General features: G+C 37.4%; 16 protein-coding genes and 5 long non-coding RNA genes across 57 annotated transcripts; 10 read left to right on the forward strand and 11 right to left on the reverse strand.

Moving 5' to 3' along the window:
• The first annotated feature begins 278 nt into the window (after positions 1 to 278).
• sod2 (superoxide dismutase 2, mitochondrial) lies at positions 279 to 2329 on the forward strand. Its single transcript, XM_055185621.2, has 5 exons — positions 279 to 438; positions 1032 to 1234; positions 1401 to 1517; positions 1602 to 1781; positions 1952 to 2329. Exons 1-5 carry the CDS (start codon positions 410 to 412, stop codon positions 2095 to 2097), a joined length of 675 nt encoding a protein of 224 aa, XP_055041596.2. The 5' UTR covers positions 279 to 409; the 3' UTR covers positions 2098 to 2329.
• Positions 2330 to 33079: 30750 nt separating this feature from the next.
• Positions 33080 to 88134, reverse strand: fndc1 (fibronectin type III domain containing 1). Its single transcript, XM_073856112.1, has 22 exons — positions 87709 to 88134; positions 81433 to 81627; positions 81248 to 81334; positions 80199 to 80258; positions 72392 to 72592; positions 68527 to 68625; positions 68304 to 68424; positions 67877 to 68064; positions 67327 to 67438; positions 66245 to 66429; positions 64095 to 66155; positions 63876 to 63991; positions 63201 to 63312; positions 62208 to 62591; positions 59974 to 60099; positions 52125 to 52361; positions 48623 to 48731; positions 37861 to 37940; positions 37751 to 37780; positions 35221 to 35382; positions 34846 to 34968; positions 33080 to 34409 (listed from the first exon to the last, which is right to left on the reverse strand). Exons 1-22 carry the CDS (start codon positions 87779 to 87781, stop codon positions 34294 to 34296), a joined length of 4977 nt encoding a protein of 1658 aa, XP_073712213.1. The 5' UTR covers positions 87782 to 88134; the 3' UTR covers positions 33080 to 34293.
• Positions 88135 to 89020: 886 nt separating this feature from the next.
• On the reverse strand, positions 89021 to 90748 carry cimip2c (ciliary microtubule inner protein 2C). Its single transcript, XM_055185978.2, has 4 exons — positions 90483 to 90748; positions 90138 to 90381; positions 89851 to 89960; positions 89021 to 89167 (listed from the first exon to the last, which is right to left on the reverse strand). Exons 1-4 carry the CDS (start codon positions 90554 to 90556, stop codon positions 89146 to 89148), a joined length of 450 nt encoding a protein of 149 aa, XP_055041953.1. The 5' UTR covers positions 90557 to 90748; the 3' UTR covers positions 89021 to 89145.
• A 303-nt stretch (positions 90749 to 91051) lies between these two features.
• On the forward strand, positions 91052 to 185501 carry otofa (otoferlin a). Of its 19 annotated transcripts, none has more exons than XR_012358659.1 (49): positions 91053 to 91397; positions 100111 to 100169; positions 119359 to 119447; positions 128099 to 128198; positions 131345 to 131541; positions 143410 to 143483; positions 143917 to 144043; positions 148469 to 148523; positions 149790 to 149921; positions 150230 to 150292; positions 152058 to 152142; positions 152975 to 153134; positions 153350 to 153536; positions 153671 to 153857; positions 153964 to 154187; positions 156682 to 156790; positions 156906 to 157095; positions 158696 to 158809; positions 158927 to 159034; positions 159184 to 159274; positions 159371 to 159487; positions 159575 to 159727; positions 159813 to 160002; positions 160222 to 160346; positions 162591 to 162725; positions 163488 to 163649; positions 165181 to 165252; positions 165417 to 165536; positions 165648 to 165809; positions 165896 to 166058; positions 168810 to 168964; positions 169151 to 169180; positions 169277 to 169411; positions 169518 to 169593; positions 170839 to 170978; positions 172276 to 172413; positions 172500 to 172637; positions 172714 to 172841; positions 172935 to 173105; positions 173206 to 173366; positions 173494 to 173636; positions 174228 to 174316; positions 176939 to 177037; positions 177189 to 177287; positions 178159 to 178400; positions 178569 to 178747; positions 178919 to 179019; positions 181603 to 182679; positions 183871 to 184277. XR_012358659.1 is itself a non-coding variant. In XM_073856116.1 (49 exons), the coding sequence occupies exons 1-48, from the start codon at positions 91319 to 91321 to the stop codon at positions 181063 to 181065; spliced, it is 6234 nt and encodes a 2077-aa protein (XP_073712217.1). In that variant the 5' UTR covers positions 91053 to 91318; the 3' UTR covers positions 181066 to 181086; positions 181603 to 181738. The 19 variants fall into 19 exon arrangements, 16 of the variants coding, with proteins under 16 accessions (XP_073712226.1, XP_073712227.1, XP_073712217.1 ...); XM_073856116.1 differs by lacking the exon at positions 183871 to 184277 and adding an exon at positions 180885 to 181086 and having other exon boundaries at positions 181603 to 181738; XM_073856113.1 differs by lacking the exons at positions 181603 to 182679; positions 183871 to 184277 and adding an exon at positions 184986 to 185501.
• Positions 185502 to 185847: 346 nt separating this feature from the next.
• Positions 185848 to 192032, forward strand: pdia6 (protein disulfide isomerase family A, member 6). Its single transcript, XM_073856129.1, has 13 exons — positions 185848 to 186006; positions 186403 to 186547; positions 186850 to 186907; positions 187029 to 187155; positions 187263 to 187369; positions 187457 to 187587; positions 187729 to 187843; positions 189640 to 189780; positions 189983 to 190067; positions 190548 to 190613; positions 190779 to 190944; positions 191099 to 191195; positions 191273 to 192032. Exons 1-13 carry the CDS (start codon positions 185991 to 185993, stop codon positions 191339 to 191341), a joined length of 1323 nt encoding a protein of 440 aa, XP_073712230.1. The 5' UTR covers positions 185848 to 185990; the 3' UTR covers positions 191342 to 192032.
• A 749-nt stretch (positions 192033 to 192781) lies between these two features.
• Positions 192782 to 206008, reverse strand: hpcal1 (hippocalcin-like 1). Of its 3 annotated transcripts, none has more exons than XM_055186580.2 (4): positions 205922 to 206008; positions 199038 to 199477; positions 194304 to 194409; positions 192782 to 194098 (listed from the first exon to the last, which is right to left on the reverse strand). In XM_055186580.2, the coding sequence occupies exons 2-4, from the start codon at positions 199413 to 199415 to the stop codon at positions 193998 to 194000; spliced, it is 585 nt and encodes a 194-aa protein (XP_055042555.1). In that variant the 5' UTR covers positions 199416 to 199477; positions 205922 to 206008; the 3' UTR covers positions 192782 to 193997. The 3 variants fall into 3 exon arrangements, with proteins under 3 accessions (XP_055042555.1, XP_055042553.1, XP_073712231.1); XM_055186578.2 differs by lacking the exon at positions 205922 to 206008 and adding an exon at positions 203923 to 204212; XM_073856130.1 differs by lacking the exon at positions 205922 to 206008 and having other exon boundaries at positions 199038 to 199811.
• Positions 206009 to 212540: 6532 nt separating this feature from the next.
• On the forward strand, positions 212541 to 237764 carry apobb.1 (apolipoprotein Bb, tandem duplicate 1). Its single transcript, XM_073856132.1, has 27 exons — positions 212541 to 212669; positions 212972 to 213001; positions 213175 to 213278; positions 213354 to 213499; positions 213670 to 213817; positions 213905 to 214057; positions 215296 to 215420; positions 215917 to 216002; positions 216095 to 216548; positions 216628 to 216742; positions 217528 to 217886; positions 217964 to 218159; positions 219184 to 219360; positions 219454 to 219657; positions 226687 to 226857; positions 226945 to 227150; positions 227437 to 227616; positions 227694 to 227803; positions 227958 to 228168; positions 228298 to 228470; positions 228574 to 228734; positions 228817 to 228926; positions 229113 to 229486; positions 229974 to 235622; positions 235734 to 235839; positions 236339 to 236525; positions 236646 to 237764. The coding sequence occupies exons 1-27, from the start codon at positions 212615 to 212617 to the stop codon at positions 237630 to 237632; spliced, it is 10977 nt and encodes a 3658-aa protein (XP_073712233.1). The 5' UTR covers positions 212541 to 212614; the 3' UTR covers positions 237633 to 237764.
• A 4045-nt stretch (positions 237765 to 241809) lies between these two features.
• On the forward strand, positions 241810 to 259181 carry slc22a16 (solute carrier family 22 member 16). 2 transcript variants are annotated; one of them, XM_055186576.2, is made up of 10 exons: positions 241810 to 242083; positions 242629 to 243102; positions 244379 to 244496; positions 247034 to 247348; positions 247480 to 247717; positions 247843 to 247970; positions 252199 to 252308; positions 254537 to 254636; positions 254819 to 254962; positions 258959 to 259181. In XM_055186576.2, the coding sequence occupies exons 1-10, from the start codon at positions 242034 to 242036 to the stop codon at positions 258962 to 258964; spliced, it is 1683 nt and encodes a 560-aa protein (XP_055042551.2). In that variant the 5' UTR covers positions 241810 to 242033; the 3' UTR covers positions 258965 to 259181. The 2 variants fall into 2 exon arrangements, with proteins under 2 accessions (XP_055042551.2, XP_055042550.2); XM_055186575.2 differs by lacking the exon at positions 258959 to 259181 and having other exon boundaries at positions 241811 to 242083; positions 254819 to 255236.
• LOC141350584 (uncharacterized) lies at positions 247603 to 263330 on the reverse strand. Its single transcript, XR_012358662.1, has 3 exons — positions 262785 to 263330; positions 247866 to 248028; positions 247603 to 247736 (listed from the first exon to the last, which is right to left on the reverse strand). It is a non-coding gene; the product is annotated as an uncharacterized lncRNA (long non-coding RNA).
• A 902-nt stretch (positions 263331 to 264232) lies between these two features.
• Positions 264233 to 265584, forward strand: LOC129430126 (uncharacterized). The gene is made up of 2 exons (XR_012358663.1): positions 264233 to 264749; positions 264876 to 265584. It is a non-coding gene; the product is annotated as an uncharacterized lncRNA (long non-coding RNA).
• A 363-nt stretch (positions 265585 to 265947) lies between these two features.
• LOC129430125 (uncharacterized) lies at positions 265948 to 266331 on the reverse strand. Its single transcript, XR_008639409.2, has 2 exons — positions 266275 to 266331; positions 265948 to 266180 (listed from the first exon to the last, which is right to left on the reverse strand). It is a non-coding gene; the product is annotated as an uncharacterized lncRNA (long non-coding RNA).
• Positions 266332 to 271859: 5528 nt separating this feature from the next.
• On the reverse strand, positions 271860 to 353694 carry usta (uronyl 2-sulfotransferase a). Of its 2 annotated transcripts, none has more exons than XM_055186495.2 (8): positions 353109 to 353694; positions 303423 to 303466; positions 291034 to 291201; positions 287069 to 287148; positions 286800 to 286953; positions 275916 to 276013; positions 274271 to 274428; positions 271860 to 274192 (listed from the first exon to the last, which is right to left on the reverse strand). In XM_055186495.2, the coding sequence occupies exons 1-8, from the start codon at positions 353317 to 353319 to the stop codon at positions 273882 to 273884; spliced, it is 1224 nt and encodes a 407-aa protein (XP_055042470.2). In that variant the 5' UTR covers positions 353320 to 353694; the 3' UTR covers positions 271860 to 273881. The 2 variants fall into 2 exon arrangements, with proteins under 2 accessions (XP_055042470.2, XP_055042471.2); XM_055186496.2 differs by having other exon boundaries at positions 291046 to 291201; positions 353109 to 353691.
• Positions 353695 to 357390: 3696 nt separating this feature from the next.
• sash1a (SAM and SH3 domain containing 1a) lies at positions 357391 to 679030 on the reverse strand. The gene is given in 21 exon segments (XM_055186831.2): positions 357391 to 358137; positions 359707 to 359838; positions 365423 to 366381; positions 369180 to 369308; positions 369396 to 369546; positions 371423 to 371632; positions 371729 to 371898; positions 372119 to 372251; positions 373511 to 373648; positions 373764 to 373838; positions 377562 to 378502; positions 380687 to 380816; positions 388405 to 388506; positions 389404 to 389516; positions 389627 to 389686; positions 389689 to 389703; positions 390791 to 390828; positions 398173 to 398222; positions 398437 to 398487; positions 411651 to 411779; positions 677467 to 679030. Coding segments are annotated over 21 exon segments (4491 nt in total). The 5' UTR covers positions 677971 to 679030; the 3' UTR covers positions 357391 to 357876.
• LOC141350339 (uncharacterized) lies at positions 491226 to 494480 on the forward strand. 2 transcript variants are annotated; one of them, XR_012358442.1, is made up of 4 exons: positions 491226 to 492210; positions 492305 to 492366; positions 492501 to 492649; positions 494014 to 494480. It is a non-coding gene; the product is annotated as an uncharacterized lncRNA (long non-coding RNA). The 2 variants fall into 2 exon arrangements; XR_012358441.1 differs by having other exon boundaries at positions 491226 to 491483.
• Positions 656404 to 658559, forward strand: LOC129416981 (uncharacterized). 2 transcript variants are annotated; one of them, XR_012358444.1, is made up of 4 exons: positions 656404 to 656471; positions 657058 to 657097; positions 657230 to 657377; positions 658100 to 658559. It is a non-coding gene; the product is annotated as an uncharacterized lncRNA (long non-coding RNA). The 2 variants fall into 2 exon arrangements; XR_012358443.1 differs by lacking the exon at positions 656404 to 656471 and having other exon boundaries at positions 656847 to 657097.
• A 1803-nt stretch (positions 679031 to 680833) lies between the features above and the next one.
• stxbp5a (syntaxin binding protein 5a (tomosyn)) lies at positions 680834 to 809825 on the reverse strand. Of its 5 annotated transcripts, none has more exons than XM_073856135.1 (27): positions 809805 to 809825; positions 805420 to 805517; positions 761626 to 761707; positions 757063 to 757163; positions 743795 to 743929; positions 732397 to 732460; positions 731142 to 731225; positions 719649 to 719772; positions 717772 to 717850; positions 716142 to 716296; positions 713326 to 713398; positions 713050 to 713197; positions 710689 to 710756; positions 707590 to 707630; positions 704517 to 704737; positions 702996 to 703180; positions 701704 to 701829; positions 700423 to 700574; positions 699177 to 699239; positions 697046 to 697093; positions 693906 to 693956; positions 690862 to 691143; positions 690410 to 690779; positions 689520 to 689685; positions 689324 to 689435; positions 687648 to 687868; positions 680834 to 685217 (listed from the first exon to the last, which is right to left on the reverse strand). In XM_073856135.1, the coding sequence occupies exons 1-27, from the start codon at positions 809808 to 809810 to the stop codon at positions 685176 to 685178; spliced, it is 3297 nt and encodes a 1098-aa protein (XP_073712236.1). In that variant the 5' UTR covers positions 809811 to 809825; the 3' UTR covers positions 680834 to 685175. The 5 variants fall into 5 exon arrangements, with proteins under 5 accessions (XP_073712236.1, XP_073712234.1, XP_073712237.1 ...); XM_073856133.1 differs by lacking the exon at positions 809805 to 809825 and adding an exon at positions 807838 to 808433; XM_073856136.1 differs by lacking the exon at positions 809805 to 809825 and adding an exon at positions 806677 to 806698.
• On the forward strand, positions 753427 to 756104 carry LOC129423647 (E3 SUMO-protein ligase ZBED1-like). Its single transcript, XM_055179997.2, has 2 exons — positions 753427 to 754839; positions 755113 to 756104. Exons 1-2 carry the CDS (start codon positions 753677 to 753679, stop codon positions 755711 to 755713), a joined length of 1764 nt encoding a protein of 587 aa, XP_055035972.2. The 5' UTR covers positions 753427 to 753676; the 3' UTR covers positions 755714 to 756104.
• Positions 809826 to 815853: 6028 nt separating the features above from the next.
• Positions 815854 to 868000, reverse strand: adgb (androglobin). 5 transcript variants are annotated; one of them, XM_055186557.2, is made up of 35 exons: positions 867647 to 867988; positions 864935 to 865073; positions 864631 to 864723; positions 862551 to 862622; positions 862225 to 862422; positions 857415 to 857554; positions 855531 to 855620; positions 854129 to 854289; positions 849477 to 849571; positions 848708 to 848882; positions 848537 to 848624; positions 848013 to 848154; positions 845610 to 845652; positions 842377 to 842551; positions 842189 to 842252; positions 839699 to 839812; positions 838493 to 838601; positions 838265 to 838397; positions 835506 to 835620; positions 835050 to 835193; positions 834836 to 834977; positions 834629 to 834751; positions 832163 to 832256; positions 831734 to 831865; positions 830175 to 830328; positions 829889 to 830076; positions 829553 to 829719; positions 826847 to 826956; positions 825891 to 826002; positions 819389 to 819552; positions 818959 to 819114; positions 818793 to 818871; positions 818328 to 818415; positions 818029 to 818212; positions 815854 to 816377 (listed from the first exon to the last, which is right to left on the reverse strand). In XM_055186557.2, exons 1-35 carry the CDS (start codon positions 867721 to 867723, stop codon positions 816192 to 816194), a joined length of 4446 nt encoding a protein of 1481 aa, XP_055042532.2. In that variant the 5' UTR covers positions 867724 to 867988; the 3' UTR covers positions 815854 to 816191. The 5 variants fall into 5 exon arrangements, with proteins under 5 accessions (XP_055042532.2, XP_055042533.2, XP_055042530.2 ...); XM_055186558.2 differs by having other exon boundaries at positions 854135 to 854289; positions 867647 to 867987; XM_055186555.2 differs by having other exon boundaries at positions 834836 to 835193; positions 867647 to 867992.
• Positions 868001 to 868760: 760 nt separating this feature from the next.
• On the reverse strand, positions 868761 to 902201 carry rab32a (RAB32a, member RAS oncogene family). The gene is made up of 3 exons (XM_055187085.2): positions 901761 to 902201; positions 881245 to 881522; positions 868761 to 870083 (listed from the first exon to the last, which is right to left on the reverse strand). The coding sequence occupies exons 1-3, from the start codon at positions 901972 to 901974 to the stop codon at positions 869934 to 869936; spliced, it is 642 nt and encodes a 213-aa protein (XP_055043060.2). The 5' UTR covers positions 901975 to 902201; the 3' UTR covers positions 868761 to 869933.
• A 442-nt stretch (positions 902202 to 902643) lies between these two features.
• On the reverse strand, positions 902644 to 937468 carry grm1a (glutamate receptor, metabotropic 1a). Of its 5 annotated transcripts, none has more exons than XM_055187077.2 (9): positions 937304 to 937468; positions 933091 to 933990; positions 927709 to 927958; positions 915481 to 915716; positions 911658 to 911904; positions 909792 to 909963; positions 908192 to 908318; positions 905714 to 906656; positions 902644 to 904827 (listed from the first exon to the last, which is right to left on the reverse strand). In XM_055187077.2, the coding sequence occupies exons 2-9, from the start codon at positions 933830 to 933832 to the stop codon at positions 904095 to 904097; spliced, it is 3450 nt and encodes a 1149-aa protein (XP_055043052.2). In that variant the 5' UTR covers positions 933833 to 933990; positions 937304 to 937468; the 3' UTR covers positions 902644 to 904094. The 5 variants fall into 5 exon arrangements, with proteins under 5 accessions (XP_055043052.2, XP_055043053.2, XP_055043054.2 ...); XM_055187078.2 differs by lacking the exon at positions 937304 to 937468 and adding an exon at positions 934763 to 934919; XM_055187079.2 differs by lacking the exon at positions 937304 to 937468 and adding an exon at positions 934763 to 934914 and having other exon boundaries at positions 933091 to 933987.
• Positions 937469 to 940039: 2571 nt separating this feature from the next.
• cd164 (CD164 molecule, sialomucin) lies at positions 940040 to 956723 on the forward strand. The gene is made up of 5 exons (XM_073855378.1): positions 940040 to 940144; positions 949898 to 950023; positions 950088 to 950192; positions 951668 to 951727; positions 953185 to 956723. Exons 1-5 carry the CDS (start codon positions 940132 to 940134, stop codon positions 953355 to 953357), a joined length of 477 nt encoding a protein of 158 aa, XP_073711479.1. The 5' UTR covers positions 940040 to 940131; the 3' UTR covers positions 953358 to 956723.
• The last annotated feature ends 2132 nt before the right edge of the window (positions 956724 to 958855 follow it).

A 958855-nucleotide genomic window follows, 5' to 3' on the forward strand; every position in this document is an offset into this window, starting at 1 on the left:
TCTACTTAATAAATCTCGTTACTTGATATATCTAAACAAAATATATATGTTTAATGAGATATATATTAAACAATCCTTAAGTCTCAGATCAAAACCAATAAGAAAATATGCATATGGGGCACTCCACTACTATTTAGAAATAATGGTACGCTCTGGTCCAAGTTCAAGTTGAAAGGCGTGTTCGAATTTATGCAGCGCTGCACAGAGCGATCGCTTATGACATCAAAATATCGCGGAAGCGACGCAACAGCCCAACCCCCAAATCTCTCTCGCGATACTTTGGTGTCACATGGGTCTGCGCAACAGCTCATGAAGTTGAACCCGCATGATAATTCAAGGGCAGGTTGAAATGGAGCGAGCGTAGATCTGTCGTTCAGTTCGTGTGTGGCGTTTTATGACGAGCTAGACCATGCTGTGCAGAGTCGGATATGTTCGCAGGTAAAGTTAGTTGAAGTCTAACAAACAAAACTCATACGTTATGCACAGCTAACTAAATGTTCAGACTGAATTCTTTATTAAAGAATGGCGAATGTTTTTTTATGTAACGTTATTTGGCAGAGCGATCAAGCTTCTAGTATTGTCAGTGCGTTTGTATTACATATTTCGCCAGATTCATTAATTATATTTGTTGATAGTGATATTTGTTGATTTAGATTTTGATAAATGCAATGTATTCATGTACTCTTACATAGTTAAGCTAACATTACAAGCCTGTTGTGTCATTTGTTATCAAACGTATTCGACAGCACTCAGAATCAACTTACACTAGTACAGTTTCATTTTTTTCTGGCAATTTCTAATGTTGACAACGGCTGTTCTGGTCACCTGACTGCTATCATATAACAACAATCCATTGTTTATTTAATACAGCAATCCAGTATTTCTTGCAATGTATGTGTTAACCCGCCAAGCTATTGCAGTGCAAGCTATTTGTGACACTTATTGTAAAAGTTAATGCAAAGTTGCTGTTTTTCACACCTTAGTTTTCAAACATATTAAGCATTTAAGAAACTTTTTTCTGTCTATTCTAGGTGCGCTGCCACCTTGAAACCCATCCTTGGTGTTGTGGCCTCCAGACAGAAGCACACACTGCCAGATCTTTCATATGACTATGGTGCACTTGAGCCTCACATCTGTGCTGAGATCATGCAGCTACACCACAACAAACATCATGCAACATACGTCAACAACCTCAACGTCGCTGAGGAGAAATATCAAGAAGCGCTTGCTAAGGGTGATGTAGTACTTTGCTATTTTCACTCAAAAATGTTAGCAAAATAAACATTTGTCTTAATTATAATCATTTTCTGGAATCATTACCTTATTATTTACACTTTCTATCTTGCCTCTACATTGCATATTATAAGTCTTTGAATAAGTTTTACCTTGCTGTCTTTCAGGTGATGTTATTACCCAAGTGTCCCTTCAGCCCGCCTTAAAATTTAATGGTGGTGGTCATATTAATCATACCATATTCTGGACAAATCTGTCACCAAATGGTGGAGGAGAACCACAGGGTAAGGCTGTACACATAAATACATTTGAGACATAAAATATGAATGTATCGTTGTATTAAGTTTTTTTTATTTGACATATTCCAGGTGACCTGCTGGAGGCCATAAAGCGTGACTTTGGCTCGTTTCAGAAGATGAAGGAGAAGATGTCTGCTGCCACAGTGGCTGTTCAGGGCTCAGGCTGGGGTTGGCTGGGGTTTGAAAAAGACAGTGGAAGGTTGAGGATCGCTGCTTGTCCTAACCAAGACCCTTTGCAGGGGACTACAGGTAAATGTTTCTCCATGAGAATCAAATAGGAATGCTATTGTACTAAAAGAATATAGAATATGCATATATCCTCTTGCTCTTTAAGAGCCATCCATCCATATAATGTAATTTTCAACTGTTTGTGTAACTTAAAGCATTTTTCTTTACTCTGTTTCCTTTTAAAATTTAAGGTCTCATCCCACTACTCGGGATAGATGTGTGGGAGCATGCATACTATCTGCAGTACAAGAACGTTAGACCGGACTATGTTAAGGCCATCTGGAATGTTGTGAACTGGGAGAATGTCAGTGAGCGTTTCCAAGCTGCCAAGAAATAATTTACACTACACCTGAAAAATAAAACAACACACTGTCCATTTATACAATTGAAACGCACAAACAATCTGACCACAATGCATCTAACAATCTAAATTGTAACTCTGTAAAAAGCGTTGTTTGTTGACGAGCTCCTTTACCATACAGAATAACTACTAGCATGTGTTATTAAAATATGAGAATATGTAAGTTCATGATTTCAGTACGTTTAAATAAAAAATTTACTTGAACTTGTATGTTGTTGCTTAATTTTTCATTTAGAAATGGCAGTTTTTTGTATGAATATGTTAGAGTTAAGGATATCTATAAACTAGTGTGCTCAACAAATATAGACACTATTCACATATATAAAATGTAACCATTTAAAGGGGACATATCATAAAAATCAGACTTTTTCCATGTTTAAGTGCTATAATTGTGTCCAAAGTGCTTCTATCAACCTAGTACGTGTGAAAAAGAACAACCCAGTAACTTAGTTTTGGTAAACCATTCTCTGCAAACATGTGAAAAATAAGGATCAACTCATTTGCATTTTAAAGGACACACCCAAAACGGCACATTTTTGGTTACACCTACAAAGTGGCAATTTTAACATGCTATAATAAATTATCTATATGGTATTTGAGCTAAAACTTCACATATGTACTCTGGGGACACCAAAGATTTATTTTACATCTTAAAGTTATGTGAAATGTCCCGTTAAAACGTTTCTTACTTCTGCTCATATGGATGAATTAATTTGACATCATTATGTACATCTTTATTGCAGAACTTATAAGTGCATACAAAATTAGGGAAAGAAATCATAGTTATATCACTGACAATTACAGTAATAATAAAAAATCACAGTATTATGTTTCCGTACATTAAAACTTAAAATGGCAAACTCAATAAATAAGAGAAATAAAAGCACATACATTTAAATAGCATTTTAAAATAAATCATCATAATGTCTCAAAAGTTTGCACATTGTTTGTTATTTATAAGTCTTAGACAGATTTAAGCACATTTTTTGCTTATGAATAAAAATTTGGTATATAAAATAATTATATATTCAAGAAAAAAGCATTTTTGGGGCATTCATAATCATTCAGTGGCCTACTTCATCTCTTCCAGTCAGATTTAAAAAAGGGGCGGAGTCACGCAAAATTCCTGCTTTATTTTAGTTTATGTGTAAATTACGTATAAATTAACTCCTCAAACATTTCTGTTCACCAATTGTAAGTTATAAAGTGGCTATTTTGAAAGTAATGTGTACATATAAAGCCAACGTATAAGTGTGTTTTATAGGCTAATATACTTTATAATCTGATGTACGCACACTAGCTTGTATTTCCTTATAACAGAAGCAGAGGGCGCCAAATACCAACATGTTTAAATTAGATCTAGAACTTCGCTGAAAATGCTTGATGATAACTTCAGTACGTAATGCATTGATAAACCAACCTCCCTTAACTATTTTTTCATCAGGGTAAAATGACATGACACTTTAATGTTTCTTGTTTTTCTTTGCTACATGATGAAAAGTGTTTCTGATATTTTTTTATTAATGAAAGGGTGAGAATGATGGAAAATGTTTCTTTGTCTTAGTAAATTACCTTATCTGGCTAAACAAAACATACAGATAAGAAACTTATCAATGCTGGCTCACAGTTTTTCCTTGTCCATGCACACCACTGATCTGTGCTTTGTGAGTTCATATCCCAATCAGTGATGAGGACAACACATTTATTGTACAGACAGAGAGAAGTGTTCACAAGGTGTCCAAAGCACATGCACAAGCAATTTAGAGATGTTTTCGCCAAGTGCAACTGGGTTTGCTTTTATGGGTTTGTATCTTCAAATAAAATTGTTCTGTCAGGTTATGACCACCCTTAATGCGTTTCTTTAAAATCGGTTTCAACGTTTCATAGGTTCGGAGAACATTTCCATAAATCATTTTCTCAAAAATGGGAAGGTTTGCGCTTTTACCTCTCTTCTGATATTGCATTAGCAGTAGATGGTTTTCTATTGGCTGATGGGCCAGTCATACCTTACTGAAGACTCTTTCAGAGTCTAGATTTGTGATGCTGTTTGAAACTTTGTGGATAGATGGCCCAAAACATGACCCATGAGGATAACGAAAACAAATTGCTACACCTGTTTCTCTTACTCTCATAAATGTCAATCAAATCTACTTCTTATGAAATGTGAAATTTGCTATTAGTAACATAAGATGATAAGTTTATGAGTAATAAAACGGAGAGTTAATCCAGATGTCTCCACACTCCGTTAAAGGCCTGCGATCTGTCAAAGCCTGATGTTCAGCATCAGCTTGTCATCAGACACTCCCAGACACAAATTTGTTCCTTTTGGATGATGCAGAAGCTGCGGCTTCCTTAAGCTCGAAAAACAGACGCGAGGGTTCAGGTGCAGCAGAAATGTCAAACATTTCGTTCTATATTCTGCATGCTCATTGGAAAAAGCCTCGATTGGTTTCGTTTATTCCAACTCAGACTGATGGCATGTTTTGGTGTGGCCTACTTTTCCTTCTTAAATTAAGAGCGCCAGAGTTTGCTTGCTTCCAGCATGGCTCGTAAAGTAGGCAGATTTGCAGTCGGGATAGCGTTTCTCCAGCTTCTGGAAGGAAAATACCAACATCTATTCATAAAGTTGAGCCCTCCCTCTCCTTACAAGCCTATCTGTCTGCTACTCATTTTCTGACACCACCCTTTATTTTTCCAGGATTATTCTTCATGATATGTGACCTCTTTTTCTGTTTCTCTATCTATTTTTGTTCTCATTTTCCTTCCATCCTTCTTGAGGTCTCAAAATGTACACTTCAGATTATGTTTTATTGCTTTAAATAATTGTTTGATAGATTTATTGAGTCTTGTGCAAAAAATAAACAGACTTGTCAGTCGGCAGTAAGACCACCTGCCTGCTCTTTTAATTCCCTCACATTTTTTGTTTTTAAAACTGTTAAACACACAAAGTTAAAGACATTTTTCTTTTTTTTCCGTAATGTTTTAACACCCAAACTAACAGAGATCAGTGATGTGTATATATATTGTAACAATTACATGTGCTGTTTTTCCATTGACGAATGAGACACATGTAGTTTTATTGCTACTGCACAGATGAATTCAGAATATGCAAAATACATTTATCCTGCTGCTCAAACATGTTTTTATATTCTTCAAGAAATAATGTGTGTCAATGGAAAAATGTCTGTTCTGAGTACACTTTATAGTCTGTAACCATAACATACCGAACTGAGCAGGCAGCAAATGAATCTTTTCGCCTTCAACTTTAAATTGAAATATTGCAGAGATGGTAAATGTTTAAACACATGATCCAGGGAACCCACAGAACCTCACAGTGTGGTGTGTTTCTTTTCTGTTTTATTAGTTTTAGAAAAAGGAACAAGACGTGTTTGCCCAACCACATACCACTATGGTGCCTTTAATGCATGACAAGAAATGTACGATTATTATTTATGAAAGATTAGATGTGGTAGTAGAAAGTGGTTGGTATTAAATAAATTGTTTTTTTTATACTTTTACATCCACACATTTTTTACATACACTGTCAAAAAATTGTCCTTTTAAAATGTCCTAATATTAGTTCCATTTAGGTAGAGATATTTATACATTTGTTACCGATTTGTACCTTTTAGGTATGAACTGTTTAGGTGCACATTTGTACTTTTTGCAAGGTACCGTCCAAGTGACAGCTAGTGAACATTTTTTTGGCCATTTTTCTGACAGTCTGCACACTCTATTAGAATGTTTAAAGCTGTGTGTGAAAGGTCTGAGATAATTCATTGGCATGTTTTCAGAGCTTTTTTCCCATCTAATGAACAATCATAGCAGCAGTTTAACTGCAATTATATAAACAGTTTAGGCCTGAATTAAAGCAATCTTCTATCACGCTTTCTGCCAGTATAATTTTCTCAAATGTGTTTTTCTGTCACATTTCTGCATGTGCCAAATGTAAAAGTTACGAAATTTAATTTATTTCTATAATGTCATAATAAAAGTATAAAAGCTGTCACTGAAACATTAAAACATCATAATATGTACAATTTAGGTACAGATATGTATACATTTAATGTCAGTATGCATCTTAGAGGTACTAATATGCACCCTTCAGGCAGAGGCGTCATGCCCATTTAAACTAAGGGGGCATCCTCAAAATCAAAGAAGCGTCCATTAATCTGTTATTTGACTTTTAATCTGTTTAATATGCACAATACTATAAATTCTGTGCTGCACACTTGTCACTTTTCAGAGATTTTTGTCGTTTTGATAGTGTTTTGATCATGTTACATTACTTTATTCTGGCGGCAGGCGCTGCAGTTAGCGCAGCCGCAGACGTTATTAGCTTTGCTGTTGCTGCTGCATTTGCCTATTTGAGCATTTAAAACGTGTAAGAAACGCTCACAACATTTCCAAACCCCAGTACGGTAATGTGCAGTTAATCTCCTCTGTGTAGAAAATGTATGGTTTAAAATGTGACCGTCTCGACGTTATATAGTAGAGATTTCTAAATTCATCTTCTTGGTACAAGAAGTAGAAATGTAAGTACCATGGAAAAGCGCGAAAGCTCTATATTAATTTGATGTCAAATTTCTGTGAACTGTGCACACTGTGCCCCCTTAAAAAAATTGGTGCATGACTCCCCTTCAGGTACAAAGGTGTACTTTTTGAAAGGGTACACTAAAAAATTAGTGCTAAATAGCACTAAAAGCTTGAAATCATAGGAGAACCATTTTAGGAGAAACATGTTTAATATTTACATCAAATCCTGATGTGTAGGGGAACCCCAAGGATAAAATTGCATGCTCTTGAGATTATCTCGTGAAACGAAATAGGCCCTTGCCCAAATGGCACACTCCGGACTTGTGGTCCTCCTCCGAGTCCACACTTTGATAACATCATGTAGTGCTTGATCCTTTAGGGACCCTTGATGCTAGTCCACGTGGGGGAACCAGAGTCATATTTTGGGACAGACTCGAGCGTCACGCCGGAAATAGGAGGAGAAGTTGCCCGTCAGTGTGAACTCCTCCCTTCCATCGTCTGATTGGTCTGATTGCTCTTTCACAAGGACTTCTGGGTTGGTAAAGTACGCGAAGCCTGCTGCAGTGCGGCCTTTGTTGAAGACTGCATCAAGTGGGCAAAGGGGGCGCTAATGAGCACAGATAGGACACCCTACGGATTCGTAGACTAAGCGAGTACGCGCAATTTAAGGCCACGAGACCGAAAGTCCACATAAAGTGCGCCATTTGGGACAGGGCCATAATATCCAATTAGAAAGCGAGATGATGGAAAACTGCAGCAGTCATGGCGCAGCACAAAGTGATGTTGATGTGGACAGCAAAGTGTCGTATACAACATTCCAAACACTCTTATTGAAATTTCTTCCTGCATATCGTCCGCCAAGCTTATTCTGAAGTCTCGCGAGATTTCCTGTGTTCACAGTCGAGACTCTGGTTGAAAATCTGTTTGTGTGTAGGAGCACACTATAGGAGCAAAATGGTTAAATGTAGGATTTTTTATCCTCATGTTTGTGGCCTATCATATTTAAAAAATCTTATAAGATGTAAAAGCTTTTGGTGTGTACCCAGCATAAGCAACAGCACTACATTGCAATATTAAATGACAGGGTTTTGCTAAAGCCAAGACTAGGACTTTAAGCATCTTTTATAAACAGATAAACTGATGTCTTGAGACAAATGAATGAAACCGGCATATTTTAAGATCTGCCAGTGCACGTTATTTTCAGTTGAGACAGCTCCAACATGTGTCTTAGTCTAGGACTAGCCTTAAGCATTGTCTGTGAAACCGGGGGAATATGTTTTGTTTAATTTATATGTTAAGTTTTGGAATGTTTTATGTCATAAATTTTCTTTGAGGGGGTCAGGAAGGGATGCACCGTACACAAGAGAGGGTCCACACCGAGAAAATGTGCGAATCACTGATCTAAAGTACCTGCTTTACTCCCAGTTTTCTCTTTTTATGCCTTATCATAAAGCCTCTTCTGCATGAACTAGGAGTAGCAATTTACTACACTTTATATTGACATTCTTTCAGTAACAGATATAAAGTGTTCATAAGAAGATAGTAAATGAAAAACATAATTCAGAGCAGAATGAAAGAGTAGTAGTTAAATAAATAAATGATCACAGAAGTACATAAATAAGAAAACGTACACTGTCAAATAGAGGCAGTTTTATGTCTCAGAGATTGATTTTTATTAAGACTAAAAGGTTTCACTTTTTAACATGTCTTTTATATTTTATGTAAACATTTTTTTTTATTTTACATTGAACTGTATTTGACATTTATTTAATAAGGAATGAAACATTTATATAGCTATTTAAATGCTTTTTATGTTTCATCCTTGCCAAAGACTTTCAGTCTTACAAAATTGAAATTATTATAAAAATGTGTTCATTAAATAATAAATACTTCTAAAACTTTTAAAACCATAAGGAGGAGGACAATGTTAGGAAAGACCATAGTGGCACTTAAAAATACATTATATTATATATTAATTATGCACAGTACAAACCCAATGAAAAATCACATCTGAAACTAAGGCAGGCATTAAAGACACTTTAAAACAGACCTGGCTTCGAAAGAAATGCACAATTACGATGGTACACATACACGAGAGCAGTTTATAAACATTAAATATTTACATTGTATCGAACAGTTCACAAACATAATATAAAGCAACTTAGCTTGCAGGCAGATAAGAGCTCTTCATAACGCACACATGCTCAACAGTTATACCCTGCCAAAGAAAAACACCTGCCTGAAGAATTACGCTTCGATTTACTCACGTTTAAACAATACTTCGAGGGAGACAGATCTGTGGGTAAACTTTCCAGCTATAATTAGATGGAAAATTGAACTCTTCACTTTGATCCTTAGTCCAGCATTGTTCAAACAAGACTCTCATGAGAGGTCAAACTAATTTTTATGTATAACATCTGGTTCTCACTGATCTGATGTTTAACACAAACGTACTTTGGCCCTAAAAACAGTTTACAAAAATGAAAGAAAATACCAATTTCTCCACAGTACCATAAACAGGAGAATGCGCCGATAGCGAAAGAAATTATAGAAAAATCACTGGCAACCATTAAACTGTAATTCTTTTTAAATTGACCAATGAGTTAAAAGAACGAGTTAGCATTATGAGCACACTGCAAAAAATGACTTTCTTACTTAGTATTTTTGTCTTGTTTTCAGTAAAATATATCTAAAAATTCTTAAATTAAGATGTATTTTCTTGATGAGCAAAATGACCTAGGAAAATAAGTAGTTTTTAGACAAAATCTGCCAATTGAATAAGAAAACTTTTCTTGAATTAAAGGGGTGGTTCAATGGTATTTCGTGCATTCTGACTTATTAACACAGTTATAGAGTTGTTTCCTCATGCTAAATATAGGCAAAGCGTCAAAAAAGCTGTTGGGCATGTTACAGAGTATTTCTGTCCCGAATGCACTTCGCCAGGGTTCGTACAAGTTTCGGAAAGTTTTTTTCGATTACGGGTCCAGCTGACGTTTCAGGGGTTTCATACTTATCACTTTTTATGGGCACTTCCCCTGGAAAACCCCGCCCACCCGTCAATCAGCAGGAGATGCTAGAACTGCCAAACACCACATCACGCGACAACTTTGTTTAAACTCACCAATGGCACGAAAGAAGAAGTGTGTTTTTGGATGTAAGTAAGGAGAAGAAAGACAGACTTATGGATACAATTGATATAGTTTATTATCCGGGGTAGCAGCGGAGTTTTGCGTGTGTGTTTGATGCGCTGGATTTCATTGAAAAGTCCAAACGGGTCATGAGTTGTATGCGGTAAGTAAGACTTCTGTCTTATATTGGAAATAGGCGCTTGCATATTATATAAATGACACGAACATGTAGTGAATCATAAGTTAAACAGTGTTGTATAGTGTTGCATGACTCGTACTCGCTCCTCCCGCGGTAGTAACTCCTCCTTCTTCATTTATTCATATGTTATCGGAAAGAATCGATAAAGCTAATCTTTCTTTTATAAATCTGATTAAACTAAAGACTTTTCGGAGATATAAAGGATGTAATACTACTCTATGTACTCCAGATTAACATCAGAAATGCAGAAATAGTGTGTGCTATGTGAGCTTTAAGTGTTTATAAAAAAGGAAACTTATTTAAAACGGGTTAGGATTTTTTAGGGTTAGGGTTTTTTTGCTTGTTTTAAGCACTAATTTACTTAATTTTTTGACTAAAAAATAGACTTATTTTCCTAGGTCATTTTGCTCATCATGAAAATAAATCTTAATTTAAAAACTTTTAGATATTTTTACTGAAAACAAGACAAAAATACTAAGAAGTCATTTTTTGCATAAGTCATTCACATATTTTTTTTAGCAAAAAACAGCAATCATATTTTACCAAATGCCAACTTTATCACACAGTTATTAAACAGCCCCCCAAAAACAATGATGAGGAATTCCCCCCTGTGCAATCCCCCTTCCAAGAGTTCAGTGCCAGGTGAAGTAAACACAAAGCTGAGGATCCAATTCATGAAGCAATGCATTTCACTCTGACAGATCAGTTGGATAACACATAAAGGAACAATTAGTTAAAAGGTGTGGAAACAAAGTCGTCAGTTTTTTTAATTACTATTGGAAAGGTGTTTAAGTTATAAAAAAGCATTGGGGGATGTGTTAGCTCTGTGCAACCTCAGATAAAAAGTAAAAAAGCTGTCACTGGTGGTATTCTTCAAAACATGTTTACAATTTAGGTACAGATATACATTTGATGTCAGCATGTACCTTTGAGCAGTAGCGGTGACTTATTTTTTCGAGGGCGCATGATGCAAAGTTCGTCACAACATGTATGTAGTCCGTCATGTGTGTGGTTCGTAATCTCAAAATATGTGTTCTGCGCATCGATATGTGCATCACGTGTCTTGTCAAAATAAGTGTCTGCTGCAGACGCGTCTAAAGGATTTATGATAAAAGAGACGCTCGCGTTTTCAGATACTTGCATAATCTCATGCGTAATCAGAGTTTACTGTTAAGGGAGTGTCTTGTGTGTATTTTGTGAACGTGAACGTCTCTTTTATCATAAACAGCTTTGATGCGTGTGGAGCAGGCACTTATTTTGACAAAACAAGTGATGCACATGGTTCACATTACGCAACAAACACATATTTTGAAAACACAAGCAACACACATGACACTCCGAACACATATTTTGAATTTGCGCCCCTTGGAAGAGCAGTCACGAGCTGCCACTGGCTTTGAGGTACTAATACGAGCTCTTTACACTCTAAAAATTCTAGATTATCCAGCCTGATCTCACAAGAAATTGTACATATTTTATGAGCTGGCTAATTCGTATGAATTTATACAAAGTTAATCGTGCAAAATTGTATAATTCTCATTAAAAAAATCAACAATGAAACCGAACCCCTAACCCCAACGTCAAAGGAGTCAAGGCAAATCATACCAAAACTTACGAATGTGGTTGTATGAATTAATACAAATTAGCCATCTCGTAAAATATGTACGAATTCTCATGAGATAAAGTTAGATTATCACAGAATATGCCGAATTAACCCAGAAAATGTTTAAATTTTACCTATTTTAATGAATGTATAAAAACTGTACTTTTTGAAAGGGAATCTCCCCAGTGAAAGCTTTTGTACCTTTTTTTCTGAGTGTAAGTGAACATTAACTTCATAATAATTAATTGTTTGCCCTGCTTATAGGAATATTTGATGTGATTTCATTTTTCCATGCACTCTAAAAAACAAACGGTGCTATATAGCACCAAAACAGTTGCTTTGAATCGTAACGATAGAGGAACCATTTTTGGTGCCGTGGAGCACCGGTGAAGAGCCGGTGGAGGGCCAGTGAGGCGCCGGTGAAGCACCTGTGTAGAACCATATAGTGCTATGTAGAACCATATGTGGTGCTATATGGCCCCTATGATGTTCTGCGCTGGTGCTTCACTGGTGCTTCAATGGTGCTTCACTGGTGCTTCACTGGTTCTTCACCGGTGCTATATGGCACTAAAATGGTTCTTCTATCGTTACGATCCAAAGCAATTGTTTTGGTGCTATATAGCACCGTTTGTTTTTTTAGAGTGTGGTGCATGGGAAATCAAGGCCAGTTTTTCTGCAGATGCACTTACTTTCCTTCTGATCTGGAAGAAATTACCACTTATTAATAAGAAAATCATTGAAGTTCATCACATTAAATACCAACATTTGCAAGGAAATGTAAAACAGCCAATAGAAATGCAAAAGCAACAACAAGTGGAAAGAATTCAGTTTTCAGGTCGACCTGACCAACCTGGCCTGTATTTTCTGTCTTTGCACTATGGAAAGGTGAATATCTTTGTATCCATCTATCAATGCACACATCTGTTGCCTGTTGGTTTGGATATTTGGATAAATCTATCCCGTAAAACATTTTTAACACCTCTCTTCACCCAGTTAAAGGTACACTCTGTAGATTTTTTAGTAGCATTTAGTGGTGAGATTGTGAATTGCAACCAACGGCCGCAGCACACCCTCCCTTTCGAAACGCATAGAGAAGCTACGGTAGCCGCCACAGGACAAACATATCATCACATTTCATAAACACTCTATCTTTATCCGTTTAGGGTTACTGTAAACCGTGAAACATGACGGCGACTTCCATGTAAGGGGACCTGCGGTGTATGTAGATTAAAAGGCTCATTCTAAGGTAATACAAACAATACAGTTCATTATGCAAGGTCTTTATACACCACTGGTAATATAGTTATGTATATTTTATTGCATTTCTGTCAATAGGTTCTTCTAAAAGTTACACAATGCACCTTAATTTGTCACTTTGTCTTTCCTTTTCTCTCTTTTTCTCAGTCAGTGCCTGATGTCTCATATATTATATATTTGCTGTTATAAAGACAAGTGCTATTATAATACAGACATGGCTTTTTGTATGGGAGACCTATTTATTCGAGTTCTGAAGTGGTAAAGTACTCAACTAAAAGATAAAGAGTTGTTTTATTGTTTCAAATATAAGACTGGACTTGCTGGACTTCTTTAACTCCTCAACACCAACACCTGCCTTCCCTTTAGGGCTTCAAAGATCGCAATAAGACCATATGTGTTGTGCAAAGAGCTGTATGTATTGTGTGGGTCCGTGTTTTACAAAGCCTGTTGGCACATACACTTTTGTGTTTTCTTGTTTGTTAAAGATTCGTCTTTCTTTCTGCCAGGGGATTTTCCATCAGCAGACCTTTATAGAGAAACAGATGCTCCAAATATCCAAAGCCAGGAGATTCCAGGAGAAAGTATCACAACGAACCTCGTTCAAAGAAAATAGGAAATATTTATGCTTATTCAATATTATTTGTTTTATTCGTGGCTCTAAATCTATTTTTTCATGCAGCTCACTTTACGCTGAGCTCCTTCCATTGTGAACTTTAAACGCAAAGCCGTCCCCTTTATACCTGCGAATGGAAACATTGGTGAATCATGTATTAGTGTGGAAAAAACATCATAAATTAAAAACATTAAAATACAAAAATATATCTTTTTTAAACTTTGATTTACTGCTAAAAAGCTAATAAAAAGTTTGAAGATACAACTGCAAGTTAGCATTATACAATATCAACGATTTATACAGAAAAGTTCAGAGAGTTGATAGGGTGCCAGACGCTTAAAATGGCAAAATCACATTGTTATTAAAAATGTTAAATGAATGCCCAATAAAAAGCACAAGTCTCAAAAGAACTGAAGAAACCCTTTAGCATCTCTGTCACAACAAACACTGTCCATCATGATTTTTTCTAAGCTGAAATTTATGACAGCTCTGTTTTTTTGGATCCGCTTGTTTCCAAAACCATAGAAGAGTGTAATGGATAATGTCTGTCTCAAACTCCCAAAGCTATGGAAAGAAGCCCCGAACACTAAAAAAACAGTAAAACAGCCATAAAGTGTAATTGTTTACCTTATTACCTGCATCCTGATGGCTTACGATTGGATAAAGCCAATGTCTTTTACAACAACCTGTTAAGGATGGTGTGGAAATATTCTGTTGGGTAATGACAAAGGAATATGATGCTGTTTTACAGGAGGCCATACTGATCCCTCAAGATGTCCATTATGTAGGGTGTTAACATTCCCATATACACTGTACAACATCCAAAGTTGTTTCAGGAACACAAGGATGAGGTAAAATGCCGTTCATGGTTACATCATTAAACCTTTATGGGTTCATGTTATCTTGACATTGAGACCAATTTAGTTTTCCATTTTCTTCATCATATCAAGCACTGAGGTTTCTCTTAAGTATTTTAAAAGGTTGTACAACATGCAATTTAAGGGCTGATATCATTCCAGGAATTACTGATGTAAATTTTGTCCGGTCATTCTAAATACATCATTTTGATCAGATAAAGATATCTTTCTTTCTTTCTTACTTACACACACACACACACACACACACACACACACACACACACACACACACACACACACACACACACACACACACACACACACACACACACACACACACACACACACACACACACACATATATACACTGTAAAAAATACTTTGCTTCCTTAAATTTTTTGTTTAATCAACTCAGATTTACACTGTAAAAAATGTCTGTAGAAATTACAGTATTAATGGGTATTACTGGCAACTAGCTGCCAGTAACTTACTGTAGATTTTACATTTATGTTATTTACTGGCAACATTTTGTTCAAAGTTAAATGAACATGAAATATTTTTTGACATTATCTTCTACAGTAAGTTACTGGCAACCAGCTGCAAAATTACAGCAAATTTTTTAGAGTGTACAAGTCATGTCAACAGAGATGATGAGAAAAGTCAACTTAATTTTATAAGTTATAACAACTCACATGTAGTTATAACAACTCATCGCTAGTCAAGATAAATAATAGTAAGTTGAAATGACTTGTAAATCCGAGTTGATTCAACAAAAAATTTTAAGGCAGCAAAGTATTTTTACAGTGTATAAAAAGTACCTCAGTTGTAACGAGTGGTTATTTCAGTCAAAGTTGCTCTTCTATCAGCTTGAATCAGTCGGCCCATTATCCTCTGACCTCTAGCATCAACAAGGCATTTTCGCCCACAGGACTGCCGCATACTGGATGTTTTTCCCTTTTCACGCCATTCTTTGTTTACCCTAGAAATGGTTGCGTGAAAATCCAAGTAACTGAGAAGATTGTGAAATATTCAGACCGGCCCGTCTGGCACCAACAACCATGCCACCCTCAAAATTGCTTAAATCACCTTTCTTTCCATTCTGACATTTAGTTTGGAGTTCAGGAGATTGTCTTGACCAGAGGAGAATGGGCCGACTGATTCAAGCTGATAGAAGAACAACTTTGACTGAAATAACCACTCGTTACAACCGACTCGAGGTATGCAGCAAAGCATTTGTGAAGCCACATGCACAACTTTGAGGCGGATGGGCTACAACAGCAGAAGACCCCACAGGGTACCACTCATCTCCACTACAAAGAGGCTACAATTTGAACAAGCTCACCAAAATAGGACAGTTGAAGACTGGAAAAGGTTGCCTGGACTGATGAGTCTCAATTTTTGTTGAGACATTGAAATGGTAGAGTCAGAATTTGGCGTAAACAGAATGAGAACATGGATCCATCATGCCTTGTTACCACTGTGCAGGCCAGTGGTGGCATCGTTTAAATGCCACGGCCTACCTGAGCATTGTTTCTGACCATGTCCATCCCTTTATGACCACCATGTACCCATCCTCTGATGGCTACTTCCAGCACTTATACTTATATATATATATATATTAGTTGTGTTTACACAATATTTTTAATAGCCAAGTTCTGAATATCTGATTTTCTTAAATTCTTATCTTAGGCTTTAATCTTCAGCATTTGAAGCTCCATGTTTTAATTTTCTTTTCATTAGTGTTACCGAAATGTCCTTTGTACATTTTCTGGAGGCTGAAGGCCCTACGCCTGTAGTCCTGCTTTGGGATAAGTCAAATGAAGAAAGGATTTTGTAAACTTCTTTGATGTTTCAGAAATGTGCATAAAATTATGAAGTTATGTACTAAAATCCAATCAGCAATGATGAAGTAACAAAGAGGAAAACAGACTGTAATCCCAAAGAATGCTGGGCTGTGATTGGTTTGTTGCTCACTGGGAATTAAATTGTCAAACTTAATTTTCGGGCATAGTCTAACTTTTGGCTGCTGACTGGGATGCTTACAATTACTTTCATGAAATGTAATTATTCTCACAGATTAATACAATATGAAAACAGAGCACGAAGTGGTTATTGTAAGTTGAGTTTAGCAGACCGGCTGTTGCTTTAACTTCACAATTAAAATGATAAACATAAGTGAAGATGTTAGTATCTTCTGGCATTCTTGGCTACTTTTTTGGCTCATATTTTTGTCAAACTCTGTCATGTTCAGATTGAGGACTGTAACGTGCGTTTTGATCAGAATCAGTCCTATATTTTTCCATGTGGCCTATGACTCGACTGACACTTAATGAGCTTTCAAGATGTTAAATCTGAATTTTGCAAATCTAATGACACGTAACCACAGCCAAGAAACATTCTGTATTCATCTGTATATCTGTTTGGTTATTGTACACTGCAGGGGCCCGTTTCTCCAACTAAGTTAAAACTTGATCCGAGTTGATTTACCCTGAGATTGGAAACTCTGAGTTTTAGGTTTCAGAACAGCTGAAATGAGTTAGTTTAAGCAACTTGTGAGTAAATTTACTCTAAGTTAAGTGCGTGTATGAAAAGCCTTTATCAATGTAGCTTTGATATTACAATTCACCATGGCAACAGCACATGAAAAAGAGGTCCGGATACTTTATACTAGTAAAACTGGAAGTGCTGCTGCTAGTGTGCAGCAACCACACATACATAACATTTAAAATATAATATACATATATATTATATTTTAAAGAAAAATGTTGTTGTGAATTGCTGCTTGAGTCAATACGTATGTTTTATTTTTATTACCGTTAAAATATTAAAGGCAAATCAATTGTTATATTTATTTTTATGCAGATGCAATCCCATTGGCTAAAAACGAATTTTAGGTCAATCAGTTCGATTTTATGGTGATTTGCAAATTAGGGTAATAGTAGGGTTAACTTAACAATTCCACCCGTAATGTCACACTGCCTGTGTCTTTCTTCTCCTCCATCATTTCTTACTGGCCACAATATTTGTCTCCTTGTGTATAAACACACATGATGATAATTTTGAACGCATCCCAACGGAAAGCATTAAAATATAATTCACGTCTGAAGGCCATGCAAGGATGCGGATAAGACAAATGTCTCTGCTGCACAACTGTCTGTCTGTCCAGATGTTTTCTGTGTCTTTTTTCCTTCTCCGTTACTGCATCTGTTTTTCTCTGCTGTACATATGAGCAGTATTAGAGGTCATTTAGATCATTTAACCGCGGTGTCTTGAGAGCAGAATGGTTTCATCATTAGATGATGCAAGAGTGAATGAGACACAATGTTATTTGGTGTGATTTTCTAATACTTTCCCAGAATGGCTTACTTCATTATGGTGTCATTCATATTTTTTGCAGATCTTACACACAAAAATCTAAAGCTGGGATAAAGATGTTTACAAATAAATACGGACACCGAACAGTAGTTCATTATAAGTAAAAAAAAAGTTGAACAGCTACTGTTATGTAAAAGTTAACAACATTATGTAATTGAATTGCCCTGTGTCATCAAAATGATTTTCAGGGTTCAAAAGAGGTTGAACAGCTGCAACTCCACAATTGTTTCAAACCAGATATCCTCATGGTCTCTTTATATTCCTTATCAACTAACGTTTTCCTCTGCCAGTCCAACATCTTGTAGATGAAATAACTTTGATCACGATCCACAGAACATCTGCAATCCTTTAACGTTGTTACCTTATATAATATAAGATAAAGCATCCGCTTTGAACAGGTCATTTGCTTTATGATGTCAGGGTTTGACTTGAATTCAAAGTTTAATCCAAACCACCACGAGGGAGGCAATCTCTTCCTTTCCTAATCACAAACAAACCCTCCCTCTCACTCAGCACCTTTAACCACTTTCATTGAGTTTATATCAACATGGAATATGAATAGCCTTGTAATTGTTACACAGTTGTTTGTACTCCAGTTTCACCACCGCAAAAGCAGCATTTAGCCAGGAATGAAAAGCAACTTTGGAGCCCGGCGTGAATTCTTCCACAATAACACAGATATTCCACCTGCGCTGCATTTGATCTGCGGCCAAGCCCACCGCCAGGCAAAGAGCAAGAGAAGACCTGTGGATTTTTCCATAGCCCCATCTGAAGATCCAGAGCTCCGTGTTCTGCAACTGCCTGTCATTCCATTACGCTGATACTTAACAAGGGAATCCAATCAATCCAAACAGGGAACAGTGCCCAGTAAAGTGAAGCCAGATAGGTGATCGTAAAAATCCAGTGCTTTGCTCTTATTACAACGTATCAGTATCAACTTTATTAGTAATTTCTGCTATATGTAACTTTTTCACAACTGTTTCATTTTATAAGCAGTTCAGTGGAGCTAATCTGTTTTCCTAGTTACAATTAATAAAAACTTACAAGATCAGGAACAACAAAATATTTAATCGATGTAATGTATCAGATCCATTGGGAGGTGTGAGCTGTAAAGGTTGTTGTTAAACAGCAAGTCACTATATGGGTCATTCTACAGAAAAGGTGGAATTCGGGTGATGGAAATTGGCTTAAATGAACTTCTTTCAACATACCCAAAATTTCTTTAATAGCATTATTTAACTTATTAATTAACGGGGAGCTTAATCTATTCTTAACTTTTAAATACATTTTAATAAAGAATCCATGAGTCATTTATTTGTCATTGGTGTTACCTGTGATTTAAACAACATTAATGTTGATACTAAATATTTTTTCTCATTACAGCTTGTGTATTTAGTTAAAGGTTGAGTAGAGGAATGATAACAGCAAGAAAAATAACTGATTATTAATATTTGTTTAATTAAATTCTTCATCTTTACCCATATTGTATGAAATTATTTGATTCTCAGTTTGACTTTTTTCTTTAAAACCAACAAAAACAAAAATATTCAACCAAAAAGACTTTGATGCAAAGACTGAACAATGTCTTACATCCCATATCAACAACAAAATATTACTAGAAAGTACAAGAAAATACATTCATAACACCAAAACTTGGTTTAACACCAATGACACAATGTAACACCAATGACACAATTAGAATATAATAATGAATATGATAAAACTTACAAACTTTCATAAAATTTTCCATCTTGTTTTGTTTTTATGCTTTTATGTTGGTCAGTTAAAGGAATAGTGCTTAAGTAGTCATTAGAGAAGTAACACTAATGACGGTAACACCAGTGATGGTAACACCAATTTACAGAAAAAATTAATATTTTAACAAAATGGCTGTCATTAGCCATGTGCTATTTCATCAGAGATGAAACAATCACATACTTATTCAGAATAATGTATTTTTATGTAAAGATCTTAACACTCCCAGCTATAAAAAAGAGTAACACTAATGACATCCAAAAAATCTTATCTCAACATTTTTAGATATATCATGATATTTTAGACAAATAAGGTAAGACATCTCACAAACCTTTTGCCTTCCTCCACTGCACTTCTTCCAATGACATCTTGCCCCAAGAAAAACTTCAAAGAGCTGATGCATTGTTTCAAAATAAAGGTGCTTTGGGTAGGGTAACACCAATGACATAAATTTGGGGGACAAATATTTATTTGATTTTATTCATATTAATAGTGTATTTTTTACCATTTCAGTGTTGTAGTTAATTCATACAGGGTTAAAGGTACATGTAAATTAGATTTGTTTTATAAAAAACATGGTTTTAAATAATAAGTATACAGTTCAACTTCCATGTATGATCAAAGGGACAGGGCAATTTTCAGGGCCAGACATTTAAAAAAAAATTAAAAAAGGGGGAAAAAAAGAAAATTACATAAATAAACTATCTCATTATGTTATGTACAGTCTATATTTATTAAATATATATCATTATGGGATTATTGGGTCAAATTAAATGATTAAGAGGTCTGCAAAAGCAAGGGACAAGCATTTCCCCCTTTTTGTAGAATGACCCTATGAGGTAATGAGGATTTTGCTCTATGAACAAATGAATGAACAATAGATGGATGAATTGACAGACAGGTTTTGAGACTGGCCTGCATCATAGACAGATAGAAAGATAGACAGACAGTATGTAGAGACAGACAGACAGACACCCCTTCAACTCTCTCAGTTGTAGTATTTATTAAGTTTCCTTTAAATCAAAATTGAATAAATGCCTTGTCTGAGTGGAAAGTCTTAAAACATTATTAAAACATTACTCACTTTCCCTATGAGAGCCACGAATCAATTATTTATCTTTACTGAATTAGGTTATCAATTCCTGCTGGACAAAGACACACTTGTTCAAGAAAAAAGGTGATTTAAAGTATTTATCTTATTAGGAAACACAGAGCATGAGCATGTTTGTTATGTAAGTGATAATGTACAGGCAGCCGGTTGCTATTGCAGAAATAAGCCCCGACATGTGATCAGGACTTTAGGATTTTGTATCTCACTAAAGGGGCTTATTTTTGCAATAACAACCTGCTGCCTGTACATTATCCTGCTTATAACATGGCTATTTACCTTATAAGTAAGGTAAGAAACATAAAAGTTTTAACATGATCTCATGGAAAGTTGTGTTATAGTCACAAAAAATTTGATTAAATTATTCATGTCCATTGCACCAAATTCAGCTTTTTTCGTGCCTTGAGCACAAATGTCTTTTTTGTGCCACTCAGCACAAATTTCTATAAATAGTTTTTCATGTCAGTGGCACGACTTTCTTTTTTGTGTCATTTTATGTATTGTTTTCTCGTTTTTTCCCCTATTTTTTTTAAATCATTGTTGCTTGGGGTTGGACTAGATTTGGGGTTCGGATGTACTTTTATGTATTGGTTTCTACTAGGGTGATCAGATGAGATTGGCTGAAATTCGGGACGGGGGGGGCAGATGTTACCGGGGGGTTGGGGGGGAATCATCCAGTAATAGTTTATTTATTTAATTTAATAATAAAAGATAATGAATTTCAAACTGAACCAATCATATTAATATAAGTACATATGCATATAAATAAATTGATAAGACGTAGAGAGGTTTTTATACTTCATACAATAAATTTCTGTATTTTATTTAATAAAAAAAAAATTATGAATTTCAAAATGAAGTTACTGAACCATATTTTTAAGAATATAAGTACATATGCATATAAATTTATATAATACGAATATAATATTTTTTTTCAAACAGTGCCTCGCCCTTGACCAATCTGACTCCTTCAAGCGACTGAATGTCACTGCCTGCCCTTTCAGCTGTCCTCGCGGCTGCTGCAACTTTCGCTCTCTTAAAACAAAAAGGGGACAAAAAGGTCCAATTGTATTTGTGCATATAGATGAATAAGATAAATTAATAGAAACAATTAAACTTTAAATTCACACTTGAGCTATAGCCTACCGAGGTTGTGTAGGCTCAACGTCAGCATATTTTTCTGAGGTTTTAACTGCTTCCAGGACTCCCGTGCCTTATCAGTGCATATCTCAATGCGTGCCTATACAGCGTATGTACTGTATATAAAAAACAAACAAGATGCTGCAGCCAATGAGCAGCTGGCGGGGGCTGGCTGCAGGATGACTCAACTTCCTCCTTCATGTTTTATCAGACAATAACTACTCAAGATTTTGCTTCAGTATAATTTTAGCAGCTTAGATTTCGGGACTGTCCCGATTTTTTTCCCTGGAGTTGTTGTTAGAGTTGAGGTTTGGGTTAGGATGTTTAAAAATGTAACAAAAAGTGATTCTAACCCCAACCCCAAGTGACAATGGTTATAAAAAACAATGAGAAAACAATACATAAAATGCCACAAAAAAGAAAGTCTGAAAGTGAAACAAAAAAGACATTTGTGCTCAAGGCACAAAAAAGCTGAATTGCGTGCCATGGCCACGGATAAATTAATCAAATTTTTTTTGACTATAACATGACTTTTTGTGGGATCAGTCTGAAATATTGATTTGAAATATTTTATTTGCTCATTTTTAATGAATGCAGACCTTCTGCGCGAAAAATCCTGTTTACTTTCAATATTTAGATAAGACAAGATGTTCAAATGTCACAAACACACTATTTGGTTTAATCATTTGTAAATAAATTTTTGTGTAATATTAAACTGTACCTGTCAAAATGATTTGCAGCATCTGTTACCATGTGTTATTAGTTTTAAACGGTTGTTATCTGGGAATAACAAACCTGCAAATGTCACGACAGGCCAATCAGAATCAAGCATTCCAACGAGCCGTGTTATAAATTGATTTAAATTTCTCTCAGTGTGCACTGCTAGTTCTGAATTGCTAACAGAAGGTTTTGCCACCGCACTGCTCTGACTTGACTTTAAAGTGTGACATCATCTTTAGGTGTTTACCTCTTGATGATGTTGCCATGGAAACTCAGCCATGTTGGGATTTGTATAGGAGGGAAACTAAGGAATGAAGGACAGACCAGGTTTAAACTCACACACTCTTGTACAGGGCTGTCAAGCAGACACGGATATAACAACTTTATTCGTTACGGCATGAGATCAATATTAATATCAGTCAGTTGATTTGCCTTTTGGGGAATATCTGACTATACTATATTTTTAGTTCCAAAAACAATAAACTTGACTTGATCAAAAAATGTCAGCAGGTTTACTTGACACGAAATCTCTAATGCAGAGAGGTAAAGACAGCTGATTGTTTTGGCGCACGGTTTGTTATGATGTCATAAGCAAGTGAATAATTCTGTACTGAAAGCAAATGAGATATTCAAAACTCTTGTAATGAGATGTAAGATCACATTATTTTATCTGTCAATCCATAGCCCAAATAATTAAAAAAACCTTCTAGGAGAAATTTAAGAAAATGTTGGAAAATGAATAAGAAATGAAATGCTAACAATGCCAGCAAAATATTCTTTAAATGCACATTGTCTAAGACATAATGTTGATTATGCCCTCATTCGTAAGTCGCTTTGGATAAACAAAATAAATGAATACATGTAAATACATTAGAAGTAAAGAGATGTAAAACTCTGATCTAAAGAGTTTTAAATCAAATGAGCAAGAGCAAGAGGTCATGGATTGAGATGTAAATAAGCTGCCAAGAGGATGATTATGTTCCAAACCTTTTTTTTTGCTTTTGAGTGGGTTCTTATTAGTTTTTATAGCCTATAGATGGAGACCCAAAACCTAAGAAATAATGCTTTTGTAAAACAATATACAGTAAGTGTCCTCTGAAAACCAAAGGTTTTGCTATATCTGTACTTGCATCGCGTTTCTGTACCGTATGGTAGAGCACCATGTTAGCAGCACATGTTAGTCTGGTGTTCGATTTTTAGTGAGCACACATACTGAAAAATACAGAAAATGCACTATAAGTGAAGAGTTTGGTTCCAAAACGTGATAAACACCTTTTTTACCGCCAAAATCAGTATTGTATCTAGTCAGTATTAAAAAGTAAATTCTTTATTTTACACAAAATGCGATATCCACTGTGTTATTCTGTCATCTTTTCTCCCTTTTTTCCAAACCGCGACAAACGCCAGTCCTCCTTCTCTGGAGAATGCAATAAATCTGTGTAACCAATCACAGCCCACCATTCTACGCATTGTAAACAATGATAGCGGCGTTATGAATACATGCAGAATCCTAGTTTTTCCTCATCTACTTTGTACGTTGTGATCAACAAACAAACAAAAACAAAATGATACTTTTGATGGTATTGATAAACCTGTGGTGATTTTCTGTGGCGGGGAAGAAACGTAAGCCATCAAAATCGAATAATTTACACGAGAGGCACATGGGAGACGGAAAAATGCCGGCTGTTGCTTGTTCTCACACGACAGCATCAAGTTTCTGAAATGCTATTAATGTTTATATTTTTAATCAGTGTATGCAACTAGTCAACTAAATGAATATAACATGGCAAAGATGAATGCACATTTATATATTGATTCAATAGATTTATAGCATAAAAAAAAACTTGTCGTGGATTTATTGCATTTTACGGAAAAATAATCTGTTTTTATAATAAATCTTTGAAAATCAAATTATGGATTTGAATTTTTAATGTAATTATAACCTAAAGATGCTATGTGAAAGTTTGTAACAGAAAATTGTGGTTTTCATCTTGTCACTTTCTTGGTATAGAAAACACATTTTTACCGAAATTGGTCAAAATGGATTTTTTGCATTTTGAAACCAAACTCTTCAAGTCACTTTGGATAAAAGCGTCAGCCAGATTCATAAAAACGTAAATATCAATAATATCAAATCTCATTAGACAAACACCCGTGCTCTAATAGTAGCTGCATGCATGCAATGTATAGACGGTTTCATCAGCGCACGTGCGCTGTCGCGGTTACGCGTCTGGTTGGAACTTTACATCCAGTCCTGTTTGTTTTATGGTCTGACTAGGGTCTAAACTGAACTCTGGAACAAATTCCTTGAACATAACAAATGTTTTGGTTTCCTAAAGACGAGGGGAGATGGTGATTGTGGATCACCGCTATGTAAAGGGACGTTTGGCAGCCAGTTTGTAGTTAACATTGTATACGTTATAGTACACATTTTACACGGTAACATTACCTCAGTGTAGTTTTTTATACGCTTTAGCTATAAAATATGAACTACGATAATCTACTTATTGTTTATTCTGTTTGTTGGGGGTAACGCATTACAAGTAACGCGCATTACTTAATAATATAACTTTTTTGAAGTAACAAGTAAAGTAACACATTACTTTATAGACGGGTTGCCAGTTTACAAACTGTAAAGGGTGCTCGCGCATCCAGGAGGCAGAAAGCCCGATTGGTGAGCTGGTCCGCTACTGCAAAAACCTTAATTATTGAAGCGTTCTTTATTATTTGTATATAAATAAAACTTGATTTTAGTTGGATCTGTTTTTCTGTCTTTATTTTTGCAGTGTTACTGTGATACATGTATGAATTATAATGTTAGGCTAGTAACATAATAGTCGCATCTACTGGTATGTTAACATCAGGCACCCAGCACTGACTCTGTTGGTACTATTTTCCACGCAACAACTCCTTGGCATTTAAACTTACAGACACCGCTACTAGCCTACAACACAAGGCACGTCTCTTGTTTCTGCCTCTCTGTTGCGCGCGAAACTAGTTAATGAAGTCGCTGTGCAACCCATCTATAAATGTACACATTAATATCTGAGTTACTTTTTTAAAAAAGTAATGCAAGTTACTTTTCAGTTTAATTAATTTAATTTAAAAATAAAATAATGTACTGAATTAAACTGAACATATTAACGTAGAATTACGCATTCTGTGCGCCTGAGCGGGAACAGTTTGAGTCTGAAATAGAAAATGGCAGGCCAAAGCTTGCGATCATAAAATTTTTGCGATCATAAAAAACACCTGCAAGGCCTAAAGAGATCAAGCCTCAGCCAAGTAAGAAAAAGTAACCCAAAAGTAACTTAAAAGTAACTTACATTCCATGAAAAGTAACTAAGTAACACAATTCGTTACTTTTTTGGGAGTAACTTAATATTGTAATGCATTACTTTTAAAAGTAACTTTCCCCAACACTGTTTGTTATCAGAAATAGACTGCTCTAAAAGGACTCTATTGTTATTGATTCTTTGCGGAGTTTACCGGACGTTACGTTTATTCCACGAAAGCCGTTTGTTTACGTTGTTACTGCTGAAACCGTCTATACATCCAATCCTTTAATTATCTCACTATTTATTCTTCCTAAAATGTTCCACAGGCCCCCTCTGCCTTATGTGGGTCCACTGCACACGCAGTCTGATGTAATGCTTATATAGTTCGTGTAGTGGTCTGTTTCTTTCTTCTGCTCGATGCAGGTGTTAATTTTCCCTTTGTGCTGCACACAGGAAAAGCCCCATTCAGACCACTCATCTTGAAAGCAGACGAAAGCTATTTGTAAAGATGTCGCTTGGGAAAAGTCCAGAATGGAATTGATTCAATTTGTGTTTACCCTCTTAAAAACAAAGGTGCTTCACGATGCCATAGAATAACCATTTTTAACATCCGAAGAATGTTTCGGCTTCAGAAAAGGTGTTTTGTTGTAAAAAAATGTTCTTTAGATTATAAGAGAATATAGGTACGAAATGGATCTTTGAGGAACCAAAAAAAAGTTTTTTCTATGGCATCATTGCAAAGAACCTTATGAGTGTACTTGTATATTGCTTTTTACAAAACAAATTAATCATGAAAGCGGCTTTGCAGAAAATCTGCAGAGAATTAAAGCGTCTGTAACCAGATCCTGAAATAAAATATCAAAGTTAAATGTTTTGCCCACACAGCAGTTCCTTTGTCACATGGAGTTGTCCGTGGTTACACCCAAACACAATAACAAATGGATCTCTGTTCAGACGGGTGAGGCTCTACGTTTTTGGCCCCAAATGTCCAGCAGCCACAATGTGCACAGCCGATTATGTAATACACTGTCATAGTGCTGCTGGAGTAATTATTGAAACCTTCAGACACAGTCTGGTAATTGTAAAAGACTCATGCCAGTGGACGTTATATAAATGTATATTGAATTATGATACAAATTATGTGATTTCCAGAACCCTTGTGCTTTTTCGTGAAAATCTCGGAGAAACAGGCTGAACCTGGGAACTATGGGTCCTTACTCTCTCCTGCATGTTTACATCTCATCTGGTGAGTTATGACAGGTTTTCCATGTGGCAGCGAGGAGAGTTTTGCAGGAAAAAACTGGGAAATGCAAGAGGGAGTAACTCCTACTGCATCATGTCTCAGGTATTCTAGGAGGTGAAAACCTGGGATTCATTTTCATTCGAGTGGGGAGTCGGTAAGGTAGCAAAGCAGCATGGGAAACGCTTAAACATATAGTGAAAACGAATAACAGCAATGTCGGATTATATCTGTCAGATGATGGAGATGAACAGATCCATCCATTTATGTTAACAGATCATCCAGTAACAAAGACCTGAACAAATCTGTTTAAATTACACATGGTTTCCATCCATAAGGTTCTTTGTCTCTGTGTGCATTTTTTATCCTACTGAGGATCATATTCAGAAACTTTTTTATTTTTAAAGAATGTTAAATGGTTTGTTAAATCAGTTAAATAACGTGAACAAGTTTAGCATCTGTTATTTTCTCCAGTTCATTTGTATACTGACAATTATTAGTATATGAATATTTTAACCAGTTAAAGCATTATGCACCATCTGCTTTTCGTTTACATTGTATGCTTTAATCTCACAGCTTTGTAATATATTTACGAAGTGTTTATTTTTTGTACATGTTGCAGCACATCTGACCTGTGCCGTATGAGTTCTGTAAGTTCATCTCTTGAGTGTATTTGCGTGAGCCAAGCTGTCTCGGCAACAATGCTTTGATTTACTACTCTTACACACTCTCTTGAGTGTCCTAACTGTGTAAAAACACTTTGTAAAAACATCTGACAAACATTTTTACAGTGGTAGCCCTGAAGATGTCAATACCTCTTATGAATTCAAACACACACATAGGATATTGGTTTTACATGCGACTACATTACGGAGTTTAGATCTGTCACACTAGTGTACAAAATGAGCTAATGTTAAAAGCACACCAAATTGGCTCCAAAAATCACCAGAGGTGACTTATTTTTCCATACGGAGAGCCAGAATCGTTCCCGTAGGTGTTCTCGAGGCAGCCGATAAGCTCACCATGGTCTCATGCTAGTAGCCTTATTGATGACCCGTGTCAAGGACTGCTAAAGTAATTCTGTCATGTTTTGTACCTAAAATTGAAAGTGAATAAATTAAGACCAAAAACTGCTGGCCTGCATCCAGTCTGCTGTAGTCTGGCATGGGAAGAGTCTGATAATCTTACCCAGATATATAGAAATAGAAAGCAAAGAGAAGTAGACGTTATTCCTTATCAGGACACATGTAGGTTATATCTGGATTTCATTCTATGCCAATTTTTTTGAGCCGAGGTTTTAAGCAAACCATTATGTTGATTTATCTTCATGAGAAAACTGAGCGATCTGTAATGTTGGAATGAGGATAATGTTTTTATTTTGTGTTCCATTGCTTTGCAGTTATTTATTTAGCACATTAATCTTATTTAACCGATTTCTAAGCATACGAGGAGAAAAACATGGAATAAACCGACATAAATTATTTCCAGCTCTGATTTGATCATTTTCTAAACTGAACTAAACTATTTTTAAAGAAAGGTTATTAAGTGTCATTAGGCAAATGTATTTTGAACCTAACCCTAACCATTCTGAACTGAACCTAACCCTAACCCTAATCGCATTCATTATGAAAAGCAATGAAGCATACTGTCAGTGCAACTCAATCACATGGCTCTTCGTAACTATTACAAATTTTCATTTGTATGTTTTAGTATGATTTGCTTTTGTGCCAGTGACGTTGGGATTAGGGGTGAGGCTTTATTAATGCTTTTTTCTAATAATCATTTAATTTGTACAATTCTTCCCCTTTTGTACATGACTGGCATGAAATTTCTTAGGAGATCAGACAATATTATAGCCTGGCTAACACCAGACCAGTCTCATAGAGATTCTGGGAACCACATGCTAATTTTCTCATATTTGAGGCCAGAGCCCAGAGCCATTTATTGGGCGCTACGAATGTCTATCAAATGCGTCTGTACGCAGCTCCATAGCCAATCGTTTCAATTATATCAGATGACATATGTAGAGCGACATAAATTCAAACATAAACAACTTTTATCAGGTACGCATGCACACAGCTGAAAGCTATGCAACTAAACCGGTCGCTGTATATTGATATTGAAAAGCAACACAACTTATTGGCACTGTGACAACCACAGAAGGTAGGCTACAGGCGAAATGACAATATGATATTAATAAATATCACTTACCATTTATAAGTTAAATGGACTTCGTCAATGATGATGCTTAGCAGGTTGGTCCTATAAAACTTTGTGGCTATCATGTCTTGCCATATCCAAACATCCTTCTTGGATATGAAATTGTTTAATGCCAAAAGTTGCTCTTTTTTTAAATAAACTTGCATTCAAAGAAGTTCAAAACTACTCAGAACACTATCTAAGGCTGCATCGAAAAGTAACTTTGTGTCTGCTGCCGTGTTGGATAAACAAAAATGCTTTGGTGTGTCGCATAGACATCATCATCGTCTTGCTGCCCCCTCCCCAATCTGTGATTGGTTCCTTATTTCAGGGGCATAATTGGTCCATAGTTTCCATGCTAGACTTGCAGCGTGAATACATTTGCGCGCAAGGTAGCATAAGGAAACCCAGGCTAAGAATATTATATATTATAACATATCTCAAATATCTGATATGGTTAATATTTTATTACATCAAATGTGATGAAAAATTGCTCTTTGTCTGTCTGTCTATCTATCTTATCTATCTCACTGAATATTATAATAGATTTATTTCAGTGAAATCAGAAATAATTAATGAATTAAAAATCAAAAACATGACTCAAAATGTCTCTACTGATCTGGGAGTACCAACATGCAGCGACAGTTGGAAACACATGGTATTGTAATGGTATTTGTTAAGCAGGTTAATCTTTTTCCACCTCGCCATCTTTCTTTGCTCATTCAGTCTTGACTTTCTTTCGATGATTCAATCCTTTCAGAATGAATGGTAACATTTTCCAGCCCAAGTAGCGCATGACCTAGTTTTAAAAGAGACGCACAAATAGCACGTGGAAAACAGATTAAATTCTGCTTTACTTCAATTTAAATGGGTCATTATCAATTCACACAAAATCTGAAGTAATTATGTCTCGTATTTAAATCTTAAATATCACCTCAGAATAATGAAAATCATTTATTCAGTACAATGTTCGATCAAAAAACATAAAAATATCCAACGGCCAGATGAAGGACAGAGAAAATCCAGACTAATAAATCTCAGTGACTCTTCAAAATCTTGAAATGAACCAAATTACAAGGCATCTGTAATTGGTTGCCTACAGGCAGTTTTGCAAAGCATTTGGCCAAGACAAAAGGGTGAACACTAGACACTACTGGGATTGTTTAACAGATTTATGAATAGAATGAAAGACTAATGATTTTTCAACTTCAAATTTGGTTTATGTAAAAACATAACAAGTTGAAAAACTTTTTTAGGTGTTACCAATTAAGTCCAACTTTTTACATAGATTTATAATATTTAAACCATGTTATATCAAAAGAAATTTGATTTAAATAAAAAAAGTGAAAAATGCAATGATTGACATTAATCTTGCCCAATAAGCTCCAACATGTATATCAGGGCCGTGTATCTAAAAAAACATTCCTATTTTTTATGTCAAAAAAACACTTTTTTAAGCACGGGGTGCCATTTGTGGTAATTCAAATGTCTGGTAGAAATTGCCATTACGGAAAATATGGAAAAGAAATCAACCAACTGTGGAGATATTTATGACTTCTTAAAGGCCAGCCAATGTTTAATTGGCTTCTCTTCCCTTTCTGAATCTCTGAACGCTTCCTCAGTAAATGTATAAAAACTGTGATGTGCAATGTTAACCTTGTGACCGATGTCATCTTCTCTTTTCTGCTTAGTTGAACGTTTTCAATGAAGTTTATTTTAAAGGAGTTAAGGAAACAATTGGAAACTTGGGATTTTTGCCGTATGACAGTTGAGATGACAACATCAGTCCTAATCTCCTCAAATGTTCCTCGTATTGTCCAAGGTCATGGCATCTTTTGTGTTTGTAAACATATTTACAAGATATTGTTCCATTGCACGCCACTCTCTTTCTACAAAAGGGCTCCTTTTATTTCATGCTGTCTCTCTCTCTCTCTCTCTCTTTAAACATTTTTAGCAGATGTGTTTGTCCTGGTTTATTTGCCTTAACAGCATTCTGTTCTCTGTCCTCTCTGTTCTCTCTTATGGATCTGGCATCAAACCCACATCAAACCGGTTATCTTTAAAGAAAGGAAATAAATGAATACATTCTGAGTTTATAAATGGGCAAGTTTTTGATTCCCACTGTTTGCTGTTTGACTCTTCAGACTTTGTTTTCATAGCTTAGTTAATGTCTGCTCTGAAAAATAACAATTACACAACTCAACTTGGGAAAACCAAAGAAAAGAGCTCTTAGGCAAGTAAACGGATGCCAAATAAAACATGAATGTGTTTGAATTCATGATAATAAAGTGCTGTATTTAGAGATAAGAAAACTTTGACCTTTCTCACCCAAATTTAAACCTAACTGATGCCAAATAAGACTCAATATGGTAGCATGCCAAATGATTACACATCTTCAGAATGTCAAAATATTGCCAGTCATTGACTTGGAATGTCAAATCATTGTTTGATTATTTCCAATAATAATAAAAGTTTTCTGTTTTCAGACAAATTATGGAAATCATTAAAAGGGAAAATGAAAAGGCTTAATACATACTCTCAATTGCATGAAAACCTGCTCTCAAAGAATTTGTAATTTTAGAAGTTAGAAGCCTTTAAATCTGTCATAATAAAGGATTACTGCTACAATACCTCCTCTGAAATGGATTAAGATAGGTAGGATCAGTTATTACCACCTATAATTATGTGAAAAACCAACCACAGCTGTATGTAACCCTTTGTGACTGCATTGTCCATTGAACTTTCTAAATATATTCATAAAAATCTTTTTTTAGTGTAATTCTTCACTGATTGTTATGCTTGTTTTATCGTTTTATGTATTCTGTTATTAATATGTGAATATTTATGTAATGTGTAAGAAGTATTACCCAGGTGAAAAGGTAGTACACTTCCATAGTGTACTTAAAGTGCTCTACTTTCGCACACTAATTTTGTACTTAATATACTAAAAATTCATCTTTAGTACTTATTAAGATGTTCTTAAGATTATCTAAGTGTACTTCACTGTGCTATTTTGAGACACCATGAATATGAACTAAAATGCACTTTTAACATACTATCTCTGTATTAAAAAATTTATTTAGTTAACGCTTGTATTATATCTGAACTCAACTTTCATACAAAGATCAGATGGGTTCAAGTTTACTACAAGTGGTACCGAAATACATTTTTTAATAGATTTTTAGCACATTTTACTTTATATTTATGGTGTCTCAAAATAGCACAGTGAAGTACACTAAGATGATCTTAAGATTATCTCAAGAAGTAATAAAGATGAATTTTTAGTATATTAAGTACAAAATGAGTGTGTGAAAATAAAGCACTTTAAGTACACTATATGGAAGTGTACTACTTTTCACCTGGGTAGTCTGTGGCACCTTAAATTGAATCAATGGAAAAACATAACATTTTCTCCATAGCACCTTTATTCAAATTTTAATAGTTCCTGAGCAAATAAAAATATTTTTACCATCTGCCCTAATATGGGCAATACTTCCATGCCAACCATTGGTCAAAAAGAGGGTAATACAAAAATGTAAGAGTATAAAAATTTGGCAAGTTATAAAAACAACAGCAAACATCACTCACAGAGCTTGCCAGACATTTGCGTTGTGCTTGATATTTAGGTAACTCACAACCAAAAATGAAAATTCTGTCTTATTTACAAACCGGTATAAAGTTTTTTGTTCTGATGAACACGAAGGAAGATATGAAGAGTTTGGTTCCAAAACGCAACAAATCCATTTTGAATAAGTTGGGTAAAAACGTGTTTTCTATACCAAGAAAGTGACAAGATGAAAACCACTATTTACTGTTACAAACTTTCACACAGCATCTTTAGGTTATAATAACATTATAAATTCAAATCCATAATTTGATTTTCAAAGATTTATTATAAATCTGATTATTTTGTACGCAAAATGCAATAAATCCACGACCGTTTTTTTCCCAAATGCTATAATCTATTGAGTCAATATATAGATGTGCATTCATATTTGCCATGTTATATTCATTTAGTTGACTAGTGGTGTACACTGATTAAAAAAATAAACATTAATGGCATTAATCAAAACACTTACTTTGTCATATTAAGAACACTGTCATTGCTGCTGTCATCCTTGGGATGTCGTCGCTTAACTTTTTTGACATCGATCAGCTGTAAAATGTTTTGGTCCTGCTCGATTTTTGTTGACTTTGAGTAAAATAATGGAACGTTTTTCATAAGATTCCTGGGGTCAACGCGTTGTTTTTGTATGTTTGTTGATCATGAAGTACAAACTAGATGAGGAAAACTAGGATACCGTGTATATTCAAAGTGCCACCATTATTGTTTACAATGCGTGGAATGGTGCGCTGTAATTGGTTAAGCAGATTTATTGCATTCTGCAGAGAAGGAAGACTGGTGTTTATCGCGATTTGGAAAAAGATGACAAAATAACACGCTGGATATCAGATTTTGCGTAAAAATTAAGAATATAGTTTTAAATACTGACTTAATACAATATTGAATTTGATGGTTACTTTTTTTTAAATGGTGTTTATCGCTTTTTGGAACCAAACTCTTCATATTTTCTGGAATGTTTGTTACCAACCCGTTCAGAGGCCCCCGTTGAATTCCGTAGTAGTAAAAAGAATACTATGGAAGTCAATAGGCCTTTTTTTTCAGTTTGGTACAAACATTCCCAAAAAAAACTTCCTTTGTGTTCATCAGAACAAAGGAATTCATACAGGTTTGTAACAACATGAGAGTGAGTAATGATAACAAAATTTTCATTTTTGGGTGAACTATCCCTTTAAGATTCTCTGAAGGCACTGTAAGATAAATATTTTGAGTGGAATCTAATGTGATTCATTACTGAACACAAACAAATTAATTTCGAAAAAAAAAAAACCCACAAAGTTAATAAACTCAATACACATGCTGAAATTTCCTCATATACAGACTGATTTAAAAAGTGCTTGATTTCGAATATGCAGAAATATTAGTGTTACTCAAAGTACTATATTCCTTTCATCAGAAGCAATTGCTATATCATTTAGATTTGGTTGCCATTGTGAGCGGTAATTCATCTTTGTGAATGGCTGGTACTGTAACTATAGGGGAAGAACACATTAGCATTGAATGTGTTTTCCGGTGGAAATGTCCTCTTGGAGTTTCTGTTTGTTACCACTTCCCTGGGATGGGAACTCCACACTCATACCAGCCTACGAAATGATGTGGTGTACGCCTGCCAATAGCCCCGAAACTTACTGGCTCTTGTCTATATGAACGATAATAACCTAAAAAAATAAAAAATGCATACTGTTACAAGGCTGAATGAACTTCAATTTAGTTTTGGCAACTACAGTAAGTTGCATTTTGTTACAGCATTTACAGGCATAATATTTTTTTATTTAGTTTTTTTGTTATGCATTACAAATTCCTGTACAGTATGCTTCTATAGCTCAATGGTTGGATGCAAAGCTTTTAAATTCCATTCCAGGGAATGCACATATTGATACAAATGTATAACTTGAATACACTGCAGGTCGCTTTGGATAAAAGCATCTGCCAAATGCATACATGTAAGCATACATTTTCTTAATTAAATTAGCCTATGAAAATGTAATTTGAACAAAATATTTTTTTAAATGTAATGCTTTAATCCTAAAATTGATTCATTCATGCAGCCTAAATATGCTGGAAGACTACAGAGCACGCTCAGATGTGTAGTACCTTGAGCTGTGGGTAGGTATAGGGAGAGGTTGTGTGGTCCCGTTCTTCCCTCTAGATAGGAGTCCACAAACTGGCAGTGGTCCTCTCCGTGGCCAAATGTATCAGCAATGCTGTAGAATGTTTCTGGAATGGTGGAAAACAGTCTTAGCTTGAATATTCCCCAAACCACAGACAGTGCATTGTATTTAGCTGAGGGAAACTGTGGTTTGGAACCAAACGTTCTTCGGCTCAAGTCCAGCGCACCAGAAATAGGTCGCTTTAGATTACAGTCACAGTGGCTTAAGCAAGCATCCGATAAATGATATGTTTTAGGATGCGATGTGATAATCAAGACATAAGTTGTGTCAATCAACAGAGAAAAGTAAAGGTCAATACCTTTCAGTCCATTTCCCATGAAGATCTTATAGCGCAAGGAGTTGCAGAGGACAACACCGACAAACTTCCTGTACCATGTGCGCTTGACAAACTGACTTCCCTTGCAAGTACTGTGGGCGGGGTTATACCTAAATGTAAACGGGATCCAGATAGGTTCGCCACCTAGGGAGGGAATCAAAGGCATTGAGGGTTACAAATGCAATTTGATTATAATAATTCAGTTTACAGTATGGAATCACATTTCAGATAAAGCTAGTAATAAAGGCTTTGCATAGTTTAACAATCTGGAAGAAACACCAGAACATAAGCTTTGGATGCTGGAAAAGATATGCTGTTTTTCAATAGGTTTAAAGGGATAGTTCACCCAAAAATGAAAATTATGTCATTAATGACTCACCCTCATGTTGTTCCAAACTCGTAAGACCTCCGTTCATCTTCAGAAAACAGTTTAAAATGTTTTACATTTAGTCCGAGAGGTTGTTGACCCTTCATTGAAAATCTACGTACGGTATACTGTCCATGTCCTGAAAGGTAATAAAACATCAACAAAGTAGTCCATGTGACATCAGTGGGTCAGTTAGAATGTGTTGAAGCATCAAAAATACATTTTGGTCCAAAAATAACAAAAATTACAACTATTCAACGTTATCTTCTCTTCTATGTCTGTTGTGAAGCGCATGCGCAAGACTAAAGTCACGTGACTGCAGTGACACGGATGACGTGTTATCCTCAGACATGTTTGCAAAGTTTTTTTTCAAACTTACAGCATGTGTCTCCCTCAGACTGTAAACGAAGCCCAGGGGCAAAAAAAACAGCTGGGGCGCACCAGATAACACGTCAGCCGCATCGTACCTCAGCCACGTCACTGCAGTCATGTGACTTTAGTCTCGCGCATGCGCTTCAAAACAAACGCGAAAGAGAAGACAATGCTGAATAAAGTCATAATTATTATTATTATTCTGCCGTAAAACTAATCATGCAGACCAAACCGTAAAGCCTAGCAACATGACATTTTGCCAAATGGTAGGTCTCAATCGTGCGCGAAGTTGAGAGAGTATCAACACGATTGGCCTATAGGTGGAGCTATAGCGATGACAAATGCATTGATGCTCATAACTCCCGCAATTTTTGTCCAAATATCAAGTGCCTTATATCACTGGAATCACTGGATCAAGAAACAAATTGTATATCTTAGATTTCATTTAAATTGTTAAAAGTTTTCCGCTATTTTTCAAATATTCCTTGGAGTTCCAATTATGAAAAGTTATCAAAAAAAGTTGAACTTTCGACTCACCGTCGACACACCATGCCCAAACGCCTGAAGTGTGCGGAGCCACTTGGACTTGACTAGCTATGACTGGTGACATGAATGAGCTATTGAAACCAAATTTGGTACATGTATACATGGGCCTATTCACATGCAAAAAATGTGCTGACTGATCACTAGTTGGCGCTACAGCGATGGCAAACATGTTGATGCCCCCTAACTCCCACAATTCTAGTCCAAATGTCAATTGCCTTATATCACTGTAATCCTTGGCTCAAGACGAACAAAATGTTTATTTCTAATTTCATTTCGATCATGAAATTTTTTTCGGTGAGCTATCCCTTTAAGGGTAAGTCGCTTTGGATAGAAGCGTCTGCCAAATGCATTAATTTATCCTTTAATGATGTTTAAAGAATGTATACAATTAAAATAATATTTCCAGTGATGATCATTTTCATAAAATGATAAGACATATTTACGACAAGTTATGATACAATCTCGAAGAGTTATATCTTCAAATTTGAATAAAATAAAGAAATTGGGGATTGTTTATGATTCAAACTTACAAGCCGCCAAACAACATCATAGAGACATGCTGGTTGGTTTATATCATTCATACTGGGTGTCAAGATCCTAAAACCATTGAACCCCGTGATACGCTGCTTACAGCTATATATTTTTTGTTTTTGGACCAAAATGTATTTTCGATGCTTCAACACATTCTAACTAACCCACTGATGTCACATGGACTACTTTGATGATGTTTCCACCACCCTGCTGGACATGGACAGTAAACCATACGCAGATTTTCAACGAAGGGTCAACAAGCTCTCGGACTAAATGTAAAACATCTTAAACTGTGTTCCAAAGATGAACGGACGTGTTACGAGTTTGAAACGACATGAGGGTGAGTCATTAATGACATTATTTTCATTTTTGGGTGAACTATCCCTTAAAATGTTACTTCGTAACGGTGCATTTACACAGGGTGCCAGCGTTAACGCTTGACAGAGGGTGTGTTTCAAGATAGTCCAACAGCCAATCACAGTGGATGCAACACATGCTCCTCTGTTCTCTGGTCTTGCATAAACGTAATTGGCTGGCTCTGCACTAGGTTATTTGCATAAGGCAATCTGATTGGCTGACGCACGTGCTGAGAAATATGCGCATGACGTCACACATTCAAAGTAAATGGAAAGCGTTAACGCTTGTGGCCCATGTGAATGTACCATTAGAGACTCCAAACATAGATGTATCTCATACCTGGGGGCCGTTCTATGAGAAGAGGGTCGTCTAAATAAAACAAAACAGACATTTAATGTGAGGTTTATGCATTAACAGCCTTCATAAGCATTCAGACATAATAATCTCACCTGACTCTGTTACATATGTTAAAGTTTCACTGAGCGGCCCCAGGCCGAAGATGTTTTTTGCTTGAACTTTGAAGTAATACCTAGAAGAAGGGATTAAAACACAGACGTATAAAATCATACTATCATAGAGAAATGTATTTTATGAGAAAACCTGTACGTAGATATAAAACGTCAGGTTACGACTGTAACCGTGGTTCCCTGAGATAGGGAACGAGACGCTGTGTCATGTAATGACATTATGGGGAACGCTATGCAGCGTGACGCGCGTGAATATTGTGTCAACTAGGTCTATATATAGACGCGGGCGGATGACGTCAAGAGTGACGTGGCAACGCGAGGCTATAAATAGGCGGAAATAATATAGGTCAAACAGCTTCTGTTAAAATTGAAGCGAATGCTACAGGCACAAGGAGTTATGGCAAAGGGACACAGCGTCTCGTTCCCTATCTCAGGGAACCACGGTTACAGTCGTAACCTGACGTTCCCTTTCAAGGGATACTTGACGCTGTGTCATGTAATGACATTATGGGGAACGAGATACCCACTACGCCATAATTAATTGTGACTGTCTGTAAGTGTGAAGGTGTCTACGCACAACTTAAGACATAAAGACCTGAGATCCCGGTAGAAAAGGGAGGTCTAAAAACATAATACCTCATAAAAATGTGTGGGGGAGATTATCCCGCCACACCACAAAGCACGGAGGTCCCTGACAAAGGGGCCAGATAAGACGCCATACTCCTAGTCGAGTGTGCCCTAATTTTCGCAGAGGTGAAAACATAATGTGCACCTCATACGCTATAAAAATAGCCTCCACAATCAATTATTGATTGTTTGTTTAGAGGAAGAATGTTCTCTCTTGGAGAACCAAACACAGACCAAAGGTTGGTCGGATCTTCTAAGGTGGAAGATCTATTAATGTAAACCTCTAAAAACCCCTCAGGGCATAGAAGATGTAGCCTCTGTTGATCCGCCGACTCTTGAGGAGGAGGATGAAAAGCCTGAAAGACCAATGTTCTAGCCACATTGCTAGGAACCTTGGGAACATAACCCGGTCTTGGGTGCAAATAGCCTTAATATGTCCTGAAGCAAACTCCAGGGTAGAGAAGAAGCTGATAAGCTTGGAAGTTGCCCACTCTCCTCGGAGAAGTGATGGCTAATAAAAAGGCTAACTCCAGTGACAGAAACTTAACTGTACACAAGTTAATGGGTTCGAAAGGTGCCATAAAGAACCCCTTTCAGAACTACTACTGTCCCATACTGGAACTCTGATTTGAGCAGGAGGCCTCATCCTAGATGTACCACGCAATAAGGCGTGAAGGCAGAGATAGCCGAAGCATATACTCCTATAGTAAATGGATATAAACCGGATGAAAACCCGGTATTGTAAAAATTCCAGAACTGAAGCCAGTGGGCAGTTTGGAAGTAAATGTTTGTCACTACACAGAGTAGTGAATAATCTCCATTTAAAACCGCCTTAAATGTCGCCTGGAGCGAAACTCCAGGCATGAAGAAGCAGCTGATAAGCTTGTTAGTCACTCACTCTCCTCAGAGAAGTGATGCTACTACCCATAGAGCCCTCAGGGATACGAGTGTGAAACCAGAGATAGCCTCAGCATATACTCTGGGTATAAACCGGATAAAAACCGGTATTGTAAAAATTCCAGAACTGAAGCCACTGGGCAGTTTGGAACTAAATATGGTCGTCACTACACCAGGTAGTTAAAATAGCCTTAATTCGTCTGAAGCGAACTCCAGGCATGAATAAGAAGTCACTCACTCTCCTCAGAGAAGTGATGGCTAATAAAAAGGCTAACTTCAGTGACAGAACTTTATCTGTACATGAATCAATGTGTTCGAAAGAGGCCATTAGAAGGGCTTTCGAAACAACTACAGATAGAGCCCTTAGTAATAAGAGCATAAAAAACAGAGATAGCCGCAGCCTATACTCTGGTAGTAAATGGATATAAACCGGATGAAAAAACGGTATTGTAAAAATTCCAGAACTGAAGCCAATGGGCAGTTTGAAAGTAAATGTTTGTCACTACCCCGAGTAGTGAATAGCCTCCATTTAAAATAGCCTTAATTTCATCTGGAGCTCATTTGTATTTTTCTGTATAAACATTAATTACATCTAGATCCTCAGAACTAGAGTAATTCACAGCCCTCACAGTTAAAACGGATGAAGCCGACTCGCGGGCACCCGTTGAACCATGATGGCTAATAAAAAAGGCTAACTTCAGTGACAGAAATGTATCTGTACATGAGTCAAATGTGTTCGAAAGAGGCCATGAGAAGGGCTTTCGAAGCACTACAGATAGAACCCTTAGAAATAGGAGAATAGACACAGAGATAGCCGCAGCCTATACTCTGATAGTAAATGGATATAAACCGGATGAAAACCGATTTTGTAAAAATTCCAGAACTGAAGCCACTGGGCAGTTTGGAAATAAATGTTTGTCACTAAACCGAGTAGTGAATAGTCTCCATTTAAAATAGTTTTAATTTCGTGTGGAGCTCCTTTGTGTTTTATTTATAAACATGAATTACATCTAGATCCTTAGAACTAGAGTAATTCACAGCCCTCACAGTTAAAACGGATGAAGCCGACTTGCGGGCACCTGTTGAACTATGATGGCTAATAAAAAGGCTAACTTCAGTGACAGAAATGCATCTGCACACAAGTCAAATGTGTTTGAAAGAGGCCATGAAAAGGGCTTTCGAAACACTAAAGAGAGCCCTTAGTAATAGGAGCATAAAAACAGAAATAGTGGATCTTAAATCTGGAGTAATCTCCATTTTAAACCATAATCTTTCGAATAGTATGGGCTTTACAACCTCAGCCCCTGCCTCGACAGGGTGTCTGCTCTCACATTCTGGACCCTGGGGATGTCTGAATGACAAAAAATGTTTTTCCCGTGAGACCAAAGGAGAACCTGATGCGCCAGTCTGTATAGAGGGCGCGACCCCAGGCCTCCCTAATCAGTGATGCCGGTAACGCGTTACTTAGTAACGCGTTACTCTAATTTTACCACTTTTTTTAGTAACGAGTAATCTAACGCGTTAATATTTCCAAACCAGTAATCAGATTAAAGTTACTTATCCAAGTCACTGTGCGTTACTATTTTTGAAATTTTCCTTAGTAAAATATATATTTTCTTGTATATTTCTTCTTGCGTCTCGGGAAGTGAAGTCAGGTGTGCGACAAGTCACGTTTTCAGCACGAGGACAATTCAGGTCACGTGTAAGCGACACAAACGTAAACAACGTACAATGAAGAGAGAAGAGAGTTGCAGCTACAAAAACACTACGTCAAATAAAAAAAAAAAAACATTTGGAGTCGCAGCACGGCGCAGACAGTCAAACTAAGAGCAAGTCCCACCCGGTGATGCGAAGCAGTGAGCAGGAGTTCATCCACTAACCCAAACAACAAAAGCTGGACTTCAGTGCAAAACCAGTAAGTGTGGGAGAGTTGAAGAACGAAAGTAACAAAGCGATTTTCTCCGAGCCCTGATAACATCTAAATCTCACTATGACAGCATATTAGCACATAACCTCTGAAAGAGTTGACAAATATCGCGTTATTTACTCACCGATTACCACGTGTAGATCCAGAACTGTGTTTTCAACCATGATAAGTACATTCCAAAAGCGGTCTTTTTTTCTTACAACGTGTTGTTTTCTCGTTTCATGTGCTACAATACTGATAAATCTACAAGGTATTTACTATATAACATCCTGAAGACTTCTCCGTTTTTCAAAATAAAAGTAAGTCGAGTTTATAGAGTAAGTAGATCCTGTCGGGTCAAAAGTAACACTTGTTAGTTTTGTCCAGCTGCTAATACTGTGTATAATATGGTAAAAAATTGATATTATTCTAATTTGATTTAATTTTATTTTCATAGTGTTTAAACTATTGAATTTTTTTAGTCTCAGCAATTTAAGTTTGTACTGTTGGTTGCTTTTGAAACATTTGATAAAACTGAAATTTAAAATAAAAATGTAATTTAATTATTTTTTACAAAGATAAATGACAAAATAAGTTTGCAGTTACATATTAAAGAGGTCATAGTAATATATATTTAATAAAAACAAGTGTAACACAAAAATCTATCATGTTTTGTTGTGTTACTTTTGACCCACCTGTGTGTTACTTTCGTCCCTGCTGTCAAGGTCAAAAGTAACAATTCACTACTCTTGTTTAAAGTGAAATTATACAGAAGTCGTTTTACATTTGTTCAAAATTCCAGCTGGTTTTGATAGACCACACTTGTGAGTTATTGACCACAACAAAAATATATCTGTCTAAAACATTAACTTTTAAAATTAAGTTTTTCTGAAAATGGCCCCTGCTCACCCCTATTTATGTTAAGTGAAGTCAAGAAAGACTCATATATATATATATTAGTTTTTTAAAACACATCAGTTCAACTTAAAATGTCAGGAGATACATTGTTGACGTTACTGTTAAAAATGCACTTCCAATAAAGTGAGTGTTGGCAAAACCGGTTGTCATTTTTAATGTTGAGGCAGTGGGGGTGTTGGCAGCTACTGGAATGTAACTAACAAAGTAACTTGTAATCTAACTTAGTTACTTTTAAAATCAAGTAATCTGTAAAGTAACTTAGTTACTTTTTAAAGGAGTAATCAGTAATCAGTAATCAGATTACTTTTTCAAAGTAACTGTGGCATCACTGTCCCTAATACTAGATGCTGCCGCCAACGGACCTAACACTCTAGAAAGTGCTTTACGGTGTAAAATTGGCCTTATCTGATCCTAGACACTGATGCCAGGATTGACTCTGTGTGTGTAGGAAACATACGTGCCTACATCCTCACTGAGTCCCAAGCTACCCAAAGAAATAATATTTTCTGCTAGTGGGTTAAAATGCCCTTTTTGGCGTTGTTCCGTAGCCCTAGGCGCTTCATAACTGCCATGTCTCGAGACTGGACTAACACAAGCCAATAGTCTATGTAATTAAGTATTTGGATCCCTTGAAGTCTCAGAGGAGCAAGGGTTAAATCCATGCATTATGCGCTGTGAAAGAACTACTCTGAATGGCAGAACCCGATATTGGTATGGTTTGCCCCCGAAAGCAAACCTGGAATTTCCAGATGCTGCAGGAGGATAGATATATGGACATAGGGGTCCTTAAAATGTATCATGACGAACCAGTCCTCAGACCTGATTAACGCCACAATAAAAGGAAATGTCAGTTTTAGAATTTTTATCTCTTCAGAGATCGATCTAAATAGGCCTCAGCCCTCCATCCTTTTTTGGTACAATAAAATAATGGCTATAAAGCGATGACCTACTCCTTTAATAAGGTGGTCTTTTTCCGGGGCCCACCTCGGTGGGTAAAACCCCTCCGAACCTGGGAGGATGGGAAACAAACTGAATTATGTAGCCTCTCTCTATAACCTCTAGCAGCCATTTTGTGATTTTTTTTTTTTTTTTTTTTTTTTTTCTCACTCATGGAAAAAATGCCCTAAAAAGGGGATGGACTCCAGAATGCTCACTGCCCTGAAGCGGAGGACCGGCAGGGCACAGCTGAGCTACTAAAAATGCCCTATTGTTCTGTTTTATATGTCTTTTTTAATGGAGACAAAAAATTAGGTCTTCTTTAATGAAGACAGAACATATGGGGTTAACAAACTATTTTGTATGTGAGGGCACATCGGGCACAGGTTTTATCTGTGCTCCATGAGAAGTGCCTTAAGAGGCCACTTGTGAACGACAGGACCCCTTTAACGCAGCCTTATGATTTGAGATAATGACTGCTCTCAGATCAGCCTTATGCCTCTCTGGTTGCTGGTTGTTGTTTCGTCCCCCAAGCTCTCTGAGGGAGAGGGGGGACACGAGAGACAACACTCTGTTTTTGTTATCTGTATGTTGTGTTAATACTGTTTAGATGCAGATTCTCGGGGGAAACTGCGACGAGGAAAAACCTGTTTCTTTAGTAGCACGGAGAGAAGCTCCGCTCTCCTGAGCTCATCTAATATTACAGGATTCAGGTTCACCCTTTATTTCATACAATATCTGCTTGATATGCATGAAGAATGCCAATATTGCGAAGGCATGCTCCATCGCGACCCGCGACCATATAAACTTGTTAATCCATTTACATTGTTGCTGTCTCTCGCAACAAATAAACCGCGAGATACTGTCAATACGGGCATTTGCCGTATCTGCATTATTTAAAAAACCCCCAAAAAGGGTTAAGAAACTCGCTGATGTGTTTAACAATAAATGAGAGGAGTCTGCATATCTGCATGGTCTTCCGTTTAAAAACTTATCAGTGTAAATCAGGGAAGAAAGTTAAACCTCTATCGTCAAGTTCACTGGCAGCCTTCACTTTGTGCTGGTCAGTAAAGTCAATATTAGATTGTTACAGCCGATCGGGTCACAACATAATAGTTCTTCGTAACATGGAGAAAGGGTATAAATCAGTAAGCTTTGTGTTTTCTGTATAAACATTAATTACATCTAGATCCTCAGAACTAGAGTAATTCACAACACTCGCGGATAAAACGGGTGAAGCCGCTCACGGGCACCCGTTGAACCACAAGGCTTGCGGGGTTTGTTTTCTGTATAAACATTAATTACATCTAGATCCTCAGAACTAGAGTAATTCACAACACTCGCGGATAAAACGGGTGAAGCCGCTCACGGGCACCCGTTGAACCACGCTTGCGAAAACCCATCGAGAGCGAAGCATTTGAATGGTATTTCCTCACAATGCCCGCACGCCTCCCCCTCGGGGAAAGCGTGCGTGTAGTCCGCACCAAACACACAAAACTCGTGCTATCCCCGTCAATAATAATCTAGGACAGGGGATAACACACTTCTAAATCCCTTTCTCTTATCCATGTTTCCCTAGTTTTTTAAACTAATCTAATCTAATCTCACTAGATATATATTTAGACACATTCACATTCACACAAGCGTTCGCTGAAATAGCAGAAGCTGTTTGACCTATATTATTTCCGCCTATTTATAGCCTCGCGTTGCCACGTCACTCTTGACGTCATCCGCCGGCGTCTATATATAGACCTAGTTGACACAATATTCACGCGCGTCACGCTGCATAGCGTTCCCCATAATGTCATTACATGACACAGCGTCAAGTATCCCTTGAAAGGGAACTAAACTGAACGTAGCTGAATGAAACTCCCGCCCCTTTAGTAATGGTACAGTGAGGAGCAAAAGGCTGGAATGGCACAGATGGAGAAAGGGAAGAATATTAAAAGCTTAAAACATTCTTCACATGATGATGATGATGAAGATTTGAGCCTCTGATAAAAAAGAATAATGACAAGAAGAGGTTGCGTGTTTAAGAGGAAAACGCATCAGAAAGGAATTTTAAATCTGACGAAACTTCTTTGTGACAAATAGCAGACCGCAGCCACTTAAGACTGGGGCTCTGGCACATACTTTGCCTATGAGAATAAATAAAACAAGAATAGAAATTAGAAAAGAGATCTCTGATTAAGTTCAAAGGGTGCGTAGGGCAGGGCTGCTTAGTGCTCAAAGCCTCGGGTCTTCCAATGACTTAGTGTTCAGCAAGCGCACGCTTCACTAGGTTTAACTCGGGACCCGTTTAATAATATAAAGCACTGCTGGATCAAATTATAACAGCCATGTGGAAACTCTGACCAAAATAAAGAGAAATTGACAATTACAGTCAGACAGCCAGAGGGAAAGGGGATTGTCATTTTTCAGCGAGGGTGAATTTGTCATTTTTCCTTGTCTTTAGGAGCATACATCATTGAGGATGTCTGTTTGTGTGTGTGTGTGTGTGTGTGTGTATCGTTTTGTGATGTTTATGTAAATGTGCGTCCTTTTATGCTTGTCCTTTTGACCAGAGTTCTTTGTGAAATTGATGAAAGCTTGAGTCTGGAAATCACATCCAAGTGGTTTGTCATTGTTTCTTTAACAAAGAAGTGTCTGTTTTACCCCACAAACATTGCATTTATTAAGACTTTCCCTTGCTTAGTATGAAAGATTCAAAACTAAGTTTCTAAGTAAGCGAATTATTTCTGAAACTTATCAGCACTGAATTGGCTGAATTATTAAGTGTCAGTCAAAGTGCTTGGCTGACAGGCTGTTATAACAAAGAGGTTTAAATGAATCCCAGAGGACAATAAAAAACCTTCATCCTCATATTTCACACCTAACAACCAAACAAACTGACACGTCTAATGAGTGCATATGAGTTGAAGTGTTTTCTCAAGGTAGCGCTGAAAAGAGGGCATCTGTCTGTCTGGGAAAGTGTGGAAATGTCAATCAAACCTGGAGGGTTGCACACAGCTGTATGTGTTTATGCATGCGTTTGTAACTCATCTGCAGGCCCAGACAGAATATAGTGATGTTTTATGCATTTTTGTGCTGATTTTCAATTGAAAATCTGTGGAATTCAGTGGATTTGTTTAAAAAAAATTGAGGGTGCTTGTTATCTTATTTTAAAGGTGCAGTGTGTAGATTTTAGCGGCATCTAGTGGTGAGGTTGGGAAATGCACCCCTCCCTTTTGAAGCACAAAGAGGAGCTACGGTAGCCTTCATAGGACGCAGATGTCATTGTCTGAGACTAGTGATAGGCCGATATATCGCGCCGATATTTGCGAGTTTTATGTGTATCGGCATCGACCGATACGTAGCTGCCGTGTTTGCCGATTTTTTCCGGCATTGTTACAGACAGAGTGCTGGAAGCCGCATGCGATTGCAGGTCATGTGACTAAAAACAACCAACCTTTCCATGACAACATCGAAAGCTCGGTCTTAACAGCTGATAATACTGTAGATGGACCAAGCAGGTTTTTATTTCTCATCTCTATGAGGCGGTTTCCCGGAAGGGATTAGACTAGTCCTAGACTAAAATAAATGTAAGAACTGTCCAAACTAATAACATCTCTTTTTAACATATGAGGAAATTATTTTTGACATTTGTGGCCTTGCCTGTAAAAACCCATCTAAAGTTATTTTTTTGTGATTAGCTGTTTTCTTTATAATTGCGTCCTACATAATGTAAAGAATTCATTAGGTGAAAATATAACCTTGATGTCTTTAATGTAGAGCCATGTCAAAGAATGAATCAGCGATTAAAATCAAACTTTAATGCTCTTAAACACATATTAAGATTATAAGACTGGATTTTACAGACAGGGTCACATTTTTGTATGCCGTGAGGTTTTAGGGCATATACGGTATCTGTATCCCAATTCGAAGGCTGCGACCTTCGAAGGACGTATTCTAAGACACAGCAGCGCGATTGAAGACTAGTAAGGCTGTCCCAATTCGAAGGATGCTTAAAACGAAGACCCAAATTGCGGCATATATCTCGGCGCTACTAAGGATCCTTCACAGCCGAGGCTATCCAGAGATTCATTGCACGCCTGTAACGTCTGAATATAACAGCTGGATATTTTAAGATAAACATTTAAAACTTCTATTAAATAAAAGTGTGTATTTAGCAGAAAAAAAGTTTCTTGTCACTGTTTTAGTATTAAAAGTTATTTTTTAAATTAAAATTATTCTGTGTAAATTGCGTATATTGCGCTTGATTAATTTGATATAGTGTTAGTTAGTTTAATGATATTTTCTAAAATAAAATTAATATTTTTATGGTTCCATATTTATTCTAATAAGTCAGAAACGTGTCCCTGTCGGCGTGTACAGGTACAGCAGGTGACGCAACTTATGGATCCTCCGAAGGCTAGACTATTTGCGGACTTTGGAGTCTGCAACCTTCAAAAAACAAGCACTCGCTTTCAAGGACGTGTCCTTCAAAGGACCCAGCCTTCAAATCGGGACACGGCTCATATGTCCGTGTAGACAGCTTAGGACTTCAGGTGTACTGTAAAGCACTTATGTATAAATGTTGTTTTGCAAAATAAAAAGTGGTTTACTTCAGGCATTTACGTGAGGTTTACAATATTGCAGTGAGGGCAGCATTCAAGAAACTGTCACAATACAGCCCAGTGAATGTGTTTAAAATTGGGTCTGGCCAAAGGCTGGCAGGTTCTGATGAGTCTGCTAAGACCCATCTCTCAAAACACATGTTCCTCATGAGCCAGTTTCCACAGCGTATCATAGCAGTTTCTTTAAACTCTTGTGAAACTGATCTTATGCCTAAGTGAGTGAAAAACAAACTCGCTTATGTCAATGTAGGTTTTGAATTTATTTACTTTTTACTTCATTTTTGGAGACAAAAAAGAAAATTTATAATAGTCCCTAGATCCTATGACGTAAGCAGTCATGTTTTAGAAATTATACCACAGCTTAGATCAGTTATCTTGTCAGAGATAGTTTAAGACGTTTTTCATTGGAATAAAATGTTTCAATAAATTGTGTACTATAGATCACAGATATAGTCAAGTCATGACACCTTATGTTGGTGCAGTGGTTTGTGTGTCTAGAACAGTGGTTTCCAACTTTTTAATCCTTGGAGTCCCCCCTTAGTTAATTTACAACAATCTGTGCCTTCCCCAGTCCTCTACATATATCTGTCCGTTTAATTTTGCTGTGACGTTGACAAGCAGATCTTTATTTAAGCTCAAAGTATATCAGATCCTGTGCCCCCCTCTGTACTCTGGCGGCCCCCTAAGAGCGGCCAAATTGGAATGTGACATCAAAGTATAGCGAGAGTGATACTACTTAATATAATCTAGCCATGTTTCCATACAAAGTGATAGCTGACTTACACTGTCATCATGAAAGGTGAGTAAATCACCATAGATTTGTCTTATTTTGACTAAATCGCACCTGGAGTTGGGCTTGAGGTTTTCAACAGGAAGGTGGGTTCCGTTTGAGGGCCTGGTTGACCACCTGTTATTCAGGACATCGTCATAGGATGCACTGTGTACCATGTAACCTGATAAAAGAGAGAGGTACAAAAAAAGAGGTATTTTGTTGATTTGAAAGCTGTGATTTCTATTTTGATATCAGTGCAGTGATGCATGAAGTCGAACACACCACACTATAAAAAATACGCTGGATTTACTTACTACTATTTTAAGCAATTGCTTTTAACAAAAAAAAGACGTACTTAAAAAAGTGGATGCAAAAATAATGCACTATATTTGCATCCACTTTTTTAAGTAAGTTTTTTTTTGTTAAAAGCAATTGCTTAAAATTCCATATAATACATACTATTTTATATATATTTTTCACTATATTTTTAAGAAAATCCAGCCTTTATTTTTTAAGTGCAAACTTAATGCTAAAATAGTGGGATATAGTATATACAGCATGTGTGTATTTCCACATTTAGATGTTGCCTTCAAGTGAAGTCAGAAATGTCGTAATTATAAGTTCTGAGTTATTAATGCCCAAACAAAGTTGTATTTACGAGTCTGAAATTATAGATGATACACGAGTTGTGATGTTTTACGGGTTGTGCCAATTTTCAACATGATGAAAGGCAAGCCTGTTGTCAAAGATAATGACAAAGCCAATGATTTTGCAAAAGTTATTTTAGTTTTACATGCTCTATGCCAATCACTTTAAATGGACAATGTAAATAAAAAATTACTAGAATTCCTATATATGCAATTTATAGCTGCATTTTGGATAGTTTTGTTTGCTTACTCACTGTAAAAAAAGATGGACGACGCAACGCCACTTCCTTCCATTGTAATGAACTAAAATGCCTGACGATGGGCGCTGACAGTGACACGTTACTCAAAAACGTCAGTTTGGAGCCAGGGCATGCACCGAAGAAATCGTCCGTGTAGCCCATAGGTGGAGCCATGCGGCGGTATCAAACTTACACCCAAACACTTGCGCACCCAATTTAACCACACTGCTTGAATGCACTGAAAAAATGATTCATCGAATTTAATCAATTTTTTTAAGGTAAGTGGTTGCAATCAATCCATTTATGCTACATTTAAACAAAAGTTTTATATTTTATTTTACTTTACTAATCTTTTTTGAATTTTTTAAAATTTTTAAATAAATTGATTGCAACCACTTACCTTTAAAACATTGAATAAATTCAATGAATAATTTTTTTCAGTGTGTCTCATTTGACTGGCTTGCTAAAATAAGTTAAATACAACTGATTTTGTCGATGTGAAATTACATAGAATTTGAAAATAAATAGTTAGTTATATCTTCAATCTTCCCTCAAAGCTCCAAGAGCCCCTCAGAGAAGCTGTCAATCACAAATGTCAATCATAATGACACGCCCCGTTTCTAGCATCAAATTACTAGCTTAAATTAAACTTATTAGAAAAATAAACAATTATCAGCGCGATAACAACTACCTTAAAGGACCAAAACCATATTTTGGAAAAATTTATTGGAAGTGTAATTTATTTATTTATTTTGACCCGAGTCCCATTCTTTGCATGTAAAGGGAGGGGTTTATGACTTGTACTGCAACCAGCTACAAGGGCAGCTTCACTTTTCAAGATGGGCACGCCCGGGTTAACTCTAATTTCGTTTACATTATTTTCACACTTGAATGTGTTACATCATAATAACGAATGCAGAACTACGAGAGGTACGAGTTTCCTAGATGCACCTGAAGGTAGCATAATTTGAAAGGAATTTACATATGAACATTTTTACATGCTTTTAATTGTGTTCAAATTTCCTCTTTGCCTATGATGGATAGAGAAACACTTGATATGGGTCTGTTGCATTCAGCAGAATTTACATAACATTGAACAGCGTACAATGCCATGCATTCTCCTCTGAACTCTGTTACAGCTTTAAAAAGGCAAAGCAGGAATATCTAGTAAAGTTCATTGAAGAACATCTGGACTTTATTTTTCATTTGTAAAGTTGCACCATTCATCAAATCAACTTTATCATTCATCTATTGGCTGGAGTTCCTTTGCATTTGAACCTCCTCCTCACACATCACATCATGACACTAACAGTGGCTGTGGGAATTCCCTCCTTGTACTGTATGTAAGATTTGTGATGAAACAGTGTTGAATATTCAAGACCAGCATTATTCATAGTTTCATTTTTACAAGTGCATGTGAACTAAAAATTGGTTTAATTTTAACAAGAAGCTAAAAGGCTGTAGGACATGTGAAGCATACTTAAATATACACCTAAATTGTTGTATAGTGTGCACTAATCAGTATAAAGAGTATGCAATTTCGAATGCAGTTGAATAGATTCTACACAGTTTCTATATAGCTACAAGCTAATAGTACATTTAATCAGAAAACAGAATACAGAAAACTTCGAAAATATCTGTTCTGTTTCTGGTGGATTTGACTTTAAAAGCTCATTCCTTATAATACACAGAAGAAATGTAGCAAGTCGTCTACAGTACTGTGAACATCATTGAATGAGTTGTCAGATCAGATCATGTAGTTGATATTGCACATATGTCTTTCAAATGACAATGTTGCTGTTGACGCGGTTGTGATTTCCTCAGCTAATCATATGGGCTGTAAATCTTTTTTCAGCGTTGGTATCGAACAAGCCTAAACATGACTGTCTTGCTAAGTGACATATTGCATGCATATTTCACACTGCAGATGGAAAAAGCATCACTGATTACTTCATACATTTTTTATAGGGATAGTTGACCCCAAAATGAAAATTCTGTCATCATTTACTCACCCTAATGTTGTTTTAAACCTGTGTGAGTTTCTTTCTTCTGATGAACACAAAAGAAGATATTTTGAGAAATGATGGTAACCTCGCAGTTGATGGTACCCACTGACTTCCATAGTAAGACAAACAAATGCTATGGAAGTCAATGGGTGCCGACAACTGTGTGCTTACCATCTTTTATTAAAATATCTTTTTTGTGTTCATCAGAAGAAAAAATCATACAGGTTTGTAACAACATGAGGGTAAGTAAATGACATGATTTTAATTTTTGGGTACAGTATCCCTTTAAACTGCTGTATATGTTAGTAGTAAAACGTCAGACTACAGATTCATTTTTTGTTTGCATAAATAAAATTTGATGTGCTCCTTATATATAAGTATAGCTCAGTGGTAGAGCATTGTGTTAGCAGCGCAAAAGGTCATGGGTTTGAACCCAGGGAACACAAATACTGACATAAGAAATATATACAGTATCTTGTAATGCACTTTAAGTTGCTTTGGATAAAAGTGTCTGCCAAACATGTAAATGTGTTTTTGTTGCTGATTTAATAAAAATCAAAATTAGGACCACTTTTTCCACTTTCTTGGAAAAGTTGTGAAATCAAAAATGTAGAGTAAGATATTACAAATGAGTTTTATGCTACTTCTTTTTCATTAGACATCTGTTAAACTTTTTACTTACCTGATACCATATCATCCTTCAGTGGGCGTGCCCAGTCCAAGATGACAAAGGAGTGACAGCCCTCCATAGCAACCACAGTAACATTATGCGGTTTGTTCTTGGGTGGCTGCTTTTGATTGGTTGTCTCTTGGTCTTTCTCCATCAAGTCCGCCAAGACATCCACTTGCAGGTACTCCAGAGCCTCGGTCAGGGAACAGGGAGCTCCAGGGTCCTTACGTATGTAGTTTACATATGGAGCTGTGAAGAGGAGATTGTAGGGGAAAAAGAAAGGATGTAAGTGCAAAGGATGCCAAGGTGCTATTGACTAATATGTAGAGTGAAGTTCAAAAGTCTAAAATCACTATTGACATACTTAAATTAGCAGTTCTTAAATGTAATAGCATTTTTATTACAAATTATAAGCCTTCATCAGCATAACAACTAGAGTGAAAATCTTTAGTTTTCGGTATGTCCCCCTTCAGTATAAATGCCACATACTTCAGCTGGTATGAACCTTGGCAAAACGTCATGATCCATGACATCACAAAAATATTGGCCTGTGACCCTGGACCACAAAACCAGTCTTGTATATTTGTAGCAAAAGCCAACTTTGTATGGGGGTCACCATACTAATAGGAACACCATACTAATACTGTGTTTGACCCCCTTTCGCCTTTAGAACTGCCTTAATTCTATGTGGCATTGATTCAACAAGGTGCTGAAAGCATTCTTTAGAAATGTTGGCCCATATTGATAGGATAGCATCTTGCAGTTAATGAAGATTTGTGGGATGCACATCCAGGGCACGAAGCTCCCGTTCCAACACATCCCAAAGATGCTCTATTGGGTTGAGATCTGGTGACTGTGGGGGCCATTTTAGAACATTGAACTCATTGTCATGCTGAAGAAACCAATTTGAAATTATTCGAGCTTTGTGACATGGTGCATTATCCTGCTGGAACTTGGAAGTAGCCATCAGAGGATGGGTACATGGTGGTCATAAAGAGATGGACATGGTCAGAAACAATGCTCAGATAGGCTGTGGCATTTAAAAGATGCCCAATTGGCACTAAGAGGCCTAAAGTGTGCCAAAAAAACATCCCCCACACCATTACACCACCACCACCAGCCTGCACAGTGGTAACAAGGCATGATGGATTCATGTTCTCATTATGTTTATGCCAAATTCTGACTCTACCATCTGAATGTCTCAACAGAAATCGAGACTTATCAGACTAGGCAACATTTTTCCAGCCTTTAACTGTCCAATTTTGGTAAGCTCATGCAAATTGTAGCCTCTTTTCCCTATTTGTAGTGGAGATGAGTGGTACCCAGTGGGGTCTTCTGCTGTTGTAGCCCATCCACCTCAAAGTTGTGCGTGTTGTGGCTTCACAAATGCTTTGCTGCATACCTCAGTTCTAACGAGTGGATATTTCAGTCAAAGTTGCTCTTCTATCAGCTCTAACAAATTATAATTTGACTTGAACGACCCTCGTATTTAATAATATCGCTTTACTTAAATTATTTAGAAAAAATGATTTTTAATCTGTTAGTTTAATACACTACATTTAAAACACAAAGCACTCCAAAATGCACTTTTGTGCAAACAAATAATCTTTGGTTTTCTAGTGCCATTCAATAAATGCATTTCTTTAATATTGTACTGTTTGAATTTTGCTTGCTGTCCTCTTTCAAGGGTCTACATTTGCTCATAGTTACAGATAATAAAAACACTTGTTGATATTTCACTGTAGACTGTAGCTCTTCCTGTTAGCTCAATTCAAATACTGTTATTTCTGTCAGCCCACATAATGCCAGCTGGATCCACAGCTGTGAACACTTCCAGAACCCCCTGTCTGATTGGGCCACAGGATTCACACCTGGAGCTAATCAAAACCTCCATGTGACGCTGACCCAAACACAGAACAAAAAACACACTTCTGTGCATGTGCCTCCGTTGAGACTTGCCGAGACTCACACACGCACGCGGAACTCGGTTACGGGTGATGAAGTGAACACTGCAAATACAGTGTGTGTGTGAGATAAAGCAGAAAAGTGCATCGAAGAAGAGACAGGATACAGCTTTCAACATGATTATGCTTAATTTCTCAGAGATTAAGTTGATATATGTGCAAAACACAGAGTAATTTTTTGTGATTTACTGTTTCAATCGTTCTACAAAATATAAAGAACATTCTGTAAAAATATAACTAAGCAAGGCCATGCCAAAGATTGAAATAAATCAAACTTTGATGCTCCTAATCTCATAATTAGATTATGAGACTTTAACCTGGATTATACAAACAGAGTACTGTACATACGCACACAGTCGTACATTAACGTGGGAGCAAATACAGCAGAGAATTTGTTGAAGATCTGGACAGCAGAGAGTACACCAGCATATTAAACCCATAAATAATAAAGAACATGTCTGAGGTTTGGGCCAGAAGGAAGCCTCTCTGCTCGTATCAGCACATTTAGCTCATCACATTTTATTTAGTGTCTATCTAGACATTTCTCTGAAGAAATGGCAAGCATATGTGTCTGTTGTGTGGTCGACAGTCTGAAGTGTCACGATTTATCTCTATCCATGGACCGAAGATGAGAGATTTTCCACAGAGCTGTGTTTGCTGTGTTCCTGGAGCTGATAGGCATTTACATTGTTTTGTCTAAAACAATGGCTACCTCTGGATCAAATGATATGGATTCTTTTATTCTTATAAATGCTTGAAATGCCCGAGCACTGGTATGCAGACTTCAGGTGTACTTTTTGATTCACTTTTTTGTATCTTTATTTCTAGTGTAGGGGTCCGCGGGGCAAAAACTAAGTTGTAGTTGTTAGTTGTAACACAGACTGTTTACATTAAGTACGTTTACATGCACAGAATAAGCGGATAACTATAAAAAATCTGCTTATTATAAAAAAACAGTTTTCATGCGTTTACATGCAAATCAATAAACCGGCTATGCAGACAACTGCGTTTACATGGGACTTGGAGATTTGTCAGGTTTCTTGCATGTAGTGACGTCATCGCCTAAAGTACATAATAGTCGTTCAAAAAGCCGACGGCATATCTGTCTTAAGTTATACTGTTTTATCTCTTTTCATGTCTCCAGAATCTGTAAATATGACATCAGTTTTTATTTTCACAGTTTCTCTGCCAACTGCTTTAGTAGAGCAGAGACTTTTATGTGTTACTTTGCGCTTACTTCCCGTTGCCGATCGGTTTTTACTTACACCGTTTATGGGCTTTCCCAGATTAAAGAAAACCGTTTTACGCGTTTACATGATCCCACGTGTTATCAGTTTATTAAGCATAATCGGCGTAAGACTGTGCATGTAAACACACTCACTGTTGCACAAGGTTTTCACGCTGCCAAAAGACGATCTCCCGCAAATGATTAGAAATGTATAATGTTTCATCATATGTTTTTTTCGGTTTCTAAGTTGGGTGTGTAAGATACCAAATCCAATTCTATGTCATATTAATCAGTGTCTTGTTGACTAAAACATAGCATCGTTTTGAAATATGTCTGCAGCTCTTTTGAGTGGGCTTGAAAATATTTTGACCCAGCAGGGTTAATTGTAGCGTTGTGTTACAACTAACCCCTCAGCACTATATGAAAACCGCTAACGTTAGCGTAATTCTTGCCGTTGTTTTAAATAGGCTACACACGAATGATTGCTGGCTGCCAACAAAATAAATGTGCCTCTCTTATCAAAGTCGTGTGTCAAATGTATTTTTGTTCATATGTTTAATATTAATTGAATAAGGTCACGTCAAAGATTGAAATCATAATGAAATGAATGGCTAAAATCAGACTTTGATGCTCATTATCTCAGAATTTGATTTTGAAACGGTAGTATGGTTATTACAGACTGGGTCACATAAAAAAAAATGTTTTGTCATAATTGTGCTGCTTTTCTTCACATATTTAGACATTTGTATCCATTTATAATTGAACTATTGTTAGAAAAGGGCTGGATGAACGGATACAGTGTGGATACCTGTCTAGTATAGACAGATATATAAACAATATCCACTTCAAGTATATAGACAAAATAGTATTGAAATATTTGCATGCCAACTTAAATTTTAGCAAGTGTTACAACTACCCCCCTGCCTGTTACAATTGTAACATTTGCACTTCTGTCACGTTTTATGTAATTGTCCAAGAATGGTAAGTAATAGAAACAAACTTCAAATGTTGATTTGTAGCAGAAATGTGTATGTTGCTTGTGTAAAAATATAATTAATCAAACTCAAATATTTTTTAAACGATTGAGCCAAAACCAAAAAGCGTTAGGTTGTGCCCCGCTCTCCCCTACTAACAACATTCTGGTGCTGAAGCTGTACCATCCTACATATTTCCATTGAGGCTCAATTGAGCTGGAAATTGGCTCTGCAATGGCCCAAACAACCTACTGGTCTCGAACCAAAAAACATCTGACTGTGGTGCGGTCTAATGTCCAAACAAAAACAAGTTATTCTGCTAAAACCAATGCACAATGTCCTGCTTGAATCTGTAACCACAATCTGTACCATGCAGTATGCTTATAAATGCAGAGATGAACTTGGTGGTCTCTTTATATAATCAAACTTATGTATTTGAATACTATAAGTGGTACTTCTGGCTCCAATGGTCTCAATGGTGCTGATATCTCCACATCCTGATATAGCACTGGTCATTTTTTTATACTGAGGTAGAAATGCATTAAAATCACCAAGCTAGAGACTGCTGAGGCTCTCCCTCATAAAACAATGAGCTTGGTTTGTACTATTTTTCTCATTCTTATGGTGTTTTCCTATGTTTTCGGCCAAAGCAGTTGATGTCACTTCACTGCCAAGGGAAGCATATTAGAGCAGCCGTGAAACAGTAAGAGCTCTTAGATTGCTTGCTAATGATTACAAACAGAACCTAGGTCAATACAACCCATTCTTGGTCAATATAACCCCCGATTCTGGTCAATGTATAATAATTGTGACAAATAACTGATATTTGTGTATGCAACAGTGTGTATCATAGTGAAAGTAATGCCCGAAATCACAAAAAAAAAAAACATGGCATGAGGAAATTAATTAAAGGATTTTCTTTTCTGTAATACAGTTGTGTGAAACAAGTCTGTGTGTGAACATTTATGTAACCAAACATAGAGACTTTAGAGAAAGAGATACGGGAAAGTCCATGTTGTGACACTTAACACCAGACAAGTGCTTGTGCTGAGTTGTGAAAAGGTGCTAGGCAAATACTAAGCTCTCAAGACAATAACAAACTGTACTTCTTTACTGCTAAAGTATAAAAAAATAAATGAGGACCAGAACAAATTTACAATCTCTGGAGCCAAACCTCCAGCTCAGCATAACCAATTCTCATATTTATCCAGATGTTGGCACAAGCTCTGCACATAAACTGGACAAGAAACAATGTTCCATAGCTAGGTGAACGTATGGCTTGTGGTGGTTTGGGTTTGAAACGATGGAATGTGCTGACAATGATGTTAAAATACCATTATGTTGAGTCTTAGTAAATTAATTCATGCTGAACTTAAAAAAAAGCTTGGCTAAATTTGGAGAGCACAAAATGGAAGAAAGATTTCTTCACACATAAGACAGTGTGCTTTGCTAAAGTGCTCGGCTGGATTACTGTGTATATCTGTTACATAATTATGATGAACGGTTAGAAGCAAATTCATACATTTACTGTAGCTGTAAAAGGTAGCTTATAGTCATTTCACGTGTGCTTGAATCTTAAAACAGTAGCACTGTTTGCGAATTGGCCAACATCTTAATAGTTGAACAGCTGTAAATAAACTGGCTTTCGCATTTTTCTTACTCGTGCACACACCTTCATCTTAACACACACGCAGACCTTTGAGCACTTGGGAAGGAAGCCCAAACCCACAGACACCGAGGAATAATTTATAGAGCTGACTTTAAATACTTTCACTCAGGCATTTTGAGAAATTTCCTACAGAAGCTGCCCACATGAAAGAACCTGACTCTTTAAAGCTTGTAAAATCAATGGACTCTTAAACAGTCAAACCAACAGTAAACCAACAAATGCATTAGTTGTAAACCTCAGAGTTAGTTGCACACTGGCCATACACTCTCAGAAAAAAAGATACATGAAGGTACAAAAGTTTTTAAAGGGGCGGTACCTTTTCAAAAAGTACTTTACATAATGGTACCTCAAAGGTACATTTCTGTACCTAAATGGTATTAGGACCTTTTTAAAAGGTAGGGGTGCGCGGGGCACAAACTAACGCAGGGTTAATTGTAACACGGACCGTTTACATTGTTGCACAGGATTTGTTTTTCTGGTATTTTTTTCACACTGCCAAAAGATGGTCTCCCGCAAATTTATGGAAAGGTATAATGTTTTTCCAGAGAGTTATTGATGAAAGAGTGTTTTGGTGGCATGTAAGTAAAATTTTTCATCATATGTTTTTTTTTCGGTTTCTGGGTTGGGTGTGTAAGATACCAAATCCAGTGCTATGTCATATTAATCACTGTCTTGTTGACTAAAACATAGCATCATTTTGAAATATGTCTACAGCTCTTTGCAACTTTTATGGTAGGCTTGAAAATATTTTCACACAGAGGGGTTAATTGTAACGCTGTGTTACAACTAACCCCTCAGCACTTACGATATGAAACTCGCTAACGTTAGCTGAATTCTTGTGGTTGTTTTAAATTGGCTACGCACTAATGATTGCTGGCTGCCAACAAAATAAATGTGCCTGTCTTATAAAAAATTGTGTGTCAAATGTATTTTTGTTTATATAATATTGATTGAATAAGGTCATGTCAAGGTTTAAAATCTAAACGGAATTAATGGCTAATCATTATCTCAGAATTTGATTTTGAGACTTTAGTATGGTTTTATAGACTGGATCACACATAATTTTTTTTTTTTGTCATAATTGTGCTGCTTTTTCTCACATTTGTATCCATTTATAATTGAAATATTGTTAGATTAGGGATGAATAGTGTAGATACCTTTCTATTATAGACAGATATATAAGCAATATCCACTTCAAGTATATAGACAAAATTGTATTAAAATATTTGCCAGCAAATGTGTTACAACTAACCCCCTGCCTGTAACAATTAACCCCATCTATGGGCTAAGTTGTAACGTTTGCACTTCTGTCATGTTTGGTGTAATTGTCCAAGAACGGTAAGTACTAGAAACAAACTTCAAATGTTTATTTGTAGCAGAGATGTGTGTGTTGCTTGTGTAAAAATATAATTAATCAAACTCAAATATTTTTTTAATGATTGAGCCAAAACCAAAAAGCGTTAGGTTGTGCCCCGCTCTCCCCTACTGTCCAAGTGACAACTTTTGTACCTTTTTTCTGAGAGTGTAAAAAGTAAATGTGTGCTCATGTATAGTTTCTATGAGATAACAGACACTATTATTCAAATTAAATACTGCACAGTAGACAAAAAGTAGAATATATAAATGTATGGAAAGGTAAATTGATAGTCAACTTGGCTATGGATAAGGTACTCAGAACTCACGGAAGATATATTTGTCCAAATATTTTGATGGACTCAACATGTACATATAAGGTCAACTGAACGCTCCATTTGCTAAACTGTCAAGCATCATCAGGGGAACAAGCAGAATTTACAGGCCAAATAAATTTCCTTTACATTCACCATTCTCAAGTCTCAAGTGCTTCCCATCTACAGGAAATGCCGAGGTGATTGAAAAGAAATTAAATGTGAGCAGCCAATCGTGCTGATCTCGATATGACAGCTCTCTGGAAGCACTGAACGCAGGTACGACATAGCGTATTTTAAATACTAACATCTGTTCTCTGTAACCGCATATGTAAACAAACATTCAGAGTATGCATTACCTGTGAAACGTTTCTTGCCAGCAAGATCAAACTCAGAGGAAGGGGTGTGGTTAAATGGCCTCGTATCAGGAGTGGGGGGCTGTGTGGTGGGGATGGAGATTGTGGTGGTCTCCTCAAAAAGCTCCTCTGTAAGTGAAAAACAAAGTTAAAACAAATCAAATCCTTATGTCCTGTGTGCTGTATCATTTCATATTTATACATACTTTCTGAGGCTAAAGCCTAATGTTAAATTAATGTGTGTGAATCGTGTGCACTTGAAAACAAAATATCAACTCAAATAGCATTGATTTTGTAAAATATAGAAACAAATGCACAATGCACCATCATATATTTCAAAGGAAACATATCATGACTTTTTCCATGTTTAAGTGTTATAATTGGGTCCCAAGTGCTTCTATCAACCTAGTAAAATGTAAAACAACAACAACAACCCAGTAACTTAGTTTTGGTAAACTATTCTCTGCAAGCATGTGAAAAAATAGGTCATTAAAATTTAGCTCCCTTTGTGATGTCAGAAGAGGATAATACCGCCTCTTAATCTGCACTATCCAACCAAGGCACTACCATTTAGTGCAGAGATCAGCTCATTTGCATTTAAAAGGATACACCCAAAACGGCACATTTTTGCTCACACCTCAAAGTGGAAATTTTAACATGCTATTAAATTATCTATATGGTATTTTGAGCTAGAACTTCACATACGTACTCAAGGAACACCAACGATTTTATTTACATTTTTAAAAAGTCTTCTGAAATGTCCCCTTTAAGGTTTTAAATGACTAATTTGAAAAGCAAACCTAGTTAATGTGATGACTTAGACATGTGATTTCACTGTCAGGTCAACAAGTGAACTGGATTTTCTGTGTAGTTAGCACAGAGTTTGTTATGGTATATCTAACCTGCTGTTACAGTACTGTTGTGTAATAATTTGAGGAAGTGACCGCATTATCCCATATGGTTAATAAAACTTGCCCAGGAATTCTGTTACACCACAGCAATGGCTTGGACATGCCAAGTAACCATTGAAACTGTATCTAAGCGAGCTTGTCCCTAAATGCACCTTGGCCACATTAGCTGACTTGAGTTCAAACCAACAGAATTACATAACAAATGATTATACAATAAGGCCTGTTTATTAGACAGAACAGCAAAAAGGTCATTCAAGTTTGTCTGTGTAAGCTGAATCATACTCATCTTTACTGTACTTCACAGTTTATGTCCTTAAATTAGAAATTAAAAGTAAAGCACAAATACCATACAAGAAACGTTACACAACAAGCTTACGCTAGGCTACAGACAACAATTTGATTTTCATTTTACTTATACTGTAGCAAATGATGCCACACTCTCAGAAAATATGGTCAAAAAATATCTCTGGGTGTCACAGGGGCAGTCCCCTTTAAAAAGTAAAAATTTGCACCTAAAGAGTTCATTTTAGTACCACAGAGGTAGATATTGGTACCAAAGACTGCATATCTGTACCTAAATGGTACATGTTAGGACATTTTTAAAGAATCCAGTGACAGCTAGGGACCATTTTTAAACCATTGCTTTTCTGACAGTGCATGTAATGCATGTTGGCTGCAAAGCAGTTAAACGTGACGTGTATTTTCTGCACCAAACAAAATTGCAAATACAACAAGTTTTAAAACAAGTTTCCCTCATTTGATGTATTGACGACAGAGTATGAATTACTAATTTGTTACCTTCAAATAAAAATGAAATAAATTTGACTATTATGTTGGGACTGGATAAAGTAACCATAACCATGAACCTGGCAGTAATTGCTTTTATTTGACCGTTGGCTGTGGTAAGTAGAAAGGAAATGGCTGTTTCTCAATAAAACCATGCATCACCGGCAGATTCAAAGCATACCAAAGTCTACTTAGCATAGCTGAGAGATATCTTTTGAGGTTTAGTGTTTACATGCTAACTGACATTATGCTTGGAATACTGCTTTTAAATTACAGAGATCAGGTTTTGTGGGCACTAACTACATGCCTATGACAAGACTTCTTAAACAGCTGCCAACTGCAGTCACAAACTGTGCCAAGAACCTTTCAGGCTCACCTTACCCAACTTTTACTCATCATTCATCATTTTTCCATCGGCATACATATCTAACCTATTGTATTCACTTGCATACCAAGACCTGTTTTGTGTGTGAAAGTGTACTTAAATGTCTTGTGAGAGACATATTAGAGTTGGGTGTAACTGCAAAGGGTTCATCTTACCTTCAGAATAGCAGTTAAGTATTCCATCACTATCTATTACTGGAAAACCATTCTTATCCAGTTGGGAGTACAGTCCAGGTGGACACGTAGGGTCAGCCACCAATGTTGTTGGCTCCAATGTTGTTGGCTCCAAAGTTGTTGGCTCCAAAGTTACCATTTCTGTTGTTGTGGGTTCTGGTGTGGTTGTCGTGGTTGTAGTTGTAGTGGTTGTTGTTGTAGTGGTTGTTGTGGTAGTAGTCCTGGGTTTAGGTGGGTCCAGGCCCACAATGGGCTTTCCTCCCACAGTAAGGTACTTTTCGCTGGGATTAATCAGAGGCCGACTGTCTCTTCCGCTACCAAATAATGCTAGTCCTTCTTGGTTTACCAGAGGGCTGCCCTGATCATCTGAAATATGATTACATATATACTTAAAATTCTTGTAATGCAATTATGAGATTAGGAGGATCAAAAGTTGATTTTAGTCATTGATTTCAAATTTACTTAGTATTAAGGGGACACTCCATACTTTTTTAAATATGCTCATTATCCAGCTCCCCAAGAGTTAGGCACTGCGTAATATCATTGCACCTCCTGCAACCATGTTACGGCACCAAAGTCCTTGATTATTATGTCAGAATGATAGTATAGTTTCTAGCCATATCTGCCTAAAAAATCACAACTTTCAATTTTTTGTCGGTCTTAGTAGACGATGTAACTACAGAACAGTCAAGTCTTAAATAGCAAAAATATCGAAACTCTTTGGTTATTTTTTTGTGCGATGCTAATGGTCTAATCAGATTCAATGGATTGTGCTAAGCTATGCTAAAAGTGGTAGCGCCAGACCCAGAGATCGGCTGAATGGATTCCAAAACAGAAATAATCTAATGTTTTACTCATGTTCTTTACATTATGTAGGATGATTTTATGTAACAAAATAAACCACAAAAATGCATTTGGCTGGGTTTTCCCAAGCAGTGTCACATATACATTAAGTTAAAACTGTACGTAACTAACCAAAGATAGTCTTGCCATCCTCCCCAAGGACTACTTTTCGGGGTCTTCCCTTTGAATCTTGAAGAACTTGTCCATTTTCATTCATTAAAACACCTTTATCAAGATCCACTACCTAAAAGAAAAAACACCCTTCATCACACCCCATGATTGGGTCAATTATGGACATACTGGGTTGTTGTCACCCACCAATGGGATGAAACAACGCGGCATTTTCATGAGTTAAAACAACTCAACATTTTTAGAGTGTCCAAACTCTGAACACTATAGTAACTGCTAACAGGTGGCTAATAGTTAAAAATGGTCTTTCACAAGACAATGGGAGAACTGTCAAACAATCCTGGTTGGAGTTTCCATGCCAAGACAACTGATATGTTCGAATGACTGACTTTGCTTACTTTAAAGATGATTTTGTTTGGGCTGTGGTGTCATCTGCTTTATTGAATTCTAAAAGTAACCAAAGAAGCCTTCCAGGAAATAGCAAGTAACATAAATTATGCATATTGCGAATATTATAAGAAGTTTGTTTTATTGGCTCAAAAGTACATTTTGTCTAACCAGGGTCAATATCATGACCCTACATGTATGTGTATATTTTATGGCTTGCTGTAATGTTTATGATCCCAATAGATACACAGAATATATCCAGGCAATATATAACTCTGGTAGTATACACACCCATTTCGCTCCTTCAGGACCTATGATATGTTTGACTCCATTTGGTTTAGAGTTTGCATCAGATGTTGAGGATACTTTGCCATTTGCGGCTGTCAGGTTCGGACGTCCATTTCTGCCTGAACATTAACATGTGTAAATCATATTTGTACACATTCACGCAATGATAATGGGTATTTTGTACCTAAAGCTTTCATCAAACCTAGCGGACAACATATTTACCATTATTTCCATAACTGGGTTTGTAGCCACTGCCTGGAGTGTTTTCCTTTGAAACTGGTCGCAGCCTTGACCCCATCACTGGATTTCGAGATTGAGGGGAAAGAGGGTTAGGTGATATATTGAAAGCTGATGAAGCTGATGAAGAAGATGATTTAATATCAGGTGTGGAACTTAAGCCCAGTCTTTTGTGTTGTACTGGGTACAACCTACTGGGGAGCCGTGAACCTTTTAGCCGACTTGCTAACACAGGTGAGCGGACCCTTCCATTTGAAGACAAAATAGGCACTCTTTGGGGAACTGATGGATGTGACCTTGAACTGGTACTAGTGGCACTTTGTTCCCTATCCACACTTTCATTCTCAAAGGTCTGGACGGGTCTTTGAGTTTCAGTCACAGCGGTTGTAGTAGTTTTAGGTGCTACAGTTGGGACAGCAACCTTGTTTTGCCTCTCAGAGGTGTCTTTGGTCCCTTTATTAACATATTCATCTTCATGATCATTGCTAATTTTGTGATTATTTGAACTTTTTGCAATATTTGATGAAACACTGGGTTTAATACTAGGTTTATCTGAGACAGAGACAACCTTTGGCTTTAAGGGGTATGCTGTGGGGGAAAGTTTATCACTAGTGTCCTGAGTGCTTGAAGCAGATGAATATGAAGGAATTCCTCTAATGAGTGGTCTTCCTGCACCTACAGATGAGGCGGTTCTACTCCACGGTATTCTGCCATCTTGTCTTCGACTGCCTGTGACTATCCTAGAATTTCTGCTTGGTAATTGTAAAGACGAACTACGCCCTGTTGAAGATGGGTTAGTCCTTGAGGAAGTAATGGGATAATTTTCACGTTTATCTTCTTTGTTATTATAATTTTCCTTTGGTTCCTGCGGCTCTTCTTTTGTTGTATCATCCTTTGTTGTGTCTATCTCCGAGATCTTTTGGTTGGTAGGAAGGCTCCTATGTTCCTCTGCTGTATCAAGGGGATTTGTGAATTGGTCATCACTACTGTCAGAAGTTTTTGTTTCTACTGGCAGTGTGGATTGTGAAGATGTCGATGGCGAGTCAGGTTTGTGCTGTCCTGTTTGAACTCTCTGAATTCTTGTTCCAACTCTTCTGCCATTAGGGTACATGGTACCAGATCCTGGATTTGTAACTCGACTTAATGTAGAGGAAGTATTTCTTGTACCTGAAGATGACGAGGAAGACGTCAAAGTGGAAGAAGAGGATGAAGATGATGCTGAGGAAGAGGCTGAAGTGGATGGTACTGATTCCTTCACTGGTTCAGGCTTGGTTTCTTGAGGTAAGACAACTGAAGCCTTCTTGTCAATCACGCCTATCTGGTTCTCCTTTCCCTCAGTAGAATCCTTTATTGTTGCTGCAGACTCTGGGTTGTGTGTTGAGCTTGAAGAACCTTCATTTCGAGTCCTTGATCGAGAACTATGAGTCCGAGAATTAGGCCTTCTCAATCGGCTGATGTCTACAATTGAGGATGTGCGAGGTGTCCAAGAAAAACGACGGTCCTCGTTTTTTTTATGGACAGAGTCATTTGAGGATGGTCTTGAAGGTAATGTTGGAGTTGCTGGTGATTGGCTGGATCTTTTAATTGATTCTGTGTTGTCAGGTGAGGATTTTGAATCTTCTGTTTGCGGTGTAACATTGTTGCTGGTCTCTGGCTTTGTATCCTCAGTAGCCTCATTTGATTTTATCTTCTCATCTGTTGGACTGTCTGTTGGTCTCTCATCCTCATCTATAGTTTCCTCTTTGTTATCAATAGAGGATGAATGCGAGTTTGACCTTGAATTAGTACCTCGATTCTTGACAGAACCCCTTACAGATGAGAAGATGTTGTGATAGGACCTTGTTTCGGATAGAGGACGTCTTCGCTTGTTTGTGGTTGGAGCCTGAGTTGGAGTGGTTGGAGTTGTCTGAGTTTTTGACTCTTCCACCTCTTCTGACTCCTGTTCGTCTGATTCATTGTATGATGATATCGTGGAGGTGCTTTTGTCTGACTTATGGTTGTCCATAGTCCTTGAATGAGTGGAGATTTTTGCTCCAGTAGCACTGGCTGAAGACAAAAATAAGAAATACATCTTAACCAAGTCTCTAGCGTAATAAAGTTTATTGGGGGAAACATTTATGTTGGGGAATACCTACATGTCGGCATTGCAACGATAATAGCTTTAGTCTGTGGTCCTTGTCCTCTTCTATTTACTCCACGGATTTTGAAGATATAGCGGTCACCTGGTGTGAGTCCATCTATGGTAGCAGAGGTGGTGGTGCCACGGTACGTAATTGTCTTTGCGCCAAACGGTTTCATAGCAGGAGCATAGGAAAGGATATACTCTAGAAGCAGATGTCAAATCAATCGTTATGGTCAATTTGATTTGGATACCAAAACTGAACATTTTCCAATAAACACTTGAAATCCCCAAGTTTGAACTAATATATCTAGCCAACAATAACACAGTAAAGAGGAAAACTCCCTATGCATAAGGAAACTGCATTTTTTTAAACTCTGTTCTGTTGTTGTGTTGCTTTAATTCATTCCTATGGAATGCATGAATTTGATCTAATATAAATCTTAAAGGCAAACACCACCGTTTTTCAATATTTTACTATGTCCTTACCTCAACTTAGACACATGAATACATACCTATCTTTTTTCAATGCGTACACTTAATCTTTGTACAGCGTGTTGTGAATGTGTTAGCATTTAGCCTAGCCCCATTCATTCCTTAGGATCCAAACAGGGATGAATTTAGAAGCCATCAAACACTTCCATGTTTTCCCTATTTTAAGACTTTTACATGAGTACTTACACGAGTATGTATGGTGGCACAAAATAAAACGTAGCATTTTTTTTAAGCGTATAAAAATTAGAACTATATTATATGGCGGAAAAGCACTTAGTTTGCAGCACTTCAACCTTGATGCGCAGTAACATGATCACTCCTGACTAATCCTCCTCTCATTCAAACCTCCGTCAATATTACTGCATCCGAAATTAATATTAACTGGACGCATTGAAAAAAGATAGGTATGTATTAATTTGTCTAATTTGAGGTAAGAACATAGTAAAATATTAAAAAATGGTGGTGTTTATTGACTTTTAATGCAATGTAGACCTTTAATCTAAAGCTGCTTTAGATAAACATCTGGATGGTGGCTGCCAAATACATAAATGCAATGCAAATGCTTGTAAAGCTTTGGTTACATTATTAAGCATGCTGTGGTCTTACTCTCTTAACCGTCCATTAGTTTCCTCAGGTGGATCCCAGGTTGCTGTGACAGCAGTACCTTTTCCTCTAAGTGGTTTCACCTCAAAATTTTCCGGAGGGCCCGTGGGCGCTGCATATAGACCGAGGTGTCAAAAAGTAAGGCAGGACTGACCAAAAAAACAAGATATACTCCTGAATTTAATGTTTCTTGTGTCTTGAAATTTACAAATGGAAACAAAAGATAGACTTAGATTTTCCACGTAAACGAGTAATGACGTCATTCTAATCCTTCAATAAAATTCAAGTAAACAGTAGATTGCAGTACTATTACACTTATACTTAAAATATGTGTACATTTGCATGGATATATGTATCTTTGTTTGCATTGTGTTTACACTGTATTTATTGCCTGAGTCTATTGTTAAAAAGTTACATCTGATATACAGTGGCTCAGAAGATACTGCATACTACACAAGAGCAACGACAACACTGAGTCCATGACTTGATGGTATGCATACAGTCATAGTAGTATAGTCATAATAATTATAATAAGACAGCATAAACAAACCTGATTCAGGGGTTCTCTGAAACACAGATGTACTCCACTTGCCCTCGTGGTTTCCTTGTGAGATGCGAATGGAGAACTCGTACATGCTGTCCGCGGAGAGCGTTTCAATCATGAGACGTCTCTGATGGGTGTCCTTGTATTCCCATCGAGCAGATTCTCCTTTCTCTCTGTATTTCACTGTGTAAAACCTTCAAAGAAAAATAAACTATTGTTAAATTAAAGGCACTGTTAAACAACATTATTATATACTACTATACCATTACTTGGAAACAATGAAATGTTATGAAATTATATGATTTTATCTGTAAGAATATTATGTAATAATATGACAGAATCAATCTGACTACATTAGGTGAGCCTACAAAAGTGTTTTAAGGATCAAATCAGGTAGGAAATCTCCATTTCACAATTAAACATTATTTATTACCTTGCACTTCCTGGAACTTCTTTCTTCTTCTCAACAAGTGGGTCAACCCATGTGATAAGGACAGACTGAGGAGATAATACTCTAACTGTGATGTCCTTTACATCATCCACAACCTCTGGTTCTGACAGGCATAGAAATGAATTAACGCTCAATAAATTTCAGGTTTGGGGAAAATACTCAATGTGGAATGCTGGTTAGCAGCACTATGATCTGTGTGATGTACCTGCGGTTACTTTTTTACTCAAGACCGCCGTGTTAATGGGTGCGCTCCTTCCCAGGGCTCTGGATGCCTGCAGTGATACCACATAGACGGACTCAGATGCTATGAACAGAGGGGGGATACCAGATACGGCCATGTTTCATTATACTTTACCTGCTATATAGGACATACTGAAGACAAGCAAGCTGTATTTGAGTATATTTTAGTCAAATGTTCTTATAGTAACCAATTCTTTCTTACCATTTTAGTCTAAAGAAGACTAAAAAGACTTACTTGAAGGGGTGTTCATAAGACTGACATGACACCTTCATAATCACGACATGACACCCTAACCCTAACCCTAACCCTAACCCTAACTTGATATTAACCAATACATTATACACTCACCTAAAAGATTATTAGGAACACCATACTAATACTGTGTTTGACCACCTTTCGCCTTCAGAACTGCCTTAATTCTTAAAATGTGCTGAAAGCATTCTTTAGAAATATTGGCCTATATTGATAGGATAGCATCTTGCAGATAATGGAGATTTGTGGGATGCACATCCTGGGCAAGAAGCTCCCATTCCACCACATCCCAAAGATGCTCTATTTGGTTGAGATCTGGTGACTGTGGGGCCCATTTTAGTACAGTGAACTCATTGTCATGTTCAAGAAACCAATTTTAAATGATTTGAGCTTTGTGACATGGTGCATTATCCTGATGAAAGTAGCCATCAGAGGATGGGTACATGGTGGTCATAAAGGGATGGACATGGTCAGAAACAATGCTCAGGTAGGCCGTGGCATTTAAAGATGCCCCATTGGCACTAAGGGGCCTAAAGTATGCCAAGAAAACATCCCCCACACTATTGCATTAACGAGAAATTGAACAGCTGTTCCTAATAATTCTTTAGGTGAGTGTAACTTGTCATGACAACTTGACATTACCAAGACAACATAACTGACCACTTTTTACCAGTGAAACCAATTGAATTTGTCATTAAAATGTTAATATTCTGTCCAGTGTTAATTTTGGCAGCAAATTCTGATGTAGTCTTAGTCTTAGTCTTTTGAATAACACACCATTTAGTTTTAGTCTTATTTTAGTCATCTGAAATATTTTAGTCTTAGTCTAGTTTTAGTCGACGAAATATCATAAGAGTCTTAGTCTAGTCTTAAGTTTTTTAGTATGTTATGGAATGGTATTAAGGTTTGAATATGCAATACAGAGACAAATTTAATGGTTGTTAAAGAAAACACATATTTTATTTTATTCTTAATGTCAAAAAAACTGACCGTGGCTTTTTCACAAAAGATAATATCACATTAAATAAGCATAAGGCCCGCTCTACCGAAAAAATATACATGGTCCCTGAAAAAGATATGCCTTCTCCCTAAATGACATGCACACACAGATACACACGCGCGCAGACACACAGACAGAGACACACACACGCACTTACACACGCACTTACACACGCACTTACACACGCACTTTGTCCAGTCATGTAAAACCACAACATCTACTATAATAGTAACGTTACACATTTCATTCAATTTGAGGACACTGAATATTTATACTCAGTATTAATTCAGACAATCCAATACAATCAATACAGTTCAGATGTGTATTCCTTTAGTTTCTATGTTATTCCAAGATTAGCGAAAACACAGTGGTTTATCTTATAAAATAACCTTAGCGTGCATGTTTACCTTTGCATGTATTTCTGGATGAGTCATTTTTACAGGCTGTCGTCTTGTCATATTTGAAGTGTGACCAGATTAGACGCTAGCTCTGACATTGTTGTTGTTAATGAGACATGTCTTCAGACCGGGTGCATCGCAACACGTTAGCGTGTTGCTAACGAGCGAAGTCAACTGAAATCAGCCAAAGCTGGGTAACGAAGACTGTACAACTAAATATAATGTAAACAACCTGTCGTGAAAACGAACTTTGCCGCGGGTTTTTAAAATGCCTCTACTGCCTGCTGCCTGTGTAGATCAACCTACCCTCAAAGATTCGCTTTGATTGGATCCCACAAAACTTGCCCCACAAAATGAGTAGCTCTGATTGGATCTCTTCTCCATTTGTCCCTCCCTAACATTTTCGTCTTATTTTAATTCGTTGACTAAAGTGTCAGTTATATTTCGTTACAGTCTTCGTCATCATATCTGACTTTTATTTAGTTTTTATTTAGTCTTCGTCCGTGAAAAAAGGTTCGTTGACGAATATTTTTCGTCATCGTCTTCGTCAACGAAATTAACACTGATTCTGTCATATAGTTTTATAACAGCGTCATGAATATTTTTCTTGACCTCAACTACAGTTGTACAATTTAAATTTGTCATTAAAATGTCATTAAGTGTTAATACGCTGTCAAATAGTTTTATAACAGCGTCATGAATATTCTTCATAATTTTTTTACGTTTCCTCCAGGTGTTAGAGAAATGATATTAATCATCAAATAATAATAATAATAATTATAATTATTATTAAAATTGATAAAATTGTTTTATTGCATTTGAAGACCGACTCACCTAAAATTAAATAAAAACAGTACATTAATGGGTTATGCCATGCCAGCCCAGCCTCACGCAATTTCATTATACAGTCACATACATTTTTTATTCTTTTTTCGTGATATTATCACAAATTTCTGTGTTTTTCATGACCGTATAACAAATTCCTGTTTTCATGTGATTATCACGTATTGGTTAATCAACTGTTTTGTCCTATTTTCTTACCCTTGTCGCTTCGGTTTAGGGTTAGATTTACATAAAATGACATCCCTACCCAAACCCAACTATAACCCTAACACCAGGCGACATCTAAAAAAATCTGAAAAAAATAGTATAAACCAATACATAAAGTGACATTCTAATGCAAGCACCAAATCCAACCTTAAACCGAAGCGACAACGGTTTGAAAACAGGAAAAAGCAGCTGAGTAACCAACACGTGACAATCACACGAAAACAGGAACTCGTCACACGATCACGAAAAACCGCGGAAATTCATGACAATATCACGAAAAAAGAATTTAAAAAATGACGTGACCATATCACAAAACCTTGTGAGACTGGGTTGGCCACACAGTGTTGGGTCCATATCGCTGACGAACAGTTTAAAACACTTAATCTTTTATGTCAGAAAATTTCATAATCCTCTGTTTGAGAAAGAACATATTCTGTTAGTTGTCATTTTTTCATGTATTTAGCATATAAATAAAGTTAAGTATAATCTTTTGATGTGTCTGTTGCATTTTGTTAAGGTATTTAAAATAATTTGACACAGTATTAACACTTGATGACATTTTAATGACAAGTTCAATTTGTAGAACTGTAGTTGAGGTCAAGAAAAATATTAATGATGCTGTTATAAAACTATTTGACAGAGTATTAACACTTAATGATATTTAAATGACAGTTTAATGTAATATTAACCCATAAAGCTAGGTAGTTTCTTAAGTTTGATAATTATTCTGCTATATCATGTTCATGAAAGGTTTATGACAAGTTATGTTGAATTGGTTTATGTCAAGTTGTCATAGCAAAGACATCTCAAACAATGTCATTTTGGCAATAAAAGTGACATCATTGAACAAATGACACTAAATGACAGTTGTCATAAACATGCATAAAAATCTCCTTCATGTCTCCTAGCCCTTCATGATTATGAAGATGTCATGTCAGTCTTATGAACACCCTTTTAAGTAAAGTGTTACCAAACTTTTTACCACAAGAATATTTTGTGAAACAGAAAGGTTCTGCGCATATAACAGTATATTTTCTTTATGGAACCATATATGGAAAAATTGTTATTTTATGGAATCGTTTAGCACCTTTATTTTTAAGAGTGTAGAGGAAGAGATTTGTGTTCTTACCCAGTTTAGGCTTGTTAGCATTGCGCTGGTCTGCTTGGTGCTGACTGAGGTCAACTCTGTGTTTATTTTGGAGTCTGAGAGGGAGGTGACCTCCTTGAAGAGGGGATTCTGGTCCTGATGATGACTGGGGGGCCCTCTGTGCTATCTTCCGAACTGGGGGCCGTGGGTTTATTTGTGATGAAGTTATAGACACCATGCTACCTGATGAAAGACAAAAATAGTGAGAGATAATAATAGTGTTGGCATTGGAGCTTAATTGGTAAGATTATGTGTGTCATTATAAAAAATATCTCGAGTCAAATAAAAACAATTGTGCTACGTTGTTAAAAAGAAATGACCTCATCGTGATTGTACCATGATTATTAAATTTAGTCTTGGGAGGGATACAGTTTGCACTCTCATAAAACAAACAACACTTGAAATAACAAAGATGCTTAAAGGGCACTGTCACACTACAGTTTCTGGTTCGCACCCAAGCGAACACAGTGATAACAATTTCAAAAGTACAATGTGCAAAGTTACCTGCAGGATTCCCTCACACCAAATTCTAGTTCATACCAAACTATTAAAGTAAGTGTCAAAACAACCTTGAACTATGACACCACTGCAATAATATTTCCTGCCGTGTGGACATTGCTAATGTGAGTTCAGCTACTCTGGGCCACAGTTTACAGTTATGTGCACGCACGCTCACATCCTCTCTCTTATTTCTGTACTGTAATCTGCCAGAACTTGGCAGGCAAATCAGACAGTCTTCCTTTTTCTTCATACATGGCTTTATGTGCATTTCTCTCCAGCTCTCTCTGCTCTCTGGTGTGAAGGACTGTATCCCTGAGAGGATAATAAAATCTGTCTCTCTTCTCTCTCTTTCTCTCTTAATTATTCTCAGATGACCACTTGTAGTTTCTTTCTGTATGTGTGTGACTGTGATGCTTAAACCAAAATACCATAAAATTGTCTTCATGATGAAACGACCTGTTACAGTATTACTGCAATTTTACTGTAATATTGTAATGCCTGCTATTGCTGTTGTTTTTGAGAAAACCTGACAGCTCATGCATGTCATGTACACACACAGCAGAACAATGATGGCTGCTGCAATGTTACTGTAAAATTGCTAAAATAACAGCTAAAGTGTCACAATCACTAATAAAAGGTATACTATGAAGCAACCCATAGAGACAGAGCGCAGCGCGTCACAACCTGAAAACCACGCCCACCGGGGGGGAAAGCAATCCAACAGTCTCCATTGACTTTGTATTGCAAAAGGCCGCCACCTTGTCATTTCTGGCTTATAACAAAAAACTGAATAATGCCTAAAAGCTGCTGTGTGACAATATGTACAGCTAACAAGCCAAAGAACACAGAAATAAGTTTTTATAAGCTGTCGAGCCGTAAAACCCAGTCTTTAAGGAGAATAAAGTGGATCGCCGATTACGTTTCCCCCTATTGGACGCAGTTTTACTAATAGGAGTACTATGAAAAGTTGCCTGTTTCCATTTCTGTGTCTAAACGCTCGTTTTTTGAAGTCGACAGCTTATAAAAAATTATTTATTTATTTTTTTGGCGTGTTAGATGTACACCTTGTCACACAGCAGCTTTTAGGTATTATTCTGTTTTTAAGTTTAATCTGCAAATAAGTTTTTATAAGCTGTCCACCCCAAAAAACGAGCTATTAAAGAAACAAAAATGGACACAGGCAACTTTTCATGGTGCTCCTGTTGGTGGGGCTGCGTCCAGTGGGGGGAGGCGTGGTCGGCGATCCACTTTGTTCTCCTTGAGGGCTGGGTTTTGCGGCTCGACAGCTTGTAGAGACTTGTTTCTGTGTTCTTTGGCTTGTTGGCTGTGCATGTTGTCACACAGCAGCTTTTGGGCATTGTTCAGTTTTTTGTTGTGGGCCGGAGGTGACAGGGAGGCGGCTTCTCGCAATACAAAGTCAATGGAGACGGTTGGATTGAGTTCCCCCCCGGTGGGTGTGGTTTTCAGGTTTGCATAACTGCGCTCTGTCTCTATTCTCACCCCATGTCGTCAATATTTGACGCTCTTGACCATGCGTCAATATGTGACGCGGAGGGTATACCTTTCGCGTCATTTTTTGACGAACTGGGGACTTCAATACTATTACGTCCGTTGCATTCTCTTTCCTGTTTTCTTGCCATTTTCGCGTCGGTTTAGGGTTGGATTTACATAATGACATCCCTACCCAAACCTAACTCTAACCCCAATGCCAGGTGACAACTGTCATACCTAACTCTAACCCCAACGCCAGGTGACAACTGTTTAATTTCGCGTAATCTAACCCTAAACCGACGCGAAAATGTTAAGAAAATAGGAAAGAGAATGCAACGGACGTAATAGTATTGAAGTCCCCAGTTCGTCAAAAAATGACGCGAAAGGTATACCCTCCGCGTCACATATTGACGCATGGTCAAGTGCGTCAAATATTGACGACATGGGGTGAGAATGTGTTGCAACCATGAATCAATGTAAGTCAGAATAAATAAATGCATAAATGTAATTTAAAGAGATAGTTCACACAAAAACGAAAATTCTGCCATCATTTATTTACCCCTCATGCTGTTCTAAACCGGTTTGAGTTTCTTTATTCTGTTAAAAACAAAATAAGATACGGTAGCCATTCAATTTCATAGCATTTGTTTTTCCTGCTATAGAAGTCAATGGGTACCGTCAACTGTGTGCTTACCATTATTTAATTTATTAAAATGTCTTATTTCAGAATTTAAAAAAATCATAGAATAAAGGTTTAGAACAGAACGATGGTAAGTATGACAGAATAACATTTTTTGGGTAAACGATCCCTTTAAGTCAGCGGCTCTCGATCCTGGTCCTGAAGCCTCACTGCTCTTGCATATTTTGGCTGGGTCTGAAACCCAAGGCAGCTGACTTGTTGCCTCGCTGCCTCATGAGGCAATAGGTTTGTTCGAGTTCATGCGGTGCTGTGCAGACCAATTGGCAAGGTTTGCCGCTTGCAGTCAAGGGAGGAGTTAAAGACTGAGCCGTCAAGTCGGACACCTGCTGTTTGCCCTAGTGATGTGTGCGCTGTTTCCTTTTTTTATCGAATCAGATGGTGAATTTGTCAAAAAACAAATAATTTAATTTGAGTTGCAACCAAAAACCCTTTATATTGAATAGTTAGTTGCATTTCATCTTCCTTTTCATTTAAATTTTATATTACATATTCAGGTATATAAGCACGTTTTAGCATTTTCATTGAATTTAATCAATTTTTTTAAGGTAAGTGGTTGCAATTAATTTATTTAAGCTACATTTAAACAAAAAACATTAGTAAAGTAAAATAAAAAATATAAAACTTTTGTTTAAATTTAGCTTAAATAAATTGATTGCAACCACTTACCTTAAAAAATTGATTAAATTCAATGAATCATTTTTTTCAGTGTATAAGAACATGATTTTATACTGTTTATTCGTGAAACTGAAGGTTGGATTAAACACTAAATGCATGTGATCGTTGTCATCAGTGATGCGACCAATCACGAAGAGCTTTGTAGTCATCAGTACTCTGTCCAGCCTCTCTGGAGCCTCGGCTACTTTCGAAACGCTTTTGCGGTAGGGGAGAACCGGGGCAAAAGTAGCGTGGGACGAAAGTACCAAAATGATTTTTTTGGAGCTCTGATAACATTTGCATCCCAAACTATGACAGCATATTTAGCACAAAAACCCTTTGACAGAGTTGACAAATACGCGTTATTTACTCACCGTTTTTTTGCGTGTAGATCCAGAAAGGTGTTTTCAACCATAAGTAAATTCCAAAAGCGGTATTTTTTCCTTATAACGCGTTGTGTTTCTGGTTTTATGTGTTACAATACTGATCAATCTAATTTGAACACACCTAATGACTTTGGCGGCATGAAGGCAGCGAGTCAACAAGTCAGCTGCCTAAGCGTTAAGACACAACCTTTGTATGTCTCCCTTATTTAACACAGCTGATTCAAAACATTAGCTCATTAGCAGAGATCTCGCTGAGTTGAACTCGTTGAGTCTGTTAGATAAGAGAGACATACAAAATGTGCAGAGCAGTGGGCCTGTTTCAATAACTAATAAGGGGCCCTACCCACATAAAACATAATAGAGCAAAAAAAGAAAAGATTCTTATTGAGTATAAGTTTGTAGCATGTGATAAAATACTGTCAGGATTTTAAATGTAATGGATAACCAGTTACAAAGTTATTTTATTTTTCTGTCAACACGCATCTGTTCCATAATGAGACATTTTCTGGCAGTTCTGACAGCATCTTGTGTACCTAATGTTTTATTACAAAATCTGTTTCTTCGCTTTGTGTTCTAGAAACATAGCACAAAATGTGCACAGTCCAAAACAGTCCATCAAAATTTTTACTTATTTTAAAGATTAAATGGTACATTAAAACAGTTGGTACTCATATAAAGGGTCCTAGAATGATGAATATAGATGTGTTTTGAAATGAATATCACTATGGGTCGTGGAGATTTAAAAATTAGAGGAAACGGGAGAAGGGCTGTATAAGATGTTCTTTATAGATGTTCAACCTTTTTGTCAGTGTTCTGGCTTAACATAAACTTTGCATACTTAAGAAAAAACTTTGCTCTGGCATCCCTCACTGCACTTTAACATTGGCAACAGAATGAAAATCTAAATTAATGAAAAGTGTCAGGTCTCAAAATTAATAGAAATGACAGTAACAGCAACTCCTTTTTTTCCCTTGTACACACAAACAGACACTTATTCCCACTTCCCATTCAAAGAGTCCAGCCAACACAGCTGAGCCAGTCTCACATACCCGTGGGCTTTGAATCATAGCAGATCATTTTCGAACTCTCTTCTTCTCAATGTTTACTTCACATCAATATGGTGATCTCGGTGTGATGGTGTCCTGGTTCCAGGATGCCACTTTGTTCTCTTTTCCTTTCCACTCATCCTTTTTTCTGATTGTATGAATTTTCCCCGATTAATTTTCTGTGGGAGGTTTTGAACGTGATAACAAGATCCAGGTTGCGGATCAGCAGATCAAATCAGCTCTAGAGTTACCACAGTCCATGTGTGCACTCAGCTGGCCTGCATGTGGTCTGGCTCTCAATGTTCAGTGCCATTTATTTCCACTGCCAACATGGTGACAAAAGGATAATAACACAACAATAGTGGCTGTGAAACAGAATTGAGCGTTTCCTGCCACATTCTTGCCACATCATGGTTAACATGATAGCAGGACATGGTGCATGTGTTTATTGTTAACCCGGTGGCAAAGCCAGAGCAATGCTATGGGAATATCATGACAAAAGCTAGCAATTTCCAGCCTGGACAGCATTATGGGAAAATCAAGAGATTTAAATATCAATGGCAAAGAAATCCCTACAATCAGAATCAGTGACTGCAGTATCCCAAAAAATGCATTTGCTCACATTTTATGTATTATTAATCTGAGCATGAATGTTTTTTGTGTAAATAGGTGAAACATTTGTATGTAAAATGAAAAATATATTTTTTTATAAATTCCGCACAGATTTTGTTCCTAAAACACAAATCGAACAAACAAATGAAGAGTTTGGTTCTGAAACACGATAAACGCCCTTTTTTTTATAAGTTACCGGCAAAATCAGTATTGTATCAGGTCAGTGTTAAATGTAAATTCTTAATTTTATGCAAAATTCAATATCCGCCTTGTTATTCTGTCATCTTCTCTCCCTTTATTCTCAAAACGCAATAAACGCCACTCCCCCTTCTCTGCAGAATGCAATAAATCCGCTCAACAAATCACAACGCACCATTCCATGCGTTGTAAACAATGATGGTGGCGCGTTGATTCAACACAGAATCCTAGTTTTCCTCATCTACTTTGTACTTCGTGATCAACAAACAAACAAAAACAAAATAATACTTCTGTTGGCATAAACCTTTTGTGGTTTCCTGTGACGTAAACCATCGAAATCGAATAATTTACGTGAGAGGCACTCAGGAGACTGAAAAATCCCGGCTGTTGCTTGTTCTCCCGACAGCATCAAGCTTCTGTCATGCTAACACATTGACCCCAGGAGATCTTATGAAAAACTTTACATTATTTTACTCGAAGCCAACGAAAATCGAGCAGGACCAAAACATTTGACAGCTGATCGCTGTCAAAAAAGTTTAGTGACGACGTCCCAAGGATGACAGCAGCAATGACAGTGTTCTTAATATGACAAAGTAAGAGTTTTGATTAACGCCATTAATGTTTAATCAGTGTATACCACTAGTCAACTAAAAGAATATAACATGGCAAAGATGAATGCACATTTATATATTGATTCAATAGATTTATAGCATTTTGAAAAAAACTTGGAAACTCATGGATTTATTGCATTTTGTGGGAAAAAATAATCTGTTTTTATAATAAATCTTTACAAATCAAATTATGGATTTGAATTTTTTTATGGTTTTATAACCTAAAGATGCTATGTGGAAGTTTGTAACAGAAAATAGTGGTTTTCATCTTGTCACTTAAAGGAATAGTCTACTCATTTTCAATATTAAAATATGTTATTACCTTAACTAAGAATTGTTGATACATCCCTCTATCATCTGTGTGCGTGCACGTAAGCGCTGGAGCGCGCTGCGACGCTTCGATAGCATTTAGCTTAGCCCCATTCATTCAATGGTACCAATCGGAGATAGGGTTGGAGGTGACCAAACACATCGGCGTTTTTCCTATTTAAGACGAGTAGTTATACGAGCAAGTTTGGTGGTACAAAATAAAACGTAGCGCTTTTCTAAGCGGATTTAAAAGAGGAACTATATTTTATGGCGTAATAGCACTTTTGGGAGTACTTCGACTCCCCTGAAAAGTCCGCTCCCCTTCTCACTCTCATAATGGGAGAGGGAGGGTGTTACTGCGCCGAGTCGAAGTACTCCAAAAAGTGCTACTACGCCACAAAACACAGTTCCTCCTCTAAATCCGCCCAGAAAAGCGCCACGCCTTATCTTGTACCACCAAACTTGCCCGTACAACTACTCGTCCCAAACAGGAAAAACGTTGATGTGTTTGGTCACTTCTAACTTTATCTCTAAATTGTACAATTGAATGAATGGGGCCAAGCCAAATGCCACCGAAGCGTCGCAGCGCGCTCCAGCGCTTATGTGCACGCACACAGATGATAGAGGGATGTATCAACAATTCTAAGTTAAGGTAATAACATATTTTAATATTGAAAATGAGTAGACTATTACTTTAAAGAAAACACGTTTTATACCGAAATTAGTCAAAATGGATTTATGGCGTTTTGGAACAAACTCTTCAAATATTTATCTTTTTTCAAAGTATTTGAAAAATTTGTATTGATTTAGATAAATGTAAATACAGTAGAGGCATGTTTATTACTAGCATTAATGGCATTCTCCATTTTTAGTGTTCTTGTGAGATTATGGGCAAGTAAAAATCCTTTAGTTCAAATCTGGGATTCCTTTTGTTTCATTTGGAGAGATCACATGCACAAATTTGGCTTCAAACAGGCTCAGTGGATTTGTAAAGAAGAGAAATAAAAGCTTAGATTTAACAGCCAAACTATCACCTTATTTCCTGGAAAATTATGTATCCGTAGTTTTTGGCATCCACACCTGACCCGAAACATACAATCTTCTCAAGGGAGTAAAATCTAGACTTTCCATAAGTGTGCCTATCCAAAATGTTAGTTGACTGGAACTTTTACAAATAAAAATGTGTTAACCCGCGATTTGCGTACAAAAATTCCCACTAAAATTGTTGCATGCCAGTTACAGATTATAACATGAATAGAGATGAGGGAATAGAGGGCTTACCTGGAGATGATTTGTTAAAAGGCTCGACAGCAAAGCCATCCAGTTTCACCCACTCCCCACCTGCAAAGAAAAACAACATGGTTACAGAAAACTAAAATTCTTGCGAGTATCATTTTCAATTTAACAACCAGCTATCTTTAAAACAGGGAGCTATAACACCAAATATGCTTACTGTTGCTAAAACCATCCTCAGCAAGCACATTCACAATCTGTTTGCAAGATTATTAATGTACTTTTCAATTATGAAAGATGTTTTGGAAAATTGCTTTAGGACATGCAGCAATATGCCCAGATCCTGTTTGTTGGAGACGAATAATGAAAAAAAATCATATGAAAAAATGTATGTGGCGTGTGTTGGACAAGTGACTGGATACCACAACAAAAAGCTTTAAAGCTCTTGAAATTGAGTTCTGGATTGGATACAGATACAAGGACTGGCCACATAAATGCTCCCTCTTTGGGGAGTTTGATCGCGCCAGATGCCAACAGTGAGTTATTTGAAAAACAGAAACAACTATATATCCTGTATAGTCTATGCATGAGTGTGTGTTAGCCAACCAGTCTGGTTTAATGTTGTGAAGTGAACAATAAGCAGAAAGAGCCATAAAGTTATAAATAGTTTCCTTGTAAAAGGCCCACAATTATTTGTGTCAGCTCCCTTAAGATTAGTATAACACAAAATGAATGAGGCTTATTGTAGTGAACTTTCAGACATTACATGACATTGGTGTATAATGCCAAACGTGTATATATGTATGCAAATAATGGATTTTGGTCTAGTTTGTGTGTTTATTTTATTCTTAACCCCATTCCAGTATATATGACTGTATTCATGGTAAGAACTGGTTAATTCATATACAAGTTGATCCATGCATGTTTGGGAAGGGGCAATTTGGCATCTCCAATTTACTAAACCTGTAAATGGGAGAAAACCGGAGTACCCGGAGTAAACCCACACTGACACAGTTAAAACAGGGAGGGACCTTCTTGCTGTGAGACAACAGGATTTTGGTATAGCAGTGTATGTGATGAAATTGGCTAGCACACACCTCCTGGAGTCTCTGCCCTGTAGACAGGTTTACTCATCCCATCCTTATTCTCTGCACTCATCTTGAGAAAATGCAGGACTCCAGGCTCTAAAACAACACAACATGCAAATATAAGAACTATGCTGAGACGCTATGCTGTGAGTCTTAAGCTATTTTTCAAAAGAAATAATGATATACACCCTTACCTAAGTCCTCTAGCATCTTGGACCGCCTTTCCCTGTCTACGTTTACGAAGCGTAGTGACTTCATGGACTTCCCGTAGCCGATGGTGTAGCTATCTACCGGCCGCCCGTCCAACTCACTGGGTGGATCCCATGTGACCTTCAACCCCCTATTGATTGGTGACAGCTTCACATTTTGTGGCGGTAGTGGCTTGGAACCTGTGAGACAAAAGTCATATGTTGGTCACATTGCAACGACACAAGGGTGGATTATTGTCTTTAAGAGTGCAGTTGCAAACAATTAACTAAACGTTTCGATATTGTACAAGTAAGTATTGGAATGTAGTTGTACCAGGCATCCAATTTCCCTACAAACATTAGATGTGCCAGCTCATGTCTGCTTCTTACTTTTCACATAATAAAACAATTTCAACTCAAATTATTATTTCATGTATTTTTTGGTACAGTAAAGGGCTGTATAATCCAGATAAATCCAGAGAGGGAGACCAGGACTGTGTATCAACCTGAACACTGGCTGACTTAACACATTGCGCTTATTGATTTGAGTTTATTATTTTTTATGATAGAAAAACAGTATGAAGAGGCAAGACAACCTGAAACAATAGTCAATATAGTTTTGCAGATAAATGTAGGGTGGCCATTCGTGCCAGTTCCGCCGGACACGTCCCGAACATGTTTTCGGGTGCGTTCTCCGGAAGTCACGTTGCTCGACCGCATACGTCATCGAGGTTTTCACATTTCAGTTAAAATACATTAGAAAATTAAGATTTATTTCTTTTAAGACATACAATCATTGTAATTTCATTATTACCTTGAGATGTAACGGTTGCTTTTCTGAAATTAAACCCAAAATATTAAACCTTGATGACGTTTGCGGTCGACCAACGCGACTTCGGAGAACGAACCCGAAAACATGTTCGGGACGTGTCCGGCGGAACTGGCACGAATGGCCACGCTAGGTAAATGATGCTGCAATTATTTGACCAATCCAACTCAAGTATTACAAAGAGGCATATAATAAATAACACATTGTAGGTGTGTATTAAAGGTCCCGTTCTTTCTATGTTTTTGAAGCTTTGATTGTGTTTACAGTGCGCAATATAAGATATGTTCATGTTTTATGTGTAAAAAACAATTTATTTTTCACACAATTTACTTATCTGTACCGATGTTTTCACTGTCCTAAAAACGGGCTGTTGTGTTCCTTGTTCTATGAAGTTCTTCCTTCAGAAATACGTATTGAGTTCTGATTGCGTAGCTTGTTTAGTGTGTTGTGATTCGATAGCAGCTTAGCAAGCCGTTAGCTTAGCTGGCAACTGACTTATTCCTGTGGGCGGAGTTTACTCAACAAACTGTTCTAGTGACGTCATTAAAGCAGGAAGTAGAGGGCTGAAGTCCAAAACGGCCGTTTGCTTTAGGCTTTGAAAGGCGAATTCTGTTAAAGAAAATATATCGCCTGGCAGTGAACTTTGAGCTTTATCATTTTACAGATATTATTTATGCTATTATAGCAACATTACACACTAACTAGCGTTTAAAAAAATGGGATCAGAAAGAACGTGACCTTTAACCAATACCGAGTAAGTTTTGATGTCTGTAAGGTGCCTGGACATCAAAGTACATTTTTCTCTTCAAACTAAACTTGACCCATTACTGTGACGACTACAGCTTCATCTGTATCAAACAAGAAACACTGTGGGAATTATCGTAAGTGTGCTTGGGCTGTTTTCGTAACCCTGCTTAGATTTGGAGTGAGCAAATCTCTCATCGCCGTGCCTGTTTACTGTACAGCAGCATGATTCTGGAAACAGGCCTGGTGAGAGAGATCAGTCTTTATCAGTCAAGTATACGCTCAGACGTATGGCTCTTGGTCACCACTTTATAATGTAATATTGGCAGTAGAACATTCCTTCACATAATCTGGAACCACATCACACAAGCCAGCGCAATTACTTACACGCACATCACAGAAACATCAAACCTCCGTCTGTGACTTGGCCCATATTAAAATTTATGATGTAGGGTGGGTTCACATTTTGATTAAATCAAGGCTTTTAAAAAGTATTTAGATTTAAATCTTAGCCTTAAAATAAGCATTTTATGCTGCAAACTAGCCCATGATCTAGAGAGTGGACATCACCTACAGTAGTGATGATTGTGGTTAAGTAGATTTTATTTAAATTGTTAAAAATTTGCCTTGAATCAAGATCAAGTGAGTATCTTTCATTGTCGTGTTTACTGGAAGAGTAAAAGTAAATGCCCCCAGGTCCTATCGTCAGTCATGGTTGTATCTTCATAGGGATATATGGAAAGACCCACAGGGCAAGCACCTGCTGTTCTGATACCATTTTGAAAAATGTCAACCGACTCTCAGAAGTGCATTCTGCTTAAAACTTTCACTTTAGGGGAATAAAGACGTAGGCTGTGTCTAAAATAGCCCCCTATACAGTACTAATAGATATACACTCACTTAAAGGATTATTAAGAACACCATACTAATACTGTGTTTGACCCCCTTTTGCTATCAGAACTGCCTTAATTCTATGTGGCATTGATTCAACAAGGTGCTGAAAGCATTCTTTAGAAATGTTAGCCCATATTGATAGGATAGAATCTTGCAGTTGATGGAGATTTGTGGGATGCACAACCAGGGCACGAAGCTCCCGTTCCACCACATCCCAAAGATGCTCTATTGGGTTGAGATCTGGTGACTGTGGGGGCCATTTTAGTACACTGAACTCATTGTCATGTTCAAGAAACTAATTTGAAATGATTCGAGCTTAGTGACATGGTGCATTATCCTGCTGGAAGTAGCCATCAGAGGATGGGTACATGGTTGTCATAAAGGGATGGACATGGTCAGAAACAATGCTCAGGTAGACCATGGCATTTAAACAATGCCTAAGGGGCCTAAAGTGTGCCAAGAAAACATCCCCCACACCATTACACCACCACCAACAGCCTGCACTGTGGTAACAATGCTTGATGGATCCAAATTCTGACTCTACCATCTGAATGTCTCAACAGAAATCGAGACTCATTAGACCAGGCAACATTTTTCCAGTCTTCAACTGTCCAATTTTGGTGAGCTTGTGCAAATTGTAGCCTCTTTTTCCTATTTGTAGTGGAGATGAGTGGTACCCGGTGGGGTCTTCTTCTGTTGTAGCCCATCCGCCTCAAGGTTGTGCGTGTTGTGGCTTCACAAATGCTTTGCTGCGTACTTTGGTTGTAACGAGTGGTTATTTCAGTCAAAGCTTGAATCAGTCTGACCTTTCTCCTCTGACCTCTAGCATCAACAAGGCATTTTCGCCCACAGAACTGCCGCACACTGGATGATTTTCCCTATTCACACCATTCTTTGTAAACCCTAGAAATGGTTGTGCGTGAAAATCCCAGTAACTGAGCAGATTGTGAAATACTCAGACCGGCCCGTCTGGCCGCCAACAACCATGCCATGCTCAAAATTGCTTAAATCACCTTTCTTACCCATTCTGACATTCAATTTGGAGTTCAGGAGATTGTCTTGACCAGGACCACACCCCTAAATGCATTGAAGCAACTGCCATGTGATTGGTTGATTAGATAATTGCATTAATTAGAAATTGAACAGGTGTTCCTAATAATAATCCTTTAGGTGAGTGTACATTCATTATTAGTGGTACCGAATTCACCTTTTTGAGTACACTCATTTAACCCCACAATGCACCGCAATGGTGAGTGTACAACTAATGTACACTGAAAGCTAGCTGCTACTAGTCCACCAATGCTCGAGCAGAATGAACTCCTGCGTGTCTGTAGAAGATGGTGCACGCGCTGCAGCGCTTCCAGTGAGCTCAAGTGTCCGAATTCACTCACTTGATTTCTTTCACTCATTCAAGTGAAGTATAAAAGTGGATGAATGTAGGGAATAGTGAATGAGGGTATAAGGGCATTTGCGATTATCTACATTAGTGGAGGTCAGAGGATATTGTAATGTGTCAACCAATTAAAATGTAGCTACAGGGGTGACTTCACTATCAAACATGCTGTTACCCACCAGAGGTGAAGTAAATTTGATTGCCGCAATAAATTTGTGCACCCAGGGCCATGTTTACTGTTTTACAAGCCACACCAGTATAGGGCTGGGTTGTTACAACAGCTCTCTTTGTACCTGACGGTAATTACACTGTTTAGGGATAAGTAGCTTTATACACACTGTTTAGGGATAAGTAGCTTTATACATGACTACTGAGTAAGTGCCAACAACAAACACAGCACAGTGCTTTACTCTATACATAAAATTCAGGATGAAGCATTTTGGAGGTTGCTAGACTATCTGATGCTAGACTATGCCCATACTTTTAAATAACAGGTTGTGCATTGTGCCAACTATATGCCAACTCTGCACTGGCACAATCAGGTAAGTCTCTAAACCCGTCAAACATCTTAAAACTCTGGACGTGTCAATCAAAGACTTTTTACGAATTCCTCTGTGAAATCTGGGCGAGATTAAATTCCAGTAGCTGGTTGGGGCATGACTTTTCTTTTCTTCACAACTCTCTCTCTCTCTGTCTCTCGCTCTCTCTGGCAGAGATCATGATACCAGCTCATTCTTACCGAAATAACAACGGATGATGTGATGTTAAAGTGCAAGATTGTGGAACAAAACCCTAAATCTCATTCTTTCCAATATATCTTTTATTTGTTAGACACATGTCTGGAATGATTTGGAAGCTGCAGTTCTTAAGGGTTTTTATTTCTTGGCACGGCTTTACTGTCTTATGATCTACACAGTTCCCCAAGGGGCAGGTGGATTTAGGTTGTATGTGTGTTCATTGTATCCTGTTTTGTTACAGAAAAGAAGAAAGGTGGAGAGGAGAAGAGTGGAGGAAGGTGAAGAAGAAAGAGAAGAGAATATGCAGCTGCTGATGGCAGTTTCAGACTGTACTGGGTGACCTCATATAAATAACATTTGCAAAACACAGAAAAAGTGAGAGCAAAGAGAAATGAAAAAGGCTCATTGTAACGTGGCAGCTAATGCAGCTCAGTATAGGATTTAGCTACTGCTTTCCTCATCCAAGATTCCTTTGCTCCACTCCTTTCCCCTCAAATTTAAGAGGGAAAGGGAGAGTGAGAGGGGAAACGAGAGAGAAAAACCTGGCTAAAATTGATTTCAAAAACTGAAAGCAATGGGATGCTTTAAACATCTGTGCGATGGCTACACTCCCTTATGACCTTTTTAAGAGGTTAACGCTAGTTCCTGTCCTGGCGCTAATTTGACAAAACACGTGTCTAGAAGTGCAATTACAGCCCATAACAAATCCACATGCACAATGTACTCAAGTGTACAGTTATTCTTCTCTGAGACATTTTATTGTACAGATAATTGTGAGAAATCTGCCTGTCTGTCTATCTGATAGTCTGTTTTGACATTTCTTGGTAATGGATGAAAGCAGTAACTCTTATAATGTCAAGACCTGGAAATGAACCATTATTATACCATTATAATCAGAAGCCAGCCTAACAGTTAGCTCTCATCAAGAGAGTTAACCCGGTCACCCCACTTTAGACCGAATATATTGATATGCAAATAAAACCTTTTTTTCCCAAACAAGTTCCAAACTAAACCACACACCAATTGAATTAATGACCTCGCTGAAACAAAGTATTACCAAGAACATCTGTTGCATAAGCACACCTACTAACAGCCCTTTGCCAACACGCAGATCAGGAATTGAGCCACTGAAAATATGTCTTATTCAGGTTAGATCAAACTGTTGGTATATTGTTGACTGGTCACTTTTTTATATTACCATTATAGGAAATGATTTAGTAACTGTTATAAAGTTTGTAAAAAGTTTTTGAATTATGCCCTTTTTGAATGATTTAAATGTAAGATAAAAACACATGAATGTTGTGCACCTGCCAATTTATCAGGGGCCCAGCTGATATGAAAAAATTTGTACTAAAACTTTTTGATAAATGTTAGGTACATTGTATCCAAAACATTATTCAACAAAGTAATGGCAAAATAATGTAAGTAATGGCACTTGCAGGTGGTATATCTATCTTATCTATAATAATTCTATAAACATTTTTAAGAAGTACAATTTTACTGTTTCCACCAGATGACTAAATTCCACAAGACTAGCAACCACATTAGAGAAAGCCCCGACATTTTTTTTTAGACAAAACAAATTTACTTAATGTTGAGTTGAAACTAATACTAAAAGAAAGTGACCACAAACCCACCAGAATCACATGCACAGATTTAATTTAATGATAAGCAGATTGACCTACCCAGCAGTAGTGGGCTCTGGGTGCAGATGGTTATCAGGAGCCCGAGAAGAGCTCGTGCCCGTGCAGGAGACATTGCAAACAGTGCTTCAGTATTACCGTGATCCGCTACACTGAGGGAATGAAAGTTTTGGGATGCTCGGATGCTTCGGTGGCCGTTCTCACCGTCAGTCTGTGCACTCTTACCCAGACGTTGTCTCCCTCTTCCGGGGATGAATGGGACTTGAAGCTCCTAAAATATTCAAACAAGACGGAAAGTATGCTGTTTGTTTTATTGCTGTTTACGCGAAACTTCATTATGCGCAACGTAAATTAGAAAATGGTCCATGTTAAAACGATCGTAAAACCGATATACATTCCATACATCATAAATAGTTAATTCAGAATATTAACAATTATAAAGTTGACTATTATTCTTAGTTAATCGTAGTTTTGTACTATGATTATGACTTGCGAGTGAAATGCTCAGTCAACTTCATTTAACCAGGCTTGATGACGTAGGCAGCCTGCAAATGCGACCTCCGGACCCTAAGCGCATGCGCGGAATTTGAAAACCACTGTTTGTATGCATTTAAGGAATTGAAGGCAGGAGAAAATTAATTGAGATTATGTTTTGATGTTTATGTTTTTGTAATCAGAGAAAATGTCCTCTTGTTTAAAAAAAATGTACAGTATCTATTTTATTAATAAACAAACAATTTTTTATTGAGGAATAAATGTCTTCTTTAAGCATCGTCAGTGTTTAGTGTAACCTTTCTTGGCACTAAACACATCTAAAAAGGACAATTTTTTTCAAAATTAGAAATTAGGATTTAATTTAATTTAGGTTTAAGATCCTGCAGTTTCCTGCTATTGCTCAAGTGTAAGGAGAGTTTGTCCTAAAACTTGACACATCAGTTTACATATTTATACAGTGCTTACTTGTATTTAGTAAATACATTTCCTGTATTTTCTGGTTGTATTCTATTAAAGAGACTGAGAAACAATTATTCAAAAACAACAAATCTAATTCTGGCATGGTGGCCTACTTTTTCACAGTATGTGAAAGAGCACTAACATTGTTTCTAAGAAAACAACAAAAATTGTGCAAATCTGTATATTTGCCTTACACACAATTTAAAATAAATTATTCATAGTGCGAATCTAGGTCATCGTCTTACCCTAAGTGTGGGTCACATTACCTGAAAATAACAAGCCTAAAGATCAATATAAGGTTAATAGAATTGCCCTTTTCTGAAACTTCTAAAAGCATGTCGATTAAATTGTTTCTTTTAATAAAAGCATATCGTTTTTTCCCTCAAGAAACACAAACGAGATTTTTTTAATCGTTTGTTTTATTTCATAAGTAAGTTTGTAATTAGCGGCCCCTGGAGGCCATCCTGATCGTAGTTGACTCCAAATTTCATCAGCTGTGAAGGCAGGATGCTACTTCAATGCCATTTATTCAGACCCGACATAGTCTCTAATTAGACCAAAAAGAAAGAGAAGGGGAATGACAAAACTGAACTTGTTTTACTTGAACATAAATAATGTATGACTCTAGAAACTACCCAGCAGCTCAATGTAAATATAACACCCTAGAGACAGCAGAACTCCAAGCACAGTTAACCCTGAGTACTGCATCAGCAAATGAGACTCTCTCACAAATAACCACTGGACAGTCATAGTCTCTTACTATCTCAAGGGACCAAGAGCATGAGAGAGAGAGAAGCAATTAAATCTGAATGGACAGAGAGAGAGAGAGAGAGAGAGAGAGAGAGAGAGAGAGAGAGAGAGAGAGATAGAGAGAGAGAGAGAGAGAGAGAGAGAGAGAGAGAGAGAGAGAGAGAGAGAGAGAGTGAGAGAGAGAAAATTTCCCAAACCTATTATTTTAAAGCTTAGTAATCTAAAGTAAACAAATAACTGCATTGTAGTCTACCGGTAACCGGTATACATTTCACATTCTTGGTTCTGCACTGCAAAAATATAATTTACATTAATGATTTGCCCAAGCAAAGTCAATAAACAGATTTCTCACTCAATATACCCAATAGCAAATTGGAAATAAGATCTTTAAACATTTCAATAAGTCAAACACAAGTAGTACATGAGTGGGCTCATTAAAGAAAATAACTGTTTGTTTTATTGACTTCCAGTATTTCTTACATTGATTTTGATGGGCTGCTATCCATCTCATTCACTGGTACGACAAAGTAGTTGACAGACTGCACAGTGCCAGTCTTATCCTTGTAATTTTCCCTGTGCTTCTGAGACAACTTTAAGAAAAAGAAGCAGTTTTAGTATGTACTTTATTTACTGTACTCTCTGAAGCACACTGGATCATGTAACTAGTATATTCCTTTGGAGGTCTTAACTAGTGCTCCAAGTATTAAAATAGAACAAGATTTTCATTCTACAACAGCACTTTTGTCAATCGTAGTACTCATACTTACCATGTTAAAGTCCTTGATTTCTTTCTGTCTTTTAAAGTCAATGTTGTACCGAACCCAGTAGGGCATGATGGATGACTGAGTGTGCGTATGGGAGCGCAGGGTCGTCACAGGTACATCACCTGTATTGTAATGAGTTTTGCTAGACGCCATGATGGCAGATCGACTGTTTTGGAAGTACTTTAGTGTTGAATTGCCAAATGTCTCTCCATAAATGTATTTTGTTGTCGGGACATGTCCACAGTACCTAAATTATTTTAAAATGACACAATTTACACATCATGTAAAAGTAAAGTCACGCTGTTTGCATGCAAAAACCGTATATTTGGTAAATGTGTGTTATTTTACCCAGGCATCAGAGACGGTGGGATGTATGCTGTGTTGTTATGCGTGATAAAAGCCCCAGTTCCTCTTAAATCCATGGCTGCCTCAAGGAAATTACAAATATCATCCGATCAAAAAACTGTTGAAGTTACGCGCAGCTTTTTAAGCTGACTCTAACACGCCTGATGAGAAAACAAATGGTTGCTTGGCAACCATTTTGCAATAGGCTATCATTTTCTGTTTTATATCTATTGTTTGGTGAATACTTAAAATTAACTATATCCTCGTGTACACTGTTGCCTATAGGTCTAATTAATAATAAATGACAGTAAGAAGCTTGAGAGACATTAAACGTGACGCATTGCGTAGCAACGCCACGGTCATGTGTTCGAGTCCCAAGGAACACATACTGATAAAATGTAAACCTTAAATGTAGCGCAAGTCGCTTTGGATAAAAGCATTAGCTAAATGCGTAAATGTAAGTTATGGTTGTTCACCCTCTGAGAAATAGTTTATTCTACTGTGTGCGCGTGCCCCCTGCTGGCGTGATTCATGGGCATATTACGCACCATGTGTTGAGTGGCGATGTTCACTGTGTGGAGTCTCTCCCATCTGACCAACGTGCGCATAGCAAAGCGGGAGAAAATGAAAGCTCTTGAATTATTAACAACTCTTCATGGTATTGCCTTCAGAGGGTGCTGCGTGTGAGACGAGAGGATTTCCCTCAGATTTATCCGGCGCATTGAATCAATTAAGACATGCTTTTAGTTGCGCATCGTTAGTTGGGATCCGTCAGTGATCTTCATAATGAAACATTTTAGATTCATCTGCTAATTTTTATTTTATTGCAAAAAGTTGATATGGCTTTAGTGGTGTATCTGAAGACCGTCACTGAGCTTCGTGGGAAAGGGGACCGAATCGCCAAAGTCACTTTCAGAGGTAACTTACAAGCGCAATACTTTTTTGCTTGTGTGTGTGTGTTGTGTGCTCATCTATACATATGCATCCTTTGTATGAGCGTTGGGGGAATAGCCTACTGTACACTGTATGTATCTTTTGGCGATTGTGTTTCTCTCTGCATTAACTTGGTTTTGCTGACAGGTTGCAGAAACCGTTTCCCTCTTGAAGCCCACATCTTTAGGTTTTCATTGTGTCTTTTCAGATTATAACGTCCTTTGTAGTATAGACACCAGCGTATTTAACCGACACAACAGCTTGAACATTTCATATATTATTTTATCAATTTCTTGCCATTAAGCAAACAGGCAATTACAAATGAGATACTTTGGCATTATTTTATGCTTGAAACCTTTTCTAACAAATTTCATGAATATCAGTAGTTGGGATGTTAGGATATTTGAAAAACTTTTGTCCAACAATGTGGATGTTCTCACATGTCAATCATGGGCTTTTTATTAAGAATATAAACAGTAAACATAATAGCATCCAGTGAACCCCGTGCGGTATTTATGGGTCAATGAAAAGTTTGTAGATTTCTCTCAAATACTGAAAAAGAGCTACTTTTATGTAATTGGTAGGCTGGTACACTTTCTGTGTCAGGTGGTACAACCATTGTAAAACTAGAATAAATGCTATTTTATCAAACACATTTATTTATGAATTTGATATCACAGGCAAAAGCTTATACCAGCATCCATGTAGAAGTCTGTTAAAAGTAAGTTCATTGCAGATGTCAGGTGGTGCAACCAAACAGTTAAAGAGTACAAGTGATATAAATGCCTCTTATAAATAAAATAATTTTAATAAGATGGGAGCACATTACAATGTATCTGGAAAATAGAGAATGGTTAGTACCACTTGGAATTTTTTGAATGGGGATATCAAAAATATTGTAAAAAATACAAATATACTGAAATGTTGTTGTGTTTTATACACATTGTGCCTCAAAAATATGTATTGTTTGGTTTTCTTAAAAATACGTTTTTAGGAGCTTGTTTTGCACTTGACCAACATATAGTACAGTATGGTAGACTGTTTTTAATTCATTGTGTAACATTGTTGTACTATAGCAAGGTATTTTAATCAAATGGATAAATTAAGTAATACGTAGGTTCATTAAACTCAACACTCTTTCTAAGGTCCTCAGAAGTACAGAAAAAAGACTAAACTTGTACAACCAAATTACCTTGTCATGTAAACTTAGAATATGCAAATATTTTTTATATATCCTGGGAACTAGTAAATGCACTGGACTGTAAATTTGTGTAAGGTGTAAATTTGTTCACCTTAAAATTTCATGTTGATTATGCTTATTTATTGTCAAGCTTATTTGTATTTCAGAACCTTGGACAGTTACACTCTTAAAAATAAAGGTACCACACAATACCATAGAATAAAAGAACCATTTCTGGCTGTATGGTTCATAAAGAACCCTTTACATCCAAAGAACCTTTCTGTTTTTTTTTTGGTTTTTGAAAGAAAAATGTTGTTTAGACTTTACACCATTAAGATATAGTTCTTATTTTGACTAAATGGTTCTATAGGAACCAAAAAGTGTTCTTTAATGGCATTGCTTTGAAGAACCCTTAGTACCTTATTTTTATAGTGTACACTAGTTCATCAGATATATACATTTTATATTATTAGATTAATTCAAGTTCTGTTTGTGTGAGTGTTTGTGAAATGGTAAGAAAGCATACAAACATTCAAAGTTGCGTAGAGTTTCTTGCACAGAATACTGAGAATTCACAGAATCTATAAAGTTTAAGAAATTGTATTAAAAAAAATTTCATTGGTTAGGAAGGCTGTTACTAGTTTTTTAACAGTATTAATGAGAATCCTTTTGACAAATTAGCATTTATTGACACTCACTCCAGTTATCAATTTATAATAAAAACATTTAAACTTAAAGGATTAGTCCATTTTCTTAAAAGAAAAATCCAGATAATTTACTCACCACCATGTCATCCAAAATGTTGGTGTCTTTCTTTGTTCATTCGGGAGGAGGTTGTGTTTTTTGAGGAGAGCATTCCAGGATTTTTCTCGTTTTAATAGACTTTAATAGAGCCCAACATTTAATACTTAACTCAACACTTAACAGTTTTTTTCAACGGAGTTTCAAAGGACTATAAACAATCCCAAACGAGGCATAAGGGTCTTATCTAGCGAAACGATTGTCATTTTGACAATAGAAATAACAAATATACACTTTTAAAGCACAACTTTTCGTATAGATCCGGTTGTGATGCGCCAGCTGACCCCACGCAATACGTCATGACGTCAAGAGGTCACAGAGGACGAACGCGAAACTCCACCTCAGTGTTTACAAGCGTCTTGAAAGAGGACCGTTCTTACGTTGTTGTATGTCAACTGATACTAATTAATGTCTTTGTGGCAGTTTATTGTTAAAATGGTCCGCAAATCTGCATTTTATATATGTAACACGTGACCTCCCTACGTCACTACGCATTTACGTTAGGTCGCGCTGGACCGGACCTAGACGAAAAGTTGTGGTTTAAAAGTATATATTTTTTATTTTTCTTGTCAAAAATGACAATCGTTTCGCTAGATAAGACCCTTATGCCTCGTTTGGGATCGTTTATAGTCCTTTGAAACTCCGTTGAAAAAAACTGTTAAGTGTTGAGTTAAGTATTAAATGTTGGGCTCTATTAAAGTCCATTAAAATGAAAAAAATCCTGGAATGTTTTCCTCAAAAAACATAATTTCTTCTTGACTGAACAAAGAAAGACATCTACATTTTGGATGACATGGTGGTGAGTAAATTATCTGGATTTTTCTTTTAAGAAAATGGACTAATCTTTTAAAATAAAAAAAACATTAAAAACTAAATGAATATGAAATTTTAATCAGGATAGCGAAGTGTTATCTGGTTTACCTGGGCTCATGTCCTTCCATCACATTTTTTCACTTTAAAGTCAATGACTATTACAGCTCCCCTGCCTCTTTTCCTTTCTTCTCATGTTGGTTTTGCTCTCATGACCAACACCCACAGTTATCTAGACTGTTTGGAGCGGTAGGGCTTTTCAGGAAACACCAGCTCTACTGAGATGTGTCCTGTTTCTCTGCAAGTTGCATAACTTAGCTCTGACAGGATCTCACTATAACGCACCACACAGTGCAGAGATGGAATAATGAGTAAGATTGAATGGTGAAAACTACATCCATCCAACATCTTTAGACACTTTGCCATGCAAACAAAAGAGATTAAACAAAGTGTAATTTGCAAAACAGAATTTGCCCTGATGTCTTTCTTCAAATGTTCAAGTTCAATCATGCTTTACTGTCATATCGCTATACAATATGTACTAGAGACATAAAAAATAACTAAATATTTTGCCTCACAGGTCCACAGTGCAGCACTTTTAAAGGGGACATTTCACAAGACTTTTACATTTAAGATGTAAAATAAATCTTTGGTGTCCCCAGAGTACGTATGTGAAGTTATTGCTCAAAATACAATATAGATCATTTATTATTTATATGCCAGATCATTTATTAATACGCTTTTATAGCAAAATTGGTACTTTGTAGGTGTAAGCAAAAATGTGCAGCACATATTTGTGCGTTAAGCTTTTAACACATTATGTGTCATCATTAGGTGTTGATTTTGTGTTAAAATAAAACACAAGTTGTGTTAAAAGTAACACAAAATGTGTTGTTTCAATAATAACACATAGATGGGTGGATTCTAGGATAGAATCAACACTAATGTGTTGTTTTTAACACTTTCATTCAAAGAGTGTAAATTACAGTGCCGTGGTTGTATTGTGCAGATTAAGGGGTGGTAATTTTCCCCTTCTGACATCACAAGGGGAGACAAATTTCAATGACCTATTTTTTCACATGCTTGCAGAGAATGGTTTAACAAAACTAAGTAACTGGGTTGTTCTTTTTCACATTTTCTAGTTTTATAGAAGCACTGGGGACCCAATTACAGCACTTAAAGGAATAGTCAGTTTTCTTAAAAGAAAAATCCAGACAATCTACTCACCACCATGTCATCCAAAATGTTGATGTCCCTCCCTGTTCAGTCGAGAAGAAACCATGTCTCTTGAGGAAAACATTCCAGGATTTTTCTCATTTTAATGGACTTTAATAGAGCCCAACATCCAATACTTAACTCAACACTTAACAGTTTTTTTCAACAGAGCTTCAAAGGACCGCAAACGATCCCAAACGAGGCACAAGGGTCCCATCCAGCAAAACGACTGTCATTTTTGACAAGAAAAATCAAAAACATGCACTCCCAAACCACAACTTTTCGTCCAGGTCCGGTCCAGCGCGACCTAACGTAAATGCGTAGTGACGTAGGGCGGTCACGTGTTACACATATAAAGCGCACATTTGCGGACCATTTAAAACAATAAACTGACACAAAGACATTAATTAGTATCATTCCACAAACAACAACGTCGGAACGGTCCTCTTTCAACAAACTAGTAAACACTGGGGCGGAGTTTCGCGGTCGTCTTATGTGACCTCTTGACGTCATGACGTATTGCGTGAGGTCACGCTGACGCTTTCAGGACCGGACCTAGACAAGAAATTGTGGTTTAAAAGTGTATATTTGTTATTTTTATTGTCAAAAATGACAATCGTTTCGCTAGATAAGACCCTTATGCCTCGTTTGGGATTGTTTATAGTCCTTTGAAACTCTGTTGAAAAAAACTGTTAAGTGTTGAGTTAAGTATTAAATGTTGGGCTCTATAAAAGTCCATTAAAATGAGAAAAATCCTGCAATGTTTTCCTCAAAAAACATTATTTTTTCCTCGACTGAACAAAGAAAGACATCAACATTTTGGATGACATGGTGGTGAGTAAATTATCTGGATTTTTCTTTTAAGAAAATTGACTATTCCTTTAAACATGGAAAAAGTCAGATTTTTATGATATGTCCCCTTTAACATAATTTTACATAAAGCTCACTTGTTGGAAAAAGTGATGTTGGAAAAGCTCACCTTCCTAAAAGAGAGAATTAGGGACACAGTAATACTGTGCATTACTGTACCTGTCTTTTGTTCTTCTACTCTGACTTAGACGTTTAAAAATATTTCGTATATATATTTTACGTAGGGTGGCCATTCGTGCCAGTTCCGCCGGACACGTCCTGAACATGTTTTCGGGTGCGTTCTCCGGAAGTCGCGTTGCTCGACCGAATACGTAATCACATTTCAGTTAAAATACATTAGAAAATTAAGATTTATTTCTTTTAAGACATACAATCATTGTAGTTTTATTCTTACCTTGAAATGTAACGGTTGCTTTTCTGAAATTAATCCTGAAATATTAAATGTGGTCGACCAACGCGACTTCCGGAGAACGATACCGAAAACATGTTCGGGACGTGTCCGGCAGAACTGGCACGAATGGCCACCCTACAGTTACGGCTAAATCTTGTGATGTATTTTAACCTCCATCTTTATTGTAATCCACTGTAAATAACAGAGAACAATGTGTTCCTTAAATCTTTTGACCTGTATCTATCATGAGATAGAATTTTATTTTCTAAGTTTAATGATAAAATCAAATTTGCATGCCTGATTTTGCTCTTCTACAGACTTTTTGGCTGCTGAACTATGTCATTTGTTAGCATGTATTAGATTTTATTAGGGTTGTGATTCTTAGATACCAAATAGAGCAGCAGGAAGTAGCATTATATTGTATTGTGAGTCTATTTTAGGCGGTTTAGGTGATTTAAGGGGCCATAGCTTAAAAGCATACTGTAAATAACTCAATTAATTGCTCAAATAAAAAGAACCAGGTGTGTACATGTTTTTATGTTTGCATATGTATATGTGCTTGAGTTGGCATGTAAACATTTTTATTGACAGCTAATGTTTACTTAGTTCATGCACACAAGCACACATTGACACGCACAACATTATGGGCTTAAACAAGCTGACATTATTGTTTGCTGTTATAGCTAAACAGGTCCCGGAGTAAATGCGAGGGATCTATTTTCCTAATGTGTAGGACCATTACACAACACCAGCCTTTCTAACAATTACACCCTTCAACATTTCACTTTCTGGACCATTTCCAGGTTAAAATTCCCAAAACAGTTCTGTGGTAGACTGGAGTTTGATAGTTTCTATTGTTTAATTCTTACCTAACTGTCCACATGATTTAATTACAACAGCTAAATTTACCATTTATTTCAGTGCAACCGTTATATTACAGCTTATAAGCCATTATAACTCAATCATTGTGCATTATACATTAAAATACACAATGTAAAATGTTCAAAAAGATGATCTTAACAGGTGTGAGTTGTAAAGAAAAAAAAATGCATGAAGATAAAGAATTCAAACAGGCTTTAATATCCACAGAAAACAATTAAACACAGCATATTATAGATGAAACCAGACAACAATGGAGAACATAAAGTAAGCTTATATGGAGTTAAGTAGATGAGGTCCAGTACATCGCTGACAGGTGTGGGTGATGACAAATAGGAGAAAGGTTAGGGGCAGTGGAGCATCATTGGAAATTGGTGACGAAGGGAGAAAACAGGAAAACAAACCGTGAAATAGACTGGGATTGTGACATTTGGTGTATGCAGACTGATATCCACCATTAGAGTGAATGTAAATGTTTTCAAAAACTAACTTTCTGTAACATTTACTACATGTGCTTTTTGAAGCTCAATAAATAAAACATTGCACTCGCAGTACAAAGGTGATCGGTTCGATTGGTTCGAAACTGTATAGCTTAAATGCACTGTCCTGTAAGCCAGTCGCTGCGTCCGAAAACTCAAGGCAGTGACTCGTTGCCTCGCTGCCTCATGAGGAAATGACTTCGGAGGCATGAAGGCAGCTCAGAGAAAGACTTTCGGACACACTTCAAAGGCAGCGTGTTTATATTTCAAACAGAGCGCGCCTTTGTGATAACTAATCACATATTTGAAAACTACAATACTAATTTCTCGCTAGAAATGCAATTAAAAGGCGTAAAAAGTGAAAATCTACCTTTATTTACACTAAATTTAGTTTTTCGAACTCGACCGGGCTCGACCAATCACATTCTTAATGTACGTCCACGCATAGGTATCTCAGGAGTAGGGATGCACCGATACCACTTTTTCCATCTCCGATCCGATTCCGATACCCGAATTCTGAGTATCGGCCGATTCCGATACCTGCCGATCCGATACTACTGTATTTTTCTTGAGCAATTTAAATTACACACAGACACACACACAGACACACACACACACACACACACATACACTATATACATGTCTAAATCTAGCATAGTATAATTATATTATATATAATTATACTTTTAAATTAAAAACCAATAATTTAAAATGATTTACAAGTTACAAGAACATTAGTAATTATTAACCATGGCAGTGTTTAGGAGAAAATAAAATAGGCACGTTTGATCAAATAAGTACGCTAAATATATTTTCCTTAATTGCGCAAAAAGTCACAGTAAAAAAGCTTTAGTGTGCAGATGGTTATTTTGGGAATTATGCACTTAACCGGACCTTTTATTCACATTTCGGGTGCAGAATTGATGCGCCTAAATCATATTGAGTGCGCATTCTGCGCAATACTGTGCAGCATTGATGCTCTAGAAGCGTCCTCACACTCGCATGGCAATCCTCGCTCCGCAATGGAAAGCTAAGTTCATAACTATTAAAACACAAAAAGATTTGATGCATCGTGTGCTCAGCACATACTGAATTGCATCCATCCAACAACTTACTGAGACTTTATAAAATCAGATCTTTAAAACAGCCTACAGTTATTGAGGGTTCGTGTGTTGAATGACGCGTTTCATTCGTCCGCTTCACCTGTGAATCCTCAGCACATAGTGAATTGCATCCATCCAACAGCTTACTGAGACTTTATGAAATCAGATCTTTAATAAAGCCTAACGTTACAGTTATTGTGTGTGTTATTGTGTGTGTGCGTGTGTTGAATGACGCGTTTTTATCCGTCCGCTTCTCATCAGTGGATTAACTCAGTTTGCAAGTAAGTTACAGTGTTTCTGTGAACATGAATATTTTTAAATGTGCGTTTGTTCCTTCACATGAAGCTATTGAGTGTAAGATGACTTTGATTATAGTGCATAAAAACGTTTATGGTGCTTTTATAATACTTTGACGTTTTAATCGCTTGTCAGTGACAACCATGGGTAATGCGCAGTATCGGAATTGGATCGGTCCTGTTAGTCCGATATCCGATCCAGCAAAAAATGCCGGATCGGCCCCGATACCGATCCAGAATATCGGATCGGTGCATCCCTACTCAGGAGACAGGAAGTAAACCAAACATTTAATTCGGACATGCCTTGATGCCTTCCTGCCTTGGAAAGCTGCCTCAGAAGGCAGCGATTTAGAGTTTTCGGACGCAGCCAGTGTTTCTCAACCCTGGTCCTCAAGGACCCCCTTCCAGAATGTTTTAGATGTCTCCTTAATTAACACACCTGATTTAAATTATTAACCTGATAGGGAGACATTCTGGAAGGAGGCTGATGAGTTGGTTCAGGTCTTTTAAATAAGGAGACATCTAAAACTTTCTGGAAGGGGGTCCTTGAGGACCAGGGTTGAGAAACACTGCTGTAAGCTGCTTGGGATAAAAGCATCTGTCAGATGTCCTTTTTACTGTCAGTGATTTAAATTGTGCTAAACCCCATCTTCAACCTTGTTTTTCTTCCGCAGGTCTCTCCTTTTTCTCACGGGTGCTGGAAAATTGCGAGGATGAAGCTCGGTTTGAGCAGGTCAGTTTTTCCCCCATTATATCTTCTGTTAATTCGAGCGTGAACAAGTGTGACATTAACACTTAACCTCGCTCATCAGACCGTAAAGCATCAGAACATATACATGATCCAAATCTGATTCCTCCAAGAGAATTTGGTGCGGAGGAATTATAAGAGGATCCGAACCGCTCGACCATGTTGAACACATCACATTTAGCTCGAGTGATTCCTATTAATGTCATTTACACAGACCCTAAGGCAAACCATGCAGCAGAATGAAGTGGCAATAAGCTCTGGATAAGCCAGCTAAATTATCAGCTAACTCTGAGGCAATTCTTTGGATGAATGAACTGTTTACATCTCAATGTCCCTGCAGGGCCAGGTCTTATCTTTGTGTTTGCGAGATTAAATAGCAGGGAAGGTCTCGCTGTGATCCCATTCTTAATAAGTGACTTTATCTCCACAACCAATCCTTATGTTCCCCTGTGATTTTACTTGTAGGCGTAAATTGGTTTCTTTTGTAAGGTAATGGTAGTTATGTCTTAAAGCAGGGGTCTCCAACCTTTTTGTGAGCAAGGGCTACCACAATCGATAAAACAACCTTGACAGCTACTTTTTTGATATAGTCTACTCAAAACCTTTTTGTTGTACTTGTTGATTTTATTTTATTTTACTTGTTGATATGTTTCATCATTGTTTCAAATGTTAACCAAGCTAATGTAAAAAATATGTATTTAATAAATATTAAAATTGAGGCTATTAGCAGGCAACTCACAGACTCGGACACCACGTTGGAGACCACTGTCTTAAAGAATTATTGTGTCACATATAATGCACATATAAGCAAGTTATGGCATTCCCTTTAACATCGTGCAACCCTACTCAGTGCTTTGACCAGGTTAGTCGGAAAGCTGTGTTTCTACTTGTGATAGTATCCTGACTTTTTCTTTCAAATTCCCCACTATGCTTCTGTTTGACTTGCAGGGCCCTATTTTAACGATCTAAGCGCATTGTCTAAAGCGCACGGTCTGAATGGGCGTGTCCGATGCCCCTTTTGATAATTTAATGAGGGAAAAAATGGTTTGTCAGAGCTCCAGACTAACTTTCTTCACTAGGAGCACAGTGGCCCCCAACTGAAAATTTTAGGGGCGCAACCAGAAAATTTAGGGGCACACTCTGTAAATCAACATGCTATCCAAATATTCACATTTCTACAAATTTCCAATGTATTACTAAGAAATAATTTAATGATATATGTAGAAAGTACAATGTGCTGTTTTCAAATTCAGTGTCACATCACAAAAAAGGTCAAATTTACTGGTTGCACATTTAAAAATCAGTAGCACACTCTCAAATTTGGTGGCAAAATGCCCCATTTGGTGGCAGTATGGAGCCCTGTTTGTGCGCCGAGCGCACAGTCGAAAAGGGTTGTTCATATTCTTCTAATGAGTAATGGGTGTGTTTTGGGTGTAACGTGCAATGAACCAATGAGAGTCTTATCTCTCATCCCCTTTAAAAGCCAGTTGCGCTGGAGCTATGTTCAATCTCTATTTAGATGACGGACTTTGTTAACTGAAAAACTAACAGGAGGAAGAAGACCCCCAGTTTAAGAATAATGTTAAAAAAAAATGGTTGTTTTCATTTTTATTAAAATTTAAATTTTTTGGATTAAAACCTTTAAGAGCCTTTTTCTTTCAGTCATAGAAGTACAAATAGCAGGATTTCAATTGTTGTAAATGTATTGATATCCTACATAATCATTGTAATCTCATAAAATAATTTAAAATATGCAAGAAAAAGTTTGTACTCTAAAAATACAAACAAGAGATAAAGAATTTATAAACGTGCGGAGAGCAGAAGCATTTCAGCACTCGGACTGCGCCATGGGTTTTTTAAAAGCATTACTTAAAATGTTTCTCATCTCACCATATTTACAGGTACAGAGTCATCATATACAATAAATCTGTACTTTAGCCTTTAAAAAATTTAAAAATATATGCATTTTTTTAAGCAAAGCATTTATTTACTTACCAGGCTACAGGTGAAGCAGCTCTTTACGCCTTCTAACGTCTCATAAGCGGTCCTCATTTATGTCCAAGAGACTTAATAATAATCTTTTACATTTCAATCCTTTAATCTTTCATATTTAAAAGCGTTTTTGTGCTGCTGCACAATTATGTGCGTGATAAGCAAACCCCCGTTGTCGTCCCGTTTATAGGCGCATATTACTAACGCGCTCTTTAAATAACAAAAACAATATTGCGCCATTGACTTTAGACTTTAGATCAGGTTTTTGTTGGTCAATGGCGTTGTCTATTTTAGTTGCCTCAAAATATCAATGCGCCTGAACACACCTCGTTTTCAGACCAGAACGCACATGGGCGCAAAATTGGGCGCAAATGCATTTGCTATTTAAACAACGTGGCGCTGAACGTGAAAATGATAATTGCGCCGGTTTGAAACTAGCAAAAGACACTTGCGTCTAGGACTGGGTATTGGCAAGGGCCTAACGATATGTATCACGATACATGGGTCATGATACGATACAATACATTGCAATGCTATATTTTTTTTATCAAAAACGTAAAAAATAGAGCTGATTTTTAAAAACTTTTTTAAGCCAAAGTGCGTCCACATGAAAGCTGCAGGTGTTTCAAAATTTTCTGCCATTTTTCACTCCCGCTAACTTCCGAGACATTGGCCGTATATGACAGACAACTGGACAGCGACAACTACAGCAGCGGCGCAGGAGGTCATTTGATGCACACAGATGAATTATTACATTTTTAAAATATCGATAGTAGAGATTGAAATATCGATACACTATAGTGGTGGGAAAGACTCACGATAGTTAGCTGTATCGACATTTTTGCACAACCCTACTTGTGTCGCGCATTGCGCCGGGTGTATGATAGAGCCCGCAGTCTTTATGAGTCTATGCTGTTGTACTAATAGTTAATTACTAGGCAGTTAGCCAGGCTTAATAGCTCAAGGATCAGTCACACTTTACATCCATTCGTCACTTACGATTACATCACATACCTCATATAAAACCCAAGGACAAGTGCTTCTTCATTTTGCATCCAACAGTGATGCTCTCTCTCTCTCTCTCTCTCTCTCTCTCCCTCTCTCTCTCTCTCTCTCACCTTCTTTTATTTAAGAGCTTATTTGTGTTTGACACCAGCAATGTTCTTTCAGATCAGGTTTCATATCTATGGGGATTATACCTACACTGTTCAATTCAAGTATTGTGTAAAGAATTATATCATTTAATTTGAAGCCTCGATTCTTCTGTCGCACACATGTAGATGATTAAAAAACTGCACTTTTGTTACCAGGAATACAACAAACAATTACAATCCTAGTTTTTGTAGCATAACCCTAACTGTCATAACATTTCACAATTTTATACCAACATACAAAAGTCTATATTGTAAAATATTAATGCAATACCACCCTAACGGCAAAAAATAAGGTAACTCTATACCAGCATATTCCTGCTAAATTCCTGTTTGTCTTATTTGACCCATGTATCCCACCACTTGTTTGTTCATAATGAGTGTATCAGCGGTACTATCTAAGACCGGCTTTATGTGCTGGTGTGCTGCCAGCTGTACTCATTGTACACACTCATTCATTTGAATCTGAATGGCCTCGACAATTGCTTATGCATGAGCAATTATTATTTAATCCTCAAAAAGCTGACGAGTACAAAGAGTGTACATAATTTAATCTCATCCTGCTCTTAACATACCTATTATAGTCGAATGATGCATTTGTAATCGAAAAATCACACTTTTAAGTGCTTTCCATACTGTTGTTAAGTAAGCAAGATTTACTGTAAGATCTCTCCATACTTCAGTGTTACTGTAGTGTATTATTGAGGCTTAAAATTACAGGGCTATTGCACGCTGCTTTACGCCTCACGTCAACTGCTATAGACTGACCGGGGGCAAAGCAGGCGCTTGCTGCAGCTATGTGTAAAATTGCCCTCCTTTAAGTCAGCTCTGCAGGAGAAGCTGTCTGTTTCACATTGATTGGATCTGCAGGAGTCCAGTGAAGCTCCGTTGTTGATGTCTGCTGATGTGGATGTTTCGGGATGAAGCTGCTCCAGGCGCTTCTTGTTCTAGGAAAGTTTTGCGCTGGATGAAACTAAAAAAGGAAAAATATCTACAACAGCACATCCGTCATGTCAACTGCTTGTCTTTCATTATTTCAGTGATATATGACGTTTAAAGAGAGGTTGAAGGAGAAAGACGGAGCGAGAATGATAGAAAAACACATTTATAATAAATGAGTAATTTCCTGTAGACCAAGTCCGAGGTCTGCACAGGAAATTGATGCACAAACCCAGCCCACAAACAAGATAATGTGGCCGCAAAACAAGCCGCTGAAACCCAAACCTGAAGCAAAGTGAGTCTTTCGGTGCAAAGTACTTTTGCTTAGGTGCATGATGCATCAGCAAAAAAACGTACCCTCATTTCCCAACCCATATGACTTACTTCAAGAAGAATACAAAAAGAGAGATTTTTCAATAACAAGAGTCTAAATGTAAGCCATTTCATGTCTTGTATATAATGATGAGTAGATTATAGATTTCCCTGGCAAGTTCATAACAAAAGCCTCTATTAGTTCTAAACACCCCAATGGTTTTTTTTTTCAAGAAAGCTTCTCATTATCCTGATGGGGGACCAGCAGAACTCTTTTGGGCTCGTTCTCTTCAATAGCTTGATGAATCACAAGGGCCTATTGCTGGTTTAATTGCATCAAATGTCTAATCTCTTTCCTGTCTGGAAACTTATTTCTTAAACTGTGTTCAGCTTTTCAACAACATCTAGAATCTACCACAACAGGCTTGTTTATACAGTTTAAATAGTTTTAAGCTGCATCTTAATGTGCTTGTATTTCTGTGATTTTATGCATTTGGCAGCTAATAAATAATTCACTGCACGAAACACATTGTGGTTAGCACTGACTATTTATCCTTGCAAGTAAAATCTGTGTTGTTGTCTGGGATTTATTGTTATTTTTACATTGTACTATAGACGGTTTCATCAGACGCACATGCGTTGTCGTGGTTGTGCTGAACTTTACTTTCGGTCTCTGTTTGTTTAACTCTTCCCCCTCCAGCGTTAAAAAAAAAAGTTGACTCGAGTTATCTCGTCAATGGCGGCGAAAGAGGACAAGTTCGGTATTTTACACCTAAAGCCCTGCTTTCAGATTGTTTATGATGAAATAGAATGGTTTTGACTGAAATTTCGACATATGCGGCTGCACCGAGAATTTTCGGGTGTTTGTTGTTTCACCTCCCACCTCTACAATGGGTGTATAGGTGCACTGGAACAATCCTTCCTAAACTTTCGTTTACAAAGACGTGAAACTCACCGAGCGGCCAGGGGTGTCCACCGACATGCTCACACAAAAATCGCTGCAAAAGATGCATTCCAACAGGTTTTATCGTAGTTTTTGCCAACTCCATTGACTTGTATAAGTTGTGCTGTGAGGTACGGTATTACTCTATTACTCTCAAACTTTGTTTGTATTCTTGCAATTGGCAAAGGTGGATTATCGCCACCACCTGGGCTGGAGTGTCTATTATTCAAGCTCTCAACGGAAGAATATACGGGTGTGAGGCGTTTGGAAAAATAGGTCCACAAGTTTACAACGAATGCTAAAACACCTGTTAGAAAGCATCTTTTGCAGTGATTTTTGTGTGAGCATATCAGGGAACACCCCTGACCACTCGGTGAGTTTCACGTCTTTGTAAACGAAAGTTTAATGCATTTTAGGAAGGATTGTTCCAGTGCACCTATACACACATTGTAGAGGTGGGAGGTAAACAACAAACACCCATAAATTCTCGGGGCAGCCGCATATGTCGAAATTTCACTCAAACCGTTCTATTTCATCATAAACAATCTGAAAACAGGGCTTTAAGTGTAAAATACCGAACTTTTCTTTTAATGGTCTGACTAGTTGCTAAACTGAACTCTGGAAAAAATACCTCGTCGAAAATAACAAATGTTTTGGTTTCCTAAAGACACGTTATTGAAGGGAGGTTTGGCAGCCAATCTGTAGTTAAGCTGGTATACTTGGTAGTACACATTTTCAGTAACGTAAGCTCAGTGTAGTTTTTGATATGCTTTAGCTATGATTTGAATGTATCTACTTGTTATTTATTTTGCTTGTTATCAGAAATAATACAAAAGACAGCTGAATATGGGCAATAATCAACACAATCTCATGACATTTCACACGTTTTTAGAAGGTGTATTCATTTGGATGACCACGTTTGAACATTTTCGTACGATTTGCCTCTGTGACGTTGGGGTTGAGGGCATGGTTGGGGAACTGTTTATACCTGGTATAAACACTGCCAAAAATGGCTTTCTTACCTAGCATTTTTGTCTTGTTTTAAATGGTAAATGGACTGCACTTATATAGCGCTTTCATAGACCAATGGCCATCCAAAGCGCTTTACATATTGCCTCACATTCACCCATTCACTCACATACCGACGGCGGTGTCAGCCATGCAAGGCGCCATCCAGCTCGTAGGGAGCAGCTGGGGTCAAGAATATATCACTGCAGCCCGGAGACTGCAGGTGGGAGGACCTTATGCCGCAAGTGGGAGGAGCTTATGCCACAAGTAGGAGGGATTTCAGAAATGTGCAAGTAGGAGGAGTTTTATGCTTCAAATGGGACGGTGGTGAATCCTCTGGAAGTTTGTACAGCCCACTTGCGGCTAAAGCTCCACCCACTTGCTGCTAACCCACCCATTTGCAGCTGGCTCCGACCTCCGTTTATACCCCTTTCGCTGGGGTTAGGTGTCTTGCTCAAGGACACCTCAACACCAGGTCAGGCGGAGCCGGGGATCGCCACCAACCTTCCGATTTGTAGACAGCCCACATGAACCACTCAACCACTGCCGGTTTAAGTGTTCAGCTTACTGATTAACATATTGGCAGCATTTCTCAGTAAAAGCTCATAACTACTTTCTTATGCAGGCCTGGATTGGTCATAGGGAGAACCCGTTTTTTTTGGCCACGATGGCAGGTGTTGTCATGCTACCGGGTTTAAGGGTGCTTTCACACATGCACTGTTTAGGTCGACCCAAATGATGTGTCGGTCCGAGTACGGTTCGTTTGGGTCAGTGTGAACACAACAGCCGCACTCTGGTGCGTACTAAACGGCCGCTCCAAGACCACTCTAAACAGGTGGTTTGGAGCGTCTGTCGCCGACCTCTGGTGCGACCCATCTGTGGTGTGAACGCTGCTTGACCTCTGGCCGAACCAAATACAGGAAGTTCTCCACATGTTTGAGCCACTGGGCTTCTGTCGTGACGTGAGCAGGGTGTTATTTTGTGGGTAAATAACAAACAAGGCAATCTTTTTATTATTATTATTATTATTATTATTAAAATCATAATTGTTTAGGCTACTGTATTTGCATTGAATTGGAAATGATATATTTGAAAAATAAAATGAATAGCAAGGCTGCAGAAAACAGTGCACTGACTTATGTAGGCTACTGAGGCTTTAATGATATTATTTTAATATAGTCAGTCGGTGGGCCGGTCTAAGACATGAAACTCCAGGGCTGAAAATGAGTCCCACTCTGACCCTGTTCTCATGCGTTATTTTTATTTTTATTTTTTTTATTTATATAAAGGGACAGTGTACATTAATTAACATTGGTATATGTAAATGTACCCAAATTAGTCCTAGGGCTAGTTTTCATTGTTATGTTATTAGGCTCCAAGCTAAAAAAATGGTTAAACATTACAACAATACATCAATACATTACAGCAATCAACAGTTAAAATTCATGAACATATTGTAAAACATTAGTGCATATTAAAGAATAAAAATCAACAAAAATCTATTTAGAAAATTCCCATAACAAGAAATATCTACACATTTTAAAATCAAGATGCATTTTCTTGATGAGCAAAATTACTTAAGAAAATAAATCTAGTTTTGAGACAAGTAATATAAAATTTAAGTGAGTTTGTGCTTAAAACAAGCAAAAAAAGGTGAGAAAAAAATCTTGAAATAAGTTCTTAAACACATAATTCAAGAAAGTTTTCTCACCCCATTGGCAGATATTTTTGCTTGTTTTAAGCACAGATTCACTTAAATTTTATATTTTTCATCTAAAAACTAGATTTATTTTCTTAGGTCATTTTGCTCATCAAGAAAATACATCTTGATTTAAAAATATTTAGATATTTCTACTGAAAACAAGACAAAAATACTAAGAAAGTCATTTTTTGCAATGAAGATGTGTTTTAGTGGACGAGAGAGACACATTCACGTTTACACCTGGTGTTTTAATTCGTCTCTTATGTCCACTTTCGACCGCTTCTGTCCCAATTACTGAGTGGGTGGTCTGTGTGAGTCCCTTTGCTTTCGTTTAAACGTGATTGGGAGAAATGACAGATTTAAACTAATATTATGTCAGAGTCCTTTGCTTGTGTTGTTAATAAACATATTTCGCAGAATTTTGTACATGCATATTTTTTAGAGCAATTAATGAAATAAGCTCATGCTACTTTCAAACACTTGCAAATGAAACAAAAATGAAAGGGACAGAGAGCAGCTGCTTTAGTTACACCAATCAAAGGCAAAAGATAGTGTCGTACAGTATGTGTTCGCACTAAAAGTCATGTCCGATGGAATCACTGTGTTCAGTACATCACATTAGATAAATAGCAGAGAGTAGGTGGTCTTATGTGACTGCTCGAACACATTCGACCACATGCACATCTACACCACAAAAGCAATCCAATCTAATGCGTTTTCCACTACCTCTGAATTTGGTCGAAAATGGACGAACTCAAAATGTTTCACACCCCATTTACACCTGTGTTTTGCGTTGTCCACTTTGGTCCAATCGACCAAAACGCATCTTAATGCCAGGTGTAAACAGACTCAACAACTAACCCAGCACCCTTACTGCTTATCACATTTGATTCTGGTAAAATCAACTTCAGTGACACTGTTTTAACATAATTTGTAAGTAAGCGTGCACCCGTGCAGACAAATACAAATTCCCTTTTTGGATTCTAGGAGTTAAATACCAAGTACATTTGTTTGTTTTAAGGTCACCTACAGAATGAATCTGCTGCGGGTGAGATTCTGCAGGAGAAATAGCACACTGTGAGGCCATATGGTCTAGAGAGGAATGAGAGCAGAAGAAATAGCCACATTAAGCCATACCAAATTACTGGGGTTATTCAAAACAATCTGTTGTTGTTAAACTAAATTAGCTGAAATGTTCCTGAGATTTGAGCAAACATGGAGAACCTATAATATACAATTTTGATGTTGTTTTTATGTCATTAAGCTATATCCTACGTTATATGGCACATGGCTATCAGAAAACTTGCTCAGATGTTGCTCTTTCATAGCTCAGGAGATTTGATGGAGTTCTCAGTTTGATTTAAGTGTTTGATTAAAGGGACACTCCATTTTTTTGAAAATATGCTCATTTTCCAGCTCACCTAGAGTTAAACACCTGATTTCCACCGCTTTGGAATCCATCCAGCTGATCTCCGGGTCTGGCGCTAGCACTTTTAGCACAGCCTAGCACAATCCATTGAATCTGATTAGACCATTAGCATAGCGCTAAAAAAACCCCAAAGAGTTTGGATATTTAGAAAACTTAACTCTTCTGTAGTTACATCGTGTATTTGTAACATTTCCTAAATCTTTTCTGAAACTTTAATGCAGATATTTGTGAGATTTATGGGCTTTTTTCTCAGAAAATCTTATCTGAGATGCGGGAGACTTAAGAAAGTGTTTTCATAGCTCTCCATTCAATTTCATTGATTGTGATCATTAAATCCTAACATTTAGTGTTCAATATCACCATGGACAATTGCAGCACTAAATTAAGCAGCTCATCTCCTTAATACCAGGACTGCTTTTTATGTTTCCCCAAGTCATTCTGCAATCTCTTGCGTTTCATACAAAAGTTTGAATAAATAATTGGCAATGCTAAGGTAAAGTAGAGGTACTCAAGAATGAAAAATGTAATGGCGAGAAAGAGAGAGAGAATGAGAGAGAGAGAGAGAAAAAAAGAGCGAAAGAAAGAATTGTCATTTCATCATTTATATCAAACGGTACAGTACCTCAAGAAAGAAAGAAAGAAAGAAAGCTCCAGGGGGTTCAATTTGATATCTGGAGCATTGCACATTTTGTACCTGATAGTAAGGGATTGATTTCTCTGAAAGTGTTGAGTGTTCATGCATCTTTCTATTATATGAATCACAGAAAGAAGTCTCCAGAGAGAGATGAAAAGGAGAAGAACAGAGACCGGACATGTCAGGTGGTGTTATTCTTCAACATTAAATAATTCAATCCCTATGCGTATGAATTGTGCAGAGGCTCTAAAATTAAAATCACAGCTCATGTCTTCATTGGCATTCAGCACTGAAGCGAAAAAGTCATCTATTGAGAGAATTGTGTACGAGGTGAGGGGGTAATGGTGTGATAAATTAAAACACAAGTAAGCAAAACATCAAGACTGGTGATAAATCCAGAGTGGATTTAAATATGTCATAAAAAGTATATTTCAGATTATTACAGTAGTTATTTAAAGGGCATCTATTATGCAAAATCCATTTTTACAAGGTATTTGGATGTAAATATGTGTTGCTAGTGTGTGAACACAACAACCTGACATTTTTTTATTAAACCAAACCCCATTAAACCAAAGCAGTGTTAGAAATGCAGTTTTGATTCTCTTGTTAATGTGACATCACATTGATAAAGCCACACCCACGACCACTGACCGACAGTGCTGCTTTATCATAGTGTCGACCCTCAACGAGTTGTACACCATATATCTCAATAGTCAGATACGATTGTCTCAGATGGTTTTTAACAGGAATCAAGCATCTCTTTTATCATAAACCCTTTGGACGCGTCTACAGCAGGCACTTTATTTTGACAAGACACGTGATGGATCTCTCGATGCGCAGAACAAATAAGTGAAATAAGGAACCACACACGACGGGCTACATACATGTTTTGACAAACTTTGCATCGAGCGCCCTCGAAAAAAGAAGTCACCGGCCGCCACTGGCATATAGTGTATATTGTCTGAGATAGAGAAATATACAGTAAGGGAAAAGACTGTAAATGAACTCGCCTTCGCACTGCAGTTTTCTCCATAAAAAAATAACATATAGTCCAACAAGACACTCACTCAGTGAGTGAATCAATAATGCCAACGCTTTCTGAGTTCAAACCCTTTGGTGTTAGACTGGGGAAAGAAGTCTTTTGATGGACAGACACATGTTTTATATTATTCCTTTTGAAGAGGTTATTCCACAATCTCTGCAGAACATCAATATTTTCCAGTCTTAGGAGGCCTAAGGTATCTTTCTGGTCTGAACTCTTAAAAATAAAGGTGCTTCACGATGCCATATAGAACAGTGGTTACCAATCCTGTTCCTGGAGATCTACTTTCCTTCAGAGTTTACCTCCAACCCCAATCAAACCTGCTAATCAAGCTTTTCACAGCTACCTAAAAATAAGAGACAAGTGTGCTGGAGCAGGGATGTATATACGGTAAAGTATGCAGGAGGGTAGATCTCCAGGAACAGGGTACAGTATATACAGGTGCTGGTCATATAATTAGAATATCATCAAAAAGTTGATCCATTTCACCAATTCCATTCAAAAAGTGAAACTTTTATATTATATGAATTTATTACACACAGACTGATATATTTCAAATGTTTATTTCTTTTAATTTTGATGATTATAACTGACAACAAAAGAAAATCCCAAATTCAGTATCTCAGAAAATTAGAATATTACTTAAGACCAATATAAAGAAAGCATTTTTAGAAATCTTGGCAAACTGAAAAGTATGAACATGAAAAGTATGAGCATGTACAGCACTCAATACTAAGTGGGGCTCCTTTTGCCTGAATTACTGCAGCAATGCGGCGTGGCTTGGAGTAGATCAGTCTGAGGCACTGCTCAGGTGTTATGAGAGCCCAGGTTGCTCTGATAGTGGCTTTCAGCTCTTCTACATTGTTGGGTCTGGCATATTGCATATTCCTCTTCACAATACCCCATAGATTTTTTTATGGGGTTAAGGTCAGGCGAGTTTGCTGGCCAATTAAGAACAGGGATATCATGGTCCTTAAACCAGGTACTTGTAGCTTTGGCACTGTGTGCAGGTGCCACGTCCTGTTGGAAAATGAAATCTGCATCTCCATGAAGTTGGTCAGCAGCAGGAAGCATGAAGTGCTCTAAAACTTCCTGGTGTAAGGCCGCATTGACCTTGGACCTCAGAAAACACAGTGGACCAACACCAACATATGACATGGCACACCAAATCATCACTGACTGTAGAAACTTTACACTGGACCTTAAGCAATGTGGATTATGTGCCTTTCCTCTCATCCTCCAAGCTCTGATTTCCAAAGGAAATGCAATATTTTCTTTCATCAGAGAACAAAACTTTGGACCACTCAGCAGCAGTCCAGTCCTTTTAAAGGTGAGATGCTTCTGACACTGTCTGTTGTTCAAGAGTGGGTTAACACAAGGAGTGCGACAGTTGAAACCCATGTAGTGGTTCTTGAAGGACTGACTCCAGCTGCAGTTGCACTCTTTTTGAATCTCCCCCACATTTTCGAATGGGTTTTGTTTGACAATCATCTCCAGGGTACGGTTATCCCTATTGCTTGTACACTTTTTTCTACCACATCTTTTCCTTCCCTTCGCCTCTTTATTAATGTACAGCCTGCCTCTCTCCTTTTGTGTCTTGCCCTCCTTGTGCAAGGTGTCAATGGTCATCTTTTGGACAGCTGTCAAGTCAGCAGTCTTCCCCACGATTGTATAGCCTACAGAACTAGACTGAAAGACCATTTAAAGACCTTTGCAGGTGTTTTGAGTTAATTCGCTGATTGGAGTGTGGCACCGGGTGTCTTCGAAATTGAACCTTTTCACAATATTCCAATTTTCTCAGATAATGAATTTGGGATTTCCCTTGGTTGTCAGTTATAATCATCCAAATTAAAAGAAATAAACATTTGAAATATATCAGTCTGTGTGTAATAAATTAATATAATATACAAGTTTTACTTTTTGAATGGAATTAGTGAAATAAATAAACTGTTTCTAATTATATGACCAGCACCTACTGTATAGTAAGAATAAAGCAGTATGCATAAAGCAGGTTAAAGAAATGGACCATTTCTCTGCTCTTCCGGTTGTTTATTAATTTTGCCCATGCTCCTTTTCCACAGAGCTTTGTAATAAATGAACTAAAGTCCAAATAAAGGAATAAATAAAGCCCAAATGATTGTGGAGATGAGTTTAAAATAAGCCCTTGCTGCCAGTTATTCTTTTCTTTCTAATGAGCCCCTCCATCTTCTCTAGTTTATCTCCACATTTTGCATGCACGGTCTGTGGGTGTGAATATAGATACTGTTCTGAAGCTCAGGGATTTAAAGGAGAAATCCTCATTCTGCTTCTCTGGACACCCCGTGGGTATTTGGTTCAGACCATGAAGCGGAGCGAGCTGCACAGTTTCTGCAGTAATCCATCAATTCAAAGCAAAGCAGCTTCTTTCAGGAAATGTAACACATAGAGATTTCTGCGGCCGTCACAGCTGTCTGAGTGAAACAGACACATTGGGGGTTTGAGATCCAGTAACTCTTGTGCAGTTATTCCCTTTATCGTTGACAGCATGGTCTGTTTCACACTTCTGAATGCTAAAGGCTGATATATTTTATTCATTTAAACATTATGAAAGTATTAACCTAAGTGTGATGTTTCTAATTTAGCAGGGTATCTTTGTTCTACATTGTCAGAAAAAGTGGTCTAAAATGGTGCCAAGCTGTCACTTGGGCAGTACACTTAAAATATCCTAATACCATTTAGGTAGGAATTTGTATAAATTTGGTACCAATAACTTTGAGGTACTAATACATTCTTTGGTACCAATTTGTACCTCTGAGGTTTTTCTGACAATGTACTGGATATAATACAAATTTTATATATATATATATATATATATATATATATATATATATATATATATATATATATATATATATATATATATATATATATATATATATATATATATATATATATAATAAACATAAATTGAAATTGAAATTATTACATAAAATTTAAATCTATTTTAAATAGTGCTTCACAAATTTCTGCAGACACCATACAGTAGCTCCCCCTTGTGGCACCCTTGGGACCCATCACAGCCCCTGGTCTGACTTCTGTTCTGCAGTATATGACTTCATAGTTTCCTTGTCATTTGTCTTCTATTGAAACCCTCCTGTGAACCATTTTCCATTAAGTTTAACAAAATTTTTAAATGTATTCCTGAGCATCTGCTCTCGCTCTCTCTCTAGTGCAAATCAAGTCTCTCATCACATTAGCAGACCATGCTGTGATGAAAACCCATCACATTCAAACAGACGAATGATTCTAATGCGTTTGGAATGAAAGACCACGGGTGTCCTGTTAACAGAAGTTTACCAAATTTGTTTGTGGGTGTGCAGTTAATAAACAGTTTGCCTTTACAACTCAACTAGAGTTTTTCCATTAAATGTAATTTAGATTCTCAAATGTGCTATTTTCTTTAATTCGCCTTATTGAAGGGGACATATCGTTAAGAACCGAAAAGTGCTATAATTGGGTCTCCAGTGCTTCTATCAACCTATAAAATGTAAAAAAAAAAAAGGTTTTGGTAAACCATTCTCTGCAAGAATGTGAAAAAATAGGTCATTGAAATTTGGCTCCCCTTGTGATGTCAGAAGGGGATAATACCGTCCATTAATCTGCACTATTCAACCACGGCACTGACATTTAGTGTGAAAAGATCAACCCAGTAACTTAGTTTTGGTTACCATTTTTGCAAAAATGTGAAAAAATAGGTCATTGAAATTTGGCTCCCCTTGTGATGTCAGAAATCTTAATCTGCACTATCCAACCAAAACACTGCCAGCTAGTGCAGAGATCAGCTCATTTGCATTTAAAAGGACACACCCAAAAACACAAGCAAAATTTTTTGCACACACCTACCAAGTCCCAATTTTAAGATGCTATAATAAATTATCTATATGGTATTTTGAGCTAAAACTTCGCATACGTACTCTGGGGAGATTTTTTTGAAAAAGTCTTGTGAAATGTCCCCTTTAATTGCACACTGACTACAAGCTGTGTTGTAATCTTTCTATATGCATTTTGTAAATATATGTGCATTTGTGTGTAGTTATATATGAATGTGTGTGTCTCTAAAATCCATGGTTGCATAATGTAAAGAACATTCTGTGTAAATATAATCTTGATATCTTTAATATTGACTGAGTAAGCCCATATCAAATATTGAAATCAATGTGAAATTTGTTATTTTTATAAAACTTTAAATAGTAATACCAAGCACTAAAACCAGCCATATACTGCACTACACTGTAGTTGAGTACACTTTCTGCAGTCTATATTGCAGTGTTGGAGTCATGCTGTACATAGTAAAGTATGTCAGTTCGCAAAAGCCTGCTGCATCTTACACAACCTTACAACCAGGGAGATGAGGAATTGGGTCATGCAACATCCCTTCAGCGCACATTTTATGGGCACATTAGCATAATGCGAGTCAAACGCTAAAACAACAAAGCACGTGCACAGCCCTATTAGTGGGATCAATTCATTCATGGTGAATTACCCTATAGTGTCATTTTATAACCTGTACTAAAAGCTCCTCAGAGGAAAGGATTTTAAAATAAATGTTATCCCTTTTGCACCGTTCACTAGATTATTTCAGCATACAGATCAGTTTTTACATGGTTATGTAGTTTCTTATCATGTTTTGGAGGTTTGATTGGTTCTTCATTACAGGGTTTCTACTTTTCGAATAGTGAATGACACATGGAATGGCATGCGGTCTCATTTCTCTTTAGCATCTCTGTAACCAAACAAAACTTTCTGTCTGGTTTCCCTGCCCAGTCTCAGCACTGCATTGATTGATTTGGCAAGAAACATTGTGGTCCCACAGCCTGGCAATGGAGTGCCGCTGTTCTCTATAATCAGAAAGAAACACAATGCTTTAGCAACCTGGAGGGCAGCTTGTTTGTGTGTATAGATCAGAGTGCCAGATGGGAGTCGGTGTTAATGAATCGTCCCGCCGAGAGGGGCATCAGAATAGACTGCCACATAGCCTTAGATTGCACCAATTAGTTTTACAGGAAATTGAGGCGGGGTGTCCCTCAATACACTGTAAAATTTGTACAGAGAAATCTCTAATAAAGTTATCTCATGAATTAGCATGACGTGAATGTGTTGGAGGGTGATGGCAAATAAGGAATTTCTCTGTATTTCATTTTCTCTGTATTGCTATCATTAATCATAATAGAGAACAAAGGACAGTGGTAATAAGAGCAAGACATCTGTACAAACTAGTTACACAAATGTGTGAATGTGAGGTATATATAACACAAGATTAAGGGCCAGATGTACTTACGCCTTGAGCCAGCGTAAACCATCATTTTGGCATTAAATAATGACTGTCGGGATTTACTAAAGATGTGCAGTGGATAATTAATGAAAAGGTGTGGTCTAGTTATTTTTGCGACTGACCTTATTTCATATTAATTTCTAGAAGTTTTTCTTTCAGATGCAATTTATGGGAGATTATTTCAATGATTCATGCAATGCGATTTACTAATATTTGCGCGTGTGATATTTTAGTATTTGCGTCATTATTTAATGCCGAAAAGCATGTCTTAAACCATTTTGCGCTTGAAATGGTTGCAATTGTACAGTAGCTGATAGGAGACCTGGCAGAGATCAGAAAGTGAGTGGTACAAGGCAGAAGATTTTTTCCACATAACAGGGTTTTTTTGGAAAGCCAGAGGAACATATATTTTTTAAATTGTTTGCCAAGCCATTTTAATTTTATTTGCTGGGGGAAATAGAAGAGGAGTCACTAGATGTCACACAATACCAGGTGTTTAAAAACTTGTTGTAAACCTTCATTTTTTGTCCTCCAGTTCTTTTCAGTGTACTATGGCTTTGTTAGCTGTGATTTCACACCCTGCATTTTCAGCTGCGATGTCCGTGGTGCTGAACTCAAGCACATCAGGCGTTAATAGATCACCCAAACCTGAGGAACATCAGCTTTGCTTATTTGTGACCCTGAAGTAATTTGCGCAGCTCTTAGTATATTGCATTGCTAAATATACATTTAAAATAGTAATAGTAATTTTTTAGTAAATCTGCACTTTTTTGGAATTGGGATATTGCGCTAATTTGCCCCGTTTAGTAAATCTCCCCAAAATGTGTCTTTTGTAAATCCACATTCATGAACAACATTTAAAGGGATAGTTCACTAAAAAATGAAAATTCTGTCATCATTTACTCACCCTAAAGTTGTTAAAGGGGACATATCATGAAAATCTGACTTTTTCCGTTTAAAGGCTATAATTGGGTCCCCAGTCCTTCTATCAACCTAGAAAATGTAAAAAAGAAAAACTCAGTAACTTAGTTTTGGCAAACCATTCTCTGCAAGCATGTGAAAAAATAGTTAATTGAAATTTGGCTCCCCTTGTGATGTCAGGAAGGGATAACACCGCCCCTTAATCTGCACTATCCAACCAGACCACTGCCATTTAGTGCAGAGATCAGCTCATTTGCATTTAAAAGGACACCCAAAAATGGCAAATTTTTGCTCACACCTACAAAGTGGCAATTTTGACATGTTATAATAAATTATCTATATGGTATTTTGAGCTAGAACTTCACATACGTACTCTGGGGACACCAAAGATTAATTTTACATCTTAAAAAAGTCTTAAAATGTCCCCTTTAAGTTTATTCTTTTGATCACAAAGGAAAATATTTGATAAATGATGCTAAGCCCATAGTTGATGGTATCTATTGACTTCCATATTGTTTTGTTTTTCAATACTATGGACAACATGATCTCACAAAGTTCCGTGGGATAGTCACTGAATTTTTTGCTTATTTTTCCGTGGCATTCTCACGGATCTCCGCATATTTCCGTGGCCCTGCCACAGACTTTCTTTTCCGTGGCATTCTCACGGATTGGTTACTCAACTACTTTTTCCTATTTTCAAACCATTGTCGCTTCGGTTTAGGGTTAGATTTGGTGTTTGTGTTAGTATGTCACTGTAGGTATTGGTTTATACTATTTTTTTCTGATGTATTCTTTTCTAAACTTTAATCAATCGCACCTGGCGTTGGGGTTAGAGTTGGGTTTGGGTAGTGATGTCATTTTATGTAAGCGACAATGGTAAGAAAATAGGACAAAACAGTTGAGTAACCAATCCGTGAGAATGCCATGGAAAAGAAGTCCGTGGAAATATGCGGAGATCCGTGAGAATACTATGCCACGGAAATTCGTGAGATCAGGTTGCTATGGAAGTCATTGGGTGCCATCAACTGTGCTAACACTCTAAAAACAAATGGTGCTTAAGTAGCAGTAAAATTTGTTCACTGGCTCGTAATCATATAGTGGATCTACTTTAATGCTATATATCGCACATGTAGAACCATATGGTGATATGTAGAAGCATAATTGGTGCTATAATTGTTCTTCATAGGTGATATATAGGACTTAAAGGAATATTACACATAAAATAAAATACTAATAATTTACTCACCCTCATGTCATACAAAATGTTGATGTCTTTATTTGTTCAGTCGAGAAGTCGTCAAGTTTTTTAATCAAAACATTCTAGGATTTTTCTCAATTTAATAGACTTTACTGGACCTCAATATATGCAGTTCAAAATTGAATACGATCCCAATCAAGGCATAAGGGTCTAATCTAGCAAAACGAGAAACAAGAAAAAAAAGCACTTTTATACCAAACTTCTCGTCTTGCATAGCCGTGTGCACCAGCTCAACCTTATGTAATGCATAAGCATGTCGAAGATGTTGGAATGTTTTCCTTAAAAAACATATTTCCTATTGACTGAACAAAGACATCAACATTTTAAGAACAGCATGAGGGTGAACTATGACAGAATTTCCATATTTGGGTGAACTATCCCTTTAACAACATCTTCAAAGAGTTAGTTAATGGCATGTTTTTTTCTTTTGCATCAAAATGCAGATTTTTTAAAAGTTTTGTTTTGTGGACAATTAAATTTTACAGCATGTGATATGTGATATTTTAGCTTTGCTTTGTTTTTGTTTTCTCAGGCGTTTCGGTGGCCAATTGGGAGTCAAGTTGACGGTGATGAGTTGCTGGAGATCCAAGTGTTTAATTACAGCAAAGTCTTCACTAACAGGTATAAGAAATCAATGCTTGACACTGAAATGCATTTTTGTGAGGACACTATATGCTCAAGCTTGCTGTGAAATTAATGTTAACATGTTTATAGCTGTCAGCAAACTTGAATTGATTTTCATTTAAATCAAGCAACCAGCCTAATGTTTAATCCATCCATTCCCCAACACATCTCAGCAAGCACTGGCTGCATGAATATTTTCTTTGCTAAAAGTATTAACTGTACGGTTTATTGTCTTTTACTGTACAGTAAGAGCTTAGAAAAACTAAAGCTGCTGACTGTGTTGTGCTACTTTTCAGTGTTTGGTCTTATTGTTTTGCAACTAAGGCTAATTGCCTTTGCCAGTGACAGTCTAGATAATTGAAGCTTTTTTATTTTGAGATTGCATACTGTAATTATGCATGACAGGTTATTACAGGGTGCAGAGAGCTAACAAATGACCTTACATAACATCTTTGCTGTTAGTGTTATCTTTTAACTTTTCGTGGGGTAAGCCAACTCTTTATCTTTCTTGGTTTTTAATTATTTATTTACGCCCTTCCAGCATTTACAGTATGGATACACTGTCAGAAAAAATCTCCCAAGCTGTCACTGGGACAGTCAGGTACAGATATGTATACATTTGGTGGTAGCATTATGGACTCTTTAGGTGCAAATAAATACTTTTCTAAAGGGTACTGCCCAAGTGACAGCTAGGGATAATTTTTTACCATTTTTTTCTGACAGTGTATATTTATTGTGTAAGCGGGTTCATCTAAACACATCTCTTACTTTTAAATCTGGTTTAATTCATCCATAGTAAAGTAGTTCTCAATAAACATTAACATGGCCATTTCACAAGACTTTTAAGATGTAAAATACATTTTTGGCGTCCCCTTATGTAAAGTTTTAGCTCAAAATACCATATAGATGATTTATTATAGCATGTTAAAATTGCCACAATGTAGGTGCAATTTTTGGGGGTTTGGGTGTGTCCTTTAAATCTTTCACCGCCAGCGTTTTTTAAAAAAGTTGCCAGCCAGCGCCAGCGTTTACCATGATTTTCACCAAAGTTTAATGCCTTCCAGAAAATGTTCTTCTTTAAATATATAAACATGCAATACATCAAACGAAAGAACAGACCCTCTGCTTTCAAACAAAAAAAAAGTTTCATCCTACCTTATCAGCTTTTAAAGGTAGGTTTCTGCAAAAACACCACACTTTGAGCAAAAAGCAGAGACAATTCCATTTTTGTGACGGACTTTTCATAGAGATCCCATTCAGAGTGATCTTTAAAACAGACACGGACATGCAGCCGCTTGCCATAGGGCAATACTTCCGGGTTTAAAAAGCTGTGGAAGGGCGCCACCTGGTGGATAATAGCGGTATTGCGGAAAGACTGAAAATCTCGTCATTGGCGGGGAAGCGTTTTCTCTTAAAGGAACAGTATGTAAGAAATTTATATCAATTAATCATAAAATAGCTCTGATATGTCCCTAGACATTAAGAAATAATTTTCATTTCAAATACTTACATCACTGAAAACAGTGGTCTGGCCAGGATATTGTCATTTAAAAAGTGGAGTTGCAGCCCTCAACTGATGTTTATGTTGTCATTTTGTGTATTGGCCACCAGTTGTGTGATTGCAGTACCAGTTTTAGCCACAAGTTTTGTTATTGCAATACCAGTTTTGGCCACAATCCTACATACTGTTCCTTTAATTGACGAGATATCTCGTCAATGGCGGTGAAAGAGTTAAAATGCAAATGAGCTAATGAAATGCAAACACTTATCTCAATGATGGTGGTTTGTTGAAATATAACTCAATTGTGTTGTCAATTTCTCTCATTCTCTCTGCACTAAATGGCTGTGCCGTGGTTAGGTAGTGCAGATTAAGGGGCGCTATTATTATAAAAAAATTTGGTCATTAAAATTTGGCTCCCCTCATGATGTCATCAAATTTCAATTACCTAATTTTTATGTGCTTGCAGACAATAGTTTGCCAAAACTAAGTTACTGGGTTGTTCTTTTTCACATTTTCTAGGTTGACAGAAGCACTGGGGACCCAATTGTAGCACTTAAATGGAAATAGTCTGATTTTCTTGCTATGGCCCCTTTAACTCATTCCCTGCCAACTATTTTTAACTTACCGGCAACTTACCGGCAACTACGGTAACTTACCGGCAACCCAGCTGCAATTTCTACAGAATTTTTTTACAGTGTACGTCAATGGCGGCGAAAGAGTTAACGCATGCTGTAAAAATGTTGTTCATTGTTAATTTATGATGCCTAATAAATTAACTAGTGATAATGAAATTGATCTTTATTTTAAAGCTTAACCATGATTTATTTTAATTATTTAAATGAGCTCTTTTTAAATTAAGTTAACATTTTCATTAAAATAATGTCACCATGCAAAAAGATGAAGGCTTTATTTGCTTCAATTAGATTTTCTATAGATTTTGAGGTGAAGTTGTCCGAAACATGACATTATTTGTGAAATTGACATTTTAATGGGTAACTACTGTTTTTTTTCTGAAAGAGTGCTGTGGCATGTTTCCACTGAGTGCTTTCCTACAGAGGTGGTAGATGGCTTCTAGTAGTAAACAGGCTCCTAGCTGTTCACCACTTAGTGTCAATTTTGCCCTGACAATGTGTGACATGTCTGCCAATGCAGTGTGTGTGTGTATAGTTAATTTTCTGGCGTTTTGTTAGGATGAGTCAGATGTTAGATTGCCATGGCTATTTATAAGTCCACTGTCGCGTCTCTTCAATAAGGGTCTGATGCCTCTTCTAATCTAAGTCAGTTCCATTTCAATTAGTCTAATTGCATAAATGAGACCGAGTAAATGTAGAACTGAAATAAGTGGCAGTACCTGCTGAAAAGACCCACTTTTATTTTTTATGCTAGTTTTTTAAACTAACTGAAATGTCTGCTATGGACACTAGCTTCGCAACAAATGCTGGACTTATAAACAGCATGAGATTTTTATTGAGATTGTTAGCTTTTGTTATTTAATTGTGGTGTTTCATCAATAACTGCTGCATTGTTTTGTGTTATCACAAATCAATTTCAGTGACATCGAGATTATACCCATCATTAATAATCTGTCTGAGTTACACCCGTGAATAGAGGCATCTACCCTGTACATTTATCCAAGGCACTTTACAGTGCATTCAAAGTATACATTTTATCAGTACGTGTGTTCCCAGGGACTCTAACCTTCAATTTTTGTGCTGCTAATGTAATCCTCTGCCAAATGAGCTATAGACACAATGTGAAAGATTGTTTGCATCTGCTGTAAATAATTAAAGTGTCACTGTAACATATGTCACCCATGCAGCTCATTTGTTTGTTAGTTACAGATGTAATTTATATCCACGCTATGCATTGCATGGCTGATCACAGCAACAAACATCATGCGATATCCCGATCTTTGCAATCCCTGATGACACCAGGTGTGAGGTACATTGTTTTAAGGAGCAGAACAATGCGAAGCTTAGAAACAAAGTCTGCTTTGTCTTTGTGTCAGACTCTGAGGTTATACATTAGAGATGAGCATGGACTGACATAGGGACTTGGTGACAGTAAGCAATGATGTAGGATTGACAATTATCAAATCAGCCCTGTTGGTTAACCACTCTACTAAATATTTGGTAATTTGCTGTTATCAACTTGCATTGGAATAGACAAGGTGAATCCCCAACAGAAGATATTATACTGTAGCATAAGTAAATGACAAACATAGTATGTCTCCAATGAGACATGTCAGATTTTGACAGATTTGTCTTTAGTGCATAGACACACACACATGCACGCACGCACGCACACTAAGATGGTTGAGAATTTTGTGCCACTGACCTCTTGAACAAAAGAGTGCAGACCTGACAAGGCAGGGCGCAGTAAATTATGGAGCAGATGAAAGTCAATTGTCTGTTTGTTCAGAGGATCAATAATGTATGTGGGGTCTTTAGAAAGGTTGATCGAGAGTCATAACCTGATCCAGGATCAGTGAATTATTCACCCATGGATGCATGCACACTGTATTCCTGTCCACAGTCAGTCACAATGCCATCATTTCACCACAGAGTCACAGACATGTATCAATCACATTGAGGCCTTATTTCCGTTTCTCACTGGATGAACAATGGTGCTGACGCTGTAACTTCACATGTTGATAAATCTGTAGCTTAGAGGCAAGTGCTATAAGCGTAAACCATTCAAATGGTTGGATGTGTTATTAGAAAGTGAATATAGGACACAAGATAAAGTAAATGTTACTGGTGGATTTCTTGGCCTTTTATTTATTTTTCAATTGTCAGCTTATAATATATGCATATTAATGTGATTATCAATCTTTTGTATCTTCTCAATAATTTTACATAAATGTGATACTGTCTGTGTAATGGTTGAAGTCTCAATAGGGCGGTTTTCTGGGCAGGGTTTAGGTTAAAGGATTAGTCCATTTTCTTAAAAGAAAAATCCAGATAATTTACTCACCACCATATGTCATCCAAAATGTTGATGTCTGTCTTTGTTCAGTCGAGAAGAAATTATGTTTTTTGAGGAAAACATTGCAGGATTTTTCTAATTTTTATGGACTTTAATAGAGCCCAACATTTAATATTTAACTCAACACTTAACAGTTTTTTTCAACGGAGTTTCAAAGGACTATAAACAATCCCAAACGAGGCATAAGGGTCTTATCTAGCAAAACGATTGTCATTTTTGACAATAGAAATAACAAATATACACTTTTAAACCACAACTTCTCGTCATGTAGATCCGGTCATGATACGCCAGCTGACCCCACGCAATACATCAAGAGGTCACAGAGGACGAACGCGAAACTCCACCCCAGTGTTTACAAGTGTCAAGAGGACCGTTCCTACATTGTTGTATGTCAACTTATACTAATTAATGTCTTTGTCGCAGTTTATTGTTTAAAATGGTCCGCAAATGTGCGTTTTATATATGTAACACGTGACCTCCCTACGTCACTACGCATTTACGTTAGGTCGCACTGGACCGGACCTAGACGAAAAGTTGTGGTTTAAAAGTACATATTTGTTATTTTTCTTGTCAAAAATAATAATCGTTTTGCTAGATAAGACCCTTATGCCTCGTTTGGGATTGTTTATAGTCCTTTGAAACTCCGTTGTAAAAAAATGTTAAGTGTTGAGTTGGGTATTGAATGTTGGGCTCTATTAAGGTGAGAGAAATCCTGCAGTGTTTTCCTCGGGGAACATAGTTTCTTCTCAACTGAACAAGGAGGGACATCGGCATTTTGGATGACATGGTGGTGAGTAAATTATATGGATTTTTCTTTTAAGAAAATTGAATATTCCTTTAAGTCTTTGTTAAGTTAGGACATTTAAGTTGTTTTTACAAACATTGCTTTCAAAAAACAATACTGGTGTACATCTTGAGACAAAACAATGGCACTGTTATATGCTAACTCAGTGGTTCTCAACTCCAGTCCTCGGGACCCACTGCTTTGCACATTTTGGATGTCTCCCTTATTTAACACACCTGATTCAGATCATCAGCATCGTTAGGATAGATTCCATGAACTGAACTGAGTGTGTCAGATATGAGAAACATCCAAAATGTGCAGAGCAGTCGGTCCCGAGGACTGGAGTTGAGAACCACTGTGCTAACTCATTCCCCACTAGGGCTGTCACAGATAAGAAATTTGGCTGACGGTCAATTGCCTGTTTTGGTGCTTTGATGATTATGACGATTAATTGTCTGTTTTATTGATTTGACATTTAATTCTCATACTTTTTTGTTTGTTTATGAAATCATTTTCACACCTTGTTGTGATTATTTAAATAAATATTTTGCAACGTTTACCTGGCAGTAAATATTAATACACATAACACATATTTTAAAGTAATCTGATAATGTCTCATTTATACAGGCGCTGCCGCTCCCCCTTGTGGTTTTTAGAGAGATGTGCAATCATTGCGGTGATCTAAAATCATCGCGATGAGGTAAAACAATCGCGATGAGGTGATTATTTAATCATTGTGACAGCCCTTTCCCCCACCAGCCTTTTAGGAAAAGTGCATGCCAGCATTTTTTGTGATTTTCACAAAAGTTTCACAAAATGCCTTCCAGGAAAATTTTCTTCTAAAAATATATAAACATACAAATATATGTTCAAGTTCAAGTTCGTTTATTTCTAGAGCACATAAAAATGAGTAATAAACATAGACACAAAACTACTAATATCAAAATCCAATAAAAACAACTCATCAGTTTGCGGTCCACCCTAGCCTAACTAGTTCATGTCAGTTGACAGAACACAAAGCAACACAAGTCAGTTGACTGTGTGCATCACTACCAAGCGTGCCGCACAAGCCCTGAAAAGTGAAGGCAAAAAGTCTCGATCGCCCCCCAGTGACAGGTAGGGATGGGTATTGTTTGGGTTTTTTCGATACCGGTGCCAAATCGATACTTTTAAAACGGTTCCGGTGCCTAAACGGTGCCTAAAGCGGTACTTTGAAAAAAAGAGTCACAGAAAGATGGTAGATGAAAGTACAGCATAAAACACTATGAAAATTCTTCTCTGTTTGTCATTTGTTTATTAATGATTTGCCTAAAGCACCATCATCTTTTAAGACCTGCATTCTTGATTTCTTTTTCATTAAATTTTTGATTTGTGAATTAAATAAAATCTTATCAACACTCCACTTTGAGCTCAGAAAAATGTTCTATGATTGGTTGTTAATAATCTGTTCAATGATTGGTTAAAGCCTACGCGGCTACCGCTCACAAAAAGATAAAGGGCGAGTTCTAATCGAATGTCCTATTCCTTTCGAATATCAGATCTCTTGAACTCTAGAGAAAGTTGCGCAATTGTGTCTCATAGTGTGGCTTATTAAACACACTTGGCAAATAGAGCAATAAAATACAGCGTCTTTTTCTCTTTATTTGGATCGACTGTTCATGCGAAATCCTCTTCGTGAAGTGCCCTTCAATGGCGCAAAACGGCATTTGGAATTCACCCAAAATATTTTCTTATCGGCTTGTAAAACCATTCACGTTTTGACGCTTTCTGCTTGTCTCCGATGAACTTGACACTCGTGACTGCCGCGGGCCATCTCAGGCCAATATCAGCCGAAATACTAATAAAAACATTAGTGAGGTAATACGTTTTAGCAAATTCTCTGAAGGAATGTTACCATATAAAATATAAAATAAGCTGCCATCAGATCAATTGCGGCATTCACGCGGTCCTCTGGCTCTGAGGATCTCATTTTCCAAATTGTTCTTTTAAGTCAGAATATAAAAATAACCTGGATATATATTCTTACAAAATTTGTTCGATTTGTATTATTAGGGATGTGCAGATGAGGATTTTTTCACATTTTAAACTTATTAAACACAGCGCATATTTTAAATAAAAATATATTTGGCAAGAAGTTTAAAAGTTGGCTATTAAATCTCTAACATTACATTATTTAATATTTCCATTTATTAATAAAATTAATTTTTAAAATGTGTGTTCATTATTACTCTTAACGAAAAACTCAACTCCAATAAAATAGTAGCTCCAATGACAAACTTGCTTATATTGCTTGTTTATTAATCAAACGAATTCGACGGATGGTATCTGCGTTAAAACACAAATAAATGAAAGATTTAATTTACATAATTTTCATTACTACGAATGCTTATTTGTTCATTATTATTTTTTTATTAAAACAGAACAACAATAAAAATGTAAAATGACTCGCTTATATTAAACAAAACGTTTAACAAAAACGAATAGACGGTAAACATTTTACCCGCCCTATAACATAAATAAATCTAAGATCCTTAGATTTTTCAAAACAAATGATTGGTTTCCCTTTTTATCAATATACAATAATGTAAAATATGAACAAACTCACCTACGTTAAGCGAAGAAATCAAACTTGAATCCTCTGTATTATCAAATCTTTCCGACTTTCACATTCACTTGAATTTTGTAAGTGAGGAAATTATTTACACCATATGAGTGCAGTATAATTTATCTAGCGATTGTGCTGTGCTTGTGTGATTATGCTTTTTGCGCTACAGAGAGCAAAATACTTCAGTCAACCGTTCATGCATTAAGAGGCACCGAAATGAGGCACCGAAATCTGTGTTCTGATTCGGTCCGGTAGGTACCGCCCATATAGGTTTCGGTACCCAACCCTAGTGACAGGTCCCAGTATAGGTCATAAACCCCGCCTCCCCCATGTTATTCAATGGGACTTGAGACCAACTAAACAATTTAATTACACTTCAATTATCTTTTTACCGAAGCTGGTTTCTGTCGTTTAAGTAAGCAATAAGGTACGAGAGGCTGTGCTGTATCAGGCGCCCTTCAGCCGTTACTTATTTTTCTCTAAATTGACGAGAAAACACGTCAATGGCGGGGAAAGAGTCTCAATGCTATGACTTAAAATCTACCATCATTGTGACAAATACCTACTGTATGAAGTTTTTGTTGAATTTAATGATGTTTATTTGCAAAACAGTTACATATGAATTATTATATGTATTATATTATTATTTGCCTACAGAAGTCCATGATATTCCTAGGAGCCCTGTCACACTTACAATCATCTAGATGAGAAAAGAGCAGTGTTAGATTATTATTGAACACAACTGCATGACTGATTTCTGTTATTTTCAGATTGATCGGCACCTTTTGCATGGTCCTGCAGAAGGTTGTAGAGGAGGGTCACCTGGAGGTGTCTGACACTCTTATAGACGACAACAACACAGCCATACAGGTGAGACGTTAAGATCAGTGTCTATACATGTGTCTTGTGTGTAGTTTACATGTGTATTTATGTTTTTTTGTCTGCTAAACTACATCTATACTTGCGTTTCACTATAGGGTCCGGTTTTGCAGAACTTGCAGAAAAACTGTTGTTGTCATGGTTACATGTCTACTCGAAGGCTATAAGCGAAAACTCCGATTTTTTTCTCCCCCTTTCTGATACCCACTATCATTCATGGTGTGAATTTTATAGGCTCTCTCTCTCATGCTAATGAACAACTGCTGTTTAATGAAGAAAATGTCACAGTGGTGTTATATTAAAATAATTGTATTCCTTTAATTTTTGTCTCCTGCTAAGCTGCTTATTTCTACAATATAGCTGCGCGTTTTGAGTCAAGGTCTCACCAGCAAGCAATTTATCACTCCCCCATAACTGAATGATAAACCACCAAACAAGGTTAAGTCAACGCTGGAGTCTGTATCTATGAAATATGCAGTTTTTTTCATTTGTTTTCCAGGACAGTGAAGCGATGCTTTCCTTAACTTGTAAATTAAGTGTAAATTAAACTATGCCTGGGAAAATACAAACGGAGAGGAGCCATGCATCATACAGTTTAATGAATTTTATTACCAAGAACAATAAGAAGTTATTGTAGGAGAAACAAATTCACGGTTTTTCCTCTCATGCACTGTTGTCACGGCTGTGGTGCTGGCAGGTGTATGAAGGGTCCTAGACAGAAGAAGAAGATGAAAATTAAATTCACTTTAAGGATATCCACATAAAACAAAACACATACAACAAAAATAATCCATGTACTAGAGAGCCTACTAACATCAGCTATACAATAACACAAGGCAGTGTTAAAAATACAAGACAAAACAAGACAACGGTGTGAACAATGAAAAACCGTGGAAAGGGGTTAAAGGACAATTTGGGTATTTTACACTTAAAGCCCTGTTTTCAGATTGTTTATGGTGAAATGGAACGGTTTTGACTGAAATTTCGACATATGCGGCTGAACTGAGAATTTTTCGGGTGTTTGTGTTTCGCCTTACACCTCTACAATGGGTTTAATGGTGCACTGGAACAATCCTTCCTAAAATGCATTAAACTTTCGTTTACAAAGACGTGAAACTCACCGAGTGGTCAGGGGTGTTCACTGATATGCTCACACAAAAATCGCTGCAAAAGATGCTTTCCAACAGGTGTTTTAGCATTCGTTGTTAACTTGTGGACCTATTTTTTCAAACGCCTCACACTCGTATATTCTTCCGCTGAGAGCTTGAATAATAGACATTCCAGTCCAGGTGGTGGCTCTAATCCGCCATGCCAATTGCAAGAATAGAAACAAAGTTCCCGGCGCGGAGTAATACTGTACCTCACACACACCCGTCGCTATGGGCGGGCCTTAGGGGGCCGGGCCCGCCCTCAAGGACGCTTGTGCCCCCCCAGTATTTAAAAAAATACTGTCATTTTAAATTATTAATGTTGCTAATTTTGTGTTGCATTAATGTTGTATTCTTTATAATTAAAACATTAAAAATATAAAAAACAATGGTGTGATTTTGTTTGATTGATGGGAATCTAGCTACACTGCAACAGCCTATCACGAGGCTACGTACGACACGTACGTGACGTAGCCTACGTCAGTGTAGCCGCTCAACAGTTACCGCACTTTTTTTAAACTGGATGAGTTTTCGCTTAGCTATACTGCTTTAAGATGGATATTATCCGCAAATGGTTAAAAGCCCAACAACAGTCTCCAAAAGACGCGCAGCAGTCAGACAGAAAGAAACTCCGGTGGCCTTGCAACCAATTTGGCGAGCTGCTCCATTGGTTTTACTTTGTTATCTGACGACGACACCAACGTAACTTAACCGCTAAAATGTAAATTTATAATTGACTGACATGTTTGTCTCAACGAAAATGAACCTTCCGACAACCACACAATGTCGCAGGCGCTCTTGGCAAACAGATGAGAGGTTTGAAAAGGACATTGACGCACACAGGCGAGAGAGTTCGGGTCTTCTCGGGTAAGTTCAGAAAAAACACATTCATTTTTAAATTACCCGAGACCCGATGCCGCTATTGTTGTACCCGACCCGTGTCCGAGGCACGTGTGAAACGTTTAGACCCGAACCCGATCGGGTCTCGGTTCGGACCTCGGGTTTTCGGATCTAAGTGGACCCGTGAAGAACTTCACCGTGGAGCCCGACCCCGGGCCTAACATACTACTACATTCAGAAGATATGGACTTGTTCACTGCGGTTATTCAGCTTGCTTCTGAAAAGGACCTCACTCACAAGTTTAATTCCGAGTGGACACTTTATTAATGAGGAGCTTCTGCTCTGAGAAACGCCGCCTGCCGCTGTACTGACAGGAGGGGAGGGAGAGACGACAGCGCTGCCTCCACAGTACCGTAGGTTCAAAGTCTGCGTGCGTGTGTGTGTGTGTACGTGTCTCATGGCAATGCATATCCCTTTGTTGACTGCTTTAAAATGAAATGTTTGAGAGATGTCTCTGGTGTTACATGTAATATGTTGTATAGATTTATGGATATTCATAAAATTGTTTCTATATGTAATGTGGTGTGTAGGCTATAGGCTATCTGGTCATATTGCTGATGGTTGTTTAACGTGGTGATTACGTGCTGCGCGAATAGAGTATATATTATTATAAGTATACGTACTGTAGGCTAATAATAAGTGTGCCCTCCCATGCATTTCATATGCCCCCCTTAAGACTGAGGTCTGGCGACGGGTCTGACCTCACAGCACATCTAATGCAAGTCAATGGAGTTGACAAAAACTACGATAAAACCTGTTGGAATGCGTATTTTGCCGCGATTCCTGCGTGAGCACACCAGTGAACACCCGACCACTCGGTGAGTTTCACGTCTTTGTAAACGAAAGTTTAATGCATTTTAGGAAGGATTGTTCCAGTGCACCATTAAACCCATTGTAAAGGTGGGAGGTGAAACACAAACACCCAAAAACTCCCGGGGCAGCCGCATATGTCCAAATTTCAGTCAAAACCGTTCTATTTCATCATAAAAAATCTGAAAACAGGGCTTTAAGTGTAAAATATCGAACTTGTCCTTTAATAAACAAGATAAATAAATAAGATATTAACATTTTAAATATCTTTTTTTTCAGACAACTATTTTCATAGAGATCAAATATCAGACCATGGATGGAAGTGTGAAGGTGTGGAATGATGGGGAATTCCTTGATGTTCCAGATGACCCGGATGGAACCTTTCAGTTTGAGACAGACAGTCTGCTCTCTGGACGTAGCCAGAGCTCAGGAACGTCACCTGGCAGATCGATCCATGGGATTCCTACATTTCGCAAGTAAGTGCATCATCTCAGCCAATCATCATCAATGTATTCATCCTTACTGATCATGACCACCATTATCACAATTGCCTTCATCATCACCATTCTCCATATCCAGTGGTCCAGAAAACTGATAAGGTCACATTCTTCCTGATCCCATTTTTCAAACTTTAGTTGGTGTGTAATGTTGCTGTTAGAGAAAAAATTTAATCACAACACACTAGGGATGTAATGATTAAATTGCATGTCCCATTAAAAATGAAGAGTTTCGTTGCAAAACGAGATAACCACCGTTTTTTAATTGTTCAGAAATCTCGTTTTTTGGTTGTGCATTCCAATTAATTTCAATGCAACTGCAGTTGGTTTGTTTTGATTTAAACCCTCATAACTTAAAAAATACAGCTAAGTAGCACCATAAACAAAATAATAACATGATAACATAAAAATAAACGTTTTGTCAAAAATGTTAAAAAATGGATTTATCTCGTTTTGCAACGAAACTCTTCAAATGCCTGTCTGAAATCGATTCTGAATCGCAAGGGTGCGATTGTGTGTTTCATGCACAGCTTGTGCGTGTACTACGGCATTTGGTCAGTAGGAAGTCCTTATCAATCTAAAATCATTATGAGTCGGAGTCGTTTATAACGTGCATTTAAAAAAGCAACACTCGTTAAATAAAAATCATACCTGATAAATACCTGAAACAGTTTGAAGAACAGCAATATAAATATTCCTGTAGACATTTCCTGGAATAGCATTTGTAATGCTTCTTCTGTGGCACAAAGGAAGTTTCTGCATGAGAGCGCCCCCTGGCGTTCGGATGTGCCGGGATTTCATCGTAATTCATTAAAATTCAGTCATTGAGAAAACGCGCATTTGCACGATTAATCGCTACAGCCCTACAACACACTAAACAAGCTACACAATCAGAACTCGTTACATATTTCTGAAAGAGGGACTTCATAGAACAAGGAAGACATCAGCCGTTTTTAGGACTGTGAAAACAGTGCTATAAGTACATTGTGTGAAAAATACTGCGTTTATTACATGTGAAACATGAACACATGTTATATTGCGCACTGTTAACACAATCAAACACAGGAAGAACGGGACCTTCAGTATTATCTTTTTACTGGACAACTTATTAGCAAATCATTTTTGCCGTGAGGAGATTTTTGCTGAGGAATGGGGTTGTGGGCGACTTTATGCTGAATAATGTGTAGGATGTATTGATTTTCCACTAAACCTTCCAGTCACCAAACTGCATCTGATCTATAAGTGATAACCATGTAGGGTTTGTGTACAGCACTTGTCTGTTAAAGTCTGAGCGTGGGCAGTTGTGTTATAGGGGTAGTTATGTTTTTGTGGATATGTTAAGATGTTTATGTGTATGACTGATTAGACTGGTGGAAAATCTATATCACTGTCGTTAAGCTACCTCTTTCATTATTATCCTACCTATTCTGCCAGTTTCTAAAATTCAAATGCTATACTGTTCATGTTGCCTCTGGTTATTGGCCTGTTCCTTCAGGGTTAAAAAGTGTGTTTTAAAGGGACACTCTACTTTTTTGAAAATAGGCTCATTTTCCAGCTCCCCTAGAGTTAAACATGATTTTTACAGTTTTGGAATCCATTTAGCTTATTTTCGGGTCTGGCTGTACCATTTTTAGCATAGCTTGGCATAATCCATTGAATCTGATTAGACCATTAGCATTGCGCAAAAAATAACAGAAGAGTTTGGATATTTTTCCTATTTAAATATTTTAATAATCAATTATTAGCAATGATATTACGCAGCGCCTGAAAATAATCCCCTGCTATTGAAAGTAACCAAGGGCACTATTTTCGGGCAGTGCATAATATCACTACACCTGCTGCAGCCATGTTATGGCAGCAAAGTCCTTGATTATTACACCAGTTTGAGAGTATAGTTCCTAGCCACATCTGCCTAGAAAATCGCAACTTTTAATTTTCCGTCAGTCTTAGCACACGCAACAGCATGTAACTGCAGAAGAGTCAAGTTTTAAATAGGAAAAATTTTAACTCTTTGGTTATTTTTTTTAGCGCAATGCTAATGGTCTAATCAGATTCAATGGATTATGCTAAAAGTGGTACCACCAGACCCGGAGATCAGCTGAATGAATTCCAAAACGATAAAAATAAAATGTTTAACTATAGGGAAGCTGGAAAATTAGCATATTTTCAAAAATAGTTGAGTATCCCTTTAAGTTAGCATAAATGAAGTAAACTGATTTGAAAGAAACGAAGACGAAAAAGAATTAAAGGAATATTTAATTAAAGGAATCATTGCAGGATTTTTCTCATTTTAATGGACTATAATAGACACCAACAATTAACACTTAACTCAACACTTAAACAGTTTCAAAGGACTATAAACGATCCCAAACGAGGCATAAGGGTCTTATCTAGCAAAACGATTGTCATTTATGACAAGAAAAATAACAAATATACACTTTTAAAGCACAACTTCTCGTCTAGATCCGGTCGTGATGCGCCAGCGCGACCCCACGCAATACGCCATGACGTCAAGAGGTCACAGAAGACGAACGCAAAACTCCGCCCCAGTGTTTACAAGTGTGTTGAAAGAGGACCATTCCTACGTTGTTGTATGCCAGCTGATACTAATTAATGTCTTTGTGTCAGTTTATTGTTTACAATGGTCCGCAAATGTGCGTTTTTTATATATGTAACACGTGACCTCCCTACGTCACTATGCATTTACGTTAGGTCGCGCTGGACCGGATCTAGACGAAAAGTTGAGCTTTAAAAGTGTATATTTGTTATTTTTCTTGTCAAAAATGACAATCGTTTTGCTAGATAAGACCCTTATGCCTCGTTTGGGATTGTTTATAGTCCTTTGAAACTCCGTTGAAAAAAACTGTTGAGTTGAGTTAAGTGTTAATTGTTGGTGTCTATTAAAGTAAAAATCCTGCAATGTTTTCCTCAAAAAACATAATTTGTTCTCGACTGAACAAAGAAAGACATCAACATTTTGGATGACATGGTGGTGAGTAAATTATCTGGATTTTTCTTTTAAGAAAATTGAATATTCCTTTAAGGAATAGACAATACATACAGTAGCATTCCCCTGGGTAGCCTTGAGCTGTTCAGCTGGTAAAGTGTACTGTAACACTAGCAATGGCAAGGTCATGAGTTTAAATCCCCTAAATTGAAAAACAAATCTGAATGTAGCATTGGATAAAACCATCTACCAAATGCATTGTGTAGTTTATAATGAGAGTTAGAATTGATGACAGCTAAACAGCTTTTTGACTGGGTTGTCAAACATACGAACACATTCACACAAGAAAAATCATCTTAGTTTCTTTCATCTCTTAAGATTGCATGCACTAATTTAGTCCTTACATAGGGCATATTTACTGTACTGTTGCCGTTGCTGTGGTAACCGGGAAAAAGCCAGGTAAAAAAGATGAGAAAAGAGCTAAATAACTATCTTTTCATGGTATATAGATTTTTCGAGCTTAGACTGTTGACTATCCGTTAATAGATAAATGCATTTTATTTTGAACATAGTGCTAGTTGTAATCTGATTATGTTGTTTTGCCTAGACTGCATTAGTTTTCTACAGCATTCAAGAAATTAGCAGTAAAATGCACTATTCGTTTCTAATAGGCATACAAACCTAAATTGTGTTTCTGGTCATAATTAAGTCATATTGGTCATATTAATAAATGTTAATATTAATAGACCAATGACACTTTCATCAGTGTAACCTAGTAATACTAATTGAGTTAAGTTTTTGACTTAATGGGCACCTATTATGCAAAATCCACTTTTACAAATAGTTTAGACATAAATGTATGTTGGCAGTGTGTGAACACAACTACCCTACAATAAAAAAATCCACCTATTCTTTCTCTTTTAATCCCCATTAAACCAAAGCAGTCTCATTAGACATGCAGTTCTGATTCTCTTGTTAATGTGACATCACACTGATAAAGACACGGCCATTTATTGACAGTCCTGCATTAATATAGTTTCCTCAGCAAGTTGTACTCTGTCCGCTATATCTCAGTAGTGAGATACTATTGTGTCAGACTGTATTCACATATCTATTTTAATGGAAAGCACTCACTGTCTCTTGGTAAGGGAGTGAGATGCAGAAGCTCATTTGTATTGGAAAATGAAGACATGAAAACTGTGCATTGCTCCTTCCATCCAAATAGAGTAATTTTGGACATGCTAAAAATTTTTGTGGGGTATTTTGAGCTGAAACTTTACAGACACGTTCTAGGCACACCTGAGACTTATATTGCCTCTTGTAAAAATTAGATTCTCTGTGTAAAAAGTGTGTGTGTGCGTGCGTGCGTGCGTGCATGTGCGCGCGTGTGTGTCTGTGTGCGTGTGTGTGTGTGTGTGTCTGTGTGCGCATGTCTGGCTATGTTGTACAGCTGAAGTTTCTAGAATCCTACAGGGTTTAGGCTGCAGATCTGAAGTCAGTTCTCTAATGACTAGACCCCTCCCGCATCCACTGCTCTCCCCAACACATCTTTGCTTTAGCTCAGTCTCAATTTTTTTCTCCTTTTCCATTTAAGAGTTTTCTAAGCATTTAATGTCACCAAAGATATTTTACTTTATAACTGACCTTGAATTCTGTTGACAGAGATAGACTTTATATTCATAAATTAGCAGTTTGAAGTTGTCAAAAGACTTCATTAGAACTGTGATAACTGTGAAAACCTAAATGAAGCTTGAACTGTAAAACATGCTTTACATATTAATATATTTTACAGTCTAATGTGCATGTACATTTTTAACCAATATGAGTCAGCTTTTTTTGTTTTAACCCTGCTGTTATGTTCAAATTTTAGCACGACTTTTAATGTTTATGGACAAATTGACACCAAATAGTTTAATATAATTATGCTTAATAACTTCAAATGTAAAATAAAATTGTAGAAAAAACATAACTTTTTATTTTTTTATACATAAATTATTTATTTAATAGATTCATTTCTATGACTCATTTCTATTGTATTTTTTGTAGCACATAAATGTAGTGTATATTTATAAAAAAGTAGTAATGAAAATAATATATAACATTTTTTTGATAACATATTAAAAAACTATAAAAAGTTTCTGTAGAAATTACAGTATTGTTGGGTATTACTGACAACTAGCTGCCAGTAACTTACTGTAGATTTTACATTTATGTTATTTACTGGCAACAGTTTGTTCAAAGTTAAATAAACATGACACATTTTCAGTCTTTATCATCTACAGTAATTTACTGGCAACCAGCATCGTAATTACAGCATTTTTTTTTTTACAGTAAAGTACTGTATGTATTATGTACATTTATGTACTTGGCAGACACTTTTATCCAAAGTGACCAAAAGTAACTTCAAGTCAAAAAGTATCAAGAAAAAGTAGGTTTAAAGGTTTAAAAATACAATAAGCATATTTTTCAGAGATGCCAAAATAGCTTTGGGGTCAATTTGACCCCAAACATAATAGAAGGGTTAATTGCAAACAGATAAAAAATGGGGGATATATTGAGCATTGCATGTGTTTCATCATTGTTTCTGGGTTCTGTTTATAGTCGTTGTGCAAACCACCTGCATCGCTGACCAATTTGAAAAAGCTTTTGATGTTCTGCATTTTAACGAGAACATCCACATTCATCCTCTATCAGCCTTTTTTTCTGTGCAACATCATTAACATATAGACAACATGGTATGTTTTGCATCGGCTTTCATGCTTGAACAAATCAGAATTAAATGTTCATATTTCAGAGAGATCAATCAGAGGTTCTGATCGGATAGCAGGCTGCTGCTTGTAAAGTGAACTTCATTATAGTTTTATACACTAGCTGAGCTTGATGCAATGACAGGCAGAAGCTTGCAGTGACATGAAACATTAAAGAACAAAGACATTTTTACTACCATGCTTCTGCATTTCTCAAGTGGTTCAGTGGTTTTGCTGTCAAATGTTCTGCCTCTTTTTATCTTCTCTTCACTTTTCTCGCATAAAATTGTTACTTTGTTCCCCCACTCGCACGCTTTTTTTAAACATAGGGCGTGAAAAGCACTCGTTCAACAATTCATTAGTTTAATAGTGTCAGAGTCATTATACGGAACTGTGCTTCATATTAAAATTTTACTTTTCATTTTAAAGTAAGAGCCCTTTAGTGTATTCATGCATCTGTTGAATAATGTTCAAGCTGTCTAACTGTTTAATTTATACTTGTTGTATAATACACCCAATTTAATCTGTGTCGGTTTCGATGCGTTGTCATTTTGGGCCCTATAATATTATTCTGCAACTTTAAATTTGTCCTAATCAATCATTTAAACAGAGTTTGAATAGTGTGTTTCAGACAGAACGAGTGAAATGTCATTTATTCTGTATTTCTAGCCAGTGAAACTTACCTCAGTCACCAAGGTCTCCCAAACAGTCCAGATAAATTATTTATCATCAGTGCTTCGGTGCTTTTCACTGCATTCCATTATTATCTGTTTATATTCATTGTTGGGGATTTATTCATATTTATTCATGCTGACGAGATAGCACACAGGACTTTTCATGGATGTAATGATGTTGTGTTAGTGCTGACATTTGTGAAAATAGGCATAATTTTTATACCAATAAATAATGCCGATAGTATTCAAAAACCTATCCAAACACATTTACTTAAAGGGGCAACCAAGAAAATCATACTTTAATCACATTGGTAAACCATTAGGACTTACATTCTTCTGTTGAAAGCAAGCAGAAAAATCATTAATAGGGATGTGCACACCAATGCTTTTAAACGTGGCTGAAAACGCCAGACGGACACAGACTGCCAGCTTTTTTCAGCTGAGCGCTTTGGTTGCTGTGATACTTCTGCTTTGTTTTCAGTCGTTAAACCATAGATATGTATAATAAAGGCTAGATGTCTTGCTCGGGCTGCTGGCCAATTGAGTGAAACGTCCGCATTTGGCGGCCATCTAATTACAGGGCGCTCGCTCACTCGTAGCATTGCGTTTAATGGAGCATGTACTTTTAAATGACCATAACTTGCTCAATTTTCTACTGATTTTCAAACGGTTTGGTTATAAACGTCAGAGATGTACCTATGACACTGCATACTTAATGAATAATTTTCATGAATCATGTTAAAGCATCCAGAATTATAGCCATGTTAATAACGTTTGTAAGAAACCAAACCGTTTGAAAATCGGTAGAAAATTGAGCAAGTTATGGTCATTTAAAAGTACCTGCACCATTAAACACAATGCTACAGGTGAGCGAGCTGTCGGTTTGTGCCGGTTGGTTGTTGTGATATTTATCCCGCCCCTTCTCCACTGTGATTGGACAGTCGTGTCAGAACTCTTCAACTCTCGGTGCTCAGCGATGAGTGCGGAACAACCGTTGAGTGCTGGCTTGCAGCGCGGAAACCAAACGCCAGCTGCTGGCTTTTTTGAAAAGCATCGAGCTTCCATTGGAAACAATTGAAAACATGAAAGAAGAAAGAAAGTCTTAGAATGAAAGATAGAAAGAAAGTAAATTGGGACTGTGCAATACAATATCATGAGTAAATAATTAAAAAAATTTTATTGATTTAAGTAGACAAAACATTTTTGGTGAACTATCCTTTTTAAGAATTAATAGAATAGAAAGTGTGTTTCTTGGCCAGCACATGGAAAAAGATAAAGTTGTTGTTTGCTGAATGGAGTGTTGAATTAATTATTTAGCAGTTTGTGTGAATTTTTATGTTGTCGAACCCACCCTGAGTGGGACTCAGATTGGTGATTGGTCCGGCATGGGAGTTTGGTGCTCTAACAAGGACGCTAAAGGCTTAGCGTCTTTTGGGGGGGGGGTACTTACTCTACAGCTCTCACACACTAACTGGCCTCCATTACATTTATGGTGTAATGCTTCCAGTGTAAACCACCAAAGACAATGAGTTATCTGTAAGAAATATTTTGGTTATTATGTTAGGATGCTGACTGTAATGAAGAAAGAAAACCTCATCAGTGATCAAAAGAATATCTTGGTAGAGTTGTTAAAGCAGTTTAGTCAAACATAAGTAAGTGCTAGATATGTTTAGAAATAATGCTGAGTTTCTTTCTTTTGATCCCAGCTTCTCATCTTCACTCATAAAATATGAATGACACCTGACCTAACCCCACGTACACACATAGTTACATGTTAAAGGACAAGTTTGGTATTTTACACTTAAAGCCCTGTTTTCAGATTGTTTATGATGAAACAGAACGGCTCCGACTGAAATCTGGACACATGACGCCGGCCCGAGAATTTTCAGGTGTTTGTTGTATCACCTCCGACCTCTACAATGACTGTATAGGTGCACTGAAACAATCCTTTCTAAAATGCATTAAACTTTTGTTTACAAAGACGTGAAACTCACCGAGTGGTCGGGGGTGTTCACTGGTGTGCTCACACGGAAATTGCTGCAAAAGATGCTTTCCAACAGGTGTTTTAGCATTCGTTGTTAACTTGTGGATCTATTTTTCCAAACGCCTCACACCCGTATATTCTTCCTTGAGAGCTTGAATAATAGACAATCCAGTCCAGTTGGTGACAATAATCCGCCTTTGCCAATTGCAAGAATACAAACACCGTTCCCGGCGCGGAGTAATACCGTACCTCACAGCAAATCTAATACAAGTAAATGGAGTTGGACAAAAACTACGATAAAACCTGTTGGAGAGCATCTTTTGCAGCGATTTTTGTGTGAGCGTGTCGGTGAACGCCCCTGACCACTCGGTGAGTTTCGCGTCTTTGTGGATGAGGGTTTGATGCATTTTGGGAAGGATTGTTCCGGTGCACCTGTGCAGCCGTTGTGGAGGTGGGAGGTGATGGAACAGGCACCCGAAAATTCTCGGGCCAGCATCATATGTTCAAATTTCAGTCAAAACCGTTCTATTTCATCATAAACAATCTGAAAACAGGGCTTTAAGTGTAAAATACAGAACTTGTCCTTTAAGCAAGCTCATTACTATGAAAACTTCAAAAGAATCGATTCAAGTATAGCCAAGACATTTCAAATTTGACGTTTGATTTTTCTTTGTGTCTTTCTGTATATGTGTTAATACAGGCTCTATATGATAGTTTACTTATTTACACCATTGTTTTTTAGCAATGAAATTTTATATTAGGAGAGATCTCAGATGCAAAACCCTCTAAGTGCATCTCACATGTTTTCTTGTAAATTAGTATTTTTTTTATCAGACTTTTAATGGATTCTGCCAACAAACAGGTATTTATAAATACAGGCATTTATTAACAGCCTAAGGCCGGGATTAAGCGGATTCGAAGGGAAAGTATTTGATGAACTTACAAAACGTGCCGAGACCATTCAGCGTATTCATTATCCCATTGAGGTGCCGTTTGGCGGCTTTTGCATCTGAGCTCCACGATTATTTTAAGAAAGAATTGACATTAAGGCATAAACCATGAGATTTATTTTTTTAATAGTGAATTTCCAAACTCATTACCTGCATACAGGTAACGTTTTATCTTTCTCACGAGCTTTGTTGACTGGCAGTGTCTACAAATCAGAAATAACAAATTTAATCCTACAGTATAGACAGAACAATATTGTGCTGAAACACTAGCTGAATATGCAGAGCCATGTCAACATTTTTATAGGCTATTTTTGCTTTTTTATTCAGTTTCTCCCTGCTGTTTTTTCTGAAGGACCAGGAGAGGGTTGTTCGCGCTGTTAGGTTGTAGCCTCGGGCTGCTTGTTTCTACTTGACCGCTGAAGTGAAGCTTTTGATTAAACCGAGCTGACCCCATCACGCTCTGAAAATCATCTCATTAGTGTCCTGTTACTTCATCAGAAATAATTGTCTAGATACAATCCTGTCCCCATTATTTTATTTTGTTTAAATGAACCATATTTAATGTCAAGGTTAAAGGACCTGACTAGTATGTTCTAGAGTATTTAATAGATATTTGAGCTATCCGGTGATCAAGATGAACACTGTTATTAATTCTCATATAATAGCTGTCAGTTTGTACATTGGCTAACCCCAGAAAGCTAGGCAGCAGATTCGTGATTGGTTAAAAGTATTAAAGTATTATTAATAATAGATTTCAAAAATTTGAAACTAGTTTTTTTTTATAATAATAGCTTAACTTCTAGTGTACCAATGAACAGTTTGAGAGTGAGAGTGTGAGTGTGTGTGTGTGCACCTGTGTCTATGTGTGTGCGCATGTGGTCGCATACTCTCTTGTTTCTTTTTCACTTATACCGTTCATCATCTCATGTTCTCTCTTTATTGTGAACGTCCCTTTCAGTGCAAGCAGTGTCTCTTTTCCTGTGTGTTTAGTTGCTTGGATCTGAACTAGACACTAAAAATGGACATATAGTTCACATTTTAGTCAGGAATACATCACTCACCGCCCCTGGGGGCTTTCGGTAGACACATTGGTCAATAACTGGTGATTGTCAACATATGGTAAGTATCTTGTCTACAAGACGTTTATCTGCTATTCTCTTCTGTGGCTCATAAGCTTGGTTAATCTGTGGAAAAATGCTCATTCAGAAGTATCTTCCCCAGCGTGCACTTTCTAGTTTTTAGGCCAAGCAGATTTTGAATGTAACTTATTAAAAAAATTTATTCGCCCTGACGGAAATCTTGTAATTACTTGCATTTTCAATCTTTGTCATCTATGTCATCATCCACCGATGTCATGACACTTGCATCACCATACACTGTCAGAAAAAATGTTACAAAAGTTGTCACTGGGATGGTAATAACATTTTAAAAGGTCCTAATATGTAGCATTTAGTTACTTATGTGTATACATTTGGCACCAATATGTACCTTTGAGGTACTAATATGCACTCTTTAGGTACAAATGTATAGTTTTTGAAAGGCTACCCCTCCAGTGACAGCTGAAAACACATATTGTTCACTGTCTGTCAAGTTTAATTTTAGTTTAGTTAGTTTGTTTGATGTAACTTTACTGTATGTTAAGGTCTGATTGTTCAGATAAAAAAAAATTGACCATTTGGAAAATGGACCTTACCAAATGATTTATGGTAATGGATTATAGCTTGCAAGCTGTCTGGACTTTGTCTTCAGTATAACAATGAGATTATTACAAACAGAAAAACTGATTCTAATAGATGCACATCCAATATCAGACTGACGTGCAAATAATGACTAAATTACAGCATAATGTTCATCCTTGTCACATAATCAGAGATGCTGACTTTATATATGCGATTTATGTAATTCTTCCAAAACTGGAAAACTCTGTGAACTTTTATTTGCTCAAAGGAAATAAAAGATTTCTTTCATCTTGTACTGAGCTAGTATCTATATCCACAGATCACAGCTAATTGAAGGTTTGTGCCCATCTTGTTGAATAATTAAAGACCCTCATTTGTCCGGCCAACCAGTGACATCATCAGCCTTTGTAGTTGAACTGATATCTAATCACCATAATATCAGTGCAGAGTTATTGGATACCATTGGTTCTATTGTGAAAGGGGTCTCGCTGTTGAAACGAATGTCTTGTCTGAATGATAGATATTAGCAACATTTTCCATCATGGGAAAACCTTTCATGGTCCAGTGGAGATGTTACAGTAGGGTGGACACCATTCTCATAGTGTGAAATGTGAAATAAACATTACAGATACAAATCGAGACTGGTATATAAAACATTTGTAGCCTGTAAATTGGAACAATTTGGATACTTGTGTCCAGATGGCATGTTGCTTTTTATATCTATGAAACAAACTGGTATTTATTGCTTTAGATAATAAATTATTCAGCATTTGGGAACCTCAGAAGTACAGTGGAAAATGAATCACAGTGCAATTTTTTCACACAGTGTTTTCCATTCATTCCCTCATTTGTGCTTTCTATTACAGAGCAGGGAAAGGTGTGTTTTCAGCCATGAAATTGGGCAGAACACGCGCCAATAAAGATGACCACAGAAAAGGAGGTAAATCTTGCTTACAAAAAAAATATTTTTTGTAATTTAGAAAAATGTAATTGTCTGATGTCATTATAGGAAGTCCTGTAGCCTGTCAAACCAGATCTTGCGTACATTTTGGGTAGCAAAAGTGTTTTTTTAGATGGATTTGTGTCAAGACCAGATCTAACACATATCAAGTGGTGATTAATGGTACCAAAATTGTTTATTATACAAAAACAACAGACTTTTCAATTATAAAGTAAATGATATTACTATAAAAAAAACAGTAATATGCAACAATTATTGACATGATATAGGTGATAAATACTGTAGGAAACATTCCTTGACAAACATCAATTTTTCAAGGGATTTGGTACACAGACAGGTGAAATTTATTGGGTATATTTAACTGAAGTAGGTTGAATAGGCAATCTCAATTTAGCTGTTTTCTGGTGCACAGAAGATCCAGCCATTTTGGATGCTGAAGATCTGGATGGAAAGGCCATGCGTATGGCTTGTGGGCTGGACCCTGATGCCATCTCATTGGCCTCTGTTACTGCCGTAACTACTAATGTCTCCAACAAAAGGTCAGATTTACAACTGTACATTTTGACATTTGGAAATTGATCCTTAAAGTTGATCCTTGTCACTTTTTGAAGGATCAATGGAAAATGATGAGGAAAATGACTGAAATCTTACTTGTGAAAATTCTTGCCAATAGAAACACAGGAGCTACTGCTGGTATTAAATGTCTTGTTTGACTACACTTTATTATATAACTTTTCAAATTAAAAATATTTCCCACAAGCGAGAAACATGAAATAAACGTCTATAATTAGAACCTTATCTCGCGTTCTTTCCCCAGGATCGGTCAAGTCATTAACGCAATAGACCACAGCTTTATCCCTTCCTGCTAATTGCCGAAACCAATACATTTCAAATAGCGTGGGCAAAATAAAAAAAAAACTAAATTAATAAATCAACACAAGATATTGTCAAATGAAAATAAAAAGGAAAATTAAAAATGCATTTCACAAGACTTTTTTAAGACGTCAAATAAATCTTTGGTGTCCCCAGAGTACATATGTGAAGTTTTAGCTCAAAATATTTTATAGATAATTTATGATAGTTAAAATTGTCACTTTGTAGGTGTGTGCCAAAATGTGCCTTTTTGGGTGTGTCCTTTAACATTCAAATTAGTTGATCTCTGTATTAATGGCAGTGGCGTTGTTGGATAGTGCAGATTAAGGGGCAGTATTATCCCCTTTTGACATCACCGGGGAGCCAAATTTCAATGACCTATTTTTTCACATCCTTGTGAAGAATAGTTTACCAAAACTAAGTTGCTGAGTTGATCTTATTCACATTTTCTAGGTTGATAAAAGCACTGGGGACCCAATTATAGCACTTAAACATGGACAAAGTCAGATTTTCATAGTATGTCCCCTTTAAAGACTACATATATCAAACCTTAAAAAAAATACTTTATATAGACAACTTCCGACTTACACTGCAGTCATGAACCGTGGCGCAACCACAGGAAAGAATAATAAAATAAAAATATGAAAAACCCAAATCTTAAGCTTGTATTACTAGCGTGCACTCTAGCTAGAGAATTAATATAAACAATATATCGTGCAAATGTATTAAGGGTCAAAATAACCCTTGCAAATGAAATTTATAAACAAAATCCTGCCAATCCAAAACAAAATACTTTACAGAATAAAGAAAACAACTTTCAAAAGAAAAACAAAATAAACTTATTTGATTAGTGTGGCCTTAGCCATCACATTACTCAAGTACATAAGAATGCAAGATACTTTTTGGAGAACCCAAACTTTCTCAGAGAAATGCAAAAGCTATATTTTTCCTCCCAGCTCACATTTTCCATCACAAAGTAATCTTTGGTTCCCTTTCAGTCGGTCACTACGACGTCACGTCGTGACCGACGAATTGGGAACTCGCTTATAGGGACCAATCTGCTTCGATAACTACTAAAACGCCAATGAACTTGGCATTGAGATATTTGCATAATGCTGGCGCCGCCCTGCCAGGTGCGTATATAGGCAGCAGGTGCAAATATGGAAATTAGCTTTTTCGCTTCGAAAGCCGGCAGTGTCTGCCACTGAGAAGCTACCCTACTCTGTTGGGATCAATTGCTGAAGTTGGTTGGACTAGCAGTACCACAGCGGACGCTTCGCCGTATTCCACGACTCTGCATCTTTTTTGTTTTGAGTTTAGTGTGTGTGTTGCCTTTCCCTGTGTGCATCATCAACTGAGCATCTGAGTGAATTTCCCTAAAAGAGTGATACGGAGAGCTTTGTGCCTTGTTAAAGGCAGCCACTCTTTCGTATATCTGAAGATCAGCATCCTTTTCAGGATGGCTTTTCGTCCATGCGATCTTGGGTGCGGAAAGTACATGGGTCCAAAGGACGGTCACGATCGTTGTCTCTCATGCTTGGGCATCGAGTGTTCTCACTGTGAGAGCATGTCCCTTCTGGATTTGCAGAGACGGTTGTCTTTCCTCCGGGAAAAACGCAACCCACGTCCTGCGAGTGTCGAGCGTCACCACGGTGCGGCTGTGAGGCTCTCAAAGGATGACCTCCGCATCACTGTGCTGAACCGGCCGGGGGATTTGTCCTCCGGCTCTCAGCCTCCTCGTCCACAGCTGGTAGAGGTTCCAATGGAGACTGCAGCGTCATGTTCTACGATGTCTGTAGAATCTGTTGTGCCTCCCTCCGGGTCCACAGCATCCGCAACATCCGAGGGTGGGCCCCCTCCCTCTGATGTGGATCCCGACGTCCTTCCTCCCTCTGGTCGGGTTGCGACGCCGGAGTTTGATCCTGAGATGGTGGCCGTGCTATCTCGAGCGGCGGAGACCGTAGGGTTAGAGTGGGTTAACCCCCCTCAGCCCGAACCGTCCCGTCTGAATGATTGGTTCTTCGGAGCTGCCCGGCTTCACAGCCCTCTCCTCCAGTGCCTTTCTTCCCCGAGGTGCACGAGGAGCTAACTAGAACCTGGAAGTCACTGTTTTTACCAGATTGCGGCCGTTTCAGCCCTCCCCCCTCACCTCCCTCACCAGCGGAGCCGCTAAGGGTTATACGGGGATCCCTCCCATGGAGCAGGGGGTCGCGATGCAGCTGTGTCCGGCCACCGCTCCCGTGCTTGCAGACAGTCGTCCGGTTTAACGGGCGCTGCCCACTAGGCATGCAGAGAGGCGGCTTCAGCCCTGAAATGCAATGGCGTTGCTGCAGGTTCATCAAGCGAAGGCCTTGAGGGATCTGCACGAGGGAGGACACGAGTCGCCTGTCCTCTCGGAGCTCCGGGCTACCACTGATCTGGCTTTCCGTGCAACGAAGGTGACAGCGCAGGCGATTGGTCGTGCCATGTCCACGCTGGTGGTCCAAGAACGCCACCTCTGGTTGTGTCTAGCGGACATGTCAGGTGCGGATAAGAACAAGTTCTTAGACGCTCCAGTGTCCCAGACCGGTCTCTTCGGCGAGTCGGTCTAGTCTTTTGCCCAGCAGTTCTCTGCCGCCCAGAAGCAGATGGAGGTGATCGTCCAGTTCATGCCCCAGCGCAAGCGGCCTGCATCTTGCCCTCCAGCGCCGGCTGCCCCGTCTGCTCCTCGCCGAGGGCCCCCTGCGGCGGCTGCCTCCGCACAACCCCCCACTGAGACCAGACGACCAGCACCCTCACCGGAGGAGGCAGACCCAACCATGGCTTTGTTGTGCCCTGTACGCACACTGCGACTCTACGTGGTTCGCACGCAAAGCCTCAGGACCTCAGACCAGCTGTTTGTCTGTTATGGTGGTCAGCAGAAAGGGAAAGCTGTCACTAAGCAGAGGATGTCTCATTGGATAGTTGATACTATCGCCCTGGCTTATAATCTGCAGGGTATTCCTTGCCCATTTAATTTGAGAGCGCACTCCACACGGAGTGTTGCCTTATCGTGGGCTCTCGCTCGTGGTTCCTCATTAACAGACATCTGCAGAGCTGCTGGTTGGGCGACACCTAATACGTTCATTAGATTTTACAGTGTTCGTATCGAGCCTGTATCCTCTCGTGTTCTTTCCTCATCAGGGGGAGCACGGAGAGTAGACTTGCAAGTCGGCTTGCAGCCTCCGACTGGTGCTTCACAATAAGTGTCAGTATGGAAGGCCATCAAAACAAAAATGCACAATGGTTTATATTGTTCTTCCTCCGCTGCCTTGGCAGCCTATGTTGCGAAGCATTGGCTGTCAGCCTCTCACTAGCTGTATCCTCACGAACCTACGTGTCTGGCTCGGGCTCCACATTGCGTTCCCTAAGCGGGGTTCCTTTGTGAGTATTTTCCGTGGGGTTAATCCTACTAGCCCACGTTTCCCTCAGCAGAGCACTGCTTTGCTTACACAGCCACGGCTGTCCTTTATCAACCAAGGTTGTCTTTCGCCAACCATTAGCCCTTAAAAGGGGCGGTGGCTTCCGCAGCATTCCTATCCCGCTCAGGTAGGGCGCTTCCCAGCCGCTGGCACTTCTGTGGGGTTTAAGGAACATCTAGTGCCCGGCCTTCTGCCATAATCATATTTCTTCATCTCCTTAAGTGGAATCGGAGGGCTTTTTGCAGACACTGGAAGAGGTCAGCTCCTAGTGGCGTTTTGGTAGGGATTTCAGTCGGTGACCGACTGAAAGGGAACGTCTCAGTTACGGATGTAACCCTCGTTCCCTGAAGGGAACGTCTCGTCGCCACAGGTGCTGCTCCCTGCTGTCACGGCCGTTCACATTCTCCCGGCTTTCTCAGCGAAAAGAAGCTAATTTCCATATTTGCACCTGCTGCTTATATACGCACCTGGCGGGGCGGCGCCAGCATTATGCAAATATCTCAATGCCAAGTTCATTGGCGTTTTAGTAGTTATCGAAGCAGATTGGTCCCTCTGAGCGAGTTCCCAATTCGTCGTTCACGACGTAACGTCTCCGTAACTGAGACATTTTCTGAGTTTAACATTGTTTAATTATTATTTCATATTTTTCAGATCAAAGCCTGACATCAAGATGGAGGCAAGCTCAGGACGTCCAGTGGATTATCAGGTATAAAGAAACACAAATGAAAAAAGACATTGAGGAAAACTTTATTGTGGGAATTAATTCACATAAAACTGAATAACATTCACACAAACAAAAACTGCAAAAACTTTAATTGGCAACCAGGCGTGTTGAACCGCTAGAGTTTATCCTTGATGTGTTCGTTCTGCTAAATGCCCTGAATACTGTATACAGAGCTGTCCTGAATAAACAACTCAGGCCTTGAGCGTCTATGTATTTTCCAAGAGAAGCTTTTGATGTTTAGCCTAATTGTCCTCTTGCATGGCTGTTGCATTGAGCAATTGAATTGTAAATTCATTTCAGTGCTGACACCGTGTAATTTTGTCCATATTTCACACCAAGTGCTATGTCAGTGCATCATTATTTCTCTAGCAGTATACTTTTTTCGCTGGAAGTTGGAACTTTTGGGTTTTGCTTTTTTATGCCTTTTGGGTCTAATTTGCAGACTTACTATAAGCAGTGTAGCAATAAGTTTATTATTGCCTGCTTGCTTCTGGTATCCAGTTTCTGTAATTTTTTGGAGAGAAGTTTATTGAGTTTAAATCATCCTTTTATGAAAATTTTCCTTTGGAGTGTAATAAACACTGCACCAACACAGCAAAACAGGAAGAGTAAGAGCTGTTTGATATCTTATATGAACTGTACATTACTATATCTAAATTACTATAGATGCCTGCACATACAGCATAAAGAGAACATGTTAGCATTCTCCCTTTGTTGACCAAACATAGCTTTGAAATTATCGGCATTTGTCCTTTTAATCTGAGATCAAACTGAATAGCAAATCTTTATTTAATTCCCTAAAGCAACATTAACTATTGTAACCATCTTCTACACTAATAAAATCATATGTGATCCTGGACCACAAAACCAGTCATTACCAGTATCATATGTAGAAATAGAAAACAATATTTTATAACCATAAATGTATCAAAAAATGTATTTATTATGGTAATATGTGTTGCCAAGGACTTCATTTGGACAACTTTAAAGGTGATTTTCTCAATATTTAGATTTTTTTGCACCCCCAGACTCTTTCAGATAGTTGTATGTCAGCCAAATTTTGTCCTATCAAACCATACATCAATGGAAAGCTTATTTATTCAGCTTTTAGATGATGTATACATTTCAATTTAAAACAAATTGACTCGTATGACCCCCTACTCTCTATTTCAGTCATATTGAAAATCTATTTTCTAAGCTCTTTGTTTTATTTAAATTTGTTATGTCTCAATGAAAAATGTCTTGCAGATCAGTGTTACAGTTATTGAGGCCCGTCAGCTGATTGGTCTGAACATGGACCCTGTGGTGTGTGTGGAAATCGGAGAGGATAAGAAGTACACTTCCATGAAAGAGTCCACAAACTGCCCTTACTACAATGAGGTTACACTTTACTACGTCATCTGATCAAAAGATTTCTCTTATATAAGGCAGATTGTTTACTGAAGTTTGCAATGTGGATCAGATTAGACAATTAAGAATCTCATTTTACAAGAGTTCTGCTGTAATGAGATGTACTTTTTACATAATAGTTGCTATTCCAAAATATAACTGAAAGTAGGACAGGACTGCATTACAGCCACATTATATATGATAAACAATATATTTTTTATATTTTTCATATCTGTAGTGCAAGTGTTTTGTTTAGTCTATGTCTGTTAATTTATTCTGTTCTCTCTTCATTCCAACAGTACTTTGTCTTTGACTTCCACGTGCCTCCAGATGTCATGTTTGACAAAATACTAAAGATCTCGGTAAGTAGATTTGGTCTCTCAGGACTGACTGTACACATTTGATACTCAGAGCATTCCCTTTCAAAAATACTGCATGGGTTGTTGTAGTTCATGGTTGGGTAAAAGATGGATAAGCCCAAGCATTGTGTTTAACCTACAGTATGCTGCGTTGTTTCAACTCATATTGGGACATATGTTAGGTAAATTAAAGCAAAAGTTGCCTTTGTCCATATTTTACCCAACCATATGTTGAAACAACCCAACATTTTTAAAATGTAAGTTATACACTCTCAGAAATGAAGGTACAAAAGTTGTCAATGGGACTATTTATTTAAAAAAAGTCCTAATATGTACCATTTTGGTACAGATATCAGGGTTCCCACAGGTCCTTGAAATCCTTGAAAGTTTGTGAATCTGGGGGAAAAAATTCAAGGCCCTGGAAAGTTTTTGAAAATATATATACAGGTTATTGAAAGTGCTTGAATCTATTTTATGCAAGAAGTTTTCTGGAGAAAATCCATATTATTCCCTGTAGTGCAAGATAATATCATAAAATTTCTAGAATTTTTAAGCACACGTGCTAAACTGTTCGCTTTAAATGCTTATATCTTCTGTATGTGAATGTTGGTTCATACCCAAATGCCTTTTTGCATAGTTGTGTTTGACACATGAAAACGTCTCTGGTTACGTATGTAACTGTTGTTCCCTGAGAAGGGAACAAGGCGCTGCATCTCCCTTGCCACACTTCCTGCGTTCCTGTAACGCCTCCTTTGGCAATATTTCTGATAGCGATATACTTCCTGGCTCCTGCGTCACCCCGTCTTTGTCGTTAAACCTCACCATTGGTTGAATTTATTATACACATTCAGACGCACTTACCCCTAGAGGCGTCCCCAAAGTATCAACGCAGTGACGCAGCGCGAGTTCCCTCGAAAAGAAACTGTAACAATGTTTTTTTAAAAGGTAACACAATGTAACTGTAAGGAATATAACAAGGAACGAACCCAAATGCAGACGTGACAAAAAATAAGTAATTTATTAACAAAACAGGGAAAACAAAACCCACGAGGGGGCAAAACAAGACAGGATGAACGCAACACTAAACTAACATTAAACTAAACATAAACCAACAATAAACTCTACACTACATATAACAGACTAGACTAAATATTCTAAATACTCACAGATGTAAGACACAGGAACACGACAAGGATAGTAACCAGACGCACAAGCACAGAACAGCAAACACAAGGACAATAAATAGGGAGAACTAATGAGGGACACAGCTGAAATCAATGACAAGTAAGGGAGCGGGTAAAAAGTGACGAGACCCGGGAAATGCGTGGTCAGAATAATTCAATACTAAAACCATGCATCTCCCACATAGAACATGGTACTGCCAGGACCCCGAACACAAAGACTAGATATAATTTAACACATGATTCTGACGGGTCCTGACAGTAACCTTGCTTTCACTTGAAATGTGACCCACATTGTCCTTGAATTTGAGGGTGTTGGACCTGGAAAGTCCTTGAAAGGTCCTTGAATTTTAAGGGAACCAAGGTGTGAGAACCCTGAGATATGTATTGTTGAGGTAACAGTATGTACCTCTAAGGCAGTGGTTCTCAAACTATGACATTTAATAAAATACATTAATTTATCATAAATGCTGTGCATTTAAAACCAAAATTCCTTCTTTAATGTGTAAAAAAATTTATATGTTGTATTATTACGTTCTTGAATTACTCTTTAAGTGACCTTTTTATTTTTTCATGCTAAAATTAAGGTTATACATTCTAAGAACCTTCTAAGAAGTGGCACCCTGGTGGGCACCTTCAAACTGGATGTGGGGACTGTGTATGCACAACCTGGTCAGTAGCCATTAAAATAATAACTACCAACTTTGGTTTGTAAACTTCAGAAAAGTTCATTAAAAGAAACTATTGTTAAAGGTATTGCGGAAGATTTTCCCGAAAGAACCGCCCTCTCCACTTTAAAAAAAAAATGCAATTGCGCAACACCCTACCTGCTCCCAAGAGGTAACGCCTATTAAACGTGTGCACGAGAGAGCATGCACACGTTTATTTCTTTTCTTCGTTCTGTTTACAAGTTGCTGTCGGCATGGCTCTAAAATTGAGATGTTTACTGTGTCTGCACAGTTCGTTACTTGTGCCAGGGCTAGCATCGCTAATCAACTTTTACTAGCATTGATTTTAAATAGATTTTTCCAAATAGCATGCCTAACTTTACCTGTTGAGGAGAAACTTTGCGACTGAGGCATCAGTGGGAAGCCCAACCTGTGGTTTTAGCGCACGCCAGCGTGTAAAATATTTTCCCAAAAACACTGTGGTCTTGTTTCTTTCTTCAGAAGCCTTACTCTGCTTATCATACAATTCGTAGACACTTTTTCTCTTGCGACCCTCAGACATTTTGAAAAAACACGGTGAGAACGCGAGCTTCAATGAATGGCTGAAACCGTAACTCACCAGACATATACACCTGAAAGTGCGCATGTGCAGAAAGCGAACCTAGGGACGAGCACGTACGACGGCCTTACGTAAACATATCACCAGAATGATTGACAACTAGGATGACCAATAGTCTTGATGATCCACCCGGAAAAAGAAAATCTTCCGCTATACCTTTAATTAGACTAAAACGTGCAGACATTGTTGTCTATTAATCAGGTTTTGTCTCTAACAGAGCATCAGTTTCATCACAAATGGGCAATGCTGTCTGACCCCGATGACATCACAGCTGGGTGCAAAGGTTATGTTAAGTGCGACATTGCCGTTGTAGGAAAAGGAGACAACATCAAGACTCCCCACAAGGCCAATGAATCAGAAGAAGATGATATAGAGGGGTTAGAAACACGGATCTTTTCATTGATCAGTGACGTTAAATATCATTTTGAGTATTTGTGTTGTGTATACGGTAGATTAAATTCAGATAGCATTCTGTACTATAAATCCTACATACATTTGTATTCATTGCAATAAATCATCTTGTAGACCTCTTCGAAATTCAATAAATTGAATTGTGTTGCTCTATTTTCCTGTCTGTCTGGATATATATTAGGAATCTTCTGCTCCCAGAGGGCGTTCCATCTGAGAGACAGTGGGCTCGGTTTTATATTAAGATTTACAGAGCCGAGGGGCTGCCTAAAATGAATACCAGCATCATGGCCAATGTGAAGAAAGCTTTTATTGGAGAAAATAGGGATCTTGTGGACCCATATGTCCTGGTTCAATTTGCAGGGCAGAAGGTAAGAAACACTGGAAAAAATATTCAATATATATAGTCATCTTTTATTTTAAAGCCCAAGATAATATTTTCATATAAATACGTTCTTGTAGATGTTTTAGAAAAAAAAAAAGTAATATCTTCTTATATTCACAGGGTAAAACCTCAGTTCAGAAGAGCAGCTATGAGCCCATCTGGAATGAGCAAATAGCCTTTACCGAAATGTTCCCACCTTTGTGTAGGCGATTGAAAGTTCAGATCCGTGATTCAGACAAGGTGAATGACGTTGCCATAGGAACCCATTTCATTGATCTCCGCAAGATTGCAAATGATGGAGACAAAGGTACTAAAAGTCTGCTTGAAAATAAGTTTAATTAATGTACTAAAGAAGTTCAGAAAAACATCTATAAACAATTATAAGAAAACTTGACTTTTTGATTTCCCGCCAGGGTTTTTGCCCACTATGGGGCCAGCCTGGGTGAACATGTACGGTTCTACCCGAAACTACACTCTGATGGATGAGCACCAGGACTTGAATGAGGGACTAGGGGAGGGTGTGTCCTTCAGGGCACGGCTTCTCATGAGCATTGCGGTGGAGATCCTGGACACAACATCTCCTGAGATTATGAGCTCTACAGAGGTACAAGTGGAGCCAGTGTCCAACATCTCAGAGGTAAGATTTAAATTAGATTGATGCATTCTTACATTTTTGATGAAATTAAACTCCCTAAAAATAAGTAAGTAAAATAAGTGTTAAACTAGCATTAATATTACACATGGCCTTGTGCCTCTTACGCCCACCCAAAATGTGAAGAGCTCAGATGCAAAACCTCAGTCAAAAATGACATAATGATATTAACTGAATACTCTTGGCGCATTTTATACGTTTATCAAAATAATTTTGCTTCAAATCTGCTCAATCCCGGCCTCAGTCCATTTAGAAATACCTGTTTGTTGGCCGAATCCATTAGAAGGGACACTCCACTTTTTTTGAAAATATGCTCATTTTCCGGCCCCCCTAGAGTTAAACATTTGAGTTTTACTGTTTTGGAATCTATTCAGCAATCTCTGGGTCTGGTGGTACCACTTTTAGCATAGCTTAGCATAATTCATTGAATCTGATTAGACCATTAGCATTGCGCTCCAAAATAACCAAAGAGTTTAAATGTGTTTTGTATTTAAAACTTGACTGTTCTCTAGTTACATCGTGTACTAAGACCGACAGAAAATATAAAGTTGCGATTTTCTAGGCCAATATGGCTAGGAACTATACTCTCATTCTGGCGTAATAATCAAGGATCTTTGTTGCCGTACCATGGGTGATGTCCCCAGCTAGGTAACTTTCAATGTGACCAGCATTAAATTTGTGTAGTTGCAGAGTTGAAGTTGGGACTATTTTCGGGCACTGAAAGATTCAATGAATTATGCTAAGCTATGCTAAAAGTGGTATCGCCAGATCCGGAGATAGGCTGAATAGATTCCAAAACAGTAAAACTCAGATGTTTAACTCTAGGGGAGCTGAAAAATGAGCCTATTTTCAAATTTTCCTATTTTTTAAACACCGCAGTTTTTTAGCAGATTTCTTAAAGTGCACAGAAAACGAATGTGAAATGACTGTGGAACGCATTCAACTTGGGTCCCTTGTTGTGAGTACTTGGACCTAAATACAACTCGAATATGGCAGTCATATGCATCACAGCTCTCCCCTAATGTGTGGTTCAGCTTCTTTATTTTTACAATTTATTAAATACAATTTACAACTGTTAAATACCAATGAAATCACTAAAGTGACATTTGCTTCTAAACTAATAACCTTTTCATTTCCATTAAAGTGAAATTACTGAACCTAAACATATGAGTCTGATAAAAATGCTCAATTACAAGAAAACAGAGTTTTGCATCTGAACCCTTCTTAAACTCATCTGCCCTTTCCACGATCGCATTTAGATTACACTTACTGTACGTTTAAATCCATACCACATGGTCCCCCAATTTGCCCAGAACCACCTAAAGCCCCTCATCTGTGACCTCCTGTACCCTTTGAACTATATCTGAAAGCAAATTGATTATAGCTCACTCCAGATTTTACGAAATATCAACTGCCTGCTGGGAAATTACCAAAGCCAAAGCTTTGAGTACACAGACACAAATGTCACCGCAGATATGTGAGTGGGAGTCCAGCTGTCTGTGGTTTTGTTTGGCCCCTGGGGCCAAATATTGATTGTCAGAATTTGTTTTGCTGAAAGGCCTGATTTATCATCTCTCTTGATCTGGAAAATAGCTTGCACAAAGCATATGATGCCAATAGTCTAAATTACCTTTCATGGCATGACTAACTAGCCGCTGTAAAAGCCTGTTTGTTGAAATAGGGGCATAAAAAGTGTAAGACAAAGATCGGTCAAGTCTGTGTTCATTGACACAATACTTTAGTGCTGGAAACTAATGGGAAAAATATGTTTTCTCAGTGCTTGTATTTGAAAGAAGCTAAAGAAGTTTTATGGCTTTTATTCCACATCTGTTAGCTGAGGCCATCTGGGGCCATCTATATACTAGTGTACACTAACCACTGACATAATTCAATTTTTATCAGATACAGAATTAAATGTTGCAGTCTTTCGCTTATAAGAAACTGTAGATCAAGTAACATACAGTATGGTGGATCATTGCTATTATATAACTAAAGCCTACTGGGTGTTTTAAAAATGATGTTATTGTTATGAAAAACAAAACACTATCCCTACAACTGCCATTGTTATAACAAAGGTAAGTATGTAGATTTCCTTACCCCCTTATACATATATTATGACCATGTCTGAACACAATTCTGTACAGTAGGTGACAGTGGTATTACTACAGATAAAGCAAAGTAAATGGGTCAAATTCATTTCTTAAGGACTGCAGAAGAAAAGATGGATCGGGTGGCTTAAAAAGTTTTAGTCGATCAAAGCTTCGAAACCCCTAAAGGGGTTCGAATGCTGCACTGAGCTGCTATCATCCAAGTCAATTATGATTTCAGACTAACTTTACACACTGCGTCACTATTGGAAAGTCCTTTTCACGTCTGAGGGAATAGCTTTGAATCACAAATCACTTTTCAGATTGTAGATCAGAAAGGATGTCTGGATGTGCTTTTGATCATCACACCATTTTAATTTTTTCACATTCAGAGCGCAACAGGAAAAATGGAGGAGTTTTTCCTTTTCGGATCATTTTTGGAGGCCACAATGATAGACAGGAAAATTGGAGACAAACCAATCAGCTTTGAAGTCACTATTGGTGAGCTGAAGCCAGAGGCGTGTGGCATTTCCTTGCAAGGCTTTTTCATTTACTTGTGGAATTCAGAATACTAACATATTCAAAGAATTCAAAGAAACACATCTTTTCTGCATAGGTAACTATGGTAACCAGATCGATGGTGTGAGCAAACCTACATCGGTGAAAAAGAAGAAAGACGGTGGAGGGGATAATGAAGAAGAGGAGTCTGAGCTCATTCACAACTCTAGTGATGAAGATGCAGAGGATGATGGAGATCTGACGTCTGTGCCGTCCACACCTCCAATGAAACCAGTGATCACTGACAGGTCAGAGGATATGACATCAGTCAAACGTAAAAGATTAATTTGTGGTTTCCCGGACAGAGATTAGCTTAACCCTCTGGGGTCTAAGGGGTTTGTAGGGCCCTGGAGAAGTTTTACCTGCACTGACATTTGTGCTTTTTCAGTTGCTTAAAAACATAATAATGGCAAAAGTCTCATAACACTGTGTTCAGCACAAACTGGGCTACAATGTTATATGAGCATCATGTATGTACATGTTTGTATTTTTGAGAGAAAAATGTTTATGTGTGGCTTTTGTTACTGATAAGTCCACAAAACTCATTCTAAACATGTTTTCCCAAGACTTTTCAAAACAGGATCTAGTAGTCTAGAGTTTTTTCTTTTAAAATTTCTAAGACACTTTTTTCCTGGGAAAGGCTGTATGCGAAGAGGCGTGAAAGCTTCTGAATAATCTGTGATTGATAGCTGAGGAATCAAAAGACTTGCATAATGAGCGAGCCACATAATGAGCCTTGTAGGAATGTAACAGGAATGTAACTTTCTCTGTAGTAAAACCATGATGAGGTTTACTTTTGAATTTATAACACAATTTTTCAATAGAATGTAACTACACACATACACACATAATATATTATATAATTTCGAATGCATTATATATAATTTTTTATTATTGAAATATTTTCTCTTAATTTCACAAGTATACCTTTAAAAACCATGGTTTTATTACAAAAAAGTGCAACCATGTTGGCCAGCGAGAGTTTTACTTTTCCGCATTAAAAAGCTCAAAAGAAGAACTGCCTATCATTGTCTGGACTCTTATTTGTGGTTTTGTAATCACTATAGTAGAAATACAACAAGGGACGCGCGAACTTATCAATGTTTGTTAACAGCCGCTGCCATCACTCACGTGTTGATAGTAAAATCAGCACAAAGGAATGTGTGGACCTTCGTGTGATCCTGCGTGTAATAAACTTGCTGTGTAGAGATATATGTATAGATGCGAATAAATAAGGATTTAGATGTGCTGTTTGCAATCGCGTTTTTTATAAGAATATCAAAAAGCGCGTCAGATTTACTGACTCGTGTGTTTGTGTATGTGTCGTGTGTGCCCATCGTGTGTACTGTTTTATGGAAGCACAAAGAAAACACTTGCGTCTGAAGAACTTTTAGTGACACACATACGCAAGTAAATATGGATTAAGATGTCACGTTTGCCAGGACTAGTTAGTTTAGTTAGGAAATATAACTAGTTTTAACAAACATGCCTTACTAAAAACATTATTTGTGTGCATTTTGAGGCAAAACAAAGTCATGTATTTTAAGATATGTCAGTGTAAGTTGTTTTCAGTTTGGACAGCTCTTACATTTATTTTAGTCTAGGACTAGTCTAATCCCTGTCCGGGAAACTGCCCTTTAGTGTCAAGGAAAGGTTAGAAAAGTTCAGGCTAAAGTGTATCATTTCTAAATCACTGACATCACTACAAATTTCCAAAAATAATTTACAACACTCCCTGTTGAAATTACATATTTTGTGAACAGTTGAAGTCCCTATTATTTCTAAACTCTGTGTAGGAAAGGAACTGAAGTAAAGAAAACTTAAGTATCTGTTTCTCTCGATTTATAGAAATTATTTCCACTTGCCGTACTTTGAGAAGAAACCTTGCATTTACATCAAGAGCTGGTGGCAAGATCAGAGGAGACGGCTTTACAACTCCAACATCATGGACAAGATTGCAGATAAACTGGTCAGCCTTCACAGATCAGTCTGACCTTTTCACTGTCTAAGCTGTCGGTAGAGTTAACAATATAGTTTTGTTTGTTGTATAGATATTATTTACATATGCATATTTCTGTCTAAACTGGAGGAGGGGCTTAATGATGTTCAAGAAATCATAAAAACGGAAAAGGCGTTTCCAGAACGCAGACTTAGGGGTGTGTTAGAAGAACTTAGCACGAACTGCAAGTGAGTGAACTTCAATCTAGATAAAACACTTATACTATCTTAATCCCATCAGGAAAAGTCTTTACTTCAACCAGCAGCGTGTAATTAAAGGAGCCAGAAATTAATTACTTTCTCACATTAAAGGACTCTTTTTATTCTCCAAAATGTAGCCGATTTGTTACACTAGCAAACAAAGATCAGAATCAAGCAGGAAGAACCAAACTGGATCGAGAGAGGCTGAAGTCTTACATGAGGGAAATGGTACGCCCCCCTATAATAGGGTCATAAAATGGACATTAAAAATTGCTGATTGTAGTTTAACATTAAATTTAATCTATGGGGTTTTATTGTTCACAGGAGAATATGGGTCAGCAGGCAAAGACTATTCGCACACAAGTAAAGAAAAACACTGTGCGAGACAAACTCAAGCTAGTCCTTAACTTTCTTCATAGACTTCGCTTCCTAGCAGATGAGGTAAAACGAATCAATTTCACATAACTCACAATTAGCATCTCAGTTGTGCAACTCAACTCAACGTTTTTATTGTTTGTGTCTTCTAAGCCCCAGCACAGCATTCCCGATGTGTTCATATGGATGATTAGCAACAACAAACGAATAGCATATGCCCGCATCCCCTCCAAAGACATTCTCTACTCTATTGTTGATGAAGAGATGGGCAAAGACTGTGGAAAAGTTAAAGCCGTTTTCCTTAGGGTAATTCCTACTTTACGTCTGTTTAAATATGTTTATTAGAAACATGTAAATCAATGTTATTGATGTAAATGATTGATCTTGGTAGTTGCCAGGAAAAAAAGGCTTTGGGCCTGCTGGCTGGACGGTTCAGGCTAAACTGGAGGTGTATTTGTGGCTGGGGTTGAACAAACAGAAGAAAGACTTTCTGAGCGGCCTGCCCAGCGGCTTCGAAGAAAACAGAGCGTCAAAGGGAATTGGCATACAAGCTGTGCCTCCCATCAGCTTAGTGTATAACAGTAAGATTTTACAGCTTTGCTCACTGTTGGTTTTTCTTCTATGTCTATGAAAACATATTGCAATATTCTCAACATCATATGTAAGAGGATACAGTCTTTGTTGTTACAGTTTTTAATTCAGGACAAATTGCTAGTAACTCAGCAAAGCGCATTTGTTCACTTTGGACCCTGTCAATGTGTGCAAACCTAACTTTTAAGCTGTTTTAATTTGTTTTGCAGTGAAGCAGGTGTTTCAGTTAAGAGCGCACATGTATCAGGCTCGTAGCCTGTTTGCGGCAGACAGCAGCGGTCTGTCTGATCCATTCGCCAGAGTTTTCTTCTCCACCCACAGCCAGGTGACAGAGGTGAGTCATAAAAACAAACTTGTTGCTTCTATATGCATTTTTTCAATACTTTATTAATCATTTGATTAACATTTCGTTTTGGTTTATTTATAATAACTCTCAATTTTGGGTTGCCCTTTAGCAAAGACAAGTCTTAAGAATTTTAAAGAAAAACAACACCGTTTTTCAACATTTTACTATGTTCTTACCTCAACTTAGACAAATTAATACATACTTATCTTTTTTTATGCTTGCATTTAATCTTTGTACAGTGGCGTCGTGAATGTGTTAGCATTTAGCCTAGCCCCATTCATTCATTAGGATTCAAACACGGATGAATTTTGAAGCCACCAAATACTTCCATGTTTTCCCTATTTCAACACTATTACATGAGTAGTTACACGAGTAAGTATGGTGGCACAAAATAAAACGTGGCGATTTTTAAGCGGTTAAAAAATGAGAACTATATTGTATGGCGGAAGAGCACTTAGTTTGCAGCACTTCGCAATATTCCATTAATATTACTGTGCCCGAGGTCGAATTGCAGCAAACTAAGTGATCTTCTGCCATGCAGTATAGTTTTCATCTGTTTGGATCCTAAGGAATGAATGGGGCTAGGCTAAATGCTAACACATTCACGACGCGCAGTACAAAGATTAAGTGCACGCATTAATAAAAGATACTGTAGGTATGTATTAATTTGTCTAAGTTGAGATAAGAACATAGTAAAATATTGAAAAACTGGTGTTTTACGTTAAGACTTTTAAAAAGAATAAAAATAATGTACAATAATTTTAAAAAATAGATCCGATTCTTGTGAATACAGTCTGAGACAATAAAAATTTTAGCCACATTAATGCAGCAACGACATTTAGATAAGCTTTTGGGTAAAATTAATCAGCCAGTCAATGGCTGTGGGCAGGGCTTTGTTAAGCCCGATTTATAGTCGTGCGTAAGCTCTACGCCGTAGCTACGCCGAAGGATATCCTTGGCCTGTGCGTAGCCCTTTACGTGCACCTCGCTAAATTTTAACAGCGCGTCAGTTCTACACAGACCGCAAGCACTGTGATTGGTCCACCAGAACCTCTCCTGTCAGGTAAAAAAACTGCGTCATAGGTATTTCCGTTTGCGACGGTGAAAACAAAGATGAGCCAAGTTGAGAAGTGATTTAACTCTAACTGCAACAAAAGTCGCTGTTTATTTACTTCCATCATGGCTAGTTTTCTTAAATCATGCTGTTTCTTCTTCGTTTGTGGGTTAATTTGCCAAGCTTCTTCTTCTTTGACGGTCGCGCTGTTACTGTGGTTACACGCGTGGATACTGGCTACCAGAGGTAAGCGCTTGTGTTTGCACGTCGAAGTGGACGACGACGCGAAAGTATAATGAAAACCGACGCGGAACCTACGCCGTCGTGGCTAAGCCGTAGGACCTACGCACAACTATAACGAGCTCTTTCGTGTGACATCACATTAACAATATAATAAAACGGCATGTCTAATGAGACTTCTTTTGTTTAATTAGGATTAAAAAAGGAGAAGTGGGTGGATTTTTTTTATTTGTAGGGTTGTTGTGTTCACACACTGCCAACATACATTTATGTCCAAACACCTTGTAAAAGTGGATTTTGATTAAAGGAAAACACCACCTTTTTTCAATATTTTACTATGTTCTTATCTCAACTTAGATGAATTAATACATACCTATCTTTTTTCAATGCGTGCACTTCATCTTTGCACAGTGCATTGTGAATGTGTTAGCATTTAGCCTAGCCCCATTCATTCCTTAGGATCCAAACAGGGATGAATTTAGAAGAAACGTGGCAATTTTTTTAAGCGGATAAAAATGAGAACTATATTGTATTGCGGAAGAGTGCCTCTGGTGCACTAACATCATCACCATCGCCAGATGTCGAAGTGCTGCAAACTAAGTTCTCTTCTCCATTTCAATATAGTTCTCATTTTTTATGCTTAAAAAACTGCCACGTTTTATTTTAAAGTCTTTAAATAGGGAAAACATGGAAGTGTTTGGCGGCTTCTAAATTCATCCCTGTTTGGATCCTAAGGAATGAATGGGGCTAGGCTAATTGCTAACACATTCCCGACACGCTGTGCAAAGATGAAGTGCACGCATTGAAAAATGATGAGTATGTATTAATTTGTATAAGTTGAGGTACGAACATAGTAAAATGTTGAAAAACAGTGGTGTTTTCCTTTAATATGGACCCCTTAAAAATCACTCATGTTTGTTTCTATGTGACTATTTCAGGTTTTGAGTGAGACTCTTTGTCCTACATGGGATCAGTTGCTTGTATTTGATAATGTTGAACTCTATGGTGAAGCCACTGAGCTCCGTGATGACCCTCCAATTATTGTCATCGAACTGTATGACCAGGACACTGTGGTGAGTTTAGATAGCAAAAAAAGTCTTACACTCATAATAGAAGATAAACATTCAGTGTACTATTTATAACTCTGTTGCCATTATCTTGCCCACATTTGTATTACAATAAGTGTGAAACTGTGCCCTATTGTCCTGACTTCATGTTTGTTCCTGTTTAATATCTTCTGGTCCTGCTCTTTACTTGGACGGCATTTTGGTTAAGTAGAGTGTGAACGCTTATTTCAACACCGCTGTCAATTGGGCCAGTGTGTTTGCATAGATAGCCAAATTCAGCAAGGCATGCAAGAAGTGGAATTGCTTGTGGCTTTGTTTCACATACACAAAAGATTTGAGCTTTTTTCGAAACATTTCCTATTGAGAGAGTTATTTATTAGGTGATATAATGTTTATTGTGGTCACAACAACAAACTACCTCTTGCATTCCTTTGGTTGTAACTGCTAAGAGAGTTAATCGTTTTTTCTTTGTAGACTAGTTGTTGTAAAGACGTAGCCTGTAGAATTCATTGCTGTGGTTTATTTCAGTATATGAATGAAACATTGACACCAGGGTTAAAAGCTATATATCTTGGGCATGATCCATTTTAAATATTCAATCAGTGTTTATTTTATATGTGCAAAGGAATCTCAAGTAGAAATTGCCTGCAATGAATGTAACCTTTATCTTCATCATGATTTTTGTATGCAATAATCATGGCATGTGGTAATACTGACCCCTGGTGTTTAGAGATTGTAAATAGCCTTTACTTGTTGTGTTGCATCCAGGGGAAAGCTGAATTCATTGGGCGAACATTTGCCAAGCCACTTACTAAGATGGTTGATGAACACTATGGACCTCCACGGTTTCCCCCTCAGCTGGAGTACTATCAGATCTACAGAGGCAACTGTGCTGCCGGAGATCTGCTGGCTGCTTTTGAATTACTTCAGGTACGACTGGTCCACAGTGGCTGTGACCAACTTGCTTTATGGTTCCATAAAGAACCATGATCTGCGAGAAAGAAATCTTTGACTAAAACGCTCTTTGGGAAACAAAAATGGTTCTTCTATGCACAGTAAAAATATGCAGCATAAAGATTAAACAACTTATTTATGCAAGTCAATTCAGCCTATATTTTTAAGTTTTGACTCATGATAAGTTGACATAACATAGAAAAAGGAGTTGAAATTGTTTAACTTAATTTGTTTAGTTAAAGTAACACAAAACATTTGTTGATTTGATATAATTTCTTATGTGGTATTTCTGCAAAGAACCTTTAAGGGGCTGTTCACATATCGCGTCTTTTGCGCATTCAAGTTCGTTATTTAAAATGTAGGCACGCGCAGTATGCGCACTCATAATGGAAGCGTCGCAACGCGCATGCGATGTGACGCGCTTGTTTTATCCAGGTGCGTCCGCACCGCATCAGGTTAAAAACTTTTCAGAATTCCGCAAGCGCACCGCAGGTCATGAGACACGAACCTACGTGCCTAGCATTTTCAACACGTTTTTAGGCACGACATGTGAACGGCCTCTAAAGCATCTTTATTTACAATTCAGCAAAAATGAAAAAAATTTTTTTAGAAATTATAATTATAATTTTTTATCAAATTTACTTATGAAACATGTAATTTTTGTGTAGAGCACTAAAAAATGAACACAAATATTTTGGTAATGTTTGTACTGCACCCTTCCATACAATTAAAATGGATTTGGACCAAAGGCCCAAAATGGGCAACATATAAACACAATATAATCATAATAAAAGCAATATGACTTGAATGCTTTAATGCAATTCTTCTGAAGCCATGTGCGGTTCAAAAACAACTCCTTTTTGTTCTGTATGGAAAAGAAAGTCGCAGGTTTTAAAACCTATGAGGGTGAGTAAATAATGACAGAGGTGAATTTTAAGTGAACTATTCCTTAAAGGTGCAGTGTGTAACTTTTAGAAGTATCTAATAACAGAAATACATACCTATATTATCAGTGGTGTATAAAGACCTTACATAATGAACTGTTATGTGTTTATTACCTTAAAATGAGATGTTTTCATCTACATACACTGCGAGTCTCCTTACATGGAAGTTGCCATTTTGTGCGGCCCTAAATGGACAAACTGCTCTATAGAGGGCGTGTTGTCACTTTTGTATTTTGTCCTAGACAACATGTTTGTCTTGTGGTGGCTACCGTAGCTTCTCTATGGATTTTGGTGAATGAGCCCGTTGGTTGCAATTCACAATCTCACTGCTAGATGCCACTAAAATCTACACACTGCACCTTTAAAGTAAATCAGAAAGAGTTACACATTCGTTTACACTCAAACACAAAAAGACTTTTTGGCGCATCTACTCATTAGTGTAGCTTGAATAGCGCAGATGCAGATCACTCTTTCTCTTTCTTGATCTTTCTACCATTTCTCATCTTTTTATACTATAATTCTCTGTCCCATCTTTCTGCTGTACTCTGCGGCATCACTAACAGATTCCTTATAATGAAGAGGAGATCAGGAGGGCTCTTATTGCTGTCCATGACTTTGCTGTGCCTCAAATCAAGGTGCAAGATTCCTGCCTCCTAAATCTTCTTTGTTTTCCATAACTGACTCCATCATCTGCTATTTTTATGCTTAAGCTTTTCTTCTTTTTCAATAGGCGAGGTTTGGTAAAGTACATAATCTAATGATGTAGTGATATAGTTCATCCTTAAATATCTTTTTACAGATCGGTCCAGCAGGGTGTGCAGCACTTCCTCCAATTGATGGCCCCACTGATTCTGATCGTGGTCCGATTCTGCCCGTTCCATTGGGCATACGACCGGTTCTTAGCCGATATCGCATAGAGGTGAAAGCCTCATTCACAATAACATACACCATTGTGTTAACACAAATTATTTAGTAAATGTAAAAAAATTTTTTTGTAAATCACAGTTTTTAAGCTAAACATCTCCTACAGGTCCTGTTCTGGGGTCTGAGGGACCTTAAAAGAGTTAACCTCTCCCAGGTGGACAGACCTCGAGTGGATATCGAGTGTGCAGGGAAAGGAGTCCAATCCGCTCTCATTCAGAACTACAAGAAAAATCCAAACTTCAGCACATTGGTGAAATGGTTTGAAGTGGTAAGCAGTTTGAATATATGTTTTAAAACCTGTTCTCCACTTCATTACTGATTAAAGCAGTTACCTCAAGTAACCTTGTGCTGCAGGATCTACCAGAAAATGAGCTGCTGCACCCACCGCTGAATATTCGTGTGGTGGACTGCAGGGCATTCGGACGATACACATTAGTGGGGTCTCATGCCGTGACCAGTCTGCGCAAGTTTATCTACAGCCCGCCAGACAAGACTACTAATAACTGGGCTCACACAGGTATCTGTCATGTGTTATGTAGGTAATAGTCAAAGTCAGTTCAGAACCTGGTTTCTGTTTCCTTGTCTTAAACTTGAACTCTAGGAAAAACAATTTTAGTATTTTAAGGTGTAAAAATATATCATATTATGTTGTCAAATTAAGTTAAAGTCGCCATAAAGCGAAAGTAGCGATTGTCTTATTTTCCCCCTGGTGACGTATATCCAAGTAAAACGGCTTCTGAAATCCAAAAAGTAGGGCTGGACTTGAATTCATCCATCGAGAACTGATTGGATCGTTTAAAGTTTGTGCATGTTACTATTTGCTAATCGCTGCGATCTTTTACCGGACCCCGCCCATCTGCCATACAATATGACCGGAAGTAAAGAGAGATCGCTTCGAGGAGGGGAAGAGATTTGAGTTTCTGATTAAAGAATATGAGGCATGTTAATTAAAAAATAATAATAATGAAGCTCACTGATAAGTCATTTGTAAAAAATAGCACAATATTCCAAACCAAACATTTCATTTTCATTGCGACTTTAAAGTTAAAAATATTAAATGTGTGCTCAGTTTGTCACACCACAGAAAAATTTTATTAACCACACAGACAAATTTGAATGATGAAAAAACGGCAAGTAAATGAAATAAGTTTTCAAAATCTTGGAAAAATAGATAGGGTTTTTGCTTTCAAACGCTGGGGGCGTGTCCGTTGTCAGCGCTGAAACCACGCCCACTCACGGAAAAGCTGTCAATCGCTTTCAACTTTCAGATACCGCTACAACCTGAATGGATGCTTGTGATCGTGTTATGTCATGATGTTAGAAAAATCCTGAATTTAGAAACAATTCTTGTCTTTAAAGGAATAGTCTACTCATTTTCAATATTAAAATATGTTATTACCTTAACTAAGAACTGTTGAATCATCCCTCTGTCATCTGTGTGTGTGCACGTAAGCACTGGAGCGCGCTGCTACGCTACGATAGCATTTAGCTTAGCCCCATTCATTCAATGGTACCATTTAGAGATAAAGTTAGAAGTGACCAAACACATCAACGTTTTTCCTATTTAAGACGAGTAGTTATACGAGCAAGTTTGGTGGTACAAAATAAAACATAGCGCTTTTCTAAGCGGATTTAAAAGAGTAACTATATTGTATGGCGTAATAGCACTTTTGGGAGTACTTCGACTCGGCGCAGTAACACCCTCCCTCTCCCATTATGAGAGTGAGAAGGGGAACAGACTTTTCAGGCGAGTCGAAGTACTCCCAAAAGTGCTATTACGCCATAAAATATAGTTACTCTTTTAAATCCGCTTAGAAAAGCGCTGTGTTTTATTTTGTACCACCAAACTTGCTCGTATAACTACTCGTCTTAAATAGGAAAAACGTTGATGTGTTTGGTCACTTCTAACTTTATCTCTAAATGGTACCATTGAATGAATGGGGCTAAGCTAAATGCTATCGTAGCGTAGCAGCGCGCTCCAGTGCTTACGTGCACACACACAGATGACAGAGGGATGATTCAACAGTTCTTAGTTAAGGTAATAACATATTTTAATATTGAAAATGAGTAGACTATTCCTTTAAAGGGAACATTTCACAAGACTTTTTTAAGATGTCAAATATATATTTGGTGTCCCCAGACACTGTATTTGAACTTTTAGCTCAAAATAGCATATAGATAATTTATTATAACATGTTAAAATTTCCACTTTGTAGGTTTGAGCAAAAATGTGCCGTTTTTGGGTGTCCTTTAAAATGCAAATGGGCTGATCTCTGCACTAAATGGCAGTGCTGTGGTTGAATAGTGCAGATTGAGGGGCAGTATTATCCCCTTCTGACATCAGAAGGGGAGCCAGATTTCAATTACCTTTTTTTCTCCTAGAATGGTTTACCAAAACTAAGTTACTGGGTTGATCTTTTTCACATTTTCTAGGTTGATACAAGCACTGGGGACCCAATTATAGCACTTAAACATGGAAAAAGTCAGATTTTCATGATATGTCCCCTTTCAAATATGAAAGGTTTAACACTATTGCTTTACTAATTGTGACTGTATTACAGTCAACTCATATTAATAAGGCCCGTACTCCAGGCTTTCAACCAAATGAAAAGGACGAGCAGAGACAAAATCACAGACAACAAGTTTATTAATCAATTAAATTACTAAAACCACTTTGAGCTCGACAGTAATAATAAAAAGACCCTTTTGACCAATGGGAACAGGTCAACGAAATAGGCTTTGTTGTGGTTGGCTCACACGGGCCGTCCACCATACACTGACCAACACACAAAATTCAGAAATACAAAAAAAGAGGAAAATAAAGAATAAACTAATCAAGTTAGTTTCTTTCTCTGATTGCATAAAACATTTTACTGCTCAAATAATAAACACAAACACTTCAAACCAAATAAAGAACACAATTATGTAAATCCACCCAACACAAACCAAATAAACCAAAATAAGACAAATTCAATAAAAAAAAACATTTGACGATTTGGCACAAAGCAACACGGGGGGAAATGATTACCTCTGATAATATTATTTGTACAGGAAAACTGTAGTAAATTAAGAAAATATTTAAGTAGATATTTTAATCCTCTGTCTATTTGCATTGTAAAATCTATTTCTTTTTCTCTGACTTTTCTGACTTTTCAATATTTTTCTCTTTCTTCCTCTTCCTGCATCTGGTTTATTCATGCTGTCCATTCTTTCCTGGTCTTGGTATTGGGGCATTTGTTACTGAAATGTATGACATTGCCCAAACCAGCTAGACTGGCAAATGGCCACATGACTCTCACCAATGGGACGTGTCATTCCCGCCCCCACTCCCACCCCATTTCTCATCCCGCAGGTGACATTGTAGTCAATATGGACCCTGAACCCAACTTTAAGAAGATGGACACAGTTGTGAAGCTTGATGCTGTGAGTAGATGCCACAGACCAAAAATAGTAACTGAATTCTTCTCTGCATATAGCGCTTTTGTGCCTGCTTGGTTTTATTGTGTTTCTGTTTGTTTTATTGTATTTATTGAGATTAGCTGCATTTTGGTATATTAGTGTATGTGTTGTTTTATTTGATGTATGTTTTGTGTGGCCCTGTCCTTGTAGACCACTGATGCTGTTGTTAAAGTTGACTTGGTAAGTCTTGGCCACAGATTTGAATGTTTAGTTTTCATTAACATGATTATGTATGTACGAACCAATTAATTGAAATACACCCATATGTACCAACAGAATGAGGATGAGAAAGACAAAGGAAAAAAGAAGAAGAAGAAAAAGAAGGGAGATGAAACGGAGGAAGAGGAACCTGATGAGAGCATGCTGGACTGGTGGTCCAAATACTTTGCCTCAATAGAGACCATGATGGAGGTGTGGGTCTTTCCATGAGTTTTCAGATGACGGATGCTTTGTTTGATATACTGTGTGCTGTTTCATGCTGTACTGTTGAATCACAACATATTTTCTTTGAAACCAGAACCTCAGAGCGCAAGAAGCAGCTCTGGCTGAGGCAGAAGAAAAGGAAGATCTTGAGATAGCAGCAGAAAGTGCAGGTTACTATCAGACTATAAAATGTTAATTAAGTACACTGTCATTCCACATCATATCCATCATTTTTAATATTATGTCATGAAACCATTACTCATCGGTATATATGCTTATGTCATGCCATGAAAGTAAGAAACAAATTTACTGTTTAATAAAATCTACACCTACCTGATAGGTAATTTTTTTCACAACAAAAAAACTAATTTGATTATTTAATTCTTTGAAAATGGTCAAAAATTTACCTTTAACCCTCATAAGCCCCAATTTTCTGGTTTACATTAGAGGTCCGTGGGGGTCAAAATGACCCCAGAAATTGAAAGAGTGATTACAAAAAATATATACACTTTTATTGATACAAATAATATAACTTTTTTGTTGTTTGTTTAATTCCTATCTATACATTAATGCTGTGTTTTGGGAGATATGAAGTACTTTTGTACCTGTTTACCACTAAATTCCTCAACTACACCATTAGCTTGCATGTAAAATATCAAATTTTTATGAAAAAACAAATAAATTATGATCTAAATTGGATTTAAATTGTTTTTAGATATTGATCTAGATGTTGTGTGTTGAATTCGGCCATCTGTTGGTTAGAAAAAAACAAAAGAATTAGAGTTTAGGAAATAAATAATTTTGACCAGCAGAGGCCCATAAAGACCCATTCATTTCACTGGATGTGGGCAACTGCTCACATCACTACTTTAGTGATACATTTTGTGAATTTATGTATATGTAAACATTAGAAAGGACATTAAAAATAAATATTATTTTTAAATAGTATAATTTTTTATAGTTTTTGATGCATTTTGAATTTTTTTGCAAAATGCACAAGAAATTTGACTGAGTGTGATTTGTTCTGGATGCATTGATTTTTTTTACATTCATTTTCAATTGGGGTCATTTTGACCCCCAAGGGCCTCTTTTGTAAAAAGTTTTTTACACATCTTCAGAACGACAGAATCAAGCCCAGTTTTTTATATGAAAATTGACAGATTTTCTAGAAAAGTCACAAAATCTTATTCCACTGAGATTGCCCGTAAGGGATTTAAATAAAGCTTGACCTTGACCTTGAAGGAAACCATTTTTTTAACTAAAGAAAAGTGACTTGTGGGTCATTTTGACCCCAAGGGTTAAAATAACAGTTATGATGACATTATTATGACTGATTTAAAACATCCATTCAAAACTTAAAGTACTCAAACATTTCTCATTTCCATCCATATTCACCATTCACCAATTAACCTTAGAGATCAAAGCTGATGAATTCTCCATAAAAGGCACCAAACCCAAAGAGAAGAGCAAAGACAAGAAGAGCTCCAAGGACAAAAAGAAGAACCATGATGGGGCAGAGAAACGACCCCCAAAGCCTAAAGTTGATGAACTCGTGGTCAGTGCTTTTTTTACTATGCTACACAATATTACAGTCAGGTGAAAGGTATAATTTCTGAGAACCCTCTACCCCCAACGATCACTGGTCAGATAAACAGATAATCCCGCCCTCAACTGATGCAACTGATATTGAGGAAATGCTTATTGATTAGACAAAGAGCAGTGTTTAGCTACCTAGGCATATTTATAGTCTATGCATATTAAGCTGGGATAGAAGAAAATACTTCATGCAAATAAGTCCATGTAAAGTCTGTAATTAAATGTGTTCTCAGTTTGTCATAAATATAATATTAACCACCCAGCCAAATTTGAATGATTAAAAATCGTCAAGTAAATAAGTTATCAAAATCTTGCAAAGACGGGCTGGGGGCATGTCTGCTGCCGTGCTAAAACCATGCCCACACATGGAAAAGCCGCTGTCTCTTTCAACTTTTAAATACCGCTACAACCTAAATGGATGCTTGTGTTAGGGGCGGGGCCATGCTTGGTGGCTTAATTGCATCCAGCCCATTCTCACCAAATGCGCACAAACAACACGCAGCCCGATTATCATGCAATACATACGCCAAATTCATATGATACGCAGTCCTTCTCGTTCACTTATATAACTCATCTTTACGTGTCATTTTATTTATTGGTTTCTCATTTGTTTTCTGTTTTTTTACCATTGTCGTGTGGGTTTGGGGTAAGAGCACGTTTTTGTAACATAAAATGACATCCTAACCCAAACACTAATTCTAACCCCAACTCCAAGCGACCATGGTTTAAAAATAGACAAAACATGGAGAAACCTATATATTAAATGACATCCTAAAGCAAAACCCAAATCTAACCCCAAGCAGCAATGGTTTAAAAAACAGAAAACAAATGTGAAACCAATCAATTAAATGACCCAAAAAGATGTGCCATATAAGTGAATGGGAAAGACTGTGTATCATATGCATGCAAAATTGGAATATGCCGTATGTATTGCACGATAATCACACTGCGTGTTATTTGTACGCATTTGGTGAGAATGTGTTGATTGCATTATAGAGCCACCGTTTTAGCTCTTCCCAAATAATCGTGTTTCAGAAATACATTTTTAGCATTTATAATGTCTTTAGAAACAGTACTGTGAAATGACTTTAAACGAACTTAAACATTGAAAAAATGACACACTTCAGCTCTAAAAAGGCCTTTGCAAGTAAAACACCACTTATTGCCCTGTATTTACTTTACCTGCATGATCTGTAGCAATTTAATCTAATTTTCATGTAAATTAGATGTTATAAATGTGAAGTTTTCTATCTCAGGTGTATAATAAAGAGCTCGAAAGTGAATTTGATCACTTCGAAGACTGGCTTCACACCTTCAACCTCTGTAGAGGGAAAGCTGGAGATGACGATGACCACAACGTGATCGATGATGACAGAATTGTGGGCCGATTCAAGGTCAGAAAACTTTAGTATCTGAAAACAGATTTTTCAAATAAATTTCTCTTAATAACCCAATTTTTGGTTTCCTCCCAATGAACTAGGGCTCCCTGTGTATGTATAAGCTGCCACTGTTTGCAGAGATCACAAGAGAGGCAGGATTTGACCCTAACATGGGCATGTTTCAAAGCATTCCTCACAATGACCCAATCAATGTTCTCATTAGGATTTATATCATTCGAGTGAGTAAACACTGATCTTCAAATTGTTGTTTTTTATGATACTGTTTTAACCAAAATAACATGACTCTCCTCTTAGGCCACAGATTTGCATCCTGCAGATATAAATGGTAAAGCGGATCCGTACATAGTCATTCGACTGGGAAAAACTGAACTTAAGGACAAAGAAAATTACATATCTAAGCAGCTCAACCCTGTCTTTGGCAAGTGAGTCAGCAAGAAGATTGTTAACAAACCTTTATATTAATTTAAGCTCCATACTATGCTTGAGAAACTGCCTTCTTACTCTTGCCCATAAAGGTCATTTGATATAGAGGCCACATTTCCCATGGAGTCTATGCTGACAGTGGCAGTATATGACTGGGATTTGGTTGGAACAGATGACCTGATTGGGGAGACTAAGATTGATTTGGAAAACAGATACTATAGTAAACACAGAGCTACCTGCGGCATAGCGTCTCACTACTCTGTGTGAGTACTGTTCACTCTCTTTTCCTTTTATTTAGACATTTTCATATAGCACAACATTAACATCTCACTTTGTCTTGAAACCATTGTATTTCATATCTAGCCATGGTTACAATGTGTGGCGGGACCCTCAGAAGCCAACTCAGATTCTTGCTAAGCTGTGTAAAGAAGGCAAATTGGATGCACCCCAGTATGGACCTGGCGGCAAGGTCAAAGTCGCAAACCGTGTCTTTTTCGGGCCAACTGAAATTGAGGACGAGAGTGGTGAGATGTTTTTGTCTGGAGTTTAATGAATCTTTATGCATAATGATTTTGTCTGATAAGCCAAGAGTATACCTATATTTCTTCACTTTTCAAATATGGAAACATTTTAATTTTGTTTGACCTGCAGGTCTTAAGAAGCAGACAGACGAACACTTGGCTCTTACTGTTCTTCGGCACTGGGAGGAGATCCCACGTGTTGGTTGCAAACTCATCCCTGAGCATGTGGAGACGAGGCCACTCCTCAACCCAGATAAGCCAGGCATTGAGCAGGTACCTTACAACAATGGTACTCAAACTAGGGGGGAGATGGTGACGGGAGGCTCAGTTTTAAGACATTTTAGTAATTTGTCATAAATTCAAACCCTTAGAAAAATAAGGCTACTAACCAACAGCACTACAATGTATTATTTGATATGTTTTATTTAATTCAAATTCTAAGTTTGAGATTGTTTTATGTTATAAATTTTCTTTGGGGGAAAATAGATGCACCTTACACAAAGGGGGCCACACAGAAAAGTTTGAGAACCACTGCCTTACAAAATCATTCCACAAATTGTGACCCTGTCTGTGAAATTAAAGTTTGATTTTAATCACTGATTTTGGTCTTATTCAAGATATCAAGGTTATATTTTATAAAATGTTCTTTACATTATGTAGGATGATTTTATGTGGAAAACAGCAGATCACAAAAAAATGACACTAGCTGGGCTATAGGCAGGGTCACAAATATCACAGTGGTCTCCAAGGTGGTGCATTGGTTTAGCAGTTTGCACATCACACTAATGATTTGTGTACAATGTGGCCTTATATCACATTGTCTACTGTAATGTGACTCTGTGCTTAATTTTTTAAATCCCACAGGGAAGAATTGAAATGTGGGTGGACATGTTTCCCATGGATGTACCAGCACCGGGACCAGCCATTGAAATATCACCACGCAAACCAAAGAGGTGGGTGATTCTGTTGCACAACAGACAGATCCGAGTCTCACGATTGTGTTTCATTCTATACACAATTTTCAACATTAAAACAACAGCATCAGTGAGGCATTTATATTTTTTTTTGGTGGGTGTCTGGCGTGAAATATTTATCCGGGATTGATGTGTCCTGTAGTGTGACATGGTACACGTACACCGTTCTAAACAGCATATTCTGCATGCCAGCTTTATAAGCTGATTTTAATTCAGAAACTACATTGAATATTTGTACTTAAAGCTCACGTAACACACGCTGTTTCTGCATTTCTGATGTTAATCTGGAGTACCTATAGAGTAGTATGACATCCTTTTAATCTACGGAGAGTCTTTAGTTTAATCAGATTTAATAAAGAAAGGTTAGCTTTACCAAATCATTCCGATAACGTACGAAAAAATGAAGAAGGAGGAGTTACTACCGCGGGAGGAGTGAGTACGAGTCATGCAACACTATACTACACTGTTAACTTATGATTCACTACATGTTCGTGTCATTTATATAATATGCACGCGCCTATTTCCAACATAAGACAGAAGTCTTACTTACCGCGTTCAACTCATGACCCTGTTGGGGAAATCCACTGCATCAAACACACACGCAAAACTCCGCTGCTACCCCGGATAAACAAACTATATCCATTGTTTCCATAAGTCTGGCTTTCTTCTCCTTACATCCAAAAACATACTTCTTCTTTCGTGCCATTTTCGAGTTTTGAAATTAAACAAAGCTATCTCGCGTGATATGATGTTTGAAAGTTCTAGCGTCTCCCGCTGATTGACAGGTGGGCGGGGGTTTCCGGGGGAAGTGCTCATGTAAAGAAGTGATACGTATAGAAAACCCCTGAAATGTCAGCTGGACCTGTAATCGAAAAAAACTTTCCGAAACTTCGGCACAGAAATACTCTGTAACACGCCCAAATGCTTTTTTGACACTTTGCCTACGTTTAGTTTAAAATCCAAAAGTCGTCAGTTTGAGTCTCTTAACCAAGCATTGACCATCACATAAGTTATACTTTTTTCTTACCACATTTCTGTTTGTATATTGCTTTAGTATCTAGACAAAAAAAAATGTATTCATTGGATAGAGAAGTGCAATGTGCACCTCTCAGACACAATGGGCCTCATTATACACCCGGCGCAATGCAGCGCAAGTGTTTTTGCTAGTCTCTGCCCAGCACTGTTATCATTTTCACGTTCAGCGGCACATTGTTTAAATAGCAAATGTATTCACGCCCATTTGTGCGCCCATGGGCGTTCGGGTCTGAAAACGAGGTGTGTTCAGGCGCATTGTTAACCAAAAAAGCCTACGCCATTGACCAACTAAAACCTGGTCTAAAATCTAAAGTCAATGGCGCAATATTGTTTTTGTTATTTAAAGAGTGCGTTAGTAATATGCACCTATAAACGGGACGACGACGCGCATTTGCTTTTACAGGCATAAATGCATAGCAGCACACAAACATTTTTAAAAATGAAAAATTAAAGGATTAAAATGTAAAAGATTAGTATTAGAGTCTTATGGACATAAATGAGGACAGTTTATAGGACTTTAAAAGGCGTGAAGAGCTGCTTCAACTGTAGCCTGGTAAGCAGATTTCTTTTTTTTTTTTTGCTTTTATAAAGTGCTAATATTGACGATTTATTGTATATGATGACTTTGTACCTCTGGATATGGTGAGATAAGAACCATTTTTAAGTAATATTTTTCAAAACACTTTTCAGCTCTCCACATGTTTGTAAATTCTTCATCTCCTGTTTGTTACAAATAAAGTATTTTTACAAACCTTTTTTACAAAGTATTTTTCGCAAACCTTTTATTTTTGCGTATTTGTAAATTTTTCTTATAAAAAACTTTTTAAGATTACAGTGATCATGCATCATACTTTATCAGCTATTAAAAAACTGCTTAATTTATTTATTACTCCATTACTGAAATAATGACGTTTAAATAGAACCAAAGCTTTATAACGATTTTAATGAATAAAACACAACGCATTTTTTTAACCACAATCTTAAGCTGGTGGTCTTCTTTCCCTACTTACAATTTTTACGCTTACAAACTCTGCCATGTAAATAGGCAATTCGCCTTGGCAAGAGCGCAACTGTCTTTTAAAGAGGATGACAGATGAGACTCCCATTGGTTTATTGAACATTACACCCAAAACACACCCATTACTCATTATGATAATAGGAACAACCCTTTTAGACTGTGCGCCAGGCACATAGACCATTTTTCCCGTTATTAAAGTAGCAAAAGTGAATTTGGACATTGGCGTCGAGCTCTTTAGACCATGCGTTTAGATCATAAAAATAGCGCCCAAAGACTTTTACCTCTGTATGTTGTATTGTATTGTATGGATTTTTTAACTAACTGTGATTTTCAGCTACATTCAAGATACAAAGGAACCACAAAACAGATGGCACAACACTCAATCCTAGTTGGAAGCATGCGCTATTCTTTTCCTCTATTCTTTTTATTGCCGTTCTTCTTTTCATATTTCTAAAGAAAGGCTTGTGAAACTGTCCTGTTTCACTCAGAGATGTTCAATCATTAGATGATGACCTCATTGTTTTCCTTCCCCTCCACCCATCTCCCAGATATGAGCTCAGGGTGATAATATGGAATACAGACGAGGTTATTCTGGAAGATGATGATTACTTCACAGGGGAAAAGTCCAGTGACATATTTGTAAGGGGGTAGGTATGGGCAAGTGTGTGAAAAGTGTGCGTATGGCTTTGCTGTTAATCGGTTGCCTTTGTTTCTTTTTTCCTTTTGTTGTGTGTCTTTTTCCGTTTGGTGTTACTTTGTGTTCCCCACTCCCCTTGTCATTGCTGTGCTGTTATCCAGCTTTGAGCTTCGCGTTATTATTTGGAACACTGATGACGTTATTCTAGAGGACGATGCTTTCATGACAGGAGAGAAGATGTCTGACATCTATGTCAGGGGGTACGATACGATCGCATGGCTCTACTGCTCCACCTACCGCCTACATTCAGCCCACAGTTTATAAATCTGCACCCGCACCCTTCCATTCACAAAAATTAATGAGTTAAACAGGACCATATCATTCAAATGGATGCATTTGAAAATGAAATAATCAATCTAGTTAAATTCTGTTACATTTCTTATAAACTGATATGAACTTGTAAATGTTTCATGGTAAGTGGTATGGTCCTGGTTTCTAGAGCCCCCTTTTTTCAAGGCTGTAATAAGTCTTGGGGTCTGAAATGTTTCTCAAATACTGCATGAAAGCATTATAGGTATCTGTTTGCATGGCAAAACTTGATTTCACAAGGTGATGTGGCATTTGTACTTACTTATTAGCATTTAAATTTGGTTAAGCTTACATTATATTTGACTATACTTTCTTATATTTTGCTTAATGACCTTTCTGATTATACAATTATGCATGAATTTATCCATATTATAACACTAATGGTTTAAATACATTATGCAGTAGCTATATATAATGTACAGCCATTTTTTATCTGTGAAGTTTTGCGCTCTTTTAAAATAACATACAAGTTTATTGACATTGTGCATAAGTACCGAGCCAATGTAATGTAATGAAATAAAGTGAAGTGAAGTTATCCAAGAGTAAAAGCACCCATGCAGTCATTAAATAGTTAAATTTCTCTGATAAACATTTTTAATGTGCTTGTTTAAAATATTTATGAAGAGCATCCAACTGCAATGGACATTAGGTAGAATTAAGATTTTTGCCGTTTGCATCTGCATGTTTTTGTCATTTCACTTACAAGAAGCTATTGAGGATCATATAACAGCATCTAATATTGCAAATGGTCTTTCTGTTCAGCTGGCTAAAGGGACAACAGGAGGACAAACAGGACACAGACGTACATTATCACTCTTTGACAGGAGAGGGAAACTTCAACTGGCGCTTTCTCTTTCCCTTTGACTATCTCATGGCCGAGGAGAAGATAGTCATCTCCAAGAAGGAATCCATGTTTTCCTGGGACGAGACAGAGTACAAGATTCCTGCTCGACTCACCCTTCAAGTATGGGATGCTGACCACTTTTCTGCAGACGACTTCCTGGGTACAGTGGGCCAAACCTTTACAGATAGTGCCCTTTAAATTATGGTCTTTAATTTAAAACCTGCTTGCATGTGAAGGACGTATCATATTAATACAAATTTTAATAAGCATGTTATATTTCATTATTAACCAGAATACATTTCTTATTGCTGTCATTTTATTTCTGCAGGAGCAATTGAGTTGGACTTGAATAAATTTCCCCGTGGGGCAAAAACAGCAAAGCAATGCACTCTTGACATGGTTGTTAAAGAGCAAGAGCTCCCAACCATCTCCATCTTCAAGCAGAAGAGAGTGAAGGGCTGGTGGCCCTTCGTGGCCCGAGATGAGAATGATGAATTTGAGCTCACTGTGAGTTAAAACTATTTATATGTAAAATAAAAAACATCAGATCAGATAAAGTATGACATTTATGAACAATGTAGATATGACCATATGATATATTGCCAGTATCTAGTTAAAAGAAATGATACTTCAGCAACGGTGTTCTTTACTAATATCCTAAACACATCCTGTTTACAGGGAAAAGTGGAGGCGGAGCTCCATCTACTGACAGCAGAGGAAGCAGAGAAAAGTCCGGTCGGTCTTGGGCGGAACGATCCTGAACCACTTGAGAAACCCAAGTAAGACATAAAGGCGCATATTTACAGTATATACATTAGAGCCCGACCGATAAAGAATTTTGAAGGCCGATACAAATGTTTGTTGGTTTTAAAATCCGATATTCCGATATATCGGCCGATATATATATTATTTTTTTCCAGAAATGTGCAACAAAACATTAACAGATTTCCCTAACATTAGTTATTTGTAGTTATTTATGAGTTTTAACTAAAATAATATGATACTTACTAGGTAATTTCACTTCACTCTCAGCTTATTTAACAACAGCAAAACTGGATATGATAGTCACAAATTTTGTCATGCTTATTTGAGTTAAGAGAACTGATTGGGATGTTCTTTTAATTGTTATTCAAGCAATGTATGTCTCGTGATCAACTCACCATGAACTCAACCGTTGTTCTCTCTGCCCGACTCTGGCTGGATCAGCAGTTTGCAGGATGTGTGACGCGTTATACACAAGTGTTGCCAACAGGGAAGTTTTAGAGTGCCCTCTGGTGGACAAACTATACAACGGCAACACTCATGACATGGTTGAAGACTGTTTCATCCATTTTTTTATATATATATTAATTTATCGGCCATTATGAATGCCGATACGATAGTTTGGAAATGCCTAATATCGGCCTGCCGATATATCGGTCGGGCTCTAATACACATTGCATCTCACATGGTGCACAGCTGAGAAACAACTCAGTTAAAACTTGATGAACAAATTGTCTTAAAGGAACACTCCACTTTTTTGGAGATATGCTAATTTTCCGGCTCCCCTAGAGTTTGGCATTGGATTTTTGCAGTTTCGGAATCCATTCAGCTGATCTACAGGTCTGGCGCTAGCACTTTTAGCATAGCTTAGCATAATCCATTTAATCTAATTAGACCATTAGCGTCGCACAAAAAAAAAAAAACTAAATAGTTTCGATATTTTTCCACTTTAAAACTTGACTCTTCTGTAGTTACATTGTGTACTACGAGTTGCGATATTGTTGCCGTAACTTTGCTGCAGCAGGCGCAATGATATTACGCAGTGCCTAAATATAGTCCCCTTGTTAACTTTCAATAACAGAGGACTATTTTTGGTCACTGCGTGATATGATTGCGCCTACTGCAGCAAAGTTACGGCAGCAAAGTCCTTGATTATTACACCAGAATGAGAGTATAGTTCCTAGCCATATGCCAAAAAATTCGCAACTTTAAATTTTCTGTCGGTCTTAGTGCGCAGTGTAACTACAGAGGAGTCAAGTTTTAGATAGGAAGGGTGTTTAAACTCTTTGGTTGTTTTTGGCTCGATGCTGTTGGTCTAGTCCGATTCAATGGATTATGCTAAATTATGCTAAAAGTGGTACCGCCAGACCCGGGGATCGGCTGGATGGATTCCGAAACTGTAGAGGTGTAGTGTTTAACTCATGGGAGCTGGAAAATGAGCATATTTTCAAAGAAGGTAGAATGTCCCTTTAATACATTAATTGAAAATATAAACTTGATAAGAAACTTTGATGCTCCTAATCTCATAATTAGATTATAAGACTATTTTGGATTTCACAAAAAGGGTCACATACAGTACATGTATATGTGCTAATTATACAATGTAGTGTGTGTATGCTTTATAAAGGATTTGCGTATATTAAAGTAGAGATTTAAGACATTAAGTAACTCTAAATTATACAGGTAATCACAGGTAGAGCACAACTACTGACACATAAAATAAAGATAAATCAAAAAACGCCTTTGAATCTATTAACATCCCTTTCTAATACTCCCACTCTCCTCTTTCACATCCTTCCTTCCTCCATGTGACTGCCCTTCCTCGGCTTACCCTTTCCTGTTCGTTTCCTTCATTTCAACCCCATTCCTGTTTTGGATAAAGTCGTCCAGACACCAGTCTAATGTGGTTCATAAACCCACTGAAGTCCATACGATACTTCATTTGGCACAACTACCGTTGGCTGATCCTGAAGACTCTGGGCATGCTGCTCCTCCTCCTCCTCCTCGGTCTCTTCCTCTACTCTATTCCCGGATACCTGGTCAAGAAACTCATAGGGGCGTGAGGAGAGAGTGGAAGACCACTGGTAGCCTACCTTCACTGCACTGTTTCTCTGCTTTCTGAGCGACATTTAAGCACAACTCAAACCCTTCTTTGTTGCCTATCACAGTGTATTTGTGTCTTTATGTTAGTGTTTTTAATGGACGAATCCCTGGACTTTGGGGGTTGTGGGGAATTGTTGCCTTTTTCACAGTCATTTCATTTTCTTCTTGCATTCTTACACATCTATCTTAATGCATATGTGTTTATACGAGCAAATATTTAGGTTTTTATTTAATATTTTATTAGATCTGTAGCTCATTGTCTGCCACTGTGCTTGTCAAACTATCTTTGTTTGCCTGATATGCTATTTTATGGCTGGGTACTGTAGCTTTATCACAGGCACAGAAGGTAGTAGTGTTAATAAAGAGATTTTACAGCTTTTTCAATCATGATCATAACTTACTAACCACTAACATTTGTGTTAACTCTCTTTCTCTATCATCCATGCTTTCACCTTTCAACTTACTCACCACCCCTCTCACACATCCGCCAATCACAGCCGTCCTGACACCACCTTCCTGTGGTTTCTGAGTCCGCTGAAGGCCATTCGTTACTTGATATGCAACCGCTACAAGTGGCTCATCATCAAGATCGTCTTGGCTCTGCTGCTACTGATCATGGTCGGCCTGTTTCTCTACAGCATGCCAGGCTATCTGGTCAAGAAGCTGCTGGGAGCTTAAAGGGGTCAAGGGGGTAGAAGGTCCTCCTAAAGTTGCTCACTTGTAATATTTGTTTTCTCTTCTAACAATTTATACTGTTTGCATTTTTAATCAACCTCCACTTTTTCTCATCATCACAGATGCTCGGTAAACATAATGGGGTGGTTTCCCAGACAGAGCTTAAGCCTAGTCCCAGACTCTAACTTTAATGTTAGTGTTATCAGTGCAAGTGTTGTGTCTCAAGATGCACACCAGTAGTGTTAATTTATAAATTATGCTTTTAAAATGACTTAATTATCCTAATTTAACAAAGGCCTATTCCTGTCTTCAACTAATCTGTGTCTGGGAAACCACCCTGATATCTTTTTATTAATTCTTTTTCAATATCAATTTGCATGTCCTACCCAGGTAGGATCAGTTATCTTTCTGTCATATAGGGAAAAGAAAAGTGACAATGGAGTGTCTATTTTTGGTACGATATTACTAGACTGTCAATTACAGTATTTATTTTAAAATGCATTTCTTTAGATCATTGGATTTTATTTTCATTCTCTAGACTTGTCAAGCACAATAAGCATGTCTTTAAATACTACTTGTTCATCAGTTACAGTTTGAAAAATACTATAATAAGATTGCAAGCCTCATATATACAGTATATAAATGTAATTTAATTTCAAAATGCCTTCATGTTTGCACTGTCAGTTTATCACAATAAGCTTCTTAACCGGTAAGATTAATGGTTACTTTGTAGTGGTTGCCAACCCGTTACTGGAAGACTCCAACAGTATACATTTTACATGTCTGCATTTCTGACACACCCACACTATTGAAAATAAAGGTGCTTCACGGTGCCATAGAAGAACCATTTTTGGCTGAATGGTTCCATAAAGAACCTTTAACATCTAAAGCACCTTTCTGTTTCTAGTTAGAAAGTTTTCTACCGTGGCCTGGAAAGGCAAAAATAAATGACAATGGTAAATTACTTATTTACAAGATTAAAAACAAATTTACAAGTTTTTTTTAACAAATTTACAAGTTATTTACAATGAGCGAATAAAATTACAAGTTTTAAAACAAATTTACAAGTGTTTAATCAAATTTACAATGAGCGAACAAAATTACAAGTTTTTTAACAAATTTGCAATGAGCGAACAAAATTACAAGCGAACGAACAATGCAGTCCTGAAAAAAAGTTTGAAGCACCCTCTCGTGTTGTCTGTAATCCAATGAGAAAGTCAGTTAATTATTTTGATTACTGCCATCAAAAACGTGTGCAACTTGGAAAGCTACCGTTAGCTAACTAAAACTATTTCACTTACCTGAAAATAAGGTCCAATATCTCTTTAAGTCACTTCGGAAGCGATGAAAGGTTATATATTATTACTCTCTTTCCGTTAATAGGAATACAGCCTAATACACAACATCGCATTCACAACTCTCATGTGATTCACGACAATACTTCCGGGTTTCTTCCAACCGGAGGCTCGGATGCGTGACGTCAGCGTATTGTACCTACCCTTTCCGTAATAAACGTAAATTTGTTTTAAAACTTGTAATTTGTTCGCTCATTGTAAATTTGTTAAAAAACTTGTACATTTGTTCACTCATTGTAAATTTGTTAAAAAACTTGTATATTTGTTCACTCATTGTAAATTTGTTAAAAAAACTTGCAAATTTGTTCACTCATTGTAAATTTGTTAACAAACTTGTAAATTTGTTCACTCATTGTAAATTTGTTAAAAAACTTGTATATTTGTTCACTCATTGTAAATTTGTTAAAAAAACTTGCAAATTTGTTCACTCATTGTAAATTTGTTAACAAACTTGTAAATTTGTTAACAAACTTGTAAATTTGTTCACTCGTTGTAAATTTGTTAAAAAAACGTGTAAATTTGTTAAAAAAAACTTGGAAAATTTGTTCACTCATTGTAAATTTGGTAAAAAAAAAACTTGTACATTTATTCACTCATTGTAAATTTGTTAAAAAACTTGTACATTTGTTAAAAAACCGTGTAAATTTGTTTAAAAAAACTTGTAAATTTGTTTTTAATCTTGCAAATAAGTAATTTACCATTGTAATTTATATTTGCACCTTGAGGCCACCGTAGGTTTCTAGTTAGAAAAAGTTCTATAAATAATTAAAATGTACTGAATGGTTCTTTAAGGGACCACATGTGGTTTTTATAGGCACAGCTGTGATGAACCTTTTAAGCACCTTTATTTTTAAGAATGCATTGCAGGACTTTTTAAGTACCCATATCAACAAACTACTGTACTAGGGTGAGGAGTTCAAATAGGTTTGATTGATTAGGGACAACGATTTGTGATTTTGGGGTCCTCCAATAACTGGTTTAGGAACCACTGCTTCAGAGAATCATGCAGATATAATTAAGGAAAATAATATTTTTTATTTGTCGTTTAGGGATTAGGTAGTACATCTGGATTTTTGTTTTCTATATTTCCTACTGTTACACTCTAAGGATGTCTGGGTTATTTTTGGCCCGTAGTGGGTAAATACTGGACAGAACACATGCTGGGCCAAAATCTACCCCGTGCTGGGTTAAAAATGACCCAATGTTGGTTTGTTGTTATGCAACCATGGGGTATAATGACCCAGCATTGGGTCAATTTTTGGCCCAGCACGTGTTCTGTCCAGTATTTGCCCATTGTGGGTCAGGGGTGACCCAGACATTTTTAGAGTGTAGTTTATTTTGCTTGTCGTGTACATTTACTTATTTTATGTTTGCTTGATATTTATTGTTGTTATATTTATTAATATTAAATTTGACAATGGACTTGTTTGCACTGATTTTGGCCTGTTTATATAAAAAAGGGTGTATTTTTCATTCTTGTATGTGTGCAATATTGATTTATTTATATTTGTTAGTATGAAGACAATAAAATGAACTTGAAATAAAAACATGCCTATTTGTGTGTAATAAACACTTATTTGGATACAAATTTGTGGTTAGAAATGAGCCAATTCTGACAAAAAATAAGAATGGGGCACATTTAAAAAAAACTAAATGTGCAGTATGTAAACAAATGGTTTTTCAAAATTCAAAAATATGATTTTTTTAAGTGTTAGGTTGTACAGTATACATAATTATAATAATTATTGCTACCTAACCCTAACAATAGAAGTCCATTAGGTCCACATTTAAATAGATTTTGTGTGTGAGTGTGATGCATGTGTGTGACCCTGTGCTTTTTTATATCACAGTCGTCCAACCACCAACCTGTCATGGCTGTTGAGTCCAATACGGGTGACGTGCATCGTGGCTTGGCGACAATATAAGTTTGGGATAGTGTTGACTCTGCTCTGCATTATTGGGCTCATTTTTTTGGGCCTCCTCTTCTTTTCTCTACCTTTTGCTGTGACCCAGAAGATCTTCAACATCTCAGGCTGATCACATATTATCACCATAATAATATAGCATACACAAAACACTACTTAAGTTATCAGTTGTAAGCATTGTGGATTAAATTAATTTGTTAATGCATGGTATACTCAGATTTAGTTTTAAGAGCTGCAAGTGTTCACAACTTGGCAACATTATCTGTAATGAGGCGTTCTTGTAAATAACTACTATATATATATATAAATTTTAAGGTCTCAAGTTAAAATGTATTGGGCAATGTGCTCACCAATATGTTCAATGTGACATAAGAAAATAATTTGCACTAATTTTATTCATGCTTTTTTAGTTAATGTAATAAATAATTCATACATATTCTATATATTGTGTCTTAATTATGTATGCATTTGTTTTACATCACATTAATGCAAAGTGTTTAAAAATGTCATCATATTTTTGTTTCGCTTTATATACCCTTATATGATAATTAACTATTTAGGACATCATTCGTCGCTGTGCAGACTGTTCGACGAATGACATCAAAGTACCGTGAGAGCGCTTCAAGATCACAGCTTTTGATCGCTCTCGCGGTACTTTGGCGGCATTTCTCGATCGGTCTGCTCTGTGCCGTATTTGCTACCTCTCGGCCACCGTACTTTGCCGAGCCACAGAACTACACGTCGAATTCCTATTGGCTGAGTTCGTCTCCGGGTAGATTTGAGCCAATCAGAGCGGGCCACGGTACGACTGTGTTCTAGTTTTGGTTGGAGACCGGGTGGGTGATGCGCTTCCAAGAGCATTGAGTGTGTGGAGGAATAGCATTGCATAGCTTGAAGAAGACTTCAGCAAGATATTGACAAAAAGAAATCATGCGAGCGTTGTTGGGTAAGTTGTTTTAACATTAATGCAAAGACCTAAGTCTATTTGCAATAAATGTAGACAGCCTAACGGGATGTATATGCACATAAAATGTAGAATTCCAGTTTGGAGGAAACCGGTTAACATGCTAACAGGGAAATAGACGAAAGGAATTTTGCCAATTTACTAAAAGCAGTATAAACACAATTTTGGTTAAAATTATTGTATTGTATTGTAAAACGTTGTTCCTCTTTACCTAACTCTCAATGTATTGAGTCTGTAAACTATATGTCATATTCAGTGATTCATGATTTGATTTACAAAACAGTGAACCAATGAAGATCTGCTATGCAATACTCCCTTCATGATGGGAAAAGTACACTTTATATGTGTTTTTTCTCTCTCTCTCTTCTTGTTTCACAGGTGTGTTGGCGTGTTCTTTGACTGTACTCTCGGTCCATGGTCTCTACTCTGCCAGTGATGATGTGATTGAACTCAACCCATCCAATTTTAACAGAGAGGTCTTGCAGAGCGATAGTCTTTGGCTTATTGAGTTTTATGCCCCCTGGTAAGTTTGCTGGTTCCTGAATACGTTTATCTCTGTACTCCAGTTACTTCACTTTCTGAAGTACAAATGGTGGTTAACTTCTGCATGTTAAGCATAAACCGTTGCTCTATTATCGTTTTAATAGCAGTGTATTATTAAAAGTTTTCAGTTGGTTTCGAATCTTTGGCCACATTTTGGTTAAATGCATTTTTCATAGTGTTGTGTGGGTGGACCCCAAAAGCTTGATTTGCATTTCATTTGTTTGCATTCTGCATAACACACACACATGAACATACCTGACATCTTATGGTTTGTCTTGTAAGGTGTGGCCACTGCAAGAACTTGGTTCCTGAGTGGAAGAAAGCAGCTACCGCTTTAAAGGTAAAACCTTATGTGTGCAGAAGACGTCTATTTTACACTATAATAGTAAAAATTCAATATTGTATAATCTCAAACAAAGCCATTTTTACTGATTGCTGATATCTGTTTTGTTCTTTCTCAGGGAATCGTGAAGGTGGGTGCTGTAGACGCAGACCAGCACAACTCTCTGGGTGGCCAGTATGGGGTCCGAGGTTTCCCAACTATCAAGGTCTTCGGGGCCAACAAAAACAAACCAGAAGATTATCAAGGTTCAGTGCAGCATTCTATAAAAAATCTTTCAATTTTTCTTAACTAAAAAAATAAATGGCTCCTCCGTAGGGAATGCTAAATGAAGTTTGTACTTACTCTGTCCTAGGTGGTCGTACCAGTCAGGCCATTGTAGATGCAGCTCTGAATTCTCTCCGCTCCTTGGTTAAAGACAGGCTTGGTGGAAAGACTGGTGGTTCAGACCATGGCAGACAGGTATGGAAGCGCACAGTTGTGATTTTGTTTGTGTTATATTGTTACTTTATTTGTCTGCTCTTGATTGATTGGTTCTGTTGTGTTTAGAGTGGAGGGGGTCCTGGCAATAAGAAGGATGTGGTGGAGTTGACCGATGATAACTTTGACCGTACCGTGCTGAATAGTGACGATGTCTGGTTGGTGGAATTCTTTGCTCCCTGGTGTGGACACTGCAAGAAGTAAGTCATTTCTGAGTCATTTCATAATATGTTATGTGCTGTGCCTTGCATCAAGTGCACAGTCTATTACATCATTACATTGTCTTTAGACACAATGATACCATTTGTGTCCTATGTTGACTCTTTCCTCAATGTTTCCAGTCTTGAGCCTGAATGGACGGCAGCTGCTACAGAAGTCAAAGAGCAGACCAAGGGTAAAGTGAAACTAGGAGCTGTGGATGCTACCGTTCATCAGGGTTTGGCGAGCCGCTATGGGGTAAGTTTCAGTTTTTTATACAGCGGCTGCCAGTGACTTCTCTTTCGAGGGGCGCAAATTCAAAATATGTGTTCGGAGTGTCGTGTGTTACTTCTCATGTCAAAATATGTGTTCGTTGCGTCATGTGAACCATGTTCATCATGCTTCATTTCAAAATACCTGCCTGCTGCACATGCGTCAAAATGGTTTATTATAAAAGACGCTCACTTTTACAAAATACTCTCAAGACTAACTTAACACTAAAATCTAATAACGCATGAGATTAAAGGCAGGGTGCATGATCTCTGAAAGCCAATGTTGACATTTTGAAATCACCTAAACAAACACGCCCCTACCCCAGTAGAATCTGGACCTTCTTATGATAGACCCGACCCATACATACGCAACCCAGGCAACGGTGTTGGTTAGTAGACACGCCCTTTACTGCTGATTGGCTACAAGTCTGTTTTGTTACTCGGCCCGACTCCCTTTTCCAAAGCGTTTCTCAAAAATCGTGCACCGCGCTTTTAAGTAAGGATGCAACGATAAATGCCGATATACGCTAATAGTAACTATTCTGAATCGCACAGCTAATATTATCCAAAGCTATTTCATGTACTACGGCTTTTGATCAGTAAGTCCTTATCGATCTGAGTCATTTATAACATGCATTTGAAAAAGCAACACTCGTCAAACATAATCATAAACATATTCTTCATTATCATGAAAATACCTGAAAAGGTTTGAAGAACAGCAATAAAAATATATGCTTAAAAATATTAATATATATATATATATAAATATATATATATATATATATAAATATAAATATATTGCCATTTCCTGAAGTTGCGTGTGTAATGGTTCTTCTGCTGCTGCCCATATTGAGAGCGCCCCCTGGCTTTTGCATTTAGTGCCATTTCACCATAATTTATTGAGAAGCATAGCAAGCATCATCGGCCGATATATCGGTGCACCCCTAAGACTAAGCAAGTATCAGGCAAACGTGAACGTCTCTTTTGTCAAAAACTCCTTTAAAGCATCTGCCGCAGACATTTATTTTGACACGACCAGTGTTGGGGGTAACACATTACAAGTAACATTACGTAATAATATTACTTTTCTGAAGTAACGAGTAAAGTAACGCATTACTTTATAAGGTACACATTAATATGAGTAACTTTTTAAAAAAGTAATGCAAGTTACTTTTCAGTTTGACTAATTTGATTTCAAAACAACACAACGTACTGAATTAAACTGGACGCAGTCACAGAATTATGCACTATATATTACATGATATTTTTGCGATGGAAATGTGCAATTTCTGAATGCAGAACTTCTCAGTCATAAAAACACCTGCAAGGTCTGAATGAGATCAAGCCTCAGCCAAGTAATAAAAAGTAACTTTAAATATTTTAAAAGTAACAGAAGCAATGCAATTAGTTACTTTTTGGGGAAGTAACTTAATATTGTAATAAATTACTTTTAAAAGTAACTTTCCCCAACACTGGACATAACACGTCATGCACATAAGTGACGCGGCAAACACATATTTTGAAATGACGAGCCACAAGCATGGTGGCTAAATACATGTTGTGACGAGCTTCACATCCTGTGCCCTCGAAAAAAAGTCACCTGCTGCCACTGATTTCATATCTTTTTTGTTGACTAAAATTATTGTAATGATATGCATGTGCTTACTATACGCTCACAGTTAGTAACACATTCCAATAGTTTTTCTGGTTATACAGATTTCAAATATGATTGATTAAAAAACTAATACACTGAATTATTTTGAATTTGGTTTGGTTTTGCAGATTCGAGGATTCCCCACCATTAAGGTCTTTCGTAAGGGGGAGGAGCCAGAGGACTATCAGGGAGGACGTACACGATCTGACATTGTCGCTCGTGCTCTGGACCTCTTCTCTGACAACATCCCTGCTCCAGAGCTTCAGGAGGTATTTTCTTGGTTATTTTAAAAAATAAAAAAAGTGCCTCATCCAAAACCACAGGTGCATTTAAGGCATATATCAGTTGTGTGTGTGGAATTAAACCGTAACGATTGTAGGAACTTTTACTATGTCAGATAAGGAAAGTGGTATAAATTGTGTTATTTGTTGTTCATTAAATCCTTAATTTGTGTCAATTCATTTCCTGTAGATTCTTAATGAAGATACATTGAAGAAGGTCTGCGAGGATTACCAGTTGTGTATTGTAGCTGTACTGCCTCACATTCTAGACACGGGTACGATAAAATGACAATTGACATTTAAAGGGACAGGTCATCATTTAATCAACATCTTTTAAACCTGCATGAGTTATTTTCTTCTGATGAAAACAAAAAAATATATTTTGAGGGATGTTTGTAACCAAACTGATCAGAAGCCCCATTGACATCCATAATGTTTGTTTTCCCTACTATGGAAGTCAATAAGAACAATCAACAGTGTGGTTAACATCATTTATCAAAATATCTTTTGTTTTCATCAGAAGAAAGAAACTCATACAGGTTCAAAACAACATGAAGATGTGTACATGATGTCAGAGTTAATTTTGGGTCAACAACCCTTTTAAAAAGTTTGCTTGATTGATTTTTGCTTCCTTTACCACTTTTGTAATTGAAATAGACATTCAACTGATCTCCTGCACATTTTCCAATGTAAACCTATTTGTTTAAGATATATATACATTCGTTTATTGAGTGGGATTTTCTTAATATTTACAGGTGCATCTGGAAGAAACGGTTACCTGGAGGTTATGAAGATGATGGCAGAGAAAAACAAGAAGAAGATGTGGGGGTCAGACTTGATAGCATCTTCTAGATCAGATTAAATGCATGTTGAAATCAGCCTGCCCGTAAATAATACTAGTACATGTTGGTGCTTGTGTGAAAGATGCAACACTTTAGGGAATAGATAGAGGAGCACAGTCACATATATCATTAACTCTCTCTCCTTGTGGGGTTGGTTGTGGACCGAGGCAGGGGCACAGATGGAACTGGAAGCCTCTCTCGGGATCGGAGGATTTGGCTATCCTGCCATGGCAGCCATTAATGCTCGCAAAATGAAGTTTGCGTTGCTCAAAGGTTCATTCAGTGAGACGGGCATCCATGAATTCCTCAGGTAATAAAGTGCGGAGCCAAGTTTATGTTATTGGAAACAAAGTTTTACGTCAATTGTGTTAACACACAGTAAATTTGAGGCATTGTTGATTACGCATCTCCTAAATGTCAGTCTGTTTAATGTTGCTAAACTGTAAATGTCTTTATTTTTCCAGAGAACTTTCTGTCGGCCGTGGCTCCACTGCTACAGTGGGAGGCGGAGCCTTGCCAAAGATCAACACCGTAGAGCCATGGGATGGGAAAGATGGAGTGGTAAGTAAAAAACCATGAGTGCAATGTAGAGGATTCATGATTCTCTTTTGTTTCTAACTTGTTTTTCTGTCGTTCAGCTGCCTGTGGAGGATGACATTGACCTGAGTGATGTGGATCTGGATGATTTGGGAAAGGATGAGTTGTGAGGGCCTGGTCTAAACTACTCTAGACCCAAATAATGCCCATGTCTTCTCTCCCATGGATGAGGGGATGATTGGGACACGAAATTGTTTAGGGCTCCAGAAAATATATAAATAAAACAAATGGTTGTGAGCTTTTACAAAAACTCTTCCCTTAGTTTAATAAGAGGCATCGTCAATGGTTGTGTTAAGCTCTGCCTCACAAACGCATATTTAGTGCCTGTTTGAGTCAGGATGGTGACCCGGAAATGTTGGTGTCTGCTTATTTTCTCTGTGTACACTCCGCTGTAAACGGATGTCACACAGAGGTTTATAAGAGTACATGATTGTTTTATATAAAATATCTATTTCATTGAGATGGATTAAATCGTGATTCGATATACTGATTTCCAACTATCCATTTTGCCCCTGTTTTTCCTTGATCTAGATAGGAATTTTGCCATAAAGTTAACGTCTTTCTGGAAGAGAATCTTATTGAATGTAAGGTATCAGATGCGTAGTTATTCTTGTTTTAACTTTCTCCCTCTGCTGTGACCCTATTTCGATTACATATTTTTAAAGTTACTGAGCCAGCTTGCATCCCAGGTTGCCCAATTCATCATTTCCTGGACAGGGTATAATGTGGACATCGTGTAGATTTTTCTTACACAGCTTGTTTTTTGTTATGAAAATAAATAAAACCAAAATAATACAGTAAGTCGGCTACATTTTATTACAGCGATGCAAGTTGATGACCATTTCATTCACTTATAAAACACTTAAAGGGATACTCCACCTTTTTTTGAAAATATGCCAATTTTTCAGCTCCCCTAGAGTTAAACACATGATTTCCACCACCTTGGAATCCACTCAGCCGATCTCCGGCTCTCGCTAGCACCTCTAGCATAGCTTAGCACAATCCACCGAATCTGACCAGACCACCAGCATCACGCTTAAAAAAACAACCAAAGAGTTTCAACACTTTTCCCATTTAAAACTTAACTCTTCTGTAGTTACATTGTGTACTAAGACAGACACCCTTAGTGTCTTTCAATAGCAGGGGACTATTTTCAGGCACTGCGTAATATCATTGCGCCTCCTGCAGCCATGTTACGGCAGCAAAGTCCTTGATTATTACGCCAGAATGAGAGTATAGTTCCTAGCCATATCTGCCTAGAAAATCACAACTTTTAATTTTCCGTTGTTCTTAGTACACGAGTGAAGTTTAAAAAAGGAAAAATATCAAAACTCTGGTTATTTTTTAGCGCGATGCCAATGGTCCAATCAGATTCAATGGATTGTGCCAAGCCATGCCAAAAGTGGTACCGCCAGACCCGGAGATCCGCTGAATGGCCTCCAAAACGGCAAGAATCAAATGTTTAACTCCAGGGGAGCTGGAAAATGAGCATATTTTCAAAAAAAGTGGGGTGTCCCTTTAACAAGCACTAAAAAAGTCAACACCAATGATTTAAATGGCAAATATACAATATACTGTATCAGTGATTTATTCATGCAGTACATTTTTCATTCGTAAGGATGCGACATTTACACCGTTTGCACCAGTGCTTTGGCTTCACAAAAATATGGCTAGACGTCCCATTCTCAGCTGCATTATTTTCAACCATCATTGCTTACAGTACAATTAACACTGGACGAAATTAGAAACGACTCATAAATCGAATATATCCAGTACAATATTTGTTTTGGCATTGCACTTTAGAGCAAAAATATGAGGAAAAAATACAGAAAAAGCACAGAAATACCACACATGCATATAAAGAAATTAAAAGCAGTACCCCCACAAGTAAAACAATAAGAAAATACTTCCCTCCATTAACAAAACCTGCAGACACATATTTCAATAAAATTAAAAATGTTTTACTACATTTTATAGCGCTACAGCTTCTGTGTTGTTTTGACACTGGACTGGAGAAAGGATGAGGGAAAACTAACCACCTGTCTGTCATTTAATCTGCCCCATATGGCCAAATGAACAACAGTGTTAAAATATTAATGACTAAACCACCATAGCAGACCCAATGCTGATGGCTTCAGTTTTTTACTTCCAAGGCTTTATGGAAAAGCCAACCAGGTTTTGAATATATGCTATTGCACTTGAAAACAGTTCAACAATATTACATCTTAAATCATTTACTTAACTCCTGAGAACAAACACTGCCAAACGTGCTCCACTTCTGTAACAATACATTAAGAGTAATAAGCCGGATAGCAACACTTGCTCCAAATGTAGCTAGACCACCTGTAGCACAAAATGGCATTCGGCCAAAAGACACCTGATGAAAGCACTACGATGAGCAGTATTTGCACGTTTAAGACATGCTCAGGCAATGTAAATGGTGTTTTGGAGTGGTTCAGATTAAGGAATGAGAAACTACACTTCATGTTTTGGCCAAATTAGCGAGATTTGCAGACTATTTACCATCCTTGCGTGGAATGCAAACAGTTAAAAATATGTTTTTTGGTCATCCCTTATAATGCAAACAAAGCCCATGCATTATACATATCTCATCAATACAGAACATGCTGGAATACTGATGCTTAAACTGTTAACTACCCTTAAACGTGGAGAAAAGTATGTAGTAGTTCGTCACTTCGAATGTTTCGGTCTTTTCAGTGAGCGTGTGAGTAACTGACTTCCTGTCAGCTGCTTTTAAACCTGTATTTATAACTGTCGAGAGGTGCTGCTTTGGTCAGACTGCAGTAGTCTGACGATAGAAGGGTCACTCTTGGCACCTTTGATGAATTCCTCAAGAGAAAGTCTGCCTACAGAATGAGAAAAAAACCATTTCCACAGTTCAGTCCAAATAGATTGTTCTGTAAAAATATTTTTCCAAAAAAAAAGAGAAAATTCTGGATGCTGAATAAATTTAATTAGTTAGATCTGTAATTCAATTCTATTAACAGTTTGTGTTCGAGTTACATTAAGATTAACGGTGAGTGGGAGACGGGTCTCAGGAGGAAGACTTACCATCATTATCTGTATCCATCTGTCGGAAAATCTTGTCTGTTCGTTTCTCTGGAGTTGACTCATCCTCGGGCATCTTCATCACAGATGACACCATTTTATAAATTGCCTATAAGATTATCAAACATATGTTAGTCGTAAGAAACCATATGATGAGTTCCGAAGCAAAACCCTCTAAGTGCGTCTGACATGTTTTCTTTTAAGAATTTTTTTATCAGACTCTGAATGACGTGGGATTAAGTGGATTTAAAGCGAACGCATTTGATGAATGTATAATATTATTATCTAATTTTTGACAGAGGTGGCGTTTAGCAGCTTTTGCATCACACCATTATATCTTCATTATACACTATTTACATACTTTCCATTGTCTCTTAAACTGCTGTAAAAATCAATATCTGTAATCATTGTAAAATAGCCATCTATGTTATTAACACTGGAGTCAACAGTCCCTTTGAAGTAGTGAACAAAGCCTTTGTGTTTGGCCACCGTTTGTGGCAAGACCATATGGCCTGTGGAACACTTGATTGAGGAGATCTGTTTATTCAGGAGGTCTGTATCACCAAACATTCGACTGAGCCAATATTGATATGGAACAAGCTGCTCTGAAATCAATGACTTGGGAAGCAAAATGCAGAATTCGAATTAAACGTAAAACGAGGACGTAATGAAGAAAGTACTTGACTTGTTTGTCTTACAGTTTGTCTAAGAATACACAGTATAGCTTATGCAAAAGCATTCATTTGTACAGTGCACAGGCAAAATAACAGCTGGCTGCTTGATACCCTAACCAGCTGTGGAAAAAATGAATTATATTAGGCCTTAGGCCATGGTTACATGATGATGATGTAGTGAAAAACTTAAAAGTTTTTTCTTTGTGTTAAGAATAAGCATTCTTTTTTGCAGGGTTTCTCCTGAATTGAATGTCCATTTGGTAAGCAATGTTAGGCCAATGTATGGCACGTTACATTACGACAACGCATGGTGTGTTGCGTTGCAGTGTTTCTATGGCAGGGTTCTGAACCCCACCTTTCCCCAATCACCCCAACAAAATGGTAATCAAGTAGGCTTTATAAACAAAAATATGCAAATATTTTAGCACTTTGCATGAAATAAGACAAAAGTAAATAATAATAATGCAACTTTGTTTGCATTTTGTATCTGACAAAAGTCATCATACTTTCTTTTCGGCTGGGTTTTTGGTTGATTAGGTCCACTGTCTGTCTTGGTTTTCTCTGCTGGTGCAGAATCTCCAGTTTTCTTTCGATTCCGTGTCACCAATTTATGCATTGTTAACTTTTATAGCGCCTCTCCACATTAGTTTTTGTTGTTTTTTAATTAACATTCCAATGTTAACTCATTATTTTGCGTTACATTTTATTTACAGTCTGATGTTTTTTTAAGTTAGGCTTATATTTAAATGTGTTGTTTTGAGTATATGGTCAATAAATAAAGGAATTAGATATGGGCACAAAAATGACTAAATTTACACCAATTTGTCACGCCCCAGTTGTAATGTTCCTATTCCCCACCAGTGGGGCCCGCCCCACACTTTGAGAAACACTGCATTATGGCAACGTAAGGTACGTTACATTGTGGCAACTTGTGGTATGCTACATTATGGCAACGTATGGTGTGTTACATTATGGTAATGTAGTGTATGTTACGTTAGTTCAACATATGGTGTGTTACATTAGGCCAAAGTATGGTATGTTACCTATGCCAGTGTATGGTGTGTTACTGTGTTACGTTGTGGCAACTAAGGGGGCGTGCACACCAACGCTTTTACGCCCGCGGCCGGCGCATGTTTTCAATTGTTTTCAATGGAAGCTCAGCGTTTTTCAAATAAGCCAGCAGCTAGCGGTTTTCTTCCGCGCCGAAAACCGGCGCCCGGCGGTTTTTTCACGCTCAGCGCTGAGCGCCGAGAGTTGAAAAATGTTCAACTTTGGAAAAAAAGCTCCGCTCGTCAATGTCAGTTCTCACGCTGCCGTCCAATCACAGTGGAGGTGGGGCGGGACAAGTATCACAGCAACCAACCGTCTCGCAGCTGACGTATCAGAGCTACCAAAGCGCTTAGCTGAAGAAAGCTGGCACTCAGCTGAAAAACAGCTGGCATTCAGCGTCCTCAAGGCGTTTTCAGCCGCGTTTAAAAGTTTTGGTGTGTCCAGCCCCTAAGGATGTCACGGTACCAAAAATCTAGTATTTGGTACCAATACCACAAAAAGTACACGGTATTCGGTACCTAAGTCGGTACCACAGTGTGTAAAAGCAAGCATTAGTTTAATATCACTCGCATTGTTGCAGGATGAAAATAGTTATTAAAAACCCTTAACATTTTAATACTTCATTCAGTGACATTAGGCTACATTTTGCTGACAGGATGACTAAATGGCGATGCATGGTCGCCCATTTATAGATAGTTTATAATGTTGCAAACACAGCGTCATTAACAAATAACTGACTTACAAAAAACATTAACATCTAGCATAAAGTTAGCTGTTTACACGGCATTAATGCCAGCTGCCTCAAACAAACATAATATAGGGTCTGGGTTTCAGTATAAAATTAAGTTTTACAGTTTGTATATAATGTTAATGTGAATTAAAACTTACCTTGAATTATTTAAAGAGATCGGGGTGTCTGTCTTTCAAGAGCTTTGCCAAATTCTAGTGATTGTCGTTTTCGAAGCACTGCTTCATGAGGCTTCGAAACATTTACGAATCTTTTGTCTCGAATCAGTGGTTCGGAGCTTGTTTCAAACTGGCCCAAGTCACGTGATTTTAGCAAACGAGGATTCATTACGTCATAACCGTTTTGAAACGTTTCGAAAATCCGATGGTTCACCACTAAGGGGAGTTGATCACATGACCAGTGTCTAATATGTTAAGGTGAACTCGTGTCAGTTTTATTATGAAAGTTCATAAAACATTTATCCTTCTGACTAATAACACTGCCATTTTGTCTACTTTTTGTTTATAGACAGATTTAATGAAAAAAATGTGCATAATTAAAAGGGTAGTTAGTTTTTATGATTTGTTTGCCCTAAATAAAACTAAAAACAAGTAAAAAATTTTTTTTACATATTATAATACAAATCTTGCTATTATATTTTTAAAAAAAGTGTAAAATGCTAGGACATATCTGCTTTTACACTATTTTGACCATCAGGGGTCACCAGCGTGTGTGGTGTTTCGAACTGCTTCGAAAAACTGAATCAATTTTCGAAGCAATTGGTTCAATTGATTCGAAGCTTCGAAAAGCTTCATTTCTCCCATCACTACCAAATTCTATGTTTGATAGCGACAAACTACTTAAGAGATTCCTGTGTGCTCAAACGAGGCGTTCTTCGTCTTCTTTAACTCTTGTGGAGCGTCAAATACACATGCGCGTATATGCTGCCCCCATCAGTCCCGGAAGAGTATCGCAGGCTCGGTACCTCTGGTACCAGAGAAAGCAGGTACCGTCATGTTTAAAAAAAATTGGTATCGACTTGGTACCGAAGTATCGGTTCTCGTGACATCCCTAGTGGCAACGTATGGTGTGTTACATTATGGCAACGTATGGTATGTTACATTATGGTAACGTAATGTATGTTATGTTAGTTCAACATATGGTGTGTTACATTAGGGCAACGTATGGTATGTCAGTGGCTGTTTCTCAATTCCAAGAACGCAAAGAACGGACTTGCGTTCTCATGGAGATTGGTCTTGCCAGGCGACCTCAGAAGAACAAAATCAGAAGATCGCGAAAACACAGAACGCACTTGTGAGAATTGAGATGCGTGCGATCTTCCTGTTGGTCACCTGACCTCCGCCATTGTTTTGCCGCAATGACTTCTGGGGCGTAACGCGATTTCAGCACGCAAGTCTGCATTTAATGCATCCTCGATATCAAGAACACATCCGGGTATTTTCATGCGTCCTCTGTACTTGCGTTCTTGAGAATTGGAATGAACTAGGGTTACATTAGGGCAACGTATGTTGTGTTACATTAGGCCAACGTTTGGTATTTCACCTTAGACCAGTGTATGGTGTGTTACATTAGGGCTACGTATGATATGTTACATTTGGGTAGGGCTGTCAAACTCAAGGCCCCTCATTTTATGCGGCCTGCAAGAGCTTATAAATTATTTTAATAATGTGACCCACAAGAGCTTACAAATAATGTTACTGTTATAATATATTTTTTCATGCATTTAATTGATACTGTTGATGATTGCCGGAAAGAGAATGAGCAGAAAGCCGGGCACGCGCGCACTGTCGCCAAACTAAGCACAGTCTCTGCTTTTTCCTGGCAAGCTTGCACATTCATCAAACAAAACAGATACAGAATGATGAAAGGTTGGTTGACAAAATCCTATCCTGCGAGGAAATGTTTTGCGTTGTCTAGCTGGAATTTGCACATAACGCTTATATTTCGCTAATGTCTGATTCACAAATGAATGACTAGTTTAAAAATTTGATAACTCGCGAATTGAAGGATCACATGCAAAATTTTGTCTACTTGTTGGAAAAGCGTTAATAAACACAGTCCCGTGGGCTGGTCATGCTTCTGCATGCCTAATAGGCTAAATCAACACATGCTCATGATGTCACCATTACCACATATTCACGTTTACATAGTTTACATGAAGACGACATGGCGTTGTTATCAAAAACATGCACTTTGACACGTGTCTTCAAAAGTTTGTGTTTTCAGGACCCCAAAACACTGTAGGACACAGTATAAGAGTCTTACCTGTACAATCTCCAGCATTTCAGCCCGGCTGATGTATCCATTCCCATCCAGATCGTACATGCTAAACGCCCAACGGAGCTTCTGTTCCAGGCCTCCACGTGAGGTCACGCTCAGAGCAATAATGAACTCCCGGAAGTCAATGGTGGCATCACTATTGGTGTCAAAGGTGCGAAAGACGTGCTCCGCAAACTTTGAAGCATCACCGTATGGAAAGAAATTGGCGTAGATTTTCTTGAACTCCTCAACCGTTAAGTGACCGGATGGGCAGTCCTTGAGGAAACCTCGGTACCACTCCTGGAGCTCATGGTCTGTAAACTCCGTATTCTCCCGTAGGTCGTTCAGAACCTCAGGGCGTAACTTGCTGTTCTGTTTACCCATGCTGAAACTCTTTTGCAGACTTTTTCCAGATCCTTGCTGCTCGCAGAGTTTGCCTGTTAGCACTGTGCACGAGCACAAAGAAACAAAAGAGCGACTTAGATATTTTTAAACCTAAATTAGACTCTTTTATACCTTCTACACTGGCAACAAAAAAGATTCACGTTTTCTCAGTCAGATGTTGGTTTCAGAATAATGGAAAATGTGTAACCCTTCCAAACCGAAGGAGTGGATACTGGTATCCATGGAAACCATATAAAACCTAGTTAAGGTGAGAATTTATTGCCTCCTTCACAGTGGGGGAGGAAATAAGGTTAAAGGGGACGAGGGGAGCTGAAAAGCATACGGTGAGGGATTCAGAGATGCTAATAGTCCAAAACTGTCAGTAGACAACCTTAGCAACAGTACAGGCAGGTTGGGTTACCAGGGAGATGTCGGAAAGATGTGTTTTTTTACATGTGTGTGGGTAATTTAGAACAGTTGGTGTTTTTACTGTACGTGAGCCTATGCTCACGGCTTTAAGAGTGGGCATAAAGTGAGGCACGGGCAGATCTATTTACACAAATCATATAAAGACCATATAAATGTGAGGGCGGCAGGAATGGTGAAATTTAATGATAGGTTACGTAAGTCATAAGCAATCAGTCTTTTCGACTATTTCTTCCTATTGCAATCTCTCCATCCATTTCTGAATTGTCGCTTTGTCCCATATAGTTCCTGTTTTGAATGTATTGTTTATGCTTGTTTTTGGCTCTATATTTTGGTTTTCAGAAACATACCATGAATAAAACCACTGCTAAATAAACTCTCCCTATTGAAAAACTATGTTGCATAAAATGAGAATTCTCAATTTCCAAAAATCCCATAAATGTCTGTTTGTGCGCTTGCATTTTTACGTAAAAAAAAAAAGCTTTATATAAAGGCTGCACTTTCTTAAGAAGCTACTTCATTTCCTCTTTTACTTATTTTTACTTTGTAGACGTCATGTCCACCTCTTTAAATAACGTTTTGCTCAGCCGGCTTCTTTGCCAGGGCTATTACAAACCCGGCTCCTCCCTAGGTTGGAGTCACATGGTTGAAGCTACTGGTCTGGCAGCACGCAGGCAGATATAAACATGGGCGTAGCTTTCTGCTCGCTCCCCTTTCCCCTCAGACAGTCACCAAGCCACAAGAAACCAAGAACTTTCCATTCTGAAGAAAAAAAACATTAGCTTCATGTGCTGCTGTCGAAGTGAACAATTATGAAACAAGAAGGGTCTCTAGGGGCCCCCAATCCAGCAGAAACATCTCACAGAGGGCAAGGGCAAGTATATTGAGCTGAGATTCAGGCACACATGTTCTCTCTGAAAAGGAGCTAAAATGAAAGATACTGTATGATGAAAAGAGTGAAAAGTTGAGCAATTTTCAAAAATTTAATCCGAACAGACCGTCTAAGTATGAATTGTGGGTGGAGAGCAGATGGTGTATTACTGTATGCTCCAATACCTCACGATTTAAAGCATCCTAGTCAAAAACCATAATGCTTTACAAATGATGATTTTTCATAAATGATACCAGTGACACTCACACACTCTGATATAAAAATATACTGTTATTATGTAATACTGTTCTTACATAAACACTTAAGGATGAAAATATTTGACCAAGAAAACCCAGCTCTAGTCATTGTGATTTACAATTTTCTACAAATAATCATCCTATACATGTTCTGTAAAGAATGTTCTGTGAAAAATATAACATCGATATGGCCATGTCAAAGATTGAAATCAACATGAAACCAATGAATGAAACCAGAATATCGTGTCACAATAAGTTACAGCTCCTAAAATGCTTCTTGTGACTAAACATTCCTCTTTGACTTTCACACAATTCCTGGTTTCCATTTTCACTCCCGGTTGGCTTAGTTGCACAAACTTGTCTTTGCTAGCCCCATTACCAGCTCCAAACCATCAACCCTGCCAGTCTGGCTAAGCTGACTGAGCTGTTGTGCCTAGCTACCAGATTTCACACTTACACGACATGTTTCCTTCAAGCCGATGAAAGAGTAGACATCTTCCCTACAAAGCCCTACAGTTCAACCAGTACCCTATATTTACATTTATGCATTTGACAGATGTTTTTTTCTGTAGCGACTTACAGTGCAATTAAGCTATACATTTAATAAAGTTTTAAACATAGGTTTGGGAGGACTTTAGTCCCGTCAATCATCATTACAAGCATATAAGCAGCAATGTTGTGCTTTCCCAGCGAGAATTCTTTCGGCATCCCTACTTCTCCCCATCTCTGCGCTTTTCCTCCTCTATGCAATTCTACTATGTGTGTGTGTGTGTGTGTGTGTGTGTGGAGGTGGGGTTTGAGCTCATAGCTTATGCTGCGTTCCAGGCACGTTTTTGAGCTCGTAAATCACGACTCGGAACTGGGAGTACATCGATCTAGTACGAGTTCATGGGTGGGAAGTCAAGGGTTTGACCGCCGTTCCAGTGCACTTTCACGGGTAGAAGGTTGGAAAAACACGGGTTACAGGTTTCCTGGAACGCGGGATTAAAGACGAGCCTTGGGTTCGAGCCCCCTTCAAAGACAGCAAGCCAAGTTTATTTACCATTAACTATTAGACTGAATAAGCAGGCAAACTCTCTGGGAATCAAACCCATGATCTTACCATTGTTAGCACCATGCTCAACCGGTTAAGCTAAAGGAAAGCATATTTTATTTGCAAAACGCTTTCTCTTTTGTCTCTTAAAGAGCACATATTGTCCGATTTACGTTTTTACATGACGCGAGTTATCGTCTCCAACGTAAATCTTTTTTCTTGGACTACAACAAACACACGGATTGTAGGCAACAGTTTACTTCCTGGGTTTGGTGATGTAAACAAGACAGACATTATAATAATTCCTCCCGCTTCGGACTCACAGCCTGTAAGTTAACTCCTGTTAGCGACCGAATCTTTCAAACATGGTAAGGAGCGTCACATTTCCTGCTGACGTCTTAGGTATTCAGGCCAATCACAACGTACAGATTAGCTGACCAATCAGAGACACAGAGCTTTTCAAATCCATGCGTTTCAGGAAGAGAGTAAGATCTGGAGCTACAAAAATGTACGGTATGTGGAAAATAATGTGTTTTTTAACCATAAACCACGTGAACACATTATATTATACCAAATACACAAAATAACGTTGTTTTTTAGCAATGACATAGGTGCTCTTTAACAAGTTTTGTCTAAGTTGTCTGATAACAAAGACGAGTAAGTTGGCAAGCGTTTATCCTCCCACTCAGAGCCAAAGCAAGGGTAGCTTGGAATAGCATGTGACACATTTCGTTTTATTACATATCATAGCAATTTAACATGCAGTATTCATTTTTTCCCATACTTTTAAACATCAGTTCCATTAACTCGAAGCGTGTGTGTGGGCTGATGTAAAGCTCATTAAGCCTTATTTTCCCAAAGCAACCTAACAGGTATGCACCTTGACAGGTGTCAAAGCATCAGTAGAACAGAAAACCCTGTCTTTCTGCTGCTCCAGCGGACCATAAAATCACATGAAAACAAACAATCCGCTTGTACCCTCATCTGAGCATCCCGAGTATTTTCCTGGAAAAGCATGTCGCTAAATGTAATAGTGTCATGAGGTCATTGCCCATCTTCCATTTAGGGGATGAATTCACAGAAGCCATTTACCCATTTTGGTTGTTATGACCAGAAATCAGACCGGACGTGAATGAGAGACAGAAATAAAGGCTCAGGGTTCCCGAGGTTAAGTGTCACAGAGATGATTGCAAGGCTTCATGGAGAGAGTTGATTGGAAAAGTGGAAAGCCAGATCTCTTACCCCTGTTGTGATCATGCTGTTACTCACTAGGTGATCATAACTCATAACCTCTAGGTGAACATTACAAATGGCAACATACTTACTTGGGAGAACAACTTACTGTTCGTCTCAGACTCCATTAATCAAATGGCAATAAAAGATGAAGCACTGTAACATTTCAATAACCTTAGGGAACTATGACATGCAGTATAAATGTAACTTCAAAACTAATACGTAAACAATGAATTATATTCACGGGTAATATTAGTCATTTTACTATACATAGAAGTAGGAGGGCGTATGTAGGCTACTGTATGGATAAAGGGAAAAATTATGTGGGAGTAAAAGTAAAGTTGAAGGTTGTTTTGACTGGGCATTAAAGTCCAAGACAAAACAATAAACGTATTTTAACATAATATTAAACTAATAAACATATTTTTTCACAAATTTGAAAGAAACGACACTGCCACACCTACCATCGTGTAATACCTAACACACTGTTTCAGATATCTATTTCTTTAACAGTATTTATCGTGAATTTGATTGTTTTTGTGCTAGTATTAGGAACTGTATGTTCATTCTCAGGAAGCAGATTAAAAACCGCTATCACGCAAATAAACACATAGCGCACAGGAAAAACATCATAGTTGATAAAACACAAGAAATGATGTTAAAAGGGTTAATAAACATTTAACTTACCAATACAAATTAAAGAGAAATCTGTAAAAATGTCTTGGTTGAAGACTTCAGCCAGTCTAATCCTAAAAAAGGGGTGTTCTCTTTCACAAAACTTTCAACATTTTCGCTGTATGGAAAATCCCAACCATTTTTTTCAAAAAACTATATAAAACTACAAAAACGTATTCCTATTCTGAAAGTCGAAGTGTTGACTTAATACAAAAGGATAAAAAAGTTACAAATAGTAAAACGTTCTGCACAATCCATCTGAAACGCGCACTTGAAACCTCAATTGAGTCAGAGACCTGACACCGCACGAGCCCTGCTCCGTTGTCAATGGACGAGTCCATGGCTAAACTTTAGGGGACACTCAAATTTAATACATTTTACAAACGCGTGTTTTATCTTGTAGAATTCGTTATATATATAAAAATATATATACATTTCGCAAATAGGTAATTTTATGTATACAGATATTTTACGTCTGTTGTCTAAACGACATCAGTGCTGTTATATGGAGCAGTCCAAACACTCTGAGGTAGCCTACAGCAGATTGTAACTGTTTGTTGTACTGTATAAAGTGTAGGCTACTCACTCCAGGAAATTTTCTTTTCTTTCGTTTAAACGTCCTTTTTTGTCGAAAGATAACCAGAAAGACGCGACCACGTAGGTTATCTGCCTAGTATAAAATTAACTTACGTCGTCTGTAAGTTAATTTTAAACTTCTTCAGTATAATTAAGGTTGTGTCAATGGTTTGAAGTAATATGCAGTGCCTTATCTGGCGAACTCTACCTGATTTACCTGACATAACATCTGTAGCACAGCAACAAGAACTCACCAACGAAACATCCTTGTTTTCACTTTGCGTTTGACTTGTTTATAAATTTCGGAGTTTTGCGTCAGAGTTGACTTGCGAGACATATCAGACGAGGGCTTGTGATGGAAACCCATACTAAAATGTTTTTTTTTTACATTTCCACATGGAGTTGACTTGCGAGACATATCAGACGAGGCTTGTGATGGAAACCCATACTAAAATGTTTTTTTAACATTTCCACATGGGGGCGGCAGACTTGCGTAGTGATTCCAAGAAGCCTTTGTGTGTCAGCTCTTTGTAGGCTGTGGCGTCGTATGGTCGTCGTTGGGTGAACTTATTTAAAACAAAAAGTATACATTTTTTGAATTTTCATGAAGACATTCTCTTCAGCAGCATTTAGCTCACATGAACCTAACTAACTGTTCATCTGTATAACAGTAATTTAAAATAACTTATAATGAGTAGCCTATGAATCAGCAAATGTAATGCATTATTAAGAAAGCGTAATAATATGAAACATAATTATATGAAACAGTTATAAATGACTAATAAAAAAACAAAACAGCGCACCTAAAACTTTCATATATGCATCTCATTAATTATTCTTATACCACGAGTCTGTTGAATGCTGCATTCTGATTGGCTGAGAAATGTTCTATGGGTGTTGATTATTTTTCTGTAAACCGCACACCTATCTTTTCAAATGTCTTAAAAATAGGCACCAGAGCAATGTTTGTGGTAACCGTGGTATAAGCGGAATAATTGACTCCGGTCCTTTTGCATTACCACCTTGGTGTGCATTATTTTCTTATAATTCAATGGCCCGTCGTCAATTATTCCTTACAAATACAACAGTCAAATGATAGTTTTTATGTGACGTCACGCACTTAGAGGAACGCACGGCGGGCGGGCAACTGCCATCCGCAGGTTGAGAAGTGAGTGATTTCTTGTATTGCCTAAATAAATACGGAATAGTTGTTATGCAGATGCCCACGTGGAAACAATCTTGGGCTATGTTTCTATGAAATACCGTCAGAGAAAAGGAAGGAGCTGTATGTGAATAAACGTAAACAATGGCAGCCATCGATTTACTTGTATTTACAGTCACGACTTCATCGGGGTAACTTCGCGTTAACACTGATATACTAATTATAACATTTTTACCATAAATCATATCCATTACTTGTCTGTCATTTTCTTACCTGGATTGTTGTCATGTAAGTTACCGAGGCAAGCAACTACAGTAATTAGATACACTAACTGCTAAAATTAGCTAAAGAGCAGCAGTATAGGGGTCGTTTCAAAAAGGACATGATTTTTGAAAAAAAACTTTGGAAAAGGGAGTCGGGCCTAGTACCAAAACACACTTGTAGCCAATCAGCAGTAAGGGGCATGTCTGCTAATCGTCATCGTTGCCTGGGTTGGGTATGTGTGGGGCGGTTCTATCAAAAGAAGGTCCAGATTGTATTGGGGTTGAGGCGTGTTTGTTTAGGTGATTTCAGATGTCAACATTGGCTCTCAGAGTTCATGCACCCCGCCTTTAAAACTTGAACTCTTATTTTGTTTATTATAAGATGGAAAACTCAGAGTTCCCCTCATTTTAGGGTTAACATACCTTTTTATATTAAGCTCATTCAGTTCGCGTTTGAACTTTTAACTACAGCAGAGGATTATTCTATAGGGCTCTTTACACTGGAAATTGTTAACTAAACACCAGGTTAACGGAATCCTGGGTTATCTGTTTTACGTTTCACACTGTTCATACTTAACCTGGGGTTAAGAGATAACCCTGGGTATTCATAATCTGACGTTTCACACTGTGCATTCCTAAAAAATGAGATTTGGACGTACTACATCCGCCATGTTGATACATCATGTGACATGCGTCGTCATCACGTCAAGTCATTCTAGCGCGAAAACAGCCGCATACCTCTTCTTCTTAATTGGATAACTCCTCTCCCGGGGCATCATGGGATAGTGAAGTGTCCGTCGTATGCACACTTCAAAAAGTAACCCGAAGTAGAAGGTCATCCAGGGACTTTTCACTTTATTTTGGAATACTATGAATTCGGACATATTACTCCTCGCCTACTGCTTTTCACTCCTATATGGAAGTAGACGGTTTCGGACGCAGCACTAGTGTGAAACAATCTTTAACCTAGGGTTAAAAGCGGGGTTTAGAACGAAGATAACCCAGGGTTAAGCGCAGTGTGAAAAGCCCTTATGTCTACTCAAATGTCTAATCAATTGACCGATTTACAATCAGTCGCAGACCCAAACCGTCAGTGCGACAGTCCACCGAAGAGTTCACGTGCAGTAACAGTCTCTACCTTTTCAGATAAAACAGCAAACATTTGTGGATCATTGAAAACTTTTTAACTCATTCACCGCCATTGACGAGTTATCTCGTCATTTATGAGTTCATATTTCACTAATAAATATGCCTTTTTGGACGAATTTCAAAGTGAAAGTGTAATACCGCTTTTATCCACCAGATGGCGCCAAATCGAATTTATCAAAAACGGAAGTTAAAAAGATTTAATGGTTATTTTAACTGCCTTTATGTTTGATAGTCATTCTAAGTCTGATCTCTAACATAAATTCCTTTACAAAAACGCAATTTTTTAAGCTTTTTGCTCAAAATGTTGTATTTTTGAAGAGAAATATCCATATTTCAGTGGTTAAATTAAGTAGAAAAAGTAAATATATAATGAAACGTTTTTTCCCCATTTTGTTTGTTTGTTTGTTTGTTTGTTTATTGTTTGTTTGAAAGCAGAGGGTGTGTTCTTTAATTTAATATAATTTGTATGTTTATATATTTATAGAAAATGATTTTTCCTGCAAGGAATTTTGTGAAAATTTTGTTAAAATCACAAAAATGCAGGTGGGCAACTTTTCTCAAAAAGGCTGGCGGTGAATGAGTTAAAATATGCCCATATCTTTGTCTATGCCAATGCCCTTGTCAAAGCTTTTGTCCATGCCTAAAGGACAACAACTTTGACGTTTGTTCCAAATAACATGACATCAGAGCCACAAATACACCAGAACATAGTTTTAAAGTTTTAAGTTATCACAAATAGTTTTAGTCTCTATTATTCTGACCAAGTTTAAATCATTACAGTCTATTGCTATGGATCACTGCATATTCTCATTACTATTGCCATCTATTACAAAAATCACACTGTATTTGATTCATAACTAGGCTAACTGTATAGAGTTTTCTCAAGCAAACCAATTTTAAAAGTTATTGAAAAATATTGGTTCATTTTGGTGTAGACAACATGTAATAAATGTACAAGCAATATGAGCCAATGGTCTGTTATGGTCACTTGAATAAATCTTGCTTCCCCACAGACCCCATAACTCTCATATATACATAATATCCAAGATAAGCAAATATATGCTTGATATTTACAAAATATTAGTGTTTTGAAATAGTTAAAATAGAAGATAAAAAATAAACCTTTAAAAATATTACAATCATCCCTAGTGTAATAATCATATTTAAATATTTTTTATCTCAGAACATATGTTATTAGCAAGTAATAACAATGCAACTATGCATTTATTAAGAGACGAAACCTATTAGACATTTCACCATTAACAAAGCTAATAGTTTAATTCTATGTAGTTTTTTTAGTTTGATTTAATTATCATTCACTGTCGCACATTTTAAAGGTTAGTCTTTGTTTTTTTTATTGAGGGCCTGATTCCTTTGAATTTTAACTTTAAAACAAACAGTACATGGTACTTAACACGATTGATTTTTGTCTGTTTATTTGGAATAAAATCCAAGTCCCAGTCAATATTAGTGTTGCCAATTTCATGCTTCCACCAATCAGACTGCAAGAAAGTGTCACAATATTCAAGATATTTTCCTGGATTATTTGAACATTATTTTACTCTGATGAATTTTTTTTAAATAAAGTATTATTTTATCAAATACAATGTTGCATAGAGATGTCTTGCAATGCTATGCTTTCCACAAAAATCCAATCAGAAAATTGTACTGATCTTTTTACTTTTGAAGTCCTATCCTTTTATACTATCTACATTTTACATATTCTACATTTTTTTATTTCTTTTTTATTTTACATTTAAATAAATACAGAATGCAATTTATTGCCTAAATGATATCATAGGTTTGTCTTGTATAAACAAATGCACAACATTAGCTAACATCAAGGTGTTATCTTGATGTCTATTCAGGGATGGCTGAGTGTTGAATGCATGTGTCGGGCATGCCATGAGTCTGGGTAAAGTACGTGTGGCATATATTGCAGAGCATGGCCACTGTATACAGATGTGTGATGCAATTCCAAAACCTATATCAGGCATAATTATTGGTACTATATTTTACTCTGTGGACTTTACCTTTAAACTAAACTGAATCAAATAGCATATATTAAAGATTAGCATATACAGTAGTTTTTTGTAGCTTCCTTGGAGCTCAAAACACAATGGGTTACAATCCTAAAATTGCCTATATTGCAACTGGCTCCAGTGCAATTGGTTTCCACAAACACATAATGTTAGTACTATATAGCTAATTCAACATGTTATCCACAATGTGAATGACTTGCCAAAAGTCTTGGTGATATCACAGATCCAAAAAACATAGGAATTTAAGCACGCAGATAATGTCTTTTTTTTGTTATAAGATCTATGGTTTTGTCTCCTTTCAGAAGGAAGCAGAGACCATCTGTAGGTATAATCTATAGCTCAACTTAAGATAAGTTCATCAGTGCAGGAACGAAGGTTGTATCCAACTCAAATGTCCCGATCAAAGTCCACATTGCAGCATATACATGAACAAATGTACATGTGCCTACTAAAAACTTTACAAAACATTATGCTATTGAAGATGAGCATGTTTAGGAATTAACATGAAAATAATATGTATGTAAGAATTATATATTTTTACAAAAACACATTAAAACGAATTATAGGCTCATTTATTTAGCTCCAAACAGTTACATGTTACAGTTTCAGATTATATTAACAGTAAAATTATTTACAGTAATGTTTTTGACAGAAAATACAGTAAGCCTTTGCTGTGAAGACACTTATTAGAAACCCTTAACATTCTCTTTTGATAAATATTTCTGAGGCAAAACTTAAACTGTTAAGCGCCACCGTCTCAAATACGGGACGCCTATGTTAACATCAATATTGTTGATGTAAATTTTAATCTATCACTACAAACTATATATCGTTGGAAAGATCTAAGCCTCTAGAATAGACATTTTAACAGTGTGTTATAAAATAAATTATGTAGGGAGGGTAATTGATTCATTTATGAAGAGAATGTTCCTCAAAACATTTATATTGTGCTAAATGTCGCTGTCCCGCCGGCAGGACATCTACGTTTACTTCAGTGTCATGCTTATACAGGGGTTTAAACTGTATATCGTTTGAAAGCTACAAGAGTGTAAATTTAACTCAGGGTGAGGTGACGCCTTAGTGGGTTAAATGCCCTGTTCAGTTACAGTAATGTATAGTTACAGTTGTCACATCCTGCAGATTTCAAATCACGACTAATATTTCAACTATTCAGAGATATGTCCACAAGAGTGGAATCTATTTAGACCTAAATGTACTTAATTATTTTGTTATCGGTCAAAAGTTTGTTTTTAGCAACACAGACCTAATATATTGCACATTTAAATACAAAGAATTATACTATACTGTAATTATACACAGTAGAAACAAATGTTCTCAGCTTTTAATTAACATTTTAAAATTTACTATTACTATGAATATTTTCATTACCCATATCATATGTTTAGATACATTTTTTATTAGGTATATAATTGACTGATAAGTTATCTTAGTTGCACAACGGTCTATGTCTGATATTGTCGTCATGTATGTATCAGTGTACCGTATCAGTCTAGTACAGTAAATTTAGGTCAGATTTATACATTTTACAACAGCTATAATAGATGTCTGGCACAGAGATTGATAAAAGTCTCTATGTGTGACTATGGGCATGTACAGTGTAACGGATACCTCACATCAGCACAAAATTAAGGTTTCAATGTTCACCGGTGCATATATTAACACATATGTTTTACGATTAACAATGTTAAATAAAATTTGATTTGTTTGTTTGCAGTTAGAGTTAACATAAAATAATTTAAAGAAAGCAAATGAATATGAGTAAGATACAAGAGGCTATATGTTAAATTATTGTATTTGTAGAGTGTTTGAATGCTCATATTTCTTTGAAGTCTAAAATTCAAACAAATATGAACAGTCAAACAAACATACATGTTTTATATGAACTTAGTCCTAATACGAACCATTTTGGTACAGATTTTTGTACGTATTCAAACACTCAGAAAAAATTGTGCTTAATAGCACTAAAAGCTCGTAATCACAGGGGAACCATTTTTAGTGCTAAATAGCATCTATAAAGCACCTATGAAGAAGCATCCGGGGGTGATATAGAACCACTAGTGAACCACTTTTAGTGCTATTTAGCAATGTTTTTTTTTTTTGGAGTGTCTGTATTAAAAAAGTATTGCCCCAGTGGCAACTTTTGTACTTTCTTGAACCTTTATCAGGAGTGAAGATCATGGTGTTTTAGTGTGTAAACAGGGATGTAAATGTATTTGATTCAGATGCTGGCTAAAATCTTTCGCTGTGTTTTTACTAAGCAACGGACAAAACACTTGTCATATATGGAAACACAGGGAACAGGAGTAGTAATAAAATTGTTTATAAAATGTGTAAATCCAAACTGTTTAGTGCATACCACAGACAGGGAACCACTACAAATGACAGATATACGACAGGGAATACGAGGTCATAAATACTAATAATGTATAACAAAGAGGTGAACACAATCAAAAAGCATAAATATTAAGAAAATAAGATACAAACTAAAACGCTACAAAAAGTCTACAAGACAAACAGACATACGACAGCACAAGGATGATAATCTTTCTTCATGAAGATAATCTTCACATTAACTTTCTAATGTTATGTGGTTTAGAGACAATTGGTAATACTGTTATAACATCAAACTCTAACATTGTGGTTTAATGCCCTAAAAGAACGAAGGCTGCATTTTATAAATATTTTGTTGATGCATCAGAAAAGACTTGGACAAATGTGATTAGTATTTACCATTTGAAGAAAAAAAGAGGTTAGTGAATATAAAGTAAACAGGACAAAAGGGCAAAATGTGTAATCATTTATTCCAGTGTAAGTATCAGTCTGTTCTCATATCTGATTAGCAATATCATTGCCAAAGAATGTCCAAATAAAATGGGGCCAAATAAATAGGTGAAGATGCTGTTTTACTGTACGGCTTAGGTTAGTCATACGGTATGACTTAATCTTGTTTGGTGCGTATCTCCTTAATTAGATGTGAACGAAAGACACGCTTCCTGCCATCAGATGACATCACAGAAGGGTTGGATTGATGTTACATATTTAAAGCCATGATGTTTATGGATTTATTTGTAACATTTATAAGAGCGATAGTGGGGAAAAATATGTTGCCTGTAAATTATGCAAAGACAAATATAAATTATTTAAGAAAAAAAATTCTCTATAGTTCTTTCAGAAAGATAAGTGTGCATTCAACAAATTAATAAATAAATAAGATTTGGCAATACATTTTATTTCCAACATTTCATATTTGTCCTTTTCTTTCAATCTCTTCAGTTGAAAGATAATTCACTCAATATATAAAAATGGTTGCCTTTGTCCTGCCACAGAGGTCTATAAAATGAACTTTGGAGTAAGGATTGCACCCCTTGCATCTGCCATCTCTCCTCCCATTGTTGCATGACCTGCCCTAGTATATAAGGCCATTGGCAACAGTAAGAGCAGGATACATCTGAAAACTTAAGTCTTAAGGAGAGAGCTTAACTGAACCCATCATGGGGGAGACTAAGCTCTGCCTTTTGTTACTGCTATGCGCCATAGTCTTGACAAGTAAGTACCAAAAAAAGGATTTAATGAAACGTATTTCTAAAGGAATTTCTTCATTTTTTATATATTTTAATATATTTTTAGCATTTGAAATGGTATGAAAATAGTATAAAAAATACATTTAGTATTTGCTGATATTAAAAAATAGATTAGTTATGTTTCATTTATTTTTATATGAATTATATTTATTGTATAAAATACAGTATATTTAATACATGTCATATATATATATATTGTATTATATTGTCAGCTAGTGGGTGTTTTGATATTATTATAATAATCTAAATGTTTTTTTTTATTTGTAGATGCTCAAGATGAGGATGCACCATGCCTTTGTAAGTACTAGAATTTTACTAGATATTTTCAAAACGATTCTATAAACTGATATACGATTGTATAATCATAATGTTTTATCACAAATAAGATTTTAGCTTCATGAACTAATTTGTTGTAGAGTTGTGTTCTGTGAGGGTCCTCAATGTTTACAAAGTGATTTGTGTCCCTCTAGTGGCCAAAAGGTACAAGAGCTTTCACAAGTATGAATACAATTACGAAACGGAGTCCCTAAATGCCCTGAATGGAGCAATAAATGGCCCCAAGGCCAGCTGCAAGGTTACACGCACTGACATTTGGAATCAATGTATGAAATCCCAAACTTTGTATAAGAGACTGTTTCTGTTTTAACAGGTTACAATTGAGGTCCCAGGCACATGCAATTACATTATGCGCACAACTGGCTGCACATTAAGTGAGGTGATCGATGTTGATGGAGAAGGAAAGCCTGTCTTTCGACCATCTGCTGGTGCAGATGCTTTCAGGGCTGCCATGGAGAAGTATGTACTTCAAGATCTAATCTATGTTAAAATAATTGGGTGATGCTTGATGTTTATCATGTTTATCACTCCTTGTTTACAATCTGAAAATATCATCTCAAAGGGGACTTTACATTTAATATATTAGAGTAAAAAAATAATCTGATTTTATGACCTACTAAATCTTTCAGGAACCCACTCAAGTTCACCGTTGATGAAGAGAATGACATCAAGTTGTTCCCTGAAGACGATGAACCAATCAACATCCTGAACATCAAGAGAGGTCTGATCTCTGCCCTTGCTGTGCCTGTACTTGAAGAAGAACAAAACAACAAAATGGTCAGTCATTCATTGCAACGTCATTACCGTAACTAAATTTGACATGAAATTAGTTAAATAATTCCATTAAAACTTTTCCCAAACCAGCCCACCATCTATGGCTTGTGCCAGACTGGCTACACTGTGAACACCAGAGAAGATATTGCCACTGATGTGACTCTTAACAGAGACTTATCCAAATGTGACAATTTTAGGCCAATCAAGGACCACACCAGCCCTCTGGCCCTTATCACAGATATGGTGAGTGATTTATCATTGTGTCTGAACAAGACAGAATAAGGGCACTCGGCGCAATGTGCGACGCAAGTGTCTTTTGCTAGTTTCAACTCTGCGCAATTATCATTTTCACGTTTAGCGCCACGGTGTTTAAATATCAAATGCATTTGCACCCACTTTTGTGCCCATGGGCGTTCTGGTCTGAAAACAAGGTGTGTTGAGGTGCATTGTTGGCACGTTGCTATTTTGAGGCAACTAAAATAGACTACGCCATTGACGCAATATGTTTTTTTGTTATTTAAAGAGCGCAGTAATATGTGCCTATAAACGGGACGACAACGCGGGTTTGCTTATCACATACATGAATGCGCAGCAGCACAAAATGCTTTTAAATATGAAAGATTAAAGGATTGAATGTAAAAGATTACTATTGCGTCTCCTGGACATAAATGAAAACCAATTATGAGATGTTAGAAGGCATAAAGAGCTGCTTCACCTGTAGCCTGTTAAGTAAATAAATGCTTTGCTTTAAACAAATGCAACTGTTTTTAAATGTTTTTAAATGCTTCCCTACGGATTTATTGTACATGATGACACTGTACCTGTGGATATGGTGAAATGAGAAACATTTTAAATAAAGCTTTGTAAAAATCCCATGGCGCTGTCCGAGTGCTGAAACGGCTTTCTGCACGTTTGTAAATTCTTTATCTCTTGTTTGTATTTTTAGAGTACAAACCTTTTCTTGCATATTTCCAAATTATTTTATGAGATTAAAATGATTCTGTAGGATATCAATACATTTACTATTTTTACTTCTATGAATGAAAGAAAACGTCTTTTAAAGGTTTTAATTTTTAAATTTTAATAAAAATGAAAACAACACATTTTGTAACATTATTCTTAAACTGGGGGTCTTCTTCCTCCACTTAGTTTTTCAGTTTACAAAGTCCATCATCTAAACAAGTACAAGACATAGCGCCAGCGCAACTGCTTTTAAAGGGGATGAGAGCTGAGACTCTTATTGGTTTATTGCACGTTACGCCCAAAACACACCCAATACTTATTAGGAAAACATGAACAAACCTTTTCGAACGTGCGCTTGGCGCACAAACCATTTTTCCCGTCGTTAAATTAGCAAAAGTGGCATCGGACATGCCCGTTTAGACCGTGCGCTTTAGCCAATGCACTTAGATTGTTAAAATAGGGCCCTAAATGTGTAAGCTGGATATCTGACAAAATTGTTTTTTATTTTTGTCTTTCAGCACTATCCACTTGCTCACCTGATCAAAAGCAGCCAAACTTGCAACTATAAGTTTGATAATGCACAGAAGCACATGACCTCTGGTGCTTGTACAGAAAACCACATTCTTGTGCCTTTTTCTTACAAGTGAGTACGAAAAGTGGCAGGCACTTTTATCCAAAACAACTTGGATACAGTGCATTACATGGTATACATTTTTATCAGTAGCCTATACTGTAAAAAAAAATCTTTGCTGCCTTAATTTTTTGTTAAAGCAACTCAGATTTACAAGTCATGTCAACTTACTATTATTTATCTTGACAAGATTGAAGTTGCTACAACTTATAAAATGAACTTTGACTGTTTTTCAGCTATATTTTATAAGTTATAACGACTCATCTGTAGTTATAAAAACTCATCTCTAGTCAAGATAAATAATAGTAAGTTGAAATGACTTCTGAGTTGATTCAACAAAAAAATTAAGGCAGCAACATTTTTTTACAGTGTATGCGTGTATTTTTTGTTTCAAAGCCATGATCTTTTGCAGTGCTCTACAACTATATAGGAGCACATTTGACAACATAACTTTATAAATCACCATCTGTTATATTCCTCCTCTAAATTATTTTTTCATTATGAACAGGGGACAGTATGGAGTTACTAATGTTGGAAAACAAGCTTTGACTCTGGTGGGAGTGGCTACATACAATGACAAAATCTTTGATCACAGTAAGCAATAAGACTTGAATTAATATGGTTTATTGGTACTGCAGTTGCATTAAAAAGAGGTAACCCTATTATTTCGGTTTTCCCACCTATAGATGTTGCCAACATGAGGACCCTGCATCTCGATGAGAGTGTTGACACAGTTCATCCGATTGAAGATAAAGAAAACATGCTGAATGTTCTAAGAGAACTCAGTGGTCTTTCCGGAACCAACAACGGACACAAAAGAGCCCACCTGGCTCACAAACTAGTGTCAATAATTCGCAAAATGAACGTTGAGGGCCTGACTGCCGGCCTTCCAGAAGCCCTGGAGATTTCTCGCCCACTGATGTACCAGGTGCTGTTTCAGTGTGGAACACCAGAATGCAGCAGTGCCATCATGCAGGTCCTCAGGACCTTTGACAGATCCTCAATTGAGATTGACGCTGCTGTGTATGCCATGGGAATGATACCTGAGCCTTCGGGAGTCCTTGTCAAGGAAATGCTGGAGATGGCCAAATTCAAGGATAGCAAGCCCATCTATTATGCTCTCAGTAATGCCGTAAGAAGGTGAGAAAACCGAGTCGGTCTAGCAATAATGTTGTTGTTTGATTTTGATTTTTAATCTTTTTTTTCTGTTTCTCACAAGGCTCTATGAAGCTGAAGGAAAGGTGACCACTGAGATTCAAGCGGTGGCTGATTTTGCCCTTCAAAAGATTGGTGACTGCACAGGGGACCAGGAACAACTATACCTGTCACTGAGGGTATGTTTAATCCAGAACTATTTTGTATTATCAAACAGAAAACAATAGACAATAGAAAATTTTATGAAATCAAAGAGCCAAAAGTGTGTAAATCACTTATTTTTCCGATCAAATGGCAACATTGGCGGATAAAATTTCAGAAGGAGAAAGCATCTATGTTTCCTCTTAAAGCTATTATATTCCAATTGAGTAAATGTAATGAAGAAGCAAAGTGCAAAAACAAACTTCAGATCCATAATATGCCACTGGTCATTTAATTCATTACTCTTCAAAATGCTGGGTTGTTTAAACCCATGGTTTAAATAATAACAATTCAGTTACCTGATTAACTTAAAATTTGACACAACAATTTTTAGGCAACTTTTTTGAGGTAACTATTATTTTTAATTTGAATTCACAAATTTTAAGTTGAATTAACAAAAAAATTAAAGCAACCAGATAACTAAGTTGAACCAAATTTTTTAACAGTGTGGAAAATATCCTTACACTGAAAAAAATCTCTGGTTGCACATGATTTAGTTTTCTGAAAAATTATTTTTCTTAAAAAAAAAATTGTTGGATCTACGTAATTTAATTATGTACACCACACTGTAAAAGAGTCCCCGTTTTCCGGGGACAGTCCTGTTTTTTGGTGTTCTGTTCTCCATAAACTGACAACAATAAAAAAGTTTTGGCCTGTTTTTAAAATTTATAGACAATAACAAATAGGATTTCAATGATATTTTAACCATTGAACTAGGACATGTTTTGGACAAATGTACATCTCTGTATTTGAAATCTTTCAGGTTATTGGAAATATGGCTGCTGCTGTTGGAGCTGCAAATCCAGCTCTAAAATCGGCCATTATACAATGTGTAAACCAACCATCTGCATCCCCTGAGGTCCAGCAAGCCGCTATTCAACTATTTAGAGAGACTTCAATTCCTGAAGAGGGAAGAAAAGTGCTCATTCAGGCTCTTTTGGATGAAGCTGCTCCGATGCAGAAGCGAGTTGCTGCCTATTTAATTTTGATGCAGGACCCTGAGCCTTCTGAACTGACTGAGCTGATTGCTGCTCTGCCTAACAATGGAAACGTTCAGGTCATGAGCTTTGTTCACTCACATCTGAACAACATCCTAAGCTCCAAAGCACCAGAGAGCGCAGAGTGAGTAGAAATTAAAGTCTTGAGGTTCACAAAGAAGAAATGAGCAGAAATGAAGTGAAATTGCTTTTGCTTTTTAGACTCAGAGAGAAGATTCTCAACGCCCTTCTCGGCAATGAGATTGAAGCAGTCATGGATCCAACCAAGTACTCTCGAAATTACAAGATTGGCTCCCTGGAAGGAAATGTAATCTTTGAGCCTGAAAACCTTCTGCCTAATGAAGTCGTCCTGGACATGACCCTAAGTGCTTTTGGAAATGACGTAGACATGTTTGAGGTACAAGATTATTCCACATGAGGCTAAACTCTCATAATCTAATCTGTTTTCCTCAAAGTTTGATTTTACATTGCAAAAAATGATTTAAGAAAAAAATTCTTCAGTAAAAATATTTAAAAATGTTTAAATTAAGATGCCTTTTCTTGATGAGCAAAATGACCCAACAAGATAAGTCTAGTTTCAGACCAAAATATCAAATTTTAGTGATTTTGTGCATAAAACAAGCAAAAAAATCTGGAACATTTTTCTCAAACACTAATTTCAAGAAGAATTTTAGAAAAAATAGCTTACCCCATTGGCAGATTTTTATGCTTGTTTTATGCCAAAAAATTTATATTTTTGGTCTAAAAACTAGACTTATTTTCTTGGGTCGTTTTGCTCATCAAGAGAACGCATCTTAATTTAAGAATTTTTAGATATTTTTACTGAAAACAAGACAAAAATACTAAAAAAAATTTTTCTTAAAAATCACATTGCAAAAAATGATTTTCAAAAAAAAATCTTAGTATTTTTGTCTTGTTTTCAGTAGAAATATCTTAAATGTAAGTGATTTTGTGCATAAAACAAGCAAAAAAATCTGCCAATGTGGTAAGCAATTTTTTCTTTAATTTTTCCTAAATTTAGTGTTTAAGAAAAATGTTCAAGATTTTTTGCTTACCCCATTGGCAGAACCCTTTGCTTGTTTTATGCACAAAATAACTTAAATTTGATATTTTTGGTCTAAAAACAATCCCTTTTTTCTTGGGTTGTTTTGTTCATCAAGAAAAAGCATCTTAATTTAAGAATTTTTTGATATTTTTACTGAAGAAATGTTTTTCTAGAAAATCATTTTTTGCAGTGCTTTTTTTGCCGTGTAGTCTTCCCGGTGTCCTCCCACAGTCAATTATGCATGTGTTTGTGAAATATAAGTATTGTTGCATGAATAGGAATGTGGATTTCGTTCAGCCCGAATGTGATTTTTTTGTCTTTACACTTTTGTATGTTAAAAAAGTTACATTTCCATTTTTTGTGTTTTTACTTTGAGATTGGTTTGAATGGCAAAGGACTTGAACCCACCGTTGATGCTTTGATTGGCATTGATGGATTCTTCCGTGACACCATGCAGAAGACCATCAACTATGCTGCCGACAAAATGCCCAAAGGCAATGAAATTCTAGAGAGCATGTTCCCAAACCTATGGAATAATATCAAGATGGAACAGGTATTTAAAATCAACCCCAATCCACAATAATAATGTGCAGGTTCATAGCTTCTTATTATTAATTCAACACACTGTATATATTTCTCACTGCAGGCCCCTAAGAACATTGTCAAAGAAATAACTAGCAATGTAAACAAGCTTATCCAGAAATTAAAGGCTCAGGAAAACCCAGAAGCTATGATCTACCTGAGACTCTTGGGTGTTGAACTTGGCTACCTGAAAACCAAGGATGTAGAAGACATGGCCTACTCTGCAAAATTGTTGACCAATAGCCTCGTAAAGATGTTCCCCACTGATGTAAGAGCTGTAAAATAAATAAACCTTAAGTTAATTAGATAACATAAACTGACTGGGTTGTTTCAACCCAGTGTTGGAGCAAATATGGACATAGAACCAATAGTTGGGTTTGTCCATGTTTACCCAACCATGAGTTGAGACAACCCAGCATTTTTTGAGTATATAGAGTTCACTGATGAAATGAAAGATAATACTTTTAGGGTGGGTTGCACCAACAAGGATTAAATTAAGCAGAGTTTAGAGCTAATCTAGGGTTTGTTGATCCCAGTTTAATTTTAATTCGAGTTGTGTTGCACCACTTAAATTTAAACACAGATTAACAAATCTTAGATTAAACCTTTAAACTGTATTTCACGAGTTCGCATTAACATGTAATCGATAGGGAATGAGATAAAGCATATTTGGCGTGCTGTCCGAGGAGAGGGCTCCGAGCTCGGAATTTTAGCCCGAACCCAGAGTACTCCCCTCTCTTTAACTGTGATGAATGAATCTAGATGAGAGTGAGGTGATGGGGTGGAGGAGGGATGCTGCAAAAAATCTGTCACGGGACAGAGGTGAGGGACTGCCATTTATAGGCACCTCTTTGCACTGATTGGTTGGATCACATGACCATGCTCCTCCCGAACTTAGTTAAATAAACTTCATTTCACGAGTTCGCATTAACATGTAATCGATAGGGAATGAGATAAAGCATATTTGGCGTGCTGTCCGAGGAGAGGGCTCCGAGCTCGGAATTTTAGCCCGAACCCAGAGTACTCCCCAAAAATGCCACATAAATGACAGACAGCAGCCAGAAAAAACAGCCCCCAAAAAGTGTAAGCGTAAAGACCTATAGAAAGCGGTGGGAAAACTAGTGGTTTGACTGGGAGGGCTCTCGCAGCATCCGACGGGGGCATTGTCTGAGATGCTCGCAGCATCGGACGGGAAAGCCCCACCAGCAGTCAAACGGGGAGCGCATTTGCGAACTAGAACAAGGTGCGGAATTAAACGAGTTAAGGCCAATTCACTGGAAGGCCGCTGCAGTGTCCAACGAGAGCTTTGGTTGAGATGCTAGCAACATCGAACGAGACGTCTCCACATGCAGAGGGGAAATGCTGGTGAGGACGGAGAGAAATCTAATAAGCGAGACAAGCAAAATTCGAATTAGGCGTTTGACCGGGAAGACCCTCGCAGCATCTGACGGGGGCTTTGGCTGAGGTGCTCACGGCATCAGACGGGAAGTTCCTGCCAGCAGTCAAACGGGAATGCTTGACGATAGATTTTTTAAATAAGCAAAATTAAGCGTCCAACCGGGAGGACCCTCGCTGCATCCGAAGGGAGCTTGAGCGAAGATGCTCGCTGCATCGGATGGGTAGGTTCCGCCTGTAGTAAAAAGGAAATGCTTGATATAAGGTTTAAAAAGCAAAAATTTTGGTGTTCGACCGGGAGAACCCTCGCAGCATCCGAAGGGAGCTTTAACGGAGATACTCACAGCATCGAACGGGTAGGTCCCGCCTGCAGTCAAACAGGAAGACTCTAGAATAGGGTTAAAAAGGCAAAAATTTGGTGTCCGACCAGGAGGACCCTCGCAGCATCCAAAGGGAGCTTTTGCGGAGATGCTCACAGCATTGGGTGGGTAGGTCCTGTTGCAAATTCAACATGAAAATATAAAGGTAAGAAAATTATGAGTGATGAGTGATGGGGCTCGACCAGCGATTTGAAGGGGCGAAACTTAAATTGGTGGAAGAAAATCCCGCACTGCCTACAAACGGGGAGCCCATACAACGACGTGCACGGTAGAGTGCAACTGTGTGTGAAAAAAAAATGCTGGGAAAAAATATATACGAATACTGTACATACAGTGTATTCTCACAAGTATAAACGCACGCAGATAAATATACATATAATTATTTATTCATTTTAATGAATGTGCAGGTGAAGCAAACAAAACAAACTAGGCGTACACGAGATTTTCTGATATGCAAGTGGTTGAATCTAATGTAGAATTTGAATGATTCTGACATCCGGCAACTGAGGGCCTAAGTTTGTTGATTAGAGAGGCCGTTTGGAGCGGGAGTGGTTGGGGCACTGATGCTGAATGAATTAGCTGAATGAAAATTTAATTGCTTGGATATCAGACTGGATTAAAACAAATTTTACCAAAATCTCGTAGCCAATTAAATTCGGTTGTCGATAAAAAGAGGATCAAAACAAGTTTCGACCAGGATCGTCTGTACTGCAGGTAATTTAGTAGCGAATTATATAATTGGATGGGGTTCGGTAAACTGAAAATAGAAGGTGCCCCTTCTTAAATTTGAAAGTCTTGCTTTGTTTGAAGAAAAACGAGAGTGTATCAAGGTTTTAGAACTTTTTAATCAGAAGTTGTAGGGTAGATGACTGGACTGAAATTTTAGATGACTGCAAATCCTGAACAGTTTAAAAAGCAAAAAACACAAAATGAACACTGCGTCCAGCGTGCGGGCAGTACGGATGGAGTGGTAGAGAGAGTGGTGACCGAGCCGAAAGGCGGAAAAGCACCTAGACATTAAGTCAATTGTAATGGGCGGCATGGAGTTTGGGCGAATGGGCTTATTTCTAAATATAGTTTTGATGACGGGTGAGAGTTTTAGAGTTGTTTATAGCTGATGAAGGTTTGCCAAAGATTAGATTATAAAAATTAATCCCACTTAATTAGCCTGAATAACTTAACTGTTGAATAAATGAGATGCCCAACAAAGAAAAATCCGGAAACTGACCTGAAATGCCCATGGCATCGGAGAGGTAGACCCCATATGCAGTCGAAACAAGAGTGCATATATTAAAAGGCGTGAATTTTTTGGAGCAAAACTGGGCATCGAATTTAAGTGTTTGACAGGGAGGACCCTTGCAGCGTCTGCGGGAGCTTTAGCTGGAATGCTCACAGCACCAGACGGGTAGGTCCCACCTGCGGTCAAATGGGGCTCACCCAGCACTTTGAAGGGGCAAGACGAATAAACAGAAGAAAGAAACTTTGCATAGTTTCTGATTGGGGGAAATGTGCAGTAATGCAAATAGCAGAGCTTAAAAAGAAAACTATTGTTATTTAATGACAATATAATGAGGTTTAGACAAGCAGCAAATGCTGATAGAAATTTACGTGAAATAAGAGCTGATATGCAAGCGCTGAGCAATTAGAAAAAACACGATTGAATTGACATGTGAACACGCGAATGTGATTGGTAACAGCGGGAATGCTCAGGTGTTGGAAACGAGCAAATTAATTAGTTCCAGGTGTGGTTTCCTTACACTGTAAAAATCCAATTAATGAAATGTTGGACGGGCAAAAAAAATATATATACAAGTTAAACCAATTTTCTTAGTTACTAAAAAATAATTACTTGGGCCAACAATTTGAGTTTTACAGTGTAGAGAAAAAAAGAGTTCATGGTTAAATGATTTACCGTTGAATAATACCTTTGGAGGATAGGGTAAATGTCTCCGAATATAAATCGAGGTATCAAGATTTTAGCTGGTGACTTTGTAAAAACGGTTTTGTATGATGACTTACTAGGGATGGACTTGCATCCAGTTCTGATGCCGGCAGGCTAACTACCGGTGATGGGGAAAAAAAAATTAATACGATTTGCTCCCTGGCACATGCGTGGCAGTTAAATTTGATTCCGAAGACCATCGTAAAAGCATAGCGAAGGGGCGCAGTGTTTCGTTGACAAATTTAGAAAATTTGAGCGTTTTCAATTTTATTTAGAATGCTATCAGAGCAGCATGTAGGACAGAACAAAATTTTAGATGAGAGGAGTTTACATTTAAAACAAAACTGGCTAAGGAGATTAAATACGACAACGCTATATGACCGAAATATAGCTTAAAACCCAGAAACCCGAAGGAGGTGGATGGGTCCATGATTTGCACTCAGCGATGCCAAAATGCCAGGATCTTTAAAACTTTTTGAACTGTGAGGGAGATCTGCTGGAAAAGCATCGGGTGGTTAGATTGAGATTTTTCAGCGAATATGGGAATTGCATAGTTACATTAAATAAAACCGAAAACCCAACTTTTTTGCGACTGATTTCCCCACAAGTTAAATAAACCGTGATGCGAATTGAATGCGGTAGCCTATATTACGCCAGCGGGCGTTAAATGAATGCTGCGAATCAGGGTATTAGACTAATGTCAACTTTCCCATGGTCTATACTTGCAGGTTTTTATTTTACGGGCTGGTTAAAAATAGGAAAAACGCTTAAAGGAAGATTAAGAGATTACCTTGTGCGGCATATGATTTAAACAGCTCGGGATCTGCAGAGGCAGATTGGAATAATATATTTCGAGTATGCCGGGATCCTGGGACAGAATTAAGCAATGATTAATGTCAGACATCATTTAAATGGTAAAATCAGCGTCATAGCTCCACCATCGACTACAAAAGAACGAATCGACTGGCAGGTGACGAATATAGAGTTAGATTTTGAAATAAATAACCCCCTAACGTGAAGGAAACATGCGGAGCGCGCTGCTGCGGGTGCTGAAAAACCCTGGTAAGCTGTATATCCATCAGGGTATGACGCGAACAAGGAACAGCTTTTAACGTCGGCGGCAAGGATGGAGCTAGTTAGTGCACTTCTTAGGGAACAAAACACAGTCCTGTAGAAGGACATACGAGCCGACACTTTAACGCCGGGCACGATGTCGGCAGTAAATGATCGTCTTAATAGCGGGAAAAACCATTAAAGTAAGTTCGTATTGGGGGTCTGTGACGAGAAAACGCAATATATTCTAAAATAGTGTGTAATAAGCGAGTTAGGTCCGCCTGGTAGCGTATCACCAGCAGCTGGAGACGCTGCTTCTAGATAACTTACATAATGGCAAATGTGAGATCGCACGACTTGAAAAACTACAGAACTGACTGACAGATTTGATTAAAAAGTATGATTCGGGCCGGTGGTGATAGCGCAAAAGTCTGCCGTTGTGATGAAAGCGTGAGCGGTTGCTTATTAGGTTTGCAACTAGAGGGAAAAGCAGAGCAAATTATTTCTGTACAGTAGCTAAATCAATACAAAACGAAGGATGCAAGTACAATACTTTAAGAGTAACGTGGAAAGAAAAATCAACACGGTCTACATTGAGATCGAGAAGTCCGAGTTGCGGAGGAAAATATCGATAAAAAAGGGAAGCATGTATTATATCGATTAAAAACCAATGACTATTTTGGGTCCCTGTGTTAATAATCCGTGCGTTTCAAAACGATTGCATGGGGAGGTACTGAATGAATAAGGATCGGTGGTCTGCGGAGGCAATCTCCCGTTATATTTGGTGATATTTAGAACAGGTTGAACTAAAAACAGAGGAATGAGAGATAATAGCGTCAGTGCTTGAGCCGCTAGCGGAGGCAGCCTCACGCTATGAAGCACCTGAAGTTAACATCCTATGGACAAAAATACAGATGAGGAAAACGGATTGCGACGCTGGCGAATATAGCAGAAATATTTGGTGAAATGGAAGCGGGAGCCACTGTTATGCGGGTGAGAGAACTGATTGAAACCGGCGCTCTATGACGCGGCCCGGACCTGCCGAGCGCCTGCCACCGGTGGTGAGAGGCATTAGGAAAAAACCCGGTACTCGGCGGAGTACGGTGGAAGTTGGAGGGCGCGAAATTTGGGCCCGGTGGCCTTGCTTGCTAGATGAGTACGAGAGGCTCAATGGGAAATGGTTAGTAGTCTGAAAGGAGACATTTAGTCATAGCGTTAAACCTGCGCGAAAGATAAAGTTCAATAGTGATCGTTTCGAGGCTTTTATCAGTCCCTGTTTAATGATTCGGCTCGATTGGGCCGGATAGGAACCGAGGCGAAAAAATGGCGGACGTCTCGCTGGCAGGGGCGAGAGTAGGATTCGGCGTCCTGGTGTGAAGTGGAAAGTGTCGGTTAATATCCCCAAATTTTCAGGTAGAAAGAAATTAATCCTTGCTGAGTAAGTAGTGGCGGGCCGAGAAAGCGTGTCGTCGCACGACAACGCTCGAAACCGGATGTGACGAAACATAGGCGGGGCCAAATGCTGCAAAAAATCTGTCACGGGACAGAGGTGAGGGACTGCCATTTATAGGCACCTCTTTGCACTGATTGGTTGGATCACATGACCATGCTCCTCCCGAACTTAGTTAAATAAACTTCATTAAATCCTTCATCTGCGATTTATTTTGTCCGCCATGTTGAATTTTCCGGTGTAATTAAACAGCAACAATGTTGACGTTGTCATTCAAAAAGGAAATAAACAGTTTATGCAAGCAAAGGTAATGTAATTCTTGTATTATAAATCACCTACATACACCGGTAGGCTAATCTAAAGGTCTGATTCAAATAAAAACATTTGACAATCTTTTAAAACAATTAAATGACCAGGAAATATTGTGTCAGGAAATATCGCAAAGCTCAGATATTGTGCTATAATGAACAAGATGTGTCGACGCATTTGTCATGAAGCGCCACCGTGTGTCCGTTCATTCACTGTCCTTCGTCTGACTGGAGCGCGCGTGACAGAGGAGAAGCACATACGAGCATCGGTAGCTGTCACCGGTGCTGTTAATAATCTTTTTGAGCCGCCAAACTCACTTTGTTGAGATGTTATAATAAACGCATCTTTGAATAGCGCCACCATGCTCGCGGTATGTGTTTCTAATCATTTAGCCAGACATTTAATTGTAAAAAACATATTTAAACCTCCTCATATGCAAGTTTAAAGTTAATCCCTCACTGAGATTTAAAACAGAGTTTAAAGTAATGGAGCAATAGGATTAAAGATAATCTAGATTTACTGTAAGATTTAAACCTGGATCAAAATGACAGTTTAAATTTAAACCTGTTTATTTTTAAACAGGTTTAAAGTTTGGTGCAACGGAATTATTAAATAAGCTTTGATTTAAACCAGATTTAGGCCTAATCCTTGTTGGTGCAACCCACCCTTAGTCTTAAGCAAAGCAGCTGAAAGAAAAACATGATCATATGCCTTGCTCAAACTCCATGATAATACAATCTTAATGCAAATAAACTATCTGTACTACAGTTTATCAGGAGTCTGTTTTCGAGTGTCAACAAGAATGAACTCTTCCTTCACTACGTCTTCATGGACAATGAGTTCTATCTACCAACTGGCTCTGGAGTTCCACTGAGAATTGCTTTGTCTGGTACTTTTGCTCCAGGTGTAACGGGAGGACTTAAATTTGGCCGTGACATGGTACGAGTCCATCAGACTTCTGCTAAGATCATTTTGGTCATATTTACTTAAAGCTGTACCAAACTATTCATCTATCTGTTCATGCAGAGCGAGATCGCCTTCATGCCATCTGCTGGAATTGAGTTTGTGACTGAACTTGGAGCTCTCTTACCTGAATACGTTCAATCTGGCCTGGAGATGCACACCAACATTTACCATGAGAGTGGTCTGAGAGCAAAGGTTGCCGTGACCAACAAGCAGGTCAAGCTGACCATTCCTACACCCAAAGATCCAACTAAGATCTTCACTGTGACGTAAGATATATCAGTTTAACATCTCAAAGTCAATGCGAAAAAGCGACCCAGTCATAAAGTCATTTTTTGTGATTTACAATTTTCAACATAAATTAATAATGTAAAGAAGATTCTGTGTAAATAAAACATTCATCTTAAATATTGACCGAGTAAAATCATGTCAAAGATTGAAATCAATGATTGTAACCATCTCAGATTATGAGATTTAAACCTGGATTTCACAGGCAGGGTCGCAAATATTGTGATGTTGGTCTACATACATTATAGACATTGTGTCATTTTTCAGCAACTCTTTGGTGTCAGTGAGCGGGACTGAAACAAAGACCATCCCTCCCATCAATGAACTAGTCGAAATGCAAGAATGTGCTCCTTTCTTCCCTGGTGTGAAGCAATGCATTGCTCTGCAATATTCAAATGCCTATTCAAGCGATGCGTCTCCCTACTTCCCATTGACTGGTGATAGCAGGTAACAAACTGTACTTTAACATTACATTACTTCGCTTTTACAATCGGATGAAAGTTTAACACAGAATCTCCCTTTAGATTTTCTATCGAGCTCCACCCCACTGGTGAAGTTTCCGAGTACACGGCTACCCTCGATTATGCATCTGCGGATGAGATTGACAAAGTGACTTTTGTTGTCAAGGCAGAAGGTAAAGCACTGTCTCACAAAATCAGGGTTCCCACGGGTCATGGAATTTCTGGAATATTATGGAATTTTATAAGGTCTTTTCTAGTCATTGAAAGTAGGGAATTTTTTTAGTTTCCATTTATCAAAATGGAATTTCCTTTTTATCCAAATAACAGGTACATCCTTTGAGGGCAAAGCCGAAGTGATGTTCGACAGACAGAAATACAGCGTCTTCGCTGATTTCCAAATTCCTGATTGTGACCTGGATGCTGGATTCAGAATTGGTGCTGTTGACCCCAGCAAGGCCACCCAGATGTACACCCATTCCATCCAGATTGACTTCATCAACAAGAACATACCCCAAGCATCACTTATTAACCTTGCTAGGTGTGCACATGTTTGTATTATTATGTTCAAACAGCACTAGTGTAATTATAATATTACATTGCAGAAATAGGCTTTGGTGAATATTCATGAATGCAATGCAATGAAATTAACATTTACCTTTTTCTTTAGGATGGAGACGATGGAAGATGCCATGCTGCAGGTTCAGCTGCTAGTCCCTTATCTTCAGACTGACGCTAAAGCAACTGTAAGCTTTAACACTGCCAATAGCCTAACACTAGAACTGGAGAGTGACCTTAAGATTCCCGAGACGTCCTCTGTGCAGAAAGTCACTCTAAAATATGGTACATTTAAAGTTTTAAGTCAAAATGATATTTGTTTACACAGTGAAATGTTTTCTTTTTAAAAAAGCACAATATGAAAAATGAAATATCACAAAATTTTCAGATGCTGAGAAGATTGAGGTTGAGGTGACATCTGACTTCAACTCTGATATTAAGAACATCATTCCAATTGATGCCATCAAAGCTGTGGTCAGTGATGTTCTTAACCAGAAGGTTGGCCAGTCTGAAATGACCATTGGTGATGTCTTGACCAAGTCAGTTGAGGTAAAACAAATCCCCAACTCAATTGGAAACAATAGGAAATGCAAACAATAGGTGATTTGAAAAATTATCCATAATTCCTTAGGGTTCGAATGCCTACCTGGAACAATATGCCGCTGACATCCCATTTGTGCAGGATTTTAGGATTCCTGCCGTCTCAGAAATCACTTTTCCAGAAAGACTGTTCCTGAATACGTGAGTGAATTAAATATCTACAGGACTGTGCCATATATTCTACCTTTAATAGCTCACAATTCTCAATGAGCTTTATAAAATGAAACAATACATTTATAAATGCAAACTCTAGAATGAGGAATGTAACTTCACACATGCAACTAGACATTTTGAGGCTCAACAGGAAATCCAACTTTCTTTTAACAGTGAGGGTTCTGCCAGATACAAGTTCAGCCAGCATTATTACACCATCACCATCCCCATTCCTTTTGGTGGTAAATCTTCCGGAGATTTGAACATCCCTGCCACCCTCACCACACCAGACTTTGAAGCACCTCGGCTTGGCCTACACGTTGCTTCCATAAACTTTGCTCTTCCAGATTTCTCTGTTCCCAAGGAGCTGACTGTGACGGTGCCTAGTTTCGGAATGGCAGAGGTCTCCAGCAAACTGAACAGCAATCTTTACAACATGGAGGCTTCTGTTTCTGCAGGCAGGGAACCTGTCGACACTCCAACCTATTCTGCCAAGTTTGATGTAACTGGAAACAGCCCAGTGGATATCCTGTCTCTAAAAGTTAAAGGTACTTAGGTTTTGTCCAGAAAGGCAGTAAAACTTAGATCTATTTGTAAAAAAAATTAATTTTTTGTCGCTTGGGCTGGATTTACACTGCAAACCTTGGTGCCCAGTTCCGAATTGTTGCCTGTATCCATTTTTTTTTGACAACCCATTTACGTCATCTTTAAAAGTGGCTTGTATCCGATATTTGCATTTAATAACCCAGCATTGTGAAAGTGTTTGAACGTTTAATAACAGGTGTGGATAGCTAAGGGCCCTGTGATTTATTAAAAAATATGCATCCCAGCATTTTATTAATAGACTAGAGCTTTGCAATCACAAATTAACATTTTTCCATCATTATTTGGTATTTTATTTATTTTGGATGACTCATTTTTCAAAATATTTCATATATTCAATGTAACTTTGGTGAACAGAAATATCAATATAATAGTACAATAAAAATTGATTTTGAATAGTAGTATAAATAATCTTATTTCTCCTGTGTTTAGGGTCTGCATCATTGAGTGACCCAGATGGTGAATCTATCAAGGTTGAGGTGAACACTGCTGTCAATCACAGGCTTATTGATGCCAGTGCTAATTTCGTTGGGGATGTGAAACCCGCTGAGAAAATCTCTGTAAAATCAAGTGGCAAGATTGAGGCAAGCAGCCCCTTGGGTATGAAGGTTTCCCTGGAACAAACAAGCCAGGTTGGACTCAATATCTGGGAGATCTCTGGAGATGGAAACCTGGTTGGATCTATCAAAGCGGGCCCTCTGTATGTTGATTCAACTCTCAAGCAATCACTTGTTCTAGCCCCATTCGAGCCAAAGGGAAAAGTGGATTCCTCTCTAGAGATAGACTCAAATCTTTTCCGGGTCAAAAATACCATTGATGCGGCCATTAGCGATGAAGAGTTTGCTGTAGTATCAAAAACAACTGCATTTGAAGATGATCTGACACACACTGTTGAAGTCACTTTTAAAGACTTTTTGCTTGCTTTAAAGTCAAATACAAAGGCTTTCGACCTGAACATTCAAAACAAAGCTGAGGTTGGCGCTGTTTCTGATGGGGTTACCTTTAAGATTGAGGCTGCTGCTGAAAGGCATGGAGATCTTATCGACTCCAGTTTTACAGCAACTCTGAATGACAATGGGCTGGCTGTAAACAGCATTGCCTCTGCAAGCCTGGATGAAAACAAAGCTTCCCACGAATGTAGCCTGTCGCTGACCATGGATGGCTTTGTGACGAATGGCAAAACCTTACTGCAGAGCCCTTTGACATTTGAGAACAATTTCAATGCTGCCATTGACGTTTCAAAGCTTTCCCTGACTACTGTGACAAAGGGTGGGTTTTCTGAGATGATGGTTCAAAATACAAATTCACTTTCTGCATCTCTGTCCTCTGTAGCTTTCATCTCCAAAGCAGAAGCCAATGTTGCACATGGAACATCATATATGCATGACATATCCCTTCAGATGGAGCCAAATAAGGCTTTAATGAACATCAACAATAACCTGACAGTTCTGCACGTCAGTTTGATGAGTGAGGCCCAGCTAAAGGCACATCCATATGAGGCTGACCTGATTGGCAGTATGAAGCTTGCCTATGGAGAGGAGGAACTGAAGAACACATTTCAGATCAAATACGCAGATTTGGTTACCACTGCAAAGTGCAGTACTGCCGGAAAACTGTTGGGGTCTCACATGAACCACGACACAGAAATAGAGATTTCTGGACTTTCAGTCACAGTCACGGATGCTGCCCGTTTTAACTCTCAGCCCCTACGCTTTGACAGTAATATTCATGTCACTGCTATTCCATTCAGCTTTAACGTTGATGCCATAACTAATGCTGATGGTGACATGAATTTGTATGGTAAACATAGTGCCCAGGTTTACTCCAAGTTTCTCCTTAAGGCAGAGCCACTTGCGTTTGCACACTCTCATGAATATAGAGTCTCAATGACTCAAAATTTGGACAATGGTGTATCAGTAGAAACCAACCTTGGTAACAAGATTGACACTCTGCTGACACCTTCAGAGCAAAAGGCTACAATGAAAGTCAGTTCTAAGGTAAACAGTCATGTGCTGACACAAGATATGAGTGTTTACAACATCCCTGAAAGGCTTGGACTAGAAATGAATGGATCCTTTATCACTAACCTCTTCAATAGAGTTGATTCTGAAAACCAAGAACTCTCTCTCTCAGCTTTCCTTAAATATGATAAAAACACAAACAGCCACATCATACACCTGCCAATATTGGAAAACATTCCTGTAATCGTGGAAAAAATTAAATATACAGTAATTAATGTTGCGGAGGCTATGCAAGATTACATCCACGGACTACAATTTCAGAACATTCCAGCTTACTTAGGTGATTTAATGAATGAATTAAAACTGGAGGAAATACTCGTCCAAATCAGACAGATCTCGATGGAGGACCTGGAGGCTTCTCTGGAGAATCTAAGGGCTCTTGCAGTGAAACTAATCCATGATCTGGGCACACGTGTGAACGAGATTGCAAAAATGACTAAAGAGATGATTGTGAGCAGTGAACTGTCTGGCACAGTGGTACAGACACTAACAGAGACATTGAATGCATTTAATGAAAAATATGATGTTAAAGCCATGGTTCTTGCAGTCATTGAGGCCATTGAAGATGTAATTCAGAAGACTGACATGATGCAACTGAAGGATGGCTACTTTGCCTTCTTGCATGATCTTGATGAGCAGTATGCTATCAAATCCAATCTGGAGAAGATTGTGAACGAAGTGAAGCAGGTGGTTGTACATTTTGACCACATGAAGTTTATTGAGTATGTGAAGAACTTTGTTAACTCAGTTAATTTCCAAGAATACAGAGATCTGGTAGAACAAATCAGCACTGAGGAAATCAGCAAGATTATTGAAACAGCAAAACATTTACTAATTGCTGCCTACCACGATGTGCAAGAAATTTTGGTGAAATATGAGGTCGACAAGGTGATCCGTAGCATGGTTGAGGATCTTCCCGACATCTTGAAAGAAATTTCTAACCTTGTCACAAACCTGATAAATGAGTCCATTAGATATCTGAGAAGAACTGAAATTAAGGAAATCATTCAGCACCTGAACGACTGCCTTGACAATTTCATTAAAAGTGTCAAATCATTTGACTACAACAAATTTGTAGAAGAGGCCAACAGGAGAATCAACAGACTTGAATTAGATATACATTTCCAGATTTTTATGGGATATAACATCCCGGAAAAACTTGATATGGCAAGAGAATTGATCAACTCTGCTCTCTCATCTGTAAAAGAGATTCTTGATAATCTAAAAGAAGTCGAAGTTGCAGATGTGATTAATAATATACTAAATGAAATTGAAGAACATGTGAATGACTGTGCAGTCCTCAAGGTTATTAAGGCATTTGCAGAGAGCCTACAGGAGAAACTCATTCATATAGACTTCCAAGGGGAATTTACCATTCCAGAGTTTTTAATTCCAGGTGTCTCAAAGATAGAAGCGATAACAATTGACTTTGACGATATTAAGGACTTTATAAGGGATATACTTGACTTAATCATTAGTATGACTCCGGTGAGCATGTTTGATGCTGAAGATTACCTTGGCGATCTTAAAATTAACTTCCTGCCAGACTTTCCTGAAATAACACTACCAGAGTTCAATTTTCAAGAGATCTCCTTCCCTGATATACCTAAATTCGTTGCTAAACATCAATTCACAGATCTTAAGATCCCAGATTTTACACTTCCAGCACTTCCCAGTGAGCTCATGATGCCATGCTTCGGAAAGCTGTATGGTGAAGTAAAAGTCAACATACCTATTTTCAACATGAGAACTACTGCCGAATTCTTCAATTCAACTGAAAGTGCAGAAACCCCACAATTCTCAGCAACCTTGCACTCACTAGGATCATCTGAATATGAATTTCTAAAATACACCTTGGATTCCACAGCTCGCTTTGCTGTCCCTAAAATGAGGCGTGTGGTTTTTGCTGAGACTCTGAAGATCACTCATAGTGTCGTAGCCGTTGAACATCAAGCATCAGTGACACTCTATGGCTTATCAGCCCAGACTATAGCCAAGAGCAGTGTGAAGATAATGACTGCACCATATACGGCTAATTTTCTTAATACTGTACACTTCGTCCTGGGGGATGGAATGGCAGCAAGTTTGAAAACTACCTATGATGACAAGATAAACATTCCTCTGCTCTTACTGATCAGTCAGCATTCTCATACTAATGAGATAACTGCTCGCCAAGATGGTCTAAATATTGTTCTGAACTTTAAAGACGAAGGAAAATACGAAACTGATCCCTCTGATGTAATGACCTACAAGGAAGCTCTGAGTATTACTATGAATCCATTGAAAGTCACGGTAACCTATTCTGGAGATGCAGACACGGAATATTGGAAGTACAAGGAGACACTAAATGCTGAAGCTGTTGCCCTGAGCAGCATTGACTTTAATAGCCATATTGAATTGGTTTCTGAATCTGGGTCCTTTATCTTGTTGGATGCTGTAGGAAAGGCTCATCTCAGTGAAATGAATGTGGAGCTGATGGTAACCCATGACTCAAAGCTTAATGGATTATTCGGGGGAACCTTTTACAATGCCTTCAACTTCTTATTGAATCCCACTAAGGTTGAACTTAATTTCCAGAACAAGGCCAATGGCAAGGTTAGCAGCTCAGAGTTAGATTGGTCAGCCAAGTTGGATTTCGTAAATAATTATACTATGTTGCTAAATAGTGACGTGCAGCAAATGAGCAATGTGGCACTTGTCCGCTTCAACCAGTGCAAGTACAGTCACAACTTCACATTTGAAAACAACAAGGCTGAAGCTGGCTTTTATGCCGCAGCGAACGGAGATGTCGATCTAGAATTCCTTACCATCCCATTTAGCATTCCATCAATTCCGCTCGATACACCATTCATCAATTTCACAACTCCAGAGATCAGAGATATTAACTTATATGAGCATACTGGCCTTAAGAACTTCTTAACAACTTATGACCAGTCCGTTGATGTGGATGCAAAGATTGTCTACCAGAAGAGCAAAACTGCACCCATAATTCAAACTGATCTCATTAATGTACCTTCTCTTGGAAATCTGATCTCTGAGCTGTCTTTCAAGTCCCCTATATTCAACCTTAATACTAATGCTGGTATCTATGGGGAGAATAACCTTGTGATTCGCTTTGGTGCTATCTCTACCTCAGTATTTGAGGCACTGAAGGCCAAGCTTGAAGGAACCAGCAGCTTAAGCACCAAAAGTGGATTAAAATTAGCCACTGCTGTGGTTCTGGAAAATCCCCACATTAAAGGAACTCATAACAGCGTTGCCACTATGAACACAAATAACTTTGAAGCAGTAATGACAGTGACCACATCTGCAGATATTAACCTACCTGTTCTTACAACTAAAGCTAACCACAAACTTGTTGCTGACAACACAGCACATCCAAAGGCAGAATCAACTTTGAACATGGAGTATACTTTTGACATTACGGTTATTAAGCTTGTCGGAGATGCTAAAAACACACTGAAATTTGAAAGCACTTCAACTTATATCTCTGCTGAGACTGCCACAAATAGCAAAATAGCAGGAACATTCCTAGATGGTGGCACCTTGAACGGTACTCTAAATAATGAGGAATCAATTTACATTAATAGTGATAGTTTGCGATCCAATCTGAAGACATCCGGCAATGCCAACTTAAATTATGGAGATTTCAAGCTGGAATATGATCTGGATGAAAGCATGGCCTTGGAGGGAGCTATTCATCGTTTATATGCTCTGCTGAAACATTCTTCCAACAACGAAGTACATATGGGAGACCTCAACACAAAGGGAAAGCATACTGCCCAAGCTACAATTGATCTGGATCTTCATAAGTCACTGGCGGCTGATGTAAAAATTGACATGGCTCAACCAAGTACCTTTGGTAACATGGGCATCTTTAAGGCGTTGGTAATGGAGCTCACTGTACCCAATCAGAAAATCAATTGCATCTCAAAGATTGTCTCTCCAGTATATACCATGGATGCTGTTGCTAAACTAAATGCCAATGCCCCAGTCGTCAAAGCTGTTTTCAAGGCTACAACTACTTCACCAGTTGTGTTCCTGGAGTATGATCTTGACAGTAAGTACTTGTGAAGGCAACAGTTTAATACTCTTAACTAAGAGTAATTGACTATTATTATTGTTGTTTACTTGGAAGTGCTTACTTGACTTATGTTTTCTTACAAACTAGGTTCCATGAGTACTGAAATGGACAATGATGCCCTGAATGTTGAAGCTAAGGCTGTACTAAAATATGGAGACTTCACTATGGACTTCAGCAATGTTATAAGCATGAGGTAAAACGTGTTATTTTAAATAAGGCTTCTTATTTCATGTTTATTCATTACAAAGTACATTTTATTTCCTAAATTATGCTTAGACAATCAATAATTCTGAATGCAAAGTGGCTTCCCATTCAGCACCTGAACGACTGCCTTGACAATTTCATTAAAAGTGAAAAATCCAGCTAAAACCAGCATAAGCTGGTAGCTGGTTTTAGCTGGTTTATGGTGGTTTATGCTGGTCCTCCCAGCCTGACAAAGCTGGTCATGCTGGTGGGCCAGCTGGTATTCCGGCATGACCAGCTAAGTCCAGCTAGACCAGCTTAAAATGTGACCAAAACACACCTTGACCAGTTTGCTACACCAGCAAAACCAGCTTCCTACACCAGCAAAACCAGCTAAAACCAAGCTGGGGACCAGCTAAAACCAGCTCACCAGCTTATGCCGGTCTTAGCTGGATTTTTCAGTAGGGTTGTATTGATAAAATAAGTCTGCTTTTACATTCTTCTTTTAGTGATCCAAGCCATACCCTGAATGTGGACATCACTAGTCCAACATTCACTGACGTAAATGTTAGCTATGCTGTTCGAAAAGATGGGGCAACTGCCTCAGTTTTCACACCATCAGCTGGTTACCTTGGTCTACAGCTTCAGGGAACAAGTCCATCCCAGATGACTGCAAGGCTCTATAGCCGTTATGCTGTAAGGGACATTTGCTTTGTTACAAACCTAACTATTGATTTCTTTTTTCTTGGTTGTTCTTACAGTTATACTTTAGGATGTGTATTTTTGCTGCTGATGCCATATTGTATTTTTCTGCAGTCTGGCCCACAAGATGACATTGAAATTCTGGAACTCAGAGCAGGGCTGGTGGGAGATGATAAAATGGGTCTGTCAGCCACCTACAATTCAGATGCTCCACGTGACATGCTTGCAGGCCTGAAGGAGAGACTGCCGGCCATCTTTACTAGTGTTAAAGAGTTTGCTGAAAAGTATGGCATCCTTGAAACAGTTGAAATACTGAAGAAAACCATTGTTAATATCTGTAATGACGCCTACGTTGCTGCTTCTAGCCATGCCCCAGAGCTTAGTCAAGTATCTGTTCTTTATAAAAATGTAGTCGTCCAGCTGCAACAGACCACCGAGACCTTGTTCGATGAAGTCATCAAGTTTCTGGAAGAGACTCGATTCGCAATGCCTGGAATGGATGAGACTACACTGCCTGAAATCTGCAGAAAACTCTGTTTGCAAATTGGAAGAGCAGTTAAGGAATTCATCACAGTTTTCACTGACTTCTTGGAGGAGTACTTCTTTCCCATGTTTGAAAGCAGCGGCACAGTCGAACTCGCATTTCCTTCCGGACCGGTTATAACTGTAAAAGAGATTCTAGACGTCGTGAGAGAAATTCCGAAAATTCTCAAAAATCAAGTTGAAAGTATTTTAAGGGTAATGGAGACCCCTGATGCCTGTATTGTGATGTTTAGGAACATCTATCAAGAGGTTGTTGAATTGACAGAAAGAATTTTTGACGGAATAGACTCTGAAAACCTTGAAGTTATTGCTGCTTCCCTCAACACCTACTATACCGATGCAGTCTCTGCGGTCAAGAGACTGGTGGACAACCTTGAGACTATGCCGATATATGAGCAGTACAGTGCTGTGTTTGAGCAATATGTTGTGCCCTTCTATGAAGCTATTCTTAAGCTGCTCACTGATATAATGAGTTCCCTTGCCACTGATGGCGAGACAATGGTTAAATTTAGTGATGGGAAACTGGAAATTGAGATTCCTTACCCCTTTATTCAGTAAAATGGAACTGTGAATGAATGAAACACTACCACTTGTAAAGAACATCCTTACAAGACAATTTTAGACAAATGGACACTAAACTGAAGTGTAATACCAACATGTATATAAATAAATCTTATACCTGACACTTTACATGCCTCGCTGTTATACTTTTTATTATTCTGTTTGACTAAATGATTATTCAAATATTATCTTAAGTATCAAGTACAAAAATGCTGTCTATGGTGGTGTCCTTTGCTCTGTTTCTGAAATAATGGGTGCAGATATGACGGCCGGGGGGCTTGCAGGCACTTTGCGTCAATAATGAAGAGTACCTGCTTATTTGCTTACTTGTCCATAATTCTAATCCATAGTTCATATAGTAGTTCATATCACAGTTTATATACATAATATATATATATATACATAGTAAAAATTTATATTACCATAATAATTAAAATCTAAATTAATACCACGAGTGGGATGTCATATCTTATTTTTCCTTCTTAATTCCTTCTGCAAGAGATGATGCTCATTATTTCACATCTTTTATTTGTTTGTTAAAGGCGGGGTGCATGATTTTTGAAAAACACTTTGGACAAGGGAGTCAAGCCGAGTACCAAAACACACTTGTAGTCAATCAGCATTAAGGGGCATGTCTACTAACCGACATTGTTGCGTGAGTTGGGTATGTGTGGGGCGGGTCTATCAAAAGAAGGTCCAGATTCTATTTGGGAAGGGGCGTGTTTGTTTACACTGCAAAAAATGACTTTCTTACTTAGCATTTTTATCTTGTTTATAGTACAAATTCTTAAATTAAGATGCATTTTTTTAGACAAAATATAACAAATTTAAGTGAATTTGTGATTAAAAAAAGGAAAAATATCTGCGAATGGGGTGAGAAAAAATCTAAAAATAAGTTTATGTTTTTCTTAAAAGCTTAATTCAAGAAAAAAATTCCCACCCCACTGGCATAAAAAATCACTTTAATTTACCTAAATCACCAGGGGCCTCATTTATAAAGCGTGTGTATGCACATATTTGATTGTACGCACAAATCCGCTAAGTACATATTTATAAAAACTGTCTTTGACGTGGAAAAGTGCTTAGCGCCATGTCAGGGTCTGAGCAGACGTACGCAATTTTGCTTGTCTGGTTGCAGGTTTTTGGAAAAAGCCATTTTTGCTGCTCGAAATTGGGTTTAAACATTGACAAGCACTCTTTTATATGGAATTAATTAGGCATCGTTAAAAGCGGAGATCTAAAAACTGCTTGGCTGCGCAGAAGTTCAAGTAAATTTGTGACAGGAGACAGGAGATCTCAAAGTCCGGACCCGAAGGAAATTTGAAGCGTACCCGCGTACACCTCATATTGCAAGTGCATTCATTTCTATGTGACTAATTAAATGTGTGCATTTGCTACTTTAAAATGCATATTAACTTGTAAACCATTAGTTTAGTTTTTTCTTTTTAGGTTTAAGAGTATTCCTGATCCGAAAAAAAAAAACGAGTTAATTAAAACATTTCCTGTGTAACGCTGTAGCCATCACAACCAGATAATATGTACAGCTATTTCATGTATACGGCTTTTGATCTTTAAATCAATCTGAAATCACTGTTGGTTTGAGTCGTATAAAACATGCATTTGAAAAAGCAACACTCGTCAAACATAATCATTATACATATTTTTTATTATCATGAAAATACCTGAAAAGGTTTGAAGAACAGCAATAAACATATCCTAAAGGAACAGTATGTAGGATTGTGGCCAAAACTGGTACTGCAATCACACAACTGGTGGTCAATACACAAAATGACAATATAAACATCAGTTGAGGGCTGCAACTCCACTTTTTAAATGACAATATCCTGGCCGGACCACTGTTGTCAGTGATATAAGTACTTGAAATGAAAATGATTTCTTAATGTCTAGTGACATATCAGGGCCATTTTATAATTAATTGATATAAATTTCTTACATACTGTTCATTTAAGACATTTTCTTGAGCTGCGTGTGTATGGTTCTTCGTCTGCAGTGTGTATTAAGTTGCTGCACGAGAGCGCCCATCTGGCTTTTGAATGTAGCGACATTTCATCGCAATTCATTAAGAAGCATAGCAAGCATCATCTCCCAATTTATAGGCGCACCCTGTAAGCGTGGGCCCAGTGGTCAAAGAGAATAATTTTAAACAAGCTGGACAGAATTTCATTGGATCCCAAAAAGGTGGTTTATTATGATGAAAAAGATTTTTTTTTTTTTTAAACATAATCACATATTGAAATACAAACAAAACAAAATTGCTACAATGTGCAGCAAAAGAGCCTATATCAAATAATTTGGTCCAATTTGCAACAGTCTAACCTTTGGACTTAACAAAATGAAAATTAAAATGAAAGAATGGTTTAGCTGCCATTTCCCCCTCCCCCAGACAAAACTACAAATGGTTCAGTCCAATTAGGGATATGCTAATGCTACAAAAACGTGTTTGAATCAGATGGACTGTTTGATGGTGCAGCATGAGACTAGGCCTAGCCGCAACAAAGTTTGGGGGAAATTCTTACTAGAATAAAAGGTAATTCTGACGGCAAATAAACTTGAGTTTTGACTTTTTTTTGTCTAACAAACATAAGGTATAATTGAACAAACAGACATATATAAAAATACTCATTTCAAATAGGTAAAACAATTACACAACTACATTCTTATTTAAAAGATGGAAAATGCCGGCATATAAGCAGGTGTCTCCATCTACCAACCACACCTTTTTTTGCCACGGTTTTTGCATCTGATGGAAAACAAACTGTGCCATTTCTCTAATTGGGTTGCTCTGTATTTTGCATTTGGTTCCTTTTGGCTTACTACTTGTGTTTTATGTTTAATTTTTTTTACTTTAATGTTAATGAATGTACTTTAATAGAAAATCCTTTTCTCCAAACAAATCAACACAAGTAGCTATATAAAAAAATATTTACATAAAGTTATTACCATGCTTGACCATTTTAATTAATGTAATGTGATAACCAGATTTTCCAGACCTATGAAAATGATGAGAATTCATATTTGGACCTTTGAATATAAACTTTGAGAAACCCTGCACTAGGAGTTATTGGTTTATAGCAATTATTAGAAAGTCTTCAATGTGTCCTTTTGTATTTTTTTATTAAATCAATTTTATTAAATAATTAAATAAGGGAAATAGATTTGAATATAGTGTCTTAACAAATAAAATCCATACAGCAAAAGCACAAACTTAGTTTTATGTTTTTTTAAATAGCAGTATTTCTTTGAATACTAGTTTTAAACCAGTTCAATGTTTTTGTCTTATACTCTATTTCTATTTGGCTTCGCTTCGTGAGTTTGTACCTGAACGTGTGAACACAGCAGCTGTTGAATGTTCAAGTGAAGGCTACTCCACGTACAGCATGTAACATGTTTCAATAATTTTTTTAAAGATCATTGGAATGAGAGACTCAAAGGTTATGAATCCTCATAGTCTGTGATTAACAGGATTAGGGCTATGATCACATCAAACAGCTAACAATACAACATCATACCTAAAAGTTGTACTGTATCATGCCTCATTTTATAATCAAAAACTGACATAGCTTGTAGTGTGAGTACTGAATAGCTCTTGCATAACTCTGTTACCAATCCTGAAGCATAAACTAATTTGGTTTCACCAAAACTGTATTATTAACAATGCTATAATACTTTGAACGTATACCTGATATAGACTACTACTACAGTTCAGTATGCCTGCCATTAAACAACTGCAGCCCATTTCACAGTTTAGCTGAAATGCCAACCGTGACAGCAAGGTTGTTGATTTAGTGGATGCACTCATTGATTGATTGAATTAACCAAATAGTCAAAGTTATAGTCAGTTTGATTAATTGCATCTTTGGCTCAGCATTGTGATTAAGAGCAAATACAGGAGGAATTTACAGTTATAAATAATTTTACATTTCACAAAAATGTAGTCAATAAAAAATACTGACACATTGCGCATGCTCAAAACTAATTCCTAAATCGTGTCCTATTTTTTTTACAGTTTTAAAGTAAATAATAAACTATAGCCTATAGCCTACAGTATGTTTTCATGTGCATATGGTATATTAATACTCATCTCACGTGACTAATAAGATATTTGCAGGGACACCGCGGTTAAGGCTACTTCGTTTTTTTTTTAACTCTGGATAACCGGACGGAGTTACTGTACGTAGCCTAAATGACGATGCACGCTTCGGAGTGTCGCATTGTCGAATGTTACTCGAACTTTTAGGTTTTAATGTCTTGGGAGTGGAAAGTTCCCCAGCGGAACCGCCCCTTAGGGTCGACTATACTGTATGATAGCAAACATGTACAAATTGACACGAGTCAACCAAACACCTTTACTCACTTGAGGATCTTCCACACAGTAAAATGACCACCGGTGTGGAGCGATTATTTGACGAACTTGGACATTTTAAAAGGTAATGTAGCATTCTTCTTAAAGAACATGCAGGTGTTTTGTTTTATTGCAAAGACATGAGAAAGTATTTTTACCCACGATCATTATCGTAAAAAACGTCGTGTAATAAATACGACTCATTTATGTTGAGAAACAAACGATTGCGCGTGCTGTTGATAATTATAGCTACTTTTTGAATGTTAGAGACTAGATTACCTCAGTGTCAATTTATGCCCGTATTATTTCCCTGCTGAATAAAGTATATCAATTCTGATGGTTTCTATTACAAATACCAGCTGTGTGCCATAATATTTACAGTTTAACGATGTTTTATTGCTATCCAATATAATTCCCATTATACCCAGTACGTCCATTAGAATTTCAGTGATGGTCATATTTTTCAGGCAGGTTGTTTGATCTGCATTCTGCAAAATAGTAGCGTTTCATCCAATGGTTGCATGAATTTCAACAAACCCAGCTGTTGGATTTAATTAACCTAGAATATGTCTACATTTGACCCAGCATTTTTTAGGGTAGTGTTTCATTGAATGTTTTCCTTTATTCCAGGTTTCAGGCATGTGTCTACTTTGCTGCAATTTTCCAGGCCATCTCCTGTGGAATACATTACCTGGCCTCTGTTTTCTTAGTTGAAACGCCTAAATTTCTTTGTGACGCTCCTTCAAATATCACAGATGTCTTGTATAAAAATCACTCCTCAACATCACTGGCGGGCATCTGGACTCACTACAAGCCAGGTGATGGGCCGGTGGTTGTAAGGACAGCTGTGGGAGACCATTGGGAACTCAGTCCTTGTTTTAAAGCACTCCGGCATGATGCCGTCAATTTTCAATACGAGTTCTTCGGGAACAAGACTGTGGCATCTTGTGCTGGCTTTGTCTATGATCATAGCGAGGTCCAGCAGAGCATTGTAACAGACTGGGACCTGGTGTGTGAAAAAGAATGGCTGGCCAAGCTTACACAGCCAACTTTTATGTTGGGAGTTTTAATTGGAGCACTGATATTTGGGGACATCGCTGATAGGTAAACTGTCTATGTTGCATCATGCAGAGAGGTTTGCTTCACTATAATTATTAGTAGGGACATCTTATATACAGTAGTTGCTTATTTAAAGGTCACCTATTATGGCCTTTTTACAAGATGTAGTATAAGTCTCAGGTGTGCCCAGAATGTGTCTGTGAAGTTTAAGCTTAAAATACCCCACAGATAATTTATTATTATAGCATTTCCAAAATGCCCCTATTTGGGTGGAAGCAAAAACGGGCTGTTTTAAAGGCAAATGAGCTACAGCTCCTCACTTCCTTACAAACAGACAGTGAGCGCTTTCAGATCTGATTAATACAGTCTGAGACAATAGTATTTAGTGGACAGAGTACTGATAGTGGGCGGGGCTTCATCAATATGACCTCACATTGATAAGAGAATCAAAACGGCATGTCTAATCACGCATTATGTCCAAACACTTTGTAAAAGTAGAATTTGCATAATAGCCTTTAACTTTAAAGGGCACCTATGCATACAAATTTGCACACATACCCCTCTAATCCATAAAAAAAGAGCATAACAAGAGATAGATAACTTCAATATTATGATATATTGCTCTTTTGTGGCAGTTATTAAATGGTTAAGGGGTTCAGATGGAGTTGCAAGAACACAAGGTAGACAGCACCAACAGGATTGTTCAGTAATTTAGGACAGAGGACAAAAGATTGGAATGAACAGATAGTCTTAACCAGAATCACTTATCAATCTGATCCACTATACATTAAGTTTAAATCATAAAATACTACATTACATAAATTGCGGCAATAAGGTTATGGAGAGTGCTTTGAAATATACAGACACTTGGATTACAGCAAAAAGGTCATGGAGAGTGCTTTGAAATATACAGACACTTGGATTACAGCAATAAGGTCATGGAGAGGATGTGAGATATACAGACACATTACAGTCCATATCACCTACTGGACAAAAGTAGGGAGCTATTTTATTTTTGCATGACAACTTTGACAGGTTGCAGAGGAGTGTTATTTTGTTTCAGGCATGTGTATATATCTAATTTCAATCAGTAAATGAAAGCAGAGTAAAGCAATTAAATACAGAATCTTACCAGACTGGTGGCACAACAACGTTTCAAACTGGGGGATAGCAGAGAAGATGGATTGTAAAAGCATAAATAAACAAACAAACAGATATTGCATTAGTATAAAAAACAACATCACTTTCTATACAAATTGAAGCAGAAGTATTTTGAATGCAAATGTATAATATATTTTTTGCCTCCTTTTTCATTTTCCAGAATTGGGAGGCGGCCTATTCTGATAGCCACCAGCTTATGTCAGTTTACATTTGGCATCATTGTCGCTTTTACAGGAAATTACTACCTTTTTTTGGCTATACGTTTTCTACTAGCCATGGTGAGTTAAATGTTTGTTTTTTTAGGTATACGTTTTTTTTTTAAATATCTATGCACACCCATATACTGTGTCCCTTGTGGTCTATTGTGAATATTACATTTTAAAGGATTAGTCCATTTTCTTAAAACAAAAAATCCAGATAATTTACTCACCACCATGTCATCCAGGATGTTGGTGCCTTTCTTTGTTCAGTCGAGAAAAAATTATGTTTTTTGAGGAGAGCATTCCAGCATTTTTCTCGTTTTAATGGACTTTGATGGACCCCAACACGTAACAGTTTAAACATGTTAACAGAGTTTCAAAGGACTCTAAACAGTCCCATAAGGGTATGGGGGTCTTATCTTATTCTAGCAAAACGATTGTCATTTTTGACAAGAAAAGTGGAGGATGTGCACTTTTGGATCGCGGCTTCTCGTGTGTCTCTGGTCGTGTGACGCGCCAGCACGACCTCACACAATAGGTCCTCACATCAAGAGGTCACAGAAGATGTATGCGTAACTACGCCCCAGTGTTTACAAGTGTGGAGAAAGAGGACCATTCCGAGGTTGTTGTATGTCGAATGATAATTAATGTCTTTGTGTCAGTTTATTGTTTTAAATTGTCCGCTTCATATTATGTAACACGTGACCTTTCCACGGCATTACGCAATTACGTGAGGTCGTGCTGGCGCGTCACAGGAACGGAGATGGACGAGAGGTTGTGGTTTGGGAGTGCATATTTTTTATTTTTCTTGCCAAAAATGACAATCATTTCGCTGGATAAGACCCGTATGCCTCGTTTGAGATCATAGAGTCCTTTGAAACTGCAATTTGAAACTGCATTAAAACTGTTAAGTGTTGGGGTCCATTAAAGTCCATTAAAATGAGAAACATCCTGGATTTTTTTCCTAAAAAAAAAACATAATTTCTTCTCGACTGAGCAAAGGGGGACATCAACATTTTGGATGACATGGTGGTGAGTAAATTATTTGGATTTTTTTTTTAAAATGGACTAATCCTTTAAGGTCTCATTATAGTTGCACGTACATCCTATGGTGTAGCCGTGACGGCGTAGGATACGCGTTGGTTTTCATATTTGGTGTGTTGGACTTTATGAAGCACCCTAAAAAGTCACAGGCGGATGACGTCAAGGTACCGCGTGAGCGAGTCAAAATTAGACTTCTCGTATGGCTTCTAGATTAGCTCTCGCTGTACTTTTACACTATCCGCTTGTCGTTTTTTGCAGCATTGCATGCAGCTTGGCTAGTTTAACCCACAAACGAAGAAGAAACAGCAACTTGTTGTGTATGTTTTGAGATGACCAGCAGTGATGAAAGTAAATAAACAGCAACTAATATTGCAGTTTAAGTTAAATCACTCCTGAACTTGGTCCATTTTTGTTTTCACCGTCGCAAACCGAAATACCTATGACACAGTTTTTTACCTGACGGGAGGGGTTCTAGTGGACCATTGACATCGACTGCGGTCCACATAACTGAGGCGCTGTTAAAAATTTGGTGAGGTGCACGTCAGGCTACGCAAAGCTATGCAGAGGCTACAGATAACTTAAGGCATAGCTGCATTGTAGATCTTACGTACAACTATACTGCCCTCCAAAGGCTAAGTGCAGTATCTACGCAAACACTGAAACTGAGAAAAATGGCTTTAAAGTTTTTTACACCAGCCACTCAAACATGTTACTGCAATTTTGGCACACACATTTCTCTTAAATGGGACAAAATTGAACCAGGAGACTTTGTCACAAGACACAACAGATCTCACAAAGCCCATTTCAACCCTTAACTCAATTTTGACCAAATGCGTAGTTACTGCGCTTTCGCTTTGTAGGGCAGTATAAATTGGACTTAAGTTATGGTACTGGTAACAGGTGGACTGGTGATTTGCTATTTACGGTAAACTACTCTTTCTATACATTTTCATGATGTTTTGTTCCAGTCACTTAAAGTCAGAAGTCAGAAATGTGATGCTACTACAACATATGACAGTAACACTTTACGAGTATTTTCTATTGTAATGGGAAATTGAGGTTAAAAAGGTGCAATTTTATTGCATTGGACTTTAGCCCTGTTGAAAAAACATTAAACACTCTTTTCTCAGTCACTCAAAGTGGGTCAATTGTGAATGTGTCAACTGCATTTAACTGTTTCCTGATTAAGACATCCGATTGTTGATTTCTGAGCATTGATTAGTTGAAGTGTCAAAAGGCAGTACAATGTTAAAGCATTTCTCTTTAAGATTAAATAGACCACCGGAAAAAGACCAAATTAAATCAATCTTAGGTTAAGTACAGCCGAAGTAAGAAGAGGATCATATCTATTCTTATTTACAATGTAATAAAGAGTACTTTACTTATAGCACCGAAAAAGTTGTAAAACCGCTATCATGACATCAGGCAAACAAACTCATTTAGTCTTCCTTGCAGTTCCACTCACTAAATAACAACTACTGATTCATTTTCTTTTATTTTGATCATGACACATCTGTATAATTTTAAATAGTCTATTTACCTTATCTTTCTTTCTTTCTTTATATTATCAGGTATCCAGCGGGTATCTGGTCGTAGTCTTTGTTTATGTGACCGAGTTCACAGGAAGTAAGGTGCGCACATGGACCTCTATGCATGTGCATGCAGCCTTTGCTGTGGGAATCATGGTAGTGGCACTAGTAGGGTACCTTGTTCGTGTCTGGTGGATCTACCAGATCATCCTCACCCTCACGACCTCGCCATTCTTGCTCTATTGCTGGAAGTTTCCTGAAACCCCTTTCTACCTAATGGCTAAAGGCCAGTACAAGGAGACCCAGGCACTGTTGGACAAGATTGCTTCCTTTAATGGCCTGCAACCTACGCTTAAGGTAGACTCACCATGACAAAACTAATGATGATCTTTTAAATGAGGGTTTTTCAATATAAATAATTCATCTAAACAAAATCATTTGTTGTAATCTCATTGTACAAACTTAAATCATATGATTATAAACATTAGGTGTCAGAGCTAATAGAGGAATGTGATGGAGTACTCTTGACAGATAAGCATGCAGATGAGACAGCCGTGGAAGTCGAGAAAAAGCTAAGCATCCTGGACATGTTTGGAAGCTTAAAAATGGCCGGTCGCAGCGCCACCTGTTGGGCTATTTGGTTCATCGGAAGCTTGGGATACTACGTCTTTAGCCTGGGATCTGTCAACTTGGGAGGCAACCAGTATATCAACCTCTTCGTTGCTGGTAATAGATTGATATGTGTCTACGAAATAGTAAATGCTAAAATAATTTTATACAGCAGCGTCATGTTTATAGTAGCATTTATGTTTGTAGCAATGAGATTAACAATGTACTCTTAATGTTGCCAGGTGCTGTTGAAATCCCATCTTACCTAATAGGGTGCTTTTTAATGGATCGTGTGGGTAGAAAGAAGACATGCGCCCCAGCTCTGGTGCTCAGTGGAGTCGCCTGCATGCTCATTATTATCGTGCCCCAGGTATGAGATTATGCATGCTTTTGTACAGCACTACATTGTTGATGCGTTAGGGATGGGCCTAAATAGACAACAAGGATCAATCATTAAATAACAATAATTGGATGCAACTTTTTCAGCATCAAAACATATACAAGCATATCAAAAAGGATCTTAAATTTCAATTTGCTGGTTGGTTTTGGATCACTTGTAGTGGTACGTTGTGGTCCAGTTTAGCATACACTTCATGTGTCAGCTCTGCTTATGCTGTCTTTCAAAAAACTACTCTTTTCTGTGTCTTGTTTGTGTTTACTTTCCATTACACTGTATCCTTAAAATACTCTTTAAGTAAAACATTGAAAATAGGTCATTCATATTGTAATAATTTACATTATTGAAGTTATAATAATGTTCCAATTTATTTCTGGCTATAGTAATCTGTAAATAATTAATCCTGGCAGAAGAGGAGTTTTGTGTCTGTTTGCTTTTTGCATGGTAACTGGGGCAGCCGCTTGCATCAGAGTCTTCCATTCTGTTCTGTTTTTCTTACATGACACATTGTCAGTGTCCTCATATCACAGTACAGCAAGTCACAGATCAAACCAAAACCATGCCAACCTGACTCATCTTCTGGAACAGGTTTGATTTCTAGTGCAAACATGCATCCCATTAAAAATAATTTGATATACAATACTGTGTTAAAGTCTTAGGCCACCATTAGTTTTGTTGTTTTTGCAATAGTTTATACTGTTTCATCAGCAACAACATAAACGAACAGCTTTTGTAGACAAAACTTAACTTTTGGTAAACTTCTGCATATAATCAATAACAACAGAGTCGTTTTAAAAGTAGTTTATTTCTGATAAGAAGCTAAATTAATGACAAGTTAATTCAGATAACTAACGCACATTAACTACTACACTGACCTAACGTTATTGTGTAAAAGTAGTAACAAATTTGGTGGTGGCCTAAGACTTTTGCACAGTAATGTATATACGCACAACCGGCACAACGTCATAGAATGTCTCTGAACATGTTCACGCCCACTTTTGGGGGAAATCGCACTAGACGTTCCATTGGCTTCCATTCAAAATAGCGGAACAAAGCAACCTTCGTACACAGCCGGCAGGCGTAAACAACCCACGAAATCACTCAGATTAAACATGTTGAGTAATTATCTGTCCACCCTGCTGGCCATAGAGCGCGAAAGATAAATTAACATATTTAATTTGGTCAATATAAAAACATGTCTCTTTCATTCTCCCAGCATCAAATTTGTGTAACAACACTCCCTATTGGCCAGAGGTGTCTTACCCGGACATTTACTCGTACCTCATCGAGTCAACAGGGAAGCAAGTGAATGATTTTACTTCGTATTTGAAAGTTACTTCGTATTTATTTATTATGTCTTTATATTTAGAGTAATGAGTGCACTTTTCCGTCCAGCCATACAACTAACTGGCTTAGCGATATTTCCAGCAATCACTGGATGGCGTTGTTACACAAAATTTGACGCTTTGAGAATGAAAGGGACATGTTTTTATATTGACCAAATTAAATGTGTTAATGTATCTTTCGCGCTCTATGGCAGGCAGGATGGACAGATAAATACTCGACATGTTTAATCTGAGTGATTTTTATAAGTTATTTACGCCTGCCGGCTGTGTGGAAACGTTGCTTTGTTCAGCTATTTTGAATGGAAGCCAATGGGAGCGCTGCTTTTTTATCCCCCGAAAAGGGGCGGTGACGAAATTTACAGTCAAGTTCCCGGATGTGCCGGTTGTCCGTATGCACAAACCTATCAGCCCTGGTACTGCGGTTAAGACTCCTGTAGGACCCCAAGGTTCAAAAGATGATTTGGACAAAATGAGACAGTTTCTTTGTAATAAGTCACACATTGTGCAGGTCATAACAAGCCCAAACACTTGCTGTGCATGTTCACTCAACTGTTGAACTCATCTTACTACGGATTAATAATTAATACGAATGAATGATGCAGATCCACAGTTGCTTGTCTTTGTGTTGTTGCTTATATTTACATATTACAGATTTGGGGCTTTATGAATCACATTGCATTGTACACTCACCTAAAGGATTTTTAGGAACACCATACTAATACTGTGTTTGACCCCCTTTCGCCTTCAAAACTGCATTAATTCTACGTGGCATTGATTCAACAAGGTGCTGAAAGCATTCTTTAGAAATGTTGGCCAATATTGATAGGATAGCATCTTGCAGTTGATGGAGATTTGTGGAATGCACGTCCAGGGCACGAAGCTTCCGCTCCACCACATCCCAAAGATGCTCTATTGGGTTGAGATCTGGTGACTGTGGGGGCTATTTTAGTACAGTGAACTCATTGTCATTTTCAAGAAGCCAATTTGAAATGATTCGAGCTTTGTGACATGGTGCATTATCCCTCGTAGTAGCCATCAGAGGATGGGTACATGGTGGTCATAAAGTGATGGACATGGTCAGAAACAATGCTCAGGTAGGCCGAGGCATTTAAACGATGCCCAATTGGCACTAAGGGACCAAAAGTGTGCCGAGAAAACATCCCCCACACCATTACACCACCACCACCAGCCTGCACAGTGGTAACAAGGCATGATGGATCCATGTTCTCATTCAGTTTACGCCAAATTCTGACTCTACCATCTGAATGTTTCAACAGAAATCGAGACTCATAATTTTTCCAGCCTTTAACTGTCCAATTTTGGGAAGCTCGTGCAAATTGTAGCCTCTTTTTCCTATTTGTAGCGAAGATGAGTGATACCCGGTGGGGTCTTCTGCTGTTGTAGCCCATCCGCCTCAAGGTTGTGCGTGTTGTGGCTTCACAAATGCTTTGCTGCAAACCTCGGTTGTAACGAGTGGTTATTTTAGTCAAAGTTGATCTTCTATCAGCTTGAATCAGTCGGACCATTCTCCTCTGACTTCCAGCATCAACAAGGCTTCCAAAAAAACTGCAGTTGGTTTCTAACCATCAAAGAATGTAAGCATTTCGTCATTTACAAATAAGTGACTTTACCACAAACGTGACTACATAGCTTACATGTAATTTGTGAGACGTGTTAGCCAGTAATTGTGTGTTGGACCACTTTCTCCGATGATCCATGCCAAATTTTAATTCCAAACTCAAAATAAGTGGGCCTAGTAACTAGCTTTCTCCCCTAGTGCCTTGGCAGCCTCCTGCATTATTTAGATGCATGTGTGAAATTCTTTCTTTGGGGTTTTTGAAAGCAGTGAATGCACCCGCAGGCACAAACAAACCTGTACATCAGGTCAGCCAGGTGGCTGAAAGATGAGCGGTCAAAAAGGTGAACATTTTTCAGTGCTTGCATTATCAAATATGAAATACCACCATCACACACATAGCTTAGAGTCGGACTCGAATTCCAGAACTGCCTTTCAACTCCTATGGGTTAACTTAAATGGGTTTTCTGGTGCAAGGATTTATACAGGGATTTAAAATGGTGTGTGTACTGAAGATGAGCGAAAAAGATCCAGTTTGGTTGTCCATTGACTTCAGTATATCTGTGCAGAGGTGCACCGAACATGCGCTATTAAATGGAGAGTGTAACCAAAATGTAAAATGTTAACCAGCTTAGCAATCAACCTATTTACTCCGACCCCTGGAGTTAAGTGAGGAAGATCGTTCACTGCTAACTAGGAGAAAAAGATATCATTGACCTCAGCCAGGCTTTGGTCTACACAGACAAAAACTGAAGATCAGAGCAAAAGCAAATTGCTTTTGGTGTAAAAAACTATTTTGATTCAGAAAAGTAAGAATGTGTTTAATGAAATTAGATACATAATGCAAACATAAATAGATGAGATATTTAAATGCTGCAGATTTCTTAAAATTCAGTCTCTGAATAGCCAAGGACTCCAGTGGGCCTGTAAAAGCACAGACTCAGAAGTGTTGCAGAACGTGTTACCGGGATGAAATTCCACCAGGACAGCACCACACTCATAACTAATAGCTGCAATGCTGACACACTGAAATAGTTGTGAAAGAAGTGAGTGTGCCCATCGTTGGTCCAGAAAGCTATAAATAGAGCTGTCATCTAAGTGGCTGTTTATGCATATGGCAGCTGCCTGGGTCTATGGTGGGGTCGAAGTAAATGTGTCTTAAATTAATACAGCCCTATTAAGGCCTGCTATTGGCAACCACTCCCAACAACTGATGACTGAAACATTGTTGTTAAATATAGTCTCACTCTGTGTTTCTTTCTGACTCTTTTTGTTTCAGGATATTGAGGTCTTGGCTATAGTATTGAGTATGACGGGGAAATTTGCTATTGCCATTGCGTTTGGTCTGGTTTACTTGTATACCTGTGAGCTTTATCCTACAATCATCAGGTACAGTATGTCTAATACTACAATACTGCATCAAACAGTCCACACAATAACAAATATAAGCAATAGTGTATGACAGTCTGTGCTGTATTGTGAAATAAGTCATTGGTTAGAGAGTTGGGCTTGCAAACCCAAGAGTTGCCGGTTCGGGTTTCACAGCCGGCAGGTTGCAACTGATGTGCTCTTAAGCAAGGCACCCTAACCCCAGTTGCTCCCAGGGCTGCTGTGATCGCTGCCACTGCTCCGGGTGTACGTGTGTTCACTACTCACTGGGATGGGTTAGATGCAAAGGTCACATTCCAGATATGGGTTACCATACATTGGCAAATACATCACAAAAAAAAATAAGTTCTTTAAAGGGACATTTCATCGGTAGAAACATTAATCTTTATTGAAAGTGGGTCATATTTGTAGTCGAAATGTAACATAGATTAAGAATTTTGTGCCTATTTGACCGAGAAAATACAGAACGTGACTTTAGGGCACATTTGTATGGAAAACTACAAATCCCACAATGCACAGCTCTGCAAGCCACTCCCATTAATCAGAACACCACTCAGATATGCTATTGTGTACATAAATGCCACGTTAGTATAACAAAGAAAATGGAAACACTCACTTTATAGTCAGACGTCCGTTTATTCCTGCAGGCTTTGGTTGTCGCTTCCAGTTTAGGATTCTAAAATATGTATCTACGAAGCTTGGGTAGGAGCAAGCTTCATTCAGTTTCTGATTTATTTTTGAGAGTGCTTGGCCAAACATGTATATTCCAAAAGAAGAAAATTCCGCATCCTGCACACAAACGTGGCCACCGCACAATATGTATACTCCACAGACGCGCTAGCTCAGCACTTGTGCTCGTAAGCCGAAACACGTCTGTGAAATAAACATGCCCAAACACACGCAAAGTACCTCTCTTGCCCGGGAACATTCAACAAACAAATGTCCATATCCTGATCTGATGCAGAAATGTTATATAGCAAGCACACAGCAAGAGTACAGCCACTACTAGTCCTTCCAAGCTCTAGCCAGTCCGTACCAGAGGATGAGGGTTGCGTTGCTTCCCCAGTAGAGTTCTCAACGGGTCGGGCCGGCCCGACAAACCCGACGGGACCCGCGTATTCGGGTCAAAAATATAAGCAAATGAGTCGGGTCGGACCTCTGGCTTAATCTTTTATGCTCCGTGAAAAAAAATATTAATCATCACTGCTGTTCACCGCAAAGAAAGTCTGGTCTGGCTGCTGCGTGCAAGAGAGGGGCGGGGAATAGCAATAAGCTCGGGGGCGGATCAGCAACGGATCCAGACCGGAGCTGTTGGCTTCAGAGCGGATCCGTTGTCTGTGTTTGTATAGTTTCGTAATTCCCACCCACTTATCTGTAATAGGTATGAAGTGTGTGTGTGGGTCCCACCCATAGCCCCCACCTTGGAAAAAGGAGGAATGAGTGTCTGTAGTCTTTCAACCTCAACAAAGATACAGCAGTTCCTTCTTTCAATGACGCAAAATGAAGATTTTTACATCATTGAAAATATGAAGTGCAACACAGAAATCTCCCGTCTCAGGGGAAACTGAGGGAATGATGTTTGACCATTCAAAAACATGACTGGGGTTCTAACCAAACAAAGCTTAATGCAAATAGGTGAAGTGTCCCTTTAAGGCCAACTCTCCGGCTGGAAAAAAAGTCCCTAACCAATTGTGACCAGCAACAGACACTGCGTGCCAATTCATTCTAAGTATTCGAAATAAGAATAAGTATTTTCCGAATTGTAGTATGTTGATATGAGCACCTTAAAGTACCTGGATGGTCTACTATTTCCAGTGAAAAGATCCTTGCCCACTCGAATGGCTGATATTACCCACAACTCATTGTGAGAGGGAGAAGTTTAGTGACGCTGCACTGAATTAATAAACCGAAGAAATCATGCTTCACTGATTTAATAAGCAATATAGTAAACATTACATTAGAAATATATCAAGATCTGTGTCCCAATTCGAAGGCTGGATACTTCAAAGGCCGTGTCCTTTGAAGGCATGGACTCTGTCTTTGAAGGATGCAGCCTCTGAAGTCCACAAAGCAAACTGAATCCATAGCTGTTGCCTAGCATCGCGCCATATTAAAGTCATAACATTTAAAAGAGGACAGTTTACTGTCTGAAAGACAGAGGTGCGAAGAAACAAGGAATCATAAACTGGAGTATTCAGAAGCATTATTGAGTTTGTGTTGTCTGGCAGGTCTCTGGCCGTAGGCAGTGGTAGCATGATGTGCCGGGTTGGAAGTGTCGTGGCTCCTTTCTGTGTTTACCTTTCTGACATCTGGATCTACATGCCCCAGGTATATATATATACAGTACAGTACATACCTATAGTAACTGCACTCCATGACTTTTAGTTGTAGCAATACAATAATGTGTGGTTAATTGTGTATGGTGCTAGAAAGACATTACTGTATGTTTTACTACACTGTATTTCGCAACAAATTTTGCTGCTCTAACAGTTCCTCTCTTTTTTTTCTAGCTCATTGTGGGAATTCTGGCATTCATCGTCGGGATTCTGACTATGTTTCTTCCAGAGACTTTAGGACAACCCCTCACCTCCACTTTGGAAGAGGCTGAGGCTCTGGGATCCAAGCCTAGAAAGGAGAATGCAATAGCGGATGGGGTAGAGATGAATCAAACAATCAAAGCTTGAATCAATGTATCAATGTTGTGCTTTATGAAGAGACTAGAGAGATCACATTCTCTTTGATAATGCATTGTTTTCGGAAAATTTTTCTGGTTATTGGGTTAACACTTGATGTTTTTTACAAAGATTTGTGAAGGTTCCATTTAAAAGTGTAACTTTTAAACGTCTTTTGTTTATACTCGAAATCTACTATCAATAGAATATACTTCAATTCAGAATTAACAAAACTATAAACATTAGTTTATTAAGACACATAATGTTAAAGTAATGTTTTTTTTTTTAAGGAAAACACCACAGTTTTTCAATACTTTCTTACCACAACTTAGATAAATTAATACATACCTATCTTTTTCCAATGCATGCACTTTTAGGCCTTTATGATACACCCGGCGCAATGCGTGACGCAAGTGTCTTTTGCTAGTTTTAACCCGGCACAATGATAAATTTCACGTTTAGCGGCACGTTGTTTAAATAGCAAATGCATTTGCGCCCAAATTTTGCGCCCATGGGCGTCCTGGTCTGAAAACGAGTTGTGTTCAGGCACATTGTTGGCGCATTGCTATTTTGAAGCAACTAAAATAGACTATGCCATTGACCAACAAAAACCTGGTCTAAAGTCAATGGCGCAATGTTTTTTTTGTTATTTAAAGAGCGCATTAGTAATATGCGCCTTTAAACGGCCTTTTAATGCGCCTACTTAACATTTTTAAGTAATGCTTTTGTAAAAAAACATGGCGCTATCCGAGTGCTGAAACGTTTTGGCTCTCCGCACGTTTGTAAATTCTTTATCTCTTGTTTGTTACAAATAAAGTATTTTTAGAGTAAAAACCTTTTTTTTTTGCATATTTGCTAATTATTTTATAAGATTACAATGATTATCAATACATTTACAGCAATTAAATAGGGATTAGGCATGGCGCCAGGCGCAACTGGCTTTTGAAGGGGATGAGAGCTGAGACTCTCATTGGTTTATTGCACGTTACACCCAAAACACACCCATTACACATTACGAGAATAGGAACAACCTTTTTAGGCCATGCACTTGGCGCATAAACCATTTTTCCCGTTGTTAAATTAGCAAAAGCGGAATCGGACATGCCCGTTTAGACTGTGCGCCGTGCACTTTAGACAATGTGCTTAGATCATTAAAATAGGGCCCTTAATCTTTGTACAGCGTCTCATGAATGTGTTGGCATTTAGCCTAGCCCCATTCATTCCTATGGCTCCAAACAGGGATGAATTTAGAAGCCACCAAACACTTCCATGTTTTCCCTATTTAAAGATTGTTACATGAGTAGTTACACATGTAAGTATGGTGGCAAAAACTTTTGTTTGGAGTCATAGGAATGAATGGGGCTAGGCTAAATGCTAACACATTTACGAAGCGCTGTGCAAAGATTAAAAGTGTATGCATTGAAAGAAGATGGGTTGATTCATCTAGGTTGAGGTGGGAACATGGTAAGATGTTGAAGGACGGTGGTGTTTTCCTTTAAGTCCGAGGTATAAGACAAGTAATAAAACGGTGGTATACAGAATGTGAATTTTGTATATATAAAAATAAATCTTCAGTTTTTTATGAAGTACTTTACAAAGTAGTTTAAGAGCAGTTATCATCTTGATTTTATAATTAGCTGATTTAAGCTATACATTTTAAAAATAAATAGCAATGTGAATGACATTTAATTATTTACCTAAATATCTGACTACACTACTATAGATGTTTCATCAGATGCATGCGCGTTGCCGCTGTTATGCGCCTGGCCCAAAGTTTACTTCCGGTCTGTGCTTGTTTCAGTCTGGCTAGTGACTACAATGACCTCAGGAACAAATTTCTTGTGGAAAATAAAACATGTTTCGCTTTCCAAAAGGTGAGGGGAGACAGTGAGTATGGTTCTCCGCTGTGCGGATTTTGCAGCCAGGCAAGAACTTAAAAATCTATTGCTAACATTCATTAATTTTAGACAGTAACGTTAGCTCAGTGTAATGGTTGATACACTTTAGCTATGATTTTGAACTAAGTATACATTACTGGTTATTTATTTTGCTCTAGAAAGACTCCGATGTTCTTAATTCTTTGCGGAACTCTACGGAAAGTTAAGTTTGGGCGACAAAAGCCATTTGTTTATGTTATTGCCACTAAAACTATCTATATTTGTATCATACAAGTTAATTGACGACTGTTTTGCTATAGACTAAAGAAATGTGTTTATCATGCATTATCAGTATGTGATAAGTTTCTTTGCATAATTTCCTGATAACAAATCTTATCTGTGTGCAGCTGTTTTTTTTACACAATTGCATCTCAGGGTTTAGAACAAGATAAGTGTTCATTCATTGTAGAGCAGGGGTGGGCAACATCGGTTCTGGAGTGCCGATGTCCTGCAGAGTTTAGCACCAGCTCCAATCAAGCCCACCTAAACAAACTAATCAAGATCTAAAGTGTCACCTGGGCCCGGTTTTTCAAAAGGCTTAATCCAGATAAAATTTATCCGGATTTAGTAATCCTTTTTTTTCCGATCCGTGATCACGTAATCCAGCTTACTTTTGAGCCAGTTTTTTAAAGCAACATCGGATTGGATCAATCTGATCCGGATAGGAACTTTTCAGGATCACTAAATCTGGATTACCAGGGCTCCAACAGGATAGGAAATCACAATGTAGAACTATAGATATGTAAAGAGCAACAAGTAGAATAGCCAGTGTGGGGTCAATATAAGTTTATTTTAATTTTAATGAAAACACACACATTTTAAAAAAACAAAAAACAAACCCATCCTCTTCCAGCAGTCTGCTCATCTGAGACCTACAACACAAACACTGAGGATATTTATAACAAGTCAAATATAGATGTATTGAATAAAAAAAGACTTAATGTCAAATACTCCACAATAATTTTATTATTTTATGAGGCCAAACTCTTTCTACTTTGCTGTAGGCCTACTGAAAGGCTGAATATGTTAAAGCCTACCTTAATACTGTAGCCTGACGAATGAACAAATAAAATTAAAACCTTATGAATAAATAGGATATCTTGTAAGATACTGCAAGATCCAAATATATTATTATTTGATACATTTTTAAAGTTTTCATTACATTTTGGGCATGAAATCCACGCTGAATCCACCCTTCTGATGGGATCAGTTTAATCCAGATTTTTTGGATCAAAGTGATCCAAATCCTACAAAAAAGTTCTGAAAAACCCAAACTAAAGGTTTGATCCGGATCAAAGCCAAGATTGGATTACGTGATCTAATCCGAGTGTGTAATCCGTTTTTTCTTTTGAAAAACCCGTTTTCAAGATTTGATCCGATCCGTTATCCAAAATCCTACTGGATTACTTTTGAAAAACTGGGCCCTAAATATTACAGGTAAGCAAGGTTTTATCCGGGTTGGAGCTAGGGTCCGCAGGACATCGGCACTCCAGGACTGAAGTTGCCTACCCCTGTTGTAGAGTAAACTGTGACTGTACTATTTAAACCTTAAGAATATACAGTTTTTATATTTTAATTAAAGTTGTTTTATCTTCACTTCTATTCACTCTCTTTTTGCACGTAAAATGTTAATTAAATACATGAATGTATTGTCTGAAAACATTTATAAGTTTAAATCTGTAAAGTTTGCAAGGTTTGGTTATATGCAATATTGTTATAATTTTCCTAATACATATTGTGCCAAGATTTTAAAATTAATACATTAACAAACTCTTAAACTTTCTATGTTTTTGGACCAAAGTGGTAATGCTAGAATTGTAGCCTTGGGAAGGGGGTGGTACAGTAGGTGAAGGACATCCCCTTATCTCCTCAATGTAATGTTGTGCTTCAAAAGGATGTTTTCATTGCCTTAATTGTGAGACATTGTAAGTTCAAATCATGCTCGCTTGACAGTTTTGTTTCTAAATAAAAAATTAAATAGTATTTGGTTGTGAGTAGATGTATATCATGTGGTATACATTTCATTGCTCTATATTTTCAGATTTGACTGGAATGGAGCAGGAAGTGGAACAAACTCAATCTGAGCAATCACTCCAGAATTCAGTGCCACTCCTGAATAAGCCGAGGTCCGCTGTGTTCCTCATTTGGTAGCCTAACATAAGCAGCACATAAGGTCATGGGTTCGATTCCCAGAAATACACATACTGAAAAAATGTGTACCTTGGAATGCTGTAAGACGCTTTGGATACAAGCATCTGCCACGTGTGTAAATGTTTCACTATTACAGGAACTAGTAGATAGAATACAAAATAAAAAAAAATGTTTAAGGACATTGACTCAGGAGATGGCTCAGAGTTTTAATAATAACTAGAGTTAATTATAATACATTTTAATACCTATTCAAAGAGTACAGGATATGATTTCAATGGTTTAGTTCACAGCTTTTACGTCATGCAGTTGCCAAAGCAACCTGCTGTTACAATTAAAAACAGGGTCATATTTGCGCTTCATTTATTAATACTCTTTATACCACAGGGCATTTGAATGCTTTATTCTGGTTGAGAAATGTTCATTGGGTATGCATTTGACGCACACCTATGTTAAATGTCTGTAAATAACCACCAAAGCAATGTCAGTGGTTAACCGTGGTATAAGCAGAATAATTGACACCGCTCACCTAAATTATTTGAAAATAATGCACACCCATGGTTAACGGCACTCTTCACTCCGCATAACCACCTTTGGTGTGCATTATTTTCGAATAATTCAGCAGTCTGTCGTCAAGTATTCCTTACATATGCATTATCTAAAACAAACTAATTTTGACAAATTTATATTTTAAAGTTTTATTAGACCAATACCCTAAATTTAAACATTTGATTCTACCATTTTGGAATCCATTCAGCTGATCTCCGGGTCTGCCACTATGACTTTTAGCATAGCTTCGCACAATCCACTGAATCTGATTAGACCATTAGCATCGCGCTAAAAATAACTAAAGAGTTTCGATATTATCCAGCAGTAGGGCTGGGTATCGATTCAGATGTTCCAGATCGATTCAATTTTGATTCACAATCACAAGCTATCAAATCGATTCGATTTCGATTCTCGATTCAATTTTCGGTTCCGGTTCTCGGGTCGGTTTTTATACTCGATTCTCGATTCAACTTAATGAATATAGATTTAATACAAATACTATATTAATAAAAAAGAACAGTGAACAGCAGTTTACAAGTGGGTAATTAATAAAATTAATTAAAAGACACAACACTATCGTCGTCTTCTTGCTTGTGAAATCTAAAATGCTTCCGTACTTCTGACTTTTTATGTGAGGGTGGCATCAACATCGATGAAGCACCTGAAAGTGCCATTTTAAGCACTGAATGAATGAATGACAGGCTTGCCTCTCGCTCCCTGGTAACATTGCGCAAGGCAAAAAAGAGGGTGACATCTAGTGAAGAAGACTAGTAGTTAGATTAACGTTACTCTAACGTTCAATGTTTGTGTAAATAAATATGAAAGAAAAAAATCGATTCTGCTCTTTGAGAATCGATTTAGAATCGACCACATAAAAAAAAAACACTGATTAATCGAAAAATCTATTTTTTTGCCCAGCCCTATGCAGCAGCCCAAAATAGTCCCCTTAGTAACTTTCAATAGCAGGGGACTATTTTCGTCTGCTGCGTAATATCAATGCGCCTCCTGCATCCATGTTACGGCAGCAAAGTCCTTGATTATTGAATGATTGATATACCAGAATGAGAGTATAGTTCCTAGCCATATCTGTGTAGAAAATCGCAACTTTTAATTTTCTGTTATTTTTAGGCGCGATGCTAATGGTCTAATCAGATTCTATGGATTGTGCTAAGCTATGCTAAAAGTGGTAGCACCAGACCCGGAGATCAGCTGAATGGATTTCAAAACGGTAAGAATCAAATGTTTAACTCTAGGGGAGCTGGAAAATTAGCATATTTTAAAAAACAGTGGAGTGTCCCTTTAATCTCACGTTAGTAATTTAATATCGCACTTAGCTCAGAATGACGTGGTTTGGTATGAACTAAATGTCCAGTTTGTGAACTTGTGCATTCATCTTCCATTCTCTGCTGACAAGAAGACTTTACTCATGGAAAAGGTGGGAAATATTTTCCAGGTTAGTGGGTGTAAGGCAGGCGTCTCTCATTCGCTGTGACAGAGGGAGGAGACAAGCAGAAGCTATGTCCTTCCAGCTCTTTAAATTGATCAAATGAACCACACAGTTAATATGTACAAATAGGTTAGAAATGTACTTTAAGACACTTCTGAGTATGCTATTCATTTACTTATGGGCTGTTCTGGACATTTGCATTGAGTAACATGTGTTTGTTTAGGTTGGTGCTAGAGAAGCGGCCATTTTATGTGTACTTGTGTATGTAAGATCTGGATTGTTTGTGCTGACCTACAAACAAAAATAGAATTGATATTATGAGGAGAAGGCCAGCTGGGCACTGCACTTTGACCCCTTGCTGCAACCAAGATATGCAACAATAACGCATACCTATACTGACCCAAACACAGTCACTTCAAAACAAGCCTAAGAGGAAAGAGGCTATAGGACAAACTACAAGCCGACTCAAAATGTACCTTAAATTTGTATTGAAAGCATCAAATGAAACATACCTGTGTAGAGTAAAAGTTAAAAACTAATTTTGTGTAGTGAAAGAGAGTGACAGAGCAAAAAAAAGCAAATGCTTGCAAATTAAATAAACTTGAGACTTGTAACTAATTTAGATAATAATTAAAGTGCACCTATTTAATTAATTAACACATCGGAGCCCTGGAAATTTAATTCGACAACATTTGTAAAAGGAGAAAAAATAATTAGGTCACATTTGGAGGACTTTTAGTACAAATGAAAATTATTCATAATTGTGGTCAAAATGTTTTTCCTATCCACGTGTCGGCTTAGCTATTATTAATGTCATCTTGTCCCAAACCTGACTCATGAAATGTTCACAACGGGTAAAATATTCTGTTTTCCCCATTGCCATTATAATCAAGTTAATGGGTACAATAAAAGGCTTCGTCAAGCTCCAAATACACTAAGATTTAATGTAGACTCTTGGTTTTTAGACGTTTCTCTAATATACATTTCTAAAGATCCCAGTAATGTGTATCATATTTTGAGTTTTATAAAAGATCTTAACACTTTTTTAGACTTGCAAAGATGCAACAGTATACAATCAAAATCCAAAATGTACACATTTCTCATCAAATTACCCTAAAATCGAATTGTTTGGGCTATGCTATCTGGTCACAGTAAAGCTTTTTATTACCATCAACAACTGCCTGTTTTTTGTCTTTGGTTTTTCTCCTATGACATTTAAGGAGAAACATTTAGGACAAAGCAAAAACTGGGAACAGGGTTCCTTCTTCTGTTTAACTTGGGGACTACGGATTAACGTTATTAAATATCATAATTAAAAGAGAGTTTAAACTCGTTTTAAATAGTCCAGCATAATAATACAAAGTAGGCTACAGCATGTTTTGCTAAATGATCACGTTAGCTACAGTACTGTGTGTGTAGGCTACAGTACACAGACGTCAAGCACCATCGCCCTCTTACCCCCCAAACGACATTAACAGCCAGTGGAATTTGGGCCACACTGTTGTAAGCGTTATTTTTTGTGGAATATCATGCAGAAAATGTCCCTACTACCTGACAGATATCACATCTGTCTCTGTGACAGGACATGAGCCATGTGGCATGTCAATCATGAGTGTTTGCAAACAGAACGGTCTCATTCCAAGACAAAGCGGGCTAACGGTTTACGGTTAACTTCAAACAAATGTAAACGCCTAAAAGTTCAAGTCATTTAAAGAATGCTTACCTTCGTTCAGTTTGCAGCTTATGCTTAAAATTAAATTACACCTAAATTCACAACGACGGCAATCATGTTTATTGGTCCATTCCTTCAGGATCCGTTTAAATGCAGTTTAACGTTAATCTTTCGAAATTTCGTGAAAGCGCGCTAATTGTAAAAAGGCGGCAGTTTTATTGGGATGACGGAACTCTCGCCACACATGGCACGTGTTTAAGAAATGCTTGTAGGTGAAATTTGAATAAAAAACGACATTAAACCAAAACGATTTATCATCCATGTCCAAAACCTAAATGTACATGCTTAAAAAATAAGCATTATTACACCATTCCCTTGTGAAAAATTAGCGTACTTAAGTGTATTGAAAGTGTACTTTTTGTGTGCTTAAAATAATAAGAGTATACTTTTTTGAGAAGTGCACTTGCTGATAATATAATATAATATAAATTAAAGACCACTTAAGCATACTTAAATGGAATACACTTTAATGACACTATTTATTAACACACTTAAGTGCACTTTTTACAACTGCACTTTGTAATAATATGTATTTAATTTTAACTTATAGTAAGTACATTTTTATTATAATATTTATAAACACACTTAAGTGCACTTTTAAAAATGCACTTTGTAATAATATCTAATTAATTTGAACTTATAGTAAGTACACTTTCATCATAATATTTCACTAACACACTTAAGGACACTTTTTAAAAATGCACTTTGTATAAATATCTAATTAATTTTAACTTATAGTAAGTACACTTTCATCATAATATTTATAAACACACTTAAGTGCACTTTTAAAAATGCACTTTGTAATAATATCTAATTAATTTTAACTTATAGTAAGTACACTTTCATCATAATATTTCACTAACACACTTAAGGACACTTTTTAAAAATGCACTTTGTAATAATATCTAATTAATTTTAACTTATAGTAAGTACACTTTCATCATAATATTTATAAAAACACTTAAGTGCACTTTTAAAAATGCACTTTGTAATAATATCTAATTCATTTAAACTTATAGTAAGTACACTTTCATCACAATATTTCACTAACACACTTAAGGACACTTTTTAAAAATGCACTTTGTATAAATATCTAATTAATTTTAACTTATAGTAAGTACACTTTCATCATAATATTTATAAACACACTGAAGTACACATTTAAAAATGCACTTTGTAATAATATCTAATTAATTTGAACTTATAGTAAGTACACTTTCATCATAATATTTCACTAACACACTTAAGGACACTTTTTAAAAATGCACTTTGTATAAATATCTAATTAATTTTAACTTATAGTAAGTACACTTTCATCATAATATTTATAAAAACACTGAAGTAAAAATTTAAAAATGAACTTAGTAATAATATCTAAAAAATTTCAACTTATAGTAAGTACACTTTCATAATAATATTTATAAACACACTTAAGTGCACTTTTAAAAATGCACTTTTTAATACTGTCTAATTAAGCTTAACTTATAGTAAGTACACTTTCATCACAATATTTCTTAACATACTTAAGTACACTTTTTAAAAATGCACTTTGTCTAATTTAGTTTTACTTAAATGTAACCCTGGTTAAATAATTAAATATTATTATTTTAAAAGTGTGCTTAAATATAATAGAGACTATTCATACATCTACATTTATTTTACAAATGAGGAAATACATGTGAATAATTCAATCAGAATTATAAATCTGAAATGAGTAAACCAATCGGAGTGTTTAATTGTAAGCTCCGCCCCTTTTTTGCTTTCGGATCGCGTCTCAGTTCAGAGGAGAGATGCAGAGCGACAGAGACACTCTATCTAAAGCGAGAGTGTTTAATTTGATTAAATATGACTCCTAAGTTCATATAAACTGAAGAAATCAGAATTTAACTTGCATATATTCAATGATACAGCGTGATTGTGTGGATTGAGCACTTTTTGAGCTTTCATTTTGACCTGGTGAGTTTGTTATAATTACCATAGTTATAATTACCCATAAAAACGAATGTCAACGTTTTAAATTTCATATCATTTTATTTGTTTAATCCATACGAGACAAAATGGTGTTATATTGTGATGTTATAGGGGTTGGTTTGTTCATTGCAGTGTGATTATGTAAAACCACATGGTGTGTTGTGTTCGCTGACGCCATTTTGGTTGCACGTGCCTGTGAAAGACAAAAAGAGAGAGAAACACGTGAATGGACAGGTATTTGTCTAAATTGTCATTTATTATGACAACTGTATGTATTTTATTTGTTTCCTGTATTATGTACAATTGTTAATCATCATTGATACACAATATTGAATGTTTTTTCCTTTCGTATGAACATTCCTTGAGCTGGATTTTCCTAATTGATGGCGAGCCTCCCATTTCGACCTGATTGGATCACGAATCTAGAGGAAAGGACAATTTTCTATTTTAAATATTTTTCTTCAGACAAGTAAGAGGATACATTTCAGAAACTGTTTCCTTATTTTGTTTGTTTACTTTATTGAACTGAAACATTTCAGAAGCACAATTCTGATAATTTAAGACTGATCAATACTCCAATTGATAAGAACTTTGAACTTGAATACTGATTTCAGTGTGTTACATATATAATTTGTACCATCCTTGTACATTGATTGTGACTGTGATTTCTGTAAATGAGAAGTAATTTAGAGGGTGCACCCATAGTATATATAGTTAATTGTATTTTCTTTGTTGTTTACCATTTTTTGTGATTAAGGAAAGATAAAGAAAAAGAAAGGTTTCTCAATACTCAAAGTAAAATAATTTATTAATCAACTTACCTTCTGTCTCTGCTTGTTGCTCCCCAGCTAACACAAATACGTAACTGTTACGTAACGTTGACGTAATATGATGACCAAACTTACGTCGTGGCGACGAACCGAGTTACGTCGTGGCGATCAGAAAAGTGAAATTCCTGGATTCGTCGCCTGCACGTAACTTTGCAACGTAATCTGCCTGTCGTGGGCACGTCGTGACAACGTGATGGATTAAAAGTTTTATGTTAGTAACCAGTAGTAAATTAAATATTTTATTTAATATTCTTTGGGCGGACATCTGCAGTATAACGTTAACTAATTTAACTTGTCCTTATTTGCCCATTACTATAAGACTTACCATAACATATGAATGACACACTCAGAGCTTGAATACTTCATTTATTGAACATGAACATTACAAACATTTAAATAAACATATGTTAAAATGAACATTTAAATGGATTCTCCATATAAGCTAATTTAAAATGTAATTTCTGAATTGTGCAGGCGTAGTTTTGTCAGACGGAGAGAGAGCGCGCGGTCCTCTTCATGTTCCGGTTGCCAGGGTAACGCTGCTCTAACCTTCACCAGTCCAAAACGCCAAACGTGTCCCACAAAACTTTAAAATAAAGACAATAAAATAAATAAAGTTTAAAAAATATCTACACGTTTTCATAAAAATCGTTTTATTTGTTGTGAAGTTAGTATCTTACCTGATAAAACGAAATTTCCTGTCAGATGAACATTCCTGTCAGTGCAGCATGTGAGCCTTAATAAGTATGTTAACATGCTGTTTTCATAACTCTTAAGCAACTAAAATAAGTTATTGTGTATTTTAAACGGGTCTCAGTTCAGAGAAACAACACCGCGTCCTGTCAGCCACCGTTCTGCTGTGCACGCGCGGTCGCGCGCTCTGGTTGAGGTCAGCTGGGCGGGAGGCGCGCGCTGTTTCATGTTTCCCATGTAAATGGCAGTTCGTGTGTATTTAATCTATTTTGACTTATTTAAGGGAAACTTTGAGACTGAAAAGTTTTAATAAGCTAACCTAAATAGAAAACGAAATTAATGTTTAATATAATTGTAAAGGTAATGAAATTACCTCCCTGGGACGTAACAGTACGTTCCCAGTAAGTTATGAAATTACCAAAATAGTACGAATTTATTACGTAACTGGGACGTACTTGGTTATCTTGCGACGTAAGGAGTCCGTACTGGCGACGTGGTGATTTGGTACTGTAATGGTAATGAAATTACCTCCCTAGGACGTAACAGTTACGTTGCCAGTAAGTTATGAAATTACCAAAATAGTACGAATTTATTACGTAACTGGGACGTACTTGGTTATCTTGCGACGTAAGGAGTCCGTATTGGCGACGTGGTGATTTGGTACTGTAATGGTAATGAAATTACCTCCCTAGGACGTAACAGTTACGTTGCCAGTAAGTTATGAAATTACCAAAATAGTACGAATTTATTACGTAACTGGGACGTAATTGGTTATCTTGCGACGTAAGGAGTCCGTACTGGCGACGTGGTGATTTGGTACTGTAATGGTAATGGAATTACCTCCATAGGACGTAACAGTTACGTTGCCAGCTGGTAAGTCATGAAATTACCAAAAATGACCAATAAATTACGTAACTAGCACGTCGTGTGTTAGCTGGGTCACTATCACTGCTACCCCCTCCTTCGTACCGTGCACCCTTCTGATCTTATTATTATGCCTGGTCCATAAGTAAGTGAGTTAATATCCGCTACATAAAGAAAGTACACTTTCATGGCAATATTTCTAAACACATTTAATAAATGATCATTAGACTGATGTGACCTACCAAAGACTTGTTAATTTAAAGTTCATGCAGTTCTTTTTTAGTTGTCTGTTAAAATGTTAAAAAATAATAACTTTGAGTTAATTTTTTTCTAAGGGATGTAATTATTCAATATTGATAGTGGTTTGATTCCAATTTAACAATATTAAAATGATTTTTTGTTTTTTGTTTGGACATATACAACTCATAATTAATTTATTAAATGTACTTTTGCAAAACAAAAAATCTGATTCATAATTTGACTACCAAACTGTTTTATTGTCAGTAGCTAAGTTTCCATCCACTTGTCAATCGAATTATCTGAAGTTCGGTTAAAAAACTTATGTGAATAAAGCTGGTGAAACTGTGTTTCCATCCAACGGCTTTAAAGCGAATAAAAACCTGTGCGTAATGACGTCACATGCTGGTTTGCGATCAAATTGGTATATCGAATTGATTTGAGACATTTCAAGGTGTTTCCATTCATTTTCGCACTGAATCACACAATATTCAAGCAAACATTTTCGAACAAAGTTTTGCTAGACAAATTTGCGCCATTTCACAAGTTATAAGTGCTTATGTGCCAGCTGAGCTGATAGCGACATATCAAGCTATAATAATAAGAAAATGATGTTAATTGCTATGATGATGCAAATGCATCTAAATTCCCAACGACAACGGAGGCACTAACGTGAAATGATAGTCCGTATCAATTCTTAACGTAAATGAGAGCGAAAAAATATCTTTAGAGTTGTTAATAAGCCAATGAAGCTACGAGGGTTCTTTGGCCGAGGATCCATCTCATTAGGGCTGTCAAATTTTAATTCGAATTTCGAATATTCGTCGAATGTAAAAAAAATATGCATATTCGAACGTAAAACTTTGCATTCGAATTTATCTGTGTCAGGAAGCTCACGCAACGTTATGATGACGTAACTGACGCGGATTGTTATACAGAGCGTTAGCGGCTCCAACTATGCGGAGCAAGCCAGCGTTATTCATTTGAAAAATAGCAAGAAAAGACAGTGGGGATTACGAGTCGGAGAGAATACGTATTAAAAGGGCTGTGTGATGCTTCTTTGGTTTTTGGAGCATCAACTGGAATTCATCCGCAAAGTGAAACTAGCTGAGATGACAGAATTAGTGTCGTCTGGTTCTAAATGCAGTTTTAAAGTTTAAAATAACTGATCAACACGAAAGTGCCATAATACAGCTGCTTGTTTAGCAACATTAAAACCATATGTGCATCTACAGAGTCCACAACGCATATGAGAGAGTTGCAATGTAGCGCCGCGGTGGCTTTATTTTTATAACTGACTGGAAACTTGACTTTCACCTGGACATTTGATATGCAAGTTTTTCATCAACATTATCTGCGTGAAATATAAACATGATGATCATCTGCCAACTCGACTGTTTCAGTACGTTTCTAATTACGGAGAGTCTGCTTTATTAACGGCTTCGCTCTGCACGTAAGTTAAACATTTCTGTTCTGTACTTTATTACTCGCTTATATTTCTACATATTTTCAACCAAGGAACATTCAAAATATAATATAAGTTGTTGTGAATCGCGTTTAAGCTTGACAAAATTTAAATGACTAATGATCTTTCCCACTTATTTTGGCTTAAATAAAGATTCATTCGTTTTCATACTTTATTAGAAACACGTACATTTATCTACTTATATATTATATAAAATGGCCTATATTAATATGCATTGTCTATGGCATTCGTTTTGTACATTTACAGGTGCACAAATATACTGGTTAATTTTGATTTCATTAAGACACTGTTGTGTTCTGTATTAACTGAGGCTCTGTAATTTTCTTTTTAAATTTAATTAATGTACGGTACATAAATAATTTGTAAATGTATACATGGATAGTTTCTTGACTATGTTTGTGTTAATAGCCTACACACGCTGGCTGTTGAGGCATTTTGCACTTCCAGATATCTATGTGCACTTTTGTTCCTTTGCATATGAATTTAAGATATTATCTTTAATTTATTAGTGTTTATAACATTCGTTTTAACCAAAAATATGCTGTGCATGATTTGTTTATATTATTGGGGCTTTGTGCTGCGCCCTCTTGTGGGCTTTTAGGAGTATTTTCTCCAAGATAAAGTAGCTCTTTATAATTCGAATATAATTCGAATTTTATTATTTTTCAAGGACGAATTTCGAATGTACTTGTTCAGCCATTTTGACAGCCCTACATCTCATCAAGGTCGAATTTGCTTTTATTTTTCCCTCCGGCACCGTTGCGAGATAACTCTCTTTTTGAAACACGTATCGCTGTTTGAGCGCCTCATTTACCCCGGAGGACGTCCCACGTCTTGTCATAACCATTGTTGGACATTTCCTTCGCCAGTTCCTGATCAATTATGGCATTTCTTAGATTTTTCTATCTAAAATAGAGCTGTAATCGGGCCTGAAATGACCGGAGCCCGATAGAATGCAGCCCGACAGAATGCAGCCCGAACCCGAAACTACATTTTGATTGACAGCTTTTTAAAAGCCCCAACCCGTTTATAGCCATACATTATTTAAATTTGCGCACACAAACAGCTTTTATCAAGAATGAGTAATTTACACAGGTTTTAACATTATTTATTAATATGACTAACTGGGCTACACGTCACTTGGAAGTTGAAACAAAGAAAAAAAAGTCATCATCGTAACATCTCGTTCTAAATAGGCATATGCAACACATTATAGGCCAGCATGCCAATAAAAACAATTATTTCTTAACGAATTAAATTATGATAATACATTCTGAATAACGAAATTAAGATAAAGGTTCCGTGGTATTTGCTTCGGCACTTTCTTTACATTAATGCCAACATTAGTCTATATCCTCTGTCTAAATTATGTATTTAAGGCTAAGTAATATTTAGTTATACATTAAAAAACCTTTACTCACCAAGATTAGGCTACATTTTTGTTGAGGAAATTATTAAATCCACTGTAAATGGCTTCAGCGTGGTCCTGCGCTACCTGATAGGGCGCTAGCAGCATTGAACTTGACCGCTCATTTACCGTGCAAAGGCGGAGCACGAGCCCGTGTAAAATGTTAGAAATGAAGCCCGAATCTGACCGAACCCGTCGGGTTCGGGCAAAGATCTTCAGCTCTAAAATAGCCATTTTTTCTCTGGTAAATTAAATTTAAAATTAATCTCGTCTCGTCGTTTGTCCACTTACATCTGACTTTGTTGACACACGCAATGTGTGCCACCAGAGCGGAAATGACCTAAAACTTTATCTTCTTTGTTTTGTGTGTGGGTTGCAACCATAAAAGGACCTAAACCTTAATCGCAAATCATTATGTATTGGGCAAATAACGTTTCCATCAGCGTTTATCGCATAAGCCATATATCGATCAAGATAAAATCCGATGAGATCGAACGTATTTCTTTTGAGTCGATATTCATGAAATTCAATCGAATTTTACTGTTTCCATAACGCATTTTTCATTCGATATCACTTAATTCGGATAAAAACATGTGGATGGAAACATGGCTAGTGTAAGCATTGTGGTTTTTGTTTGTTTGCAATGCATTAAACTGAAATGAATACATATTTAATTAACTACCGGTAGATTTGTTTTTCAGTATTTTGAGAAGTACATAACCATATTTCACATACAATAGAAGTAGTTAAAGTACATACTGTAGAAAGATGCATTGAAATCACTTCACTGCACTGAAATCACAGTTTAACTGATTGCATTTAATCTTATATATTTGAATTTATTTGGCAAACTTGTATTTGAAACATTACATTTAATGAGTAATTAAATGTACTGTTAATATACATCAACTTATTTTTAATTTCACATTAATTGCTTGACAGTAAATTGAACAGTGCACTTTAAGTATATTTTAAAAACACTAGAAGCAATTATTAAAGTAAATATAAAGTTGTAATAAAGTACCAATTAAGTTGTTCCAAAAAATCACTCTTAATGGCAACTTATTACATTTTATTTCAACTTAATATATCATGTATTTGAAATTAATTGCATTTAATGTGCATTCAGTGCGCTGAAACCATTGCATTCAATTCACACTTAAGAGTATTGTTAACAGACATTAAAGTGCATTTTAAATCACATTAATTGCATGTTATTATATTGTGTAGTGCACTTTAAGGATATTTTAAAAACACTAGAAGCAATTATGAAAGTGGACATAAAGTTGTAATAAAGTGCCAATTAAGTTGTTCCAAAAAATCACTCTTAATGGCAACTTATTACATTTTATTTCAACTTAATATATGATATATGTGAAATTAATTATACTTAATGTGCATTCAGTGCGCCGAAAAGATGGCATTTAATTCACACCTAAGTGTATATACTTAAAGTGTATTATTTATGTAATAAGTACACTTATAAAAGTACACTTAAGCACACTTTTTTTTCACAAGGTTAAGATGTTGTGGAACCATAAAATAACATTTTACACAAAAGAATGAATACAAACAGCAGCTGTTAAAAGGTTTTTATTTTGAGAGCTTTCCATGTAAAGGTGAAGTTAATTTGTAATGCTATTTTATTCAGTTTTGGTATCTGAACCAGTATCTATGTAGCTGTGCCAGAGCAGATGCCAAAACACAAAAATATATAATACATCTGTTTTTCCTGAGTATTGTACATGGAATGCAACCATCAAAAGTAATACTGTACAATAAATTAAACATTATAAAAAATCCACACTGAACACAAAAAAGTATACACACCTACATTTAACTGCCAAGTTTAAAATGAGAAGTATTAAGTTCCTTGATAGCTTATAGCTATACAAAATCTATTTAGTTATGTATTATTAATTTACTTTACCAGTATAGTTCAATAAAAATACACCAATAGGCCATATTGATCGATAAACACTGAAGAGCCCTTGTGGATTTGTGCTGACCTAATGAGCATGCCACTCGTTCAGAAATATATAAATGTGTTTTCTTAAGAAACAGTTTAAAGACCTTATCCATTTTCAAACAAATTTCTGCAAATTTTCACATTCATGTTAAACTGCACTCTCTGACAGCACTGAACTGATGCATGAACATTTTCCTCTTACCTTAAAAATAATGCATTTAGTTTGATTCAATGTACTCCGTTAGAGTCAATGACTGGCAAGCTTTGGACATTGTTTTGATGTGAGATGGGTTTCATTTCAGCCTGTTGCTCGATTTTCCAGCACTTTTACAATATACACTGCTTAGCAATCCAGAATAAAGGAGAACACACAATTTTGTTTCTATCTATAACCATTCTTTAACGAATTCCCTAAAAAATGAGTTACATGATGCAATTTGTCATTTGTTCTGGAATTGTCAGAAAGCTGTCAACCTCCAATTAAGACAAACAAAAGTAGTCCATATGACTTGTGTGTCATATTCTGTAAGACTTCTGAAGCCAAACATAATAGGTTTGTGTGTCAAAAGGCCACACAATTCCTAATTTCAAATGTATTTTATTGAAGCTTGACAGCTATAGTGACTATGACACATCCATTCAGAACAAATAGGTACATACATGTTCCTTTTGGTTTTGACTGAAAAAATAGCATACAATTCATTACAAATGACAGAAATTTAATTCTGGGAGACTTTTAGGGTGTTCATTTTTAGGTATTTCCAAGTACCTAATGTGAACTCTTTTGGCCCCATGCAGTGACTGAAAACAAGAGATGATGTACCGACAGGGCAAAAATGTTTAAACATTTTAGATAGTGTGGATTTAACATAAACATCCTCAAGACATTCAAAAAGGGCTTTTTTCATTGTACAACAGCTTACATATCCAAAAGAAAAGATCCTTCCAAAAAAGATTAGCATTTAGATTGTGGCACAGAGTTGCAGGAGGTTTCTTGATCCAGAATAACTGAGCAATGATGGGATCTGATTTGTGGCTCTTGTGTAGGGTGGTTACAGCATACAGCACTTCTACAGTTTGTAATGGAGTCATTTCTTGGTTGAGATCCATTGTGTCTTCTGTAAATTTGTTTGTTTGGGTGTGTAAGTAGCCTTGTGTCACTTCAGTTGATGTGTGATCCAGGTATCAAATATTCATTAGTGTTAATACTGCACTGTAGTATAACAGAATTTCCACAAGGGTTTACAAAAAAGTGTCTGGATTCAGACTGGTTAGATTCCTCTATTCCATAACTACTTCATTCTGTTCTGACATTCCAGCAATCCCTGTAATCCCAATCTTGTATCATCTCACCAGGAAATGACCTATAACAGCTCTTTTAATAAACATATATAAACAAACAACAACATCTGAGTCATAATTGCTGGTTTCTTAAATATATCCATCCAGGACCCCCTGTGCTCCCCCAGAGAGGACAGAGTGTCTTGAAGGGCCGTCCCCCGTAAAAAACACGGGGATCACTATTACACACCCAACAGTATGCTGGGAATGTGGACTCAACCTTCTATGTTACGGATACAAACATCAAGTTTATGAGATATCTGCTATCCCTTCACATCCATAGCTGTGGTCAGGGCTGAACCAACCAGATGTTGGCATCTTCTTGCCCTACCTCTTCTTCTTCCTCCCCCTCCTCTTCTTCCTCATCTTCCAAGGGTTCATGGGTTCTGAGGGCAAGCTCACGGAGAAAGTCAGGTTCGTGAGCAGAGTTCTGAGAGGTGGACTTAAGGCCGATCTTTCTCTTGGTGAGATGAAACTGGTCACGAATGAAGTTGTAGAAATCGTATTCATACTTCATTCGTTGGTAAAGCACCTGCAGCGCCTCAAAACTGGGCATTTGCTTCTTTACTGTACCAGTAAGGTTCCCCAATTTCCAGAATGCTACAGAGAATAAAATCATAATGAACCACAGCGAACGGATATGCTATTATCATCAGAGATGAATTTAACTTAACACACCTGGACTCTTGTAGATGGATAGCACATCGCTAAAGTAGTGAGGTAGGAGTCTCTCCAGCAGGAGCAACACATCCTCCAACTCCTCCAGAATCCCCACAAGGAGAAAATTGTCCAAAACATTTTGTTTGGCCCTCTCCACGGCCCAAGAACCTGGTTCTCTGTAACAGAGAAAGGCGGCTAAGTATTTTAACTTAGTGTTTGTTTACCTGTCATAAAACTGAGTCTAAACCAAACATCCAAAGAACATAAGCAAAATATTTTTACTTGCTTCATTCAAGAAAAAAAAACATGACAGACTGCAAAATTGCTGAATAAGCAAAAATGTGACCATGGACCACAAAGCTAATCTTAATGGTAATTTTTTTTTAAACTGAGATTTATCCGTCATCTGAAAGTTGAATAAATAATTTTGTTAGAATGGAACTATATTTGAGTGTGATACAATTATTAAAGATGTTTAAACCTGGGGATGCAAAAAAAATCCACAATTTTGAGAAAATCACCTTTAAAGTTGTCCAAATGACCTCCCTGAGCAACACATATTTTTAATGATAAATAACTTTTTGATGTATTTATTGTAGGAAATTTACAAAATATCTTTAAGGAACATGATCTTTACTTAATATCCTAATGATTTTTATTGCTATAAATATACTCGTGCTATTTCCAACTGTTTTTGTGTTCCAGGATTGGCAATGAGTTACATGACAATGAAACTGCCTTAATAAATACTCTGCACTAAGTTTAAAATGTTTTACAAATTAATATATTCAAAATAACAATAACATAGACATCAATGCAAAAGAGTTTTAAAGAGCACCTATTTCATTGCTAAATTTTTTTTATTTTGGTATTTGGAATAAATTTCACTCTCTTCCTGAAACGCACAGATTTGAAAAGCTCTGTGTCCCTGATAGGCCAGCTAATCTGTACGGTGTGACTGGCCTGAATACCTCTGACGTGAGTAGAAAATGTGACGCTTCTTACCATGTTTGAAAGATTCTCACACAATTCAATGCTAACAGGGGTTAACTTACAGGCTGTGAGTCCGAAGTGGGAGGAATTATGATACTGTCGGTCTTGTCTACATCAACAATCCCAGAAAGTACACTGTTGCCTACAATCTTTGGGCCTTGTACTTTTTGCATAACGTTAACATGTACTAATACATACTTACATACCAAAGGAAATTTAAAAACGTGAACTGAACAATAGATGCTCTTAGGGGGCGTGCACACCAAGACTTTTACGCCCGCGGCCGGCGCATGTTTTCAATTGTTTTCAATTGCTCAGCGTTTTTCAAATAAGCCAGCAGCTAGCGGTTCTCTTCCGCGCTGAAAACCGGCGCCCGCCGGTTTTTCCGCGCTCAGCACTGAGCGCAGAGAGATGAGAAATTTTCAACTTTGGAAGAAAAGCTCCTCTCGTCAATGTCAGTTCTAATGCGGCCGTCCAATCACAGTGGAGGTGGGGCGGTACAAGTATCAAAGCAACCAACCGGCTCACAGCTGACGTATCAGAGCTACCAAAGCGCTTAGCTGAAGAAAGCTGGCACTCAGCTGAAAAACAGCTGGCATTCGGCGTTGTCCAGGCGTTTTCAGCCGCTTTTAAAAGTTTTGGTGTGTCCAGCCCCTTAAATCGTATTTACCTGCACTGAGGATGCTGGCCACAAAAGTATGGCACAATGTAGAACAGGCGCGGATTCGAGCATTCTGGGTAGTCCTCCATAATGCAAACATTAATATCCTGCAACAGAGAAGTAAGACAAAGAGAAGAATTAGAGAAATTGAAAAAGACTAAATCACATTGCACATTTTATGTTATATTTAATAAATGTTATATACTCCTATTCAAAAAGAAAATCTAATACATTCTGTTAAACACAAGAGGGCACCACTTGCATGTAAACAAATGTAGACATCTTTGCTTTTCAGGAAGTCATAATGTGGCAGCACTGATGGTTATCTTTATTAAAGACTTCCAAAGAACAACACTAATCATTGACCTAATGCATTATTAATAACAAATGTCATTGCTCATGTAGCTTAACTGGTAGACCATTGCATTAGCAATGCAAATGTAATGAATTTAATCCCCAAGGAACCCATACTGATACAAAAAATGCATTGACTGAATGAACTGTAATTTGCTTTTGATAGAAGTCTCTGCCAAATGCATAAATGTACATTTTTACTCATACAGTATGCTAAATCCCTTAAAAAAAAAAAAAAATGGTAACCCTTCAGTACGGTGAGCACATATTCACTATTTACTACAGATTTTTACTCAAGAAACTTCTAATTTACTGTTTCTTAACACATAGCAAGGTAGTTGTTGTATTGTTTATATGTAGGTATTGGGTAAAATTAAAGGATGAAGAATATGGTCATGCATTAATATGTGCGTCGTAAGTACTATAATAATAAAGTTATTTGTTTTTTATAAAATTTTTGAACAATTACTATGAAACTATGATTTGAAATCTATGAGAAATATTGGAAAAATTTCATTACTTTTACAGTTTAAGTCACAAAAAAAATGTGACTGGCCATATCAGATTTCATTTATTTTAAAGACACAATGCATTCAAGAACATATCAAGCTAACCATGCCAAACGCTAATAAATCCTGCAATACATAATAACAATAATCAATATGCCGATAAATATAGATGTTCGTATGCAATCTCAGACAAGGAAAAAAATGAAAGATGGCAAAGGTCCCAAAACATAGGGAACGGAAAAACCTATAAACCAAGAAGAAATATTGTTGTCCTCAAAACAACATAAAATGTCCTTCAGTGACCAAGGTGTGTTGTATAATGACACTGGTTATAAAAGGAGAAAGCATGTGGTTTATTTCTTATTAGCTCTTTAAATGCTGAACAGTACACGGTCAAGTAGACATTAGTTGGAAAAGGGCAATTTGTCAAGTTAACAGCCTCATCTTTAACTCTTGCACAAGAGAGGTTAAGACCACATAAGCATGTGGCTCCACACTCCAGGCACTTCTTTGCTTTCATGAGCCCCAGGTGGGTGCCTAAAAGAGCTGGAGGTCTTGCTGAAGGATGTCTACCTGGGGGTCTACAAGAGAATGGCCCTCATGCAGGCAGGTACAAAAAGTACAGTTTTACATGCCTGGTATGAGCCGACAAATGAAAATAATTTCTTTGCCTTTCATTAAGCCTTAATTCAAGAAATGAAAAGGTCTCAAAGTTGACGCATACTGTATGCGAGCTGTTATGCAATACACTTCATTTCAGTCTGGAATATTTCTGAGATCTACTTGTATTACCTCTGTATCCTGGACGTTCAATGTAGGAATGTTTTTCTATTAGTCAGTTTTTTATTATTAATGATCCTGATACCTCCTTCACTCAGTTTTGATTTACATATTGTGAGACTGCAAGCGTCGGGTGATTTGTGCTGAAACTGCAAGCGGGATTTTGTGTATTTTGCTCATTTTAAACTAGTCTTAACTTGCGGCATTCTACAAGCAGCGTATATTTAGTAGTATATTTTTGTAGGCTCCTTCCCAACCTCAGTTTTTCACATTTTAAACAACGTATCCAAATATAGTGTTTTCCATTATCATCCTTAAATCAGATAGATAATTTAATCCGATTCAAATAGACCTCCATGCCCAGAAACAACTGCAGTCAATTCTCATTTGATGGCAATATCAAGCTGATGAACTGGCAATTCCTTCAAAGAAATGAAACTCCAGGAGGGTCGGTACCTTTAACAATCCTTACTTTGTGTGAATCTGACTCGAGTCTAAAAGCCAAAATCCCATCAGTGGTCTTTGATCTGTATCTCCACTCCGCCCAGCAACACAAAGACACAAACAACACCGAAGGACGTGAACTTTCAACGCGCAAATGCCATTTGCTTACAGACAAATTCAATCCTGTTTGGGCTTCCACTGGATTTCTGGAGTGTTAAAAGGGAAATGAGTATTTAAGTATAGAGAGCCAGATGGGCAAAAGGTCAAATGTCTGCAATGAAGTACAAAGCAACATAAATGTCATCCAAAAACTACTCGGCAACCTAGAAAAAAAGCTCAATCCCCTGGGAGAGACGTTTAGACTCTACAATTAAAAACAGGTGTATATGAAAATGCTGCTGATGGCTTGAGTGGAAAGAAGATAACATTGTTGTATGTAAAGAAATACATCTAAAGTTACAAAAAATAACTTATGTGGTTTTGGCAAGTTAAACAAGCCCTCTTTCACACACGGCCTCTTTCCCTTTCTAAGAGGACACAATAAAGCTCTGGTGATACTTATTTGGCCTTGCGCTCTTGGTTCAGTCCAACATGGTCATTTTACTAAGCACCTAGGAACAAAGCCATCACAATTTACTCTTAAACTACATCCAGATTAACATCATGATCAAAGGTAAGTAGGGAGATGACAGAAGAAGAAATGTGGAGAGAAGAGGAGATGAGAGGAGAGATGAGAAGTGAGGAGGTAAGTCGTCAAGACAAGAAAAGAGAGGACCAAAAACGCGATAAGAGAAGAAAAGTGAGGGAAGAGAATCTGGATCAAGACTGAATCTGGATGACTTCCACTAACAGAGGCAATTTCCTGCCTACACACCCACAGTAAACCTTTTAATGTTTTCGGTCATTAGTAAACATGGGCAGTACACTGTTCCTACAGCTTTGAAGGTCTGCCAGTGTGCCCCCCTTAAAAACATTGCGGTTTTACGGGTGATGACATCATAGATCACAACAGAGATTGTACTGTACTGTACATACATCCTAACTTTGTAAGGTGTCCACCTGCAATGCTTTCTAACCAGTAATTATAATGTAAAGAGGTCACATATATGATGTGAAAGTGAAATTGAATGAATGTGGGTTCCTGACTACCTTTCCTTTACTATCCAGTCCAAACCATCATTTAAAAATTTAAACCAATGTTGCGTTTACACCAACCGCATCTGAGGCGGCAAAATCGCGCCTACCGCGCCTAGTTTGCAGCTTGAACAGATTGAATGCATTCGCGCGTCTAGAGCAAAGTAAATGCGCGGAAAAAGCAAGCATTTGACGCGCGTCAGAGGCAAAATCCGCTTCTTGTGAGAGGGGCAAGTGCTATGCGGTTGTCTGTTTGCAGGATGGCTGATGTTGATTGTGCATTATGGTGCATTTATCGAGAGAGTTACTGGTTTGTATATGGTCACCTTACTGTAGGGGAAAAATAAACGGAAAGGGGGCCGATACACATCACGTGACTGAAAAGTGAAATGTGTATTTACAACTTACCAGGTTGCCCAATGTCCTCACTGACACTCTTCCAAACGAGGTCCTTTTAATTCCTGTCTCTATAGAAATAGGAACTTGTGTCGTATAGCTCCGGGTGACTGCTCATGGACAATATCAAGCGTTCCTTCATGTTGAATGAGTGACTTCGGGCGGGGGTGCTGCCACAGCAGCAAGCAAGCTCCTGATTGGTTAACGTGGCGCGAAAATCAGCCAAAAGTTCACATTTTTCAACTCTGTCGTCAGACGAAAATTCACGTCAAATGCAAAATGCACAAAAAGCACCATTCGCGTGTACCGCGGCAGACGCTCAATTCGCGCAAACTAGATGCGCCAAACGCCTCATCCGCGCGTGAGTGCATCTTCACATTGACTTAACATTGAAATCACTCGCGCTTGACGCCTCTACCGCCGTTGGTGTAAACGCAGCAACTAACATTTTAATTTTGTAAATAAATTTTCATATGAAGACTAAATTAATATAAAAAACATACAGCAATTAAATTCACAGATCATGAACAGTGTTGGGGGTAACGCATTACAAGCAACATTATGTACACTGTAAAAAAAATCAGTAGAAATTACAATGGTATTGCAGCTGGGTTGCCGGTAAATTACCGTGGATTTGGATTTGTGTTGTTTACTGGCAAGAGTTTGTTCAGGGTTGAATGAATTTTGAATATTGACAGGTCTTTATCTTTACAGAATAAAACTATACAATAACAGCCTCATTCAAAGCATTCTGGGAACCAGAAATCATCATCAAACTTTTTCTGTTTTTTGCTTCAGATTGTTTGCCAGAATGTTTCGCTTGATGCTGTTTTTCTAGTTTTATTCTGTAAGGACAAAGAGTTGTGAATGTTTGGAGTTCATTTAACTTTGAACAAAGTGTTGCCAGTGATGGCAGGGATTTGAATCTACGGTAAGTTACCGGCAACCCAGCTGCAAATTTCTATGAAATTTTTTTACAGTGTAATAATATTACTTTTTTGAAGTAACGGATTAAGTAACGCATTACTTTATAAATGTAGACATTAATATTTGAGTTACTTTTCAGTTTAATTAAAAATAAAATAATGTACTGAATTAAACTGAACATATTAACTTTGAATTACGCACTCGGTGCGCCTGAGCGGGAACAGTTTGAGTCAGAAACGGAGATGGCAGGCCAGAGCTTGACATTTTTGTGATCATAAAAAACATCTGCAAGGCCTGAACGAGATCAAGCCTCAGCCAAGTAAGAAAAGGTAACGCAAAGGTAACGTAAGCATTACTTTTCATGCAAAGTAACTAAGTAATGCAATTAGTTACTTTTTTGGGGAGTAACTTAATATTGTAATGCATTACTTTTAAAAGTAACTTTCCCCAACACTGATCATGAAAAGCATACTGTTGTGTTGCTAATGCCATAATCTACCAACTGAGCTACAGGAACACTTTCAATGTGTTTCTGTGTATGTCTGTCAAACAGAGACACAAATGGTCCACTTTCCAGGCTGCCAAGTAAAACATGCACACAAAAAAACATAAACTTTGTCACCATTATCACTAATTTTAAGTTTCCATACTTTCGCCATCTCTGTAAGCATGAAACCTTTCCTTCTTCAAATCCAGTTGAATTGAAAATCGTTTTTGTAAGTGCACATCCACGCACTCAAAGGAGAATTTGTCAGGAAATCTCACATATTAAAATCATTATATTTAGCACCCAGATCAAAAAATGTAATTATAACACAGCACTATTTAATAGTTCACTTATGAAAAAGGGCCCTGCATAAATCAAGCTGACAGGTAGGTTTAGTATGACATCACAAGCCACTCTATTCCTAAACTACAGTAAACATGCATGTGGTTCACCACGCCTCCAGGAGCAAGGAGGATCTTAAAAGGAGACTGTGTTTTATATGGTGAAGGTCTAATGTGATTATATTCACTGTAGTCTCTCATTAGCCAAAATAAGCCATATTCCCATCAGAACACATCTGGGAAACTTTTTATCAGTTTATGTGTCATGAGTCTATACGATTACGAAACGAAAAATAAGTGCTAATGTACATTTTACAATAAGGTTGTATTTATTAACATTAGTAAATAAATTCAATAGATTTATTTGGGAATTTATTCACTTTAATAATGTTTGCTAAAGAAATAGTTAACATAAAATGAAAATTCTGTCATCATTTAATCACCCTCATGTTGTTTATAAATGATGCTACGGTATTTTAAGAAAATGATGGTAAGCACTTGACGATATCCACTGACCATAGTATTTGTTTTTTCTACTATGGTCAATGGGTATTGTAAACTGTGTGGTTTCCATTATTCAATATTTTCTTTGATGTTCAACAGAGTAAAGAAACTCATACAGGTTTGTAACAACATGAGGATGAGTAAATAAGGACAGAAGTTTCATTTTTAAGTGAACTATCCCTTTAATGCCAGCACATTTATTCATAGTAGTTTGTTGTGCATAATGTTAACAGTTACAACTTTGTTGATTTTAACATGAACTAAAAGATTAATAAATGCTGTAAAAGTATTGTTCATTGTTAGTTCATGTTAGCTAATTTATAAACTAATGGAAACAAAACCCTATTGCAACATCACAAAATGTTTTAATACAAATCCTATTCACTGTAAATCCTGAGAACACAAATGTTAACCTATGACGCAGTTACTGTACTGTAGATGTTACTAAGTTACTGAACAGAAATACAGATTACTCTAATTTTTACAGCTGGACAGGATGAGTAACAGAGTACATGGCCTGGACTGAATTAACTAGTCACTTAAAAAAAATCCAGTTAATGTTCAGGTTTAAAATATGTCTGGGAAACTGGCCATTTATGTTTTATGAATAACAGATACGTGCTATAATTCTGTCACAGTCCTACTGAACTGCTGTAATTTTTTAACAAAGTGCCAAGTTTCTCAATTTCAGCATTGATTTTCCAATTCCACATCAGATGTTAGAGCACTGAGCATCCAAACATTTCTGAGCATTTAACTCAAACAAGCCCAGTCTCCTGCAGATGCGCACAAACAGCACGAAGTGCAAAAATCGCGCAACACACACGCCAAACTCCACTTTGGCGTGCATATGATATGCAAGTCCTTCCCATTCACTTAAACGGTGCATCTTTTTTTGTCGTTTTATTTATCGGTTTCTCGATTTTTTTGCTATTTTTTACCATTTTCCCTTGGGTTTAGGGTTAGAACAACTTTTTGTTATATAAAAATGACATCCTAACCCAAACCTCAACTCTAACCACAACTCCAAGAGACCATGGCTTAAATATGGACAAAAACACGGAGAAACCTGTATATTAAATAACCTCATTAAGCAAATCTAAAATCTAACCCTAAACCCAAGCGAAAAAGGTTTAAAAACAGAAAAAATTGAGAAACCATTAAATAAAACGACAAAAAAAGATGCACCGTTTAAGTGAATGGGAAGGACTTGCGTATCATATGCACGCCAAAGTGGAATTTGGCGTATGTATTGCACGAGTTTTACACTTCGTGCTATTTATACGCATCCTCAGGAGACTGGGTAGCTCAAACTGCATTCTGGGATAGTTGTGTCATTTATTACCTCAAAGAGTCTAAACAAATTACCAAATAAATTAAGAGTCAGATATTCACAAACACTAACTGTGCATTGTGTGTAACAACTTCATTCTCAACAAAGAACAACTGGGCGCAAAGTTAATCATGCCGGATGAATCTCCTGCAAATTATGTAAAACACTGAAAGAAGCGATTAGGCATCCTGCGGCGCGCACGGTAGGCGCGAATGGCACAGAAGGCGCGGTACGCGTGGCACGGAATGCGCAGAAGGCGCGTTCCTCGCAAATTGAGCGTTGAAGCTGGAAACGCAAAAGTTAAAAAACCTGAACTGCTGCGTTAACCAATCAGGACCTTGCTGTGTGGTGATTACAGGAAGCGAGTGGAGTCTCAGTGGAGTCGCAGAAGCCCCTCCCCATGACTCTAATTTCCGCGTAAATGTCTCGAATGACTAGAATTTCTTGCGCGAATGAAGCGAGTAAACTCAAATGTTCAAGCGTCCAACTACGCACGAATAGCGCGTTTTTACCGCCTCTACCGTGGCTGGTGTGAATGCACCATAAGACTTCCGGTGAGCCACTACAGCTAATAGTAGTTGTATTGCAAGGGATAGGAGTGTGCCGGTTTTCATTGGCTTTTTAACGTTTATCATTAATCCAGAAAGACCGGCATAATTTGTGCAGTTAGGGGTTGACATAATAGCTGGTACAAATGCAGTAAATCTCTACAAAACATTTGTTTTAACCATAATACACACAATTTGAATGTGTATGTGGCGCATTGTTTAATTGTTTAAAAACAACTAATATTATGCAGATAAAAATATGCTGATTTAGCTGGTTTATTTATTCTGCTACTATATATTATTACAAAAAATGTTATTACAGTACAGCACATATACTGTACGATATAAACTGCTTATTAGTGTATGTTTATAATAGTTTGTGATGTGTTTGCACGTACTTTTGCTCTATTTTAAATGAAAAAGCAAATATTTTTTAAATAAGCAAATAATTTCATAAGCTCATGTCTTCATCTAGTGCACAAGAAGTGATAATATTTTCATAAAACGAAAACAATACTGAATACATGTAATAGTTTAATATGTTTATTATGGTTTGTTCAAATAACTTACAATGTGTTAAATGTGAAAGATGCAGGAAGCTTGATGTGTCGCTATCAAACTTAAACAACTCAATTAAAAATTGCTGTTTAAAAAAAACTCACACCAGAGGGACAGTTGTGACATTTTAAACCATCAACTGAAAGGTTAAAAACACATATTATTGGTCCATTCCATGAACAAACACTCGACTGACTTTCCCATGGCAAAGATACTAGCATGTCTCTGTGATATTATAGTTGCGCATTGAAGACTCATCACCCGCGAGCAAGGACATGACATGATTGAATATATCTTTATTTGATATATCAACCACTTCTTAAAGAGGCCCTTCCACATAAAACCGTTTTTATTTTTTGATATGTGTTAGGTCCATATGTGTTTGTGTTGTGTCGTGAATGTGAAAATTAACTTCCACCTCCTTTGTCAGCTCTAGCCACTGAAAAGACATAAGCGGAGAAATCAGGTCAGTTTGAAAAGCTTATCAGTGTGACGTGGAACTGATCGAGGTCATTACTATTCATGAGCTCTTCAACTTAAGACCGCGCCCACATATTGCGTGTATTTGAGTTAGTTTTCATAACAAGTTACAGCAAGGATGGCTAAACGTCAACCGTACCGTATTCGGGCCATTGTTTTTCGTCGAGAGACATCATTCCTATTAAACGAGGGAAGCATAACATTTGCTACATGTTTGGATGTTCAGAAGAACACTGGATTTGAAGAGAGACTGCGATTTAAAAGCAATGCTCCTCTATCGATATTGGATCCGGACAGAATGGCGCATCTTATGTGAGTAAAACACTTTAGTCCTATGTGTCACTGTGGCGGCCGGTGTTTTCTCTTTCGAGGGACGCGAATTCATGCTGCACACACGTTGAAAGGGTTTATGATAAAAGACACGCGTGTGTGTGTGAGTAAAACACTTCAGTACTATGTCGGCCGGTGTTTTCTCTTCCGAGGGATGCAAATTCATGCTGCACACGCTTTGAAAGGGTTTATGATAAAAGACACGCGTGTGTGTGAGTAAAACACTTTAGTACTATGTGTCACTATCAGTTGCGGCCGGGATTTCTCTTCAGAGGGACGTGATTCACGCGAATTCATGCTGCACACGCTTTGAAAGGGTTTATGATAAAAGACACGCGTGTGTGTGAGTAAAACACTTTAGTACTGTGTGTCACTATCAGTTGCGGCCGGGATTTCTCTTCAGAGGGACGCGATTCACGCGAATTCATGCTGCACACGCATCGAATGTGATAAAAGACACGTGTGTGTTTGTGCATTCGTTACACGCGCGTGGAAGGGTTTATGTAAAAGACGTTTGTGTGTGTGTGTGTGTGTGTGTGTGTGTGTGTGTTTGTGCGTGTGTGCGCTGCTACACGCGCATCTAAAGGGTTTACGATAAAAGACACGTGTGTGTGTGTTTGTGTGTGTTTGTGTGTGTGTTTTTGTGCGTGGGTTTACGATAAAGACACGCGTGTGTGTGCCAAAAGGGTTTATGATAAAATATGCGTGTGTAAAAAAGACACTGTGTCTTAAGACACTCACTTAACATTAAACTGATTACACATGAGATTAAATTGAAAGTTAGTTTGAACGAAAAACTGTTATCCAATCATAGCAGTGGCCATTTACTTCCAAGTCGTCAATGCAGCCCGCCCATTAAAACGCATAATTCCTCTAACCAGCCTCAAAATCAGGGTACAAAATGGCCTACTACTTATTGCTTTTGATGTTTCATGAGTAGACCTCAGACAACAGTATAAAACAATAAAAACGTCAGAGGAAGGGCACCTTTAATTTCATCCTCCCACTGAGTCATACATGGCAGGTGTAGTAAATATTAACTGTTTAAATCACGTTTTATGCGTGCTCCCACTACACTGTTTTCTACCAGCTGGCTATTGATACGGACTTCTCACACAAAGAGGGGAAATCGTCACATAACTTACTTCCGCGTTCGAAAATAAGGTGGATAGACCGAGCGCTCACATTTGCATCCCTAAAAAAAACCTAACTTAGACAACCCAGAATGCACAAACTCACAGAAAAGCGCATACGCAAGTACCGAAATAGGGTTTATATTAGAGATGCACCGATATCAGCCAATAATGGGTATTGGTCGATAAAAGCAATTTTTCTCACGATAGTTATGGCTGATATAGCCTGTCGAATAAAAAGAGAACAGAAAAATGATATGAATTATAGCTCTGTGTGTATAGAAAATGTAAAGAAACATCACTAGTGTAATGTTTATTATTAATGCTCGTTATGTGAATAAATAACGTTTAGAAAATGTAATCTTCAGAATTTAATTAATATAAAATGAAACTATTGGTATCGGCAGATATCACTTTAAATAATCGCTATCGATATCGCTGGACAAATTTAATCTCAGTGCATCCATAAAACTTAAGCACAGCAAAAAAGAGGAAACCATTTCCAAGTATATCGTATAATAAAGAAAAACATGCATGCAATTGAAAGAACACACAGTTACTCAAATGTAAGGAATATATAAGGAAGTGGGAATTCAAAACAGAGCAAGAGAAGAGATTTAAAGAGAGTTACTGACCAGATATCGCTCATCATCTTTCATCTGCGGCGTACGGATCAAGTGATTCTGCTCTCCTCTCCAGTCCCCAAAACGTCGGAAAAAGTAATTGGAGAGGAAGCGGTTAATGGGATCTCTGATGATGTTTATATATACAGGCTGGTCTATTCTGAATCTGAGAAAGACAGAGACCAACAGGATAAGCACAACGTCTGTCATTCATTTAATAACAAACAAAGTTTCAAGCTTGGACCAAATAAATTCAGATAAATAAATCCTGATTTGCTTACCTTGTAAAATTAAGAAAGTGAACATGTCTCGTGTACAGAAAAGGCTGAGGAATAGTGCTAATGTTTCTCATCAAATCCACCTGGCAACAAATCCATACACAAACAAGCACATTAGAGAAACTATCCAGCATTAAAGCAATCAGGTCACATGTGCGCTGCACTTTTTCACCAGCCCACCATTGCTTACATGGGTGGTATTGGTACAGTGGAAAGTTATTATGTCATCTTATGATGTTGACTTCTCATTACCTTAATGTCCCTTAATGAGGGCCATCTGTGGCCACAGTAAGCTCTGATAGAGCCCATGTGGCCCCAAAATATACATTACATTTCATACACACACAGGCATAACTAGACCTATAACAGACCACCATATGGGGAAGGGTGATGTGGGCCTGGTGTGATAGGATGATGTGACAGAAATGTGGCTTTAAAGCCCTTAACAATACACATGGATGAAATTGGTAAATAGATCCCCACATCCTCATCATCAAATGCTGTAAGAAGTGTTACAAGCTCTGGACTCAAGCTGGTGCCAAAAACTCGTATTACACATCTTTTATCAATCTCTTAATCCAAGCCAAAGCATACAACCCAAATGCCCACACAGGCCTGTGGCAATGACATCACCTTAATGAGATAATTTCCTGTGCTGTATGTTAAGTGCACACAGAAGGGCCTGCACTGTACCACTTAAGTAAAGATATAGGAGGTGTTGGTGTGACCACATCATAAGCAACACTTCGGGTTTTGTGCTTATGTGGGTAAGACGTCGTTGGTTTGGTGTCTTGAAGCTAGGGATGCTCCGACTAATAATACGTGGCCGATCACTATTCTGAATCGGACAGCCGATCTTATTACAGCTATTTCATGTACTACGGCTTTTGAACAGTAAGTCCTTATCGATCTAAAATCACTGTTAGTTTGAGTGGTTTATAACATGCATTTGAAAAAGCAACACTCGTCAAACATAATTATTAAACATATTCTTTATTATCATGAAAATACCTGAAAAGGTTTGAAGAACAGCAATATAAATATATCCTTCAGCCATTTCGTGGAGCTGCGTGTCATCACAGCTGCATGTGTATTGTTCTTTGTCTACAGCGCATTTTGAGTTTCTGCACGAGAGCGCCCCCTGGCTTTTGGATGTAGCGACATTTCACCGTAATTCATCGAGAAACATAGCAAGCATTATCGGCCGATCGATCGGAGCATAATTGAAGCTAAAATTATAATTATAAAATAACACAGAGTGCGACACAATGCATCATTTACATAATTGGGCTCATTTGATTTATAGTATGTATCAGTATAGATTGCCGCAGGAATTACGTACCCCTGTAGGCCAACCCCGGAAGCCAGCGGGACAAAGGCTCCCTGGCCAAAAAGTCCATTAACTTTTCCCATTAACCTTTGGATTATCACAAAAATGTTCATAACCCTTTTATCACCTTTCAAGTCTAAATTTAGCTTTATATATTTCTAGTAAACACATTTACACTTCAAAATTCATAAAATTTCTATTCATCTGTGAAAATTAACTTGTTGGACAAGACGTGTTAGTGTCTTTAACTTTTGTTAAACACAGAGCTTATTTTTTGCGATCATTTTAAAGATCACGTTCTTCCTGATCCCATTTTTTAAACCCTAGTTAGTGTGTAATGTCGCTATAATAGCATAAATAATACCTGTAAAATGATGAAGCTGAAAGTTCACTGCCAGACGATATATTTTCTTTAACAGAATTCGCCTTTCAAAGCCTACAGCGAATGGCCGGTTTGGACTACAGCCCTCTACTTCCTGCTTTAATGACATCACTAGAACAGTTTTTGACTAAACTCCGCCCACAAGAATACATCAGCCACCAGCTAAGCTAACGGCAAGCTAAGCTGCTATCGAATCACAACACACTAAACGAACTACACAATCAGAACTCAATATGTATTTCTGAAGGACGGACTTCATAGAACAAGGAAGACATCAGCCCGTTTTGAAGACAGTGAAATACAGATGAGTAAACTGTGTGAAAAATACCGCTTTTTTACACGTGAAACATGAACACATGTTATATTGCGTACTGTAAACACAATTAAAGCTTCAAAACACAAAAAGAACGGGACCTTTAAAGTTTATGAAAAAAATGGAATGGGCCCCTCCACAAGGGAACTACAGCGTCCAACCAACTTCCGGGTTGGCCCACAAAAATATGACATCCCCGCGGCACTCTATTACATACTGTCTGAAAGGTTTCATGCATTGTACTACTTATGTGAAGTACTTCTTAAAGTCATTAACTTCTGATGACAGCTTGCAATTTCTGGGACATGGGTGAAAGGATTTGATATGGATGTCAAGTAAAGAAACCAAACAAAAAATGTTGAACTCGCATCTGGTGTAAATCCACAGTTAGAGACTATGCAGATGCTTTAGGCCCGTGGATACTACAGGTAATCAGTCATAATCACAGCTGTCAGCCAGAGAAAACAAAGACTACACGCTTCACCCACAAAGAGAAAGTTATGTTAACTAATAATGAACAGAGTCAACTGAATAATTAACAATTCCCTAAACAAGGCATTATATGGTTTAATTAAATTAATAAACTTTACTTGTGTGCCAATGATCCCATAATTGTTTATTGGGTAATTTAAGTTTTATTGGCAGTTTAAAAAGCCAAACAAAGCATGTAACCAGTCAAACATCTGGACACACCTACTCGTTTTTTAATATTATTTTAATATTATGTTACTACTAAAATCTTAAAATAATATTAAAACTATGAAACAATAAAAAACATTTTATATTTTAACTTCTTTAAGCAGCATGACACTGTATCTGATGTGGCACACATTTGACGGTACTCTGGAGGTCAATGGGTACCGTCAATTGTGTTGTTACCACCATTTCTGTAAATATCTACTTTGTGTCCAACATAAATTAAAACAACATGAGGTGAGTAAATAATGACAACATTTTCATTTTTGGGTAAACTATCCCTTTAAGTGTCTCCTTTATGTATTTGCCAGACGCTTGATCCAAATCGACTTACAGTTAATTAGCTATACATTTTTTATCAGTTTGCGTGTTCCCTGGGCTTGAACCTATGACCTTTCGAGCAGCTAATGCAATGCTTTACCCGCTGTATCTCTTGAATCCATTTTAGTGGTCAAAACTTTTGCATCTCCATGTCAGTTCAATCATAGACATGGGATGGAGTAAAAAAAAGACATGCAGTCTACATGAGATATTGAAGATATTTTATGAGTACAATATATGTCTACATATTATAAATGTATACATTATTTCTAAAATCACATTGAAAATCACTTTGGCTTTTTTATCATCTTCCTGTTTTCCGCTCTCTATACATACAAACACAAACAAATCGAACAGTCAAGTCTTTTTAAGTAATGAAACCCTCGTGTGTTCTGACATTCAGATTCTTGTAAACATTTAATATTAGCTTTAAGTATTTACACCAAACCAACCCACTCACCAAATGTTATTTATATGTATCACTCGCATATAAAACAGTTTATTCTGGGATTATGAAAGGAACTATATACTGTCCAGACTGAATTGTGAGTGTACTCATCTCTTACTTTCTCCACCTTTTTCCTATGTCCCTCTCTCTTGAACTTGTTTAACAAACGTATATGAGTGTTATTTAATCAACAAAATTTATTTCAGTGTTCATAGGTTTAGCTGCGTGGAGGTGTAGTGATCTGTCTCTACCCAAGAGAGATGACAGAATGTTTTGATTTCCTTTCCGCAAAAGGAAGAAAGTGTGTATTTTTCTCCACAATGAATGCCATCCGGATGCGTTTCATTGCCATTGGCATCCAGTGAGCATTTCCTTTGGCAAACAGCTTCGCTTAATTACATCAGCAAGTTCACATCTTAGCATGCTTTCCGTCTTAAGGTTCTATATAAGGCATTAGTTTACCCAGACACACACTCACCCATCCACTGACCTGCTCATGCTTTGTAAGTCTGGTTTTGTTATGAATGTCAGATGAGATCAAATTAAACTGATGCTTTTCTGCAAGTATTCTCAGCAGTAGAACCACCGTCCGACTTCCGCACTTGCCCACCCTGTTGTAGATCACCTGACTTGGGAATGGCAGCACCTAGACACACACACACACACACACACACACACACACACACACACAGAAAGAGAAAAACACACAAATAAACATACAGTTAAGCCCGGTGCACACTGTGAGATTTTAGCCACGATAAAACTGTCTGGGATAAATGTTTAAATCCTAAAAGATTCCTGGAATCCTATACTAAAAGCTGCTGTCTTTAATCTCTAGTTTGAAATGTTCACAGACAGCCAAGTAATGACCGTTGAGATCAAAATTATGCCCCGACCAAATTCTGGCAGTGTCAGAAATTTAGAGACACAATCATGCTGTGTGGCACCTTCCTACGACAACCGGCAGAAGAACCAATAGAAGCAAGGAGGGAATAAAGAAAGGACGGAAGAAAGGAAAGAAGAAAGAATGAAAGGAAGAAAGAAATGACGGAAGAAAGGAAGGACGGAAGAATGAAAGGAGAAAAGGAGGAAGAATGGAAGAAAGTAGAAAAGATAAAAGGAAGAAAGGATGGAACAAAGAAAGGAAGGAAGGAAGGAAGAAAGAAAGAAAGAAAGAAAGGAAGGAAGAAAGACTGGAAGGAAGAAAGAAAGGACGGAAGAAAGAAAAAAGGAAGTAAGAAAGGAGGGAAGAAAGAAAGAAAGAAAGAAAGAAAGAACAAAAGGAGAAGGAAGATAGGAAGAAAGGACAGAAGAAAGAAAGAAAGAAAGAAAGAAAGAAAGAAAGAAAGAAAGAAAGAAAGAAAGGAAAATATGAAAAAGGACGGAAGAAATAAATAAATAAAGAAAGGACGGAAGAAAGAAAGAACGAAAGAAAGGATGGAAGAAAGAAAGGAAGGACGGAAGGAAGGAAGAAATAAAGAATGGAAGAAAGAAAGAAAGAAAAAGAAAGATAGGAAGAAAGAAAGGACGGAAGATAGAAAGGATGGAAGAAAGAAAGGATGTAAGAAAGGAAGGACAGAGAAAAGAGAGATTGGAAAAAAGAGAGGAAGATATGAAGAAAGGAAGGAAAAAGGGAGAAAGGAAGGAAGAAAGAAAAAAAGAAGCAATGAAGAAAGGACGGGAAAAAATAAAGGAAGAAAGAAAGAAAGAAAGAAAGAAAGAAAGAAAGAAAGAAAGAAAGAAAGGAAGAAAGAAAGAAAGGAGAAGGAAGATAGGAAGAAAATTAAGGACAGAAGAAAGGAAGGACAGAAGAAAGAAAGATTGGAAAAAAGACAGGAAGATATGAAGAAAGAACGAAAGAAAGGATAGAAGAAAGAAATGAAAGATGAAAGAAAGGAATGAAGAAAGGATGGAAGAAAGAAAAAAGAAAGGAGCAAAGGAGGAAAAAAGAAACAAAGGATGAAAGACAGAAAGAAAGGAAGAACAAAAGGAGAAGGAAGATAGGAAGAAAGAAATGAAAGAAGAAAGAAAGAAAGAAAGGAAGAACAAAAGGAGAAGGAAGATAGGAAGAAAGAAAGGACAGAAGAAAGAAAAAAAGAAAGAAAAAAGATAGGAAAAAAGAATGGACAGATAAATGAGAAGACAGAAGGAAGAAAGGAGGGAATAAAGAAAGGACGGAAGAAAGGAAAGAAGAAAGAATGGAAGGAAGAAAGAAAGGATGGAAGAAAGGAGGGAAGAAAGAAAGAAAGAAAGAAAGAAAGAACAAAAGGAGAAGGAAGATAGGAAGAAAGGACAGAAGAAAGAAAGAAAGAAAGAAAGAAAGAAAAAAGAAAGAAAGGAAAAAAAGAGAGGAAAATATGAAAAAAGACAGAAGAAATAGATAAATAAATAAAGGACGGAAGAAAGAAAAAACGAAAGAAAGGATGGAAGAAAGAAAGGAAGGACGGAAGGAAGGAAGAAATAAAGAATGGAAGAAAGAAAGAAAGAAAAAGAAAGATAGGAAGAAAGAAAGGACGGAAGATAGAAAGGATGGAAGAAAGAAAGGATGTAAGAAAGGAAGGACAGAGAAAAGAGAGATTGGAAAAAAGAGAGGAAGATATGAAGAAAGGAAGGAAAAAGGGAGAAAGGAAGGAAGAAAGAAAAAAAGAAGCAATGAAGAAAGGACGGGAAAAAATAAAGGAAGAAAGAAAGAAAGAAAGAAAGAAAGAAAGAAAGAAAGAAAGGAAGAAAGAAAGAAAGGAGAAGGAAGATAGGAAGAAAATTAAGGACAGAAGAAAGGAAGGACAGAAGAAAGAAAGATTGGAAAAAAGACAGGAAGATATGAAGAAAGAACGAAAGAAAGGATAGAAGAAAGAAATGAAAGATGAAAGAAAGGAATGAAGAAAGGATGGAAGAAAGAAAAAAGAAAGGAGCAAAGGAGGAAAAAAGAAACAAAGGATGAAAGACAGAAAGAAAGGAAGAACAAAAGGAGAAGGAAGATAGGAAGAAAGAAATGACAGAAGAAAGAAAGAAAGAAAGGAAGAACAAAAGGAGAAGGAAGATAGGAAGAAAGAAAGGACAGAAGAAAGAAAAAAAGAAAGAAAAAAGATAGGAAAAAAGAATGGACAGATAAATGAGAAGACAGAAGGAAGAAAGGAGGGAATAAAGAAAGGACGGAAGAAAGGAAAGAAGAAAGAATGGAAGGAAGAAAGAAAGGATGGAAGAAAGGAGGGACGGAAGAATGAAAGGAGAGAAGGAATGAGAAAGGATGGAAGAAAGGAATAAAGTAGAAAAGATAAAAGGAAGAAAGGACGGAACAAAGAAAGGAAGGAAGGAACGAAGAAAGAAAGAAAGGAAGGAAGAAAGACTGGAAGGAAGGAAGTAAGGACGGAAGAAAGAAAGAAAGGACAAAAGAAAGAAAGAAAGAAATTAAGAAAGAAGGAGAGGAAGATATGAAAAATGACGGAAGAAATAAATAAATAAATAAAGGACGGAAGAAAGAAAGAATGAAAGAAAGGAATGAGGAAAAGACAGAAGAAAGAGAGGAAGGAAGAAATAAAGAATGGAAGAAAGAAAGAAAGAATGGAAGAAAGAAAGAAAGAACAGTAGAAAGAAAGAAAGAAAGAAAGAAAGAAAGAAAGAAAGAAAGAAAGAAAGAAAGAAAGGAAAAAAGAGAGGAAGATATGAAAAATGACGGAAGAAAGAAAGAACGAAAGAAAAGAATGAGGAAAAGACAGAAGAAAGAAAGGAAGGAAGGAAGAAATAAAGAATGGAAGAAAGAAAGAAAGAAAGAACGAAAGAAAGAAAGAAAGGAAAAGGAAGATAGGAAGAAAGAAAGGATGGAAGAAGAAAGGATGGAAGAAAGGAAGGATGGAAGAAAGGAAGGACAGAGGAAAGAAAGATTGGAAAAAAGAGAGGAAGATATTAAGAAAGAAAGGAAAAAGGGAGGAAGGAAGGAAGAAAGAAAGACATCCAAAGAAAGAAAGAAAGAAAATAAAGAAAAGAAAGAAAGAAAAAAAACAACGGAAGAAAGAAAGAAAACAGAAGAAAGAAAGAAAGAAAGAAAACAGAAATAAGAAAGAAAGAAAGAAAGAAAGAAAAGGAGAAGGAAGATAGAAAGAAAGAAAGGACGGAAGAAAGAATGGAAGGAAGGAAGGAAAGAAGAAGGATCTTACAGTATATCATAAATATAAGATCATTCTGATGTTTTTAGTCACTACATAATTCCAAAATTTCCATTGATGTCATTTCATGATCTTCATGACTTAATAGAATTATTCTAAAATGTGGAAAATAGTGAAAGAAATGAGTAGGCGTCTGAGCTTTGTTTTGAATTATACAACAGTTCTTTCTGGTTCTTGAATCTGATTGGCTAAGAGCTATGCGATATTCTACTGATAACCGCACAGTAACCGCTTCACCTTTCGTATCATTCCGCCACCTAGTGAATGGAGGTCCTTTTAACAGGCTCATCTCTGAATGGAAAAACTGCACGCACACACGGACAAATTTGTGTCTCATTTCACTAGCTCGTAAATCAGTCTGTGAATCCCAATCGGAAGCGACTATTCCGTCAAGATGGATGTTACGTTAAACTTAATAGGAGTAATGTCTTGTCACATCATGTGGACGATTAACATTTGGAAAGAGGAATGTAAACAATATTTTTTCTGGAGCGATATCTCTTCTCAGAACGCGAAAACAGAGGAACAGCAGGTAAGCACCGCAGCTTTTAAATGTGGACATTGATCATTTATTTTACCGTGACTATTAAAACATGTTATGAGATATCACCACTGGTATATTTATAAGCAGCAAGCAAAAACATCTCTCTGACACTTATAAAAAACAGTTTTATATAGTACTGACAAGAACAAAGTCTAATAATAATAATCGAGTGCTCGTATCGCGTTAAGAATAAATGGGAAAGCAATAGTAACATTACATAAGTATAGTTTTATTAACTTTTACCTCGCGCCAAAACAGTAACAACACAGAAGACACTAAATATGAATAAGAAAACAAGTAATAGTTTGATCATGACACCAAATACTGCTGATTTGATCTCATTTTTGACCATCAAACACAAACAAGGCCAACCTCAGAGCCAGGGAATCCCTGTCAGATGTGTAGCCCAGAGAGGGCGGTGGTCAGCGGGGCGAGTGAACACTGACGTCCGCTCATGCTCTGGTTCTCATACGTACCGAATCTCACTAAGCAAACGTTCAAACAGGCGCTATCTTTACTAATCGACTGCCGATTTAAATATAATACATATACATTCTTGACTGAACTAATCTTAAAACTACACTTTGTTACCAAGAAACGGTAATATAAAGAAACGTCTTTTCCCTCCATTGAGTAATTATGAGATTCAAAGCAGCCGAAAGTGTTACCTGTCATTCTGGCTGCCCTCAAATCCATGGCGGAAGAAAGTAGTTCCCAAACAAAGAGGCTTTTAAAATAACTCTGTTGTTGTTTTCTAGTTTTCGTTTTTCAAACGTGTGCTGTCAAACTGTTGTATAAAAGCAATATCGCTCTCGGAGTCGTGTGATATAGCTCTATATCATCACAGCTGTGATTGCCTCCGGCACTCTGCCTACGGCCTCGTGCCTCTGGCCTAATCACAGCCGTGATGATATAGAGCTGTATCACACTCCTACTCGAGCGATATTGCTTAAGTATTGAATATGTATGATAATGTGATTTCCACAGAAGGCTGATTTACAACTTAGGCTTTTTGCCAACACTATCACTATCACTTTCGACTCCCTCCCTCTTGTTAATACCTAAACAAGACCTCCTCCTGTCATGCCCCCGCATTGACTTTAATTATTTTTTCGCTCTCACAGACTCAGGGTTCAGAACTGTGCTCTCTCCCAAAATAACAAACACTGTTCAAGTTCACAGATAATGCCCTCTTTTCAGCTCCCTCTCTCCTGCACACAGACATAAGAGGCCTTGTCTTACCCCAGCTGCCTTTCTAATTCATCCTCAACCCTTCTCCTTCACTCACTCTCCATTTATCTCTGTCTAATAAACAAACAGAATGATGTTCACTGAAAATGTGAAGTAAGAGAAAGTTTTCTGTGATGGTTGGGGTTAGGGAATAGAATACAGTATACAGTTTGTACAGTATAAAAACCATTACGTCTATGGAATGTCCCCACAAAACATGGAAACCAGAATGTGTGTGTGTGTTCACAAGCGGCTTATTTAGGAATTCTGGAATCTCGTGACTGTATATTAGTCTGGGCCTCTTGCTGATGTCCATTGAACCGGAAGAATGGTGGATGGTGTGGTTTTGAATTATCTCCATCATTTTAATCTCTCACGACCTTTCACCCCAGTAGCTATGTTGTAGCTAATTGGTGCAATCTACTCAAAGCAGTTGGCTACTGACCACAGTAAAATTGGCCTTTGAAGAATTTATTTATTTTAAAATAGATGTCTTCTAACTTCCTGACCTGGATGATAATATTGTAAAAAGCCTAAAAGGTGTGACCAGGACCTGGTGAAAAGAGAAGTCGATAGATAGTTTTCACTGAACTGTGTAAGCCTGAAGCTCTTTGACTCTGAGCCACAAATAAAGACAAAGATGAGACTGTGTGAGCAGCTGTCTGATACAGACAACACAAAATAGGGGAAGGAACCAAAAGACCCAAACAGACCAGTTTTGGATGAAAGTGTTTTAAGGTTGATTTAATCTGATGAAAGGCAAACTGTTTTATTGTGTCTGGAGCAATCATGTACTACTTGAAAGCTTAACCAAGATCTCCTAAATATATATGCATGTAGTTTAGAGGTGTTTTTTATAAAGAGTTTATAGAAATTTCTGTTTTTACCTGTATGTATTTACGTTCACATAGTCATTTTGCAGACATTTTTATCCAAAGTCAATTTTTTTTTGTTCTCTTAAAAGCATATGTGGATACAAACATAATAAGCAAATGTATACATTACATACATTATACGCAGAACTTCATAAGTACACCACCAAGCACAACGGATATACAGTAGGCTTGTGTTTTACAACATAAAGCAAACAAAACAAATCTGGAAAATGTGACTTCCTGAATGCAAGAGTAACATAATCTAAGTCCAGTTTAATGTGTGCATGTATATAAATCTAACCCTAATGGATCAGGACGTCCCTGTAAATCTAGACTACTTTTTATGCAATAATATTTAGTGTAGATCTGTACTGTTTGCAAGCCGTTTTTTTTGCTAGCTTTACTCCCTCATAGTTCCAAAGAGACCCCAAGCCAGCAATGATAACAACTAGTTTTAACATCTCACAGCTGTGGATAAACAAACTTGGCCTCTATAAACACACAAATTCTCAACAGAAGTTTACAGATTTAGCAAAAATTCACTTTTTTTCTGGCTCACATAACACACACACAAACACACACGCACACAAACTCTGGTTTCCATAGACGTAATGGTTTTTATACTGTACAAACTGTATATAATATTGCCCTCCCCTAACCCAAACCCTAACCTCAACCATCACAGAAAATGTTCTGCTACTTCACATTTTTAATAAACTTCATTCTGGTTGATTTATAAGCTTGTTTCTTCACCTCAAAATGTCCCCACAAGGTCAGAAAAATACTGCTATTCCCATCTTTGATTATTACCAGGTACACACACACAGTGTCAAATGCAATTCATGAATCACTCCAACATAACAGCAGGTCTTTGACTAATTTGATCTTAGTTAGTTTGCAGCACCTCGACCTCGAGCGCAGTAATATTGGAGGAAAATTGAGCGAGACGGGGAGCACTCAGGAGTGATGATGTTACTGCGCGCCGAGATCGAAGTGCTGCAAACTAAGTGCTCTTCTGCCATACAATATAGTTCTCATTTTTTATCCGCTTAAAAAATGTCACGTTTTATTTTTTGTGCCACCATACTTACTCGTGTAACTACTCATGTAACAGTCTTTAAATAGGGAAAACATAAAAGTGTTTGGTGGCTTCTAAATTCATCCCTTTGGATCCTAAGGAATGAATGAGGCTAGGCTAAATGCTAACACATTCACGATGCGCTGTACGAAGATTAAGTGCACGCACTGAATAAAGATAGGTATGTATTAATTAATCTAAGTTTAGGTAAAAAAATAGAAAAATATTGAAAAACGTGTGTTTTCCTTTAAGATATTTCTTGTAACTATTAAAAAAATATATGTTTGGAAATGTAATGAGTCCTACTCGCACCGGTCCTCTCGCACCCTAGCGATATTTGAACTGCTCCAGTCCGGCATGAGAGTTAGACGCTCTAACAAGAAGGCTAAAGATATTTTTTAATGCTAAAGGAACATTAAAACACATTTAAATACATATAAAAACTGAAGAAACCTTTAGGGAATTCAAGAGTACATTCTGTCTCAAGCATGTAGTGACAAGTGCATGTTGGCCTTTTGGTACTCTCATATTAAGAATAATCTGTTCTGTAACATATGGGTATATAATGACTCATTTTTCAGCAAGTCTCTGTAGAAACCATAGACGGACCACAGTGACGGCATCAACCCTACTATTATGAAATGCAACTATCGTTTGTCTTCTGAGAAAACCCAGCTGAAACTTTCACTCTGTTTAACCTGTTCTGCAGACTGCGTGTAATCACACTGGATATACTCATCCAAAATCAAGCTTGTCCTTTCAATTCAATCTATTTTTCTGACAAATACAAATCAAGCGGTTTTCCATTGTAGGAAGTGCTGATAAGCTGACCAGCTGTGTGTTGGGTCACAGCAGACGACTTTTACATTCACTTGAAATGCTATCTGATGACCACAGCAGCTCTACTTAAGCAAACGGTATCCCTCTGGACAAATTCGTCTGCTAAACATCCTAGAGACTCATGAAATCAGAAAAATTTAGTTGCTAGTGTACGTACATCTAAGAGTTGATACTTTTAGCAGATATGAAGAACTCAGATGCAAAAGCTGCTATACGCCACGCCATTAAAAATGAGATCATGATATTGACCAAATTCTTTAAAAGGAGCATTTCACCCATAGAAACATTAATCTTTATTGAAAGTGTGTCATATTTGTAGTGGAAACGTAACATACATTTCGAATTTGGTGCCTATTAGACCGAGAAAAGGGGTGTTTGAAGTCTCATCCCCTCAACAAAGATATTGGACTTCCTTCTTTCAATGATGCAAAATGATGATTTTTACATCATTGAAAGAAGGAAGTGCATCACTGAAATCTGTATTTCTCAGCGGCAACTGAGGGAATGATGTACAACCATTCAAAAACATGACCGGGGTTCTAATTATACAAAGCTTAATGCAAATGGGTGAAGTGTCCCTTTAAGCACGTATTATAAGTTTATCAAATACTTAATCCCGGCCTCAGGCCCTTTAATAATACCAGTGTGTTGGCAGAATCCAATAAACGGCACAATGATTTTTCAGTCCTCTAAATGCACAGGAAAAATCCCATAAACAACGTCACGCGTGTGTCGGATTATAATTGTCAAGCTGCAAGAGTTTTTACCCGGTTAAAGGATAGTTACAGAATATATTTAGAAACTTTCAGAATTTTTAACCTTTTATCTTTATTCAGAAAAGAGAGTGAAGAGTGATTGGAGACTTTTAAAAGCGGAGATTTTTGCATGTATTTAGAGGGTTTTGCTGCGAAGGACAGTCAAATTTGTTATATACCAATGAAATAAACGGGTATTTGTGAGAATAAGGCATTTTAATGACTAAATATTAACCTTTACATTGCCACTTAAGTGAAATTACTCAACCAAAAAATAAGAGCCTGACAAAAAAATGCTAATTTACAGTGGGGCAAAAAAGCACCCAGTCAACCACCAACTGTGCAAGCTCTCCCACTCAAAAAGACGAGAGAGGCCTGCAACCTTCATCACAGGCACACCTCAACTATGAGAGACAAAATGAGGAAAAAAATCCAGAAAATCACATTGCCCGATCCTTCAAGAATCCATTTGCAATTCATGGTGGAAAATAAGTATTTGGTCAACAACAAAAAAGCAAGATTTCTTTCTCTCACAGACCTGTAACTTCTTCTTTAAGAGGATCCTCTGTCCTCCACTTGTTACCTGTATTAATGGCACCTGTTTGAACTTGTTAGCAGTATAAAAGACACCTGTCCACAACCTAAAACAGTCAGAATGCAAACTGAACTATGGCCAAGACCAAAGAGCTGTCAAAGGACACCAGAAACAAAATTGTAGACCTGCACCAGGCTGGGAAGACTGAATCTGCAATAGGTAAGCAGCTTGGTGTGAAGAAATCAACTGTGAGAGCAATTATTAGAAAATGAAAGACATACAAGAACACTGATAATGTCCCTCGATCTGGTGCTCCACGCAAGATCTCATCCCGTAGGGTAAAAATTATCACCAGAATGGTGAGCAAAAATCCCAGAACCACATGGGGGAACCTAGTGAATCACCTGCAGAGAGCTGGGACCAAAGTAACAAAGGCTACCATCAGTAACACACTATGCAGCCAGGGACTCAATTCCTGCAGTGCCAGATGTGTCCACCTGCTTAAGCCAGTACATGTTCGGACCCGTCTGAAGTTTGCTAGAGAGCATTTGGATGATCCAGAAGAAGAGTGGGAGAATGTCATATGGTCAGATGAAACCAAAACATAACTTTTAGGTAGAAACTCAACTTCTTGTGTTTGGAGGAGAAAGATGCTGAGTTGCATTCAAAGAACACCATACCTACTGTGAAGCATGGGGGTGGAAACCTCATGCTTTGGGTCTGTTTTTTTGCAAAGGGACCAGGACAACTGATCCGAGTTAAGGAAAGAATGAATGGGGCCATGTATCGTGAGATTTTGACTCAAAACCTCCTTTCGTCAGCAAGGGCATTGAAGATGAAACGTGGCTGGATCTTTCAGTATGGCAGTGATCCCAAACATACCGCCCGGGCAAAGAAGGAGTGGTTTCGTAAGAATAATTTCAAGGTCCTGGAGTGGCCTAGCCAGTCTCCAGATCTCAACCCCATAGAAAATCTTTGGAGGGAGTTGAAAATCTGAGTTGCCCAGTGACAGCCCTAAAACATCACTGCTCTAGAGGAGATCTGCATGGAGGAATGGGCCAAACTACCAGCAACAATATGTAAAAACCTTGTGGAGACTTACAGAAAACGTTTGATCTCTGTCATTGCCAACAAAGGGTATATAACAAAGTATTGACATAAACTTTTGTTATTGACCAAATACTTATTTTTCACCATGATTTGCAAATGGATTCTGGGAAGGTCAGACAATGTGATTTTCTGGATTTTTTTTTCTCATTTTGTCTCTCATGGTTGACGTGTGCCTTTGACGGGAATTGCAGGCCTCTCTCATCTTTTTAGGTGTGAGAGCTTGAACAGTTGGTGGCTGACTGGATACTTTTTTGCCCCACTGTACAAGAAAACATGTCAGACGCACTTAGAGGGTTTTGCATATGAGCTTTTTATATCTTAACTTAAAATTTAAGACTGCATGTACACTCCACTGACTAAATTCTGATTATTTTCCCCTTTAAGTGGCACAGATCGGATTTGACCCATGGATGTGTAAGCAGGAAAAAAAAGATAGATTCCAATATTCTCCAATCAGGTATTAAATAAAATCGGGTAAGAATCGGATGCATGCATCCATAATGTCAGCGGAAATTGGGATATTCCCAAGTCAAGGGTTGCGTCCAAAACTTCATATTCAATTAAATTTTTTTGACGTACTAAAGACGTACTACATCTTCGACGTTGATGCATCACATGACATACGTCGTCATCACGTCATGTCGTACCAGCGCGAAAACAGCCACATCACCGCTTTTACCTCTTCTTCATTGTTGCATAACAACGCTCCCGGGGCATCATAGTGAAGTGTCCAACGTATGCACGCTGCAAAATCTAGCCGGAAGTAGTAGGTCATCCAGGTACTTTCGCATACTGTTTTTGGAATACTACGTATTTGGACATACTACTTGCCTTGCTGCCATACTATATAGTAGGCGGTTTCGGACGCAGCAAAGATGTGTCGGGTTATTGAAACTGAGTCGCCGGCAAATGACACCACCCGTGATCACATGACTCTTCTTAGCACTGCATTGGAGGATGACAGCTCCACAAGACGTTTTAGGTCTTGTTACCGAAATAAAGCTCTATAATCTTGTATAATCATTTTGTCTGTGTCTACTGAATACTTCCTCTGTGGTTTAAGCTGTTCCGCGTCAGTATGTCTACCTTGAATTGTTTTGCCAAGTGTTTAGTGTAAATGCTTATATTGGATACGAGTCGCTTTAAAAGATGATGTAAGCAGGGCGTCAAAAAATTGGATACAGGCAACAAATCGTAATTGTGAATCAAGATCTGCAGTGTAAATCTAGCCTAAGAGGCATGCACACATTTTTGACCCATGTATCACTCGCTAGAATAAGAATTTCCTTACCTTTTGAGTTATACAGTAAATACCACCTGTCACCGACTTGCAGCACTATCCAATAAAACATGGCTTTAGCCAGGCAACAATGTAAACTAAACTATTGACTATTTTTAAAAAAGGAAAAGCTCTCTGACATGTCCTGTTTTAACAGGAAATGCATGAACACAGGAAAAAATGATGACAGTCAAACCACTTCACGAAGTCTTCGAAAGTAAATGTTTATGGATGTTTGCGAGTCTCGGTTTTGTGTGCCCGAGTATTTGACCTTGCAGTCACTGTCAAATCTAAGGAAATGAGTTTAAACCAAACAATATGTTTTGGTATGATTTCCTATGCAGTATGAGAAGGTTAAAATAACAGGAAAATTGCAGAGAGGAATGTTCCATCTAGTACATTTTAAACTGGAGGAAAACAAGACTGAAATGAAAAGCATGACGGGTCAATGCACTTACCCTCGGTGCAGGGGGTCCGTGGTCATCAACAAAAGTGGATTCACCTGTAAAGACAAATGCCATTTTGAGTTGCTTAAATAAAAATGTTGTTATTTAATAAAACAAGACAGCAATGCATTATGTGACAAATATTTTTCGGGAGATACATACACACAAAACTATGTTTGAAATGAAACCGATTCATACCAACGTAACAGTTATGTCTAAACCACTGCGATCTGCTGAATAAATAACTCATCCATCAACGCAGACCTGCTATATTTCTCAGCTATCTTCAACTTTCTCAGTATGAGGAAAAAAAGATGAACTGGACATTCAAATAAAGAGATGCTTTCTCATCTTTTGAGAAGAAAGTCACATCTAGTTTCACCACAGATCAATCAAAAACCAATGAAAGGTAACTTGCACAACACTTAAGTCCAATTTATACTTCTGGGGGAAATGTACGGTGTTATCCAACTAGGGGGTTGGGGCCCACAGGGGGGCCTCAGCAGATTTTCAAGGAGGCCTAAATATCACTTAAAATTATTAAAAATGGGACAAAACAAGCATTAAAATTAGGAGTGCAACAGTTAAAATTACTCACGGTTCGGTGTGTGTCACGGTTTTAGGGTCACCGTTTCTGTGTGTGTATGTTTACAGAGACAAAAGGCTACTGTCAAATTCAAAGAAAATTACTTATTGGTGCCGAGTAATCGGTTTTGCCGGTCTACCTCTACTGCTATAAAGGCTGCTTAAATTATGCCACGTCTGCAACATGACATGCAAAAAAGCCAAAGAAACTGTAAAAAAATCTAATAAACCCTAACATCTCTGCCACAGGCATTACTGTATGAGTCCTGACAACAATATATTTAAATATTACAAAGAATATGACATCCAGTTGATTGTTATGCTCTGGAACATTCTGTCCCAAAACTGGCTGTCATCCGGGATAAAAAGCAAACTGGAGCAATTTTATTGTGAATTTTATTTTGACACGATGTGAGACAGCATGTTACACAATCAGGAAGACCCTGAAAGACCCCCAAACAATGATGAAATGCAAGTATGTCTTTCATACAATGTGTTTAACTTACCCTTTTCCTCACTAGCACACTATGTAGTAAAATCCTGTGTCATATAACCCTTAACATATATAATATGTTGGAAGTTGAAGGCAAAGGTTGCAGATTTCTATAGGTAGCCAAAAATACTGCCTGATTAAGATTTAAACTGAGTTTTATCATACCGGATAACAATTTTGTCATACAAGATAACAGTTATTTTCTGTTAGCCTATAATGTTATCTTGGATGACATGTATATGACAATATATTCTTATACAGTTTTCAGCTTTAAAGGTAGGGTATTACATTTTGAAAAATGCTAACGGTAGCTGACTAGCAATGAAATCACAACCCCACCCTCCATTCAAATCCCCATCCAAAGACACGCCTCTTTCCAAACACATGAACACGTACAGATCATCATCAGACGATCACATCTCTTGTCTCATTCACCAGCGAGAAAACTTTGCAGTACAAAGTGAATAACATTACCAAAATAACCAACAGAAACAACTGTTTTACATCAGAATTAGTTGAAGCACACTTTCGGTTGTCACCTCCTGCAGTTGTTTGCATCTCGTGGTAAAGCAGTAAAGTTACCGATGTTAATTTGGGATTTTGCTATTTGCTGATCCAGGCAGTTTTTGCTGTTGTTGTTTTAAAAGATGTCTTTCGTTTTGTGGCTCCTGAGCAGGTTGTCAATTCAGCAGGAAAGTTTGGCATTCTCCCTCTGTTTACAGACGGGAGGTGAGCGCACATGAACGCGCCCATGACGTATGGTGTCTGCGTGAACAAAGCTGCACGGTGGCATTCAAATTACGCTTACGGATGAGGGACTAAAAAGGCAACGTCCGTTCAGACCGAGATCTATGATTGAACATTTTTTGGTCCTACGCTTTTCACAGGTGACATAAATTTCTACAAATACATTTAAACAACTTAACATAGTAATTGCTATCAGGATGTGAGCAGACTTTTAACCAGCATAACTAAAAATGTTTCTGGATCAAATGAGATTCTGCCTTTAATTTGTATCATTTCCATTCAAATTGTGATATTAACATATCATTACCATTGTTTAGTTGAATAGCAGCAAATTATGTAATTCATAATAATATTCAATTATTAATATATTGGTTACTGCATAACAATAGATTTATAGATTAATAAGTATTATTGATTTGAAGTTTTAATATCATAATATTTAGAAAATGCATTAACGTTATCCCGTATACTGGTGTCGTCACATGATACTTAGTTCAAATGCTTAAAATACATTGTATAAAATTTAGATTTTAGTACTAAGTAAAAAACATCCCCATAAAGATAATAACTGCTTTGATGCGCAGTTTTAACCTATTTGGATTTTTTATCAGTTGAAAACCTTATTTGTCACTGGGCCATTACAGATAAAAAAAATCGTAGCTGCCTTAAATTTTTTTTTTTAATCAATTTATCATTTATCTTGTCTTAAGTTATGTTGTTATAACTTGAAAGAAGCAAATCATCCCCCAAATTAAAATAAATAATAGTAAGTTGACATGACAAAGATTTTAAGGCAGCAAAGACATTTTTACAATGTAATAAATCATATTTTAGTAATATGGCATACTGTATAAGCTCCTCACCCGCACACTGAATCTAACATCCTTTAATACTTCAAAGATCTTGCACAACAACATCCTGCAGCTTGCATTAAAGGCCTCAGGTGTATGTGGGAACAGACTTATAAATATGCAAACAATCATAAAACACACATGCTTATCCTGAGGATGTTTTATAAAATATATAAATATATAAAATGAATAAGTAAAAAAAAATCAACAAGTCCCTAAAAGGAGACAGACCATTATCTTAATACAATAAAAAGGGATAATTATTATTTTTGATAATGACTGTGATATTAACGTACAACTAGTTAGATATATAAATGGTCATCACCAATTAAGTCCAATTAAGAGATGTATAATGGCATCCCATGTTCGAAATGTGACCTCTGCATTACATACACACCTGAAGCAGCTAATGTGGGGGTTTCAAGGGCACCTCAGTCGTAACTTGGCGACCGTGAGACTCGACTTTTTAACCATTGGGGCCACAACTACCCGCCAATGATGTACAGTAATGCAAATGATAGTCTAACTGACTATTCCTTTTCACTAGAGGGACTTTTTCAGCCAGCTAAATTAGGTCAAGAGTCAAGACAGAGGATATGAAAGTGATCTTCTTATCCCATCTCTCAGTTCCTCTGTAATTCATCAAGAGCTTCTTTAGTGGCTGCTGTCAGCATTGAGATCTTAGTATTGTGACCATATATCTTTTCAACCACCACACACTACACGTGTACTGTAGGTGCTGACACACAGGATATGAAGACGCTGATTTCATGTGTGCCTGTGTCCATGTGCTAACAATGCCAGGCGTCACAGGCTTCCTGTCCCCAGTCCCAAGGAACTAGACTGACAAAAGTTGCACTGTAGCTGTAAGTTGCTTTGGACAAAAGCATCTGCCAAATGCACAAATGCAAGCAGTCGAACATGAAAGTTTTAAATTGCAGAGATGACTTAGCAGTACACTGTCAGAAATAAAAGAATGACAGCTGTAAGTGGGATGGTACCCTTTAAAAATGCCCTAATATTAGGTACAGATATGTACCTTGAGGTGCCAATATGCATCTTTAAGGCACCATAAGCACTGTACTGAAAGGGTAGCATACCAGTGACAACTTTCGTATCTTTATTTCTGTATCTGTGTGTATCCAGCTAAGGATGTGTCATTAGTTTCAGGCAGTTCTTTTCTGGGAATATAAACACCAGACATCACCACTGGCCAACCACAATCACGCATTTGAAAATTGGGTCATGCTATTACGATCAGCCCATGTTAGTTTGCTGAATTAGCTAAATAACAAATGACAAGCCCTTGAAAACAATTCTGTTATATTGTCAGTCAGCATTTATAATATAACTAAATAAATACAAATAAATTCCTCAACTATTCAAGGAAATGTTCTCATTTCTATCAGCATCACTCAATGGGAATTTTGCCTAATGATCTACTGAACACCCCAGTGCCCTGCTATCCCACACCCGAGTATGGCACCATCATTCCTGGCTTTGGTCTGCATCTGAAATTGTGCTTTGTAAACCCTCAGGGCCAATTAGCTAACTTCCAGTAATCGCTGTGATATTCTGGGGGTCAGATTCCCAGACTCCAGACGAGTCATTCAGGTCATCAGGCTTAGAAATAATTGGAGACTAAAGCAGGCGCAGAAACGCAAAACATAAACAAAGGACTTATTAGCGTGGGCCAGTTATGGAAAAACATCATTAAACAGAGAGCTGGCGATAAAAAAAAATAAACTGTTTCTGTCACCTTTGGTTTGTATCGACGCCAAGCTTGTTTTCTTTATAAGAGAATCATTAGGACTCATAATCACAAAGCACCACAATAACTTTAACAGTCACTAGCCTGGCATAACCACAAGCCCTAACATTGCAGTAATGTTTCAAAATAAATCAATCCTTCAATATAAAGTAGCTTTTCTTGCTTTTTAAAGTTTCACTTAAACTTTCTCTCAAGCGACAGGCTTGGCTTAGGAATGTTGTTGTTGTTTTATATTGGAATTTCATAAGCGTATGTTTTCGACATACAATCTTAATTACAGATATGAAATTGGTGACTTTGAAAACGGTTTTTTTTAGAGATGAGAAGAGCCAGAAATTCTTCAGAGGCGAAGTAGAAAGCCACACAGGATCGCTTTGGTTGCGAGGTAGTATAAAATACAAAAGCCGACAGCTATATATAACCAGTCTTGAATCATATCATACCCCTAAAGCCCTGACCGCATGCAGAACATTTAAAACTTTACTGCAATGAGAGACATTTGAACATGCGCTATTTACAGACCAAAGCAAAAACATCTGGCTCAATGCTCAACATTCCTGTGAACACATGGACAAAGGATGATCTGATCTGATTATAGGGGACATGCAAGCAAACAATCCAAAGCAAACAACCCTCACAATGACATTTAGGTTCAACTATAATATCAAGTACAAAACTGCAAAAAATCAATACAATTTTTACGCCACAAAGTCAGGAGTTGCCTATCTACGACATTTCGGTAGTAAAAAGTGCAAACATAAACCAAAACATTAAGAGCAAGATTTACTAACAGCTTGCGCCAGTGCAAACCATCATTTACGAGTTCGCCCCACTGACAATAAAGTGGGACTGCTGATATGAGTGTTTGGCGTGCTGTCGCAGGGCGAGGGTTCCAAGCTCGGGAAATACTCCCTGAGTTCGGAACGTTCGTCCCTTGACCGGAAAAGGGACCCCGGGCCTGGGGCGTGCCCTGACCTGGGTTATCCCTGGTGCTGAGCTGAATGTACATAGTAAGGCGAAGGGGTGGAGGTGGGTTTGCGATAATTCCGGAGAATGAGGGTAAGAACTCTTGATTGTTGTTCGGAGTTGTTGTGTTGATTAGTGATTGAGAGCCAGCCGTGTTCATTGACTGATCGGCTCCTCCCAAACCTTGTTAATAAAACATCATTTTTGGCATTAAATATTGACTGTCAGGATTTACTAAAGACACGCAGTGGATCATTAGTGCTGGAAAGGTGTGGTCTAGTTATTTTTGCAACTGACTTTTAGGGCTGCAGCTATCGATTCGTTTTGTAATCGATTAATCTAGCACTGAATCGATCGATTAATCGAGTAATCGGATAAAAATTTTGTGTGTGTTTTTAAACAACCAAAACAAATAATGCATAACGAAAATGACTTGGCTGTAAAATGTTCAAGCATTTGGCTTTTATTTCTAAAAAAAACAGAGGTATTTGGCTCCAAAAAATAAGCCTATTTATTTCAATTTTTACCCATTAAGTGTTTATAAGTGCCAGTGCCAACAATTAAGCACTTTAATTTATTAATATGCACAACAGGTTTCATGCTGTAATCTAGCCCTGACATCAAAGTAAATATCTGGTTTATGTACATTTCTACACCTGCAGCATTTACCATTAGGCTACTAACATATAATATATAATTTCTGGGGTGAGCCTATTTGCTATGGTAACAACCTGTGTGTGCGCGCGCACGTGCACCTGTGTTTGTATGTGTGTGTGCACTCGTTCTGTGCGTGAGGAAGAGTGACACCCCAGTCAGACGTTCAGTTGCTTCATTGCATTTTGGTACGGCAAAAATACATACATTCATTTTCAATAGAATGCTGCATTTGGCTTGCATCACTTGCATTGCGATGCAGTTTAGGTTAAGAATCCGTTTGAAAAATCACAAAATCACATCCCGCTGTATACAGTGAATGCATGCTGAAATTATTGTTGTGTGGCTACATAAAAGTTTAAGCATATGTGATGCATTGCGCGATCAGTCTGACTCGCGTGAGAGAGAATAACTTCCTTATGCTAAACTCCAATAAGACAGAGATTATTATTATTGAACAAAATATGTCAGATTACAAGTTGCCCATATATGATAGCACTGTGGTGCCGTTTTTTGGTACACACACCTGTAAAGTGCATGCGTGTGTGTGAAGGGGTTCTTTTTTAAGCTATACTCTCCTGCAATTGAACGTGAATACGTTTACAACTTAAAAACATTAAAGCTAAACATCATATCTAGTCAAACCGCATAACGACATCGCTACAAATACAGTATGGGATTAAAATCAGCGGAAGCTACTTTACACCTTGTTTCATCGACGCTTGGTGAAACAGCAGTGGATGTTTTCGGTTCAGATGCTGAATGTAATGGTAATGTAATGATATTACTAAATTCAAAATGTACCACGCGTTATAAGGTGCTTCCTGAACATTGAACAACGGTCCGTGTGAATCAGATCTCGACACGTGTAGTGTGCGTCATAGGAATTTAACGAGGAATTTTTTGAATCGAGTAAATCGAGTAACTCGATGAATTGTTTCAGCCCTACTGACTTTATTGCATATGCATTTCTACGAGTTTCCCTTTCAGATGCAAAATTTATGGGAGGAGAGTATTTCAATGATTTACGCACCACAATTTACTAATATTTGCACTTGTGTTATTACTGGTATTTATGCATTATTTAACGCAGAAAAAAAGGATGTCTTACTGTGCGTTCACACCAGACGGCGTAAAGGTGGCAAGCACGAGTGATTTACATGTTAAGTCAATGCAAAGATGCGAATAGGCATCCTGCGGCACGGCACGAATGGTGCGCTCCGCGCGAATTGAGCGTTGCCACAAGAAATGCCGAGTTGAAATATCTGAAATTTAGCGGATATTTGCGCCGTGTTAACCAATCAGGAGCTTCCTCTAGTAGTGACGTGATTACAGGAAGCAAGCTTTGTCACAGAAGCCCCTTCTATGACGCCAATTTCCGCATTAATGTCTCGAATTACTAGAATTTTACACGAATGAAGCGAGTAAACTCAAAATGTTCAAGCGTCCAACAACACGCAAATTGCGCGTTTTTGCCGCTTCTACCGCGTCTGGTGTGAACGCCCAGTAAAATTGCTTTGCACTTGAAATGGCTGCAATTATTGCTAAAAAAAAGAGGCATCACATAGAGCAGAGAAGATTGTTTATAATATAAACTGTAACAGTTTATATGAAATGCCAGCGGAACATATTTTTCAAAAATATTGTTAATCACAAGCCATGTGATTTTTTATTTGCTGAAGTAAATAAAAGATGCACTAGGAGAAGTCACACAATACCAGACATTTCAAAACGTCTTTTAAACCTTTATTTTTTGTCTTCCAGTTCTTTTCAGTGTACTATGGCTTCATTTGCTGGAATTAGACACCCCAAATTTTCAGTTGTGATGTCCGTGGTGCTAAACTCAAGATTAGCTTTGCTTATTTGCGACCCTAAACTAATTTGTGCCGCTCTTAGTAGATTACATTGGTCATTATAGAAATCAGCTGTTGCGCCTGTGTTATATAATTTGTGTCTTTTAAATAGCGTAAATAACTCGCAGATATTACCATTCCTATCTGCACTTTTTTTGGAATTGCGCTCTCGTGCTTATTTGCCCCGTTTAGTAAATCTGGCCCTAAGTATTATTATGAACACCTGCATGCAACTTTAGTTTCCAACCTAACTTTGCTTCAGGCCGCAGTATGCATCAGATAACTGCCAGAACACGCTTGATCTAAAACTTTAAAACAGTCTCAATTGATCTCATCTACCTGCACCTGCAAGGTACTCTCTGTGAAGTAAGTGCACTGGTTAATGTATGACAGACAGGCCTGACTGCACACTTATGCCCTTTCACACTCCTGCTGGTGTGAGAACATATGGCTGAGGGTCCTTAAATACAACAATGACATCAGTCTTCCATTCCAGAGTGGTTAAACACACCCTGTTTAAATAGCATCAGGCTTATGTTTTTAATTTCTGATACCATCTTATTTATTCTTCACCACCAAACACAGAGTGTCCATGCGTTTATGTGTTTCTCTATATGCTATAAGTGTTTTATACTCTACTGTACAGTATGTGGTGATGACATGATTGCTTCTCACCCGATGTGGTCAGGCTATACTCAACCCTTTGATTTAATAAGTGGGAGTGGACCCACATTAAGACCCCCAAGGCCTAAGCCATCACACTGATGACATTTGGGGTTTGAAGAGACTCCACCCAGCACTGTTATTCCACAAGTCTGACCCTGTTAACACCTGCCAAATGTGGTAGAGCTGATGGACATCTGTTTTCCCTTTTTATAAATAATTGCTACATTTTGTTGTTTTAGGAACCACCGTTGAGTGAGATCTCAGAAAGCAGCGTCAGGATTTATTGGGTGGCTGTATCTAATGTTAGCATGGGCATGATACAGAGTCTTATGATGATACATTTGTGATGCTTTGATTCAGAAGTCCACCCCACTTTCACCACATGCGAGCTGACACATAAACCTCAAGTTTCTTTGCTGAGACATTGTGATGAAGTGCGTTTTAATGTGGCAAATACACACATATATACACAGAAACCTAAATTGTCCCCAACAGTATCAAACCTTGAAAACCTTAAAGCCTCTTGTAACTCTTGTGCTTGTTTTATGTTGGTTGAACATGTCTATTGTTGTTAATGTGATGAATCACACCTGTTGTTAGTCTTAGTCTGATATAAGGACACTTATGTAAATTCAAAGGGGAACTGATGTCATACATTTATAAAAAATAACCTTGAGAACTTCTGGTTTAAAAGAAGTGTTAAATCGAAGTTAGTTCATCAAGGTTTAATATTGTTATCTATTACAATAAAAAATTATTAAAATACCGTTTTCCAATGCATGTTTTTGTGTAAGAATAAAACATCTGTGAAAGCACCTCTTTCACATGGCACTGACCGTGACTGATCATGTAATGATTTATCAGAGTTAACTTAATGACGACACACTGAGATGGGCTGAACAAAAAAGTAATGCTCTTCTGATAAAGCAGGTCACAGTGAATCTGATTAAAACGACTTCGAAAGAAAACGGCATAATGAAAAACTTCTTTAAGCATCTATTCGTCCATATGCTTTACGTTTCAATTGATGTTTTGTTTGCACAAAAAGCAAACATGAGAAAATGAAACAAACACAACCAGAGAGAAAATTCCTTCTCAAGGCAATAAAGGGTAGATGTGAACTTTAGAGATGTGAATCATTCAACAAGCGAGAGAGACAGAATGCAGGGGCCACTGCTTTATACATGCACTGTTTCCTGTGGCTGCTCTGGGATCAGCTGTACATACACTGAAAAAAAAATGATTCATTGAATTTAATCAATTACTTTAAGGTAAGTGGTTGCAATTCATTTATTTAAGCTACAATAAACAAAAAAGATTAGTAAAGTAAAATAAAATATAAAACTTTTGTTTAAATGTAGCTTAAATAAATTGATTGCAACCACTTACCTTAAAAAAACTAATTAAATTCAATGAATAATTTTTTTCAGTGTACCTCTTGTCACCTGCTCTGCTGCTGGTCATGTCTGATGAGATGTGTGCTTGGCTGGGCCCTGTAAACTTACCAGTGCTCTTTACTATACATGTCTACAAAAGAAGCCATATGACACCATTCACAACTTGTGCACTATCAATATTTTTATCAGATGATCAGAATCTCAGATCAGATCAAACGTAGTTTAGGGTTAATGGAATATTCCAAAAAATCCTAATATGTATCCAAGATGTTGATTTCTTTCTTTGTTCAGTCGAGAAGAAATTAAGTATTTTTTTAGGAAAACATTGCAGGATTTTTCTCAATTTAATAACTTTATTGGACTCCAACAGTTTACAGATTCAATGCAGTTTAAAATTGCAGTTTCAATGCGGCTTCGAAGGGCTCTTAATGATCCCAACAGAGGCATAAGGGTCTTATCTAGCAAAACGATTGTCATTTTCGGCAAGAAAAAAATATGTACTCTTAAACCACAATTTCTCATCTTGTTACAGTGACCATTAGTACTTTTCTTAACTTTTCACTTAACGAACTAAACGATCCCCATCGAGGCATAAGGATCTTCTTTAGCAAAACTATCGTCATTTTTATAAATAAAAAAATATGTACTTTTAAACCACAATTTCTCGTCTTGCACTAGCCGTGTGACACTAGCGCGACCTTAATTATTACATAATCACGTAATATACGTGAAACGCACACTTGCGGACCATTTAAAACAACTTGACACAAAGACATTAATAAGCATCATTCCACATACAAAAACATCGGAACTGTCCTCTTTCTCCACACTTGTAAACACTGGAGCGGTAGTTTTTCATATGTCATGCGTGACCTTTCGACGTGATTATGTAATGCGCAAGGTCACCCTGGCGCGTCAAAGGGCTAGTGCAAGACGAGAAACTGTGGTTTAAAAGTACTTTTTTTTCTTGCCGAAAATGACGATCATTTCACTAGATAAGACCCTTATGCCTCGGTTGAGATTGTTTAGTTCGTTAAATGAAAAAGTGAAGTATTAATGGTTCTCTGCTTATAGTATGTTAAATTTTAAAGTCTGGAGTATAGTCTGTTTTTTATGTTTACAAAAAAATATGTATTCATTTGACTCGTATGTAGGATTGTCGGACATATCACCAATAGCAGGCTTTCATGATGATAGTTGGTGATGGTTATTATTATTATCATCATAGTTTCACATTAATATGTGCATTGCATGCTTTTCCTCGCATGAGAGGGTTTTTGGGTTTCACTTTGCGTGGGGCCTCATTTATAAAGCGTGCGTAGGCACAGACTTGATCGCAAAGTATGCGTAGCCTACGCAAAAATTCACAGCAAAATCCATATTTATAAAAACTGTCTTTGACGTGGAAAAGTGCTTAGCGCCACGTCAGGGTCTGAGCAGACGTATACACTTCTGCTTGTTTGATTCATGATTAGTCGCAACTAATCGTTTGCAGAATAAAAGTTTTTGTTTACATAATATATGTGTGTGTACTGTGTATAATAATTATGTATATAAAAATACACACACATACATGTATAATTTTAAGAAAAAAAATATATTTATATAATACATTTTTATATTTATATATAATATAAATTATATATAAATATAAACATGTATATACACATGCAAATGTTTCTTAATTATATATAAATTAATATATATATAATTTTATAATTTTATCGAGAAATGCTTTAAGACTACATTACAATATTACTACATTAACTTTAAGACTACTACAATTTAATATTTTTTATAAAAATGTACATTACATATTAAACTATTTAAATAAACATGACGTATGTTCAATTGCATATCAACTGTTTTCTGTGGTATCAAAATTACCATCAAGAATCGAGAATTTATTACTGGCATTGGTTGTCGACTGCATTGACAGCCAATTCAGCTGTTAGGAGAAAATAATATGCCCAATTGTATTTACAACCATTAACACCAGTTTCTCTCTTTAAACACCCCTTATTTCACGTATATTGCTCCTGAAACCAACTCGAGCATGCCAGCCATAATTTCACTTCCTACACACTGTCTGCCCAAAAAAATAAATAAATTGACAGACCCCTCTAAAAACGTTTTTACAAAGGAAAAGACCAAACTCTTCGGTCTGTACTTAATGACAGGAAATAAGCTAAACAAACTGTCCGATGGCAGCTAACATCAGCCTGAACCACAGAGTTTTTCTGCAGATTTCCGTTTTAAAGCAGATGTTTATAGTGTTTTTAGTACTCTGCAGAATAACAACATTTGTATTGCATTCACATGCCATCATGTGGTTTTCTCATCATCATGTAGAGGTTCGAATGTCTTTTTCTGGGGGGTCGGCCGGGCGCACTCAAGCATCTGTAAGGAAACAGAATGAGCCTACTGAAAAATGGTGAATCCTTTGACCTCTGATGCACAACAGATACTATCTTGGCAGAAAACAAAGCACCTTAGCCATGGATGCATCTTGATCTATCGTATTGCTACAGTATGCCGTAACATTTACGTTATACGTCCTGTGTGAACAAAAGGGCAGGAATAATGGCGTAAAAGGGGTGTTGTAGTGATGATGTATGTCATCACAACGAGAACTTATCGTTCAGCTCTGTGACACTGGACTTTTAAATGCAAAAGGAAGGAAAATGTCTGCAAACTGTAAAAAAGGAGAGATCAGGGAGTTCCTCACTATCTGCGCTGAAGATAAGATTGTTCACCGAAACAGCAAATCATGCACTAATTCATAATCAAATTAGAAAATAAATGCACGCACATGGTTTGCACGCACATGGAGAGAAAATGCGGATAATAAGCAAACTTAAGACGCTGCAGACAAAATCCACCAAGCGCACCATTACGTCTTTACGGGAGCTTTACGTGATGTGTGTGAATGCACACACACATATCGGAAAATAATTGGCAGTGTGACTGAACCAAAATCAAACGATCCCCTGAAAATCCAGGACACATTTTCCATGTACACTCAAAAAAATATTTAGGCCTAATTCATAAGATTTATGTATTTTGATTACATGTAACATTTCCATCCATTTGGATTACATACTTCTAATCTAAAAAAAACAAATAAACTTTATATGATAGATATTTTTTAGATATATGTAAATGAAACCAATAAAATGTATGTAATAGTTTTACTTAATCCAATGTGTTTTAAATGCATTAAAAAAATGGATTATGTATTCTTTATTAATAAACCCAATTCACTTAAAATGCATTACATTTAGATATCTTACTAATAAACCATTTATATATTCCTCCCCCATTCACCCTCCTAAATCACAATATGCTATAACAAAAAAAACACAAAAAATAAAAGAAGAGCCAGACCACTTGGTTTTACATTTTATCAATTTATTTAATACTTCAAGGCATTACTCATAAGGCAGCAAAAAGGAGCAGCTAACAACTAGCATGACAGCCATGGCTTATACACCTCGTAATGTGTGAAAAAATTAAATAAATAAGTGTGTTTCAGACATTTCAGCCACAATCAACCTCAATCCACAAATAAGTGCAAACATTTTGAGCAAACAGGCTGCAGAAATACAAAAAACCCTGTAAAACTCGAGGTAGACATAAATCAGGGACAACAACATTACTTTAACATTTTCAGAAATCTGTGACATGATGTAATAATAATAATTTAGAATGATTGGGTGGTAAGAAAAAAAACACACATTGGCACATTGGCTGTGTGCCATTAACAATTTTCATGCATCTCTAATTACATGTTAGATATACATCAATTACATTTTTCAAAAACTTTTCAACTTTTAAAATTGTTAAAGCAATATTCCAATTTAAAAAACAAAAATCCCGATAATTTTCTAACCCCATATGTTTATGTTTTACTTTGTTCAGTCAAGAAGAAATAAAGTTTGAGTTAAAAATTCCAGGATTTTTCTCAATTCAAGACCATTTGACCTCAAGTTTACAGTTTCAATGCAGATTTAAAAGGGCTCCAAACTATACCGAATAAGGCACAAGGGTCTCATCTAGCCAAACGACCGTCATTTTCAAAAATAAAAATAAAAGAGGACTTTTAAATCACAACGTTTTGCACTAGCTGTGTGACACGCTAGCATGACATAATTGAAACTACCGCTCCAGCGTTTACAAGCGAGGAGAAAGAGGAGCGTTCAGATGTTGTTGTATGCGAAATGATACTACTTAATGTCTTTGGGTCCGTTTATTATTTAAAATGGTCCACAAATGTGCGTTTCACATTTGTGATGTGTAAACTTCAACGTTATTACGTAGTACACAATGTCGCACTGTGTATCACATGGATAATGCAAGACAAGTTGTTGTGTTTTAAAAGTTTTCTTGCCAAAAATGATAATCTTTTGAATAGATGGGACCCTTGTGCCTCGATTGGGATCGTTTGGAGCCCTTAAAAGCTGCTTTGAAACTTAACTGTTGAGGTCCAATAAGGTCTATTGAATTGAGAAAGATCCTGGAATGTTTTTCTCAAAAAACAATTTCTTCTCGACTGAACAAAAAAAGACAAGCATTTTCGATGACAGACAGTAAATTATCAGGATTTTTGTTTAATGAAAGTGCAATATTCCTTTAATGTTAAAAAGTTCACTTGTAAATGTACAAAAATGTACCCACTTTGAGGGGGATGCATCAGCGTGTCTGTCAGGTATTCACTGAAGCATCTTTCAGTGATTGCTTGGTTGTATCAAGTCCAGTTGCATTAGGATTTTTTGAAAGGTCAAAGGTGCACCTGATGTTCTTCTGGTAGTTCAGTTTAAGTGCATAAATGAGTCCAAAAAGTAATTTCACACCCATGTGTGACACCAAGTAGGTTTTGCAAAACTTCCACTGTCTGTGCAATCCCCAACTCACCAATTTCACAATTCTGGAGAAGAACAACAAAAAAATCAGTCCCAATAGCAGTCAAAGTGAAATTTTCAAAAATGTGCAGGCAAATTGTTTTACAAACTCTGATATTTAAAATATGTAGACTGATTCAAATGTGTAAAATAATAGAACATTAGTCACAAAACCATCAAAAGACCTGAAAACAGATAATCACCTTGTTTAAACATCTAGTTATCCATAAGATATTTATATACACACACGTGCACATACATACATATATATAAATAAATAGATATAAAAATAGAGTAGGTTGACATACACTTACCACATATTCTTTATTCTGTCTCTCCATGACTTCTTTGAGTTAGATACAGATGTCTTCATCTAGAACAAGACAAAGAAAACCCACATGATTTAATGATTTTCTTTAACAATTTTTTTATGTAGATAATAGTTTTTATAGAGACAGATAAAGATTTTGTCAGACGAAGAGTATGTATTTTTCTGTTTCAGAAATATTGTGTCCCAGCATGTGTGTACACTACCGGTGAAATGTTTGGAAAGAAGCCTCTTATGCTTATCATAACTGCATTTATTGAAAAAAAAAACCCACCTGTTTCCAATATTGACAATAAATCATCATATTAAAATGATTTCTAAATAATCATGTGACACTGAAATGATGAAAATTCAGCTTTGCATCACAGAAATCAATATCTTTGTAGCATAACTTACATACCCTGTCTAGCAGGTTGTCCCACCATATTGACGATGAAATGACGCTGTATCTGTAAAAAAAAAGTTTTAGTTAGACACACAATGCACTCAACAACATAGTATAATTGTAACATTCTTTTGTTAATAAAGTCACAGAGATTATGATTATTTTATTCTGATAAGCCTACAGTAGCCTATGACTTTATTTATTTCTTAGGTTTCAAACATTAAACCACGAAAATTAACCAATAAAAGCAACAGACATTGCAGGGTAACTTCCAACAGACCGTCTGTGTAGTGAGGTGTATTTTACTCTGAAACATGCAACGCGTCACACATGTAATTAAACAACATACAATTATATTTAAGATAATCACATCAAACTTGTTAACTTTACTCACCTACAATTTGGCGATTGGAGACTAGTGAGATGACGATCCAGTCCAATGCAAAATGGCGAAGTCCATGTGCTGTAGCGTCTATTTTTGAGTTTGGCGCCACCTCCTGACTGGAGTGTGAATAGACGTCATTTCCGCTTCTACTAAAGTCAGTTTCCTGAAATTTGTATGTAAACCAATCTCATAGAATTTATCCGGTTTGTTTCACGGCTAGATTTATTTAATTTATATTCATACATTTTAACTGATTAAATCTAATACTTTTTAAATTGAACAGATTTATATATATTCTAATAAATCGGATTACATATATTTAAAAAAACGAGTATTTAAATAAAATCTAAATGATCCAAATACTTAAAAGCTAATATTGCCAGGAATCGTTTTTTTGAGTGTATTTTCCGTGTTTAAATAGGCGTTGGGACTTTTCATGATAGCATGGCGAACACAAAAAGTGACCAAATACCTCAAAAAGAAAGAATCGATAACTGAATCAGTAATTCAGATACACACTTTAGTATTAAAATCGCAAGACGCTCTGACATTACTCTCAATAAACTGAACACAAATCAAATGCCTGACACACATTATTAAATAATTGTCTCATCGCGATTGTTTGACCTCATCGCAATGATTTCAGATCACCGCAATGATTGCACATCTCTCTAAAAAACACAAGGGGGAGCTGCAGGAATACATTTTTTTTGCAGCCACTACAGACATGTGGTCCAGTATTAATATGACATTAGTAGGATTGGCTACTATTTAAGGCCTGTTCTGGTATAGTTTATTTGGTATGCATTTTGATTTTCAGTTTTTTTCATGAAACTTTATTGTGTTTATTTTGTGTATAAAAAGCATGGGATTTAAGCTGCTGAGTGCACTAACTGCCAACTGCTGTAAGTTTGCTCGGAAGTATGAAATCTATCCATCCCCATGGACTGTCTTATAGTCGCTTTAATCATAACTGCTGTTACTGCCATTAGTAAAAAAAAGTGCACACACACAAACCAAGACTGTGACATCTACAACCCACACAGTTGAGAGGAACCAGTAGCAGAATATAACAACAGATGGTCGGATATGAGACTGGAGGGTCTTTGATACTTTCCAAAGCACTGAGATTCAAGCAGTGACCCAGGTAGGTTATTTAATGTGCAGTTATTTTCATTTTATCAAACTTCCAGATGGTAAAGGAGAGGATGAGATTTTTATGTTTAGACTATGAAATGAATCATTAAATTTAGCTCCCAACACCTAATGTAGAGGCAATTTATAGTAGACTGCGGCCACATACACATTGGTGGTTTCTCAAATGAAAGAGTGATAGCAGGATTGCCTCTTGTAAGGTTTAAACATGCAGAGTAAGAATAAGGGGCCATCACTCCACTCCACTGAATTTAATGGAAAATAGGATTAGCGTGATTTTTATTCACATGATTAAACTAAAACTGAACTTAATGTAATAATGTTCAGGAGGCTTTGCCATGGTTTGGCAGAGGTTAAAACTTGCTGTATGACACTAACGGACCTCCAACACACAAAAGACAGCGAAAACACCATAATTCAAAGGTGTAGACTACAGTGATGTGCCAAATATATGCATCCCATGGTACACCTCACATCCTTTGAACCACAACTGGCCACATTGCAAAATGATTTGAATCATTTACAGTCTCTGCACAAACCATTACAGTCACACTGTAAAACCATCCCCCTGTATGATAATAAACCTGCACCAGCAAAAAAAAAAAAAAGTTTAACACAAAAGGAAAACAAGTGCATTTTCGCCCACTTGTTTTAAGCATCCACCTCTTTAAACCTGCAATCTGCAACATTTGCCATCTCTGTTTGATAAAACTGCAGATTACTCACATACTTATATTCACATGGGTCATATGACGTCACATATTAAATCATAACAGACAGATCGAATTACATATAATTTTTATGAGGTTACCACTGTGAATTGGGGTAAGGAACAAGCAAGGAGACAGTTTTGAACTAGATTTTTATATTCACTTGATTAGTAACTCAATCTGTATAACTCCCTGGTTCACAATCTTTTCCATTTCAAAGCCCTTTATTGTCCACAACAATATTTAACCCCCACCCCCCACACACACACTCTTATAATTCTACCAAATGAAATATACTAGAGCTTGGCGTGACTAGACAATGTACATTTGTAACAAAAATAACTAAACAATAGGAAATATGTTGATTTGGGGGTGATTAAGCTTATTATAACACTTGTTTTGTCCTATTTTAAATAACTTTAAGTCATATTGAGGCCTCTTGGAAATCTGTTGAGCCCCCCTTATCGGACCCGGGCCCCTGTTTGAGAAACACTGGTAACTGATTTTTTTATCAAATAAAAATTTGGACTGGAGCTACAAAAATACTAGAATATTATTTGCTGTTTAAAGGTGGAATCGGTGATTTGCACTGAGGCATACACTCCCAGCATCCCCACAAATCGGCATCCAAAACCATGCCTTCTCCAATACACAGCAGACGAAGCGAAGCGAGACAAAGAAGGGAAAGAAAGTTAAGTATTTGGCAACAGGAAACACATACTATCATACCATTTCGATTGAACAAACATTTTATTGTCCTATGCCTTCCACAGACGATACATATTTATAAAAATACAGCACTAAATCTAAAATAAGCCACATGTGGCACACACACCCAACAGTTATTTGGATATGTCCTGGCATTTTATTTCAATGTGGTGAGGCTGTTGTCACTCTTCAAGCTACGAGATCTTGTCAGCGAGCCACACCATGTGTCAAAAACCAGAAATCACATTGAGGCTCATTTCAATGTCAGAACCCATGCATGTTCCTAGCAATCAGACGTCTATCAGTAAATCCATCCAAATCCAGACATGTATAAAGTACTAGGGACCCAGACTTAAGTAAAAGTACAAGTGCTCTATCAAAAAAGTGACTTGAGTAGAAGTTGAAATGCTCTTTAAGCACCACACTCAAGTAGTTTATTTTAAAATGTACTACTCAAGTACTGAAAGTAAAAGTACAAGTATTGTGTTATATAGTTATTAAAGAAAACAGTCAAAAGTTTGAATATAATATTATTTCAAATGTTAAGGCTAAAGAACACTCACAATTTCTTTGGCTGTAACAGCAGTACAGAACAGGAATGTACAAGAGCACCTTAAAACACTGAGCTTAACTCTCTGTAAACAAAAAAATATCATGTCCCTTCCCCTTTTAAAGCATCGCTCCCTTCACTTCAAACATTACACATTTTTTTTCATCCTCAACTCATCGCCACAATTTCTACCATCTTGAAACTAACAAAGCAAGTGTCCTCAATGCAGGCAGGCAGGCAGCAGAGCGAAAGGCAGAACGGGAACACGCGCGGTCTTCTTATAACACGGCTTGATCACATTATTTGGTCAATCAGGGCTCTAGACTAACTTTTTGCACTAGTTGCACTGGTGTGCCTAAAGTTACAAAAGTTAGGTGCACCCAAATTTTAGACCGCATCATATGTAACACAGCAGTTTTACAAGTGCCCATGGTGGTTAAATGTACAGATTTTGTTTAAATATACCGAATATAAACTAACATCAGGGTTTCCAGCAGCACTTTGCAGTTCGGGCGGCCCACCATGGGAAACCCTATCGCCTTAACTAGGTCCATCAAAAAAAAAAAAAATTGATGCACAAAAGGCCGTCAAGTGCTTCTTGGAGAATAGCGCGGACACGCTTCACACCACGAGCAGTCATGCGCATCACGTGCCCGAAATGAGAGGAAGACGTAGTCCATCACTGTCTAAGTTGATAAAACATCTCGGAGAATAGCGTGCACGCGCGCCACACGGCCGAAATGAGAGCCATAGTCCGTCACTGTCTGGAGGATAGCCAGTTGATAAGACACGTGTCCGTGAGAACTGTAAGTGGACTTATGTTTTGGATTTATTTAAGCCTGTTACTGTTTTAATCTGTAGTTCTTGCAAATTTAAAGGAAGTTAGCTGGTGATTTTGTTGTTTGAGCAACCTTTTATCGGAGTAAAAGTATTAAACTCATTGAAAATATGTACTAAAGTAGAAGTGGAATTAGGAGAAAAAAAATACTTCAGTAGAGTACAGATACGGCCTTTTAGTACTTAGGTGTAGTAGTGAAGTAGTTCTACTTCGTAACTATACATCTCAGAGTCAAGCCTTTAAAGCTGAACTAGATGCATCACAAAGAATAACTCCTTTAAAATGACCCATAAAAAATTACGTCATCATTTCTGATATGCACATAGTATGTATGAACGGTTTCTTATGTGTGCTGCTTAACAGAAGAATCCAGCACATATGTGTCCAATTTCATATGTGTCTGTCATGTCTCAAAACTGTGGGAAACTGTGAACTATCAGGGTGGAGGGTGAATTACAAATACCGAACAAACACACCATACATGTTAAAAAAACACATCACAGTGTGTTCTTGTAAAAAATCAAGACAGAGAGTTTATTCAAGACCTGAGATGCTATCTGAGCAGAACTTTAAACGTATCCTTAAATAAAGCATGCTGTTGTTGTGTGTACCGTAGTATGTAAACAACATAAAACAAAAGTTTATGTGTACTGTACTTACACAGTGTGGCTTTGCATTGTTTTATTGTGTAAATATCGATATAGTATATAGCCTTTAAGGCCAACTAAATGTTAAAATGAATTAAATAAAATTACTAATATGTTAACTTTTCTCTATTGTGTAAAACTTTTCAGACATCCATCACTTATGAATGCTCGAAAGGGGACAGGGGTTTTGACACTAGTACAGGCCAACAAGAGTAATAAACAGAAATGTAATGAGAAAGAGGAGGTCTCCAAAACACCTCCTCTTAAGTATGCATACTCTCTCACTATTACATACACATTCCCCACACAGACAGCTACACATGCATACCGCACCCAAACCTCTAAATAACATGAGCTGCACATGTGCAGCACATGTGGGGTATGTTTTCTGCTAACTCTGTATACACTGAATATATGAGAATGAGGCAATGAAAGGAGTATGAAAGCTAATGGAAACTTCCATTGTGGAGGACAGCCAGACCCACAGATAGAACAGAGAGGATTAAGACAAATATTCACCCAAATCCCCTGAACTGAGAGCATGAGCCCTAAACTAAACAAATCAAATCCATTTTATTTGTGTGAACGAGAGCAGGAAACAAGGAATTTAGTAGCACTTCCTGCTAAATTAATTTCTCATCTTTGCCTCTCAACATCCTTCAGCAAAAGACTACACTGGAAAGTATTGGTAAGTCGTGACGTAAGGAATACGGTTTCTAGGTCCAAGCCTCCACTCATTTGAAGTTTTAACTGCCGTTTATGAGGGTTTTTATTCATATCACTCATTTAACTCTTTTCCCGCCTTGACAAGTTAACTCGTCAATTAAGAGAAAACGCTTTCCTGCCAATGACAAGTATTTCCGGCAATCCGCAATACCACTATTATCCACCAGGTATTTATACAACCCGAAAGCAATGCCTCACGTGAAGAAGTAAGAACTCTGTTTATGTTTTGAGGATCGCTCTAAATCTGATCTCTATCAAAAGTCTTTCACAAAAATGCAATTATCTCAGTTTTTGCTCAAAATTTTGTGTTTTTGAAGAAACCTACAATTGATAAAAAGATTGTATGTTTGTATTTTTGTATTTTTAAAGAAGAACATTTTCTGGAAGGAATTAAATTTTTGAGAAAATCATGAAAAATTCTGGTGCTGGCTCGCAACTTTTTTTTAATCGCTGGCGGGGAAAGAGTTAAGCTAAGTAGTGATACTCACAGTAGTGATGCAGCGATATAAAAATTCTGGGTTAAAACAGATAGCGAAAAAACTGGATGCACTTGGCTGAAAAATTAAACCATAAAAATAATAAGTTTTTGTGTAATTGTATTAATATTAGACTTTTAGTTTCATTAACTTAATGAATCTGAGTTGGACTTTAAACTAATAAAATTTAACAACTGTTGCTTTTCAGAGGAGGACTTGAACTTGACTTAAAAACGTCAAATTCGTGTGTCATTTTGAGTTTTTGCATTGAGACTGAAATCTGAGAAGCCATTTATTTTCGATTTATATTTTCGGCCATTTTTTCTTTCAGCCGAGAACCATTCATGCCATTTTCAGAAAAAAAATTGCTCACTTTGTACACTAAATTCTCCAAGCTCACGACTATTGGTTGGAAAACATCCCAATGAATGAATTATGATAAAAATGACTTCCTTCTTAAGTTTCTATTGGGAATTACATAATTACAAAAGACACTGGCTATTATTTATGACTTTATATTTGCCAAGTCTGAACCACTGATTCACTCTTCTGGCATTCTTGTCTGTACTAAAGCTAAAACACTTTGGATTTGTTAAAGGGGACATTTCACAAGACTTTTAAGATGTCAAATAAATCTTCGGTGTCCCTAGAGTACATAAGTTTTAGCTCTAAATAGCATCTAGATAATTTATTATAGCATGTTAAAATTGCCACTTGGTAGGTCTGAGCAAAAATGTGCCGTTTTTGGGTGTGTCCTTTTTTAAATGCAAATAAGTTGATCTCTGCACTAAATGGCAGTGCTGTGGTTGAATAGTGCAGATTAAGAGGCTGTATTATCCCCCTCTGACATCACAAGGAGAGCCAAATTTCAATGAGCTATTTTTCAAATGCTTAAAGAGAATGGTTTACCAAAACTTAGTTACTGGGTTGTTAATTTTCACATTTTTAGGTTGATAGAAGCACTGGGGAGGGACCTAATTATAGCACTAAAACATGGAAAAAGTCAGATTTTCATATGATGTTCCCTTTAAAGCAAACAAACAGTTTGTAGTTTGTCTCTGAGGTTTTGGCAGTACAAACAAATCCGGTGATGACGGCTGGAAATATACTCAAAAAATGTAGCATATAGTACAGGGCTGTTTATGGAGCAATAATTGATATGTATTTCTAGGAAAACAGCACAGACGAATCCTAAATAGAGCAAAAATTATTTGGCTGACCTAAGGTTTCTTAGTATGCCAAAGAGTAAAATAAGGAAACGGTAAATTAGAGGAAATGAGGAAAAGAGATTAAGACACAACGCTACTGGTTTCCAAATAATGCAGAGGATATTATAAAGGAATTATTAAAAAAATAAAAGGAAGCAAGAATATCTGAGATGATGCAGAAAGAAGATAATTTCAAGGCCACACATTGGAACAACACACAAAAGCTATATTCACAATGGAAGTTCAATATGAATACAGTACAAATCAGTTTATGATGGTAAATGTTATATAATTTTGTTGGAAAATATGAAACATTGTCTTATAATGATGTCTAGCACAGCCGGGAAATCCTAAAGCTGTTAGGGAAAAATGTCTGATCATTTTGACTAAAGATGTACTGATATAATGAAAGAGAGAGAAAAAAAGAGAGAGAGAGAGAGACTACTTAAACATAACCTTCCCACAAACCTGTGCATGATATGGCCAATATACAATTAAGGAGCGTTGAAGGGATACTCCAGCCAAATATCAAAATTACCCCATGATTTACTCAGCCTCAAGCAATCATATACATTTATTATCAATATGTGTTTCCTGGGATTGAAACCTATGACCTTTGCGTTGCTAACATAGTGCTTAACTAATTGACACACTTCAGGAGCAAGTTAGGATAACATCAAAATGTCTTCATTTGGTGTAGTGGTCAGTGCTCCGACATATGGTGCAGACACACTTCCGGTGACCCGAGTTCGAATCCCGCAAATAAAGGCAAAATGGCCACCCCAAAAAACTTTTAAAAAATAAAAATGTAGTGCTACTTTTTCAAATAACTCTATAAATCCTGTTCGCAATGCATCGTCCTTTTAATCAATTTTAGTCTTATGTCCTGTACAGTAATTCCACCTGGCATATCATGTTTATTTTGTGTGTGTTTGTGTTGCACGTCTGTGTACAGTCAGGCTAAGTCATCGAATGTGTTTACCTGGCCCCAGGATGGCGCAGCATGTAGTGTGTATTTATGTCTGCACGTTTGAGGTGGTTTTCAGAATCAAGAAAAACTTCTGGGCTGAGGACCAAGTCCTCCTCTCACGTCGTCGAGCTGTCCCCCAAGAGCTACAGCGGTCTGGCCAGGCAGATATTAACATACAGAAGGGGGTTTCTGGCCATTTAAGGTCACCTGCATCTTCTAAACATATGAAAGCATGCCAATTACTTTGCTGCCGTAAACTGTAATTTGCTATCAAGGACTACTGCGGCCCTCAAGCGCGTTGTGCTTGTTTAATAAATAACACGTGTAGCGCAATCGGTCGCAGAAGATGTCTTTAATGCATCAGCCAAAATGCATAAATACAAATGGATTGTAAGTCAAAGCTCAGCTGCTTCCGGCTGGTTTGAGATACAGATTTTGGGGCTGGACTTTATATCAAAAATTCACGTCTACTGGCTTGGTTGAAACTTTTTCTGGTTTTACCAGACACATGTTCTTGTTCTCCCTTGAAATGCTCATGTTGGGGGAGGACGCAGTGCGCAGACTTCACTCCACTGCCAGGAATGTCTGGAATGGTTTGTATAAAAAAACACATGCTAAGCAACACAAAACATTGACCATGGCACACGCAAACACACACAAGCGTGAAACACACATAGGAATTAACAGTAATGTACCGTATGCACCTATAATAGATATTAAACTCGGTATACGAACCCCCTCATTTGGGTTGGGTGGTGTTGGGTATAAATAGTGAAGTGGTGTTACGGTGTAGGGCACAAGGCCGCAGTACCGCTCCACCCAACCGGTCCCTTAAATATATACACTCTCTCGCTCTATAAATCTCTCATTATTTCTGCATCTCTCTCGCTCTCTGTGATGTAGTGTACCTGATGAAATTATTCCTTAACTGCTTTTTAGGGTTTTTTTTTTTCATTTACTGTTTTCATTTACTAATCCTCATGTATTTTAACCAGGTCTACACTTTCATCCACACTTCCTTTACTTCTCCTGTGGTCTGCAGCAGTCAGAAAATCATACCGGATTGGTTGAGCAAAAGTCTCCTTCCATTTACATCACACTTCATTTTCTTCTTTTCCACTCTCATTTTACCTTTTCCTCATCTCACCTTGTTATTTTCCATCTCCCTGCTCTTAATGTCATCTCTATTTGCATGTATGAAAATTACACATTAGACGCAACTGAAAGTGACAGGTGCATCATTTCTCAGTGGAGTTTTTGAAATGCTACATTTCGCCTTTCCTAAGCATTTTCCCTGACAAATGCATAGAGGCATATTCTTCTGAAACACACTCAAAAAATACAACTAAAATTACCTTTAAAATGATTGAACTTGGGACTCTGAATCCATCCCCTCTGTGATGTGAATGCACCTATTGTCTGTAGTAAACCAGAGTATTTACTTTTCTTGGATGGACTGAAGCTTCCTACAGCTGCCATTTAGGAACAAACTGGGATCATAGAAGCTCACAACTTAGTCATTAATGCATTTGGCAGCTTCTCTTATCCAAACTAAGCAGCTTATATTGCTTTCAAGATTTACATTTTATTGGTTTGATGTGCTGCCTGGTAATTGAACCCATAACTGTAGCATTTCTAGTGTTATGTGCTACCATATCGGCCACAAGAACCTCAAAATTGGTTCCTCAACAGTTGTTAATAGCACCTCAGATTTGCAAAATAATTTCTCTTTTATTAATAAACATCTATGAGTTATTGAGTAGGTTATTTGACTATAGGGTTACTGGTATTGCCCCTAATACACAGTAATGCATTACAATTTCTTAATCATGACTGGGATTTGATGACTTGCTTCTTTATTAATGAAATCATATGATGCACACAGAGAAGTCAGAGACACCATTGCACGGAACAGCTTTGTTTTACATCAAGACTCATCAATGGCATGAAAGAAGAAGCGTGTTTTTGGTTGTAAGGAGAAAAAAGCCTTGTTCAGCTTTCCAAGTAAGCCAGCCTTATAGAAACAATGGATATAGTTTATCCAGGGTAGTTTTGCGTGTGTGTTTGTTTTCGTTGAAAATGTGCAATCCCAACCGGGACATGAGTCATGGGCCGTAAGAAAAACTGCATCAAATGTTTGTGTTTTGTTGACAATCAGTGCATACGTGCATATAATGAAAACGACACGAACATGTAGTGAATCATACGTTATCCAGAGATAGCAGGAAAATGTTTTGTGTGTGTTGCTTGCTCATGACTCGCTCCTCCTGCTAGATGCCTTTGGTTTCCTCTTTCTCTCCGCTGACTGGCACCAAAGTTATTAAGCTTCTATCCACCCACCCCACCACATGCCCCCTGACCCAATCCTCTTCCATTTATTACAGTCCATTTCAGACACGCTCACACCAGCACTCACACATATCATCAACACCTGCCTCCTTACCTGCACATTTCCATCCACCTTCAAGCAGGCCCTGGTTACTCCACTGCTTAAAAAAAGCTACGCTGAACCCCTCTCTTACTGACAGTTACAGACCCATCTCCCTTCTTCCATTCATTGCAAAAACACTTGAGAGAGATGTTTTCAACCAGGTATCCTCCTTTCTATCTCAGAACGACCTACTCGATGAAAAGCAGTTAGGCTTGAAATGCAACCACTCCACCGAAACAGCGCTGTTAACGGTCACAGAAGCATTACGGCTAGCTAAGGCAAAATCAAAATCCTTGGTTCTGATTTTACTAGACCTATTGGCATCCTTTGACACAGTCAATCATCAGATCCTACTTGCCACCCTATTATCTCTAGGGATCACGGGTACTCCCGTCCAATGGTTCAAATCTGATATCTTTGAGAGATCCCTAGGGTGTCGTGGAAGCATGCACAGTCCACATCCACTAGATGGTCACTGGGGTCCCTCAGGGATCAGTGCTCGGTCCACTCCATTTTTTCATCAAAACAACATCCTTAGGACTTATCATACAGGCACATGGCTTCTCCTACCACTGCTATGCTGATGACCTAGATCTTCTTCTCATTTTACCCTGATGATCCCACCATAGCAGCTTCTATTACAGCCTGCTTAGAAGAAATCTCAACTTGGATGAAGAAACACCACCTCCAGCTGAACCTCGCTAAGATGAAGTTGCTAGTTTTTCCAGCACAACCCACGCTACAGCACAACCTATCCATTCAACTTGGCATTACAACCATTTCACCTTTAAAAACGGTAAGAAACCTTGATGTAGTCTTCGATGATGAACTGCCCTTCTCTTTTAACTTTGGAAAGAGAGCGCGATCATGCAGTTTTGTATTATACAACATGAGGAACATACGGCCATATCTTACAGAGCTTGCCGGACAACTTCTGATTCATGCCCTTATAATCTCCAGGCTGGACTACTGCTATGCTCTTCTTGATGGCCTTTCGGTATGGTCTATTAAACCACTCCAATTGGTTAAGAACACAGCAGCTCGGCCCAGGAGCCCAAAAGGTTTCACTTAACGTCACTTTTCATCTCTCTCCACTGGCTACCGATTGAAGGGTATATCAGGTACAAGTCGGTACTACTCACTTACAGGACTTTCACTGGGACAGCAAAAACATCCTTTTACAACTTCATACATTCCTGCACCCCAACCAGAACCTTACACTCAGCAAATAGGGTTGCCTTGTGTTACCTTCACAATGGGGCACTAAATCACGTTCCCGCTCATTCTCCTTCACTTCTTCCTGCTGGTGGAATGACCTTCCTATTGCCATCCGGCCATTGCAACATTCAAAAAAACAATTAAAAACCCACCTCTTCCAAAATTACTTGACATAAATATTGACCGCATTTCTATCTCTTCTCCCTTTTTAGTTAAAAAAACCCCAGTAACTTTCTTTTTTCTCTCAACAGGTATTATTTCAGAATAATGAAAAAAAATTTTATAAGCACCTTTTGTACTGCTGCCTCCCTTTGATACGCTTTTATTGTTTCCTAACCTTTTTAAGTCGCTTTGGATAAAAGGATCTGCTAAATGCCTAAATATAAAAGGCATCTTTTGGCATCAGGCTGTAAAACCATTTAAGATTGTAATTTAAGCTGATATTTTTGAAAGTGCACATAATATGTGACTGGTCCTACATGTGTATAAAGATTCCCAAAGTTCACAGTCTGGAAAGATACAACTGGCATTTATAGTTACATGAAAGAGAGAATAAATGAATTAACAAACAAACAAACAAACAAACAAACAGACAGACGAATCAATCAATCAACCAATCAATCAAATCAATCCTCTGCCTATAAAATGAATTTGAATGCTTGAGCGCATGCTTGAGCAAATGCTTGAGCGAATGCTTGAATGCATGCTTGAGCGAATGAATGAATGCTTGAATAAATGCTTAAATGAATGCTTGAGCAAATTAATAAATGCTTGAGCAAATGAATGAATGCTTGAGCAAATGAATGAATGCTTAAATGAATGCTTGAATGAATGAATGAATGAATGCTTAAACGAAAGAACAAACGGTTTAAATCAATGAATGCATAAAGGAAATAGAATGAATGCATGAAGGAATTAATGAATGAATGAATGCTTGAATGAATGCTAAAGCAAATGAATGAATGCTTAAGTGAATGAATGCATCAGCAAATGAATGCTTGAGCGAATGAATGCCTGAGCTAATGAATGCTTGAATGAATGAATGAATGAATGAATGAATGAATGAATGAATGAATGAATGAATGAATGAATGAATGAATGAATGAATGAATAAATGCTTAAACGAATTAAACTTTTTAAATCAATGAATGCATGAAGGAATTCATGAATAAATGCTTAAATGAACGCTTGAATGAATGTTTGAATTAAAAAATAAATTAATGAATAAATGAATGAATAAATCAAAGAATGAATGCTTAAACGAACGAACAAACTGTTTGATTCAATGAATGCATGAACGAATGAATGAATGAATGCAAAATGAACACTTAAATGAATGCTTCAATAAATGAATGATTGAATGAATGAACTCACTACTTTATGGGGTGTCAGGCACAACACATTTTCAAAAACGCCCACACAATCAGACTCTGATATTGGGCTAAAATACAAATGTGAAACACAAAACCACATGTAATCCACTCACCCACATATTCACGCTCACGTTTACACCTTACAGTATGCAGTCCGTCTGCTCTGAGACAAACATTACCACACCAATCAGGAAACCTTTTACAGTCAACCGCTGCCAAAATATGACAAGACAGACAGAGAGCAGACAGGAAATGAAGCAGCACATGTGAGCCAATGCCATGAAGTGAAACCATTAAAAGAAATCTCAACAACTTAATCTCGCTCTCAGATAAACATCTGAAACTTAGATATCTTTCCAACTGCTACCATCAGGCAGAGATACAACTGTGTAAAGAACACCCAGGAATATTACTGTCTGTAGTTTTTGGCAATGAGACATAAAGCAGGAAACTGCTTCTCTGTTTGTTCGTAAATGTCAGTAACATAAAACAACCACTTACTCTAAAAATATAAATGTATCTGCTAAAATAGTCAAGCTGTGTTCAGAAACCTTGCACCTGCCATAAGCCAGGTGCTTTCATCCATCCCACCACCATATTCCATCTCCTGTACCCAACTACAGGCTCTGTATAAAATAATTCATAACGACATGTACTTTATATACACTATGTATATACTATATTAAACATAAAATACATACAAAAACTTAGAACAATTATAGTGCCACGTTTGCTATGCATTCATCGCAATATTCGATATAACTCCAGTTAAAACTAAAGTTGTTGTTGACCGAGAGGGGAAGCATGAAGAAAAAATACACAATAAAAGAAAATCTATATCTGAAAAGCAAAAAAAAAAAACAGTGCCAAACCGGCCCACATTCTTCGCTATTTAACTTGGCTCAATATATAATCAGGGGTTTATCTTACTTGGCATCTTTACAGCCCCAGATAAAAAGTCTAAAGCCCTGATAAGTCAAAACAAAGAGCAAAACGGTCTGCGGTTTTGGAGATGAGTCTTGCTGTGGGTGGTTTGAGATCTGAAACTCCTCTTTCATGTCTAGCCACTGTTAGGGAGGACAGGGTAATGTTTAATTGAGAAGTTATTAAGGGCCTATAAAAATCTTTATGGAAGTTTACAGAGAGGGAGATGTAACAGCACATATACTGTACGCCTGTTGACAGACATGTTGTTTTGAATTATGCACAACATCAGTGAATCTAAAGATCATATGAAGAGGTAAAGAAAGAAAACAGTGGAGGTGAACAGTGGAAAAAACAGACAAATGTTTGGAAGAGATTTATAAATCTAAAAATTGGAGAAAACTAAATGTTCTCATTTTCCTTATGTCTAGTAGAATCTGTCACCCCATTTCCACTTTCTATATTTTCTTAACTCATAATATGGTCTGGTTTGTTCAAATTGCCAGGTTCAGTAATCATAATTTTTTTTCTGTTGTGTGCAAGCCGGGAGTCCAAAGTTTTCAGCGTGCATAAATCCTAAGCACATAATATGATACTTTGCTCAATATTTCCACATTTTCATAGACTTCTGTAAGTTCATTACAGACCAACTTGGTGGGATTACTAGGGCTGGGTAAAAATATCGATTCATCAATGCATTGCAATTATTTGTTTCTCAATTCAATAATATCGATTCATCAAATCCTATGAACCGATTCAGCCCCCCCGGTCAGTGGCGGCACTGTTGGCAACACTCTAGTGGGAGTGTTCAGCGTTGTACAAGACGCGCTTTATCAAAACAGAAAGATCAAATATGGCAAACAGCAGCACTTCTTTCAAGCCTGCACCATCAACGTGATCAAACATTAGTAATAATACTACACACATTATTTAAAAATATACTCAGGTACTTAATTGCTTGTGTATTTACTTATTATCGAATCGATATCGAAGCAAGCAAATCAATATCAAATCGAATTGAAGCCTCAAGAATCGAAATCGAATCGAATTGTGAAATTCCTAACAATACCCAGCCCTAGGGATTACACTAGAGTTTATTAAAGAAATATGTTAAAGCAACACTATGTAGTTTTTTTTTACCTTTAAATAATGTCTCTAAAATTATTTCAGTGATAGAACAACTTTTAACTGGACAAATTTTACTGTTGCTGCAACCTGAGCAGCCTCCTAGCTGCTACAAGCACACTCTGAAAGTGGCGGTGGAGGGTAGGAAACACAGCCCCGCCCCTCCCCCTGCCTGCAGAAGAAGTCTGATACCAGGCACTGTAGCGCTTTTCAACCACTTGGGGTAGCTGTAAATCATTTTTACATGGAAACTACATAGTGTTGCTTTAAACAAAAAATAACCGCTTAATTATGTGGACATGAGTACTGGAAAATGACTGCGATGATCGAACATGAAAACAATAATGGCATGCTTATTTTGCTCATATTTTCACATTAGCATAGCAAGTAAGTGGAGACAAGAAGTGACAGTGTAGGAAAGATGATAAAAAGGTTGGTAATAACTTGGGACTTTATCTTGGGTTGCCTTGCATCTCTAACAACACCCAATGTTTTCTAGCTCTGTCTACAAAGCTATGACTGTAAAGAGTGGCATTTTAAATTTGGGGCTTGACAATGCCATGATTATCAGTGATATCTTGTAATTTGTGTCAACAAGAACAGCTATTTTTAGAGTGGCACAGCAAAACAGCAGTATAAGATTAAAGAGCGTTCGGTATGTTTCTTTTTTAAATAGTCAAAGTACAGGAGCATTTAGTAGTTTATTTGTTTTTATCTTTTTTATACAGCAAAAACATTAAAAACACAACAATTGTGGCACTATATTGTTTTTTGTTTTTAATTCTTAATGCAAAATTAGTCTATGGCTATATTCATAAAAATGTGATGCAAAGGTGTCTGTCCAACACATGCACAGATAAAGAAACAGAAAGGAGCTTTGGTCTTATGATCTGGATAAGAGGTCCAAACGTTCACACACACATTCACACAGCCTCACACGAATCGAATCAAACACTGATAATGAAGCTCATATGAAATAGCAGTGAATGCTACTTGGGGCACCAAAAAGGTAAATGACATCTCTTTACTTTCTATTGCAAATCCTTTTGTGCTTTATGATAAAAAAAAATGTTTTTTAAGTTGACCTGCTCCTTTAGGCATAACCTCACTGGTTTGACAACTCCACAAGTATATATCTTTTATTAAAATGATCCAGCTACAGTTTTTAATTCCAGGTGCTACGGTGCGCTTAATGATATTGATACAATTTCTCTATGCTTTATACATTGCAGTTGTTTCCCATACACTGACTTTACCTGGGCAGGTCCCCCAGGTATAATAACAAGTATATCTGGCATCACATATAAAAAAAAAAGTTTCTTTGTTAATTTAGTTGAGTTTGGCATGCGAGCACAGCACGTCATTTCTCTCCTCAAAGTTTGTGTGCTCTCTCTCTCTTTCTCCCTCTCTCAATGAACTGGGTATGATGCGTGTGTGAAGTGAACTTAATTGCATTGTATTGATTGTTTGTAACCAGTCTTAAAGGCGGGATGCATGATCTCTGAAAGCCAATGTTGCAACCCAGGCACGATGTCGATTAGTAGACACACCCCTTACTGCTGATTGGCTACAAGTGTGTTTTGGTACTCGGCATGACTCCCTTTTCCAAAGTGTTTTTCAAAAATCATGCACCCCGCCTTTAAGTCGCATGGGAATATTTGTAGCAATAGCCAGCAATACATTGTATGGGTCAAAATTAGGGCTGTGACGATACATTGCCTTCCCCATTAAAAAGACCTATCTGAAATCGATTCTGAATCGCAAGGCTCCGATTCTGTGTTTCATGCACAGCTTGTGCGTGTACTACGGCTCTCTGATCAGTGGGAAGTCCTTATCAATCTAAAATCACTATGAGTTTTAGTCGTTTATAATGTGAATTTTAAAAAGCAACACTCGTTAAACACAATTCAAAATATTGTTATTATGATGAAAATACCTGAAACAATCTGAAGAACAGCGATATAAATACCCCTTTAGACATTTCCTGGAATAGTGTTTGTAATGCTGCTACTTCTGTGGCACAAATGGCGTTTCTACATGAGAGCGCCCTCTAGCTTTTGGATGTGGCGGCATTTCACCGTAATCCATTCAAATTCTTTCAATGAGAAAACGTGCATTTGCACGATTAATCGGCACAGCCCTAGTCAAAATAATCTATTTTTCTTTTGTACCAAATAATCATTAGAATATAATGTATAGATCATGTTCCATGAAGACATTTTGTAAATTTCCTACCGTAAATATATAAAAACTTTATTTTTGTGACTGGATGCTTTTGCTAAGGACTTCATTTGGACAACCTCAGCGATTTTCTCAATATTTTGATTTTTTGCACCCTCAGATTCCAGATTTTCTTGTTGCATCTCTGCCAAATATTGTTCTTTCCTAACAAAACATGCATCAATGTCAGCTTATTTATTCAACTTTCAGATGATGTATAAATCTTAATTTTAAAAAAAAATGTACCCTTATGACTGGTTTTGTGATCCAGGGTCACATTGACTTGACTATTTATTTTACACTTGTGTACAAGAATAAAGCCAGGATTTTCAAGCGTGATGGAATGTAAACTGATTTCAATAGGGTTTACTATATTAAAAGGGGGAACACACATCTTAATAGTGATAAACAAACACAAACTGGACCGTCCTGTGGGAATAAACAGCAAGGGCTATTAGGGGTGTAACGGTACGCAAAAATCACGGTTCGGTGCGAACCCCGGTTTTGAAGCCACGGTTCGGTTCATTTTCGGTACAGTAAGGGAGAAATGCAAACATTAAACTGCAGGTTGTTTATTACTTTAAACTTTTTTTTACAATTTGTTTACACTTTTTTAAACACTTTATTAAAGTATAACAGATAAAATATATATAAAATGAAAAAATAATAAATAAAATACTACTGCAAAGTTATTTTTTACATTATTTTATAACAGAAGGTAACTCTTATCTTAACCTTCTCTTAAACTTTTTCTACTAAAACCTTGAACTAACAAATTCAATTCCTGAATACATTTATGAACTATTAGCCTACATTTTTGCCACTAAAAATTTTCTGTTTTGATTTATTTTGGATTGTTTAACTCACAGTATTGAATTGGCTATGTACCATCTCTGTATAAAAATAATATTACTGCTCTGTGTAACTGCATAGCAAGCAACATGATGATATACTTAGTATACACTCATTTTGAGATTAGTGAGCTGCATACATAGCCATCTTTGATCTTTTGCACGTTTCTCCTAATCTTTGCTTGTGTCATCAATGTAAGCTGTGACTTTACTTACGAACCCCTCCGCAGCTGAGTGACAGCTGAGTAACCCCGGGTTACAGCTCTTCTCTGTCCCGACCAGCTGATCGCATTGTGACAATGATATGATTGACGTGAGGTGCAGATGAAAAATCTGATCACGCATTCCTTATTCTTGCTGTCACAGAAAGCGCGTCTCATGAATGCGTAGCAACGAAAGACGTGCATCCTCTCACGGACTTTTGAAAGAACAAAGCAGCGCGTTGACACGCGTTTAACATGCGCTTTTAGATACGACACGTAAACGTTTACATCAGTAATCAAACGGATATACAACTAAGTAAATAAAAATCTTTCTGCGGGCCGAATTATGTTATATGTTTGACAGAAGACTTGCGCTGAACGCGGAGACTTCCGCCACTTAATATGTTCGTGCGGAAACGCACGTATTATGTTCCGCACAGGCGCACACAAAATGCTTTCGGTGCACGTGCGCACCGTGCCGAAAGCCCTGAACCGAAACGGTCCGGTTCGAATACACGAACCGTTACACCCCTAAGGGCTATACACAAAGTAATGGAAGCCAGGCAGCAATCCACAGGGACCTTAGTGGAGTTTTGCTTTTTATACACTGTAAAAAAAATTCAGTAGAAATTACAATGTTATTGCAGCTGGGTTGCCGGTAATTTACCGTAGATTTAAATTTATGTTATTTACTGGCAAGAGTTTGTTCAAAGTTAAATAAATTTTAAATATTAACAAGTCTTTATCTTTACAGAATAAAACTATACAATAACAGCCTCATGCAAAGCATTCTGGGAACCAGAAATCATCATCAACCTTTTACTGTTTTTTGCTTCAGATTTTGTTTCCCAGAATGCTTTGCTTGATGCTGTTTTTTGTTTTGTTTTACTCAGTAAAGACAAAGACTTAATGTTTAATGTTCATTTAACTTTGAACAAAATGTTGCCAGTAAAAACATAAATTAAAATCTACGGTAAGTTACCGGCAACCTAGCTGCAATTTCTACAGATTTTTTTACAGCGTAGACTCTGTCTCTTATTAAAGGTTTGTTAAATTTCCAAGTACATTAACATTTATGAGTTACCTTGCCCAACCATACAGTAAATAATAATAATCCACTTGTTGTCCCTGCCTGTAATCTGCAACCCCATGCTTTTGCAACTTGTGAGTTTTAAGACAGGAAGCAAGATCATAACATGTGATAAGATGTAGCCTAACACTATCTTCCGTGTGACTATTTGTACAATATTTGTCTGAGTACATGTTATACACATTCACACAACTGATTCATATCAGACGGATCAAAAAAAGTACCACAATCTTGCTTGCCCATCTCTGAGTCAGCTTATATGAGCTACATCCTTTATAAAGAATAGCACATCATCATGCAATTCAAGACTTTTGACTTTGTGGTGAGACTGGCCTTAATAAAAACCCGATGGTGGTAAACGCCTTTTTTATTTGCATGTATCCAGATTATTTTTAAACAAAATGACTCACTTTATGGGGGTACACGTTGATATCTAACATTATTGAACTATGTACAACTCCTAAGAGCTTCCTAAAATATCTAGAAAAACTCAGATTTTAAGGTTTAGAGCTGAAGGAGATTATTTACAATTTTGGGACCTTTATGAGTAAAGTCAGTCAATCAGAGAGAGAACAGATCTGATTTGTCTTTCCAATAAAGCGTTTTCATCTATGTATTAACTTAATAAAGTAAAGTGTCCTCTGGCGTAATAATGAGGATTAGGGTTAATAATTCTGACAACATTTATGTCATTTCAAACATTTGACTTTTATTCTTCCACAGAACACCAGGGAACAAAAATGTTGACACTGCTCTTTTTTTTTACATGCATTAAGTGTAGACTAAGCATACGCTTGCTCATTGTGGCATGTAGGATAACTGACTATATTGATTGAACCAAATGACTCTGAACATGAAAACGACAAATGAGAAGATGCCAACTTGCTGCTTATATTGCTCGTCCTGTGTAAAACATGAAAGCTCAGCGTTGTCCACACACAACACAGACACGTACGCCTCACCCGACAAGCGCACAAGCGGTTACACACAACGAGTTAGGCATGGCTGCCCTTTCTGCCCAGCATATATTTAAGGTTACTATTTTGGAGCGTGCACTTCTGTTCTTTCACAAGCAGTAGATTAGTCGAACAGAGTTGGCTTGCAAATTTGCCAATGCAAACAAGTTAGTTATACGCCTGAACACTTCTTTATCATTATGATATTAATGAACAATGACATCTAAAGAATGCTAACATAGAAAGATGTCTACTCTATGATCAGGTGTATGGTCATGTAAATGATCAAAATGAATAAACAGATGTCACTCAAACAGCATCAATGAAGCAGGACTCAGGTAGAAGCTAGCAGATCTGAGAAGATGACTTAAGTTGTGCAATGTTCGCCATCATGAGATCAACGACCTTACAAAATGCAATTTGGTAATCTAAATGCTCCTTAGGGGAAAAAATCACCTAGGAGAAAACAACAAAACCAGCTGACCAAAAACAGATGACACAACAAAAGACAAAGGACCTTTCTAACTGAAGTTCCTGGGGGCAGAAAATGACTTTGAACTTATGGAATGGATTACTATTTCAACCCAGCAAGTTTTCAAGAATGCTCCTCAATGGCGATGTTATTGGCACTGACAAACTGAGCCCCACCCAAAGTACCACTGAGTGTGCCACCCACAATTCAGTGCCGGACCAGCTGTGCCCTCATCAACCTTTCACAAGGGAACCGGTTACGCAAAAGGCACAAGCTCTGAAGCTCATTCATTTTGCTGTAGTATTGCCTTGTTCTGCAATATTCATTTTTCAATGTCATTTAATGCAATATTATTATTATTATTATTAAGTCTAACACATCTTCCTCCACATCTGGCTCGAGCGTGGGGAATCACAGTTTGAAATGTGTTTTTACAGATTTGTGAGATGTTCATCTCGGAGAAGGAACGTGTGCAGATGTGAAATACCACACCTAGCATACTCCCCTCACCCAGAAGATCCTGACTGACAGATCACTGCCAAAATATGCGACTGTCCTTGCCGAACTCAATGCACAGGAGGAAATGAGTTTAGGAATTCTTCTTAAATGAGTCAGAAATGTATTATCCACTCTTTTGCTTATAGTGTTTCCTCAGTGTGTCAATTCATTTATTAGAATATCCTTCAATTAATGAATTTATTGAAGCAAATTAATTGCTTGTTTATAAAGTATAAAGTCTCCCATTAAAAGAAATTGCTCGAATTAGAGATTGTTATTTAAATGGCTCTTTTTTGGTCCTGCAGGATCATTTGTTTATTGAAGTGGGGTTTCATTATTCATTAGATGCTGTAATTGATCTAATTTTGTGGTTTGGGAAGGAGACTGCAAATGAAAAGTAAACAATCTACTACATTTGTTATAATGAGATTAAATGAGTTTCAACAGAATGCAAAATATTGGTGGACCCCTGTAGTATCCCATGTGAAGATCATTTTCCTAAAGGGAATACTCTTTATACATATAGCATTATAGAATATCATTACATTTAAACATTTAATTAAAAATATTGTATTAAATGGCACATATTATTCAAATTCCACTTTTACAAGGACATAAATGTGTGTTGGCAGTGTGTGAATAAAACAACCCTGCAATTAAAAAAATCCACCCTCTCCTTCATTTAAATCCTCATTTAACCAAAGCAGTCTGAGTAGAGATTCTGATTTTTTATTCCTTTGTTAATGTGACATCACACAAACAAAGCCCCACCCAAGGCCACTGACTGATTGGTTAATAAAAGCTTTTCTAAATGTGTTCTCACTTTCCATTGGTAACGGTACATTCACACGGGGGGGAAGCGTTAACGCTTCTTATTTACTTTTAATGGGTGATGTTATGTGCTTCCGAACTGAATTTGTTGTTCAGTGTCAACTTTTCATTCGCCAATGCGTGCGTCAGCCAATCAGATCGCTTTATGCAAATAACCTAGTGCGAGCCAGCCAATTACATGAATGCAAGACCGGAGCATGTGTTGCGGTCAATGTGATTAGCTGTTGGCCACGCTTCAGACAAGCCTTCTGTCAAGCGATTACGCTTTTGCCCCGTGTGAATGTACCGTAAAGGAGCGAGGAGCTGAAGCTCATTTGAATTGAAAGGTACACGCATGAAAACTTAGCTTTTTGCTCCCATCCAATCGAAATAGGGGCATTTTGGACATACTATAACAAATGATCTGTGGTGTATTTTGAGCTAAAACTTTAGAGACACATTCTGGGCACACCTGAGACTTATATTACATCTTGTAAAAATGGGCATAACCAATGTGCCCCATTCAAAAGAAAGAAAGACTGTGTGTTTGTCAAACCGACAGAATGAAAGAGAAGGTAAAACAACTCTTACAAAGGATATTTGTCCTGGTCAAAAATTCAGGAAAACACTTTGGCCTCCCCTCAGTCTATGCACATATTTCACGGAAATGTTCAAACGTCAAATCATAGATCTTGCATTGTTTGCTGTCCAGTCACGTTGGAGTCCATAAACTTTCTGTTTTTCCACTTTCATAGGTTACCATTCAGTAAAGTGGGATTTAAAAACTCATAAACAAGTCCACAATCTGGCAACCCTACTCACTTCAACAACTAACACTATTTACATTTAAAGGCCAGCAATGAATGATTGACAGCTCAGCATACTCATTTCCTGTCTGTTTCTGCAGAAAAACTTCCACCTGCAGTCGCCAGTCATCAAGTTTTAGAGTGAATCTGTCAGTCTGGGGTGAACGAAAAGAGTAAATAAAAAAATCCTCTGTCAGCCACTGGAAATGGCAAAACAGCCAGCTTAAGAGTGCAAAGATGGGACCTGCCAAAACCCACACATACATGAGTGGAACTCTGCAGAGAGCAAAGGTCAAAATCACTGTGCACGTACCGTATTTTCCGGACTATAAGTCGCTTCGGAGTATAAGTCGCATCAGTCAAAAATGCGTTTTGAAGAGGAAGAAACATATATAAGTAGCACTGGACTATATGTCGCGTTGAAAATAACTTGAAAAGGATTTCAAGTTATTCAACTAAACAATAGCACAGAACAGCAGAATGAATAGGTGTCCGTACATGTTAAAGTAACATAAACAGTTATTTACACGATAGCATACACAACATACCTGGGAGGCTGAATAGGCTAAATTAACACAATAAGCCAAATCAAGTTCAAAAAGGTCCAAAAAAGTCATTCCGCATCACTGAATCCATTGAATTGCATAAATACAGGAGCAGCATAGAGCGGACTCTCACCGCTGTAGATGGTAATGGTTTCTCTTGGTTCATATGAAATAATTTTGACATTTAAGTCGCACCTGAACTTAAGTTTCAGGACCCGCCAAACTATGGAAAAAAAGTGTGACTTATAGTCAAAAAAATACGGTAAATGAGGATTGTGCATGGTTTTTGTAACATTGTTTACACATCCTATTATTTGGTATTACAAACTGCAGACGCTGTAAAGGAAGAGAATGTGTTTCTATGGGGATTGTGTTTGTTTCTGAGTGTAATGTGGGGAATGTGTGCATTCAGCAGCCCAAATCTCACTCTTCATCAAACACGTGTGTAATTGTTCCAATGTGACGATCATACACAAGCAGCTGTGCTTAACTTCAGCTTCTATTTACTTTTCTCATTCTTTCCTTTAACTGATCTAGTTGATCTTAAACATACTGACCTATGCAGCATGTGCCATGTGTTCACAGGCCATTTGTCACGAAGTTTAAACGCCCCACAACAGCCCTGGTGTAGCAATACAGGCTGAAAATGAAAACTGTTGGAATGAAACAAATTCAGAAAGAAAGGGTTTGTTAAAGGCACAATATGTCAGTTTTGCTAAAAGGGGTCACAAAACAGTTACAAAGGTGTAGCTTGATGAATAGGGCTGGATTAAAAAATATATTGATTTACGCAGGGCTTGCTAGGAGTGCCCGGTGGCTCGGGGCAAGCGTGAACGACAGTTGACAGAACTTTCCTACATGGGCCAATGCTACCACTAAAGTTTATCATTGGCATGTCTTTTAGGCCTTGTTGTGAATTTAGATATAGCAAAGACAATGTAACAGTGGCGGCTCGTGACTGCTCTTCCGAGGGGCGCAGATTCAAAATAAGTGTTCGGCGTGTCGTGTGTGTTGCTCGTGTTTTCAAAAAAATGTGTTTGTTGCGTCATGTGAACCATGTGCATCACGTGTTGTGTCAAAATAAGTGCCTGCAGCACACGTGTCAAAACCGTTTATGATAAAAGAGACCCTCACATTCATAAAATACAAGCAAGACCCCTTAACACTAAACTCTGATTACGCATAAGACTATACGAGTATACGAGCATCTCTTTTATCATAAACCCTTTACACTGTAAAAAACAACCTATAGAATTTACTCAAAAAAATTGTTGTAACAATTTGCACTCACTTTTTTTGAGTAAATTATATCCTATATATTTGATTACAGAGTACCTAAATTTAATTACTATGATAAAATAAAGTAGGTAAGGTCTACCTATTTTTTTCATAACTAATTACTTATTAAAAAATGAATAACATTAACCCTATTGGTATTAAGCCACAGATCTATTAAATTATTATTAATAATGATAAGCCATTAAGAAACATTACATATTACTTATTCAGAGAGGGTTGAATAAGAAAATAGTCATACACAAGATTGCATAAATTGCTTGCTTTATTGACCAAATAACATTCTGTAAACATTTAAAACTAATTATTGGAAGTACAAAATAACCCCAAAACATTTCAAGTGAAATACAACATATCATAGTTTTACATAAAGCTTCTTGAACATATTATTTCATAAAAAAAATAAACCAAAGTCTTCATGAGATGTTAAAAAACCATTAAAAGCAAGATTCCTAAATACTGTTCTTCACATTATCATTAGAAAATTAAAGAAGACAATAATATGAGAGGAAAAACTGATCTTATTTACCTCAGAAGACTAGCATGCTATATCTATACAAACAAACATTTCAACTTCATTTAAAACTTATTAAGTGCAAAAATACAACTTCATATTATGCTGTAACTCAGTACACGTGCATAAAACATTGAACACTAACAAGAAGTACTTACATTCAATTTTAAGTGATTAAACTTCATATACAAGTCACATTTATAACATATGAACTCCGAAATACTTTTTTGAACAGACATTATAACGAAAGGCAACGTTCCGTAAATGATAATAATAATAATAATAAAATGGCTTCATAAATGGACCCCTTCTAAAACAAAACTCAATATATTAACAGATAAATGCAAGAAAACTTTTACAGTAATTATCTAGCATCGACAGCTTTACCGTTGTTTGTTTGTCTGCCCGACGCCCTCCCGTCTGTATCATACATCAACCGTCCGCTGCTCTCTCTCTCGTCACGTGGCTTGCTCAAGTTCAACCACTCATATTGAGGAGCTCCGCTGTTCACGAGATTCAGACATGTAAATAATAATAATGGAAGTAAATATTTTAATCATAAATATGGATTTTTATTCGTATTCGCAGGTGCAAGAACTGGGCAATGTTTCATTCAAAGATAACCTGACTGATATTATAACACATCAATCTGTCAACAACAGAGACAGAGAAGCACGCAAATGACTAAACTTCTGGTAGATTTTACAGTTAACCAACTTAACATTTCCATTCATGATGATATCAACAAGTTAAATAAAAACTTACCTGTCAACAAACCGCAGTTCTCCCGCCGATATGATATGAAAAATGGTGACTCGAGTCCCGCCTGGATGTTGATTCATGCGCACTTTGCGGTGCTAAGGCCAATATTTTGGGGTATATGTTACTTATTTTTTTAGTAGTGCAGTTATTACTGTTAAAAAATGGATAGTAAAGGTAGAATATACCCATTATTTTTTATTTTACTTGCTAGCTTATATACTTAATTAAATTATAACTAATTTTCATGGGTTAAATCTAACACCCTCCAGAGTAATTTTTTACAGTGTAGACGCGTCTGCAGCAGGTAAGTATTTTGACAAGACACATGATGCACATAGGTTCACTCGACGCACCGAACACACTTTTTAAAATTACGAACCACACACATAACGGGCTACATACATGTTGTGACGAACTTCGCATCGTGCACCCTCGCACATTTTCGAAGCGCGCAGGAAAGCTGCATCTCAAGGCTTCAGACAGCGTGCAAATACTGGGTTCATGTTTCATCTGTGCATTACAAATCTTAAAGTGATGGTACACAAAAAAAAACCATTCTGAAAAATATATTTTTTTAATGAAATATTGATATTTGTTGTTGAAATAGAAGTGAAACTATATAAAAATGTAGGGATGCACCGTTTGTTGCATTTGACCGTCTCTCATGCTGCGCTGGTTAATTTGACCGCGTCATTAAAGACCTCATTATTCAATAAAATATATTCTGCCTTTTCACTTTTTCGGTTGCCAAACATTTGGTGCATCCCTATAAAAAAGTATTGAATCTCCAAATTAGTCACAATAACCAGCAGTGTTGATGATGACAGAGCGTGGAATGATAGGAGTTGTAGTCTTCACCTTCACTGCCTGTGTAAATTTATCCAACAGGACTCACAAATCATGTTTATGGATGAGAAATGAAATAAAATATGACATTGCAAGAGTACTGTACTGCAGGGCTCCAGACTAACTTTTTTCACTAGGAGCACAGTGGCCCCCAACTAAAATTTTAGGGGCACAACCAGAAAATTTAGGGGCGCACACCGTAAATCAACATTCTAACCAAATCTACTAATTTCCACTAATAATTGCTTTAATAATGGATGCAGAAATTACAATAAGCTGTTTCAAATTCAGTGTCACATTTTATTCTGCACTTTCGAAGATGCAACAAGGTAAACTGACAGCACCATCGCTGTCATGACAGTACAAATAGTAAACAGTGGGAACAGTGGAAGAAAAAGTCTTTATGGGTGACTATAGAGTGTCTGTTAGTTTAAAATGTATGTTTAGCTCATCCTACCCAACAGTTATATTAACAGACACTGAAAAGACTGGATAAATGCATTAAATGTTAGGCTTTAGTTCTTCAGTTTCACTAGTGTGCTATCTATTCGCCAGTTATTTTCTAATAATTCAAAGCCAGGGTTTCAGACTAACAAAAAGTAATTTTGAATGAATTTTGGATGACACCAGCATTCTCGTGTGTGTGTGTGTGTGTGTGTGTGCGTGCGTGCGTGCGCGTGTGTGTTTGCGTTTATGTGCGTTCGCGTCTCATTGATTATTTCATTGCTCATTTCATTGATCATTGACGTGCCCCTTCCACGTTTAATGTATAAAAAATAGACAGGGTGGGGGAGGCAAATTTACTGGTTGCACATGTGCAACTGGATGTAAAATTCAGTCGCACACCCTCAAATTTTTGTTCGCAAAATGCGATCATTTGGTCACAGTCTGGAGCCCTGCATGCGCGACTCCAAACACACCTTGACTTCTACACCAATAAAAGCATAAACCGCTGATAATGCAGACATGATGCCACTGACAGACAACAAAAGAGGGACACTGCACTTTTATAAATTGCACATTTCTCTGGATTCAAATACTGTTGGAAACATTTGGGATAATGTAAGTACACAAGCCAACCATATCTATAACAGTGTGCTAATGATTTTTAATATAATATTTGTGCTATACCCAGATATAGACCCAAACACAGGATTAAAATTGAAGTGCAAGCTGATTCAAATCTTTTGTCCCTTTTCCAATAGGTATTGTCTCTAAAAATTTGTTGAGGCTTTGTATTCCAATTCACACTTCTCATATTACTGCCCACCTAGGATGAATCACTGTTGTGTGCTTTCCTCGCTATGGTAAGCCACTTTAGATTAAAAGCGTCTGTCAAATGCCTAAACGTAAATGGGGGCAATGCAACACCAGATTCGAACCTGCATCACCTAAATGAGCATGTGTGCGAATTATGCAGCAACTTTGTCAGATAAAAAAAGTCTTGATGGTACTTCTCAAAGCCTTTTCAAGTGAGTGTGGGCATGTAATGATGTGTCATTTACTAGTCCAAGAGGGTCTGACAGACATGGCACCACAACAAATTATGATTAATGGCACCCACACACCCAAAGTTTCTATGACCCTCTATTACTCATACACAAAACTGCAAGACCAACTACACAAAACTACCATAAACACTATTTGAACAGCAACACAAACATTTGCAATTCAAATTCACTGTTTACGAGCATCACATCAAAGGCGGACACGCTCTCTCTTTCGGTGTTGCGAAAAAATTCCCAAAGATACCACAGAGTTCAATATATAAACATGTGCACACAAATAGACTCTACAATTTATGCAACTCTACAATTTATGCAACACAACAACAGTGTACTTGACCAGCATCCAGCGGTCAGTGATTTAACACACGCATGTTCACCTGGTATACACACTAAATCACAAGCTAGCCAAAAGTAACACCTGCTCTTAAAAGTAAATAGAACTGGCGCTCATCCTTTAGCTATGAAAGAGGAGAGAGAGAGAGAGAGAGAGAGAGAGAGAGAGAGAGAGAGAGAGAGAGAGAGAGAGAGAGAGAAATGGATTTTCCCTACAATGAGTGTTGCACATCCCTGGCTTTTCACAGATCCACTGTTCACTCAGACGTATCCCTTGTTCCTCTTTATCTACATCCAAAATATCCTACTACAACTACTCGGCAACAAAAAGCCTGCCATGTATATACTTGCAATGCCTAATTTTGTGGCTTTGTGGTTAGACAAACCTGCAGTGGATTTTCAGTACTGGCAGTGAATGTGTAGAGTCAGCTGTTTGTTGAACATTTACAGGAATAGTTCCCCTAAACATTTACTCGCCCTCACACCAAAATCCATTCTTCTGTGGTACAAAACGGTGAAAGTTTAAAACATGCAGATATCCTGATCTCTCTAAAGTCAGTGTGGTCAAGGATGCTTTGAGTACTTCAGCGTTTAGTAGCTAACTGACAACTGTAGCCATTCATGGGAAAGTGCTGATGGGTACAGAGTTTGTCTTGAGCAGATGACATTTGAACGTGGCCCAGACGAGAATCTTTTCAAGTTAGCAGCTACTTGGAAAAATCTGAAACGTACTTCAAGAGCTTTAACACCTCAGACATCAGTCTGTTTGAATGAAGGAACGGTTCACACAAACATCTGTATTTTACTCCCCCTTACATGGTCCCAAACCAGAACAATGAGCAGGCACTGTCAAAGCTATGCAAATAGCATATCAGAGGTCAACTAAGAACTATGGCAGTTTCAGGAGTTTGCATTAAAGGATTAGTCCATTTTCTTTAGAAAAGATCCAGATAATTTACTCACCACCATCATGTCATCCAGGGTGTTGATGCCTTTCTTTGTTCGGTCGAGAAGAAATTGTGTTTTTTGAGGAAAACATTCCAGGATTTTTTTAATTTTAATGGACTTTAATGGACCCCAACACTAAACAATTTTAATGCAGTTTAAAAATGCAGTTTCAAAGGACTCTAAACGATCTCAAACGAGGCATAAGGATTTTATCTAGTGAAACGATTGTCATTTTTGGAAAGAAAAATAAAAATATGCACTTTTAAACCCCAACTTCTCGTCTTCCTTCGGTCACGTGACACGCCAGCGCGACCTCACATAATACGTCATCACGTCAAGAGGTCACAGATGAAGTATCAAAACTACGCCCCAGTGTTTACAAGTGTGGAGAAAGAGGACCGTTCCGACGTTGTTGTATGTGGTATGATACTAATTAATGTTTATTGTTTAAAATGGTCCGCAAATGTGCTTTTCACATATGTAACACATGACCTTTTGACGTCATTACACAATTACTGTACGTGAGGTTGCGCTGGCGCATCACAGGACCGGAGGAAGACGAGAAGTTGTGGTTTAACATTTTTCTTGACAAAAATGACAATCATTTTGCTAGATAAGACCCTTTTGCCTCGTTTGGGATCGTTTAGAGTCCTTTGAAACTGCAATTTTAACTGCATTAAAACTGTTAAGTGTTGGGGTCCATTAAAGTCCATTAAAATGAGAAAAATCCTGGAATGATTTCCTCAAAAAACATAATTTCTTCTCTACTGAAGAAAGAAAGACATTAACATTTTGGAGGACATGGTGTGAGTGATTTTTTTTTTAAGAAAATAGACTAATCCTTTAACATGTAATCAAATATGAAGTAAAGCATATTTGGCGTGCTGTCCGAGGGGTGAGCTTCGAGCTCGGAATATTAGCCCGAACAAAGAGTACTGTCCCTTCCTTAACTGGTATAAATATGCCGAGAGTGAGGTGATGAGGTGGAGGAAGGATGTTGCAAAAAACTGTCATGGGACAGAGGTGAAGGACAGCTATATACAGAGACCTTTTAGTGCTGATTGGTTGGATTACATGACCATGCTCCTATCAAACTAACTTACTTAAATGTAATTTTTCAGTATTTTTTACTACTTTAAGCTATTGGTTATTATATAAATTTACAATTCAGTCAAATGAACCTCCTTTACATTACTTCCATGTACTCTTAAAAAAATGCTAAGTCGTTTTAAAACAAGGTTGGGTAAAATGGTAAAACCCAATTGTTGGGTTTCAATTACCTATATGTTGTTTTAACCCAAAATACAGGATTGTTTTAACCTATGGGTGGGTCAGAAATGAACAATTTCTAGGTTAATTTAAACCACTGGTTGGGTTTGTCTATACTTACCCAAGTATGGGTTAAAACAACCCATTGGTAATTGAAACCCAGAGTGTGGCCTGACAGCCCAAATAATCCTTTTCATTGTAGACAAAACTCGTCTGGACCTTCTGTTAAAAATCTAGAGAACAAAGATTGTATGACAAAATTTAAAGGGCACCTATTATGGCCTTATTACAAGATGTAATATAAGTCTCAAGTGTGCCCAGAATGTGAAGTTTCAGCTCAAAATACCCCACAGATCATTTATTATTTATAGCATTTCCAAAATGCCCCTATTTGGGTGGAAGCAAAAACACGCTGTTAAATGTCTGTACCTTTAAAGGTGCAGTGTGTAATTTTTAGAATGATCTCTTGACATAAATGCAAAATATTATACAAAACTATATGATCAGGGGTGTATAAAGACCTTTCATAATGCACCGTTATGTTTTTATTACCTTAGAATGAGACATTTTTATCTACATACACAGAGGTTCCCCTTACGTGGAAGTCGCCATTTTGTGCCGCCATGTTTCTACAGAAGCCGTTAACGGACAAACTTTTTTTACTAAATTGTCTCCGACGATGACATGCTTGTCCGGTGGCGGCTGAAGTAGCTTCTCTATGCGTTTCAAAAGAGAGGGGTGAGCAGTGGACTGAGCCGTTGGCTGCAATGCGCAACCTCACCACTAGATGCTGCAAAAATTTACACACTGCACCTTTAAATGCAAAGGAGCTACAGCTCCTCACTTCCTTACAAACAGACAGTGAGTGCTTTCAGTTAAAATAGATCTGATTAATACAGTCTGAGACAACAGTATCTAGTGGACAGAGTACAACTCGCTGGAAAGTGAAACTATGGGAATGCAGGGCTGTTTATAAGAGAATCAAAACGGCATGTCTAATGAGACTGCTTTGATTTAATGGTAATTAAAAAACAAGGAGCAGGTGGATTTTTTTCATCATAGGTTGTGTTCACACACTGCCAGCACACTTTATTCAAACACCTTGTAAAAGTGGATTGTGCATAATAGTTGCCCTTGAAACTTTTGTGTAAACTTTTTAGTTAAAGACACATTTTGTTTACTTTGCAAGACAGTAATCGATCAATAAACTGTTTGATCCGATGTTTCGGGTTTAAGTAAGCTTTGCCGTCCAGCTCATGGAAGCTTAAAATGACTTGAGGGCTGTTTCCCAGACAGGGATTAGACTAGTCCTTGACTAAATTAAATGTAAGAGCTGCCCAAACTGAAAACAACTTGCACAGACATATCTTAAATACATAAGTGCCTTTTGTTGGCACACAAGTAATGTTTTTAGGAAGGCATGTTTGTTAAAACTAGTTATATTTCTTAATTAAACTAAGGGTCCTGGCTTAAGCTAATCCCTGTCTATGAAACCACCCCTTGAAGTATTAAAGATTAATCATAGCCTGCTGATGTTCATCCTATTGAAAACAGAGCAGATCACTAATCTCATACAAGTACACACATTCACTCACTGACACTGACACATGCTAATGGAAACTTTGACAACACATAATGTCCAATGTGCGCGCTCTCTCTCTCTCTCTCTCGCGCACACACACACACACACACACACACACACACACACACACACACAAACACACACACACACACACACACACACACACAGAGAATATCCTTGCAGAAGCTTAGGTGCCACTGTTACAACATACCGATCAATTATAAATGATAGAAAACCCATCACAGAGATGCAGCACGAGACCTCTTTTGGTTTGTTTTGAAACAGAGCCAGCACGAGCCATGCTTTACCTCAAACAGCACATAACAGACATAACCACGACAGACGCTTGTGTTTAACAGTAACCTCAGACATAACAAACGGACAATGACTGAATGACATATATACACATTTTTGTTCTCTTCTGACTATGCATCTACAGAAGACTTCGTCAGACAGGTCCACTCACACACAGGATGATAACTAAAGTTATACTCGCATGAAAATAAATACTGTTGTATATAGCATTTACTATTATAAACTATAACGTCGTATTTTATAGTATTTAAATACAGTATCGTAGTGTAATAATTATAGTATATTACAGTACTGTATTATTATGTAATAATATGAACTATAGTAAATTAATAAACTCTAGAAAATACTGTAGTATGTTTAAATATTAGCCATAGGAAGGTAAAAAATCTTTACAACAGTTTACTATGGTAAATAGTACAGTACACTACAGTACTTTCCCATGTGTGTAACAATAACGTTTAAATAAATTAAGAGAATTGAAAAAGTCCACAACATAGCTATAACGACAACGTGTGGGGTAAGTTAGTGATTTTCCAGCTAATTAACGATAAAATATTGACAGCCAATAAAAATCCACTTAGGGCTCGCGCATTTTAACTGTCACAGTGCGCGAGCCCAAAATACATATAACACCAGCGTCGCTTGGTGTGGATGCTAATATAGCTGTCGTTCGTGGCCTTAACTAAACTCACAATATAAACTTTAAAGATCAAGTAAAGACTTTTCTGCGTAAAGGTGAGCACGCGCAAACCCAAGCGTGCCCAAACACGTCCACGAGCACAGAAACGAGCAGAAAGTTGAACACGCGGGGGAAATGTTGGACAGCGTCTTACCGAGATACTGCCTGATCTCCAGCAGGACTTTAGGAGGTCCTCCGTTCAGCTGATAAACCAGTGAAGCCACGCAGAAGAGCAGCAGCGTGGCCATGCAGAAAACATAATCACGCAGGGAGAAGCGAAGCCCGATTATGGATAACCAGAGTCCCTTTTTGCTGTCTCTCTCTCTGCTGTGATTTTGACGGGGACTGCTGCTGTAATGCTTCATCGTCTCCTCACATGGAAGCGCCGAGAATGGTCGTCACCCATCCGCCTCTTTAGATAACAACTTTTTAGTCGACATTTAAAAAGTAAAGCCGCTTCACGGTCTACTAAGCGTGCGCGTGACGTCGGGCTTTCGCCGGCCGTTGGCTCCGTGTTTTTTTCTCGGCTGACCTCGCCGAGCTATTTTTGCGAATGAAGTTGGGAATCCATCCTCTGCTTTTTGGGTTTTGTGTCGGTGTCAGATTACTGAATGTGGAGGAAAAGTTCAGGATTGACGCGAACGCTCACGCGCTGGCTGTGAAGTTTATCACCACCGCGCGGAGGATTCACGAAAGCACGAAACTGCTCAGAGCTGCAGTAGATTGTAGCATTTTTTTAAGGTTCCCTGTGTTGTTCACAATAATTGCAACAATCATACTCGGTTTTTACCCAATAAAAAAATGTAAAGCATGGCATAATTAGAAATTACAAAAAAACCTAAGAATTATCTGGATTTTTCATAGTTTTAGATTAGTGCTATGCTTGTTTTATTTTAAATCATTTTGAGGCAACCTTGAAAGTTTATTGAGGCCCCCTAGTGGCTTTGGCCTCTGGTTAAGTAACATGGACCTAATCTACCTGTATCTCAAGACCATCAAACATATTTTAAAATATTAAACAATATGGGGAAACACATTCATGTTTATATTCATCAGATAAATTATATAAATAAAACACAAGTGAATAAAAGTCTTATTGCAAAAAACAATCAAAAATCTTATGGTAAGATATCGAAACCATTGTCATTGCCAGACATTAATTGAACTTTTTGTCTTATTAACATCTTGCATACATCATCTCTCATTGACCCACAGTTTAAAAACTTCTGGCTTAGACAGCTTTTATTTATATTGGTTTAAAACACTTATCTTGCTTTATTTTTAAAACAAATAGTCCAACCTGAATCTGTCAAAACTTGACAAAGGTTACATTTTTAAATTCATACTGTTATTCTTACATCAAAGATATAAATATCTCATAAAAACTAAATGTACCCTGACATCATTTCAACTACATTTGCCTCTTTCACCCATGTCAGTAAGGACGTGTTGAAATTATGAAACCAGTCTGCCTTACAATGGTTGCTTTTATAGTGCAACATAATACGTTTTATTCCACCGAGGCATGAAATCAAGTGAAATAATGTCTTTATTAAACCCAATGGAAATAAAATCACATCTGCAGATTGTTCACTCAAGAGGTGAAAGGGGATCAAAATATGCTTCCTCTTTAACCTTAAACTGCGTACTATTTTATAATTAAAGGTTTCAAGCTGTTTTTTTATTCTTTTATCAAAAGATCATTATAGAAGTGTTTCTTATACCATCTTTGGGATGGATTTCTGACTAAACGATGAATAAAATAGAATTGTTGTCATTATAGTCCAAAACATTTATATTGGGTCCTTATAAGTACCACATTTGGTACCAAGAGGTACTAATATGACCCCTTTAAGTGCAAAGGTACTTTTTGTCTAATGATCAAGAAACATTTTAGAAATCACACAGTTTTTTAACTTTTAGATTTAAAACATGAATGTATAAAAGAGCGAACATATAGACATAGACACACACACACACACACACACACACACAGAGTCAATCCCAGGATATTCCTTTTTATTACACCTCAAAGTGACAAATATTTTAGGACATTTTTTGTAAATACACAAGCAAAACCTTTATAGACGATCATTAGCGAACTGAAACCAGATAAAATCATTTTTAATACATACATTTTACAGCGGTCATTGAAGCATGTCACCGGCTAACTTTATGGAAGTGTATTGCTCTATGATGTATAATACAGCTAATAATTACAAATGATATGAAATCAAAAATAAGTTATTTAAATATCAATTACATACAGAATGTGCAACCTCTGTTAATCATTCATATATGTAATTAAGATCCAGTTCAAGCTGAAATATTAACTGGTTAGTTCTTTAACAAGTGATTAATGTTTTGACAAGATTTAATACTTCAACATTTTTGTCAGGGACCACCACAGTCCACTTCAATCTTCAACATATGACCTGAATGCAAATTTGCTAACACACTTAAAACAAAATTACATTTGTAATCTCATTATTTCTTTACAATGGAATAAAAAAGAAGTTTAAGAAAAAAGTAATCTTTTTAATAAAGTGCATTTTTACAGTAACATTTAATGATATATTTTTTAAATTGAACTACATAAAAAGCCTCACTGTTACCAAAGACCTCCAGTGATAGAAATATGGAGGCATTAACTCTGATATAAAGTAATCGATTGATCTCTAATGCTGTTAAACTTAATTTTTGAGTGTTATATTCTATAAACTGATCTGTAATGTATGATATATGAATAAAACAGAGAAATTAATGAATCTAAATCAATTTTTAAAAAAAGGCCTCATGGAAGCATTCGTTTTTGTCTTTCTCTTGTAAACATCAATGATCTTTAGAAGCATCTAGTAAAAATATCACTTCAGTTTTCTGTCTGTTTCATCAAAAACAGCCTGAGCGTATGTGGGGGAACTTGCTTTCTTGTGCTTAATTTAAAGTTGATAATGATTTACAGTATTACATCATATGAATGCCCAAGCAATGGTGCTAACAGATGTCTGCTAAAGCACGCCCACATCCAACACCAGATGTGTGAGAAATATGTTGTCCATCCCCACTGTTAACACACACACCCACGCATGACAATAAGTTTGGAATAGGAAATCACAATATCTGTGCAACTTTTCTTTCATGCATGCGCAAACAACTGGACTACAAGTTCTGCTAACATGAAACACAGCACAAAGCTTTAGAGACATGCATGTGATCGTAAGAGCTATTGTATGGAAGTGACATCACTGAATATCAAATCCAGTGGAGGAAACAGTCAGGCTCCAAAAAAAAAAAAAAAAAACATGATTCAAACAGTGGCGTGGACTGATGAATAAAAAATGTTACCAATACTTTCGAATGATCTCTGATGCAGCCACACTGCAAAAAATTATTTTCAAGAAAAAAAATCTTAGTATTTTTATCTTGTCTATAAAAATATCTAAAAATTCTTAAATTAAGATGCTTTTTCTTGATTAGCAAAACAACCCAAGAAAACAAGTCCAGTTTTTAGACCAAAATTTTTGTGCATAAAACTGCCAATGGGGGTAAGCAAAAAAATCTTGAACATTTTTCTTAAACAGTAAATTCAAGAAAAATTCAAGAAAAATTAGCTTACCCCATTGGCAGATTTTTTTGCTTGTTTTATGCACAAAATTACTTAACTTTGATATTCTTGGTCTAAAAACTAGACTTTTTTTCCTGGGCTGCTCCGCTCATCAAGAAAAAGCAACCCAATTTAAAATTTTTTTTTACTAAATACTAAGAATTATTTTCTTGAAAATCATTTTTTGTAGTGCATGATGTCTGCCCCAGTCTCTTTAAGTCACTAGCGACTAGTTTTCTAAATTGAAATTTTTAAGGCTAGACTGTGTGCTTTAGGCTTTTACAAATTATAAACGTCTTTAAATACCCCAGTCAAGTGCAAGGCAATCTGGGGCAAAACCAAATGAACTAAAAAACTACACACGTCACTCCAGCAAGCATATTACTGCTGTATGATGCAGAAGTTGCATCAGATTTGAATATGATAAGAGGTACATAATGTGCAGGAATATAATTTACAACAAATGCGACATATAATTGAACTTATGTAAGCATTAATAAACATTATATCCCGTATAGCTGAAGAGTAGTAAGTCATGTTTTTGAATATTTTGTGTCAGAAGATTAAATGTGCTTTGAATATACTGTATTATGTTAAGCGGAGTATAAAGCGTGATGTTTTAAAATGTGACCATGTAAAGACATACAAATGTTTTTTTTTTTGTGAAATGGTTCATCACACTTTTTATAAACATTATACATACTTGCTTAAACCGTGGCCAACCATTGGCCTGAATTCAAAATGTGCATTACTCTGAATATCCCCATATGGCAACATCATGCATATGAGAATGTTATAAACATATCCTTTACAGGACTCATCAAAGGAGATATCTTTTGATATACATATTTAATATACATCTGTTTCGAGACAAAAGTAACATTATATTAACAAAACCTGGATGAAATGAAATCGCTTTGGCCAGGTGACGTACATCTCCTTCAACAATAAGCACTAAAAACACTTTTTTTCCTTTACTGCTTTTTTCTAAATAAATTTCACACTTTATGAAAAAAGTGAGAAGAACAGTCTTGAAAGTCATACAAAAGCATAAATTCTCTGGAAAAAAACAACAACAACTGTGCTTTCTTCTCTCGTTTGGGCCAAACCTTTACTGCTGAAAACCTTTCAGTAACAGGTAGCCACTTCGGTCATTTCTATAAACGTCAGCCAGCTGTGAGATTATAGGTATGTAGTTTACCAGAAATAACAGATATTAGAAATTGTATCTTGATATAACGCAACAACTAGGACAGTTGTTGCTCTTGAACACCTTTGCCTGACAGTTTCATAAAAGTTATATAAAGTCATGTAAGTATTATGACTGTACTGTGCTGTTGGCTTTGAGTAGTTGGGCCTCGCTGAGCAGAATACGTATGTGATGCTCCTCCTTCAGCCCCGCCTCCCTCGCGCTCGCCTCATTCAAGGATGACACGCGACCCAGAGTGTCACAGCCTGCGGCCAATAGAGGGGCACAATACATAGGCATTCCAATGGACACGAGCCAATCAGAAACAGAGCTCGAGTTAACAGGAGACACTGGCTTTCGACACATGTCAGTCAAACCTCCAGAGGGAATCTGTGGAGAAAAGGAAAATTAAATTAGCACTTTCTATTTGATACCCTGTCTGTGAAATTCAGGCTAAAGTAATCTATGAAATTTGAAGCATCAAAGTTTAATTTCACTCATTGATTTCAATCTTTGACATGACCTTACTCAGATATCAAGGTTACACTGTAAAAAATGACTTTCTTAGTATTTTGGTCTTGTTTTTAGTAGAAATAGCTAAACATTTTTAAATTAAGATAAGTCAAAAATATATAATTTTGTGATTTTGTGATTAAAACAAGCAAAAATATCTGCCACTGGGGTGATAGAAAAATCTAAAAATAAGATTTCTTGCTTCTTAAACACTTAATTTAAGCAAAATTTGTTCACCCCATTGACAGAAAATTTTGCTTGTTTTAAGCACAAATTAACTTATATTGGCAATATTTTTTGTCTAAAAACTAGACTTATTTTTTTAGGTCATTTTGCTTATCAAGAAAATGCATCTTGATTAAAGACTTTTTAGATATTTCTACTGAAAACAAGACAAAAATACTAAGTAAGAAAGTCTAAAAATTCTTAAATTAAGATGCTTTTTCTTCATGAGCAAAACGACCCAAGAAAATAAGTCTAGTTTCTAGACCAAAAATATTAATTTTAAGTGATTTTGTGCATAAATCAAGCAAAAAAAAAAATCTGCCAATGGGGTAGGCTAATTTTTCTTGAATTTTTCTTGAATTTAGTGTTTAAGAAAAATGTTCAAGATTTTTTTGCTTGTTTTATGCACAAAATCACTTAGATTTGATATTGTTGTTTTAAAAACTAGACTTATTTTCTTGGGTCATTTTGCTCATCAAGAAAAAGCATCTTAATTTAAATTTTTTTAAATATTTTTACTGAAAACAAGACAAAAATACCAAGACATTTTTTCTTGAAAATAATTTTTTTGCAGTGTATCTTCACAGAATGTTTTTACATTATACACTGCAAAAAATGATTTTCAAGAAAAATAAATATTTATTTTTATTCTGTTTTTGGTAAAAATATCTAAAAATTCTTAAATTAAGATACTTTTTCTTGATGAGCAAAACGACCCAAGAAAATAAGTCTAGCTTCTAGACCAAAAATATCCATTTTAAGTGATTTTGTGCATAAAACAAGCAAAAAAATCTGGTAAAGGAGTAAGCTAAAAATCTTAAACATTTTTCTTAAACACTAAATTCAAGAACATTTAAAGAAAAATTTCCTTAACCCATTGGCAGATTTTTTTTGCTCGTTTCATGCACAAAATCACTTAAATTTGATATTTTTGGTCTAAAAACTAGACTTTATTTTGGAAAAAGCATCTTAATTTAAGAATTTTTTTATATTTTTTGTGAAAACAGGACAAAAATACTAAAAACATTTTTTCTTGAAAATCATGTTTTGCAGTGTAGAATAATTGTATGTACAGTAAATCACAAAAAATACTTTAGTTGAGTTTTTACATGCTGGGTCACATTTAGTCTATATAATTTAGGTTAAACGACCCATTAGCAGATGTCATAAGGTTTGCATTTCCAGGGAACAGGCATATAATAAGTGACTTAAGTGACTCACAGCCATACGGTGCTCCTTGCGCAGTTGTTTAACTCTGATCTGATCCAGACCGGACGCCACGTCCTTCACTGGCTGCTGGAAGTCCTCCGAATATCTTTGTACTAAGAGCTGAGGAATACCACACCTGCCGTGCTGTAGAAGAGAAAAGAGAAAAAGAGACGAGATCAGCCAAATCCTGAGAGGAAAACAAGATCTAGAGGTCAGCACCTCTTTTAGATGATTGGAAAATATCTTTAGAAACCTTAAGCAAGCATGAACTGCCCCTCAAGATACACAAGACTGCTCATCGGAATCTTGGAAAATATGGAAAGAATTTCAAGTACTGATGTCGTATTATTTTCAATCAAAGCCATAGGACGGTCGTGGTTAAAAGGGATAAAGCAAACGCCCAAATCTCGCCAGATGAGCGCTGTTTTTATCCTAACTCTAGCCCCAAACCTAACCATAAACTCAACATTCACGGGATTTAGGCCGTAGCTGTATCCCATCTAGCCAAGACCCCACAGGACCTCTGAGCAGAGCAACATCTTTAACTTTGAATAAAAGCAGAAATGATCAGATCATAAAGTTTACTTCATGTGGCTCTTTAATTGATTTTACGGTTGGTGGAGACCAATCACTCTTGGAAACAGAGGTTGACTCACAAACAAGCAACGAGTTTATGTGGCAATTACAGCATAATAAGGCGAGTAAGACTAAATTGTTTGTTTAATGTGAAATTTGAACTGTTGTAATACATCGCCCTGTGTGGAACCTACATCGACTTTCAAGATGTTTTTCTTCTTAGCATGCCAAACGCCTACTTTTCTAAAAGAGGCGACTCCTGGATGTGCCTTTAACCTCCTAAGACCTTTGGTTTGGCTCGCATTTTAGATTTCTTCCAGCTATTTGGGGTTAGGAAGAACCAATGAACATAATAACCAAATATTTTTCTTTGAACATGAAGCTGTGTAAATGTCCACATTTGTGTACAACAGGTTCCAGTTACACAGAATTAAGTATTATGGTGCAAACAACAAAAAAGGTCTTAGGAGGTTCAAATATTGCAAACACCACTGTTTTAATGAAGCTCAATGCAAAAAACAGCCATCTTTATGAAATAAACTGGACATCTACTGTAGGTCTGTCAAGTGTCACCAGAATGCTTCACTACAGATGCTTTTTCTTGATGAGAAAAATGACCCAAGAAAATAAATCTAGTTTTTAGACAAAAAATATACAATTTAAGTGAATTTGTGCTTAAAACAATCAAAAATATCTGCCAATGGGGTGAGAAAAAAAGTCTTGAAATAATTTAACTTTTTTTCTTAAACACCTAATTTGAGTAAAAGTTTCTCACCCCATTGGTAGATTTTTTGCTTGTTTTAAGCACAAATTTACTTAAATTGTATATTTTCTTAGGTCATTTTGCTCATCATGCTTGTTCTCCCGACAGCATCAAGCTTCTGTCATGCTAACACATTGGGGCGGTTTCCCAGACAGGGATTAGACTAGTCCTAGACTAAAATAAATGTAAGAGCTGTCCAAACTAAAAACAACTTGCACTGACATATCATAAAATACATCAGTGTCCTTAGTTTGGCCTTAAAATACACACAAGTAATGTTTTTTTTAAATAAGTATTTTTATTAGAATTTTACATTTTACAGAAAAGCTTAAAGGAAAAAAAGAAAATAACAAAAAAATAGTGAGTGATAATATTAACAAAGAGACGATGATGTAAAACAAGTAATGTTTTTAGTGAGGCACATTTGTTAAAACTACTTATATTTCCTAATTAAACTAAGGTCTAGTCCTGGCTTAAGCTAATCTCTGTCTGGGAAATGACCTCAGGGAATCTTATGAAAAACTTTTCATTATTTTACACGAAGCCAACAAAAATCAAGCAGGACCAAAACATTTTACAGCTGATCGCTGTCAAAAAAGTTCAGCGACGATGTCCCAAGGATGACAGCAGCACTGACAGTGTTTTTAATATGACAAAGTGTTTTGATTAATGACATTAATGTTTATTTGTTTGAATCAGTGTATACCACTAGTAAACTAAATGAATATAACATGGCAAAGATAAATGCACATTTATATATTGACTCAATAGATTTATAGCATTTTGAAAAAAAATTGTTTTTATAATAAATCTTTGAAAATCAAATTAGATTTTTAAAAATGTTTTTATACCCTAAAGATGCTATGTGACAAGTTTATAACAGAAAATAGTGGTGTTCATCTTGCTACTTTCTTGTATAGAATTTTTTTAACTGAAATTACTCACAATGGATTAGTCCCAGCCCAAACTAACATAGTTGGTTAAGCCAAATGTTGCTACAGTAAATCCATCAACAATGACTTGCTTTCAGTTTTCTCTACATATCAAGGTAGAAGACAGCATTTTAATCTAGAAATGACACGTTAGCTATAACTTTTATATTTCCTAACCGAGACATAAATTATGATAAATCAACTCAGTGATTTAAACCACCTTCCGTGCCCAGTTTAGGACACATCCAATAGGCTGTCAGACCAAGAATAATTGAATTGGCTGCCAATCAAAAGGCACTAAAACTCCAGGCAAACGGTCCTTTATTTGAAAAGAAAACAGTTGAACTGCATGTGGTTTCAGACAGCACATTTTTCACCTCTGCTCTAAAGTGTCCTGGTGGTGAAGCTGGCAACAGTTTAACTGCTTTGAAACCTCAGGTCTGCTGAAGTATGAAGGTGTTTATACAGCAGAGCTGGAACACAGTGGTCTCAAAACCAGATCCAGTATCACATTTTAATCTATTGATTAATGTGTACACTATAACCAAACTGATCTAGAAACAGTATATCATGTGTAAGATGCTTAACGACTGTAATTTACACAAATCTGTCTCTATTCAGACCAATTTTTTTAAGTACGTATAAAAGACGATCTCAAAGCAGGTTCACCGCTGCTGTTAGCATGGCTACAATAACTAATAAAGGATTTGTGATATTTATGACCCTGCTTGTGAAAACCAGCTAAAGTAATTTTTGGAGATTTATGGTTTTCTACATAAAATCATCCTACATAAAAAAGAACAGTGCGTGAAAATATAACCTTGATATCTTTAATATTGAAAATTGAAATAAAATGTTGTTGATTCAATATGATAATCAGATTACGAAACTTTAGCCTGGATTTCACAAACATGACGTTAGATGATGAATAACTCACTGTTTCTTATCGTAATTTAGACCTATAGGTTTTACATAGATTTCTTTCCATTAGTTATTAGGTGAATTAGGTAAGCCTGATCTCAACTTAATTCATTATTATTTTACACAGAGGCTAATTCATACGAATTTAAAGGCGTGGTGCATGATTTTTGAAAAACACTTTGGAAAAGGGAGTCGGGCTGACTACAGGGTTTCCCGCAGCACTTTTCAATTCGGGCGGCCCGCCTAAGCTGGGAAACCCTACCGCCTTAACTAGGTCATTAAAAAAAAAATCGCTGCCGTCAAGCGCATTACAGAGCGCGGACCCTCTTCACACCGCGAGTGGGCACACGGCCGAAATGAGAAAGACGTTGTCCGGACCGTCACTGTCTGGAGGATAACTAGCCAGTTGATAAAACATCTTGGAGAATAGCGCGGACGCGCTTCGCACTGCGAGCGTGCAGGCGCGCTACATTGCCGAAATGAGATAAAGACAAGGTCCGTCATGTCTGGAGGACAGCCAGTTGATAAAACGTGTGTCCGTGAGAAGAACTGTAAGTGGACTTATGTTTTGGGTTTATTTAAGCCTGTTATTGTATTAGTCTATATAGTTCTTGCAAATTTAAGTTAGCTGGTGATTTTGTTGTTTGAGCAACCTGCTAGCTAGATTTCACGTGCCTGTTGATTAGATATAATTGTTGAGCGCTCTTGCTCACGTTATTTATGTGCATTTTTTACATGCTATAGTAGTTACACTCCTTTAAGATAATGTCATTAATAGTGGGAAATAATCCTTTTTTACAATCTTTGCGCTATCTATCATCGTTCGCCTGACGTTCTTCAACATCTGCTTCAGTTTTGTGTTTATTAACCCTTTAGTTTCAATTAATCACGCAGCTATTCCTGTTAAAGGTAAAAACATTTAATTCATTAATAATCTAGCATGTGTTCATTTTCTGTCATAGTTTTTTCAAAATGAAGTTTTATTCAAGTGTTTTAAATAAAAATATTTTAATTTTCATCATAATGCGTACGCCCCACCCCTTTGATTGCCACCTCCTTTGGAGGCTACCGTAGCATCACTTTAAGTGTTTCAAAAGTGAGGGGTGAGCTATGGGCTGCGTCCGAAAACTCTAAATTGCTGCCTTCTGAGGCAGCTTTCCAAGGCAGCAAGGCATCAAGGCATGTCCGAATTCAATGTTTGGTTTACTTCCTGTCTCCTGAGATACCTATGCGTGGACGTACATTAAGAATGTGATTGGTCGAGTCCGGTTGAGTTCGAAAAAATAAAATGGCGGTCAAGGACGCGACTGGACCACCAATTTAGTGTAAATAAAGTTATATTTTCACTTTTTTGACCTTTTGATTGCATTTCTAGCGATAAATTAGTATTGTAGTTTTAAATATGTGATTAGTTATCAAAAAGGCGCTCTCTGTTTAAATTTCAAACACGCTGCCTTAGAAGTGTGTCCGAAAGTCTTTCTCTGAGCTACCTTCATGCCTCCGAAGTCATTTCCTCATGAGGCAGCGAGGCAACGAGTCACTGCCTTGAGTTTTCGGACGCAGCAATGGACTGCAGCCGTTGGTTGCAACTCACAATCTTACCACTAGATGCCGCTAAAATCTACACAGTGGACAAACACCATAAACCCCCTAACAGCTTGTGTCTCTGTATAATACAGGATTTAGAATTACTTTAGTCATATAATCAAATAATCTTGTAAGTTTATACCTTTTATTCCATTAAAGCAACACTATGTAGTTTAGTTTTTTTTACCTTTAAATAATGTCTCTAAAATTATTTCAGTGATAGAACAACTTTTAACTGGACAAATTGTACTGTTGCTGCAACCTGAGCAGCCTCCTAGCTGCTACAAGCACACTCGAAAGTGGCGGTGGAGGGTAGGAAACACAGCCCCGCCCCTCCCCCTGCTTGCAGAAGAGTGTCTGATACCAGGCACTGTTGCGCTTTTCAACCACATGGGGGAGCTGTAAGTCATTTTTACATGGAAACTACATAGTGTTGCTTTAACAGTATTTTTTAGTGATGCACCGATATATCGGCCACCGATATTTATCGGCCGATTTTTGATGAATTTGAAACCATCGGCATATCGGCAATAGCACGAGAAAGGCCGATACCGATTGTTTATTAATTAACTGCATAAAAAAAATCCATTATATGTAAAAAATTAGTTGATGTTGTTAATAAAATAAATGCTGAATAGCAAAAAACACCTTTGAAGGTTGTCATGCTTTCTTATTATATTTGTTTTAGCTTAATTTGTGCCTCTCTTATTATGTTGGTCAGTTGAATGTTAATTAGATCCAATCCATGTTCAGTAAAAATAATTTGATGCAGAAATAAACTAGCTAATAGACCAACTGTATAGTATTGTATACAAGTGTTTAATATCGGTATCGGCATCGGTATCGGCCAGAAGTTGTCTGTTTAAATCGGAATCGGTATCGGCCCAAAAAAATCCTATCGGTGCATCCCTAGTATTTTTATTTTATATATGTACATTTTATGACTTACCTTATCAGAGTAAGGCTCCTGGGTGAGGTCGATGCCTTCTAATCTCATCCTGTCTTCCAGTAAAGTCTCCATGTCAATTACTTTGGCATGCGAGGTCTTCCTGCTGAGGGCTACTTTAACTCCATGGATCTGAGGACATGCAGATTCAGGCAGATCAGACAACCAGGGTGGACTAAGGGCTGGTGGAGTTTCAGACTCAGCCGGTGACACTGGGGTTGATGGTGTAGATGCTGGGGTGTTGACAGGTCTTGGGGGTAGGGTCGGTGTATTCGGCACTGAACCTGACAGAAGCGGCGGCGGGTGTCGCACACCATTCGGCAGACGTTCTTTGGACTTTTTAGCAGGCACGGGAGGTGGAATAGGTGGTTTTTTAGGATGAGTTCGTGGAGCGGGACTAGTCGGGGCAGAGACAGGTTGGCGTATCGAGGGGTGAGAAGCAGGCAGGGTCCTCACCGGGCTGAGGGACAGCTGTGTAGGAACTGTAGGTCTGGAAACAGAACCTGTCTCTCTTCCAGACGCATCTCCACCATCCTCTAGTTTTGATTGTACAGGATGTACTTTTACTTCCTCCTTGTTGCCGCTTTGCTGCTTGTTCTGCACCTGGTGGTCTTTCCTCTGATCATACGCCTGTTCCCAACGCAGATCCCCTAGAGAATGTGAGCGCTTCCAGGACTCAGGGGTCTCCTGGGGACCATCCAACTCCTCACAGCTACGGCTGACTGGTATGCGAGAGGATTGTCCTGATTTGGAGCTCTTTTTGAGACCGAGGTTTCGCAGACCGAAACCTTTTCTGGGCCGGGGCAGAAGGGTCTTCGGGAACTTGCGATCTTTCTTGGCCTGCTGCTGGAGAGCTTCAGTGGAATGAGTCATTGGGAGAGTTGGATAGTCTGGAGATTTGATAGCTCCACAATCAAATCCAGATGAACTCCGACTGTGGCGCAAGACCTTACGACTCTTTCCTGAAACAGAGAGGTGTGCTTTCACATAACATCCTTAATCACATATACTTCCTCTCTGAGTTTAGATGTGAATCTCGGTTGAACCAATTCCTAAATAACCTGAGATCACGGAATTATTGGATCGGTTCATGTTGGGGTTTTGTATTCCTCTATTATACGGAGAAAGCACTGCTTATATTTGAGACCAAACACAATATAATTAAAACTTTCAGAAAAAAGATGAGTATATTGACTTAATGTTAAAGCACAATTTAGTAAAAACAGTCTAAATAATTTAAAGATACGGTCGACATGAAAACCAAAATGAGCATGTTAAATCTTATCATGAGAAATGTGTTATAAAGTATAGATCAGTGGTTTTCAAACTGGGGGCCGCAAGATGGTGCCAAGGGGGCCCAGTTTTATGACATTTTATAAAATACATTAATTTATCTTAAGTTCTGTGTTATTAAACATAAAAAAATAAGGCTACTAACCAAAAGCACTACTTTTAGTACTTTAAATTACTTTTTGAATAATGTAATATGTGTTTTAGTAAAATGTTGAGTTTTAGAACAGTTTTTGTCACAAATTTTCTTTGGGGGGCCGCGAAGGAATGCACCGTACACAAGGGGGGCTGCACGCTGAAAAAGTTTGGGAACCACTGGTATAGATCTTTATATAGAGGTTAATTTGTTTAGTATACCTAGTTAACTCTTTCCCCACCATTTTTTTTTCAGCGCCAGCATTTTTTTTTGTGATTTTGTGAAAAATGTTGTCTTTAAATATATAAACATACAATATATCAAATGAAAGAACAGACCCTTTCAAAAAAACAAAAAAATTTCATCCTATCTTCATTTGTTCTCTTTTTATCACCTCTCAAATATGGGTAGGTTTCTTTAAAAATACCAAATTTTGAGCAAAAAGCTGAAATAATTGCATTTTTGTAAAGGACTTTTGTTAAGGCCGGGATACACTGCACGTTTTTTTTTGCTGTCCCAGATGAAAAAATTGTCCAATGAAACCGTCTGTAGGAGTGCAAAAAATCTTGCAGTGTATCCCGGGCTTTAGATATCAGATTCATAACAATGATCAAAACATACACCTAGTTTTTGTATCAGTTAATGCTTCAGTGTTTTATAAGTTGGGTAAGAGCTCCACCTCATGGATAATAGTGGGATAATAGATTACCGTAAAACTCGTCAGGAAAGCGTAATTGGCAGGCAAGCGTTTTCTCTTAAAACTTGTCGATATAACTTGTCAATGGTGGCGAAAGAGTTAATTTAACATTCATTACCAGTAGAGCATTAAAAATAATCTGCAGTTCTTTAAGAATCATTTTAATCATAAATGTTACGTTTTGTTAGATGTTAAATGTTACAAACAAAAAGTGATGATTTTAAACTATTAAAGATAAACAAAAAAAATCGACACAATTTTTTTTTAATAATGTACTGAAACTGCAAAGTTAGTAAAAGCCAAGTAAATTAGTTTCAGAGGCACAACACTGGAATTAATAATACAGTAGTTATGTAGAAAAACTATTTATTAAAAAGTTCAATAAACACGTACATGCCTTTGGATGAGAAATGATGCAGGCATATGTGGAAATGCAGTGAACAGACAGCAGTTCAGAGAAAAAATGACGTCAAAACTACATTTTCATTAACTCGATGTGATGATCCAAGTATTTGAAATGAATTAGTGATGTTTATTTCATGGGTTATAAGATGTACTTCAGCAGATCAATGAAAAAGAGTTTGATAGCATCACATGCTCAGATGTTTGAGATATTCGACTCTGCACTGCTTGACTTAACAGAAGACATGAATGGAAAACTAATCAGTCGAGATAAAGCAATACCAGGAAGTGAAAAAAGATGAAAAAAGCAAGCAGACCAGAATGATAGAGATCACAGAATGGGTTTATTTATACACGTTGGCAGATTGCACATTTTTTCCGATCCATTCTAAACACTCATACTTAGCCACACGCATACAGATTTACACACGCATACATACATCAAGGGCAGAAAGAGGATCAGTCTGTGTTATAAGATGCCAGTAGGGTGTTAAAAAAAAAGAAAAAAATGAATTAAGAGTCCTTAATTTTTTTTAGATCAAATTCCCAAGTGGATTAGCTCCAAAATACGTTAATAAAATAAAATATTGCTTCCAGTCAAATGTATATATTTTTGTCCTCTGAAGTCTCTTCTTTCTCAGGCACATAAGAACTTGTGCAATATGATCACAACAAACACCACACACAAATATGGAGTGATATTTTTTAAATGGCGGGGGACACAGACACCTAAAATTGAGTCTAAAACTCATCTTCTACATTCTCAACTCTTAAACTCCAAGCAATTTTATTTTGCCTGCAGTGGAAAGGCTTGCCGGTGTGACTTCCTGTTCTGTATGCATTACTGGGCTACTGTCCTATATACCGGGTCTCTTCATATTTTTCTCAGAAGTTATGGATTATGTTGATTAGTTTGAGATAGGAAGAACCTCTCAGTAGGAAATTGTCATTTCTAATAGACAGGAAGCCCGGGCATGTCCGGAGAAAATGTTACAAAGAAAGTGAGGAATGACGAAAGTACTTCTGAAAGTGGACAGACGACAGAAGATGTGACAGAGAGACATGGCCTTGCGTTAAGTCCAGATGATGATAGTTTCTCATTGGCTGTTAGAACATGGAGTCATGGCAGAGAGAGGTGTGGCCCAGAGGTGAGAAGATGGTGTCATGGCCTTGCTAGACTAGGCTTGACATGGTGATGCGGTTGGTATGGAGATGCTAGACAAGCGCCTGGTTACCATTCTCTAGGTTTTCATTGCTTTCGTAGCAACCAGAGTCCCGTGGGGAGTCGGCTGTAAGGCCGCGTCCCTCACAGAGGAGTTTTTCCTGAGAGCCAGAGAGGGCGCTGCGCTCCGGATCGCTGCTACCTGTAACACACAAGTACACGAAACGTAAGGGAATACTCTGCTACAGTCAGAGAAATAATTATAGAGAGAATTAATGTGTAAACTCACTGTCATAATCTTGTAGGAGTTCAACAGCAGTCAGCAGTACAGCTCTGTGTTGAGGGTCTTTGATGTTAAGTTCATCCAGATCTTCTTCCTCTAGTAACTTAAAAGTGTCCAGGTCCTCATACCCATTAAAAAGAAACGTTGGCATGTGCTCCTAAAACAGATACATGATTAAAAACTATACAGCATCTAAAAATACATTACTTCAGCCTGGCAGTTCATCTATGGGTCTTTTTCATCATTACAGTCTGTCAACATATTTAAAGACATGACTTTAAATAACATCAAACAGATCTTACGGTTACACCCAAAGGAAATTTTTGAATGCTATATTTGGGGTTCATGTGTCCCTTAGTGTATTTTGAGATGTAATAAAGGAGGAGCATCTGGGAGGTCTAAAAGGTGTGTCAGTCAGTTTTGGCATGTTTAAATAAAACTTTATACTTTCATGGTCAACTGACCTTGGCCAACATTCTCATGGTTAACAGATCTGACCATCATTTCTGTCTAACATCAACTATTTAGCCCTCATACTCCTTTTGTTTAATGCTTATACATGTCCTCTAAGATTTTGCAATCACTAAAAGTGCCAATCTCTGTCTTATTTTAATTTGTGTGTGAAAAATTAATATTGAAAAACATTAAATATCACCCAACCAAAAACCATGATTCCTATGGAGGATGAAAAATGACTTAAAGGCGGAGTCCATGATGTTTGAAAGCCAATGTTGATATTTGAAATCACCTAAACAAACACGCCCCTACCCCAATAGAATCTGGACCTTCTGTTGATAGACCCGCCCCACACATACGCAAACCGGCATTTGATTTGATTTGATTGGCTATAAGTGTGTTTTGGTAGTCGGCCCGTCTCCTTCTCCAAACCGTTTTTCAAACATCGTGGACTCCGCCTTTAAGTGAATATATATATATATATATATATATATATATATATATATATATATATATATATATATATAAATAAATAAATGTAGAAATACATCAATAAAAAATGAATAAATAAATGCAGAAATAAAAAAATAAATAAATGTAGAAATACCGAAATAAATAAATGAATACATAAATGCAGAAATAATTAAGTAATTAATGAAATGCAGAAATAAATAAACAAATATATTGTACATCACCTAACCAAAAAACATGATTCCTATGGAGAACGAAAAATTACTTAAGTGTATATAAATAAATAAATAAATAAATGTAGAAATACATAAATAAAAAATGAATAAATAAATAAATGCAGAAATAAAAAATAAATAAATGTAGAAATACTGAAATAAATAAATGAATAAATACATAAATGCAGAAATAAATAAGTAATTACTGAAATGCAGACATACATAAACAAATATATTGTTTTGTCAAAAGTATCAACTTTTAATTTTATTATTTTTGCACCACTACATTTATTTCTCCATTTATTGAATGTATTTCTACATGTATTTATGTTTTTCTACATTTATTTATTCATTTATTTCTGCATTTATTTAATTACTTATTTATTATTGCATTTATTTATTTATGTATTTCTACATTTATTTATTTATGCATTTATGTATTTATTCATTTATTTATTTATATACACTTAAGTAATTTTTCGTCCTCCATACACAAAAAATGCTGGGTTGTTTTTAACCCAGGGGTGGGTCACTATTGGACAGAACACACAACTGGGTTAAAAATGACCCAACTGCTGGGTTGTTTCCACATGGTTGGGTCATTTTAACCCAGCAGTGTGTTCTGTCCAATAGTGACCCAGCCCTGGGTTAAAAACAACCCAGCATTTTTTTAGAGTTTAGATTCCCAGATCAATCGAACTAATAAACAAACATGAGTTAATGAGTTGAGGTGTGCTACGGTCTTACATTAAATTATTTAAAAGTGAGCATCAGTATGCCCTACACATTCTGAAGGACAGAAACCATAAAGTGTGCATACTAAAGCAGACACATTCATTCATTCATTCAATAATTCATTCTGAACACAATATCTGAATGAAACTGTCATACTTTCAAGTTGATTCTCTCTAGGAGCTCCTCTACAGAGCTGGGTTTCGGCGGCCTGCCCTTTCTCCTCCTGCGAACGGCTCGCTTCGGCTTCTCCTCTTCCTCAGCCAACACGTCCACGTAGATGAACTTAAACGTGCCCACTTTATTATTGAGCAGGCCCATCCACGTGCCCATGGGTGGCTTGCTGATGATATCGATCACATCTCCCCTCTGAAGAGGACATGGAAGATACAATGAAAACATCATGAATGATTGATTCAATGAGAAATATATAATGCGTACAGTATGTGAGCGTGTGTTCAGTACCTTCAGCTTGAGCGAGTCTGTATCATACGGACTGGGTGTAAAGTCAGTGTGCACTCGCGCTCGGCCGCAGAACGGACCTCTGTACGGCGGTTCTTCATCATCGCCGTCTTCGCTTCTCACGCTCTCTCTGTTACTGGCGGATGAGTCTGTGGTGCTCACTGTCTGTCCACCTGTGAACAAGATGATCATTGATGCAGAACACACAAATCATCTCTATGATCTAAAGGTTGTCCAATTAAAAAGTTATTGTCAGATAAAAATCTAGAATATTACTGCACATATATCCTCAACTACTAGATTCACCATCTATAATATCAACTGTCATACATTAAAAGTTTATGGCAAGCACAAAAATGAACAATAGTGAAAAGCAAAAAAAAAAAGACTTACTCATGGAGCTCTGTCCACTAAGGGAGCTGCGCAGACTCTCTACAGAGCCTCCTGCCTTTAGTTTGGGCTTCTCCAGAGAGTCTGTGTCTGGTTGAGGAGACTGAGGACAACTGGGCGTCCCATCTAGACTGGACTATATAGGCAAAGAGACAGAAAAGCCATTTTTCATGATGGGGGATATTTTGGATACACTTTAGCGCTCACTAGGGCTGTCACAATGATTAAATAATCGTATCATCGCGATTGTTTGACCTCATCGCAATGATTTCAGATCACCGCAATTATTGCACATCTCTCTAAAAATCACAAGGGGGAACTGCAGCGCCTGTATAAACGAGAACGTATAAGATGGTGCTCCTTAACTGACAGTGTAATGCGATAAATTGCAAAACCATTTAAAACAGTGGACAAACAGCATTTAAAAAAATGCTCTGATCAGCAGTATAAACTGCCAGGTAAAACATACATTTCCAAAACAGCAATTCCACATTTAGGAAAGTGAAGGATGCTATTCTTAAGGATCTGTAAGGAATTGATTTTTTTGCAGCTGCTACAGACATGTGCTCCAGTACTAATATGACCTTAGTAGGGTTGGCTACTATTTAAGTTTTGAAATATATATATTTATTAAATAAGTATTTTTAAATATGTATTATGTTTATTAATATTTACTGTCAGGAAAACCTTGCAAAATATTTCATAAACAGACAAAAAAATGTATGAATTAAATGTCAAAGCAATAAAACAGACAATTAATCGTCATAATTTATTAGAAATTAACCGTCAGCCAAATTTCATAATCATGACACCCCTAGCGTTCACATATAAAGGCGACTTAAAGCACTGCTGTGAAACAAATCATTCTTCTGTGTAACAAAATCACTATTTTGCCACTAGGTGGCTCTACAATACAACATATGATTGCGAAGCAAGAATTGAACTACTGGCTAATGCTTTATTGGTATATTTCTACACAAATCAACACAAAGAGGTGTTGGTTAAACACACTAAAAGAAATGCAATCAAATACAGCAAGTGACAATTTTGAGTTACAGACTCGCAGTGGGATTTCAGACACTCTGGTGACAGTCACGAAAACCAAGACAATGTGAGAGATGCATTGTTTACAAGAACAATGCAACAAGTATGCGTTTGTTTCTGCCACAGAGTTAAAGCTGAATCAAGCTTACAATTTGAAAAGAAGGTTGATAGATTGGACCCTAAACTGAAGCACAGAAAGCTAGGTACACGCACACACCCCTGAAGTCTCACCTCCCTCTAAACAAGGTATAATTTCAAAAATTTTAAGCAGCTATGCAAATGACAAAAGTATTCGATTCACTTATGTAGCGCATAACTCGATCAATATAAGCAGACTATCTGCGTTTGTACCTGTTCAGAGAGAGACCCAGCATATTTCTTGGACATGCGTTTCCTCATAGTTTCTTTGACAGACTTGACTTTCTTCCCTAGAGAGATGCGAGATGTTGTGGGCGATTTGACAGGGTCTCTGTACAAAGCCTCTTGCTCCTTTTGCCAGAAAGAGAGAGAGACAGACAGAGAGAGCTTGATTAAGCACATTGAAAGCCAGCTGATCACACAAACACTGCAGCTGCACATGAGAGCAGAGGGTACAAGTACTCACGCTCGACTCAGACGCTGTGTTGACCACATGTAGGGAACGATTAGACAGGTCAAATCCTCCAAAGCTACATGTTCTCTGCAGAAAAGAGATTCGGTGTGAATTTACAAAGATTTCAAGAGAACTGATTCATGAAAGGCTTAAATGATTCATGCTGCAATTATAATGAAAAGCGCAGACTTTAAACTGAGAATATGATCTGATTTTCTATTCAACAGAAATTAAAATCTTTCAAACAATATTTATTATGATTTAAATAAACTGATGGATTTTTATAAAACCTTGACATCAATGAAACAAAATTGTATTGCTCAAATACATGCAATGCATTCAATTAATTTGTTGATCTCTTAATGCATTTTTCTCTTATGACTTTTTCAAGCAGTTTCTGAATCATCCTGTTAAAAAAAATCTTTAGTACGAAAAGCTGTTGCATACTCCATGGAAAAAACATGCACTTGGAAACAAAGAATGATCAAATCAAATAATATAAACACAAACTGATCACAAAATTACTATTCAGTATTCATGCCCAGCCTCCATTTCCAACGCAAAATGGATGAAAAAATTCACAGATGAAGGTCACGGTCACGTTCACATTCACTATGAATGACGACGAGGATCCGCAGACAGCAGACTCTGCAAAGCTGCAGAAGGAATTCATACTATTGTATTACTAATCTGAATTCAATATAGAATCCTATACATGAAAAAAATCAATCTTTTTTCTGTTTCAAAGAATACAAATTCTCTTTTTGCTCTGACACACATCACTGACTACAAGAGCTCAGGATAAGAAAATACAGAACCTGATATATTATTACATTCCTTCATAACTTTTTCATGAAGGATTATGAATTTTTGATTCTATACTGCAGTAATCTCAGCGTATAGCATTGAAAAAAGAGGTAGAGCTGAAAGAGCCCAAGCAGAGATTTCTAGCTTTAATAACTGCCCCAGAGATTAAGATAAAAAAATGATATCAAAGGTTATATTTTTAAGTCTAAGTACTGTGTGCTCAAAAGAACCTTTGACAAATATTCAGTTTGTGGTACTAAGACCCAGAAGCGCCACGAGTTCCCTTAGGAATTTCCTATGTGCTTTTGTAAAAGCAAGTTTAGATTAAAGGCGGGGTGCATGATGTCTGAAAGCCAATGTTGATATTTGTAATCACCTAAACAAACACCTACCCCAATAGAATACGGACCTTCTTTTGATATACCCGCCCCACACGTACGCAACCCGACTCTCTTTTCCAAAGCTATTTTCAGATATCGCGCACTCCGCCTTTGAGGAGTAATACATGGTCGGTGATAATATAACTTTAAGAAACATTTTGTTGTATAACATGAATTACACATTATGTTGCTACAAATTTACTGAGGAAGCACAGCTTCAAAATTCACATTATGCTTTGGAAAACATAAACTGCAAAAAAATTATTTTTTTAGTCAATCAAAATTACGGTTTAAAATTCAAAGCAACTTCAAGATGCAACGCGTGGCAGATCGGCTAACTGTAAAGCCAAAGGTATACTAGGGACGTCCTCGTATGCGCGCCGTCCGCATGACGTCATTTTCATTGAGGCCGCGCGGACAGTCCGCCCACAACAGTGCATGCACGAGTAAAAAAAAAGTTTGAATAGGAGAGTCCACTATGTGGCAATACACACAGTACAGTACCGTAGTCGAAGAAGAGTGCAGACGATCGATTCAAATTAGCACGTTGAAGAAGAATCGAAAACACAATGGATTGCGAGTTTGATGAGCGATTGTGTGAAGAGATCCGCAAATATCCGCATTTGTATAACTCTTGTTTAAGAGAATACAAGATGTATTTCGAGCTGCAAATTCTTGGAAAGTAATTAGCCAGAGCATGGAAAAAGATGAGGCATATTGCTGTCAGCGCTGGAAAAATCTACGAGACAGATATGTCAAGTCCTCCAAAAAACTAAAGGGAAAGAGCGGTGATCCTGGTGGAATCAAACCGGTCCCGCCGATCGTAAATATGCGATCTGATCGTAAAGATTTTCTTTGCTGCCTTACTGTGAGTTCACACCAGACGCAAGTTCAACAATTTGTGCGAGTAGATTACATACAAAGTCAATGCAAAGACGCGATCAGACGCATCCTTGCGTGGGGCGATGCGAATGACGTGATATGGGTGGCACGTCTGCCGCGCAAAACACTTGCTATTTGCCTTAAATGCATCTTCGCCCAAGTTGAAAATATTCAACTCGAGCGAAAAAATGGCATGACACAAAGTAAAATCCCCCGAGTAATCTAGAGCGAGTAACGCGATGCCCCGCGTTTGGTGTGTACGTAGCATTAACTTTTCAGTACAATAAAACTTTGGCTTTACAAGACATTTCAACTTACTAGTTAAAACTTTAAGGGGCGGTTTACTGGACAGATGTTTTCCTAGTCCCATAATAAAATGCATGTTTGAGCTGCCTTAATTTAAAAACACCTTGTACTGACATATCTTCACATATAAAAGTGCCAATGTTTGCCTTAAGATGCACACCAGTATTGTTTTTTTGTAAGGTTTGTTTTTAAAAACTACTTAAATGTCTTAATATAACTAAGGACTAGTCCTGGATTAATCTAAACCCTTTCCGTTTAAATTTTGCAATTTCAACTTGAGTTACAGCAGGATTACCAAAACTGGGGATGGCAAACACCTAGTGGTTTGTGGGAGAATTGCAGTGGGTTCGTGAGTTGATGAATAAATAATCAATTATAATTAAATCATAAAATGTAAATAAATAATTTTAGAATAAAAAATCTAAATAAAACACTAACAAAAAATATATATTATATCTGCATGTCATGTGACCATTACACAACATATAAAAATTCAATATATAAGAAAACTGGGAACTCATGTAAAATAGACTAATAACTATTTTGTACCAATAAAAGAAAATGATCAGATAGACCCCCAATCAGGTAATAATAACAATAACTGTGTAAAATACTAATGATTAAAATACTTTAAAACGGATAAAAAATTAGTGCAATATGCAAATGTGCAATTAAATAATTGAAATATTTACTTAAAGGTGCAGTGTGTACATTTTAGTAGCATCTAGTGGTGAGGTTGCGAATTGCAACCAACGGCTCAGTCCACTGCTCACCCCTCGCTTTTGAAACGCATAGAAAAGCTACGGTAGCCACAAAATTTGTTTAAAAAAAAACTTTGTAAAAAAGTTTGGCCATTAAGGGCTATTGTAGAAACATGGCGTCACAAAAATGCCGACTTCCACGTAAGGGGACCCTCTGTGTATGTAGATAAAAACGTCTCATTCTAAGGCAATAAAAACATAACGGTTCATTGTAAAAAGGTCTTTATACACCCCTGATAATAAAGTTTTGTATATTATTTTGCATTTCTGTCAAGAGATTCTTCTAAAAATAACACACTGCACCTTTAAAATCTTAGGGGGTACTTTGAGTAGGGGGGTCGGCTGACAAAAATATTTGAAAATCCCTAAGTTACAGCAACTCAATACTGCTCAAAATTTAGAATAGTAAGTTGACTTGAGAAGCCAATTTGATTCTACTTTAAAAATATTTTGATGCCTTATAAAGTATACTTATTGCCATCATGACTAAACAATAAAATCCTCCTTGACATAACCTTTCATTAAGCCATAAGTAATCTTTAATTGTCTACAATACTACAGGTGAGTTTGTCTCTAATCTACATCCTACTGAAATTCCATTCTGCAGCTTTGCAGCAGTCTGTTCCTCCAATGCAGCAGAGGGCACTGCACATCTGCTCTCCTGGCACACTCACAGACTTCTGCTGGATGCGCAAGAGGACGCGCTTGGTACAACGATCCATGCTGGATGCCCACTTCCTGTTCGCTTCTTTTTCGTCTTCCAGAAGCCAACGTCTGTCGGCTTTGCTCAGCGTGACGGGCCTAACCAACCCGGTCCAATTCAAGTGGCCATACAGGCTGCGTTCCACCACATACGTAATGTTGAGCTCGCTAACCGCCGTCCTTCCCTTCAGACGCCGAGGTGGAAACAACCAGCTGCCCACTACCCCGCTCCCACAGCTCTTGCCCTTCTCCCTGGCCAACGGCAATGCCCGAGCAGAAGGAGATGTGGGCAGGGTGGCAGAAGGAGAGCTGGTTTTCTTAGCATTGCAGGAACGCTGGTAAAGCAAGTGCTTGGTAGAATACGCATAGTTCGGGTCAGGTTTATTGCGTTGCCATGTAGAAATGGGTGGCCGCTTGGTGCTGTTAATATCATCTAAAGACACCAAAAGGGGGTGTGGCTTTGGGCGAGGCCTGGTGAGGCCATAAAAAGCGTAGACGCTGTCGGTACTTACCCCATGAGACAGAGATGACAAGGCTTTTCGCATTTCTGCGTCTGTTGCCGAGCAGGAGATCTTAGCGTTGTCGTCCCCCAAACTCTCCAATTCGGAGAAAGAGGAGCCACTGCCCCCCACCAAACCTAGTCCAGATCCGGCACTGCTCTTTCGAGGCGGGCGGATCAGCCCGTGGGGGTGTGCGCTTTGGGTTTTTACTAATTTATGTGCGGGTTTCCAAGCCTCAAGACTGCTGGTTGAAGGAGAAGTGGTCAGACTGTCCGTGTCCCCATCCAGAGAAAGCTGCTCTTGGGCAAGGGAAGACAAAGAGGAGTCTGTGCACACAGCTGGCTTCTTGTGGACTCCGGCGTACAGTGCGTTTGAGTCATCACATATGGGGGTTGCATCCAGACTCAGGGAATCTACAGGAAAAGAAAGATTTAAATGAAAACTGTTATAAACGAAAATATATAATTTGACCACAAATACATTGAAGAATCTCAGCCTGTTAATTCTGACAATATCATTATGCCTGATAAATAATGCAAAACGTTTATTTGTTTTTTTACAGAAAAAACAAACAAATTTTAGAAGCAAAACTGTATAAAAATTTTAAAGGTGCCATAGAATGGAAACTGCATTTACTTGGGCATAGATGAATACTCAAGCTGCATTCAGACTAGCAGTAGCAGAGCGACGCGATCTCATTGATTTCAATGGATGCTTACCGACTTCCGGTGACACGAGCGGCAGGGACCGTTGGCGACTGGATGGGGTGTGTCCAGTCGCACGGCAAAGTTGAGAAATGTTTAACTTTATGCAAATTATGAAAGACTTTCAGGAGCGACTACCAATGAGAACGAAGCAATGGAGTTCACGTCATCCATCTCTTGCCAGTTACTAGAGTGTACGTTATTCAATTGTTTATGAAAACCAGATATAGAAACGCTTCTTTTGAAAGAGATGAGCGACACGCAGTGTCGCTTATAATGTGACTGTACCTTAAGAGTTCTGTACATCGTAATGACATATCGTGAGCCTCAAACACCAACTGTGATGTTTTAGTCAAGATGTATGCCCCAACATTAAATTACACATTAAATTAGTTACAATGTTGTCACAATGCTAAAAACAGAGTTGTGACTGCTGAGTTAGCACTATATGCTAGCTAATGCTATATGCTAACGTTTAGGCTGAAGTTCTACTATTGAAAAGTTTTTTTTAGGTCCACACAAATCCAATGATTTTTTGCACTTAATAAAGCCACTAGGGATGATAAGAATTAAATCGATAAAAAAACAAGAACGCAGAAGTTAAACTAGCCATGATCACAATGATGCTCGATGCCAAACACACACCTTGGCTTTTTAACATCATGCGAGACGAGGCTGGCTGCTAACGCAACGAAATGGCATCTGCAGTGGATCTGATAGGGTCCGATACAGAAAATGCAAATACGATTAGGACACTGAAAGCAAAGACCCTCTTCAGCGAAGCCTGCAAGATTAGCATAACGAGGCTAACGCTGCTACACACCGGGAAGGAGACCAGAAGCCATTTTTAATAAAAAGATTAAAATGTAATCTTAAATTCTGGCAAAAAACTAAAACGTAAACTGTAAATGACTGTCGTTACACTCTGAACGCCCGCAACATATATCATTGATCATCATTATTGACTGGCTGAGGTGTTACAAGCTAAACACTGTTGCTGGTTTTCTAATGAAAGGTTGAAGTCTTCATAATAGAATAGAATTCTTGGATATAATTCCAACAAACGGTGCATCAACGACTCGGAAAGCAAGGTGAACACCTAGAAAAATAACACTTGAAGATAATGAAACTTTTATTTTGGCACAGACTTTCATGCGACTGCACAGAGTGCCCATATGAGGCGGAGTCATACGGTGTCGGTGTCTATTAAGTTCGTCATTGTATTTCATTATGAGATGAATTTGATGATTTTTATCAAAATACCAACTACACTGACTCATTTTACAATCCCACTAGCATGTTATTTAGACAAAATAAAACCTTTAATTCGCCTGAGGAAGGTGGCATGTTCACGCACACTTTTATGTCATTGGCTATATGCCGCTGCAGTGAAGGCTTATTGCACTATTACAGTTAACGATTATTCGATTGATTGATCATTAATTTAAATGATCATCGAATATGGGAAATTGCATAAATTGACATCTCTAAAAGCCACATGCCTTCTACGTAGATATCAGAGAACAATTTAATATTATTACAATGAATTCTTTGGCACCTTTAAGTCTTCGAACAAGTATATATATATTTTGAGTTTTATTGGTCTTACCCCAGTTGTAAATAGGTTTTTGTAAAATACTCATTTCATTGTTATTATAATGCGAAAAATTGATAAAATGTTGTCACCCTACATAATGTAAAGAACATTCTGTGAAAATATAACCTTGATAGAGTAAGGTCATGTCAAAGATTGAAATCAACGTAAAATCAATGAATGAAATCTAACTTTTATGCTCCTAGTGTTTTCAATATTATCAATATTGATAATAAATCATAATTTACTGTATACATTTTAAGAAGGTTTATATAACAAACTTCATTCAATTCTCCTACCTTGCGAACCGTGCCTTTTGCTATCATCCACTTTGATGAGTTTCTTGCGGACACGTCGTGTTGAGTTGACCAGCTTGTGAAGCCTCTTGAACTTGGAGTCCTCCTGCTCATCATCTGACTGCTCCACAGACTGCAGAAACAAAACTGACCATCAATATTCTGAGCTCAACAACATCTCTCCCACAAAGACGTACCCAAAACAGAGATTAATGGCTTTCCAAGGAATGAAGAGATTATGGGATGTTTTGGATGAGCTACTGCTATTAGCGATGTGACTCATGAAAAGACCAAAGTAAGAGTTATCTGTTATGGAGACACGTTTAAAGTACATTAAGCACACAGATATGTTGTTTAGTCATAAATGAATGAGAATGAATGAGCATTTGAGGACAGAATCATTCTTATGGTTACACCAAATGTCCTATAAACTAAAACGTGAACGATACTGTTAAGATGATCTATGACCGTATCACACACCCAAACACACATCCAACATAAACCGATCTATGTTCAATTGTACACTGCTGTTAAAGGATTAGTCAATTTTCTGTCATCCAAAATGTTGATGTCTTTCTTTGTTCAGTTGAGAAGAAACTATGTTTCTGGAGAAAAACATTCCAGGATTCCTCTAATTTGAATGGACTTTAATGGACCCCAACACTTAACAGTTTTAATGCAGTTTAAAATTCCAGTTTCAACGCAGCTTCAAAGGACTCCAAACGATCCCAAACGAGGCACAAGGGTCTTATCTAGCGAAACGATTGTCATTTTTGGCAAGAAAACATAAAAAATATACACTTTTAATCCACAATTTCTCTTCTTCGTCCGGCTGTGTGACGCGCCAGCGCGACCTCACATAATTGCGTAATGCCGTGGAAAGGTCACGTGTTACATACATGAAACGCACATTTGCGGACAACAACGTCGGAATGGTCCACTTTCTCCACACTTGTAAACACTGGGGCGTAGTTTCGATACGTCATGTGACCTCTTGACTTATTATGTGAGGTCGCGCTGGCACGTCACAGGACCAGAGGAAGAAGAGAAGTTGTGGATTAAAAGTGGGTATTTTTTATTTTTCTTGCCAAAAATGACAATTGTTTCGCTAGATATGTCTCATTTGGGATCGTTTAGTCCTTTGAAACTCCGTTGAAACTGCAATTTTAAACTGCATTAAAACTGTTAAGTATTGGGGTCCATTAAAGTCCATTAAAATGAGAAAAATCCTAGAATGTTTTCCTCAAAAACATAATTTCTTCTCAAATAAACAAAGAAAGACATCAATATTTTGGATGACCTGGTGGTGAGTAAATTATCTGGATTTTTAAAGAAAATTGATTAATCCTTTAACACGTTAAAAATAACAGATACATTTATAAGACTGCAAATTCTGATTCAAAGGGTTTTAAGGCCTTTTAACTCACAAACACAACGATGGATGCCAATAAAAACCTTGCAAATCACTCCAAAAACATTCTGTTTACTGCACAAGTACACCGCAATATGGGCTAATGCGCTATTTTTCTTTCCGTCTTTTGATTGACAAGATATAATCAGTATAGGCCGTCAGCTATTTTTAAACCATCAGTTGAAACCGAGCCGTTTTGGCCAACATCAAATACATTTGTGCATCACTGCACACAAGTGTTCCACCAAGATATTAAGCTCGAATTCGATCGGTTACTGGAAACTTAAAGCTCAACAACCACATAAACAACCTAATTTTTCATGGCCACAGTGGAACGCCACATGACGGACGAATATCGGAACGTGGTCAAACAGAACAGAATCTGTTTGTGAATATGGCCAAGAAAACCGGATCCACAGTACAGCGACACATTTAAAAGTTATTATTCTGAAGAATTTATCCAAACTCATTTAAATAATAATTTAAAATAGCACATATGATCACAAATACATCTGAAGAAAACAACATCTGGACAAAAATATAATAGAAATCATGTACAGGCATGTTTAACTACTAACTGTGGTAATTTCTTCTTCTGATTATAACTCAATGCAAGTTTACAAAAGCACATTCAAACAAATGTAGGAGAAACTAAAGAAAACGAGAAGAAAGCAAGCAAGTATATAAACTGTCCAGCTGTGGCCCACCTGCAGAAGTTTCCTCATGTACAGGTTAGATGTTAGCATCCATGCAGAGAAACCAGCACCAAGCCATCTCAAGCAGAGACAAATGCAAAATGTTTTAATAAAAGAAAACTCCAAAACGTCTGCAATATCGAGGGACGGGAGCGATCGTGGCCAAAGGCGTGAGTTTGTTAGTCCGGAAACTCTCCGAGGTTGCCCAAATGACCCCTGAACATCCTTAATGGTCTATGGAGAAGTGAAGGAATGTAGGCCAGAGAGAAGAAAGGCTGATCTGGGTGCAGTCCATTGATATAGAGATACAGTACATCCTCTGTATTATAGCCTGTTAAAACTGATCATACAACTGCAGGAGCTTTGATGGATGACTGTATTGAGTCCAGTTGACACCGATCTCGTGACAGCGGAAACCCTCAGATGCACAGTGAGGTCTTAGTGTTCCCATTAAGGCTAAACTGAACTGAGATCAGTTAATCCCCAGAGAGAGCTCTGCTTACAGTGCGCGGCCTGTCAGTTTAACCGTTAGCAGACCGGGCTGACACATTTTCATTTATAAATAGGAGATCATCGCCCAGAGGCCAAGATTCTTACAGACACCCTGTGATTCAATTTGCACATCCTCAAGGGTGTTCTGGTTTATAGGGGGTAGAGAGGGAAATATGTCTTTTCAGAAACTTTAAATGTACAGTGATACTGGGACTTTCCATGCTTCCTTTCTATTGACTACAAGGCAGTACAATGTGTGAATCTTAACAAGTCCATGTCTTATTTTATTCAAAAACCAATAAATAATATTATGCCAAAAGATAATTAAGCTTATATTGTAGAAAAAGAAACACATTCTCATTACTAAACCATCAGTTCAACCATCCTGACATTATTTTAAAACTCAGATCCTCAGAATCCAACACACAATTCAGGCATCGTTACATAATGACAGGACAAATTCTTAAAGGACAAATTCGGTATTTTACACTTAAAGCCCTGTTTTCAGATTGTTTATTATGAAATAGAGCGGTTTTGACTGAAGTTTCGACGTGTGCGACTGCCCCGAGGGTTTTGGGGTGTTTGCGTTTCGCCTCCCGCCTCTGCGGTGGGTTTGGTGGTGCACTGGAGCAATCCTTCCTGGAATGCGTTGAACTTTCGTTTGCAGGGACGTGGGGCTCGCCGAGTGGTCGGGGGTGTTCACTGGTGTGCTCACACGGAAATCGCTGCAAAAGACGCATTCCAACAGGTTTTATCGTAGTTTTTGCCAACTCCATTGACTTGTATTAGATGTGCTGTGAGGTACGGTATTACTCCGGTCCACAAGTTAACAACGAATGCTAAAACACCTGTTGGAAAGCATCTTTGCAGCGATTTTTGTGTGAGCATATCAGTGAACACCCCTGACCACTCAGTGAGTTTCACGTCTTTGTAAACGAAAGTTTAATGCATTTTAGAAAGGATTATTCCAGTGCACCTATAAACCCATTGTAGAGGTGGGAGGTGAAACACAAACACCCGAAAATTCTCGGGGCAGCCGCATATGTCGAAATTTCAGTCAAAACCATTTTATTTCACCATAAACAATCTGAAAACAGGGCTTTAAGTGTAAAATACCAAACTTGTCCTTTAAATGTGCCTAACAATGGCGGCCGGTGACTTCTTTATCAAGGATGCACGATGCGATGCTCGTCACAACATGCATTTAGTCCATCAGACGCTTCAAAGGGGTTTATGATTTAAAAAAAGGCTCATGTTTGCCAGATTACTTCATCTTATGTGTAATCAGAGTTTACTGTTAAAGGGACACTTCAGCCATTTGCATTAAGCTTTGTATAATTAGAACCCCAGGCATGTTTTTGAATGGTCGTGCATCATTTCCTCAGTTGCCGCTGAGACAGGAGAAATACAGATTTTAGTGTTGCACTTCCTTCTTTCAATGATGTAAAAATCATCATTTTGCATCATTGAAAGCAGGAAGTCTAATATCTTTGTTGAGTGGGTGAGACTATAAACACCCCTTTTCTCAGTCAAATAGGCACCAAATTCGAAATGTATGTTACATTTCGACTACAAATATGACCCACTTTTAATAAAGATTAATGTAGTGTTTTGCGAGTATTTTGTGAATGTGAGCGTCTCTTTTATCATGCGTGTGCAGCAGACACGTATTTTGACAAGATGCATGTTGCACATTGTTCACGACGCAACGAACACATTTTGAATTCGTGCCCCTCGGAAGAGAAGTCACCGGCTGCTGCTGGTGACTAAGTTGAAAGAGAAAAAAATCTTAAATGGTCTTTAACAGTACTTAAAGGGACCCTCCACTTTTTGAAAATATGCTCATTTTTCAGCACCCCTAGAGTTAAACCGTTTTGGAATCCATTCAGCTGATCTCCGGGTCTGGTGGTTGAATCTGATTAGACCATTAGCATCACGCTAAAAAATAACCAATAAGATTCAATATTTATTTTTATTTAAAACTTAACTCTTTTGTAGTTACATCATGTGCTAAGACCGACAGAAAATTAAAAGTTGTGATTTTCTAGGCAGATATGGCTAGAAACTATACTCTCATTCTGGCGTAATAAACAAGGACTTTGCTGCCGTAACATGGCTGCAGGAGGCGCAATGATATTACGCAGTGCATGAAAATAGTCCCCTGCTATTGAAAGTAACTAAGGGGACTATTTTCGGCAGTGCGTAATATCACTACGCCTGCTGCAGCCATGTTACAGCAGCAAAGTCCTTGATTATTACGCCAGAATTAGAGTATAGTTCCTAGCCATATCTGCATGGAAAATCGCAACTTTTAATTTTCCATCGGTCTTGGTACACAATGTACCTACAGAAGAGTCGAGTTTTAAATAGGAAAAATATCAAAACTCGGGTTATTTTTTGTGCGATGCTAATGGTCCAATCAGATTCAATGGATTGTGCTAAGCTATGCCAAAAGTGGTACCACCAGACCTGGAGACCAGCTGAATGGACTCCAAAACGGCAAAAATCAAAATGCTCAACTCTAGGGACGCTGGAAAATGAGTATATTTTCAAAAAAAGTGAAGTGTCCCTTTAAAGTACTAAATTCTTGTTTTATTTGATTTTGAGATTAAATATCACCCAAACATTTTCACCTAGGCTTGCATGTCTTTGGACTGTTGGAGGAAAACGTAACATCCAAAATAAACCCACGCTGACATAGGAAGCTCCATGCAAACTCCATACAGAAAGACTTCCTGGAACAACCGGGGCTCAAACCAGGGACTTTCTTGCTGTGAGGCAATTGTGCTACCCACTTAGCCCCTGTGCCACCCTCAACACCAAATAAATCTTTAATAGGATAAATTCTTTAGCATTGAGTTTAAAACTGGCACTCAATCTCCTTTGAGACACAAATCACACACAGATGCACTGAAAGTACCGTTAGGACGGGCCGAACATTGAGAAGGCTTTGCGGGGCAGAGTGAGTCATTCTGCAAGCACTGTGTGAGAGCTGTGGACATCTCAAAGCCAAGCAAAGCAGCGCACATCAAAAGCATCACAAAGACACAGTTTAGCTGTCTAACATTAGAACAGGGTGACAGCTGGTCAAAGTTTCCATAAGAACTGTATGTACATTTCTATGTACATATACCGGCAGCTTGTTCTGCCTAAAGAGCAAACCAAATCCACTGTTATCAATCTCTTCAAGCATTTCATCCATGAACACATTCACACACTCAGATAAAATGGAAACTAGAGCCAAAACGTTTGACATTAATGGATTTAAACAGTTTGCTGGTTTCAAGGAAAATGAAAAGATCATGGGACCAAATATCATTCTTTTAACTACACAAACATTATGACCTCATCACTAGGGGACTTTCAGTGTGCCAGTTACCAATACCAAGTAAAAATGATATCATCACTAAGTGAGGCAACAGCACCAGATGCTCAGCATTACTGTTGCATCGTCAACATCCTTGTCTCCACATGAGCAACCAATCAGCTTTCAGATCAATCACTGAATCCGTTTATTTTTTTTAACTATGGTTAATGATTCAGGTTTCAGTAAATTTTACCTCAAAGAAGCCTAGGTTATTTGCATAAGGCGATCTGATTGGCTGACGCACACGTTGCCTCATGAAAAGTTGAGAAATGTTCAACTTCTGCCACGAGCAACGGCGCGGCGGATCCACAATTCAGTTCAGCAATGCTTGATGTCACCCATTAATAGTAAATGGAAAGCGTTAACGCTTACGCCCCGTGTGAACGTACCGTTAGTGATGTCAAATGATTATTCGCGATTAATCATATGCAAAATACAAGTTTTTGTTTGCATAATATACATACATGTATTAATTTAAAATGTTTTTATATACCGTATTTTTCAGACTATGAGCCGCGTTTGAACTTGGCTGGTGCTGCGTCTTATAGTCAGATGCGCCTTGTAAGTCAGTATAAATAAATGTTGACATTTATGAGGCAAGAGACAACATTATCGTCTACAGCCGCGATAGTCCGCTATATGCTGCTCCTGTATTTATGTAATTTAATGGACTCAGTGATGCGGAATGACGAGTCTGCAAACTTTACGCTAGTTGGCTTGTTCGGTTAATTTAGACTATTCAACCTTACAGGTAAGTTCTGTATGCTATGGTTTATCGTTTAAATAACTGATACTATTACTTTAACGTACAGACATCTAGTCAGCCTGCTATTTGTCTGCTATTGTTGAGTTGAATAACTTGCATTTCCAGATTAAATGTCTGTTCTTTGGCTTGGATTTTGTAAAATAATTTTCGAAATAAACGCAACGTATAGTCCACTGCGACTGTACGTGACTTTTATTTTGTCTTAATGACGCATTTTTGACTGATGCAGCTTATACACCGGTGCAGCTTATATTTCGGAAAATACGGTATCCATTTTTTTATTTATATATACACACAGATGTAAATGTTTCTTTAATTTATACATAAATGTGTGTGTATTTGTATATACACACGACACACACATATATTATGCAAATGTAAACTTTTATTTTGTATGCGATTCATCGATAACAAATTATAGACAAATTCTAGTCGAAACCAGATTAAAGCTACTTGTTTTTAGTTGGTAACCTTACAGAGATCGACATGTTGATATCACATGACCAGTTCGATAAAATTTTATTTTCAATTTATTTCTGAAATGCTTTTCACTTCATGCATTATTTCAAAGTAACTTTACAAAAATGTCATAAGCAGTCAAATACTTCTTATTGCATTCCAGTACTACAACCAGTCAATGGCATCACCTTTGTGATTCCTAAAACTTATAATAAAAAACATGTATTTAATATAATTGTTACAGGTTGTTGAAGTCAAGCTTTTCTAATTTAAGAAAATATACTACCTACTTTAATTTATAGTTTTACCAGTGATGTGCAAAATTTCATTTCATTCCCTGCCTGCACGTTTACAGTACACACATTCAAACATCAGTTAGGGCAGTGAATTCAAACTTTCTGCTGGGTACACAAAGTTTAATACGACTCAATGGGTTTAGCGTACAAACAGTGCAAGGCATACACAAAACACACACAGTCAGTCACACTCGCGCTCACGTCTACAGTCTTTGTGGTCGGGTATAGTACTTACATTGCAGGCGGAGGAGAGGTTAACAGTGGGACTGGATCCATCAGTCCACTCTGATGTGTCTGTACTGCTGCTCAACTGTCTGTTCCTCTCATATTCCTTTAACTATGAAGAACAAGAAGTCAAAGACAGACGCCCCTCGCCCTTTCACCCACACACACACAGCCCTATCTGTCAGAGACACAGACACACACAGCTACCAACACTTAAGGTAAAGTGTGCAATTTTGAAAATGCATTCTTATACGCTATTGAAACGTGGAATGAAACGCCATCATCCAATGGTGTGTGTTTGAAGTGTGACTCTTTTTAAAACTGACCAATTGGAGACCTGTGGGTGTACCAATTTATAAACAGTCATTATAGCGATTCTGTTGGGAATTCCACACTTTACCTTTTCACAGATGCAGCTCAAACTCAACAGAGACATTCATACACATATGCACAGGCTTACAATCAAGCATTTAGGAGTTCAACTATCCACAAAGGCTTTGCATTGATTCAAAACTAGCCAATGAAGACTGCTCGTAACAGATAAATCAACTGCCGAGTGCCGACTCGGAAGAACAACTGGAGGTGGAGAAAATTTTAAGGCAGAAGAACAAAGTTCGTTAAAGGAATCAATGTTGGCCTTGTGGAGAGGGGGAAGACCAAATCATTAGGTTCATGATCAGATGATAATTCATTATCATGCTGTCAAAACTTAATCAAAAAGAGGGAGATAGAGAGTCCTACAGTCACCAAACAGTGAAACAGAACATAGTAGTTCCATCCGATAAATCCCAGATAACGCTACTTCGGAAAAAAATAGATACCAAAAGCCCTTCATCCCATTGAAACATCTACTGCAATGAAGAGTCAGTGCGCATGTATTTGTATGCATGTCAGTGTGTTTTGGAAGGAAGAAAGAAGGTGGGCAGTTGTCAGTCTGGGTGAGTACAGGTTAGTACACATGAATGGAAGTCAGGTTGTGGTGTTGTACAGAGACGAGGCAGATGTTTACCCGTGCCAACGCCTCTTCAACTGTGATCATCTTCTCTTTGACCATCATCATCAGCTGGATCCGTTCTTCATCACTCATGGTGATCTCACTGGCCAAATAGCCAACATCCTCTCCTGCAGGGTTGGAGGTCAAAGGTGACCGGTAAGAACAAGTGATACAAGCAAGTAAAACAGACAAGGGTGGAGTGATGAAGAGAGGAAACGGGAGTATTTGTTTATATTACCTTTTGATGTTTGCCTTGTGATTCCTTTCTGTGACTTTCGGAAGTTCTGCCAGAAGGATTCTTGTTGTTCCATTTCCCTGTATGAGAGAAGAGAAGGAAGCCATGAGTCCTTCTGAAACACTTAAATATAATACTTTGCGCAAAGAGCCCATGGATTTATCAGTCCCTCCAGAAAAACACGATTATGATTTAATGCATAGTCAGCCAAAGTCTGCATTTATTTTTTCAAATACACCGCACTTTCGCAGCATAAATTGCAGATTTCCGTGCGCAAAATGTGGGGCTTGCATGATTTCACAAACCCTGCATTTTCGTAGCAAAAAAATCACATTTCTTAGCAGAAAGTTGAAAAATGTTGCATTTACTTCACACAAGCGCCATGGGAACGTTATGAAGCGACGTGATTACGTGACGTGAACATCACTTAAAAGCTGCAAACTATTTTTGCCAGTTCCCGCAATTTCATCGCATAAAATTATATAAATATCCCACATATTTCATCGCATTTTTTAAGAAAACGTGCCGCAGGATCAAGGATTTTTGCCCGCAACAATCACAAAAAACTCCAGATTTTTCTGGAAGGACTGATTTATTTAACATTCATTATCTATCATGGTAAATAAATTAAATAAACAAATTAAAGCAACACTAAAGACTTATTGCTCTTTGCTCCCCCTACAGGTTAGAAGCGTAATTGTTCATTACCACTGTCGTAAATATTGTAGGTCTGCCGTAAAGCAAGTTTTTGTAGTTTTCACTCGAACTACAGGACCACTACCCGACGGTTGGAAACTTCTTTAGTGCGGTTTTGGCCGATAGAGGGCTGCACAGCGAATGTGAAAGTGCCATTCATCATGTTTTAAGTGGATGAACCACTGAAACTTTTTTGGAAACGTTACTTTATGGTAAAAAAAACCTCTTTGGTGTTGCTTTAATGTTTTGTATGCTTAAGTTTATGGTGATTAAATAATTTTTCAAAAAAAGTATTACAATATATGCATACACAATTTTGTGACATTTGCCATATGAGACAGCTTCTAGTGCTTATAGCGACACCTGGAACGTTCCAATTTAGTAAAACCAAAATAATTCCAATAACATTCCACAAAAACCACAAGATCATCATAATGATACTGAAAATGTTTTCTATAATGAAGCACAGACCTGATCCATCCTCAGAGCTGGACTTGTGGAGGGGAATTCTGAAAAAACAATTACAGAAAAATAAGTCATGTTTAATAACATCTTAACAACAGCACTGGACATTACAATTGTCAGACACTCCCTTATTAAACAGACAAGAAATCTCTCAAAAGTGATTTTGTGTGTGTTAAAGCTTAGGCATACGCCCCAACAAAACAAATATCATTATTAGACTGATCTAAGCTGTGATGTAACTCCATGCGCTGCACTTAAATGATTCTCATCACATAGCCCAGTAGAGGGCAGTGTGTCGCCATTTTCAGAGCAGCAATCAGGTTCCTGAGGTTCACAGGGCACAGATGAGACGCTCCTGAGGTGGGCCGAAATGAAAGAGAGAAGAGTGAGAGAGAGAAAGAAAAACTAGCAAGAAACACCGCAGGAGAGACAGTGCTTGTTTACATTTCCATTCTGCTCAATGGGGGCACTCTGTGTCCATGGAAAATACCGAAATATAGAGTAGCAGTGCTGCAAAACTGGGCAAAGCATTCGCATTCATCTTTGGAGTTAGCAGATAAACATAAAGTGCCTTAGAGTCTTATATATAAATGTATTTGGCCTGCTTAGATCCTATTCGTACACACTACAAGTCAAACAAATGCAATACCTTATGTGCTTTTTCTTTTTTTTACTTCATGTTTAAGAACCTAAAAGAATGCCATCCGCGATACTTTAATATGCTATAAAATAAAGGCCGAAGTTTGATTAATTTTTTACGCGAGGGTACGCTTACAGTGCACATGACGCAAATGTTCATCATGAGAAGAGTGAATGCGTACTCTACTTGCACCGCCAGATTTTTGAAACCCTACGTACATTGTATACGTAGGTGACATATGCGTCTACAGGAGAATGTACGATGTAGCCAATGAGATTCATTCTCCCTTCTTTCTCTCATTAAATCAAAACCATTATAATAAAACAAGGAAATGATAATGAAAGACATCGAAACATGTTTAAGGTCAGTCGAAAGATGTGGTGTTCACACAGGAAATTTTAGCCAAAGATTAAAACCAAGATCAAAGCACTTTTTTGACATGTTTTGACATGCATATACTAATTTATATGTACCCATAATTTGACAAACTATTGTGGTTTGGAAAAACATTCTTGGGTTATATTCCTATTGGTCATGTGACAAAGATCAGGTTGACTTATTCGAGTTGGTGTGACTACTGCTGTGTGTGAACGTGACAGTGTTTATTACAGGCCTCATGAGAGGAAACATCTGAACTGAACTGATGATCAACAGAATCCAGTGCCGAAAAGGGAGAAGAAAACATTCCCTTGGAAACATCTGGATGTTCTGCAGATGGGGACATATAAGCATGCAAGTCCACATGTTTTGGTTCTCATCTGGGTGGTGGATTTTCTCTCGTCCTTGGGTTGAGAAAACAATCCCAACCCGAGTCTGGACTAAAGTAAACGCCTGCACACAGAAACGTGCATGTTTAAGCACACAAAGTCATGCACCCATATGCCCTGGTCTGGTTCTCTCCACAGGAAGACGATGTCTTTCCCTGTGAGTTGTGTTTAAATCATTGCAAATGTCTGTTTTACATCTGTTTCCCATGTGTCCTAAATACATCCCAAATACATAGGAGATCCTTACTGCTGAATGCTTAACATACAAATGCACGCCCAAGAAAGCTGTGTGCAGTGTCAGGTCAGATGTTACATCTCATTACAAAGACATTACAAAGTAAAAACGTGCACAGATTCACACAAATACAGTCTGTAATTTCAGACTGTCCATTATGCTCATATCAGCCCAAATAAAGACGTCACTGCTAGTCCCTTCTGTATATCGGTGACATGGGTCTGACAAAAAGGCCTCTCTGAATTATCATATCATTATGCTGCCATGGAAACACAAACTTTCTCTGTTAACCTCTTGTTCACCCCATACAATGAACACTGAATCCAAACGGGGTCTCTCCTGCTAGTATACTGCCTGCGTCCCTTGTAAAGAAAGCTCTATTGAAAAGCAGCACAGTAAATTAGGCACCATTCAAGACGCTGCTATTGACAAAGTTATACAGCTCACAACTGTGTGACCAGCGTACAATAAAACTGTTACAGTCAGTTTCAGTCTTTTTTCAGGGTATCTTGTATTGTTATTATGGCTGGGCGACATAATGAATATGCACGTTTTGTATTTACGAAGATTTCTCTGCCAATTAAATCCAGCAATACTGAATCAACAGCAAAAAAAGTTAGTGTCCATTTAATTTTCATTACAAAAAGACCAAATATTGCTCAGAGTAGGGGTGGCATGGTTCACAAAGCCCACGGTTCGGTTGGTATCACGGTTTTAGGGCCACGGTTTTCCGTTCTGTATGGTTGTTGTTTTTTCTTTTAATCGTTAAAGGATTAGTCCATTTTCTTAAAAAAATCCAGATCATTTACCCACCACCATGTCACTCAATATGTTGATGTCTTTCTTTGTTCAGCCGAGAAGAAACTGTGTTTTCTGAGGAAAACATTTCAGGATTTTTCTCATTTTAATGGGCTTTAATAGACCCCAACACTTAACAGTTTTAATGCAGTTCAAAATTGCAGCCTCAAAGGACTCTACACGCTCCCAAATGAGGCACAAGGGTCTTATCTAGTGAAACAATTGTCATTTTTGACAAGAAAAAAAAAATGCACTTTTAAACCACAACTTTTAGTCTATCTCCTGTCCTATGACGTGCCAACGTGACCTCACGTAATTGCGCAATGCCATGGAAAGGTATCGTGTTAAATATATGAAACACACATTGGCGGACCATTGTAAACAATAAACTGACACAAAGACATTAATTAGTATCATTCGACATACAACAACGTCGGAACGGTCCTCTTTCTCCACACTTGTTAACACTGGGGCGTAGTTTCTCATACGTCCTCCGTGACCTCTTGACTTTATGACGTATTGTGTGAGGTCGCGCTTGCGCGTTACAGGACCGGAGATAGATGAGAAGTTGTGGTTTAAAGGTGCATATTTTTTTATTTTTCTTGTCAAAAATGACAATCGTTTCGCTAGATAATACCCTTATGCCTCATTTAGGATCGTTTAGAGTCCTTAGAAACAGCAATTTTAAACTGCATTAAAACTGTTACGTGTTTGGGTCCATTAAAGTCCAATAAAATTTGAAAAATCCTGAAATGTTTTCTTAAAAAAACTATTTCTTCTCGACTGAAGAAAGAAAGAAATCAACTTGCTTGACATAGTGGTTAGTAAATATCTGGATTTTTTTCAAGAAAATGGACTAATCCTTTAACACTCTAGAAATTTCTTCAGCATATGATATATAGCTTAATTTTCCACAATTTAGGATACAGTATTAACAAAATTGTTATATCATGCACAAACTGAATTTGACTGGACTTTAAGCACATTATTGGGACTATCTCTGAGGAAAGCTAGGTGAGATTTTGATACAGCAAGAGAGAAGACATTGATGACATGCTTTTCATTTACTTAGCAAAACAAGGAGAATGTGTATTGCTATCTCTCTGCGCCTTTTTAGTACACAAGGATTGAACTTGAAGCACACTGAAGAATTAACTTGCATTTATCAAATTGCCAAATTCAGTGTAGCTAGTGTCGACGCACAAAAATTACGATAACGTGGAGTTGGTGGTAGTGCGCGCTGAGTGCGTGAGAACCCGTTTCGCTTGGCGGTGTGCACGTCAAATTTTATAACTTTGCGCACGGCTCCGCAACCTAAGATGCACAAGTTCCAGGGAAATTTAGCCGAGCTTGACATCTCATCACGCCGGCACCCAGTCTGTGCATCGAGTATAAACACCTCTCCAAACGGAGGCTCACGCTGTACAGCCAGACGAAAGTATACAAGGCTTCAGGTAACATACAGGCACAATGCTACATTGCGCATATGTTAAAGCATGCGACACACACGCTTCAAACCGAGACAAGCGAACCGAACGGTTCGGATGTTTTTCATGTACCGTGCCACCCCTAGCTCAGTCCTTATCAGTGTTAGTCTAGCACATGCAAAACATATACCGGCATGCTGCATTCCTATACTAAGTAACTGTCATGCCTACTATCTCTGACACTGGAATCCCTGGAATGCTGAAACATGATTCGGAAAATATAATCCTCAGTGGAATATCTATACTTTCTCCACAGACCCTGAGAAAAATATAGCTTATTTAGTCTGTTTGATTGAGAATTATCAGGATGGCCTTCCAATGAGTCACATTATTCATTTTGTTGCACCAAGATTTCATCACTACAGATTTAGGATGGATCATCACATTGTTCCCATTAATGATGTGTCACTAAAACACTGTATATTCAATCAATACACTTTTGGAAAAGGGAGTGGGCTGACTTCCTTTTTACTCATGGTCAAACTGCTGATGAAGAGGAACTCTTGTATCCCAGGGTGCACCTGGTGTCCTGCATTTGGGAGATTTACATCCTTACACCTGGCTTCAGAATACATATACTCTCAAACATTAGCACACATATACAAAGATCGCTAAGGAAATGGAGGTCATGGTAAATGGAGCTTAAGGGATTTCCTTAAAGCCACACACACTCCAACACTTTCCTACCACCTTATTAAAATGTGGCAAGCATTTCATTAAATATACACTGTTAAAAGCCACTTAGGGGCATTCATCTTGGCTGACGTATGTTAAAAGGAAAACCCTTTCAACATGAAAGTTTCTATACACACCGAACACATATCCCTCTCTGCTATTTTTCTCTGTCATTGGCTTCTCTGCAGCCTTCTGGAGGTCAGGGCTTCTTCCTTTTAATCACGCAGATAGGAAGTCAGGGTAAGCTGGCAGCGACTCTTTTGTCTGGTGTGGCACTGAGCTGATAATGCCTCACTGAGTGAACAACACTATCTTTTTTCTTCGGTTTTGAAATCATACAAGGCTAATTGTGATTTTAATTCTAATCTGATTAATTGTTTAACCATTAGAAATGATTATACCCATTTAACCTCCTAACCTATATTCACGTTCTTATTCCATCACTCTTTATTTAAATGCCTTGTGGGTGAAGATAAAAACGAGTCGGGCTCATATCACCCACATAAGCATCACATCTCAACATGCTAGAGCATGTGCTAGGCCGCTTCTTGACACAAATCAGATCAGATCTTTCAAACAAGCATGTCAAGGTTTCTTTCAGCAAAGCAAAATCATCCCAAAATATTTATTACTGTTAATGTTGAGTGAACGAGCCAAGACCACGACAAGAAGAGGCCAGATAGAGAGAAAAACCCCACAAACCCAGTCACGTGCATGCAGATCGCTGTCCCTGTAGACCACATAGGCATGTAAACGATCAAATGTGTGTCAGCTCCATATGTTTTACATTCAACGTTGCGTGGTTCTCCTCTCCTGAGAGCGTGGATAACAACACTGATAGTAAATCTCTGTGACAAGTGGACCGCTCATCCCAACAGGAACAGACCATCAGCACATGCAGGACACACGCAGTCACAACCCCGCTTGCCACACTGACATCATTCATTTCCTATCTGCATTATGTATGACAGAAATTCAACTCTGTCCAACCGTGAGGAATGAATGACTAAATAACAAACAAAAAAGGAAATTACTCTTATTTAAGACTATAATAGCTGTTGGTGCACATCACCTTTTTTGACAGACATTTTGAATATACTTAACAACATACAATGAATAAAAGCCAAAGGTAATCTCTCATGGTGGTTTGCATGTGACGCCATCTCCCGAATGTTTAAAATAGCTTTTAAAAATGTATCCAGTGTAATAATTATTATGCAGAGGATAAAAATGTAAAAAGAAATTGGTGCTCATTTTATACCATACACTGTGCTATACACTAGTACACTGCTAACATTCACTGACTAATACAAATTGTCCTTTATGCAATACTAAGGGCACAGTTGATGTCATGTGTACTATGTTTAACTCGACTAAATGATAATGTGAAATAGTGTTAGTCAGACTGAACTTTGTGTGGTATAAACTGACTGAATCCCGTTTAAGTCAGACAGAAATGCTTTCTTCTTCCTCTTTGTAATCTGTGAGTTTCATCTTAAACATCTAAGAACAATAGATGGAAGGAAGGAAGCCTGGAAGCACCAAGATGTGAAAAAGCAAAACAGAGAAACGCACACACACGGTAAAAGATGGGGGATAGAGAGCAGTGCTGAAGCATTTATGTGATCGTATATCTGAAAGGGGCAGCAGTCCTATGCAAGTCAAAAAGCTAAGAGACTGGCTAACTAAGAGTTATTAAGCTTACATTAAAATTTGTATGCCTTAAAAGGCACACCACTTTTTTTTGAAAATAGGCTCATTTTCCAGCTCCCCTAGAGTTAAACATTTGAATTTTATCATTTTGGAATCCATTCAGCTGATCTCCGTGTCTGGAGCTACCACTTTTAGCATAATTCATTGAATCTGATTAGACCATTAGCATCGCGCTAAAAAATAACCAAAGAGTTTGGATATTTTTCCTATTTAAAACTTCTGTAGTGACATCGTGTACTAAGACCGAAGAAAATTAAAAGATGCAATTTTCTAGGCCGATACGGCTAGGAACTATACTCTCATTCTGGTGTATTAATCAAGGACTTTGCTGCCGTGACATGGCTGCAAGAGGCGCAATGATATGACGCAGTGCCCTAAAATAGTCCCCTGCTATTGAAAGTTACTAAGGGGACTATTTTCGGGCACTGCGTAATATCATTGCGCCTGCATGCAGCCATGTTACATCAGCAAAGTCCTTGATTATTACGCAAGAATGAGAGTATAGTTCCTAGCCATATCTGCCTAGAAAATCGCAACTTTGGATTTTCTGTTGGTCTTGGTGCGCGATGTAACTACAGAAGAGTCACGTTTTAAATAGGAAAAATATCAAAACTCTTTGGTTATTTTTTAGCGCGATGCTAAATGGTCTAATCAGATTCAATGGATTGTGCTAAGCTATGCTAAAAGTGGTACAGCCAGAGCCGGAGATCGGTTAAATGGATTCCAAAACTGTAAATATTTAACTCTAGGGGAGCTGGAAAATGAGAATATTTTAAAAAAAAAGTCCCTTTAAGCAGATGCTTCTGTCCTATGTGTCTTACAGTGCATTTAAGGTATACATTGTATGTGTGTCACCACTTACAGTCACCATTTTGATTATGTCAAGTTATGTTTTGTGCTACTCATAAGATGTGAAATTGTAAATTGGTGCAGTCTTTGGCACAGTAATCTTAATTTGCAACAATATTTGATGTCTATAATTTTACATTGACAGACCACTTGCGATCAGATGACAAGAGATGGATCTCATTGTCAAGTATAAACAAAATACAACATGTTAAAGTGACTCTTACTTTCTTTCTGTCTCTGGTGTGGACACCTCACTGCTAAAGCCAAATGATTCCTATAAACAAAAACAATATTGCAGTTATTTACACATGTTGGATACACAAATCAATGTAATCTGGGCATGCAAGTGGTTGATTTATTACTAAGGGGGTGAGAATGAAGGTGTATTCTGTTGCAATAGTGAGTTACGGTTGTGTGTGCTTTGTGGGCTGAATGCAAGTTTGTGAAGGTCTGAAAGCAGATATGCACTGCATTGTGGGTCAACTGACCTGGATGTCTGAACGGATCTGTGAAGAGCCGGGGCTGGTGTCTGCTTTTTCCTGGAACACAAAAAAATGAGTGTTAGGAACAAGGACACACACATATACACTCACACAGGCAATAATAATGGGCCACACACCCATATGCCGTGAGCATGTCTTGTCATTAGTAAAGCCACACCCTTTACCCCCTTCTCCCAAATCACGTGAAGACACCCGAGTGAACCAGCAAGTTCACTTCCACTGCGTAAGAGAGCAAACGGTGTGCTTCAAAATAAACACCATGTGGAATGAGCCAAACCTACTGGAAATACAGTACGAATGAGTATGACTGCAAACGTGAAAGCCAAGGCTGTCAATCAGCACCTTTCCATATGAAAAACATAATGGAAACATGATGCCTGTGATATAATGATATATAATGATAGTGTGTGAAAAGAGTCTGATACGCTTGGAACATACTGATATGCATCTTAATCAGGTCTGTTGAAGTCTTTATGTCGAAATAAATTCTGAAAGCAACTGGTCAAATATGTTGTCTAGACCATACATACTATATATTTAAAGCAGCAAACTGCAGGTTTGTGGTTAAAATGACCAAAATCAGTACATAAAAATCTTCTTACCGTGCCCAGATTCACAACAGTAATCTTAAAATTATGATTTATAATCTACGCTGTTTGGTACGATTTTGTGGGAATGTCCCAACATTGACTTTAACGTGAAAATATGTAGTAGCCTGCAATTTTAAGTTTCAAACACAGATCATGATAAAGAGGAAAATAATACAGATTGCAGCTTTAAAATATAAAATGCCAACCATTTTTGAATCACCAAATAATTTAGACAGATAAATTTAACCGTATGGGCCAGATTTACTAAAAACGGCAAATTAGTGCGAGATCGCAATTTGAAAAAGGCGCCAATGCTAAAAGGTGGACCAACGCTTTCTACCAAGAATAGCGCAAATTAGCATAGGGTTTAAGACGCACTTAATAATGGCCCAAATACCAATAAATTGATGAGCGAAACCTTAGTAAATCACATTGAGTGAATCATTTAAATAATTTTCTCCCATAGATTTTGTGTCTGAAAGGGAAACTCCTCCAAATGCATATGCACATTTCCTGTATCGATCAGTGGTAGAGCATTGCGTTAGCAGGGCAAAAGGTTATGGGTTCGATCCAGTGGCGGCTGGTGACTTCTTTTTTTGAAGCTCACGATGCGAAGTTCGCCACAACATGTTTGTAGCTTGTGATGTGTGTGGTTCGTCATTTCAAAATATGTGTTCTGCGCTTTGAGAGACTGTGTGTGCATCACGTATCATGCCAGAATAAGTGCCTGCTGCCTTGAACTTAAAAGGAGACGCTCGCGTGTGCCAGATATTCGCACAATCTCATGCGTAATCAGACTTTACTGTTAAGTGAGTGTCTTGCGTGCGTCTCTTTTATCATAAACGGTTTTGACGCGTCTCCAGCAGGCACTTATTTTGACAAAACACGTGATGCACACAGGATCTCTCCACACCCATGACACATATTTTGGAAAAGGGAACCACACACGTGACAATCCGAACATTTATTATGAATAAGCGCATCCTCGGAAGTGCAGTCACGAGCCGCCACTGGTTCGATCCCAGGTAGTGTTGTGCGATATGCCCCTTATTTTTAGATCGTCCAATCGCCAGCCTGTGAGATCTCCGATACACGGAGTATTGGGGGCGGAACAATAGTTTACTCATTTATTTATTCATTCATTTTTCTACTCATTTGTTGAGTCACTTGATTGATGGACAAAAAGAAGCAAGGGCAACACTGAGTGCGTTTACATGCACAGTCTTACGCATATTATGCTTAATAAACTGATAACACGTGGGGTCATGTAAACGCGTAAAACGCGATTTCTTTTATCAGGAAAAGCCAATAAACGGCGTAAGCAAAAAACGATCGGCACAGGTAGTTTTTTGATCGTTACCCTGATTCCGCGTGGCATGTAAACACCTTAACCGGCTTTCTCATGGTTTTGTCCATGGGCGCATGTTATGACGTAAGCGCAAAGGAACGCATAAAAGTCTCCGCTCGACTAAAGCAGTTGGCAGAGAAACTGCTAAAATAGAAGCTCATGTTATATTTACAGGTTCTGCAGACACAAGAAGAGATACAACAGTATAGCTTAAGGGGTTGTGCACACCAAAACTTTTAAGCCCGCTGCCAAAGAGTTGAAAAATTTTCAACTTTGGATGAAAAGCTCCGCTCGTCAATGTCAGTTCTCAAGCGGCCGTCCAATCACAGTGGAGGAGGGGCGGGACAAGTATCACAGCAACCAACTGTCTCAGCTGACGTATCAGAGCTACTAAAGCACTTAGCTGAAGAAAGCTGGCACTCAGCTGAAAAACAGCTGGCATTCGTCGTTGTCCAGGCGTTTTCAGCCGCGTTTAAAAGTTTTGGTGTGCACGACCCCTAAGACAGATATGCCGTCGACTTTTTGAACGACTATTATGTACTATAGGCGGTCACTGCCTGCGAGATACCTGACAATTCTCCAAGTCCCATGTAAACGCAGTTGTAGCCAGTTTATTGATTTGCATAAAAACGCATTAATTTTATAATAAGCAGATTTTTGATACTTATCCGCTTATTCTGTGCATGTAAACGCACTCAATGTCATGACCGCAACCTTCTTAAAACTGATCCCATTAATCCAAGCATGGAAAAGCCCAGACACTCTAACAACTACGCTGTTAGTAAATCTGGCCGTAAATCAGAAGTAGAATGTAACTTATCAACTCAAGTCTTACATTCAAATAAAAATAGCATGTAAGCCTGTAAATCAAGATAAACTTGCACTGCACGGTTAACCTCACACTGTAAAAATCTTGCTTTCAAACATTGTTGCTTGTATTTGCACTTGTAAAAATCTTGAAACGACTGGTTTGGTTTGTCCTGGCAGGATGGCACAGTTGAGCAGAGGTTGAGCTGGTTTTTTGCTAAACCTGAAAGATTGTAAAGATTATAAAACACTCTGAACGCATCTGTGGAGGCTGATGGCACCTATGGATAAGTATTCCAAGTAATGTTCTCTATAGCCAGCAAATGACAACTAAACAGATTAGGGATGCACCGAAATGAAAATTCTTGACCAAAACCGAAAAAAGGAAACCAAGGCCGAAAAACCGAAACCCCGAAATAAATTATTATGCCAATTATTAGTACAATTGCATTTTGGCTATCACTGTGTACTAACTTTACTAGGGGTGTGTGACTGATAAAAAAAACTCACAGTTCGGATCACATTACAGTTTTTGAGGCACAGATCAGATTATTTTTCGGATCAGCAAAAAGCAGGTGGGCAAATCTAATTAACAATAAAGAAATTGCAAACATTTACAAAAAAGAACAAAGTTGTACATTAATAAGGTCTGAAATTAGCATTAGGTACAGAAATCTAATTAAATGAATCATAACACAATAAATTAAATATATTATTATTTTTAGAGCTATTTGTCTTTTTGTCATAGGTTGTTTGATCAACATTAATGACACAGCCTTAAGTAGGTTAATCTGACTGTAATCTATACATACACTTGAGACATAAACAAATGTTTTTATAAGAAAAAGAATACTGTGGAGATAATTTTGTTTATATGTGCCCTGTCAATAACAGAGAGATTTTATGTTTGCTTGTTTTTTTTTAACGCGTTTCTCTCATATGTGCACTATTGAGGGCACTTAAACGCGCGCGCACACAGAGACCAACGGTGAATCCCAAACAGCGCAACAGTCGCTCCACATAAAAACATTACGTTGTGTTTCGTTGCTTTATTCGCCAAATGTATGTTAATGGATTACAGTATGAGACACATTAGTGCGACTCTCTCTAAAGTTTACACATCAAGACATGCTTAATCTTTACAGACGCGTGCAAACAGCTCGACCGTGAGTGAAACCTGCTTGAGCACGAAGGAGAGGGGTTGGAGACGACTGATCACCGTGAGTGAAACCCAAGCGCTAGCGCACGGATGGGAGGGGCGCGGTTGACATTAATTTTCGGTTGACATTTTCGGCTGGATTTTTTATTTCGGCCCGAAACCGATAATGAAATTGCACCCCTAAAACAGATGTATTAACTGTAATAACCCTGATGTTTCCTTCACACACAGTCTGTATCATATCTTACATACAGACTAGAAACTAAGACTTCTGCTCTCGCTCCCCACACCACACAACATGCATGTATCGGTGTGAAAGTGTGTTTCAGCAAGTTTTGAAATAGCCCACAACACCAGGGCTTTTGCTGGAAACACCAGTGCGTGCTCATTTTAGAGTCGGTTTAGAGAACACTACACTTGATTTCTGGTAAATCAGATCTGAGAGCCACACGGTGTTCAACAGCACAGATGACTATCCAATCAGTCAAAAATAGTCTGTTCTATTATTACAGCCATGTTTCATCCTTGACTACTTAATAAAACATAAGAAAACATGAAACATATGAAGTGGAAATTGTTTAAATTAAACTAAAACAAGCCAAAAAAATTACACCCCAGAATAAAACAAAATCAACATTTAGTTATGAATGGTCACAGGCATAACCAGACAAAAATACATTAATTTATCTAACCAACCTACCCAAGAAATTGAAAATATATCAGCAAGGTTTGTAAAATACAGTTAACGAAAAGCTTAAAGGGACACAACTTTTTTTGAAAATATGCTAATTTTCCAGCTCCCCCTAGAGTTAAACATTTGAATCTTGTCGTTTTGGAATCCATTCAGCTGATCTCAGTGTTTGGCGCTAGCACTTTTAGCATAGCTTAGCATAATCCATTGAATCTGATTAGACCATTAGCATTGTGTTAAAAAATAACCAAAGTGTTTCTATATTTTTTCTATTTAAAACTTGACTAATCTGTAGTTACTGCCCAAAAATAGTCCCCTTGGTTACTTTCAATAGCAGGGGACTATTTTCGGGCACTGCGTAATATCACTACGCCTGCTGCAGCCATGTTACAGCAGCAAAGTCCTTGATTATTACGCCAGTTTGAGAGTATAGTTCCTAGCATATTTGCCTAGAAAACCGCAACTTTTAATTTTCTGTCGGTCTTAGTACACAATGTAACTACAGAAGAGTCAAGTTTTAAATAGGAAAAATATTGAAACTCTTTGGTCATTTTTTAGGGCGATGGTAATGGTCTAATCAGATTCAATGGATTGTGCTAAGCTATGCTAAAAGTGCTAGCGCCAGACCCGAAGATCAGCTGAATGGATTCCAAAACGGTAAAAATCAAATATTTAACTCTAGGGAAGCTGGAAAATGAGCATATTTACAAAAAAAGAGGAATGTCCCTTTAATGAGGAAAATATCAGTGTCATTAAGCCTAAATAAGATACACTGTGTTTAGATAAAAGAGACCCTTTCAACTACATGGATCTGATCCCACATGGCCTAAGGGTTACTCTGTGTGTAAATGGTTGACAGCGTTGAGGAAGATTTTCAACCAGGTATTACAATTTTAATATTTACATTTCTGTTTCTGCAAGCAAAGCAATTTCTTCTGAGAAAAACACTGTTTTTAGGCCAGGATGTCATGTTTGTGTACACACTTTGGTCTCAATGCCATTCCATCCGTCTGCTTTAACGTTCAGCTGTGTGTTGGTATGTCTGAATGCTAAGTATTAAATCAGAAGTTCTTCTGTAAAGTCCAGTCATCTAGGTTGTACAGACTTGTGGGGCAGGAAACGTGTACACAGACGATGGGTAGGTTAAAGTTTGTTCACAGTTCCCATAGGAAGACGTGCAGGCCAAAGTAAACACACACACAGGTCTGTGTTCTGTATCATCAGCAGCATAGCATCACCAGCTGCCCCATACCCACTGGACACAAGCTCACGCTGGCACACAACTACATGGACAACTGCTGCCAGTGCCATCCAAAATACACAACTCATATAGGAGACACTCTGTGCTGGTGTGCACTCACTGACTCGATACCCACACCGATAATGGGCATGACTGGATTTGGTACTCTGTATGCTGAATAAATAGGCAAATTGTCTGTAAAACAAACAATAATGTTACAATCATGGTTGGTTGATTTATTATATTACTGATGACTTCTTATAAACTTCCACTGTTTTCATACCGGGCTAATCATATTTTCTTTTATGTTTTGAAATTTGGCGGAAAGGTGGGACAGACTGGCTTGTGTTGAGGGAATATTCAAATGAAAGGATAAAAATTAGGGGCTATACACAAATCCAGTTCCCAGTCTATAGGACAGGACACACACAGTCGGACGGGCAGCAGGAAAGGCTATGTGGGTGGATGTTTTTGGCTCTGGGGAAAAGTCTTGGCTCTTATTGCCTAGTCAGGAAAGACTCTGGTTGAAGAGGTGGTGGAGAAAAATGTCCTTAAATAATAAGTCCAACCAAACCTACTGGTCTAACACAAACAGAGCACACATTCACCCCTAAAGTGTGTGGGGTTTTGTGGGCATCACTATTCCGGTATCCTATACACGTTGTTTTTTACAATACAGTTCAGAAGGTCTACCTAGAAATACCAGTCAGATGGTGGAAAAATACAGTTTTTTATGCTTGAGTAAACACTTCCAAAACAGGTTTATTGTGCTTCGAAGTCAAGAAAGAATTGAGCAACAAAGCGAACACGCTCGGCTCGAGTCATCTGGTGTTTGATGTGCGTGCATGTGGGTTCCCTCTGGAATAAAGGTAAGGTTCACTTCCATAATGACCTAGTTTCAGACCAACAGGAATAAAATGAAAATGCCACAACATGCCTTTGATTACACCACATTAACAATGAGCCTGGGACAGAGAGACACATTAAGAGAAACTCAAAAAAACATTAAGCGTCTCTGATCTACTGTATCAAGCATGTTTAAATGCTTTGTAGCTTTTGAAATGAAATAACTTTGTTTCTTAAAAAAAACCTTTCTTTTGTTTATTTATTTATTCTTAGTCTGTCGAAAAAAGCCTACTGTGGATAGGTGTTGAAAATTAACATGTATGCTAAAACAATCTCACAAGAAATGGAGAGTATACATTTTTTATTGGTCAGTGATTATAAAGATATATCCTGGACGAGCCCCCAGTTGTTATTTTCTCCAAGTCTAGACTGAAGAGGACACAACACTGACTTTCCCCAAACAAAGAAATCATAATCATTAAAATAAAAAAAGGGATGTGAAGTAAAGTGACGTTACAAACTGGAGTACAGTGTTTAGTAATATGACGGCAGCTCAGCTGTTTTCAAAAAATAGCATAGCTTTCCCAGAAACAAACTATTTTTTCCAACAAGCAAAGGCGTATTAATGCTACGTATTTTTGCATTGTCACACTTTCTTATATGCAGCCCTACAAGTCACGGAAATAATTTAATGCACTCCCACATGTCATGTTATCTACAACATTACTATTCCTCCTACACAAATGATTATCAAGCTCATAACTGATAACACATATTATCCACAGCCCAGTTGTGTGGCTAACAGAGACTCCCTGTCTAGCAAATCGAATAAAGAAGATAGTCTCTGTATGAACAGCTAAAGAGAGAAACAGTAAAAAAAACATGTTGTAGCAAGTCTAGTTCGTTTTATGTATGAAGGGGCTTATCCATTCAACACAAAGCAAAGATTACTTTTCCTAACTCTTTGTTATCGAATAACTCCTATAAAAGCACAGCGAGGTGAAGTGAAAGAGAAGTGCTAGAGAAAATATGGAAGCCTAAACTGGCACTGTCAGCTCTCTGCTGAGATATCGGGGAAATGAAACAGAAATCAAATCTCAAAACTGACTTGAGGAACGTGAAGGGCATTTGGTAAGATCTCAGGGTAAACCAAAAAATAGAAACAGGGAATAGAAAGCAAGAGAATGCTTTGAATAGCACTTGGAAATTACCTGGGTTGGCTGGCAATAAATGTGGAAACATAGGGGTGAGAATCAGCAGGCTGTACAATATTATATTGATATATTATTGAGAAATGGAGATTGATTTTTAAACAGTATTGTCAGGATTATCATGATTTTAAATACAATATTTTGGAAACACAGGCCAGAACTGACACCGTTCTATACTGTTGGTTTCATTCTGTCTTAGTATGAATAGACCACAACATTCGTGCTTCACTGACAATAGCCTTCAGTGTTGCCTTTGGTTAAAGTTGGTGACCTTTCCCCTCATTTGGGCTGAAAGCCAAGAGCTGAGGGCCTATTGTCAGCTTGGCCCCTAATACAGGGTTACATGCCTTTGGGAGTGAGGTTAGCTGGGTGACAGTGTTTATGGAAATTAGTAAGAGGATAATAAGAGAACAGAGAAGAGAAGGGGAGTACACAGAGTACACCAGGGGACATGACGACATGCAGTACCATTATTTTGACTTTTCTGAGGCACCAGACCTTTTAAAGCTGATGTAGACATCACATTCTTCAAGGCCAAGCTGAAAAAGCCATTAACTAGCTTTTAAACAACCAATCAACACGAAGATAATCACCCGTTACAGTTCCCAAGGATCCGACACATAAGATGGGACAGCAGTCACTCCAGCTCGAATACAATGAGTGCTCACCTTCTCTTTTACACCTACTGTTCTGTCCCAGTGGACATGGCCTAGACACAGTGTCGTGCCAGAACCTAACTGCCAAAAAAACTTTAAAAATGTCACTGTGCTGTGCTTACACCATTATCCCAAATATTACACCCACAATCACCTTTACAATCATCAGCTCAACAACTCTAAACAACCCTTTCCATTAAATAAAGCCATGCTAAACAAATCTCTAGAAAATTCCCACCATTATCCAGATCAGTCATCCCATTAACCAAAGGTCTTTCCAGGCCATTTTCCAAATCACACACGGTCTTCCTACAAGTCCGCACTTTCGTGATGTAATGCCATTTTGACTGTTGGGAAATCTTGCACAAGTATGGGCACAGGAAAAGTGTGTATTAACAAAAAAACTACTTAAGACACATGGGTCACAAACACGGTCTTGTGGACTAGTGGACACATGCATGCGGCGGTCCACGGGACCGCAATTCCAAAAGAAATGCGCCATTTAGGACGCAGCCCCTGTCAGCATCTGCTCCAATATCCCTATTTCCTGTCCAAGACACTGCAGACCAGGAAAACTAAAGACATACAGAGATGACCCACTTGGCCCACTTGACTTCCTCTAGACTCATTATCCTCAGACCAGAGCCTCTGTTGACAGGCAACACCCTCTGTTCTGGATTTCTCAAAACATCCTTTAATAAAAAGTCATTGTAATCATTGTAAGCGATCCCTCTGCATAGTCTTTATCTTGTACATTAGTTAGCTGCACAAGCTGTTATCTTAACTTTCTGGTAATTAAAGAAGAATTCCTTTAAGGGAGTCAACAGAGGTAGTAAAAATAAACTTGAACTGCAACAATTTAAACACACGCAAGAGTGTGATTTAGCCATAGGCTGTATCTAATGGTATTCAATACCATATGTATGAGCAGTTTTATATACAAGTTGGCGTTAAGTAACTTAAATTATAGACAAAACAGGGCCAGTTTTTTTACTCTTGTAATTAAAATAGTTCCAAAACAAAGCAGGTTTAAGCTCTGTAAATGTGACTCTGCTATACTGTGATGAAGCATTCCAAAAGTGCCGATACTAGGATAACATCCGCAAACAGATTAGATTATGGATAAAAAACACGCTAATTAATAAATGAAAAAGATGCTCACTGAGATAATACTGGCACACATAAAAAAGGTACAAAGGTGTTACTGGGACGGTAGTCTCGCGTAACCAGATCTTCAATAATGAAGGTATCGAGCTGTTTGACCGACATATCAAACAACAAATCACAATTTGTTTCATCTAGCATCACATTTCGGACTCCCCACAATAACACGCCGGCTGGCAACAAGTCAGTTATTGAAATAACCAGCCGCAACCGAATAGCATACAATAAACAACATTACTCACCATAGAACAATGTTGTGCACTTCATCAACAGGCACATCAATGAGACGTTCCCGTTAAACATTTGTTTGAAGAATATCTCTCCACTTCTTAACACCTACATGCAAATTAGGAGAACCAAACTTTTTGACTCCGATAACTGCCTCAAGCAAAACTCTTGGACGTCTTTTAGAAAGTCTATGCCGCAAACTTTGCATATTTTTGAGAATCCAATGTTTAGCTGATCATGATACCTGGTCATTATTATCCACGTGAACACGACTGATTCTCCTCCCCAATGGAACGTCAGAGCTTTGTTTTCCAGGGAACGAAACTAATCGCGACACTTGCGTCTCCTGGAAATCCGGTTTATTTCAACCAATCAAAAGACGACTTCGATAATCCCACAGGGTTTACAGGAAAGTCTACGATAAACATCAGACGTTTAGCCAACATTTTGTGGGCGTGGCGTCTGAGACTACTGGGACGGTACCAGTATGTACGTCTAAAATAACACTGTGCACCTTAGAGGTACAAATATGCACCTTTTCGGTACAAAAGTGTACTTATTGAAAAGGTACTGCCCTAGTGACAGCTTTTATACTTTCATGTATCTTTTTGTCTAAAAGTGCATTTTGCAAAAATCCCCCATTAAGTTGAATTGTGACTCTATAAACACAGCTGAGTCACAGAGTTGATTTAGGTGGGACCGTACAGTGGGCCGTCATGCTGTGCTCAGCCCTGTATTAAAATGATTTACAGAGACGGGTGTGGAGTCGCACACTAAAAACATGCAGTCAGACCAAAAAAGGTTTTATTTTACATATACAATGTGAAAAAAGTAAAAAAGGTGCACAGGGTTTTAAAAAAGATCTAAGAGCAGACGTTTCAATCCATCTTTTCTCCTTCTGTTTCACGCACCTAAAAACAGATCTGTTCTTCTTTCCTTTTTGGAGCGCATATGAACTTCCAGTTTTGGGTAAACTATTTATTTCTGATTTGGTATAACGATACTGAAACAGGGGACAAAAATGTGATGCAATCTAGGGGAATCCATCACATGGTTTTACAGATTTTAGGTTTTTATACCATATGAAAGCTGGATTCAAGCCCTTTCCAAATCTGTTTTGTTTCTTTCATAGCTAAAGTAATACAAAAGTTATGGTTATCACTGTTGGTTAATCGCTGTGATTATCAGGAATGGAATTTTGAGAAAAACAGGTTTAAAGAGAGACAATGAAAATGTAAGCACAACAATCAAGTATTACAAGTAAAAGTCACTTTACAGTGGTAAAACACTTAAAATAGTCAATTTGACCCCATAAAACACACAACATTTGAACAAACATTTATCATGTTATTATATTATTTGAACCACATTTATTCACTTTTATTGCATTTTACTTTGTAGCTTAAATTTAAATAGCAAGCATACCGCAGGGGACAATAGCATGGCTACCTTCATAATCCTAAAATAATCCATTATAACATAGTTTAGGGCAACGACATCACCAGGATTGATCAGACTGACGCGATCATGTTTATCATTTAGTCCTTCAAGAAAAACAGAGTTTTTTGTGATTGTTGCGGGCAAAAGTCCTTGATCTCGCAGTTTTTAAAAAAAAAATGCGATGGAATATGCAGGATATTTATGAAATTTTATTCAATGAAATTGCAGGAACTTGCAAAAACTGCGTAAACTTGCAAAAACTGTTTGCAGCTTTTCATTGATGTTCACGTTGCGTAATTACGTCACTTCCTAAAATTCCCATGACAACAGGGCACATGGTTGGCATGTGTGAAGTAAATGCAACATTTTTCAACTTTTTGCTAATATATATATATATATAATATGCTGCGAAAATGCAGCATATTTAAAATATGCTGCCCTTGCATAATCTTTAGCAGATTATGCGTCGAATTATGCGATCGCATAATTGTGATTTTCTGGAGGGACTGATCATTAAAGTGAGCAGCTACTTATTTAGACTTGTTGTTCTCATGTGCTCTGCGATCTTGTGATACCTTTGTAATAAAAAACTGCCATTGTCTATACAGGATTGGTGGGAGGTGTGCATTGATACACCTTCAATCTACATGTTATGTGGTTTATTTTGATAGGTGAACTGTTAAGTGAGGAAAAGTAATGGACGGCTGTGTTGCACCTCCTCCGGTTCAGGCGAATACTATTGAATTAAAAATGCAGTCTTTTCAGATTGTCATTGCAAATTACTTTAAATAACGTTTTTTCTGCACAAAACAAATGAATTTTGCTTAGATATATTCAGAGATAATAGACAAGATAATAATTTAACGAAACCCAAATTTTATTTTTTATTTTTCTGAAAACGTTCAGCGCGACATCCGACGGGTTTTCCCAGAACGCATCACAAATATCTGTATCTTCTGTTGAACAAGACCAAAACAATCGTAAACAATAACGTACCTACTGTTACCCAAACACAGAGATTGATTGGTTCCTGTCTGGGCCCAGTACCACAGCTGAGCATGACTTTCCGAATGTTTTCTTTCATGCTCTCTAAATCCACTCATTGGACTCTGCCAAGCCCAGCTGCATGTTATAATGAGCCCGGTGGTTTCTTAGCAACCTTGGGTGGCCCACTACCCTACATCCCTGAGAACACAGACGCTTTGAGATGCAGAAGAGAAACACAGAGCACTGACAGAACCGTGGACAATCCAAACACGTATGGAGAGAGGCTATAGGGTCAACACATTTGTCTTCATTTTTGTAATGGATTAAGACAACCGTTTCCCTCTCTTAGCTCATAGGTCTACAATGGCCATTCTGTACAATGAAGTGATGAAAAAAATACAAGAATTTTGTGATTAGCTGTGCTTGTGGTTCATTATCCTTGGAACAGAAACAACTGCTCTGTTTTATGACTAAAACAATGCAATAGCAGCTGATTAAACAGTGTTAATCACTTTATTTATTTATACTGAATGAGCTGATTCAAGAATTTTCTTCATAAATAAGATTCCTTAAAGAATATAAACAAAATGCTACTTGAAAAAACACTGCAGAATTCTACCTGACCTGAAAATTATGTGTTAACTGCGCTGATGACTGCCAGATTAACTCATCTGACTTCAGAAGCACAGACGGCAAACATGCAAAGATCAATCAAATTCATGGTGAAAGCATGTGGTGAAAATTGGGGATTGAGTTATAAAATCATAGAAAGCAAACAGACCCACAGCTGTAGAAAAGCAGGTATTTGTAAAGCAAACTTTACTGAACTTACCATGTCTATCTCTTGAGACACTTGCCGCTTTCGTAGTTCCTCCATCCGATCGCTGACGTCGCTGAAGTATGTGTTGTAGTACTCCGAGTACTCCTGTGCCAGGTCATCGATATTACCCAGAGAGCCGTCCTAAACAAACAGAGATTTGAGTGAGTACAACCTTTTAAACATCTGAGAATGAGACAGGATAGTAGGAATGTTCTGTAATGTATATCAAATAATTTCTCATTAGCACAATTTTCTTCCCTATTTACAGTCTTAAATACATTCACACAAGTAAAGCTGTAGAAGCGCTTCATTAAAAATCTGTCACTGGCACGCGATTTTAATTAGGGTCGCAAGAGCGGCGCCAGCCAAAAACGATTTAATACAATCATGCGCACCCACAAAAGAGCATGCAGCATGCATCTGCTGCCACAAGAGCCAAACTTTAGCTGAACTAAACATCTACCCTTCACATTCCATCCTCACATACTTTAACACACTGATCATGAGACCACAACATTTTTGTGAATTTCTAGACCACACTGTTTTAAATTATCACTTTTAAGTCAAGTTGTGTTTAGTGTTTGATTGAGATGGGATCTTGCGCAATGTTGAGTGTTTTCTTTTGCAACACACAAACACTTACAGTGACCCGCACTATGACTTTCTCTGACCTTTGCAGCTGTCTTGTTGTAAGTGCACACATTCAACTGTGGTGCTGCCTGGCTCTGACTTCAGCGCAAGTGTGTATGGGTGGGTGTAACCTATTTTTCAACAAGCATGTGACATAGACGTAACAGCATATGACATAAGACTGCTGCAAAAGAAGCCATAAAGACACAACAATTCTGAAGAATGGGTGTCTTTCAATTTCTTAAGAAAAGAAAAAAACTAGCAATTGCAGGTGTCAGCTTCTTGTAACTTCAACATAAAGTTTTAGAGTAAGACAATGTTCTGCTCTTTTCTTGGGCTGGATCTGTGCTGGTGCTACTAGATGCCCTTTAAAGTCTTGTTGAATGAAAAGTCAAAGACAAAGGCATTCTTCCCGTGCAGGACCATGCTGACAAACACACATATCCTGTCATTGTATATATGGGCCAGGGTCTATTACACAAACACACACACTGGTAAATGTCTTTTGTATAGACATGCACTTATGGAATTAGCATTATGGATAAGAAAAAAAACACTTTAGATTTTAAGTATAACTTCTTTAGTACCGCACCATGTTGGAGCTATAGGGTAAGTTTCCCAGACAGGGATTAGACTAGTCCTAAAAAATGTAAGAGGTGTCCAAACTGAAAACAACTTGTACTGAAATATCTTAAAATACATCAGTGCCCTTTGTTTTGCCTCAAAATGCACACAAGCAATGTTTTTAGTAAGACATGTTTGTTAAAACTAGTTATATTTTCTAATTAAACTAAGTTCTAGTCCTGGCTTAAGCTAATCCCTGTCTGGTAAACCACCCCATAGAGTTTGTGCTTTTGTGCAGGGCTCCAGACTAACTTTTTTCACTAGGAGCACAGTGGCCCCAACTGAAAATTTTAGGGGCACAACCAAAAAATTTAGGGGCACAAACCGTAAATCTACATGCTAACCAAATAATTACATTTCTACAAATTTCCACTGTATTACTAATAAATACTTTGATGATAGATACAGAAAGTACAATGTGCTGTTTCAAATTCAGTGTCACATCACAAAAAAAAGGTCAAATTTACTGGTCGCACATGTGCCACTGGATGTAAAATTCAGTGGCACACTCTCAAATTTTGGTGGCAGTCTGGAGCCCTGTTACGGATTAAACAAATCACATTTAAAACAAAATAAAAAAGTAGTGACACCTGTGCATTGCATAGAAAAACTATTTAAAAGTCATAAATTATGTTTATTAAAAAACAAAACAGGATTTAAAAGTGTTTCATAATATTTCTCTGTCGATTTGTTCTAGCGAAACTCCAAACAGATGATCTCAGAGTACTGAGACTCCCGATGGTACGCTCCTCTTTCTGAGAAATTCCAGCTTTGGCATTCCAATCTGCCGGCCTGCAGGATAACTCCAGCTATTCGGCAAAACATGATCTGAATGTTTGAGGTTCATATGGTTGGATGTGCAATTAAATTGCTTCCAATCAATCATGTGAAAAATGTCACATGAAATGCGAGGGCTACAATAAAAGCGTCGCTTGTCTTCCTTACTTTACAATCATTTATAAGAGAGGTGGCAAAGAACAGCTCGGGCATGACAAAATGAAAACTTTCCGAAATTCTACTAAGCCACATGCTTCATTCCTTAGCTATTAGACAGGCTTGTAGAAATACACAGACGCTATATTTCTATCCAAAGTTGCGTATTAAACTTGTGCGCATAATTGCAATATCACATTAAACATAACATTTTAAATAATGCTATGTTTCCATCCAGTGAGCAGAACAGAGCAAAATCATCAATTGATTGTCACTGATAAACTGGCGTTTATATATATGAAAAGTGTAAAGCCACTGTATTTAACCATTTTGTGTATAATCACCTCAGAGCACGCAGATGAAACTATACATTTGTTATTTACTTTCGGATGTGGATTCACTGAAAAAAAGATTCATTCCATTTACACAATTTTTTTAAGGTAAATGGTAGCACTAGCAATCAATTTATTTAAGCTAAATTTAAACCAACGTTTTTGTTTTGTTTTTTTTGTTTATATGTAGCTTTAATAAATTGATTGCAACCACTAACCTTAAAAAAATTTATTAAATTGAATGAATCATTTTTTTCATTGTTTCTGCTGTTTGAGTTGACATTGATGTACTTGATGTAATAGTGATGTGCAGGTCGCTGCAACCCAAAGTCGCACCTGACTAGAAGTCGCAGGACCAGCCAAACTATGAAAAAAGTGCGACTATAGTCCGGGAAAATAAGTTTAAATAAGTTTAATAAGGTCAGTATAAGTGCTAATCTTCATAGTGAAGTACTGCTCTGCTCGTGATGTGTATTAGTTCAGGTCCATCTGTTCAACACATGTCTCATATACTTATCATTCCACACATTCCAGGCCTAGAGTGAGGTAATGCTGCAAGCTTTGACGTTTGAACCAAGTCTGCTGGATCCAGCTGGGCATTCATTTGATTATTGCACTAACTCAAAGCTTATGTCTCGACTATAGAGTGGGTTTGAAATTGGAGATGGGGAACCAATCTTCCGCCCCTTGACTGAATGTTAGTTCACCATGAAGATAAAGAGGAAGACTATTGTTTTGCCGACATGAATCAATAATTAAACTCGTAAACAGCACCACCCTACTGCTGCTGTCCAGTCCAAGAAACTAAACGTATATTTGTAACTGGACTTTAAAGCTAAAACATTCAGTAGACAATATACCTAAACTACAAAAGTGTATTAAGATTTTTATACGCAAAATCAGGTTTGGACCAACATGAGGCTCTGGAATGATACAGATCTGGCTAAAGTATTTCATTAAAGGAATATTCCATTTTCTTAAAAGAAAAATCCAGATAATTTACTCACCACCATGTCATCCAAAATGTTGATGTCTTTCTTTGTTCAGTCCAGAAGAAATTATGTTTTTTGAGGAAAAAATTGCAGGATTTTTCTCATTTTTAAGGACTTTAATGGACACCAACACTTAACACGTGCATAAAAGTGCATATTTCTCATTTTTCTTGTAAAAAATGACAATCGTTTCACTAGAGAAGACCCTTATGTCTCATTTGGGATCGTTTATAGTCCTTTGAAACTCCGTTGAAAAAAACTGTTACGTGTTGAGTTAAGTGTTAACGGTTAAGTGTTGGTGTCCATTAAAGTCCATTAAAATGAGAAAAATCCTGCAAGGTTTTCCTCAAAAAACATAATTTCTTCTCGACTGAACAAAGAAAGACATCAACATTTTGGATGACATGGTGGTGAGTAAATTATCTGGATTTTTCTTTTAAGAAAATGGACTAATCCTTTAAACATTAAATTCACAAACATTGTTAGTATCCTTAAGGCGCTTCAAAAACATTCCCAAAAAGTCAATGCTTTTGAGACTATGAGAACAATCTTGAATAGATGATCCAAAATGGTAAGCGACTGAGATATATAAACCATGCAAAACATCCTCTCTGACATGTTTACAGACTACTTAAAAGATCACTTCAATCAGGTGGAATTGTCTGCGGTGCAGCCAGCCAGCTGTTGTTGAATTATAGCCATAGGCTAATATTATAATAATAATCATCATTATATGGCATTTGTTGACAAAAGGCACGTTCTACAGCCCTGGAGATCAGTCACTTTTTTATTTTTTACCATTACGACATCTAGGATATAATTCAAAAGTACACAACATCTAATAAAACTTCTCTAGAATCTGCAGTAACTTTATAGCATCTCAAAGTATAAGCCACCCAAAACATGGACCCAATTCAATGCGTTCTGTAACAGGTTTCCCAAGAACATTTCAAGTATGGATTGCAATGACTGGAAGAAAGACAGATCACATATTACTTATTATTATGCAACCCAACTTGAACCTTAAACTGTGAAATGAGAGCCAACTGTGTAAAACTATCTGTCCTCACATGAAAAGATGTCCCTTCTGTGAAGTCACAAAGCTTGGATGTCTGCAAATATAACAACAGGAAGCCTTGGCTAGGATGGAGAAATTAAATACTAAAGCAAAGAAGGGAGTTACATAATAAAACACATACGGAGAGGCACCTAGTGAGAAAGGTGAGAACTTTGAAGAAACGATGAGAGGAAATCCACTGAGAGCCTTAGATTCATGCTAATTACCCATCATTGTAATATGCTAAGATCACCTGCTCAGAAACAAACCATTGTGTCTTCAAAGGGTATGATTTAGTTTGCTGATATATTCATACAAACAAGCATTTGTGGCAAATAATCCCTTAAATCCAAAACCATCACTGACTTTAAGTCTTTTTCTAGGTTCTTGTTTAGATAACTAACGGCAGCGTTCTGCAAAGATCAGATCGCATTTCCCCTGCTGGCTCTCATACTGAGAGAGGAAACTTGTTTTTAGGCAAACAAAAAAAAAGTTTCATTCTTGGCTGGTCTAAAACAAAACAGTTTCATTGTGAATTGAGCAAGGCGGGCTGATAAGAACCATTCTTTTCACAGCACTCAAATCAAGGAAAACACATTTCAATCTGAACGCAGTGTTAAGACTAGAAAGAAATCCATTAGCGGTTTAGACATAACATCAAATTGTAACAAATGTGTTGACTCATTACTGAAATTCCTAAGAATGTCTAATAGACGGAATTATGAGAGCATGCTTTGTGTATCTTAAGATAATTTAAGTTTTGGTAGCACCTAAATCAGGCATCTACTCCTGGTGAGCTACTGGTCCTGCAGACTTCAGTTCCAACACACCTGTCTGTAATTATCAAACAACCCTTAACACCTTGATTTCCTGACCCAGCTGTGTTTGATTGGGGTTGCAGCTAAAATCTGAAGGACGGTAGCTCACCAGGAGCAGGGTTGGAGACCCCTGACCTAGATTTAAGGGCGCACTTAAATTAGGGCTAACCCAAACAAACCGTGCACCAGCGATTATGATTATCCTCCTCCCTACTACCCCAGAAGCATGCACTCACACTGTACCTGAGCGATCCGAGCCTGTGCACACTTTCGTCATTAAGATGTGCTGGTTTTGAAGAAAACAGGAAGTGATCTCTTAACACAGGAGCCCATAGTAATGTTAAGTATACAAGTCGTTTGGTGCACGGTGACACACAGCCCTCTCACATGCCTATCATATTGCGTAGTTGATCTGTCACGTGTGCAGCTCAGACATTTATGTAACCCTGCTGTGCACATCAGAAGGTTTTTACCTTAAGGTAGGTAAAGAAGAGCGGTCGCGCAATTGACGTCTTTCTTTTGAACTGCACTAAGTAGGGATGCATATCAATTAATCGCGATTAATCTATAGCAGAATACAAGTTTTTGTTTACATCATATATGTGTGTGTACTGTGTATAATAACTTTGTATAGTTAAATGCACACACATGCATGTATATATTTAAGCAATGTTTACATATGTATATACATTTGTATATTTATGTATAATTTATATTATATATAAATATAAATACTTAGTATATAAATATATTTTTTTCTTAAAATTATACATGCATGTGTGCATATTTATATATACATAATTATTATACACAGTTCACACACATATATGATGTAAACAAAAACCTTTATTCTGCTATAGATTAATCGCGATTAATTGATATGCATCCCTAGCACTAAGTCATGCAGGTTTAAAATGTGAATGCAAGTAGGTGGCATCATAATTTTCAATTTTGGGAGAACTTTTTCTTTAATAATTGCACATAACATAACAAGCGTCACTTTAACAACAATAACAACCCACAAAACATTTAACGTGTTATCATTTTTAAATGGGGAAGACTGCCAAACTGCATTCCCTTCCAATAAATGATCCTAAATGCTAATCCCTATACATGTCCTGACATAACTACAGATAACTACCAAAGACAGAATCCAACTTGTGCGCGTAGAAACCACATCATCTAACTGTCAATAAAACCACAATCTGTTAATTACCTTCTGCCTAAAAGTGAGACACATAAAACAGAACCCTGGGAAATTATTCACAGCCTTCAAAGTAACATGAGGATGTGGGGTTTGTTGACGTAAGTGTCGTAGGAAGGGCAAAAGTGGACATGAGCAGTATTTGAGTCAGACTACAAAGAATATGTAGGGGTGGACAGAAGTTTGTCGGGGGTCTGGTCACACCCTTATGAATGTAGCTTCCTCGGGATATCCACAGAGGAAGGGAAGAGGGCTGACGGAAGCATAAGAATAAGGGAGGAAAGAAGGTGAAGGGGGAGAGTCCTAGAGAGAGGAAAAACGCCTGAGGTGTGCAAGAATGAGTATTACCACAGTTCATCCAAAACCAAGATCTCTAAAGTACTTAAATACTACAGCTATGAAGGCAGCAGGTGTAAACAAAGTTCAAAACATTTCTGATCTGATCAACATATCCAGAGGTAGTCAAAAAAAGCATGTGATGACACCACATTTGTAAACGCTAATCCATCCTGCATGAAGTATATTCAAGAACACAATCCACTATTTTTTCATTTCACAGTAACATTGCATTCTATACACTTAAAATCCAATAACTTATGGTAACGGAGGATTTATTTGAAGTGCATGTAGCTCCAACAGACGAACAGACAAGCCAAGGGGTTTAATTAGGTTTGGGAGGCCTTCGCTGTATAAGGTGAGATCTCTGGTTCACAGCACAGAGGCAGAAAGTCGGTTTCACACCCACCTGATTCAATTTCGGCTACAGAGAGGACAGTGCAGCAGACTGTGAGCAATCTGTCCGTCATGGACTGTATTACATTCACAAGATGTGAGAAATGTGTAAGCTGAAGAAAACTTTGATTCCCACCAGCCCACATCATCTAATACTTCAATAAAAGCGCAAGCATATGTTTCAATGTTGCACATATTGTAAACATGGGATGAGTTAAGTGTTCTTTGATCATTTGCAGTTCACTACATTGTAAGTGTCATTAGCAGTCTGTTGAATCATTTTGAAACTATCCTTAAACCTTTTTACAGATGTGAATTTACCTAAGTGGAACTACTAGATGAGGCAGACGGCATTTAAATGATGGGCAGAGAGGTATTTTCATTATAGATCTATAAATTGGGCATGCACTATAAAGGTGGACCGTTACTTTTAATAATACATCTTAGTAAATGCAGCTCTTTAAGTTCTCTTTTGAAATATTAGCAGCATAATAAATCCAAAAAGCACCAATTTAATTGGCAGAGTACTCATCAACAACAACATTTAATTCTATATTGAGAAATGATTGTAACCAAACCGTTTGTGGACCCCATTTACTTCCATAACAGGAAAAAAGAATACTATGGACGCAAATAGGGTCCACAAATGATAGTGAGTAAATGATGACAGAATTTTAATTTTTAGGTGAACTATCCCTTTAAAAAAGCATGTGCATATAATTATCCATAGACATAGTAAACAGTAAATAAAATAATATGCAATAAAGAATCTGCATGTTAAATGCACTTCACACATCACAAGCAAACCAAACTACCTATTCCTACAACAACTAATCCAGAAAGAAACTATATAGCAAATTCTTTATTCTGTCCCTATGGATGAAGGCGAATGGAAAGAGTTAAAATTTACAGCTTCTAAACATAAAGCAGCTGTTTTACAGCCAAAACACATTGGATTCATTTAAAGTTGCATGTTTCATAAACAATAGCTGTACTTTATTGTTAAGTATTGGGGTGGGGAGTAAATTACAAAGTTATTTTGGCCATTTTTTCTCACACAACTTATTTTACAGAAGTACCAGCTGTTCAAGCAACTGAGTTAAATTATTTATTATCCTGTATGTGTTAATGCCAGATTAACACTGGAGCTATAGTAATACTCTAACTAAAACTAATTTTTCCTCCAGCAACCTGATATCATGAAATACACCAGCTGCAGGACCAGGGGTGTGCACTTAAAATTAAATTAATTACTAATGTGTGTCAGTATGTTTCAGTTTATCATATCTGCATACAATAAGATTCAGTTGAAGTAGGCAATCTGAGAAGGAAATTAAATTAGGATATTATTCTTGACATGAAAGCAACAGATACACACTATTATACAGACATTACTCACACAGTGTGACCATCACAAGGCAAAGCCATTTACACTGGAAATGGATGTAACACCTTAAAGTCTTCCAGCTGGGTGTTTAACCAAACAAAAGTTTCAGGAAATAAGTGTATTGTCCTCTTTAACGAATATCAGGACGACATTTGATAGGCACAACTTTGTCTACAGGGCATTGTTGTGCGCAGATTATCTAAAGTTGTTTCAACCCGTCTGATCCAATTAAATGTGCAAATAGACGGCAACAAAGTCAAACAGAAGCGAAAACACACAATACTAAGAACCAATGGCCACGATTACCAAAAAAATTTCAAATGTACTCTGTATTACACGAAAAACGCGTATTTACTCGTTTATCAACACACGTGGAAACGTTAGTACTTGTCACACCAACTGTTTCAGTTTATCAAAACAATATTATCCGCACCTTGCACGTGCGAAACAATGAACTTAGTGAAAACAAACAAAACACGTTTGAAGTTTCTGCCCTGTTTTGAGCCGCGTACACAATAGTGCACGTGCGCCGCTGAACGCGCGGACCGTATTAAAACAAACGCTTTAAATTACATACCATGTGATACGATTCCCTGAAGATTTCTCAACTTCTCAACTGTCAGTCAGCATAAAAAAGCACGTACGCCTTCAAAAGCCCCTGTTCATGGTGAGCAGAAGACCTCCGTTCAGCTACAGTTGTTTTGGTGGACGGGCTGAATTAACATGCGCATAGCATCAAAGCGCAACCACCTCACGCACAATGAGCTGCAATAAATTAAGACCCTTCGGGTTGAAGGACTTTCACAAGTTGCCTTCCTGTGGCACCCCTCCCCCAACTCCAAACTTACCAGCATCCCCATCACGTCCGACCACAGCCGGGAGAAACTGTCCGACGATGAGCCACCGGCCGCCTGCGGCTCCTCTGGAGCGAACACTTGATCCCCCTCCATTGTCAACAACTGATGAATTTACAGCCTGGGATTTCAAATCGATGACTGTTAATCCAAAACCATCAAGTATGCAAATATGTCCTTTAAAATCTAATTTAGTACGTTAGTTTACTATTCTCTGGTATGTATTTAAAAGTTGATGCAAAGTATTCCATCAAAATATTAAAGTGCATCATCAATGAGCATTTTCTCCATAAGTTCTCCATTTGCATCCAGTTGAGCACACTGCACTTGTTTTCAAGTCAACCAAGAAACTTCAACTCTAGTAGGCTGCTACAGACGGACAGATTTCAGCGCTTCACTTAGCACTTCGTCGGTGCGAACCAACAGAATCTCCTAAAGTTCCCAATAGTGTGTGATATGCAACACTAAACCATTAAAATCCGTAAAAAATATGAAAATCGATCAAAACGAAGTAAACAAAGCTCCTAAAGCATCCATAACGTAACCATTCAGTAAGAAAAGTGAAGAAAACCGCCCGGAGCGAATAGTTTCTGCTTGTTGAGTTCTCCAGGCTCCCCCCTCTTTGGAGCAATGGTTCACTCCGCCCAAACAACACGCGCAACATACTCGCGCTTCACTGCAACACACGACACAGAAGGACAGATCCACAGAAAAGTTCAGCAAACCTCTGACGACAAACACAGACCTTTGGAAAAGGGCATTGTACCTGTCTTTCCTTTTCTCCTTTCCAGTAATACTTTCTCAGCTATAAACAGACACAATGGTACAAAGCGGCATTTTGTTTTACACAATGGATTCAAAAACAAAAGCGTATGAAACAATATTTCAGAAGCATGACGTTATGCATTTTCTATTCATAGCACGCCTGAAAACATTTATCAAACACAGAATAACCAAAAGGAAAATGAACTATGGTTTTATTACAGTTAAAGTCTAATAAACCATGTTGTTGCCAGATTGATTTAAATATGGTTACTGTGGAGAGACCATATTATAGTAAATGTGTGGTCATTAATCGTGGTTATTTTTCATAAGGGAAGCATCTCCTTTATTTTTTTAAATGCCATGTAACATAAAAAATGTCTGAAGGTTAAAAAAAATCATTATAGTTGTGAGACATTTGTCACCTCAAACTAAACTAAACAAAGAGTGACATAAAAAATGTCCCTTAGCCATAAATCTAGTTTAGTAGGTAAAACCCGATCAGTAACTTATTATGATCTACTCATTATGGTCTTATGTGACATATGACATGGCATATGGATGCCCTGGAGAAGGATTTAAAGGCACAGCGCTTTAACTAAGTAACCCCTGAGCTACTGTGTAACCCGAGTAAACTAAACAACAGGCAAAACTGAATAAATATGCAGTGTGAAATTGTTGTTCAAAGCACATGCTGTGGATATTTCTTCTGTCACGCTTGCCTTTTGCAATGTGACATGTCTGTTCTTTCTCTTTTTTGATTCCCAGAGACGCGTTTTGTTAAACCAGCAACAGCTGCCTGGTCTCTTGACAGATGCCAGATCCGCCTGAAAGAGAATTTGGTTTAATTTCTCTTCTTAATTTATGTACACAGTTTTGATTTGTTATTGTTTTGTCTTATTCGGCAATACGAATGTACAAACATTTGTCTTGCCAGTAAAGCCCTTTGAAACTGACAGGGAGCTGACAAGAGCAAATGAGAATTTGAAGGAAACAAAATGCAAATCACAAAGAAACATCCAACAAAGTCTCATGGCGAGGTGGCTAATTCTTAAAACATTTTGACTTGAGGATTCTTTAAACAAAATAAGGAAATCATGGTTATCCACCTATACTGAGAAAAAAGCGCTTGAAGTTTACTAGGGATACATAACTACCCTCACATCTATGTGTGAACAGGGAACATCACACCATACTGGTTCACACTGTAACTGGATACTAGAAATGGGATCATGTGTATTATATTATATAACTTGTAAATCTGCCCCTAAAAGTGATATCCTCCTCTCTCTGTCTTCTTCTCTTTCTCAGATGCACACACAGACAAATGCACATACTTCTTACACAAAATTCATTGCGTGCTCTGATGTAAGGGAGATGAATTTCACAGACTGGGTCACCAAAACAGCTGCTAAACAGGCTCAGTGCTTACAAACGTATAACACATAAAACACATGCTCCCCCTATAGACCACTTTGCATGTAATGTTTCTACCCATTTTTACCCTATGCGTAATTAAGTTGCATACAACACAAACTAAATTGATGTGACTAATAAGTTATGGCAAAATGAAGAGCTCATATGCAAAAGCTGCTAAACATCAGTCAAAAATGAAATAATGATATTGACCAAATGAAGCATTTCAATTATTGACTAATAACCTTTTAATGGCATTAAAGTGAAACACTGAATCTAAACATAAGAGCCTGATAAAAAATGCTATTTTACAGAGAAACACATCAGAAACACTTAAAGGCGGAATCCATGATGTTTGAAAGCCAATGTTGATATTTGAAATCACCTAAACAAACACGCCCCTACCCCAATAGAATCTGGACCTTCTGTTGATAGACACGCCCCACACATACGCAACCCGGCATTTGATTTGATTTGATTGGCTATAAGTGTGTTTTGGTAGTCGGCCCGTCTCCTTTTCCAACGCGTTTTTCAAACATCGTGGACTCCGCCTTTAAGAGGGTTTTGCATCTAAACTCTTCAAACAGTCATCAAAATTATTTAAGCGACTTATTAAACTTTTCTATTAAAGGATTAGTCAATTTTCTTAAAAAAAATCCAGATAATGTACTCACCACCATGTCATCCAAAATGTTGATGTTGTTCTTTGTTCAATCTAGAAGAAATTGTGTTATTTGAGAAAACCTTCCAGGAAGGTGACATAGAATGATTGAACGGAGTATTTATCCTTGTTCTGTGATGTGACATGTAGACAAAAATGTTTTTGTTTGGGTCTGTAATGCCTTAAAAGCTTCCTAAAAACCTCTCTCAGATAGCTCTATTAGGGTGGGGGATTTTAAACAAGTGGTTTTGCACCTATTTGTCTCCCCCTACTGGCTTAACTTGCATTAACTCTCATTACTGATTGGCTGACTTTGCTGCCACTCAAAAAATGTAGCCAATTATTTTAAACTGGAGGGGCAGTTAGATGCATGTGATGTCATAAGCATCAGTTTTTCAGATTTGCTGTTTTCTGGCTGACATTTCAAAAAGAGGAATTTCTATGAGACTGAGTTGTTTAGCATGTTTTGCACTTTTTGTATGTTTGTGAATGTGGGTAGACTACCTTTATTCAACAAAGACAAGGTAAAAATGGTTTTTCATTCTCTGTCCCCTTTAATGGACTTTAATGGACCCCAACACTTAACATTTTTAATGTGAAACGATTGTCATTTTTGGCAAGAAAAATAAAAAATATGCACTTTTAAACCACAACTTCTCGTCTTCCTCCCGGTCGTGTGACGCAGCAGCGCGACCTTACGTAATATGTCGTCACGTCAAGAGGTCACGAATAACGTATCCAAACTACACCCCAGTGTTTACAAGTGTGGAGAAAGAGGACCGTTCCGAAGTTGTTGTATGTCGAATGATAATAATTAATGTCTTTGTGTCAGTTTATTGTTTAAATGGTCCGCAAATGTGCGTTTCATATATGTGACCTTTCAACGTCATTACGCAATTACATGTGGTCGCACTGGCGATCGTTTAGAGTCCTTTTAAACTGCAATTTTAAACTGCATTAAAACTGTTATCTGTTGGGGTTCATTAAAGTCTATTATAATGAGAAAAATCCTGGAATGTTTTCCTAAAAAAACATAATTTCTTCTCGACTGAACAAAGAAAGACATCAACATTATGACATGGTGGTGAGTAAATTATCTGGATTTCTTTTTTAAGACAGTTGACTAATCCTTAAAGTTACAGCAATCCATCAATCAATTTTAAGCAGTAAGGGCGCTTGTACAGTAGCCTGGTCCAACCAAACTCTCGTTCATTCATTTCATTTGTACAGAGAGTCTGGCCACGCTCCATTGCAAAGCGTTACTTCCATTAAGGAGGGTCCTCTGTTGAAGATTAAAACTATTGGATCTGCCCAGAGTCACTCAGGATCTGCCATAGGCGATCGCTAACGTGTGGTCGTGACATATATCATGCGCCAAAACTGGCCGGAAACAACAAGTCCGAATACTCAGACCAACAAAACTTAGCAAACCTGGTTCTTGCTCCGGCTTTAACTTCTGTATATTTGGCAGTTTTGCAACAACGGACCGAATAGCTTTCCTCACTTCTTTCTCCGCTGCCATTACTGAATTACAACTCAAACTGACGCACGTCCTCAACGTCATCGTTCTTAGCCACCCCCCTCTGTTCGCTGATTGGACCTGCAGATTTTTGCAGGAGAAAACGAAACTCTACACAGCAGTCCCAGACGTAGTACTGAAGCGAAATGAAAATTAAGCGGAAGCACGTAGGAGGGCGGAGCCAGGCTACTTGTACAGCACATTTAATTAAAACAGGGGCGTAGCTACCATGAATGTAACCCTGCAATAATTCTTCTCCAATATTTCTATAATGATTAATACAAACATGTACAGTGGACAATTCAACCTACCCCCAATGATCACCAAATCTACCCCCTTGTTTAAAAAGAAGCAATTTTAGGTACAGTATTAGGTGCACTATAGAGTTCCTCCACAAAGAGTAAACAGCATTTTGGCAGCACAAAGGTTACACTTTTTGTTGAAATACCATCCAGACTGAAATAAAAGTGTTTTCTTAAACTAAAAGACCTTCACCTGTAATCTAAAAACACTCAAGCACAATAAAGAATACTAGGTTGCATAAAAAGCACATACAGATCTTGAGGAGGGAAAGTCAACACAGCTGCAACCGATTCACACAGCACCTATAAATATAACCAACATCAAATACAGGAGAGACCGGCTCCTTATACTATGAACATGTGAGTGTCATTGTTTGCTATGATCATAACAAACGGTTGTTCCAGACATAATGTGCACTTTGGACTGCTTTGACCTGGGACTTATCCATGTAAAGTAATGAGTAGAAAACAAACAATGCAAACAATAATCCAATGGTTTAAAAAAGCAGACATCATAATGCCATAAGCAGTCCTAGAGAAAATATGAAGAGTTTTTATTTTCTGCATTGATCTTGGGAGTTTATAGATCTTTGTGAAATGGATGTAAACATGGTAAAATGCAACACAATCTAATGGCAATCTGTACATAATTAATGAGGTGATAAATATGAAATTGAACAATCTTATTCGGTTTGCTTTTGCCCCAGTGACGTTGGGTTTCAGGTAGAGGTTAGGGCTGAGGTTTTATTTGTTTTTTTCCCTCATAATCATATGTTTTTGTACAGTTTTTGAAAGTCAGAGCTAAGAATGCTACACTGTTCTTGGAGCCTGAAAATTAAAACAATAAATAAACAAACATATAAGCGAGTTGTGCAAAACTTTGTGAATGTTTTGCATTCCAGTTAGTGAACTCTTTTGCTGGGTTCTGCATGAGCAGATCCCATGTGGACTCCAACTGTCAAGTCATTTGTTTATCTCTTTCTCTCTGCACCTGTGGTGCTGATGATGATGCAGTTGTGTAATACGCACACAGTGTCTCTCTTGCAGGCCTGTGATTGGTATGCAACTGCTCTGTGCCGGAACTACTTGGGCCAGTTTGGCCCGGTCCTCTGGATCTGTTTACATGAAAAGTGCCAAAATACTGAACACCTGCAGAGGTTCTGCAGACAGCAAAACATCACTGTGATCTGCTGTAATAAAACTCTAAAATATGCATCTGAAAAATATGAAAAAATATGTGGATGTCACAGAGCATTTAATGATCTTCTGCATCATGATATTACAGTCACTTAAAATGTATGGCACATTTATGAGATTGTTTATAATTTTTAACCTATATCCATACAAAACAATAAATATTTGACATTAAAATGGAAAAGATTGAATTATTATGCATTCTATACAATATGAAGTATGAAGGCACATAGCATATTCTGTGCATTCAATTGATCACTTTCAGTACAAATAAGATAATGTGAAAGTCATCATGATATTATTGGATTAGACAGAATATGGGTGATTTTGTAATAAGTCTCTTGCTCTAAATAATTTTTTAGTTCTGCTTCATTTCTACTAAAAAGTTGTATATTTAAAGGAATAGTATGTAAGAAATTTATATAAATTAATCATAAAATGGCCCTGATATGTCACTAGACATTAATAAATCATTTTCATTTCAAATACTTATATCACTAACAACAGTGGTCTGGCCAGGATATTGTCATTTAAAAAGTGGAGTTGCAGCCCTCAACTAATGTTGATGTTGTCATTTTGTGTATTGGCCACCAGTTGTCTGATTGCAGTACCAGTTTTAGCCACAAGTTTTGTGATTGCAATACCAGTTTTGGCCACAATCCTACATACTGTTCCTTTAAGATTATTTGCATGATTATCTTTAAAGAAACCAATCGACGTATGTGGTAGAACACCATATGGTGATGTTTATGTAGGTGTTAATATACAATCTAAGCATATATTTATATTACGTTATATGTATTAGTATTATACTATTAGGGGCGGTTTCCCGGACAGGATTTAGATTAATCCAGGACTTGGCCTTAGTTATTTTGGTAACACTTTACAATAAGGTTCATTAGTTAACATTAGTTCACTACATTAATTAACATGAACTAATAATGAACGGCACTTATACAGCATTTATTCATCTTTGTAAATGTTAATTTCAACAATTACTAATACTTTTATTACAATTTTGTTAACATTAGTTAATGCACTGTGAACTAACATGAACAAGCAAATATAGCTTTATTTCTATTAAAAAAAGATGAATAAATACTGTAACAAATGTATTGCTCACGGTTTGTTCATGCTAGTTAATACATTAACTAATGTTAACTAATGAACCTTATTGTAAAGTGTTACCGTTATTTTAGGACATTTAAGTAGCTTTTAAAAACAAACCTCACAAAAACTATACTTGTGTGCATCTTGAGACAAAACAATAGTACTTATATAACAGTTCTGTGCAAAAGCCTTAGCCCACCATGCCAGAATTAGACTTTTTGTTTTTGCAATGTAATACTGATCATATATAATTATTTCTCAGTCTCTTTAATAGAATACATCCTGTCTGAAAATGTGTATATAGTATTAAAAACAGTAATGTATGTAATGTAAACTGATGTGTCAAGGTTTTAGGGTAAACTCCACTTCCACTTGAGCAATAGCAGGACACTGCAGGATTTCTTAAACCTAAATAAAATTAAATCCTAATTTCTAATATTTTTAATTCTGCTCAAAAATGCTCAAGATGTGTTTAGCGCCAAGAGAGGTCACACTATACACCGACAATGCCAAAAGAAGACATTTAGTCCTGAAAATTAAATGTTTTTTTTTTTTTTTACATATTTCCTGTATTTTCTGTTTGTATCTAAATAAAATAGATTGAAAACTAAATATGGAGGGACATTAAAACTTCTGAAACAACAAGTGTGGTGGTGGTGGCCTAAGACCTTTCCACAGTACTGTATGTTAAAATATGTTAGTGCAAGGTGTTTTGAAATTAAAGCAGCTCAAACATGCATTTTAGTCTGGGAGTAGGGTAAGCCCTGCCCGGGAAACCGCCCCTTAGTGTACACATCAATTTTTTTCTAAAGTGGGAGACAATTTTATTTTCCATGGCTTGTCTCCTTTACCAGTCACTCAAGTTTCAAGAAAATGTTTTCCTAAAGCACTTGGTTTTGTCATTATCCCTACATTCCCTTTTGGTTCCAAGCACTAAAGGGTACTGAAATGCCAGTTATCCCTGTTTTTCTGTGCTTATGAGTAAACAGCTAGCTGAAGCGTGTTTGTTTCAGCTGTATTAGTCTGGCTAACTGATCTCAGTGTTTGCCTGTCTCTGGACAATCCAGCAGCCTATGTGCGCTCACATTTGTCTGGGGATTTGGTACTGTGTGAACTTTAACCAGGGTAAGGCTGCTAACTGGTAATGAGATGCACATGGACACTAAAACGTCACAAAAGTGTTTATGTGCGTTCATGAGCCTGGTGGTATCTTTCCATTAGCAATTATATTTTATGATAGTGCATAGCAAATAGCTAAATACTTTTTTTTTTACAATAAATCTGTTCATCAGATTGAAACATTTTTGCATTACTATTTGACATTTGGTTCATAAAAACAACCAACCCTAAACCAGTTTCTGTTTCTAAAGAAGTCACAGAGCAGAGAAATTATATCCACATGATGATATTATAATACTGGTATGTGTTTGTGAAATCTCTCATCCTGGGATTTATTTCTCCCAAAGGAAATTTACAAAAAGGAGCACAGCCACCAGTGTGCCTAATGGAAATGGGCCATTTGATTTCACATAGAGCTGACTACTGCCACCTGCTGGCTACTATTATAATTACAGTATAATGGCAGCAATAGAACAGTCCAGACTAAGAACACAGCCAGGGCCGCCTTAACCTAATGTGAGGCCCTGGGGCTGAGAGGTTTTGTAGGCCCCCCATACCCTCGATTTATAGTTTTTTAAAGTGTAATATCTATGTAATCTACATCACAAAATGCATTAGTTTCTTTCGAGACATACAACAGTGAGTTTTCCCTCGTTGACCCAGAAAACACCATAATATCATTATTAACATATCACTGAGCCTACTTGAGCATAAACACAAGACACTTTATTTAACAACCACACACAGCAACATGTGGTGATAATAAAACCAAAATGTGTGAAAGTATATATGTTTATAAGCTTTATGTTTATATAGTTTTTGGAATATACAAATTTGCAGAAAATTCATTGTCACTCACTAACCAAATGCTCAGCACAGTTTTAAGCATAATAATTTAAAGTTAGTTTTAAAGTGAAAATGCATTAATGATAACAAAAGATAAGTCTTTATAGACAAAATCTTATTTTTTAATCAGTTATTTATTTTGTAGGCTATTGAAGATATAGTATGCATTGTATTTAGTATTTATGCATACATAAGCATAACAAGCATGAATATGCACAAAACATACCTGTATAAGATCTTTAGATAAGGAGATTATAAATATGAATGGTGCTATTTGGGGATGATCATTTGAGATGGTCTTGTCGCTCTTTACTTTCTAGACTTGCACCTTTACCGTTGCATCTCTGTCGTTTTTCTAATCTAAACCAACAGATGTGTGTACTGTGAGCTAACATCGCGTCAAACTGCATCGCTCCAGCTGCGCACACGTCACTGATATAAACGCGAGTAAACTATAACAACTAACAGCATTATGTGCGGGAACTCTTTTCTTTATTTAGCGGCAACGTTTCTTGCGCACGCTTGGAGAGACTTCTGCATGCCAGAGACTCAGCTGCACGTCACGAGCACAGAGAGAGCGAGCACGTGCGCGAAAGAGAGAGAGAGCGAGCACGCGCGCGAAAGAGAGAGAGACCTGCACCTCACTGGTGCTTATTATGAAATTTCAGAAATGACTTTAATTTGTTGGTGGATTATTTCCCGTTTCTCTGTCACACTCAGTCTAACATGCAGGAAGGTCAAGTTGACAACGCACACTTAATTACATTACGCGGAATAGAAAAATCTGTTACGTCTGACATTTTATTTTACGGTAAGTTACAACGGACCAATCAGCAGACATGTAACGTGCAATTAGAGTGAATGACAGAAAACCTGACCAGTTACAAAACAAAATGACATTTTCAGCTCATCATGAACGCGAACATGGGAGGCCCTTGAACTTCGGAGGCCCCTGGGCTTCAGCCCAGGTAAGCCCGTGCATTAAGGCGGCCTTGAACACAGCAGTACTAAAAGCATTGTGGGGTAAACGGGAAAATAAGCATTTCACACGACTACATTTAGCCAAATGTGTAAATCTATGGCACAAGTACATTTTCAGAAAGAAAAGTCTTTTTCAGTACATTTCAAACGATTTGTAAAGTTATTTGCAATGTGCAATCTCAAGCAAAATCAAATCATATTTATTAAATGTTTGCAAATTAATATGCCCCTAGAAAGGTAACAGTTTAACACCCTAATTTGACATCACAGGCCTCATGCTTAATGTCTTGGGAAAATATTTTGATATAGAGTTATTGAAATATCAATGTCAATGTATCTGTTCAAATATAAACCAAATATATAAAACATTAAGGGTAGGCTATTTCACTGCAAGGTTATGGTAATTTTTGCAAGTTTCAGACATGAAAATTAGGTTAAATTTACATTTCGGCTACATTTAGGCATTTAGCAGGAGCTTTTATCCAAAGTGACTTACAAATGGGAGGAAAAACAATAGAGCAATTTGTCTTAGGGAAGGAATGGTATAATAAGTGCTATACAAAGTTATTTTCAACACAGGCTTTGTTCCTGTAGCTCACTGGTAGAGTATTGTGTATGCAGCGCAGCTGGTATTGGGTTTGACACAAACCAATAATATATAGCTTATAGTGAATTTGGATAAAAACATCTGACAAATACACAAATGTAAAAAGGACATGGTTTACAAGTATCTTAGAAAAGTAAGTACATTTTATTTATATAGCACACAGCAAAGCTATCCAAAGTGCGAAAGGAAAATAATATACAAACAAGATAAAAAACCAACGTAACAGGAATATACTGCCCTCCAAAGGCTAAGTGCAGTATCTACGCAAACACTGAAACTGAGAAAAATGGCTTTAAAGTTTTTTACACCAGCCGGTCAAACATGTTACTGCAATTTTGGCACACACATTTCTCTGAAATGGGACAAAATTTAACCAGGAGACTTTGTCACAAGACACAACAGATCTCACAAAGCCCATTTTAACCCTTAACTCAATTTTGACCAAATGCGTAGTTACTGCGCTTTCGCTTTGTAGGGCAGTATAGTTATATCAAAATGCAAGGGAGAAGGGATAGGTTTTCAACTTTGACGTAGCCCCCTATGGAATGGCAGAAATTCCACAAGGGGGTGTATTTGTTCCTCAGACGTTGCACAATAAACGTGACATCTGAATATATTCATTATAAATCGTGAATGAAAAGTGAGATTCGAACGAATGTATACACAATTTATATCGTAATTCGGTCAGAAACGTCAAGATTGTGAGATGAACAAATCGCTTTGGATTAAAATGCTTGGATATTCCATTTCCTTGGACTTTTGGGGATTTATGAACAATTTGTTTTGGACAATTTCACCGAAGCGAATAAAGGGAAGATTTTGAGGGTAAGTAAATATCCTAAATCATCGCCACCCGGTTAAGGTACCTAACAACTAGATTACAGTTTTATGACTGCTAAAAATCATATTATGCTTTGTGTGAATCCCTTAATGGAATCCCGAAAGTCTAAGCTTTACAACGATGTACCGCATGAGCGTATATTTTGAAGATTTAATGCTTCAAAGTTACAATGACGTAATGCAGCCTCACGTGCAAGGGAGGGGGTGTACGGCATAGTGTTCCTTAACTTAGTAACTTAGTTTTGGTAAACCATTTCTGCAAGCATGTGAAAAAATAAGTCATTTGGCTCCCATTGTGATGTCAGAAGGGGACAGTACGACCCCTTAATCTACACTATCCAACCACAGCACTCCCATTAGTGCAGATATCATCTCATTTGCATTTAAAGAGACACCAAAAACGACATATTTTTGCTCACACCTACAAAGTGGCAATTTTAACATGCTGTAATAAATTATCTACTGTATATGGTATTTTGAGCTATAACTTCCCATACATACTCTAGGGACACCAAAATGTATTTTATATCTTAAAAAATCTTGTTAAATGTCCCCTTTAAAGATAGAATTGGGGGGTATATGTGCAATAGCAATAATGTTGTACTGTATATGTATAAGAGTGAGATAAGAAAAGGCTGATGCTGATTTTCCACTGACTTCATCTGTAAGATCTTCTTACAAAGTCCAGCTTCCCACAGCTAACAGTCATCATGAGAACTACACAGGCCCAATCCAATAATAAAGCCTCATGAATTCTTATGAAAGACCCAGATGTGTGTGTCCGTCACACAAACAGCTGTTACTAAGTCTGATCTAGTACAGCACCAACATCATTTTATACGGTTCTTTCAGATTCACTCATCTGAGCTGTTAAGTTTAGTTTAGTTTAAAAGGCACTGGGGTAAATATACAAGAGTAATAACATAACTCAGTTTATAAAACGGTTAGTTCCAATCCTTGATTCTGATTGGTCAATAGGTGTGCTTTATTCACAATAAAACACTGCTATGACCGCTTCACCCAACGGTTCTATTTAATATCACGGCGCCCTTAGCAACACCCTTAGCAACACATAAACATATAATGAGACAAAGTCTGAGAACAGGTTGTTGTTTTTATTTGAGCTGTCATGTTGTTGTTCGCAGTCAGGGACTATTTTTTCTAGCGGAAGGACTGGTTTTATTGATTTAACTTCATGAAAGTTGCACTAATATTTTTTTTACTTTAATATTGTGTGGTAACCGTTTTATAAAAGCAATAAGGTACTCGAGGCAAGTGCTGTATCGTGAATAAGTAACGGCTGAAGGGGTTGCAGGCACTCCGCTTCGCGTCGTGCCTAACAACGCCCTTCAGCCGTTACTTATTCACGATACAGCACAGCCTCTCGTACCTTATTGCTTACATAGATGCCTGTCTTGGCCATGCTCTGTCGGGTTGTGCCACGCCACGCTGGAAGGGAGCTCGGTCCGCCAGATGCTAATGTTTGTCTCTGCTTCCCACCCACAACAAACATCCCTGTCGCCATAGCAACCAATCCGCCGGAGAGCAAAGTTATATTCAAGAAAAATGTTGAACTGATTGGAGCTTTACACATGGCCAATCTGTCACACATGCAGACAGCTGTATTAATATTCATAAACACACTTCAGTCCAATGCTCAAACACAGTAATAGAGGGAAGTGGTTGAGATTCTGCACACAATGTAAAGCCTTGCATGAATGAAAAAGGAACACAGAAACATACTGTATGTACCCCCTAACTGTACACTGTCAAATATACAGTTTAGTTTTCATTTAACCAAAATCTTTGATGGCTGAATGCCATGATTGATCAACATTTATGCATTTGGCATCCAAAGAGATGTACAGTGCATTCAACCTATGCATTTATTTCTTTTTATCAGCATGTACTGTATGTTCCCTGGTGTTTAAACCTATGACCTTTGCATTACTAAAGGTCTACCAACATGAATCAGAATGAAGTATTTAAGTAAACTGTGCACTCTAAAACAAATATTGTGTTGTTTTTAACCCAGGGCTGGGTAACTATAGGACAAAACACATTTCAGGGTTAAAATGACCCAAATAATGGTTGTTGCTGATTATGCTTATAGGGTAAATATCATAATCTTAAAGAGCCCCTATTTTTAAATTTATGATTTGACCAGGGCTTAAAGTACTCCGGCCGGGGGCCGGATTTCCGGCTTGAGGGCAGGTCCGGACTCCGGCGCAGGCAAAACATGCAAATGAGTCACTTTCGGCACGGACGCGCTTGGAAAAAACGAGCGCGTCACTTTCATTATGAGCGCGCATACCACGCGGCTAAATTTGAATTAACGAACAGGCAATAATAACCGGTCCCCCTTCAACCTACCACCTTGATTCGCGAGTCAGCGGTCACAGCCAATGGGAGCATGATATTAGGTTGTCTTAGCCAATTGCTAGAGAGGAGGGTGGATCTTGTGCAGAAAGTGAACCAGTTCGCAGTTAGCTTGCAGGCTACACACGCTGTGGAGAATGAAGTTTACCAAACCAGAAGAAAATACATCTGCTTCGGAGGAGAAAGTAAAAAACAAGTGACGCTAGGCATGCCTTGAATAAAGAGGACAAGACACGGTAAGGCTTTAGGCCAGTGGTCTCAAACTCCCGGCCCGCGGCCGTCTCTCCCCCTCTATGCGGGCCGGTTCTGCTTTCAAAAATATAATGTAATCTGCCCCGCAGAAAGATTTTCATTTACTTAGTTTTATATTTTTTAAATTATTGATGTAAACTTTTTAGGGGGCCGTTCACATGTCACGTCTAAAACGCGTGTTAAACGCGAGTCAATGGCTGCGTCCGAAACCGCATACTGTATAGTAGGTACTGAATTAGATGAAGTACCTACTTACTTGGCGTTAAAACAGTAGGTACTGTATAGTATGAATCCTGGTAGTATGAATGAGATTCGGACGTACTACATCCGCCATGTTGCTACATCACGTGACATACGTCGTCATCACGTCGTGTCATTTCAGCGCGAAAACAGCCGCGTGCCTCTTCTTCTTCGTTGGATAACTCCTCGTCCGGGGCATCATGGGATAGTGTAGCGTCCATCGTATGCACACTGCAAAATCTAACCGGAAGTAGTAGGTCATCCGGGTACTTTTCGCATACTGTTTTTCGAATACTATGTATTCGGACATACTACTCGCCTCGCCTACTGCTTTTCGCGTACTATATAGTATGTAGTAGGCGGTTTCGGACGCAGCAAATGTGATTTTTTTCATTCCTAAGCGCGTGAGAGGCTGGGCGTCCTCCGTTGCTACGCAACCATGAGTAGCTCTCACTCTGACAGCGAGGATAACAGAATACGTGATCAGATTTTATTGCTCATCTGAACCTCACGTTAATCATGTCTCCATGAGATCAGTTAATCTGGTCGGGGCTTTGGAGTGTCCGTCCAGAGAAGAGCTGTGCTGTAACTCGGGGTTACCCAACTGTTACTCAGAGAAAAGCTGCGTGGGGTTTGTATGTTCAAGTCACAGCTTTCATCGGCGACACGTCATAAGCAGTGCAAGCGGGAGATGTAATGCAACGCATATTAAACTACGGATGCGGAAAAAGCCAAGTGCCCATCGTTTTGAAAAGAGGAAAGATTAGGAGAAACGTGCAAAAGATAAAAGTAGACTACAGTAGTCTATGTATGCAGCTCACTCAACTCAATATAAGTGAATAATAAAGTGTATGTATCATTATGTTGCTTGCTATGCAGTTACACATGAAGCAGTAATATTAATTTTTACAGAGATCGAACATATTCAAGTCCAAAATAAATGTATAGGCTATAATAGTTCATAAATGTATTCAGGAATTTAATTTGTTAATTTAGTGCAAGGTTTTAATAGAAAAAGTTTGTATTTATTATTATTATTATTATTAATTTAAGATAAGGTTTAGAAAAGATTTACTTTTAAAAATAAATTATAAAATAGATTGAAAGCACTGTTTATATTTGTATGTATTATTATATGTTAAATAATAGCATTTAAATGCAGTACATATACAGAAATATTGTGTTTTTATGTTAAAATAGCTCTATGTCCCTCCAACAAGATGTCCATCTCAGAAATGGCCTAAAGCCAGTTTGAGCCCCCTGCTTTAGGCACTTGGTGCAGTAAACTTTCGAAACCTGAGGCTTGTTTTTGCATAGTTTTTTGGCATAATAAGTTGTTAATGCGTTGAAAATATGACTGTGCTGTTGCTCATAGAACTAGTTTATAGAAAAAATAGGCTTGGTAAAAGTCCTGGTTGAGCCACAGAAAGTTCAGGCTCAGGATTTTTTTTCACTTTAAGCCCTGGATTTGACACATCCTTTGGTGTGTACGTGTGTATTAGTACATGTTAACAATATGCAAAAGGTACAAATCTCAAAGTAAAATTTACAAATACAGTATTTACTGGTAAATTTACTGGTACATTGCCGTTAACAGGTGGGTCATTCTACAAAAAAGGTGGAAATGCTTGTCCCTTGCATTTGCAGACCCCTTAATCATTTCATTTGACCTAATAATTCCATAATGATATATATTTAATAAATATAGACTGTCCTTAACATGATGAGACAGTTAATTTATGTTAATTTTCTTTTTTTTCCTTTTTTAAACTTTTTTTAAATGTCTGGTCCTGGAAATTGCCCTGTCCCTTTGATCATACATGGAAGTTGAACTGTGTACTTATTATTTAAAACCATGTTTTTTATACAAATCTAATTTACATTTACCTTTAACCCTGTATGAATTTACAACACTGAAATGGTAAAAATACACTATTACTATGAATAATATCAAATAAATATTTGTCCCCCGAATTTATGTCATTGGTGTTATCCTACCCAAAGCACCTTTATTTTGAAACAATGCATCAGCTCTTTGAAGTTTTTCATGGGTCAAGAGGTCAGTGGAAGAAGTGCAGTGGAGGAAGGCAACAGGTTTTTGAGATATCTTACCTTATTTGTCTAAAATATCATGATATATCTAAGAATTTTGAGATTGAAGATTTTTTGGATGTCATTAGTGTTACTATTTTTTATAGCGTGTTAAAATCTTTACATAAAAATACATTATACTGAATAAGTATGTGATTGTTACATCTCTGATAAAAGCACATGGCTAATGGCAGCCATTTTGTTAAAATGTTAGTTTTTTCTGTAAATTGTCAATAGTGTTACCGTCATTGGTGTTACTTCTTTAATGAGTACTTCCTAAGCACTATTCTGTTAACTGACCAACACAAAATCATTAAAAACAAAACAAGATGGAAAAAGTTTATAAGTTTTATCATATTCATTATCTTTTATTATATTCTCATTTTGTCAGGTATTGAAGATACAATGTCATGGATTCTTTATTAAAATGTATTAAAAAAGTTAAACCTAGATAAAGCTCCCCGTTTTGCGGATTCATAGATTTGACAAGTTAATTAATGCTATTAAAGAAGTTTTGGGCATGTTGAAAGAAGTTTATTTAAGCAGATTTCCATCACCCGAATTCCACCTTTTCTGTAGAATGACCCAGGTCATGTGTGAACAGAACCTTTCTGGTAAATCAGTGCTGCCAATTTACCAGTAAGATAACCAGTAATTTACCGGTAAGCGTTATGTGTGAACAAAAAATATAGATTACCGACATTAGGAACGGACGACGTCAAACCGTGCTGACAGCTTCGGGCCAATCATAACGTTTTGATACAGATAATGCATTTACCCCTGCACTGTTTACGGTCATTTCCACACACACCCTTTTTAAAAGTCAAGCACACCTGAAGTTAACATCCACATTTCTTCACCAAAGTTGTTTAAAACAGCTTACCATCTATTTGCCAAATTGCCGAAGTCCTTAGCACGCCCTCTGTGAAGGCTAATGTGCCGACAGTACTGCTGTTTAAGATGCAGTTTCGGTTTGACGTCGCCAATGCAATGTTGTCAGCGTTTGCCACAGACGTGAAAACAACAAAATACGGACCGTGGATATGAAGTCATAACCTGCCATTGTTTACAAATACAACACTGAGCTTGTTGGGCACCACAGGTAACTTCCGCTTTATCTCAGAGTTTACCGCTATTTTGACACTGATGTGTGAATGATGTCTTACTGGTAAAAAGACGGAACGTCACTGCGTGTATTAGGGTTGTGAAAAAAATCGCCTGCGATTCTCATGCGTGTTTCATCAGTAAAGCCATTTCTTGATTAGTAGTAAATCGCCATCACCTGCTTTCAGATGGAGTGGCATTTACTACACAAAGCAGTAGTTCACAGAGAAGCTAGGCAAAATCGCATAGATTATCGGAGTCAATTTATGAACGCGATTTTGCCTAGCTTCTCTGTGAACTCGGCTTTGTATAGTAAATGCCGCTCCATCTGAAATCAGGTGATGGCGATTTACTACTAATGCACTACTTTGCACAGCCCTAGCGTGTATGTTTTCATATTTAAAGGTTCTGACTAATTCATGATTCAAACGCAGAGTAGCACCTGTTGTTTGTCGTTTCTATGATCACAAATGCAAACATGGTTTTAATGTTTTACTTCAATCTGTTAAGTATTTTTTTATATATATTTACATTAGGAAACATGATCTTTAATATTCTTATCATAATTTTGACCCGTACAATGTATTGTTGTCTACTGCTACAAATATACTCGTGGTTCGGCTTATGTGTGTGTGTGTCAGAAAGATAAACTAGAGGAGTAGTCCCTGATTATCTCAGGTCCTTTTTAAAAAAGCAACCTCTTAAGATCCACAAGCAAGCAAAAGAGCCACTTAGAGCCAACAACGCATTTGTCTATTATCTCTTAATCCTCCTTCTCTAAAGAGAAAATAAAGAGAGGATAAAGAAAAAAAGGAGGTGAGGGGGAGAGACGCAGAATCAGCAGGCGAGAAATTGAGTTGACTACCTGCCAACCACAAACAGAGGGGAGGAGGACACAGGAGGGTTGAAGAGCAGGAGACTGTTGGCTTGAGGCAGCTGGATCAGTTTTGTTAGTCAGTCTACAGTAGAATGGGGCGTAATGAGTGTTCGATGTGGCCAGTGGCCATTGACTGTTCCAAACACTGCCATCAACAGCAATGCCAGGCATATAAACACTCATGCCATGGGTACCTGTGTGTATACGAGTGTGGGACCCACAGATCTTTATTCTGGCTCGACCATAAGAGACAGAACACAGCTGATTTCTATGGAAACAGAAATAATATTTCAGCCATGGATTTTGAGCATTATGAATTTCACAATGAGGTGGATTACTCAATGACAAACCTATGGGCATGTACTCCAAAAGCTGAATCACTGTACAAAACAAAGGTTGTTTTATTCGATAGTTTGCAGTTTTAGATACGCTAAAATTAAAAGCTTAGACAGACAGACAGACAGACAGATATGTTGCAGTTTGCATTTGTAAGAAAGCAGCGCCCCCTGGGGTAGTTAAAAGCAAACACAGAAAACACACACCCACACACCCACACACCCACACACACACACCCACACACACACACACATTGGTATGTCATTTTTCCATTTTCAGCACCAAATACAAAGAACCCCGAACACACAAAATGACTTTACCAGACCTAACCATTAAATCGCTGTGTTTATAGAACAAGAGTTTTACTGGTTACAACCATCATTTACAAAATAAAATAAAACACACACCACTTACATAAAATAAGTCATAGTTCTTATTTCTAATAACAACTTCACAAACAGATTAAAAGAGACTCCTTAAGTGTGTGGTTTTAGAACATGAACGCTCAAATATAGACTGCTGCCGCGATGAAGGATTTGAGGTCAAACACATACAGTACACGGGTGTGTTTTGCTACATTACTGAGCTGATGTTCATAGACTTTCATTGATTTTACTTCAGGCTAATGATGTTTTCTACCTCCTACCCCTAAACCCAGCCCTTTTGGAAACATGTGCACCTAATCAGATTGGAAGAAAAACATGATTTGGTCAATTCATGAGCTTTTTATATAATTACGTTGTTTGTCATGATGTTTCACTGAGAACACTGGACCCACACTAATATGGCTAATTCTGTACTGAAAACTATAACCTAACCCAATTTTACAATTAAAAAAAGCTGTTATTTACTATATTTTGTGGGGCAGTTTCCTAAACAGGGTTTATATTATAGTTTTTACCAATTGCACACGTTTTCAAAACTAAGTCTCCTTTTTTCAAAACTCTACACACAATTCTCAAAACTGCACACACAAAATGCAAAGTAGCTCACATTTCCTTCAAAATGCAACAATGCATTCAAAATGCCATAAACACGTGTCAGACTGAAGCATTTGCATCAAATGCCAATCACTTCTTTCATAGTAATACATTTTTGGATATACCATGTAAACACTGCTGTTCTTAATCTAAAGCTCTTTGGTCTTTCATAGGATTATATCTACATTTCAATACAATGTTCTACAGTGAAAGTAATCTACTGAGAGGGGTAACAAGTACATCGGAAATGCCAATGCAATGTAGAAATAGAAAATATTTATTAGGCCAAACATTACTGTTGTATACATTAGCATACAACAAAACTATAAACATGTAAACCAAAAGTATTTTCTTTACAGTAGAATACAGTAAATTGTGTGGGGTGGCCCGGTCCAGGAATTGGCAGGGGGGTGGTGTGCAGATTGCCTAAACAGGTAATCTGACCTTTGACCTATTTATAGGCCTTTCTATAGACGGTTTCAGCAGTTACAACATAAACAAGCGGCTGTCGCGGTCCGCACGTAACTTCCGGTAAACTCCGCCAATAATAAATAACAACAAAGTACTTTAAACATAGTTTATTTATATAACAAGCAAAAAAACAACAACACATAGATTACCTAGGAAACCAAAACATTTGTTATTTTCGACAAGGCATTTGTTCAAGAGGTCAGTTAAGCAACTAGTCAGACCATTAAAAAACGAAACCGGAAGTAAAGTTCGGATCCAGACGTGTATCACGTGCGTCCGATGAAACCGTCTATACTACTGTAAAGTAAAGCAGAGATTGGTTAGTGAACAGTTAAAGCAATTAGTGTTTACACATGTAAGGAGTATGTCTGTGTGACAAGTCACTTCCTCATAGATCTTTGTGTTTTAGGTAGAGAATTGTGTGTAGTGTTTTGAAAAAAGTGTTTTATGCAATTGAAAACTGAGTCAAAGGCTGAGAAATAGCTTATGGTATTGAAGATTTGTCATGTAGTTTTGCACTTTGAGTGAGAGGTTTCAAAGATTGTGTGACATGAAAAGAGTGTAAGCAATCGTAAAAAACTGTTATCCAGGCCTTAGCTTTTGTTATGAAATTTAAGTTGTTTATACAAACATACATTATAAAAAACATTAGGGGAGAGCAGGGGCGAAAGTACACTTTTTCAGAAAAACTTAATTTATAAAGATAATGTTTTAGACAGAGATATATTTTTGCTGTCGTCAATAACTAACAAGTGTGGTCCATCAATACTAGGTGAAATTTTGAACAAATGTAAAACGACTTCAGTATAATTTCACTATGAACATAAGTAGCACATTGACATCAGGGATAAAAAAGTAACACAAAGGTGGGGTAAAAGTAACACAACAAAACAAGATTTTTTTGTGATTTTTGTTAATCTTGTTGAAAAAAACTGTTAAGTGTTGAGTTATGTATTAAATGTTGGGCTCTTTTAAAGTCCATTATAATGAGAAAAATCCTGCAATGTTTTTCTTAAAAAACATAATTTCTTCTCGACTGAACAAAGAAAGACATCAACATTTTAGATTACATGGTGGTGACTGGTGAGTAAATTATCTGGATTTTTCTTTTAAGAAAATTGAATATTCCTTTAAGTTTGTGTACATATTTCCTGTATTTTCTGTTTGTATCTTAAAAAATAAATATGGATGGACATTAAAATTTAGCTAAAACAACAAAGCTGGTGATGGTGGCCTAAGACTTTTGCACAGTACTGTATATATAAATATATATTGATTTGCTTACATACAAGCAAATCAAAATTCAGATTAAACCTTAATGAGTCCTGTTCCCAAAAGTTGTCAAAAGACAGACACCCACACACACAGCGCTTGTCTTTTTGCATGTGTGTTATTTGGCAACATCAGAAAGCTCTTGCTCTGGTTCCTCAGGAAGGCTCCCTCTGAACGTCTAATAATGCCAAAGGGAAACAGAGATGGGCTAGGCTTTGATTGTTTCTGGCTGCCTTTGAAAGAGTGTGGCGCGAGGCAGTTCAAAAGCTCAAAAACTGTTCTGTAATAAATCATCTGAACAGTGAGCCAGCCAAGATCAGCAACAAATCAAACTCTTATTAACTCAATTACTGTAACGTTGATGACAACTAGATCAGTTATGCTAATGTAACTTTTTTTATTATTTGTCTAATCCAATCTTAAAAAGGCATGGAATCAAATGTTGTAGCAATTGTACAATTTTCTTATACATAATTAAATGTACAGTAAAAACCTTTTGGTTCACGTCCCCCAATTACTGTTGATTGCTAAGTGTGTTTTGTGCAAAGCTACACAATCTGCTCTTATCACATCAACATTATTATTTCAGTCCTGCAGACATTTTAACCTGTTTGATCCGACCAGAATAAAACATCATGACCCAGGTGTAAAATGAACAGCAGACGGGCACTGAGGGCGAAGGGTGTGTGTTTGCTTGAACTCCTGCCGCTATGGGCAAAAAACCAAACTCTTTAAATGGGCCGTTTCAATCTCTGCTCCCAAAACACCTATTCCCCCTCAGGTAGACTTTCTCCATTAATATACTACAGGAGCCAGACACCAGCAGACAAACACACACTACACTCCACTTAACTCACCGCTGGGGGTTCAGGATGAAAGGGAAAGAATATCAAGAAACAAGGCTGCTGGCACTGATCAGGGTGGGCTCGACTTTATAAGCCCCATTATCCAGGTTTGTAATGTGAGACTGATATTCATAAACACATCAAACTCAGCAGGAGCTTTCCGATACACAATTAAGCTGCGCTGTTACGACAGGCAGTGAAACAGCAATTGGTAGTCCACAGGGATGTACTGTAGAGATGCTGTGTCAACAACTCTATGGCTTCACGCGGTCCCGCCTAAAAAAGTTTTGTGTCTATGGTTAAGCAACAAAGTTTTTTTATTTTTACTGGAAAACTCCATGTATCATCAAAACATGCTCTGCCAGATTATACAAAGTCAAACTCGCTTCAAATAAACGAACACTAGTTTTCAAGGTAATACAAGAGAAATCCGGACATTTTTTTTTTAAATTTTCGGGGTTTGCTTAACAAGGCAGTCAATACATTTTTGAAGTAATGAAAATAGATTTACAATGAGTTAAAGGCAAATTTCAACCAAAAATATAAATTTGGTATTCATGTATTCACCCTCATGTTGTTTTAAAGGGGATATATAATGAAAATCTGCCTTTTCCAAGTTTAAGTGCTATAATTGTGTCCCCAGTAGAGGTCTACACGGAAGACCCGAGACCCGAAGACCCGGGACCCGACCCGGGACCCGTACGGGTTCGGGTCTATATTTTAAATGATCAGCCGGGTCCGGTTCGGGTCTCAATGTATTACTTCGGGTCCGGGTCTGTTTAACATTGTGGGTAAAACCCGAGGTCGATCGGACTCGGGGAACACACACTCACATTTAAATGAAATATTTCTCCAGCAACAAAAACTTAGATGAACTGTTGCATAAATTTTTTCTATGACGCTAAAGTTGCGTTAAAAAGTTTATATTTGGTTGCTCCAACCAGGCAGCTAACGCGCATGCGCTCTTGTAATGTTTCTCTGGCTACCAGTCAGGAGCTTCTGCAGTGAGACGCAATGACTTTACCTTTGACATTATTGGCTATTTTATTTAGAAGGCGGGACCTATTCCGCCGTACCGCGCATTTTGCACAGACGTGACTTCTATAATTTTTATAATAATATTATAAATTGACCGTCTTGCTGTTATATCTAAAGTTTTCGCGACTCTGCTCAAAGAGCACAGAGATGATAGCAAAGTAAAGCTAACGAAAGCAGCAATGGTACTGAACGAGCAATCGTTATTATAATCCAAATGGGCAAACATTATTAAGCAAGTTGACCCGATACACAACAAAGTGGACTTTTAAAGCTGGAATAAGCATTAAACATTTCAATCGTCAAGAGAGGAATAACATGGATGGAACTTTCTTGGAAATAAGGATTGTGCATCACATCACACAGTCAGGTACAAGGAGGGAGAAGACTAACTTCTATGGGTAAGACAAAAAGTTTAATTTTCGCTACTTGTTTATTGACTTATTAATAACATTTAGCTAAAGAATATTTGCTGGTCGGGTCTGTGTCTTCCCGGACGGGTTCGGGTCCAGATTTTAAATAATAGACGGGTCCGCGTCGGATCCGGGTCCAGCTTTTAAATAAGATACGGGTCCGGGTCGGTTCCGGGTCCAGCTTTCAAAACAACAGACGGGTCCGGGTCGGTTCATTGTAGCACATTTACGGGTCTGATCGGGTTCGGGTAGGAATTTTTGGACCCGTGTAGACCTCTAGTCCCCAGGGCTTTTATCAACCTAGTTCACAAGTTTGCATTAACATGTAATCGATAAGGAATGAGATAAAGCATATTTGGCGTGCTGTCCGAGGAGAGGGCTCCGAGCTCGGAATTTTAGCCCGAACCCGGAGTCCTCCCCTCTCTTTAACTGTGATAAATGAATCTAGATGAGAGAGAGGTGATGGGGTGGAGGAGGGATGCTGCAAAAAATCTGTCACGAGACAGAGGTGAGGGACTGCGATTTATAGGCACTTCTTAGCACTGATTGGTTGGATCACATGACCATGCTCCTCCCGAACTTAGTTAAATAAACTTTATAAAATATTAAAAAGATCAAACAAGTAACTTAGTTGTAAGTTTTAGTGAACCATTCTCCACAAGCATATGAAAAAATAGGTCATCTAAATTTGGCTCCCATTGTGATGTCAGAAGGGGATAATACAGCCCCTTTATCTGCACTATCCAACCACGTCACTGCCATTTAGTGCAGAGATCAGCTCATTTGCATTTAAAAGGACACACCTAAAAATAGCACATTTTTGCTCAAACCTATAAAGTGGCAATTTTAACATGCTGTAATAAATTATCTGTTGGGTATTTTAAAGGCAGGATAGGCAGGAATTATCTAAAAAAAAACTTTTTTACAAATTTGTTTAAACTGTCTTTATATACCAATACATAAGTAAAATGTAAGTACTCTGAAAAAGAGAGTATAAAAATCGAGTGTCTGTAGACCTCTCACGACCTTTTAAACACAGCTCATTTTTCCATTCACTCCACCCCCTCCCTTTGGGTTTCTTCTAAAGCCACGCCCCCAAAACACATGAACGCGCTTGGGAGAAGCATTTACCTCAGACGAGTGGAGAAGAAGGAGCGCGGTGCATGTAGTAACATCATGTCACAATCACATGTAATAATACACCTAACTGTATCACTATGAATATAAACAAATAGGATGGCTTTTAGTACTCACTATTAAGCCAGTGTTTTGCATGGAAGAGTTTCCGTGATAAAAGCATTGTTGACTCTGATGAGGACTACACTCTGGAGACAATACCGCTACCGCATCGTCGACTCGAGGAAAAGCCACGTGATATTTACTCTCGTTTGATTTCTTCGTTTATTCCTTTTTTGCCTCTTTTGCCTTCGCTGACTGGATATGCAGGTACTGGGAGTTCTGAATGCTCTTTCTCTGCCGTACTTTTGCTCTTCCTAGAGTGCCTTGTGCACGTTCAAATCAATCGGGTATGCGCATGTGTGGGCAGATCCCATAGCAACAGGCGTGGTGCCATGGTCGCAAGAGAGAGTGATAGTCGCGCAAGCCAATCATTTGTTTCGTCCCGAATGGAAATAATGAGCTGTGTTTAAAACAGTCGTGAGAGGTCTACAGACACTCAAGTTTTATACTCTCTTTTTCAGAGTACTTACATTTTACTTATGTATTGGTATATAAAGACAGTTTAAACAAGTTTGTAAAAAAGTTTTTTAGATAATTCCTCCCTATCCTGCCTTTAAGCTAGATCTTTACATATGTACTCTGGGGAAACCAAAGATTTCGACATCTTAAAAATGTCTTGTGAAATGTCCCCTTTAAATTACTTTCTTTCATGTGTAAAGTGCAGAGGGAGTAATACAGCAGCATCTCAAATCTGATGTTTTTAATACAACTTAATAAAAAAGGGAGAGTATGACTTAAAGGAATAGTTCACCCAAAAATGAAATTAATGTCATTAATGACTCACCCTCATGTCGTTCCAAACTCGTAAGACCTCCGTTCATTTTCGAAACACAGTTTAAGATGTTTAGTCCGAGAGCTTGTTTACCCTTCATTGAAAATCTACGTATGGTATACTGTCCATGTCCAAAAAGGTAATAAAAACATCATCAAAGTAGTCCATGTGACTTCAGTGAGTCAGTTAGAATCTGTTGAAGCATCAAAAATACATTTTGGTCCAAAAATAACGACTTTATTCAGCATTGTCTTCTCTTCCGCGTCTGTTGTGAAGCGCATGCGCAAGACTAAAGACGTGTTTGCAAAGGTTTTTTTTCAAACTTACAGCGTGCATCTCCCTCAGACTGTAAACGAAGCCCAGGCGCTCAAAAAACCAACAACAACAAAAAAACAGCTGGGGCGCACCAGATAACACGTCAGCCGTGTCACTGCAGTCTCACGCATGCGCTTCACAACAGTTTTTTTACATTCTAACACATTCTAACTGACCCACTGATGTCACATGGACTACTTTGGTGATTTTTTTATTACCTTTCTGGACATTGGCAGTATACCATACGTAGATTTTTTATGAAGGGTCAACAAGCTCTTGGACTAAATATAAAACATCTTAAAAAGTGTTCCGAAGATGAACGGAGGTCTTACGAGTTTGGAACGACATGAGGGTGAGTCATTAATGACATATTTTCATTTTTGGGTGAACTATCCCTTTAATGATCCATTTTTTGTTGGTTGTCATTTTGGGTGACCTATCCCTTTAAGAAGGGCAGGATGGGCCGAAACGTGGCATACAGACAGGGCGGTCTCGCCTGGCATTACTAAAAGAGATTCAGCATGGAACATTTAGTAAGCAGATTTAAACCAGACACACCTGTGATATCCACATATCAACAAACACATATGCACATGTAGACATGAATCAAAACTGAGGAATAATACATCTGTTAACAATATGAGGGTGACATCAGTTAAGCTTTCCTTCTTTCTTTATTCTTGCCATCTTTAGGAAAACACAATATTAAACATATGCAGATACTAAAACAATTCTTTGCTTTTTTGTGTAACCCATATCCATATACTGTATCTTTCCACAGTCCAGTCTAGTTATATTACAGAAATATAACTCATTTGCCATTTTTGATTTCTATGAAACTCTTGCATCATGTAGGCAAAGCTTTTCCAGTTTTTCTCTGTGCTCTGCTCATCCATTCATTTGTAAGTCTGTGAGTGTGTTGTATATGTTAACAGTCACCGCATGACAGCATTGTGGTATGAGCTCATTACAGAACAACAATTTTTACAGTGAGAGAAACAGAAGAAACTTGTTTCTCATTCGACACACACATGCACACTCATATAGACATGATCATGAGTATGTGTCTGTGTGTTACAGTCAATGTATGAGGGTGGGCAGCAGGAGAATGGGAGTGTCACACTTCATTGTTCACAGTAGCTGTGGGACGACATACAAAAGATACACACACACACAACCAGTTTATGATTTGATTTCTTAAGTTAGTAATATGAAGGTTGATGCTCTCATTATTTGTTACAGAGCACTACACAGATTTAATGTTTGCATATTAACATGGATTCATTCAGGCATACACTCACATGCACAATTTCATGGTCCTGTGTTGTGCCACCTCCGCATAACAGCAACACCCTTGTACATCACTGATGTGGAATGAAGCGAAATGATTGGTGTAGAGTCAGATGACACAATCTATAAGACAATCTTACTGTACACTGGTGCAGAAAAACGTTACTAAACTACATCAGCAAAGACGCACACACACGCACGTTATGACATGTTTGCTCATACGCCAGCTGTGTGGTTCACTACAGTTTGAGTCTATGTAAACCCTGATGTTCAGTTTGGATGAGGTCACCACACATCTGGAGAATGACACACTTTTGAAACCGAGCTCAGTGAAAGAAAACTTGACTCTCCAACACAACAAGTAACACATAATTACTCAATCTCTGTCAAACACACCACATATACATGATTGCGTAACTATGTAAATAGTGACAGCATAACGTATATAATTTTTATATAATTTTTTTATGACTTCTGAGTTTAAATGAAATGTCTTAAAGGTGCAGTGTGTAAATTTTAGCGGCATCTAGTGATGAGGTTGTGAATTGCAACCAATGGCTCAGTCCACTGCTCACCGCTCACTTTTGAAACGCATAGAGAAGATACGGTAGCCACCACCGGACAAACATGTCATCTTCGGATACAACTTAGTAAAAAAAGTTTGTCCGTTAAGGGCTTCTGTAAACATGGTGGCACAAAATGGCGACTTTCATATAAGGGGACCCTCGGTATGTAGATAAAAACGTCTCATTCGAAGATAATAAAAACATAACGGTTTATGATGAATGGTCTTTATACACCCCTGATAATATAGTTTTGTATATTATTTTGGATTTCTGTCAAGAGATCCTTCTAAAAATTACACACTTCACCTTTAAATTACTACGGAATATCCAAACCCTTTACCATAACATAACACTGAAACAAACAAATAAACATTATTTAATTTAATTTTATACACTTGAAGAGTTTCGTTGCAAAACGAGATAAATCCATTTTTGTCAAAACATGTTTATTATTATGTTTTCATTTTATTATTTTGTTTTATGATGCTACTTAGCTGTATTTTTTAAGTTATGAAGGTTTAAATCAAAACAAACCAACTGCAGTTGCATTGAAATTAATTGGATTGCACAAAAAACGAGATTTCTGAACAATTAAAAAAACGGTGGTTATCTCGTTTTGCAACGACACTCTTCACTTGTATATATATTTTTCCTTTTTTATTGTTTATATATGAGGGGCTCAAATGGAAAAGCCACTAAACACCACTTAAAAAATAAGATAATGCTTTGTTTGGTTTAAAAGTACACCTCTACAATGTATAATTTCTCAGCATTGCTATGATTTTAATTATAGCAATGTACAAAAATAATGCAGACTTGTGCGAAAATCAAGTGATGTTGAGGGTGGTTGGCAGAGTGTTGCTATGTGGTTTCTAGGGTGTTTTAATTTTGCTATGTGAATGCTAGTGGGCCATGTTAGAAGAACACACCCCTATTCTGATCTTTACACCTTGAGATGTAGCTTGTTTTATTTTCCATAAGGCAAAAGTCTTATCATTTAGAAAGCAATCACGCACTCTTGATATAAGTACATAAGCAGTGTTCAATTTCCCAATCATAACCATAAGAAACACAAATAGGAATGCATGCCTTAAACATCCCTACTAAACAATTCTTAAGCTTTGAAGACCAGTAATGCACACAATGAACTTGTCTCTAAGGCAATGTGTACATGCAATACGATAAATCTCACCACATATTCATAAGGGAGCCTTCACAATGGGCAATGAGGAAACAGCAGGGGTCTGGTGAGCAGGTACCAGCTACTATTCCCATGGCAACACACAATTGTGTTCAGAATGGGATGCCATTCTTTCTGAGGGCTGAAGTTATGGTGATTTCAGTGATGAAGCTGCCAGTGGTTTAAGCAAATCACTGCCACTCCATAAAAAGCAGCTGAGGTCTGTTGCCCCTGCAATTTTCATGATGGGAGGACTGGAGCTATACAGTTTTTTTAGGATGTTTTTGACTTGTGCAAACTCTTTAGCTTTGGCAAAAAAGAGATGATTTGTATAGTTGATCTACACTCACCTAAAGGATTATTAGAAACACCATACTAAAACTGTGTTTGACCCACTTTCGCCTTCAGAACTGCCTTAATTCTGTGAACTGTGCTGAAAGCATTCTTTATAAATGTTGGCCCTTATTGATAGGATAGCATCTTGCAGTTGATGGAGATTTGTGGGATGCACATCCATGGCACGAAGCTCCCGTTCTACCACATCCCAAAGATGCTCTATTGGGTTGAGATCTGGTGACTGTGGGGGCCATTTTAGTACAGTGAACTCATTGTCATGTTCAAGAAACCAATTTGAAATTATTTGAGCTTTGTGACATGGTGCATTATCCTGCTGGAAATAGCTTCCAGAGGATGGGTACATAGTGGTCATAAAGGGATAGACATGGTCAGAAACAATGCTCAGGTAGGACGTGGCATTTAAACGACACTTAATTGGCACTAATGGGCCTAAAGTGTGCCAAGAAAACATCCCCCACACCATTACACCATTGCATTAATGGGAAATTGAACAGGTGTTCCCAATAATCCTTTAGGTGAGTGTATGTCCACCCATAATAAAGAAAAATCACAGATGAGATAACTGTAATATCTTAATTATTTTTCATACACTCTATAAATGGCAGGATTATTTTTTACCCATAATGGGTAAATATTGGACAGAACACATGCTGGTTTAAAAATGACGCAATGTTGGGTTGATGTTTTGCAACAATGGGTATAATAACCCAGAATTTGGGTTAAAACAACCCATCATTGTGTCAATTTTAACCCAAGGGTGTCACGGTTAATCTGTGTCATGTCTTGTTTCTGTTCCGATTGTTATCACCTGGACATTCATTGATTAATTACCTGCCTCATCACACCTGTTTGTCATTTAGTCTGTGTGTATATATACCTCTGTCTTCTGTTTGCTCACTGCTGGATCATTGTCATTACTACCCTGTCTGTTCCCCGTGTCACATTTTGGATGCTCCTGTGTTTGCTACCTGTTCGTCATTTTACTCCTCGTGTTTTTGGTTTCCTATTTTATCATTAAATGTTATTTATTTTTGAACTTTGCGTTTGCGTCCTCACTCCTGTTACCAGTCGTGACAGAATGATCCAGCCAAACTGGACGCAGCAGGTTCACGGAGGGCGGCTCCCCCAGGAGTTTCGTCGAGGGGGAGTAGTGACATCGGGGTTCATTCCCCATCAGCCCCGATGTCTCTTGGGGACCACCGTGAGCGATCGCTCGCTCCTGCGGGAGGAGGATCGGCCCAGGCGGTCCCCCAACGGTTGAGTCGTCGACGACGGTCACTCGGAGGACCACCATCCTGCTCGCAGGGGGATCCGGAACGGACCACGCCCGATCATTTCCCCGGGGTGGCTACCGAGGGTCTCCGTTTCCGCGAGGGGATGGGAGATGATTTCCGGGGGCATCTGATCGTCGACGATTCCCAGGAGGGGGGTAATTCGTCTGCCTCGGTTCTCGGAGCGATCGCTCCGGTTCTCCTGGCGCAGTCCAGCCAACCGTCCTGTTGGTCTCATCCCGGCGGCTGCCGGCTTCGCCAGGGTCCCCAAGCCCTCCACCCCTCCCTTGGACTCTCGCTACCAGACTTTGTTTTTGTTGTTTTATGTGAGTGTCTGGTAGCCACTCGTAGAGGGGAGGGTAATGTCACGGTTAATCTGTGTCATGTCTTGTTTCTGTTCCGATTGTTATTACCTGGACATTCATTGATTAATTACCTGCCTCATCACACCTGTTTGTCATTTAGTCTGTGTGTATATATACCTCTGTCTTCTGTTTGCTCACTGCTGGATCATTGTCATTACTACCCTGTCTGTTCCCCGTGTCACATTTTGGATGTTCCTGTGTTTGCTACCTGTTCGTCATTTTACTCCTCGTGTTTTTGGTTTCCTATTTTATCATTAAATGTTATTTATTTTTGAACTTTGCGTTTGCGTCCTGTCTCTCCTTCCGTGTCGTGACAAAGGGTGTGTTCTGTCCAATATTTACCTATTATGGGTCAAAAATAACACAGCCATTTTTAGATTGTAGACATCAATGATATTAAAATGAGACTTTGCTAAAGTCTTTCAGTGTCTCAGATATTTTACTTAAGATAAAGACACAAAAATTGTCTCCATTAGAGATTCAGAAGAGATCTTAACAACGTCACAATTTTGCCAGGTCTGAAATCAAAATGAAAATTTAAGATTATTTTACTTATACATTCAACATTCATTTTACGAGTCTCATTTGAGAGAGCAACACAATTCTCCTCTGGGAGTCTTAAAAATTTGAACGGCAATTTGGATTTGCGTGCAATGTGAACAAAATTGAAGTATTTCTCTCTCTCCTTCTGTCTCCTATTGTGATTCCGAATTGATCCAGATGGTGTTGGTTATCTTCCAGACAGGAAGTCAAACACAAGGGGCTTTGATTGTTTGTGTGTGTGTTTCAATGCTTGTTAATGAAACTGCATTGTCAACGCAAGGGTTTTCGTCACAACACAAACTCGACTCATTGTCTAACTTCCTCTTCTAAACTGTTGGGATCTACTGTAATGTGTAGCTGTGCATGGAGCCTGTAGCGCTTATGAGCCTTTGTTTGTGTCCTCCAACATCATTGTCTGTATTCCTGTCTTATGCCTTTGTTTCTTCTTCTGTATTAATAAACCAAATTCACATTTGTATGCATAAGTGCTATATAACGGCAAATACTTCTTGGTCCATTTACAGAGTAAAAGCTTTAGTGGTCCCAGACAGAGCTCTGTTGGTGTTTAGCTTGACTTTGTGCTGTTTGAATGAGTTTTGCTTCTTATGATAAAATGACATCAGTACAGTAGACAGCAGTGATAAATACTAGTGGCAATGGCATTGTTCCCTCATCTGTCAACAAACATATATCTCTGTCTCTCTCTTTTACACAATAGCACACATTCACACAGCTGTTTCTAAGAGGAGATGCTACAGTCCTGTGTTGAATGCCCAAACCATCTCAACTATCACAGAAAAAAAACATTTTAACTTATAATTATAAAACACCAAAGAACCAAATTAACTCATATAGAAGGAAATTGTTGTTGGTTTTTCCTATAGACCTCAATTGTCAGTGTGCAACCATCGACAGGTTTTTTATATGTTTGTAGAAACTAAGTGACCAAATCGACAAAATACATTATATTGCTTTAAAAAGTAATGTAAAATATATATAATAACCGAAAAAGATACTTCGAGAACAAATCACTATATCACCAAACAAATACTATTTCAAGTACCAAATACCCAAAACTTTTGTAGTTCTCCAGCTATGAATTGTAACACCAAATGCACACCAACAGAATATTCAATCATTAATTTAAAAGCTAGTTTAATTATTAATTGAACATGACTCACCGATATGGTGATGCGTTTGTTTTAATGTCACTCAGGATGGACGGATCAGTCCTCTTCTTTCTTTGCCTTTATTTCTTTTTATTCTCTTTTTCTGTTCTATTACTCTGTAAACCTCCCTCCTCTTTTTTAAGTTCCCTCCTCCCTATGTACAGCTTCCTCCACGCCTTTCTCTCTCTCTCTCTCTCTCTCTTTCTCTCTCTCTCTTTCTCAGTACAGTAGGGAATTAGAACAATGCTTAGCAGCAGAAGAGAGCTCGGATCAACATATTTATTCTCTGAGCTTATAAACGCCACCATATGCATACACATACACACGCTTACAATGGCAATGCACACGTACACACAAATTCCTAGTAGTTTTCGGCTGAAATGGGCCCTCACTAAAGTTGTGACAATAAAACACACATTTACAGAGCGCAGCTGTGGTCCCGATAGAGATGCGAAACATCTTTGGCTGGAGTGTAACTGGTGTAACTGCTGATTGGCTCCTGAGGGATGACTGGCGTTTCCTGTTACTGTTAACCACTGCCAGCATCCTCCCTCAAACTTTAAAACACAGCCCAGAGCCAAACACATTACTCTCTCTCTCGATGACTCTACGCAGAGCTCAGATTTTTATACATGACCCACATACTGTGGAAGGGAATACTGAGGGAATGTATGACATTTGATGCAGGAAAATCAAGTTTCTGCAGGGAGTCGGAGGTTTGTTTAGTACATCTAATTTACAGCCTGTTATTTGTGGTGTTTGCTAAGGCAAGTATCACTGTTCGTATTGCTCATACTCAAGTTAAGGATTAAATTTCAGCTGCAGACAAGACTGATAGCTCAGGTTGGAATCCTTTTGGAGGAAAAGTGTCCTATTTTATCTGAGGAGCCGTTCACACAACAGTTTTTTTATGTGGTTTGGCTGTTCGTTTACACTGCAATTGGGGTGCTAAAAAAGGCAAACTTTTGAAGATGGGTTTAAAAGTGCAAGTTTTTGAAAATGATGCCTTTTCGTCACTGTGTAAACTATAAAAACGTGAATCTGTGATAACGGTAATGTCATGCACATGTGTTAAAGGCGGGGTGCATGATCTCTGAAAGCCAATGTTGATCTTTGAAATCACCTTAAAAAAAACAAGCCCTACCCCAATAGAATCTGGACCTTCTTTTGATAGACCCGCCCCCACACATACGCAAAGTCGGTTAGTAGACATGCCCTTTACTGCTGATTGGCTACAAGTGTGTTTTGGTACTCAACCGACTCCCTTTTTCAAAGTGTTTCACAAAAATCATGCACCCCGCCTTTAAAGGGATAGTTCACCAAAAAAATTTGAGGTGGAACACAGTCAAAATTATATTAGAAAATGTCCCAAGCTTTCTAATGTTGCTGTTTCAGATTTGAATCCCAAAAAGTCCATTCATCCATCCTTTGCATAAAAAAATCCACAAGGCTTCAGGGGGTTAAAGGAATATTCTATTTTTATAAAATTAAAATCCTGATAATTTACTCACACCAATGTCATCCAAGTTGTTAATGTCTTGAAGAAATTACGTAATAGACTTTATTGGACCCCAACAGTTTACAGTTTCAATGCAGTTTAAAATGCATTTTCAACGCAGCTTCATAGGGCTCTAAACCAGGGCGGGCGCCACAAGGGGACACAATCCCGCCCCCTCATATCACCTTTCATTTTGAATGGAATTTTAATGATAAAATGTGCTATTTAAAAATTTAATTTGCCTAGTGTAAAGGCTTCCTATAGTGAATAATAAGCTAAAATAGCAATATTTTAGTTAAGAACGGTCTGTGAGGCAAGGTCGAATTTTGATTGGTTGCTTGACTAAGCGTGCTTCCCCACCCTAATAACATTATGTAAAATTTCTTGCACTACGGAAAGCAAACACGAAGGCTATGAACATTCCCTAATTTCAAGGTTGTATATTGCAATAACTAATTTGACCATGGATATTCAAAAATGGATTAAAAAGAAATAAACTACAGCAACTGTCACTACCTCTGGGTCTGAGCTAAGCAGTGTTGTGCTAATATGTAGGTATGATAATAAGCTAATAAGCTTCTGGCTTAAAATGTGTAAAAACTGCAAATGGATGTTATATTGTGAACGCTTGCTTAGGATGGACATTTCAGTGGAGTTACGACGCTGTTTTATAAAAGGTAGGTATGATGTCCTTTTATGATCCAAACAGTGCATTGATCTCATAAGGCACAATTATTTTCTCTATAATGCCATTCAGTGTTTAATATGTGTGTTTAGATTGTATATTTTTCACAAAACACTTCTCCTGTGTTCAAAACTCATTCACTTCTTGGAGGGAGCCCAATCTACAGGGTGTCACGTGATTTTCGTGCATCTCAGACCGAAAATATGGCAAAATCATTTACTATGGTGATAAGCATATGGTGATTTTTCTTAAGTATTTAAGTATTTGAAATACTCTAAATACACTCCCTCAAAATATTTTGTTACAAACTACATTTTATTTTTTCCACACCTGCAAAATACAAAATACACTAAAGTAATACAATACAAAATAAAAAGTAATAAAAGTAATAAAGTAATAAAGTACATATAATTGAAATACTGCCCATGTATTATTGTGGTGGATTTGCATGAATAAAATTCTAGCTACTCTATGTTAAAGCAACACTATGTAGTTTTTTTACCTTTAAATAATGTCTCTAAAATTATTTCAGTGATAGAACAACTTTTAACTGGACAAATTGTACTGTTGCTGCAACCTGAGCAGCCTCCTAGCTGCTACAAGCACACTCTGAGAGTAGCGGTGGAGGGTAGAGCACACAGCCCCGCCAGGCACGTGCAGAGGGGGGGGGGAAGGTGCCCAAGCACCTGCCCCTTTACCCCTGGATGACCAAAGTGCCCTTTTTGTCAAGGCATTTTTTTGTAATTAAATGCCCTTTTGTGAAGGCCTGCCCAATCTAACTATTAGTAAAAATAATAAAAAATAATTTAGACGCAAATAAAATTAGTCACATGATGACGTATTGACCTTTCATTGGACAATCTCTTTAGGGACGATCACTAGCTAGCTAACAGCGCTAGCAGCGCCCACACGTGCACGACACGGTGCGCAGAGGGAGGATCCCCCTCGAGCTGGCATTGAACCGAAGCGATGCTTGTTATATTGTTATTATTTTACAAGAACAACGTGAGGAGAGCATGCACAGCTTTTGTTTATTGCTGTCTGTGTGTATTAACATCTCTAGAACGTTAGATGCAAACAGGGCTCTCAAGTCTCACGCATTCGGCGGGAGACACACGCATTTCAGCCAGTTTACTCGCCACACCTTGCATTTCTCACGCTGAAAATAAAACATTCTTCCCATATAAAAACAATAGATGAAGCAAAGGCAGGGACGTTCTCTGCCGGGAGTTCATACAGGTAGCTGTCTCGAGTTTTTAGGTGTGCTTAACTTCACGCAGCAATGCAAGAACCGAAACGCACATGACATCAAAGTACCGCGAGAAATATTCTGGAAATCAGGAGTTTGATTTCAAATTGCTCTCGAGCTGTTCTAATGTCATTCACCTGTCACGCGGAGGTTGTTGGAAGAGCAAGATCCGATGAATATGGTAAAAAACTCGTTTAATTTTTGTATCATATTGAATTTACAATTCCCGGACTCGCCTTTGATAAAAGACAATGGGAGCTGATGTTGGGTAACATAGCCATACTCGTGCTAAATGATTAACTCAGTCAAAAACTCCCCAGCTTTGCAACCAGTTTTAGGTTACCTTAAAATAATGAAAGTACTAGAGGCTTCCTAAAATGAATAAAAGGACTAGAGATGAATGTCATTATTATTGCCCTGTCATCAAGGCATCAAAGTGTGCAAAAACACAACACAAACACGATTCAAAACTAAAATATGTAGGCTACTCTCTTTGTATACAAATTTCGAACAGGATTAGAATAGCATTATATTTTAAATATGACAATATGCCTGCAAACCTAACAATATCTTAATGTCACAATCCAATTAATAATATTATATAATATCAAAGCATACTGTTGACACACACACACACAAAATGAAATGCACTGTAAGTCGTTTTGGATAAAAGTGGCTGCCAAATGCATAAATATATAGATATAAAACTCAGTCTATATAGATTTTTCTGTCTCACTCTATTTGCAAGGAAAATAAAGAAAAACGTTAGACTTGAAATCATCTTTCTATTCTGTATTACTTTATTATTTGTTTCAGTTGTGTGCTTGCGTATCAGCGAGCAAAGTGCCCTTTTTATTCTTTGAGCACCTGCCCCTCCAATTGTCTCTGCACGGCCCTGAGCCCCGCGCCTCCCCCTGCCTGCAGAAGAGTGTCTGATACCAGGCACTGTTGCGCTTTTCAACCACATGGGGGAGCTGTAAGTCATTTTTACATGGAAACTACATAGTGTTGCTTTAACAAAAAAGAGACAATTTTTTTTCTCTGGCCACCTACCATGTTTCTCCCTGGCTGGCCAAAATAGCAAAACTAAGTCATTTTGAGAGTGTCATATTTTGAGAGAAGGTCACAGTACAAGACCGCAAACTCTAGTGACTTAGACATTTATATAGACAACTGAATCTTACAAGTCAAGCACAATGTCAAATACATCAATCGTTACTTTGAAGAGACTTGCTGGGTTGAAATTGTTTGATGTAAGCCACATGAGATTAGCTGCAATTTCACACAATGAAGCGGTTGATTGGTGGGCATTTAGCAAATGTGAGATTGACCGCATCTCTACCATCACAATTTCATTGGCGTAGTCTGAGTGCTGCCATGAGAAAACCCATTTAGGAAACCATGTAAAATAAATAAATAAATAAATAAACTGGAGTGAAATGAAGCCTATAAAATGTTTGCTTAAAATGTCTCTGACTAATCAATTATATCTTATGTGCTCTTACAGAGGAACGTTTGCGTCCCCTAGATACTTTGAAGAAGCTGCCGTAAAACAGCCAAAAAAAAGTGCGTTTTGTGTAATTGCAGGGAAAGAGAACGGCGGTTTAGAGTAAACGTCCAACAGAAAAGCCTGCTCTTTCAAGACATGCTGCGAGCCATCCCATGAATTATGGGTAATAATAGCATTTCTGTGCTCTAGTTTAGATTTAAACCTCTGGTATTAAGATGCTCTCCGTTTAGTCCTGGCTCCTCCATGTCTACAGATCCAAAGATCTCAGAACAACGTCTAACCTGATTTTTCTGAGTGCTATTAAACTATCGTGCTTAGATGATATACAGCTCATGTGGTCACAATCATCTAAGGCAACTCCAAAAATGTACCAGGGGATGGACTACTAAAAACATTTATCAGCAGGAGTGTGCTGATAATAGCTGTATACTGCAGTATTATTATTATTAGCTATTTTTAATTTTAAAGACATCAACACTATTAAACATTTTATGGTCACCCAAGCGCATTGTCTAGAAATTTTTAACTGTTTAATAGGACATTACATTTTATTTGAAAATATGCTCATTTTCCAGCACCCCTAAAGTTAAACATTTGATTTTTACCATTTTGAAATCACTTCAGCTGATCTCCAGGTCTGGCGGTGCTATTTTTGGCATGGCTTGGCACATTCCATTGAATCTGATTAGACCATTGGCATCGCGCTAAAAAATAACCAAAGAGTTTTGATATTTTTCCTATTTGAAACTTGACTCTTCTGTAGTTACATTGTGTACTAAGGCCGACCGAAAATTAAAAGTTTCGATTTTCTAGGCAGATATGGCTAGGATAAAAAAATATATTGAAACTGGTTATTTTTTAGCATGATGCTAATGGTCTAATCAGATTCAATGGATTGTGCCAAGCTATGCTAAAAGTGGCACCGCCAGACCCGGAGATCAGCTGAATGGACTCCAAAACGGCAAAAATCAAATCTTTAACTCTAGGGGAGCTGGAAAATGAGCATTTAAAAAAAAAAAAGTGGAGTGTCCCTTTAAGCAAATTAAAACATATTACAAAGTGTGATCCAAACAATCTGAGAAGCTGTCATACATGTGCACTTGATAAAGGGTATATTGTTTATTCCCTGCCAGCCAGGACACAGTAAATTAATCAATCTCTTATATGAACAATGAAAAGCATTGATAAACAATAAATGTGTGACAAGAATTATGAATGACAATTTCTGTTTTGTCTGTTTACTTGTTTTGTGCGTCTGAACTGTTCAGTGGAACAATGGAGATAAATGCATGTAAGGATTTTCCAAAGGCCAGGATCCCAGCTTCCATCAGTTAGGTATTTAAGTATAAATGAAAATAAGATATAAACAAGTGGACATTCTGGGGCAGCTGACAATATGGTCAAAAAATAGTCCCTACAGTAGCTGTCAGGGCAGTACCAAAAAGTACACCTTTGCACCTAAAGAGTTAATCTATTAGTACCTCTTTACTTGTTGGTACCAAATGTATACATATCGCTACCTAAATGTTATATATAGGTTAAAGGGTATTACCCCATTGACAGCTTGGGACCATAATTTTTTTCGTACAATGTGATGGTTACTGCAAACTTGCTAAACCTAGAAAATCTATAAACCTATAAACATTGTTATGTAATTTTAAACTGGGCTGTCAAAAAATTACAATCATTTTATTAATTATATATATATATATATATATATATATAAAAAATGCCCTTACACATTCATTTTGTCAACACACCCCCAATCTTACTGGTTGATTTTTCTGTAGCTGGACTGGTAGGACATTGCATTAGCAGCACAAAAGATAAGGGGTTCCCAAAAGTGCACTGCTTAGGATAAAAGGGTCTGCAAAATGCAAATCTGCCAAATGTAAATGATGGTGTGATGGGGACAAAAATACTTTCATTTCTGAAACATCAAACAGCAGCAGATGTAGATTTGTTTATTCAAGGATCCCAAATCATTTGTTATTCATTCCTTCAGAAATGAATAACGAATCTGCAGGTAGTTGTGAATATGCATACAATTCATACTAACATAAATATGCCTTTTACATACATGCACAGGTAAACTAACACACACTGTCAAAGTGTATTCAGCCGATTCCCCTGTGCTTTCAATCCTCATTCGAACAAAAGCTCTCATCAATTTTAAACAAGCTTCTGCGGAGGAATTTAGCAGCGATGTCCTACTTACTGCAATTTATATGTAAATGAGCAGCAATGTGTGTGTATGTTTGATTGAAAGGCTGGATGAGTCTGAAGGTCTGTGTGCTAGTCTGTGTGTGTGTGTGTGTGTGTGTGTGTGTGTAAGGTAATTGTGTTCATCTTCTATTAAGTGCCCAGGTGTCTGTGTGAAAGGTATGTAAACATAAATGTTAATGTATGCATGTGTGAGTTCACCGACTGAATCAACATGGCTCACTTTATTCGTACCATCCTTCATCAACAAGAACCACTGATTGGCTTTTGTATTTGACAGCAGGAGCGCTGCTGACATACAGAAGGAAGAGAGAGACACAGAGAGTGTGAGAGAGAGAAAGAGAAAATCACTAGGTGGCAGCAGAGTATTATGAGAATTAAGATACAAGTTAAATGAATAATGCTAGCAATGAGGCAATAGGTTTATAATAAAGAAAGATATATATACTCCTTTTACACAACAAATAACTATCTGTGCAACAAAACGATTCTGTGTATGTTAAAGGTTTCTTATGAAATGAAGAACATTTTAGGAGCTTTTATTTTTAAGATTATCTGCAGGTAGTTGTGAATGGTCATTTCTCTGGACCCCTTTCCTTTTAAACAGCATTAAGAAAAAGCTTTGGCTCTTTAGGATCAATCAATTTCACTACACTAGCTATGATCTAGCTTAATAGTGTTTCCATGCTATCCAATTGGCAGCTGCTCAGCCCGCCCATGTGTTTTCCTGAGCAAAGACATCAAAGGCAGTAGACAATGAGACGTCTACTTCACATATTTAGGAGGCCCTTCAAATATGAACTGCAATAATTGCTATTGATAAGATGCTTGTAAACAAAATGACGGAATATACATTACTTCGAAATAGGCATTATTGAAACACATCTTCTTTTTAGCATACCCTATTTTCAATGAAAGCTCTGGAGAAGCCGGATCATTCTGTCCTGTCAATCATTACCAAAATATACAGCTATGCATAATATATGATGTCTGCTTGTTTTTCCATGTACATTTATGCATTAACATAATACATATGCCATAATCCAAAACAACTTGCAGTGAGTTCAAGCTTTACATTTTATCAGTATGTGTGTTTCACAGGTTTCGAACCAATGACCTTTGCATTGGCAATGCAATGCTACACCAATTGAACTACAGGGACAGTCACGTGAACAATTCTGTCATTCCAGAATCATTCCACCAACTCCTAACTCCCAACTTTTTGTCTAATTTACCCATCTAGCCAATCATGTAGTACAACAATCAACTTTCCCACAATAATAGTTTAACTTATTTATCAAAGGCATAAGTGTTCTCCATTAAAGCTCATTCAATCTCATCTTTTCTCTTCTGCTATAAATGTCTTATTCAGTTTAACTGAATGTTTCAGACTCTGAGCTCGGACCACATTAGAGACAGAACAAGATAAAGTGAGATAAAGAGAGAGGCAGAGAGAGAGAGCAGGGAAGTTTTGCCATCTGTCTCTACCTGTCTGTGATTACCAGAAGTAGGGGGACAGCACGAACCTCCGGGGGGATGAGAGGACGACAGAGAAAAAATTGGAAGGTAAAGGGTGAGAGCCGAGGGAAGAATAATGCAGTGAGATGAAGTGAGGGATGATTTAGAGACGAGTGAGAGTGGCTCTCCTGAGGACAAGTGTGAATGGTCTGTCAGCCAGACTGTAGGATGAAAGAGTGAGTGAGGGAATGAGACAGAGAAGGAGAGAGAGAGACACAGACATCAGTTAAAATTCAACCAAGTATGATATAGTACAGTGATTCCCAATCTTTTTAACCCTAAGTACCCCCACAGCACTCTCAGTAAGGCTCAAGTACCCCTTCATCGAAGCTAAACAAAATTAGTAATATTAATTCATTTTAAACATTAAAGTAAAAATAACTGACTGATGAAGCATGTTTATTTCAACAAAACACCATCATTGCGATCAGTGTTTGCATAAGCTCATTTGCATTTTAAAAGACACACCCAAAAACGGCATATTTTTGCTCAGGCCTACAAAATGGCAATTTTGACATGATATAATTAATTATAAACTATAATCTGTAGGGTGTTTTGAGATAAACTTCACATACGTACTCTAGGAATGCCAAAGACTTATTTTACAAATTAAAACATTTCATCATATGACCCCTTTAAGGGCCAGATTTACTAACAGCTTGCGCAAACCATCATTTTGGCGTCAAATAACGACTGAAATTACTAAAGACATGAGCTCTCACATCCTTTTTAGTAAATCTGGCCCTAAATTTACTAAAATCTCATTTTAAGTTACTGATAATTAAAGTGTGCAAATAATTTAAATAATTCTGTTCAAATATAAAGAGAAACAAAATGTGTTAAGACATTCACTATAAATACAAAAGACATCATATGGGACAAAAAATGTTAGCCAAAAACAATGCAAAGGTTTTTTTGCGTCATTTGAAAATGCAATGGTAGTGGGAATGAATATCATTATTTGAACATTATTTATAGTTAATTAACTTTGTGTCTTTAGAAACTATTCAGGTTCATTGAAAATAGTCAGATCGTTCTTGCATTTTGGAGCATGCAGCGAATTTACTCACGACAGCTAATAATATTAATGATAAGATTAAAATTACATTTAAAGTTGTTCTTTTTACAATGCTTTCCTCACAAAAATCAATCTTAGGTCAATGACTAGACAAACGAAAGACATTTTTATTAAAAGTAAATTAGATCAAAGCAAAATCTAAATCTTTTCGCGTACCCCCTAGAAACTCTTTACATACCCCTGGTTGGGAATAACTGATATAGTACAGTATTATAATTCTTATATATATATATATATATATATATATATATATATATATATATATATATATATATATATATATATTTATAAATATATATTATATATTTACAGGATAAACAAGGTGGAGAAAGAGGAATGGATGGGACCAGCACAAAACCACAAGCTGAGAATCAAATCCGGGTTGCCCACAAATCCATTGGCTCCAACCAACAACCATCATCATTCTTTAAAAAAATAACATTTTTAATCAATGAGAAACACACACACATCTATAAACTCCTTTATAGTGCATAAACCAAATTAAAAACAGCAGGATGCTATTACAGAATGAGACTGAATACACATGATTGATCTGATGTCAAATAAGAGGTAAAAGCCCTGTAAAGCCCTGTGAGAGTGAAGCAAGAACAGGCAGCCTATAACCTGAACGAGATCTTATAACACACACACACACACACACACACACACACACACACACGCACGCACGCACGCACGCACGCACGCGCGTGCACGCACGCACGCACGCACGCACGCACGTCAATCTTATCTAGGTCCTTGAAAGTGACAGTTTTGTCAAAACCCAATTTCAAGTTGGATGATAAAAATACATTCCATCAAATGAATGTAGGAGTGTGTGTGAAAAGTGGCTCAGCCTGTAATTGTAGGTGTGTGTAATAAAATATGGATGCCATTGTTCAGTGCTGGTGGCGTTCTCCATGAGTGATTTTAATTACAGATGGTGGGATAAACTGGCCAGAAAGACTGCACTCCAGAGCACACACACACACGTGATGATAGATGACATGACATTAAAATGAGACAGACCTAAGCCTCTTCCGGGGTGACAAGGGTAAAAATAAGGTAGAAGGTAGAACTGAGGTTAGACAAAGAAACTATACTAATACAGAGCTCTCAGTTCTCCACAGTTTATAAAGGTGGTGTGTGTGTGTTTTCTGTGCTAATTAAAGAAATCTTGTTCTTTCTGAAAATGTTTAATAACAAAGCCTTAAGCGACTCAATGGCCCAGAAATTCCAATTAATAACCCCCCCCCCTCGCTCTCTATTTTTTCCTTCGCTAGCTGCCTGTTGTATTTCATTCAATGAGTAATGAAAGCAACAGCAATGGTATGAAAAACAAGCTGTATTATTAATGTATTTTACCCTCACATACAATACATGCCATATATGTGCACACACACACACACACACACACACACACACACACACACACACACACACGCGCGCGCACGCACGCACGCACGCACGCACACACACACACACACACACACACACACACACACACACACACACACACACACACACACACACACACACACACAGAAAGTAAAAAGCAATACACGGTCTTCATTCATTTATGCCAATGGCACAATACAGTAAGAAAAGCAAAACCCTACCGTAAAAGTCAACCTTTTTATTGGCTAAACCAAAATTTGTGCAAAAAATAAAAAATCAGGGGCATGTGTGACATTGGAGCCTACTATGACAGCAGTAGTGAAACCATTAGACTGACTGACTGACAGACAGCAAAATGAGACATTATTTCAAAAGCACTTTATTTAAATCAAATATGGCTTACGGCTCCCACAATGCTTTATGTCAGCAATACACGATATTTCCCATTACAACCGCGGCTTTCTTTAATAGCTTAGGGAAAGAAGTGGATTCATAAAGACGTGTGCAAAAAATAAAGTACTCAACAGAGGCTAATGCTTACATGCTCTGAAATATTCACCTTTTCATTTGAAGCTTAATGTCAAATATTTCAAAATAACAGATTAAATATGAATGGGGGTTTTGTAGGAAGGTAGGCCTATATTGTACCTGAACAAACGGCGTTTGTGGCCCAAACTTAGACTTCAGCACAGAATCAATAACAACAGAATCCTTCTAGAGTAGATTATTTTTAATAACAAGCAAAATAAATAACCAGTACATTTCTTTAGATTTAATCATAGTTAAAGTGTATCAACCATTACACTATTGTTACTGTATGTATTGCTAATGTTACTGTATAAAATAAATGTATACAATGTTCGCCACAGATCCTTAAATTCTTGCTGGCAAATCCGCAAAACAGTGATCTGTGCTCACTATGTCCTCCTTTTTGGAAACCGAAACATTTTTATTTTGTTGCAGAGGTTAGTTTAGTCGCTAGCCAGACCGATAAACAAGCACAGACTGGAAGTTCAGGCTAGGCGTGCAACCTCGCCAATGCGTGTGCGTCCGATGAAACTGTCTATATAAATATCATAAATATAATGAATAGAAATATCTATCAGATTATAAATCCACAAACTGATATAAATATAAATTGAACACACGAACCATACATAAAATGAATTTAACATGTAATTGTTAATTTAGGCATGAAATATAACACAGTAAAGCTATATCACCTCTATTAAAACCAATGAAGCAATGAAGCTGTCTGCAATGCAATCAGAGAACATTTAAGCATTTATCCAAAGCGACTTACAAACGTTAGATAACAAATTAAGCAAATTGTCAATATAAATATCTACTGGAAGAAAAAAAATACTGTCAAATATTGATGTGTGATTTTATTTTGCTTAGTTGCAACACTCAATTAAAGGGGCCATGGCATGAAAATCTGACTTTTTCTATTTTTAAGTGCTATGATTGGGTCCCGAGTGCTTCTATCAACCTAGAAAAAGATCAGTAACTTAGTTTTGGTAAACCATTCTCTGAAAGCACATGAAAAAATAGGTCTTGAAATGTGGCTCTCCTTATGATGTCATAAGGAGCTCTTATTATAATAATACTGCCCCTTAATCCCTTAATCTGCACGATCCAACCACAGCACTGCCATTTAGTGCAGAGAAAAGCACAATTGAGTTTAAATTGCAACAAACCACCATCATTGTGATCAGTGTTTGAATTTCATCAGCTTATTTGCATTTTAAAGGACACACCCAAAACGGCACATTTTTGCACACACCTAAAAAGTGGCAATTTTAACCAGCTATAAAAAATTATATGGTATTTTGAGCTAAAGCTTTACATATGTACTCCACTTTGGACACCAAAGATTTATTTGACATCTTAAAAAAGTCTTGTGACATGGCCCCTTTAAATATCTAAACTGGGTAATTAAATGTGAATAAAAGAAAACACTGATAATGTGCCATGATAAATCGTAAACTACACACAATATAGCATTGCTACTTTTTGTTTTACATTATTTACGGTGCGAATATTACATTTTAATATTATATGTACTGTATATAGCAGCCTATCGCCCAGAATGCTCAGGGATAGGCTCCAACTCTCCTGCAACCCGACAGAGAACAAATATTATATTTACTTAGAAAAGAGGAGTATAACATAAACACTAGGCATACAAGACATACTGAGGTGCAGATTTCAGTCATACAGGAGCTGTATCTAGGATAAAAAATCCAATCATCGTCCATCAAAACAAAAAGCGCCCATAATGAGGAAACGAGGTAAAACCAGGATAATCATCAAGCTCTTGTAAATTTAAACTCAAGTGACATCTTATTAATGTACCATTCACAAGCCCATTAATCTTGATTTAGAGAGGCAGAGAGGAGTCACTGGTTCCCTGCTGACTACATTATGTTTGTTTTATATCTGTCTGAGAGATTATTTTGAACACTATAACCTGTAACAAGGTGACTGTTGAGAAGTATTTTATTACAGTGCAGAGAGTTCTTTAGTTAAGGCTCTGTACCAAATGTACCACTGTAACAAATAATCAAAAACGCTTACAAAAACTCATACAAAAGACAAACACACACATTTTTTGTCAAAATATTGAATGAACGAGCAAACGAGGGATATGTGGAACTTTTGTGGAAAATAGTGTGTGCCAATCTTTGTTGGACTGATAGGAGCTCGAATAAAACAAAACAACACAATAATTACATTTGCATTCACTGATGCATTTGTACAATCAAATTTGTAATTACCGTGCAAATTTAATAATTATCTTTATGAAAAACTGCATCTGAAAATTGATATTCAGCAGTCTTTTGTAGTAACAGCACGACATTAAGGCTGAAACATCACAAATAGCAAACACAAAATTAACCTTTTGTTGGAGCTTAATTTACAATTCTTGCACACATACACGTGTGCCCATTCAATAAGACATAAAAAGCCAGGCACTAAATTATATCAAAATTACTCATAATACCTCTCTCATGGCCAAACCAGTTGCTTATATTATATAAAAACACCACATTTTTTCTATAAACCTCTACTTTTTCCTTCCAAAACAAAAGTCTTCAGTCATTAGACATCACACAATGTACAAGCAAGCAAGCATATAACTAACAGTATACCTTCAAAAGCATTGTGGTGAACAAGGGATGTTAAAGGGACAATCCACTTTTTTTAAAATATGCTCATTTTCCAGCTAACCTAGAGTTAAAGGGATACTTCACCGATTTAGCATTCAGCTTTGTATCTGTAGAAATTCGGCAGTATTACTTAATGACCATGTTTCCCTCCATCATTTCCCCCTGAGAGGAGAGATATCTGCATTTTGGTTCTGCAAAAAAGTCCTCCGATGATGCAAAAATCGTCATATTACATCATCGGAGGACTTTTTTGCAGAACCAAAATGCAGATATCAGGAGGTGGTGCAGCTCAGGAGGTGGTGTACGCACATTTTGAGTTAGTGCAGAAATGCGCAAACACTTCCTAACACCACAAAACGCACTGACAAACTAAAATATATGATCAGGGCATGAAATTAACACCGGACCACGCGCCAAATGCGGGTGGATTTTGCAATTGGCGGGTAACACTCTCAATCTACTAGCCACATTGGCGGGTAGCCAATGCGAATCAGTGATGCGCGGGTCATTGTATGACCAACCCACTACCGACCGACATTTTCAACTTTCATAGATTCGGCTCTTTCGGCTCCAGCTCCGGCTCTACATTTTAGTGATGGCAGTCCGGCTCTTTTCATAGATTCGGCTCTTCTGGCCTCTACGGTTCCACCCCTGCCTGCATCTGAAGATTCGGCTCTGCTCGTTCGCTACAAAGAATCAGCTCTTAGAGCCGGCTCGTTCCCAAACGACCCATCACTATAACCCGCCCGCAATTGTTCAAAATAGTTTTTAAACTCGACCGAATGACCGCGGCCTGGATATCATTAAAATATTTTTGGATGACTCGTAACCGGCACCCGCTCATTTCTTATCAACCTTCGCATATCACCGATGCAAATTGTGTGATTCATTAAAAGGATGCGCCTTCTGTTTCGCAACGTTCTTGCGATTGGAAAGAAGATAAGGCACTTCTCTGACTACGTTTGGATATGCGAGTAAGTATTAAACTGTTGGTGAGATGGGAAGAGAATGCGATGCTGACATAGGCTACTGTACAATCACAGTTGCACAGATGTGTAGTGCTGCTGTGACGGATCAGAACTCTTTATGTATAAACTTTAGAGAGAGTTGCACTACTATGCCTTATACTGTAGTACATTAACATACATTTTGCGAATAGAGTAATGAAAAACAACGTATGTGCGGCGTTTATGTGCGCAGTTTGTGCCCCCTCTGTCTCTGTGTGCGTGCGCGGGTTTAAGGGGACTCAATAGGGCACATCGGAGAGACGCGTTCCTAAAAGCATGCGTACATAAAAATTTTTTGCTCTTGACAGGGCACATATAAACAAAATGATCTCAACAGTATTAATTTTCTAATAAAACATTTCTTTATGTCTTAAGTGTATGTATAGAGATTCAAAAACCAGTCTGTGCTGGTCTTAAAGAGACAGTAACCTCAATAAACCTACTTAAGTCTGTGTCATTAATGTTAATCAAACAACCTAAGACAAAGAGAAATTCACTTTTGTAGCTCTGAAAAAAAATTATATTTAATTCATACAATAAAGACAGCGTTATCATTCACTATTCAGGCAAAAAAAACCTGGCTGGTAAAAAGTCTCTGTGGCAGGTGGATTTCTAAATCCACCTGCCACAGTGGCTGGTGGTCAAAAAAGTTAACTTCAGGCCCTGTATATGATATATTATGACCCACTGTAAAAATAAAACATAGTAATTATAAACTTCAGTGTTTATTTTTATGCAACAATGTTCAATGTTTAATTTGTGAGACTTTACCAAAGCATTTGATTTGTATGCATATGTATTCCTTCAGTTGAGAGCCTGTGCGCTTTACCTGATGTTTCAGAGCGAGCATGTGAACGGAGCTTAGTGGGAGCGGAGCGTTGAGCGGTGCGGTAATATTACCATCAAAGCGCCTTTCCGAAAATTCCGCTCCCTCAGCACCGCTCGTTGAACCCAGAACGCCCTTTGATAATTTGCTAGTTCGAGAATCTGTAAAAACGTCTAGCAATAAGTTATGGAATTCAAGCCTTATACATAAATGTAAAGTAAAAATCAAAGTTAAGATTGAGCAGGAAGAAAAAATTGAAAGGGACTGCGGAGAGACTGTAAAGAGTTAGCAAATATTCTTCCTGGAATCTGAAGCGGCACATTGCAAGAAAGGACAAGGATGTGCTACGAAAACATGGTAATAATGCATCAAAAGGTAAGCTAGTTACGTACCATTCGATGATAAATAAATAGGTAAAATGCTTGTGTTGAATGGAGCCGTAAATCCGATCATGATGACATCCGGACAAAATTATGGCCACGAATAATTTTTTACGCTACATTATGGACACTTCTTTTTCTTATTTAGTCTAAAGTATGGCCATAAATTTAGAATTTGTTCCCAATATTCAACAGTTTGTTCCTTGGAATTAATTATTATAATATTTAGAATATTTCGTAATTACTATTACAATTATTATTACTTCAAATTATGAATTAGCCTAGTAAAACATGTGGATGTCGTGGAAACAAATTGTTAATTTGAATTATATCCGGAGCTCCGTATCAAACTGGATCTAAGATACAGCTAACAAACAACTGTATGTAAATACAGAACAACACACTACAAAAGTTACTACATCATTTTAAAATATTATTTAAAAAAAATTAACTGAACCATTAAGCAGACATAGAATTTAGATTTAGGCAACAGTAAATAATAATAATAAATAATTATTCTTCTAAATATCAATTAATAATAAAAATAATAATAAGAATATTACAAATTGTCATCCAATTATTAATGTGTCTTTAATCCCACTCTTTTAAACTGCCAAATAAAACAATTTTGTTTCTTTTCACTTCCCCGGATTCTCTTCTTTGCCGTCTTTCGTGTGTCAATGGCGTAAAATGAGGGCGTGGGGGAGGCGGAGACTTGAATTCATATGGGCTTGTTATTCTAATGACGATCGTTTTCGGCCGCGGCATTTATGAAGGGCAGATATTGCGTACACCTGAATATCAACGGTACGCACAGTTTCATAAATCAGGCGGTGAGAGGAGTGTAAGCATAATCTTACGCCAACATATACGCCCGTTTCTACGCAAGAATGATAAATGAGGGCCATTGTGTACTAAGAAAAATTCAAAGTTGCGATTTTCTAGGCAGATATGGTTAGGACTATACTCTCATTCTGGCATAATAATCAAGGACTTTGCTGCCATAGCATGGCTGCAGGAGGCGCAATGATATTACGCAGTGCCCGAAAGTAGTCCCCTGCTTTTGAAGGTTACCAAGGGGACTATTTTCAGGCCCTGCATAGTATCATTGCACCTGCTGCAGCCATGTCACAGCAGCAAAGTCCTTGATTATTACGCCAGAATGAGAGTATAGTTATCGAAACTCTATTATTTTTAGTGTGATGCTAATGGTCTAATCAGATTCAATGGATTATGCTAAGCTATATGCTAAAAGTGGTACCACCAGACCCGGAGATCAGCTGAATGGATTCCAAAACAGTAAATATCAAATGTTTAACTCTAAGGGGAGCTGGAAAATTAGCCTATTTTTAGTGTAGTGTCCCTTTAAGATTTTCTGTGCGTATTGTTTAAAAAAACTCCAAGTATTCCTGTAGAACTGATTCAATTATGGTGTCCAATTCTTATTATTAAAAAACATTTAATGAAGTAATGAAAATGGCATTCGGATTCCAGTCATAAATGAGTGAAACCCTTTCACAGTTTTTCAAAACCAAATGTATGATATAACAACTTTAATGCGTATTTGCTTGGGAGCATTTTATGTTGTTGTTTACCCTGAAATACATCATCATCTTTATTTTCCATGTCTAAAGCTAATGGCGTCTGAAAATGCTCATAAGTAAAATGTGAAAGGGACATGATTATTAAGTATGTAATCCCATTCGTTCTCTCTGCAGTGCTCTTACTGCAGCACCTGGGCAGCAATTAAGGGAAACATTGCACCCCAGTTGCTATCTGCTGGCCATGAGACTCGAACCAATGACTTTTGGGTTACAAGCCCAATTCTCTAACCATTAAGTCACAACTGCCATATAGATTTCAGTTAAATAATTAACCTGAGCTTGCTCACGTCAAGTCTAATAGATGTGCAGCCTTCATGTAGGTATAATCAATGGCTGAAACACACACTGTGTATCTCTTGAAAGTAAAGCACCTTATTGTAACTCAATGAGGTTTAATAATTAGTCTGGCATGAGCACATTTATTCACTTGCATTAGAAAACACTGCTCACTTCAGAAGCCCAGGTGCATGGATGTGCATATGAGTTCATTACACCACAAAAAGCAGCTATACGGTTGTGTAGCACACAGATAAAGGCCATGGCGAATCATCTTTTTAAAACTCCTTTAATAACTTACAGTGAATGTATATGCTGCCAGGAGGAAATGAATACTGTTATTCTTCTGAACCTGTAAATAGAAACTGCCCATTAGATACCTTCAGATGTTGCTTTTGGGCATCTTAAAATTTCACTTGTGTTGTTTTACGAGCCTGTAAAGGTCATTTTGTGCAGTTTTCAATAAGATGCTTTGTTATTGCTCTGGATGGTGTCGTATCCAGCACGCACGTTTGTTTTTTAGTATCCGCTGGTGGCTACTGGCACAGGACTTATATTTGGAGCTATTCAGCTACTGCTTTATCCGTCAACTGGGGTTTTGATACGTGAAATATATAAACTGTCATCATAGGTGGTTTATAATATATATATACTGTATATATGATGGATAATATATGATATAAAGGTGTGCAAAGTAAAACGGATGCGGAGAAATTTCACTTTTATGGGTCTCCAGATATGTTTAACATGGTTTTAGCATCACCCGCACTGTTCAGATGAAACATACTCTGCACACCATTTTAATAATATTCCTATTTAAATGCATGAACAATGTTTGGCTTCAGGCAGGTCAATGCAGTTTATCTCACTCTGTTTATATTTCTCTTGCTCTCTCCATCATACACATTCACACCAGGGCCGTTTTCACTGAGGTAGCATTGGAGGCCATAGCTTCTAAAAAATGGATGATGCAAAAACAGCCTGCACTTGATGAGATTTTGATGTGGCATGGTTTCCTAAATTACACATTAATAATATGTTAGACCATATGTTAGACCAGAAACCCAGAGAGTCACAGATTTCGTCTTCTTATTTCAGAAGTCCACTCATTTATATTCACTCACAATATTCCAAATTTGAATTTCATTCTCACTTTTCACATTCTGCATATCTTACTGCTTGTCCACATCAAAAAGTCTTCCACTCTCCGTCCAGAGCTGTCTCTCCCAATCTCATGAAAACTGCCAATTCCCTTGAAAGTGTTGGATATGTAACAGAATAACAATTTCATACTTCTTCGCCTCTGAAAATTGTGAGCGTCTTTTTTGCCTTTCCTCTCTCTAACTACTGCTTTCAATGACAAACAACTACTGGTCCCATTCCGGCTGTGAAATAGTGACTGCACAAGAAGCTTAAGACGCGTTGAACCGTAGGCCCGGTTTATCTCACAGGATTAGGTGGATGGTTTCTGCAGCTGGAACTCAGAGGTGAAAACTCTTCAGGAAGAGAGGTGCAAAACTTACTTGGTAACTTGGTAACACTTTATTTCGATTGTCCACTTTAAACATGTAACTTACTATAAGTAACTTTCGGTAAACTGCGAACCCTAACATTTTACAGTATAGAATATTAATTTCCCAACCTCACTTCCCCTTAGTCTAGTAAGAGGGTCTCACTTTGACCCCCAAAATATGGCCCGTTTGGCTAGTGTGAGGGTTTCGTGCCATACATGAGTGCATGTTGAGACAGTAGTTGGGTGTATGATGAGAAACACATATGGTGCATCACCTCACCTTTAACCTTAGTGTGACCATTATATCAAGCATATGGCCACTCAAGAAAATAACGGGAATGTATGTCTGAATGTGTGTCAATGTGTCTGTTGATACCTGTGGAGGGAGGGAGAGAGAGAGAGAGAGAGAGAGAGAGAGAGAGAGAGAGAGAGATCAAAGCAGAAAAAGAAATCCAAGGTCAATCTGCCCCACAGCTTGAGCACTGACACACAAATCACACCGAGTGTCTCAGATTACGACATAAGATCATAAAGTCTTGCCATTTTGAAGCCTGCAAAAGGCAAAACTGCAATAGACATAAATATTAGCATTTAGATTGGCTTGCTTCTCTCTATCTCTATAATCATACTTATTCATTAATCATTACTGGCCCTTAACAATTATTCATCGACTTGATTTTGAATGTACGTGCCTTTAAACATATCGTTCCATTCATTTCCTTACACGAAATCCTTCTTAAAGTGGCAGACATGACAAACACTCACACAAACGCACATCACACAATTCCTTCTGACATTTATGTCTCATTCAATCCCCCAAGGTGATATTTGGAGAAATAAATCGTCTTCAATCCCTTGAGAGTGTCACAATATCTATGTCTTATTGAAGCCACTGTCTTATAACAGTCTGCTCACTGAAGATTTGTGTCGAGCGCTGACATATAAAACTCATAAAGATGCAATAGAAACATATGAAAAGGTCAATATAAAATCGCCCTGTTGCTCCACGTGAAATGTTTCTGTGTGTCAGAATTTGACACGCTCATTCGCACATTCATTAGCGCACACACACGCATGATTGAGCTTACATCAATACACTCATACAGATCATCGAATGACATCGGTGCTCACTTCCTCTCACATTAAATCTGGACACTTTGCTCACATCCCCATGAAATAAACCGTGACTTGCACATTAGACACACATTAGTGTCTATAAACTCCAGAAAAGCTTTTTCTTTGTTATTGTTGCGTAGAAAAATGTCTGATGAAATATGTTATAGTATAGACACTGTAAGATTTATCAAATGGTATCTTTTCAAAAAGTAAACTTTTGTACCTAGAAGGTACATACTGGTATCTTAGAGGTGCATACTGGTACCTCAAAGGTACATATCTGTACCAGAATAGTACATATTAGGACATTTTATAAAAGGTATCCTTCTCAGTGATAACATTTAGCAGCAGGTCTGTCATCTGATTTCCCACCCTGACCAGCTGCGAAGTGCCCAAATCCCTTTTTCAACCCAGCCAAAAGACTAGCTGAACTTAACTGGGAGTCCAGCCAAGACCAGCAAACCAAGCTTAGGCTGTTTTAAGATTTTTTCATTAGGGGAAATATGGAACGTATTAAACACAATTACAAATATTATGATAATAAAGAGGCATGTACGTGATTATAAATAATGACTGGTAAAACAGTTTGTGCTTTCCAAATGTCAGGACCACAGTGTGAAGTTAAACCATAGAGACCATTGTGGAAAGGCCTGTGTTTTCTGTGTACGTAGAAAGTTTTCTTGGACCTATGAAATAAAGATTAAATAAAGCCTTTAAGAGGATGTCTATACTTTAAGACACACATATCTTAAAAAGAGCACAAGAGGATAAGTGAAGGTACTTTGGGATGTGTTTGTTTGTACAAGTTTGACTATATTATTCATGAAAATATAAGCACATTTTTGTTTTAAACTGAATATTTAATCCTTCAGGGGTTTTATTACAGAATGAGTTATAAAACGGAATCAGAAATGAGCAAAGGCACGATCCCGTCTAATAGCCTAGGTTTTATGTTCAGATTAAAAAGTACCATTTACAACAGGCGATACTTTCATAGAAAGTGTGATTAATATCCAGCCGTAAAAGGTTTTGTCCCTCTGTAAAAAAAATTGGATGTTTAGCACTGCTGACTAAAACCTACCAACATTATTTTCTACAAAAGCTGTTTGAAATATCCCACCCCAGTCTCACAAAATTACGTAATTATAGTCACATAATTTTTTCTTTTTCGTGATACTGTTACGAATTTCTGTGTTTTTTCATGATCGTATCACAAATTTTTGTTTATGTGTAATTGTCACGTATTGGTTACTCAACTGTTTTGTCCTTACCAGTGGCACATCAGTTTAGGGTTAGATTTACATAAAATGACATCCTTACCTAAACTCAACTCTAACCCTTACGCCAGGCAACAATGGTTTAAAAATCAGAAAATATAAATCAGAAAAAATAGTATAAACTAGAAAAGCGCAATAATTTGCATCCAATAAACATTGCGCATCTCGTCAGTGAAGTCGGTTCCTTGATTAGTAGTAAATCGCCATCACCTGTTTTCAGATGGAGCCGGATTTACTGCACAAAGCCGTAGTTCACTTACAAGCTGAGCATAGTTTCTCAAAATGCGTTCTTCAGCTATCTTGCGTCCTTGTGTTCTCGCTTTACGTCATCATTTACTGTGGAAGTTCAATTCCAATTCTCAAGAACACAAGTAGAGAGGATGCATGAAAATATCCAGATGTGTTCTTAATATCGAGGATGCATCGAGTGCAGACTTGCGCGCTGAAATCTGGGGAGGTCAGGTGACCAATAGGAAGATCGCACACATCTCAATTCTCACAAGTGCGTTCTTTGTTCTCGCGACCTTCTGAGTTCGTTCTTCCAAGGTCGCCTGGCAAGAACAATCTCCATGAGAACGCAAGTCCATTCTTTGCGTTCTTGAAATTGAGATACAGCCATTATCGAAGGCCTTATTATAAGTGAACTACGGCCTTGTGCAGTAAATGCGGCTCCATCTGAAAACAGGAACCAGCTTCACCGACGAGATGCGCAATGGCTATCGCATGCAGATTATCGCGTATCCCTAGAATAAACCAATACTTAAAGTGACATCCTAACCTGAACACCAAATCTAACCCTACTGTACATCGAAGCGAAAATGGTTTGAAAATAGGAAAAAGCAGTTGGGTGGCCAATGTGTGACAGTGACAAGTGAACAGAAATTCGTGATAAGAAAGGATGCGGAAATTCGTGACAGTATCACGAAAAAGAATAAAAAAAATGATGTGACTACATAACTTTGTGAGACTGGGTAGCAGCATATCCACATCACACATCTAATATGAAATTATATGATCATCAAAGTGTGATTTCTCATTGATTTCATGTTGATTTTTATCTTTGCCATGGCGTCACTCAGTCAATATTAAACATATCAAAGTTTTCTCACAGAACGTTCTCTCCATCATAGACATGATCACGAACTAATCTCTTTTGTCGTGATATAATCATGCAATTTAATCATTACAAATGAACAATACAAAATATATAATGGCAAATTTGTTCATTACCAAAATGTCAAGAAGCCCCTTTGTAAAAAGGCAAACAATTAGAGCAATTAAACCCCAGGAGCTGTCAAAGGATAACTGCAGTAATTACCACATTACTTCATGATCTGAATGAGCCTGATACTGAAGCAACATGACAGATAATAAATCTGATAATAATGATGTGGTAGAGAACATGCAGTTAAAGAAATACCTAAGTGTGATCGTGTTCGCTAAACATTAATTATACATAAAACTTACACAACTACCCCAGGATCTAACAAACACCTGATGGGTACATTTGGTGCATTAACTATGTCAACACCTGTTAATGGCACACATGGATATTCTTTAATGTTAAAAAGTTCACCATGAAGCGCCTTCAGCTACAAGAACAACATTTAAGAAAATCAAAGAATTGTGGGAGATCAAACCACAACAGATGATATTGCATTTACTGATTTTTCTGTTTCTACTGTTAATATGCTACTGAGAGAACTGTTATAACTGTCTGACTACATAAAGCACCTTACTGCCACATGTTTGGACATATTAAGCAGGATGCCACTGGTTAAATGACTGTGAGACCGGAGCTAGTTGTCACACTGTTTATTCAGTAAGTAAATAAGGAATAATTGACAACGGGCCATTGAATTATTTCAAAATAATGTACACCCAAGCTGGTAATGCAGCACAACGCGATCAAAAAATTTAAAGGAGTCAATTATTCCAGATTATTATACCATGGTTACCATAGACATTGCTTTGGTGTTTTTAAAAGGCATTTGATAGGTCAGGTGTGCCTTTATTAAAAAATAATGCATACCCATGGATCATTTCTCAACCAATTAGAATAAGGGGGTGTGCACACCAAAGCTTTAAAATGCGTCTGAAAACGGCCAGCAGACACCGACTGCCAGCTTTCTTCAGCTGAGGGCTTTGGTCGCTGTGATACTTCTGCTTTGTTTATCAGTCGTTGTATGATGCGCCGGTTGGTTGTTGTAATTTTTGCCCCACCCCTCCTCCACTGTGATTGAACCATAGACTGTAAAAGAATATGGACGTAGTGTCCGTGATGTCACCCATTGGTTTGTAAAGGTCGTTTTGAAGCTTAAAGTAAGGTTGCCTGCCGTCGCCATCTTGGGCACATCACCGCGAATCACTCATGGAAAACCGAAAATGGGTAAAAAGGGCGGGACATGGGTGAAGCTGAGGTGGCTGGTTGCTGAAACCATGCCCGCCTAGCTCGATTCTAGTGACAGGAGTGGCCGTTTACCCCTCACTTGAAGGAATATTCAATTTTCTTTAAAGAAAAATCCAGATAATTTACTCACCACCATGTCATCCAAAATGTTGATGTCTTTCTTTGTTCAGTCCAGAAGAAATTATGTTTTTTGAGGAAAACATTGCAGGATTTTTCTCATTTTAATGGACTTTAATAGAGCCCAACTATTAATACTTAACGCAACACTTAACAGTTTTTTTCAATGGAGTTTCAAAGGACTATAAACGATCCCAAACGAGGCATAAGGGTCTTATCTAGCAAAACGATTGTCATTTTTGAAAAGAAAAATAAAAAATATCCACTTTTAAACCACAACTTCTCGTCTAGATCCAGTCGTGATGCGCCAGCGTGACCCCACGCAATACGTCATCATGTCAAGAGGTCACAGAGGACGAACGCGAAACTCCGCCCCAGTGTTTACAAATGTGTTGAAAGAGGACCGTTCCTAGGTTGTTGTATGTCAACTGATACTAATTAATGTCTTTGTGTCAGTTTATTGTTTACAATGGTCCGCAAATGTGCGTTTTATATATGTAACACGTGACCTCCCTACGTCACTACGCATTTATGTTAGGTTGCACTGGACCGGATCTAGACGAAAGGATGTGGTTTAAAAGAGCATATTTTTTATTTTTCTTGTCAAAAATGACAATCGTTTCGCTAGATAAGACACTTATGCCTCGTTTGGGATTGTTTATAGACCTTTGAAACTCCGTTGAAAAAAACTGTTAAGTGTTGAGTTAAGTATTAACTCTTTCACCGCCAGCATTTTTTTAAAAAGTTGCCAGCCAGCACCAGCGTTTTTCATGATTTTCACCAAAGTTTAATGCCTTCCAGAAAATGTTCTTCTTCAGATATATAAACATACAATATACCAAATGAAAGAACAGACCCTCTGCTTTCAAACAAAAAAAACCGTTTCATCCTACCTTGAGTAGTTCTTTTGTAATCAGCTTTTGAATATGGGTAGGTTTCTGTAAAAACACCACATTTTGAGCAAAAAGCAGAGATAATTCCATGTTTGTGACGGACTTTTCATAGCGATCCCATTTAGAGCGATCTTTAAAACAGACACGGACATGCAGCAGCTTGCCACAGGGCAATACTTCTGGGTTTAAAAAGTTGCGGAAGGGCGCCACCTGGTAGATAATAGCGGTATTGCGGAAAGACGGAAAATCTCGTCATTGGCGGGGAAGCGTTTTCTCTTAATTTACGAGATATCTCGTCAATGGCGGGGAAAGAGTTAAATGTTGGGCTCTATTATAGTCTATTAAAATGAGAAAAATCCTGCAATGTTTTCCTCAAAAAACATAATTTCTTCTCGACTGAACAAAGAAAGACATCAACATTTTGGATGACATGGTGGTGAGTAAATTATCTGGATTTTTCTTTTAAGAAAATGGAATATTCCTTTAAGTGGCCACGCCCTTAATTATGCAGAACTTTAAAGCTTAATATAATTAAACGGATGAGTTACAAAAAAAATCACCCCCCTCACAGTTTTCATGAAGGGCAAAATTAGCTATACAGACCAAAAAAAATTTTTGTACCAGGCTGTAAACATTTTTTTTTTACTGTAAAGTTGGGCATTTTTAACATGGAGGTCTATGGGAATTGACTAAATTTTGGAGCCTGCCTCTAGCGGCCAGTCGATGAATTGCAGTTTAAGTCACTTCCGTATTGGCTTCATCAGAGAGATCGGAAGGTTGCCCCTCGGATTGAATGGCTGTGTGAGAACTGACATTGATATTGAATATTTTTTAACTCTCGGCACTCAGCGCTGAATGCGGAAAGAGTGGAAAAAAGCTTTTTGAAAAACGCTGCACTTCCATTGGAACACATACGCTGGCCACTGGCATAAAAGCTTTGGTGTGCACACACCACTTAAAGCATTCAACAGCCCTGTGGAATATTATCATAATACAATTCACACTTATTTTTGTAGGTCAGTTTCATGTCTATATTGCTCACTCCTTGTGACAACTAGCCCCAGTCCCCTAAAGTCATTAGAAGTCAATTATATTGTTTATTAACATGCCATACACAGCTCTTTTACTTCCATATACATAATTTTGCTTCCAACTGGCCAGGAGACATCTGGCATTAGAAAGAATGCAGCGTCTATACTGTAAACATCTTGACATATGAATTTGAGGAAGGATAAAACACCAAGCCTGCTATTTACAATTACTCTGCCCTAAATTCACCAACCAGTGTCTGCATGCGGTCTGCGCAGTGTTTGAATTCCACTTCAGCGTTGACGTCTGTCATACTGTTTTAAGGCAAACTAGTGCATCTCCACAAGGTTGCGGGTTTAGTAGCGGGTTAACGGGAGCCGGAGCCATGCTCGCTGTTGCCCAGACCAAGAACTGACCACAGATCAAAGATAATGACAGACTGCAGTGTCCAAAGCATTTACACATAACCAGTGGAAAATTCTGCATTGAACTGCATGGTAACATTTTATTTAATAAAGCAAGTAGTTTTATTGCAATTATGAGAATCATACTGAACTGCATAAGAGGATGCAGCTACATATGATTATGGGTATCTATTTCATACAAAAAAGCAGTAGCACTGAATAACCTTTACTGTTGATATTGATATGTGAATCAAATGATGACCTAACTCTATGTGTATGTTGTACGAGTTGCAAATCATGCTGAATTGTAGGGCTAATCTATGCGTGTTTAGCAGCTCTTGTAAATATGAATGTGCAGTACATGCTCAGTTAAGAACTCCGACACATATCAGACTGACTTTCACCTGTCTAAATATAATATCAATCAAATCAAAATGAAGGAGGAAAGTCTATTAAAGCAAAGACAGACAAATTTATACAGTATATCTGCCGCGGCCACTTACTGTACCAAGCAGGTAAAGGGGATGAGGGCACAAGATTCTCACTTACCTAAAAAAGAAAACAAAGAAGAGAAAAGATTAGCCAAGATAAGTTAACAAACTGTCCTTTGAAACATCAAACAAAAATACAAAACAAAAAGAGTACTTAAATGTGCTGTAAAAATAAGAACAGCCATAAACAGATAAGTAACACACAATAATCTAAAACACACATATTGTACATTTAAAGGCGGAGTCCACGATGTTTGAAAAATGCGTTGGAAAAGGAGACGGGCTGACTACCAAAACACACTTATAGCCAATCAAATCAAATCAAATGCCGGTTTGCGTATGTGTGGGGTGGGTCTATCAACAGAAGGTCCAGATTCTATTGGGGTAGGGGCGTGTTTGTTTAGGTGATTTCAAATATCAACAATGTATTTCAAACATCATTGACTTCGACTTTAAATGAATGCATTCCTGAATGTAATTGAGAAGCAGACAAATGCTGTTTAAGCTTGTGTGACATTTAAAGTTTATGAGAAATTTTAATGTTCTTAGAAGAGATCAGTTCAGATTTAAACTATGACTTTTACTGAGTAATATAAGCACAATGACACATTCACCTTCAAAGGGTGGATATAAAATATATGAAACCCACATCCCGGATTATCAGATAATTGTGATTCAAAATAGTTTAATAAAAAAGCACTTCACCCATGAACAGTAGAGGCTCTCCATGTATCAGCCTACAGTTATTAATAAACCATAACAACTACAACACATTTGTGACTCAGGCTGTGAAAATACAACTTTGATATCTTTAATATTGACTGAGTAAGGTCATGTCAACGATTGAAATCAATGTGAAATCAATAATTGAAATCAAACTTTGATGCTCATAATCTCATAGTTGGATAATTAAACAATTTTTATTATATTTTGTTACTATTATTGCGACAAAAATAGGCTAAAAACTGCCAACCAATGGTCTTAGGGATGTTAACAATTAACTGATCTCTGATTAATTGTCGACAATAATTAAATGACTAAAACTTGACGTTGGTCAAAAAAGTAAGGTCATGCACGTGTGTGTAGCGCCTTCGCAAAACACATACAGCAGGAGAAATAAAATGAAGCAAGTGCGCAGAAGTTAAACTAAATATGATCACAACAATGCTCGATGCCAAGCACAGACCTAAGCATTAACGCCATGCGAGACGAAGCTGGATGCCAATGCAACAAAATGGCATACGCAATGGATCTGATCGGGTCCAATACAGAAAATGCAAATACGGCATAAAAATATTTTAATTTGAGCAAGGAATCTGGCATTTGATTGCTATTTACACACACTTTCATGTCATTGGCTATATGCCACTGCAGTAAAGGATTATTGCACTATTACAGTTAAAGATTATTCGATTGATTGATCATAAATTTAAACAATTATCGATAAGGGTGTCACAATTTCTATTTCAAGTCGAAATTGATCGAAATTAAGTCACAACATCGAAATTCGAATTAAAAAATAGAATCGTTGATGCTGCCACGCCGTCATGATGTCCGGTTGGCTTGCCAAGCGGGAAAAAAACACATGTGTTGGGTGCTGTGAGTCAACCTCCTCTAACCTAGCTAGCTACAGCCAGTCAAATAGCATGGCAGATGCAGGAGACACCACGCAAGCTGCTCTTTACATGGGAAACAAAAAACAGCAAGCGCCTCGTGTGTACAGCAGAACGGTGTCTTTGTCAGGACCGGATGTTTCTCTGAACTGAGATCTGTTCAGAGTTTCACAACAACTTATTTCAGTTGCTTAAGAGTTATGAAAACAGCATTTAAACATGACTAATTGGGGTATAGTCTCACAATCTCGTCTGACGTTATAAAAGCGTGTTTTTAAGGTGCAAAGTACTGAAAGGAATGTTCATCAGTGGAAGTTTCGTTTTATCAGGCATGTGCCATATTTTCCCCTGGCAGCACAACTAACATGGCAGGGCATTTTCGGGTTCAAGGTCAGATATTATATTTAATAAAAGTCTAGCCTAAAAATGGCATAGCGTTTTTTGTGCTTTCAAAAAACCTTTAAAAACCGAGAAACAAAACGAATCTTGAACTTAGAATCGAAAATGTAATCGAATTGAGGATTTGGAGATCGGGACACTCCTAATCATCGAATATGGGGAATTGCATAAATTGACATCCCTAGTTGGTCTAAATTAACTTAGAAAATGTTCACATCTGACCCAGCATTTTGGGTTAAACCAACTCAGCCAGGGAACTACACTGCGACCAAAATGGTCGCATATGCGACCTTTTGAGCTGCCGTTGCGACCGTAATATTTAATGGGTCGCAAATGTGCTACCTAATGTTTTAGACAATATGCTATGATTTACTATGAGCATTTATTAAAACAGAAATGTGGATTTTAAGAATGCGTTTTATAACGTGCTCTGAGCCTTCAATACGTTGGCTTCATTTTGCGTGAAAGCACGTCGTGTCTCTCCCTATGAGTGTGCGTTCGCGTGCTCTCTGTTTCTCAATGAATTTGGTGCGACGCGAAGCAAGCTCAATGTCTTCCATGTTTCTGAACTTGAGCAGAGGTCTTTTTTCATTAAGGACGCGGGACCCGTATGGTTCCGGGTTTATATTTTAAATGGTCAGTCGGGTCCGGTTAGGACCTATACTTTGGGTCCCAAATCTGATAAATATTGTGTGTATAACCCGAGTCGATCGGAAAACAGCCATGAGCGCTACACTGAAAAAAATGATTCATTGAATTTAATAATTTTTTTAAGGTAAGTGGTTGCAATCAATTTATTTAAGCTACATTTAAACAAAAAAGATTATTAACGTAAAATAAAATATAACAACTTTTGTTTAAATGTAGCTTAAATGGATTGATTGCAACCACTTACCTTAAAAAAATTTATTAAATTCAATAAATCATTTTTTTCAGTGTACCGCGCTAAAGCTCGAGTGCAGTTTCAGCGTGCCTCCGGTTTCTATGGCGATGGTTCTTGTTACGACCACGCGCTGCATTTTCTTTCTCACTTTTTTTAATAATCTTATTATTAATAAACCATATCTTTTCTAAAACCATATCCATATTTAAAAAGTTTGCACAGAGATTGTAGCAAAAAAGCAGTGCTAATGTCAAGCCCATTGCACGCAAAGCTTAAGCTGACCCGGGATATAAAAAACGCAAAGCAATGTAAAGTCTGTCATCGGGACAGCAAGTAGACTTTTAAATCTGAAATAATGAGTGGATTAAGCTTTTTTAGTCGGCAAGAGAGAAATAGAAAGATAGAACATAAGCAGTAAAAGTGCCTATCTAATAGAAATTATAACCATCATAACATCAGTCACATTTATAATCTATAGATCTGCACTGTCTATTAATATACTATACATAGTATTGTATTATATTGAGTTTGATAAAAGGGGTCTAATTGCTTCATATATCAGTGCAAAAACAGTAAGTGTTTTTGTGGTGCTTTGACAAACAGTGTCAGCTTTGTTAATGGCAAAGAAAGTTTGGGGTGGTTAGATTCATGAAATATAATGTGAAATTAATATTAATTTTCAATAAATCAGTATTGTATTGTGTTGTGTCACACATTATTACTGTAGTTCTTCGTCACATGTATAGTAGACCACTATTTGTCAGTGGGCAATGACTGGCTACCACCACAAGTAAATTTCAGATCTGTGGGAAACACTGCAACGTTTAAGAAAACAAGGCGGCATATGGTTTAAAAGATGGCAAGTAAAATAAAAAGCATATCTGTATGCAATACAGTTTCATTATTGTTCATTATTATCCAGAGCGCCTTAATATAACTTGAAAAAAATATGTGCGACCAAATCATATTTTGCGCCAGTAACTGAAAATGTTGGTAGCGCAAGTGCCACCAGTGGAAAAGGTTAGTGTAGTTCCCTGTCAGCACACATTTTAAATCCCTCAGTTAGATTTGTCCACTCGTTTTTGCGTTGGAGCAACCCAATTTTTTTTCAGTATGCAGTTGTAAGGTAACAGATAGGTGGCATTCAAATCCAGCACTGCTTGATCTGTTTACACTGTTCTTCACTCATTCTTCCTCATCTGTATTCTCCTCTATGCCCAACCCTTCAGTGGCCTTTTCCAGGGATCAATATGTGAAGCTGGTGGCACTAAAAATCAGCACACATCTACATGAGAAATGTCAGAGAGCTGTTGTCAAAACACACGGATCAGACAGACACACACATTACCCCTTTGCACATCACTGTATTTGACAGACTGAGAGCTGTGGAGGTTTGTGGAGAGGTAAACAGGCCTGTATGAAGAGATGCTGTCTGATTTATTCACTGTATACAGACAGCAAGGGAAGACAGAAAAACCACTGCATATAGCAAACCACAGTGACATCCCTATCATCACAGAGATCATAAACACATGCAGCCTACACACTACACACCCATACATATAGTATAATGCATGTATTTAAACAGAGAAAATGACAGCCACATAAACATTAAGCCACAACACACAGAAACAATTTTGGTTAACAATGTTGATAAGCTCATCAAAGCAAATGTTAGAAATGTTTACTCATACACACAAACCTAATAGTATTAAAAGATCTGTGCTTATGAGAGTAAAAGGGAAAGATATATACTGTATGTTATCTCACACTATGCTATTAATATACTGTCTTCATACAGTTACCACCAGTAATAAAATCATCACACTTTCATAGCTTACATTACTTAAATATTGAATTAACCCTAAAGGTGGTAAATGCAAATAAAACTTTTTAGCCGGACATTTACACATTTGGCAGACACTTCCAATCCAAAGGGATTTAAGGTGCATTACAAGGTATACACTCACCTAAAGGATTATTAGAAACACCTGTTCAATTTCTCATTAACGCAATTATCTAATCAACCAATCACATGGTAGTTGCTTCAATGCATTAAGGGGTGTGGTCCTGGTCAAGACAATCTCCTAAACTACAAACTGAATGTAAGAATAGGAAGGAGAGGTGAGGTAAGCAATTTTGAGCGTGGCATGGTTGTTGGTGCCAGACGGGCCGGTCTGAGTATTTCACAATCTGCTCAGTTACTGGGATTTTCACGCACAACCATTTCTAGGGTTCACAAAGAATGGTGTGAAAAGGGAAAAACATTCAGTATGCGGAAGTCCTGTGGGTTGAAAATGCCTTGTTGATGCTAAAGGTCAGAGGAGAATGGGCCGACTGATTCAAGCTGTTAGAAGAGCAACTTTGACTGAAATAACCACTCGTTACAACCGAGGTTTGCAGCAAAGCATTTGTGAAGCCACAACACGCACAACCTTGAGGCGGATGGGCTACAACAGCAGAAGACCCCACCGGGTACCACTCATCTCCACTACAAATAGGAAAAAGAGGCTACAATTTGCACAAGCTCACAAAAATTGGACAGTTGAAGACTAGAAAAATTTTGCCTGGTCTGATGAGTCTCAATATCTGTTGAGACATTCAGATGGTAGAGCAGAATTTGGCGTAAACAAAATGAGAACATGAATCCATCATGCCTTGTTACCACTGTGCAGGCTGCTGGTGGTGGTGTAATAGTGTGTGGGATGTTTTCTTGGCACACTTTAGGCCCCTTAGTGCCAATTGGGCATCGTTAAAATGCCACGGCCTACCTGAGCATTGTCAAAAACAGTATTAGTATGGTGTTCCTAATAATCCTTTAGGTGAGTGAACATCTAATCAGTAAGGGTGTACCCTGGGTTTGAACCCAAGACCTTTTGTAATATTAATGCAATGCTCTACCGCTGAGCTATAAAAAAGCTGTTTAAATTAAAATTATATTATGTCATATACGTCATCCATTAATTTACATTAACAACCCAATTATATTATAAATCCTGTTGGAAATCTACTACTGGTAAAATGCAAAATATAATAGAAGCTTCTAACAGATTTAGGTCGCAAAATGAACTTGAATTACTAAAATGGGTATTCCAGATCCAAGCAATCCTGCTGGTTTAACAAGGCTTTTCAAGAGAGAGCTATTGAGATCTTGGCAGCCCTTTGAGAAAGGAACGGGCTCTCAGTGAAGATGTCCTTCATTGTCCTCTATTCCTCAACCCAAATACTGCACAATTCTCTCTGCTCCTTTTAATCAAGGTGGTAAAAATACAACTACGATGAGCCGAATTCTCCATTAAGCTTCTTTTGTTTGCTTCTGAATAGTTTTTCCATGTGCTGAATCTATTGTCCCTGTGAAGGCCGATTCACACTGCCAGGAATAGTCAGCCAACCTGGAGAATATTCTCGATCTATATTGTCTAAATTGTGATTGACTTGGTCGTACAGTATCTGGGGTAAATTGTTATGAGCTCAGCTGTACCATTAAGCTATTCAGAGACATTGGTCACGATTATGTATTTGCATGGTGCACAAAAGAGTTGCATGTCTTTCTCCAGTGTGCGAAAAGAGCTACACGTTCTCCATTTATAACCAACATCAGAAGAAACAGCACATATTCACATATTAAGGCAATAATGAATAGAAGACAGCAGACACATGCAGTGAATTAGCACTTTCCACCATCCACATTGCAAATCAACCAAGTTAACCTGGCAACAGACCACCAGCACGTCTGGCTAACGATGCTGAGAAATCAGAGCCGAAAACGATTAGTTATCACACCGTGATTTGCGTTCCAGTGCAAAACCCAACTGGAACCGTTCCTCTCTGTACTCAGAGCCATTCGGCATGATGGTGGAGAGGGAGCTTATCAACGTGGAGAAAGGATACTCTCTGACTATTGGCTCGACTGAGACCAGGTTCCCGCAGTTCCAATTACTGTAAAAGCCAAGGGAGAAAATTAAAGCTTCCGGTCAAACACTCACTGCTTTTCAAGAGGCACCTCTATTGATCTCAGATCGGACTAATTTGTCTGTGAGATTGCAGGACTCAGGGTCAGAGATCAATGATAGAAGCTTAGCTTTTATAGTGAGTATCAGTAAAGTTTAACCTGGACTTATCTTGTATATACCCATACTGTTTCACCTTATGATAGATGCTGGATAGTGCACATACTGTAGGAGCACAGTGCACTTACAGGTTGAATCCTGTCTGTGCCATATGTGACCCGGTCTGTGAAATCCAGGCTAAAGTCTTATAATCTAATTATGAGATTAAAAGCATCAAAGTAGGATTTCAGTCATTGATTTCATATTGATTTCTATCTTTGACATGGCCTTACTTAGTCAATATTAAATATAGCAAAGTTATTTTCACAGAATGTTCTTTACATTATGTAGGATGATTTAATGTACCGCAAAAAAAAACATCTGGGTTTTCACAGGCACGATCACAAATTTATATTTATTCTCTGCTATTTTCGCAGAATCTCATGCGTGTAACCGTGCCATAATTGCAAAGTATTTATCCTGCCAAAATAAACCTAAACGCAACAGTAAGCAAATGAGGTTAAACCCAAAGCTTTCGCCTTGTTAGAATTCCGACAGTGATGTGCACTTCATTGGTCACAATGATAAGTCAACAGAGAAGCTTCATGCATATTCTAATGCTGAGACCTCTCTCACCCTTCACTGAGTCACTGCAATGAGAATAATGTCTGCTTAAATCCCACAAGAAAGATGACGAAAGAGGAAGACAAGCATGAGGCAACGACACAGAAAGAAGCATACAGTAAAAACCTCTAACAAATTTATTGCAGTTTCTAAAATGCATTGTGAATTGTACAGTCTGCTAAGCAACAATCGTAAAACGGTGTAGAAAGAAAACAGTGTGCAGCTTTAATAAGGTAAAGCAGGTAATTCTAGATGAAATTTCTGAATCTTTTACGAAATTTATATTGCATGCCCACACTTGAAAATCACACCCACATGTGTTTGCTAAGCATTGTTGCCAATGATGAAATTTAAGGGACACTCCACTTTTTTTCCAGCTCCCCTATTTGATTCTTACCATGTTGGAATCCATTCAGCTGATCTCCAGGTCTGCGCTACTACTTTTAGCATAGCTTAGCATAATCTATTGAATCTGATTAGACCATTAGCATTGCACTAAAAAATAACCAAATAGTTTTTATATTTTTTCCTACTTAAAACTTGACTCTTCTGTAGCTACATTGTGTACTAAGGCCGATGGAAAATTAAAAGTTGATTAATTAAAAGTACGCAATGATATTACATAGTGCCTGAAAATGCCCTGCTACTAAGATAAGGGGACTACTATTGCTGCGTAATATCATTGCGCCTCTTGCAGCCATGTTAAGGAAGCAAAGTCCTTGATTATGATGCCGGAATGAGAGTATAATTCCTAAACATATCTGCCTAGAAAATCGCAACTTTAATTTTCTGTTGGTCTTAGTACACAATGTAACTACAGAAGAGTCAAGTTATAAATAGGAAAAATATCGAAACTCTTTGTTATTTTTGAGCGTGATGCTACTGTATGGTCTAATCAGATTCAATAGATTATGCTAAGCTATGCTAAAAGTGCTAGCGCCAGACGTGGAGATCAGCTGAATGGATTCCAAAACTGTAAAACTCAAATGTTTATCTCTATGGGAGCTGGAAAATGAGCATATTTCCAAAAAAGTGGAGTGTCCCTTTAAATGCTGTGACTAGTAACATGATTTTGGAAATATAGTGTCAGGAAATTAAAATATTTGAACTTTTCGAAGATATTCAAACAGGTCATAATACCTCTTCAAAAGTCCGTTGCTGTTTTTGGTACACATCACAAGTCTAAATGCCGAAGTATGGTCTACTTTTTACGAGTACAGTGGACTTGACACAATTTTCTTCACCAGAAGAGTGCATGCGTACTGTACACGCACCGCCAGATTTTTAATAAACCCAGTACATTGTATGTGTAGGTCGCACATGCGTGTACATGAGTATGCAATATGTAGCCCGGGAGAGGCATTGCATTTTGTTGCAATATGCATGCGTTGAATGTCTGTGTACACGGACGAGTCAAACAAACAATACTTTGCAATTCTGTGCATTAGACCGCAAATTTTACATTTTCTAAGATACAGTGAATGCCATATCCCTGTTCATGCTCTGAATTGTCATCATTGCAAGACACTTTTACTGTCTTTTGTATGGCTGTACATGAAAAAGCAAAGCTCGGTAGATCTTGGTAGAGATGTCTCAATTGGTAAAGAAGCCTGTCTCCAGCATTCACACACTCATGTCATGAGCGAGCTGTACAGTATTTGATCTAAATAAATTTCTAGTAAGCTGTTGTTCAGGCTCCATACAGCCGTCAAACTCTAAGAACAAAAGGGATGCCACTGAAAGGTTTTACACTGGCACAATCCTTATACCTGCTTCCCACACGCACGCACGCACGCACGCACGCACGCACGCACGCACGCACGCACGCACGCACGCACGCACGCACGCACGCACGCACGCACGCACGCACGCACACACACACACACACACACACACACACACACACACACACACACACACACACACACACACACACACACACACACACACACTTTAATAACAAAGCACCATTCAAACAGGCTTGGCTGCAAGAGCAGCTACTTCCATTCTGAATCCAGACAGGAGATATCTGATACACTGTAACAAATTTCTGTAATTTCTACAGCAAAATTTTACAGTTACTTCTTGTTCTGTCATTTTACAAAGTTTAGCTGTACATTGCAATGCATTGTGGGTCAAAAAACTATTACAGAAGTTGACAGCTTTTCCCCCACAATAAATTACAGGTATATTTGCGCTTGCCTGTAAATGATGCAGTATTACAGTTATTCACTGTTGAATGCGTTGCACGAGGCAGCTTGACGCCATTTTATGTCGGATTGCAGAGGAGCAGGGACATTGCCACGTCACTCATCCACAATATGTAAGTATACTATTATAAATAGCTATTATAATTGTTAATGTTGGTTGAAATAAAGTTTACCGTGTATCAGTCAAGCCCCACAATAAAGTTAATAAAGAAATTTTGAACAAGCAATCCCAGGTGAAGCAGTTTAGTGGTTAAAATAAAGTAAATGGTATAACTTTCATGTTAACCCTTTTCATATTTATACTGGACTTCAATGTATGTGCCTTAACGTCACTCAGGCATGCAAACAGGGTGCGTGCATGCGCGTATGTGCACGTCCACATTGATGCATAGGTCTTATACATGCATACATATATTTTTAAATATTAAAATATTGATAGGATGAGATAGAGAGTTTTTAACAAACGTGCGTGTTAGGCGCCAAATTCTTTCTCCGCCGGTGGCAGCGTCAAGCAATGCTTAGCAACGAAAGAAGATCCGAAGCGCCCACGCGATTTGAAGAGGAGAAAAGCGGCGCGGTCACGTTTTCCGCGTGGTTTCAGACGCGACATGTAAAGTAAATGTAAAGCAACTGTGCGTATGTGTTGGCCATTCCGGTGGCTGCTCGAGCCGAGCCCCGGAGGACCCAGGGGATCAGGGCATATCTGCGTGTTTATTGTAGGACTTCCACTCATAAAACAACAAGTGAGAAACATTTTTGGGGTTATAATGTTTCCACCTGCGCTGAAAACGCGTTCTGATGGTGTACTGGTAGCGCAGATTGATATTTTTTCGCAACAATGTATGATCAACAAAGAATAATAGTCAAGCTTTCAAAAATGATATTGCTATAAAAAATTACTGTACATTTGAATCTATTTTTCTTTGTCTTTTAGGTGTTGGCAACAGCAACAGACGTTGAAAAAAGACTACAGTTTCCTGACTCTAATTGTCTTAGGTAGTCTATTTTTTGTAATGAGTTGTAAAGCATTGCAAAGACGGGCTATGAAGGACACAAATTAGTTTAATGTGGATATGTTTATGTGGAAAGCAACAGATTTTTTTGCATGTAAACCATTTGTTTATGCTTAGGTGAATCAGCGTTTGGATGCTGAGCATCGGGTGGTTGTGCCTCCACATCCCAACTTCGTGGCTGGAATGGCAGCTTTGTTTTAAGGCTACCACAACTTCAATCTTGTGTAACAGGAGCAAGCATCTTGCACACTGGAGTTCATTCAAAGGTAACTATGTGCTTGAAGTACAATGCAGTTTATCATTATTTTGTAAAGTGTGCTATTATGAGTAACAGAGATTTTATTTTGCTTTAAGTGTGCTTACAGGAAATCCCTTTAACATGATTTTTTTAGTTGATAAATTGGGTTAAGTTATTTACCCAAATGCTTTATATCATTGCAGAACAAATTCATTGTAACATTCAAACATTGACCATAAAGATTTATTTGATTATATATTTTGAAAAGTAGTTCTGCATTGGGGTAACTGAGCATTTAGATAAATAAACTGCAAACTTGCTTTGTTTTTTTATGGCATTCACAAGAAATCCCAGATGAACATAAATTTTACAGTTATGCATAATTTCATATGCCCACCCAGGCCTCACCCTTCCCACTATGGCAGTGATGCTCAAGGCAAACACACAAAAAAGGATCTGTATGCATATACTGCATACACACACCCACATACATATACTGATACATAAACATATCTTACAAATCTACCTAGATGTTTTTTAACAAAAAAAAGAGATTTGCATGATCTTTGACAATCAGTCATTTATTCATGGTTTTATTGGGGTATGAATGAGACTTTGTTATGAAAACCATAGGATTCGGAGTCATAGGATTAGTTCTTTTGGAGTTTTTTCACAAGTCTGTAGGCCTACATGTTATCAACTGTAGTGATGTAGTTGCATGGACATAGCCCTGTACTATGAGTCCTTTAATTGTAGATCTTTGGATGGACCAGCCCAACAACAGCAAACTTAGACAACCAAAGAACATTTTACCAAAGACATGTCTTGTGTTCCTCAACAGAATACATTTATTTTCCTGCTTTAGGGTGCCCTCTGACCACTCCCTACACTGGAACAATTTTGTTCATTACAGACTGACAGTATAACTACGTAGTGGAGCCTCGCATCTACGTATCTAGAATGTTTTTCAAGTCTGAAAGCACTATAAAGTGGTTTGTTTTATGTTTTGTTGTCCTTTGAAGCAGGGGATAGTCGGGAAATTTTCAACCAGAGGACCTGCTGCTTGAGGTTATGTTAATGCAACTAACCTAACCATAACTCATGCAATTTTGTGACTAGAAATCCAAATCATCCCTTCAACTGCTATGATTCTATATTTCACTATAGTCATTGCATTGGAGAGCCACTTCCTGGTTTAGCTTGCCTGGACAGCACAACTGAAATTAAATGAATAATAATTACCCGCTGAATTTTTCTGTTGCAGTTTTTCTGTACTTAAGCTGAAAATGGCAAATCAGCTTGATTTGCACAGTCTGATGTATTTTGCACTCTCTTAGAGCAGTTAAGGTACTTTTTCATAAAGTTTATTTTCATGTGATTTTGTGATTTCAGATGCTTCATTGGACTGAACCCCTCCAGTGGGACCAAGAAGAGGGAAGGTACAGGAGAAAAAGAAGAACTGCATTAACCCTCACGTCTCCTCTCTTCTTAAGCGGCTGATAGATTTTGAATGGCTTCAATTGTAAGTCTCAAGCGACTTCCTCGCAATATGAATGGACATTGTTCTAAATGTTTTCTGAATTTCACTGAATATTAAGAAAATGAATAGAATATGCTGTTAAGAAAAAGACATTCTGAAAATGTACAGTATTGTAACACTGTATTTTGTTTTAATAATAAAATTTCATGATTTTGCATCTTGGACTATGGTTTTATTTAACAGTTGAAGAGAATCTTATCCAATGATGTTTGGATTTAAAGCAAGCCTGGTCTTATTTAAAACACTTTACAATAGGCATCAGCAAAGATTAACTATTTATTTTTTACAACAACACAATGTATTGTAAAATATTTACAGATTTTTGCTGGCAACTTGAGTTGGCAACAAAAAGATGTAATTATTTCAAAACACATTATGTTATTGTAAAAAAGATTCTACAATAACATATTGTATTGTGAGGAATTTACAGATATTACCTGGCAACTCTAGTTGCCAGGTAATATCTGTAATTTGAAAAGAAAACAAGATAATGTTGTAAACTAAATTACAATAAAGTAGTGTTTTAATATAAAAACCTAATACTTTGCTGTAATTTATGTACAACAATAACCTGTAAACGAAATCCAGTATTATACTGTAATTCATTTTTACAGTTATTAAAAGCAAATTCACAAAACTTTACAAGATTTTACTGGCAACTTTTTTGCAAGGTACTTACTGTAAAATCTACAGGCAAATTTGTTACAGTGTACTTTCATGGCTGACATTTCACTGTCAGTGTCAAATCTAAAGTTAAATCAGATTGTTGGACATGTAATGCTGCACCTTTTTAAATCCTCACACAAGATTAAATATGCATGCTTACATTACACAGTCAAAAGTATTCATTACGGCTTCCATGTCGGATTTTGATACTGCACAACTATATTAAAAAAAAAAACGCAAACCCCAATCCAAACAAATACATTTTCATTTCATAAAATAAAGAAAAACATCCTGCATGCCAATCTTTCTAATGTGCATTCCCCAACCACAAGAATAAGTGGCTGTTTATTGTATCTTAATGCTTTTGACCTTGTGTCTCTTTCAGCACAATATATTTCAGCAAATCAGTACTCAGTAATGTTTTTACATTAAACTGCATTTAATTAGAGAGAAACTCCCAGGAGAATCATCCTCTGTGCATAAACCTGCTGCTAATTCATATTTAATAAAAAAAAAAAAAAAAACTATGACACTTTCCTAATGGGTTTTTTAAATTAAAATCTTTGGATTCATGATATTATTACAAAAATAGTCCAGCACAAATTTAATTGATTGCATTTAAAATGCATATATATGTATACGTCGTTTACGCATATGGTGGACAAATTAATTAAAGGCGGAGTCCACGATGTTTGAAAGCCAATGTTGATATTTGAAATCACCCAAACAAACACGCCCCTACCCCAATAGAATCTGGACCTTCTTATGATAGACCCGCCCCACACATACGCAACCCAGCATTTGATTTGATTTGATTGGCTATAAGTGTGTTTTGGTAGTCGGCCCGTCTCCTTTTCCAACGCGTTTTTCAAACATCGTGGACTCCGCCTTTAAATTTAACTGTAATTTCCATGGTGAGTTTTTGGTAAGAAGTATCACATGACCGTATTAGATGCTAACAGAGCAACATGGGAAACTCCATTAACATTTCTAAACCTACCATATAAACATCAATTAGGTTGTCTGGTCTCATTTTCCCTCAACCAAATGATGAGCTTGAATCAGCAATTTGAAAAATGCAAGAGGTTCTTCTTGGCCTCTGCCAAACCCAAGAGGCATCCACATATAAAGATGATGCTCATGAATAATGAATCATCCTAAATGAATAATCACTATCACATAATGAGCACAGATAAATATTCATTATCTCCGTAAGAGCAGGAACTGCTTGGAGACTTGCATTGGTTTCTCAGGGGTTGTCGTGTCAAAACACCAACATCAAAGTGAAAGTTTAATAGAAAGAAAAAGTCCTAAAGTATAGCATGACTATACCACTGCATGGTTTAATAGTTAATCCATATTTTTCCTGTTTTTATTACCTTGTAAATCTTCCTCTACTGTATGTAGGACTATTCCACTGTGACTGACCCATTAATCTGCTATTGCAGAAATAGAATGATGCCCATTTAAAATTAGTACTCTATGTCTTAAAGGACAAGTTCGGTATTTTACACTTAAAGCCCTGTTTTCAGATTGTTTATGATGAAATAGAACGGTTTTGACTGAAATTTCGACATATGCGGCTGCCCAGAGAATTTTTGGGTGTTTGTGTTTCAGCTCCTACCTTTACAATGGGTTTAATGGTGCACTGGAACAATCCTTCCTAAAATGCATTAAACTTTCGTTTACAAAGACGTGAAACTCACTGAGTGGTCAGGCGTGTTCACTGGTATGCTCACACAAAAATCGCTGCAAAATACGCATTCCAACAGGTTTTATCGTAGTTTTTGCCAACTCCATTGACTTGTATTAGTTGTGCTGTGAGGTACGGTATTACTCCGCGCCGGGAACTTTGTTTCTATTCTTGCAATTGGCAATGGCGGATTAGCGCCACCAACTGGGCTGGAGTGTCTATTATTCAAGCTCTAAGCGGAAGAATGTACGGGTGTGGGGCGTTTGGAAAAATAGGTCTACAAGTTCACAACGAATGCTAAAACAGCTGTTGGAAAGCATCTTTTAACGCGATTTTTGTGTGAGCATATCATTGAACACCCCTGACCACTCGATAAGTTTCACGTCTTTGTAAACGAAAGTTTAATGCATTTTAGAAAGGATTGTTCCAGTGCACCATTAAACCCATTGTGAAGGTAGGAGCTGAAACACAAACACCCAAAAATTCTCGGGGCAGCCGCAAATGTCGAAATTTCAGTCAAAACCGTTCTATTTCATCATAAACAATCTGAAAACAGGGCTTTAAGTGTAAAATACCGAACTTGTCCTTTAAAAGAAAGAAAGATTTATATGACAGTGATGTTGGGCATGTTAATAATTACTTCTCAGTGAGGCTAAAAAGATTTAATGGCCAACAGGTCAACTGGTTTGCATAATTTTATTTATTAAAATCGAAAATATCAATTAAACTTGTACAGACAATGTTTCTTCCCTATGTGGTCTCAGCCATATGCGTTTTAAAATTAAGGGGCGTTGCAATTCACAATCTCACCACTTGATGCCGCTAAAATTTACACACACCACCTTTAAATCTCCAGAGATGTATTTATTCTCAGTGTAAAAAACCTTTAAGAATATTAAGTTATCTGTAACAGAAAAAAGTGATGCAGAAATAGGATTAGAAATACGATCAGAATTGATTTTATTTTATTTATTTTATTTTTATTCGGGACAGTGCACATTAAAGGTGCAGTGTGTAACTTTTAGTGGCATCTAGTGGTGAGAATGCGAATTGCAACCAATGGCTCAGTCTACTGCCCAACCCTCGCTTTTGAAATGCATAAGAAGCGATAGCCACCACCGGACAAACATTTCATCGTCGGAGACAGCTTAGTAAAAAAGTTTGTCCGTTAAGGGCTTCTGTAGAAACATGGCGGCACATGGAGACTTCCATGTAAGGGGACCCTCGGTGTATGTAGATAAAAATGTCTCATTCTAAGGTTATAGAAACAAAACGGTTCATTTTAAAAGTCTTTATACACCCCTGATAATATAGTTTTGTATATTATTTTGCATTTCTGTCAGGAGATCCTTCTAAAAATTACACTCTGCACCTTTAATGAAGAATCTAACATTACTATACTGACTGTAAATGAGCCAGGTTACAGCATAAATGCAAATTTTCACCTGTAGTCCCACAGCAGGAAAACAACAATATACAAAATAGTGCAACACGACAGAATATAACAATATACAATATTAGGATTAGAATTAGGATTGTCAATCTTTGCCAAAATGGTGAATTGACAAAATGCATTTCTAAATGAAAACATATCAAAAACACAAGAAATCTATTTAAATCAAAGTGTAAAATGTTTTCAAAATCAGCATTATAGATTTTTAATAAATGTGAGTTGCACTTTATAATTTAATTCTATAAGCTTTAATCATAAACTAAACCTGTGTCTTCCTTTAATCTACTTAATTTCCTGTTGTCCTATGCCTTCTTTTGAAATGGGAGAGAATGATAGATAGAAACAGCTTAAAGCGTTAAGTAGTTGGAAAGGTTAATTAAAATTAGGTCCATTCCTGGAATAAAGCCAAGCCTGAAGGAAGAACCTCTCGTCACTTCAAAACAAAAGAGATTATTGAAAAAACAGGAGGAAAAGTTCTGCTTATCCCTCCTTTCTCCCTGGAGGCGTCTTTAATTATTTTCATCAATCCTTCTAAATCCTCTAGTGATTTGTGCCTCCTGACATCATGTAAAATGGATGAGAGCAGTTTAGGTGGCATGCTAAGCACTTATTCAGTTTCCACAAGAAAATCACATTCACGTCAAATGATGATTTATAACAGATGAGGGGTGCTTGAAAACAAGCTAAGGGGATTGTTGTGCTACACAGGTTTTTAAATGTCTGAGCAGGTCTCAAGTTTGCAAGTCACCAATTGAATTAACCTAAATAAGAGATTTGAAATTACTTTGCCTGTGTGTATGTAGAACTGAAGATGAATACTGCAAAGCTAAAGCATTATTACCTTAACTTAATGTAGTCACAATAAATGTCACAATAATGTCATATATTTAGTTTGATTTTGCAGTTGTATTTATATCATTGTTGTGCACATTTTGAACCTAAACTACAAAAAAGAATATGCTATGCTATGCTAATTATGCTGATTAAAGGCACAATATGTAACATTTTGCATTAAAATATCCAAAAACGACTATATTTTTTTCACGTGTACTTACATTATCTCAAATGCTTTCAACAATGTTTGAATCCAGTTTTAAAAAGCATTCTGCCGAAGTTCATTGGGTCACTTGTCAATGGTGTTATGTCCTGAGTTATTCTCAGTTTCTGCTGCCAAAGAAACCATACGTTTGTTTGACCAAAGATATTTAATATTAACAAGATGCTTTTCTGGTAATGATATGAATGAGGAGATCGCGCTCTTATTAATGGCCACTCTAGTCTCGCCTCCCAATTATTTTAGTCCCACAATTAATCAATCTGAATTTCTTGGGAGAGAAACTTGCACATGCGTATAATCGACAGGTCTTGTTTGTCTTATTTGCAATGCTTCCAGGTCTTGTTCAGAACATTGTGGCGGAGTGATGCAACTTCCTTAAAAGAACTTTGGTTTGACACTGCACAGACATCATAATATTGCAAAAGTGATTTGAAAGCAGTACTTTTATGCCTACACAAATTACATATGTGGCTTTAAAATATGTCAATTTGTGAATATAGCATAAAAGAAATGCCCTTGAGGTTTCGCACCCTCATTAACTCTTCCCGCCAGTGTTTTTTAAAAAAGTTGCCAGCCAGCGGCAGTATTTTTTATTATTTTTACAAAAGTTTAATGCGTTCCAGAAAATGTTCTTCTTTAACTCTTTCCCCGCTATTGACGAGTTATCTCTGCAATCCGCAATACCGCTATTATCCATCAGGTGGCGAACGTCCGCACTTTATAAAACCCGGACGTTCCACTCAATTGGCCAGCAGCGTGTGCGAGACATCTAGCCTTTATGCATATCTATGGCTGCATGTCCGTCTAAGTTTTGAGGATCATTATGCATCTGGGGCCGGTTGCACCAGCTGTGCGTAAGTTACAACGTAGCTTAGTTACGACGTAAATAGGCACTAAGTTACAACTTACGCACTACTAAATGTTTTTGCGTTGCACCATTAAACTTAGTTTAAACGTAACAATACGTTGTAACTAAATATTTACGGAAGCCTCTGTCCATGAATAACGATTGGAATAAGATGTCAGACAGATTAGATTACATCGATGAGCTCGTATAAATTATGAAGAGCCGCAAGTTCGTCAACGACTTTTCAAGATCTGATTAATTTTCTGTGTATCCATCAATTAAAATAAGATTTAAAATTTCTTCCTGTTTATTTTCTCCTCCATGTGTGGGATAGAGCTTTTAAATTAAAAGTGTAATGTTTTGAGTTCGATAACGTTTGCTTTAACGTCTTTTTTAACTTTCAGTTTAGGCGAGTCAACAAATTACGTACTGTTCAGACTATTTCCTGTTTACCCATTATACACTCTAAAAAACAAACGGTGCCATACAGCACCAAAACAGCCGCCCCGGATCGCAACGACAGAAGAACCACCCCTAGTGCCACACAGCACCGGTGAAGAACCAGTGAAGCACCCGTGCAGAACCATATGGTGCCACGCAGAACCATATGTGGTGCCACATGGCCCCTATATGGTTCCACACTGGTGCTTCACTGGTGCTTCACTGGTGCTTCACTGGTTCTTCACCGGTGCTATATGGCACTAAAATGGTTCTTCTATCGTTACGATCCAAAGCAATTGTTTTGGTTCTATATAGCACCGTTTGTTTTTTTAGAGTGCTAAGGCTTGTGATTGGGTTAAGAAAAATAGACGTCATTCTATGCGACAACGCATTACTTTACGGAGAGCTTACGACCTACTAGCTACGTTCTGCCTTAAGAACAAATGGTGCAACCGAATAAAGTACAGAGTTAGTTATAAACTAGCTAGTAGTTACTAAGCCTCTAGTTTGGACTTTACGTCCCAGTTTAAGTATGAACTTACGAACGACTGGTGCAACCCTACCCTGATATCTATCAAAACTCTTTTACAAAAATTGAATTATCTCAGCTTTTGCTCAAAATTTTGTGTTTTTAAAGAAACCTAACCATATTTGAGAGGTGATAAAAAGAGAACTAATGAAGGTAGGATGAAAAATATTTTTTTTTGTTTGAAAGCAGAGGGTCTGTTCTTTCATTTAATATATTGTATGTTTATATATACACTGAAAAAAATGATTCATTGAATTTAATCAATTTTTTTAAGGTAAGTGGTTGCAATCAATTTATTTAAGCTACATTTAAACAAAAAAGATTAGTAAAGTAAAATAAAATATAAAAAATGTAGCTTAAATAAATTGATTGCAACCACTTACCTTAAAAAATTGATTAAATTCAATGGATCATTTTTTTCAGTGTAGGGCATTTTCTGGAGGCATTAAACTTTTGTGAAAATCATGAAAAATACTGGTGGTGAAAGAGTTAAATATATAAACATACAATATATCAAATAAAAGAACAGCCCATCTGCTTTCAAACAAAAATATGTTTTATCCTGACTTAATTTGTTTTCTTTTTATCGCCTTTCAAATATGGAGAGGTTTTTAAAAATACCACATTTTTAACGAAAAGCTGAGATAATTGCGTTTTTGTAAAGGACTTTTGATAGAGATCAGATTTAGAGCGATCATCAAAACATACACGGAGTTTGCCCTGGGAATGCTTCCAGGTTTTATAAGTTGGGTAAGAGCACCACCTGGTGGATAATAACAGAAATATGGATTGCCGGAAAAACTTGTCATTGGCAGGGAAGCATTTCTCTTAATTGTCGAGTTAACTTGCAAATGGCGGGGAAAGAGTTAAAATGCAGTCTACAAACCACAGACTAAAGTGAGACTCACACCCAATGAATACATAACTTGGGACAGCATATTAATTTGCTAATGCACAGGCACTAATCCAGTTTAATCTGAAAACTATTGTATTTCAGAACAAAACAACAGGACTAATTCCATATCTAATCCTGATAGAAAACAAAAGCAGCACAACCTACAGCAGATCTGAAAACATACACTGCAATACAGTACAGCTACTCTATACATTCCAAACAATAGAGGACATTGACAGACTGTCAGCCAGTTGTCTATGCTGGGCATACAGTAATAACCATTGAGGGCAAGAATATATAGTATGTGCGTTGTATTATTACTGTAGCACAGAAGCATATCAGCCTCATCTGTCTATTTGGTAATGACTATGAGTGTCAGATGGAGGAACACATTTGGTCTGTAATGGTCTGTGGCTGTGCTCTCCTGTAAAGACAGGACTAAAGAGAGACACATTAATCAGTCGGTGGAGTGATAATGAGTTCATGTAAAGCATATCGAAAGCAGTATGGGGTTCCTTCAAAATGAAGTGAAGAACAGTCTGGATCTCCAGATCTCTCATTCTGATCAATAATTAAGCAACAGACATCCACTAATGAGAACCTGGCACTATTTAAGAAATAACATGTCAGCTTGGGTATGATTGTGCTCAGATTGCTCACACCAAATGCGAAACGAAAATGGGAAACAAAGAGGCAACGAAGGTCTACTCATAACAAAATGAAGCAGAAATTCACCACTTGAGGAGGTGCTGATCGACCTGTGCACCCTAAGCTGGTCTGTCATGGGGCTTTAACAGATGAGAAACGAAAAACAGTGTTCAGCACCTGGTGTGAATAGGTGAACGGAAATCAATTGCTTCGATTTATCTTGGTCACAGTAAATATTCAGTCTTGCCGTGAACAGGCTTTCATACCATTTGATTAAAGTAAAACCTCTCAGTTTGAACCGCAACTTTAATCACGCTCTATTTGAAAAGCCCTCCTTTTCTCTGTCACCCTCCTATTCATGCATTTTGCTTTGAAGCTTGACAGTTTTTGTCTTTATAATTTTCACTTTAATGGTTGAATTCCTTTTGAAGTCTCCTAAAATCCTGCTCCAGTCCAAGGACAAAATATTAAAAATATCTCTATAGATGACTTCAAACTTCAAAACATACTAATGCATAAGCAAAATAGGTCACATTCAGTGAGGACTAATAATAAACATAAGTACTATATTTTCCGGACTATAAGCTGCACCAGAGTATACGGCGCATCATTCAAAAATGCGTCATTAAGACAAAATAACATATATAAGTCACGTATAGTCACAGTGGACTATACGTCGCGTTAATTTAGAAAATTATTTCACAAAATCCAAGCTGAAGAACAGACATTTAATATGGAAAGGTAAGTTATTCAAATTAACAATAGCAGACAGAACAGCAGGCTGAATAGATGTCTGTACGTTAAAGTATTATTATCAGTTATTTAAAGGGGAGGTTTAATGCTATTTATTACACGGCTCTCTGGAATGCTTGATTCTGATTGGTCAGTTGAGACATTTGCAGGTTCGTTCTTTTCAAATAATAACCGCTCCAAAGTAAAAACGCATAGCCGGTACTACTTGTATGTTTTAAATCCCTCCGCGCCAACAAAGATTACTGTTTGGCGCCATCTTGTGACAAACACTGGACAACCACAATTAAGAATGGAAAAAGTTTGACATTCATTTTAACATGTACGGAAAAAACTAAACATTTAAACAGTGGATAGAAGAACGAACAATGAGAAGACACAGAGAGCTTACTGAGACTCAAACAGAATGGGCATTAAAACTTCTCAAAGACTGGCTACATGAGAAAAAAATGGAGACAGACAAGTATGAAGCAGAGGATCTTAATAAGGTATTACGATCATTTTATGCATCTGTGCAAAGTTTCGTGGAAGGATAAAAATGTTAATTTAAAACAAATATGCCAATAAAATGTTTCAAATTCATATTCATGTCCAGTTTTTCTCTTATGTGGCAAGTAGCCGTGTAATAAGCGGGATAATGTAGAGGCAGCCGGTAGTTATCGGGTAAATAAGCCCCTTCAGTGTGATACAAGACCCTCCGCTTCGCGTCGGGTCCTGATCACACTGTCGGGGCTTATTTCCCGATAACTACCGGCTGCCTCTACATTATCCCTTACTTCATGCATTCTGACTTATTCACACAGTTTAAGAGTTGTAGTCCTCGTGCTAAACATAAGCAAAGTGTCAAAAAAGCAGTTGAACTTGTAACAAAGTATTTCTGAGCCAAACTCACACCTCCTTTTTCCTACAAGTTTCGGAAAGTTTTTTTCAAATGGGGGTATCCGTTACGACTGATTGACCCCATATTCCTTTTATGGGCCTTTACCCCCAGAAAAGCATGCCTGCCCTTCACGTCAAGTGAGAGCGAGAACGCGCATTAGAATTGCTCTGTCGAGTAGAAGTCACCGGTATCACTGCACACCACGCGACAACTTTGTTTTAGCAGGATAGTTCGACATAAGAAGTGTGTTTTTGGATGTAAGGAGAAGAAAACCTTATTTAGCTTTCCCTGTCTTAAGACAACAGTGGATGCAGTTAGTTTTTCCCGGACAGCAACGTAAATGCGAATGAGTTTGTTTGTTACCCAGTGGCATTTCGGAGAGGACTGCTTTACAAACAAGGCTCAGTTTGACGCCGGATTCTCCACTTTTTTACAACTATTGGAGCGGTCAAAACTTTAAAAGACCCCGTTTAGAAGTCACAACCATAGGCGTAAGTAATTCAAAATCTCACGTGTTTTGTTTGCAATCGCGCATACGTGCATGTAATGTAAACAACACCAACAACATCACTTTGTACTGCATTTACAACATTTACACCTTTTAAAATGGGCAAATGCAGTAAAAACTGGATTATGTTGCTTTTTTATTAAAATAGCAGATAAACAAGCAAGGATTTATTATCTGATAGAGACGTCCTGCTGTAATCGTTGCTGCTATTGTTCCTGTTCATCCATTACTGACTAAGTATCCGATTCTGGATCATATTTATAATATAAGGCTGGTTATTCATAAAAAAAAGTTTTTTTAAAGTTTGATTTCCATCTGTGTCGGCTGTAAATACAAAAGTAGTATCCGAAGCTGCGCGTACTCGTAACTCTTCAGCTCTGCCTACCGCACGCCTTCAAGTGTTCGACCTTTAACGCAAAAAATCGGAAAGGCTGTTTTTTCTTTTATAAATCTGACTAAACGAAAGACTCTTTGGACATATGAATGATGAAATACTACTATATATATAAGCAAGATTAACATTAGATTGGCAAAAATGTCTTGTGTTATGTCAGCTTTAAACAATAAACCATAGCATACAGAACTTACCTGGAAGGTTGAATAGGCTAAATTAACCTAACAAGCCAACTAGCGTAAAGTTCGCAGACTCGTCATTCCGCATCACTGAATCCATTGAATTACATAAATCCAAAGCAGCATATAGCGGACTCTTGCGGCTGTAGACGGTAAAGATGTTATTTTGCCTCATAAATGTCAAAATTAATTCATACTGACGCACCAGACTAGACGCAGCACCAGCCAACTTATGAAAAAAACGCGGCTTATAGTCCGAAAAATATGGTACACAAACATAATTCTTATGTTAAAGGATAATTCCGGGATTTAACACTTTGAGTCTCATTTCTGGTTTGTTTTGGATGAACTACAGTGATGGACACAGAAATTTTGACAATGGGTCGTGTCTTGACTTTTCGACTCATTTAGAAGCGTCTCTTGACTGCTTCAGAATGGAAGTCAATGACCATGCACAAACATGTCCTTAAAACAACACTTAACGTTCATTTTCAAAACTGTACTACTCACCGAGTGGTTCATGGTGTTCGTTGATGATTAAAAACAAATATATCGGCGCAATTTATGATTTCAATCCGTGTTATTTGATATAGTGGAACTATTTTTTACAATACCTCACAACCGCGTATATACTTCCGCTCTATATTTGAGTCTGAAGCATGAATGAACGTAGTCCAACAAACTGTAATAAAACGGTAGCATACTTTCAAAATCAAGTTTATTTATAACACTTACACCATCCAATATGTTTTTTTCATCAGCAGAACAATAAAGAAGATATTTTGCAGAAACCCCAGTGCTCCGTCATGCAAGTCAACAGATCCGCACACTTTAAGAGCTAAAGCATATATATCCAATACAACAGTAATCCCCCATAACTCCGTGTGACATATTGACGTCTTGTGAAGCAAATCAATCAGTTTTTGCAAGAAACTGAACGTTATTTACAACACTATTATCGTGAATGCCAAAGCAAGACGCAGGCTTTCCGTTCGAGGAGATCTCTTCCACTGGTGCCGTTTGGTGGCTGTTGGCTATGGATGTTGGTCTCTTTGCGCCACCTATGGAGCGGGAGCGTGAAGCGCGCTTCCTGCTTGGCAAAAGCTCTGCATTAACGCTGTAAAATATTTATATATATATTCGAATCTCAAAACTGAAAATCGAATGTCAACCCACGGAACGAATATTTGAATATTCTGGTCCAGCCCTACAAATATGGGAAAAAATTATTCTGAGAGAAACAGAGCGAAAAAACTACAACCACATGTAAAAAGACCCTTTACTGTTTCCCGGCGGCGGAGTGATATATCAGCGAGCAATGAGTCTTCCAAGAGAAGTCAATGGAATTTTACAAAATGCGAAATAAAACACGACAGAAACTGTATTTGGCTACACAACTTATTTTTAATCATCAACGAACACCACGAACCACGAAAATGAACGTTAAGTGTTGTTTAAATGACATGTTTGTGCATGGCCATTGACTTCCATTCTGAAGCAGTCAAGAGACGCTTCTAAACGAGTCAAAAACTCAAGACACGACCCATTGTCAAAATTTCTGTGTCCATCACTGTAGTTCATCCAAAACAAACCAGAAATGAGACTCAAAGTGTTAAATACCGGAATTATCCTTTAACTTATGTTAAGGGATAGTTCACCCAAAAATGAAAAATGTCTCATAATTTACTCACGCTCATATTGTTACAAATCCTTTATAAATTACTTTGTTCTGATGACCACAAACGAAGAAATTTTGAGGAATGTTTGAAACCAAACCAATCATGAACCCCCCTTACAAAAAGTAACCATGATTTTATTGTGGTAAAAGTGTAGTAACCATGTTTTTTTGGTGTATTGATTACTATCAGCAAAACCATGGTATTACTACACGAACCATGGTTTAACTATGGCTTTTGAAAACCATAATTGTCAAAACCATGGTTATTTTGTGGTTACCATGGTTTTACTACAGCAACTATGGTTAAACCATTGTTAATTTTCTTAAGGGCCATTCAACATGAAAGTGAGTAAATAATGACAGAATTTAAATTTTTAGGTAAACTATCCCTTTAATGTGTGTTCCAAAGAAGCAATTTGACCACAGCAATAAGGATGGTTACTGACCTCATCTATCAAGCCAACAGCCTACTCGCTCAACCCTTGGGTGTAATGGCTCTCGTTCATCAGACTGGAGTCTCGCTCATGACAAAGGCCTGTCTGACACTGACAAATTCACCCCTACAACTCAAAGAAATGACATGGCAAGTGCTTATACAGTAGATATGCATGGCAGCTTCGTGTATATGACAAGCCATTTAAAAAGCTTGTAAAAGATTGATTGACAGAACGCAGAGTTTCCAATCTCAAGTCTTTGCTGAAGAGACAGGGAAATTCTCAAAAGGATCTCTGTGCCAAAGGGAAACCATTCCGTAGAATGATAAACTCTTAAATCTTTTTCTAAAAGACTATCATCGATCAATGCATGTCTATGCATACGTGTGAGAAAAATAGATGGGGAAAACTAATCTTGTCATATATTTGGTCCAGCATCTGTAGTGAAGCAGGGATTATCACGGCTTTACTGTCATACTCCCAAATTCTGCCCAGTTCGGATGAAAATAACACGCATGCAGCAAAAGAGCAGAGATAAGCTTATCAAACAATCCCACAACCATGAAGCTAATCTCATTTAAACCGCAAACTGACTTCTACTTATACTATAACAGTAACGGAGATTACCACACGGTCTGGGCGAACCGGGTGACCCGATAAACAATACAGACATACACTTCATATTCAAACATATAACTGTACAACTGACCTCATTGGTCATCATAAACACACATTTCAATTCATTTCTTACATCTGTTTCTGTCTCACTCCATTTCCTTGCAATACAAAACACACCATTAAACATTTATGCATTTGGCTGATGCATTTTTCCAAATGACTTGCAGTGCATTTAACGTTTCACAGATTTGATCAGATATTAACCTCCGTTGACCTTGGTGTAGCACCATGCTCTAGTTGAACTACAGGAATGCTCAAACACAGTTTTTATCATTCTTGCACAGATAACTGACAGTAACACTGCCCAGAACATACTGGGGGCTGTGACCTATGTGCTTTATCTGTCACGAGTCCAGATCATTTCAGCAGTCAGAGAAGCTAGATGTCTGATTCAGATAAACTGGAAAAAGATTGAGAAGATATTGATATTTATTAGACCAATGACTTACATAGAGCAGCCTTCTCAATCACATCAATGCATGTGACTTAACTAGTTTAGTTTATATTATACATTAAATGACTAGTGGTAAGTTTTTTTTTTCACCATTAAACCCCTTCAATAACTTCACATTTTATGTAGACAAAGAGAAAAGGTTATGTGAGAGAAGCTGCATATGATATAATGGGATGTGGTATATTACACTTCAGAAACACTTTAGATCAGTCCAGCAATGTGCCTTTCAAAAGAAGTGGCGAATTACTTTCCCTCTTGTTATCACAGAAGTCTGGCACAGATATTTCCCACTGCTAAGTACAATTGACATGAACACTGCGGCAGAGACGGAAAGCAATATCTCATAAAGATCCAAAGCCCCCAGCACAAATATCATCAACATGCTGAGCGTGCTTTATGTCCTAGGCTGTCAAAGATTCTTGTTCACTGTGGTCTTGGTCACTCTGAGGGCATCTGCCTAGAGCATGCATGTCTGCACAAATTTCTGTGCCTGCTATACAGCCTTTTACTGACTGCTCCATACCTCTGTTCTTGTACTTTGATGAATGTATATGTATGTGTGTGATTTTTGCGAAATTATGAGTTATGACTTATGAGGTGTCATGAAACATTTTGGAAAAAAAGTAAATGCAAAGTAAATGCTATCAAAATAAGAAGCATACAGTTACAAACATCTCTTCATGTACTATTTTGCACATAATTTCAAATGACATCATACAGACCAATTTTGTTGTTTTTTCCACATTTAAGGGGAAATTTTTCATTACCGCAACGTGTCCATGACTGGATTTTGGTTCTTTGACATGGAAATATTTATAATTAAAAATTCTAAAATATAAAAAGCTTCAGTGCACGTTATACTATAAACAGTAACAGTTACAGTAAAGAAACATGTGGTATTTGGTGATCATTGGTAAATGTAGAGACAATAAAAAGGAATATAAATGCGTCCAACCAATTTTCTCATCCGCAACAACAACTTTCAATCATTGTTTAAGCCCTCAAGGAACTAACATTTTCAAAAAAACGTGTTGGAAGGGACATAATTGACTGTGACACTCAAGATGGCTACCAGGTAAGCAGTTCTTATTTTTTCTCTCCAGATAAAAGTAGAAATTTTGTTTGTCATAGTACCTAGACAACTTTTTAGTTCTCATTACCGAAACATGAGTTTGTTAATGCATATATTTAATGTAGTATCATGTTGCGGTAATGATAATTTTTGATAACGATAATCTAAAAAATGTAAATAAGTAAATGTAAATAGGATTTTTTTTAAATCCTCTAAAAATAATGGTTATAGTAAGTTCAGACCTTCATCTTACATGTGCAAAAAAAAATGGCTTCAAGGGCTTTTTAAAAATTCTGAAGCTGGACACCTTCTAAATCTGGATTTCGTGAAAATCACCCATATATATATGGTCTTGAGGGCAGCATTTCATTTGTGGAAACAGTATTCCACCAAAAAAAGCATAGTTCTTAGGATGCTTGGGGTAGCCTACAAGTCTTGGAAAAAACATGTTTAGAATGAGTTGTGTGGACTTAAATCAGTGACTTCAAAAATTTGCTTTTTCAAAAACCACGCATAAACATTTTTCTCTCTAAAATACAAACATGTACATACATGTTGCTCACATAATATTGTAGGCCAGTTTTTGCTGAACATAGTGTTATGAGACTTTTGCCATTATTATGTTTTTAAGCAACTGAAATGTCAGTGCTGGCCAAAACGTCTCCAGGGCCTAATAAACCCCTTAGACCCCAGAGGGTTAAATTTCAACAAAAATATAGTTTAGTTTAGGTTATTTAAGGTATTAAATAACCTAATTGTTAGGTTATTCATTGTCTAAATCAAATTTTTTTTATTTGTTATTATTATTATTATTATTATTATTAGTGGTAGTAGTAGTAGTGGTAGTGGTAGTGGTAGTGGTAGTAGTAGAATATTAAACAAGCAAGTGTTGTAAAAAATAGTCAGTAAGAACACATACTGATAAACAAACGTATACAGTACCTTGAAAGCACTGGGAGTCAATTTGGATAAAGGCATCTGCAAAATGCCTAAATGTTAATGTAAATTTGTTTATTTATCTTCCACTTTGTCTGGTCAGCTAAAATGTTTGTTTGTAAACGCTGCAAAAACAATTCTTCATAGTGAGAGCTGGGCACCTTATAAACTAACATTAAGAGATACCACCCTAAGAACTACGTCCAGAAATGCTAGGGTGAAATCTATAGCCTAGCAAAAAAAAAGGCTGTGAGAAACACACAGAATGAAGGTGGGTGTTAAACTGCCAGTGTGAACATGCAACCATGTGCACTCATGTGCGGGATATTTCTCACACTCTTCCCCCTCTCATTTAAAACACAGTCTGTACTCATGCGGGTGACAGGCCAAACCTCGACTGTCAAAACACACGCGGCAGGGGATAAGCCCAGCTGAGACAAACAAAGCAACACGGGCCGCATCGGTCGCCATTCACGGTCTGAGGGCGAGATATTTAAACAGCTTGCTGCATATTAGTTCACGAAGCAACCCAACAACATAAATCATAAAGAATGTTGCTGTCTTGTAATTTGTCTGCTAGACATTTATTTTTGTAGCTCATCAGTGACACAAATTCCTCTTTGTTTGGCTGGTTTAAACTGGCTTTTTAATATATCAGAGTTTAGTGTCTTCTTGATGTGAATTTTGTCAATGTTTTGGAGCACTCTAGTATACAGATATCCTTAAAGCGGAACTCCACCCTAAAACCACATTATGCTCCAACACTATATTTCATCACATAAATGTAGTTGATTGTGCTGCCATCAAATGTATTAACTCCATATAAAAAATAAAGTTTTAACTGCTGATGCTTCGTCAAATCACCGGAAGAAAAATGCACGACTACATATTCTGAACATTCTAAATGGGGGCGTCTCTTGAGGCGAGATGATGGACAGTAGATGATATCATTCTTTGATTGACAGCTGCACAGGATGAGCTAAAGTAAGCTTTCTTTGCTTGTGTTCATATTAATAACATGATAATAACTAAGTATGTTTACCATAGTTACACAACAACTAAGCCAAATAATGTTTATTTTTACCATTTTACATTACCTGAGTCCGCAGAAAAACTGGGCTGAAAAACAATACTCGAAGTCCTCCTGACAAAAGTGTTGGCTGCATATTCAAATTTTTGAGTAATCTGTTAGTGGTGTGTTAACTGAGGGTCACGTTGAGGTAAACAATAAAAACTAACTCCTGGTGGACTGCATTATGTACATCCACATAATGCACAGGTTCTAGTCATCTTTTATCAAGGGTTTTGGTGATTTCCCCTTCAGAGACGGTAAAAGCGGATTTACTCTTTGGTTGGGTTCGTCTGCTGGCTAACTTCAAGTTGACTTGAGTTGATTTAAGAGCAGGCTGAGCTGTAAAATAAGCTATTAGGCTTGTTCGACTAATCGACAGCCGGATGGTGTCAAAGTACAGCGAGAGCAATCTGCGAAATCATACGAAGGAGTTTGTTTTTAAATCGCTCTCACGGAACTTTGACGTCATCCGGCGGTCGGTTCTTGTGGCTACGCATGAAGTCGAACAAGCCTGAAGGCTGCATCGATCAGTGGTTAGTGGGTGGAGCTAATGACTCAGTTTCGCGCAGTGCATTCTGGTTAAATGAGTCCATCAAAGACCGTTACAAAAATTCTGCTTCAACACACTATCAATCTAATTTATCGAAATCGTGCAAATTTCTTTTTTTTCTCAAGTTAAATTTCAAAATGGAAATAAATTACTCGTGATAACAGGCTAGAATGTCTAGGGTTCAATTCCACTTTAAGGCTAACATATTTGAATACTAAAAGCCTAAAAACCTCAATTTTGAATTCATGGGGACTTTAAATCTAAAATACTAGATACACTCTTCAGCACAAAAATTCTAGGTTGTTTTTTAGGTTCATTTCATGTTTTTTTTTTGTATTTGTCCATATTGCCAACCATAGTTTGAAACAACCCAGCTTTTCTTTAGAGTATATGATCTGTTTTACTCACAGTACAGTATTTCTAAAGCAACATGATCTCACAAATTTCCGTGGTATAGTCACAGAATATTTTGCTCATTTATCCGTGTCATTGTCACGGTTCTCCGCATTTTTCCGTGTCTGTACCACAGACTTTCTTTTCCCCGTCAGTTTCACGTTACTCAATTGTTTTTCCTATTTTTAAAACATTGTCACTTGGGTTTGGGGTCAGATTTGGGGTTTGAGTTTGGATGACATTTTAACTATTGGTTTATACTATTTTTTTTTTTAACAATTGTCACCTGGCGTTAGGGTTAGAGTTGGCTTTGGGTTAGGATGTCATTTGTAACAGAAAGTCATTCTAACCCCAAACCCAAGTGACAATAGTAAGAAAATAGGAAAAACCATTGAGTAACCAATACGTGAAACTGACACAGAAAAGAAAGTCCTTGGTACGGATACGGAAAAATGCGGCGATCCGTGAAAATGACACGGATAAATGAGCAAAATATTCTGTGACTATAACACGGAAATTCGAGAGATCAGTTTGTTCTCTAAAGGCAAGGTCATTCTTTAACTTAACTGAAAAACATTTAAATAACTGAATGAGTTGTCTGGGAATTGCAAAATGTTTTGAAGAGCTCAGGGTTCATATCCTACAACCAAATCATTAATTTCCATGACTTTTTATTTACTCTTTATCTACAAAAACACATAAAGGTATATTGTGTGACCCGCCGCAGTGCAAACTGCAGGGACAAACTTGACAGTAACAAATGTAATCCCACAAACCTGCTCATTTAATGTCCTGCAATACACAAAAATGCCTAAAGTGACACTGTAGCTGAGATAAACTTCTTTAGAGAAAATGTCTGTCTGTCACTATCTGTCAGGGAAGCTAAGTGTTTGCTTGGCTTGTGATCCTTCTTCTTTAACCTGTATATGCTTCAAAGACAGAGCTTGTGTTTCTATGTGTGCTGCCCACAACACATACTGTACAAAAACACTTAGAATGCACAGACTGATTTACAAAACAAGCCTTACAATACACACAAAAAAGGCAAGCTTCACTTTAAAGCCCTGGCTATAGACTGTTTTTTTACGCATATGTGCACAATCGAACGCACAGCTCTGCAAAGCATAGTTCATTTGACTCATACATGTGCGCTGATGTTCACCACATGCACATTGCGACAAATTGCAATACCTCTCAAGGCCTACACACTACATACTCCAGTACATGAGGTTTAAAAAATCTGATGAAGAAAATTACATCATGCGCACTGTACGCATACCAGTCAAGAGTACGTAAAAAAATAAGTTAATTTAAGTGATTACTCCATGCAAATCCACATCATCACACTGTACACAAATATAAATATGATTTGCCGTTGCGATGTCAAATCTACAGAACTTTGGTACTTTAGAGCAAAGTCTCAGATGTTGTTTTTGAACTACTCTCATTGGATACTTCTAGTCCTTGATGCAGACTGGTCAGTAATCAATAGCATCAAGTGCCAGTATCGACTTTAAGGCTGTTTGTCTTTTATTCAGACAACAAAGGAAGGCATGCACAATTGCACAGACAGACCCTAACTTAAATATGCTCTTTAAATTCACACATAAACGTGTTTAAGAGGGAGAAAATGATGGTGTGTGAGTCACACTTGAACGCTTCTGAACTTTATGATTGACTCCATTAATTCACTCTTACCTGCGCCAACCGTTTCCCAGCACTTTCTGCATGATTGCATAACAACCTTAAACTCGCAATGCAGATGCAACCAACATTTCCAGAGCAAAAGCTTTAATTTGGGTCTATTTTTTACCTTTTTCAATGTGGGAATATTTTAGATGGTTTTATCGGACACACGCGTTTAAACGCCTGAGCCGAAGTGAGCTTCCAGTCTGTATTTATTTATTTATGGGTCTAGGTTTAGAGGCTAAACTAATCTCTGAAACAAATACCCTGTCGAAAATAAAAAGTTTTGGTTTGCTAAAGACGAGTGGAAATGACGAGCATGGATCACAACTGTGCGGAGAGGTTCGGCAGCCAGGCAAGAATTCAATGTAGTTAACATTATACATTCAATTTACACAGTAACGTTAACTCTGTGTAATAGTTGATATGAGTTAGATATGATATATGAACGAAGGTAAATTACTTGTTATTTATTTCCCTTGTTATCAGACATAAACTACTCTAAAATGACTATGTTGTTATAAAATCTACGTGGAAGTCTACTGAAAGTTGCATTTAGTCCGCAAAAGCTGTTTGTTTATGTTGTTGCTGTTGAAACCATCTATAAGCATACAGTAGGTGTCACTTTATTTCAAACTATTGTAGAGAGGAACAGTCCGGGGAGCTACAGATGTGCTGGTTGTGAGGTCATCATTAGATATAAATAAAGATCGGCCAATATATCAGTTTTCCAATATTTCCCCCAATATTTCCCTGCTGAAGCAACTAAAAACATCAAAATAAATGTCTGTGGATGTTAATTAATTATTTATTACCTCCCCGAGCTTTCGCAGTTTGATACAGTTAATGGGTTAGTAAAAGCATAAATAAACAGCGCTTTGTCAACAGCCATTTCATAAGCTATAACAACAAAATAAAAATTATTCTGACACAAAATGCCAGTTAAGAAATTCAATGACAGAAGCCGTTTTGCTTGTTACTTTCCTTACAATGTGTAAGTTCAGTTTTTTATTAAATAATATTATTCTTCACTCTTTCAGACCCCTATTTATTACACTTTATGCAAAGGGGAAGTGATTGTTATTATTATAAGGGTTTCTTCAGTTCAGTGTTGTTGTAATTGTGTAAAAAAATAAATAAATAGGGGGGCCCCATACATAGATTCACCCTGGGCCCATAAATTTGCTAAATCCTCAACTATGGGTAATATACTTACGTACCAATAGTTAGCCTGTCTGGAACCGAGCTGACTTAAACCACATCACTGTGTGACAATTGCATTACATGTGAACGGCCCCTACGCTAATAGGATTTTGTTTCTCTCTCTCCTGTCTCGTCCTCGATCCCGAGGTTGCATTGTATTTTTATTTTACTAAAATGTACAAAAAAGCAAAAAATTGCAGTGCAAGTACAAAACCAAACAGAGCTATGTATTACACAAGTGAAACATAAATCATTATTTGTAGGTGATGTGTGTATAGCACAGTCTCCTGACAAAAACTCCTAAAACACTCTCATTTTCCTATTAACACCTACTTTAAGCCAGACAATACCAAACCCTGAAGACAGGGCTGAAGGCCACTGGGGGTTAACACAGTTCACCATGAGCATGACAATGATGGATTGGGGAGGGATAAAGAGAACTCAAGGGCAGTGAAGGAACGTGCTTGTTGAAGCATCTGGAAATGACTTGTGTCAGCAGATGCGACACCAGATGAACCTGCGATCATTTCAGAACACAGACATTAACATTAAAGGCAAGATGTCCAATAAATCTTGCACACTTTTTATATTGTCCAAAAACTATACTCAAGATTTCTTTAGCAGAAATTATCAAGACTGTTTAGCTGTAACTATTTTTTTTAGCAATAACTACATAAGCATGATCCTGGAGGGATGGATAGTCCTCCAGCACAGAAGATTGACTGTACTGATGTAGTTACTGTGATGGATCTGGAACTCCATATAGCCACTGAAACAGTATAAAGATGAAAGTCTGTGGATTTTAACTATTTTGAAGGGCTCTTTTATTGTAGGGCTGGAAGGAAAAGACAGCAAGAGACAGCAAAGCTTCATGACTAATATCACATTCTACCCACCCACACATGCAGTACAACATTGTACAAAAACTGTTGTTTTTTGGCTTAACCAGCATATGCGACACAAAAAAGTAGATTAAACGAATTGCTCTTCTTCTCTCTGTTTTTCTCACACATACAATACACACAAAATGTCCGCACTGACAGCCAACGTTTGCTGTTGTACTTATCCCCCTTCCAGCTTCTCATTCAAACATGCACCTAGAATGTCTTTTCCCCAAAGCATCTGGGTGAATCGGTTAATGTAATTCACATTCGCTCAACTCTGTCGGTCTCACTCTTTGAACATTTGTGAGGTGAATAGTTAAGATCAGCACATCGAGCTGTTGTTCATAATTCTCTGTTGTTAACAGCATCTATGCATCTGTTAAGTAAACCTATCTGGACCAACATGAACTCTCCATCACCCTTTACAAATAAACACATGCACATTCAAGTTAACTATAATCTGCTATGAGCTACTTAAAAGTCTACTTAAGTCTTAATCTGTCTCACCAGCATTCCAAATCCTTACAAAGGTGCCAAAAGTAGGTTGATGGGAAATACAGTTGCTTGCAGTTACTGGAGTACAGCTATTTTATTTTACAATGAGTTTAAGCAGGTGCATTCATGACAGCTTTGTATCTGAACTATTTACTTTTACTATAATAATATTTTCAAATGCTCACATGTGAAAAAAAAATGGGCATTACTATTCACGACAGCAGTGGCCAAATCTACATAAACCCTTCACTTTCACAGAGAGACAAAACATGAATAATATAACAGAACAGAGCAATTGCCCTGACTTAAGAAGGCATCTTTCAGGATCTAATGTTAAACCGAATCCATATGAACACGCACACATAAACCCACATAGGCACAGCTGACATAATGTATCTGGCAGGAAGTTGAAATAGTACGTAATTGTTAAATGAATAAAAAAAATATATCTATATATTTACACTGACATGTAAAGGTGTAATGTAGGTTTTCTAGTGGTGAGATTTGCAAATTGCATCCAACCTTAATTTCGAAACAGAACGAGAAACTACGGTAGCTGCCACAGGACAAATATGTTGTCGTCTGAGACAACGTAGGGACAAAACGCGCTCTTACAACAGTTTGTTAATTTAGGGCTACTGTAGAAACATGGCGGCAACTTCCATGTAAGGAGACCTGCGTTGTATGTAGATAAAAATGACTCATTCTAAGGTAATTAAAACAATACAGTTCATTATGTAAGGTCTTTATACACCACTAATAATATAGTTATGTATATTATATTGCATTTCTGTCAAGAGATCCTTCTAAAAGTCCCACATTGCACCTTTAAGTCAATTTAAAAGAGCAGTGAACAGTTAGAGGAGGTATTTATGTTGTTCACATATAAAACAAATGGAGATAGTATGAAATATTTTTTGCTTCTTCATCAAATGCTCAACAGAAAAAGTCAACTTAAAGATTCACTCCTAGTAAAAATAAAAAAATAAACTCACAAGTTGAAAAGAAGGGCATTGTGTTAGCAGTGCAAAAGATCATGGGTTCAAACCCAGGGAACACACATGCTGATAAAAGAAATGTATAGCTTGTAATGCACTTTAAGTTGCTTTAGATAAAAGCATTTGCCAAATGCATAAATGTAAATGTACAGTAAATGCAAACATGAGGAATATAGCAATATCCAGGGTTCCCACACCTTAGTTAACTTCAAATTAAAGGACCTTTCAATTGGGACTTTCCAGGTCCAATACCCTCAAATTCAAGGACTAAATGTGCGGACACATTTCAAGTGAGAGCAAGGTTACATCGTGTTACCTTCTAAGATACATTGTTACAGTTCCCTTTTGAGGGGACTCCCGCTGCATGACTGCGGTGACACTTTGGGGACCCCTCCAGGTGCATGTGCGTCTGAATGTGTATATCAAATTCAACCAATAGTGAGGCTTAACGACAAAGACAGGGTGACGCGGGAGCCAGGAAGTATATCTCTATCTGAAATATTGCCAAAGACGACGTTACAGAGATGCAGGAAATATGGCAAGGGAAACGCAGCGTCTCGTTCCCTTTCAGAGAACAACAGTTACATAAGTAACTCGAAAGGTTTTCATGTGTCAAACACAACTATGCAAAAAAGCATTTTGGTATGAATCAACATTCGCATATAGAAGATATAAGCATTTAAAGCGAACAGTTAAGCATGTGTGTTTAAAAAGTCTAGAATTTTTATGATATTATCCTACACTACACAGGGAATAATATGGATTTTTTTTTCAAAAAAACTTTTTGCAAAAAATAGATTTAAGCACTTTCAATAACCTGTATTTATGTATGTATATTTCTAAAAACTTCCCAGGTCCTTGACTTTCCCCCCCAGATTCACAAACTTTCAAGGATTTTTAAGAACCCGTGGAACCCTGAATATCAAATGGCTTTGGATGGACTGTTTGAGACAGAATTTTCATGTTGTGTTAGGGGCCGATCACACAGAACGCGTTTATGGCAGTGGCAGGTGGCTTTTTTTAATGTTTTTCTATGGGCAGTGAGCATTAGGCACACTGTTTTTGCTTTTTAAAGTGACAAAAAAGGCTGTCTTGCGTTTCCAAGCGTTTAAAATGTGTTTGGTGTGATCAGCCCCTTACTGATCCACAGGCAGCCCAGAAATTGCATAGTAAAATGTTTAAACGTGATCTTGCTTACACCTCTAGAAAACAGTCCCATTTAAAGCCAATGAATGCAATGGTACAGATTCATTAGCTCATGTCAGTGTGATGAATAGTTTCATGAAGTAAGTCTCAAGCTTATTGGACCCCGGGTCATAGATGTGGTTCACAGACGGTCGAATTTACACAGCGAGAACAAAGAGATGAGGCCAGTTTTATTGCGATGGTGAGGGCACCTAGTGTAAATAGGCCTAGTGGAGCGTCTTATTAAAATGAGTGTTTCTGAAGAGCCACCAGTAGAGGCGGTTAGATTAACTGCAAATTTAAATCAATGAACCGCAAATCCCTTTTGTAACAAAAGGACAACGTTAAGCCAAAGTAGTGTCTGCTTCAAAGCAATGAACGGAGGGCTATGAAATTATACAGATTTAACAATGTGACCAATCAATGTTTAAAGGAACAATGCCTTACTCATTTACCCAATACATTTCTGCACAGGACTGACAATGCATTGTTTATGAACAATGGAGAATCAGGAAAATGCAGACAAACTGAACAAGAATATACTTTAAAACCACAGGTACAATTTTAACTGTTCCAGAGTTATCAATATTCTTGTTATCATACGTCTTATTCATCACATGTTTTTATGTGTTAAAAACGCCAGGTTATTCTGTAAAAATCATCTTGCCATGTAGGCAACAAATTTGAGGTAGATTGACATTGAAAACAAATAATCTAAACGCTCTGCAGCAGCCCTGAAACTGCAGGTTCAAATGAAATGTCCCACACGCTCTTAAAAACTCCACAGTCACTTTAAATGAGCCCTGCCTGTTTTCCATTCGAACTTGATCACAAGCCCAGTTTCTGCTGCTGCCTCATTCTGTCATGCTTCACAGACACCACACACAAATTGGATGTAAATAACAAAGTACTATTGTCTTTTAATGGAGCAACAGTGCTGTCTGCAGCCAGATGTATAATGAGAGAAATTTAGACAGACTGAGATAAAGAACTATGAAACAGAAATATAAACTGTGAGGATATGGTTGTAACACTGTGGTTGTAATTTTTTGCATGCCTGCACACATTTTCTATTCGAATTACAAACATACAATTATTTAAGCCCAACTTGTTAAATAAAGTGTATTTTTATCGTCAGACGTCACACCCATGGGCTGCTTGCTGAACATCTGGGCCCAGTTGCATAAAGCACCTTAAGTGTAATTTTCCCTTAAGTTGTTTCCTTTAAACTTAAGGGTGTTGCAGAAAAACCCTTAAGTTTTTCTGTTGCGTCTCCATGGCAACAATAGTATTTTATAACAACAAACCGGGGTTGCTGTCATGAAACACTTAACGATTACCCTTACCTAAGAGAACCGTTTAAGGGATTATATGCAAAACTCTTTAATTATTATCTTACAGTAGTTAAGGGGAATTTACCCCTTAAGTGTCATAGTTAAGGGAAAAACTTAAGGTGCTTTATGTAACCGGGCCCTGATGCATACGGTACACTTAACTGGGAAACACTTTAGCAGATTCAAAGTTGTCCTCTGATTGGAAGAATTATACAGGATTTCCAGAATACGTGTGCTTTGCAATCTTTATTGGTCCGCCAGGAAAGAACACAAAGCTGTCTGATCGAATGTTTACATCTGGGACAATAATGTTTCATCAAGATTGAGTAAACGCTGCTTTTATAAAAGTTTGAGAGGTTTGCGGCATAAAGTCTTTAAAAGACGTCCAAGAGTTTTGCTTGAAGTAAGTATTGGAATATAAAAGAGATATTTTAACGTTTGCCATTGTTGTTATAAACTTTTAAGGTGTTCATATATGAATGATTTACTGGTTGCACACCGGTCCATTATTTTTTCACCCCTAAACATGACAAGGCACAAAGCGAAACGTGATTGGTTGCTTTATGTGTCAGGTATATAGCCTCTTGTGTGGTCCTTGGCCATTCAAAGGGGCGATATGACCAAAATTGTATATAACGATAGGATTTATTTTATATCATGACAACAACATGTATCACAGTAGAGTTTTTTATCTTTTAATAAGGTTTTTATGTTATTAAAATATTTAATGCCATAGAAAAATTATACAAGCATAAAAAAAGAAGATAAAAACAAACAAAACTCAAGCTCATTGAAGATAAACAGTCAGTGATGAAAAAATTATAATAAATAATAATGAGGTAGAAAAGCGATTAAGTCAAGAGCAGTGAGAGATTTTCACAAAAACATGAGTGACAGACAGGAGAAAAATTATGTAACTTCCCCTTTAAGAGCAAAGTCCAGATCCAATATATTGTTCCACATGGGTTTTCTCTTTTAGCTGTTTACTTTCTCTTAAAACCTAAATGGTCGTGTTTATGATGATACTTGCAATGATGGGAATTTTGACGCTTATGTGTATTTCAGACATAGACTATGTCCAACATTTAGAGCTGTAAAGCGACATTGGCAAAATTACAAGCATTCCCTTCCACACAAAAATTTTATACTAAAATGGTCAAATGTGAGAGGTTAAGTGTTGTAATTCCATTTTTAACTATTAAAAACCTACAATGAAATGCATCATTTCAGCATCTCTGAGTATGTGGTCAATCGGTAAAATTAAAGGATTAGTCAATTTTCTTAAAAAAAAAAATCCAGATAATTTACTCACCACCATGTCATCCAAAATGTTGATGTTTTTTTTGTTCAGTCGAGAAGAAATTGTTTTTTGAGGAGAACATTCCAGGATTTTTCTCATTTGAATGGACTTTAATGGACCCCAACACTTAACATTTTTAATGCAGTTTGAAGTTGCAGTTTTAAAGGACTCAAAGGATCTCAAACGAGGCATAAGGGTCTTGTCTAGCGAAACGATTGTCATTTTTGGCAATAAAAATAAGAATATGCACTTTTGGACCACAACTTCTCTTCTTCCTCCGGCTGTGTGACACGCCAGCGCGACCTCACATAATAGTGTAATGACGTCAAAAGGTCACGGTTTACATTTATGAAACACACATTTGCGGACCATTTTAAACAATAAATTGACACAAAGGGATTAATTAGTATCATTCGACATACAACAACGTCGGAACGGTCCTCTTTCTCCACACTTGTAAACACTGGGGCGTAGTTTCACATACGTCATCCGTGACCTCATGACGTGATGACGTATTGCGTGAGGTCACGCTAGCGCATCACAGGACCGGAGGTAGACGAGAAGTTGTTGTTTAAAAGTGCATTTTTTACTTTTCTTGCCAAAAATGCAGATCGTTTCGCTAGATAAGACCCTTATGCCTTGTTTGGGATCGTTTTGAGTCCTTTGAAACTGCAATTTTAAACTGCATTAAAACTGTTAAGTTTTGGGGTCCATTAAAGTCCATTAAAATGAGAGAAATCCTGGAATGTTTTCCTCAAAAAAAAAATTCTTCTCGACTGAACAAAGAAAGACATCAACATTTTGGATGACATGGTGGTGATCTGGATTTTTTTTAAGAAAATGGACTAATCCTTTTACTGCAGCATAAATTAATCAGACTAAGAACAAAACAGGCACTCCAAATCAACCGGTAATCTGGTTTAACTGACTTGGACAACTTTACCCGGGCCAAGATTGACAGTTTAAACCATTACCTATAAAAGAGAATATATTTTCTGTCATTTTTATTTAGAGATCTTATGGGGTCTATGAACTGGATTGAAAGTCTGAAATATAATCCTCTCTGAAAATTCAACATGAACAACGTGCCTTTATAACCACTAATAGTAATCTTTAAACCAGACAAAACTTGCTAAAACATTATAGTATTACACCATTTAAATGGTCTCCACTTGATCTTTTTTATAATTGCTAATAATTGAATCGCCAGAACTGGTCCTGTAGACACAAAAATAACCAAAGTTAACACTGCAATCCAAGCACTGTATTGAATGTACAGTACCCTGTTAAGAATACTACTGAGAAGCCTGCTAAGCTTAATATAATTTAAGATTTTGGCTACAACTAAAGTGAGCTCTGAATGTAATCTGAGGTATAATAGCTTGGGTAAAATATTTGTCAGGTTGAGCAGAGTTGATTCTTGTCTTAGCTCATACATTAACTACGTTGCTCCATTGCTTTTAAAGCCCGCAGGTTTCTGGGTGGCACTGTGATCCATGATTATGTGTATTAGGTTTAATGGTCCTGAGTAACACTAAGTGAAAGAAAATTACAGTGGAGCAGTTTGTGAAAAATGACTAAAGCTGTGTCCACTGTGTAAATGGGGTTAGTGTTGAAACAACAGATAATTAAAGGACCTTAAACACCTTATAGCTGCATACCACACTAAAATTCATGTATTTAATCACACACAGCAACTTCAGAGAGATTGTATGTATGTATGTGTGTGTGTGTGTGTGTGTGTGTGTGTGTGTGTGTGTGTGTGTGTGTGTGTGTGTAACATTATGCTGTCTGGGGATTTCAGGCTTGCATTGCAGTTTTAATGAGGCCATTGGAGCAAAGCAAACTATTCAATACTGTATGTTTTATTGCCTTATATAGTCCATATTTACAATCATTAAAATTTAAAGGTTCACTTAAAGGGATAGTTCACCCAAAAATTTAATTAATGTCATCAATGACTCACCCTCATGTCGTTCGAAACTCGTAAGATCTCCGTTCATCTTCGGAACACAGTTTAAGATGTTTTATATTCAGTCTGAGAGCTTGTTGACCCTTCCTTGAAAATCCATATACAGCACACTGTTCATGTCCAGAAAGGCAACAAAAACATCATCAAAGTAGTCCATGTGACATCATTGGGTCAGTTAGAATGTGTTAAAGCATCAAAAATACATTTTGGTCCAAAAATAACACAAATTACGACTTTATTCAGCATTGTCTTCTTTTCCGCGTCTGTTGTGAAGTGCATGCGCGGGATGACGTGTTATCCTCAGACATGTTTGCAAAGTTTTTTTTCAAACTTACAGCGTGCGTCTCCCCTGTAAACGAAGCCCGGCACACGAAAAAAAAAACAGCTGGGGCGCACCAGATAACACGTCATCCGCGTCAGTGCAGTCACGTGACTTTAGTCTCCTGCATGCGCTTCACAACAGACGGAAGACAATGCTGAATAAAGTAATCATATTTTTGGTTATTTTTGGACCAAAATGTATTTTCAACGCTTCAACACATTCTAACTGACCCACTGATGTCACATGGACTACTTTGATGATGTTTTTATTACCTTTCTGGACATGGACAGTATATTGTACATAGATTTTCAATGAAGGGTCAACAAGCTCTCTGACTAAATATAAAACATTTTAAACTGTGTTACGGATGAACGGAGGTCTTACAAGTTTGGAACGACATGAGAGTGAGTCATTGATGACATTATTCTTATTTTTGGATGAACTATCACTTTAACTAAAATAGTGATCACTTGAATGGCAGAGCAACTCAATCTCATTTATTCTCATTAATAGAAGCTTGGTGACTTCTGACGACACAAGCGACAGTGAGCGTTGGTGACAGAAAATGGGCGTGTCCAGGGACTCCACAAAAGTTTAACTTCATGCAAATGATGAGCAACTTTCGGGAGCGACTACAAGTGAGAGTGAATTCATGGTTTCCTATTAGAACAATACACCAATCTGATATTCTCTCAAGTCATATTTACATTACATTAGATGTGCTGTCATGTACTGTGACAGTACAGCATCACAAAGACAAGCGTTTTTTAATCACAGCCTCAGAGCTATGAGTTCCTATGGGAAAAAAGATTCCCACCATGTGTGTTTAAAGCTCTTTGCGGCACAGTGGCAAAGCTTTTATTTACAGAGCAGAGACTAATGGCCACAGCATGGCCTATCATTTCATTAGCACAAGGTGGTCTGTCAGAAACATATTACTCACCGCAGGCTCTCTCAATGCATTGTCCATAAGGAGATAAAAGAAAAAGTGAGAAAGATAGAGAATAGTGTCTTACATGTACTGGTCAGAAAGGTCGACCATTGAGCACACCAATCACATGCTTCTGAAACACATTTTGAAGAGACTGAGGCAAAACCTAATAGTCAAAAAGCATCATGTTGGAATGGCTTTTTCACAGTGTTCAGTGAGATTTTGTCAATTTTTTAGCTCGAATTCATCAGCAAAAACTTTTCAGCATAGAGGTCCTAAAGGTGGCCTTTCCAATTTCCTGTGACACTCTTGCATATTGTACTTCCTGTTCTGTGTGTGTCTGACAGCAAGCATGGTTCAAAAATGAATAAAATACAGTCTTCATGTGCTAAACGCATCTAATCGAGTGGAAGCAGATTTTAACCCCTAACAGTGTGCCTCAGTGGAAACTGATACTTTAGGGTTCGGGTCTGTGGAGACCACAAAGATGAGATAAACAGAGTGATCGCTTCAGCACACTCTCTCAGATCAGCACAGCAATATGGGACCATACAGCACATCAGTTTCTAGCCAAGACATACATCATGTCTAATAAATGCCACAGGCAGACAACGAAAAATGATGAAGATTAGTTTACTGTTTTGCCAGAACAATAAATCAGATAGCCGATTGATTCAAACAAAGGAAATCAAAGGTGTTGTTTATTTTTATTTTTTGGGTTTCATCATTCTAAGTGGCATCATAAAGTAAGGGAAATCAGTACAATATTATATTGATTCATAATTTTATTCCTACATGATCCTGAGTTTTGGTTGAATAGATTATAATGTGCGTATCTAAAAATCTACAGTTTTACTTTCTCACAGACTTGCTCTAAAAATATTAATGTGAAATATAAATAATCACTATATTTTGGAGTAAGTGAGAATATTGATACTGTACTGAGAGGGCAAATATCACAATATACCGAAACTATAAATCCCCACCTGTATTATAAAGCAGAGGATTTCTGAGAGGTTTACACAATAGATTCCAGTGTGAATGTGGCCCCATTTTTTTCCATCCTGCTGCCTGCTGATCTGTCTTTCAGAGTCACAGTCGAAAGCTCCTCCAGGGTTACGGTACTTCCATCAACTGAAAATTCTCTAAAAGATTTCATGGCTCGGAGCATTACAGCAGAGATGATATTAACAATTATGCTCATGCATCTCTGGTGAGTTATTATAATGGCTTGTTAAGAGAGTTAAGTCTCTCCAGTACTACGGTATATGCTTCATGGACTTACTGTAAAAGCAAAAATAGTTTACAGTACTGTACATCATTAACCATTAAAGTGAAAGAGCACAGAGCTGTTCCTGACTACAGCAGATTAAAACGGGGCACATAACTCTCATATATTACCTGCAAAGTGAACAAAATCCATGTAAACATGGATTCATTAATAATCATTTGTGATAAAATATCCTATTATTGAACCTGAATAAAAAGCTGCAGTCTGGCACTTTTTTTGGGTTTAAAAATATCAACAACAACAAAAAAATACATAACCAGCCAGTGTTCAAAACTATCTGCTTGCTTTAGCTCGATTCAAAACGGTAAGCTTATAATAATGGTTCCAGTGGTACTGGTGGATTTCCGCGGGAAATTCGAGCACGTGTTTGCATCATTACGTCACTTCTGCACACATAAAGGAGGAGACACGGCTAGTGGGTTATATTGTGTGTAAGGAGGATGGAGGTGGATATTTATAGCCTTTCTCACAGCACATCTGCAGAACATCTGCAGTGCTTAATTATATAAAAAGCTGGTTTCAGATGCTTATTGACTGATTGCTAGCTTCTTTTTTAACAATGTTTTAATGCGTGTGTTTCTGTAAACGCGTATAAACTGACTGGCATCACGTCACATGCAAACAATAGTGCAATGTATGGAATCATATTACAGCACACACATAAAAATATCCTGTAGTATGGAAGGCCATTAGGGCAAAAACATGTTAAAATCACGTGTTAACGCGTAGTGCGTGTTAACGCGTAAATCACGTGTTTTAACACGTACATACGCGTTAACGCATGATTTTAACACGTTTTTTCCCTAATGGCCTTCCATACTGTAGTGCATCCTTACTATCAAGTTAACACACAGTAATTGCGAATGTAACTACTGTGGCTAAACTGCACAACATGTAAAGAAATACACTTCATGCGAGTAACGCGTCTTCGTTTGTAAACAATACATACGCAGACACGTATAACCTACCTGCGTGACTTGTAATAAGAGTATTACATAACAGCAAATATAAATGAAAATAAATGACTTATCTATTATTAGTCATTATCTATTACTTATCTAATATCTAATATAATATTATCTTCCTCCAGTCGATCTTTTATTGATCTGTAAAGTTTCCCCCTAGTATACCTAAAGTATCTAACTCTTCTTTACTTTTAATCATTGTCCAGAAATAACCGAAGATCTTACTCATGTGTGTATATAATGATTATCATCCAAATACACAGTAAAGTCTTTAAATCAGATAATGAAGTCAGACTGGGGTGCGTTTCCCAAACAACGACGTAACTCGTTGCTGAACGACCATAGTACAATGCATCGTTGGAGAAACGAACTACCTTGTCTCGACTGCTTTCCGAAAGCATAGTAACTTTGTCGCAAATTCGTTGTTTGAACGATGTTGGTTTAACAACATAGTTGATGATGTCACGTGGGAGGTGAAGTACTAATTAATCTGTGCAAATCGATTTAATGTCAGATTATTGCTGTAAATAACATATATTGCATCGGAAGACTGATTTTGTTACCGTGATTTAGTTATCTGTTGTTTATTTTCAAGATATTTAATTAACACGCAAGGTCCCTCTTATGTCACTCCTCCAAGGGATTCCCCAGGGTCTTAAAGCTCGTTGGGCTGGGCACATGCACAGTTTTCAAATGCAGCGCTTTCCTTCTGTTTACAAATGTAATGACATAAAATAAAATTGTAATATATTTAGAATGATGGATATAGAAAATTACAAGGAACAAAGCTTCTAACGACAAGTGAAGATGTGTCGTTCCAACGACACAAGTTAGCGATGCAGTTTGCGAATGTTCGTTTGAACGATGGTTTTGGGAAACACCAAATTATTGAACGATGTTAGTAACGATGGAACTTACAATGCTTTTGGGAAACGCACCCCAGGATGACAGTATCAACAGCGATGCAGGTTATCATGTTCTCCTCAATACATTGTGTTCATCTGCGCTGTTTCATGCCGATGTACAACCCATGTAAAGTAAAATAATTCCGCGAATAGCTGCAATTGCAGATTTCGAACAGAGATGGCGACAAAGAGAAAAAACTGCAGCTTTAACTAAACTCACTTTTAAAACTTTGTTGGTGTGTGGTGCTGCGGAGCACTTGCTACGATTTCTCTATGCTTTTACACTGCTGTTTATGGTATTACTGCAAATTCTGTATGTAATGTAAAAATCCTGCACCACATATTTTTTCTTCTTTTAAGGGCCAGTTCCATGTAAGTCGGAAGATGGACATGTCTAGTTTAATGAGACGCCTGTTATATATCATATTAATTGACAAAACGTCCAATAGTAAACAAAAGTAAAACATTGGCAAATAACACATATATTTCATTCTGTATCCTGTTTATTTAAAGGTGCAGTGTGTAAAATTTAGCAGCATCTAGTGGTGAGGTTGTGAATTGCAACCAACGGCTCAGTCGACTGCTTACCCCTCGCTTTTGGAACACATAGAGAAGCTATTGTAGCCACCACTGGACAAACATGTCATCAGAGACAACTTAAAAAAAAAAGTTTGTCCGTTAAGGGCTTCTGTAGAAACATGGCGGCCCAAAATGGCGACTTCCATGTAAGGGGACCCTCGTTGTATGTAGGGCTGTGTATCGGCAACAATTTCCCGATACGATACGTATCCCGATACAAGGGACCCGATACGATACGCATCACGATACAAGACTATTTTGAATTACATTTTGGTTCAGAATTTAGTAACATTATTATTATTCGAATTATCTGTTTATTGTACATTGAATAAGCAGTGTTGTAACAGTTGTGTTTTTGCCATTTTATTTATTAGCTTTTGGGGTAACTCATAGAAATACTTATGTTTTTTTAAAAGCAGTTTTACTGATAGTGTCTTAGCCTACTCTAGGCATTTGTCTCTCATTTAAGTATTATATATATATGAATATATCTATAAACATGCAGTTTGAGTTAATACTATTTAATAGAAATCAGATTATTAATGTGACAGAGAGAGAGAGAGAGAGAGAGAGAGAGAGAGAGAGAGAGAACGCGAGCGCAAGTTATGCAGACACGTGCGCCAGCGAGACAGACGAGACGCGCAAAATGAAAGTATACCCCGCTATCTTTTACTCTACGTACTCCGCGGGACACATGCGTCCTTTCCATATGGATCACATATCAACAGCGATTCGTAGCGTTACTTTCAAAAGTGCATTCGAATCGATACGGAAGGTGCTGTATCGTCAGGCGTCCATAACGATGTATCATCGTATCGATATTTTGAACACAGCACTAGTTGTATGTAGATAAAAACGTCTCATTCAAAGGTAATAAACACATAATGGTTCATTATAAAAAGGTCTTTATACACCCCTGATAATATAGTTTTATATATTATTTTGCATTTCTGTCAAAAGATCCTTCTAAAAATTACACACTGCACCTTTAATAACTTTTCCATTTTCTGTGTTTTCTGTATATTTCATTCACAGTTGCTTTGAAAAATGGCAACATTGTAAAAAAGCACTATGTAAATAAATTCGACTTGACTTAAAATTTAAGGTGCCCTGTGTAGATTTTAAAGGCATCTAGCGTCAACTTTATAGAGCAGTTAGTTTTTCAGGACATGGTGGCACTATATGTAGATAAAAATGTCTAAAGTAATAAAAACAAAATGGTTCCTTATGTAAGGTCTTTATACACCACCGAAAACATAGTTATGTATATAATATTGCATTTCTGTCAAGAGATCCTCCAAATATGTAAACATTGCACCTTTAAGAGAGTCACTTTGGTCACAGTTGTCACTCTTGTTCATTTGCAAACTGTAAGCACAACTGACAACTGTATTCTGCTGCAATCTTAGTACAACCAGCCAGTCTGCAAATTAACAAGGATATGTAAAACGACACGCCGAGGTGTGAGGAATTGTGGGAAGTCTAATTCATTAGTGGTGATGTTAAATAGCTCTGCTGCTCCCCTATGTCTGCTGGCGTACACAAACACACAAATAAACTCGCTCCTGCAAAAGACTGCAGACAGGCTGTGAGTGCTGGGGAATATTAAAGCAGACATTATGTGAATGTATAATTGACAGTGAGGTGAGAAAAGTCAGTATGCCAGTGTAGATTGGGGAGTACACGTGTCAGTATGAGGTTGGCACCAAGGGCGTGGGAGGGCAGATTGTCTTGAACAGGAACACACGAGAGAGGAATGGCTAAGCAGTCCATAATTATTTCTAAATCAATATTATGACAACAGGGAAGAGGAACGCACGGTCAAATCCCAGCCTGCGAGATTTCAGTCAGCCTTAGTCCTTTGAACATCTTTAAACAGTGCTTTCTTTCTCTCTATCTCTCTAGTATGATTGATTACAGTGATACTTCATGTGTGCAGAGATTGTTTGGAGATGCTGGAGAGGAAACAAGTATTGATCAGACATCTTAATGCCTCCACCTTTTGTGTTGTGATCATTGCAAAGCCCACTTTAAATACACATAAGGCTTATTACACGCAATCTTGGCTTATTTTATCAATAATACATCTGCTGAATCCCATACTTAGAGAGGACTTAACAATGAAAATCCTCACTAGAGGAGATGTTCTGACGAACCTGCATGTGAGCCTCGGGTCAATAGGAAACAGAAGAAACATCTATGGGAGATGGTCCAATCTCATACAGGCTAATTATGTCTGATAACTCATTTTTCAGGTCTGGCTCTCTCCTATCTCCTCACCCCAGGGGTGCACCCTAAACCTTGGTGCCTGCTGATGATAGCTGGTGTGATGATAGACTTATTTTTATAATCTGATCTGCCAGATGACTTAATTTATCCATTTACATCCACCGAATCACAGTGCTCATACAGTAACCCAGGACACTATATTAGTATGGCTATATCATTGTTTTCATGACAGGCTATGGAAAATTCACGTCCATTTAACTCAATGTTGACACTATTAGATTTGAAGAATAAATAATTTAAAGTGCCCATATTATGAAAAACTCACTTTTTGGGGGTTTTGGGGGGTTCATTTGTGTCTCTGATGCTTCCACACGCATATAAACTTGGAAAAAAATCCATCCATGCTGTTTTGAGTGAGATACAGGTTTCTGAATGTCCTCTGCCTTGGGTCTCAGATTGCACGATTTCAAACTCAGCTCCGAAGTGACGTAACTAGCATTGTCGTCACATTCTGTTTGAATTTTCCCGCCCACCACCCCACTCGCAGGTCTCCACCCACCAGGTAGCTAGAGAGCACAGAGCGGTCACTTCGCTGATATCCTCTATGCTGTTATCATGTCTCACAGAAATAACAGCGCTATTTGGATATTATGGAATATATTCCCGCCTACTTTTAAAAACAAAATTTTAACGCGTGTTTATTGGAACCTAAAGTGTAGTCTCATATACAGTTTGTTACGATGTCCTCAGATTGTAGGCAATAAGAGGTTCATGCGAAATCTGATGTAAACAACAGACCATATATCGATATTTCACGGATAATACGCATTTGTGGACAAAAATGATCATTAGACGGTTATCATGGATTATTCACACATCAGAAACAGACTTGATTCGATTCGCGATCGTTAAATCAACACAAAAGGTAAGATGTCACGTTATATTTTGCATGTTGTCATCTTCTGTTACAAAATACTACATTTACGATGCTAGAGCATCTGTATATCAAAACAGAGACCATGCACTGATGCTAAACCCGTAAATTATACCTTTTAAATGTATAGTGTTAATGTTATTGTTTGTAGACAGTACGCTATATAGATATTTTTTGCAGGCTAGATAGTTTGCAGCGTAGTTTCGAAAGTTAAAAAAAATATTTAACGGCTTTATTTTACAATTCTACATGAACTAAGTAATAGTGCTTTGCCAAACTAAAAGTGTTTTGCCAAACTAACTGAGACCGGGCCTTACCGACCCGGCTTTTCTGACGAGGCTAACGTACCCCCGAGTCTCTTATCACTTTCCCAAGATACGGTCGGACCTCCCGCTAGCTTCTAGCAATTTGCACGCAGTCCACAAGCAGTATATATCCCCTCGCCGCGTCTTAATTTCTGTAATTTGCGAAAATAATGCGTTTGAAAATGTTTTATAGCAGGAATATGTTAGCATTGTCCAGGGAAAACGAGTGTATTGTTGAGACTGCTACATCACAATTTACTCTGGAATCATTATGTGTCATGAGTTTCTTCTCCTGGAGTGTACTTATTAGTGATACGTTTTTGCTTGATTTGTCTGTTGGCAACATAAACCGTTAATAATAATATATAAAAACAACACAGTATGGTCTGTACTGCTCACGATACCACTGAGCACGCGCACATGACGTTAGTAGTGGGGTGTGGCCAAAGGAGGAGCAGCTCATAAATATGTAATGACCACCTCAAAACGGCACAATCTGAAATGCACTGAAACAGAGGCTACTAGAGATGGGTAACAATCTTTTCCTACAAGCTATTTCGAGCAAACAACGTTTGGAACTCATACACCTATTTAACTTGTGGAAAAGCAGTCATAAGATGGGCACTTTAAGAGTTTATTAAATTGTAAGCACTACTTTAAATGACCTTAAATATTGAGTTTAAAAATATTAGAAGTGTAGCCAAACCTATAGGTGAAGAATACATAGCTAAAGAAACATCTGTATGCCTAAACACACACAGACCATTTGATAACAGTCTTTTTATCAGAAGGTCACTATCTTCTTCAAATTAGCTTTGCTTAAATGGAACGATTCCTTAGACAGGAGGAAAGATTTGTTTGGTTTGCAGGGACATTTGTCTGAGATGCTCTTAAGTGGTATTCTCCTTGAGAATCTTCTTTCCTTTTTCTCTTTAAAGGGGTGGAAAGCAAACCCCATGCAGACTTCTGAATTGACAAGTGTGGTAGAAAAAGGACCTCCAAGGTTGTTTCTGTGGAAACCGCAAATCTTAGGAGCTGAAAGCTCTTTAGTGCATTGTGTGACGGGACCACTTAACCTCCTAACCTTGACTAACAACACGCAGTAAACTTAGACAAAAATAAACACTGCATGCAAATTTAAAGTCACAGAGCTGGCCCTCTTAAACACTTGGGTCATTTCTATGATTGCCCATTTCCAAAATTGCCTAGATAGAAGAAAACAACATCTGATGGTAAAGATTGCAAAGCACTTAAAAGTCCATACTGTATAATCATGGGATTTGTTCTGTTTGTTTGCCTACTCATTTGTTTGCTTGTTTAGACAATATAGAGAAGATCACTCATTACTAACATTTATAGGGAGGTTATGAAAGGGCAAGGCAAAAGGATAAAGAAGTAAATATTGTGTAAGGGGCCAATTACACTGAACACGTTCTTGCATCAGAAGAGGGTGGACAAAGTAGAAAAAAATAAAAGTGGGTATATTAAACCCTGCACTAAAAATGCTGGGTTGGGTCTGCGTTGGGTAGGGAAACCTAGTTATGGAAATAAACATTATTTTAAATTTTTTGTTAACACTGCTATTATTTTGAACATAGCTATAATTTTTCTCAGTAAGCAATATTATGCATCAGGGCATTTTAATGGACTTTAATGGACCCCAATACTTAACAGTTTTAATGCGGTTTAAAATTACAGTTTTAAAGGACTCTCAAAGGAATAGTCTACTCATTTTCAATATTAAAATATGTTATTACCTTAACTAAGAATTGTTGATACATCCCTCTATCATCTGTGTGCGTGCACGTAAGCGCTGGAGCGCGCTGCGACGCTTCGATAGCATTTAGCTTAGCCCGATTCATTCAATGGTACAATTTAGAGATAAAGTTAGAAGTGACCAAACACATCAACGTTTTTCCTATTTAAGACGAGTAGTTATACGAGCAAGTTTGGTGGTACAAAATAAAACATAGCGCTTTTCTAAGCGGATTTAAAAGAGGAGCTACATTTTATGGCGTAATAGCACTTTTGGGAGTACTTCGACTCGGTGCAGTAACACCCTCCCTCTCCCATTATGAGAGTGAGAAGGGGTGCGGATTTTCAAAATCATATTATTAAAAAATATTTAATAGATATAGATAAGTGATATAGGAATATTTAATATATCACTATTTAATAGAAAAACAAAACAAAACATATTTTTAAGGGCACACGAAGGCCAACACATTAATTGTATAGACTGTCAGAAAAAGGTACAACACTAAACATTTTATTTCACTGGGGTGGTAGGTTCGATTTACAGGTATACAAAACATAATACGTGATACCTTTTTGGGTACATAACTGGACCTGTTGTGTACTTTTGAAGGTACAGTTAATTGTTTTGAACCCCTTACATTTAACTGGTACAAAATTGGTCCTTAAAGGTACACCATAGGTCTATAAAATTTTACCACAAAAGGTTCAAAATCTCAAAGTATTGTATACCCATAAAGGTACAAAAATGAACTCTTGAGAGTGCCACCCCAGTGACAGAAAATGTACAGTTGTTTCTGCTTGGTATCAAAACTAATAAAAGGACATAAAGAGAAGAAGTGAAGGTGAAATGAATTCGATCAACAGTATTCTGCTACATCAAAGACTCATTTGAATCTCAGCAGGTCTTTTAACTTCCTTGCTGATTAAATATTGCCAGAATGGTGACCAGAAACCAGAGCTGACATGCCCTATAGTGTGACATGCAATGTTTGATATCAAACTGTTTTTCACAGCATTTAACTAATGTATTAATAATTATTTTGTATGGAGGTTTATATACATCTTTACACTGTTCACGATGACAGAAGAACCATTTTTGGCTGAATGGTTCAATACAGAACTTTTAACATCTGAAAAACCTTTACGTCCTTAATAAGGAAAGAGTTGAGGCAAATGTTTCACCTATTGTTATAAAATATATCTGCTGCTGAATTTCAAAGAAAAATTTACCGTTCCCTCATTGCTCTGAGGAACAATGCAATTTAATAAAAAAGTTGATTTGAGAGGAGAAAACATATAAAGAAATGCAGCAAAGTTTAGGATGCTAACTAAAATGATCTTAAATGCTTTAAAAGGACAATAAACCCAAAGCACATGGAAGAAAACTCTGGTTAATATAGATTGAAGAATAGTCAGGATGCAAAGATTCAGCCTTTCATCACCTCTAGAAAGATCAAAGATTATCCAAAGTAATCTGTAAGTACTGTGACAGTCAGAAAACATCTGATGTCTGATATAAGCTGTTTGCAAGAAGTCCCTGTAAAGCAGCATTGTTGAAAAAGAATCACATAATACATCAACTGGCCCAAAGAAAAATGACGTTACATTTTGTGGCCTGATGAGAGTAAAATTGCTCTTTTAGGGTCAAGTGGTTATTATCGGCAGAACCTTAGGAGACTCCCGGGTACTGAATTCAAGCCACAATACTCTGTACAGACAGTTAAACATGGTGGTGCAAAAGTCATGGGGCTCTATCTTACACCCGGTGCAATGCAGCGCAATGCACGACGCAAGTGTCTTTTGCTAGTTTTCACCCTGCGCAATTATAATTTTCACGTTTAGCGCCGCGTTGTTTAAATAGCAAATGCATTTACGCCCATGTTTGCGCCCATGGGCGTTCTGGTCTGTAAATGAGGTGTGTTCAGGCGCATTGTTGGCATGTTGCTATTTTGAGGCAACTAAAATAGACTACGCAATATGTTTTTTGTTATTTAAAGAGCGCATTAGTAAAATGCGCCTATAAACGGGAGGACAACGCGGGTTTGCTTAACACATACATGAATGCGCAGCAACACAAAAACACTTTTAAATATGAAATATTAAAGGATTGAATGTAAAAGATTATTATTGAGTCTCTTGGACATAAATAAGGACTAATTATGAGACGTTAGAAGGCACAAAGAGCTGCTTCACCTGCAGCCTGGTAAGTAAATAAATGCTTTGTTTTAAACAAATGCATCTGTTTTTAAATGTTTTTTTTTTTAAATGCTACCTCACGGATTTATTGTATATGATGACTCTGTACCTGTGGATATGGTGAGATGAGAAACATTGTTAAGTAATGCTTAAAAAAAACGCTGTCCAAGTGCTGAACCTTGTGGAGAGCCGTTTGTAAATTCTTTATCTCCTGTTTATTACAAATAAAGTATTTTACAGTACCTCTTTTTTACATACTTGCAAATAATTTTTTGATGATATTGGATAGCCATACATTTAAAGCAATTAAAAGCCTGCTTTTTTACTTCCATGACTAAATGAAAACGGGTTTTAAAGGTTTTAATGAAAAAATAATAACACAATTATTTAACATTAATCTTAAACTGGGGATCTTCTTCCTCCGCTAAGTTTTTCAGTTTACAAAGTCCGTCATCTAAATAGGGATTAGACATAGCGCCAGCGCAACTGGCTTTTAAAGGGGATGCGAGCTGAAACTCTCATTGGTTTATTGCATGTTACGCCCAAAATACTCCCATTAAAAAATAGGACCAACCCTTTTCGACCATGCGCTCGGCGCACAAACCATTTTTCCCGTGGTTAAATTGGCAAATGTGGATTCGGACACGCCCATTTAGACGTTGCGCTGTGCTCTTTAGACATTGCGCTTAGATCGTTAAAATAGGGCCCATGGTATTGGGATGTTTTTCATACTATTGTGTTGGTCCTATTTATTGTATACAAGGGAACATGGATCAGTTTTAATACATCAGAATACTTGAAGAGATTATGTTGTGCTTTTTGCCAAAGAGAAAATGCCCCTAAAATGGGTGTTTCAACAAGACAACAACCACAAACACACAAGCAAGAGGGCAAAATCTTGATTCCAAAAAGGTTGAGGTTATGGAGTGGCCAGCTCAATCCCCTGATCTCTACCTCATTGAAAACTTGTGGGGCCATTAAAAATGCAGTTTCGGATGCAAAACCTTAAAATTGACAGGAACTGTGGATCCTGGGCGGTCTTCCGGGTGCCAGAAGTTGGTTGACTTGATTTTAATCTTAAGATTTTTTTTGTTTTAAGTGTCTACAGAGAAAAATGTTGGCACTGCTATTTTTTTGAACATTGTTTCCTTTGCTTCCCTTTAAAAGAACAAGACAGACTTGTAAACTGTGTTAATGCTTTGATTTGTATTTGAATGTGTAATGTTTGTAATAAATTTGAAATATTGAAATAAAACTTTGTTTTAAAAAATGTTGCACTTTATTTACTTTTATTAGTACACTGCTATTATTTTGAACATAACTGTATTTGTTCTCAGTAAGCAATATTATGCATCAGGGTATGCTATTAACCACGAATTATGAACTGATTATAAGTGTCTAATGGCTTGTGCTGTTCATTCCAGCCACTAATAGATTTTAAATGAATTCCTTCATTTCGACAGTACAGATAATATATTAGCTGCTCTACATGGTGGTCATAAATTCACATTAAATAAACCTATGACAGATTCAGTGAGACCACAAGTGTAGTATAGCGGCTTACGGCGAAATCTAACATTGCAACACTGTATTTTTCACTTCCTCAATGACTTCAATCTAGGTCTAATCAATAGAAAAGCATTCATCCGTTCAAATGCTGGAGGCAGAAAAATCAAGAACATCTAGTGAACATGAATCAACGTGGTCGCTGCATCTCAGAGAAACAATTCGGATGTAGTACAACTGAAGGCTTTCAAAACCCATCAGAAAACATCACTGAAGGCCTCTAGGCATCCTCATCAAGTAAAACATCTCTGGTGGATGCTGATTGACACAAACTGATTGCAGTGAGATTGAAATTGTGGGGAACAACTGAAAGGTCAAGAACAACGATAATCTACTGGAAAAAGTCTGATTGTACCATCTGATTTCCACACTGCTCAGAATGTACGGCGCCTTTCTATACAGAATAAACAGATTTCATAGACATACAGTATTACAAATTATCACCATAACTGTCTGCATCTGAAGCCTGTAATGTTTAAGCACTTTATATTTGCAATTTGTAATAGATCATGCTACTTACATACTATCATTACTTTGACTTAAAGGAATATTCCATTTTCTTAAAAGAAAAATACAGACAATCCACTCACCACCATGTCATCCAAAATGTTGATGTCTTTCTTTGTTCAGTTGAGAAGAAATTATGTTTTTTGAGGAAAACATTGCAGGATTTTTCTCATTTTAATGGACACCAACACTTAACACTTAACACATAACAGTTTTTTTCAACGGAGTTTCAAAGGACTATAAACGATCCCAAACGAGGCATAAGGGTCTTATCTAGCGAAACGATTGTCATTTTTGACAAGAAAAATAAAAAATATGCTCTTTTAAACCACAACTTTAATATATATATTTCCCAAGGGTTTTTCCCTACTAGGACTTTTTTTACATCCCCGGATAAAAAGTCCAGGGTTTTTTTCTCCTAGGGGGTTTTTCAACCCGGGGAGGCAGCCTTCTTGGGCTTAACTTAGCACCCTCTTCTTTCCGTTACATTAGTAATACGCACGCTTATAATGTTGATTCATAGCCGCAGCAAATTTAACTGCTTGTGCTATCGTGTATTATGCTGTGCTATCTGTCGATTTATGCTTTTCACTGCTTCTATTAATGTAAAGCTGCTTTGAAACAATCACCAATTGTGAAAAGCGCTATGTAAATAAAATTGAATTGAATTGAATTAAATGGTACAGTTTTCGCAAAAATGTGTGATTTCAGAAATATTTAAAGGCTTTGAGCAACCTCTAGATATTGTAGGAACAAATCAAAATTTTGCACGGTGTGTTTTTATTGATATCCTTACACATTTAGGGGGTGAGAGTTGAACATTTAAAAAAAATGACCCATTATAAGGACCACCCTACTGCTCATATCAACATACTGTACGTGATCCATGCAGTCTAACTGGGTTCAAACCAGAGAAGATCAGAAACCTTAATTAGCCACTAAACTGCAATCTGATTAGCCCAAGGCACATGCACGCAAACCTATAAAATGCATATGGAAACACACATACACAATAACAACATCCCTCGTGAATCATTAGTTACAACCCTACACGTTCAAATGTTCTCATCTTCCTTTATGCTTATAGAGAAAGCAATAAACAAAGACAACATGAGCCGCTAACAGCTGTTGAACCCACCAGGAGACTTATAAAGTGTCTGTTAGACTCTTTTCAGTGTCTATGGTAAATACAACTCTTCTTAGCCTAATGAAGATGAATCCTCCGGGTCTTTGCCCTTAAATCCTAGACATTAATCAGAACTAGTAACCAATGGTGTCTACAGTATAGGCCCACATTTACTTACACATCCTACATTAATTGTAATGAGCTCAATGCTCTTAAAATATTTAAATACCTGTGTGTATGTTGTCTACACGTGTGTTTGCATGCGACCGCTCTTAATTTATTCAGCATCCTCATCGCCATGAGCAACAGCCTCCATGCATTGAAAATCCAATCAGGAGAAAGGAAAAACACAGCGAGTGCTGTTCAATAACAGGCCTAATGAGTCTGGTATTTAGACACAGATCTGCACGTTCACATATACACGGCACTGATTGGAGGAAATAGGTTTGATATTCCGCTCCATATATGAGTGGCTTTAATATTGCACTGTGTCTGTGTGTGTGTGTGTGTGTGTGGTATGTTGGTGATCAATCACTGTGCTGCTTCATCACAGCAGGAATGCTGGTTCAAATGCTGCTTTCATTATAGTGCTTTTGTTTGTGTGTGTGCTGGAGAGAAGCCAGTGTGCATATCAATGATTTCAAAGGCATATGGCAAAATGTCTCAGGTGCAGTCAGGATACCAGGGGTTTAGGAGACAGACTGATTCATTAGAAGAAAGACACCAGATTAAAGAGAGAGAGAGAGAGAGAGAGAGAGAGAGAGAGAGAGAGAGAGAGAGAGAGAGAGAGAGAGAGTATAGAAAAATATCCATGGTGGGATGACAGTGATGGAAAAACAAATCAACAATACAAATAGGCATGTACATGTACTTTTCTGTATGATTTATAAGCTTGTTTCCTCATAGGGACCAACAATTGTCAGCACAATGTCAATAAATTACTGGTATTATGTTTGTGGAGGTATTTGGTTATCAGGCGCACATGCACGCACACACACACAAAAACAATCTGACTTCTTTATCATAAATGAAACTTGAATTGAATGCAACTCTACTTCTATTTACGCAGTCACTGTATGCAGAAACGCATTGCTATTGCGTTCCGCTTTGTGATTGTGCCATTACTGGATTCAAAGACAAATTCAAAACAAATGTGTTCCTTCTTTTTTTGGTGCTTGCTATTGAAAACAACTTGCTTTGGAAAATTTCCACGGTCTAAAATGCAGGCTTTGTAAGCCATATATTTGTCTGTGAGTGGAAGATCTGTTTGCACATGGGTCAGTGAATTGTGCTGTAAAAGAAGAATGACTGATGACAGATAAGACGAGAGAACAACACAAACTGTAACAAACGATTCAGCTTCCCTTACCTTTCATTTATCATGTCAGGTCCGCACGTCCATGAGCAACAGAGAGTGACAGAAAGAAAAAGAGAGAAAGAGATTAGAACAGATGTTACCACATAGACACAAGTCAAAAATCACATGTCAAAAAGTTTCTGCAACAGAATACTGGAAAGTATCTAATAGAAAGACAGTCTCTCGAAACAACACCATATTTCACCATGTGCTGTCAATCAAAGAGCTGGTGCAGATGTTTCATGAAGAAGATCTGTCTCTTTGTCTTTACTACTATTGTTGACATGATTATTATATTTATAAATGCTGGCTTGGGGTCATTAAACAGACACAAAGATGACTTTTCTTAAACAGCATCTGTGAGCTGGCAGCAAAATGGCTTTAAAGGAATAGTCTACTCATTTTCAATATTAAAATATGTTATTACCTTAACTAAGAACTGTTGAATCATCCCTCTGTCATCTGTGTGTGTGCACGTAAGCGCTGGAGCGCCCTGCGACGCTACGATAGCATTTAGCTTAGCCCCATTCATTCAATGGTACCATTTAGAGATAAAGTTAGAAGTGACCAAACACATCAACGTTTTTCCTATTTAAGACGAGTAGTTATACGAGCAAGTTTGGTGGTACAAAATAAAACATAGCGATTTTCTAAGCGGATTTAAAAGAGGAACTATATTTTATGGCGTAATAGCACTTTTGGGAGTACTTCGACTCGGCGCAGTAACACCCTCCCTCTCCCATTATGAGAGTGAGAAGGGGAGCGGACTTTTCAGGCGAGTCGAAGTACTCCCAAAAGTGCTATTACGCCATAAAATATAGTTCCTCTTTTAAATCCGCTTAGAAAAGCGCTATGTTTTATTTTGTACCACCAAACTTGCTCGTATAACTACTCGTCTTAAATAGGAAAAACATTGATGTGTTTGGTCACTTCTAACTTTATCTCTAAATGGTACCATTGAATGAATGGGGCTAAGCTAAATGCTATCGTAGCGTCGCAGCGCGCTCCAGCGCTTACGTGCACACACACAGATGACAGAGGGATGATTCAACAGTTCTTAGTTAAGGTAATAACATATTTTAATATTGAAAATGAGTAGACTATTCCTTTAAACAAACAAACATGAAAAGAACTTAAAGGAAATAAAAAGTTTTCAATTGAAGGTTTTCCACAAAATGAGGATATGTCAGAAAATTAAAAGATGAAATCATACAAAAAAAAAGAATAAAATAAAATAATTAGTTTTCAATTTAAGGATGTCCACAATTTTTTTGAAGCAAACCCAGTTTAGAAAACAATCAAAGCTGTTTACCTTTATAGTAAATGGACCATAATGTGTATCAGTTAAAACAGAAAGTCATGTAGCTAAATGTCAGATATGTAAGTGCCAAGTCAGACAACAAAGGGAAACAAAATCGTGTTGCGTAATATCATTGCGCCTCCTGCAGCCATGTTACGGCAGCAAAGCCCATGATTATTACGCCAGAATGAGAGTATAGTTCCTAGCCATATCTGCCGAGAAAATCACAACTTTTAATTTTCCGTCGGTCTTAGTACACAATGTTACTACAGAAGTCAAGTTGTAAATAGGAAAAATATCGAAACTCTTTGGTTATTTTTGAGTGCGATGCTAATGGTCTTATCAGATTCAATAGATTGTGCTAAGCTATGCTAAAAGTTGTACCGCCAGACCCGGAGATCGGCTTAATGGATTCCAAAACGGTAAGGGGCTGGACACACCAAAGCTTTTACGCCCGCGACCGGCGCATGTTTTCAATTGATTCCAATGGAAACTCTGCGATTTTCAAATAAGCCAGCAGCTAGCGTTTTTTCCGCGCTGAAAACCAGCGCTCGGGGTTTTTCCGCGCTCAGCGCAGAGAGTTCAAAAATATTCAACGTTGAGTGAAAAGCTCCGCTCATCAATGTCAGTTCTCACGCGGCCGTCCAATTACAGTGGAGGAGGGGCGGGACATTACCACGGCAACCAACCGGCTCACAGCTGAAGTATCAGAACTACCAAGGCGCTCGGCTGAAAAACAGCTGACATTCGGCGTCCTCAGGCGTTTTCAGCCGCGTTTAAAAGTTTTGGTGTGTTCAGCCCCTAAGAATCAAATGTTTAACTCTAGGGGAGCTGGAAAATTAGCATTTTTCAAAAAAAGTGGAGTGTCCCTTTGAAGCATATTAAAAATAACACAAAGACATAAACAAAAATAAAAACTTGATTTTCAACACTTTCTTTTATGGATTATATTCAGTAGGGGTGCACCGAAATTTCGGTCGCCGAAAATTTCGGCCGAAAATGGCATTATCGGTTTCGGGCCGAAAGAAAAAATCCAGCCGAAAATGTAAACTGAAAATTAATGTCAACCGCGCCCCTCCCATCCGTGCGCTAGCGCTTGGGTTTCACTCACGGTGATCAGTCGTCTCCCACCCTTCCCCTTCGTGCTCAAGCATTTTATACATTTGGTGAATAAAGCAATGAAAAACAACAGAACGTTTTTATGTGGAGCGACTGTTGCGCTGTTTGGGATTCACCCTCGGTCTCTGTATGTGCACGCGTTTAAGTGCCCTCGGTAGTGCACATACGAGAGAAACGCGTAAAAAAAAAACAAGCAACATAAAATCTTGCTGTTATTGACAGGGCACATATAAACAAAATTATCTCCACAGTATTCTTTTTCTAATAAAAACATTTGTTTATGTCTTAAGTGTATGTAGATTACAGTCAGATTAACCTACTTAAGGCTGTGTCATTAATGTTAATCAAACAACCCATGACAAAGAGACAAATAGCTCTAAAAAATAATAATATATTTAATTTATTGTGTTATGATTCATTTAATTTGATTTCTGTACCTAATGCTAATTTCAGACCTTATTAATGTACAACTTTGTTCTCTTTTATAAATGTTTGCAATTTCTTTATTGTTTATTAGATTTTTCCCACCCGCTTTTTGCTGATCCGAAAAATAATCTGATCTGTGCCTCAAAAACTGTAATGTGATCCGAACTGTGAGCTTTTTTTATCCGTCACACACCCCTAGTAAAGTTAGTACACAGTGATAGCCATAAATGCAATTGTACTAATAATTGACATAATAATTTGTTTCGGTGTTTCGGGTTTTCGGCCTTGGTTTCCTTTTTTCGGTTTTCGGATTCGGCCAAGAATTTTCATTTCAGTGCATCACTAATATTCAGTCCATTATAACCTGTTTAGTGAATGTGCATATTACACAAAGATAAAAATCAAAGTTTATGTTCCATGTGTCCAATAATGATTCATCCTCTACGACAAATAAAGTGCCTGCCAGGAACATGAATTAATAACAATAAATAAAACTGAAATCTCATTTATTCTATATCTGGTCTTGCACCTCTGTATCTTTATTTCTGAATGCACCATTATCGCGATCTGTAATGATATAGTGCTACATATCTGACAGGAAGAGGAAATAAGCAGAGCAGTTGGAGTAAGACTTGACAGAACTGTACATCGAGCTGCAATACACATTTCACACATGCACACCCACAACAAAAATAAAAATATTAAATTCTCTCAGAGGAATTTTAAAGCTGTCAGTTTTTATAACTAGAGCCTAAATACAGCAACAAAAGTGTTAAAACATCACATTATGAAGGTGTTTGGTTTCACACTGTAACATTTGATGTACAGAAAGAGGGGGGAGAGCGATAAGCAACCATCTGCATCTGACAACCATCAGTTTCACACCAAACCGAGCCTTACACAGATTCAAGGCCTGTACTGAGTTTAGTGGATAATGTATTAAAGGAGTAACTTAAATGTTAGGATTCAAACAGGAAAATTGCATGGAAGATGAATGTAAAACGACTGTAGACCACATTCAAACTGCATCCTTTGTGAGTACTTGGACTTGAATACAATCCGAATGTGGCACCCACATGCATCACAGTAACCCCTGTGGTTCAGATTTTCATTTTTACCTTTAGAATTCTGACTGATTATTTGCGACGTTTCTGCATCTTTAGTGATTTTGCAACTGTTCTTGTCCAAATAAGTAGGTTTTTTTTTGCATTTACTTATAGGGTTTTGCAGCAAAAGACAGTCAAATTTGTTAAATAACAATGAAATGACTAAAGTGACATTTGTATAAATAAGGAATTTTAATTATGGACTAATAATCCTTTCATCACCATTAAATGAGGCTTCCTGCTGAGATCAAGACTGGAACAAGCACTCTCTTTTCCTTATAACACCCATTCATTTTCTCTTGCATATAAACCTGCATGTAAACTGACTGTGCATCTTGTACCATGAAACCTCTCAGACAAGCTTTACATGATTGAAAAAAGTTTGAAACTACATGAGTGTGAGTACATGTTGACAGAATAAAAAGGAGGTTAGAGAAGAAGACGGAGTGGCTTTGGAGTCAATAATGTCTACTGAAACCTCAAAGAATCCAGAGCATTGTGCTTGCAGAAACTTTGAATTTAGTTCAATGTTGGAGGCATTACAACACCACGGACAGCACTCAACCCCACGATACTGACCTCAAATTTGGCCTGGAGAGGCCTACACTGTGCTTAATGGCCATCCAGCTCTCTTATACAAGCAGGGGCTGAATGCAAAATAGAGTTTTGTACAATTTTTATAGAATCTCCCTTCAGCTAGCCATAAAAACGAAATCATTTCATTTATATCCCTCTATCCTGCCTGCTCATCTTTACACATCTCTAATGTCAGGTGTGCTTATTATTATGCAAATGAACTGAATTAATTAGCAGTTTCTCACGATGGTCATCTGAATGAAGTTTAATCGCTAATTCTTGGATACATTAATACAGCACATGTGCCGTTTTCTCCACACAAAAATTAATAAGACACCCCTTTCTTATCTCCTAAAATCAATTAACAAGCAAGAAGCTGTAACTGAGCACAGGGAGGAAATCAGGTTTCAACTGGATCAAGAGCATACTTTTTATCTTTAATACTGTTTGTTTTTATGTAGCGGACTTTCCTTCATTGATACATACCAAAATTCAGGCTTAAATAAACTTCCAGCAGTCTCAAATCATGTAAATCTGTTATTCGTGTTGTAGATAATAAAAAGCCTTCACACTGTCAAACCTTTCAATTTCTTACCCTTGTCTACCAAAAGTAAGTAAAAACCTAGATTCAAGAGAATGTATGATATTTAATTAAAGGATTACTCCACTTTCAAAAAAAGAAATCACTATAATTTTCTCATCCCCATGTCATCCAAAATGTTGATGTCTTTCTTTGTTCAGTCGAGAAGAAATTCATTTTTTGAGGAAAACATTCCAGGATTTTTCTTACTTTAATAGACTTTACTGGAACTCAACACTTAACAGTTTTAATGCAGTTTAAAAGCGCATCAAGAGGCTCTAAACGATACCAAACAAGGCATAAGGGTCTTATCCAGCGAAATGATAGTCATTTTTGAGAAGAAAAATAAAAAATAAGTAATTTTAAACTTCTCATCTTATACTACCCATGTGACACACCAGCGCGACCTTACATAATGCGTAAGGACATTTGAAAGGTCACGCATGACGTATGGCAGGGGTCTTCAACTACTCTTCTTCGGGGGCCAGGTTTTAAAATTGTAAATATGACGAGGGCCAGCCAAACTTTTACCCATATTTTTTTATTTTGACCATATATATATGTGTGTTGTTGTTGTTGTTTTTTTACTTTTGTTATAGTATATAAAAAAACATATTAAATAGCATGCATTTTCAAAACAAATGCACACTTCTTGTATCCAGTGTGTTGCCTTTTAATTACTGAAGTCATATTTTCTTTATTAATATTTAGAAACTATTGCAATATGTAAGAGTCAAATGTTAATAGTGAAAGTGTAAAAGATCAACTCTCTTAAACATATTTTGTTTATAACTGTTTAACTTTCATTAATTGTTACATGTCAAGTATTCACAACATATAGCCACTCCTTATGACTAAAATTGCACTACATGTTTTCTTTTTTTTATATATTTTATAGATATATAGGCTAAACAGCCTTTCCGTTGGACATTACAGATATAACTGTCGGGAGTTCGCCCCCTAGTGGCAGTAGTAATGAAATTGTAGTTTAATCGTAAGTCTGTCATGTGAGAGAACCTTTAATCTACGAATATATTTATAGTTAATAATTTACTTACCAGTAATCAATCGTTTTTAAAGTATTCAAGTGTTACTGATAAAGTGAAACAAAAAATAATTAATATTTTTTCTTTGCACACAGTTTGATCGGAACACACTGAAATACATCACTTCCGGTCGCCGCGTCACATGCGGTGAAGCCGCATAAGTTTATTTTCTTTAACGCATCCAAAGCTCGAATTGGATCAGATAATAAAGCACCCACAGATGGTTGGCAGGACCTTTCTGACTCACCTTCCGTGGTTTCGGCTGTCTTTGTCATGTACAGTGGAAAGGTAAAGTAACCACGCTGAATTTAAATCAGACTATAGTCGTTTCTCAATCCGAAGGCTGCAGCCTCCGGAGGTCACACCTCCAGGCTGCATACGTCATTAAGTCTTATTTCAGAATTTTAACAATTATAAAGTTGACTATTATTCTTAGTTAATCGTAAATTGTTATAATATGCTTATGATTTGTGAATGTAATGCTCAGTTAACTTAAACTTGATGACATAGGCAGTTGGCATATGCGAGCTCGGAGGCTGCATGCAGCCTTCCGATTGAGAAACGGCCAAAGGTGACCGGCGGGCCGGATAAAGATGATGGGCGGGCCGCACTTGGCCCACGGGCCACCAGTTGACTAGCCCTGACGTATGGGAAACCATCACCCCAGTGTTTACAAATGTGGAGAAAGAGGACCGTTCCGAAGTTGTTGTATGTGGAATGATAATGTATTTATGTTAGTTTATTGTTTAAAATGGTCCGCAAGTGTGCGTTTCAAATTTGTGACAAATTTCAAATTTGCCGCATCACACAGCTGGTGCAAGACGAGAAGTTGTGGTTTAAAAGTACTTATTTTTTATTTTTCTTGTCAAAAATGACTATTAGTTGTTGAAGAGCTTAAGTATATACTTTAAAAAATGCTGGGTTATTTTCAACCCAACATTGGGTCAAAAAACGGAGAAACCGATATTAACAAACTAGATAAGTAATTACTGTACAACTGTACATCTCTCTCTCTCTCTCTCTCTCTCTCTCTCTCTCTCTTCTCACTTTTTTTAAGTGTACACAAAATAAGAGAGAAAGAGCAAGAGCACCACGGTCGGTGAACAATCGTCGTCTTCTGTTGTCAAAATGTTAACTCAAGCATGCTATCCAACTGTAAGCAGAAACAGAGTAAACATAAGCAAACCTGGAAGCACATACACACACGACTTCTGATAACATCACATTGACCACATTTTTGTCATATCAGGCTTATGAAATTGTCTATACACTTTTCCATTCTATGTGCTTTTCCAATGTGTGGTACGACTCGGCTCGGTACCACGTGGCTGGGCTTAGCTTGCTTTTCTTTGGCTCGGTTTGCTTTTCCATTGAAATTTGGTGCCGTTTCAGAGTGGGTAGGAATATAGACTTCTTTATCATTACAGTTGTGCCACCTCTGCTGCCATGAAATCACGTTAACTCTTTCCCCACCATTGACGAGTTATCTTGTCAATTAAGAGAAAACGCTTTTCTGCCAATGACGAGAATTTCCGGCTTTCTGCAATACCGCTATTATCCACCAGGTGGCGCAACTTATACAACCCCAAAGTAACGCCTCACGTGACAGAGAAAGAACTTTGTGTATGTTTTACGGACCGCTCTGCATCTGATCTCTATCAAAAGTCCTTTACAAAATTGGAATTATCTCAGCTTTTTGCTTAAAATTTGGTGTTTTTGAAAAAAACTACCAATATTTCAGGGGTGATAAAAAGAGAACTAATGAAGGTAGGATGAAACGTTTTTTTTTGTTTGAAAGCAGAGGGTCTGTTCTTTCATGTGATATATTATATGTTGTTTAGATATTTAAAGAAGAACATTTTCTGGGAGGCATTAAACTTTTGTGAAAATCATGAAAAATGCTGGCGCTGGCTGGCAACTTTTTTTTAAAATGCTGGGGGGAAAGAGTTAAACACGATACAAACAAACAAACAACATGGGAGCAATGAAGCAAATTGATGTAATGGTGTTCTTGATTCTCGTCATGTAGATGTTTTTAACCGCTAAAAGGGAGTTGGGGAACTTGTACAACAAAGCACAAGAAGACATTACTCGGTTTGCTCGACGGTGCACAAGGGTAAGCTAATCTTGCATTTAGCAGTGACAATGGTAGAGATGATTCTCTTTGACCAATCAGTCATGTGCAGTGTTACACTTCCTGTTTCAGTATCAGTATCAGTACGGCTCGCTTGGAACCTCAATCGATGTGGGGCTAAAAAAGTATTGGGTACTAGGTACTGTACACACCCCAGAAGTAAAACGTGGTTTTGGAAGATTGGAAGAATTTTCTCAAAAAGCACTAAATTTGTGAGGACATGTGTGACTAGACAATGAGCTGTATACTGTACACACACATCCATTGATTTGGTTAATTCAGCATCTGTCTGTCAGATTCCACAGAGATTCACACATGGCTGCATGTTTATGAGCCTCATTTTCCATCTTCATGCATGTGAAAGTACAGCGCTTCACAAATGATCAAAGCTAGATGAACATGAAGGTAATTATAGCAGTATTAGATGCCTGAATAGGTAGACTGTAAAGAGAATTGCTGACAGCAATTCTGTTAATATTGAACCAAGATGAGGTTTGTATAATGGTTAAGGTTGTGTCTGGGTACAGGGACTAATGCTGATTAACGTGCCAAGTAAAGTTTTCAAGGGTTGTTTGCACAGAATCTATTCTTGCATTAAAACCAGCCAGATACAGTGGTGAGTTTTTAAAAGACAAATAAGGTACAAAAAGACAAGAATGTGACCCATACAGTACTTTATGCAAATATGTGAGAAAAAAGGTCTGTGAATAATCTTTAAAAAAATAATTAATGCTTGGGTGAAGTATTATTAACCCTTTGAGTCCAGGTTACTCCAAGGAGATTGGATCACTTTATATAACACTGGGTCTGGTAAATGATTACAAACTGTCTGGATGCTAAATTCATTACTCCCAGCTTCTTTCCTATAAAGGGCATGTAATTTAACGGTTTAGAGGTGTGAATAAATTTCACAAATGCTCAAAGGCCACTGTGTATCTGATGCAAAAAGTGCACAGAGAAGACTGTGTGATGACTTGTGGGAAAGTAAGAAGTCATTGCTGGTCTCCATTAGAAAACAATCACAACAAAGCATTGTGGGTAATATGGCAGACAAATGGGAAGTCATGGGGAAGGATAGAGAAATTATCATGAGATTTTACTCCACAGCTGCCAAAATTTCAAGCCTTGTCTCCACTGTTCTGTATGCACGTCTACACAGAATGTTTTCATTAAATGAGAAGGTTTATGTTGTGTGGTACATAATCCCATTTCAACCATTTAAGGTAAAGCTGTGTAAACAACGCTTACCAATAAACCACTAATTAAAACAGCAGAGCAGGAGACAGCCTCAAAGAATAAAAAAGGGCCTCGTAAAGCCTGTTCCCAAAACCCTCTACATCCATTAACCCTAATAGTGTTGTTTTATCTGAACCTCGACACAAAGATTTCTTGGCACCATGAGCTGCATTTCTACCTGTCAGCAAATCCGTTAACCTGGGTGACCCCAAAGTGTGTCCCCTTGACATCACTACCCAATTTAAAGAAAGAGAGCTTTCTAATCGGATACCACTGTACTCCTAAACCGCATGCTACCTTAAGACTATTTCTACTGCTACACCACACACTATGCAAGTCATTTTAAATGAAAAGAAAGCTTACTAAAAATGTCATTGTTCCCATAGGACCTAAATGTTTTCTTTTATGTGCACAGCGTAGTAGGAAATATAGCATGCCTCTAAATAAATGTTTTAGGTCCATAAAATCTCTACTCAAATGCCGTACGAAAAAAAAAAACAGCAGTCCCTTCAATGTCGAGGACATTGCAGATGAAAGTCTGACTCGGTGAGTAAAGTGCGGCTCATTAAACAGAGAGATTAATGGCTACCCCACAATGCTGAGCAGGGAATTTTGTACACACACAAATGTGAACAAACATACCCAGAGCAGGACACACTCTTGCATGGCTGATCACACAGACAGCCATTATGACCCAGTAACCACCAAACCTGACCACAAATCTGTAAACTTGACTGACCTTGGTGTGCTAGTGACTGTGAAGAGGTGACTCACATAAAAAAATGTGGTAAGACTTGAGTATGGGGACCTATTCTCTCTTTGAACAAATTGCCTATTAGCATGCACAATTTTTAGCAATATTAGCTGTTAATTAGTATTTTACAGCATATATTAATGCATGACTATATTCTAAATCCTTATAATTTTACCCCCATACCTACACTCTAAAAAATTCTGGGTTATTTTCAACCCAGTGTTGGGTCAAAACAGGTCGAACCCAACCCATCGGGTTATAATTTAACCTGTGCTCTCATTTTTACCCATTATTAGGTCAAATATAAACACATTCTGGGTTAATTTAACCCGACGGCTGAGTTTGTCTCTTTTTGACCCAATGAGTATATACTTAAACGCTTCAACAACTACTTTATAAGGTAATATTAAGCAGTAAATTAGAAGTTTTAAGAGGCAAAATGTGTGGTTAATAGTGAATATGTATTCCAAATACTAAAGTGTTACCAAAAGATCAAGCATCAAGGCTACATGTTAAATTTTATTCTGTTCTTAAGGGGTGTGCAATGTGCATACCAAAGCGTTTGAACGCATCTAAAAATGCCAGGCGTACGCCAACTGCCAGCTTTTTTTCAGCTGAGCGCTTTGGTTGCTATGATACTTCTGCTTTGTTTATCAGTCGTTGAACGATACAGTCGTATGCAAAAGTTTGGGCACTCCCGACAATTTCCATTAATTTTTGGGTGTTTGTATCAGCAATTTCATTTTGATCTATCAAATAACTGAAGGACACAGTAATATTTCAGTAGTGAAATGAGGTTTATTTGATTAACAAAAAATGTGCAATATGCATCAAAACGAAATTAGACAGGTGAATAAATTTGGGCACCCTTGTCATTTTGTTGATTTGAATACCTGTAACTACTTAGCACTGTTTATTTGGAACACACAATTGTTTTGGTGAGCTCATTAAGCCTTGAACTTCATAGACAGGTGCATCCAATCATAAGAAAAGGTATTTAAGGTGGCCAATTGCAAGTTGTTGTTCTCTTTGACTCTCCTCTGAACAAAACAACTCTCAAATGACCTGAAAACAAAGATTGTTCAACATTATGGTTTAGGGGAAGCTACAAAAAGTTATTGCAGAGATATAAGCAGTCAGTGTCCACTGCGAGGAACATAGTGAGGAAATGGAAGACCACATGGCACAGTTCTTGTTAAGGCCAGAAGTGGCAGACCACATAAAATATTGGAGAGGCAAAAAATTGTAAGAATGATCAAAAACAGACAGACCACCTCCAAAGACCTACAACATCAACTTGCTGCAGATGGTGTCGCTGTGCATCCTTCAACAATTCAGCGTACTTTTCACTTTGATGTCACTTAAGGTATGCACACGCACATTTGGACAAGTCAGCTTAATTTTGGAATAAGGTGCTGTGGACTGATGAAACAAAGATTGAGTTATTTGGTCATAACAAGGGACGTTTTGCATGGCGGCAAAGGAACACAGCGTTCCAAGAAAAACACTCGCTACCCACAGTAAAATTTGGTACTGGGAATCTGGTTAAAGTTGAGGCTCGCATGGATTCCACTAAATATCAGCAGATTCTTGAGAATAATGTTGAGGAATCAGTCACAAAGTTGAATCAGTCACAAAGTTGAATATTTCAACAAGACAACGACCCAAAACACTGCTCAAAATCTACTCTGGCATTTATGCAGAGGAACAAGTACATTCTGATATGTTCTGGAATGGCCATCCCAGTCCCCGGACCTAAACATCTGTGGGGTGATTTGAAGTGGGCTGTCCATGCTCGGCAACCATCAAACCTAACCGAACTGGAGATGTTTTGTACGGAGGAACGGTCCAAAATACATTCATGCAGAATCCAGAAACTCGTTACAGGCTATAGGAAGCATCTAGAGGCTGTTATTTCTGCTAAAGGACACTCTACTAAATACTGATGTGATTTTTCTGTTGGGGTGCCCAAATTTATGCACCTGTCTAATTAAATTTTAATGCATATTGCACATTTTCTGTTAATCCAACAAACCTCATTTCACTACTGAAATATTACTGTGTCCTTCAGTTATTTGATGGATCAAAATAAAATATAAAGAGCTGAAATCAACTTAACCATTTATCTTTCCATGGCTTGCCATCCACTTAACACAATGCAGGTGTTTTTAGTAATACAATTAGAAAAATTGTCATTGGGAGAAACTTAAACAATGCTTAAACAATGCCAACATCATATGCCAAACCTAAATAAACTGCATAAAATTAATGATAAAAAATAAATTTGTGATGTGCCATCAGTTGTGGTCTTGATCGGTCTTGAAATAAAATTCCGAGTCCTCTTTGTCTGAGACCGAGATGAGCGGTCGATTCCAAGACGAGACCAAGACCTTTAAAAAGTGGTCTTGAGACCGGTCTCGAGAACTACAACACTAGTGCCTTGGGATGTGCAGTATTATTTGATGTGGTGACGTCAGTTTAACTGAAACAACGGAACTATCGAGAAGACCCTTCCCCCCTTTTTTTTAAATAACCAATAGGTTTCATTTATGAGCGGGACGCTTCAGCATCTAAAGAACATTTGATTAGACAGGAAATTTGATGAGAAATTGAAGTGTAGGGTGATGTCACAAAATTCTAGACTTTTTAGGGCACGTGCCAAACTGTAGGTTTTGAATGAGTATATCTGCTGTATGAGTATTTTGTCAGTGTTTTGGACGATACCAGTTTATATTTATTCTTAAACCTAACATATTTATAGTAAAAGGACAAAGTTTAATTTTAATTTCACGTGGGTTTAAAAACAAAGTTATTCTTGAAAAATGTAAGGTTTCATGATCAAGGTTATCAGTTGGTATCTTTGGATGGATGGGTGAAGGTATTTTTCATTAAATTTGCACTCTACTGTGTATTTTAGCACAGCTGGAATATTGTATGGACCAGTATCAGCATCCAGGATCAGAACTATTTATAACTTCGATCACAACACTGCAATTCCAGATCAAAATACTTTCTAATATCTAAAACATATGGCTATTTCAGCTATAAACAATATCTGATTTTTACATTATGTTTATGTACTTTGAAAAGACACAGGGAGAAGTTCATAAACAGTGTGTAGCACAAAAACAGAGCAAAATAAAAATGAGCGACATTTGGCAAACAGACCTATTTAAGTGTGGGCTCCACTAAATCCTGTTGGGTCTCTTGCTCTTATGTGACAATTATTGTAAGGTTGTCAGCTATTTCGGCATTGTAGTATTGCAGTAGTAAGCATGAATGTTTGGGCAACTGTATCAAAATGTCACATGAAAGAATAGGATTATTCTAAATGAAAGACAGAAATGTAAAAATACATTAGGCTGCCCACAAAAGAGCCTTTGAAAGCAGTTTACAATTAGTTGTTAGTGACTAGTACTCACACAACACACAACTCTCCAGACACTACACAAAAAGACCAACATACTGCTGCTAACATCAGCAGCACAGCCAGCCAAACTGCTGAGAGAGGCTATAAACTAACAAAGAGCTCCATATACAGTCTCATACATTCAGCAATGTCCTCTGGAATATGACCCAGTATTGACAAGTGATTTAATGAAAGACAAAAAGGAAAATTTAATGAATTATCTAAATGAAATTTGTAACCCTCTTTGTTAACTGCCCTCGTCTGCCCTCTCTACTGACAAATAAGTATAGATTTACATTAAACATTCACTGTCTATATTCCAGTTTAAGGGAAATCTAATCAGAGTTTCAACACATCACTGTAACCTGAGCTCTTTTGCGAAACCTACAGTAGTAAGATGCACTTTATTTGTGCATACTGTAGGCTCATTCCTGACTGAAAAGATGGAAAATTAAATTATGATGCCTCCTAATATTTTATGGAAGCATCGCATGCATTATTCACAGTAAATTCACTCCCAGAATGCACAGTGATGGGCACAGTGGAAAATATTTTCATTTGGCAGACAAGGAAAGAGAAATCTCGATAATAAATACACTTGTATTTCATTCAATACAGAAACGTACAAATATTAACAAGTGTGATCATTTTATTGATATTTTTAACCTTATTGCTGTTATACTATTTGCTTGTGTTATTTAGTTTTGCTTTATTCGTAAACCAATTTTGCCGTTTTGTGGAGTGTCAGCAACTGTGATTTGCATGCCTATGAACTTATAACATCATGAAGCCAATCTTAAACTAGGTCTAACACAAAGCAAGCTGATTTAATGCCACAGTGAAGTCCTAGTCTTGAGTTAAGAGCTTATTTGTATGCCATCAGCCGCAGTAGATTCCCCACTAAAGATAAATCTGCATGCAATGTAACAAGTATTCAAAGTCAAGATGATAACACAATATGCTGCCTATTTTATATGCTCCCAATCTCATTCTGAATACTCATTACAGGAGCTTATTTAGGATATTTCGAATAGAAAGAGGTTATTCGGGTCGTAATATTGATTCGTGTAAATGCATTCAATGTATGCAGCTGCAGACACCGCACCAATAGGATTTCTGACCAGAATTTATTTCTACTGATCCTCCTCAACTCCCAAGAGAAGAGGCATATGTTATATCTGTCCAATAAGAAGCAGAATCTGAATTGCATACTGTACTGTATGTATGTGCATTTACCTGCCCTCCACCAGCTAATGAGCTGCCAATTGACTGTGCATCAAACAGTAAAGACACATGAAAGGCTCTTCAATACTGTCAGAGTCAGACACATGCAATCAGTATATAACCAATCAGTGTCAAATGGCATCAAATTAGCATACTGCATCAAATCTCATTTGCATAGTTGGGCCTGACCATACATAAACCTGTCATTAAAATGCCGTTATACTGACGGAGGGCTGCCGAACGGTTTCAATACAGGCTGAGCTGATCAAGGAAAACAAGCATTACTAAGGTCACAATATGTAAAGGACAATGTACATCGGGGTGGTCATTAATGCAAAATAAACCCTGACAGGTTGATCAGATCTAATATCATTCTAATAGTGTTTATTTTGTAATGATCAATGGCTGACGGTATAGTCAGTTTACTATCTATTACACAGCAATTAATTATAAATAAATAGACATAATATTACATTAGGTTTTGTACATAATGAAAATACACTCACCTAAAGGATTATTAGGAACACCATACTAATACTGTGTTTGACCCCCTTTCGCCTTCAGAAGTGCCTTAATTCTACGTGACATTGATTCAACAAGGTGCTGAAAGCATTCTTTAGACATGTTGGCCCATATTGATAGGATAGCATCTTGCAGTTGATGGAGATTTGTGGGATGCACATCCAGGGCACGAAGCTCCCTTTCCACCACATCCCAAAGATGCTCTATTGGGTTGAGATCTGGTGACTGTGGGGGCCATTTTAGTACAGTGAACTCATTGTCATGTTCAAGAAACCAATTAGAAATGATTCGAGCTTTATGACATGGTGCATTATCCTCCTGGAAGTAGCCATAAAGTAGCTTTATGGTGGTCATAAAGAGATGGACATGGTCAGAAACAATGCTCAGGTAGGCCGTGGCATTTAAGCGATGCCCAATTGTCACTATAAGGGGCCTTAAGTGTACCAAGAAAACATCCCCCACACGATTACACCACCACCAGCAGCCTGCACAGTGGTAACAAGGCATGATGAATCCGTGTTCTCATTCTGTTTACGCCAAATTCTGACTTTACCATCTAAATGTCTCAACAAAAATCGAGACTCATCATACCAGGCAAAATTTTTCTAGTCTTCAACTGTCCAATTTTTGTGAGCTTGTGCAAATTGTAGCCTCTTTTTCCTATTTGTAGAGGAGATTAGTGATACCTGGTGGGGTCTTCTGCTGATGTAGCCCATCCGCATCAAGGTTTTGCGTGTTGTGGCTTCACAAATGCTTTGCTGCATACCTCAGTTGTAACGAGTGGTTATTTCAGTCAAAGTTGCTCTTCTATCAGCTTGAATCAGTCGGCCCATTCTCCTCTGACCTCTAGCATCAACAAGGCATTTTCGCCCACAGGACTGCCGCATACTGGATGTTTTCCCTTTTCACATCATTCATTGTAAACCCTAGAAATGGTTGTGCGTGAAAATCCCAGTAACTAAGCAGATTGTTAAATACTTAGACCGGCCCGTCTGGCACCAACAATCATACCACGCTCAAAATTGCTTAAATCACCTTCCTTTCCCATTTTGACATGCAGTTTGAAGTTCAGGAGATTGTCTTGACCAGGACCACACCATTAAATGCTTTAAAGCAACTGCCATGCGATTGGTTGATTAGATAATTTCATTAATGAGAAATTGAACAGGTGTTCCTAATAATCCTTTAGGTGAGTGTAGATTCCAATCATTTACCAATCAAAATCAGTAATTTTGGTAAAAACTACAAAATAAATTATTTAAAAAGGTTATCTTGGTTATGAATCACTGACCATGTTGGAGTCAAGACTTCTCTACCAACACTATTAATAATCAAGAATAAAGAGGAGAGAGGTGAGATACCCAAGAAGAGGAGATTGAAGAGGAGGTTGTAAGAAACACCCAGATGGTAAATACTGGAGGTATGAATGATATATTTACTTTTTAAACAACATGCCCATGAGTAGGTGTACTGTAATTCCGGTCTTAAATAAACAGCAACCAGAAATACTTGTAACCCTTTTTGTCATTAATGGACTGAACCTGCCACGAACTGCTATGGACAGGGGCGGAGTGGAACCAAAAAAATCTACCGGGAAATTTTGTAGACCACCAGCCCTCGGTGGTCAAAAAATAAATAAATAACTATAACCATGTTTTTTTTGAAGTAAAACTAGGGTAATACAAATCGCAATCAATCTGCCAAAAAACCCAACATTTTCACAATAATTAAATCATGGTTCATTTTCCTAAGGGAGTAACTGATACCTGTTTGAAAGACGGGGATGCGCACCTGTCAATCAGCTATTACATAACAGAACGAGGCCAGAAATGTGTTTGGTGTGGTTCCAGACAGGCCTGTATGTTTTTTAGTTATGTCAAGCAGAATGTTATTCTGTATGCACATTTTCCCTGGTAAACATCAATATACAATTTAAGCAAAACAAATTTGTGCCTTGTGAACACAGCCATGGTTGATGATACTAAAAGCACATTGCTAGTGTTTAGGAATCAGAACAGGGATCAGAGTCTGATGTAACTCAAATAACAGCAGACCACTAAAATTCAACTAAGTGTTAAGCAGTTCATTTAGATTTGTAAAAAGTTCACTTATTGCCACGCTGACTCCCATGCATTTCTTCTGGTTAAATATCAAGAAAATAGTTTAAAAAAGCAGTCAGTCTTGAGTCAGTATAGGGGTGCTGAAAACAGTCAGGCAGCAGGTTAGAGTCCAGCTGGCACACAGCCTGAATCTGAACAGCCAACGAACAGAGTAAAAACCACAGGAGAGAGGCATTTGGGAAAGACCCCATACAATGTGTTTTTGCTTCCCCCACCACCAATAACCTCACCATCTTTCCTTCCTCTATCCTGTCTCTCTTTTTCCCTCCTGGCAATGCTGCATGCTAGCGGATCTGGAGGCACTATGGAGAATAAAGCTGACTGAAAAAGAAAGCAAACGCTTTTAACGTGTTACAGTCAAGATGTTTTATAATGAAAAAGCTTTTTACAAAACTTCAGTGATAATTTAATCAACTATAGAAACTGTTGCACACCAAAGAAATAGGAAAGGCGGCTACACAATGACAATGAGTAATTTAATAATCACTGTATGCTAGTGGTTCCCTCTTGGGGGGCGCAAAGTTTTATGACAGTTTTTAAAATACATCAATTTATCATAATTCTGTGTAATTAAACCTCAATAAATACCCATCAACCAACAGCACTACATTGTATAATTTATAATGTTTACAGTAATTAAAATTCTAAATTGGAGATTGCTTTATGTCATACATTTTCTTTGGGGGGGCAAAATGTTTGAGCATCAGTGCCTGCTGCTTTGATTCTTCTGTATGTATTATAAATTCAATGTCCAATAAATATTCTCAGATCAAGCCACATGAACTGTATAAGAAGTGTAATGCTGTTATTTTTTAATAACAAATGGCTACAGTAAGTCAATTAGCTCAAATTTTCCTAATTTAAAATAAAACAATTTGTTAAAAGCATATGCTGCTGAACATACACACACACACACACACACACACACACACACACGCATGTTTTGTGCTATAAAGAAACATTTAAACTTACAAACGGTCCATTTGCACCATCATGCCTAACATTGCTCCCTGCAACTGTGCAACTGGCATGGTCACGGTAGCATTTTCCACTGTGGTGCTACAAAATCAGGATTAGTGCAGAAAAGTTCAGACTGGGAATGATTTGCAATACATTGTTGAAGTTGAAATGCAAATGTTCCTTATGCTCAGAACAGTTTGGTTTAATGGTAAAAAAGCAGCTAAAGGCTCTGTATGACATACTCCATTAATGCAGCTCTCCCACACACAGTTATCTAACCTCTTTGCAAGACACATTTCTCTTTTTTGCTAATTTGCAGTGTAGCTTTTTATATTTGAAGCCAAACCCTGGAGCAGTAACACACACACACAAACTGCTCATTTTAATTCAAGGGTTAACTCGCTGCTGAGAGTGTGGCAGGTTTCCCATCCATCTTCATTAATCTGCTAGGAAGAGTAGCATTTTCAAAGCAATAAATTAGTCACATTGGAATCATATCAGAGGAGCTTCATAAGCTTTTGTGCAGGTATGTGAATAGTTATGTCTAAATGGATAAGGTGGGAGTGAGTCACTGTTATCTAATTAGATATTTTATGTGTGTCCAATGTCTTGCGGACACCAATGCTCTGTCAGCAGTCAACCTTAAAGATTAAGACTTTAGTAATGTATTTATGACTCATAATATATATTCAAAGCCATATTTACATATAAATAGCTTTATTTATATTCAAAGCTTTAAGGAAGTATCTGTGTGGTTGTGTTTGCCTTTTCAGATCCAGTTGAACATTCAAGAAGTCATCATGAATCCCAATGCATACTGTATGCATGGCAGATCAGAACCTTAGTGCCACATCTTGACTCTTTCCCATACTGTGCAGAAGCTTGAAAAATATTTCTCATTGGACGCACGCTTGTTGCCACGGTTACACGCCTGACCCAAAGTTATCTTTCGAACTATATTTGTTTATCGGTCTGGCTAGTGACTAAACGGAGCTTTGAAACAAATACCTTTGAAAATAAAAATGCTTCAGTTTCCTAAAGTCGAGGGGAGACGGCGAGCACGGATCACTACTGTGCAATAAGAGGTTTGGCAGCCAGGCAAGAATTCAAGGATCTGTAGCAAACATTGTATGCACTTACACCTGCCTGCTTCCATTCCTTAGCAAGCTCTGCACTGGTGGTGCCCTGATTCACAGCTGAATCAGCCATAAATAAAGAATGGTATGAAAACATTTCAAGAGCAAACCATCCAAGAACAGTTTGGTGAGAAACAATGCCTTTTCCAGCATGATTGAGCACCTTGCTATAAGGCAAAAGTGATAACTTGGTGGCTTGGGGAACAAAACATTAAAAATGTGGATCCATGGCCAGGAAACTTTCAAGACCTTAATCCCATTGAGAACTTGTTGTCAATCCTCAAGAGGTGGGTGGACAAACAAAAACTCAAAAATTCTGACAAACTCCAAGCATTGATCATGCAAGAATGGGCTGTTATCAGTCCATTAATGGCAAATTGCAAAGGTCTTAACCCTTTCCCCACCACTGAGGAGTTATCTCGTCAATTAAGAGAAAACATTTCCCTGCCAACTTATAAAAAACTGAAGCATCAACTAATTGAAAAACATGTAAGTTTGATCATCGTTCTGAATCTGATCGGCAATTATTTCACCTTTTTGCTAAAAATTTGGTATTTTTAAAGAAACCCATATTTGAGAAGTGATAAAAAGAGAACAAATGGAGATAGGATATTTGTTTGTTTGAAAGCAGAGGGTCTGTTCTTTCATTTGATATACTGTATGTTTATATATTTAAAGAAGAAACTTTTCTGGATGGCATTTTGTGAAACTTCAAATAAATGAAAATTTGAAAATCACATGAAAATTCTGGGGTGCAACTTTTTTTTAAAACGCTGGCAGGAAAGAGTTAAAAAAAGAAGGCGGCAAATTCTGATTCTGTGCATAAACTTTGTGATAATGAATATTTGTGTCACTCAAAACTTTTACCCACGGTTGCATTTAGATTGGTTGAGCGTGAATATATATCAACCAGATTTTAACTTCACTACCACCTTCTTCATCACCACTGCCAAGATTTCAACCATGTTTCATCATCCTACCGTTGTCACTGAGGAATTGTGGAACTCCAGCTTCACTAAAGGAAATGTTTTTTATGCTACAGTATAAGATATTTAATTTTATCTTAGAGTCTGAACTAGCTAGCAATATAACAAATCATTTTCATATGAAATATCTACTGATATAGATCCTATACAAATGGGCCATTAGTTATACAACAGATAACCGTTTTAAGCTAGTACGTTAAATTAAACACAAACCACTGATGAATAAATCACTGTGTATTAGAGGTTTAAATTACTTTGAAAAGCTTATCAAAGTAATCAGAAAATCAATTTCTAATATATTCTATGAGAACTCAGTCCCGCTTTTATCTTTTGATTTCTCATTCCTACAAAATTCACAGTACAAAACGTCTTTAGTGAATTAATTACAACAGAGACTGATAGTTCTCCAAACAATACAGCCACTGATATTCACAACCATCCAGAAACCCTTGGTCTTACTGTATTGCACATTGTCCATTGAAGTCCCTCATAACCAAGACTAACCAAAACTGGATTGAAGAAAACCATGTCACTGTTTTCACAACTTTCCATATTATTGTGTTTTGGCAACCAAATCTGAATTTCTGCTGTTTATGGCTCAATAGCAGCTAGTGCTGTAACTGATCACACCTTAGAGATGTCTTAACTTGTATCTGAAACAGAAAGAGAGATTGTAATTCATGTAATGAGAAACATCAAAGCTACCTTTTCTGTTAGAGAATAAATGAAATAATGTTTCTGATATAGTAGACTGGGGACCTTTCATTTACAAAGAAAATGAAAAAATATTTATTACTTTTTTTACACAGCTGCTAATAGCAGCCATGATGAACTGTATTTACTAAACCTTGTTTAAGCTTGAAGCTGTTCTGTGGGGTTGTTGTATAACCCCACAGAACAGCTTCAATGCTCGAAATGTATGATCTATTCTCTTGATCCTCTCTCTTTAACGTATTAAAGGACAAGTTTGGTATTTTACACTTAAAGCCCTGTTTTCAGATTGTTTATGATGAAATAGAACGGTTTTGACTGAAATGTGGATATATGATGCTGTCCCAAAATTTTTTGGGTGTTTGTTCTATCACCTCCCATCTCTACAATGGGTGCATAGGTGCACTGGAACAATCCTTCCTAAAATGCATTAAACTTTCGTTTACAAAGACGTGAAACTCACCGAGTGGTCAGGGGTGTTCATTGATATGCTCACACAAAAATCACTGCAAAAGATGCTTTCTAACAGGTGTTTTAGCATTCGTTGTAAACTTGTGGACCTATTTTTCCAAACGCCTCACACACGTACATTCTTCCGTTGAGAGCTTGAATAATAGACACTCCAGCCCAGTTGGTGGCGATAATACACATTTGCCAATTGCAACAAAACAAACAAAGTTCCCGGCGCGGAGTAATACCGTACCTCACAGCACATCTAATACAAGTCAATGGAGTTGGACAAAAACTACGATAAAACCTGTTGGAAAGCATCTTTTGCAGCGATTTTTGTGTGAGCATATCAGTGAACGCCCCCGACCACCCGGTGAGTTTCAAGTCTTTGTAAATGAAAGTTTAATGTATTTTAGGAAGGATTGTTCCAGTGCACCTATGCAGCCATTTTAGAGGTGGGAGGTTATAGAAACAAACACCCAAAAATTCTCGAGCCGGCATCATACTGTATGTCCAAATTTCAGTCAAAACCATTCTATTTCATCATAAACAATCTGAAAACACGGCTTTAAGTGTAAAATACCGAACTTGTCCTTTAAGCCTAAAAGTTCTGCATAAAAAAGGGCGTGGCCACTTGAGTGGCAAGTGAATTGCCAGTCCCTTTAGCTCCACCCACCACATCCAAGTTTTATAAAGTCTATGTATTTTGCAAGCCTTAAATATGCACAAGCAATCCCTTCGTAAGCTGATTTCCCTTAAGACTATGACTATGGTATGTGTGAGCATTCCAACCTGTGCTAATCACTTAACTAATGGCATGCATTTGGGGTGTGACTATCTGTTTGTCTAACCTATGGAGAATTGGAAATCGGATTAGAAAATGTTAAAATTTTCAGTTTGGCAATGCAATTGCCACAGAAATGACACACTTCAAAACACACCCACTCAGTCATTAAATAGCCCCATTAATATGCTGTTTGCAGATGTTAGTTTGCGACATACATGTTTTAATACGTTTTCATTTTTTGTTATTTGTATCTTGTATTTTTCTTTAATTTCTCTGTGGTGGAGAGTAAGGTTGTAACTCAGGCTGCAAAAGAGGCAACACATACAGATTCAATTATTGAAAAAATATTAGGTTAATACATTTTCTTGTTTATTTACAAGTGTGTATTCTCCGACCTTTTTCAATTTCTTTGTACTTGCTACATCTGCAGTAGTAGAGCTCCAAGTCAAATTATACCCAGACAACAAACAGGCTGCTGGGAAACCAGCCAAGAGTTTTACAAAGCAAAAAGATTTGACAAAAAAGGTGAGAGGCTGAGCTGAATGGAGCTGTTCAAGCAGAAAATCAGTACAGCACAGTATAGCTTAGGAACAGTGTTCATATTTGTACATTTAATTATAACAAGACTCTGTAATACTTTATTCTGATTGGTCAATGCTGGTGTTCTGCAGTCAATTTGAATACAATACATTTTAAACAGTGACTGTACTTGACTGCTTGACTATTTGACTATTGTATATCTCCTATACTGAGCTTTTTTGCTATTTTTATAATTAAATCATCTTCATTCATATCAATATTTTATGTCCACTTTACTCAATCGCTCGACGTAAACTAAATCCCTTCAGGATGATATAAAACCTGATCACACTATCAGTGTTTATTTTGTAGTTATGACTAGATAACTATACATTATCTAAATGTGCTACTGTGCACACAAACAATTTCTATGTCACAAATTATTATTTTAAGTTTAAATTTTAAAATAAAACACAGTGGATTTCCATTCAGAAATGAAGATGTTCCCTACAGAGGCTGAGAACAGTGTGTGTAATGTCAGAAAGTCTGTACCAAGAGCAGGTCCAGCTAAAGGTCTCTCGGGTTTTAAAGGTCAGCTGGCCGAGTACACCCTGAGGATTTCCAGTAACAAGCACATCACATTCATAAGACTGCTAACATGGATAGTGACCTGAGCCAAAGGCATATACTGACATAAACCAGGGGAAATATAGTCTCTCTGGGTACTGCTATATACTAGAATATCTCATGGGAGATCACAAGTTATCACAATATAAAGCCATTTATTAAGACAAAAAGATATTCGGCTACAACCCTTTCTGCAGATGCAGTTACAACAGAATTGGTCAAGAGATGAGCATTTATTATACGCTCACAATTCACTTCCCTTGTATATAAAAGACAAGCTTAGAAATGCTTCTACGTCTGAAACTCATAGGGGCGGTTTCTCAGACAGGGTTTAGATTAATCCAGCACTAGTGTGCATCTTGAGACAAAACAATGATGGTACCCACATATTTTAAGATATGACAGTGCAAGCTGCTTTTAGTTAAGACAGCTCAAACAAGCATTTCAGTCTTGGACTAGACTTAAGCCTGTTTGGGAAACCACCCCATAGTCATATAGATCTAAACTACATGTGATTTAATGATTACAGCTCAGTTTAATGTTTTTATCTTTAACAAAGATTTTTCTCTCTTTAGACCACAATGCATAGATTTAAAGACTTGTTTATGGGTGATGTTTGTAAATATTTAATAGAATATTATTAATTACATAAAGTTAAGCTCATGATTTAAATGGACTGAATAGTTCAAGCATACATGAATAAATATGTAATGAAAGTCTATATCACTATATCAAGGGGCTCTTTGTAAATACGTCTTGCAGCTGTTGGGTATGGTATATGTAGCTATGCATTGTGAGACATCTGATCAGGCTTACTGGTTTATTTTAGAGTATAAGCAGGTGCTCTCGGACCAGCTTGGGTGTGAAACACAAAATACACACTTAAAACAGACTTAACAACAATATAATTATTATGAGATCTCCCATACTAACACAACAGCGCATACCTGCTGCAACAGCATTGGGCCATTCTGGAAGAATCTGTAATTCATGTTATGACACTAATGCACTATTAATGATATCGGAAGAAATCTGCTATGTATCTAAGGATAATTCAATGTCCTGTACTGTTGATCTTTGTGGCCCAGCCCATAACATATTTATTTTGGCAAACATAAGGAATGCAAAGTGTACATGTAATTATTCAGTTACATAAGATCATTACATAAGGTTAGACATTAACCTAGAGTTCAATTCAAAATTGACAATGCAAAATGGCCTAATAATAAGAAATGTTTTGTGGAAAAATGATAAGAAATGGGACAGCAAATAAGGGCAGCTGGTTGAACAGGGGAAGTGCTGTTTAAATGACACATGAAGGTTTATGCATTCAGGATCAAAATGAAAAGAAATCAAATTTTTAGAAAGCAATCATTCACACAAAGTATTTTCCAGAAGCACTATTGTCGCATTACATTATGTGCTTTCTGTCATGTATACACAAACATTCTTGTAACAAAGTTATTTAAAATGCGTCTGAATAGACTTTTAACATATATGCTGGCCAGTAATAGATTCTGAATGTGAACTGTCAGAAACAATATTTGAAAGTTTATGATACAATTTACACAATAAGAGGGACAGAGTGATGATAAAAGTCAATTTCAGAGACGATATTGCATGCAATTACTATTTTTATGCTCACAAGAGAATACAATAATAATAATAAATATAGCTGCAAGCAGCAATTGCGGGGCCAAGCACCTTCAGCGCAATGAGCACCCAAAGCACAGAAAGCAACATACAACGCAGCAATCACCCCAGGCGCAATGAGCACCCCAGGTGCATCAAGCACACAAGGCCCAGCAATCACAGAGCAGAACCATCGCACTGCAGAGCAACAACGGCACACACGGCAAAAATAGAACATATGTGAACTACAGACAGGTTGGGAAGAATTGGTGAGAGAGAGAACAAAACTTTAATAGAAGAACTTAATGCATGCCCCTTGCGGGATTCAAACCCAAGAACTCAGAATCTCAATGCATGTGATTTACTAGATGCGCCACTCAGTTGACACAGCTCAAAGGGCCAGCAGAAAAGAGCTTACACATCTGGAAGCATTGACATATGCCAATTACTGAAGATGCAGAAATGACACCACAGTTCAGAAATAAAACGTACAATAAATAACAGAAATATAGCTGCAAGCAGCAACTCGGGGCCAAGCACCTTCAGCGCAATAATGAGCACCCAAAGCAAGCACAGCAAGCTCACAAATCACAGCAAGCACACAAAGCACAGCAAGCACACAAAGCACACCAAGCTCACCAAAGCACACAAAGCACAGCCAGCACACAAAGCACAGCAGGCACACAAAGCACAGCAAGCACACAAAGCACAGCCAGCTCACAAAACACAGCAAGCTCACAAAGCACAGCAAGAATACAAAGCACAGCAAGCTCACAGAGCACAGCAAGCTCACAGAGCACAGCAAGCTCACAGAGCACAACAAGCACACAAAGCATAACAAGCACACAAAGCACAGTAAGCACACAAAGCACAGCAAGCACACAAAGCACAGCAAGCTCACCAAAGCACACAAAGCACAGCCAGCACACAAAGCACAGCAGGCACACAAAGCATAGCAAGCACACAAAGCACAGCCAGCTCACAAAACACAGCAAGCTCACAAAGCACAGCAAGAATACAAAGCACAGCAAGCTCACAGAGCACAGCAAGCTCACAGAGCACAGCAAGCTCACAAAGCATAACAAGCACACAAAGCACAGTAAGCTCACAAAACACAGCAAGCACACAAAGCACATCAAACACACAAAGCACAGCAAGCTCAAAAAGCACAACAAGCTCACAAACCACAGCAAGCTGACCAAGCACAGCAAGCACACCAAGCATAGCAAGCACACCAAGCACAGCAAGCTGACAAAGCACAGCAAGCTCAAAATGCACAGCAAGCTCAAAATGCACAGCAAGCTCACCAAGCACAGCAAGCACACAAAGCACAGCAAGCTCAGAAAGCACAGCAAGCTCACAAAGCACAGCAAGCACACAAATCACATTAAGCTCACAAAGCACAGCAAGCACACAAAGCACAGCAAGCTCACAAAGCACAGCAAGCTCACAAAGCACACAAAGCACAGCAAGCACACAAAGCACAGCAAGCTCACAAAGCACAGCAAGCACACAAAGCACAGCAAGCTCACAAAGCACAGCAAGCTCACAAAGCACAGCAAGCACACAAACACAGCAAGCACACAAAGCACAGCAAGCACACAAAGCACAGCAAGCTCACAAAGCACAGCAAGGACCATAAAGCGCATCAAACACGCAAGGCTCAGGAATCATGGAGCAGAACCACCACAATGCAGAGCAACAACAGCAAACATGGAAAAATATAACATATGTGAACTACAGACAGGTTGAGAAGAATTGATGAGGAAGAACAAAACATTAATAGAAAAACCTAATACATGACTCAGGTGGGATTCAAACCCAAGAACTCAGAATCTCAATGCATGCGATTTCCTGGATGCGCCACTCAGTTGACACAGTTCATGGGGCAGCAGAAAAAGATTAGATATCTGCAAGGATTGACATATGTCAATCACCAAAGATGCAGAATTGACACAGCAGAAGTAGAAATAACAGAAATACAATGTACATGAGTTCAAGTGAAATTGAAGACAAGCAGATCATTATGTATAGTAATGCTATACAATGTAATATACAGTCATATTAATTTACAATGACAAATAGACAACGTCACAGGCACGGTCAACTTTGGAGTGGTATTTCTAAGAAAGAGAAAAGAATATCAAAAATCTGTTCAGTCATTTCTGTGTGGATTGCTCCAAACATTATACGAGCAGTACCTGGCATAAAATAAACAAAATTTGTAAAAGGAGTAGCGAAAAAATCATCTACCATATGCTTTACAATAACACATGAACAGAATGTTGGAAAATGACAAACGAGGTATCGTTGCAATCGGCATAAACCAGTGAATACAATTTCACAAAGAAATTAATATCAGACAAAGTATTCAGAAGTTATAAGCAGTTCCATAAGAACTGTTATAGTTTATAACCCCTAGGTGGCGCTGTACTCTGACTTCCCAGGTACCTTCAGGACATCATGTCAAAGCTTCTTACTAATTTTTGCACGGATATGTCCAGTAGTTCAAAAAATATAACAAATTATGTGAAATTTCAAAATGGCGGACAGGCGGTTCGGTCAAACCCGGCATAATAAACATCGACAGATGCGGTATGAGGTAAGCAATCCATAGACATCAAGATCATAATTTTCTGACAAACAGTTCAGAAGTTATGGGCAAAAATAGCCTATTTTCATATCTCATGACCCATAGGTGGCGCTGTCACCAAATTTGGCATGAACCCCAAGTTCATGGTCCACATGAAGTGTACCAAATTTCATTTCAATTGATCGAAGAATGACCGAGCTACAGCTTCAGAACCATTTTTGCGTCAACCTCGTTAAGTTTGCGCATTTATTACTTTTGAACAATGATAAATATCAAAATTCTGTTCGGTCATTTCTGTGCGGCTCACTCCAAAGTTTACCTGTGCCAAATTTCATAACAATTGAACCAAATTTGAAGGAGGAGTAGCGAATAAACGGAACACTGTACATTTCAAAATGGCCGCTACTGTAATGGGTGGAGTTTTACTGTAAGGCATTAAAAACAATAAGCATGAGGAGAGCAATCACGTGTACTAAGTAGAATTTTCATAGATCAAGCGGATCAGCAGTTATAACCATTTGAACATTGAATTTTTGCACTGCTGGTGGCGCTAGAGAGTTAGGGCTAGAGACCCCATTTTGGGACACATGACTATTTATTACCACCACTACAACTGTGCCAAATATCATCATTTTCCTATGTACGGTTCATAGGGCTGCCATAGACTCCCATTGGGGAAGAAGATGAAGAATAATAATACTGACAGTTCCAATAGGTGCCTCAGCACCTTCGGTGCTTGGCCCCTAATAATTTTGCTTTTTTAAAGGTCATGTAAACACTGAAGTTTTTCAGATTCAAAGAATCTTATTTGATTTTTGACAAAGAAATAGTACTACATATTAAATATGTTAAGCATAAATGTTTGTTTATTTCCAGGTTTTCTATATTCACAATCAGTAAGGGCCTAAGGTGAGACAATGATCTTTCTATTTTCGACATAATAAGCTTTTATGATAATACTGAGAAGAACGATCACTCACTTAGTATGTGTGTGCGTATCTACTCAGGATTTATGTAAGCACATGATCCACTCAGCAGAACGGGCCACACTCAGATACAAGGGTCCTTTTCGTGGAGGAAAAGCATCACCGTTATTTATTGCTCCCTCAAGGGCTCTTGTTGCGTTAGGCAAAGGATTCCAACCCAGCATGCTCAAGCACAACGATCTAATACATTTCAAAGGATCTATTTTCTATATACATACATACCATATAACTGCTATAATTTATTTAGAGTTTTATACTCACTATCAGAAGAGCAAGTACAGAAGTTAAAACAATATAGGTTATTTTAGTAAAAAAGACTAGAAACTACAAGTAAAGTAAAAAGATGTGAACTCATAGGGCTCTATTTTAACGATCTAAGCGCATTGTCTAAAGCGCACAGCGCAACGTCTAAATGGGCGTGTCCGAATCCACTTTTGCTAATTTAACGACGGGAAAAATGGTTTGTGCGCTGAGCGCATGGACGAAAAGGGTTGGTCCTATTGTAATGGGAGTATTTTGGGCGTAACGTGCAGTAAACCAATGAGAGTAACAGCTCTCATCCCCTTTAAAAGCAAGTTGCGCTGGCGCTATGTCTAATCCCTATTTAGATGACGGACTTTATAAACTGAAAAACTAAGCGGAGGAAGAAGATCCTCAGTTTAAGATTAATGTTAAATAATTGTGTTGTTTTTCACTTGTATTGAAATTGTTATTTTTTTATTAAAACCTTTAAAACCCGTTTTCTTTTAGTCATGGAAGTAAAAAGCAGGCTTATAGTTGCTTTAAATCTATGGTTATCCAATATCATCAAAAAATAATTTACAAGTATGTAAGATAAGGTTTGTACTCTAAAAATACTTTATTTGTAACAAACAGGAGCTAAAGAATTTACAAACGGCTCTCCTCACGTTTTAGCACTTTGGACAGCGTTTTTTTTTAGCAAAGAGTTTTTTTAAGCATTACTTAAAAATGTTTCTCATCTCTTCATATCCGCAGGTACAGAGTCAATACAATAAATCCGTGAGGTAGCATAAAAAAAAAACATTTAGAAACACATGCATTTGTTTAAAGCAAAGCCTTTATTTACTTACCAGGCTGCAGGTGAAGCAGCTCTTTGCGCCTTCTAACGTCTCATAATTAGTCCTCATTTATGTCCAAGAGACTCAATAATAATCTCTTACATTCAATCCTTAAATCTTTCATATTTAAAAGCATCTTTGTGCTGCTGCGCATTCATGTACTTTGTGATAAGCAAACCCGCGTTGTCCTCCCGTTTATAGGCGCATTTTACTAATGCGCTCTTTAAATAACATAAAACACATTGCGCCATTGACTTTAGACTTTAGACCAGGTTTTTGTTGGTCAATGGCGTAGTCTATTTTAGTTGCCTCAAAATAGCAACGCGCCATCATTGCGCCTGAAGACACCTCGTTTTTAGACCAAAACGCCCATGGGCGCAAAAGGGGGCGCAAATGCATTTGCTATTTAAACAACGCGGCGCTAAACGTGAAAATTAGGGTGGAAACTAGCGAAAGACACTTGCGTCGCGCATTGCGCTGCATTGCGCCGGGTGTAAGACAGAGCCCATAATGTGACCATTAACTCAAGGGTTCACATACTTTTTCCACAAGCACTATGAGGTTTTTTGGTTGTTCTCAATAAAAACACATTATGTTTGCCAATACCCTTGACTTAGGTGAAGATCAGATCCCATTTTATGACAAATTTATTCAGAAAACTATGAAATTCCAAAAGGTTCACATACTTTTTCTTGACACTGTAAAGTATATGAATGAATAGTTCAGATGCAAAAACAAAATTGACATAATTTCTTGTTAATTTGCATTTTTTAACCAGACTCTTAATAGATTCTGCCTAAAAAAAAGGCATTTCTGAATGGCCTAAGGCTAGGATAAAGCGGATTTGATGTGAAAGTATTTGATGAACGTATAGTAAATGTCGAGAGCATTCGGTTATAATCATTATCTTATTTTTGACGGAGGTGGTGTTTAGTGTCTTTTACATCAGAACTCTTCATATATATATAAAATAATAAGTTAATATATGATAATTTGATTTGTCATTATACACGGAGTTAGTAGATACCTTTCTTCAACTTTCTGAATCAAAAACACACCTTACATACACCTTAATAAAAAATATATACATTTTACAGTAAAATGGTCCATTAAAATGTTAAAAGTAAATAAAGGTCCAGTCATTATGAACATATATAATACCCTCATAAGGTCACTGACCCCATTACCCATCATACCAAAAGACACTCCCCAACCAACCCATGACACTTCACAGCTTCTGAAATCATTTCCAAAGTTTCAGGTCTCTCAAAACCCATATGAGAAGATAAGAAATGAATTCCATCACATTTCTGATTTTTTTTTGTGTGCGCGTTTGTGTGTGTGTGATAAAATATGGATGTTTTCGTTCAGTGGCTATGTGTCGTTCTCCTTGGCTGACTTTAATTACAGATAGAAGGATAATCCAGCTACAGTGACTGGCAACATACATTCATGGGAAAGCATAGCCACACACATACACAAAGCCATTAAATGCATGCATATAGACATAGATGCAAGCAAATGCCCACACAGAAGACAAGAAAAACAATTGAAGATGTGTCGTTTCTGTAATTATAAGTTCAGTAATGAATGTGATGTCTGACCTCCTAATTTGATATGAAATCAATCAACTGATAGACCTTTGGTGTAAAGTAAAAAATAAAGCAATAGAAACTAAAGGGAATGAGGAGAACAGAAACATGCACACGGTGCTCTCCTGTTGCCATGGTGATGAAAAAGCATAGTTGTGTGATTTTATAAAAAGCTCAAATGATGAAATCAAAAGGTGACACCTGCAGCTCTCAAATAATTTATGATCAGAGTGAAAGCCATTTTATTGTAATCCAACGAGAAGCAAATATAATATTGCTAATGACAGTTTACACTGGGCTGTGTTCACTGGAAACACTGGGGTACACACACACACACACACACACACACACAAACACGTTTAAACATGAAAAACACATCCATGACTCATGATACGGTAACAGATTAGATGACCTGTCCTGTACCGTGGGAAACAGCTGTATGTTGATGGGAAAATCAGCTAAGATAAATGACTGGATTGAGCTGATCAAGTCACTACAGCTTAGTTTTTAATGAATCATAAGTTTGCCACGTTAACACAAGCCATAGGCATCAAGAAAAAATGAGATTTTAGTCTTTTATATTTTTTCACTGTTTATTACCTTCCAACGAGAATAATAATCTTTTAGCATTACTGCACTTCAGGCAGTAACTGATGCATTTTATTGTTTTTGGGCTTCCTCAAAGAATAATGGGAAATGTTCTGTAGTTTGGTCACACAAGCCAGTCACCTCATAAAACAGCTAAACGAGTATAATTTACAGTCAAATCTTCACTGTCATTGTACACAGTACAATGCAATTTACTGCATGATTCAGACTAAAGTATTGCACAACATTATGAATTGTTAGCTTATAAGTTCATAGTTCACTTATGGCCTTTGGGTTTGTTTTAGTATCTGTTCAATTTAATTTAATGTAAAAAGCAACATGGAACTTTTGTGTCTTCTATAAGTAAAAAGTCATCTAGGTTTGGAACAACATGAGTGTAAGAAAACATTTTGGTGAACTGCTGTATTCCTTTAAAAGACATAAAGAGAAATGTGCATGTCTCAAAGTGCACTAATATAAAGTTCCCATGTGTGATTGTGCACACGCACATACACTCACACACACACACACACACACACACAAAACAGTGAAGTCCGCCTGTAATAGGAGGCAGCAGACATCTTGTTCATTCTGTTCAGCATGGCACATCGATCTGATTCCCCACTATGATAAAGTGAAACACATGTCCCAGTAGAGGTCTGTGGCATTGTTCAACAACCAACACGCACACACGCACGCACGCAAAAAAACACATGTATTGTTTTGTGAAACAGGAACAGGCTTTTACCATTTTGCTGTGCATATATCCACATTTATGTCTGCACATACAGTACATTTTTTACAATTTCCTGCTAATTCACATACTTCTGTCAAACTATCGGTTCATCTATCCTTAGTTCGCATGCTATACAATTTGAACTTTGTTCTCTACATAAACCACACATTCTCACCTGTCAATCCGCTGCAGGACTGTCTGCACTTGCATTGCATTGTTCATGTCTAAAGTATGCACACAACAGCTTTGCCCTTCATGACCTCCTTCAGTCTGGCAGTCCTCTCATAGACAGTCTCCATAAAGACATTTGAATTAAACACTGTTAGGAGACAGCTACAGTACACACAGTAGATCACACTGTTATTGATTTATAGACTATTTTACAAGATTAATGATTAACATTTGCCTCGAAACAAAATTGGCAGGAGTGAATTTTCTTTTTTTTCCACCTACTTACATTTTTCATAATTTACTCACCAGTAGTGCTATATACACTCACCTAAAGGATTATTAGGAACACCATACTAATACTGTGTTTGACCCCCTTTCTCCTTCAGAACTGCCTTAATTCTACTTGGCATTGATTCAACAAGGTGCTGAAAGCATTCTTTTGAAATGTTGGCCCATATTGATAGTATAGCATCTTGCAGTTAATGGAGATTTGTGGGATGCACATCCACGACACGAAGCTCCCATTCCACCACATCATAAAGATGCTCTATTGGGTTGAGATCTGGTGACTGCGGGGGCCATTTTAGTACAGTTAACTCATTGTCATTCAGGTGTTCAAGAAACCAATTTGAAATTCGAGCTTTGTGACATGGTGCATTATCCTGCTGGATGTAGCCATCAGAGGATGGGTACATGGTGGTCATAAAGGGATGGACATGGTCAGATACAATGCTCAGGTAGGTCATGGCATTTAAACAAAGCCATGTGATTGGTTGATTAGATAATTGCATTAATGAGAAATTGAACAGGTGTTCCTAATAATCCTTTAGGTGAGGGTATTGCATTAATGTAGAACCATAAGTTGTGCTATAGCCCGACTATAGCACCAGTTAATAGTTCTACATAGGTGTTATATAGCCAGTGTACAAGCCAGTGAACCACTTTTAGTGCTATTAGCACCATTTAATTCTGTATAGCACATCTACTGAAGCCATAGCTTCAAAATTAGAGGTCGACCGATATGTTTTTTTTTATGGCCGATGCCAATATTATGAAAGCTGTATGGCTGCCTGGCCGATATGAGGCTGATATAATGTTATTACAGTAAATAAGGACAAACAGAAAATTGAGGAAACTAAAAAACATTAGTTATCATTAGTTTGTGTATTGGCCACCAGTTGTGTGATTGCAGTACCAGTTTTAGCCACAAGATTTGTGATTGCAATACCAGTTTTGACCACAATCCTACACACTGTTCCTTTAAGTTATTTACTGGCCGGTTGAAAATAGTTATTGGTCGATGCCGATAAAAAAATATCGGCCGATATATCGGCATCTGCAATAGATTGTCCTACCACTAATTAACATGATGCTTTTCCTTCAGAAGTCTTTTAGAACAAAAATAAAACAGATAAACCTTTAAATTATTATGCACATTTAAATCATATATTGGACAAACATACAACACAATACAGACATATATACCAACATTCACAATACTTGTATGCTGGTGTTTCTATATTGTTATTAATCTTCATACAGTATATTAGGAAATCGTTCCTACTGATTCTGTAATGTTTATCCCACAGCTGATTGAGCAATGATTTAGAAACGAATGATTATAAGCCAGGCTAATGAAGAGGGATCTTTATATCCTTCATCATCTGTTACCAATTCAGCTAAATGATGGCTAAACATTTAAAGCAATGCTCTGCTTATACAGTATAATATCAAGAAAGTAATCTGAATACAGAAATGCTCACATATTTATCAAACCATATATTATTGCTTAGAAACAGCTATACATTTACTGCAGGTATCATCGGTGTAGGCTTGGGTTAATCATTAGATCAATAACTATCAATCAGAGACAAGTGATTAAAAATACGTTGACAGCAAGCTGGATATAAAAGAGAGTTATATCGAGAGCTCTAATGAGTTTTTACTATTTACATACAGCAATCCCCACAAGTGAATGAACTAAATCACTTGGGTTTACTAATGAGTCTAGCAGTTTAGCAGTCTGCCAGCAACAAATGAAATCTCTTTATCCTCCTAAACAAGAAAACACTGCTCACTTCAGAGCTTCAAGGACAGACAGAAAAAACTAATCAAATTCAACATTATTTACCAAGATATGTGATTGCAGATCTGGTTGTCTGTTTGCCATTTTTCACAATCAAACCTCATGAAAGCCATTTGCTTTAGATTTATTTCAGTAAACAACTTCACATTCATACACATTCACATTTAATGTATAAACTATGTACTGTACAGATGTTCTGAACACTGAAGATGAAAGAAACATTACATACAATATGCAATACTAAATGTCTGCTCTGTTCATAAAACATCTTACAGAAGCAGCATCTGGAGTCAAACCCCCTCTTTGTTTGTGAAAGCCAATGTAAAAGGCCCGTAAACATTAAATATCAAATTTTCAATATTTGTAATTGCAGAGACATAGTCATTCTAGTTGTAGAATGCAGTTGTCACACTTGTGAAGAAAACCATATTTAGCACTTTCAAACAGGACTGACAGCCTTGTTCTGCTGCTACAGTACAGCAAGTGCATAGCCTTTGATCACAAAGAAAATGACATATCTGGTTCCACTTTCTGTTATATTCAGAATCATTTGTTCAGATATGTCCAAGATATAATCATTGAAATGCTAGTCACAAATAATTCACAACAAAAACAAACACACTAGGGGCCCTATTTTAACAATCTAAGCACACTGTCTAAAGCGCACAGTCTAAATGGGCGTGTCAGATTCCACTTTGGTTTATGCGCCAAGCCCACAGTCTAAAAGGGTTGTTCCTATTCTCCTAATGAGTAATGGGTGTGTTTTGGGCGTAATGTGCAATAAACCAATGAGAGTCTCATCCATTTTAAAAGCCAATTGCGCCTGGCCTCATGTCCAATCCCTATTTAGAAAGCGGAATTTGTAAACTGAAAAACGAAGCGGAGGAAGAAGAGCACCAGTTTAAGAATAATGTAAAAAAAATTGTGTTGTTTTAATTTTTATTAAAATAGTTTTTTATTAAAACCTTTAAAAGCCATTTTCTCTCAGTCATAGAAGTAAAAATAGCAGGCTTTTAATTGCTGTAAATGTATTGATGTCCTACATAATTATTGTAATCTTATAAAATAATTTGCAAATATGCAAAAAAAAAAAGGTTTCTACTCTGAAAATACAAATAAGAGATAAAGAATTTACAAATGTGCAGAGAGCTGTTTTAGCACTCAGACAGTGCTATGGGTTTTTTAAAAGCATTACTTAAAAAAGGTTCTCATCTCACTATATCCACAGGTACAGAGTCATCATATACAATAAATCCGTGGGGTTAAAAATAGATGCATTTGTTTAAAGGAAAGCATTTATTTCCTTACCAGGCTACAGGTTAAGCAGCTCTTTGCGCTTTCTAAAGTCTCATAATCGGTCCTCATTTATGTCCAAAAGACTTAATAATAATCTTTTACATTTTCATCCTTTAAATTTTCATATTTAAAAGCGTTTTATGCTGCTGCACATCCATGTATGTGATAAGCAAACCCGCGTTGTCTTCCCGTTTTTAGGCGCACATTACAAACGCGCTCATTAAATAACAAAAACAAAATTGCGCCATTGACTTTAGACCAGGTTTTTGTTGGTCAATGGCGTAGTCTATTTTAGTTGGCTCAAAATAGCAACGTGCCAACAATGCGCTTGAATACACCTCATTTTCAGACCAGAACACCCATGGGTGCAAAATTGGGCGCAAATGCATTTGCTATTTAAAAAACGTGGCGCTAAACGTGAAAATGATTATTGCGCCGGGTAAAAACTAGCAAAAGACACTAGCGTGCATTGCGCTGTATTGCGTCGCGTGTATGATAGAGCCCAATGCCTAACAATGAGATTTCATGTCTTTATGAAACAAATGCAAGCTAAGGTAATTCAGTGAATGTTTTTTGTCTGCTACATGTATGCTATTGATTTCTCACGCTAAAAGATATGATAACCATTCCAGCACCCATTCTACCTCAAGAGACCCAACTCTTTGTGCGACACTCATGTCTACTTTTCTGTCTACAAGAAAAAGATCGCTCTAAACTATTATCAAGTATAGCCTAGACTGCAGATCTCCCCCTCCAGATAAAAACATCAATTTCCGTGTAGGGTCGAGAGACGTTGTTACCAAATAACAATTTCATACTTCCATGTCTCTGTAAATTGTGGTTTTCCTCTTAAATCTGAGCCTCCATCTACCTGTGCTCCAGGAGACAGAAAGCTATTGGTCGCGTTCCAGAAGCACACTACAGACTGTCTCAACATTAAGCCCAGTCTATCCAGCAGTATTAAGTTGATGGGTTCTGCAGCTGGTGCCACGGAAAAGGATAAAACATTTTTTTGGACAAAAGAATAAGTGGACGATTTTGATATAGATCAACATAAATATTGTACTTAATACAGTATACCTGTAGTGTAATTCAGTGTTCACAATCACAAGTATAGAAAAGGTCACAATTCAATTTAAATTATGTAATGTTTTAGTTAATGTGTGAATTTTGGATCTCTAAATGTGTATAAGGCTGTTGCTTGTTATTCCAGTGCATGTAACTCTTAACCAATTGAGATGCAATGTTAAATCCTGCCAGCCCTCCCATTAAACTGCATGATGATTCAAAATGGCCCTCTATTAATGGGTGCTGAGACTCATTAAGTCATGTGATATGACACATGGTGATGTGTCTTCACCTCCTCTCTGTGGAACAGCCACATCAAACATATGGCCGGTCTAGAGGAGGACAGCTGTGTGTGTGTGTGTGTGTGTGTGTGTGTGTGTGTGTATACAGGCAGGGACATGCTGATACACATGAAGCAAAAGATTGGAATCAGCACTGTTGTGTATATGTGTGTGTCTCCCAGCAGAGAAAGACGTCCAAGGTCAATGTGCCCCACAGCTTGAGCCCTGACACACAAATCACACTTCACACTGCGTGTGTCTCAGATTATGACATAATAAAGCGAAATTATTTCTGTTATTATTATTATTAAAGAAAATGTGCAAACAACAAACAATTTGAATATATTAAAAAGTAATAATATCCAATCACTTTGAAGAAACATCAAAGCACACAGACACATTTTATATGCCATATACCCATTTCTCAGTCCATTTGTCTGCTTCACTATTAATGGCAATCCTTCCATCATCCATTACACTAGCCAATTTCTTTATCAACCTCTCACCTCGCAACATAAACATGATGGATGGATGTCATTTCTGTGTGTTGTTTGTATTTGGGAGAGAAGCAGTGAGACAGAAAGAAAGAAAGAAAGAAAAGGGAGAGGAATTGGAATGACAGAGGTATGTCTGAGACACTCATTTAATGCTTTAATCATGTTTACCCAATTTGGTGCTTTGATGTTAAATCTACGCGTGTTGTTTACCAGTCCCTGCGGTAGGCTGCTCAGTTTAAATGGGTGATGTACCGTCTGAATAGAGTGAACGGACAGATGCATCCCATGAGGGGAACATATGGCTAAATTAAAAGCAGGTCTAATTGTATTTCATTTCGGGGACCTTAATCAGACTCCTATTTCAATTAACTCTGTTAGTTCCAACACTCATCACTGAGAACCAAAACTGACTGCTGACAGCGATGCCATTTATATTAGCTGTGATTTATTTCAACTATGACTCTTTTAATCTGGGTTGACAACAACTCACTCCACTTTTAATGCACACCTAGGGCTGTCACAATGATTAAATAATCGTCTCACCGGGATTTTTTTACCTCATCACGATGATTTCAGATCACCGCAATGATTGCATTTCTCTTTGAAAAACACAAGGGGGAGCTGCAGTGCCTGTATAAACGAGACAGTATTTAATGCCGCTCCTTGACTGACAGTGTAACGCGATACATTGCAAAGCGATTTAATACAACGGAAAAAACGCATTTGAAGAAATGCTGCAAAACTTTGATAAGCAGAATAAATTGCTAAGTAAAACATACATTTCCAAAACAGCAATTTCACATTTAGGGATTTGTTTTTCAGTTTTTGAAAAGATGTATTCATTAAATAATTACTTTTAAATATGTGTTATGTGTATTATTATTTACTGCCAGGTAAACCTTGCAAAAAAATTAATTTAAATAATAACAACAATATGTGAAAATTATTTCATGAACAAACAAAAAATCTATGAGAATTAAACGTCAAAGCCCTAAAACAGGCAATTAATTGTCATAACCGTCACAATTTATTAGACAATTAACCGTCAGCCAAATTTCATAATCGTGGCAGCCCTATGCACACCATATATCCAAAATACATAACACAGTGTCCAAAACCAGATATAATGTAACATAGCTACAAGTGATACGTGTCTGCTTCATAAATCTAAACAATTGGTAAAAAAAACAGTAATGTTCATCCTCACCAGCTGCGATTAGTTGCTAAAGGCCTTTCCTTTTAACTATGATTCAAGCAGAAGAAATGTTTGAATCAGACAGATTTAAACATATTTTATTGAAACATCAAAGGAAGTAAATGATGACGGTAATGACTGTATGTGTTTTTTCTTTCTATTCAAAGCTGGCATGACATTAAAAAGCATTCTTTGCATAACCGGTTAACCAAACTAACAATCATGTCTTATTGCTATTGGCAATTGCATTGTTGTGGCTTGAGTAATGATCCATTAATTTGTTAAATTAATTTGTTTAGATATTTTTGTATGAGCTGGCTTTTCTGTGAACATGCAAACTGCAAAGCCACAAGTTCATATAAGGAAAATGAGCTTGTTTTATCAAAGTAATTAAAAATGTGCCTCAGGTCTTAACTGTCAGAAATACACACATACACAAATATTGCTTAAGAAAAATGAGAATTTGCATGGAATACAACTGCAGAAAATATAAAGGCTGACACTGTTTGTGAACATACTGTATTCGAGCTGCACAATGGGGAGTTTGCAATATGCAATAACTTGCTTAATAATGCAATATATACAAAAATTTTAGTTCAAAGTTTGTACAAACTAAAAATTATATAAACAACAAAAGTTTCACAATCTTTTTATGAAAAGAAAGCATCACTTTATGTCTCTTTGCTATCCGTATTCAAATCGTAACCTAAAACGTTATACACTTATTACACAACACCACACTTAAAGTATTAAGTCATTCAAATATAGCAGATATTTTGTTAATTCTGATATATCTTGCAGCCCTAGTACATATGTGTGTGTGTATAATAAGCTGAATATTGGTTGCTAATAAGAGCTGAAAAAAGACATCACATGATTTCACAGCCATCAAATTCTAATCAGTGAGGACACTCAATTTCACACTACAGTCAGTACACCTCAATATACAAAAGAGCAGACAATTATTGCTCACAAAGGTGTTTACAGTAGAACAAATCTGCTGTGAAGTCGAAATTACACATGCATACAGAGACACACACAGATCAATACATTGTGCTTATCACATTTGTTAGACTCGATTGAGCACCATTAATGTGTGTATGCAGCATAGCGCTTCCAATACTACTGTTGTAGGCATCAATTGAACATTGAACACAAATCATAAATCTACGACAATATTTGACACAAGCTTTCAAATGACACTGTTAGACACAGATAGCCAGACATGCAAAAAAATTGACTATTTCTTCAGCAGCTTGGGCTGTATTACTATAAAAGTTACATCTTTTATACTGACAGCATTATAATTGTTATAATAAGAACCCATTATGACTCTTAGGGGCGGCTTTACGGACAGGGATTAGACTAAGGGCCAATCTCATTTCTCTATCTTACCCCTTCCCCTTTGTCTTCGTCTTCCCCTTGCCCCTTGAAACCGAGTAAAGGGGAAAGGGGTAAGACAGATCGTTTGTCTAAAAAATGAGACACCACTCGATTACCGTTTGCGTCACTTTCCCTTGCTGCTAACCGGCTGCTACGTAAACAGACAAGCGTTGACAAACAAAGAAGATGCCGTTGTCTCAGGTTGTGGTATCGATTGCCTGAGTGGAGCTCAACAAATAGTGCATAACTTAGCTGCTAGCTAGCGCCTTAACTAGCGATTCAAAACAAAAACATTACAATTAAAACCGCTTGAACATTTTATTAAAAGTATCATAAAACATGTGTGTCATAATATAATCTCAATTAAACTGCAGAAAATAACGTTACGCTCTCCTGAGAAATTCCTACGTTAACGTTTACCCCTCTCTTTCAAGTGTGGTACTTATCACACTTCGTTTCAAGGGCTATGTATCCCTACGCCTTGGCCCTAGCCCTTGATCAAACTGAGAATTGAGACACCACTTCGCCTCACATGAATGCGCAAAACCGAGGTGAAGGGGTAAGGGGAAGGGGTAAGACAGAGAAATGAGACGCACCCTTAAATAAATGTAAGAGGTGTTCAAACTGAAAACAACCTGCACTTAGCTATCTTAAAATACATCAGTGCCCTTTTCTTGCACACAAGTAATGTTCTTAGTAAGGCATATTTGTTAAAACTAGTTATATTTCATAAATAAACTAAGGCCTAGTCCTGGTGTAAGCTAATACCTGTCCGGGGATACTGCAGCCAAATATCAAAATTCCCTCTACTCACCCTTAAGCAATCTGAGATAAAAATGTCCATCATCTTTCAGACAAACATATTTTTAGTTATTTTAGTAAATGTCCTCACTTTTCCAACCTTATAATGGGAGAAAACAGGGATCAGGGAACAACTTCTGACTTTAAAGCCCAAAAAGTGAATTGATCCTTCACAGAAGTAATCCACATGGCTCCAAGGGGTTAATTAAGGTCCTCTGTGGTTAATCGATGCGATATTGTAAAATATATATATATATATATATATATATTTAAGCAATATCGCTCGAGTAGGAGTGTGATATAGCTCTATATCATCACGGCTGTGATTAGGCCAGAGGCACGAGGCCGCAGGCCGAGTGCCGGAGGCAATCACAGCCGTGATGATATAGAGCTATATCACACGACTCCGAGAGCGATATTGCTTTTATACAACAGTTCGACGGCACACGTTTGAAAAACGAAAACTAGAAAACAACAACGGAGTTATTTTAAAAGCCTCTTTGTTTGAGAACTACTTCTTCCGCCACGGATATGAGGGCGGCCAGAATGACAGGTAAAACTTTCGGCTGCTTTGAAGCTCATAACAACTCAATGGACGGAAAAGCCGTTACTTTATATTACCGTTTCTTGGTCACAAAGTGTAGTTTTAAGATTAGTTCAGTCGAGAATGTATCTGTATTATATTTAAATCTGCAGTCGATTAGTAAAGATAGCGCCTGTTTGAACGTTTGCTTAGTGAGATTCGTTACGAATGAGAACCAAAGCATGAGCGGACATCAGTGTTCACTCGCCCCGCTGACCACCGCCCTTTCTGGGCTACATCTCTGAAAGAGATACCCTGGCTCTCATGTTGGCCTTGTTTGTTTATGATCGTCAAAATGAGATCAAATCAGCAGTATTTGGTGTCATGATCAAACTATTACTTGTTTTTTAATTCATATTTAGTGTCTTTTGTGTTGTTATTGTTTTGGCGCGAGGTAAAAGTTAATAAAACTACTTGTATAACGTTACTATTGCTTTCTCATTTATTCTTAACGTGATACGAGCACTCGATTATTATTATTAAACTTTGTTCTGGTCAGTACTATATAAAACGGTATTTTATAAGTGTCAGAGATATGTTTTTGCATGCTGCTTATAAATATATCAGTGGCCATATCTCATAACATGTTTTAATAGTCAGGTCACGATAAAGTAAATGATCAATGTCCACATTTAAAAGCTGCGGTGCTTACCTGCAGTTTCACGGTGTTTTCGCGTTCTGATAAGAAATATAGCTCCAGAAAAAAACGAGTGTTTATATTCCTCTTTCCAAGTGTTAATAATCCACGCGATGTGACAAGACATTTCTCCCATTAACTGTAACGTAACATCCAAGAGCGCTGATCTTTGACGGAATAATACTTCTGATTGGGGATTCACAGACTGATTTATGAGCTAGTAAACTAATGAGACACACACACACGGAGAGTGATTCACACAGCGCGTCTGTGTTTTTCCATTCAGAGATGAGCCTGCTTAGGACCTCCATTCACTAGGTGGCGGAATGATACGAAAGGTGAAGAGGTTACAGTGCCGATATCAGCACAATATCGCACAGGTCTTAGCCAATCAGATTCGAGAACCAGAAAGAACTGTTGTATAAATATATATATATATATATATATATATATATATATATATATATATATATATATATATATATATATATATATATATATATATTTATAACGTATAACTAGCTTTTGGTAATAACGTCATCTTGGCCTTACTCTAATCACGAGAGTTACTGTGCAAAGTATCCATGGCAATAAACGTTCACTATACGCTAAAACTCTCGCAAGGATCGAATGAGTCCAAGATGGTCCCCTTACCTCAAAAAGTTTGATATCAAGTTATTTTTCTTAAAAAATCACATTGATTACCTGCAAAAGACTTTTATTAACCTTCTGGATTACTTTTGTGGGCTTTGTAAACCTTTTTGGGGTTTAAAGTCAGAAATTGTTCCCTGTTCCCTGTTTTCTACCATTATAAAGCATGGAAGAGCAAAGACATTGACTAAAATAACTTCAAATGTGCTTGTCTGAAAAATGATTGACATATGCATTTCGGATTGTGATATTACGCACTGCCTGAAAATAGTCCCCTGCCGTTGAAAGTAACCAAGGGGACAATTTTCGGGCAGTGCGTAATATCACTACGCATGCTGCAGCCATGTTACAGCAGCAAAGACACTGATTATTATGTCAGTTTGAGAGTATAGTTCATAGCCATTATCTGCCTAGAAAATCGCAGCTTTTCATTTTCTGTCGTCTTAGTACACAATGTAACTACAGAAGAGTCAAGTTTTAAATAGAAAAAATACTGAAAATCTTTGGTTATTTTTTAGAGCAATGCTAATGGTCTAATCAGATTCAATGGATTGTGCTAAGCTATGTTAAAAGTGCTAGACCCGGAGATCAGCTGAATGGATTCCAATACGGTAAAATCAAATTTTTAACTCCAGGAGAGCTGGAAAATGAGCATATTTTCAAAAAAAGTGAAATGTCCCTTTAAGGGTAAGTAAATCATGGGGTAATTTTGATATTTGGCTATAGTATCCTTTAAGAAGCTTACATTATTGGTCATACATGGAAAAAGTCTCAATGTCTGAATGTTTTACTAAGTATTTTGTTTATGTATCACATACATGTAGTGAAACGATTTCAAATTCAACACATACAATTACTCATTATAACAAAAACATTCTTAACAGGTGAAACAGCAGTATAAATACCTCCAGGGTTATTTTATTTATCCGTAATATAAGATCATTAAAACCCTCAAGGCAATTTAAAACTAAAGATGCACAATTCAGCTCCAGAACTCTTTTTCAGCAATCAATTCCTTTCATGACCACAAATCATCTATAAAAATAACAAGCGACTGACAATAATTTATTTGCAAACATTTGTTGAGAAATAAAGCCCCATAGCACACTAGTAGAAGATGGATCTGGCAATGAGAGGATAAAGATTCACAACACAAGAATGTCAAAGAGCCTTGATCACTGTCTGTATATAAATGTCAAGATTTATTTCAATCTCTTTTAAAATGCCTCTCACAGCTACCCGCGTGCGTAGCAGCCATTAAAACTGTGGGGACATGTTTCCACTTTTACAAATGACTGAAATAGACTAGAAATGACACAAGACAAACAAAACAGCCTGTCGGAATCAACAACGCTATCTCAAGGCAATTTGTGCATATTTTACAAGGTGGCTAATTCGTTTGACCACATTTGTACATTTTTGTACGGTTTGCCTTTGACATTGGGGTTAAGGGTGTGTTTTCGTTTGGGATTTTTATGATAATTTTACATTTTTGCACAATTAACTTCTTACAAATTCAATGAATTTTCCAACTATATGTACGAATTCTCGTGAGATCAGGCTAGAATCAATGGCTGAACTATAAGACAAAACAAAGCAGAACCACTTTTATACGATATTCCCGTGTGATACTTTAAAATATGGCAAGTAAATGAGTTTACAAAGGCAGCAAACACAGATATCGTGTAAAAATGGTTTTCTTATAGATTCTTCCAAGAATTGAATCACATAAGATGGGTCACATACTATTCAAGCAAATAAATTAGTCAAAATATCATCCTTACTGCCAGAAGCTATAAAATGTCTGAAGAGTGTGGCCACTAGAAACATTTCAGCGAAGAAAATCTCTCTATATCAAATTAAGGCAGAAAAGCAAACCTACAATTTACATTGAATTCCCTTAAATTTACCAAACATGCGGTCTGTGCTCTGTTAAAGGCCAAGTCCTGCGCCAAGCCATCGTGATGTTCCAATACGAGAGGGTTAATGACTAAAATGACGTTTTGTCCCTCCCCGTGCAAGCGCCCACGATCCAAGAACTCACCACAGATCGAAGATAATCACAGTCTGTGCTGACCGAAGCATTTCCACATAGCTAGTGGAAAATTCAACCCTAAATCACATTGCAAGGCAAAAGTTTATTAGATAAAACATACAGTGGTCGAAATTATCTAAAATGACTCTCTAGAAAATAAACAGCGATGTTGTACGTGAGGTACGAATATTCCATAAAGTCATTGTGGTGAAGATGTCATACAAGTACAGATGATTGTATAACAGTCTGTAAAGAGTTGCGGGACTGATTTGTGCGTGTTTAGCAGCTCTGCATGGAGACCTGAGCTTGAACCTTTGCTAATGTTTATGAGCAGCACATGCTCAGTGAGGAAACCTGCTCCAGGTGGTACTGTACGAGCGGACATGCATCAGACTGACACAACCATCTGTCTGAATATTTCAGTCCATAAATCAGCACCCTAAAACAGGAGGGTGAACACTGGAGGAATCTTTAACACTGTCGAGGGTGAAAACATGCACTCATAAATATTCAAACGCACAGCCTATCTGTTCAGACTCATTCTGTCTTTGTTATTTCTTTTACCAGGTGAGTGACCACAAGGTTCTGGTCATAGGTTATCACCTTGAGGTCTAACTGTTAATACAGCAACATAAGAAAACTTTAGCAAAACAAAAGCCATGAGATTAAGAAGAACCAAGGCCATGAGTAGCAAATGGCACAGCATTGATATCCACCCTTCATAAAGCATTGAGACCAGACATGGCTTCTGAAAAATGAACAATGCTTAATGAAAAAGCCTTCCTAAAATAGCTCTTCAATTTAGGAGAAATTACTTGGGATTTACACAATGGCTTTAACTGGGTAATGGACACATTATGTGGACTCCAGAATAAGCTTCAAGGGGTTTTCAAAGCGTTCGCTATTAAAATGGTAATAATAACTGTAGGAAACAAGAGAAAATAGATGGGTTGGATATATATGTAAACGAACTCCTCACAAAATGATCTGGCTTACTGCAAAGTACAAAACAATGACTTGAATTACTGCAAATTAGGTGGAATAAAAGGTTTTAATTTTGTATGTGGTGGGTTTGCACATTCTGAACCATGTCCATTTAAAATATTTAAATCTGTACAGAAGCCAGAGTAAGTACAAGCTATAGCTGTTTTATGCTGCGTACGCACCAGCTGTGGTAGGCGTCAAGCGCGAGTGATGTCAATGTTAAGTCAATGTAAAGACGTGTTTACACTAGGTATGCACCGAAATTAAAATTCTTGGCCGAAACCGGAAAAAGCAAACCAAGGCCGAAAAACCGAAACACCGAAATAAATTTTGATGCCAATTATTAGTACAATTGCATTTATGGCTATCACTGTGTACTAACTTTACTAGGGGTGTGTGACGAATAAAAAAAACTCACAGTTCGGATCACATTACAGTTTTTGAGGCACAGATCAGATTATTTTTCGGATCAGCAAAAAGGTGGGAAAAATCTAATAAACAATAAAGAAATTGCAAACATTTATAAAAAAAGAACAAAGTTGTACATTAATAAGGTCTGAAATTAGCATTTTAACACAACTGAATGCTATTTTCACATATTATCTGTTCTGTTGTCAGACATATAGGGACGTTTTCCCAGACAGAGATTAGACTAGTCCTAGACTAAAATAAATATAAGAGCTGTCCAAACTGAAAACATCTTGCACTGACATATCTTTAAATACATCAGTGCCTTTAGTTTGTCCTCAAAATGCACACAAGTAATGTTTTTAGTAAGGCATGTTTGTTTAAACTAATTATATTTCCTAATTAAACTAAGGTCTAGTCCTGGCATAAGCTAATCTCTGTCCAGGAAACCACCCCAAAGACTATTCAAATAGTGACTAAACATGACCCAATAACCTTGTGTTTAATCCAACCAGCTGTTACTTTAACTACTAAATTACTAAAATCTTGATTTATAAACGCGACATCGCAGACAATTCGGCGCAAATTAAAAAATTGCCATTACACAGAGTTACTACAGAAGGCATGCGCGGGCGTAGGAGAGAGAGAGCTCGCGCACAAGCACATAGAGAACCAGTGTGTGTGGGAAAACACTGCTAACCTTTCATGATAAACTCGAATCAGTCGTCTTCTCTGTCAGTAACATCTGACGTTTACGTGAAAATGCAAGTACACAGAGGAATCCGCATGGAAAACACAGCCAACTTTAATTCTTTCACTCAGTGTCATGTATGAGAGGCGCTGTCTAGGGGCTTCACGCACAGAGAGAGAGAGAGAGAGAGAGAGAGAGAGAGAGAGAGAGAGAGAGAGGCGTGCACAAGAGAGGCACATCAACACACAACAAGCCGTTTTAAATGAAAATAAAAACGTAAATGTTGCGACCATTGTTGATTTTGTGGCACACACAAACAAATAAATGTATGGATAATACTGCCAGGAGCAGAAGCCGCCATTACGCGAGATTAATGTAAACAGCGTGTCGCATCGCGTCGCGTAGTCGACGTAATCAATGACGTCGACGCGTCGTTGCAGCACTATTGAGCACGAAGGGGAGGGGTGGGAGACGACTGATCACCGTGAGTGAAACCCAAGCTCTAGCGCACAGATGGGAGGGGCGCGGTTGATATTCATTTTCGGTTTAGATTTTCGGCAGGATTTTTTATTTCGGCCCGAAACCGATAATGCAATTTTCGGCCGAAATTTTCGGCGACCGAAATTTCGGTGCATCCCTACTTTACACACATCTGGAAGTCTTGCGCCGCGAATGAGGCGTCTAGTGGACGCGGTAGACGCGAATCCACCTCAATGACGCGAATTGACGAGTGGAAAAATCTGAACTTTGGCGGAAAATCGCGCCACATTAACCAATCAGGAGCTTGCTATAGTAGTAACGTGATTACAGAAGCAGACGCCCCTCCCATGACGTGAATTTTTGCGTGAATGTCTCGAATGACTTGAATTTCAAACACGAATAAAGCGACTAAACATGTTCAACTACGCGAGAATAGCGCATTTTTGCCGCCTCTACAGCGTTTGGTGTGAATCCATCATTACCGTCATGGGAGGGGCTTCTGCGACTACGCTCTCTTCCTGTAATCACATCACTATTAGAGCAAGCTCCTGATTGGTTAACGCGGCACATTTTTCCACCAAAGTTCAAATTTTTCAACTTGCGCGTTTGCCGAGGCAACACTCAATTAGATGTGTGAATGAGGTGGAATTGCGTCTACCGCGCCACGCTAAATGCCTCATTCGCAGCGCGAGACCTCCATACGCGCGTCAATGTGTCTTTACAATGTCTTGACTTAACATTGAAATCACTCGTGCTTGACGCCTCTACCGCGGCTGGTCTGAACGCAGCATTACACTGCCCTTGTAATAAAAAGCAGAAAATAATGCAGTATGAACCCATTTATTAAAGGGACAGTTCACCCACAAATGAAAATTCTTTCATCATTTTCGCATTGTCATGTTGTTCTAAACATGTATGAATTTCTTTTTTCTGACGAACACAAAAGAAGATATTTTGATGAATGATGGCAAGCACACAGTTGATTGCAACCATTGACTTCCATAGTAGGAAAAACAAATACAATGGAATTCAATGGGTACCGACAACTGTGTGCTTACCATCATTTATCAAAACATCTTCTTTTGTGTTCATCAGAAAAAAGAAATTCATACATGTTCAGGTTAAGAACAACATGAGGATGAGAAAATGATGACAGAATTTTCATATTTGGGTGAACTATCCCTTGAAAAATGTTGCACTCAATGTATAGAGCAACATTAAGCAACTGAGAAACTAATCACACAAATCATGAAGACATGAGCAGTTTATAATTATGAGTCTTGGGTTCAGTTTTGTCTACTTTGAGCTCAAACACACAAGTCAAATTACGCATACATTCACATACATAATAAATTAATTCAAGTTGTTTGATGTTTTATCACAAATATTTTCACACATGCATTTATTGTGGCAGAACTGATAAATGTTGCACAAAGATTACACACACACTCCTGCCTGGTGTGTGTTAACAAGGCTGTAGCCCATGGGAATAGGTTTCAGGCTGTGGTAAGTGACTGAATAAATGCTGCTTCAGCAGACAGAGGCACAATCTGAAGAGAGCAGTTATGTTTAAAACTACAGCACCGAAGACAAGGCGCATGAAGAGCACATCCATTATTTAAGAGGTTCATTCCACAGAGGATCACCCAGGCAGTTTCAATATACAGTTTCATCAAGCATCCTCAATGATCCTGAATCAAACGGAGCATAACAATACCAAACTGGAAATACATATCAGGAGAAAAGAGATGGTGGACAGGTAAGAAAACACGTGGATCAGAAACATTACATAAGCAATGTGATGCACAAATCAGCACTGGTTACAACAGTTTCTAACCAAAAACATTACAAAGCAACAAGCATTAGTAATTAAAACTCTTTCATTACAAATCATTATAATTTCTATCCGAACTAGGGATGCTAAACAATTAATCGCGATTAATCGTTAGCAGAATAAAAGTTTTTGTTCAATCATATATGTGTGTGAACTGTGTATAATAAATTTGTATAAATAAATGTACACACATGCATGTATATGTTTTAGAAATGTTTACATGTGTATATACATTTGTATATTTATGTATAATTTATATTATATATAAATATAAATACTTAATATATACATTTTTTTTTCTTAAAATTATACATGAATGTGTTCATATTTATATATATACATATTTATTATACACAGTTTACACACATATGTGATGTAAACAAAAACTTTTATTCTGCTAACGATTAATCGCGATTAATTGTTTAGCATCCCTAATCCGAACCATGTATTAGGTAGCCCCACCCATACAAAAAAGGAATGAAAATAAAATCTTGCTTCTTATGTGTATTCCATATCAAACATGGGTGTGGATGAGAAATTGAATATAAAAGACAACCATTAGATATTTATAAACAATCACATACGTTCAAGTGCACTTCGTAGTGTGTCTGTTAATAAACAATATTCATGCACAGATAGAGTGTTAAAAAGCAGTGATCCTTATAGGCTGCTCTGTGCACATCTTCATCATACACAATCACTGCATGCAATATTACTCCTCTCAAAATGATCTCTCTCTGCCCTGAAGCTACTTCACTTTTGCTACATGTCTTAATAGAGTAGTTTCAAAGTCTTTATGTAATGATGAATCATAAAGGTAGATGAAATATTAAGAAACAACAGCAGTTGAGCGTTCAAGGACAAGCAAGTTACAGTCCAGTATCGTGCTAAAATGGTCAAATTAAGCACTTTGCAACATTTCTGGTCTCGTTGCTCATCTAAATGTCTATAGTTAGCTCCACCTACATTTATAGCCACATCACACTGTGCTTCACACCTCCAGGTGGAAACGGGCAGATAATGAATAACAAATACACAAGACACCCACACAGCACTGCAATTCTGTTATCTAAACTCCTGCTGCCTGCAATATAATTTAAGGCCACTAGTTTGTTACTCTTGTATTACGGCACAGTTGTAAAGAAATACACACAAACAAAAGCATACAGTGTATCATCACTAAAAGACCCACTGAGGTATGCGAAAATGTCCCTTAAGCCGCCTTTCCACTGCACACGACAAACGACGGCCCATAAGCCGGAAGTCATTCATTTCCTATGGAGAGTCGCAAAGGGGTCTCGTGAGGTGCCGACCATCTGCGGATGCGTAAATATCGGATCCGTTTTGAGCGTTGGATCCGTTAAAAATGTTTAACTTGTGCGACTAAACCGCATGCAATATGCCGACCGGAAGTTATGATTTTCATTGTATTCCAATCACAAACTGTGTGTGAGGTGAAAATTATTAATCCTTTTGGTTTAACTTTATTAGTAACACTTGAATCCTTAAAAAAACACTTTTGATTACTGATAAGTAATACATTATTAATTTAATTTGTGTACGTTATTATTTAATCTTGTCTATATATGTTCTCTCCAAAAAAATATTTGCAATCTTTGTCATATATGCATAGCTGTTTATTGTTTCTTTGATTTGCGTTCATTTATTTATTTCACCATGGTAAACATATTAGAATGAAGCCTCTTGCGCTGGAATGAGCTTCTCTCCCATATACGATTAAACTGAAACTTCATTACGACTGCCACTAGGGGGAGAACTCCGACTGTCGTTTCCGTATGTCGTGTGCAGTGGAAAGGCGGCTTTACCGTCTTATGCTGAGTTTACACCAACCGCGTTTCAGGCGTCAAAATCGCGTCTACCACGCGTGGTTTGCCGCTTGAACAATTTGGATGCATTCGTGCGTGTAGAGCGGAGTAGACGCGCAGAAAAAGCAAGCATTTGACGTGCATCAGAGGCAAAATCCGCTTCTTGTGGGAGGGGCAAGTGCTATGCGGTTGTCTGTTTGCAGGATGACTTATGTTGATTGTGCATTTATCAAGAGAGTTATCAGTTTGTATTTGGTAACCTTACTATAGGGGAAAATAAACGGCGTGGGTCTATAAATGTCACGTGACTCAAAAGTGAAGTGTGTATTACAACTTACCAGGTTGCCCAATGTCCTCACTGACACTCTTCCAAGTGAGGTCCTTTTTATTCCTGTCTCTTTAGAAATAAGAACTTATGTCGTATAGCTCCAGGTGACTGCTTATGGACAATATCAAGCGTTGGTTGAATGAGTGACTCTGGGCGGGGCTGCCACCACAGCAGCAAGCAGGCTCCTGATTGGTTAACGCGGCGCAAAATTCCGCCAAAGTTACAATTTTTCAACTTGTGCCACAAAATGCACCATTCGCGCGCACAACGCTTAATTTGCGCCTTTCCCGTGAGCTTCACGTGTGAATGAGGTGGAAACGCATCTTCCGCGCCGCGCCGAATGCCTCTTCCGCGCCGCGGGACCTCCTGACGCGCGTCAAAGCGTCTTCACATTGACTTAACATTGAAATCACTCGCACTTCATGCCTCTACCGCAGTTGGTGTAAACGCAGCATTACACATGGATACATGCATATGAAAACCAAATACTGTCCATAAAATGTATATGAAGCTCACACCAGCCAAATTAACATCTGTCATAAAATCCAAAAGGTAACACTTCCATGATTCTTATTGATATACTGTAATTGGGTGGGTCTATACTCTTAGTTCTATTTGGGTGTGTGTAATAAAAACCGTTTATATTATCCATTTGTGGGAGTGTACTTCAAATACTTTTCATACCCAATATCTTGCGTTGGGCTTTATATTATATACGCAGCCCTCACACAAGTACCAGCTACAAGAATAATCCAGCATAGTCTCTACTTACACTCAATGTTTAGAGCAATAAGTAAAAGCCAGGCCAGACATAAAAGCACTCTGTAAAACCTAAATCACTCTTAATGTTCTCTTGAATGGCCATTGATTTTGTCCTCGGGTTAAGCTCTCTTGAAGCTGTGATTATCCAGACCACACAAGGCCTTTGCAATAGATGGGTAACACAGAACATATCACTCGGGGGCATGTGTGCCCGCGAACAAGCTATCAGGTTGTGCAAAAGTCTTAGGCCACCACAACCAGCCTTGTTGTTTTAGAAGTTTTAATGTCCATGCATATTTATTTTTCAATCTATTTCATTAAGATACAAACAGAAAATACAGGAAATATGTATAAAAAAATAAATAATAATTTTCAGGACTAAATGTCTTCTTTAGGCATCGTCTGTGTTTAGTGTGACTTCTTTTGGCACTAAACACATCTTGAGTGTTTTTGAGCAGAATAAAGGAAAAATACTAATTTCTTTAAAATCAGAAATTAGGATTTAATTTGAATTTAGGTTTAAGAGTTCCTGCAGTTTCCTGCTATTGCTTGGGCATGAATGTGCTTTTGACACAACTTGTTTGTTGGTGATGAAATGAGTCATTGATGTGTTGCCAGTACCAGTCTCATGACTCCAGTTTCCATACTTCCATTCTGATTGGTTAATGATTAGGTAACCATGATGACAGATGAGCGATATATTCCACTGTGCACTTTTCTAACTTGATTATGTATAAAGAACTACAGGCTAACATCTCAACCCACGCACATTCATGTTCTTCTAACAAAAGCTATCTTTAGACATTAGACAGAAAGATTCTTATCTCTTAGGGATGAATCAAATGAATCAATGAAGAGTGTTTTGTGCACAGTACATCTGACCGTTTAACTAGAATATTGCTTACGCTTATAGCATATAGATCATACTGAAAAGATCTGCAACAGACATTAAAGTTGGCATGACAGCAATCTACTGTATAACAACTTACTATCATTTGTTGTTCCTGACAACCATTAACAACATGCAAAGCAGGCATCATCAAGGTTATTAAAATCTGCACATTATCTAGAAAGGGCATGCTTAATCGCTTCCCTTAGAGAATAGAGAGAAAAGAGAGGAAGACATAACTGGACCAATGCAGATAAAGAGTCATAATCTCACTTTAGCTCCCTGACATGAAAAGTTAATTAGATCCGTGTAACAATCTAACACCCCAAAACATCCAACCTCTGCTTAATTATTTTCATAAGACCAGCAGGACCTCAGCACTGGTGCCATAAAAAAATGAACAAAGGATGACAGGAGTTTTGACAACTTCTGATTAATTCATTGAGCCATTTGCTGTCTGCATGACCACACTCATATATCATGAATGATGCTGTAGACAAGCAGATAGGAGGTTAACGGGAAGGAGGGGTGATATGACACACTAAAATTAACTATAGAAGATTTTATATAAATATATGTTCCCGCTGAAAAGCGGTTTATATTTTGTAATCCTCAGCTAATTTTTTTTTAAATCGCAAAATGGGTGCCAACTGAAATAATATTTAGCATACCCGGGTGATTCTCACGAAACCATTGAAACACCACGGCACTAATGATTTTAGCTTTAAAATGTGTAATATAGTAACATTAAAAAGCATCAGAATTAACACAATACTGTGTTCTACCTTGCACAATGTGTGATTTCAACATAAGAATTTATAATTGTAAATTTTATCTCATTTTCTGCTGAAATTCTCATTACCGCAATGTGTCCGGCTGTGTTTGAACATGCGTTATGTTGTTATTTTTAACACAAAAATATTAAGAAAAAAAATAAATAGATGTTTTGCTAGACTACTTTAGATGACAGAAAAAATATTTACTGAATATTCATGTATAATAATAATGAAGAAAAATTAGGAAAATGATGTGTCCATGCCTGATGTTCTCATCCTCCGCAACACTTTTTGAGAACAGTTTAAGCACGCATACAGAATTTTAATAAAGTTTGATTTTGAGTGACCAAGCACATGGACCAGTTACTTCAAGATGGCTACCAGGTAAGATCATTTTTTTACAGTTGATTTGAAATATTGTCTTGTCAGAATGCTTACACGACATTTTGATTATCATTACCGCAACAGATGCTTATTAAATGTTAATTTCATTAATAGAAGCATAATACTTTGATTTTAAATGCATGTGCAGAATCTCCAAATTATGTTCTTTCAGGTTTGTCATGTCATTTTGAAAATATGTCTGTGTTGATGTTTTCTGACTGTTGCGGTAATGAGATTTTTTAGGACTAATTTTTTAAATTATGTTACAAAAAGTGTTAAATGATAAGTAAAAGTTTTTGAATTAATGTTCCCATTTACTCCAGACTTTGTTTTTCAATGTCTGGTGGGAAAAAAAGTAAATTTAAGCAATTTTTACATTTTCATTCTTGACATTTTTAAAACCAAGTTTTCGTGAGAATCACCCACCCATTCAAAATGAGCTATTACTGTGTTGTATTAAAATGTATACAAATAAAAAACACAACATTTAGTTAAAAATGCAACCAATGTGTGCTAACCAACCTTGATATAACGCACACAACACACCCACACAGACTCTTAGCTATCTAAATGGGGACATACCACAGTCTACGTGCACTGTATTTATAAAAGCCAATAAAAAGGAAACCTTGGTTAAACTTTATTTAAAGATGTCCTTGTTTCAGTGTAATTATACATTTACGTAATGAGTAACATTAATTAACAACATGTAGTTACCATAGAATTAGGGTTAGAATAAGGGTTCGGTTTAGTTGCATGTAATTATGCATCATTTTCAGTAAGTACATGTAACAAAGTGTACCAAAACCTTTGAAATAGCATTTGCTTTTAGGAATACATTTGAAAGTTCCTAAAAGTAAGTTTTTTAGATTTATCCCACTTTTGGGGACAATTCTATTCCCAAGCTATAGCTAACTACACACAGACACACGCACACACACCTCTGAGACTTTTCCAGGATAAGACATAAAAATCTTGTCAGCGTTCACCAAGACAAATAATCAATCTCCTAACTCCCTGCTGTTCTCATGAATTTAAAATGAATACTTCCTTAATATTTTCTGCATTGAATGAAAAATGAATGACATTCCACCTTAACTTCACTGTAATGTATCAGCAATAAGTCATTTCTCTTAATAAGTAAATCGGAAATGAATCCCTCCTGAGTGATTCTCTTTGATAAATGATGAACGATACAGACAGCAGTGCTTCATAAATTATATGGTATCTGTAAATTCTGTGGAAAAATATGGATGGTGGTCAGAAGAACTGAGATCAGTCTCTTTCTCAAAAGCAATCTAGTGGCAGATTAAAAATGCTTTTTCTTGTATCACTGTAATTGTATTTAGATTACACTCTTAAAAATAAAGTAATAATAGCTGTCACGTGCCTGGTAACCATTTACCAAGTACACTTTTGTACTTAAATAGTGCATATTAGTATCTAAAAAGTACTTATTGGTACCACATATATACACTAAGAAAGGATGTATTCATTTTAACACATTGTTTTGTGTTATCCAATTAACACAAAATGTGTCATTTCATGTTGATTTTGTGTTCAAATAAATAAAAGGGATAACACAAAATGTGTTGAAGCAATACAAATGTTTTACACATTTGTTTTAAGAGTGTATATCTGTACCTACTGTATATGTACATATAGGACCTTTTTTAAGAACTGTCTCAGTGACAGCTTTTGTACCATTTTTTGATAGTATAATTAAAACTAACACAAAAACTGCAATTAGATATTTGGCAGGTGTCTTGGGTTGACACGGGCCTGGTGGTCACAGCTGGCCTCTAATACAAAAGCACACATGCCCGATCCTGACCTGTTTTTTGCTGAAATGTGCCCTCAGGCGAAGAGTATCTACAGCCTCAGTCTGCTTTGTCTCTATGATAAGAGACAGGTTACTAAACTCCTGCCATTTTCTAAATCTTAAAAGCAAACCTTACCAGTGCAAACCAGTGCCGTAGGCAGAAATTTATTTTTGACCAGGCTTGTGCAAAAGTGAGGGAACACTTAGAGTCATAGAGTACTAGCCAACATCTTTGTTTTTATTGACAAAAAAAACCTGTTCAAAAACACATTTTTGATTATAAGTATTGTATTAGAATTTTTCTTTTTTATGCTCATTATCTATAGGATGAAAATGGTATGTGTGGATGTTGCATTTATATTTTGATCTTTTAACCAGTAAAGTATGCTTTATAGGCTATGTACTGAATTTAGTCTTTTAATGTAAATGTCTTATCAAGGCAAGTGTTTTTTTACTCGTTTTATAAAATTTTGATGCACTTACTGACTCAGATGCGATTGTATAAATGTTGGACAAAACATACAGTATGTTCTGCATTCACTGGTCAAAAATGCAATGCAACTACTAACTACTGTAATATTTGCATCTCATTTCTCTGTCTTACCCCTTACCCCTACCCCTCGGTTTTGCGCGTTCATGTGAGGCGAAGTGGGGTCTCAATTCTCCGTTTGACCGAGGGCTAGGGCCAAGGCGTAGGGATACATAGCCCTTGAAACGAAGTGTGATAAGGACCACATTTGAAAGAGAGGGGTAAACGTAAACGTAGGAATTTCTCAGGAGAGCCGGCATCAAGACGTTTTATTGATGAACGTTGAACTGTCAAGGAGTCGCACAAATGAAAGTAAAGTTATTTTCGGCAGTTTAATTGAGATTATATTATGACACACATGTTTTATAATACTTTTAATAAAATGTTCAAGCGGTTTTAATTGTAATGTTTTTGTTTTGTATCGCTAGTTAAGGCGCTAGCTAGCAGCTAAGTTATGCGCTATTTGCTGAGCTCAGCTCAGGCAATCGATACCACACCTGAGACGATGGCATCTTCTTTGTTTATGTCAACGCTTGTCTGTTTACGTAGCAGCCAGTTAGCGTCAAGGGAAGGTGACGCAAACGGTAATCTAGTGGTGTCTCATTTTTTAGACGAACGATCTGTCTTACCCCTTCACTCGGTTTCGAGGGGCAAGGGGAAGACGAAGACAAAGGGGAAGGGGTAAGACAGAGAAATGAGATTGGCCCTTACTCAAAAAATAGCACGGAAAATTCCTACCCAGTCTCACAAAACTATGTACCTATAGTCACATAATTTTTGTATTCTTTTTCATGATACTATCACGAATTTCCGCATTTTTCGTGACCGTATCACGAATTTCTGTTTACGTGTCATTGTCACGTATTGGTTACTCAACTGCTTTTTCCTATTTTCAAAACATTGTCGCTTCGGTTTGGGGTTAGATTTGGTGTTTGCATTAGGATGTCACTTTAAGTATTGGTTTATACTATTTTTTCTGATTTATTTTTTTATATTTTCTAAATTTTAAAACATTGTCGCCTGGCGTAAGGGTTAGAGTTGGGTTTGGGTAAAGTAATTTTACGTAAATCTAACCCTAAACTGAAGTGAAAATGGTAAGAAAATAAGACAAAATAGTTGAGTAACCAATACATGACAATGACACATAAACAGAAATTCATGATACAATCACAAAAAAAAACGCGGAAATTCGTTACAGTATCACGAAAAAGAATCAAAAAATTACGTGACTATACGTATAATGTCACATTCATTAAGTTATCCAAGCCACTGTAACAGTGTGCTTGCTGTTAGACCCACTAATGTTTGCCAGGTTTAGGGAACGGGGAAAACTAATCATGTCTATTACAATCTAATTTTACATCTGATCATTTTTTTTTACCTCTGATAAAAACCTTTAATCTAATACTAATTATTTTTGCAACAGAAAGGTTCTGTGGATGTTAAATGTTCTTTATAGAGCATACAGCTCGAGGAAAAAATGTGTCATGGGCCTTTATTTGTGCAGGGCCATAATTATTTCTGCTGATGAAGTAATGGCTGTGTCTGTTATTAAATTCAAGCTGCAATTGTCCATTCAATGAAAGTGGAAGGGGACTAGGGACAGCCATTGTGACCATTCACTTTTATTGTATGAAAAAGAACAGCTTGGACATTCTCCTATAAATAACTGCTTTTGTGTTCCACAGGAAAAAAGTCATGTGGGTTTGGGATGACATGAGGGTGAGTAAATGATAACAGTTTTCATTTTTGGGTGAACCATGCTTCTGAGTTTTCTGCCAGAAAAAGACATATTGGAACAAAAACAGGCAAGTTTGGAATAATGGAAAAAAATAGGAATTCTTGCCATGGTGGAAGCTCAGATTAACTTATTTTACAGATGTTCATACTTAACACTCCGTCTGAGAATCCACTCTTAAGCACAATGAACTCAACCAGCTTCTGTTTCTGCTATCAAGACCCAAGTGTCTGCACTGACCTGCCCTTAGGTAATGCTATAAAGCTAACATAAACAAGCAAGTCTAAAGTCTAAATGCCAGGTGATATCAAGATCTGCTTTTATTTATCCTGAGGATAAAGCGCTGCTCAAAGACAAGTTACTGTGAAACACATTTATTCACCAACACCAGCAGTCAAACACACAAGGTAACAGATATGACAAACCATAAGAGGAAAAGCATCTATAACCCCAGCCAAGATCTTTACCTTACCTAATGTATAGCATGTCTCATAAGTACTGCAATTAAAAGGTTGAGAGTCTATTAATTAGAGCCTTAATCTCAAACACTATCAGAGCTACACTTAACCTTGTGAGTAAGCCACTCGACTTGGTCCAAAGACTTCCTTTGCATCCAATTAAAGTGCCAATTGAGGAAGTGTGATGAGTAAAAGAAGCAGAAGAAACAGCTGCTTTGAAACAAACATGATGTAGGCCTATAAACCGTATGATCTATAAGTCAATACCACACAAACACCAATTAAAATAGGAGCTTAATGATCAAAGACTCAAGAGACTAGTCATACAGTATATTGTATCACATGTCATCCATCCATTTTCCATACAGCTTTTCCTACATACAGGAATGGCGAAGAGAGCAGGGAAACAGAATGGACAGGTATGTTCCACGTTGCAGAAAACACTTTTTTGAATTTTGGATTCAGTAATTTTTAAAACCCATTTTCAAATGCTATTTTTTTGACGTGGTTTAATAATCTGCAAATAAAATTACAGAAATGCGCAGAAACATGTTCCTATAGCAGAATCCAGAAAAATAAAAACGGAAAACACATAATTTAAGAATAAATAAAGCGGAATTCAGGAAAAAAATAAAATTGATTTCATAGTGCCCTACATACAGTGTTGCCATCAATTAAACATCAATACAATTGTTACCAATATGTAGGGGTGCGTGGAGCAAAAACTAACGCAGGGTTAGTTGTAACACGGACTGTTTACATTGTTGCACAAGGTTGAGCGTTTTGTTTTTCTGGTGTGTTTTTTTCACGCTGCCGAAAGACGATCTCCTGCAAATTTTTGGAAATGTATAATGTTTTTCCAGAGAGTTGAACGAGTGTTTTGGCATGTAAGTAAATTTTTTACAATATGTTTTTTTTCCAGTTTCTAAGTTAAGTGTGCAAGATACCAAATCCAATGCAATGTCAAATTAATCAGTGCCTTGTTTACAAAAACATAGAATTGTTTTGAAATATGTTTGAAGCTCTTAGCAACTTTTTTGGTGGCCCAGCGGGGTTAATTGTGACACTGTGTTACAACTAACCCTTCAGCACTTACGATATGAAAACCGCTAACATTAGCGTAATTCTTGCCGTTGTTTTAAATAGGCTACACACGAATGATTGCTGGCTGCCAACAAAATAAATGTGCCTGTCTTATCAAAAATTGTGTGTCAAATTTATTTTTGTTCTTATCTTTAATTTGGATTGAATAAGGTCACGTAAAAGATTAAAATCATAATAGAATTAATGGCTAAAATCAAACTTTGATGCTCATTACCTAAGAATTTGATTTTGAAACTGTAGTATGGTTATTACAGACACATATAAAAAAATATTGTGATAATTGTGTCATTATTGTGCTGCTTCTCACATATTTAGACATTTGTATCCATTTATAATTGAACTAATGTTAGAAAAGGGCTGGATGAATGAATACAGTGTGGATACCTGTCTATTATAGGCAGATATATAAACAATATCCACTTCAAGTATATAAACAAAATAGTATTGAAATATTTGCCTGCAAACGTAATTTTTAGCATGTGTTACATCTAACCCCCTGCCTGTTACAATTAACCCCACCTATTGGGTAAGTTGTAACGTTTGCACTTCTGTCACGTTTGGTGTAATTGTCCAAGAATGGTAAGTACTAGAAACAAACTTCAAATGTTCATTTGTAGGAGAGATGTGTGTGTTACTTGTGTAAAAATATAATAAATCAAACTCAAATATTTTTTGAATGATTGAGCCAAAACCAAAAACTGTTGTTGTGCCCTGCTCTCCCCTACCTTTGAGGTACTAATATGAACTCTTTAGGTGCAAAGCGGTACTTTTTTTTAAAGGGTACAGCCCCGGTGACAGTTGGGATACAAATTTTGACCCTTTCTTTCTGACAGTATACAATGAGCCTTCGTCCATAATAAAAGGTTAACGTTTACTTTAGCGGAAATGATTCTCATGATACTGACTGAATGTGAAAGGCAAGCTCATTCATTTTTGGCAGGCACATTCAAATGTATCTGTTTTACAAGAAAGCCTGTAAAATGTCTGTTTCTGTGATTATGATGTGCAGAACATTGTGAATAGTGTTCCAATTTATCTTCAGAGCTTTCTAGACAATTCTGCAGGCACAGATTCTCTGCGGGCCATGTAAATGCTAAAACCAAACTTCAAAGTGCCAATAAAACAAACACAAAGCCAATACAGTGAAACACTGCTAGACATAAACTGAGAACAAAGTGCTAATGACGCCACAAACTGCCACGAAAACTGAAAATTGTGCTAATTAGTAAAGTAAGAAAAATCTAATTTAATTACATCAATAGGAAGCTTATGGTCTTTTAACCATAGTGGCTAAAATTATAGATGATGTGTTCACTGGACTGGAATAAAAGACTGCAATGCTGCAATCGTCAGACTTACCACCCTGCTGTGAAAAGCTGGCAGATATCACAGAGACACACACTTACCTGCAAAAAAAGAGAGAGAGAACATTATTTGGCATTCAGTTACCAATGCGCATATACTTTATATATACAAACAGGGGACAGGCTGAACAATAGTTTCTTTTGTGTCATTCTTGTTTATGAATCATATTATACAGTTCAGCAATAAGATTCCACTAGAACAGTACAGTATTTGCAGACACACACAAATCTATTAAACTCTCAACTTCCTTTGCTTTCACTGACCGCGTGCCAGCGGAAAACACACTTTTATTTCAGCACAATGACAGGAAGGGACTAATTCCACAGCTAATCCAGACAGAACAGAGGCAGACACACAGCCGACCGGAAGAGAGACGAACTGTCTCTCTTATCAGCTACACTATAACCAGCGACAAGCCAGCAATCAGCAGGGGTAAAGATTATAGGGACGATTTTCTTTTCTGTCTATATCAGAACCCCATTCCACAAAAGGAAAAGAGAAATGGACTTTTTAGAGAATTTCATTGTCTGTGGAAAATAATAAAAATGCCAATATGGATTTGGAAGATTATGGGAGCCTAGTACAGTTTTTTTCTGAGGCATTATGATGATTATCATCATGTTTCAAGTAGCAATTCTGTAATTCTGTATTTTTTTATATTTTTTATTTTTATTTTGTATTAGACGAAAACACTTTCTTAATATTTCTATGTTGTTTTCTAGTAAAAACATGTAAAGAACCTCAAAACAAAAACTAAAACAACATAACAGAACAAAATGCATCTAATCTTTAATCAAAGAAATTTAAGATGTTTTTCTCACAAATATCCAGCCCAGTCTAACGAAATTACGTTCCTATAGTCACATATATTTTTTATTCTTTTTCGTGATACTGTCACGAATTTCCGCATTTTTTCATGATCGTATCACAAATTTTTGTTTATGTGTCATTGTCACGTATTGGTTACTCAAATGTTTTGTCCTATTTTCTTACCATTGTCGCTTTGGTTTAGGGTTAGATTTACATAAAATGACATCCTTTCCCAAACCCAACTCTAACCCTAACGCCAGGCGACAATGGTTTAAAAATCAGAAAATAAAAAAAAATGAATCCGAAAAAAAGTTTTAACTAGTGATGCACAGTTGTATCGGCCGCAGATATTTATCGGCTGATTTTTGATGAATTTGAAACCATCGGCATATCAGCAATAGCACGAGAAAGGCCGATACCGATTGTTTTTTAATTAACTGCATAACGAAATCCATTATATGTTAAAAATGAGTTACTGTTGTTAATAAAATAAATGCTGAATAGCAAAACCACCTTTGAAGGTTGTCATGCTGTCTTATTATATTTGTTTTAGCTTAATTTGTGCCTCTCTTATTATGTTGGTCAGTTGAATGTTAATTAGATTCAATCCATGTTCAGTAAAAATAATTTGATGCAGAAATAAACTAGCTAATAGACCAACTGTATAGTATTGTATACAAATGTTTAATATCGGCATCGGTATCAGCCAGAAGTTTGTCTGTTTAAATCGGTAATGGCCCTAAAAATCCTATCGGTGCATCCCTAGTTTTAACCAATACTTTAAGTGACATCCTAACGCAAACACCAAATCTAACCCTAAACTGAAGCGACAATGGTTTGAAAATAGGAAAAAGCAGTTGAGTAACCAATACATGACAATAGCACTATTCGGACGGGATTTGTTTTCCAAACGACATTTGAGTTTCAACATTCACCCACGACGTCTGTGATTTTATGTACCGATTCGGACGGGATTAAAATTCTCAGGCTATTCCAGAGATGGGAGTGTCTGTTTCATACATTTGGGCGTTGCACAAGAGCACGTGCTCGGGATACGCGTGTTTAGCACTATTCGGACGGGATTAGTTTTCCAAACGACGTTTGAGTTTCAACGTGTCCCCCAGGACGTCTGTGATTTTATGTACTGATTCGGACGGGATTAAAATAATGCAGGCTATTCCAGAGATGGGAGTGTCTGTTTCATGCATTTGGGCGTTGCAGTAGCACGTGCTCTGGATACGCGTGTTTGTAATGTTTAATATTTTGCTTTAAATGTAAAATTATGACGGAACATGTAATTTATTAACTTAAATTTAACAAATAAAATAAAATATACAAATCCTACTAAAGTAACGTTAGCCTACGTGTTTTATATAACTGTCTGCTTATAATAAACACAAAGAAATAATGATTAATAAAATTTAATATCTTTATTAATTAACATTACCATTCCGGAGTTGAACAACTTTGAACGGAGTTTCTTATAACGTTAATGATATTACAGTGGCCAGTCTTAACAGTGTTTGATATTCAGCTCGTATTGATTTAATTATTTTATTTTGCCGAATGCGAAAAACATTCATATCTGAATGAATGGGACTCAGGAAATACAATATACACGCATTAGTAAGACCTTACGACAGATCACGTTGGCCAAAACACGAAATGAACCGCGTTTTCAAAAGATATTACGGGAAAACACAGACGAGATTACATTTCTCAAATGACCTCTGAGTTTGGCGAAAAACAGTAGGTAAATTGCTCTGGAATTTTTTTCTCTGGTCGTCAGAGAAAAACACAGACATGGCCGATTCAGACGGGATTAATAACACAGAGAATCTCTGAGAAGCACGATTTTCTCAGAGGTCCCCCTGTAAAACTAATCCCATCTGAATAGGGCTAATGATACATAAACAGAAATTTGTGATACGGTCACGAAAAAACATGGAAATTCGTGACTGTATCACGAAAAAAAAAATTACGTGACTATAGGTACGTAATTTGATTAGACTGGGTAGAAATATCCTTGCATTTATTTCTTTTTTTAAGTTAATTTTTTTTTAAGGATGTATAGTTATATTGTCAAACTCAGTAAGTGCCTAACCTACAGTGTACAGACAGCCATTATGTTTAACTGAAAAAAAAAATACTGTCATAAATCATTTATAGAGTTATAGTTATAACGTGCAATGGGAGTCCAATGTGACCAATGTGGAATGTGGAAACATCAGAGAATGACTGAAAGATTTGATCATCAAGATGGTTTTAAAATACAAACAATAAACACTTTTAAAACTACTTGGTAAGAAGAATAAACCCCTGTCAGTGCTTATAGCCCTGTGGTTAGTGCGCTGACATATAGCACCAGTGTGCTCACAGCGACCCGAGTTTGATTCCAGGTTTTGAGGTTCTTTGCCGGTCCCGCTCCACTATCTCCACCAAACACTTTCCTTTCTACCCTCCAATATTCTGTCTAAATAAAGACAAAAAAGCCACAAAAACATAACTTGGAATAAAGAATAAACCTTTGCCTCAATACCCCTGTATTTTTTTTTTCATTAATATGAACACTGGGGATGAACAATAGACAAGAGAGGAATTTAAAAGGACTATGAGGCACATGCAGTTATGTGTTGAGGATTATTAGCTTAGGAGGTGACACACATTTGTAACAGTATTCTGTGTTAGATGCAATACACAGTTGGTCTGTGATGTCCTGTGGTGTGGATGAACGCCTGTAAAGACACAGGACTGAAGAAGGACGCATTGATCAGTCAGTGTTGTGATAATGTGTTAATGTAAAGCATATCTAACACAGTATGGGGTTCCTGCGGAATGAGGTGAAGAACAGTCTGGATCTCTAAATCTCTTGTACTGATCAATAATTAAGCAGCAGACATCCACTAATGAGGACCTGGTACTATTTGGGAGATAGCACGTCAGCTGTGAAGATCTATGGCTCTAGTTCCTAAATATATTTAAGCGATTAAAACCAATCTTTCTTCCACTGTTCTATTCCTCTGACAAATGCCTTATTTTTCCTTTGTTCCATTGTTTAACAAAGGAATTGTAAAATTTGCGGTTTTACCACAGTTTTTCCATTAAAATTTTGTATGTTCGTAAAAAGGAATACAATGGGTAAAATGCCTATTAATAATATATAGAGTTTCAGCAGTAACAACATAAACAAATGGCTTTTGTGGAACAAACGTAACTTCCGGTAATGTTCCGCAAAAGAATGAATAACGATATAGAGTCCTTTTAGATTAGTTTATTTCTGATAACAAGGAAGATAAAATAAAAATCACAGCTAAGGTAATCTACGGTATCTAAGGTATCAAAAACTACACTGAGATAATGTTACTGTGTAAAATGAATATATACAATGTTAACTACATAGCGGCTGTCAAATCTCCCTTCACACAGTGGTGATCCATGATCAATATCTCCCCTGTGGCCGGTTGCATAAACATAGCCGTGATGTTAAGACTGCGTCTTAAGTATGATTCTGACTAACTAGCAATTAGTTAGGGCTAATCAGTCTTATTATTTGGATTTAAATTAGACCAATCTACCTTTCTTTGTAACATACTTAAAACAGTTATGATCAGTCTTGAAGAAAAAATTCATGACTAACTTTTAAAGCTAGTCTTAAAGTTTTATGCAACCGGCCACTGGTCTTTAGGAAAACAAAACATTTGTTATTTTCGACAACGTATTTGTTGACAAGCCACTAGCCAGACCATTAAAGCATAACTAAACCCTAAACCAACTTTTTTAGTTAATGATCTGTAAGAATGGGGCTTTATTCGTGCTGTTCATTGATTTTAGTAAGTTCTTTGACATTTGGATATAAAATGTGTCAATACTCCAATATATGGTGTAAAACGTCTGAGTGCTGCCCTCTTCAGGTTGAACGGTGGCTACTGCAGTTGAATTTTCCTATTGGATGGTGGGTCCAAAAAATGACTCAAGACGTAAGCAGGTGCAAGATCACCACGCCCTTGTTACGATCTCACAACACACTTCTCCTTCTCCCCTCTATCTCCTTGGATCTGCCCACTTTTCTTGCATTTTTCAAATATTGCCAGTGGGTGGAGTCAGGCTCTGACCAGGGTTTTAGTTACGCTTTAAACAAATGGAGACCGGACGTTAAGTTCGTCCAGACGTGTAACCACGACATCCAATGAAAGAGTCTATAATGAAAACAATTACACGAAAACATCATATTTTTTAGATTTTCAGATTTAAGCTGCAAATTTAAACATACAAATTCAGTTCATTTCTGTTGCATGTAAAATTTGTTTGTATAGAACAAAGAAATTAAATGCGGGGTGCATGATTTTTGAAAAACACTGGAAAAGGGAGTCGCCGACTACCAAAACACACTTGTAGTCAATCAGCAGTAAGTAAACTTTTTCAACTTGCGCGGAAGAGGCATTTGAGGTAAATGACGCACGTTTGGGGCAATAACAAACCCCAAATTTGTGTCATCCGCATTGCCCCATGCAAATTTGCATCTTTACATTGATGTTGTATGTATCTGCTTGCACAAAATCATTTATCCACACCACAGATTTAAGACAGTGGTGCTGCTTGTTGTGTGTGCGAATGAAATCTGACACTTGCATTGCAAGGAGAGTTAAATGCTAACAGCTAGCGCATAGTGACATGATATCAACTCGCTGCAAAGGGTTTAAGTTATATATCCCAGTGCGCAGATCATGCGGGCGCGCACCCAGTAACCAAAGTGCAGGGAATATAAAACAGACAGATTTGGATATGCTGGTATTGGACCGTGGGAGTCGAACAGAACAGTTCAATATTATGTGGATAATTGTGGCATCCCTAGTGTCTACTAACCGACATCGTTGCCTGGGTTGCATGTGTGTGGGGTGGGTCTATCAAAAAAAGGTCTAGATTCTATTGGGGTAGGGGTTTGTTTGTTTAGGTGATTTTAAATGTTAACATTGGCTTTTAGAGATCACGCACCCCGCCATTAAAGTTACACTGATATAAATACGAAATCATTAACACACCACATTACACGTGGACTCATTATAATCAAGATCATCTGCTCAAAGAAACCAAAAATCTGTTTATACTGCTTAAAATAATGTGAAAAACACTACACTATTAAAACAATGGTGCTTCGTGATGTCATAGAACCATCATTTTGGGGCAAAATGGTTTTCATAAAGAACCTTTAACATCTGAAGAACCTTTTGTTTCACAAAATGTTTTTGTGGTGAAAAAAGGTTTTTAAAATGCAAGAAACAAAAGGTTCTTTAAAGAATCTTTAACTGAATGGTTCTTTGAGGAACCAAAAATGGTTCTCAGGGTTTCCCGCAGCATATTTCAGTTAAGGCGGCCCCCCTAAGCTTGGAAACCCTACCGCCTTAACAAGATCGTCCAAAAAAAAAAGCTGCAAAAGGCCGTCAAGTGCATCTCGGAGAATAGCGAGTACGCGCATCAAACCGCGAGCGGGGACACGCGCCACACGGCCGAAAGGAGAAAGACTTGGTCCGGACCGTCACTGTCTGGAGTATAACTTGCCAGTTGATAAAACATCTCATAGAATACCGCAGACCAGCTACACACCACGAGCGTGCACGGGCACCACACAGTCGAAATTAGTAAGACTTGGTCCGGACCGTCACTGTCTGGAGGATAACTAGCCAGTTGATAAAACTTCTCATAAAATAGCGCAGACGCGCTACACACCGCGAGCGTGTACGCGCACCACATGGCCAAAATGAGATAAGACGTGGTCCGTCATGTCTGGAGGATAGCCAGTTCATAAAACACGTGTCCGTGACAACTGTAAGTGAACTTATGTTTTGGGTTTATTTAAGCCTGTTATTGTATAAGTCAACAGTTTTAAAGTAAGTTAGCTGGTGAATTTGTTGTTTAAGCAACCTGCTAGCTGTTTCACGTGCCTGTTGATTAGATATAATTGTTGAGCGCTCTTGCTCACTTTATTTATGGGCATTATAATCAGTTTTTAAAATTTTTGCGCTATCTTTCATCGTTCGCCAGACGTACTACAACATCTGCTTTAGTTTGTGTTTATTAACCCTTTAGTTTCACTTCATCACGCAGCTATTCCTGTTAGAGGTAAAAACATTTAATTTATTAATAATCTAGTATGTGTTAATTTTTTGTCATAGTTTCATCAAAATTAAGTTTTATTTGAGTGTTTTAAAAATAAATATTTTATTTTTTATTTTAATTTTGATCATGAAACATACGCTCTGCCCATTTTATTGCCACGCCCTCTGCCCCGCCCACCCGCCCAACACTACCACCTTAACTAACACATTTTCTGCGGGAAACCCTGGTTCTCATGTTATCGGTTCACACAAGACACAACAGACTGTTGACTCTTTTTAATCATTATCAACCAAAGCATTTTTAACAGAAATGTTTAATATGTGACTGGCCAAGAATAACTGATGAAGACTTCACTTTCCCTGGATTCCAGATGTTTGCGTGTCTGAAATCAGAACATAACACATCAATAAGACTCTTCAAGGCGGAGAATGACAAGAGCAGTAAGGACTTTTACCGATCTCATGAATCATGCTGCCGACTCTCTTCCTTTTTCTCCATCAATATCTTTCTATTCCTTCTGTCCCCCATTAAACTACAGCTTAATGGTGCTCATTAATCAGAATGCAGTCCTGTCTGTAACAAAAGCAAGTCTGCTCTATAATGTGCATGAAAGGCAATGAAAGTTACACTTCATCAACATATAATATGGAGATATAACACTAGACAGTCTCTCTCTGTAATTTACTCAAACCCATTTTCAGATAAAGATAGGTAGTGATGACTGTAATATGTGTACTATCCAATGCTAGCCGTATGATACCCTTGTTATAATAAAATAATTTCTTTGAAAGACTGTAAACTCAAAAGAGTTACTAGTAAATAAGTAAATAAATAAGTAAATAGGTAAATAAGTAAATAGGTAAATAAGTAAATAAGTAAATAAATAAATAAATATACACATTTAATTTTGGTCAGGCTCATACAATAACAACCACCTTAAACCCCTGTGGGAATAAATGTGCTCATGTCTAAAGTAAAAAACTGTACAGAAATATTTATTGTTTAAGCAAGTTTCATCTTGACCTGCAGCGTGTGTGGTGCAACTGAGCTCTCTATTAAAACCGTACCCCATGTTTGAACTCATTTTAGAGAGTGATAGCGAGACAGACATGCTTTAAGTTCATCTTTCACGAAAGCATCTATGCGGTTCAAATATTTTAAAATTGCTAGAAGATGTCACAGGGCACCAATGTAGAATCTGTTAATGACTAAAATAAGCTTAAAACATACAGGAGGGAATAATTACGATTAAATTGCACCTTTGATGGTGCAGCTTATTAGCACTGTCTGCATTTAACAATCTGCTGAAAATAGCATATATACATTTATTGGGTAGTTAGCAAATACATTTTTTTGTGCTGAATACCCAAAAGTGGCACTATGGTTTAGTGAATTTGCCCAAGAGACACAAACAGCAAACAAACTAAGAAATATGTATGTCTTCACAGAAATACCATTAGAAAGGTAAAACAGGAGATCTTAAGAAAAGTGAGAGAGAAAGAACAAAACAAGGTGCCAAGATCTATTATTGGGGCCCAAGGTTTCCTAAAAAAGTTGCTTACGGAAACACAAAGGCTATAAATTGTTTTCAATCCCGGTAACTGTGGCATTTTGGCAAGGATATACACGTTTTCACCCTGAGGCCTGACTGAAAAAGATCTCTTCAAGCTGAAGACATCAGCAATAAACACACCATTCCAATATCTCTGCTCAGAGTTCTCTACTGTATGTGGGCTGCATGTCACACTGCAGATTTGCGCCTCAGGCAGCTAGAAACTCATCTTCACTTGCTTTCCTGCTTACTCTGAAGCATTCATCTTGCATGTGCGTGTGTGTGCAGATGTAGATGTGTGTGGCACAGCCTCAGGACGTTTCACTGCTTGGTGTTCAATGTTTTATCCAGGACCTGAAACATCTTGAGCTAATGACTAGAGCATCTATCACTGCAGCACAGGACAGACAGAACATCACTGACACAAACAACCTAAAGATCTATAATACAAATAGTAGAAAATGTGGTTTGGTACATGGTTTAGTCTAGACTGTCATTTGCATTCTTCAACTGCCACGATAAAGGCAAAAGTAATATCAAAGGAACATTTTTAAATATACGTTTTACTGTTCCCAGCACTATCTAGTCTAGCAAAGCCAATTCAATTTCTCAGTGTTTACTTGAACATTTGATGACACCTAAAAAATTACAAGCACTGTTTACAATAATTTAAAACTTGAATTGAGAAATAGTTTGCACTTTTCTTTTCAGAAGGCCTTTTGATTTTAGTTTATTATAGGGAATGCACCGATATGGAAATTTTGGACGATACCGATAACTCTTTAAATTTGGGGGCCGATAACCGATATCTATAGGCCGATACATATTCATATTATTTTCACAATGAAACTCGCAGACCGCGGACATCTTGTCTTTACGCTAGACTAGCATACTCTTAAGCCCGCAACACGTGTCATCTTCGTGCTATGTCACAGAAAGCACCAATCAAAACTCCACATGGCCAGCAATGAGCAAGTGAAGTGGTTCAACAAACCAAAATAATCCATAATTTATCGGCTTTCATTTTTCGGCCTAATTTTGCTTTCAGACCGATAACCGATAATATATTGTGCATCCCTGGTTTATTAATAATGATTTGAACGTTTTAACTTCTTTTTTTCAATAGCACACTAGTTTTTGTTGTAGCATTTAAGGTGGTACCAAAATTCAGTGATTCACTGGTAATGATAGACTACAGAAATGCTGGTACTGTTACAACGCTGTGTGGCCTTGATATACTGTAAACAAATCTGAAGGTCTGAATGAAAGATATTAACATGAAACTCACAGACAGCCAAGAAAAAAGTTCCTGGCAGTAATACACATATCTCAGCAAAACACTCCAAGTTTGATGTTATTGTATACCATATGTGTCGGGTTACGCCTATCAATCATATCACTTGGAATAAAACAGAATGTCACTCCATCTGTCCACATCAAAATGAGATTCTGATTCAAAGCAGGAACACTGTGATGAAGCCTTTAGCAAATTTTCAGAAATTCAGATTTAGCAGAGGGGAGTAGGACAAGAAAAGATAAATAAATAGATAGATAAATAGTAAATAAGATCCTTATAGTAGTTCACATTAGAAGCTTATCTACTGATCTCTCTGATGATGCATTTTTTTCAACATTTTACTCTCTGAAGTGTTTTTTGTGTGTGTGTGTGTGTGTGTGTGTGTGTGTGTGTGTGTGTGTGTGTGTGGTACCAGACATGGAATGTAACATCATAATGAGTGAGAATGCTTAAACATCTCTACCGCTTGACTTCAGATGATGTTCCAAAAAATTTAACTTTTTTTTAACAAAATTCAATTTTTAATGATATCTGACTTGACCTCTCACCCATTCAGAAAAGACAAAATGAAAAAGAATTGAGGCTCCATAACAGAGTGCTTAAGGGAGTTTCTGGCATTTTGGCCCCGCTTACCCACCCTCTTTTTCTCCTACATTTCTAATAGCTCTCTTTTCAAAAGGTCAGAAATCTCAGCTTGTACGATGGCTGCTTATAAAAAAGCATATCACGCCAAAGTCACATGGGTAGTTTTAAGGTCAAATGTTATCAAGGCTGCCAACCACGAGATACCATGATTGCTCATGATGACTTGATCTATAGACAAATAGACCTTCAATATAACTAAACAAGGCCAATCCTGACTAAACCTCTCAGATCGTTCTTCCTCTCATCCAGTGGCAGAACTGACTGTGACATTGAAGCCAAGGCAAAACAAGAAAGAAAGTTTTCTCTTTCAACACAATGACATTGTAAATGACTTTGACAGACTTTTCTGGACTTTACAATCTATAGCTCCAGATTTCACTCTCTTCCTGAAATGCACAGATTTTGTACAAAACTCATCATTTGAAAAGCGCTGTGTCCCTGATTGTCCAGCTAATCTGTACGTTGTGATTGGCCTGAATACCTCTAAAGTCAGCCGGAAATGTGACGCTCCTTACAGGCTGATTCCGAAGCAGGAGGAATTATGATAATATGTAGGTCTTGTCTACATCACCAATCCCAGGAAGTAAAACGTTTCCTACAATCCGAGTGTTTGTTGTAGTCCAAGAAAAAAGATTAACATTGGATACGGTAACTTGCGTCATCATTTACTTTGGGCTATGTACCTTTTGCATATTGTTAACATGTACTAATACACACTTACACACAAAAGGAAATTTAAAACCGTGAATCAGACCATAGGTGCCTTTTAATTTCAAATACTACAGTATTGTTTTGTTCAGTATTTAAGTCAATTGCGAGTTCTAAAGGAAGCAATTTCAGACACAAAATCATTTAACACCTGCATGAAGGAAAGTTTAATTTTAAAGTTTAATATCACTGTGTAAAGGGCACATTAACAATGAGTATGTTTACATGCACAGAATAAGCGGATAACTATCAAAAATCTGCTTTTTATAAAAAACTTTTCATGCGTTTACAATACATGCAAATCAATAAACCGGCTATGCAGACAACTGCCTTTACATGGGACTTGTAAGGTTTTACACGGGCTTGTAACATTTGTCAGGTTTCTCGCAGGTAGTGACGTCATCGCCTATAGTACATAATAGTCGATCAAAAGCCGAAGGCATATCTGTCTTAAGCTATATTGTTTTATCTCTTTTCGTGTCTCCAGAACCTGTAAATATAACATCAGTTTTTGTTTTCGCAGTTTCTCTGCCAACTGCTTTTGTAGAGCAGAGACTATTATGCGTTACTTTGTGCTTACTTCCAAGTGTGACGTTTATCATTCACACACGGAGACATGCGCACATGGACAAAACTGTGAGAAAGCCGGTTAAGGTGTTTACATGCCACGCAAAATCAGGGTAATGAGCTAAAAACTACCTGTGCCGATCGCTTTTTGCATACGCCGTTTATGGGCTTTCCTCGATTAAAGAAAACCGTTTTATGCGTTTACATGACCCTACGTGTTATCAGTTTATTAAGCATTATCGCGTAAGACTGTGCATGTAAACGCACTCAATGTATAAATACACCACACACTGTCTTAGAATTTTAACATTCATACAGTATATCTGTATGTCCAATGTATTCATGTGTATGTAGTTTTCTCAATTGCCTCGCTATTATTTCTGTACTCTCAGAAATAAATACTGTCATGTGCAATATATACCCTTTTGTGCACATTTGTACTTAAAGAATGCATATTAATACTTCAAAGGTATCTTTAACGAAATGGTAAATATTAATACATTTTAATAAGGCACAGTCCCAGTGACAGCTTTTGTACCTTTATTTCTAACAGTGTGTTAGCTCTGTAGTTCAATTTCAGACACATGCCACATTTTACAACAGCCTAGAGAAAAGGCAACCATGAGCAGTCATACAGTATCCTTTACAAAAAGCCAGTGACCCTCACGGGACTGATGTGTCAAACCCTAGCTGTCAAAACACTGCACACCAGTTACACAACATAACGTGTCACACAGTGTCAATGTACACAAAGAAGAGGTTTGTACTGGCTAATAGGGGTGGCACGGTTCACAAAACCCTCGGTTCGGTTCGTATCACGGTTCTATGGTCACGGTTCTCGGTTCAGTACGGTTCTTGTTGTTATTTTTTTTAACACTCCAGAAATTTATTATCTTATTAATGTATTAATTATCCATAATTTAGGATACAGTATTAAAAAAAAAGTTATATCATGTAATCATGCACAAACTGAATTTGACTTTAAGCACATTATTGGGAACTTACCTGAGGAAAGCCAGGCGAGATTTTGACACAGCGAGAGGGAAGACATTGATGATTTCAACATGCTTTTCATTTATTTGGCAAAAAAGAGAATGTGTATTGCCATCTACATGAACTTTGTGTGCATTTTTAGCACACAAAGATAACTTATCAAAATGCCAACTTCAGTGTAGCTCTAAGATTTATCACTGAGAGGCTGCTTAAATACTGCAGAGAGAATATGTGAACGAGAGAGAAACATAACGTTTACACCTGTAATATTTAAATCCGTCTCTTTTGTCCACTTTTGACCATTTCTGTCCTGATTACTTTAAGGGGCAGTTTATGAAATAAGATCGCGCAACTTTCACACGCTAGCAAAATGAAACTACGCGGAAATCAGCCGCTTTCGTTTTATCAACGAAAGGCTAAAAATAGCGCTGAATACGGAAAGACGTAAAACAGTGTTCATTACCTCAGATTAGATAAATAGTCGGAGAGAAGGTCGCGTGTGGCTGTATCTATTGTTTTATTTCCGCTGTCATCATAGGTAACATGAAATAAAAAATGTTTCCACACACCAAACTTATACGACGCTGGCGCATCCTCCAACTGCGGGCAGACTTCTTTTTCTCTCCCTCTTGCCATTTCTACACGTAACATGACCGGCAGCACTCACTCTCCACAGCAGTCACCTCTTCTTTCGCGCTATTCACGAAAGGGGAACACGCTATCTGAGGTCACATACAGGGCACGAGGCTACATACATTGCGCATGCCATGAACCGTTGAACCGTACGACACACACGCGCTCCGAACCGAGACAAGCAAACCGAACGGTTCGGATTTTTTTAATGAACCGTGCCACCCCTACTGGCTAACAAAAAACAATTCTGCTTATTTTTTCACAATATGTACTTTAAATTGTTATTGACTTCACTGTTTTAAATACAGCTCTTTCTGAGAGCAGGCTTGTTTAAATTATAGAAACATAAAATACGGACTATTGCTTTAAATAGATATAAAAGTGATAGATGTCTGATGGGATTGCTAAAGCACCACGCCTGGTAAAGCACAGATAGAGCGAGGTGTTTATTTCAAACCTGTGTCTGAATAGTTATGTCTCAGATAATGGTAAAGTCCATCTTTATTTAATGAGGGGTGGGGGGCATAGTGTCACTTGCTGACACATACTGTAATAATAAACAGATTAATTTTAAACCTTTATTTTTTCCTGTCTTGCCTTTCATATCTCAGTTCAGGATAGCTGCTTAAAAGCTTGGCACTGTGTGCATTGTGTCACCAGCAAATCTTTATTGTCATTGCATTGTTTCCTGTGGCTCAAGACTAATTATCTCATGACTTTTAGGGTTCAGGTGTACAAAAACAACTTTGATACACATCTTTCTTATACAAAGCAAATGTTTAAGCAAAAGGTTATTCCCCTGTACACTATAGCTATGTTCTTACATAAGGAAAATCACACATCATGTATATTTCCTCTTGTTGATCAAACTAAATCTGAAAAGCATTTTTATACTTGCATGCTTCTCACTTGAGTGAATTTACTGAATTCCAGGTGTGCGTCATTAACCTCAGAATATCAACCCAAATTAACCTGCCATTATAACACCATCAATTCAGCTCCCGTACAGATTACAGGTCAGTCACTATCTTCCCTTCTAATGCTCCTGAACTCAGTCTGAACCCATACAAGCCTCATTAACTCAATTAAGATAGTAATTACTGCTCTGAGATCAGCTGCGTAATTACCTGATTGTTTGATTGGGAAATCTTTTAGCACTGCAGATGTCCGGTTGCTATAGTTAAATTCATCTCTTTTTACTGTTAGAAATAGTCAAAAAGATAAACTCAAAGAAGTGGATCTTTTTTAAACTCCCCATGAACCAGAAGTTGCAATCGACTTTACTTTCGTGTTGTGATGTATATTTTTAAGTAAAACAGAATTTCACATGATGAAAATAGTGGGCGTGAGTTGTGTTTTCACTGTCCTTTGATTAGACATAAAAAGTAGGTGGTTCATTTAGAAACAGAACTGGCAGCAGACTGAAAGTTGGACAGGGGCGGAGTCAACAAATGCTCCTGCCCAAGCCATCTAACTGCCGTCATCTGCAAGTTGTAGTCTTCACCTCTTCTACCAATGAAAATCAACCCGATGAGACTCATGCTGCGTCCGAAACCGCCTACTATATAGTATGTAAGTAGGCGGTTTCGGACGCAGCATGAGTCTCATCGGGTTGATTTTCATTGGAAAAGCAGTAGGCGAGGCGAGTAGTATGTCCAAATACGTAGTATTCCAAAAACAGTATGCGAAAAGTACCCAGATGACCTACTACTTCCGGTTAGATATGGAAGGATGCATAAGATGGACACTTCACTATCCCTTGAGTTATGCAACAAAGAAGTAAGGCGAAAGCAGCGATGGGGCCGTTTTCGCACTGGTATGACATGACGTAATGACGATGTATGTCACATGATGTATCAACATGGCAGATGTAGTATGTCCGAATCGCATTCATACTACTAGGATTCATACTATACAGTACTTACTGTTTTAACAGTCAGTAAGTACTTAATCTCACGCCTAGTCCACACGGACACGGGTATATTTATAACCGGAGTTTTCCCTAAAAAAACATCCCGTCCACACATGCTCGGTTTAAATTAAATATCCATCCACATGATAAAGCCAAAGCATGCTATCAAGCGCTGTCAAGAGCATGCCACACCAGCAGGCGGGGATATAACCCAAATCGTGTTCCACAATATAGTGAGATAACCGAGCATCTATCTGTATACATGTTAGAAGCCCTGTTGGCACAGTTATTATTAGCAAGATACGTCCGCCATTGCACAGAATCATCAACAAAGCAGTCGCACCGCACAATCTTGACGTCAAACACAGTGGATAACGGCGCACACTCTGACGTCGCAAGGCAAAACCCCCGGTTGTACTCTCTACACGACACCACTGTAACCGGTTTCTTAAAAAGCTCACCCTGGCCGGGGTTTTCAAATATGCTCGGTTTCAGTGCCCTGATACTGCGGTTTCGTGTGGACGAACGGCCGAACCGCGTGAAAAAAACTCACCGTTATAAAAATACCCGTGTCCGTGTGGACTAGGCATCATTCAGTACCTACTGAACAGTATGCGGTTTTCGGACGCAGCCTCACATTTACAAATTAGCTTCATGGATGCCAAGAAAATGGCTTGACAGAAACGACAACGGAGTGGCATGCTTCACATGTGGCACTGTACAGATCGATTGACACAAAACGCAAAGCAACTGAAGAGTACTGCTTTTAAATCACTTTTGCCACGCACAGTTCGGTCTGCACACCTCTACATTATTTCAAAACGCAGTAAAGCAGAAACTGTAGGCAACACGGCATGTAAATTTATCTGAATTAAAACATGATTGGAAACATTTGCGATAATGCAAGTAATATTTTAAAAAGTTGTCAAAATATATAAGGCTCAAAATACCATTTTGGAAATGTTTTTGCAAACAATATTACAAATTGTGCAAATAGTATACTGCAAAAAAAAGCTTTTGGCTCAAAAACTGGATAAGAGATAAAGCTAATTATGGATTACTTAGATATCTTCCAAAGTTAGAAACAGCCTCAAGCTGCAAGTAGGCAATTTCCCAGTTCACTGAAATTAATGAAAGAGATAATTTGATATGATTCAGCATACTGACACATCAGCAACACACACGAAGTGAACAAAGATTTAAATCAGATTTTTAGATATAAAAGATCTTGTAAGAGATGGTGGTTTGCGGAGGACAAATAGGATGATGAAGTAATACATGTCAGATTTTGATGCTTGAAAGAATGACTTAGATAGATGACAAATCAATATCCTTTTTTAATTAAATTTTTAAAGAAAATGGTAACATATAATACCACAACACATTGTATTACCTCTTAAGACTTTGATCAGCCCCTGTACCTTAAAACTCATTAGACACAAAAATAATATGAAATAAATGAAAAATAATTTTGTCCTAGATCATGTTGCCAACATCATTTGGTTCATTAAACATGTTTTTGATAGACTCATCTACAGTCAGTACAGGTCAGTAAATTTTGTCAACTACAAATTAACATTACATACCATGAATTCATTAGCAATTCAAATGTTTACCTGTTCATTTAACTATAAACACGTCATAAGAGACACTGTTAAGAAAATGACAGAAAAAGCAATGACATGTGGTTAATGTTTTTAAAGTTAAAAATTGACTCCATTTCACTCTTTCACTATTATTTACAATTACCTGAGCCAAACAGTTTCCCGGCACTTTCTGCATGATTGCATTTTAAGTGCTATTTCTTAACCCCAAACTCTTGCAGCCACACCTATGATATTTTTACCATCTGATTTCTTATTTTCTTTTTAATAGATTTATACGTCTGACTTCTCTTTCTGCGAAATAAAATGACAGTTTACCCACAAAGAAAAATTCTGTCATCATTTACACTCATGGTCATGACCTGCATGACTTTCTTCAGTGGAACACAAGGATATATTTATTGAAGAATGTCCACACTGCTTCAACATGTGATTTTATAAAGAAACTCTTTAACTAATAAGCCTGCATGCAATCTTTATTGCCATGATCAGATCTGACGCCCCCTAACAAAATATTATCCACATATTTCTTCAAAGGGACATACAGTATATGAATATTTTTTACAGTTGTTCATCAAGGAGCATTATTTTTCACTACTGTATAGCCAATTTATTCCACCACATTAGCATATGAGCCTTTTGGGATCTATAGTTTTCTAGCACAACAGACTGACTGTAACTTACTGATGTAATTACTGTGCTGGAGCTTTTGAAAAGGACCTAAGGATCTAGCTGTCACTGAGACATCTCTCTCCGAAATGAACACCAAGTAAATCTTTCAGTACGACTGGCAGCTCAGTTAGTCACTGCACACTACATACTGTACACACAACTAGAGTAACACACTTACTTAAACATACACCCAGACTGTATTTTCCCCCAAACCATCTGATCAATGGGGTGAATCGGTTAATGTGATTCACATATGCTCAACCCTGTCTATCTCACTCTTTGAATGTTTGCTGAGTGAATAGTTTGCGTTGATCAGCACATCGAGCGGTTCATAATTCTCTTTTGTTTACAGCATCTTCTCTCCTGCCTAAAGCTCTCAGTTAATCAAACCTCAGCACCCATAGCCTCTAATATAATCCTAACATGAACTCTCCATCACCCCTTAATACACAACCAAAATACACAACATCTGTGTAACCTACTTTACATTATAAGTAGCAAAAACAAGTATTTTAAAATTACTCAAGACAAAGAATCGATTTTAGAGATGATATACGTCACCCTAGCATAAACAACAGTATGTAAGAGACAACAATAAATAGTCCATTAAATACTATTAAATAAGGAAGCTGCATTCATCTTTATCTAAATACGGCAACATCAATGCCATTAAGCACTAAAACAGACACTGTAACGCTAATGGCGCGCTGCAGAAGGCGCAGTTGCCGCGTGATCCACACAAGTGGAAAAATCTGAACTTTGGCAGATTAAAATGTCTCCACGATCCACTTTTTCGGAAACATTGTTGTATCATGATTCATGCATACATCAAGTAGCAACAAGGGGTGCGCTACATGAAGTCAATGTAAGGGCCGGGAATACCTTTTTCCGTCTCCGTATTCGGCTTGCGCGCGCATGTGTCTCCTGAGCTTTCAAAGTATACTGACCGCTACTGAACGCTACTACCCGCGGATGGCTGTGTTCTGACACATACGCAATACAAATGATTTCTTATTCAAATTATTACTCTACCAGGCTGTTAGGGCAACACTGATTTGCAACATTTACAGTACATTTAAAAATTTAGGATAAATGAAGAAAAGTAACCAATCCACCATTGCAAACAAAGTTTGGAACAAACATCAAGAAACAAAGAACAGGAATCAAACATTATGGTGACGAAAATGCTCCACAGCTTTCTGTTCTTGGAAGAATTGAAAATGAAAGAAGAGAAAACTGTAGTGTTTGCGCAAATGCTGTCTATTTCCTTGGCAAAATAGTCTTTAAAAACAACATCAAAAAGAACCATGATAAAATCGTGAAATAGCGATTTTGCCTAAACCAATCATGATATGATATTTTTCTCATATTGCCCACCCCTAAATGAAGGACAATCATCATCACTAGGCTATACTAGGCTTTTTTTCTCTCAAAAATACAAACATGTGTACATACATGTAGCTCATATTGTAGCCCAGTTTGTGCTGAACGCAGTGTTATGAGACACTTGCAATTATTATGTTTTAAAGCAACTGAAAAAATAATGTAAGAACATGGCAAAACCTCTGCCAATGTCCCAAAATGGTCGGACTCCAGAGGGTTAAAAACAACATTAAAAAAAACGTGATAAAACCGTGAAATAGCGATTTTGCCTAAACCAATCGTGATATGATATTTTTCTCATATTGCCCACCCCTAAATGAAGGACAATCATCATCACTAGGCTATACTAGGCTTTTTTTCTCTCAAAAATACAAACATGTGTACATACATGTAGCTCATATTGTAGCCCAGTTTGTGCTGAACGCAGTGTTATGAGACACTTGCAATTATTATGTTTTAAAGCAACTGAAAAAATAATGTAAGAGCATGGCAAAACCTCTGCCAATGTCCCAAAATGGTCGGACTCCAGAGGGTTAAAAACAACATTAAAAAAAAACGTGATAAAACCGTGAAATAGCGATTTTGCCTAAACCAATCGTGATATGATATTTTTCTTATATTGCCCACCCCTAAATGAAGGACAATCATCATCACTATGCTACACAAGACATCTTCGTACTTTTACAGGAAATAAAACAATCTTGTTTAGAAAAGTGAGAAGGTCAAACAATTTGAGCTTTATAAGTCCCATCCATGAAGTGAATTTCCGCGTGATACCTTGAATGACTAGAATTCACACGCGAATGAAGCACAAACATACACTCAAAATGTTTAAGAGTCCAACTACTACTACAACTACTAGAGTCTGGCACAGTTACATATTATAAATTTGACATTGTAAAAGAAAATACTGGCAGCAATAAAGTTATTAAATCTGTAAAAAAAAGTTTGAGTTCAGAAATGAATTCGGTATAAATAATACATTTCCATTTTTCAAAATCAGCTCCCAAACCTGTCTGATTTGCCTTGCTAAGATTCTCACATTCCTAAACTTTCACTCTCTAATAAGAATTGCATTGCTATTCAAGGCAGCTGCCCAAAAAAATCTACATAACCAATTCATGAAACACCTGATGGCATCTCTCTAATCAACCCATTTCAATTTCAGAAAAGACAGAGAGAGACAGCCAGACAGCAGAAAAGAGCAATTAACCTGACAAAAAACAGGAGATTTTTAATAAACCTGCTCCTCTTCCTGTGTGAAGCCCAGATCAGATGCTTCAAAAATCAAATATATGCTGGCTGTGAACTGCATAACAATGATCTAAAAATCAGACAATGAATTACACTGACATTTAAATCCACTCAAACCGGAGCACCATTAGATCACAACAGATGATTGACAGACTGAAAAACGTAATAAAAGGTACGATTAAAGGCCTGTTTACACGAGAACGCTCGAGGGTCATAAACGTAAAAATATTTTATCAGATGTGCCTTTCGTTTACACGGTGACTGTGTTTTGGGGCCTAAAAACGCAAAAGAGGGAAACCATCCTGCAGAGTGGAATCTTAAAAACGATCTACCCTCGCATTCCTGTCTAAAGGGTAAAACGCAAAAGTCTGCTCACGGTGGCTCTTGTCGCGTACGCGTTTACGTCACAGGCATATGCCAAATCAGGAAAATAACAATAAACATGTCGGATTATTTCCATACGTCAGACCTTCAAGTTGTCATAGCAGATCTGATAAATATACAAGTCTTTCCAGCAGTTGTAGGAAATATTCACAGCTAGTATTACTGATCAGAGAAGGTGCATTAAATACCTCTATTAAATTGTTCATGCACCAATTCGTCGGAGGCAAACCAGACGGCTTTAGACGAGACCTGGGAGAATAAGGAAGAAGGGTGTAGGCAGGCGTGCGGACTTGGTGGTGTTGTGTCAGTGCTTCACATTGCCACCTAGCTGTCTGGAATGCATACTACATCGAATAACACACACTTAAGTGTCACCATATGCACACAGATATAAGAATAAAAAGTGATAGAATAAAAAGTGATAACGCAGCGCCACTTTTGCGTTTTCTTTTCAGATTATTTCCGTGTAAACGTAGCCTAAAGTTCAAAGTTCATATACAGAATGCCATGCAAAGACCTGAGAAACTGATACTTGTCACTTGATTTCTAAGGTCCGATTTGTCCTTTATTTTCTGACTGGGAAGTTTAACTTACAGTACCTAACTACCCTTGAGTAAGTGCAGAAAAACCTGGTTTAAGATAAGAAGAGACAGTGTGACAAAGAAGCACCTGTTTCTCATGTCTTGTCCTGGCATTCTTGGAAGTTCTTTAGGGAGCAGATGGCATTCTCACTGTTTGTGATATCTGGAGTAAACAAACCCAGCTGCACAGATAGCAGTAACAACACACACACTTAATCTAAATCAAGACATATTACAAAATTCTATTGTTTTTATTACAAAGATGACTTTACTACAGGCAACCCATAACCCAAACAACTTTTGAAGAATTATTTTTAGCATTTTGAATATTTAATAAGAAAAACTAAATATTTATTTATTATTTCCCCAAAAGTGGAGATTTGTTTCATTTTGTGTTCCCGAACTACAGCTTACAGGCAAACACACACAAAGTATCCAAAAGTCTTTAAAGATAAAAATGTAATATAACTAAACCTTCACACAGAGTTTCATGCGAGGCACCTCATGACTGATTTCAAAAGGGGTTATTGATGTTTGATCGTACACAAACACTTCATTCTAAGCTTAGGTGAAATGATCTGTGCATGTCCCAAAGTGACTCTGTGCTGTCTGTGTGCTGCCCGGTGCAAATAATACATCTCTTATAAAGCATATCGTCGCTGCCTGATGAAACTCACGTATGTCCAAAACGGTAACTTTTCAGAAAGTGAAAAAAACACCGTATATCAAAAGCAGTTGAATGTAGCGTTGTCATACTTAGTACGGTATATTTACATGTAACCATATTCTTGCCAGTGTCATGATATAATCCACATTTGACCAAAATTGAGTTTAAATGGACATGCGTGCATATTTTACAGTAACTTTGCTCGATACGCGTTCTTCCGATCATTAATTAGAATGGCCAAAGTCGCGTTTCGTATTGACAGATGAATACGCTCAGTTTATTAAATTGCCTACGTCTTGGTTAAATACGCTTACTTTATTTAATATTAATTATAAGTGTATTAAATGTCTCTTGCAAACCATTAAGGGACAATGAATCAATACACTGACATGGTAATGCTACACAACAGGGGCGTCAGTTTGTGTTGAAAAGTGGTGGGGACAAAAGATCTTATAAAAACATTACTGCAGGACGGGAAAAATATTGAATAACGCGCATCAAAAATGGGCATAGCGTAGGTCAGTCAACAACAAGAAAATACTCAGCATGAATTTATAAACCCTCAACAATGTCGAATGCACACATCACACATGTAACAGTCCCTGCAACACCAGCTCAACCGAACAGTGCCAAAGCACCATATCGTAGAAAACAGCAGCGCGTTTAATAAATGATTACAATGAATTTCATTACATATGTACAAGAAAACACACCATAAGCATACAACACAACATATGTGACACTAGATCACAAAACCAGTCTTAAGCATCGCTTGATTTTTCAGAACATTTTAACCAAATGCTTTCAAGTGGTGGGGAAATCCCCAGCTTAATATCACCAATGCTAGACAGATACTTTGTTTGCACAGTCCTACCGTAATTTAGTAACTCCTAGATGTTAGTCTGGCGTCCGGGGGAAACGTTTACCTCGAAGGAAAGTCATTGTCATGTTTATTCGGCTATATCCAGTGCTGAGGTTCGATGAAACTTTACGAGACCTGCGAGATGCTTCACAGGCGGAAGATATGCGGCGTGATTGACAGCTTTGACACCAAACGGGTACGTGAAAATCAGATGACATGATTTCACAAGTTTTCATTGGCTATTTAGGTATGTGACGCATACTGTATATGGAAATGAACCTGGACATTCAATCTGTCGAAAAATCTCAAAATCGGCAAAATGAACATACGTGAGTTTCATCGGACAGCGACGATATGCTTTAACATTTGGCATTTCCAATGACAGGAAATCATCACAGGGCTGCTGGAGCCACACTGGACTTGATATATGCTACCAATTCCAGAATTTGTTTTGTGTAAAAAAAAAAGTGGAGAAGATCCATTATCTATAAAGTCGCAGAATAAACACAAACTTTCTATAGGCTTACCCAAGCTTTGTGGTCAATTTGATGTATTGATGTCATGCTCATGGGTTTAATGTCGTAGCTACCCTGCTATTACTCAGCAGGAGTCTGTGAGAACAGACAGCAAGGCTTTGCTCATCATAGACCACATAATTGAATATTGATTGCAATTAATCACTTGAAGGACAGAGACAATTTTAAACATGGGTTGTCTATATGTGTGTGTATTTTTAGTTTGCAAGGCTGTAAATGTCTATTCTATGCAAGGCCGTGCTGAGTTCCTGAAGTGCATGCTGAAGTATTATATTATTAGCGGTTGTCACAATGATAGATAGCTTTGTAAGCGAGGTCCCTGCTTATTGCACTCATGGTTGTGGATGGGGTAAGGGCCGATGTAATTTACACAGCATGAGAAAAACCAGGCTGTGAATAATTACACTTGTTGACACCTAGTCTGGCTTTTCCCTATGAACAAAGACAGAAAACAAATCAAATGGATGATGGACAAGTTAACTTTTAGCGGAAATAGAACAACAAATGTGTGAAAAAAGTCTGAAGCCAATTAGATGGATTAATAAATCAGTTTTATGTTGCATGTTGTCCCTGTGCAACAAGCAGATCTAAACACTATTCACTCTTAAATAGACAGTTCACCCAAAAATTACAATGCTAGTATTTAAATGGGAACATATCACGAAAATCTGACTTTTCCATGTTTAAGTGCTGTAATTGGGTCTCCAGCGCTTCTATCAACCTAGAAAATGTGAAAAGGAACAACCCAGTAACTTAGTTTTGGTAAACCATTCTGCAAGCATGTGAAAAAAGAAGTCATTGAAATTTGGCTCTCCTTCTGATGTCAGAAGGGGATCTTATTTTAATAATACCACCCCTTACCAACCACGGCACTGCCATTTTAGCCTGGTCTCACTGTTAATACGTAGTATTTACACGTAACTTTAAAAAACAAAAAACGTATTTTTTGTACCTTTAAATAAATGCTAAAACGCACACCCGTCGCTATGGGCGGGCCTTAGGGGGCCGGGCCCGCCCTCAAGGACGCTTGTGCCCCCCCCCAAGTATTTTAAAAAATACTGTCATTTTAAATTATTAATGTTGCTAATTTTGTGTTGCATTAATGTTGTATTCTTTATAATTCAAACATTAAAAATATAAAAAACAATGGTGTGATTTTGTTTGATTGATGCGAATCTAGCTACACTGCAACAGCCTATCACGAGGCTACGTACGACACGTACGTGACGTAGCCTACGTCAGTGTAGCCGCTCAACAGTTACCGCACTTTTTTTAAACTGGATGAGTTTTCGCTTAGCTATACTGCTTTAAGATGGATATTATCCGCATATGGTTAAAAGCCCAACAACAGTCTCCAAAAGACGCGCAGCAGTCAGACAGAAAGAAACTCCGGTGGCCTTGCAACCAATTTGGCGAGCTGCTCCATTGGTTTTACTTTGTTATCTGACGACGACACCAACGTAACCGCTAAAATATACATTTATAATTGACTGACATGTTTGTCTCAACGAAAATGAACCTTCCGACAACCACACAATGTCGCAGGCGCTCTTGGCAAACAGATGAGAGGTTTGAAAAGGATATTGACGCACACAGGCGAGAGAGTTCGGGTCTTCTCGGGTCCGTTCAGAAAAAACACATTCATTTTTAAATTACCCGAGACCCGATGCCGCTATTGTTGTACCCGACCCGTGTCCGAGGCACATGTGAAACTTTTAGACCCGAACCCGATCGGGTCTCGGGTCGGACCTCGGGTTTTCGGATCTAAGTGGACCCGTGAAGACCTCTACCGTGGAGCCCGACCCCGGGCCTAACAGACTACTACATTCAGAAGATATGGACTTGTTCACTGCGGTGATTCAGCTTTCTTCTGAAAAGGACCTCACTCACAAGTTTAATTCCGAGTGGACACTTTATTAATGAGGAGCTTCTGCTCGGAGAAACGCCGCCTGCCGCTGTATTGACAGGAGGGAAGGGGGAGACGACAGCGCTGCCTTCACAGTACCGTAGGTTCAAAGTCTGCGTGCGTGTGTGTGAATGTGTGTGTGTGTGTGTGCACGTGTCTCATGGCAATGCATATCCCTCTGTTGACTGCTTTAAAATGCAATGTTTGAGAGATGTCTCTGGTGTTACATGTAATATGTTGTATAGATTTATGGATATTCATAAAATTGTTTCTATATGTAATGTGGTGTGTAGGCTATCTGGTCATATTGCTGATGGTTGTTTAACGTGGTGATTACGTGCTGCGCGAATAGAGTATATATTATTATAAGTATACGTACTGTAGGCTAATAATAAGTGTGCCCTCCCATGCATTTCATATGCCCCCCTTAAGACTGAGGTCTGGCGACGGGTCTGCTAAAACGTACAATGTAGACGTATTTACAAAAGTAGTTAAAATGACAATGTGCTGCAGCCAAGGTCCTCTCTGGAGTATATGAAGGAAAGTAAAGAGAAGTAAAGTTATTAATCCAAGAGAATGTTGATCCGGCTTCCACGGCAGATTTTTTTTATTTTAAATTTCCAACCGAAACGGAAATAACGCAAATATGTCACGTGGCATGCAAAGAGCCAATGAGCTTTTGATATCACTGCCGTAAAGCAATGTGTTGTAAAGCTTATTAAGGCGTGATATTTGAATTCAAATTTATATTAGCCTATAACGAACACGCGATCTGATTTTATGGTTGCTGATGAGAACTCGGATCAAGATCGCTGAATAAACGGCTGAATTTGGATTTGTTCCTCGCAATCGTATGAATTTTAAAGATGTGGATTACGGCAAATGATTAAAAGTTACATCTTTTGTGAATTTATGTTGTATTTTGGTGTAATTGCTTAGTAGTAATAATAACGTATTGCATAGAAGACAGCATAGGAGAAAACCCTTTTTTGTGTGTCATGGCAAACAAACTAAATATTAAAAAATAGTTAAATAAATACAGAAATGTTATTCATTTTAAAGTTTAAAAATGTTCAATATTGTGAAATGCTCTGAATATCATAATCATTTCATTAGGTAAATGGATAAACTGTCTTAAATAAATAAGTCTGAAAATATGACTGAAAACATGCCATTAATATGAGTAAGGAGCGCCAATGCCCGCAATTTTAAAATGTATGAATAGGAATATTACGTACAAATTTGTACGTTTGTAAAGCTGTAAATAATTTAGGTATTAGTCCTGTCAAAACGTTGATATTATACGTTTCAGTGTGTTTTAAACGTAAGTAAACGTGCGTATGGTACAACCACACTGAAACGTAAAAATACAAAAGTATTCTCATGAGATCATGTTGGCCATTTAGTGCAGATATCTGCTCATTTGCATTTAAAAGGACACACCCAAAAACAGCAAATTTTTCCTTACACCTACAAAGTGACAATGCTCACATGCTATAATAAATTATCTATATGGTATATTTAGCTAGAACATAACATATATGTCACCAAACTTTATTTTACATTTTTAAAATGTCTTGTAAAATGTCCCCTTTAATGTGATTATGTAACAAAATAGGTAATAAAGCAAGTAGTTAAGTAGTGAAGCAAGACATTTATAATATAACACAAGATATACAGCAAAATAACTTAAGCGACCCAGTCAATGTAATGGGTTGAAATTACCAACCCGACGTCTAACACTGCATATCCTACTTTCGCATTGACATGAACATTGACACTGGCTGCTTAGTGACAGCGGAAGGAGATAATGAGATTTTTCTGTCTGGATGTATTTTATATCTCCATGTATTAACTTTGGGACAATCCAGGCTTCTGCTGCTTTCTTTCCTAGTTGTTCTTCACAGGAAACACGTACAAATTGAGGCTAAATAACAAAGCACTATTGTTCTGTGATGGGACAAGAGCATTGTCTGCAGCCACACAGAAATGTAGAACTGGAAAAAAGAAAAACTGAAGAAGGAAAGGAGTAAAGGGCCGCATTTGCCATTTCTATCCAGCTGTGGTTATGTATTTTTGCTTGCCTGCACAAATTCTTTCGATTACTAACATGTAATTATTTAAAACCGACTTGGTAAATAAAGCATGTATAACATCTGGAGCTTTAAACCTACATTAGCCATAATTACCACCATAATAGAATCCACTTCATCCAAACTGTTTCATTCTTGGAACTGTAATAATGCAGAGTGCTTTACTACTGGTATTCAGTATTAAATTATTATTTGATTACAGTGCAACACACAATTTTATCCCTTTGCACTATGCATGGCTTATAAGTGCGGTCTCTATTGGTGGTGTAAATGGCAGTGTAAAATGTGTTATAAACGCGGTGCATCAGTCCATAATACAACCATTAGTCCATAGTCCATTTAAAATGCATTAAGCATATCAATATTATTATAGTATTGATAAAAAGTTGTAGAAAGTATATCAAGTGTGTGTTATGTATATCAATGTTATTATGTCCAGCCTTTCAAACAAACAATACAATGTTGAAAACATCATCTTCAGGAAACCTATATGGCTTACTTGTATGTTCACATTAAAGGACAAGTTCGGTATTTTACACTTAAAGCCCTGTTTTCAGATTGTTTATGATGAAATAGAACGGTTTTGACTGAAATTTGGACATATGATGCTGGCCCGAGAATTTTTGTTTTATCACCCCCCACTTCTACAATGGCTGCATAGGTGAACTGGAACAATCCTTACTGCATTAACTTTCGTTTACAAAGACATGAAACTCACCGAGTGGTCAGGGATGTTCACTGATATGCTCACACAAAAATCGCTGCAAAAGATGCATTCCAACAGGTTTTATCGTAGTTTTTGTCCAACTCCATTGACTTGTATTAGATGTAGGGATGCACCGATACCACTTTTTCCATCTCCGATCCGATTCCGATACCCGAATTCTGAGTATCAGCCGATTCCGATACCTGCCGATCCGATACTACTGTATTTTTCTTCAGCAATTTAAATTACACACAGACACACACACACTATGTATAAATGTGTATAGTGCTTTCTGCTAAATCTAGCATAATATAATTATATTATAATTCTAATTTTAAAGTAAAAACCAATAATTTAAAATGATTTACAAGTTACAAGAACATTAGTAATTATTAACCATGGCAGTGTTTAGGAGAAAATAAAATAGGCACGTTTGATCAAATAATTATGCTAAATATATTTTCCTTAATTGCGCAAAAAGTCACAGTAAAAAAGCTTTAGTGTGCAGATGGTTATTTTGGGAATTATGCACTTAACCGGACCTTTTATGCACATTTCGCGTGCAGAATTGATGCGCCTAAATCATATTGAGTGCGCAATACTGTGCTTCCTGGGTGCAGCATTGATGCTCTAAAAGCATCCTCACATGGGAATCTTCGCTCTGCAATGGAAAGTTACGTTCATAACTATTAAAACAAAGAGATTAGATGCATCGTGTGCTCAGCACTGAATTGCATCCATCCAACAGCTTACTGAGACTTTATAAAATCAGATCTTTAATAAAGCCTAACGTTACAGTTAACGTGTGTGTGTGCGTGTGTTGAATGACGCGTTTTCATCCATCCGCTTCTCATCAGTGGATTAACTCAGTTTGCAAGTAAGTTAATTTACAGTGTTTCTGTGAACATTAATATCTTTAAATGTGCGTTTGTTCCTTTACATGAAGCTATTGAGTGTAAGATGACTTTGATTATAGTGCATAAAAACGTTTATGGTGCTTTTATAATACTTTGTCGTTTTAATCGCTTGTCAGTGACAACCATGGGTAACGTGCAGTATCGGAATTGGATCGGTCCTGTTAGTCCGATATCCGATCCAGCAAAAAAGGCCGGATCGGCCCCGCTACCGATCCAGAATATCGGATCGGTGCATCCCTAATTAGATGTTCTGTGAGGTACGTATTACTCCGCGCTGGGAACTTTGTTTGTATTTTGCAATTGGCAAAGGTGGATTATCGCCACCAACTGGGCGGGAGTGTCTATTATTCAAGCTCTCAATGGAAGAATGTACGGATGTGAGGCGTAAAAAAATAGGTCCACAAGTTTACAACGAATGGTAAAACACCTGTTGGAAAGCATCTTTTGCAGCGATTTTTGTGTGAGCATATCAGTGAACACCCCTGACCACTCGGTGAGTTACACGTCTTTGTAAACGAAAGTTTAATGCATTTTAGGAAGAATTTTTCCAGTGCACCTATGCAGCCATTGTAGAAGTGTGTGTGTGTGTGTGTGTGTGTGGGGGGGGGGGGTGATACAACAAACACCCGAAAATTTTCGGGCCAGCATCATATGTCAAAATTTCTGTCAAAATCGTTCTATTTCATCATAAACAATCTGAAAACAGGGCTTTAAGTGTAAAATACCGAACTTGTCCTTTAAGGTATTTCAGGGAAAAGGGTATTTTAACAGACACAGTAGCCACACAAATTAAAATAGGATTTTAGTAAATCAAATTAGGGCTGTCACGATTATGAAATTTTGCTGACGGTTAATTGTCTAATAAATTGTGACTATTATGCCAATTAATTGCCTGTTTTAGGGCTTTGACAATTATGCTGTTTAATTGCCTATATTATTACTTTGACATTTAATTCTCAGACATTTTTTCTTTGTTTATGAAATAATTTTCACATATTGTTGTGATTATTTAAATCAAATCTTTTTTTAAGGTTTACCTGACAGTAAATATTAATACACAAACACATAACACATATTTAAAAGTAATCTGATCTGGTATCGTTTATACAGGCGGTGCAGCTCCCCCTTGTGTTTTTTAGAGAGATGTGCAATCATTGCGGTGATCTGAAATCATTGCGATGAGGTAAAACAAGAGACGATTATTTAATCATTGTGACAGCCCTAAATCAAATATAATATTTTTAAAATATCTACAGTATAATTTTCCATGTGAGTTATATAATATTTAGGGCTGTGAATCGATTAAAATTTTTAATCTAATTAATTACATACTCTGTGATTAATTAATCTAAATTAATCGCCTACATAATTTTTGCTGTGAAAGTATTAAATATTTCTTTTTAAATAAATCAGTGAATAATCAGCATTAGTGACAATGAAGCTCAAAAACTCTTTTATTATTACAGTATTTTCACTGTTCAAATAATGGCTATAACAATCAACAAAAATAACCTAAAGTAATACGCTAAGGAAATAAAGTGCTTCAGGAAGATTATTTACCAAAAGTTTAACAGTGCAATATCAATTGCAGGGCTTTTTTGTGCAATTGAACATAAACCTTAAATAAAGAACCCGACAGGTGGATGACATCAAAGTACCGCGAGAGCATTTAGGAAGCAGTCTTCTGTTATGATTTCTCGAACTGCTCTCACGGGATTTGGATGTCATCTGCTTCTTGGTTCTTGTGGCGCCACATAAAGTGTACTCACTAGTTTAACAAACCCGTTTTATCAGCCACTGGTTAGATCAACGTAGCAGTCAAAAACGGGATGCGAGTAATCACGTACGAGAGAAATCGTTTACCCACAAAATACAGGACACCTATACTGTGCTATATTTGGTTTTCTGATCCCAATCTTCATCATTCCGCTAAGCCAAGTCAATCTCCATTGGTCTTTTACACCTTTATCGATCTCCAAAACTTCGGAGCCTTCCTGCATTATAAGTATGTCCATGCTAGCTGAAATAAAGTTTTACCTCATCTTACGCGCTACAGCCAGAAAACCCGGAGTGGATCCGGTACGTAGTGATTACAGAAAGCTTACAGTGGAGAGAGGAACGTGATTTTGCTCCACTCCAGGCTTTGATCACATCCCACTTAAAAAGCTGAATACACGTCGTATTTATGAAAAGTTAATTTAATAATTTTGCAATTGACGGAAATCCGTGTAAGGACGGATAACTTTAATCCATGTGCTTTGTATGTGGTACTTTAGAGTGGACGAACTCTATGATATGCAAATTCTTTGCTGCAGACCTTTCATACTTTATTTTTATCATCACTTCCATCAGGCCGTTTTTTAATAAGTAAATGTTCCAGTCAATGATCCAGTCACCGCCAGAGCGTTCTCGTCTACCTCCTTTATTTTACAGTCAAATGGTGGCTAGAATGTATCCAGGTTCAATACGGAATGGATTAATCTGCGTTATTTTTTTTAACGCGTTATTTTTTCTCAGATTAATTAATCGAATTAATGCGTTATTTTCACAGCCCTAATAATATTATGTATAATTTTTCAATTTTCCGCTTCGCGTCGTGCCTAACAACGACCTTCAGCCGTTACTTATTCACGATACAGCACAGCCTCGTACCTTATTGCTTACTTATATCACCACAACACAACTGGCGAAAGTCATCTTTTCAAACACTTTCTAAGAAAGTTTATAACATTGCAGTCCTAATTAAAATCTAGATGGTTTGCATATGTTACTTGTATCATCACAGTGTGAAAATGAGATGATATAGTAAAATATTTCATCATTATGAAGTGACATCTATGACTGCAATCTGAACTCAAGAAAGGTGGAAAAAGGAATAAGTGTTTCCCCACAAGCTAAATATAAAGCATTATTTCCAGTAAGACTTGCACGAGAGCTATGTTTAAAACTCTGCCTTTACTGCAGAGGTGTGTCCACCCGAACTGGTGATCTAATCTCGAACCCCATTTTATTTTCACTTAAATTATAACTGTCTGTTATACTGTGTGACTGCTGGAGGAAAGACAAAACCTTCTGCTCTAATAGCTCACACCAACAAACTCGCTTAAAGTGTAGCACAGAAACAGCTTGTTTAACATTTCCTGCAGAGTTTCTGTTTGTGGGGATCACGCAAAAGTCTCAGTGGTTTAAAGCTTAGTGGCAGAGCTTTTATTTACAGAGCAGAGACTAATGGCCACAGCACAGCCTATCATTTCATTAGCACAAGGTGGTCTGTCAGAAACATATTACTCACCACAGGCTCTCTCAAGGGGGAGAGAGAGATAGAGAGAGAGATACGTGTGAATCATAAGAAATTCTATACAAGGGATAGCACAAAAATACACAATATAAAGTATAAGTATTGGGATGCCCCTTCTAATAAAGGTTTAGGGCGGCACAATGGCCAACTCAAACCGAGTACTTATGTCTCACGGGATGAAGGTCCCGGTTCAAGCCCTGGCTGGGACTGGGTCAGGAGGTCTTTCTGTGTGGGGTTTAAATGTTCCCCCTGTATCAGGATGGCTTTACTCTGGGTACTACTGTATATGGTTTCCTTTTACATTCCAAAAACTGACCTATATACACAAACATTTTCATTGAAAGTGTGCATCCTAAAGGTTTGGTCCGTATAGTGTAGAACAGAACACAGTACAACAAAATTTAACAGAATATAATGAAACACAAAAGTAGCAGCCAATGTGACTATAGAGCTTTGAGCATTTTTAATTATCATCATGACAGTGTTAAACAGTTCTGTTTCACGCTGCTAAATACCTCCACGAGGGATAAACACCTTCACACATGCACATGCAGAAGGCTGCATTGTTACCTGAATGTCTAATTCATATTTAGGTGTGGAATTGTTAATTTCCACAAGATAGGTTTGTGAGTGTGATTAGCTCAAAGGCAGGTCAGGTTGTCTAAGTAGAAATAGTGATGGAGGACCGGCTGACCAGCAGGTCATTACTTTACCAATCAATAGCGAAAAAAACAGGGAGCATGGTGAAATCTTAATTGTTCGTGTATCTAAACAGTGTGCTTTCTTTTCTTCTTCTAGTATGATTGATTACAATAACTTCTTGTGTGTAGTCTGGAGATGCAGGAGCGGAAACCAGTATTGATCAGACATCATGTACCTTCATACCATGATCATGGTAAAGTCCACTTTAAAAACACACAACGGTAACATCCAAAGGTTGGAATTTATTATGAAATGTATCTAGGGCTGCTCGATTATGGGGGAAATCAAATCCCAATTATTGTGGGTGTCATGAAACTAGTGATCGACCGATATATCGGCCGGCCGATACATCGGGCCGATTTTAGCAGGTTTTAGGTGTATCGGCATCGGCCGATTCGCGGCTTGCGTTCGCCGATAGCTTTTCCCCGGCATTAATTACAGACAGGCGCCCACAGGCAGCTCTGTGTTCTTGGAGGCTGCCTGCAGCCCGTGCATTGCCCCTCCCCCCACTAGCAGAGCGGAGCGCTCCAAGCCTGCTCTGGTAAGTTTTAAACTTCAAAGCATCTTTTAACTGTTTGACTGAAATATTGCCATTATGCCATATACTTTGAAAGTGTAAGCACATTGTCCTATATGTGTGTGCAATCATAGCTAAGAAAGTTTGGTGGTCATAATGGAAAACGCGAATGCCTATAAAACTGCTTGCCATTGTATTTAGGGAGCTTCAAATAGCCTTTAGGCTAACCGTATGCATACGGCAGCTGTTACGAACATCATAGGATTAAATAATGCTGACGCTGTTACGTGATTTCGTGGTATTTATAGGAGTTTTATTCAGCGACCACCAGTCTGACGTTTGGACGCGACGCCTGCTCATAATGCCGCAAGCGAACGCAGGTCATCAGCCGAACAGCTGATCATAGCTGGACATGCTGGGTTTTTAATTTTCATCTCCATAAATATATGTAGTAGTAAAAGGCTAAAAATTAATATCCATTGCTGATAGTTTCTCGTCATTGTGGAGAGCGCAGTTCATGGTTGCATACGTTTATGGTTGTTAACACGGAGTTTCGCGGTATTTTCGTCAGCGAAAAAAATAAGAAATATGACCCAAAGCACTTAGTTCCAAACAGTTCCCACATGACTTTTATGTGACCGGAGAAGTGTTTTTTTGTAAGTTTTCTCAACATTTCTGTTCACTGGGAGCGCAAAGATACATGCACTCTCTCATCCATGTCTCACTGCACCTCTCCCACGTGCACGCGCTCTACTATCTGACCGAAGTCCGTACACAAATCCTCATGTATTTGTTCAGTTTTATGCGTTTTAAGCGAGCTGAGGCAAACTAACTATCCCTCGCATTTAATATAGGGCAAGAGGGTGTGTGAGGTACAGAAGTGGGGCAATTGGCATGTTATTCAGAATTCTTTTTAAGTTGTTTTTTGATCAGTATTGCTGTTTACATTTTCCTTGTCTTCTTATTAAAGACATTTGCTCTACAAGAGATTAAGTTAAGTGCACTAAAACTTAGACCTAAGCATTCAATAGGTTGTAAATAGTTGGTTACTTTCATGGATAAAGTAAAGTGTTCGCCTTGTTATGCTGCTTGGTTGCTGCTACTGTGTGCAATGGTGTAATTATTATTTTATTTATGTATTTTAAGCAGCACTGAATTTTCTTACTTGTTCTACCTCACCTTACTATTTGTTAAATGTAGTTCAATAAATGTACAGTTTAAATTAAGAGCTGTAACATTTGGTTTTATCAGTGTGTCATTTTTATGATATAAACTGAATGAGAAAAGCAGTATCGGCTCCAAATATCGGCTAAAGAAAATCGGCAGCCTGTAGGGCTGCACGATTCGGAGAAAAAATCTAATTGCGATTTTTCTGATCAAAATTGCGATTCGCGATTTAAAGTGCGATTCATTAGTATATAATAAAAGAGGTACATCCAGGTTTGTTGTGGTGGTTTTAATAGCACCAAAGAAAGATGCTGTGCTACTGTTTATTTATAGCCTGGGTGCCAGCCCATCTTAGCCCCGCCCACAAGATTTTGTAAACGGGAAGATGGGTCTGGGGTTTTTGCGTTGAGGAGCTACTATTTTAGGACAAATGCTGGTCGAACCAATCAAATTGTCAGGGCGGGCTTTATACGATGATGGACAGATAATCAACAGTAACGTAATGAACCACGTCACCAAAGAGCGCGTGTGTTGAATGGCTGCCGCTGTAGAGTTCAGATGTGTGGATTCTGACATTGAGTCTGTACTAAAAGATATCGACAGAGCATTGATTTTAAAAGAGGAACAGAGAAACGCGAACAGGGCATTTGTTGATGTCCTATTTGGCAAAAGTTGGTCGCAACTGAAATGGCTAACGTTATCACGGCGATGCAACTCAGCGTGCACGACGAGATGGATATAATTAGCGGTCGTTGCCAGCTTCTTTTCGGAAGCCCGGAATCGTGGTTGAGTGGAGGGACATGCTAGGCTCCAATATTTTCAAGCAAACGTAATGGCTATCGCCGTGGATGAAGTTCACCTAACGTACAAATGGTAAGAGATAGTCTTACTCTATGACTTAGTAAATACTTCATGTTGTGATATAAACGAAATGTTGTAAACATAATAGGTGTTGATGTACATTCGCTAACTCGGTATAATCACAATGTTAGTGTCATTGTAGCGAATAACTACCAGTTCGGTCAGGCTGCAAAGACGTAATGTCAACATACGTTACACACTCGGTTGCTCTGATTGGTCGTAGGTCTATCCAATTGAGTGCAGAGGCATTTTTCGGTTGAGACACGCCTCATAATTATAGCTCAATGGAGCGGTATCAGACTCAAATTCTGACTAGAATTGAGTATGGCAATGTCAGGCTAGTTTATTTAAAACCTCTTAAACATTGTACCAAGTTGTCTGCAGGACTTTGCTATTCTGCAGACAAACTTTTTTTTTAATCTAAGAACATTAAAAAAAATACTATTTAAATTTTTTTTTTTTTAAGTTTTATTTAAAATAACATATAGGCCAATGTATTTTGGCTGTCACTACAACAATGCATCTGACAAGCAAATGTTTAGTTTTTCTTTTAATCATAAGACTATACTCATCTTGTTTTACTTTTCAGGCATCTGTAATAAATGTAAATATATTAGTTATTAGAATCTATGATTTAACATAAGCAAAAAATACAAATAAAAGACTGCACAGTCCTCACTGTAGGATTTTAAATGTGGAGCTGCAGAAGCTTGTTCAGTTAAGAGTAAGGAGTGATTTTAATTTTTGGTTTGTAATAAACATTTCTGACACAGAAAGCACCAGGTTACTGTCACTTTAAGACAGAAGACAGCTTTAAAACTGCTCTGCTTCAATATACTGATAAACATCCAGCTGTTTATGTTCACTTAGACAAGAAAGAAAACTTAAGTTTAGTGATCACGCGTGTGCTGACTGCTCTCTGTGTGCGCGCTTCATGAACCCTCGTACCTGTAAAAATTCAAAGCGGTGCAGATGTGCGCGTGCAAGAAAGTATAATGTACCTGTTTCGTCTGCTGTGTTCCGGGCTTTAATAAAAACCTGCTTATAGTCTGATGAGGCGCTTGTCATTGTTTGCGATGCATGACGAGAAACGGACGTATATACACCTTTCTTTAAGTCCAACATTACACAAAAGGGAAATGTTTTCGCGGATTTCTGTCCTTTCATTTGCCGGTTAATGAGTTATAATGCGTTTTTAAAATGACTGAATCCAAAATCTGCCAACTTCATGACATTCCGCGTTGTGCAGATAATTCCATTTGTATGCATTTCGCGATTCTGTCCGTGTTTTCCGCATCGCGGAAATCATATGGCCGTACACTTTGTTGAGGAGTTGAACTGCTGCTCGCGCTCATGTTTTCCAAATGGTGTGATGACGTGTAGTCAGCGCCTCAGTGTTCATGCACTCTATTGGTCTAAACTGCATCAAACGTAAAATGCGCATGAAGCGAACTGTCAAAAACTGCGTACTAGATGATTGTTATAGTTAATAGTTTTGAATCGAAATAATCGCATTTCTTGCGATTCGAAAATCGCATCCATTCACATCGCGATTTCGGTTTAAAAACGATTAATCGTGCAGCCCTAGCAGCCTGTATCGGTCATCGGCTAAAGCTGATGGAAAAAAATCGGTATCGGCACAAAAAAATCCATATCGGTCGATCCCTACATGAAACATTTTGATAAAAAAAAGTAAATGCAAAGTAAGAGTATCAAAATAAGAAGCATACAGTTACAAACATCTTTTTATGTACTATTTTTCACATGATTTCAAATGACATCATACAAACCAATTTTGTTTGTTTTTTCCACATTTAAGAGGAAAATTTTCATTACTGCAACATGTCCATGACTGGATTTGGGTTCTTTGACGTGGAAATATTTATAATTAAACAATCTAAAAAATAAAACGCTTCAGTGCATGTTGTACTATAAACACATTTACAGTAAAGAAACATATGGTATTTGGTGATCATTGGTAAATGTAGAGACAATAATAAGGAATATAAATGTGTCCATGAAAAATTTTCTTATCCTCCGCAACAATTTGGAAACATTGTTTAAGCCTTAAAGGGGATCGCACACCGGCCGCCCAGCTCAGCGCCGCGCTGAGTCACGTCTATGACAACTCGGAGGTATTGTAAACCGGAAGTGCATGCTAAATAGCGCGAGCTTCGTCAGATAGCATCTACTTCAAAATGAAAAATATACGTTAGCAGCCAATGTTAATCGTTAATGATTTGGGACAAATATGATGTTATTTAATGTTAAACAATGTGAGTGGTGCTGTGGCGCGACAGGGATTTGAGCAACTTCCTGAGGCACAACTGGGCGGCGCGGACAGGCGCCACCTGGCGGCACCGGTGTGCGTATACTCATAGAAAACAATGTGTTCGATTTTTTTAATAACGGCGCGACGCTGTTAATATTTTAAACGTGAGGGATAGTTTTGCTTTACTCTGAAAAAAATTATTCATTGCATTTAATCAATTTTTTTAAGGTAAGTGGTTGCAATCAATTTATTTAAGCTACATTTAAACAAAAAAGATTAGTAACGTAAAGTAAAATATAAAACTTTTGTTTAAATGTAGCTTAAATAAATTGATTGCAACCACTTACCTTAAAAAATTTGATTAAATTCAATGAATAATTTTTTTCAGTGTACTTGAAATGCATATAACTTTACAAACATAAACAGGATACTGAACATAATGTTGTTGTTCATGCTTTCCACTTTGACTATACCCAGTTAACATTATTAATAATAGTTTGATAATGGCGAGTCAAAACCTATTTTAGGTGAAGAGTTTGGATGTGAAAAAACAGTAAAAAAAGAACAAAAAATGTATATAGAGGTTGGTACAATCTCAAGTAAATTAGGCCAGATGGATGGATTCCAGTGAGATTGTTTAATAAGGTCTGGGTCTGCAGATCTTCTAAAGCTCCACAGACCAATCTGAGCTCCTGAGCTCTGGTGATTAGGTCTGATGTGATAGCAGCAGACAGATAGTTTAATCAGCTCTTTCGCTGAGGCTTGTGCTATAGAAAGAAACCTGAGCCTGACAGACGGGAAGCTGCCCATTAGCCATTTACTATAGCTCTGTGCTTGCTTCATTGACCAAATGCCAGTTTACAGTCAATATACTTTCTAAATACTTATTAAGAGCAATGATTATAAAGATAAACAGAGATTCATGGAAGAACAATTTGAGTATTTATAGAGAATTGTTAACATTGCTATATAAATCTGAAAACGGGTTCATTATCAAGTCATTTGTATTCATATTTACTTCCCTCTCCATCCCCTTAAAATGCTTAATTATTTGTACGCCCATAAATCTAAAAATAATGCTTTGCACATATACTCAGATTAACAGGCCCAAAGAAAGAGAGATTGTGTTTTGTAAATTATGTAACATGCTAATCTAAAAATATGATCTTGCTCTATAGACGGTTTCATCGGACGCAAGTGATACACGTCTGGATCTCAACCTTACTATTTTTTAATGGTCTGACTAGTTGCTAAACTGATCTCTTGAACAAATGCCTCGTCGAAAACAACAAATGTTTTGGTTTCCTAGGTAATCTATGTGTTGTTTTTTTGCTTGTTATATAAATAAACTACGTTTAAAGAACTTTGTTGTTATTTATTCTTAACGGAGTTTACCGGAAGTTACGTGCGGACCGCAACAGCCGCTTGTTTATGTTGTTACTGCTGAAACGGTCTATATATAATTAACATATGCTATTATAACATTATTACAACGAATGTTAGTAACTTTAAAAACATCTGAAATTTGTCAATGGTTTCACTTGTAGTACTATAACAGGAGGCTGGGCAAGCCAGATTAGAGGATTAGTCATAGAGGATGGTCATAGGACGGACAATAATCCTAATCTGAGACTGTAAATTACACTAACATAATCCCTTTACAACTAGAGCTAGGATCACTGCAAATAAACCATCAAACAGCACAAAAAACTAAAAACTTATGCTAAAATAATTGTTTTCAGTTTTAGAAAATGTCCTCAGTTAAACGTCAAACAGATTAGATTGGATTAGACCTGTCAAGCACATGGAGTCAAAGGTAAATAGCTCACATTACAACATGTAAAGAGTTAAAGCATATGTAACTCCCCTTCTTAAAGTACACATGTAATGCAAATTCATAAAATCAAAAACTGCTTTGCTTGCCTTTTTCTACTAGAGCATCCTTCACTCTGTTAGTGTGTTTTATTTTCCCTCCAGTACCCCTCTTACTTTTCTTGTTTGCTCTCAGCAGGAGAAAAAAGGTAATTGAACTTTACAACCAAAGTCTACAACTAAACATCATTCTAGCATTTTCTGCCTCCCTTTATACCCACCATCTATCAACTCCAAAACATTATAAAAAAGGGACGTAAATAAGAATATTAACAACTCAGAATTAAATAACCTCACACCTTTTTATAGCTCTAGCTGTCTAGTCGCTTTTAAAAATCAATGCATATTCATGAAGCCTAGCTCTAGGTAACATCTGGCACAGTAAAAAACCTTCAATTTAAAACGCAGCAAAAAACTTTATGGTTTTGTCATTGTGGAAGCAAAAGTAAATCATCAGCTTGAGATGATTTTAAATAAAAATGCGGTGTAATAAAAATGGATTATACTTCTAACATAACTATGCAGATCCTCAGTCCTGGTAAAAGATAATAAGGTTACTTGAATTGAACGAAGAATTTTTCTATAAATCAGCTACCTTGAAAAATTGTACTACTTTTCAGACCCAACTATAATCACAAAAATGCTGCAGTCTTGGTCCTCAATTTAGCAAAATAGCACCTTAGGAAAATTAGCAAAATATTCTGTGACTATACCTTGGAAATTCGTGAGATCAGGTTGAAAGTTTTTATAACTGAAGAAGGCTTGTTATGCCCGCTTGTTAGATGTGAACGAAAACAATTATTATCAGTAAAACATGAAATGATGGATAATAATTAATGTTTTAATGAAGGATAAAATTTTCAGCATTTTAGCTAAGCAGTAATGATACATTGCGGCTATAACAGTCCTGCATTACTACAGTAAACATTTGATTTCAAGTTTGTTAGCACCACCCAAACATTTTTAGCACTAGCTGCCATGCACTGGTGGTGACATATATCCAATTTAACCGCTTCTAAAATAATAAAGGTAGGGCTGGATTTTAATTTGTCCTTTGAGAACTGATTGAATCGTTTAAAGTTGGGTCATGTTGCTATTTGCTAATCGCTGCAGTCGTTTCCCGGAAACCGCCCACCTGCCATACCATGACCAAAAGTTAAGAGAATTTCATTTCAAACTTTAACTACTAATTTCGCATTAAATAAGGAAGGTAAAGTTTGTCTACTAGGTCAGAAATGGTCTATTGTGGCTAATACTATCTGCTAAGAAGAAATTTGACTAACAAGCAGGCATAACAAGCCTTCTTCAGTTATAAAAACTATAGCTGGATAGCATGTCTTAACCAGCCACAACTGTGCAAAGCCACATAGCAGAATAGTCTACAATTGATATATTATCTTGACTAGTCTAAGCGAAAGAAATAATAACACTAGTTTTCCCAGGTTCATTGGATTTAAAAGATGTTCAGTAAGTGCTGAAGTGAGACCCATTTGAGTATATCACAGCAGCAGAGTTTTTAGATGAAAGGCTCATTTAATCCTAACAGGTCTCTTTACTTCCTCTCTGATTAAAAGCATCATCCGTCTGTTTCATCAACTCCGCACTGTGTGTATCATAATACCCATCTATCTGCATCCCTATAAAACATGGAATTTTAAATGGAATAACATAATACAATGACACACTTTAAAACAAAACCACCAAGATTTTCTGTGTTTTTGCATCTGTGTGTGCACATAAAACTAAGACTCAACACTAAAATAATACTCTCTCCTCTCCTTTTAATGAAGATGAATAATGTGAGGTTTGTCTCTAAATTCCAAACATAAATCACCAGAAAACAGTACTTATGCAGCAATAAATGCATGTACCGGTATGTGTGTGTGTTTTGCATCTTTCACCTGATGTGCTTTAATTAAGGTGAGAAATGGCAATAGGGTTAAAAGTGTGGCCGTGACTCACATACCCTTCTCATTACAGTGAATCTATCATTCTAATAGGTTAAAATGATCTTAATTGTTCTGGCAACTGAGATATTTCGAAAATAAGAACATGAAGCTAACATGACTATAACGTTAATGGCACATAATGAAGACCTTATAAATTAGAACTTACAGTGTATCATAAATGCTCAGGCACAAAAATAAATCCCTATTTAAAAAAATATACAGTACAAAGACTTACCGTGGGTTTACACCAGACGCGAGTTCAACGATTTGCGCGAGTAGATTACATACAAAGTCAATGCAAAGACGCGATCAGACGCGTCCTGGCGCGAGGCAATGCGAATGACGCGCTATGGGCGGCGCGTTTAACCGCGAAAACACAAGCTATTCACCTCAAATGCGTCTTCGCAAAAATTCGCATGACACGAAGTTAAATCCCGCGAGTAATCTAAAGCGAGTTACGCAACGTCCCGCGTTTGGTTACGTAGCATAATGCTGCGTTCAGACTAGCCGCGGTAGAGGCATCAAGGGTGAGTGATTTCATTTCAATGTGAAGTCAATGTAAAGACGCGTTGACGTTCGTTTGGAGGTCTCGCTGTGCGAATGAGGCGTTTAGCGCAGCACGGTAGACGTGATACCACCTCATTCGCGCGTCTAGTTCGGACGAATGGTGCGAATTGAGGGTTTCCGCGGCAATCGCGCGTGTTGAAAAATTTGAACTTTGGCGGAAAAACGCACTGCGTTAACCAATCAGGAGCTTGCTCTAATAGTGACGTGATTACAGAAGCCTATGAGTCACAGAAGCCTATGGAAGGCCCTATCACAGGGGTCTCCAACCTTTTTTCATTGGAGAGCTACTTTCTAAAAAATAAAAGTGGTCGAGAGCTACTTGTGTCACGTAATACCTAAATTAGTGAGTTAATAGACAACGATCTATTAACTCACTGTGATTTGAACTCTTTCCCCGCCAGCATTTAAAAAAAAAGTTGCCAGCCAGTGCCAGCATTTTTTTATATTTTTCACAAAATGTTAATACCTTAAATGCTTTTCTTTAAACATAAACATGCGATACATCAAATGAAACAACAGATCCTTTTAAACAACAACAACAAAAAACTTTCATGTTGTCTTTGTTTATACTTTTTATCACCCCTTAGATATGGGTAGGATTCTTCCAAAAAACACATTTTGAATTTGAAACAAATAATAATTTATTAAAGATCAGATTTAGAAAGATGATCCAAACATACATAGAGTATTTACTGCTTTTGGATTCATAATAGGGATGTGCATGTATGTCATTTTTTCGTTTCGATTAATCCATAGGTCTGAAAACGAGTACTCGATTAACTCGATTAACGAGGCAATGAAAAGGGCGTCATTGTGAAATGAATGAAAATAAAACTTAATTTTGAAGAAACTATGACAGAAAAATTAACACATATTAGATTATTAATGAAATAGATGGTTTTTTTAACAAAAACCTCTAACAGGAAAAGCTGCATGATGAAGTGAAACTAAAGGGTTAATAAACACAAACTGATGCGCTTTATATACTGTATGACGCACTCTACATAATATTAAGCCATAATACAACATAAATGTATTAAACAACATGCATGTGCACAAAATGCAAAACTTAAAACTAAGTTATGTACTGAAGAGAAAGTTTAACTCCTGTTGTGGATGCGCATTATCAGCATGCTTTTAGACACGTCCAGTCAAAGCACAAGCTTCATAATATTAAGCAGCTGTAAGTCTTTTGCTATCATTTTAGCGATTAACGTTAGCTGTGTCATGTCATCCTCCCTACCTGTTCTCAGTCAAGATGTAATGCTCGTATGGCTCTCTGGTATTTCTTGACATTTGATGTTTAAATATGAGATGATAACCCATTGAACTTGTGACGACGACTGTATTTTCGTTTTACCAAAAGTGAATCCAAAAATCACGGCATCCTAAGTGCCTCTACTCGAGGTGTGTTTGGCTTCAAAGCATCACGCGGATCGGCCGGTTCGCTGCGCGGACTTATCTGTTTGTTTTTGGATCATACATGTTAACTTACTGATGTCATATGATATGCCGGTCTACAACACGATGTCAAACACGCACTCAGTTTTTAGTACCACAGGTGCTTGTAACACTCACCAGACATCCAAATGCGCCATAACCACAGAAAATAAATAAATAAATAAACAAACCCACGAGCGAGCTACCTGCAATTAAGACACGAGCTACCAGTAGCTCGCCAGCGACCTGTTGGAGACCCCTGCCCTATCATGACGTGAATTTCCGTGTGAATGTCTTGATTACTAGAAGTATGATCACAACATGACCACGGCAAATGGGTCTGGCATTTAGTTCCAAATGTGATCTTATCATTCTCAATAAAATGAATATTAAGCAGGGGAATGAAAACTAGATTTTGTGCGTTTGGTGGGGATAATCTGTTGTCCTATAGACCCCTTCACGGTTCACGTCACAGGCAGTTTCCACTGCGCATGTCAGGGTCAGAAAAGCCATTACAGCAGATAGAGTTGCGTATTATTCGGTATCGTCAAAAATGCCTACTTACGTCGTGGGTTGTGAAAATCGCACCAGGTTTTTCGTTAAGTTTTCGCGATTCATGCAGAATCTCAAAAACAAAAAAATACAACATCTGCAGCTGCAAGCAATTAACGTGCAGACTGGAACAATGCAAATATCAAAGAGGCTTGTGTTTGTTGTGTTCACTTCATTTGAGGTAAGTCATAATTTTTCAGCCCTGTTAGATTACATTATAAAGCCTGGATGGTATGAACAGTTTGACCCCATGTCATTCAATGTTTACAAACGTTGAAGGGGTCTATATTACTCTCCCATATGTGAAACTACAAGTGTCGGGGGCAGCAGCAGAAAGTTGTGAGAAGAAAACACTCATATTTTTGGTGTGTCACGTGTCTTATTTTAAAAATGGTCTTTCTTTTTACAAAGACTTTAATTCCCAAAAGGACAAATACAAGACAATGAGATAAAAAATAAAACTGTCCTACTTTCTTAATATAAGTGAAGCAAGTGATTTGTCTCAGGAAGTCAAACATCAGCACAGCATTGTGCACCAATAAAATAATGCTGGAGACTTGTCTGATTTTTTTAAACATTCCAGAATCAAACAAGTCAGTTTTGCAGAAACAAGTTCCACTTTTATATTTTACATCTTTAACAGGAAAATTACATGATATTAACACGAGACAGTTATTTAACACATGCAAATGCAACAGTTGACCAGTTCATAAGAAAACTGATACATTAGGATGTTAAAGTTAAAAAAATTCTGCCTCTCTTTCAGTGCACATTCTTTGTGATTGAACTGTGATTGAGATGTCTATAATGTGTAACAATTGAAACAACAGTGAAAGTAAATGAGTAAATGTCTTCATGACACATAAAATATATGAAAAGTCAAGTGGAGTTATTTATATAACACTTTCGGGGACATTTTAAAGCTTGAATGGTTTTCTGGTTACCATGAGAGTGGATGGTGACCAAAATCCCAAACAACACAAAAAACTCCAAGAAAATCTGTGTTTCGGTTCTGAAGAACAATGAAAGTCATTTGGGTTGAGTAAATAATAATACAGTTTTTATTTTTTGTGTGAACTATCCCTTGAAATAATAAATAACTGTTTAATTCTTTTCGCATGTTCAAGACAAAAGCGGCACTAACTGTGTCAGATCACCAGTTACAAATGTACCCTGCATCCGCTGCATGTAGTGAGGAGAGGACAAATAAAAACAGAAGGAACAAAAAGCTGAAAATAAACAAATACACAAACACACACCCACATGCACTTGATATGTTAGTGAAGCTGCAAACAAGGTCTCTGGTTTAGCTGAGGATGATTAAAGCCCCAGTGTGACAGGAACACCAGACCAGAATAAAAACAGATATGATGACCAAAACAGTGTCATAACACATTAGACTACAGTTCTGCTGTTAGAGAAGAAAGGAACAAGAGAGAAAAGAAGAAAATCTGTGTGTTCACATACATCAGAAGACCAGGGCTGCATGGTATCTCACTAAAGCGTCACGCTCTTAATGTCTCCATCACACGGTCAAACTTGCTTTGATTTCGCAGTTAATTAGCATAATGGCATAATTAGCACTGTTAGCATAATTAGCACTGTCCTTGCATACTTGGACAAAACATACAGAGAGAGAAAATAAAGCAAAGAACAAAGTGTAAAGTTCTAAGTGTGTATATACTGACATGGTTGTCATGACTTATGACTGATGGCTTAAGGGAGGAGAATGACAAAAAAGACACTGCCTGACTCACTGAGAACTGATGCTAATAAACTTAATCTGGATCATTGCTACTATCACGTATAGTCTGATGGTGATTATGAGAAAGAGAGAGACTGACACAAACAAGTTGAATGTCAGTACCCACCCTTTGCCAAAGGTTTATTGATTTGGTTGTGTGCCAAGGATGGTCAGGCCTGATGTTTAGATACAGTATGAATAATATAAATAGGCCATCTGTGTCACTTAACGTCCATTAGAGTGTGTATATTTCAGCATTTTTTCAAGGGAAATCTAAACTTCATTTTTGGCATTTGGCTCGGTTTATACATAACAGCTATCGCTCTATTTCAACCCTTTGATTAAACTGTAAAGGGAGGCAGTCACAGTAGTTTTAATAGACTCCATGAAATAGTGTGATAAGCACAGTTTTCTTTCCCATAAAAACAATCATAAAATTTAGTGCAACCACCTTTTAAAGAGATGCAGAGTCACAGCTACAATCTTCAGAACCTCATAAACACCCAACACTGCCAGTGTATTAAACATTGGCTATGTTGATCCACCATGTGCTGTTAATCTGTTTTTCTGCACACCGTTATTGAATAAGATCAGTTCAAGGTGAAGTGCAGGCTGAGGTATCTGCACCGTTTCTAGAGAAATCACAATGTAATGCATTAATCTGACTGATATAAAAACAAAAAACACGTAGTTATCCAGGTATGAAGCCCTTCTAAAGTTACAATCAGCTGTGTAAGGGTGTGCTCTTCTGAAAGGAGGTATTAAAGGTGTAACCAGGACTATTGCTCATTTATATGTGTAATGTATCATCCTGACAGTGGTGAGATAGCCCTAGAAGCAAGGTCACTAGGTTAATTTACATTAAAAGGCACTAAACCTTAGGGGCTAGACCTGTGTAGAAAATATGTATCTTCTTTTGTGAAAAAAAAGTATTTTGTGAAATGTTACACAGTTTGACCCAGACAGATAAGTGAACTCAAAGCTCTGGAACCGAGAAAAAGGGTTGGAAAACTACTGGCTAAAGAAAGTCCTGCCACACAACAATTTGTCACCGGTCAAGAACAAAACAATATCAAGAACCTGCTCCAAGTTCTATGAACCCAATACTGTCTAATGGGGAAGGGGCCCAAACCTTAATTAAACATCATACACACAGACAAATAAATACCCAATGTTGTTGTGGTAACTTCTAAGATAGGCTGTGAGACCAGCCTGAAACCACGCATATTTGACATCACAATTGGGTGATTCATGCAAAATTAGACTTGTGAGGTGTCATGAAACATTTTGATAAAAGAAGTACATGCAAAGTAAGGGTATCAAAATAAGAAGCATACAGTTACAAATTTTTCATGTACTATTTTGCACATGATTTCAAATGACATCATACAAACCAATTTTGTTATTTTTTCCACATTTAAGTTTTTATTATCGCAACGTGTCCATGACTGGATTTGGGTTCTTTGACATGGAAGTATTTATAATTAAAAAAATCTAAAAAGTAAAAAGCTTCAGTGCATGTTATACTAAAATACAATTACAGTAAAGAAACATGTGGTATTTGGTGATCAACGGTAAATGTAGAGAATAATAAGGACTATAAATGTGTCAAAGACCAATTTTCTCATCCTCCGCAACAATTTTTAATCATTTTTAAGCCCTCAAGGAACAAACATTTTCAAAAAAAAATTAGCTTGAAGGGACATCATTGACTGTGACACTCAAGATGGCAACCAGGTAAGCAGTTCAATTTTTTCTCTCCAGATAAAAGTTGAAATTTTGTTTTAAAACTTTTTAGTTCTCATTACCGAAACATGAGTTTGTAAATTAATATATTTAATGTAATATCATGTTGCGGTAATGATAATTTTTGATAATGATAATATAAATTTTTTTTACAATTCTATAGGAAATATTTTTTAAATCCTCTAAAAATAATGGTTATAATAAGTTCAGACCTTAAACTTATATGTGAAAAAAAAATTGGCTTCAAGGATGCTGGACACCTTCTAAGTCTGGATTTTGTGAGAATCACCCAATCGATTAAAGCATGGCTTAATGTAAAAAGTGTGTGTGAGGTATAATGAGTTATTGGGGGACTTTTATCCTTTTTATCTGAAAAACAGTAGTTTTAGGAAAGGACAGGAAAGGACGAGGTATAAAAAGGGGTACATGACTAGCAAGGGGCCTCAAGCAGGGAATCAAACTCGGGTTGAGAAAGAACAACTTTAAATTTAAATAGAAAAGAAAGGTGTGTATGTGTAAAGTCAAGGAAAAAAAATACACAGCAACTACCAAGACAAATGTTGGTTTTCATAATGATAAAAGTGATAAATGTAGGTATGTCTCGTTGTGTGTTTGCAGTGAGAGAAGGCAATTAGTTTCTTTTGTCAACTGAATGGGATTTCCCATTGAATATTATACAAACTGCTATACTAGCTATTTATAAAGCTGAATGTGTGTGGAAATACTGCATCCTCTTTAAAGAAAGCAGCAGAAATGTGCAGAAGGGGAGTTTTGGGTGGGGTGCCATAATAGTAGTGTTCCACCTCATGTGAAAAGTGTCACACACACACACACACACACACACACACACACACACACACTAAGCAGCCCTGCTTGGCACCAAATTGTCTCTCTAGTGTGATAAAGGGTAAATATTGGCAGAGGTAGATGCTGATAATTCTCTGGTGGCTTCACTTCCCCTTAACTGATCTTATCACACAAACACACACAATAACACACCCTACTACTCTGATGGCAAACAGCTACACAGAATGAGAGGAAATAAAACTCAGATATCCCACATCTCTAAAACAATCTTTGAGTAATGAACATGATCCAAACTCAATGCAAGCAGAGATTATTGGGCATCAGATGTTGTCAAATATTACATAACAGAGGTGTATATGAAGAGTTTGGTTCCAAAACGCAATAAATCCATTTTGACAAATTTCGGTAAAAACGTGTTTTCTATACCAAGAAAGTGACAAGATGAAAACTACTATTTTCTGTTACAAACTTTCACATAGCATCTTTAGGTTATAAAAACATAAAAAATTCAAATCCATAACTTGATTTTCAAAGATTTATTATAAAAATGGATTATTTTTTCCACAAAATGCAATAAATCCATGACAAGTTTTTATTAAAATGCTATAAATCCATTGAATCAATCGCCTATATAAATGTGCATTCATCTTTGCCATGTTATATTCATTTAGTTGACTAGTTGTACACACTAATTAAAAATATAAACATTAATGTCATTAATCAAAACACTTACTTTGTGATATTAAGAAGTCATCGGTTAAACTTAACGTTTTTCAAAGCGATCAGCTGTAAAATGTTTTGGTCCTGCTCGATTTTCGTTGACTTTGAGTAAAATTATGGAAAGTTTTTCATAAGATCCCCTGGGTTCAATGTGTTATGACAGTAACTTGATGCTGTCGGCCCGGCCAAACAAGCACCGGTCTCCCGAGTTCCTCTGCGTAAATTATTAGATGTTGATGGTTTACGTTTCTTTTCCGTCACAGAAAACTATCACAGGTTTATCAATGCTATCAAAGTATTATTTTGTTTTTGTTTGTTTGGTGATCACGAAGTACATAGTAGATGAGGAAAACTAGGATTCTGTGTACTCAACGCGCCGCCATTCGTTGTTTACATTGCGTGAGGTGCGCTGTAATCTGTGGAGGAGTGGATTTATGGCATTCTGTAGAAAAGGGGGAGTGGCGTTTATTGCATTTTGGGAAAAAAGGGAGAAAAGATGACAGAATAACACTGCGGAAATTGGATTTTGCATAAAATTAAGAATTTACTTTATAATACTGACCTGATATAATACTGATTCTGGCAGTAACTCATTTTTTTCAAAAATGGCGTTTATTGCGTTTTGGAACCAAACTCTTCATATATATTTACAGCGAAAGATGTGAAAAAGAGGTGGATAAAAATGAACAAAAAAACTATTCTGGGAGACGCCTATAAAAACAGAAAAGTGTCATTTTACAATTAATTTGAGATCTTTAGTTGCTGTCACCCTTGTTGACTTTTTAATGCAGTGATTAACAAATAAAACCACTTCAATGGCTTGGCACAGTGAGTTTCTTTGGTGAAACGATGGTATTGGTTTTTGCTTTTAGGAGCCAGTGGCTAAAGTAAATCTGTCTAGAGGCAAACTCTGAAATTAAAACAAAATATCTAAACAACTCCCGTCTGAAAGATGTGCCTTAGTATTTTATATATGGAACAAACGTAGGCACACAAACCGCACAGAAACAGAAAGACGCCACAGACATCAAACACACACACGCAAGCTATCAGCCAACAACCACAGTATAAAACCAACATACTCAAAAACAATTTATATCATATTCCCTTTCAAAATCTTAGCTTGTTCTTCTGTAAGGATACAGGATTCTCTTGAGTACTGTTAGTCACACAGACCTTTACCTCTGTGACCCCTTCAGAGTCTAGAGGGCTGATATTTAGATATGTTGCCCTGACTCAACCCAAGCAGTTATACCTTGTCAGTCTGTTCTGCATTAAAGGGCAACTTCCATTTAAACACCAGCTTAGAAATCGTCTGACCAAACCAGTAGCGCCTCACTGCAGAACACGACATCCAGGGGGCGAGGTTGGATTCAGATCCAGGGGGTGGGGCTGTATCCAGGTCCAAAGATCTCTTCCCACTGCATTTTGATTGGTCGGCAGTTTTAGCACAAGTCATAAACTTCTTGTTGCGTTATAATTTCTGCACCGAGTCGTAACTAAATTAAGTTATTCTTTTGACGGAAAAACAAACTTTACTTATGACTACAATAAAAGTAGTGCATTCAAGGTTTTTTGCTATGTTTTGGAGTAAAACATTTCACGAGTGATCTTACCACGCGCAGTTTAATACCCATGAATGCATACAGTAAAATATGCATAGTTATTAACATATATGGCATGTTATTTAGAAATTAATAAATTGAGTGTTTATCTTGTATGGACTATGAACTTGTTTAAACGCGTCTTAGCTTACAGCCATTAGGAAACGGTTTCCCTCGCAGAAGGTTTACTTTTCTTACAAATGTGCTAAAAAAAGATATAAAATAAAATAGTGTTTTTACTCGTATACGAATAGCCATTTAATAAGTGGGATATCACCCTGTCTGGAACGTGTCCTCCCCTTAGACCTAACTGTGATCATTGCTCAATTATGAATCTTTCTCGACTATATTATTAATCAAACTTAAATAGATAAGAGCAAATGTTGGTGACCACAGGTTGCAACTAATTGCAGGCTACAACAATGCAAATATACTGGTTCATTTGGTCGAGCAAAGTATATAAAGTGGGAGTAGTTGGACCTAGACCCAACCTCGCCCCCTGGATGTCGTGTTCTGCAGTGAGGACCATCTCGACTAAACGAAAACTTTAATATTTTATTAAGGCTTTTGAAAATAAACCATATGAAGCATATATTTTTTTATTCCATTAAAAATACTTTCTAGGGTAAAAAAACATGAAATGAGTGTATGGAACTTAAAATCCAAACAGGCAGCTTGGGCTTGGACTAAGAGAGTCTTGACACAATTTGTCATGGTTCAAGGCTTCACTCTGTAGGAGCCATCAACACAGTCATAGATCTGTTACTACTGACATTTCACTGCATGCGTGGTGGGAAAGTGTGGCTAAAGCTTCAAACAGACAAGCAATTTCTATTGGCATGTTCACTGATTTTCTAAGTGGAATATTTCCCCTCAGTTTAATAAAAACATCATTTCAATCAGTCAGAGCATATTTATATTCAGATGTTTTGAGAAACGTGCTGTGGCTAACCGCTTTTTTCCAAAGGTGGAAATAGTGGCAAAATTTATGATTAACTTGAAAAGCATTGAATACACAAAGTCAAAACACAACAAGTAAATATCAAAAGCCAAAACAACTGTAGATTCTATGTACGTGACCCCAGAGGAAGCTTGGCAGGTGAATACTTTGGCAGCATAAAGTTGTGGCAGCTATTGTAATTTATTAAACACTCCTAAGGAATAAAAATTCGATAAAATTAAAAATGTTCAGGGATTCTCAATCTAATGTATATAGAATACATAAAGCAAACACCAAACTTTGTCCAGACCAATAGTTTATAGAATAGAGTTAGTAGTCAAATTAGCTGTCGCACAATTAGCATAACTATTCATCAGACATCAACTTTTAATATTTCTGCTATAATCGTCAGTTATAATACACTGCCCAAAATGTAGGCCTATGTGATATTTACTCTACACTTTACACTTAAGTTCTTGTATATTCTATTCATATATGGTGGGTAAAAAACTCTAGCATTACCATGATTTAAGATGTCCCAGATGTGCACAGCATCACATTTCAACAGATTAAGGGTGAGAAGGGGACAGACACTTAAATATTAGACATGCATTTAGATTGTGGGTGAACTACGCATTAAGTCTGGATTTCTCATCTACCCTGTCTGCTTTGAAGAAACGTAATGGCTGCTGTCTACTGAGCACTTCAATCAAAGAGGGGAAAATGTTAGAATAAGTCATAGCACAGTGTGTTACAAATACAAATTCAGACATATGCTTTCACACACACACATTCATTTAGATACAGTAAATGAATGCTTAGACAGGTAGTCTCTTTAATCCTCCAGCCATTATTAACAATCAGAATTGTTGGCTTAATTAGGTTAATTGCTCTGGGAATCTCAGTACCCGTCTACAGGGCGCCACTCAGATTCAGACATCGAGTGGCGTCTTCATATGAGTCTATTGTCCATGTTTATGCATTTGGGAACAACTGACCCATTTAAAATGATCTACATGAACGCAACTGATCAGTGGCGTCTGTCACAGGCCTGAGATCAGTGGTCTATTAATATTTCAACCAAACTAAAATAGTAATGTACACACATGTACATGTACACACATGTGAATAGCTGTAAGGGTAAACCTTAGCATTGTGTAGTACGTTTATTTTTGGGTAAGTTTGAGCATTGGTAATAGTGATGCTTGCATTATACCTTACTGGAAAATAAAAATATTAACAAAGGATTTTTCTAGCCAAACAAATGACATTTAAAGGCCATTTGATTGCCCTTTACAAAATGCGCCACTTGAAAAGATGAAGTAAAAATGAAGATTAGAATTATGAATTAATGTCACTTCATTCCCAGGCTCTCTCTTACACACACGCACACACATTCACAAACATCTATTTGCTGCTAATATTGGCAACATATCACTCTGCTTGCTGGACAACTGTGTAAGACAGAGCAGGGGGGTCAAGAGAGGTTATGTGATGGATCTTTCCAGAACGTGACAGCGAGAGAACATGTCTGATGAGAGTAGGAAAAGTGCTCTTCAAATGCCAACCTCCATCACAGAGAGGTCACATCAGAGCATTGCGGGTAATGTGCCACACGGCGGGAAGGTCATTTAGGTTGAAGCCTGATAATGAGAAACCAGAATCCAACCCGCACAACAGGACCGAACAAGACATTACTCACAACAGAATAATCTAGCAATGCCAAGTAACTATTCTTCCTGTCTGACAATTTACACAATAGAACAACTTACTAGATCAAAGCATCAGTAGGTACCACAGAGCTATGCCCAAACTAAACCCAAAACATTCTGGAACAGTTATATAATTTTACAGTATTGTTTATTGAAAAAGCTTTAGTTTTAAATAAGTGAAGTGTTCAGATGCAAAACCATCCACGTGTTTTCTTGTAAATTAGCATTTTTTCATCAGGCTGCTATGTTTGGGTTCAGTAATTTCACATTAATGGCAATGAGAAGATTATTAATGCCTTATGTTCACAAATGTCACTTAATTAGTAATTTCATTGGTATTTAACAAATTTGAAGTCTTTTCTGCAAAACCCTTTAAGTACATGCATTTAGGTAAAAACCTCCACTTCTAAGAAATGCACTTCTTTGGACAAGACATAGTAAACTGCACTGAAAAAAATGGACTTAGTGGGTCTTTGAATTTAAATAAAATAAACATGTATATGCAACACAAAATATTTATATTCCTTGTGTAAACATAATTTAATTGATTAGGATTAAAATGTTTTGTTTGAATGTAGAATGAACACATTATTCTCACGTTGATTAAAATTGATTGAATTGAATACTAAAATCAATAAAATTGAGTTTGCACACAAAACGGCACCTCTTGAGCAGTAGGTGGCAGTAAAGCTGAATGAGAAGGACGTCGATTGCCATAAAAGAAGAATAAAGATCGTTTGTTTTGGGCGCCAAAATAAAGACTCAGCACAGTCAGTCAGAAGAACTCCCTCAGACGGACACCACGTTATTAAAGTAAGTTCTATTATTTATTTATGTTCGCTTCATATATCTTCACTAGATAGACTATTTTTTTTACAATATGTAGCCATTGCAATGACTTGTAGTAAATATTAGTTTGGAGGAGGTTGGTGGAGTAAGTTAACGTTACAGTCAGTCAGGACAAATAAAACGCTAATCAAAAGTTATTCTGTCCAGAGTAACGTTATCCATGTAAGTAATTTACCAGATAATATCATTTGACTACATTAATAATGACATTGCGTATTAAACAAACTGTCTGCTTAATCAGATGATGAACAGACCCGCGTCAGTTATTCGTGACTTCACTACGCCACGAGCAACACTTGATTATATTAGAAAAAGCTTTTTTAAATGTCTCGCGTGACGTCTGGTATATTCACTGAAAAATAATGGCTTTGAAGTGGCCACACCTTAAAGCTGACGTTTTCAGAAGAGAACCTTGTTTTAAGATCTCATTTTGTCCAACATTGCGTCCTATGACAGATATAATACTTATTTCATTATTGCTCTGTGTATGTGTGGTCTTAATCATTTGAGGTTATGTGTTGATTTCTCCTCTGAATATTTCCTCTTATAGGTCCATCATCCTTGCATGCGCTACACACTCAAAAACATTGGTAAGTCATTTCTTTCACTTTTGTACTGCTGTTAGGAGCTATATCTTATTTTTGTAACTAATATAACGTTACATGTATTATTCTTTGACTCGCAGTACTCAAATATACAATGGTTGGTTAATTTGTTTTCAGATAAATGCTGAATTTAAAAGAATCACTACTGTCTAATGTTCCTGCGTGTCACCTGGACCTCCAATCCAAAAACCTGATGAAACTCTTCTATCAGAAAGGAGGACAGCTAGCAAAAAGACTTCAAACAATTAATGATCAAATGACAGAAGTAAGTAATATAGATTCATAGACATAAAAATGTGTAAACATTGTTGGAAGTACAGAACATTTAGTATGTTTTAGTTACAACATCTTTTGGCACACAGGTCATTAAAACACCTGGGAAGATTTAAAGGGGTAGTTCACCCAAAAATAAAAATTCTCATCACTTACTCCCTATCATGTTGTTACAAACCTGTATAAATGTCTTTGTTCTGATGAACACTAAGGAAGATATTTTGAGGAATGTTTGTAACCAAACCAATCATAAGCCCCATTCACTTCCATAGTGGGGAAAAATAATACTATTGAAGTGAATGGGGCTCATGAACAGTTTGGTTGCAAACATTTCTCAAAATAAATAACTTCCTTCGTGTTCATCAGAACAAAGACATTTATACAGGTTTGTAACAACATGAGAGTGAGAAAATGAGAGAATTGACTTTTGCTGTGATTGTCAGGTATGGTAGCACACACTCGAAATGTGGCCTCTTTATTTAACTCATCCCAGTGTAGTGAACGCGCGCACACACACCCGGAGCAGTGGACAGTGCAGCTGCCTTGCTTTGTAACCCATGTATTTGTAACCAATTGTAACATGCTGTGGCAATGCACATGGGTCTGTATACTTATATTTATATTTGTTTGCATTGTACTAATTTCCAATGACACTTTTATTGTAACAGTAACCTTTTTTCTGTTTCTGTAACTACATTTGTTTGTTTTGTACAGGGCATTGATGAAGTCAGCATCAGTGAGGTCATTTGAAGACACCAATGTTGGGATTTGTGCTCTCAAACAACATGCTTCTTGTGATGAAGAAGAGGATCTTTGTATAGTCCTGGAAGCCATGAAGGTGTTGCAACATCGTGCCATGTTGTTTGAGCTGATGTATGCCTTAAACCTGAGCTATCCTGATCTCCGCTTTATTTTTGAGGAAATCCAAAAGATTTTAATGGAACTGCATTGAGAGTAACTTTAACGAACAGTTTCTTTCAGTGAAAGGATCAGAAAGACTGTGCTGCTCATTTTTGACTTTGTTTATCTGTTTTAAGTGTTTTCTCTTATTAAAACATTAACAGTTTGCTGCTCAGAGTCAATTTTGGAAATGGTTGTTGTATTTTGTTTTTGTTGAATCTTTGATTACCAGTTTATACAAATGCTGTAGCTCTGACTTTCTGAAGGATTGATATTTTCCAGTTTGTTTGTGCTTTAGCACTTCTAAATCTACTGTGATAGTAACTATTTTAAACATTTGGGTCAGTTTCACAGATGGGGCTTTTCCTAGTCCCAGACTTTTGCAATGCCATATATCAGTGCCATTGTTTTGTCTAAAGATGTACTCCATTGTTGTTTTTGTAAGGTAGGTTTGTTTGTAAACATTTTTGTAAAAATATCCTAATATAACTAGGGCCTAGTCATGGATTAATCTACAACCTGTTTGGGAAATTGCCCCTTTATGTATGTACTGCATGTGCTGATTGTTGTAATAGTAATCAGGGAGCTACACTGCGACCAAAATGGTCGCATATGCGACCTTTTGAACTGCCGTTGCGACCCTAATTTTTAATGGGTCGCAAATGTGCTACCTAATGTTTTAGACAATATGCTATGATTTACTATGAGCATTTATTAAAACAGAAATGTGGATTTTAAGAATACGTTTTATAACGTGCTCTGAGCCATCAACACGTTGGCTTCATTTTGGGTGAAAGCACGTCGTGTCTCTCCCTATCAGTGTGCGTTTGCGTGCTCAGCTGTTTCTCAATGAATTAGGTGCGACGCGACGCAAGCGCAGTGTCTTCCATGTTTCTGAACTTGAGCAGAGGTCTTTCTTCACTGAGGACGCGGGACCCGTATGGTTCCGGGTTTATATTTTAAGTGGTCTGTCGGGTCCGGTTAGGTCCTAGTTTAATTACTTTGGGTCCCAAGTCTGATTAATGTTGTGTTTATAACCCGAGTCGATCGAAAAACGGCCATGAGCGCTACCGCGCTAAAGCTCGAGTGAAGTTTCAGCGTGCCTCCGGTTACTATGGCGATGGTTCTTGTTACGACCACGCGCTGCATTTGCTTTCTCACATTTTTTTATGGCCGTTAATAAACCATATCTTTTCTAAAACCATATCCATATTAAGTTTGGACAGAGATTGTAGCAAAGAGCAATGCTAATGTCAAGCCAATTGCACTGAACAAGCAAAGCAATGCATGTAAAGTCTGTCACCGGGACAGCAAGTAGACTTTAAATCTGAAAAAAATGAGTGGATTAAGCTTTTTAAATCGGCAAGAGAGAAATAGAAAGATAGAGCAGAAGCAGTAAAAGTGCCTATCTAATAGAAATTATTACCATTATAACATCAGTCATAACATCAGTCACATTTATAATCTATAGACCTGCAATATCTATTAATATACTATATTACTATATTAATATATTAAGTTTGATAAAAGGGGTCTAATTGCTTCATATATCAGTGCAAAAAAAGTAAGTGTTTTCGTGGTGCTTTGACAAACAGAGTCATCTTTGTTTATGGCAAAGAAAGTTTGGGGTGGTTAGATTAATAAACTATAATGTTTAATTAATATTAACGTTCAATAAATCAAAGTATTGTGTTGTGTCACACATTATTAGTTCGACGTCACATGTATAGTAGACCATTATTTGTCAGTGGGTAATAATTGCCCTTTTCACCGGCTACCACCACCAAGTAAATTTCAGATCTGTGGGAAACACGACTGCAACGTTTAAGAAAACAAGGCGGCATGTGGTTTAAAAGATGGCAAGTAATATAAAAAGCATATCTGTATGCAATACAGTTTCATTAGTGTTGATTATTATCCAGAGCGCCTTAATATAACTTGAAAAAAATATGTGCGACCAAATCATATTTTGCGCCAGTAACTGAAAAAGTTGGTAGCGCAAGTGCCACCAGTGGAAAAGGTTAGTGTAGTTCCCTGGTAATGGACTGTTAATGAATTAATGTGTAGTGATTTAAATGAATTGATGATCTGAAAGCAGTGGTTTGCCTCAATATCACTAAACATATGTACAAAACTCTTTGGTTTTTATGCCAATGCAAATGTATTTTGTATTTAAAAAAATAAATAACATTTGGATAATTATGGGTGATTATTCTGGTGCCAGAGACATAATGAAATTGCTTTAGAGTTACATAATCCCATAATATAAGCATTAAAAAAGCATGTTGGAAGTACAGATGAAAATCTAGTCCCCTTACATAATAAAATTACTTAAACATTACAAAATAAATGTGTTATAGTAAAGAGAAATATCACTTTGAGTCAACATATTTATATTAGACTACTTAAAATAAATCAAATGTTTTGGTCTGACACATAAAAATTATTTGAGGAAAATTATTTTGGTTTTAAACAATCGGATCATGTGGGACCGATGTACACATTAAAATTAAGTAAATTGAAAGGATTTTTTTTCAGTGTGTAGCAAAAATTACTAAAGATGCAACTAGAAACATTGCAAATGATGAAAGTCAGAATCCAAAATATAAAAATGAAGAAACTGAACCACACATGCTATGTGCCTTATTTGTGTTGTATTCAGGACCAACACAATTTTGAATGTGATCCATAGTCGCTTCCCAATCCCACCCTATCTCTCTCCACTCACTCTTCTTTTCTCAATAAATGTAAAGGGATAAAAAATTCTGTCAATATCCTAATAAATTCAGTAAACCTGTTTTAATTGGTTAAAAAAAAATGTCCTGCTTGACAATTAAAATCCATTGTACATGCCATCATTGATCCAATTCGTCTTCCGTGCACTTAAAAGGACTTTGCTGAATTGATAAATTGGCATGTAACAGATCAGCCAATATAATTATCTTGTTTTTGACAAAGGTTGTGTTTAGCGGCTTTTGCATCTGAGCTCTTAAAAAAAAACATACAATGCCATCATACATGTCATTCTAGAATTATGGAACAGTCCCATATTCTAATCCAAATGTTTGGCAAATGCACTGTTGAGTCATTTACACTATTTCAAGCAATGATCAGACTGCAAGTAATACAAAGTATAATTTTGATCATCAGTGGCTAAACTGGCTAGAGAAGGACTTAATGTTAGTATATATGTTTGTGCAAGAAAATAATAGCCAACATTTGTATTTCAGCCCAGTCTCACGAAATTTCGTTATATAGTCACGTAACTTTTTGATTCTTTTTTGTGATATTGTCAAGAATTTCCGCGTGTTTTCGTGATCGTATAACGAATTCCTTTTTTCTTGTGATTATCACGTATTGGTTACTCAACTGTTTTGTCTCATTTTCTTACCATTGTCGCTTCATTTAGGGTTAAATTTACATAAAATCACATCCCTACCCAAACCCAACTCTAACCCTAACGCCAGGCGACATATAAAAAAATTTATCAGAAAAAAATTGTATAAACCAATATATAAAGTAACATTCTAATGCAAGCACCAAATCTAACCCTAAACCGAAGCGACAATGGTTTAAAAATAGGAAAAAGGAGTTGAGTAACCAATACGTGATAATCACACGAAAACAGGAATTCGTATACGTTCACGAAAAAACACCGAAATTCGTGATAATATCACCAAAAAAATAATCAAAAATTTGATGTGACTATATCACGAAACCTCGTGAGAATGGGTAGTGTATTTCGCTTTTGTATATGCTATCCAGTTTATGGAACTTGAAACTAGCCCAGGCTTTCCCGTGAGGTCTATAATACCTGGAGAATGCTTCTGTTAGCATTTCCATTCATCTCAATGGCAGCAGCTCAGCTGTACACAACTTAAAAACTGCAATTTTTTCTCACAGGCACTTAGCTCCGCAACCAGGGGTTTTAAAGTTCATTACCTAAGCCATACACGTAACGTGACTAAGTTCTCTTCCCCAATTCTCTTCACTACAACTATCTTGAGCTGTAGGGCAAAACATAGCAAACAATTAATATGGTCACGTTAACCAGCCAAACTTTAACCCTTTGCTTGCATCTACAGTATGTACCAAAAATGCAACCTGATCTCACAAAAGAGTCACGCATTATTTGCTCAGTTTTGCATTTCTTTTCTGTGTCAGTTTCACGTATTAGTAACTCAACTTTTTTTCCTATTTTCTTACAATTGTTGCTTCAGTTTGGGGTTAGAACAACTTTCTGTTACATAAAATGACATCCTTACCCAAACCCAACTCTAAACCTAATGTCAGGCGACAATGGTTTAAAAAGCATATGAAAAAATAGTATAAAGCAATACTTAAAGTGACATCCTAACGCAAACAGCAAATCTTACCCCAAACCGAAGCGACAATTGTTTAAAAATAGGAAAAACATTTGAGTAACCAATACGTGAAACTGACACGGAAAAGAATGTGACAATGCCACGCAAAACTGAGCAAAATAATGCGTGACTATTTCACAGAAATTTGTGAGATCATGTTGAAAAAATGCCAACAGAGAACCAGAGTAAAAACAAAGAAACCTTTTAATGTTACAAACCAATGATTTCCACTTAACTGCAAGTGTTCCATGAACTATGAGCCATTCGGCAGAGTGCTTACAATAACAGTTCACAGTCAAAATCAGCATTCATGTCTGTATGTGAATCACTTAACTTAGATGACCTTAGAGTGTGTCTCTTTATGACATCACTACCCATTTTGGGAGAAGTCATCCAGTCTTATCAGACACACATCCCTATTCTCATGAGGTCATAAGCTATCAGTTCCAGGTCGGCAGCCAAACAGTGATGTGCTGATGATACTGCCCCTGAATTCCTTTGAGAAATAAATGAATAAATGACTTAATAAAAATGGATCAGTTATCACCAAGTTTTATCTTGTTGGGTAAATATGACAGACATGTGCTGGATGATTGGTAAGGCGATTATTATGCTTATCTTGTTTTGATTAAATACAGTTCAACCATCCACAAACCACCAACCCTGCACTTCAAACAAAACAAGGTCAGAGAGAGGGAGAGAATATATAGACAGAGAGAGAAAAAAGGAAGGAGCCTTATTAGGAATATTTTTTATCTCTTGTTGTGTGTGGTCCCTGTGATTAATAGAGTTGAAACATGTCCTTTGGCTCCACAAGGACTAAGCCGTTCTGCCTACAGGAAAAAGATCCTTTAGTGTGTCTTTGTGTTTAAATACTGTATATTTACATAACAGGTCAGTCCAAAAAACACAATATAGAACAAAAGAATCATTAATTTACACAGACTTTTATTATATTTCTGAAAGGCTCAAAGCATTATATATCTTACTGTGTGTTTAAATTGTGATTCGTCAAACTGTAAAGGGTGACATTACAGCTGCTCAGCAGCTAAGGGTCATTAAACTGAGAGATAAATGGCTTTTTACTTCTCAAAGTGCTGACCAGGAGATTCTGAATATGCACACTGTCTAAGTGAGAACAACAACAGCCCACTAGCCATCACCTTTGACCACTGAGCTCAGTGAGATTACATGTTGACCTTGGTATGCTGGGTAACCTAAAATGCTGAGTCATATGTTATTGGATTATAAACAGGTAAAAAAGCCAAAGCAACTTTAATGCAAACAATGCATAAGAAAGTAGAAAGAATGACTTTAGGACACTAATCCATTTGGCTAGTGAGTTAATTATCTCTCACAGTAATGGCAAATTGCAATTTATACACATTTTACAAGGCAGCTAATTCAAATAAATTTGTATGATCTCATATTAAATATATTTAGTCTGACGTTGGCCAGTTGACAAAGTGGGGTTTCATTCATGTTTTTTTCTGGATAAATATATATGAAATTTCCATCATGTAAAATAGGGACATTTTCCTCTGATATCAGGTTGCTCGTTAGGGCTGCATAGCAATGAATTGCGACTAATCGGTTGCAGAATAGTTTTCGTTTTATATATGTGCAAACTGGGGATAATAACTCTGTATATACAAGTACACATACATGCACGTATACGTTTAAGAAATATTTACACGTGTATATACATTTTATATTTATATATAATTTATATTATATTATATTATATTATATTATATTATATATATATATATATATATATATATATATATATATATATATATATATATATATATATATATATATATATATATATATATATATATATATGAATACTTAATATATAAATATATATATATATATATATATATATATATATATATTTTATTATAAATGCATGCGCATTTATTTTTACTAAATTATTATGCACAGTACATATATATTATGTAAACAAAAACTTTTATTCTGCAAACGATTAGTTGCGATTAATCGCTATGCATCCCTATTGCTCATACACATTCTATTAGCCTACATGAGCTATACTATAAAATAAAATAATTTTGAACAGTATGATCTTACAACTTATTAAAAATACCCATCTAAATGTCCATTATTAATCAAACAGGACCACACTAACTAAACACACACCTTAATGAAAATTCCTTAGAATATGAAAAATCCGAGATTTTTTTCAATTTTGTTAATTGTATTACTTCACATATTATTAAACTATATTTATATGAAACAAATACACATCTGTGCCTGTGTCCGATATTAGGCGAGTTCTATATCATTTACGCCAGTAACACCACAGCAGTCCCTGACTAGACAGCACATATACAGCCCTAATCCTTAAATAGAGATGAGCTGCATGAAATGGCAACCCCATCCAGAAAGCCTTTAATTTTGTCTGGGTATCAGACTGTGGGGTCATCAGGTCACATATGCCTCATCATATAATGGGTAAAGTGATGAACAGAGCAATGGAAAATGGATCAGATGTGTCCAAATCTGCTCCTTATGTTCCATGTCCTCTTGCTTTGACATTTATGGTTTTGAGCTCTTAGGATTTAAGAATGGCAATAAGTGGAAAAATGTAAAAGCTGTGAATCTACAGTAAAACGTTACAGAAAGTAAATCATTACATATTGGCTACAACACAAGTTTTATGTATACAGTATTAATTTAAATTGTATTTATCATAAAATTAATATCAGTAAAGAAAGATGAAACTATTTTCAAAAGTATTAGTATGGATCACTGAGAATCATACAGTAGATCTAGTTTGATTAGAAATATCATCAATACAGTTCAATCACAGCAGGTTATTCATATTTGTTAGTGCCTGGAAATGCCTTTACATTTCACTACAATAATATTTGCAGCTAGGTATCTGTAAAGCCTGAATACACTGATATAAAAGTTTAAACAGATACAGCTGACAGACAATCTTTAGGATTTTACAAGCATCTCCCCAGAGAGCAACTTGAAAAGAAGCTTGCCAAGTGTAAAGTATTTTACAAGACTTCATTGCCTGTGTCTTTCAAAATGTGTTTACAATAGAATAAGGATGACACATGTCTCTGTGTCACTGTGGAGTATTGTTTTTGTGTGTTATGTGTTGTAAAATTCATTGAAGGCTGTGCCAAGGGCAGTCACTACATTAAACTGCATTAAAAACTTCAGGACCAGCTATACAATAAATCTAGTAACAATTGGCATGTTTACCATATTGGAAAAAGGCTGATAAGTTCAATCAGGTGTTTTTAAATATGGAAACATCTAAAACTTTTTGGGAGGGGGTCCTTGAGGACCAGGATTGGGAAGCACTGCTTTAGAGCATACTGCAGTTTCATATTGCATGTCACTTAAGTGATTTATCGATTGAGGTTAATAGTTGCATCTTCAGCAGACAGCAGGGAATTTGTGTGTTTGCATGGACCCAGAATAGCTTCGATCACATGGACACTGCCATCCAAACTTTACACCTAAATATGTACACTAGCACACAAATACTGTGGAGAATGTAATTCTCATTATACTTGACATATAAGGTGCAGAAATACAGCATCTGTTCCACATTACTTTCACTTTTGTGACATGGTTTCTGTACATAACCCTGTTAATTTTTATTTAGTGCTTATTTGATAATGCAAAAGTTATTTGCAGAACAGAAGAGAACCCTGTTGTCAAAATGGAAATAAAACTCAGATTTGTTTACATTAAATAAAATATATGCAGCTGGTTTATTTGTTTTTGTTTATTGTATCTTTTTCTTCTATTTAGGGAACAAAATAATTAAAACAATGGATAGAGTTTGTTTGTAGTTATGAGTTGGAAAAAAATAGAAAACCTGAAGGAGATTGGCTCCTTTTGTTGGCTCAAAGTTCATAAGCTGAAGTGATTTCCCTGTTTTATTAATTAGTTACATTCATTGACTGTAAAAAAAGATGGACGACGCCTGTTCGCTCTCTTCCATTGGTGAAAAGTGAAGCCGCCAGTGTCCCGATATGGGGCTGACCTCTTGGGTCTTGAGTCTGCGCAGTAGCGATTTCGGGACCAGTCATGCGCAGTAGTGAGCAGGAAGTGAAGCCGCGAAATCAAAACCCCGCCCTCGCTCTCGTAGAATGCGCATATCACACGATATCACAGCTGTCAATCATGACTTGACACCACTGTTTTTATATCATTAAATAACTAACTAAACACAAACCTATTTTAAAAACAAATATTTGAATGTACATCAACGGACAAAACTACAGTGAATGACAGAAACCAGCTTCGGAAAAAAGATAATTGAAGTGTAATTCATTTTTTTTTTTTTGGTCTCAAGTCCCATTGAACAACATTTGGAGGCGGGGTTTATGACCTATACTGGGACCAGTCACTGGGGGGCGATCGCGACGTTTTGGCTTCACTTTTCAGGACTTGTGTGGCACGCTTGGTTACATTAGGTACCACTAGCTATATTTTAACTAATTGCAAAAGCTGAATAATCAATCAAAGCCTGATTAATTCATCTTGAAAGTAATTCTTATAATCATTTGTTGCACACAAATTGTGTGATTGAAAAAAGTATGAAGGCATTTAGGCTTAACTAACTTAACCAATGTGAAAAAACTGAGAACAACTGATATTGTTGATGAGCAGAATATCATCTTCAAAGCATTAATAATAAAGTATTGTCAAACACATCTATCACACCTAAACCACATTAGCAGTCCTGCAGGAAGACATTACTCGTTTTTCTAAGGACTTCACATTCTTTATTAAATTAGGTTTAAATAGCTCTAAAGGACCTTGGTTGTGTATTTGTCAGTTTGTACATTCAACAACCCCTTGAGGACAACCAGCCTACATTGAGTTGAGTAGATAATTTGCAAGCCAAATCTACGGTTACAATGTACAGTGGACCATTAAACATGAAACCCATATTTAACCGTTCATGACTGAAAAATCATGAGCATTATATAAACACATTTTTGAGAAGGTGGTATTCTGCCTTCATTGCTAAAAACACTCCAAAAAGCAGAAATTCATGTATAGTTTCAGCAAATGAGGCAATGAAAACGGCAATAACACATGATGGACATTGACCACGTAAAGACATCTGTGGTAGCACATCAGCTCTGAATGTGTGTCAGCGGAACAGACAGGAAGAAAAGCATACACAATGGAAGTACATGACGAGAGATAGAAAGTAAGAAGATGTGAACAGATGTGCCATTGCTCAGAGTGTCAGTTGTGATTAGAAAATAAATAAAACAAGCTAGGTCTAAGGGCTGTGTGCATATTGTGTGTTGGCGAACTATGCTTATCCAATTACACACCAAATGCAGCCCAAACCTCTGACCCCCTCTGTGCTCAACTCAATTACCCTCCCTGACAGAATCACAGCTAGACAGAACCACAGCAAATCTATGCTAACAAGACAGCCTAACAGCATCTATTAGTCCAAGTCCCCAAGTAAGTCCACTGATAGGCCATCTTGGTAATTGCCCTGGGCAGGCATTTTTTACAGTATAGATAATAAATAATAAGCCTCAATCTACAGTAATAAAGAAAAATTTAAATCTCAAACTGTTTGTACATTTAAAACATACTTTTATAGCAACATACATTTTTAACGTAAATTTAGGCTGTCCCAGTTACTATGAATGCACTTTCTAAACAATCAAACGAATTCTATCAAAACAGGTATTTTACAAAAAGCTCTTTTAAAGGATTAGTCCATTTTCTTAAAAAAAATAAATCCAGATAATTTACTTACCACCATCTCATGCAAAATGTTGATGTTTTTCTTTCAGTCGAGAAGAAATTATGTTTTTTGAGGAAAACATTCCAGGATTTTTGTCATTTTAATGTACCTTAATGGACCCCAACACTTATTTGAATGCAGTTTCAAATTGCAGTTTCATCAGAGTTTCAAAGGACTCTAAATGATCCCAAACGAGGCATAGGGGTCTTATCTAGCAAAATAATTGTCATTTTTGACAAGAACAATAAAAAATATGCACTTTTAAACCACAACTTCTCGTCTAACTCCGGCTGAGTGACGCGCCAGCGCGACCTCACGTAATTGTGTAATGCCGTGGAAAGGTCACGTGTTACATGAAACGCACATTTGCGGACCATTTTAAACAATAAACTGACACAAAGACACTTGTAACAATACACTCATAGTCATATGTGGCTACGCTACACACTAATTAGTATCATTCGACATACAACAACGTCGGAACGGTCTTCTTTCTCCACACTGTAAACACTGGGGCGTCCTCCATGACCTCTTGACGTGATGACATATTGCGTGAGGTCGCGCTGGCGCGTCACATGACCGGAGATAGACGAGAAGTTGTGGTTTAAAAGTGCATTTTTTTCCTGTCAAAAATGACAATCATTTCGCTAAATAAACCCTTATGCCTCGTTTGGGATTATTTAGAGTAGGCATGGGCTGGTTATTGGTTTCAAGGTATACAGAGGTTTTAAACAGTCAAAGTTTCAAAACCACTAAAATATTCTGTGATACCGTCTCCAATGTATGAGATGTGTTTATACAAATTCATTAAATCATAAAATCATGTGATTGATTTGATGTTTACATTTAATATACATTACAAAATAGGCTCCAGACTAACTTTTTTCACTAGGAGCACAGTGGCCCCCAACTGAAAATTTTAGGGGCCCAACCAGAAAATTTAGGGGCACATACCGTAAATCAACATGCTAACCAAATATTCACATTTCTACTAAGTAATACCCTGTATTACTAATAAATACTTTGATGATAGATGCAAAAAAGTACAATGTGCTTTTTTAAATTCAGTGTCACATCACAAAAAAAGGTCAAATTTACTAGTCACACATGAATGGATGTAAAATTCAGTGGCACACTCTCAAATTTTGGTGGCAAAATGCCACCATTTGGTGGCAGTCTGGAGCCCTGAAATATTATACTTTTTTTTTTAAAGCATATTATAATTTAAAGGCTTTATTTTTACCTGGCATTTGAAAATAACACATTTTAGTGTTGCAATGGCAATACCGCAACATCGTGAAACCGTGGTTATCATACTGCCAGAATCTTAAACCGGCCCATGCCTAGTTTAGAGTCCATTGAAACCCCGTTGAAACTGCAATTTAAAACTGCATTAAAACTGTTACATGTTGGGGTCCATTAAAATGAGAAAAATCCTGGAATGTTTTCCTTATGTTTCAAAACATAATTTCTTCTCAACTGAACAAAGAAAGACATCAACATTTTGGATGTCATGGATGTCATATGGTTACAATTTGTCCCATTCATATTTTTATAAGTGTTTTTTCTCCAACCTCTTATACCATATCTGATTTGTTCTTTTTGTGTAATGTGTATCTGAAAGGCTTATGTACCTGTAGGTAAGACATGTTGTCTCTAGCACAAATAAACTAAATTCCCATGTAACTTACCATAAGCAGTTGACAGGTTTCATTTTCCCTTAGCTGACATGATTGTTTCATTCATAAGCATAATGGATTGGAAAGCAAAGATAGGCTTTGGAAACAGAGGCAAAATCTCCAGTGTCAAGCTCGCACTATTCTTTGGATAACTCAACCAGCACACAACAACAGAGATCGAGCAAGCTTTTGATTCAAGGCCAACTGAGAATAATGCAGAAGAAACTTCACTTGAACGTTGGTCATTTTTGCCTGTAAAAAATGCTTGAAAAAACAAGCTAAATTCAAGAAACAACATTACATGTGATATATATCACATTCTGTCATCTTAATAACAATGTAATAAACAGCTCACCTCTTCATCCGGTGAAAGGAGTTGATCATTACCTGGCCTGATACAACCCCTACATCATGTTGTGACACTGACACAGTCTCTACTGTACATGCCTCTATTGGTGCCACAATGTCCCTTATGCATAATGCACTCAGGTTTCTCACTTCAACACCAAACTAACTAGCTTTTTTATCATTACACAACTTAACAATCACAATGAAACATTGCTATCCCAGATTTAAATCATGTTTTTGACACTGAATAACAGCGCTATACTACCTGTATCTGATTGAATACATTGTTAATGTTACAACCTCTAACCTTTTCATTCCACCATCATCATGTCAAAGCATCTAACAGCAGCCAAAGGCCATTACTCGAAATGGCAAATGGATTCGTTTCACTGTGGCTTCAATTCAACCATGACCTCTGGCTCTTTAAGGTACATGTACATTGTTCTAAGAGAATCAATCATTGTAAATGCTGAAGACTGTGACACCATAAATGTCAAACAATATCTTACTCTGGTTTGTCCTTTGGTGTGTTTCTGGTGTTACATAAATTATTCGACAAATCTTTTAAAAGGTTTGCAGTGCTACATGTCCATCATATCGACCCATCCGCATGGTTAACAAAAACCGCTTTAAGTCTAATTAATTATAATTTCATTTCTTTAATATTAAGAGTGGAGTAATATGGGCTTTCTAACTATAATTTCATAATATATATTTTCACCTATTTAGTTAAATAGCTCTTATTACTAGGGGTGTCAACAATAATGGATTCGGCGATGCATCGCAATGCATGTATGCACGATTCAGCATCGATGGAGCAAGGTGCCATAATCGATTATGTCACTGTTTATTTTCTGGCCTCGAGTGAACAATAAAGTTGTGAAGTTTCAATTACTTCCGGGGGCATAACAACAACAATCAAGATGGCTGAAGCAGAGAGAGATGACCGCGATAGACGGGTAAATAAAAACGCACCATTTTCCATGGAAAATATGGGCACATTTCGGATTCTACGAAGTTAATGGGAAACTAGACAAGACTTGCGCCGTGTATAAAATTCTCATTTCAGGTATATAATTGTCATTTTCTTAAAGCTGCTAAGCTTCTGTTTTTGTTGAGAATAGTTGCACTTGACTTTACTACTTGACTGATGAAAAATTTGCCTTGTTGTGTACAGTAGAATTCTGATGCATCGCAATGCATTGTAGAATCGAATTGAATTGAATCGTTACCTGGTGAATCAGAACTGAATCGAATTGTGAGGGCAGTGACAATGCACACCCCTATTTATTACCACTCCTTAATTACAATTACAAATATTGTTTAGTTTCTGCCTTATTCATATTGAAATGTTTTTCCTCTGTGATGATAAAAAAGGTCATGTCTCATAGAGGCCAGGCATCTGAAAATAATGGAACCAGAGAAGAAAAGCTTTATTTGATATTATTTGATTAATAAATCATTCTGATATAATTACTACTAAAGTAATTAAAACTTTGATTTAAATGCTCCTTCTGTAGAAAGTTGCAGAGGCATAAAAAAAAAATATTGATCGTAAGCGACCAACTATTACAGCAAGTTTAATAAGTATGATAGGAAAGGTTAAGGAGTATAAAGCTGTTCAGAAGTCTGACGGCTTTTTTTCTTTTCAGCAGCAGGGCTCTGTGTTGAGAAATTGTGATTATCATACCAGAAGACTCATAATTTACTGCCTGACATTTATATTAAACATTTAATTGATGCCTCTGTGTTTTGGCCTTTAGATGTAAATTTTTTACCAATCACGTTTAATGAATTCATCAGTAAGCTAAGCGAATCACGGATGAGGGTATTACCACAAAGTTCAATAAAGTAAGATGGGAAGTTCAGTCTGTTTACTGACTGTCTGATGAATAGTGCATACAAAAATGTCAGGTGTTGATTTGATTGGCTAGCTTTATGCACCTCAAATTTTATGGGCTAGTTAAATGCACCTTTTTAGGCACAGGATTAGTAAAAAGTATGGTTCAGAGATTAGGTTCAAGCCACCACAATAAAACTTAAAATTGATGTTTCCTTCCAGTTTCTTCCAGTAACCAGCACATCAAGAGAACAAAAATGTTTAGGTATAGTGTGATCACTGATACACACTGACCCAAATTTTGGACAGAGAAAACACAATGCCATATTTTCTTAGTGTACTCCATAACGTGTGGAAAAATAAAAATATTCCTATGGGACAGTGTGTGTGCATGTCCACCACTTTGTTCAGTCGCCAGACTAGTACAGTATGTCTTTTGGCAGTCCGCCAAAATTAAAGTGAGCACACAAACACAGACATGCAGAGATACATACAAGCAAACACAGAAGAACACAGGCTCTGGGTATTTTTTATAAAATACACAAATATACCAAATAGAAAGAAATTCATTCTATTACAAAAAATCTATCAAATGATAATATCAGTTTTAATAAGTAGAAATTGCTTCATTGTGAAATCAACAAACAGCCACCACTTCACAATCCCAGCACAAAATCTACACTACATCTAAATGTTGCCATGGCAACCATCAGCCCCATCCTATTTCATCTGTCCTCCCTCGTTTTCTGTGGACGGCACAGAATCAGTCTGAAAATCAGCAGTCATCATCATTGCACTTGTCAAAAATCAAAGACAAGCTCAGATGGATTCAGATTCACATCTGCAGCTAAAAGCGGCACATTAAGCAAGCACAAACAGTACACCCAAAGTTTAATATGGACATTAATGGTATAGACAAAAATTGAAGCTGTACAAATGTGTATACATTCATAAGCTGGGCCAATATAGTATGATACCTGGAGATTCGCTGTTAATATAAGACATATGCTACCTTATGCTATGTGGTGCAGTTCTACATTTATACTACACCTGTTTAAAACATGCAGCTACGCCCTATAGGATATATGGTGGGTTATTTTTGTGTATTGACAGATGTAATTCTGCCACAGGATTGTTTATTGCCCTAAGTTATGATGCTAAGCCATGCTTAATATTCGTTAAATGGACACACACACACAAAACACACAAACACAACAGTATGTGTACAACAGGAGGATAATTTGACTTAACTATTCCCAGATGAACATAATTAAAGCATTAGGTTATGAGACTGGTGGTAACAGAGCTCACAGACTGAGGTTTGCATACAAACTCGCATACAAAGTGAAAGCTGTCAAATAGAAGTTATAATGACAAGAAAATGCTGACACATGCAGATACAAAATGCAACCCTGCTTACAGTAGTAAACCGCTGATGCAAGTCAGTGACATAACTATACTGCAAGTGCTCAGGCCCCAATGCAAATATTGTGAAGCTCCCATGGGGTAGGATAATATTCATTGTGCATTTGCGCTGGCTCCAAAGGGGATACATGTGCTATCCCCTGCGGGATCTGTCAGACCCCGGTATTTAATCTCTGTTGGCTACAAACAGACACTGGGAGGGTCTCTCAATGACAGGCTTTACAGTGCTGTTTTTAAGATGTGTATAGGAAAAAACTGGGACATGGAGATTCAATGTGATGGTGGTTTATACAACTCTAGAATGTTTGCCAAAAAAATTAAGAACCCTTATATTATCTCTATGCAGACTGCTCAGAAACAGACCATATGTGCACTCAGCATGAGACTAATGATAGACAGAGCATAAGCTTTACAGTCAAATAGTTGTGAATAGTTGATGTGAAATAGTATGTGTGTGTGCTTGTGTGTGTGTGTGTGTGTGCGTGTGTGTGCGTGTATCATGTCCAGTAAAAATGATAATCCATTATTAAATAAAGCTCTTCTGTAGCGAAGTAAGGCATTATAGCTATTTACTGCTCCCCTAAGGGCATTCATGGCATCATGAAAAGGATTATGGCTTGGTGTGCAAGAAGACGGCATTCCACTGCATGTCAAAGGACTTATTAAGAGCTGCTAGCCCAGGGTTTTCATGGGTCAGCTATAAACATAATAAAAACCATAAGCCATAAAAGTGTAATCTATTTGTGGATAAACTATCTAAATTAAGAGGTGAGCAAAGCTAAGATTTTTAGCAGAAGCCATTTAAAGTAGCAGCAAAAGATTATGTTTAGGTCTACATAAAATAAATCAGTGCTTGTGTGGCAACTTAATCTTCTCCTCAGGGATGCACACAACCACAAAACGGTCTGCATTTTGGATGCGAAAAATTGACAATAAATTTCTCAATCCACTGCACACTTCTTCACAGAAAATCTACAGTAGCTATGAACTAATGAAAGGAAGTAACTACTTTCATAACCAAATAATATAATTAAAATAATACCTTAACCAGGCTTTAGATTTCTACCAACCTTGGCAGTGCTTTTAAAATGCATTAATGCTGTGCAAGTAAATATACTGAAACAACACATGGCCAATAAATAAACACACAGTGTGGCAGGCTGGCAGCATTACACAAACACACACTTATCTCAGAATTACATGGGAACCTAAAACATCACAATTGCTTCCCTAATTTAACACTGTGATATATTGTCGTCTCCATCACCAATGGATCTAACACTCCACACAAGTGTGCTATTCATTCTGTCTTAGCATATGTTCAATTAGTGTCTAGGGGACCATATGCTGCGAGTTTATCTTTTCAGAGTAAACACAGACACAAATACAAGGAAATTTCTGAACAGACTGAATCAAATGAGCATTTTATGTGCTTGCATTGACTTGTTAGGATCTAAATAATTGTGCAGAAGCTATAGCAGAAGCCAATAAAATCCAAGACGAATCCTTGGTGGCTTATTAAAGTCTTACTTAACTATAGACAACTACACTAGCATTTGATTATGTGGCGTGTCTTGGAAAAGTGATCTGAGGTCAAAACTATTCGCTCGAAATGACTTGTGAACACATGCTGATGAAGCCATTAATTATTCTAGTTCGTATTTACCGGAGAGAACAATGCAGAGTCATTTATTAGGTGTGACAGAGAGAATTTACAGTGCATGACTTTGTGAGAACGTGGATGGATAAGTGGTTTTTGTAAAGATTTGGTTGTGTCGTATTATGAACATATCACAAAATTATACATTATACAACTGCCCCATCTTCGCATGTTGGCCTAACCTATTCAAAAAGATGAATAATGCTAAATTCATTAAAGAAAGAATTGAGTAATGAGCCCATGTTTACAGATTATTTGAGCTCATAATAACCATTTGGCAAATTATGTCAGAAAATATCTTTAGAAATTAATAGCTACTATATTGAATTATAATTTAAGGTTACTATTATCAGTTAAAAATAAATTAATTTGCATGAGGAAACAGGTCGGTCCAGGGTCACATTTAAAATACTGTAGTTGTCCATCTGGAAAATCATTTAGTTATTTTACATTCCAATTAGAGCTGTCACGATTATGAAATTTTGCTGACGGTTAATTGTCTGCCATTTTGACGATTAATTGTCTGATTTTTGTTTTGACATTTAATTCTCATAAATTTTTTTGTTTGTTCATGAAATATTTTTCACACATTGTTTTGATTATTTAAATAAAAATTTTTGCAAGGTTTATCTGGCAGTAAATATTATAATGCATATTTAAAAGTAATCTGATACAGTCTTGTTTATTCAGGCGCTGCAGCTCCCCCTTGTGTTTTTTTAGAGAGATGTGCAATCATTGCGGTGATCGGAAATCATCCCGATGAGGTCAAACAATTGCGAGGAAACAATTATTTAATCATTGTGACAGACCTAATTCCAATTGCTGAGAACAAGAGTATTGAAATACTTTGAAGAGATATGTTTTTTCAAAGGGAAAACCCATTGATTCTCACTACACATTCAGTACCTAAACTTAAACGCCAATGATCAGCTCAGAGCACTACCTTGTTGTAAATCTAGAGAAATCCCAGTGCTACTTCAGCAAATCTCTCTTATTAAATCCCTATGATGAATTGCAACAAATTAATAAGAATCTGATTCAGGGTCATAACATTCAGACACCCACCCTTTTCTTCTCACACGTACACAGAAACACTCGAACACTAGTTATTTGAAACTTTCAGCACACCCACCCATTCAGAAAAAACAGTCAGGTATAAATTATCTGACTAGAATCTGATGTTGAACTGTGGATATGATGTGGTTTGATAGTATTTCCTGTACTAACCAATCAATGATAGACTCAGTGATCCCAGAAAGCCATTAGAAAACAGGGTGTGCCCTGTGTGTCTAAAATCGGTCAGTAGCTATTGATTTTGAAAACCAGATTAGAACATAGTTCCCGTCATCAACCACCCACCCCACCACCTCCATATACAGTACCTTCACCAAAGGACATAGATTTGGTTTGACCATTAGAGGACACATGTTTTCATTATTCATTGTATGAATTTTAAAGGGTTGAACCTAGAGATGCACCGATATATCGTCCAATAATCGGTATCAGACAATAAAAGCAATCTTTCACACTATTGGCTATTAGCAGATCATTTAAAAACATCTGATGGTCATGGCCGATATATCCTCTCAATTAAAAAAAGAACAGGGAATGAATTTGAGCTATAGAGCTATTTGTGTATAGAAAATGTAAAAAAAAAATCATCACTATTTTAATGTTCAATATTAATGATAATATATGAATGAATTCCATTCAGAAAATATAATCTTCAGAATATAGTTAATGCAAGTTATTATAACCACAAAACTATCAGTATGGGTAGGTATCAGTCTGAATAATCGGCTACCTTTAAAAAAAAATCATAGCTGTGCATCTCAAGTTGTGCTAGTTATTGAGGAAAACCTCCTCCCACCCTCCAGGAAGCTAACCCTATGCCTTTACCCCAAAGTCCATACTATCAGCAGCAGTACCCTGTATTGTTCTCGTTCTAAGTACATTGATGCTATTAATGTTATTAATGGCTCTCATCTTAAATCTTTGTATTATTGGGTTATCTTAAACTTACCCTACAACCTGATTTAGGGCACACCACGTGGTTTAGGCACATATTGAAGCAAGACTTACACCTTACCTTATTAGAGTATGGTGGCCTGGCAAGATTTATTCCGTCCCTGATCATTTTGTCTCTGATCATAATCTTCAGCTTTAATTTGGGGTAGACCTCCAGCTCCTTGCGGTTCCCCAGCGTCAGATTCCTATGCGCCCCCATGTACCCCACGTTGCGCCTGGCTCTGTCACTGCTTTGCTCAGTCCATGACTTGGAGCCCCGCAGCCTGGACTCGTACTGCTCCGCTATACGACTCGGGTACACGGGTGACACCGGGGCCATCGGCTCCAAGGTAAAATAAAGCCCAGTCGCAGTTTCCTTATCGTCGTCTTTTAACCTTTTCACCGCATCGTGAATCCGCTGCCGGTGGTGCGGTATAAAAACACCTATGGCATCCAAGTCTGGATCTCCTATCTGTTTGCAAACTTCCAAGTCGTCGTATCCGTTATCCACAAAAGCTTCGACATACTGGCATAGCTGAAGGGTTTTCAGCCATTCGTAGACGATGTTGGGTCCGTTGGTCATCATTCTGAATGTAGTTTAAAGCTCAGATCTGTAAAGGTGCGTTTACCTTTGTGAGCAGGTGACTGACACTTCCAGGCGCGTGCGCGTTACGCTAATTTTCCAATAAATCGAGACTCATCTTCTTTTAGTATTTTAATGCGCGTATCACCCCCGTTGTAACGTTAATACTACGTCTGTTTGCTTTGAATGTGAGTAAAATGATGTTATTCCTTTTCATGGGGTATCTGGTCGCAGCGGAGAAAACACTTGGAGACCAATGGTAACTTATCCATGAGAGACAACAAAGCACGTTTGGTGTAAAATGAGTTCATAAAGGTTATACAGCTGAATTTGGCATTTATTAACAATGCCAATTTTGTTGAGACCGTCCAACTTGGCACTGCCGTTAACACTTACGTTTAAAGAGCCATTCGCCGGTACCGCTTTCCTCCGGTCAGCTTCAAAAGTGACTGTACTGAGTCATCCACCCACACTACATTTTCCCCGTTTAATTCAACTGTTCAGGCAGCAGTGCCAAAAAAGCGTAAATATTACGCACCGCGTGGATATCCAACGGTCTTGACGCTCCTTTCACGAGCCCACCGTCCTTCCACGTCTCCGTCAGCGCGGCTTGAAGCCAACACTTTTTTCTCTCTGGAGACAAATAAAACCGCGTCTCTCCGGTTTGGAGACGAGCACATGTGGTTTCAGAGTTCTTGCCACTATTTGCTGTGCAGTCTATCGCGTTGGCGGCGTGTCGGCGGAGCAAAAGATCGGTTTCCTTAACCGGGCGACGGTTGATGAGCAGGCGCGCTTCAAATCTGGCCACGCGCTGTCAAACTGTCAGTTTGCCGGAGTTTGAGGTAACGTAAAGTCACTGCGAACTGATGCACTAGCAAGCCGTTTCCTGCAATAAACACGCATAATTTTTAATCGGTTTAGGCTAAAACTTTATGACTTTTTGACAAAGCGGAGAAAGCTGAAGGTGCACGCGTGTTGTGGTTTTGAGGTAACAGAAGCCGTGGTGACGGTGTGCTGTCAGTCTCGCGCCTCTGTGCTGCTGCCTGCTGTGTTGTGCTAGAAGGGGATTTAAATGAGAAGCGCTCATGTGTCTACTCTACTGTGCTCTTTATGTTGCAGTCTAATGGCGACCCCTGCTGTAAGATCAGGTAAAAACAGCGATTCAAAAGATATGTTGTGATCGAACTGCGCTTTGCGCAGATGGATTGCGTTATGACGTCAAAGTCCCGCGATAGAGCACAGCTTTAGAATTGTCTCGCGGAATTCTGACGTTAAATGCCGATCCTTCTACGCAGCGCCGCATGAAGGCGAATGCATTGCTGATTAGTGTGCAATGCTTTGAAAAAGAATGTAGTCTATAAGGACTGTTATTAGTAATAACATAAAAATGTTTAAACACAGAGGTCATTAAGTACTGTAGGGAGTCTTACTGTCTATTTCCATATATTGTGCAAAAAACTTAAATAAAAATACGTTATGTTAATACAGTGTATTTCCTAATAATACCATGCATATTTCATAATTCTGTGTTTCTGTAGCACAATTGGTAAAGCAAAGTGTAAGCAACAGAAAATCAAGAGTTTGGTCCATGAATAGGCTATACATAGGCTAAAAGCCTATGATAAAAATACTGATTAAAAAAATTGTTCACTTCACTTAAGTCACTCTGCCAAATGCATAAATGTAACTTTTTTTACTTGTACTTCTTTCCTATTATTTATATATTTATAGGAAATTTTCTCTCTCTGCTCACCGAACGGGTCAACCTGGCAAATGTTGTACACTTTAGCTTTAATCCTGTTACTAATAAAAAACAAAATAAAAATCTTTTTTATAATGAACATTATCTATATTCTTAATTGTTGTGTGAACAGGCATAAATAGTCATTGGCAAGTTTAGACTGTAGTTTTTAAGGATTAACTTAAAAAGGATTAGCAGGTTTACCAGCAATTCACCTTGTCCTGCAACTTCTTTTACAGCATAACATAACATCTTCCTTAAAAATCTTTCAGGCTCAGAGTTGATGCTTAGTATTCATAAATACTTGGTAAAAATCTCAAAATCATAGCCAGCACTGCTAAAAAAGGAATACATTTGCTCAGAAGATTCAGTACAAACAAATAATTAATAAACAACTATTACAAAACATAAGAGTAACATCACACAATATTAAGAATCAATTGTAAACTTCGGAAATGTGTTATTTTTATGTTTTTGAGCATATTTAAACATCCTTCATGTGAAATATTGTATGCAAGGCACTTAAAAAAAATGGTGATAAATAGCAAACAATCATATGGGGAACCATTTTTAGTGCTATATAGCACCTATAAAGCACCTACATTCTAAAAATGGCTGTGTTAATTTTGACCCTTAATTGGTAAATGTTGGACAGAACACACCGCTGGGTTAAAATTGACCCAATGCTGGGTTGTTTTAACCCAACTGCTGGGTTATTATTACCCCGTGGTTGCATAACAACAACCCAACACTGAGTAATTTTTAACCCAGCATGTGTTTGCTCCAATATTTACCCATTATGGGTCAAAAATAACCCAGCCATTTTTAGAATGTATGAAGAACCATACGGGGGTGATATAGCACCACTATAGCACCAGATATGGTTCTACACAGGTGCTACATAGGTGCTATATGGGACTTTAAATGGTTCCCTATGATTACGAGCCAGTTTATTTTTAGTGTATATTAACTTATGACTCAACTACATATAGAAACATTATGACTGTATTTAAACTTAACAAATAGCAACAATAAATAATTACATTACAAACAATAAATAATAGAATCATCAACATTCCCAAGCACATTCAGATAAATCAGTATAACCGCAAGCCGCACAACACAGATTTTTAAATAGTTTTTATTTTCCATTGCACAGTAATTTCTATCTACAGAAATTCTAAACCGTTTGTGGCAGCAGATAGTCATAAACATCCATGTGAAATTTGCATAAAACTGTACAAGAAATTGGCTACAATGAGAAAATACTGCAACCCACTGATAACCGTTATATTCAGGACAGTAAATGAACGAGGCTCTTCTGCATGATAAAAGTGTAATATTTCAGGTAAGAATGTTCTGTCTGGGACAAACAATTCACTGAAAGTCAACATGAACCATTACGAATTGAATCAATTAAATAAAGCCAAGAAAGCAACAGGAAAATATCTTGTTTTCTCTCTCTCTATACTCATGAAGGATTATGAAGGGCAAACAACCAGGTTCACATCAAAAGTGAATCCGAATCCTTTAGGAAACATAAATAAACTAAAGGAGAGATTATTCGGTTCTATTGAGGGATTCTGAGTCTTTATGAACATTGAACTTATTACTGACATTTACTGTACAGCACTACAGTTCAACATGACTGAATACTTGTTTGTTTGACAATGACAAAATAGCATCCCAAAGCATCAGTTTCCCTTTCCCTAACCATTTATTTTAATAATAATTTTAACTAAAAGTTTTTGGTTTTGAAACGTAAATATCAATCACTTGAAAGCTTAAAATGTTTTATTACTCACAAATTAAGTGCATGTAAAAATGCAAGACATTTTCAAGCAACGGCAAACATCATTTCTCATTATTAATCATAGTGATTCTCTGACAGCCCTCACCCTGGTTGTGTTAAAACCCGACACATTCTCATGTCTTGATACTGAACTCGCTGGTCTTGTATGCAAAGTTTCAAAGGGATGCACACTCACTCGATTTAAAGTCAAAAATCGCCCTGTCAATTATGGCAAGAACGAACAGACCACACGACAGAAAACAAAGATATGGCAACAAGTAACACAGCACACGTACTGTATAATCAGTTTGAATGAGCTCAGAATACTTCCTACCCAAAGCATATATAAAAATAATTTTTTAATAATTGATGATTAAAAATATGACAAGGATATCTATTCAGGGAAATACAGTACTGCAGAGAAAAATACACATTTTACAAATATAATTGAATTACTTAATAAGGAGAAATGACATGAGCGGGATATTCAAAAACAAACCCGGTATTCAGAATTACTATTACACCATGGCATGAAAACACATCTACACAGAGTCCAACACAGAGAAACATTTATAGTCTGAGAGAGATTGGCTTAATTTGCTTGTAATTCTTTTTCCCCCACATTTTTGTTGAAATACGGCATACGAAACACACAAAAGGCAGACTCCACTTTGAATGGTAGCACACAGCCAAAAACATTAGGACAGTCCTCAACACTTTTACTGGTGGAATATGCAGTGGTACTTTAGACACGTATAGCTTTCACAGTCAGTGGAATACGCAACTCAATGAAAGAAAATCTTTGGCGTTTGAAAAGATATGGCAACTGTCTTATAGGGTCAGTATGGCAACTTCCACTCTCGATTTATGGTCCCAGATTGTCAAACTACTTCATTCACAGAATGGCAATAACTTTGGGCAGAGAGGCAAGTGAGAATCAATGGTCATACATCAATATTAATTCCTAAAATGAAAATGGGTCACGTGAGTCAATGCAACATATATAGCAGCATTTCTTGCAAACCACAAATAATAATTATATAATGGCACTAAAGTGTGGTTTCAAGGGAGAAAGGACATTATCGTACACTGTGATTTGCCTTAGTTTTTTAATTCAGGTGCTGAATGTATAGCTAGCACCTACTGTAAGTGAACAAAGGTGCTTTCACAGATGTAGACAGTATGTTGATGTCATTGTGCTGAAATGATATGGCATATATATATTAATCTATAGCATGAGAGACAAACAGCCAAACTTATTAACTGTATTACCCATGAAACATCACTGTAAGACTGATGATAATATTATAGCTTGTTTCATTAATATTACTATGACACAAACTATGATGTTCCAAAGTCAGTGAAAACCTTATGCCATGTTTCTTGCTCTAGTCACCACAGATACGTACGGTTTTAAAGGTGCAGTGTGTAATTTTTAGAAGGATCGCTTGACCTAAATGCAAAATATTATACAAAACTATATGGTCAGGGATGTATAAAGACCTTTCATAATGAACCGTTACGTTTTTATTCCCTTAGAATTAGATTTTTTTATCTACACACACAGAGGGTCCCCTTACATGGAAGTCACCATTTTGTGCCGCCATGTTTCTACAGAAGCCCTTAACGGACAATTTTTTTAACCAAGTTGTCTCCGACGATGACATGTTTGTCCGGTAGCGGCTAATGTAGCTTCTCTATGTGTTTCAAAAGCGAGGGGTGAGCAGTGGACTGAGCCGTTGGTTGCAATGCGCAACCTCACCACTAGATGCCGCAAAAATGTACACACTGCACCTTTAACAGATTTGTGCGGTAAAGTGATTTTGAGGAAATCAGGTATGACAGAGCCATTTCCAAATATTAAGTGCTTTTATAATTTGAAAAATGAAATGTGGACTATTAAACAAACCCAGCCAAATATTTACTGAAGCACACTCTCTACTTGGCAAACTAGTTTCTATGTTGATGATGTTTAGTCTATACAGTATGGATAAATAGAAAACGTGTCTAATGGCCAAAATCAAATCCCAGAGGCAATACTTTATTTTCAGTCTTAAAATAACAACAAATGTTCAAGCTATTGAAATCTATATGGCTGTCTCCATTCAATGACTGATATAGATACGTTTTTTAATGGTTAGTTCACCCAAAAATGAACATTTAGTCAATATTTGCTCATCCAAACCCTCAATGGTTCTCTTTATTCTTTAAAATGAACACAAACAGTCTTGGCCAATGGATTTCACTCTTAAAAATAAAGGTGCTTAAAAAGTTTCACAGCAATGCTATTTAGTCAAGGGTTCTTCAAATATCCATTTCTATTTTTTAGACACAAAAATTATTCGGATGTTAAAGGTTCTTTATTGAACCATTAGCTAGAAATGGTTCTTGAATGGCATTGTGAAGCACCTTTATTTTCTGCGCCATTCTGTAGTTTCGTGTGGATATTGCTGATACTGTATGTTCTGGTTGATACACACAATTTAAAATTAAATTTCTTGCGATTAATTTATTTTGCAGCTTGAGACGAGGTAGTCACAAACCACTTCCTTGGCTTGTAAGCACAAAAAAACAATCGTTTTTGGTTTCGAATAATGAAGAAACAACGGGGGTTTGAATGAAACAAGGGTGAGTAAATAATGACAAAAAAATGTAATTTTGGGTGAGCAAACCCTTTACAACTCTGCCGAGACCAGATATTTTCTATGCTGAGTTTCATAGAACGTTGACACATCTGTATAATGTATCACATGAAAATACCATGAATAAATCCCCATGCTTGGTTTCTAAATAGTTAATTTACAATTAATTCCATTTATTTTCCATGTAGAGGCCTCGTTTCTACCTCTGGCTTATCTTTCAGGCATATATAACCATCTGTAGATGGTACTTTAATGTAAAGCATTATTGTATTCACAATAATTAAAAATATCACCCAAAAAGCATTTGAATTATTTTAAGATCTAGTACTTTGCTAATAAATAAATAAATAAATAAAATATTTAAATAGGAATGAAATTAACTGAGATCATTTAAGAAAACGTGATTTTACACAAATATATTGAGTACATTTTAGGAGAAGGGATGATGTCTCTTCTTCTGAAAAGTTTTTCTATGTTACGACATCATTTCTTTCCATTCTTCACCCAGCGTCTTCATATTTAGGTTTTCCTTTTGACAGTCCATAGCAAATATGGCAATTAAACAGACTTTAATGGAGATTTATATAGAATTATGCGTGTTTCCACTTTTTAATTTTTTTAAGGTATTTGTTTTTTTAGTTGTTGTATTTTTTGTTTGTTTAGTTTATTTGTCTTTTTTGTCTAAGTACTGCTCTCCAACAACAGCACAAAAACAATTCAAAGACTGAGAGAAGAAATGGACTTTCATGGCCTGCGAAGCCTCCATGAGAGAGGATTGGCAATATTAATTGAACAAATGAAAACAGAAGAGTAGACACAGTCATGGTATGATATTCCTCAAACTGGGGTCTCTCTCAGTCTGTGCCTCAGTTCTGTGAGCAGACCGTATTTAATATTGTGCTATGAAAGAGCGAAGGATCCCACTGGTCCAGCAGAGGAAAGTTGAAGAGAGGGAATGGGACACAGTTAAGAGATGAACAAGGCTGTGTAAAGGAACTCCTGAGTCCTGCTGGGCTCTGCGCTTTTCTGGAGATCAGAATTGGTACCATTTCTTATCCTTACACTTCAGCATCATCTGTAGCATAGAAGAAAAATGGGAAAAAGTTACAGCTATCCATCAGGCTGCCATGCTGCTGGAAAGAAAATTATAACAGCTAAGAGCTCATTAAAGGGATAGTTCGGCCACAAATGATATTAAACCTATGATTTACTCACACCAAAGCCATCTAAGATGCATATGTCCATCATTTTTCAGACTAACACATTTTCAGTTATTTTAGAAATTGTTTTAGATCTTTCAGTTAATCAAATGTAAAGTTACGGGGTCCACGTCCTTCAAGGCCAAAAAAATGTGCATCCATCCTTCACAAAATAAATCCAAACAGCTCCATGATGATAAACAAAGGCCTTCTGAGGGTAATCCGTGCGGTGTTGCTCTAGAAATATCCAAATTTAAAACTTTATAAACAAAATTACTAGCTTTCGGTAACGCCGCCATCTTAGTTGGGTCCGCATTCAAGATGAGAGCGTACGCAATTTACGGAGGTTTCTCTGCTGCTGCTCAGTGCACCCACCCTCCGCATTTCTCATACGTCACTAAGAAAAGTGCGTACACTATGCTAAAACTCTCTCCTGAATACAGAGGAGTCTAAGATGGCGGCGCTACCGGAAGCTAGTTATTTTTGTTTATAAAGTTTTAAATATGGATATTTCTACAAAAAAGCGGTGCGGATTACCCTCAGAAGCCCTTTGTTTTATCATCCTGGAGCCGTGTGGATTTATTTTGTGAAGGATGGATGCACATTTTTTGGACTTGAAGGAGCTGGACCCCGTAACTTTACCATTTAGCAGCTGGAAGATATAAGACCAAAATAACTGAAAATGTGTTAGTCTGAAAAATGATGGACATATGCATCTCGGACGGCTTCGGGGTGAGTAAATCATGGGTTTAATATCATTTTTGGCCGAACTATTCCTTTAATTATGATTATTCATTTACCTGAGAGTTTAGTTTGAAGAAAGTTTTACAGTTACAAACAAGGATGTGTTTTGATGTAAATAAATAAAAAATATTTAAGAGTATGCATTTTTTAGTTACTAATCAGATGAGCACATTTTTTACATCACAAAAGCTAGTAAAAATGCTATAAAGCATGGTCTTAGATATTTTAAATCCATTGTAAATGTTTAGATAGATTTGGTAACACATTACAATAAGCCTGTATCTGTTAACATTAGTAAATGCATTGGCCAACATGAAGTAACAATAAACAATACCGTATTAAGGCATTTATTAATCTTATGCTTGTCAATACAGTTATTCATGTTAGCTCATGGTGCATTAAAGACACACTATGCAGTTATTTTACCTTAATATAACAGCTTCAAAGTTATTTCGGTGGTAAACAAAGTCATAGTATAGGGCGAATCATCCTCCTGTTGAAGCCAGCAATGCAAGCTTGAGAGAACCGCCCCTGACAAATCTCGCGAGAATCACGACTTGCTTTACGGCAACGACGTCACACACGTTAGGCTTGTTCGACTTCGTGTGGCGCTGCAAGAACCGACCGCCGGATGACGTCAAAGTACCGCAAGAATGATCCGAGACGGCACTTTGACATCATCCGGCGGTCGGGTCTAAGCGCGTTCGGAAGCGAGTAGGAAAAGGAAAAGAGAATCTGACCGCGTTAGGAATCGGACAAGGTCAGGTTTTTACTCGTTGGCGTGAGCTAAAAGACAGCACTGGAGGGATGCTGATCTGGCGATCTTGTTGATGGACTAGTAAGTAAATCTCTCATTTGTAAACTTGTTTGCGGTCTATGTTGTATGTTGTTGCGCTTGCTTGTCATGCGATTATCATGACAACAGTTGTCAATATCTCACATAATTATCAGGACATAAATAATCCTAGAGGTTGTAAATAGTGTAAACATGCACAATTTGCAAACTATTATGATAAATAGCAATAATCATGTATAGTGACATTATAACAAACAATGTTATGTTAAAACATTTTAAATTTCATGTTAAAACATTTTAAGCTAGCAAACGCGGTATTTTATTATTATATGCACTTTACACTTGGAATAAACTTCTTATTATCCTATTACCATCATCTGTAGTTTAGTAGACTATGCAGTAGCCTAATATTTGTATGAAATTGTGAAACATTACCTGGTCATTATCTTTGGAGTACTACAGTGGGAAATTACGACAGTTGCAAGTATTCTCCAGCGACTCTAGAGGTCGCTGTTTGACAAAAACGCCGAGTTGCATAGAGCGGCTTTAACTAATGTTAACACTTTTAATTATTTAACACTTTTATTTTTTTAAATTGATTAGCAATTAATTAATACTATAAAAGTGTTGTTCATCGTTAGTTCATGTTAGCTAAAGCATTAACTAATGTTAACAAATACATCCTTATTATAAAGTGTTACCAATATTTAAATAAAACGATTGTGTCACTAAAGTTATTACTGGTAGAGCTGTGAACCTGCTGTACCTCATGTGCGTGTTTGGAGAATGAGTCAGCGCTGGCCATCATGGCTGCTGTTCGCTCTTCCACATCGCTCAGTTTCTGTCCTCTCTCATCCAGTGCTATCCGAGCTCGAGCCAGGTCACCTACGATGCCAGACGCTGCCCCCTTCATGCCTTCTATACCCCCAGGACCTGGAATGTGCTGAGCGAGACTGCGCGATGGTTTTCCGGCCCCTGTTTCTCCGACTGGAAAAGAATTACAGGAGTGTATAAAGGTTACACTACACAAAAAAGCAAAGATGCTTTTTTAAAAGAACAGAGCACATACCTAATTTTAAAGTGGTACAGTATGGGGGACATTGGGGCTAGTTGTCCCATTGAAAAGTTGTCATAAGGATTATATTACATTTGCAGACACATTTAATCCAAAGGGATTTACCTTCCTTGGGCATCAAACTCAAAACTTTTGCACTGCTAACACAATGGTCTACCAACTGAGCTACAGGAACACACCTATATGACTACACAGGCATGTTGTTGTATATGGTTACTAACTTTACATCATTATGTTCCTGATTGTATGTCAGTAACAATACATACATATAGTATATGGACGGGTCACCTATACTGTATATAATAAAGGTAAACTTTAAAGGAAAACACCACCGTTTTTCAATATTTAACTATGTTCTTACCTCAACTTAGACGAGTTAATACATACCCATCTTTTTTAATGCGTACACGTATGCATCGTGAATGTGTTAGCATTTAGCCTAGCCCCATTCATTCCTTAGGATCCAAACAGGGATGAATTTAGAAGCCACCACAAAATTGATCACAATAATGTGATGTCACACTTCCACGTTTTCCCTATTTACACAAGTATTTACACAAGTTATTTACAAAATAAAACGTGGCAATTTTTAAGCGGATAAAAATTAGAACTATATTGTATGGCGGAAGAGCAGTTTGCAGCACTTCGACCTCAATTGCAGTAATATTGACGTAGTTTGAGCGAGAGGGGAAGTAGTCAGTTTAAAGTGCTGCAAACTAAATGCTCTTCCGCCATACAATATAATTTTTTTTCGCTTAAAAAATCGCCACATTTTATTTTGTGCCACCATACTTACTCGTGTAACTACTCATGTAACGGTCTTTAAATAGGGAAAACATGGAAGTGTTTGGTGGCTTCTAAATTCATCCCTGTTTGGATCCTAAGGAATGAATGGGGCTAGGCTAAATGCTAACACATTCACAAAGCGCTGTACATTAAGATTAACTGCACGCATTGAAAAAAGATGGGTTTGTATTCATTTGTCTAAGTTGAGGTAAGAACACAGTAAAATATTGAAAAACTGTGGTGTTTCCCTTTAATTGAAAGTTTTTCATAGATGTCAGGCTGAAAAGGCTGGGACATTTTTTATCAATATTGTTGTAATATTATTTCTGTAACAACACAAGGATTTAATATCTTTCCATGTTACCTTACTGTTTTTTATTGTGTTGTGTTTCATAATTGCACTACTGTTTAAATGAAGCTGTTATTTTGCCTAGCAGGACATGTTTGGAACAGACCTACAATACTCTCGAGAAATACTTATTGTACTATATACTGTGTAGTGTGACAACTAGCCCCTGTGGGCTGTGATTATTGAGCATCTGAATGTACAGTATTAAGCAGATAATGGAAAGAGAACTCACATAGTTCCTCTCTGTCTAGAGACTGTGCTCCTCCTCCAAAGAGACCCTTAAAAAATCCCCTGTTAGGAGCTTCAGGCGTCTCCACCGGAGTGAACAGCTCCCCTAGCATCTCCTGTTACACAAACCAATTATCATCACCCATATTATTTTAAATAAATGTTACTACACTACTGGAACAACAGAAAGGCTTTCTAACCTGTAGGTTCTCGCAGACCTCCTGACAGTAAGTGATCCTCTGAATCTCAGTAGGTGAGGTCAAGTACAAGGCCTGGCCGAGGTTGGTGAAGCAGAATGTTCTCGCTATCCGCATATCTGTCAGTGGCAAGTAATTTACATCCAGCAGCGGTCTCAACCCTGGCAGACTAAAAGCAACATGGCACAAACAAACACATATTTAACTCTGGGATGTCTCACCCCTTATATTATTCAAGAGCTGAGACCGTGGCAGTGCACATTTTGTCCCCCAGAGTGCGCTGTTAAATTACGGGAAACAAGCATTAGAGATAAATGTAGATGTTATCATTAATACCGCAAGGTCGCAGGGTTTGATTGTTAACTTTGACTTTCCTACTGAGATAGGCGAACACACAGATGTTTGTCTGCTCTTTAGTCCTCTCTGAAGATTTAAAAGCCGAAGCTGTTTCAAGTGCGACACAGTGATTAGATCTGTGTTGCAATAGCAACAAGCCCCCTGGCTCTGACTTTGTTGAACAGCGGAGCAAGACGACAATATTCTGCACTAAAAATATCCTCACTTCAAAATTGACTGTGTGTGCCACGTCAATATTTGGATACAACCAATTCCTCAAATCCATGAAACAATCCTCAGGCAGTGTATGAAATAAAACTGTAAAGGCTGATCAGGTGCAATCCTGCAAAGAAGCACAATAATGTAATGTCTGTAGGTGCAAGTGCCTTATTATTTTACTTAAATAATCTACTGTATTTACACCAGGGATTTGAATATGAATAGGCAGACTGCGGTAAACAGGTCAGCATAATGATCGATAATTGATCAGAATACGGACTTTAAAACAAGTGCATTTAAATACAATCTATCTATTTGTGAAGCACATCCTCTCTCACCTGAGGGTCATGATGTGTCCATTGGCACAAAAGCAGGCTAGACAAATGCCAGCGTTTATCTGTACCACATCTGCCCGCAGAACGAAGGACGTTTCTGTGATGTTGTGTTTAAATGCGCAGTTCTGAGAGGGTAGGGTGATCACTTTGGCCTGTTTCTCAGAGCACACCACAGCATACTGGTTTTCGTTCAGCTCCTGGGATGCGGATGGGGAGACAGACACTGGCCGCCTCTTACGAACCTTGTCCCTTTCTTCTCCGTTGGCAGGGGCATTGGTTTCGTACCACGACTCCAAAGCAGGAGGGAGGAGAGACCCTGTAGAATCCAGGAAGGCCATCCGAAGGATGCCACCTTTCAACCTGATAAAAGTGCCTGTAGAGAAATGGTTAAGACATCAAACTTACCCATCAGAGTGAACATGTACAGCTGTAAAGTACAGAGTGCATTGACTCACCGCTAGGGAAGACGATGACTGGCTGCAGAAGTCTTTGTTCTCCAGCAGGGGGCATGTTGAGAGAGATGGCCAACAGCGTGCCCAAGGAGGTGCCAACCCACAAACTAGGCGTAAGGCCGCCGTCTGATTTGCGCGTGTATGTCTCGCAGAAATAAAAGCAGGTGATGGCCTCTCGTGATTCTTTGTCGATGCTGGTAACGCTGGAGCTCCGCGAGCGGCTGAAGGAGTTGTCCTTGTTGTCTATGGGTACGGCAGTCCGCGGGGGACATACAGAGAGTAGGACAGTAGAGAGAAAAACACAACAAGGTAAAGCCCCTACTCCAAGATGACAACTAACAAACAATGCATCAGATATCTTTTCCATACTCTCTTGAGCATAGGTAAGATCTTTATGTATATTTTCACTTTTGTTTGAATGAACAAGTTATAACATTTCATATTTTTCATTGGTGATAGAATGACCTTTGATGTTGGAAATGAAAAAAAACGAGCTATACAATGAGACAAAAATGCTTTTTCCCAAGACTGAATGGACCATATGTGCTATTTTTCGTGGAACATACCCATTTTAGACCCTCTTACATAAACTTATTTCTTTATAAACAAAAATAAATATAATGTATAAATAAAATTTATAACAACATATCGATAAAAATGTATCATTATAAATATAAACAATTATACGGTAACACTTTACTTGAAGGGCTGTTCATAAGACTGACATGACACCTTCATAACATGTGTCATGAACATAAAGGGAATTTTATGCACATTTATTAAGTGCCATTTATTCAATTATGTCATTTTTAATGCAAAGATGGCATTGTTTGAATGATCTTTGTTATGACCACTTAACATAAACCAATACATCATAACTTGTCATGAATCTGTCATAAATATGACATTAATTATCAAAATAATTATCAAACTTTTGGTAAGAAACTACCTAGCTTTATGGGTTACATTACATTAAACTTTCATTTAAATGTCATTAAGTGTTAATGCCATTAATTTTAAAATTAAATGTCATTAATTTTACAAAATGTAACAGACATGTCAAAAGATTAAACTAATGTACTGTGCACATACATAAAATTGACAACTAACAGAGCTTGTTCTTCCTCACACAGAAGGGTTCTGAAATTTTCTGACATTTCTAACATTTAATCGATCTAATTTAATATTATTAACTTTGCAGTGATATGGACCAAGCACTGCACGGCTTAACCCATTATTGTACTGTTTTTATTTTATTTTAGGTGAATCGGTCTCCAAATTAAATAAAATATAATTGTATAAATTTTAATTATTATTTTTATTATTATTGAATGAATGATTTTATTTGTTAAACACATGGAGGAAACTTAAAAAAAAAACATTATGAACTGAAGAATATTCATGAAATATGAATACAAAACTATTTGACAGAGTATTAACACTTAATGGCATTTTAATGACAAATTATATTTGTACAACTGTAGTTGAGGCCAAGAAAAATATTCATGACATCTTATTGGTTATTGTCAAGTTGTCATAACAAAGACATCTCAAACAATGTCATCTTTGTGCATAAAAAATGACATAATTGAATGAATGACACCTTAATGACAGTTGTCATAAACTTCATGTTCATGACACACCGTGGTCATGATTATGATTATGTCACGTCAGTCTTATAAACTCCCCCTTCAAGTAAAGTGTTACCAATTATACATATAGTATAAAAACGTTTAAAGCAACACTATGTAGTTTTTTTTACCTTTAAATAATGTCTCTAAAATGATTTCAGTGATAGAACAACTTTTAACTGGACAAATTGTACTGTTGCTGCAACCTGAGCAACCTCCTAGCTGCTACAAGCACACTCTGAAAGTGGCGGTGGAGGGTAGAGCACACAGCCCCGCCCCTCCCCCTGCCTGCAGAAGAGTGTCTGATACCAGGCACTGTTGCGCTTTTCAACCACATGGGGGAGCTGTAAGTAATTTTTACATGGAAACTACATAGTGTTGCTTTAAAACAATTTATACCTGGACATGCAGTAAAAGGGTCTAAAAATTCTGGAAAAAATAATAATAGGTCACCCTATCTACGATGTGCGTGTTATACAAAATTAATACAGATAGAAAAAAAGATGGAAACAAAATAGGAAGACATTTAAGATTTTGTTTGATGTACAATAAATGTACACAATATTGAAGCCTACTTTGAACATGAACAATATGAAAGAAAAATATGTGGACAAAGATCTTTATATCAATCTAACACATTTCTTTCAGACAATACTCCCTTCAAAAATTCCTTTAAACATCACACCTGTTGGAAACTAAATTTGCCCCTTTGTTTTGCTTAACACAAGACAGATATTTTGAACAATGTTTGTATCCAAACAGTTTTGGAGCACCATTGACTTCCATTGTATTTTTTCTTGCCATGAAACTCAATGGTGCTTCTGTTTCTTGCCTGATTACAAATATCTTCCCATGTGTTCAGCAGAACAAAAACATGTAAACAGAACAACTTAAGGGTAAGGAAATGATGCCAGAATTTTCATTTTTGGGTGAACTATCCCTTTTAATATCAGCAAAAGCTGCACTGACAAATTCTGACTTGGATATTTCAGCATAAGAATAAACTGAAAGAGGAAACTTATGCAGAATGACTGACCAAACAGAAAAAACAAACACTTTTTGTGATGCTGACTGTATCTGTAATGCTTCTCACAAGCCTTTAAATAACCCAAAACAGAAAACAGAAAAGTGTCCTCTATAACTTCTCTGAATTATTCATTTCAGATATCCGAATCAAACATCTAAAAACACCAACTCCATGAAAGTTTGATAGAAACTTGATGGCCCACCATTACCAAACCTTACATAACAATGCACAAACTTCATATGAATATGTGAGGTAGAATTGGTCTTCGCATACTGTATCTGACATGAGATGTTCAAAGACACTGAACATGGACACTCCAGATTCTGATAATGTGCAAATGGCTTCCACATTCATAAGCTATGTAGCATGAACGCAAAGTCGAGGCTTACCCAAGTCTGGCTTTAGCTCAGTAGGCAAGCTTAATTTCCGTGACATCTTTGCTGGAAAATAGAGAACACGCCTCTTTACAAACACATTGAAGCTTTAGTAGGAGCCATGCAATGCTAGATGCTTCAAACAGGACACAGGACACTGCAACAGATTTCAGCCAAAGACAAACTGCAAAATGCTGCATGCTAAACAAAAGTATTAGGATGTGAAAGAGTGTCATTTGGCTGCACCCTGAAAAAAATGAACATTAAACCAGACATAACAGACATTCCCAGCATACCCGTGCCACGAACATGCACCAGACGGGAAAACACCAGCTGGAAGTGATAGCGTATATGTATGATGACTTTTCCCATAGTTATATATTCTCATCTATTGTTATTTATCTGTTCTCTTATATTGTTTCAAGCACATAAACTTTTCCCATCGTCCCAGATGAGCGTGTGATAGAAAATACTTTTCCACAGCTGTTTATGAGAGCAGCATCCATTAAATAAGAAAATAAAATCAAAATACACTTTCATGGTATATTCGTAATAACAATTTAAAAAATGATAAAGTATTTAAAACGATATTTTGTTTTCTATAAGTAGTACTCCACAAAGCCTTTACAGTACAGCGACCCCTAAAATATATTTAAGTCACTCTTAAAAATGTATGAATGTCTTTAGTGGCATCTGCATTTGATTTTCTTATATGCTACTGTGTTAATATCGGGGCGGTTTCCCGGACAGGGATTAGACTAGTCGTAGGCTAAACTAAAATAAATGTAAGAGCTGTCCAAACTGAAAACAACTTGCACTGACATATCTTAAAGGGGTGGATCAATGGTATTTCAAGCATTCTGACTTATTAACACAGTTATAGAGTTGTTTCCTCATGCTAAACGTAGGCAAAGTGTCAAAAAAGCAGTTACAGAGTATTTCTGTGCTGAATGCACTTCGCCAGGGTTAATACAAGTTTCGGAATGTTTTTTTTTTTGATTATGGGTCGAGCTGACGTTTCTATACGTATCATTTCTTTTTATGGGCACTTCCCCAGATAACCACACCCACCCGCCAATCAGCGGGAGATGCCACAACTTACAAACATCACGCGACACAGCCTTGTCCAATTTCAAAACTCAACAATGGCACGAAAGAAGAAGAAATGTGTTTTTGGATGAAAGGAGAAGAAAGTAAGCCTTATGGAAACAATGGATATAGTTTATTATCCAAGGTAGCAGCGGAGTTTTGCGTGTGTGTTTGTTTAACGCTGGATTTTATTGAAAAATCCCAACTGGGTCACGAGTTGCATGCTGTATGTAAGACTTCTGTCTTAAGTTGGAAAAAGGCGCATGCATATTATATAAATGACACGAACATGTAGTGAATCATAAGTTAAACACTGTTGTATAGTGTTGCATGACTCGTACTCGCTCCTCCCGCGGTAGTAACTCCTTCTTCATTTTTCGTACGTTATTTGAAAGATTCGGTAAAGCTAAACTTTCTTTTATAAATCTGATTAAACTAAAGACTCTTCTGAGATATAAAGGATGTAATACTACATTATAGGCACTCCAAACAGCGCGTGTTATGTGAGCTTTAAGATACATAATTGCCCTTTGTTTTGCCTCAAAATGCACACAAGTAATGTTTTTAGTAAGGCATGTTTGTTAAAACAAGTTATATTTCCTAATTAAACTAAGGCCTAGTCCTGGCTTAAGATAATACCTGTAAAGGAAACCACCCCATATGTTTTCTATTTATTAAAGGAGCAGTGTGTATTGTTGACATCTAGAGGTTGAACTTGGTACTGCAGTCTAAATTTTAAATATTGGAGATGTTTTTCCCCCACCTCGGACACGTACATGAGCGCAACTGACGGTGGAAAGCATGAAGCTTCACACTGTATGTTTATCTGCTCATTTTTATGTTTGCAAGGTATTTATTGCTTACAAATTACAAATACACTAGTGTGAAATTTTTTTAACTCAATCTGTGGCTCACTTCAAAGTTTGCATCCTTCAGAGATCACACATACAGTGGCGGCTCGTGGCTCGTGTGCTGAAGTGACGAGTCTCGCAAATTCACGTTATGATCGCGCGATATCTAGTTCTGTATTCACCCATTATGACGTTAAATTATGACGTTTTGCTGGACCAGCCCAGATCACAACACGAGATCTTGCGAATTCAGGTATGATCACGCGATATAGTGATAGCTCCACCCTGCGGAGCTGTCCGGCATCCGTCAAAAATAGAAACGCTGCGTATTTGTTCCGGAGGGCTGCGGATGGCCGGAGCTGTGACGGATTCGGAATGCAGTCAGTGGAAATATACACATTGACTTGAATGGAAACCGATTGATTCCGCAGTCGGTGGAAATCCGGGGTTAGACACATCTGCAGCAGGCACTTATTTTGACAACACACGTAATGAACACAGGTTCACTCGACACGCCGAACACATATTTTGAAATTACGAACTACACACATGACGGGCTACATACATGTTGTGAACTTTGCATTGTGCGCCCTGGAAAAAAGAAGTCGCCGACCGCCACTGCACACAGACCAAAACAAAACAGACATTCCGACCCAGAAAGCGCATTTAAAAAAAATAATCAAGAGTTTTTCCGAGAAACATATATGTGAACTTTTCATGTTTCCTAAATATCTACAAATATTATAGTATTTTTTATTGACTGTATACAGTCAAAAACCTACATACAGCTTCTATTTTTTTCCAAGTGTGACTTAAATGTCCAAGTACTCGGGCCACTGTTTATAAAGGGAATAGCAAAGCTGGTTGCAGTCTTAATATGTACATGCGTATGTTTGTCATACTCACTATCCCGTGCTGAAGTTTACGGACATAAAAAGACAAGTACAGAATAACAACAAATTGAAAAACGTCATTCCTACAGACAGACAATTATAAAACACAGCCACCGGTGTGGCCTTCTCAAGCAAATCACAACAGGCACATATCATCAGTTTACATGCATGCTACATAAATGTAGCATTTAGTGGGTATTTTCGTTGGGCTCATTCATTCCTGCAGATTGCTGCAGTTGATTGTTTTGTTCATACATAGAGACGGAGACAATGTGGTTGAACAAAACCAGTGGAACCTCTTTTATAATAAACCTGGCCTTACCTCCTCTCCCTCCTCCATTGTAGAACTGCTGATGGTTTGACATCAAGACTTTTTTTTTGGAAGAAAGTAAAGCACGTTAGCAGTTAAAGATACTTTTACTGTTGATGCATCAACACACAGCGCAGGAATGAAGAAACGTATCAACCTGGGGTTTACTGTTTATGTTTACAGTTGATCGGCGATGATCTCTTCTGCATCAGGTGTTACAGCAAGTGTATGCAGCTATTTGCACATCGATTACACGACCTTCTTTCAATATTTGATGATCAAACCACTCACTGGGAGAGCAGCTGGGAAGGCCTTTGCTCTGTCTGAAGGTTAAGTCATTTTGGAAATACATTCTCATTCTGTTCTGACCTTTTGGAGCAAATCTTATCGCTATTTCGAGATCTGCCTCATTCCCTATGTGTGAATGTCATGCTCTTTATAAAAAAGGTTTTTAGGGGGTCTTCAGCCTATCATGGCTCCTAACGAATCAACTAGATGAGAACATGCAAATGGCTTAACATTGTCTTTGCATAACCATGTGTTTTACCGTGAATATTTTTGCATTTACCATAAAAAAAACAATGTTAATACGAATCCTGAAGGGACCCTGAAGGAAGACAAAAATGGCAAAGGTTACGACTCTACCTACCAAAAGTGATATTTAGGGTAATTAGCATAGCATTATTCTGTAATGTGGCAAAAAGTTCACAGCATAATTTTGGTTTTTGATTAAATAGGTGTTCCTATTAAAGCTCAGTGGTAGAGAAGTGTGTTAGCAGCCCAAAAGGTTGTGGGTTCAATCCCAGGAACACATCATGATAAAATGTAAATCTTGTAATGCACTGTAAGTCGCTTTGGATAAAAGCAAATGTATAAATGTAAATGTTTTGTAACACAACTCAGTGACAGTATCTCAAAGCAATCAATACCTCATTTAACAAAAGGCGAAACACACTCTTGGCTAAGAGCTCTGCATTACAGTGCATTTACAAGCTAAGGTTGTCTTGTAAATTTAGATTTAATGCGTCTTTCCCAATCACAATAACAACTTTGCTTGTTCTGATGCTGAGGGATGTTCAACATGTACATCTTTTTTTCACGTGCCACTTTAAAAACCTTACCCTTTTCAGTCCCTTTTAAGTGTCTTGTTCAAGGTCAAAATGGTGATGCAAGTTTCTATCCAGGTCATGGATCATCCCTTCGGGGATCTAAACCTGTGACCTGTTTCAGGCCCAGATGTTTAACCACTGTACTCCCAGCAGGCATTAGTATCAGTGTCAGTCATTATCTTTCATCACAGTGTCAGTCATCATCAGCCAAGTCGACCTTTTGAAACTTACGTTCGCATTTACAGACGCATTTGCAAAACAAGAGTGACATTTCTATGATGTTCAGGAATGTGTGCTACATTAACACGGGCGATGATATGCAGCACCAGTAGAAATGACACAATTATGTTGAAAAGGATTCACAAAGAACAAAATTTTTTTCATCGTAAATATTGGGCTGGGTTAAAAAATGACCCAATGCTGGGTTGTTGCTGTTACCCAACCATGGGTTGATGGGTTGGGTTCATTTGGGTCATTTTTAACCCAGTGGTGTGTTCTGTCCAATATTTACCCAGCATTGGTTAAAGGAAAACACCACCATTTTTCAATATTTAACTATGTTCTTCCCTCAACTTAGATGAATTAACTAAGGAATGAATGGGGCTAGGCCAAATGCCAACACATACACGACGCGCTGCACAAAGACCAAGTGAACGCATTGAAAAAAGACACGTATGTAATAATTCCTCCAAATTGAGGTAAGTACACGGCAAAATAATGAAAAACAGTGTTGTTTTTCCTTAAAAACAACCCAGCATTTTCTTGGTGTACCCACAGGCTCCATACAAGTGGTATGATAATAAGGTGAATAAATTAATTGCAGAAATAAAAAAGATTTTTTTGAAGATATATTCTTTTAAACTGCAAGAAAAAGTCATCTTAAATAAACACAAGAACCGACTGAAAATCCAAAAACACTCCACCTGTGGAGGGCGCAGCCCTCTTCATTTTTAGCAGACTCAAGTTTTAGGACTGACATTGTGTTGGTTATAGCAGGCATTATGGGTAGTGTTGTGCTCTGAGGGACGTTTTACCTGAGGTGGGGGATTTACAGCGGTCTTCTGAAGTGGCCGAGCCTTCATTTATGTCACACAGCCCTGTGAAAATACACACACGGTCTTATGAGGGACTTTGTGCTGTACATGTTGTTGTTTTGATTCCCAGCATACACTCTCAGAAATTAAGGTAGAAGAGTTGTCACTTGGGCAGTAACCATTTAAAAAGGTACACATTTCTACCCAAAGAGTGCATACTAATACTTCAAACGGTACATATTGGCAGTTCAAAGATACATATTTGTGCCTAAATAGTACATATTAGGACCTTTTTTAAGGGGTACTGCCCCAGTGACAGCTTTGGATTTTTGACAGTGTACAGGTATGTGAAAAGGTGATCTATGTGGTATTTTGGTATGGCGTTTGTAGCGTGACGGCAGCGTGTGCCGTGGAGAGTGAGTGTGTAGCCTTGCTCTGATCTCCGGGTTGAGAGGCAGATGGGCAGACGGGAACTGAACCCAGCTGCTCTGATCAACATTCTCCCCTCGCGCATATCCGACAGATCCCAGCCCCCCCGCTAAATATCACTCATTACCCCTGATGCAAACACACATGCACACGCGCACCGGGTAATCTAACAACCGGTCTGTTGCCAAGTCACGGCAACTGGCAATCATTTCTTACTGAGCATTGTGTTGGGTTGCACTTCTGCTTTCTACCAGCAGGGGTCACAGTGTTGTAGTCAGTGCAATAGAACTGTGTGGAGAAATAAAACAGGATGTGATCCTGGATCAACACCATAGTTCGTCCTAGATCAACATTTACATTAAGCAGTCAGATTGCAGGATTAGGGTGTATGTTAGATTTAGGATTAGGACTGGGTTAGGGGCTTCAAAAAATATTATCAAACTATTATTTCACACTAATTTGAGGATTAAAAAATGTTTAGGGTTTGAGTTAAGGGTATCTAGGATCACAACTTACTTTGTAAAATCATAGCAACCAAAAAGTACATGTCAATGTATTTCAGTATTATAGTACAACATGATACTTTAGTGAAGCTCAAGAATTTTAATGTCCAAAAATGTATTTATATTTGTTTATGAGGGAATGATGCAAAATGTAAACTGTACATTTTACATTCCTTTTCAACCAAAACCCAAAATCAGTATGTTTTCCCCACAATGTCCCCACAAAGATAGTAATACCAGTCATTTTTTGACCTTGTGGGGACAATTTTTTGGTAAAAAATATGAAATTACAAAAAAATTAAATTGAATCAAACCTCCTGAAGGTTGCCGGCTCTTGCGAGGAGATCGTGGTTGTCTCTGGTAGGGGTCACTAGAGCCATACAACTCCATAATTCCCATATTTAACAGAACCGTCTTCTGCAAGTAATCCACTACTGCCATACCATTACTATTACCAAACACCACCCTGTAATACAAACACACACACACACACACACAATAGAGACATCCCTTTTAAACACATGAATCTCAATATAGTACATTGTACTTCTAAACGTTTATACCCTGTTGTATTTTAAAGCACCAATACACATGGACAAGCAGATTATTTTTACTGGTGAGGAGTATTAACCCGATTCAGTATCCAAAACTGGGAACCAGTATTCAAAACATAAAATACACTATGTCATGTGCTAATTATGGTCATGGGTTTGAATGCCAGTGAACGCACATACTGACAAACATGTAGCTTGAATGCACTGTAAGTCTGTAAGAAAATAAAATATTTTATATTTATACAAATTAAGCTTAGAAATGCTTATTGTGATGATTCCTTGCTGTAAATTATGTGGTTTTATTTAAAGGGACACTTCACTTTTTTAAAAATATGCTCGTTTTCAGCTCCTCTAGAGTGAATTTATTTTTACCGTTTTGGAATCCATTCAGCCGGCTCTGGCGCTTGCACTTTTAGCATAGCTAAGCATAATTCATTGAATCTGATTAGACCATTAGCATCACGCTCAAAAATAACCAAAGAGATTCGGTATTTTTCCTATTTAAGACACTTCTGTAGTAACATTGTGTACTAAGACCGACGGAAAATTAAAAGTTGCGATTTTCTAGACCGATATGGCTAGTAACTATACTCTCATTCTGGTGTAATAATCAAGGACTTGAGATGGCTGCAGGAGGCGCAATGATATTACGCAGTGCCCGAAAATAGTCCCCTGCTATTGAAAGTTACCAAGGGGGCTATTTTCGGCTGCTGCGTAATATCATTACGTAATATCAGCTGAATGGATTCCAAAACGGTACAAATTAAATGTTTAACAATTTTTTTACTCCCAGCATATTTAAAAAAAAGTGGAGTGTCCCTTAAAAAAATGTCTGCAATATTTGATTAATAACGTTTTAGGGGCTGGACCACTATTAATACTATTTGATTAAAACCTCTCAGTGAAAAGAAACAGAAGTTTTCAACTGACTTCACACTTTTCATATAAAATATATTTTCTTTCGCTGGACCATGGAGTGATTCTCCTGAGACCACCTGGGTCGCTATCACACATCCCCATGCTTCATGCGTTTGGACTCACAAGCCGTAGCTGGAGTTGATGGCCAGGCTGCTGATCTGCTGGGGCGGCTCTCCACTGACCCACACCAGCTGTACCACCAGCTCCACCTGATATCCAGGAGACTGTTTCAGAGGACTGCTGCGTACCCTGAGGGAACAACACGAGCATGAAATGAGATTTTGAAGTTATATACTGTACTGTACAGAGAGGCAGAGATGACAATATCTAATCTGTCATTGTCACAAACCTATATTTATAATGGGGAATATGATATGTCTGTACATTATTTGAAATTGTTTAAATTTGAAGTAGTTGCCATCAATTCAATCACTTTTCTAGTAAAAAAACCTGATTACAATCTTGCAGACAAATGTTTTTACAATTATTACTAAGCACACAGCTGATGGCAACCATTGACTTACATTGTAGGAAAAACAAATACTATGGAAGTCAATGGGTACCATCAACTGTGTGTTTACCATCATTTATCATCATATATTCAACAGAAATAAAAAACTCAGGTTTAGAATTACGTGAGGGTGAGTAAATGATGACATACTTTTCATATTTTGGATGAACTATCCCTTTAAAAGAAAACACCACCTTTTTTCAATATTTTACTATGTTCTTACCTCAACTTAGACAAATTAATACATACCTATCTTTTTTCAATGCGTACACTAAATCTTTGTACAGCATGTCGCGAATGTGTTAGCATTTAGCCTAGCCCCATTCATTCCTTAGGATCCAAACAGGGGTGAATTTAGAAGCCACCAAACACTTCCATGTTTTTCTTATTTAAAGACTTACTTTAAATAAGGAAAACATGGAAGCAAGATGTTATTGCGCTCGACCTCGAGCGCAAAAACATCATCATTCCTGACTACTCCCCCTCTCGCTCAAACCTCCATCAATATTACTGCACCTGAGGCCGAAGTGCTGCAAAATAAAAAGTGCTGCTCTTCCGCTATACAATATAGTTCTCATTTTTTATCTGCTTAAAAAATCACCACATTTTATTTTTTGTGTCACCATCATTACTCATGTAACAACTCATGTAACAGTCTTCAAATAGGGATAACATGGAAGTGTTTGGTAGCTTCTAAATTTATTCTTGTTTGGATCCTAAGGAATGAATGGGGCTAGGCTAAATGCTAACACATTTACAACGCACTGTACAAAGAATAAGTGCACGCATTGAAAAAAGAAAGATATGTATTAATTCATCTAAGTTGAGGTAAAAACATAGTAAAATATTGAATAACTGTGGTGTTTTCCTTTAAACAAGAAAAATGACCAAAAGCGCATCTTACTTGAGACAGGGGATGTTGTCTCTCATCCCATCCGACGAATTGCTGCTGGTTGAAGGGTGTGTCTGAGGGGTGGCGTTTTGTGGACTGGGGGAGGTGCTTGGAGTCTGATGAGCTGGTGTCTGATCTCCGCCCATGTCTGGAGACTCCAGATCATTTAACTCGTACTGTAATCTAACCTCTAGTAACTGTAAAACATATGAACACGTGTAATTGATATATAAGTGCATTTGAGCACAGATGTGTATAAATCAGCTAAACGCTGTTAATTGATTCCCATCGGTGTCACTATTCTTAATTTGAGGCACACTAATTGGTGTATGTGTCTCTGTGCATGAGAGTCACAGGGACTCGAGGTGCTAATAGCTTTAATTTGCCCTCATTATACAGATGTGTGAACATTCTGTCAGCAACCCAAACCTCGCACAGTTCTTCACACTTCTTTTGTGAGAATGAAGCTCTGTTAACTAATCACGTGCGTTCTTGTGACTTCTATTGCAGCGCATGCACTGATACTGTTTCTATCTGTCCTTATATGACTCCCGCTCATGAATATGCAAATGCATTAAGCTGATTAAAAAGGGATAGTTCATTCAAAAATTAAAATTCTGTTATCATTTTCTAACTCTCATGTTGTTACAAACCTGTATAAAATTCTTTGTTCTGATAAACACAAAGGGAGATATTTTGAGAAATGTTTGCAGCCAAACTGATCAGAGGCCCCATTGACTTAAATAGTATTTTTTCTACTATGGAAGTAATTAATATCCTTAAAATATAATCTTTTGTGTACATCAGCACAAATAAATGTATACAAGTTTCTAACAACATGAGAGTGAGTAAATTATGACAGAATTTTCATTTTTGAGTGAACTATCCCTTTAATCAGCTCAAAGCATTTGCATATTCATGAGCATAAGTCAAATAAGGACGGGTAGAAACTAAATTTCTTGTCTGAACTATCTCTTTAAAAATTCATAGGTCACTTTTGTTAATTTGCTTCATCTTAAAACCATAAGTCAAATTATTATTCAGAGATATAGTTTTAAAAAGTATTATCACAAGCTCTTCTTTATGAGTCACAGGACCATTTGTATGCAAATGCACAGCTTGCACAAAAACAGTGAGGCAGCTAAATGAATGTGGTATTTAAATCAATATACAGCTAGATGTGGTGAGCATTAATTAGAACGGGTTTGAAAGGATTGAGGATTTAGTTAAGCATCTGAGTAACAACTGTTCCTCGGCTATCCTCAGTTGGCTTTGCAGACTGCACATACACATGCACACAAACACGCACATTTCAAGTGCCTGAACAACATCCACTTAATGAACAGATTTGATATTATTATTATCCCCAATAGTCATGCCAGTTGACAGGGAATAAAAATAACTCAAGACAGTAAGAGAAACACCCTGAAAAAAAAAACAGTTACACAGCTTCAACCTAATGAATAACAGTTTACAAGAACATCTATATAGTTATACAACAATAAATAATGCACACATGCACACACACTTTACCTGCACAACCTCTGTGGTGATTTCCTGTCTGCTAAATCTGTATATAATAATGTGAGCCGAGACACCAGCAACACAAAGCATACGACTCTCGGGACACCAAGACATCAACTGAATGGCGAACGGGTCCTCATCCACGATCTCTGTGCTATGTTTGTCCTCTTTGCATCGGACCTTCTCAAACACTTTGGCTGTCTTCAGTTTATACAGCACCTGGAGCATTACTGAGCATCATAGGGGGAAGAATATCATTAATTTATTTGTTTTTATTATTAAGTGTGATATGTGACCCTGGACCACAAAGCCAATCATAAGAGTCAATTTTTAAAAAATCACTTTTAAAGTTATTAGCAACTGCATCGCAATTTTTTATAAATATTTACCGTAGGAAATGTACAATATATCTTCATGGAACATGATCTTAACTTAAGGGATAGTTCACCTAAAATGAAAATTCTGTCATCATTTACTCATCCTCGTGTTGTTTTAAACCTGTATGAATTTCTTTTTTCTGATAAACACAAAAGAAGATATTTTGAGAAATGATGGTAAACACAAAGCAGATAGTGACCATTGAAATTATTAGAAGTATTGTGATAAATGATGAAGAAAATATTTTGATAAATGATGGTAAGCACACAGTTGACGGTACCCATTAAATTCCATCATATTTTTTTATTCCTACTATGGAAGCCATTGGTCACTATCTGCTGTGTGTTTACCATCATTTCTCAAATATCTTCTTTTGTGTTTATCAGAAAAAAGAAATTCATACAGGTTTAAAACAACATGAGGGTGAGTAAATGATGACAGAAATTTTCATTTTAAGGTGAACTATCCCTTTAATATCCTAATGATTTTTGGCATAAAAGACAAATCAATAATTTTGCCCCATACAGTGTATGGGGCAACATTATTGCTTAAAATGTACCCATGCTACTTATGACTGGTTTTGTGGTCCAGGGTCACATATTAGAAAGGAATCATTTATAGTCATTTGGTCTTTATTGCATAACAAAACATGTCAAGATGATAGGGACCCCTGAAGGCCGTAAAGCCAGGCAGACTTTATATTATCATACTTATTACAAGGCTACTGTGAGATTGATAAATAAATGCACATGAAATATTGATTTGAGGATTTATTGCTTGAAAAGAAAAAAGGTTGTGGAGAAAGGCATTAAGATGTTCTCCTGGACAATGGCCAGTTATATAATTTAACAGTCTTATTACAAACATACTTTACTACACAATGCAATAACAGACCAAAACATTTTTTGCTTTGGACTTCTAAAAAAATGATGTGAAATGTTTTAATGCCCTCAAATGTGTTTTGTTAATTTTTTGTTTTAACTCTAATCCACTGACTGCAATTGCTTAGTTAAAGCAAAATACATTGAAGGGCATTAGCCATTCTCTTTAAGCAGGATTAAACTCTCCAACTAATTAGCTTTATATTCTGATGGAGGAAAAAATGAGGACAAATTTTACTCCTACATTAAACAAAGTCCATCTGAATGTTAAACAAGCTTCACTCTAAAAAACGTTTGGTTGTTTCAACCAATGCACTCATGAGCCGTAGGTTAAAACAACCCAGCATAGGTTTATTTATAACCCAACTATTGGGTTTGTCCCTTTTTGACCCAACCATGGGCTCAAAATAGCCCCAGGTATCTGCAACATAAAATTTTGTCTCTCTGCAGCTCAAGATGGTGCAAAAACTGTCATACTTTAACACATTCATATTTGAAAGGTCAAAAGTCATATACAGGTAACACACTCATGATACTGGTATCTCTCAGCAGTTTGTAAGGTTAGGCAACGCCTGTGGTATTATGAGTTTATTTATTTGCGGGACAGTGAGCTGTGTGACATTATAGGGTCAGTCCCCAGTTGGGTCATAAATCACAGAAAATTACCTTAGTGTAAGGTCACCCAAGTTTGATGTTGTATGTTAAACAACAGCAGTCAGCAGAATATATTTTTTCAGTTGGACATTTGTTATCCTGGACCACAAACCTAGTCATAAGGGTACATTTTTCTAAATTAAGATTTATATAAATAAGCCTTCCATTGATACATGGTTTGTTGGGATAGGACAATATTTGGCCGATATTGAATTATTTGAAAATCTGAGGGCACAAAAAAATAAAATATTAAGAAAATTGCATTTAAAGCTGTCCAAATGAAGTCTTCCGCACATCCATATCTAACAACAAAACTAAACTTTAGATATATTTATGATAGTAAATCTGCAAAATATCTTCATTTTCCATGAAGATATTTTGCAGATAATCATTACATAATATCCTAATAATTTTTGGCAAAAAAAATATTTTTTTTGCCATACAATGTATTTTTGGCCCTTTCTACAAATATACCTGTGCAACTTACGACTGGTTTTGTGGTCAGGGTCACTTTTTATAAAAAGGGTTTTGTATTATATGTACCAGTTGAGATCGGCACTTATCCAAGCTATGACAAAATCATCTGAACATACTGTGAGTTGCAATGAATGAAAATGCATTCCCAAATGTGGTCCAATTGTGTTGGATTTCTTGGGAATACACTCATTTTATACAAAATGTATCCATTTAATACAGCAAGTTGCTTTGGAAACACTTATACAGTACACTCTAAAAACAAACAGTGCTATATAGCACCAAAAGTGGTTCTTTGCTTGTAATAATTGAAAAAACGTTTTAGTGCCATATAGCACCAGTGAAGCACCTGTGTAGAACCACACTGTGCTATGTAGAACCATATGTGGTGCTATAGTAGTGCTATATGGCCCCCATATGGTTCTTCACTGGTGCTTCACCGGTGCTATATGGCACTAAAACGGTTCTTCTATGATTACGAGCAAAGAACCACTTTTGGTGCTATATAGAACCGTTTTTAATTTAGAGTGTACATACATTTTGTAATACATTTGCTTAAAGCAAGTTCATAAAGGATAAAAAAAACGATACTGCACACACTTATAAATATTTATAAACTATATCAATTTGGCCTATTATGCATATGCAGTAAATGAGTTTAATGAGGTAATTATGAAGTCAGGTGCAGTACTTACTTGCTGAGGCATCCCAAAACTTCACTGAACCATCTGCATGCCTGTGGGAACAGCAGATAAAATCTCAGATTGACAGACTTTTATAAACTAACCCACATAAACTCTTGGGCTCTTTTACATAACCATAGGTATCCAAACAAGCCATTGAAGTAAAGCAAGTTCTGTGTCAGATAAAAGCTAGTGAAAAGCTGAGAGGAGGTGCCTGTCCCACCACTGTCAAACCCACTAAAACACATAAAAGGTTTTGTCATCTCATGGGTGATACACGAGAAACTGCTTACTACTGTTTTTGTCACACTTCCTTTTCGATACCCTTGCATCCCACTCATCAATGTCACACAATTTTTCTCTGTTACAGTCTTTTTCATACTTCTGCTATTTCAGCAGAACCAGAAACAGTGATGGAGAAGAAAGAACATAGTAAATGATTAATGATACACATACTGTACCCATATTTGTTATTTCTACATTTCTTTCTATTTAGTATACTGATTTTATACTGTTATTTTGTATTTCCCTATACCAGGAGTCTTACTTGTTCTTACAGGGCCACTATCCTGCAGAGTTGAGGAGGCGTTTACAGTTTTCGACCAAAAACCAAATTTTTGATTTTTATGTCTTGGCCTTTTACTACAATGGTGTTTTGGGTGTCTCAAGTTTTTTAAACAGTTTTCAAAGCAGAAGTTTTAAAAAATGATACCATCATCCTGTGTAAACAACAAAAATGTGACTTTGAGAAAACATTACGGGGCGGTTTCCCGGGCAGGGATTAGACTAGTCCTAGACTAAAAAAATATAAGAGCTGGTCAAACTAGCAACATTTGCACTTATATATCTTAAAATATACCAGTTCCCTTTGTTTTGCCTCAAAATGCACACAAGTAATGTTTTTAGTAAGGCATGTTTGTTAAAACTAGTTATATTTCCTAATTAAACTAAGACCTACCCTGCGTTCCAGTTAGTATTTTATGAACTTCCCTCGTTAACTTCCCTCAGTCTCGTTCACTCGGATGTACGTCATTGCTTATGTTGTACGAGTGCCCACTACTGCTGAAACACTTGAAGTAGGTTCAAATGGATCGCCCTAAGCCCTTGATCACATGGAAAGTGAAGACCACCCCTCCATGTGCAAAGCGCGAGTTGCTGAAGTGACTCCACAATCGTGATGCATTGTGGGATATGGAGCTGTCTGAAGTGTACATATGAAGTAGACTCGATTTTGACCAAGGGAGCGAGGGTCTGTCCATACAAACTTCCCTCGTTCCACTTGACAAAGTGGAACGCACTTCAAAATGGCAACAGGGATTCCCCCGAAGGGAAGTGTTTAGGGAAGTTCACGAGTGCGTGTCTAAAACTGGAGTGGAACGCACCCCTAGTACTGGCTTAAGCTAATCCCTGTCCAGGAAACCACCCCTAAATCATGTGCATAAGAATGATGTGTTTAGACATTGTGTGACATCGCCAACTACTGGCTTGGCATGCAAAATACAACATATTTATTTATTTTTTACAGATCTGTGCAAAAGTGGATAGTTTAATAATATTGTTGTCTGTATGCAACACTCAAAAAAAATGTGACTGGTATTCAAAAACGCGAAAGAACGTTTTAATTTTTAGTATATTGTGTGTTCTAAACCTACTCTTATGCTGCGTTCACATCAGCCATTGAGGCATCACGTGCGAGTGATTTCGATGTTAAGTAAATGTGAAGACGCATTGACGTGCATCTGGAGGTCTCGCGGCGCGAATGGCGCAAATTGAGCGTTGCCACGGAAAACGCGCGAGTTGAAAAATTGGAACTTTGCAAGAAAAACGCGCCGCGTTAACCAATCAGGAGCTTGCTCTAGTAGTGACGTGATTACAAGAAGCGAGCGGACTCGCAGAAGCCCCTCCCATGACACGAATTTCCGCGTGAATGTCTCAATGACTTGAATTTCACGCGCGGCTTTCACGCGCGAATGAAGCGAGTAAACTCAAAATGTTCAAGCGGCAAACTAGACGTGGTAGACGCGATTTAACGCCTCAAACGCGGCTGGTTGTGAACCCACGATTACAGTACCTTCAACTTTATTTAACACACATGCCTGTAATTTTCAAATAATCCCACATACCTTCCCCTGCATCGCCTACTACATAGATCGGGAGTAGTAAAGCAGTATGCATAACAAGCCGTACAGCCAAAACCTCAGTATGCAAAAAACAGTGGGAATTATTGACCGTTAAAAGAGTAGATACTATATAGCAGTGGTCTGAACTGGGTGTCTCTTTAAGTGATTTAGATACTTAGAAATGTATTTGTGATTTAATTGTACTTGTTTAACAACACCTACGTAAATAAAGGTGGTGGTTGTTGTGATTAAGTCATAGGTCAAAGGACATACATTCATTTAATTCATTCATTATGTACTGTCACACGAGGGCTGCGCAAAAATTTCAATACATCTAACCATCGTGATATTTTTCACAATAGTGTATCAATATTTCAATCTCCTATCAATATTTTAAAAATGTCAAATCCCTCTGTGTGCGTCAAACGACCTCCTCTGCCGCTGCTGTAGTTGTCGCTGTCATATACGACCATTTGGCCAATGTCTCAGAAGTTAGCGGGGTGAGAAAATGGCAAAAAAATTCAAAAAGCTTTCAAAGCTGACATGTGGAAGCACTTTGGCTTTAAAAAGTTTTTTTTAATTCAGCTCTATTTTTTACATTTTTCATAAAAAAAGTATTGCAATGTATCGCAACATGCAACATATTGTATCGTATTGTGATACATTGTATCAAGCCAAATGTATCGTGATATGTATTGTATCATAAGGCCCTTGCCAATACCCAGCCCTATGTCACAGTACATATTTTTGGATGCAGGTCTGGATTCAGAGGTTCAGGTGTGTTGGAATAATGTTGGCACTAAAGGACCTAAGCCCTTCAGAAGCAGTTTTATTTTAAAAAAACCCACCTTAAATCTAAATCCTCACCTTTGTGTATTCTTTCTGAGACTTTACATAGTATGTTTATTACATAATTTTACTACTGAGGACAACTGATGTCTTGGTAAACCACACACACACACACACACACACGCATACATACTCTTCTTACCCAGTTATTATTATTTCAGGGTAGCTTTGTGTGCCCAGGCCCCAGTTTCCTCCACAGATAGGCCATTCCTATGATAAACAAGAGAAGCACAAAATCCCTTAAAACAGCAACTACAAAACCATTGCACCTCAACCTGACTTTTCACCATATATGAAAAGATTTTCCCTAAACCATGTGAACATTACAAAAAAAATTTAAGAAATAGAGCAGCCAATTTGTAGGTTTTATAAGAAAAGCTTTCTCTTTTAATATAATGACTGTGCCGGCAGCCGCAGAACATTTTGCAACGTGGGTGGAACATTTAATAAATGTCTGGCGAGGCTCTATAGGAAAGCCATTTCTAAGAGGTGTGTAAGTTTAAGCTGTTTATTCGAAGGAATTCAATGCTACTGATTTAAGTGGGTAGCCTGGTTTAACCTACAACCCTGTGGGAGACATGCCAACAATTTAAACACAGAACTCCATTCTGGGTTGAGAGGTCATGTTTTATTTCATATCCAGAAATACCCCCATCTGTGTCTCTGACCCACACAGTCTGGGGACACGTTGTGCCGCACAACAGGGGCTCTAGGTCACACAGGTGTAGGGCAAGAGGGCTATTAACTAGGGGCCACAATCTAAGTCACTCAAAAACCTAGATTCGAAACATCCTGGATCCTGAATTTAAAAAAATGATGGCATAGATGATAATGCAAGGTAAAGTAAGGCAATTACACAAAATTAAAATAGATAAGACTTATGACATATTATACACGTATGGCTCAGTATGGCTTGATACAGCTCACTGTTAGGAGGTTTCCACTGTATGCAGTAACTAAAGCAAGGTACTTTTTAGTACCACCTCAGTTGAGCCGTACTGAAATATGACATGTAAACACTGTACAATCACTGATTGGTCAGGGAAAATCATCACTACGAGCGTCATTGCCAAAGCAAGATTAGCCGTCGTGCGCCATCAAGCAAGATTTAGTGATGTCATCGTCTGCGCTTTGTTGTAAGAGTTGCCAAACTCCCTTTTAGCAGTGAAAAACATCCACATGCCAACTAATCAAGAACACCATTTCATCGATATGCTCCATTGTTCCTGTGTTATGCGTCTGTATGTGTCACATTTACGATGATGTCACACCAGTAGAGGCTGTATAAGTCAATATATAAGTCTATAATCACACCCACTTTAAAGTGAACTAAACTGCAGTGGAAAAGCAAACTTAGTCAAAATAAAGTGAGTCGAGCTGAGCAGCGTCGTCCAGTACCACACAGTGGAAGCGCTGTTATCCTTAGGATAAAAAAAACTTTTTCCTGTTGTTTGCACACATCAACAACAAAAAACCAGCCAGAAACAAACTAAATCTAAACAAAAGCCATCTGCTACACATTTACCTGACACCAGGTGCACAACAAAACTCTGTTGATACAGTAGAAACACAAAGATGTTACATCACTAGCTGGGTTTCCAGCCAAACGTGAAGAGAATCTTTTCAAAATTTCCCCCCAAAAAAGAAAAACAAACAAATGCGAATAAGGTGTGTTTCCATCACATTTTTCGAGCGAATGTTGGTGGTATTGGTAACCTAGCACAAATATCAATTACAGACAAATCAAATTTCAATTAAAGGTCACGTTCTTTCTGATCCCAATTTTTAAACCCTATAGTGTGTAATGTTGCTATAATAGCATAAATAATACCTGAAAAATGATAAAGATCAAAGTTCACTGCCAGGCGATATATTTTCTTCAACAGAATTCCTTTAAAAGCCTATAGCGAACGGCCAGTTTGGACTACAGCCCTCTACTTCCTGCTTTAATGACGTCACTAGAACAGTTTGACTAAACTCCGCCCATCAGTCGGCAGCTAAGCTAACGGCAAGCTAAGCTGCTATCGAATTCAAACGCACTAAACAAACTACACAATCAGAACCCGATATGTATTTCTGAAGAAGGACTTCATAGAACAAGGAAGACATCAACCCGTTTTGAAGACAGTGAAAACAGCGCTGTACAGATAAGTAAATTATGTGAAAAATACAGTGTTTTTTTTACACGTGAAACATGAAAACATGTTATATTACACACTGTAAACACAATCAAAGCTTCAAAAACACAGAAAGAACAGGACCTATAATATACTTTTTTATGGAATAATTTCTTAACTCCTTTAACAAAAAAGTGAGATATAAAGATCAGCAATTTCTGTAGTAATTGACATTTTGCCACAAATGCCATCTATTCCACCCATGTTGCAAAACTGTATTGATCTAAAGTTGCTTTAAAATGTGAAACATTCCTTTCCAGTCTCTCATTATTATCTGTCAGACCAATAGCTTTGTGTATATGAGTGTTGCATTTATCTAGCCTCACCTTTTTGCTGTAGCCCTGTCGTTTCTGGCGAGACCCAACAGAATAAAGTGCAGGTATGAGGTCCACAGGACAATCGGCTAAGTACTCACAGCACGTCACGGGGGACTCATGAATCGTCATGGGATATGGGTTTTCAAAGATAGGATAACTATGGAAACATGAGAGATCAAAACCATCAGCATGACATTGTGGTGACATTTAGAGAAAAGTGTCATATTAGTCACACATAACTAACTGTGACGCAAACACAGAACGCCGTGATTGACTGATGCATACCCGTTTTGTGCGAGGTCAATAACAACTAAATCCTTCTCCAGAAGAACCACAACAGCGTACGGTTCCTGAAAATCTTCAAAAGAAAGAAAAATTTGATGGGTACAAACACAGGACAGAGATGTACCTTGTTACCTTGTAACTTCACTGCAAATACTGCAGTCAACAGAAAAGTAGTATAGCAGCAATTTGCCAGATTTCTTCTATGCAAAACTAGCAAATCATACACTGTATACAAAGGGGTACGGTTTATATATGATGCTGCACAGAAGGGAAGTCTGCTCATTTGTAGATATCTGGACTCGCCACAGCTGTAGGAGCTGTAGGATCAGTCGTGACGACAGAAATGCATGAGATATAACCTCTCAAACGTCTCAGTAATGAGTCAGAACCAAAGATGTCCCGCTTTAAATATAGCTTTATATACACAGAGCCAGGCACTGTTATGTAAGAAACTCTGCAGACGTGTTCTCTTCTCCTTCTGCCTTCATTATTTCTTCTTCTTAACAAAACTACATTTACACAAATCATTTAAGACGCTGTATTTGACAAGAAATCGGTGCAGCAAACTGACCTTTATTTTTGTAAACCTGAGCATGGTTGCAAATAACAACAATGCATTTTTTTTTAAAGCTGCAATCTGTAACTTTTTTGTTTAAAATAAAAATAAACTATTGAGCAAGTACATAAAAAAATCAAGGTTGAAAACTGTCTCCTTGCCATATCCGGATTTACATTGGCAACCTTCAAAATGTTACTTGGGCATCATTTGACTTTAACACAAAAAATATGTACATACAATAACCTGCAATTTAATGTTTCAATCAGAGGTAGCGATAGAGAGGCAACAGTTACGAATTGCAGCTTTAAATATCTTTAATATTTTAATAACTTGACCAATCACAATCAAGTATTCCAGAGAGTGATCTCATGAAATTGAATATATATTTGAAAATGCCTTACAAAACCATCACTGCGTCCGAAATCGCATACTGCGACAGAAGGTACTGAATTAGATGAATTACCTATTGACTGTTAAAACAGTTTGTACTATATAGTATGAGTATGTATAGCATGAATAAATTTGAAAGTACTATGTCCACCATTATGATACATCACGTGACATATGTTGTCATAGTTGGGTGATTCTCACGAAACCATTGAAACACCACGGCACTAATGATTTTAGCTTTAAAATGTGTAATATAGTAACATTAAAAAGCATCAGAATTAACACAATACTGTGTTCTACCTTGCACAATGTGTGATTTCAACATAAGAATTTATAATTGTAAATTATATCTAATTTTCTGCTGAAATTCTCATTACCGCAATGTGTCCGGCTGTGTTTGAACATGCGTTATGTTGTAATTTAATCAAATTAACACAAAAATATTCAGAACAAAAATAAATGGATGTTTTGCTAGACTACTTTATATTTACTGAATATTAATGTATAATAATAATGAAGAAAAATTAGGAAAATGATGTGTCCATGCCTGATGTTCTCATCATCCGCAACACTTTTTGAGAACAGTTTAAGCACACATACAGAATTTTAATAAAGTTTGATTTTGAGTGACCAAGCACATGGACCAGTTACTTCAAGATGGCTACCAGGTAAGATCATTTTTTTACAGTTAATTTGAAATATTGCTTACACGACATTTTGATTATCATTACCGCAACAGATGCTTATTAAATGTTAATTTAATTAATAGAAGCATAATACTTTGATTTTAAATGCATGTGCAGAATCTCCAAATTATGTTCTTTCAGGTTTGTCATGTCATTTTGAAAATATGTCAGTGTTGATGTTTTCTGACTGTTGCGGTAATGAGATTTTTTAGGACAAATTTTTTAAATTATGTTACAAAAAGTGTTAAATGATAAGTAAAAGTTTTTAAATTAATGTTCCCATTTACTCCAGACTTTGTTTTTCAATGTCTGGTGGGAAAAAAAAGTAAATTTAAGCAATTTTTACATTTTCATGCTTGACATTTTTAAAACCAAGTTTTCGTGAGAATCACCCAGTTATTCGTTAACTGAAATGACCTTAAACAAGCGCAGATTTAACCACATATAATATATTATATGTATTTGTATTTGAATAAAGCCATGTTACCCCTTTCAAGCATTTTTTCTTATAAAATAACACTTCTCCTTCTTCTACATTGGATAACTTCTCTCCCGGGGCTCAAGCAAGGGATAGGAAAGTGTCCGTCGAATGAACACTTCCCGATCTTGCCAGAAGTAATAGGTCATCCGGGTACTTTTTGCGTACTGTTTTTTGAATACTATGAATTCTGACATACTACTCACTTTGCCTACTGCTTTTCGTCTACTATATAGTATGAAAGTAGGTGGTTTCAGACGCAGCACGTGTTTCCTTTTTTTGCATTACTGACATTTGGTTGTATGGGTGGACAGCAGATTGAAAGCACATTAGCCTTTGCTGTGGCTGTCCTCAAAGAGAAAGAAATCACTTATTATTCATAAATATCCACTAAAAAGCGATTAATTATTCAAATGGGCACAGCAATAATAAACGAATGCAGTCAGAGACCTGGATGCTATGAATAGATGGAGCTTTAAAAAAGAAAGATGAAAAATGTAATTACTAGGCAGCCGTTCCCCAGGGAGAGCTTACGCTTAACTACAAAGAACATAGAAGAACAGAACAACCCAAAAAAACAAAGGTTCATATGTCAGCAAAAAAGAAAATTTTTAAATAAAACATGCGGAAAAAAGAGAAAGACAAAAAAAGATTGTGAAAGATGAGACTCTGGCTGTGTCAGTGAGCAAAGTGGTGTACGTACCGCTAGGATATGGCGTTTCACACAAGGTGAGAAAATCTACAATGGGATAGTCCATCTCCAGTACTGCCGTGCTCTTCCCGTGCATTACGGTCAAACACGGCCGTCGACCGACGGTGTCGTATGACAAACCACCAGAGAATATCATAAATGGATCCCTGTTTAGAATACAAACACAGACAGTATATCTTTAGGCACACGTGCATCCGGAAAAAAAAACAGATTAAGTTTAGTCACACGGAAAAGCCAAGTGAATAGGCTTGAGACACTGGGTAGGGTTGCAGTGTTACTTTACTAAAAACCTAATTTAATAGTAGTGATAGTCCAATACACAATATTGAGGTAGCCAATATATCACCTGATATTTGGATTTATTTTAAATATCGGCAGCAGTCAATAAATCTTTCTTCAGACCTGCAGTACATGTTTTGTAAATACTTTTCAAGTACTTAAGTGTATATTTATAAATATTATGCATAACAAATATTTATTTCATTTTACAATTTTTTTTATTTGTCTATGATTTACTGTAATTACAATCGTCTTACATCGACATCATATCATAAAAACATTTTAAAAAAAACATATTGGTCGACTGTAAAATGTATGTAAAGTTGTAAAGTTTATACAGTGCTTAATTTGTTTACCCTACTTTTCATCCATAGTTAACACTTACTTATGGCCCTTTTCCATTGCATAGTACCCCTTGGTTTGGGTCAGGTCGGGTCAGCTAACCTCACTTTGGCTTGGTTAGCTTTTTCATCGAGTTTAGTAACACTTCGGAGTGGGAGTGATTATAGGAATGTCGTTATATTTGCGCTGCCTACTGCTGTGACATCATACAAGTGAGAGTGTCATTTATTTACTTCTCAGTCCGCCACAGAATTAAAATTGGCCAAAACAAATAGATGTTTGCACATCACGTTTATCACTACCTCTGTCTCACATGACAGTTTCTGTACAAACACTCGTGAAGTCAGTCGACGCGCTCCGCTGAGCCTCATTTAAGTTGTATTTAAGCATATATGCCAAAGTGTGCATCGCGAATGTGCCGCCACAAACTGCAAGTAAAAAAAAACCTGTTATGTTATGGTGTCCCTGATTCTCAACCAGTGGATGTTTTTCATCGCTAAAAGGGAGTTTGGGAACTTACAGAAAAGCACAGATGACAACAGGTTTACTCGAAACAGCGCAAGCTAGCATGAAGGTAAAGCTAATATTTTACATTATCGCGATGATGCTTGTAGTGACGATTCTCTCAGACCAATCAGTGATCTACAGTGTTTTCGCGTCACGTTTTGGTATCAGCTCGGCTAGCTTGGAACCTCGACCGAGGTGGTACTAAAAAAAGTATTGGGTACTACGTAGTACTGCCCCCACTGGAAGAGCCCCCAAAAGTAAGCTGTCCCGACCCAAACCATGGGGTACTATGCAATGGAAAAGCGCCATTAGTGTGTTATAAGCTCTTTGACTATTCATGGTACTATGGTCTCTACTAGGCTAAGCTGTAACTTCCAAAAGGCTTTTTAACTACTGTACTGGCAAGTACTGTATCAATCAACCAGTTTTAACAGCTTTTATAAGCATAAACAAGGATTATGAAACAAATAAATTAGTGCAGGTCTGTGCTTACCCTGCTCTTGTGGTCTTATACTCTACTTTAAGAATGGGTTTGCAAGGTTCTGGCTTTTTTCCATCTTTAGGCTGCTTTCCTGAAACAGAATCAGATTAATTTAGAGAATTCCTTCACCTCTTAATCAGCTGCTGGTCTTTGAACCGGTTCACGGAACGAAAACCAGAAACTTTTGATGTTTTGCAAGGATAAGAAACGAAATAAAAAAATATGTTCCGGAACAAAATCGTTTATTTAAAATAATGGTAACCGGTTAATACCGTGTTTAAGTGCACTCAAAAGTGCATACACGGAGAGACGCGTTTCAAAAAGCAAGCAAACAATCTTTCTATTCTTGAAAGGAAACATACAAACAAAATGATCTCGAAATACCACAGTATTCTTTTTCTAAAAAAAGAATTCAAAACATTTGTTTAAATTGTTTGCCAATAAACGTCAATAAACGTCCTTGTCTTAATTCATGTATAATGCTGAAACAAATGTAGGCATGTCAGAATTACAGTTATGCCGCATAAATAATGTAGCCTTTTTTAATGTTTGATGACAAGATAGAGACTTAAGGAAAATTATGTAGACTAATAATTTAAGTTTAATGTCCTTATGATCAGCCTACTTATTTGTATGTCCCACAGCTGACATGGAGTGTTATTAACCGGTTCGGGAACTTTATTTTTTTTTGTTCAAACCGGTTCAGGAACGTTAATTTTAGGGTTGAACCGGAAACTTTCAAATACTGTTTCTGTTTGTAACAAACCAATTAGGAAAAATCATTCATATGGGTGGTTACAAAAATCCGGCGGTGCGCATACAGTATGAGCGTACTCTTCTGATGATGTAATTTGCGTCACACGTACTGTATGTGGACCCTTACGTACGTGTTAAAACTAAACTATACTTCAGGCTTAAGTGTGGACTTGGAAGAGGACACTAGGGCTAAAAGTAGCATTTGAGACAAAGCTTATTTCTCTCACACATACACAGAAATTGTGTCTCAGAAAAACGTGTAAGGTAAATCAATTAGCAACAAAATCATTACAGGAGTATAAAAAAACTTCACAAACTCAACAGATGGTTTAAAAATAAATCTAAGGAAACATTAAAGATCGGTTCAATGCCTATCAGTTAAAAAAAATCTCTTATACATTATGCACAATAAACATAAGAGATGTGATCATTAATGAGAAATTCACAAGTAAAAGCAAAACATTTTTCATCTAGTTAGTAGCTAATTGCTGACAGATGTTTGTAAAATTCAGTGTCATATAAACGCATTGCATAAAGTCTCTCAATTCATATCAGTCCCCACTTGTCAGCAGACATTTGAATTTTACAATTATTTACATGGCGACTGTGAATGCCCTGTAAATGTCTCAACTTAGCTAGTAGGTAAATGTAAAAAAAAACATTTAGTTAAACAGTAAACATTGTGCTTACAATATTATTTATCAGCGTACAATTCTGTCTCTATGCATCTCTCTGATGTGTTCCTTTCACAGAGGCATTGTGTTGCTGAAGGGCTTATTGTATTAAGAGACTACATTGGAGTATCTTCAATAAAACAGGCATGGATGTAAATCAAAGAGATGAGCTTAAAGTTCACCAGTCTCTCTACAGCCTCGCTTTACACATTAAATGCTAGTCTTTACAATAAGTCCAAAAAAGAATGCATCACTTGAAATGGAAATAAGGCGGAGGGTTGAATTGTTTTAAGCTGCTTTGTGAAGAAGGAAAAATCCTGAATTGACAAGAGTGGTGTGATACAACCTTGTGAAACAGAGGTGGGAGCAATTAATTTTATAATCCTGCGGAAAATGGATTCGGAGAAAACGAGCGTGTCTTGTTTGACTGAGATGAAGAAAGAAAGAAAGCTTACTAACCGTGTGGCGTGATTGTCTGTGCAGGCTTGGCCGGAGACTTTATATTCCATATGGTCAGCGTGCCGTCTGAGTGACTACAGATAAACTGCTTTCCTTCGTGATGCCAGGCCACAGAATGGATCGCCTGAGTCAGGACAAAAATTGGCAGAGAAATGAAAGTTGGTTATGCTGATATCATACATGCATAGGGCGCAGAACCCAACAGGACACGTCCTGAAAGTGACCGGATATTTCTTGTCCACTTTCATGGGAACATTTCCTGATAGTTTACTCACCCCCAATTTCATCCAAGATCTTTCTTTCTTCAGTCGAAAAGAAATTAAGTTTTTCTCCATATAGTGAATTTCAATTAATGGCGCTCTAAGCGAATCGGTGCGACGTCACTTTTTGTTGATGTTTGAACTGTTTTCAAACAAACTGAGCGTAGCTAACTCCTCCCCCTCCTTCCGTGCTTTCATGAACGCGCCAAACACCCAAATCCTTCTTGTTGTTTATTGGCTGGAACACTTTGTTATGTTTCGTGTTAGTAGGTTTGGCCACTGTGTTGTTATTGTCGTTTGTGGAGCCTGGGCTGTCTACAGAGATCACATATTTTTACAGTTTGACCAGCGGTCAGATAGCAAGCAGATAGTAAGGAGATGTTTGCTGTATGTAACAAAAAATGTTTTATGGTCTAAAACACGTGAATTCGCTTAGAGCACCTTTAAACCCAACTCAAATTGCAGTTTTAATTCAGCTTCAAAGGGCCATAAATGATCCAGATCGAGGCATAAGGGTCTTATCTGTGTCAAATGAATGTCTTTGTGTCAGTTTATTGTTTAAAATGGTCCGTACGTGTGCATTTTGCGTTCGCCATGCGTGACTTTTCGACGTGATTATGTAATGCGTAAAGTCGCGCATCCCAGGACTGGTGCAAGACAAGAAGTTGTGGTTAAAAGTACATATTTTAAATTTTTTGAGTGAAAATTACAATAGTTTCTCTAGATAAGATCCTTATGCTTCGGTTGGGATCTTTTAGAGCCCTTTGAAGCTGCACTGAAACTGCAATTTGGACCTTCAAACCGTTCAATTGAAGTCCACTATATGAAGAAAAATCTTGGTATGTTTTCCTCAAAAATAATTTCTTTTTGACTGAAGAAAGTACAGCTGCAGCTATCGATCCTTTTTGTTATCGATTAATCTAGCATTTTTTGTGTGTGTTTTTAAACAACCAAAACGAATAATGCATAATGAAAATGATGTGGCTGTAAAATGATAAAGCATTTGGATTTTATTTCTAAAAAAAAACCTATAGGTATTAATTCCAACGCCAACATTTGGCTCCAAAACTAAGCCTATTTATTGCATTTTTTTTACCCATTTAGTGTTTATAAGTGCCAGTGCCAACAATTAAGCAATTTAATTTATTAATATGCATAACAAGTTTCATGCTGTAATCTAGCCCTGACATCAAAGTAAACATCTGTTTTATGTAGATTTCTACACCTGCAGCTTTTACCATTATGCTACCAACAAATAATATATAATTTCTGGGGTGAGCCTATTTGCTATGGTAACCTAGCAACCTGTCTGTTTGTGTGTACGCGCGCACATAGATATGTATAAAGGCTAGATGTCTCGCCCACGCTGCTGGCCAATTGAGTGGACCGTCCGCATTTTGGCGGCCATCTTACCACATGACGCTCGCTCACTCGTAGCATTGAGTTTTAATGGTACAGGTACTTTTAAATGGCCATAACTTGCTTAATTTTGCAGTGCATTTAAGGGGAAGCATCCGTTCAAAAAAAAATTGCATCACAACATCACGTCCCGATGTATACAGTGAATGCATGCTGAAATTATTGTTGCGTGGCTACATAAAAGTTTAAGCATATGTGATGCATTGCCGCGATTAGTCAAGAGAGACGAGGGTGCGTGCGTGTGTGAGTGTAAAGGGGTTCTTTTTTTAGGCTATACTCTCTTGCAATTGAACATGAATACGTTTACTACTTAAAAATATCAAAGCTAAGCATCATATCTAGTCCAACCACATCACAGCGTCGCTACAAATACAGTATGGGATTAAAAACAGATTGTCGTTTATGGACATCTTTACCCTCCGCCATCGCGCCGACTAAATGTAAAATGTACCATGGGGTATGGTGTGCTTCCTGAACATTAAACAACGGTCCATGTGAATCAGATCCCTGCGCGTATAGTGCGCGTCATAGGAATTTAACGAGGCTTTGAGGCAGAATTTTTGCCTCGAAATTTTTTTTGAAATCGAGTTAATCGAGTAACTCGATGAATCGTTTCAGCCCTAGAATAAAGAAAGACTTAAACATATTGGATGACATGGGGGTGAGAAAATTATCAGGAAATGTACTTATGAAAGTGGACTAATCCTTTAAAACTGCAACTCAGCTGGTAGAGCATTGCATTAGCTGCACAAAAGTTGTGGGTTCGATCTCATGGAACACAAACAATGATAAAATGTATATCTTGTAATGTACTGTAAGTAGCTTTGGATAAAAGTGTCTGCCAAATGCATAAATTTATACTATTAGAAAAAATGGTCATATGTACCCCAGCTGTCACTGGGGCAGTTCCAGTGGGGTCCTAATAAAAGGGTCCTAATATGTTTCATTATGTACATTTATGTATATATTTGGTACCCAATATGAGGTACTAATAAAAACAATTTTTATGTGCGAAGGAATACGTTTTGATAAATTTCTTCAGAAAGTGCAGTCAAAAGCAGTATATTGTGTGTAAAACGCAATCCCTGAATGCATTGCAAATCTCTCCAAGGTGGTGAATTATATCCATATAAAATTGCTGACCAATCTAAATTTTAAGATCTCCACACATCCCACTGAAGGATACATCCAAATCATCTTAACTGTCAGTGGACTGTGTGCTTTATAAGAGCTAAGAGTACTATAAACTTCCTTTATGCTTCCCATAATCCCTCAGCTGCACATCAATAGCTTGGCTGCTTTTTATAGCTTTGTTTTGTACCGTTCTTGTATTGACTAAATGCTTTGGTAATACTATGTGGAAAACAGGCAGGCCAATGTAGCACAATGAGTGCAACAAAATTACATTGATGGGAAAAGACGAGATGGAATGCGCAGCAGGAAACTGATGTATCGGGAGAAAAGCCTGAACGAGAGCACAAAGAAGAAAGCTGAAAGAGAGTTCTCATTATTTTCTAATTAAGCGCAGTCTCCTCTTGTTTAGCATAATGATGTCGGCTCTATCTCTGTCTTCTGCAGACAGTGGGGATGAACCTCAGCAGACCAAACTAATCAATGAACTGAGTGCAACATCATTACAGGAGCATCCAGGGGGAGGAGCCAGACAAATACGAACACACCCACACACACAGGAACGCACATACATGCACACATACACAAATATGCACAGTCAGACTGTGTATTAATTATGTGGCTTGCATAATTTATCCTTTCAAGGTAGAGAAGGACTGGAAATAAATGTGCCTGTTTGATTGGAATTGGACTTTTGAATCCCGATATTGCCTTCAATGTTGTTTAAATATACTGAAATGCCATTATGTTATCTTGCATGGTGCTGAACATATCAAATCTCCAAAAAGAGCAATTATTATACACATAAACAAAATAATTTGTGTTTAACTGAAGAAAGGAATCTCTATGTGATGGAATGAAGGCGAGTGAATTATGAAAGATATTTCATATTTGGTTCAACTATAACTTTTAAGGTGATCTCTATCCCTGGCAGTGTGCAGTATTTCATCATTATTTTCCAAACAAAGCCTTATGGTGCATTCACACTAGCCGCGAATGAAGCATTAAAGGAACACGCCACTTTTTTTGAAAATATCCTCATTTTCCAGCTACCCTAGAGTTAAACATTCGATTTTTAGCCGATCTCCGGGTCTGGCGGTACCACTGTTAGCATAGCTTAGCACAGGGGTCTTCAACTACTTTTCTTCGGGGGCCAGATTTTAAAATTGTAAATATGACGCGGGCCAAACTTTTACCCCTATTTTTACTTTGATATATTTTTTACTTTTACCATATATGTGTGTGTGGTGTTGTCGTTTTTGTTACTTTTGTTTTAGTATATTTGAAAAAAACATTAAAAACATGCATTTAAAAAAAAAGAAATTTAAAAGCCTAAATTACTGAAAACTCATATTTTCTTTATTAATATTTAAAAACAATTGCAGTTTAAGATGTAAGAGCCAAATGTTAATAGTAAAAGTGTAAAAGATCAACACTCCTAAACATATTTTGTTTATAACTGTTTAACTTTTTATTATTTGTTACATGTAAAGTATTCACAACATAGCCAGTCTTCTCCTAATGACTAAAATTGCACTAAATGTTTTCTTTTTTAATATTTTATAGATATATAGGCTAAACAGCCTTTCCATTGTACATTACATACAGATATAACTTTCGGGAGTTCGCCCCCTAGTGGCAGTCGTAATGAAAATGAAGTTTAATCATAAATCTGTCGTGGGAGAGAACCTTTAATCTACGAATATATGTTAATATTTACTTACCAGTAATTAGAGTATTCAAGTGTTACTGATAAAGTAAAACAAAAAATAAGTAATAATTTTAACTTTGCACACAGTTTTGATTGGAACACACTGAAATACATCACTTCCGGTCGCCGCGTCACATGCGGTGTAGTCGCATGAGTTTATTTTCTTTAATGCATCCAAAGCTCGAATTGGATCAGATAATTACGCACCCGCAGATGGTTGGCACCCCACACAGCCCCTTTCTGTGTTGTCTTGTACATTGGAAAGGTAAAGTAACTACGCTGAATTTAAATCAGACTATGGTCGTTTTTCAATAAGGCTGCAGCCTCGGAGGTGCATTTCCAGGCTGCATATGTCATTAAGTCTTATTTCAGAATTTTAACAATTATAAAGTTGACTATTATTGTTAGTTAATCGTAATTTGTTGTAATATGCTTATGATTTGTGAATGTAATGCTCAGTTAACTTAAACTTGATGACGTATGCAGTCTGCATATGCAACCTCCGGAGGCTGCAGCCTTCCGATTGAGAAACGGCCAAAGGTGACCGGCGGGCCGGATAAAGATGATTGGCGGGCCGCACTTGGCCCGCGGGCCGCCAGTTGACTAGCCCTTAGCATTATCCATTGAATCTGATTAGACCATTAGCATCGCGCTCAAAAATAACCAGAGGTTCAATATTTTTCCTATTTAAAACTTCACTCTTCTGTAGTTATATTGTGTACTAAAACCGACGGAAAATTAAAAGTTGTGATTTTCTAGGCAGATATGGCTAGGAACTCTCAAAATATTGAAACTCTGGTTATTTTTAAGCGCGATGCTAAATTATCTAATCAGATTCAATGGATTATGCTACGCTATACTAAAAGTGATACCGCCCGACGCAGAGATCAGCTGAATGGATTCCAAAACAGTAAAAATTTAAATGTTTAACTCTAGGGGAGCTGGAAAAAAGCATATTTAAAAAAAAGTGGAGTGTCCCTTTAAGTGTGATTGATTTCCATGTTAAAGGAATATTCCATTTTCCTAAAAGAAAAATCCAGACAATCCACTCACCACCATGTCATCCAAAATGCTGATGTCATTCTTTGTTCAGTCGAGAAGAAATTATGTTTTTTGAGGAAAACATTGCAGGATTTTTCTCATTTTAATGGACTTTAATAGACACCAACAATTAATACCCAACTCAACACCCAACAGCTTTTTTCCACGGAGTTTCAAAGGACCATAAACGATCCCAAACGAGGCATAAAGGTCTTATCTAGCGAAACAATTGTCATTTTTGACAAAAACAAAAAATATCCACTTTTAAACATACAGTATATATAGTCAAACCACTGACACACATAAGCACACAGAGGTCCAATTACAGCTAGAGGGGTCTGAAGGCTTTACTGCAGGTAACTACCACCCACAACCTCCCGTGTCCAAAAACACAGCTGGCGCAGGATTATGCCCCCAAACACACAGCTCTATTTTTAACAATACAGAGGCACAAACAAAGACACTGTCTGTCCATAGTCCTTTACTCAAATTGGATGCTGGCACTGCGTTTTTCTTATTTTAAGATTTTCCATCTATCTTTAACAGCACAGCAGCTCCTCTCCACTTCAATGCTAATTCAGCGGCTCACTGCCCCTCCGTGACCCCTTCAGCACTAATAGCATTCCATGATCTGATATGATGATAGTTCTGCTGTCTGTTGCACTTCTGTGACCCCTTCAAAGATAAAATGGTTTCCAGGCAATCTCTGCTTTAACTACAGACAGTCTGGGCATTTTCATGTTCCATAATAATAAACAATAAAGTGTGGTGTGGTCTGATGGATAAAATGTTGGCGTTTTGTGACTTGAGCATGGCTCCACAAAGCAAAGATTTTCATCTACATTATTGAGCTTTTAGATGCGTTTTATTGAAGTATTAACTTTGTCTCATTGTTTCACCCTGAAACGCTTGGGAAAAAACTAATTTAAAAGGCTAGGTTGTTTCAACCCACGGTTGGGTAAAATATTAACAAACCTGTTGGGTTAAATGAACCTGGAAAATCTACATATTTTTTAGGGGTGTAAATCGCACAGTTCATTATGATGCAATACAATATCGGTTTTCTTCCCCAGCTTTCAGGCGTTTTTTTATACATCAAACGCTTTTTTGTGCAATTACGATTCGATCCGATTTATCTATATTTGAAGAGTTTCATTGCAAAACGAGATAAATCCATTTTTTAACATTTTGGTTAAAACATGTTTATTATTATGTTATCATGTTATTATTTTGTTTTATGGTGCTATTTAGCTGTATTTTTAAGTTATGAAGGTTTAAATCAAAACAAACCAACTGCAGTTGAATTGAAATGAATTGGAATGCACAACCAAAAAGTGAGATTTCTGAACAATTAAAAAAACGGTGGTTATCTCGTTTTGCAACGAAACTCTTCATTTTTATATTACATGCCTAGTTAGGCAGTTCAATTTTTACTTACAAATTCAACCAAAATATATAACATGAACATTTAATTTAACTATTTAAAAATGGCACAATCTCTGTCCCAATTGGAACATTTACAACAACAAACTAACAAAAATACACTTTTTTAAATAAAGAAAAAATGTATAATGAGGGTCAAAATGTCACATAAAAAAGCTTATGATCAACATCAGCTGCAGTGCTAAACACATGCTCATCATCTTCTTTCGCTGCTAAAACCGTTTTTGTTGCTGCATCGCATTCACTTGTTGATGCTATCAGATAAAAAAAAATGCTCGGTTTGGTGGAAATGATATTTTTTTTTCTGTTTGGCATCTATGCATCGGATCGTTAGAAATAAATTTGATGTATCGATCCATATTGATGTATTGTTACACCAGTAATATTTTACCATTGATTTATTTAAGCCCAACAAATGAGTCTGTCCATATATTATTCAACCTCTGGTTAAAACAACCTAATATTTTTGGGGTTGCATAGAGCAGGGGTACCCAAACTCAGTTTAGCTCCAACCTGCCTCAGCACACCTGCCAGAAAGTTTTCAGTATGCTTAGCAAGACCTTAACTCTTTCCCCGCCAGCACTTTTAAAAAAGTTGCCAGCCAGGGCCAGCATTTTTTTATGATTTTCACAAAAGTTTAATGCCTTCCAGAAAATGTTCTTTTTTAAATATATAAGCATACAATATATCAAATGAAAGAACAGTCCCTCTGCTTTCAATTTTTTTTTTCTTTCTCTCAAATATGGGTAGGTTTCTTTGAGCAAAAAGCTGAGATAATTGCATTTTTGTGAAGGACGTTTGATAGAGATCAGATTCAGCGCGATGATCAAAACATACACAGAGTTTGAACTATTTGGCCTAAGAGGATACTTCCGGGTTTTAAAAGTTGGGTAAGAGCGTCATCTGGTAAATAATAGTGGAAATATGGATTGCCGTAAAAACTCGTCAATTGGCAGGGAAGGGAGTTCTCTTAAATTGACAAGTTAACTCGTCAATGGTGGGGAAAGAGTTAATTAGCTGCCTTATTGGTGTTTGATTAGGGTTGGAGCTAAAGTCTGCAGGACACCGGCCGTCCAGGACCAAATTTGGGGATATGCTATAAAATGCATGTGGCCAGGACAGATCAGCTAAATTGTACTTGAAGTATGTGATAAGAAATTATTTAATGAGTTCATATCAAATCTGGTTGACTTTTAATTGCAAACATCTGAAACCTCCATTTTTTGAGATCCTATTTGAAACTCTAGAATGAATTTTTTTGAAGAAACATACAGCATGAGAAGCAGCAATTGCTCTCCATCTAATCTCACTGCTGTCTAGGAGAAACAATTAAGATATTAAAGAGATCTCATTAGCAATTTTTATTTCTATGGGTCGGTGCCGAGCCGAATGACACCTTGCTACCACTATGGAACAGTGAATTGTGAGACATTTATCTCCGCTGTACTAATCAATCAAGATAAATGAAAGCAGGAATAAATCAGACATCCACCCAGAAACAGCCATTTATCAGGGTACAGATGAGTTGTCCTCTGAGAAATTAACGTTCTCCCCATCTCTCTCTCACTTACTCACTCACTCACTCACTCACTGACTGTGCGTGGTTGACAAAAAAGCCATTTACCAGCTTAAACCATAGAGACAGCAAAAAGCTGGGTTAGCCTAAAAATAACTGTTTGTTATATTCAGACTTTCTTAGATGCATGTTTATAATGTCTAGTTGCAGACAAAATCGTTTTTTTTTAAAGCTGAAACGAACAATTCATAAACAGTCTAAAAAATAGAGGAAAGAGAATTTTTAGCAGGCAGTGGGGGGACGTCCACTTTATCACCCTGAGTTTTTTAAAATACCTTACCATATAATAATATAATAGGGTGATTCTCGCTAAATTAAACTTATGAGGTGTCACGAATTTTTTTTTATAAAAAAGTAAATACAAAGTAAGAGTATCAAAATAAGAAGCATACAGTTCCATCTCTTCATGTACTATTTTGCACATGATTTCAAATGACATCATACAAACCAATTTTGTAGTTTTTTCCACATTTAAGGGGAAAATTTTCATTACTGCAACGTGTCCATGACTTGATTTGGGTTCTTTGACAAGAAATATTCATAATTAAAAAAATAAAAATCTTCAGTGCATGTTGTACTATAAACATTTATGTGGTATTTGGTGATCACTGGTAAATGTAGAGACAATAATAAGGAATATAAATGTGTCCAAGAAAAAATTGTCATCCTCCGCAACAATTTTCAATCATTGTTTAAGCCCTCAAGGAACTAACATTTAAAAAAAATTGTATGAAAGGACATAATTGACACTCAAGATAGCTACCAGGTAAGCAGTTCTTATTTTTTCTCTCCAGATAAAAGTTGAAATTTTGTTTGTCATAGTACCTAGACAACGTTTTAGTTCTCATTACCGAAAAGTGAGTTTGTAAATGCATATATTTAATGTAATATCATGTTGCGGTAATGATATTTTTTGATAATGATTATCTAAAAAATGTAAATAATTCCATAAGGAATATTTTTTAATCCTCTAAAAATAAAGGTTATAGTAAGTTCAGATCTTAATCTTATGTGTGCAAAAAAACTGCCTTCAAGGGCTTTTTAAAAAATCTGATGGTGAACACCCAAGTCTGGATTTCGTGAGAATCACCCAATATCAATAACTCCTTGGTCAACCAAATCATTGTGAACTCATTTTAAACTAACAAAAAAATTCAACTTTGTTTGAAAATAAAATATTTTTTTAACATTTTTGTATTGATTTGCGTACAGATTTCCAAGGTCTGTGACAAAACCATCGGGTAAGCGCCTAAATCTGTGCTCACTGCAGTCGCCGAAACTCGTTAAGTATAAGCATATCTGAACTTGTTTACAGACGAAACAATATTTTCCCCACATGATCTGGTAATGTGAGCGACACAATGACAAGCTGTAACTAATTCAACCAATCACAGTGCAAATACTATAAACGGAAAAAGTTGACCAAATTGAAGGGTGGGATGATCGTCCAATTATGAAATAATAGCCTGACCATTGTAATTTATGTAAGAATACTTTTTTCTGATGGCCGAAATTAGCCTCTGTATCGATTATTTTATTGTATGTGCGGGTGATTCTCACGAAACCATTGAAACACCACGGCACTAATGATTTTAGCTTTAAAATGTGTAATATAGTAACATTAAAAAGCATCAGAATTAACACAATACTGTGTTCTACCTTGAACAATGTGTGATTTCAACATAAGAATTTATAATTGGAAATTTTATCTCATTTTCTGCTGAAATTCTTATTACCGCAATGTGTCCGGCTGTGTTTGAACACGCGTTATGTTGTAATTAAATCAAATTAACACAAAAATATTAAGAAAAAAAATAAATGGATGTTTTGCTAGACTACTTTAGATGACAGAAAAAATATTTACTGAATATTCATGTATAATAATAATGAAGAAAAATTAGGAAAATGATGTGTCCATCCCTGATGTTCTCATCCTCCGCAACACTTTTTGAGAACAGTTTAAGCACACATACAGAATTTTAATAAAGTTTGATTTTGAGTGACCAAGCACATGGACCAGTTACTTCAAGATGGCTACCAGGTAAGATCATTTTTTTACAGTTAATTTGAAATATTGTCTTGTCAGAATGCTTACACGACATTTTGATTATCATTACCGCAACAGATGCTTATTAAATGTTAATTTAATTAATAGAAGCATAAAACTTTGATTTTTTTGAATCTCCAAATTATGTTCTTTCAGGTTTGTCATGTCATTTTGAAAATATGTCAGTGTTGATGTTTTCTGACTGTTGCGGTAATGAGACTTTTTAGGACTAATTTTTTAAATTATGTTACAAAAAGTGTTAAATGATAAGTAAAAGTTTTTAAATTAATGTTCCCATTTACTCCAGACTTTGTTTTTCAATGTCTGGTGGGAAAAAAAGTAAATTCAAGCAATTTTTACATTTTCATGCTTGACATTTTTAAAACCAAGTTTTCGTGAGAATCACCCGTGCACTTTGTCAGCATTGTGTAGTATGGGTGCAGCTATGACAAGCTTGGCTTCTGCCAACCGGTACGGCTGGAAGTGGACTGAACTGTATTATAGACTGAATGAATGGGGCAAGTCCTCCATTACCAGCAAATCAGCTGGGCACAAGTTCTCCAACCCCATTAATATTCATGAGGCCCAACACACAATATTCAGGTTCTACACTGTAGATGCAAATATGACTGAGCGACTTGTGCTTAGCATTCGAACATAGCTTACACGCTCTAGTAACCAATGCTTTTTTAATGCTACAGTACCGATCTGAACAAAAGATAACCTAAATAGATCTAATACACCTCCTTATTCAAAGCAAAACACCTTATGAATATTTGATCTGCACTTTTCAATATTGTTAGCAGTACTGCCTCTGCGAGCGACAGAGGCTTGGTATACAGTAGTGTTGTGTGACAATACATACCTCATCGTAAGTGTAGCGGGACTCGGCTCTTTTTGATTTCAAATCCCACAGCACTACGATCCCAGACTCAAATCCTATTATGAGCTGTGACAAGAAGAAAGATACAAGCAGTCATTCAGTATCTTAAACCTGTAAACTGATTCAGGGGATGTGAATAAGCTATGTATTCAAGTATTTTTATTAAACTGGTAATATAAATACAAAAAAAACGCCCCACTCGAAACGTAAAAGAAGGAGAAGTGTTGTTTTTTACATAAACACATCATTTAAAGAACATTGTGTGAGAATATAACCTTGATATCTTTATTATTGACTGAGTAAGGTCATGTCAAAGATTGAAATCAATGTGAAATCAATACTTGAAATCAAACTTTGATACTCATAATCTCATCATTAGATTATGAGACTTTAGCCTGGATTGCACACACATTTGGACAAATGTGCAAAGCAAGTGTTTATTTCCATACAGCAGCTCTACTTATTCTGAAATAAAAAATTTGTCACCATTTACTTTTATATAAATGTATGCAATACTCTCATGCCCATGAATGACAATTCCAGTCATCTAAGCTCCGTTCCCAGAGATTCAGTGATAGACTATGAATTGATAAAGTGTCATTGTTCTGTCAGCCAAGAAGGAGGCGGCAATGTGTGAAAGACTCTAAAATCCATTAAGATGTGAGGAGGCCAGTTATGGATTGATGGCTCATTTGAGGTAAGAAGTGGGATGGAAGAGAAAGAGAGAGAGAGAGAGAGAGAGAGAGAGAGAGAGCCCCCTCCCACACCCACAAAGATCAGATAGACGGGTATGGGGATCATGATTTAATTCAGGAGGCCCAACTGCCTAGCAGAGCCCCTGTTCGTCTCTAAAGGCTCCTATGAGAGGTCTCAAGCTGCCAGAAAAAAGACCCAAACAATTTGTCATCCATACAACGGCAAGACCTCAGCATCTCTCAGCTCCTCTCTGACTGTGTTGACAATTAGCGAAGGTAAAATGAAACGCATTTGGAAGTAGCTTGAACATTTGTTCATCATCTACATATCTCTTCGATCATTTGTTTTCGAAAACAACATAATTTGCTAACAAGCTGTGCAAGATTAAACCCAATTACTGAACTGTGCTGCACTGTAGGAAGGCAACACTTTTGGGGTTTAGGGTGGAAGAAAATGAGTTTTGTGCAGTGTAAGGGTAAATGAATTACTCATGTCAGGGAGTGTTTATTCATTTTGAGGCAGATTAATGGTCCTTACTCACCTTGCTCTCATCCATAGGATTGTCACTAATGTGAACCACTGGGCCAGGGTGGGCCTTGGAGGACCTGCGGGAGAAAAATGGAGAAAGATTGAAATTACGAGTCAGGTCATGTCAGCTCACCTTACTTTGCCTTGGTTAGCTTTTCCATTAAGTTGGTACAGTGGCGGCCAGTGACTTATTTTTTCAGGGACGCTTAATACGAAGTTCGTCACAACATGTATGTAGCCCATCATGTGTCTGGTTCCTTATTTCAAAATATGTGTTCTGCGCGTCGAGTGATCCTATATGCATCACGTGTCTTGTCAAAATAAGTGCCTGCTGCAGACCCGTCTAAAGGGTTTATGCTAAAAGAGACGCTCGCGTTTGCCAGATACTCACATAATCTCATGCGTAATCAGAGTTTACTGTTAAGGGAGTGTCTTGCGTGTATTTTGTGAACTTGAGCGTCTCTTTTATCATAAATAGTTTTGACGCGTGTGCAGCAGGCACTTATTTTGACAAAACACGTGATGCTCATGCTTCAAATGATGCAACAAACACATATTTTGAAAACGCAAGCAACACAAATGACACTCCGAACACTTATTTTGAATTAGCGCCTCCTCGGATGAGCAGTCACGAGCCGCCACTGAGTTGGTACCACTTCGGAGTGGGAGAAATTATAGGCGTGTCGTTATATTTGCACTGCCTACTGCTGTGACATCATACAAAAAGTGGGAGGCGGAAGCGAGTATTGTTGGAATGCAGTGCTTACCATACATTCATTTATTTATCAGTCTACCACAAAATCAAAATTTACCACCACAAATAGATGTTAGCACAATGCATTTGTCACGGTACAGGAACTGTCATGTGAGACAGTTTGGGGTTGTATAAACACCCGTGGCGTCAGTTGTTGCATTCCGCTTACAGTATATAAGTTACCAAATGTGCCGCCACAAACTGCAAGGAAAACACTGGTATGGTGTTCCTGAGCCAGTGGATGTTATTTTACCACTAAAAGGGAGTTTGGGGACTTACAAAAGGCACAGATGACAACAGGTTTGCTCTTGCGTTAGCAATGACGCTGTTAGTGACGAATCTCTCTAACCAATCAGTGATCTACAGTGTTTTCATGTCAAGTTTTGGTATCAGCTCAGCTTGGAACCCCAATTGAGGTGGTACTAAAAAAAGTATCGGGTACTACGTACTGTACCCAGTGGAAAAGCCCCCAAAAGTAAGCTGACCTGACCCAACCCATGGGGTACCATGCAATGGAAAAGAGCCATAAGTCTCAGGTGTGCCCAGAATGTGTCTGTGAAACATTTCAGCTTTAAAATACCACAGATCATTATAATAGCATGTTCAAAATGCCCCTATTTGGGTGGAAGCTAATACGTGCTGTTTTCGCACCTTTAAATGCAAATGAGCTACTGCTCTTCATTCCCTTACTAAAAGATACAGTAAGCGCTTTCAGTTAAAATAGATCTGATTCCTACGAAAAAAGTCTGAGACCAGAGTATCTCACTATTAAGATATGATGGACAACTTGCTGTGGGTGGAAACTATGGTAATGCAAAACTGACAGTCACTGGCTGTGGGTGGGGCTTTATCAGTGTGACGTCACATTAAAGGCGGAGTCCACGATGTTTAAAAAACGCTTTGGAAAAGGAGACGGGCCGACTACCAAAACACACTTATAGCCAATCAAATCAAATCAAATGCCGGGTTGCGTATGTGTGGGGCGGGTCTATCAACAGAAGGTCCAGATTCTATTGGGGTAGGGGCGTGTTTGTTTAGGTGATTTCAAATATCAACATTGGCTTTCAAACATCATGGACTCCGCCTTTAACCAGAGATTCAAAACTGCATGTCTAACGAGACTGCCTTGGTTTAATGGAGATTATCAAAGAGAGTGGTTGGATTTTTTTCATTGTAGAGTGGTTGTGTCTCACACTGCCAACACACATTTATGTCCAAACATCTTGTAAAAGTGGATTTTGCATAATAGGTGGCATTTATTGAAGGGTCCTGCTCTCAAAAAAGATGGACTGGGATCATAACGTTTTATGACACATAGGGTATCTGTTGTAAGAACACCAAGAGTGGGATTTTTACCATGGAAAGATGTTTTAACCACTTCAGTTCCTGTGTCCACTGGAATGGACATCACGTGTTGTGGTTCAAACCAATAAAAATGCTGATCAACCAATCAAAATAAGGCACATTGATTAAACACTTGAAGATATCAGGTCTAAAGGGGTTAAATGATATGGGTTTTACAAAACAGATTTTTTTAAATCAAAAATATAAGGCTCGTAATGTGTCAAATGGAAATAAAATGATAATCTGATTATTTTTATACATAGGTCTCCACTGGCATATGCAGGCAGTCTGTCTCAACATTAAATTTTTCAAAAAGATTTTAGTGTTAATGACTCCATAAAATCTTTTTGGGGTTTGCCAAAGGACACTAAAAAGAAATTACAAAAACTGCACACTCATTTAAAGTGAATTCATATTATAACTTCATTATTTTAGTTAAATGACTTCCAAAGTAGCCCATTGAATTGGCAAGAGCAAAATATTTCATACGTTAATAAGCAGTAAAATCTTTATGAAACACAGCGCACTGTAAAAACTAAAATGTAAATCTAATCTGGATAAACACTGCTACTCTTCTTTACTGCATTTCTTTCTATTTATATACCTGCAATCAATAGGTGCGACTGTGGCGAGCAATACTGCAGACGCCCATAAGGCATTGATTGTACTGTCAGGAGTCTTATCCTTTTGTTTCCTTTGACTACGCAGCAGGCCAACTGTGCTGTTGACGGCTCTCCGGCACAGACTTAAGACGCCTATAGTGCTGACAGCCGTGGCATAGACAGGGGTCCTTCTCTCCCTCCAGCGACATTCTGTTGCGCTATAGCGTGATGAGGCGGGGCAGAGCCGCATAGGTCTGTTACAGTGACGAGGGTTCGACAGACAGGGGTCTTGCTACAATTCTTCCTCTGTCAGTGTTTGTTAGGTGTTTGGGATATAACTGATGGTTACAGAAAAAAATGAAAAACTAACACAGGACGCCTAACTTTTACAAAATGACAAAATAACAAAAGTTTTAAGGTTGTTTTTTCTGTGGTAGAAATCTCACATTGTTGGTTCTTTGGGATTGAATACAACACAGTTATTGGAAGAAACTGATGCGGTTAAACCTCTATAGTTTATAAAGGTCAAATAACAAACGCTGTTTCTGCTTACCGTATTTTCCGTACTATAAGTCGCTCCGGAGTATAAGTCGCATCAGTCAAAGATGCGTTTTTAAAAATATTTATTAAACGTTTATTTAGAAAATGATTTCACAAAATTCAAGCCGAAGAACAGACATTTAATCTTGAAAGGCAAGTTATTCAACTAAACAATAGCACTGAACAGCAGGCTGAATAGGTGTCCATACATGTTAAAGTAACATCAACAATTATTTACACGATAAACAATAGTAAAAAGAACATACCTGGGAGGCTGAATAGGCTAAATTAACATAACAAGCCAAATTAAGTTCAAAAAGGTCCCAAAGTCATTCCGCATCACTGAATCCATTGAATTACATTAATACAGGAGCAGCATAGAGTGGACTCTCGCTCTGTAGACTGTAATTGTTTTAGTCGCACCTAACTATAAGTTCTAGGACCCGCCAAACTATGAAAAAAGTGCGACTTGTTGTCCGGAAAATACAGTATCTCATGTTAATCTTGAGTACCTATAGAGTAGTATTACATCCTTCATACATCCAAAGAGTCTTTAGTTTTATCAGATTTATAAAAGACAGATCAGCTGTTCCGATTCTTTCCGAATAAACCCGATGCTCCTGGATGCGTGGAGCAAGTTACGAGTGAGCAAAACACACAAAACATTATTCCACTATCTCTGGATAACTTATGACTCCCTACTTATTTGTGTCGTTTACATTATATGCACTTATGCGCCGACTTCCACAAAACACATGTGATGCAGTTTTACTTTCCACCTGCGACTCATGACCCGGTTGTGACCACCCCATGTCAACGAAATCCAGCGTTAAATAAACACACATGCACAACTCTGCTGCTACTCCTCATAAACAAACTATATCCATTGTTTCCATAAAGATGGTTTCTTTGGAAAGCTGAACAAGCTTATATTTCCCTCACAAACAACAACACACTTCTTTGGTGATGTTGATTTCGTGTCAGCTCTTGGTTGGTGTGTGCGTACGCCCATATTAGGACATCCACTGTACTTTCAGCACTGAAAATGCCCATAACATAAATAAAGCAAAATTGTTTCGTACGAATCTTTCCGAAACTTGTACTAACCCTGGTAAAGTACATTTGGCACAGAAATACTCTGGCACACTGCTTTTTTGACACTTTGCCTATGTTTAGCATGAGGAATCCAACTCTTAAACAGTGTTAATAAGTCAGAACGCATGAAATAGCTTTAAAAGGGGGTGTAAAGATTTTATTGTATATTTTATGTGAAGACCAATGATTATCTGTGGTCAAACTATCAGGAAATAAACCCATCATTCCCTGACAAAATTTTGTTTCAGACAGTCAATGACTGCATTTGACCCATAGACACAAATGGGGCTTTTCCATCACATAGTACTCCACAGTTTGGTTTGGGTCAGGTCGGGTCAGCTCACCTCACTTTGGCTTGGTTAGCTTTTCCATCGAGCTTAGTAACTAAGTGGGAGGGATTATAGGCATGTTGTTATATTTGCGTTGCCTACTGTTGTAACATCATACAAGTAAGAGCGTCGTTGTACATTCCCATACATTCATTTATTTATAAGTCCGCCACAAAATTAAAAGTGACCACCACAAATAGATGTTTGCACTTCACGTTTATCACTACCTCTGTCTCACATGACAGTTTCTGTACAAACACACGTGGCGTCAGTCGACGCGCTCCACTGAGACTCATTTAAGTTGCATTTTAGCATATATGTGAACGAGCGCGTCGCGAATGTGCCGCCACAAACTGCAAGTCTGAAAAAAACTGGTATGGTGTTCCTGATTCTCAACCTGTGGATGTTTTTCATCGCTAAAAGGGAGTTTGGGAACTTATAGCAGAGCACAGAAGCCAACATGTTTGCACGAGACAACGCAAGCTAGCACGAAGGTAAAGCTAATCTTTTACATTATAGCGATGATGCTGGTAGTGACGATTCTCTCAGACCAATCAGTGATCTACAGTGTTTTCGCGTCACGTTTTGGTATCATCTCAGGTCGCCTGGAACCCCAACCGAGGTGGTACTAAAAAAGTATCGGGTACTATGTACTGCACCCAGTGGAAAAGCTCACAAAAGTAAGCTGACCCAAACCAAACCGTGGGGTACTATGCAATCAAAAGAGCCTTGTTTGCATATGTATATGTGTGTTTTAGTTGACACAAAGATAAATAGATAGAGACACAGAGAGATGGAGATAGAGAGAGAGAGACAGACAGAGAAAGAGGCACAGAGGTGAAGGTGCCAGTTGTGTTTAGAGAGTGACAAACACCTAACATCACTCCTTTCCTAAAAAAAATTCCTAATTCATGTTCCCCAATTCCATCCTGTCTCTCAGTCCTTACTTTAAGAGGAGCAAGCTGGCTTTAGAGAAGCTGATCACCATGGCAACAGGGATAGGATGGGCAAAATCTCATTCTGTAACTGCCGCCTTCACTCTGTGCTGTTCCTCGTTCGCTCAAGACACCTTATGATTACATAATTTCATACACCGCACCTACATACACCCTCGTACCTACAGCCCTTTTCTGTAGTGCAAAATAATTATCGCACCATATGCATTTATCTCTCATTTCCAGGCAGCATTTCTCTCTCCATCTTTCTAGGAAATCAAGTCGACTTTAAGTTTCATTTTAAAAACAACATATAAAAAAGATCACGCAGACAGCATCTACCTCCATCCCAACCAGCTATGTATGTGTGCATGCATAATTTGGTCATATTTTAAGGAAGTGCATCCATTTGTGTTAAGCAGCAACACCTGTCAGACAAATTGAGTCCAGGAAGTTTAAAAACCCTGTCTATTAACATAAACGCATTCTTTATAAAGCTTTTTAATGGTTGTACGCGCTACAGTACATATACAGTCCCGGCGAAACCTACTGCTGTCTGCTCAACCTTGGCCAAGGGGAGACACATACATCACTGTCTTTGTCAGTGGAGATCTAGATTTATGACAGACCATTGTCACAAACAGACATGCACATATTGACAGTCTAGACTGAATCTGGCCAAAGGGCATGGTGGTGGGATCAGTGTGTGCCGTAGTGGGCACAGCTTAAAAATGTACCCAACCTGCCATCGTAACCTTTGTAACATGCCGCAATACCCCCTGACGATGTGGCATGGAGCCATTGCACTATGCCAACCCTTAATCCCTCAACAGACTAACACGGTCAAGTGCCAACTTACATCCCTCTTTTACAGCAAACACAGACCTCCTGACACCTGCAGAGCAAACAGTCACTCTCAATGGCTGGCATCATGCCAACATCACCCAACAATGTGTTATCGCCCCTACTGCAGAGTCACACGCCATACTGTGGTGTAGCTACTACTGTGAAGTACATGTGTGTGTGTTTTTACAGAAAAAGAAGGCTGGCATACACAAAGACATGGCATGGAATAAGAAAGAGGCAAATGAAAGATATACAGTACAGAGTTTCAAAGGACGCAAAGATCCAATTAAGCTATCCAAAATAATTTTTGCTTACGCCAGAAGAAAAGTGAAATGTTTCTTTTCATTGTATTGCTGCTTTGATCTCAAAACCAATTTAAAGAATTGTGTCAGAGTGAATGTGCAACAAGACATTATTTTTAAGAGCCGATTCAGGTGTCTGGATCACTGTGATGGAGTGATACTGTACAATACACCAGCAAGGTATTATGGTATTTTGCTGCAATGCACTGCCTTTGGACTTTCACTGTATTTGCATTACTAAAAATGTATTTTTTTCCTTTAGAAGATGGATGAGTATTTTTTTTAAAGTCACAAAGAGCGTGCAAGAGAGTTTGTGTAATTTTATTTTTGTAATTTTAGTAATTTTTTAAAGCATTGTATGTTTACCTTTGTCAGTTACACAATAAATTAACTGTATATGTATATACTGTACACAGTGTTGGGGAAAGTTACTTTTAAAAGTAATGCATTACAATATTAAGTTACTCCGCAAAAAAGTCTACTGCTCACCCTTCACTTTTCAAATGCATAGAGAAGCTACGATAGCTGCCACAGAAAAAACATGTCATCCTCAGAGACAACTTAGTAAAAAAAGTTTGTCCATTAAGAGCTTATACGCACAAAAATCTGAACATTTTCCAGCAATCACTGGATGGCGTTGTTACACAAATTTGACGCTGTGAGAATGAAAGGGACATGTTTTTATATTGACCAAATTAAATGTGTTAATGTATCTTTTGGGCTCTATGGCAGGCAGGGTGGACAGATAAATACTCGACATGTTTAATCTGAGTGATTTCATAAGTTATTTACGCATGCCGGCTGTGTAAAAATGTTGCTTTGTTCCGCTATTTTGAATGGAAGCCAATGGAAGGTCTGCTTTTTATCCCCCAAAAAGGGGCGGTGACGAAATTTACAGTGAAGTTCCCGGATGTGCCGGTAGTCCGTATGAAGTAGACCCCGAAGCCGCCGCCAGGCGCCGCCATTTGCGCCATTTAGAAGTTCAGCCGCTATCAGCCAATAATTTCCTAAGCCAAATTGAGCCGCCAGCTGATAAAGTTTGGCTGAGCCGGCTAGAATTATTTGCAATCAAATAATAATTCTATCACATAGAGACATACACACACGGAATATAAACAATACACGGGATCCATTTTCCGATTGGTTTCATAACAGCACAGTCTTGTGCTCGCTCGTTGCTACAAAACACAGAGGGGTTGCAACCTGTGGAGGTCGCATATGCAGGCTGCATACGTCATCAAGCCTGGTTTATTTAAGTTAACTGAGCATTACATTCACAAGCCATACGCATATTACAACAATTTACGACTAACTTATAATAAGAATAAACTTTATAAATGTTGATATTTTGAAATAAGACAGTGTTGATGACGTAGGCAGCGTAAAAATGCGACCTCCGGAGGCAGTCTTTGGATTGGTAAATTAAAATTGCTTGTTTTCCCTACAGAAGAAGCGATGCATTAGTAACGTGCGCGTCACAACAATGCATTTCAAAAATAGACTGTGTTATTTTTTATTTTTGACCAATGCGCGCGACCAGCATCCACACAGGAAAAAGCTGCGCGTAAAATAACGTTTGTATGTCTGTTTCCGGGTGCTGTATGCAGCATGTTCATTTTTACTTTAATTTTGTATTGGAACTGCCATTTGGAATCGGTGAAGTCAAATATAGACGCGTTTCTTATTAGAGCCGCTTCTGGGAAGTCCGCGGCAGTATAACATTGACTAAAGTGGTCGCAATCAGGTCCGGTTGCGCCGCCACGCATATTTCTGCGAATGAGAGCAAGTAAAAGCAACAGAAAGTTTCTTTCTATCGGTCTCACATGCTGCTTGAACCTCAGAAGTAAAGAGACTTTTAAAAAGCTTGCCAGTAAAATCCATATCACACCAGCAATGACAAGGTAAGCTAACGTTGCTATGGTTACAGTCCAGATACATAATAGATTGCTAGGCTATTGCTATGCTATCTACCGTTTTATTACAAACAGCAACCAAAACTACAACGTAAAATTAGTGTAGACTTTTAAACATCAATGTTAAAAGTTTTTACCAACCTTTGTATGGGAACCTATATTCATTCATTCAACCCAGTGCATGCCAGGTTTGTGCTGTGGCTCTGAATTAAAAGTGAATTAAAGAATAGAAATGAAAAGAGGTTGCGTGTTTTGCCATGTTATTAGTCTATAAGTAGCATTATAGTGGGCTCTAGCTCTATTGTGTTTGGTTATGTGTACCATAATTTACCAGACTTTTACCAGATCATTTGTCTATGTTTATAATTCTGACAGTGATTGTTATTGTATTTTGGCATAAGTCTTCACTGTGCCTATTCAAAGCTCGAGGGCAAACACATAACTTCTAGATTTATAAGCAGCAATAAACTACATTTTAACATTTTATAATGCCTAGTCATACTTCTGTTATTTTGATGAAAGTAACTCAAAAGTAACGTAACTCATTACAGTTCAGAGACAGTAATATTGTAATGTGACTAATTACTTTCAAATTACAGTAATTTGTAATATATAATGTATTACACTTTGTAAGTAATTTTCCCAACACTGTTAATCAATATAACGTAGACATCTGTAGACATGTGGCAGCTTCAGCCATTTGCAGCTATGAAAAGTTTGGCGGCTGCAGCAGCCATTTAGGTTTCGGCTGAGCCGGCTAGCCAGCAAATAACTTCATCAGCCAGCCATTATTCTCAAAACAAACGGCTTCGGGGTCTAGTATGAAGAAGCATGGCGGCACAAAATGGCGACTTTCACGTATGGGACCCCATGTGCATGTAGATAAAAACGTCTTATTCTAAGGTAATAAAAACATAGCGGTTCAATATAAAAAGGTCTTTATATACCCCTAATGATATAGTTTTGTATATTTTTTTGCATTTCTGTCAAGAGATCCTTCTAAAAATTACACACTGCACCTTTAAGTTACTTTTGCCTTACTTTTTCTTACTTGGCTGAGGCTTGATCTTTTCAGGCCTTGCAGGTGTTTTTTATGATCGCAAAAATGTCAAGCTCTGGCCTGCCATCTCAGTTTCTGACTCAGACTGTTCCCGCTCAGGCGCACATAGTGCGTAATTCTACATTAATATGTTCAGTTTAATTTAGTACATTATTTTATTTTGAAATTGAATTAATTAAACTGAAAAGTAACTCGCATTACTTTTATAAAAAATGTAATGTGTACATTTATAAAGAAATGCATTACTTTACTCGTTACTTCAGAAAAGTATTATTACGTAATGCCCATTACTTGTAATGCGTTACCCCTTCCACTTGAGCAAGAGCAGGAAACTGGAGGATCTCTTATACCTAAAATGAAATCCTAATTTCAAATTTTAAAGAATATATATATATATATATATATATATATATATATATATATATATATATATATATATATATATACACACACACACACACACACACACACACACACACAAAATACAGGAAATATGTAAAAAAAAAAAATATCTGGCACTTAACACATCTTGAGCGTTTTTAAGCAGAATGAAGTAAAAATGTATTTAAAATTTGAAATTAGGATTAAAATTTTATTTAGGTATAAGAGATCCTGCAGTTTCCTGCTCTTGCTCAAGCGGAAGGGGAGTTTACCCTAAAAACTTGACAGATCAGTTTACATTTTTAAACAGTTTTTAATACTACATACACATTTCCTGTATTTTCTGGATGTATTATATTAAAAAGACTAAGAAACAATTATATATGACCACTATAACATTGCAAAAACAACAAATCTAGTAGCATGGTGGCCTAAGACTTTTGCACAGTACTGTATATTTATCGGTTTGTTAATGTCATTTTTAATTTACAATTTTACAATTAGCTTTATTGCATGACAGTTTTGGCAAGTTTTGGCAATGCTACTGCACAAATATGTGTTTCTTAGTTCTATTGGTAGAGAATTGCATCAGCAGCAATAAAGTCATGGGTTTAATGCCAGGATACATACAAATTAATATGCACTGTAAGTTGCTCTTAGTGATATCATCTGTCTAATGCCTGCATGTAAATGTTAACAGAATGCAATATTTGCCAGTAAAGTACTTAACCTAAAAAATTTAAACTCTAATAACTAAAAAATTCTAATGAGAGAATGCTGATATGTCTCTGTTTAGTGACATGAGATTTAAGTCATGTTGACTCAGCCTTTTAGTCTTTCACTGGAGGTACAACAGCTAAGGGCAGAGCGGCTCATTCAACAACTGGCCTTTTGTCACGAGGGACACTGTGTCTGTCTGTGTGCGAGTACAAAAGCACGAGTCAAGACACCTGCCTATACTAACATTCATCCAATGTGTCATCCGTAAATGCATGCGGGTGTATGCGAGTGCATCGGCCTCAAAGGCACTGCAGCATTTTCACTGGGTCACGAAAGAAAACAAAACTGCTGACAAAATGCTTGGATGAATAATTGAACACTTTCAAGAACAGTGGTGAGGGAGTAAGTCAAGTCGGATGAGAGAGAAAGAGACAGAGAGAAAGCACCAATCTGTGATCATTGATGATGGGATTTGACTAAAGTAATTGCTAATTTAAAAATAAAACAGGAACAATGACAGGTGTGATGTGTGGTTTCAGAGCTCAGAGAGATTATAAATGCTTGTGTATGTGTGTAAGTGTGTTACTCACAGTTCAATGGCTTTGTTCCACATGATAGTATATCCTGAGAGGGTAAATGACTCCACATTCACAATGTGGATGTTTCCTCGTTCTGAGCCGATATACAGCCATTTACTTTGGAAGGGCAGATGACAGAATGTTATCCTGTGAAAACAAGGATAAACAGAACATACTCTCAATTTACAGAATAAAACAACAGATTAGCTAAGGAAAAAACTTTAACATCTTAATTATATCTCCTACACATTAAATGGAAACCTGCTGCTTAGATTTTTTTATTAGAAACAGAACCAGTAATCTTATCCATCTCCAGATTCAGAAGAGATCACGCCAATGGCTCAAACTATACGAACGTTGCAATAATTTTGCAATAATAAGGTATTTTTGTTTTTCAGTGAACAAAGATAGCAAAATAAGATAAAACTGCTTGAGAAGCAAAACTTAATTAAAAACTTAATTAAACGTTATGTTCTTACCCTACTAGGGTAGTCAAAAGTCAGGAGATTAACTCGAGACACATTTCTGAAAACAAGTTTTAATGTCTTATTACGTAATTTGCATTTGCAAATAAACTCATTTTCATGTTTACTGGAGAACAAAGCACAATTTTTGCAATGACAACACTTTGCCGCAATAACAAAACTTTCAAAAGTATCCATGAGGAGTTTTATACACCCCTAATGCGTAAATCTTAATATAATTTTTGTTTCTATTTTAAGTTCTCCTAAGCTATTTTAGGAGACACTTTGAATAAATAAAGTCGATAAATAAAACAGGAAACACGGAACAAAACAAAGTGTTCCAGCCAATATACGACAAGAAGGATTTGGGGGTGGGGGTTGGGCGCACTCATGAAAGCACGGAAGGGAGAGGGAGGCGGAGGAGTTAGCTACGCTCCGTTTGTTTGAAAACAGTTCAAACATCAACAAAAAGTAACGTCACACAGATTCGCTTAGAGCGCCTTTAATCAATAGGCTTTAATCACGGAGTAAACAGGAGTTTCCTAAGCTATTAAAGAGCAATAAGGTTACTTAAAGGTGCAGTGTGTAAATTTTAGTGGCATTTAGTGGTGAGGTTGCAAATTGCAACCAACGGCTCAGCCCACTGCTCACCCCTCGCTTTTGAAATGCATAGAGAAGCTACAGTAGCCGCCACCAGAAAAACACGTCATCGTCGGAGAGTTTGTCCGTTCAGGGCTTCCGTAGAAATGTGGTGGTACCAAATGGCGACTTCCACGTAAGGGAACCCTCGTGCATGTAGATAAAAACTTCTCATTCTTAGGAATATAAAACATAACGATTCATGATAAAAAGGTCTTTATACACCCAAGATAATGTAGTTGTGTATATTATATTGCATTTCTGTCAAGAGATCCTCTAAAAATTACACACTGCACCTTTAAGTAACCCTGGTTCCATGAAATAACGAGAATGAGCATTGCGTCAGTAGCTGACGCTATGGGGGAAACTCCTGTTTACTCCATGATTGAAGCCTATTTAACGTCTCTTAAAATTACAGACAAAGGGCGTTTGAGCCTGCAAAAAGGGGCGGGGACTACGCGGGTCGAACGCTATAGTGAGCTATCAGGGCGCACTGTGAGTGTAATGATGATATAATTAAGCTATCAGGACCTGCGTTTGTAAGGCAGGAACGTCCAGGCTGTAAAATCTGACAAATGTAGAAGGCAAAGAGATTTAAATCCCTGTAGACCATGCCCATGATGGAGCAATACCTCACATGGAGTGGGTTTTAACACTGAGAGGGCACCGCTTGTTCAGGGAGGCATATGCTAATGAAATGGCTTAGACGATCCATTTAGATAGCCTCTGTTTAGTGACAGGCACACCCAATGACTGATCTCCGAAGCTTATGAACAGCTGATCTGACCTTTAAAAGGCGGCAAAATGGTTCGTGTACATTCTAAGGGCGTCTGCTGGGACTCTGAATGGTGTCAATAAGACTTTAGGAACGTACCGCGCCCTCTGTCTAAGGATCGCTTTGTTATCATTAGGACCGAACTCCAAACACGGAAGGTCTGTAGAGAAAGCGAGTAAATCACCAACTCGTTTAACCGATGCCAGCGTAAGGAGGAGAACGGTTTTAAACAAGAGGGCTCACAGGTTTGCCTCTTTGAGGGGCTCGAAGGGGGGGCTGCACAGCACTTTCAGGACCGTGGATAGATCCCAAAATGGTACCATGTGTGGTCGCGGCAGGTTTAGCGGTGTGATTTGCTGCTATAGCCGCCATGTACACTTTAAGTGTCCATCAGCTCCTGTACAATGAAGAGGATGGGCTCCACGCCACAATTTGCGGGATCTAGAATGTTTTCCCGGTTTTAAAATAAAGCACAGCAATGAGATTTGAGAGTGTTTTTCCTTTTTCAGGAAAAGTAATGAAAAAGTATCGGAATCGCAAAACAATCATTTTGGTACCGTGACAACACTACCTAGCACATGCAAATAGAGTACATACAGGGCCAGGATATTGACAATTACAATTGACAAATAAATTCCAGCCAAATATGTTTGCACGTAACTTTTGTTAATCTGTGCATAAAATTGCTTTGTTTGGAAAAGCCGGTGGAGTTCTGCTTGCTCAAACCAAATGCACTTTGCTGTGCATCCCTAAGGAACAGAAGTGCAGCAAGCAGAGTTACAGAAGTCAATGGCCGAGATTCTGTTTCAAAACGAGCAAATTACTGTCAAGGGATTTTCTAAAGGATTTAACTTTCGAAGCTCATATTTTTGTCAAACAAATGTATTTATAAAACTACTGGAGCAAATGTTATCATTTTAATAGGGATGTTTTCGTTGTTTGGCCGAATAAGTGAAAAGGCCGAAATTATTTGCAGAATAATGAGGACGTGATCAAAAAATGAGAAAGACATGGTGGCGGCGATCCTGGGTATTGTCTGCTGAATCCACAAGCACAGAGAATGTGGCCTGAGTTTTTCATGTTATTCGGCTTCGGCCAAGAATTTTTTGCATCCCTAAATTTTAATGAACAAAAGCCTACTTTGTTTTGGTGCTGTGTGGACGGCTTGCTTCTCACCTCTTTCACACAGCAACAAAAGTGCACACACACACACAGATCTGCACCCCACACTCCAGCACCTTGCAGCATTATGAATATAATCATGAGAAGAAAAGTGTTCAGAGAAATATCACAGATCAAACTCAACTCATTTTTTCCGTCTGTCTGTCAAACACACGCACATCAGATGGGTAAAGACAAAAATAAACAACATAACTGCTGACTACTTTCTATTTTTCTCTCTCTTAAAAAGCGGAAAACAAAAAAATGAGGAATGGAAACATTTAACAGCCATTCACAGAAAATACAAATACTCAGAAACCATCTCAGTGTTTGCCAACAAACCCTAAATCTATATTTCGCTGCATGGGGAGTTATTGACTGTGATTTCACAATGTAGGATATAGTGTGTTCCTGCATCAATATCATTATTGGTCCTGGAACAACATTTTTAGCAACCAGAGTTAAGTTTAGGGTCAATGTAAGATTTAAGACTTGATAAATGACTAAATGGGGGGAAAGTCGCAGAAAATGGCAGCGGTACAAGCGTTTACTTGCGCATGTTGCCAGATATTGCACATAAAAATCAGCAAACAAGAAAAATCCCATGATAAGCCATAATAAATCCAAATGCTTTACCTCAAAGACCAAAAATATTTGGGCCGGCCCATTCCCACTTTAATAACACCCAAAACTTGATTGCTTCATGTGGCACTTAAATGGTTAAGTGCCACAATAGTATGTAAGCTCAAAAAGATGTGGACATGGCAACACTGCAAGACAGCACTTTGTGAAGCAGCCTTTCAAATGCGTTCAACACACAACACCAAGACAGAGGTTTATTAAAATTGCAGTACATAATGCTGTAATTTTATTTTGGTCAAAGCAGTGAATGGTAACCATGCAAGACGACAGTTGCTATGGTTATTTCTGTGTCAATCATCGCATTTTCTGGAGTGAGTCCATACAGACATGGAACAAACATTTAGAGAATTTTAAGCTGAAGTGTGTACGTGCCATGTAATTGTTTATATGTTGTTTAATTGTGACTTTAGCATGTGATTTAGAGATATTATTAGGAACACCATACTAATACTGTGTTTGACCCCCTTTCGCCTTCAGAACTGCCTTAATTCTATGTGGCATTGATTCAACAAGGTGTTAAAAGCATCCTTTAGAAATGTTGGCCCGTATTGATAGGATAGCATCTTGCAGTTGATGGAGATTTGTGGGATGCACATCCAGTGCATGAAGCATCCGTTCCAACATTTTAGTACAGTGAACTCATTGTCATGTTCAAGAAACCAATTTGAAATGATTCGAGCTTTGTGACATGGTACATTATCCTGCTGGAAGTATAAAGGGATGGACATGGTCAGAAACAATGCTCAGGTAGGCCGAGGCATTTAAACGATGCCCAAATGGCACGAAGGGGCTTAAAGCGTGCCAAGAAAACATCCCCCACACCATTACACCACCACCACCAGCCTGCACAGTGGTAACAAGGCATGATGGATCCATGTTCTCAATCTGTTTACGCCAAATTCTGACTCTATCAGTAATGTAAAGAAATCAAGATTCATCAGACCAGGCAACATTTTCCAGTCTTCAATTGTCCAATTTTGATGAGCTCGTGGTGAGAAATTGAACAGGTGTTCCTAATAATCCTTTAGGTGAGTGTATATCAGCGTGATAAAAACTTTAAGGACCAAAACCATCTTTTGGAAAAGTTTTGGAAGTGTAAATAATTTTTTATTTAGGGCCAAGTCCCATTCGTTTGCATGGAGAGGGTGGGGTTTATGACTTGTACTGCAGCTAGCCACCAGGGGGCGATCAAAGAGCCAGCGGCTTCACTTTTCAAGATGTGTGAGATACACCCAGTTGCAAGACATTTAAAGACTGGTCATGTGATATCAATAAATCGCCAAGTAAATTTAGTGATCATATCAAAGCATAATAACACACACACACACACACACACACACACACACACACACACACACACACACACAGAGAGAGAGAAGCACGATCATTTCCGGTACCGTTTGCATAATTACATCTAATGATCCTTTGTTAATTCATTCATTCATTAACACAGGGCAAATTAAATCACATCTATCACTGTGTGTGATCACATAAAGAGAATTTAACAATGACATCAGCAAGGGCACATCAATTCCAGAATGACTAGATACAATTTCAGACACGGTTGGTGAGGACTAGACTTCGTTGTCTAAACCCTACCTTACTTGACCCTCACAGTAACAGTTTAACATTTTACTTTATGTGTGGATGGCTCAAATCATTTATGAATTCAATCTAGAAAGATGAATGTAATGTACCTTCATGTTGCTCTAAACTTTTATGAGTTTCCTTATTATGTTAAACACAATGAAGATATGTAAATAAATAAAGGTAAACACGCAGTTGACGGTAACCGTAGAATTAGTTTCTCCTACTATTAAAGTCAATGTGTACCTTCAACTATGTGGTTTCCATCATTTATAAAAAATATCTTCTTTTGTGTTTAACAGAATAAAGAAATTCATACAGGTTTATGTCAACATGAGTGTAAGTAAATGATGACAAATGTTTCATTTTTGGGTGAACTAACCACTAAATGCTTAATGAGTTCATGCTAAAATCAATATATAATATATAATCATATATATATTTGGTTTGGTATCTTTGCAAAGCTGATCCCAGTCTGAGACATTGTTGAGATAAGGTCAATTTAAAGGAATATTCCATTTTCTTAAAAGAAAAATTTACTAAAAGATAATTTACTCACGACCATGTCATCCAAAATGTTGATATCTTTCTTTGTTCAGTCGAGAAGAAATTATGTTTTTTGAGGAAAACATTGCAGGATTTTTCTCATTTTAATGGACTTTAATAGACACCAACAATTAATACTTAACTCAACACTTAACAGTTTTTTTCAACAGAGTTTCAAAGGACTATAAACAATCCCAAACGAGGCATAAGGGTCTTATCTAGCCAAAAGATTGTCATTTTTGACAATAAAAATAACAAATATACACTTTTAAAGCACAACTTCTCGTCTAGATCCGGTCGTGATGCGCTAGCGTGACCCCACGCAATACGTCATGACGTCAAGAGGTCACAGAAGACGAACACGAAACTCCGCCTCAGTGTTTACAAGTGTTGAGAAAGAGGACCGTTCCTACGTTGTTGTATGTCAACTTATACTAATTAATGTCTTTGTGTCAGTTTATTGTTAACAATGGTCAGCAAATGTGCATTTTATATATGTAACACGTGACCTCCCTACGTCACTACGCATTTACGTTAGGTTGCGCTGGACCGGACCTAGACGAAAGGTTGTGGTTTAAAAGAGCATATTTTTTATTTTTCTTGTCAAAAATGACAATCGTTTCGCTAGATAAGACCCTTATGCCTCGTAAAAAAATGTTTAGTGTTGAGTTATGTATTAAATGTTGGGCTCTATTAAAATGAGAAAAATCCTGCAATGTTTTCCTCAAAAAACATAATTTCTTCTCGACTGAACAAAGAAAGACATCAACATTTTGGATGACATTGTGGTGAGTAAATTATCTGGATTTTTCTTTTAAGAAAATAGAATATTCCTTTAAAATTACAATAGGGACGTACTATAAGATTAATTGTGAGATGTTAAAAAGATCTTATTTGTGCTTTTTGGCTATGCAGACCCATGCACAAAATCACTGCGACTGCACCACCATCTAACATACTTCATTGGTTGCTTTACTTGAACAACCAGGAAGTTATGAATGTGGTTTCGCACAAAACCGCACTCGGAGATATCACCAGCACTCAATGTGTTACACTGAGGTTTGTGTTTATGTATAGATGGCTTCTGTAACAGTGTGATAATGAGCTAAATGAGTGTATTAGCGTGACAGACGGATGCCCTGCACTCCTGACATTTGGCTTGCTCTTTACTGAGCCTTCCTGCAGGGATACACACATACACAAACAACCAAAGAGCAAATCCATTCACAAGCACTTTCTATTGGTTAGGGCACCATAATGGAGTGCAAGGTTGTTGCCAAGTTTTTCTCTAAAACACTGGGTCTAATCATTCATGCACACATATACATTACATACATTTAATTCACGATCATTATTGGATTATCATTATTAATCCATAAATCCATACATTTGTCATATATGTATGCAATAATGGCCCTAGAAACATCATATAAATCTATAGCTTTATGGCTCGATATGGGATAAATTAATAAAAAATACAACTGAACATGTGTAGCTTAACTGATAAAGCACTGCATTTGCAACGCAAATATCATCGGTTTGAATTCTTGAGAAAACAAATAAAAAAAAACTCATAAAAATGCATAGCTCAAATATAATTTACAGCGCTTTGGGTTGAAGAATCTGCCAAATGCATAAATGTAAATTGTGTAGTGTGAACCTACATAAAAGATGTCTAGTGATTTAGAAACTAGCTAATTTGGCTTTTAAACGATGTGCTCTCAAACGAGACTGCATCTTTCAGGGTTCCCACACCTTAGTTAATTTCAAATTCAATGACCTTTCAAGGACTTTCCAGGTCCAATACCCTCAAATTCAAGGACTAAATGTGGGAACACATTTCAAGTGAGAGCAAGGTTACATTGCGTTACCTTTTAAGATCCATTGTTACAGTTCCCTTTCAAGGGAACTCGCGCTGCATCGCTGCGGTGACACTTTGGGGACGCCTCCAGGGGTAAGTGCGTCTGAATGTGTATATCAAATTCAATCAATGGTGAGGCTTAATGACAAAGGCAGGGTGACGCAGGAAGTATATCGCTATCTGAAATATTGCCAAAGACGACGTTACAGGAACGCAGGAACTATGGCAAGGGAGACGCAGCATCTTGTTTCCTTCTCAGGGAACAACAGCTACATACGTAACCCGAGACGTTTCTATTTCATATTACGTTTTTATTTGTCAAACACAACTATGCAAAAAAGCATTTCGGTATGAATCAACATTCGCATACAGAAGATATAAGCATTTAAAGTGAACAGTTTAGCATGTGTGCTTAAAAAGTCTAGATTTTTTTATAGACCACGGCTGAAGGAGGAAAATTTAATGCGGATTTGTTCAGGTCTGAATACCTTTAACACTGGGTTCACTAAACAAAAACAACAAGACTCAAAATCAAGTGACACAATGTTACGGGCAAAGCTCCCATATAACACACAATTGACCAGCTGTTCATAACAACCAGAAAAAAATACAACATGGGAAAGGAACTTGCTTAAATTAGCATGTAATTCATTTCATTCTGTAAACGCTTACAAGGCAAACGTGCCGTGCTTAAATCAGTTGCATTATTTGTCTGTGTGAAACAGTTAATGTCTTGAGTGCAACACAAGCGTTTTAGTCAATGTGCAATAAAAGCATCTCTCAGAGACCTGAATGCGTTTTAATGTGGTACTTTTAACGTCTACTCGAGGAAACAGACAGACAAGGACGTTCTTTAACAGTCTGTTTCTCCTGATTTTCCCTTTCTGGATGTTGTAACATCCTCTGACAGCTTCTTGGATGTCAGATCATGTGATGGTCACAGTGTCCTGACAGCAGGTTCAACTCTGTTCCTCCCAAAAATAAAGCAGAATTCTTTCCCGACATGAGCTGGTGCTTGATCTTAAAGTGGTGAATGTTTTTAAAGATATCTAGTTGGATCCAAGAGCTCTTTAATATCGGAGCTGTTTCTCTTAGACAATGAGATTATATGGCAATCAAATTAAAGACATTTCTTAAATCATATGCTTATAATCACATGATTTACATTTTGCATTTATTAATTTGGCAGAGTATTAGAGCATAACGTCAAAGATAGTAAAAAAATTCCTGCTATATCACCCAGTATTACAATAAAAGCAGTGCTACCACACTAACATTGATTTGTAAAACCTTGATGGTTTGCTGCTTTAATAAATAGCTGGATTTTAATAGCTCGTCACAGAGACACTTCATTTGCACTCGGGGGCTTAGCTGCCTCATTGTTTCCTCAGGGACAAGCCACGTCGTGGCAGAAGACACTTTATAAATGTCACATCACTGACTATACCTATGCCCGCTGCCTCCTGTTTCTCAAATACACACATACAGACTTGTACACACACACACACACACACACACACACACACACACACACACACACACACACACACACACACACATAGTGTTTTTGGCAAGAACTTGACTGACCCTGAAATCCGCTGCTGGCGAGTTGTCGCTTTCATCAACAGAAGCAGTGCAGATTATAAGTGAAGGGCTGCCTCAGCTCTTATTAGAGTCAACAGCTGTCCAGCTCGAATCAGAAGGTTACAACCTCCCTGCTCTGATCTATAGCTGTGTGAGTGCGATTAAAGGTCTTAAAGTCTCCAAATCTTGCCAGAGAGTCCTGCAATGCTGACTGAAGTATCCCTAAGTTAAAAGGCATTTTTTCTTTTTAAGATACTGTTTCAAATAGCACCCCATTTTTTTGTGTTTTAAAGGAAGAGTCAAATTATAAAACAAAACATTTTATTCACAGAATAGAGTTGCTATCACAGATTTCTATTCCTTTTATGTATGCCTCAGCATTTACTAGGGATGTGCACGAATATTCGAATATTCGAATATTCGATCTGCAATAATTAGTCGAAAAATAAAAACACTATTCGAATTTTGAAAAAAAATTCGCGAAAGGTTGCTTTGATGGCAGTAAATGAAATGAATCTCTCATAAATCATGGGCACGCAAACTAAACAGCCACAGTTATAACTAAATGCATTGGGTGGCGCTGTGGCACCTGTGCATGTGATGATGTGCATTATTTGATGACTGGGGGTTGAAGAATGGCGTCGTCTAAAAATAAACGCAGCGGAGTCTGGAATTACTTTGATCAAAATGACCAACATGTCGTGTGCAAAATTTGTCAAATTGAATTGAGTTATCATAACAGCACCAGCACAATGAGGAGTCATATGAAATCCAAACACCAAACAGTCAATATTGACCAGTCAACCGAAGAAAGACAGCTCCCCATCACTGCTTTCACGACTGCAGGTAACGTTAGACCCATGTGTACCCCGGAGCGAGCCGAGAAGACCACTAATCTCATATCAAAAATGATCGCGAGAGATATGCTTCCTTTAAGTTTCGTTAAAGGAGACGGATTTAAGGAAGTCTTACACTTTCTTGAACCGGATTACAACCCTCCCTCACGGAAAACCATAACCGCGAGAATCGAGCTCCAATATGAATGCAAGGTTTCCGAACTCAAAACTACTTTAGGGAAAGTAGAGTTTGTGGCAATTACAACTGACAGTTGGACATCATTAACTACAGAGTCATATGTCACTATAACGTGTCATTTTATTGCTGATAGTAAGGTGAAAAGTTACGTTCTGCAAACCCGAGCTTTGGAAGAGCGACACTCCGCTGCCAACCTGGCGGAACATTTGAAAACGTCTGTGGAACAATGGGGCCTGGCCGGCAAAGTGGTCGCGTGCGTGCATGACAATGCTAGCAATATAGTTGCTGCAAACAGAGACGTTGACTGGGAATCTCTTTCTTGCTTCGCGCACACACTTCAGTTGGCCATTAATGATGGATTTAAAGCTGCGAGCATTAATAGACTCATTGGTGCATGTAGTAAACTTGTTGGACATTTCCATCATAGCACGATTGCCTCAAATGCACTGAAACAGAAACAAAGACAGCTGGAACTGCCATCGCATAAGCTTATGCAATACTGCAAAACGCGCTGGAATTCGGCTGCTGATATGCTTGCACGTTTGCATGAACAACGCTGGGCGATTACCGCTGTCCTCTCTGACAGGACCACAACAAAGCTAGCGGATGCTAAGACTCTGGAATTAATTGATGATCATTGGCAGACAATCGAGGAAATATTACCTGTTCTCCAGACCCTGAAAATTGCAACTGAAGCACTGGGTGGCGAAAACTACGTGTCTGTCTCCATGGTGTATCCACTTGTGCACAGCCTTCTATCCAGGTTTGTCTATAATTTAAATTAACGAATAAATGTAACTTATTACTCTATTCTAGTTAATTTGATTATGATCTATTTCTAATTATTCTATTGGGTTCTTTCGATTTAAAAATATGCATTTATAAAAAGGAATAAAACGTTAATTAATTTAGTCTAGTGAGTCAACGGCATGTTTTATCATTTATTTAAATGACTTACAAATTATATATAAATAAGCAATACTGAATAAGACTACAGGTCAATTTTCATATTAAGTTATTTAATCTGTATCTACAGACACCTTCAGGTGAGCGGTGAAGAATCTCAGAAAGTGAACGAGTTCAAAAACACAGTTGCAGCATCTCTCAAGCAACGAGTACACAACGCTAACTTGCAGAACGCAGGGAAAACCCCTCTTCTCGCGTCCGCTCTAGATCCTCGGCACAAACACCTCAGGTTCCTCGACGAAAACATGAGAGTAAGCGTAAGAGAAAAACTTTTTGAACAATATCAGAGCATTTCTTCTGATGTGATGGGTGCGGGTGGAGCCGTTGCCGCCGCTGCTGCTGATGAGGAGGATGAGCCTGTGCCTAGTCATCGGCGAAGGCTGAGCCTGTTCTTCGGCGAAGATTACAGTGAATCAAGCCGAGACGAGTGGGAACAGTTCTTGACGGAGCCGTGTATTCCACCAGATGAAGATCCCATAAATTGGTGGAAAGACAACACAAAGCGCTTCAAGAAACTTGGCCACTTAGCTCACCGTTATTTGTGTGTCCCTGCAACGTCTGTGCCGGCGGAGCGCGTTTTCTCTGCAGCCGGCCTTATTGTTAACAGACTAAGATGCCGACTTTCACCCGAGCATGTTGATATGCTTGTTTTTCTGAACAAGAACATGTAAAATAATAACGAAATAGCACTCAGACTTAGGCTAAACGTTCTGTAGCCTACAATAGCCTAATTTGAGCAGCCAGCTTTATTGCCGTTTTTTTGTGCGCTCGCTGCTCTGCGTTTAGTGCTTAAATGCTTATCTTGTATTTTTTATTCTTGCTCATGTGTCTTTATTTGTGCACACAATGTTTGCAATAATTGCACAAAGGTTGAAATGTATAAGCTTGTTAATATAGTTGTAGCCTTATAGGCTTGTTCAGAGATGTTCATACGTAACAAAACTGATGTTTGTTTGAAGTAACGTCTTTCTCAATAAACGTATTTAAATAAACGAATATTCGAATATTCGTTTTCTGTGAGCTCGAATATTCGAATGCAATATTTTTGAAAAATGCCCATCCCTAGCATTTACACCTTGTGTACACAACTACTTGTTATCATACGGTGTACTTAGCAATTGCTTAGTTGAACATAGACTGTAAAAAAAAAGATGGACGACGCCCATTCACTCTCTTCCATTGGTGAAAAGTGAAGCCGCCAGTGTCCCGATACTGCGCTAACATCTTGGGTCTGAGTCTGCGCAGTAGCGATTTCGGGACCAGTCCTGCGCAGTAGTGAGGAGGAAGTAAAGCCACAAAATCAAGGCCCCGCCCTCGCAGAATGGCATATCACAGCTGTCAATCATGATGTGACAGCACCGTTTTTATAGCGCTAAATAACTAACTAAAACAAACTTATTTTAAAAACACTTGAATTTACATCAGCGTGATAAAAACTACAGTAAATGACACAAAGCAGCTTCGGAAAAAAGATAATTGAAGTGTAATTAAATTGTTTAGTTGGTCTCAAGTCCAAAAACAAGACCAATAAGGGTGAGATGAACCCGAAACAAACCTACCTATATAGTGCCTCCTTAAAACAAGTCGATCACTTGATAAGGTAAACCACGACTCATAGGATTGTCCACATCACTACAACAAAGCTATCGAACCCCTCCCCCTTAAAAGCATCTCTCTGGATTTTTCCACTTATCTTTTTCCCCATTTGCCATTGCATTATTGTGTGCAAACACTATGACTACACATGCTGACTGCCTCCCTTTGCGCCCAACACAGAAACAGCTGGTGTGTTCGGAGCTGCACCTGGGTACCAACAGTGACTGGAAGAGAGGAAGCTGAACTGGAATGATAGGAGAGTGTGTGCGTAAAAATAGAGGTATCAGGTGTGGCTGCAGCCCCATAGACTCAATAAGATCAACGCAGACGCATGTGCGTTATTGATCTGTGTAAGCGATACATTACCACATATGTACAAACACATTCAGAGCATATTTATGTAGACAAAATAAACATGGCTAACCTCTCCTTGTTGAACTTGAGTGAGTGCAGTACAGCTGGTCTCTTCTGTCGCAGGTTCCATAGGTGAATACTATCATCGGCCAAAGCACTCACCAGCGCCCCCTATAAGAGAAAGAGAGAGTGAAGGTGCATGCAAGACAAGTTGAAAAAAATACATTTGGAAAAGAATTGATGGTGCAAAAATACACATACAGTACTGTGCAAAAGTCTTAGGCCACTACCACCAGACTTGTTGTTTTAGAAGTTTTAGTGTCCATCAATATTTATTTTTCAATCTATTTTATTAAGATACAAACAGATAATACAGGAAATATGTACAAAAAATTAAAAATATAATGCCCAATTGGCACTAAGGGGCCTAAAGTGTGCCAAGAAAACATCCCCCACACCATTACAACACCACCAGCAGCCTGCACAGTGGAAAGAAGGCATGATGGATCCATGTTCTCATTCTGTTTATGCCAAATTCTGACTCTTTTATCTGAATGTCTCAATAGAAATCGAGACTCATCAGACCAGGCAACATTTTTCCAGTCTTCAACTGTCCAATTTTGGTGAGCTTGTGCAAATTGTAGCCTCTTTTTCCGATTTGTAGTGGAGATGAGTGGTACACGGTGGGGTCTTCTGCTGTTGTAGGCCATCCTCCTCAAGGTTGTGCATGTTGTGGCTTCACAAATGCTTTGCTGCATACCTCGGTTGTAACCAGTGGTTATTTCAGTCAAAGTTGCTCTTTTATCAGCTTGAATCAGTCGGCCCATTCTCCTCTGACTTCTAGCATCAACAAGGCATTTTCGCCCACAAGACTGTCGCATACTGGATGATTTTACCTTTTCACACCATTCTTTGTAAACCCTAGAAATGGTTGTGCATGAAAATCCCAGTAACTGAACAAATTGTGAAATACTTAGACCGGCCTGTCTGGCACCAACAACCATGCCACGCTCAAAATTGCTTAAATCACATTTCTTTCCCATTCTGACATTCAGTTTGGAGTTCAGGAGATTGTCTTGACTAGGACCACACCCCTAAATGCATTGAAACAACTGCCATGTGATTGGTTAATTAGATATTTGCATTAATGAGAAATTGAACAGGTGTTCCTAATAATCCTTTAGGTGAGTGTATATGATCACAATAACATTGCAAAAACAACAAATCTTATTCTGGCATGATGGCCTAAGACTTTTGCACAGTACTGTATATAATGTATATACAAGGGATATAAAGGAGTTTTTTGCCTAAATAAGATCAAGATGCACTGCCCTGATTGGCTGACAGCTTTGTTGAAAGAATAGTTCCCGCCTATCTTACATTTATGCACATGGCATAACCTTTTTTGCCTTATAGTGCATTACAATGTATACATTTTAGCAGTATGTGTGTTCCCTGAGGATCAAACCCATGACATTTTGCACAGCTGCAGCGCATGAGCTACAGGAAAACTGAATTCTTGAATTCAAGTCTTGAATTTATTTAATTACAGACTTAACTCTTGCTTTCATCACTCAACAACACCAATTTTAAGTAAAATTTTTCAAAATGAACTTGAAATGACATTGACTATGAAGTGAAGTGAGTCAGGTATTCGTGAGATCTCAGCTTGGTTGAATAACAGGTGCACCTCTGTGCCCGCCACCATCATTAGAGTTTTTACGCAGCATTTGTTGACTAATGGTCCGAAAAGTTGACTATTAATAATAGCCATAAACAATAGTTAGCAGTAACAAATAACAGCTACACGAAATTGTATAATATAAAAGCATTATAAAATACATTTAAAAACATACACAGTCTTTGCTGTGTCTTGGTATTAATAAATTAAATGTTAATATAAAGGATTAGAGTGTTAAACAAGTCTTTCACATGCAATCATGTGCATAATATTAAAAAATATCCTCATGAAGTTACAGACACACACACACAAATAATCCAGTAGAGACAACATATTCATTCTGTAAACTTTCTGAAGGCTTGGAAGATTCTGGCTACAGTGGTGGGTGGTGAATATACAGTATGTGTGTGAGAGAAACCGAGCCGAGTGGAAAAATACATCGAAAGAGAGACAGTGTGGGTGGGATAGACAGAAGAAAGGAGGAGAGATGCTACCACAGAATATCTCCTTTCTATCTAGACACTGCCATATTCAGACCAAACACGCGCACACACATAAACACTGCATGTAAGAGACTGAATATAAAGCAGGGTTTGTGCTTTTCCTAGGTGTGTGTGTGTGTGTGTGTGTGTGTGTGTGTGTACATGTACAGGCTTTACTTAGTCTGCTGAGCCACAAACACACACATGCATACAACTATATGTAGAGTAATTCAGACCCATTAGCATGCACCAATTCTTATTTATTTATACATTTAAGCTAACAGGTAAATGATGAGTATTTTACGACCCATGGTTGAGTCAAAAATCGACAAACCTGACCGTTGGGTTAAATTAACCTAGAAAATGTCCATATTTGACCAAACCAATGTGTTGAAACAGCCAAGAATAAGTTAATTTATAACCCAACGGTTCGGTTTGCCCTTTTCTGACCCAAGCAGGATGAAACAACCCTGCATTTTTTTTTTACTTTAGTTAAGTGGACATCAAGATGTACAATTTATTTATAGCTGTTGATAGATAGATAGAACCAGGTCATTAATGTACAAATGGGCAGATTTATTAGAAACCAGTAAGTTCATTTTAAGCTATTAAATTAATTATAATTAGATTGCATATTAAAAAGTTAGTAATACAATTTCAATGAGCATAAAGGTCACCATAAAAACATTCAGGAAAGTTAAATAAATCTAAATATTGTCAGGGTCTTATGTCATGAAACATACAGTATCAACTAATTGTGACCCTGAAATTCAGATAAATAAGCTTTTTATTGATGTATAGTTTGTTAGCAAAGGACAATATTCAGTCGAATCCAGAATCTAAGGATGCAAAAAATCTAAATATTGAGAAAACATTTTTAAGTTGTCCAAATGAAGTCCTTAGCAACACTTATTACTTACTTATTAATGACAAATACTTTTTTTATATTTTTATGGTAGGAAATGTACTAAATATATTACATTTTTGGAATTAAAAAGAAATTTATAATTTTGACCAATACAATGTATTGTTGGCTATTGCTACAAATGAAGAGTTTGGTTCATAAAACGCGTTAAACAAATTTTTTTTTAAATAGTTAACGCCAAAATCAGGTCAGTATTAAAAAGTCAATTCTTCATTTTACGCAAAAATATCTGATATTTGCCGTGTTACTCTGTTTTTTTTCTTTTTTCCAAACCGCGATAAACACCAGTCTTCTTTCTCGGCAGAATGCAACAAATCCGCTTAACCAATCACAGCGCACCATTCGACGCATTGTAAACATTAATGCCGGCATTCACGGAATCATAGTTTACTTTGTACTTCGTGATCAACAAACAAACAAACAAACAAAAACAACATAGTAGTTTGGCATTGATAAACCTGTGGTGGTTTTCTGTGGTGGGGAAGAAACGTAAGCCATCAAAATCGAATAATTTTTGGGAGAGGCACTCTGGCGAAGGAAAAATGCTGGCTGTTGCTTGTTCTCACACGACAGCATCAAGCTTCTGTCATGCTAACACACTGACCCCAGGGGATCTTATAAAAAACGTTCCATTATTTTACTTGAAGTCAACAAAAATCGAGAAGGACCAAATTTTTTTTACAGCTGATCGCTGTGAAAAAAGTTCAGCGACGACGTTCCAAGGATGACAGCAACAATGACAGTGTTATAAATATGTCAAAGTAAGTGTTTTGATTAATGCCATTAATGTTTATTTTTTCATCAGTTCATACCACTAGTCAACTAAATAAATATAACATGGCAAAGATGAATGCACATTTATATATTGATTCAATTGATCAATAGCATTTAAAAAAAAAAAATATATTTTTATAATAAATCTTTGAAAATCAAATTATGGATTTGAATTTTTAATGGTATTATATAATCTAAAGAGGCTATGTGATAGTTTTTAACAGATAATAGTTGTTTTCATCTTGTCACTTTCTAGGTATAGAAAACACATTTTTACCCAAATAAGTCAAAATGGATTTATTGCGTTTTGGAACCAAACTCTTCAAATATATCCATGCTATTTATGACTGGTTTTGTGGTTACAACAAATCATGATGCAATAAAGCTGAGGTCAAGGTTTATTCCCAGTGCACACACATACTGATAATATGCTTTATACTTTTCCTGTGCATGTACAGTAAATAAATCATTTTTACACTAAGGAATACTATCTACGCACCGGCTTAGTGTAAGAGATTCCTGTGGTCTCAGCTGTTGGCAACACTCTAGGGAGATAATGCTAATATCTGCCTCTACTGTAGGGTCCCCCCAGGGCCACTCTGGAGGACAAGAGGGTATATGGCAGCAAAGGCTTAGAGTTAAGGGATCATCTAAGCCCCTTGAGGCTTCATCCTGGATTATTTAAACAGCCTCTTGGAGCTCCAGGGATATTGGCTCTTAGCATGGGGCTGTGCGGGACACGGGAACAGAGGAAAAAATAGAAACGCTCACCTCATTTATGAGAAACTGTAGCTGGATGACGGCTGCTCCGCTCTCATGCTGACAGTAACACTCCACACCGGGTCGGCCGAATCTGAAAGGGTACCGAGTTAAGGAGAGAACCAGGAATAGAAGACAGTATGACTGAAAAAAAAATCACTGTCCTTATGAAATCTTGTATCTCCAAATTCACTTATAGACTAGAAATGGAAAAACAAGCACTTTTTAAAGATACATTCCACTTTTTTTAAAAATATGCTCATTTCCAGCTCCCATAGAGTTAAACATTTGATTCTTACTGTTTTGGAATCCATTCAGCTGATCTCCGGGTCTGGCGCTAGCAATTTTAACATAGCTTAGCACAATCCATTGAATCTGATTAGTCCATTAGCATCATGCTAAAAATAACCAAATAGTTTCAAAAATTTCCTATTTAAAACTTGACACTTCTGTAGTTACATCGTGTACTAAGACCGATGGAAAAATAAAAGCTGCGATTTTCTAGACAGATATGGCTAGTAGGAACTATACTCTCATTCTGGCGTAATAATCAAGGACTTTGCTGATGTAACATGGCTGCAGGAGGCACAATGATATTAAGCACTGCCTGAAAATAGTCCCCTTGGTTACTTTTTCATGGCAGGGGACTATTTTCGGGCAGTGCGTAATATCACTATGCCTGCTGCAGATATGTTACGGCAGCAAAGTCCTTGACTCCTATGCCAGAATGAGTGTGTATAGTTCCTAGCCATATCTGCCTAAAAAAACGCAACTTTTCATTTTCCGTCGGTCTTAGTCAAGGCCGCCTTAATGCACGGGCTTACCTGGGCTGAAGCCCAGGGGCCTCCCAAGTTCAAGGGCCTCCCAAGTTTGCGTTCATGATGAGCTGAAAAGGTCATATTGTTTTATAACTTGTCAGGTTTTCTGTCAATCACTCTAATTGCACGTTACATGGCTGCTTAACGTGAAATAAAATGTCAGACGTAACATATTTTTTATTCCGCGTAATGTAATTAATTGCGCGTTGTCAACTTGACATTCCTGCACGTTAGACTGAGTGAGACAGAGAAACGGGAAATAATCCACCAACAAATGAAAGAGTAATTTCTGAAATTTCATAATAAGCACTAGTGAGGTGCAGGTCTCTCTCTCTTTCGTGCGCTCGCTCGCTCGTTCGCTCTCTGTGCTCGTTCAGCTCTCTGGCATGCAGAAGTCTCTCCAAACGTGCACAAGAAACTGTGTCGCTAAATTAAGAAAGGAGTTCCCGCACATAATGCTGTTAGTTGTTATAAAGTTTAAGTTCACTCGCGTTTATATCAGTGACGCGTGCGCAGCTGGAGAGATGTTTGACGCGACGTTAGCTCACAGTACACACATCTGTTGGTTTAGAAAGATGAGAAAGAGACGGAACGGTAAAGGTGCAAAAGAGCGACAAGACCATCTCAAATGATCATCCCCTGATAGCACCATTATAATCTCATTATCTAAAGATCTTATATACAGGTATGTTCCCTGTCTGTCTTGTGCATATTCATACTTGGTCGTTTTACATGCTTATGTATGCCTACATACTAAATACAATGCATACTTCAATATCTTCAATAGCCTACAAAATAAATAACTGATTAAAAAACAAGATTCTGTCTATAAAGACTTATCTTTTGTTATCATTAATGCATTTAAAAAGATTCGGTCTATAAAAACGTATCTTTTGTTATCATTAATGCATTTTCACTTTAAAACTAACCTTAACTTATTATATTTTTAAAACTGTGGTGAGCATTTAGTTAGTGAGTGGCAATTTTCTGCAAACTAGTATATTCCAAAAACTAAATAAACATAAAGCTTATAAACATATAAACTTTCACACATTTTGGTTTTATTATCACCACAAGTTGCTGTGTGTGGTTGTTAAAGTGTCTTGTGTTTATGCTCAAGTGGACTCAGTGATATGTTAATAACAATATTATGGTGTTTTCTGGCTCAAAGAGGGAAAACTCACTGTTGTATGTCTCGAAAGAAACTAATGCATTTTGTAATGTAGATTACCTAGATATTACACTAAAAAAAAAAGAGACTATTAATCGAGGGGAAGGGGGGCCTACAAAACCTCTTAGCCCCGGGGCCTCACATTAGGTTAAGGCGGCCCTGGTCTTAGTACACAATGTAACTACAGAAGAGTCAAGTTTTAAATAGAAAAAATATCGAAACTCTTTGGTTGTTTTTTTAGGGGTGATGCTAATGGTCTAATCAGATTCAATGAACCGTGCCAAGCCATGCCAAATAGTGCCAGCGCCAGACCCGGAGACCAGCCGGACGGACCCCAAAACGGCAAGAATCAAACGCTCAACTCCAGGAGAGCCGGAAAATGAGCACATTTATCAAAAAAGTGGTGTCCCTTTAATACTTTGTCAGTGGGTTTTGCAAATATCCCATCAATACAAACATAAAGGGTGATCAATAAAAATGATATGAAAAAAACACAATATACTTACATAAACTCATGCAGGACATCTCATGGCCGTGTCACTCACACGTTTTAAGTTCTTTATAGGCAATAATTTAGGACATTTTATGAGTACTGCTCTAGTACAACGCATGTCAGTCACTGTTCACCCTCTGTGGGCAACATACAAGTTAATTTCCTCTGCCAATCCCTCAGGCCCAGCTACTGGCAATAAAATCTGTCATTCACTGTCAAAAAGCTAATGAATGAGAACAGACTGCATGTATCACTTCACATGCTGCATGTCATCTTAAAATGTTAAACTTCATGTTCTCCCTTTATCAGGACTGAAGTCTCAAAAACTCGCTGTAATCTTTGGTTATCAACAGGGAATTCAACGCACAAGTGGTCTCTACATTGACAGAGCTCACAATGAGAGGGGCCAATTACAGCTCTTTGTACAAAAAGCAATCATTAACACAGTGATTATCCAACCCTATGCCACCAAAACGACATACATACCCCTTGCAGCCTACATTTAGACATCAATCCTTGAATTTGAAATGTTGGCTCAAAATACAACCAAGACAAAGTTAATTACTTTAAGTTCTCTAATTACTTATTATATGACCAATACTATTCCCTCTCTGTGTCTGTGTCTGTGTCTGTGTGTGTGTGTGTGTGTGTGTGTGTGTGTGTGTGTGTGTGTTGTAGAGATACAATTTAATGATAACCTCTACTGGGAGCCACAGTCATTTTCCACGGCAAGAAAAGATGAAGAGATAGAGAAAGGTGGGGGTGCAAAACGAATATGTGCGTATATAATCAGAACGGGAGAGAGAAACAATTAAAACAGATTAAATGGCTAATCGCTGGAGCTCAAACTGTTGGCAATGAGACCAGGGTGCAGACAGGAGTACACAAGCATGAATAATGATGTATGTAATGGGGTCTTACACTGGGGAGGGTTATGAACACAAGCACGACCTGCCTGAGGTTTCTGTGAGGGTATTTAGACAGAAAAGCTTTATAGAGAGTGTGTTAGAGAGCCAGAAAAAAACAATGCAGATATGTGACCCTGCCTGTTAAAACCCAGGCATTTACGGCTTTCTATATAAAATCATCCTACAGAACATATATGTGAAAATATAACCTTGATATTGTTAATATTGACTGAGTAAGGCCATGTTAAAGATTGTAATCAATAATTGATATCAAACTTTGATGTTCCATACTCATTCTTAGATTATGAGACTTAGCCTGGATTGCATAGACAGGGTACATTTTTGCTCATCTTCCATTCATGAACTGGGATTTGAATTGGAAAGACAGTATAGCATTAAACTAAACAGCAATTTCTCCAGAGATAATGTATTAAACGGGGGCGGCCATAAATAATTAATATGTAATGTCTCTGGAAACGCCTTATATTTTATGTGCATGAATCATGATAACATGTTTGAAGTTATTTATGAAAAAGAAAATGTATTATTTATGTGGAATTTAATGTATAGTTTCACATGTGAGACCCTGGACCACAAAACCAATAAGAAGTAGCACAGGTATATTTTTATAAGTAGCCAACAATATATGAAGAGTTTGGTTCCAAAACGCAATAAATCCATTTTGACAAATTTTGGTAAAAACGTGTTTTCTATACCAAGAAAGTGACAAGATGAAAACAACTATTTTCTGTTACAAACTTTCACATAGCATCTTTAGGTTATAAAAACATAAAAAAATCAAATCCATAAGTTGATTTTCAAAGATTTATTATAAAAACGGATAATTTTTTCCACAAAATGCAATAAATCCATGACAAGTTTTTATTCAAAATGCTATAAATCTATTGAATCAATAGCCTATATAAATGTGCATTCATCTTTGCCATGTTATATTCATTTAGTTGACTAGTTGTACACACTAATTAAAAATATAAACATTAATGTCATTAATCAAAACACTTACTTTGTCATATTAAGATCACTGTCATTGCGGTTACTTGACGTCCTCGCTTAACGTCTTTCACAGAGATCAGCTGTAAAATGTTTTGGTCCTGCTCGATTTTCGTTGACTTTGAGTAAAATTATGGAAAGTTTTTCATAAGATCCTCTGGGGTCAATGTGTTAGCATGAGAAGCTTGCTGTCGGGAGAACAAGCACCCGTCTCCCGAGTGCCTCTCGGGGAAAATATTAGATGCTGATGGCTTACGTTTCTTTCCCATCACAGAAAACCATCACAGGTTTAGCGATGCAATTAAAGTATTATTTTGTTTTGTTTGTTGATCACGAAGTACAAAGTAGATGAGGAAAACTAGGACTCCGTGGACTCAGCGCGTCCGCCATTGTTTGTTTACATTGCGTGACTGGTGGGCTGTAATATCAGAAATGGAGTTATTGCGTTCTGTAAAAAAGGAGCAGTGGCGTTTATCGCATTTTGGGAAAAAAGGGAGAAAAGATGACAGAATAACACGGCGGATATTAGATTTTGCGTAAAATTAAGAATGTACTGTTAACTACTGACCTGATATAATACTGATTTTGGCAGGAACTCATTTTTTTCAAAAATGGCGTTTATCGCGTTTTGGAACCAAACTCTTCATATCTTCATATTGTATGGGTCAAAATTATTGTTTTTATGCCAACAATCATTAGGATATTAGGTAAAGATCTTGTTTCATGAAATTATTTTGAAAGTGTCCTACCTTGAATATATATATATATAATGCATTTGTCATTAGTAATATATGTTGTTATGGACTTCAGTTGGACAACTTTAAAGGCAATTTTCTCATTATTATTATTATTTATTTTTTTTGCACCCTTAGATTGGAGATTTTCAGATATTTATATCTCAGTCAAATATTGTCCTAACAAACCATACATCAAAATAAATTAAATTAAAAACAAAATGTACCCTTATGGTCCAAGGTCACAGTTTCTTTGAACGTCTTCACATGTATTTCTCAGAAATCTATTCTATTTTAAAGGAAAACACCACCGTTTTTCAATATTTTTCTATGTTCTTAGCTCAACTTAGACAAATTAATACATACCGATCTTTTTTCAATGCATGCACTTAATCTTTGTACAGCGTGTCATGAATGTGTTAGCATTTAGCCTAGCCCCATTCATTCCTTAGGTACCAAACAGGGATGAATTTAGAAGCCTCCAAACACTTCCATGTTTTCCCTATTTAAAGACTGTTACATGAGTAGTTACAAGAACAAAATAAAACGTGGCTATTTTTTAAGCGGATAAAAATGAGAACTATATTGTATGGCGGAAGAGCACTTACTTTGCACCACTTTGACCTTGGTGCGCAGTAACATCATTACTCCTGACTACTCCCCTTCTCGCCCAAACTTCCTTCAATATTACCGCTTAAAAAAAATCGCCACGTTTTATTTTGCGCCACCATACTTAGTTGTGTAACCACTCGTCTTTAAATAGAGAAAACATGGAAGCGCCCGGCGGCCCCAAATATCATCCCTGCTTGGATCCCAAGGAATGAATGGGGCTAGGCTAAATGCTAACACATCCACGACATGCTGTGCAAAGATTAAGTGCACGCATTGAACAAAGATCGGTATGTATTAATTCGTCTAAGTTGAGGTAAGAACATAGTAAAATATTGAAAAACACTGGTGTTTTACTTTCATGCTGCTACCCTAAATTAAAATTCAAAATACAGTACATATAAAAAAATGTCAAAATGCATTATTGATTTACTTCTGAGTGATTAAACATCAGCACGTCATTATTCTATTATTCAATACTCAACCCAAGATAAACGAACAAAGAAACAAAATTACTAGCTCAACAAATACAGAGTGCTTTGAGAAATGACACAATTTCGGCTGCGTTCCAAAGTTGCGGCACTGTACTTGAGTGCATCATTCTTCACCTAGAGGAAGCCCGTACAGTCATTCAGTGGCTGATCTCGTCCATCCATCACAGACACTCTGAAGTGACGGGTATGGAAGATACCAGGGGATATTGTGTGTGCGGATATAGACGCGCCTTGAATCTCATACATCCACCGTGCACCTGTGTCCACCTACTTTGTACACCGGTGCTCAATCATGTAATGAGGTAATAACACACAGGGGAGTTGGCTGATATGGTCAGGTCAGGGGCAATCGGTGTGGGGCAAAAATGACAGAACCTAGCAGAAAATACAAAAACAAATCAAATCGATTCACTAAGTGAATCAGACTGGTTCAGACATTACATACCCATAAAAATAAAATAAATAAAAAAAATCACAGAAGTAATCTCTTTAATATCTCACTTATTTCTCCTTGACATCAGTAAGATTAAATGGAGAGCGAATGGAAACTTTTGTATATATCCCCCAATAGCGGCTCATGACTGCTCATCGGAGGGCTGCAAATTCAAAATATGTGTTCGGAGTGACGTGTGTTGCTTGCGTTTTCAAAATATGTGTTTGTTGCGTCATGTAAACCATGTGCATCACATGTTTTGTCAAAATAAGTGCCTGCTGTATAGGCGTTAAAAACTGTTTATGATAAAAGAGACGCCCACGTTCACAAAATACACACAAGACACTCACTTAACATTAATTATATATGAGATTATGCGAGTATCTGGCAAACGCGAGTGTCTCTTTATCATAAACCCTTTAGACGCATCTGCAGCAGACACTTTTTTTGACAAGACACATGATGCACATAGGTTCACTTGACGCACAGAACAAATTTTGAAAAAAGGAACCACACACATGACGGGCTACATACATGTTGTGACTAACTTCGCATCAAGCGCCCTCAAAAAAAGAAGTCACCGGCTGCCACTGATATCGCCTGCATCTCATTTCATAAATGTCTTCATTAGAATAGGAAACAAAATCTCAACAATTTCACAAACTGAGCTCAGATTTGCCAAGTTTGCAATAAAAAAATAAGAACTAGGGCTGTGCGATAAAGCTAAAATGTTTATCATCGATATAATGTGTTATATCATTAAATAGTGATAATTATTAATAGAATTTATTAAGCTTTTTAAAGAATGACAAATAGAAAAAAGTTTTAATTTGACCACTGTATGTTTTATTTACACATTTTATTAAGGCAAACAATAAACAATTTTAGTTTAGCAGTACAAAAAAATTTGTATCTTGCATAAAGATTAAATTGGTGTTAAATAAACTCTATAAATGCTCTCTCTGGAGCATTTTCGTCACCATAATGTTTGATTCCCGTTTCTTGTTGTTTGTTATAAACTTTGCTTGTAATGGTGGATCGGCTACTTTTCTTCAACTAAATTTTTTAATCTACTGTAAACTTTGCCAATTCGGTATGGCCTGGTACAGTAATAATTTGAATAAGAAATCATTCGTATTGCGTACACCGACACATACACTGTGTCGAAAGTTTTTTTTCTATCGTTTCCGATAAAGGTGTATCGGTGGTACATATCCATATTGTTTTTTCACCCAGCCCTAATATGAACTCAAAAATTCTGCATCACATTTACCCAAATCCAGATAATTTCACCTTTTACTGTAAAACATATGGCACTTAATTTTTTTTAAGAATAATCAACTTAGATTTACAAGTCATTTCAACTTATATAGTTTATCTTGACTGGTGATGAGTTGCTGTAACTTATAAAATAAAGTTAAAATAACTAAATTCAACTTAATTTTAGAAGTTACAGTAACAATGTAAGTGCGATTTTTTTTTACAATGTATATACAAATCTACATTCAATTTATAGCTCCATGCTGTTAAAGCAACACTATGTAGTTTCCATGTAAAAATGACTTACAGCTCCCCCATGTGGTTGAAAAGTGCAACAGTGCCTGGTATCAGACACTCTTCTGCAAGCAGGGGGAGGGGCGGGGCTGTGTTTCCTACCCTCCACCGCCACTTTCAGAGTGTGCTTGTAACAGCTAGGAGGCTGCTCAGGTTGCAGCAACAGTACAATTTGTCCAGTTAAAAGTTGTTATATCACTAAAATAATTTTGGAGACATTATTTAAAGGTAAAAAAAACTACATAGTGTTGCTTTAATGTATTTTAACAATTGTCTTTCTATTGTATTTCTCCTGAGCAATTTGAACAGAAACATCTTAGACTAAGATCATTTATAAATGAAAATCATAAAAAGCATTCATAAAATATCCTGAGCTACAGTATTAAAAGAGCAAAATCTGAGCAATAAAAATCTGCCGGTATAACAGAGAAAACAAAAGAAGAGTTTGAGTATTGGCTTAGCTTGCTCAACTGTAAAATACATAAACACAAGTAGAAGAAAACCAATAATGTGTGTTTGCATGCATGCATGCGTGCGTGCGTGCGTGTCAACCCCACTATCTCAGTCATCATGCTTGCTGATAAAAATGGGCTAAAGGAAGGACTAAAAGCTATAAGAGTGAAGCAGCCTAGAGGGTCAATAGTGACGTTTATCCAGCTCTGACGTCAACAGTGTTCAGTCAAACTTTACTGTAACACAGACAACACAAACAACACACAAACACACACACACATCCTCACAAAATTACAGTGATGTAAGCTTTTTCTTTATGAAATGCATACTCTCTTTCCAATGCTCCTGGGAATGATTAATTTGTCTAATATGCTTTCTAAATAAATAAACTCCGGGGACACACGTTTGATTTATTGGGAACCCAAACAATTAAAGTTGCAAGTGCTGCGGCTGTCGCTGCAACGCCCCGCCTTCACCTTGGGCGCGCTCCAGTGCACATACGCCCTCGAACAAGGCACTCTGCAGATACAGTTGACATGCGACAGGCTCTATTAAAACATCCTATACTCAGCAGCGCTGCAAAAAAAGGCTAACATGTGACTGGAAATGATTCATTTTAATACACTTATGCTTTGCTGTTTTTCCAAAGCTGCCCTACCCTAGAAATTTGCATACAAGGCTCTGCATCTTGGCTTTCGTCCATGTTATATCTTATGCAGCTTTTACAGTACAGTATGCAAACCTGTATTAGATGAATTAAGTATGATGGCTTGAGCTTCACAGACGTGCTTTAAAAGACACAAAACAACTGACCAAAAGTGATTTGTATAAAACAGTCCTTGTATCTATGCATTCACCCCTCTATACGTAAAGATCTGGAATTTAGTGCATGTACGGATAGAGGATGTTAGACGTGTTTTGAAGAAACAGATTAAAACAGTATACTAGTGTATGCTGGAGGACTAAGAAACAAAACAGTGCTTTGTTCATCATTAAAAGCTCTCTCGCTGTAGGTGGGTGTGATGGGCCAGAGACTATTAATGACCCTGTTCTTAAGGCTAAATTTAGATTCACCGTTCATCACTCACAGATGATGTAAACCCTCTAAACCACAAAAAACACAAGAGTTAAGAAGCTTGTTAGACGAGAAGATGTGGAGCTATAGCATATTCTCTTGTAGCCTGAAGTGATGTGCATTACAAGTTCATGTGCTAGATTAGAGTCCATGACGTGCATGCTCAGGTCTGAGCAAGAGTCCAAGATAGTATAGTCTATTGGCACAACCCTAGTGCCCATATAAGGACTTCCACTGTAAATCCTGCACTTAAAGTGACACTTCACCGATTTGCAGTAAGCTTCGTATCTTTAGAACCCCAGTCATGTTTTTGAATGGTCGTGCATCATTCCCTCAGTTTCCCCTGAGACGGGAGAAATACAGATTTCAGTTTTGCACTTCCTTCTTTCAATGATGTAAAAATCGTCATTTTGCATCATTGAAAGTATGAACTGCTGTATCGTTGTCAATGGTGAAAAACTACAGACACTCATTCCTCCTTTTTCCAAGGTGGGGGATATGCGTGGGACCCACTCAGGCTACAGACCTATTACAAATAAGTGGGTTGGACTTACGAAAATATACGAACACAGACGGGGAAAAAAACGATCAGCTGCCAACTTTGTGCTAAGCTAAGTTAACAGACGTTGTGGAGTGAGCCAGACTTCATGTCACAATAATAGCGGAAGGTAATCGATATGATATGGAAGAGGGTGATTTCGCAAGCGTGATGCTCTAAACCGCTGTTAATGGCACCTTTATGAGCCACAATACAGCAAAGAACTGAGGCAGATGGAAGAACAGAAGCCCGAGGAGTAGGCCGGAGCCTGGACTTCGGCTGCTTAGAGGAGCCCGGGGAAGGCGCCGCAACCTTCGGCCTCTGCTGCGTAGAGAAGCCCGGACTGGCTCGAGCTTGGACGGACTAGTAGTGGCTGTACTCTCGCTGTGTGCTTTCTGTAAAACATTTCCGCATCAGATCAGGATATGGACGTTTGTTTGGTCAATGTTCCTGGGCAAGAAGAGTTAGTTTGCGTGTGTTTATTTCACAAAGATTTTCGGCTTACGAGCACAAGCGCTGAGCCAGCGCGTCTGTGGCATATACATATTGTGCGGTGGATGCGTTTGTGTGCAGGATGCGGCATTTTCTTCTTTAGGAATATACATGTTTGGCCAAGCACTCTCAAAAACAAATCAGAAACTGAATGAAGCTTGCTCCTACCCAAGTTTCGTACCATATATGGACAGCGGCGTCCTGGATACATATTTTAGAATCCTAAACTGGAAGCGACAACCAAAGCCTGCAGGGATAAACGGACGTCTGACTATAAAGTGAGTGTTTCTATTTTCTTTGTTATACTAACGTGGCATTTATGTACACAATAGCATATCTGAGCGGTGTTCCGATTAAAGGGAGTGGCTTGTAGAGCTGTGCATTGTGGGAGTTGTAGTTTTCCATACAAATGTGCCCTAAAGTCACGTTCTGTCTTTTCTCTGTCAAATAGGTACAAAATTCTAAATTTATGTTACATTTTGACTACAAATATGACCGACTTTCAATAAAGATGAATGTTTCTACCGATGAAATTTCCCTTTAAATTGCCCATAAAAAAGCAAGATTGTTAGGTACGAATCTTTTATGTTCGAAAACTGCTTTTTGAAACTTTGCCTATGTTTAGCATGAAATAGCTTTAAACCCCTCTTTAAGCTCAAAAGCAAGGTTATCCAGCTATAAGACTCTTCTTTTGAAAGCTGAAAGAGTTTCACACCAGTGTGATTAATTTCATTTATACGAGCGTGTGAAATACATCCAGACTCTACAGCGCATATCAAATTTATTTTTTGTTTAAGATGAACAGAAGAAGACAGAATCGATGGCATTGAAAGAGAGGGGGGAGAGAGAGAATCACTATGTATTGTAAATGAAACTGGATATTGCTACCCATGGGGAGCAAGGAAAGACATTCTAAACTCTAAATCAATCAACATTTAAACGTTCGGCGTATGATGTTGTGTCTGATACTGCAATAGGAGTCTTACACTTACATCTGTCATTGTGGCTGTTTGATAAATATTTGCATTGAAGGTGTCCTATTAAAACGCACTGCGGGGAAAATGAGACAGGTGACTGCCATACACATTTTCCTGGAAAACGAAGAAATCAAACATACACGTCTAAGCTTCAAATCTTTCACAAAGAGGATTATGCAAGTAGAGGATGGCAAGATAGTAGTAAAAAGGGGAGGGGGAAAATAAATCGAAAAGCATTTCCCCTCTATATTTAATAAATAATGCATGAGGCTAACTGGGAGTGGGCACACACATTTACCTTTGTTAATATTTTAAACAGCCAAAATGCCAGAGGGCAGGTTATATCAGCTAAGCTTTATCAACCAGATTGTTATAGCCACAATTGATTGCGCAATCCCTACACAAAGCATAAATGCACGGAGGGATGTAGTGTAGATGCTTAACTGAAAGATGTTGTTTTTGCTATTAAAGGAATAGTCTACTCATTTTCAATATTAAAATATGTTATTACCTTAACTAAGAATTGTTGATACATCCCTCTATCATCTGTGTGCGTGCACGTAAGCGCTGGAGCGCGCTGCGACGCTTTGATAGCATTTAGCTTAGCCCCATTCATTCAATGGTACCAATCAGAGATAAAGTTAGAAGTGACCAAACACATCAACGTTTTTCCTATTTAAAACGAGGATTTAAAAGAGGAACTATATTTTATGGCGTAATAGCACTTTTGGGAGAACTTCGACTCGCCTGAAAAGTCCGCTCCCCTTCTCACTCTCATAATGGGAGAGGGAGGGTGTTACTGCGCCGAGTCGAAGTACTCCCATAAGTGCTATTACGCCATACAATATAGTTCCTCTTTTAAATCCGCTTAGAAAAGCGCTACGTTTTATTTTGTACCACCAAACTTGCTCGTATAACTACTCGTCTTAAATAGGAAAAACGTTGATGTGTTTGGTCACTTCTAACTTTATCTCTAAATGGTACCATTGAATGAATGGGGCTAAGCTAAATGCTATCGAAGCGTCGCAGCGCGCTCCAGCGCTTACATGCACGCATACAGATGATAGAGGGATGTATCAACAATTCTTAGTTAAGGTAATAACATAGTTTAATATTGAAAATGAGTAGACTATTCCTTTAAGGAGACTGATTTACAGTTCAATTTGTGCATGTGAGGGAACTGTTACATAAGCCACCTGATCTCATTCTCAATCTGTTAAAAGTGATTGGTTAAAAGACTACTAAAAACTAAAAAGACTCCTGTGTGAGATCCTTTTATCCATGAAGATGATGTAAATTGTGTGAAACAACATACAGTTCCGACAGTAAGCTAAACAACTTAGCATTTCCTTCACATTTCATGCTGTTACTGTCAAGCTCAGTGGTAGTGCAAAAGGTAATGGGCTCGAATCCAGGGAACACACATGATGACAAAAATGAGTACCTTGTAATGCACTTTAAAAGTGTCTGCCAATAAACGTTGGAGGATTTTAGTTACCCATTAAAGCTACTGAAATACAAATAAACCAAGTAAAAAATCCTATAAGAATCACAGTAACCAAGCACATAAATGCTTATTCTATTCCTAGCGCACACATACATACAGCAAGATTATTCGCCAAGGCCAAATTGCCACTTCAACAAGGTTATGATGCAATGCACGTACAATAAAGGCTAATGGCTAATATTTCACTTTTAATTTAACAAATGCAAGGTCAACCCCCATCAAGAGACTTCACTATATGGCTCTTCCCGACGCTATCTGTCCAAGGACACACACAGCCAAGTACGGCACACACACACAGCCAAGAATTCCAACAGTGGAGCAATTCCCAAGGTACGGTGCTGATAAGCCAAACATTATAAGACTGGTAGAGAGGAAGAGAAGGTGAGTACGAAAGACAAATAGAGAGATTGCAGAGATAGATGTACACAGTGATGTAGTAAGAGGGGAAACGAAAGAGAAAAATGAATAAAAATAAGAAAGTATAAAGGAAGATAGGAACAGGACAAAATGTCCTTAGGTGTTACAAGGAATGCACTTCGCTTGTTTGGAAAGTCTGACTGAAAATGGGCATATGGAAAAAAAATCTGGCTTTGGTTAAGCAGCTGTTGCACGGCTCAAAAGCATACTGTATTCGATTGTATTAGTGAGTGGGATCTTACAGAAGCCATTTATTGGGTAAGCAGGCAAATGAATGCGTGGGTTTGATGAATCTGTCCCATCAGTACAACCAAAACTGCAATGGGTAGATGAACAGTTACAATATAAATGCACCTGACTACAGACGATTAAAATATGCGCAATCCTTCACTTTTCAATTAGCGATAATATCGTCGAAGTAGTTTGGTGGATGATGTACAGCAGCAGGGACGACAAAGTGATAAAAGCGTTATTCTCCATGTCAGTCAGAGCTTCTGTCCAATCCTTATCCATTCCACACTGAAACTCACTGGACCAAAACCCTCACATTTACCTAAAATGACACTTCACTCAACTTTTTTTTTTTTTTAAATATGCTAATTTTCCGGCTTCCCTAGAGTTACACATTAGATTTTTACCTTTTTGGAATGCATTCAGCTGATCTCCGGGTCTGGCGCTACCACTTTTAGCATAGCTTAGCATAATCCATTGAATCTGATTAGACCATTAGCATTGCGCTAAAAATATCCAAGGAGTTTGGATATTTTTCCTATTTAAAACTTGACTCTTCTGTAGTTACATTGTGTACTTAGACTGACAGAAAATTAAAAGTTGCGATTTTCTAGGCAGATATGGCTAGGAACTGTACCTTTATTCTGGCATAATAATCAAGGACTTTGCTGGAAATAGTCCCCTTAGTAACTTTCAATGGCAGAGGACTATTCTTGGGCACTGCGTAATATCACCTCCTGCAGACGTGTTACGGCAGCAAAGTCCTTTATTATTACGGCAAAATGAGAGTATAGTTCCTAGACATATCTGCCTGTAAAATCGCAACTTTTAATTTTCTTTCAGTCTTAGTACACGATGTAACTACAGAAGATTCAAGTTTTAAATAGGAAAAATATCGAAACTCTTTGGTTATTTTTTGCGCGATGCTAATGGTCTAACCAGATTCAATGGATTATGCTAAGCTATGCTAAAAGTGCTAGTGCCAGACCCAGAGACCAGCTGAATGGATCCCAAAACCGTAAACATCAAATGTTCAAATCTACGGGAGATGGAAAATGAGCATTTTTTTCAAAAAAAAGTGGAGTTTGCCTTTAAGAAGTGATTGGTTGTGAAAGCCGAGAACAAGAAAATAAAACCATACAGCGGTGATATAGCACCACTATAGCACCAGATATGTAAGGGATAATGTAGAGGCAGCCGGTAGTTATTGGGAAATAAGCCCCGACAGTGTGATCAGGACCCGACGCGAAGCGGAGGGTCTTGTATCACACTGAAGGGGCTTATTTCCCAATAACTACCGGCTGCCTCTACATTATCCCGCTTATTACACGGCTACTTGCCACATAAGAAAAAAAACTGGACATGAATATGAATTTTAAACATTTTATTGGCATATTTGTTTTAAATTAACATTTTTATCCTTCCGCGAAACTTTGCACAGATGAATAAAATGATCGTAATACCTTATTAAGATCCGCTGCTTCATACTTGTCTCTCTCCATTTTTTCTCTTTTAGCCAGTCTTTGAGAAGTTTTAATGCCCATTCTGTATTTTTGTGTGTGTTGGCTTCGTAGCTGTCATGCTCTATTTTGTCAAGTTCAGTCTCAGTAAGCTGTCTGTCTCTTGTCGTGGTTGTCCAGTGTTTGTCACAAGATGGCGCCAAACAGACAGTAATCTTTATTGATCTTTATTGGCGCGGAGCGATTTCACTCGTGCAAGTAGTCCGGCTATGCGTTATTAATTTGGAGCGGTTATTATTTGAAAAGAACGAACCTGCAAATGTCTCAACTGACCAATCAGAATCAAGCATTCCAGAGAGCCGTGTAATAAGGTTCTATATAGCACAATAGGGTTCTACACAGGTACTACATAAGTACTAAAATGGTTCCCCTATGATTACAAGCCAGTGAATTACTTTTAGTGCTATTTAGCACCATTTGTTTTGTGTAGTGCAGACAGTGCTTATCACATGCTTATTACATGGCTTTTACCTCATAAGTAAGGGAAGGAGCATTAAATATTGTTTTTAAAATATTTTATTTGCTTCTTTTTTTAATGACCTTCTTTGAGAAAAACACATTTACTTTTGGTTTTAAGATAAGACAAGACGTTCAAATGTCACAAACACACTATTTGGTTTATCCATTTGTAAATATAATGCCAGACATGTTATGAAAAACATAATTTATTTAATTTGTGTAATATTACACTGTACCTGTCAAAATAATTAGCAGCATCCGGGTTACCATGTGTTATTAGTTTTGAGTGGTAGTTCGAACCTTGGAATTTCGTGACTGGCCAATCAGAATCAACCATTTAAGAGAGCCATGAAATAAAGCAACATAAGCAAAGCAGGACTGACTGAGGGTGAGGACCTTTTAACATAATAATAACAAAGAAGGGAAATCTCCAAGAATTACAGAAAAGTTTGCTCAAAAAAAAAGAGTGAGAGAGAGAGACCAAGTCACTTTTGAAAGATTACGAATTGTTGCTGACCCCTCTCAACAAGCCCGGGGGTGAATCATAAGCTAGCACAGTTGTGCGCTAGTGCACTGACCCATAATACCTCCGTCTCTCTCACCAGATTCTAGAGTATTCCCGTCAAGGACAAAGTCTCAGTGTGAAGCCAGCAGTGCGACTCTGCCTTTCCCTCTATCCATGAGTCAGCACGGTGCCTGGACGCGAAACATCCTTCAACACAAATGAAGAAATACTGCACTACCAGTTATTTCCTGTTCTGTATTTTAACCACGTCGTCTTTGGTTCTTTTCATTGAGAAGTTTAAAAACTTTGTCCGAGAACAACAGAACTGATAAGTTTCGATAACCCAGGGGTAATTTTGATTCCTACATGGCTATTTCTGGGCTGATTCTGGTGAAAAATGGCCATTTATTTTCATGAGCCGAGAAAGAAACCGTGGAGAGCGGAGAAAAGAGAATATTGGGCCAATCCATCATACTCACAATATACTACTGCGCCTTTATTTTATTTTAGATTATATCAAACAGATACCACAAATGTGAGTGTATGACTTGTACTGTATGCTTTTTTCCTTAAAAAGTCATAAGATTACTTTGTGCGAGAAACCAAATGAAATGAAAGTACTTCCTAAATTGTAAATATTGGCGATATGGCGATAAGTACAGTAAATCATTTTTACATTAAGTTCTTGTTACACTGTAAACAAAAGTGCAATTGAATAAAAAAATGCAATCCGATGTAATGCTGTAAAGAATCTGCTTCTGCATCTTGCTTAAACTGTTCGCATAAGCCACAAAATCTTTTATTTGCAATTTTACAACCGCCCTCCACCCGCAATCTTTTCATCTTCACCCCAATTACCATCGACGTAAACGTGAAAGAGAGAATAAGTTGTTTGCCTCTGGAAAAGAAGTGAGACACCGCTGAAGGCTGCATGAATTCCAAAAGCTTCCTCTGAGGTGCAGAGCGGTTCCCCGCAGCTGACAGGGGTTAAGTGCGTTTTTCAAGAACATGAGCGTATCGCTTCTAGAAATGAGAGGTGCACCGCTGGGATGGGAATATTTTCATTGTTAACCAGTGAGATTTTATCACCGAGCTCTTATAAAACACATGCGAGGGCTCGCTCGATGCCACCTGACGATATCCTCGCATGTCACCTATGTGGCATTTCCGCCAACACAAATTACAGTGAGTGACGGTGTCCCAATCGTCTTGACCTTTAATGTGCTCGTTCTTCTGCCATATCGCATTAGACAGCGTGTCTGCATCTGAACCTCCGTGGGGTGAAACATATGGACACCGCTGTGTATAATATCATTAGCTTCTCGTCAACCCACACCAGCGGTCCTCTCCAACACCTTGAACACACACCACGTGGACTAATGGTGATGGATGAGATGAGGATGTGAAAATGAGAGGTGCAGCAGCAGCATTATGCAGATTATATACAGAACATATAGGCACACAAGTAGAAAAGACAAGTAGCGGACCACAGACAGACAGATGACAAAGATTAATAGACAAACAGGCAACAAAGACAGACAGATGGAGAAGAGAGATAGACATACAAATAGAGACAGACAAATGAAAAAAAACAAACAGGTGACTAAGGGACAGATCACACCAAACGTGTTTATGGCAGTTGCAGGCACCTTTTTTTGAATGATTTTCTATGGGCAGTGAGCGTTATGTGCGCTGTTTTTTGCCACATGCCACACCACACGTTTTTGAAGGAGTGCTCAGAGCGGAAAAGCGTCCAACCTCATTCGCGGTCTTCCATTGTCTGCACTAAGGCAGACAGAAAGATGGCAAAGACAGACAGGTTACTGTCAGCTTTTTGTCTTTCTTGCCCAGATGACAAAGACAGATAAGCGAAAAAGACAGACAGGTGACAAAAGCAGACAGACAGATGACAAAGACAGACAGGCGACAAAGGCAGACAGGCTGATGGCAAAAACAGACAGGTGACTGTCAGCTTTCTGTATTTCTTGTCCATATGAAAAAGACAGACAGGCGACAAAGACAGAAAAGTGACAAAAGCAGACAGACAGATGACAAAGATAGACAGGCAACAAAGGCAGACAGACAGATGACAGAGACAGACAGGCAACAAAGGCAGACAGACAGATGACAGAGACAGACAGGCGACAAAGGCAGACAGACAGATGACAAAGACAGACAGGCGACAAAGGCAGACAGACAGATGACAAAGACAGACAGGCGACAAAGGCAGACAGACAGATGACAAAGGTAGACAGATGACACAGACAGACAGGCAACAAAGCCACCAGACAGACAGATGACACAGACAAACAGGCGACAAAGGCAGATGACACAGACAGACAGACAGACAGGTGACAAAGGCAGACAGGCAACAAAGGCAGACAGGCAGATGACAAAGGCAGACAGACACATGACAAAGGCAGACAGACAGGTGACAAAGGCAGACAGACAGGTGACAAAGACAGACAGACAGATGACAAAAACAGACAGACAGATGACAAAGGCAGACAGACAGATGACACAAACAGACAGATGACACAGACAGACAGATGACACAGACAGACAAGCGACAAAGGCAGACAGACTGACAGACAGATGACAAAGACAGACAGGCGACAAAGGCAGATGACACAGACAGACAGACAGATAGACAGGCAACAAAGGCAGACAGGCAACAAAGGCAGACAGACAGATGACAAAGACAGACAGACAGATGACAAAGGCAGACAGACACATGACAAAGGCAGACAGACAGATGACAAAGGCAGACAGACAGATGACACAAACAGACAGATGACACAGACAGACAGATGACACAGACAGACAGGCGACAAAGGCAGACAGACTGACAGACAGATGACAAAGACAGACAGGTGACAAAAGCAGACAGACAGGCAACAAAAGCAGACAGACAGTTGACAAAGACAGACAGCCAACAAAAGCAGAGGAGACAGATGACACAGACAGACAGGCGACAAAGTCAGACAGACAGATGACAAAGACAGACAGGTGACAAAGGCAGACAGACAGATGATACAGACAGACAGGCAACAAAGGCAGACAGACAGATGATACAGACAGACAGGCAACAAAGGCAGACAGACAGATGACACAGACAGACAGGTGACAAAGGCAGACAGACAGATGACACAGACAGACAGGCAACAAAGGCAGACAGGCAGATGGCAAAGACAGACAGGCGACAAAGGCAGACAGACAGATGACAAAGACAGACAGGCAACAAAGGCAAACAGACAGATGACAAAGACAGACAGGCGACAAAGGCAGACAGACAGATGATACAGACAGACAGGTGACTGTTAGCTTTCTGTCTTTCTTGTCCAGATGACAAATACAAACAGGCGACAAAGACAGACAGACAGATGACAAAACAGACAGGCAACAAAGGCAGACAGACAAATGGTGAGAGATACAGACAGACAGACGAAAAAGACAAGCGACTAAGGCACACAGATAGATGGCAAAGACAGACAGGTGACAGGCAGACAGACAGGCAGATAGAAAGACAAAGAGCTGACAAAGTCAGACAAACAGCTGACAGAGACAGACAAACAGACATGACAAAGACAGACAGGAAACAAATAGACAAGCAATATACAGACAGACAGATGACAAAGACAGACAGGTGACAAAAGCAGACAGTCAGATGGCAAAAACAGAGAGGCAACAAAGTCAGACAGACAGCTTACAAAGATAGACAGACAAGTTATATGATATGTGAACTTATATAACAGCTATACATATTGTACATGTTGGAACACAAAGAGTCAAAGCGGCTGGATTCTGCTTTTGAAAGATTGGACCCAGCTTGACGTCAATGAAAACCCTACACATTCTCTCTTCCAGAAACCCCAGTTTACACGAATGTGTGCATTATGTAAATGTTGTTGTGTTGTGTGCAATGTCACATGAGCCCAGAGCTAAAGCTGATGGGCTAGAAGATGGGAGCACAACCCCCCGCCAACCTCTAATCTCCCTCCATGCTCTCTCTGTCACATATCTCTCTCTTTGGCGCCACAACTTCCTTTTACTATAAATCCATTTGGCTTCCTTGAATACGTGTATGGTGTGTCCCCTGGTAATGCTCTGACCTTCATCCTCAATGTACGTCCTCCAAGGATATCAGCTATTTGACTCGGAAACATCTGAGACACGCTGCTCTAAAAGCACAGCCACGCCCCTTCAGCGCTCTGCCCTCCCAAAGCTCCTCCAGCCTTTGTCCATAAACCTCAGTGTGACAGTTTGATTGGCGATACAAAACACAGCTGTTTATTAAACCCTCAGGACATACAGCGAGCAGCAAAGAGGAGATCTGAAATCTTTTTAATGATCACAGAATGAATCTGCCACTGTTCTTAATATCACATCCCATCTACAGCCACCTTGTTGTTTGGTACTATACAGTAGGTAACATTACGTGCGAATGAAAACAGTTGGGACTTCAAATCTAAAATCATTTCTGGGTTCAAATCTAATTTAAACCTAAAAATAAACTTGGCTGTATGGATGATGAGTGAGAAATACTTGAGGGATTCTGCTCTATTTCAAGGTCGATAATCAAATAAACAAACCTGTGACATTGTTAACATATAAAAGTCAGATGCTTTGCTTTTATTTCAGCTGAAGATGAATAAAAAATGCTCTCCGAAACTTCCTGAGATCATACTGGGCTAATAATCAGAATAGCAGCATGGTTGCGAGAATCATACTGCTTTAACACAAGTGCTATAAATATGTTCAGTAAGAGATAGTCTACATCCAGCCAGATGTTATTAATAAATAAACCCTTACAGCCGTGGTTCTTAAATTGGGGGCGCAATATTGTGCCATGGGCCAGATATATGACATTTTTTTAAATACATGAATTTGTCATAATTTCTGTGTAACGTTACATTTATAATTTATTTTGAAATATTAAAGATGTGAATGGGTTATACTGAAAAGGCAATAATATCACCATTTATTAAATATTAAATTTTTTTCATTTTCTATTTCGCTTCTATCTTAGTCTATGTCTTCTTTCTGCTTGTTCTAAAATTATTAGGTTTACATACTTAAAAAAAATAATAATAATAATATATATATATATATATATATATATATATATATATATATATATATATATATATATATATATATATATATATATTATATATACAGTTGCAATCAGAAATATTCAACCCCCTCACCTCAAAAAACATTATAGTGATGTTGATAAAAAAAATAATAAAAATCTCTTGGAATGTTAAATATTTTGGAAATCTTCTTATACCCAAGGCCCTTCAGATGTGATGAAATAATCTCCTCTCTTAGCTTTTGTGGAAGCTCCTTTGTCTTTCCCATGATTGCAACTCACCTTGAAGACCTTGATGGTTGGGATTTATATATGCATCACAGAAGCAAATGAAGGATCGTTATAGAGTTCCTAAAGGCTTAATGATGTTTCAGCTCCACTTCAGGCCATAAAAACTGTCAGAAAGCTTTAAAAATAACAATATTATATAGGGGTTGAATAATTGTGACATGGCTATCTTAACAAAATATACTATTACACACAAATACTACATAAAACATTTTTTGTTTTGATGTTATGCCTCACTTAACTCATAAAAACTCATCCAAAGTAGAATCCCGCACCTTGAAAATATTTTTTTTTATAAATCCTTAAAACTCTTTGGGGGTTGAATATTTCTGATTGCAACTGTATATGTTTACAATGGTCCGCAAATTTGCATTTTATATATAACATGACCTCCCTACGTCACTACGCATTTACGTTAGGTTGCGCTGGACCGGACTTAGACGAAAAGTTGTGGTTTAAAAGAGCATACTGTTTATTTTTCTTGTCAAAAATGACAATCGATTCGCTAGACCATTATGCCTCGTTTGGGATCATTTATAGACCTTTAAAACTCCGTTGAAAAAAACTGTTAAGTGTTGAGTTAAGTATTAAATGTTGGGCTCTATTAAAGTCCATTAAAATGAGAAAAATCCTGCAATGTTTTCCTCAAAAAACATAATTTCTTCTCGACTGAACAAAGAAAGACATCAACATTTTGGATGACATGGTGGTGAGTAAATTATTTATTAAACTACTGCCCCACTACTTTATTTATGACAAGTCACTTGATTGGTGGACAAAAAAGAAGCAAGGGCAACACTGTCATGGCCGCAACCTTCTTAAAACTATTGCCATAAATCCATCCACGTCATTAAGTTTAAAATTTCCTGCTTGCCAGGTAATGGGAACTACATACGCACCTAACAACCTCTCTAGTGCAAGGAAATGTCAGAGCTGCGCGTATTACAAGTTCAGGTGCTAGAAGGAGTCCATGATTCCGCATTCAGGTCCAAGCAAGAGTCCACATGCATGTGAGAAGAAACCCGCACGCATTACAAGATCTCTCGCGCAAAGTAAAGCCCACAAACCCTCTCATGCGAGGAAAGCATGCAATGCGCATGTTAATGTAAAACAATGATGATAATAATAATAACTATCGCCAACTATTGTCATGAAAGCCCGCTATTAGTGATATGTCTGACGATTGTCGATACACGATACTTGTAGATGTTTTCATCGCTAAAAGGGAGTTTGGGAACTAGTGATAGACTGATATATCGGGCCGATTTTTGCGAGTTTTATGTGTATCGGCATTGGCGGATATGTGGCTACTCTGTTTGCAGATAGTATTTTCACACATTTTTTACCGACAGAGTGTTGGAAGCCGCAAGCGACTGCAGGTCATGTCACTAAAAACAAGCAACCTTTCCATGACAACATCGAAAGCTCGGCCTAACAGCTGATCATAGCTGGACAAAGCGAGTTTTTATTTCTCATCTCTATATATATTTGTAGTAGTAAAGTGCTAGAAATCAATATCCTTTGCTGATAGTTCCTCGTCATTGTGAAGGGCGCACTTCATGGTTCCATAGCACCCTCACCTGTTTTTACTATTTGTTAAATAGTTTTTTTTTAAGATCAATAAATGTTAGTTTTTTAAATTGAGACTTGTAACATGTGGCATCATCATTCTGTTATTTTTATGATGTAAATTGAGTGAGCAAAAGCAGTATCGGCTCCAAATATTGGCTCAAGAAAATCGGCAGCCTTTATCGGTCATCGGCTAAAGCTGATGAAACAAAAATCGGTATCGGCACAAAAAAATCCATATCGGTCGATCCCTACTGGGAACTTACAGCAAAACACAGATGACAACAGGTTTACTCGAGACAGCGCAAGCTAGCATGAAGGTAAAGTTAATCTTTTACATTATAGGAATGGCACTGGTAGTGACGATTCTCTCAGACCAATCAGTGATCTACAGTGTTTTCATGTCACGTTTTGGTCAGCTCGGGTCGCTTGGAACCCCGACCGAGGTGGTACTAAAAAAAGTAAACCCCCAAAAGTAAGCTGACCCGACCAGACCCAAACCAAACCGTTAGGTACTATGCAATGGAAAAGCAGCATTATTCACATATATCAGGTGCCAAGCCATTTAAACTTTTAATCTATAAAAAAATTTACGTAACGTCATGAAAATGCTATAAGAAACATTAAACCAATGGGAAACATTGGGAAAACACTTCACACCGCCATTGCAGAGCTGTCACTTCTTGCCACCGGTTGGGAACGTCATCTCTGTTTGCAAACACGCAAATGGTCTATAGATCCTCCTAAAATGTACACACTGCACCTTTAATTCTTCAATACAAAGGGCAAGAAAGGTGAGATGAGCTTTGCTCACACACACACACACACACACACACACACACACACACACACACACACACACACACACACACACACACACACACACACAAGTTTCATAAAGCACAGTGTGCAACTTTTGGGAGGTGCATTAAAAATGCATCGCTCTGCAGCAACTGCTATGGAGTAACAGGAAGACTCCTGAATTCTATTGATATCTCTGTGCATAAGCAAAAACATCTCTGATGAGAGAAACCCAGCACACAAAGCAATTATATAAAAGCAACCACACATAACATCCTACCGACGACTCACTCAGAAGACCCTAGCAACCTCTAAGCAACACCCTAACAACCACTTACAACATCCAAGCACCGCTGCGTTTGCACAAGCAGGCGGCACTTAGATTTACTGAAGAAAGTATAAAAAAATTAGCTTTCTAATTCTCGATAAACACCTGACAAGTGGCTGGGCCTTGTATTTATATATGTCTCTCTGTGTAGGTGTTTGTCCTGTCATAGGAGGCCGCTGTTCGGCATACGTGGCCAAAAAAACCTGCATGTGGGAGGTTGCAGAAAAAGCAACACTTGGACCAGAAACCCTGTCTGAACTGTGACACACACACACAGACACACAAAATGCCACCCACATCTCACTTTCTATTGCAAGTGACAAAATTCTGAATACCAAAATAGCTGCCCTTCTGTTTTCAATTCTCTCCATCTCTCTCTTTATCTCTGTGTACATTTGACATCACAGCCTATTCAGCAGTCTGAACCAATCAGACGTCAACACAAACATCCCTGTGGCCACGAACAAATCATACAGGTTCTGCATGAATGTATGCACATATCTGAGAGCGAGATATGTCAGTCGTGTGCCTCAATGAGCATTAACAAAACAATGATTCATCACCTTACATGAGTACCTCTCTCTGCATCTTCCAATAGGGTCTCTTTATATGTGTGATGTCATAACGGCAGTAAAACAGTGCTGCCAGCACTGGTCAGGAATTAACATCACAGTCAGCTCCATCTATCGCATCTATATGTGTGTGTATGTGTCATATGGGGGAGGGGAGTTGCGGCATTGCGCTAGCACTAATCATGTTGTTTTCACTTATAACAGCACAATATAGCAAATAATCCAAAGTTGCAACAAATGTCCTTATTGTAGAAGATATCCAATAGAAAATCTCCTTACACTTGCTTAACTAGTCATTTCAGCAACAACCCAGAGAATGTATTTGCAACGTGTGTACTAATTTGCACAACACCTTGCACACGTTACTGTCTTTGATTAATCCATCCATTATATTATGTGGGGGCGCAGGAGGGCTGGAGCCTGTCCCAGCATCTCGGGCCACAGGGAGGTTATGTCCTGGATAGATGCCAGGTAATCGCACATACATTTACATTACATTTACATTTTATGCATTTGGCAGAGGCTTTTATACAAAACGACCTAAAGTGCATTTAAGGTATGCATTTTGTTAGTATGTGTCTTCCTTGAGGATCGAACCCATGACCTTTGCGCTGCTAACACAGGAACACACATTCCCAATTGCTGTTAAAGGATTAGTAAATTTTCTTAAAAAAAATCCAGATAATTTACTCACCACCATGTCATCCAAAATGTTGATGTCCTCCTTTGTTCAGACGAGAAGAAATTATGTTTTTTGAGGAACACATTTCAGGATTTTTCTCATTTTAATGGACTTTAATGGACCCCAACACGTAACAGATTTAATGCAGTTTAAACTTGCAGTTTCAAATAACTCTAAACGATCTCAAACGAGGCATAAGGGTCTTATCTAGCGAAACGATTGTCATTTTTGACAAGAAAAATAAAAAATATGCACTTTTAAACCACAACTTCTCGTCTATCTCCGGTCGTGTGACACGTCAGCGCGACCTCACGTAATACGTCATCACGTCAATAGGTCACGGATGACAAATGCGAAACTACGCCCCAGTGTTTACAAGTGCGGAGAAAGAGGACTGTTCCGACGTTGTTGTGTGTCGAATGATACTAATTAATGTTTTTGTGTCCGTTTATTGTTTGAAATGGTCCACAAATGTGCGTTTCATATACGTAACACGTGACCTTTCCACAGCATTACGCAATAACGTGAGGTCGTGCTGGTGCGTCACAGGACCGGAGATAGATGAGAAGTTGTGGTTTAAAAGTGCATATTTTTTATTTTTCTTGTCAAAAATGACAATTGTTTCGCTAGATAAGACCCTTATGCCTCGTTTGGGATCGTTTAGAGTCCTTTGAAACTGCAAGTTTAAACTGCATTAAATCTGTTACGTGTTGGGGTCCATTAAAGTCCATTAAAATTTGAAAAATCCTGAAATGTTTTCCTCAAAAAACATAATTTCTTCTCAACTGAACAAAGAAAGACATCAACATTTTGGATCACATGGCGGTGAGTAAATTATCTAGATTTTTTTTAGGAAAATTGACTAATCCTTTAATGTTATCTGAAAAATATAAAGTATGATTCCCTAAGCTCATCACATTTTGTGCCTGACACTGTAATTTATAGATTTGTCACAGTACCTATATATCCTCAACAAACACAAACAAAGAAAACACAATGAAAGCAGATTAGACATCTGGAGCAGAACCACGAGGACATGAGCCACAAATCCCAAAGAGTAGACTGAGATTGTTCAGGAGGCAGGATGACTCCCAGATCCTACTAAATATAACTCAATTGTATGGCACAGCAATTTTCCTAAATACTGACATACATTTGAAGAATAAGGTCATGAACTTTGAGTGAGCTCTATTCTATTCTATACTCCCTTTTTTTAGAAATCACAGAGCGATGAACGAGATGAACAAGACTCCAGATGAAGTATTTTTTCTACCCCCTCTTTTATAATATTCTCACAAATCCAAAGGTACAACTGATCACTTTATGCATTTGGCAGACGCTTTTATTCAAACTGACCTACAGTGAATTACTAAGCTATGCATTTTTTATCAGTATGTGTGTTTTCTCGAGTCACACCTGGATTTACCCTCTATGGCACAGCATTGCCTGCATAAACACCATATGGCTTATGCACCAAAACACAACACCAATCTTTCATCATTAGAAGTAGTACAACCTAACAAAAATAATTGGTCACAATTATCCAACTGGCAGACTTGCCTCATTCACCAGGTGCCATATTTTCCTCAGTGGAAAGTGACCTTTTGTGTCAATAAAAATAAACATTTAGGGGCAGTTTCCCAGAAAGGGTTTAGATCAGGGGTCTTCAAGTACTCTTCTTTGAGGGCCAGATTTAAAAGGTCTCGTTCTTTCTGATCCCATTTTTTAAATCCTAGTTAGTGTGTAATGTTGCTATAATAGCATAAACAATACCAGTAAAATGATAAATCTCAAAGTTCACTGCCAGGTGATATATTTTCTTTAACAGAATTCGCCTTTCAAAGCCTACAGCTAACGGCCGGTTTGGACTACAGCCCTCTACTTTCTGTTTTAATGACATCACTAGAACAGTTTTTTGACTAAACTCCGCCCACATGAATACAGCTGCCAGCTAAGCTAACGGCAAGCTAAGCTGCTATCGAATCACAAGACACTAAACAAACTACACAATCAGAACTCGATACGTATTTCTAAAGGAGGGACTTCATAGAACAAGGAAGACATCAGCCCGTTTTGAGGACAGTGAAAACAGCGCTATACATATAAGTCAATTGTCTGAAAAATACAGCGTTTTTTTTTATCTAATCTGAGGTAATGAACACTGTTTTACGTCTTTTCGTATTCAGCGCTATTTTTAGCCTTTCATTGATAAAACGAAAGCGGCTGATTTCCGCGTAGTTTCATTTTGCTACCGCGTGAAAGTTGCGCGATCTTATTTCATAAACTGCCCCTTAAAGTAATCAGGACAGAAGTAGTCAAAAGAGACCTATTTAAATATAACAGGTATAAACGTTATGTTTCTCTCTCGTCCACATATTCTCTCTGCAGTATTTAAGCAGCCTCTCAGTGATAAATCTTAAAGCTACACTGAAGTTGGGATTTTGATAAATGCAAGTTATCTTTGTGTGCTAAAAAGGCACATAAGTTCATGTAGATGCCAATACACATTCTCTTTTTTGCCAAATAAATGAAAAGAATGTTGAAATCATCAATGTCTTCCCTCTTGCTGTATCAAAATCTCACCTGGCTTTCCTCAGGGATGTTCCCAATAATGTGCTTAAAGTCAAATTCAGTTTGTGCATGATTACATGATATAACTTTTTCAATACTGTATCCTAAATTATGGATAATTAATACATTAATAAGATAATACATTTCTGGAGTGTTAAAAATTAAAAGAAAAAATAACAACAAGAACCGTACTGAACCGAGAACCGTGACCATAGAACCGTGATACGAACCGAACCGAGGGTTTTGTGAACCGTGCCACCCCTAATATATATATATATATATATATATATATATATATATATATATATATATATATATATATCTATCTATATCAATATCAATATCTATATATATCTATATCTATATATAGTTGCAATCAGAAATATTCAACCCCCTCACCTCAAAAACATTATAGTGATGTTGATAAAAAAAATAATAAAAATCTCTTGGAATGTTAAATATTTTGGAAATCTTCTTATACCCAAGGCCCTTCAGATGTGATGAAATAATCTCCTCTCTTAGCTTTTGTGGAAGCTCCTTTGTCTTTCCCATGATTGCAACTCACCTTGAAGACCTTGATGGTTGGGATTTATATATGCATCACAGAAGCAAATGAAGGATCGTTATAGAGTTCCTAAAGGCTTAATGATGTTTCAGCTCCACTTCAGGCCATAAAAACTGTCAGAAAGCTTTAAAAATAACAATATTATATAGGGGTTGAATAATTGTGACATGGCTATCTTAACAAAATATACTATTACACACAAATACTACATAAAACAATTTTTGTTTTGATGTTATGCCTCACTTAACTCATAAAAACTCATCAAAAGTAGAATCCCGCACCTTGAAAATATTATTTTTAATAAATCCTTAAAACTCTTTGGGGGTTGAATATTTCTGATTGCAACTGTATATGTATGTATATATGTGTGTGTGTGTGTGTGTGTGTGTGTGTGTGTGTGTGTGTGTGTGTGTGTGTGTGTGTGTGTGTGTGTGTGTGTGTGTGTGTATAGATACATATATGTATAGATACATATATGTATAGATGGGAATTTGATTGAAACACACTTAAAACATCACTTCCGGTCGGCATGTCACATGCGGTGTGTTGGCACAAGTTTTTTTTAAGGCATCCAATGCTCAAATTGGATCAAAAAAGTATTCACCCGCAGATGGTTGTCACAGCACGCAGCCCCTTTGCGTCTCTTCTTCTGGATTATCGGCCGTCATTTGTCATGTACAGTGAAAAGGCAGCTAAAAAGTAACCAAGCTGATTTTAAATCAGACAAAGATGACCAGCAGGCCCGATAAAAATAAATAGAGGGCCACATATGGCCCGCAGGCTGCCCGTTGACTAGCCCTGGTTTAAATTAATCCAGGAGTTGGCCTTAGTTATATTAGGACATATACAAACAAACCTTACAAAAAACAATACTGGTGTGCATCTTGAGACAAAAGATTGGCATTAATATACTGTATGTTAAGGTAGGTCAGTGCAAAGTGTTATTAAGTTAAGGCAGCTCAAACATGCATTTTAATCTGGGACTAGGGTAAGCCCTGTCTGGGAAACCACCCTTTAATCAAAGTTTTTTGATAAATTATGTATTTTAATCGTTAAAGGCGCAGTGTGTAAATTTTAGCGGCATCTAGTGGTGAGGTTGCGAATTGCAACTTACAGCTCAGTCCACTGCTCACCTCTTGCTTTTGAAACACATAGAGAAGCAACGGTAGCTACCACTGGACAAACATGTCATCGTTGGAGACAACATAGTAAAAAAGTTTGTCCGTTAAGGGCTTCTGTAGAAACATGACTGCACAAAATGGCGGCTTCCATGTAAGGGGACCCTCTGTGTATGTAGATAAAACGTCTCAATCTAAGGCAATAAACACATAACAGTTCATTATGAAAGGTCTTTATACACCCCCTGAGAATTTAGTTTTGTATATTATTTAGCATTTCTGTCAAGAGATCCTTCTAAAAATTACACACTGCACCTTTAAAATACACCCGTAATATAAAATTATCATGTTTGTATTACTGTGATGTAACTCTCTATTTCTGCTTGTGTTAGCAACGGATGAATGATTGATGATTATTTTGTTTTAAAACGTTTTTTTTTTATTGCGGCACAATCCTAAAAGATAAAAAAACCTACACCACTCCTGAAAAATATTATTTAGAAAATATGCAGTTTTGGTGTTAAAAAAAGCAAACCATGATGTTAACAGTACTTCCTTTTGCTGAGTAACTAAAGGAAAAGCAAAAAGTAAAGAAAGAGAAATAACAGCTTGCTTACACAAAGGATAGGAGGTACAGGCAGAGGAAGAGAGCATGATAAAAAAGGATATTTTTCTTGTCAGTGCTTGATGCAAACGCCTCTCAGCCCACAGTAAAGCGTGAATGCAGAAAAAATGAAAAATAAAGAGCGGTTTGAGCCGAACACCCACATGGACTGTCAAGGTCACACCTGCTACTGCATGCAGTACAGTGTACGTTTGGCTCAAAGCCACCATGAGGTCCATTCAGGAGCTTAGATGGTAGCACTTAATGATCAGAGGCCATCTCATGGGTGTGATGTGCATTGAACCCCAGGTCCGCCAAAGGGTTATCAAGATCACAGTCCAGCTGCTAAACCAACAGCAGGGCAATTAGCCCTCATACACCCAAGGTGAAACTGTCCCTGCAACTGGATAACAATAATCTGTCAGGATAACACTACATGGTGTATTTCAAATGAGACTTTGTAGCGAAATGGTATTGAGCATCTTACATTTGCATTTATGCATTTGCTGCGCTGAAAATGGCAGAATGGAAGGGGAGTAATTAAGTCACACAAACTTTTAATAACTTAATAATAAATGTGTCCTCAGGTTAAAGAAAAAAATTGTAGAGCGGGAATTTTGCATATTTAGTTAATGGATATTTAAATAAGAGGAAAAATCTGAAATGAAACTGATACATCAGTCATGCGTTGCCTCTGAGACTGAATTGTCACGTGAGAAGCTTGACGATGCATTATAGAATAATCCTTTGCCTCTCAAAAATCACTCTCTGGACATCCGTCCCCCCACATTCCCCCCATTTCCAGCCCTGTGCATATGGCATACACTTCTCCAAAGCGACTTGCAGTGCACTCAAGGTATATTTTTTAATTATTTGTTACCTGGGATCAAAGCATGACCTTTGCACTGCTAATGCAATGCTCTACCAATGCCACAGAAACACACTATATAGATTAGGAATGGGCACACTGCAAAAAATTATTTTCAAGAAAAAAATTCTTAGTACTATTTTTGTCTTGTTTTCAGTAAAAAAAAATCTAAAAATTCTTAAATTAAGATGCTGTTTCTTGATGAGCCAAACAACCCAAGAAAATAAGTCTTGTTTTTAGACCAAAAATATCAATTCTAAGTGATTTTGTGCATAAAAACAAGCAAAAGAATCTGCCAATGGGGTAAGCAAATTTTCCTTGAATTTTGTGTTTAAGAAAAATTTAAATGTTTTGCTTACCCCATTTTTTTTGTTTGTTTTTTCATTTGTTTTATGCATAAAATCACTTACATTTGATATTTTTGGTCTAAAAACTAGACTTATTTGCTTGGGTCACTTTGCTCATCAAGAAAAAGCATCTTAATTTTAAAAAATTTAGATATTTTTACTGAAAACAAGACAAAAATACTAAGAACATTTTCTTGAATATCTTTTTTTTTGCAGTGCAAAATATATATATATATATATATATATATATATATATATATATATATATATATATATATATATATATATATATATATATATATATATATATATATATATATATATATATATATATATATATATATATATATATATATATTTATATATATATATATATATATATAGCGAAAGGTTGGGGAAGAACAATTGGCATCAAAAAATTATGTATTCACACATGACGATGCCTAAAATAAAAAAATTTGCCAAAAGGAGCCTTATTTTCATTTTTGGAACGATTATTTAGCAATTTGCGTCAACACCATACACAGTTACCTATAGTCTGGGGCAGGAAAGTGCTCAAAACTACGACATTACAGACAGGGCCATGCACAGACATTTTGAGGGGCAGTGGCCCAAACCAAAAAGGGGGCGCGGGGGGCACAATATGGTTTTAATATTATGATGTGTTATAGATTAGTATCAAATAATATAAGTGATTATAATGGAAAATAGACTTTATAACAAGATTTAGAGTGTGACAAAATTTCTTAATATTCTATATGATTTACATGCTGAAGCTTTGAATCCATGTTTGCAATTTTGAACAGCTTTTGCAGCCTCCCTTCCAACTCTGACATTTAAAAAAATCTCATCGGGTACATTACTCATTAGACAATCGCTGTAATTCTAAAAATGTTTGCTAAGTTGTTAGCACTTTAAGAAGACAGAGAGCCAATCATCCACAGAAATACAAAAACATAGGAAAGCCGAGAGAGGTCATCCATATTTTTATTTTTGCTGCTTGTTTTCTCATGATCTCGAGTTGTTTTCACGCTATCCAGACATAATAATCCAAATGCCATAATGTAATTTCCTGTCCATAATATTTCATTTATTTTGAAGTGGACTGCTGATGCATATGAGCTGTGTCCCAATTCAGGGGCTGCGACCTTATAAGCATGCGACCTTAAATATGAGCACTCGGTCTTTCAAGGTGGCAGCCTCAGAAATCCGCGAAGAGAACTGAAATGAGACGGTCTAACCTTCGGATGACCCATAATTGGCGTCACCTGCTGCGCCTGTTAGCAGGACATAGCGGAAACGTTTCTGACTTATTAAAATAAATATGAAATCAGAAAAATATTAATTAAGTTTATAAAATATGACACGTTGATGTAGATTAAACTATTCAACAGTATATTAAATTTAATAAATCAACCTTAGAAATATATGCATCATAAAAATAATAATATTAACACAAAACATAACTTATAAAACTAAAACAGTGACAAACTTTTTTTGATAAATACACACTTTTATTTAATGAAGGTTTTAATTGTTTATTTTATAATATCCAGCCGCCGTTGCAGGCGCGCAATGAATCTTGGGATATCCTCGGCTGTTAAGGATCCATTCGTTCTATCCTTAACAGCGCGAAAAAATGAGGACGCATTTTGAGGCTTCATTCTAAGCATCCTTCGAATTGGGACGGCCTTACCAGCCTGAAGTCGCGCTGCTGTGACGCAATCGGTCTTAAAATACGACCTTAGAAGGTCGCAGCCCCTGAATTGGGACACAGCTATGGAGTCTTCGCCGCGTAGCTAATTGTCGATAGACTTAATAAATAAATAAAGTTTGATGTTCGTGAATTTAGGGACCATCTCTAAAGTGCACTGTACACGTTTCTATCTTCAATAGTATTTAACAGTTTATTTGAATAAATATAAAACATCTAAAAAAGTGTGCATTATAGTTAACAACCAGAAACACTTTACAGTTGGTTTTGTGACTGTTTGTTGACTTTAAGTTATTCCATTTTAATGCTGTTTAAAGTAGAAACGTATAAGGAGTACTTTAAAGACGGTCCCTAAATTCACCGCGCTATCAAATGGTCAATTATTGGCAAATCTGTTTCATCTTGAGCGAATGCCTGATCTAAGTAAAATCTCATTTGTTCATCTATGCTAATTTGCTAAATATGCTTTTGCTGTCTAAAAATTATGTTCTATTGAGTACACGTAAGCTTTAATCACATCACAAGAATACAACTTTTGTTATGTTGAGATCACGAGAAAACAAGCTGCTGTTTTCTCGAGATAACGAGAAAATTAAGTAGTGATCACTAGAATACAAGCAAGCAAAAATAAATATAGAACACGACCTCTCTCGACTTCAAACTACCAAATTACTAATTGAGCAGCTCAACAACTGAGGTAATGTAATAAATCTACCTGTTAATACAACAAACTGTCGTCTTCGCCCTTCAAAGAGTGGACACAGAACGTGAGAAATGCTGTGGAGCGGGCGGGAAATCACGAAGTGGATTACCAGAAACAGTGGATCTTTAGACAAGCGGTAACAGAACACTTTGACTGGGGTTGGCGAGAGGGGCACCTCAGCCGATTAGGGCAGAAGGGCAGTTGCTCTAGCCACCGGGCCACCCCCCTGTGCACGGCCCTGATTACAGACATCGATAAGTCAGTCCACCTAGCATCAATCTTGGTAATGCCAAACAGGGCAGGGGATAAGCGGCAATTGTTGTTTTTTTACAATTAAATAACTTAAACAAGTAATATAAATAAATGAATGAATAATTCAAGACAAGAAAATTCTGATTTGCAGAAAACTGCCGTGTGTCTGCAGTTCTAGCGTTTGAGTCATGTGCAATATAGAAACCGTGTGCATTGACAACACAATATTTAATTCATACAATAAAGATTCATTTGACTTGATTTCTGTACCTAATGCTAATTTTAGCCCTTACTTAATGTGCAACTTTGTTCTTTTATAAATATTTGTAATTTCTTTATTATTATTTTTTTTTAAATTGGTGGGAAGGGGGGCCCCCAAACAAATTCTGCTTAGGGCCCCAAAGAGACTCGGGCCGGCACTAATGCCAAAACAAAAAAGCTATGTTATTTTCTTTTTATGTAATAAATATACAATACAGTACAAGCTCAGAGTTAACCAAACCTCCAACGCCTTTGCCAAGACAGATATGTTCACTGTAACATATTCACATCAGCAATTACATTAAAAAAATGTCACGTTAAAACTCGGTTTCTCAATCCTGTCCTGCACATAATAGAGTGAATAAACATTTAAAAAAAGGTGATTGAGTCTTTAACCTTCCATTTTTACAGCTGCCATTGCAATTTTTCCCACTTATACTACTTTTGAGTGGTCCGTCTCTTCCCCTTTATGCCGATTTTCCTAGAGAGGGTGTTAACACAGGGCGCGTTCTCCCAATCAAACTGCTAGACAAACCCAGACGAGTGCAATTTACTTGTCGAGTGTTCTAACAGAAAAAATTGACAAAAATCCTATGCAGACACAATAATCCCGAACAGAAAAGAATGCTGTCCACTGGCACACTTCCTGTGATCCAGAAACAAAATATTTAATCAGGGCAAGAAGATAAGCTTGGCTAAAGGGGCTGGGGTGCTACAAAATGATGGAGGGGTGAAAGGGGAAGGGAAGAGGGGCTCTGTGGCTGAAAGCCTCTTTGAAGTGATGAAACAGATCAATGAGCCAAGGACGAGCTTTGATGGTGAGAGAGATCAGCTGACAGCTCGACGAAGCCTTGTTAGCATGATGAAGCACGAGACGTTGCGAACAACAGATGACGCTTACTTGTTTCGCACTAAAAATGAAACGTTGAAGAAGCGTAACGTACCGTCAGTTGCTGTGTGTGATTACAGCAGGTAGGTGACCTCAAAGGGGATTCACAACACAGTCGACAGAATTTACCGTGAGAGAATAGGAGACTGTCTCGCCTGGCAACCGCATCCCATAAACTGCACCACACTTTCTAAACTGCGTAGCAACCACTTAGTGGAGACAGACACAAAAATGCACTGCAGTGAGGGGGGTGGGGGGAGCGAAGATACGGGAAGAGGAACAGAACTAGGAAGGTAAGACCGTGACAACAACGATATTTGGATAGAGAGTGAATCGTTGTTTTTAGATCAATATTGAAAAGAATCAAATTTGGGATGCAGGTAAATGATGCATCGATCGCTACAAGGTTTCTGCATCAGACAGGGGAGGATATCGTTCACTTACATGTTCCAGCAAAAGAAAAAAAAAAAACTTACGCTAAATATTTAAGTCTGCATAAACAATCCACAAATGGTGCCTCAGTCTCTGTAATTTGCTATTGTGTTGTTTCACTATTGCTTTTCCACTTAATGCCAATAAAAGCAGCAATGTCCGACTTTTGTGAGCTGTCATTGTTTTCTGAAAAGTGAAGACAATATTCAATCCCTCGACAACGTTTCCATTAGCCTTTCCTTTAGAAACCTCACAAGTGCCTTTATGTAAGGGTGTCACCCAGATCCAATTCAGCCCTGCTCTTCGTCTGATAGTCGTACACTGCTAGACTGTACCAGGAGGGTAATTTACTGTAAATTATTTAACAGCCTCTCTTTGCAACATCACAAAACCGTATTTCTATGACGACCCGGTACTGACACACGGTATGTCCCTGCCATTAAGAGGTTTTCTCACGCAGGCCTCTGGGGAAACGGATGGCAATATAGGTCGTGCTTATTAGATCAGCGCAATAAAAGTAAGGCATTACAGATGGACCTATTCTAGTTCTGCTGGGGAGAAAATAAAAAGAGTAAGTATTATAGGAGCTTTTTGAAGAGGTTAGCATAAAAATAAGCTGATAGGCTTGAAATCCCAGGGCAGGGACGGGGTGAACCGAAGTGAACTTCATGAAGACAGCGTGCGCTTATATGCAGAAATGTTGTGTTAATGTTGGTGTAGCATTAAATTGATGTGAGTGATGACCATAAAAGGAAAATGAGGGCAATGAGTTTGGGCTGGACATGAAAGTCCTGAAACAATGCAAAGCCAGCAAACTGTCGGCCAGAATCACTGAAGACTGAAAAAATATCAAATAAACAAAAATGGTGACAAGCTGTCACTGGGGCAGTAACCTTTAAAAAGGTCCTAATATGCACCATTTATGTAAAGTTTACATTTGGTGTCAATATTAAGCCAGGACTAGGCCCTAGTTTAATTAGGAAATATAATTAGTTTTAACAAACATGCTTTACTAAAAACATTACTGGCATGCATTTTAAGGCAAAACAAAGGGTACTGATGTATTTTGAGATATGTCAGTGCAAGTTGTTTTCAGTTTGGACAGCTCTTACATTTATTTTAGTCTAGAACTAGTCTAATCCCTTTCTGGGAAACCGCCCCATAAGGTACAAATGTGTACTTTTTGAAAGAGCACTGCCCTAGTGACAACTCTGGACCATGTTTTGACCATTTTCTCTGACAGTGTACAGTAAGTAAATTATTAATTTTAAAGAGCACCTACACTGTAAAAAAAACTTTGCTGCCTTACAATTTTTTGTTAAATCAACTCAGATTTACAAGTCATGTCAGCAGAGATTAGTTGTCACAACTTATAAAATATAGTTGAGAAAAGTCAACTTTAATTTATAAGTTATAACAACTCACCTGTAGTTATAACAACTCATCTCTAATCAAGATAAATAATAGTAAGTTGAAATGACTTGTAAATCTGAGTTGATTCAACAAAAAATTTTAAGGCAGCAAAGTATTTTTTACAGTGTATTGTCTGATTCACGATTTTACATTTCCTTTGGTGTGTAAGTGTGTATGAGTACATGTTAACGATATGCAAAAGGTACGTACCCCAAAGTAAACGATGACGCAACGTAAATCTCTTTTCTTGGACTACAACAAACACACGGATTGTAGGCAACAGTTTACTTCCTGGGATTGGTGATGTACAGTAGAGAGGAGTGACATTATCATAATTCCTCCTGTTTTGACTCACAGCCTGTAAGTTAACTACTGTTTGCATTGCATTGTGACTGAATCTTTCAAACATGGTAAGGAGCGTCACATTTCCGGCTGACGTCAGAGGTATTCAGACCAATCACGATGTACAGATTAGCTGGCCAATCAGGGACACAGAGCTTTTCAAATCAATGAGTTTTGTACAAAATCAGTGCGTTTCAGGAAGACAGCATATCTGGACCTACAAAAATGTACGGTATTTGGAAATTAAAGTGTTTTTTGAACCATAAACCACGCAAACAATTTGTAATATACCAAATACAAAAAATAACGTTTCTGTTCATCTTATCAGATGTAATTTTGCTAAAAAGTGACGTTGGTCCTTTAATAAACCCCATTAACTCTTTCCCCACCATTGACGAGTTATCTCGTCAATCTGCAATACCGCTATTATCCGCAACTTATAAAACCCGGAAGTATTGCCCTAGGGCAAACAGCTGTATGTCCGTGTTTTAAAGATCGCTCTGCATCTGATCTCTATCAAAAGTCCTTCACAAAAATGGAATTATCTCAGCTTTTTGTGCTCAACATTGGTGTTTTTGATGAAACCTACACATATTTGAGAGGTGATAAAAACAGAACACATGAAGGTAGGATGAAACTGATTTGTTTGAAAGCAGAGGGTCTGTTCTTTTAATTCATATATTGTATGTTTATATATTTAAAAAGGAGCATTTTCTGGAAGGCATTAAACTTTTGTGAAAAATGCTGGCGGCGAAAGAGTTAAAGCACTGCCATTACATTCAATAAAGCACTTCTGTAACAGATTCAAAACAACTTTAATGACACAATTACTGTCGGACACAAATACATGACACGCACCACAAGAGTTGCATTTGTTAGACAAAGTGACAACTTATCTGAGCTTTTAAACGTTTATCAAGACCAACCACTGACTAGATGACATGAATATATCTTGCGCATTCTTAATAAAGTCGCTGTGGAAAAAAAACAACTACATAAAACTAACGAAGAGACGGCAGACACAATCCTTAAAAGAAGACATATCATGAAAATCTGACTTTTTTCATGTTTAAGTGCTATAATTGGGTCCCCAGTGCTTGTATCAACCTAGAAAATGTGAAAAAGATCAACCCAGTAACTTAGTTTTGGTAAACCAGAAGGGTTCAGAAGGGTATAATACCGCCCCTTAATCTGCACAATCCAACCACAGCACTGCCATTTAGTGTAGAGTTCAGCTCATTTGGATTTTAAAGGACACAACCAAAAACGGCACATTTTTGCTCACACCTACAAAGTGGCAATTTTAACATTATAGCAAATTATCTATGGGGTATTTTAAGCTAAAACTTTACATCTGGGGATACCAAAGATTTATTTGACATTTTTTTAAAAAATCTTCTGAAATGTCCTTTTAACAAACACATCAATTACCATCCAAACCATCATCTTCAAAATCAGAAGCCAGCTATTGCCTGATCTGATTCATTCAAATTCATTCAGTTCTCAAAATCTGATTCATTCAGTTCTGAACAGCCTCTTCCAGCGGTGCAGCAGCAGAGTACAGTAACACATTCACACGCACGCTTAATAATAGACGACTGCTGTGCCATTATTGCACAGAGGACGGAGTTAAAGTCTTTGCTCCAGTCGATCAGAGCGCACACGCATACACACTGCTGCCCAGATCTTGAGATGATCCCGTGGATTATGTAAGTAGTGGCATGCATGGGCATCCTCAGGCAACGTCCATGTGTATAAATGTGTATGGGTGTGTTGGGCTAACATGCATGACGCAGAAAAAACTAAACAAATCACAAGTAACACAAAGAAATGACGCAGTCAGGACACGGCTACCGTATTTGTATTTATGTGCTTATAATGCGTGTAATGCAATTTTGCAATGAGTCCTTTTTAATATTTAGGTGTCTATTGTACTTTATTTAACATTATTAGAGAAAATAAGGTATTTTTGATTTGTATTTAAATCCCTCACTACAGTACCTAAAATATACCACAATCTCATGCATACGGTCCAACGTCTGGTGATAAAATTAAAATAGCATCCGAAAAAGCGATTGGTTAACCTAAAAATGTATTAACCTTAATATATATATATATAATATATTGTATGTTACTTTGAATGCTGGTATGTAAGCAGTTTCCTCAGCTGGTACTGGACACATCCACTATTTTATTACACAGATATATTATACACAATATGTTTATTGCAAACCCTAAACAACCCTCATCAAACTCATGTTGGGTACGAGGTGTGATCTTTATGACATATTATCTACATTCATTTTGAAGAGGCCAATCATCATCATCATTATGAATAAAATTATAAGACTCATAGTTGGTTCTATTTTCAATTACACTGTTAGCGAATCAATGCTGGAGAAAGAACACATTTGTGCTTAGCAGTCGATAACGTCACGGACAGTCGAGGAAGTGAAAATACTCATGAGACTACTTACAATGTATCTGCTATACCATGAGGTCCTCACACCACTTTGTGTACGTAAGGTTGATCAATAGATCTGCGTGTGAGTCACGTAGTCCTCGTGCCTGCGAGGTAGTTGAGTAATGAGCGTGTCATTCTCACACCGCTGTGCTTGACAATACAATTCACGGGACAGGGACCACCCAAAACAGTGGGCTGAATTCTTCAAATGATAGACCAAAAATGTAAAGCTTGTAAAAATACTAAACAATAACAAAAAATGGTGTGAAAAGGGAAAAACATCCAGTATGCAGCGGTCAGAGGAGAATGGGCCGACTGATTCAAGCTGATAGAAGAGCAACTTTGACTTAAATAAGCACTCGTTACAACCGAGGTATGCAGCAAAGCATTTGTGAAGCCACAACACGCACAACCTTGAGGCAGATGGGTTACAACAGCAGAAGACCCCACCGGGTACCACTCATCTCCACTACAAATAGGAAAAAGAGGCTACAATGTGCACGAGCTCACCAAAATTAGACAGTTGAAGACTGGAAAAATGTTGCCTGGTCAGATAAGTCTCGATTTCTGTTGAGACATTCAGATGGTAGAGTCAGAATTTGGCGTAAACAGAATAAGAACATGGATCCATAATGCCTTGTTACCCCTGTGCAGTCTGCTGGTGGTGGTGTAATCATGTGGGGGATGTTTCCTTTGCACACTTTAGGCCCCTTAGTGCCAATTGGGCATCGTTTAAATGCCACGGCCTACCTGAACATAGTTTCTGACCATGTCCATCCCTTTATGACCACCATGTACCCATCCTCTGATGACTACTTCCAGCAGGATAATGCACCATGTCACAAAGCTCGAATCATTTCAAATTTTTCTTGAACATGACAATGAGCTCACTGTACTAAAACGACCCCCACAGTCACCAGATCTCAACCCAATAGAGCATCTTTGGGATGTGGTGGAACGGGAGCTTCGTGCCCTGGATGTGCATCCCACAAATCTCCATCAACTGCAAGATGCTATCCTATCAATATGGGCCAACATTTCTAAAGAATGCTTTCAGCACCTTGTTGAATCAATGCCACATAGAATTAAGGCAGTTCTGAAGGCGAAAGGGGGTCAAACACAGTATTAGTATGGTGTTCCTAATAATCCTTTAGGTGAGTGTACGTAAACCATTTAAAGGGATAGTTCACCTGTATAAAATGGGAAAATGGGATGGCTCATTCATTTTGTAAAATAATTGTTCTAAATCGAACAGCAAAAAGATTAAATCCTTGTCTGCCATTGGTCAACCAAACAATCTCACCAATGGCAGATGGGGTAAGGGTTCGAACTCGTTTAAACACAATTTTTATTCAAGTCGCTTTTGTGACAATCAGCTCACAAATTTAACACTTAAACTAAGTGCTAATGTCTACCAGTGGCCGCTGGAAACAGATCGTGAACATTTATCTTTTTTAGAGAAACAACTTAATGCCAAACTTGTCATGTGGGTTTTCTTTCTGGTCTTTTGGTCTTTTAACATGCGGGTGTCGTGTCACTTTGGGGAAGCAGAGGCTCTGATCTGAAGTGCAAAATTCTTTTAGGATCACATTGCATTTGCCCACTGGCCTCATACTGAAGTTTCTCCTCTGCCTCCTACTGCTCTAATCTTTGATGATTTTGCCAGGATTCTGTCATTCTGCTCTCTTGATCTGCCACTTTCAGTCATTCTCAAACAGGGAAAAGTTTACACAAATCTGCTCCGAGCTACAGATACACAACGCAGCCTGAGCTAGAAATACAACATAATATAACAAATACAACAGAATATGTTACCTATTCCAAGTATATGATCAACGTATTTCCTGAAGTTAGTCGCTAGTGTGCTATTTTGCTGACAGCGCGTAGGATTATGAAGGCTAGTTAAGGGCCGGATAGATTTTTTTCCACATCCATGTTCTGCTCGCACATGTCCACTGAGCTTTTAAAGTATACTCACCGCGGCTACTATCTGTGCATATTTTGTTACCTTTTAGGACTGCATTTTTAAATGGGGGCATTATTATGGCTGTATTAAGGCTCAGTAATGGCAAAATAGTCTTGAAAAACCAACACGAAAAAGAAGCGTGATAAAAATTGCGAAATCGTGATTTTGCCTAAAATAACCGTGATATGATATTTTGCCCACTTCGCCCACCCCTAATGTCAGGTGTGAACAGAATGTTTCTGTAAAGTTTCAGCTCAAAATGCCCCACCAATCTTTTGTTATATCATGTCAAAAATACCCCTATTTGGGTTGTTTCTGTGTGTGTACCTTTAAATGCAAATGAGCTACAGCCCTTACCAACAAACAGTTAAAATAGATCTGATTCCTGTTCATACAATCTGAAATAACAGTATCTCACCAATCAGAGGACAGCAACAACTCACTGAGGGCGGAAACTTTGATAATGTGATGGGTGGGGCTTTATCAGTGTGACCTCACATTGATAAGAGAATCAAAACAGCATGTCTAACGAGGCTATTTGATTTATAGCAGATAAAAAAAAGAGTGGGTGGATTTTTCTCATTATGGTGCTTGTGTTCACACACTACCAACACACATTTATGTCCAAACACCTTGTAAAAGTGGATTTTGCATAACAGGTGCCCTTTAAGGCTTCATCTACATCACCTCAGCCCATCCAGGTCAATCACAAGGTTACTTTGTACTTCTTTTTTTGCCGATAGTTCGAACAATCAAATCCCATTCGCCCTCATTTCAACGATTATCTGTCTAAATATCGCACATCACATTACAGAGGCAAATACGATTTGTTTCTTAAAAGACTTCAACTTCCATAGCCATTACACAACGTGACAAAAGGCAAGTCAAGTGAGATCTACCGACCTGATTAATGGCAAATTATTGCTTTGTGATCGCAGAAGAGATCATTTCAATTAAACCCGAGTTCGCTCTGAAAAGTAAACTCATGCTGATGCTTCTGCATCTATGAATGAACCAGGGATTGGAAATCAAAGGGCATCTTTTGAATAACAGAGCGTGAATGGAGGTTTTGATAAGAGAGGAAGTTATTTGCCATCTCTGAGGTGGGAATAAACCTCGTGACTTGTATAATATAATTGATAACTGAATACATGTATGGAAATTCAGTCATTAGAGTGAAATGGCAGATCCTGATCCAAATCCTGTAATAATAACCGCTCTTTTATGAAAGACTCATAAAGGCCCTGACTGACAACCCATGACAGTGGATCATTTCGGTTAAGTACAATTGGCATCGCTTATTCTGTTGTGGTGCAGCATAACACTTAAGTCACAATTGAGTAAGGCATACACTTGCAAACAGTGGGTTATTGCAGACATCAGTAAGGCTTTGATTTTGAATATCATGACAAAAGGCTTCATGACCAAATCTAAATGCAAGAGAACTGTCAGTCAATGTCTGGGTAAAACAGCTGGTAAAGAAATCCAAATACTTACTTTTGGTTGGACTGTGACCTGAAACAAAGCACACACACAATCAACTTTCAATTGTATAAAGGATACAATCGTAAAGCTCCGCTCTGAGTCCCAATGGCCAAAATCTTCTGGACGGGGTCGAATGCCATAGAGGAAGGCTGGTAGGGGAAGCCATGGCGTACGGTCTAAAATCCAAGACAGAAGAGTTTAAATGAACATCTAATGCAAAGTGCAAGGTTGTAACCACTTTAGAAAATATGGAGATTATCATGCCTCCCATAATATTTAGATAAAATTGCCAATCAATAAGGATTTTCCAAAGACCACATCTTAGATTTTTAAATTTTAACCTCCCCCCAAATCTTAAACATTCAGATACATCCATAGAATGACTATTTTAGGCATTGGATTGGCATGTATAATATTTTATGCATAATATGTATTTATATAATGATGGCAATTTTTAATGTTTAATGCACATAAACTAAAACCTCACTGCACACCAACATCTTCGAATGCATTGACCTCTGGTTAACATCTGGCATCTCTGTCTCTGGTTTTGCATTAATTCCTTGTGACTTGCCTACATAGAGAGCATTTCTGGGCAGCAAAAAATATCAAATAGGGAGCTGCCCAACTAGACAGCACCATATGAATAAGATACCACTGCTCAACAGTTGTCATTGTGTTTCTTTGGCTGAGCTTTAAAACCTCGTGACTTGCCTACACAGACAGCATTTGTGGGCATCAAATGGTGTTGTCTAGTTAGGCAGCTCACCACTTGTTGAGGTCACTTGTGCATAAAACTATCACTGTCTCTTTGGCTTTAAAACTTTGTGACCTGTCAACAAAGGCCGATTGTTGATTCCTAAAAATACTGTTGTCTAGTTAGGCAGCTCACTATGTGATGAGACACGGCGTCTCTGTATGTTTGTTTAGTGGCTAAGCGCGTTACGTAAGCAGCGCTCGCGTGGACTGGTACCTGTCGTTGACATGCGCAGTAGCAACAGGATCCGTCCATCTCTCGTATCTGTTCTCATCTTTTTGTAATTCTGAAGTATTAACCCAACACAACATTCACTTGGTTCGTATGCGTGTATTTAATTTAGATCTGACAAAACGGATCAAATTCTGTGTAAAAGCACTCGTATAAACGTCGTAGCCTACATTATTAATACTAAAGCCAGGTGGGGAGAACTGTTGTTGACGTCTGTCTCAGCGATTTTTTTAATTATACGTTTCTTTGTGCCATAATTCCCTTAAACTCTTCTAAGAAAGAATTTACCCATGGATTCCTGGCTACATTAACTGGTCTGTATATATATTGAATAAAAGTAGACTTACAGTATATGACTATTATGTGATAGGTTTACGAAACCACAACATTTACCGACGTGGAACTGCCGCACTTAATCGCGATACTTCAGCGTGCCATCCTCCTGTTTGCGCGATAGCGCGTGGGCTCATAATCCGTTTAGACGTGGGTTTGCGTGCGCATGATGGACGTGAAGAGATGAGCCTCAACAGAATCCGCGTTTCTCATTAAAAACGATTCATTTCATCCATTATACTTTCAAAACTAATGCAGGAAAGGCAACTGGCCTATTCATAACATTCATTACTGTGACTGTTTCGCAGGTCGCAGTGGTCGCGTATCAAAACCGAGCGAGCCCCCTACCCAGACAACATCATGGTCACCTATGGTGGCCAAAAATGTCGAGGAGGGCAACTCACTGGTGTCAAAAAGATCAATTTTATGTTCAATGAAAATACTCAACACGTTCAATTACATAGTAATCCCAGGCACCGTGGATTATGCAAGAAGCGGGTTGTTTACCCCCCACCTCCTCCCTCCCTTCACTCAAGCATCCCAGCTTCATTCTAACCATACGATTAAACAAAATATAGCCAAAGTTGCCGTTTTCACCACTGTAAATGAAAAACAGCCTAGTGTTGAAAATGATTGGCAATAAAAGCGTTTCGTGTTGGGTACAAACGGACCCCTGTCACGCAGGCATATTTTACGCATTTGTGCGCATTTTCAAAACAGAGCCAGCTCTTTCAACACACGCACCTGCTTGTATAAAATCATATTTAGTGAGTATATCATACAGAGTATGACAGAACAGTGGTGGATTTAACATGAGTATGAGTCTTTATGTGCAGTAGAAACGTATTCCGCCGGTGCGTAATATAGAGAATTATAGCTCTTCCGCTCTGTAATGGTTTGTGATTTGCATTACAATATAAGTAATACGGTATATGGTTTTCTTGCAAAATAAGCAAACAATATAAGAATGAGTTTTTATATGGGAGTACGCAAATGTGTCTGTAATGGTTGCATTTAATCAGTTCACATCTGCCTACCTGAAAAGACATGCGTAGTACTTGGGATAAAGTAAAAAGCATGCACTAGGTAGCACTTGCGTGAGATGTTAAAGAAAAAGCCACATCAAGTGATGTTGCATGATGTGCAGATACATTGATACTTGAAATCTTCCCCACCTTACAGAGCTGAAAGTGTTCAGACTGGATCGTCTCCGGGATAAGATCGTTCTCCCTGGCCCCGGGCTGAGGGGATGGAGTGGGAGACGACACGGCCGTCAAACCGTCCAGCACCTTACGGATATTAAACTTCTTCATTTTCCCCCGGTGCGCGCGACACGGAGGGGACGGTGCGCCCGAGATCACCCGTGAACGATGAGGGGAAATAACCGCTCTCGCTCGTTTTTGCAGAACGTCTCTTTACAGCTCACATTTTAACTGCCTGTCACCATATCCTCCATGGTTGGACTGTGAACGTTGGAAGTTTTTTCGCGTGAGCGTTTGCGGGGTGTCCCTTTAATCTTTCCAGACTCGGCGTCCTGCTGCGTCTCCAAATCCTTCTCTCTACCTCCCCTTTTCCACTCAAAGCGGAAACATCGCTGCAGCGCCGCGCATGCGCACCTCGGACTGGATGACTACCGAAGCCGCCTTCCAACCCTTTCCCCGACGCGTTGAGTGAGCCTCGCGTCACATTGCAGAAACGGGGGCGGGACTCTGCACCTGGAGCCGCAGAGATGCAGGATGGAAAGCGCATCCGCCCCTCTAAACCATCTCATAGCACTCATAAATAATATACAACATAGCACCACCCTGTAATCTGGATGTGATGCATAATCAGTATTATAAAGGTCTGCCAAGAGTTTAGCTCTGTTTATGCCCAATGTGTGTATTTTGTGAGAGTCAAAGACTACATCACAACAGCTTTTGTACTGTAGCTGTAGACTCTTTATGGAACCAGCTCTTTGTGTCAGACAATATTGAATGTCTGGTTTGTGAGTTTGTCTTTGTCCAAGGGATGATATGGCACTAATTTAAAAGAAACAGCTATTGAACAGAAAGGTCATGTCTATGCACATCATAAGTTATGTTAGAATACTTACACTGTCACAAAAATGCTCCCTAGCTGTCACAAAGTCTGCACCTTTTCAAAAAATACACTTTTGCACTATATTAATACCTCATAGATTCAAAATGGTACAAATTAGTGCACATTAATAGTACACATACATATCTGTACCTAAATGGTAAATATTGGGGACTTTTTAAAGGGTATACAATTTTTCCTGACACAAATTGCAGATAATGAAGCTTCCCTTCATTCACAGTTTTCGTTCAATAAAAAACACCTATCGAACACTTCATATCAGCAATGTCAGATGTATGTTTTTAATTGCAGTATATGTAAATTATACAAAAAGGCAGCACACATGAGAGACCTATGAGGGCAATGCTGCTACAAAAAGCAAACACTAAGCCTTCAGTCAGGTTTGAAATAGATCCCTTTGATTATAGACCCTTTCATAGTGTAATGATGGAGATAAGAATTGCATGCATTTCCTTATCAGGTCCTTGGAGAGACCGATAAGACCCATATAAGGTAGGGGCCGTCCTCCTACGTACAGTACAAAATACTGACCAATCACCTGCTCCCTACACCAAACACTCCATAAAGCCACACGCTAGAACATCAATGACTTTGTTTCTCATTTATTTTGGCCCTTTTATTCATAATATTAAAAAAGAAGGGGATGGGCATTTATATTCAGCATTAAGTGGGTTGCTGTTTGCATTAATAGGATTTCTATTTAGGCTTTGATTGGACCCTGTCATTAATGCATGTTTGTATTGTTCTCTGAGGAAGGGCCAAAGTTTACAGAAGCAAGCCTAAAGCAAGGGGCTATATCACTGACGTGTTTTTTTTCTGCTAGCAGCCATAAATCCATCTAATTACAGAAGTAGTGTCGGTGCATGCGGTATACAACAAATTATTAGTTCTTTATTTTGAAACATCTCCATATTGTTTTTTTTTTTACATACTTTGATGTGCATTAAATAGTAAGGCTTGGAAAAACTAAATTTTCCTTACCTTATATTAAAGGGAATACTTCATCCACCCAAAACTATATAAACATAATAAATGTACTCACCCTCATGTTTCTTCAATCTTTCATGATCTTTCTCTCTATGGAAAGAAAAACATATTTTTTAAAAACACTACCATTCATTTTCATATAATGAATTATACAGATTGCTTTTGTTAACCATATCACCTAATTAATTAAAACATCTAAGCAAAGATTATAAATATTAACAAGATGCAATACTGTGAATAATGATTCGTAATTAAAAAGTCATTTTTGGGAGGACTATTTCTTTACCCACTGAACATTCACACCTCAGTTTCACCCCATCTAAATATTATTGACATGAATGATTATGAGAAGTGCAAAGTGACACAGGTAATGAAAATAATCTCGATGTAAATGCCGCGTGCAGCGGATGATGTCGATTGCCTGTCCAATCTAATTAGGTGTCCCTTTACCCTTGGCATATTTTGTCCCACCCCTTTATTTAAAGCGGCACCTTACACAAGCTGATGATGATTAAACAGCGAGTGTGTGCTTTATTTTATAATCAGAACGCCCAGCATGTCATTATTATTTTGTTTTGATGACCTTCCAACAACTTATGAATAATTCATAAAATGATACAATGTGCAAATATTCGTCTGGTAAATGAACCCTGGGGTTTAAACTGAGAGGAATGTAAAGCATGTTTAATACTGAAGTGTATTGTAAAGAATAGTGTTTTCCAATGAATCAACTTCTAATGCAAGTGAATGTGACATGGCTTTACATGAACATCATGACTATAATAGCAAATAGACTTACAAAACAAATCATGTATGTGTATGTAAATGTGTGTTTGTCCTTAAATTACATCTAGATAAAATGTCTCATTGGGGTTGTCTGGGGACATAATTACTTGAGTGTAGGATGGACTATAGTTATCAAAATTTATTTGATATAAAATCAATATATTGTAGAAGTCTACGTTATGTCCCAATTAACATACACTCACCTAAATGATTATTAGGAACACCTGTTCAATTTCTCATTAATGCAATGGCGTAATGGTGTGGGGGATGTTTCCTTGGCACATTTTAGGCCCCTTAGGGTCAATGGGGCATTGTTTAAATGCCACGGCCTACCTGAGCATTGTTTCTGACCATGTCCATCCCTTTATGACCACCATGTACTCATCCTACTCGGCTACTTTCAGCAGGATAAATCACCATGTCACAAAGCTCGAATCATTTCAAATTGGTTTCTTGAACATGACAATAAGTTCACTGTACTAAAATGGCCCCCATAGTCACCAGATCTCAACCCAATAGAGCATCTTTGGGATGTGGTGGAATGGGAGCTTCGTGCCCTGGATCTCCATCAACTGCAAGATCCTATCAATATGGGCCAACATTTATAAAGAATGCTTTCAGCACCTTGTTGAATCAATGCCATGTAGAATTAAGGCAGTTCTGAAGGCAAAAGGGGGTCAACCACAGTATGGTGTTCCTAATAATCCTTTAGGTGAGTGTAAAATCAATATATTGTAGAAGTCTACATTATTTCCCAATTTATATGTATGTGTGTGTTTACAGGTTTGGCTGTAAGGGTCAAAATGGTAAATACTTGTTTGAAATTTTAGATGTTTAAAATAGCCTAAAAGTCATTTATTATCCTTTATTAACCTCATAGAGCCATGTGGATTACGTCTGTGAAGGATGCATGCACTTTTTTGGGCTTCAAAGGCATGTTCTCTGGACCCTGTTTACTTCAGTTATAAAGCTTGAAAGAGCTGGGTCATTTTCAAAACTACTTAAATTGTGTACATTTAAACAAAAATAATCATGTACATTGCAGATGGCTTGTAGGTTCGCAAATTCGCTTGAGTATCCCTTTAAACATCTTGACATTTCATTGCCACATTCGACTGAATGACAGCTGACAATGGCTTAGTCTGACAATAGTGACAACCTCACTGCTCTCTGTCCTTTTCTAGAGTATCTGTAAATAAGACACCGTCTAAGATTTAATAATACTGTCTGATTACCCAGTAAAAGGAAGAGAGATGCAGACAGATGACATTAGACCCAGCTAAGTTAAACGAGAATCTGTTAACTACAATGAACAGTAGGGGTCACCAAATAATCATAACTGGGCCTAAGCTGCTATTGGTTTACAGTACGTCAATTTACATCTACTACTAAAATATATTAATTTGCACTAAATGGCCGAAAGCTCAGAGCAGCTAATTTTCAAAATCTTAATATGAATCTTCCCAACAATGTATATAAAAACTAGATAATGGAATATATGTAGACAAAACTGTATAAGTGAGGTCATTCATTGATTTTTGGGTCAGTGTGGTCTGACTTACAGTCTGCATGCAAATAAATCCTGAATGTGTTCAGTGGAGTTCATTTTAATGTATACCATAAAATTAAAGGAACGGTTCACTGAACAGTTCACAAAGGACCAGTGAACTATTCCTTTAAGGTCTTCATTGGCTGACTTAGTCAATGTAAATTTTAACAAAGGAAAATCATTGCTGGGTTTTACTGCACGTTTGAAGAAAGGTTAAGTATCTAAAGCTATGTCTAAATAAAACTACTGTGGGTGCCTATACTGTACAGGTGATCTAGTGTATTAATATATTTGTTTTGATCAGACATCAGTGTCTTTGATGTTGAATGATGTCTTCTATTACTTCTAGAAGTATCCGATTCTGTACAGGAAATCACATAACACATTTCATGTGTCTAGGTGATGCACAGCATCAAATGGGGATTCTGCTTTATCACACCTATCTCCACACACTTGCACTGTTTCATTACATAAACAGCAGGGAATTCATCTCATAAACTGTTACCTCGATTGGTATTCAACAGGTTCACTTGAATATGTAGGTGTCAAACTACTGCTTCGAAAGAACAGGATGTCTATGCACCACATAAACAAATATAATTGCCATTTTTATTTATACGCTTGTCCTATAATAAACATTACATGATAACAAAAATTGACCAAGCATTTCTTTCACTTAACATCTTTAAATGGATAGTTCACAAAAAATTACTCTCCCTTAATTTTGTTCCAAACTTGTACACATTTCTTTGTTCTACTGAACACAAATGAAGATGTTTGTTAATATGCAGGTCTGGGGCACCATTGACTTCCATAGTAGAAAAAAATAATATTATGGAAGTGAATAGTGCCCCAGATCTTTTTGTTATAAACCCTTTTTAAAAAAAATGTATTTGTGTTCAGCAGAACAAAAAATACACTCACCTAAAGGATTATTAGGAACACCATACTAATACTGTGTTTGTCCCCCTTTCGCCTTCAGAACTGCCTTAATTCTATGTGGCATTGATTCAACAAGGTGCTAAAAGCATTCTTTAGAAATGTTGGCCCATATTGATAGGATAGCATCTTGCAGTTAATGGAGATTTGTGGGATGCACATCCAGGGCATGAAGCTCCCGTTCCAACACATCCCAAAGATGCTCTATTGGGTTAAGATCTGGTGACTGTGGGGGCCATTTTAATACAGTGAACTCATTGTCATGTTAAAGAAACCAATTTGAAATGATTCGAGCTTTGTGACATGGTGCATTATCCTGCTGGAAGTAGCCATCAGAGGATGGGTACATGGTGGTCATAAAGGGATGGACATGGTCAGAAACAATGCTCAGGACGTGGCATTTAAACAATGCCCAATTGGCACTAAGGGGCCCAAAGTGTGCCAAGAAAACATCCCCAACACCATTACACCACCACCACCAGCCTGCACAGTGGTAACAAGGCATGATGGATCCATGTTCTCATTCTGTTTACGCCAAATTCTGACTCTACCATCTGAATGTCTCAACAGAAATCGAGACTCATCAGACCAGGCAATATTTTTCCGGTGTTCAACTGTCCAATTTTGGTGAGCTCGTGCAAAGTGTAGCCTCTTTTTCCTATTTGTAGTGGAGATGAGTGGTACCTGGTGGGGTCTTCTGCTGTTGTAGCCCATCTGCCTCAAGGTTGTGTGTGTTGTGGCTTCACAAATGCTTTGCTGCATACCTCGGTTGTAACGAGTGGTTATTTCAGTCAAAGGTGCTCTTCTATCAGCTTGAATCAGTCGGCCCATTCTCCTCTGACCTCTAGCATCAACAAGGCATTTTCGCCCACAGGACTGCCGCATACTGGATGTTTTTCCCCTTTTCACACCATTCTTTGTAAACCCTAGAAATAGTTGTGCGTGAAAGTCCCAGTAACTGAGCAGACTGTGAAATACTCAGACCGGTCCGTCTGGCACCAACAACGTTCAGTTGTATACAGTTTTTTTAAGTCAAAAAGAAAGAAACAGGCCACATCAGGTTTTAAAAACATCAAGCCACAAGTTCAAAATAACATTCGGGCCCCCTTGTGAGCACTGTACTGTAGTATGGAGACCCTGTGATAATGTAAATAAGTGAAGACTTTTAAAATCATACCGTAGAAAAAAGTCACGGCATAACACTACAATAAATACTCTTTAGGCTCTCTTGATGTCTCATCAGCCAGAATAGGGCATGCAGGGCTAATATGAGTCAGTAATGACTCTTTCATAGTGCAGCGTGGGTGTGTGGCACTCATGGATATCTAGAATTAAATCCTGCACTTTCCATGAGCCTCATACTTCATATTGAGCTAAAAGTTCATTGATGCAGGGAAAAGAAATGCAATGTTTTGTGTGTGTGTAAATTCTGACCATGGCTTAGTGAATTAGCTTCCTTATTGATGGAGTTATGAAGATTGTTTTAGTCAGATGTCAACCACAGACTGGAGTCAGAACACATAAATGACCAACTCTGATTTTTCTGTGCTTTAAAGCTAGGAAATAGCAGGACATATAAAATAAGGAGAGAGAGAGGGAGATTTAACCTTAATTATCCTTATGAGCAGAGGCATCTTCAGCGTGGATGTGAGTAATGCTCTAACTGTCCACTGGAATGGAATAATATATCCTGGAGCAGGCCTTCCGAAAACCTAAAGCACTCTTAAAAAAATATAATATCCAACAGGACAGACATCCTACAAATAACTGAGGTCATTCACTCCTTATGGACAGCTGCAGTGTAGCTGGCAGAAAATGTAAATATACTTTATGTGTAAATGCAATAAAATAAAAATACATTTGACTTGTTTATCTATTATTTTCTAATTTATTGACAGTAATTTATTGACAGTTTTTTAATTGCTTATGTATTCTGGTCGTGAGTTACATTAAAGGGGGGGTTCAATGGTATTTCATGCATTCTGACTTATTAACACAGTTATAGAGTTATTTTCTCATGCTAAACGTAGGCAAAGTGTCAAAAAAGCAGTTGGGCGTGTTACAGAGTATTTCTGTGTCGAATGCAAGTTTCGGAAAGTTTTTTTTCGATTATGGGTCCAGCTGACGTTTCAGGGGTTTCTATACGTATCACTTCTTTTTATGGGCACTTCCCCCGGAAAACCCCGCCCACCCATTAATCAGCGGGAGACGCTAGAACTTACAAACATCACATCACACGACACAGCATTGTTTAATTTCACAACTCAACAATGGCACAAATAAAGAAGTGTGATTTTGGAGGTAAGTTGAAGAATAAAGCCAGCCTTATGGAAACAATGGATATAGTTTATTATCCGGGGTAGCAGCGGAGTTTTGCGTGTGTGTTTGATGTGCTGGATTTCATTGAAACGTCCCAATTCCTGAATGAGTTGCATGCGGTAAGTAAGAATTGTGTCTTATGTTGGAAAAAGGCGCGTGCATATTATATAAATGACACGAACATGTAGTGAATCATAAGTTAAAAGGTGTTGTATAGTGTTGCATGACTCGTACTCGCTCCTCCCGTGGTAGTAACTCCTTCTTCATTTTTTCGTACGTTATTTAAACGATTCGGTAAAGCTAATCTTTCTTTCATAAATCTGATTAAACTAAACCCTCTTCGGAGATATAAAGGATGTAATACTACTCTATAGATACTCCAGATTAACATCAGAAATGCAGAAACAGCATGTGTTATGTGAGCTTTAAGTAACATAATCAATAAGTTACATTTGACTTTGAGATTTTTGTGATAATGAGCTGATATGCTAAGTTAAGTAATAGAAACTAATGCTATAGGACATTATCTTTATTGAGCATCAGGTTTTCTTTCAGTCAGGACTGAAAAATTAAGACTGCAAAGGGGATAAATAACACTTTTAAATAAAACTATATATATAAATAACTTGGCAAACTGATTAACTGAAAAAAGTCACAATTCAATTGCATTTCAAATCACAGTGAATCCTTTAGATCAAATTCTGAACAAATCTAACAGTAACTATTAAACTACAAAAATAACAGAAAGAGATCATGTGAAATTTCTAATAAGCAGATCAATAAAATTAATCACTTTAATTAAAGTACAGACCACACCAGTTTAATGTTGTATAGTTGTGACCAATCAGATCACTTCTTCTTGTTTGCACTCTTACGTGCACCTGGTTGAACCTGAGTAGGGTTTTTCTCTAACTCCACCTGTTCAGTTGCTTCCACAGACATTTCTTCCTTATTAAGAGGCTGCTGCTCTAAGACATGGGTGCTATACGCCTCGCGGGCCTGGAGCATCTTTTGCCGGTACGCATCCATAGCGTCCTATAACAAAAGCATTACGAAATCTTTGCTTCATTCATTTAAAGTAATTACATATGTTAATGACCTGTATGTTGTGCATTGTAACTACTGCATGACTATTGTATCAATAGCAATACTTAAAACACTGTATTTACAGACAAGGCTTAGTGGGATAGTTCACCCGAAAATTAATAGTCTGTTAAAATAAGTTTTTGAGCACCATTGACTTCCATAGCATTTGTTTTTCCTACTATGGAATTCAATGGTGCTCCTGTCTTCTGCTTGATTATAAAAACAAAGAACTCAAAAGAACTCTGTAGCAATGATTTTCATTTTTGGGTGAACTATCCCTTTAAGGCTAATGCTAGACTTATGTTGCGTTCACACCAGCCGCGGTACAGGCGTCAAGCGTGAGTGATTTCAAAGTCAATGTGAAAACGCGTTTTCGCACGTCTGGAGGCCTCGCGACATGAATTTTGGTGGAAAAAACGCGCTGCGTTAACCAATCAGGAGCTTGCTCTAGTATAGTGACGTGATTACAGGAAGCGTGAATTTCCGCGTGAATGTCTCGATTGACTAGAATTTCACACGCGAATGAAGTGAGTAAACTCAAAATGTTCAAGCGGCAAACTAGATGCGTTAGACGCGAATTTGACGCCTCAAACGCGGCTGGTGTGAACCCACAGTAAAATGCATGTTTTAGCTTTCTCAATTAAAAATAACTTGCAGTGAAAATAACTTTGAAATGCTCAGCTCGTGAGGGGTTGGACAAATATCACAACAACCAACTGGGGCATTGTTCAATGACTGATAAACAAAGCATCATAGCAACCAAAGCACTTAGCTAAAAAAAAGCTGGCAAGCGCCTACAATCGTCGTCCACCTGCGTTTAAAAGCTTTGGTGTACTTGTCCTACTGAAAAATCCAGCTAAGACCAGCATAGGCTGGGAGCTGGTTTTTGCTAGTTTAAGGTGGCAGTAGCTGGTTTAAGCTGATCCTCCCAGCCTGGCAAAGCTGGTGAGTCAGCTGGTCTTCCAGCCTGACCAGCTAAGTCCAGCTAGACCAGCTTAAAGGGACACATCACCCATTTACATTAAGCTTTGTATCATTAGAACCCCAGTCATGTTTTTGAATGGTCGTGCATCATTTCCTCAGTTTCTGCTGAGACAGGAGAAATACAGATTTCAGTGTTGCACTTCCTTCTTTCAATGATGTAAAAATCATCATTTTGCATCATTGAAAGCAGGAAGTCCAATAACTTTGTTGAGGGGGTGAGAGACTATAAACACCCCTTTTCTCGGTCAAATAGGCACCAAATTCGAAATGTTTGTTACATTTCAACTACAAATATGACGCACTTTCAATAAAGATTAATGTTTCTACGGGTGAAATGCTCCTTTAAAAAGTGACCAAAACACAGCTAGACCAGCTTACCAGCAATACCAGCTAAAATCAAGCTGGGAGACCAGCTGAAACCAGCTCACCAGCTTATGCTGGTCTTAGCTGGATTTTTCAGTAGGGTGCCCCCTAAGGCATGTTTATGCAAGATGCTTAAACATCTTAATTTAACTAAGGCCTATTCCTGGCTTTAGCTAAGCCTTGTCTGTGAAACCAGGCCTTAGTGTTGTGGAAATCTAAATTCATGCAATTACAATATCAACACATCACAAACCTGAAAACCAACGTAAGTCTCCAGCTGTCGTTTCATCATTTCCCTGCGTGTAATTTTTTCCTGTTTACGCTGTTCCAGAATGTTGTCCCAGATCAGACGGAAGCTTTGGAACTTCTCTGAACGTTCCCTTCTCTGTTCCTCCTCAATCAGTTGATCCTTCAAACGAGGCTGGGGCAAAGACTTCCTGCATGGGTTTTTAGATAATATTTTGGGTTTTTGCTTTGGAACATGTGAACATTTAAGAGACACAATATTCAATGTGCCTGTGTCACGTTTAACAGACTGTGTGTGTGGTGTACCTAAAAAATGGTGTATAAACGATGTCAGTTTTGCTAATGTTCTTTGAGAGGACACTGATCTCTCCACTCTGTTGGGACTGAGGCGTGCCTATGGAAACAGGGACCAATCATTCAAACACACACATTAATAAACATCCCTTATACCACTGTATTAAAATAAAACCTAAATTGAAAATTCACAAATGAATTTCTGTCATTGATGGTGCAGTGCACAAGCTATCTACATTTTGAAGCGCTGATAAAATAAACCAGGTGCAATCCACCACAAGCCAAATTTACTTGCATAAAGAAGGCGTTGGTGTGGAAACATTTTGATAGTTTAAACACAGCACATTACTATTTCACATAACGGCAGGTGTTAAGTGAATAGGCAGCCAGTTTTTGCACCAAACAAAAATTCATATGAGCAACGGTTAAGTGAATCCTCCCCCCTGGTGTGTACGTATTTGTATCTTTGTGTGTAACCTGTCTCAGCTGTGATAGGCTCTTTGCCCTCCGCATTTGCTTGTAGCTCTTTGAGATAGCGCAGCCGGTTCTGATGAGCCTTCAGGACAAATCAAAACCAGTTACAGATAAGACTGCTTGTGCACACAGAGCGGATGTAGCTTTGCAGTGGATTTAGCTTTAGTACCTTTGCTGCTCTGCCGGGCTCAGCAGTTTCCCAGGCCAGTTTCATCGCTCTGATTTCCTCTAGTTTCTCGGTGTCTTTCTTTACCTCTATAGTTCCTGCTTTACTTTGGTCACTCACCACACGTAGGGTCCAGTGGGGCTTAGTTGCATCCAAATTCTGCACACATAACATATGTGCAGGAATTTATTGTAGCTTTAAATTCCCACATTGTGTGTAAATAAAGTACTGTAGATTGGCTGATTTGTGCAAAATTAAAAAAAATTAAAATTAAAATGCTTGTTATGCAGCACGTACACTGTTGGGAGGGAAATCTGTTTTTTTATTTAACATATTAAATATGAAAGAAGGTCTTTTTGATAGTAAAAATAGGGATGAAAGATTAAAATATAAGGTGGGATTTAACACAACACAAAGACACACACATACTCACACTGACTTGGCCCATAGTGAAGCTCGACTTGGATGTTAGTTTGTCTTTGTCCTTTTCTCGTTCCTTGACCTTGTGTGTTGATTTAGGAGCAGATTTCTGGCCATCTTTGTTTTGCTGATCTGCACCAACAGATGCAGAAGTGCCGTCCAAAAAATCCCCAAACACTGCCAATATTAAACAGAGAGATTAAACAGATAAAATTTAAAGTGAGCCATATGTTTTTTAATATACCTAAACAACAGAAAATGTAGAAAATATATTAAAAAACGCACTTTAAATCACTTTGGATACCAGCATTGTAAGTGTGTCATTTTTCAATGTTTCAACATTTCTTAACTTACTCTCTACTCCTTTCTTAACACAATGTAATGTGCAGAAAAGTGTATGTATATACAGCGGGGAAAATAAGTATTTGACACATCAGCATTTTTATCAGTAAGGGGATTTCTAAGTGGGCTATTGGCACAAAATTTTATACACATTTAAGTATACAAGTTGAGTCATAATAAATAAAGTGAAATGACACATGGAATAAGTATTGAACACATGAAGAGAACAAGGGGCAAAATGGCATAGAAAGCCAGGAGATCGTCTTAAATCTGTCAGTACTGAGAGAGAAACCCTGCCCACTATCAGTACTAATTGATATCAGCTGCTTCAGTGCTAATTGATGGCCTATAAAGGCTTCTCATTACACAGGAGGCACACAGGAAAGACTTCATGATGTGGAAAAGCAAAGAACTCTCTCAAGATCTTCGTAATCCTATTGTTGAAAAGCATTTTAATGGGAATGGTTATAGGTGCATTTCCAGAATGCTGAATGTTCCTGTGAGCAGTGTGGGGGCCATTATCCAGAAATGGGAAGAGCATCACTTCACCATAAACCGGCCACGATCAGGTGCTTCACATAAGATCCCTGTCCGAGAAGTCCAAAGAATAATCAGGAGGCAAAACTTCAGGAAGACCTTGCATCAGCAGATACTGTTGTTTCAAAGAAAACTATAAGCAATGCACTGAACCGCCATGACATCCATGCACGCTCACCACTCAAGACTCCATTGCTGAACAAAAAGCATGTTAGAGGCTCGGTTAAAGTTTGCGAAAGAGATTATTGGGAGACTATAGTATGGTCAGATGAAAGCAAAATTGAACTTTTTGTCCTTCATTCTACACACCATGTTTGGAGAGGAAATGGCACTGCCCACCGCCCCAAGAACACCATACCAACAGTTAAGGTTGCGGGTGGAAGCATCATGGTTTGGGGCTGGTTATCAGCAAGGGGTACTGGCAGACTTCATATTATTGAAGGCAGGATGAATGGAGAACTGTATCTGGACATTCTGGATAAAAATCTGCTGCCATCTACCAGAAAGATGAAAATGAAAAGGGGGTGGACATTTCAGCAAGATAATGATCCCAAACACAAGGCCAAGGAAACAATGAAGTGGTTTCAAAGAAAAAAAAAATCAAGTTTCTTGAATGGCCCAGTGAGAAAACTGAAGATCAAAGTTCATAAAAGAGGACCATTTGTGTGGAAGAATGGCCAGAATCACTCCTGAGAAATGCAGACGACTGGTCTCTCCATACAAGAGGCGTCTAGAAGCTGTAATCACCACAGCAAAGGCTTTTCTACAAAGTATTAAATAAAGTGTGTTCAATATTTATTCCCTGTGTCATTTCACTTTATTTATTATGACTCAACTTGTATACTTAAATGTTCTGATTTATTTGTATGAATTCAATATTTGGCTTGATGGCTACATCTGGTGGACATTTTGTGTCAATAGCCCACTTAGAAATCCCCTTACTGATAAAAATGCTGATGTGCCAAATACTTATTTTCCCCGCTTTATATATATATATATATATTTATATGCACTGTTGTGTTTTTATTTGACCACCCCAACACTGCAGTATCGGCTCAACCAATGGTGTGAGTATGGGGTGTAACTGACCAGTGCCAGGAAAGGGAGCAATTTATGAAAAATGTCTAAAAATATATTTTTTTTGCTAAATATTATTTTTGGACTAGCATTGCAGAGGTTTCACATTTTAAAATGTTTCATGTAAAGCCTCATATTGCTGTTAGAACTACACATGAATTTGTAAATCCTGCTAGATGGCAGTATTGCTCTATTAAATAAAAGCTGAACACACAAAAACCCTTAATCACATTTACCTTCTATTGACTTTCTATTTATAAGGGCACATCCTCCTGAACAGTTTACTTAGGGCTCCTGCAGTATCCATAAGGACATCACAGCATCCTGATCACTGATTTAATCTGAAGTCCAGCCATGCTCTCTGACAGACAAGTGTTACTGAAATGTCACTATTTATCAACCTCACTCTCTGTGTCTTGACACTGAATCAATATAACAGAAAGCTATTTTAGATATGTCCAGCAATGTCTAATGCAATGTTATGCACTGCCAATCGCTCTTTAAATAATTGGAATACACTATCATAGTGCCTGCATACATTTAACAGTTTATCTTTTATGGGAACATTCATCTATTTTATAATAAAAAGTTATATAATAAAGAATTATGGGAATCTCCAATATTGCTTTATTATATTACTGTACAATGGCTCCCTCACGTGTGCATTATGCATATACTAAAAAACACACAGAATTATTTGCAAGACATGTGCAAACCAAAAGAAGAGAGAAAAGCTAATGTACACACGCAGTGAGCATTAAAGTAAGCATGTGAGAATGGAGGTCATTTAAGATGAAAAACAAGGAACCTTCATACAGAAGGATCATCCATATAAAAGGCTGACGGGCATGCATCAGATTCAGCCTGCTTGTCCGGGTTCCCATGTGTATTTATTGATTGGTGTGTGGTAACTGTGCTCAGGGTGGATCCTGGTCTACAGGGAGCCACTCAACTGGGTTAATTCAATTCTCTTCTCTCCAGAAATACTTCCCAGGGCACCAGAGGCCAAGAGCCAACTTCATTTGACTTCTCATTGACCCATTTACAAAAGCTTATTGTGAGATGAAACGAGAGACACGCGTGACGTACATGCTTGTGAACGTAGATTCCAAAAATAGTACTCACACGTGGATATACTGTACATATTTGAACCTGTCCTCCTTCCATGGGTCATTTATGCAAGCAGTTTATTACAACCTACTGTATAGTTACGTTTTAAAGGATTAGTCAATTTTTTATCCAAATAATTTACTCACCACAATGTCATCCAAAATGTTGATGTCTTTCTTTGTTCAGTCGAGAAGAAAGTATGTTTTTTGATGAAAACATTCCAGAATTTCCTCATTTTAATGAACTTTAATGGACCCCAATACTTAACAGTTTTAATGCAGTTTAAAATTGTAGTTTTAAAGGACTCTAAACAATCCCAAACGAGGCATAAGGGTCTTATCTAGAGAAACGATTGTGATTTTTGGCAAGAAAAAATAAAAATATGCACTTTTAAACCATAACTTCCCGCCTTCCTCTGGTCCTGTGACGCGCCAGCGCGACCTCATGTAATAAGTCATCATGTCAAGAGGTCACGGATGTCGAATCGAAACTACGCCCCAGTGTTTACAAGTGTGGAGAAAAAGGACCGTTCCGACGTTGTTGTATGTCGAATGAAAATAATTAATGTCTTTTTGTCAGTTTATTGTTTAAAATGGTCCGCAAATGTGCATTTCATATGTGTGACACGTGACCTTTTGACGTCATTACGCAATTATGTGAGGTCGCGCTGGCTTGTCACATAGCCAAGCCAAAAAAAATTCTTGCCAAAATGACAATCGTTTCCCTAGATAAGACCCTTATGCCTTGTTTCGGACCATTTAGAGTCCTTTCAAACTGCGTTAAAAAACTGCAATTTTAAACTGCATTAAAACTGTTACGGGTTGGGGTCCATTAAAGTCCATTAAAATGAGAAAAATCCTGGAATGTTTTCCTCAAAAAACATAATTTCTTCTCGAATGAACAAATAAAGACATCAACAGTTTGAATGACATGGTGGTGAGTAAATTATCTGGATTTTTTTTAAGAAAATTGACTATTCCTTTAAAGTTAAGCGCTTTCAAGTTGGTGTAAATAACAACTGTTGTGTTGCGTGTCATCAAGAAATGACAGCACACCACTGATATTGGTTTAACCAAGTGGTTCTGAAACTTTTCAGGGCGCGGACCCCCTTGTGTAGGGTTCATCCCTTCAGCCCAAAGAAAAGTCATGACATAAAACAACGTGGAATTTTAATTAAAAAAAAACAAAAACATTTAATTATACATTGCAGTGCTGTTGACCAATGTTTAATTACACAAAATCTATGATAAATTAATGTATTTTATTTTATCAAATGTCAAAAAAACTGGGGCCCCTGGCGGCCCCTAGTTTTAGAACCACTGGTTCCAACCTTACTTCCCTGTGCATACCAATTATGGATCCAGCATTCAAAGGCCTCTAAAGCTTATACACAAGACGACTTCTTCACAGTGCATAATACATTCCCACTTTTGATCAACGGTGATAAAATGTGCTAAATGCTAACTTGTTTGTTAGCAAATATAAAAAGAGGGTGCAAGTCGTTCGCATCTTATGAAATATACATTGCATATTTTATGAATACAAAAAAAAAACAAGGAAAACAATTAAAATCAGGGGATCAGGATCATAAAAGAATCTTGATGTGAGTACTGGACACAGGCCATCATGCAAAGTAGCTCATCTACATCAACCCTAGTGCCCGATCAAAACACACACATAGCTAATAGACTCGCTCTCTCCTTCATCATCATCTCCTTCCTCCTCTCTCTATCCATCTCAATTCTTCACATTTCCATTTCTATGAGCTTGCTGCTTATTCATTTTTCTCGGCAAAATCAAGGTTATTTGCAACTCATCCGCCTAGCGGACCACAGCAAATGATCTCATGTCATCAGTCCAAGGCCAAAGCAAATCACGTTTTCCTATTTACCACAAGCAGATGAATTCAGTAGGCCTCCATTACACATGTGAAGACCAGCTCTCGGTTAATGAAAGAAGCGCAGGTGGGATGGGAGTCATTGCATGGATTCAAATCACACAGACCTAATGGTTGCTATCATTTACAGTAATGAAGACGAAATAAGCAGTGAAAAAATATTTCTATAATATAAGCTGGAGTTTGCAAAATAATAAAATTGAAACTATAAATGGGTCAGACAATACAAACAAAAACAATCTTGAATGACTGAAATTACTCATATTTTCAATCAGTGCTGCAAGGTTGGTTTACTTCATCTTCCATGGCTGACGTCTATAATTGGTGTACAACTCTCTTTTCAAAAAGACACAAGCAAACAAACTAAAACACCCAATCAGACATCCAATCAATATAAAAACAACCTCAGTTTAAATTTTCCATGTGATGTTTTGGAGAATGTAGGTCAAAAAATTGACATCACAGTAACATAACAATGTGCAGCTCTTCTGAGGCTATGTTAACACGACAACGATGTAGTGAAAAACAAAAAAGTCTTGTGTGCACACAAGTGTATACACTGTATTTTTCATGTGTCAGGCCAGTAGATGGCGATGTTACCTTGTAAAGCAGCACTACACACCTGCGCACATACACATACTTCTAAAGAGCAATAAATACAAACAACGAAGACGGCACAAGCATTGAGCAGTTTTGTTTAGATGGACCATGCGGTTGGGTTATTACTACAAGTGACCCTGGACTATAAAGCGTCAAACTTTTATAAACTTTGTTGGAGAGGTGTTAAAGGTACAGTATGGGTATTTTAGCAGCATCTAGTGCTGGGATTGCAAACTGCAACTAATGTCAATTTCAAAACGCAATGAGATGCTACGGTAGCTGCTACAGGACAAACATGTCATCATTTGAGACAACAGTTTGCCCATTTAGGGCTACTGTAGAAACATGACAGCGACTTTCATGTATGGAGACCCCCAGTGTACGTATGTAGCAGTGGCGGCTGGTGACTTCTTTTTTCGAGGGCGCACGATGCGAAGTTCGTCACAACATGTATGTAGCCCGTCATGTGTGTGGTTCGTAATTTCAAAATATGTGTTCTGCGCGTTGAGTGAACCTATGTGCATCACGTGTCTTGTCCAAACAAGTGCCTGCTGCAGATGCGTCGTAAGTATTTTGTGAACGTGAGTGTCTCTTTTATCATAAACGGTTTTGATGCATGTGTAGCAGGCACTTATTTTGACAAAACACGTGATGCACATGGTTCACATGATGCAACAAACACATATTTTGAAAACACGAGCAACACACATGACACTCCGAACACATATTTTGAATTTGCGCCCCTCGGATGAGCAGTCATGAGCCGCCACTGGTATGAAGATAAAAATGGCTCATTCTAAGGCAATAAAAACAATTCAGTGTATCGTAAATGACAAATCATAAGGCAATCTTTGAAACTAGACAAACAGATAAAATGTATACATTGACAGCACCATAAGTCACTTTTGATAAAGGTGTCAGCTAAATGCAAGTGAAAATGTAACTGCTATACCTTTCATTTCATTGCGCTCCTCGTCTCTGAGATTCTGGATGAAGGAGGCAAGAGATTCATCTAAAGGCCAGCTTTCCTGCAACACCTCCGCCTGAATACAATACTTATGAACCTGAAGACACACACAAGCAAAAGTCTGAGTCATGTTATGTACTGTATGAACAAAAGGAAACAATAGAAATCAACCATCCATATCCACACATATACTTAACTCTTTCCCTGCCATTGACGAGTTATCTTGTCTTTTAAGTGTAAATATTTGCATAAAAAATGTGTTTTCATGTTAATCTGCAATACCGAGATTTTCCACTAGATGGCACACTTACGCAATTTATGAAAAAACTGAAGCCAAAACGTTATTTAATAATTTTAAACTTGTATACTAATTGTATGTTTTGATAATAGTTCTGAATCTGATCTCTGCAAAATTCCTTAAAAAAAAAAAGCAATTATATCAGCTTTTTGCTAAAGAAAAATTATTTTAAAAGAAAAATACCCATATTTAAGAGTTTATGCGCAGAGAAAAATAAAAATAGGATCAAAACGTTTTTTTCTCATTTTGTTTGTTTGTTTGAAAGCAGAGGGTTTGTGTTTAAATATTTTAGAGGAAACTTTTCAACAAATGGCTAGTGGGGATTGATAATACACCAGATATGTTTGGTCACCACGTGTTGTGTTTTGGATGCCCGTCTGCACCATTGGACTGTGGTGCGCAAGTGTCCCCATGACCAGAACTTGACCATATTAAACTTAACCAGCTTCAACCAGTTCAACCACCTCTATAAGAAAAGGTGAGCTGGTAGATTAGTGGTAATCAGCACTAAAACATGAGAACTAATGCTGGCCTATGTTGATCCTTCCAGCAGAGAATGTTAAAATCTTAGAGGTTAAGTAACTACCAAACACTCACACACAACTACACATAAATAACAGCAGCTGTGTGTTGTGACAGGTACCAGTGTGTCCGTAGGGTGCCGGTCACTCCCTTCCTTTCCTCCTGTCAGAGTCCCTTCTGCTGTAAGGCTGCCCTGATCCTGCCTCGCCCCCGTTTGGGCCACAGAACCGCCTGCAACCAGCAAACACACGCATGAATACCCTATAAATACACTGAAGAGCTGGCAGAGCCAGGCTGTAGCTAAGTAACTGAGACAGTGACTTTATAAAGTGAATATGTGTTAAGACAAAATGTGGGGTGGGTGGACAAGAAGACTTAAGACTAAAGAAAGAGAAAGAAGTACAAACTATTCCTGAAGTTGGTGTGAGTCTAGATATATTACTAGATGGCTTGTGTAAGAATGGGTGTGTGCATCCGAATATTCTCATTTCTGGGTGTGAAAATGTGAGCATACGTAAATAGGCCTGTTTTCATGTGTCTGTCCATACGTTTGAATGTATATTGACAGTGGCCATAACTATTGAACAGTACACTGAAGCTACTTGTTAAAAGGTATTCCATAACAATAATTGCAAAACAAAATATCACAACATGTGGCAAACAAATTATGCAAACAAACAAAAAAAATCTTAAAGGGTAATGGTGCTATCTATATTAAATGCAAATTTGGTGTGATATTGTGTCATGTAATGCAATACAATTCCTACATTTTCATACATGTGGCTCAAATATCCAAACAATCTTTGATGCATCTTTAACCTGATTAACTCTATGCGAAGGAGATGTGTTGCACTGCGTGTGGTTTTGGACCCCCTGCCCCCCAATACAGTAAAACTGCCATTTTAAAATGGCCTTTTATTGTGGTCAGCCTAAGGCACACCTGTGCAATAATCATGCTGCCTAATCAGCATCTTAATATGCCACACCTGTGAGGTGGATGGATTATTAAGTGCTCACTAACTGGCTTAAATGTCCAAACTAGGGCTGTAACGATATATCGTGTGTCCCATCAAAAAGACTCTGCATCGCGATTCTGTGTTTCATGTGCAGCTTGTGCGTGTATTATGGCGTTTTGGTCAGTAAGAAGTCCGTTATTAATCTAAAATCATTATGAGTCTGATACAGTGGCCTCAAGGTGCAAATATAAATTACAATGGTAAATTACTTATTTACAAGATTAAAAACAAATTTACAAGTTTTTTTAAACAAATTTACACGGTTTTTTTTAACAAATTTGCAATGAGTGAACAAATGTACAAGTTTTTGTAACAAATTTACAATGAGCGAACAAATTACAAGTTTTTTAACAAATTTACAATGAGTGAACAAATATACAAGTTTTTTAACAAATTTACAATGAGTGAATAACTGTACAAGTTTTTTTTAACAAATTTACAAGTTTTTTAACAAATGTACAATGAGTGAACAAATATACAAGTTTTTTAACAAATGTACAATGAGTGAACAAATATACAAGTTTTTTAGCAAATTTACAATGAGTGAACAAATGTACACGTTTTTAACAAATTTACAATGAGTGAATAAATGTACAAATTTTCTTAACAAATTTACAATGAGTGAACAAATGTACAAGTTTTTGTAACAAATTTACAATGAGCGAACAAATTACAAGTTTTAAAACAAATTTACGTTTATTACGGAAAGGGTAGGTACAATACGCTGACGTCACGCATCCGAGCCTCCAGTGGGAAGAAACCCGGAAGTATCGCCGTGAATCACATGAGAGTTGTGAATGCGATGTTGTGTATTAGGCTGTACATCCTATTAACGAAAAGGGAGTGATAATATATAACCTTTCATCGCTTCCGAAGTAACTTAAAGGGATATTGGACCTTATTTTCAGGTAAGTGAAATAGTTTTAGTTAGCTAACGGTAGCTTTCCAAGTTGCACACGTTTTTGATGGCAGTAATCAAAATAATTCACTGACTTTCTCATTAGATTACAGACAACACGAGAGGGTGCTTCAAACTTTTTAATCAGGACTGCATTGTTCGTTTGCTCCCAGGGTTACATAGACTGAAACGGGAAGCGTGACGAGTTTGTTTACATGGTGCTGTAACGTAAATTTGTTTTAAAACTTGTAATTTTGTTCGCTCATTGTAAATTTGTTAAAAAAAAATTTAATTTTGTTTTCGCTTATTGTAAATTTGTTTAAATACTTGTAAATTTGTTTAAATACTTGTAAATTTGTTTAAAAACTTGTACTTTTGTTCGCCCATTGTAAATTTGTTTAAACACTTGTAAATTTGTTAACAATTTTTTTACATTTATTCACTCATTGTAAATTTGTTAAAAAACTTGTACATTTGTTAAAAAACTTGTAAATTTGTTTTAAAAAAATTACATTTGTTTTTAATCTTGTAAATAAGTCATTTACCATTGTAATTTATTTTTACCTTTCCAGGCCACGGCAGTCTGAGTCGTTTATAACGTGCATTTAAAAAAGTTAAACAAAATCATTCAAAATATTCTTTATTATCATGAAAATACCTGAAACAATCTGAAGAACGGCGATATACATATTCCTGTAGACATTTCCTGAAATAGGGTTTGTAATGCTACTTTTTCTGTTGCACAATTGGATTTTCTGCACGAGAGCGCCCCCTGGCGTTTGGATGTGGCGGCATTTCACCGTAATTCATTCAAATTCATTAATTGAGAAAACACACATTTGCACGATAAATCGTTACAGCCCTAGTCCAAACACTCTTTGATGCATCTTTAGAAGTGTGTTTGTGTACAAACCATTGCCGGCTAAGAAGCAGTAGACTGGGATGATGACATGGCCTTTGCCCTGGTTGCTGATGACCTCTTTTTCATTGTCTAAGATACTCAGTTTAATGTAGACATCTGATTGTGAAGTCTGAAACTGCACAGTAGCACTGTGATCACTGGAGACTTTTACCATATGTCTGGCAGGAAAAACAAACACATCTAGTTTAGATCGATCTTGATGCAACGTTATTTCAAACAGTAATGATTCATTGTAATAGCATATGTTGTGTGGTTCAGAAGCCTGCAGTGTTTAGAACTTTAGATGCACAAACTGTAAATTACTATAAATCTGATGTGTGTGCTAACCTGGAGATGATGTTCTTTCTATTAGGGATGTAGTAACCTTTTAACTCTTTAACAGAGAAGTTATTGTTTGGTGTTTCTTTAGCCAGCTTTGGTACTGGTTCTCGGGAGCCAATCAGACGCATGCACCATTTTCCTCCCGACAGGGGTGTGTCTCCAGTATGTGCCTCAGCAACAAACGTGTAACCACTCTACAGAGTGTAAACCATAATAACAATTGATTACACAAATTACTGTAGATGTTACATATGGAATGAGGTTTCTCAAATCCATTTAACAAAAAACATACCTTATTTGGGGTGTACAGGTGTGGCTCTACCCTGTTAAAGACTCGGGGGATTTCCTCTAAAGTGTCATTATTTATGACATGCAAAATACATACAGGGAGAGGAGAGTAGATCTTGGGAACAAGAACCATGTTCTTATGAACATGAAACACCTCCCTAGCGAAGATAGACATTCAAATTGGCTTCATTAAATAAATACACTATGGAAAATTGATCATAAGTTCAGTGCATGTATACAAAATATACCATGAAATCTCAATTTTAGGGCTTTAATCAATGTACAGTATTATATTCACCTTATTTATACAGTTTATTGTACACCTTAATATTGACAAAATCTATCTATCTACACTACAGAATCTCCCTGCCTGCCTATCTGTCTGTCTGTTTGTTTTTCTGTCAATATGCCTATCTGTCTGTCTATCCATTCATATATTTGTCCGTCTGTTAAACTACCTATATGTCTGTCTGTCTGTCTGTTTATCTGTCAATATGCCTATCTGTCTGTCTATCCATTCATCTCTCTGTCAGTCCGTTTATCTATCTGTCTGTCTGTCTGTCTGTCTGTCTGTCTGTCTGTCTGCCTGCCTGCCTGCCTGTCTGTCTTTCCATCTATCCATCCATCTATCTAACTACCTACTTATATGCCCATCTGTCTGCCTGTCTGTCTGTTTATCTATCTACCTATATGAATATCTGTCTGTTTATCTGTCAATATGCCTATCTGCCTGTCTGTCTGTCCATCCCTCCATCCATCTAACTAACTACCTATATGCCTGTCTGTCCATCCATCCATCTAACTACCTACCTATATGCCTGCCTATCTGCCTGCCTGTCTGTTTATCTATCTACCTATATGCCTGTCTGTCTGTTTTTCTGTCAATATGCCTATCTGTCTTTCTGTCTGTCCGTCCATCCATCCATCTAACTAACTACCTATATGCCTGTCTGCCTGCCTGTCTGTCTGTCTATCTACCTATATGCATGTCTGTCTTTCCGTCTATCCATCCATCCATCTATCTAACTAACTACCTATATGCCTGCCTGTCTGTTTATCTACCTATATGCATGTCTGTCTATCCATCCATCTATCTAACTACCTACCTATATGCCTGTCTGTCTGTCGGCCTGCCTGTCTGTCTACCTATATGCATGTATGTCTGTCTGTCCGTCCATCCATCCATCCATTGAACTACCTACCTATATGCCTGCCTATCTGCCTACCTGTCTGTCTATCTATACACCTATATGCCTGTCTGTTTGTTTATCTATCTACCTATATGCCAGTCTGTCTGTTTATCTATCTACCTATATGCATATCTGTCTGTTTATCTGTCAATATGCCTATCTGTCTCTCTCTCTGTCTGTCCATCCATCCATCTAACTACCTACCTATATGCCTGTCTGTCTGTCTGTCTGTCTGTCTGCCTGCCTGCCTGTCTGTCTGTCTGTCTGTCTGTCTGTCTATCTATCTATCTATCTATCTATCTATCTATCTGAAAAGAACACTTTTTGTGTGTCAGAAAAGACAGTCATTCAGTTAAAAATGAGTGATCCTGACCTGAAGATCAAAATCCAGGAGTTTGCCACCTCTGGTACAGGTACTGAATAGTCAGTGAATGTTATTCTGTTGCACTCATCTTCTCTGCAAGGGTAGAGCTCTGCTATTCCTTCACCATTATCAACCATGTGTCTACAGAAGCACACACACACTTAGTTTTTTAGAAAGATTCAAAGAGACAAAAATGACCTATGACACTCAGACTGTCAGAGTTGGCTAGGTTAGGCTACAGAGAGAACAGAGAGAAGATACCACCCACCCACTGAGCTCAGACACATGCCACATTTACCCCTCAGGACAAAGGTCACTCACTACAGACCCGCCCCATAACTAAAGCCAGACACACACAGTAAACAGCAGATGGTACCACCACAAGAAACGACAGTGAAAGAATGATGGAGAAATTATTCTTCAAAATAAATAATTCACCTCAGCAAAGCTACAGCATGTTTCTCTAAATCTGACTCCACAGAAACCCACATCTCCTCCAGAGTCTTTGTGACACTCAGATTTTCCTTGGTGCCTAAGAACAAACACACAATAAGCACTCATAAAAAATACACAGCATGCATGGAGCTTGTAGCTGTGGGTGTGTGGAGAGACTAAACAGCATAGTTTGACTGGACCAGTTTACCACTGTCAGAAATTGTCTAATCCATCCAAACACAGCCTAGATATAGCCTAACCATCTAATCATAAATAAAATAAAATAAATAAAACAAAGGACCTTGTAATCACAGGCCACAATCAGCAACCTGATCACTTCTATTCGAAGGAGATGCGTTGCACTGCGTGTGGTTTTGGACTCCCCAATACAGTAAGACAGCACATTTTAAAATGGCCTTTTATTGTGGTCAGCCTAAGGCACACCTGTGCAACAATCATGCTGCCTCTTACTATGCCACACCTGTGAGGTGGATGAATTATCTCGGCAAATGAGAAGTGCTCACTAAGACTTATTTAGACAGTGAACAATATTTGAGAGAAATAGGCCTTTTGTGTACATAAAAGGCTTAGATCTTTGAGGTCACCTCATGAAAAATATAGGCAAAAACAAAAGTGTTACATTTATAATTTTGTTCAGTGTATTTTGGCTAAACGTGGGTTACTCATTGACTACATCAGGTCTATAGTTAACCTAGACGGTGAAATCACGGCTATTGCTTGCTGTGTACCCTGCTGTCAGATGGCCTTAAACTTGGCAAAAACCTCAGCTCTTGCTAAATTTACATACTTGTGTCTGTAAATAAGAGCTAGAAAGAAATCTGTTACTATGGCAGGCAGACAACAAACCAATATGAAGCTTATTTGTGAATGAAAGTAATATCAAATCACTTTTCAGAAGAAATCGAAGACACACCGGAGAATAAATGTGAACTGCCGCATCCCTCACACCGGAGCATTCATTCAAAACTGTGAAACCAATCCACGGTTTAGTAGCAAATCATTCATAGCCTATTTGAAAAGAGTCCTGTTCATCTGCGTATGAATGCCGAATAAATGGGTTGTTTGAGGTAAAAAGCGCTTGATGAGCAAACGTTTATGAAGAGTGCTCGAGTTTTATGACTGAAAGCTTTAAGCTTCCGGGATGCAATACGTTTTTTTTTTAAGTAATACACGTTATCTTGTTTAGTCAATTTACTTAGTCCCTTAGTCACACATCTTTTCTGTAAAATGTTGTTTATCTCTGTCTTAAATGGCACCTCCAGGCAATTTTAATAGGGTGGCCAAATGGGGGTTGAAAGTAATTTGTAACCTTATCTATGCAAACAAACACAAGACATATTTTAATAGATTTAATCACTTGATATTGGGTTTACATGAGAAGACAAGACCTAAACTCATCCCTATTCAAGGGACTCAAGGGAATTAATATTTAAATTAGAATATGTTGTAAACATGCTTATTTTTTATAAATGTAACTTTAAAGCAGACATCACAAGCCCTGCAGAATGGTTCCAGTGGCATGCAACAGCTCGCACATGAGTAAAAAAGGAAAGCATGTTCATGCTCTTTGAATTTTGACAAGTGTTTCTCTTTTTCCCCTATCTCTCTCATCCTCTGTCACTCGGGTGATGCTGGGAGGTATGGAGATGGAGAGGTGTGTTATTCTCTCTGCTGTCATACTTACTTGGAGTGACTGGCAGCTTCATTGATAAATATAAGCTCCAGGGCCTTGCAGCAGAGAGTTTATCTCTCTCACACGCAAATATAACACACAATACATATGTAAGATATAACTGGACACAAGTGAATGGGTCAGAATAAGACTGTTGGCCATCTAAAAGTATTTAGTCTCTATGATCCCCATTTACTGTACACATTTAGATTATTCGCGATTAATCGTATACAAAATAAAAGTTTGTGTTTCCATAATATATGTGTGTGTGTACTGTGTGTAATTATTATGTAAATATACTGTAAATACACAAACATTCATTTATATATTTAAGAAACATTTACATTTACAAACTTTCATTTTGCATGCAATTAATCGCGATTAATCGTTTGACAGCCCTACATGGCTCTGGTTTGGGTAATCTTATCTCCAAAGAAAAGATGTAAACAGGTAAAACAGGGTCCCAAATGTGTTGTGATCTGATTACAATGACCAAATTTGGAGATAGATGAAAATTCATGTGAGTGCATTCCACTAGTGAAGAATAAAAAACGCCCTATTGTGTCTCAGACAACATCAAAGAACATCTATACTATAAACTACTTCCCTAAAACAATGGTTATAAACTTTGCTAGTTATGTTGGGGTAAAAGAAGACCAGAATAATCTCAAGACTAAAAAAGATGACTCAAATGATCAAAACCCCTGTCATGGTGATCACGTATCAGGGAAGAATGTTGTTAAGGTCACTGAGGGAGTGTTAAGTCTTGACTTTACCTGGTCTTGCTGCCGTGAGTATTTCTCTGACCAAGTATCCCTTCCAACCTGCCTGTAGGACAGCAGCTGCCTGCATTTCCTTGTCAGTGACCTGCCTGCCGTTCCATCCCTCAGGGTTGCTTTCTAACACATAAAAGATGGGCTCATGAGTCACTTGCTATGTGATCTGTAAGATACAGGAACTCTCATAGAAACTGTTAAGTCCACCTGACTGCAAGTCCGCTGCTTTTTCATTGCTGCCGTGTGGCGATGGGTCTCCGGTCAGAGTCTGCACCGCAAACAGCTCATCTGAGGTCAATTTCCGCCCCAGCGCAGTGCAGAACATTTGATAAACAGCCTCATTAAAGACCTGGATCACAAGAAAAATCTGCTGAGCTCTCTTTAATACACCAGTGTGTGTTTGTGAACATGCAAAACCTACCCTTTGCTGCTGTATGCCTACGCCATGGGTCCTTTCAAGATCTTTGGTAGCTGAGGGCAGTGCCTCCGGATCTGAAAAGCAGCTGACCACTCGAGCAAGAGCTCTCAGAATCATTGTGGCCTGCTCGCAGAACCTTAAACTCTCCTGGACACAGGCAAAAACAGACATGTTATACAAGAACTGTACATGACAGATGACTTTTAGTTAAGCAGTGATGTACTGCTCTGTTATCAGGTTAATGCAAGAAATCAGAGGAAGAAATATGACATGCAAGTTTGAAATTACATGAGGGGAGTTAAAGACATAATTTTATTTTTCAGTGAACTATGACTTTATCTGAAAAGAAACTATTGTATGGCATATACAGCATGTTTGTGTGTATGTTAGGTGTGTAAGTCACGTGATCCCATCTACTAAAGATGCAACCGCTCGTGCATGTGTGTTTGCCTGGCATGCCTTGTCAAGGTGTGGCACTACGGTCTCCTCATCACCAAATACGAAGGGAGACATGCTGCAGAGATGTACATGGATGGCAAATGAAGCTCTTGTTTGAATATGAAGAACATGACGTCTGGTGAAACAGAACAGCAATTTGAGAGAGACATTAGTAGAACCGTGAACATTGTCTTTTCAGCAGTATATTTAAGCCAACACAGAAATGACTTAAACTGCAATTTATTGATGGGTCGCTAGAGACTGGCTCCAAAAGGGAGATAATTCCCATAGACCCCTATGTTAAAATGCCCAACTTTACAGCAGAAAACTATTTTTACAGCCTGGTACCGTTTAAATTATATTAAGCCTTAAAGTTCTGCCTAATTAAGGGTGTGCCACTGCTGTCACTACCGTCGAGCTAGGGAGGTGTGGTTTCAGCAACCCAGCCACTTCATCTTCACCCATGTCCCGCCTCTTTACCCATTTTCGGTTATCCGCGAGTGATGCACAGTGACGCGCTGCCAAGATGGCGATGGCAGGCTCCACCAACAACTGGCTTCAAAAAAGCTCTTCACAAACCTATGGGTGACGTCAAGGACACTACATCTATATTTTTTGCAGTCTATGGTAATGGCTTATCTTGCATATGATCATTACATGACTAAGGCGCTTTTTACACCTGGTCATTTCATGCGTTTTCTCTGATTGGATAGCTATCTGATCGTAAAAAGACCATGTGTGTAAATGCCCTCTGAAACGTTTTCGAGACGGATTTAAATCCGATCGCTCAAACCACTTCAGGAGGTGGTGTGGGATGCATTTCAGACAAAACTGGACAAGTGTAAATACATCCAGTTGATAAAACCTCATATATCAACGCATAACTCCTCTCAAACGTAAGAACGTCACCCAAAAGTAAGCCAGTAAAGACGAGATGCTTATTGTTTTATGAAGCGACGGCAGCGGGTATAAAAGCTTTCTAGAACCAATGAAAGATACCAATGAAAAACTCGAATGATATTAAACAAAGAAATAAAACTTTGAGAGTGAGTTTTGTGAACGCTTCTCCATCATGGACCTGTTTGTTAAATCATTACGCTGTCACTCTCGTGCTGCTCTGTACTGCGCGCTCCAGCTCATGTCAAACACAGAGACGCGCGTCCCCTGCACAACATACATTAAACATACAGTAAGTGCTGCCTTTTGTTGCATAAGCGTCATCTTAAGTTTTTTAAGGTGGAGTAATGAATGGTGTATTTCCTTTTTAGAAGTAGAAGATCAGATTCATATCCGTTTTGCCAAGACGCATTTATGTGGCTGAATGTAAATGGAACAGTTTTAACAAATCAGATCGCTATCCGATCAGAGGAAACACATAAAGTGACCAGGTGTAAAAAGGCCCTAAAAGTGAAGCAAATCTGATGCATTGAGACTAAATGCCTGAATGCTAAATGTCTCTAAATTGACCTATTACATAATTCACCCATAGAAATCTTATGAAATTTCACAGGATTAGCGTTGACCCCGCTAGCTTAGCTTAGCACAAAGACTGGAAGTGAATGGCTCCAGCTAGCATACTGCTCCCAATAAGTGACAAAGTAACGTGAACATTTTCCTATTTACATATATTGTGATTTGTATAGTCACACCGTGTACAAATAACAAGGTCATATGAGACACAGCCATCTTTCAACAGTATACATACTGGGAACTATATTCTCAGAAGGCAAAGCACTGCTACTTGGGCAGAGTGATTTGCACAAACTCTCTGCTCCTCACCAGGAGGATTCTCGGGTGCTACGAGCGGGTCGCTCCCCCCAAGTGGCAGTGCTTCGTCTTCTGAGGGTGTAGTTCCCGGTATGTGCGCTGTTGGGGGGTGGCTGTGTCTCGTGTCACCTTGTTGTTTGTGCACGCTGTGAATATACAAATCACAACAGATAAATATGAAAATGTTCGCGTTATTTTGTCACTTATTGGGGGCAGAATGCTGGCTGGACCCATTCGCTTCCGGTCTTTGTGCTGGGCTAGGCTAGTGGGGGCTGCGTCAGACAGAGTTACAGCACGCACGGAGATGAGAAAGGTATGTATTGACTTATCTAACTCTGGGGGATACGGTGAATAAGCTAAATTCCCAAAATGTGGGCATGTTCCTTTAAATGTGGTGTTGACACATAAACATTATTATATTTTTGTGAATTCATATGATTATAAAGATTTTTGAAAAATCTGTTTATATTTTCGTTCTTTCTTTCTGTATTAATCCAATTAACAGCAATTTAATTAATAGACTCCTACATTTGCCCCCTCTGAAATTTGCATTTTGTTCAGTGTGATCTCTAAATGTAGGCTCTCAGGTTTTAGGCCACTTCGCAGCCACAAATAGCAGACTACAGTAGGTCAGATCACTCTCTCTTTCTCTATTTCAACCCATGTTTTTTATCTTATCTGTCTTCTCTTTTAGAGACTCCTAACAGAACGCTACATAAAGGCTGATAAAGTCGCACAGCCTTCTGTCAGGGTCGAAGACCAGAGATGATTGCAATTAAAGATAAGGTTATGCCTGCTTAGATAAGAGAGCTTAATTTAAACACGCATAATTCTTGACAGCAAAATAGATCAATCTTAAAAAGTTGAGAACTACTCAGAAACAGTGTGTTAGGCAATAATGCCAGGCAGATTTGAAAAGTTATGAAGATAAAAATAAAATGTTACAATGACCCTCGTTCTTAACACTTGCATTAGTAGTTAAGGTTAGTGTGGAATAGTGAGTTAGTAGTTACCCAGGAGGAAGTGACAGTAATGCAGCTTTACTAGCTGTGGTTTGAATCTGCAACACCGGGAGTTCAGACGCGATGCTCTTCCATGAGAATGGCCTAGCTGTCAGGAAACCAGGCCTGGTAGGAGACACCCTTTCTAAATATAATATAAACACACACAACGTAATAAAAAAAAATGACCCTGCTTCTTTAAAACTGACAAATAGTGTGTATGTGACTAAGTCTCCTTACTCTCTTCCATACTTTCTCCCCACTGTGCTAATGCTGAGAAACAGATGACAATTTCAGTGGGTAACAGGTTGTCCACAAACAGAAAGTATGTACATTTCAAGTCTGCAGACTGTGAGACAAAAGACAGGGAAGTGATAGTAAAAGTACTGGTTAACACACGACTGTATTTCATTTGTGACAAAAATATATATTTTAAAGAATCTTCATGTAGGTCTTCTCATGCAAGTCTGCCATTGTTTGGAGTTTAACACCCAGAGGTGGTTACCAGGACAGGGTTTAGGTTAAGCAAGGACTAGGCCTTAGTTCTATTAGGATGCATGCACCTGTTTCCATTCCATAGGCATAATGACATTAATACTGTACAAACTGTATATCTATCTCCTTCCCCTAACCTAGTGGTTCTCAAACCTTTATGCGTGCACCATCAACCCCTCCATGTAGGGTGCATCCATTCGTGGCCCCCTCAAAGAAACTTGATATAAAACATAGTCAAACTTAGAATTTTAATTAAAAACCATATTTAAAGGCAGGATCCATGATCTCTGAAAGCCAATGTTGACATTTGAAATCATCTCAACAAACACGGCCCTCCCTCAATAGAATCTGGACCTTCTTTTGATAGTAGACCCGCGGCCCACACATACGCAACGATGTCGGTAAGTAGACATGCCCCTTACCACTGATTGGCTACAAGTGTGTTTTGGTACTCCCTGACTCTCTTTTCCAAAGCGTTTTTTTAGAAATCGTACACTCCGCCTTTAATTATAAAATGCAGTGCTGTTGGTTGGTATCTATATCTTATTTTTTGATTACACAGAATTTTTGATAAATTAACATATTTTATAAAACTGGGGGGACCCCTGGCAACATCTCGCGAGTTTGCGAACCACTGCCCTAACATGTCCCCTAAACCTAACATAAAATTTTCTGCTATGTTAGATTTTCAAATAACTTCATTGAGATTTTTAAGTTTCCTCATGGAGTCCCTAAAAGGTCAAAAAATTATTACGACTACTACCTTTTTAGGGACATCCCCCCCCCCACACACACACACACAGCTGCATAAACTCACACTAAAAGTAATTACCAAAATCAAACCACATTTCTTGGGAAATAATGTTAAAAAAGCATAGCTCACAACAGAAAACAGCAAAAACAAAATGATTATGAAAAACAGCATAGAGATATAAATCAGTGTTTGTGTACCTGTGTGTGATAAGTTGTGTTAGATTCAGGTTGTCTAGCAGAAGCAGTAACGGAGTGGGTGGAGGCCATAGCGTTGGACAGTGGAGAAGCAGACAGTCGAGAAGAGACGGAGTTCTAATAGAGATATGAGTCACTTTCAGCTTCTTTTCTAACATAACACATCTCACCCACCACAAATACCATAATTATAACAAGCACCATTAAATGCCATAATAACAGGTTTGGGGCTGATTTTAGTATAGCTTTTTTTAATAATGCATTTTAATGTCATACTCTGAGGTTTATACATGATCTTATTTATATTACTGTTTTCATATATAACATTTTATAAACACTAAGGCTAAACAGTACTTCATAGTAAAGTAACAGAAATGCTAATATGCAAGCACCCTTCAAGCTGAAGTGTGTAATTTTCCAGCTTGTGTAAATTTCTGCAGGGACAACTATAAGTAAACTGTTTGTAGGTTGATTTTCATCTGAAATGTTTCAGTTTGGTGCTTTAAAAACATTCCTGTTTATTTATGCATCCTGATTTCACAAAATCTCATATTTGATTCTGATTAAATGAAAATTCATTTACCCACCCTTATGTAGTTCTTAACTTTTGGGCTCTATTATACACCCGGCGCCATGCAGCGCAATGCGCGACGCTAGTGTCTTTTGCTAGTTTCAACCTGGCGCAATGATAATTTTCACGTTTAGCGCCACGTTGTTTAAATAACAAATGCATTTGCGCCCATGGGTGTTCTGGTCTAAAAAACGAGGTGTGTTTAGGCGCATAGTTGGCGTGTTGCTATTTTGAGGCAACTACAATAGACTACACCATTTACCAACTAAAACCTGGTCTAATGTTTAAAGTCAATGGTGCAATATTTTTTTTGTTATTTAAAGATCGCATAAGTAATATGCGCCTATTTACAGGACGACAACGCGGGTTTGCTTATCACACACATGGATGCGCAGCAGCACACAAATGTTTTTAAATATGAAAAATGAAAGGATTAAAATGTAAAAGATTATTATTGAGTCTCGTGGACATAAATGAGGACCGATTAAGAGACGTTAGAAGGCGTAAAGAGCTGCTTCACCTGTAGCCTGGTAAGCAAATAAATGCTTTGCTTTAAACAAATGCATCTATTTTTAAATGTTTTTTAAAATGCTACCCCACGGATTTATTGTATATGATGACACTGTACCTGTGGATATGGTAAGATGAGAAGCATTTTTAAGTAATGCTTTTTAAAAAAAAACATGGCGCTGTCCGAGTGCCGAAACGGCTCTCCGCATGTTTGTAAATTCTTTAGCTCTTGTTTGTATTTTTAGATTACAAACTTTTTCTTGCATATTTACAAATTATTTTATGAGATTACAATGATTATGTAGGATATCAATACATTTACAGCAATTAAAAGCTGTGAAATGCTATTTTTACTTCTATGACTAAAAGAAAACGGATTTTAAAAATTTTTTGAATCCAAAAAATAACAATTTCAATAAAAATGAAAACAACAATTGAAAACAACTTTTTTTTTCATTATTCTTGAACTGGTGGTCTTCTTCCTCCGCTTAGTTTTTCGGTTTACAAATTCCGCTTTCTAAATAAGGATTAGGCATGGCGCACGGCGCAACTGGCTTTTAAAGATGATGAGAGCTGAGACTCTCAATGGTTTATTGCACGTTACCCTAAAACACTAGCCTGCTCCGCCCTCCTACGTTCTTCCGCTTAAGTTTCATTTCGCTTCAGAACAACGTCTGGTACTGCTGTAAAGAGTTTCGTTTTCTCCGGCAAAAATCTGCAGGTCCAATCAGCGAACAGCGGGGAGTGGCTAAGAACGCAGACGTTGAGGTTGTGCGCCAGACTGAGTGACATACGTCACGACCAAACGTTAGCGATTGGTTATGGCAGATTCAGAGTGACTCTGGGCAGATCCAATAGTTTTAAACTTCAACAGAGGACCCTCCTTAACGGAAGTAACGCTTTGCAAGGGAGCGTGGCCAGACTCTCTGTACAAATTAAATGAATGTACGAGAGTCTGGTTGCACCAGGCTACCAAAACACACCCATTACTCTTTACGAGAATGGGAACAACCCTTTTAGGCCGTGCGCTTGGCGCATAAACCATTTTTTCCGTCGTGCTTTAGACAATGCGCTTAGATCGTTCAAATAGGGGCCTAAATGTTTCTTTTCTCTGCTGATTTTGATAAATGATGGTGAGCAGACAGTTGATGGTACCCATTGACTTCCACAGTATTTGTTTTTCCTACTATGGAAGTCAATGAGTGCCATCAACAATGCGATTACCATCATTTATCAAAATATCTTCTTTTGGGTTCAGCAGAATACAAAAACTCATACAGGTTTAAAACAACATGAGGGTGAGTAAATGAAAATTTCATTTTTGGGTGAACTATACCTTTACTGTTAGAAGTACAGAAATGACAAGCTTCAGCTTTAAGTACAGTCTTTACCTTTGATCAAGCAAACTTTACCTGACAGTGGGCTGTCGTGCATTGATGTGCATATGTGTCCGGCTTGTGGAAAACCAACAACGTTCTACAAAACACATTACAGTATATTACCATATTAGTCTTTAGATTAATAAGAGCGAAAATGCATAAATAACCCTGTGACAAATTAAATAAATAAAGGATTAGTATAAGATGGCTTAGACCCTTACTGGAAGCATTTAGTGAAGTTGTGAAGATCCACCCATGTGTCCTGCAGCAAGGGTTTATCAGACTCATCCTGGGATTGAAGCACTGTATTTGACTCTTTGGCTGTCTGCACCCTCTCTTTATCCTTATTGTCGCTCTCTTTTTCAGATTTTGAAGTTGATTCTGCTCTCTCTGCATCTTGGGGATTTTTAAAAACATTATACAGTCGCTTACAAACAAAGACAGAAGTGAAAAATTGGTTGGGTAACACAGGACATTTGCATTTTTTTAACTACAACAAATTTTCACCCAAATCAAAACATTTGCTGTATTAAAGCTCTGAAATGGTATCACCATTTTTGCAAAGATGTTTTAAATGAGATTCTCTCTTTTTGAAATTACTTCCCACGGGGGTATCATGATTAACTCAGTTGTGCCAATCAGGCTTATTAAGCAAATTGTTGGCACCACAATAATGCATTTAATTTATAAACACTCTTGCATCGGCGTCTCAATTCATTATGGTCATTTATGGCATCACTGTCTTAAATGCGATATATTGCAGCTTTAATTGATTACATTCAGTGTGCTGGGCTGACATATTAGACCACGAGACTAAAGATGCCATAGCAATGCCACTGCTGGGCCAACTCCATTTACTTATCCACAGGTGTTACTAAGCAACACACTGGGCTCTCAGGGAGAGCATATAATTGGCCTGTCGTGATGAGGGGCGAGTGCAAGATCATGATCACAGATAGAGGTTATGCCCCGCGTGTGTACAGTACGCATATCTGTGTTTGTGCGAATGAAAAGAAGACAGATTGGATAAATAAAGAGAGAGAGAGAAATGAAAATTGTGTTGAGAGACAACTCAACTATCTATCATATCATTAGACCAGCTATTAGCTTCATTGCTCTGATGGCTAAACAATGAATGGAAGAGATAAGTGTGGCGAATTATCCGTCTTTACAAATTCATTCTTTTCATTTCAGTTTCATTTGTATTTCACATTGTTACAAAAGCACTTAGCTGAAAATGAACAAAAAGATTTCCCACTAAAAAGCCAAACCCACTTAATAAATAATAGCTCAATTTATATGAAAAAAGATTTCAGTTTAAGTGCTTCACAGGCCGCAGTTCATATCAAATTAGATAGAAATGGTTTATATCTGAGCAAGATGTTAACTGCTAACACAAATGTAAAAGGAAAGAGACAGAATAGCCACAAAGCATATGAACAGTGGCGGCTTGTGACTGCTTATCCGAGGGACGCTAATTCAAAATATGTGTTTGGAGTGTCATGTGTGTTGCTTGCGTTTTAAAAATATGTGTTTGTTGCGTCATGTAAACCATGTGCATCACGTATTTTGTCAAAATAAGTGCCTGCTGCACACAATTCAAAACCGTTTGTGATAAAAGCGACGCTCATGTACACAAAATACACGCAAGACACTCCCTTAACAGTAAACTCTGATTACGCATTTTATGTGAGATTATGCGAGTATTTGGCAAACGTGAGCGTCTCTTTTATCATAAACCCTTTAGACGCGTCTGCAACAGGCATTTATTTTGACAAGACACGTGATGCACACAGGATCTCTCGATGCGCAGAGAGGATCTCTTGGTCCTTTTTGAAAAAAGGAACCACGCACGATGGGCTACATACATGTTGTGACGAACTTCGCATCGAGCGCCCTCAGAAAAAGAAGTCACCGGCCGCCACTGCATATAAACATTTGAAGAGTTTGGTTCCAAAACACAATAAAGGCCATTTAAAAAAAATAGTTACTACCAAAATCAGTATTGTATCTGGTTAGTATTAAAAAGTAAATTCTTCATTTTACACAAAATCTGATATCCGCCATGTTATTCTGTCATATTTTCTCCCTTTTTTCCCAAAACGTGAAAGAAACGAGTCATTCTTATCTGCAGAATGCAATAAATCCTCTCAACAAATCACAGCGCACCATTCCACGCATTGTAAACAACAACGGTGGTGCATTGAATACACACAGAATCCTAGTTTTCCTCATCTACTTTGTACTTCGTGATCAACAAACAAACAAAAACAAAATAATACTTCTGATGGCATTGAGAAACCTGTGGCGGGGAAGAAACGTAAGCCATCAAAATTAAATAATTTACGTGAGAGGCATTATTTTATTCAAAGTCAACGAAAATCGAGCAGGACCAAAACATTTTACAGTTGATTGCTGTCAAAAAAGTTCAACGACGAGTCGACGTCCCAAGGATGACAGCCGCAGCAATGACAGTGTTCTTAATATGACAAAGTAAGTGTTTTGATTAATGCCATTAATGTTTATTTTTAATCAGTGTATACCACTAATCAACTAAATGAATATAACATGGCAAAGCTGAATGCACATTTATATATTGATTCAATAGATTTATAGCATTTTGAAAAAAAAGAATCAGTTTTTATAATAAATCTTTAAAAATCAAATTATGGATTTGAATTTTTAATGTTATTATAGCCTAAAGATGCTACGTGAAAGTTTGTAACAGAAAATAGTGGTATTCATCTTGTCACTTTTTTGGTATATAAAACACATTTTTACAGAAATTAGTCAAAATGGATTTATAGTGTTTTGGAACCAAACTCTTCATTTATATACGTACTGTGCAAAAGTTTTAGGCCACCACCAGCTCTGTTGTTTTAGCAAAGTTTTAATGAGCGTTTATATTTATTATTCGCTCTCTTTATTACGATACAAACAGAAAATAGAGGGAATATGTACACAAAATGCAAAAAAATAAATAAAATTAAGAACAAAATTGCTTCTTCAGACAAAAGTCAGTATTTAGTGTGACCTCACTTGGCACTAAACACATCTTAAACTTCTTTGAGGAGACAAACGTCATAAAGTTATTCAACTGGAATAACTTGAATTAGAGTTTCATTTCATTTCGATTTAAAGAGAGCCTGCAGGTTCTTGCTATTGCTCAAAGTGCAACGGGAGGTCATACTAAATACTTGACACTTAATAATAATAATTGTATTTTGTTTCTAAATATTGCATAAAAATGTCCTGTATTTTCCAGTTGTATTTTAATAAAAAGACTGTGAAATATGTATATATCGTCCCTATACTATTGCAAAAACAACAAATCTAAAGGTATTGTGGCATGGTGGCCTAAGATTTTGCACAGTACTGTATGATACATTATACACTAGTATATTATACATTTGTGCTGCGATGCTGTTGTGCTCCCTACAGAGGCCTGTCTTACCATTGGCAATACTTTCGCCCTTATTCTTGTCCTCTGCCGTTACCTGGGGAAAAATGGGGGATATAAAGTGCAAAGGGTTAGCTGGGAGTGATATGGACGAGGAGGGCAAAGAATGTCCAGATTTATCCAGTCACTGTGAGCTGAGCCCATCTGGCTTCCAAAAGCCAGTGAAAAAATCCTCTAATCTGACATCTGGACAAAATGGATTTTCTCTTTCAATTAACCAGTCAGAAGTGCCACAAATATGATGGGTCTTCAGATGGTGACAGGATTAGGGGACACATGTTTGATTAGCAAGTCAGTCTTTACCCGCTAATTGGCACACCTCTATGTAAAAACTACTTTAATGTGTTTTTTATGGATGAATAGACTATTCCCTTTAACTAACCCAGTGTGGTGCCATGGAAACAATCCAACTAAAAGCCTTCGAAACTTCTCGAAATGGGCTTTTTCCATAACTGAACACGACCTTGCGTCACTTTAGGAAGCCTTTTAAAGCCTTAGGAATCGTCCAACTGTGCAATTTATCCGTGGAGGACAATTAGGGGCGCTCTGTATGCTACATATAATGAACAACAGTGCCGGTGATTCAGAGATAGTCTGTGACTCACCATGAATCTGAGGTTAGGAGAACAGGATGACAAGAACGGAGGACAGACGAAAAATGGGAGTAGATAAGGAGAAGAAAATCAACATTATCACAGCCTCAATGTAGCCACATCAGGTGACTTCACCACGTATTTCAAGGGCCTAAAGGTAAAGAAAGTCATTCATAAGTTGATTCACATAAGAAATATAGTATAGTACAGAGGATCTGTGCCTCCCGGCCATTCTTGCATATCAACACTGGCTCACCAATAATCACCAGGACCATACATTTTTTCAACCAATGGCCAGGCCCAAACAAAATCAATTGTAATCTGTCAAAGACATTAACCAACACAATGCACAACCGCACGTCCTAATGCGGAAACCAAGCTGTCTCAGTCTGATCTGAGCTGAACTTCCACCCGTCCAGATAACTGACAGGCTAATTGTGTCGCTTTTTATATCGTCCGGAGTACGTGACCTATCCTTTTATGTAACAAAGCATGTGCGCTTCACCATACTGTCTCTATTTCTCCATCTCCCTAATGCAGGATCTGCCGGAGGCGCTCTCATAATTGGGAGACAGGCAGAGTGACATTGGAGCTGGAGAGAGAGAGAGGCGTCAGAGGAGTCATAGCCTGTTGCTGCCTCCCGGCCTCCAGCCGCACTACAGCCAGAGAGCAGAACATTCTGGCACAGTACACAGCTGAATACTGGGTGTAAACAGCAGTGTTTCCCCTGACCGCATGTGTTCAAAGAGGATGAACTTGTATGAAATAGATGCTTATTCCCGCAGCCATGCTTTAACAGACTGTGGGTTTCTGGCAGATAGGGTCTCACTCAGTCTACTCTCTAAGTGATGCATTGCAATTCTTCTTGACACAATTGTAGGGTCAGTTACAGTAAAAATGATACATTAAATTTATTCATACTGTATGACGTGTGATTAAAAATTTTGTATAATAGTGTAAAAAATCATATTTTAAAGGGACACTACACTTTTTTTGAAAATATGCTCATTTTCCAGGTTCCCTAGAGTAAACCTTTGATTTTTACCGTATTGGAATCCATTCAGCCAATCTTCGGGTCTGGCGCTACATCTTTTAGCATAGCTTAGCATAATACATTCAATCTGATTAGACCATTAGCATCATGCAAAAAAATAACAACCATAGAGTTTCAATATTTTTCCTATTTGGAACTTGACTCTTCTGTAGTTACATCGTGTACTAAGACTGACAGAAAATTTGCGATTTTCTAGGCAGATATGGCTAGGAACTATACTCTTATTCTGGCATAATAATCAAGGACTTTGCTGCTGTAACATGGCTGCAGCAGGCGCAATGATATTACTGCCTGAAAATAGTCCTCCTGCCATTAAAAGTTACTAAAGGGACTTTTAATTTTCGGCTACTGCGTAATATCATTGCGCCTGCTGAAGCCATGTTACAGCAGCAATGTCCTTGATTATTACGCCAGAATGAGAGTATAGTTCCTAGACATATCTGCCTAGAAAATTGCAACTTTTAATTTTCTGTCAGTCTTAGTACACGATGTAACTACAGAAGAGTCAAGTTTTAAATAGGAAAAATATTGAAACTCTTTGGTTATTTTTTAGCGCTATGCTAATGGTCTAATCAGATTCAATGGATTATGCTTAGCTATACTAAAAGTGTTAGCGCCAGACCCGGAGATCAGCTGAATGGATTCCAAAAAGGTGAAAATCAAATGTTTAACTCTAGAAGAGCAGGAAAATGAGCATATTCAAAAAAATGTCCCTTTTTGCTCAATTAAAGTCAGTTCCCTCTGGCATACCTGATTGGTTTCGGTGACATCCAACGTATTAGGACTGTTCTGGATGATGTCATTTTTGGGGTGGTCATTCTCGCTATCATCCATTTCTGAGAAGGAAGCCAGATTAGAGCTATAGCCACCCCTTTTTACAGCACCCTGCTCCCTAACAACCACACAGAAATACAGTGTTAAAATAAAAAACATAGCTTCAATAACACCTTTTCTTATCAACCTCCCAAAAAACACATAAAAACAACATCACTCCCTAAACAGTATACATGCTCAGACTATCTAATGAGGAAAAATTGGCTTGTGATCAGAAGCGGTACAATAAGAAACTCATTGCCTTGTCTGACTCCCCCACACAGCCAATTACTGCTGTAAGCACTCACCGTGCTAATGTACTCTCTGCTGCGGCTAAAGATATAATAACTGGATGTAAAACAATGCCCATATTCGAACACGTATAATAACACAAATTACTTTTCCATAGGTTTCCTGTGGTTATGGGAAAATATATGAATACACACACGGATACATCTTACATGTCATGAGCGGCCACAGTCATGAGTTTGAAGTTGATGAAGGGGCTGCAAACCTCTATGAACTCCTCTGGCTTCTGAACAGGGGGCTCTAGAGAGCACAAACATCTATTTGAGCCAACCAGAGCCTTTCATCATATTATTATTTACACAGAAAAAACCCACATGCCCTACCTTTGGGTTCATCTGTGATGCTGGTCTGCTTGCGTGGGCGGATGAGCTTCCAGTTAGGAACTGGGGGTGGTTTGGGTGGGGCCGCCAGGGGGCAGTCTCGAGTCCTAGTAAGCAGCACAGGGTGACTGTACAGCTGAGAAAGGCCATACTGCCTTAGACTCTCAGATGAATCGGCCTGAAAAAGATACCACCCAACAGGATCATAGATTATGAGCCTTAATAACTAATTAGAAAGCAAGCGTTAATCCAAGTAATCCAAGTTTCACATTAATGAGCTTTAAGTAAATTGAAGGCGTAATATCAAATGAGTTGGTTAGATAAGTTTAAAGATGCTAGTGTGACCCCATTCTTTTCCTTTGCCATGAGACTTTAGTTTGCTAAGAGTATTTCTACTAGAATATAACATGTTGTAAGAACAGCACTCATTATATTGGTTTAATGAAAAATGTAAGGAATAATTTTGAATTGAATTATAAGAAAATAATGCACACCCAAGGTTGGTAATGCGGCACAACGCTAAGTGGGTGTGCATTATTTTCAAATAATTCAAAGGAGTCAATTATTTCTCTTATTCCACGGTTACCATAAACATTGCTATAGACCTATGGTGCCTATTTTTAAGACATTTGACAAGTTAGGTGTGCGGTTAACGAAAAATAATGCATACCCGTGGAACATTTCTCAACCAATCAGAATACAGCATTCAACAGCCCTGTGGTATAAAGTGTTGTAATGCATAAAAAATGTATATTGAAAACATGAAAAGTACCATCTTAGTAAGCACTGAGGTCCTTTTCTCCAAAAGATGCAGGGGTTGGTAACTGGCACACACAACAATTTGAGGTATAGTTGTAGCAGCAGTGGCTAAGACAAAAAGAGAATGAAATGAATGTATAAAAAACTTTGCCGACCCTCAAAATCTTTGGTTTCTGTCTCTAAGACTTTAAGCATAATAAAATGAATTTAGGGCAGCTGCCTTAGAGAAAAGGGGAAGAGGGATCGAGTGGATGATCAATGAATGAGTTTCAAAGACAAAGGCGCTTACAGCAGAGAGGGCACCATAATCTGTCAAGCCTTATTTTCTTGATTCAAACAGCACGCAAATTTCCTCTGTAGAGAAAGAAATGAGATACGCTGCGTTTGATCTTAATTTCCTATGGCCATCTCTGATCTGTTATCAGTGCCCTGTCTGTTACATGATCAAGATCAAACTCTGGGCCAAGAGGAAGAAAGAGGGTGAGAATAAAAAAGAGGGTCTGTGCACAGACACTGTGGAACATGAAAGCCTCCTTTTACCTGGTCTTAACCTGTACTTTTTGTGACTGGATTACAATGACACATCACTTGCGGGATATATAAAGCAGTGCATGACTTCACTCATAATATGCATTGTGGATCACGAAAACCGCGTAAAGTATTAGCATCCTAAACTAGTGAAAGATTGGGCGTCGGAAATATTATGTGTTTAATTTTTTAGGACCTTTGATATTAGACCCACTCACTTTTTTCTATTTTAGCGCATATGTCTGTTTACTTGTCAGAGCGCTGTCAGACAAATCCATTCCACTAGAAGAATGCCCTAATAGATTTTACTCCATTCGGCGTTTCAGTTACAACCTTGACTTCCACGCTGCTGGCTCCTCAAATCCATTCCACTTGGCTCACTTTAGAGTACATATAAATTAAACTCTATTTCTTGTTTTCACTACTTTCGCCTGCTGCACTAGAGGTCTAAGCAGGACTGTTTTTTCTTCCCTCTCCCGCAAGGTTCTATTCAACACCCATTCGCTCCCATATTGAAAAAAATATCCGCTATGTCCTAAGAATCCCAACCCAACAGATCCCGTTAAATTTAGATCTTGTTTCCAGAATCTCACATTTAAATTTCTCTAACCAAAAAGCACAGATAAAATGTGTCTTTGAATCAAAGTTAAAAAAAAAGTGTCAACTTGTTACACTACTTTATTTTTTAGTAAATATTTAGATGTAACAAGTAGACGCATTTTATTACCTTGATCCAAAGACATTTTTTTTAGTAAGAGAGAGCGACTGGGTATAACAAATTGTTACAAAAATTTTATTAGTTTTCCTTTTTCGTCTTGTTGAAATAAAAATTTCATATTTTAACACTGTACTGTTAGAAGAGTAGAAAAATAAATGAAATACAATGTCTGTCACTCAAATTATTAGCAAAATATTAAAGAAGTAAATCCGTTGGCTTATGTGAAATGGAATTTTTTTATGGAATTTCACCTTTTAACCAAACTTTTTAACCAACATCTTTTTAACAAAAGAATGTCCCGACGACGACCGTCTTAGTGCCTCTTCTTGAAAAACTAACCATGTATGCTCTCTCTCTTTAAACTCTTTAAGTTATCTCGTCAATTAAAAGAAAACATTTGCATAAAAAATGTGTTCCTGATGAATTTTTATGTTATTCTGCAATACCGTGATTATCCTAGATGGCGCACTTACCAAATTTATGAAGAAACTGAAGCCAAAACATTATTTACTAATTTTAAACTCTGTGTATGTTTTGATAATCGTTCTGAATTTGATAACAAAAATCATTCACAAAAATGCAATTATTTCAGCTTTTTGCTAAAAAAGTATTTAAAAAAAAATACCCATATTTAAGAGTTTGTAAGCAGAGAAAAAAATATAGATAGGATGAAACGTTTTCTCCCCGTTTTGTTTGTTTATTGTTTGATTAAAAGCAAAGAGTCTGTTCTTTCATTTGATATACTTGTATGTTTATATATTTTTAGAAGAAAATTTTCCTGGAAGGCATTTGTGAAAATCACAAAAAATGCTGGCGGGCAACTTTTCAAAAAATGGCTGGCGGGGAATAAGTTAAGGTGCACTCATGGCAACACCGGGATAGAAAAAGACATCTTGCCAGGTTCTCAGGGCAGAATTAGAAAACATTTTAATGTCAATGTTGATGTAACAAAAAACAAAAAAATAAATAGTTCATATCACTCAAAATTTTAAACAATATATGACATAAACGAAACTATATAGGACTGCTTGCTATATACGCATACTGACAAATTAAGTAGGCTATTTTTTTATCGAACTACTTGAGAAAAGAATGACGTTGACTGATGACGGTTTCGGTCCCGAACAGCTCCTCAGAAGTGTCTGTACAGGTGGACAGTTAGAATGAGTAAGTGCAGATATGCTTCTCTGTCAAAGGATGTCAGGAGTGGGCTGCTTCCATTACCAGAATATCGACCGCTACCGTCTTTTATTCAATAAAATCAATTGTTTAATTAAAAGGCAACAGAATATCAAAATGGCATCTAATCCAGTAAATGTTTTTTTGTGGGGGACCCACCCACATTGCTTCCAACGCCCATGAGTGGAAGGTTGCTAAAGTAGGGAATCGAGTCGACTGTGTACCTTTTATAATCTATCAAAATGATGGAAAGCGTCTGATGTAACATGTCTAAATCGTGTATACTGTATGCAGAATAACAATGTATTGTAAACGCATCAAACACTATAAATAGAATGATCGGAGATCTTGTGTTTCAATGAGAAAGATACCCCTTTAGGCACTAAAGATCTAGGCCATGGTGTCAGAGTGATATATGTCAAAGCATGTTATAATTTCCAACCCATTAATTAGTATCAAACACCCTGAGGGAGTAAGAGGAAGATAGAAAAGATGGATTCATTATATGAATTAAAGGAACCTATGGATAAGAGCAAATGATGGAGAGAAAGAATGTTTGTGAAAGAGCGAGAGCGAAAAGTGTTTGTAAGCTACAAACCTTTGTATTATCCCAATGTAATCTGAACCATTTGCTTGCAGGAGCCAATTATCTAAAACAGTTAAACTAAATTGCAAACCATTACCTTTAATAGACTCATAAAATTATTAGTCTCCATAGACCTGTCAAAAGCCCTGTTTACATGTACACTGACAATTACACCTCTTTATCACAACACAACTGTGATCTCTGAAAGCAGGTCGGTGTAAATTTGACACATATTGTATACGTAGACTGCACTCTTTGCTCTTCTTGCATATTTCAGGAATAAACTGCATTGTGACAGAATTGACAGAGCTTGCCTGAGGCTATGTCAGATTATTTAATTCAGATCAGAGTACCTAAGACACACACACACACACACACACACACACACACACACACACACACACACAAATGAGTGCTCTGCTTGCACTGAAACTGTTCAGTGCAAATAAAAAATGCACACCCATATTTACACAATCATGCACACTCACTGTTAAAGAAGTGAAAGGGGCTAGCTGTGTTATTAATCAATGATAGGGATGGACGATATATCGGCCGACATATCGTTATCGGCCGATAACTGCTTATTTTTAATATTATCGGTTATCGGTCTGATAGCAAAATTAGGCAGATAAATGAAAGACGATAAATGATCGATTATTTCGGTTTGTTGAACCATTTCACTTGCTCATTGCTGTCCATGTGGAGTTTTGATTGGTGCTTTCTGTGACATAGCACGAAGAGGACATGTGTTGCAGGCTTAAGAAGAGTATGCAAGGCTAGCACAAAGACAAAATGTCCGCGGTCTGGAAGTTTTTCATTGTGAATATATATATATATGCATGGATGCATGGAGACGGGTAAGGTGCTACAGTGTTGCTACATAAAGTATAGTATGGGTCACATTACCCATAATGCCCTGCTAAACAGAGCACTGCTTCAGTATTACTCAATCCAAATTGAGCCGGGAGTCATTGATAAGTTGTGTTTACAGAAAGCATTGATGTGTGTATGACGATCAAATATTCATACCTCCACTGCATTTTTGGAGTAAATAATGTATGGTGAGACCGAGAACAGAACCATATAAAAACTGCAAGTTGTTTTGATTTGTAGGTACATGTAAGGCTTTAGAGAGCAGCATATCTTTACATAACTAGCTTGTTTTTTGGAAGGCAACAATAACAATGGAAAATTTAAAATATTATGTACTTTTATACACCTATATTATTCATTGGCCTCCAGATTAACTCGCAAAGAGTTTGAACACAGTCCGGCTCCAATAAAGGCCCAAAACATTTTAAACTTGCAAACTTAAATGACATTTAACCCTAAATCATTAAGACCACTTAAAATTTCTATTAAATTACTGTCAAGAAAATTAATTTTCACTGCAGGTATCTGTTCATATTGATAATCCCATTTACTCTCTCTGTGTGTGTCTTTTAATCAGATGTATTACATTCTGCTAATGGATAGTCGACTGTAGTGGTGTGTGTGTGTGTGTGTGTGTGTGTGTGTGTGTGTGTGTGTGTGTGTGTGTGTGTGTGTGTGTGTGTGTGTGTGTGTGTGTGTGTGTGTGTGTGTGTGTGTGTGTGTGTGTGTGTGTGTGTGTGTGTGTGTGTGTGTGTGTGTGTGTGTGTGCGTGTGTCAGTACCTGTACCTGTGTCAGTTTCACTATTGATCTCGTTCACATCAGAATCCTTTGCAGTTGTGTCGTCAGCAGCCTTGGCCTTCTCCTCTGAGCTTTCTTCTTCATACTGGAATTTCGGAATATTTTCCTTCAGGAATTTCCAAATGTCTCCTGTATACCAAGATCTGGGAATAGCAAGATGTGGCAGGTTAAGGCATTCACTAATATCCTGATTTAAATCACTTAACTGGGGATTTACTGTGAATTTATTTTATAATCTCAACTGATTAAAATATATTAAAGCATGAAATAACAAAGAGCATGAATCAATTTAATGGTCAGCAGTAGGATCAATAAATAAAACTAATATGACTGAACAAACACAGTGTCTGCACTTTACACCAATCAATAAACAACATTAAGATGAAAGCCAAGCAATTCTTTAAAATTATATAATGCATGAACTGGTTAGGGTTAAACACAGGTCTACCACAATAAAATGTAAACAATAAAGACACATTAACTCTTCTGTATGCTTCCTTATTACACAGCTCGTTTGAATGCTTGATTCTGATTCGCCAGTTGCAAATCTGCATGTTTTTCCAGATAACAACCGCTCAAAACAAATAACCTAGATGCTCAAAATCATTTTAACAGGTACAGTTTTTTACTGTATATTATTCTAAAAAAGTGGTCGATAAACAGTTTGACATGGACTTTGTGTGCTATGTGATGTTCCAGCAAGATCTTTAGCATGAGCTGTTGTAGTGTGATATGACATTTCAGATCCATGGAGTACATGACCTAAGCAAATCCAACAATCCCACTTTAACTCTCACCCACAGGCCCAGCCGTAAAAAAGTCATCATCACACACATCTTTCCAGTTAACGCTCATCTCATGCCCCACTTAAGTAGATATGATAATCTGACAGCGATCTAATGTTTAAAAAAGTGCACGCTCTCTGAATGTGTATACAGCTGAGGTCTCTAAGGAAGGATCGTAACATGAAAACTCATCCGAGTGTAAACTACAAGGCATCACGTCGGCATGTTTCCCTAAACAGAGCAGATGGGAGGGTAATGCTGAAGATGTGACAACTACAAACAATTACAAACTACAGTCTCAAAACGCTACAGAAAAGTTACATTCCTGAAGTAATTGAATGAAGCCCATTTTGTCACAGAACAACAACACAGTGTCTGTGTCCTCTTCTTCCTAATAAGCCTGGCATCTGTGCAAATTGTGGAAAAGTTGGACTTTCCATGAACCGGAGAGCAGAGCTTAGCTAGTTAGCACATATCACAGAAATAAATAAAGTCCTACTACTGTTGCACATAAAACACATATCATTTTATGCAGAAAAGCATGATGATTATTCATTTAGATTAGATAAATACTACGAATACGCTTCTGAGAGTCTCACTTTAAAGGAATCATCTCTGGAATCCAGCCAGTGAGAGTGTGGATGACTGTAAACTCTCCCAACTCCCTCCCGGAGCTGTAGACAGGAACACTGTAGAGAAAACATATAAACATCACAGTCAGGGGTGTGACAATCATTTTAACATTTTGAAAAACCAGTCATCATAATTCAAAAGTTTCAGCCACTCCAATAAAAATAGATTCTTAGCGGGCCACATAAAACAACAACTTTTAAGACAGAGCAAGGGCGTCTGCAACACAATTCCTCAACAGTGTACTGAAATAAATGGTATGCAGTTACCTATTGCTCAATATCCACCTTTGTCTTTGAAGAAAATACAAACTGCTAGAAAATGCACCTGTAACTTTGAATAAAACCATCTGCCAAATGCATAATTCTGTATATTGTATATATAATATGCCTTTCAGTGTACTGGTTGAAGGATGCTTGACATAATTAATATTTAAAGTCAAGCCGTTTAAATTTATAATAGGTTCCTTATCACTTTTTCAAATCATCATTCCTACACCTCAGTAAGGACAACACTTACTTTAACTGTGGGTTTCAAAAATACTGCTCTGTGTTTATGTGTGAGAGAGAGAGAGAGAGAAAGAGAGAGAGACCTCTTGCTCTCCTTTTAAAGAAACCAGATGGCTGATGCTGTAATTGTGTCTCACGGGATGTTGAATTCAACCAGTCCAGCAGCTATTAATTAACTGCACGATTTCACTGTTCATCGTCACACAAACTGTGATTCGATCATTATCATTGCCATTTTAAAGTACCACACACAAGCAAAAATACGGTGTACATTTTAGGACATCCTCAGACTTCAGCATCAGTACTTAGGCATCAGCTATAACGGCATCATGCCTCAGCCCTAAAAGCATCAGTTCTCAAAAAACATGGTCCAGCCTAAGTCTTGCACATCAGACATCGTGCAAAATGACCCGGGTGGATCATCAAGACTATTGGTCATACCAGTTGTCAATCATTCTGATGATATGTTTACGTAAGGCTGTCGTATGTTCTCGTCTCTAGGTTCGCTTTCTGCGCATGCGCACTTTGAGGTGTCTATGTGTGTTGGGCTACGGCTTCAGCCATTCATTGAAGCTTCCATTCTCACCATATTTTTTCAAAATGTCTGAAGGTTTGCAAGAGAAAAAGTGTTTACTTGTATGATAAGAAGAAAAATGCCTCTGAAGGAAGAAACAAGACCAGAGTGTTTTTGGGAGAATATTTCACAAAGGTTGGGTTTCCCACTGATGCCTCAGTCGCAGAGTTTCTACTCAACAGGTTAAGTTTGGCATGCTATTTGGAGAAATCCATTTAAAATCACTGCTAGTGTCAGAGCCGATGGTGTAGTGGGCAGTGCTCCGGCATGTGGTGCTTTCGCACTTTCAGCGACCCGAGTTTGATTCCCAGCTGGTGGTCATTTGCCTATCCCATACCCCTCTCTCCTCCCTGTACTTTCCTGTCCTCTCCTCAACTCAAAAATGGCCAAAAAAATACATTAAAAAAATCACTGCTAGTAAAAGTTAATGTAAGCTATGATTAGTGATGCTAGCCCTGGTACAAGTCACGAACCATGCAGACATGGTAAACATGCCAACCGCAACTTGTAAAGAACTAGGCTCGTGCATGCTCTCTCGTGCACAGGTTAATAGGCCTTCCCTCTCGGGAGCAGGTAGAGTGTTGCGCATGTGCATTTTTTTTAAAAAGTGGAGGGGTGGTTCTTTTCAAAAGTTCGGGAAAAACTCCGCTATACCTTTAAAGGCCTGGATTTCACAAACAGGGTCATATAATTAACAAACGTAAACAGATTTCTAATTTCCTATCCTATTTCTTATTTTAAGTGTCACAATGTTGACAGATAATACTTACTCAGTACTGGCCACCTTCAGTATGCCTTTAGCCAACAGTATGGGCCAAAGCTCTGATTGGTTAAGAGTAGCAGGAAGTAGAAGATTGTTGTCCTTGTCAAATGGTAACAGGTCATCAACAGTAATCTTCCTCCAACATCCCTAGAAAAAGATAAATCAGGTAAAAAACACATTAGTTAATACATTTTAGCATTTGTTTAATACCATTAATACACTTTAAATTGAACTGAATTACGGTAAAATGTGGCATTTTACAAGAAATGGCTGTAAATACAAAATCACACTCATAATACAAATAAAACTGAAGAATCTGATAAGACTTAAACGTCCACAGACCATAGATGTGTATTTTAAACACAGTAAAATGAGCAGTGTAAAGAATGCAGTGCTAAGCACGTAAATCTAATAGACCTGTATTAACAGAGTGAGCTGAGCAGATCAGTGGGCAGCAAAATAACTCACCACATTACAGCTCTGCTAATGCCTACTTAATCTAATGTGTGCAAAAATATTGGGCTGCAGTGCTGATCAGATTCTAGTTCTACAATCCTGAAAATAAAGATGCTAAGAAGGGTTATTCGCAGGAAGAATCATTTTTGGTTTCCCAAAGAACCATGCAGTTAAAGGTTCTTGACAGAACAATTTCTTTCTCACCATTAATAGTCTGTAGATCTTTCTTTCACTAAAAATAACCTTTTGCAAAAGGGTGTTACCATACAGGCTCACAAAGACCCCTTCTCATATTAGGCAATATTATTTTAAAGTGCACTTATTTAATTGCTAAAAACAGCGTTATTTTGTGTATTTGGTATAAAATAAAGTGTTTGTGTGGTTTATGGTTAAAAAACACATTATTTTCCACATATCTCACATTTTTGTAGCCCCAGATATCCTGCCTTCCTCAAACGCATTGGTTTTGTACAAAACTCATCGATTTAAAAAGTGCGTCATTGTTTACTTCGGGGTAGGCTATGTCCCTTTTGCATATCATTAACATGTACTAAAACACACTTACACACCAAAGGAAATGTAAAATCAAAAATTGGAAAATAGGTGTTCTTTAAATTGTGGTTTCCAATTTATCAAAACGTAAATGTCTTGCTAAGCATTATTAGAAACTTTAATCTATTCCTCTACAACATAAAGACAGTTATACCCATAATATGAATTGTGCAACATTCTTTTTTTCCTACTATGAAAGTGAATGGGCTCCACAATAGAGAAATTTATACAGGTTTGTAACAACATAAGGGTGAGTAAATGATGACAGAATTTTCATTTTTGGGTGGACTATCCCTTTAACATTGTTTAAAGTGTGTGTTGCAGGTTAACCACCACTGTCGATTAATGGGTACATAAATCACTCAAGATATGTGTATATTTTTAAAATGTCTCAAAAATGGTCTTAAAGACCACTTTTTTACGTTTTTGGTATTTTTTTACGCAATTCTGTGATGACGTCATGTTGGGGAGAAGTGGAGAAAGCCTCAGCCAGAGCCATAGAGATAGATGAGACATTTATTGCTGTTTAATACTTACGTATATAATTTGGAAATCATATATACATCGTAGGAAATATATAATGTGTTATACTGCCAAGGTACCATGCAAATTATTATTTATGATATATGTGGAGATAAATAAAACTTCGCAAATCTGCTGATTTGATCCATTCATGTCCTGACCACCAGGCTAGACAGAGATTTTTAAACATCCTTAATCCACACTTACTAGTCTATCAAATAATATCTCAAATATATTGTTTTGTGAAATAAAAGGATGCTTTGTTATATTGTTTATGCGATTATAACGAATCACACGATCATTTTATGCAGCAGCTGCAGCAGCACACTCGGATCCGACCGCATACATACTGTAATAAACAGGCGTTCGGCGGCTTTTTACATCACGACAGGCTATACCATTTGAGGAGGAACCGCTCATTGATCACCGTATTTTTATAAATCCTGTACATGTTTGGACCTGCCGAACAGGTTGAGCACTTTTATATACTTTGTTGAGCAGAGAGGCTGCCTGCACAGTTTGACCAGCGGGCTGCGGGAACCGGCCACACATCACGCCGCCAGACGGTGTTGCTAATATAACTCGAAATGTATAACTATTATCAGATCGGCCCACCGGGAAAGTCCTGACTCTCCCGATTGCCATTCCGCTACTGGCTGTAAGAAAGTGAGTGCGTTTGGGTCGCTGGTACCCGCGAACAGACGTGACGTGCTTCACTCACCTTCAAGGATTAGAGACATGCTGCCAAAACCGTTTGTGCTGAAGATCGCATAAAGTTACACCCATTTCAGGCAGGATCATGGACCCCCTCAAGCCAGCATGCACGAGTATGTTAATTGTTTGTTTACTTTCTACACGAAGATATGCTAACGTTATGCTATCTGGCTGTCTGCCTATCTCTCTATACTAGCCTATCCATCTGTCTGTCTATCTATCTGTCTATCTGTCTATCTATCTATCTATCTGTCTATCTGTCTATCTATCTATCTATCTATCTATCTATCTATCTATCTATCTATCTATCTATCTATCTATCTATCTATCTAAAATCTGCGCTATCAGAACTGTACTTTACTCGTCTTTCTATAGTCATTCTCAATGCTCTCAAGGCGGCTTTGGTAAATTCTCTCCCCAGCGTGACGTCATACAGTGCGTTGTGGGGGAAAGGAGAATCATTGCAAACCGCTGTACTTTTTCATACTTTTTCGGGTTTTGTGATACCCAACAACATAAAATACAATGGATAACAGTTTAAATGTTTATTATCAACAAGCAAATTGCACAAATTCGTTGAAAAATTTTACCTGCAAAACGCCCTTTAAAAGTTGGATTCCTCATGCTAAACATGTATGACAGAGTATTTATGTGCCGAATGCACTTCATCAGGGTTCCTATAAATTTCAGACAGTTTTTTTTACATGAGAGATTAATACTAAACAATTTTGCTTTATTTCTTTAATGGGCAATTTCAACGCTAGAGGTACAGTGGAAGTCCTTATATGGACACATGGAATAGCGCACACACACACCACCCAAGAGCTGACACGAAATCATTGTCACCAGATAAGTGTGTTTTTGTTTGTGAGGAAAATTTGAGCTTGTTCAGCTTCCCAATGAACTGAGCATTATGGAAACAATGGATATAGTTTGTTTATCTGGGGTAGCAGTGGAGTTGTGCAAATGTGTTTGTTTAAAGCTGGATTTCATTGAAATGGGGCGGTCCCAAATGGGTCATGAGTCACTGGCGGTAAGTAAAACTGCATCAAATCTCTATGTTTTGTTGGCAATCGTTGCGTAAGTGCATATAATGTAAACCACATGAACATGTAGGGAATCATAAGTTGTCCAGAGATAGTGGGGTAATGTTTTGTGTGTGTTGCTTGCTTGTGTTTCGCCCCGCCCGCGGTACGTCTCCATGGGCTCGTTTTTTACGGGAAAGCAGCAGTACAGCTGATCTGTCTTTTATAGAACTAAAGACTCTTCGGAGATATGAAGGATGCAATACTACTCTTTACAGTAGGTACTCAAGATTAACATGAGAAAAGAACAAAACATAAGTCTATTCAAGTAATTTACCAAAAAATCGAAAACTGCTTAAAACCCTGAGGAAATTCCTAAACCAACCCAAAGCAAATTAACCTTTCTGGTTGGCCTACAAATCGACATCATGACTGAAAAGCTCTATAGAGAACAATTCATTGTTCTAACAACCGACAAGCTCGTGGGCTTTATCTAAAATACCCTTTTGCTCGCGAGTGTGTTTCTGTATTATGCTTCGGCATCACGAGTCTAACAAATCACTGTTACCACTGTGCAGGTCAGTGTTTGCTCATTTAGTACAATGAACTGTTACGGTAAATAATTGCTTTCTGTTTCTGGTGCCCAGAGGATAGACCAGTCTGCCTGTCAAGGCTCCGCTGCCTCTCTCAGCTAGCTCACTGATAAGTGTTGTGTTCTCACTTAATCACTGCCTAAAGGACACAGTGTCCCTTCAGTAGTAGAATGGGAACATACAGTTTTCTACATTAGGTGTTGAGTGGTCTCGAGTGGTCAATAATTCTGTGTACATTTTTATGCCATAACCAAGTAAGGGTGTCTGGGCCATATTTCCAAACATGTAATTGTCTGTTATTATGAATCAACATTATCTAATAATACTCATAGACACTGTAGTTACCTATCACTTATTAAAATGCATGTATTTCATTGCTAAAAAACGTTATTTTGTGCATTTGGTATAATACAATGTGTTTGCGTAGTTTATGGTTAAAAACACATTCCTACAATGTTGCATACAATGTGTGTGTTTGTTGTAGTCCAAGAAAAGAGATTTACGTTGGAGACAATAACTCGCATCATCGTTTACTTTGGGGTATGTATCTTTGGCATATCGTTAACGTACTAAAACACACTTACACACCCAAGGAAATGTAAAATCGTGAATCGGACCATAGTTGCTCTTTAAATACACTACATACATACCTTGCCAAGTACAGATAAACAGGTTATTACATTAGTCGTGTTGAAAATCCCATAGGGCAGTGCCTCCCAATCCTGGCCCTCAAGGACCCACTCCCAGAACATTTTTTATATGTCTCCTTATTTAAAACACCTGACTCAAATATCAGCCTCCTTCCAAAATGGTAAACATGTCTCCCTAACAAGCTGATAAGTTGAATCAGGTGTGGTGAATAAGGAGACATCTGAAACATTCCGGGACGGGGTCCCCGAGCACAAGGATTGGGAAGCACTGTCAGAGGGCATCCAATACTGTATTGTGGACTTACCATCCAGTAGAGTTTAACAACATACTTCCCATAGGCATTGTAGAGGGGTATATGGCCCTTTCCTGCTTTACATAAGGAGTAAATGTGTTCCCAGGGTCTCCAAGTGTTGGAAACGGTTTCCGCAGAGACAGGCTTTCCCTCTCCTGTATTGCAGACTTTCCACAAAATGTAAATCTCACTAATGATCCATCGCATCAGCTGAGATATCGCCATGTGGGTGAAAAGAAAAACAAGGTGTGACCTAGTGTAAGTTAATGCCAACTATAAGCTTATCATTCTTTGCTATAACAGTAGTATAGAGCATGTGAAATGATTTATGGACTCACCTCACTTGAAAGTAAATGTTCATTTGCAGAGGTAAGGTCAAAAGCAACTTCATTATCCACAACAACAGGAGTCTGTTTTAAGGACAGGACATACATTATGTCAGAAGCAATTCCTGTTCCTGCGGAAGTACGTTCCTGAGTTTGGTTTCAACTTCAATTAAACACAACTGAACCAATAAATCAAAGTCTAAGTTATGTGAACGTTACAGGCAGAGCTGGAACTAAACTCACTATATGAAGGCAAATCTCTTGAAGCACGAAAGGGGAACAATAAATTATGTCTATTGTCTACTGTATATCTTGAGCACAATGTCAACTTTATAAGTATATACTAAAACACTGTACAATGTTTTTATATACTAGAATTATGTACTATAACTACATCATCATAGACCCTCCGATCTTCTGGAGCATTTTTTATTAAAAAAGTAATAAAAAAAAAACATACATTCGACTTACAGGAATCGCAACTATCATATTTTCCACAGTTGTTGCAATGGATAAAAAACAGGTGACCTTTAATTCTGCAAATTAAACACCTAAGATACAACTGGTATAATATAATTGTCCTCACTAGGTAGTGGCTAGCTTCAAAAAATAAAGTACAAATATTTTTTATTAAGGCGCAGTGTTATACCACTAAATTCGATTTTCAAATATTAAATAATGAAAACGTTTCGTATTAAATATTTAGTATTGATATTTTCTATTTCAGGGAATTTTTTTCCAAGCTCTGATTACTTTCTGACCCTGCCTTGTGATTTTGCTGTTTGTTGTGACTTTTATTATAATCCCATGACTTGTGCTGGATGTCCAAAATTATCGAAATGGCAGAACAAATATTGAGCTGAGCATGAGGTTATTCAATTAAAAGCCTGAAACCCATAAACAGATTTTTTTTTTCAGTTAGGCGAATCACAGAGGACAGAACATTTTCTAAAACAAAGAGCAGGGTCAACACTAAATGGTCATATATGCTTTTAAAGGTTTAGTTCAGCCAAAAATGATATATAAACCCATGATTTACTCACCCCTAAGCCGTCCGAGATGCATATGTCCATCATTTTTCAGACGAACACATTTTTTGAGTTATTTTAGAAAATGTTTTAGATCTTTCAGTTAATCAAATGTAAAGTTACGAGGTCCACGCCCTTCAAGTCCAAAACATTTGCATCCATACTTCACAAAATAAATCCAAACGGCTCCACGATGATAAACAAAGGCCTTCTGAGGGTAATCCTTGCCGTTTTGTTGTAGAAATATCCACATTTAAAACTTTATAAAAGAAAATAACCCCGTAACTTTACTGTTTAGCAGCTGGAAGATATAACTGAAAATGTGTCTGTCTGAAAAACGACGGACACAAGCATCCCGGACGGCTTCGGGATGAGTAAATCATGGGTTTATTATCATTTTTGGACGAACTATCCCTTTAATGTATGTTGTTTGGTTAAGTCCCCATGAAATCAAAACTGACAATTCTTATTTTTAATGGAAAATTACAGTGTTTATTATAAAGTGAACATCCACCCTCTTGTGGCGATCATTCTGTGATTACGTCAGCTAGTCTGCTTGAGCAGAAGCATTCTTTTTTCCAATCAATTCACAGTGGAAAACACAAGCCAGGCCCACAATTGTCCTTGTGTGATATTCTGTTTCACTCTGAAGTAAGAAAAGTCGATTGCGACTTTCGGTTCACAGGGATTTTAAAGTACTGCATAATGAAGGGCGTGGCCACTTGAGTGACAGGTTGGATTTTCACTGCTGTCACTACCGTTGATCTAGGTGGGCGTGATTTCAGCAACCGGGCACCTCAGCTCCACATAAGTTCCGCCTCTTTGCCCATTTCCGGGCTTATCCGAGAGTGATGCACTGTAACGCACTGTCAAGATGCCAATGGCCAGCTCTGCCCAATTTGGGTTTCAAAAATGCTCTTCAGAAACCTATGGGTGACCTCACGGATACTACAATACATTGTTTTATACAGTCTATGGTCAAGTCGTGACAGTAAAATTATACAGTATTACATGTAGAATGCGTTTAGGTGCTGATAGTATGTTAGTGACACTTCTACTCTTACCTTATTAACTATGTATTCTGAAGGACGTTTCCAGGTGTGAACTCTCAAAGAGGCTGGAAGTTCAACTTTACCCTCTGGATCATCAAAGAGGTTCTGACAATGTTGAAACATAAAAAGGCTCAGTACAGTTTTGGTTCAAATGGAAAAACACGTGTTGCCAAGTAATCCGACACATCAATCGTAATGTCACCGCTCAGCTGTTTGCTCAAATAAATCTAACATTGTCCTAAAATTTATTCAGTTGGGAGTTCAGTTAGGACAAAGATATTGACTATCTGATAACTTTTAATTCATTGATACTAACCTTGCTGTCCTTAGAAGCTTTCACCGCATCCCATTTCTCAGCATTAACCTCAGTGTCATTCCACTCTGGCCAGAGAGGCAGGTGGCTCCTCTGTGGTTCTCCAGGGCCTTCTGATGAACTGACCACTGCTGAAGAAGCGCTACAGACAGTGCATGACTTTAAAGCATATGCTTGATATTTAAAGGAGCGGTGAATCAAATACTCAATTTTAACTTGATAATCTGTTATATAAGAGGTCATCATACTTAAATGAACATCCTGCAAGTTTCAAAACTGAAAACGTCCGTGCTACTGAAATATAACAGTTTTTGGCAACAGCAGTATACACAGTAAGTAAAACATTTTTTACTTGATTTAAGATAACGTTACTGCGTTTCACTATTGCTTTGTAAAAAATGTCCTGTTGTAACATCCGTGTCTAAACACGTATGTTTGACTGTTTTAATTTACTAAAAACATTAAACGATTAATAAAGCCGGTGCAACACTTAACAATACGACTGTAATATAACGGAAGAAATATACAAAGTTAGTGATAAGTAAGGACTTACCAGCCGCAATTTAGATTCTGATGCCCGTTTACTGTGTTGTATACTGTAATTTAGGAAAGTTGCGTTTGAAAGGTCCAACAATCAACAAAGCTTTTTTATCATGTAACTGTGGTATGTAACGTTACGTACATGTAAGAGCAACCTCACAAGCACAATAGAAATACACAAAGTTATTAATAAGGACTTATCAGCCGCGGTTTAGATTCTAATGCGCGCTTACTGTGTTGTATACGGTAATTTAGTCACGTCGAGTTTAAAGTTTGTTTCTACTTTACTATACGTATTGTCATTTATGTATATCATCTTTAGCACACAGAATCTTTTGTGGCTCAAATATATGTGTTCGGCTGCTATTTTTACACATTAATGTTTTTAAAACATTTCCCCACATGTAATGACGGAGAATAAACCTGTCCAATCATAGCAGTGGGCGTTTACGTCCAGGTCTTCAATGCGGCTCGCCCCTTCAAACGAAACATTTCTCCAGAGAGACACTAATCCATGTTAATAGCATATTACTTATGGCTTTTGATGTTTTTGAACGTAAAAACCACGCGAACATCATAAGTAGACCTCAGACAACAGTAAAACAATAAAATCGACAAATTCATGGCCCCTTTAAAGTGATGACTGCATTTATTGAGTTCTTGCAGATACAGCATTTTCATATGCATAATATGCCAATCATCATAAGAAAGAAACTGGTCTTTCTTAAAGGAATAGTTCACCAAACTATGCAAATCCTCTCATAATTTATTCACTCACATGCCATTTCATATGACTTTCTTGCTTCAATTGAACACAAATACATTTTTTATATGAATTTAAAATGCTGTCACGTTGCATTAAAATGCTGTCACATTGCTGTCACTGTTACGTAGATAACATTGAATCTCATTGGTTCTTGCATATCTTGTTGTTATATGCGTTTTTCATGAGGCACACTAGAACCGGTATTATCGATGTGCCACTATATTCAAGTTTACCAAGCTGATATTTATGTTTTAGTGTATATACATGACATATCAATGACAAAATATACTCAATTGCTAAATATGTTTTCTCTTATAAATACACAATTTAGCTTCAGAAGACATTTATTAACCCATCTGTATTACTTAAAGGCAGGGTCCATGATCTCTGAAATTCAATGTTGACATTTGAAATCACCTAAACAAACATGCCCCTATACCCCAATAAAATCTGGACCCTCTTTTGATAGACCCGCCCCACACATACGCAAGCCAGGCAACGATGTCGTTTAGTAGACACGCACCTTACTGCTGATTGGCTAAAAGTGTGTTTTGGTAGTCGGCGGCCCGAATCCCTTTTTCAAAGCGTTTTTTCCGAAAACGTGCACTCTGCCTTGAAAATCTGACTTTTTCCATGTTTAAGTGCTATAATTGGATCCCCAGTGCTTCTATTAATCTAAAAAATGTGAAAAAGATCAACCCAGTTACTTAGGTTTGGTAAACCATTCTCCGCAACCATGTGAAAAAATAGATAATTAAAATTTGGCTCCCCTTGTGATGTCAGAAGGGAATAATACCGCCCCTTAATCTGCACTATCCAACCACAACCCTGCCATTTAGTACAGATATCAGCTCATTTGCATTTAAAAGGACACACCCAAAAACAGCACATTTTTGCTCACACCTACAAAGTGGCAATTTTAACATGCTATAATAAATTATCTATATGGTATTTTGAGCTAAAACTTCACATACGTACTCTGGAGACACCTAAATTTATTTATTCTTAAAAAAGTATTGTGAATGTCCCCTTTAAATGCTCTTTAAATGATTTTGCTGGCTTCATATAAAAGATTACATAAACAACATTACGTTAATGATATATCTATGTAACCTCTGTGTGACCTCCAAAACTCAATGAAAATGCGATTTTGCTTTGTTAATAGTAGATAAATAATGTTGTTAATACAATGGGCCCAAAGTGATGGGCACCCAAATTGTACGTAAACCAACTGCCCAAACACAAATGTAGGCAAAATGTATGTTAAATAACGACCTACAATCTTTTCAGACGGGGGAAAAACACAACATAAACACGACTATGTGCTGTTAGTTTTATTGTTTGTCATTTATCTACAATATAGAAATATTTCGCGGCGAGATTATAGGATGAATCTGCACGGATCTTACTCTTTTTTGGGAGATTGTCCTGGCGAAGAAGCGACGAGGCTCGTTGACGACGCTTTTTTCTTGGATGTTTTCGACATTGCAGTTGTGTGTTGGGCCTGTTTCTAAGCTAAAAGTTCATAGTTTGAAGAAACACTTGGCTGTCTAAAGCGGAGAAGCTCATGGTAAACACAGGCTCTGAGACTGAAGGAAAAGTTTGCTTGTTGCCAGGCGACAGGATCGCTGGGGATTGCCGACAGCTCGAGCTCACTGGGCTTTATTAGCACATCACGCCAATGAACTCCAGCTATAACTTGAGTGTTTTTCAAATGTACGTCTAAAGACTATGCAAAATAAAAAATAGCTGCAAGGACATCAAATGTTTCTCATGTCCTTATTTGCTCCGCCATAAATGACTAATCGCTAAGAAAGTAAAGATTTTTACTACAGCTGCTCTAGTTTACCTATGTAACGTACTGTAGTTAAACCACAAATGTACCACACAGCCTAACTAAAATAGCTGTATTTAACCATGATATGTATATGTGAAAAAGTGGTAACAAAATAGCCCCACATAAAAAAATCTGTAGTAACTGTGGTAAACTGTATTAATTGATACACGATGTTAGATGAGCCTATGCTTTAGTATCCTGTAATAATCAATGTAAATGTATAAACTAATAAAGTTAAATAGCTACCGTGGTAATTTACTATGGTAAGATTCAAAACACTATACACTGTAGTTTCATTCATCAATCCACCAAATACATCCCATAGGTAATAACCATAATCATATTTTAAAAAATATTAAACTATGGTTCCTGTTTTGAGGCTATAAGGTAAATTTGTGGTTACTAATAATAAAACCCAATTAATAAAATCAAAAACTATGGTTACTATAGTTTAACCATGGTTAATTTTTATAACATGGTTACTACACTTTCATTACAATTAAACCATGGTTAATTTGCTTCACCAGTGAATTCTCCTAAACCTCTTATAAACTCCAAACATCACCAATTACAGACTTTAACTACATACTGCACATTTTACAATTTTAGCACAGGACCAGTAATAAAAAAATGTGTATTCACAGAACCATCAGCTTACAAGAAAATACAGAAAACCTCTGAACAACTTCAGTTTAAAAAGTTTTATTCTCACTGTTAAGAAACAAAGGCATATTTGCCTCTATTAATTGCAGTATAAAGGCATGACCAAAACAGGTGCCCCATCCCTCATTCAGTACCAAATAAAACAAATCAACAAATTTGAACATAACGTGAGCTAGAGATAGACATACTCCTGGAGTAAACATAGGCTCATGATAGAGGACTATTCATTCTTTTTGACATTTTTATTTGCATAAGATAATTTTATATGTGAAGCATAACGATTGATGATGACACAGATTCTTCTGACAGCCACAGTTTATATTTACTATGCCTTGGTACTATATGTACTATTTTGCTATAAATTGACATCCTGAGAACCTTTTCCTGCTAAATGTGGGAAAGATATTCCCACTAAGAGAGTCATACCTTAGAAAACAGAGATGCTCCATGTAAAATGAAAGTTCTGTCATTATTTACTCTGCCTTCTTTAATTGGACCTTTCTTATTAACAACGTGTAGTTAGCAAAAATCCTATATGTGGATGGGACCAGAAGTTGTCAATCTCTAAAACAGGTCAGAAAAGCACCATAAACAAGTAATTATAAGTTCTTGTGCACTTTTTTCTGAGTCTATAATTTTCTAAGACACTTAGCTATTAGTAATATTTACTAAGTCTACACTTAGAAAGATAGGAAAGTAAATAAATAATAACAGAATTGTCATTTTAGGGGTAACTATTCTTTTTAAACTGCTTACCTTTTGTAATAGTTTAATATATTTCCAGGCAAATACTTATACCAGTATTTGCCTGCTTTGACATTTATTAAGCTTCTTTCACTATATGCAATCTTAAAAACATTCATGCAAGCAAATAATTTGCTTTACATTAAAAAAACACTACATACCACATTTCATGGTACAAAACTGTCACAGACCAAGAATGACACATATAAACTGGTTATTAAAAGCCATAAGAAAGATGTTTCCTACAAATAATCTGTCATTTGGCACTGAGGTCTTTTCCTTAGGTGGACAAAACTGAGAAGAGTTAGCCTCTTGTTATGTACACTATGTGACCCATGTCAGAGGTTTTCTCTTGTGGGATGCACGGTGGGGTGGTAGTGTAGGGTGGGGGCATCGTTCCCTGACCTCCTGCTTCCACTGTGGGTATAATGAGACTGGCAAGTGCATCCGCATTAGCAACAGCCTGACTTGCTTTCAGCAGGCACAGTGTGTTGGTCCAGTTTTATTTTGTCACCATTGTTCTCCTCATATGGAAGGCCTCTGTCAGTTAGAAGAATGTTCTCCACCAAGAATCGGGCAGCTTCATCAACATTTATATTATCCTGTAGTGAACAGAGAAAATATTAAGTTAATATTAAATATCATACTCGCTTTACTTCCCTAATGCACATTCTTGGTCTTGCTTTTAAGGAATTATTTTTGAATATTATTCCAAACAAAATGACAAAACTCTTGAGAGTGAGTAAATAATGGTGAGCTATCCCTTTAAGAAAGTAAAATGCTGACTTTAAAAAGACATTAAGAACAAAAAGATCAAAATCTGTACAACAGGAGGGATGCACAAGGTTTGACAGATAGTGCTCAATGAATCCGGAAATGAATGGGTAGGAATAAATACGCTTCTGTGTGAATGAATCATGGTTAAATGTTTGACATGCTGTTAAAGCCAACCTTCCAGAACATTAGGATCAATTACACTTCTGTCAATAGACATTACTTGTTAAGCCAAATTGATGGTGTGTGGTGAGGCTCAGCCTTTAAGAGGTACTTCAGGATAATGTTGGACTGATGTCGTCCACCTACACCATGTCTCCTTGTACTCATCACTCACATCCAGATTCAAACCATTCACTCTTTCAAAATGATTTACAGCCCTCTATCCTTAAGCAATTTTTGAATTTAAAGCGAATGTGTAAATGTTGCTGACTTGAGGGAAGGTGGAAGAAACCGACAGGTTAAACAAAAGCCAGCCAGCTGTATTTGTCAGTCATCCAGAAAATTGAACACAATACGGGTGGCACAGGCATGCTGTGAGGCAATTATTGTTTGTGTGAAAATGTCCAGCATTATTTGAATGGGAAAGAAACAAAAGGAAATACAAGCATCAATTCATTATTATCTAGCTCTACAGTTTTGTATAAGTACAGATTTTATTTTCCCTCCCAACCTCTATGATCAGTGAGCAAACAGCATCTGCTGGTTCCATGACAACAAGGTACAAAGTGGATTTCTAGAAATTTCTCTGTTGATCTGTGGTGAAATGATCTTCTAACCTTGATCTTCTGAGACCATCCCATCTGTGAAGAAACAGCCAAAGCCGCACGTGTTTTCTGTCAACACTTAAACTACAAATAAACTTTGACACTTATCAGACTCATTATATCATCTGCACTCTTATAGCCCCAGCTTACTCTTGATACTTGTGAATATTGTTGCCTTTTGTAGGATAAATTGCTTGTACTTTTCATAATTTGTAAGTAGCTTTGATAAAAAGCATCTTCTAAATGATTACATGTAAATGTTTTTTTATCAGAGGTAAATAACGTTTAGTGTTTTTTATAGTTGTGAACACAACAAGTGTGATGTTATGATTAGGGCTGTCAAAAGATTAATCGGGATTAATCGCATACAAAATAAAAGTTTGTTTGCCTTTAATATATTTGTGTGTGTATTGTGTGTAGGCTAATTATCATCTATATATAAATACACACATGTAATATCCATTTAAGAAAAATGATGTTTATGTATATATTTTTTATTTATATATAATATAAAATATATTAAAATCTAAATAAATATTTATATACATGTAAATGTTTGTTAGATACATATGCATGTGTGTGTATTTATATATACAAAATAATTACACACTGTGCAAACTTTTATTTTGTATGCGATTAATCGTGATTAATCTTTTGACAGCCCTAGTTATGATCACTGTTCTGTAAGCAAAATTATTGTGATGCCACAATCATAATAAAGAGATAAATAATAGAATTAGGTATCTTATGCTTGGAATGCTTGATTCTGATTGGCCAGTAGTGACATTTGCAGGTTTGTTATTCCCAGATAACACAACCGCTCAAAACTAATAAGAAACGGAAAACCGGATGCTGCAAATAATTTTGACAGGTACAGTTTAATAGTACACAAAATTTTTATATAAATATGTCTTTTAATAACATATACTATTATATTTACAAATTAAGTAAATATTTATTCATATTTATAGATATTTATAAATAGCGTGTTTGTGACATTTGAACATCCGTCTTATCTTAAAACCGGAAAAGGTATGTATTCATTAAAAATGAGCAAATCAAATATTTCTAATCAACAGTGGCGGCTCGTGACTGCTCATCCGAGGGGCGCAAATTCAAAATAAGTTTTCTGACTTCCGAGTGTCATGTGTGTTGCTTGCGTTTTCAAAATGTGTGCGTTAAGTGAACCATGTCCATCACGTGTTTTGCCAAAATAAGTGCCTGCTGCTGCACATGCGTCAAAACCGTGTATGATAAAAGAGATGCTCACGTTCACAAAATACACGCAAGACACTCCCTTAACAGTAAACACTGATTACGCATGAGATTATGCTAGTATCTGGCAAACGCGAGCCTCTCTTTTATCATAAACCCCTTAGAACACACACACACAGAGCAGTGGGCAGTCATCCCCACAGTGCCCGGAGAGCAAGGGTTTAAGGTTAAGCTGAGGTAGATAGCCGTGTAACAAGCAGGATAATGTACAGGCAGGCGGTTGTTATCGTGAAATAAGCCCCTTCAGTGTGATACTTTTTTTTTGCTTCATTTAAGTACAATTAAAAAGATGTAAATTATGTTTTGTGTGTGTGTGTGTGTACAAATTTTTATGTTTGTTATAAGAATCATGAGATTGTTGTGCATGAAATAATGTGCATGGGGTATTGTGAAACTTGTTTGAACTGTACTCACAGACATGCTATGAAATTATGATAATCGATTTGAACTACAGAGCTCGCAGAATCCCTGTGGCCTGCCCACAGGGTGATACATGGTGTATGCTCAAAAAACAAACACTCTCTCAGTCTCTCACGGTTTCTAATCTGAATTTTTTGCAAATGTCTGGAACATCTTTCAATGTAATTTCTCTCCAGAGGGACTGGCTTGTGTTTCATTCAGTACTGAATTGTGAATGCCTTATACATTCCAATTCAGTTCTAGTATTGAAATAGATATTTTTAAGGTAGCAAACACAGAACTATGACTGGCTTATAAAAATGTTAATTGAATAAAATAAATTAATATAACTACTACAGTAAGTGTAGTTTGTAACCACACATCTTATATTCAGCATATAGTAGTGTTATGTTAAAATCTATATTATATGCCAAATATAAAAGTTGCTATTTTCATTTACACTGTTTGAATATATAACATCAGTAAATGCATTAGCTAACATGAACAAACAATGAGCAACATATTTTTACATTTTCGATAATGTTACTTAATACCAATACAATTGTTCATTGTTTGTCATTGTTAGTATTGTGCATTAACTAAAGTTCATAAATACAACTTTTACTACAACTTTTTCAATTTGTAGTAATAGTAAATGTTAAAATTAGCATGTACTATGACTGCAAAAGTACAGTACTGTCAATGACATGTTAACTATGTTAAAAACCTTACTGTAAAGTGTTACCATATATTTAAATAACACACATTTTTCATGTTTATTTTATATATAGATATATTATTTATTTAATCACATATATTTAATTAATAAGTAATTTTTGTGCCATTTTTGCCTTTATTTAATTGACAGTAAGTCAGGAGAGGAAATGAGAGTACAGGGTGGAGAGAGGGGTACGGGATCGGCAAAAGTGAAAAAAGAACAACCCAGTAACTTAGTTTTGGTAGACCATTCTCTGCAAGCATGTGAAAAAATAGGTCATTAAAATTTGGCTCCCCTTGTGATGTCAGAAGGGGATAATTTCACAACTTCATCTGCACTATCCAACCACAGCACTGCCATTTAGTACAGAGATCAACTCATTTGCATTTTAAAGGACACACCCAAAAATGGCACATTTTTGCTCACACCTACAAAGTGGCAATTTTAACATGCTGTAATAAATTATCTATATGGTATTTTGAGCTAGAACTTTACATACGTACTCTGGGGACACAGTCTTGTGAAATGTCCCTTTAAAGGTGCAGTGTGTAAATATTAGTGACATCTAGTGGTGAAGTTGCGATTTGCAACCAATGGCTCAGTCCACTGCTCTTCCCTCACTTTTGAAAGGCATAGAGAAGCTACGGTAGCCACCACCAAAAAAATGTCATCGACGGAGACAAAAGTTTGTCCGTTAAGGGCTTCTGCAGAAACATGGCGGCACAAAATGGCGACTTCCACGTAAGGGGACCCTTTATGTATGTAGATAAAAACGTCTCATTCTAAGGTAATAAAAACATAACGGTTCATTATAAAAAGGTCTTTATACACCCCTGATAATATAGCTTTGTATATTACTTTGCATTTCTGTCAAGAGATCATTTAAAAATTACACACTGCACCTTTAAGGGTAAAACCTCAAAAAAAAAAAAAAACTAGTGACAGGAAGACTCCTCAGACATTGTCATACAGTCAGCACAGGCTTGTTTAAACACAAAAAGGTTGTCATAGATGAGAGCTGACACATTAACCATCAACACACAAGCATGCGTGTGCACACAAATGCACGTGACAGGTGCCAGAGCTGAGCTCCCTGCCAGACATCTGTGTGTTGAGTCCCTAATGGTGAGATCTATTTCAGAAACATGTGCTTATGCAGACTGAGGGCTGTGACACCTTCTGTTAAACAGTGAGGTCCAGACACCACCATAGGCAGATTGAAACCCAACAAAATAGCACTTTTTAAATAGCCAGACATGTGACTAGAAATCTTTTATGGGGTACAATCAAGCAGGGTGTTAAATACCTACCCAAATCACATACTCCTCTAGACAATGTATTCCCTAGAGTTAACAGATTGACATTTCCTTCTCCCTGCTCCTATGTTTTCTTCTTTTCCCTTTAGGCTATTTCTTTACAGCCGTCAAACAAGGACTCCTTCAGCAACTTTGTTTATCCATCCGGCATCCCGCAGTTATGTGTGTTTGTGTATAGGAAAGAAAGGGGAGATTGATACGCAAAGAAAAATATCAGTACACTGTTAACCCAGAAATTGTCTTTACTCAAACAATCAAGGAAAAATCATTAATATTTTCTGTTTTGAAGCCAAAGCTTAAAAAGTTTCGTTGATTTAACTGTTAACCTTACAAAATCTATTAAACTAAAACATTTAAGTAAAATGAACTTAAAATTATTAGTTCATGTTGTGAGGAATACCCATAATCCTTTGTGCCTGACTATTTAGATTATTTTTTGCTTTTTCACAAATTAAAAACTGATAAGAACTTTCTCTATTCAAATATTTGTTAATAAAATGTCATATAAGTTCAAGCTCTTATATTATTGATGTTGTTTTGTTGTAAATTATAATTTTGTGAAGTCACCGTTCAGGTGATCAGTGTTTCCGTACATGAACCCTGTTCAAAACATTTTATTGTATTTCTCTCCACTGTACTTACAATGTATGTCAAAACACACTTTTTGTGTGTTTGTGTGGAGAATCACGTTTATTCAATGATTGACTTAAAGTCAGTCATTAATTTTTGGTATAATAACATTTATAACATCAAAAGTAATATAAAGTGAAGTTATAAAACTAAAACTAAAACTAAAGTTATATGCAACAGGTTTCCTCACACATTTCTAGTAATGTCATATAATCTGGGTTAAGAGTGCATTGAAAGAAATTAAAACATTAAGTACATTAAACTTAAAATTAATTGTTATTTCAACCAGGCAAAATCAACTTTTTTAGGGCAACGAGTTTCCATAAATTTTTTAGGTTCAATCAACCTGTATGGGCTTACAGTGTAAGGGTGCTGATGTAAGACTGTAAACACGTCTTAACTCATCCAAGCTTCAGGTGATCATTTTAGATCGGTGACCATGTATCTTGACAGCCCATTTGTTATAAAACAAGTGAAACTCATAATAGAGTGGGTACTAAAAATCTTCTTTTATCTAGAAAGAACATGATCTTAATGACACATCTCTATTGGAAAGTGTGATCCCCAGTGTTTTAAAGGAAATGTTTCTCGGTTGTCTTAAATAACCAAATGCATGTTAATTTTCTGCCTGTACAAAGTTTTATAGGGAGGCTGAGGTAAATATTGCTAAGGTACAGAATACTCATGCATTCATATGACTTGATTATTGTAATGTACTTCTGGATGATCTAAAGCAGGTCCAGAGAATATGTGACTAAATCAAAATTTATTATGAAAAGTAAAGTTTCCAATTTCTAATGATATTATGGAAACACTTTACACAGTAAGGTTGTATTTGTTAACATTAGTAAATATAAGCAATAGTTTTTTAGACCACTCTAAAAAACGATTTGTTGGTTCAACCTAAAAAAGTAAGTTACATGGCTGCCTAAAAATTTGGAGTTAATTCAACTTAAAAATATTAGTGAACAACAATTTTACACAACTTTTTTAATTTAACTAATATTTTAATGTTGAATTGAAAATGTTTTGTTTATTAAGTTATTCGCAAAGTTACAGTTAATTTTGCGACACGTTTCTGAAAGGACTTCACTGAGACAATAAGAGCAGAATGCATTACACTCAAAAAATTTTTTTTGCAATTTGTCCAATTTACTTAAATTAATTAAAAGTTAATAAAACACAAAAAAATGTTGTCTTAATTTTATCATGTTCAATCAACTTACATTTAAAAAATTACATTAACTTAATCATTTCATGTTGGGACCACATGGATGATTTTTGTTGATATTACTAACTGGGCTTTGGATGTATTTCCAGCATTTCCCACTCATTTTTAAAATAAAGTTTTATTTTATGCATTTTAGGTAAAGAGAATGACTTTATAGCAGTGGTTTTCAATTCCAGTCCTCGGGCCCCCCCTCCCAGAACATTTTAGATGTCTCCATATATAAAAACACCTGATTCTGATCATCAGCTCGTTAATGTGTTAATTAAGGAGCCGATGAGTGAAATCAGGTGTTTCATATAAGGAGACATCTAAAACATTCTGGGAGGGGGGGCCCGAGGACTGGAATTGAAAACCACCGCTTTATAGTGTTTAATGTTGGTTTATCTTATCTTGATATACAGTAGGACCTGACAGTTGGTTTAATAAGAAATTCTTTGGTTGAATTAACTTGTTTTTGTCCTCGTTGAACATACCAAAACTAATTGCGTGGAAAAGTTTTCCTTAACTGAACTAAGTTCATTGAACAAGATATTTTTATGACAAATTTTTTTTTTATTAAGTTGGTGCAACAAGTTTATTTGTTTAAATTAACTTATTCTATTGTTGTTGTACAAGTCTAAACTTATTTAGTGGAAAAGGTCATTCAATTAAGTTTTCATACTATTTTTTAAAATGTATGTTTGTTTCCTTAATTTTGCAAAAAGTACAACATTTTGTTTCAATTGGGAGTGGACACAAAAAAAACATGATACTTTAAAGTTTTAAATGATGTATAAATTATGTTCAAAATCAACACAGAGTATTTTGAGTCTCTTTTGCAATGATAAAAACGCAAACCCTTGGTGTTGAACCAACAAATAATTTTTTACAGTGTACTTCTTAATCTTTGTTACTGTAGTGTTGGTTAATGCCAATACAATCGATCATGTTAGTTCACTGTGCATTAACAAATTATAAGAGTTACAAATTTTGACATCAAATATGTATCAGTAAATGCTAAAATTAACTTGAACTAAGATTAATAAATGACGTCAAAGTATTATTCATTGTTAGTTCAGGTTAGTTAATGCAGTAATGTTAACAAATACACTTTATTGTAAAGTGTTACCAATATTAATGTTATATTTCTATTCCAAACTGTTGCAGAGACCAATGATGGGGAAAGTTACTTTTAAAAGTAATGCATTACAATATTAAGTTACTCTCCAAAAAGGTAACTAATTGCGTTACTTAGTTACTTTTCATGGAAAGTAATGCTTACGTTACTATTGTATTACTTTTTCTTACTTGGCTGAGCTTGATCTCTTTTAGGCCTTGCAGGTGGCTCTTATGACTGAGAAGTTCTGCATTCAGAAATTGCATTTTCCATAGCAAAAATGACTGAAACTGTTCCTGCTCAGGCGTGCACACATAGAGTTCGTAAATCTACATTAATACGTTCAGTTTTTTGCAGTACATTGTTTTTTTACTGAAACGTATAAAGTAATGCACTACTTTACTCGTTACTTTAGAAAAGTAATATTATTACATAATGCACGTTACTTGTAATGCGTTACCCCCAACACTGGCAGAGACATCATTTAATTATAACATTTAACAATAGCTTTAACTATTTCTATGTATAAAAGACATTTTGGTACAGGTATGCGAGTGTGCAGACTTTCATTTTAATTTTTCGATCTTTAGGCTGCTTTTGGATCTATGCACCATTGCCTTGCTGAGTAAATATTAAAGATATCAAGGATTTATTTTCACGTAATATTATTTTCACTATGTAGGGTAATTTATGTAGAAAACATTAAATTATAAAAAAAATAACTTTGGGTGGGTTTTTATAGGCAGTGTCACAAATATAAACTCACCCTACTTATCTTCTGATAAGACCACGAAGAGCTAAATCCACTGGAGGTGGGAGAACATTTTCCAACATGGCTATTTAGTTTTAGGACAATCTTCCTGGGAGTGTTTGAGGCTCAGACACGCTCTCTTTCTTTAAGCCCACACTGTAGACGTGTGTTTAGCCAGGCATGTCGTTCAAAGACCATAGTCTGCTTTTAATCCTCCTGCACCCATGTTTTTAGCTTGCTTTGGGTGTTTGTGAGGTACTATTTTTTGTAAAGTTCCTTTAGAACAATATGTTTGAAAGTGCTATTTAAATAAATAAAAGGTTGCACAATAGGACGTGAATCCATTTCCGGTCATCACCCAATCTCTTTCCATCTTCCCATTCCTCCTTTTCCTGTTACACCAAAGATTTTAAAACAACACCCTACTAAAAACATGGCCTAAAGATATGACACAGAGGCGCGGGAAGATATTTTCGGTAGGGGGTGCTGGGGTGCGGATGCGGCGGGGGGGGGTATAGGTATAGAATTCTAATTCTAAAATTCTATTTTCTGCTACTATCCTCTGGCCGGGCCGTTGATTAAGCATATTTTTTAATCATTACTTTATTAGCCTCATTGGGTGGGGAGAAAACTATGCCATATTATCAGAAATATTATATCATCATCTAAATCATCTTCATCTAAATAAATAAATAATCAGATATTCGTTTAAATTTTCAAATAACAGTATGCTCTATTAAAAATCAGTTTTGACTTAGTTCAAAACCAGCAACATGATTTTAAACAATAATGTAATTAGAAAGATTTAATTCAAATGTTTCAGTTGTTATTTGCTTACTTTATTTTTATTTTAATTGCAATTCATGTCATAGTAATCTTCAGTTTAAATTTTGCTTTTAAAATGTTACATTTTCATATTTTTTATCTATTTACTTATTTATTTTATATTCACCTAGATTGACAATAAAGCTTGCTTCGACTAGAAGTAAGTAAAAGATCATACCAGAGTCACACGGAGATACGGAGTTATTAACGAATATTTTATTATCAGAGTGCAGCATTTTATCAAGGCTTTCTGGTCTAATTAAATAAAACGGAAAAAAACTAAAAGGGTCATTTTTAAAGTTGGGTTAAAAGAATTTTGATATTAGCAGCGTTTTTAAGATTTTAAACTAATTCCAAAACAGCTCGCGTTTCTAAATAAGGCTTGCGCCGAAAATTTCATTTTATAGATTGCACTCATTCCCTTCACACACATATTATTCGTGCTTTAAGGGGTTTATAATTTAGAGCTGTTCCAGTAAACACGTGATTATGTCTGACCGAATATTTTCTCTGTTATTCGAATGAATTCGTTATTCGTTTTAAAGCTATTATCCGTGCCCTTCCGAATAACGTATTCGGCTTCGGGCACATCCCTATTATAGACTATATTTAGGCCAAAGTAACAATGTGTCCAAAAAGTTACACAAACTACAAAATGATTTGTAAAAGTTACAAAATGCAACACGAGTCATGTGCGCAGTCTCCTCTGGCACCCATCACGCACCGGGTCTGCTACATCTCTATGATGTAGCTTAAGTGCAACATGGAGTTTCCAGCGAACCAGTTACATTCTAATTCTATTTTTTAAACGTAAATGTAATATTTTGTCTTAAGTTTTGTTTCAGTTTGCCATGCCTCCTGCACGGCGGTGTAAAAATAAGATATTTTTAGACTTTAAAATTCAAACATCATATCCTAAATTGTTGGAATATATTCCATATGTATTAATTTGGATTTATAGATGTTTAACATTAAAATCGATGCATGGGAATAATTTATATTAATTTTTAAAATACCCACCACTTTTATATGCGCATGTTCCTTATTGTACATTGAGGCTTTACAATTTAGTTCCTCTCATGTCGTTTTAATAATTTACTTAAATCTTTTTTACTTTAAATGTTTACTTTAAATGTTCTTTTACATTTACATGTGCGTTGAACACAATTTGGCTATATTTTTAAATTAGATTACCTTTTTCTGATATGTGAGTCATTTGGACAAATAACGCTAGTCCTTGGGACTTTTGGGCTGTGTTTTTGAAAAAAAAATCTTCTGAGACATTGCGAAGCTGATAGATAGGCTACAGATAGCCTAGTAATTCGTTCTATGTGGCTGTGAGTGTGCGTGCTTGTGTGTTATGCTTATACGTATACGCAACTTATTCTTAAATCGCATTCACGTTGTCAAAACAAATCTGATTGGCTAATACACACTGAAATAAATTAAATCATTTTAAAATTACTAAATTAATCATTTTCTCTTCATCACACAGCCCAAACATGATTACATACAAAATGTATTGGAACAGTAACAAACAACAATCAGAGACATTTATAAGCTATCATTTTATGGTCATTGCAGTTTTAAATCTTTGCCACCAGGGGGTGCTGCGGTACCTGCAGCACCCTCACTTCCCGCGCCCATGATAAGACACAAAGTTTCTTTATTGCGTCACATGATGAGTCACACACTGCATATTTGACATTTGTCTGGTGATCTATGCACGAGGAGTGGCTCATGTTCTTAAGACGGCCACAGTTTAAGTCTAATACCATTGAGAATGTCATTTATCTTAAACACATGATCTAATACAGTATGGCAGCTCTCATGGTCGTCTGAGCAGATTAGTCAGGAAAGGTCTACTACTTCTATTCTTAGCAAATATGTTCTACAAGTGTCTCCAAGTTCCAACTTCTTACGTTTCATCAAATACAAACAAACTTTAAATCAGTGTGTGCCTTTAACGAGTGCACGTTACCTTAGCTGACGTTTCGAACCAACCCAAAAATCCAGTTTCTTTGCAGAAGTTGTCCATAAGAGAAGTGCTGTTGGATCCGTCTTTCTTCTGATCACATTTATTGGCCAGAAGGACAGAAGGGATTGGATCACCATTGGCTAGTTTCACCTTGCTGTCCAAGTCATGCTTCCACTTTGAAACGGCTTCAAACGTAGAGTTTCGAGTAATGTCAAAAACAACAAACGCACCCACTGCCTCCTTATAGTAAACCCTGGTCATGTTCCCAAAGCGTTCTTGACCTAAACAAGAACAAAAAGAAAAAACATTTTTGGGATCATTCAAACATTACACAACGCACACATTTTTAGATGTTTAAACCCAGGTGAAAAAGTAGTACACTTCCATAGTGTACTAATTTTGTACTTAATATACAAAAAAATCATCTTTAGTATTTCTTAAGATGTTCTTAAGGTCATCTAAGTGTACTTATTTGTGCTATTTTGAAACACCATGAATATGAACTAAAATTCACTTTTAACATACTATCTCTGTATTAAAAAAAATATTTAGTTAACAGTTGTATTCAACTTGAACTCAACTTTCATACAAAGATGGGTTCAAGTTTACTACAAGTTTAATACATTTTTAGCACATTTTAGATCATATTCATGGTGTCTCAAAATAGCCCAGTGAAGTACACTTAGATGATCTTAAGAACATCTTAAGGGGGCGGTTTCCCAGACAGGGTTTAGGTTAATTCAGGACTAGGCCTTATTAATATTAGGTCATTTAAGAAGTTTTTACAAACATACCTTACAAAAACACGACAGGTGTGCATCTTAAGACAAAACAATGTGAATGAAAAATGTTACAATTAAACAGAACAAGGTGTTTTTAAATTAAAGCAGCTCAAACATGCATTTTAGTCCGGGACTAGTATAAAAGCCCTGTCCGGGAAACCGCCCCAAGAAGTACTAAAGATGAATTTTTTGTATATTAAGTAGAAAATTAGTGTGCGAAAATAAAGCACTTTAAGTACACTATGGAAGTGCACTAGTTTTTTACCTGGGTATAACTAGGTCTGTGAATTTATATTCATTTATGTGTTTAAAAAAAGTAAAAGAAAACAACAACTGGGCTTTAGTTTAAAAATATGGAAATACACCAATGATTTTATTGACTCCTTGGGTGATGTCATATCTGTGTAATACTTTACTTGTCTGTAATAAAGCTAAAACCATATAACCCATAAATCTTAACTCTTTGGTTTCCTTTGGTCTTCTAGTTTCCATATTGATCCATGACATTAATTTGATAAATTATTTGATAAATTATTTAATTATTTGATTGCATATTTCTGTCTGATTCACAGCTCTACCAAATCAACTGATAACAATTCAAATTGAGTTTAATTTCCTCCTCTTCTGAATGTTTTTAAAAGGAATGTTAAGCACCATGTAAGCAGATAACATGATGGCATTTTAATATAAATTGATCTGTCTGTGTTCAACTAAAGAATGGAAATCATAAACTGTATATCTGGGATGGCATAAAGGTAAATTATAAGTGAAATGGCATATTTGGATAAGCTATTTATTTAAAGGGATAGTTCACCCAAAGTCATCATTTTCTAATCCTCATGTTGTTCTAAACCTTTTTTTATAAATACAAAAGCAGATATTTTGATAAATGATGGTAAGCACACAGCTGATTGGAACCATTTACTTCCATAGTAGGAAAACAAATATGTGATTAATGATGAAGAAGATATTTTTGATAAATGATAGTAAGCACACAGTTGTCAATACCCATTGAATTCCATTGTATTTGTTCCATTGTATATGGAAGTCAATGGATAAAATCAGCTGTGTGCTTACCATCATTTTTCAAAATATATCATTTTGTGTTCATCAAAAAAAAAAGAAATTTATACAGGTTTAGAACAACATGAGAATGAGAAAATGACAGAATTTTCATTTTTGAGTGAACTATCCCTTTAAAGCATGTGATGCATATTTCTATTTATGCACTTTTATCCAAAGCAAATTGCAGTGCATTCAGTTTATACATTTATCAGTATGTGTCTTCTTTGGGATCAAACCCACGACCTTTGCATTGCTAATGTAATTCTCTATCCATTAAGCTACACAGTCACACTCATTATGTTTCCAGTATAAATGTAAGAAATTATAAATCCTCAGTTTCTCAGTGCTAACTAAAATAGTTTATGTTCAGCAGTGCCACATTGTGCTCATTACTGTTCCATCCCAGAGAACACAATGTATCTGTGGTGAGTGTGGACAGATGCGTCTAAGATCTGCTGCTCCGTCTCACAGTTCATCTCGCCTGGGGAAAGAGATAAAGCCTACCACTGCGCAATATCTTCGAAAGCTAGACTGACAGAAAAAGAGAGCGAAAAATTTACCCAGCGGTAGTTGCTAATAACACATCAAAGAGGTCCCTTTCGCATCTTTCTCACCTAAATTCACCACAGAGATTTCTTCCTTGCTTTACTGTATGACATACTGACTTGATATGTAAAACCAAAGAGAATACACCGAGCCTTTATTTTTAAGTGTAAATTTTACATGTAATGGAAAAAACAGAACAGAATTGACAAAGGGCAGATGTTTGTAATGAGAAAGGAGATTGTAACAGCTTTTTGGATCATAAGTGAAAATGGCTTCGCTTGAGGAAAGAAACTGAGCTTGACCTCTTTTCTGGTACACTGAAAAAATTATTCATTGAATTTAATCAATTCTTTTAAGGTAATAAGTGGTTGCAATCAATTTATTTAAGCTACATTTAAACAAAAAAGATTAGTAACGTAAAATAAAATATAAAACTTTTGTTTAAATGTAGCTTAAATAAATTGATTGCCACCACTTACCTTAAAAAATTGATTTAATTCAATGAATCATTTTTTTCAGTGTATAACACACTGGCATAAATACTGAGAGGTTGTGTGAAGGAAACTAAATTGAGAAAAAGACAGAGAAATAATAGCCAATTAGAGACAGACTAAATGGTATAAAAATTATAGAAAGACAAAATGAACTTATTGAATCTGAACCCTAGACCTCTTATTGTAAATTGGACAAGAAACACTGTACAAACCAACCATACCGTATATCAAACCAATAATTTTTGACACTCCTAAGACTTTTGCACAATCAAAACAAACAAATCTGCAGCAAATTTATCTCAATATGACACCTCAAATATATCATACAAATAATTTATTTCCTGGAAAAATGGTTGTGGCATTATAACAAATGTGAAACCACCGACAGGTTCTTCTTTTTTGCAATATTGGAGCTTGACAGATACAGTCCTCATTCACTTTCATTTGTATGCAAAAACGTGACCACTCATTCTTTAAAAAAATTCAATGAGGAATGACGGGATGACTTCAGAGCAGTTCACAAGTCTAGAAAGCTTGTAGATGCAGCAGTTAAGTCAGAGCCCGAATCACTGTCCTTGCTGTCTCTGATATGAGTTCAGACCGATCACAGGCCTGCCTGACACTACTTTGTTCTCGCTTTCTCCATCTCGGAAGCCCGAAAAAGGCAGAAGTGCAGTGAAGCTTTATGTGTATATGTACGTCTGTAAAGGTTTGAAAATATTTATAAGGACCAAGTGTTTGTCATTTCAAATTCAGTGAATTATGTGTGACCCTGGACCACAAATCCAGTCACAAGTTTGCATGGGTATATTTGAAGAGTTTGGTTCCAAATGCGATAAACGCCATTTTTTTCCAAAATCAGTATTGTATCTGGTCAGTTTAAAATCAATTCTTCATTTTATGCAAAATACGATGGGCCCTATTTTAACGATCTAAGCGCATTGTCTAAAGTGCACAGCACAACGTCTAAATGGGTGTGTCCGAATCCACTTTAGCTAATTTAACGACGGGAAAAAGGATTTGTGCGCCGAGCGCATGGTCGAAAAGGGTTGGTCCTATTGTAATGGGAGTATTTTGGGCGTAACGTGGCGCTATGTCTAATCCCTATTTAGATGACAGACTTTGTAAACTGAAAAACTAAGCGGAGGAAGAAGATCCCCAGTTTAAGATTAATGTTAAATAATTGTGTTGTTTTCACTTGTATTGAAATTGTTATTTTTTTATTAAAAAACCTTTAAAACCCGTTTTCTTTTAGTCATGGAAGTAAAAAAGCAGGCTTGTAATTCCTTTAAATGTATAGCTATCCAATATCATCAAAAAATATTTTACAAGTATGTAAGAAAAGGTTTGTACTCTAAAAATACTTTATTTGTAACAAACAGAAGATAAAGAATTTACAAACGGCTCTCCTCACGTTTCAGCACTTTGGACAGCGTTTTTTAGCAAAGAGTTTTTTTTAAGCATTACATAAAAATGTTTCTCATCTCACCTTATCCGCAGGTACAGAGTCATCATATACAATAAATCCGTAAGGTAGCATTAAAAAAAAACATTTAAAAACAGATGCATTTGTTTAAAGCAAAGCATTTATTTACTTTCAAGGTTGCAGGTGAAGCAGCTCTTTGCGCCTTCTAAAGTCTCATAATTAGTCCTCATTTATGTCCAAGAGACTCAATAATAATCTTTTACATTCAATCCTTTAATCTTTCATATTTAAAAGCATTTTTGTGCTGCTGCGCATTCATGTACTTTGTGATAAGCAAACCCGCGTTGTCGTCCCGTAGGCGCATATTACTAATGCGCTCTTTAAATAACAAAAAGCATATTGCGCCATTGACTTTAGACTTTAGACCAGGTTTTTGTTGGTCAATGGCGTAGTCTATTTTAGTTGCCTCAAAATAGCAACGCGCCAACAATGCGCCTGAACACACCTCATTTTTAGACCAGAACGCCCATGGGCGCAAAAGAGGGCGCAAATGCATTTGCTATTTAAACAACGCGGCGCTAAACGTGAAAATTAGGGTGGAAACTAGCGAAAGACACTTGCGTCGCGCATTGCGCTGCATTGCGCCGGGTGTAAGATAGAGCCCGATATCTGCCATGTTATTTTGTCATATTTTCTCTCTTTTTATCCAAACCGCGACAAACGCCACTCTCTGCAGAATGCAATAAATCCGCTTAACCAATCACAGTGTACAATTCCACGCATTGTAAACAATGATGGCAACGCTTTAAACACACGAAATTCTAGTTTTCCTCATCTACTTTGTACTTCGTAATCAACAAACAAACAAAATCAAACTAGTAATTTTGACGGCATTGATAAACCTGTGGTGGTTTTCTGTGGCAGGGAAGAAACGTAAGCCATCGAAACCAAATAATTTACGTGAGAGGGACTCGAAAAATGCCGGCTGTTGCTTGTTCATACACGACAGCATCAAGCTTCCGTCATGCTAACACATTGACCCCAGGGAATCTTATGAAAAACTTTCCATTATTTTACACAAAATCAATGAAAATCGAGCAGTACCAAAACATTTTACAGCTTATCGCTGTCAAAAAAGTTCAGTGACGACGTCCCAAAGATGACAGCAGCAATGACAGTGTTCTTAATATGACAAAGTGTTTTGATTAAACTTTAGTTTTTTTTGTTTTTATCAGTGTATACCACTATTCAACTAAATGAATATAACATGACAAAGATGATTGTACATTTATATATTGATTCAATAGATTTATAGCATTTTGAAAAAAAAAACTTGTCATGGATTTATTGCATTTTGCGGGAAAAAAAAATCAGTTTTTATAATAAATCTTTGAAAATCAAAATTATGGATTTGAATTTTTAATGTTATTATAACCTAAAGATGCTATGGGAAAGTTTGTAACAGAAAATAGTGGTTTTCATCTTGTCACTTTCTTGGTATAGAAATCACATTTTTACCCAAATTAGTCAAAATGGATTTATTGCGTTTTGGAACCAAACTATTTGTAGCAATAGCCTACAATACATTGTATGGGTCAAAATAATTGATTTTATTAAAGCCGGAGTCCATGATGTTTGAAAGCCAATGTTGATATTTGAAATCACCTAAACAAACACGCCCCTACCCCAATAGAATCTGGACCTTCTGTTGATAGACCCGCCCCACACATACGCAAACCGGCATTTGATTTGATTTAAGTGTGTTTTGGTAGTCGGCCCGTCTCCTTTTCCAACGCGTTTTTCAAACATCGTGGACTCCGCCTTTAAGCCAAAATCATTAGGACATTACGTACCTAAAGATCATGTTTACATGAAGATATTTTGTAAATTTCCTACCGTAAATACATATAAAAAAGAATAAATCATGTGTTGTTAAGGACTTCATTTGGACAACTTTAAAAGCAATTTTCTTAATAATTCAATTATTGTTTTTTCACCCACATATTCCAGGATTTCAAATAGTTGTATTTCGGACAATTATTGTCCTATCCTAACATTAATGCACAGCTTATTTAAAAAAAAATTGACCTATGGTTTTTGGTTCAGTGTCACAGATTTGTTTGAGCATTTGAAATGGTTTCACTATTTGACAAGCTCATAAATCGTCCAAATCATGTTTATTTTTATGTAAGGTCACATATTTTATCATCTGTATAGAAGAATATTGAAGGAGTTCAGATCTATTCTATCTTTTGGCTGCTATATAAAGTCTAAGCCATAAAAAATAAGAGCAGTATCTGACACCAGAACAAGGTTTAAGGGTGACCGCAGTAGATTTAAACAGATAGGCTACATTTAGTCTTAAACATTCTGATAAACAAAAGCATTTCAAGACTTTGACTGCTGCTCAGGAACTCAAATGAATCATTTAACCGGTTAATTTTCATGCAAAAGAACCACTTCACTAAAATAAATCACACTTCCTGAAGCTGGAAATAATGAAAAAAAATCTAGGGCATGCTTTGCTTCTGCTTCATTTAATTCAGCTGTAAAAATATAATAGTAGCTAGCTAGCATCTCTAGTTTTAGTTAGTTACTCCTAAAAACAACATTCAATACATATAGGTTAATAACATGTGTAGACCATATAAATCTGATAGCAGTGATCAGCATTAAATCTTAGAGTACATTTTACCCCCCAACGGCCTAAGTTTCATTATCTTGGCTCACTCTGTTACGCACTTCATGCGCCAAAAGCTCCTCAGGTCTCTCGGCAGATAATTGCTCTTGATTGTTGGTCTAAATTTAGACCATTTAACCTCAGGTGAACACACAGGAGGGCTGACACACAAGAAGACAAAACCTCATTTTTGGCTCGTAGTCAATTTTGGGCACACAGCCCTAAAAATTATTTTAAAAGCTCGACGAATAAAAATAAGCACCTAGAGACTAAGAGAAAGTAAATGAATTTGGCGAGCTGGGTCAGCTGTATCAGAGGAAGAGTGAAAAACTGCTTTATGTTCCTAGAAACAACATGTGCTCATGTCATGATCCACAATACTCCATAAATGCCATGAACTGGCGTCGTCTTCAAATTAAAAAGGCATTTATGATGCAATTATGGAAAAGAGGGCCAGCGAGGGGTCAGTAATTTTGACTGAGCAAATTTAGTGCTTTAATGAAAGTCAGATACTTCATGAAAGAGAAAAAGAGAAGTATGGTGAAAGTAGAGGTTTAGCACAACATTAAAAAAGGCTAAATGAAGTAGTGCGCATTTGTATTAACCCGAGAAAAAGCCACAGATGTAAGGGTTTCACAATAGCAGGTGCATTCCCTGTTCCGTGACAATAAAATGAGGAAGTAGAGAAAAGTACTGTCCTGTAGTTTGTACAATTCAAAGAAACACACAGTTTTAGAGGTAAAATAATGGGCTATCGGCTGACTTGTAGTTTTATTTTTCTGGTGGCACTAATCGAGCTCCAAACTATTCATGCAGAGAATGAGAGAGTGTCAATAGTTGTGCGGCGGGAGATCTTTTTATTTTCTCTCTGGAAGTAATGTACTGAATCAATCACCATTTATCACCAATCAATGGACTTGTTTTTACATCTCACAACAGAATCAATGAGACATCTCACAAAAGACTGGCCTGTAGCGTGTTTAAATAAAGCATAGCACAACATTGACTGTTTTAAAACAATTAAAAGGAACTGGTGTAAACAAGAGCTTTGATTCTATTGTGGTAATAAAGACAGGCAGATCAATGCTTTGAAAATGGACATTTGATTTATAATAAATGTGATTAGCAGTAAGCTTATATTTTATGTTTTTATGTATATTTTATGGCCAAAAGTATGTAAATAAAGAATTAATAATTAAGTATATATAATAATTAAGTATATATTTTATATATATATATATATATATATATATATATATATATATATATATATATATATATATATATATATATATATATATATATATATATATATATATATATATATATATATATATATATATATATATATATATATAATATAATATATATTAATAGTATATATAGTATATATTTGCCTGTGCATGCCAGGCAAATTCTTCCACAGCAAGTCATATGATACATCTTTATTGTTGCACTGTATGATGTTACTGATTTACTGCAATTGTCACTGTCAGGAAAAAAGATACAAAAATAGTCCCTATAGCTGTCACTGGCCTGGTACCCTTTGCAAAAGTACACCTTTGTACCTATTAGTACCTCAGAGATACATATTGGTACCAAAGAGTACATATTAGTACCTCAAAAGTATTGGTACAAATCTATACCTAACGACATGAGACCTTTTAGTGACAGCTTGGGACTTTATTTGACCATTTTCTCTGACAGAGTATGATTTAGTTCTATTTTAAAGGGACATTTCACAAGACTTTTTTAAGATGTCAAATAAATCTTTGGTGTCCCCAAATAATGTAAAGTTTTAGCTCAAAAAACCCTATAGATAATTTATTAAAGCATGTTAAAATTTCCACTTTGTAGGTGCGAGCAAAAATTTGCCATTTTTGGGTGTGTCCTTTAAAATGCAAATGAGCTGATCTCTGCACTAAATGACAGTGCCGTGATTGGAAAGTGCAGATTAAGGTGCGGTATTATCCCCTTCTGACATCACAAGGGGAGCTAAATTTCAATGACCTATTTTTTCAAATGCTTGTGAAGAATGGTTTACAAAAACTTAAAAGAACTGGGTTGATTTTTCTAGGTTGATACAAGCACTGGGGACCCAATTATAGGACTTAAACATGAAAAAAAGTCAGATTTTCATGATATGTCTTCTTTACATAAATGAGTAAAGCTTACAGTACTGAAGTTAATTTCATGTTGAGAAAACGTGGCACAATCACATGGAACCACTGTCCATGATTAAATCATGTTTAGCCAATGAGCTATTTTTTACGTATTACTTTAGTAAGAAATTATTTGGATGGTGCAATCACATGCAAATTAGTGTTTTGAAAATATATTTTGTTGAAGCCATGTTTTTTTTTTTTTTGGCTGGTTTACTTGTTAATCAAAATTTTAAACTGTATTGCAGTCCTATTTCCATACTTGGATGAATATTAATCTAATTAATATTAATCTTGTCAATATGACATGTTGATGTTTTAATTAAAATCATTATAAAATGTTAAAATATTAAAAAACAAAACTCCCAAAGTGGACTGGAAATCTGGGGTTAGGTCCATCATAGTATGTCTGTAAAAGCTGCACTTAAGATTTTTATATTGATGTTATTCACAAATACCCAAATCTGTTAAAAGCCAAACCTGTTATGTGAGGTCCACACACTTTTAGCCATGTAAAAAAAAAACAAGGCACACACTGACACTTCAGTCTCATGACCTCAGAGAATGAAAGAAACACATATAGAACAGAAATTCTATTGATCCATAGTAAACTGCTCTTTACACCTCCTGATGCTCATGTGAGATGAAACATAACTGAGAAGTTGTCTTGATTTATCTACATACATTGTGAAGTACGGTATTGTTCGTTATATTACATTAAAGGGGGGGTTTAATGGTATTTCAAGCATTCTGACTTATTAACACAGTTATAGAGTTGTTTCCTCATGCTAAACGTAGGCAAAGTGTCAAAACAGCAGTTGGGCGTGTTTCAGAGTATTTCTGTGCCGAATGCACTTCGCCAGGGTTCGTACAAGTTTCGGCTAATTTTTTTCGATTACGGTTCTAACTGACGTTTCAGGGGTTTTCGATACGTATCACTTCTTTATATGGGCTTCCGCCGGAAAACTTCCCCCGGAAAACCCCGCCCAGCCGTCAGTCAGCGGGAGACGCTAGAGCTTGCTAACAGCTTATCACGCCACTCAGCCTTGTTTAATTTCAAAAGTCAACAATGGCACAAGAAGAAGTGTGTTTTTGGATGTAAGGAGAAGACATCCAGCCTTATGGAAACAATGGATATAGTTTATTATCCGGATTAGCAGCGGAGTTTTGCGTGTGCCAGTGGCGGCGTTTCACGAAAACCTAGGGTATGGCAAAACATTTTCGTACAAGAAGGCCTTTCAAATAACGAATCTATGAAACCACATTATATCCATATGTGTACATACTCCACCAACCTGTACAAAATCATACTATGATTGCACGGATGTACACTTACTGACTACAATACCACGAAAGCAATATACAATTGAAAAGCAAAAATAGAAATCATGGTTGTTTAAAATGCTTTTCAAATGTTGTCATTCTTAACTAAGTGCAACTCCAGCAACAGATAAACTAAAACAAGATAATATCAAAACATACTGTAACATCCCTTCACAAATCTTGTCATGACAGCCGCCAATAAACACAATAAAGACTTTTAATGATGTGATAGAGCCCACGTAGTTAACCCAGCCAGCTAACCAACTAAGACTAAAACACTAAATTAAACTCTTAGTAAAACAGGGCTAAATGCAAAAACAAGTCTTACCTTTTGTCGTCGTGCAGTTTTTATTCCACAAGTCACCATATTCAAAAACGCGCGCAAATAATTAATACACTTCGACTGCGCAACAATTTCCCAGTGTAAGAGAACATGTTTATGTATCCACAGAGAACAAATCATTTTACTTCTGGAATAATGTATGCAATATGCATGCGCGAGGGTGGGGGAGAACCGTGAGTCTGTTTGAATGTTAAAACAAAAAAAGGAGTTTACTTGCAAAAATAAAGATTATAACAACAGCGGTCATCATGAAACCTCCTGCAAGGACTAAAAGCTGCACTGCAAGCAAGAACGACAGGCTGATGACATTAAAGTACCGCGAGGGTGAGGCGAGAAATCATCGGAAGAGTTTGCTTTCAAACCGCTCTCGTGGCACGTTGATGTCATCCGCATGTCGGTTCCTGTATTATAGCATGAAGTCGAGCACACGTGTAAATTATCCATATTAGTGATGTACCAATGTTCAGATATGTTCTACTGAAAATATTTAAAATGATTTTTAATGAGCATCATTATAACCTGTTGATTTCTGGTGTTTTGTCTGAATGCTAGGGTATGGCAACTGCCATACCCTGCCATACGCAAACGCCGCCCCTGGCGTGTGCATTTGATGCGGTGGATTTTCAGAACCGGGTCATGACGAGTTACACGTGGTAAGTAAGACTTCTGTCTTATGTTGGAAATAGGCGCGTGTATATTATATAAATCACACGAACATGTAGTGAATCATAAGTTAAAACAGTGTTGTATAGTGTTGTATGACTCCTACTCGCTCCTCCCGTGTTATAACTCCTCCTTCTTCATTTTTTCGTACGTTATCGGAAAGATTCGTTAAAGCTAATCTTTCTTTTATAAATCTGATTAAACTAAAGACTCTTCAGAGATATAAAGGATGTCATACTACTCTATAGGTGCTCCAGATTAATATCAGAAATGCAGAAACAGCGTGTGTTACGTGAGCTTTAATAGGCCTGCACAATATATTGAAATCATATTTAACCACATCAAAACAAATCTTTGCATTCATAAATATATCATCCAACTTAAATGGTTGTGATGCTTTATACAAGCTGGAGACTGCAAAAGAAAAAGATGAGATGGCGGCGGAGGTAGACAGGGATACTCACGGTCCATAGCCATGACAACCTGAAGTTTCTCCTGCATGGCCTTTATCAAGATAACAATCTTGTGGGTGTGTTGCTATGGCAACAGTCCAAGCCAGACGAGCCAGCTGCATATTTTTTGTGGTGCTACGTCGAATAAAAACACACTTCAGACACTACGCTACGTTCCCAACCAACAGCACACACGGCAAAGCATGGCTAATAACTAGCGACAGAGATCTCACAGTGCACTGGAAGCAAATGCCTCAACACATCACTAAAAACTGTAACCGAGTTACTTTGAAAAGTTTTAGAGAAGGTGAATTAACCCTGTAGGTTTTGTTCCGAAACAGCTCCTACAACCTAGCTATTAAGCAAGATAAAATCTGTAAATTCACTTCTCCAGCAGACATTAAGTGGTGGTTTAAAACTAATTTATCTCGACCCATCTGTCTAGGCTTTCCGACACCTGAAAACATGTGTGTAAATGCCCAACCAGTTCTTATCAGTTATCTCACGAATCACTCATGAGTGTCTATCCACTTACACTTTCCCTGCATTTTATTTTGCATATGACTTACAGTACATTCACGTTATACATTTTTAGATTTATTGCCTTGAATGAAACCCATAACCCAATGCTTATCCAAATGAGCTACAAGATCAGTGGATCTTTTTACCTCTATGCATTAGGCTAAAGCATTTATCCAAAGTCGAGTTGGAGTGGAGGCAAACACTTGGGACAGCCATGGGATCAAACCCATGACCTGTTGTGCTACCAACGCTCTCTCAATTGAGCTATATGAACAATAAGTAGATTCATACAGTGACAAATAGTACAGAAACAATTAGTTTTCATACCGTAAACAACATAACACAACGGTTTGGAAGCAAATAGGCAAAGCACCTTGCCTTAAAGGGCAAGTTGAGTCAATCAGTCTGTCATTCTCAATGAAAGTCAATGTACAGTAACTTACAGTAACATGCTTTCGCATCTTTCTTCAAAGCTGCATATCTGTAATAATCTCTTTCAGACAGCCCCAGTGGATCGGCGCTATTCTGGGCAAAGGTGGGCGGATGAGACCCTAACTTCAGTCAGGGTCCGACACATACGTATTTGCAGAAGGCTTTGATTATAGTCATCCAATTCAGGGTCATTATTGTAACAGTCAGTCGGTGCGAGTACGGAAAAACAGCGTACTTGATTTGCACCGTAGAACTACCAATTATGTACATGACTAACAGGGTAAATTAGCGATGTAGAAGAGTAAATGGTGGTGCAGACTTTGATGAACTTTATCCAGGATCACACAGGTCTGGACTGACTTTGGGAACTCATCCAGGACGTCAGCCAAACAGTTGGAAGCCTGTATTATTAGCTTGCATACTTAAAGGTATACAACTAAATTACATAAAACTCTAAGTTACATGAATAGGACACTGTATTATTTCGATTGGCTTATTTGTCATTTTGGCACCATGCAAATAAAGAATTGATCTAATGTGGTGACGTATGCACATGGTTGACTGTGTTCAGGACATCAGATTTACGCCAACAGTCAGTGATTGGAAGTAGGTAGCCATACAACATACCTAAATAATAAGTGAAAACCCAGCTACAGTGTTTTTTGTGATACACTGTTGAACCCTCTGGGGTCTAATGGGTTTTTAGAGCTCTGGAGAAGTTTTGAGCTGCACAGACATTTGTGCTTTTTTCAGTTGCTTAAAAACATAATAATGGCAAACGTCTCATTACACTGTGTTCAGCACAAACTGGGCTACAATATTATATTAGCAACATGTACATGTTTGTATTTTTGAGAGAAAAATGTTTATGCGTGTTTTTTGAAAAAGCAAAATTTTCAGTCCACAAAACTCATTGGCCCTGTCCCAAATGTCACACTCCGGACTTGTGGTCCTCCTCAGAGTCCACACTTTGATGACATCATGTATTGCAGACTTTAGGGACCCTTGATGCGAGTCCACGTGGGTGCACCGGAGTCGTATTTTGGGACACACTTGAGCGTCACGCCGGAAATAGAAAGAGTAGTTGCCCGTCAGTGGCCCTGTCCCAAATGGCGCACTTTATGTGGACTTTCAGTCTCGTGGCCTTAAAATTGTGCGTGCTCCCTTAGTCTACAAGTCCTAAGGGGGTCCCAACTGTCATTTTTCCACATCGAAGTGTGCTCATCAGCGCCCACTTTGCCCCCTTGATGCGGTCTTTGGCGAAGCCGACACTGCAGCAGGCTTCGCGCACTTTATCAACCCATAAGTCCTTGCGAAAGAGCAATCAGACCAATCAGACGACGGAAGGGAGGAGTTTACACTGACGGGCAACTTCTCTTCCTATTTCTGGCTTGGCGCTCGAGTCTGTCCCAAAAAACTGACTCAACCACGTGGACTCGCATCAAGGGTCCCTGAAGTCTGCACTACATGATGTAATCAAAATGTGGACTCTGGGGAGGACCACAAGTCCGGAGTGTGACATTTGGGACAGGGCCACTGTGAACTCCTCCCTTCCGTCTTCTGATTAGCCTGATGGCTCTTTCGCAAGGACTTTTGGTTTGGTAAAGTGCGCAAAGCCTGCTGCAGTGCGGACTTCGCTGAAGACCGCATCAAGGGGGCAAAGGTGAGCACACCTTAAAGCTTAAAAATGACAGATGGGACACCCTACGGACCCGTAGACTAAGCGAGCAGGCGCAATTTAAGGCCATGAGACCAAAAGTCCACAAAGTGAGCCTTTTGGGACAGGGCCATTCTTAACATGTTTTCCCAAGACTTTTCAAAACAGGACATAGTAGTCTAGTTTTATATTCAAAATGATGTGAAAATCATTCTGCCTACTCATTCACATAAAACAATATGTTGATTTACAATTTCTAAGACACTTTTGCCTGGGAAACGCTGTATACGAAGAGGCGTGAAAGCTCCTGAATAATCTGTGATTGACAGCTGAGGAAACAAAAGACTTGCATAATGAGCTGCATAATGAACCTTGTAGGAATGTAACAGGAATGTAACTTTACCTGTAGTAAAATGACATCTGTATTTTTTTTTCTATCGAAATAGTTTATATTAATTTCACAAGTTTACCTTTAAAAATCATGGTTTTACTACAGAAAAAGTGCAACCATGTTTTCTGATACTAATACTATAGTAATCATGGTAAAATTAGTAAGGGATGAAGTGTATTAAGTTGTTATTGCACTCTGGTTAAGGTGTTTGGTCAACGTAAAAATGAACCCAGTGTTAGTGTTTGGTTGGCCAGCGAGAGTTTTACTTTTGCGCAGTAAATCTAATGCCCTGTCCCCATTTGCGCACTTCATGTGGACTTTCGGTCTCGTGGCCTTAAATTGCGCGTGCTCGCTTAGTCTACGAGTCCGTAGGGTGTCCCATCTGTCATTTTTACATTTCGAAGTGTTCTCATCTACGCCTCCTTTTCCCCCTTGATGCGGTCTTCAGCGAAGCCCGCACTGCAGCAGGTTTCGCGCACTTTACCAACCCAGAAGACCTTGCGAAAGACCAATCAGACAACAGAAGGGAGGAGTTCACACTGACGGGCAACTTCTCTACCATATTTCCGGCGTGACGCTCATGTCTGTCTCAAAATACGACTCCGCTGCAACCACGTGGACTCGCATCAAGGGTTTGTACTACATGATGTCATCAAAGTGTGGACTCTGAGGAGGACCACAAGTCCAGAGTGTGCCATTTGGGACAGGGCCTTTGCGAAGTGATTGAAAAATAAAGCGCCACACACGACGATCTGTAAAAATATTACCTTGATATCTTTATCATATTGATTGAGTAAGAGATGAATGTGAACTCAATGACTGAAATCAAAGTTTGTATTAGATTGAGACTTCAGCCTGGATTTTACGGATCGTACATTTAGCTAAAACTCAGTGTCATTCAGCTGTTCTCCAGACACATTCACACGCCCACATACAGTAAACACTGAAAGAATGCAACCTGTGTAATTCACACATCATTGACGCTGTCCTTGCAGCTCACTGTGACAAGCAAGACATTGGTGAGAGAATAAAAGGCTGAGTGAGAAAACAAGGAATAAAGGTGAAAAACGAAAATTTGTTTTAATTAAACGTCAGGGTCTACATGAAGGACATTTCATAATTAATAAAACAGCTCGAGGCAAATATAAGCATGTCTTATTCAACAATCATCAGAAAATACATTTGCATTTATGCATTTGGGACATGCTTTACCCAAAGCAATTTACAGTTACAGCTATACATTTGATCTGTAAGCGTGATCCCCGTTAACCAAACCCCTGACCTTTTGCATTGCTAACGCAATGTTTTACAAACTGAGCTACAGTAACAAGACACAAGAATTATGATAGAAAATGTATACTGTATGAATCTTACTGATGTGTCTCTAAACTTTAAGGGGTGGTTTTCCGGACAGGGATTAGACTAGTCCTAGACTAAAATAAATGTAAAGCTGTTCAAACTTGTACTGACATATCTTAAAATATACTAGTGCCCTTTGTTTTACCTCAAAATGCACACAAGTACTGTTTTAGTAAGGCATGTTTGTTAAAACTAGTTATATTTCCTAATTAAACTAAGGCCTAGTCCTGGCTTAAGCTAATCCCTGTCTGGGAAACCACCTTTAAATATCTGATATATGAGTGTGTATTTGATTTTCACTTCCTGTTAATATGTTTTATAGTACCTGTTTAATTACTCAAAATGACCACATGATGTGTGTTTACTGTAATGGGAATTTCAGAACAACCGGAAAAACCACACTTGTTCCACATGTTGAAAGTTCCTTAAGCAAAAAAACTTTCCAGAAAAAGTCTCACAGCGAAAAGGAGATCATACACAAGGATCAGAAATACACACATATTCTTAACAAGAAGAATTGTGCAATCCAGCCCTAAACAGTGTGAAAGTAACTGCATGCAGTTACTGTTTGCCAAAGTGCAGATTTATTTGAATCAGGTGATTTATGTCCACCTCATTATATAAAGGCTGACAGACAGACACACAAACCAATGCAGCCTAACAAAGACACATGATTCAATTTCACAGGACGCTGACGCACATGACACTGAAAATTAAATTTGAAAATAAACCTGTCCATTTATTTAGTGTGGACAGTTGGTACAGTATATTGAATTAAAAATGCCTCCATGGTCCTATTGTTCTTGAGGAATACTGCAGAGCAAAGCTGTAATCTCTCTTCGGGGAAATATAGGCCTAAAGATTGAAACAGGACATCTATCTCTAATGACAGAAGAAGTGCAGATATGAGAAGAGAGGGTGTGAACAGAATAAAGACAGTCCGTCTCTCAAATACCAAGAGTCTCATGGGCACTTCAGTGTGACAATGCTGAGTCACTCCAACATTGTGAAGCATATAAATCAAAAATAAGAAATATGCATGGTATTTTAATAGAAAAGCTGTGTTGTTTTCACCTTCACCGTGCAGAAGAAAGAAAAAAGGTTGAAAGAAAGAGACAGAGAGATAGAGAAATAGAGAAATGCAGACAGACAGAGATAATGGCAGAGATGGACAGACAAACAGAAGGGTGGAAAGGTAGAAAGACAGATAGAAATACATGCAGAAAAGCAGAGAGACAGAAAGACAGACAGACAGAAAAGCAGACAGACAGAAAGGCAAAGAGACAGAAAGGCAGACAGAAAAGCAGAGACACAGACGGAAAGAAAGGCAGAGAGACAGACAAACAGAAAGGCAGAGAGACAGACAGAAAGACAGAGAGACAGAAAGGCAGACAGAAAAGTAGAGACAGAAAAGTAGAGACAGAAAAGTAGAGAGACAGAAAAGCAGAGAGACAGACAGAAAAAAAATGCAGAGAGATAGACAGAAAGGCATACAGATAGAAAGACAGAGAGAAAAGCAGAGAAACAAAAAAGCATAGAAACAAACAGAGAGACAGACAGAGAGACAGAAAGTAGAGAGACAAAATGGCAGAGACACAAACAGAGAGACAGAGAGACATATAGAAAGACAGACAGAAAAGCAGAGAGACAGAAAGGCAGAGAGATTAACCGAGAGACAGACAGAAAGGCAGACAGAAAAGCAGAGAGACAAACACTTTTCTGTCTGTCTTTCTATCTGTCTACCGTTCTGTTTGTTTGTTTGTCTGTCTGCCTGTCTCTCTACCTTTCTTTCTGTCTTTCTGCCTTTCTATCCGTCTGCCTTTCTGTATGTATGCATACATGTCTGTCTCTCTGCATGTCTGTCTATCTAAAGGCTGAGAAACAGACAGAGAAAGACAGAAAGGCAACAGAAAGGCAGACAGAAAGAAAGACACAGAAAGGCAGAGGGACAACAAGAGAGACAGACAGATAGAAAGACAGGCAGAAAAGCAGAGAGACAGAAAGGCAGAGAGACAGACAGAGAGACAGAAAGTAGAGACACAAACAGAATGACAGACAGAAAGGCAGAGAGACAGACAGACAGACAGACATATAGAAAGACAGACAGAAAAGCAGAGAGACAGAAAGACAGAGGGATAAACAGAGAGACAGACAGAAAGATAGACAGAAAAGCAGAGAGACAAACAGAGAAACAGAAAGACAGACAGAGAGACATACAAAAAGGTGAAGAAACAGACAGACAGAAAGGCAGGTAGACAGATAAACAGACAGACAGACATGCATGCATACATACATACAGAAAGGCAGACAGATAGAAAGACAGAAAGGCAGACAAATCAAAAGACAGACAGAAAAGTAGGGAGAAAAACAGAGAGACATACAAAAAGGTGGAGAAACAGACAGACAGAAAGGCAGGTAGACAGACAGACATGCATACATACATACAAAAAGGCAGACAGATAGATAGAAAGACAGAAAGAAAGAAAGACAGACAGACAGAAAGGTAGAAAGACAGACAATAGAATGGCAGACAGATAGAAAGACAGACAGAAAAGTAGAGAGACAAACAGAGAGGCATACAAAAAGGGGAAAAACAGACAGACAGACAGGCAGGCAGACAGACAGACAGACATGCATACATACATACATACATACATACAGGCAGACAGCTAGAAAGACAGACAGGAAGGTAGAGAGACAGAAAAGCAGGCAGACAGATAGACAAACAAACATGCATACACACAGAAAGGCAGACAGATAGAAAGATAGAAAGGCAGAAGACAGACAGAAAGATAGACAGATTCAAAGACAGACAGAAAAGTAGAGAGACAAACAGAGAGACATACAAAAGGGGGAGAAACAGACAGGCAGGCAGGCAGACAGACAGACAGGCAGGCAGGCAGGCAGGCAGACAGACATGCATACACAGAAGGGCAGACAGCTAGAAAGACAGACAGGAAGGTAGAGAGACAGAAAGGCAGGCAGACAGATAGATGTGCAAACAGACATACAGAAAGGCAGACAGGTAGAAAGACAGACAGAAAGGCAGAGGAACAAAAAGACAAACAGAGAGACAGACAGAAAGGCAGGGAGACAGACAGATATGCATGCAGACAGAAATGCAGAAAGAGAGACAGACAGAAAGAAAAACAGAGAGACAAAAAGACAGACATAGTATCAGAGAGATAGTCAGAAAGGCAGACAGACAGATTTCAAGATATTCTGGTTAAATGAATTCACTTCCTTATGAGGGCACGTTTAGTTACACAATATTAGCAGGGTGTTTGTTCGCGCAACTTAATCTGGACTTGCACGTTACTTTGTAAATCTCTTTTACATCAATTCCCGAAGAAAGGACGAATAGCTGCCTATAATATTTTATGCGCGCCACGACAGGCCCAAATGCTGTCTAGGTAGGTATCTTTTTTTTTATTTTATTTTTTTTTATTATTATTATTATTATTATTAATATGATTCAATAATAGAACATACAGCAATAATTATCTATACATCAATACAGTCTATGAATAAATCACAAATAAGCCAGGGAGGTTAAGGGTTATAGAAAAAAATAAAAATAAAATAAAAACAGAAAAAAAAATATCTTGTAAAGCTTACAGAGGTTGTATGATTTAACAGCTTTCTTGTTTTTACACTCAGAAATTGATAGAACATAGTGCCTAATATAAGCAGCAAGCTCCAGAAAGCTTGGTTTCTTTTTTTTAGGAATTTTGACTTGTGCAATCTAGGTAGGTATCTCATAAGGTTAGACACAAGCACAAGAGTGTCATGAAGCACATATCCTTCTCCCCTCCCCTCACACACAGTCTCATAACATCATGACCTACATTCCGTTAGTTATTATGGGCATTATACTGCTCTCACGCGTATCTGCCTTAACAAAGTTAAGTGTTTGCGCTTATTTTACCAAAATAAAGCTAAAGTTCCCACCAAATATTTTGTTTTATCACTCACTAAAACCAATATCACTTCATTTACAGCAGCCTCGGGGTGTTCAAGGTCTTTATCCTAGATACGCTACTCAAGTCATGTGCGTACTTTTTGACTGATTTAACTGCCAGTTTATTGCCTTACTGGTTTCAATAGTTTTACAGGCGTCATACAGTTCCCTATCACAAGCACTGATGACGCTTGTTTACGTTAGTCACACGTGCACTACAGTAGGTTAAAGGGAATTTAAAGTCGTTAAACAACATCTTACCTGCGATGTCCCACAGCTGTAACCTCACTAGTGTTTTGCTGTCCCAATTGATGACTTTCAACGCAAAATCAACGCCTATGGTCGCCCTGTAGTGTTGCGAGAAAAGCTGATGCACGTATCGTTTGATGATGCTCGTCTTCCCGACACCCAATTCCCCGATCACCAAGATTTTAAACAAATACTCCCTACACTCCGACACAGACCCGCCTGCCATGCTGTCAGCTCTTGCGACTCGTACTTTTAGTTGTGAGAAGAAAGTTTTGCCAAGCACTTCCTCTCCTTCAGACAGTTTGGAGAAGTGCTTCAGATCCGAAAGCTTCACGTTTCGGGTATTCAAACAGAAAGCATAAACTCCATCTCCTCCCACCGGGACACCACCTGATAAGTCATAGGACCCGGAAATATCGTGACTCGATTGCTTTTCTATTGCCTGGGGTTTTGGGTCAAAGAAATAAAGCAGTTATGATTCACGAGCTGTATGAGTGGATCAATTTCAACATGCTCTCGAGACCCGCCCGCAAAGATGTGGCAACCTTATGTTTGATCTAAGAGACGAACAAGAGGATTTAATAAAAACACGAGGTTTCACTTACACTGCATTGTATATGAATGGAAGAAGAGTGCTTCAAGAAAATGATTGTTTGTTTAAATGATGTTATCATAAAACCAAACTTACACTAAATCTTTTATCTGTGTTTGAGAGCCTAAACCTCGTTATGCAAATAAAGCCATTTTAAGGAAGAAAGACAGAGACAAGATTCGATTATGAAATAAAAACCTCATTATTTAAATAAAACCACTGGTATAACAAGAATACAAGTGTAAAATCTTAAATGCATTACTCAATGTTAGATTCATATGTGGAAAAAAGTCACAACTAGCATTAGATATAAAAATTTATTTTACAGCATGATTTGTCCTGGCAAAAAGAGCATTTTCCTTATTTATAGGTTTGACCATGTAAACAGATGATCTGTCAATTACTTTACATTAAACAAATGAATCAGTTTCAAACAGCTTACACTAAAAGACCTAATATTACAATCCATTAGAACAATTATACAATACTTAATCAATAATATTGTTTTGAGAGTTGCATTCTAATAGTCCTGTGAAACTTAAAGCATTACAGTTGGCAAATTCATGTGATAATCCGACGCAAGATTGGCAGTAAATGCTACAAGTTACCACTAGAAGCAACTACTCATTGATAAACTGAATGAAACATTTAAAAGAGATTTTTTGTAAAAGTTTCTGAAAAGTAATTCCAGCCTCAGTGCCGCCGTATACGTCCCTTTATCACAAAGAGCAAAGACGTTTTTTAAAAACTTACAAATTTCTCACATTCTAATCATAGAAACATACAGCAGATATACAAAGACACCATCTGTGTGGAAAACAATAGATGGCAAAAACAGTATACAAATGTTTGCAAAAACATTATTCGCTTTTTTAAGCCAAGTTCACGCATGAGACAAAGTACAGCTTTTAAGAAAAACAGCGTTCTTTTTATTTACCTTGGCTCCACATTTAGACTTCTAATATCGTATGCTATGTCTATCATGTACAATCAGAAACCTTATGTCTGACTCTCTAAGCAAAAGTACTGCAATGTTTGACTCTTGATCATTTTGGGAGCCTAAAGGAAAATACCTTAGCTGGGCAATTCCAAAACTCACCCAGCCTATCAAGTGAGGTCACAATTACTATGTGCACATGATTTCCTTGTTTCACTTTGACTTGTACACAGTCAACGGTTAAAAAATGTAAATTAAAGTAATACTAAAATCACACAAAATAAATAGCATGATTTGCTTATATGTTTCATTGTGCACACTATGGTTTCCTGTTGACGTATGTCCTTGTGCTGTCTACGTCCAAGCAAATTACCCCTTAATTCCATAACCGACATATTATTTGCAACTAAACAGTTTATCCGATTCTACAAAGTTCAAAAAAACTCCAGAAAGTGAGATTTCCTTTGTCTCTTTTTTTTAAAAACACTATGAGTGAAATAGTAAAGCAGCAAGCTGGTATTATCACTCCAGTCATGTAATTTGTGATGTCATTTGCCAGCAGATTTTAGGCATAGCAACACAATAATATTTGGCACTCCAACTTTCCACAGCATTTAGAAAACGGATACTGCCGGTGTAGCTTCAGAAAAAAATATTCCCAACAGGACATTCCATTGTTCATGGTCCATCTTGCTTTCTACAATAAAAGTCATTTTGACCACAAATTCTTGCGTGTACAGCCAAGCAAGCAAAATTATATCCATTGATGATTGATTGATAAACAGCGCTGTTTGTAGCATGTCCTGAGCTTGTGCTTTTACAGTGTAAAAGAGCTCTGTTTTGGGGCGTAGTTCAGATTTTGGGAAAAGGGAGGGTCGTTATCAGAGGCGGGGGATCCGGGAATGGACCTGCCAGACTGCAGGGAGTCCCTAAAGGGAGAAGGTGGGGTAAGCAGGGTCAGCTTACTCTGTGCTAACTCTTCCTCTACACCTTCCTCCTCCTCCTCTTCCTCCTCCTGTGTGGCATTTTCGCACAGAAACCCGTGAATGAGGTCGAGAGCTTCCATTTCAGAGCCATCCTCGGTGAACACCTCCCCCTGCAGAGGAAGAGGCAGCTGATTGGCAGACGTTTTATAGGCGGGGCTCAACTTGATGCCAAATTGATCAAAATCAGGAACGGTAGAGCTCAAAGTATCGACCTGCCCCCCCTGTGGACACTCAGTGGTGCGATCAAGTAAACTGGTTTGAGGATAGGAAGATGGTAACCCTCCGTCCTGGGTCGTATGGAGATGCTGACTTCCATCGTGCCCCTCGTTGAGGTTGTAGAGAGCCTTGTCTTCGGGTTGCGAGCCATTGGGGGCTGTGTTGATACCAGCGTCATATTCAGGGTTGGGGGGTTGTGAGGCATTAGTTAGGGGGCGTATGACCGCCATCTGACTCTGGCCGACTGCTTGCCTCCTCACATGCACAGACAGTCTGTGGAACACACTCGACCCCCTCCCCTGGGGTCTGGCACCTGATTCAGACCATGACACAGACTTTCCATTAGGACTATGAATGAACAGAGACCCAGCGTTATTCCCACGGAGAAACGCCGGAATGCAACACAAAGACACAGAAGAACATCACAGAAATGTTATCATTATGCAAATCATCATTTTTTTTAAACAAAGCAACACTATAAATTACTCCAATTATGATTAGGGTTAGCAAGCGATGCGTAACTGAACATTGTTAATTCATGAAGAGATCCCTCGAACATGCTAATCTCATAATGACCTGCTTGCAGAGCATTATGAAAGCCGTGATGGCTCATTCTCTGCCATCCCTTCTCCGCACTGCTCTGATCAAACCGAACGTCATGCAATGTGAAAGGGCCTCATGGAATTCCCTACCCAGTTTCAGATCAGGGCATCCGCTGTCCGCTCTTAGTAGTTAATCTACCAAGTAAAGTTTAGCAGACAGAGAAGCTTAAGAGCTGAAAGCTGACAGAGTTAGAAGGGAACAGGATGTTTTGAGTCTATGTGGGAACTGGGTTGATTTTTTTAGTCAAGAGAGGGAGGGAGAAGGTTTGACATGGGGGAGGCGGGACACTTAGAAGTGGGTTAATACCGGGGAGGAGAGGGACTCGGCGAATGGGTAGTTTGATGAAAATTAGGTTACGTTTTGGAGGAGGATTCAGCACAGATAGAGGACAACGGTAAAGTTGTCCGGCTCTAACAAAACACTACGTACATACTTTGGTTCGCTGGAGGTAGAAAAAGGTGGGAGAGCTAGCGTAAGAGAAACAACTGTAATACACACACACACGCTAGAAAAAACACCCAGTGTGGTCCAACTTGTAGGTGTGCTACTGAGACAGACAGACTATTATTTGGTTTCATAGCCTGTATGTGCATTTATATCAGTGACTCGAAACCCAATAGGTAATACTCACTTGGTGCTGCCGGTTGCATTGGTGGCATTCTTCTTCCTGCGAAACATGTTCAGGATACTATTGCTCTGGCAGGGAGCGGCCTTTCCGTCACCCACGTGCATACGGACCACGTCGGAGGTTGTGAAGGCGCTGCGTACGTTACGCTCTGGCTTGGCGATGATGATGTACATCTTGGGGGTGAACATGCAGCCCAGAGCTACGGTGACGCTTAGGCTGACGGAGAAGGAGGTGGTGATGATTTTGTAGTTGGAGCCGAAGTAGATGGGCACGAAAGCTAGCCAGATAATGCAGGTGGTGTACATGGTAAAAGCGATGTACTTTGCTTCGTTGAAGTTGGCCGGCACATTGCGGGTCTTGAAGGCGTAGTAGGTACAGCTCATAATGAGCAGGCCATTGTATCCCAGCGGAGCCACCACGCCCATATTACTTGTGTAACAGATGAGGTAGACCTCCCTGATGCTGGGGTAACTCTTCACCGGCTCTGGGGGTTCCAGCACAATGATCGTGACCACCAAAGCCAACTGCAGACTTATAAGAATAAAGGCAATAACCACCTGGGCCCATGCGCTCATGAAACGGGGCTTGCGTGTGCAGATTTTCTTCTTGCTACCGGCCAGGATGCGGGCAATGCGGTTGGTCTTGGTAATGAGGGCGGAGTAGCACATGGCAGATGATAGGCCCACTAGGAGGCGCTGCAGGTAGCAGGAGATCACAGTGGGACGTGCAATGAGCGTGAAGGGGCAGATGTAGCCGAGGAAAATACCCGCCAGAATGATGTAGCACAGTTCGCGGCTGGAGGACTTCACCACGGGTGTGTCGCGGTACTGGATGAAGATGAAGGTGACGAAAAGCGTTACCAGGATGCCGAAGCAGGAGAAAACCACTGCGATGATGGACTCCACACTGCTCCACTCCAGGTATTTTAGTGGGAGAGGCTCGCATCCTAAAACATACAAACAAATACAGAGCTTCTGCTTTTTATATAATTAAACACGATTTGCATGACTTTCAACATTATAGCATTTTGATTTTCTGTATCTTTAGCCATTGCATCACAACTCAGGTTTTAAAGAAAATACCTGCATCCAACATCACAATCTGTGACAGTACACTACAAATTAAATCAAATATTAATGGGGACATATCATGAAAATCTAACTATTTCCATGTTTAATTGCTATAATTGAAATGATCAACTCAGTAACTTAGTTTTGGTAAACCATTCTCTGCAGGTAAAAAGGTTATTGACATTTGGCTCCCCTTGTGATGTCAGAAGAGGATAATACCGTCCCTTACTCTGCACTATCCAACCATGGCACTGATATTTAGTGCAGAAATCCCTGTCGCGCCACAAATCGTAGTGATTAACATTGGCTGCTAATGTATATTTTGCATTTTGAAGTAGAAGCTATCTGACTAGGTTTGCGCTATTTAATGTGCACTTCCGGTGTACGATACCTCCGAGTTTTCCTAGACGCGACTCAACGTGGCGCTGAGCTGCGCGTCTGGTATGTGTCAGTCGTAGCTGTGCGCCGTGGACAGGCGCCACTTGTTGGCGCCGGTGTGCGTATACTCATAGAAAACAATGTGTTCGATTTTTTTAGAACGGTGCAGCGTTGAGCTGTGCGTTAGGGGTGCGACCCCCTTGAGTCGTTTCTGGGCGCCGCGGACAGGCGCCACCTGTCGGTGCCAGTGTGCGTATACTCGTAGAAAACAATGTGTTCGATTTTTTAGAACAACGCGGCACTGCGCGTTCGGTGTGCTACCACCTTTAGAATGAGACGTTTTTATCTACATATACTGTGTGTATAAGCCCACAATAATGGGTATTGTAAATGTCTTACGTGATCCTAAAGATCAGGATCAGTTGAACCCCAAAACATCCAACCTTAAAAAGGTTGACTATAGGACAAGACATTCATTTAAAATGTAGTTTCATCACAAAGGTTGTTCCATATCATCATATGTTTTGTCTACTAGTATATATATTTCTTTCTAAACTTCACATGGCCCACATTTCATTTATGAATTTCTTTCTATACATTTAAGCTGACACGGGTTTCTCTGTCTCTCTCATTCACTATGACAGAGCTTTTCTCTATCTCAGATCAGTCTGCCTCTCCGGTAATCAGAATTCCCTGCTGCAGCTCAGGTTCCACGGTGAAACTGTTGAGTCTGACACACGGTTGCTGGATACTAATAGGATTCCAACTTCACCGTTATCCAGCTCCGCTCACTACTGCGAAAAGCTGTCAAAACAACGCACCACTCGCAGGCAAGAGAGTGAGAGAAAGTGGATGTGAAGGGCATAGAGAACAGAGCTGCAAGGAGATAAGGGTTGAATCTAAAGTGTAAACACTGCCATATACGGCAAATGTATTGTATAAAGTAGGAGATGTTCTCAATGGAATAGTGTTTAGGTGTTTAAATGAATGCAAATGTTTGTGGATAAGTGAAAGGTGAATGAAAGTTTCATACCTGCCAGTTCATCATCGGGCCACCAGCCCAGCTCACAAGCCCTGCAGGTGAACTCATCCTGAACGTATTCATTATCTTTACACGTAGTGCAGATCCAGCAGCAACTCACTTCACCTTTGCGGATCACCTACGAAGAGAAAATATCCCAAACTGTGGTGTTGACAACAGATACTTGATTTGTTTCAATAAAACAGAGAGCTTTAAAACTGCACACTAAAAATGCTGGGTTATTTTCAACCCAGCGTTGGGTCAAAAAGGGACGAGCCTAGTCGTTGGGTTAAATTTACCCAGAAAATGTTTATATTTGACCCAATAATGGGTTGAAACAACCCAGCATTTTGGGTTGAAACGATCCAGCATTACATACATAGGTTAAAGGGGTTATTGAAAATAACCCAGGATTTTTTAAAGTGTGCATTGTGTATTTTCTGCCTCAATTTTATCATTCAGATAGTTTTCACGAACGAGTACCTCTTACTAAACACACCTTTGATTGGTCACAGTAACCACCTATGTTTAACTGTAGTGTTTCTCAGGCAAAACAACATACTAATGGCAGTGGCCTAGCCAGAAATGTTCAAGTGGGTGGGCCTGGAATAAAATTGGGTGGGCAAAGCAACATATGTGACCCATGCTGTCCAAATGTGTTGGAATGCGCACATTCTAAGAGAGTAGGCTCTACATGGCGACTTTGATATTTATATATATAAATATATAAAACTCAATTCCGATCAAAATCGACATGTAGAGCCTACTCTCTTTTGCTCAAAATTAGAATGTGCGCATTCCAACACATTGGAATATATATATATATATATATATATATATATATATATATATATATATATATATATATATATATATATATATATATATATATATATATATATATATATATATATATATATATATATATATATATATATTTAAGCCCTCATCCAGCGATCCCAATGCTCTAATGATCTTTGTTTGTATGTTTTCTGAGAGGTGTACCTGAATGCTTAACCTAAGGGGCAAAGTTGCGCACATTTTTAAAACATGCAGAAATTAGAAATTAAAGTAAAGGACTTGCTGGATGTTAAAATAGTTATAAAGAGAGATAAAGTCCGGGACTTGATTTGATGTTTAAAGAGCGACAAGACTAGAAAACGACTTTCCTCGCATTCACTGACAGATCCGAAGTTTGGACACACACACAGCGAATGTTTGGTTAACTGTTGGGGGAAATATCTGATGTGTAATATTATATTAGATCCTTGCATTACAGTAGAAGCTGTCTGTCTTAATGTCAATCAAACAATATAAGAAAGAAAAAAGCGTGTGTGTAGCAAATCATTTAGTTTTACCAGTTATTTTAAGGTATGGATGCATTGATCTTGTTTTTGAAACTTCAAAAATGTCTCAAAGACTTCTATCAACTTCAAACAGGTGTAGCGCTGTAATTTCTTTGTCAGATTCCAAAACAATTATACATCGTTTTGAAGTTTTTCAAGTAGAGAATGTCAAAATAACACTCATAAAACTATATATAATACTATAGTGTTTAGTAAGATGTAGTATTGTTTATTTTGTTTAATAACTTTTGACAAACTGTACACACCTTGATTTGGCCCTTGGAACATGGTTCACTGCAGACCGACCGAACCATCTCCGTGCGGTTCGTCATGAGCTTATAATCGCTTATGCTCAGAAGACCTTCATGCCATGAACCCACATTAATGTAATCATAGCGGCCCTGTATGTCCACATACTGCAGATTCATAATATCATACCTTGGGGAGAGGGGAGAGAGAGAGAGAGAGAGAGAGAGAGAGAGAGAGAGAGAGAATTTTAACTTTTTAACATACAAATATGTATAAATATTACAACACCAAATTACAATAAGCATTAATGTGACTAATATAAACTCACACTCACACTGAAAAAGTAAAAAAAAACAAATCACCCTCAATAAGGCAACATAACGCCTCATTGCAACATCAAATATTTTCAAAAGTGACGAAATCGTCCACCAGCTTATAATAATTAAAATCAATCAAAATCCTTGATTGCACCATTTTTTAAAATAAAACATTATTATTTTGACTCAATTTTTTTTTTATTTTCAGTTCTTTCACATGCAGATTCATAATATCATACCTTGGAGAGAGAGAGAGAGAGAGAGAGAGAGAGAGAGAAAGAGAGAGAGAAAGAATGAAAGTCTGACATATTATAAACTCCGGCTCCAGCCAAACCTTTCAATAAATAGTTGTTTAAGGTGTGCCATAATGAACATCCCCACGTACACAGAAAGAGACTTTGACTGACGTGCACAATGACAAACCACAGTTTGTTTGTTTACATAGTATTTTGTAGTATGTTTACTTTACTACAGTTAAAGAACAGCATAAAAAGCAAAAATCTTAATGCCGTCAGACACATCTAACAGTTGTCCAGAAAACATAAAAAATAAAATTTTGCATAAATGGCTGGACAAGAAGAATCACAAACACATAAGTATTAATAAGTATAGACTATTTACTGTAACATAGTCAATGACACAACAAAGCAATTGATAACGTTCTGTTTGTGAATATTTAGTTAGCCACCATCTTGCTTGCATATCAGATAACAGTGAACAGATTCTTAACCAATCAGAGCATTCAGTGCACAACCACTGGGTGGTCAGTGGGTGTGACATGTGACCCTGGAACACAAAACCAGTCATAAGGGTCAATTTTTAGGAATAGGACAATGTTTGGCCGATATACAACTATTTGAAAACCTAGAATTTGAGGGTGCAAAAAATCTATATATTGAGAAAATCACATTTAAAGTTGTCTAAATGAAATGTATCATTTTGAATGTATTGTTATATCCCCGTGTAACTTATCCAGAACTTGTCCAGGGCGATGCATCAAATTTAGACTTTTAGACAAACACTTTTACCATGTTTACACATCCGAGCCTCCTAACATTCTCCACCTGGGATTCAAATCAACATCCTCCTGAGTACTTAGTCCACCTGCCCATCCTGATGACACTTTGTGGGCAGAATGCCACAAAGACACGAATGCACAGATGTACACAAGGCAATGGCAGCAGTTGGAGCTGTCATCCTCTCTCTGCGTCTAGCCAGGGTGACAACAGCTGACCGCATCAAAGTATTGGAGAGGAGAGGGCTGAAGCATCTCTTTGAGACAGGCAATCTGTTCCACTCCAATCCCATTACCATCTGATATGCACCTCCTTGCATGTGTTGGCCAGGGTACCAAACTTACCAGAGATGGTGCATGATCAGGAATTGTCTGTTTACTAATGTTTTTTACTGATCATTAAGGTTTCAAATTTGCATTAAACATTCGTTCATTTCCAAAAGGTTCACTTCAGTGTAATTGATTTTTGGAACGCCCTTTATGTCTGGAGCATGCCAGTGGTGCATTAAAATGTTCAATAAGTTTTTGAAGAAAGCAATAAGTCTGTTTACCTGCCAGGCGTGTCTCCGTTTTCATCAAAGTACACATCCTCCCCAGACACACCGCTGAAGGAAGTCTTAAGCAGATAGTCCAAAAGCTTACTGCCATCGATGGGGTCCATCGCCTCACACAGTCCAGGATGATTTGGGCACATGTCTTTGTGCATATCGTGAAGGCCGTGAGCCATTGCATAAATTGCATTGATCACGAAGCCCATCTTGCTGTCCTGGACGTAGTTATCTTTCAAGCTTTCATTCCCTGTCAGGGAAAGATGATTTTTAACCAGAAGTAAATTCAAAGATTACATATTTATTTGTTTTTCATATTGGTTTTTTTCTGGATTTTATATCAGCTTTGGGTGTATAGTAACAAAATCATAAATGTGTTACAAGATGTGTTAGATATAATACATTTTCCTTAAAGGCAATCAATGTGCTCTGTCTAACATCCAGCACACACATGCAGACATGGTTGATACCGTATTACACGGTGATCATTGTGTGTTTTCTTGCAATTGAAAATGCACCGTGTGCAACAAGCATCTAATGTGCTTTCACTGTCACCCTGCAAGAATAAAAGTGCTGGACTGATATCTCGCTTTGGCAGGCGTACTGTCTGACTTTGCTTGACTTTTACGCTAAATTAAGCCCTTTTACAGATACAGCTTATCAAAATGACTGGATTTTATGGTCGATATCTATATAATGCCATTCTAAGTGAATGAACAGGGTATAACAAAAATGCAAGAGCTATACTGCTACACAAAGTGTTTGAAGCTTAGAGATCAATGTTCATAATGATATTTCAAAAGTGATTGCATTTTATACAGGGTTTACAGCTTATTAAAGGATTAGTCAATTTTCTTAAAAAAAAATCCAGAAAATTTACTAACCACCATGTCATCCAAAATGCTGATGTCTGTCTTCGCTCAGTCGAGAAGAAATTATGTTTTTTGAGGAAAACATTCCAGGATTTTTCTAATTTTAATGGACTTTAATGGACCTCAACACTTAACAGTTTTTAAAATTGCAGTTTCAAAGGACTCTAAACGATTTCAAACGAGGCATAAGGGTCTTATCTATCAAAACAAAAAAATAAAAAATATGCACTTTTAAACCACAACTTCTCGTCTTCCTGCAGCTCTGTGACGCGCCTCACGTAATTGCGTAATGGCGTCGAAAGGTCACATGTTATATATATGAAACGCACATTTGCAGACTATTTTAAACAATAAACTGACACAAAGACACGAATTAGTATCATTCGACATACAACAACGTCAGAACGATTCTCTTTCTCCACACTTATAAACACAGATTCCATAATACGCCATGTTTTGTCTTTTGTCTAACACTGTCAGAAAAAAAGGTACAAAACTGTACCTTTTTTGTCGCTGGGGTGGTACCCCAAGGTACCCTTTTGTACCTTTAAAGGTATATAAACATAATACAATGTTGTACCTTTAGGGGTACATTTCTGTTCCTTAAGGATCTATTTTGTACCTTTAAAAGGTACAGCTAACTGCTTTGTACCCCTAAAATTTAACTGGTACAAAATTGTTCCTCACGGTAAACAATTGGTCCTTAGAGTATAATATTGTACCCCATAAGGTACAACATTTCAATGTGTTTTATACCCATAAAGGTACAAAAAGGTACCTTTTAGGGTACCACCCCAGTGACAGAAAAAGGAACAACTTTGTACCTTTTTTCTGACAGTGAATAAATACCTTAAAGGTTTGGCATTTCGTCTATTCTTCTCATATGTGACCCTGGACCACAAAATCATAAGTCACACAGGTATATTTGAAGAGTTTTGTTGCAACATTTTTGTCATAACATGTTTATTATTATGTTATCATGTTGTTATTTTGTTTTATGGTGCTACTTAGCTGTATTTTTTAAGTTATGAAGGTTTAAATCAAAACAAACCAACTGCAGTTCAATTGATATTAATTGGAATGCACAACCAAAACAAAACAAAACAAAACTCTTCATTTGTAGCAATAGCCAACAATGTATTGTATGGGTCAAAATAATAGATTTTTGTGCCAAAAATCATTAGGATATTAAGTAAAGATTATATTTTGTAAATTTCCTCCCGTAAATACATAAAAAAATTATATATCATTAGCAATGTGTGTTATTAAGGCCTTTTTTTGTGGACAACTTTAAAAGGCCATTTTCTCAATTTTTAAATAGTTGTATTGTCAACAAATATTGTCCTATCCTTACAAACCATACATCAATGGAAAGCTTTTTTTCTCAAAATCTCAATTTTAAAAAACAGACCCTTATGACTGGTTTTGTGGTCCAGAGTCACATATTTGGATTTAATCTAAACTGAGGGGACATTAAAGGCGGAGTCCACGATGTTTGAAAAACGCGTTTGAAAAGGAGACGGGCCGACCACCAAAACACACCCACAGCCAATCAAATCAAATCAAATGCTGGTTTGCGTATGTGTGGGGCGGGTCCATCAACAGAAGGTCCCGATTCTATTGGGGTAGGGGCGTGTTTGTTTAGGTGATTTCAAATATCAACATTGGCTTTCAAACATCATGGACTCCGCCTTTAAAAGCAATTACTGTACAATTGATTCCCTCTGGACATTACTTTTGGCCACAACAGTATATGCTGGGTAATAAAAATTAAACATTTGAGCATTGTTTAATTTAATCTTTAGACACATAATACTGTACACAAATGTACGCAGTGTTATTTCATACCCATTAAAAAAATTATTTCTAGGCTAACCCGGAAGTTAGCGAGATGCTAGTTCCCTCACTAAAAAAACATTTATTTTCCTAAAGACTTTTGGATTATTGCAAAAAAATAAGCTCTGTGTTTAACAAACGTTTATGACACTAACACGTTTTGTTTATCAATTTAGTCTTCACAAATGAACACAACTTTTGAAGTCAAAATTCAGGTTTTCATATTTCTAGTAAATGCATTTATACTCTGTATTCATCTATGAAGATTAACTTGTTGGACAAAACATGTAAGTGTCATAAACTTTTTGGTAAGGGAACCAGCATCCTGCTAACTTCCGGGTTAGCTTACAAAAATATGTCACCCTTGCGACACTCTGTTGCCTCGGTAAACTAGATTGCAGGTGGTTTGTAAATAAGATACAACCCTGAGTATTATACACGCCAAGTTGACTTTTAGTGTGCGTGCATGTAAAACCACTTTTAACTGTACATTAATGATTTTTAATGGACCTCTTCACACCTCAGAATATCTCTGCCAATCAAAGAAACCAAACACAATCCAACCCATTGTGCTGTCTGTTGCCATAGTAAAGTTCTTTAACAGTGCAGGTATTATAACATTATAACATCAGCTTATCAACTTTCTCTTACCAGCATGAGGGTCTTAAAGAACAATAACAGAGCATAAACTATAGCTCTTACCACTGGCACAATACAATTCATACCCACAAATACAGTTAATTGCACATACAGGTAATTACGGTTAATATCTATATTCAAATCTATTATCATATTTTAAGATCTGTCAGTGCAGGTTATTTTCAGTTGAGACAGCTCAAACATGTGTGTTAGTTTAGAACTAGGCTTAAAGGCGGGGTGCATGATCTCTGAAAGCAAATGTTGATATTTGAAATCACCTAAACAAACACGCCCCTACCCAATAGAATCTGGACCTTCTTATGATAGACCCGCCACACATACGCAACCCAGGCAACGATGTTGGTTAATAGACACGCCCCTTACTGCTGATTGGCTACAAGTGTGTTTTGGTACTTTGCCCGACTCCCTTTTCCAATTGACTACCATTATTGCTCAGAATGAATTTGGTTTTTGCCTACCTGTGCAGATCTTCTGGTAGTTATGGTTCTCCTGAGGATGACCAGGAATGCGACACTGGAATCGGTACTGCCAAAACTCGGCAAACCAGGGGTTCCTCGTGTTAGTGTCCAAACGCAGCTTCAAAAAGTAGTCATTAAATGAATGCACTTCCTCGGTTTGTAGCTTCATTGTGATCCCACCATCTGCTTCCTGTTCATAACCGTCGACCACCTCATCACGATCTGCCCAGCCATCACTTCAGACAAAGCATAAGAAAACATAACATGTCAGATAAAGTACTTGTTAAGTTATTTATAAACACTGCTTTCAGTTTGCATTGTGGGTAAAACCTAGGAAATTCATCTTCACTTAAATCAGCAGTGGGCGCTGAGGCATTTAAATGTTGAGTTGTTGTGATATTGCATTTAGAGACATTTTCTCAATGAGGCTTACAAATGTAGTCCATCTCATTTAAATGAGATTTATTAGACGTTCAGTGGGAAGCAAAAGTCTGAGACTGCAGAGAAAACCTGGGAGTCTAATTTAAATCTGAAAAAGACTATTTCACCAATCAAATGAGTTAAAATGTGGCCACAGCGCCCTTAGCTGAATTCCACTGAATTTGGTTAAGCCTCCCAAGGTCTCTAGTGCTCAATACTTGCCTAACTTTCCTCCTCTGCACTATGTGCTATCATAGAGGGAATTAGACAAAATTACCTTTAGAGGCTTTGACCTAAAATACATCTCTCTAAAGAGCTTTGCACCCCTACAGCAGAGCAGAAAATGACAGAGATTAGATACAGCGCAGCTACAGAGTGTTTTATTACTTTCATAAATAATGAATGAGCTAAAGCTCAGGTAGAACGGTGCTGCTGCGATACGCAGACGGGCCACTGTCCTGAGGATAGAAAAAAGGCAAGACAGAGCTGTAATGAGACTTTTTTGGTTTGATCAAAGCAAAATCCTTCCTTAATTCTTGGTTTTGATTAATCTGAACATGTTAGATTTTCCACACACTTTCCTTTTTGTTATTTCTTCTTTTCCTATGAATCTTTTCGCCTTAAAGGGATAGTTCACCTAAAATGGAAATTCTGTCATCATTTACTCACCCTCATGTTGTTACAAACCTGTATACATTTCTTTGTTCTGATGAACACAAAGGAAGATATTTTGAGAAATATTTGTAACCAAACCATTCATGGACCCCATTTACTTCCATAGTAGGAAAAAGAATACTATAGAAGTAGAGCTGTGATGATGCATCGCTTTCCCATTAAAAAGACCTGTCTGAAATCGATTCTGAATCACAAGACTCCGATTCTGAGTTTTATGGGCATCTTATGCGTGTACTACGGGTCTTTGATCAGTAGGAAGTCTTACCAATCATTACGAGTCAAGTCGTTGCAGTACAATCATTCAAAATATTCCTTATAAAAATACCTGAAACTATTTAAAGAACAGCGATGTAAATATTCTTATAGACATTTCTTGGAACAGGGTTTGTAATGGTTCTTTTTCTGTGGCACAAATTGAGTTTCTGCACGAGAGCGCCCTCTGCCTTTTGGATGTGGCGGCATTTCACCGTAATTCATAAAAATGTATTCACTCAGAAAACATTAGTGATGCACCGATGTATCGGCCGCCGATATTTATCGGCCGATTTTAATGAATTTGAAACCATCGGCATATCGGCAATAGCACGAGAAAGGCCGATACCGATTGTTTATTAATTACCTGCATAAAGAAATCCATTATATGTTAAAAATTAGTTAATGTTGTTAATAAAATAAATGCTGAATAGCAAAAACAACCTTTGAAGGTTGTCATGCTGTCTTATTATATTTGTTTTAGCTTAATTTGTGCCTCTCTTCTTAGGTTGGTCAGTTGAATGTTAATAACATCCAATCCATGTTCAGTAAAAATAATTTGATGCAGAAATAAAATAGCAAATAGACCAACTGTACAGTATTGTATACAAGTTTTTAATATCGGTATCGGCATCGGTATCGGCCAGAAGTTGTCTGTTTAAATCGGTATCGGCCCAAAAAATCCTATCGGTGCATCTCTAGAAAACATGAATTTGCATGATTAATCGTCCCAGCCTTATATGGAACTAAATGGGGTCCACAAATGCTTTGGTTACAAACATTTCTCAAAATATCTTCCTTTGTGTTCATCAGAACAAAGACATTTATAAAGGTTTGTAACAACAAGCGTTAGTAAATCATTTTTGGGTGAACTATCCCTTAAATATAGAGTTTCTCTATTTCATCACCCAGGCATATGTGTTTTTTTAAACTTGTATGTCTCGTTTTCTTCTGTACAGCACAGAAGTAGAAGTTTTGTTGTTGCTTTTTTACATGCAATAACAAGTAATTGGGACTGAATTTTTTAAATTTCAAAATAACACAATTGCAACATAAATGCATCACAAACAGTTTTTTAAATCAATATGATAGCTTTAGGCTTAAAGGGGACATTTCACAAGACTTTTTAAGATGTCAAATACATATTTAGTGTCCCCAGAGTATATATGTGAAGTTCTAACTCAAAATACACCACAGATAATCTATAATATTATGTTAAAAAATTGACTATTCCTTTAAATTAGTGTGTAATTATTATTCAAATGAACCAGAACAGAGCAGAGCTCAACATTATTATTCATGACCCTTTCAAATAAGGCAATAACACACCGTTATAATCTAAGGGCAAATCCTAGAGTTGTAAATGGACATGTTTCTGGATAATTTTTGCACTTAAAAAAGCAACATACCTGCTATGTAGATATCAGAAAACAATTTAACATATTATTTCAATGCATTCTATGGCACCTTTAAGTGGTTACTCAACGATTATCCTCTGCTCCTTTGACCACTAAATCAGTGAGTTGAACCAAAACCAATCATTTTAGACCGATTCACCTGCTACAATGAATAGGTCAGTAAAAACACACACACACACACACACACACACACACACACATATTTTGTGGTTCACAGAAGAAAAGTACAGGTTCACAATGACAGTAAATGAATGTGTTCCTGTTGAGCTCAGTGGTACAGCATTGCATTAGCAGCGCAACAGGTCATGGGTTTGAACCCAGGGAACAAACATACTGATAAAAATGTATACCTTGTAATGCACTGTAATTGCTTTGGATAAAAGCGTTTGCCAATGCATAAATGTAAATTACAATAAAAAAATAATAATTTACTCATGAGTAAAGTCTCACATTTTTCCCTAACGGTTTCTGTGAGCTCTCATTTTACCATTGCTACTCCTATTCATGTCTCTTCTCCTCTCTTATTTAAATCCAGTAGACTGTGCTTGTGTGCTTTACTGTTGCCAGATCCTCTCTGGAGGACAGAGTAAGACAGTGCAGGCTTAGGCTAAGGGCCATTACAACTCATCCAGAAGCTTTTACTAATTCATGGCGTTCCAGTTAGCAGCAGCCTGGCTTATGTGTGTTTCACAAGGAGTGTTGCTGCTTGAAGACCCCATTACATCTGCTGTTGCCCCCCACACCTGTATTCCTCTTCATCGCTCTCCTTCTCACACACCCATACTGTACACACATCACAAACCTTCATGTTCTCTCTACATGCATACATGTACCTTTTGGTGTCTAAACATCCCAAATTAGTCCATTCACATCTGAAACACTGCAGTGTCGGCCTCTTCTTAATTCACATGGGATACAACTGCATAGACACAACCTCTCAAACCTAACAGCAGCATTCTGAGCATGTGCTTTAGGTCCTAAGGGATGTGGTGCAATACAGCTCCAGTGACAGGGCTGTTGGGTTGCCTGCAGGCTCTTCTCACTTTCATGTAGTTTCGCTGTATTTAATTGAACCTTAAAGACTTGAATTGACCTCAGAGTGTGTTGTGAAACACCACAGACCCTCAGGTTTCACAGTGATCCATTTGAATAGCTCATTTACATATATTTGCTATTTATTTTCTACATCACCAAATATGTATGAGGAGTTGCATCCGAAAACAAAGGCAGCTGACTCATGAGGCAATGACTTCGGCGGCATGAAGGCAGCTACGGGAAACGCATTCAGACAGCCTTCATAGGCAGTGAAACCAAATTCTGATTGAAATTTAAACAGAGAGCGCCTTTTGCGATATCTAATCCCATATTTAAAAACTACAATAAGAATTTCTCGCTAGGAATGCAATCAAAAGGTGTAAAAAGTGAATATACCTTCTTGGCCACAATTTTATTTTTTCGATCAACCAATGGTAAATGGACTGCATTTATATGGGTGATTCTCACGAAACCATTGAAACACCACGACATTAATGATTTAAGCTTTAAAATGTGTAATATAGTAACATTAAAAAGCATCAGAATTAACACAATACTGTGTTCTACCTTGCACAATGTGTGATTTCAACATAAGAATTTATAATTGTAAATTTTATCTCATTTTCTGTTGAAATTCTCATTACCGCAATGTGTCCGGCTGTGTTTGAACATGCGTTATGTTGTAATTTAATCAAATGAACACAAAAATATTAAGAAAAAAAATAAATGGATGTTTTGCTAGACTACTTTAGATGACAGAAAAAATATTTACTGAATATTCATGTATAATAATAATGAAGAAAAATTAGGAAAATGATGTGTCCATGCCTGATGTTCTCATCCTCCGCAACACTTTTTGAGAACAGTTTAAGCACACATACAGAATTTTAATAAAGTTTGATTTTGAGTGACCAAGCACATGGACCAGTTACTTCAAGATGGCTACCAGGTAAGATCATTTTTTTACAGTTAATTTGAAATATTGTCTTGTCAGAATGCTTACACAACATTTTGATTATCATTACCGCAACAGATGCTTATTAAATGTTAATTTAATTAATAGAAGCATAATACTTTGATTTTAAATGCATGTGCAGAATCTCCAAATTATGTTCTTTCAGGTTTGTCATGTCAATTTGAAAATATGTCAGTGTTGATGTTTTCTGAATGTTGCGGTAATGAGATTTTTTAAATTATATTACAAAAAAAGTGTTAAATGATAAGTAAAAGTTTTTAAATTAATGTTCCCATTTACTCCAGACTTTGTTTTTCAATGTCTGGTGGGAAAAAAGTAAATTTAAGCAATTTTTACATTTTCATGCTTGACATTTTTAAAACCAAGTTTTCGTGAGGATCACCCATATAGCGCTTTCATAGACCCATGGCCATCCAAAGCGCTTCACAATTTTGCCTCACATTCACCCATTCATACAACGACGGCGGTGTCAGCCATGCAAGGCGCCATCCAGCTTTTCGGGAGCAGCTGTCTTGCTCAAGGACACCTCGACACTTGGTCAGGTGGAGCCAATCCCATATTTCCCACGCACACCCATGCATAGAATTGTGGGATGATGAAGGTATTTCAGGAGACAGAAAGTAAACCAAACATTGGATTAGGACCTGCCTCAAAAGACAGCATTTTAGAGATTATGGACGCAACCTTGATTATTACTTTAAGCCAAGAAAATGTACATTGCGTATATGACATGGTTAAATAGATAAAACATCTCTAAAGCATTTCTTTCCTCCTGTCTCTACACCACTGAACTCATTTCAAAAGTGTGGGACCTTCGTATGCACAGCACACACACAAATCCCAGCTAAACCTCTCTCTTTCTCTCTTTCTTTCTCTCTCTTACTTTAACCACATGACTAATAAATCTTTTAATACATTCAAAATGGAGGGCTAATAAGAAAATGATGTTTCCCAAGCATTAGCCTTTACAGAGCTTTAGAAGAGCAGATATTTGGCAAACCCACTATATTCGCACACATTAACATCTACAAGAAGCCCATAGATAATCATGCAATACAGAATCCAATTCTCTACATAATAAAACAATCAGAAGAAAATCTAGTTGAAGTTTGCACACTTTTGAGTAAATGACCCACTTCCTTACAAATTCGTTCAGGAATGGTGCCTAGCTTCAGCACAAACTTGTCCTCAAACATAGGCCACATGGGTGCAGAAGCTGGCCAGACATCACATTTTGGGACAAATATCATTCAGTGTCCGTGTCCAATATTCTTAGAAAGGCATTCCAGACTCAATTTAGTCAATTTGTATTTTTTTAACGAATGATTGTTGTTCACATTTGCATGCATTTTTAAAAATAAAGTTGCTACAAAAGGTTTTTCGCAGTGTTTGTGGGCGTGTATTTTATTTGTAACATGCTGAAAATCATTGTTCCTGTTTAAAAGCAACATGAGATCTAAAAGTCTTTATTTTTATTCCACAATGTTGCCCATCTGCTGATAAACATGCATTTAGTATGCATAAAACAGATGATTGACTTTTTTAACTTGTTCAAATATATAATGCTGAACATCGCTCAGTAACTTCTTTCGTAAGAGAATCTTCCTCGATGCTCTGTCTTCTCTACAGCGTGAGCGCTTGAGACTCCGCCCACCTGAACAGCTCGTTTGGATTTAAAGGGATACACACAAAAACGGTGCATTTTTGCTCAGACCCATAAAGTGCCTATTTTAACATGCCACAATAAATTACCTATATGGCATTTTGAGCTAAAACTTCACATATGTACTCTGGGGACATCAAAGATTTATTTAATATCTTAAAAACGTCTTGTGGAATGTCCCCTTTAAATATAGCCTCTAGTGTTGGAGTTATGAACAGTGTGACAACTTACCCCGCTCTCCCCTACAAATAAGCTCTCTATGATAGCAATATGTACCTCTGAGGTACTAATATGTCACAAAACCAGTCATAAGGGTACATTTTTGCTGAATAAATATGCTTTCCATTGATGTATGGTTTGTTAGAATAGGACAATATTTGGCCGAGATACAACTATATGAAAATCTAACATCTGAGAGTGCAAAAAAAAATCGAAATATTAAAGAAATCGCCTTTAAAGCTGTCCAAATAAAGTCCTTCTAATGATAAATAAATGTTTGATATATTTATGGTAGAAAATATACAAAATATCTTCACTGAACATGAATTTTACTTAATATCCTAATCATTTTTGGCCTGAAAAAAAATCGATCATTTTGACACATACAATGTATTGTTGGCTATTGCTACAAATATGCCCATGTGACTTATGACTTATTTTTTTAACAGGTATGGCCGTAGTGACAGCTGAGCTACATATTTTGACAAATTTTTCTTTTAGTGTAGAGGAACGTTGTTTTGGTTCACTGTTCACTTGGCTTGACTTTTTATAATCTAAAGAGCCTTTTGTCAATACAAAGAAACTCTGTTGTTATTGATTTTTTGTGGAAGTTTACCAGACGCTATGTTTGTTTATGTTGTTACTGCTAAAACCGTCTATATACAGACAAATAGAATGCTTATCTATGGCATTGTGAGGCATCTTTATTTTTAAAAGTGTGGCTTTGGAAAGGACAGAACTTATAGTAATTTTGTGCGGTCGGGAACAGCAGGTGGCTGCTCATCTAAAGCCAAAAGGAAGGAGCTGCTTATGCTATTTTTTCACACCAGTCTGTTACAAAGACCGCATTCACTCTTTTGCTCTATGATAATATTTTAGCTAATCTTCTCCCTGCTAATAAGGTTTCATGATATTGATGAACCCCCAAACATCACCAGCAACTGGTACAGGCTGCCCAAACCGTCTAGTAACTGTGGCATTGATAAGACTGTACATTTCTCTCCATTAAGACAGACACATTTCCAGAACAATGCCGAGATGACAACTGATTATGCAAATAAAAGTTCCTGCAATATTCTCACAGGATGAGCCGTGAGGCAGTGTGGTACTAATTAAAGAGAGGGGCTTGGGTGGGATGTGGAGCTGGAAATCTGAGAATGTTTATTAGTACTTGCCAAGGCACTGCATAATTTGTGTCACAGACAAACTGTTTAGATGATTTTGGGCACTTTCATCTATTTATGCTGGAAGATTTGCCAGGTTGGCCAGACTGAGAGACCAGCAAAACACATTAAGCAAAACACATTTGAACAGTTTTTCAGCCAGGCATCTCAAATGTCTATTGAGAAAATTACTTTCAGACTACTGGTACATCATATTAACCACCAAGCAATACCCTTGCAACCACCCAAAAATCTCTGCAAACAACAACTGCATAGCAATTTCCCTAAAAAACACTCACCAGAGCAGCTTAGTAATTTCAAAGCAACATTTCGTTTTTTTCCTCAGGATGCTACTGCCGTATACTGCAAAAAATGTGCAATGAGAGGCAAGCAAGAGTGTTCAGAGGAAAACACTAAAGATTTATTGGACTTGTAGAGTTGGGACTGGGGAAACACAATGCACAAAGGATAGTGCTTTCCGTAAACATTTAATTTAGACTGTTGTCAGCACTTGAAACAAACAAAACTGAAATGCTAAAGAGCTTATATTGAATGTCTCTGTCCTGAGAGCAAGACAATTTGTTCCTATGAAAATATCTCTTGGGCACGTGCTTTATGGGACTTTGACAAAGATGCGAGAAATATTGCAGCTAAACTCTATTCATTTTTTCAATAAGAGAGAGAGGCAAAAATTGTGTCTAGTGTAGCTTGACTATTTTAGGCAATCCAATGTAATAAGTGTTCGAGGCAAACTCCCAGCAAGACTGAGCATGTTGATTAAAAATTACAAATGATTTTTTCTAGCGTTGTAGAAAATTGCATTGTCTGGTTTTTGTTTGAAATGAACTGTCTCTGGATAAACTGAACACATACACAAACAAATATGCATACTATATGAATTTTTAATACACCAAGCATTCAAAATCTGACAATTTTGTCCTACAATACAATAAATCTTTTACGTTTTCAGCAATTAGTCTCGTCTTAGATAGAACAATTGTGTAAAAAATTATCCCAAGCTGTCACTGGGGCAGTACTTTTTCAAAAGGTCCTAATATGTACCATCAGATATGTATACATTTGCTACCAAAATGTACCTTTGAGGTACTAATATGAACACTTTGGTACCACGTATATGGTGCAAAAGTGTACTTTTTGAAAGTGTCCCACCCCAGTTACATATAGGGACCATTTTTGACCATTTTCTCCGACAGTGTACTCTAGATAGAGATTAACACTGAGCATTTTGTCAATCACCGAAGTGCAGTACTCGCTCTATTTATCGCTCTGTCTTTATTTGCCGCTCTCTCGCTTTGAGTTCCTCCTTCCCCAATCCATCTCTAACTCAGATATCATCAACTTTCTTGGCTTTAAAGGGGACATTTCACAAGACTTTTTTAAGATGTGAAATAAATCTTTGGTGTCCCCAGAGTACATATGTAAAGTTCTACCTCAAAATACCATATAGATAATTTAAGATTGTTAAGATTGCCACTTTTTAGGTGTGAGCAAAAATGTGCCATTTTAGGTGTGTCTTTTTAAACGAAATTGAGCTGATCTCTGCACTAAATAGCAGTGCCGTGGTTGGATTATTGTGCAAATTAAGGGGTATTATCCCCTTCTGACATCATAGGTGGAGCCAAATTTCAATTATCTATTTATTCACATGCTTGCAGAGAATGGTTTACCAAAACTAAGTTATTGGGTTGTTCCTTTTCATATTTTATAGGTTGATAGAAGCACTGGGGATCCAATTATAGCACTTAAACATGGAAAAAGTCAAATTTTCATAATATGTCCCCTTTAAGGTATGGATACGCATTATCATGGCAATACATGACGTATTTAAATAAATTACTTTCTATTTTATCTCGCTTGCTCTTGCTTTTTTATTAAGTACTGATAAAACACACATTCATTCTTATTACCCAATGAAAGGGTAATACTCCAGACACAATCAATGTTTTGACCTAGAAAGTCTGTTTGCTGAATCCGATGGCCTGCCTGTGATTGTTGGTGGGTGGGCTATAGATGTTGCCTTGATAAAGATTAAACAAGATAGCTGCTACACTTCATTTCCAGATCTTCAAATCTGCAAAGGAATCTGTCCGGGAATGTTAGCCAGTTCTGCACCAAATTCACTATCTGACAATCTGACCGTTCTGAGAACAGCCTTTGGAGGAGAACTGTAATATCTTATTCATAATGCAACGCCGATATCTTCCTCCACTTCTAGTGCCAAAAACCAAGTGCCAATAACCATTAAAATAAATAATGGCTGGCACATTTTTTATTTTCACGTCATTAGTGACAACGTGACAGATTTAAAAATAAATAAAATCCAAAGAGCGTCTTTCTCTTGCCAGCCACAGTTATTTGGTGTCGGATACGATTCTCGAGAGACTGTGAGATTGAATATTTAATACTCTGCCTACAGCATTTCTCCACGGCTCTCTAAAATAAAGTGACCTCCCTTCTCTGGCACATACATGCATACACATTCAAAGTCACACAGTGTAAGACAAAGACATGCAGATTACAGAAACTTGCGAGCCAGCTCCTGAATCACAAATGATTCATTAATGATGAAAAGTGTGAACCTCTGTTCACAACGTCCATATTCAAACTCATCTGGTTTCCCTGGAAACGTGTATATTCAGTCGGAACGCAGTTTTTCCAAGAATTCCGACGTCTCCTTTCCCTTACCAAAAAGAAATCGCAAATATGGACATGCCAATTTAGCAAGCAAACTTTTTAAGACTCATAACCTAAAAAACGATTAGTTGGTTCAACTTAAAAAGTAAGTAACGATTTTAAGGCAACCAGGTAACATACTTTTTTAAAGTTAAACCAACTTTTTTTCAGAGAAGAAAACTTCTACTGTCTTTGCCACCGAATCAGCTTGCCATGGCTAATGGTCTCATATAGGGGATGCCCTGTTCTCATGAATAACAATTGACAGGCAAAAAGACTTCTGATCAAACGTGTGATATTTCTGAACCTCTGTCAGGCAAGAAATGTATTTTCTGAATGCCATTCCATAAACAAATAATTTACAGTGTTGTTAAATAGTTATTGAGCACATCATTCACTGCAAAATTTTTTTAGTATTTTTGTCTTGTTTTCAATAAAAAAAATCAAAAAATTCTTAAATCAAGATGTGTTTTACAAGCAAAAATATCTGCCAATGGGGTGAGAAAAAAATCTTTAAATAATATATATTATATTTAATAATATATTTAATTCAAGCTAAATTGTCTCACCCCATTGGCAGATATTTTTGCTTGTTTTAAGCACAAATTCATTAAAATTTAATATTTTTTTCTAAAAACTACACTTTTTTTCTTAGGTCATTTTGCTTATCAAGAAAATACATCTTCATTTAAGAATTTTTAGATATTTCTACTGAAAACAAGACAAAAATACTAAGTTATAAAGTCATTTTTTGCAGTGCACTGCAAAAAAAATATTTTCAAGAAAAGATTTTATTAGTATTTTGTCATGTTTTCAGTAAAAATATCTAAACATTCTTAAATTAAGATGCTTTATCTTGATGAGCAAAACGAAGTCTAGTGATTTTGTGCATAAAACAAGCAAAAAAATCTGCCAATGGGGTAAGCAAAAAAACTTGAAAATTTTTCTTAAACACTAAATTCAAGAAAAATTCAAGAAAAATTGGCTTACCCCATTGGCAGATTTTTTTGCTTGTTTTGTGCACAAAATCGCTTAAATTTGATATTTTGGTCTAAAAACTAGACTTATTTTCTTGGGTCGTTTTGTTCATCGAGAAAAGGCATCTTAAATTAAAATGTTTTAAATATTTTTACTGAAAACAAGAAAAATACTAAGAAAATTTTTTCTTGACAATCTTTTTTGCAGTGTACACTAAGCAAAAAAAACCTGCCAATGGGGTAAGCTAATTTTTCTTGAATTTAGTGTTTAAGAAAAATGTTCAATATTTTTTGCTTACCCCATTGGCAGATTTTTTTTGCTTGTTTTATGCACAAAAGCACTTACATTTCATTTTTCTGGTCTAAAAAATCAAATTATTTTTATGGGTTGTTTTGCTCATCAAGAAAAAGCATCTTAATTTAAGAATTCTTTTATATTTTTACTGAAAACAAGACAAAAATACAAATAATTTTTTTTCTTGAAAATCATTTTTTGTAATGTACTTGTTTATTTCGCAGACAATTCCCAATAGCCTTTTGCACCACGCAAATAATGAATCAGTTTTGATATATAAATATCCGTGAGCAAGAAATCGTGGGTGTCGTTTTGACTTCTTCGCCCTCTGTGTCTCTCCAAGACCTGCTATTTTTGCTTTTAACATAATTTGATAGAAACAGACACAGCTAAGCATTCTGAGGGATGCGGTTTCAGGCATAAAACTGTTTTAAGTCTTACCTCCCAATAAGCTGGAACTCTCCAAAAACACCACGACGTCGCATGGCCATCAGCAGCCCGCGCACAGTCATTCCCTCACAGAAGCAGACAACCACGCGGGCTTTGGGCAGTCGCTCGCGCAGTTTCTTAAGTAGACGGTCAAAGTGTTTTTCTCCAGCGTTACTGTAGATCTTATCGGAGTGGGCGATACAAAGACCCTCCTCTGCTGCCAACTCCTTAAAAGCTTCCATGCCACTCTCACCATAGTTACCTGCGTTAAGATGGAGGACAGTTGATAAAGTATCACCTAAAACAAACATGCCTGATAAAAACTAGTGAACAAGTACTGCTTAATAGAAGACATGGAATGGAGGATGGATTACCGACACTGATCCAACACCTGTCTGGCCAATCAGAGCCCGGGATAAGAATGGATGACAGTTCAATATGGAGGACACAAAAAGACAGGCAGACAGGCAACTGAAAAAGACATGAAATGGAAATATGATCACCACCATTTTGGAAACAAATGGCAGTCATACTGTTAGAATGAGTAACACAAAAACTAAACGTGAGTGTTTGAACTCAACACACATGTTCCATTTTCATAATAAATAAACAAAATAACAAAGCAATAAGCCCTAGGGGTCCATGACTCACAGTGACTTTACCACAGGGAAGTACTAAAACCCCCTTTATCACCATAATGAACAGACTTGAGTTGCTTATTGCTTTAAAATGTAACAACAGCAATATAATAAAACAATATGTTCATAATAATTACAGTAACAAGACAAGAAGGATACCAACAATAGTGTACTTTGCAGTGCTGTTATTACAGTACCATAACAATGGGTGCTTTTTAAAACACCACATGAATCAGAAACAGGCTTGTACATGAGTACACTTAAAAAGAGCTTTAATTTCATCCTATGTCTGGGCTGCCAAGTTTAATTTACATTCTGCTGTATAGAGGCAGCAGAGGTCATTGGCGATGACTGCACTCAGGAAAACACTACTGACGCCGAATAATAATAATAATAATAAGAGGATACGAGTGGTGTGCTGCTCTCTGTGGAACAGGTGTGTTGATGACAATCTGAGCAGATTTACAGGTAGTGCTCACTGACAATTTTACAGTCTCTGTTTTTGCACTCCAAAAATGCTGGGATGCTTCAGCCCACATTTGAAAAATGAAAGGTGCCTCAAATATCCTGCAGAGTACTTGAGGAACCTCAAATGCCTTTTTTACAGTGCATTGTTGGATAAAATATGAATAAACCTAACAATTGGTTTAAATGAACCATTTTTGAGGGATGAAAATTTCTATTGTAAATTCCTATAGTCTTGAACTACTACATGAAGGTTCCAATAACCCATTTAGAGTGCTTTATAGGTTTCACTATTCTAAGTGTAAGTGTCCCCAATATGTAATGTGACATACAGTTAGGGTGACCACCCGTCCCGCGTAGCACGTGCGCGCACAGCGTTTGAAGCACAATTCATGCGTCCCGCAAATTGAGACCGTGTCACACATAATATGCTTGCTAAAAAAAAAGTTGGTTGCTCTATATATCATCAAGCCCCAGGCAGCCAAACGAACATTATGACAGTTCAGGCTCGCTCTCCACTTGCACGCTACTGTTGCCCCTCAGTTGAACAGCTGACTAGGTTGTTGTCAACTTTTTCATTGTTGTCATGACAGCACATTGCGCACGCAGTCACGCACACAGCCACGCACGTGCATAACTTTTAGATGCGCGCTTTCCAATTTGAAAAATGGAGAAAGAGACTAGTTTGATTCTGCACCGCCATCATCAATTAAAAAGAGAAGGTGTGGGTACAAGAAAGACTGGGAAAATAAATATCTGTGGCAGAAAGTCCATAAGGTGTCCCCAGAACACTGAACAGTTTTTTTACCCTGTGCCTGCCTTTACTAACATGCAAGTTCACCATTCTTCCTCCCCCTTCTCGTTCCGTGAACCTCTGGAGTTAAGTGGGTTAAGACTTCTTTTTACATGTTCCAGTGTTGTTGAGCAACTACTGTACGTGTTACTCCTATAATTTTATATTATAATTTATGTAAGGTGAATAAATTGTAATGAAAAAATAAATTAAATTAAATTGCTAAAGTAAATCGTAAGTGGAAGTGCATGTCAATTCATTGAATGTTCAAAATATTATGAATCTTTATTTAGAAAAAATCACATTTGGTTGGCCTATTCATGAGCATACATCATGTTTAGGGGAATAGGGCATTATTAATATGCCATGTACACTGCAAAGAAAAAAAATCTTAGTAGGCTATTTTTGTCTTGTTTTAGTAAAAATATCTAAAAATTCTTAAATTAAGATGCTTGTTCTTGATCAGCAAAACAACCCAAGAAAATAAGTCTAGTTTTATGCACAAAATCACTTAATTTTGATATTTTTGGTCTAAAAACAAGCAAAAAAATCTGCCAATGAATTTTTCTTGAATTTGGTGTTTAAGATGTTCAAGATTATTTTGCTTACCCCATTGACAGATTTTATTTTGCTTGTTTTATGCACAAAATCACTTAAGTTTGATATTTTTGGTCTTAAAAACTAGACTTATATTCTTGGGTCGTTTTGGTCATCAAGAAAAAGCATCTTAATTTAAGAATTTCTTAGATATTTTTACTGAAATGAAGACAAAAATCCTACAATTTTTTTTGCGGTGTAAGGGGGTATGTGCTACAAATGGGTAAACCACTATAAATAAGTCTGCCTGTGGGTTGGGTGCACCGCCATGCCAGCGAGTGTCCCACATTGTCCCCCAGAAACATACCCCTTGTCCCCCCTTGGGCTAGCAGGTGGTCATACAGTACAGTGCAAAAGGCCACCATAACATAATTAGATTTTTGCAATGTTATAGGGATCTTATATAATTGTTTCTCAGTCTCTTTAATAGAATACATCCAGAAAATAGGAAATGTGTATATAGTATTAAAAACTGTATAAAAATGTAAAGTGATGTGTCAAGTTTTTAGGGTAAACTCTCCTTCCACTTGAGCAATAGCAGAAAACTGCAGGATCTCTTAAAAATAAATGAAATTAAATCCTAATTTCTAATTTTAAAAAAATGTGTCATTTTATTTAATTCTGCTCAAAAACGCTCAAGATGTGTTTAGTGCCAAGAGAGATCACACTAAACACTGACGATGCCTATTTTTTGTACATATTTCCTGTTTTTTTGTATCTTAATAAAATAGATTGAAAATAAATATAAATAGACATTAAAACTTCTAAAACAACAAGTCTGGTGGTGGTGGCCTAAGACTTATGCACAGTACTGTATATCTGAAAAAACAGAGAAAACTTTGTTTTTAGTAACCTTGTAGTTTTGGACACATAACACACAATGAGACGGACTGGAATCTAAAATTTTACATATGTCACATATACACATTTCCTGTATTTTCTGGATGTATTCTATTAAAGAGACTGAGAAATAATTTGTGATCACTATAACATTGCAAAAACAAAAAATCTAATTCTGGCATGGTGGCCTACGATTGTTACACAGTACTATATATGTTTTGAACCAGTTCCTGTATTACTGTCATTATTTTTAGATTTTCTGATGATTTTTTGAGACCCAAATTAGCACAAGGATTTGTTTCATATGGGTTAATTTCTGTTAAAAAAAACACATTGTTCTGAAAAAGACTCTTGAAATGTGTGAGACACTATATTTAAAGATTTAGGTATACCCTTAAGTATAGGGTGAAGAGATAGGTTGGGTTGCCGAAAGCGCATCTGCGCTACGTCTCAGAGCACTGCACACTACACCAGTGACTTTGACAAGGACTCTACTTTTTTAAGACTGCCACACAAACTTGCGTTTAACTAATGCATGTTCAGATCTGGCCATTAAAATGCCTTTAAACCAGACAGATTTATTTATATTTGGCTGAGTAATTATTGTAATCAAGGATCTCAGCTGTTACTATGGGCAACTGGCAGAGACATAGTTGCTGATGTTGTTTTTGTGTGTGCGTGCGTGCGTGCATGCGTGTGTGTGCGCGTGCGTGCGTGCGTATAAAGTTATTGCCAATGCCTACAGTTCATGCCTTGTAAACTACTGTTAAGTCTCTCCTTAAATGGACTAACTAATGAGCTACAAACAAACAGAGAACTATGGCGCCCCTTTCCACTTTAGCAATGTATACAGTAAAATTTGATTGTAATTCAATATGTGAGAACAGGTCTCAAAGCCTATTATTATTTAACAATTCCGTTTGCACCGCGATCTTCCATTACTGGGTCTTTTTTATTTCTCGGTGCGTCAATCTTGGGATTGAATTGTTCAGTACACTGAGAAAGGCTTTGAGTTGAAACCTTTGTGTGTGTTTCCAGTAACAATGAATATAAAGTAAAACTGAAAAAAGAATGTTTTAGTAAGCGAGGATCATAATTTCTTATACTAAACCTTATTATTATAAAACCAGGAACTTCATATCTGAGGACATCAAGTAACAGAACCGTCTGCATCTGGATCATTTCCAAAGAGTAACCTATAAGCATCTCAACTTATTATTATTTACGTTAGGTTATATTCACTCAAGTATGAATTTAAGAGACTGCCATTTCCACCTGATCTACAACTTAATGTAAAGTGATACACCCACAACAAAGGCTGGTGAGACAAACACAAAATGTGTGAGCTCTAGGAACGATGGTTTAAAAAAAAGGAAGAATACATTAGTTTGCTCATTATGTATAAGCATACTGAGTCATTAAACAATGCTTCCATATGCAAATATTAAAAGGCCTTTGGTCTAGCACTACAACTCTAATGTGATTAAATTAGCATTTAATTACACGTTTTAAGGGTTACAAAATGGTGCATTAACTATTTTAAAAAGTGCACTTTTTCTATTGTTTCCACCTGAATTTAAGATGCAAACACAAAATTGAATCTGTTAAATTCAGAAGTCTGATTTATGCATACTATTCGCATTATTGCCAATCTACATGTAATATAAAATTAAACTAACTGCACTATACAATAATCATGCCTTTTGTTGCCATTAATGTTTTTGTCATCTCCTCGTATCTCCTTATGTTTTTGAACATGCATATCTCATAATGGCACATGCACTGTTTGAATTAATCGACACTCAAAAAACAGCCCATTCATGGTTTGAAACAACTCAGCACAGGTCAATTTAAACTCAGCAGTTGAGTTTGTCCATATTTTATCCAATCATGGGTTGAAACGACCCAGCATTTTTAAAGTGTGCACTCCAAAAAGATTATTAGGTGTATTTGCATAATAACCATGAACATTGCTTATAAAAGTTTTTTTAATCCATAATTCAAACCCAGAAAAAGCGTAAATAGTACAAACAATAAGGACAGGTGCTGTCAGTGACTTACCCTCTGTGTGAACAGCAGAAACATAAGTCCAATTATAGTGTTTAACAATGTCTAGCATGGCACGCGCCTGCAGCGTGTCAGATGGCACAACACGGAGGAAATATTTGAAGAGTGTTTTGTCGCTCAAGTCAATGCTTGTGGCCGAATAAGCGATCTGTGGGATGTTAAACAGCTGCAGTAGATTCTGCACCTGGATGGCCACCGAGCTGGAGCCAGGACCTATGACTCCAGCGATGGGCTTCTTGCTGGGGGGAGGCTGGTTGGAGGGCGTCCCGTCGATACACCACTTAGATCCGTCTTTATCATCCCGGATAGAGATGAGGGAATCTCGAATGAACTCGATGCTTTGCTCTAAAGCCACGGAAGAGTGCCAGCACGAGTCTCGGATCTCGCAGCCCAGAGTAATGTTGGGAAGCAGGTCCGGGTCGGCGTTGATACGGTCCAAAGTATGAAACATCGCTTCAACCCGCTGGATGCCGTACTGCTCGCGCACATCACCGCATTTTCTATCGGCCACGCGCTCGGCTGAGGGTTGGTGGTGTACGGAGAAGAGCGCACCGATTATCACATCACCGTCCATGCGGGCGACGGAACGGGCCGCGGCGCGCTGTACCGGCAACCGCCTGGTGCTGCGCGGGACCAATGACCGCCTATAGATGTTTCCAAGCGCGTGAGATAAAAGTGTCGATAAAAACAGACACAGGAAAACTAGGAAGTATCCGCGCATCTTCAAGCGTGCCATGATCCACGTTGTTTGACGGACAGCAGCCGTTCGGGCATAGCGTGCGAGCTGCTCGTGCCAGCTGAGACTGCGAGCGGTGGTCGTTTCTCCGCAGTCCCAGATTCAATTAACCGATCATGATGCGCAAGCGAGAAAACATGAATGCGCCCTGGTACCTGCTGGGAAAACACAAAAGAGTCATCCACAGACAGCTCCAACTGTATGCTTCAAATATCTTATTGTTAAAGCATGCATCACTCAGAGCTCAATGCAACCTATTCAAGTAAAGTGTAGCAATCACGGAGTACAAAGTTAGACACCTGCTCTCTTTCAAGTGTCACTTCAGGAGCGTTGAGAACTATGAGGGCAAACTTGCGTCATCCGATCGGTGCAAAGTAATTGCCTACTCCGAATTCAAAGTATGCGTAGGCTACATATACATGATAATTTAACCACAAAATAAGCATTGTAAATCAAGTTAACCAGGTTTTTAAAATGTCTGCGAGACAAATGCGATTTCAGAACCATGGACAGCGCAAACAACCTTATAGTGGATGAGGCGCCTGCGCTTTATTAATCCATAATAACTATTAAACGTGTTTGCACAATAAAATTCAGTGTCACTATACATTACATTTTTGAATTCGATTCTGAGACACCAAATGTGAGCTGGAATCAATATTATACAGGTAAGCTACATTCTCCTAAAGATAGACTTCACCGTTGAGCATTCATACATGTCTCACTAAGCAGGTTTGTACCCTAGCTGGGTCGTTTCCATTCAGTATTTCTAATCGATTGCACATTATAACAATGATTCGCAATAACAATGCAATGCCTCCAGTACTCGCATAAGTGACATTGCTAAGCATCTGTCCGTAACTGCTCGCAATTACCGGAAAATATAAACAACTGTGGAAACATCTGGATAGGAATTGTATAGCTACGCACCTGAGTCAATGAGACATCTCTACCTCCTTCTGAGACAGCTGGTGCACTGATGGTATACTTCAGTTATCAGGGTGCAACCTAACAAGTCTCTCTCTCTCTCTCTCTCTCTCTCTCTATTTTGATATCTTAATGGGCGGGGATCCATCAGTATCAGTTTTGGGATGTAGCTACAAGAACGCAAATAATAATGTTTTAATAACGTACGTTAGCCTGTACGTTTATTATTATGTTAGTGATTGATTGACAGCTAGAAGTGTGAAGCTGTCGAAATTCGTTTGGTCTTCTTTGACAGAAAAAATGCGATGTTAATTATACAATAGGCTACTAGGCTATACAATTATAAGTGCTGCTGTAGATTATTAAATGTAGACTACATGGTGCATTTGTAGTAAATTTGGACCTTCATGTGCATTATGTATGGACTAGTAGGCTACTCAAGGTTTGACCATCACTCTGTGGAGATCTTGGCATTCCTATGATTCAAGCCGCGTGGAATGATCGCAAAAATGTGTCACCCTCGCGTAAAACCACGTGACTCTGTCTGACATACATGACAGTCTAAAGATTTGACTGTCACATCACATCTGTTTTTAATGTGCTCTTATTATTCACATGCAGAGGGCGAAATTAAACTACGTGTTTTTTAACACATAAAACACTAGAAATACATTTTGGTTGGCTGGATAATTTTCCATTCTCTCCTGACTGTTCTGCACTCCATACACTAAGGATTAGGCTACCCATTGTGCTTTAAAGTGACTCGGTATTTGATCATAAAATTTGAAAGTGCACACTGCCATCTGCTGACACAACGCGTGTTCAGGTCTTCATTCGACCCCGTTTGGTGATTTAACTTAATGTGCAAATGTAAAATTTAGATTTTGTTATTCTCATCTAATAACGTTTCTCTTACCTAAAAAATATAATTATTAATAATATAATTAATTTAATAATGTTTTCTAGACAAAGTGTGTCGCTCCTGAAATGTATTCTTCTCACCTGTATTACAATACTGCCCTCTAGTGAATGAAGCTTGATATTGCCACAGTGCAAATATCCATTAAGACCATTTTGTAAGATGATGGGTCTACACTGGTCTAGAAACAATTCCTGTATCAGTTTGAAACTGTTTTCTTTATTTCTTTATATATCTTAAAGATGTTTGTTTAACTTTTTAATTCAGTTCTATCTGTTCTGTTGGTTGTATTTTATCCCAACGTTTATGTAGTGTTTAAAAACGAAAAACATGAAGTGCTTCTGCAGTGTTGTATACTTGCAAAATGGTCTTATTCTATTCCAAGACCATGATCATTTTGCATCTAGGTAAATATTACAATACATCTTGTGTAATTTGACATCTTGAAATCAGAAAGAATTATAGATTTAATTAAGTTAATTTACTAATCCTTGAAGGTGCGGTTTCCCGGACAGGGTTTACACCAGACTAAAAGGCATTTTTGAGCTGCTTTAACTTAAAAACTTCTTGTCCTAACTAATTTTAACAAATATCTGTGACATTGTTTTGTCTCAAGATGTACATCTGTAGTGTTGTTTGCAATGTATGTTTGTGGAGACTTCTTAAATGGCCTAATATAAATAAGGCCTAGTCCTGGTTTAACCTAAACCCTGTCCGGGAAACAGCCCCCAAAAGTTTTAACAGTGGTTCATTAACAAAGCCGTTTATTGCTATTTTTTAAAATTCTTAATAAATCTTATAGTATAGTTTTTTCTACTGGATCACCTAAGTCTGCCCAGCGAACAACCTTTCTAACAAATTTCCTTTAACTGTTATTTAATTTTTTTTTAATTCCCATAAAATGTTTATAATATAGCACAGCACTTATATATAGCATATCTTTTATATATGATCAGCTAAGTTTGGCTTTCTCTCAAGGTTTTTTTTCTTACAAGGAATTTTTTCCCCTATAAGGGTGTGTGTGTGTGTGTCTTCACTGGTGACTGTTTATCTAATACAGGAAGGAGCATGGATGCCATAAAGGCGGCCTCTCTTCCTTCCTTTTCTCTGCATTGACAATTACCTGCAAGTTACTGCTAACTTGTCTTTATTTGTGAAAATGACCATTCTCCTTAATCTGTCTATGAAGACTTGTTTTCATTCTGTTCAGTAGTGGACAGTAGATGGGCAGAGGGAAGTCTGGATTTCATCTATGCACAAATCTGACGGAGCCACTGAATGGATTACATTTTCCAGCTGATTTGAGGGCCGTGAGCTGCTTAATTACTGAGTACTGGTGGTCACACCAAGTTCATGAACTTTCCAGTTTGGTCCATACTCCTCCACTGGGTGGCGCCATACCAAGGGTGCGTTTTATCTGCCATGTAAGCAAAATGCCTAATAATGACGTTGAAAATGATTATTTAATATCTTGTCATCCTCGCCGGAACCCTATTTAACTTGCACACCCCTTTTATTGGAATTAAGTCCTAAATTGCCTAATAATCCATTATCCCTATATGACGATGCGCGATATAAGTCAGTAGATTGAGCTATAAGCATATCTTGTGATTTACTCATCTTACCTGCATTTTGTTGTTTGTTGAAGAGACATTTTAGTGTTTGAAATGGACGCTCTCCAATGAATTAATAAAGTCAACAAACCATAAGTTTGTTGAAGCTGGGTTTTGCCCTTCAGCCCATCTTAGTTTTCATAACTGGCAACGTTTAGAGGAAGTATAAGACCAACACGTGGCAAATTAAAGCTTAAGAAAAGCGTAGAAATGTTTGTGTAGAAATTGCGGAATGTGGAAAGGCAGGCAACGCGAATAGGATCCACGAGGGGCGGAGCTTAGTTGACCAGCAGTTGTGTCTGATTGGTTAGATGCGATTAACCTAAATCTTTATTGTTAAATTGTACGTGATTATTGTGTATTTCATCTTTTAATGACGATTAAAGCGTTATTTCTGAGTAAAATGTATTGCGTATATCACTACTGACGTAGTACGCTGTTGTCACGTGGTACGTGTAACTTTTATCAGGCTTGTGACAGAAAGCTTTTTTAACGTGTTTATTTCTTTGTAAAGTGTTTATTTATTGATTCTATGCTTTGGCAATGTAAAGATTCCATTTACCATGCCAATAATGAATCTTGAATCAGAAAAGCAACCCATGTGCAATAATGACGAAACCAGTCAGGTGACCTCGTGAGCAGGAAGCGCAGCCACATCCACACACACAGCAGCAGCAGTGTGTAGTCAAACTCTAGACAGCTCGACCGAACCAGGACTGAGAAAATACTCTACAGACACAATGTTTTGGAGACTTTTCTTCGTGACATTATTATTAGCCCTGTTGGGATCGATCACAGGCCAAGAACCTGCCGTTGATGAGTGGATTTGTTATTAAATCTGTTTGCAAATGTAACAGTGAAACGGCGTGTTCCTGTTTGCTCAACGACGAATCAAAACAGCACGTCATCTTCATGGTGTTACTCTTAACTCGTGATTTTAACATTATAATGTGTTGATGCACTTCTCGTCACGGAGGTTCACCGATGTGTTTATGTGTATTTAAGTAAGATTACATTTAATGTTACTATCACTGTATTCCTCTCTGTCAAATTGTGTTAAAGACTCAAAAGGTAGTTTTTACCGGATTGGTCTCTTGTTTGTGTCACGCAAATGATCGATGGCCCGCGGTTGTTATGTAATCCAATAATCCAGAATTGCTTTATTAGTGACATTGGGCTTTTGCTTACATCTATATTTAGCCACAGAATCACATGCTAGATTATAAAATAAACCAGAGAGTTGTCTTCATCTCAGACATGGCAGTGAGACACAAACTGGTTTGTCCAGGCCCTTGGGTTGGACCAGGGCTGTGTCCCAAAACTTAACGTCCTGTTTGTAACTATGTAGCGTTTTTAGGCATCATAGGGACATTCAGGCTCACTAAGTTTACAAACTGTGTGTATGAATGTCCACTTAGTCACAAGACTTACTTGTCATCCTCCCAATTTCGTCTATCCACAGTTTCCCATCAGTGCTATTTTAAATAATATGCTGGGTCTCCAGAAGAGAATATTTCAGGTATTGCAGGGAATACCGACATGAAAACACTAAAGTGTACTTCAGTGACATTTCTAGACACTAGTGTTTTTGAAACTTACCACAGTAAAAATGTATTTAGTATTTACTATATTTAAAAAGTAATAAAATAGATACTATAGTGTTTTTAAACCTTACTACAGTAAATATTACATTCAAATTATACAATGATATTACTACAGTAAATCAATTACTGAATACTGTAATACAGTGGTTTTCAAACTGGGGCCGCAAGATGGTGCCGGGGGGCCCAGTTTTATGACATTTTATGAAATACAAAATAAAACCAAAAGCACCACTTTTTTGTATAATTTAATGTTTTTTTTTTAATTAAAATGTTGATTTTTAGAACAGTTTTTTGTCACAAATTTTCTTTGGGGGGCTGCGCAGGAATGCGCCGTACACAAGGGGGGGCGCACACTGAAAAAGTTTGGGAACCACTGCTGTAATATACATTGACAAAGTGTAGTATTTACTTTAATATACTAGTGTACTACATTTTTTTATTGTAGTCACTTGGTTTCTTGCCTTGTTGTTGTGTTAATGCCAAAAGATAAAGCAGACACACATGGCTGCAAATGTAGGTCAACATGCATGAAACATGTATTGGAAATCCTACTGAGTGGCATGCTCTTTGTAAAAAAAATGACTTTTTGTGTCCGTGTTTTTGTATAGTTAAGCAGCAGCCTATACACTTCTACAACATTTATTTATCCTGGTTTATGTTAGCGTATGTTTTACTTTGTATAAATGTTATCTTACGTCGGAGCCGATGGTGTAGTGGACGGTTCTCCGACATATGGTGCAGACGCACTTCCGGCAACCCGAGTTCGAATCCCGGCTCGAGGTCCTTTGCCGATCCCATAACCCTCTCTCCACCCTGTACTTTCCTGTCACCTCATAATTACTGTCTATCAAATAAAGGCAAAATGGGCCAAAAAAATAATATATATATTAAAAAAAAATTCTTAAACTTGGAATACATTATTCTATAATTATGAATGTATCACAGTCAATGTATTATGAATACATATGGGTTAGCATTGAACAATACAATTTTGATAAATTAATTTTAACCTAGACTAATAAATGCAGTTGTTCATTGTCAGTTTTTATACCCATTGTATGAATGTGAACAAATTGACACATATTATTGAAAGTGTTACTGTAAAAAACAATTACTGAGAAGTTTTAATATTTGTGCTAACAACGTGTGTAATTTAATGTGTGGGGTTTTTTTGCAGATGGGTGTGCAGTATTTACAACCTGTGATCAATGCACAAATTCGTCTTCATGCAAGTGGATGTCCTGCCAAGGTTAGTCTCTGCTTCATTTCTCATTTAAAGCTCATATAGCAATACTCAACACCTAAACACATTAATCAGACTCACGGAGACAAGCATAAGACGTTAGTGTTTTTTTAGTAAGAGAGTTAGATTGACCAAGGTTCACGGATATTGTTAACGTTTGTTTCCTGATACGTTTTTCCCATGGGTGGGAAGGCAATAATGTTTGAGTGAATACCATCCTTTTAACCTTCATGTGGCCTATTAGACAGTGCATTGTTTGTCTTAGCAAAAAATGCACGCTCATTTCACTAAAGGCATTTTGGCACCCATCTGATTTATGAGGATTAAATCAAACTTTGTTTCTGGCTAACAAGTGTTGGTGTTTATTTTTTCTTATAAAATCTAAATCTTTGCTTCTTCCATTACATGAAACTGGTCAGGGCTAAATGCTAAGGATTTTTTGAAATCAAAAAAGCACTAAAATAAAATAGGGCTGATTATTGTTTTGACCCAGTGAACAATCGGTAATCAAATAATAACAGATAATCAAATTGTGAGCAATGACACAAATAAATATTACAGAACAAACATAAAAATGAAATAAACAGTGCTCTTCAGGCTTTTCAGGTTGATCTAAAAGTACTTTACTTTATAGGTACAGAAATGTTGAGGTACAGAGTGAATTTTTTTGGTTAATGTTTGATTATCATTAAAAACAGACAGGAGTAGTTTTATATTGGTTGTTGTCACTTTATGACCAAATTAATGCATGGATTACACATGTGGTTTTATTTCTGAACTGTTCACGTAAAACATAACTTACTACGTTTATGAGGATAATTGCGGCACTTTGAGATAATTTGGTGTAAATGTGTCCGTTCAAGTGCAAGAAAACTCAGTATCTGCACGCTGTCTGAAACACTTGTCTTAAAGCTTTACTTAATATTTAACTAAATTGGCAAGGGCTCAAAAAGTGCAAAAGATAAACTTTCATGGCGGTGCCGCACTGGTCAGATCGGGCAAGTGACAATTTTCTTAAAAGGCCCGAGCATCATTCACGCTGGCTCTGGGCAATTGGGCTATGCTTATTTTTGAGCCCAGCTGGTAATTATATGTGTAACATTTGAGTGTCCTTAACCCGTATTGCAAGTGTTCTTGGAAAGATAAAAAAATCTGTGATGACTCACTATTGGAAATGTCCAAACTTAGAAATAGTCAAGGCTTAAAGGAATAGTTCGCCCATTTTTTCAACAGTACCAAACTTGTAAGACAAAACAAGATATTTCAAATGTTTTTTACATATAATGGAGGTAAGTAAGCCTCAAAATTTCAAAAGTCATGCTTGTTTACTTTATATCAGCCCTAAGGGTGAGCAAGCCAGGCCAGAATTTTCCATTTTTGGGTAAACTTAAAGGATTAGTCAATTTTCTTAAAAGAAAAATCCAGATAATTTACTCACCACCATGTCATCCAAAATGTTGATGTCTTTCTTTGTTCAGTCGAGAAGAAATTATGTTTTTTGAGGAAAACATTGCAGGATTTTTCTAATTTTAATGGACTTTAATAGAGCCCAACATTTAATACTTAACTCAACACTTAACAGTTCCCCTCAACGGAGTTTCAAAGGTCTACAAACAATCCCAAACGAGGCATAAGGGTCTTATCTAGTGAAACGATTGTCATTTTTGACAATAAAAATAAAAATATGTACTTTTAAACCACAACTTTTCGTCTAGGTCCAGTCCAGCGCGACCGTACGTAAATGCGTAGTGACTTAGGGAGGTCACATGTTACATATATAAAACGCACATTTGCGGACCATTTTAAACAATAAACTGACACAAAGACATTAATTTGTATCAGTTGACATACAACAACGTAGGAACGGTCCTCTTTCAACACACTTGTAAACACTGGGGCGGAGTTTCGCGTTCGTCCTCTGTGACCTCTTGACATATTGCGTGGGGTCAGCTGGCGCATCACGACCGGATCTAGACGAGAAGTGTATATTTGTTATTTTTATTGTCAAAAATGACAATCGTTTTGCTAGATAAGACCCTTATGCCTCGTTTGGGATTGTTTGTAGTCCTTTGAAAGTCCGTTGAAAAAGAACGTTGAGTGTTGAGTTTGGTGTTAATTGTTGGTGTCTATTAAAGTCCATTAAAATTAGAAAAATCCTGCAATGTTTTCCTTAAAAAACATAGTTTCTTCTCGACTGAACAAAGAAAGGCATCAAAATTTTGGATGACATGGTGGTGAGCAAATTATCTGGATTTTTATTTTAAGAAAATGGACTAATCCTTTAAAGCATAAGCTGTGGTCAAGAAACTGGCATTGGCAAGCTAGTTATGTTCTAAACAGATAACGTGTTACTCTCTAATGTGGTGTACAGATGATAGATGAGATTGTAAACCAGTATATGTCTATACAATTTTGGCCTTTTATCCCTGGAGCTCTTCTCCGTGCCTTTTTGCTAATGGTTGACATGAAATGATTCAGAAAGAGTAAACATTCAAATGAAGCACACGCAGTGTTGCTATGGTACTTGGGGCTTTTCAGGAAAAAAACAAGAGGGAAAGTTGGTATCATAGATGGGAAAAGAGGAAAATTCAAGTTACTACAGAAATGAACGAATCAGTGGGTGAAAAAGGGCATTCGTAACTAGAGGCAATGTGAGAAAAACTGCAATTTCATAATAAAATACACTGGAGAGAATATAATTTGGCTTAAGAATGCATAGATGACCCTGAGCTCTTCATTTCTTAACTAAATTCTCCTGTTTGCTTTATACAGATTTGCATTTGTTTTCCCACAGTAAATAAACATTATGACTGTTAGAAGATTGTTTTACATTTAGACATTTTGTCAGACATTCAATATAGTTAAACATACACCAGCTTTCCCCTTTGCTTTTTAATTTCTTAACACATTAAATGGTGCAGTGGGATAAATAATTTAAAATAGACAAGAAATAGAAATGGTTTAAAATGAATTACTTGTCTTTATATTTTACTGCTGTAGAATGCATAAACATTTTAATCTCTCACTGACATCTTGTGCATATGACAAATAAACTTGAAACCTGATTCATAGCATTGATTGATACTTTGTTTAATGCATAGCATTGTGCAAACATTGCAGTACAAGCAAAGTATTGTGTCTGTGAAACCTGTTTAAAATTTTTGATACAGTGTTGACAATTTTGTTTTTGGTTTTTGAGGCTGCAAGCAGGAAATCCTGTTGAGTTGTGGTTACTTTTTAAGTTTTGGATGAAATTTGCTATGACATGTTAGCAACATCAGAGTTTTGTGAGTTCAGATTAATAAGACGTTTTGTTTTGTGTGTAATCCTCCATCTCTTAAGCCTTAAATATAGTCAGTTTTTTACACATATGCAAGCGTACGTGCACACACGACCTTGCAAAGCCCATGCACATTGTGACAAATTGCAATACCTCTCGTGGCATACATCTCGTGTAAGACCTACACGTACGTACATTGTACTTGAGGTTTCAAAAATGTAAACCTCATTATACACACTGTATGCGGACCCTCGCATAAAGGGCGATTTATAATCTTGCGTAGGTTAGGCTATCCGTAGCCTGTGCGTAGCTCTGCGTAGCCTGACACGCACCTCGCAAAATTTTTAACAGCGCGTTAGTTCTACGCGGACCCCAAGCGCTGTGATTGGTCCACCAGAACCCCTCCCATCAGGTAAAAAACTGCGTCATAGGTATTTCCGTTTGTGACGGTGAAAACAAATAATGGCCAAGTTGAGGAGTGATTTAACTCAAACTGCAACAAAAGTCGCTGTTTATTTACATCCATCATTGCTGGTCTTCTCAAATTATACACAACAAGTTGCTGTTTCTTCTTCGTTTGTGGCTTAACTTGCAAAGCTTCTTCTTCTTTGGTGTTCGCGCTGCTACTGTGGTTACACGCGTGGCTACTGCCTACCAGCAGCCTGCGCGCGTGTTTGCACGTCGACGCGGACGACGACGCAAAAGTATAAATGAAAACCGACGCGGAACCTGTAACGACTATAACGAGCCCTTAAGTGTATAAAGGGGACTATACCGCCAACCTTTTGGTGTGCAAGGGCTACCACAATGGATAAAACGTACTGGAGGGCTACTTTTTGATATAGTCTACTCAAAACGTTTTGTTTTACTTGTTGAATTTATTTTACTTGTTGATATGTTTTATCATTGTTTAAAATGTTAGCATACTTAAAAGAAGCCAAGCTGATATAAAAAATATTTAACAAAATAAATATTAAACTTGAGGCTATTAATAGTATGTACTTTGACGGGCACCTCACAGACTTCCTGCGGGCAATCTGGTGCCCGTGGGCACCATGTTGGAGACCACTGCTTTACGCATTAGTAAAGTAATTCTTCTCCCATAGCCATTACCAAATTTGGCAAGTGTGTGATATGTGTATGTTAAAATCTAATTGTAAGTTGTTTACTAGTGTAATAGTGCTTCAAGGTGTTGCAATTGTCTATGCTTCCATTCAGGGCCTTGTTATGTTGCCAGATTAGTTTAGTTGTGCCAAAGTCATTTGAGCAGGGTTCCCACGGGTCCTTGAAATCCTTGAAAGTTTGTGAATCTTGGGAAAAAAATGCAAGGCCTTGGGAAGTTTTTGAAAATATACATACATAGATACAGGTCATTGAAAGTGCTTGAATCTATTAAGAAGTTTTCTGGAAAAAAGAAAAAAGCCATATTTTTTCCTGTGTAGTGTAGGATAATATCATAAAAATTCTAGACTTTTTAAACACACATGCTAAACTGTTCACTTTAAATGCTTATATCTTCTGTATGCGAATGTTGATTCATACCAAAATGCTTTTTTGCATAGTTGTGTTTGACACATGAAAACATCTCTGGTTACGTTTATATAACTCTTGTTCCTTGAGAAGGGAACGAGACGCTGCGTCTCCCTTGCCATACTTCCTGCGTCCCTGTAACGCAGTCTTTGGCAATATTTCAATTAGCGATATACTTCCTGGCTCCCATGTCACCATGTCTTTGTCGTTAAGTCTCACCATTGGTTGAATTTGATATACACATTCCGACACACTTACACTTGGAGGCGTCCCCAAAGTGTCACCACAGAAAGGGAACTGTAACAATGTTTTTTTGAGGGTAACACAATGTAACCTTGCTCTCACTTGAAATGTGTCCCCACATTTAGTGCTTGAATTTGAGTGTATTGGACCTGGAAAGTCCTTGAAAGGTCCTCGAATTTGAAGTTAACTAAGGTGTGGGAACCCTGTTCGAGTGTTCCTATATGCGATATTCTGTATATGTACTTTTTGATACCCAATGTAGTTTTCATTTTCTCACAGCCTCAGAATTGCATTTGGTAAAGAGATTTTTCATAACAGATTGCAGTGTTTCTAGTTTCCCTTAGGAAACTTTTGTAAACCACTTCCCTATAGAATCACTTTCAGTGGTTTTGTTCTTGCACTTAAATTAAAAGTCAGCTGTCTTTCTCCACCCACCGTGTGTGTATTGTGTGTCTGAGAGCGTCCTTGTGATGGTCGGTATGGAGAAGTGGTCTGACGGGATTGAGCAGGTGTAGCGTCTGTAACCGTACCTTCCCCCCATAACAAAGCAAGTGGTGTTAGCATTGTGCTACTGGCTCCTGGAGATGATGCGATCATTTTACACTGATTCAGTGAAACACAACCACACTGGAGTCTTTCTGGCCATAGTGCACACTGTTAGTATAAACAGTTATACAGGTGGAAATGTTTAAGTAATGATCAGGAGTCATGTTGTGAAATTTTATTTTTGTGTTGAGTTTAGGTTTAAGATATGTAGTTAATACAGGTTTACTGATCTCATGACTGTTTTATGGCTTTTTTGTTTTGAGAGTGAGTCAAGATTTCCAGTAGCCTGATGGAAACTGGTTGCTACAGGTGCTGTAAATGCAATCATTCAAATTATTCACGTAAATGTCTGGGTGTAGCAGGAACACTCGATCAGGAAGCTACAATATTTGACCAGCAAATATTGAAACTTTAAGAATATAATCAGTTAACATATTAACATCAGTTGAAACACAGAGGCAAGATTTAGCAGCAATGACCCCCAGACTCTTCCAGGCTGTAGTGTAGGTTACTTTAGTACAAGCTGTCAACATGTTTAGGCTATTTATGGTGCCAATAAACATATGTGACCCTGTCTATGAAATCTAGGCTAAAGTCTCGATCTAATTCTTAGATTAAGAGCATTAGTGTTTGATTTCACAATGATTTCAGGCTTTGACATGATCTCACTCAGGCAATATTAAAAATATCAATGTTATATATTCACAGAATGTTCTTTATTTAGGATGATTTCATGTAGAAAACAGTCAATCACAATAAAAATGACTTTAGTTGGTGTTTCACAGACACACAACTGTTGACTGTTAATGAAATTGTTTACCCATAATTGAAAACTTTGAGAAAAGTCACTCTTGGGTGCTTTATTAACCTCCTAAGACCTGGTGTGTCCACATATGTTGACATCACATTTTTTGTTGTTTGCACCATAATACTTAATTCTGTGTAACTGGAACCTGTTGTACATAAACGTGGACAATTACACTGCTTCATGCTTAAAGAAAAATATTTAGTTATTATATTTTTTGTTTTTAACCCCAAATAGCTGGAAGAAATCTAAAATGCAAGCCAAACAAAGCTCTGGTCTTAGGAGGTTAAGCATTATATTTAATCGTAAGCCATTGCCAGCTCAGTTTTATTAAATGTGCAAGCAAGTCATTAAATGTTCTACTTCTGCGTTTTTTTATGAAGGTCAAACAGGTTTGGAGCAGCATAAGGAGACTGTCCTCCCAAAATAACGGCCTCATAGGTCGTTTGTACAAACAGCTTATTACGACGTACAATAAAGTTTTAGGGATAATTGCCCTCTAGTGGCCAACAGCTCATTACAACTTGCGTTTATGTTTCAGGGTTGTTTGGCGTATGTGTGAAAAGATTAGATGCATTTAATTTTCTGCATTTGTAAAATTTATGGTTTTAAAGATATTTTGGAGCATATAATCTAATCTTTACCCTAAACTTACAACTTTTCAACCCTATAAAACATAACACACAAGTACACATTCACTGTATTTATAGCATAACTTGACCAATAACAGTTTGAAGTATTACAAACAAGTCGTGTTGCAAACCTTGCAAACTAAATCCATAAGGTCACCGGATCTGAGATTTACAGAAGATAGTGATCGCTTTTGTGTCTATTTCCTCAAATACGAAATATAAATACAGATATATTTCCTTATATACCGTATTTTTCGGTCTATAAGCCGCGTTTTTTTTTCATAACTTGGCTGGTGCTGCGTTTTACAGTCAGGTGCGGCTTGTGAAGCCCGATGTATGGTCGTGCGTAGGCTCTACGGCGTAGGTTATCTTTAGCTTGTGCGTAGCTCTGCGTAACCTGACGTGCACCTCGCACATTTTTTAACAGCGTGTCAGTTCTGCTATTGTTTAGTTTAATAACATACTTTTCCAGATTAAATGTCTGTTCTGAGGCTTGGATTTTGTGAATAATTTTCTAAATAAACGCGACGTATAGTCCACTGTGACTTAAATATGTTATTTCGTCTTAATGACACATTTTTCTACGCATTTTGCATTGGATTGGATTTTTGAATGATGCGCCCTATATTCCGGTGCGGTTTATAGTCCAGAAAGTACGGTACCTCAAATATTTTTTGTATGCTGTGTTTAATTTTATATAATAAATAAATAGGTACGTTATTTGCTTTTATACCATGTGGCTGTTGAATGCTTTATTCTGATTGGTTGAGAAATGTTCCCTGGGTGATAATTATTTTTCTGTAAACCGACACCTAACTTAATTAACCAGCAGGGGTGCATTTCCCAAAAGCATAGTTGGCTAACTAGGGTCATTGTTACCGTTGAACTCTTTTGGTAACGATAGAACTTTCGACCATAGTTGCTTTGGGGAAACGCACCCCTGAGCGATGTTTGTTGTAACCGCGATTCTTCTGATTGGTTGAGAAATGTTCCACAGGTATGCATTATTTTTCGATAAACACACACCTAACCTGTCAGAGCAATGTCTGTGGTAACCGAGGAATAAGCAGAATAATTGACTGTGGTCCTTTGAATGATTTGAAAATAATGCATATCAGTGGCTTATTTTTTGTGATTTATTTTTTATATTTTTAGTGTGTGCACTATTTTTAAATAATTAAATGGCTAATCATCAATTATTTCTTACTTATTATTGTAAAATAAATTATAATTTCATATAATATATATTATATTCATATAATTTCATTTAATATTTTAAGGTGCTTATTTAGTAAATGCATCTGTGGATCATATTTGAGGTAATGGACAAACAACCTAAATATTGGTGTTGGTTGGAGGATAAGTTGAGCAAGAGCAATTTTTGGGTGAGTTGTTCCTTTAAGAAAAAATTCTCATATGGCTACTTGTGATGTTAAATCTGTCAAAACCAGAATTCATTTACCATTATATTCATTCATCTGATTGACTGAAATAGTGCTTGCTTAGTCATTTTAAAGTAATAAACGTTTATGTGTTTACTTTCAATCATTTCTTGAGGCTGGGTTGCTGAATTTGTGTTCCCATATTTACAAACTGCTGAGAGGTGAGAATTGTTGAGGAATGTGTGGACATTTTTGCTATCATTTAGTGAGAAGGGAATGGTGGGGAATCAGGATGCCTTTAGCTCTCGTCTCAGTGTGATGATGTGACCGTATGGCATTTCTACACAAGAGCTTTACCTTTCACAAAACCGTGTGACATTTCTTTCCATATGATGTTTTGGTTTGTGGCCTTGTAGAAGACAATGTACTTTCAAACACAGCTTTTATAGGTGGGTTCAACTATAGACCTACTTTTTTGGTTTTAGTTCAGTAGTATGCATTTGAAAAAAATAGGAGGATTTTAGTTAATAGGAGGATTTCAGCTTTTTTGGCTTCTGGCTTGGCTTTTGCCTCTGGATTTGTTTAGATTTTTTTCTAAATGCATTTTTTTGGTTTTGTGTAAAATCAGAATTATATTGGGAAATATTGACAGAAGTGTAGGTACAGGTTAAATAAAGTTTTGAATCTGTAGTGTAAAAAAAGAAGTATAAGTTTCAGGAGGATTTCGGGTGTTTTTTTATTTATGTACTGTCACATTATAAATCTATTTCATAGGAATGAAGTGCAATATACAGGAATGGTAACTGCTGGATTACTTTCTGGAAACGTATGATAGCACAATATATTGCTAGCAGCTACACATGAATAACTATCATAACGATGGAAAGTGCATAACTCAGTGACACGTAAGGAAGACAGCGCTGTTCATAAATCGAGTTACGAAACAACACATAAAAATTCAATTATTGTTAACTTATATGTAGGTATTCCAGCTCGAAGCCAACACACACAATGCTATGTTTATGTTTAACCTAGAAACTCCTCTTAATGGAAACCAGCTGATTGTGACACTAGAGACTTTACTTCTCTAGTCTAAAATTTTTCTCTTCTTTCCCTCTATATCTTTCTTATAGTAGTATGACTGACATTCTGCCAGTTAATCGTTGTTTTTTTTTTTTTTTAGTCTCATTTTGCTTATGCTTGATATAAGATCTTTGAAATCTTTTTGCTGTGTGAATTTGTTTCTGGTTATCCAAAGACAGCAACTACCCCCCCATAAGATAAAATGAAAATATATTAATTTAAACATGTCTTATTTTTTGTCTCCTTTATTTATTTCAGATTCACCTGAAAAACCAGTTTGTCTTAATTCTACTTTAGTGAATGAAACAGCCAACTGCAGTACTGTTAACTGCACTGGTGAGTCCTGTTGTCCTGCCATCTTAAGCTTCTCCTTTAATAGATTTAGTTGAAAGATTTAATAGAAAAAATGCCAATTGTGAAGGCAGACACAAAATCCATTGATGCTCAGTAACTATGAATGTTATGTGTAATAAACTGTATTTTCTCTGCACTGTATCAACCGTGGCCCCACCTGTGACTTCCCCTGCAAATATCACCACCATCCAGCCTAACGGTAAAATACTTCACCTCACTTATCTTTATACATGAACTATGGCTCACACACACACATCCCTAATTAACTTGAAGCACACCAAAGTCTTTTTAAGGCAGCCGTGTAACTGCGCCACTATGTTTGCAACGATAAAGCAATATATACTGCGCATGCGCAAAGTCCCTCCCCCAGAGGATGACAATTGCCTCGTTTAACTGGAAGGTGGGACTAGAGCGGCCATATTGACTATTGCGATCTCCCCTATAGAGGTGTGCATGTGAAGTCACCTTTGGCGAAACTGACTGCGGTTACCCCACTGAGTGGCAAAAGACAGAGCGGCAGCATTATTTTTTTGTACAGTGTGAAATTAGCGAAAACCCGTCTAAATGGGAAAAGGCTGTTGTGGGATAGACTGTACTAACAGATTAAACAAGAATTCAGAGCTATCATTTTACAGACCAAAAAACACAGAAAGGAGATGTAAATAGATCGTTCATGCTAACTTCCACAAACCACAGGTGGGTTGATAAGTTGCTAGGGTCACTATCAAGCAGAGGTTTTACTTTCTACTTAAAAGTATTTTTTTAAGTATTTGTGTTTTATCTGTGTTTTTCTTTGGAAAACATACATTCCAAAGCATATTATCATAATTTTTACTCTCTTACATTTCATAAATACAAGTTTTTGTTTTACATTTAATATTTAAGTACATGAGCGTACTTTTACTCAAGTTAAAGTACACAATTTTAATGTAATTGGGTATTAAATAAATTTTAATATGCAATATTAAAGAATACACAGTATGATTCTATGCTTTAGAATGTAGTGAAGTAAAATTTTTCCACACTAATACACACTAATAAAGCATAGATGCTTGGAAAATGTAACTAATCTAACTAAGTATTGTCCACCTCTGCTATCAAGTCCAACTAAATTCAATTTAAGCTGATAATAGTCAGTTTTACTGGTTTTTTGCACCAGCCGCTATGAAACCCAGCCATTTTGTTGAACGTTTGCCACTCGACGGGGCGAGTGGTCACGTGGAAAAGTGACGTCAATGCATACCCTCTATTTATAGAAACAGCAGTGATGCATCTTGTTAATATTTAATATCTTAGAAAACACACACACACACACACACACACACACACACACATAACTGTGTTATATAACTTCAGTTATTTAAAATACCGTATGGTAATCAAGTAGCCAATCACTTAACATTGTCCAAGCACTCAGTTAGGTCATCGCAAAACATTTGGACCCTGTTTATACCTTTATTTATTTCTGTCCGCTTTACACAGTTTAATGAAGTGCCTTTCTGTAGACAATCGGTGAATCTTACCTCTCTCTCTCTCTCTCCTATTCGAGTCCCTCACACAAATCCACCAATATGTAACACCAAACAAGCTGTAAAACTTGATTTATCTGCATTTTTACTGTTTATTGTTGAGGAAGAAAACGAATTTGAACAGCACTTTTTTTTATCTGTTTAGCTACTACCACAGTGGCCACCACTAAATCACCAACAGTCCCTCCGACTAAGAATAGCACAATCACAAGTAAGTACAGCGCTGACGTCCACACCTCTTTCACTGTGACATAGTGATTCATCATGCAGCAAAGTGAATAGACAAAGTGAATTGCTAGTCAGACTAGTTATGTTACATAAACAAATTGCTTTTGTAGCAAGTTACATTCTCAATAAAACATTTCATTATTTGCTTTAGTTTGATCCCAAGATTTAAATCCCAGGGCCGGTATTCATAAAGATTCTAAGAGTCCTCTCAGAAAACTCTTAACTTAGCTTTAAAACATGTACATAGGAGTCTTAGCTTAAGAGCGATTCGGGACTGATCTGAGAGCAACTCTGAGTAAGGAAAAGACAAAACTTTTATCTTGGTGAGGAGGCGGGGTTGACCCCGTTGCTACGTGTGACAGAATCTTTTGAAGACTGTGATTGGTTGGTTGTATAAGAAGGAAGAAAAAGAGTGTTGTTTTTAAGTATAGGATCTATATTAGCCATCAATTTGAAATTACAGGTATACTTTTACCTATTATATACATATACATAAACATATATATACTGCATAAAAATGTAGGAAATATATAATTTATATGTGTGTGTGTGTGTGTGTGTGTGTGTGTGTGTGTGTGTGTGTGTATGTATATATATATGTGTATATATATGTACATATATGTGTGTATATATATGTATATATATATGTATGTATGTATATGTATATGTATATAGGTATATATGTATATGTATATTTTTATATGTATATGTATATTTATATAAAATAAATAACATATACTTATATAGGCTACTACAAATATATAAGTGCTGTTAATGTCATACTTAACGTATTTGATAGGAAATAAACAGCGACACAAGCTTCTGTAAGTTTGTGTGATTACTTTGCTTATAGACATCTGTAACAGACCCAAGTCATCTTTGCTGCATAGTTGCATTTTTTCTAGTTACCGAATCTGTTAATGTAGTGATTACTTTTATTTCTGGCGCTAAATTATATTACTATGTCTCTAATAAGATCGGTTACAAACATGATTCCTGCACGATCTAATGTGTTGCATGTTATAAACTTACTGTCATATATTGTGTGCAACATTTTTTGTCCTTTTTCATGTTTTGTCCATTTTCCCGGTGGCTAAAAAACTCTTAAGCCTCTTAAAAGTCCTCGTCCGTGCTCCTAACAATTTTGACATTAAGACACCTTTTAAGGGCTAAGATGCTTTATGAATTACTGTTTCTTTACTAGGATTGTTTCTTTAATTTTAAGAGTAAACACCCACATTTCTAAGAATTTTTTCTTTGCATTAAAGATTCTTTATGAATACAGGCCCAGATTTTCAATGTGGTCCCAGACTTTTAGAGCCCACTTTCAAAAGCCTGATAATTTATTATTCAATGTTAAATGCTACAAGCGTGACTTACTCCAGACTTTGTTTGATCTGCATAAAAACCTTTATGTTTTTGACCAAACTCTTTTCACAAATACCACGACTGCGTCGCCTACTTCAACTCCACCTCCACCTAAGAAGTCCACCTTTGATGCTGCCAGTTTCATCGGAGGAATCGTGTTGGTTCTTGGCCTTCAAGCTGTCATCTTTTTCCTTTACAAGTTTTGCAAGTCCAAAGATCGCAACTATCACACCCTGTAACGCACGCTGCCACCTGGAGGCACCTACAAAGCAACGCAAAACCCACACTCCACCCTAAAGAAAAAGAAACACAGACGAGTACACTCGGATTCATGAATCCTCTTTAATCACCTTTGTGTTTAGCCATGCATTTGATATTTCACGTGTGTGATTTGAGCTTTTCATTTGTTGAAGCCATAGCTCTTATCACATTCATGCATACATTTACACAAAAATACACAACATGCAGACTGATGCCCCTTTTTGAGAGGTCCTGCCACTTTCATGTACAACCACAGCTGCAACATAAACACATTTTTTCTCATTAGTTCATTGATAGTGGCTAGTCACGCTAACATCAAGGTGATTGAGACAGTGAGTCATCCTTGTTCATGCCTGTGACAGTAAATCTCTATTTTCAGTGTTGTAGGCTATTTCACGAGGGTCACTATAACAGTGTTTAAGCCGTTGCTATTAATAATGGTTCTTTATATTGTGCCCAGTTCAGTCTTTTGTGAACTGAGCCTTTACATTCAAACGAAATCACAAGAACCATCTCATCGATCACCCATTATCCCATATAAAATGTAAAAAATAATGGCTTTATAGAATAGGGCAGATTAGTTTTTCTGTTCCTTTAAAAAAAAAACACAAATCTGCATTTTCATCACACAGATTTTTGGTTTGTGTCTGTGTGTTGTTTATTTTTAAAATTTTTGTTTTGGTTGCCACTTTCATTCATACCAGTCAACATTTTTGCAATAAATTACATTCCCCCGCTTAGTTCCTTTTTGTTAACTAGCTAGGCCAAAATTCATCAGCTCTCAAAACTAGTGCAATCTGGCCTGGATTATAATCTAGATTCTTGGCAATATTAGAAAGCTGCATCGGTTCCTTGTTCATCATGCCGATTTACTAGCTATAAACTATTTAAAGGGTGTGTATAGGGATTAAAAGCCAAAATTTAGATCAAGTAATAGCTAAAAATAAGTCTCCGAGGAATTATTTGATTCCTTTGCCTGGCATTCAAACAGAGGCACTATATACAGTAACGCGAGGGATGGCGATTGTGATCCCATCCAGAATGATTGACAGTTGTGTCAAAGTGCCTTTAGATGCAGGCTCTGGCTTATTTGAATTGAGGTTGGGGAGCGGTGGGTTTAGTTCCTTTTCCTCTTCGAGCCTTAAAAGTGTGAATGTGTTCGTGGCGACCGGTTGTTGAGGTGGTATGCGTGCCAGGCTCTGCTTTAACCTGCTGGATAAGGCCGTGTTTGTGTGCCTTTCTGTATGTCCGGGTGTTTATAGACAAACGTATGCTTGTGTTAATAAAGTAGAAATAGTGTCTGCCAGCTGGACTGAATGCTATATTATACGGAGTAGATGATTATTGTTTGTCGTTTATGGATTAATGTTTTCCAAAGGCTTCAGTTTTCCACTGTAATAAAATCCTTGTTGCACTTACATTTTTAAGTTGAATCAACTTGAATTTATTTAAACAAATTTATATACTATTGAGGAGTTTTTATAAATTATAAAAATTAAGTTGAATTAGCTTAAGGTATTTTGACTTTATTTTTATAATTTATAGCAATTCCTCACTAGCCAAAAAAGTTCAAATTAATTGTAATTTCAAGTTGAAACTTAAAAATGTAAGTACCTCAAAGAATTTTTACGAAGGAGACGAATTTTGTTTCGCTTGCACGCGAATGTTGGTTAGATTTTAGCACTCCTAATTTCATCTGGATGTTCTAATATATTCATATGTTTCAGAAAGATCTCATTATGTATTTGCCCAGAAATTGATATTTGAACTTAAACTGAAGTCAACATTAAAACGTCTTAAGCTTTATGTTTGCATATGCTAATGTTTATTTTATGAGGCCTTGTGCTTAATACCCAAAGAATCTGAAATGTCCAAAAATGTAAAGTAAAGGATATATTTAGCCTATTTTATCTTTGAAACAACTGAACGTCTTAGAACATATCTGTCTCAGATCAACAGAGAGATTGTGTTATGCTACATTTTTTGGTTAGGGTTTAATTATAGTTTTCGAGTGGCTTTGGTTCGCATGTAAAGTGGACCCTGACCTTGCTTAATACCTGCCTTATGTGAAACAATGGCATTTGGCGTGTTTTGTTTGGTACTCTCTTTTAACTGCATTTGTCTACGAATCTGATGTGTGTGTATCAACTTTTCATTTTGTTTCTTTTCTCCATACCTGCGTTATGATGTTTAGATCTTAATAATCTCAATTAGCTTGCTGCTAATAACATCCTCTGTTGGTAACTATGTTATTTGTTTAAGAAGCGATCAACATTCTTTAGGTTGAAAATTTTAAAATGGCAACAATGAATAGTTTTTTTGTAATCACCGTTGGTGCTTCACTAGTTAACACTGAAATGTTAAGCCATTCTCAATTTTATGTTCATTGGGCGTTTCTGTAAAGATGACTGCTATAAGTTGTTGCTATAATGCATCTTGCTCTCATCACAGTCATTGTGTATTCACATAAAATCCTTTTGCTTAACCCATGCCAAATTACAAACACCATTTACAGTGTTTGGGTTGCAATTCTTTTAATAATTTACACTCTTTAAAGTCTTCATAGTATTGGTATCCTTGTTACATTTTAATAGACCCCATTTAGTTGCAAATGGATTTGAGTTGTACTAAACTGTAATAAGTGGCACATGTTGGATTTAAGTTGACAGGAATCAATAAAGTGTGCTTATGTTAAGAACGTAAAGTGCTCAAAATAGTTTTATTACACTCGGAGGACCTTGTTTAAATGCATCTGTCTAACGCCATTATATTTGCATGCATGCATGAGCAGATTTGCATCGAACAGCCATTGATAAATGCTACTTTTTTGCCAACACGAAGCTTGCGTTCCCTGCTGCACCTTTGAAGAAAAAGTGCCTTAATAATTTAAGATTAAAGTGAATGAAGATTGTTATTGTTTTGAAGACTTACATTTAATGGGACTTGATCTTGCTGGAATGAAGGTTTGGTTTATTGAAGTTGTCACTGGGTAATGAGAGGTATATATGAGTATTGCATATTGGCTGTGGCATCATTTTTGCTTTTGTTAAGAATCCAAATTTTGTTTTCCTGTTATGTTTTTTTTATATATAACTGAAATTACCTTTGGTCTCTTGTTTTTTTTATAGCTTCACATAAACTGCACACGCCACACCTACGCTTGTTGTTAAGACGCTTACTGTTGCCTGAAAGTCTGCCTTAATTGTTTTATGAGATCTATTGGTTTTATTTTTCTGGTTGTCTGGTTTCTTTAATTGTTTGTGATTTTCCTCTTGTTTCAGACCTGCATTTGCCATTAGGTTAAAAATGTTGTGATCAAGTAAAGTTGAATATTGTCGAACCAATTTAGCTGTTGTGTATTATTTTTTTCTTTGTGAAAGTTACTTATAATTCTGTAATGCATGCTTTCAATAAGGCATATAAACAAAAGCTTTGTCTTGTATCAGACAGTCTGTGTAACATAAAACAGGATACTAATATGAGTCTTCATCCGAGTGCGAGTATTTAAACTATATTTTATTAAAGGCTCTGTAAAGTCATTTCAGAGAATTGTTTCTAAACACGTTACAAATGTAAGAAATGTTTTTTCTGGAACACGTTACAAAGACTGAACTATGTAACTAATTGTGGAAAGTTAAACAGTTGTTTTCACATTTCTGTATTCAGAATTATTTGGGCGGGGCTAAAACGATGGCACTGGAGCCACAAAGCAAGACCCCGCCCCTGACGCGATCATGAGCATCCATTCAGGTTGCAGAGGTTATTGTAAGTTTAGAGAGATGCGAGTTTATTCAAGATTTTGATAACTTAAAACTTGATAACGTGGTGTGATAAACTGAGAACACATTGAACATGAGACTTTACATAAGCTTTTATAAAAATCACTGAATGCATCTTTAAAGAAAATTAGTTTAGAAAAAGTCCAGTTCCCTATAAAAGTTCAAAGTGCTCTTTCAATGAAACTTCTAATCACTGGACTATTTTTTAAATCTGTGTCCTAGAAACCTGTCCTTAAACTCTGTAATGTTTAACTAACAGGATATGCGGTCAGCCTGTGGTTCAACCACAGGCGTGCTTACATAGCCAGATTTCTGCTATTAAAAATAGTAATAAAGCTTTAGCTCGGATAGATTCAGTTTAACATGGACACATTTTTCTTTATACACTATAAATCTTTTAATCTAAAATTGATTAATCTTTAAACCATACAAATAGATACTGTCACAATCCAAGACTGAGTACTAAGCATCTATTGTATTGTGATATGTGTGTCGCTACAGTGTTTTCTGTACTCAAATGTTTTTCAGTTCATGGTCAGTTTATGCAATACTCATTTAATTTGTACTGTGTCAGTATAATCCAATAAGACTGTCTGCACAAAACAAAGTCCACATTTGATTGAATACTTCCAAAATATAATGTGATTGTTTCTTTGGATTTACACATTTGTTCTTTTTCATACATTTGTAGTTTCTCTCAAATCTGACGACTGTCATCATTTGTGTTTGTTTTAAGATAGATGTCAGAGAAAAGGATCATTTTGTTATGGAAACAGTGAAGGAAACAATGTGTCAGCTGATTGTAAATCTTATAATGCCACACAAAAGCTGATGCTGCAAGATCTGTTTTCCTGGTCTACATTAGTACATATTACCCCTCTCTTTTACTGTAAGTGAACCAAATAACGTGAGGCCATTTGAATATACATTGATAATTGCATAATTTAAGTAATAATGAATTTAGTGTTAAATCTGAACTTCACATGACATTAATGACAAGCGTTTTTAAATATTTGGTTATGTCCAAGCTTTCTGTATTTATACTACTTTGTAAATGCAGGGAGTAGATGAAGAATTGCTGTAACACTGTTTCAAAGTGTTTGTATCTGACCATGCTTTTTAATCAGCCAAAATGTTTTATTGATTTTTATATAGACAACATTTTATACATTTTAATTTAATTAGTGATTCCACCTATACACCAAAAACAGATGTGTTAAAAACAACACACTAAACTATACGGGTGATTCTCACGAAACCATTGAAACACCACGGCACTAATGATTTTAGCTTTAAAATGTGTAATATAGTAACATTAAAAAGCATCAGAATTAACACAATACTGTGTTCTACCTTGCACAATGTGTGATTTCAACATAAGAATTTATAATTGTAAATTTTATCTCATTTTCTGCTGAAATTCTCATTACCGCAATGTGTCCGGCTGTGTTTGAACATGCGTTATGTTGTAATTTAATCAAATGAACACAAAAATATTAAGAAAAAAACTAAATGGATGTTTTGCTAGACTACTTTAGATGACAGAAAAAATATTTACTGAATATTCATGTATAATAATAATGAAGAAAAATTAGGAAAATGATGTGTCCATCCCTGATGTTCTCATCCTCCGCAACACTTTTTGAGAACAGTTTAAGCACACATTCAGAATTTTAATAAAGTTTGATTTTGAGTGA

This window comes from Misgurnus anguillicaudatus, chromosome 18 (genome assembly GCF_027580225.2).
Source record: "Misgurnus anguillicaudatus chromosome 18, ASM2758022v2, whole genome shotgun sequence".
Taxonomy (NCBI): Eukaryota; Metazoa; Chordata; class Actinopteri; order Cypriniformes; family Cobitidae; genus Misgurnus; species Misgurnus anguillicaudatus.

Bases quoted from the DNA above. Each gene is read 5' to 3' on its own strand.
- sod2 (XM_055185621.2), top strand. From the start codon at position 410: ATGCTGTGCAGAGTCGGATATGTTCGCAG. The intron at 439-1,031 runs GTAAAGTTAGTT...TGTCTATTCTAG, and splicing joins AGAGTCGGATATGTTCGCAG to GTGCGCTGCCACCTTGAAAC. The intron at 1,782-1,951 runs GTAAATGTTTCT...TTAAAATTTAAG, and splicing joins CCCTTTGCAGGGGACTACAG to GTCTCATCCCACTACTCGGG.
- fndc1 (XM_073856112.1), bottom strand. From the start codon at position 87,781: ATGTCTCCTGCACGGGCACGAGCTCTTCTCGGGCTCCTGATAACCATC. The intron at 81,335-81,432 runs GTAAGGGTGTAT...GTGTTGTTTTAG, and splicing joins CAAGATGCTAGAGGACTTAG to AGCCTGGAGTCCTGCATTTT. The intron at 68,065-68,303 runs GTAATAAATAAT...TTTTCTTTGAAG, and splicing joins GAAGTTCCAGGAAGTGCAAG to GTTTTACACAGTGAAATACA.
- cimip2c (XM_055185978.2), bottom strand. From the start codon at position 90,556: ATGGATTTAAGAGGAACTGGGGCTTTTATCACGCATAACAACACAGCA. The intron at 90,382-90,482 runs GTAAAATAACAC...AAAATAATTTAG, and splicing joins CCACCGTCTCTGATGCCTGG to GTACTGTGGACATGTCCCGA. The intron at 89,961-90,137 runs GTAAGTATGAGT...TTTTTCTTAAAG, and splicing joins AAATCAAGGACTTTAACATG to TTGTCTCAGAAGCACAGGGA.
- otofa (XM_073856113.1), top strand. From the start codon at position 91,319: ATGGCTTTAGTGGTGTATCTGAAGACCGTCACTGAGCTTCGTGGGAAA. The intron at 153,135-153,349 runs GTTAGAAACACG...GATATATATTAG, and splicing joins GAAGAAGATGATATAGAGGG to GAATCTTCTGCTCCCAGAGG. The intron at 179,020-184,985 runs GTAAGACATAAA...TTTATATCACAG, and splicing joins GAACCACTTGAGAAACCCAA to TCGTCCAACCACCAACCTGT.
- pdia6 (XM_073856129.1), top strand. The intron at 186,548-186,849 runs GTAAGTTTGCTG...TTGTCTTGTAAG, and splicing joins ATTGAGTTTTATGCCCCCTG to GTGTGGCCACTGCAAGAACT. The intron at 190,068-190,547 runs GTACGATAAAAT...TAATATTTACAG, and splicing joins GCCTCACATTCTAGACACGG to GTGCATCTGGAAGAAACGGT.
- hpcal1 (XM_055186580.2), bottom strand. From the start codon at position 199,415: ATGGGTAAACAGAACAGCAAGTTACGCCCTGAGGTTCTGAACGACCTA. The intron at 194,410-199,037 runs GTAAGACTCTTA...ATAATCTTATAG, and splicing joins AAATGCTGGAGATTGTACAG to GCAATTTATAAAATGGTGTC. The intron at 194,099-194,303 runs GTAAGTCTTCCT...CTCATTCTGTAG, and splicing joins GATGGATACAGATAATGATG to GCAGACTTTCTCTTGAGGAA.
- apobb.1 (XM_073856132.1), top strand. From the start codon at position 212,615: ATGGGGGAGACTAAGCTCTGCCTTTTGTTACTGCTATGCGCCATAGTC. The intron at 216,743-217,527 runs GTATGTTTAATC...GAAATCTTTCAG, and splicing joins AACTATACCTGTCACTGAGG to GTTATTGGAAATATGGCTGC. The intron at 227,804-227,957 runs GTAAAGCACTGT...TCCAAATAACAG, and splicing joins TTTTGTTGTCAAGGCAGAAG to GTACATCCTTTGAGGGCAAA.
- slc22a16 (XM_055186575.2), top strand. From the start codon at position 242,034: ATGACCACCGGTGTGGAGCGATTATTTGACGAACTTGGACATTTTAAA. The intron at 247,971-252,198 runs GTATGAGATTAT...TTTTTGTTTCAG, and splicing joins TCATTATTATCGTGCCCCAG to GATATTGAGGTCTTGGCTAT. The intron at 252,309-254,536 runs GTACAGTATGTC...GTTGTCTGGCAG, and splicing joins CTTTATCCTACAATCATCAG to GTCTCTGGCCGTAGGCAGTG.
- usta (XM_055186495.2), bottom strand. From the start codon at position 353,319: ATGAAGCATTACAGCAGCAGTCCCCGTCAAAATCACAGCAGAGAGAGA. The intron at 286,954-287,068 runs GTAAGCAAATCA...TGTCTTTCTCAG, and splicing joins CACTTTCTTAATTTTACAAG to ATTCAGAATAGACCAGCCTG. The intron at 274,193-274,270 runs GTGTGTTAAGTT...TATTCTCTGTAG, and splicing joins ATCCATCTACAAGAGTCCAG to CATTCTGGAAATTGGGGAAC.
- LOC129423647 (XM_055179997.2), top strand. From the start codon at position 753,677: ATGGCGTCGTCTAAAAATAAACGCAGCGGAGTCTGGAATTACTTTGAT. The intron at 754,840-755,112 runs GTTTGTCTATAA...CTGTATCTACAG, and splicing joins GTGCACAGCCTTCTATCCAG to ACACCTTCAGGTGAGCGGTG.
- stxbp5a (XM_073856133.1), bottom strand. From the start codon at position 807,975: ATGAAGAAGTTTAATATCCGTAAGGTGCTGGACGGTTTGACGGCCGTG. The intron at 761,708-805,419 runs GTATCCTTTATA...GTACCCTTTCAG, and splicing joins CAGAGCGGAGCTTTACGATT to ATTCGGCCGACCCGGTGTGG. The intron at 689,436-689,519 runs GTTAGAAAGCCT...TTTGTGTAACAG, and splicing joins AGGTCTGCGAGAACCTACAG to GAGATGCTAGGGGAGCTGTT.
- adgb (XM_055186555.2), bottom strand. From the start codon at position 867,723: ATGTCGAAAACATCCAAGAAAAAAGCGTCGTCAACGAGCCTCGTCGCT. The intron at 845,653-848,012 runs GTATGCCAGAGG...ATTTTTCCCCAG, and splicing joins ATGTCACCGAAACCAATCAG to GTAACGGCAGAGGACAAGAA. The intron at 818,213-818,327 runs GTACACCACACA...AAACCCATGCAG, and splicing joins GTTTATACACCATTTTTTAG to GAAGTCTTTGCCCCAGCCTC.
- rab32a (XM_055187085.2), bottom strand. From the start codon at position 901,974: ATGGCAGGCGGGTCTGTGTCGGAGTGTAGGGAGTATTTGTTTAAAATC. The intron at 881,523-901,760 runs GTAAGATGTTGT...GTTCTTGTTTAG, and splicing joins ACAGCTGTGGGACATCGCAG to GTCAAGAACGCTTTGGGAAC. The intron at 870,084-881,244 runs GTAACGTGCACT...TGTTCACTACAG, and splicing joins GGTTCGAAACGTCAGCTAAG to GATAATATAAATGTTGATGA.
- grm1a (XM_055187077.2), bottom strand. From the start codon at position 933,832: ATGGCACGCTTGAAGATGCGCGGATACTTCCTAGTTTTCCTGTGTCTG. The intron at 906,657-908,191 runs GTATGAAACTTT...TGTATGTTTTAG, and splicing joins GCCCGATGATGAACTGGCAG to GATGCGAGCCTCTCCCACTA. The intron at 904,828-905,713 runs GTGAGTATTACC...GTTCATTCATAG, and splicing joins AATGCAACCGGCAGCACCAA to TCCTAATGGAAAGTCTGTGT.
- cd164 (XM_073855378.1), top strand. The intron at 950,024-950,087 runs GTTGAAAGATTT...ATTGATGCTCAG, and splicing joins CTTCTCCTTTAATAGATTTA to TAACTATGAATGTTATGTGT. The intron at 951,728-953,184 runs TCACAAGTAAGT...ACCAAACTCTTT, and splicing joins TCCGACTAAGAATAGCACAA to TCACAAATACCACGACTGCG.